The sequence below is a fragment of the Atractosteus spatula genome, chromosome 8, assembly GCF_055471065.1.
Source record: "Atractosteus spatula isolate fAtrSpa1 chromosome 8, fAtrSpa1.hap1, whole genome shotgun sequence".
In the NCBI taxonomy this organism is placed as follows: domain Eukaryota; kingdom Metazoa; phylum Chordata; class Actinopteri; order Semionotiformes; family Lepisosteidae; genus Atractosteus; species Atractosteus spatula.
This window is the reverse complement of record NC_142713.1, coordinates 36521191-37674623: the sequence shown is the minus strand read 5'-3', so window position 1 is coordinate 37674623 and position 1153433 is coordinate 36521191. Positions and strand designations below refer to the sequence as shown.

General features: G+C 35.9%; 7 protein-coding genes across 8 annotated transcripts; 3 read left to right on the top strand and 4 right to left on the bottom strand.

Moving 5' to 3' along the window:
• Positions 1-311660: 311660 nt before the first annotated feature.
• Positions 311661-317106, bottom strand: LOC148829528 (uncharacterized). The gene is made up of 4 exons (XM_088922762.1): positions 316980-317106; positions 313952-314035; positions 312155-312298; positions 311661-311813 (listed from the first exon to the last, which is right to left on the bottom strand). Exons 1-4 carry the CDS (start codon positions 317104-317106, stop codon positions 311677-311679), a joined length of 492 nt encoding a protein of 163 aa, XP_088778888.1. The 3' UTR covers positions 311661-311676.
• A 6836-nt stretch (positions 317107-323942) lies between these two features.
• On the bottom strand, positions 323943-339081 carry ifrd1 (interferon-related developmental regulator 1). Of its 2 annotated transcripts, none has more exons than XM_088922687.1 (12): positions 338866-339081; positions 335872-335976; positions 335398-335479; positions 331515-331639; positions 330599-330756; positions 330129-330179; positions 328367-328545; positions 327826-327934; positions 326275-326409; positions 325433-325617; positions 324656-324751; positions 323943-324349 (listed from the first exon to the last, which is right to left on the bottom strand). In XM_088922687.1, exons 1-11 carry the CDS (start codon positions 338894-338896, stop codon positions 324685-324687), a joined length of 1227 nt encoding a protein of 408 aa, XP_088778813.1. In that variant the 5' UTR covers positions 338897-339081; the 3' UTR covers positions 323943-324349; positions 324656-324684. The 2 variants fall into 2 exon arrangements, with proteins under 2 accessions (XP_088778813.1, XP_088778812.1); XM_088922686.1 differs by having other exon boundaries at positions 325489-325617.
• Positions 339082-352969: 13888 nt separating this feature from the next.
• On the top strand, positions 352970-363614 carry LOC148829526 (uncharacterized). The gene is made up of 14 exons (XM_088923461.1): positions 352970-353173; positions 353902-354045; positions 354523-354642; positions 354734-354796; positions 354910-355044; positions 355135-355248; positions 355463-355626; positions 357271-357928; positions 358635-358777; positions 359347-359407; positions 361439-361647; positions 362115-362301; positions 362822-362917; positions 363450-363614. Exons 1-14 carry the CDS (start codon positions 352970-352972, stop codon positions 363612-363614), a joined length of 2463 nt encoding a protein of 820 aa, XP_088779587.1.
• On the bottom strand, positions 363372-410639 carry znf277 (zinc finger protein 277). Its single transcript, XM_088923462.1, has 12 exons — positions 410590-410639; positions 391017-391218; positions 387970-388058; positions 383880-383962; positions 375723-375814; positions 372898-373008; positions 367471-367603; positions 365956-366023; positions 365783-365879; positions 365369-365411; positions 364711-364885; positions 363372-364506 (listed from the first exon to the last, which is right to left on the bottom strand). The coding sequence occupies exons 1-12, from the start codon at positions 410621-410623 to the stop codon at positions 364329-364331; spliced, it is 1305 nt and encodes a 434-aa protein (XP_088779588.1). The 5' UTR covers positions 410624-410639; the 3' UTR covers positions 363372-364328.
• Positions 410640-410830: 191 nt separating this feature from the next.
• dock4b (dedicator of cytokinesis 4b) lies at positions 410831-569864 on the top strand. Its single transcript, XM_088923460.1, has 53 exons — positions 410831-410987; positions 465128-465211; positions 470918-470958; positions 471665-471720; positions 472509-472605; positions 473653-473801; positions 474926-475010; positions 485044-485195; positions 492569-492650; positions 493231-493291; positions 493653-493785; positions 495549-495637; positions 498555-498680; positions 502065-502189; positions 502753-502915; positions 503865-503971; positions 504928-505081; positions 510381-510478; positions 510572-510655; positions 511230-511330; positions 512858-512939; positions 513214-513384; positions 519103-519295; positions 522526-522653; positions 523744-523878; positions 524356-524454; positions 528149-528243; positions 528439-528514; positions 529095-529195; positions 529288-529346; positions 529949-530097; positions 531493-531578; positions 532829-532855; positions 533008-533103; positions 534461-534521; positions 536220-536313; positions 536743-536891; positions 539783-539869; positions 540260-540364; positions 543729-543870; positions 544874-545040; positions 545430-545516; positions 547640-547816; positions 550142-550225; positions 550340-550459; positions 551562-551683; positions 552221-552341; positions 553413-553494; positions 554900-555009; positions 557924-557996; positions 561965-562084; positions 563148-563209; positions 566959-569864. The coding sequence occupies exons 1-53, from the start codon at positions 410951-410953 to the stop codon at positions 567394-567396; spliced, it is 5922 nt and encodes a 1973-aa protein (XP_088779586.1). The 5' UTR covers positions 410831-410950; the 3' UTR covers positions 567397-569864.
• A 19826-nt stretch (positions 569865-589690) lies between these two features.
• immp2l (inner mitochondrial membrane peptidase subunit 2) lies at positions 589691-1031307 on the top strand. Its single transcript, XM_088923670.1, has 6 exons — positions 589691-589712; positions 624639-624776; positions 639873-639976; positions 933991-934056; positions 960981-961083; positions 1029986-1031307. Exons 2-6 carry the CDS (start codon positions 624642-624644, stop codon positions 1030127-1030129), a joined length of 552 nt encoding a protein of 183 aa, XP_088779796.1. The 5' UTR covers positions 589691-589712; positions 624639-624641; the 3' UTR covers positions 1030130-1031307.
• Positions 847844-871424, bottom strand: lrrn3b (leucine rich repeat neuronal 3b). The gene is made up of 2 exons (XM_088923165.1): positions 871056-871424; positions 847844-850830 (listed from the first exon to the last, which is right to left on the bottom strand). The coding sequence occupies exon 2, from the start codon at positions 850514-850516 to the stop codon at positions 848396-848398; it is 2121 nt and encodes a 706-aa protein (XP_088779291.1). The 5' UTR covers positions 850517-850830; positions 871056-871424; the 3' UTR covers positions 847844-848395.
• Positions 1031308-1153433: the final 122126 nt, after the last annotated feature.

Here is a 1153433-nt window from a genome sequence, read left to right as displayed (position 1 = left end):
CAAGGGGAATTAGTTTTTTAATGGAACCTTTGAGATTCTATAACATTTTTATTTTTTTACTTTACCTTTCTCTGGTATGAGGTATTTGGCTCTGCCGTAATGCACAAAGCACTTTATAAAAAGTTTTCAATTTTGTTCCTAAAACCATTGAAACCCGCTTATTTTGGCCAATTTAAAGAATGTGGTATGCTTCTTTTCTTTGGAACTTTGATAAAAATTTAACCCTAACCCTAGGCAGACCCCATTTGATCCCCTATTCTCGTTACTATAACAATAATGGATTTGCAATGTCAGGACACTTAATGTGTGAAATCGTGAAAAATCCTACTTCATCCTTTCCAAAATCGCCACATTGTCACACTCTCTTACCTGGATACTGTACTGTATGTCTCCTCTATGTGAATTGCTGATAGAACACATCCATTGAATTAAGGCGTAGCTGAATCGCTAGCCAATTTTCAGCATTCATATGTATGGGGTTAGGGTTAGGGTTAGAGAATGACTGAAACCAGATGACTGTAAACAATGTGAATGTGTTTTTAGTTCAAGGGGAATGAGTTTTTTAATGGAACCTTTGAGATTCTATAACATTTTTATTTTTTTACTTTTCCTGTCTCTGGTATGAGGTATTTGGCTCTGCCGTAATGCACAAAGCACTTTATAAAAAGTTTTCAAATTTGTTTCTAAAACCATTGAAACCCGCTTATTTTGGCCAATTTAAAGAACGTGGTATGCTTCTTTTCTTTGGAACTTTGATAAAAATTTAACCCTAACCCTAGGCAGAACCCATTTGATCCCCTATTCTCGTTACTATAACAATAATGGTTTTGCCATGTCAGGACACTTAATGTGTGAAATCGTGAAAAATCCTACTTCATCCTTTCCAAAATCGCCACATTGTCACACTCTCTTACCTGGATACTGTACTGTATGTCTCCTCTATGTGAATTGCTGATAGAACACATCCATTGATTTAAGGCGTAGCTGAATCGCTAGCCAATTTTCAGCTTTCATATGTATGGGGTTAGGGTTAGGGTTAGAGAATGACTGAAACCAGATGACTGTAAACAATGTGAATGTGTTTTAAGTTCAAGGGGAATTAGTTTTTTAATGGAACCTTTGCGATTCTATAACATTTTTATTTTTTTACTTTTCCTGTCTCTGGTATGAGGTATTTGGCTCTGCCGTAATGCACAAAGCACTTTATAAAAAGTTTTCAATTTTGTTCCTAAAACCATTGAAACCCGCTTATTTTGGCCAATTTAAAGAACGTGGTATGCTTCTTTTCTTTGGAACTTTGATAAAAATTTAACCCTAACCCTAGGCAGACCCCATTTGATCCCATATTCTCGTTACTATAACAATAATGGTTTTGCAATGTCAGGACACTTAATGTGTGAAATCGTGAAAAATCCTACTTCATCCTTTCCAAAATCGCCACATTGTCACACTCTCTTACCTGGATACTGTACTGTATGTCTCCTCTATGTGAATTGCTGATAGAACACATCCATTGAATTAAGGCGTAGCTGAATCGCTAGCCAATTTTCAGCATTCATATTAGGCTGGGCAAACGATTTTTATTTTTTTTAAAAAGAAATAAAAAATGAGATATAATGATGTGTTCCTGCTTAACTTAGACATCGCACGACTTTAAAACCTATAAAAACGGGTTTCGAGAGTTAAAAACCACTTTTTATGCGCGAAAAATGGGTGATTTTTCTTCCTCGTGATCAGCTCAGAATCTTTGTGTACGCTGTAAGGTTTTTACTTCTTAATTAAATGTTTAAAATACACGAATTTCATAAAGACAACACACGTTTCGAAGAGAAAAAATCCCATTCTTTTCTCTTCCTGGTGTGTGAAACTGATCAGCAGGTCTTTTTTTCCCAATCAGAGGCTCTGAAAACAGCGTACCGCCCACTGCGCTCCGTCAGAGAGGGGCGCGGCACCGAGAGAGGGAGGAGGCGCGGAGCTCAGCAGTACAGAACGAACGTTCTACTGCCTGGAGCGCTTATGGCACCAATCGCGTCTGCACTTATAACTTAGTTTTTAAAATAATCAAGCAATATGAACCATCTCTTTTTACTTTTAAGTCCCTTAATTATCATTAAGCACAACTTTCTCACCACTTAGACTATTTTTTGATACCATCCTCAGACAAAGCAGAAACTTGTTGTTCTGTCTAATGACATTACAAGTGGAAAGATTACAGATTTTAATCGTCTTTAATTTTGTTACACATTTTAGAAACGTTTCATCCATACAAACACCACAAAACTATTCTCGATTGTATATCTGAATGGTATGTTACACTTAGTTCACTGTTTTAAATACATCTAATTAAGAAAGTTAGGTGTTAGCATAAACTATTAGCAATCAATAATATTAAATTTAGCACTGTAATAAGTTATTGCACTTTCCCCCGCATCTTGTAAAAATATATTTTCATTGTTCAAATATACATTAAATCTGACTATCATATAATAAGTTAAATACGAAACTAAAGAAAAAATAGGGTTAAATATAATTCAAAATATTTTGCTAACAATGTTAACTGTTTATGAATAATAAAATGTATTAACTAAGGAGTAGGATGGCACAGTTGTTAGTATGCTTTTTGTTTTGTTTCTTTTTCATAAATACAACAGTAGTGCCTGATGTCTCAGTGGCTTTCAAAATTAAATTATGCATGCAAACCTGTGAACTAGAAAGATAACTAAGATATCCATCCATTTATAATGGTGGCGAAGTGGTTAGCATTGCTATCTTGCAGCACTGGGGTCCTAGGTTCAATTCCTGCCATCCTGTGTGTGTGGGGTTTGCATGTTCTCTCTGGGTTACATGGGTTTTCTCCATATGTGTGATATGACTCCCTCTCGCACTCCAAAACATAAGGAAGCTTAAGGAAACAGCCTTTCCACCTCTCTTGCACATCAGTATCCATACCTAGTTATTTAAACAAATTGCCTCTAATTATAAACATCTTAATATGCTGGCTCTGTGGATCCGCATCAGCTATGTTTGCCCATTACTTCAATTCATGTGCATCCAACACACAGTTCAATGCTAGCAACTACACAAAATCTAAAATACAATCCTCATTTCAGTATCTATGTAAACATACAGTCTGTTAACTTCATCATCTTCATCAAAAGTATGCCTAACCCCATTAGGAAGTGTTCTTGTTATCAGTGTATTCCCCAGCTTTCCTAAAATTATCTTCTTCTTACCAACATCTCTAGTCTTTTATCCTGCAATAACTCAGCCAACACTTAAATCTCCAAAAGCTGCTTGTGTTAATTTCTTTAAATCACAAATATCATGTGTAAATACTGGCCATGTAATACTCTGCATTGTGGAATAATAGTTTATTTTAAAGGGAACTAGAGAAATCAAGAAAGGCTTTTTTTCTAGAATTAATAAATGCACATCCTGTTCACTGGGGAAATTAAATCCACACTGAGCAATCTTCAATATGTTCAGAATATGACAGCGAGAATCCTATCAGGGATGCATTACACCTGTTTTCAAGTCCTTGCACTGGTTACCTATCAGGTTTCGAGTCAACTTCAAAATCCTCATCCTCATTCAGTACTTACAGTATATGGCTTATTATCTGTCTACTCCCCACCTTTGTCCGTCTGACTCTGGTCTTCTAGCTGTCCTCAAGAACATCTACATTCTGTAGGTGACAGGGTCTTCTCTAGCTGCACCCCAGAGCTCTCAATTTGTATTCCCAGTGATATCAGTCACGTACCCTTTACTTTGTAATCTGTGGTCCTTTTATCTGTTTTTACATCTACTGTATTGCTTTGAGATGCCACTTTTAAAGGTGGTATATAAAATAAAGTTTTTTATTATTGTTATAGAGAAACATGATCAGATTTTCCCTGGTTCAGAAAAAAAGATCTAAAGTATACTAGTTTGTCACTCTTCTCATTCCCTTTGCTAAATGACTTTTCATACTAATCTGATCAATCTAACTGCCTGTTTTCTGTGCTTTCTCTATCCTGCTAGATTTGCAATTATTCTGAAAATTTTCTTCTTGAAATAACTCATTTCTAAATACCTTTTTTCACTGTTAACATCTTGCAGCAACTCTGCGACAAAACATACACTTAGCTCAACCTGACAGTTCATCCTGCTACCAACATTGAATAAAAAAAATCTTAAGATTTCTATATTTATGTCTTTATTTAGTGGTTTCATTAGTGACAAAGGCTAAACTTTCTTGGAAAAATTTATTTTATGTGTTGTGGAAAAAAACTGACTTGCTTTAACAAAATATGTTTACAAATCCTTTCACCTGGCAATCTACCTGAATGCCCAACTATCTGAGAAGCCCTCCATGAAACCATGGTTGCTATTAATTCATTTAGGGCTCACTGACAGAATTGCTGTTTTTTATGCATGCTAATTTTCTGATTCCTCACTCTGTTTCATGTTTATAGATAAAACTATTGATCGCGAAGGGAAATTGATGTACATGTTCATGTACATGATGAACATGTTTGCATGTTCTTTTGTAACATACACCTTTTTGTGATTTTTTTGTATATCTAAGCAAGTGTTCCTGCATCCCTCTTCTGCACTATAGTCATGGCTTTTTTTCTGTTTGCTTATTTCAAAGCAACATCTCCTCCATTTCTAAAACTTTTTGCTCATGTGCATTTTTGTAGTTTTTACACCTCTAGCACTTTAACGTCCTGAATTTTCATTTGCCTTAATTTGTAGAATGAATTTGAGTTTTAGCCTTAAAAAGCTTAAGTTTTCACTATCTTTTGTTTCTTGTCCTACAACTGTTATTATTGATCACCGAATTATTGTACTTGACATGACTTCATTCAGCCTTTCCTGAACGTCTATGACAGGCAGAGAGAGTGCTGTTTCTGGTGCGATCTTTTGCAGCTGACATTTCAGTTTTAAACGAACAAGAAATTAGATTGTTCATAAATCACTTATTCTATATAAACACAGCGTAATTGCCCTCCGAAAATCCTCTTTTTCTTGTTCGTTTTAGAGACCTTGATCGAAACTGATTTTAGATGTCAGAAAGGATTTATTTTCTCTGTATTTCCTACATTGCTTTGTCGAGATTTTAACTTTATATTTAGGCTCAGATTTCAACTATAAATCGTACAGTAATTAATAGCAGTAAATACTGATGTTTTGCTCCCTCTTACCACAAAAATATATATGTTTTATAGCTGGGATGAACTTTATTTCGTACGCGTAGCTACTACGGCTCGGACACGGAACAGTTAAAGATGGCGACAAATCACGGACCCAGAGGGGTGGGGGGGGGGGGCGTCTTCTCGCCTCCATAACTAAAATGCCAAATAGGAGTGGCTTAAGCGACATACACAGTCGTGTAACTGACAGTTTGAGGTAGCCTATCGTGTAAATTTCGCTTTGTTGCTGATAGGTTAAGCTTTCGAAACTCTGCCCCATAGTCATGTGACTGATTTTTCGCCCTGTTTCATTGGTTAAACGCAATGATCACAAGCACCACCATGGTAACTGGGATGTGTAGTTTTTAATTCCGTTTGAATTATAACTGTACGTACTGTCTTCATATTTGGCCAGGGCTTTAAAGAGAAGGCGCGCCAAAAAATTTCGGTGCCGTCGTCTCCGCTTTAAATGTACCCCCGTGCTGGAAGAATTTGACCTCGGAACGTTTCCCCAGCCTATTCATATGTATATGTATAGGGTTAGGGTTAGGGTTAGAGAATGACTGAAACCAGATGACTGTAAACAATCTGAATGTGTTTTTAGTTCAAGGGGAATGAGTTTTTTAATGGAACCTTTGAGATTCTATAACATTTTTATTTTTTTACTTTTCCTGTCTCTGGTATGAGGTATTTGGCTCTGCCGTAATGCACAAAGCACTTTATAAAAAGTTTTCAAATTTGTTTCTAAAACCATTGAAACCCGCTTATTTTGGCCAATTTAAAGAACGTGGTATGCTTCTTTTCTTTGGAACTTTGATAAAAATTTAACCCTAACCCTAGGCAGACCCCATTTGATCCCCTATTCTCGTTACTATAACAATAATGGTTTTGCCATGTCAGGACACTTAATGTGTGAAATCGTGAAAAATCCTACTTCATCCTTTCCAAAATCGCCACATTGTCACACTCTCTTACCTGGATACTGTACTGTATGTCTCCTCTATGTGAATTGCTGATAGAACACATCCATTGAATTAAGGCGTAGCTGAATCGCTAGCCAATTTTCAGCATTCATATGTATGGGGTTAGGGTTAGGGTTAGAGAATGACTGAAACCAGATGACTGTAAACAATGTAAATGTGTTTTAAGTTCAAGGGGAATTAGTTTTTTAATGGAACCTTTGAGATTCTATAACATTTTTATTTTTTTACTTTTCCTGTGTCTGGTATGAGGTATTTGGCTCTGCCGTAATGCACAAAGCACTTTATAAAAAGTTTTCAATTTTGTTCCTAAAACCATTGAAACCCGCTTATTTTGGCCAATTTAAAGAATGTGGTATGCTTCTTTTCTTTGGAACTTTGATAAAAATTTAACCCTAACCCTAGGCAGACCCCATTTGATCCCCTATTCTCGTTACTATAACAATAATGGATTTGCAATGTCAGGACACTTAATGTGTGAAATCGTGAAAAATCCTACTTCATCCTTTCCAAAATCGCCACATTGTCACACTCTCTTACCTGGATACTGTACTGTATGTCTCCTCTATGTGAATTGCTGATAGAACACATCCATTGAATTAAGGCGTAGCTGAATCAGTAGTCAATTTTCAGCATTCATATGTATGGGGTTAGGGTTAGGGTTAGAGAATGACTGAAACCAGATGACTGTAAACAATGTGAATGTGTTTTAAGTTCAAGGGGACTTAGTTTTTTAATGGAACCTTTGAGATTCTATAACATTTTTATTTTTTTACTTTTCCTGTCTCTGGTATGAGGTATTGGCTCTGCCGTAATGCACAAAGCACTTTATAAAAAGTTTTCAATTTTGTTCCTAAAACCATTGAAACCCGCTTATTTTGGCCAATTTAAAGAACGTGGTATGCTTCTTTTCTTTGGAACTTTGATAAAAATTTAACCCTAACCCTAGGCAGACCCCATTTGATCCCCTATTCTCGTTACTTTAACAATAATGGTTTTGCCATGTCAGGACACTTAATGTGTGAAATCGTGAAAAATCCTACTTCATCCTTTCCAAAATCGCCACATTGTCACACTCTCTTACCTGGATACTGTACTGTATGTCTCCTCTATGTGAATTGCTGATAGAACACATCCATTGAATTAAGGCGTAGCTGAATCGCTAGCCAATTTTCAGCATTCATATGTATGGGGTTAGGGTTAGGGTTAGAGAATGACTGAAACCAGATGACTGTAAACAATGTGAATGTGTTTTTAGTTCAAGGGGAATGAGTTTTTTAATGGAACCTTTGAGATTCTATAACATTTTTATTTTTTTACTTTTCCTGTCTCTGGTATGAGGTATTTGGCTCTGCCGTAATGCACAAAGCACTTTATAAAAAGTTTTCAAATTTGTTTCTAAAACCATTGAAACCCGCTTATTTTGGCCAATTTAAAGAACGTGGTATGCTTCTTTTCTTTGGAACTTTGATAAAAATTTAACCCTAACCCTAGGCAGACCCCATTTGATCCCCTATTCTCGTTACTATAACAATAATGGTTTTGCCATGTCAGGACACTTAATGTGTGAAATCGTGAAAAATCCTACTTCATCCTTTCCAAAATCGCCACATTGTCACACTCTCTTACCTGGATACTGTACTGTATGTCTCCTCTATGTGAATTGCTGATAGAACACATCCATTGAATTAAGGCGTAGCTGAATCACTAGCCAATTTTCAGCATTCATATGTATGGGGTTAGGGTTAGGGTTAGAGAATGACTGAAACCAGATGACTGTAAACAATGTGAATGTGTTTTTAGTTCAAGGGGAATTCGTTTTTTAATGGAACCTTTGAGATTCTATAACATTTTTATTTTTTTACTTTTCCTGTCTCTGGTATGAGGTATTTGGCTCTGCCGTAATGCAAAAAGCACTTTATAAAAAGTTTTCAATTTTGTTCCTAAAACCATTGAAACCCGCTTATTTTGGACAATTTAAAGAACGTGGTATGCTTCTTTTCTTTGGAACTTTGATAAAAATTTAACCCTAACCCTAGGCAGACCCCATTTGATCCCCTATTCTCGTTACTATAACAATAATGGATTTTCCATGTCAGGACACTTAATGTGTGAAATCGTGAAAAATCCTACTTCATCCTTTCCAAAATCGCCACATTGTCACACTCTCTTACCTGGATACTGTACTGTATGTCTCCTCTATGTGAATTGCTGATAGAACACATCCATTAAATTAAGGCGTAGCTGAATCGCTAGCCAATTTTCAGCATTCATATGTATGGGGTTAGGGTTAGGGTTAGAGAATGACTGAAACCAGATGACTGTAAACAATGTAAATGTGTTTTAAGTTCAAGGGGAATTAGTTTTTTAATGGAACCTTTGAGATTCTATAACATTTTTATTTTTTTACTTTTCCTGTGTCTGGTATGAGGTATTTGGCTCTGCCGTAATGCACAAAGCACTTTATAAAAAGTTTTCAATTTTGTTCCTAAAACCATTGAAACCCGCTTATTTTGGCCAATTTAAAGAATGTGGTATGCTTCTTTTCTTTGGAACTTTGATAAAAATTTAACCCTAACCCTAGGCAGACCCCATTTGATCCCCTATTCTCGTTACTATAACAATAATGGATTTGCAATGTCAGGACACTTAATGTGTGAAATCGTGAAAAATCCTACTTCATCCTTTCCAAAATCGCCACATTGTCACACTCTCTTACCTGGATACTGTACTGTATGTCTCCTCTATGTGAATTGCTGATAGAACACATCCATTGAATTAAGGCGTAGCTGAATCAGTAGTCAATTTTCAGCATTCATATGTATGGGGTTAGGGTTAGGGTTAGAGAATGACTGAAACCAGATGACTGTAAACAATGTGAATGTGTTTTAAGTTCAAGGGGACTTAGTTTTTTAATGGAACCTTTGAGATTCTATAACATTTTTATTTTTTTACTTTTCCTGTCTCTGGTATGAGGTATTGGCTCTGCCGTAATGCACAAAGCACTTTATAAAAAGTTTTCAATTTTGTTCCTAAAACCATTGAAACCCGCTTATTTTGGCCAATTTAAAGAACGTGGTATGCTTCTTTTCTTTGGAACTTTGATAAAAATTTAACCCTAACCCTAGGCAGACCCCATTTGATCCCCTATTCTCGTTACTTTAACAATAATGGTTTTGCCATGTCAGGACACTTAATGTGTGAAATCTTGAAAAATCCTACTTCATCCTTTCCAAAATCGCCACATTGTCACACTCTCTTACCTGGATACTGTACTGTATGTCTCCTCTATGTGAATTCCTGATAGAACACATCCATTGAATTAAGGCGTAGCTGAATCGCTAGCCAATTTTCAGCATTCATATGTATGGGGTTAGGGTTAGGGTTAGAGAATGACTGAAACCAGATGACTGTAAACAATGTGAATGTGTTTTAAGTTCAAGGGGAATTAGTTTTTTAATGGAACCTTTGAGATTCTATAACATTTTTTTTTTTTACTTTTCCTGTCTCTGGTATGAGGTATTTGGCTCTGCAGTAATGCACAAAGCACTTAATAAAAAGTTTTCAATTTTGTTCCTAAAACCATTGAAACCCGCTTATTTTGGCCAATTTAAAGAACGTGGTATGCTTCTTTTCTTTGGAACTTTGATAAAAATTTAACCCTAACCCTAGGCAGACCCCATTTGATCCCATATTCTCGTTACTATAACAATAATGGTTTTGCCATGTCAGGACACTTAATGTGTGAAATCTTGAAAAATCCTACTTCATCCTTTCCAAAATCGCCACATTGTCACACTCTCTTACCTGGATACTGTACTGTATGTCTCCTCTAGGTGAATTGCTGATAGAACACATCCATTGAATTAAGGCGTAGCTGAATCGCTAGCCAATTTTCAGCATTCATATGTATGGGGTTAGGGTTAGGGTTAGAGAATGACTGAAACCAGATGACTGTAAACAATGTGAATGTGTTTTAAGTTCAAGGGGAATTAGTTTTTTAATGGAACCTTTGAGATTCTATAACATTTTTATTTTTTTACTTTACCTTTCTCTGGTATGAGGTATTTGGCTCTGCCGTAATGCACAAAGCACTTTATAAAAAGTTTTCAATTTTGTTCCTAAAACCATTAAAACCCGCTTATTTTGGCCAATTTAAAGAACGTGGTATGCTTCTTTTCTTTGGAACTTTGATAAAAATTTAACCCTAACCCTAGGCAGACCCCATTTGATCCCCTATTCTCGTTACTATAACAATAATGGATTTGCCATGTCAGGACACTTAATGTGTGAAATCGTGAAAAATCCTACTTCATCCTTTCCAAAATCGCCACATTGTCACACTCTCTTACCTGGATACTGTACTGTATGTCTCCTCTATGTGAATTGCTGATAGAACACATCCATTGAATTAAGGCGTAGCTGAATCACTAGCCAATTTTCAGCATTCATATGTATGGGGTTAGGGTTAGGGTTAGAGAATGACTGAAACCAGATGACTGTAAACAATGTGAATGTGTTTTTAGTTCAAGGGGAATTCGTTTTTTAATGGAACCTTTGAGATTCTATAACATTTTTATTTTTTTACTTTTCCTGTCTCTGGTATGAGGTATTTGGCTCTGCCGTAATGCAAAAAGCACTTTATAAAAAGTTTTCAATTTTGTTCCTAAAACCATTGAAACCCGCTTATTTTGGACAATTTAAAGAACGTGGTATGCTTCTTTTCTTTGGAACTTTGATAAAAATTTAACCCTAACCCTAGGCAGACCCCATTTGATCCCCTATTCTCGTTACTATAACAATAATGGATTTTCCATGTCAGGACACTTAATGTGTGAAATCGTGAAAAATCCTACTTCATCCTTTCCAAAATCGCCACATTGTCACACTCTCTTACCTGGATACTGTACTGTATGTCTCCTCTATGTGAATTGCTGATAGAACACATCCATTAAATTAAGGCGTAGCTGAATCGCTAGCCAATTTTCAGCATTCATATGTATGGGGTTAGGGTTAGGGTTAGAGAATGACTGAAACCAGATGACTGTAAACAATGTAAATGTGTTTTAAGTTCAAGGGGAATTAGTTTTTTAATGGAACCTTTGAGATTCTATAACATTTTTATTTTTTTACTTTTCCTGTGTCTGGTATGAGGTATTTGGCTCTGCCGTAATGCACAAAGCACTTTATAAAAAGTTTTCAATTTTGTTCCTAAAACCATTGAAACCCGCTTATTTTGGCCAATTTAAAGAATGTGGTATGCTTCTTTTCTTTGGAACTTTGATAAAAATTTAACCCTAACCCTAGGCAGACCCCATTTGATCCCCTATTCTCGTTACTATAACAATAATGGATTTGCAATGTCAGGACACTTAATGTGTGAAATCGTGAAAAATCCTACTTCATCCTTTCCAAAATCGCCACATTGTCACACTCTCTTACCTGGATACTGTACTGTATGTCTCCTCTATGTGAATTGCTGATAGAACACATCCATTGAATTAAGGCGTAGCTGAATCAGTAGTCAATTTTCAGCATTCATATGTATGGGGTTAGGGTTAGGGTTAGAGAATGACTGAAACCAGATGACTGTAAACAATGTGAATGTGTTTTAAGTTCAAGGGGACTTAGTTTTTTAATGGAACCTTTGAGATTCTATAACATTTTTATTTTTTTACTTTTCCTGTCTCTGGTATGAGGTATTGGCTCTGCCGTAATGCACAAAGCACTTTATAAAAAGTTTTCAATTTTGTTCCTAAAACCATTGAAACCCGCTTATTTTGGCCAATTTAAAGAACGTGGTATGCTTCTTTTCTTTGGAACTTTGATAAAAATTTAACCCTAACCCTAGGCAGACCCCATTTGATCCCCTATTCTCGTTACTTTAACAATAATGGTTTTGCCATGTCAGGACACTTAATGTGTGAAATCTTGAAAAATCCTACTTCATCCTTTCCAAAATCGCCACATTGTCACACTCTCTTACCTGGATACTGTACTGTATGTCTCCTCTATGTGAATTCCTGATAGAACACATCCATTGAATTAAGGCGTAGCTGAATCGCTAGCCAATTTTCAGCATTCATATGTATGGGGTTAGGGTTAGGGTTAGAGAATGACTGAAACCAGATGACTGTAAACAATGTGAATGTGTTTTAAGTTCAAGGGGAATTAGTTTTTTAATGGAACCTTTGAGATTCTATAACATTTTTTTTTTTTACTTTTCCTGTCTCTGGTATGAGGTATTTGGCTCTGCAGTAATGCACAAAGCACTTAATAAAAAGTTTTCAATTTTGTTCCTAAAACCATTGAAACCCGCTTATTTTGGCCAATTTAAAGAACGTGGTATGCTTCTTTTCTTTGGAACTTTGATAAAAATTTAACCCTAACCCTAGGCAGACCCCATTTGATCCCATATTCTCGTTACTATAACAATAATGGTTTTGCCATGTCAGGACACTTAATGTGTGAAATCTTGAAAAATCCTACTTCATCCTTTCCAAAATCGCCACATTGTCACACTCTCTTACCTGGATACTGTACTGTATGTCTCCTCTAGGTGAATTGCTGATAGAACACATCCATTGAATTAAGGCGTAGCTGAATCGCTAGCCAATTTTCAGCATTCATATGTATGGGGTTAGGGTTAGGGTTAGAGAATGACTGAAACCAGATGACTGTAAACAATGTGAATGTGTTTTAAGTTCAAGGGGAATTAGTTTTTTAATGGAACCTTTGAGATTCTATAACATTTTTATTTTTTTACTTTACCTTTCTCTGGTATGAGGTATTTGGCTCTGCCGTAATGCACAAAGCACTTTATAAAAAGTTTTCAATTTTGTTCCTAAAACCATTAAAACCCGCTTATTTTGGCCAATTTAAAGAACGTGGTATGCTTCTTTTCTTTGGAACTTTGATAAAAATTTAACCCTAACCCTAGGCAGACCCCATTTGATCCCCTATTCTCGTTACTATAACAATAATGGATTTGCCATGTCAGGACACTTAATGTGTGAAATCGTGAAAAATCCTACTTCATCCTTTCCAAAATCGCCACATTGTCACACTCTCTTACCTGGATACTGTACTGTATGTCTCCTCTATGTGAATTGCTGATAGAACACATCCATTGAATTAAGGCGTAGCTGAATCAGTAGCCAATTTTCAGCATTCATATGTATGGGGTTAGGGTTAGGGTTAGAGAATGACTGAAACCAGATGACTGTAAACAATGTGAATGTGTTTTAAGTTCAAGGGGAATTAGTTTTTTAATGGAACCTTTGAGATTCTATAACATTTTTATTTTTTTACTTTTCCTGTGTCTGGTATGAGGTATTTGGCTCTGCCGTAATGCACAAAGCACTTTATGAAAAGTTTTCAATTTTGTTCCTAAAACCATTGAAACCCGCTTATTTTGGCCAATTTAAAGAACGTGGTATGCTTCTTTTCTTTGGAACTTTGATAAAAATTTAACCCTAACCCTAGGCAGACCCCATTTGATCCCCTATTCTCGTTACTATAACAATAATGGATTTGCCATGTCAGGACACTTAATGTGTGAAATCGTGAAAAATCCTACTTCATCCTTTCCAAAATCGCCACATTGTCACACTCTCTTACCTGGATACTGTACTGTATGTCTCCTCTATGTGAATTGCTGATAGAACACATCCATTGAATTAAGGCGTAGCTGAATCGCTAGCCAATTTTCAGCATTCATATGTATGGGGTTAGGGTTAGGGTTAGAGAATGACTGAAACCAGATGACTGTAAACAATGTGAATGTGTTTTAAGTTCAAGGGGAATTAGTTTTTTAATTGAACCTTTGAGATTCTATAACATTTTTTTTTTTTACTTTTCCTGTCTCTGGTATGAGGTATTTGGCTCTGCAGTAATGCACAAAGCAAATTATAAAAAGTTTTCAATTTTGTTCCTAAAACCATTGAAACCCGCTTATTTTGGCCAATTTAAAGAATGTGGTATGCTTCTTTTCTTTGGAACTTTGATAAAAATTTAACCCTAACCCTAGGCAGACCCCATTTGATCCCCTATTCTCGTTACTATAACAATAATGGATTTGCAATGTCAGGACACTTAATGTGTGAAATCGTGAAAAATCCTACTTCATCCTTTCCAAAATCGCCACATTGTCACACTCTCTTACCTGGATACTGTACTGTATGTCTCCTCTATGTGAATTGCTGATAGAACACATCCATTGAATTAAGGCGTAGCTGAATCGCTAGCCAATTTTCAGCATTCATATGTATGGGGTTAGGGTTAGGGTTAGAGAATGACTGAAACCAGATGACTGTAAACAATGTGAATGTGTTTTTAGTTCAAGGGGAATGAGTTTTTTAATGGAACCTTTGAGATTCTATAACATTTTTATTTTTTTACTTTTCCTGTCTCTGGTATGAGGTATTTGGCTCTGCCGTAATGCACAAAGCACTTTATAAAAAGTTTTCAAATTTGTTTCTAAAACCATTGAAACCCGCTTATTTTGGCCAATTTAAAGAACGTGGTATGCTTCTTTTCTTTGGAACTTTGATAAAAATTTAACCCTAACCCTAGGCAGACCCCATTTGATCCCCTATTCTCGTTACTATAACAATAATGGTTTTGCCATGTCAGGACACTTAATGTGTGAAATCGTGAAAAATCCTACTTCATCCTTTCCAAAATCGCCACATTGTCACACTCTCTTACCTGGATACTGTACTGTATGTCTCCTCTATGTGAATTGCTGATAGAACACATCCATTGATTTAAGGCGTAGCTGAATCGCTAGCCAATTTTCAGCTTTCATATGTATGGGGTTAGGGTTAGGGTTAGAGAATGACTGAAACCAGATGACTGTAAACAATGTGAATGTGTTTTAAGTTCAAGGGGAATTAGTTTTTTAATGGAACCTTTGCGATTCTATAACATTTTTATTTTTTTACTTTTCCTGTCTCTGGTATGAGGTATTTGGCTCTGCCGTAATGCACAAAGCACTTTATAAAAAGTTTTCAATTTTGTTCCTAAAACCATTGAAACCCGCTTATTTTGGCCAATTTAAAGAACGTGGTATGCTTCTTTTCTTTGGAACTTTGATAAAAATTTAACCCTAACCCTAGGCAGACCCCATTTGATCCCATATTCTCGTTACTATAACAATAATGGTTTTGCAATGTCAGGACACTTAATGTGTGAAATCGTGAAAAATCCTACTTCATCCTTTCCAAAATCGCCACATTGTCACACTCTCTTACCTGGATACTGTACTGTATGTCTCCTCTATGTGAATTGCTGATAGAACACATCCATTGAATTAAGGCGTAGCTGAATCGCTAGCCAATTTTCAGCATTCATATGTATGGGGTTAGGGTTAGGGTTAGAGAATGACTGAAACCAGATGACTGTAAACAATGTGAATGTGTTTTTAGTTCAAGGGGAATTAGTTTTTTAATGGAACCTTTGAGATTCTATAACATTTTTATTTTTTTACTTTTCCTGTCTCTGGTATGAGGTATTTGGCTCTGCCGTAATGCACAAAGCACTTTATAAAAAGTTTTCAAATTTGTTTCTAAAACCATTGAAACCCGCTTATTTTGGCCAATTTAAAGAACGTGGTATGCTTCTTTTCTTTGGAACTTTGATAAAAATTTAACCCTAACCCTAGGCAGACCCCATTTGATCCCCTATTCTCGTTACTATAACAATAATGGTTTTGCCATGTCAGGACACTTAATGTGTGAAATCGTGAAAAATCCTACTTCATCCTTTCCAAAATCGCCACATTGTCACACTCTCTTACCTGGATACTGTACTGTATGTCTCCTCTATGTGAATTGCTGATAGAACACATCCATTGAATTAAGGCGTAGCTGAATCACTAGCCAATTTTCAGCATTCATATGTATGGGGTTAGGGTTAGGGTTAGAGAATGACTGAAACCAGATGACTGTAAACAACGTGAATGTGTTTTTAGTTCAAGGGGAATTCGTTTTTTAATGGAACCTTTGAGATTCTATAACATTTTTATTTTTTTACTTTTCCTGTCTCTGGTATGAGGTATTTGGCTCTGCCGTAATGCAAAAAGCACTTTATAAAAAGTTTTCAATTTTGTTCCTAAAACCATTGAAACCCGCTTATTTTGGACAATTTAAAGAACGTGGTATGCTTCTTTTCTTTGGAACTTTGATAAAAATTTAACCCTAACCCTAGGCAGACCCCATTTGATCCCCTATTCTCGTTACTATAACAATAATGGATTTGCCATGTCAGGACACTTAATGTGTGAAATCGTGAAAAATCCTACTTCATCCTTTCCAAAATCGCTACATTGTCACACTCTCTTACCTGGATACTGTACTGTATGTCTCCTCTATGTGAATTGCTGATAGAACACATCCATTAAATTAAGGCGTAGCTGAATCGCTAGCCAATTTTCAGCATTCATATGTATGGGGTTAGGGTTAGGGTTAGAGAATGACTGAAACCAGATGACTGTAAACAATGTAAATGTGTTTTAAGTTCAAGGGGAATTAGTTTTTTAATGGAACCTTTGAGATTCTATAACATTTTTATTTTTTTACTTTTCCTGTGTCTGGTATGAGGTATTTGGCTCTGCCGTAATGCACAAAGCACTTTATAAAAAGTTTTCAATTTTGTTCCTAAAACCATTGAAACCCGCTTATTTTGGCCAATTTAAAGAATGTGGTATGCTTCTTTTCTTTGGAACTTTGATAAAAATTTAACCCTAACCCTAGGCAGACCCCATTTGATCCCCTATTCTCGTTACTATAACAATAATGGATTTGCAATGTCAGGACACTTAATGTGTGAAATCGTGAAAAATCCTACTTCATCCTTTCCAAAATCGCCACATTGTCACACTCTCTTACCTGGATACTGTACTGTATGTCTCCTCTATGTGAATTGCTGATAGAACACATCCATTGAATTAAGGCGTAGCTGAATCAGTAGTCAATTTTCAGCATTCATATGTATGGGGTTAGGGTTAGGGTTAGAGAATGACTGAAACCAGATGACTGTAAACAATGTGAATGTGTTTTAAGTTCAAGGGGACTTAGTTTTTTAATGGAACCTTTGAGATTCTATAACATTTTTATTTTTTTACTTTTCCTGTCTCTGGTATGAGGTATTGGCTCTGCCGTAATGCACAAAGCACTTTATAAAAAGTTTTCAATTTTGTTCCTAAAACCATTGAAACCCGCTTATTTTGGCCAATTTAAAGAACGTGGTATGCTTCTTTTCTTTGGAACTTTGATAAAAATTTAACCCTAACCCTAGGCAGACCCCATTTGATCCCCTATTCTCGTTACTTTAACAATAATGGTTTTGCCATGTCAGGACACTTAATGTGTGAAATCGTGAAAAATCCTACTTCATCCTTTCCAAAATCGCCACATTGTCACACTCTCTTACCTGGATACTGTACTGTATGTCTCCTCTATGTGAATTGCTGATAGAACACATCCATTGAATTAAGGCGTAGCTGAATCGCTAGCCAATTTTCAGCATTCATATGTATGGGGTTAGGGTTAGGGTTAGAGAATGACTGAAACCAGATGACTGTAAACAATGTGAATGTGTTTTTAGTTCAAGGGGAATGAGTTTTTTAATGGAACCTTTGAGATTCTATAACATTTTTATTTTTTTACTTTTCCTGTCTCTGGTATGAGGTATTTGGCTCTGCCGTAATGCACAAAGCACTTTATAAAAAGTTTTCAAATTTGTTTCTAAAACCATTGAAACCCGCTTATTTTGGCCAATTTAAAGAACGTGGTATGCTTCTTTTCTTTGGAACTTTGATAAAAATTTAACCCTAACCCTAGGCAGACCCCATTTGATCCCCTATTCTCGTTACTATAACAATAATGGTTTTGCCATGTCAGGACACTTAATGTGTGAAATCGTGAAAAATCCTACTTCATCCTTTCCAAAATCGCCACATTGTCACACTCTCTTACCTGGATACTGTACTGTATGTCTCCTCTATGTGAATTGCTGATAGAACACATCCATTGAATTAAGGCGTAGCTGAATCACTAGCCAATTTTCAGCATTCATATGTATGGGGTTAGGGTTAGGGTTAGAGAATGACTGAAACCAGATGACTGTAAACAATGTGAATGTGTTTTTAGTTCAAGGGGAATTCGTTTTTTAATGGAACCTTTGAGATTCTATAACATTTTTATTTTTTTACTTTTCCTGTCTCTGGTATGAGGTATTTGGCTCTGCCGTAATGCAAAAAGCACTTTATAAAAAGTTTTCAATTTTGTTCCTAAAACCATTGAAACCCGCTTATTTTGGACAATTTAAAGAACGTGGTATGCTTCTTTTCTTTGGAACTTTGATAAAAATTTAACCCTAACCCTAGGCAGACCCCATTTGATCCCCTATTCTCGTTACTATAACAATAATGGATTTGCCATGTCAGGACACATAATGTGTGAAATCGTGAAAAATCCTACTTCATCCTTTCCAAAATCGCCACATTGTCACACTCTCTTACCTGGATACTGTACTGTATGTCTCCTCTATGTGAATTGCTGATAGAACACATCCATTAAATTAAGGCGTAGCTGAATCGCTAGCCAATTTTCAGCATTCATATGTATGGGGTTAGGGTTAGGGTTAGAGAATGACTGAAACCAGATGACTGTAAACAATGTAAATGTGTTTTAAGTTCAAGGGGAATTAGTTTTTTAATGGAACCTTTGAGATTCTATAACATTTTTATTTTTTTACTTTTCCTGTGTCTGGTATGAGGTATTTGGCTCTGCCGTAATGCACAAAGCACTTTATAAAAAGTTTTCAATTTTGTTCCTAAAACCATTGAAACCCGCTTATTTTGGCCAATTTAAAGAATGTGGTATGCTTCTTTTCTTTGGAACTTTGATAAAAATTTAACCCTAACCCTAGGCAGACCCCATTTGATCCCCTATTCTCGTTACTATAACAATAATGGATTTGCCATGTCAGGACACTTAATGTGTGAAATCGTGAAAAATCCTACTTCATCCTTTCCAAAATCGCCACATTGTCACACTCTCTTACCTGGATACTGTACTGTATGTCTCCTCTATGTGAATTGCTGATAGAACACATCCATTAAATTAAGGCGTAGCTGAATCGCTAGCCAATTTTCAGCATTCATATGTATGGGGTTAGGGTTAGGGTTAGAGAATGACTGAAACCAGATGACTGTAAACAATGTAAATGTGTTTTAAGTTCAAGGGGAATTAGTTTTTTAATGGAACCTTTGAGATTCTATAACATTTTTATTTTTTTACTTTTCCTGCGTCTGGTATGAGGTATTTGGCTCTGCCGTAATGCACAAAGCACTTTATAAAAAGTTTTCAATTTTGTTCCTAAAACCATTGAAACCCGCTTATTTTGGCCAATTTAAAGAATGTGGTATGCTTCTTTTCTTTGGAACTTTGATAAAAATTTAACCCTAACCCTAGGCAGACCCCATTTGATCCCCTATTCTCGTTACTATAACAATAATGGATTTGCAATGTCAGGACACTTAATGTGTGAAATCGTGAAAAATCCTACTTCATCCTTTCCAAAATCGCCACATTGTCACACTCTCTTACCTGGATACTGTACTGTATGTCTCCTCTATGTGAATTGCTGATAGAACACATCCATTGAATTAAGGCGTAGCTGAATCAGTAGTCAATTTTCAGCATTCATATGTATGGGGTTAGGGTTAGGGTTAGAGAATGACTGAAACCAGATGACTGTAAACAATGTGAATGTGTTTTAAGTTCAAGGGGACTTAGTTTTTTAATGGAACCTTTGAGATTCTATAACATTTTTATTTTTTTACTTTTCCTGTCTCTGGTATGAGGTATTGGCTCTGCCGTAATGCACAAAGCACTTTATAAAAAGTTTTCAATTTTGTTCCTAAAACCATTGAAACCCGCTTATTTTGGCCAATTTAAAGAACGTGGTATGCTTCTTTTCTTTGGAACTTTGATAAAAATTTAACCCTAACCCTAGGCAGACCCCATTTGATCCCCTATTCTCGTTACTTTAACAATAATGGTTTTGCCATGTCAGGACACTTAATGTGTGAAATCGTGAAAAATCCTACTTCATCCTTTCCAAAATCGCCACATTGTCACACTCTCTTACCTGGATACTGTACTGTATGTCTCCTCTATGTGAATTCCTGATAGAACACATCCATTGAATTAAGGCGTAGCTGAATCGCTAGCCAATTTTCAGCATTCATATGTATGGGGTTAGGGTTAGGGTTAGAGAATGACTGAAACCAGATGACTGTAAACAATGTGAATGTGTTTTAAGTTCAAGGGGAATTAGTTTTTTAATTGAACCTTTGAGATTCTATAACATTTTTTTTTTTTACTTTTCCTGTCTCTGGTATGAGGTATTTGGCTCTGCAGTAATGCACAAAGCACTTTATAAAAAGTTTTCAATTTTGTTCCTAAAACCATTGAAACCCGCTTATTTTGGCCAATTTAAAGAATGTGGTATGCTTCTTTTCTTTGGAACTTTGATAAAAATTTAACCCTAACCCTAGGCAGACCCCATTTGATCCCATATTCTCGTTACTATAACAATAATGGTTTTGCCATGTCAGGACACTTAATGTGTGAAATCTTGAAAAATCCTACTTCATCCTTTCCAAAATCGCCACATTGTCACACTCTCTTACCTGGATACTGTACTGTATGTCTCCTCTATGTGAATTGCTGATAGAACACATCCATTGAATTAAGGCGTAGCTGAATCGCTAGCCAATTTTCAGCATTCATATGTATGGGGTTAGGGTTAGGGTTAGAGAATGACTGAAACCAGATGACTGTAAACAATGTGAATGTGTTTTTAGTTCAAGGGGAATTAGTTTTTTAATGGAACCTTTGAGATTCTATAACATTTTTATTTTTTTACTTTTCCTGTCTCTGGTATGAGGTATTTGGCTCTGCCGTAATGCACAAAGCACTTAATAAAAAGTTTTCAATTTTGTTTCTAAAACCATTGAAACCCGCTTATTTTGGCCAATTTAAAGAACGTGGTATGCTTCTTTTCTTTGGAACTTTGATAAAAATTTAACCCTAACCCTAGGCAGACCCCATTTGATCCCCTATTCTTGTTACTATAACAATAATGGTTTTGCCATGTCAGGACACTTAATGTGTGAAATCTTGAAAAATCCTACTTCATCCTTTCCAAAATCGCCACATTGTCACACTCTCTTACCTGGATACTGTACTGTATGTCTCCTCTAGGTGAATTGCTGATAGAACACATCCATTGAATTAAGGCGTAGCTGAATCGCTAGCCAATTTTCAGCATTCATATGTATGGGGTTAGGGTTAGGGTTAGAGAATGACTGAAACCAGATGACTGTAAACAATGTGAATGTGTTTTAAGTTCAAGGGGAATTAGTTTTTTAATTGAACCTTTGAGATTCTATAACATTTTTTTTTTTTACTTTTCCTGTCTCTGGTATGAGGTATTTGGCTCTGCAGTAATGCACAAAGCAGTTTATAAAAAGTTTTCAATTTTGTTCCTAAAACCATTGAAACCCGCTTATTTTGGCCAATTTAAAGAACGTGGTATGCTTCTTTTCTTTGGAACTTTGATAAAAATTTAACCCTAACCCTAGGCAGACCCCATTTGATCCCATATTCTCGTTACTATAACAATAATGGTTTTGCCATGTCAGGACACTTAATGTGTGAAATCGTGAAAAATCCTACTTCATCCTTTCCAAAATCGCCACATTGTCACACTCTCTTACCTGGATACTGTACTGTATGTCTCCTCTATGTGAATTGCTGATAGAACACATCCATTGAATTAAGGCGTAGCTGAATCGCTAGCCAATTTTCAGCATTCATATGTATGGGGTTAGGGTTAGGGTTAGAGAATGACTGAAACCAGATGACTGTAAACAATGTGAATGTGTTTTTAGTTCAAGGGGAATTAGTTTTTTAATGGAACCTTTGAGATTCTATAACATTTTTATTTTTTTACTTTTCCTGTCTCTGGTATGAGGTATTTGGCTCTGCCGTAATGCACAAAGCACTTAATAAAAAGTTTTCAATTTTGTTTCTAAAACCATTGAAACCCGCTTATTTTGGACAATTTAAAGAACGTGGTATGCTTCTTTTCTTTGGAACTTTGATAAAAATTTAACCCTAACCCTAGGCAGACCCCATTTGATCCCCTATTCTCGTTACTATAACAATAATGGTTTTGCCATGTCAGGACACTTAATGTGTGAAATCTTGAAAAATCCTACTTCATCCTTTCCAAAATCGCCACATTGTCACACTCTCTTACCTGGATACTGTACTGTATGTCTCCTCTAGGTGAATTGCTGATAGAACACATCCATTGAATTAAGGCGTAGCTGAATCGCTAGCCAATTTTCAGCATTCATATGTATGGGGTTAGGGTTAGGGTTAGAGAATGACTGAAACCAGATGACTGTAAACAATGTGAATGTGTTTTAAGTTCAAGGGGAATTAGTTTTTTAATGGAACCTTTGAGATTCTATAACATTTTTATTTTTTTACTTTACCTTTCTCTGGTATGAGGTATTTGGCTCTGCCGTAATGCACAAAGCACTTTATAAAAAGTTTTCAATTTTGTTCCTAAAACCATTAAAACCCGCTTATTTTGGCCAATTTAAAGAACGTGGTATGCTTCTTTTCTTTGGAACTTTGATAAAAATTTAACCCTAACCCTAGGCAGACCCCATTTGATCCCCTATTCTCGTTACTATAACAATAATGGATTTGCCATGTCAGGACACTTAATGTGTGAAATCGTGAAAAATCCTACTTCATCCTTTCCAAAATCGCCACATTGTCACACTCTCTTACCTGGATACTGTACTGTATGTCTCCTCTATGTGAATTGCTGATAGAACACATCCATTGAATTAAGGCGTAGCTGAATCAGTAGCCAATTTTCAGCATTCATATGTATGGGGTTAGGGTTAGGGTTAGAGAATGACTGAAACCAGATGACTGTAAACAATGTGAATGTGTTTTAAGTTCAAGGGGAATTAGTTTTTTAATGGAACCTTTGAGATTCTATAACATTTTTATTTTTTTACTTTTCCTGTGTCTGGTATGAGGTATTTGGCTCTGCCGTAATGCACAAAGCACTTTATAAAAAGTTTTCAATTTTGTTCCTAAAACCATTGAAACCCGCTTATTTTGGCCAATTTAAAGAACGTGGTATGCTTCTTTTCTTTGGAACTTTGATAAAAATTTAACCCTAACCCTAGGCAGACCCCATTTGATCCCCTATTCTCGATACTATAACAATAATGGATTTGCCATGTCAGGACACTTAATGTGTGAAATCGTGAAAAATCCTACTTCATCCTTTCCAAAATCGCCACATTGTCACACTCTCTTATCTGGATACTGTACTGTATGTCTCCTCTATGTGAATTGCTGATAGAACACATCCATTGAATTAAGGCGTAGCTGAATCGCTAGCCAATTTTCAGCATTCATATGTATGGGGTTAGGGTTAGGGTTAGAGAATGACTGAAACCAGATGACTGTAAACAATGTGAATGTGTTTTAAGTTCAAGGGGAATTAGTTTTTTAATTGAACCTTTGAGATTCTATAACATTTTTTTTTTTTACTTTTCCTGTCTCTGGTATGAGGTATTTGGCTCTGCAGTAATGCACAAAGCAAATTATAAAAAGTTTTCAATTTTGTTCCTAAAACCATTGAAACCCGCTTATTTTGGCCAATTTAAAGAACGTGGTATGCTTCTTTTCTTTGGAACTTTGATAAAAATTTAACCCTAACCCTAGGCAGACCCCATTTGATCCCCTATTCTCGTTACTATAACAATAATTGTTTTGCCATGTCAGGACACTTAATGTGTGAAATCGTGAAAAATCCTACTTCATCCTTTCCAAAATCGCCACATTGTCACACTCTCTTACCTGGATACTGTACTGTATGTCTCCTCTATGTGAATTGCTGATAGAACACATCCATTGAATTAAGGCGTAGCTGAATCGCTAGCCAATCTTCAGCATTCATATGTATGGGGTTAGGGTTAGGGTTAGAGAATGACTGAAACCAGATGACTGTAAACAATGTGAATGTGTTTTAAGTTCAAGGGGAATTAGTTTTTTAATGGAACCTTTGAGATTCTATAACATTTTTATTTTTTTACTTTTCCTGTCTCTGGCATGAGGTATTTGGCTCTGTCGTAATGCACAAAGCACTTTATAAAAAGTTTTCAATTTTGTTCCTAAAACCATTGAAACCCGCTTATTTTGGCCAATTTAAAGAACGTGGTATGCTTCTTTTCTTTGGAACTTTGATAAAAATTTAACCCTAACCCTAGGCAGACCCCATTTGATCCCATTTTCTCGTTACTATAACAATAATGGTTTTGCCATGTCAGGACACTTAATGTGTGAAATCTTGAAAAATCCTACTTCATCCTTTCCAAAATCGCCACATTGTTACACTCTCTTACCTGGATACTGTACTGTATGTCTCCTCTATGTGAATTGCTGATAGAACACATCCATTGAATTAAGGCGTAGCTGAATCGCTAGCCAATTTTCAGCATTCATATGTATGGGGTTAGGGTTAGGGTTAGAGAATGACTGAAACCAGATGAGTGTAAACAATGTGAATGTGTTTTTAGTTCAAGGGGAATTAGTTTTTTAATGGAACCTTTGAGATTCTATAACATTTTTATTTTTTTACTTTTCCTGTCTCTGGTATGAGGTATTTGGCTCTGCCGTAATGCACAAAGCACTTTATAAAAAGTTTTCAATTTTGTTTCTAAAACCATTGAAACCCGCTTATTTTGGCCAATTTAAAGAACGTGGTATGCTTCTTTTTTTTGGAACTTTGATAAAAATTTAACCCTAACCCTAGGCAGACCCCATTTGATCCCCTATTCTCGTTACTATAACAATAATTGTTTTGCCATGTCAGGACACTTAATGTGTGAAATCGTGAAAAATCCTACTTCATCCTTTCCAAAATCGCCACATTGTCACACTCTCTTACCTGGATACTGTACTGTATGTCTCCTCTATGTGAATTGCTGATAGAACACATCCATTGAATTAAGGCGTAGCTGAATCAGTAGTCAATTTTCAGCATTCATATGTATGGGGTTAGGGTTAGGGTTAGGGTTAGAGAATGACTGAAACCAGATGACTGTAAACAATGTGAATGTGTTTTAAGTTCAAGGGGACTTAGTTTTTTAATGGAACCTTTGAGATTCTATAACATTTTTATTTTTTTACTTTTCCTGTCTCTGGTATGAGGTATTGGCTCTGCCGTAATGCACAAAGCACTTTATAAAAAGTTTTCAATTTTGTTCCTAAAACCATTGAAACCCGCTTATTTTGGCCAATTTAAAGAACGTGGTATGCTTCTTTTCTTTGGAACTTTGATAAAAATTTAACCCGAACCCTAGGCAGATCCCATTGGATCCCCTATTCTCGTTACTTTAACAATAATGGTTTTGCCATGTCAGGACACTTAATGTGTGAAATCGTGAAAAATCCTACTTCATCCTTTCCAAAATCGCCACATTGTCACACTCTCTTACCTGGATACTGTACTGTATGTCTCCTCTATGTGAATTGCTGATAGAACACATCCATTGAATTAAGGCGTAGCTGAATCGCTAGCCAATTTTCAGCATTCATATGTATGGGGTTAGGGTTAGGGTTAGAGAATGACTGAAACCAGATGACTGTAAACAATGTGAATGTGTTTTTAGTTCAAGGGGAATTCGTTTTTTAATGGAACCTTTGAGATTCTATAACATTTTTATTTTTTTACTTTTCCTGTCTCTGGTATGAGGTATTTGGCTCTGCCGTAATGCACAAAGCACTTAATAAAAAGTTTTCAATTTTGTTTCTAAAACCATTGAAACCCGCTTATTTTGGCCAATTTAAAGAACGTGGTATGCTTCTTTTCTTTGGAACTTTGATAAAAATTTAACCCTAACCCTAGGCAGACCCCATTTGATCCCATATTCTCGTTACTATAACAATAATGGTTTTGCCATGTCAGGACACTTAATGTGTGAAATCTTGAAAAATCCTACTTCATCCTTTCCAAAATCGCCACATTGTCACACTCTCTTACCTGGATACTGTACTGTATGTCTCCTCTATGTGAATTGCTGATAGAACACATCCATTGAATTAAGGCGTAGCTGAATCGCTAGCCAATTTTCAGCATTCATATGTATGGGGTTAGGGTTAGGGTTAGAGAATGACTGAAACCAGATGACTGTAAACAATGTGAATGTGTTTTTAGTTCAAGGGGAATTAGTTTTTTAATGGAACCTTTGAGATTCTATAACATTTTTATTTTTTTACTTTTCCTGTCTCTGGTATGAGGTATTTGGCTCTGCCGTAATGCACAAAGCACTTAATAAAAAGTTTTCAATTTTGTTTCTAAAACCATTGAAACCCGCTTATTTTGGACAATTTAAAGAACGTGGTATGCTTCTTTTCTTTGGAACTTTGATAAAAATTTAACCCTAACCCTAGGCAGACCCCATTTGATCCCCTATTCTCGTTACTATAACAATAATGGTTTTGCCATGTCAGGACACTTAATGTGTGAAATCTTGAAAAATCCTACTTCATCCTTTCCAAAATCGCCACATTGTCACACTCTCTTACCTGGATACTGTACTGTATGTCTCCTCTAGGTGAATTGCTGATAGAACACATCCATTGAATTAAGGCGTAGCTGAATCGCTAGCCAATTTTCAGCATTCATATGTATGGGGTTAGGGTTAGGGTTAGAGAATGACTGAAACCAGATGACTGTAAACAATGTGAATGTGTTTTAAGTTCAAGGGGAATTAGTTTTTTAATGGAACCTTTGAGATTCTATAACATTTTTATTTTTTTACTTTACCTTTCTCTGGTATGAGGTATTTGGCTCTGCCGTAATGCACAAAGCACTTTATAAAAAGTTTTCAATTTTGTTCCTAAAACTATTAAAACCCGCTTATTTTGGCCAATTTAAAGAACGTGGTATGCTTCTTTTCTTTGGAACTTTGATAAAAATTTAACCCTAACCCTAGGCAGACCCCATTTGATCCCCTATTCTCGTTACTATAACAATAATGGATTTGCCATGTCAGGACACTTAATGTGTGAAATCGTGAAAAATCCTACTTCATCCTTTCCAAAATCGCCACATTGTCACACTCTCTTACCTGGATACTGTACTGTATGTCTCCTCTATGTGAATTGCTGATAGAACACATCCATTGAATTAAGGCGTAGCTGAATCAGTAGCCAATTTTCTGCATTCATATGTATGGGGTTAGGGTTAGGGTTAGAGAATGACTGAAACCAGATGACTGTAAACAATGTGAATGTGTTTTAAGTTCAAGGGGAATTAGTTTTTTAATGGAACCTTTGAGATTCTATAACATTTTTATTTTTTTACTTTTCCTGTGTCTGGTATGAGGTATTTGGCTCTGCCGTAATGCACAAAGCACTTTATAAAAAGTTTTCAATTTTGTTCCTAAAACCATTGAAACCCGCTTATTTTGGCCAATTTAAAGAACGTGGTATGCTTCTTTTCTTTGGAACTTTGATAAAAATTTAACCCTAACCCTAGGCAGACCCCATTTGATCCCCTATTCTCGTTACTATAACAATAATGGATTTGCCATGTCAGGACACTTAATGTGTGAAATCGTGAAAAATCCTACTTCATCCTTTCCAAAATCGCCACATTGTCACACTCTCTTACCTGGATACTGTACTGTATGTCTCCTCTATGTGAATTGCTGATAGAACACATCCATTGAATTAAGGCGTAGCTGAATCGCTAGCCAATTTTCAGCATTCATATGTATGGGGTTAGGGTTAGGGTTAGAGAATGACTGAAACCAGATGAGTGTAAACAATGTGAATGTGTTTTTAGTTCAAGGGGAATTAGTTTTTTAATGGAACCTTTGAGATTCTATAACATTTTTATTTTTTTACTTTTCCTGTCTCTGGTATGAGGTATTTGGCTCTGCCGTAATGCACAAAGCACTTTATAAAAAGTTTTCAATTTTGTTTCTAAAACCATTGAAACCCGCTTATTTTGGCCAATTTAAAGAACGTGGTATGCTTCTTTTTTTTGGAACTTTGATAAAAATTTAACCCTAACCCTAGGCAGACCCCATTTGATCCCCTATTCTCGTTACTATAACAATAATTGTTTTGCCATGTCAGGACACTTAATGTGTGAAATCGTGAAAAATCCTACTTCATCCTTTCCAAAATCGCCACATTGTCACACTCTCTTACCTGGATACTGTACTGTATGTCTCTTCTATGTGAATTGCTGATAGAACACATCCATTGAATTAAGGCGTAGCTGAATCGCTAGCCAATCTTCAGCATTCATATGTATGGGGTTAGGGTTAGGGTTAGAGAATGACTGAAACCAGATGACTGTAAACAATGTGAATGTGTTTTAAGTTCAAGGGGAATTAGTTTTTTAATGGAACCTTTGAGATTCTATAACATTTTTATTTTTTTACTTTTCCTGTCTCTGGCATGAGGTATTTGGCTCTGTCGTAATGCACAAAGCACTTTATAAAAAGTTTTCAATTTTGTTCCTAAAACCATTGAAACCCGCTTATTTTGGCCAATTTAAAGAACGTGGTATGCTTCTTTTCTTTGGAACTTTGATAAAAATTTAACCCTAACCCTAGGCAGACCCCATTTGATCCCATTTTCTCGTTACTATAACAATAATGGTTTTGCCATGTCAGGACACTTTATGTGTGAAATCTTGAAAAATCCTACTTCATCCTTTCCAAAATCGCCACATTGTTACACTCTCTTACCTGGATACTGTACTGTATGTCTCCTCTATGTGAATTGCTGATAGAACACATCCATTGAATTAAGGCGTAGCTGAATCGCTAGCCAATTTTCAGCATTCATATGTATGGGGTTAGGGTTAGGGTTAGAGAATGACTGAAACCAGATGAGTGTAAACAATGTGAATGTGTTTTTAGTTCAAGGGGAATTAGTTTTTTAATGGAACCTTTGAGATTCTATAACATTTTTATTTTTTTACTTTTCCTGTCTCTGGTATGAGGTATTTGGCTCTGCCGTAATGCACAAAGCACTTTATAAAAAGTTTTCAATTTTGTTTCTAAAACCATTGAAACCCGCTTATTTTGGCCAATTTAAAGAACGTGGTATGCTTCTTTTTTTTGGAACTTTGATAAAAATTTAACCCTAACCCTAGGCAGACCCCATTTGATCCCCTATTCTCGTTACTATAACAATAATGGATTTGCAATGTCAGGACACTTAATGTGTGAAATCGTGAAAAATCCTACTTCATCCTTTCCAAAATCTCCACATTGTCACACTCTCTTACCTGGATACTGTACTGTATGTCTCCTCCATGTGAATTGCTGATAGAACACATCCATTGAATTAAGGCGTAGCTGAATCAGTAGCCAATTTTCAGCATTCATATGTATGGGGTTAGGGTTAGGGTTAGAGAATGACTGAAGCCAGATGACTGTAAACAATGTGAATGTGTTTTTAGTTCAAGGGGAATTAGTTTTTTAATGGAACCTTTGAGATTCTATAACATTTTTATTTTTTTACTTTTCCTGTCTCTGGTATGAGGTATTGGCTCTGCCGTAATGCACAAAGCACTTTATAAAAAGTTTTCAATTTTGTTTCTAAAACCATTGAAACCCGCTTATTTTGGCCAATTTAAAGAACGTGGTATGCTTCTTTTCTTTGGAACTTTGATAAAAATTTAACCCTAACCCTAGGCAGACCCCATTTGATCCCCTATTCTCATTACTATAACAATAATTGTTTTGCCATGTCAGGACACTTAATGTGTGAAATCGTGAAAAATCCTACTTCATCCTTTCCAAAATCGCCACATTGTCACACTCTCTTACCTGGATACTGTACTGTATGTCTCCTCTATGTGAATTGCTGATAGAACACATCCATTGAATTAAGGCGTAGCTGAATCGCTAGCCAATTTTCAGCATTCATATGTATGGGGTTAGGGTTAGGGTTAGAGAATGACTGAAACCAGATGACTGTAAACAATGTGAATGTGTTTTAAGTTCAAGGGGAATTAGTTTTTTAATTGAACCTTTGAGATTCTATAACATTTTTTTTTTTTACTTTTCCTGTCTCTGGTATGAGGTATTTGGCTCTGCAGTAATGCACAAAGCACTTTATAAAAAGTTTTCAATTTTGTTCCTAAAACCATTGAAACCCGCTTATTTTGGCCAATTTAAAGAACGTGGTATGCTTCTTTTCTTTGGAACTTTGATAAAAATTTAACCCTAACCCTAGGCAGACCCCATTTGATCCCATATTCTCGTTACTATAACAATAATGGTTTTGCCATGTCAGGACACTTAATGTGTGAAATCTTGAAAAATCCTATTTCATCCTTTCCAAAATCGCCACATTGTCACACTCTCTTACCTGGATACTGTACTGTATGTCTCCTCTATGTGAATTGCTGATAGAACACATCCATTGAATTAAGGCGTAGCTGAATCGCTAGCCAATTTTCAGCATTCATATGTATGGGGTTAGGGTTAGGGTTAGAGAATGACTGAAACCAGATGACTGTAAACAATGTGAATGTGTTTTTAGTTCAAGGGGAATTAGTTTTTTAATGGAACCTTTGAGATTCTATAACATTTTTATTTTTTTACTTTTCCTGTCTCTGGTATGAGGTATTTGGCTCTGCCGTAATGCACAAAGCACTTAATAAAAAGTTTTCAATTTTGTTTCTAAAACCATTGAAACCCGCTTATTTTGGACAATTTAAAGAACGTGGTATGCTTCTTTTCTTTGGAACTTTGATAAAAATTTAACCCTAACCCTAGGCAGACCCCATTTGATCCCCTATTCTCGTTACTATAACAATAATGGTTTTGCCATGTCAGGACACTTAATGTGTGAAATCTTGAAAAATCCTACTTCATCCTTTCCAAAATCGCCACATTGTCACACTCTCTCACCTGGATACTGTACTGTATGTCTCCTCTAGGTGAATTGCTGATAGAACACATCCATTGAATTAAGGCGTAGCTGAATCGCTAGCCAATTTTCAGCATTCATATGTATGGGGTTAGGGTTAGGGTTAGAGAATGACTGAAACCAGATGACTTTAAACAATGTGAATGTGTTTTAAGTTCAAGGGGAATTAGTTTTTTAATGGAACCTTTGAGATTCTATAACATTTTTATTTTTTTACTTTACCTTTCTCTGGTATGAGGTATTTGGCTCTGCCGTAATGCACAAAGCACTTTATAAAAAGTTTTCAATTTTGTTCCTAAAACCATTAAAACCCGCTTATTTTGGCCAATTTAAAGAACGTGGTATGCTTCTTTTCTTTGGAACTTTGATAAAAATTTAACCCTAACCCTAGGCAGACCCCATTTGATCCCCTATTCTCGTTACTATAACAATAATGGATTTGCCATGTCAGGACACTTAATGTGTGAAATCGTGAAAAATCCTACTTCATCCTTTCCAAAATCGCCACATTGTCACACTCTCTTACCTGGATACTGTACTGTATGTCTCCTCTATGTGAATTGCTGATAGAACACATCCATTGAATTAAGGCGTAGCTGAATCGCTAGCCAATTTTCAGCATTCATATGTATGGGGTTAGGGTTAGGGTTAGAGAATGACTGAAACCAGATGAGTGTAAACAATGTGAATGTGTTTTAAGTTCAAGGGGAATTAGTTTTTTAATTGAACCTTTGAGATTCTATAACATTTTTTTTTTTACTTTTCCTGTCTCTGGTATGAGGTATTTGGCTCTGCAGTAATGCACAAAGCACTTTATAAAAAGTTTTCAATTTTGTTCCTAAAACCATTGAAACCCGCTTATTTTGGCCAATTTAAAGAACGTGGTATGCTTCTTTTCTTTGGAACTTTGATAAAAATTTAACCCTAACCCTAGGCAGACCCCATTTGATCCCATATTCTCGTTACTATAACAATAATGGTTTTGCCATGTCAGGACACTTAATGTGTGAAATCTTGAAAAATCCTACTTCATCCTTTCCAAAATCGCCACATTGTCACACTCTCTTACCTGGATACTGTACTGTATGTCTCCTCTATGTGAATTGCTGATAGAACACATCCATTGAATTAAGGCGTAGCTGAATCGCTAGCCAATTTTCAGCATTCATATGTATGGGGTTAGGGTTAGGGTTAGAGAATGACTGAAACCAGATGACTGTAAACAATGTGAATGTGTTTTTAGTTCAAGGGGAATTAGTTTTTTAATGGAACCTTTGAGATTCTATAACATTTTTATTTTTTTACTTTTCCTGTCTCTGGTATGAGGTATTTGGCTCTGCCGTAATGCACAAAGCACTTAATAAAAAGTTTTCAATTTTGTTTCTAAAACCATTGAAACCCGCTTATTTTGGACAATTTAAAGAACGTGGTATGCTTCTTTTCTTTGGAACTTTGATAAAAATTTAACCCTAACCCTAGGCAGACCCCATTTGATCCCCTATTCTCGTTTCTATAACAATAATGGATTTGCCATGTCAGGACACTTAATGTGTGAATTTGTGAAAAATCCTACTTCATCCTTTCCAAAATCGCCACATTGTCACACTCTCTTACCTGGATACTGTACTGTATGTCTCCTCTATGTGAATTGCTGATAGAACACATCCATTAAATTAAGGCGTTGCTGAATCGCTAGCCAATTTTCAGCATTCATATGTATGGGGTTAGGGTTAGGGTTAGAGAATGACTGAAACCAGATGACTGTAAACAATGTGAATGTGTTTTAAGTTCAAGGGGAATTAGTTTTTTAATGGAACCTTTGAGATTCTATAACATTTTTATTTTTTTACTTTTCCTGTGTCTGGTATGAGGTATTTGGCTCTGCCGTAATGCACAAAGCACTTTATAAAAAGTTTTCAATTTTGTTCCTAAAACCATTGAAACCCGCTTATTTTGGCCAATTTAAAGAATGTGGTATGCTTCTTTTCTTTGGAACTTTGATAAAAATTTAACCCTAACCCTAGGCAGACCCCATTTGATCCCCTATTCTCGTTACTATAACAATAATGGATTTGCAATGTCAGGACACTTAATGTGTGAAATCGTGAAAAATCCTACTTCATCCTTTCCAAAATCGCCACATTGTCACACTCTCTTACCTGGATACTGTACTGTATGTCTCCTCTATGTGAATTGCTGATAGAACACATCCATTGAATTAAGGCGTAGCTGAATCAGTAGCCAATTTTCAGCATTCATATGTATGGGGTTAGGGTTAGGGTTAGAGAATGACTGAAACCAGATGACTGTAAACAATATGAATGTGTTTTTAGTTCAAGGGGAATTAGTTTTTTAATGGAACCTTTGTGATTCTATAACATTTTTATTTTTTTACTTTTCCTGTCTCTGGTATGAGGTATTGGCTCTGCCGTAATGCACAAAGCACTTTATAAAAAGTTTTCAATTTTGTTCCTAAAACCATTGAAACCCGCTTATTTTGGCCAATTTAAAGAACGTGGTATGCTTCTTTTCTTTGGAACTTTGATAAAAATTTAACCCTAACCCTAGGCAGACCCCATTTGATCCCCTATTCTCGTTACTATAACAATAATGGTTTTGCCATGTCAGGACACTTAATGTGTGAAATCGTGAAAAATCCTACTTCATCCTTTCCAAAATCGCCACATTGTCACACTCTCTTACCTGGATACTGTACTGTATGTCTCCTCTAGGTGAATTGCTGATAGAACACATCCATTGAATTAAGGCGTAGCTGAATCGCTAGCCAATTTTCAGCATTCATATGTATGGGGTTAGGGTTAGGGTTAGAGAATGACTGAAACCAGATGAGTGTAAACAATGTGAATGTGTTTTAAGTTCAAGGGCAATTAGTTTTTTAATTGAACCTTTGAGATTCTATAACATTTTTTTTTTTACTTTTCCTGTCTCTGGTATGAGGTATTGGCTCTGCCGTAATGCACAAAGCACTTTATAAAAAGTTTTCAATTTTGTTCCTAAAACCATTGAAACCCGCTTATTTTGGCCAATTTAAAGAACGTGGTATGCTTCTTTTCTTTGGAACTTTGATAAAAATTTAACCCTAACCCTAGGCAGACCCCATTTGATCCCCTATTCTCGTTACTATAACAATAATGGTTTTGCCATGTCAGGACACTTAATGTGTGAAATCGTGAAAAATCCTACTTCATCCTTTCCAAAATCGCCACATTGTCACACTCTCTTACCTGGATACTGTACTGTATGTCTCCTCTATCTGAATTGCTGATAGAACACATCCATTGAATTAAGGCGTAGCTGAATCGCTAGCCAATTTTCAGCATTCATATGTTTGGGGTTAGGGTTAGGGTTTGAGAATGACTGAAACCAGATGACTGTAAACAATGTGAATGTGTTTTAAGTTCAAGGGGAATTAGTTTTTTAATGGAACCTTTGAGATTCTATAACATTTTTATTTTTTTACTTTACCTTTCTCTGGTATGAGGTATTTGGCTCTGCCGTAATGCACAAAGCACTTTATAAAAAGTTTTCAATTTTGTTCCTAAAACCATTGAAACCCGCTTATTTTGGCCAATTTAAAGAATGTGGTATGCTTCTTTTCTTTGGAACTTTGATAAAAATTTAACCCTAACCCTAGGCAGACCCCATTTGATCCCCTATTCTCGTTACTATAACAATAATGGATTTGCAATGTCAGGACACTTAATGTGTGAAATCGTGAAAAATCCTACTTCATCCTTTCCAAAATCGCCACATTGTCACACTCTCTTACCTGGATACTGTACTGTATGTCTCCTCTATGTGAATTGCTGATAGAACACATCCATTGAATTAAGGCGTAGCTGAATCGCTAGCCAATTTTCAGCATTCATATGTATGGGGTTAGGGTTAGGGTTAGAGAATGACTGAAACCAGATGAGTGTAAACAATGTGAATGTGTTTTAAGTTCAAGGGGAATTAGTTTTTTAATTGAACCTTTGAGATTCTATAACATTTTTTTTTTTACTTTTCCTGTCTCTGGTATGAGGTATTTGGCTCTGCAGTAATGCACAAAGCACTTTATAAAAAGTTTTCAATTTTGTTCCTAAAACCATTGAAACCCGCTTATTTTGGCCAATTTAAAGAACGTGGTATGCTTCTTTTCTTTGGAAGTTTGATAAAAATTTAACCCTAACCCTAGGCAGACCCCATTTGATCCCATATTCTCGTTACTATAACAATAATGGTTTTGCAATGTCAGGACACTTAATGTGTGAAATCGTGAAAAATCCTACTTCATCCTTTCCAAAATCGCCACGTTGTCACACTCTCTTACCTGGATACTGTACTGTATGTCTCCTCTATGTGAATTGCTGATAGAACACATCCATTGAATTAAGGCGTAGCTGAATCGCTAGCCAATTTTCAGCATTCATATGTATGGGGTTAGGGTTAGGGTTAGAGAATGACTGGAACCAGATGACTGTAAACAATGTGAATGTGTTTTAAGTTCAAGGGGAATTAGTTTTTTAATGGAACCTTTGAGATTCTATAACATTTTTATTTTTTTACTTTTCCTGTCTCTGGTATGAGGTATTTGGCTCTGCCGTAATGCACAAAGCACTTAATAAAAAGTTTTCAATTTTGTTTCTAAAACCATTGAAACCCGCTTATTTTGGACAATTTAAAGAACGTGGTATGCTTCTTTTCTTTGGAACTTTGATAAAAATTTAACCCTAACCCTAGGCAGACCCCATTTGATCCCCTATTCTCGTTTCTATAACAATAATGGATTTGCCATGTCAGGACACTTAATGTGTGAATTTGTGAAAAATCCTACTTCATCCTTTCCAAAATCGCCACATTGTCACACTCTCTTACCTGGATACTGTACTGTATGTCTCCTCTATGTGAATTGCTGATAGAACACATCCATTGAATTAAGGCGTAGCTGAATCAGTAGCCAATTTTCAGCATTCATATGTATGGGGTTAGGGTTAGGGTTAGAGAATGACTGAAACCAGATGACTGTAAACAATATGAATGTGTTTTTAGTTCAAGGGGAATTAGTTTTTTAATGGAACCTTTGTGATTCTATAACATTTTTATTTTTTTACTTTTCCTGTCTCTGGTATGAGGTATTGGCTCTGCCGTAATGCACAAAGCACTTTATAAAAAGTTTTCAATTTTGTTCCTAAAACCATTGAAACCCGCTTATTTTGGCCAATTTAAAGAACGTGGTATGCTTCTTTTCTTTGGAACTTTGATAAAAATTTAACCCTAACCCTAGGCAGACCCCATTTGATCCCCTATTCTCGTTACTATAACAATAATGGTTTTGCCATGTCAGGACACTTAATGTGTGAAATCGTGAAAAATCCTACTTCATCCTTTCCAAAATCGCCACATTGTCACACTCTCTTACCTGGATACTGTACTGTATGTCTCCTCTATCTGAATTGCTGATAGAACACATCCATTGAATTAAGGCGTAGCTGAATCAGTAGCCAATTTTCAGCATTCATATGTATGGGGTTAGGGTTAGGGTTAGAGAATGACTGAAACCAGATGACTGTAAACAATATGAATGTGTTTTTAGTTCAAGGGGAATTAGTTTTTTAATGGAACCTTTGTGATTCTATAACATTTTTATTTTTTTACTTTTCCTGTCTCTGGTATGAGGTATTGGCTCTGCCGTAATGCACAAAGCACTTTATAAAAAGTTTTCAATTTTGTTCCTAAAACCATTGAAACCCGCTTATTTTGGCCAATTTAAAGAACGTGGTATGCTTCTTTTCTTTGGAACTTTGATAAAAATTTAACCCTAACCCTAGGCAGACCCCATTTGATCCCCTATTCTCGTTACTATAACAATAATGGTTTTGCCATGTCAGGACACTTAATGTGTGAAATCGTGAAAAATCCTACTTCATCCTTTCCAAAATCGCCACATTGTCACACTCTCTTACCTGGATACTGTACTGTATGTCTCCTCTATCTGAATTGCTGATAGAACACATCCATTGAATTAAGGCGTAGCTGAATCGCTAGCCAATTTTCAGCATTCATATGTTTGGGGTTAGGGTTAGGGTTTGAGAATGACTGAAACCAGATGACTGTAAACAATGTGAATGTGTTTTAAGTTCAAGGGGAATTAGTTTTTTAATGGAACCTTTGAGATTCTATAACATTTTTATTTTTTTACTTTACCTTTCTCTGGTATGAGGTATTTGGCTCTGCCGTAATGCACAAAGCACTTTATAAAAAGTTTTCAATTTTGTTCCTAAAACCATTGAAACCCGCTTATTTTGGCCAATTTAAAGAATGTGGTATGCTTCTTTTCTTTGGAACTTTGATAAAAATTTAACCCTAACCCTAGGCAGACCCCATTTGATCCCCTATTCTCGTTACTATAACAATAATTGTTTTGCCATGTCAGGACACTTAATGTGTGAAATCGTGAAAAATCCTACTTCATCCTTTCCAAAATCGCCACATTGTCACACTCTCTTACCTGGATACTGTACTGTATGTCTCCTGTATGTGAATTGCTGATAGAACACATCCATTGAATTAAGGCGTAGCTGAATCGCTAGCCAATTTTCAGCATTCATATGTATGGGGTTAGGGTTAGGGTTAGAGAATGACTGAAACCAGATGACTGTAAACAATGTGAATGTGTTTTTAGTTCAAGGGGAATTAGTTTTTTAATGGAACCTTTGAGATTCTATAACATTTTTATTTTTTTACTTTTCCTGTCTCTGGTATGAGGTATTTGGCTCTGCCGTAATGCACAAAGCACTTAATAAAAAGTTTTCAATTTTGTTTCTAAAACCATTGAAACCCGCTTATTTTGGACAATTTAAAGAACGTGGTATGCTTCTTTTCTTTGGAACTTTGATAAAAATTTAACCCTAACCCTAGGCAGACCCCATTTGATCCCCTATTCTCGTTTCTATAACAATAATGGATTTGCCATGTCAGGACACTTAATGTGTGAATTTGTGAAAAATCCTACTTCATCCTTTCCAAAATCGCCACATTGTCACACTCTCTTACCTGGATACTGTACTGTATGTCTCCTCTATGTGAATTGCTGATAGAACACATCCATTGAATTAAGGCGTAGCTGAATCGCTAGCCAATTTTCAGCATTCATATGTATGGGGTTAGGGTTAGGGTTAGAGAATGACTGAAACCAGATGACTGTAAACAATGTGAATGTGTTTTTAGTTCAAGGGGAATGAGTTTTTTAATGGAACCTTTGAGATTCTATAACATTTTTATTTTTTTACTTTTCCTGTCTCTGGTATGAGGTATTTGGCTCTGCCGTAATGCACAAAGCACTTTATAAAAAGTTTTCAAATTTGTTTCTAAAACCATTGAAACCCGCTTATTTTGGCCAATTTAAAGAACGTGGTATGCTTCTTTTCTTTGGAACTTTGATAAAAATTTAACCCTAACCCTAGGCAGACCCCATTTGATCCCATATTCTCGTTACTATAACAATAATGGTTTTGCCATGTCAGGACACTTAATGTGTGAAATCTTGAAAAATCCTACTTCATCCTTTCCAAAATCGCCACATTGTCACACTCTCTTACCTGGATACTGTACTGTATGTCTCCTGTATGTGAATTGCTGATAGAACACATCCATTGAATTAAGGCGTAGCTGAATCGCTAGCCAATTTTCAGCATTCATATGTATGGGGTTAGGGTTAGGGTTAGAGAATGACTGAAACCAGATGACTGTAAACAATGTGAATGTGTTTTTAGTTCAAGGGGAATTAGTTTTTTAATGGAACCTTTGAGATTCTATAACATTTTTATTTTTTTACTTTTCCTGTCTCTGGTATGAGGTATTTGGCTCTGCCGTAATGCACAAAGCACTTAATAAAAAGTTTTCAATTTTGTTTCTAAAACCATTGAAACCCGCTTATTTTGGACAATTTAAAGAACGTGGTATGCTTCTTTTCTTTGGAACTTTGATAAAAATTTAACCCTAACCCTAGGCAGACCCCATTTGATCCCCTATTCTCGTTTCTATAACAATAATGGATTTGCCATGTCAGGACACTTAATGTGTGAATTTGTGAAAAATCCTACTTCATCCTTTCCAAAATCGCCACATTGTCACACTCTCTTACCTGGATACTGTACTGTATGTCTCCTCTATGTGAATTGCTGATAGAACACATCCATTAAATTAAGGCGTAGCTGAATCGCTAGCCAATTTTCAGCATTCATATGTATGGGGTTAGGGTTAGGGTTAGAGAATGACTGAAACCAGATGACTGTAAACAATGTGAATGTGTTTTAAGTTCAAGGGGAATTAGTTTTTTAATGGAACCTTTGAGATTCTATAACATTTTTATTTTTTTACTTTTCCTGTGTCTGGTATGAGGTATTTGGCTCTGCCGTAATGCACAAAGCACTTTATAAAAAGTTTTCAATTTTGTTCCTAAAACCATTGAAACCCGCTTATTTTGGCCAATTTAAAGAATGTGGTATGCTTCTTTTCTTTGGAACTTTGATAAAAATTTAACCCTAACCCTAGGCAGACCCCATTTGATCCCATATTCTCGTTACTATAACAATAATGGTTTTGCAATGTCAGGACACTTAATGTGTGAAATCGTGAAAAATCCTACTTCATCCTTTCCAAAATCGCCACATTGTCACACTCTCTTACCTGGATACTGTACTGTATGTCTCCTCTATGTGAATTGCTGATAGAACACATCCATTGAATTAAGGCGTAGCTGAATCAGTAGCCAATTTTCAGCATTCATATGTATGGGGTTAGGGTTAGGGTTAGAGAATGACTGAAACCAGATGACTGTAAACAATGTGAATGTGTTTTTAGTTCAAGGGGAATTAGTTTTTTAATGGAACCTTTGTGATTCTATAACATTTTTATTTTTTTACTTTTCCTGTCTCTGGTATGAGGTATTGGCTCTGCCGTAATGCACAAAGCACTTTATAAAAAGTTTTCAATTTTGTTCCTAAAACCATTGAAACCCGCTTATTTTGGCCAATTTAAAGAACGTGGTATGCTTCTTTTCTTTGGAACTTTGATAAAAATTTAACCCTAACCCTAGGCAGACCCCATTTGATCCCCTATTCTCGTTACTATAACAATAATGGTTTTGCCATGTCAGGACACTTAATGTGTGAAATCGTGAAAAATCCTACTTCATCCTTTCCAAAATCGCCACATTGTCACACTCTCTTACCTGGATACTGTACTGTATGTCTCCTCTGTCTGAATTGCTGATAGAACACATCCATTGAATTAAGGCGTAACTGAATCGCTAGCCAATTTTCAGCATTCATATGTATGGGTTTAGGGTTAGGGTTTGAGAATGACTGAAACCAGATGACTGTAAACAATGTGAATGTGTTTTAAGTTCAAGGGGAATTAGTTTTTTAATGGAACCTTTGAGATTCTATAACATTTTTATTTTTTTACTTTACCTTTCTCTGGTATGAGGTATTTGGCTCTGCCGTAATGCACAAAGCACTTTATAAAAAGTTTTCAATTTTGTTCCTAAAACCATTGAAACCCGCTTATTTTGGCCAATTTAAAGAATGTGGTATGCTTCTTTTCTTTGGAACTTTGATAAAAATTTAACCCTAACCCTAGGCAGACCCCATTTGATCCCCTATTCTCGTTACTATAACAATAATGGATTTGCAATGTCAGGACACTTAATGTGTGAAATCGTGAAAAATCCTACTTCATCCTTTCCAAAATCGCCACATTGTCACACTCTCTTACCTGGATACTGTACTGTATGTCTCCTCTATGTGAATTGCTGATAGAACACATCCATTGAATTAAGGCGTAGCTGAATCGCTAGCCAATTTTCAGCATTCATATGTATGGGGTTAGGGTTAGGGTTAGAGAATGACTGAAACCAGATGACTGTAAACAATGTGAATGTGTTTTTAGTTCAAGGGGAATGAGTTTTTTAATGGAACCTTTGAGATTCTATAACATTTTTATTTTTTTACTTTTCCTGTCTCTGGTATGAGGTATTTGGCTCTGCCGTAATGCACAAAGCACTTTATAAAAAGTTTTCAAATTTGTTTCTAAAACCATTGAACCCGCTTATTTTGGCCAATTTAAAGAACGTGGTATGCTTCTTTTCTTTGGAACTTTGATAAAAATTTAACCCTAACCCTAGGCAGACCCCATTTGATCCCCTATTCTCGTTACTATAACAATAATGGTTTTGCCATGTCAGGACACTTAATGTGTGAAATCGTGAAAAATCCTACTTCATCCTTTCCAAAATCGCCACATTGTCACACTCTCTTACCTGGATACTGTACTGTATGTCTCCTCTATGTGAATTGCTGATAGAACACATCCATTGATTTAAGGCGTAGCTGAATCGCTAGCCAATTTTCAGCTTTCATATGTATGGGGTTAGGGTTAGGGTTAGAGAATGACTGAAACCAGATGACTGTAAACAATGTGAATGTGTTTTAAGTTCAAGGGGAATTAGTTTTTTAATGGAACCTTTGCGATTCTATAACATTTTTATTTTTTTACTTTTCCTGTCTCTGGTATGAGGTATTTGGCTCTGCCGTAATGCACAAAGCACTTTATAAAAAGTTTTCAATTTTGTTCCTAAAACCATTGAAACCCGCTTATTTTGGCCAATTTAAAGAACGTGGTATGCTTCTTTTCTTTGGAACTTTGATAAAAATTTAACCCTAACCCTAGGCAGACCCCATTTGATCCCATATTCTCGTTACTATAACAATAATGGTTTTGCAATGTCAGGACACTTAATGTGTGAAATCGTGAAAAATCCTACTTCATCCTTTCCAAAATCGCCACATTGTCACACTCTCTTACCTGGATACTGTACTGTATGTCTCCTCTATGTGAATTGCTGATAGAACACATCCATTGAATTAAGGCGTAGCTGAATCGCTAGCCAATTTTCAGCATTCATATGTATGGGGTTAGGGTTAGGGTTAGAGAATGACTGAAACCAGATGACTGTAAACAATGTGAATGTGTTTTTAGTTCAAGGGGAATGAGTTTTTTAATGGAACCTTTGAGATTCTATAACATTTTTTTTTTTTTACTTTTCCTGTCTCTGGTATGAGGTATTTGGCTCTGCCGTAATGCACAAAGCACTTTATAAAAAGTTTTCAAATTTGTTTTTAAAACCATTGAAACCCGCTTATTTTGGCCAATTTAAAGAACGTGGTATGCTTCTTTTCTTTGGAACTTTGATAAAAATTTAACCCTAACCCTAGGCAGACCCCATTTGATCCCCTATTCTCGTTACTATAACAATAATGGATTTGCCATGTCAGGACACTTAATGTGTGAAATCGTGAAAAATCCTACTTCATCCTTTCCAAAATCGCCACATTGTCACACTCTCTTACCTGGATACTGTACTGTATGTCTCCTCTATGTGAATTGCTGATAGAACACATCCATTAAATTAAGGCGTAGCTGAATCGCTAGCCAATTTTCAGCATTCATATGTATGGGGTTAGGGTTAGGGTTAGAGAATGACTGAAACCAGATGACTGTAAACAATGTGAATGTGTTTTAAGTTCAAGGGGAATTAGTTTTTTAATGGAACCTTTGAGATTCTATAACATTTTTATTTTTTTACTTTTCCTGTGTCTGGTATGAGGTATTTGGCTCTGCCGTAATGCACAAAGCACTTTATAAAAAGTTTTCAATTTTGTTCCTAAAACCATTGAAACCCGCTTATTTTGGCCAATTTAAAGAATGTGGTATGCTTCTTTTCTTTGGAACTTTGATAAAAATTTAACCCTAACCCTAGGCAGACCCCATTTGATCCCCTATTCTCGTTACTATAACAATAATGGATTTGCAATGTCAGGACACTTAATGTGTGAAATCGTGAAAAATCCTACTTCATCCTTTCCAAAATCGCCACATTGTCACACTCTCTTACCTGGATACTGTACTGTATGTCTCCTCTATGTGAATTGCTGATAGAACACATCCATTGAATTAAGGCGTAGCTGAATCAGTAGTCAATTTTCAGCATTCATATGTATGGGGTTAGGGTTAGGGTTAGAGAATGACTGAAACCAGATGACTGTAAACAATGTGAATGTGTTTTAAGTTCAAGGGGTCTTAGTTTTTTAATGGAACCTTTGAGATTCTATAACATTTTTATTTTTTTACTTTTCCTGTCTCTGGTATGAGGTATTGGCTCTGCCGTAATGCACAAAGCACTTTATAAAAAGTTTTCAATTTTGTTCCTAAAACCATTGAAACCCACTTATTTTGGCCAATTTAAAGAACGTGGTATGCTTCTTTTCTTTGGAACTTTGATAAAAATTTAACCCTAACCCTAGGCAGACCCCATTTGATCCCCTATTCTCGTTACTTTAACAATAATGGTTTTGCCATGTCAGGACACTTAATGTGTGAAATCGTGAAAAATCCTACTTCATCCTTTCCAAAATCGCCACATTGTCACACTCTCTTACCTGGATACTGTACTGTATGTCTCCTCTATGTGAATTGCTGATAGAACACATCCATTGAATTAAGGCGTAGCTGAATCGCTAGCCAATTTTCAGCATTCATATGTATGGGGTTAGGGTTAGGGTTAGAGAATGACTGAAACCAGATGACTGTAAACAATGTGAATGTGTTTTAAGTTCAAGGGGAATTAGTTTTTTAATTGAACCTTTGAGATTTTATAACATTTTTTTTTTTTACTTTTCCTGTCTCTGGTATGAGGTATTTGGCTCTGCAGTAATGCACAAAGCACTTTATAAAAAGTTTTCAATTTTGTTCCTAAAACCATTGAAACCCGCTTATTTTGGCCAATTTAAAGAACGTGGTATGCTTCTTTTCTTTGGAACTTTGATAAAAATTTAACCCTAACCCTAGGCAGACCCCATTTGATCCCATATTCTCGTTACTATAACAATAATGGTTTTGCCATGTCAGGACACTTAATGTGTGAAATCTTGAAAAATCCTACTTCATCCTTTCCAAAATCGCCACATTGTCACACTCTCTTACCTGGATACTGTACTGTATGTCTCCTCTATGTGAATTGCTGATAGAACACATCCATTGAATTAAGGCGTAGCTGAATCGCTAGCCAATTTTCAGCATTCATATGTATGGGGTTAGGGTTAGGGTTAGAGAATGACTGAAACCAGATGACTGTAAACAATGTGAATGTGTTTTAAGTTCAAGGGGAATTAGTTTTTTAATGGAACCTTTGAGATTCTATAACATTTTTATTTTTTTACTTTTCCTGTGTCTGGTATGAGGTATTTGGCTCTGCCGTAATGCACAAAGCACTTTATAAAAAGTTTTCAATTTTGTTCCTAAAACCATTGAAACCCACTTATTTTGGCCAATTTAAAGAACGTGGTATGCTTCTTTTCTTTGGAACTTTGATAAAAATTTAACCCTAACCCTAGGCAGACCCCATTTGATCCCCTATTCTCGTTACTATAACAATAATGGATTTGCCATGTCAGGACACTTAATGTGTGAAATCGTGAAAAATCCTACTTCATCCTTTCCAAAATCGCCACATTGTCACACTCTCTTACCTGGATACTGTACTGTATGTCTCCTCTATGTGAATTGCTGATAGAACACATCCATTGAATTAAGGCGTAGCTGAATCGCTAGCCAATTTTCAGCATTCATATGTATGGGGTTAGGGTTAGGGTTAGAGAATGACTGAAACCAGATGACTGTAAACAATGTGAATGTGTTTTAAGTTCAAGGGGAATTAGTTTTTTAATTGAACCTTTGAGATTCTATAACATTTTTTTTTTTTACTTTTCCTGTCTCTGGTATGAGGTATTTGGCTCTGCAGTAATGCACAAAGCACTTTATAAAAAGTTTTCAATTTTGTTCCTAAAACCATTGAAACCCGCTTATTTTGGCCAATTTAAAGAACGTGGTAAGCTTCTTTTCTTTGGAACTTTGATAAAAATTTAACCCTAACCCTAGGCAGACCCCATTTGATCCCCTATTCTCGTTACTATAACAATAATTGTTTTGCCATGTCAGGACACTTAATGTGTGAAATCGTGAAAAATCCTACTTCATCCTTTCCAAAATCGCCACATTGTCACACTCTCTTACCTGGATACTGTACTGTATGTCTCCTCTATGTGAATTGCTGATAGAACACATCCATTGAATTAAGGCGTAGCTGAATCGCTAGCCAATCTTCAGCATTCATATGTATGGGGTTAGGGTTAGGGTTAGAGAATGACTGAAACCAGATGACTGTAAACAATGTGAATGTGTTTTAAGTTCAAGGGGAATTAGTTTTTTAATGGAACCTTTGAGATTCTATAACATTTTTATTTTTTTACTTTTCCTGTCTCTGGCATGAGGTATTTGGCTCTGTCGTAATGCACAAAGCACTTTATAAAAAGTTTTCAATTTTGTTCCTAAAACCATTGAAACCCGCTTATTTTGGCCAATTTAAAGAACGTGGTATGCTTCTTTTCTTTGGAACTTTGATAAAAATTTAACCCTAACCCTAGGCAGACCCCATTTGATCCCATTTTCTCGTTACTATAACAATAATGGTTTTGCCATGTCAGGACACTTAATGTGTGAAATCTTGAAAAATCCTACTTCATCCTTTCCAAAATCGCCACATTGTTACACTCTCTTACCTGGATACTGTACTGTATGTCTCCTCTAGGTGAATTGCTGATAGAACACATCCATTGAATTAAGGCGTAGCTGAATCGCTAGCCAATTTTCAGCATTCATATGTATGGGGTTAGGGTTAGGGTTAGAGAATGACTGAAACCAGATGAGTGTAAACAATGTGAATGTGTTTTAAGTTCAAGGGGAATTAGTTTTTTAATGGAACCTTTGAGATTCTATAACATTTTTATTTTTTTACTTTACCTTTCTCTGGTATGAGGTATTTGGCTCTGCCGTAATGCACAAAGCACTTTATAAAAAGTTTTCAATTTTGTTCCTAAAACCATTAAAACCCGCTTATTTTGGCCAATTTAAAGAACGTGGTATGCTTCTTTTCTTTGGAACTTTGATAAAAATTTAACCCTAACCCTAGGCAGACCCCATTTGATCCCCTATTCTCGTTACTATAACAATAATGGATTTGCCATGTCAGGACACTTAATGTGTGAAATCGTGAAAAATCCTACTTCATCCTTTCCAAAATCGCCACATTGTCACACTCTCTTACCTGGATACTGTACTGTATGTCTCCTCTATGTGAATTGCTGATAGAACACATCCATTGAATTAAGGCGTAGCTGAATCAGTAGCCAATTTTCAGCATTCATATGTATGGGGTTAGGGTTAGGGTTAGAGAATGACTGAAACCAGATGACTGTAAACAATGTGAATGTGTTTTAAGTTCAAGGGGAATTAGTTTTTTAATTGAACCTTTGAGATTCTATAACATTTTTTTTTTTTACTTTTCCTGTCTCTGGTATGAGGTATTTGGCTCTGCAGTAATGCACAAAGCACTTTATAAAAAGTTTTCAATTATGTTCCTAAAACCATTGAAACCCGCTTATTTTGGCCAATTTAAAGAACGTGGTATGCTTCTTTTCTTTGGAACTTTGATAAAAATTTAACCCTAACCCTAGGCAGACCCCATTTGATCCCCTATTCTCGTTACTATAACAATAATGGATTTGCCATGTCAGGACACTTAATGTGTGAAATCGTGAAAAATCCTACTTCATCCTTTCCAAAATCGCCACATTGTCACACTCTCTTACCTGGATACTGTACTGTATGTCTCCTCTATGTGAATTGCTGATAGAACACATCCATTGAATTAAGGCGTAGCTGAATCAGTAGCCAATTTTCAGCATTCATATGTATGGGGTTAGGGTTAGGGTTAGAGAATGACTGAAACCAGATGACTGTAAACAATGTGAATGTGTTTTAAGTTCAAGGGGAATTAGTTTTTTAATTGAACCTTTGAGATTCTATAACATTTTTTTTTTTTACTTTTCCTGTCTCTGGTATGAGGTATTTGGCTCTGCAGTAATGCACAAAGCACTTTATAAAAAGTTTTCAATTTTGTTCCTAAAACCATTGAAACCCGCTTATTTTGGCCAATTTAAAGAACGTGGTATGCTTCTTTTCTTTGGAACATTGATAAAAATTTAACCCTAACCCTAGGCAGACCCCATTTGATCCCCTATTCTCGTTACTATAACAATAATTGTTTTGCCATGTCAGGACACTTAATGTGTGAAATCGTGAAAAATCCTACTTCATCCTTTCCAAAATCGCCACATTGTCACACTCTCTTACCTGGATACTCTACTGTATGTCTCCTCTATGTGAATTGCTGATAGAACACATCCATTGAATTAAGGCGTAGCTGAATCGCTAGCCAATCTTCAGCATTCATATGTATGGGGTTAGGGTTAGGGTTAGAGAATGACTGAAACCAGATGACTGTAAACAATGTGAATGTGTTTTAAGTTCAAGGGGAATTAGTTTTTTAATGGAACCTTTGAGATTCTATAACATTTTTATTTTTTTACTTTTCCTGTCTCTGGCATGAGGTATTTGGCTCTGTCGTAATGCACAAAGCACTTTATAAAAAGTTTTCAATTTTGTTCCTAAAACCATTGAAACCCGCTTATTTTGGCCAATTTAAAGAACGTGGTATGCTTCTTTTCTTTGAAACTTTGATAAAAATTTAACCCTAACCCTAGGCAGACCCCATTTGATCCCATATTCTCGTTACTATAACAATAATGGTTTTGCCATGTCAGGACACTTAATGTGTGAAATCTTGAAAAATCCTACTTCATCCTTTCCAAAATCGCCACATTGTCACACTCTCTTACCTGGATACTGTACTGTATGTCTCCTCTATGTGAATTGCTGATAGAACACATCCATTGAATTAAGGCGTAGCTGAATCGCTAGCCAATTTTCAGCATTCATATGTATGGGGTTAGGGTTAGGGTTAGAGAATGACTGAAACCAGATGACTGTAAACAATGTGAATGTGTTTTAAGTTCAAGGGGAATTAGTTTTTTAATGGAACCTTTGAGATTCTATAACATTTTTATTTTTTTACTTTTCCTGTGTCTGGTATGAGGTATTTGGCTCTGCCGTAATGCACAAAGCACTTTATAAAAAGTTTTCAATTTTGTTCCTAAAACCATTGAAACCCACTTATTTTGGCCAATTTAAAGAACGTGGTATGCTTCTTTTCTTTGGAACTTTGATAAAAATTTAACCCTAACCCTAGGCAGACCCCATTTGATCCCCTATTCTCGTTACTATAACAATAATGGATTTGCCATGTCAGGACACTTAATGTGTGAAATCGTGAAAAATCCTACTTCATCCTTTCCAAAATCGCCACATTGTCACACTCTCTTACCTGGATACTGTACTGTATGTCTCCTCTATGTGAATTGCTGATAGAACACATCCATTGAATTAAGGCGTAGCTGAATCGCTAGCCAATTTTCAGCATTCATATGTATGGGGTTAGGGTTAGGGTTAGAGAATGACTGAAACCAGATGACTGTAAACAATGTGAATGTGTTTTAAGTTCAAGGGGAATTAGTTTTTTAATTGAACCTTTGAGATTCTATAACATTTTTTTTTTTTACTTTTCCTGTCTCTGGTATGAGGTATTTGGCTCTGCAGTAATGCACAAAGCACTTTATAAAAAGTTTTCAATTTTGTTCCTAAAACCATTGAAACCCGCTTATTTTGGCCAATTTAAAGAACGTGGTAAGCTTCTTTTCTTTGGAACTTTGATAAAAATTTAACCCTAACCCTAGGCAGACCCCATTTGATCCCCTATTCTCGTTACTATAACAATAATTGTTTTGCCATGTCAGGACACTTAATGTGTGAAATCGTGAAAAATCCTACTTCATCCTTTCCAAAATCGCCACATTGTCACACTCTCTTACCTGGATACTGTACTGTATGTCTCCTCTATGTGAATTGCTGATAGAACACATCCATTGAATTAAGGCGTAGCTGAATCGCTAGCCAATCTTCAGCATTCATATGTATGGGGTTAGGGTTAGGGTTAGAGAATGACTGAAACCAGATGACTGTAAACAATGTGAATGTGTTTTAAGTTCAAGGGGAATTAGTTTTTTAATGGAACCTTTGAGATTCTATAACATTTTTATTTTTTTACTTTTCCTGTCTCTGGCATGAGGTATTTGGCTCTGTCGTAATGCACAAAGCACTTTATAAAAAGTTTTCAATTTTGTTCCTAAAACCATTGAAACCCGCTTATTTTGGCCAATTTAAAGAACGTGGTATGCTTCTTTTCTTTGGAACTTTGATAAAAATTTAACCCTAACCCTAGGCAGACCCCATTTGATCCCATTTTCTCGTTACTATAACAATAATGGTTTTGCCATGTCAGGACACTTAATGTGTGAAATCTTGAAAAATCCTACTTCATCCTTTCCAAAATCGCCACATTGTTACACTCTCTTACCTGGATACTGTACTGTATGTCTCCTCTATGTGAATTGCTGATAGAACACATCCATTGAATTAAGGCGTAGCTGAATCGCTAGCCAATTTTCAGCATTCATATGTATGGGGTTAGGGTTAGGGTTAGAGAATGACTGAAACCAGATGAGTGTAAACAATGTGAATGTGTTTTTAGTTCAAGGGGAATTAGTTTTTTAATGGAACCTTTGAGATTCTATAACATTTTTATTTTTTTACTTTTCCTGTCTCTGGTATGAGGTATTTGGCTCTGCCGTAATGCACAAAGCACTTAATAAAAAGTTTTCAATTTTGTTTCTAAAACCATTGAAACCCGCTTATTTTGGACAATTTAAAGAACGTGGTATGCTTCTTTTCTTTGGAACTTTGATAAAAATTTAACCCTAACCCTAGGCAGACCCCATTTGATCCCCTATTCTCGTTACTATAACAATAATGGTTTTGCCATGTCAGGACACTTAATGTGTGAAATCTTGAAAAATCCTACTTCATCCTTTCCAAAATCGCCACATTGTCACACTCTCTTACCTGGATACTGTACTGTATGTCTCCTCTAGGTGAATTGCTGATAGAACACATCCATTGAATTAAGGCGTAGCTGAATCGCTAGCCAATTTTCAGCATTCATATGTATGGGGTTAGGGTTAGGGTTAGAGAATGACTGAAACCAGATGACTGTAAACAATGTGAATGTGTTTTAAGTTCAAGGGGAATTAGTTTTTTAATGGAACCTTTGAGATTCTATAACATTTTTATTTTTTTACTTTTCCTGTCTCTGGTATGAGGTATTTGGCTCTGCCGTAATGCACAAAGCACTTTATAAAAAGTTTTCAATTTTGTTCCTAAAACCATTGAAACCCGCTTATTTTGGCCAATTTAAAGAACGTGGTATGCTTCTTTTCTTTGGAACTTTGATAAAAATTTAACCCTAACCCTAGGCAGACCCCATTTGATCCCCTATTCTCGTTACTATAACAATAATTGTTTTGCCATGTCAGGACACTTAATGTGTGAAATCGTGAAAAATCCTACTTCATCCTTTCCAAAATCGCCACATTGTCACACTCTCTTACCTGGATACTGTACTGTATGTCTCCTCTATGTGAATTGCTGATAGAACACATCCATTGAATTAAGGCGTAGCTGAATCGCTAGCCAATTTTCAGCATTCATATGTATGGGGTTAGGGTTAGGGTTAGAGAATGACTGAAACCAGATGACTGTAAACAATGTGAATGTGTTTTTAGTTCAAGGGGAATTAGTTTTTTAATGGAACCTTTGAGATTCTATAACATTTTTATTTTTTTACTTTACCTTTCTCTGGTATGAGGTATTTGGCTCTGCCGTAATGCACAAAGCACTTTATAAAAAGTTTTCAATTTTGTTCCTAAAACCATTAAAACCCGCTTATTTTGGCCAATTTAAAGAACGTGGTATGCTTCTTTTCTTTGGAACTTTGATAAAAATTTAACCCTAACCCTAGGCAGACCCCATTTGATCCCCTATTCTCGTTACTATAACAATAATGGATTTGCCATGTCAGGACACTTAATGTGTGAAATCGTGAAAAATCCTACTTCATCCTTTCCAAAATCGCCACATTGTCACACTCTCTTACCTGGATACTGTACTGTATGTCTCCTCTATGTGAATTGCTGATAGAACACATCCATTGAATTAAGGCGTAGCTGAATCAGTAGCCAATTTTCAGCATTCATATGTATGGGGTTAGGGTTAGGGTTAGAGAATGACTGAAACCAGATGACTGTAAACAATGTGAATGTGTTTTAAGTTCAAGGGGAATTAGTTTTTTAATTGAACCTTTGAGATTCTATAACATTTTTTTTTTTTACTTTTCCTGTCTCTGGTATGAGGTATTTGGCTCTGCAGTAATGCACAAAGCACTTTATAAAAAGTTTTCAATTTTGTTCCTAAAACCATTGAAACCCGCTTATTTTGGCCAATTTAAAGAACGTGGTATGCTTCTTTTCTTTGGAACTTTGATAAAAATTTAACCCTAACCCTAGGCAGACCCCATTTGATCCCCTATTCTCGTTACTATAACAATAATTGTTTTGCCATGTCAGGACACTTAATGTGTGAAATCGTGAAAAATCCTACTTCATCCTTTCCAAAATCGCCACATTGTCACACTCTCTTACCTGGATACTCTACTGTATGTCTCCTCTATGTGAATTGCTGATAGAACACATCCATTGAATTAAGGCGTAGCTGAATCAGTAGCCAATTTTTAGCATTCATATGTATGGGGTTAGGGTTAGGGTTAGAGAATGACTGAAGCCAGATGACTGTAAACAATGTGAATGTGTTTTTAGTTCAAGGGGAATTAGTTTTTTAATGGAACCTTTGAGATTCTATAACATTTTTATTTTTTTACTTTTCCTGTCTCTGGTATGAGGTATTGGCTCTGTCGTAATGCACAAAGCACTTTATAAAAAGTTTTCAATTTTGTTCCTAAAACCATTGAAACCCGCTTATTTTGGCCAATTTAAAGAACGTGGTATGCTTCTTTTCTTTGGAACTTTGATAAAAATTTAACCCTAACCCTAGGCAGACCCCATTTGATCCCCTATTCTCGTTACTATAACAATAATTGTTTTGCCATGTCAGGACACTTAATGTGTGAAATCGTGAAAAATCCTACTTCATCCTTTCCAAAATCGCCACATTGTCACACTCTCTTACCTGGATACTGTACTGTATGTCTCCTCTATGTGAATTGCTGATAGAACACATCCATTGAATTAAGGCGTAGCTGAATCGCTAGCCAATTTTCAGCATTCATATGTATGGGGTTAGGGTTAGGGTTAGAGAATGACTGAAACCAGATGACTGTAAACAATGTGAATGTGTTTTAAGTTCAAGGGGAATTAGTTTTTTAATTGAACCTTTGAGATTCTATAACATTTTTTTTTTTTACTTTTCCTGTCTCTGGTATGAGGTATTTGGCTCTGCAGTAATGCACAAAGCACTTTATAAAAAGTTTTCAATTTTGTTCCTAAAACCATTGAAACCCGCTTATTTTGGCCAATTTAAAGAACGTGGTATGCTTCTTTTCTTTGAAACTTTGATAAAAATTTAACCCTAACCCTAGGCAGACCCCATTTGATCCCATATTCTCGTTACTATAACAATAATGGTTTTGCCATGTCAGGACACTTAATGTGTGAAATCTTGAAAAATCCTACTTCATCCTTTCCAAAATCGCCACATTGTCACACTCTCTTACCTGGATACTGTACTGTATGTCTCCTCTATGTGAATTGCTGATAGAACACATCCATTGAATTAAGGCGTAGCTGAATCGCTAGCCAATTTTCAGCATTCATATGTATGGGGTTAGGGTTAGGGTTAGAGAATGACTGAAACCAGATGACTGTAAACAATGTGAATGTGTTTTTAGTTCAAGGGGAATTAGTTTTTTAATGGAACCTTTGAGATTCTATAACATTTTTATTTTTTTACTTTTCCTGTCTCTGGTATGAGGTATTTGGCTCTGCCGTAATGCACAAAGCACTTAATAAAAAGTTTTCAATTTTGTTTCTAAAACCATTGAAACCCACTTATTTTGGACAATTTAAAGAACGTGGTATGCTTCTTTTCTTTGGAACTTTGATAAAAATTTAACCCTAACCCTAGGCAGACCCCATTTGATCCCATATTCTCGTTACTATAACAATAATGGTTTTGCCATGTCAGGACACTTAATGTGTGAAATCTTGAAAAATCCTACTTCATCCTTTCCAAAATCGCCACATTGTCACACTCTCTTACCTGGATACTGTACTGTATGTCTCCTCTATGTGAATTGCTGATAGAACACATCCATTGAATTAAGGCGTAGCTGAATCAGTAGCCAATTTTCAGCATTCATATGTATGGGGTTAGGGTTAGGGTTAGAGAATGACTGAAACCAGATGACTGTAAACAATGTGAATGTGTTTTAAGTTCAAGGGGAATTAGTTTTTTAATTGAACCTTTGAGATTCTATAACATTTTTTTTTTTTACTTTTCCTGTCTCTGGTATGAGGTATTTGGCTCTGCAGTAATGCACAAAGCACTTTATAAAAAGTTTTCAATTTTGTTCCTAAAACCATTGAAACCCGCTTATTTTGGCCAATTTAAAGAACGTGGTATGCTTCTTTTCTTTGGAACTTTGATAAAAATTTAACCCTAACCCTAGGCAGACCCCATTTGATCCCCTATTCTCGTTACTATAACAATAATTGTTTTGCCATGTCAGGACACTTAATGTGTGAAATCGTGAAAAATCCTACTTCATCCTTTCCAAAATCGCCACATTGTCACACTCTCTTACCTGGATACTCTACTGTATGTCTCCTCTATGTGAATTGCTGATAGAACACATCCATTGAATTAAGGCGTAGCTGAATCGCTAGCCAATCTTCAGCATTCATATGTATGGGGTTAGGGTTAGGGTTAGAGAATGACTGAAACCAGATGACTGTAAACAATGTGAATGTGTTTTAAGTTCAAGGGGAATTAGTTTTTTAATGGAACCTTTGAGATTCTATAACATTTTTATTTTTTTACTTTTCCTGTCTCTGGCATGAGGTATTTGGCTCTGTCGTAATGCACAAAGCACTTTATAAAAAGTTTTCAATTTTGTTCCTAAAACCATTGAAACCCGCTTATTTTGGCCAATTTAAAGAACGTGGTATGCTTCTTTTCTTTGGAACTTTGATAAAAATTTAACCCTAACCCTAGGCAGACCCCATTTGATCCCATTTTCTCGTTACTATAACAATAATGGTTTTGCCATGTCAGGACACTTAATGTGTGAAATCTTGAAAAATCCTACTTCATCCTTTCCAAAATCGCCACATTGTTACACTCTCTTACCTGGATACTGTACTGTATGTCTCCTCTATGTGAATTGCTGATAGAACACATCCATTGAATTAAGGCGTAGCTGAATCGCTAGCCAATTTTCAGCATTCATATGTATGGGGTTAGGGTTAGGGTTAGAGAATGACTGAAACCAGATGAGTGTAAACAATGTGAATGTGTTTTTAGTTCAAGGGGAATTAGTTTTTTAATGGAACCTTTGAGATTCTATAACATTTTTATTTTTTTACTTTTCCTGTCTCTGGTATGAGGTATTTGGCTCTGCCGTAATGCACAAAGCACTTTATAAAAAGTTTTCAATTTTGTTTCTAAAACCATTGAAACCCGCTTATTTTGGCCAATTTAAAGAACGTGGTATGCTTCTTTTTTTTGGAACTTTGATAAAAATTTAACCCTAACCCTAGGCAGACCCCATTTGATCCCCTATTCTCGTTACTATAACAATAATGGATTTGCAATGTCAGGACACTTAATGTGTGAAATCGTGAAAAATCCTACTTCATCCTTTCCAAAATCGCCACATTGTCACACTCTCTTACCTGGATACTGTACTGTATGTCTCCTCTATGTGAATTGCTGATAGAACACATCCATTGAATTAAGGCGTAGCTGAATCAGTAGCCAATTTTTAGCATTCATATGTATGGGGTTAGGGTTAGGGTTAGAGAATGACTGAAGCCAGATGACTGTAAACAATGTGAATGTGTTTTTAGTTCAAGGGGAATTAGTTTTTTAATGGAACCTTTGAGATTCTATAACATTTTTATTTTTTTACTTTTCCTGTCTCTGGTATGAGGTATTGGCTCTGCCGTAATGCACAAAGCACTTTATAAAAAGTTTTCAATTTTGTTCCTAAAACCATTGAAACCCGCTTATTTTGGCCAATTTAAAGAACGTGGTATGCTTCTTTTCTTTGGAACTTTGATAAAAATTTAACCCTAACCCTAGGCAGACCCCATTTGATCCCCTATTCTCGTTACTATAACAATAATTGTTTTGCCATGTCAGGACACTTAATGTGTGAAATCGTGAAAAATCCTACTTCATCCTTTCCAAAATCGCCACATTGTCACACTCTCTTACCTGGATACTGTACTGTATGTCTCCTCTATGTGAATTGCTGATAGAACACATCCATTGAATTAAGGCGTAGCTGAATCGCTAGCCAATTTTAAGCATTCATATGTATGGGGTTAGGGTTAGGGTTAGAGAATGACTGAAACCAGATGACTGTAAACAATGTGAATGTGTTTTAAGTTCAAGGGGAATTAGTTTTTTAATTGAACCTTTGAGATTCTATAACATTTTTTTTTTTTACTTTTCCTGTCTCTGGTATGAGGTATTTGGCTCTGCAGTAATGCACAAAGCACTTTATAAAAAGTTTTCAATTTTGTTCCTAAAACCATTGAAACCCGCTTATTTTGGCCAATTTAAAGAACATGGTATGCTTCTTTTCTTTGGAACTTTGATAAAAATTTAACCCTAACCCTAGGCAGACCCCATTTGATCCCCTATTCTCGTTACTATAACAATAATTGTTTTGCCATGTCAGGACACTTAATGTGTGAAATCGTGAAAAATCCTACTTCATCCTTTCCAAAATCGCCACATTGTCACACTCTCTTACCTGGATACTGTACTGTATGTCTCCTCTATGTGAATTGCTGATAGAACACATCCATTGAATTAAGGCGTAGCTGAATCGCTAGCCAATCTTCAGCATTCATATGTATGGGGTTAGGGTTAGGGTTAGAGAATGACTGAAACCAGATGACTGTAAACAATGTGAATGTGTTTTAAGTTCAAGGGGAATTAGTTTTTTAATGGAACCTTTGAGATTCTATAACATTTTTATTTTTTTACTTTTCCTGTCTCTGGCATGAGGTATTTGGCTCTGCCGTAATGCACAAAGCACTTTATAAAAAGTTTTCAATTTTGTTCCTAAAACCATTGAAACCCGCTTATTTTGGCCAATTTAAAGAATGTGGTATGCTTCTTTTCTTTGGAACTTTGATAAAAATTTAACCCTAACCCTAGGCAGACCCCATTTGATCCCATATTCTCGTTACTATAACAATAATGGTTTTGCCATGTCAGGACACTTAATGTGTGAAATCTTGAAAAATCCTACTTCATCCTTTCCAAAATCGCCACATTGTCACACTCTCTTACCTGGATACTGTACTGTATGTCTCCTCTATGTGAATTGCTGATAGAACACATCCATTGAATTAAGGCGTAGCTGAATCGCTAGCCAATCTTCAGCATTCATATGTATGGGGTTAGGGTTAGGGTTAGAGAATGACTGAAACCAGATGACTGTAAACAATGTGAATGTGTTTTTAGTTCAAGGGGAATTAGTTTTTTAATGGAACCTTTGAGATTCTATAACATTTTTATTTTTTTACTTTTCCTGTCTCTGGTATGAGGTATTGGCTCTGCCGTAATGCACAAAGCACTTTATAAAAAGTTTTCAATTTTGTTCCTAAAACCATTGAAACCCGCTTATTTTGGCCAATTTAAAGAACGTGGTATGCTTCTTTTCTTTGGAACTTTGATAAAAATTTAACCCTAACCCTAGGCAGACCCCATTTGATCCCCTATTCTCGTTACTTTAACAATAATGGTTTTGCCATGTCAGGACACGTAATGTGTGAAATCGTGAAAAATCCTACTTCATCCTTTCCAAAATCGCCACATTGTCACACTCTCTTACCTGGATACTGTACTGTATGTCTCCTCTATGTGAATTGCTGATAGAACACATCCATTGAATTAAGGCGTAGCTGAATCGCTAGCCAATTTTCAGCATTCATATGTATGGGGTTAGGGTTAGGGTTAGAGAATGACTGAAACCAGATGACTGTAAACAATGTGAATGTGTTTTAAGTTCAAGGGGAATTAGTTTTTTAATTGAACCTTTGAGATTTTATAACATTTTTTTTTTTTACTTTTCCTGTCTCTGGTATGAGGTATTTGGCTCTGCAGTAATGCACAAAGCACTTTATAAAAAGTTTTCAATTTTGTTCCTAAAACCATTGAAACCCGCTTATTTTGGCCAATTTAAAGAACGTGGTATGCTTCTTTTCTTTGGAACTTTGATAAAAATTTAACCCTAACCCTAGGCAGACCCCATTTGATCCCATATTCTCGTTACTATAACAATAATGGTTTTGCCATGTCAGGACACTTAATGTGTGAAATCTTGAAAAATCCTACTTCATCCTTTCCAAAATCGCCACATTGTCACACTCTCTTACCTGGATACTGTACTGTATGTCTCCTCTATGTGAATTGCTGATAGAACACATCCATTGAATTAAGGCGTAGCTGAATCAGTAGCCAATTTTTAGCATTCATATGTATGGGGTTAGGGTTAGGGTTAGAGAATGACTGAAGCCAGATGACTGTAAACAATGTGAATGTGTTTTTAGTTCAAGGGGAATTAGTTTTTTAATGGAACCTTTGAGATTCTATAACATTTTTATTTTTTTACTTTTCCTGTCTCTGGTATGAGGTATTGGCTCTGCCGTAATGCACAAAGCACTTTATAAAAAGTTTTCAATTTTGTTCCTAAAACCATTGAAACCCGCTTATTTTGGCCAATTTAAAGAACGTGGTATGCTTCTTTTCTTTGGAACTTTGATAAAAATTTAACCCTAACCCTAGGCAGACCCCATTTGATCCCCTATTCTCGTTACTATAACAATAATTGTTTTGCCATGTCAGGACACTTAATGTGTGAAATCGTGAAAAATCCTACTTCATCCTTTCCAAAATCGCCACATTGTCACACTCTCTTACCTGGATACTGTACTGTATGTCTCCTCTATGTGAATTGCTGATAGAACACATCCATTGAATTAAGGCGTAGCTCAATCGCTAGCCAATTTTAAGCATTCATATGTATGGGGTTAGGGTTAGGGTTAGAGAATGACTGAAACCAGATGACTGTAAACAATGTGAATGTGTTTTAAGTTCAAGGGGAATTAGTTTTTTAATTGAACCTTTGAGATTCTATAACATTTTTTTTTTTTACTTTTCCTGTCTCTGGTATGAGGTATTTGGCTCTGCAGTAATGCACAAAGCACTTTATAAAAAGTTTTCAATTTTGTTCCTAAAACCATTGAAACCCGCTTATTTTGGCCAATTTAAAGAACATGGTATGCTTCTTTTCTTTGGAACTTTGATAAAAATTTAACCCTAACCCTAGGCAGACCCCATTTGATCCCCTATTCTCGTTACTATAACAATAATTGTTTTGCCATGTCAGGACACTTAATGTGTGAAATCGTGAAAAATCCTACTTCATCCTTTCCAAAATCGCCACATTGTCACACTCTCTTACCTGGATACTGTACTGTATGTCTCCTCTATGTGAATTGCTGATAGAACACATCCATTGAATTAAGGCGTAGCTGAATCGCTAGCCAATCTTCAGCATTCATATGTATGGGGTTAGGGTTAGGGTTAGAGAATGACTGAAACCAGATGACTGTAAACAATGTGAATGTGTTTTAAGTTCAAGGGGAATTAGTTTTTTAATGGAACCTTTGAGATTCTATAACATTTTTATTTTTTTACTTTTCCTGTCTCTGGCATGAGGTATTTGGCTCTGCCGTAATGCACAAAGCACTTTATAAAAAGTTTTCAATTTTGTTCCTAAAACCATTGAAACCCGCTTATTTTGGCCAATTTAAAGAATGTGGTATGCTTCTTTTCTTTGGAACTTTGATAAAAATTTAACCCTAACCCTAGGCAGACCCCATTTGATCCCATATTCTCGTTACTATAACAATAATGGTTTTGCCATGTCAGGACACTTAATGTGTGAAATCTTGAAAAATCCTACTTCATCCTTTCCAAAATCGCCACATTGTCACACTCTCTTACCTGGATACTGTACTGTATGTCTCCTCTATGTGAATTGCTGATAGAACACATCCATTGAATTAAGGCGTAGCTGAATCGCTAGCCAATCTTCAGCATTCATATGTATGGGGTTAGGGTTAGGGTTAGAGAATGACTGAAACCAGATGACTGTAAACAATGTGAATGTGTTTTAAGTTCAAGGGGAATTAGTTTTTTAATGGAACCTTAGAGATTCTATAACATTTTTATTTTTTTACTTTTCCTGTCTCTGGCATGAGGTATTTGGCTCTGCCGTAATGCACAAAGCACTTTATAAAAAGTTTTCAATTTTGTTCCTAAAACCATTGAAACCCGCTTATTTTGGCCAATTTAAAGAATGTGGTATGCTTCTTTTCTTTGGAACTTTGATAAAAATTTAACCCTAACCCTAGGCAGACCCCATTTGATCCCATATTCTCGTTACTATAACAATAATGGTTTTGCCATGTCAGGACACTTAATGTGTGAAATCTTGAAAAATCCTACTTCATCCTTTCCAAAATCGCCACATTGTTACACTCTCTTACCTGGATACTGTACTGTATGTCTCCTCTATGTGAATTGCTGATAGAACACATCCATTGAATTAAGGCGTAGCTGAATCGCTAGCCAATTTTCAGCATTCATATGTATGGGGTTAGGGTTAGGGTTAGAGAATGACTGAAACCAGATGAGTGTAAACAATGTGAATGTGTTTTTAGTTCAAGGGGAATTAGTTTTTTAATGGAACCTTTGAGATTCTATAACATTTTTATTTTTTTACTTTTCCTGTCTCTGGTATGAGGTATTTGGCTCTGCCGTAATGCACAAAGCACTTTATAAAAAGTTTTCAATTTTGTTTCTAAAACCATTGAAACCCGCTTATTTTGGCCAATTTAAAGAACGTGGTATGCTTCTTTTTTTTGGGACTTTGATAAAAATTTAACCCTAACCCTAGGCAGACCCCATTTGATCCCCTATTCTCGTTACTATAACAATAATGGATTTGCAATGTCAGGACACTTAATGTGTGAAATCGTGAAAAATCCTACTTCATCCTTTCCAAAATCGCCACATTGTCACACTCTCTTACCTGGATACTGTACTGTATGTCTCCTCTATGTGAATTGCTGATAGAACACATCCATTGAATTAAGGCGTAGCTGAATCAGTACCCAATTTTTAGCATTCATATGTATGGGGTTAGGGTTAGGGTTAGAGAATGACTGAAGCCAGATGACTGTAAACAATGTGAATGTGTTTTTAGTTCAAGGGGAATTAGTTTTTTAATGGAACCTTTGAGATTCTATAACATTTTTATTTTTTTACTTTTCCTGTCTCTGGTATGAGGTATTGGCTCTGCCGTAATGCACAAAGCACTTTATAAAAAGTTTTCAATTTTGTTCCTAAAACCATTGAAACCCGCTTATTTTGGCCAATTTAAAGAACGTGGTATGCTTCTTTTCTTTGGAACTTTGATAAAAATTTAACCCTAACCCTAGGCAGACCCCATTTGATCCCCTATTCTCGTTACTTTAACAATAATGGTTTTGCCATGTCAGGACACTTAATGTGTGAAATCGTGAAAAATCCTACTTCATCCTTTCCAAAATCGCCACATTGTCACACTCTCTTACCTGGATACTGTACTGTATGTCTCCTCTATGTGAATTGCTGATAGAACACATCCATTGAATTAAGGCGTAGCTGAATCGCTAGCCAATTTTCAGCATTCATATGTATGGGGTTAGGGTTAGGGTTAGAGAATGACTGAAACCAGATGACTGTAAACAATGTGAATGTGTTTTAAGTTCAAGGGGAATTAGTTTTTTAATTGAACCTTTGAGATTTTATAACATTTTTTTTTTTTACTTTTCCTGTCTCTGGTATGAGGTATTTGGCTCTGCAGTAATGCACAAAGCACTTTATAAAAAGTTTTCAATTTTGTTCCTAAAACCATTGAAACCCGCTTATTTTGGCCAATTTAAAGAACGTGGTATGCTTCTTTTCTTTGGAACTTTGATAAAAATTTAACCCTAACCCTAGGCAGACCCCATTTGATCCCATATTCTCGTTACTATAACAATAATGGTTTTGCCATGTCAGGACACTTAATGTGTGAAATCTTGAAAAATCCTACTTCATCCTTTCCAAAATCGCCACATTGTCACACTCTCTTACCTGGATACTGTACTGTATGTCTCCTCTATGTGAATTGCTGATAGAACACATCCATTGAATTAAGGCGTAGCTGAATCGCTAGCCAATTTTCAGCATTCATATGTATGGGGTTAGGGTTAGGGTTAGAGAATGACTGAAACCAGATGACTGTAAACAATGTGAATGTGTTTTTAGTTCAAGGGGAATTAGTTTTTTAATGGAACCTTTGAGATTCTATAACATTTTTATTTTTTTACTTTTCCTGTCTCTGGTATGAGGTATTTGGCTCTGCCGTAATGCACAAAGCACTTAATAAAAAGTTTTCAATTTTGTTTCTAAAACCATTGAAACCCGCTTATTTTGGACAATTTAAAGAACGTGGTATGCTTCTTTTCTTTGGAACTTTGATAAAAATTTAACCCTAACCCTAGGCAGACCCCATTTGATCCCCTATTCTCGTTACTATAACAATAATGGTTTTGCCATGTCAGGACACTTAATGTGTGAAATCTTGAAAAATCCTACTTCATCCTTTCCAAAATCGCCACATTGTCACACTCTCTTACCTGGATACTGTACTGTATGTCTCCTCTAGGTGAATTGCTGATAGAACACATCCATTGAATTAAGGCGTAGCTGAATCGCTAGCCAATTTTCAGCATTCATATGTATGGGGTTAGGGTTAGGGTTAGAGAATGACTGAAACCAGATGACTGTAAACAATGTGAATGTGTTTTAAGTTCAAGGGGAATTAGTTTTTTAATGGAACCTTTGAGATTCTATAACATTTTTATTTTTTTACTTTTCCTGTGTCTGGTATGAGGTATTTGGCTCTGCCGTAATGCACAAAGCACTTTATAAAAAGTTTTCAATTTTGTTCCTAAAACCATTGAAACCCGCTTATTTTGGCCAATTTAAAGAACGTGGTATGCTTCTTTTCTTTGGAACTTTGATAAAAATTTAACCCTAACCCTAGGCAGACCCCATTTGATCCCCTATTCTCGTTACTATAACAATAATGGATTTGCCATGTCAGGACACTTAATGTGTGAAATCGTGAAAAATCCTACTTCATCCTTTCCAAAATCGCCACATTGTCACACTCTCTTACCTGGATACTGTACTGTATGTCTCCTCTATGTGAATTGCTGATAGAACACATCCATTGAATTAAGGCGTAGCTGAATCGCTAGCCAATTTTCAGCATTCATATGTATGGGGTTAGGGTTAGGGTTAGAGAATGACTGAAACCAGATGACTGTAAACAATGTGAATGTGTTTTAAGTTCAAGGGGAATTAGTTTTTTAATTGAACCTTTGAGATTCTATAACATTTTTTTTTTTTACTTTTCCTGTCTCTGGTATGAGGTATTTGGCTCTGCAGTAATGCACAAAGCACTTTATAAAAAGTTTTCAATTTTGTTCCTAAAACCATTGAAACCCGCTTATTTTGGCCAATTTAAAGAACGTGGTAAGCTTCTTTTCTTTGGAACTTTGATAAAAATTTAACCCTAACCCTAGGCAGACCCCATTTGATCCCCTATTCTCGTTACTATAACAATAATTGTTTTGCCATGTCAGGACACTTAATGTGTGAAATCGTGAAAAATCCTACTTCATCCTTTCCAAAATCGCCACATTGTCACACTCTCTTACCTGGATACTGTACTGTATGTCTCCTCTATGTGAATTGCTGATAGAACACATCCATTGAATTAAGGCGTAGCTGAATCGCTAGCCAATCTTCAGCATTCATATGTATGGGGTTAGGGTTAGGGTTAGAGAATGACTGAAACCAGATGACTGTAAACAATGTGAATGTGTTTTAAGTTCAAGGGGAATTAGTTTTTTAATGGAACCTTTGAGATTCTATAACATTTTTATTTTTTTACTTTTCCTGTCTCTGGCATGAGGTATTTGGCTCTGTCGTAATGCACAAAGCACTTTATAAAAAGTTTTCAATTTTGTTCCTAAAACCATTGAAACCCGCTTATTTTGGCCAATTTAAAGAACGTGGTATGCTTCTTTTCTTTGGAACTTTGATAAAAATTTAACCCTAACCCTAGGCAGACCCCATTTGATCCCATTTTCTCGTTACTATAACAATAATGGTTTTGCCATGTCAGGACACTTAATGTGTGAAATCTTGAAAAATCCTACTTCATCCTTTCCAAAATCGCCACATTGTTACACTCTCTTACCTGGATACTGTACTGTATGTCTCCTCTATGTGAATTGCTGATAGAACACATCCATTGAATTAAGGCGTAGCTGAATCGCTAGCCAATTTTCAGCATTCATATGTATGGGGTTAGGGTTAGGGTTAGAGAATGACTGAAACCAGATGAGTGTAAACAATGTGAATGTGTTTTTAGTTCAAGGGGAATTAGTTTTTTAATGGAACCTTTGAGATTCTATAACATTTTTATTTTTTTACTTTTCCTGTCTCTGGTATGAGGTATTTGGCTCTGCCGTAATGCACAAAGCACTTAATAAAAAGTTTTCAATTTTGTTTCTAAAACCATTGAAACCCGCTTATTTTGGACAATTTAAAGAACGTGGTATGCTTCTTTTCTTTGGAACTTTGATAAAAATTTAACCCTAACCCTAGGCAGACCCCATTTGATCCCCTATTCTCGTTACTATAACAATAATGGTTTTGCCATGTCAGGACACTTAATGTGTGAAATCTTGAAAAATCCTACTTCATCCTTTCCAAAATCGCCACATTGTCACACTCTCTTACCTGGATACTGTACTGTATGTCTCCTCTAGGTGAATTGCTGATAGAACACATCCATTGAATTAAGGCGTAGCTGAATCGCTAGCCAATTTTCAGCATTCATATGTATGGGGTTAGGGTTAGGGTTAGAGAATGACTGAAACCAGATGACTGTAAACAATGTGAATGTGTTTTAAGTTCAAGGGGAATTAGTTTTTTAATGGAACCTTTGAGATTCTATAACATTTTTATTTTTTTACTTTACCTTTCTCTGGTATGAGGTATTTGGCTCTGCCGTAATGCACAAAGCACTTTATAAAAAGTTTTCAATTTTGTTCCTAAAACCATTAAAACCCGCTTATTTTGGCCAATTTAAAGAACGTGGTATGCTTCTTTTCTTTGGAACTTTGATAAAAATTTAACCCTAACCCTAGGCAGACCCCATTTGATCCCCTATTCTCGTTACTATAACAATAATGGATTTGCCATGTCAGGACACTTAATGTGTGAAATCGTGAAAAATCCTACTTCATCCTTTCCAAAATCGCCACATTGTCACACTCTCTTACCTGGATACTATACTGTATGTCTCCTCTATGTGAATTGCTGATAGAACACATCCATTGAATTAAGGCGTAGCTGAATCAGTAGCCAGTTTTCAGCATTCATATGTATGGGGTTAGGGTTAGGGTTAGAGAATGACTGAAACCAGATGACTGTAAACAATGTGAATGTGTTTTAAGTTCAAGGGGAATTAGTTTTTTAATGGAACCTTTGAGATTCTATAACAATTTTATTTTTTTACTTTTCCTGTCTCTGGCATGAGGTATTTGGCTCTGCCGTAATGCACAAAGCACTTTATAAAAAGTTTTCAATTTTGTTCCTAAAACCATTGAAACCCGCTTATTTTGGCCAATTTAAAGAATGTGGTATGCTTCTTTTCTTTGGAACTTTGATAAAAATTTAACCCTAACCCTAGGCAGACCCCATTTGATCCCATATTCTCGTTACTATAACAATAATGGTTTTGCCATGTCAGGACACTTAATGTGTGAAATCTTGAAAAATCCTACTTCATCCTTTCCAAAATCGCCACATTGTCACACTCTCTTACCTGGATACTGTACTGTATGTCTCCTCTATGTGAATTGCTGATAGAACACATCCATTGAATTAAGGCGTAGCTGAATCGCTAGCCAATCTTCAGCATTCATATGTATGGGGTTAGGGTTAGGGTTAGAGAATGACTGAAACCAGATGACTGTAAACAATGTGAATGTGTTTTAAGTTCAAGGGGAATTAGTTTTTTAATGGAACCTTAGAGATTCTATAACATTTTTATTTTTTTACTTTTCCTGTCTCTGGCATGAGGTATTTGGCTCTGCCGTAATGCACAAAGCACTTTATAAAAAGTTTTCAATTTTGTTCCTAAAACCATTGAAACCCGCTTATTTTGGCCAATTTAAAGAATGTGGTATGCTTCTTTTCTTTGGAACTTTGATAAAAATTTAACCCTAACCCTAGGCAGACCCCATTTGATCCCATATTCTCGTTACTATAACAATAATGGTTTTGCCATGTCAGGACACTTAATGTGTGAAATCTTGAAAAATCCTACTTCATCCTTTCCAAAATCGCCACATTGTTACACTCTCTTACCTGGATACTGTACTGTATGTCTCCTCTATGTGAATTGCTGATAGAACACATCCATTGAATTAAGGCGTAGCTGAATCGCTAGCCAATTTTCAGCATTCATATGTATGGGGTTAGGGTTAGGGTTAGAGAATGACTGAAACCAGATGAGTGTAAACAATGTGAATGTGTTTTTAGTTCAAGGGGAATTAGTTTTTTAATGGAACCTTTGAGATTCTATAACATTTTTATTTTTTTACTTTTCCTGTCTCTGGTATGAGGTATTTGGCTCTGCCGTAATGCACAAAGCACTTTATAAAAAGTTTTCAATTTTGTTTCTAAAACCATTGAAACCCGCTTATTTTGGCCAATTTAAAGAACGTGGTATGCTTCTTTTTTTTGGAACTTTGATAAAAATTTAACCCTAACCCTAGGCAGACCCCATTTGATCCCCTATTCTCGTTACTATAACAATAATGGATTTGCAATGTCAGGACACTTAATGTGTGAAATCGTGAAAAATCCTACTTCATCCTTTCCAAAATCGCCACATTGTCACACTCTCTTACCTGGATACTGTACTGTATGTCTCCTCTATGTGAATTGCTGATAGAACACATCCATTGAATTAAGGCGTAGCTGAATCAGTACCCAATTTTTAGCATTCATATGTATGGGGTTAGGGTTAGGGTTAGAGAATGACTGAAGCCAGATGACTGTAAACAATGTGAATGTGTTTTTAGTTCAAGGGGAATTAGTTTTTTAATGGAACCTTTGAGATTCTATAACATTTTTATTTTTTTACTTTTCCTGTCTCTGGTATGAGGTATTGGCTCTGCCGTAATGCACAAAGCACTTTATAAAAAGTTTTCAATTTTGTTCCTAAAACCATTGAAACCCGCTTATTTTGGCCAATTTAAAGAACGTGGTATGCTTCTTTTCTTTGGAACTTTGATAAAAATTTAACCCTAACCCTAGGCAGACCCCATTTGATCCCCTATTCTCGTTACTTTAACAATAATGGTTTTGCCATGTCAGGACACTTAATGTGTGAAATCGTGAAAAATCCTACTTCATCCTTTCCAAAATCGCCACATTGTCACACTCTCTTACCTGGATACTGTACTGTATGTCTCCTCTATGTGAATTGCTGATAGAACACATCCATTGAATTAAGGCGTAGCTGAATCGCTAGCCAATTTTCAGCATTCATATGTATGGGGTTAGGGTTAGGGTTAGAGAATGACTGAAACCAGATGACTGTAAACAATGTGAATGTGTTTTAAGTTCAAGGGGAATTAGTTTTTTAATTGAACCTTTGAGATTTTATAACATTTTTTTTTTTTACTTTTCCTGTCTCTGGTATGAGGTATTTGGCTCTGCAGTAATGCACAAAGCACTTTATAAAAAGTTTTCAATTTTGTTCCTAAAACCATTGAAACCCGCTTATTTTGGCCAATTTAAAGAACGTGGTATGCTTCTTTTCTTTGGAACTTTGATAAAAATTTAACCCTAACCCTAGGCAGACCCCATTTGATCCCATATTCTCGTTACTATAACAATAATGGTTTTGCCATGTCAGGACACTTAATGTGTGAAATCTTGAAAAATCCTACTTCATCCTTTCCAAAATCGCCACATTGTCACACTCTCTTACCTGGATACTGTACTGTATGTCTCCTCTATGTGAATTGCTGATAGAACACATCCATTGAATTAAGGCGTAGCTGAATCGCTAGCCAATTTTCAGCATTCATATGTATGGGGTTAGGGTTAGGGTTAGAGAATGACTGAAACCAGATGACTGTAAACAATGTGAATGTGTTTTTAGTTCAAGGGGAATTAGTTTTTTAATGGAACCTTTGAGATTCTATAACATTTTTATTTTTTTACTTTTCCTGTCTCTGGTATGAGGTATTTGGCTCTGCCGTAATGCACAAAGCACTTAATAAAAAGTTTTCAATTTTGTTTCTAAAACCATTGAAACCCGCTTATTTTGGACAATTTAAAGAACGTGGTATGCTTCTTTTCTTTGGAACTTTGATAAAAATTTAACCCTAACCCTAGGCAGACCCCATTTGATCCCCTATTCTCGTTACTATAACAATAATGGTTTTGCCATGTCAGGACACTTAATGTGTGAAATCTTGAAAAATCCTACTTCATCCTTTCCAAAATCGCCACATTGTCACACTCTCTTACCTGGATACTGTACTGTATGTCTCCTCTAGGTGAATTGCTGATAGAACACATCCATTGAATTAAGGCGTAGCTGAATCGCTAGCCAATTTTCAGCATTCATATGTATGGGGTTAGGGTTAGGGTTAGAGAATGACTGAAACCAGATGACTGTAAACAATGTGAATGTGTTTTAAGTTCAAGGGGAATTAGTTTTTTAATGGAACCTTTGAGATTCTATAACATTTTTATTTTTTTACTTTTCCTGTGTCTGGTATGAGGTATTTGGCTCTGCCGTAATGCACAAAGCACTTTATAAAAAGTTTTCAATTTTGTTCCTAAAACCATTGAAACCCGCTTATTTTGGCCAATTTAAAGAACGTGGTATGCTTCTTTTCTTTGGAACTTTGATAAAAATTTAACCCTAACCCTAGGCAGACCCCATTTGATCCCCTATTCTCGTTACTATAACAATAATGGATTTGCCATGTCAGGACACTTAATGTGTGAAATCGTGAAAAATCCTACTTCATCCTTTCCAAAATCGCCACATTGTCACACTCTCTTACCTGGATACTGTACTGTATGTCTCCTCTATGTGAATTGCTGATAGAACACATCCATTGAATTAAGGCGTAGCTGAATCGCTAGCCAATTTTCAGCATTCATATGTATGGGGTTAGGGTTAGGGTTAGAGAATGACTGAAACCAGATGACTGTAAACAATGTGAATGTGTTTTAAGTTCAAGGGGAATTAGTTTTTTAATTGAACCTTTGAGATTCTATAACATTTTTTTTTTTTACTTTTCCTGTCTCTGGTATGAGGTATTTGGCTCTGCAGTAATGCACAAAGCACTTTATAAAAAGTTTTCAATTTTGTTCCTAAAACCATTGAAACCCGCTTATTTTGGCCAATTTAAAGAACGTGGTAAGCTTCTTTTCTTTGGAACTTTGATAAAAATTTAACCCTAACCCTAGGCAGACCCCATTTGATCCCCTATTCTCGTTACTATAACAATAATTGTTTTGCCATGTCAGGACACTTAATGTGTGAAATCGTGAAAAATCCTACTTCATCCTTTCCAAAATCGCCACATTGTCACACTCTCTTACCTGGATACTGTACTGTATGTCTCCTCTATGTGAATTGCTGATAGAACACATCCATTGAATTAAGGCGTAGCTGAATCGCTAGCCAATCTTCAGCATTCATATGTATGGGGTTAGGGTTAGGGTTAGAGAATGACTGAAACCAGATGACTGTAAACAATGTGAATGTGTTTTAAGTTCAAGGGGAATTAGTTTTTTAATGGAACCTTTGAGATTCTATAACATTTTTATTTTTTTACTTTTCCTGTCTCTGGCATGAGGTATTTGGCTCTGTCGTAATGCACAAAGCACTTTATAAAAAGTTTTCAATTTTGTTCCTAAAACCATTGAAACCCGCTTATTTTGGCCAATTTAAAGAACGTGGTATGCTTCTTTTCTTTGGAACTTTGATAAAAATTTAACCCTAACCCTAGGCAGACCCCATTTGATCCCATTTTCTCGTTACTATAACAATAATGGTTTTGCCATGTCAGGACACTTAATGTGTGAAATCTTGAAAAATCCTACTTCATCCTTTCCAAAATCGCCACATTGTTACACTCTCTTACCTGGATACTGTACTGTATGTCTCCTCTATGTGAATTGCTGATAGAACACATCCATTGAATTAAGGCGTAGCTGAATCGCTAGCCAATTTTCAGCATTCATATGTATGGGGTTAGGGTTAGGGTTAGAGAATGACTGAAACCAGATGAGTGTAAACAATGTGAATGTGTTTTTAGTTCAAGGGGAATTAGTTTTTTAATGGAACCTTTGAGATTCTATAACATTTTTATTTTTTTACTTTTCCTGTCTCTGGTATGAGGTATTTGGCTCTGCCGTAATGCACAAAGCACTTAATAAAAAGTTTTCAATTTTGTTTCTAAAACCATTGAAACCCGCTTATTTTGGACAATTTAAAGAACGTGGTATGCTTCTTTTCTTTGGAACTTTGATAAAAATTTAACCCTAACCCTAGGCAGACCCCATTTGATCCCCTATTCTCGTTACTATAACAATAATGGTTTTGCCATGTCAGGACACTTAATGTGTGAAATCTTGAAAAATCCTACTTCATCCTTTCCAAAATCGCCACATTGTCACACTCTCTTACCTGGATACTGTACTGTATGTCTCCTCTAGGTGAATTGCTGATAGAACACATCCATTGAATTAAGGCGTAGCTGAATCGCTAGCCAATTTTCAGCATTCATATGTATGGGGTTAGGGTTAGGGTTAGAGAATGACTGAAACCAGATGACTGTAAACAATGTGAATGTGTTTTAAGTTCAAGGGGAATTAGTTTTTTAATGGAACCTTTGAGATTCTATAACATTTTTATTTTTTTACTTTACCTTTCTCTGGTATGAGGTATTTGGCTCTGCCGTAATGCACAAAGCACTTTATAAAAAGTTTTCAATTTTGTTCCTAAAACCATTAAAACCCGCTTATTTTGGCCAATTTAAAGAACGTGGTATGCTTCTTTTCTTTGGAACTTTGATAAAAATTTAACCCTAACCCTAGGCAGACCCCATTTGATCCCCTATTCTCGTTACTATAACAATAATGGATTTGCCATGTCAGGACACTTAATGTGTGAAATCGTGAAAAATCCTACTTCATCCTTTCCAAAATCGCCACATTGTCACACTCTCTTACCTGGATACTATACTGTATGTCTCCTCTATGTGAATTGCTGATAGAACACATCCATTGAATTAAGGCGTAGCTGAATCAGTAGCCAGTTTTCAGCATTCATATGTATGGGGTTAGGGTTAGGGTTAGAGAATGACTGAAACCAGATGACTGTAAACAATGTGAATGTGTTTTAAGTTCAAGGGGAATTAGTTTTTTAATTGAACCTTTGAGATTCTATAACATTTTTTTTTTTTACTTTTCCTGTCTCTGGTATGAGGTATTTGGCTCTGCAGTAATGCACAAAGCACTTTATAAAAAGTTTTCAATTTTGTTCCTAAAACCATTGAAACCCGCTTATTTTGGCCAATTTAAAGAACGTGGTATGCTTCTTTTCTTTGGAACTTTGATAAAAATTTAACCCTAACCCTAGGCAGACCCCATTTGATCCCCTATTCTCGTTACTATAACAATAATTGTTTTGCCATGTCAGGACACTTAATGTGTGAAATCGTGAAAAATCCTACTTCATCCTTTCCAAAATCGCCACATTGTCACACTCTCTTACCTGGATACTGTACTGTATGTCTCCTCTATGTGAATTGCTGATAGAACACATCCATTGAATTAAGGCGTAGCTGAATCGCTAGCCAATTTTCAGCATTCATATGTATGGGGTTAGGGTTAGGGTTAGAGAATGACTGAAACCAGATGACTGTAAACAATGTGAATGTGTTTTTAGTTCAAGGGGAATTAGTTTTTTAATGGAACCTTTGAGATTCTATAACATTTTTATTTTTTTACTTTTCCTGTCTCTGGTATGAGGTATTTGGCTCTGCCGTAATGCACAAAGCACTTAATAAAAAGTTTTCAATTTTGTTTCTAAAACCATTGAAACCCGCTTATTTTGGACAATTTAAAGAACGTGGTATGCTTCTTTTCTTTGGAACTTTGATAAAAATTTAACCCTAACCCTAGGCAGACCCCATTTGATCCCCTATTCTCGTTACTATAACAATAATGGTTTTGCCATGTCAGGACACTTAATGTGTGAAATCTTGAAAAATCCTACTTCATCCTTTCCAAAATCGCCACATTGTCACACTCTCTTACCTGGATACTGTACTGTATGTCTCCTCTAGGTGAATTGCTGATAGAACACATCCATTGAATTAAGGCGTAGCTGAATCGCTAGCCAATTTTCAGCATTCATATGTATGGGGTTAGGGTTAGGGTTAGAGAATGACTGAAACCAGATGACTGTAAACAATGTGAATGTGTTTTAAGTTCAAGGGGAATTAGTTTTTTAATGGAACCTTTGAGATTCTATAACATTTTTATTTTTTTACTTTTCCTGTCTCTGGCATGAGGTATTTGGCTCTGCCGTAATGCACAAAGCACTTTATAAAAAGTTTTCAATTTTGTTCCTAAAACCATTGAAACCCGCTTATTTTGGCCAATTTAAAGAATGTGGTATGCTTCTTTTCTTTGGAACTTTGATAAAAATTTAACCCTAACCCTAGGCAGACCCCATTTGATCCCATATTCTCGTTACTATAACAATAATGGTTTTGCCATGTCAGGACACTTAATGTGTGAAATCTTGAAAAATCCTACTTCATCCTTTCCAAAATCGCCACATTGTTACACTCTCTTACCTGGATACTGTACTGTATGTCTCCTCTATGTGAATTGCTGATAGAACACATCCATTGAATTAAGGCGTAGCTGAATCGCTAGCCAATTTTCAGCATTCATATGTATGGGGTTAGGGTTAGGGTTAGAGAATGACTGAAACCAGATGAGTGTAAACAATGTGAATGTGTTTTTAGTTCAAGGGGAATTAGTTTTTTAATGGAACCTTTGAGATTCTATAACATTTTTATTTTTTTACTTTTCCTGTCTCTGGTATGAGGTATTTGGCTCTGCCGTAATGCACAAAGCACTTTATCAAAAGTTTTCAATTTTGTTTCTAAAACCATTGAAACCCGCTTATTTTGGCCAATTTAAAGAACGTGGTATGCTTCTTTTTTTTGGAACTTTGATAAAAATTTAACCCTAACCCTAGGCAGACCCCATTTGATCCCCTATTCTCGTTACTATAACAATAATGGATTTGCAATGTCAGGACACTTAATGTGTGAAATCGTGAAAAATCCTACTTCATCCTTTCCAAAATCGCCACATTGTCACACTCTCTTACCTGGATACTGTACTGTATGTCTCCTCTATGTGAATTGCTGATAGAACACATCCATTGAATTAAGGCGTAGCTGAATCAGTAGCCAATTTTTAGCATTCATATGTATGGGGTTAGGGTTAGGGTTAGAGAATGACTGAAGCCAGATGACTGTAAACAATGTGAATGTGTTTTTAGTTCAAGGGGAATTAGTTTTTTAATGGAACCTTTGAGATTCTATAACATTTTTATTTTTTTACTTTTCCTGTCTCTGGTATGAGGTATTGGCTCTGCCGTAATGCACAAAGCACTTTATAAAAAGTTTTCAATTTTGTTCCTAAAACCATTGAAACCCGCTTATTTTGGCCAATTTAAAGAACGTGGTATGCTTCTTTTCTTTGGAACTTTGATAAAAATTTAACCCTAACCCTAGGCAGACCCCATTTGATCCCCTATTCTCGTTACTTTAACAATAATGGTTTTGCCATGTCAGGACACTTAATGTGTGAAATCGTGAAAAATCCTACTTCATCCTTTCCAAAATCGCCACATTGTCACACTCTCTTACCTGGATACTGTACTGTATGTCTCCTCTATGTGAATTGCTGATAGAACACATCCATTAAATTAAGGCGTAGCTGAATCGCTAGCCAATTTTCAGCATTCATATGTATGGGGTTAGGGTTAGGGTTAGAGAATGACTGAAACCAGATGACTGTAAACAATGTGAATGTGTTTTAAGTTCAAGGGGAATTAGTTTTTTAATTGAACCTTTGAGATTTTATAACATTTTTTTTTTTTACTTTTCCTGTCTCTGGTATGAGGTATTTTGCTCTGCAGTAATGCACAAAGCACTTTATAAAAAGTTTTCAATTTTGTTCCTAAAACCATTGAAACCCGCTTATTTTGGCCAATTTAAAGAACGTGGTATGCTTCTTTTCTTTGGAACTTTGATAAAAATTTAACCCTAACCCTAGGCAGACCCCATTTGATCCCATATTCTCGTTACTATAACAATAATGGTTTTGCCATGTCAGGACACTTAATGTGTGAAATCTTGAAAAATCCTACTTCATCCTTTCCAAAATCGCCACATTGTCACACTCTCTTACCTGGATACTGTACTGTATGTCTCCTCTATGTGAATTGCTGATAGAACACATCCATTGAATTAAGGCGTAGCTGAATCGCTAGCCAATTTTCAGCATTCATATGTATGGGGTTAGGGTTAGGGTTAGAGAATGACTGAAACCAGATGACTGTAAACAATGTGAATGTGTTTTTAGTTCAAGGGGAATTAGTTTTTTAATGGAACCTTTGAGATTCTATAACATATTTATATTTTTACTTTTCCTGTCTCTGGTATGAGGTATTTGGCTCTGCCGTAATGCACAAAGCACTTAATAAAAAGTTTTCAATTTTGTTTCTAAAACCATTGAAACCCGCTTATTTTGGACAATTTAAAGAACGTGGTATGCTTCTTTTCTTTGGAACTTTGATAAAAATTTAACCCTAACCCTAGGCAGACCCCATTTGATCCCCTATTCTCGTTACTATAACAATAATGGTTTTGCCATGTCAGGACACTTAATGTGTGAAATCTTGAAAAATCCTACTTCATCCTTTCCAAAATCGCCACATTGTCACACTCTCTTACCTGGATACTGTACTGTATGTCTCCTCTAGGTGAATTGCTGATAGAACACATCCATTGAATTAAGGCGTAGCTGAATCGCTAGCCAATTTTCAGCATTCATATGTATGGGGTTAGGGTTAGGGTTAGAGAATGACTGAAACCAGATGACTGTAAACAATGTGAATGTGTTTTAAGTTCAAGGGGAATTAGTTTTTTAATGGAACCTTTGAGATTCTATAACATTTTTATTTTTTTACTTTTCCTGTGTCTGGTATGAGGTATTTGGCTCTGCCGTAATGCACAAAGCACTTTATAAAAAGTTTTCAATTTTGTTCCTAAAACCATTGAAACCCGCTTATTTTGGCCAATTTAAAGAACGTGGTATGCTTCTTTTCTTTGGAACTTTGATAAAAATTTAACCCTAACCCTAGGCAGACCCCATTTGATCCCCTATTCTCGTTACTATAACAATAATGGATTTGCCATGTCAGGACACTTAATGTGTGAAATCGTGAAAAATCCTACTTCATCCTTTCCAAAATCGCCACATTGTCACACTCTCTTACCTGGATACTGTACTGTATGTCTCCTCTATGTGAATTGCTGATAGAACACATCCATTGAATTAAGGCGTAGCTGAATCGCTAGCCAATTTTCAGCATTCATATGTATGGGGTTAGGGTTAGGGTTAGAGAATGACTGAAACCAGATGACTGTAAACAATGTGAATGTGTTTTAAGTTCAAGGGGAATTAGTTTTTTAATTGAACCTTTGAGATTCTATAACATTTTTTTTTTTTACTTTTCCTGTCTCTGGTATGAGGTATTTGGCTCTGCAGTAATGCACAAAGCACTTTATAAAAAGTTTTCAATTTTGTTCCTAAAACCATTGAAACCCGCTTATTTTGGCCAATTTAAAGAACGTGGTAAGCTTCTTTTCTTTGGAACTTTGATAAAAATTTAACCCTAACCCTAGGCAGACCCCATTTGATCCCCTATTCTCGTTACTATAACAATAATTGTTTTGCCATGTCAGGACACTTAATGTGTGAAATCGTGAAAAATCCTACTTCATCCTTTCCAAAATCGCCACATTGTCACACTCTCTTACCTGGATACTGTACTGTATGTCTCCTCTATGTGAATTGCTGATAGAACACATCCATTGAATTAAGGCGTAGCTGAATCGCTAGCCAATCTTCAGCATTCATATGTATGGGGTTAGGGTTAGGGTTAGAGAATGACTGAAACCAGATGACTGTAAACAATGTGAATGTGTTTTAAGTTCAAGGGGAATTAGTTTTTTAATGGAACCTTTGAGATTCTATAACATTTTTATTTTTTTACTTTTCCTGTCTCTGGCATGAGGTATTTGGCTCTGTCGTAATGCACAAAGCACTTTATAAAAAGTTTTCAATTTTGTTCCTAAAACCATTGAAACCCGCTTATTTTGGCCAATTTAAAGAACGTGGTATGCTTCTTTTCTTTGGAACTTTGATAAAAATTTAACCCTAACCCTAGGCAGACCCCATTTGATCCCATTTTCTCGTTACTATAACAATAATGGTTTTGCCATGTCAGGACACTTAATGTGTGAAATCTTGAAAAATCCTACTTCATCCTTTCCAAAATCGCCACATTGTTACACTCTCTTACCTGGATACTGTACTGTATGTCTCCTCTATGTGAATTGCTGATAGAACACATCCATTGAATTAAGGCGTAGCTGAATCGCTAGCCAATTTTCAGCATTCATATGTATGGGGTTAGGGTTAGGGTTAGAGAATGACTGAAACCAGATGAGTGTAAACAATGTGAATGTGTTTTTAGTTCAAGGGGAATTAGTTTTTTAATGGAACCTTTGAGATTCTATAACATTTTTATTTTTTTACTTTTCCTGTCTCTGGTATGAGGTATTTGGCTCTGCCGTAATGCACAAAGCACTTAATAAAAAGTTTTCAATTTTGTTTCTAAAACCATTGAAACCCGCTTATTTTGGACAATTTAAAGAACGTGGTATGCTTCTTTTCTTTGGAACTTTGATAAAAATTTAACCCTAACCCTAGGCAGACCCCATTTGATCCCCTATTCTCGTTACTATAACAATAATGGTTTTGCCATGTCAGGACACTTAATGTGTGAAATCTTGAAAAATCCTACTTCATCCTTTCCAAAATCGCCACATTGTCACACTCTCTTACCTGGATACTGTACTGTATGTCTCCTCTAGGTGAATTGCTGATAGAACACATCCATTGAATTAAGGCGTAGCTGAATCGCTAGCCAATTTTCAGCATTCATATGTATGGGGTTAGGGTTAGGGTTAGAGAATGACTGAAACCAGATGACTGTAAACAATGTGAATGTGTTTTAAGTTCAAGGGGAATTAGTTTTTTAATGGAACCTTTGAGATTCTATAACATTTTTATTTTTTTACTTTACCTTTCTCTGGTATGAGGTATTTGGCTCTGCCGTAATGCACAAAGCACTTTATAAAAAGTTTTCAATTTTGTTCCTAAAACCATTAAAACCCGCTTATTTTGGCCAATTTAAAGAACGTGGTATGCTTCTTTTCTTTGGAACTTTGATAAAAATTTAACCCTAACCCTAGGCAGACCCCATTTGATCCCCTATTCTCGTTACTATAACAATAATGGATTTGCCATGTCAGGACACTTAATGTGTGAAATCGTGAAAAATCCTACTTCATCCTTTCCAAAATCGCCACATTGTCACACTCTCTTACCTGGATACTATACTGTATGTCTCCTCTATGTGAATTGCTGATAGAACACATCCATTGAATTAAGGCGTAGCTGAATCAGTAGCCAATTTTCAGCATTCATATGTATGGGGTTAGGGTTAGGGTTAGAGAATGACTGAAACCAGATGACTGTAAACAATGTGAATGTGTTTTAAGTTCAAGGTGAATTAGTTTTTTAATTGAACCTTTGAGATTCTATAACATTTTTTTTTTTTACTTTTCCTGTCTCTGGTATGAGGTATTTGGCTCTGCAGTAATGCACAAAGCACTTTATAAAAAGTTTTCAATTTTGTTCCTAAAACCATTGAAACCCGCTTATTTTGGCCAATTTAAAGAACGTGGTATGCTTCTTTTCTTTGGAACTTTGATAAAAATTTAACCCTAACCCTAGGCAGACCCCATTTGATCCCCTATTCTCGTTACTATAACAATAATTGTTTTGCCATGTCAGGACACTTAATGTGTGAAATCGTGAAAAATCCTACTTCATCCTTTCCAAAATCGCCACATTGTCACACTCTCTTACCTGGATACTCTACTGTATGTCTCCTCTATGTGAATTGCTGATAGAACACATCCATTGAATTAAGGCGTAGCTGAATCGCTAGCCAATCTTCAGCATTCATATGTATGGGGTTAGGGTTAGGGTTAGAGAATGACTGAAACCAGATGACTGTAAACAATGTGAATGTGTTTTAAGTTCAAGGGGAATTAGTTTTTTAATGGAACCTTTGAGATTCTATAACATTTTTATTTTTTTACTTTTCCTGTCTCTGGCATGAGGTATTTGGCTCTGTCGTAATGCACAAAGCACTTTATAAAAAGTTTTCAATTTTGTTCCTAAAACCATTGAAACCCGCTTATTTTGGCCAATTTAAAGAACGTGGTATGCTTCTTTTCTTTGGAACTTTGATAAAAATTTAACCCTAACCCTAGGCAGACCCCATTTGATCCCCTATTCTCGTTACTATAACAATAATGGTTTTGCCATGTCAGGACACTTAATGTGTGAAATCTTGAAAAATCCTACTTCATCCTTTCCAAAATCGCCACATTGTCACACTCTCTTACCTGGATACTGTACTGTATGTCTCCTCTAGGTGAATTGCTGATAGAACACATCCATTGAATTAAGGCGTAGCTGAATCGCTAGCCAATTTTCAGCATTCATATGTATGGGGTTAGGGTTAGGGTTAGAGAATGACTGAAACCAGATGACTGTAAACAATGTGAATGTGTTTTAAGTTCAAGGGGAATTAGTTTTTAATGGAACCTTTGAGATTCTATAACATTTTTATTTTTTTACTTTCCCTTTCTCTGGTATGAGGTATTTGGCTCTGCCGTAATGCACAAAGCACTTTATAAAAAGTTTTCAATTTTGTTCCTAAAACCATTAAAACCCGCTTATTTTGGCCAATTTAAAGAACGTGGTATGCTTCTTTTCTTTGGAACTTTGATAAAAATTTAACCCTAACCCTAGGCAGACCCCATTTGATCCCCTATTCTCGTTACTATAACAATAATGGATTTGCCATGTCAGGACACTTAATGTGTGAAATCGTGAAAAATCCTACTTCATCCTTTCCAAAATCGCCACATTGTCACACTCTCTTACCTGGATACTGTACTGTATGTCTCCTCTATGTGAATTGCTGATAGAACACATCCATTGAATTAAGGCGTAGCTGAATCAGTAGCCAATTTTCAGCATTCATATGTATGGGGTTAGGGTTAGGGTTAGAGAATGACTGAAACCAGATGACTGTAAACAATGTGAATGTGTTTTAAGTTCAAGGGGAATTAGTTTTTTAATTGAACCTTTGAGATTCTATAACATTTTTTTTTTTTACTTTTCCTGTCTCTGGTATGAGGTATTTGGCTCTGCAGTAATGCACAAAGCACTTTATAAAAAGTTTTCAATTTTGTTCCTAAAACCATTGAAACCCGCTTATTTTGGCCAATTTAAAGAACGTGGTATGCTTCTTTTCTTTGGAACTTTGATAAAAATTTAACCCTAACCCTAGGCAGACCCCATTTGATCCCCTATTCTCGTTACTATAACAATAATTGTTTTGCCATGTCAGGACACTTAATGTGTGAAATCGTGAAAAATCCTACTTCATCCTTTCCAAAATCGCCACATTGTCACACTCTCTTACCTGGATACTGTACTGTATGTCTCCTCTATGTGAATTGCTGATAGAACACATCCATTGAATTAAGGCGTAGCTGAATCGCTAGCCAATTTTCAGCATTCATATGTATGGGGTTAGGGTTAGGGTTAGAGAATGACTGAAACCAGATGACTGTAAACAATGTGAATGTGTTTTTAGTTCAAGGGGAATTAGTTTTTTAATGGAACCTTTGAGATTCTATAACATTTTTATTTTTTTACTTTTCCTGTCTCTGGTATGAGGTATTTGGCTCTGCCGTAATGCACAAAGCACTTAATAAAAAGTTTTCAATTTTGTTTCTAAAACCATTGAAACCCGCTTATTTTGGACAATTTAAAGAACGTGGTATGCTTCTTTTCTTTGGAACTTTGATAAAAATTTAACCCTAACCCTAGGCAGACCCCATTTGATCCCCTATTCTCGTTACTATAACAATAATGGTTTTGCCATGTCAGGACACTTAATGTGTGAAATCTTGAAAAATCCTACTTCATCCTTTCCAAAATCGCCACATTGTCACACTCTCTTACCTGGATACTGTACTGTATGTCTCCTCTAGGTGAATTGCTGATAGAACACATCCATTGAATTAAGGCGTAGCTGAATCGCTAGCCAATTTTCAGCATTCATATGTATGGGGTTAGGGTTAGGGTTAGAGAATGACTGAAACCAGATGACTGTAAACAATGTGAATGTGTTTTAAGTTCAAGGGGAATTAGTTTTTTAATGGAACCTTTGAGATTCTATAACATTTTTATTTTTTTACTTTACCTTTCTCTGGTATGAGGTATTTGGCTCTGCCGTAATGCACAAAGCACTTTATAAAAAGTTTTCAATTTTGTTCCTAAAACCATTAAAACCCGCTTATTTTGGCCAATTTAAAGAACGTGGTATGCTTCTTTTCTTTGGAACTTTGATAAAAATTTAACCCTAACCCTAGGCAGACCCCATTTGATCCCCTATTCTCGTTACTATAACAATAATGGATTTGCCATGTCAGGACACTTAATGTGTGAAATCGTGAAAAATCCTACTTCATCCTTTCCAAAATCGCCACATTGTCACACTCTCTTACCTGGATACTGTACTGTATGTCTCCTCTATGTGAATTGCTGATAGAACACATCCATTGAATTAAGGCGTAGCTGAATCAGTAGCCAATTTTCAGCATTCATATGTATGGGGTTAGGGTTAGGGTTAGAGAATGACTGAAACCAGATGACTGTAAACAATGTGAATGTGTTTTAAGTTCAAGGTGAATTAGTTTTTTAATTGAACCTTTGAGATTCTATAACATTTTTTTTTTTTACTTTTCCTGTCTCTGGTATGAGGTATTTGGCTCTGCAGTAATGCACAAAGCACTTTATAAAAAGTTTTCAATTTTGTTCCTAAAACCATTGAAACCCGCTTATTTTGGCCAATTTAAAGAACGTGGTATGCTTCTTTTCTTTGGAACTTTGATAAAAATTTAACCCTAACCCTAGGCAGACCCCATTTGATCCCCTATTCTCGTTACTATAACAATAATTGTTTTGCCATGTCAGGACACTTAATGTGTGAAATCGTGAAAAATCCTACTTCATCCTTTCCAAAATCGCCACATTGTCACACTCTCTTACCTGGATACTCTACTGTATGTCTCCTCTATGTGAATTGCTGATAGAACACATCCATTGAATTAAGGCGTAGCTGAATCGCTAGCCAATCTTCAGCATTCATATGTATGGGGTTAGGGTTAGGGTTAGAGAATGACTGAAACCAGATGACTGTAAACAATGTGAATGTGTTTTAAGTTCAAGGGGAATTAGTTTTTTAATGGAACCTTTGAGATTCTATAACATTTTTATTTTTTTACTTTTCCTGTCTCTGGCATGAGGTATTTGGCTCTGTCGTAATGCACAAAGCACTTTATAAAAAGTTTTCAATTTTGTTCCTAAAACCATTGAAACCCGCTTATTTTGGCCAATTTAAAGAACGTGGTATGCTTCTTTTCTTTGGAACTTTGATAAAAATTTAACCCTAACCCTAGGCAGACCCCATTTGATCCCATTTTCTCGTTACTATAACAATAATGGTTTTGCCATGTCAGGACACTTAATGTGTGAAATCTTGAAAAATCCTACTTCATCCTTTCCAAAATCGCCACATTGTTACACTCTCTTACCTGGATACTGTACTGTATGTCTCCTCTATGTGAATTGCTGATAGAACACATCCATTGAATTAAGGCGTAGCTGAATCGCTAGCCAATTTTCAGCATTCATATGTATGGGGTTAGGGTTAGGGTTAGAGAATGACTGAAACCAGATGAGTGTAAACAATGTGAATGTGTTTTTAGTTCAAGGGGAATTAGTTTTTTAATGGAACCTTTGAGATTCTATAACATTTTTATTTTTTTACTTTTCCTGTCTCTGGTATGAGGTATTTGGCTCTGCCGTAATGCACAAAGCACTTTATAAAAAGTTTTCAATTTTGTTTCTAAAACCATTGAAACCCGCTTATTTTGGCCAATTTAAAGAACGTGGTATGCTTCTTTTTTTTGGAACTTTGATAAAAATTTAACCCTAACCCTAGGCAGACCCCATTTGATCCCCTATTCTCGTTACTATAACAATAATGGATTTGCAATGTCAGGACACTTAATGTGTGAAATCGTGAAAAATCCTACTTCATCCTTTCCAAAATCGCCACATTGTCACACTCTCTTACCTGGATACTGTACTGTATGTCTCCTCTATGTGAATTGCTGATAGAACACATCCATTGAATTAAGGCGTAGCTGAATCAGTAGCCAATTTTTAGCATTCATATGTATGGGGTTAGGGTTAGGGTTAGAGAATGACTGAAGCCAGATGACTGTAAACAATGTGAATGTGTTTTTAGTTCAAGGGGAATTAGTTTTTTAATGGAACCTTTGAGATTCTATAACATTTTTATTTTTTTACTTTTCCTGTCTCTGGTATGAGGTATTGGCTCTGCCGTAATGCACAAAGCACTTTATAAAAAGTTTTCAATTTTGTTCCTAAAACCATTGAAACCCGCTTATTTTGGCCAATTTAAAGAACGTGGTATGCTTCTTTTCTTTGGAACTTTGATAAAAATTTAACCCTAACCCTAGGCAGACCCCATTTGATCCCCTATTCTCGTTACTATAACAATAATTGTTTTGCCATGTCAGGACACTTAATGTGTGAAATCGTGAAAAATCCTACTTCATCCTTTCCAAAATCGCCACATTGTCACACTCTCTTACCTGGATACTGTACTGTATGTCTCCTCTATGTGAATTGCTGATAGAACACATCCATTGAATTAAGGCGTAGCTGAATCGCTAGCCAATCTTCAGCATTCATATGTATGGGGTTAGGGTTAGGGTTAGAGAATGACTGAAACCAGATGACTGTAAACAATGTGAATGTGTTTTAAGTTCAAGGGGAATTAGTTTTTTAATGGAACCTTTGAGATTCTATAACATTTTTATTTTTTTACTTTTCCTGTCTCTGGCATGAGGTATTTGGCTCTGCCGTAATGCACAAAGCACTTTATAAAAAGTTTTCAATTTTGTTCCTAAAACCATTGAAACCCGCTTATTTTGGCCAATTTAAAGAACGTGGTATGCTTCTTTTCTTTGGAACTTTGATAAAAATTTAACCCTAACCCTAGGCAGACCCCATTTGATCCCATATTCTCGTTACTATAACAATAATGGTTTTGCCATGTCAGGACACTTAATGTGTGAAATCTTGAAAAATCCTACTTCATCCTTTCCAAAATCGCCACATTGTTACACTCTCTTACCTGGATACTGTACTGTATGTCTCCTCTATGTGAATTGCTGATAGAACACATCCATTGAATTAAGGCGTAGCTGAATCGCTAGCCAATTTTCAGCATTCATATGTATGGGGTTAGGGTTAGGGTTAGAGAATGACTGAAACCAGATGAGTGTAAACAATGTGAATGTGTTTTTAGTTCAAGGGGAATTAGTTTTTTAATGGAACCTTTGAGATTCTATAACATTTTTATTTTTTTACTTTTCCTGTCTCTGGTATGAGGTATTTGGCTCTGCCGTAATGCACAAAGCACTTTATAAAAAGTTTTCAATTTTGTTTCTAAAACCATTGAAACCCGCTTATTTTGGCCAATTTAAAGAACGTGGTATGCTTCTTTTTTTTGGAACTTTGATAAAAATTTAACCCTAACCCTAGGCAGACCCCATTTGATCCCCTATTCTCGTTACTATAACAATAATGGATTTGCAATGTCAGGACACTTAATGTGTGAAATCGTGAAAAATCCTACTTCATCCTTTCCAAAATCGCCACATTGTCACACTCTCTTACCTGGATACTGTACTGTATGTCTCCTCTATGTGAATTGCTGATAGAACACATCCATTGAATTAAGGCGTAGCTGAATCGCTAGCCAATTTTAAGCATTCATATGTATGGGGTTAGGGTTAGGGTTAGAGAATGACTGAAACCAGATGACTGTAAACAATGTGAATGTGTTTTAAGTTCAAGGGGAATTAGTTTTTTAATTGAACCTTTGAGATTCTATAACATTTTTTTTTTTTACTTTTCCTATCTCTGGTATGAGGTATTTGGCTCTGCAGTAATGCACAAAGCACTTTATAAAAAGTTTTCAATTTTGTTCCTAAAACCATTGAAACCCGCTTATTTTGGCCAATTTAAAGAACATGGTATGCTTCTTTTCTTTGGAACTTTGATAAAAATTTAACCCTAACCCTAGGCAGACCCCATTTGATCCCCTATTCTCGTTACTATAACAATAATTGTTTTGCCATGTCAGGACACTTAATGTGTGAAATCGTGAAAAATCCTACTTCATCCTTTCCAAAATCGCCACATTGTCACACTCTCTTACCTGGATACTGTACTGTATGTCTCCTCTATGTGAATTGCTGATAGAACACATCCATTGAATTAAGGCGTAGCTGAATCGCTAGCCAATTTTCAGCATTCATATGTATGGGGTTAGGGTTAGGGTTAGAGAATGACTGAAACCAGATGAGTGTAAACAATGTGAATGTGTTTTTAGTTCAAGGGGAATTAGTTTTTTAATGGAACCTTTGAGATTCTATAACATTTTTATTTTTTTACTTTTCCTGTCTCTGGTATGAGGTATTTGGCTCTGCCGTAATGCACAAAGCACTTTATAAAAAGTTTTCAATTTTGTTCCTAAAACCATTGAAACCCGCTTATTTTGGCCAATTTAAAGAACGTGGTATGCTTCTTTTCTTTGGAACTTTGATAAAAATTTAACCCTAACCCTAGGCAGACCCCATTTGATCCCCTATTCTCGTTACTATAACAATAATGGATTTGCAATGTCAGGACACTTAATGTGTGAAATCGTGAAAAATCCTACTTCATCCTTTCCAAAATCGCCACATTGTCACACTCTCTTACCTGGATACTGTACTGTATGTCTCCTCTATGTGAATTGCTGATAGAACACATCCATTGAATTAAGGCGTAGCTGAATCAGTAGCCAATTTTTAGCATTCATATGTATGGGGTTAGGGTTAGGGTTAGAGAATGACTGAAGCCAGATGACTGTAAACAATGTGAATGTGTTTTTAGTTCAAGGGGAATTAGTTTTTTAATGGAACCTTTGAGATTCTATAACATTTTTATTTTTTTACTTTTCCTGTCTCTGGTATGAGGTATTGGCTCTGCCGTAATGCACAAAGCACTTTATAAAAAGTTTTCAATTTTGTTCCTAAAACCATTGAAACCCGCTTATTTTGGCCAATTTAAAGAACGTGGTATGCTTCTTTTCTTTGGAACTTTGATAAAAATTTAACCCTAACCCTAGGCAGACCCCATTTGATCCCCTATTCTCGTTACTTTAACAATAATGGTTTTGCCATGTCAGGACACTTAATGTGTGAAATCGTGAAAAATCCTACTTCATCCTTTCCAAAATCGCCACATTGTCACACTCTCTTACCTGGATACTGTACTGTATGTCTCCTCTATGTGAATTGCTGATAGAACACATCCATTAAATTAAGGCGTAGCTGAATCGCTAGCCAATTTTCAGCATTCATATGTATGGGGTTAGGGTTAGGGTTAGAGAATGACTGAAACCAGATGACTGTAAACAATGTGAATGTGTTTTAAGTTCAAGGGGAATTAGTTTTTTAATTGAACCTTTGAGATTTTATAACATTTTTTTTTTTTACTTTTCCTGTCTCTGGTATGAGGTATTTTGCTCTGCAGTAATGCACAAAGCACTTTATAAAAAGTTTTCAATTTTGTTCCTAAAACCATTGAAACCCGCTTATTTTGGCCAATTTAAAGAACGTGGTATGCTTCTTTTCTTTGGAACTTTGATAAAAATTTAACCCTAACCCTAGGCAGACCCCATTTGATCCCATATTCTCGTTACTATAACAATAATGGTTTTGCCATGTCAGGACACTTAATGTGTGAAATCTTGAAAAATCCTACTTCATCCTTTCCAAAATCGCCACATTGTCACACTCTCTTACCTGGATACTGTACTGTATGTCTCCTCTATGTGAATTGCTGATAGAACACATCCATTGAATTAAGGCGTAGCTGAATCGCTAGCCAATTTTCAGCATTCATATGTATGGGGTTAGGGTTAGGGTTAGAGAATGACTGAAACCAGATGACTGTAAACAATGTGAATGTGTTTTTAGTTCAAGGGGAATTAGTTTTTTAATGGAACCTTTGAGATTCTATAACATATTTATATTTTTACTTTTCCTGTCTCTGGTATGAGGTATTTGGCTCTGCCGTAATGCACAAAGCACTTAATAAAAAGTTTTCAATTTTGTTTCTAAAACCATTGAAACCCGCTTATTTTGGACAATTTAAAGAACGTGGTATGCTTCTTTTCTTTGGAACTTTGATAAAAATTTAACCCTAACCCTAGGCAGACCCCATTTGATCCCCTATTCTCGTTACTATAACAATAATGGTTTTGCCATGTCAGGACACTTAATGTGTGAAATCTTGAAAAATCCTACTTCATCCTTTCCAAAATCGCCACATTGTCACACTCTCTTACCTGGATACTGTACTGTATGTCTCCTCTAGGTGAATTGCTGATAGAACACATCCATTGAATTAAGGCGTAGCTGAATCGCTAGCCAATTTTCAGCATTCATATGTATGGGGTTAGGGTTAGGGTTAGAGAATGACTGAAACCAGATGACTGTAAACAATGTGAATGTGTTTTAAGTTCAAGGGGAATTAGTTTTTTAATGGAACCTTTGAGATTCTATAACATTTTTATTTTTTTACTTTTCCTGTGTCTGGTATGAGGTATTTGGCTCTGCCGTAATGCACAAAGCACTTTATAAAAAGTTTTCAATTTTGTTCCTAAAACCATTGAAACCCGCTTATTTTGGCCAATTTAAAGAACGTGGTATGCTTCTTTTCTTTGGAACTTTGATAAAAATTTAACCCTAACCCTAGGCAGACCCCATTTGATCCCCTATTCTCGTTACTATAACAATAATGGATTTGCCATGTCAGGACACTTAATGTGTGAAATCGTGAAAAATCCTACTTCATCCTTTCCAAAATCGCCACATTGTCACACTCTCTTACCTGGATACTGTACTGTATGTCTCCTCTATGTGAATTGCTGATAGAACACATCCATTGAATTAAGGCGTAGCTGAATCGCTAGCCAATTTTCAGCATTCATATGTATGGGGTTAGGGTTAGGGTTAGAGAATGACTGAAACCAGATGACTGTAAACAATGTGAATGTGTTTTAAGTTCAAGGGGAATTAGTTTTTTAATTGAACCTTTGAGATTCTATAACATTTTTTTTTTTTACTTTTCCTGTCTCTGGTATGAGGTATTTGGCTCTGCAGTAATGCACAAAGCACTTTATAAAAAGTTTTCAATTTTGTTCCTAAAACCATTGAAACCCGCTTATTTTGGCCAATTTAAAGAACGTGGTAAGCTTCTTTTCTTTGGAACTTTGATAAAAATTTAACCCTAACCCTAGGCAGACCCCATTTGATCCCCTATTCTCGTTACTATAACAATAATTGTTTTGCCATGTCAGGACACTTAATGTGTGAAATCGTGAAAAATCCTACTTCATCCTTTCCAAAATCGCCACATTGTCACACTCTCTTACCTGGATACTGTACTGTATGTCTCCTCTATGTGAATTGCTGATAGAACACATCCATTGAATTAAGGCGTAGCTGAATCGCTAGCCAATCTTCAGCATTCATATGTATGGGGTTAGGGTTAGGGTTAGAGAATGACTGAAACCAGATGACTGTAAACAATGTGAATGTGTTTTAAGTTCAAGGGGAATTAGTTTTTTAATGGAACCTTTGAGATTCTATAACATTTTTATTTTTTTACTTTTCCTGTCTCTGGCATGAGGTATTTGGCTCTGTCGTAATGCACAAAGCACTTTATAAAAAGTTTTCAATTTTGTTCCTAAAACCATTGAAACCCGCTTATTTTGGCCAATTTAAAGAACGTGGTATGCTTCTTTTCTTTGGAACTTTGATAAAAATTTAACCCTAACCCTAGGCAGACCCCATTTGATCCCATTTTCTCGTTACTATAACAATAATGGTTTTGCCATGTCAGGACACTTAATGTGTGAAATCTTGAAAAATCCTACTTCATCCTTTCCAAAATCGCCACATTGTTACACTCTCTTACCTGGATACTGTACTGTATGTCTCCTCTATGTGAATTGCTGATAGAACACATCCATTGAATTAAGGCGTAGCTGAATCGCTAGCCAATTTTCAGCATTCATATGTATGGGGTTAGGGTTAGGGTTAGAGAATGACTGAAACCAGATGAGTGTAAACAATGTGAATGTGTTTTTAGTTCAAGGGGAATTAGTTTTTTAATGGAACCTTTGAGATTCTATAACATTTTTATTTTTTTACTTTTCCTGTCTCTGGTATGAGGTATTTGGCTCTGCCGTAATGCACAAAGCACTTAATAAAAAGTTTTCAATTTTGTTTCTAAAACCATTGAAACCCGCTTATTTTGGACAATTTAAAGAACGTGGTATGCTTCTTTTCTTTGGAACTTTGATAAAAATTTAACCCTAACCCTAGGCAGACCCCATTTGATCCCCTATTCTCGTTACTATAACAATAATGGTTTTGCCATGTCAGGACACTTAATGTGTGAAATCTTGAAAAATCCTACTTCATCCTTTCCAAAATCGCCACATTGTCACACTCTCTTACCTGGATACTGTACTGTATGTCTCCTCTAGGTGAATTGCTGATAGAACACATCCATTGAATTAAGGCGTAGCTGAATCGCTAGCCAATTTTCAGCATTCATATGTATGGGGTTAGGGTTAGGGTTAGAGAATGACTGAAACCAGATGACTGTAAACAATGTGAATGTGTTTTAAGTTCAAGGGGAATTAGTTTTTTAATGGAACCTTTGAGATTCTATAACATTTTTATTTTTTTACTTTACCTTTCTCTGGTATGAGGTATTTGGCTCTGCCGTAATGCACAAAGCACTTTATAAAAAGTTTTCAATTTTGTTCCTAAAACCATTAAAACCCGCTTATTTTGGCCAATTTAAAGAACGTGGTATGCTTCTTTTCTTTGGAACTTTGATAAAAATTTAACCCTAACCCTAGGCAGACCCCATTTGATCCCCTATTCTCGTTACTATAACAATAATGGATTTGCCATGTCAGGACACTTAATGTGTGAAATCGTGAAAAATCCTACTTCATCCTTTCCAAAATCGCCACATTGTCACACTCTCTTACCTGGATACTATACTGTATGTCTCCTCTATGTGAATTGCTGATAGAACACATCCATTGAATTAAGGCGTAGCTGAATCAGTAGCCAATTTTCAGCATTCATATGTATGGCGTTAGGGTTAGGGTTAGAGAATGACTGAAACCAGATGACTGTAAACAATGTGAATGTGTTTTAAGTTCAAGGTGAATTAGTTTTTTAATTGAACCTTTGAGATTCTATAACATTTTTTTTTTTTACTTTTCCTGTCTCTGGTATGAGGTATTTGGCTCTGCAGTAATGCACAAAGCACTTTATAAAATGTTTACAATTTTGTTCCTAAAACCATTGAAACCCGCTTATTTTGGCCAATTTAAAGAACGTGGTATGCTTCTTTTCTTTGGAACTTTGATAAAAATTTAACCCTAACCCTAGGCAGACCCCATTTGATCCCCTATTCTCGTTACTATAACAATAATTGTTTTGCCATGTCAGGACACTTAATGTGTGAAATCGTGAAAAATCCTACTTCATCCTTTCCAAAATCGCCACATTGTCACACTCTCTTACCTGGATACTCTACTGTATGTCTCCTCTATGTGAATTGCTGATAGAACACATCCATTGAATTAAGGCGTAGCTGAATCGCTAGCCAATCTTCAGCATTCATATGTATGGGGTTAGGGTTAGGGTTAGAGAATGACTGAAACCAGATGACTGTAAACAATGTGAATGTGTTTTAAGTTCAAGGGGAATTAGTTTTTTAATGGAACCTTTGAGATTCTATAACATTTTTATTTTTTTACTTTTCCTGTCTCTGGCATGAGGTATTTGGCTCTGTCGTAATGCACAAAGCACTTTATAAAAAGTTTTCAATTTTGTTCCTAAAACCATTGAAACCCGCTTATTTTGGCCAATTTAAAGAACGTGGTATGCTTCTTTTCTTTGGAACTTTGATAAAAATTTAACCCTAACCCTAGGCAGACCCCATTTGATCCCCTATTCTCGTTACTATAACAATAATGGTTTTGCCATGTCAGGACACTTAATGTGTGAAATCTTGAAAAATCCTACTTCATCCTTTCCAAAATCGCCACATTGTCACACTCTCTTACCTGGATACTGTACTGTATGTCTCCTCTAGGTGAATTGCTGATAGAACACATCCATTGAATTAAGGCGTAGCTGAATCGCTAGCCAATTTTCAGCATTCATATGTATGGGGTTAGGGTTAGGGTTAGAGAATGACTGAAACCAGATGACTGTAAACAATGTGAATGTGTTTTAAGTTCAAGGGGAATTAGTTTTTTAATGGAACCTTTGAGATTCTATAACATTTTTATTTTTTTACTTTCCCTTTCTCTGGTATGAGGTATTTGGCTCTGCCGTAATGCACAAAGCACTTTATAAAAAGTTTTCAATTTTGTTCCTAAAACCATTAAAACCCGCTTATTTTGGCCAATTTAAAGAACGTGGTATGCTTCTTTTCTTTGGAACTTTGATAAAAATTTAACCCTAACCCTAGGCAGACCCCATTTGATCCCCTATTCTCGTTACTATAACAATAATGGATTTGCCATGTCAGGACACTTAATGTGTGAAATCGTGAAAAATCCTACTTCATCCTTTCCAAAATCGCCACATTGTCACACTCTCTTACCTGGATACTGTACTGTATGTCTCCTCTATGTGAATTGCTGATAGAACACATCCATTGAATTAAGGCGTAGCTGAATCAGTAGCCAATTTTCAGCATTCATATGTATGGGGTTAGGGTTAGGGTTAGAGAATGACTGAAACCAGATGACTGTAAACAATGTGAATGTGTTTTAAGTTCAAGGGGAATTAGTTTTTTAATTGAACCTTTGAGATTCTATAACATTTTTTTTTTTTACTTTTCCTGTCTCTGGTATGAGGTATTTGGCTCTGCAGTAATGCACAAAGCACTTTATAAAAAGTTTTCAATTTTGTTCCTAAAACCATTGAAACCCGCTTATTTTGGCCAATTTAAAGAACGTGGTATGCTTCTTTTCTTTGGAACTTTGATAAAAATTTAACCCTAACCCTAGGCAGACCCCATTTGATCCCCTATTCTCGTTACTATAACAATAATTGTTTTGCCATGTCAGGACACTTAATGTGTGAAATCGTGAAAAATCCTACTTCATCCTTTCCAAAATCGCCACATTGTCACACTCTCTTACCTGGATACTGTACTGTATGTCTCCTCTATGTGAATTGCTGATAGAACACATCCATTGAATTAAGGCGTAGCTGAATCGCTAGCCAATTTTCAGCATTCATATGTATGGGGTTAGGGTTAGGGTTAGAGAATGACTGAAACCAGATGACTGTAAACAATGTGAATGTGTTTTTAGTTCAAGGGGAATTAGTTTTTTAATGGAACCTTTGAGATTCTATAACATTTTTATTTTTTTACTTTTCCTGTCTCTGGTATGAGGTATTTGGCTCTGCCGTAATGCACAAAGCACTTAATAAAAAGTTTTCAATTTTGTTTCTAAAACCATTGAAACCCGCTTATTTTGGACAATTTAAAGAACGTGGTATGCTTCTTTTCTTTGGAACTTTGATAAAAATTTAACCCTAACCCTAGGCAGACCCCATTTGATCCCCTATTCTCGTTACTATAACAATAATGGTTTTGCCATGTCAGGACACTTAATGTGTGAAATCTTGAAAAATCCTACTTCATCCTTTCCAAAATCGCCACATTGTCACACTCTCTTACCTGGATACTGTACTGTATGTCTCCTCTAGGTGAATTGCTGATAGAACACATCCATTGAATTAAGGCGTAGCTGAATCGCTAGCCAATTTTCAGCATTCATATGTATGGGGTTAGGGTTAGGGTTAGAGAATGACTGAAACCAGATGACTGTAAACAATGTGAATGTGTTTTAAGTTCAAGGGGAATTAGTTTTTTAATGGAACCTTTGAGATTCTATAACATTTTTATTTTTTTACTTTACCTTTCTCTGGTATGAGGTATTTGGCTCTGCCGTAATGCACAAAGCACTTTATAAAAAGTTTTCAATTTTGTTCCTAAAACCATTAAAACCCGCTTATTTTGGCCAATTTAAAGAACGTGGTATGCTTCTTTTCTTTGGAACTTTGATAAAAATTTAACCCTAACCCTAGGCAGACCCCATTTGATCCCCTATTCTCGTTACTATAACAATAATGGATTTGCCATGTCAGGACACTTAATGTGTGAAATCGTGAAAAATCCTACTTCATCCTTTCCAAAATCGCCACATTGTCACACTCTCTTACCTGGATACTGTACTGTATGTCTCCTCTATGTGAATTGCTGATAGAACACATCCATTGAATTAAGGCGTAGCTGAATCAGTAGCCAATTTTCAGCATTCATATGTATGGGGTTAGGGTTAGGGTTAGAGAATGACTGAAACCAGATGACTGTAAACAATGTGAATGTGTTTTAAGTTCAAGGTGAATTAGTTTTTTAATTGAACCTTTGAGATTCTATAACATTTTTTTTTTTTACTTTTCCTGTCTCTGGTATGAGGTATTTGGCTCTGCAGTAATGCACAAAGCACTTTATAAAAAGTTTTCAATTTTGTTCCTAAAACCATTGAAACCCGCTTATTTTGGCCAATTTAAAGAACGTGGTATGCTTCTTTTCTTTGGAACTTTGATAAAAATTTAACCCTAACCCTAGGCAGACCCCATTTGATCCCCTATTCTCGTTACTATAACAATAATTGTTTTGCCATGTCAGGACACTTAATGTGTGAAATCGTGAAAAATCCTACTTCATCCTTTCCAAAATCGCAACATTGTCACACTCTCTTACCTGGATACTCTACTGTATGTCTCCTCTATGTGAATTGCTGATAGAACACATCCATTGAATTAAGGCGTAGCTGAATCGCTAGCCAATCTTCAGCATTCATATGTATGGGGTTAGGGTTAGGGTTAGAGAATGACTGAAACCAGATGACTGTAAACAATGTGAATGTGTTTTAAGTTCAAGGGGAATTAGTTTTTTAATGGAACCTTTGAGATTCTATAACATTTTTATTTTTTTACTTTTCCTGTCTCTGGCATGAGGTATTTGGCTCTGTCGTAATGCACAAAGCACTTTATAAAAAGTTTTCAATTTTGTTCCTAAAACCATTGAAACCCGCTTATTTTGGCCAATTTAAAGAACGTGGTATGCTTCTTTTCTTTGGAACTTTGATAAAAATTTAACCCTAACCCTAGGCAGACCCCATTTGATCCCATTTTCTCGTTACTATAACAATAATGGTTTTGCCATGTCAGGACACTTAATGTGTGAAATCTTGAAAAATCCTACTTCATCCTTTCCAAAATCGCCACATTGTTACACTCTCTTACCTGGATACTGTACTGTATGTCTCCTCTATGTGAATTGCTGATAGAACACATCCATTGAATTAAGGCGTAGCTGAATCGCTAGCCAATTTTCAGCATTCATATGTATGGGGTTAGGGTTAGGGTTAGAGAATGACTGAAACCAGATGAGTGTAAACAATGTGAATGTGTTTTTAGTTCAAGGGGAATTAGTTTTTTAATGGAACCTTTGAGATTCTATAACATTTTTATTTTTTTACTTTTCCTGTCTCTGGTATGAGGTATTTGGCTCTGCCGTAATGCACAAAGCACTTTATAAAAAGTTTTCAATTTTGTTTCTAAAACCATTGAAACCCGCTTATTTTGGCCAATTTAAAGAACGTGGTATGCTTCTTTTTTTTGGAACTTTGATAAAAATTTAACCCTAACCCTAGGCAGACCCCATTTGATCCCCTATTCTCGTTACTATAACAATAATGGATTTGCAATGTCAGGACACTTAATGTGTGAAATCGTGAAAAATCCTACTTCATCCTTTCCAAAATCGCCACATTGTCACACTCTCTTACCTGGATACTGTACTGTATGTCTCCTCTATGTGAATTGCTGATAGAACACATCCATTGAATTAAGGCGTAGCTGAATCAGTAGCCAATTTTTAGCATTCATATGTATGGGGTTAGGGTTAGGGTTAGAGAATGACTGAAGCCAGATGACTGTAAACAATGTGAATGTGTTTTTAGTTCAAGGGGAATTAGTTTTTTAATGGAACCTTTGAGATTCTATAACATTTTTATTTTTTTACTTTTCCTGTCTCTGGTATGAGGTATTGGCTCTGCCGTAATGCACAAAGCACTTTATAAAAAGTTTTCAATTTTGTTCCTAAAACCATTGAAACCCGCTTATTTTGGCCAATTTAAAGAACGTGGTATGCTTCTTTTCTTTGGAACTTTGATAAAAATTTAACCCTAACCCTAGGCAGACCCCATTTGATCCCCTATTCTCGTTACTATAACAATAATTGTTTTGCCATGTCAGGACACTTAATGTGTGAAATCGTGAAAAATCCTACTTCATCCTTTCCAAAATCGCCACATTGTCACACTCTCTTACCTGGATACTGTACTGTATGTCTCCTCTATGTGAATTGCTGATAGAACACATCCATTGAATTAAGGCGTAGCTGAATCGCTAGCCAATCTTCAGCATTCATATGTATGGGGTTAGGGTTAGGGTTAGAGAATGACTGAAACCAGATGACTGTAAACAATGTGAATGTGTTTTAAGTTCAAGGGGAATTAGTTTTTTAATGGAACCTTTGAGATTCTATAACATTTTTATTTTTTTACTTTTCCTGTCTCTGGCATGAGGTATTTGGCTCTGCCGTAATGCACAAAGCACTTTATAAAAAGTTTTCAATTTTGTTCCTAAAACCATTGAAACCCGCTTATTTTGGCCAATTTAAAGAACGTGGTATGCTTCTTTTCTTTGGAACTTTGATAAAAATTTAACCCTAACCCTAGGCAGACCCCATTTGATCCCATATTCTCGTTACTATAACAATAATGGTTTTGCCATGTCAGGACACTTAATGTGTGAAATCTTGAAAAATCCTACTTCATCCTTTCCAAAATCGCCACATTGTTACACTCTCTTACCTGGATACTGTACTGTATGTCTCCTCTATGTGAATTGCTGATAGAACACATCCATTGAATTAAGGCGTAGCTGAATCGCTAGCCAATTTTCAGCATTCATATGTATGGGGTTAGGGTTAGGGTTAGAGAATGACTGAAACCAGATGAGTGTAAACAATGTGAATGTGTTTTTAGTTCAAGGGGAATTAGTTTTTTAATGGAACCTTTGAGATTCTATAACATTTTTATTTTTTTACTTTTCCTGTCTCTGGTATGAGGTATTTGGCTCTGCCGTAATGCACAAAGCACTTTATAAAAAGTTTTCAATTTTGTTTCTAAAACCATTGAAACCCGCTTATTTTGGCCAATTTAAAGAACGTGGTATGCTTCTTTTTTTTGGAACTTTGATAAAAATTTAACCCTAACCCTAGGCAGACCCCATTTGATCCCCTATTCTCGTTACTATAACAATAATGGATTTGCAATGTCAGGACACTTAATGTGTGAAATCGTGAAAAATCCTACTTCATCCTTTCCAAAATCGCCACATTGTCACACTCTCTTACCTGGATACTGTACTGTATGTCTCCTCTATGTGAATTGCTGATAGAACACATCCATTGAATTAAGGCGTAGCTGAATCGCTAGCCAATTTTAAGCATTCATATGTATGGGGTTAGGGTTAGGGTTAGAGAATGACTGAAACCAGATGACTGTAAACAATGTGAATGTGTTTTAAGTTCAAGGGGAATTAGTTTTTTAATTGAACCTTTGAGATTCTATAACATTTTTTTTTTTTACTTTTCCTATCTCTGGTATGAGGTATTTGGCTCTGCAGTAATGCACAAAGCACTTTATAAAAAGTTTTCAATTTTGTTCCTAAAACCATTGAAACCCGCTTATTTTGGCCAATTTAAAGAACATGGTATGCTTCTTTTCTTTGGAACTTTGATAAAAATTTAACCCTAACCCTAGGCAGACCCCATTTGATCCCCTATTCTCGTTACTATAACAATAATTGTTTTGCCATGTCAGGACACTTAATGTGTGAAATCGTGAAAAATCCTACTTCATCCTTTCCAAAATCGCCACATTGTCACACTCTCTTACCTGGATACTGTACTGTATGTCTCCTCTATGTGAATTGCTGATAGAACACATCCATTGAATTAAGGCGTAGCTGAATCGCTAGCCAATTTTCAGCATTCATATGTATGGGGTTAGGGTTAGGGTTAGAGAATGACTGAAACCAGATGAGTGTAAACAATGTGAATGTGTTTTTAGTTCAAGGGGAATTAGTTTTTTAATGGAACCTTTGAGATTCTATAACATTTTTATTTTTTTACTTTTCCTGTCTCTGGTATGAGGTATTTGGCTCTGCCGTAATGCACAAAGCACTTTATAAAAAGTTTTCAATTTTGTTCCTAAAACCATTGAAACCCGCTTATTTTGGCCAATTTAAAGAACGTGGTATGCTTCTTTTCTTTGGAACTTTGATAAAAATTTAACCCTAACCCTAGGCAGACCCCATTTGATCCCCTATTCTCGTTACTATAACAATAATGGATTTGCAATGTCAGGACACTTAATGTGTGAAATCGTGAAAAATCCTACTTCATCCTTTCCAAAATCGCCACATTGTCACACTCTCTTACCTGGATACTGTACTGTATGTCTCCTCTATGTGAATTGCTGATAGAACACATCCATTGAATTAAGGCGTAGCTGAATCAGTAGCCTATTTTTAGCATTCATATGTATGGGGTTAGGGTTAGGGTTAGAGAATGACTGAAGCCAGATGACTGTAAACAATGTGAATGTGTTTTTAGTTCAAGGGGAATTAGTTTTTTAATGGAACCTTTGAGATTCTATAACATTTTTATTTTTTTACTTTTCCTGTCTCTGGTATGAGGTATTGGCTCTGCCGTAATGCACAAAGCACTTTATAAAAAGTTTTCAATTTTGTTCCTAAAACCATTGAAACCCGCTTATTTTGGCCAATTTAAAGAACGTGGTATGCTTCTTTTCTTTGGAACTTTGATAAAAATTTAACCCTAACCCTAGGCAGACCCCATTTGATCCCCTATTCTCGTTACTATAACAATAATTGTTTTGCCATGTCAGGACACTTAATGTGTGAAATCGTGAAAAATCCTACTTCATCCTTTCCAAAATCGCCACATTGTCACACTCTCTTACCTGGATACTGTACTGTATGTCTCCTCTATGTGAATTGCTGATAGAACACATCCATTGAATTAAGGCGTAGCTGAATCGCTAGCCAATCTTCAGCATTCATATGTATGGGGTTAGGGTTAGGGTTAGAGAATGACTGAAACCAGATGACTGTAAACAATGTGAATGTGTTTTAAGTTCAAGGGGAATTAGTTTTTTAATGGAACCTTTGAGATTCTATAACATTTTTATTTTTTTACTTTTCCTGTCTCTGGCATGAGGTATTTGGCTCTGCCGTAATGCACAAAGCACTTTATAAAAAGTTTTCAATTTTGTTCCTAAAACCATTGAAACCCGCTTATTTTGGCCAATTTAAAGAATGTGGTATGCTTCTTTTCTTTGGAACTTTGATAAAAATTTAACCCTAACCCTAGGCAGACCCCATTTGATCCCATATTCTCGTTACTATAACAATAATGGTTTTGCCATGTCAGGACACTTAATGTGTGAAATCTTGAAAAATCCTACTTCATCCTTTCCAAAATCGCCACATTGTCACACTCTCTTACCTGGATACTGTACTGTATGTCTCCTCTATGTGAATTGCTGATAGAACACATCCATTGAATTAAGGCGTAGCTGAATCGCTAGCCAATCTTCAGCATTCATATGTATGGGGTTAGGGTTAGGGTTAGAGAATGACTGAAACCAGATGACTGTAAACAATGTGAATGTGTTTTAAGTTCAAGGGGAATTAGTTTTTTAATGGAACCTTTGAGATTCTATAACATTTTTATTTTTTTACTTTTCCTGTCTCTGGCATGAGGTATTTGGCTCTGCCGTAATGCACAAAGCACTTTATAAAAAGTTTTCAATTTTGTTCCTAAAACCATTGAAACCCGCTTATTTTGGCCAATTTAAAGAATGTGGTATGCTTCTTTTCTTTGGAACTTTGATAAAAATTTAACCCTAACCCTAGGCAGACCCCATTTGATCCCATATTCTCGTTACTATAACAATAATGGTTTTGCCATGTCAGGACACTTAATGTGTGAAATCTTGAAAAATCCTACTTCATCCTTTCCAAAATCGCCACATTGTTACACTCTCTTACCTGGATACTGTACTGTATGTCTCCTCTATGTGAATTGCTGATAGAACACATCCATTGAATTAAGGCGTAGCTGAATCGCTAGCCAATTTTCAGCATTCATATGTATGGGGTTAGGGTTAGGGTTAGAGAATGACTGAAACCAGATGAGTGTAAACAATGTGAATGTGTTTTTAGTTCAAGGGGAATTAGTTTTTTAATGGAACCTTTGAGATTCTATAACATTTTTATTTTTTTACTTTTCCTGTCTCTGGTATGAGGTATTTGGCTCTGCCGTAATGCACAAAGCACTTTATAAAAAGTTTTCAATTTTGTTTCTAAAACCATTGAAACCCGCTTATTTTGGCCAATTTAAAGAACGTGGTATGCTTCTTTTTTTTGGAACTTTGATAAAAATTTAACCCTAACCCTAGGCAGACCCCATTTGATCCCCTATTCTCGTTACTATAACAATAATGGATTTGCAATGTCAGGACACTTAATGTGTGAAATCGTGAAAAATCCTACTTCATCCTTTCCAAAATCGCCACATTGTCACACTCTCTTACCTGGATACTGTACTGTATGTCTCCTCTATGTGAATTGCTGATAGAACACATCCATTGAATTATGGCGTAGCTGAATCAGTAGCCAATTTTTAGCATTCATATGTATGGGGTTAGGGTTAGAGAGAATGACTGAAGCCAGATGACTGTAAACAATGTGAATGTGTTTTTAGTTCAAGGGGAATTAGTTTTTTAATGGAACCTTTGAGATTCTATAACATTTTTATTTTTTTACTTTTCCTGTCTCTGGTATGAGGTATTGGCTCTGCCGTAATGCACAAAGCACTTTATAAAAAGTTTTCAATTTTGTTCCTAAAACCATTGAAACCCGCTTATTTTGGCCAATTTAAAGAACGTGGTATGCTTCTTTTCTTTGGAACTTTGATAAAAATTTAACCCTAACCCTAGGCAGACCCCATTTGATCCCCTATTCTCGTTACTATAACAATAATTGTTTTGCCATGTCAGGACACTTAATGTGTGAAATCGTGAAAAATCCTACTTCATCCTTTCCAAAATCGCCACATTGTCACACTCTCTTACCTGGATACTGTACTGTATGTCTCCTCTATGTGAATTGCTGATAGAACACATCCATTGAATTAAGGCGTAGCTGAATCGCTAGCCAATCTTCAGCATTCATATGTATGGGGTTAGGGTTAGGGTTAGAGAATGACTGAAACCAGATGACTGTAAACAATGTGAATGTGTTTTAAGTTCAAGGGGAATTAGTTTTTTAATGGAACCTTTGAGATTCTATAACATTTTTATTTTTTTACTTTTCCTGTCTCTGGTATGAGGTATTTGGCTCTGCCGTAATGCACAAAGCACTTTATAAAAAGTTTTCAATTTTGTTCCTTAAACCATTGAAACCCACTTATTTTGGCCAATTTAAAGAACGTGGTATGCTTCTTTTCTTTGGAACTTTGATAAAAATTTAACCCTAACCCTAGGCAGACCCCATTTGATCCCATATTCTCGTTACTATAACAATAATGGTTTTGCCATGTCAGGACACTTAATGTGTGAAATCTTGAAAAATCCTACTTCATCCTTTCCAAAATCGCCACATTGTTACACTCTCTTACCTGGATACTGTACTGTATGTCTCCTCTATGTGAATTGCTGATAGAACACATCCATTGAATTAAGGCGTAGCTGAATCGCTAGCCAATTTTCAGCATTCATATGTATGGGGTTAGGGTTAGGCTTAGAGAATGACTGAAACCAGATGAGTGTAAACAATGTGAATGTGTTTTTAGTTCAAGGGGAATTAGTTTTTTAATGGAACCTTTGAGATTCTATAACATTTTTATTTTTTTACTTTTCCTGTCTCTGGTATGAGGTATTTGGCTCTGCCGTAATGCACAAAGCACTTTATAAAAAGTTTTCAATTTTGTTTCTAAAACCATTGAAACCCGCTTATTTTGGCCAATTTAAAGAACGTGGTATGCTTCTTTTTTTTGGAACTTTGATAAAGATTTAACCCTAACCCTAGGCAGACCCCATTTGATCCCCTATTCTCGTTACTATAACAATAATGGTTTTGCCATGTCAGGACACTTAATGTGTGAAATCTTGAAAAATCCTACTTCATCCTTTCCAAAATCGCCACATTGTCACACTCTCTTACCTGGATACTGTACTGTATGTCTCCTCTATGTGAATTGCTGATAGAACACATCCATTGAATTAAGACGTAGCTGAATCAGTAGCCAATTTTCAGCATTCATATGTATGGGGTTAGGGTTAGGGTTAGAGAATGACTGAAACCAGATGAGTGTAAACAATGTGAATGTGTTTTTAGTTCAAGGGGAATTAGTTTTTTAATGGAACCTTTGAGATTCTATAACATTTTTATTTTTTTACTTTTCCTGTCTCTGGTATGAGGTATTTGGCTCTGCCGTAATGCACAAAGCACTTTATAAAAAGTTTTCAATTTTGTTTCTAAAACCATTGAAACCCGCTTATTTTGGCCAATTTAAAGAACGTGGTATGCTTCTTTTTTTTGGAACTTTGATAAAGATTTAACCCTAACCCTAGGCAGACCCCATTTGATCCCCTATTCTCGTTACTATAACAATAATGGTTTTGCCATGTCAGGACACTTAATGTGTGAAATCTTGAAAAATCCTACTTCATCCTTTCTAAAATCGCCACATTGTCATACTCTCTTACCTGGATACTGTACTGTATGTCTCCTCTATGTGAATTGCTGATAGAACACATCCATTGAATTAAGGCGTAGCTGAATCGCTAGCCAATTTTCAGCATTCATATGTATGGGGTTAGGGTTAGGGTTAGAGAATGACTGAAACCAGATGATTGTAAACAATGTGAATGTGTTTTAAGTTCAAGGGGAATTAGTTTTTTAATTGAACCTTTGAGATTCTATAACATTTTTATTTTTTTACTTTTCCTGTCTCTGGTATGAGGTATTTGGCTCTGCCGTAATGCACAAAGCACTTTATAAAAAGTTTTCAATTTTGTTCCTAAAACCATTAAAACCCGCTTATTTTGGCCAATTTAAAGAACGTGGTATGCTTCTTTTCTTTGGAACTTTGATAAAAATTTAACCCTAACCCTAGGCAGACCCCATTTGATCCCCTATTCTCGTTACTATAACAATAATGGTTTTGCCATGTCAGGACACTTAATGTGTGAAATCGTGAAAAATCCTACTTCATCCTTTCCAAAATCGCCACATTGTCACACTCTCTTACCTGGATACTGTACTGTATGTCTCCTCTAGGTGAATTGCTGATAGAACACATCCATTGAATTAAGGCGTAGCTGAATCGCTAGCCAATTTTCAGCATTCATATGTATGGGGTTAGGAATAGGGTTAGAGAATGACTGAAACCAGATGACTGTAAACAATGTGAATGTGTTTTTAGTTCAAGGGGAATTAGTTTTTTAATGGAACCTTTGAGATTCTATAACATTTTTATTTTTTTACTTTTCCTGTCTCTGGCATGAGGTATTTGGCTCTGCCGTAATGCACAAAGCACTTTATAAAAAGTTTTCAATTTTGTTCCTAAAACCATTGAAACCCGCTTATTTTGGCCAATTTAAAGAATGTGGTATGCTTCTTTTCTTTGGAACTTTGATAAAAATTTAACCCTAACCCTAGGCAGACCCCATTTGATCCCATATTCTCGTTACTATAACAATAATGGTTTTGCCATGTCAGGACACTTAATGTGTGAAATCTTGAAAAATCCTACTTCATCCTTTCCAAAATCGCCACATTGTTACACTCTCTTACCTGGATACTGTACTGTATGTCTCCTCTATGTGAATTGCTGATAGAACACATCCATTGAATTAAGGCGTAGCTGAATCGCTAGCCAATTTTCAGCATTCATATGTATGGGGTTAGGGTTAGGGTTAGAGAATGACTGAAACCAGATGAGTGTAAACAATGTGAATGTGTTTTTAGTTCAAGGGGAATTAGTTTTTTAATGGAACCTTTGAGATTCTATAACATTTTTATTTTTTTACTTTTCCTGTCTCTGGTATGAGGTATTTGGCTCTGCCGTAATGCACAAAGCACTTTATAAAAAGTTTTCAATTTTGTTTCTAAAACCATTGAAACCCGCTTATTTTGGCCAATTTAAAGAACGTGGTATGCTTCTTTTTTTTGGAACTTTGATAAAAATTTAACCCTAACCCTAGGCAGACCCCATTTGATCCCCTATTCTCGTTACTATAACAATAATGGTTTTGCCATGTCAGGACACTTAATGTGTGAAATCGTGAAAAATCCTACTTCATCCTTTCCAAAATCGCCACATTGTCACACTCTCTTACCTGGATACTGTACTGTATGTCTCCTCTATGTGAATTGCTGAAAGAACACATCCATTGAATTAAGGCGTAGCTGAATCGCTAGCCAATCTTCAGCATTCATATGTAAGGGGTTAGGGTTAGGGTTAGAGAATGACTGAAACCAGATGACTGTAAACAATGTGAATGTGTTTTAAGTTCAAGGGGAATTAGTTTTTTAATGGAACCTTTGAGATTCTATAACATTTTTATTTTTTTACTTTTCCTGTCTCTGGTATGAGGTATTTGGCTCTGCCGTAATGCACAAAGCACTTTATAAAAAGTTTTCAATTTTGTTCCTAAAACCATTGAAACCCACTTATTTTGGCCAATTTAAAGAACGTGGTATGCTTCTTTTCTTTGGAACTTTGATAAAAATTTAACCCTAACCCTAGGCAGACCCCATTTGATCCCATATTCTCGTTACTATAACAATAATGGTTTTGCCATGTCAGGACACTTAATGTGTGAAATCTTGAAAAATCCTACTTCATCCTTTCCAAAATCGCCACATTGTTACACTCTCTTACCTGGATACTGTACTGTATGTCTCCTCTATGTGAATTGCTGATAGAACACATCCATTGAATTAAGGCGTAGCTGAATCGCTAGCCAATTTTCAGCATTCATATGTATGGGGTTAGGGTTAGGCTTAGAGAATGACTGAAACCAGATGAGTGTAAACAATGTGAATGTGTTTTTAGTTCAAGGGGAATTAGTTTTTTAATGGAACCTTTGAGATTCTATAACATTTTTATTTTTTTACTTTTCCTGTCTCTGGTATGAGGTATTTGGCTCTGCCGTAATGCACAAAGCACTTTATAAAAAGTTTTCAATTTTGTTTCTAAAACCATTGAAACCCGCTTATTTTGGCCAATTTAAAGAACGTGGTATGCTTCTTTTTTTTGGAACTTTGATAAAGATTTAACCCTAACCCTAGGCAGACCCCATTTGATCCCCTATTCTCGTTACTATAACAATAATGGTTTTGCCATGTCAGGACACTTAATGTGTGAAATCTTGAAAAATCCTACTTCATCCTTTCTAAAATCGCCACATTGTCATACTCTCTTACCTGGATACTGTACTGTATGTCTCCTCTATGTGAATTGCTGAAAGAACACATCCATTGAATTAAGACGTAGCTGAATCAGTAGCCAATTTTCAGCATTCATATGTATGGGGTTAGGGTTAGGGTTAGAGAATGACTGAAACCAGATGATTGTAAACAATGTGAATGTGTTTTAAGTTCAAGGGGAATTAGTTTTTTAATTGAACCTTTGAGATTCTATAACATTTTTATTTTTTTACTTTTCCTGTCTCTGGTATGAGGTATTTGGCTCTGCCGTAATGCACAAAGCACTTTATAAAAAGTTTTCAATTTTGTTTCTAAAACCATTGAAACCCGCTTATTTTGGCCAATTTAAAGAACGTGGTATGCTTCTTTTTTTTGGAACTTTGATAAAGATTTAACCCTAACCATAGGCAGACCCCATTTGATCCCCTATTCTCGTTACTATAACAATAATGGTTTTGCCATGTCAGGACACTTAATGTGTGAAATCTTGAAAAATCCTACTTCATCCTTTCTAAAATCGCCACATTGTCATACTCTCTTACCTGGATACTGTACTGTATGTCTCCTCTATGTGAATTGCTGATAGAACACATCCATTGAATTAAGGCGTAGCTGAATCGCTAGCCAATTTTCAGCATTCATATGTATGGGGTTAGGGTTAGGGTTAGAGAATGACTGAAACCAGATGATTGTAAACAATGTGAATGTGTTTTAAGTTCAAGGGGAATTAGTTTTTTAATTGAACCTTTGAGATTCTATAACATTTTTATTTTTTTACTTTTCCTGTCTCTGGTATGAGGTATTTGGCTCTGCCGTAATGCACAAAGCACTTTATAAAAAGTTTTCAATTTTGTTCCTAAAACCATTAAAACCCGCTTATTTTGGCCAATTTAAAGAACGTGGTATGCTTCTTTTCTTTGGAACTTTGATAAAAATTTAACCCTAACCCTAGGCAGACCCCATTTGATCCCCTATTCTCGTTACTATAACAATAATGGTTTTGCCATGTCAGGACACTTAATGTGTGAAATCGTGAAAAATCCTACTTCATCCTTTCCAAAATCGCCACATTGTCACACTCTCTTACCTGGATACTGTACTGTATGTCTCCTCTATGTGAATTGCTGATAGAACACATCCATTGAATTAAGGCGTAGCTGAATCGCTAGCCAATTTTCAGCATTCATATGTATGGGGTTAGGAATAGGGTTAGAGAATGACTGAAACCAGATGACTGTAAACAATGTGAATGTGTTTTTAGTTCAAGGGGAATTAGTTTTTTAATGGAACCTTTGAGATTCTATAACATTTTTATTTTTTTACTTTTCCTGTCTCTGGTATGAGGTATTTGGCTCTGCCGTAATGCACAAAGCACTTTATAAAAAGTTTTCAATTTTGTTTCTAAAACCATTGAAACCCGCTTATTTTGGCCAATTTAAAGAACGTGGTATGCTTCTTTTTTTTGGAACTTTGATAAAGATTTAACCCTAACCCTAGGCAGACCCCATTTGATCCCCTATTCTCGTTACTATAACAATAATGGTTTTGCCATGTCAGGACACTTAATGTGTGAAATCTTGAAAAATCCTACTTCATCCTTTCTAAAATCGCCACATTGTCATACTCTCTTACCTGGATACTGTACTGTATGTCTCCTCTATGTGAATTGCTGATAGAACACATCCATTGAATTAAGGCGTAGCTGAATCGCTAGCCAATTATCAGCATTCATATGTATGGGGTTAGGGTTAGGGTTAGAGAATGACTGAAATCAGATGATTGTAAACAATGTGAATGTGTTTTAAGTTCAAGGGGAATTAGTTTTTTAATTGAACCTTTGAGATTCAATAACATTTTTATTTTTTTACTTTTCCTGTCTCTGGTATGAGGTATTTGGCTCTGCCGTAATGCACAAAGCACTTTATAAAAAGTTTTCAATTTTGTTCCTAAAACCATTAAAACCCGCTTATTTTGGCCAATTTAAAGAACGTGGTATGCTTCTTTTCTTTGGAACTTTGATAAAAATTTAACCCTAACCCTAGGCAGACCCCATTTGATCCCCTATTCTCGTTACTATAACAATAATGGTTTTGCCATGTCAGGACACTTAATGTGTGAAATCGTGAAAAATCCTACTTCATCCTTTCCAAAATCGCCACATTGTCACACTCTCTTACCTGGATACTGTACTGTATGTCTCCTCTATGTGAATTGCTGATAGAACACATCCATTGAATTAAGGCGTAGCTGAATCGCTAGCCAATTTTCAGCATTCATATGTATGGGGTTAGGGTTAGGGTTAGAGAATGACTGAAAACAGAAGACTGTAAACAATGTGAATGTGTTTTTAGTTCAAGGGGAATTAGTTCTTTAATGGAACCTTTGAGATTCTATAACATTTTTATTTTTTACTTTACCTTTCTCTGGTAAGAGGTATTTGGCTCTGCCGTAATGCACAAAGCACTTTATAAAAAGATTTCAATTTTGTTCCTAAAACCATTGAAACCCGCTTATTTTGGCCAATTTAAAGAACGTGGTATGCTTCTTTTCTTTGGAACTTTGATAAAAATTTAACCCTAACCCTAGGCAGACCCCATTTGATCCCCTATTCTCGTTACTATAACAATAATGGTTTTGCCATGTCAGGACACTTAATGTGTGAAATCGTGAAAAATCCTACTTCATCCTTTCCAAAATCGCCACATTGTCACACTCTCTTACCTGGATACTGTACTGTATGTCTCCTCTATGTGAATTGCTGATAGAACACATCCATTGAATTAAGGCGTAGCTGAATCGCTAGCCAATTTTCAGCATTCATATGTATGGGGTTAGGAATAGGGTTAGAGAATGACTGAAACCAGATGACTGTAAACAATGTGAATGTGTTTTTAGTTCAAGGGGAATTAGTTTTTTAATGGAACCTTTGAGATTCTATAACATTTTTATTTTTTTACTTTTCCTGTCTCTGGTATGAGGTATTTGGCTCTGCCGTAATGCACAAAGCACTTTATAAAAAGTTTTCAATTTTGTTCCTAAAACCATTGAAACCCGCTTATTTTGGCCAATTTAAAGAACGTGGTATGCTTCTTTTCTTTGGAACTTTGATAAAAATATAACCCTAACCCTAGGCAGACCCCATTTGATCCCCTATTCTCGTTACTATAACAATAATGGCTTTGCCATGTCAGGACACTTAATGTGTGAAATCGTGAAAAATCCTACTTCATCCTTTCCAAAATCGCCACATTGTCACACTCTCTTACCTGGATACTGTACTGTATGTCTCCTCTATGTGAATTGCTGATAGAACACATCCATTGAATTAAGGCGTAGCTGAATCGCTTGCCAATTTTCAGCATTCATATGTATGGGGTTAGGGTTAGGGTTAGAGAATGACTGAAACCAGATGACTGTAAACAATGTGAATGTGTTTTAAGTTCAAGGGGAATTAGTTTTTTAATGGAACCTTTGAGATTCTATAACATTTTTATTTTTTTACTTTTCCTGTCTCTGGTATGAGGTATTTGGCTCTGCCGTAATGCACAAAGCACTTTATAAAAAGTTTTCAATTTTGTTCCTAAAACCATTGAAACCCGCTTATTTTGGCCAATTTAAAGAACGTGGTATGCTTCTTTTCTTTGGAACTTTGATAAAAATTTAACCCTAACCCTAGGCAGACCCCATTTGATCCCCCATTCTCGTTACTATAACAATAATGGTTTTGCCATGTCAGGACACTTAATGTGTGAAATCGTGAAAAATCCTACTTCATCCTTTCCAAAATCGCCACATTGTCACACTCTCTTACCTGGATACTGTACTGTATGTCTCCTCTATGTGAATTGCTGATAGAACACATCCATTGAATTAAGGCGTAGCTGAATCGCTAGCCAATTTTCAGCATTCATATGTATGGGGTTAGGGTTAGGGTTAGAGAATGACTGAAACCAGATGACTGTAAACAATGTGAATGTGTTTTAAGTTCAAGGGGAATTAGTTTTTTAATGGAACCTTTGAGATTCTATAACATTTTTATTTTTTTACTTTTCCTGTCTCTGGTATGAGGTATTTGGCTCTGCCGTAATGCACAAAGCACTTTATAAAAAGTTTTCAATTTTGTTCCTAAAACCATTGAAACCCGCTTATTTTGGCCAATTTAAAGAACGTGGTATGCTTCTTTACTTTGGAACTTTGATAAAAATTTAACCCTAACCCTAGGCAGACCCCATTTGATCCCCTATTCTCGTTACTATAACAATAATGGTTTTGCCATGTCAGGACACTTAATGTGTGAAATCTTGAAAAATCCTACTTCATCCTTTCCAAAATCGCCACATTGTCACACTCTCTTACCTGGATACTGTACTGTATGTCTCCTCTATGTGAATTACTGATAGAACACATCCATTGAATTAAGGCGTAGCTGAATCAGTAGCCAATTTTCAGCATTCATATGTATGGGGTTAGGGTTAGGGTTAGAGAATGACTGAAACCAGATGATTGTAAACAATGTGAATGTGTTTTAAGTTCAAGGGGAATTAGTTTTTTAATTGAACCTTTGAGATTCTATAACATTTTTATTTTTTTACTTTTCCTGTCTCTGGTATGAGGTATTTGGCTCTGCCGTAATGCACAAAGCACTTTATAAAAAGTTTTCAATTTTGTTCCTAAAACCATTAAAACCCGCTTATTTTGGCCAATTTAAAGAACGTGGTATGCTTCTTTTCTTTGGAACTTTGATAAAAATTTAACCCTAACCCTAGGCAGACCCCATTTGATCCCCTATTCTCGTTACTATAACAATAATGGTTTTGCCATGTCAGGACACTTAATGTGTGAAATCGTGAAAAATCCTACTTCATCCTTTCCAAAATCGCCACATTGTCACACTCTCTTACCTGGATACTGTACTGTATGTCTCCTCTATGTGAATTGCTGATAGAACACATCCATTGAATTAAGGCGTAGCTGAATCGCTAGCCAATTTTCAGCATTCATATGTATGGGGTTAGGAATAGGGTTAGAGAATGACTGAAACCAGATGACTGTAAACAATGTGAATGTGTTTTTAGTTCAAGGGGAATTAGTTTTTTAATGGAACCTTTGAGATTCTATAACATTTTTATTTTTTTACTTTTCCTGTCTCTGGTATGAGGTATTTGGCTCTGCCGTAATGCACAAAGCACTTTATAAAAAGTTTTCAATTTTGTTTCTAAAACCATTGAAACCCGCTTATTTTGGCCAATTTAAAGAACGTGGTATGCTTCTTTTTTTTGGAACTTTGATAAAGATTTAACCCTAACCCTAGGCAGACCCCATTTGATCCCCTATTCTCGTTACTATAACAATAATGGTTTTGCCATGTCAGGACACTTAATGTGTGAAATCTTGAAAAATCCTACTTCATCCTTTCTAAAATCGCCACATTGTCATACTCTCTTACCTGGATACTGTACTGTATGTCTCCTCTATGTGAATTGCTGATAGAACACATCCATTGAATTAAGGCGTAGCTGAATCGCTAGCCAATTTTCAGCATTCATATGTATGGGGTTAGGGTTAGGGTTAGAGAATGACTGAAATCAGATGATTGTAAACAATGTGAATGTGTTTTAAGTTCAAGGGGAATTAGTTTTTTAACTGAACCTTTGAGATTCTATAACATTTTTATTTTTTTACTTTTCCTGTCTCTGGTATGAGGTATTTGGCTCTGCCGTAATGCACAAAGCACTTTATAAAAAGTTTTCAATTTTGTTCCTAAAACCATTAAAACCCGCTTATTTTGGCCAATTTAAAGAACGTGGTATGCTTCTTTTCTTTGGAACTTTGATAAAAATTTAACCCTAACCCTAGGCAGACCCCATTTGATCCCCTATTCTCGTTACTATAACAATAATGGTTTTGCCATGTCAGGACACTTAATGTGTGAAATCGTGAAAAATCCTACTTCATCCTTTCCAAAATCGCCACATTGTCACACTCTCTTACCTGGATACTGTACTGTATGTCTCCTCTATGTGAATTGCTGATAGAACACATCCATTGAATTAAGGCGTAGCTGAATCGCTAGCCAATTTTCAGCATTCATATGTATGGGGTTAGGGTTAGGGTTAGAGAATGACTGAAAACAGAAGACTGTAAACAATGTGAATGTGTTTTTAGTTCAAGGGGAATTAGTTCTTTAATGGAACCTTTGAGATTCTATAACATTTTTATTTTTTTACTTTACCTTTCTCTGGTAAGAGGTATTTGGCTCTGCCGTAATGCACAAAGCACTTTATAAAAAGATTTCAATTTTGTTCCTAAAACCATTGAAACCCGCTTATTTTGGCCAATTTAAAGAACGTGGTATGCTTCTTTTCTTTGGAACTTTGATAAAAATTTAACCCTAACCCTAGGCAGACCCCATTTGATCCCCTATTCTCGTTACTATAACAATAATGGTTTTGCCATGTCAGGACACTTAATGTGTGAAATCTTGAAAAATCCTACTTCATCCTTTCCAAAATCGCCACATTGTCACACTCTCTTACCTGGATACTGTACTGTATGTCTCCTCTATGTGAATTGCTGATAGAACACATCCATTGAATTAAGGCGTAGCTGAATCGCTAGCCAATTTTCAGCATTCATATGTATGGGGTTAGGGTTAGGGTTAGGGAATGACTGAAACCAGATGACTGTAAACAATGTGAATGTGTTTTTAGTTCAAGGAGCATTAGTTTTTTAATGGAACCTTTGAGATTCTATAACATTTTTATTTTTTTACTTTTCCTGTCTCTGGTATGAGGTATTTGGCTCTGCATTAATGCACAAAGCACTTTATAAAAAGTTTTCAATTTTGTTCCTAAAACCATTGAAACCCGCTTATTTTGGCCAATTTAAAGAACGTGGTATGCTTCTTTTCTTTGGAACTTTGATAAAAACTTAACCCTAACCCTAGGCAGACCCCATTTGATCCCCTATTCTCGTTACTATAACAATAATGGTTTTGCCATGTCAGGACACTTAATGTGTGAAATCGTGAAAAATCCTACTTCATCCTTTCCAAAATCGCCACATTGTCACACTCTCTTACCTGGATACTGTACTGTATGTCTCCTCTATGTGAATTGCTGATAGAACACATCCATTGAATTAAGGCGTAGCTGAATCGCTTGCCAATTTTCAGCATTCATATGTATGGGGTTAGGGTTAGGGTTAGAGAATGACTGAAACCAGATGACTGTAAACAATGTGAATGTGTTTTAAGTTCAAGGGGAATTAGTTTTTTAATGGAACCTTTGAGATTCTATAACATTTTTATTTTTTTACTTTTCCTGTCTCTGGTATGAGGTATTTGGCTCTGCCGTAATGCACAAAGCACTTTATAAAAAGTTTTCAATTTTGTTCCTAAAACCATTGAAACCCGCTTATTTTGGCCAATTTAAAGAACGTGGTATGCTTCTTTTCTTTGGAACTTTGATAAAAATTTAACCCTAACCCTAGGCAGACCCCATTTGATCCTCCATTCTCGTTACTATAACAATAATGGTTTTGCCATGTCAGGACACTTAATGTGTGAAATCGTGAAAAATCCTACTTCATCCTTTCCAAAATCGCCACATTGTCACACTCTCTTACCTGGATACTGTACTGTATGTCTCCTCTATGTGAATTGCTGATAGAACACATCCATTGAATTAAGGCGTAGCTGAATCGCTAGCCAATTTTCAGCATTCATATGTATGGGGTTAGGGTTAGGGTTAGAGAATGACTGAAACCAGATGACTGTAAACAATGTGAATGTGTTTTAAGTTCAAGGGGAATTAGTTTTTTAATGGAACCTTTGAGATTCTATAACATTTTTATTTTTTTACTTTTCCTGTCTCTGGTATGAGGTATTTGGCTCTGCCGTAATGCACAAAGCACTTTATAAAAAGTTTTCAATTTTGTTCCTAAAACCATTGAAACCCGCTTATTTTGGCCAATTTAAAGAACGTGGTATGCTTCTTTACTTTGGAACTTTGATAAAAATTTAACCCTAACCCTAGGCAGACCCCATTTGATCCCCTATTCTCGTTACTATAACAATAATGGTTTTGCCATGTCAGGACACTTAATGTGTGAAATCTTGAAAAATCCTACTTCATCCTTTCCAAAATCGCCACATTGTCACACTCTCTTACCTGGATACTGTACTGTATGTCTCCTCTATGTGAATTACTGATAGAACACATCCATTGAATTAAGGCGTAGCTGAATCAGTAGCCAATTTTCAGCATTCATATGTATGGGGTTAGGGTTAGGGTTAGAGAATGACTGAAACCAGATGATTGTAAACAATGTGAATGTGTTTTAAGTTCAAGGGGAATTAGTTTTTTAATTGAACCTTTGAGATTCTATAACATTTTTATTTTTTTACTTTTCCTGTCTCTGGTATGAGGTATTTGGCTCTGCAGTAATGCACAAAGCACTTTATAAAAAGTTTTCAATTTTGTTCCTAAAACCATTGAAACCCGCTTATTTGGGCCAGTTTAAAGAACGTGGTATGCTTCTTTACTTTGGAACTTTGATAAAAATTTAACCCTAACCCTAGGCAGACCCCATTTGATCCCCTATTCTCGTTACTATAACAATAATGGTTTTGCCATGTCAGGACACTTAATGTGTGAAATCTTGAAAAATCCTACTTCATCCTTTCCAAAATCGCCACATTGTCACACTCTCTTACCTGGATACTGTACTGTATGTCTCCTCTATGTGAATTGCTAATAGAACACATCCATTGAATTAAGGCGTAGCTGAATCGCTAGCCAATTTTCAGCATTCATATGTATGGGGTTAGGGTTAGGGTTAGAGAATGACTGAAACCAGATGACTGTAAACAATGTGAATGTGTTTTTAGTTCAAGGGGAATTAGTTTTTTAAAGGAACCTTTGAGATTCTATAACATTTTTATTTTTTTACTTTACCTGTCTCTGGTATGAGGTATTTGGCTCTGCAGTAATGCACAAAGCACTTTATAAAAAGTTTTCAATTTTGTTCCTAAAACCATTGAAACCCGCTTATTTTGGCCAATTTAAAGAACGTGGTATGCTTCTTTTCTTTGGAACTTTGATAAAAATTTAACCCTAACCCTAGGCAGACCCCATTTGATCCCCTATTCTCGTTACTATAACAATAATGGTTTTGCCATGTCAGGACACTTAATGTGTGAAATCTTGAAAAATCCTACTTCATCCTTTCCAAAATCGCCACATTGTCACACTCTCTTACCTGGATACTGTACTGTATGTCTCCTCTGTTTGAATTGCTGATAGAACACATTCATTGAATTAAGGCGTAGCTGAATAGTTAGCCAATTTTGAGCATTCAAATGTGTTGGGTTAGTGTTAGGGTTAGAGAATGACTGAAAACAGAAGACTGTAAACAATGTGAATGTGTTTTTAGTTCAAGGGGAATTAGTTTTTTAATGGAACCTTTGAGATTCTATAACATTTTTATTTTTTTACTTTTCCTGTGTCTGGTAAGAGGTACTTGGCTCTGCAGTAATGCACAAAGCACTTTATAAAAAGTTTTCAATTTTGTTCCTAAAACCATTGAAACCCGCTTATTTTGGCCAATTTAAAGAACGTGGTATGCTTCTTTTCTTTGGAACTTTGATAAAAATTTAACCCTAACCCTAGGCAGACCCCATTTGATCCCCTATTCTCGTTACTATAACAATAATGGTTTTGCCATGTCAGGACACTTAATGTGTGAAATCTTGAAAAATCCTACTTCATCCTTTCCAAAATCGCCACATTGTCACACTCTCTTACCTGGATACTGTACTGTATGTCTCCTCTACGTGAATTGCTGATAGAACACATCCATTGAATTAAGGCGTAGCTGAATCGCTAGCCAATTTTCAGCATTCAAATGTATGGGGTTAGGGTTAGGGTTAGAGAATGACTGAAACCAGATGACTGTAAACAATGTGAATGTGTTTTTAGTTCAAGGGGAATTAGTTTTTTAATGGAACCTTTGGGATTCTATAACATTTTTATTTTTTTACTTTTCCTGTCTCTGGTATGAGGTACTTGGCTCTGCCGTAATGCACAAAGCACTTTATAAAAAGTTTTGAATTTTGTTCCTAAAACCATTGAAACCCGCTTATTTTGGCCAATTTAAAGAACGTGGTATGCTTCTTTTCTTTGGAACTTTGATAAAAATTTAACCCTAACCCTAGGCAGACCCCATTTGATCCCCTATTCTCGTTACTATAACAATAATGGTTTTGCCATGTCAGGACACTAAATGTGTGAAATCGTGAAAAATCCTACTTCATCCTTTCCAAAATCGCCACATTGTCACACTCTCTTACCTGGATACTGTATTGTATGTCTCCTCTATGTGAATTGCTGATAGAACACATCCATTGAATTAAGGCGTAGCTGAATCGCTAGCCAATTTTCAGCATTCATATGTATGGGGTTAGGGTTAGGGTTAGAGAATGACTGAAACCAGATGACTGTAAACAATGTGAATGTGTTTTAAGTTCAAGGGGAATTAGTTTTTTAATGGAACCTTTGAGATTCTATAACATTTTTATTTTTTTACTTTTCCTGTGTCTGGTATGAGGTATTTGGCTCTGCCGTAATGCACAAAGCACTTTATAAAAAGTTTTCAATTTTGTTCCTAAAACCATTGAAACCCGCTTATTTTGGCCAATTTAAAGAATGTGGTATGCTTCTTTTCTTTGGAACTTTGATAAAAATTTAACCCTAACCCTAGGCAGACCCCATTTGATCCCCTATTCTCGTTACTATAACAATAATGGATTTGCAATGTCAGGACACTTAATGTGTGAAATCGTGAAAAATCCTACTTCATCCTTTCCAAAATCGCCACATTGTCACACTCTCTTACCTGGATACTGTACTGTATGTCTCCTCTATGTGAATTGCTGATAGAACACATCCATTGAATTAAGGCGTAGCTGAATCGCTAGCCAATTTTCAGCATTCATATGTATGGGGTTAGGGTTAGGGTTAGAGAATGACTGAAACCAGATGACTGTAAACAATGTGAATGTGTTTTTAGTTCAAGGGGAATTAGTTTTTTAATGGAACCTTTGAGATTCTATAACATTTTTATTTTTTTACTTTTCCTGTCTCTGGTATGAGGTACTTGGCTCTGCCGTAATGCACAAAGCACTTTATAAAAAGTTTTCAAATTTGTTTCTAAAACCATTGAAACCCGCTTATTTTGGCCAATTTAAAGAACGTGGTATGCTTCTTTTCTTTGGAACTTTGATAAAAATTTAACCCTAACCCTAGGCAGACCCCATTTGATCCCCTATTCTCGTTACTATAACAATAATGGTTTTGCCATGTCAGGACACTTAATGTGTGAAATCTTGAAAAATCCTACTTCATCCTTTCCAAAATCGCCACATTGTCACACTCTCTTACCTGGATACTGTACTGTATGTCTCCTCTATGTGAATTGCTAATAGAACACATCCATTGAATTAAGGCGTAGCTGAATCGCTAGCCAATTTTCAGCATTCATATGTATGGGGTCAGGGTTAGGGTTAGAGAATGACTGAAACCAGATGACTGTAAACAATGTGAATGTGTTTTTAGTTCAAGGGGAATTACTTTTTAATGGAACCTTTGAGATTCTATAACATTTTTATTTTTTTACTTTACCTTTCTCTGGTATGAGGTATTTGGCTCTGCCGTAATGCACAAAGCACTTTATAAAAAGTGTTCAATTTTGTTCCTAAAACCATTAAAACCCGCTTATTTTGGCCAATTTAAAGAACGTGGTATGCTTCTTTTCTTTGGAACTTTGATAAAAATTTAACCCTAACCCTAGGCAGACCCCATTTGATCCCCTATTCTCGTTACTATAACAATAATGGTTTTGCCATGTCAGGACACTTAATGTGTGAAATCTTGAAAAATCCTACTTCATCCTTTCCAAAATCGCCACATTGTCACACTCTCTTACCTGGATACTGTACTGTATGTCTCCTCTGTTTGAATTGCTGATAGAACACATTCATTGAATTAAGGCGTAGCTGAATAGTTAGCCAATTTTGAGCATTCAAATGTGTTGGGTTAGTGTTAGGGTTAGAGAATGACTGAAAACAGAAGACTGTAAACAATGTGAATGTGTTTTTAGTTCAAGGGGAATTAGTTTTTTAATGGAACCTTTGAGATTCTATAACATTTTTATTTTTTTACTTTTCCTGTGTCTGGTAAGAGGTACTTGGCTCTGCAGTAATGCACAAAGCACTTTATAAAAAGTTTTCAATTTTGTTCCTAAAACCATTGAAACCCGCTTATTTTGGCCAATTTAAAGAACGTGGTATGCTTCTTTTCTTTGGAACTTTGATAAAAATTTAACCCTAACCCTAGGCAGACCCCATTTGATCCCCTATTCTCGTTACTATAACAATAATGGTTTTGCCATGTCAGGACACTTAATGTGTGAAATCTTGAAAAATCCTACTTCATCCTTTCCAAAATCGCCACATTGTCACACTCTCTTACCTGGATACTGTACTGTATGTCTCCTCTACGTGAATTGCTGATAGAACACATCCATTGAATTAAGGCGTAGCTGAATCGCTAGCCAATTTTCAGCATTCAAATGTATGGGGTTAGGGTTAGGGTTAGAGAATGACTGAAACCAGATGACTGTAAACAATGTGAATGTGTTTTTAGTTCAAGGGGAATTAGTTTTTTAATGGAACCTTTGGGATTCTATAACATTTTTATTTTTTTACTTTTCCTGTCTCTGGTATGAGGTACTTGGCTCTGCCGTAATGCACAAAGCACTTTATAAAAAGTTTTGAATTTTGTTCCTAAAACCATTGAAACCCGCTTATTTTGGCCAATTTAAAGAACGTGGTATGCTTCTTTTCTTTGGAACTTTGATAAAAATTTAACCCTAACCCTAGGCAGACCCCATTTGATCCCCTATTCTCGTTACTATAACAATAATGGTTTTGCCATGTCAGGACACTAAATGTGTGAAATCGTGAAAAATCCTACTTCATCCTTTCCAAAATCGCCACATTGTCACACTCTCTTACCTGGATACTGTATTGTATGTCTCCTCTATGTGAATTGCTGATAGAACACATCCATTGAATTAAGGCGTAGCTGAATCGCTAGCCAATTTTCAGCATTCATATGTATGGGGTTAGGGTTAGGGTTAGAGAATGACTGAAACCAGATGACTGTAAACAATGTGAATGTGTTTTAAGTTCAAGGGGAATTAGTTTTTTAATGGAACCTTTGAGATTCTATAACATTTTTATTTTTTTACTTTTCCTGTGTCTGGTATGAGGTATTTGGCTCTGCCGTAATGCACAAAGCACTTTATAAAAAGTTTTCAATTTTGTTCCTAAAACCATTGAAACCCGCTTATTTTGGCCAATTTAAAGAATGTGGTATGCTTCTTTTCTTTGGAACTTTGATAAAAATTTAACCCTAACCCTAGGCAGACCCCATTTGATCCCCTATTCTCGTTACTATAACAATAATGGTTTTGCCATGTCAGGACACTTAATGTGTGAAATCTTGAAAAATCCTACTTCATCCTTTCCAAAATCGCCACATTGTCACACTCTCTTACCTGGATACTGTACTGTATGTCTCCTCTACGTGAATTGCTGATAGAACACATCCATTGAATTAAGGCGTAGCTGAATCGCTAGCCAATTTTCAGCATTCATATGTATGGGGTTAGGGTTAGGGTTAGAGAATGACTGAAACCAGATGACTGTAAACAATGTGAATGTGTTTTTAGTTCAAGGGGAATTAGTTTTTTAATGGAACCTTTGGGATTCTATAACATTTTTATTTTTTTACTTTTCCTGTCTCTGGTATGAGGTACTTGGCTCTGCCGTAATGCACAAAGCACTTTATAAAAAGTTTTGAATTTTGTTCCTAAAACCATTGAAACCCGCTTATTTTGGCCAATTTAAAGAACGTGGTATGCTTCTTTTCTTTGGAACTTTGATAAAAATTTAACCCTAACCCTAGGCAGACCCCATTTGATCCCCTATTCTCGTTACTATAACAATAATGGTTTTGCCATGTCAGGACACTAAATGTGTGAAATCGTGAAAAATCCTACTTCATCCTTTCCAAAATCGCCACATTGTCACACTCTCTTACCTGGATACTGTACTGTATGTCTCCTCTATGTGAATTGCTGATAGAACACATCCATTGAATTAAGGCGTAGCTGAATCGCTAGCCAATTTTCAGCATTCATATGTATGGGGTTAGGGTTAGGGTTAGAGAATGACTGAAACCAGATGACTGTAAACAATGTGAATGTGTTTTTAGTTCAAGGGGAATTAGTTTTTTAATGGAACCTTTGAGATTCTATAACATTTTTATTTTTTTACTTTTCCTGTCTCTGGTATGAGGTACTTGGCTCTGCCGTAATGCACAAAGCACTTTATAAAAAGTTTTCAAATTTGTTTCTAAAACCATTGAAACCCGCTTATTTTGGCCAATTTAAAGAACGTGGTATGCTTCTTTTCTTTGGAACTTTGATAAAAATTTAACCCTAACCCTAGGCAGACCCCATTTGATCCCCTATTCTCGTTACTATAACAATAATGGTTTTGCCATGTCAGGACACTTAATGTGTGAAATCGTGAAAAATCCTACTTCATCCTTTCCAAAATCGCCACATTGTCACACTCTCTTACCTGGATACTGTACTGTATGTCTCCTCTATGTGAATTGCTGATAGAACACATCCATTGATTTAAGGCGTAGCTGAATCGCTAGCCAATTTTCAGCATTCATATGTATGGGGTTAGGGTTAGGGTTAGAGAATGACTGAAACCAGATGACTGTAAACAATGTGAATGTGTTTTAAGTTCAAGGGGAATTAGTTTTTTAATTGGAACCTTTGAGATTCTATAACATTTTTATTTTTTACTTTTCCTGTCTCTGGTATGAGGTACTTGGCTCTGCCGTAATGCACAAAGCACTTTATAAAAAGTTTTGAATTTTGTTCCTAAAACCATTGAAACCCGCTTATTTTGGCCAATTTAAAGAACGTGGTATGCTTCTTTTCTTTGGAACTTTGATAAAAATTTAACCCTAACCCTAGGCAGACCCCATTTGATCCCCTATTCTCGTTACTATAACAATAATGGATTTGCCATGTCAGGACACTTAATGTGTGAAATCGTGAAAAATCCTACTTCATCCTTTCCAAAATCGCCACATTGTCACACTCTCTTACCTGGATACTGTATGTCTCCTCTATGTGAATTGCTGATAGAACACATCCATTAAATTAAGGCGTAGCTGAATCGCTAGCCAATTTTCAGCATTCATATGTATGGGGTTAGGGTTAGGGTTAGAGAATGACTGAAACCAGATGACTGTAAACAATGTGAATGTGTTTTAAGTTCAAGGGGAATTAGTTTTTTAATGGAACCTTTGAGATTCTATAACATTTTTTTTTTCTTTTCCTGTCTCTGGTATGAGGTATTTGGCTCTGCCGTAATGCACAAAGCACTTTATAAAAAGTTTTCAATTTTGTTCCTAAAACCATTGAAACCCGCTTATTTTGGCCAATTTAAAGAACGTGGTATGCTTCTTTACTTTGGAACTTTGATAAAAATTTAACCCTAACCCTAGGCAGACCCCATTTGATCCCGTATTCTCGTTACTATAACAATAATGGTTTTGCCATGTCAGGACACTAAATGTGTGAAATCGTGAAAAATCCTACTTCATCCTTTCCAAAATCGCCACATTGTCACACTCTCTTACCTGGATACTGTACTGTATGTCTCCTCTATGTGAATTGCTGATAGAACACATCCATTGAATTAAGGCGTAGCTGAATCGCTAGCCAATTTTCAGCATTCATATGTATGGGGTTAGGGTTAGGGTTAGAGAATGACTGAAACCAGATGACTGTAAACAATGTGAATGTGTTTTTAGTTCAAGGGGAATTAGTTTTTTAAAGGAACCTTTGAGATTCTATAACATTTTTATTTTTTTACTTTACCTGTCTCTGGTATGAGGTATTTGGCTCTGCAGTAATGCACAAAGCACTTTATAAAAAGTTTTCAATTTTGTTCCTAAAACCATTGAAACCCGCTTATTTTGGCCAATTTAAAGAACGTGGTATGCTTCTTTTCTTTGGAACTTTGATAAAAATTTAACCCTAACCCTAGGCAGACCCCATTTGATCCCCTATTCTCGTTACTATAACAATAATGGTTTTGCCATGTCAGGACACTTAATGTGTGAAATCTTGAAAAATCCTACTTCATCCTTTCCAAAATCGCCACATTGTCACACTCTCTTACCTGGATACTGTACTGTATGTCTCCTCTACGTGAATTGCTGATAGAACACATCCATTGAATTAAGGCGTAGCTGAATCGCTAGCCAATTTTCAGCATTCAAATGTATGGGGTTAGGGTTAGGGTTAGAGAATGACTGAAACCAGATGACTGTAAACAATGTGAATGTGTTTTTAGTTCAAGGGGAATTAGTTTTTTAATGGAACCTTTGAGATTCTATAAGATTTTTATTTTTTTACTTTACCTTTCTCTGGTAAGAGGTATTTGGCTCTGCCCTAATGCACAAAGCACTTCATAAAAAGTTTTCAATTTTGTTCCTAAAACCATTAAAACCCGCTTATTTTGGCCAATTTAAAGAACGTGGTATGCTTCTTTTCTTTGGAACTTTGATAAAAATTTAACCCTAACCCTAGGCAGACCCCATTTGATCCCCTATTCTCGTTACTATAACAATAATGGTTTTGCCATGTCAGGACATTTAATGTGTGAAATCTTGAAAAATCCTACTTCATCCTTTCCAAAATCGCCACATTGTCACACTCTCTTACCTGGATACTGTACTGTATGTCTCCTCTACGTGAATTGCTGATAGAACACATCCATTGAATTAAGGCGTAGCTGAATCGCTAGCCAATTTTCAGCATTCATATGTATGGGGTTAGGGTTAGGGTTAGAGAATGACTGAAACCAGATGACTGTAAACAATGTGAATGTGTTTTTAGTTCAAGGGGAATTAGTTTTTTAATGGAACCTTTGGGATTCTATAACATTTTTATTTTTTTACTTTTCCTGTCTCTGGTATGAGGTACTTGGCTCTGCCGTAATGCACAAAGCACTTTATAAAAAGTTTTGAATTTTGTTCCTAAAACCATTGAAACCCGCTTATTTTGGCCAATTTAAAGAACGTGGTATGCTTCTTTTCTTTGGAACTTTGATAAAAATTTAACCCTAACCCTAGGCAGACCCCATTTGATCCCCTATTCTCGTTACTATAACAATAATGGTTTTGCCATGTCAGGACACTAAATGTGTGAAATCGTGAAAAATCCTACTTCATCCTTTCCAAAATCGCCACATTGTCACACTCTCTTACCTGGATACTGTATTGTATGTCTCCTCTATGTGAATTGCTGATAGAACACATCCATTGAATTAAGGCGTAGCTGAATCGCTAGCCAATTTTCAGCATTCATATGTATGGGGTTAGGGTTAGGGTTAGAGAATGACTGAAACCAGATGACTGTAAACAATGTGAATGTGTTTTAAGTTCAAGGGGAATTAGTTTTTTAATGGAACCTTTGAGATTCTATAACATTTTTATTTTTTTACTTTTCCTGTGTCTGGTATGTGGTATTTGGCTCTGCCGTAATGCACAAAGCACTTTATAAAAAGTTTTCAATTTTGTTCCTAAAACCATTGAAACCCGCTTATTTTGGCCAATTTAAAGAATGTGGTATGCTTCTTTTCTTTGGAACTTTGATAAAAATTTAACCCTAACCCTAGGCAGACCCCATTTGATCCCCTATTCTCGTTACTATAACAATAATGGATTTGCAATGTCAGGACACTTAATGTGTGAAATCGTGAAAAATCCTACTTCATCCTTTCCAAAATCGCCACATTGTCACACTCTCTTACCTGGATACTGTACTGTATGTCTCCTCTATGTGAATTGCTGATAGAACACATCCATTGAATTAAGGCGTAGCTGAATCGCTAGCCAATTTTCAGCATTCATATGTATGGGGTTAGGGTTAGGGTTAGAGAATGACTGAAACCAGATGACTGTAAACAATGTGAATGTGTTTTTAGTTCAAGGGGAATTAGTTTTTTAATGGAACCTTTGAGATTCTATAACATTTTTATTTTTTTACTTTTCCTGTCTCTGGTATGAGGTACTTGGCTCTGCCGTAATGCACAAAGCACTTTATAAAAAGTTTTCAAATTTGTTTCTAAAACCATTGAAACCCGCTTATTTTGGCCAATTTAAAGAACGTGGTATGCTTCTTTTCTTTGGAACTTTGATAAAAATTTAACCCTAACCCTAGGCAGACCCCATTTGATCCCCTATTCTCGTTACTATAACAATAATGGTTTTGCCATGTCAGGACACTTAATGTGTGAAATCGTGAAAAATCCTACTTCATCCTTTCCAAAATCGCCACATTGTCACACTCTCTTACCTGGATACTGTACTGTATGTCTCCTCTATGTGAATTGCTGATAGAACACATCCATTGAATTAAGGCGTAGCTGAATCGCTAGCCAATTTTCAGCATTCATATGTATGGGGTTAGGGTTAGGGTTAGAGAATGACTGAAACCAGATGACTGTAAACAATGTGAATGTGTTTTTAGTTCAAGGGGAATTAGTTTTTTAAAGGAACCTTTGAGATTCTATAACATTTTTATTTTTTTACTTTACCTGTCTCTGGTATGAGGTATTTGGCTCTGCAGTAATGCACAAAGCACTTTATAAAAAGTTTTCAATTTTGTTCCTAAAACCATTGAAACCCGCTTATTTTGGCCAATTTAAAGAACGTGGTATGCTTCTTTTCTTTGGAACTTTGATAAAAATTTAACCCTAACCCTAGGCAGACCCCATTTGATCCCCTATTCTCGTTACTATAACAATAATGGTTTTGCCATGTCAGGACACTTAATGTGTGAAATCTTGAAAAATCCTACTTCATCCTTTCCAAAATCGCCACATTGTCACACTCTCTTACCTGGATACTGTACTGTATGTCTCCTCTACGTGAATTGCTGATAGAACACATCCATTGAATTAAGGCGTAGCTGAATCGCTAGCCAATTTTCAGCATTCATATGTATGGGGTTAGGGTTAGGGTTAGAGAATGACTGAAACCAGATGACTGTAAACAATGTGAATGTGTTTTTAGTTCAAGGGGAATTAGTTTTTTAATGGAACCTTTGGGATTCTATAACATTTTTATTTTTTTACTTTTCCTGTCTCTGGTATGAGGTACTTGGCTCTGCCGTAATGCACAAAGCACTTTATAAAAAGTTTTGAATTTTGTTCCTAAAACCATTGAAACCCGCTTATTTTGGCCAATTTAAAGAACGTGGTATGCTTCTTTTCTTTGGAACTTTGATAAAAATTTAACCCTAACCCTAGGCAGACCCCATTTGATCCCCTATTCTCGTTACTATAACAATAATGGTTTTGCCATGTCAGGACACTAAATGTGTGAAATCGTGAAAAATCCTACTTCATCCTTTCCAAAATCGCCACATTGTCACACTCTCTTACCTGGATACTGTATTGTATGTCTCCTCTATGTGAATTGCTGATAGAACACATCCATTGAATTAAGGCGTAGCTGAATCGCTAGCCAATTTTCAGCATTCATATGTATGGGGTTAGGGTTAGGGTTAGAGAATGACTGAAACCAGATGACTGTAAACAATGTGAATGTGTTTTAAGTTCAAGGGGAATTAGTTTTTTAATGGAACCTTTGAGATTCTATAACATTTTTATTTTTTTACTTTTCCTGTGTCTGGTATGAGGTATTTGGCTCTGCCGTAATGCACAAAGCACTTTATAAAAAGTTTTCAATTTTGTTCCTAAAACCATTGAAACCCGCTTATTTTGGCCAATTTAAAGAATGTGGTATGCTTCTTTTCTTTGGAACTTTGATAAAAATTTAACCCTAACCCTAGGCAGACCCCATTTGATCCCCTATTCTCGTTACTATAACAATAATGGATTTGCAATGTCAGGACACTTAATGTGTGAAATCGTGAAAAATCCTACTTCATCCTTTCCAAAATCGCCACATTGTCACACTCTCTTACCTGGATACTGTACTGTATGTCTCCTCTATGTGAATTGCTGATAGAACACATCCATTGAATTAAGGCGTAGCTGAATCGCTAGCCAATTTTCAGCATTCAAATGTATGGGGTTAGGGTTAGGGTTAGAGAATGACTGAAACCAGATGACTGTAAACAATGTGAATGTGTTTTTAGTTCAAGGGGAATTAGTTTTTTAATGGAACCTTTGAGATTCTATAAGATTTTTATTTTTTTACTTTACCTTTCTCTGGTAAGAGGTATTTGGCTCTGCCCTAATGCACAAAGCACTTCATAAAAAGTTTTCAATTTTGTTCCTAAAACCATTAAAACCCGCTTATTTTGGCCAATTTAAAGAACGTGGTATGCTTCTTTTCTTTGGAACTTTGATAAAAATTTAACCCTAACCCTAGGCAGACCCCATTTGATCCCCTATTCTCGTTACTATAACAATAATGGTTTTGCCATGTCAGGACATTTAATGTGTGAAATCTTGAAAAATCCTACTTCATCCTTTCCAAAATCGCCACATTGTCACACTCTCTTACCTGGATACTGTACTGTATGTCTCCTCTACGTGAATTGCTGATAGAACACATCCATTGAATTAAGGCGTAGCTGAATCGCTAGCCAATTTTCAGCATTCATATGTATGGGGTTAGGGTTAGGGTTAGAGAATGACTGAAACCAGATGACTGTAAACAATGTGAATGTGTTTTTAGTTCAAGGGGAATTAGTTTTTTAATGGAACCTTTGGGATTCTATAACATTTTTATTTTTTTACTTTTCCTGTCTCTGGTATGAGGTACTTGGCTCTGCCGTAATGCACAAAGCACTTTATAAAAAGTTTTGAATTTTGTTCCTAAAACCATTGAAACCCGCTTATTTTGGCCAATTTAAAGAACGTGGTATGCTTCTTTTCTTTGGAACTTTGATAAAAATTTAACCCTAACCCTAGGCAGACCCCATTTGATCCCCTATTCTCGTTACTATAACAATAATGGTTTTGCCATGTCAGGACACTAAATGTGTGAAATCGTGAAAAATCCTACTTCATCCTTTCCAAAATCGCCACATTGTCACACTCTCTTACCTGGATACTGTATTGTATGTCTCCTCTATGTGAATTGCTGATAGAACACATCCATTGAATTAAGGCGTAGCTGAATCGCTAGCCAATTTTCAGCATTCATATGTATGGGGTTAGGGTTAGGGTTAGAGAATGACTGAAACCAGATGACTGTAAACAATGTGAATGTGTTTTAAGTTCAAGGGGAATTAGTTTTTTAATGGAACCTTTGAGATTCTATAACATTTTTATTTTTTTACTTTTCCTGTGTCTGGTATGTGGTATTTGGCTCTGCCGTAATGCACAAAGCACTTTATAAAAAGTTTTCAATTTTGTTCCTAAAACCATTGAAACCCGCTTATTTTGGCCAATTTAAAGAATGTGGTATGCTTCTTTTCTTTGGAACTTTGATAAAAATTTAACCCTAACCCTAGGCAGACCCCATTTGATCCCCTATTCTCGTTACTATAACAATAATGGATTTGCAATGTCAGGACACTTAATGTGTGAAATCGTGAAAAATCCTACTTCATCCTTTCCAAAATCGCCACATTGTCACACTCTCTTACCTGGATACTGTACTGTATGTCTCCTCTATGTGAATTGCTGATAGAACACATCCATTGAATTAAGGCGTAGCTGAATCGCTAGCCAATTTTCAGCATTCATATGTATGGGGTTAGGGTTAGGGTTAGAGAATGACTGAAACCAGATGACTGTAAACAATGTGAATGTGTTTTTAGTTCAAGGGGAATTAGTTTTTTAATGGAACCTTTGAGATTCTATAACATTTTTATTTTTTTACTTTTCCTGTCTCTGGTATGAGGTACTTGGCTCTGCCGTAATGCACAAAGCACTTTATAAAAAGTTTTCAAATTTGTTTCTAAAACCATTGAAACCCGCTTATTTTGGCCAATTTAAAGAACGTGGTATGCTTCTTTTCTTTGGAACTTTGATAAAAATTTAACCCTAACCCTAGGCAGACCCCATTTGATCCCCTATTCTCGTTACTATAACAATAATGGTTTTGCCATGTCAGGACACTTAATGTGTGAAATCGTGAAAAATCCTACTTCATCCTTTCCAAAATCGCCACATTGTCACACTCTCTTACCTGGATACTGTACTGTATGTCTCCTCTATGTGAATTGCTGATAGAACACATCCATTGAATTAAGGCGTAGCTGAATCGCTAGCCAATTTTCAGCATTCATATGTATGGGGTTAGGGTTAGGGTTAGAGAATGACTGAAACCAGATGACTGTAAACAATGTGAATGTGTTTTTAGTTCAAGGGGAATTAGTTTTTTAAAGGAACCTTTGAGATTCTATAACATTTTTATTTTTTTACTTTACCTGTCTCTGGTATGAGGTATTTGGCTCTGCAGTAATGCACAAAGCACTTTATAAAAAGTTTTCAATTTTGTTCCTAAAACCATTGAAACCCGCTTATTTTGGCCAATTTAAAGAACGTGGTATGCTTCTTTTCTTTGGAACTTTGATAAAAATTTAACCCTAACCCTAGGCAGACCCCATTTGATCCCCTATTCTCGTTACTATAACAATAATGGTTTTGCCATGTCAGGACACTTAATGTGTGAAATCTTGAAAAATCCTACTTCATCCTTTCCAAAATCGCCACATTGTCACACTCTCTTACCTGGATACTGTACTGTATGTCTCCTCTACGTGAATTGCTGATAGAACACATCCATTGAATTAAGGCGTAGCTGAATCGCTAGCCAATTTTCAGCATTCATATGTATGGGGTTAGGGTTAGGGTTAGAGAATGACTGAAACCAGATGACTGTAAACAATGTGAATGTGTTTTTAGTTCAAGGGGAATTAGTTTTTTAATGGAACCTTTGGGATTCTATAACATTTTTATTTTTTTACTTTTCCTGTCTCTGGTATGAGGTACTTGGCTCTGCCGTAATGCACAAAGCACTTTATAAAAAGTTTTGAATTTTGTTCCTAAAACCATTGAAACCCGCTTATTTTGGCCAATTTAAAGAACGTGGTATGCTTCTTTTCTTTGGAACTTTGATAAAAATTTAACCCTAACCCTAGGCAGACCCCATTTGATCCCCTATTCTCGTTACTATAACAATAATGGTTTTGCCATGTCAGGACACTAAATGTGTGAAATCGTGAAAAATCCTACTTCATCCTTTCCAAAATCGCCACATTGTCACACTCTCTTACCTGGATACTGTATTGTATGTCTCCTCTATGTGAATTGCTGATAGAACACATCCATTGAATTAAGGCGTAGCTGAATCGCTAGCCAATTTTCAGCATTCATATGTATGGGGTTAGGGTTAGGGTTAGAGAATGACTGAAACCAGATGACTGTAAACAATGTGAATGTGTTTTAAGTTCAAGGGGAATTAGTTTTTTAATGGAACCTTTGAGATTCTATAACATTTTTATTTTTTTACTTTTCCTGTGTCTGGTATGAGGTATTTGGCTCTGCCGTAATGCACAAAGCACTTTATAAAAAGTTTTCAATTTTGTTCCTAAAACCATTGAAACCCGCTTATTTTGGCCAATTTAAAGAATGTGGTATGCTTCTTTTCTTTGGAACTTTGATAAAAATTTAACCCTAACCCTAGGCAGACCCCATTTGATCCCCTATTCTCGTTACTATAACAATAATGGATTTGCAATGTCAGGACACTTAATGTGTGAAATCGTGAAAAATCCTACTTCATCCTTTCCAAAATCGCCACATTGTCACACTCTCTTACCTGGATACTGTACTGTATGTCTCCTCTATGTGAATTGCTGATAGAACACATCCATTGAATTAAGGCGTAGCTGAATCAGTAGTCAATTTTCAGCATTCATATGTATGGGGTTAGGGTTAGGGTTAGAGAATGACTGAAACCAGATGACTGTAAACAATGTGAATGTGTTTTTAGTTCAAGGGGAATTAGTTTTTTAATGGAACCTTTGAGATTCTATAACATTTTTATTTTTTTACTTTTCCTGTCTCTGGTATGAGGTATTGGCTCTGCCGTAATGCACAAAGCACTTTATAAAAAGTTTTCAATTTTGTTCCTAAAACCATTGAAACCCGCTTATTTTGGCCAATTTAAAGAACGTGGTATGCTTCTTTTCTTTGGAACTTTGATAAAAATTTAACCCTAACCCTAGGCAGACCCCATTTGATCCCCTATTCTCGTTTTTATAACAATAATGGTTTTGCCATGTCAGGACACTTAATGTGTGAAATCTTTAAAAATCCTACTTCATCCTTTCCAAAATCGCCACATTGTCACACTCTCTTACCTGGATACTGTACTGTATGTCTCCTCTACGTGAATTGCTGATAGAACACAACCATTGAATTAAGGCGTAGCTGAATCGCTAGCCAATTTTCAGCATTCATATGTATGGGGTTAGGGTTAGGGTTAGAGAATGACTGAAACCAGATGACTGTAAACAATGTGAATGTGTTTTTAGTTCAAGGGGAATTAGTTTTTTAATGGAGCCTTTGAGATTCTATAACATTTTTATTTTTTTACTTTTCCTGTCTCTGGTATGAGGTATTTGGCTCTGCCGTAATGCACAAAGCACTTAATAAAAAGTTTTCAATTTTGTTTCTAAAACCATTGAAACCCGCTTATTTTGGACAATTTAAAGAACGTGGTATGCTTCTTTTCTTTGGAACTTTGATAAAAATTTAACCCTAACCCTAGGAAGACCCCATTTGATCCCCTATTCTCGTTACTATAACAATAATGGTTTTGCCATGTCAGGACACTTAATGTGTGAAATCGTGAAAAATCCTACTTCATCCTTTCCAAAATCACCACATTGTCACACTCTCTTACCTGGATACTGTACTGTATGTCTCCTCTATGTGAATTGCTGATAGAACACATCCATTGAATTAAGGCGTAGCTGAATCGCTAGCCAATTTTCAGCATTCATATGTATGGGGTTAGGGTTAGGGTTAGAGAATGACTGAAACCAGATGACTGTAAACAATGTGAATGTGTTTTTAGTTCAAGGGGAATTAGTTTTTTAAAGGAACCTTTGAGATTCTATAACATTTTTATTTTTTTACTTTACCTGTCTCTGGTATGAGGTATTTGGCTCTGCAGTAATGCACAAAGCACTTTATAAAAAGTTTTCAATTTTGTTCCTAAAACCATTGAAACCCGCTTATTTTGGCCAATTTAAAGAACGTGGTATGCTTCTTTTCTTTGGAACTTTGATAAAAATTTAACCCTAACCCTAGGCAGACCCCATTTGATCCCCTATTCTCGTTACTATAACAATAATGGTTTTGCCATGTCAGGACACTTAATGTGTGAAATCTTGAAAAATCCTACTTCATCCTTTCCAAAATCGCCACATTGTCACACTCTCTTACCTGGATACTGTACTGTATGTCTCCTCTACGTGAATTGCTGATAGAACACATCCATTGAATTAAGGCGTAGCTGAATCGCTAGCCAATTTTCAGCATTCAAATGTATGGGGTTAGGGTTAGGGTTAGAGAATGACTGAAACCAGATGACTGTAAACAATGTGAATGTGTTTTTAGTTCAAGGGGAATTAGTTTTTTAATGGAACCTTTGAGATTCTATAAGATTTTTATTTTTTTACTTTACCTTTCTCTGGTAAGAGGTATTTGGCTCTGCCCTAATGCACAAAGCACTTCATAAAAAGTTTTCAATTTTGTTCCTAAAACCATTAAAACCCGCTTATTTTGGCCAATTTAAAGAACGTGGTATGCTTCTTTTCTTTGGAACTTTGATAAAAATTTAACCCTAACCCTAGGCAGACCCCATTTGATCCCCTATTCTCGTTACTATAACAATAATGGTTTTGCCATGTCAGGACATTTAATGTGTGAAATCTTGAAAAATCCTACTTCATCCTTTCCAAAATCGCCACATTGTCACACTCTCTTACCTGGATACTGTACTGTATGTCTCCTCTACGTGAATTGCTCATAGAACACATCCATTGAATTAAGGCGTAGCTGAATCGCTAGCCAATTTTCAGCATTCATATGTATGGGGTTAGGGTTAGGGTTAGAGAATGACTGAAACCAGATGACTGTAAACAATGTGAATGTGTTTTTAGTTCAAGGGGAATTAGTTTTTTAATGGAACCTTTGGGATTCTATAACATTTTTATTTTTTTACTTTTCCTGTCTCTGGTATGAGGTACTTGGCTCTGCCGTAATGCACAAAGCACTTTATAAAAAGTTTTGAATTTTGTTCCTAAAACCATTGAAACCCGCTTATTTTGGCCAATTTAAAGAACGTGGTATGCTTCTTTTCTTTGGAACTTTGATAAAAATTTAACCCTAACCCTAGGCAGACCCCATTTGATCCCCTATTCTCGTTACTATAACAATAATGGTTTTGCCATGTCAGGACACTTAATGTGTGAAATCGTGAAAATCCTACTTCATCCTTTCCAAAATCGCCACATTGTCACACTCTCTTACCTGGATACTGTACTGTATGTCTCCTCTATGTGAATTGCTGATAGAACACATCCATTGAATTAAGGCGTAGCTGAATCGCTAGCCAATTTTCAGCATTCATATGTATGGGGTTAGGGTTAGGGTTAGAGAATGACTGAAACCAGATGACTGTAAACAATGTGAATGTGTTTTAAGTTCAAGGGGAATTAGTTTTTTAATGGAACCTTTGAGATTCTATAACATTTTTATTTTTTTACTTTTCCTGTGTCTGGTATGAGGTATTTGGCTCTGCCGTAATGCACAAAGCACTTTATAAAAAGTTTTCAATTTTGTTCCTAAAACCATTGAAACCCGCTTATTTTGGCCAATTTAAAGAATGTGGTATGCTTCTTTTCTTTGGAACTTTGATAAAAATTTAACCCTAACCCTAGGCAGACCCCATTTGATCCCCTATTCTCGTTACTATAACAATAATGGATTTGCAATGTCAGGACACTTAATGTGTGAAATCGTGAAAAATCCTACTTCATCCTTTCCAAAATCGCCACATTGTCACACTCTCTTACCTGGATACTGTACTGTATGTCTCCTCTATGTGAATTGCTGATAGAACACATCCATTGAATTAAGGCGTAGCTGAATCGCTAGCCAATTTTCAGCATTCAAATGTATGGGGTTAGGGTTAGGGTTAGAGAATGACTGAAACCAGATGACTGTAAACAATGTGAATGTGTTTTTAGTTCAAGGGGAATTAGTTTTTTAATGGAACCTTTGAGATTCTATAAGATTTTTATTTTTTTACTTTACCTTTCTCTGGTAAGAGGTATTTGGCTCTGCCCTAATGCACAAAGCACTTCATAAAAAGTTTTCAATTTTGTTCCTAAAACCATTAAAACCCGCTTATTTTGGCCAATTTAAAGAACGTGGTATGCTTCTTTTCTTTGGAACTTTGATAAAAATTTAACCCTAACCCTAGGCAGACCCCATTTGATCCCCTATTCTCGTTACTATAACAATAATGGTTTTGCCATGTCAGGACATTTAATGTGTGAAATCTTGAAAAATCCTACTTCATCCTTTCCAAAATCGCCACATTGTCACACTCTCTTACCTGGATACTGTACTGTATGTCTCCTCTACGTGAATTGCTGATAGAACACATCCATTGAATTAAGGCGTAGCTGAATCGCTAGCCAATTTTCAGCATTCATATGTATGGGGTTAGGGTTAGGGTTAGAGAATGACTGAAACCAGATGACTGTAAACAATGTGAATGTGTTTTTAGTTCAAGGGGAATTAGTTTTTTAATGGAACCTTTGGGATTCTATAACATTTTTATTTTTTTACTTTTCCTGTCTCTGGTATGAGGTACTTGGCTCTGCCGTAATGCACAAAGCACTTTATAAAAAGTTTTGAATTTTGTTCCTAAAACCATTGAAACCCGCTTATTTTGGCCAATTTAAAGAACGTGGTATGCTTCTTTTCTTTGGAACTTTGATAAAAATTTAACCCTAACCCTAGGCAGACCCCATTTGATCCCCTATTCTCGTTACTATAACAATAATGGTTTTGCCATGTCAGGACACTAAATGTGTGAAATCGTGAAAAATCCTACTTCATCCTTTCCAAAATCGCCACATTGTCACACTCTCTTACCTGGATACTGTATTGTATGTCTCCTCTATGTGAATTGCTGATAGAACACATCCATTGAATTAAGGCGTAGCTGAATCGCTAGCCAATTTTCAGCATTCATATGTATGGGGTTAGGGTTAGGGTTAGAGAATGACTGAAACCAGATGACTGTAAACAATGTGAATGTGTTTTAAGTTCAAGGGGAATTAGTTTTTTAATGGAACCTTTGAGATTCTATAACATTTTTATTTTTTTACTTTTCCTGTGTCTGGTATGTGGTATTTGGCTCTGCCGTAATGCACAAAGCACTTTATAAAAAGTTTTCAATTTTGTTCCTAAAACCATTGAAACCCGCTTATTTTGGCCAATTTAAAGAATGTGGTATGCTTCTTTTCTTTGGAACTTTGATAAAAATTTAACCCTAACCCTAGGCAGACCCCATTTGATCCCCTATTCTCGTTACTATAACAATAATGGATTTGCAATGTCAGGACACTTAATGTGTGAAATCGTGAAAAATCCTACTTCATCCTTTCCAAAATCGCCACATTGTCACACTCTCTTACCTGGATACTGTACTGTATGTCTCCTCTATGTGAATTGCTGATAGAACACATCCATTGAATTAAGGCGTAGCTGAATCGCTAGCCAATTTTCAGCATTCATATGTATGGGGTTAGGGTTAGGGTTAGAGAATGACTGAAACCAGATGACTGTAAACAATGTGAATGTGTTTTTAGTTCAAGGGGAATTAGTTTTTTAATGGAACCTTTGAGATTCTATAACATTTTTATTTTTTTACTTTTCCTGTCTCTGGTATGAGGTACTTGGCTCTGCCGTAATGCACAAAGCACTTTATAAAAAGTTTTCAAATTTGTTTCTAAAACCATTGAAACCCGCTTATTTTGGCCAATTTAAAGAACGTGGTATGCTTCTTTTCTTTGGAACTTTGATAAAAATTTAACCCTAACCCTAGGCAGACCCCATTTGATCCCCTATTCTCGTTACTATAACAATAATGGTTTTGCCATGTCAGGACACTTAATGTGTGAAATCGTGAAAAATCCTACTTCATCCTTTCCAAAATCGCCACATTGTCACACTCTCTTACCTGGATACTGTACTGTATGTCTCCTCTATGTGAATTGCTGATAGAACACATCCATTGAATTAAGGCGTAGCTGAATCGCTAGCCAATTTTCAGCATTCATATGTATGGGGTTAGGGTTAGGGTTAGAGAATGACTGAAACCAGATGACTGTAAACAATGTGAATGTGTTTTTAGTTCAAGGGGAATTAGTTTTTTAAAGGAACCTTTGAGATTCTATAACATTTTTATTTTTTTACTTTACCTGTCTCTGGTATGAGGTATTTGGCTCTGCAGTAATGCACAAAGCACTTTATAAAAAGTTTTCAATTTTGTTCCTAAAACCATTGAAACCCGCTTATTTTGGCCAATTTAAAGAACGTGGTATGCTTCTTTTCTTTGGAACTTTGATAAAAATTTAACCCTAACCCTAGGCAGACCCCATTTGATCCCCTATTCTCGTTACTATAACAATAATGGTTTTGCCATGTCAGGACACTTAATGTGTGAAATCTTGAAAAATCCTACTTCATCCTTTCCAAAATCGCCACATTGTCACACTCTCTTACCTGGATACTGTACTGTATGTCTCCTCTACGTGAATTGCTGATAGAACACATCCATTGAATTAAGGCGTAGCTGAATCGCTAGCCAATTTTCAGCATTCATATGTATGGGGTTAGGGTTAGGGTTAGAGAATGACTGAAACCAGATGACTGTAAACAATGTGAATGTGTTTTTAGTTCAAGGGGAATTAGTTTTTTAATGGAACCTTTGGGATTCTATAACATTTTTATTTTTTTACTTTTCCTGTCTCTGGTATGAGGTACTTGGCTCTGCCGTAATGCACAAAGCACTTTATAAAAAGTTTTGAATTTTGTTCCTAAAACCATTGAAACCCGCTTATTTTGGCCAATTTAAAGAACGTGGTATGCTTCTTTTCTTTGGAACTTTGATAAAAATTTAACCCTAACCCTAGGCAGACCCCATTTGATCCCCTATTCTCGTTACTATAACAATAATGGTTTTGCCATGTCAGGACACTAAATGTGTGAAATCGTGAAAAATCCTACTTCATCCTTTCCAAAATCGCCACATTGTCACACTCTCTTACCTGGATACTGTATTGTATGTCTCCTCTATGTGAATTGCTGATAGAACACATCCATTGAATTAAGGCGTAGCTGAATCGCTAGCCAATTTTCAGCATTCATATGTATGGGGTTAGGGTTAGGGTTAGAGAATGACTGAAACCAGATGACTGTAAACAATGTGAATGTGTTTTAAGTTCAAGGGGAATTAGTTTTTTAATGGAACCTTTGAGATTCTATAACATTTTTATTTTTTTACTTTTCCTGTGTCTGGTATGAGGTATTTGGCTCTGCCGTAATGCACAAAGCACTTTATAAAAAGTTTTCAATTTTGTTCCTAAAACCATTGAAACCCGCTTATTTTGGCCAATTTAAAGAATGTGGTATGCTTCTTTTCTTTGGAACTTTGATAAAAATTTAACCCTAACCCTAGGCAGACCCCATTTGATCCCCTATTCTCGTTACTATAACAATAATGGATTTGCAATGTCAGGACACTTAATGTGTGAAATCGTGAAAAATCCTACTTCATCCTTTCCAAAATCGCCACATTGTCACACTCTCTTACCTGGATACTGTACTGTATGTCTCCTCTATGTGAATTGCTGATAGAACACATCCATTGAATTAAGGCGTAGCTGAATCAGTAGTCAATTTTCAGCATTCATATGTATGGGGTTAGGGTTAGGGTTAGAGAATGACTGAAACCAGATGACTGTAAACAATGTGAATGTGTTTTTAGTTCAAGGGGAATTAGTTTTTTAATGGAACCTTTGAGATTCTATAACATTTTTATTTTTTTACTTTTCCTGTCTCTGGTATGAGGTATTGGCTCTGCCGTAATGCACAAAGCACTTTATAAAAAGTTTTCAATTTTGTTCCTAAAACCATTGAAACCCGCTTATTTTGGCCAATTTAAAGAACGTGGTATGCTTCTTTTCTTTGGAACTTTGATAAAAATTTAACCCTAACCCTAGGCAGACCCCATTTGATCCCCTATTCTCGTTTTTATAACAATAATGGTTTTGCCATGTCAGGACACTTAATGTGTGAAATCTTTAAAAATCCTACTTCATCCTTTCCAAAATCGCCACATTGTCACACTCTCTTACCTGGATACTGTACTGTATGTCTCCTCTACGTGAATTGCTGATAGAACACAACCATTGAATTAAGGCGTAGCTGAATCGCTAGCCAATTTTCAGCATTCATATGTATGGGGTTAGGGTTAGGGTTAGAGAATGACTGAAACCAGATGACTGTAAACAATGTGAATGTGTTTTTAGTTCAAGGGGAATTAGTTTTTTAATGGAGCCTTTGAGATTCTATAACATTTTTATTTTTTTACTTTTCCTGTCTCTGGTATGAGGTATTTGGCTCTGCCGTAATGCACAAAGCACTTAATAAAAAGTTTTCAATTTTGTTTCTAAAACCATTGAAACCCGCTTATTTTGGACAATTTAAAGAACGTGGTATGCTTCTTTTCTTTGGAACTTTGATAAAAATTTAACCCTAACCCTAGGAAGACCCCATTTGATCCCCTATTCTCGTTACTATAACAATAATGGTTTTGCCATGTCAGGACACTTAATGTGTGAAATCGTGAAAAATCCTACTTCATCCTTTCCAAAATCACCACATTGTCACACTCTCTTACCTGGATACTGTACTGTATGTCTCCTCTATGTGAATTGCTGATAGAACACATCCATTGAATTAAGGCGTAGCTGAATCGCTAGCCAATTTTCAGCATTCATATGTATGGGGTTAGGGTTAGGGTTAGAGAATGACTGAAACCAGATGACTGTAAACAATGTGAATGTGTTTTTAGTTCAAGGGGAATTAGTTTTTTAAAGGAACCTTTGAGATTCTATAACATTTTTATTTTTTTACTTTACCTGTCTCTGGTATGAGGTATTTGGCTCTGCAGTAATGCACAAAGCACTTTATAAAAAGTTTTCAATTTTGTTCCTAAAACCATTGAAACCCGCTTATTTTGGCCAATTTAAAGAACGTGGTATGCTTCTTTTCTTTGGAACTTTGATAAAAATTTAACCCTAACCCTAGGCAGACCCCATTTGATCCCCTATTCTCGTTACTATAACAATAATGGTTTTGCCATGTCAGGACACTTAATGTGTGAAATCTTGAAAAATCCTACTTCATCCTTTCCAAAATCGCCACATTGTCACACTCTCTTACCTGGATACTGTACTGTATGTCTCCTCTACGTGAATTGCTGATAGAACACATCCATTGAATTAAGGCGTAGCTGAATCGCTAGCCAATTTTCAGCATTCAAATGTATGGGGTTAGGGTTAGGGTTAGAGAATGACTGAAACCAGATGACTGTAAACAATGTGAATGTGTTTTTAGTTCAAGGGGAATTAGTTTTTTAATGGAACCTTTGAGATTCTATAAGATTTTTATTTTTTTACTTTACCTTTCTCTGGTAAGAGGTATTTGGCTCTGCCCTAATGCACAAAGCACTTCATAAAAAGTTTTCAATTTTGTTCCTAAAACCATTAAAACCCGCTTATTTTGGCCAATTTAAAGAACGTGGTATGCTTCTTTTCTTTGGAACTTTGATAAAAATTTAACCCTAACCCTAGGCAGACCCCATTTGATCCCCTATTCTCGTTACTATAACAATAATGGTTTTGCCATGTCAGGACATTTAATGTGTGAAATCTTGAAAAATCCTACTTCATCCTTTCCAAAATCGCCACATTGTCACACTCTCTTACCTGGATACTGTACTGTATGTCTCCTCTACGTGAATTGCTCATAGAACACATCCATTGAATTAAGGCGTAGCTGAATCGCTAGCCAATTTTCAGCATTCATATGTATGGGGTTAGGGTTAGGGTTAGAGAATGACTGAAACCAGATGACTGTAAACAATGTGAATGTGTTTTTAGTTCAAGGGGAATTAGTTTTTTAATGGAACCTTTGGGATTCTATAACATTTTTATTTTTTTACTTTTCCTGTCTCTGGTATGAGGTACTTGGCTCTGCCGTAATGCACAAAGCACTTTATAAAAAGTTTTGAATTTTGTTCCTAAAACCATTGAAACCCGCTTATTTTGGCCAATTTAAAGAACGTGGTATGCTTCTTTTCTTTGGAACTTTGATAAAAATTTAACCCTAACCCTAGGCAGACCCCATTTGATCCCCTATTCTCGTTACTATAACAATAATGGTTTTGCCATGTCAGGACACTAAATGTGTGAAATCGTGAAAAATCCTACTTCATCCTTTCCAAAATCGCCACATTGTCACACTCTCTTACCTGGATACTGTATTGTATGTCTCCTCTATGTGAATTGCTGATAGAACACATCCATTGAATTAAGGCGTAGCTGAATCGCTAGCCAATTTTCAGCATTCATATGTATGGGGTTAGGGTTAGGGTTAGAGAATGACTGAAACCAGATGACTGTAAACAATGTGAATGTGTTTTTAGTTCAAGGGGAATTAGTTTTTTAATGGAACCTTTGAGATTCTATAACATTTTTATTTTTTTACTTTTCCTGTCTCTGGTATGAGGTACTTGGCTCTGCCGTAATGCACAAAGCACTTTATAAAAAGTTTTCAAATTTGTTTCTAAAACCATTGAAACCCGCTTATTTTGGCCAATTTAAAGAACGTGGTATGCTTCTTTTCTTTGGAACTTTGATAAAAATTTAACCCTAACCCTAGGCAGACCCCATTTGATCCCCTATTCTCGTTACTATAACAATAATGGTTTTGCCATGTCAGGACACTTAATGTGTGAAATCGTGAAAAATCCTACTTCATCCTTTCCAAAATCGCCACATTGTCACACTCTCTTACCTGGATACTGTACTGTATGTCTCCTCTATGTGAATTGCTGATAGAACACATCCATTGAATTAAGGCGTAGCGGAATCGCTAGCCAATTTTCAGCATTCATATGTATGGGGTTAGGGTTAGGGTTAGAGAATGACTGAAACCAGATGACTGTAAACAATGTGAATGTATTTTTAGTTCAAGGGGAATTAGTTTTTTAAAGGAACCTTTGAGATTCTATAACATTTTTATTTTTTTACTTTACCTGTCTCTGGTATGAGGTATTTGGCTCTGCAGTAATGCACAAAGCACTTTATAAAAAGTTTTCAATTTTGTTCCTAAAACCATTGAAACCCGCTTATTTTGGCCAATTTAAAGAACGTGGTATGCTTCTTTTCTTTGGAACTTTGATAAAAATTTAACCCTAACCCTAGGCAGACCCCATTTGATCCCCTATTCTCGTTACTATAACAATAATGGTTTTGCCATGTCAGGACACTTAATGTGTGAAATCTTGAAAAATCCTACTTCATCCTTTCCAAAATCGCCACATTGTCACACTCTCTTACCTGGATACTGTACTGTATGTCTCCTCTACGTGAATTGCTGATAGAACACATCCATTGAATTAAGGCGTAGCTGAATCGCTAGCCAATTTTCAGCATTCATATGTATGGGGTTAGGGTTAGGGTTAGAGAATGACTGAAACCAGATGACTGTAAACAATGTGAATGTGTTTTTAGTTCAAGGGGAATTAGTTTTTTAATGGAACCTTTGGGATTCTATAACATTTTTATTTTTTTACTTTTCCTGTCTCTGGTATGAGGTACTTGGCTCTGCCGTAATGCACAAAGCACTTTATAAAAAGTTTTGAATTTTGTTCCTAAAACCATTGAAACCCGCTTATTTTGGCCAATTTAAAGAACGTGGTATGCTTCTTTTCTTTGGAACTTTGATAAAAATTTAACCCTAACCCTAGGCAGACCCCATTTGATCCCCTATTCTCGTTACTATAACAATAATGGTTTTGCCATGTCAGGACACTAAATGTGTGAAATCGTGAAAAATCCTACTTCATCCTTTCCAAAATCGCCACATTGTCACACTCTCTTACCTGGATACTGTATTGTATGTCTCCTCTATGTGAATTGCTGATAGAACACATCCATTGAATTAAGGCGTAGCTGAATCGCTAGCCAATTTTCAGCATTCATATGTATGGGGTTAGGGTTAGGGTTAGAGAATGACTGAAACCAGATGACTGTAAACAATGTGAATGTGTTTTAAGTTCAAGGGGAATTAGTTTTTTAATGGAACCTTTGAGATTCTATAACATTTTTATTTTTTTACTTTTCCTGTGTCTGGTATGAGGTATTTGGCTCTGCCGTAATGCACAAAGCACTTTATAAAAAGTTTTCAATTTTGTTCCTAAAACCATTGAAACCCGCTTATTTTGGCCAATTTAAAGAATGTGGTATGCTTCTTTTCTTTGGAACTTTGATAAAAATTTAACCCTAACCCTAGGCAGACCCCATTTGATCCCCTATTCTCGTTACTATAACAATAATGGATTTGCAATGTCAGGACACTTAATGTGTGAAATCGTGAAAAATCCTACTTCATCCTTTCCAAAATCGCCACATTGTCACACTCTCTTACCTGGATACTGTACTGTATGTCTCCTCTATGTGAATTGCTGATAGAACACATCCATTGAATTAAGGCGTAGCTGAATCAGTAGTCAATTTTCAGCATTCATATGTATGGGGTTAGGGTTAGGGTTAGAGAATGACTGAAACCAGATGACTGTAAACAATGTGAATGTGTTTTTAGTTCAAGGGGAATTAGTTTTTTAATGGAACCTTTGAGATTCTATAACATTTTTATTTTTTTACTTTTCCTGTCTCTGGTATGAGGTATTGGCTCTGCCGTAATGCACAAAGCACTTTATAAAAAGTTTTCAATTTTGTTCCTAAAACCATTGAAACCCGCTTATTTTGGCCAATTTAAAGAACGTGGTATGCTTCTTTTCTTTGGAACTTTGATAAAAATTTAACCCTAACCCTAGGCAGACCCCATTTGATCCCCTATTCTCGTTTTTATAACAATAATGGTTTTGCCATGTCAGGACACTTAATGTGTGAAATCTTTAAAAATCCTACTTCATCCTTTCCAAAATCGCCACATTGTCACACTCTCTTACCTGGATACTGTACTGTATGTCTCCTCTACGTGAATTGCTGATAGAACACAACCATTGAATTAAGGCGTAGCTGAATCGCTAGCCAATTTTCAGCATTCATATGTATGGGGTTAGGGTTAGGGTTAGAGAATGACTGAAACCAGATGACTGTAAACAATGTGAATGTGTTTTTAGTTCAAGGGGAATTAGTTTTTTAATGGAGCCTTTGAGATTCTATAACATTTTTATTTTTTTACTTTTCCTGTCTCTGGTATGAGGTATTTGGCTCTGCCGTAATGCACAAAGCACTTAATAAAAAGTTTTCAATTTTGTTTCTAAAACCATTGAAACCCGCTTATTTTGGACAATTTAAAGAACGTGGTATGCTTCTTTTCTTTGGAACTTTGATAAAAATTTAACCCTAACCCTAGGAAGACCCCATTTGATCCCCTATTCTCGTTACTATAACAATAATGGTTTTGCCATGTCAGGACACTTAATGTGTGAAATCGTGAAAAATCCTACTTCATCCTTTCCAAAATCACCACATTGTCACACTCTCTTACCTGGATACTGTACTGTATGTCTCCTCTATGTGAATTGCTGATAGAACACATCCATTGAATTAAGGCGTAGCTGAATCGCTAGCCAATTTTCAGCATTCATATGTATGGGGTTAGGGTTAGGGTTAGAGAATGACTGAAACCAGATGACTGTAAACAATGTGAATGTGTTTTTAGTTCAAGGGGAATTAGTTTTTTAAAGGAACCTTTGAGATTCTATAACATTTTTATTTTTTTACTTTACCTGTCTCTGGTATGAGGTATTTGGCTCTGCAGTAATGCACAAAGCACTTTATAAAAAGTTTTCAATTTTGTTCCTAAAACCATTGAAACCCGCTTATTTTGGCCAATTTAAAGAACGTGGTATGCTTCTTTTCTTTGGAACTTTGATAAAAATTTAACCCTAACCCTAGGCAGACCCCATTTGATCCCCTATTCTCGTTACTATAACAATAATGGTTTTGCCATGTCAGGACACTTAATGTGTGAAATCTTGAAAAATCCTACTTCATCCTTTCCAAAATCGCCACATTGTCACACTCTCTTACCTGGATACTGTACTGTATGTCTCCTCTACGTGAATTGCTGATAGAACACATCCATTGAATTAAGGCGTAGCTGAATCGCTAGCCAATTTTCAGCATTCAAATGTATGGGGTTAGGGTTAGGGTTAGAGAATGACTGAAACCAGATGACTGTAAACAATGTGAATGTGTTTTTAGTTCAAGGGGAATTAGTTTTTTAATGGAACCTTTGAGATTCTATAAGATTTTTATTTTTTTACTTTACCTTTCTCTGGTAAGAGGTATTTGGCTCTGCCCTAATGCACAAAGCACTTCATAAAAAGTTTTCAATTTTGTTCCTAAAACCATTAAAACCCGCTTATTTTGGCCAATTTAAAGAACGTGGTATGCTTCTTTTCTTTGGAACTTTGATAAAAATTTAACCCTAACCCTAGGCAGACCCCATTTGATCCCCTATTCTCGTTACTATAACAATAATGGTTTTGCCATGTCAGGACATTTAATGTGTGAAATCTTGAAAAATCCTACTTCATCCTTTCCAAAATCGCCACATTGTCACACTCTCTTACCTGGATACTGTACTGTATGTCTCCTCTACGTGAATTGCTCATAGAACACATCCATTGAATTAAGGCGTAGCTGAATCGCTAGCCAATTTTCAGCATTCATATGTATGGGGTTAGGGTTAGGGTTAGAGAATGACTGAAACCAGATGACTGTAAACAATGTGAATGTGTTTTTAGTTCAAGGGGAATTAGTTTTTTAATGGAACCTTTGGGATTCTATAACATTTTTATTTTTTTACTTTTCCTGTCTCTGGTATGAGGTACTTGGCTCTGCCGTAATGCACAAAGCACTTTATAAAAAGTTTTGAATTTTGTTCCTAAAACCATTGAAACCCGCTTATTTTGGCCAATTTAAAGAACGTGGTATGCTTCTTTTCTTTGGAACTTTGATAAAAATTTAACCCTAACCCTAGGCAGACCCCATTTGATCCCCTATTCTCGTTACTATAACAATAATGGTTTTGCCATGTCAGGACACTAAATGTGTGAAATCGTGAAAAATCCTACTTCATCCTTTCCAAAATCGCCACATTGTCACACTCTCTTACCTGGATACTGTATTGTATGTCTCCTCTATGTGAATTGCTGATAGAACACATCCATTGAATTAAGGCGTAGCTGAATCGCTAGCCAATTTTCAGCATTCATATGTATGGGGTTAGGGTTAGGGTTAGAGAATGACTGAAACCAGATGACTGTAAACAATGTGAATGTGTTTTTAGTTCAAGGGGAATTAGTTTTTTAATGGAACCTTTGAGATTCTATAACATTTTTATTTTTTTACTTTTCCTGTCTCTGGTATGAGGTACTTGGCTCTGCCGTAATGCACAAAGCACTTTATAAAAAGTTTTCAAATTTGTTTCTAAAACCATTGAAACCCGCTTATTTTGGCCAATTTAAAGAACGTGGTATGCTTCTTTTCTTTGGAACTTTGATAAAAATTTAACCCTAACCCTAGGCAGACCCCATTTGATCCCCTATTCTCGTTACTATAACAATAATGGTTTTGCCATGTCAGGACACTTAATGTGTGAAATCGTGAAAAATCCTACTTCATCCTTTCCAAAATCGCCACATTGTCACACTCTCTTACCTGGATACTGTACTGTATGTCTCCTCTATGTGAATTGCTGATAGAACACATCCATTGAATTAAGGCGTAGCTGAATCGCTAGCCAATTTTCAGCATTCATATGTATGGGGTTAGGGTTAGGGTTAGAGAATGACTGAAACCAGATGACTGTAAACAATGTGAATGTGTTTTTAGTTCAAGGGGAATTAGTTTTTTAAAGGAACCTTTGAGATTCTATAACATTTTTATTTTTTTACTTTACCTGTCTCTGGTATGAGGTATTTGGCTCTGCAGTAATGCACAAAGCACTTTATAAAAAGTTTTCAATTTTGTTCCTAAAACCATTGAAACCCGCTTATTTTGGCCAATTTAAAGAACGTGGTATGCTTCTTTTCTTTGGAACTTTGATAAAAATTTAACCCTAACCCTAGGCAGACCCCATTTGATCCCCTATTCTCGTTACTATAACAATAATGGTTTTGCCATGTCAGGACACTTAATGTGTGAAATCTTGAAAAATCCTACTTCATCCTTTCCAAAATCGCCACATTGTCACACTCTCTTACCTGGATACTGTACTGTATGTCTCCTCTACGTGAATTGCTGATAGAACACATCCATTGAATTAAGGCGTAGCTGAATCGCTAGCCAATTTTCAGCATTCATATGTATGGGGTTAGGGTTAGGGTTAGAGAATGACTGAAACCAGATGACTGTAAACAATGTGAATGTGTTTTTAGTTCAAGGGGAATTAGTTTTTTAATGGAACCTTTGGGATTCTATAACATTTTTATTTTTTTACTTTTCCTGTCTCTGGTATGAGGTACTTGGCTCTGCCGTAATGCACAAAGCACTTTATAAAAAGTTTTGAATTTTGTTCCTAAAACCATTGAAACCCGCTTATTTTGGCCAATTTAAAGAACGTGGTATGCTTCTTTTCTTTGGAACTTTGATAAAAATTTAACCCTAACCCTAGGCAGACCCCATTTGATCCCCTATTCTCGTTACTATAACAATAATGGTTTTGCCATGTCAGGACACTAAATGTGTGAAATCGTGAAAAATCCTACTTCATCCTTTCCAAAATCGCCACATTGTCACACTCTCTTACCTGGATACTGTATTGTATGTCTCCTCTATGTGAATTGCTGATAGAACACATCCATTGAATTAAGGCGTAGCTGAATCGCTAGCCAATTTTCAGCATTCATATGTATGGGGTTAGGGTTAGGGTTAGAGAATGACTGAAACCAGATGACTGTAAACAATGTGAATGTGTTTTAAGTTCAAGGGGAATTAGTTTTTTAATGGAACCTTTGAGATTCTATAACATTTTTATTTTTTTACTTTTCCTGTGTCTGGTATGAGGTATTTCGCTCTGCCGTAATGCACAAAGCACTTTATAAAAAGTTTTCAATTTTGTTCCTAAAACCATTGAAACCCGCTTATTTTGGCCAATTTAAAGAATGTGGTATGCTTCTTTTCTTTGGAACTTTGATAAAAATTTAACCCTAACCCTAGGCAGACCCCATTTGATCCCCTATTCTCGTTACTATAACAATAATGGATTTGCAATGTCAGGACACTTAATGTGTGAAATCGTGAAAAATCCTACTTCATCCTTTCCAAAATCGCCACATTGTCACACTCTCTTACCTGGATACTGTACTGTATGTCTCCTCTATGTGAATTGCTGATAGAACACATCCATTGAATTAAGGCGTAGCTGAATCAGTAGTCAATTTTCAGCATTCATATGTATGGGGTTAGGGTTAGGGTTAGAGAATGACTGAAACCAGATGACTGTAAACAATGTGAATGTGTTTTTAGTTCAAGGGGAATTAGTTTTTTAATGGAACCTTTGAGATTCTATAACATTTTTATTTTTTTACTTTTCCTGTCTCTGGTATGAGGTATTGGCTCTGCCGTAATGCACAAAGCACTTTATAAAAAGTTTTCAATTTTGTTCCTAAAACCATTGAAACCCGCTTATTTTGGCCAATTTAAAGAACGTGGTATGCTTCTTTTCTTTGGAACTTTGATAAAAATTTAACCCTAACCCTAGGCAGACCCCATTTGATCCCCTATTCTCGTTTTTATAACAATAATGGTTTTGCCATGTCAGGACACTTAATGTGTGAAATCTTTAAAAATCCTACTTCATCCTTTCCAAAATCGCCACATTGTCACACTCTCTTACCTGGATACTGTACTGTATGTCTCCTCTACGTGAATTGCTGATAGAACACAACCATTGAATTAAGGCGTAGCTGAATCGCTAGCCAATTTTCAGCATTCATATGTATGGGGTTAGGGTTAGGGTTAGAGAATGACTGAAACCAGATGACTGTAAACAATGTGAATGTGTTTTTAGTTCAAGGGGAATTAGTTTTTTAATGGAACCTTTGAGATTCTATAACATTTTTATTTTTTTACTTTTCCTGTCTCTGGTATGAGGTATTTGGCTCTGCCGTAATGCACAAAGCACTTAATAAAAAGTTTTCAATTTTGTTTCTAAAACCATTGAAACCCGCTTATTTTGGACAATTTAAAGAACGTGGTATGCTTCTTTTCTTTGGAACTTTGATAAAAATTTAACCCTAACCCTAGGAAGACCCCATTTGATCCCCTATTCTCGTTACTATAACAATAATGGTTTTGCCATGTCAGGACACTTAATGTGTGAAATCGTGAAAAATCCTACTTCATCCTTTCCAAAATCACCACATTGTCACACTCTCTTACCTGGATACTGTACTGTATGTCTCCTCTATGTGAATTGCTGATAGAACACATCCATTGAATTAAGGCGTAGCTGAATCGCTAGCCAATTTTCAGCATTCATATGTATGGGGTTAGGGTTAGGGTTAGAGAATGACTGAAACCAGATGACTGTAAACAATGTGAATGTGTTTTTAGTTCAAGGGGAATTAGTTTTTTAAAGGAACCTTTGAGATTCTATAACATTTTTATTTTTTTACTTTACCTGTCTCTGGTATGAGGTATTTGGCTCTGCAGTAATGCACAAAGCACTTTATAAAAAGTTTTCAATTTTGTTCCTAAAACCATTGAAACCCGCTTATTTTGGCCAATTTAAAGAACGTGGTATGCTTCTTTTCTTTGGAACTTTGATAAAAATTTAACCCTAACCCTAGGCAGACCCCATTTGATCCCCTATTCTCGTTACTATAACAATAATGGTTTTGCCATGTCAGGACACTTAATGTGTGAAATCTTGAAAAATCCTACTTCATCCTTTCCAAAATCGCCACATTGTCACACTCTCTTACCTGGATACTGTACTGTATGTCTCCTCTACGTGAATTGCTGATAGAACACATCCATTGAATTAAGGCGTAGCTGAATCGCTAGCCAATTTTCAGCATTCAAATGTATGGGGTTAGGGTTAGGGTTAGAGAATGACTGAAACCAGATGACTGTAAACAATGTGAATGTGTTTTTAGTTCAAGGGGAATTAGTTTTTTAATGGAACCTTTGAGATTCTATAAGATTTTTATTTTTTTACTTTACCTTTCTCTGGTAAGAGGTATTTGGCTCTGCCCTAATGCACAAAGCACTTCATAAAAAGTTTTCAATTTTGTTCCTAAAACCATTAAAACCCGCTTATTTTGGCCAATTTAAAGAACGTGGTATGCTTCTTTTCTTTGGAACTTTGATAAAAATTTAACCCTAACCCTAGGCAGACCCCATTTGATCCCCTATTCTCGTTACTATAACAATAATGGTTTTGCCATGTCAGGACATTTAATGTGTGAAATCTTGAAAAATCCTACTTCATCCTTTCCAAAATCGCCACATTGTCACACTCTCTTACCTGGATACTGTACTGTATGTCTCCTCTACGTGAATTGCTGATAGAACACATCCATTGAATTAAGGCGTAGCTGAATCGCTAGCCAATTTTCAGCATTCATATGTATGGGGTTAGGGTTAGGGTTAGAGAATGACTGAAACCAGATGACTGTAAACAATGTGAATGTGTTTTTAGTTCAAGGGGAATTAGTTTTTTAATGGAACCTTTGGGATTCTATAACATTTTTATTTTTTTACTTTTCCTGTCTCTGGTATGAGGTACTTGGCTCTGCCGTAATGCACAAAGCACTTTATAAAAAGTTTTGAATTTTGTTCCTAAAACCATTGAAACCCGCTTATTTTGGCCAATTTAAAGAACGTGGTATGCTTCTTTTCTTTGGAACTTTGATAAAAATTTAACCCTAACCCTAGGCAGACCCCATTTGATCCCCTATTCTCGTTACTATAACAATAATGGTTTTGCCATGTCAGGACACTAAATGTGTGAAATCGTGAAAAATCCTACTTCATCCTTTCCAAAATCGCCACATTGTCACACTCTCTTACCTGGATACTGTATTGTATGTCTCCTCTATGTGAATTGCTGATAGAACACATCCATTGAATTAAGGCGTAGCTGAATCGCTAGCCAATTTTCAGCATTCATATGTATGGGGTTAGGGTTAGGGTTAGAGAATGACTGAAACCAGATGACTGTAAACAATGTGAATGTGTTTTAAGTTCAAGGGGAATTAGTTTTTTAATGGAACCTTTGAGATTCTATAACATTTTTATTTTTTTACTTTTCCTGTGTCTGGTATGAGGTATTTGGCTCTGCCGTAATGCACAAAGCACTTTATAAAAAGTTTTCAATTTTGTTCCTAAAACCATTGAAACCCGCTTATTTTGGCCAATTTAAAGAATGTGGTATGCTTCTTTTCTTTGGAACTTTGATAAAAATTTAACCCTAACCCTAGGCAGACCCCATTTGATCCCCTATTCTCGTTACTATAACAATAATGGATTTGCAATGTCAGGACACTTAATGTGTGAAATCGTGAAAAATCCTACTTCATCCTTTCCAAAATCGCCACATTGTCACACTCTCTTACCTGGATACTGTACTGTATGTCTCCTCTACGTGAATTGCTGATAGAACACAACCATTGAATTAAGGCGTAGCTGAATCGCTAGCCAATTTTCAGCATTCATATGTATGGGGTTAGGGTTAGGGTTAGAGAATGACTGAAACCAGATGACTGTAAACAATGTGAATGTGTTTTTAGTTCAAGGGGAATTAGTTTTTTAATGGAACCTTTGAGATTCTATAACATTTTTATTTTTTTACTTTTCCTGTCTCTGGTATGAGGTATTTGGCTCTGCCGTAATGCACAAAGCACTTAATAAAAAGTTTTCAATTTTGTTTCTAAAACCATTGAAACCCGCTTATTTTGGACAATTTAAAGAACGTGGTATGCTTCTTTTCTTTGGAACTTTGATAAAAATTTAACCCTAACCCTAGGAAGACCCCATTTGATCCCCTATTCTCGTTACTATAACAATAATGGTTTTGCCATGTCAGGACACTTAATGTGTGAAATCGTGAAAAATCCTACTTCATCCTTTCCAAAATCACCACATTGTCACACTCTCTTACCTGGATACTGTACTGTATGTCTCCTCTATGTGAATTGCTGATAGAACACATCCATTGAATTAAGGCGTAGCTGAATCGCTAGCCAATTTTCAGCATTCATATGTATGGGGTTAGGGTTAGGGTTAGAGAATGACTGAAACCAGATGACTGTAAACAATGTGAATGTGTTTTTAGTTCAAGGGGAATTAGTTTTTTAAAGGAACCTTTGAGATTCTATAACATTTTTATTTTTTTACTTTACCTGTCTCTGGTATGAGGTATTTGGCTCTGCAGTAATGCACAAAGCACTTTATAAAAAGTTTTCAATTTTGTTCCTAAAACCATTGAAACCCGCTTATTTTGGCCAATTTAAAGAACGTGGTATGCTTCTTTTCTTTGGAACTTTGATAAAAATTTAACCCTAACCCTAGGCAGACCCCATTTGATCCCCTATTCTCGTTACTATAACAATAATGGTTTTGCCATGTCAGGACACTTAATGTGTGAAATCTTGAAAAATCCTACTTCATCCTTTCCAAAATCGCCACATTGTCACACTCTCTTACCTGGATACTGTACTGTATGTCTCCTCTACGTGAATTGCTGATAGAACACATCCATTGAATTAAGGCGTAGCTGAATCGCTAGCCAATTTTCAGCATTCAAATGTATGGGGTTAGGGTTAGGGTTAGAGAATGACTGAAACCAGATGACTGTAAACAATGTGAATGTGTTTTTAGTTCAAGGGGAATTAGTTTTTTAATGGAACCTTTGAGATTCTATAAGATTTTTATTTTTTTACTTTACCTTTCTCTGGTAAGAGGTATTTGGCTCTGCCCTAATGCACAAAGCACTTCATAAAAAGTTTTCAATTTTGTTCCTAAAACCATTAAAACCCGCTTATTTTGGCCAATTTAAAGAACGTGGTATGCTTCTTTTCTTTGGAACTTTGATAAAAATTTAACCCTAACCCTAGGCAGACCCCATTTGATCCCCTATTCTCGTTACTATAACAATAATGGTTTTGCCATGTCAGGACATTTAATGTGTGAAATCTTGAAAAATCCTACTTCATCCTTTCCAAAATCGCCACATTGTCACACTCTCTTACCTGGATACTGTACTGTATGTCTCCTCTACGTGAATTGCTGATAGAACACATCCATTGAATTAAGGCGTAGCTGAATCGCTAGCCAATTTTCAGCATTCATATGTATGGGGTTAGGGTTAGGGTTAGAGAATGACTGAAACCAGATGACTGTAAACAATGTGAATGTGTTTTTAGTTCAAGGGGAATTAGTTTTTTAATGGAACCTTTGGGATTCTATAACATTTTTATTTTTTTACTTTTCCTGTCTCTGGTATGAGGTACTTGGCTCTGCCGTAATGCACAAAGCACTTTATAAAAAGTTTTGAATTTTGTTCCTAAAACCATTGAAACCCGCTTATTTTGGCCAATTTAAAGAACGTGGTATGCTTCTTTTCTTTGGAACTTTGATAAAAATTTAACCCTAACCCTAGGCAGACCCCATTTGATCCCCTATTCTCGTTACTATAACAATAATGGTTTTGCCATGTCAGGACACTAAATGTGTGAAATCGTGAAAAATCCTACTTCATCCTTTCCAAAATCGCCACATTGTCACACTCTCTTACCTGGATACTGTATTGTATGTCTCCTCTATGTGAATTGCTGATAGAACACATCCATTGAATTAAGGCGTAGCTGAATCGCTAGCCAATTTTCAGCATTCATATGTATGGGGTTAGGGTTAGGGTTAGAGAATGACTGAAACCAGATGACTGTAAACAATGTGAATGTGTTTTAAGTTCAAGGGGAATTAGTTTTTTAATGGAACCTTTGAGATTCTATAACATTTTTATTTTTTTACTTTTCCTGTGTCTGGTATGAGGTATTTGGCTCTGCCGTAATGCACAAAGCACTTTATAAAAAGTTTTCAATTTTGTTCCTAAAACCATTGAAACCCGCTTATTTTGGCCAATTTAAAGAATGTGGTATGCTTCTTTTCTTTGGAACTTTGATAAAAATTTAACCCTAACCCTAGGCAGACCCCATTTGATCCCCTATTCTCGTTACTATAACAATAATGGATTTGCAATGTCAGGACACTTAATGTGTGAAATCGTGAAAAATCCTACTTCATCCTTTCCAAAATCGCCACATTGTCACACTCTCTTACCTGGATACTGTACTGTATGTCTCCTCTATGTGAATTGCTGATAGAACACATCCATTGAATTAAGGCGTAGCTGAATCGCTAGCCAATTTTCAGCATTCATATGTATGGGGTTAGGGTTAGGGTTAGAGAATGACTGAAACCAGATGACTGTAAACAATGTGAATGTGTTTTTAGTTCAAGGGGAATTAGTTTTTTAATGGAACCTTTGAGATTCTATAACATTTTTATTTTTTTACTTTTCCTGTCTCTGGTATGAGGTACTTGGCTCTGCCGTAATGCACAAAGCACTTTATAAAAAGTTTTCAAATTTGTTTCTAAAACCATTGAAACCCGCTTATTTTGGCCAATTTAAAGAACGTGGTATGCTTCTTTTCTTTGGAACTTTGATAAAAATTTAACCCTAACCCTAGGCAGACCCCATTTGATCCCCTATTCTCGTTACTATAACAATAATGGTTTTGCCATGTCAGGACACTTAATGTGTGAAATCGTGAAAAATCCTACTTCATCCTTTCCAAAATCGCCACATTGTCACACTCTCTTACCTGGATACTGTACTGTATGTCTCCTCTAGGTGAATTGCTGATAGAACACATCCATTGAATTAAGGTGTAGCCGAATCGCTAGCCAATTTTCAGCATTCATATGTATGGGGTTAGGGTTAGGGTTAGAGAATGACTGAAACCAGATGACTGTAAACAATGTGAATGTGTTTTAAGTTCAAGGGGAATTAGTTTTTTAATGGAACCTTTGAGATTCTATAACATTTTTATTTTTTTACTTTACCTTTCTCTGGTATGAGGTATTTGGCTCTGCCGTAATGCACAAAGCACTTTATAAAAAGTTTTCAATTTTGTTCCTAAAACCATTAAAACCCGCTTATTTTGGCCAATTTAAAGAACGTGGTATGCTTCTTTTCTTTGGAACTTTGATAAAAATTTAACCCTAACCCTAGGCAGACCCCATTTGATCCCCTATTCTCGTTACTATAACAATAATGGATTTGCCATGTCAGGACACTTAATGTGTGAAATCGTGAAAAATCCTACTTCATCCTTTCCAAAATCGCCACATTGTCACACTCTCTTACCTGGATACTGTATGTCTCCTCTATGTGAATTGCTGATAGAACACATCCATTAAATTAAGGCGTAGCTGAATCGCTAGCCAATTTTCAGCATTCATATGTATGGGGTTAGGGTTAGGGTTAGAGAATGACTGAAACCAGATGACTGTAAACAATGTGAATGTGTTTTAAGTTCAAGGGGAATTAGTTTTTTAATGGAACCTTTGAGATTCTATAACATTTTTATTTTTTTACTTTTCCTGTCTCTGGTATGAGGTATTTGGCTCTGCCATAATGCACAAAGCACTTTATAAAAAGTTTTCAATTTTGTTCCTAAAACCATTGAAACCCGCTTATTTTGGCCAATTTAAAGAATGTGGTATGCTTCTTTTCTTTGGAACTTTGATAAAAATTTAACCCTAACCCTAGGCAGACCCCATTTGATCCCCTATTCTCGTTACTATAACAATAATGGATTTGCAATGTCAGGACACTTAATGTGTGAAATCGTGAAAAATCCTACTTCATCCTTTCCAAAATCGCCACATTGTCACACTCTCTTACCTGGATACTGTACTGTATGTCTCCTCTATGTGAATTGCTGATAGAACACATCCATTGAATTAAGGCGTAGCTGAATCAGTAGTCAGTTTTCAGCATTCATATGTATGGGGTTAGGGTTAGGGTTAGAGAATGACTGAAACCAGATGACTGTAAACAATGTGAATGTGTTTTTAGTTCAAGGGGAATTAGTTTTTTAATGGAACCTTTGAGATTCTATAACATTTTTATTTTTTTACTTTTCCTGTCTCTGGTATGAGGTATTGGCTCTGCCGTAATGCACAAAGCACTTTATAAAAAGTTTTCAATTTTGTTCCTAAAACCATTGAAACCCGCTTATTTTGGCCAATTTAAAGAACGTGGTATGCTTCTTTTCTTTGGAACTTTGATAAAAATTTAACCCTAACCCTAGGCAGACCCCATTTGATCCCCTATTCTCGTTTTTATAACAATAATGGTTTTGCCATGTCAGGACACTTAATGTGTGAAATCTTTAAAAATCCTACTTCATCCTTTCCAAAATCGCCACATTGTCACACTCTCTTACCTGGATACTGTACTGTATGTCTCCTCTACGTGAATTGCTGATAGAACACAACCATTGAATTAAGGCGTAGCTGAATCGCTAGCCAATTTTCAGCATTCATATGTATGGGGTTAGGGTTAGGGTTAGAGAATGACTGAAACCAGATGACTGTAAACAATGTGAATGTGTTTTTAGTTCAAGGGGAATTAGTTTTTTAATGGGACCTTTGAGATTCTATAACATTTTTATTTTTTTACTTTTCCTGTCTCTGGCATGAGGTATTTGGCTCTGCCGTAATGCACAAAGCACTTTATAAAAAGTTTTCAATTTTGTTCCTAAAACCATTGAAACCCGCTTATTTTGGCCAATTTAAAGAACGTGGTATGCTTCTTTTCTTTGGAACTTTGATAAAAATTTAACCCTAACCCTAGGCAGACCCCATTTGATCCCCTATTCTCGTTACTATAACAATAATGGTTTTGCCATGTCAGGACACTTAATGTGTGAAATCGTGAAAAATCCTACTTCATCCTTTCCAAAATCGCCACATTGTCACACTCTCTTACCTGGATACTGTACTGTATGTCTCCTCTATGTGAATTGCTGATAGAACACATCCATTGATTTAAGGTGTAGCTGAATCGCTATCCAATTTTCAGCATTCATATGTATGGGGTTAGGGTTAGGGTTAGAGAATGACTGAAACCAGATGACTGTAAACAATGTGAATGTGTTTTAAGTTCAAGGGGAATTAGTTTTTTAATTGGAACCTTTGAGATTCTATAACATTTTTATTTTTTTACTTTTCCTGTCTCTGGTATGAGGTACTTGGCTCTGCCGTAATGCACAAAGCACTTTATAAAAAGTTTTGAATTTTGTTCCTAAAACCATTGAAACCCGCTTATTTTGGCCAATTTAAAGAACGTGGTATGCTTCTTTTCTTTGGAACTTTGATAAAAATTTAACCCTAACCCTAGGCAGACCCCATTTGATCCCCTATTCTCGTTACTATAACAATAATGGATTTGCCATGTCAGGACACTTAATGTGTGAAATCGTGAAAAATCCTACTTCATCCTTTCCAAAATCGCCACATTGTCACACTCTCTTACCTGGATACTGTACTGTATGTCTCCTCTAGGTGAATTGCTGATAGAACACATCCATTGAATTAAGGTGTAGCCGAATCGCTAGCCAATTTTCAGCATTCATATGTATGGGGTTAGGGTTAGGGTTAGAGAATGACTGAAACCAGATGACTGTAAACAATGTGAATGTGTTTTAAGTTCAAGGGGAATTAGTTTTTTAATGGAACCTTTGAGATTCTATAACATTTTTATTTTTTTACTTTACCTTTCTCTGGTATGAGGTATTTGGCTCTGCCGTAATGCACAAAGCACTTTATAAAAAGTTTTCAATTTTGTTCCTAAAACCATTAAAACCCGCTTATTTTGGCCAATTTAAAGAACGTGGTATGCTTCTTTTCTTTGGAACTTTGATAAAAATTTAACCCTAACCCTAGGCAGACCCCATTTGATCCCCTATTCTCGTTACTATAACAATAATGGATTTGCCATGTCAGGACACTTAATGTGTGAAATCGTGAAAAATCCTACTTCATCCTTTCCAAAATCGCCACATTGTCACACTCTCTTACCTGGATACTGTATGTCTCCTCTATGTGAATTGCTGATAGAACACATCCATTAAATTAAGGCGTAGCTGAATCGCTAGCCAATTTTCAGCATTCATATGTATGGGGTTAGGGTTAGGGTTAGAGAATGACTGAAACCAGATGACTGTAAACAATGTGAATGTGTTTTAAGTTCAAGGGGAATTAGTTTTTTAATGGAACCTTTGAGATTCTATAACATTTTTATTTTTTTACTTTTCCTGTCTCTGGTATGAGGTATTTGGCTCTGCCGTAATGCACAAAGCACTTTATAAAAAGTTTTCAATTTTGTTCCTAAAACCATTGAAACCCGCTTATTTTGGCCAATTTAAAGAATGTGGTATGCTTCTTTTCTTTGGAACTTTGATAAAAATTTAACCCTAACCCTAGGCAGACCCCATTTGATCCCCTATTCTCGTTACTATAACAATAATGGTTTTGCCATGTCAGGACACTAAATGTGTGAAATCGTGAAAAATCCTACTTCATCCTTTCCAAAATCGCCACATTGTCACACTCTCTTACCTGGATACTGTATTGTGTGTCTCCTCTATGTGAATTGCTGATAGAACACATCCATTGAATTAAGGCGTAGCTGAATCGCTAGCCAATTTTCAGCATTCATATGTATGGGGTTAGGGTTAGGGTTAGAGAATGACTGAAACCAGATGACTGTAAACAATGTGAATGTGTTTTAAGTTCAAGGGGAATTAGTTTTTTAATGGAACCTTTGAGATTCTATAACATTTTTATTTTTTTACTTTTCCTGTGTCTGGTATGAGGTATTTGGCTCTGCCGTAATGCACAAAGCACTTTATAAAAAGTTTTCAATTTTGTTCCTAAAACCATTGAAACCCGCTTATTTTGGCCAATTTAAAGAATGTGGTATGCTTCTTTTCTTTGGAACTTTGATAAAAATTTAACCCTAACCCTAGGCAGACCCCATTTGATCCCCTATTCTCGTTACTATAACAATAATGGATTTGCAATGTCAGGACACTTAATGTGTGAAATCGTGAAAAATCCTACTTCATCCTTTCCAAAATCGCCACATTGTCACACTCTCTTACCTGGATACTGTACTGTATGTCTCCTCTATGTGAATTGCTGATAGAACACATCCATTGAATTAAGGCGTAGCTGAATCGCTAGCCAATTTTCAGCATTCATATGTATGGGGTTAGGGTTAGGGTTAGAGAATGACTGAAACCAGATGACTGTAAACAATGTGAATGTGTTTTTAGTTCAAGGGGAATTAGTTTTTTAATGGAACCTTTGAGATTCTATAACATTTTTATTTTTTTACTTTTCCTGTCTCTGGTATGAGGTACTTGGCTCTGCCGTAATGCACAAAGCACTTTATAAAAAGTTTTCAAATTTGTTTCTAAAACCATTGAAACCCGCTTATTTTGGCCAATTTAAAGAACGTGGTATGCTTCTTTTCTTTGGAACTTTGATAAAAATTTAACCCTAACCCTAGGCAGACCCCATTTGATCCCCTATTCTCGTTACTATAACAATAATGGTTTTGCCATGTCAGGACACTTAATGTGTGAAATCGTGAAAAATCCTACTTCATCCTTTCCAAAATCGCCACATTGTCACACTCTCTTACCTGGATACTGTACTGTATGTCTCCTCTATGTGAATTGCTGATAGAACACATCCATTGTTTAAGGTGTAGCTGAATCGCTAGCCAATTTTCAGCATTTATATGTATGGGGTTAGGGTTAGGGTTAGAGAATGACTGAAACCAGATGACTGTAAACAATGTGAATGTGTTTTAAGTTCAAGGGGAATTAGTTTTTTAATTGGAACCTTTGAGATTCTATAACATTTTTATTTTTTTACTTTTCCTGTCTCTGGTATGAGGTACTTGGCTCTGCCGTAATGCACAAAGCACTTTATAAAAAGTTTTGAATTTTGTTCCTAAAACCTTTGAAACCCGCTTATTTTGGCAAATTTAAAGAACGTGGTATGCTTCTTTTCTTTGGAACTTTGATAAAAATTTAACCCTAACCCTAGGCAGACCCCATTTGATCCCCTATTCTCGTTACTATAACAATAATGGATTTGCCATGTCAGGACACTTAATGTGTGAAATCGTGAAAAATCCTACTTCATCCTTTCCAAAATCGCCACATTGTCACACTCTCTTACCTGGATACTGTACTGTATGTCTCCTCTAGGTGAATTGCTGATAGAACACATCCATTGAATTAAGGTGTAGCCGAATCGCTAGCCAATTTTCAGCATTCATATGTATGGGGTTAGGGTTAGGGTTAGAGAATGACTGAAACCAGATGACTGTAAACAATGTGAATGTGTTTTAAGTTCAAGGGGAATTAGTTTTTTAATGGAACCTTTGAGATTCTATAACATTTTTATTTTTTTACTTTACCTTTCTCTGGTATGAGGTATTTGGCTCTGCCGTAATGCACAAAGCACTTTATAAAAAGTTTTCAATTTTGTTCCTAAAACCATTAAAACCCTCTTATTTTGGCCAATTTAAAGAACGTGGTATGCTTCTTTTCTTTGGAACTTTGATAAAAATTTAACCCTAACCCTAGGCAGACCCCATTTGATCCCCTATTCTCGTTACTATAACAATAATGGATTTGCCATGTCAGGACACTTAATGTGTGAAATCGTGAAAAATCCTACTTCATCCTTTCCAAAATCGCCACATTGTCACACTCTCTTACCTGGATACTGTATGTCTCCTCTATGTGAATTGCTGATAGAACACATCCATTAAATTAAGGCGTAGCTGAATCGCTAGCCAATTTTCAGCATTCATATGTATGGGGTTAGGGTTAGGGTTAGAGAATGACTGAAACCAGATGACTGTAAACAATGTGAATGTGTTTTAAGTTCAAGGGGAATTAGTTTTTTAATGGAACCTTTGAGATTCTATAACATTTTTATTTTTTTACTTTTCCTGTCTCTGGTATGAGGTATTTGGCTCTGCCGTAATGCACAAAGCACTTTATAAAAAGTTTTCAATTTTGTTCCTAAAACCATTGAAACCCGCTTATTTTGGCCAATTTAAAGAATGTGGTATGCTTCTTTTCTTTGGAACTTTGATAAAAATTTAACCCTAACCCTAGGCAGACCCCATTTGATCCCCTATTCTCGTTACTATAACAATAATGGATTTGCAATGTCAGGACACTTAATGTGTGAAATCGTGAAAAATCCTACTTCATCCTTTCCAAAATCGCCACATTGTCACACTCTCTTACCTGGATACTGTACTGTATGTCTCCTCTATGTGAATTGCTGATAGAACACATCCATTGAATTAAGGCGTAGCTGAATCGCTAGCCAATTTTCAGCATTCATATGTATGGGGTTAGGGTTAGGGTTAGAGAATGACTGAAACCAGATGACTGTAAACAATGTGAATGTGTTTTTAGTTCAAGGGGAATTAGTTTTTTAATGGAACCTTTGAGATTCTATAACATTTTTATTTTTTTACTTTTCCTGTCTCTGGTATGAGGTACTTGGCTCTGCCGTAATGCACAAAGCACTTTATAAAAAGTTTTGAATTTTGTTCCTAAAACCATTGAAACCCGCTTATTTTGGTCAATTTAAAGAACGTGGTATGCTTCTTTTCTTTGGAACTTTGATAAAAATTTAACCCTAACCCTAGGCAGACCCCATTTGATCCCCTATTCTCGTTACTATAACAATAATGGTTTTGCCATGTCAGGACACTAAATGTGTGAAATCGTGAAAAATCCTACTTCATCCTTTCCAAAATCGCCACATTGTCACACTCTCTTACCTGGATACTGTACTGTATGTCTCCTCTATGTGAATTGCTGATAGAACACATCCATTAAATTAAGGCATAGCTGAATCGCTAGCCAATTTTCAGCATTCATATGTATGGGGTTAGGGTTAGGGTTTGAGAATGACTGAAACCAGATGACTGTAAACAATGTGAATGTGTTTTAAGTTCAAGGGGAATTAGTTTTTTAATGGAACCTTTGAGATTCTATAACATTTTTATTTTTTTACTTTTCCTGTCTCTGGTATGAGGTATTTGGGTCTTCCGTAATGCACAAAGCACTTTATAAAAAGTTTTCAATTTTGTTCCTAAAACCATTGAAACCCGCTTATTTTGGCCAATTTAAAGAACGTGGTATGCTTCTTTTCTTTGGAACTTTGATAAAAATTTAACCCTAACCCTAGGCAGACCCCATTTGATCCCCTATTCTCGTTACTATAACAATAATGGTTTTGCCATGTCAGGACACTAAATGTGTGAAATCGTGAAAAATCCTACTTCATCCTTTCCAAAATCGCCACATTGTCACATTCTCTTACCTGGATACTGTACTGTATGTCTCCTCTACGTGAATTGCTGATAGAACACATCCATTGAATTAAGGCGTAGCTGAATCGCTAGCCAATTTTCAGCATTCATATGTATGGGGTTAGGGTTAGGGTTTGAGAATGACTGAAACCAGATGACTGTAAACAATGTGAATGTGTTTTAAGTTCAAGGGGAATTAGTTTTTTAATGGAACCTTTGAGATTCTATAACATTTTTATTTTTTTACTTTTCCTGTCTCTGGTATGAGGTATTTGGGTCTTCCGTAATGCACAAAGCACTTTATAAAAAGTTTTCAATTTTGTTCCTAAAACCATTGAAACCCGCTTATTTTGGCCAATTTAAAGAACGTGGTATGCTTCTTTTCTTTGGAACTTTGATAAAAATTTAACCCTAACCCTAGGCAGACCCCATTTGATCCCCTATTCTCGTTACTATAACAATAATGGTTTTGCCATGTCAGGACATTTAATGTGTGAAATCTTGAAAAATCCTACTTCATCCTTTCCAAAATCGCCACATTGTCACACTCTCTTACCTGGATACTGTACTGTATGTCTCCTCTACGTGAATTGCTGATAGAACACATCCATTGAATTAAGGCGTAGCTGAATCGGTAGCCAATTTTCAGCATTCATATGTATGGGGTTAGGGTTAGGGTTAGAGAATGACTGAAACCAGATGACTGTAAACAATGTGAATGTGTTTTTAGTTCAAGGGGAATTAGTTTTTTAATGGAACCTTTGAGATTCTATAACATTTTTATTTTTTTACTTTTCCTGTCTCTGGTACGAGGTACTTGGCTCTGCCGTAATGCACAAAGCACTTTTTAAAAAGTTTTGAATTTTCTTCCTAAAACCATTGAAACCCGCTTATTTTGGCCAATTTAAGGAACGTGGTATGCTTCTTTTCTTTGGAACTTTGATAAAAATTTAACCCTAACCCTAGGCAGACCCCATTTGATCCCCTATTCTCGTTACTATAACAATAATGGTTTTGCCATGTCAGGACACTAAATGTGTGAAATCGTGAAAAATCCTACTTCATCCTTTCCAAAATCGCCACATTGTCACACTCTCTTACCTGGATACTGTACTGTATGTCTCCTCTATGTGAATTGCTGATAGAACACATCCATTAAATTAAGGCATAGCTGAATCGCTAGCCAATTTTCAGCATTCATATGTATGGGGTTAGGGTTAGGGTTTGAGAATGACTGAAACCAGATGACTGTAAACAATGTGAATGTGTTTTAAGTTCAAGGGGAATTAGTTTTTTAATGGAACCTTTGAGATTCTATAACATTTTTATTTTTTTACTTTTCCTGTCTCTGGTATGAGGTATTTGGGTCTTCCGTAATGCACAAAGCACTTTATAAAAAGTTTTCAATTTTGTTCCTAAAACCATTGAAACCCGCTTATTTTGGCCAATTTAAAGAACGTGGTATGCTTCTTTTCTTTGGAACTTTGATAAAAATTTAACCCTAACCCTAGGCAGACCCCATTTGATCCCCTATTCTCGTTACTATAACAATAATGGTTTTGCCATGTCAGGACACTAAATGTGTGAAATCGTGAAAAATCCTACTTCATCCTTTCCAAAATCGCCACATTGTCACACTCTCTTACCTGGATACTGTACTGTATGTCTCCTCTACGTGAATTGCTGATAGAACACATCCATTGAATTAAGGCGTAGCTGAATCGCTAGCCAATTTTCAGCATTCATATGTATGGGGTTAGGGTTAGGGTTAGAGAATGACTGAAACCAGATGACTGTAAACAATGTGAATGTGTTTTTAGTTCAAGGGGAATTAGTTTTTTAATGGAACCTTTGAGATTCTATAACATTTTTATTTTTTTACTTTTCCTGTCTCTGGTACGAGGTACTTGGCTCTGCCGTAATGCACAAAGCACTTTATAAAAAGTTTTGAATTTTCTTCCTAAAACCATTGAAACCCGCTTATTTTGGCCAATTTAAAGAACGTGGTATGCTTCTTTTCTTTGGAACTTTGATAAAAATTTAACCCTAACCCTAGGCAGACCCCATTTGATCCCCTATTCTCGTTACTATAACAATAATGGTTTTGCCATGTCAGGACACTTAATGTGTGAAATCTTTAAAAATCCTACTTCATCCTTTCCAAAATCGCCACATTGTCACACTCTCTTACCTGGATACTGTACTGTATGTCTCCTCTACGTGAATTGCTGATAGAACACATCCATTGAATTAAGGCGTAGCTGAATCGCTAGCCAATTTTCAGCATTCATATGTATGGGGTTAGGGTTAGGGTTAGAGAATGACTGAAACCAGATGACTGTAAACAATGTGAATGTGTTTTTAGTTCAAGGGGAATTAGTTTTTTAATGGAACCTTTGAGATTCTATAACATTTTTATTTTTTTACTTTTCCTGTCTCTGGTATGAGGTACTTGGCTCTGCCGTAATGCACAAAGCACTTTATAAAAAGTTTTGAATTTTGTTCCTAAAACCATTGAAACCCGCTTATTTTGGTCAATTTAAAGAACGTGGTATGCTTCTTTTCTTTGGAACTTTGATAAAAATTTAACCCTAACCCTAGGCAGACCCCATTTGATCCCCTATTCTCGTTACTATAACAATAATGGTTTTGCCATGTCAGGACACTAAATGTGTGAAATCGTGAAAAATCCTACTTCATCCTTTCCAAAATCGCCACATTGTCACACTCTCTTACCTGGATACTGTACTGTATGTCTCCTCTATGTGAATTGCTGATAGAACACATCCATTAAATTAAGGCGTAGCTGAATCGCTACCCAATTTTCAGCATTCATATGTATGGGGTTAGGGTTAGGGTTTGAGAATGACTGAAACCAGATGACTGTAAACAATGTGAATGTGTTTTAAGTTCAAGGGGAATTAGTTTTTTAATTGAACCTTTGAGATTCTATAACATTTTTTTTTTTTACTTTTCCTGTCTCTGGTATGAGGTATTTGGCTCTGCAGTAATGCACAAAGCACTTTATAAAAAGTTTTCAATTTTGTTCCTAAAACCATTGAAACCCGCTTATTTTGGCCAATTTAAAGAACGTGGTATGCTTCTTTTCTTTGGAACTTTGATAAAAATTTAACCCTAACCCTAGGCAGACCCCATTTGATCCCCTATTCTCGTTACTATAACAATAATGGTTTTGCCATGTCAGGACACTTAATGTGTGAAATCGTGAAAAATCCTACTTCATCCTTTCCAAAATCGCCACATTGTCACACTCTCTTACCTGGATACTGTACTGTATGTCTCCTGTATGTGAATTGCTGATAGAACACATCCATTGAATTAAGGCGTAGCTGAATCGCTAGCCAATTTTCAGCATTCATATGTATGGGGTTAGGGTTAGGGTTAGAGAATGACTGAAACCAGATGACTGTAAACAATGTGAATGTGTTTTTAGTTCAAGGGGAATTACTTTTTTAATGGAACCTTTGAGATTCTATAACATTTTTATTTTTTTACTTTTCCTGTCTCTGGTATGAGGTATTTGGGTCTGCCGTAATGCACAAAGCACTTTATAAAAAGTTTTCAATTTTGTTCCTAAAACCATTGAAACCCGCTTATTTTGGCCAATTTAAAGAACGTGGTATGCTTCTTTTCTTTGGAACTTTGATAAAAATTTAACCCTAACCCTAGGCAGACCCCATTTGATCCCCTATTCTCGTTACTATAACAATAATGGTTTTGCCATGTCAGGACATTTAATGTGTGAAATCTTGAAAAATCCTACTTCATCCTTTCCAAAATCGCCACATTGTCACACTCTCTTACCTGGATACTGTACTGTATGTCTCCTCTACGTGAATTGCTGATAGAACACATCCATTGAATTAAGGCGTAGCTGAATCGCTAGCCAATTTTCAGCATTCATATGTATGGGGTTAGGGTTAGGGTTAGAGAATGACTGAAACCAGATGACTGTAAACAATGTGAATGTGTTTTTAGTTCAAGGGGAATTAGTTTTTTAATGGAACCTTTGAGATTCTATAACATTTTTATTTTTTTACTTTTCCTGTCTCTGGTACGAGGTACTTGGCTCTGCCGTAATGCACAAAGCACTTTATAAAAAGTTTTGAATTTTCTTCCTAAAACCATTGAAACCCGCTTATTTTGGCCAATTTAAAGAACGTGGTATGCTTCTTTTCTTTGGAACTTTGATAAAAATTTAACCCTAACCCTAGGCAGACCCCATTTGATCCCCTATTCTCGTTACTATAACAATAATGGTTTTGCCATGTCAGGACACTAAATGTGTGAAATCGTGAAAAATCCTACTTCATCCTTTCCAAAATCGCCACATTGTCACACTCTCTTACCTGGATACTGTACTGTATGTCTCCTGTATGTGAATTGCTGATAGAACACATCCATTAAATTAAGGCGTAGCTGAATCGCTAGCCAATTTTCAGCTTTCATATGTATGGGGTTAGGGTTAGGGTTAGAGAATGACTGAAACCAGATGATTGTAAACAATGTGAATGTGTTTTTAGTTCAAGGGGAATTAGTTTTTTAATGGAACCTTTGAGATTCTATAACATTTTTATTTTTTTACTTTTCCTGTCTCTGGTATGAGGTATTAGCTCTGCCATAATGCACAAAGCACTTTATAAAAAGTTTTCAATTTTGTTCCTAAAACCATTGAAACCCGCTTATTTTGGCCAATTTAAAGAACGTGGTATGCTTCTTTTCTTTGGAACTTTGATAAAAATTTAACCCTAACCCTAGGCAGACCCCATTTGATCCCCTATTCTCGTTACTATAACAATAATTGTTTTGCCATGTCAGGACACTTAATGTGTGAAATCGTGAAAAATCCTACTTCATCCTTTCCAGAATCGCCACATTGTCACACTCTCTTACCTGGATACTGTACTGTACGTCTCCTCTATGTGAATTGCTGATAGAACACATCCATTGAATTAAGGCGTAGCTGAATCGCTAGCCAATCTTCAGCATTCATATGTATGGGGTTAGGGTTAGGGTTAGAGAATGACTGAAACCAGATGACTGTAAACAATGTGAATGTGTTTTAAGTTCAAGGGGGATTAGTTTTTTAATGGAACCTTTGAGATTCTATAACATTTTTATTTTTTTACTTTTCCTGTCTCTGGTATGAGGTATTTGGCTCTGCCGTAATGCACAAAGCACTTTATAAAAAGTTTTCAATTTTCTTCCTAAAACCATTGAAACCCGCTTATTTTGGCCAATTTAAAGAACGTGGTATGCTTCTTTTCTTTGGAACTTTGATAAAAATTTAACCCTAACCCTAGGCAGACCCCATTTGATCCCATATTCTCGTTACTATAACAATAATGGTTTTGCCATGTCAGGACACTTAATGTGTGAAATCTTGAAAAATCCTACTTCATCCTTTCCAAAATCGCCACATTGTCACACTCTCTTACCTGGATACTGTACTGTATGTCTCCTCTATGTGAATTGCTGATAGAACACATCCATTGAATTAAGGCGTAGCTGAATCGCTAGCCAATTTTCAGCATTCATATGTATGGGGTTAGGGTTAGGGTTAGGGTTAGAGAATGACTGCAACCAGATGAGTGTAAACAATGTGAATGTGTTTTTAGTTCAAGGGGAATTAGTTTTTTAATGGAACCTTTGAGATTCTATAACATTTTTATTTTTTTACTTTTCCTGTCTCTGGTATGAGGAATTTGGCTCTGCCGTAATGCACAAAGCACTTTATAAAAAGTTTTCAATTTTGTTTCTAAAACCATTGAAACCCGCTTATTTTGGCCAATTTAAAGAACGTGGTATGCTTCTTTTTTTGGAACTTTGATAAAGATTTAACCCTAACCCTAGGCAGACCCCATTTGATCCCCTATTCTCGTTACTATAACAATAATGGTTTTGCCATGTCAGGACACTTAATGTGTGAAATCTTGAAAAATCCTACTTCATCCTTTCTAAAATCGCCACATTGTCATACTCTCTTACCTGGATACTGTACTGTATGTCTCCTCTATGTGAATTGCTGATAGAACACATCCATTGAATTAAGGCGTAGCTGAATCAGTAGCCAATTTTCAGCATTCATATGTATGGGGTTAGGGTTAGGGTTAGAGAATGACTGAAACCAGATGATTGTAAACAATGTGAATGTGTTTTAAGTTCAAGAGGAATTAGTTTTTTAATTGAACCTTTGAGATTCTATAACATTTTTAATTTTTTACTTTACCTTTCTCTGGTATGAGGTATTTGGCTCTGCCGTAATGCACACAGCACTTTATAAAAAGTTTTCAATTTTGTTCCTAAAACCATTAAAACCCGCTTATTTTGGCCAATTTAAAGAACGTGGTATGCTTCTTTTCTTTGGAACTTTGATAAAAATTTAACCCTAACCCTAGGCAGACCCCATTTGATCCCCTATTCTCGTTACTATAACAATAATGGATTTGCCATGTCAGGACACTTAATGTGTGAAATCGTGAAAAATCCTACTTCATCCTTTCCAAAATCGCCACATTGTCACACTCTCTTACCTGGATACTGTACTGTATGTCTCCTCTATGTGAATTGCTGATAGAACACATCCATTAAATTAAGGCGTAGCTGAATCGCTACCCAATTTTCAGCTTTCATATGTATGGGGCTAGGGTTAGGGTTAGAGAATGACTGAAACCAGATGATTGTAAACAATGTGAATGTGTTTTAAGTTCAAGGGGAATTAGTTTTTTAATGGAACCTTTGAGATTCTATAACATTTTTATTTTTTTACTTTTCCTGTGTCTGGTATGAGGTATTTGGCTCTGCCGTAATGCACAAAGCACTTTATAAAAAGTTTTCAATTTTGTTCCTAAAACCATTGAAACCCGCTTATTTTGGCCAATTTAAAGAATGTGGTATGCTTCTTTTCTTTGGAACTTTGATAAAAATTTAACCCTAACCCTAGGCAGACCCCATTTGATCCCCTATTCTCGTTACTATAACAATAATGGATTTGCAATGTCAGGACACTTAATGTGTGAAATCGTGAAAAATCCTACTTCATCCTTTCCAAAATCGCCACATTGTCACACTCTCTTACCTGGATACTGTACTGTATGTCTCCTCTATGTGAATTGCTGATAGAACACATCCATTGAATTAAGGCGTAGCTGAATCAGTAGCCAATTTTCAGCATTCATATGTATGGGGTTAGGGTTAGGGTTAGAGAATGACTGAAACCAGATGACTGTAAACAATGTGAATGTGTTTTTAGTTCAAGGGGAATTAGTTTTTTAATGGAACCTTTGAGATTCTATAACATTTTTATTTTTTTACTTTTCCTGTCTCTGGTATGAGGTATTGGCTCTGCCGTAATGCACAAAGCACTTTATAAAAAGTTTTCAATTTTGTTCCTAAAACCATTGAAACCCGCTTATTTTGGCCAATTTAAAGAACGTGGTATGCTTCTTTTCTTTGGAACTTTGATAAAAATTTAACCCTAACCCTAGGCAGACCCCATTTGATCCCCTATTCTCGTTACTTTAACAATAATGGTTTTGCCATGTCAGGACACTTAATGTGTGAAATCGTGAAAAATCCTACTTCATCCTTTCCAAAATCGCCACATTGTCACACTCTCTTACCTGGATACTGTACTGTATGTCTCCTCTATGTGAATTGCTGATAGAACACATCCATTGAATTAAGGCGTAGCTGAATCGCTAGCCAATTTTCAGCATTCATATGTATGGGGTTAGGGTTAGGGTTAGAAAATGACTGAAACCAGATGATTGTAAACAATGTGAATGTGTTTTAAGTTCAAGGGGAATTAGTTTTTTAATTGAACCTTTGAGATTCTATAACATTTTTTTTTTTACTTTTCCTGTCTCTGGTATGAGGTATTTGGCTCTGCAGTAATGCACAAAGCACTTTATAAAAAGTTTTCAATTTTGTTCCTAAAACCATTGAAACCCGCTTATTTTGGCCAATTTAAAGAACGTGGTATGCTTCTTTTCTTTGGAACTTTGATAAAAATTTAACCCTAACCCTAGGCAGACCCCGTTTGATCCCCTATTCTCGTTGCTATAACAATAATTGTTTTGCCATGTCAGGACACTTAATGTGTGAAATCGTGAAAAATCCTACTTCATCCTTTCCAAAATCGCCACATTGTCACACTCTCTTACCTGGATACTGTACTGTACGTCTCCTCTATGTGAATTGCTGATAGAACACATCCATTGAATTAAGGCGTAGCTGAATCGCTAGCCAATCTTCAGCATTCATATGTATGGGGTTAGGGTTAGGGTTAGAGAATGACTGAAACCAGATGACTGTAAACAATGTGAATGTGTTTTAAGTTCAAGGGGAATTAGTTTTTTAATGGAACCTTTGAGATTCTATAACATTTTTATTTTTTTACTTTTCCTGTGTCTGGTATGAGGTATTTGGCTCTGCCGTAATGCACAAAGCACTTTATAAAAAGTTTTCAATTTTGTTCCTAAAACCATTGAAACCCGCTTATTTTGGCCAATTTAAAGAATGTGGTATGCTTCTTTTCTTTGGAACTTTGATAAAAATTTAACCCTAACCCTAGGCAGACCCCATTTGATCCCCTATTCTCGTTACTATAACAATAATGGATTTGCAATGTCAGGACACTTAATGTGTGAAATCGTGAAAAATCCTACTTCATCCTTTCCAAAATCGCCACATTGTCACACTCTCTTACCTGGATACTGTACTGTATGTCTCCTCTATGTGAATTGCTGATAGAACACATCCATTGAATTAAGGCGTAGCTGAATCAGTAGCCAATTTTCAGCATTCATATGTATGGGGTTAGGGTTAGGGTTAGGGTTAGAGAATGACTGCAACCAGATGAGTGTAAACAATGTGAGTGTGTTTTTAGTTCAAGGGGAATTAGTTTTTTAATGGAACCTTTGAGATTCTATAACATTTTTATTTTTTTACTTTTCCTGTCTCTGGTATGAGGTATTTGGCTCTGCCGTAATGCACAAAGCACTTTATAAAAAGTTTTCAATTTTGTTTCTAAAACCATTGAAACCCGCTTATTTTGGCCAATTTAAAGAACGTGGTATGCTTCTTTTTTTGGAACTTTGATAAAGATTTAACCCTAACCCTAGGCAGACCCCATTTGATCCCCTATTCTCGTTACTATAACAATAATGGTTTTGCCATGTCAGGACACTTAATGTGTGAAATCTTGAAAAATCCTACTTCATCCTTTCTAAAATCGCCACATTGTCATACTCTCTTACCTGGATACTGTACTGTATGTCTCCTCTATGTGAATTGCTGATAGAACACATCCATTGAATTAAGGCGTAGCTGAATCAGTAGCCAATTTTCAGCATTCATATGTATGGGGTTAGGGTTAGGGTTAGAGAATGACTGAAACCAGATGATTGTAAACAATGTGAATGTGTTTTAAGTTCAAGGGGAATTAGTTTTTTAATTGAACCTTTGAGATTCTATAACATTTTTATTTTTTTACTTTTCCTGTCTCTGGTATGAGGTATTTGGCTCTGCAGTAATGCACAAAGCACTTTATAAAAAGTTTTCAATTTTGTTCCTAAAACCATTGAAACCCGCTTATTTTGGCCAATTTAAAGAACGTGGTATGCTTCTTTTCTTTGGAACTTTGATAAAAATTTAACCCTAACCCTAGGCAGACCCCATTTGATCCCCTATTCTCGTTACTATAACAATAATGGTTTTGCCATGTCAGGACACTTAATGTGTGAAATCTTGAAAAATCCTACTTCATCCTTTCCAAAATCGCCACATTGTCACACTCTCTTACCTGGATACTGTACTGTATGTCTCCTCTATGTGAATTGCTAATAGAACACATCCATTGAATTAAGGCGTAGCTGAATCGCTAGCCAATTTTCAGCATTCATATGTATGGGGTTAGGGTTAGGGTTAGAGAATGACTGAAACCAGATGACTGTAAACAATGTGAATGTGTTTTTAGTTCAAGGGGAATTAGTTTTTTAATGGAACCTTTGAGATTCTATAACATTTTTATTTTTTTACTTTTCCTGTCTCTGGTATGAGGTATTGGCTCTGCCGTAATGCACAAAGCACTTTATAAAAAGTTTTCAATTTTGTTCCTAAAACCATTGAAACCCGCTTATTTTGGCCAATTTAAAGAACGTGGTATGCTTCTTTTCTTTGGAACTTTGATAAAAATTTAACCCTAACCCTAGGCAGACCCCATTTGATCCCCTATTCTCGTTACTTTAACAATAATGGTTTTGCCATGTCAGGACACTTAATGTGTGAAATCGTGAAAAATCCTACTTCATCCTTTCCAAAATCGCCACATTGTCACACTCTCTTACCTGGATACTGTACTGTATGTCTCCTCTATGTGAATTGCTGATAGAACACATCCATTGAATTAAGGCGTAGCTGAATCGCTAGCCAATTTTCAGCATTCATATGTATGGGGTTAGGGTTAGGGTTAGAGAATGACTGAAACCAGATGATTGTAAACAATGTGAATGTGTTTTAAGTTCAAGGGGAATTAGTTTTTTAATTGAACCTTTGAGATTCTATAACATTTTTTTTTTTACTTTTCCTGTCTCTGGTATGAGGTATTTGGCTCTGCAGTAATGCACAAAGCACTTTATAAAAAGTTTTCAATTTTGTTCCTAAAACCATTGAAACCCGCTTATTTTGGCCAATTTAAAGAACGTGGTATGCTTCTTTTCTTTGGAACTTTGATAAAAATTTAACCCTAACCCTAGGCAGACCCCATTTGATCCCCTATTCTCGTTACTATAACAATAATTGTTTTGCCATGTCAGGACACTTAATGTGTGAAATCGTGAAAAATCCTACTTCATCCTTTCCAGAATCGCCACATTGTCACACTCTCTTACCTGGATACTGTACTGTACGTCTCCTCTATGTGAATTGCTGATAGAACACATCCATTGAATTAAGGCGTAGCTGAATCGCTAGCCAATCTTCAGCATTCATATGTATGGGGTTAGGGTTAGGGTTAGAGAATGACTGAAACCAGATGACTGTAAACAATGTGAATGTGTTTTAAGTTCAAGGGGGATTAGTTTTTTAATGGAACCTTTGAGATTCTATAACATTTTTATTTTTTTACTTTTCCTGTCTCTGGTATGAGGTATTTGGCTCTGCCGTAATGCACAAAGCACTTTATAAAAAGTTTTCAATTTTGTTTCTAAAACCATTGAAACCCGCTTATTTTGGCCAATTTAAAGAACGTGGTATGCTTCTTTTTTTGGAACTTTGATAAAGATTTAACCCTAACCCTAGGCAGACCCCATTTGATCCCCTATTCTCGTTACTATAACAATAATGGTTTTGCCATGTCAGGACACTTAATGTGTGAAATCTTGAAAAATCCTACTTCATCCTTTCTAAAATCGCCACATTGTCATACTCTCTTACCTGGATACTGTACTGTATGTCTCCTCTATGTGAATTGCTGATAGAACACATCCATTGAATTAAGGCGTAGCTGAATCAGTAGCCAATTTTCAGCATTCATATGTATGGGGTTAGGGTTAGGGTTAGAGAATGACTGAAACCAGATGATTGTAAACAATGTGAATGTGTTTTAAGTTCAAGGGGAATTAGTTTTTTAATTGAACCTTTGAGATTCTATAACATTTTTATTTTTTTACTTTTCCTGTCTCTGGTATGAGGTATTTGGCTCTGCAGTAATGCACAAAGCACTTTATAAAAAGTTTTCAATTTTGTTCCTAAAACCATTGAAACCCGCTTATTTTGGCCAATTTAAAGAACGTGGTATGCTTCTTTTCTTTGGAACTTTGATAAAAATTTAACCCTAACCCTAGGCAGACCCCATTTGATCCCCTATTCTCGTTACTATAACAATAATGGTTTTGCCATGTCAGGACACTTAATGTGTGAAATCTTGAAAAATCCTACTTCATCCTTTCCAAAATCGCCACATTGTCACACTCTCTTACCTGGATACTGTACTGTATGTCTCCTCTATGTGAATTGCTAATAGAACACATCCATTGAATTAAGGCGTAGCTGAATCGCTAGCCAATTTTCAGCATTCATATGTATGGGGTTAGGGTTAGGGTTAGAGAATGACTGAAACCAGATGACTGTAAACAATGTGAATGTGTTTTTAGTTCAAGGGGAATTAGTTTTTTAATGGAACCTTTGAGATTCTATAACATTTTTATTTTTTTACTTTACCTTTCTGTGGTATGAGGTATTTGGCTCTGCCGTAATGCACAAAGCACTTTATAAAAAGTTTTCAATTTTGTTCCTAAAACCATTGAAACCCGCTTATTTTGGCCAATTTAAAGAACGTGGTATGCTTCTTTTCTTTGGAACTTTGATAAAAACTTAACCCTAACCCTAGGCAGACCCCATTTGATCCCCTATTCTCGTTACTATAACAATAATGGTTTTGCCATGTCAGGACACTTAATGTGTGAAATCGTGAAAAATCCTACTTCATCCTTTCCAAAATCGCCACATTGTCACACTCTCTTACCTGGATACTGTACTGTATGTCTCCTCTATGTGAATTGCTGATAGAACACATCCATTGAATTAAGGCGTAGCTGAATCGCTAGCCAATTTTCAGCATTCATATGTATGGGGTTAGGGTTAGGGTTAGAGAATGACTGAAACCAGATGACTGTAAACAATGTGAATGTGTTTTAAGTTCAAGGGGAATTAGTTTTTTAATGGAACCTTTGAGATTCTATAACATTTTTATTTTTTTACTTTACCTTTCTCTGGTATGAGGTATTTGGCTCTGCCGTAATGCACAAAGCACTTTATAAAAAGTTTTCAATTTTGTTCCTAAAACCATTAAAACCCGCTTATTTTGGCCAATTTAAAGAACGTGGTATGCTTCTTTTCTTTGGAACTTTGATAAAAATTTAACCCTAACCCTAGGCAGACCCCATTTGATCCCCTATTCTCGTTACTATAACAATAATGGATTTGCCATGTCAGGACACTTAATGTGTGAAATCGTGAAAAATCCTACTTCATCCTTTCCAAAATCGCCACATTGTCACACTCTCTTACCTGGATACTGTACTGTATGTCTCCTCTATGTGAATTGCTGATAGAACACATCCATTAAATTAAGGCGTAGCTGAATCGCTACCCAATTTTCAGCTTTCATATGTATGGGGTTAGGGTTAGGGTTAGAGAATGACTGAAACCAGATGATTGTAAACAATGTGAATGTGTTTTAAGTTCAAGGGGAATTAGTTTTTTAATGGAACCTTTGAGATTCTATAACATTTTTATTTTTTTACTTTTCCTGTGTCTGGTATGAGGTATTTGGCTCTGCCGTAATGCACAAAGCACTTTATAAAAAGTTTTCAATTTTGTTCCTAAAACCATTGAAACCCGCTTATTTTGGCCAATTTAAAGAATGTGGTATGCTTCTTTTCTTTGGAGCTTTGATAAAAATTTAACCCTAACCCTAGGCAGACCCCATTTGATCCCCTATTCTCGTTACTATAACAATAATGGATTTGCAATGTCAGGACACTTAATGTGTGAAATCGTGAAAAATCCTACTTCATCCTTTCCAAAATCGCCACATTGTCACACTCTCTTACCTGGATACTGTACTGTATGTCTCCTCTATGTGAATTGCTGATAGAACACATCCATTGAATTAAGGCGTAGCTGAATCAGTAGCCAATTTTCAGCATTCATATGTATGGGGTTAGGGTTAGGGTTAGAGAATGACTGAAACCAGATGACTGTAAACAATGTGAATGTGTTTTTAGTTCAAGGGGAATTAGTTTTTTAATGGAACCTTTGAGATTCTATAACATTTTTATTTTTTTACTTTTCCTGTCTCTGGTATGAGGTATTGGCTCTGCCGTAATGCACAAAGCACTTTATAAAAAGTTTTCAATTTTGTTCCTAAAACCATTGAAACCCGCTGATTTTGGCCAATTTAAAGAACGTGGTATGCTTCTTTTCTTTGGAACTTTGATAAAAATTTAACCCTAACCCTAGGCAGACCCCATTTGATCCCCTATTCTCGTTACTTTAACAATAATGGTTTTGCCATGTCAGGACACTTAATGTGTGAAATCGTGAAAAATCCTACTTCATCCTTTCCAAAATCGCCACATTGTCACACTCTCTTACCTGGATACTGTACTGTATGTCTCCTCTATGTGAATTGCTGATAGAACACATCCATTGAATTAAGGCGTAGCTGAATCGCTAGCCAATTTTCAGCATTCATATGTATGGGGTTAGGGTTAGGGTTAGAAAATGACTGAAACCAGATGATTGTAAACAATGTGAATGTGTTTTAAGTTCAAGGGGAATTAGTTTTTTAATTGAACCTTTGAGATTCTATAACATTTTTTTTTTTACTTTTCCTGTCTCTGGTATGAGGTATTTGGCTCTGCAGTAATGCACAAAGCACGTTATAAAAAGTTTCCAATTTTGTTCCTAAAACCATTGAAACCCGCTTATTTTGGCCAATTTAAAGAACGTGGTATGCTTCTTTTCTTTGGAACTTTGATAAAAATTTAACCCTAACCCTAGGCAGACCCCATTTGATCCCCTATTCTCGTTACTATAACAATAATTGTTTTGCCATGTCAGGACACTTAATGTGTGAAATCGTGAAAAATCCTACTTCATCCTTTCCAAAATCGCCACATTGTCACACTCTCTTACCTGGATACTGTACTGTACGTCTCCTCTATGTGAATTGCTGATAGAACACATCCATTGAATTAAGGCGTAGCTGAATCGCTAGCCAATCTTCAGCATTCATATGTATGGGGTTAGGGTTAGGGTTAGAGAATGACTGAAACCAGATGACTGTAAACAATGTGAATGTGTTTTAAATTCAAGGGGAATTAGTTTTTTAATGGAACCTTTGAGATTCTATAACATTTTTATTTTTTTACTTTTCCTGTGTCTGGTATGAGGTATTTGGCTCTGCCGTAATGCACAAAGCACTTTATAAAAAGTTTTCAATTTTGTTCCTAAAACCATTGAAACCCGCTTATTTTGGCCAATATAAAGAATGTGGTATGCTTCTTTTCTTTGGAACTTTGATAAAAATTTAACCCTAACCCTAGGCAGACCCCATTTGATCCCCTATTCTCGTTACTATAACAATAATGGATTTGCAATGTCAGGACACTTAATGTGTGAAATCGTGAAAAATCCTACTTCATCCTTTCCAAAATCGCCACATTGTCACACTCTCTTACCTGGATACTGTACTGTATGTCTCCTCTATGTGAATTGCTGATAGAACACATCCATTGAATTAAGGCGTAGCTGAATCAGTAGCCAATTTTCAGCATTCATATGTATGGGGTTAGGGTTAGGGTTAGAGAATGACTGAAACCAGATGACTGTAAACAATGTGAATGTGTTTTTAGTTCAAGGGGAATTAGTTTTTTAATGGAACCTTTGAGATTCTATAACATTTTTATTTTTTTACTTTTCCTGTCTCTGGTATGAGGTATTGGCTCTGCCGTAATGCACAAAGCACTTTATAAAAAGTTTTCAATTTTGTTCCTAAAACCATTGAAACCCGCTGATTTTGGCCAATTTAAAGAACGTGGTATGCTTCTTTTCTTTGGAACTTTGATAAAAATTTAACCCTAACCCTAGGCAGACCCCATTTGATCCCCTATTCTCGTTACTTTAACAATAATGGTTTTGCCATGTCAGGACACTTAATGTGTGAAATCGTGAAAAATCCTACTTCATCCTTTCCAAAATCGCCACATTGTCACACTCTCTTACCTGGATACTGTACTGTATGTCTCCTCTATGTGAATTGCTGATAGAACACATCCATTGAATTAAGGCGTAGCTGAATCGCTAGCCAATTTTCAGCATTCATATGTATGGGGTTAGGGTTAGGGTTAGAAAATGACTGAAACCAGATGATTGTAAACAATGTGAATGTGTTTTAAGTTCAAGGGGAATTAGTTTTTTAATTGAACCTTTGAGATTCTATAACATTTTTTTTTTTACTTTTCCTGTCTCTGGTATGAGGTATTTGGCTCTGCAGTAATGCACAAAGCACGTTATAAAAAGTTTCCAATTTTGTTCCTAAAACCATTGAAACCCGCTTATTTTGGCCAATTTAAAGAACGTGGTATGCTTCTTTTCTTTGGAACTTTGATAAAAATTTAACCCTAACCCTAGGCAGACCCCATTTGATCCCCTATTCTCGTTACTATAACAATAATTGTTTTGCCATGTCAGGACACTTAATGTGTGAAATCGTGAAAAATCCTACTTCATCCTTTCCAAAATCGCCACATTGTCACACTCTCTTACCTGGATACTGTACTGTACGTCTCCTCTATGTGAATTGCTGATAGAACACATCCATTGAATTAAGGCGTAGCTGAATCGCTAGCCAATCTTCAGCATTCATATGTATGGGGTTAGGGTTAGGGTTAGAGAATGACTGAAACCAGATGACTGTAAACAATGTGAATGTGTTTTAAATTCAAGGGGAATTAGTTTTTTAATGGAACCTTTGAGATTCTATAACATTTTTATTTTTTTACTTTTCCTGTCTCTGGTATGAGGTATTTGGCTCTGCCGTAATGCACAAAGCACTTTATAAAAAGTTTTCAATTTTGTTCCTAAAACCATTGAAACCCGCTTATTTTGGCCAATATAAAGAATGTGGTATGCTTCTTTTCTTTGGAACTTTGATAAAAATTTAACCCTAACCCTAGGCAGACCCCATTTGATCCCCTATTCTCGTTACTATAACAATAATGGATTTGCAATCTCAGGACACTTAATGTGTGAAATCGTGAAAAATCCTACTTCATCCTTTCCAAAATCGCCACATTGTCACACTCTCTTACCTGGATACTGTACTGTATGTCTCCTCTATGTGAATTGCTGATAGAACACATCCATTGAATTAAGGCGTAGCTGAATCAGTAGCCAATTTTCAGCATTCATATGTATGGGGTTAGGGTTAGGGTTAGAGAATGACTGAAACCAGATGACTGTAAACAATGTGAATGTGTTTTTAGTTCAAGGGGAATTAGTTTTTTAATGGAACCTTTGAGATTCTATAACATTTTTATTTTTTTACTTTTCCTGTCTCTGGTATGAGGTATTGGCTCTGCCGTAATGCACAAAGCACTTTATAAAAAGTTTTCAATTTTGTTCCTAAAACCATTGAAACCCGTTTATTTTGGCCAATTTAAAGAACGTGGTATGCTTCTTTTCTTTGGAACTTTGATAAAAATTTAACCCTAACCCTAGGCAGACCCCATTTGATCCCCTATTCTCGTTACTTTAACAATAATGGTTTTGCCATGTCAGGACACTTAATGTGTGAAATCGTGAAAAATCCTACTTCATCCTTTCCAAAATCGCCACATTGTCACACTCTCTTACCTGGATACTGTACTGTATGTCTCCTCTATGTGAATTGCTGATAGAACACATCCATTAAATTAAGGCGTAGCTGAATCGCTACCCAATTTTCAGCTTTCTTATGTATGGGGTTAGGGTTAGGGTTAGAGAATGACTGAAACCAGATGATTGTAAACAATGTGAATGTGTTTTAAGTTCAAGGGGAATTAGTTTTTTTAATGGAACCTTTGAGATTCTATAACATTTTTATTTTTTTACTTTTCCTGTGTCTGGTATGAGGTATTTGGCTCTGCCGTAATGCACAAAGCACTTTATAAAAAGTTTTCAATTTTGTTCCTAAAACCATTGAAACCCGCTTATTTTGGCCAATTTAAAGAATGTGGTATGCTTCTTTTCTTTGGAACTTTGATAAAAATTTAACCCTAACCCTAGGCAGACCCCATTTGATCCCCTATTCTCGTTACTATAACAATAATGGATTTGCAATGTCAGGACACTTAATGTGTGAAATCGTGAAAAATCCTACTTCATCCTTTCCAAAATCGCCACATTGTCACACTCTCTTACCTGGATACTGTACTGTATGTCTCCTCTATGTGAATTGCTGATAGAACACATCCATTGAATTAAGGCGTAGCTGAATCAGTAGCCAATTTTCAGCATTCATATGTATGGGGTTAGGGTTAGGGTTAGAGAATGACTGAAACCAGATGACTGTAAACAATGTGAATGTGTTTTTAGTTCAAGGGGAATTAGTTTTTTAATGGAACCTTTGAGATTCTATAACATTTTTATTTTTTACTTTTCCTGTCTCTGGTATGAGGTATTGGCTCTGCCGTAATGCACAAAGCACTTTATAAAAAGTTTTCAATTTTGTTCCTAAAACCATTGAAACCCGTTTATTTTGGCCAATTTAAAGAACGTGGTATGCTTCTTTTCTTTGGAACTTTGATAAAAATTTAACCCTAACCCTAGGCAGACCCCATTTGATCCCCTATTCTCGTTACTTTAACAATAATGGTTTTGCCATGTCAGGACACTTAATGTGTGAAATCTTTAAAAATCCTACTTCATCCTTTCCAAAATCGCCACATTGTCACACTCTCTTACCTGGATACTGTACTGTATGTCTCCTCTATGTGAACTGCTGATAGAACACATCCATTAAATTAAGGCGTAGCTGAATCGCTACCCAATTTTCAGCTTTCATATGTATGGGGTTAGGGTTAGGGTTAGAGAATGACTGAAACCAGATGATTGTAAACAATGTGAATGTGTTTTAAGTTCAAGGGGAATTAGTTTTTTAATGGAACCTTTGAGATTCTATAACATTTTTATTTTTTTACTTTTCCTGTGTCTGGTATGAGGTATTTGGCTCTGCCGTAATGCACAAAGCACTTTATAAAAAGTTTTCAATTTTGTTCCTAAAACCATTGAAACCCGCTTATTTTGGCCAATTTAAAGAATGTGGTATGCTTCTTTTCTTTGGAACTTTGATAAAAATTTAACCCTAACCCTAGGCAGACCCCATTTGATCCCCTATTCTCATTACTATAACAATAATGGATTTGCAATGTCAGGACACTTAATGTGTGAAATCGTGAAAAATCCTACTTCATCCTTTCCAAAATCGCCACATTGTCACACTCTCTTAACTGGATACTGTACTGTATGTCTCCTCTATGTGAATTGCTGATAGAACACATCCATTGAATTAAGGCGTAGCTGAATCGCTAGCCAATTTTCAGGATTCATATGTATGGGGTTAGGGTTAGGGTTAGAAAATGACTGAAACCAGATGATTGTAAACAATGTGAATGTGTTTTAAGTTCAAGGGGAATTAGTTTTTTAATTGAACCTTTGAGATTCTATAACATTTTTTTTTTTACTTTTCCTGTCTCTGGTATGAGGTATTTGGCTCTGCAGTAATGCACAAAGCACTTTATAAAAAGTTTTCAATTTTGTTCCTAAAACCATTGAAACCCGCTTATTTTGGCCAATTTAAAAAACGTGGTATGCTTCTTTTCTTTGGAACTTTGATAAAAATTTAACCCTAACCCTAGGCAGACCCCATTTGATCCCCTATTCTCGTTACTATAACAATAATTGTTTTGCCATGTCAGGACACTTAATGTGTGAAATCGTGAAAAATCCTACTTCATCCTTTCCAAAATCGCCACATTGTCACACTCTCTTACCTGGATACTGTACTGTACGTCTCCTCTATGTGAATTGCTGATAGAACACATCCATTGAATTAAGGCGTAGCTGAATCGCTAGCCAATCTTCAGCATTCATATGTATGGGGTTAGGGTTAGGGTTAGAGAATGACTGAAACCACATGACTGTAAACAATGTGAATGTGTTTTAAGTTCAAGGGGAATTAGTTTTTTAATGGAACCTTTGAGATTCTATAACATTTTTATTTTTTTACTTTTCCTGTGTCTGGTATGAGGTATTTGGCTCTGCCGTAATGCACAAAGCACTTTATAAAAAGTTTTCAATTTTGTTCCTAAAACCATTGAAACCCGCTTATTTTGGCCAATTTAAAGAATGTGGTATGCTTCTTTTCTTTGGAACTTTGATAAAAATTTAACCCTAACCCTAGGCAGACCCCATTTGATCCCCTATTCTCGTTACTATAACAATAATGGATTTGCAATGTCAGGACACTTAATGTGTGAAATCGTGAAAAATCCTACTTCATCCTTTCCAAAATCGCCACATTGTCACACTCTCTTACCTGGATACTGTACTGTATGTCTCCTCTATCTGAATTGCTGATAGAACACATCCATTGAATTAAGGCGTAGCTGAATCAGTAGCCAATTTTCAGCATTCATATGTATGGGGTTAGGGTTAGGGTTAGAGAATGACTGAAACCAGATGATTGTAAACAATGTGAATGTGTTTTAAGTTCAAGGGGAATTAGTTTTTTAATTGAACCTTTGAGATTCTATAACATTTTTTTTTTACTTTTCCTGTCTCTGGTATGAGGTATTTGGCTCTGCAGTAATGCACAAAGCACTTTATAAAAAGTTTTCAATTTTGTTCCTAAAACCATTGAAACCCGCTTATTTTGGCCAATTTAAAGAACGTGGTATGCTTCTTTTCTTTGGAACTTTGATAAAAATTTAACCCTAACCCTAGGCAGACCCCATTTGATCCCCTATTCTCGTTACTATAACAATAATTGTTTTGCCATGTCAGGACACTTAATGTGTGAAATCGTGAAAAATCCTACTTCATCCTTTCCAAAATCGCCACATTGTCACACTCTCTTACCTGGATACTGTACTGTACGTCTCCTCTATGTGAATTGCTGATAGAACACATCCATTGAATTAAGGCGTAGCTGAATCGCTAGCCAATCTTCAGCATTCATATGTATGGGGTTAGGGTTAGGGTTAGAGAATGACTGAAACCAGATGACTGTAAACAATGTGAATGTGTTTTAAGTTCAAGGGGGATTAGTTTTTTAATGGAACTTTTGAGATTCTATAACATTTTTATTTTTTTACTTTTCCTGTCTCTGGTATGAGGTATTTGGCTCTGCCGTAATGCACAAAGCACTTTATAAAAAGTTTTCAATTTTCTTCCTAAAACCATTGAAACCCGCTTATTTTGGCCAATTTAAAGAACGTGGTATGCTTCTTTTCTTTGGAACTTTGATAAAAATTTAACCCTAACCCTAGGCAGACCCCATTTGATCCCATATTCTCGTTACTATAACAATAATGGTTTTGCCATGTCAGGACACTTAATGTGTGAAATCTTGAAAAATCCTACTTCATCCTTTCCAAAATCGCCACATTGTTACACTCTCTTACCTGGATACTGTACTGTATGTCTCCTCTATGTGAATTGCTGATAGAACACATCCATTGAATTAAGGCGTAGCTGAATCGCTAGCCAATTTTCAGCATTCATATGTATGGGGTTAGGGTTAGGGTTAGGGTTAGAGAATGACTGCAACCAGATGAGTGTAAACAATGTGAATGTGTTTTTAGTTCAAGGGGAATTAGTTTTTTAATGGAACCTTTGAGATTCTATAACATTTTTATTTTTTTAATTTTCCTGTCTCTGGTATGAGGTATTTGGCTCTGCCGTAATGCACAAAGCACTTTATAAAAAGTTTTCAATTTTGTTTCTAAAACCATTGAAACCCGCTTATTTTGGCCAATTTAAAGAACGTGGTATGCTTCTTTTTTTGGAACTTTGATAAAGATTTAACCCTAACCCTAGGCAGACCCCATTTGATCCCCTATTCTCGTTACTATAACAATAATGGTTTTGCCATGTCAGGACACTTAATGTGTGAAATCTTGAAAAATCCTACTTCATCCTTTCTAAAATCGCCACATTGTCATACTCTCTTACCTGGATACTGTACTGTATGTCTCCTCTATGTGAATTGCTGATAGAACACATCCATTGAATTAAGGCGTAGCTGAATCAGTAGCCAATTTTCAGCATTCATATGTATGGGGTTAGGGTTAGGGTTAGAGAATGACTGAAACCAGATGATTGTAAACAATGTGAATGTGTTTTAAGTTCAAGGGGAATTAGTTTTTTAATTGAACCTTTGAGATTCTATAACATTTTTATGTTTTTACTTTTCCTGTCTCTGGTATGAGGTATTTGGCTCTGCAGTAATGCACAAAGCACTTTATAAAAAGTTTTCAATTTTGTTCCTAAAACCATTGAAACCCGCTTATTTTGGCCAATTTAAAGAACGTGGTATGCTTCTTTTCTTTGGAACTTTGATAAAAATTTAACCCTAACCCTAGGCAGACCCCATTTGATCCCCTATTCTCGTTACTATAACAATAATGGTTTTGCCATGTCAGGACACTTAATGTGTGAAATCTTGAAAAATCCTACTTCATCCTTTCCAAAATCGCCACATTGTCACACTCTCTTACCTGGATACTGTACTGTATGTCTCCTCTATGTGAATTGCTAATAGAACACATCCATTGAATTAAGGCGTAGCTGAATCGCTAGCCAATTTTCAGCATTCATATGTATGGGGTTAGGGTTAGGGTTAGAGAATGACTGAAACCAGATGACTGTAAACAATGTGAATGTGTTTTTAGTTCAAGGGGAATTAGTTTTTTAATGGAACCTTTGAGATTCTATAACATTTTTATTTTTTTACTTTACCTTTCTGTGGTATGAGGTATTTGGCTCTGCCGTAATGCACAAAGCACTTTATAAAAAGTTTTCAATTTTGTTCCTAAAACCATTAAAACCCGCTTATTTTGGCCAATTTAAAGAACGTGGTATGCTTCTTTTCTTTGGAACTTTGATAAAAACTTAACCCTAACCCTAGGCAGACCCCATTTGATCCCCTATTCTCGTTACTATAACAATAATGGTTTTGCCATGTCAGGACACTTAATGTGTGAAATCGTGAAAAATCCTACTTCATCCTTTCCAAAATCGCCACATTGTAACACTCTCTTACCTGGATACTGTACTGTATGTCTCCTCTATGTGAATTGCTGATAGAACACATCCATTGAATTAAGGCGTAGCTGAATCGCTAGCCAATTTTCAGCATTCATATGTATGGGGTTAGGGTTAGGGTTAGAGAATGACTGAAACCAGATGACTGTAAACAATGTGAATGTGTTTTAAGTTCAAGGGGAATTAGTTTTTTAATGGAACCTTTGAGATTCTATAACATTTTTATTTTTTTACTTTACCTTTCTCTGGTATGAGGTATTTGGCTCTGCCGTAATGCACAAAGCACTTTATAAAAAGTTTTCAATTTTGTTCCTAAAACCATTAAAACCCGCTTATTTTGGCCAATTTAAAGAACGTGGTATGCTTCTTTTCTTTGGAACTTTGATAAAAATTTAACCCTAACCCTAGGCAGACCCCATTTGATCCCCTATTCTCGTTACTATAACAATAATGGATTTGCCATGTCAGGACACTTAATGTGTGAAATCGTGAAAAATCCTACTTCATCCTTTCCAAAATCGCCACATTGTCACACTCTCTTACCTGGATACTGTACTGTATGTCTCCTCTATGTGAATTGCTGATAGAACACATCCATTAAATTAAGGCGTAGCTGAATCGCTACCCAATTTTCAGCTTTCATATGTATGGGGTTAGGGTTAGGGTTAGAGAATGACTGAAACCAGATGATTGTAAACAATGTGAATGTGTTTTAAGTTCAAGGGGAATTAGTTTTTTAATGGAACCTTTGAGATTCTATAACATTTTTATTTTTTTACTTTTCCTGTGTCTGGTATGAGGTATTTGGCTCTGCCGTAATGCACAAAGCACTTTATAAAAAGTTTTCAATTTTGTTCCTAAAACCATTGAAACCCGCTTATTTTGGCCAATTTAAAGAATGTGGTATGCTTCTTTTCTTTGGAACTTTGATAAAAATTTAACCCTAACCCTAGGCAGACCCCATTTGATCCCCTATTCTCGTTACTATAACAATAATGGATTTGCAATGTCAGGACACTTAATGTGTGAAATCGTGAAAAATCCTACTTCATCCTTTCCAAAATCGCCACATTGTCACACTCTCTTACCTGGATACTGTACTGTATGTCTCCTCTATGTGAATTGCTGATAGAACACATCCATTGAATTAAGGCGTAGCTGAATCAGTAGCCAATTTTCAGCATTCATATGTATGGGGTTAGGGTTAGGGTTAGAGAATGACTGAAACCAGATGACTGTAAACAATGTGAATGTGTTTTTAGTTCAAGGGGAATTAGTTTTTTAATGGAACCTTTGAGATTCTATAACATTTTTATTTTTTTACTTTTCCTGTCTCTGGTATGAGGTATTGGCTCTGCCGTAATGCACAAAGCACTTTATAAAAAGTTTTCAATTTTGTTCCTAAAACCATTGAAACCCGCTTATTTTGGCCAATTTAAAGAACGTGGTATGCTTCTTTTCTTTGGAACTTTGATAAAAATTTAACCCTAACCCTAGGCAGACCCCATTTGATCCCCTATTCTCGTTACTTTAACAATAATGGTTTTGCCATGTCAGGACACTTAATGTGTGAAATCGTGAAAAATCCTACTTCATCCTTTCCAAAATCGCCACATTGTCACACTCTCTTACCTGGATACTGTACTGTATGTCTCCTCTATGTGAATTGCTGATAGAACACATCCATTGAATTAAGGCGTAGCTGAATCGCTAGCCAATTTTCAGCATTCATATGTATGGGGTTAGGGTTAGGGTTAGAAAATGACTGAAACCAGATGATTGTAAACAATGTGAATGTGTTTTAAGTTCAAGGGGAATTAGTTTTTTAATTGAACCTTTGAGATTCTATAACATTTTTTTTTTTACTTTTCCTGTCTCTGGTATGAGGTATTTGGCTCTGCAGTAATGCACAAAGCACGTTATAAAAAGTTTTCAATTTTGTTCCTAAAACCATTGAAACCCGCTTATTTTGGCCAATTTAAAGAACGTGGTATGCTTCTTTTCTTTGGAACTTTGATAAAAATTTAACCCTAACCCTAGGCAGACCCCATTTGATCCCCTATTCTCGTTACTATAACAATAATTGTTTTGCCATGTCAGGACACTTAATGTGTGAAATCGTGAAAAATCCTACTTCATCCTTTCCAAAATCGCCACATTGTCACACTCTGTTACCTGGATACTGTACTGTACGTCTCCTCTATGTGAATTGCTGATAGAACACATCCATTGAATTAAGGTGTAGCTGAATCGCTAGCCAATCTTCAGCATTCATATGTATGGGGTTAGGGTTAGGGTTAGAGAATGACTGAAACCAGATGACTGTAAACAATGTGAATGTGTTTTAAGTTCAAGGGGAATTAGTTTTTTAATGGAACCTTTGAGATTCTATAACATTTTTATTTTTTTACTTTTCCTGTGTCTGGTATGAGGTATTTGGCTCTGCCGTAATGCACAAAGCACTTTATAAAAAGTTTTCAATTTTGTTCCTAAAACCATTGAAACCCGCTTATTTTGGCCAATTTAAAGAATGTGGTATGCTTCTTTTCTTTGGAACTTTGATAAAAATTTAACCCTAACCCTAGGCAGACCCCATTTGATCCCCTATTCTCGTTACTATAACAATAATGGATTTGCAATGTCAGGACACTTAATGTGTGAAATCGTGAAAAATCCTACTTCATCCTTTCCAAAATCGCCACATTGTCACACTCTCTTACATGGATACTGTACTGTATGTCTCCTCTATGTGAATTGCTGATAGAACACATCCATTGAATTAAGGCGTAGCTGAATCAGTAGCCAATTTTCAGCATTCATATGTATGGGGTTAGGGTTAGGGTTAGAGAATGACTGAAACCAGATGACTGTAAACAATGTGAATGTGTTTTTAGTTCAAGGGGAATTAGTTTTTTAATGGAACCTTTGAGATTCTATAACATTTTTATTTTTTTACTTTTCCTGTCTCTGGTATGAGGTATTGGCTCTGCCGTAATGCACAAAGCACTTTATAAAAAGTTTTCAATTTTGTTCCTAAAACCATTGAAACCCGTTTATTTTGGCCAATTTAAAGAACGTGGTATGCTTCTTTTCTTTGGAACTTTGATAAAAATTTAACCCTAACCCTAGGCAGACCCCATTTGATCCCCTATTCTCGTTACTTTAACAATAATGGTTTTGCCATGTCAGGACACTTAATGTGTGAAATCGTGAAAAATCCTACTTCATCCTTTCCAAAATCGCCACATTGTCACACTCTCTTACCTGGATACTGTACTGTATGTCTCCTCTATGTGAATTGCTGATAGAACACATCCATTAAATTAAGGCGTAGCTGAATCGCTACCCAATTTTCAGCTTTCATATGTATGGGGTTAGGGTTAGGGTTAGAGAATGACTGAAACCAGATGATTGTAAACAATGTGAATGTGTTTTAAGTTCAAGGGGAATTAGTTTTTTAATGGAACCTTTGAGATTCTATAACATTTTTATTTTTTTACTTTTCCTGTGTCTGGTATGAGGTATTTGGCTCTGCCGTAATGCACAAAGCACTTTATAAAAAGTTTTCAATTTTGTTCCTAAAACCATTGAAACCCGCTTATTTTGGCCAATTTAAAGAATGTGGTATGCTTCTTTTCTTTGGAACTTTGATAAAAATTTAACCCTAACCCTAGGCAGACCCCATTTGATCCCCTATTCTCGTTACTATAACAATAATGGATTTGCAATGTCAGGACACTTAATGTGTGAAATCGTGAAAAATCCTACTTCATCCTTTCCAAAATCGCCACATTGTCACACTCTCTTACCTGGATACTGTACTGTATGTCTCCTCTATGTGAATTGCTGATAGAACACATCCATTGAATTAAGGCGTAGCTGAATCAGTAGCCAATTTTCAGCATTCATATGTATGGGGTTAGGGTTAGGGTTAGAGAATGACTGAAACCAGATGACTGTAAACAATGTGAATGTGTTTTTAGTTCAAGGAGAATTAGTTTTTTAATGGAACCTTTGAGATTCTATAACATTTTTATTTTTTTACTTTTCCTGTCTCTGGTATGAGGTATTGGCTCTGCCGTAATGCACAAAGCACTTTATAAAAAGTTTTCAATTTTGTTCCTAAAACCATTGAAACCCGTTTATTTTGGCCAATTTAAAGAACGTGGTATGCTTCTTTTCTTTGGAACTTTGATAAAAATTTAACCCTAACCCTAGGCAGACCCCATTTGATCCCCTATTCTCGTTACTTTAACAATAATGGTTTTGCCATGTCAGGACACTTAATGTGTGAAATCGTGAAAAATCCTACTTCATCCTTTCCAAAATCGCCACATTGTCACACTCTCTTACCTGGATACTGTACTGTATGTCTCCTCTATGTGAATTGCTGATAGAACACATCCATTGAATTAAGGCGTAGCTGAATCGCTAGCCAATTTTCAGCATTCATATGTATGGGGTTAGGGTTAGGGTTAGAGAATGACTGAAACCAGATGATTGTAAACAATGTGAATGTGTTTTAAGTTCAAGGGGAATTAGTTTTTTAATTGAACCTTTGAGATTCTATAACATTTTTTTTTTACTTTTCCTGTCTCTGGTATGAGGTATTTGGCTCTGCAGTAATGCACAAAGCACTTTATAAAAAGTTTTCAATTTTGTTCCTAAAACCATTGAAACCCGCTTATTTTGGCCAATTTAAAGAACGTGGTATGCTTCTTTTCTTTGGAACTTTGATAAAAATTTAACCCTAACCCTAAGCAGACCCCATTTGATCCCCTATTCTCGTTACTATAACAATAATTGTTTTGCCATGTCAGGACACTTAATGTGTGAAATCGTGAAAAATCCTACTTCATCCTTTCCAAAATCGCCACATTGTCACACTCTCTTACCTGGATACTGTACTGTACGTCTCCTCTATGTGAATTGCTGATAGAACACATCCATTGAATTAAGGCGTAGCTGAATCGCTAGCCAATCTTCAGCATTCATATGTATGGGGTTAGGGTTAGGGTTAGAGAATGACTGAAACCAGATGACTGTAAACAATGTGAATGTGTTTTAAGTTCAAGGGGGATTAGTTTTTTAATGGAACCTTTGAGATTCTATAACATTTTTATTTTTTTACTTTTCCTGTCTCTGGTATGAGGTATTTGGCTCTGCCGTAATGCACAAAGCACTTTATAGAAAGTTTTCAATTTTCTTCCTAAAACCATTGAAACCCGCTTATTTTGGCCAATTTAAAGAACGTGGTATGCTTCTTTTCTTTGGAACTTTGATAAAAATTTAACCCTAACCCTAGGCAGACCCCATTTGATCCCATATTCTCGTTACTATAACAATAATGGTTTTGCCATGTCAGGACACTTAATGTGTGAAATCTTGAAAAATCCTACTTCATCCTTTCCAAAATCGCCACATTGTTACACTCTCTTACCTGGATACTGTACTGTATGTCTCCTCTATGTGAATTGCTGATAGAACACATCCATTGAATTAAGGCGTAGCTGAATCGCTAGCCAATTTTCAGCATTCATATGTATGGCGTTAGGGTTAGGGTTAGGGTTAGAGAATGACTGCAACCAGATGAGTGTAAACAATGTGAATGTGTTTTTAGTTCAAGGGGAATTAGTTTTTTAATGGAACCTTTGAGATTCTATAACATTTTTATTTTTTTACTTTTCCTGTCTCTGGTATGAGGTATTTGGCTCTGCCGTAATGCACAAAGCACTTTATAAAAAGTTTTCAATTTTGTTTCTAAAACCATTGAAACCCGCTTATTTTGGCCAATTTAAAGAACGTGGTATGCTTCTTTTTTTGGAACTTTGATAAAGATTTAACCCTAACCCTAGGCAGACCCCATTTGATCCCCTATTCTCGTTACTATAACAATAATGGTTTTGCCATGTCAGGACACTTAATGTGTGAAATCTTGAAAAATCCTACTTCATCCTTTCTAAAATCGCCACATTGTCATACTCTCTTACCTGGATACTGTACTGTATGTCTCCTCTATGTGAATTGCTGATAGAACACATCCATTGAATTAAGGCGTAGCTGAATCAGTAGCCAATTTTCAACATTCATATGTATGGGGTTAGGGTTAGGGTTAGAGAATGACTGAAACCAGATGATTGTAAACAATGTGAATGTGTTTTAAGTTCAAGGGGAATTAGTTTTTTAATTGAACCTTTGAGATTCTATAACATTTTTATTTTTTTACTTTTCCTGTCTCTGGTATGAGGTATTTGGCTCTGCCGTAATGCACAAAGCACTTTATAAAAAGTTTTCAATTTTGTTTCTAAAACCATTGAAACCCGCTTATTTTGGCCAATTTAAAGAACGTGGTATGCTTCTTTTTTTGGAACTTTGATAAAGATTTAACCCTAACCCTAGGCAGACCCCATTTGATCCCCTATTCTCGTTACTATAACAATAATGGTTTTGCCATGTCAGGACACTTAATGTGTGAAATCTTGAAAAATCCTACTTCATCCTTTCTAAAATCGCCACATTGTCATACTCTCTTACCTGGATACTGTACTGTATGTCTCCTCTATGTGAATTGCTGATAGAACACATCCATTGAATTAAGGCGTAGCTGAATCAGTAGCCAATTTTCAACATTCATATGTATGGGGTTAGGGTTAGGGTTAGAGAATGACTGAAACCAGATGATTGTAAACAATGTGAATGTGTTTTAAGTTCAAGGGGAATTAGTTTTTTAATTGAACCTTTGAGATTCTATAACATTTTTATTTTTTTACTTTTCCTGTCTCTGGTATGAGGTATTTGGCTCTGCAGTAATGCACAAAGCACTTTATAAAAAGTTTTCAATTTTGTTCCTAAAACCATTGAAACCCGCTTATTTTGGCCAATTTAAAGAACGTGGTATGCTTCTTTTCTTTGGAACTTTGATAAAAATTTAACCCTAACCCTAGGCAGACCCCATTTGATCCCCTATTCTCGTTACTATAACAATAATGGTTTTGCCATGTCAGGACACTTAATGTTTGAAATCTTGAAAAATCCTACTTCATCCTTTCCAAAATCGCCACATTGTCACACTCTCTTACCTGGATACTGTACTGTATGTCTCCTCTATGTGAATTGCTAATAGAACACATCCATTGAATTAAGGCGTAGCTGAATCGCTTGCCAATTTTCAGCATTCATATGTATGGGGTTAGGGTTAGGGTTAGAGAATGACTGAAACCAGATGACTGTAAACAATGTGAATGTGTTTTTAGTTCAAGGGGAATTAGTTTTTTAATGGAACCTTTGAGATTCTATAACATTTTTATTTTTTTACTTTACCTTTCTGTGGTATGAGGTATTTGGCTCTGCCGTAATGCACAAAGCACTTTATAAAAAGTTTTCAATTTTGTTCCTAAAACCATTAAAACCCGCTTATTTTGGCCAATTTAAAGAACGTGGTATGCTTCTTTTCTTTGGAACTTTGATAAAAACTTAACCCTAACCCTAGGCAGACCCCATTTGATCCCCTATTCTCGTTACTATAACAATAATGGTTTTGCCATGTCAGGACACTTAATGTGTGAAATCGTGAAAAATCCTACTTCATCCTTTCCAAAATCGCCACATTGTCACACTCTCTTACCTGGATACTGTACTGTATGTCTCCTCTATGTGAATTGCTGATAGAACACATCCATTGAATTAAGGCGTAGCTGAATCGCTAGCCAATTTTCAGCATTCATATGTATGGGGTTAGGGTTAGGGTTAGAGAATGACTGAAACCAGATGACTGTAAACAATGTGAATGTGTTTTAAGTTCAAGGGGAATTAGTTTTTTAATGGAACCTTTGAGATTCTATAACATTTTTATTTTTTTACTTTACCTTTCTCTGGTATGAGGTATTTGGCTCTGCCGTAATGCACAAAGCACTTTATAAAAAGTTTTCAATTTTGTTCCTAAAACCATTAAAACCCGCTTATTTTGGCCAATTTAAAGAACGTGGTATGCTTCTTTTCTTTGGAACTTTGATAAAAATTTAACCCTAACCCTAGGCAGACCCCATTTGATCCCCTATTCTCGTTACTATAACAATAATGGATTTGCCATGTCAGGACACTTAATGTGTGAAATCGTGAAAAATCCTACTTCATCCTTTCCAAAATCGCCACATTGTCACACTCTCTTACCTGGATACTGTACTGTATGTCTCCTCTATGTGAATTGCTGATAGAACACATCCATTAAATTAAGGCGTAGCTGAATCGCTACCCAATTTTCAGCTTTCATATGTATGGGGTTAGGGTTAGGGTTAGAGAATGACTGAAACCAGATGATTGTAAACAATGTGAATGTGTTTTAAGTTCAAGGGGAATTAGTTTTTTAATGGAACCTTTGAGATTCTATAACATTTTTATTTTTTTACTTTTCCTGTGTCTGGTATGAGGTATTTGGCTCTGCCGTAATGCACAAAGCACTTTATAAAAAGTTTTCAATTTTGTTCCTAAAACCATTGAAACCCGCTTATTTTGGCCAATTTAAAGAATGTGGTATGCTTCTTTTCTTTGGAACTTTGATAAAAATTTAACCCTAACCCTAGGCAGACCCCATTTGATCCCCTATTCTCGTTACTATAACAATAATGGATTTGCAATGTCAGGACACTTAATGTGTGAAATCGTGAAAAATCCTACTTCATCCTTTCCAAAATCGCCACATTGTCACACTCTCTTACCTGGATACTGTACTGTATGTCTCCTCTATGTGAATTGCTGATAGAACACATCCATTGAATTAAGGCGTAGCTGAATCAGTAGCCAATTTTCAGCATTCATATGTATGGGGTTAGGGTTAGGGTTAGAGAATGACTGAAACCAGATGACTGTAAACAATGTGAATGTGTTTTTAGTTCAAGGGGAATTAGTTTTTTAATGGAACCTTTGAGATTCTATAACATTTTTATTTTTTTACTTTTCCTGTCTCTGGTATGAGGTATTGGCTCTGCCGTAATGCACAAAGCACTTTATAAAAAGTTTTCAATTTTGTTCCTAAAACCATTGAAACCCGCTTATTTTGGCCAATTTAAAGAACGTGGTATGCTTCTTTTCTTTGGAACTTTGATAAAAATTTAACCCTAACCCTAGGCAGACCCCATTTGATCCCCTATTCTCGTTACTTTAACAATAATGGTTTTGCCATGTCAGGACACTTAATGTGTGAAATCGTGAAAAATCCTACTTCATCCTTTCCAAAATCGCCACATTGTCACACTCTCTTACCTGGATACTGTACTGTATGTCTCCTCTATGTGAATTGCTGATAGAACACATCCATTGAATTAAGGCGTAGCTGAATCGCTAGCCAATTTTCAGCATTCATATGTATGGGGTTAGGGTTAGGGTTAGAAAATGACTGAAACCAGATGATTGTAAACAATGTGAATGTGTTTTAAGTTCAAGGGGAATTAGTTTTTTAATTGAACCTTTGAGATTCTATAACATTTTTTTTTTTACTTTTCCTGTCTCTGGTATGAGGTATTTGGCTCTGCAGTAATGCACAAAGCACGTTATAAAAAGTTTTCAATTTTGTTCCTAAAACCATTGAAACCCGCTTATTTTGGCCAATTTAAAGAACGTGGTATGCTTCTTTTCTTTGGAACTTTGATAAAAATTTAACCCTAACCCTAGGCAGACCCCATTTGATCCCCTATTCTCGTTACTATAACAATAATTGTTTTGCCATGTCAGGACACTTAATGTGTGAAATCGTGAAAAATCCTACTTCATCCTTTCCAAAATCGCCACATTGTCACACTCTCTTACCTGGATACTGTACTGTACGTCTCCTCTATGTGAATTGCTGATAGAACACATCCATTGAATTAAGGCGTAGCTGAATCGCTAGCCAATCTTCAGCATTCATATGTATGGGGTTAGGGTTAGGGTTAGAGAATGACTGAAACCAGATGACTGTAAACAATGTGAATGTGTTTTAAGTTCAAGGGGAATTAGTTTTTTAATGGAACCTTTGAGATTCTATAACATTTTTATTTTTTTACTTTTCCTGTGTCTGGTATGAGGTATTTGGCTCTGCCGTAATGCACAAAGCACTTTATAAAAAGTTTTCAATTTTGTTCCTAAAACCATTGAAACCCGCTTATTTTGGCCAATTTAAAGAATGTGGTATGCTTCTTTTCTTTGGAACTTTGATAAAAATTTAACCCTAACCCTAGGCAGACCCCATTTGATCCCCTATTCTCGTTACTATAACAATAATGGATTTGCAATGTCAGGACACTTAATGTGTGAAATCGTGAAAAATCCTACTTCATCCTTTCCAAAATCGCCACATTGTCACACTCTCTTACATGGATACTGTACTGTATGTCTCCTCTATGTGAATTGCTGATAGAACACATCCATTGAATTAAGGCGTAGCTGAATCAGTAGCCAATTTTCAGCATTCATATGTATGGGGTTAGGGTTAGGGTTAGAGAATGACTGAAACCAGATGACTGTAAACAATGTGAATGTGTTTTTAGTTCAAGGGGAATTAGTTTTTTAATGGAACCTTTGAGATTCTATAACATTTTTATTTTTTTACTTTTCCTGTCTCTGGTATGAGGTATTGGCTCTGCCGTAATGCACAAAGCACTTTATAAAAAGTTTTCAATTTTGTTCCTAAAACCATTGAAACCCGTTTATTTTGGCCAATTTAAAGAACGTGGTATGCTTCTTTTCTTTGGAACTTTGATAAAAATTTAACCCTAACCCTAGGCAGACCCCATTTGATCCCCTATTCTCGTTACTTTAACAATAATGGTTTTGCCATGTCAGGACACTTAATGTGTGAAATCGTGAAAAATCCTACTTCATCCTTTCCAAAATCGCCACATTGTCACACTCTCTTACCTGGATACTGTACTGTATGTCTCCTCTATGTGAATTGCTGATAGAACACATCCATTAAATTAAGGCGTAGCTGAATCGCTACCCAATTTTCAGCTTTCATATGTATGGGGTTAGGGTTAGGGTTGGAGAATGACTGAAACCAGATGATTGTAAACAATGTGAATGTGTTTTAAGTTCAAGGGGAATTAGTTTTTTAATGGAACCTTTGAGATTCTATAACATTTTTATTTTTTTACTTTTCCTGTGTCTGGTATGAGGTATTTGGCTCTGCCGTAATGCACAAAGCACTTTATAAAAAGTTTTCAATTTTGTTCCTAAAACCATTGAAACCCGCTTATTTTGGCCAATTTAAAGAATGTGGTATGCTTCTTTTCTTTGGAACTTTGATAAAAATTTAACCCTAACCCTAGGCAGACCCCATTTGATCCCCTATTCTCGTTACTATAACAATAATGGATTTGCAATGTCAGGACACTTAATGTGTGAAATCGTGAAAAATCCTACTTCATCCTTTCCAAAATCGCCACATTGTCACACTCTCTTACCTGGATACTGTACTGTATGTCTCCTCTATGTGAATTGCTGATAGAACACATCCATTGAATTAAGGCGTAGCTGAATCAGTAGCCAATTTTCAGCATTCATATGTATGGGGTTAGGGTTAGGGTTAGAGAAAGACTGAAACCAGATGATTGTAAACAATGTGAATGTGTTTTTAGTTCAAGGAGAATTAGTTTTTTAATGGAACCTTTGAGATTCTATAACATTTTTATTTTTTTACTTTTCCTGTCTCTGGTATGAGGTATTGGCTCTGCCGTAATGCACAAAGCACTTTATAAAAAGTTTTCAATTTTGTTCCTAAAACCATTGAAACCCGTTTATTTTGGCCAATTTAAAGAACGTGGTATGCTTCTTTTCTTTGGAACTTTGATAAAAATTTAACCCTAACCCTAGGCAGACCCCATTTGATCCCCTATTCTCGTTACTTTAACAATAATGGTTTTGCCATGTCAGGACACTTAATGTGTGAAATCGTGAAAAATCCTACTTCATCCTTTCCAAAATCGCCACATTGTCACACTCTCTTACCTGGATACTGTACTGTATGTCTCCTCTATGTGAATTGCTGATAGAACACATCCATTGAATTAAGGCGTAGCTGAATCGCTAGCCAATTTTCAGCATTCATATGTATGGGGTTAGGGTTAGGGTTAGAGAATGACTGAAACCAGATGATTGTAAACAATGTGAATGTGTTTTAAGTTCAAGGGGAATTAGTTTTTTAATTGAACCTTTGAGATTCTATAACATTTTTTTTTTACTTTTCCTGTCTCTGGTATGAGGTATTTGGCTCTGCAGTAATGCACAAAGCACTTTATAAAAAGTTTTCAATTTTGTTCCTAAAACCATTGAAACCCGCTTATTTTGGCCAATTTAAAGAACGTGGTATGCTTCTTTTCTTTGGAACTTTGATAAAAATTTAACCCTAACCCTAGGCAGACCCCATTTGATCCCCTATTCTCGTTACTATAACAATAATTGTTTTGCCATGTCAGGACACTTAATGTGTGAAATCGTGAAAAATCCTACTTCATCCTTTCCAAAATCGCCACATTGTCACACTCTCTTACCTGGATACTGTACTGTACGTCTCCTCTATGTGAATTGCTGATAGAACACATCCATTGAATTAAGGCGTAGCTGAATCGCTAGCCAATCTTCAGCATTCATATGTATGGGGTTAGGGTTAGGGTTAGAGAATGACTGAAACCAGTTGACTGTAAACAATGTGAATGTGTTTTAAGTTCAAGGGGGATTAGTTTTTTAATGGAACCTTTGAGATTCTATAACATTTTTATTTTTTTACTTTTCCTGTCTCTGGTATGAGGTATTTGGCTCTGCCGTAATGCACAAAGCACTTTATAAAAAGTTTTCAATTTTCTTCCTAAAACCATTGAAACCCGCTTATTTTGGCCAATTTAAAGAACGTGGTATGCTTCTTTTTTTGGAACTTTGATAAAGATTTAACCCTAACCCTAGGCAGACCCCATTTGATCCCCTATTCTCGTTACTATAACAATAATGGTTTTGCCATGTCAGGACACTTAATGTGTGAAATCTTGAAAAATCCTACTTCATCCTTTCTAAAATCGCCACATTGTCATACTCTCTTACCTGGATACTGTACTGTATGTCTCCTCTATGTGAATTGCTGATAGAACACATCCATTGAATTAAGGCGTAGCTGAATCAGTAGCCAATTTTCAACATTCATATGTATGGGGTTAGGGTTAGGGTTAGAGAATGACTGAAACCAGATGATTGTAAACAATGTGAATGTGTTTTAAGTTCAAGGGGAATTAGTTTTTTAATTGAACCTTTGAGATTCTATAACATTTTTATTTTTTTACTTTTCCTGTCTCTGGTATGAGGTATTTGGCTCTGCAGTAATGCACAAAGCACTTTATAAAAAGTTTTCAATTTTGTTCCTAAAACCATTGAAACCCGCTTATTTTGGCCAATTTAAAGAACGTGGTATGCTTCTTTTCTTTGGAACTTTGATAAAAATTTAACCCTAACCCTAGGCAGACCCCATTTGATCCCCTATTCTCGTTACTATAACAATAATGGTTTTGCCATGTCAGGACACTTAATGTGTGAAATCTTGAAAAATCCTACTTCATCCTTTCCAAAATCGCCACATTGTCACACTCTCTTACCTGGATACTGTACTGTATGTCTCCTCTATGTGAATTGCTAATAGAACACATCCATTGAATTAAGGCGTAGCTGAATCGCTAGCCAATTTTCAGCATTCATATGTATGGGGTTAGGGTTAGGGTTAGAGAATGACTGAAACCAGATGACTGTAAACAATGTGAATGTGTTTTTAGTTCAAGGGGAATTAGTTTTTTAATGGAACCTTTGAGATTCTATAACATTTTTATTTTTTTACTTTACCTTTCTGTGGTATGAGGTATTTGGCTCTGCCGTAATGCACAAAGCACTTTATAAAAAGTTTTCAATTTTGTTCCTAAAACCATTAAAACCCGCTTATTTTGGCCAATTTAAAGAACGTGGTATGCTTCTTTTCTTTGGAACTTTGATAAAAACTTAACCCTAACCCTAGGCAGACCCCATTTGATCCCCTATTCTCGTTACTATAACAATAATGGTTTTGCCATGTCAGGACACTTAATGTGTGAAATCGTGAAAAATCCTACTTCATCCTTTCCAAAATCGCCACATTGTCACACTCTCTTACCTGGATACTGTACTGTATGTCTCCTCTATGTGAATTGCTGATAGAACACATCCATTGAATTAAGGCGTAGCTGAATCGCTAGCCAATTTTCAGCATTCATATGTATGGGGTTAGGGTTAGGGTTAGAGAATGACTGAAACCAGATGACTGTAAACAATGTGAATGTGTTTTAAGTTCAAGGGGAATTAGTTTTTTAATGGAACCTTTGAGATTCTATAACATTTTTATTTTTTTACTTTACCTTTCTCTGGTATGAGGTATTTGGCTCTGCCGTAATGCACAAAGCACTTTATAAAAAGTTTTCAATTTTGTTCCTAAAACCATTAAAACCCGCTTATTTTGGCCAATTTAAAGAACGTGGTATGCTTCTTTTCTTTGGAACTTTGATAAAAATTTAACCCTAACCCTAGGCAGACCCCATTTGATCCCCTATTCTCGTTACTATAACAATAATGGATTTGCCATGTCAGGACACTTAATGTGTGAAATCGTGAAAAATCCTACTTCATCCTTTCCAAAATCGCCACATTGTCACACTCTCTTACCTGGATACTGTACTGTATGTCTCCTCTATGTGAATTGCTGATAGAACACATCCATTGAATTAAGGCGTAGCTGAATCGCTAGCCAATCTTCAGCATTCATATGTATGGGGTTAGGGTTAGGGTTAGAGAATGACTGAAACCAGATGATTGTAAACAATGTGAATGTGTTTTAAGTTCAAGGGGAATTAGTTTTTTAATGGAACCTTTGAGATTCTATAACATTTTTATTTTTTTACTTTTCCTGTGTCTGGTATGAGGTATTTGGCTCTGCCGTAATGCACAAAGCACTTTATAAAAAGTTTTCAATTTTGTTCCTAAAACCATTGAAACCCGCTTATTTTGGCCAATTTAAAGAATGTGGTATGCTTCTTTTCTTTGGAACTTTGATAAAAATTTAACCCTAACCCTAGGCAGACCCCATTTGATCCCCTATTCTCGTTACTATAACAATAATGGATTTGCAATGTCAGGACACTTAATGTGTGAAATCGTGAAAAATCCTACTTCATCCTTTCCAAAATCGCCACATTGTCACACTCTCTTACATGGATACTGTACTGTATGTCTCCTCTATGTGAATTGCTGATAGAACACATCCATTGAATTAAGGCGTAGCTGAATCAGTAGCCAATTTTCAGCATTCATATGTATGGGGTTAGGGTTAGGGTTAGAGAATGACTGAAACCAGATGACTGTAAACAATGTGAATGTGTTTTTAGTTCAAGGGGAATTAGTTTTTTAATGGAACCTTTGAGATTCTATAACATTTTTATTTTTTTACTTTTCCTGTCTCTGGTATGAGGTATTGGCTCTGCCGTAATGCACAAAGCACTTTATAAAAAGTTTTCAATTTTGTTCCTAAAACCATTGAAACCCGTTTATTTTGGCCAATTTAAAGAACGTGGTATGCTTCTTTTCTTTGGAACTTTGATAAAAATTTAACCCTAACCCTAGGCAGACCCCATTTGATCCCCTATTCTCGTTACTATAACAATAATGGTTTTGCCATGTCAGGACACTTAATGTGTGAAATCTTGAAAAATCCTACTTCATCCTTTCCAAAATCGCCACATTGTCACACTCTCTTACCTGGATACTGTACTGTATGTCTCCTCTATGTGAATTGCTGATAGAACACATCCATTGAATTAAGGCGTAGCTGAATCGCTAGCCAATTTTCAGCATTCATATGTATGGGGTTAGGGTTAGGGTTAGAGAATGACTTAAACCAGATGACTGTAAACAATGTGAATGTGTTTTAAGTTCAAGGGGAATTAGTTTTTTAATGGAACCTTTGAGATTCTATAACATTTTTATTTTTTTACTTTTCCTGTCTCTGGTATGAGGTATTGGCTCTGCCGTAATGCACAAAGCACTTTATAAAAAGCTTTCAATTTTGTTCCTAAAACCATTGAAACCCGCTTATTTTGGCCAATTTAAAGAACGTGGTATGCTTCTTTTCTTTGGAACTTTGATAAAAATTTAACCCTAACCCTAGGCAGACCCCATTTGATCCCCTATTCTCGTTACTTTAACAATAATGGTTTTGCCATGTCAGGACACTTAATGTGTGAAATCGTGAAAAATCCTACTTCATCCTTTCCAAAATCGCCACATTGTCACACTCTCTTACCTGGATACTGTACTGTATGTCTCCTCTATGTGAATTGCTGATAGAACACATCCATTGAATTAAGGCGTAGCTGAATCACTAGCCAATTTTCAGCATTCATATGTATGGGGTTAGGGTTAGGGTTAGAGAATGACTGAAACCAGATGATTGTAAACAATGTGAATGTGTTTTAAGTTCAAGGGGAATTAGTTTTTTATTTGAACCTTTGAGATTCTATAACATTTTTTTTTTTACTTTTCCTGTCTCTGGTATGAGGTATTTGGCTCTGCAGTAATGCACAAAGCACTTTATAAAAAGTTTTCAATTTTGTTCCTAAAACCATTGAAACCCGCTTATTTTGGCCAATTTAAAGAACGTGGTATGCTTCTTTTCTTTGGAACTTTGATAAAAATTTAACCCTAACCCTAGGCAGACCCCATTTGATCCCCTATTCTCGTTACTATAACAATAATTTTTTTGCCATGTCAGGACACTTAATGTGTGAAATCGTGAAAAATCCTACTTCATCCTTTCCAAAATCGCCACATTGTCACACTCTCTTACCTGGATACTGTACTGTACGTCTCCTCTATGTGAATTGCTGATAGAACACATCCATTGAATTAAGGCGTAGCTGAATCGCTAGCCAATCTTCAGCATTCATATGTATGGGGTTAGGGTTAGGGTTAGAGAATGACTGAAACCAGATGACTGTAAACAATGTGAATGTGTTTTTAGTTCAAGGGGAATTAGTTTTTTAATGGAACCTTTGAGATTCTATAACATTTTTATTGTTTTACTTTTCCTGTGTCTGGTAAGAGGTACTTGGCTCTGCAGTAATGCACAAAGCACTTTATAAAAAGTTTTGAATTTTGTTCCTAAAACCATTGAAACCCGCTTATTTTGGCCAATTTAAAGAACGTCCTATGCTTCTTTACTTTGGAACTTTGATAAAAATGTAACCCTAACCCTAGGCAGACCCCATTTGATCCCCTATTCTCGTTACTATAACAATAATGGTTTTGCCATGTCAGGACAGTTAATGTGTGAAATCTTCAAAAATCCTACTTCATCCTTTCCAAAATCGCCACATTGTCACACTCTCTTACCTGGATACTGTACTGTATGTCTCCTCTATGTGAATTACTGATAGAACACATCCATTGAATTAAGGCGTAGCTGAATCGCTAGCCAATTTTGAGCATTCAAATGTATGGGGTTAGGGTTAGGGTTAGAGAATGACTGAAACCAGATGACTGTAAACAATGTGAGTGTGTTTTAAGTTCAAGGGGAATTAGTTTTTTAATGGAACCTTTGAGATTCTATAACATTTTTATTTTTATACTTTTCCTGTCTCTGGTATGAGGTATTTGGCTCTGCCGTAATGCACAAAGCACTTTATAAAAAGTTTTCAATTTTGTTCCTAAAACCATTGAAACCCGCTTATTTTGGCCAATTTAAAGAACGTGGTATGCTTCTTTTCTTTGGAACTTTGATAAAAATTTAACCCTAACCCTAGGCAGACCCCATTTGATCCCCTATTCTCGTTACTATAACAATAATGGTTTTGCCATGTCAGGACACTTAATGTGTGAAATCGTGAAAAATCCTACTTCATCCTTTCCAAAATCGCCACATTGTCACACTCTCTTACCTGGATACTGTACTGTATGTCTCCTCTATATGAATTGCTGATAGAACACATCCATTGAATTAAGGCGTAGTTGAATCGCTAGCCAATTTTCAGCATTCATATGTATGGGGTTAGGGTTAGGGTTAGAGAATGACTGAAACCAGATGACTGTAAACAATGTGAATGTGTTTTTAGTTCAAGGGGAATTAGTTTTTTAATGGAACCTTTGAGATTCTATAACATTTTTATTTTTTTACTTTACCTTTCTCTGGTAAGAGGTATTTGGCTCTGCCGTAATGCACAAAGCACTTTATAAAAAGTTTTCAATTTTGTTCCTAAAACCATTAAAACTCGCTTATTTTGGCCAATTTAAAGAACGTGGTATGCTTCTTTTCTTTGGAACTTTGATAAAAATTTAACCCTAACCCTAGGCAGACCCCATTTGATCCCCTATTCTCGTTACTATAACAATAATGGTTTTGCCATGTCAGGACACTTAATGTGTGAAATCTTGAAAAATCCTACTTCATCCTTTCCAAAATCGCCACATTGTCACACTCTCTTACCTGGATACTGTACTGTATGTCTCCTCTATGTGAATTGCTGATAGAACACAACCATTGAATTAAGGCGTAGCTGAATCGCTAGCCAATTTTCAGCATTCATATGTATGGGGTTAGGGTTAGGGTTAGAGAATGACTGAAACCAGATGACTGTAAACAATGTGAATGTGTTTTTAGTTCAAGGAGAATTAGTTTTTTAATGGAACCTTTGAGATTCTATAACATTTTTATTTTTTTACTTTTCCTGTCTCTGGTATGAGGTATTCGGCTCTGCATTAATGCACAAAGCACTTTATAAAAAGTTTTCAATTTTGTTCCTAAAACCATTGAAACCCGCTTATTTTTGCCAATTTAAAGAACGTGGTATGCTTCTTTTCTTTGGAACTTTGATAAAAATTTAACCCTAACCCTAGGCAGACCCCATTTGATCCCCTATTCTCGTTACTATAACAATAATGGTTTTGCCATGTCAGGACACTTAATGTGTGAAATCGTGAAAAATCCTACTTCATCCTTTCCAAAATCGCCACATTGTCACACTCTCTTACCTGGATACTGTACTGTATGTCTCCTCTATGTGAATTGCTGATAGAACACATCCATTGAATTAAGGCGTAGCTGAATCGCTAGCCAATTTTCAGCATTCATATGTATGGGGTTAGGGTTAGGGTTAGAGAATGACTGAAACCAGATGACTGTAAACAATGTGAATGTGTTTTAAGTTCAAGGGGAATTAGTTTTTTAATGGAACCTTTGAGATTCTATAACATTTTTATTTTTTTACTTTTCCTGTCTCTGGTATGAGGTATTTGGCTCTGCCGTAATGCACAAAGCACTTTATAAAAAGTTTTCAATTTTGTTCCTAAAACCATTGAAACCCGCTTATTTTGGCCAATTTAAAGAACGTGGTATGCTTCTTTTCTTTGGAACTTTGATAAAAAATTAACCCTAACCCTAGGCAGACCCCATTTGATCCCCTATTCTCGTTACTATAACAATAATGGTTTTGCCATGTCAGGACACTTAATGTGTGAAATCTTGAAAAATCCTACTTCATCCTTTCCAAAATTGCCACATTGTCACACTCTCTTACCTGGATACTGTACTGTATGTCTCCTCTATGTGAATTGCTGATAGAACACATCCATTGAATTAAGGCGTAGCTGAATCGCTAGCCAATTTTGAGCATTGAAATGTATGGGGTTAGGGTTAGGGTTAGAGAATGACTGAAACCAGATGACTGTAAACAATGTGAATGTGTTTTTAGTTCAAGGGGAATTAGTTTTTTAATGGAACCTTTGAGATTCTATAACATTTTTATTTTTTTACTTTTCCTGTCTCTGGTATGAGGTATTTGGCTCTGCCGTAATGCACAAAGCACTTTATAAAAAGTTTTCAATTTTGTTCCTAAAACCATTGAAACCCGCTTATTTTGGCCAATTTAAAGAACGTGGTATGCTTCTTTTCTTTGGAACTTTGATAAAAATTTAACCCTAACCCTAGGCAGACCCCATTTGATCCCCTATTCTCGTTACTATAACAATAATGGTTTTGCCATGTCAGGACACTTAATGTGTGAAATCTTGAAAAATCCTACTTCATCCTTTCCAAAATCGCCACATTGTCACACTCTCTTACCTGGATACTGTACTGTATGTCTCCTCTATGTGAATTGCTGATAGAACACATCCATTGAATTAAGGCGTAGCTGAATCGCTAGCCAATTTTCAGCATTCATATGTATGGGGTTAGGGTTAGGGTTAGAGAATGACTGAAACCAGATGACTGTAAACAATTTGAATGTGTTTTTAGTTCAAGGAGAATTAGTTTTTTAATGGAACCTTTGAGATTCTATAACATTTTTATTTTTTTACTTTTCCTGTCTCTGGTATGAGGTATTCGGCTCTGCATTAATGCACAAAGCACTTTATAAAAAGTTTTCAATTTTGTTCCTAAAACCATTGAAACCCGCTTATTTTGGCCAATTTAAAGAACGTGGTATGCTTCTTTTCTTTGGAACTTTGATAAAAATTTAACCCTAACCCTAGGCAGACCCCATTTGATCCCCTATTCTCGTTACTATAACAATAATGGTTTTGCCATGTCAGGACACTTAATGTGTGAAATCGTGAAAAATCCTACTTCATCCTTTCCAAAATCGCCACATTGTCACACTCTCTTACCTGGATACTGTACTGTATGTCTCCTCTATGTGAATTGCTGATAGAACACATCCATTGAATTAAGGCGTAGCTGAATCGCTTGCCAATTTTCAGCATTCATATGTATGGGGTTAGGGTTAGGGTTAGAGAATGACTGAAACCAGATGACTGTAAACAATGTGAATGTGTTTTAAGTTCAAGGGGAATTAGTTTTTTAATGGAACCTTTGAGATTCTATAACATTTTTATTTTTTTACTTTTCCTGTCTCTGGTATGAGGTATTTGGCTCTGCCGTAATGCACAAAGCACTTTATAAAAAGTTTTCAATTTTGTTCCTAAAACCATTGAAACCCGCTTATTTTGGCCAATTTAAAGAACGTGGTATGCTTCTTTTCTTTGGAACTTTGATAAAAATTTAACCTTAACCCTAGGCAGACCCCATTTGATCCCCTATTCTCGTTACTATAACAATAATGGATTTGCCATGTCAGGACACTTAATGTGTGAAATCGTGAAAAATCCTACTTCATCCTTTCCAAAATCGCCACATTGTCACACTCTCTTACCTGGATACTGTACTGTATGTCTCCTCTATGTGAATTGCTGATAGAACACATCCATTGAATTAAAGCGTAGCTGAATCGCTAGCCAATTTTCAGCATTCATATGTATGGGGTTAGGGTTAGGGTTAGAGAATGACTGAAACCAGATGACTGTAAACAATGTGAATTTGTTTTAAGTTCAAGGGGAATTAGTTTTTTAATTGAACCTTTGAGATTCTATAACATTTTTAATTTTTTACTTTTCCTGTCTCTGGAATGAGGTATTTGGCTCTGCAGTAATGCACAAAGCACTTTATAAAAAGTTTTCAATTTTGTTCTTAAAACCATTGAAACCCGCTTATTTTGGCCAATTTAAAGAACGTGGTATGCTTCTTTTCTTTGGAACTTTGATAAAAATTTAACCCTAACCCTAGGCAGACCCCATTTGATCCCCTATTCTCGTTACTATAACAATAATGGTTTTGCCATGTCAGGACACTTAATGTGTGAAATCGTGAAAAATCCTACTTCATCCTTTCCAAAATCACCACATTGTCACACTCTCTTACCTGGATACTGTACTGTATGTCTCCTCTATGTGAATTGCTGATAGAACACATCCATTGAATTAAGGCGTAGCTGAATCGCTAGCCAATTTTGAGCATTCAAATGTATGGGGTTAGGGTTAGGGTTAGAGAATGACTGAAACCAGATGACTGTAAACAATGTGAATGTGTTTTAAGTTCAAGGGGAATTAGTTTTTTAATGGAACCTTTGAGATTCTATAACATTTTTATATTTTTACTTTACCTGTCTCTGGTATGAGGTATTTGGCTCTGCATTAATGCACAAAGCACTTTATAAAAAGTTTTCAATTTTGTTCCTAAAACCATTGAAACCTGCTTATATTGGTCAATTTAAAGAACGTGGTATGCTTCTTTTCTTTGGAACTTTGATAAAAATTTAACCCTAACCCTAGGCAGACCCCATTTGATCCCCTATTCTCGTTACTATAACAATAATGGTTTTGCCATGTCAGGACACTTAATGTGTGAAATCGTGAAAAATCCTACTTCATCCTTTCCAAAATCGCCACATTGTCACACTCTCTTACCTGGATACTGTACTGTATGTCTCCTCTATGTGAATTGCTGATAGAACACATCCATTGAATTAAGGCGTAGCTGAATCGCTAGCCAATTTTCAGCATTCATATGTATGGGGTTAGGGTTAGGGTTAGAGAATGACTGAAACCAGATGACTGTAAACAATGTGAATGTGTTTTAAGTTCAAGGGGAATTAGTTTTTTAATGGAACCTTTGAGATTCTATAACATTTTTATTTTTTTACTTTTCCTATCTCTGGTATGAGGTATTTGGCTCTGCCGTAAAGCACAAAGCACTTTATAAAAAGTTTTCAATTTTATTCCTAAAACCATTGAAACCCGCTTATTTTGGCCAATTTAAAGAACGTGGTATGCTTCTTTTCTTTGGTACTTTGATAAAAATTTAACCCTAACCCTAGGCAGACCCCATTTGATCCCCTATTCTCGTTACTATAACAATAATGGATTTGCCATGTCAGGACACTTAATGTGTGAAATCGTGAAAAATCCTACTTCATCCTTTCCAAAATCGCAACATTGTCACACTCTCTTACCTGGATACTGTACTGTATGTCTCCTCTATGTGAATTGCTGATAGAACACATCCATTAAATTAAGGCGTAGCTGAATCGCTAGCCAATTTTCAGCTTTCATATGTATGGGGTTAGGGTTAGGGTTAGAGAATGACTGAAACCAGATGACTGTAAACAATGTGAATGTGTTTTAATTTCAAGGGGAATTAGTTTTTTAATGGAACCTTTGAGATTCTATAACATTTTTATTTTTTTACTTTTCCTGTGTCTGGTATGAGGTATTGGCTCTGCCGTAATGCACAAAGCACTTCATAAAAAGTTTTCAATTTTGTTTCTAAAACCACTGAAACCCGCTTATTTTGGCTAATTTAAAGAACGTGGTATGCTTCTTTTCTTTGGAACTTTGATAAAAATTTAACCCTAACCCTAGGCAGACCCCATTTGATCCCCTATTCTCGTTACTATAACAATAATGGTTTTGCCATGTCAGGACACTTAATGTGTGAAATCGTGAAAAATCCTACTTCATCCTTTCCAAAATCGCCACATTGTCACACTCTCTTACCTGGATACTGTACTGTATGTCTCCTCTATCTGAATTGCTGATAGAACACATCCATTGAATTAAGGCGTAGCTGAATCGCTAGCCAATTTTCAGCATTCATATGTATGGGGTTAGGGTTAGGGTTAGAGAATGACTGAAACCACATGACTGTAAACAATGTGAATGTGTTTTAAGTTCAAGGGGAATTAGTTTTTTAATGGAACCTTTGAGATTCTATAACATTTTTATTTTTTTACTTTTCCTGTCTCTGGTATGAGGTACTTGGCTCTGCCGTAATGCACAAAGCACTTTATAAAAAGTTTTCAAATTTGTTTCTAAAACCATTGAAACCCGCTTATTTTGGCCAATTTAAAGAACGTGGTATGCTTCTTTTCTTTGGAACTTTGATAAAAATTTAACCCTAACCCTAGGCAGACCCCATTTGATCCCCTATTCTCGTTACTATAACAATAATGGTTTTGCCATGTCAGGACACTTAATGTGTGAAATCGTGAAAAATCCTACTTCATCCTTTCCAAAATCGCCACATTGTCACACTCTCTTACCTGGATACTGTACTGTATGTCTCCTCTATGTGAATTGCTGATAGAACACATCCATTGATTTAAGGCGTAGCTGAATCGCTAGCCAATTTTCAGCATTCATATGTATGGGGTTAGGGTTAGGGTTAGAGAATGACTGAAACCAGATGACTGTAAACAATGTGAATGTGTTTTAAGTTCAAGGGGAATTAGTTTTTTAATGGAACCTTTGCGATAATAATAACATTTTTATTTTTTTACTTTTCCTGTCTCTGGTATGAGGTATTTGGCTCTGCCATAATGCACAAAGCACTTTATAAAAAGTTTTCAATTTTGTTCCTAAAACCATTGAAACCCGCTTATTTTGGCCAATTTAAAGAACGTGGTATGCTTCTTTTCTTTGGAACTTTGATAAAAATTTAACCCTAACCCTAGGCAGACCCCATTTGATCCCATATTCTCGTTACTATAACAATAATGGTTTTGCCATGTCAGGACACTTAATGTGTGAAATCTTGAAAAATCCTACTTCATCCTTTCCAAAATCGCCACATTGTCACACTCTCTTACCTGGATACTGTACTGTATGTCTCCTCTATGTGAATTGCTGATAGAACACATCCATTGAATTAAGGCGTAGCTGAATCGCTAGCCAATTTTCAGCATTCATATGTATGGGGTTAGGGTTAGGGTTAGAGAATGACTGAAACCACATGACTGTAAACAATGTGAATGTGTTTTAAGTTCAAGGGGAATTAGTTTTTTAATGGAACCTTTGAGATTCTATAACATTTTTATTTTTTTACTTTTCCTGTCTCTGGTATGAGGTACTTGGCTCTGCCGTAATGCACAAAGCACTTTATAAAAAGTTTTCAAATTTGTTTCTAAAACCATTGAAACCCGCTTATTTTGGCCAATTTAAAGAACGTGGTATGCTTCTTTTCTTTGGAACTTTGATAAAAATTTAACCCTAACCCTAGGCAGACCCCATTTGATCCCCTATTCTCGTTACTATAACAATAATGGTTTTGCCATGTCAGGACACTTAATGTGTGAAATCGTGAAAAATCCTACTTCATCCTTTCCAAAATCGCCACATTGTCACACTCTCTTACCTGGATACTGTACTGTATGTCTCCTCTAGGTGAATTGCTGATAGAACACATCCATTGAATTAAGGCGTAGCTGAATCGCTAGCCAATTTTCAGCATTCATATGTATGGGGTTAGGGTTAGGGTTAGAGAATGACTGAAACCAGATGACTGTAAACAATGTGAATGTGTTTTAAATTCAAGGGGAATTAGTTTTTTAATGGAACCTTTGAGATTCTATAACATTTTTATTTTTTTACTTTTCCTGTGTCTGGTATGAGGTATTGGCTCTGCCGTAATGCACAAAGCACTTTATAAAAAGTTTTCAATTTTGTTTCTAAAACCACTGAAACCCGCTTATTTTGGCCAATTTAAAGAACGTGGTATGCTTCTTTTCTTTGGAACTTTGATAAAAATTTAACCCTAACCCTAGGCAGACCCCATTTGATCCCCTATTCTCGTTACTATAACAATAATGGTTTTGCCATGTCAGGACACTTAATGTGTGAAATCGTGAAAAATCCTACTTCATTCTTTCCAAAATCGCCACATTGTCACACTCTCTTACCTGGATACTGTACTGTATGTCTCCTCTAGGTGAATTGCTGATAGAACACATCCATTGAATTAAGGCGTAGCTGAATCGCTAGCCAATTTTGAGCATTCAAATGTATGGGGTTAGGGTTAGGGTTAGAGAATGACTGAAACCAGATGACTGTAAACAATGTGAATGTGTTTTAAGTTCAAGGGGAATTAGTTTTTTAATGGAACCTTTGAGATTCTATAACATTTTTATATTTTTACTTTACCTGTCTCTGGTATGAGGTATTTGGCTCTGCATTAATGCACAAAGCACTTTATAAAAAGTTTTCAATTTTGTTCCTAAAACCATTGAAACCTGCTTATATTGGTCAATTTAAAGAACGTGGTATGCTTCTTTTCTTTGGAACTTTGATAAAAATTTAACCCTAACCCTAGGCAGACCCCATTTGATCCCCTATTCTCGTTACTATAACAATAATGGTTTTGCCATGTCAGGACACTTAATGTGTGAAATCGTGAAAAATCCTACTTCATCCTTTCCAAAATCGCCACATTGTCACACTCTCTTACCTGGATACTGTACTGTATGTCTCCTCTATGTGAATTGCTGATAGAACACATCCATTGAATTAAGGCGTAGCTGAATCGCTAGCCAATTTTCAGCATTCATATGTATGGGGTTAGGGTTAGGGTTAGAGAATGACTGAAACCAGATGACTGTAAACAATGTGAATGTGTTTTAAGTTCAAGGGGAATTAGTTTTTTAATGGAACCTTTGAGATTCTATAACATTTTTATTTTTTTACTTTTCCTATCTCTGGTATGAGGTATTTGGCTCTGCCGTAAAGCACAAAGCACTTTATAAAAAGTTTTCAATTTTATTCCTAAAACCATTGAAACCCGCTTATTTTGGCCAATTTAAAGAACGTGGTATGCTTCTTTTCTTTGGTACTTTGATAAAAATTTAACCCTAACCCTAGGCAGACCCCATTTGATCCCCTATTCTCGTTACTATAACAATAATGGATTTGCCATGTCAGGACACTTAATGTGTGAAATCGTGAAAAATCCTACTTCATCCTTTCCAAAATCGCAACATTGTCACACTCTCTTACCTGGATACTGTACTGTATGTCTCCTCTATGTGAATTGCTGATAGAACACATCCATTAAATTAAGGCGTAGCTGAATCGCTAGCCAATTTTCAGCTTTCATATGTATGGGGTTAGGGTTAGGGTTAGAGAATGACTGAAACCAGATGACTGTAAACAATGTGAATGTGTTTTAATTTCAAGGGGAATTAGTTTTTTAATGGAACCTTTGAGATTCTATAACATTTTTATTTTTTTACTTTTCCTGTGTCTGGTATGAGGTATTGGCTCTGCCGTAATGCACAAAGCACTTCATAAAAAGTTTTCAATTTTGTTTCTAAAACCACTGAAACCCGCTTATTTTGGCTAATTTAAAGAACGTGGTATGCTTCTTTTCTTTGGAACTTTGATAAAAATTTAACCCTAACCCTAGGCAGACCCCATTTGATCCCCTATTCTCGTTACTATAACAATAATGGTTTTGCCATGTCAGGACACTTAATGTGTGAAATCGTGAAAAATCCTACTTCATCCTTTCCAAAATCGCCACATTGTCACACTCTCTTACCTGGATACTGTACTGTATGTCTCCTCTATCTGAATTGCTGATAGAACACATCCATTGAATTAAGGCGTAGCTGAATCGCTAGCCAATTTTCAGCATTCATATGTATGGGGTTAGGGTTAGGGTTAGAGAATGACTGAAACCACATGACTGTAAACAATGTGAATGTGTTTTAAGTTCAAGGGGAATTAGTTTTTTAATGGAACCTTTGAGATTCTATAACATTTTTATTTTTTTACTTTTCCTGTCTCTGGTATGAGGTACTTGGCTCTGCCGTAATGCACAAAGCACTTTATAAAAAGTTTTCAAATTTGTTTCTAAAACCATTGAAACCCGCTTATTTTGGCCAATTTAAAGAACGTGGTATGCTTCTTTTCTTTGGAACTTTGATAAAAATTTAACCCTAACCCTAGGCAGACCCCATTTGATCCCCTATTCTCGTTACTATAACAATAATGGTTTTGCCATGTCAGGACACTTAATGTGTGAAATCGTGAAAAATCCTACTTCATCCTTTCCAAAATCGCCACATTGTCACACTCTCTTACCTGGATACTGTACTGTATGTCTCCTCTATGTGAATTGCTGATAGAACACATCCATTGATTTAAGGCGTAGCTGAATCGCTAGCCAATTTTCAGCATTCATATGTATGGGGTTAGGGTTAGGGTTAGAGAATGACTGAAACCAGATGACTGTAAACAATGTGAATGTGTTTTAAGTTCAAGGGGAATTAGTTTTTTAATGGAACCTTTGCGATAATAATAACATTTTTATTTTTTTACTTTTCCTGTCTCTGGTATGAGGTATTTGGCTCTGCCATAATGCACAAAGCACTTTATAAAAAGTTTTCAATTTTGTTCCTAAAACCATTGAAACCCGCTTATTTTGGCCAATTTAAAGAACGTGGTATGCTTCTTTTCTTTGGAACTTTGATAAAAATTTAACCCTAACCCTAGGCAGACCCCATTTGATCCCATATTCTCGTTACTATAACAATAATGGTTTTGCCATGTCAGGACACTTAATGTGTGAAATCTTGAAAAATCCTACTTCATCCTTTCCAAAATCGCCACATTGTCACACTCTCTTACCTGGATACTGTACTGTATGTCTCCTCTATGTGAATTGCTGATAGAACACATCCATTGAATTAAGGCGTAGCTGAATCGCTAGCCAATTTTCAGCATTCATATGTATGGGGTTAGGGTTAGGGTTAGAGAATGACTGAAACCACATGACTGTAAACAATGTGAATGTGTTTTAAGTTCAAGGGGAATTAGTTTTTTAATGGAACCTTTGAGATTCTATAACATTTTTATTTTTTTACTTTTCCTGTCTCTGGTATGAGGTACTTGGCTCTGCCGTAATGCACAAAGCACTTTATAAAAAGTTTTCAAATTTGTTTCTAAAACCATTGAAACCCGCTTATTTTGGCCAATTTAAAGAACGTGGTATGCTTCTTTTCTTTGGAACTTTGATAAAAATTTAACCCTAACCCTAGGCAGACCCCATTTGATCCCCTATTCTCGTTACTATAACAATAATGGTTTTGCCATGTCAGGACACTTAATGTGTGAAATCGTGAAAAATCCTACTTCATCCTTTCCAAAATCGCCACATTGTCACACTCTCTTACCTGGATACTGTACTGTATGTCTCCTCTATGTGAATTGCTGATAGAACACATCCATTGATTTAAGGCGTAGCTGAATCGCTAGCCAATTTTCAGCTTTCATATGTATGGGGTTAGGGTTAGGGTTAGAGAATGACTGAAACCAGATGACTGTAAACAATGTGAATGTGTTTTAATTTCAAGGGGAATTAGTTTTTTAATGGAACCTTTGAGATTCTATAACATTTTTATTTTTTTACTTTTCCTGTGTCTGGTATGAGGTATTGGCTCTGCCGTAATGCACAAAGCACTTTATAAAAAGTTTTCAATTTTGTTTCTAAAACCACTGAAACCCGCTTATTTTGGCTAATTTAAAGAACGTGGTATGCTTCTTTTCTTTGGAACTTTGATAAAAATTTAACCCTAACCCTAGGCAGACCCCATTTGATCCCCTATTCTCGTTACTATAACAATAATGGTTTTGCCATGTCAGGACACTTAATGTGTGAAATCGTGAAAAATCCTACTTCATCCTTTCCAAAATCGCCACATTGTCACACTCTCTTACCTGGATACTGTACTGTATGTCTCCTCTATCTGAATTGCTGATAGAACACATCCATTGAATTAAGGCGTAGCTGAATCGCTAGCCAATTTTCAGCATTCATATGTATGGGGTTAGGGTTAGGGTTAGAGAATGACTGAAACCACATGACTGTAAACAATGTGAATGTGTTTTAAGTTCAAGGGGAATTAGTTTTTTAATGGAACCTTTGAGATTCTATAACATTTTTATTTTTTTACTTTTCCTGTCTCTGGTATGAGGTACTTGGCTCTGCCGTAATGCACAAAGCACTTTATAAAAAGTTTTCAAATTTGTTTCTAAAACCATTGAAACCCGCTTATTTTGGCCAATTTAAAGAACGTGGTATGCTTCTTTTCTTTGGAACTTTGATAAAAATTTAACCCTAACCCTAGGCAGACCCCATTTGATCCCCTATTCTCGTTACTATAACAATAATGGTTTTGCCATGTCAGGACACTTAATGTGTGAAATCGTGAAAAATCCTACTTCATCCTTTCCAAAATCGCCACATTGTCACACTCTCTTACCTGGATACTGTACTGTATGTCTCCTCTATGTGAATTGCTGATAGAACACATCCATTGATTTAAGGCGTAGCTGAATCGCTAGCCAATTTTCAGCATTCATATGTATGGGGTTAGGGTTAGGGTTAGAGAATGACTGAAACCAGATGACTGTAAACAATGTGAATGTGTTTTAAGTTCAAGGGGAATTAGTTTTTTAATGGAACCTTTGCGATAATAATAACATTTTTATTTTTTTACTTTTCCTGTCTCTGGTATGAGGTATTTGGCTCTGCCGTAATGCACAAAGCACTTTATAAAAAGTTTTCAATTTTGTTCCTAAAACCATTGAAACCCGCTTATTTTGGCCAATTTAAAGAACGTGGTATGCTTCTTTTCTTTGGAACTTTGATAAAAATTTAACCCTAACCCTAGGCAGACCCCATTTGATCCCATATTCTCGTTACTATAACAATAATGGTTTTGCCATGTCAGGACACTTAATGTGTGAAATCGTGAAAAATCCTACTTCATCCTTTCCAAAATCGCCACATTGTCACACTCTCTTACCTGGATACTGTACTGTATGTCTCCTCTATGTGAATTGCTGATAGAACACATCCATTGAATTAAGGCGTAGCTGAATCGCTAGCCAATTTTCAGCATTCATATGTATGGGGTTAGGGTTAGGGTTAGAGAATGACTGAAACCACATGACTGTAAACAATGTGAATGTGTTTTAAGTTCAAGGGGAATTAGTTTTTTAATGGAACCTTTGAGATTCTATAACATTTTTATTTTTTTACTTTTCCTGTGTCTGGTATGAGGTATTGGCTCTGCCGTAATGCACAAAGCACTTTAGAAAAAGTTTTCAATTTTGTTTCTAAAACCACTGAAACCCGCTTATTTTGGCCAATTTAAAGAACGTGGTATGCTTCTTTTCTTTGGAACTTTGATAAAAATTTAACCCTAACCCTAGGCAGACCCCATTTGATCCCCTATTCTCGTTACTATAACAATAATGGTTTTGCCATGTCAGGACACTTAATGTGTGAAATCGTGAAAAATCCTACTTCATTCTTTCCAAAATCGCCACATTGTCACACTCTCTTACCTGGATACTGTACTGTATGTCTCCTCTAGGTGAATTGCTGATAGAACACATCCATTGAATTAAGGCGTAGCTGAATCGCTAGCCAATTTTCAGCATTCATATGTATGGGGTTAGGGTTAGGGTTAGAGAATGACTGAAACCAGATGACTGTAAACAATGTGAATGTGTTTTAAGTTCAAGGCGAATTAGTTTTTTAATGGAACCTTTGAGATTCTATAACATTTTTATTTTTTTACTTTTCCTGTGTCTGGTATGAGGTATTGGCCCTGCCGTAATGCACAAAGCACTTTATAAAAAGTTTTCAATTTTGTTTCTAAAACCACTGAAACCCGCTTATTTTGGCCAATTTAAAGAACGTGGTATGCTTCTTTTCTTTGGAACTTTGATAAAAATTTAACCCTAACCCTAGGCAGACCCCATTTGATCCCCTATTCTCGTTACTATAACAATAATGGTTTTGCCATGTCAGGACACTTAATGTGTGAAATCGTGAAAAATCCTACTTCATCCTTTCCAAAATCGCCACATTGTCACACTCTCTTACCTGGATACTGTACTGTATGTCTCCTCTATGTGAATTGCTGATAGAACACATCCATTGAATTAAGGCGTAGCTGAATCGCTAGCCAATTTTCAGCATTCATATGTATGGGGTTAGGGTTAGGGTTAGAGAATGACTGAAACCAGATGACTGTAAACAATGTGAATGTGTTTTAAGTTCAAGGGGAATTAGTTTTTTAATGGAACCTTTGAGATTCTATAACATTTTTATTTTTTTACTTTTCCTGTGTCTGGTATGAGGTATTGGCTCTACCGTAATGCACAAAGCACTTTATAAAAAGTTTTCAATTTTGTTTCTAAAACCACTGAAACCAGCTTATTTTGGCCAATTTAAAGAACGTGGTATGCTTCTTTTCTTTGGAACTTTGATAAAAATTTAACCCTAACCCTAGGCAGACCCCATTTGATCCCCTATTCTCGTTACTATAACAATAATGGTTTTGCCATGTCAGGACACTTAATGTGTGAAATCGTGAAAAATCCTACTTCATCCTTTCCAAAATCGCCACATTGTCACACTCTCTTACCTGGATACTGTACTGTATGTCTCCTCTATGTGAATTGCTGATAGAACACATCCATTGAATTAAGGCGTAGCTGAATCGCTAGCCAATTTTCAGCATTCATATGTATGGGGTTAGGGTTAGGGTTAGAGAATGACTGAAACCAGATGACTGTAAACAATGTGAATGTGTTTTAATTTCAAGGGGAATTAGTTTTTTAATGGAACCTTTGAGATTCTATAACATTTTTATTTTTTTACTTTTCCTGTGTCTGGTATGAGGTATTGGCTCTGCCGTAATGCACAAAGCACTTTATAAAAAGTTTTCAATTTTGTTTCTAAAACCACTGAAACCCGCTTATTTTGCCTAATTTAAAGAACGTGGTATGCTTCTTTTCTTTGGAACTTTGATAAAAATTTAACCCTAACCCTAGGCAGACCCCATTTGATCCCCTATTCTCGTTACTATAACAATAATGGTTTTGCCATGTCAGGACACTTAATGTGTGAAATCGTAAAAAATCCTACTTCATCCTTTCCAAAATCGCCACATTGTCACACTCTCTTACCTGGATACTGTACTGTATGTCTCCTCTATCTGAATTGCTGATAGAACACATCCATTGAATTAAGGCGTAGCTGAATCGCTAGCCAATTTTCAGCATTCATATGTATGGGGTTAGGGTTAGGGTTAGAGAATGACTGAAACCACATGACTGTAAACAATGTGAATGTGTTTTAAGTTCAAGGGGAATTAGTTTTTTAATGGAACCTTTGAGATTCTATAACATTTTTATTTTTTTACTTTTCCTGTCTCTGGTATGAGGTACTTGGCTCTGCCGTAATGCACAAAGCACTTTATAAAAAGTTTTCAAATTTGTTTCTAAAACCATTGAAACCCGCTTATTTTGGCCAATTTAAAGAACGTGGTATGCTTCTTTTCTTTGGAACTTTGATAAAAATTAAACCCTAACCCTAGGCAGACCCCATTTGATCCCCTATTCTCGTTACTATAACAATAATGGTTTTGCCATGTCAGGACACTTAATGTGTGAAATCGTGAAAAATCCTACTTCATCCTTTCCAAAATCGCCACATTGTCACACTCTCTTACCTGGATACTGTACTGTATGTCTCCTCTATGTGAATTGCTGATAGAACACATCCATTGATTTAAGGCGTAGCTGAATCGCTAGCCAATTTTCAGCATTCATATGTATGGGGTTAGGGTTAGGGTTAGAGAATGACTGAAACCAGATGACTGTAAACAATGTGAATGTGTTTTAAGTTCAAGGGGAATTAGTTTTTTAATGGAACCTTTGCGATAATAATAACATTTTTATTTTTTTACTTTTCCTGTCTCTGGTATGAGGTATTTGGCTCTGCCGTAATGCACAAAGCACTTTATAAAAAGTTTTCAATTTTGTTTCTAAAACCACTGAAACCCGCTTATTTTGGCCAATTTAAAGAACGTGGTATGCTTCTTTTCTATGGAACTTTGATAAAAATTTAACCCTAACCCTAGGCAGACCCCATTTGATCCCCTATTCTCGTTACTATAACAATAATGGTTTTGCCATGTCAGGACACTTAATGTGTGAAATCGTGAAAAATCCTACTTCATCCTTTCCAAAATCGCCACATTGTCACACTCTCTTACCTGGATACTGTACTGTATGTCTCCTCTATGTGAATTGCTGATAGAACACATCCATTGAATTAAGGCGTAGCTGAATCGCTAGCCAATTTTCAGCATTCATATGTATGGGGTTAGGGTTAGGGTTAGAGAATGACTGAAACCAGATGACTGTAAACAATGTGAATGTGTTTTAAGTTCAAGGGGAATTAGTTTTTTAATGGAACCTTTGAGATTCTATAACATTTTTATTTTTTTACTTTTCCTGTGTCTGGTATGAGGTATTGGCTCTGCCGTAATGCACAAAGCACTTTATAAAAAGTTTTCAATTTTGTTTCTAAAACCACTGAAACCCGCTTATTTTGGCCAATTTAAAGAACGTGGTATGCTTCTTTTCTTTGGAACTTTGATAAAAATTTAACCCTAACCCTAGGCAGACCCCATTTGATCCCCTATTCTCGTTACTATAACAATAATGGTTTTGCCATGTCAGGACACTTAATGTGTGAAATCGTGAAAAATCCTACTTCATCCTTTCCAAAATCGCCACATTGTCACACTCTCTTACCTGGATACTGTACTGTATGTCTCCTCTATCTGAATTGCTGATAGAACACATCCATTGAATTAAGGCGTTGCTGAATCGCTAGCCAATTTTCAGCATTCATATGTATGGGGTTAGGGTTAGGGTTAGAGAATGACTGAAACCAGATGACTGTAAACAATGTGAATGTGTTTTAAGTTCAAGGGGAATTAGTTTTTTAATTGAACCTTTGAGATTCTATAACATTTTTTTTTTTTACTTTTCCTGTCTCTGGTATGAGGTATTTGGCTCTGCAGTAATGCACAAAGCACTTTATAAAAAGTTTTCAATTTTGTTCCTAAAGCCATTGAAACCCGCTTATTTTGGCCAATTTAAAGAACGTGGTATGCTTCTTTTCTTTGGAACTTTGATAAAAATTTAACCCTAACCCTAGGCAGACCCCATTTGATCCCCTATTCTCGTTACTATAACAATAATGGTTTTGCCATGTCAGGACACTTAATGTGTGAAATCGTGAAAAATCCTACTTCATTCTTTCCAAAATCGCCACATTGTCACACTCTCTTACCTGGATACTGTACTGTATGTCTCCTCTAGGTGAATTGCTGATAGAACACATCCATTGAATTAAGGCGTAGCTGAATCGCTAGCCAATTTTCAGCATTCATATGTATGGGGTTAGGGTTAGGGTTAGAGAATGACTGAAACCAGATGACTGTAAACAATGTGAATGTGTTTTAAGTTCAAGGCGAATTAGTTTTTTAATGGAACCTTTGAGATTCTATAACATTTTTATTTTTTTACTTTTCCTGTGTCTGGTATGAGGTATTGGCCCTGCCGTAATGCACAAAGCACTTTATAAAAAGTTTTCAATTTTGTTTCTAAAACCACTGAAACCCGCTTATTTTGGCCAATTTAAAGAATGTGGTATGCTTCTTTTCTTTGGAACTTTGATAAAAATTTAACCCTAACCCTAGGCAGACCCCATTTGATCCCCTATTCTCGTTACTATAACAATAATGGTTTTGCCATGTCAGGACACTTAATGTGTGAAATCGTGAAAAATCCTACTTCATCCTTTCCAAAATCGCCACATTGTCACACTCTCTTACCTGGATACTGTACTGTATGTCTCCTCTATCTGAATTGCTGATAGAACACATCCATTGAATTAAGGCGTAGCTGAATCGCTAGCCAATTTTCAGCATTCATATGTATGGGGTTAGGGTTAGGGTTAGAGAATGACTGAAACCAGATGACTGTAAACAATGTGAATGTGTTTTAAGTTCAAGGGGAATTAGTTTTTTAATTGAACCTTTGAGATTCAATAACATTTTTTTTTTTTACTTTTCCTGTCTCTGGTATGAGGTATTTGGCTCTGCAGTAATGCACAAAGCACTTTATAAAAAGTTTTCAATTTTGTTCCTAAAGCCATTGAAACCCGCTTATTTTGGCCAATTTAAAGAACGTGGTATGCATCTTTTCTTTGGAACTTTGATAAAAATTTAACCCTAACCCTAGGCAGACCCCATTTGATCCCCTATTCTCGTTACTATAACAATAATGGTTTTGCCATGTCAGGACACTTAATGTGTGAATTCGTGAAAAATCCTACTTCATCCTTTCCAAAATCGCCACATTGTCACACTCTCTTACCTGGATACTGTACTGTATGTCTCCTCTATGTGAATTGCTGATAGAACACATCCATTGAATTAAGGCGTAGCTGAATCGCTAGCCAATTTTCAGCATTCATATGTATGGGGTTAGGGTTAGGGTTAGAGAATGACTGAAACCAGATGACTGTAAACAATGTGAATGTGTTTTAAGTTCATGGGGAATTAGTTTTTTAATGGAACCTTTGAGATTCTATAACATTTTTATTTTTTTACTTTTCCTGTGTCTGGTATGAGGTATTGGCTCTACCGTAATGCACAAAGCACTTTATAAAAAGTTTTCAATTTTGTTTCTAAAACCACTGAAACCAGCTTATTTTGGCCAATTTAAAGAACGTGGTATGCTTCTTTTCTTTGGAACTTTGATAAAAATTTAACCCTAACCCTAGGCAGACCCCATTTGATCCCCTATTCTCGTTACTATAACAATAATGGTTTTGCCATGTCAGGACACTTAATGTGTGAAATCGTGAAAAATCCTACTTCATCCTTTCCAAAATCGCCACATTGTCACACTCTCTTACCTGGATACTGTACTGTATGTCTCCTCTATGTGAATTGCTGATAGAACACATCCATTGAATTAAGGCGTAGCTGAATCGCTAGCCAATTTTCAGCATTCATATGTATGGGGTTAGGGTTAGGGTTAGAGAATGACTGAAACCAGATGACTGTAAACAATGTGAATGTGTTTTAAGTTCAAGGGGAATTAGTTTTTTAATGGAACCTTTGAGATTCTATAACATTTTTATTTTTTTACTTTTCCTGTGTCTGGTATGAGGTATTGGCTCTGCCGTAATGCACAAAGCACTTTATAAAAAGTTTTCAATTTTGTTTCTAAAACCACTGAAACCAGCTTATTTTGGCCAATTTAAAGAACATGGTATGCTTCTTTTCTTTGGAACTTTGATAAAAATTTAACCCTAACCCTAGGCAGACCCCATTTGATCCCCTATTCTCATTACTATAACAATAATGGTTTTGCCATGTCAGGACACTTAATGTGTGAAATCGTGAAAAATCCTACTTCATCCTTTCCAAAATCGCCACATTGTCACACTCTCATACCTGGATACTGTACTGTATGTCTCCTCTATGTGAATTGCTGATAGAACACATCCATTAAATTAAGGCGTAGCTGAATCGCTAGCCAATTTTCAGCTTTCATATGTATGGGGTTAGGGTTAGGGTTAGAGAATGACTGAAACCAGATGACTGTAAACAATGTGAATGTGTTTTAAGTTCAAGGGGAATTAGTTTTTTAATGGAACCTTTGAGATTCTATAACATTTTTATTTTTTTACTTTTCCTGTGTCTGGTATGAGGTATTGGCTCTGCCGTAATGCACAAAGCACTTTATAAAAAGTTTTCAATTTTGTTTCTAAAACCACTGAAACCCGCTTATTTTGGCCAATTTAAAGAACGTGGTATGCTTCTTTTCTTTGGAACTTTGATAAAAATTTAACCCTAACCCAAGGCAGACCCCATTTGATCCCCTATTCTCGTTACTATAACAATAATGGTTTTGCCATGTCAGGACACTTAATGTGTGAAATCGTGAAAAATCCTACTTCATCCTTTCCAAAATCGCCACATTGTCACACTCTCTTACCTGGATACTGTACTGTATGTCTCCTCTATCTGAATTGCTGATAGAACACATCCATTGAATTAAGGCGTAGCTGAATCGCTAGCCAATTTTCAGCATTCATATGTATGGGGTTAGGGTTAGGGTTAGAGAATGACTGAAACCAGATGACTGTAAACAATGTGAATGTGTTTTAAGTTCAAGGGGAATTAGTTTTTTAATTGAACCTTTGAGATTCTATAACATTTTTTTTTTTTACTTTTCCTGTCTCTGGTATGAGGTATTTGGCTCTGCAGTAATGCACAAAGCACTTTATAAAAAGTTTTCAATTTTGTTCCTAAAGCCATTGAAACCCGCTTATTTTGGCCAATTTAAAGAACGTGGTATGCTTCTTTTCTTTGGAACTTTGATAAAAATTTAACCCTAACCCTAGGCAGACCCCATTTGATCCCCTATTCTCGTTACTATAACAATAATGATTTTGCCATGTCAGGACACTTAATGTGTGAAATCGTGAAAAATCCTACTTCATCCTTTCCAAAATCGCCACATTGTCACACTCTCTTACCTGGATACTGTACTGTATGTCTCCTCTATGTGAATTGCTGATAGAACACATCCATTGAATTAAGGCGTAGCTGAATCGCTAGCCAATTTTCAGCTTTCATATGTATGGGGTTAGGGTTAGGGTTAGAGAATGACTGAAACCAGATGACTGTAAACAATGTGAATGTGTTTTAAGTTCAAGGGGAATTAGTTTTTTAATGGAACCTTTGAGATTCTATAACATTTTTATTTTTTTACTTTTCCTGTGTCTGGTATGAGGTATTGGCTCTGCCGTAATGCACAAAGCACTTTATAAAAAGTTTTCAATTTTGTTTCTAAAACCACTGAAACCCGCTTATTTTGGCCAATTTAAAGAACGTGGTATGCTTCTTTTCTTTGGAACTTTGATAAAAATTTAACCCTAACCCTAGGCAGACCCCATTTGATCCCCTATTCTCGTTACTATAACAATAATGGTTTTGCCATGTCAGGACACTTAATGTGTGAAATCGTGAAAAATCCTACTTCATCCTTTCCAAAATCGCCACATTGTCACACTCTCTTACCTGGATACTGTACTGTATGTCTCCTCTATCTGAATTGCTGATAGAACACATCCATTGAATTAAGGCGTAGCTGAATCGCTAGCCAATTTTCAGCATTCATATGTATGGGGTTAGGGTTAGGGTTAGAGAATGACTGAAACCAGATGACTGTAAACAATGTGAATGTGTTTTAAGTTCAAGGGGAATTAGTTTTTTAATGGAACCTTTGAGATTCTATAACATTTTTATTTTTTTACTTTTCCTGTGTCTGGTATGAGGTATTGGCTCTGCCGTAATGCACAAAGCACTTTATAAAAAGTTTTCAATTTTGTTTCTAAAACCACTGAAACCAGCTTATTTTGGCCAATTTAAAGAACGTGGTATGCTTCTTTTCTTTGGAACTTTGATAAAAATTTAACCCTAACCCTAGGCAGACCCCATTTGATCCCCTATTCTCGTTACTATAACAATAATGGTTTTGCCATGTCAGGACACTTAATGTGTGAAATCGTGAAAAATCCTACTTCATCCTTTCCAAAATCGCCACATTGTCACACTCTCTTACCTGGATACTGTACTGTATGTCTCCTCTATCTGAATTGCTGATAGAACACATCCATTGAATTAAGGCGTAGCTGAATCGCTAGCCAATTTTCAGCATTCATATGTATGGGGTTAGGGTTAGGGTTAGAGAATGACTGAAACCAGATGACTGTAAACAATGTGAATGTGTTTTTAGTTCAAGGGGAATTCGTTTTTTAATGGAACCTTTGAGATTCTATAACATTTTTATTTTTTTACTTTTCCTGTCTCTGGTATGAGGTATTTGGCTCTGCAGTAATGCACAAAGCACTTTATAAAAAGTTTTCAATTTTGTTTCTAAAACCATTGAAACCCGCTTATTTTGGCCAATTTAAAGAACGTGGTATGCTTCTTTTTTTGGAACTTTGATAAAGATTTAACCCTAACCCTAGGCAGACCCCATTTGATCCCCTATTCTCGTTACTATAACAATAATGGTTTTGCCATGTCAGGACACTTAATGTGTGAAATCTTCAAAAATCCTACTTCATCCTTTCCAAGATCGCCACATTGTCACACTCTCTTACATGGATACTGTACTGTATGTCTCCTCTATCTGAATTGCTGATAGAACACATCCATTGAATTAAGGCGTAGCTGAATCGCTAGCCAATTTTCAGCATTCATATGTATGGGGTTAGGGTTAGGGTTAGAGAATGACTGAAACCAGATGACTGTAAACAATGTGAATGTGTTTTAAGTTCAAGGGGAATTAGTTTTTTAATTGAACCTTTGAGATTCTATAACATTTTTTTTTTTTACTTTTCCTGTCTCTGGTATGAGGTATTTGGCTCTGCAGTAATGCACAAAGCACTTTATAAAAAGTTTTCAATTTTGTTCCTAAAGCCATTGAAACCCGCTTATTTTGGCCAATTTAAAGAACGTGGTATGCTTCTTTTCTTTGGAACTTTGATAAAAATTTAACCCTAACCCTAGGCAGACCCCATTTGATCCCCTATTCTCGTTACTATAACAATAATGGTTTTGCCATGTCAGGACACTTAATGTGTGAAATCGTGAAAAATCCTACTTCATCCTTTCCAAAATCGCCACATTGTCACACTCTCTTACCTGGATACTGTACTGTATGTCTCCTCTAGGTGAATTGCTGATAGAACACATCCATTCAATTAAGGCGTAGCTGAATCGCTAGCCAATTTTCAGCTTTCATATGTATGGGTTTAGGGTTAGGGTTAGAGAATGACTGAAACCAGATGACTGTAAACAATGTGAATGTGTTTTAAGTTCAAGGGGAATTAGTTTTTTAATGGAACCTTTGAGATTCTATAACATTTTTATTTTTTTACTTTTCCTGTGTCTGGTATGAGGTATTGGCTCTGCCGTAATGCACAAAGCACTTTATAAAAAGTTTTCAATTTTGTTTCTAAAACCACTGAAACCCGCTTATTTTGGCCAATTTAAAGAACGTGGTATGCTTCTTTTCTTTGGAACTTTGATAAAAATTTAACCCTAACCCTAGGCAGACCCCATTTGATCCCCTATTCTCGTTACTATAACAATAATGGTTTTGCCATGTCAGGACACTTAATGTGTGAAATCGTGAAAAATCCTACTTCATCCTTTCCAAAATCGCCACATTGTCACACTCTCTTACCTGGATACTGTACTGTATGTCTCCTCTATGTGAATTGCTCATAGAACACATCCATTGAATTAAGGCGTAGCTGAATCGCTAGCCAATTTTCAGCATTCATATGTATGGGGTTAGGGTTAGGGTTAGAGAATGACTGAAACCAGATGACTGTAAACAATGTGAATGTGTTTTAAGTTCAAGGGGAATTAGTTTTTTAATGGAACCTTTGAGATTCTATAACATTTTTATTTTTTTACTTTTCCTGTGTCTGGTATGAGGTATTGGCTCTGCCGTAATGCACAAAGCACTTTATAAAAAGTTTTCAATTTTGTTTCTAAAACCACTGAAACCAGCTTATTTTGGCCAATTTAAAGAACGTGGTATGCTTCTTTTCTTTGGAACTTTGATAAAAATTTAACCCTAACCCTAGGCAGACCCCATTTGATCCCCTATTCTCGTTACTATAACAATAATGGTTTTGCCATGTCAGGACACTTAATGTGTGAAATCGTGAAAAATCCTACTTCATCCTTTCCAAAATCGCCACATTGTCACACTCTCTTACCTGGATACTGTACTGTATGTCTCCTCTATCTGAATTGCTGATAGAACACATCCATTGAATTAAGGCGTAGCTGAATCGCTAGCCAATTTTCAGCATTCATATGTATGGGGTTAGGGTTAGGGTTAGAGAATGACTGAAACCAGATGACTGTAAACAATGTGAATGTGTTTTTAGTTCAAGGGGAATTCGTTTTTTAATGGAACCTTTGAGATTCTATAACATTTTTTTTTTTTACTTTTCCTGTGTCTGGTATGAGGTATTTGGCTCTGCAGTAATGCACAAAGCACTTTATAAAAAGTTTTCAATTTTGTTCCTAAAGCCATTGAAACCCGCTTATTTTGGCCAATTTAAAGAACGTGGTATGCTTCTTTTCTTTGGAACTTTGATAAAAATTTAACCCTAACCCTAGGCAGACCCCATTTGATCCCCTATTCTCGTTACTATAACAATAATGGTTTTGCCATGTCAGGACACTTAATGTGTGAAATCGTGAAAAATCCTACTTCATCCTTTCCAAAATCGCCACATTGTCACACTCTCTTACCTGGATACTGTACTGTATGTCTCCTCTATGTGAATTGCTGATAGAACACATCCATTGAATTAAGGTGTAGCTGAATCGCTAGCCAATTTTCAGCATTCATATGTATGGGGTTAGGGTTAGGGTTAGAGAATGACTGAAACCAGATGACTGTAAACAATGTGAATGTGTTTTTAGTTCAAGGGGAATTCGTTTTTTAATGGAACCTTTGAGATTCTATAACATTTTTATTTTTTTACTTTTCCTGTGTCTGGTATGAGGTATTGGCTCTGCCGTAATGCACAAAGCACTTTATAAAAAGTTTTCAATTTTGTTTCTAAAACCACTGAAACCCGCTTATTTTGGCCAATTTAAAGAACGTGGTATGCTTCTTTTCTTTGGAACTTTGATAAAAATTTAACCCTAACCCTAGGCAGACCCCATTTGATCCCCTATTCTCGTTACTATAACAATAATGGTTTTGCCATGTCAGGACACTTAATGTGTGAAATCGTGAAAAATCCTACTTCATCCTTTCCAAAATCGCCACATTGTCACACTCTCTTACCTGGATACTGTACTGTATGTCTCCTCTATCTGAATTGCTGATAGAACACATCCATTGAATTAAGGCGTAGCTGAATCGCTAGCCAATTTTCAGCATTCATATGTATGGGGTTAGGGTTAGGGTTAGAGAATGACTGAAACCAGATGACTGTAAACAATGTGAATGTGTTTTAAGTTCAAGGGGAATTAGTTTTTTAATTGAACCTTTGAGATTCTATAACATTTTTTTTTTTTACTTTTCCTGTCTCTGGTATGAGGTATTTGGCTCTGCAGTAATGCACAAAGCACTTTATAAAATGTTTTCAATTTTGTTCCTAAAGCCATTGAAACCCGCTTATTTTGGCCAATTTAAAGAACGTGGTATGCTTCTTTTCTTTGGAACTTTGATAAAAATTTAACCCTAACCCTAGGCAGACCCCATTTGATCCCCTATTCTCGTTACTATAACAATAATGGTTTTGCCATGTCAGGACACTTAATGTGTGAAATCGTGAAAAATCCTACTTCATCCTTTCCAAAATCGCCACATTGTCACACTCTCTTACCTGGATACTGTACTGTATGTCTCCTCTATGTGAATTGCTGATAGAACACATCCATTGAATTAAGGCGTAGCTGAATTGCTAGCCAATTTTCAGCATTCATATGTATGGGGTTAGGGTTAGGGTTAGAGAATGACTGAAACCAGATGACTGTAAACAATGTGAATGTGTTTTAAGTTCAAGGGGAATTAGTTTTTTAATGGAACCTTTGAGATTCTATAACATTTTTATTTTTTTACTTTTCCTGTGTCTGGTATGAGGTATTGGCTCTGCCGTAATGCACAAAGCACTTTATAAAAAGTTTTCAATTTTGTTTCTAAACCACTGAAACCCGCTTATTTTGGCCAATTTAAAGAACGTGGTATGCTTCTTTTCTTTGGAACTTTGATAAAAATTTAACCCTAACCCTAGACAGACCCCATTTGATCCCCTATTCTCGTTACTATAACAATAATGGTTTTGCCATGTCAGGACACTTAATGTGTGAAATCGTGAAAAATCCTACTTCATCCTTTCCAAAATCGCCACATTGTCACACTCTCTTACCTGGATACTGTACTGTATGTCTCCTCTATGTGAATTGCTGATAGAACACATCCATTGAATTAAGGCGTAGCTGAATCGCTAGCCAATTTTGAGCATTCAAATGTATGGGGTTAGGGTTAGGGTTAGAGAATGACTGAAACCAGATGACTGTAAACAATGTGAGTGTGTTTTAAGTTCAAGGGGAATTAGTTTTTTAATGGAACCTTTGAGATTCTATAACATTTTTATTTTTTTACTTTTCCTGTCTCTGGTATGAGGTATTTGGCTCTGCCGTAATGCACAAAGCACTTTATAAAAAGTTTTCAATTTTGTTCCTAAAACCATTGAAACCCGCTTATTTTGGCCAATTTAAAGAACGTGGTATGCTTCTTTTCTTTGGAACTTTGATAAAAATTTAACCCTAACCCTAGGCAGACCCCATTTGATCCCCTATTCTCGTTACTATAACAATAATGGTTTTGCCATGTCAGGACACTTAATGTGTGAAATCGTGAAAAATCCTACTTCATCCTTTCCAAAATCGCCACATTGTCACACTCTCTTACCTGGATACTGTACTGTATGTCTCCTCTATGTGAATTGCTGATAGAACACATCCATTGAATTAAGGCGTAGCTGAATCGCTAGCCAATTTTCAGCATTCATATGTATGGGGTTAGGGTTAGGGTTAGAGAATGACTGAAACCAGATGACTGTAAACAATGTGAATGTGTTTTAAGTTCAAGGGGAATTAGTTTTTTAATGGAACCTTTGAGATTTTATAACATTTTTATTTTTTTACTTTTCCTGTCTCTGGTATGAGGTATTTGGCTCTGCCGTAATGCACAAAGCACTTTATAAAAAGTTTTCAATTTTGTTCCTAAAACCATTGAAACCCGCTTATTTTGGCCAATTTAAAGAACGTGGTATGCTTCTTTTCTTTGGAACTTTGATAAAAATTTAACCCTAACCCGAGGCAGACCCCATTTGATCCCCTATTCTCGTTACTATAACAATAATGGTTTTGCCATGTCAGGACACTTAATGTGTGAAATCTTGAAAAATCCTACTTCATCCTTTCCAAAATCGCCACATTGTCACACTCTCTTACCTGGATACTGTACTGTATGTCTCCTCTATGTGAATTGCTGATAGAACACATCCATTGAATTAAGGCGTAGCTGAATCGGTAGCCAATTTTCAGCATTCATATGTATGGGGTTAGGGTTAGGGTTAGAGAATGACTGAAACCAGATGACTGTAAACAATGTGAATGTGTTTTAAGTTCAAGGGGAATTAGTTTTTTAATTGAACCTTTGAGATTCTATAACATTTTTTTTTTTTACTTTTCCTGTCTCTGGTATGAGGTATTTGGCTCTGCAGTAATGCACAAAGCACTTTATAAAAAGTTTTCAATTTTGTTCCTAAAGCCATTGAAACCCGCTTATTTTGGCCAATTTAAAGAACGTGGTATGCTTCTTTTCTTTGGAACTTTGATAAAAATTTAACCCTAACCCTAGGCAGACCCCATTTGATCCCCTATTCTCGTTACTATAACAATAATGGTTTTGCCATGTCAGGACACTTAATGTGTGAAATCGTGAAAAATCCTACTTCATCCTTTCCAAAATCGCCACATTGTCACACTCTCTTACCTGGATACTGTACTGTATGTCTCCTCTATGTGAATTGCTGATAGAACACATCCATTGAATTAAGGCGTAGCTGAATCGCTAGCCAATTTTCAGCATTCATATGTATGGGGTTAGGGTTAGGGTTAGAGAATGACTGAAACCAGATGACTGTAAACAATGTGAATGTGTTTTAAGTTCAAGGGGAATTAGTTTTTTAATGGAACCTTTGAGATTCTATAACATTTTTATTTTTTTACTTTTCCTGTCTCTGGTATGAGGTATTTGGCTCTGCCGTAATGCACAAAGCACTTTATAAAAAGTTTTCAATTTTGTTCCTAAAACCATTGAAACCCGCTTATTTTGGCCAATTTAAAGAACGTGGTATGCTTCTTTTCTTTGGAACTTTGATAAAAATTTAACCCTAACCCGAGGCAGACCCCATTTGATCCCCTATTCTCGTTACTATAACAATAATGGTTTTGCCATGTCAGGACACTTAATGTGTGAAATCTTGAAAAATCCTACTTCATCCTTTCCAAAATCGCCACATTGTCACACTCTCTTACCTGGATACTGTACTGTATGTCTCCTCTATGTGAATTGCTGATAGAACACATCCATTGAATTAAGGCGTAGCTGAATAGTTAGCCAATTTTCAGCATTCAAATGTGTGGGGTTAGTGTTAGGGTTAGAGAATGACTGAAAACAGAAGACTGTAAACAATGTGAATTTGTTTTAAGTTCAAGGGGAATTAGTTTTTTAATTGAACCTTTGAGATTCTATAACATTTTTATTTTTTTACTTTTCCTGTCTCTGGAATGAGGTATTTGGCTCTGCAGTAATGCACAAAGCACTTTATAAAAAGTTTTCTATTTTGTTCCTAAAACCATTGAAACCCGCTTATTTTGGCCAATTTAAAGAACGTGGTATGCTTCTTTTCTTTGGAACTTTGATAAAAATTTAACCCTAACCCTAGGCAGACCCCATTTGATCCCCTATTCTCGTTACTATAACAATAATGGTTTTGCCATGTCAGGACACTTAATGTGTGAAATCGTGAAAAATCCTACTTCATTCTTTCCAAAATCGCCACATTGTCACACTCTCTTACCTGGATACTGTACTGTATGTCTCCTCTAGGTGAATTGCTGATAGAACACATCCATTGAATTAAGGCGTAGCTGAATCGCTAGCCAATTTTGAGCATTCAAATGTATGGGGTTAGGGTTAGGGTTAGAGAATGACTGAAACCAGATGACTGTAAACAATGTGAATGTGTTTTAAGTTCAAGGGGAATTAGTTTTTTAATGGAACCTTTGAGATTCTATAACATTTTTATATTTTTACTTTACCTGTCTCTGGTATGAGGTATTTGGCTCTGCATTAATGCACAAAGCACTTTATAAAAAGTTTTCAATTTTGTTCCTAAAACCATTGAAACCTGCTTATATTGGTCAATTTAAAGAACGTGGTATGCTTCTTTTCTTTGGAACTTTGATAAAAATTTAACCCTAACCCTAGGCAGACCCCATTTGATCCCCTATTCTCGTTACTATAACAATAATGGTTTTGCCATGTCAGGACACTTAATGTGTGAAATCGTGAAAAATCCTACTTCATCCTTTCCAAAATCGCCACATTGTCACACTCTCTTACCTGGATACTGTACTGTATGTCTCCTCTATGTGAATTGCTGATAGAACACATCCATTGAATTAAGGCGTAGCTGAATCGCTAGCCAATTTTCAGCATTCATATGTATGGGGTTAGGGTTAGGGTTAGAGAATGACTGAAACCAGATGACTGTAAACAATGTGAATGTGTTTTAAGTTCAAGGGGAATTAGTTTTTTAATGGAACCTTTGAGATTCTATAACATTTTTATTTTTTTACTTTTCCTATCTCTGGTATGAGGTATTTGGCTCTGCCGTAAAGCACAAAGCACTTTATAAAAAGTTTTCAATTTTATTCCTAAAACCATTGAAACCCGCTTATTTTGGCCAATTTAAAGAACGTGGTATGCTTCTTTTCTTTGGTACTTTGATAAAAATTTAACCCTAACCCTAGGCAGACCCCATTTGATCCCCTATTCTCGTTACTATAACAATAATGGATTTGCCATGTCAGGACACTTAATGTGTGAAATCGTGAAAAATCCTACTTCATCCTTTCCAAAATCGCAACATTGTCACACTCTCTTACCTGGATACTGTACTGTATGTCTCCTCTATGTGAATTGCTGATAGAACACATCCATTAAATTAAGGCGTAGCTGAATCGCTAGCCAATTTTCAGCTTTCATATGTATGGGGTTAGGGTTAGGGTTAGAGAATGACTGAAACCAGATGACTGTAAACAATGTGAATGTGTTTTAATTTCAAGGGGAATTAGTTTTTTAATGGAACCTTTGAGATTCTATAACATTTTTATTTTTTTACTTTTCCTGTGTCTGGTATGAGGTATTGGCTCTGCCGTAATGCACAAAGCACTTCATAAAAAGTTTTCAATTTTGTTTCTAAAACCACTGAAACCCGCTTATTTTGGCTAATTTAAAGAACGTGGTATGCTTCTTTTCTTTGGAACTTTGATAAAAATTTAACCCTAACCCTAGGCAGACCCCATTTGATCCCCTATTCTCGTTACTATAACAATAATGGTTTTGCCATGTCAGGACACTTAATGTGTGAAATCGTGAAAAATCCTACTTCATCCTTTCCAAAATCGCCACATTGTCACACTCTCTTACCTGGATACTGTACTGTATGTCTCCTCTATCTGAATTGCTGATAGAACACATCCATTGAATTAAGGCGTAGCTGAATCGCTAGCCAATTTTCAGCATTCATATGTATGGGGTTAGGGTTAGGGTTAGAGAATGACTGAAACCACATGACTGTAAACAATGTGAATGTGTTTTAAGTTCAAGGGGAATTAGTTTTTTAATGGAACCTTTGAGATTCTATAACATTTTTATTTTTTTACTTTTCCTGTCTCTGGTATGAGGTACTTGGCTCTGCCGTAATGCACAAAGCACTTTATAAAAAGTTTTCAAATTTGTTTCTAAAACCATTGAAACCCGCTTATTTTGGCCAATTTAAAGAACGTGGTATGCTTCTTTTCTTTGGAACTTTGATAAAAATTTAACCCTAACCCTAGGCAGACCCCATTTGATCCCCTATTCTCGTTACTATAACAATAATGGTTTTGCCATGTCAGGACACTTAATGTGTGAAATCGTGAAAAATCCTACTTCATCCTTTCCAAAATCGCCACATTGTCACACTCTCTTACCTGGATACTGTACTGTATGTCTCCTCTATGTGAATTGCTGATAGAACACATCCATTGATTTAAGGCGTAGCTGAATCGCTAGCCAATTTTCAGCATTCATATGTATGGGGTTAGGGTTAGGGTTAGAGAATGACTGAAACCAGATGACTGTAAACAATGTGAATGTGTTTTAAGTTCAAGGGGAATTAGTTTTTTAATGGAACCTTTGCGATAATAATAACATTTTTATTTTTTTACTTTTCCTGTCTCTGGTATGAGGTATTTGGCTCTGCCATAATGCACAAAGCACTTTATAAAAAGTTTTCAATTTTGTTCCTAAAACCATTGAAACCCGCTTATTTTGGCCAATTTAAAGAACGTGGTATGCTTCTTTTCTTTGGAACTTTGATAAAAATTTAACCCTAACCCTAGGCAGACCCCATTTGATCCCATATTCTCGTTACTATAACAATAATGGTTTTGCCATGTCAGGACACTTAATGTGTGAAATCTTGAAAAATCCTACTTCATCCTTTCCAAAATCGCCACATTGTCACACTCTCTTACCTGGATACTGTACTGTATGTCTCCTCTATGTGAATTGCTGATAGAACACATCCATTGAATTAAGGCGTAGCTGAATCGCTAGCCAATTTTCAGCATTCATATGTATGGGGTTAGGGTTAGGGTTAGAGAATGACTGAAACCACATGACTGTAAACAATGTGAATGTGTTTTAAGTTCAAGGGGAATTAGTTTTTTAATGGAACCTTTGAGATTCTATAACATTTTTATTTTTTTACTTTTCCTGTCTCTGGTATGAGGTACTTGGCTCTGCCGTAATGCACAAAGCACTTTATAAAAAGTTTTCAAATTTGTTTCTAAAACCATTGAAACCCGCTTATTTTGGCCAATTTAAAGAACGTGGTATGCTTCTTTTCTTTGGAACTTTGATAAAAATTTAACCCTAACCCTAGGCAGACCCCATTTGATCCCCTATTCTCGTTACTATAACAATAATGGTTTTGCCATGTCAGGACACTTAATGTGTGAAATCGTGAAAAATCCTACTTCATCCTTTCCAAAATCGCCACATTGTCACACTCTCTTACCTGGATACTGTACTGTATGTCTCCTCTATGTGAATTGCTGATAGAACACATCCATTGATTTAAGGCGTAGCTGAATCGCTAGCCAATTTTCAGCTTTCATATGTATGGGGTTAGGGTTAGGGTTAGAGAATGACTGAAACCAGATGACTGTAAACAATGTGAATGTGTTTTAATTTCAAGGGGAATTAGTTTTTTAATGGAACCTTTGAGATTCTATAACATTTTTATTTTTTTACTTTTCCTGTGTCTGGTATGAGGTATTGGCTCTGCCGTAATGCACAAAGCACTTTATAAAAAGTTTTCAATTTTGTTTCTAAAACCACTGAAACCCGCTTATTTTGGCTAATTTAAAGAACGTGGTATGCTTCTTTTCTTTGGAACTTTGATAAAAATTTAACCCTAACCCTAGGCAGACCCCATTTGATCCCCTATTCTCGTTACTATAACAATAATGGTTTTGCCATGTCAGGACACTTAATGTGTGAAATCGTGAAAAATCCTACTTCATCCTTTCCAAAATCGCCACATTGTCACACTCTCTTACCTGGATACTGTACTGTATGTCTCCTCTATCTGAATTGCTGATAGAACACATCCATTGAATTAAGGCGTAGCTGAATCGCTAGCCAATTTTCAGCATTCATATGTATGGGGTTAGGGTTAGGGTTAGAGAATGACTGAAACCACATGACTGTAAACAATGTGAATGTGTTTTAAGTTCAAGGGGAATTAGTTTTTTAATGGAACCTTTGAGATTCTATAACATTTTTATTTTTTTACTTTTCCTGTCTCTGGTATGAGGTACTTGGCTCTGCCGTAATGCACAAAGCACTTTATAAAAAGTTTTCAAATTTGTTTCTAAAACCATTGAAACCCGCTTATTTTGGCCAATTTAAAGAACGTGGTATGCTTCTTTTCTTTGGAACTTTGATAAAAATTTAACCCTAACCCTAGGCAGACCCCATTTGATCCCCTATTCTCGTTACTATAACAATAATGGTTTTGCCATGTCAGGACACTTAATGTGTGAAATCGTGAAAAATCCTACTTCATCCTTTCCAAAATCGCCACATTGTCACACTCTCTTACCTGGATACTGTACTGTATGTCTCCTCTATGTGAATTGCTGATAGAACACATCCATTGATTTAAGGCGTAGCTGAATCGCTAGCCAATTTTCAGCATTCATATGTATGGGGTTAGGGTTAGGGTTAGAGAATGACTGAAACCAGATGACTGTAAACAATGTGAATGTGTTTTAAGTTCAAGGGGAATTAGTTTTTTAATGGAACCTTTGCGATAATAATAACATTTTTATTTTTTTACTTTTCCTGTCTCTGGTATGAGGTATTTGGCTCTGCCGTAATGCACAAAGCACTTTATAAAAAGTTTTCAATTTTGTTCCTAAAACCATTGAAACCCGCTTATTTTGGCCAATTTAAAGAACGTGGTATGCTTCTTTTCTTTGGAACTTTGATAAAAATTTAACCCTAACCCTAGGCAGACCCCATTTGATCCCATATTCTCGTTACTATAACAATAATGGTTTTGCCATGTCAGGACACTTAATGTGTGAAATCGTGAAAAATCCTACTTCATCCTTTCCAAAATCGCCACATTGTCACACTCTCTTACCTGGATACTGTACTGTATGTCTCCTCTATGTGAATTGCTGATAGAACACATCCATTGAATTAAGGCGTAGCTGAATCGCTAGCCAATTTTCAGCATTCATATGTATGGGGTTAGGGTTAGGGTTAGAGAATGACTGAAACCACATGACTGTAAACAATGTGAATGTGTTTTAAGTTCAAGGGGAATTAGTTTTTTAATGGAACCTTTGAGATTCTATAACATTTTTATTTTTTTACTTTTCCTGTGTCTGGTATGAGGTATTGGCTCTGCCGTAATGCACAAAGCACTTTAGAAAAAGTTTTCAATTTTGTTTCTAAAACCACTGAAACCCGCTTATTTTGGCCAATTTAAAGAACGTGGTATGCTTCTTTTCTTTGGAACTTTGATAAAAATTTAACCCTAACCCTAGGCAGACCCCATTTGATCCCCTATTCTCGTTACTATAACAATAATGGTTTTGCCATGTCAGGACACTTAATGTGTGAAATCGTGAAAAATCCTACTTCATTCTTTCCAAAATCGCCACATTGTCACACTCTCTTACCTGGATACTGTACTGTATGTCTCCTCTAGGTGAATTGCTGATAGAACACATCCATTGAATTAAGGCGTAGCTGAATCGCTAGCCAATTTTCAGCATTCATATGTATGGGGTTAGGGTTAGGGTTAGAGAATGACTGAAACCAGATGACTGTAAACAATGTGAATGTGTTTTAAGTTCAAGGCGAATTAGTTTTTTAATGGAACCTTTGAGATTCTATAACATTTTTATTTTTTTACTTTTCCTGTGTCTGGTATGAGGTATTGGCCCTGCCGTAATGCACAAAGCACTTTATAAAAAGTTTTCAATTTTGTTTCTAAAACCACTGAAACCCGCTTATTTTGGCCAATTTAAAGAACGTGGTATGCTTCTTTTCTTTGGAACTTTGATAAAAATTTAACCCTAACCCTAGGCAGACCCCATTTGATCCCCTATTCTCGTTACTATAACAATAATGGTTTTGCCATGTCAGGACACTTAATGTGTGAAATCGTGAAAAATCCTACTTCATCCTTTCCAAAATCGCCACATTGTCACACTCTCTTACCTGGATACTGTACTGTATGTCTCCTCTATGTGAATTGCTGATAGAACACATCCATTGAATTAAGGCGTAGCTGAATCGCTAGCCAATTTTCAGCATTCATATGTATGGGGTTAGGGTTAGGGTTAGAGAATGACTGAAACCAGATGACTGTAAACAATGTGAATGTGTTTTAAGTTCAAGGGGAATTAGTTTTTTAATGGAACCTTTGAGATTCTATAACATTTTTATTTTTTTACTTTTCCTGTGTCTGGTATGAGGTATTGGCTCTACCGTAATGCACAAAGCACTTTATAAAAAGTTTTCAATTTTGTTTCTAAAACCACTGAAACCAGCTTATTTTGGCCAATTTAAAGAACGTGGTATGCTTCTTTTCTTTGGAACTTTGATAAAAATTTAACCCTAACCCTAGGCAGACCCCATTTGATCCCCTATTCTCGTTACTATAACAATAATGGTTTTGCCATGTCAGGACACTTAATGTGTGAAATCGTGAAAAATCCTACTTCATCCTTTCCAAAATCGCCACATTGTCACACTCTCTTACCTGGATACTGTACTGTATGTCTCCTCTATGTGAATTGCTGATAGAACACATCCATTGAATTAAGGCGTAGCTGAATCGCTAGCCAATTTTCAGCATTCATATGTATGGGGTTAGGGTTAGGGTTAGAGAATGACTGAAACCAGATGACTGTAAACAATGTGAATGTGTTTTAATTTCAAGGGGAATTAGTTTTTTAATGGAACCTTTGAGATTCTATAACATTTTTATTTTTTTACTTTTCCTGTGTCTGGTATGAGGTATTGGCTCTGCCGTAATGCACAAAGCACTTTATAAAAAGTTTTCAATTTTGTTTCTAAAACCACTGAAACCCGCTTATTTTGCCTAATTTAAAGAACGTGGTATGCTTCTTTTCTTTGGAACTTTGATAAAAATTTAACCCTAACCCTAGGCAGACCCCATTTGATCCCCTATTCTCGTTACTATAACAATAATGGTTTTGCCATGTCAGGACACTTAATGTGTGAAATCGTAAAAAATCCTACTTCATCCTTTCCAAAATCGCCACATTGTCACACTCTCTTACCTGGATACTGTACTGTATGTCTCCTCTATCTGAATTGCTGATAGAACACATCCATTGAATTAAGGCGTAGCTGAATCGCTAGCCAATTTTCAGCATTCATATGTATGGGGTTAGGGTTAGGGTTAGAGAATGACTGAAACCACATGACTGTAAACAATGTGAATGTGTTTTAAGTTCAAGGGGAATTAGTTTTTTAATGGAACCTTTGAGATTCTATAACATTTTTATTTTTTTACTTTTCCTGTCTCTGGTATGAGGTACTTGGCTCTGCCGTAATGCACAAAGCACTTTATAAAAAGTTTTCAAATTTGTTTCTAAAACCATTGAAACCCGCTTATTTTGGCCAATTTAAAGAACGTGGTATGCTTCTTTTCTTTGGAACTTTGATAAAAATTAAACCCTAACCCTAGGCAGACCCCATTTGATCCCCTATTCTCGTTACTATAACAATAATGGTTTTGCCATGTCAGGACACTTAATGTGTGAAATCGTGAAAAATCCTACTTCATCCTTTCCAAAATCGCCACATTGTCACACTCTCTTACCTGGATACTGTACTGTATGTCTCCTCTATGTGAATTGCTGATAGAACACATCCATTGATTTAAGGCGTAGCTGAATCGCTAGCCAATTTTCAGCATTCATATGTATGGGGTTAGGGTTAGGGTTAGAGAATGACTGAAACCAGATGACTGTAAACAATGTGAATGTGTTTTAAGTTCAAGGGGAATTAGTTTTTTAATGGAACCTTTGCGATAATAATAACATTTTTATTTTTTTACTTTTCCTGTCTCTGGTATGAGGTATTTGGCTCTGCCGTAATGCACAAAGCACTTTATAAAAAGTTTTCAATTTTGTTTCTAAAACCACTGAAACCCGCTTATTTTGGCCAATTTAAAGAACGTGGTATGCTTCTTTTCTATGGAACTTTGATAAAAATTTAACCCTAACCCTAGGCAGACCCCATTTGATCCCCTATTCTCGTTACTATAACAATAATGGTTTTGCCATGTCAGGACACTTAATGTGTGAAATCGTGAAAAATCCTACTTCATCCTTTCCAAAATCGCCACATTGTCACACTCTCTTACCTGGATACTGTACTGTATGTCTCCTCTATGTGAATTGCTGATAGAACACATCCATTGAATTAAGGCGTAGCTGAATCGCTAGCCAATTTTCAGCATTCATATGTATGGGGTTAGGGTTAGGGTTAGAGAATGACTGAAACCAGATGACTGTAAACAATGTGAATGTGTTTTAAGTTCAAGGGGAATTAGTTTTTTAATGGAACCTTTGAGATTCTATAACATTTTTATTTTTTTACTTTTCCTGTGTCTGGTATGAGGTATTGGCTCTGCCGTAATGCACAAAGCACTTTATAAAAAGTTTTCAATTTTGTTTCTAAAACCACTGAAACCCGCTTATTTTGGCCAATTTAAAGAACGTGGTATGCTTCTTTTCTTTGGAACTTTGATAAAAATTTAACCCTAACCCTAGGCAGACCCCATTTGATCCCCTATTCTCGTTACTATAACAATAATGGTTTTGCCATGTCAGGACACTTAATGTGTGAAATCGTGAAAAATCCTACTTCATCCTTTCCAAAATCGCCACATTGTCACACTCTCTTACCTGGATACTGTACTGTATGTCTCCTCTATCTGAATTGCTGATAGAACACATCCATTGAATTAAGGCGTTGCTGAATCGCTAGCCAATTTTCAGCATTCATATGTATGGGGTTAGGGTTAGGGTTAGAGAATGACTGAAACCAGATGACTGTAAACAATGTGAATGTGTTTTAAGTTCAAGGGGAATTAGTTTTTTAATTGAACCTTTGAGATTCTATAACATTTTTTTTTTTTACTTTTCCTGTCTCTGGTATGAGGTATTTGGCTCTGCAGTAATGCACAAAGCACTTTATAAAAAGTTTTCAATTTTGTTCCTAAAGCCATTGAAACCCGCTTATTTTGGCCAATTTAAAGAACGTGGTATGCTTCTTTTCTTTGGAACTTTGATAAAAATTTAACCCTAACCCTAGGCAGACCCCATTTGATCCCCTATTCTCGTTACTATAACAATAATGGTTTTGCCATGTCAGGACACTTAATGTGTGAAATCGTGAAAAATCCTACTTCATTCTTTCCAAAATCGCCACATTGTCACACTCTCTTACCTGGATACTGTACTGTATGTCTCCTCTAGGTGAATTGCTGATAGAACACATCCATTGAATTAAGGCGTAGCTGAATCGCTAGCCAATTTTCAGCATTCATATGTATGGGGTTAGGGTTAGGGTTAGAGAATGACTGAAACCAGATGACTGTAAACAATGTGAATGTGTTTTAAGTTCAAGGCGAATTAGTTTTTTAATGGAACCTTTGAGATTCTATAACATTTTTATTTTTTTACTTTTCCTGTGTCTGGTATGAGGTATTGGCCCTGCCGTAATGCACAAAGCACTTTATAAAAAGTTTTCAATTTTGTTTCTAAAACCACTGAAACCCGCTTATTTTGGCCAATTTAAAGAATGTGGTATGCTTCTTTTCTTTGGAACTTTGATAAAAATTTAACCCTAACCCTAGGCAGACCCCATTTGATCCCCTATTCTCGTTACTATAACAATAATGGTTTTGCCATGTCAGGACACTTAATGTGTGAAATCGTGAAAAATCCTACTTCATCCTTTCCAAAATCGCCACATTGTCACACTCTCTTACCTGGATACTGTACTGTATGTCTCCTCTATCTGAATTGCTGATAGAACACATCCATTGAATTAAGGCGTAGCTGAATCGCTAGCCAATTTTCAGCATTCATATGTATGGGGTTAGGGTTAGGGTTAGAGAATGACTGAAACCAGATGACTGTAAACAATGTGAATGTGTTTTAAGTTCAAGGGGAATTAGTTTTTTAATTGAACCTTTGAGATTCAATAACATTTTTTTTTTTTACTTTTCCTGTCTCTGGTATGAGGTATTTGGCTCTGCAGTAATGCACAAAGCACTTTATAAAAAGTTTTCAATTTTGTTCCTAAAGCCATTGAAACCCGCTTATTTTGGCCAATTTAAAGAACGTGGTATGCATCTTTTCTTTGGAACTTTGATAAAAATTTAACCCTAACCCTAGGCAGACCCCATTTGATCCCCTATTCTCGTTACTATAACAATAATGGTTTTGCCATGTCAGGACACTTAATGTGTGAATTCGTGAAAAATCCTACTTCATCCTTTCCAAAATCGCCACATTGTCACACTCTCTTACCTGGATACTGTACTGTATGTCTCCTCTATGTGAATTGCTGATAGAACACATCCATTGAATTAAGGCGTAGCTGAATCGCTAGCCAATTTTCAGCATTCATATGTATGGGGTTAGGGTTAGGGTTAGAGAATGACTGAAACCAGATGACTGTAAACAATGTGAATGTGTTTTAAGTTCATGGGGAATTAGTTTTTTAATGGAACCTTTGAGATTCTATAACATTTTTATTTTTTTACTTTTCCTGTGTCTGGTATGAGGTATTGGCTCTACCGTAATGCACAAAGCACTTTATAAAAAGTTTTCAATTTTGTTTCTAAAACCACTGAAACCAGCTTATTTTGGCCAATTTAAAGAACGTGGTATGCTTCTTTTCTTTGGAACTTTGATAAAAATTTAACCCTAACCCTAGGCAGACCCCATTTGATCCCCTATTCTCGTTACTATAACAATAATGGTTTTGCCATGTCAGGACACTTAATGTGTGAAATCGTGAAAAATCCTACTTCATCCTTTCCAAAATCGCCACATTGTCACACTCTCTTACCTGGATACTGTACTGTATGTCTCCTCTATGTGAATTGCTGATAGAACACATCCATTGAATTAAGGCGTAGCTGAATCGCTAGCCAATTTTCAGCATTCATATGTATGGGGTTAGGGTTAGGGTTAGAGAATGACTGAAACCAGATGACTGTAAACAATGTGAATGTGTTTTAAGTTCAAGGGGAATTAGTTTTTTAATGGAACCTTTGAGATTCTATAACATTTTTATTTTTTTACTTTTCCTGTGTCTGGTATGAGGTATTGGCTCTGCCGTAATGCACAAAGCACTTTATAAAAAGTTTTCAATTTTGTTTCTAAAACCACTGAAACCAGCTTATTTTGGCCAATTTAAAGAACATGGTATGCTTCTTTTCTTTGGAACTTTGATAAAAATTTAACCCTAACCCTAGGCAGACCCCATTTGATCCCCTATTCTCATTACTATAACAATAATGGTTTTGCCATGTCAGGACACTTAATGTGTGAAATCGTGAAAAATCCTACTTCATCCTTTCCAAAATCGCCACATTGTCACACTCTCATACCTGGATACTGTACTGTATGTCTCCTCTATGTGAATTGCTGATAGAACACATCCATTAAATTAAGGCGTAGCTGAATCGCTAGCCAATTTTCAGCTTTCATATGTATGGGGTTAGGGTTAGGGTTAGAGAATGACTGAAACCAGATGACTGTAAACAATGTGAATGTGTTTTAAGTTCAAGGGGAATTAGTTTTTTAATGGAACCTTTGAGATTCTATAACATTTTTATTTTTTTACTTTTCCTGTGTCTGGTATGAGGTATTGGCTCTGCCGTAATGCACAAAGCACTTTATAAAAAGTTTTCAATTTTGTTTCTAAAACCACTGAAACCCGCTTATTTTGGCCAATTTAAAGAACGTGGTATGCTTCTTTTCTTTGGAACTTTGATAAAAATTTAACCCTAACCCAAGGCAGACCCCATTTGATCCCCTATTCTCGTTACTATAACAATAATGGTTTTGCCATGTCAGGACACTTAATGTGTGAAATCGTGAAAAATCCTACTTCATCCTTTCCAAAATCGCCACATTGTCACACTCTCTTACCTGGATACTGTACTGTATGTCTCCTCTATCTGAATTGCTGATAGAACACATCCATTGAATTAAGGCGTAGCTGAATCGCTAGCCAATTTTCAGCATTCATATGTATGGGGTTAGGGTTAGGGTTAGAGAATGACTGAAACCAGATGACTGTAAACAATGTGAATGTGTTTTAAGTTCAAGGGGAATTAGTTTTTTAATTGAACCTTTGAGATTCTATAACATTTTTTTTTTTTACTTTTCCTGTCTCTGGTATGAGGTATTTGGCTCTGCAGTAATGCACAAAGCACTTTATAAAAAGTTTTCAATTTTGTTCCTAAAGCCATTGAAACCCGCTTATTTTGGCCAATTTAAAGAACGTGGTATGCTTCTTTTCTTTGGAACTTTGATAAAAATTTAACCCTAACCCTAGGCAGACCCCATTTGATCCCCTATTCTCGTTACTATAACAATAATGATTTTGCCATGTCAGGACACTTAATGTGTGAAATCGTGAAAAATCCTACTTCATCCTTTCCAAAATCGCCACATTGTCACACTCTCTTACCTGGATACTGTACTGTATGTCTCCTCTATGTGAATTGCTGATAGAACACATCCATTGAATTAAGGCGTAGCTGAATCGCTAGCCAATTTTCAGCTTTCATATGTATGGGGTTAGGGTTAGGGTTAGAGAATGACTGAAACCAGATGACTGTAAACAATGTGAATGTGTTTTAAGTTCAAGGGGAATTAGTTTTTTAATGGAACCTTTGAGATTCTATAACATTTTTATTTTTTTACTTTTCCTGTGTCTGGTATGAGGTATTGGCTCTGCCGTAATGCACAAAGCACTTTATAAAAAGTTTTCAATTTTGTTTCTAAAACCACTGAAACCCGCTTATTTTGGCCAATTTAAAGAACGTGGTATGCTTCTTTTCTTTGGAACTTTGATAAAAATTTAACCCTAACCCTAGGCAGACCCCATTTGATCCCCTATTCTCGTTACTATAACAATAATGGTTTTGCCATGTCAGGACACTTAATGTGTGAAATCGTGAAAAATCCTACTTCATCCTTTCCAAAATCGCCACATTGTCACACTCTCTTACCTGGATACTGTACTGTATGTCTCCTCTATCTGAATTGCTGATAGAACACATCCATTGAATTAAGGCGTAGCTGAATCGCTAGCCAATTTTCAGCATTCATATGTATGGGGTTAGGGTTAGGGTTAGAGAATGACTGAAACCAGATGACTGTAAACAATGTGAATGTGTTTTAAGTTCAAGGGGAATTAGTTTTTTAATGGAACCTTTGAGATTCTATAACATTTTTATTTTTTTACTTTTCCTGTGTCTGGTATGAGGTATTGGCTCTGCCGTAATGCACAAAGCACTTTATAAAAAGTTTTCAATTTTGTTTCTAAAACCACTGAAACCAGCTTATTTTGGCCAATTTAAAGAACGTGGTATGCTTCTTTTCTTTGGAACTTTGATAAAAATTTAACCCTAACCCTAGGCAGACCCCATTTGATCCCCTATTCTCGTTACTATAACAATAATGGTTTTGCCATGTCAGGACACTTAATGTGTGAAATCGTGAAAAATCCTACTTCATCCTTTCCAAAATCGCCACATTGTCACACTCTCTTACCTGGATACTGTACTGTATGTCTCCTCTATCTGAATTGCTGATAGAACACATCCATTGAATTAAGGCGTAGCTGAATCGCTAGCCAATTTTCAGCATTCATATGTATGGGGTTAGGGTTAGGGTTAGAGAATGACTGAAACCAGATGACTGTAAACAATGTGAATGTGTTTTTAGTTCAAGGGGAATTCGTTTTTTAATGGAACCTTTGAGATTCTATAACATTTTTATTTTTTTACTTTTCCTGTCTCTGGTATGAGGTATTTGGCTCTGCAGTAATGCACAAAGCACTTTATAAAAAGTTTTCAATTTTGTTTCTAAAACCATTGAAACCCGCTTATTTTGGCCAATTTAAAGAACGTGGTATGCTTCTTTTTTTGGAACTTTGATAAAGATTTAACCCTAACCCTAGGCAGACCCCATTTGATCCCCTATTCTCGTTACTATAACAATAATGGTTTTGCCATGTCAGGACACTTAATGTGTGAAATCTTCAAAAATCCTACTTCATCCTTTCCAAGATCGCCACATTGTCACACTCTCTTACATGGATACTGTACTGTATGTCTCCTCTATCTGAATTGCTGATAGAACACATCCATTGAATTAAGGCGTAGCTGAATCGCTAGCCAATTTTCAGCATTCATATGTATGGGGTTAGGGTTAGGGTTAGAGAATGACTGAAACCAGATGACTGTAAACAATGTGAATGTGTTTTAAGTTCAAGGGGAATTAGTTTTTTAATTGAACCTTTGAGATTCTATAACATTTTTTTTTTTTACTTTTCCTGTCTCTGGTATGAGGTATTTGGCTCTGCAGTAATGCACAAAGCACTTTATAAAAAGTTTTCAATTTTGTTCCTAAAGCCATTGAAACCCGCTTATTTTGGCCAATTTAAAGAACGTGGTATGCTTCTTTTCTTTGGAACTTTGATAAAAATTTAACCCTAACCCTAGGCAGACCCCATTTGATCCCCTATTCTCGTTACTATAACAATAATGGTTTTGCCATGTCAGGACACTTAATGTGTGAAATCGTGAAAAATCCTACTTCATCCTTTCCAAAATCGCCACATTGTCACACTCTCTTACCTGGATACTGTACTGTATGTCTCCTCTAGGTGAATTGCTGATAGAACACATCCATTCAATTAAGGCGTAGCTGAATCGCTAGCCAATTTTCAGCTTTCATATGTATGGGTTTAGGGTTAGGGTTAGAGAATGACTGAAACCAGATGACTGTAAACAATGTGAATGTGTTTTAAGTTCAAGGGGAATTAGTTTTTTAATGGAACCTTTGAGATTCTATAACATTTTTATTTTTTTACTTTTCCTGTGTCTGGTATGAGGTATTGGCTCTGCCGTAATGCACAAAGCACTTTATAAAAAGTTTTCAATTTTGTTTCTAAAACCACTGAAACCCGCTTATTTTGGCCAATTTAAAGAACGTGGTATGCTTCTTTTCTTTGGAACTTTGATAAAAATTTAACCCTAACCCTAGGCAGACCCCATTTGATCCCCTATTCTCGTTACTATAACAATAATGGTTTTGCCATGTCAGGACACTTAATGTGTGAAATCGTGAAAAATCCTACTTCATCCTTTCCAAAATCGCCACATTGTCACACTCTCTTACCTGGATACTGTACTGTATGTCTCCTCTATGTGAATTGCTCATAGAACACATCCATTGAATTAAGGCGTAGCTGAATCGCTAGCCAATTTTCAGCATTCATATGTATGGGGTTAGGGTTAGGGTTAGAGAATGACTGAAACCAGATGACTGTAAACAATGTGAATGTGTTTTAAGTTCAAGGGGAATTAGTTTTTTAATGGAACCTTTGAGATTCTATAACATTTTTATTTTTTTACTTTTCCTGTGTCTGGTATGAGGTATTGGCTCTGCCGTAATGCACAAAGCACTTTATAAAAAGTTTTCAATTTTGTTTCTAAAACCACTGAAACCAGCTTATTTTGGCCAATTTAAAGAACGTGGTATGCTTCTTTTCTTTGGAACTTTGATAAAAATTTAACCCTAACCCTAGGCAGACCCCATTTGATCCCCTATTCTCGTTACTATAACAATAATGGTTTTGCCATGTCAGGACACTTAATGTGTGAAATCGTGAAAAATCCTACTTCATCCTTTCCAAAATCGCCACATTGTCACACTCTCTTACCTGGATACTGTACTGTATGTCTCCTCTATCTGAATTGCTGATAGAACACATCCATTGAATTAAGGCGTAGCTGAATCGCTAGCCAATTTTCAGCATTCATATGTATGGGGTTAGGGTTAGGGTTAGAGAATGACTGAAACCAGATGACTGTAAACAATGTGAATGTGTTTTTAGTTCAAGGGGAATTCGTTTTTTAATGGAACCTTTGAGATTCTATAACATTTTTTTTTTTTACTTTTCCTGTGTCTGGTATGAGGTATTTGGCTCTGCAGTAATGCACAAAGCACTTTATAAAAAGTTTTCAATTTTGTTCCTAAAGCCATTGAAACCCGCTTATTTTGGCCAATTTAAAGAACGTGGTATGCTTCTTTTCTTTGGAACTTTGATAAAAATTTAACCCTAACCCTAGGCAGACCCCATTTGATCCCCTATTCTCGTTACTATAACAATAATGGTTTTGCCATGTCAGGACACTTAATGTGTGAAATCGTGAAAAATCCTACTTCATCCTTTCCAAAATCGCCACATTGTCACACTCTCTTACCTGGATACTGTACTGTATGTCTCCTCTATGTGAATTGCTGATAGAACACATCCATTGAATTAAGGTGTAGCTGAATCGCTAGCCAATTTTCAGCATTCATATGTATGGGGTTAGGGTTAGGGTTAGAGAATGACTGAAACCAGATGACTGTAAACAATGTGAATGTGTTTTTAGTTCAAGGGGAATTCGTTTTTTAATGGAACCTTTGAGATTCTATAACATTTTTATTTTTTTACTTTTCCTGTGTCTGGTATGAGGTATTGGCTCTGCCGTAATGCACAAAGCACTTTATAAAAAGTTTTCAATTTTGTTTCTAAAACCACTGAAACCCGCTTATTTTGGCCAATTTAAAGAACGTGGTATGCTTCTTTTCTTTGGAACTTTGATAAAAATTTAACCCTAACCCTAGGCAGACCCCATTTGATCCCCTATTCTCGTTACTATAACAATAATGGTTTTGCCATGTCAGGACACTTAATGTGTGAAATCGTGAAAAATCCTACTTCATCCTTTCCAAAATCGCCACATTGTCACACTCTCTTACCTGGATACTGTACTGTATGTCTCCTCTATCTGAATTGCTGATAGAACACATCCATTGAATTAAGGCGTAGCTGAATCGCTAGCCAATTTTCAGCATTCATATGTATGGGGTTAGGGTTAGGGTTAGAGAATGACTGAAACCAGATGACTGTAAACAATGTGAATGTGTTTTAAGTTCAAGGGGAATTAGTTTTTTAATTGAACCTTTGAGATTCTATAACATTTTTTTTTTTTACTTTTCCTGTCTCTGGTATGAGGTATTTGGCTCTGCAGTAATGCACAAAGCACTTTATAAAATGTTTTCAATTTTGTTCCTAAAGCCATTGAAACCCGCTTATTTTGGCCAATTTAAAGAACGTGGTATGCTTCTTTTCTTTGGAACTTTGATAAAAATTTAACCCTAACCCTAGGCAGACCCCATTTGATCCCCTATTCTCGTTACTATAACAATAATGGTTTTGCCATGTCAGGACACTTAATGTGTGAAATCGTGAAAAATCCTACTTCATCCTTTCCAAAATCGCCACATTGTCACACTCTCTTACCTGGATACTGTACTGTATGTCTCCTCTATGTGAATTGCTGATAGAACACATCCATTGAATTAAGGCGTAGCTGAATTGCTAGCCAATTTTCAGCATTCATATGTATGGGGTTAGGGTTAGGGTTAGAGAATGACTGAAACCAGATGACTGTAAACAATGTGAATGTGTTTTAAGTTCAAGGGGAATTAGTTTTTTAATGGAACCTTTGAGATTCTATAACATTTTTATTTTTTTACTTTTCCTGTGTCTGGTATGAGGTATTGGCTCTGCCGTAATGCACAAAGCACTTTATAAAAAGTTTTCAATTTTGTTTCTAAACCACTGAAACCCGCTTATTTTGGCCAATTTAAAGAACGTGGTATGCTTCTTTTCTTTGGAACTTTGATAAAAATTTAACCCTAACCCTAGACAGACCCCATTTGATCCCCTATTCTCGTTACTATAACAATAATGGTTTTGCCATGTCAGGACACTTAATGTGTGAAATCGTGAAAAATCCTACTTCATCCTTTCCAAAATCGCCACATTGTCACACTCTCTTACCTGGATACTGTACTGTATGTCTCCTCTATGTGAATTGCTGATAGAACACATCCATTGAATTAAGGCGTAGCTGAATCGCTAGCCAATTTTGAGCATTCAAATGTATGGGGTTAGGGTTAGGGTTAGAGAATGACTGAAACCAGATGACTGTAAACAATGTGAGTGTGTTTTAAGTTCAAGGGGAATTAGTTTTTTAATGGAACCTTTGAGATTCTATAACATTTTTATTTTTTTACTTTTCCTGTCTCTGGTATGAGGTATTTGGCTCTGCCGTAATGCACAAAGCACTTTATAAAAAGTTTTCAATTTTGTTCCTAAAACCATTGAAACCCGCTTATTTTGGCCAATTTAAAGAACGTGGTATGCTTCTTTTCTTTGGAACTTTGATAAAAATTTAACCCTAACCCTAGGCAGACCCCATTTGATCCCCTATTCTCGTTACTATAACAATAATGGTTTTGCCATGTCAGGACACTTAATGTGTGAAATCGTGAAAAATCCTACTTCATCCTTTCCAAAATCGCCACATTGTCACACTCTCTTACCTGGATACTGTACTGTATGTCTCCTCTATGTGAATTGCTGATAGAACACATCCATTGAATTAAGGCGTAGCTGAATCGCTAGCCAATTTTCAGCATTCATATGTATGGGGTTAGGGTTAGGGTTAGAGAATGACTGAAACCAGATGACTGTAAACAATGTGAATGTGTTTTAAGTTCAAGGGGAATTAGTTTTTTAATGGAACCTTTGAGATTTTATAACATTTTTATTTTTTTACTTTTCCTGTCTCTGGTATGAGGTATTTGGCTCTGCCGTAATGCACAAAGCACTTTATAAAAAGTTTTCAATTTTGTTCCTAAAACCATTGAAACCCGCTTATTTTGGCCAATTTAAAGAACGTGGTATGCTTCTTTTCTTTGGAACTTTGATAAAAATTTAACCCTAACCCGAGGCAGACCCCATTTGATCCCCTATTCTCGTTACTATAACAATAATGGTTTTGCCATGTCAGGACACTTAATGTGTGAAATCTTGAAAAATCCTACTTCATCCTTTCCAAAATCGCCACATTGTCACACTCTCTTACCTGGATACTGTACTGTATGTCTCCTCTATGTGAATTGCTGATAGAACACATCCATTGAATTAAGGCGTAGCTGAATCGGTAGCCAATTTTCAGCATTCATATGTATGGGGTTAGGGTTAGGGTTAGAGAATGACTGAAACCAGATGACTGTAAACAATGTGAATGTGTTTTAAGTTCAAGGGGAATTAGTTTTTTAATTGAACCTTTGAGATTCTATAACATTTTTTTTTTTTACTTTTCCTGTCTCTGGTATGAGGTATTTGGCTCTGCAGTAATGCACAAAGCACTTTATAAAAAGTTTTCAATTTTGTTCCTAAAGCCATTGAAACCCGCTTATTTTGGCCAATTTAAAGAACGTGGTATGCTTCTTTTCTTTGGAACTTTGATAAAAATTTAACCCTAACCCTAGGCAGACCCCATTTGATCCCCTATTCTCGTTACTATAACAATAATGGTTTTGCCATGTCAGGACACTTAATGTGTGAAATCGTGAAAAATCCTACTTCATCCTTTCCAAAATCGCCACATTGTCACACTCTCTTACCTGGATACTGTACTGTATGTCTCCTCTATGTGAATTGCTGATAGAACACATCCATTGAATTAAGGCGTAGCTGAATCGCTAGCCAATTTTCAGCATTCATATGTATGGGGTTAGGGTTAGGGTTAGAGAATGACTGAAACCAGATGACTGTAAACAATGTGAATGTGTTTTAAGTTCAAGGGGAATTAGTTTTTTAATGGAACCTTTGAGATTCTATAACATTTTTATTTTTTTACTTTTCCTGTCTCTGGTATGAGGTATTTGGCTCTGCCGTAATGCACAAAGCACTTTATAAAAAGTTTTCAATTTTGTTCCTAAAACCATTGAAACCCGCTTATTTTGGCCAATTTAAAGAACGTGGTATGCTTCTTTTCTTTGGAACTTTGATAAAAATTTAACCCTAACCCGAGGCAGACCCCATTTGATCCCCTATTCTCGTTACTATAACAATAATGGTTTTGCCATGTCAGGACACTTAATGTGTGAAATCTTGAAAAATCCTACTTCATCCTTTCCAAAATCGCCACATTGTCACACTCTCTTACCTGGATACTGTACTGTATGTCTCCTCTATGTGAATTGCTGATAGAACACATCCATTGAATTAAGGCGTAGCTGAATAGTTAGCCAATTTTCAGCATTCAAATGTGTGGGGTTAGTGTTAGGGTTAGAGAATGACTGAAAACAGAAGACTGTAAACAATGTGAATTTGTTTTAAGTTCAAGGGGAATTAGTTTTTTAATTGAACCTTTGAGATTCTATAACATTTTTTTTTTTTACTTTTCCTGTCTCTGGTATGAGGTATTTGGCTCTGCAGTAATGCACAAAGCACTTTATAAAAAGTTTTCAATTTTGTTCCTAAAGCCATTGAAACCCGCTTATTTTGGCCAATTTAAAGAACGTGGTATACTTCTTTTCTTTGGAACTTTGATAAAAATTTAACCCTAACCCTAGGCAGACCCCATTTGATCCCCTATTCTCGTTACTATAACAATAATGGTTTTGCCATGTCAGGACACTTAATGTGTGAAATCGTGAAAAATCCTACTTCATCCTTTCCAAAATCGCCACATTGTCACACTCTCTTACCTGGATACTGTACTGTATGTCTCCTCTATGTGAATTGCTGATAGAACACATCCATTGAATTAAGGCGTAGCTGAATCGCTAGCCAATTTTCAGCATTCATATGTATGGGGTTAGGGTTAGGGTTAGAGAATGACTGAAACCAGATGACTGTAAACAATGTGAATGTGTTTTAAGTTCAAGGGGAATTAGTTTTTTAATGGAACCTTTGAGATTCTATAACATTTTTATTTTTTTACTTTTCCTGTGTCTGGTATGAGGTATTGGCTCTGCCGTAATGCACAAAGCACTTTATAAAAAGTTTTCAATTTTGTTTCTAAACCACTGAAACCCGCTTATTTTGGCCAATTTAAAGAACGTGGTATGCTTCTTTTCTTTGGAACTTTGATAAAAATTTAACCCTAACCCTAGACAGACCCCATTTGATCCCCTATTCTCGTTACTATAACAATAATGGTTTTGCCATGTCAGGACACTTAATGTGTGAAATCGTGAAAAATCCTACTTCATCCTTTCCAAAATCGCCACATTGTCACACTCTCTTACCTGGATACTGTACTGTATGTCTCCTCTATCTAAATTGCTGATAGAACACATCCATTGAATTAAGGCGTAGCTGAATCGCTAGCCAATTTTCAGCATTCATATGTATGGGGTTAGGGTTAGGGTTAGAGAATGACTGAAACCAGATGACTGTAAACAATGTGAATGTGTTTTAAGTTCAAGGGGAATTAGTTTTTTAATTGAACCTTTGAGATTCTATAACATTTTTTTTTACTTTTCCTGTCTCTGGTATGAGGTATTTGGCTCTGCAGTAATGCACAAAGCACTTTATAAAAAGTTTTCAATTTTGTTCCTAAAGCCATTGAAACCCGCTTATTTTGGCCAATTTAAAGAACGTGGTATGCTTCTTTTCTTTGGAACTTTGATAAAAATTTAACCCTAACCCTAGGCAGACCCCATTTGATCCCATATTCTCGTTACTATAACAATAATGGTTTTGCCATGTCAGGACACTTAATGTGTGAAATCTTGAAAAATCCTACTTCATCCTTTCCAAAATCGCCACATTGTCACACTCTCTTACCTGGATACTGTACTGTATGTCTCCTCTATGTGAATTACTGATAGAACACATCCATTGAATTAAGGCGTAGCTGAATCGCTAGCCAATTTTCAGCATTCAAATGTATGGGGTTAGGGTTAGGGTTAGAGAATGACTGAAACCAGTTGACTGTAAACAATGTGAATGTGTTTTTAGTTCAAGGGGAATTAGTTTTTTAATGGAACCTTTGAGATTCTATAACATTTTTATTTTTTTACTTTTCCTGTCTCTGGTATGAGGTATTTGGCTCTGCCGTAATGCACAAAGCACTTTATAAAAAGTTTTCAATTTTGTTCCTAAAACCATTGAAACCCGCTTATTTTGGCCAATTTAAAGAACGTGGTATGCTTCTTTTCTTTGGAACTTTGATAAAAATTTAACCCTAACCCTAGGCAGACCCCATTTGATCCCCTATTCTCGTTACTATAACAATAATGGTTTTGCCATGTCAGGACACTTAATGTGTGAAATCGTGAAAAATCCTACTTCATCCTTTCCAAAATCGCCACATTGTCACACTCTCTTACCTGGATACTGTACTGTATGTCTCCTCTATGTGAATTGCTGATAGAACACATCCATTGAATTAAGGCGTAGCTGAATCGCTAGCCAATTTTCAGCATTCATATGTATGGGGTTAGGGTTAGGGTTAGAGAATGACTGAAACCAGATGACTGTAAACAATGTGAATGTGTTTTAAGTTCAAGGGGAATTAGTTTTTTAATGGAACCTTTGAGATTCTATAACATTTTTATTTTTTTACTTTTCCTGTCTCTGGTATGAGGTATTTGGCTCTGCCGTAATGCACAAAGCACTTTATAAAAAGTTTTCAATTTTGTTCCTAAAACCATTGAAACCCGCTTATTTTGGCCAATTTAAAGAACGTGGTATGCTTCTTTTCTTTGGAACTTTGATAAAAATTTAACCCTAACCCGAGGCAGACCCCATTTGATCCCCTATTCTCGTTACTATAACAATAATGGTTTTGCCATGTCAGGACACTTAATGTGTGAAATCTTGAAAAATCCTACTTCATCCTTTCCAAAATCGCCACATTGTCACACTCTCTTACCTGGATACTGTACTGTATGTCTCCTCTATGTGAATTGCTGATAGAACACATCCATTGAATTAAGGCGCAGCTGAATAGTTAGCCAATTTTCAGCATTCAAATGTGTGGGGTTAGTGTTAGGGTTAGAGAATGACTGAAAACAGAAGACTGTAAACAATGTGAATTTGTTTTAAGTTCAAGGGGAATTAGTTTTTTAATTGAACCTTTGAGATTCTATAACATTTTTATTTTTTTACTTTTCCTGTCTCTGGAATGAGGTATTTGGCTCTGCAGTAATGCACAAAGCACTTTATAAAAAGTTTTCTATTTTGTTCCTAAAACCATTGAAACCCGCTTATTTTGGCCAATTTAAAGAACGTGGTATGCTTCTTTTCTTTGGAACTTTGATAAAAATTTAACCCTAACCCTAGGCAGACCCCATTTGATCCCCTATTCTCGTTACTATAACAATAATGGTTTTGCCATGTCAGGACACTTAATGTGTGAAATCTTGAAAAATCCTACTTCATCCTTTCCAAAATTGCCACATTGTCACACTCTCTTACCTGGATACTGTACTGTATGTCTCCTCTATGTGAATTGCTGATAGAACACATCCATTGAATTAAGGCGTAGCTGAATCGGTAGCCAATTTTCAGCATTCATATGTATGGGGTTAGGGTTAGGGTTAGAGAATGACTGAAACCAGATGACTGTAAACAATGTGAATGTGTTTTTAGTTCAAGGGGAATTAGTTTTTTAATGGAACCTTTGAGATTCTATAACATTTTTATTTTTTTACTTTTCCTGTCTCTGGTATGAGGTATTTGGCTCTGCAGTAATGCACAAAGCACTTTATAAAAAGTTTTCAATTTTGTTCCTAAAACCATTGAAACCCGCTTATTTTGGCCAATTTAAAGAACGTGGTATGCTTCTTTTCTTTGGTACTTTGATAAAAATTTAACCCTAACCCTAGGCAGACCCCATTTGATCCCCTATTCTCGTTACTATAACAATAATGGTTTTGCCATGTCAGGACACTTAATGTGTGAAATCTTGAAAAATCCTACTTCATCCTTTCCAAAATTGCCACATTGTCACACTCTCTTACCTGGATACTGTACTGTATGGCTCCTCTATGTGAATTGCTGATAGAACACATCCATTGAATTAAGGCGTAGCTGAATCGGTAGCCAATTTTCAGCATTCATATGTATGGGGTTAGGGTTAGGGTTAGAGAATGACTGAAACCAGATGACTGTAAACAATGTGAATGTGTTTTTAGTTCAAGGGGAATTAGTTTTTTAATGGATTCTTTGAGATTCTATAACATTTTTATTTTTTTACTTTTCCTGTCTCTGGTATGAGGTATTTGGCTCTGCAGTAATGCACAAAGCACTTTATAAAAAGTTATCAATTTTGTTCCTAAAACCATTGAAACCCGCTTATTTTGGCCAATTTAAAGAACGTGGTATGCTTCTTTTCTTTGGAACTTTGATAAAAATTTAACCCTAACCCTAGGCAGACCCCATTTGATCCCCTATTCTCGTTACTATAACAATACTGGTTTTGCCATGTCAGGACACTTAATGTGTGAAATCTTGAAAAATCCTACTTCATCCTTTCCAAAATCGCAACATTGTCACACTCTCTTACCTGGATACTGTACTGTATGTCTCCTCTATGTGAATTGCTAATAGAACACATCCATTGAATTAAGGCGTAGCTGAATCGCTAGCCAATTTTCAGCATTCATATGTATGGGGTTAGGGTTAGGGTTAGAGAATGACTGAAACCAGATGACTGTAAACAATGTGAATGTGTTTTTAGTTGAAGGGGAATTAGTTTTTTAATGGAACCTTTGAGATTCTATAACATTTTTATTTTTTTACTTTACCTGTCTCTGGTATGAGGTATTTGGCTCTGCCGTAATGCACAAAGCACTTTATAAAAAGTTTTCAATTTTGTTCCTAAAACCATTTAAACCCGCTTATTTTGGCCAATTTAAAGAACGTGGTATGCTTCTTTTCTTTGGAACTTTGATAAAAATTTAACCCTAACCCTAGGCAGACCCCATTTGATCCCCTATTCTCGTTACTATAACAATAATGGTTTTGCCATGTCAGGACACTTAATGTGTGAAATCGTGAAAAATCCTACTTCATCCTTTCCAAAATCGCCACATTGTCACACTCTCTTACCTGGATACTGTACTGTATGTCTCCTCTATGTGAATTGCTCATAGAACACATCCATTGAATTAAGACGTAGCTGAATCGGTAGCCAATTTTCAGCATTCATATGTATGGGGTTAGGGTTAGGGTTAGAGAATGACTGAAACCAGATGACTGTAAACAATGTGAATGTGTTTTTAGTTCAAGGGGAATTAGTTTTTTAATGGAACCTTTGAGATTCTATAACATTTTTATTTTTTTACTTTTCCTGTCTCTGGTATGAGGTATTTGGCTCTGCAGTAATGCACAAAGCACTTTATAAAAAGTTTTCAATTTTGTTCCTAAAACCATTGAAACCCGCTTATTTTGGCCAATTTAAAGAACGTGGTATGCTTCTTTTCTTTGGTACTTTGATAAAAAATTAACCCTAACCCTAGGCAGACCCCATTTGATCCCCTATTCTCGTTACTATAACAATAATGGTTTTGCCATGTCAGGACACTTAATGTGTGAAATCTTGAAAAATCCTACTTCATCCTTTCCAAAATTGCCACATTGTCACACTCTCTTACCTGGATACTGTACTGTATGGCTCCTCTATGTGAATTGCTGATAGAACACATCCATTGAATTAAGGCGTAGCTGAATCGGTAGCCAATTTTCAGCATTCATATGTATGGGGTTAGGGTTAGGGTTAGAGAATGACTGAAACCAGATGACTGTAAACAATGTGAATGTGTTTTTAGTTCAAGGGGAATTAGTTTTTTAATGGAACCTTTGAGATTCTATAACATTTTTATTTTTTTACTTTTCCTGTCTCTGGTATGAGGTATTTGGCTCTGCAGTAATGCACAAAGCACTTTATAAAAAGTTATCAATTTTGTTCCTAAAACCATTGAAACCCGCTTATTTTGGCCAATTTAAAGAACGTGGTATGCTTCTTTTCTTTGGAACTTTGATAAAAATTTAACCCTAACCCTAGGCAGACCCCATTTGATCCCCTATTCTCGTTACTATAACAATACTGGTTTTGCCATGTCAGGACACTTAATGTGTGAAATCTTGAAAAATCCTACTTCATCCTTTCCAAAATCGCAACATTGTCACACTCTCTTACCTGGATACTGTACTGTATGTCTCCTCTATGTGAATTGCTAATAGAACACATCCATTGAATTAAGGCGTAGCTGAATCGCTAGCCAATTTTCAGCATTCATATGTATGGGGTTAGGGTTAGGGTTAGAGAATGACTGAAACCAGATGACTGTAAACAATGTGAATGTGTTTTTAGTTGAAGGGGAATTAGTTTTTTAATGGAACCTTTGAGATTCTATAACATTTTTATTTTTTTACTTTACCTGTCTCTGGTATGAGGTATTTGGCTCTGCCGTAATGCACAAAGCACTTTATAAAAAGTTTTCAATTTTGTTCCTAAAACCATTTAAACCCGCTTATTTTGGCCAATTTAAAGAACGTGGTATGCTTCTTTTCTTTGGAACTTTGATAAAAATTTAACCCTAACCCTAGGCAGACCCCATTTGATCCCCTATTCTCGTTACTATAACAATAATGGTTTTGCCATGTCAGGACACTTAATGTGTGAAATCGTGAAAAATCCTACTTCATCCTTTCCAAAATCGCCACATTGTCACACTCTCTTACCTGGATACTGTACTGTATGTCTCCTCTATGTGAATTGCTGATAGAACACATCCATTGAATTAAGACGTAGCTGAATCGCTAGCCAATTTTCAGCATTCATATGTATGGGGTTAGGGTTAGGGTTAGAGAATGACTGAAACCAGATGATTGTAAACAATGTGAATGTGTTTTAAGTTCAAGGGGAATTAGTTTTTTAATTGAACCTTTGAGATTCTATAACATTTTTATTTTTTTACTTTTCCTGTCTCTGGTATGAGGTATTTGGCTCTGTAGTAATGCACAAAGGACTTTATAAAAAGTTTTCAATTTTGTTCCTAAAACCATTGAAACCCGCTTATTTTGGCCAATTTAAAGAACGTGGTATGCTTCTTTTCTTTGGAACTTTGATAAAAATTTAACCCTAACCCTAGGCAGACCCCATTTGATCCCCTATTCTCGTTACTATAACAATAATGGTTTTGCCATGTCAGGACACTTAATGTGTGAAATCGTGAAAAATCCTACTTCATCCTTTCCAAATCGCCACATTGTCACACTCTCTTACCTGGATACTGTACTGTATGTCTCCTCTATGTGAATTGCTGATAGAACACATCCATTGAATTAAGGCGTAGCTGAATCGCTAGCCAATTTTCAGCATTCATATGTATGGGGTTAGGGTTAGGGTTAGAGAATGACTGAAACCAGATGACTGTAAACAACGTGAATGTGTTTTTAGTTCAAGGGGAATTAGTTTTTTAATGGAACCTTTGAGATTCTATAACATTTTTATTTTTTTACTTTACCTGTCTCTGGTATGAGGTATTTGGCTCTGCCGTAATGCACAAAGCAGTTTATAAAAAGTTTTCAATTTTGTTCCTAAAACCATTTAAACCCGCTTATTTTGGCCAATTTTAAGAACGTGGTATGCTTCTTTTCTTTGGAACTTTGATAAAAATTTAACCCTAACCCTAGGCAGACCCCATTTGATCCCCTATTCTCGTTACTATAACAATAATGGTTTTGCCATGTCAGGACACTTAATGTGTGAAATCTTGAAAAATCCTAATTCATCCTTTCCAAAATCGCCACATTGTCACACTCTCTTACCTGGATACTGTACTGTATGTCTCCTCTATGTGAATTGCTGATAGAACACATCCATTGAATTAAGGCGTAGCTGAATCGCTAGCCAATTTTCAGCATTCATATGTATGGGGTTAGGGTTAGGGTTAGAGAATGACTGAAACCAGATGACTGTAAACAATGTGAATGTGTTTTTAGTTCAAGGGGAATTAGATTTTTAATGGAACCTTTGAGATTCTATAACATTTTTATTTTTTTACTTTACCTGTCTCTGGTATGAGGTATTTGGCTCTGCCGTAATGCACAAAGCACTTTATAAAAAGTTTTCAATTTTGTTCCTAAAACCATTGAAACCCGCTTATTTTGGCCAATTTAAAGAACGTGGTATGCTTCTTTTCTTTGGAACTTTGATAAAAATTTAACCCTAACCCTAGGCAGACCCCATTTGATCCCGTATTCTCGTTACTATAACAATAATGGTTTTGCCATGTCAGGACACTTAATGTGTGAAATCTTGAAAAATCCTACTTCATCCTTTCCAAAATCGCCACATTGTCACACTCTCTTACCTGGATACTGTACTGTATGTCTCCTCTATGTGAATTGCTGATAGAACACATCCATTGAATTAAGGCGTAGCTGAATCGCTAGCCAATTTTCAGCATTCATATGTATGGGGTTAGGGTTAGGGTTAGAGAATGACTGAAACCAGATGACTGTAAACAATGTGAATCTGTTTTAAGTTCAAGGGGAATTAGTTTTTTAATGGAACCTTTGAGATTCTATAACATTTTTATTTTTTTACTTTTCCTATCTCTGGTATGAGGTGTTTGGCTCTGCCGTAAAGCACAAAGCACTTTATAAAAAGTTTTCAATTTTGTTCCTAAAACCATTGAAACCCGCTTATTTTGGCCAATTTAAAGAATGTGGTATGCTTCTTTTCTTTGGAACTTTGATAAAAATTTAACCCTAACCCTAGGCAGACCCCATTTGATCCCCTATTCTCGTTACTATAACAATAATGGTTTTGCGATGTCAGGACACTTAATGTGTGAAATCTTGAAAAATCCTACTTCATCCTTTCCAAAATCGCCACATTGTCACACTCTCTTACCTGGATACTGTACTGTATGTCTCCTCTATGTGAATTGCTGATAGAACACATCCATTGAATTAAGGCGTAGCTGAATCGCTAGCCAATTTTCAGCATTCATATGTATGGGGTTAGGGTTAGGGTTAGAGAATGACTGAAACCAGATGACTGTAAACAATGTGAATGTGTTTTTAGTTCAAGGGGAATTAGTTTTTTAATGGAACCTTTGAGATTCTATAACATTTTTATTTTTTTCTTTACCTGTCTCTGGTATGAGGTATTTGGCTCTGCCGTAATGCACAAAGCAGTTTATAAAAAGTTTTCAATTTTGTTCCTAAAACCATTTAAACCCGCTTATTTTGGCCAATTTAAAGAACGTGGTATGCTTCTTTTCTTTGGAACTTTGATAAAAATTTAACCCTAACCCTAGGCAGACCCCATTTGATCCCCTATTCTCGTTACTATAACAATAATGGTTTTGCCATGTCAGGACACTTAATGTGTGAAATCTTGAAAAATCCTACTTCATCCTTTCCAAAATCGCCACATTGTCACACTCTCTTACCTGGATACTGTACTGTATGTCTCCTCTATGTGAATTGCTGATAGAACACATCCATTGAATTAAGGCGTAGCTGAATCGCTAGCCAATTTTCAGCATTCATATGTATGGGGTTAGGGTTAGGGTTAGAGAATGACTGAAACCAGATGACTGTAAACAATGTGAATGTGTTTTTAGTTCAAGGGGAATTAGATTTTTAATGGAACCTTTGAGATTCTATAACATTTTTATTTTTTTACTTTACCTGTCTCTGGTATGAGGTATTTGGCTCTGCCGTAATGCACAAAGCACTTTATAAAAAGTTTTCAATTTTGTTCCTAAAACCATTGAAACCCGCTTATTTTGGCCAATTTAAAGAACGTGGTATGCTTCTTTTCTTTGGAACTTTGATAAAAATTTAACCCTAACCCTAGGCAGACCCCATTAGATCCCCTATTCTCGTTACTATAACAATAATGGTTTTGCCATGTCAGGACACTTAATGTGTGAAATCGTGAAAAATCCTACTTCATCCTTTCCAAAATCGCCACAATGTCACACTCTCTTACCTGGATACTGTACTGTATGTCTCCTCTATGTGAATTGCTGATAGAACACATCCATTGAATTAAGGCGTAGCTGAATCGCTAGCCAATTTTCAGCATTCATATGTATGGGGTTAGGGTTAGGGTTAGAGAATGACTGAAACCAGATGACTGTAAACAATGTGAGTGTGTTTTAAGTTCAAGGGGAATTAGTTTTTTAATGGAACCTTTGAGATTCTATAACATTTTTATTTTTTTACTTTTCATGTCTCTGGTATGAGGTATTTGGCTCTGCCGTAATGCACAAAGCACTTTATAAAAAGTTTTCAATTTTGTTCCTAAAACCATTGAAACCCGCTTATTTTGGCCAATTTAAAGAACGTGGTATGCTTCTTTTCTTTGGAACTTTGATAAAAATTTAACCCTAACCCTAGGCAGACCCCATTTGATCCCGTATTCTCGTTACTATAACAATACTGGTTTTGCCATGTCAGGACACTTAATGTGTGAAATCTTGAAATATCCTACTTCATCCTTTCCAAAATCGCCACATTGTCACACTCTCTTACCTGGATACTGTACTGTATGTCTCCTCTATGTGAATTGCTGATAGAACACATCCATTGAATTAAGGCGTAGCTGAATCGCTAGCCAATTTTCAGCATTCATATGTATGGGGTTAGGGTTAGGGTTAGAGAATGACTGAAACCAGATGACTGTAAACAATGTGAGTGTGTTTTAAGTTCAACGGGAATTAGTTTTTTAATGGAACCTTTGAGATTCTATAACATTTTTATTTTTTTACTTTTCATGTCTCTGGTATGAGGTATTTGGCTCTGCCGTAATGCACAAAGCACTTTATAAAAAGTTTTCAATTTTGTTCCTAAAACCATTGAAACCCGCTTATTTTGGCCAATTTAAAGAACGTGGTATGCTTCTTTTCTTTGGAACTTTGATAAAAATTTAACCCTAACCCTAGGCAGACCCCATTTGATCCCGTATTCTCGTTACTATAACAATAATGGTTTTGCCATGTCAGGACACTTAATGTGTGAAATCTTGAAAAATCCTACTTCATCCTTTCCAAAATCGCCACATTGTCACACTCTCTTACCTGGATACTGTACTGTATGTCTCCTCTATGTGAATTGCTGATAGAACACATCCATTGAATTAAGGCGTAGCTGAATCGCTAGCCAATTTTCAGCATTCATATGTATGGGGTTAGGGTTAGGGTTAGAGAATGACTGAAACCAGATGACTGTAAACAATGTGAATCTGTTTTAAGTTCAAGGGGAATTAGTTTTTTAATGGAACCTTTGAGATTCTATAACATTTTTATTTTTTTACTTTTCCTATCTCTGGTATGAGGTGTTTGGCTCTGCCGTAAAGCACAAAGCACTTTATAAAAAGTTTTCAATTTTGTTCCTAAAACCATTGAAACCCGCTTATTTTGGCCAATTTAAAGAATGTGGTATGCTTCTTTTCTTTGGAACTTTGATAAAAATTTAACCCTAACCCTAGGCAGACCCCATTTGATCCCCTATTCTCGTTACTATAACAATAATGGTTTTGCGATGTCAGGACACTTAATGTGTGAAATCTTGAAAAATCCTACTTCATCCTTTCCAAAATCGCCACATTTTCACACTCTCTTACCTGGATACTGTACTGTATGTCTCCTCTATGTGAATTGCTGATAGAACACATCCATTGAATTAAGGCGTAGCTGAATCGCTAGCCAATTTTCAGCATTCATATGTATGGGGTTAGGGTTAGGGTTAGAGAATGACTGAAACCAGATGACTGTAAACAATGTGAATGTGTTTTTAGTTCAAGGGGAATTAGTTTTTTAATGGAACCTTTGAGATTCTATAACATTTTTATTTTTTTCTTTACCTGTCTCTGGTATGAGGTATTTGGCTCTGCCGTAATGCACAAAGCAGTTTATAAAAAGTTTTCAATTTTGTTCCTAAAACCATTTAAACCCGCTTATTTTGGCCAATTTAAAGAATGTGGTATGCTTCTTTTCTTTGGAACTTTGATAAAAATTTAACCCTAACCCTAGGCAGACCCCATTTGATCCCCTATTCTCGTTACTATAACAATAATGGTTTTTCCATGTCAGGACACTTAATGTGTGAAATCGTGAAAAATCCTACTTCATCCTTTCCAAAATCGCCACATTGTCACACTCTCTTACCTGGATACTGTACTGTATGTCTCCTCTATGTGAATTGCTGATAGAACACATCCATTGAATTAAGGCGTAGCTGAATCGCTAGCCAATTTTCAGCATTCATATGTATGGGGTTAGGGTTAGGGTTAGAGAATGACTGAAACCAGATGACTGTAAACAATGTGAGTGTGTTTTAAGTTCAAGGGGAATTAGTTTTTTAATGGAACCTTTGAGATTCTATAACATTTTTATTTTTTTACTTTTCATGTCTCTGGTATGAGGTATTTGGCTCTGCCGTAATGCACAAAGCACTTTATAAAAAGTTTTCAATTTTGTTCCTAAAACCATTGAAACCCGCTTATTTTGGCCAATTTAAAGAACGTGGTATGCTTCTTTTCTTTGGAACTTTGATAAAAATTTAACCCTAACCCTAGGCAGACCCCATTTGATCCCGTATTCTCGTTACTATAACAATACTGGTTTTGCCATGTCAGGACACTTAATGTGTGAAATCTTGAAATATCCTACTTCATCCTTTCCAAAATCGCCACATTGTCACACTCTCTTACCTGGATACTGTACTGTATGTCTCCTCTATGTGAATTGCTGATAGAACACATCCATTGAATTAAGGCGTAGCTGAATCGCTAGCCAATTTTCAGCATTCATATGTATGGGGTTAGGGTTAGGGTTAGAGAATGACTGAAACCAGATGACTGTAAACAATGTGAATGTATTTTTAGTTCAAGGGGAATTAGTTTTTTAATGGAACCTTTGAGATTCTATAACATTTTTATTTTTTTACTTTACCTGTCTCTGGTATGAGGTATTTGGCTCTGCCGTAATGCACAAAGCAGTTTATAAAAAGTTTTCAATTTTGTTCCTAAAACCATTTAAACCCGCTTATTTTGGCCAATTTAAAGAACGTGGTATGCTTCTTTTCTTTGGAACTTTGATAAAAATTTAACCCTAACCCTAGGCAGACCCCATTTGATCCCCTATTCTCGTTACTATAACAATAATGGTTTTGCCATGTCAGGACACTTAATGTGTGAAATCGTGAAAAATCCTACTTCATCCTTTCCAAAATCGCCACATTGTCACACTCTCTTACCTGGATACTGTACTGTATGTCTCCTCTATGTGAATTGCTGATAGAACACATCCATTGAATTAAGGCGTAGCTGAATCGCTAGCCAATTTTCAGCATTCATATGTATGGGGTTAGGGTTAGGGTTAGAGAATGACTGAAACCAGATGACTGTAAACAATGTGAATGTGTTTTTAGTTCAAGGGGAATTAGATTTTTAATGGAACCTTTGAGATTCTATAACATTTTTATTTTTTTACTTTACCTGTCTCTGGTATGAGGTATTTGGCTCTGCCGTAATGCACAAAGCACTTTATAAAAAGTTTTCAATTTTGTTCCTAAAACCATTGAAACCCGCTTATTTTGGCCAATTTAAAGAACGTGGTATGCTTCTTTTCTTTGGAACTTTGATAAAAATTTAACCCTAACCCTAGGCAGACCCCATTAGATCCCCTATTCTCGTTACTATAACAATAATGGTTTTGCCATGTCAGGACACTTAATGTGTGAAATCGTGAAAAATCCTACTTCATCCTTTCCAAAATCGCCACAATGTCACACTCTCTTACCTGGATACTGTACTGTATGTCTCCTCTATGTGAATTGCTGATAGAACACATCCATTGAATTAAGGCGTAGCTGAATCGCTAGCCAATTTTCAGCATTCATATGTATGGGGTTAGGGTTAGGGTTAGAGAATGACTGAAACCAGATGACTGTAAACAATGTGAGTGTGTTTTAAGTTCAAGGGGAATTAGTTTTTTAATGGAACCTTTGAGATTCTATAACATTTTTATTTTTTTACTTTTCATGTCTCTGGTATGAGGTATTTGGCTCTGCCGTAATGCACAAAGCACTTTATAAAAAGTTTTCAATTTTGTTCCTAAAACCATTGAAACCCGCTTATTTTGGCCAATTTAAAGAACGTGGTATGCTTCTTTTCTTTGGAACTTTGATAAAAATTTAACCCTAACCCTAGGCAGACCCCATTTGATCCCGTATTCTCGTTACTATAACAATACTGGTTTTGCCATGTCAGGACACTTAATGTGTGAAATCTTGAAATATCCTACTTCATCCTTTCCAAAATCGCCACATTGTCACACTCTCTTACCTGGATACTGTACTGTATGTCTCCTCTATGTGAATTGCTGATAGAACACATCCATTGAATTAAGGCGTAGCTGAATCGCTAGCCAATTTTCAGCATTCATATGTATGGGGTTAGGGTTAGGGTTAGAGAATGACTGAAACCAGATGACTGTAAACAATGTGAGTGTGTTTTAAGTTCAACGGGAATTAGTTTTTTAATGGAACCTTTGAGATTCTATAACATTTTTATTTTTTTACTTTTCATGTCTCTGGTATGAGGTATTTGGCTCTGCCGTAATGCACAAAGCACTTTATAAAAAGTTTTCAATTTTGTTCCTAAAACCATTGAAACCCGCTTATTTTGGCCAATTTAAAGAACGTGGTATGCTTCTTTTCTTTGGAACTTTGATAAAAATTTAACCCTAACCCTAGGCAGACCCCATTTGATCCCCTATTCTCGTTACTATAACAATAATGGTTTTGCCATGTCAGGACACTTAATGTGTGAAATCGTGAAAAATCCTACTTCATCCTTTCCAAAATCGCCACATTGTCACACTCTCTTACCTGGATACTGTACTGTATGTCTCCTCTATGTGAATTGCTGATAGAACACATCCATTGAATTAAGGCGTAGCTGAATCGCTAGCCAATTTTCAGCATTCATATGTATGGGGTTAGGGTTAGGGTTAGAGAATGACTGAAACCAGATGACTGTAAACAATGTGAATGTGTTTTTAGTTCAAGGGGAATTAGATTTTTAATGGAACCTTTGAGATTCTATAACATTTTTATTTTTTTACTTTACCTGTCTCTGGTATGAGGTATTTGGCTCTGCCGTAATGCACAAAGCACTTTATAAAAAGTTTTCAATTTTGTTCCTAAAACCATTAAAACCCGCTTATTTTGGCCAATTTAAAGAACGTGGTATGCTTCTTTTCTTTGGAACTTTGATAAAAATTTAACCCTAACCCTAGGCAGACCCCATTAGATCCCCTATTCTCGTTACTATAACAATAATGGTTTTGCCATGTCAGGACACTTAATGTGTGAAATCGTGAAAAATCCTACTTCATCCTTTCCAAAATCGCCACAATGTCACACTCTCTTACCTGGATACTGTACTGTATGTCTCCTCTATGTGAATTGCTGATAGAACACATCCATTGAATTAAGGCGTAGCTGAATCGCTAGCCAATTTTCAGCATTCATATGTATGGGGTTAGGGTTAGGGTTAGAGAATGACTGAAACCAGATGACTGTAAACAATGTGAGTGTGTTTTAAGTTCAAGGGGAATTAGTTTTTTAATGGAACCTTTGAGATTCTATAACATTTTTATTTTTTTACTTTTCATGTCTCTGGTATGAGGTATTTGGCTCTGCCGTAATGCACAAAGCACTTTATAAAAAGTTTTCAATTTTGTTCCTAAAACCATTGAAACCCGCTTATTTTGGCCAATTTAAAGAACGTGGTATGCTTCTTTTCTTTGGAACTTTGATAAAAATTTAACCCTAACCCTAGGCAGACCCCATTTGATCCCGTATTCTCGTTACTATAACAATACTGGTTTTGCCATGTCAGGACACTTAATGTGTGAAATCTTGAAATATCCTACTTCATCCTTTCCAAAATCGCCACATTGTCACACTCTCTTACCTGGATACTGTACTGTATGTCTCCTCTATGTGAATTGCTGATAGAACACATCCATTGAATTAAGGCGTAGCTGAATCGCTAGCCAATTTTCAGCATTCATATGTATGGGGTTAGGGTTAGGGTTAGAGAATGACTGAAACCAGATGACTGTAAACAATGTGAGTGTGTTTTAAGTTCAACGGGAATTAGTTTTTTAATGGAACCTTTGAGATTCTATAACATTTTTATTTTTTTACTTTTCATGTCTCTGGTATGAGGTATTTGGCTCTGCCGTAATGCACAAAGCACTTTATAAAAAGTTTTCAATTTTGTTCCTAAAACCATTGAAACCCGCTTATTTTGGCCAATTTAAAGAACGTGGTATGCTTCTTTTCTTTGGAACTTTGATAAAAATTTAACCCTAACCCTAGGCAGACCCCATTTGATCCCGTATTCTCGTTACTATAACAATAATGGTTTTGCCATGTCAGGACACTTAATGTGTGAAATCTTGAAAAATCCTACTTCATCCTTTCCAAAATCGCCACATTGTCACACTCTCTTACCTGGATACTGTACTGTATGTCTCCTCTATGTGAATTGCTGATAGAACACATCCATTGAATTAAGGCGTAGCTGAATCGCTAGCCAATTTTCAGCATTCATATGTATGGGGTTAGGGTTAGGGTTAGAGAATGACTGAAACCAGATGACTGTAAACAATGTGAATCTGTTTTAAGTTCAAGGGGAATTAGTTTTTTAATGGAACCTTTGAGATTCTATAACATTTTTATTTTTTTACTTTTCCTATCTCTGGTATGAGGTGTTTGGCTCTGCCGTAAAGCACAAAGCACTTTATAAAAAGTTTTCAATTTTGTTCCTAAAACCATTGAAACCCGCTTATTTTGGCCAATTTAAAGAATGTGGTATGCTTCTTTTCTTTGGAACTTTGATAAAAATTTAACCCTAACCCTAGGCAGACCCCATTTGATCCCCTATTCTCGTTACTATAACAATAATGGTTTTGCGATGTCAGGACACTTAATGTGTGAAATCTTGAAAAATCCTACTTCATCCTTTCCAAAATCGCCACATTTTCACACTCTCTTACCTGGATACTGTACTGTATGTCTCCTCTATGTGAATTGCTGATAGAACACATCCATTGAATTAAGGCGTAGCTGAATCGCTAGCCAATTTTCAGCATTCATATGTATGGGGTTAGGGTTAGGGTTAGAGAATGACTGAAACCAGATGACTGTAAACAATGTGAATGTGTTTTTAGTTCAAGGGGAATTAGTTTTTTAATGGAACCTTTGAGATTCTATAACATTTTTATTTTTTTCTTTACCTGTCTCTGGTATGAGGTATTTGGCTCTGCCGTAATGCACAAAGCAGTTTATAAAAAGTTTTCAATTTTGTTCCTAAAACCATTTAAACCCGCTTATTTTGGCCAATTTAAAGAATGTGGTATGCTTCTTTTCTTTGGAACTTTGATAAAAATTTAACCCTAACCCTAGGCAGACCCCATTTGATCCCCTATTCTCGTTACTATAACAATAATGGTTTTTCCATGTCAGGACACTTAATGTGTGAAATCGTGAAAAATCCTACTTCATCCTTTCCAAAATCGCCACATTGTCACACTCTCTTACCTGGATACTGTACTGTATGTCTCCTCTATGTGAATTGCTGATAGAACACATCCATTGAATTAAGGCGTAGCTGAATCGCTAGCCAATTTTCAGCATTCATATGTATGGGGTTAGGGTTAGGGTTAGAGAATGACTGAAACCAGATGACTGTAAACAATGTGAGTGTGTTTTAAGTTCAAGGGGAATTAGTTTTTTAATGGAACCTTTGAGATTCTATAACATTTTTATTTTTTTACTTTTCATGTCTCTGGTATGAGGTATTTGGCTCTGCCGTAATGCACAAAGCACTTTATAAAAAGTTTTCAATTTTGTTCCTAAAACCATTGAAACCCGCTTATTTTGGCCAATTTAAAGAACGTGGTATGCTTCTTTTCTTTGGAACTTTGATAAAAATTTAACCCTAACCCTAGGCAGACCCCATTTGATCCCGTATTCTCGTTACTATAACAATACTGGTTTTGCCATGTCAGGACACTTAATGTGTGAAATCTTGAAATATCCTACTTCATCCTTTCCAAAATCGCCACATTGTCACACTCTCTTACCTGGATACTGTACTGTATGTCTCCTCTATGTGAATTGCTGATAGAACACATCCATTGAATTAAGGCGTAGCTGAATCGCTAGCCAATTTTCAGCATTCATATGTATGGGGTTAGGGTTAGGGTTAGAGAATGACTGAAACCAGATGACTGTAAACAATGTGAATGTGTTTTTAGTTCAAGGGGAATTAGTTTTTTAATGGAACCTTTGAGATTCTATAACATTTTTATTTTTTTACTTTACCTGTCTCTGGTATGAGGTATTTGGCTCTGCCGTAATGCACAAAGCAGTTTATAAAAAGTTTTCAATTTTGTTCCTAAAACCATTTAAACCCGCTTATTTTGGCCAATTTAAAGAACGTGGTATGCTTCTTTTCTTTGGAACTTTGATAAAAATTTAACCCTAACCCTAGGCAGACCCCATTTGATCCCCTATTCTCGTTACTATAACAATAATGGTTTTGCCATGTCAGGACACTTAATGTGTGAAATCGTGAAAAATCCTACTTCATCCTTTCCAAAATCGCCACATTGTCACACTCTCTTACCTGGATACTGTACTGTATGTCTCCTCTATGTGAATTGCTGATAGAACACATCCATTGAATTAAGGCGTAGCTGAATCGCTAGCCAATTTTCAGCATTCATATGTATGGGGTTAGGGTTAGGGTTAGAGAATGACTGAAACCAGATGACTGTAAACAATGTGAATGTGTTTTTAGTTCAAGGGGAATTAGATTTTTAATGGAACCTTTGAGATTCTATAACATTTTTATTTTTTTACTTTACCTGTCTCTGGTATGAGGTATTTGGCTCTGCCGTAATGCACAAAGCACTTTATAAAAAGTTTTCAATTTTGTTCCTAAAACCATTGAAACCCGCTTATTTTGGCCAATTTAAAGAACGTGGTATGCTTCTTTTCTTTGGAACTTTGATAAAAATTTAACCCTAACCCTAGGCAGACCCCATTAGATCCCCTATTCTCGTTACTATAACAATAATGGTTTTGCCATGTCAGGACACTTAATGTGTGAAATCGTGAAAAATCCTACTTCATCCTTTCCAAAATCGCCACAATGTCACACTCTCTTACCTGGATACTGTACTGTATGTCTCCTCTATGTGAATTGCTGATAGAACACATCCATTGAATTAAGGCGTAGCTGAATCGCTAGCCAATTTTCAGCATTCATATGTATGGGGTTAGGGTTAGGGTTAGAGAATGACTGAAACCAGATGACTGTAAACAATCTGAGTGTGTTTTAAGTTCAAGGGGAATTAGTTTTTTAATGGAACCTTTGAGATTCTATAACATTTTTATTTTTTTACTTTTCATGTCTCTGGTATGAGGTATTTGGCTCTGCCGTAATGCACAAAGCACTTTATAAAAAGTTTTCAATTTTGTTCCTAAAACCATTGAAACCCGCTTATTTTGGCCAATTTAAAGAACGTGGTATGCTTCTTTTCTTTGGAACTTTGATAAAAATTTAACCCTAACCCTAGGCAGACCCCATTTGATCCCGTATTCTCGTTACTATAACAATACTGGTTTTGCCATGTCAGGACACTTAATGTGTGAAATCTTGAAATATCCTACTTCATCCTTTCCAAAATCGCCACATTGTCACACTCTCTTACCTGGATACTGTACTGTATGTCTCCTCTATGTGAATTGCTGATAGAACACATCCATTGAATTAAGGCGTAGCTGAATCGCTAGCCAATTTTCAGCATTCATATGTATGGGGTTAGGGTTAGGGTTAGAGAATGACTGAAACCAGATGACTGTAAACAATGTGAGTGTGTTTTAAGTTCAAGGGGAATTAGTTTTTTAATGGAACCTTTGAGATTCTATAACATTTTTATTTTTTTACTTTTCATGTCTCTGGTATGAGGTATTTGGCTCTGCCGTAATGCACAAAGCACTTTATAAAAAGTTTTCAATTTTGTTCCTAAAACCATTGAAACCCGCTTATTTTGGCCAATTTAAAGAACGTGGTATGCTTCTTTTCTTTGGAACTTTGATAAAAATTTAACCCTAACCCTAGGCAGACCCCATTTGATCCCGTATTCTCGTTACTATAACAATACTGGTTTTGCCATGTCAGGACACTTAATGTGTGAAATCTTGAAATATCCTACTTCATCCTTTCCAAAATCGCCACATTGTCACACTCTCTTACCTGGATACTGTACTGTATGTCTCCTCTATGTGAATTGCTGATAGAACACATCCATTGAATTAAGGCGTAGCTGAATCGCTAGCCAATTTTCAGCATTCATATGTATGGGGTTAGGGTTAGGGTTAGAGAATGACTGAAACCAGATGACTGTAAACAATGTGAGTGTGTTTTAAGTTCAACGGGAATTAGTTTTTTAATGGAACCTTTGAGATTCTATAACATTTTTATTTTTTTACTTTTCATGTCTCTGGTATGAGGTATTTGGCTCTGCCGTAATGCACAAAGCACTTTATAAAAAGTTTTCAATTTTGTTCCTAAAACCATTGAAACCCGCTTATTTTGGCCAATTTAAAGAACGTGGTATGCTTCTTTTCTTTGGAACTTTGATAAAAATTTAACCCTAACCCTAGGCAGACCCCATTTGATCCCGTATTCTCGTTACTATAACAATACTGGTTTTGCCATGTCAGGACACTTAATGTGTGAAATCTTGAAATATCCTACTTCATCCTTTCCAAAATCGCCACATTGTCACACTCTCTTACCTGGATACTGTACTGTATGTCTCCTCTATGTGAATTGCTGATAGAACACATCCATTGAATTAAGGCGTAGCTGAATCGCTAGCCAATTTTCAGCATTCATATGTATGGGGTTAGGGTTAGGGTTAGAGAATGACTGAAACCAGATGACTGTAAACAATGTGAGTGTGTTTTAAGTTCAACGGGAATTAGTTTTTTAATGGAACCTTTGAGATTCTATAACATTTTTATTTTTTTACTTTTCATGTCTCTGGTATGAGGTATTTGGCTCTGCCGTAATGCACAAAGCACTTTATAAAAAGTTTTCAATTTTGTTCCTAAAACCATTGAAACCCGCTTATTTTGGCCAATTTAAAGAACGTGGTATGCTTCTTTTCTTTGGAACTTTGATAAAAATTTAACCCTAACCCTAGGCAGACCCCATTTGATCCCGTATTCTCGTTACTATAACAATACTGGTTTTGCCATGTCAGGACACTTAATGTGTGAAATCTTGAAATATCCTACTTCATCCTTTCCAAAATCGCCACATTGTCACACTCTCTTACCTGGATACTGTACTGTATGTCTCCTCTATGTGAATTGCTGATAGAACACATCCATTGAATTAAGGCGTAGCTGAATCGCTAGCCAATTTTCAGCATTCATATGTATGGGGTTAGGGTTAGGGTTAGAGAATGACTGAAACCAGATGACTGTAAACAATGTGAATGTGTTTTTAGTTCAAGGGGAATTAGTTTTTTAATGGAACCTTTGAGATTCTATAACATTTTTATTTTTTTACTTTACCTGTCTCTGGTATGAGGTATTTGGCTCTGCCGTAATGCACAAAGCAGTTTATAAAAAGTTTTCAATTTTGTTCCTAAAACCATTTCAACCCGCTTATTTTGGCCAATTTAAAGAACGTGGTATGCTTCTTTTCTTTGGAACTTTGATAAAAATTTAACCCTAACCCTAGGCAGACCCCATTTGATCCCCTATTCTCGTTACTATAACAATAATGGTTTTGCCATGTCAGGACACTTAATGTGTGAAATCGTGAAAAATCCTACTTCATCCTTTCCAAAATCGCCACATTGTCACACTCTCTTACCTGGATACTGTACTGTATGTCTCCTCTATGTGAATTGCTGATAGAACACATCCATTGAATTAAGACGTAGCTGAATCGCTAGCCAATTTTCAGCATTCATATGTATGGGGTTAGGGTTAGGGTTAGAGAATGACTGAAACCAGATGACTGTAAACAATGTGAGTGTGTTTTAAGTTCAAGGGGAATTAGTTTTTTAATGGAACCTTTGAGATTCTATAACATTTTTATTTTTTTACTTTTCATGTCTCTGGTATGGGGTATTTGGCTCTGCCGTAATGCACAAAGCACTTTAAAAAAAGTTTTCAATTTTGTTCCTAAAACCATTGAAACCCGCTTATTTTGTCCAATTTAAAGAACGTGGTATGCTTCTTTTCTTTGGAACTTTGATAAAAATTTAACCCTAACCCTAGGCAGACCCCATTTGATTCCCTATTCTCGTTACTATAACAATACTGGTTTTGCCATGTCAGGACACTTAATGTGTGAAATCTTGAAATATCCTACTTCATCCTTTCCAAAATCGCCACATTGTCACACTCTCTTACCTGGATACTGTACTGTATGTCTCCTCTATGTGAATTGCTGATAGAACACATCCATTGAATTAAGGCGTAGCTGAATCGCTAGCCAATTTTCAGCATTCATATGTATGGGGTTAGGGTTAGGGTTAGAGAATGACTGAAACCAGATGACTGTAAACAATGAGAATGTGTTTTAAGTTCAAGGGGAATTAGTTTTTTAATGGAACCTTTGAGACTCTATAACATTTTTATTTTTTTACTTTTCCTGTCTCTGGTATGAGGTATTTGGCTCTGCCGTAAAGCACAAAGCACTTTATAAAAAGTTTTCAATTTTGTTCCTAAAACCATTGAAACCCGCTTATTTTGGCCAATTTAAAGAACGTGGTATGCTTCTTTTCTTTGGAACTTTGATAAAAATTTAACCCTAACCCTAGGCAGACCCCATTTGATCCCCTATTCTCGTTACTATAACAATAATGGTTTTGCCATGTCAGGACACTTAATGTGTGAAATCGTGAAAAATCCTACTTCATCCTTTCCAAAATCGCCACATTGTCACACTCTCTTACCTGGATACTGTACTGTATGTCTCCTCTATGTGAATTGCTGATAGAACACATCCATTGAATTAAGGCGTAGCTGAATCGCTAGCCAATTTTCAGCATTCATATGTATGGGGTTAGGGTTAGGGTTAGAGAATGACTGAAACCAGATGACTGTAAACAATGTGAATGTGTTTTAAGTTCAAGGGGAATTAGTTTTTTAATGGAACCTTTGAGATTCTATAACATTTTTATTTTTTTACTTTTCCAATCTCTGGTATGAGGTATTTGGCTCTGCCGTAAAGCACAAAGCACTTTATAAAAAGTTTTCAATTTTGTTCCTAAAACCATTGAAACCCGCTTATTTTGGCCAATTTAAAGAACGTGGTATGCTTCTTTTCTTTGGAACTTTGATAAAAATTTAACCCTAACCCTAGGCAGACCCCATTTGATCCCCTATTCTCGTTACTATAACAATAATGGTTTTGCCATGTCAGGACACTTAATGTGTGAAATCGTGAAAAATCCTACTTCATCCTTTCCAAAATCGCCACATTGTCACACTCTCTTACCTGGATACTGTACTGTATGTCTCCTCTATGTGAATTGCTGATAGAACACATCCATTGAATTAAGGCGTAGCTGAATCGCTAGCCAATTTTCAGCATTCATATGTATGGGGTTAGGGTTAGGGTTAGAGAATGACTGAAACCAGATGACTGTAAACAATGTGAATGTGTTTTTAGTTCAAGGGGAATTAGTTTTTTAATGGAACCTTTGAGATTCTATAACATTTTTATTTTTTTACTTTTCCTGTCTCTGGTATGAGGTATTTGGCTCTGCCGTAATGCACAAAGCAGTTTATAAAAAGTTTTCAATTTTGTTCCTAAAACCATTTAAACCCGCTTATTTTGGCCAATTTAAAGAACGTGGTATGCTTCTTTTCTTTGGAACTTTGATAAAAATTTAACCCTAACCCTAGGCAGACCCCATTAGATCCCCTATTCTCGTTACTATAACAATAATGGTTTTGCCATGTCAGGACACTTAATGTGTGAAATCGTGAAAAATCCTACTTCATCCTTTCCAAAATCGCCACATTGTCACACTCTCTTACCTGGATACTGTACTGTATGTCTCCTCTATGTGAATTGCTGATAGAACACATCCATTGAATTAAGACGTAGCTGAATCGCTAGCCAATTTTCAGCATTCATATGTATGGGGTTAGGGTTAGGGTTAGAGAATGACTGAAACCAGATGACTGTAAACAATGTGAGTGTGTTTTAAGTTCAAGGGGAATTAGTTTTTTAATGGAACCTTTGAGATTCTATAACATTTTTATTTTTTTACTTTTCATGTCTCTGGTATGGGGTATTTGGCTCTGCCGTAATGCACAAAGCACTTTAAAAAAAGTTTTCAATTTTGTTCCTAAAACCATTGAAACCCGCTTATTTTGGCCAATTTAAAGAACGTGGTATGCTTCTTTTCTTTGGAACTTTGATAAAAATTTAACCCTAACCCTAGGCAGACCCCATTTGATCCCCTATTCTCGTTACTATAACAATACTGGTTTTGCCATGTCAGGACACTTAATGTGTGAAATCTTGAAATATCCTACTTCATCCTTTCCAAAATCGCCACATTGTCACACTCTCTTACCTGGATACTGTACTGTATGTCTCCTCTATGTGAATTGCTGATAGAACACATCCATTGAATTAAGGCGTAGCTGAATCGCTAGCCAATTTTCAGCATTCATATGTATGGGGTTAGGGTTAGGGTTAGAGAATGACTGAAACCAGATGACTGTAAACAATGTGAATGTGTTTTAAGTTCAAGGGGAATTAGTTTTTTAATGGAACCTTTGAGATTCTATAACATTTTTATTTTTTTACTTTTCCTGTCTCTGGTATGAGGTATTTGGCTCTGCCGTAATGCACAAAGCACTTTATAAAAAGTTTTCAATTTTGTTCCTAAAACCATTGAAACCCGCTTATTTTGGCCAATTTAAAGAACGTGGTATGCTTCTTTTCTTTGGAACTTTGATAAAAATTTAACCCTAACCCTAGGCAGACCCCATTTGATCCCCTATTCTCGTTACTATAACAATAATGGTTTTGCCATGTCAGGACACTTAATGTGTGAAATCTTGAAAAATCCTACTTCATCCTTTCCAAAATCGCCACATTGTCACACTCTCTTACCTGGATACTCTACTGTATGTCTCCTCTATGTGAATTGTTGATAGAACACATCCATTGAATTAAGGCGTAGCTGAATAGCTAGCCAATTTTCAGCATTCATATGTATGGGGTTAGGGTTAGGGTTAGAGAATGACTGAAACCAGATGACTGTAAACAATGTGAATGTGTTTTAAGTTCAAGGGGAATTAGTTTTTTAATGGAACCTTTGAGATTCTATAACATTTTTATTTTTTTACTTTTCCTGTCTCTGGTATGAGGTATTTGGCTCTGCCGTAAAGCACAAAGCACTTTATAAAAAGTTTTCAATTTTGTTCCTAAAACCATTGAAACCCGCTTATTTTGGCCAATTTAAAGAACGTGGTATGCTTCTTTTCTTTGGAACTTTGATAAAAATTTAACCCTAACCCTAGGCAGACCCCATTTGATCCCCTATTCTCGTTACTATAACAATAATGGTTTTGCCATGTCAGGACACTTAATGTGTGAAATCGTGAAAAATCCTACTTCATCCTTTCCAAAATCGCCACATTGTCACACTCTCTTACCTGGATACTGTACTGTATGTCTCCTCTATGTGAATTGCTGATAGAACACATCCATTGAATTAAGGCGTAGCTGAATCGCTAGCCAATTTTCAGCATTCATATGTATGGGGTTAGGGTTAGGGTTAGAGAATGACTGAAACCAGATGACTGTAAACAATGTGAATCTGTTTTAAGTTCAAGGGGAATTAGTTTTTTAATGGAACCTTTGAGATTCTATAACATTTTTATTTTTTTACTTTTCCTATCTCTGGTATGAGGTGTTTGGCTCTGCCGTAAAGCACAAAGCACTTTATAAAAAGTTTTCAATTTTTGTTCCTAAAACCATTGAAACCCGCTTATTTTGGCCAATTTAAAGAATGTGGTATGCTTCTTTTCTTTGGAACTTTGATAAAAATTTAACCCTAACCCTAGGCAGACCCCATTTGATCCCCTATTCTCGTTACTATAACAATAATGGTTTTGCGATGTCAGGACACTTAATGTGTGAAATCTTGAAAAATCCTACTTCATCCTTTCCAAAATCGCCACATTGTCACACTCTCTTACCTGGATACTGTACTGTATGTCTCCTCTATGTGAATTGCTGATAGAACACATCCATTGAATTAAGGCGTAGCTGAATCGCTAGCCAATTTTCAGCATTCATATGTATGGGGTTAGGTTTAGGGTTAGAGAATGACTGAAACCAGATGACTGTAAACAATGTGAATGTGTTTTTAGTTCAAGGGGAATTAGTTTTTTAATGGAACCTTTGAGATTCTATAACATTTTTATTTTTTTCTTTACCTGTCTCTGGTATGAGGTATTTGGCTCTGCCGTAATGCACAAAGCAGTTTATAAAAAGTTTTCAATTTTGTTCCTAAAACCATTTAAACCCGCTTATTTTGGCCAATTTAAAGAACGTGGTATGCTTCTTTTCTTTGGAACTTTGATAAAAATTTAACCCTAACCCTAGGCAGACCCCATTTGATCCCCTATTCTCGTTACTATAACAATAATGGTTTTGCCATGTCAGGACACTTAATGTGTGAAATCTTGAAAAATCCTACTTCATCCTTTCCAAAATCGCCACATTGTCACACTCTCTTACCTGGATACTGTACTGTATGTCTCCTCTATGTGAATTGCTGATAGAACACATCCATTGAATTAAGGCGTAGCTGAATCGCTAGCCAATTTTCAGCATTCATATGTATGGGGTTAGGGTTAGGGTTAGAGAATGACTGAAACCAGATGACTGTAAACAATGTGAATGTGTTTTTAGTTCAAGGGGAATTAGATTTTTAATGGAACCTTTGAGATTCTATAACATTTTTATTTTTTTACTTTACCTGTCTCTGGTATGAGGTATTTGGCTCTGCCGTAATGCACAAAGCACTTTATAAAAAGTTTTCAATTTTGTTCCTAAAACCATTGAAACCCGCTTATTTTGGCCAATTTAAAGAATGTGGTATGCTTCTTTTCTTTGGAACTTTGATAAAAATTTAACCCTAACCCTAGGCAGACCCCATTTGATCCCCTATTCTCGTTACTATAACAATAATGGTTTTGCCATGTCAGGACACTTAATGTGTGAAATCGTGAAAAATCCTACTTCATCCTTTCCAAAATCGCCACATTGTCACACTCTCTTACCTGGATACTGTACTGTATGTCTCCTCTATGTGAATTGCTGATAGAACACATCCATTGAATTAAGACGTAGCTGAATCGCTAGCCAATTTTCAGCATTCATATGTATGGGGTTAGGGTTAGGGTTAGAGAATGACTGAAACCAGATGACTGTAAACAATGTGAGTGTGTTTTAAGTTCAAGGGGAATTAGTTTTTTAATGGAACCTTTGAGACTCTATAACATTTTTATTTTTTTACTTTTCCTGTCTCTGGTATGAGGTATTTGGCTCTGCCGTAAAGCACAAAGCACTTTATAAAAAGTTTTCAATTTTGTTCCTAAAACCATTGAAACCCGCTTATTTTGGCCAATTTAAAGAACGTGGTATGCTTCTTTTCTTTGGAACTTTGATAAAAATTTAACCCTAACCCTAGGCAGACCCCATTTGATCCCCTATTCTCGTTACTATAACAATAATGGTTTTGCCATGTCAGGACACTTAATGTGTGAAATCGTGAAAAATCCTACTTCATCCTTTCCAAAATCGCCACATTGTCACACTCTCTTACCTGGATACTGTACTGTATGTCTCCTCTATGTGAATTGCTGATAGAACACATCCATTGAATTAAGGCGTAGCTGAATCGCTAGCCAATTTTCAGCATTCATATGTATGGGGTTAGGGTTAGGGTTAGAGAATGACTGAAACCAGATGACTGTAAACAATGTGAATGTGTTTTAAGTTCAAGGGGAATTAGTTTTTTAATGGAACCTTTGAGATTCTATAACATTTTTATTTTTTTACTTTTCCAATCTTTGGTATGAGGTATTTGGCTCTGCCGTAAAGCACAAAGCACTTTATAAAAAGTTTTCAATTTTGTTCCTAAAACCATTGAAACCCGCTTATTTTGGCCAATTTAAAGAACGTGGTATGCTTCTTTTCTTTGGAACTTTGATAAAAATTTAACCCTAACCCTAGGCAGACCCCATTTGATCCCCTATTCTCGTTACTATAACAATAATGGTTTTGCCATGTCAGGACACTTAATGTGTGAAATCGTGAAAAATCCTACTTCATCCTTTCCAAAATCGCCACATTGTCACACTCTCTTACCTGGATACTGTACTGTATGTCTCCTCTATGTGAATTGCTGATAGAACACATCCATTGAATTAAGGCGTAGCTGAATCGCTAGCCAATTTTCAGCATTCATATGTATGGGGTTAGGGTTAGGGTTAGAGAATGACTGAAACCAGATGACTGTAAACAATGTGAATGTGTTTTAAGTTCAAGGGGAATTAGTTTTTTAATGGAACCTTTGAGATTCTATAACATTTTTATTTTTTTACTTTTCCTGTCTCTGGTATGAGGTATTTGGCTCTGCCGTAATGCACAAAGCACTTTATAAAAAGTTTTCAATTTTGTTCCTAAAACCATTGAAACCCGCTTATTTTGGCCAATTTAAAGAACGTGGTATGCTTCTTTTCTTTGGAACTTTGATAAAAATTTAACCCTAACCCTAGGCAGACCCCATTTGATCCCCTATTCTCGTTACTATAACAATAATGGTTTTGCCATGTCAGGACACTTAATGTGTGAAATCTTGAAAAATCCTACTTCATCCTTTCCAAAATCGCCACATTGTCACACTCTCTTACCTGGATACTGTACTGTATGTCTCCTCTATGTGAATTGTTGATAGAACACATCCATTGAATTAAGGCGTAGCTGAATAGCTAGCCAATTTTCAGCATTCATATGTATGGGGTTAGGGTTAGGGTTAGAGAATGACTGAAACCAGATGACTGTAAACAATGTGAATGTGTTTTAAGTTCAAGGGGAATTAGTTTTTTAATGGAACCTTTGAGATTCTATAACATTTTTATTTTTTTACTTTTCATGTCTCTGGTATGAGGTATTTGGCTCTGCCGTAAAGCACAAAGCACTTTATAAAAAGTTTTCAATTTTGTTCCTAAAACCATTGAAACCCGCTTATTTTGGCCAATTTAAAGAACGTGGTATGCTTCTTTTCTTTGGAACTTTGATAAAAATTTAACCCTAACCCTAGGCAGACCCCATTTGATCCCCTATTCTCGTTACTATAACAATAATGGTTTTGCCATGTCAGGACACTTAATGTGTGAAATCGTGAAAAATCCTACTTCATCCTTTCCAAAATCGCCACATTGTCACACTCTCTTACCTGGATACTGTACTGTATGTCTCCTCTATGTGAATTGCTGATAGAACACATCCATTGAATTAAGGCGTAGCTGAATCGCTAGCCAATTTTCAGCATTCATATGTATGGGGTTAGGGTTAGGGTTAGAGAATGACTGAAACCAGATGACTGTAAACAATGTGAATGTGATTTTAGTTCAAGGGGAATTAGTTTTTTAATGGAACCTTTGAGATTCTATAACATTTTTATTTTTTTACTTTTCCCGTGTCTGGTATGAGGTATTTGGATCTGCCGTAATGCACAAAGCACGTTATTAAAAGTTTTCAATTTTGTTCCTAAAACCATTGAAACCCGCTTATTTTGGCCAATTTAAAGAACATGGTATGCTTCTTTTCTTTGGAACTTTGATTAAAATTTAACCCTAACCCTAGGCATACCCCTTTTAATCCCCTATTCTCGTTACTATACTGTAACAAAAATGGTTTTGCCATGTCAGGACACTTAATGCGTGAAATCCTACTTCATCCTTTCCAAAATCGCCACATTGTCACACTCTCTTACCTAGATATTGTACTGTATGTCTCTTCTGTTTGAATTGCTGATAGAACACATCCATTGAATTAAGGCTTAGCTGAATCGTTAGCCAATTTTGAGCATTCAAATATATGGGGTTAGGGTTAGGGTTAGAGAATGACTGAAAACAGAAGACTGTTAACAATGTGAATGTGTTTTTAGTTCAAGGGGAATTAATTTTTTAATGGAACTTTTGAGATTCTATAACATTTTTATTTTTTTTACTTTTCCTGTCTCTGGTGTGAGGTATTTGGCTCTGCATGAATGCACAAAGCACTTTATAAAAAGTTTTCAATGTTGTTCCTAAAACCATTGAAACTGCTTATTTTGGCCAATTTAAGAAACGTGGTATGCTTCTTTTCTTTGAAACTTTGATAAAAATTTAACCCTAACCCTAGGCAGACCCCATTTGATCCCCTATTCTCGTTACTATAACAATAATGGTTTTGCCATGTCAGGACACTTAATGTGTGAAAGCTTGAAAAATCCTACTTCATCCTTTCCAAAATCGCCACATTGTCGCACTCTCTTACCTGGATACTGTATTGTATGTCTCCTCTATGTGAATTGCTGAAGAAACACATCCATTGAATTAAGGCGTAGCTGAATCGCTAGCCAATTTTCAGCATTCATATGTATGGGGTTCGGGTTAGGGTTAGAGAATGACTGAAACCAGATGACTGTAAACAATGTGAATGTGTTTTTAGTTCAAGGGGAATTAGTTTTTTAATGGAACCTTTGAGATTCTATAACATTTTTATTTTTTTACTTTTCCCATGTCTGGTATGAGGTATTTGGCTCTGCCGTAATGCACAAAGCACTTAATAAAAAGTTTTCAATTTTGTTCCTAAATCCATTGAAACCCGCTTATTTTGTCCAATTTAAAGAACGTGGTATGCTTCTTTTCTTTGGAACTTTGATAAAAATTTAACCCTAACCCTAGGCATACCCCTTTTAATCCCCTATTTTCGTTACTATAACAATAATGGTTTTGCCATGTCAGGACACTTGTGTGAAATCTTGAAAAATCCTACTTCATCCTTTCCAAAATCGCCACACTGTCACACTGTCTTACCTGGATACTGTACTGTATGTCTCCTCTATGTGAATTGCTGATAGAACACATCCATTGAATTAAGGCGTAGCTGAATCGCTAGCCAATTTTCAGCATTCATATGTATGGGGTTAGGGTTAGGGTTAGAGAATGACTGAAACCAGATGACTGTAAACAATGTGAATGTGTTTTAAGTTCAAGGGGAATTAGTTTTTTAATGGAACCTTTGAGACTCTATAACATTTTTATTTTTTTACTTTTCCTGTCTCTGGTATGAGGTATTTGGCTCTGCCGTAAAGCACAAAGCACTTTATAAAAAGTTTTCAATTTTGTTCCTAAAACCATTGAAACCCGCTTATTTTGGCCAATTTAAAGAACGTGGTATGCTTCTTTTCTTTGGAACTTTGATAAAAATTTAACCCTAACCCTAGGCAGACCCCATTTGATCCCCTATTCTCGTTACTATAACAATAATGGTTTTGCCATGTCAGGACACTTAATGTGTGAAATCGTGAAAAATCCTACTTCATCCTTTCCAAAATCGCCACATTGTCACACTCTCTTACCTGGATACTGTACTGTATGTCTCCTCTATGTGAATTGCTGATAGAACACATCCATTGAATTAAGGCGTAGCTGAATCGCTAGCCAATTTTCAGCATTCATATGTATGGGGTTAGGGTTAGGGTTAGAGAATGACTGAAACCAGATGACTGTAAACAATGTGAATGTGTTTTAAGTTCAAGGGGAATTAGTTTTTTAATGGAACCTTTGAGATTCTATAACATTTTTATTTTTTTACTTTTCCTGTCTCTGGTATGAGGTATTTGGCTCTGCCGTAATGCACAAAGCACTTTATAAAAAGTTTTCAATTTTGTTCCTAAAACCATTGAAACCCGCTTATTTTGGCCAATTTAAAGAACGTGGTATGCTTCTTTTCTTTGGAACTTTGATAAAAATTTAACCCTAACCCTAGGCAGACCCCATTTGATCCCCTATTCTCGTTACTATAACAATAATGGTTTTGCCATGTCAGGACACTTAATGTGTGAAATCTTGAAAAATCCTACTTCATCCTTTCCAAAATCGCCACATTGTCACACTCTCTTACCTGGATACTGTACTGTATGTCTCCTCTATGTGAATTGTTGATAGAACACATCCATTGAATTAAGGCGTAGCTGAATAGCTAGCCAATTTTCAGCATTCATATGTATGGGGTTAGGGTTAGGGTTAGAGAATGACTGAAACCAGATGACTGTAAACAATGTGAATGTGTTTTAAGTTCAAGGGGAATTAGTTTTTTAATGGAACCTTTGAGATTCTATAACATTTTTATTTTTTTACTTTTCATGTCTCTGGTATGAGGTATTTGGCTCTGCCGTAAAGCACAAAGCACTTTATAAAAAGTTTTCAATTTTGTTCCTAAAACCATTGAAACCCGCTTATTTTGGCCAATTTAAAGAACGTGGTATGCTTCTTTTCTTTGGAACTTTGATAAAAATTTAACCCTAACCCTAGGCAGACCCCATTTGATCCCCTATTCTCGTTACTATAACAATAATGGTTTTGCCATGTCAGGACACTTAATGTGTGAAATCGTGAAAAATCCTACTTCATCCTTTCCAAAATCGCCACATTGTCACACTCTCTTACCTGGATACTGTACTGTATGTCTCCTCTATGTGAATTGCTGATAGAACACATCCATTGAATTAAGGCGTAGCTGAATCGCTAGCCAATTTTCAGCATTCATATGTATGGGGTTAGGGTTAGGGTTAGAGAATGACTGAAACCAGATGACTGTAAACAATGTGAATGTGATTTTAGTTCAAGGGGAATTAGTTTTTTAATGGAACCTTTGAGATTCTATAACATTTTTATTTTTTTACTTTTCCCGTGTCTGGTATGAGGTATTTGGATCTGCCGTAATGCACAAAGCACGTTATTAAAAGTTTTCAATTTTGTTCCTAAAACCATTGAAACCCGCTTATTTTGGCCAATTTAAAGAACATGGTATGCTTCTTTTCTTTGGAACTTTGATTAAAATTTAACCCTAACCCTAGGCATACCCCTTTTAATCCCCTATTCTCGTTACTATACTGTAACAAAAATGGTTTTGCCATGTCAGGACACTTAATGCGTGAAATCCTACTTCATCCTTTCCAAAATCGCCACATTGTCACACTCTCTTACCTAGATATTGTACTGTATGTCTCTTCTGTTTGAATTGCTGATAGAACACATCCATTGAATTAAGGCTTAGCTGAATCGTTAGCCAATTTTGAGCATTCAAATATATGGGGTTAGGGTTAGGGTTAGAGAATGACTGAAAACAGAAGACTGTTAACAATGTGAATGTGTTTTTAGTTCAAGGGGAATTAATTTTTTAATGGAACTTTTGAGATTCTATAACATTTTTATTTTTTTTACTTTTCCTGTCTCTGGTGTGAGGTATTTGGCTCTGCATGAATGCACAAAGCACTTTATAAAAAGTTTTCAATGTTGTTCCTAAAACCATTGAAACTGCTTATTTTGGCCAATTTAAGAAACGTGGTATGCTTCTTTTCTTTGAAACTTTGATAAAAATTTAACCCTAACCCTAGGCAGACCCCATTTGATCCCCTATTCTCGTTACTATAACAATAATGGTTTTGCCATGTCAGGACACTTAATGTGTGAAAGCTTGAAAAATCCTACTTCATCCTTTCCAAAATCGCCACATTGTCGCACTCTCTTACCTGGATACTGTATTGTATGTCTCCTCTATGTGAATTGCTGAAGAAACACATCCATTGAATTAAGGCGTAGCTGAATCGCTAGCCAATTTTCAGCATTCATATGTATGGGGTTCGGGTTAGGGTTAGAGAATGACTGAAACCAGATGACTGTAAACAATGTGAATGTGTTTTTAGTTCAAGGGGAATTAGTTTTTTAATGGAACCTTTGAGATTCTATAACATTTTTATTTTTTTACTTTTCCCATGTCTGGTATGAGGTATTTGGCTCTGCCGTAATGCACAAAGCACTTTATAAAAAGTTTTCAATTTTGTTCCTAAATCCATTGAAACCCGCTTATTTTGTCCAATTTAAAGAACGTGGTATGCTTCTTTTCTTTGGAACTTTGATAAAAATTTAACCCTAACCCTAGGCATACCCCTTTTAATCCCCTATTTTCGTTACTATAACAATAATGGTTTTGCCATGTCAGGACACTTGTGTGAAATCTTGAAAAATCCTACTTCATCCTTTCCAAAATCGCCACACTGTCACACTGTCTTACCTGGATACTGTACTGTATGTCTCCTCTATGTGAATTGCTGATAGAACACATCCATTGAATTAAGGCGTAGCTGAATTGCTAGCCAATTTTCAGCATTCATATGTATGGGGTTAGGGTTAGGGTTAGAGAATGACTGAAACCAGATGACTGTAAACAATGTGAATGTGTTTTTAGTTCAAGGGGAATTAGTTTTTTAATGGAACCTTTGAGATTCTATAACATTTTTATTTTTTTACTTTTCCTGTGTCTGGTATGAGGTATTTGGCTCTGCCGTAATGCACAAAGCACTTTATAAAAAGTTTTCAATTTTGTTCCTAAAACCATTGAAACCCGCTTATTTTGGCCAATTTAAAGAACGTGGTATACTTCTTTTCTTTGGAACTTTGATAAAAATTTAACCCTAACCCTAGGCAGACCCCATTTGATCCCCTATTCTCGTTACTATAACAATAATGGTTTTGCCATGTCAGGACACTTAATGCGTGAAATCCTACTTCATCCTTTCCAAAATCGCCACATTGTCACACTCTCTTACCTAGATACTGTACTGTATGTCTCCTCTGTTTGAATTGCTGATAGAACACATCCATTGAATTAAGGCGTTGCTGAATCGTTAGCCAATTTTGAGCATTCAAATGTATGGGGTTAGGGTTAGGGTTAGAGAATGACTGAAACCAGAAGACTGTAAACAATGTGATTGTTTTTTTAGTTCAAGGGGAATTAGTTTTTTAATGGAACATTTGAGATTCTATAACATTTTAATTTTTTTACTTTTCCTGTGTCTGGTATGAGGTATTTGGCTCTGCAGTAATGCACAAAGCACTTTATAAAAAGTTTTCAATTTTGTTCCTAAAACCATTGAAACCCGCTTATTTTGGCCAATTTAAGTAACGTGGTATGCTTCTTTTCTTTGGAACTTTGATAAAAATTTAACCCTAACCCTAGGCATACCCCATTTGATCCCCTATTCTCGTTACTATAACAATAATGGTTTTGCCATGTCAGGACACTTAATGCGTGAAATCCTACTTCATCCTTTCCAAAATCGCCACATTGTCACACTCTCTTACCTAGATACTGTACTGTATTTCTCCTCTGTTTGAATTGCTGAATTGCTTTTTAATGGAACCTTTGAGATTCTAGAACATTTTTATTTTTTTACTTTTCCTGTCACTGGTACAGATGCATCCATTCAAAGTGCGCGTTACAGACACGTACTGCAGGTTGCGTCGCGCATTGTGACGCAAGATGACGCGAGGCACCGCAGTACGTGATTGTTTGACTGACAGGGGCACTTGTGGTCCGTTGGTCTGTCGTAGAAAGACTTACAGTAAACGTCTTTGCTGTGCCCGTTGTAGATATTGAATTTTACCACTGAAAGGAAATCTTAGTAGCTGAGCATAAAAAGAATAGGAGCATACTGTAACGCGTTTGAAGACCATAAACAATATTAGTTTTGGAACATAAACATACAGTATATGGCTGGTCTTGGTACTTTAAAGAAAAAATACACACCAGTATTCCATTTCTCCCTAAACATTTTAAGCATCGAAGTCTTTAACTAAAGAGATACCGGAGTCAACAGGCATACTTTTAAAATTTGATTAAAAGGGAATATAATATTGAATCGCGTATATATTTTATGAAAGCAAGATTGCTCAGCTGGACAAAAGTACACAACCTACCTTTATCAGAAATATTTATGCATCAAAGCCTTTACCGAAGATATTACTAATAGTATTCATAATGAATAACTTTGGACAAGCTGTATACTCAAAGTATAATTTCTTTAGCACATTTGTACAAGGACTTGGAATCTGTCCAAGCCATACTTTGTCAGGCATTTTGTTTTACTTCAACGGCCATAAAAACTCCCTTGCTTTTAACAGGGCGTTTCATAATTTCTAACTACGAAAATGATTTAAAATGCGACACTTATCATTCAACTAGAGCTCAAAACATCACAAGGATCCTCAAGAGCACAGCAAAGACTGTATTAAAAGATACTTGTATGAGATACATGAGAATCCAGGCTTTTTTTATCAATGCTTTCTTTTCCGTATACCAGATTAATGGAACCACTTCAGAAGGGTGTCAGCCAGTCAGATTCCAGGAATCGGTACTTTAAAGGAAAAATACACACCGGTATTCCATTTCTCCCTAAACATTTCAAGCATCGAAGTATTTAACTAGCATGTGAAATAGCGTGTGAAAAAGTGGTAGTTTTAAGCTTTTCCGCTAATATAATATGGAATTGCGTATCTAAAGAATTTAATAACGATATGATTATATTCGTGTACTGCGACAGGGCTGTGTAGGGCTGTTTCGCCTCCCTGTTCATGCGAGTTGTCTTGTAGCCTACTGGTCTACGTTCCTGATTAACAACTTGCAGGTTGTGTGTTCAAATCCAGCTGGTGCTGGACTTTTCTTTTAACAAACATTTCTTCTAAAAAATAGAATAGCGATATTATGGACAATCAATTGACTTTTATATTTCAAAATATCGCAACATGATCGATTCTAAGTCATTTTTGATAACAATGAATAGTCACCTTCTTCCCTTCTGACAACGGTCCCTGCTTCTGCTTCCTGCTTCTATTGTGTGTGTGTGTAATAGAGTAAATTTTTATAGAGAAATGGAGGCTGGACAGTATGCGATACAATATAAACATTTATATTGATTTAAATCGTGTTTTGATTTAAATCGCAAACGCGTGTTTAATTATATGTGTTTTTTTAATCATAATCAGGCTAATGCAACATAAATTGATACAGTATCTCTGTCTTATTTTTAGTAAATAAAGTGCATTTTTGCACACTATATGTGCAAACGTTTTATGATATGTCGCTGTTGTGAATGTCTGTGGACATGTGCTGGCTGGACAGGAGGCTCCACTGTACACAAGGAGCTTAGAAGACAAAGATATCAATTTATTTTAGTCAAAAATTTATATATCACCTTTAAAAGTGGAATCTCAAAGCAAAGTAAATACCCAACACTGATTGAACCCATCTGCCATGCTAATAAAACACCTTGAATTGAATTGAATTGAGGGAAAGAGGGGGGGAGGGCGCGCGGCAAATAAGATACACTCCACAGGCATCCACAACAGCAACATATGAAACGTTTGCACATATAGTTAAGTTATTACTTGGTTTTCAAAGTCGGGAGACATTAGAGGCTTGCCACACCCGGACTGTTAAACCAACGCATTAGCACGTCAAAGCCCATTGAGGACTCGGGCGCAATAATTGTTTTGTCCCTTGATTTACTGATCTGCATTAATTATGGAAATCGAGTTCCTGCTCTGTGCAGACGACCTGGTCCCGCTGTCGCTACAAACAGCTACAAATTCACACTTAACAACACATTAACACCTAACAACGGGAGCAGGGACGAATTAGGCCGGTACCCACTATTGTTAAACATACAGAAAAGGATATTAAAGTATTGAATATTAGTATTGGCTTTAGTATTAGCCATACAGAACATTAAAGTGCCCCTTTTCCATTCAGCGGGTGCCTGAGTCGCTGTGTCCTATCTTCTGACAGTCGCCGTTGTGAACAAACATTTCTTTGAAAAAATGAGACGTTTCCCTTGGTCAGAGATATAAATATATAATACATAAATAAATTAAATTTAACTAACATGTGAAATAGCGTGTGAAAAAGTGGTAGTTTAAGCTTTTCTGCTAATATAATATGGAATTGCGTATCTAAAGAATTTAATAACGATATGATTATATTCGTGTACTGCGACAGGGCTGTGTAGGGCTGTTTCGCCTGTCTCTTCATGCGACTGTACCAGGAAGAGGATTTCTTTCTATTCGAAACGTGTATTTTAAAAGTTTAAGAAGTAAAAACCTTACAGCGTACACAGATTTCTAAACTGATCAGGATCGTTATCTTTGTCTTATGCATAATAATGTTCACCGCTCTGTCCAGCAAATTAATAATAAACTTTATTTTATATAGCGTTTTAAACAAATAAGTAATAAGATTGCTCATAAACCTGATCACTTGCTTTTTCTTTTTATTTAGGCTCAGATTTCAACTATAGATCGTATTATTAATAACCATAATAACAACCAACCAACAAAAACAACCATATAAACATAATACCAACCAAAAACATAGATAACGACCACAATACAAAATCAAATATATCAAACCATTATACTCTCGCAAATTCCTCCAATTATCATAATCCCGCCCCTTATGCAAAACCAAGCCCTCCTCCCATCCCAGTTTCTCCTCTTTATCATAAACAAAATCCACCTCAATTTTCAACATAAAGCCTTGCTGCTTACTGGGTTTTTGAGGGGGGAGGTGTCTTTCGCTGGAAATCTCGCCTGCTTCTACTTTACAAGTACAACCCCCTCTCTGCAGGAGTGCTGGCTGTGACGAATTAAACCGGTTTCACAAGTATTTTTAAAGTAGGAAGTACAGTGTTAACTGGTAGCTGGGCACCTCAATTAAGTCGCTTTAACATGCTAATGCGTTGGTGTAACAGTCCGGGAGTGGCAAGCTTCTAATGTCAACTCGACTCAATTGGAAGACAATGAACGTATTTTAGCCCTAAATGAATTAATAGCAAACATGGTTCACATAAAATACATTTTTCCAAGAAAGTTTATAATAATGCGATCTATAGTTGAAATCTGAGCCTAAATATAAAGGAAAAGCATTTTCAGAGAGCAATCATGCTGTGTTTATGTAGAAAAAGCGATTAGGTTTATGAGCAATCTAATTACCTGTTCGCCTAAAACGCTATATAAAATAAAGTTTATTTAGAGATGAATGATCAGTGTCACAGTTTAAATAATTTTCGTAGGAGGGCTTGGACAGATTCCAAGTGCATTTTTGCAATTTACGTTGTAATACAGTTTAGAATACAGTTAGTCTAAGCTTTATCAGCTTTATTTATGGGTTGCAATTTAGAAAAAGTCAAAAACCGCACTCAAAATGCAATTTAGAGCTTTCTGGCAAGGGGAGACACCCAAATTATAATGTAACATGCCACTGTTTGTGCATTAACAAAGTTATACTGCAGTTTTCCTTAGATACGCGATTAAAAAAAATAAATTTTTTGAATCCCCGGCGGAACACACTCCATAAGAATCAGTGCTTTTATACAGTATATCGCCTTTAAACACATATATTTAAACACGCGTTTACGATTTAAATCAAAACGCGATTCAAATCAATATAAATGTTTATTTTGTAACGCATAGGTGACTATTCATTGTTATTAAAAAGACTTAAATTTGATCATGTTGTGATATTTAGAAATATAAATTTGTTTGGTACGAGTGAGGTTTTATTTAATCTCTGACCAAGGGAAACGTTTCATTTTTTCAAAGAAATGTTTGTTAAAAAATAAAGTGATACTATACAGTAGTTCCATGGGATTCAATCACAGACCATGTGACATGGGAGTCAGGAAACTAACACACAGCGCCACCAGATTTGATAACGCTATAAAAACGCTATAAAATAATGTGACTAGGCACAGAACAAGTTTACAGCACAGTACAGTAATAAATGCTGACCATGACTTTAGAAGCATAAATTACCTTACACTCAATTTAAACACAAGCTGTCTTTAGCCCTCTAAGCTGGTTCATACAGAAATGTAGAGATCCAGGCTCAGAACACACAGCTTCATTAGCGAATACATATGCAGGACAACTAGAGAAGATGTTTTACAGAGGATGGATTTTTAGAAACATCCCATCAGTGACATCACTGAAGTCAACTCCTACTGTGGGTAACTGTCGTGTGGATAGTTTCACAAGAATCAGACAAAGGTTTAAGCATCGCTTGTTCTAGATAAAACTGCAAAAAAAAACAACAACCCATAATGTACTTCTTTGCGGCTCTGTTTGCCCAAATCATATATTCACAACGTTAAATTAGAAAATAATATTACGTAACCAAAATCCGCAATATGGAAACAAAACCTGTGTAATTGTTGACAGATGATGTTCTCGTAACATTTTTACAAGACAAACTACAACATTTAAAAAATGACTTGTATGTACTTGATATCTCTAATCAATCCACGGCGATATAGTTAAAGCAGTCGCCGCACAAAACGAAAATAAAACGCCCTGGGCATACCGTTTCGCGCTTCTTATCAGTTGCTCAAAAGTAATTTGACCGTATGAAATGCATAATATAAACCTAGAAACATATACAGTACGTGAGCAGTACTTACGTAGTATCGGTGTCAAGACATACCTCTCAAATACTGTAAATCAAGTTAAAAATATCTCAAGACCGATTCTGGTCATAATGAAACCATGTTTCGTGTATGTTTTCTTTAAAGTACCGAGACCAGCCATATACTGTATGTTTATGTTCCAAAATTAATATCGTTTATGGCCTTCACACGCGTTGCAGTATGCTCCTATTCTTTTTATGCTCAGGCACTAAGATTTCCCTTCAGTGGTAAAATTCCATATAAATATTCAATACTTAAATGGGCACAGTTAAGACATTAAATATACATATACATACTGTATACAGTACAGTTTGCATACGGTAATATGTTTATGTTCCTAAATCAATCTCTTTTATGAGCATGTGTAAGGCATGGTGAATCGATTCTCAAAAATTACTGTACTTTGCATGATTGGAAAAAAATGCGTGATTGCGAAATGCTGTGGTGTTACTTTTACAAAGACGGTCAATGAAAAAAAGAATGTGGACCAGGGCAATACTTTGAGTTTACAGCTTGTCCAAGGTCATTTATTATTAATACTATTAGTAATATCTTCGTTAAAGACTTTGATGGCTACAGCTCAAACATGAGAGGTTGAGCTTTATTAGCTCCACCTTGCGGAAATTCCGGATACTATTATTTTGCTAGCGGTATTTACCGGTAACTTTCGGTATTTAACGGTAACTTGCGGTAGACTGCGTACAGCGTACCGGAAAATAATGCGGTATCGCCCGCGCATTTTGAATGGCTGCATCTGTATGAGGTATTTGGCTATGCAGTAATGCACAAAGCACTGTATAAAAAGTTTTCAATTTTGTTCCTTAAACCATTGAAACCCGCTTATTTTGGCCAATTTATAGAACGTGGTATGCTTCTTTTCTTTGGAACTTTGATAAAAATTTAACCCTAACCCTAGGCAGCCCCTATTTGATCCCCTATTCTCATTACTATAACAATAATGGTTTTGCCATGTCAGGACACTTACTGGATGAAATCTTGAAAAATCCTCCTTCATCCTTTCCAAAATAACCACATTGTCACACTCTCTTATCTGGATACTGTACTGTATGTCTACTATGTTTGAATTGCTGATAGAATACATCCATTGAATTAAGGCGTAGCTGAATCGCTAGCCAATTTTCAGCATTCATATGTATGGGGTTAGGGTTAGGGTTAGAGAATGACTGAAACCAGATGACTGTAAACAATGTGAATGTGTTTTTAGTTCAAGGGGAATTCGTTTTTTATTGGAATCTTTGAGATTCTATAACATTTTTATTTTTTTACTTTTCCCGTCACTGGTATTAGGTATTTGGGTCTGCAGTAATGCACAAAGCACTGTATCAAAAGTTTTCAATTTTGTTCCTAAAACCATTGAAACCCTCTTATTTTGGCCAATTTAAAGAACGTGGTATGCTTCTTTTCTTTGGAACTTTGATAAAAATTTAACCCTAACCCTAGGCAGACCCCATTTGATCCCCTATTCTCGTTACTATAACAATAATGGTTTTGCCATGTCAGGACTCTTAATGTGTAAAATCTTGAAAAATCCTACTTCATCCTTTCCAAAATCACCACATTGTCACACTCTCTTACCTGGATACTGTACTGTATGTCTCCTCTATGTGAATCGCTGATAGAACACATCCATTGAATTAAGGCGTAGCTGAATCGCTAGCCAATTTTCAGCATTCATATGTATGGGGTTAGGGTTAGGGTTAGAGAATGACTGAAACCAGATGACTGTAAACAATGTGAATGTGTTTTTAGTTCAAGGGGAATTAGTTTTTTATGGAACCTTTGAGATTCTATAACATTTTTATTTTTTTACTTTTCCTGTCTCTGGTATGAGGTATTTGGCTCTGCAGTAATGCAAAAAAGCCCTGTATAAAAAGTTTTCAATTTTGTTCATAAAACCATTGAAACACACTTATTTTGGCCAATTTAAAGAATGTGGTATGCTTCTTTTCTTTGGAACTTTGATAAAAATTTGAACCTAACCCTAGGCAGACCCCATTTGATCCCCTATTCTCGTTACTATAACAATAATGGTTTTGCCATGTCAGGACACTTAATGTGTGAAATCTTGAAAAATCCTACTTCATCCTTTCCAAAATCGCCACATTGTCACACTCTCTTACCTGGATACTGTACTGTATGTCTCCTCTGTTTGAATTGCTGATAGAACACATCCATTGAATTAAGGCGTAGCTGAATCGTTAGCCAGTTTTGAGCATTCAAATGTATGGGGTTAGGGTTAGGGTTAGAGAATGACTGAAACCAGATGACTGTAAACAATGTGAATGTGTTTTTAGTTCAAGGGGAATTCGTTTTTTATTGGAATCTTTGAGATTCTATAACATTTTTATTTTTTTACTTTTCCCGTCACTGGTATTAGGTATTTGGCTCTGCAGTAATGCACAAAGAACTTTATAAAAAGTTTTCAATTTTGTTTCTAAAACCATTGAAACACGGTTATTTTGGCCAATTTAAAGAACGTGGTATGCTTCTTTTCTTTGGAACTTTGATAAAAATTTAACCCTAACCCTAGGCATACCCCATTTGATCCCCTATTCTCATTACTATAACAATAATGGTTTTGCCATGTCAGGACACTTAATGTGTGAAATCTTGAAAAATCCTACTTCATCCTTTCCAAAATCACCACATTGTCACACTCTCTTACCTGGATACTGTACTGTATGTCTCCTCTATGTGAATCGCTGATAGAACACATCCATTGAATTAAGGCGTAGCTGAATCGCTAGCCAATTTTCAGCATTCATATGTATGGGGTTAGGGTTAGGGTTAGAGAATGACTGAAACCAGATGACTGTAAACAATGTGAATGTGTTTTTAGTTCAAGGGGAATTAGTTTTTTATTGGAATCTTTGAGATTCTATAACATTTTTATTTTTTTACTTTTCCCGTCACTGGTATTAGGTATTTGGGTCTGCAGTAATGCACAAAGCACTGTACCAAAAGTTTTCAATTTTGTTCCTAAAACCATTGAAACCCTCTTATTTTGTCCAATTTAAAGAATGTGGTATGCTTCTTTTCTTTGGAACTTTGATAAAAATTTAACCCTAACCCTAGGCAGACCCCATTTGATCCCCTATTCTCATTACTATAACAATAATGGTTTTGCCATGTCAGGACACTTAATGTGTGAAATCTTGAAATATCCTACTTCATCCTTTCCAAAATCACCACACTGTCACACTCTCTTACCTGGATACTGTACTGTATGTCTCCTCTATGTGAATTGCTGATAGAACACATCCATTGAATTAAGGCGTAGCTGAATTGTTATCCAATTTTCAGCATTCATATGTATGGGGTTAGGGTTAGGGTTAGAGAATGACTGAAACCAGATGACTGTAAACAATGTGAATGTGTTTTTAGTTCAAGGGGAATTAGTTTTTTATGGAACCTTTGAGATTCTATAACATTTTTATTTTTTTACTTTTCCTGTCACTGGTATGAGGTATTTGGCTCTGGAGTAATGCAAAAAAGCCCTGTATAAAAAGTTTTCACTTTTTTTCCTAAAACCATTGAAACCCGCTTATTTTGGCCAATTTAAAGAACGTGGTATGCTTCTTTTCTTTGGAACTTTGATAAAAATTTAACCCTAAAACCATTGAAACCCGCTTATTTTGGCCAATTTAAAGAACGTGGTATGCTTCTTTTCTTTGGAACTTTGATAAAAATTTAACCCTAACCCTAAGCAGACCCCATTTGATCCCCTATTCTCGTTACTATAACAATAATGGTTTTGCCATGTCAGGACACTTAATGTGTGAAATCTTGAAAAAGTCTACTTCATCCTTTCCAAAATCAACACACTGTCACACTCTATTATCTGGATACTGTATTGTATGTCTCCTCTATGTGAATTGCTGATAGAACACATCCATTGAATTAAGGCGTAGCTGAATCGTTAGCCAATTTTGAGCATTCAAATGTATGGGGTTAGTGTTAGGGTTAGAGAATGACTGAAACCAGATGACTATAAACAATGTGAATGTGTTTTTAGTTCAAGGGGAATTAGTTTTTTAATGGAACCTTTGAGATTCTATAACATTTTTTTTTTACTTTTCCTGTCTCTTGTATGAGGTATTTGGCTCTGCAGTAATGCACAAAGCACTGTATAAAAGTTTTCAGTTTTGTTCCTAAAACCATTGAAACCCGCTTATTTTGGCCAATTTAAAGAACGTGGTATGCTTCTTTTCTTTGGAACTTTGATAAAAATTTAACCCTAACCCTAGGCAGACCCCATTTGATCCTCTATTCTCGTTACTATATCAATAATGATTTTGCCATGTCAGGACACTTAATGTGTGAAATCTTGAAAAATCCTACTTCATCCTTTCCAAAATCACCACACTGTCACACTCTCTTATCCGGATACTGTACTGTATGTCTCCTCTATGTGAATTGCTGATAGAACACATCCATTGAATTAAGGCGTAGCTGAATCGCTAGCCAATTTTCAGCATTCATATGTATGCAGTTAGGGTTAGTTCCATTGAATTAATGTGTACCTGATGCGCCAGTCGATCTTCATCCGTAGTACAGTATGTATGATTCAATAAGGAATAGATGAGAGAGTCACAGCACACAAATGACCAGATCTTGTTTTGTTGTCTATGTATATCATACTCATTACAGTAAGGTTTTACAGTCTTGAAAACTTCGAATTATTCATTTTAATTACACTTTATTGTGAGAATTTAATTTCTAAATGTAGTTGGACATTATAAAGAAACAGAGGAATTCTATTTTTTGTTTGTAGCAGCATCAATAGACTTCTTTATTGCAAAAAATTGGAAGCCTTTATCTGGACCCCAGAATGCTTCGGGAATGAGCTGCTGGCCCCTTTCACCTGACTAATTGCTTGAAGTCACTTGGTCAATTGACAGTTTAACAACCAAGAAACAGAGTCTGTCCAGATTATTGGTTTATATGTGCTGTCCAGAGAACAGAGAGCAGAGCTCCTGTATGTGGTTTCTACTGAAAGGAGATGGAGTGACCGATCCAGGAAATATTTGGACAGAGAGTCCTACAAGCAGTTTGGGCAAACAAAGGGATTTAGCCACAATGGCTCTATGATTTACCTTGACCAGGATCTTTCTACTGACTTACAAAAGGAATGGAGCTTTTTTTAGCCATGTGAAATCAGCTTAAGGACAAGCACATTAAATCCGACATTCTTTACATAGTTAGATTTAAGGTCCTTATAGACCTTATATGTGATAAAAATATACAAAAACCCCTGATTGGCAGCAAAAGGCCTTTAGAAAGTTGGGACTCGCAATGATTTTCTCATCAGTCTGGACATGAAGGAACGGTTGACAGTTGACAACTTTGGAGTTTGTATTGCACAGAGCAGGAAGAAATTCAATTCAAGATCTACTTGCACAACAACATCTGAGAAATTGAAACGTGGAACTTTGCAAACAACATACATAAGTTGGAAGCTAAAAGTATTTCTGGACTTGCAGTATTTTCTCTAGTTTAAGCAGAAGAGTTTAACATAAATATAACTAATAAATTAACAAAGGGAATACAGAACTTGTTTTTGTCATTCAAGCACCTGCTTCAGTACAATGTGTCTGATCTGGCTGCTATTTTCCAGACTGCGCAAAGGATCGTTTGTGTTCAGTGATTAATCTGTTATTGAACAGCAGGTACTGGTCACTCATGAATGAGTACCTGACTGGAATGCACCATGTGACTTATACTACATGTGACGTTTTGGAAATGCAGTGGTTCCCAATACAGCACCAAACTTTTTTTCACTGTTCAGATTAGACAAAAGATGTGGTTCCTTTACTATATCCTCAGATGTTCAGTGATTATATGATTAATTGTGTAATTGTATAATTAAAATTCCAAGGGTAGCATTATAGTTATTAAAAAGATAAAAAGTTAAAAAAGAATCTCAATACATAATGTATGTTAACATATTTATTATATCTTCCATGTGTTCTTATTTAGCTGGTACTTTACCCAATTTTGTAAATCTGTCACTAAATCCCCTCAAATCTGTTGTGTCTACAGTAATTTTAAATACTTTTGAGCCTTTATTTAATTGTATTTAGCTACAGTGCCTTACACAAGTATTTAGACAGTTTCTAAGGTGTCCAATTTTTTGCAATTACAAAATAAAGCCTATGCATTTTTTAAACTTAAAAGTTCTGTTCAAAACCTCAGTGCTCAAAGTGAAGATTTCTAAAGGTAAGATACATTACAGTAAAACTCAGCAAAAACTAAAGATAAAATATTGAAATATGTAGAGTGCATACGCATTTAAACACAAGAACAATATTTGCTAGAAGCACTTTTGGCAGCAATTACAGCTGCAAGTCTATTTGGGTCAGCCCTTTGCAATGTTGGACTTTGTTGAAAAGTACAAAAATTAAAATTTCTATAATTTCTACTCATTCTTCTTCATAGATCTGCTAAAGCTCTCCGAGTTTCTTGGGTATCACTTACAAACAGCAGTTTTAAAGTCTTTTCATAGATATTTAATAGGATTTATGTCAAAACTTGAGACACTCGAAGACATTAACTGTGGTTTTCTTAAACCCCTCTAATGTAGCTCTAGCCTTGCTCTCTAGATCATTGTCCTGCGGAAAGGTGAATTTTTGTCCCAGTTTTAAATCTGAAGCAGGTGTTCTTCTAAGATTTGCCTCATCTATATTTCCATCCATCTTGACAAGTCCCTGATGTTGAGAAACCAAATTATAATATAATATTGCATCACCTTGCTTGACAGGGATGATGTTGTTTGAGTGATATACAGTGTTGGGTTTGTAATACTTTGCATTAGATTTTATATTTATTTTTATTTAAATTTTTCATTTTAATTTGTCTGACCACAAGACTTTTTGCCACATCTGCTTTACCATTTAAATGATTTGCTGAAGACTTAGTTTTTGGGGTGGATTTACCCCTCACCATAAACATCTTTGTGGAGTGACTGGAATATTGTCGGCCCACAGACATTTTCTCTCATCTCAGGCACTGCTCAGTTTGGAGGGACAGTCTGATCGAGACTAGATGCCTTCCACTTCTTACAGGGTCTTTGAAATATTTTCTGCCCTTCTCTTGATCTGTGACTTTATGCAGCTTTATCCTTATGTTGTTGTGAACATTTCTTGATTTTCATGGCTGAATCTTTCCTTGAAATCACTAACTGACTGAAGTCCCTTACAGAGAGAAGTGTTTTAATTTTGAAATCAGACGTATCGCTATTGCTGTACACAGACAGAGGCTATTCAACGTATTGTGTGGCTTATAATTTTGTGAATCTAAATTAATTATGGTATAATACAACAGGTTTATCACAGGAAAGGCTTTTTTGTATACTTACTGTATGCAATCATGACTTTTCATTTTTCTTTTTTATTAGTTGTCTATTAACTTCTTGCTATTTTTCCTTTTTTAAATGTGTGGAGTACTTAATGAAGAATGAGCCAGGGAGCTACTGCAAGGGTGAAAATGGGGTGAAAGGAGTGAAAACTAAACACACAAGTGAGTAAGAAAAAAGAGGAAATTGGAGAGATTAGGCATACTTGTTGTGCATACTTTATGACAAAAAAGTAATAAGATCTAAAAGGCTATACTGCAAATATAATGTTTACTAATGTTCATCTTTAAAATGTAGGAGGATATGATTAAATGAAGTACACCTATATTTACTGTTTTCATAGTTCTGTTAAGATTGATAAAGAAATACATCACCATTGCATGGTTGCATTTTTTGCAGAATAGCACGAGTACAGAGTGTTAGAATATACAGTAAATGTACAATGTTAGAGTTGTATTAATTTATTACATTAAATGATCGCTACTATGTGTGGGAATTATAAATAAAATAAAAAGTATATATTATATTAAAAGTTGTGATGGACTGAATCTGAAAAATATGATTTCTGAAAATTTTCGTTTTTTTAAATGTCTTTTTCCAAACATTCAAGTAAGGAAAATGAAATCAATTCTGCCTCTTTATTATGGTTTTCATACTTGCGGCAGCCCATTTATCTCTCTGGCTACAGAGAGGTATCCAGCTGTCCAGAGCAGGAGAAAAATCTCAAGGCAGACAGCCTCATAATGTTCCCCGAGCCTATTAGAGACTAACGATGTTAGAGCTGAGCTCATTTGCATTGTGGGGGTCATCTTGAAAGCTAATAAAATTAAGCAATAAAACAGAAAACACAGCAGAAATATCTCAATGAGAAACTGTTGTAATGAAATATAAAAGCTCAGTGTTTGTATGCACTTAGAGGTTGCATTTATTTCAAATATAACTCCATTTCTCTTTCCTCCTTTGAGGGAGAGAATTTGATTGTCTTTTTTAGATCTTATACCTCTCACCACTATAAATAAAATATTTTTACATATTTCTCTACATTTCCTTGAGGACTGATTGCTTTGCTTTTGTGCAAAGCAGATATTATGCTGCTTTTTAAATACCAGGTGCCCTGAAAACCATGAAATGAGTGCCTAGCTCACTTGTACTTTTGTTTCTATTTTGTGAGCACCAGTACTGAGCCAAAAAGCCCAACTATCGTTTAACATTCTATATAGTACTTCTAGATGGAATTTTGTGAGTTTGTATGGAGGAAATGCAATTGAAAGTTGAACCAAGAAAACAACAACATTGTTCCAAAAGAAAACCAAGTACAGTACATCAGTTTTTTAAACATTTCAAATCCTACAGTAATTTTTGGCACTGCTTTGTCTTAACTGCTATAATCTCTGAAAACAAGACACTGATACACATTGTTACTTCTAACTTGGATGTGTATGCTTTTCCTTGTAACTCCTCCTGGTTTTTCACTTTGTAAATTTTACTTCAGGTCTGGTGATTCTTAGGAAACCAATGGTCACATCTTTGTGTTTCAGCAAAATGTTTGCTTATCATACTGTACATAATAATGTAATTGAACAAACACAAACACACAGGGTGAACAATATTATATTCTTTAACAGCATATAGGGATAAAATACAATTAATACATCATGCTTTAGTTTAAATAACGCCTTTACCCAATGAGTACACAGTCATGCTCCTGTTCATTCAGTCTAATTTATTTTTTCAAAGCATGGTGAACCACTTCAAAGACAGAAATCCAGTTTTATTTCTGTGGCAACATGAATGTCTGAAACCTTGTTTTATGAATGTAAAGCAGGCTGCCATTTGGAAAAAAATGACTTACCTTTGAGAATTTAATTTTGTGCTATATCTTTAAAATTCCTTAGTGTAGCACTTTAAATCTGCATTACCAGTGGCATATGAACAACACAATCTTTCAACATACACAGAAAAAAAGGTATTCAGGCATTTAAGAGATGGAATTAAATTAAATTCCAGTTTCCTTACCAAAGTTCCCTTCTTTAATGTTCTAAAACATTACCATTTTTTTACTTTACTTTACTTTTACTTTAAGAGTTGTGTAATGCAAGGGAAAAACATTTTAATTGCTTTAACTATGAAACAAAGAAGTGAACAGCAAATTCAAATGCAAATTGCCAAGTAAACAATCATTTGAATTTTGCTGTGGAACTAATACTAGTTGTCAAATATCTAGGGCTTTTAGCCTTTTTGTTTAGCCTCTGAATTTCAATAAGTTCAATAATAGTATTTATATGTTATGGCTATCATTAACAGATCTTCAATAAATCAGTTACAAGGTAAATAAAAACAATGTTTATTGGAAGAATTTAACAATTTCAAAGGAACCAAGAAAAATCCCAGGATTTCACTTCCTGAATAGTAATAGTACACAGGAGCCTGTAGCCCAAGAACATTCCCATGAAAAGCCATATACTGCCCGGGGCTATTCAGACTCACTTGGGCAGGATTTCCTGACCACCTTCAACTCCTTCACCAGTATATTTAAACCCTGTTATGCCACTGGTACATTCCTCCGTCAGTGAGTCCCTTCCCTAGTACCTAGCAGTACTACCCTACATCTCTGAAGCTTTCTCTACCTGATTCTGCCTGAAGAATTCCAAGTCCTGATCCACCTGTGAATCCCAATCACAGCCAGCTACTGACAGGAACCAGGCTTTTAACAGTGTTATCTAGATCACTGAAATCAACCTACACTCCAGGGAAGCACCTATACTGTTTATCTTGTTGAACCCCTTGAGCACACCAAGATTTCTTTTTTGGAAACCTTCTATTTGCTTTAATTATTGGAGTATATACTGTAGAAGCAATATTTATAATTCAGTATATTAATTAATACATACAGTAGATTCTGAATGTTCCCTCAAGTCCACAGCAGCAAGTCTCAAATCATAGCAACCTGTGTTCCTCCCCACAGCACTTGAGAAACAAGGTAAGGGCTTTTGACATAATGCTTATCAAATAGCCCAAGCTCCATAAACTTTCAGTAAAGGTTGTGGCATTGAAAACTATTTGTGACACAGACTACCTCAGTTGTGTCTGTGCCTTAAAGTATAACAGATATGCTTGATACTGTTAAATTTAAGAAGTTATTAGATGTTTTTCCTCTCATAATTTATGGTAACATTTTAGAGGTCTATTATAAGCGGCTATAAACAATCTAACATGTCTCCAATTAACATGTTATTGACAGTTATTAAAGGATACTTTTTATGATAAGAAAATAATTTTCCTTCTAGCAAGATGCTCACGCTTGATCAAATAAAAAAAAGAAATTGTTAACTGGCCATAAAACAGTTTTTAAAAAGAAATTCAGTAGGAGAAAGAACTGTTATCTTGCACTTCAACTCTCTTATGCATAAATGCTTACCTACTGATCACACATCTTTTCTTAAACCCTCCTCTCTGCATCCCATCAACCATTGCAACAGTCTCCCTGGTTCATTCCTCACTAATGAGGGTTTTTTTTGTCAGTCTGGGCTGTCGTTTATTTAGCCAGGTGAGTTAATGCCCAATATTAAATATTAAGTATACAAACTAGAATCATTTGAGCATTTGTTATTTTAACTCAAGATAGCAGTTCACTAACAGAATCCAAAGAGTGTGAAGGATTTAGGAGGAATATAGTAATGTCCATCCACCTTGCATCTGGGCAGAGGCAACATTGACAGTGACCTGTTTCTGAACTAAACACATCTACACATCTACTGCTACATCTGCTCGCTTTCTTTCATGCTTACAACCGTTTTTGTGCAATATATGCCAGGGACCCATGCAATACATTTATATTTATATCTATTTATATCTATATTACATCTATATTTATATTCATATGTGTGATACGATTTTTCTGCATACTGTTCTGGTCTAGTTTGTTCTTTGTGTGTCCGGACTGTGAGTAACTCTTTTAGTGCACCCCTCACTGTACTGATTGTATTGTATGTATTGTACTATTATTATTATTGTATCATTCGTTACACTGTGGCTGTGTTGTCTGTGTAAAGCTGCTGTTGCACTGCAATTTCCCTCATGGGATCAATAAAGTATCTATCTATCTATAAATTTCCCCTCTGAATCTCATTAGAGAAAGCATCTAGTGAGTGCAATCCCTACCAGAGAAGGATTTACAAAAGACTAACTAACTATTCAGGGGTCTGAAAGAATGTTATCGTTGTGTTTTCTGGGTGAATGTTATTTATAACCAATATCTTTTCCATATCCGTAAATCTGTCTGTTATTTGGTGCGTATTATTCCATTCATTATGGGTATGAATAGGTTTGGAGATCTCTGCATAATATTGCTACAGCTATGGGTGATGAGGAAGTGTTTCTAAGAGTCTAGATAAAGTGTGTAGCATTTCCATCTTCAAAGCAGAGGAGATATGTGCTGAAATGTAGGGAGTCCAGAGGCTGTGATCAAAAGCCTAAAAATCATAAAGTTATAAAGTTTACCATGGTTTACCTTAGTTAATTAAGTTCTGAGTAAATGATTAAGTGTCATTCAACAGTCCAGAAATACACCATATTGACTAATCTGCTCAGTGAATTCATCATTTTCATAACCCCTATTTATAACAATATATAAATTAAATGAATGATTAATAAAAATACATTTTAGGATGTGTGCAAACAGGTTTCTCAGATGATTTGAATTGATCATATAGAAAATTGTATGTTTTATATTTTTCTTGTTGTTTATTAAACAATATGAACAGTTCCTGGTAATGTGTAACAGGTGCTAGACATTAGTAATAATTCAGGAATTATGCTTTAGTATAAAATTTAGCTTTCATTTAACAAAAATATCTGCCATTGGAAGGAAAATGAAATTATACATAAACGGTATGGATAATGTATACTTTATAAATATTGTGATACACATTTACATCAAATTATACAGTATGTGAACAAAACACTCATAATTATCGTGGCCTACTGTGTTTCCATAAAGCTCAACCATTATCTTTGCCCATACAGTCTTAAGCTTGTTTTTGTTTCTCACTAAAAGCTCACTGAATTGTCAAAGTACTGGCAGTACTGGCAAAAAAAGTTTATCAGTTTTCATTTATACATTATTCTATGAAAGTGCTTAAGATTATTGTATCTTATCTAATACATGTTGATTCCCATAAACAAGAAGAACTATATCATTTGTAGCTTAGCTTTTTCTGTTGAATTTCTCTAAACAGAAGAAATTGCAAATGTTGTTCTTTATTGAGAGTGAAAGTGTTCCTGTCTTAAATGTTTATACATTTTTCCTGTTCTGTACCATTCTAAAGCTTTATCCCTGGGAAGGTTTGAAAGCTCTTTGGTCTTCATGGATAAATCTTTGCTTGAAATTCAGTACCTGAGTAAGTTATATGAACCATTATTGCTCACAGACAGAGACCACTCAACTAATTGTCTGACTTATCAATATAATTGTGTGCACCTGAACTAATTTAGGTTTGCCACAGCAAAGAAGGTGAATATGCAATCAACATATTTTAATTTTTTATTTTTCTTTGCAGATTCTGCTTTTATTTGTTTTATATTTGGCATATAACGTCTTTCACCAATGAAAGTGTTTAGTTTGAGTTTAAAGTTTAAAAAAATCACTTTAAGATATGTATATATTACTTGTAGTTCAACAAATGGGGCATTACTAGAAGTGGGTGAACACATTTGGCCAGGTTCCTCATACTGTATATAGTTTTTTTATAAAAACAGTGTGGTTTATAATGTTCCCTGTACTGTAAGACAATGCAAGAGCTACATAAAAAGTGATATTGAAACACATACTGTATGTCTATTGTGTATTTCTGTCATATCCAATAAATCCTAATGCATGGCAGGTAACGGTTTACAAACATGAGCCATTGGGGCTCAAGTCAGGATATCGTGTTTTCTCAGCTTTCACATTTTTCGGGTTAATTTCTGCTGTACTCTTCTGGGACTGGAATGAAGCACCAGAGGACACCTGGTGCTGAACTGAAATCTTCATTACTCAGTGTCTCTCTTGTGCTTCTCTCACAATGTTCATCTTGTGAATCCTGCTTCCTTCATTTCATCTATCATGCTCAAATAATGGCTCTAAAAATACTATTGAAACACTGCTGTTGTTCTACCTTATAAATCTAAATTGCACTGCAAGTTAGATTCAATAGGAAAGTGTGCACTACAATGGCCCTTAGACTCTTTACGGCAAGTGTTAAAATTTAATGTTAATAAACAAAATATATTTTTTGTGAAATTTAAGTTGTATCTATTTAATAATAGTTAAATGAAAAGGAATTACCGTGTCGAACAGAGACAGGTCAGACAAGGATGTGTCACAATAGCAATAATTACCAAAACAATGACATGTAGTTGTAGAGCAAGGGAGTGATTTTCTCTGTTAATGGAAAGTAATCAGGAGCAGTTTATTAAAAATTTTAACACAATTAGAATTGTTGTGAATTAGAATGTGTTGTGTTAGTAAGAAACAAATCTATTGGCATACAATTTTGTTTAGTAATGTGATTTTTTTTAAAAACACACCAATTTCTTGTATATAATGTACCTAATACGGTGTCAGCAAAACTTGTCCCTACTGTATATCACGTGGCTATATAATGTGATTTTTATTTCACATACTCTCAAAGACCAGTAGTTATATTCATTATCAGAGCTGAAAATGATCTAGTCTGATATGAATGCAGATTTATATTTTGCAAGTTGTAAAGGATTTTCTTCATCTGGAGAAGAGTGAAGACATAGAAAGTCAAATAATCTGAAAAAAAGTAGAGCTTAAGATAAGGCTACCAGCAAAGAACAAGGGTGAGCAGAAACATAATTTAAAGATTATGACGTACTGCATACAACTTATACAAGACATTGTTTATAAAAAATATCTAAAATACAAAAAAATAAAAAGCCAAATATCTATAAATCCCATGCACTCAAGGAAGGTTGGATACCTAGATAATATAAAAATATGATCTTCTTTCCTTAGCTCACTAATCTTGTTAGCCCACGGTAGCCCACAGTATGGTGTAGTCATTAATCTTGTACAAAGAATATCAAACAGATTATTACAAGTTAACAACAGAGACACCAAAAGCATTACCATCTTGCAGTCTAATTTCTTCAGGCATCAGCAGCTAAGCAAATTAGTAATGATTAGTAATGGCAATGGCAGATCTAGAAGGAAAACTGCCTTTCAGAGTTACTGGACAGGTAGTTGGCAATCTTCCATATGGACCAGAATTCCCAGTAACTCATAATGGTCATCACGGACACTGAGCTATAGAAATTGCCATCCTTTGGAAGAATGTTAAACTGAGGTCTCAATTACACAATCATTAAAGATCCCATGGCATGCTTCATCAGTAGGGGTGTTAAGTTGGGTGTTCTGGCTAAATTTCACTCTGGATTTGCTCAAACTAATTTGCCCAAGGTTTCCTTTAATTCAACTTATGTAGACAGTTCTCATTTCTTTACCTGATCCGCTGTGTAGTGGGGCTCCTGGAATATAATGGCTGCCATGTATGGGTGCACTTCTGTGGTAAGTAAAGTGGGTTCTCTCTTGTACACAGAGTGCTTTGGGATTCTTTGTGATGGAAAAACACTCCAAACATGCAACAGAACTAAAAAATGATGGAGTTTTTAAACAGACGTTTGGGAACAAACTCTCCTACAAATAAATATCTCACCTACTGAGCTCCTGTTTCTTATACTCAGATATGCTCTGACCTCCCAGTTCTCCATCTATGGTTTTTTATTATTTGTTGCTCCTCTGCATCCCTGATGCTTGTCGTTCAGCTTTCACTCCATCTCCTTGCCACGGATTTTGTAGTACAGAGGGACCAAGGAATCTGACCCCCATTCACCTGCTGCAAATCAGGGCATGGAGCTCTTCGACCTCTTCCTCTCCATGCTTCACAGAAAACAACCAGCTCTCCACAGTCACCATTACGTCTGGTTTTCTCTTCCAGCTCTGAAGTATTGACATGGAGCTTTTAAACAGAGGTTTGGGAGGAGGCCGTATTTTAATCTCATCCACTTCTGCTGTCCTTAGCAAAAATATTTTACCTCCTGAGCTCACTTTTGCATCTTTTTACATCTTTCTCACACTACATTCCTAGTTGATTAGATTTAGGATGTTAATTAGAGTTGGAATAAGGGATGTAGTCTAAAAAAAGGGATTTAGTCTGAATGTAGGAGTCAAGGTTAGGATTAAAGTTTACATCCGTGTTATGGTAAGGCTTGGAAAGGAGAAAAGTACACAACATAGTTTTGCAGTGTTCAGTCAGTGCTTTTTATTGCTGATCAATTCAGATTTCTTTTCTTCAGGAGTTCTTTAGCTCAAAATGCAGAGAAAGCAGGGCCATGATTCCTAGCAAGAGACAGCAGGATCCTGATTTAAAAATACGCATCAAGTGATGAATGTACATTAGCCACAGTACATACAGTATTTACAGACGATTTTGTTACACATTTGGATTGTAGATTACAAAGTAATTCATTTGTGTAGGGATGTGTGAATATTAAAATATAGTATTCACTTTATAATAGGAAAGCTTACTGTACGTGCTGTGCCATACATTATATTTCAGCAAAAATTACAATTATTTGACAAGATATTATGCTGAAAATTATTTCATCGACAATAAAATGCAGGGCCACTCAACTAAATTTTCAAAATGTTTTATTGTTGTACTGTAATATAACCAACTCCTTAATTGCTATGTTGATCCTACTAATTATGAACTAAATAAATAAGGAGCTGGTTGTAATAAAGCTGGGTAATAGGCTGAATGGAGTCTGAATATGTTATACCTTCTCTTTCTATAGAAAAACAAATCCTTTAATAAAACTCTCATTTCATAGTAGATGTATTGTGATAATTGAAATATCTAAATATCCTTCAGATTCATTCATGATGTAATATATACCATAAATGAATATACTGTATTTACCTGTGTTAGAAAGTGTCTGCAGTATATCTTAGAAATGTTTCTTTAGACTACATATCCTCCCAGTTTAATTTTTTTGGCTATTGTGTTGAAATAAGCAACACAAAAATAATAGAAACGAGGAGCACCACAAACACTTATCTGAAATCACAGGGGTATGATTTCTCATGTAGATCAAACTGCAATGTTATAGCAGGTTTAAGATAAGAATGATATACTAGAAAATAGGGTTTTATTTCTCCAGTGAACTTTTTCTGCTTGAACAGATTGCAATTAGCTTTCCGTCTCCACCCCCAGTACTGCTGGATTGTTGAAGCATCTGCAGAGATGTGAGAAGAAACAGCAGGTGGGTGAGGCTGTGAACAAAGTGCCAGAGATTGTGGGGTCACATGTGACAGTATGGATGTCTTGTCCGAAGATATTTGTAGAGGCACAAAATATGACAGACAGATAGACAGATCAATGCACGTACATTCATAAATACACACCACTAAATGGTAAAGATAGAAGATATTATCTCAAATTCCCTGGAAGCTGTTGGTTTCATTTACAAAATTATAATTATAGGTAGGAGAGAAGAGTTTGTGCATGATGATATTTCACATCTCAATCATTATGGGCAGTAGCACAATTTTATGAAATGTTTTTTGGAAGAAATTTATGTACAGCAAAGTTTTGGTAGCAGGTTTAATTAGTATACAGTAGAGTGTCAGCCTATGGACTGATAACTGACAGTATAGAGTAGTATAGAGATCCTATCTTTATTGCAAACACTGTTATTGTACCCTAAAGCCAGTTACTTTCCCCAGTTACTCCAGTTAACCCAGATTTAATAGTGGGGACCGGCATAGCTGGGGGTAACCTTGAGATGGAATAATATCTCATACAGGAGGGGGGAGACACAGGCTCTCAGTTCACTTAACACTGAGATAATCAATGTGATCTCTGGCCTGAAGAGCCACTGTGCTCACCTTTACCTTAGCTTCTCACAGCAATGCCTGATATCTGTGACTACGCTAAGATACAATTGGTCATAAAGCTCATTAAGCATTCAGCATTAATTTATGAGAAATGCTTATTCAACATAAAGATGTCATGGAATTATTAAACGTCTGAAGAAGTGACACTGACAGGTGTCTGAAATTACAACACAGTCAGATGAGTCAATTATCACACTATGGAGACAAACAATTTTTATGTAACTGTAGGGGGACAGAATGTGCCATGACACTACCCATTCACCCTCTAGCACACTGAAAGCTCAACAGTACCTGAAATGGGGCTCACCACCCCTTGTAGCAGAGACACGTCTCTTCATTTCAGTGATTTCTTGGACAGCCAAGTAGGCCATTAATGCCAAGCCTGTTCTTATCCGTGTTCTGTCAGACTGTGAGCTGCTGTTCGGAGAAACCTGATCACAGCTTGTTGGTGACATGATCCATGTTCAAACCTCTGACCGCTGGGTCACAGAGCACTTCCATTGCCCCTAGATATCATATTCTAACCACTGTAGACTACTGCCCTATTCAAATATTAACATGACATCATGTTACAAAACTACAGAGGAAGGATAAGTTAATAATTTCATCTTAGCTTTTGTGTGCAGAACCTGTAGCATAATCTTCAAATATAGGTTGTGACCTGAAAAAAGGTTCTACTTAAGACTCTAAGACATAATTAATCATTAGAAGCCCAAAGTGCTCTTAAAAACTTCACCCCCAATGGACACACAAATGTTTCTAAAAGGTTCAATTGGATTTCATAGTGTCATACTTCATAGGTGTCACCTGACTGCTCAGTGGCTTTCCTTTCAGTAGTGTTGTAAAACTGTTCAGATACTCCACTGTTTGTGTGTTGATGTAGACAGATGGTTGGAGAGTTGAAGCAAGGAGTACAGTTTACAGCTAATGGAGCACTGTAGCTCACATAAATTATTTACACAGTGAAGAAATTAGCACTCGTTGTATTCTCATTTTAGTTACTTTACATTCTAGAGTGATGGAGGTCATTTGGTGTATAAGTCATATAATGAGCATTTTCTACTTGTAGGCTTTTTATTTAGTACATTGTGAAAAAGATTATTCATCCTTCCAGCCTTACATATACTGTACATACTGCTACTAATGGTAATGATAATAAAAAGAAGAAAAACAACAAGAACATCTATATGTTGCATAATAAATAAGATATTTTCTTCAGAATTCCACTTGTTCTTGGCTGATACTCAACATACTGATACTAAGTATAATGTCAATCTAAGAATCAAATTATATATTATAAACTATAATCCAGTGGTTCACAAGAAATAAAAGTGACTTCAGAAATACTTTTATGTGGTATATGTTACCATCCACGAGGATGAGGCGTTACAGATCCAAGAGCAAGGAAGTCAGATCCCAGGGGAGTGGCACTCCAGAATGGACCCTGCTTCACAGGAAACAAAATAGGATGGAGAATCAAGGACAGGGTAGGGCTGGTCGGTCTGCACCTGGAGCCGGGCAGGACAGGGTGAACATTGTCAGGGCAATCAACCTGAAGCACACCAGGGACCGGATTAAGCAGATTTACTCAAGGTGCTGCCTGGGCCGGGCTGGTGCAGAGTCCCAGGGGCAGGTCAGGACAAGGGGCAGGCAGGAGGCTGGCAGGCTGAAGCAGAGTCTCAGCAGTGAAGGCCAAGCAGTAGGCAGGCTGGTACTGAGCAGGGGATGGCTGGATTCAGGGAAGGGAGACCTAATGACAGATCGCCAAAAGAGAAACTCAGGAGGGTTTAAATAACCCAGAGCACCTGAAGCTGTGCGCCTTCCCTCTATAGCCAGGTGCTCTGAATATCTTATCTCCTTGGCAATCAGTGCAGGGCAAGCAGGAGGGTTAAGGCGCAGCCCGCAGCCATGGCAACTGCAACCCGGGGAGGATGTAACAGTTCACAAATGTAATTGCAAAACACTCCTGGGACATAAATCAGAAGGACATTTATTCATTCATTATCTCATTGCTTCTTCCATTTCGGAGATAATGCAATTATGTGGCAAATATTTTGTAGAACTGGAACTTTCTTGGACTAACTGCAAAGGGTTAAGTCTGATGCAAACTCAGCATAGTGCATCACTCATCAGTGGTGAGCCGGAGCCGATCCCAGCAAGTAACGAGCAGAAGACAGGGTACATCCTGGATGGGATGCCAGTCCATTTCAAGGCACTCAAAGACATGAACACGCGCACTCTAAACCTACCACAATGTCTTTGGACTGTGGGAGGAAAGTGGAGCACCCAGAGAAAACCCAAGCAAACTGAAGGAGAAAATACTGTAAAACCTTCACACAGATATCACCCCAGGTCTGGAACTGAACCCCAGGCCCCAGTGCTGTGAGGAAGCAGTGATTGCCGCTGCATCTCCATGCTGCAGAAGGATCTCTAGATAAACAGTTGATGATTTGCAAGCATTATGTTTTGACTAATCTGAACCATTTAGTGACAGATACATTATATAGTATGAATAAATATATGGCACTTGTAGAATGCAATTCCTTGAGCTTTGCCTTAATGAAACATGTTTAAACCATTTTGATGTAAAAGTGCATTAATTTCTTAGTATGTTTCAAGGTACAGCTTAGTCTAAGTACAGCTTAGACTTTTCACAATCCCAGTCTTTTATAGTGGTAAATTTCTGTCATCTGGTGGTGATTTCTGAAACTGCAACTTTAGAAATTAGGAATCAAGAGCAGTGGTAAAAGAAGGTTTTAGTAATCTAAAAAAGACAAACTCAACATTTAACAAATAGTAGAAATAAGAAAAGAGAGTTTCCTAGTGGTGACCCATTTAATTTTAACAAAATGTTTCCTATCTTTTTAAATGAACTTGGCCTTTTCAAGTGCTAAAAAGAAGATGAGGATTCTTTAGACAACAGCACTTACCTGGGACATTTTAAGAAGAAGCAATGGTTTGGAAGTTGTGGTATTGTTTGTTTCTCTGTTTGTTCTCTTAATCTAGTTGATACCCATATTTTGTAAAAATTATTTTTATTTTAAATCAATAAATCAACATGATGGTAACATTTTTTTCTCTTTTCTGATAGTATTCTGACAGATTTTTGTAGCTGTGCTTTCTGATATGAGGAGTTTTCCATTTATTGTGGTAGGGACCTGTATTTTACAGTATATAAAAATGTAACAGTTTGTAACTTTCCAACAGAAGCACTTATGTTTATGAGAAATCAAATATTCATGCAAATTCATCACTTTTGTGTTTTGCTATTGATCACTTCACATTTTACAATCTTAAGAAGTAATCCAGATTAACGGGACCATAAAAGGAAGAAGTAAAACAACAAAAAATCTAGTAGGCAGGAATGCATAATATTATATATTGCCATTACTGTTTATTAAAGAAATCATGTACTATACTTTGGGAGGTTCACACAGTTTTATATACAGTATATACTTAGTCTGCTAAACCTCCTCTAGTAAAATAATAATTAACCCTTTAATACTACAGTACGTATTATCCCCAAACCTTAGAAAATATTGAGTGTTGGGGCTTAGCCAAACAAATTGGCATGACAAAGATTTTTCTAATAGGGAACATGAACTGGGTTTAGACCATCATGAGACAACGTAGTTTTATCCTATAGATAGATGTGTCATTGCAGTAGTAATCCTGCTCATTAAGGTACCACAGGTTCAAACATTTGGTGTACAGTATGTGCGTAGCTGAGGAGCCAATAGTAAAAAGCTACCACCTGTGGGATAATGACTGTACTCTTCTTTGTCAAAATCGCCAACAAACACTTACAAAATAGGAGGTTCCTAAAGTGAACTGATATTTCTATTACAAACATACAGTATATTTCAGATTCATGATTAGGTATTTAGAAAAAGCACTGGGATTTTTACATTCAGGGGCTAAAATGATCCATTTTAGAAAATAAAAGTACACTTGCTTTGAATAAACAGTTTAAAAGGACATACAGTTTAGTATGAGTGGGTAGCTTATTAATGGTAAAGCAGTTGGTCATCCTAATCTATATTAATGACCTGGACATGAAAATACTAGGAAAAATTTGTGATTTAAAAAATGATATCAAACAAGATGGGAAAGCAAAGGAATTTTAAAAGATTACAGACTGCATCCAGAATGTGACAGCCACTCAAAATGAATTATTTGGGAAAAAGTGAAAGGTATCATAAGGTGCAAACAATTTGAAAGAAATACTTGAAAAGGTTGTGTTTGTGTAAATCTGTCACATAGCTTCTTCTGGACAATCTAAAGGAAAAAAAATGCTAGCAGAAATCCGGGTTATGTAACATGAAATGCTGAATTAAAGACTAAAAGATTAAAATGCATGATGATAACCATGTTCATATTTGCGAATTCACTTTTGAATGTCATATAACAAAAATTTATCTAAAGTTTTGAAAATGTTTCTGAAATGCGGTGCCAGAAAAATTCTTGCACTGGAAAGTGTGTAAGTGAAAGTGGCATTTGAAAGAACTTTTCATCATTACCTTTGGAAAGAGAAGACCACAGAGACTTGTGTCAATAAAGTTTGAAAGACCTGGACATGGTCCAGAGGACTCAAACTGGAGATCAATATCTGGAGGAAGCTGGCTGATTGTCCAGCACCAGTTGGTAGTATCTTGAGAATATTTCTGGACCAAGTACTACTCAGCCAAAAAAGCAAGATAAGAAAATACGGCTAATGATCAAACAAATTATGCCCTCAATCTCCTCCATGCTCTATCTAGGTAGTTCATTTTACAAAAACAAAGAACACTTATGCGATTGGGAAATGTCACAAATACCAATCTGCTTAATATACATCCAAGTTTTTATATGTTTGCCACAGTCCTTTCTGGTAGCTGGACAAAATGAGCATCTAGCTAATTTTTCTTCAGCAAATGCAGAGTACCATTATTTTACTTTAGCTGGAAAAACTAAATTATTGAGGTTCTGACCTGAGCTGAATTACTTTGTGTAGGAGAAAGATGGCATCATATTGGATGAAGTCAACATCAACCACCATTCTCTCCATGCAGACGCACTTAATTATGCAGAGCAGCACATTGTAATCATTACATAATTCCAAAAACTACTCTAGGAGAGGGCAGTGCTTGCATTGTCTGGTTCCTCTTTTAAAGAGGAAAGCAGACATGTCATTGCTATAAATAATGCTTTCTGCAAGATGAATGCACAAGGATGTGACAATCACCACAGTGGTAACACAAAATGACATGGCAACCTTCCATGTTCTGTCAATTGAGCCATTAGGAGAACTTTCTGAATTAACTCTCGCTTTGTTTTTCAGCTGTTGAGATGTTTAAATACTCTGAAATGAGAACTTTCCATCCTTTCATCTCCTTCAGGATTTCTTGGTACAAGTCGTTGCTAGACAGCTCCTCCACCTTCCTTGTGGTTTGTGCTGCAATACAATGACAGCATCCCATTAAAACTCAGTGTAAAAGACTTCTAGTTATTATAGAAAATGTTTGCAAAACCTGGTTTTAGAGAGTAGAATCCTATAAATATATAATTGCTATAAATATTGGCTGAAAAAAAATCCAATTACAAGTTCTACTTTAAATCATTTACTGTATGAAGTACAAGAAAATGATGTACTGAAAAAAATTGTATTGTGGAATATTGCCCATCTGGAGTCCTTCATTTTGCTTTTACTAAAGATATTCTATTAATTTTGATAACTAAAGCTGTAGAAAGCAGTAGCTGAGTACTGAGTGATCAGGAGAGCAATTCTTCTCTTACCCATTAAATAAATTGCGTAGGAAGACAGGACAAGACTTGCTGCCAGCGCCACTGCGAGGATTATGAGAAATATGCACAAGCATCTGGAACAACTGCACCACGTTTCATGGCTTTTTCCTTCTTCCAAGCGAGAATGTCCATCAGCTTTAATGAATTGAAAGATGGTTGACAAGTGTCCTGTTAATGTACTGTAGGGACAAAATGTGTGCTTACAAAAGCTGTGAATTATTACTGGACTACATTATTCAAAATTACAATTCAAGCCCTGTGTTTTTCTTCATGTATGTTAAGCTGCCCCATTATATTTCATTTATTTCATTTACATTTAATCTGAACTGCCAAGCCATCACAGTTGTATATGTTGTGACATCCCCCAACTTTTCATCAAGAGAGAGAGCTGGTCCCAGTTGAAGGAGTGGCACAACTTAAATTGACATCACCAAGACCCTGCAAGAGTCTGGGAAACCCAAGAAGTTCAGCAATTCCTAACCCAGCATTGCTCTACAAATTGTGCACTAACACTTTGTGCAGAATTAAGCTCTGAATATATTGAAGGAGAGAAGAAAAAAGCTGTACACTAGTGGAAAGCAAAAATACTTTTAATATAATGGATCTTTGCATAACATTTCTAACTTCAGAAGCAGGATACAAACTAATAAAATAAAAGTGTTGGAACTGAAGTAAGGCTATTAACATTTCATCTGAAACAGAAGATTGTTGGTTTTTTTTAAATTGTGCAATTTTCAAACTGAATACAAGGATTATCTAATCATCATCAGAAAGCAGCTCATTCCCAATCCGAGGGTTAGTGATTTGTTTGTTTTTTTCAGTAAAATTTCAAACAGATAGATTTTTGTCTGTTGAAATATCCCACTTCATGGATAGACAACAGAACAGCACAAGCCTGATCATTTTACCTTATGCAAAAGGAAATATGCAAATAAGCTACCAATGTAGCTCCAGTCAGAAAAATTTGGAGTGTGAAGACTCTTCTCCCATGTTATATCACTTCCTACACACTAGAATGGCAAGAACTCTCCTTCCGTACTGTCCTAATAACAAATGTGACAGACCTTTCATGAATAACATTGTCCATTCAAATCAATTACATTGTGAAGCTTTTTCTTCTGCAAGGCTTTCATTTTGGGGATAACACAAACTCTTTTGATCACCAGTGCGTAAAGTCATTTTTAGCTCCTGCCTTGTTCTCTTTGATCAAAGATGAAAATCTATAGCCACAAGCTTTCTCCTTATAAACCAGTATAAGCATTCCATGCACTGGATACTTAAAACTATTTCTCCCAGGATACAGGAAATAGATAACTGTGCTGTTACAGTACAACACAGCAGAAAATGTAGTTCTCAGAGTTAAAACAACCCTTCACAATACCTTCATATACAGTATACTGTTGTTAACTGAACACACATACTGTACATGTATGAGACATATTTTGTTATGTTTTAGAAAAAATATGGGCACTAAGCAGAATAAACTATTAAACCTTTCTGTCATGTGGTAATGCTCAAGTAATCTCTTCCCCAAAAGTGTTTTTTTCTGTACTATTTAACATTTTATAAGATTACAATAGCTGAATACATATACAATATACAATACAAAGTATTTTCTTTACAAACCTCAATGCGTAACTACTTAAAATTAAATAGTGATTTTGTTTGCAAGAAAAAAATACAATTTACACTTCCGTAATATTACCCATAACTATTTCTATAAATTGAAAACTTAAATAAATATATTAATCCATTTGACATTTTCTTTCCAAGCTGTGCTCTACTCACCTGCTTTGGGCCTTTCTTGGGTATCATTCTGGTTTCCCTTTGTGTCCTGTGTAGCATTATCCTGGGGGCTAAAGGGCAGCTCTGCTAAAATTTGAAAGAGTGGCATCAGAAAAAAAAATTTATAATATAAACTAATATTTTAACAATTCAGACTTTAGAAAAGGATTCAGTTGGGTCTTATCAGAGCTGGTTTTTGTCTGTGAGCACAGGCACAATTTCTGCAGGAAAAGATCAGTGGAAAGACCTCCCTTTGCTCTGCACATCAAAATAACAATTCACCAGTTGTCACACTGTCAACTGGGTAATGACCAGAATAGCCTGTTGTCCAAAGCCTGATATGCTACCAGAACCCAAAGACCTTTGAAGTTGTCACAGATGCAGCACTTCTAACTCTATCTAATTATACCACAGTCGATGTGACACAGAAAAAGACATCTGCTCTCACAAAGATCACCGTTTGAACACTGGAAGTTGATAATTGAAAAGACAGGACAAGTGATTGACACAAACATAAATTTTGTTTTACTTCTGTCTTGACAGTGTGGCTCCATTTTTAGAACATACAATGCAACGGGTACTCAGGCCAAGTAACATGTGGCTGTTCCCTAACACAGACTTTCATTCCCTCAAAAAGCCTATACTGCACTATAGAAAAATATTACAGGCCCACCCAATTGCCCATATTAAGACTCTACTAATTGGTCTAGGGTTACTGCCTGTTGGAAATGTTACTGCTGAGTCAACATCCATTGGCAAGTGCACCACCCAGGGAAAAGATCAGATGATTTTCCATGTCCATGTCAGAGCTGGCTCTGCAATAGATAAACATTCTCCAACTCCATACTAGACAGTTCTGTGATATTGTTTTATTCTTTCATGAGCAATACCCTATTTGCAAGAAATAAAATTGGATTATTTTTTTTTTTTAAAACTTCAAGCGTTTACTACAAGTTATCTTTCTCCCAGATAAAGAAGATGCTTATTTCTGGTAACAGGGCACACAACAGCCAGAACCTGTCCCAGAAGTATAGGAGTGTGCCTCATGCACCACCGGTCCATCACAGGGCACACACACAGGACCAATTCAGAAGCATCAATTAATCACCAGGGTGTCTTTGGAAAGTGGGAGTGTGAGAGGGCAGTGACTACAGAGAAGATGGAGACCCTTGTCTGAACCATATTACCCAGAATGCTGTGGGGAATGAGATGCTAACCACAGTCACCTGTCCAACTGACGCAAAACATTTGGTAGGGAGACATTTTAAAAAGCAAAAATTTAAAGTCTCAAGGGCTTCAAATTTTTTATCACCATGTGCTGACTGAAGTCTGAAGTTATGCAAGCTGTGCCAGAGAGCAAAAAAAGGACACTAACAACTGAGTAAGCGAGCAGCTGTGGAACTAAGTTAATGAAAGTGTTTATGACGAGTCTGAGGGAGAGACTTAGTTTTGTGAAATGTCTCAAGGAGAGACTGGAGTTAAGAGTTCCTTGTTTTGAGGCCAGTAAATGGACAATATTGATTGAAGGACTTGGATAAGTCTAGTTAGCAGTTAAACAAGGAACGTAGGCTTTTGTTTTGTTTGGGTTTAGTTTCCTGTGCACTGTACTAAAAGAGCACTTTTTTTTACCTTACGGCTGTCTTGTGTCTGTTTCACCCTGATCTGTCTATCAATGCTCCTATTTTATGACACTCTACACCAGGATGTCACACAGAACACCTACACAACCCTGAGAAAATGCAAAAACATCAAAACAATACACCGTAAACAATAAAACTAATTTTTATACATAGACAGTATAATTTGCTCAAAAAGATTTTACAGGACATTATTGGGAGGAACCAGTAATGGAATAATAGGAACAGTTACTGCACTATAAAAATTTTCATCATATTTACTGGTATTTTTGGGGTGCATTGCAGTAGAATATTCAAACTTCAGTCCAATAATCTGCATGAGGCACAAACATCTTAGTCAGACCTGATGGGATTGTGCAGCAATTTGAAAGTCTCAAAAGCTACTGCTCTGACAATGGGGATTGAGACATGTAAAAGTGGGTTATGGACAGTGTTATGACCATACATACTAAATGTACTGTATGGTCATACATATAGTACACTATGAATAGAATACTGTATGTACTCAATTTAGAATTGTTCAATGCAATTCCTGAGTAGATTTCTTTCTCCTCTCACAACACAAAACCAAAACTTAAAAAATTAAAGGTGAATCTCAACACACAAGACAGAAAGAACTTGCTCTCTTGTATAGACAGTTGATTGGAAGCCCCACTGCCTCTCCATCTCCCTAATCCCCTGCAGCAAAGTGATGTGTGATGAGATTTATTACAGTCTGCTCCTTGTGTGAGGCTCACTTGTACTCTTCTTAATGTGTGGCAGTTTTTCACCAGCTGAAGTTCAAAGCAATGCATTTGTGAGTGGGTAAGTCCATAGTCAAGTATATGAGCTGAACTGATGTTTTCAAGGGCCTCACTTACCTAACATTTCTCTAACAAAATGATCAAAAATCTTGGATAGAACCTATTAAAGACCTTGTATCCATAGCAAACTGCTCCATTTTCTTAAAAGAAGTATGGTTTTACACCTTTACACATGATCACCACACGGGTTATCTGCAGGACTTTGTGATTAGTCATGATTACATGTTTTCTAACATAAATTAAACAGCACGTACCTGTTCATTCTAGATTGAGCATTGGGATATGAACAGATTTGCCTCTAGCCTAGACTACGTAAAATGACAAATTGCAAAATATATTGAGGCACTGTATATACAGAATACAGGTGTTACTCTTATGTTAGAAGTATCAATCAATCATACAGTGATACCTACAACTGAAAAATGTACACTTAAAAGTAAAATATAAACTATACAGTTGTTTACCAACTTGTTACCAATTATTCCAGTATTCAAAAACATGTATTCACGTTTTAATCTGTATTTGAAATCTGCAGCACATTAATTTGAAAACTGAACAACATATTTTCAAATGAATCATTTGAATACTTACCAGATAAAAGCAGTTGTGGATCACTGCAAACATTCAATTTGTTTAAATTATTCAAAGAATCAGCTGCATAAAGTTTTCCTTCTTCATCAAGGATGTCAATTTCTGTCTCTAGGGCTATATCACCCATTGTACCTGAAATTAACACCAAACAAAGGAAATGTAAGAGTTGTTAATAGAATGAGTTATGACACATCTGTGATCTTAACAGGCTTGTTGTTAATCTTTACAAATAATGTTGATTCCTATGCCTAAGAAGTGTGGTATGCAACTTTAATAACTTTGTTACTGCAATCTGTATATCTTTGAGTAATGTTGGTTAAGAATGCAGTGACCACTGCCCTTTTTGTGATCATTAAAGGGAATTAAAAAGAAGCTAAGTTTGAAATTATTCTGAAATGATCACTATTGAACTATTGTGAGCATTTATTACTGTGAATCTACTATAAACAGTGATTTTTGGAAGAAGGAAATTCAAGTCTTATTAGACAGATGTAAAATGTTATCACATCTAATGACTATTACAAGAATGAAAGGTAAACCACATGCCACACTATGGCCCTGAGTGTTGCTCAAAGCCTGGACCACTTATTGTTAAGATAATTTTATTATTGTGTTTTGACACATAAGCAGCCTAGGTATTGAATAGTAATTTATCTATGCAGTCCAGAGGCTAAAAAGTATTTTTGTAAAACATAGTTTTATGGTTAAACCCATAAAGATATAAATACACACAATTATGCACACAAGGTTTAAAATCATTTGTTTCAGATGTTTCGGAATGTCTTTCAGCTTTTTAAAATGTAAAATGTAACAGTTACTTTTTAATTCTCTAAATGGCTTTAGAAAGACTTATCATACGAATGAGTTTTGATTATTTAATCCTTGGGTAAAACACAAAAACGTCTATTCTAGTAATGTTCTACACATATGTATGGATGTAGGCCCTACTTAGACAGGTCCAGTGCTCATTTCCAATACATTCAATGCATTCAGATGACGTTTACTGTAATGGTGAAAATGAACAAAATAGTTATAATATTTTGAATTCTATTTTTATTTGCTTCTTAGTTCTGTCCTTGCATGGCCATGAGGACTGTGAACTGAAAGCCTTAGGCATCTGTTTAGAGCTCGTCTTTCATCTAATCTACAGATGCAAGTACTGGAATTCACAAATTAGCAGCCTCTCAAAATCCTACAGGGAAAATACCATTTTGAGTTCATTCATAATCATCATTTGGCAAGACATAGCGTTACAATCTCACAACTCTGAACAAAAAAATCCAGATGGCAGTGAACAGACTCATAAAAAGAATTTCATAAAGAATACAAGAAAAACTAATATCCTAACCTGACTACAAATACATCTTAACATCATAAAAATGATTGAAAGAACACAATGTTCACAAGAGCTAGCTGAGGGTTTCTGTGTATTCTGACAGGAGGTTAGTGCAGTTTGAGTCAGTCTCTAAGCTCATGCCAGTACTTACCAGAAATGTATGAGAATGCAATTCTGAGAGCAGTCCAGGAATTGCTTACTTCATTAAGAGAAGGGGGTGGGGAGCCAGTTCATGAAATAGCCATGTTCACTAGGTTAATAGCCATGAGATTGAGAATCACAGGAGCTAGGTCAGAGCAGCTAGACCTGTGAATCTTTCCTGAGCTTGGTGATCCCTTTAACTCCCCTAAATTTAGCCTAAGACGACAGCCAACATATCAGGTTTCCAAATACAGAACAGTTACACTTGAAATGATACAATGAGTAGGCCTTACACAAAAATAGAATTCAGTGAGAGCAATAATATGAAAAATAAATCAGATTGAACACTTAGAAGGGACAAAATCCTAAGAATAACCTTTTTCCATTCAGGTATTTTTTAAGTTACCACTATGTTCTGTATTTATGTGTATACTGTAGGTGTCTGGTTTCAGCAATCAGAAACTTCAGTATATTACAATATTTAACATGCACAGGTGTCTGAAGAGTACCTCTTCTCCTTACTGATCTCGATGTATACTTGACTTGTATTAAAAGATCACCTTAACAGGAAATCAGTGTATTCAATATTATAGTCCAAATCTGTGTAGTATAATGGGGCTTATTTCAGAACCCACATGCAACAACACTAGGCCTTAGCCAATCACAACTACAGTATATCTCCTGTTACTCATGCTAGCTGTGCCACATAACCTTTTTGCATTTCTATCAGTTTGGTATTGCATATTTACATTACTATAGTATCCTTTTTCTCTTATTGGACCCTCTTCAGGTAAGACTGAGTGGACCTCTTGCTTCTTTAAGCACTAAGTCTTCTTAGTGTAGCCACAGACTGACTGTTCCCCACAATTCACTTGATGGTGTCCACACTAACTGTTTCAGTCTAACTTTCTTTATAGCGCTCAGCTCGCTTAAAATAATAATGCTTTCTCCAAATCCACTCAATGATCTCTTAGTCAGAAATCAAGATAAATCATGTCAGACATTTTTCCCCAATCTTAAATGTGACCTTGCAACCAACAAAATTCAAGAGAAAAACAAATAGATAATTATTAGGAAAAATAATTTAAATTAAAAAGTCTACAGCACCCTGGTTGCATAAGTGTGCACCCCCCCCCCCCCCAGCTAATACTTTGTGGGAATACATTTTGCATTTATTACAGCAGTAAGTCTTTGTGAATAAGTCTCTATCAACTTTGCACACCTGGACTTTTCAATTGTATCCCACTCTTCCTTGCAAAAAAGTTCAAGCTCCTTCATATTGCCACGGCATCTCATGTACACAGCCCTCTTTAGGTCATTCCACAGGTTTTTATGGGATTGAAGTCTGGGCTCTGACTGGGACAATCCACGACTTTGATCTTCCTTTTTTGAAGCCATTCCTTGATTGACTTGGATGTGTGCTTTGGGTTATTATCATGTTGGAAGGTGAAAATCCTCTTCATCTTTGGCTTTCTGTGCCAAAATATCTTGAAATCTGGAGCTAGTCATTATCCCATCTATCTTGACTAGAGCCCCTGTCCCTGCTGAAGAGAAGCAGCCATAAAAGCATGATGCTGCCACCACCATGATTCACATTAGGTATGGTGTTCTTTGGATGATGGGCTATGCTGTCTTTGCGCCAAAAATATCTTTTAGAATTAAGGCCAAAAACTTCAACCTTTGTCTTATCAGACTAAGACATTTTCCCACATGGTTTGGGAAGTTAGATGGACTTGGATGTTCTTTTTTGTGAAAAATGGCTTCCGTCTTGCCACCTTACCCCATAACTGAATACGGGAGATTGTTGTCACGTGCAAGGAGTGACCAGTACCTGCCAGAAATTCCTGCAGCTCCTTTAATATTGCCTCTTGGTAGCCTCCCTGATAAGTTTTCTCCTTGTCCTGTCATCAACTGTGGAGGGTCGTCCCGATCTTGGCAATGTCCCTGTCTCCCCACTTATTGATGATAGTCTTCACAGTGCTGCATGGTACATCCAATGTCTTTGATATTCTTTTACACCCCTTTCCTGATCGGTACCTTTCAACAATAAGATCCCTAGATGTTTTGTCAGCACCTTGCGGACCATGGCTATCCCAGTATGATGCAACCCGAAAGTTTCAAGGAAATCCTACAGGAACAGCTGATTTTTATTTGGGGTTAATCAATCATTTTCATTGATGGTAGGTGTATGCTACTTACCTTTCAACATGATTTTGATGATGAAATTGATTGGTTAACTCTGAACACAGTTACAGACCCCATTGTTAAAGGGTGTGCACACTTATGCAACCAGGGTGTTGTAGGTTTTTTCATTTCAATTATTTTTCCTAATAATTATCTATTTGTTTTTCTTTTGAATTTTGTTGTTTGTAAGGTCACATTAAAGATGGAAAAATGTCTGACATGATTTTTCTTGAGTTCTGGCTTCACATTACAAAAACCTGCGATTCAATAAGGATGTGTGACAGAGGAGCCTGTCACGAGGTACAGATAGCACAGGAAATACATATTCAACACCTTCCGTTGAGCGGTTGCTAGGTAAGTTCCTGAGGGTACACACTCAGGGCTTGATTAGTAACTGCTATTACTTAATTTCATATACATTCACATACTTAAACACAGGTATGAGTGAGCACTGTGGTGTGAATGGAGAGCACTCTCAAAATGGATGATACTCTGTTTAGTGTCAGTACTTCCAGGGTGGGTCAGCCTATGGTGGCCTCAGAAGGCCAAACCTAACCCCACTTCTCAAGGCTTATTTAAGGAGATGGGAAAAACCATGCATTGAACTGGAGAAATGGTTTGTTCCAGAGTGGAAGGGGCTTACAAGCTATTTAAGCTGGCTCCTCAGCCTAAGAGGGAGTTGGCTGTTGGTTGTTGGTGGTTGGTATGTCAGGTAGTGTGACTGAAAACAGAAAGAAAGCAATAAGGAGGATTTATCTTCATTTGAAGAATTAGTTTTGTTTCTTTTTGGGGTTTTGTTTTCTTGTGTGGGAGACTGGAGCACTGTAAATAAACTGCACTTATTTTACTTGAGTGTTTTTGCGGTAGAGCCATTCTGTTATAAAATGGACCTACTTTGGTCTTCCTCAGGCCATTGTGTGACAGGGTGTGTAGACTTTTTATATCCACTGTACCTCAGTATAGCAGTCTCTACATCGTCAATCATCTCATAGCTCATTGAGTCCAACATACCAATTAGCCATTTGGTCAGGGAGGCATAGGAGCAGTTGACATTCTTTCTCTGGACACAGTAGTTTTCTTCAGGCTGCTCCCCTGCAAGCCTGGACATCCAAGGAGCAGCTCATTCCATATGGAACCTATCCTTATTTCTCCCTTCCCTTACAGAGATAGTCATTCACTCCTGGTGCTGTCAATCCACCAATGTCTAATTCAGTGTCCATCTACAGTGCCAGAAGAGTTTGTGAACCCCAAACAACAAAGACAAAATAATGAAATGTAATAGTTTTACCATGATAACCTTTTTAAAAACCAGCCTTTATGTATACATCCAATAGGGTTTATAGTAACCAATTCCACGTCTCTTGAAATTAAATGATGTACCAAATAAACAAAACTTTGTAGGTTTTATAGATGCATTTTTGAAAATGCAAAATTCACATCAGTACAAAAAGGTTGATTAGGTATTCAGAAGTCCCCACTTCTTTTAAACAAACTGCCCTTATGAAGAAAACTCTCCTTGCTATGCTGTCTTTTGTAAAGTTTTTATGCAAGTGCTCTCAAAATTTGAAATAAATGAAGGACCTGTGGTATTTGGTTTCATGAAGCGTCGTACTGAAGGCAGGAAAAATGTATGCCTAACTGGGGACGATGAGGATTCCAATATGTTATTCTGATTTATACTACCCACTTCAACACTACCTTTCTGGCCTTTGGATTTTAATTTTAAAAAAATCTCAAACTTAAACTCAAAAGTTTCTTTGCTTAAATATACTGCTGCTCCCAACACAAATTTTCAATGTCAGCATTTTAGGAGTATGAAAATTACCAGATGTCTGCTTTTTTCTTCTCATGCTTTATAAAAATTTCATGTAAATAATAAGCTTGTATTTCACTAAACTCATTTACATGTGAGGCATGTGAAAAACAACTCTACTGAACATTTTTAGCTATACTGTAATAAACTATATGCGGTTCTCAACCATGGCTTTCATAGAACCTACAAAACTGTGTGTGATGGAAAGAGCAGGCAAAAAAAAAGCCTTAAAAGGCACAAGGCAGGCAGGAAGCTAAACGCTGTACTCATTTTGCAGTTTGAGAAGTGAAGAGCTTTTGCAAGGATTCCTTTCATTGGTGATAGGAATCTAGAACTAAATTATCACATCACTGGGGGAAAGCCAGGAAACACAGATTCTCATCTGTAGCGACAGCACCTCCACATAGAGATGCCTCCTCCTGCCCAGGCGTCTATCCAGACCTGGAGAAAATATTCAATTTATTTTTATATAGCACCTTTCACAACAAGGTTGCCCCAAGGCGCTTAACAATGCAAGTGACCATATATTCTCTCAAATAAATACCAGTCCTGTCCCTCTCCCCTGAGCACCTGTAGAATTTGTTTTTTTTCCCCCACATGTATAGAAGTGGTGATTTCCTACACCCTGCGAAAAAGAATAACTTTGTGGAATGCCACCTTTAATGGAGAGAAGGTACCCCAAGTCTTGCTAAACAGCAGCTCTACAAGATACCAGACCTTAGACCTCATTTTCAGAGACTGTCCCCCTAACACCTCTGTCGTTCCCTAGATCCACTACCAATACAGCACTCTTGGATGATCAGGGACTCAACTACCTCGTCATACAACCGGTCACTCTAACCAAGTGGCTTAAAAAGCCAAAAATCAAATACTTAAGCAAACCTTCAAGACATGAAGTGCTCTTGACCCCCGATGACTTACTGTACTTGATATCTAGTTTAGTCTTAATAGGATACACATTCAGAGGATTAAACAATGAGAACATAATTCAGGAAGAAACTTCCAAGTTATAAAAAACCTTTAGTATTTTTAGCAAGGTGACAATGTGTTCCAGGTGGATGCTGCACATTGGTGGTGGTGGAGGGGAGTCCCCATTACCTGCAAAGCGGTTTGAGTGGAGTGTCCAGAAAAGCGCTATATAAGTGTAAGCAGTTATTAGTATTATTAATGTAAGTCAGACAAGCCTACAAGAGGGAAAAAGGCTGACCCACTTGAGAACTGCCAGTTCACAAAGGCATGTGCTAATCACGAAGACCCATTCACAAACAGAAGGGTCTGGGCCACTTAACTTTAGTGTTAATATAAAAACATTACAGATACAGGAAAGTTAGTGAGCTAATTACAAACAACTTTGTTTTTATTTGTTTTCCAAAAATAATAAGTTCTCACAACACCGTTGGAACAAAGCATAGAGCAACATGCAAAGGGCATCATCATAAAAAATAATAACCTTCAGATTAATAAAGAAAATAAACCACTCAAACATCAATCTGGTCATTTGTATTTATTTTATCACCCTGCCCCTAATACAATATAACAAAGCTCAATGTCAAAAACATGATTTAGATTATACTATGCAATTCTTTTGCTTTATCTATAGAGAGTGCTAAAGGATACATCTTTCACACCTGACAACAGGAAAAAGAGACAAAACAATCATGATTTTAATACTTAATATGCATATATACAGAAAATAGGGAAATAAATACGAAGATAAATTAATTTGATCCTAATCCTACTTATGCTTCCCATTAAACATGGCTTGGGGGGGGGGGTAAAAACAGTAAGATGGACTCCGACGGGCATCTATATGAATTCTCCGACATCCACCCTTTTGTCCCGAAACTTGCTCCGGGCCTTGGTCCTAGCTTTAAACGCGGCAGCGTTGTACAAGTGCTGAAAACAGGAAAAACAAATAAAAGGTCAAACTTTCATTAACAAGGAGCAGATTTTTCCAATACCTTTCTCCAACACTATGTCAATGCATATACTAAAGACCTAAAAACACCACCACAATCCGGTTTAGGGTTCAAGAAAAGGGGATGCCATGCATCTGCCCCATTAAAACGAGACTGTACTCAGATATTCCTATTAGTTTTCATTAAATGTAATAATTACACGAGCACAACTGACAACATTCTGCCTGCTGCCATTCTGCCTCCAGGAAAGAAATGACCAACAGGTCAGGGCTGATGACATTACCCTCTCGAAGCGGGAGATTTTCATCGCCTTCAGCGCGGCGGAATCAACCACCACAGGGGCTCCAAGCTCAAAGACATTCCGAATAAACTCATTAGCCTGGGAAGGAGCACAAGGACAGGGTTAATTTTGTTGACTAAACTGAAGAGGAATGTTCAACAACAAGCTGTTTTTCAATTTAGTCAGTGACAAAAATGTTCACTATTGTCATCCACAATAACGAGGATGAGGACTAAATAGCTTTGCATTTCTGTTTCAGCAAATGAGGCAAAAATCACTTGTTTGACTAAAATGCAGATGAATATTAATTTTGTTACATGCCTTCTATCTTACAAGTAGTTCAGGCACACTATGACTAACAGGAGTAATTCTAGGTAGATTGCAAGGATTAATATTCTTAGATAAATTTCAAGTATCGGGGTATGCCATTTCTCTTTTCATTTTGTCCCTCATGAACCCTGATTGTGTTAATTTACGGGGAGCCTGTACAAACGATGTGAAGATTTCTAATACCGAACTAATTAGATTAAGTAAATCAGAACACCTTGATAAACAGAGATGATTTTCTTGTAGCCACTAATTTGGCTTCCAACCAGATTAGCAACTCTTAAGCCTAGAAAAGGTGCACTAGAAATAATGCAGCAGCATATAGTGAGGAAATGAGGTGGGGGACAATGAACAAAAAACAGAGGGTAACTTCACACTGAAAAGTTGTATAAACAATGTCATATACTTTATAAAATCTTAGCATACCACAACAGAAACGTAATACACACATACCTGTTCAGAATAAGAAGTATGCCCTGTGTAAAGACAAAATGGCCACCATTGCCCACCTGCAGGTGATAGTTCATTCCAGATCCTACAAGTTCCCGGAAGGCATCGTAGGTTCTCTTCTTCACCCAGCAGTCGATGTACATGCGCTCAGAGCCAAACCGGATCGTCTCCGTCTGGAAATCGCCCTCCTGCCCACAATAAAATCCAACTGGAATTGTTAACAGGTGGACTGTTCTAAAACTTCAGATACCTAACAAGGCAGAAAGGTTATCACAACCTAAAGTGAAGGTTTGTACATCGTACCACTACGATACACCAGGTCATCGGAAGTGACCCATGACCAGAATACAAAACTAAAGTCCTAACAGTGAGGCACAATTATAAACTTAAGACGCATATAGAAATCTCACAATTTCCTGCGAACTTAGCTTAATGTAAAAAGCTCTTTACAGTCTTGCTCACCTTCATTTAGACATCTAAAAAACAAATTGGTACAGGTGTGCAGTTGAAATTAATAAATCTAGCATTCAGCCTCATTTTTCTGAAGAATGTTTGCATTCTAGAAACAAACCATTCTCCAAGATTGTGAAAGAAGCCTTAAGAAGTCCAGTGCCATGCTCATTTTCGGATGTGAAATATGAATACTAACCACGCACAAAGTGAACCAAAGGCTTCTGGAGTTTGCATTGGATTCTCCCAGGCCCCTGAACACTATACCAAGTCATTGCACAGTTTAGCAATTTCTCTAAAATATTTAGAACTTTAGAGGTACAGTACCAAGGAGCGTTTTGGTGTTAAAGTGGAATTCAGAAAAGGTTAGTTATTACTTTCAGTTCAGCTCTCACCTCCACAGCCTTGAGCACATCTCTGAAGACAGACCTCTGCTTTCTTTTGTCATTTTTGGCTCTGTGCTTGTTACCGTCTGTGGCAAGAGCACTCAGGTTTGCACACAAAGACTCCAAATCTTCATATTCAAACTCCTGAGGACAGACAAATGAAGCCTCCGATATCCTGATTTTATATTTCTTTCAGCATGAAACTAGAGAAAAAACTAATACCAATACTTGATTTTCATAATACCTGAAGCAAGCATAGGCAATGTGAAAATACTATATCCTTTGCCACTGAAAACTCCTGCGGTTTAGAAAAATAATAAAAGTTTTTCTTTCCCAGTCAAATACACACCATATTTGTAATTTAGTAGAAATTAATAGATATGCATTCTTCACCACTATCTTTTTCAGACACATTCATTACTCACTATACGAGCACAGCTGGTTTAAAATGTATGCTTGTAGACAAAAACTAAAAGACACTAAATTCCCATGAAAATACACGCAAGTCTCCAATTTGTTACAACTTCTTGTAACTCGGCACAAACCCGTTGAGTTCAGGCACTTTTCTAAAGAGTCTGAATAGTTTGGTTCCGAAAATTGCCAAGCGTATGTTACAACAAGCAGAACTGACAAATACATCTTTCTTATTGCAGTTATTATGTTTAAATGTACTGTGAAACAGTTGTGTGAAGAAACTAATTAAAAGTTCTTGCAAAAACATGTTTATTATTTTATTTAATAAATCTTGCACAGGCAAGGATGTAATAAAACCCATAACTGTAAAAGTAAGATAGATCATTGAGATGTCTGGCGATACCGATGCATGCACTATGAATGCAAAGTAATCAAAACAAGTCATGAATTCAAAATATTCTACTCTATAACTAGTACAATACCCTTACAATTTTTAACATTGAACTACCATGCAGTTAATAAAAATAATGATTGGTGACATTAAGACTGTGCATTCACAGCATGCAGGATGAAATTTAGAAATCTAGTTTGTGAAGTGTAACTAGCTTTCATATTTGGTCCTTAATTATTAAATAAGTGAAAATAGAAACAACTTTTACATTTAATAACCGGCATTAGTGCAGATGGCAGCTACCGAGAGGCCAGCAAAATAAAAATGGAAGAACGAGCTGCATGCTTGAAGCTTGTATTAGCAGGGAAAGTTTACTTGTCTAAAAGTCACTTGTTTAAGCAAGTAATCTTAAGTAAAGCACTTGTTTAGTGAGGCATGAGTATTTACTTTATAATCTTTGTCTATTGATGAGCACAGATACCACAACAGACATGTATACAGCAGATCACATTTAAATCCTCAAAATGTGAAAGGCATTTATTGAAATAAATCAGTAAAAGTAACTTCTGCACTACTCAAGTGTAGCAGAGAATCAACATTTTACAAAGGACTTTACAGCATCTTTGAAGACCTGGCTTACAAGCACGTAAGATCAGTTGTGTAAACCCTACAGTCTACTTGGAGAGAACCGTGAAGCACCTGAAGGGCTTCTTTTTAATAAAAATTACAATAAAAGACTACTTTAGTTGACTTACGGCATCCAAGTCTCTTGCCAATTCAAAGATGAGGGCAATGGCCTCTCCTGCAGCAATCCTCATATTGACGTCATCACTTTTCAGGAGGCTGGGAAGTCTAGGTAAGTGTCTGGAAGTAACAGGATATTATCAGCAACACTTACAAGGGCACATATTACATAAAGGAAAACAAATCTTCACCACAAAAGAAAAAATTATTCATAATGTAGTTTAATCAAAAAAGACATTTCCTTTTACCCTATGTATTTCCTAGTATGGAAATTCCTTAGTTATGCCAAGTTATTTACAACATATTTAGGATTAACACTGACTTGACTTCTTTGATAAGAGTTAGGATAATGACAAATATTAAAGAAAAAAGTCTTAAGATACACACCCTAAGCAAGACAACAGGGAGATAATAAAAATATTCTATTAATGTGCAAATTGTCACTTCATTGTTCAGAATCTCTCCAGGAGCTTTAATTACCAACTTGCGATACAATCATAGCTGGAAGCTGTACACTGCACAATTATAAATCTTAGGGAAAGAGTGGAATACTTTTTCAGAATTTTCTTCACTTCTGTGTTGGAGCAAATGGTCAGCAGTAGTGCCCACGCCAAAAGTGCACTGATGTGAAGCGCTGTAGTTTGGGCGTTAAAGACTGACTGAGTCCCATCTTCCTTCGTATACGATTTTGCGAAGAGGCTTTCGAAGCATTCCATGGTTGCGTACACATCCTGGTGTACAAAAGCAGAACGAAACAATGACTGTCTGGTTCCTAGCAGCATTTTGAAGACTCATCTTTGAACAACCCACCAAAAACTCACTATAAATAAATGCTGTAACAGATTTGCTAATATAGTGCATTAGATCACAGCCAAGCCAAAGGAACAACAGGTGCAGAACTCGTTATGAGAAGCACTGCATCATCAAGAAACAACAGCTGTGCATGGAAGCACAGTAAACCCTCAGTTTAAAACAGTAATGGGGGGAGGATTGTGCATTAAATCACAATGTTCTTTCAGCCCAAAAACACACTATAATATAAAAATGTATATATAAGCTTCATGGACTTTTTCTGGACAACTGCAATTAAAGTCAAAGAAAATTGTGCCTTTTCATCATAAATAAAATAAGTTATGGCTAACAAGCATTTATGCTTCAAACCACTATGAGCCAGAAAATAAAAAAAAAGAACTGAAAAAGGACTAGAGGTTATCCCATATTAGACCTATTAAACCATACACAACTCGCAGAACTTATGTATATTTTAATTTAAAAAAATGGTGATTTGTATTGGTGAAAACATTTGCACAATCAGTTACCCATAACAATGGTTGGTACTTCACTGCATGTTTCACAAAAGAGAATACAAACTATACATAAAGGGAGAGGAGGATTGCAGAGCACAGCTAAAAATCAAACTGAAATTTCCAAAATGAAAACATTAGTGGAAATCTTATTTTTGGTCAAGCGATTCATGTAAAATGTGAAAATGTTGCCAAATGGCTTATAAAAACTACAAATGTCAAACTCACTATCATGTAGGCTTTACCTCTTTGCTTTTCAAACTGTTCCTTGACTTACATGTGTAACATTTTGTTGGATAACTAAAATCGATGTTGTTAAATAGAACATTTGTTATTAATTACCAATTTGTTTTCTTAGCAAAATGTGTCACTGTGTGCCTTTATGACTTATTTTAGGGCAGTGTGCCATGTCTGGAAAAAGCAAAACATTCCTATGCATGAAGATTCATGGAGAAAGATATGGAGAAATAACTGTTTAAGGGAAACAGAGTTCATTTTAGGGTGCAAAGCACCACTCATTTTTTACCCATTTTTTAAAATAAAGATGTTCACAAGAAGTTAACTATACACAACTTTTTCCAGTCTGCAACATTAACCATTTAGCAATGCTGATAATGTTACTGAATTCACCACTATTCTTTTCTAGGATGTTTATGTGAACAAAATGTTGCAGACAAGTTCTTGTGCTATGGAACTGGAACAATGTATTCTATGCATCACTGTGTACGCTAACCAAATGCTTCTCCTGGCTACAGAATTCAAACCTCCACTACATCCCGAGTTTCACTGAGAAACGGTTTCAGCTCAATCTGATAAAAGGCAAGTAGCTAGAAGAAAATGTCTACAGGTCACACCATATCCCCCCTCTTTTATTTACAAAAATATCTTGGTTAAATATTCGGCAACTTTTTTTTTTAAATATCAACGATACGAAAGGGGAGTGTCTGCCACGACCATTTACAATTTTCTGGGAGTTACAATTCATGATGTGACAAACATTAAAATCTTACCAAGATATCATCTTCAGCAACCAAGCTGCAAACACCCAAACTGGTTGCACACTGAAACAAAAAGGTGGAAAATAAACAAAAACATGATAGGGTTAGCCATTGACAAAAACAGGAAAATACTGTTAAAGCTTAGCAGTTCTAATACAGTATTATGATGTATATGGTATTTGAAGTTTCAAAATTGAGAACTAAAACTTTTAAACTTTTAGTTTTTTAAAACTGAAAACAGGTTTGGTCTAGAATTAGCTTTAGAGCCAACCCTGAGGTTTTCTGTGGAAGGCCATTGGCATTTGACCTTTACAGTAAGAGGAAGGGCCTCAACACGCGTATATTTTTACAAATGAGCTGACTGCAAACAAGAGCTTTAAAAACACTCCCCATGAAAAACCAACCAGAAGCCTGCAAGGAAAGTCGCTGCTTTTAGTCTAAAATGTACAGAGCTAGTACCAGATGAAAACAAGAACACTCACTGCCTGCCGAGCTTGGATGTTGGCCGTTCTGTCAGCAAGAATATTCATGAAAATAGGTTTCAAAGTCTTAAAAACTTCTTCGCTTTCAATCCCAGATCCCAGCTGAATGCAGAGGAGACAAGCCAAGGTTGCGGCAGCACGCTGTTCGTCACCTTTGCCTTGAGAGAGAAGGAAAATAATGCCCTTATAAAAGAATGAATGAAACATTTCTCTAAATACAGGATATGCTGCTACAGAAATTCCAAAAGGAGTAGCAGGTCATGAAGGTCAAGTTTAATATGTGACCAACTTGTAAATGCAAAGGCAGTCAGTGAGTCAATGAGTCAGTCATTTGTGGAGTCTTTTCTTCAATATTTGCATCAAAACTTACGTCCTCACATTATTCAGAAAGACTACATTTACAAATGTCTTAAAAAACATTCCCATATGCAAGCCTACTTCAATAGTATTGAAAAAATACTTACTACTCCAAAAGCTCACTTAATAAACTATTATATTTCATAAAGTTATCACCTGCACTGGGTAAATAATAGACCAATTTCAAGCCTGGAATAAAAGGCTGGTTAATGGCACACATGACAGGAATGAGGTTATAAATTATTACTACCATTTAAAGTAGCTGAATTAGTTCACACACCAAGAGGCTCAAACAGAAATTTAGCTGCTGCTCCATTACAAAATTGAATGCCTGTATTCAGGAAATCCTATGCAAGACATCCATTCTGGAAGTACAATCACAACATGACAAGGTTTGAAGTATGCTATACCGTAAATCTGACCAAACCAATCAGATGGTTTCTTTCAAGAAACAGTTGGACAAGACCCTCAAATCAATTAGCTACTAGCAATCTAACGAAAGATGAGTAGAATGGCACCAAGGATAAAAAGGGAGAAAAAAAGCTAATTAATGCATTACCTTTCTTCAAACACCTCTCAATGCTGTCTGTTATAGTTATTCTTCTTTCCAAAAGAAATTCATACAGCATTTTGGAGGCCATGGCAGTTTTCAGTCCATCGAGTGCACTGTGCCTGGTCTTGGCACTAAAACCAATTAAAAATGAAGAAACAAATTTCACGTTAAAAACCTGTAACTTTTAAATCACAAAAGTACACATTTAGAATGGCTTGCATCATTAGTGAGGCTTCTACTTATCCCCATGTCTTTTTGCCACAAATTCTTTTGACAGCTGTTGAGCAGGAGAGTCCTGCAGAGTCCCATCCTGAAGCTTAACAGATCACCCAGAGTTAGTCATTTCAAGTCATCGTCAGGTTGAGCACCACAGAGCCAACATTGCCTATAGATAATGCAGTCTGACAAACTAAGCAAGCTCCCAGATTATACCATGATATGAGGTTCTGTAAACACAATTTCCTTTGCAGCGTCTAAAAAACAAAAATCAAGACTGGGCAAACATTTGGCAGCCGACGCTTTATGTACACAACTGAGAATTGCTCAAAATCAAACAGCAAAAATAATCTATAAATAATAAATGGGGAAACGCTGAGTTTCAGGAAACAGTTAATAAAAAGTTAATAAATTTAACATTTACAATTTCCAAACAATTTGGGAAAGCAATAAAAAGGCAAATGACATTAGCATATATTGGTAAAAGCAAAAACCTCATTTAGAACCATATTCAAGCCTGGTCCTAACCTACTGTACTACAGAAAAGCTTGCTGCTCTGGAATCGATCCAGAGAAGAGCCACCAGTGACTTCCCCAGACTCAAAAGAATGTCTTACTGACAGGGCTGATGCGCGAGGACCAGACTCAAGTATTCAGAATCACCAAGGAACAGACAAAGCCAATGGCCTGCTGCAGAATCCACTGTGAAACACAAACTACAGGACAAGACCTGAAACTAGGGGGGAGGGAACTTGGTTGTGGGAGTCTGGAACAAACCACCCCCCCCCCCCCCACTGTTGTTGAAACTCTTCTTCCAAGAAACGGCTACAGGAGCTCCTCGGGTCAATTAGCTGAATTAGTTGCTAAAAAGTAAAACGAGCTCAATGGGCCAAAAGACTTTGCAAATGAGAGGAGGCATTTTCTTAAGCAAGTAATTTGTTCAGTTAATGAAACGCATGCACTGGAGGGCTAAAGATTTGTTCCAAATTATCTGCAAATTAAAGTCTCATCTACCGTTGATCACAAGTAAAATCTTCCAAGCCTTTAGAACGGGGGTGTCTAATCCTGGCTCTCAATATCCACAGGGTGTACAGCTTTCCATTCCTGGTCTGAACTTAATGCTCTGAACCAGTTCATCAGCTACCATTTTTTTTTGCTTAAATAAGAAAAAAAAAACTATAAAAACCACAGAGGCTGGCTTTCCAGATCCAGGATTGGTGATTCAATGATTATTTCTAATATGAGCTGGGACTCCCCAGGAGTAGGGAGGGGGGGATACCCGATCTAAACTACTTTATAATTTAGATTGGGTATCCCCGATTGCAACACTGCAACAGAATTCAAGCCCATTTCTACAGCACTTTGTTCATCTTGCCACATGAGTGGAGGACAGCAAAATACACAATCACACAATCTTAAACGTAGTATTTTGGTTGATACATTGACCTCCAGCCCATTCAGCCTGCAACTTCGTATTAAAGAGGTATTAGGATGTTACCTGCATGTATACACAAAAAATAAAACAAATCTCCAGAAAAAAAAAATGCATACTACTCAAATGTACAGTAGTATGGCATTTTATTTAGCATATTCTACCGTACATGCAGAAACATGCACATGGTAATCCACCTCTCTTCAGCAGGTAACCTCTGGACGTGGAAGATTTAGAAGCTTTGAAATCAATCTTTTCCCTCTTTTGGCATTTATCAAACTAGACTGGATCAGTAAGTACATTCCCAGACAAACACCCAACACAAATCAATCTTAAAGTAAGTGTGCTTTTATTTATGTTACTAAAAACTAAAATGCTAATTACTAGGTAAATAAAATGTATAAGAAAACACCACTTCAATGGAAAGTCACATGACTTACCACAAGAAATCCCATGATTCCTGTCATGTGGAATGGTACCTTGCCCAATGGACAAAATAGTGCCTAATCAAAAAACGTCTTCTTTCTTCTTCCCAAACACATCTGTATTGTCAGCTGGTCTTCAGGCCTTCTTGCAATCGCAGATGCATTGAGAGGAGGGCCTTCTATGGTAGCCACAAAATATTTCAGATGGCTGGAAACCTACCTGACAACCTGTAGAATATGTGGCTGGTGCTTGTTTAGTTACACGTAAAGCAAATCCACTGAGGATTGGACTCATAAAAATTTTTTTTGTGGTTGGTTAAAAAAAATGTAACTCTAGAATGTTACCACTTTTTCCCAGACAAACCATGAATTCAGTTGCATTAAAATACCGTCAGCTGGTTAGATTAAATTCTATTTTGGGAAACCTTCAACAGGAATTTTAAACTTTCTCCAAAAGCTTTATCAAGCAAATCAAATTTATACAGGAAATCTACCCCAGGTTTTATCACATTGCTTACGTCACAACTGAGAAGGGCTTTTCAGAAGCATTAGTTTTGTTGTATAAATACAAGCAGCATTTCTTAGAAGTAAGAACGCCAGAAATGCATTGGTATATCACCGACATCTAAGAAGAGAGATTCCATCACAGATACAAATCATTATTTACAGTCATTATCCCACTTTTGAGAATACTGTAAAGGTGTTATAATAAAGAGCATGTTTTCATTGTTCCATTACAACATGCAACTTAAAAATTCAATTATGAAATTGTGCTATTTATTGTTTTTTCCCCCCTGTTTTAACCCAGATACTTTTTCCAAAGGGTTGCTTATTTCTAAATTCAGATGGAAAATCCAACACTGCAGATCTAAAATTTTAAAAAATGCATGCTAAAAATATTTCAAGTGTAATGAATAACAATCAACATAAAATAAAGCTGCATTACAATTTTAAGTCACTCTTCAACAGGAGTAGATTTGATTACAGTCTGTCATGTATTAAGAGGCCAATCAGAGTGGTTGCTTAACACAGGTAGTCTCTTAACCATAGTTTCACAACTTCCTTCTAACTATACACTATACTCTTTGTGTGTGGATTGGAAAATTTCAAAGGAGCTGTTCATTTTTTAAGCAATTTAATACCTAACTGTGATGTTCTTAAAACATCATACGGTTTATTTTCCCCAATTCAGTAACTTTAATTTATTACCCTCAATATCAAAATAATCTCTCAGCCCTGAGTTTCTCTTTCAAACATTAAATCCTAGATCCTAGTAACTCTAGCCCTGGGGACTTTTCCATTTATTTACCCCAATTTGACCAACTTTAATTCAGTGATCCATTTTTGGTTGTCACTATAATTCATGACTTTAAACTCTCCTATATATATAAACAGCTGCCAAAATGGTCCTTCAACGCAGGACTGGGTTTGCTTTCAGATCACTTAAGAAAACTGTAGTCACTTCTTTAACAGAAGTTAATAGAACATAGGTTGAACATTTTTTTACTTGTTTCATGTCCTGTTAAGTATTTGTTGCAAGATTCTGCTTGGCTTTTTTTCTTCTTACTAACTTGTTGAGCACATTCTGTGAATAGCTCTTCAAACAAACTCATTCAACCTTGAAACAACTTCCAGAAGCACTCTTTAAGCCTTCAAGCAATGTGCACAGCAAGAAAACACTAAGAAGAAATAGATCACAAAGGCAGGACAACCACATAATGAAACAAGTGAAGAGCAAAATGACAGGAAAATTGTGCAACTATTCAGTAAAATACATGAAGTCTAGAAAACCATGTTCCCTACTCCACTTTACTTGCCTTTTATCCAAGGTGCTGTCAATATATCCTTTTAATTTGTATTCAAAGTCTTCTTGAGCTGCGTCTTCACTAACATCAACAACTGCACAGCAACAAATGACAAGATGCCAACATTAAGGCCACAGCAAGTTTCTACAGAATGTACAACAACTGATTTTAAGGCAAAAACAAAGCTCTGGGCAATAATGCACTTCACTGTACATACAGTTCAAGCTCAACATTTATTCCATCTCATTCTACACAAATCCATGAGGACAGGTTTTGATCAAGAGACTGCCCCCCCCCCCCCCCCCAGTCATTTGGGTTAAAGTCTTTAATATCTCCAAGCTCTTATTTAGAGGCTGCTCATTACAACAGAATGTCTGTACTAATACATATTATTATGCCCAAAGTACCCAAAAAATTAGAAGAGCCATTTAAACTCAAACTGAAGTCCTGAAATGCCTGCAGTCAGAAGAACTTTGGAAAATTTACCTTCCTCGGCTACACTGGCAGCATCACTAAGGCTGCTGCAGTGGCTCAGTGTTTCAATGGAGGCATCCTCGTCACTGAAGGGCTGCACACCTCTGTGCTGTCCTCCTGTTTAACAGGGAGCAAAGACAATGGACAGGAAAAAGATCATTAAAATAGTGTGCCTACAAACCAAGTATTTCAATTTCTAACTGAATTCTCAGTTTGGGGTTAGGCCTAGAATTAATATTCATATACAGTACATTCACTCAATATTAAAACAAACCCAACCCCTTTAATTAGTCTAACTCATTAGTGCTGAACGCCAGTCCTCAGGAGACTGAAATCAGTGGATTTTCCAAGACTCTTTAAATAATTTACACCTAATCCTAACCCCCAGCCCCGACTTTCTCTTTAAAATATCTAAATCCTGGATGGAAATCTAGCCTTGCTCTTTTTTGTAACCTTAGCCAGGAGCCCAAACACCAAGGTGCATCACAGTCAAACCAAGCATTACTATAACCAAAAAGCAAATCCAACAAAGATTGAGTCCTACACCCAATTTTAACAATAAACATTTATGCACAGTCTTCTGCAATTAAACAAAAATCTTCATCTCACCACCCACCTTTAAATTCAACCAAACTTTAGCCATAATCCTAAACTAAGGGTTATGTGGTGCCAATGTCACATTATTCTTAACCCAGTCTTTACCTCAGCTCTCTATAGCCGAGAGTTCATTAAGAATAAAATGTGCTTTGTAAGACTGCCATTACAAAATAAAGTAGTGTAAAATCAGGGCAGATAAAGCTGTTATAGAAGCACTGAGCCTCTGTGAGATCTGGTTACAGGCCAGAACAAGAATCCTGCATGAACACAGCTTTTCCACTCCTAGATGCAGAATTAATGGGATTTATTTAAAAAACGGATTAAAAGAAAATTTTGGCCTCTTAAAAAGATATTCAAATCTATGTAAGGCACAACTGGCAAAAAATACTGAAGTTTCTGTGTTTTTCTGTCCAAACACAGTCCGACTTCCTTTTCCTCTCAGAGTAAATGCAGGCTAGCCTAGCCTCTCCTTGTAGCAGGTCATTTTCCGAACTTCCCAGTTTGACAAACCACAAAGTGGGACTTTTTCCAACAGTTAAGCTAAAGACAAGTAGCTGGAAAATCCACCGTGTTCTTTTTTCTCTTTACAAGGTCAAGGTCGTGGCGATACAGCTGAAAATCACAGAGTTAAGACAAACAAGGCCCCATTACAAAGCTATTGGCAATTACCAAAACATACCAGAATTAAATCACCAAAATGGTATCATTCTCGGAAACAAACAGGGTTGAAAAATGAATACGTAAACACCAGGTCCACTAAACCTGCCACTGAATTTCACATTGTTGGAGATCCTCTGCTACCAACTGAAGATATTTACAGGAAGATAAATATGAAATAGAATAATAATTCAATGTATTTTTTTGAATTGGCAATTAAGATATTGGAAACATTCTTTCTTGACTTCTAAGCAGCATACATCTGGAGGGAATTCCCCAACTGGTATTAATGGAAAGATTTAAATTAGTTTATTTGGTTTTCCTAAATTGTTTTTTCATATCTTAGTATTTTAGTTTAAAAATATGAAGGATTTTTTAATATTACATTGCCTGTTGATTGCTTTAGAATACAGTTTCAATGTATTCTGGCTACTTAAATATATCTTGGTATAATGGGTCATCATCACATAATTTTTTAACATTTCTTAATGTAATTCCAAGAAGACTATCAGGTGACTGAAGGCTGGACTATACATAGTCACTTTTACACAGAAATGAGATTAAACCCATGTGATAAGTTATCATAACTCACAGACCAGGGCACTGAACAGCTGATTTGAAAACTTTTGCAGCAGTACACGTTGTGTAAAAAAAAACATCTCAAATCCTACACTATATAAATTTGTTTTTTTTTTATCTCTATGAAAGGTGAAAGCTTAAAATACATGTACTCATTTTAATACAATCCAAGTAAATTTTCAGAATCTAGTTATTTAATAAATTTAGAACCTCACACCTATGGTGGATTAACTTAAGCCTTACCTAATAAGTAAAACATGTAAATAATATTAAAATAGAGGCTCAGAAGAAACGTGAACATATAAATATGAAGACACCCGCACATTTAGATTTTAAAGACAACCGGATCTCAACCAATAAACTCAACTGCAGTTCGGGAAAATAAAACTCCAAGCGTAACTTTTTGGAAAAGTCTAAAAGACAAGAAACAGCAGTGAGTCGTATTTTCCATATAAAACGAAGCGGAATAAGGATAAAATATTGCAATATAGAACTATCGTATCGCCGTCTGGCTATTGAAACATACAAAAATGATCACTGAGAGTTCAAACCTCTTAAATTGTCTAGTTCAAAAGATGACTAAGGCGTTGGAGAAATGAGTAAAAATACTGTGACTCAACAGTAAAGCGTCTGTCAATATGTACCGTACAACACGTTGTGTAATGGAAGCTAAACTGCATGTGTATGATGTGTACAGTAATGCATTCAAAAAAAATCAAGAGATTCATAATTTTCCACAAACAAGTATGTCATCCTTTACAATAAAACAATTCATAGTGAATGGATTAAACTGTTATGGGTTTATTAAAAAACACCACCATTTCCCGGTCATTCGTAATCTGCAACCGGCGCCATAATTTATTATGCCACGTACTCTATGAATGTGGTAATTGATGGCATTTGTGTCCTGATTTTCCCAGTTACAAAAAAGGGCATTGCGAATTAAGCGAAAATAAACCCTGCTAACATTTCTAGTATACATTTAATGTTAAATTCCATATTCACATTCTTAACTAGAACAGGCCACAAAAATCTGGGCAATGTAGTTTTTCATCATAGCTAAAATAATAATATATTGAGGAACTCCTTACTACAAAGAACTACAATTCCCAAAGTTCATTTCGCTCAAGACGGCTAAAGAACCAGTAAAAACTAGCACCATCTCTGGCTTACCTCTGTTATTCCTCTTCTTGGACCTTGGCATTCTTGTACAAAAATAATTCAACTTTACAACAAAAATCAGCCAATAGACGACCAGTTTTTACTGTATTGTCTCTCCAGATGAAAATCGTCACACGGCACCGTTGAAAGATAAGAATAAAAAGCAATCCCAGTGAAAGTCTGCAAACGAAAACGACACATCTTCCCTCTAAAACCAGGGCTGAGCAAAACACACTTGGCAACAGGGTTTTATATGGCAGACATAACGCACGTAGGATAAGGAGGGGCTTGACGTGAAGTATGCTATTGAGCTTTTGTAGAGCCAATAGTGTTGCCGGCTCCCTGCTGTAGCTGGCTGTGCATTTGTCTGCTGAAATGTGAAACGTCACCCTCAGATTTTCACACAATTGGAAAGCCAAGAATCCCAGAAGATTTACAGCAGAGGTTCTCAGTTCTGGTGTTGGAGTACCACTGTGTCTGAAGGTTTTTGTTCGAACTGGGCCCTTAATCACAAATGCTGTTACCTGTAACTAATTTGCTTGCTGTTTTAGACATTTTCTCAGCACTTAGCCCTCAATTTAAAAACTACCCTAAAATGCATTCTTTCCAACTTTAGCACAAAGACCTTTATGTCGTCTCTCCTCATTTTGCTAATTAAGAAATTGCTCCCTTATTTCTAACTAATAGCCAGTTGATGAATAACAGACACAGGTGGGAATGACACTCAAAAAATGCCACAGTGAGTCAGTGTTTTTCCTTCTGCATATACAGTATTTCAGCCAGGACACCTGAATTATTATTACATATAATATATTATTACAAATTATTTATCTCATTTAGCTTTTTAAGAGCTGAAAGCAAATTTGAGAAAAGAAGACTCAAATACAAATTGAAATTAGCCAGTGATGAAGAAATCATCTGAGGTGAAAAACTAAAGACACAGGATGAGGATTGAGAAACACTGTACTGGGGTATATTTGAGTACAGATAAAAAGCCTAAATAATCAATCACAACAATTATTAGCAGTGTTTAGCATTGGTGTTTAAGGGTCCAATTAAAACACAAACCAGCAGACACAGGGGTCCTGCTGGACCAGGGCTGAGAGTCAGGGATCTCATTGCATTTTGTCAAAAAAGTTTTATTAAAGTTCATTAATGTGCTAGATTCACACTGCAAAAGATAATGATTGAATATGATGTTAAAACATCCCTAGAAAATGAAACTACTCTGCTAGTCTATCTTTCAAATGAAGTTTCAAGCTACTGTACAGTATATGGAAAAGCACAATATGCGATTTGTAAAATATGTTCATGCAAAAGGTTGATTCTATAATAACTGTCCCCTCATACACACTCCCATTAAAAAAAACTATTTGACTCTCAATTAATCCTTGAATTCATTGAAAACATTATTCTGTTGATGTACAAAATCTAACAGTACATTATAATGACAGTATTTTATTTGACAGTATATTATTAAATACTGTTACATAATTCCATTAAATTAGCTAGCAAAATGCTCAACTCCACCCTTATTAGTAAAACATCTGAAAGAAGATTTGCAGTAAAGGTCTATCAGCTGTCAAATGTCTGAGCCATTCCTTGCCTTAGCTTGTCTTCTGCATGCACACAGTTGTACGGCCTACTGCTCACAGCAACACCAAAGATCAATGTAATAGCAAAACAGTGCTCAAGCTGTTCTACCCTTCTTGTTGAAAGGCACTTTAATTCTCTAAATTCTGTGGATACATTGTATACCATGCTGCATGCATAGCAAGCTATGCACATTGAAGTGCGCTGGACTTTTTTTCTGTGATTCAATTTCCTGTAATGGTTAAAGATACATCAAACTCTATGTAAGGATGGAAGGACATAGCTAGTTATGGTATGTGATTTCACTTCACAGTAACTTCCAACATTCATGAAATGTGATAATGGATTATATTTCGAAAAATAGCTTATTTTATTTATTGTTTGAAAGGGGACAGGTGTAAAGTGTGAATCTGAGATGGAGCAACTGAAGTACAAGCAATTAACGATATATGTCGTATTTGATTATAGCCGTATTATTGGGATTCTACGACCGAGGCGCTACATCCATCACAGCACAGGGCGCTGTTTCTTTCATTCGTCTACCACGGAGTCTCTATCCCTGCCTTTCGGCACAAGACTGTAAGTTCATCCCGTACCCGCGCCGATCTCAAAAATCTTCACTCACTACCGCTCCTGGAGCGGACTCCACTTCCCCCTGCATCCCCGAGACTGGCCAGATCAGAGCTACTCAATAAGGCTCTTCTTTTATGTGACTTTATCAAAGAAAAAAATGGACTTCCAGTGCTTAACCGAAACCTTGCACGGACAAAATGATGGACTGCTGTTTAACCAACTAGTCCTTCCTGGGTATGGTTTGTTAGACCTTCAGTGTCTCTCAGGCAGAGGCGGGGGCATCATTGTTATTTACAACCTTTTTCACAATTTAAGTTCTATCACTATACCTCCTCCCTCTTCTTTTGAGTGCCTTGTTTTAAATGTCTCTATCCCCCAATCTACTATCATTGCCACAGTTTATAGACCACCCAAACCCAGTGAAGCCGTTTTAGGTGAGTTTACTGATTTGCTCTCATTTTTATGCCTTAAGTTTAAAAGGATCCTTATTCTTGGGGACTTTAATATGCACATTGACTCAAGGTCTTCCAATCTGGCTAAAGATTTCCTGTCTCTTTTGGAATGTTTTGATCTTACTCAGTTTGTTTATAGCCCTACACATTAGAAAGGACACACCCTAGATTTAATCATTGCAAATGACTCTTTTGTCTCCCACTGCTCTTCCCTTGAACTAGGCCTCTCTGACCACTTCTCTTCATTCTGGAATTACCTGTTTCTAACACTTCCCCCTCACGCTCTGTAAAGTTCCGCAACTGGCGATCAATTGATCACCCAAGGTTTGCAAATTCTGTTCTATCCTCCTTATCTTGTTTCTCTCCCTCTGACCCTCTAGAGCAGGGGTTTTCAACCTGTGGGAGCAACTGAGATTACAAGACATTTAGGCGCAAACAAGCAAGTAAAATGGAAAAAAAACAACAACTGCAGTGTACATGTTGCTTCAGTCGTTAATAGCCATTCATTATTCATCCACTAGAGGTGGGTGTTGCAAGCTGGCTAATGTCCCTGGCTAAGCAGGCTTCTTGCCGTCTATTCTCCTTGGCGAAGGCTACAACAGAGTTGAGATTTAGCATTATACCACCATTACGGACTTAAAAATGGACCGGTGGCTTATTGCTAAAGTTAAGATCAGTGGTGAACGTGAAACTGTGTAAAGTATGTGACAAAATCAGAGAAGACAGTGGTGTTTTTCAGGAGGAATCCACAACCGACCCCATCGATTCTGACCCCATTGATGCCATTGAGCCGTCTACATCAAGTGCAGGGCTATGTTCAGAACTGAAAAACCTGGGTAAAACTAAAGGCCCCGGTGCAACAAAATGACGGAAATATGATGAAAGGTACATAAATTATGGATTCACGTGTATCATATTCAATGACTAACCACATCCACAATGTGTTTAATGTTCCGAAGTACTTGCAAATGACAGCTTGAAACCTGTGAAATTAATTAACACCCCTCATACAAAGATAAGACGGTTGACTTTTTCCGCCGTAAAGAATCAGTTGGTTAGCCAAAAACTAACAATGCCAAAACAGACCACAGTGACAGCCAAAGCCCTGACTGACTCATTTGAAGTGACGTAATTGATTGCCAAAGCTAAAAAGCCTCATACAATTGGCGAGACTCTTATTCGCCCAGCAGCATTGGCTATTTGTCGAACTATGCACGAAGTTAGCCAGCGATATTGAGCAGATTCCACTCTCTGATAATACGATCAGCCGCCAATTCAGTGAGATGGCAAACGACATTAAATTTAAACTGATAGAGAGAATTAAGGGCGGGAAGACGTTTTCATTACAGTTGGATGAGACGACAGAGATCTCGAATGCTTGTATTCGTTCGCTACTGCTATGAGGGAAAAATGTTTGAGGATTTGTTATTTTGCAGTGCAATTGAAGGAACATGCACAGGGAGGGATATTTTTGATCAACTCAATAGCAAATTTGATGAAGAGGGTCGAAGCAGAGTACTTTGAACTGTCAAGACTCGCAGTTGATGTACTTTTGCCTTTTGCCTCGACTTGGCTCTGTGAAACAACATTTTCTGTCCTTACGTATATTAAAAACCAATGCCACTCACAATTAATGACACTGGAGGATGATTTACGACTAGCAGTGTCTGGAAATGAACCACAAATCCACGTGTTGTGCTCTCAGAAACAGGCTTAACCATCACACTGAATAAGGTCAGTTGAAAGCTATGTATCCTCCCTTGAAAGTAAATGAATGAATGGCGCTGAAATGCATGTATGTATACACAATGTCAGTGATATTGTGTGAGTGGGTGTGACGAGGGTGTTTGCATTGTTTTCTCAATGGGTTTTGAGTTGGGGGTGCAAGTTCAAACTTTGGTACATCGACCATCTGCAATCTATGATGGCAGTCTCCCGCAAACATGAGCATAGGTGGCATCTTTCTAGCTTAAATGTACATTATCAGGCTTGGAGAGATTAGAATAGAGTCTGCTAGATCCACCTACTTCTCTCACATCATTGAAAATTACCATAACAACCCCAGACATCTTTTTCTCCACCATCAAACTGCTAAAGGTAAAGCCAGACTGCCCCACCACATTACCTGCCTCATCACAACTTTGCAACATTCTTAGATTTCCTTACCTCCAAGATCGACAACATCCGGCATCACATTCCCTCCACTACGCATATCATTTCCATACCTCCTCCCTCCTTATCCAACTTTTCTGGTTCCCTTCTCTCCAACTTCTCTCTTCTTGACTCAACATCCCTCAATAAACTAGTTACACACATGAATCCCACCACATCTATTTTAGATCCCATTCCCACCACTTTATTTCAGTATTGCTAGATTGCATCCTATGTTATCACTAACTGTGGCTGAAAAGCTGATCAACACATTTGTGTTCTCCCAAATTGACTACTGGTATACTCTACTCGCTGGGGTATCTAAATCTACATTGAACAAACTGCAGTATGTCCAAAATTCGGCAGCCAGAATCCTGACCAGGTCTAGTGCAAATGATCACATTACTCCTATCCTGGAGTCCTTGCGCTGGCTTCCTGTCAAATTGAGTGTGGACTTTAAAATCCCCATGCTCCCCTATAAGGCTAACTATTATTACCCTGCTCCACACCTCACAACCTTCGCTCTTTTAATTCTGGTCTCCTAACTGTCCCCCAAGCCCGTCTACATTCTATGGGTGACAGGGCCTTCTCCTATTATGCCCCCAAGCTCTAGAACTCTCTCCCCAAGGAAATAAGAGAGTCATCTTCTCTAAACTCCTTCAAATCCAGACTCAAAACCTTCTTCTTTAGAAAAGCCTTTACTTAACTTGTTCCATTCTTTATCCCTCTGCTCCTACTATACTTAGTACCACCCCTGTGTATTGTCTCCCACAGGTCTCCCTTTGTGTATTGTAATTGTGTTTTATCTTGTGTATTCTATTTATTGTTGTTGTTTTTCTGTAAAGTGCTTTGAGAAGCCACCTTTAAAGGTGCTATATAAAATAAAGGTTATTGTTATTATTATTTATAAAAATCAGATATAGTTTTAATTCACATAGGAGCTAAAGCACAGAAATGTTACAAAACTCTCATAAATCTGTTGAACATACATAAAATATTATTGCCCACTAATGAGAATACATATTGGTTTTAACATGCCTGTTTTTTTAATTATAGAATTGCATTCAATAGTTCAGTCTTTATTTTTCATTAATTATTCAACGGAGGTTTCTTTTTTTATGAAAACCTTCCATTAAAAAACATTCCAGATGTCACTGCCACTGATAAACCAGAGACACCCGGGAAACATAAATTGATTGCAAAATGCTTCATAATGCTTTTAAATTATTAGGCACAACTCTTGCTACAATGTGTTTTACAGTATTATTAATTTGTGGTTGAACATAGCATTATATTGATTGCTCAACCCAAAGTGCACTGAGTTGTAATATAATTCCCTGTTTCCCAGTCCTCTGTGACTGTGTGGGTGCAGGGTGGTGTGTTATCATTGCAGTGGCCCAGTTCTATGAGTAAATCAGGGATATGGAATAATGACAAAGTAGTTAGGAGGACTTAACATCTCATGAATAACATCTCTTATAGGATGATCAAACTGGGCCAATGGACTGGAATTTCTGGTCCTGAGGATCTACTGGTTCACCAACCCCACTTGGAGGTGTCTGTTTTCACCTAATTGCTGCAAAAAATCTGCTGAGCCCCTGTAGTACTTGTTGCAGCAACATACCTGTACTTTCATCACATTAGTCATAAAAATAACTACTGTTGTATACTTGCATATAGTTACCAGAATGGAAATACTATTACTATGAAAAAAACATTTTATCCGACAACTGGAGTAGATTTAAGTTTACCAGGTAGCATTAAAATTGGACAGAATGCAGTTTTATACTTAACAAAATGGATATAGAAACAGGAAGGCATCCTGATCAGTAGATAACAACAATTTATATAATTTCTATTATATAATATATTTATATTAGATTATGGGGGCTTATATGAGCCCTTACTATGAATGTGTTTCTCTACACCTGTTTAGTTGTTTGATTAATCTGAGAGCAGTTTTTATATTAATATGATATTGCTTTCACATTTGTAGTACATTTCATTGGGTATGTTTTATTTCATTTAAATCAAGCATTTGCATAGGTACTGTAACATGTCAAAGAAATGTATGATGTATTGTTTGTCTAATTTAATTCTGGATATTGAATAATTCCCCTTCTCTTTTTACTACTTTCTACTATTACAGTTAGAAATAATACCAGTCTTCAGTGTATGTAAAATAATATGATTTTGTACCCCAAAAAACTGGAGTGATTGTGGGACTGTGAAGATTGTGAGAAATACTGTGTCACATGACATGAAACATAACATGAAAAGTTATTTATCCCTAACCACTCTCAACTGAATCGCACTAATTTTAAGCAACTGTCCAATTCAATCACATAATTGCACATCAAATTATTTTGGCTTTTTGATGTATTAAAAGCAAAGTCACTTAAGAATTTCAAGGAATTATTACCAAGCTCGCTGTCACATTCATCTCCACTGCACACATCCTACTGTGCTCCTTTCAAGAGATTACTGTCAATGAAAAGCAGAGAAAGAAAGATGAAGCAGTAACACCATTAAGTTGAAATACAGTAGTGGCTTTGCTATATATGTCTTAATCCACTTTTTAGGTCTGGATGGACAGGCCTAGCTCACAAAGGCCAACCTAAAGGCTAAGGCCCACACATCTCTGAGCAGAGAACAATAAGAATAATTATTGTAAAAGCTTGTGATACTATAGTTCTATTCTAGGATTGTTCTTTCAAACAAAATAGAAAGAAAAAAAGCACTGTACAGCAAGAAACAAGAGTTTCAGTTATATTGTAACTGATGTCACGATGGAGCTGATGTCACTTGCCATGTCAGGGACATATTATTGAGTCCAGTGATGTCAGACTGCCACTGGAGTCACATACCCTGTACAGGTCCCAGAAGTGGCAAGTCAGCGTAGAAGATCATCACAAAAGAGTCAGACCCAGATTCAGATTTCCTGGCCCTGTAGCAGATTCTCCTACTCAGGTAGCACAGTGTGGAAGTCCTATGTACTGTACCTGCACATAAACCCCCTAACAAAGCAGAGACTCTGTTGGATTATTCAATAGTATTATTGGATGAGGTTGAGGCTGGACAATCCCTGATGTTTCTAACCTACCCTAGTTTGGTCCATAACCACCTGGGCATTTCATTCCCCTTGTTTCTAAATCCCTAATCCTGTTGGCTGATCTTGTTTGGCCAGGGACATATATTAAACCTGTGACATATATAGAGAATAAACCTGGCTGTATTTCAGTCTACCACTCAAGACCACACCATTTAACCAACTTGTTGTCATCTCAAGACTTTATTGGTCTATTCCACATTCGGAGTAGACAACCTCTGTATCGTGCTAACCTCTTTACAGCTTGCCAACAGCTGAAGATGATTTCTTTAATAAAGTATGGAAAGTATTGATCTCGGTGTCTGGAGTGTTCGCACTCTGCCTCTACTGGCCCAGCATTAACACTCCAGATCCCACTGCTCTGTTACAGTCCCCTTGGATTATATACAGTAGGCGTGTAATGCATGTGTGGTCAGCAGGGACTGCTCAAAGCATGCATCCTTCCTGACAGACCTATCTATCACTATGTAGGTAGCTGTTCTAGGGGAATAAAAATTTTGTATTGTGATGAATTTATCCAGGTATCATTCTGTGCTAGACAGTGGCTGCTCTGAGTTACTGGTGGGAAAAAACATATGTAAAGCCAACATATCAGCCTTTTCTATGGACTTGGAATTTTCTGCATATCCCTATGGAGGCTTAGGAATTTTATAGTTTTGCTTTATTGTGATTTGTTTTTTGCTATGTTGTCATGTCCACTTGGATAAAACAGCACTTTAAAAATATTTACAAACACTGTAAGCAACACATTTAATTTAAACCATGAGAAGCCAAAAGCTAGGGCCAGACTAAGGAATGTAAAGAAGTTTAAACTATGTGTCCTGCATGACAATTTCAGTGACTGCCAGTGATATGAGCTTGCTTTTTCTTTAGAGGTGCAGGGAGACCAAGGGAAGAATAAGCTTTTCACACATTAAGTGACTTCTGTGTCAGCAGTTTCACTGAAAAACTACCTCAGTGATGGTAGTCAAAATTTAGAAAAACAACAATAACCAGAGAATAAGAAGCAAGGCTAACACAATAAAGTGTCTCACAGAAGTTTTATATTCATACTTTTATACTTGTACAAAAACAGCACATATCATGAGTTCCCTGGCATTAATAATTATTTCAATAAAAAATAAGAAAATACTGCAAAAAGCTTTTTTTCAACACAGTATATAAGTCAATATATTGTTGAAACTTGTATATTATCAACATCAGTATGTCCCTGGATTCATAAATGACTGGAAACTAGAAGTGCATTTTATTTTGCTGCACTCTTTGCCTGTTGCTTTGTCTTTCAGTTGAACTAAAGACTTGTAAGTTAATATTTATACATTTTCACATCACATCACATGGATTTCAGAATATGTTAGTTATGTAAAAGTTAGTTATCTGGCTGCATATACAGGTTATCTTATTTATATCTGACACATTTATATTTAACCTATCTATATTTACAGTACTTAGCATTAGTGCTTCACAGCACTGGTACCCTGGGTTAAAATTCTTGGGGTGCTATCTACATGGAGTGTGTGTGTACCCTGCGATGGACAGGCTAATTGGAGACACGTAAATGCTGAATAGCCTAGCGGGGTATTCTGGGGCCGAGTATCCAGCCCTGAGGAACACCAGACTTAAAGTAACCAACTATTTTACCTGATTCCATGCACCTGCCCCCATTCCTGCCCCTCGTTATTTAAGCCTGGTGCTCTTGCTATTCTGGGCTCAGCATTGGGAGGTGGACGCCCGGAAGCCCGCCTATCAGCGGGTCCAGGAGTACCCGACGGCATAGGCTTCATCACGGTGTGCTGACCATCTGAGTCTGGGGCTCGGAGTGCCTGGCCTTGTCATCCTGTTTTTATTCCCTGTCCCTATACCGGATCCCGTTCTGGTTTTTAACTTTGTCTCGTTTCGTGGGGGATGGATCACCTGGTTTTGGACCTTGGACTTTGCCCCAAATTTCCCCCCTGGACTCCTTGGACTTGTCTGCCGTGGCCACACCCCCCAAGCACCAGTTCACTGTCGTCACGCCCCCCTGTTTGTCAACCTGTCCAGATCCTCATTGTCTGCTCCCTGTTGTCCTACTCCATTTACTTCCGGATTACACCGTCTGCATAGGGTCCTGAACTACGCAGGAGTGGAGCAAGTGTAGGAGATTGTTTGAGATTTAAGAAGAGCTAGGGTGTTAAGTGTAGTTAAAAGAGAGCTCTTAAACACTTGTACCTTTTTTGCAGAGTATCAGAGTTAGAAAAGCAAATCAATGAAAACAGAGCACAGTCAGTAAACCCAGACTGATCAACTGATCGCCAATTGCGAAAACTTACAGAGCAATAGGGATGCAGACTATGGGACAGGGAATTCTAAATCAAAGAGAACAGCTAGTTGATCAATAAGACCTAGTTCAAGATAAGATAAGTGAGAAACAAAAGAATCATTTGCAATTACTAAGTCCAAAGTGTGACCTTTGTTGTGAGTTGAACTGAGTACAAGCTGTGCATTCCAACAAAGTTAGAAACTCCTTAGCTGAATTGGAATGCAGTGAATCAATGTGGATTTTAAAATCACTTATTAAATCTGAAGCATAAAAGATTAAGTAAATCCCAAAACTCACCTAAAAATAAACTGTAAACTGTAACAAACATAGTAGAGTGGGAAAGAGAGGCATTTAAAGCGAGAAAAAATAGGTACAGTAACAAGACTCACACAGACAAATATTAAAAATAACAACAGGAATGAATTCATTTTGTTTCTGCCATCATTTGTTACATCATCAATTAAGATCAGTAAGCCAATTCCAAGCTACTTTTTCTCTCTACTTTGTGTACTGTCAGTTGTATGTTCTCTGCAGCTATTTCCTAATAATTTCCTGATAAATAATTGCTCCTGTTTTTTAATTTGTGTAATTAATTTTACACAATTAAATTTTAAATTTTTAATTAAGTGTTTTCAATTCCTGGTGATTAGGAGATCAGACTTTTTATTTGTGCTTTTGTCTACCAGATTATGAGCAATAACTGTTTTTCTGTCTCATAACATCTTTAATTTATAGTGAACAGTGAGTAATCCTGTCTTCAAATGCTTCAAATGTTATCAGTTTATAACCTTTTGTCTAGTTCAGATTTCACAAGCTGTTTTTGTCAACCACATAGTTGCATTATTTGGAATTAGCTTCAAGGCCAAATGTTGGCCATTATTCAGATTATTTTGTTGTCAAGTACAGCTAATGGTAAAAAAAAAATATTCACATTAATTACTGTTACACAAGGTATATTCCTTAATATGCTGTTAATGTAATTTTTATCATTTTGTTGAGAGGGTCTCTGTGAACTTTGTACACACTTTTCCTGCAGCAGATGCAATATTTTATAAGGTGGACATTTAGAACTGGTTTGAACTGGATTGGAAGAATGCTGGACACAAGGGCTACTACAGTATGTAATTCTATACCATTATATAGGAATGTGTGTTATGAACCTACAGTAAGTAACCAATTGTATTAAAAGAAGTTATCTTTAGCAAATAGGGAGGTAGGAAGATGTGCGTGATTTTGGAACACTGCCAATCTTGTAAGCAAAGGGAAGCTGGGTGTTTTGCTCCCATGCGCATGAAATAAAAACTTTTTTTGACTTCTGAGACAGACTCCTGACTGTCTTTTAAGGGGAAGCAGGGAAAATATATATATATATATTATATTGTACTTAGGTTACCTTTACAGTTGTCACTCTCCATGTGTTTTTGGAGAGCTGTGGTCTGGGAGAAACAGTAACTATGTTTCTTCAGTCGTGTGGAAAAGCCATGTGCTACTTGTGACTTCTTGCAGTAAGTCCAGCTGTGATTACAGACATCATTAAAATCAGGCCACACAAAAATAATGCTAAAAATAGTGATTGTTTACTTAGGTGCTCTTGTGCAAGGTTAAAATATTTGCAAAGAGAAATGACATGACTGCAGTTCTTCCAGGGAATTTTCTATTTGTAGTTTTAAGAATATCAGGTCCTTAACCCACTAACAGCACACAGACAAGGTTACATTTAAATATTAAAACTACCTAAAACAAGACTGACTGCTACACCACGAGTGCCAGGTCACATACTCTGAGCTCAACCTGTGGCTACTCTTGATGGACAGGTAAAAATTAATTTAAATCAGAGATGAGTCAGGGTCTGTAACCTGGCACAAAAAGGTGGAACAGACAGGACAAAAGGACAACACTGTGTATCCATAGCAGGGAAGACACAAATACAAAAAAACAACCAATGCATCCAAGAAATTAACAACATTAATAATAACAATGGTGGAAGTCAATATGAATATGAAAGACCTCTTTAGAAGTCATATGATGAGGATGTGCCACAGCTTTTTGTCACTTTACTTCTCTTTTCTCCAGAAATCAGAGGCATTAAGCAGTCAGAAACACAACCCAGGCAGTCCACAGTCAGAGTAGTCTGAACATTAGAATGGTCAGGGTGCTCTCTGGTCTTTACAGTCCATACTTTTCAGTCCTTATGCAGACAAGTCAATGATCAGGTGTTGGGGGAGGACATCTGCTTTATAATCAGTGGCTCCAGCAATAAAGCAGACCATGGTTGGCAAAGTTCATAGGTTTTAGTTATTGCAGGGTCTGCAACTATTGCCTATCTCAGGATCTGGGATGCAGGTAGTACCAGAGACTAGTCCTATTTAAAGTGGAACTGCAACACTATTTCTATATTTCGGGGTTAGAAAGAATCAGCATTGAAGAGTGCACTTCAAACCACAATGAAAGTAAAATGTGTAACACCTGCAATTCACACCACAACATAGACTACATTTCCAGGTAGGCGCAGCACCATGTTCTGGGATTCAGAACGAGGCAACGAAACCTCCAGTGACGTGAAGACGGCCTTATTCCATTGTAAACAAGCTAGCGTGTGAATACATTTCTTTTAATCCATTAAAAATATTGCTCTCGACCTCAAGACAGTTTTGCGGACAAATACTTAACTCTCCAGGCAGATCACGTTGGAAAATTCCTGTGGTGATATATCTGCTGCACAACACATGCTTATTCACTGGTACATCACATTCCATTAGTCATTATGGTGACTAGTGAGCAGAAAGGGCCACTTCACATCTCAATTCATGGGTACTTAAATGGCTAAGCACTCAGTCACATTAATCTAAAAGCGAGTCTGCCTTGGCAGTAACATCCTGCTGAAGAACAGGATGGGGAGCTCTTACCTTGCACACACCTTGGACATACAGTATCAGTCTACACTTTGCATGGTCTAGTGAAATCTGAACTGTTAAAAACAGGGTTAATGCTATTTCTTAATACCTATTTGTAAATTTGCAAAGGCATCTTTAAGAATATTAAATATTGAGAACATACTGTACATCTCAGTGTGCACTGTGTGATGTTTTTTTTTGCAATTTTGTATCGAGCTGTATAAGGAAACTAGCAACTACTTTCCTTTCATTTCAGCTCATCTATTTGAACTTACATTTCCCTTGTTAAAAGAGTGATGCATGGAATAGTGTCCCTCCTTATTTATTAAAAAATATTTTTACATTTCAAGAAGACTTTTATGAATTTATTAACCTGAGGTAGATTAAGGAAGTCAAAGCACATTGACTGGCTTATTATGTTTTAGCTCAGTATCGTACTGTTTAATATGCCATCTTAGTATTTAGATATATTCAGTAATTAAGTAATTATCAATGTAATTAAATTAATTAAGATACACGTTTTTTTAACCGCTGAAGCTGACTATTCGCTCTCAATTTTTCCGGCTGTCTGGAAAAAGGCATTTTGAATTGCGGGCAACTGGGAGACTTTGCATCACATCCGTGCCAACGCACAAAACGAGGCAATGGACGTTTACGCGTTACCTAGGCAACCACTCTCCGGGTCCCGCTCGGATAGGTGAGACCGTTGTCACTTGTTTTCTGGGAGTATTTTTCTTAAATTATTATTTTGTTGACGACTCAGGCCGAGTATATGTGTGTAATAAACAGAGTGTACTTTATTAGGAGAATGATTTTAAAGTCAATATGCTACGGTATTAGGTGAGCATCCAAAAACAAAACTCTAAACCTTTTTTAAAGTTTAGCTATATTAATACGGGTCCCTACATTAAATATCCTCGCTTATATTCATAGAATACTTTGCACCATACAGCCCTCCCAAGGGACCCGAGGTTTGCTGTGTTCAAAGTAACAAAGAAAAACGTGGGCTGACTTAACTAACCCTCATGTACAGTACTAGACAGAAATGGGTTGCGGAGCCTCCATATGCGATGATAAAAGACGAGATGCTGGTATCCAGCCAGCAGAGGGGAGTGAAGATGCAAGAGATGCTGAAATGCAAGGTCGGAAAAGTAAGAAGACCCCACGTTCGCACACTGACCGCGCCGTGGGGTCTCAGGACACAGAAGGTGACGACGTGAAGGAAAACGACAAAACCTCAACACAGCATGTACGTGTGCGACCAGAAACAGAAAAAAAACACAGACATAGCGCAGGATAAGTCTCCAGGTTGAGCACTTAAGACACCCACCGCTGGCTTATGGAAAACCCATCACTTAAATCAATCTTTTTCCTCTGTCAAGAAGACAGTGAATCTTTTTTGTCTTCCATTTCATGAATAGGTTTTATTTATGTTTAGAACGTACTGTGTGTTTTAACCAACATTTGTATTGCTTCTTATATTTATGTGGCAGTTATACCTGAAGGTTCTGATCAGGTATATTGGCACATGCTGTAGTAATCTATACTGCAAAACTGGACAGTTCTAACTATTCCATATTATACTGGATGACCCACCAAAGAGCCAATTGGTTTCCATTGTTTGTTGTCACAGGCTATGCATTTTTCAGGACATTATTAAGTTTACTTTAGCATGTATACTTGTGCTGACTAAATGCAATCTTTATTACCCATTACATTTGTTACCCCTAGTATAAGGAACTAGTAATAATTGATGAAGGGAGAGAGTGTACAGACTGTACTGGGCAAATATTAATTAATTTCATGTTTTATTTTGTCAGCTGTTACAATTACTGTTTTCTTACACTCACTATCTGTTATAGTTAAAGTATTCTGAAAGGCCATCTGTAGGAAATCCATTCTTACATGACAGATTGTGTGTCTAGTGTTTATTGATAACTGCAGGCTAAATGTACAAAACCCCTTTTTTCTTTATAGGGAAACACTAGTCAACCTGGTGATAACACAAGTAGTAAGGCAAAACAGACAGGTAATGGCTCAGTGAAGCAAGATAAAAAGAACACAGTAAAGGAAGATGAGGCTGTGGAAGAAATTGAAAACATGTTTAAAATGACAATGAATGTAAGTAGATGAAATTAGAATTTGTTATATAATTAAGAAGCAGGGGTTTTCTGAGTGGAAAAAAATAAAATTCAAAACATAAAAGGCTTGTAAGGTTTTGTACATGGCTGAATGCAATTCTTCTTCAGCATGACTGGTATGATGCGTCAATGTGTGGTTACTTACGGCTTCATTTCTTTATTCACAAATAGAGATTTTTTTTATGAGTAAAACTGTGGTCTTAATATGGATTGCCTCTCTTCCTTGCTACTGGAGACTAGGAATAAAAACCTAGGTCAAATTTTATTTTTCTATTTGATTTCCTTCACCACACATGGCTAACACTTCATACATTACCTGCAGGGCACTGCAGGCAGCCTACTCTACTGTACATTCAGATGCTTTCAATGGAAAACCCATTTACTGCAAACATTTTATTGTTGCTATTTTTGATTTTGTACAGGCTCTTCCAAAATATTTTTATTATTTTTGTTAAAGGAAACAACTTTTGAAAGTGATGAAGTATCTTTGGCCTTTGAGAGCTTTCTCCATAATAATGGAATCCTTTATACCTGCTTTAACCAAAATGGAATGAGGGTCTACTTTGATGAAGCAAAGGTAGGTTTCAATCACAGATGTCCCTTTTACTTTGGAAAATAGAAGGAGCTTTGTAGAAATCCTTTGTAAATACAAATTTTCTTTTTACCAGGGGGTTGTATGTTTCCCCAGTGAATGGTATGGTCAAGGTAGATTCATTGTTGTGACAAATGAGGTAAGAAGATCTATGTTCTATAGAAATATACTTTTTATGGTGTAATGATATTTTCAACCTAATGGACTACTACAAACGTATGAATTACATTTGAATATGTACTGTATATCTAGCAGGTGACCACTTGTAATCAAGCTCCCTCAGGTGTTAGCCAACATTTAAAATCTGACACAACTTTCATGGAAAATGGTCGTGCCAACAATCTTTACATACAAGGAAAAGGAATGGTCATGACATATATCTTTGAGGTAATTCAATTTAAAACCTGTTTTGCCTTTTTTTCCAATCCTTTGTGCAGAAAAATACATTTTCATCTGTGTCATTGTTGATTCTTTCAGGAAAGAGCCAATATTTGTAGATACTTTGATGCACAATCTGGAATGTGGCTTCTGTTGCCATTGCAGTGGGAGATGAACATGGATTTTGTCAAAGATAAAGTTCTGCAAGTTATGGTAAAAACCTGAACTTCACATTTGTTCCATCCAACACAATAGAACTTACTTATTACATTAGAAAGATTAATTCAAAACCAAAGATCAAGGCAAATATATATAGCTGTACGATTAAAGTATAACTGTAAATTACATACATTTAAATGACTATATTATCGAAAGAGTATTGATAGTTTTTCAACTTCAATTATGCTATTCTTCTTTCCACTCTAAGAAAGCTCTTCCAGGTCTTGTGGATAAAAAGGAAATCTCTGCAGCCCTTAGACAATGCAACTATGATCCCGATGATGTCATTTCTGTTTATCTCTCAATGTTTGGAGACATTCTCTTACAGCCATCAGATGGAAAGCAAAATTACAATGATTTAAATTCCTTTAGGTAAGTCACAGATTGATAATAGAAACTAAATAGCTCCATCTTTTTCACGTAGTACAACAAAACTCACAGAAAAGAAATTAAGCCTTTTCTCTGTTAAATTCAGTGTATAGACTTTCTTGTGAACATTAGGTGCTAGGAAAAGCATACAGATGTCCAGTCACTGCAGGGAAAGAAAATCACAATAGAAGGCTCATCCCTTCATTAATCTTCAATGACCTTACTTAGTAAGATCATGCTCAGAAAGCTCCATGGTGTTTGTAATTATTCTGAAACTTGATTCTCTTATACCCATGGAATTTACCCTATAATACTGAGTACTACACTTCTTTTAATGTTTATGAAAGGTGTTAACAATTGAGAGTTGGTTAAGAATATCAGAAAAAGCAGGGACTCTATCCTGGATGGGATGCCCATTGTAGAGCAGTTACACATGAACAATTTAGAATACCCGATTTACCTAGCTAGCATGATTTTTCATCATGTAGAGAATGGGAGAATGTACAAAATCCACAAATATGCAGAATCAAATCCAGATGCAGTGAGGCAGCAGCACTAACTGCCAAACTACCATGTCATCAACAATATCTGCAGCTGCATTTTATATAAAGAAACATTGCATTTCAAATGTATTATTTTTGTTTAATAATTATTAAGACAATACATTTGCTGTTTAATAATCTTATGAGATACAAATAAGTAATATTTTTGTATGTGAAGTATAGCATTTATACAATCTTGTACAAATTAATATTTACCGAAGTAAAATCATTTCTGGATAAATTTATACAAGTAGATGTCTCCATTCGCAACTAAATATTTTCAAAAAATGTGTATTTTAGTAAATAGACAGTAACCGGTGGATACATTCAATTAAATGTTAATTTTAATATATGTACTGTATAGTTGCCAATAAAGACATCCAAATAAAAGAATCACATTCTACTACTATTTTTTATCACTTCTTGTTTATTAAACTAGACATATATGCTTTATCTAAAGTTGAATTCCATCAGGTAGTACTATCTAAATAAGATCCGATAAAATAATAGAGTAGGGTCTTATCTTTGTTTGCTATAACTGCTCTGTTTCTCCCTCTACATTCCAGCTCACTGCATATTTTGTTTTATCTGGTTTGATTAAACCAAAGATCATTTCAATAATTAACTCTTCTTGATGGTTTTACAAACTATTTAAGCCTTTAATGCTGAATTAATGCATGTTCTCAAGTCAATTAAAGTATTCATTGGACATGTTTTAAAGGAATTTCAGGCCACTGAGGTGATTGTAAAATAGATCTATTATTTCAAAATGCAACACAGCACTACATCTGCAAGAAAACATTAAATATCCCCTAGAAGTTCCCTAAAGCATATCACGATGGAAGAATTTGAAAAAAAAAACGTGCCATATACCTTCCTATCTTAACATCATTATCATATTGAATTTGGAAGTCTCAAATTATTTTCTAGCATAGCATTAACTGTACATTTGTACAAAGATGTTACAGAGGAATTTTGTGTATTCAATAATGTGCGTTTTTGTGAAGGGCTTGTGATAATGTGCTTTAGAGTATAATATACAAAAGTATAGGCCAATGATAAAAGAAGAGTAACATTTAAACATTTTTTCTTATTCTTACCTAAGGAGTCATCTGCAAAAGGACATAATCATAGAAGATCTCAGACAAAAATTGCTAGAAAAAGAAAAGGAAGTAGAGAGCTTGTCTCAGGGGAATACTTACCTTTCAAGAGAGACCCAATATCTTTCTGAAGCTGTTGAACATTTAAGACAGAGAGTGGCAGAGCTGGAGGCAGACAAAGAGGAAGCACATGAGAACATCAGAGCATTACTGGCAAGGAGATCCATAGTTCCTCCTGCTAAGGTGGCATCCACACCTGCCACAGACTCTGACACATTGGTGCAGGTCAGACAATTTACCAGAGACTTAAACATTTCTAACAAGCAGCTAAGATCCACAGTAAAACACCACTTCTCTGTAATGGAACATCAGATGAAACAAATATTGAAAGCTGCTGTCAGTATAAAGGAGGCTGAAACGGATTTTTCCAAAGAGATTGAGGAGCTTCGTGCTTTCTATCGAAAGGAAGCTCTGGAAAGAATAGTGCTTTATAACAAGCTGCAGGAGCTGTGTGGGAATATCCAAGTGTTCTGTCGCTGCAGGGGCGACTCACCAGAAAATCTGTGTTTTGAAGTCATTTCTGATGAAGAGGTTGTTGTAAGCCATAAGGGAACAAAGAAGAAGTTCTTCTTTGACAAGGTCTATTCCTCCAACGCTACTCAGGTATTTTGGAATAAACTTGCTTGCAGAATGTTTTTTGGCATGTCATTGTAATTATTTGGAAAACCTGAAAATTAATTCTCAGGTAACTGAAATCTACCATTACAAGTGTTATTAAAGAGGAACATGATGTTGATGGTTGAAAGTTAAATGACAATCATCATACTCCTCTGTATCAATTTAGACTCTACCATGCATACTGTACATTATCGCTTAAATTGCACTATAATAGAAGAGAACTACGTGATAGATTTGTTGAAATGCAACCAAATGATAATTTCTACTCAATTAAGAATCACAATTTACCTCTAAAAGATGAGGTACTGTACGGTTTTATATGATTTACTATTAACCGTATTTTGGGGACCTGGACTGAATCTAATTTACCATTTGGCAGCATCACAAGAAGGAAGTACATTTATTTTTTCTACATGGTAAAGAGTACATTGACATTTGATATTTAAATTTTAATAAATGTGCTCCAGAACAGCAGCACATCACTGGGAATTTCAGTGTTTTGTTAGGTATTATTTGTTAGGTACTGTATACAGACTACTGTAGAACCAAAGTGTTTGTATTTGATTACTTTTGGATCAAAGCAACTATTAATGACAATGTTCTTATAACTGTAACACCGTGTAATACAATCATAGAATAATAGAGACATTTAAGTCTAACACCCTAGCATTTTGTGGATTTTTCTTTGCAGGAAGAATTGTTTAATGGGATTCTTCCAATTATCATATCCTGTGTTGATGGATATAACATCTGTATACTGGCCTATGGTCAGACTGGCTCTGGGAAGACATACACTATGATGGGCACAAAAGATAAACCAGGAGTTAACATTAGGTAATTATAAATCAAACACAATATTACAGTATATTGTTGTGCTATGAATTGTATCTGTCTGTCACTTATCAGAGACCAACCTACATTATTCTCAAATCATGAAGTGAGGATTCATAAAAATATTTAACTATTTACTTTAAGTGTCATTTGACAAAAGCATATTCAAGGAAAAGTACTGTATGCTTTACCTTTATGGCAATAACCATAAATGAAACAAGTCTCCCTACTGTACATTTCCCTACAGTTCATTTTCTGCAAGTCAAAAATTCTTTATTTAATTACAGTGTGTGTTACATGAATAGAGTTAAAAAAACAAATTAACACTTATTGTATTATTGTTCATCAGGAATGTTTTTCACCTTCACACCTTTAATTGTTCTTTTGTTATGTATACATAAATAATCTGTTCTAATTGCCAGTATAGCAAAAGCCAAAAGAGGTGAAGTACAGTACAAGTATAGAATGATACAGTAGTGTGACAGATGTTCAGATTTATCACAGGTTTTCATTAGACCTGTTCTTACTCTACAGAGAAAACAATACTGACTTAATTAATTTTATATGTGCAGGTCAGTTCGGGAACTTTTACGTATATGTAAAGAGAGGAAAAATACCACATATGCATTCAAGGTATGTTTTAATAATGAACAATTGAATCTTTCTGTCAGTTGATTTTTTAAGATCGTAAGCCTTATATACCTTCCAAAAATCTTGATATATTTTTATTACATTTTTTATTACCAAAGGTAGAAAGGTGTTTCAACTGAACAGCTTTTCTGTGGTTGATTTCAAGTGCTGTATCTTTAATCCTTTCCTGTTTGAGTGGTTATAAAAATAGAGGCTTTCATTTAACTTCTTTTGCGTTACATTAGTATATTTTGTTCTTAAAACCTTTTTTGGTAATGTAATGTTACAAAACATATCACCAGTGAGTCTTTTTTCTATTAAGATAACATTCATCCTCATTTACAAGATATATTTTGTTCATGTGCACTTGCACATAAGCCTTACAGCACTTTGTTTCAACTATAGTGATTTTAACTTTTGTAATAGAATATCAAGCAAGATGTTTTCACAGAAAAAATGATATCACAGTACCAGCAGTGGGGATTCCCAAGAGGCTCAATGGGTAAAGGTGTTCACCCAATCACAGGTCAAGCTCTACAATCACTGATAAGAGCCTGGATCCTGAGATTTCCCAAATAGTGTTTCAGCAGGTTGCTGAGATTAGTCAGATTGGAATGACCTCCAGGAACATAGCAGGCAAGCAATGGTGTCAGTGAGGGATGTGCCCCTCCATCAGTCAGGGCTGAATCTCCAGCAGGGAGTTAATGTTCCCTAAGACAAGATAAAAGTACGAGCAACTTGAAGGTGGGCGGGTCAGACAAGTCTGCCTACACTTATGTGAGCTTTCAGGGTTTGAGAGTGGTAAACTGAGACATGAAAAACACACAGTGGGCTATTCCACATTGGGTGGGTATAACAAAGATAATTGGATTCTAAAAATTAAAAAAATATATATTTCCAAATAACTGCACTGTACAGTTTGTATCCTAACCCTAAACCTCAGCTCAACACATTTAATACTATTACCTCTGCATACCATATGGTAATACAGTGGACTCCGGAATCATTGACACAATTATGAAGGAATAAAAAGATGTACAGTACAAAACAAATTAGTTCATTAAGCACTGAAATATATTTCCAACATAAGCAATCAATTATCCCGAATTAATGATTCAATGGAATCAACCAAGACAAAAAAACTATTATATTATAAATTACTTTCCCCAAAATAAAAGAAAGACAATTATTGACACCCCTCACCATCCTTCTCACTGTGTGTGTGGGCAAGATGGGATGGAGTCCTCTTCCTGGCAAATTAACCACTGTTCAGTAGTGTTGATTTTTTTCATTATTGCTTTGACAGTCGATATTGGTATTTTTAAGGTTTTACTTATTTTTTTGTCCCATTATTTGCTTAGTGAAGATCAACAATGGTTTGCCTCATGTCTGTTGTTAGTTCTTTGACCTTCTCCATGCTGATGGATGACAAAAGGTTTTTCTGTGCATGTTTCATCATTTTTATACCCTAGAGAAACAGGAAGTCACTAATGTACACAGATTAGTTCCTTAAGACAAAACTGAACTCAAACAAGTATAAATATATTATTTTTTTCAGATGTGTTTGGTTGTATTTGAAGGGATCTTGAAGGGTGCCAATAATTTTGGCACCTGTGTTTTTTATGTAAAACAGCATTAACTGTTTACAATTGAACCTTGAAATGAAAAAATGTTTTAGAAAAAAATATCTATAATTATCTATGTGGTTTATTTTATTATGAGTTTTCTCTGCATATTTATCAAGGGGTCCCCATAATTTCAGAGTCCACTGTAAACAAACTTGATGAAAACACACCAGGGTGGCTGACAACATGTACAGTCTAGCCTGTAAAGTACAATATATACAGAGAAACTAACTTAGATCTGCCCATGAACTTCAAGTGGTACATTATAAAGTCAAGGCCAAGTCGTTTTTAGCATGGTAAAACACCGATGTTTAAAATGAGAAATGTATATGTGATGAAAGATTGCATGCAGGAATGGTTTTGGATTGTTTAAGCAGTGTTATTAATGTGTACCATACTTTTTTCCCAGATGTCCATGACCGAAATTTACAATGAAAATCTTATTGATCTTTTATCAAATCCCCCAACAAATCATTTGGAAATAAGGACCCTCGGCAAATCCATCATAGTTCCTGATTTGACTCAGATTGATGTGCAAACAGAAGAAGATATTCTGAATGTCATGGAGCTTGGTGAAAAAAACAGAACCATGGCTTCAACCAATTTGAACTTTGAGAGGTATTGAGATAATGTTTGCCTTGCACTTTTCCCAAGTCATAAGTGAAATGAAAATATGTATAGGGTATCCCTAGCAATAAGCAGGCTTCATCAGTTATTTATGACTGCTGTGTATTTCCACTGTGGACATAAAGGGAACAATAACAAAACAGCTGATCCTGTCAATCATGATTATTTAAGTTGTATTGACTCACCCAAAGTAAAAATGACATAGGCCGATTTCCTAAAGGTTTTCTCTGCTGATTTCATTGGTTAACTTACATTTTTATAGTAGGATGTACTAAGCATATTTAAATTTGTTAATTCATTCAAACAAATATGACCAAGACCTACTGTATTATACATTCACCATTCTGTTGATAAATTCTTAAAATGATAGAAAACCGAGTGCACTGTGTTACTTATTCTTGATATGTAGTATTCTGAAATTGAACTAGTGGTGTTCTGTTTATTATTCTACTGCTCAGCTCACGATCTCACCTCATTCTGACACTAAGACTGGCTGGGAATGACAGCGTGTCTGGTGTCACGTCCCATGGCACTCTCACTCTGTGTGACCTGGCTGGATCAGAGCGCATCTCCAGGACTGAAGCAATAGGACAGCAGCTTGTAGAAGCAGCTTTCATAAACAAATCCTTAACTTCTCTGGCACAGGTAACCCCACAGGAATATATGATGTTATGATGCTTGTCCCTATATTTTAATTCTCTTCCTGCATTTCAGTGCTATAAAAAATGATACTAAATTGTGGGTAATTCATAGAAAATATATACACTGTGTACTGTTTTCCCCATTTAAGTATTCCAAATTAAAAAACACCCAATATGAAGCACATCTTTATATTTTTTAAGTTTGTGGAGTTATATGCCTCTTCTTAGCAACAGTGAAATTCTTTAACATGCTTAATCTGGATTTTTAAACTAAATATACAATTAACCAAACTCTTTAACATACCAATTTGTTGTTTGACTTTTAGATTTGTGCAGTGTTGCAAATAGCTGTATATCTTTTGTTTTGGGTGAGGGGAGTGCTCAAGACAAATACAATTATGGTACAATTGTAAAATTATTCATAGTACAATAAGAATTAACAGTTGCAACATTATGGTAATATATAACTTCAATTATAATGTAATGTGAACTCTTAGGAAAGTCCATATATTTTTCTTCTTTAGGTTTTCAGTGCTTTAAAATGCAATGCACTTAATGTACCATTCAGAAACTCAAAACTTACACATGTGCTTCAGCCATCCCTCAGTGGAAATGCTAAGGTAATATGCTTTATCTTCTAATTTAATAGCTTTTTCTGAATGTGACTTATGATTTTTATTTTATTATGTGCCACAGAAAAAAATAATTTATTGGAATAGCTTTTCATTTAGCAATTAGAAAACTGAAAGAACCAATAATTTTCAATGGCCAAGAGAAAAAGCAAAACAAAATCCTGCAGTATTACTGTTAAATATTTGAAGTAAAGAGTGATTTTATAGACACAATATAATAAATTATGAAGAATAAATATAAAAAAGTAAATTTAATTGTTTGGTGACATTAACACTTTCACAGTCTGTGAAGATATTTTCAGACTTATTGGCACTGAAATATTTAAAAATGACTTAAGAGCATTTGTGCAGCTTTTTTAAAGAGAAAACTGACCTAGATTAATCAATATCAATATCAACCTGTCTTTTTGTATACAGCATCTAAAAATGTGCAGAAAAGTGCAGCATACAATTTTTATTCACTTAAAGATTAACAAGAGAAATGTACAAATACTTTCCATTTTATTTTTCATATGATGAGGCCTGTGTGCTCATGAACATCAGTCCTGACATGAAGAATGTGTTGGAGACTCTAAGAACACTTCAGTTTGGCTCTTCGATTCAACAGGTTGGCCTTCACAAAGCCACATGGCAGGTCACTCAATGTGATCCATTGCACCTAACTAATCTACACAGGACAAAGTAATTCTTGTACAATACAAATAAAACTGTGTATTGGTACATGGATTTCTGTTAGAGTCTGTCTACAATAGTAAAAAAAAGCATTAATTTCATGTTTTTTTTGGTGTTTTCACCTTAACTATATTTAAAGAACTGAATTAAAAATTAAAATATCTAACCGAGTATTTGCTTAAGTGTTTTTAGATTTTGTACTGCATTTGCTAACATTTAACCCTCCTTGCTATGCTGTTTATATCTTGTTTGATGTAGAACTCAAATTTAGGGATGTTATTTTTAAATTGTATAATGCACTAGTTATTGAAGCCAATACCCTGTACTAAATTTATATCATGCATCGAAAACATTTTTTCAAGGTGCAAAAACATCAATTACATTCTGCACTCATATTAGAGGAGAGTGACTAATGCTACAATTGCATATTGTTTTCTCTCACAGCAGAGAATAAAGTCTAAATAATATAAATATACTACCTTGTAAATAATTCAAAGCCTCCTTTTCAGCATCTATAATATTATGGCCTCCATTATCAAGGACTATAGTTGTAATGACTCTGATACTAATCAAATCAATTAATGAATAAATCAAATCAATTATTTAAGGCAAATTCCTTTTCCTTTTAACAGTTACGTGAACAGGTTTTCATATTGTAGGTAATGAACATTATTATTTCCTCATTTTTTCTTGTTAAAGTCCATTGTCTATCTTTTGTATTGTATTTCTATCTTTTGCCTTTGAGCAGCTGGTTCAACACACTTTTCTGTTTTAGAGTTTGTAAGTTTGAAATGTCTTCCGCAATTACAGGGATATCTTTCCTTTGTTCACATGATTCCGATTCACTTTCGCTGTCAGACAGGGCGCAAAGGAGGGCATCATTTTCATATGTTGGAAAATAATACCTGAAAATGAAAGAAAAAAAACCTCATTTGATTTTGAAGAGAGCTACTGTAATTTTTATTAGATATGGCTAAGTTGACTTTGGTTGATCTGACTTTTTAAATCATTTGATCATCCTGTTACAAAATTATAAATGACCAAGTTTGTACTCTTAATACTTCAGTTACATTCAAATAAGTAAGAAATAATAAAACTGCAGTGCTTACTGAGGCTGATCCCACTTATGTTTTTCAGGTAATGCCATAACATGCTTTGCTTCCATTAGATGTGCCAGAACTTGAGTTTTGGAGCTGAACTTCTCCTGGCAGCCATAGCACTGACACTGGTGGATCTCACGTCTGATGAAGTTCACTAATTTCACCTGCTCATAAAAATTCAGACCTGAAAAGTAAAGAGGAGAAGTTAATAAAAAACATGAACCCCACAGCTTTATCTTTACAACATGCTGTGCAACACATTAGTCCACTAATAATATTCATTTATTAACTTCCAAGTAAGAACATTCACAACAGTGAATCATCCTGTGTTTCTCATGTGTACCTTATGGTGAATCTTAGACATCTGTAAAGACTTTAAGTAGACAGTTCTGGTGTCAGTATTTACAGTTCATCACTGGTGAAAACACTTCTTTTAATGATTTTAATTAAAAACTTGATTAAATTTATTGTTTATGCACAATTATCTACATAAAATGAAACACTACTGTATCTTTTGTGAAAACATTTTAAAACAATTTATCTGTTTTCATATTGAAACATTATTTTAATTAGTCCAACATCAAGTTATTAGTTCTGATATATAAATATTCCAGGGATATACTTATATTAAATTGTGTATAGGTCAGTTATAAGTGGTCTTACTAACCAAGTTCTGCCTTTATTTTATGAAGATCAAATCCATGTGTTTCCTAAGACCAAACAAAAAACCATACTATAATGGAAATCTGTTAAAATACTATCTAATAAAGAACAACAATTATTAATAAGGAAATATTTACATAAAAGCAGGTGATATTTGTTTAAAATATTATGTATAAGAGTATTGCATTAAACTGAATGAATAAGGTAGACTGAATAGTATGAAATAATCATTCTTTTAAAATTCTCAGGAAATAAGCCAATGATTCAAAAGCAAAATACAAATTAACTAGTGCAAGATCTTTATATGTCAATAAGACATTCACCAGAACTCTATCCACCAATATATAAATGTACTGTACTTGCATGTTACAACTTAATAACTTAACTGAAATGTTGAAATGTCTTTGATTATACCAACCTCCATGTGACTGTAAATCCTGTCCATTGTTTCTGATTGGTGCTCACAAAAGAGACAAACAGCACACACAGGGTGATCCTGCCAATCAGACCAATCACTGAAAAGAAAAACAACAGTATTACATCAGACAGCACCAAAATCAGAATCAGAATTAAAATTTAAATGGTCCTTACTCATCATGATCTTCCATCATCTCACGGTCATCCTCTGACTGAACTTCTTCCCATGTTTTTCCCAGTTCCTATTAGAATATTAAAATGATTAAGAATATAAAAATGCACAAAAAATGTTGTATAAAGCAATAGAAAAACACTTTAAAAACACAAAGGTTCAGCTTTTTTCTTGAAACAGTTTGGATTTCTAGGTTTATAAAAACTGCTGTTGTGTTTTTAATATGAAAGGATGACATTTTAACTGTTTTGGACAAATGACAGAATTCAGACAGAAACTGTCACCAAAAAGTACCATGACAAACAGAATGGAATTCTACTGTCAGCAGTAATCCACAAACACACTGTTTTTTGGAAACATAACCTTGTCATTTTTAGTCTCCTACAAAGTACCATTAAAACAGTAGTCTGAACAGTCTATGAGTAAAATCTAATGTCTTGCTGAACACGATTTCAGACAAGAAATTGTCTGTTGCCAAATTGTGCCAGAAAAATGCATTTTTGAGTTTCCAAAGAGATTTTAGAAATGATGTAGGCTAACATTCTGGACCGTAACTCTGTAAAGTAACCTACATGTAAACGTAATGGCAATGTGAAACTGTTCAACTGTTTCTTTTCTGCACACAAAAAAGAAAGAAAATGATGCCTTCAGTACAGTACAGATCAGTTAGCTGCAGGACACTGCTAGCTGCTAAACTAAACTAATACTGAATAATCAGCACATCTTCATAATATACAGAGTTAAGTTGAATACGTTTTAGTTTATCTGTGAGAGTTATAAGTAGTGAAGATTGTTTGTAATACTGGAGTCTGCTTTCACACGTTTTACATTGCTTTTCCTTTTTCATAAAATCTATTTTTTTTCACTTTCCGGTCTATTCTTATAAATGTAATGTTGGTCTAATAATACTGGCTGGCCAGTTCCAGAAAGTTTCAGTCTGAAAAGCTGCCACACTTTTCTTGTCTCTACTCAGCTGGAGCTGCTTATCAGAAAGGCCCAAGCTGTGAAGACAGATTCTCCATCTTATACCCCTCTATCTGTCATTTCCAATCACATTGGTGCCACGAGAGACAAACCAAGATAACTAGTCTACACATCCATATCCAACACATCATAATATAGTTTCCTTCTAACGTACATATTTACAGGCCAAGGTCTTGTATGCCTAAGCATACTAGGAAGCTCCATTTATTTTACCTACGCAATTTCAATATTAGACCAAAGAGAAACACGAATCTTTATTCCTTACTGTCACTTTTGTTCTACTACATGCAAAAGAAAAACTAAAATTCTCCTAAATCTATTAGGTGTTTGTACAAGAACAGAAATGCAATACGATTAAACCAATAAGGTAGAAATAAGATGAATACTGTACATGTCAGACTGCTTAATGTAAGAAATAAGGTGAATACTATACATGTTAGATTGCATTACTAAAAAAAAGTAATGGCATAAATGGTCTCATGGAATTATATTTTGTGAAAAACAAGTATATACTTTAACCTAAGATTGCATACCAAGTAGTTGATAACGTAGAATCTGTCATACTCCTGGTTCTTAGCATTGATCCTACGGTGCTGTTTTTTCCGCATGTGATCTTTTAGAGTTGTCTTGTCACGGAATGTCCTCTCACAATATAGACACTGCAAGCTGTCAATATAAGGACAGAAACACCATTTGTAAGTTTCACAGAGTGCATCTAAGGTTATCATTCACATTATAAAAGAGGTCTTTCTACCAAGCTAGACAGAGTGGGAATGTTGTACTATTGTGCATGATTAAATTATTTTTACATTCAGCAACGTAAGTAAGGCCGTTTGTTAAGGCTCTAGAAAGTAAATTATATAATTTTATTATTTTATAAATACAAAACAAAAAAACAAAACAAAACATAAGATTCTGTTAGACAAATTATTTTTTTAAATTGTATATTCTTCTGAAGATCTTAGAACTTCAGAAAGACATTGTCATTCATCTCACAAAAATGTTTAAGATAAACTTCTAAAGAAATAATCATGCTGGAAATACTTTCTTATGGACTACATTTTAATGTTTTTAGCATACACTGTATGTATCTTTCTAGCATTGCTAAGCTATTATCAGTTGAGTGTAGTTTTAGCTGTTAAATTTTAGGAAAAAGGCACATTATTTTACAGCACCCAAGTAAACTGCACTTTCAAACTATCTTCCACTAGAGGGAGGCCTTTTATTAAATCCTAAATCTTGACTACGTTATGAGAATTGAAAATATGATGGTAATGAATACTGTATATTCAAAACTACCAGAGGTCAACTATTAAGTTTGAATTAAAAGTTTCTAACTTACATCATTTTTTAATAAATAAGATAAAGATGAATGTTACAGTAATTATATAAACACTAAAGATTAGATACTAAAGATAAGGATTTAATTAGTGGACAGCATGATGTTTTTTTCCCTATGTAATGTTAGTATAAACTGACAACTAAATACTAATCACTGCACTTTGTTTTCACATATTCCTCAAAAACAGAAGAAGTGTGAGAAGAAATATAAAACGTGACATTGCTCCTTAAATTGAGATTAATATGTCAAACTTTGTGTGACGTGAAAATTAATTGGATTGTGAACTTACATTAGCAAGGATTTAAAGACGCTCTGGTTACAGGTTATTTTAAATGAGGTCAATAAATTAGGTTTGTAATAAAGAGTGTTTACTTATCCTAAATAATTTATTAACATTTGTCAATGTTATGTCCTGATCAAGTCAAGTTCAAGTTTATTGTCATTATACTCATATACATGGTATATGGTATAACTAAATGCAATTTAGTTAGCTCTCGGACATAAGTAGTACAAAGAAAAAAACAACAACAACAACAACAACAATACAATTGTGTAACAAAAGAAAGAGAGACAACAGGCAGTGTGCAAAAAAACAACAACAGACGATGTGCAAAAACAGCAACAGGCAATGTGCAAAAAAAAACCAACAACAGGCAATGTGCAAAAAACAACAACAGGCAATGTGCAAAACAACAAAAGGTAACAGGTTATGTGCAAAAATATGCATCAACAGAATGAAATAAAGGGATAGAAATTATGGGGAGTAAGCCTTTGACATGTGTGGTAGAGGTAGATTTTCAATGCGTGTTTGGGTTTTTTGTAAGAAAGAAAGAAAGAAAGAAAGAAGGCACTGTGAGGTTCAGATCATAGGTGAGAGGTGAGGTGAGAGTGAGAGAGGCTGGGAGTTTAACAGTTTGATAGTGCGGGGGTAAAAACTGTCTCTGAGTCTGGTAGTCCGGGCCCGAATGCTCCGGTACCATTTTCCAGATGGTAGCAGATCATAAAGTCTGTAGCTGGGGTGTGTGGGGTCTTTGATGATGCTTAGAGCTTTCCTCAAGCACCGTCTGTCATAAATGTCCTGGATAGATGGGAGGGTAACCCCAGTGATGGACTGGGCAGTTTTCACCACCCGCTGTAGGGCTTTGCGGTCAGCAGCACTGCAGTTGCCATACCACACTGTGATGCAGCCTGTCAGTGTGCTTTCTGTAGTGCATCTGTAAAAGTTAGTGAGGATCTGGGGACATATCTTAGCCTTCTTCAACCGTCTTAGGAAGTACAGGCGCTGTTGCGCTTTCTTGATCAGACAGGTGGTGTTGAGAGACCATGTGAGGTCCTCGGTGATATGGACGCCAAGGAATTTAAAGTTACTGACCCTTTCCACTTCAGTCCCGTTGATGTGGATAGGGGCATGTTCGGTTTGCAGTTTCCTGAAATCAACGATCAGCTCCTTGATTTTGCTGACGTTGAGGGTGAGGTTGTTGTCATCACACCACGTTGTAAGGAGATTGGCCTCCTCCCTGTAGGCCCTCTCATCATTGTCTGTGATCAGACCTACAACTGTGGTGTCATCGGCAACCTTGATGATGGAGTTGGTGTTGTGTTTGGCCTTACAGTCGTGGGTATAGAGGGAGTAGAGCAATGGACTTAGCACACACCCTTGGGGGACCCCAGTGTTCAGAGTTAGTGTGCAGGAGGTGTGGTTTCCAAGCCTGACAGCCTTGTCCCGAATCCAGTTGCAGAGGGTGGTGTTGAGACCCAGTGCACTGAGTTTCTTGACTAGTTTCTCTGGGATGATAGTGTTAAAAGCTGAGCTGAAGTCGATGAATAGTAGTCTTGTGTATGTGTTCTTTTTGTCCAGATGGGATAGGGCCGTGTGTGTGGCAATGGAGATTGCGTCATCTGTGGATCTGTTGGACCGGTAGGCAAACTGGTACGGGTCCACTGTGTTTGGGATGGTGTCCTTGATGAATATATGTATGAAAACTTAGACAAATGTATGTGCCCAGTTGATTTTGCCACCTTTACCAACTTTTACGGGACAGCACCTCAATAACGTTTTGGTGGGTGTTCTATTTTTTATATATTTACCTATCCTAACAGAAAAAAATCCAATAAGATTCTTTGCTTTTCTGATTATATATAAATTAATTTGTTTTTCCTAATTATGAATCTTAGTGTGCACCACTGTGACACTGAATTGGATAAAGAGGTTAGAATGTGGATGGATAGACAGATTAATCCTAATGTAGTAGTTTATATTTTTATATGTTTTTACTCTCCAAGGCTTCAAGTTTTGCAACAGAAGCCTAAATGTTCACTAAGTCTACCTAAGGACTGAGAAATTCTTGTTATACTCTATATTCAATTGTTAAACAATATAAAAGAGTCATAAGTAGAAAAAAAGAAGTAGAAAAAAGCTCCATATTAATTTTAAATAAAAGAAGCTGATATGCAAATAAAGTCAGAATTCCTCAAATGTACCCTACCTCTGAAAGTATTGAAAAGAGGCTATTGAACATTTATCAGCTGGTGCAGGCCTCATTTGTCACCAGTCCCAAAGCCACATGTCAATGTCACCTAGTTATCACATCAATCAAAGACACTTATGTCCGCCTACTCCCCACACCTGCATAAAACACATCTACCTGTCACTGCATGGAAACAACATCAAAAGTACAGGGGGGCGTTTTGGTGTTCTAATCACGTTTATATTACACAAAAGACAATATACAGACAATGGATGTGCCATGCATGAACATTATGGGAAAAAGTGGTAAGGATCAAGAATAGAGAATGGGAATTTTAATTTGATGTGTGATCATAATTGTATTCAATAATTAATGCAACTATGCAGTATGTATCACATTAGAGGAAACTATGGCAGTACTTTCTATTTGATCTGAATTTCCAAAGTGGAAAAAAAACCCAGCACATTCCTTTAATACCACAGATCATTTGGGGTTCATTTCTTTCTGTTCATAGTTAACTGACCCACTTTCCTAGTATAAATTAAGTTCTAAGTATTGACTTTGTAATGAAGAAAATTTAGTTAAAAATGTTTAGAAACTGTTACCATTTAAAACAGAAATACAAAGACACAAGAAGTGTAAATATTTAGAGACAGTTAAAAAGTTAAACATTTAAACATTCTAGGTATACTTTTAACTCCAAATGTATGTATACAGTAAGAAATTCAGCATTGTTTTAGACTTAAAAATATTAAATTGGTTAATAAAAGCTGGAGCACATTGCTACTGCTCAACACTTCATTTTACCTCTAATTTTAAGCCTAACCCTCAGTGAAACCTAAACCTAACTCTAGTGCTACCATTAACTCTATACCAAAATTACAACTCTAGACTTGACCGTCCATAATTTTAGCTGAAACATAACCCTAACTATAGCCTCAACATCTTAAGCCTTAATCCTTGCCTTATCCTTAGCTCTTACCTTACACCAAGACTTGAATTTATTTGTAATGACCATTCTTCACTAGCCTTAAATCTAAACCCTCACACTCACTCTACAGTACATTTCATCTAGCTTAAACTCTAAATGTTAACCTTAACCATAGCCTTTAAGGTAAACCTTGTTTCAATATTAGAACGGAATCATAAATTGGAAAGATTATGAGGTTTAGGGTTTTGACTAAAACCCCAAACACACATTCTGCCTGCTATGTGAAGAGTTCACTGATAAACTGGATGTCCCACCACCCATCCAGGAACAGGAAGGAGAAGGGTAATGGGCTACAAAAGGAGGTGACCAGACAATAACAGGAGAAAGCTGGAAGGGAGCAGAAAGAATACAAAAAAAACACTGAGATATCAGTGAAGAACAGCAAATTCAGCAAAAACAGCAACAAATTTTGCTGGTTGTTTGACTGATTTATTACCTTGTATTATGTAATTTGAGGAAAAAGCCTTCCTGGCTATTTGTAGAACAACCTGTGTTTAGATAGGACTCTAAAGGCACTTGTTTTCTTGTCTCGTATTTTACTTTTAAGTATATTTCTATCCTTAAGAAATGTTCTTATGCTTTCCTTTGGCCTTGATTATACATGTGAAAGCCTTTTCACTAATTTGTAGTCCTGAACTCTACCACGTTGCTTACAAACTCCATGTTGTAAAACCACAAACATGATGTTTTAATGATAAAACCCACTTCTTCACTATTTGGTCCTGCAAGATTGTTCTTTGTACGGATACACTGTATATCACAAAAGCAGGTATAATGACATGAAACTAGCAGCATAGGGTTATCAAACGATCAAGAACATTCTTCCAATTCAATATGTTTGCAATGTTTATTGGTAGTAAAGAATTATTTTTTTTCATTTAACCTAGTGAATAACATTAATAATTTCCAAGTTTGTGTTTGCAATGTTTGTTAGTGGCAAGAATGTTTTATTTCATTTTCTGAGATGCAACAGTCTCAGAATAACATTACTTCTTGTCAACCACTAATAAAGAATTTCTAAATCTCTCTATTGACATGACAGATATGGGACAATGTCTTAAGAAGAACTATAATTAATTTTATAATAAAGAAATTCTTAAATGCAGGGGAAAAGACATTAGTGCATAATTTCTTTGAATATCTCATTGAAAAAACTTACTTGTCAAGTTTTCTCTGCAGTGTGTCAAGGAACTGTTCACAGAACACAATGTTGTCGGGAAGCCCCATATTGAAGTCATGCTCTTTCGCCATATGGTTAAGAAGAAAAGACCTTCAAAGAAGAAAAATATAGGTACACATGCAGGATAATCAGTGCGTTCAGCTGACTTTCAAACCAAACTTAATCAAATTAACCAACTGCAATTAATGTGAGCTCAAACACAACAACAATAAATTTATTTGGATTTGTATAATGCTTTTCATCCCAAATGATCCTAAAGTGTGCTACATATAGGAAGGGAATCACATAAAAGAGTAAGCATTATTTCTGGTTCTTTCTTTACAGATACAGAATTCTCAAGTGATGTCAAAATGGGGGGTGGTTGATTTAGTACAAAGTCAACAACCTAACACTTTTCTCCTTTTTATTTTAAATTCAGACCTAATGGGTATTAAAATACACAGGTGGCATAAAATCTCAGATAACTATCAAGTTTAGCTCTAAGGAAAATAAAATAGTTTCCATGCTGATGAAGCTAGAACTTCAAAGTTAGACATTCAAAGTTTGCTGAATTCATTGTTTTACTATACATAAAAAGTTACAGTTACAGAGCATTCTTCCTCTGTATGGTTTTTACATATGACACACAGATCAGTCCAATTCTATACAAACAAGCTTAATTTACTTTATTGTTAATCGCAAGGACTGCAACAAACATATTACAGAATATGTTTCTGTAAATTTGAAATGCATCCAGGGTTTTGCTGGTTTTGGCTGCAGGCTCATAGGGAGTGCAAATCTCTGGGTGTTTATTAAGCGATTTGGGAGCTAACTAGAGTAGACTCAACTTTCAACATCATAGCAGCCCCTACAGAGGAAGAAAATAATTGAGCTAGACAGAAATTTAGTTTTAGCTCAGCTGGCCTATAACGCTGGGCAACCTATCAGATTTTGACAGATTTGAGTTCCATTGATATTTTGTTGCATCAATAACAGCCCCTACTTACATTTTGTTTAATAACAATTTTTATATCAAAATATAATATCCAAAATTAATAAATTACCTCTTACAATTTAGTGTGATTCTTACCCTTGCTCTTCCTTGCTGAGTTCTCCAATCTAAAGCTAGAAGCATAGTTTAAAACTGCCTGTGAGTTCAGGTAGATCGAGCAACTAGAAAATTCACTATTTTCACCACTGTAGTCATCACATTATTAAGCTCATAATTCAAAATTGTGGCACACATAATTCATTTTCTGATGAATTAAACTTTACTGTGGAGTGGCCAAAGTGATCGACAATGATCTCTAGGAACTGTTTGCTGACCATAGCAGGGGCACCATCAGTCATTACAGAAAATATTTTGTCTATTCCTCTTTCCCCTAAATAAGTAATGAACATTTTAGCTATATCTTCCCCTGAAGTTGTGCCATACATGGATTTTAGGCAGCAGAGCTTTTCTCGAATTCTATTAAGAGTCACGGTGTCTTGCAAGAATTGCTAATTGCAGTTTATTCACACACTCAGAGGACAAACAGCATGGACTTTATTTATGTTGAAGAAATCCATATTCATTTCTCCAAAAGGGATGAAATAAGTGAACATCGAACTGTGCTTTCCTAGCAAACGCCATTTGGTCCATAATGTTTGACTTTACACTTAAGTGTGAAAAATATCACACAAAAAGTGTGATAGCCAGTAGCCATATCACCTTGCAATTCACAACTAGCAGCCCACTGAGGCTGAGCCTGGCCAGTACCTGGATTGGAGACCTCCTGAGAAAGCTAAAGTTGCTGCTGGAAGAGGTGTTAGTGCTGCCAGTAGGGGGCGCTCACCCTGCAGCCCGTGTGGGACCTAATGCCCCAATATAGTGACGGGGACACTATACTGTAAAAAGGCACCGTCCTTCGGATGAGATGTAAAACCAAGGTCCTGGCTCTTAATGGTCATGAAAAATACCAGGGTGTTTCTCGAAAAGAGTAGGGGTGTTATTCCGGTTTCCTGGCCAAATTTCCCATTGGCCTTTAACAATAATGGCCTCCTAATAATCCCCATCTGTGAACCAGCTTCACCACTCTCTCAGAGCGTACTGACGCTCTGTGGCTGCTGTTGCATTATCCAGGTGGTGCTGCACATTGGTGGTGGTGGAGAAAAGCCCCCCATTACCTGTAAAGCGCTTTGAGTGGTGTGTCCAGAAATAGGCTTGTGCAGCTAAAAATAATGCAGTAAATGAACCAAGTGAATAGTTTTTTATGCCAAAGAGCTTTCTTTCAGCGGAATGTTGTTAAAAACTCAAACATAGTTTTAAATTGTTTTTCTAACTTAATTTATTTGTGGGTTATTACTTTTATTGCACGTGCCATTAAAAATCCCTTTGTGTGCCAATAAAGGCACGCATGCAGTAGGTTACCAATCCCTGCTCTAAAGCTTGGAGAAACCCTGACAAAAGTCAGAAAACATTCCTGTGATTACTTAAAATTAACGCCTGATCAGTCCTGCAAGAGAATGGAGGTCTGCTTAATGATGTTGTGGCCATGGTTCCCAATATTTGTCATCCAGGTGGGCGACAAGTGGTCTACCAAGTGTGATATCCCAGATTACAGAATAAAGTCCTGTACCTTAGTCTTAGTCCTGTACAGTGTGATATCCAATCCCCCCAATTAAAGAAAAAAGTGGCATTTCAATAATCCACTGCATATCTAGTACTGTATACTAAAACAATTACATAAATGTACGTCTTCTCAAATATATTTTCAGATTCAACAATGTGCAATATCCTGTCCTTCCCATGTCAAACAAGGCTGTAGTAAAAGTACAATACTGACCTATTTCCAGTGAATTCTTCATTGCAGAACATACAAGTCCGGTGGAAGATGGTTTCATTCCTTTCTTTTTGCTGCTGTTCCAGTATCGCTTCCTGCAAATCCAGCCATTGTGTAGAATGTGACAAACCATTCCAAAATTACTACTCACAAATCTGTTTTTTTTATCTGACATGTATGAAACTCATTACCTATTGTTTGTTTGGTAGAGAAGGTTTTGGCTGAAAAACTGATCCTGCTTTCCAAATGTCTATGAATGCCTTTTCCTGTGTTTTAAAAGAATACCCGTTTCAATTACGTACATCTCAATGGCTTCCATTTCCTCAAAAGCTCCCCCACCATAAATGAAAATTCCTTCTGCCTGTTGTAAAGAAAAAACTTGGCAGAGCTTGGGTGTAAACTAGATCAGACCTCTATTAAGAGTTCATTCACACAGCAGTCAACAAGAAACTGTGCCAACCATTTGCTGTTATGCACACAGAATTACTGAAAACGTATCTGTTTAAACTGCATGAGAGTTTTAAAGGGCACTCTTTTGACAAGATGGCCTCAGACCTGTTACAATCCCTTCTTTCACATAAATGAGAGCAAAAGAAGGGCAAACACAAATGTAAGTTTGCCACCGGATTTAACAAAAAAATTAACAATAACTTAAAACTATAACTTAACTGTAAAAAGAGAACCATGGCTTTGTGTGATTTTTTTAAATATTATCATCGGGGAGGTCACCGAATGTTAAATGATGATAAGGTGGTCTTTCTGTATTTCTGAAATTATGCAGAAAGTTGAAAGGTGTCCCTCTTGGACACAATCTTTGGATATGGAATCAAACTCCAAAAAGCAAGCATGTACAAATTGAGAACTAAAATGAATTACACATTATAAATGTTTACATTACAATACTTCAATTATTTCCCTAATGGGTGCTTCTTATGCTGGTCACTGTAGAATGCAGTCTTATTTTCTTACACCACATGCACACTTCACATTTCCTTAATTTCCCTGTATCTGTCCATTTCTTAATTGCATCTAGGCTTACAATTTAAGATGAATCAAGAGTATTGGGAGTCATACACTTCATCAAAGAGCTCAACATTACCATTTACTCCATTTACATATATTAGCAAATACATTAAGAAGAAAAGCAGTCCAAACACTTTTCCTTGTAAGAATCCACAATTTACATCAATCTGGCTCTTAGGATTTCTCAATACCAATGAAATAGATGTATACCTTTGTTATCAATAATCTATTCAATATTAATATTTATACATTACAGACATTTCACTAAGGGGCATTTTAATTTCATGCGTCAATGTGATCCTTTTTTTAGAAATAAAAAGGGCACTACACTGCAAAACATCTGTAAGTTCCCCATTTTTTAGTGACTAATAACAGTGGCTGAGTGCATATGACTTCATTTACTTCTCATGAATGAAGACATGTCTTATGACAAAAAATGTAACAAGTATATGCATTTCAGTAAGGGACACCAATGTTATTTTTTTCGTACAGCTAAAAAGGAAAAATCTTTCATTTTGAATGCTTCTGTTCTATCAGAAGTTGTTCAAATATTCCCAGTGGACACTGTAAAACAACATGTAGGGTATGTCTAAATTGGCTTAAGTCTAATAAAAGACACAAAAAAGTAATTTAATTTATTGCTACCAGTCTTGATAAGCAACTGTTTCCATACCTGAATTAAAAATGTAACAGAGGAAAGGGGAGACATAAAGAAATAGAACCAGCCTGTCAGAGCCGTGAAAAACAGTAAAAGGCTTGTGCATTTTAAACAAGTTTAAGTACTATGGTGTTTGTTTTAGATATTTATCAACTTACATTAGCAGTCTAGAAATAAAACAATTGAATCACAACAACTATTACACATGGAAGGCCATCTTCCATTGTTTATTGTTAGGTGTAAAACCAGCATATTTAACTAAGCCAAAAAGTGCTCTTGAAATAAGGAGATGAGGGTCATGTTGGGGGGGACCTCTTTAATGAAAACCAGGGATTTTCCACTATATTTTATTATTAGAAGTTTCTGTTCATTATTATACTTCTCTTTTTTAAATCTAAGTATGTCACAATTGCTATCACAGAGAACAAAAAGAAATGAAACACTTCTCAAACTTCTCCTTTTAGAAATGGTGAAAAGGGCTTTTATGTGAATGGATGGCTGAAGAAATGAAATTTGCCAGAAAGTAGTGTTATAAAAGGCATGCAGAGGTGTCAGTGTTTATGCAATAACCTCGGGATGGGGGGATGGGAAATGTAGGTTGCCTCACTGAGTTGCCTAGCAACCAGTTTTGCCTTAAAGACAAGATTCTCATCCAGATATTTGCAATGACTTCCGTAACAGCAATAATGATTTTCAACTCATTAGGCATCTTGTAAAAACTGCAACACTGTACGCATGCTTGTTTGTGCTTTCTACTATGTAAAATAAGACTCATTTTGCTGTTCTCCAGATCTTTAAATCATGCAAGAACAATTAAAAATATTCTATAATTGACATATTCCTCAATTGTATTATGCATCAATATATCTACAGTATGTTATTATTTACAACCTTAAATGATAAACCCAATACACTTAAAAATATGCATCAACTTCAATATGCAGGATAATCTGAAGTGGACTTTACTGCTACTTTTTATTTTGATATGCAAACCTAACGTTGTGTGCATCAAGTTCATTTTGTAAGAAATGTGAAGCCAAATTCACAGTAGCTTTTCAATATATGATGAATAATATTTGGTATAGAATATAGTAGACACAGTTCTCCATATACCTGCAGTATCTCTTTTCTCCAAAAGATGGTGCTCAACACTATTTGCATAAAAATAAAGACCTTAACACCTGAACTACAAATGCATTGTTTACTTAAAAGCATCTAAAAAACCTCTCAGGATGATCCTATTGTTCTGCAAAAAAACACCATGAGTAGGAAAAGACTGCACTCAACTAGACAGTCTTAAACAGAGACAGAAACCCTTTCACACCAAAATTCAGTTCTAACTGTTGCTTGGGTATGTGAAGCCTAAACACACATAATGTTCACATGCATGCAAGTAATGCTAATTTAACATTAAAATCGTACAATAAATAGCACTCTCATATAGTAACATTTTGAAAGCAAGTAGTTCTCTTTGGGGGGTGCGGGGGTGGTACTCCTTTAATGCTTCAACAGCTTGTGCTCCCTCTCCTCTGCAGTCTTTCTGAATGATTAAAACACATCAGGAAGATGAGAACGAAACTGTTCTGTGTAAGTGCAGAGAATCAGCATTTCAGGGTGTAGGAGTACCAGCATAACCAATTCCACTGTACAGTATTAGTTTTACATAGTACTCTCCACTTCAAGACATATGTAACCAAAACGAATCTTGTGAACAAAACCTACTCCAGTCACAATCTATAACACAAAAGGATACTCCAATAGATTTCAGTCAGAAATTAAAGAGAGGTTAGGCATCAGCATTGCTCATGCTGGCAGTTAAACTGCTGGCCCCAGCTTGTATAAGCTGATGTCTAGGAACAATATAAAAAAATCTTATTTTTGTGATCTCTGAGAATCACAAGGAACATGAGAAGCCTCGGGCCACAAATGACTTTTTAATTTTTTTAGTAGAATTTCTGATGTCATTGACATACTGTGGAGGGGTAACAGGGTCCAACACCCAGGTTCATTCCATATGTTGACAATAAAACAGATTTGCCTATAAAAGTAACCCCAGGAGGAATTCTTTTCTAATCACTTCTGAAAATCAGTTAAAATAAAAACTCTGCTTTAGCCACTATTGTCTTTAGTCGCGTTATGGCCAATACTGCATTTCAGTTAAATAGTGCGTAAAAGCAAAAAATGTTACATCTACTTGCATTGGAAACAATTCAGAAATTAGCATGTCATTAGTACAGATGCGAAAGCCAAGATGTTACTGCCTGATATTAATGCACACAATATAAAGACATAAAAAACAAACAATTAGGAGCCCAAAACACATCCTGAGGACCACCAGGCTCTGTAGCATGCAGATGAGTTTTAATTTTTTTTAAACAGAGACATACTGAAGACCCACAGACAAGAAGCATGCAGGTCCAAGGCCTTAGATGTTGGCTAAATGCTTACAGACCTACATGTTACATAACCCACTTCAAAGGCTGCAAAAAGACCTTTTGTCTTTCAGCATGGCAGTTTCATTAAGAACGAAACTCAGAAGTTCTCCAACGAATATTTTCTCTGAAATTGTTCATAAAGTTGGCCTGCCACAGCCTTATTAATCACATTAGAAGAAAATAAAAAATAGAATAATTTCCCAAAACATTCAGAAACATTGAGACTGCTTTATTTGCTTTAGAGCAGTTTCGCTTCAGCAGTGTTTAGGTCTAAGAGAAGAATAACTCTTAATAGGGGATTTACTTTGCTTGTGAAAATGGGTCTAATGTTTGTTGTATACTCTTAAGAAGTGAGGGAGTGCAAGGGTCAAAACTACAAATATTTTTATTAAAAATGTTATAAATTACACTGGGAGTGCCCATTTTAAACATTAGTTAGCAACTGTACAGAGGGATAAAGAGGCAACAAGGAGAAGTCAAGACAGTAGGAAACAGCTGTGCACAAATCGGTTTATTTACCGCACACCTTGCTGTTTAATTAAATTTGGATCTAACAATATGCCCATTGTTTTGAATATAATGCATTTCACACCTCTCTTTCCTGCATGGTGCTAAAAAAAATATGAACCACATTTTTTCAAATGTAGAAAATCTTGATTCAGGAGAGTATTTCTCTATATTATGACCCAAAGGCTTTTTAGTAAACAGTCTGAACAAAGCAATGCTGAGCTGCCCACTTTTGTACAAATCAGATCCAACATAAAATTGGCACACATCATAATACGTCTCTGTGATTGTAACTAATAGAAACAAAATGACCTCGGTAAGAATATTTATTGTAATTGGTTTTTAATGTTATCATGTTGAAGTAAACTAGATTTCTACCAAAAATGCATTTTTTTCAACAAGGGCACACAATCTTCTCTGATAATTAGTAATGGTTTCACAGAATTGAAATCTATATCTTCTGTGGATCACTTAATAGTGTATGTGGCAGCAAGCAAGTCAAAATTACTGAATGTTTATTGCCAAAAATTCAGTTGGGACTATAATGCCAACTGAGTACATTTGAAAGAATTCTTAAATGTGCTTCTTAATTGTTTTTTTCTCTTAAGTCTTAAGATACTGAAATATATACAGTATATACACACTGTAAGGTAGCGTAGAGAGACAATCAAATCTTTACTGAATACATGACTCACCAGAAGAGTAAAAAAAGAGAAAGACAAAACAGAGCAGCACTTAAATAAGGCCTAGAGTCAAATACACAGCTGGAGCTGCATTAATATAGCAGCGTGCTCAGCAAACAGCCTACACATGAGACTAAGAGGAAGACGGTGCTTTTCTTTCATACGAAAAGAATCAAAATCTGGAAACATACTACTTCCCTCCCAGTAACTGCAGATGCTCCTAATTACTCCTGCCGTCTAAATACGAATGAGTTCAGAAGATTGAGGACCAAAGTGACCACTCAGGGATCATTGTACACCAGATGAGAATCTTTCTTTATCCCAGCTGCTAATCAAAACAGCAGTTGGCAGTCATGGCAGGTCAGCCACAAAGCACTTTGTAGGCCAGCTCTCATCTCTTAGCTGCTTAGTGCAGCTGATGGACTGATATATTACCACTGTGCAACAGGCAGGGCGGTAAACCAGATACGTGCCACAAGAAACAGTAATTCTTGTTTCTGGAACAGAGATCCCACTTGTTGATCTTTCTCATTTCTATGCTGTTATATGAAGCATTAGGGTTTCTAACCTTAAAATTAAATTACAAAACCATTACCAGGCTAAGGGCACTTCCACACTTTCAGTGTAGATTTTCTCCAGTGTAGTCTTTTCAAGTTGAAGTATAAATGAAGCACCACGTACAATGTTCAATTTATCCTTCACAAAGAAACATGTCTTTCTGTTTCAGTGTTTGATTCGTTTCACTGTTTTAGTTTTGGATTTTTCTTTAGTATTTATTGCCTTTCAGGGCATTTTTAAATAAACACATAAGCAGGATACTGCTTTGTTTCTGACATGGTTCCTGTCATTATTTTGTAAGGATGTCTGTGTATTCACAACATAAACAAAGGATGAGCAACATATAGCCCGGGAAACATGTAATTAACCGTTACCTACAGGTTTTTCCTCTGTTTTTTTTTTTCTTTTTCTTTTAGGAACAGATGGTATATCTCTACCCCCACCAATCCTGGGTCCCAGGATTCTGATGTAAAAACAGCCATTTGAGATCCTCAAATTGTCCTTCCTGTAGCCATCTGGCTAATCGGAATATCCTTTACAAAGTGAAAATCAATACACAATATTCACTATATAGGAGGAATACAACTTCTTGAATGTCTTTATACTTAATCATTCCCCGGACATTGAACTAACTTAAACTGTTTTTAATTTCAATGGCGAAAAAACTCATTCAGAAATAAAAATGGCTGTCCATCTTGTTATGTGACAATCACATTTGATCCTCAAGTCAAAAGAACCCATATTGCCTAGTGAAGTGAGCATTACATGCAGCTTCAATGGTTCCTGAAAGTCATATTAGCTTTGTTTACTAAGAAGGGTTCTGCAATTTTCCACTCAGAATAACAGATGGAGCAACATTTTTGCAAATACTCATGCATGCTCTAAGTGAAAAACAAATTTAATGAAGCCCAATTACAGTATTTTGCTAGGCCTGTTAAACACAGAGTGCATTTTCTGTCATAAGACTAACATCACCTGAAAATAAGTTATAAAAATTCCTTGCATTTGTACTGACTTTAGTGATTTATTAAAAACAATAAATTATTATTCTGCATCTGATAATTCTTCCAAACTTAAAACATTTTCTTACAAAATGAATGCTTGAATAATCTATTAAAATACTTGTTTTGCATTAAAATACAAAAGTGATAAAGACCATGTGTAATTAAAACCTAATACAATATAATAAGTTTAGATATCCAAAGAGCATTAGGTTTAATATCAAAAGAGTAATGGGAAAGAAGTTTTCAATGTTAAAACATTTAAAATTGTATCGATTATTAAAACAGTTATGGGTTGTACTCTATGGACTGTACAATAAAACATGAAAAGGTAAGGCAAGGAGAAAATAAAATCTATATTGTATATAAAAAAGAAAAGAAAGCCACTGTAGAGGAATAACAGTATTCCACTTTTCTGCTTCATGCAATACTCTCAGGAAGGTTGTGAATGAAGAATGTTATTGACTAAAATCACAAAGTACCGATTTTGGAACAGTTATTCAGCTGCTGCACTAAATCCACGGAAAATGTTATAACACTGAAAAGAGAGGGAAATGACTAACGAAACCAGTACGCATATGGACTCTGAAAGGATTAGGACTAAATGGGCAGCCATGCTGGTGACACGCTGCTAAATATGCGTGATAGAAGGCTTTATGTGCAGTTGTAAATGAGAAGTTTTCACAGATCAATACTAGCAGTCTTGTCATACATTATTTCCTTTTGAGAAGGTTGATAAATATTCATATAGTTCAACTGTTTATGCAATATTCTATCTGTCTGGACATAGTAGACATTTTTGGATCTGCTTTCATCTAAAACAGAAAATGGTAAGTAATGCATTTGCAGCAGCTGAAAGCACTTTTGAAGGACCAGGCTGTCTTCCATGAACTATCAGATTGGCAGCTTTGCATTTTTAATACAGAACTGTATAGAGGCAAGCATGCTTTTCTTTGCAGCTTTGGCCTGTACAGTACTGGAGAGTTTTGTGAGCATAACCAATCCTGTTAAAATCCCATCATGAATTCTGAATTCCCATACTGATCCCATAAATCTGTTATTCATGAGAACACAATAAACAAACCAATATGTGCTTTACATGTCTACATACTGTATAAAAGGTACAAATTCAGAATGATTAAAAGTCATTTGAGTTTATTTGTCTAACTTCTCTTATTTTCTAATGATCTAATATCTAATTATTGCCATGCCAAAATAATGCCAGTGACTAGTGTGCTTCAATTTATAAAGTATTACCACTGAACTGTGTTTGTGTGTTGTTGTGAAGTACTTACTAGTCTCTTCTGCTGAAGCTGTTCCCTGAGAACTCTGTCCTCTGGTAAAACATCACACAACAGGAAGTAATCCTCTTGTCTTTCTGCAATTTCACAAGACAAAGGGAAATTTATCTTCCTGCACACAGTAAAGTCATGAGAACAAAGCTCTGCAACGTTTGAAGTTTATCTACGGTGCCAAAAAAAAGTTAGTGGACTCGAAAGATAAATATGCAAATATCATAGTTTTACCATGATAGTCTTCTTGAACCAAAACCAGTCATTATGTAAATATCCAATAGAGTTTATAGTAACCAATTCCATGTCACTTAAAACAAAATGACGCATGAACAATGAGTAATTAGGGTACAGGGGATATAAGAAAGTAAGCAAACCCCTAGTATTGCTTGTTCAAATAAGGGGATAATTAAAACCAGATGTTTAAATAATTAAGTAGATCTAGGGGGATCAGCTTTGAATGCCCCACCCTATATGAAGATCAGAAACGTGAGTTTGGTCTTCACCACACAGGTATGTGGAAACAAGCCACGCCATGATCTCTCATGTAAAATCTCTCATGTAAAAAGCAATTGAGGGTCATCAGTCAGGAAATGGCTTACACAATTACAAAACAATTTCTGAGGATTTCATGCTTTACCAATCCATTGTCAAGCAAGCAAAATCTTTCCAAGAACAAACTGCAAAATCAACAAGGAAGTTCCAAAGAACCCCAGAGTAACATCCAAGGAATTACAGGCCACTCCTGCCTTGGCTAATGTGACTGTGGAAGGATATCAAGAAGAAAACCAATGCTTTCCAAATATAACATTACTGCCCAATGTTTCATTTGTTACTGTCCATTTTTAGTTTTTGAGAATGTAAGCCTGCCAAAAGAATATTTTGGAACATAAGTCCCACAGAATCAATCAACATTATCACTTTATTAACCCTTTACAATTTCTTGCATTAGGAATTTGTCTTTTCGCATACCCCAGCTTGCTCTCCATGATACACACAGACACATAGACAGGGAGAGAGCATGGGGTCAGAGCGCAGGGTCAGCCATTGTACAGCGCCCCTGGAGCAGTTGGGGTTAAGGGCCTTGCTCAGGGGCCCAACGGAGTAGGATTCCTCTGCCGGCTGTGGGATTTGAACCGGCAACCTTCCAGCCACAGGCGCAGATCCTTAGCCACAGAGCCACAATTAATTGATACACAGTATACCTGAGTTCCCAAAATTGAATGTTTGTCTATTACTATTACTATATTATTTGGCTGATGTTTATACTGATGCTTATATCCAAAAGCTTATATCCAAAGTGACTTTACATTTGCACCCATTTAAAAAGCTGGGTACTTCACTAGAACTATTCAGGTCAAGGATACAACAGCAGTGTCTCACCTGGGATTTGATCCAACAGCCTTCCAATTAGAAGTCCAGAACACCTGACCACTGTGCTAAACGTCTGCACATACATTTGTTCTATTCCTGGCAATATTTATCTTCGGTATTAATAAGTATTTAATTATACTGATACTTTTACCTCTGGCCTCAGCTATCAGACAAAGCATTCTTTGACATTCTCCAGAATTTAACTTATCATTATCAAACCTGGTGGGACATCTCTGTAGGCCCCAAAAATCACAAGTGGTGCTGCACATACAATCAACTCATATGTAGTCTATTTCTAAATCTTGAGTGTACCTTCACAGCCATATGATTCGTCTTTAAATTCGTCTGTAAGTTCCTGAAATCAACATGCTTTTCACATAACAAACCAAAATTTGATTTTACTATAGTTGGATTCTTGTCTTTCCCCTTGTGCTCAATTATGAAAAAAAGTGTTGCGAGTTAAACTAGGGAAGATTACTGACCAAAAACAGAGGTTACTAAACAGCAATGAGAACTACTGAGAGGAAGTGAGATCATTTCTTTCCCTCGGGAAGGAAACATTATTAGTAAGCAAACTAACAAAAAATGTGAAAAAAGGAGGAGAAAAATGTTAATTAACAGAAACCTGACTGTAATTAAATAATCTAAATAGAAATGATAAATTGTTTTAAAAAATAAATTGTACATATTCTATGTGATACTAGAGACACTGCAGTTACTAATTATGACTTTTATCCTTCAATGATGGTTCTGAGGACTCAAGGTGCTAACAAGTACAAATACACATGACCTTGACCAACAAAATGTATTAAGATGACAACTTAATTTTAAACTCAATTTGAAAAAAACATATCTGAGAATGTTTTTCTATACCACTATTAACAGTGAAACACCCAAACATTTTACAGTAAACTTGTAAATGTACATGTTTATTATCATCCTTCTTAAACTCAACACTCATGAAAGTCCAGATTAGCACTTTTTTGCTGACAACTGTGGTAGTTTTTACACCCCTGACAGTCATTATACAGCAGGTGTGGTGGGAGGGCCTGAGTTTCTAATGGGTGTGTTTCAGGGCAAGCTGTTTTTATGACAGACGCACTTAAACCACACAAAAAAAACATCACTGTGGTCACAGTATATTCATACTTAAATGACTAAGCATTCAGATTTTGAACTAGAGATGAAAGCGAGAAACGTTTTAACACAGTAATGACAACAACATATAAAACACAATTCTGAACCATGTGCCATTGAATGTAGGCATAAAAATCGACATGATAAGTGGGCACTGTACACAAGAATTAGCCATGTCTTATTACATTCCATTTGCAGTTTTGAATACCTTCCAGGGAATAATCATTTTAAAACATGTTTTGGAACTGACAAATGGGTGTTTATTTCCCAGTCCATTGTAGATGAGATTTCTCCTAGTTGTGTAACTCTAGCAGCTATTCCTTACTTTTTCCTTCAGCTTATGTATGGCCCTTACATCCACATGGAAACAGAAGCTAAACTGTATAAATTGGTAGAGTAACTCAGAAAATAACACACTGCTGTGAATTGAGAGCATCCAACCCTGTATCAATAAATAAAAGATTAAAGCAGCAGCATCATAATCTGAAAAGTTGTACATTGAGCTTTGCTCTGTTGATACATCCACTGAAACCTCTGGAAAGTTGGATACAAATGTTGGCCAGTCTTGCCTGTAGTTATTGTGCATATTTTAATACTTAATGTCTGTATATTCATGTATGAAGAAAAAGCCATGCAATTTCTGTCACTATTGCATGGGTTTGATGTAAATCTGGGTCCCCAAACTCAGCCAAGAAGGGCCATACCCTAACGTTTTTAAAGGACTCACGAGCATCTTAAGAGCTGGAAAAAACTGTTAAACTGCCAATATATCGTTCAGTTGGACCATTGAGAGCTGAGCTGCAGTTGGAACCTGCATACAAAGGAGCCTGCCAGGACAGAAGCTGGGCACCCCTGTTGTGTATATATATTGTGTTCACTTTGACTGAAAACATTTCAACAGACTACCAACTGTTCACCTACAGGTATGGCATTAAAGCTTGATCAAGAAAAAACATCCTCCTCAGATTTGGTATAGAATCATCAATACTTTCAATTAATTTTTCAAATTCAAAACACTTTTTCATGTTATAAGGATGTTTATAAGTTTATCTAGTTGACTTGGTTTAATCATTCATTATTCTTCAACAAATAAAGACAGGACATATTCACATGGAAGGACAGACATCAGAAGTGCACACTTTTACATGGAAGCATTGAATCACAATTGAAGGTTCCCTGGAAAAGGGATCATTAAGAATGCTCAGGCTTTGAGGTGCGGATTAAAGATCCCTTTTCTTTACAGTCTTATCACATGTTTGAAAAAAACATATCTATTGTTCTTTAAAAGTGTAAGCAGAGGCATACATTCTATTCATAACTGCTGCTTCATAAATAAGGGACCTATGAGATTAAAGAAAGAATCAGTAATGGATGTCAACATGACTTGTAAAACAGCACTGAAAAACCCTAGATTTTATAACTAACACAAACATAATAACAGACTTAGCACTGCAATGATAATAGAAGGTATTATTTCAGAAATGAACAAATAAATCCTCATTCCTCATGGATTTCCTGGATCTCTGGTTTGCAATACAATCTTCCCGACTTTGTTTTCTGTTTATTGTTAATCTGGGCTTACCAACGGGGCCGTCTGAATTTGTCCGGATCACACTGCAGAATTCAGTGATTGGGTGTTCGGCAAATCGTTTTTTCCAGTACAGGATATATCTGAATTACAAATAGAACAAATTTAAGTGTTAATGTTTTGGTTAGATGCAAGAAAAAAATAACCTTCAGTCACAAAAATAAAAGGAAAATGAAATGAAGCAAGCTAACACCACTGCTTGTATTTCTGATTATTGAAAAACTGAGCTAACCCCTGCCCTTTCACTGGACGGTGTCAGCTGTGATATATAGAAACACATTTGTGTCATCAGCACTTTACTTTAGCTATAGAATCTCTGAAAGAAGTGGGAAAAAAATACAACAGGCTTACAAATTATTTTTTAAATTTTTCTCTTTGATTGGCATACAGTGTGCCCAATTAGAAAAGAGTAACTATGTTCAGAGAAGTCAAACATTTAATATGAAAGGACCCTAAAATAGATACAAACACCTTTGCCAGGTGCTCACAGTGCAGTGTGAAAGAGGAAACAGTTACTGTATCTCCTCAAGGCTTCAAAGATTTTAGTGACTATAGGATTTTACAGAAACATTTTGGTGTAATTACAGTCATAAATAAGACAATATAATCAATACAATAAATACTCATTAGCCTAAATTAAATATTCCTTAAACAAATCTAATTGTTTTATTTGTTGCACAAATTGAATGGTGAACATTTTTCTCCACACCTAATTATTTGAAAATCAGGATGACAGAGTAGTACAATCCTAGTAACATACCTCCAGTGTTCTGTTTTTACTGTTTGTTTTTTACCTTATTACATTACGTTAAACTTAACTTTAACCAATTCAGCTTCCCCACTTAAAACCACTACAAATCTAACACTTCCAAAACAAGAAACACTACTTTTTATTTAACAATGCATCTGCTGTGTTTTGCCTTCTCAATCATACATGCAAAGCTTACAGGTGATGCACATCACTGAGCCTGTTTAACTCATATTGGAGACCTGCAGTTTCCTAATTGTTATACATGTATATATGTATGGGGCTGAACAACTGTAGAATGAGACATAAAACGTATTCTTAATAAATTAAAGTTTAGAATAATCAAATCATTTTTTTATCTTAATTATCTGAAGTATAGTAGTCACACGATGTCACCCTACACCCAGAGGGCAATTAATACGTTTTGCTGAATTGGGATTTAGCGAAGAGACAGTTATTGCTAAGTGCTTAATACAGAGAGGTGTGTTGTGGAAAAATAAATTCTGTAAAGCTGGAACACGGCATGTATGCCATCCCTTCTGGCTAAAATCTAAAGAGGGGATCCATTACTGTCTTAAGAGAATCCCAGATATCTTAAGAGAAAAAATCCCAGCTGATTCATGAACTGGTGGTTGTGTGCTGAAGACAGATTTATCACATTCATCACACCGCTTTAGTGTTCAGTTTCCAAACAGCCCCATGCATAGGAAAAGTTGCTGCATGCAAGTTAGAAATGTATTCCTGGGTCTTCCACCCATGACTGTTAAACACTGTATAGCTACCTTCACCTAGCATGTAGGCAGAAGAATAAAACAAGTTCCTCCAAACACATACTACTAAATACTAGGTGTTCAGTGAAGAGATATAGCTTGTCAAGCAAAATCTCTACACGAATTACTGGTCAATTATGGACTGTTAAACATTTTGATGTTCAAAGGCTTCAAAACCAGGGATGAATAACGAGACTTTGTTTTGAATAGTAGAAATTAATTAATTATGTGACTTGTGTCATTTTTAAGTACTGTCATTTTTAAATATTGTCTTTAAATCATTATGGTAACTAAGCTCTCTACCTTGCATTTATGTGTGCTGTAAATAGTGTTACAAAATACCCAACATACTATGTTGTACTCTAAAATAATAAAAATAAAGCATCATATAATTGGTAATACTCTTTGCATTCAGACACCAGAAATGGAAGTACCCATGTAGATATTTCAGTGCTTTCAAGGACACTACAATGAGCATTTGTCAAACCCCATCAGTACACCTCTGGCACAACTGAAGGGCATCTTCCCTAAATCAGGAAGCAATGAATAGCGATCCTTCTGACTGGCAATATGGAGATGTTCTGGAGCAAAGAATTATTAAACAACATCTGAATGTCTTCTGAAATGCATTACCAAATTACTTTATGCTGGATTTGCACTGGATTTCCATTTTAAAAATGAAATTTTGGTCTGGTTATTGAAAACAGAAACTAAGAGAGGAGACAGTACTTACCCAGATAAGACTGATTAAACATTACTGATGTTTGTCTTTTATATTTTACAACAATTTAAATAGAATTAAGCTACTTTAATCATAAAGCCTCTTTAATTGAAGTGCAAAGAGTATTATCAATTATATGATGCTTTATTTTTATTACTTTAGAGTACAACATAGTATGTTGGGTATTTTGTAAGACTATTTACAGCACACACAAATGGCAAGTAAAGAGCTTGATAATAAATTAAAAGTTTGATTCATCTGAAGTACTTGAATATAACTATAATTTAATATAGCAATATATAAAATATACAGTAAGATATACTTTCACTTAAAATAGCAACCATATATACAACCATATAAACACTACAGCTATACAACACAATAAGTTACCGAAGACTAATAAGAAGAAAATGACTGCAGTCCCTGCTTAGGAAATTTTAGTTGGATTATTCAGAGATAAGAAAAGTCTTAACACAGCCTGAGAAACCTTTGGTCTATCCCACTGCTTAATAACGAGGTTTTAGCCCAAAAGCAAAGACAATTGACCATCTGGCAGCTCTAAACAGACAGATGAAAAATGTGACGGCCTCATTGCTAGGGATGCAAAGAAGAACAGAGGTGAGTGATTGGTCTCGTAAAAGATGGTTTATTTATCAAAAATCGGCTCAAATAGTAAAACCTTAAACGTGCATACAAAACCTAGACAGAGAATTCAATAACCAACATGCAGTATATTTACAGTGTTGAAGGGAACAGTGTGATGAGTCTTTTAGACCTCACTGCAGGGTAAGTGAACATTTACCTCTGAAAGTCAGCAATAAGTTTGACATCAGAAATCACCAGCTTATGTTCAAGGACCATATGTTTCAGAAGTGCTTCCTTTTCAGCAGGAGAACAAGACTCTGTACACAGGAGGCAGGGTACTGGCATGCTGTTGTCTGGAGGTGCAGTACAGCCTGGCCTTTCTGGCAAAGACAGTGGTTCCAAAATTGAGTCCCGTCCCTCTGGAAAAAAGGGAATGAGAAGAACACAGCAGTGATGTAACTAGACCAAAAAAAAAACCAAAAACAAATAACGAGTAACCTATCATTTACAAATACATGGACATATGAAAAAATGCAATACAGTATCAATAAAATGCAGTTTTTGGTGCTACATTTTGCTTTTTAAGTAGATGCACAGCAGACACTCATTAATACATTTTTAGTTTTAAAATTTGTTAGGCACAACCAAAAGTAAAAAATTTAAATGGAAATTTGCTTTGTTTTAAAACATTCGTTTTTGTCTTTAAACTAAATGGGCTTTCAATGTAGCAAATGTTCAACTAGTCAAGTACTAGTTTCACTGTTACAAGTCAGTACAAAATTAAAGATGCTCTGGTGTGGAGATGACAATGAATTTAACCTTAACCTAATTCATGGTTAAATAATGTGGGATAACACATTATACCAGTGATAATATGTACCGACATTAATTACACAAGCTTAAAATCCTTACAAGTAGAAAGGTTGATTTTTATGTTTTTCCAACAACATTAAGCAGGTATAGCCTGGATTCTAATACCATGTCTATAAATCAAAATTTTGTACTTGTATAAATATTAACACATTCCAAAACAAAGATGGCACTTCTTCATTTAGGCATTATTCATGCTTCAGAAACTGTGTCTGGAATCAGTCTGCAAGCAGCTCCTGTGAGATGCACTGCTCTGTGGGATGGCAGAGACTTGGCTCTCTTCCTTTGGACTCATCTGCTGCTGACCTGGTTACATCCACCCTCCTAATCTTTAAGGCTCTCACCTTTTCCAGAGGCAGAAACTAATAAAGCTTTTATTTACCTTTTCTTTTCCCATATGTTTTTGCAATAAAGCACTTTCAAAACACAGCTGTTCCTATTTATTTAGTCTTTACACATTAGGACTTCGTATTTTATGCTCCCCTGTCTTTTGCACATTGTGAACCTCACAGAACACTCAGCAGAGCAGAAACAAAAGTGTGACTTGGGCTCAAGGCTAATAATAATTTGGGATCCCAGAATGCTGCACACACAGGAGAGGACCCTCTGCACCCACTTTGCACCTGCGGCCCCCCCTCCACAGATAAGGTAAGCGAAGTATCATCACAAAGTAGAAAGGACCTTTGCTTCATGTTTCATATGAGAAAGGGGGGTCAAAACAGCCAAGGGTCCCTCCATTTAAAAGTAGGGAGAGTATGCCCCTCCTTTTTTTATCAGATTAAATCTGTGCAGAATAAAATGCATGAAAATGTACAAAGAAATTAAGACCTGTCTAGTCTGTGCCATTGTCTCTCCCCTGCCTGCCTTGTCCCATTTTCCAGCACAATTCCTAGCCAGTGATCTATCTACAAGCAACACAAGTGTAAGCAAGAGCTACTGAGCAATGGGGGCAAATGTTCAATACAGCAAAACTGGGGTTTCATGCCCTGATTACACAATTACACAATTCCACATCTTCAAATTATGCGGTCTAAGAAAGAATTCAGTGACACTGCAGCTGAAAAAATGAAATCTGGCAGTACTAAAACCAAAGCAATTATATGCAGTTTTAATCATTATTTGAGAAGCTCCCCATAAGCCAACATTCACATTTGATTTAAGCAGTTTTGGTGGCAATTAGGGCAAAAGGAGAGAATAGAGAGTGGAAACTCACATGAGAACAACTGTTTGGAAAGACTCTTACTTGGCGTGATGTGAGAAATGAACTATACCTCAGTTTGTGCCACAGAAAGGGTAGGGTCTGTTAGACCAAATGTTCCTCTGCCAGGTGTGCTGGTGCTTGCTGTGGTGAAGTGTCCCAGTCCAAATGGGGTGAGATGTGTGAGAGGGAAAGAAGGGGGGCTCCACAGTTAGGAGTGTCTTCCCAGAATGCTCTCTAACAGCCCTGGCAGAACTTGACAAGCTGAATAGCAGCTGGAGCAAATGTGGCGAGGGATGCCATACCCAGGGGTGTGTTGCAGGGATTGAACAGACAGATGGAAAGGGTCATTTATGTGGCAAGGCCTGATCATGGGATAAGGGAGAAAGAACAGTAAGGGGGAGAGAGAAAGCCAGGAGTTTGCGTTCCTAAAAAGCTGGTGGCCACGGCTGGGTAAGGGACCTGGGGGCATCTGTGAGCCCAGGTGGAAGACAGACCAGCGGATGAGTAGAGTCTTCCTGGTTAACATCACGGACCAAGAGAACACTCAGATCATAAAAACAGCCACAGAAAGGCAGACCGGATTAAGAACTCCGCCTGGAGAGGAGCTGAAGAGACAAAGAGACCCATGGGAGACAGACGGGTCTCTTGTGAAGAAAGAAGACAGACCTGTAGGTGAAAGCTAACATCAGAACATTAAAAGCACAAAGGAAATTGAAGTAAGAAAGTAATTGTGGGGCAGATAATCTCAGCCCCCAACAAGAAGTGGGCTGAACATGGGAGTGATCCCTTTTTTCTGAAAAGAGAGAAAAAAGCTATTTTATATTCATATCATTCAGGCTTGCTAGTTTTCTTTCCTCTATGAGAAGGAATATACAATACAATATACAGTTTAGGCCAATTAGGCTAAGAAACCATTACCAAAAAAGATGGGCTATTTGTTACATAAAACAGAATAAAAGATGCAGTCCTGAGAGGTTTCCATTTAATGAGACAGAAATAAAACTGAAACAAATTACATGTATGTTGAAAAATAACATCTATTGTAAAATGTGCACTTTTTTGCACACCAATAATATCAGAGCCCTAACGTTGATAATTCAAGATGCTCCGACTGTCAACCAGAAACTATATTTGACACCTGCTTGTTAACACTGCACATTAGTGTTAAGAAGGGAACTAAGTACTCCAGAAAAATGAGCTTCAGTGTACAGTATGGCAGAATAAATGGATTCGGTGCTGTGTCATTGCCAACTCAAGCAGCCACAGGAAATGCAACTGACAGACCCTGAGAAGGACACTGCTCGAATTAAATGGAAAAATAGAAAATACACAAGAAATGAGAAGGAATGTATACAGTACAGGTCAACTAGCCTAATACAATGTACAAAAACATTATTTTGTATACTGTATACTGTAAACTATGAAAAATTAAGCAATTAAGTTACTGGGATGCTTGTTTGAAATGGAATTCAATGTTCAATGCCAAAATATTAAAAATCTCTCAATATTATTTTTATTTATGGAAATCTTGTTTTTGAGCTGCCCATTTGTCCTAAAAGCACAGTGTCCACCATCACCATATTGCACTATGTGGTTAGAAATCCTGGTTCAGAGGGAAAAGTGCTACTTACAGAGCCATATACACTACAGCAGCATCAGGTCATACATTCCAGTAGTGACAGACCAGCTATGGTTCGGCTCCGAGATCTGACAGGATCACACTACTAGGTGGTAATGCTGATTATCCCATAGGTAATACTACAAGAACAGGGGTAGTCTGCTGGCCATTACCTGAGGATCCTATCCTGGCATCCTGAAGGACACCTAGCCTTGGTGATGCCCAACCATTTTGAGCAGCATTGTATGGAGTTGTGGTCACTACTGCCTGATGACATGGTCCAGACGTCCACTGGCCATCTAAGGATAACTTGACTCAACCCGTCTTGCTTTGTGTAACGTGTTCAAATTTAAGTTTTAAATTTGAGAGAGAGATGCTACCTGATTGGGGACATGCTCATACCACTGGTGTAAACCCATTTTTTACTGTATATACACCTTTGCTTACTACTGGAAGCATCAGTCCGTTTTATATGAAATCTTCATCAAGTTTTGTCCATGCTAAAAATGTTTAAAATTTGGATTTGATGAACATTGTGTTTTTCTTCTTTTAGTTATGATATTAATTTCTATTTGTTCCTTTGACATTCACAGGCACTTCTAAAGTCGTACCTCTGTAATATTTACTCCTTCCTATTTTCCTTCTTTATTTTTACACCCTCTTGTTATAATGTTATCATCACTTTTCTTATTACTATTATCAGTTACTATCCCTTATCATAATTAAAATAATGTTTTATCATATTATTGTCATGATTTCCCATAATATGTAATTTGTCTACTGTTCCAATTTATTTTAATATCTTTTCCTTCTATTCTTTTTCTTTTGTTGCTTTGATATAGCCACAACACACTGAAAGGATAAAACGTATCCAACACAGACCAAATATTTTTGGTCTCATGGGATCCCAAGCTGTTTCTACCTTATCTTTCAGCCAAGCAGTCCAAGATTTTGCAGGGTGTAACTTACCATCGCTATGGTTAAAACCAGACATTCTTTAGAACATAGTGCAATGTTAGGGCCTGACTGGAAGAAACCAGAATTAAACCAGAAAACCAGGTCACTTTGGGTAAATGACATTTAATTCATGGTAGTACATTGTTCTATGGACTAACAAACACTATATTCTAGCATTTGCTGTGTTACATTTAATCTTAACCCTAATTATATTAATATAATTTGTACTCAATAAAGCTCATGCTTTGTTTTAGAACACACAGAAAAAGGTAAAGACCTCCTTACACTCAACTGAATTGATGTATTTTGTTCCATGACTATGTAAGGCGGTTACCATTAAGTAGTTAAATTAATTGCTTATGATGCACACGAATCTTGGAGAGCAAAGGTCGGCCATGCACAACTCAGGAAGAAAAACCCCAGTATTCTTGAGGTGGTGTACAAGTTATAATGCAACCTTTTAGCAATGGAGATCCCTCTAGGCCTTCCAAAACAGACTCATACAAAAACAGTGAAAGATCCACAACCTCTTAAAATGTTTACAAGTCACTGAGATCAGTAAAAGAAGCAAACCTTAAAAAAAATAAACTTAAGTACTCACAAAATTATCGATTAATTTAATTAAGATAAACTGGAGGTGGGGAACATTGAATAAGCTGATTTACTTGTTAAAATTGCTAACACAAGATAAGGATAACCAAACTTTGTGCTCCGCCACTATGTTGATGCTGCAAGTAGTCTGGACATTTGGAGTCACAAATCTGTGGTAATTTAATGGTGTAGAATACCTGGATACAAGTGGAAATGATCTGGTGTTGAATCTGCCTAATGCATGTTTTAGACCAGGAATGGACAGATTCCTGGAGAGCTGGTGCGTCTGCAGGTTTTCTAGGTTTCTTCAAAGTACCAGTTCCTCAGAGTTTGGAGAAGTTTATTGCAGACATATTTGGTTCCTTCTAGCTGACACACAAAGTGCAAACAATATACTGTATGAGGACACGTTACCTAGCCATGTTGTTGAAGGAAACACCATGGCTTCTCTCACATGAACTGCTGGATACGATGAATTACTTACAACCAAACAAACTAGATGGGCCCAATGGCCTCCTTTAGCTTGCACCCATTCTGACATTCATTTAAGTGCATTCTGCCAAAACCACTTGCCAGCAGATCTTAAATGATAAGGTACAGAGAAGGCCTAGCGCAGAGAGATGTCTAACAATTGGGGAAATTGTTTTAGAATTTTACAAATTGTAGCCATCAGACATACAAAAGCCTAATAATATACGTAATATACAAAATTCACACTCACATATGAACCAATAGCAAACTTTGTTTGTTAACAGCTGTTCTCATCCCCAGAACATTTGTAGAGATAGTTCAGGTGGGTAGCTGCGTCAGCATGCAGCTCACACCTGAAGAAGGCTTCACAGCCGAAACGTTGTGTTTTCTCTCTTCTCTTTTCAGCATGGAATAAACCTATTACCTGTTCATTTGTAGAGATTACCTACAGTATAATAAGAATTCATTTCATTTACGTAGTGTTTGTCATTCCAAAATATTCAAAAAGTGTTGGTAACCATCATCTGCCAGTAATCACACTACATAGATAACTTTAATTAAGCAGAATCTTTAGAAAAGCCACACCATACAAGCTCACAGAAAAATTTAGCCAGGACCACATGCTTAACACCACTACTCTTTCAAAAAGTGCTATGGGATCTTTAAAGACCAGGCATTCAGAACCTCAAATCCAAAGAAAGCACTTCCTACAGCATGTCCCGTTCAACATAGTGGGGCATGTGTTTTGGAAATTCTGGTCCGCAAGAAAAATGGCCTCCCTACTGGTCCATGAACATTACTTACAGAAGCAACCTATTCTGCCTTGGAGGTTACCCCTCCCAGTACTAACAAGATCCAGACTTGCTCAGCTTATGTAATCTGATAAGATCTGGCTAAAAGTTGGTAACATTACTGTCTTTAAACAAGCAAAATAAGTCATTTATCAAACGGAGCATTTGACATGGTAGTTTTAGATTTTCAGAAGCTTTAAGTAAAATTCCTGCTGACATTTAATTCTTTTAGAACAGACATTCAGGGGCATACACATACAGCATTTGGATTGAGATCTGGTCAATACAGAGAGCACAATGAGAGGAGAAGGTCGGGCCCAAAACCTATTCCACTTCTAAGATCTGACATGATGAGAGAAGAAGTTTATAACACTGCCATCTAAACGAATGATTGGAATGGACCTTTAGAATGAATAAGTCAAGCATCTGGGCCTGCCTAATCAAGTCTTGAGAAAAAAGCTTTCATTCTGGTTCACAAAACAATGGTGAACACTAGCTGGTGCAGAAAAAAAAATCAGAAAATGTGCATAAAAGACTTCCTCTATGTCTTGTGTCCTGATTCTTTTAGATACAGGATCTTCCATATCTGTATCTTGAATACACAGTTCTTGCACACTCATCCTTTACCAGCTGCTGTTCCAGTTTTTTTCAGGAAACACAACTACTGCTATTTAGGGAAAACAATGCAGTTTAACAACTGTGAATGACACAATACAATAGCCACCTGTTCTTATCCCACTACCAGAAGGGCAATCAATAATTAGTTCAGATGTTCCTAGAATGTAAGATGCTACAGTTAATTAAGCTAACAATTAAACCTCAAAGTGGCAAAGTGGCAATGCACATTATCAGTGATTCATCAAATCTCCAGCTCAGTTTTTAACATCCTTCGTTCAAAAACCTTTGTGCAAAGGAGTGCACCCTGCTCTCACTAAATTGACGTTCCTGTATTTTCCATTTGTGTACTCTGGCCTGTGTCTCACTGTTGAGTCCATTGGGTTCCCTCTGTTAATGTCTTGGAGGCTTTTTAAAAACTGAATGAGGTCCCCTTATAATTTTCTATATTCAAGACAAGAAAGGTTAAGGTTCTTTTAGCATGTTAGTGTAGGAGTTTACTTTGAGCCCTGGATTGTATCTGTTTACTCATCTCTGGACTGATTCCACAGCTGCGGTATCTTTTTTATATCCTGACCAAATCTGTGCTTTTAACGACAGCGCCTTGAAAAAATATTCACTTCCCTGCTAATATAATATTTTGATGAACTGCATGTAACCTATATACCGTAACTATTTATAAATGCTTTTTTTTATTCAATATTATAATGATCAGAAAATGATATTTGTGAATTATTGCTATATTTGAAGGAGATTTAAGGTAATTAAACCTGCAAAGCAGATAAAGAAAGTAAAATTTATTGATTGCATAGGTATTCAGCCTTCTCATTATCTGGTGGAAGCTCCTTTGGAAGCAATTACAGTTTTTACATAGGTCTCTACTAGTTTTGAAGTGGGGGGGTTAATTTTCCTGGGGAAAATTGCTCTAGTTCTGACAGATCCATTGGGGATAGATGATGGACTACAATTGTCAAGCCTCACTCTAAACTTTCAAGACTGACTGTCCAATCAAGGATATTCACTCTCTCCTTGTCAGACCACTTTAATGTGGCTTGGCTTTCACTTCAGGTCAATGTCTTGCTGAAATGTAAATTTCAAAAGTTTCAGACTTTTTTTGTAAAGCTTGAAACAGGTTTTTTTCCATGACTCTCCTATAGTTTGCCTCGTTCATTTTCCTCTCAATACTGACATGCATCTGAGTCCCTGCTGATGAGAAACATCTCTATAAAATGATGCTGCTACGATTGTGCTTGACAACTGTAGGGTGTCAGCTCATCACTGGACACCCTACAGTTTGCCTACCAGCCCAGTGTTGGTGTGGAGGATGCGATCATCTACATGCTGCAAAGGGCCTACTCACACCTGGACAGGGCTGGCAACACTGTAAGGATCATGTTTTTCGACTTCTCCAGTGCCTTCAATACCATCCAGCCCTTACTTCTAAGGAGGAAGCTGGAGGAGATGCAAGTCGATGCCTCCACGACCTCGTGGATCACTGACTACCTGACAGGCAGACCACAGTCTGTGAGACTTCAGAACCGTGTGTCTGAACAGGTAGTGAGTAACACAGGGGCACCTCAAGGGACAGTTCTTTCTCCATTCCTCTTCACCCTCTATACTTCGGACTTTAAGTACAACTCAAAGTCATGCCACCTGCAGAAGTTCTCAGATGACTCTGCAATTGTGGGATGTATCAAGGGTGAACAGGAGGAGGAGTACAGAGGACTGGTCAGCAGCTTTGTGGAGTGGTGTGGGGTGAACCACTTGGAACTGAATGTTACAAAGACAAAGGAACTGGTGGTAGATTTCAGGAGGAAAAAGGTCAAACCTACTCCTGTCTACATCCATGGGAGTGGCGTGGAGATGGTGGACTCGTACAAGTACCTGGGTGTGCACATCGACGATAGACTGGAATGGTCTAAGAACATCGAGGCCATCTATAAGAAGGGACAGAGCCGACTCTACTTCTTGAGGAGGCTCAGGTCCTTCAATGTATGTAGTAAGATGCTACACATGTTCTATCAGTCGGTGGTAGCGAGTGCCATTTTCTACGCAGTGGTGTGCTGGGGCTCTGGGATTAGAGCAGTAGATTCCAAAAGGCTGAACAAGCTCATCAGGAGAGCAAGCTCTGTCATTGGGTTTGACCTGGACTCCTTGGAGGTAGTGGCTGAGAGGAGAATGATGTCCAAACTAGAGGCCATCATGGACAACTTCTCCCATCCCCTCTATGACAGGCTTGCAGGAATGAAGAGCACGTTCAGCAATAGACTGATTCATCCACGGTGCGACAGGGAGCGCTACAGAAGGTCATTCTTGCCGTCTGCCATAAGACTGTACAATGCATCCACCTTGCGTCTTGGCAGAGGCAACATCGACAGTGACCTGTTTCTGGACTAAACGCATCTACACATCTACTGCTACATCTGTTCTCTTTCTTTTTCTTTTTCCCGTTTACAACCACTTTTTGTGCAATATATGCCAGGGACCTGTGCAATACATTTATATTTATATTTATATTTATATCTATAGTTACTCTGTGTTCTGTGTACTGTTCTGTTCTAGTTTGTTCTTGTGCATCCGGACTGTGAGTAACCTTGTATTGTATTGTATTGTATGTATTGTACCATTATTATATAATTCGTTACACTGTGGCTGTGTTGTGTGTGTTAAGCTGCTGTTGCACTGCAATTTCCCTCACGGGATCAATAAAGTATCTATCTATCTAAGTGGGAGAGTACTACAGTAAGTGAGGGATGCGCTTTGTTGGGCTTCTTCCGGACATAATTTGCATTTAGACAGAAAAATTCATTTTTGTCTCATTCAACTATAAAACCTTCTGCCACATGTCTACAGTACATATCACATTAGATCTAATATGTGTCATTTTCAGTAAAGACTTCCTTTAGTGCCACTTTACCCATATATGCAAGCTTTGTGAATGGACCACGATATTGTCGATACATGAATAGTGACTCCCATCTCAGACACAGAACTTTCCAATCTTCACTGGATGAAGTCACTGGATTTCACAGCTTAACTGTGGAATCTATAACTTGGCACACAATAAACCAACTATTATAGGGTCCCTGACCCTATCTACCATAACCACAGTATAAACAGTGTCAGTATAAACAATGGGGAATTGAGAAAGCAGGGCTAAGGCCGGACCAACACTAGTGTAAATAACCATCCCACTTTGACATGATCTGAACGCAGTTTTGCCTTATCAGATTCTATTATAACCTAATCTTAATGTCAGGAGAGTTGAGCTTCTCCATCCTTACTCTTAGACAAAGGGAAAAGCAAACTGCACTTTTCCCGTACTACCTGTGGGGAGCAATCTCCTTTTTCCTTTAAAAACCCTCTGATGAAGTCCAACCATTTTTCCCTGGTCTAAATGTAGCCTTGACCCTAGCCTTCCTCCATGACTAGCAAATTAAAAAAACTACACCTGTGCTCATTCCATAATTCTGAACACAGACAAATCTTACTCTTGCAGTCTCATCCGTACGCCTGCATTTATTTTCTCTCTTAAATTTGTCTCTGAGCTGCACACATACAGCACGGACTGACACACCGCTGAGAGAAACGGCAACTCCTTTACACCTAACCAGTTACCTACTTGCATGACTGCTAGGTTTCCAATAGAGGCCTTGGCCTTATATACTGTAAGTAGTGTCTGAGTGGTATTCCATTTAGGGAAAGTTACATTTCTTAATGATGAACTTCACTGCACTAAAAGGGATAATTAACCTTCTCCTGATATACTGTATATTGCTCTACTATTTTTCTGAGCTTCCAACCAAAGCTCCTAGTGTTAATGGTTGCTCTATCATATCACTATGTGTGCTGAGGCTTATAGAGACAGATGTATTTATTCTAAATTTATGTTAAACCACTTTTATTTCACTTACTGGCCACTCCATTGCTTTTAGTGACAAAATATTTACATATTTCCAGTATTTTAAACTTAATTTGGGGGAAAAGCAATTACAGTTTGGAAGCATATGCAAAAGCAAATATGCAAAAAAAATCATATTTTAAACTTCTTGTTCTGAAGCCACTGGCACTGTATGTTTGGGGTCACTATCCTGCTGGGACAGGAAACTGGTCCCCAGTCTAAGAACTTTTGCTGACCGAAGCAGGTTCTCCTCATGGATTTGCCTGTATTTGACTGCACTCTTTGTTCCCTCTATCCTGACAGGTGTCCCAGTCCCATACTTCTGTAAAGCGTACCCATAAGATGATGCTGCCACAACCATGCTTCTTGGTAGGGATAGTGTTACAAGGATGATAAACTGTGCTCTGTTTGTGCCAGGCATAGAGCTTTGCATTCAGTCCAACAAGTTTAATTTTTGTTTCCTGAGCCCAGAGAACCTTTTGCCACGTGACTTCTTGCAGACTCCAGATGTGCCATTAGCTTCCATCTAGTCACTCACCCATAGGATAAAACTGTGTAGTGCTGCAGAGATTCTAGTCCTTTGCACAGGTTTTCCCATATCACTCATGGAATTATGTAGTTCTGTAAGGGTATTTATTAGGTTATTTGTCTCTTCTCTGACCAAGATCCTTCTTGACCAGTTGATTAGTTTGGGAGGATGGTTTGTGGTGGTTTGAATACTTTCCATTTCCTAATGATGGACTTCACTGCACTCCTGGGAAATTTCAACACCATAAATGCGTTTTTCCACCCCTCCCCAGATCTACGCCTTCTCACAATTCTATCCCAGAGTGGTCAGACAGCTCATTGATTTTCATGGTAGAGCTTCTGCTCTGACATGCACCGCCAATTGAAGGACCTAACAGACAATTGTATTTATTCTGAAATCATGTAAACAAAACAAGGTGACCACAGATGGACTCTATTCAAATGTAAAAGTGATTTTGTAAGGAAATGAGATGCTCCTGGGCTCAATTGCGAGTGTCACAGCAAAGCTGGTAAATACTTTTGAAATCAAGTCCTTTCAGTGTTTTCTTTTAAACTAAATGGTAAAAACCTCCAGACTTTTTGTTCTACTTTGACAGTATAGAGTACTGTGTGCAGCTCAGTCACAAAACAGTCCATATAAATATGCTTCCATTTGAGCTTGTAACATACTGTAATTGTGAAAAAATCAAAGGTGGGTAAATATTTTCTGAAGGCACTGTATGTCATAACATTCTTTTTTTATTGCTTTCCCACAGTGTCTAGAACTGTTATTTTTTTGCCTGCAGCGCTCCTCTAATTATATCACCCCACTGTAACCAGTTACCCCTTAATTTGTATCCTCTGTTTCCTGTCCAAAAACTAATTTTTCATCCAAATACACACATTACCTTAAAACCCTGCCTACTGTGAGAGTTAATCGTAAAAGATTGACTTCATCGAAAGCCTCCAAAAGACGCGACAATATTGCATCTGCATGCTCAAAGAATGCTAACGAGTTACTTTAAGCAGACCTTTTCTAAATCCATGTTATCTCTTAAAATCATACTGCCATATAAATATCCTCTACATTAGTTCTATTATTGCTTCCATAACCTTGCATATAACAGGACCTATTTTTCTATAATTACTTGGTTGCTACATTAGTAATTTTCTCACCAGTGGGAAACGTTGTCTGTTCCTTCGGTTCCTTCGGTGGTAAACACTTGAGTTAAATATTCCTTTAATACATAAGTCATTTCTCTGTCATCATCTAAAAAAAGGTTTCCATTTTTATCTTTGAGACACCTTATTTTGTCCTTCACTGTTCCTTTGTCATTGTAATACTTCAAAAAACTGTTTTATGCTGGTTTTATTGCTTCCATTACAATATTCATTACTACGTCTTTCTTTGCCTTTCTAATATCCTTTATAACATGTGTTTGCAGTTCATTATATAAATTAGACTTAACTGATTCTTGTTATTTATTTGTGAAGTCATAGGATGAATCTATTTTGTCTCAAACAGTCATCCATTTTGTGCCGATTCAATATGTCTTATTCCATTCTACATCTCTTAGCCTGTCTCCTTCCTTCATAGTCTGATCAAATCATATTCCAAAACATTTGTTTTGGGTTCTACCTCTAACAGTTTAAAATGCATGTCATATTATAATCGCACTTCCGTGTAGGTTGTTCTGTCTCATTTTGTCTCACTACGCACTGTTTGAAAAGACTAAATACCAGCGTTCCCTCTAGTAGGTGCTCTTGCAAACTGAGTAAGTTGTTAGCCATGTTTACAACTTCAATTTTAGCTGCTGATGTTTTTTGCAATCTATGTGAGAAAGATTAACAAAAAACATTATTGATTTATACATAAATCCCTGATTTCATCACAAGAGACTGCATTCTAAATCTGATCTTTGGCAATACTCCTAGCACTATGTCCTATGAACTTTTATTATGAGGTTGACCATATAGATTCTGAGATCCTCAGTTTATCTACATTAAGTTCATGTGACCAAGTGCTTTCTTTGATGTACATTTCTCTCTCCCTTTTTTTTATCTTTCTTGTTTCTTTAGAATGCTGGTTTCCCACTAATAATGTGTTCGGCATCACAGCTCTGTTAGTTGTGTCTCAGTCATTCAATTTACAATATAATATAATAGTGATGCGGTTGCTTCTGCTTCTTGTATTTTGTTTCTAAAACTCCAAGCATTTATGTATGAACATTTAATTACCTGGTCCTTTGACATTTCTCAGTCTTGTGTTATATTGACAGATTAATGTTTGTAGTTGTTTGCTTTTACATAATGCAGGCAGGATGCTTACATCATGCAAAATCTGATCTGGTCCTGCTGTATAGTTTGTGTCGAACGTCTCTGAATTTATTTCAAATTGACAGCGTCAACATTTGGCCCAACATGAAGAACAACAGTGGGTTCTTAATCTGTCCTGGATTTCTGTGTATAACATAAGCAGTTTTCTGCTGTGGATAACTACCATGGTAACTGTATCTCTCCTGCTCCCAGCAGACAACACTTCCCTTTCCCTTTGTTACTGAATCAGAGGAGGAACACTTGGACATACTCAAGGGATTCCTAGGTCTCATCCAAGAGGGTGGTTTTAAAGTTAACTCAAGCAAAGTGCATTATTTTCAAGACTCTGTGACTTACCTGGGAGTTACATCATTCCACAAGGAAACCCACCTTGGATGAGTTTGTTGGGTAGGAAAGAACACAGAAATTCGCTGCAATTAATTCTAAATGGCACCTCCCAGAACCTCCATCTCAGTAGTCTAACATCTTTGAAACTGCATTTCTTTTTTTGCATGCAAGAATTAGACTCAGACATTCACATCAATATTCAACGGCATTGACAGGAAAAACCATGCTAGTCATGGTCTTACAAAACTAACCTCACAGGCAAGTACGGTTCCGGCAAAAGTCCAGTGGTTAACATTTAATCATCTCCTTGTCCTGTGGTATGTGCTCCAGCATATTTGTCATCTGATATTTTTTATTTCTTTTGATGACGGTGGAGAAAAAATCTCAATACCACTAGTGGCCTAGTATTAAAGATGACAATCAAGCATGGTATAAGAAATGTCTTGTCTGCTTTCAGGCTCACAGAGAAATATAAAATACAACTGTCAACACCTCTGGAAGGCCCCTGAACACTCATTCAAATTGATTTAATTGGACCCTTGGCTAAAACAACCCAGGGTCATCAGTGCCCTGGTTACAACTGACAACTTTACAAAAGTTGGTTAACGTTTTTCTCTGCAGGTGGGCTAATGTTGCCGATGCAGCAAAAATACAGTCAACATTCTGGAAAGAAGGGGACACCCCCAAGAACAGGAAAGCCAATTTAAAAAATAACTGATATTCATCACATTAATAGGACTATAAACTTCATAAGCAGCATAGTGTGAAGCCCTGTGTATTAGACAGAAACATAACATTAAACATTCCACTCAATTCTTTAGAATAGTGAAACCGCACCCTGAAAACTTTGCTGAACGTCATGGAAAAAAATGGTTTGAATACTGTCTTTGCACTTCATGGTTGTACACTGCACACCACATTCCACTACCAGCCTAATGTGATGCCTTATAGTATGTCGACATGAGACAATGTATTCTGCCTAGTAAGAAAGTACATGTTCTCTTAAAAACAAATATTGTAACTTGACAGCACGATTGCTTACTCTGTCTTGACCAAATGCAAGGCCTTTGGAGTTTGTGGGTCTTTGCTGGTTTATGTACCAGCTCCACAAAACCCTGTATTGGAAAAATCAGTTAGGAAAATGGATGGATGGGTGGATGCTGTCACCTGACCAGTCTGACAAAGGCGATTGGAGGCTTTCTTGAGGCTCCTGGGGACAGAAGCTCATCCTTACTCATACATCCCTCAGCAGGCTGAGAGAACACTGGAGCAGTAGCCTGAGTGAACTCACGGGGAAAAAATGAAGGATCTGGGACTTGCGACTTGTACTGTGACCGTGTGCTGTTTTGAGGCCATTAAGCAGCTTAGTTTCCAGGCTTGGTGTTAGGGAAGGATTTCAGTTTAGTTAAGACCTCCAAAGTGAGTTAGGCTTCTGTTTTGTCTTGTATATATTTCTTCTACTACTGAAAAGCTCCTCCAAGACTCTGCCACCCAGTGTATAGGAGAGCGTGACTATAACTCGTGTGGTCTTAGGTGTAGTGCATACAAGTGTGTAAGTCCATATTAGTGGGCATACACACTTGCAACGTGAGTGAGATTTTCTTTGAGAGACAAAAGCTTCAACACAAGTAGCTGAAATACTGGCAGTGGATTGGAAGAGGGATGCCAAGATACCACTCTGGCTAGATATGGAAGGCAGAAAGCGTCTTCCCCAAGGCTACCGGGAAATGTTACAGAGCTCCCAGGAAAACGATTTCCAGAAGGAGGTCATTTGCAGAAGATAAGCAGGCCCCATGAAAGCATTCTGAACCTTCTTATTGCTGCCTTTTTAAACAACAAGTAGTAAAAAATGGGAGTCGTTAAACTGAGCCATGACAGAGCTGGTTCAATGGTGATACTGCAGGGCCTGTGATAACCTGAAGGGCACAAGCTTGGTTCTGGAAGCTTCCAAGGTTGTAAGACAAGATATTGTGCCCAGCCCAAAGGCAATCAAAAAAGTGGATACAGCTGCCAGCGTAGAGTTTGAGGGGGTGTGGGTGGAGAGGAGCTGCTATGTTCAGAGAAGGTGAAATGGTGCTGTTTCTAAGATCTTCACTATCTAGGAATAATAAGGAATTGCTACTCCCATGAGAGGGAGGAAAGTAGGAGATAATCAAATGGTGGATTTTGGTCCCCCTACTATACCCAGAAGGCTGTAAGGATGACCTACGACACCTCATTGGCTGACCAATCTGACAAAGGCGGTTGACAAAAGCTGAGGGAATAAAACCAGGAAGTGAAGCTGCATCAATATGCGGCCTAAGCAGCCCACTGTGAGGAAAAGGAAGGCAGTGCAAGGATGAAGCTGATATCTAAGCGCTTTCCAAGAAATAGACAAAGGACTCAGGCTATGACTTTGTGTTTTGACACATTAAAAACAAGCATCTTGGTTGTTCAACTCTATGGTAGTTAGGGAATCAAAGGTGTTCAGTTTCGTTAAAAGCTCTGAAGTGAACAATATTTTTGTTTCCCATTTTGTCTTCTATATATTTCCTAAAAATAAGTCATCTTACCTTTACTTTCTGTCTTATTGCTGCTTTTTAACAACAAGTAGTAAAAAACGGGAGTAGTTAAACTGAGGCCAAACTGTTTGAAAGATCCCACTGAGCCCTGCAGATTGGTGTCACAATACAGAAATAAAATTGGAAATTGCAGTACTTGATACTCTAATTTTAAGGGTCGATAGCATCAGAGAACACAGACTACAGTCTTACATTTCTGATATTTTCCAACCTGTACAGCTCTCCCTGTTTTATCTAGGTCATATGGTTTTCATGTGCGACAAAAATATAGAATTTATTCAATAAAGGCAGATAACTTTACTTCTCGACTTCTCATTCCATTGCAACAATCAGCCTGATTCTGATGAACGTTTCTCCACTACTATTAATATCAATTCAATCACCTCAGCAACTGATGGCCAGCAGCTGGTTTAGCTTGATCTTGACTATCTACTTATAGTCTTCTTATCTTTGCATTCCCACTTCAAATATGGCCTTCGACAGCAGCAAAGATCATTTCGATTTTGTGAGCAGACACGAACGAGAATTCAAAATCCTGTTCTTATCCAACAAATAAATATGGACTGTTAAGATCCCATCCAGGGACAAATGCTACTATAACAGAAAACAACAAATAAATAGGTTAAAAGGAATCAACCTTATAAATAAGGAAATAATATTGTGTAGAATAGTTTAGTTAGCAACACAAAATACAACACACATATAATAATTGCTTACACTTATATAGCACTTTTCTGTACACTCCACTCAAAGCGCTTTACAGGTAATGGGGACTGGAGGTGATGGAGGGGAGTCCCCATTATCTAGGTAACAGGTAATGGGGACTCCCCTCCATCACCACCAATGTGCAGCACCCACCTGGATGATGCGACGGCAGCCATAGTGCGCCAGAACGCTCACCACACACCAGCTCTCAGTGGGGAGGAGAGCAGAATAATGTAGCCAATTCATAGATGGGGATTATTAGGAGGCCATGATTGGTAAGGGCCAATGGGAAATTTGGCCAGGACACCGGGGTTACACCCCTACTCTTTTCGAGAAACGCCCTGGGATTTTTAATGACCACAGAGAGTCAGGACCTCGGTTTTACGTCTCATCCGAAGGACGGCACCTATACTGTCCCCATCACTATACTCGGGCATTAGGACCCACATGGACCGCAGGGTGAGCACCCCCTGCTGGCCCCACTAACACCTCTTCCAGCAGCAACCTCAGTTTTTCCCAGGAGGTCTCCTATCCAGGTACTGACCAGGCTCACACCTGCTTAGCTTCAGTGGGTTGCCAGTTGTGAGTTGCAGGGTGATATGGCTGCTGGCTATATATAATGCAAAAAAAAAAATCCTTATCCTTAAATGAAGCATCTGAGGACATAGCTTTGTAGCTGTGCTACAGATAATGGCACAACTTGCTGTATTTTTTAAAAATAAAAATGACAAGGGGATTTCTTTCTCTAAATTCAGTCCTATTTAATTTAACATTACTGTGATAAAGCAGTAAGCCATTTTAAATTCCCCCTTAACAGATTTTAAGTGATTACAATATTAACAATGCTGTAAGAATCCATCAATGTAATCATGCATATTGATAAAAACCTGCTATGATTAATCCTCCTTATAGCAATTAATTTACTGTTGTGATGACACAAACCGGCCAGATTGTAATTGATGAGCAGAAAGAAGAAAGCTGATTTTGCCAGAGCCTTGCGTGACTTGCCATTTCTTCATTAGGCTGCTTTAAAAAGGGGATTCAAGTGGAATTTTTAATGTGGTCCTTTAATGTCAAAATGATCAAAGGAAGACTGGGCTATTTTAATTTAAAAAAGAGGTAGGGCTGCCTGCACAAAACACATCTCCACCTTCAGAAATCCCTGCTGAAGATCTTGAGTGATGCTATCCACCCATTTGAGATAACGTCTTCCTCCAATACAAGGTCCTGGAACGAAGGGTAGGAACCTAACCTGGTGGACGCTGGGCTAGGCAGGACATATGGTGGACTGGATGCTGGTCTATGCACACGCACTAGCATGCATACAAGGATAATTCAGAGACACCAATTAATCTGCACAGCATGTCTCTGGATTGCTGAAGGAAGCTCCCAATGGAAATCCACACGACCACGGTGAAGAACATGCAAACTCCACACAGAGGGTGTCCCAGGCCAGAATCAGACCCAGGACTCAAGAGCTGTGAGGCGGCTGTGGTAACATCCAATTCGTGTGCCATCCTTGAGCAACACGAGTGTTGTCCATAACTAAAATTAGGCTGACTGTGTTTCAGACAAAGAAACTGTGGCAATCTGGATTACTACTGTACAACACAAGATGTAGTAAATCATACAGTCAAATCACAACCCTCCTACTCTTTGAAACAGAAGAGACATACAGTCAATATATCATGGCTACGGTTTAACACTGCACTGAATGAGTATCCCAGTTATTTAGCAAAGAGAGCACTTTTAACTCACACTCAGGGAGACCCTGTTTGGAATCAAACAATTTTAAGGTAACTGGAGCACAAGTATTAGAGGAATAAATGCCCTTAAAATTAACCAACCAATCAGATCTGATGGTATTTCCAGTAGTAGTGGAAGGGATAAAGGATAACTAGCCTTTAACTTGGATATTTCAGCAAGTTCTTAAATCTTAAAGAGGCAGCTCCTACTGATTGGAAAACTGGAAACTGCAAAGATCAATCAGTTATATGTGTGTGTAAAGTTATGGTAAAGATACTAAGACTGGAATTAAATTACCTATATAATATCATACGTAGTCAACTCTAATTTATACAGTAACCCTAAAATACTCGTAACAAACTGTGACAAACCCACTACAAAGATGTTAAAACTCCCAATCTTCACAATATAAAAGGCTTACAGCTTCTTTGTTTATATTCTCAAAAAACTTTGGTAATTAAAGTCTTTCAAATATTTTAAGGTGTTTTGTATCCCAAAACGTACAATAACTACTTTTAAATCAATACAAATACGTGTGCACAAAAACAGAGATCTCAAAAGCAAATAAAACTGCTGTGTAAGATTTACCTACCGGACACACTTCCAACAGTTTTAGAGGCTGCCATGCTTGTTATCCTTCTGTCACATGATCCGAAAGCGGAAGTAAAGCGCTAATCACATACCGATATCTTCTAAGGGCTCTAAGGTGTCGACGGGATTTGAAGTTCTTTACCTCCTATTGACGCACATAAAAAACTGACTACAATTCCCACAAGACATCACTGCCCTCTTGCTGTGATAATGCCCTGTAGTTTTGCTTGAGCTCCTGCAATCAGAACAATGCGCAGAGCAGGGCAGAGAGTCTGTAGAGAAGAGTGATATTGCACGCAGTCTCTTTTAATGTTGTGGTGCTGCTTTCGCATTTTTTTTTCAATGCACAGACTGTAACAAAAATGTGGATACCTACAGAACACGAAAAATACGGAGTTGGTAAGCTTGTGTTCTCCTGAAATTATTTTTAATTTTTGTTTTTGTATTATGCTCCTATAATTGAGTTTTAAAAAAGTGACAACAGATTTGATGTATATAGCCCTTTTAAACAGAATCGTAGATACGCTGATGTGGTCCAGGTGCGGTTTAAGTTTTTTGTTTGCAGTAAGACAATATATGCTATCTGTGCGCACGTTATGTTTAACATTACGTTGTATATGTATGTAAATATGACGTTTTGATACAGAAGATGAATAGGATTGTGCTATACTTCGCTGTTTGTCATCAAGCTACAGTACTGTACCTTCTATAGTAGAGTGCTTTGTTATGAACCCAGTTGTTAACATGTATCTTCATGTTAAAGCTTGTCAACATCACCAAAAAAGTACCGTAAGTCAAAACAATGTATAGTTACGTATGAGTGAAAGCAATCCTTTAGGTTACAATAAAACATTTGTCTCATGAATAATTAAATGACAACGTTTTCACCACTGTTAAGACATTCTTTCTCATTTTTTACGATTTTTAACTGCTTACGTCAAACGTATTGATGCAGAAATTTGTGATAGTGAAATGTCAGATCATCAGGAGTATCGGGAATACTGGGTATAGCTAACGTTTATCACAATTTGTATAAGCGTATTAAAAGAATTTAACAGAAAATTAAAATTGTACGCTTGGCAGTCCAATTAAAATGTTTTTTTTTTAATTTAGTCAAAAAGGTGTTGTCATTAACAGATTTGCGAAGCAGTTTGCTGGTAGTGAATTTCTCAACTGAACTAGGAGGAAAACAAGCGAACGCTAGTTCAACGAAAACCAGAGTCGTTTGCAGAAACAAAAAGCTTATTTTGTGCAGCTAATGTCCTCACGCCTAAGGAATAATAAAGGCTTAAATCGACGACTTAACTCAGAAAAACAAAATCAGTGGCTCACTTGTTCTTCGAAAATCCTAACTAGTGTATACAGATCTTTTCTTGAAAGCTCTGTTTGTTTACTGTACAACAGCACCGTGTCCGGCAGCTTATTTAAATCACTTTATTTTCTTTGAGATTTTAACCTCAGTGATGTTTTGTTTTCTCAGGGGGTCTGAATCTGTAGCATTCCTCACGTTAATAGCACTACTACGGTCACAGATGGGCTTCTGAATATCGATCAGTTTCTTCCTTTACAGAACGTCAATGTTTGGCACTGTGTGGCTGACCTCATCTGTGGTGAAAATACTACACACTTCTGTCGCACCTAAAACATTTCAATCAGCATGCTTAAATAAGTCAACATATGCGTTTTGCACCTATTGCTCAGTCAATAATGGTTTTTCATGTGATAGGCTAACGTGTATAATGACTTGCTTAAGTGTATATCAACAACACTAGACTCCAAAGCCATAAATCTATTCAGTTCTTTTTGACCATCAGTTCAGAATAAGTATTATCAATATGTAATACAATATGTATTGTTCAACGGGGTATTAGTTAGATTGATTCTTGTGTCATCCAAAAACATTCCTATAACCTTTGTTTCATTAAGATATGGTAATTAATCTGAACCTGTCTGTAAAACTTGAATTATGTTAAATCTGTTCATATTGCTTGTTATAAGCACTTATTGATAAAATCGTTTATTGCCATAGTTTATTATGCAAATAACTCACTGTTTTGTATTTTTAAAATCTCATTTTCTTCTTTACAATAAATGTATGTAAGCCACACATAGGCCTAATTACACCTGAGGTCCAAGATGTGTTGTACTCATTTTTATTTTTGGGTATGGGTTTTGGGTTTACTGATGACTGCTTCTGAAGGTTAATGGTGCTGCTAGGTTCAGTTAATTGTGCCAAAGCTTTTTGAATGCAGCATGGAAGTTATATGGTACATTCAAAGAAGGGACTGGCTTCCATTTATCGTAAAGACCACTCACAACAGCCAGTTTAATTCCAAATAAATTGTACAATTCCAGTTCTCGGAAAGTGAAGGTGATTTGTACACTGTGATAATGCACAATGCACAATGATAATGAACGTGGTAACGTGGTTTTAACTGGGCCAACTCATGTATCATTTCCAGCTATTATTAGCTGCTTTAAAATAGGGCTTCAGCATGCTCTATTTTGAAGTGCTTTTTTGTGGCTATATTTTGAAAAACCTTAACCCTAAATAGTATGCGTTTTCAGTGAAACTTTGCTTTTAGACAATATAAAGAATATAAAAATGGCTTTCTCGTGTTTGTAACCTTTCAGCCCTTCTGGTACCTGGAGACCTGTTTCCAAAATGTTTACTGGAGCAAGATGAGTGACCTTTTTGAATCTTTTGTTGAACAGCAGTTTGAGGTTACAACAGCAGTATCCCACCTGTGATTTGAACCCACAAGCTTTCCAAAATCCAAAGCCTTGACCACTGTTTCTTTCCTTTTCCTTTATTTCTGTCGTTCCCATTCGGTTGTGCCTCTTCCTACAGTGATTTGGGAGCTACTGGAAAGCGCTTCTGTGTTTTCAGCCATCAGATTGTTTTTTTCCTCCTTGGTTTGTTTAAGGTCTGTGTACACATTCATTCATAGTTACATCTTCTAGGATTGTTTATACATATCCTGTTGTTCTTCACATTTTCATCCTTAGTATTATACTCCTCCAAACAGAATGTGAAAGTAACACAAGAAAAGTTTGTTGCTGAATTGTTTTCAGCATGAAACAATGAAACATGTTCTAATTTGTTTTGTCCAATTCTGTCCCTGCAGTTGTGTAAATGTTTAGCTCATTGGGTTTAATGACTGTCTTCCCAGACCCTGTAAAGGCACGAATGGGTTTGTTAAGTGCATTGCAGCTCTTCAGCCTCCCTTCTAAGTAAGCCTAATAAGCTTCACTTAATTAAGATGGTCTTAAAGGGGCTAGGCACTGGAATATCTAGGGTTGGGACTGGTACAGTCGTGTGTTGCAAGCCCAGGTTACTGGGTTGAAGAGAAAGGAAGCCTTGCCCAGTGCAGAGTGTGCCACTTGGGATAAGGGAGGAAACAGTGTACTTGTCAGCATTTTGGTACTTCCTGGAAGAAATCGCTCAGACAAAGAGCATTAACACTTCAGCAGAGGTCAAGTGTATTGGACACTCATCCTTGCATTTATTTTGAGTTCTTGCTTAATAGGTTTACACTCAGGAGCTCTACCACGCAGCACAGTGGGCACAGTTGGATAATTGACCTTTTATTTGCTTGACACGTCCAATTAGTAGAATTGAGAAGAAACTCGGTCTAACCAGAATCACTGTTGTCTAGTGGAAGCATTTTTGGTCAGGAGCAGTTTAGTACAGTATTTTACTTTGAGGGATGATATAATTATTTTGTGCTTTGTTTACTTCAATTAAGGTTTGATGTTTCTTCCTTTTTAGTTGCCGTGTCACTTGTAAGGCAATATTTAATAAAATGTAGATGACATTCATTGTCTAGGCACTAAGCATAACTAAGCATTCTGAAACTCAGACAATATTAATCAATCCTGAATGTTGACCAGTACTTCATGTTAAACCTATATTATGACCCAAAACATGAATACGTTAGACATAAAAGGTAGGAATTTTACACATTTGTGCACATACTGTATATGGTTGGTAAATAACAGTGTTTTTTTTTTAAACCTTGTACATATGGAATATTTATTTTAAGAATGACTTTGAATGTTCCCTGACTCACAGAACCACATACAATACTGTATGTGCTATAGTTGTTTTTTTCATATATGACAACATTGGTCATACCCCTAAGGAAAAGTTTTTCACTCTGGGGTCATCTGTATTAGCCTGTATAATTTGGTTGTTGGAGTACCATGTTGCTGAAACAGACCAAATGAGATCCTGAGATCAAATAGCTGATAACTACCAAGCACATTAGATGGTCCTTATGGCCTGCTCTGGATTGTACGTGTCCTTATATTCTTAAAAGGCTTGGCTTGAAAACCAAGTAATATTCTTTCATTTAAATTATTGTTTTGGATTTTTTCAGCATTTTTGTATATGTAACTCTACACTGTATGTTTTACTTTTGTGCTGGAAATTGTTTTACTGATATCACTGAAAGTGGTTATGGGCAAAGGCATTGACTGAATTGATGGGCTAATAATAGTTCTGCTTTATAGAAGCCACTTTAATTTTTTAAGCCAGTGGAGCTTTAAAGTTGCAATATTGAGAGTACTGGGTACTGCATGCAATTTAGGCCTATTGAACTATTTGTGTGGGAGCTTGTGTCTGTGCAGTGCGGTAACAATATAGTGACAGTTTGTCACTTTTTCGTCCTTGGTTTTGAAGTCCAGTCTCCTCATTCATTTTCAGTAACATGGCAGAAGTGGGTGTAATGATGTAATGCTGTGATGGCAGCCTTAATATGCTACTCTGGTCATTTTTGCTTAAAATTACAATCTTCATTTCATAAGGAAGAAGTCGTGGTTAAACCATCTTTGGGGAAAAAAAGGAAGAAGAATGTTTTGGTGGTGGAACCTTTTTCTAGTGTGAAGTTTGTTAACCTCTCCTTGTTCCTTTGCAGCTTCCATACAGGCACAGCAGTCCCCTTGAAACTATTATTTGATACTTTACCCTTTGCAAGGCTTGCTGCCACAGAATGCTGCACATGAACTAAACTATGAAAAATAAAGATAAGTTCTGCTGACAGAAAAGGCAAGACTGTATTATATAAGAACTGGTACTATATAATACAGTATGGTAAAATACATTAATACAACAGTGAATGAAGACTAAGTTGTACAGTAAAAAACAATAAATACTCTAAGCATAAGATATAATAAAGCAATGCACCAGTAAAGCTGAATACTCTACCTCTGAGGTTCTTTATTAAAAGGTTTAGAACAGTGCAGCAATGAGCATCGCGACATTAGACATTAGACATTAGAGATGCTGAACTATGACATAACAGAGCCAATTAACAGCACTTTTAAAGCTTTGTTAGTCAGAAACAGGACTAAGATTTAAAGGATTTCTCTTGTACTGAATGAGTTCATAGTTTAGGTGTATTTCTTTTTATTTTTCAGCATGCATTAATCAAAATGACAGATGATTCTCCCTTAATGTATTAACATCAAACATAAATCTTGCAGTATCTGTAGAACCCAAACAGCCTGGTGACTTTTATTACACTTTAAAATCACATTATTTCAAAATACAGGCTCTAGTTGAACTTTTATAGATACTTGAAAATATCTTGGAAGCAAACTATTTTCAAATGTAAAAATGTTGAAGGATATGAGCATTCGTAAAAATGCTGTTAAATACCTCTTAATACATTTGTAGCATGTCACTATATTAAATTGGAAATAATTTAATTTCTATTGGTCTTATATTGACATACAAATCCTAACATTATTTGGGCTAGTCAATTAATAGGTTACTATGGTTAGCTTGGCTATGGTTGGACATTTTTGTGTACTGTATTATAGCCTGTGTTGAAGTTGAGAAAAATGCTACTGACAGAGAAAAAGGCTTTGCACTGTATACATGGCAGCACAGAGATCGTCTGTGTAGGTCCCTTTTTGAGAGTATCCTGAAAATCATTGTAATACAAACCTTTCCTATAAAATAGCATATGTAGATTAATTTGTCTTCATTATTTTATAATGAAAATAATAATGGCAACACCAGAACTTTGGTTATCAGAGCATTTATTACTAAAAATCATTCAGTAAATCATTCAAAGCAAGGTTGTTTTTGGAATTCTTATGGAAACCTGGTAAATATAGACTTTGCTGATCTGTCCAAACATTGATGGCAGGAAATGTGAGCTACTGCTTTGTTTGAATTGCACTTTCAAACGTTTTTTTTTACAACTCCCCATGCACTTATTGTAGCTCTTCTGAATTTACACGTGAACCAATGCCAAGATAAGCTTTTCACACTAATATTATCTTCTTTGTTCTCCTATGCCCGGAAATTGTTTTGTGCACGCCACCTGTTAAATTATTTGGCAGGTTGACGGCAAACTCGGATGACACACTTTGCATTCAGTACAGTCGCCAGACTATTAGCAGACCCTGTATTGTTTAAAGATTTAAAATTTAAGGACAAGGAAGTGATGAAATAATGCCACTGTATGTGAAGGTTTGGGCATTTAATGCAGAAGAGAGAGAAAAATGTAAGGGAACTTGTAGTTCTGAGTTGCTTGTGCAACACTGATTTAAGGACTGCTTTACAGTAGGTTTGCCTCCTGAGGCCTTTGCCTGTGGAGAGGAGTGGTGGTCTGTGTCAGAGGGACCTGACATTTAGGTTGCCACCATGTTTGATGCCCTTGGGATGTGGCGATTTGTTAAGCAGTGCTGTGGGCTATTCTTTCATTATGCTCAGCCTTAATAAAAATTGCCCTGGGCAAATGGAAAAACATCTCTCACACCTCCTGGCTTGTAATTGCTTCTTGATCTACTACAGTGTTCTCATGATGAAGAAATAATGCAGAGAGGAAGGAGGTACACAAGTCAATAAATGGTTCTCCCAAGGGAATTAAAGAGCCATTCTGAGAACAAACACAAAAGAGAGCCATTTACCTTTAGTTTGTCAGGCATACATGGTTTTATGTCTAGAGTATTTGTATCTATTGGAGAGTAAAATATTAATTTCCTTGTGTAAAAAAAAATGTTTTGTGAACTATGGCATCTTTGTAGGTTTCAATATTCCTGCCGAAAACATTGTTAAATAGGTTTAAAGGCCTGTTTGAAATCGTACTGCAATTTTGTGGTGAGATGATCTTCCTTTCTGCACAGTTACAATAATATTGGACAGATTCTTAACATTAACTCTTATACTGCATCTACACGTTGCCTTCAGTGATGTAACTGAGTAGTCACTGTCAGTATTCAGCCTTCTCTGACACCAGCTGAAGCCTGTTCCATTTAAGCACCCAACTATTGGGGTTCTATTCTTTAAATGGTATTTTCTGTGATGTAGACTTGTTAAGGAAAGTTACAAGGGTTGTTTTAAGTTCTAGATTGTCTTTGCTACAATATTGTATAACTTGCAACAGAGTGGAGTGTTCGTTTGTAAGAGTTGATATATTCAAATATGACCTGTAGATACCACAAAATATCAATGCATTCCTAATACAAGTAATACAGTAAACAAATCAGTTTTTTTAATTTTTTAATACTGTATAGACAAGTTAAGGGCTTTGCAAGATGGTACAATAGTAGAAACATACACTATAAATATAAAATTCTGAGCTGGAGGAAACCATGAAAAAGATAGGTATTTATGTTGACACATCATTTATTTGTTCTATACAATGTAGGGAATGTCTTAAAAAGGCAAACAATGATTAAAAGTACAACATTTTAAATTAAGTGACTGTGAAAACTGTACAATGTACTAGTAAGGGTCCAGAAAGAGGGAAAAAAAGAATACCCTGTATTGATAGGCTGAAGGAACTAAACCTTTTTTATCTTAAGCAGAGAAGACTACAAGGGGACCTGATTTAAGTATTTAAAATCTTTGAAGACTCTGACAAATGCAATGCACTAGACTAATTCAGAATAAACTGAAACACAAACCAGAGGACACAAGTGGGAACTACCCGGAAATGCATTAACAACAATGAACATCTTTATTAAAATGGTTGTAGAAGTATGGAATAAGCTACTCAGTCATGTTTTTGAAGCAGATACCCTGGCTTTCTTCAAGAAATGGGTAGATGAGATACTGTACTTGGACGAATTAGCCAGACAGGCTGCATTCAACCTGGCTGATTTACCTGCTCTTGTTTGTAACCATTCTTATGTTTTTTTGTAAATGCTGAAACATTTTACCAGGTCCTTTGGATCTTGGGACTACATCCTAGGCTATGTAAAGTCTAAGCAAATGTAGCTGTAGTGTCAGTGATAAGACTTCAGATGTTCTCTAAACTGTTTCTTGATTTCACCAATACTCTTAAATTTTAGCTTTCTGTTTTAAGAAATTGCATTTGCTGTCTCAAATATTATATTATATAATATTTGTGTCACACTGGTGATTTTTTCTACACTCTGTTACCTATGTTGAGAACTATTATTGCTTGGGGGCTGAAGAACTGCATTATTTGGTTCAAACATTTTTCTGTTCAGCAGCTGCAGTGTCCTGAGTTAATCATTGCTTCAGAGACTGCACACCACGGGGTACTGTTTTTAGAAAAGAGGAGATGAAAGCTGGCACAAAATCAAATCAAATCACAGAATTGACTTGCTGTGCAAATATGCTTAGTGCATCCCATGTATTTTTTTCTTGGCAAATTAAAGCAGCGCAGAGATCCATGTGTAAGAGGTTATCCTAGAAAGACTCTGCTCTGGGGAATAGGGACTAATGTCAGCGACAGTGCCAGACACAAGTAGAGATAGACAGCGAAAGGTTTTCGTGGTCTAAGACCTTTCTTGTTGGCTGATATAGAGCTGTTTATTTCAGTCAAGAGGTATATGTCTCACAGTCTCTGTGTCTCCGTTCTTTTATCTGCTGCACCCCCACCTCTTCTCTGTCTGTATCTCAGATGACCTCTTGTTCATGCTGTTCATTCTACAGTCCTGGGAAATGAGTAAGTGGCGCCTGTAGATAATGAGGCTTTGGATTTTCTTAATTTTGATTTAGGGCCTTTTCTTGTTCTATATACTTCATGTATAACTACCATATTATTTAAATATGGGTCCAAGAAAACACAGTCTAGGTTTTATATTAGTACTTTATTGGACACATAGTGTTGCTTAGAGTTTTAATAAAGGAGATAGATATCTTCATTGTTCCTTGGGGTAACAAAATGCTGAGTTGAAGCCAAGAGATTTCAAAACCACTAGGTGCGCAGCTATTGGCATATGAGTTAAGTTGTTTAAGAATCTGTGTAAATAGGCATTCAAAAGGATACAATTTTAATTAACTAGGGAGCAGCAAAAGATACAGCCAAGCCCTTCTTGAGTAATGATGATTGTCTGGTTCCTTTTGACAACAACCTGTCTGTGATGGACGTTCCTCAGGGACTGAGATGTCTTGCAGCAGACTAAAAACAGGAAATCGGCTCTGTTGCGGCCAGGCGATGTCCTCAAAAGCAGGAGGTTACCACAGCTGCCTAGGACTGTTATGGCCTTCTGAGCTATTTGCATAATCATGTTCCGCTGTTGTGCCTAGAGAACTTTCAGGAAGAAGCAACCTGCTCATTAGCACGAGGACACAGGCTTGCCATCTGCATGTTTGGCCATTCAAGGGTAACCCTGGTAGCTGAGATAGAAAATTAACATGTTCTCTAGAAGGTGTCCACATTTTGTCAGACTTGATGGACGATATGGAGATATGTAGGAAGGCAAAATGCTACTTTTGAAATCCAAAAGCCAACATGAGCAGTGGAAGTGTGATGATATGGAGAAGAATCTTCTTTAGCACAAGAAAATACTTTTAATGATAATTAAGGGAATATGTGGTACAGAACAACACATTGCTTGGACTAGTTTTTTTTCCCATTCCTGCAACTCAATCTAAAAGTGTTTGTTTTCCAGCATGACAATGCAAGATCACACAGACATGACATGACTTGCTCCAACTGACCAGTGCTATCAACAAGACACTGTAACTCAATTGTAACTCACTGTAACTCATCAGTAACTGTTTTGCCTTTCCCAGCTGGCAGTAGCTGCACTACAATAGTGGAGGAACATTTTGTAGTCTTTTTAGGGATTGATCAGGTTTATGCATTGTGACACCCCCAAGGAATGTGTATTCTCTTAAGTAGGTAGGTTCCAGGAAACCATACAGGCATAAGGCACAAAACAAATGCTCTTTTTCTATAGTGCAGGGAACTAAAGCAAACCACCCAAAACAAAACAAAATCATCTTCTTCAACCTCTTAATTAAACTACTTTAAGTTTCCTCACTGAAACACCAGTCAGCTAAGGTGATTACTTTTTTCCCAAAAAGACAAAACACTGTTACACTGACCATGTACAACACACAATTTCTCCCTGTCACATATAGTGTTGCCTTTTGCTCTCACCTCTTTCTCTAGGAAGCTTTACGCTCCTGGTTTTAAAGAATCACTTAACCAGTTGTTTTCCAGCAACTGCTGAGGTGACTGAGGATGGCTTGATATTCCTCATAGCTTTCTGGGGAATGTAGTTCAGGCCAGAGCTGCCATCTTGCCTGAACCTGCTTCTCTCACAGCATCAGTACTGCCAGCATTGTGTTAATGCTTAGGAAGGTCATGCCCAATCCAGATTTATATTTTCATTTAGACTGCATCATATTTCATACTTAAAACCTATGATTCTGTGATCTATTTCTGTTCATATTTTGTCTACATTTGGTTTATAACTATTTAAAACATTTGTGTAAAGGCACCAGACCTGAGTCTTTTGTTTCTTTTGTGTATTAGTATAGCTTTGATTTGAGTGAATATTTGTGGGAAGCATGTTGTGAATGAAAGCCTTGAGCATCTGCATGAATAAAAACAGCTGTTTTGTGTTTGTGATTTGGAAACTGAACATTAAAAGACAAAATCCAGATTGATACGAATGGAAAGGTATTGTATTCTAAAGAACAAATGTCCTACACCCTACAGGATGGGCTTTGCTGCTGCTTGTACCGTAACTGTATTATCAGTAATGTGGAAACAATACCTAAAATAAGATGTAAAATAGGTCCAGCTTAATTTCCGTGAGCTGTACAAGATTGATTGAACCGGTAAAGCTAAGTATTTGTGTGATAAATGAGTAAAATGTAGATAACAAACAAGTTGTCTAGTTTGTATTTTGATTTGTTAATTTTCCATATTCTTGTCAGACTCTTAGCCACATCCCTACTTAAGCCAATTGGATTCCAATTAACTGTGATCTGTTTCATTTCAGTCCCATAGAGTTCTTGCTGTGCTCTTCATAATGAGGGCTGAGCAGATTTTGAACTAATTGCAATTGATTTTGCAGTTCTCACTGTAATAATTGAATGCAGGCTTCAGAGAGGGCTTTAGAATATTCATGAACCATTAGCACTTAAAGGATATGCAGTATTATGTTAAGAATTTTAGTTTGTGACTCATGTAGCTTTTTAGACTTACAGAAACAAATGCATGCAGTTTCTTAGTCTTAAACATCAATGGCATGCTTTTCTAAATATAATAGTCTCTGCAATAAGTTCAGACTTTATTGACCATGTTATAAATAGAAAGTAATCATTAAGTGGTGAAGCTGTTGGCCATTTTCCATAACAATGAAACACGTGCCTGAAAGGGAAAATTTTGTAAAAATCTCAAGTATTTTGTATGAAGTATAATAATTACCCTAATTGAAATGTGGTCCAAAAGAAATCACAATACTGTCTGCCTTTTATACCTTAAACAGATTTAAGTAGGAAAGTGACTTTTTATCGATTCCAGTTAAATAGGGAAAAATTGCTGAAGTGCTGCTGAAGTTGTTTATCAAGGGAGTTACCTTCCTCTCTCTTATCGAAGACCTAAAATTACCACTGTGCATCCTTCCACCGTTGCTAAACCAAACATTTGCTTATTATTATTTTGGCTGTTCCTGTTTAGTGCCACAGTATTTAAAAAATATTTTTACTTGCTATCTGTACACTATACCTGTAGTTGTAAATTCCATTAATCTATTATTATAGATGAAGAGTGCAATTTAATACTAAAGAACCTACTCTTTTTAGTATTTTTTTATTCAGCTTTTGAAGATTCAAAGGTTCATTCTCAAGAAGACACATCCACCCTGCCTCAGCCCCCGGTGATGCACTCTGGGACGTGATCTGTTTGTCAAACATTTCCTTTGCCACATATCCTTGTCTGTTTACTTTTCACACTATTCAGTGAAATTTGGTTCGCTAATGTCCTTTTAATATATTTTTCTGTTGTGTCCTTCATTTTAATGTTGGTCTGATGATTTTCTCATCCTGAAAACAGTCATGAGTTTTTCAGATAAAGCCCCCAAAACAACATAGGCTCATATTCTTTCCAGAATCAGGCCAAAGTGCTTCATTTTTGAGAGTCTTGGGTTGCATCAATTAGAAATGGTTGCAAGTTGTTTGTGTTTGCCGATTTGGCTTTTTAAATGATCTAATCCATTCCTGGGAAATAGAGTTGTCCATTGGAGCTACTGAGTGAAATGTCTCACTTGATTAATATGCAGTCATGTGCAGTTTTTGCTGTAGTATCTTTTCTTGGTTTCTGCTGTAACTGGAAGTAGAAACCCCAAAAAAAGATTTTCATGTTTTCAATCTCTTTTTAATAATGAAAGGTTTGGTTTTAAACATAAATGTTTAAAACGCATAAAACATTAATATAATTCAATGTTACATTCTCTTCATTCATAAAATCCTGCTTATCAATTGGATCCAAAAATTCGGTATTGGAGATAATGACTTTAAGGTAATAATTTAAAATTATTCTGTTGGATAAAAGAAAAAAAATGTCCAGGTGCACCAAGTCACCAAAAGCATTTATATTTACATTTCTTATTATTTCAAATGTCAATAAATGAACATTTATTTTTTGGCTTCATAGCGAGGCTGCTACAGTACAGTGTGTATTTTTACTCATGTCACAATATGATTTTTTTTTTCTGTCAGCCTCAGTGCAAGAAATATTGATATACTGCATAGATCTAGAATAAACAAAAGAACATTCCAGGAAGACACTCTATTACTTTTCTTTAATAACACTGTATGTTTGTGTGGTGAAAGGTTGATAGTATGAATATAGAGTGTTAGTTAGAGGTGGAAAATGCAACGGCTGTTGTAGATTTATTTTTCTCTTATTGAGGATTATTCTTGCAAATGATTCTGGTTCCTCATTTCTAAAATGTGTGTTAGTTATATATTTTAGAGATGGCTCAGGTTATGTCTCTAAATCTTTCAAAACGGCTGGTGTCGTCATGGTGATTTAGTTACAGTAAGTCTAGTTGGTAAGGGTATGTGATGTGTAATGTCATGGGTCTTCCAGGAGAACAGATGATTTTGGCATTTGAAGTGTATCAATAATTTTTCAACATGAAAGAAAATGCTCATCTCTCAATCTGAATTGTTGAAGACAGACTACACCTGTAAACCAACCGGAAGAAGCAGAGATGAAGAGGGACATAAGTAACATTGCAACATTCAAAACTAAGGCGGCCTCAGTATTTCTTAGGTCAGTGGTTCTCAAACATTTTGGACCAAGTACGACCCCTGATCAAACCAAAGCATCCAAGTACCACCTACATGTCATCTTCTCACAGGAACCCCAGAAAATCTCAATGACCAACATGAGCGTGCGCACACACACACACATATAATATTATTATAAACTTTATTTGATATAGCGCCTTTAAAGGTGGCTTCTCAAAGCGCTTTATAGAATGACAACGGGAACAACAACAACAACAACAATTAAAAATAAACAATAAAAAAGCACCATTTCAGTGAGAGGGGTGAGCCTGTTTAGTCGAGCAAAGCAGATGTGAATTCATTGGTTGAGCCTTGATACAATTCACAACAGAGTTGAACAGATTTTAAATCCTCAGGCATTTTCTTGACGGCCAAGGCCTCACGATGAATGCTGCAGTGCGTCCACTTAATATCTGGAGCAACCTCTCTAATTCGTGCAACTACACTGCTGTGTCGGCTTGTCATCGCTCTAGCACCGTCTTTAAAAACTTCAATGCATTTTACCCAGTCGATGGCATTCTCTTCGATAAATTCATTCAGAAGCTGAAATATGTGCTCTCCTGTAGTTCTTGTTAGTAGCGGCTTACAGAACAGAAAGTCCTCATGGCACATACCCTCAAACTCGTATCTAACGTAAATGTGCAAATTGGCCAAACCAAAAGCATTTACAGAGTCATCTAATTGGAGTGAAAAGCATCTGCTCATCTTAACGTGCTCTATCAGTGTATTTTTGATATCATCTACCATATCAATAATTCTATGAGTGACTGTGTCTTTCGAAGGGGGCAGCAGGTCGGGCTGTTTAGCAGCTTTTCTCCACACTTAATGTGTGTCAGCTCTTTTGCCAGTGGTAAACAAAGTTCTTCACAAATAGTGTGGGGCTTACCTGCTTTAGCAATCCGCAAGCTTGCATTTTTCCCAGTTTCTGTTTCAGGAGTCCATCTCAGAAGTTAAAAGAAGTTTTTATTTCATGCGCATGGGACGAAACAGAGACACTCTGTGTATTTTTTTCAAATTAACCTAGAACAGTTCTTAAATATTTTTCTGTTATCTATCATGCTTTCCTGTACTCACACGATTGCCTACCTCCCTATTTGCTGAAGATAACTTTTTTAAAAATACAATTGGTCACTTACATTCGTAGTACGCATATCTATGCTTTCCTGTGCATGCAAGATTGGCATTCCAAAATCACGCACATTCTCCTACCTTCCTATTTGCTGGAGATAACTTTTTTTTAAATACAATTGGCTGTTTTCGTTTGTAGCACGCATTCCTATACAATGGTATATATTTACATAGTAGCTCTTGTGTCCACTCCAGGTATTAGCGTGCACTGTATCGTAGTACATAGGCTGTGTATTTGACACAAACTAATTTTATTAAAATAGAAAATATGAAAACCCGTCCCAATTTTTTAGTGCACACAACACATTTCCAGGGTCATCTGGCATACCACCTGGGGGCGCTCCGCTTGCCACAAGTGGTACGCATACCATAGTTTGAGAACCACGTTCTTAGGTAAAACATCTAGTACTGGTTCTCAGAACTGACAATAAGTGCTGTCAAGTGTTACACCGCTGCACAGCAAGCATTTTTGTAGATACCATGCGTAATGTCACAGGGAATTGAGCACTGAACACATGGGGAGTATATAACTATATAACAAGATTGTAGAAATTTTCATTCCTTTTGATATCTATTGGTCTTCATACATCATAAGTGTTCTCAAACACCACTATTTATGTTGGAAGAATCTTAGCTAGTCAGAAAATTGTAATCTCATGATTTGTTTTTGCTTTGTAGTAATTTGTGTTTATTATCCTTCATGTAATGTGATGGAGATTTGTTGCTCATACAAATGATGTACAGTAATCTTTATTTATGGTAATAACTGACTACGATATTTAGATTAAAATCCTGAAGGATAACTTGATAGCACATTGATTTTAGAGGAACCAGAAGTAAAGTTGGACCTGTGATGAGATATTACGTGTTTTATTTTGATCTCCACTGAAAGGAATAAGAACAGTGATAACCTCGTATAGAAACCTATAGTACATTAAATGGAGGAGTGTTGATGTTATTGTTAAGGGGTTGCTGTAGTGATACATGAATAACTCTCTGGTGCTTCATGTGTTTAAAAACTGCTTACTGGTAATGCTGATTGTTTAAAAATCATGCATTAAGCTTTTAATTTTTTAATCTTTGGAAATTTTAGCGGACATGTGATCTTTTAGGAAAGTGGTTTTCAAAATTATGAGCTGAATGCCTCTATAAGTTGCAATTTTTTGTGAACACTCCAGCAAGGCAGACTAAGTTTAACAAAGCTTAAATTACAATACCTCTTCTCTTAGGTTTAGAATGCACAGATACCAATTCATATGAAGGGTGTTTCCCTGCTAAAATCTTTTTAGTGTGATGGAGGAGTTGTTAATCTGCTCATGTTTAAAATGATCACACAGTTCATTGTGACAGCAAGCACAGAGAATGCAGTCTCATACAAATAAGACTACAAAATGATAAAGCTTGGTTGTATTCTATTTCACCTATCATCCACCAAACTCCCCCAAACTCTTGTTTCAATTTATAAAAATGTCCAGTCTCCCATCACTTTGAGGGTCAATGTTTGAGAGACTGGACAAGATCATTACCTTGCCTGCAAATGGCTGCATATCTCAGTCATTCAGGGTTGTGTTGTCTTTGTGTTATCCAGACTGACTGCAAAAGAAGTTAGGTGGTTCTTAACTGGCAACACTTAGCAGCTCAAATTCTGTTTCCTCAGTAGTGCTGGTTACCAACAGGAATGGAATGCTTGAATCAGTTCTGATCTTTGTTTTCCAGAGACCTCACTTCCTCTTCAATGGCAATGCACTGAGACAGTATACTTGTAATAAGATATTGAGATCATTTGGTATTTTTTAAAAAACAATGTCTGCAAGGTAGGCAAAAAGCACAAGCCATGGAAGATCACAATGTGTCGATCTTGCTAAAATTTAAATTTAGTTTCTTATCTTATTTCATAAACGTGTTGCAACATTTTTCTGCTGGACAACAATGTGACTTCTGTATGCAACAACAAAGCGTTAAGCTTTGCTGTGATTTCTGCACAAAGCATGGGAAGGAACATGCCTTTGTAAACTATGAAAACCCCTAACCCCAAAGTTCCTGATCCCAATTTCCAGGTAGAAGGGCTTCATGATGTACAGTATTCTGTGATCAGTTCATGTTGATGTGGAGCAGTTTCATGAGCTGTGGTTTGGGAGCCTCCCCCACCTCCAGAGAGAATGGATTCCATCCATGTAGATTAAAAAATGTAGCTTTTTATTTGTCCGCAGTTACGCACAGGCTAAGGTATAGCATAATAGCGGTGTTAATGAGTTCATGCTGTGAGAACTGCTGTTCTGCAGGCATGCAAAATACCTGCATAAGACCATATAAAGCAGAATGCCACATAGTCAAGATAGATTACGGTTATGCATCTTGTGTGAGTATTGGATTAAACCTTACTTCGATTAAGGTATCGACTTGTATCAGCTATAGTGCATCTACATGTAAGTCAGAAACTGACAGTCATTCAAATTACTTCTTAAAATCTATTTTAGTCTACCTGCTTTTTAAGTTTTGTATGTGTTTATTTGCTTTTAAATACAATATATTGTTAAAGACACTTTATAATATGTTTTTAGCAATCAAAATCTAAAATGATCTGTTTTCTAATGACTATTTATACACAATTCCTAATAATTCTGTGTACTATATGTAATTAAAATAAGGTGATTATTCTATTAGTGTTATATAGTATTGTGACATACAGTATCTGGGGATTGTTGGTCTTCTGGCCAAATTACTGTTAAAACTGTTTTTTTTACTACCCCAGTGCCATTAATAATTTCTCTTGCAGGGGCTTTTTCTTAACTTTACTAAACACCAAAGTCTGGAATGTTGGTTTCTCCGAGCGAGATTGAATTGTATCTGGTTAAGTAACTATAGCAACCTGCAATGAGGAAAGTGGTACTTCCACTTTTGGGTGTATTCATAACATTTCCAGGCCATACGTTAGTGAATACCATCAAACAGGGGTTTCATGAAATACAGTAGCTGGTAATATTCTCATATATAATTCTATCCAGTGTAAATGTAGCTTCTGTTCTCTGTAGCAACTGTAGCCCTGATCTGAACATTTCTTGCAGCATTTCTTAATATAATAGGTGCTCTGGACGGCACAGACATCCTCATTAAAGCACCCACAGGGCCAAATGAGCCTGATTTTTTTAACAGAAAATCCGTTCTCAGCATCTATGTACACTTAATATAATTAAAATATAATTATAGTCTAAAAATATAAAGATTGATTTCACAGAAGATGATACTAATTATCAATCAGTTATTTAAAGTTATTTTTAATCTTTTTAAACTTTAGGTATATGTTGTTTGTGGTTTTTAAATTGAACCTTGCATGTGTTCATGGGAAATGTACTGTAGATAAAATGAAAATGTTTAATCTATTTTTAAGATTATCTTTGAAGTGTGTTTGGTATTCTTTGAAATGTCAGAAATGTCAGAGACCTGCAGGGATGGAGACCACATTTTTATTATATTTTTTTAGTTTCTTGTATATTTCATTCAAAAATAACATTTGATTCAAGTCTGTGTGGAGTTTCCCTATTCTCCTTAAATTCATGTGGGTTTTTTCAGAGTGCTGTTGTTAACTTTCACCGTCCAAAGACGTGATGGTTAAGTGATGTCTCTGAACTGTCCCTCTGTATGTGTGTGTGCTCCTTGCACCCTGTGCTTCTGTGATAGGATTCAGGTTGCCCTGTCACTTGCCACCAATAAGTGGTTTCCTGATAATGAATGGTTTCTCATGGATGGTGGACAAAAGTTTGATAGTCACATGGAGGTTCGGTGCTGTCAGACAAAAGTTGAGGCCTCTGTGAAGTGGAGAAATTGGGATCTAGATGGAAAGCCATACAAAGCTGTATGCCGCTTCTTTTTGATCAGATAAATCCATTATATTACATAAAATTAAGTTGTCAGGTGAGGGGAAGTGACATGAGGCTCATGTTGTAGCAAAATATACTGAAGACATGTATCTAGGCTGCCCATAATACAGTCCTACGTGTGTGACATGCACCCTGGTAGGGTACATGAGTGCAGTCACCATCTTACAGTGGTAAACTGGCATATTATGCTGGCTGTTGGAATCTTGGTTGCTCTTTGCTTATAATTACTTGCTTACTAATGTGAAGTAGGTAGTAGTTATTGGGAACTGTAGCAAAGCTGCGGTTGGTAGCACGGGTGAGTCATCGAGGGGCGGAGTCACTTTATTCAGGACAGCCACATTCTTCAGATTCTCACAAGGAAATCACGGAACTGGCTGCACCTGGTGATATTGGCTCCCTATAAAAATGGTTCCTGAGGCAGTCTAGGTTGCCTGTCCACAGAGCCTCTCCACAACCCCTCAAGGTTTTATGAAGCAGTGAGCATAGCGGGATAACATTGATAGCAGCCTCGGTCGTTTTCCGGATTGGGACGCTGGTAAGATGAGAGAGGTTATTGCCACTGCTATCTGGGAAGAGACAGTTACAGATATGGTTCATGTGGGGAAACCCTCTGGCCATGCTACCCAATAAAAGGGAGCTCTTCCACAGGAACTTAGTATTAATGTATTACTTTGTGTTGAAGAAATGCATTAGTTGTATAGATTTAAATATTTCAAGATACCTTAAAATGGTTTAGAGACAGCACTAAATCCTTAAATATATTTGTAAATGAGTTCTAGATATCTTAAAATAATGTGGTATAACTTATATGTATATTCACTTTCATACAATCTCAGGTTTGCACACACTTTTTTTTGGAAAAATATTTGGAATAATATTTTGTACTTTTGTGGCTATTGCTACTTCATTTGGAAAAATGCAAGGAAAGCCCTCAAGAAGATCTTCATAGACATTGCTTTCATAAATACTATCGTATTGTGAAAGGAGTTCTGTTTAATGTTTTTTACTTTTTGTTACATCTTTTTCATGGTGTTATTGTGTGGTCTAGGAGTTTCTTATTTGTAAGTAATGATCACTGACTTAGTTTTTAGTAATTTTTTAATGATAATTTTGTCTTTGATGCAGTCTTATTAGAATTATAAAATGCAACTTTGACAACTTAATTAGAACACATAGCTGGCATGAACTTAAACATCACAAGATGCGGTATTTTTGCTTACCAGATGGCAAACGTCATTGTTTTTTTAAACATTCCTCTGGTAATGAATATACAAAAATTATATGACTTTGGACTGCAGATTGCTTCATATGAAAGAAGCATTTTAATGAAGACTGTGAATGTACAAACTACAAGCAAGAAACAAAATCTGTATTTAGGAAGAATGCAGTTCTTCTATGTAGTTTGATGTGGCTTTGACCTTCATTGTTTGAGGTACAAGACAAGCATGTTAGAAAGAGGTGAGACCTGTAATTTTCTTTCATAGGAAACCTGGTCAATTATTTGAAAATGTACACAGCTTGTCAATCCATCATAGAGTTTGCAAGTAAGGGAAGTAAATATCTGTGAAAGACTAAATACTTAAATGAGCTGTGTTCTCCATGACTTAATCAGGGGCTATTTGAAAAGTATCTCTTAAACCTGCAGAAACCTGGCACTTACTGTACTGATGAGAATAGAGTGAAATGTGGTACAAGTGAAAAGAGATCTTAATCTGAATGCAGAAGAAAGTAATATGTGGAGGAGGTGTAGATGGCTGAAGAGAGGCAAAGAAAATAATGAGCAAATAGGAGTGTTGGAGAGGGAAGGTTGTAGATGCAAACAAAGTGTTGGAGTTCAGTCTAGACAGACAACGGTTTGGACTAGGAATAGATAGGGTATATTGTAAAAAAGCATGGATCCTGGAGAGGCTATTTATAAATCCAAAAAAAGATGGGAACATGATCTGGAAGAAAATGGCACTTATCATTTAACATAAGTAAGACTTATGTTAAGACTGGATTTCAGAGGCCATTACAGTAAGTCCATCAAGGCTGACTGGTAGCTAGTTATATATAGTTATATATATTTTAGTTATATTTTTAGATTAGTTATGATTTTACACAATATTTTGTGTAAAATGCCCTAATAGTACATTATACAATTTTAACGTTTCTCCTGATTAAAAATCTACACTTTTAACAATATATCCTATACTTTTCTTTGCCTTTTTAAGTGCTGCCCTACTGTATGTTGTCTATGGGATTTAAGTAATGTCACCATAAAACTCCTCTAAGTCATTGGTGTTATTGTATGTATTCTCCTCCTGCTCAGCATTCCCCCTTTTGCATTTTGTTTTCTGTGTATTTTTTTTTACTACATGTGTAGAAAACCGTGCACTTGTCTACATTATCATTCATCTTTCAGGTGCTTTCACAGTCTTGAATTTTATCTTTCAATACAGGTATGGTTTATCTTTAGAATTTCATTTGCTGCTTGTGCAATGTCTGTCTTTTCCCATTGATATTGTTTTTCCACATCTTGTAACATATAAGACATTGATTGCGTCAACGCAAACATCTGAGTCTTTTTCATACATGGGATTTTCAAGCTTTTTCCTATTTGGTATCTTTAATTTCTGGTACATGCATGTAACACTCTGCACTTGTCTACATTTAATCTGACCAGTCTTGTATTCTAATTCTTATTAATCCTCCTGGCTTGGTATAATCTGCAAACTTCACTAGTTTACTAATGAGATCGGAATCTAGATCATTCTTGTAAATGAGCAAGAACTGTGGCTCTAATAAAGATCCTTGCTTAGCTAATTACACCAGTACAGTATGAATATATACCCCTTATCTGGATTCTGTGTTTTGTAGTCAACTACAGTAGCTCTCAATCCAGATACACACATTACCTTGAATGCCTTCTGCAGCAATTTTAAAATTAATGTTTAATGAGAAACTATACCAGAATCTTATAAGAATGTAAATATAACAAGTTAGTTAGGCAAGGTATAACTTTTCTAAAACCATGTTGACTATCCTATAGGATCTTGTTTCCATACAGGTTTAGACTTGGTGCTCTATTATGACTTGGTTCTATTTTGTCTCCCTTTTCAACCCAATAGCAATTACCCAGCCCATAGTTTCTACCCTTGATTTTTTTTTTTAATAGTCTGTGTGTAAAATACTTGTAATTGAAGTTATGTCATTAGTGTTAACCTACCCTTTCACAAAGGGTATTTGTTTTTATAATCCTGAAATATCCTTTCTACAGTATAATGATTAAATAAATCCTCCCTTTATCGAGAAGATCCCATTTATAAAGATGTTTTGGGCTATTGCAATTGTTGAACTGAGCTTTTAGGGCAGGGAATAGAAAAGAGGAACTTGTACATGATCTTAATTACATTAAACAGACATTTTCATGATTTAGTAATGGAGTCATGTGAAATTTATGGCTGCAGTATAGCTGGGATTTTACTGGGAACTAATAAAGCACTATTGTGTCTTAGCTTATCCTGGGAATACAGGTATGGTTACTGTATAAATTTGTTTCAGTGGCCACCTATGCGTATGTCTTGGAATCATTCATATTCAGCAACTTTAAATACATGTAAGCAGGACAGTATGATGCAGATAGTACTCATTTATGTTAAATGCTTATTTTGCAGCTCTCTTTAGAATTAAAGGCCAAGGCCTAGCTTCAGACAGATACATTTTTTTTAAATATGCTTGAGCTATTGTTTACTGTTCCAACTTTCTGTAATTTATTTTAACTTATTACATTATTCTGTACATTGTCTGTACCTTGAAAACCACCATGATCAGACTGTGACTAGGAGAGTAGAAAAATCTTATACTCTGTGCAGTTCTTTTCTGCCACCTCCTAATGCACTCAGTTTAGAAGAGAGGTACAGTAAGGAGGCTACTTTTTCTACCAACTGACACCATATCCAAGCCACTGTAACTACACAGTAGTTTAGAAAGGATCCCCACAGGTTAAATGTGATAGCCATACTAGCCATCAGAACCAGGTGGAATTTCTTTTAGGGGCATAATTTGTGAAGAAGCATCCTTGATCTGTAAATGAGGACTGTTGGTGCTCTCACCTATTTTATATTGCATCGCCAGGCATTTGTTAAGCATTATAAATGTCTGTGGATGACATACTAATTTACTAAGAATGCTTCTTCTAAGTTTGTTGAACACTCATCAATCTTAACTAGTGGTAATATTTTTTGTAGTTTCTATAAATTTGTATTTATTTCACTGAAAAATAGATTCCCTCTAGCTATAGAAAATTATTGTATTTTAAAACATAGTGTTAACAGTGATTATGTCATCTGCATGGTCAGGTTGCAAGATACCAATCTTCTTAGCATACTTCAAGAGTAGAATTAGCATTTTTTGGATATGAATATATATTTATAAGAGGACATTGATATTTCAGCCCATAGCCACCTATGCTTTGACACTTTATGAAACGAAGAAGGAAACATGCACTGAACAAACATACCTCTGACACTTGATCTTAGTTTTTCCTGGCTTCACACAGTCTGTGTGTGGTCAGGTTGGTTTATGCTACAGTTCTATTTATATTATGAACAGTATGTAGACTCAATCTTATACAGTATAGATTGCCTTTGTAAATAGGTGTGCATAAGCTCAAAACCTTAATAAGCAGACTGAATTGTATTTTTCTTGAGATATTTTTCATTTATTTTCCCCTTTTGAAATTCGTACACTGAGCAAACTCTGCCAATGTTTAAGTCTATGATAGCAATAAACGTAAAGATTCTGAACAACATTTTCTACTTATGCAAATCCCCTGTAAGCACCTTCACTGAGCCCAGTTCCTGTTCTGGGCAGATATTCATTATTGGTGTATGAGGGAAAGAGATTAATCTCAAAACGCTTCATATTTGCTTATACTTCCTCAGTTTCTGCATTCACTTTGTCATAAGCACTACAAGGATTAATAGAGAGACATTTAGGCCTATTTAATATGTGAAATCTGAAATGCTTCCTTAGAACGAGAATTCTGAAAGTCAGCATTTCTGTCACTACATCTACCTGGGTCGTGTGTAAAATGGTAATTGCTTGCATTTCTGCACTGTAGGGGGCTTCTGATTGTCAGCTGGGAGGTTTCAATGTCCTCTTTTGCAATTGGATTTTCATACTGTTTCTGTTTCCTGTCACTCCTAGGGATGTAAATTTCTAATAAGAGGAAATTGCAGTGGGCTAAAAACTCCCAATTCCTTTTTGCTGGTGTATGAATAGAAATGACTTAATCGGGCTCTGAGGTAGATGTGTTTTTTTTTAAAGTAAGGAATTTTATCAAGGGTTTTTTTTTCTTTGCATCGTGTGAGTCAGTGCCTACAAACGTGTGACAACTGCCTAACACTTTGATGCTTGAACACGTGGCTTTATATGCTCTTGGTCGTGATATATTGGCTGTTTTGACAATGTTTTAGAAAAAACTAAGTCTATCATGACTTAATGATTTGGATACCTGGGAATGCAAAAAATATACAAATCTCATGAATTGGGGGGAGGGTGTTCTATGTGTAGTTTTGTAGATACATTTGGGAAGTTCTTTATAAAGCTGCCTGTTCCTCACAGTGAGTCACAGTCTGCTGATCCATGAGACAGAATTCAAATTAGTTGGTGGGACAGGTCAATTCCCAGTCAATAATACATGACAGTTTGTGTTTTTTTATGATGTGACATTATGCTTTAGGTGCATTGTGAGATAAGGACAGATAAGTGCCATGTTAATGCAAATGTAAAGGATAATATTCTGCTCTCTCCAAATAGTTCTGTAAATATATACGTATAAGTAAGCCACACTGTTATGGATTTAGATTTAACTAGGCCCATAAATTACAGCCACAACTACCCATGTTTTACAATAGTCTTACTGATGAGTAGTTTATACTTGTTAAACTTCTTAACATGTCAGATGTCAAGATAAATGAAAATGTGAATAATGCTATATATCTGAAAAGTTTCATTATTCTTTTGTATTTGCATACACAGAAAGTGACTTGCAATTAAGAGATCTCTAACTGATGTACTGTAATATATGTAACTGTATATGTATAGTAAGGAACATTTTTTTTATTTCAATTTAATGCCTCCTGTCACTTTTATGTTAGGTGCGAACACGGACATTACCCACAGATACAGTACAACTTTTTTTTATTCGTGTTTTTATCACTTGCGTTTAGAACTGTACTTTGATCTGCAGGGTGAGATTTGGGTTTGGCTAAAGAAGCTTGTTAATAAAAATGACACTGAAGCACGTTTATAAGTAAATGTGCTGTAAGTAATAAGTAAAACATACAAAATGACTTAGGACTGTTCTAAGACAAGCATATTGACGATTCGTTGTGGTTTATTACAGAGCGTGCTTGCATCATTCACTTATTTATTACATTATAGAGAATATTTCCGTTTTATTCTGAATGTATAATGCATTCTACTATAAATTAATATTGACCTTATTTTATTCAAAGGTGCTAGAATAAAATGAGTAAATTTGTACTTGTGCTCCAGGATTGCTCTGCTATTATGTAAGGAAATTCTGGACTGGCTTGGTGTTTATACAATACACCTGTGTAAATGACGTAAGTGAAGGTCTTCTTTCCTTCTAGTGAAAGTCTTGAGTATGAGAACTTTTAGTTTGACGACATTGGTGTTTTACTCCAGGCTGTTGATGATGTGCATGTGAATATCACAGGGTATAATAAACTTAGTAGATGTATTTACAAAATCATATATATTATATATAACTGAAGAATATAGATATACATTTCTAAGAAATAAATTGCCCTAGTGTTACAACTTAAAGCTGAAATTGGTTTATTTTTGTGCCTTCAGTTTGAATTTGCTTAGATAATATTAGGGAGTACTGTTTGGAGAGTGCATCATTTCTAAAACTCAACTCGAAATAAGTAAAGATGTTTTGTTTGCTCATGAAAGCTGCTAGGGTGCTGCTCATTTTATTTTTGCTGACATGTCTCATTTGTTTCTATGAGGGAAATTTCACCATGAGGTGTTTCTTATGTGATGCATTATGTTAAAGAATTCCAATTGTTGCACCTCAGAGCAAAAGCTGAAGTGTTTTTTTTTTTGCTTTCCAGTCTATCCAACAGGTTTTTCAAACTACATCCCTTGCCTTTTATCGGTTACTGATATCCGTACAGGTGACAAATCCTTGGTGTTTCAATTTGATTTGCTCCTCAGATATGGATAAAAAAGATGGTGAAATGTCGGCAAATTTGTTAGGGGGTTATGGCACCTTTTAACATTACAAAAAATAAGAAGAGAGTGCTCAACTAACACTAGTCAAGTTGCTGCTAAAAAATAAACAACAAAAGAAGAAAAATACTATAACACTCAAAAAAATGATAAACAATAGAACAATTTGAAAAGATCTGACATTTTGATCTAGAACCTGACCTACAGCTCAAATCCAATTATATGTTGTTTACAGTATCTTCTGAGATACTACAGTTTTTTTGTTTCTCTGTACTTTAATATTACTTCCTCTTACTTCTCTAGATATAATAAAATGGTGCTTTGAATGAATATCGTAAGCATGTACAAAAATGCTGTTAGTGCTCCTAAGTATGTATTTACGGGTATTTCAGTTCAAAGGGTGCTTAAAAGTTTAACGTTTGAGGAAACAAATCTGATCAAGGCTTTTGTCTTTTGTGACTCATGCTAAATCACCTTCGCTGTATGTACTTTTCAGGTTTGAAATGTGAAGTTAGCTGAACTTGTTTTGGAATGTCTAAATCACAAGCCAGTACTCTCTTCATTTCCTGTTTCAGTAATCCTCTTTGCACATGTTGCCATAATCCAGGGTAGTTCCCACAGCCTACTGGCACCAAAAATTATCAACATGATACCATGTTGCTGGTTCTTAACAATGAACTGTAAGATCGTACCTACCAGTCTATTGCACACATAGAAGATTAGATTAGCAGAAACATTATTGAACTTTATTGCCATATGTAACCGGTACATTTACTGGTACAATGGAATTCTTACTTACGTAAAGTCTCTCGATTGTTAAGATAAAGTGTAAAGCACAAAGTACGGACAGTGCATTAAGACAATATACAAACAGTAGACAGGTAAACAATGCAGACATGTAAACAATTACTGCAGATGTGCAGTACATAAAATTACAATGAGGTAGATGGTGTAGGTGTGGTCCGAGGGCATGACCAAATATGTCCGCCAATTGCACGGATTGTGGGTTGAAGCTATTGAGGAATCTGGTGTTAAGTGTCCGTATGCTCTTGTATCTTGTGGGGTGAAGAGCTCATACCCGGGGTGGTGACTGTCCTCTGTGATGGCCAAAAACCTAAAGCTGGTGACTGTTTCAACTTCCATTCTATCAATACTGAGTGGGCTGTGAGTGTGCAGTCTGTGTCTCCGAAAGTCCACTATTAGATCTTCAAGTCCAGGTTATTGCTGTGACATCACCTCAGCAGCTGTATGACTTCATCCCTGTAAGTGGACTCGTCATCATCGCTGATCAGGCCTATTATAGTGGTGTCATCCATAAATTTAATGATGCGGTTGTTGCTTTGTCTTGCTGTGCAGTCATGAGTGAATAGGGAGTACAACCTTGGACTCAGACAGCAGCCTTGTGGTGTGCCAGTGCTCGGGGTCAGTGGTGTTGATGTTTTATTACCTATCTGCACCAACTGTGGTCTCTCAATTAGGAAGTCCAGCAGCCAGTTGCAGACAGAGTTGCATAGTCCTAATCCCATGAGCTTTGTCACTAGTTGGCTGGGTGTGATTGAATTGAATGCTGATCTGTAGTCCACAAACGGCATTCTCACATATGAGTTCTTAGTGTCCTGGTGTTCCAAGGCTGTATGCAGAGCTAGGGAGACAGCATCATCCACTGATCTGTTTTTCTGGTAGGTAAACTGCAAGGGGTCCAGGGACTCTATGATAGAGGAGTTGATGTGTGACAACACCAGCTTCTCCAGGCATTTCATCACCACAGATGTTAATGCTACTGGGCGGTAATCGTTTTGGCACGTCACTTATGCCTTTTTGGGGAGTGGAACAATGGTGGGTTTTTTTAAGCAGGTGGGGACAATGGACTGTGACAGGGAGGAATTAAAGATGTCCGTAAACGCTGTGGTCAGCTGGGATGCACATATCCTGAGGACGTGGGGTGGTATCCCATCAGGCCCTGCAGCCTTACGGATTTTCACCCTTCTCAGAGTTTTCTGCACATACCTCGCCATCTGGAGAGTAGTTAACAGGTCAAGAGTCTCATTATCCTGGTGGATTCAAATAAAGAATCTAGGAAACATCATGTGTACATATAGATTTTCCACGTGACAGATGGAGATTATTTTGAATTCTTGCCACGTGTGACATTTAATTTAGTTTTAACTGGCACAATAAAAGTAACTTTTAATACTGTCTTTCTTTGTCGTACGCAGAATCTATCCTGGAAAATAAGTTTCTAGGAATTTCTCAAGGATACCCCACACATGCAGTAGTAGTGGTTATTGATCTGGAGTTTTGACTCTGCTTGATTTTGGACGTTTGATGACCAAAACATGATGATCTTTGATTCTACAGTATGGACATTTAGTTATTTGACTCCGGACAGGAGACTATTGACTACAGAATTTGTTGTAATTTATTTGTTTTGATAATTACCAACCAATTGTTTGAATTCTATTGTAGAACTTTTCATTAATCTCTAGTTCTTGATCAGTTTGACACATCACTATTACTCAAGTGTTCAACTGCTCATAGAATTTCCTTTTTTTAATAGATGAACGCTACACCTCACAAATATACATCTATATATTTATGCAAGAGTGAACATTATGTCCCATATGATCCCCTTAAGCAAACTGAAATTTATCGAAACAACCTTTAAAGACTAATTTTTATTACTAAGAAATATACACTTGATACATTATTTTATACTTGGAGCACATTTGTACTAAGGTTTCTAATTTTATTTCTATCACTTATTGTGATATTATATTATTATAAATGCTGCCTAAACATTCTTGTTTTTAATTTAAATATCTATTGAGATCTAGGAAGAAGTAAGTTTTTGCTTGTTAGTTGTATACAGCATTATTTGTTTTCTCCCGTCTTTATGAGATTTAACATTCTAGCAAAAAGCTTTAAATGGTGCAAATAGCTTTAGCTGACCCAATTCAGAAAGCAAAGTGGGGCAGCTTTGTATTTTTCAACTTCATTTACTCCACTTCTGTATTGATTTTCCTGTATAGGTCTCTGCATGAATAAAATTAGCCCAGCATGGCTGCTGAGACTTTTTTCTATAGTTGATTTAATATCTCTCAGCACCTTTATTGGTTATAAAATGGAATGCTTTATCAGTGCTTGATAAGAGTTTTTAAATCCAAAGCATTTTAGCATGACTAAAACACCCTTGCATTATTAAGGTATTCCCTACATTCAGAAAGCCTACAACCAAGTTAATGACTTAAATTAATCATGCTTCTGCATTGTCTTTTAAGTAGAAGTAATGAATCAGTTTTGTTTTCTTTCAATTTTGTTTTTGCTAATAACTCATCTGGAGCTTTTGGTTTACTTATAGGTCTTCAATTCTGCTACTGCAGTAGTGCCAAGTGCCAGACTCTCAGATTGTGTACAGTTCCGATGGCAGTTGTACACGTTCTCGAGTCAAGAATCCAGCCTGATCCTCAAGTGGGGAAATACATTTAGTGCAAATTTATTCCAGCAGCTAAAACATTTTGTATCTGCATAAATATATCTAGGCCTGTATTTTATTTATTAGTTATATTTTCTATTTGAAAGGCATTGGTTTCTGTATGTAACTTTTTAGCAGTCTTCTGGTAATGTATATAGTGTCTTTGCCCATCTGATGTTGTCTTATAAAGTGGAAGCTATGAAGATTGTTAGTCAGCTGGGTTAAAACTGCCATTTATTGGCCTGCTCCTAAATGGAAGCATTGTTGGATTAGATGTTGCACAAGTTGTTTTTATCCGAAAATGTATTTGTGATATAACTTGTACTAATGGCTCCAACATTTTAATTTTTTTTCTACCTATAACAATTTACAATTTTTCTGTTTCATTGTACATCCATGACTGTGCAAAACATTGCCGTCCAGTTATGCATATAAGCCTAAATCAAAGACATTATTGTTGTTAATTCTTTTTTTCTCAGTTCCAGCTTTCCCAAAGGTTACCTGAGCCCTTGTTGGTTTCATTTCTGTACCTTTAAAAGCCCAATTTCAAACCTGTAAAGAACACTTTAAAAATGCATCACCATAATCAAGATAAATATTAAAAGGGCCCAAATAAGAGTCTTATTCTGAAATGAACATATGGGTCACATACCCAATCAAGTCAGGTGTCCCTGCATGAACTAAAGTGAGCAGTATGTGGTCTGTACTCTGTAAGCTGAGAGACGTGTAAGAGAGACAAAAGCCTGGAATAAACAAGCAGTAATTGCTGCACATGTGATGTTCTTTCAATCAGTCTGTGAGGACAGTCAATATTCCTGACATTATTTGGAGAATACTGATGCTGATATAAGGGTATACCCAGCTATTCCCCATCTGAGATTGAAGCAACAAATAAAACTGAAAATGGGTTAGATAAAAATTAGAACAGGGCACTACCTAGTAGGTGACTTAAATGTAGATTAATGTAGTTATTATTAGATTATTTCATGCGAATAGCAAAATCAAACTGTTAAGACAAAATGAGAAATGTTGAATTTGAAGTCGTCTTAGGTGTTTGACCTACCATTCATTTATCTCTCAAGACAATGTGTGTCAGCAATAAAAGCTATTATGAAAGGAAACATCCCCTATGAACATGCACCCTTAAAGGTATCCAGTTATCCACTGAATTGCCACAGTTTTGTTAATTTAATTTTTGATATAATGATTGTGAAAGGGGAGTTCAAGCACCAATATTTTCAGGTAATTTCACTCTCATTGGATTGTTTTCAAACTGATTAATAATAATTTTGTTTTACATGATTTTTATAAGGACAGCAATTTACAAAGTACATGTAAGAATAACAAATGGTTATAGGTGCAACAGAAGATAGAAAATGGAATCGACACAGACACTAAGTAAAATTTTCTGAAAATACGGTTTTGAGTCTAGATTTAAATGCACTCGGGATAGAAGTCCAGGGCTCTGGGGCATCGCAAGAGAAGGCCCTCTGCCCCATAGAGATTAAACGTGCTTGAGGGAAATCTAGAAGCCCAAAGTCAGACAAAGGCTGCAAAGATAGGTACTGAGGTGCCAAGGTGTGAAGCCTTATAGGTGAGCATAAAAGTTTGAAGTTGACCCAAAACATGATAGGAAACCAATGCAAGGAGAAATCACTTGCATGCGACCCGGTCAGGATTCTAGCTGCCAAATTCAGAACATATTGGAGTTTGTTCAGTATGGATTTAGATACCCAAGTGAGCAGGGCATGCAGTAATCAATTGTAGAAACAAATGTTGACCAGCCTTTCTACGACAGTCAAAGACAACGTAGGATGGAGTTTGGCATTTTTTTAGACGTTTTTACAATATTCTGCATGAGAGGGTCAAATATCGCCACTAACTTCAGGTTTGATTGAAATTCGAGCACGGTGCTATCCACAGATAGGGTTGCTGCATTGACTTTACGTTGGTGATGGGAGGTGCCGAGTAGCACGACCTTAGTTTTTGCACAATTTTAAGTGAAGGAGATTTTAAGTCATCCAAGTTTTTAATCAATTAGCAGTTAGATTAATCAGCATTTCAACATTAAACATATGGAGTGAAAATCTGTGTTGCTTCTATGAAATGTTTTATGTTTTTACATTAGGATTTTCTTTTGCACTTGTTTGCTTTTTAACGTTTGAAGAGATCACTGGTCCCTTACAATGAAAAAGTGTTTGTGAAATATGAGCGTTTTTTCTTTCAGGAGGCATGCAGGGGGAACTGTTCAAATAATAAAACGCAATGTGGTCGTACTTTTGTATCTGTAATAGAAAAACAGAGAAGCTCTTTGTAAGTATACTGTTGTGCAATTGTTGCAGGTAGTTAAAGCTACCAGACAAATACTGCAGCTTGCCTTCACCTTGCATGGGGGCAGCTTGGACCCAGACTGTTGGACAGATAAAGTTCAACACTGCGCTTCCAATATGCTTACCTCTGCCTTGAGCGTATTTAACTCTTTTTGCTGTCATGCACAGTATGTAGTGAATGAAATTAAATTCAAAACCACTATATTGTAAATATTTTACTTATGTGAATTACTGTAGATACCTTTCTACTTAGATTTAGTTTTTAAATTAGTTAGACCAACACTATATATATATATTATACGAGTGTCATGAACAAACTAAGCTGACCTGTTTATGAAATTCATTCAGACTAAACTTTGATCCTTGGCCTCCCCTGGTTTGTATTGTTGCCTATGTTCTTATGTACTGCTTTTCTGAATGCAAGAATATTTCCTTACAGAATGGAATGCAGCACATTAAATTGAATTCAGAATAAAAAAATGCACTTTAATAGACCTAGGTCACAGAAGGGCAATTACTATAGATTCAATGAATTGATGAGTAAATGTGCTGTTCTGTTAGATCTTCTGAATCACCATTAATGTCTTGTGAAACGAGATGTATCTTAGGTCCAAACTTTTTCACAATTTGCATAGTCTCCACTAGTTACGACTCGGATTGAAAATTTTATCATTATAATTTGGAGCAATGCCAGAAGACAGCAGTATTTAAGTTAAATTAAGTAATTAAAAACTAATTAATTATCTTTTGGTTAACATATAAGCTCCTATACCTTCATCTATATTGAGTCAAAATTGACTTTATTTAACTTTCCTATGCAAATATTTACTTGTCCATTGAAAAACATATTAAAGACAATGAAATTCTCTTAAAAGGGGACATGGATAACCATTTTATTTTCCCCCTCACCTTGTCTGTTATAGGGTAAACTATATTGATATAATAATAATAAACTTTATTATATATAGCACATTTAAAGGTGGCTTCTCAAAGCGCTTTACAGAATGACAACAACACAACAATAAATAAAAAGAATACACAAGATAAAACACAATTACAATACACAGAGGAGACCATGGATTGTGGTACTAAGTGTAGCAGAGGGATAAAGAATGGAACCAGTTTAGTAAAGGCTCTTCTAAAGAAGACTCTGATATCCTTGGGCAGAGAGTTCCGGAGTTTGGGGGCATAGCAGGAGAAGGCCCTGTCACCCATAGAATGTAGACGGGCTTGGGGGACAGTTAGGAAACCAGAATTAAAGGAGCGAAGGTTGAGAGGTGGGGAGTAGGGCGATAATAGTTCAGACAGGTACTGAGATGCCAAGCCATGCAGAGCCTTATAGGTGAGCATGAGGATTTTAGAGACTGCACAGAATTTGACGGGAAGCCAGTGCAAGGACTCCAGGATCGGAGTAATGTGATCACTTGCACTAGACCTGGTCAGGATTCTGGCTGCCGAAGTTTGGACATACTGCAGTTTGTTCAATGTAGATTAAGATACCCCAGCGAGTAGAACATTATAGTAGTCGATTATGCTGCGCACGTGGGATGGATGTTAAGCCAGAATCGAATATCACCCCAAGGTTTTTCAATTTAAACTGAAGCTCAAGTACAGAACCATCTACAGATGGATGGTTAAACTATAGATAACATTGGCATATAATGCATACATATTAACTATTTCTATTATCTCTGAGATTGGCAGAATATTGTACAGGAGCACCATCATGCTATATTAGTCTATTATGCGCTGGATTTCAACCAGGAAAGGATAGTTAAAGGAGTGAATTTAACAGAGTAGATCTGAAAAACTCTATGTTCACTGCATGCTGAACCTGTATCTGCTTTTACATAAATAGGTTAACATTTCATCAGTTTCACAAATTAATGAATTAGTCTGTGCACTAAGCTTTGACATTAACTAGAGTATAGCTATTGTGTGTACTGAACCTGCATGGATCTCTATGTAGCCCACTGTCAGCAGTGCATCAAGGTTTGTGTCATTGACATTTGAGTTCAGTTTTTAATCATCCACTCGCCTTTGCATGTGTACCTTTTTTGTCTTGTCTCCAAAAGCAATTTACAAACACCAACTCAGTGTTGCACCCTACTTTTGATCCTACAGGGTGGGAGTTTTTTTTTCCATAGCATTTATTTATTAAACGGAATATACAGTATCATTGTTGTACATGACTTGCAAGTTAAGTGATGTGACTCGCGTGGTCCATTCAAGCCAGGTACCCCTATAGTAAGAGAGTATCACCTCCAATTATCCCACATTCCTGGATCGAAGCAGAAAGTCAGATTAACCCTTTCTGTATTGCTTCAACGTGATTTGGTTAAGAGTTTGCATGCACTGCAGGGAACTTTTTCCCTGGGCAAAATGTTTCAATGAGAATAATACATTTTTGTCCATAACCTGCCTTTAAACTCAGCCTTTTGTGAGCAATTCTGTTATCTCCTCTTTAAACTAACACTGTGAAACAGTGCTGTTGGTAATCAAATTAAGCAATGATACAATGGCTCTGCTTCAGGAGTTTTGCATTTTGCAATGGGAAATTCTAGAAGGGAATAAATTATGTACAATGAAGTACTCAAAAAGTGCAGCATTTCAGCAGTCCTTTTGAAAATAAATGAAGTATTATTTCAGTCCTTTCTTCCGGCATTGAGTTTTAGTACTTCGCAAGCAACAAGTAAGTTGGGGAAAAAATAACTTATTGTTTGTTTCTATACTGTTTGTTAGTGTTCTTTTCCTTGTCCAACCAGACTTTTTGAAGTTTTATAAATTATCTTTTGAAGTTTTGACACACACTTGCAAATCTTGACGTGATTGTATAGATATATGAGATAATTGGGAATTTTGTGAATTTTCTGAAAGAACATCTAAATCTGAAAATTTATACATTATATTATCTCATGACAAAGATTCATTTTAGCCCAGGACAGGTGAATTTGTCACATTGTTTGGCCACTGAATGGTTTTGTCAAACACTTTATGTTCTCTGGAACCACTTGGCTGATTGGAACAATGAGGTAGGATCCCTATCAAACTGTTGAAAAAAGGTTGCTACAATGAAAAACATTGCCGCTGTAGGTCAATTAGCGTTTTATTGAAGTACTCCCTGTGTTGCTGACTGCTGTCTTCAAGAATTGGTGTCCTATAAGACCATTTTTAAATACCTGTAACATTTGGAGAAATACAACTCCTGCATGGACCTGTCTGCTGTTCTGGGAATCCCTGTACCACTTGACTTGGCATGTTTCTTCCCACTCGACATCGCTTCGCACCTCCTCCTCACTGGTAGCAAACTTTTTTACACCTACAAGGGTCATCGTGTGCTTTGTGAATCATGAACCATAACTGCTGTTTTTCCATTAAGTGTTTGGTCAGTTAACTCTAAAATTAGCCTAGTAAGTATCATCCTGTTGGTAGTGGATTCACAATATGGTTTTATCTGTAAACCAGAAAGGTTGATTGACTGCCATTTTGTTCTCTTGCTCATACACAACCTGTAATGCAGATTGCTCCTCAGGAAATATAGTTTGAATTCGGTGTCTTTCTAGTGACAGTACAATAAACAAATTGTTTTCTGGTTAAAACATGATGGTAGCCTAGTTCTTTTGTGTAACAGTGAAGTTTGACCAGTTAACTTCAGCTTTGACTGTACAATTGTAATATTGCAATACAGGAGTTTTTGTGTAAACCAACAGCTGGCTCAGTGCCTTTTTTCTGTACATTCATACTGTTCTGTCTTGGGAAACACTATCACGAATGCCTTGACAGCTTTTGTACCTTGTGGTTTGCAGCAATTTTTTCATACTGGCATTGTGAAACATAATAGGCTGGCTCTTCTTTGGAAGCCATCATACTGCTAGCAGTTTTCTTCTTATTATTATGATACCAGGAGTCAATGTATTACTGAAAAATTGAGTAATACATTGATTATATGGTAAATACATCTATTATAGTTAACTTCTATATACTGTATGCCATGCAATTAAAAAAAAAAAATGAGTTTGGAGGGAAATATTTTTGTTGTAGCTTATGCTAATGAAATAACTCCATTGAAAGTTTTCCTCTGAAAACGTCTAGGAAGGCAGCATATTTAATATATTCACATTTTCAGTAGTGGTAGGTGATAGACTTTTGCTTCACAGTAAAACTTCATCTTGGCACTTTTAGTCTTGTGATGCTGTGATACTATCACAGTACCACCAGAAAAGAAACCCAAAGCTCAACAGTAATAATAATTGGAGTTTTTAAGTTATAAAAATGCCACTCATATAGATCTTTTATACCACATGTTATTGGCAAATCATTAAATGTTTAGTCTTAATGTTGTGTACAACACATATGATTGTTGGAAGGAAAGCTAAACAATTAACATACAGTAGATTGTTGGAGTTAACATGCCTTGGTTTGTCTTGGTTGCAATATGTAACTCATTACTCAGAATGATAACATGTATGTGAGGAAGTGTTTTGCAGGTGGACAAGGACATTTTAAATGCAAAATCGTCAGCAGTTATTCAAATATAGAGAAATTATGTACAATTCATTATAGACTAGACTAGACTCAAGTGTAGAAACAGTTTAAGTAGCACATCTGGATCTGATCTCTTGGCAAGTATTTTTGAGTCAGAAGTATTTGCATATCCCCATTTCTTGTCTGCAGATGATTTTTCCTAAACATATATTTTATGCTAAACACACATTTTGGAAGTACACCTTGAAACTGCTATGTACTGGTATTGTTCGTGACATTCAGACAGCAAGAGTAAACTAATTTGTTTTCCACCAATCTTTAGATCTTTAGTGTCTGTTTTTTCCATACCAGCATAATATATAGTACAAAGTCTCGTTTCCGTCATTCTTCTGTAGAAAGTGTGTTTGGTGTGCCTGTGAATGCAGTTATCTCACATTTGTCTGCATCTTGATGGTAAATAGCAGCTCTGTCAAGGCTTTTCCTGTTGTTGTCTGACTCGTTTGTACTTTCTTCAGGTTTGTCTGTCCCTCCAATTGCTTTGAGTTATTTGTGTGTTTTTTTAATGTGCTGCAAAAGCTTTTTCTTGACCTTGTCTTGATTTAAAACAATCTTAAAATATGGGTCAAGTTAAGTTGCGAGACTGAGAATGCATCTTTAAGAAAACTGTTGGCTTACAATGCCACTTGTCTGTCTTCAGCAAGAATACTGTAGACACCTTGCCATTGTTTTAGGAAAACCCTGCACCATGTCTTATGTTGAATTTTAGTGTGTGGAATGTTACATCACATAAGATCTAAAGCTGAAAGAGATAGGTCTAGGTTCCTTTTTTGCCATCTTAGAAGGCATTGTGAATGCTGCGACTGTTTTGCACAGTTTTGATAAATTTGCTAAAACATGATCAATTTGAATGACTTGGTTGATAGACAAATCTTTTTTTTTGTTTGTTCAAGGTTTGGTTTCCAAAGGTTAGATGCGAAATCATAAAATTGTGGCAGTGTTCTCAGTTGTTGCCAACATACAGCTCTTATTTATATCTGAGTCTTGGTTACCTACAATGTTATTAAAAGCTTCCTCAGGGCCTCAGCTGTATGACATGCGTTTATCCCATGTATCAGTGATCTGAAATAAACTGACATGCCAGAGTCCATTGCTCTGCTTGTCCTCAGTGAAGCAATGCGTTTCAAGAGCCCTGCAAATGCTACTCTCTTTATCTCAGCATAAATTGTTGCAATTTCTTTTGTTCTTGAGGAACATGTGACTAGGAAGCTTGTACCTGTAGGTGAATTTGCCAGGGGGGTTTCTAAATCTACTTCAAATTGCAGATTTCATTCACTTCCATTTGGTCTCAGTAATTTAATATAGGCCTACTAACAGGTGATTTTTACATATTGTAGCGTATAAGGTACTGTATTTTCAAAGCATACAGTACATTTGTTTGTGGTTATACAGAGGAAACATTGTTTTTATTAGTGCCCCAGGGGTTTGTCTTGTGGTGTCTGTGCTTCCACAAGCACTATCATCAATGTGGAGAATAAATCTAAGAAACTGTTCCCACAAAAATAGTGATTTATGACAAACAGATGATGCAGGCATTTCCCCACAATGGAAGTGACTTTTTTAGAAAGCAGGTGACATCTTCTTTTAATTTAACAGTATGACATATATTTGTTTTTCCTATTTGAGCTTCATTTAAGTGTTTCAGAAACACTTTCAGAAACATAAATACAGCTGGATAAAGAATGGAAGTCCCCATGAATACACACATCTATATACAGTATGTATGAAACGCTAAAGGTGTCTGCATGGAAATAGGTTTATCTGTGTACAATTTTGGTTGTTATTAGAAAGGAAATCAGGAAGGAGGGAACATTTTTTTTATGGTTCTGTTTTCTGCAGTACTGTCCATGTGAGTGTGAGTTGTAGGCTGCCAGTTTCTTCCTGTCGTGGGTATTGTTGCTAGGTGACACCTTGCACCATAAGCAAGTGTACAGTATCGACAGTCAGTGTTGTAAGAAAGACGGTCTGTTCTTGTGCTGCACTCTACACATAATTCAGTAGAGTTAATTGAGATGATCTATGGATAAGCAGGTTGTGTTAATGTTTAATCTATATTGGTGTCCTTGCAGTTTCTCTGTGTTCAGAAACAAATCTGGACAGAAATGCTATTTGCCTCCCGAGATGCTCCATAATTCCTAAAATTCACCAAATAATCCTATATTGTGGCATGCATTTTTTTATTTGTCATTGTTTAATCCTGTAACATAACTGGAAATAAATCCGATGTTAACATATATTTAAATAAAGGCAAATATTTTTTTAATTTTAAGCAGTTTTACTACAGTACACCTAATAAAAGGTTCAGATGTCTGACAATTGTTTTAAATTTATTTGATGTATTGCTTCCCTTTTCCTGAATTTCATATATTACTTAATTAAGGGGACTGTAATTAAAATTTCATATATCTTTAGGAAAGCTGAATTTTTACTACTGATAAAGTGTCCAGTTCTACAGTAATTCTTAGATCTCTTCCAAGTAATGCATTATCAAGCAGTAATGCCCCACTTGCTACCCATTAAATTATTATTTTAATAAAGACCTGTATAGGTGAATTCAGCAAAACATATTTCCAAACATATACAGTATACTGTAGACAGCATCATGGAAGAAAAGGCACAAAATGTTTTTATTTTGGAGCTAAAATAATTAGCATTGCTTTTGTGTGCTTAAAAATATCCCTATCCCTATCATTTTGATGTCATACTCATTTTAATTTTCAACAGTTAGAGAAGTCGAAGTTACCATATGTTCTGTATGCTCCAATGCTCTTTCGAAAGAAGTACTGTTCAACATCTGTCTTGTCTTATACAATCATGTTTGAACCTGAGTGGATTACAGTTTTGAATAAAGAATGCCAAAGGCCTCAAATGTAAATGACAGTTGAAGATGGAATTCTTTATTGGAGTTAATAATGAAAGCTCAGGAGAAAGATTACATCTCCCGTCTGTCCCATCTATTGCTAGGATATGCATACAGCCTTCAGTTCAAACTATTCCAGCATTCATTGAGCTAACACTGCACCTCTACACTCTTTCATGCCACTAATGCAGCAGCCTCTCTGCTTGCCATGTAGGGATCTGACTATCTTCATGCTTCTGGACAGGCCCTTAAAACCTTCTGCCTCCATGCAATCATATTGCCAGTGAGTTTCTCAGTATGTATCAAATGGCAGTTTTCTTGTGTGGCAGGCTTTATTGTGGTACAAGGATATAGAGTCTATTATCTTGTATGCTCATTTTAGGTGTTGAATATTTAAGCAATTATACTCAGCATTACTGTATGTAGGGCTCACTCAGTACACTATGCCATGTCCCTAATCCAGGCTGTTTCCTCTCAAAACCAAGTGGATGAAAGCTAACATACGTGCATTAATAAATGTTTTGTTTTCGTCACTTTTACATCTATATTGGAGTTTGTATCCTCCTACACAACCTCATATAGCCACAACCAGACTAATGCAATCTGTACAACATCCCTTTTGCAGAATAGTCATCATAGACCTCATCCAGGTGGGGCTGCACATTGGTGATGGTGGAGGGGAGACCCCATTACCTGTAAGGCACTTGAGTGGAGTTCCCAGAAAAGCACTATATAAGTGTAAGGAATTATTATTATTAGTGTTAAATAATGCGAGACAGTGTTCATGTTATTGGTTAGAATTTAGACATTTTAACATTCAGTATTTATTTAATAACAGGATTTACTGGTGTTTATAAGGCAGTAATTTTTATTTTACAGCACTAAGATTCATAATGAGATGTGTGGATGCTAGCACAAGCTTCCTGCTGCATACATCTGGCTTTTTGTAGATTTTCAAAACTTGGTGTTAAAGTGTTTTATTACGCTGTAACATGGGTCATCTGCACCCATTAACCAAATTCTCTCTTCCAGTAAGTTTCCTATTATGGGAAAAGAATGTGAGCTATTCAGGTTTTCAGATGTTTCAGTTATAGAATTTAAAATCTGTATTTGATCATTTAACAACATGTAGTTTACTGAAAATCCTGCCCTGTTTATTGAAATTGCAGTTGGCCTATAAATGAGTGGTTTCAGAGTTTGACAATAAGTATTTACTTTTAATTGTTTTCTGTAAATTCCCATGTTCCAGAACCAGTCTTTATTTAACTTGAACTGGACATAATTAGAATTATAGGGTAATTGAACCTTGAATATTGGGGATCATTTTCCCTTTTCTTTAGACTACAGATCATGGAATTAGGAGAGGCACTCCTTAAGATTTATTCTAAAAAAACTTTCTTTAAAAAAGCCTGTTCAGAATCTCAGGAATATTTAAATTCATACAACAACAAATTTAAATGGGAAAATAGAAGAATATCTTCTTTGGAAAGTCAACATCTTGGAAATTTCAGATAAAACAGAAGGAAACAGGTTCTTCAGATTAATGACTTCAAAATACTGTGCAGCATGGCTTTGTATGTGCAGCCATTATGCATCATGTTACGAGACTCCAGCAGAGAGGAGAAAATATGAAACCCACAATAAATAAGTATAAGATCTATTTATTGGCCATATGCAATTTCTTGTATTAGGAATTTGTCTTTTCGCATACCCCAACTTGCTCTCCATGAGCCACACAGGGAGAGAAGCTTGGGTCAGAGCGCAGGGTCAGCCATTTATACGGCGCCCCTGGAGCAGTTTGGGTTAAGGGGCTTGCTCAAGGCACAGCGGAGTAGGATTCCTCTGCCGGCCGAAGGATGCGAACCGGCAACCTTCCAACCACAGGCGTAGATCCTTAGCCACAGAGCCACCGCACCACATCACTGTACCCGTAGTATTCCTGTGTGAATATAAAGTTCTGTGCTGTGGTACAGTATTACAGCTTTGCATTATAAAAATATACAGGGCTATTCCAGCACATTTCACTTAGTTGAAAGTCCACATGCCTGGATGGGTGTTTGTTAGAGCAATGTAAAATGAGTATTTGATTATTAGACGCAGCTTGCAATTAAAAATGAACTGTTTGTGAGAGTTTATACATGGAGGTTCCTGTTAATTTGTTTTTCAGGCACAGTCACACAAAAAGTACTTTATTTAAAATCCGGTTGCAGACAATTAGTATATGACGTCGTGGAGAATGACGTTATGAAGAATGTATTTCTTCTTTGGCCAGATAAATGAGTTTCATTTCTTTGCACAGAATGCTGATTAATCAGTACTGCATCTTGGGACTGCTCTTCACATCAAACACATCAAACAGGGTTATTTGTTAACCCTTCTCAGATATTTCTCTGTAAATAAATGTTATAATATATCCAGTTATTATATCATTGTTATTACAATTACTATTTACTTTCTGTTTTTTTGGCATGGCCTCCGAGTCCTCACTTTTTATTATTGAAATATAAAAGAAAACAAAGCTGCCTACTGTATGTAAGGATATACTATGTTGAGAGCACAAAAATCAAGCACTAACCATTCAATAAGGTGTGTGAGATTTAAGGACTGATGCTGATAAGTTATTTAGCATTTGTAAGGAAACGCAGTGTATAACTGCTTTTTCATATTGTACAATTATTGTATAACTTTTCTGTTTTCTTTTCATAGGTAGTTAACCGTCTGGCTTTCAGTTGTAATAAGAAATAAGTAATAATAAGTAATAAGAAAACACTTTTTTTGTGGCAGCTAGAGGCTCACATCCTTTTAATATTTTTGTGACTTTTATTCCAACACTTTCCTGTCCACTATGTCTGATGTTTTTCTTAAGATTGGATGAAAAATCAATCAAATTAAACTCCATTGGTTTAAGCATGCGCTTTTCAGGTTGAGATAGGATTAAATTACTGTAGTTGCATAATGCTGTCTGCCTGCTGTCTCTGCAAACCACACAGCCCCCCACTGCCTCTGTTTGTCATGCTCTTTTTTATTCCCTGGTGTGAGATGTTATTATTCAGTGCCCTTTTACATCTTCTTTTGACTTCCTCATGTGTCCCGTGTTTCCATATAAACCCAGTGAAGATCTTTTGTTAGTGTGAAAGCTCTTAGGCCTGAATGTCTGTCCATCATTACTGGAGAGTTTATTGCTGCAAGTTAGATACTGATACTGTTACGCTTAATTTCAGAAGGCTTTTGCCCTTCTTATTTTGAATCTTTGAAAGGTGCAGAAATAGTTTGGAAAACAACTTGGAAGTAGAAACTGGAATAAAGCACAGAATTCAGTGGGTTCCAAATATCCCAAAATATATTTTTTTATTTTGTTAGTTTCCTTTTTCTTTGCTCCACTGTTATGCCTCATTGATTCCCCTTTGTCCTTAAATGACGGAAGCAGGCTTAAACATGAAGGAGGTGAATGTATGGTGTTTTAGCTGCTGCACAAATTGAGTCTTAATTATGGCTTAAAAAGTGAGAGGAGGTGGTACACAGTGATTGGCACTGCAAGAGTTAATCTGCCATAGTTGTGCATTTGCAGTACCGTGTGATACTGTATTCTATCTTGATACAGTAGAAACAAAAGCTACATAACAGAAATATTTACAGATTGCTTCAAAGTATTATAATATAATCATAATATAGCACAGAGCATAGTCACAGGTGTCTTCATTTAAGTCCACAAAATACAAGGGTAACATTTACTAAATACTCACTACAGGTGTGTAAATAAATCTTTCTCTGGCAGGGATTACACTGACGAGATTCCACCTGTAGTTTCTATGAGGTTCTGATGCATCCAAAAGGAGGATGTCTTATTATTCTTGAGGCAGAATTGCTGTAGGTCCTTCAGACCTTGGTTTTCTTGTGTGAGAATCTTTCTTGAGGTCTAGAGATTGAAATGGCCAGTCGAGGACATTTATTTCATTACAGCCATGTTGCAGTGGTTATGTCACAGTTAACCATTTCTTTGTCCATTTTGATTCATGCTTTGGATCAGTGTCTTGCTGTAATGTTTATTTTCAGCCTCGCTTAAGGTTCTTGGCAGAAGGAACTAGGTGTTTGGCCAATATGTACTGGTACATGTTGGAATTCATCATTTTTCCTGTCTTAAGGGCACCAAGCATCTCAAGTACATTAAAGATCTTTATGGCATTTTTTTATAGTAAGCATGGGTTTTGTCAACATGAACTTCACCGTTTTTTATATCAAGCTTTACAGTTATCAGCATGTTGTGAAAGCTCAGTCTTCATTTCCATAAGAAATGGTTCCAGTTGTCATTAAGGTCCACCTGTTTTGGTGGTTCATCCTCAGAAGAGGCTTCTTCCGTACAAGCCAGGCATGTACTGTATGCCACATTCATGCAGATTTGAGTTAATGGTAGCTTTCAACATTTCGTATGCTGTTTGTGTCATTTGCTGTCATATGCTGTTTGTGTTGCAGATCTGAAGCTGCTGTTCTTCGACTTACTGTTGCCTCCTCAACCACTTGTGTAAAAGTCCATGATGGCAAGATACACTTGCATCCTCTTCCTGGCAGGGTACTAGACATTTAAATGTACTGGTTCTGTATAGTACATTCAAATGTCTTTATTAATTGGCACTGCAATGGAAAATTGTAGATTCAGTCTTTTTTGGATTCTACTATAGCCACTCCTCCCACCTTGTGTAGGTCAATGACCATTTGCCTGAAGCTTCAGAGTGCCCTCTGACATTCGCCATGGTAACGCATGCTACTATTGAACCCCTTTATACAACCCTTTAGTTCTGGAGGTTTCCATTGCACTGACAAAGCGCAGAATGTTATTGTATATTTTTTAGTTGGAACACTTACAGGTGTGATTCAATGTAGTCCTCATATTTTCTAGAATCCAGTTCTTTATGGCACCTATTGCACCATGCTATTACTATTACAGTATGACTTTCTTAGTTTAAGTAAGACACTATCTAACCTGTAACCCATGTTGTTTTTGTTGCCATTTGGTGACAGGAGTGAATCTGGAGGGCAATGTATCTTGCATCATGCTGCTCATGTAAATACATGAAACCTTCCCAAGACCCCAGAACTCATAATCGCCAAAATATGCTCAGTGACAATATTTCCTATTTTGCCACACTTCAATCATCAGTGTGATCAGATTGCAAGTCATTGGCATCTCTCTGAACTCGGATACAGTGCCTTCATACTATTTTGATCACTGAGTGTAGCAGTATCTCTCATACAAGTGAAAAAAATAGAAGGTTCAAAGAGTATTACAGGAAGGCTGACACTAGGGCATATGAGAGCCATAGTCTAATGAATGAAGGCAATTATACATTACAATTTAACCTTACAGATTAGAAAAGAATAAAAATTTATGCTTATCTGTACCACATCATACTCTAGTTAGTCCTTTTTGAATTGGAGATGCAGAGTTAATGATGATCAATCTAGTATTTAATAATTATTTCTTATTTGTCAGGTTGCATATTTGTGTGTCAATATACTGTATACATACTATACTACTGTTCAAAAGCTTTAGGAATTTTGCTACTCCAATACATGAGGAAATTAAGACCTTGTTTTCATTTACTACTCCATGAGGAAAATAAACCTTGTTTCACAGTTTCATTGTGTACAATGCAAATGCACCTTATTAAAAATCTTGTTCAAATTCATAACATTTATACCTTAATATAACCTAAAAAAGAATAATACATGTACAAATCTTATTACTTTTGGATTGGTGTTGCATACATTTTTCCAAGACCTTCCAGAGGTTGTCAAAACTGCTACCATTTTTTAACTGTTTCTTTGTCTATGTAGTCCCATGTTGCTTCGCAAATATTGACAGCTTGGCTTTGAGGAGTGAACTTCATTTGTTGAACTCCAGCCTCCTCTATGTTTTGAAAATATGTTTTAATTATTCTAGTTGAGGTCATTTTCTTTCAGCAGAGATGAAGATTGGAACAAGGTTTTCCTTGATGATATACAGTAATATAATAATTTTAATGCCTTAAATTTATATCACTTTTCACCCAAATGGATGCCAAAGTGCTTTGCACGTAGAAGGTGCGTTTTCTTCTAATCCTGTAGCATCCACCTGGGTGCCAGCAGCCCCCAACACAACAGATCAGGCAGAGAGGTGAGAAATCACTTCACCAGTTGACTTGAGGGGGAACTTTAGGAAGGACAGATTGAACAAGCCCACAGCAGATTCAGACAGGACACGTGGTTAACCCCCTTCTCTTTCCAAATGTGCTGCAGGATCTTTCATGACAAAGTAGTGATGATATCACATCAGCATTTCCTAAGGACAGCACTTTCTACAGTGCAATGTCCCCAGTCTGCATGCATGGCCAAAACATGAATGAAATCTTATCCATGCTTGATTGTTAGCTTTGAGAATGGCTCTTGATTCATATAAATAACTGAAACTTTGCCTGGTCAGTACAAAGTATATATTACTATTGTTCCTTAGTCCAATTTCCTTTTTCTTATGCATATTGTATCCTTTTAGTAGTTCAATTGGGTAGCTGCATCAGCATGTGTAGGCTGCAAAGGAACAAGTAATAGGCTTATTCCATGCTCAAAAGAGAAGAAAGAAAACACAACGTTTCAGTTGTGGAGCCTTCTTCAGGTGTGAGAAAGACAGGGCAGTAAGCAAAGGTATCCTTTAAGTCTAGTTCCCAGAGGTTTTCTTACTGCAGCATTCCTTTTAACTCATTTTATATGTGACCTCCATTCTTTTGATGGATAGACAACGACAACAGACCTTTCTGCCAGTTCTGCTGTCAGTTCAACTTGTCTTCTTTCTGTTCCTTAAGGATGTTATGTTCAAGTATTGCTCCTGCTTGTCAGACTGTTTTTTAAGGCTTCCAGTCCAGAGTTTGTCAACTACAAAGTACAGGTTTCTCTGTACTTGTTGATTATGCTTCCAGTTTCATACTTTGAAAATTATTATTTTTTATGAAGGAACACAATTCTGATGTGGTATGCAAAAAATATTTATGTTTTTATCTTGGGCTATTAGTTACTCTTGATTTTTAGCCTTCATGGTGTTTTGGGTTATTTTTTTAACAGGATGGTTTATCTACATTATTACAGCATTTAATATTGGCTTATTACTCATCATTTGCTTTCAGTTGTTGTGATACAGTTTATGAGCAACATGAATTGTAGGTTGCTAAAGGAGAAGCTTGGGTTCTTCTCAACCAAACATAGCTGTATTCATAACACGTCTTATTGTAGTAATAGAAAGCAGTAGTAGGTGGCTTGAATTAAGTTGTTGATACAATACTGCAGGTATGTAGTAACTCCTAAATGTCTCAAGAGTTCTTGCAGAGTGGTGCATATAATAATATCATACATAAAAAATCCCTATATGTAGTGATATTAATCCAAAAGGATTACAAAACACTTCACACCTAGGAAGGATCCCTTTATTCAACACTGAATTGCAATGCCTACCTGTGTGATCATTGGCCTCCATTCTCTGTGTGAAAAGCAGATTAGCACTACAGGAAGGCCACCTCAAGCAAGTCCAGAGAGAACTTTAGCCATCACCTCTGTCTTAACACCCCAATTTTAACAAACAGTGTAATGGGATCTTTAATGATAGAGTAATCGGGACATTGGTTTACCTATAACACACGTTTTTTACTCTTCAGTCAATCTTCATCCCCTGCCTCTGTGCCATGTTCCACAAGATTCTTTATCTCCTGAATTCCAATTGCAGAAAATTGTAAACACCTCAGAGTGTCAGAAAAATTTATTTCAAGAATCACATAAAAAAACATAAAAAGGCAATGTATTACAAGTGCTGGGCATTAGCTGAGGTGCAGTACACACAAAAAGCAAAGAGCAACAGATGAGGATTCAAAATGATCATCACATGTGGAATGCATGCTTTTCAGAGTACAGATTAGGTCTGACCTATTTTTGAGTCTTTAATCTGGAAAGGCCCCTAATGTTTTATTTTGCTTTATTTGCAGCATAGCACTTTTTATGTTCATAAAAGCATGGGATTTGCATTTTAAATGTAATATATGAATCACAGTTTTTTAAATAATTTGTATAATTAAATTATGGTTTTCAAATCCTATTTTTTTTAGCCTTTTCAATAATTCTATATATATTTTCTGTTTCCTTTTGTAAGCCTTTGGTGACTAATAATACATTTACATTAAGATAATCATAAAAGAATATAAAAACTGTATGAACAACCGATCATTAAAATACTTTTTGAGAATAATTAAGGATTACCGATGATAATGTGTAATATTATGAAAGATTGCTAAAATCAGAAAATTCTGCAGTCAGTTTTCATGGGTTCTATGATTTTTTTTCCCCACATGAACTAGTATTTTGCTTTTTTTAATGTTCATCAAGTACAAGGAGTTTTGCATTTGAAATGTCCTGTTCAGAGGGACAGAATGGTGACAAAATGAGAGGCCTGAAAGCAAGGCTTGCTTAGTTTCCTAGGATGCACTCGAAGACTGAATAGCTGCAAACAGAAAAGTCAAAGACAAAGAGCATTGCTTGCCAGACCTAGGATCTGCACAGAGCATAGTTAATGCCATGTCTTAACAGCTTTTCAGCATGAAATTTAAGGTTTCATTACAAATGCACTTCCAGTTGAAAACCTAATGGAGGTGGTAATTTTCATTGTATATGTTTTTAGCATTATGATCAGAACCTAAAATCTGTCTCCAGTATTAAAAACATTGAATAAAAAAAGAAAGCAATAAAAGCTGTAAATGAATGCATTCTATGTTGTCTGATGTGAGTGGATCATAAAGGAAAATGAGAAACAGAAAAAAAATAATTTAATGTCTAGTTACTAGTTTTGATGGCTGCTGTGGTATAAGAGGCAAAATTAAATTTCAGTACATAGAATTAACGGGTAAGTAAACTGTATTTTCACCAAAAGCAAATTTTATAAAACAAGATTGTAACTATTTTTTAAAAAAACTTGCAGAAAATCATACACGATGGTTCTTGTAAAATAACTGTGTTCATGCTACATTTTCATGGGAATTGGTTTGGAAAGCACGGAAGCAGTAACCTTTATGGATTCTATGTCATAGTATATAATTCCATTGAAAGGCTGTGGTGGAAAAGAAGAATTGAATAGAAGGATTCTTAAAGTTTCCCCTGCATCAGCTGCTAATAAAGGGAAAAATTTAAATTTAGAATGCAGTGTAAAAGAGCAATGTACATGGATGTGTTGTGTAATGTTTTCATACAGCAACATGTCACTAAGTATTAACTGCTCCATGGAACACTAGAACATAACTTCTTTCTTATGTTAGGTTTCTGTTCTAACATAATGTAAAAGGTGGCTTTGAATATCAAACTTTATCTTCGAGAATTGAAGCCTGCAGATATACTGATTTCTTGCTACTCGTATGAAAGATTAATAAATAAAACACCATGTTGTATTTTTTCTTTCAGTGCATGAAAGGAATCAGGTTTTTAATATTTATTTGTGTTTCCAGAACAACATATGCTACATATTCTACAGGATGTAGATTTTTTGTAATATGTTAACATAATACAGATTAATATACAGATGTGTGCTCATCCACATGCAGTACCTGAACATGTATATAGGTAATTGAATTTAGTGCCTATTTTAATAGTGAAGTGGAAAGAGCTGACTAGTGTAACACTGATAAATAGAAAGATTATTAATCAAGATCAGTAATGTGGCATCACAGCACTTCTTGGGAGTTTTAGTTGTTACCAGGGGAAGATAAACCATTCCCACAAGCTGCCTTAGATAAAAATGTGTTACATACCCAAAAAAGCCTCCACAGCCGTTGTCTCTTTTCAGCATGGAATAAACCTTTACTTGTTCATGTGTTAGATATTCAGTTATGCCAGTGGAATTCACCTACATACCACACTGTGCATACATACAGTGGAAACAAATAATTGTTTAATTATTAGTTCCATTTTCTTTTTTATATGCTAATCATGCTCAACTGTCTTGAAAGTCGGTCTTATTAATTACTGCTGTAGTGCTGAAAGTCATTCCAATTTTTTACTGTTACAAAGGATGTCTGTGCAAATTGGATGTTTCATTTTAAGTCTCCATGCAAAAAAAAAATCTTGATTAATTTTGTAAGAAAAAAGCTTTGGTTTTTTTATATATGCTTGCATTAGATTTACTTTTTCCAAAACACTTCAGGACTTGCTGAGTACAGACAGATCAGTTTTGATTCATCAGTTTATACTTGTATGTAAGGAGGTCTGTCTGTTTAGAACTAAAATAAATATCACATAAGAACAAAATGTTTTCAAGTGAGAGGCGGGCCATTTGCCCATCTAGCTAATTTATCCAAGGACCTCATCCAGTGTTTCTTGAGGGGTGTCAGCTACTACCTCATGGCAGGGTAGTTTTACATGGGTCTCTGGCAGTGTGCACAGTAGCCACATTCCTTTTATTTACACATCTCTTTTAATCTGGAAGGATTGTTAAGCACTTTATTTATAGGAGAGGCTGCATTTAATTTACCATTGAAGTGTGCTTAGAACCCAGGTAATGTACAGTATGGCCACCATTCTGTGTCCGCAACTCTGGACTGTGCAGGTTTGAACTGTGAAGCCAAGGGTGCTCCTTAATCAAGCTCCCAACAAGGTTTTGCAAGTTGATAATGTGTTTTATCCAATAGTTATTGGGTTTTTTTTATTTTGATGCCTAGATCTTTTCAAAATATCATTTGAAATGTCAAATGTGAGTGTATTGAGCTAATGTTTTAGGAGTTTGTTTGCTAATCTCCAAGCAGTCCTGTTGAACTTTAAATTATCAGAGCTGTTGCCAGCTGGGAGTATTAAAAAAAATACTTTCTTGTAAGGATCTCTGTTTCTGATAATTAATAATGAGGAAAAATGGGACCATACACTAATAAACCTACATGGAAACCTTAACCTCTTCACAGACGTTCCAGACACTCATGTCTGTATGGGGTTTCAGCACGGATACAACACCTTCAAGTTAAACGTGCGTTGTGATAAAGAACACTTTTTAATCGTTTTACACCGTGTTGCACATAAGTAATCTCCTTGAAAATCTAAAAATGGTTGAATCCTCTTAATTCAGCCATAAATGTGTAAAACAGTGACACTGTTTATTTTAAAAGTAATATATTAAGTAGTAAACCGATGAAAAGGGCTGGTTTCTGTTGTATGTACAGTAGTTTATTAGAACAAGAAGATCCTTATAAAAAGGTATTAACATTTAATATTACAGCCAGGAATTTAACCTACACCTTTTCACAAATAGCTACTGTACTTCACCTTAATGATTTAACACATTTGGCTACAACACTTGGGAATTTCCTCATTTGTGTAAAGCCCATGTGTCTGTCCCTCTAAGCAAAGTATGCTGCTTCTTTTGTATGCACATACAAACATCCAAAACGTTACAGTCTTGCTCATGAAATGTCTCCTGTCATCTCAGAGACTTTCTCCATGTCTCTGCGACATACTGTATGCTTTCTTCCATGAGAAGAATAGGCGTACAGAATGTGAATTGAAGCCTCAAATATAAAAATGTAACATTAACGTAACAGACAGCATCCCTGTGTTGTCTAGTTGCAAGCTTCTACTCCTAATTTCTAACTACATGGCAGGGTTTTGAGCTGTGGGTTCGTGTTTTTTGCAGAGACAGCCCTGCACACCGTCTCTTATTTACACAGTCATCTTATGTTACACATTTTATCTTTCTCAGGTTGAAATTATGGTATAAAGTGTTTTATCACTTAAACAAAATCAGTTTAAGTTCCTGAAAATAACTTATTTTGTGACCCATCTCTGTCTCTGTGGACATTTCTGTCTTGGTTGTCAACACAATTGAATTGATGTTTGCCAAGGCTCAAAGATGTACAGTAGAACTGTAAAACACCTGGATTATATTTCTGGCAGTATGACTGAATTCACTTCTAGATTCTGAACAATGCAGTTAAAAAACCTAATGATTTTTTTTCTGTATATTTAGATTGAGATACTGTTAGCCTGGCACCCTACCTGCACAGACGTCATTAAATATTGATGGGATTTCACGTCAGAGGCCATTTACACCTCTGGCACGGATTATAAACATTTTAAATTTGTGTTATTGTGGGCCATTTTGACCAATAAACCCAAAGTTCACGTTTTATGGAATGTAAAGCGTGAGGTCAAATTTAAAGATATTGGGGCTTTCCTTGCTCAGTTCAATATACAAGTACTTGACCAAGAAAATATGTGCAAGTGAATATGGTTGAATCTTCCCACCTAGCTGGAGGTTCTGGCAGCTGGTAAAACTGAATGTGCTTTGGGCATGTATAATCGGGTGGCAACAGCACTAATATGGCTTTGAAAAAGAACAGTTACCTCTCATACAGTATGCCTTAGAAGATTATTCCTGTGTTGAAACTGTCATGCTACAGACAGAAGAGGTCAGGTGGCCATATCCCAGCCTTAGCAATGATGATGAAATTGAATTTGTCATTTTTTAGCTAAAAGTCTTTTGCTAAGTTGGATGGAAAGTCTACCATCTGCAAGAGAACATTTCCTTTATAGGGCCTTGAAGAGATGGAAGAGAACAGAAGCAACCAGGTACTACACTTCAAGACTGTGTTGTTTTTAGTGGCCTTTATTTGCCGGTTTTAAAGTGAACTTGAGAATTACCCTAATGCTTTTAGTTGTTTTCACTGTACTTGCAAGCCCTCTGACCTTCAGGCAATCCATGTTGTTTTCTATTTGTGTGTTTACTATAGACTTGAACATAAGTCTGAGCATAAGTGGATGAAGTATAAATGAGTCTCTTCAAAGGTTATGTCTGACACCAACTTTTTTTTTGAAGAAATTGAATGCCTGCATAAATGTCAGATGTGAATTGTATTTCAAATAGTGGAATGAGCAGTAATTGAAAACCTTCAGCTGCAGGGTTGTGCAAAGTACAGCAGTATTTCTAGTATCGTTTGTGGATGATTGCTGGTTTAAAAACGTCAGTTTAATAACTTTCATGAAGTACTCCAGTTTGGTAAAAAATTTATAAGCTTTCATAAATTTTGGAATATGCAGCAAGAGTCCAAAACACACTCCTCTAGATGAATTATTCATACTTGCTTGGCAGCATGGTCAATGAGATCTCCCCACCCATCAACAGCTATGAATCTGCATATTAATGCTTCCATGAATTATGGATGTTTTGTGATACAGCACCACTGTACATTGGCTGTCAATGCAGAAATTAGTGTGATTGTTACAATGTTCACATTCAAGTAAGTGTTTTAAGTCCATATGTCCTTCAAAGTAAAGTTCTTACATTTCAATTATATACGGTTTTTGACAAGTACTGTGACTTTTCATTTTTAAACAGTGTTAGTTACCAATTTAGTGCAATGTTGTTTGTTAAGCTGCATTTATTGCCAGTGATATCTTTCCAAGTTCATTGAGCACTGAACGCCCTAGCAATCAAGGGAGTAGTAGACGGTATTACTACTTTAACAGTAAGATTTCAAGATTTCAAGTGAGATCTGAGGTAAATTTACTGATTTCAGACAAGGGTGCCACTATTTGTCCTTAAACCTAGTGTCTGGGTATTGGCACCAGGATAAATTCACATGGAATCCTTACTAGAAGTTACATATATATATATATCTCAAATGTGTAGCATAGCAGCAGTTTTTATTCCATGGAGCTAAGGGCTTGAAACAGCAGTGCAAACTGGAAAATCTGGCAGGATAATGTTTACTTTGCCCAAGGGGTCCTTTGTTCAGAGAACAGAAGTACTGTATGAGCTCCTGTTTGTGCTGCTATAGTTCTCCTCCTTATGAAGAACAATGTGACCTGTCATGTATATTACAAAGGATGTCTAGAATACAAGGTGCTATGAATTTTGCTTTTGGCCCATGTATAAATACCCTGTTTTTTTCCCAAAACAATATTACTTAACCGTATTTTTTTTTATCTCCCCCCATACCAAAAAAGCATATGTACTGTTGTCAAATTAAGTAAAGAAAGAGAGAATCTCATATGTGGGTACATTCAGTTGGAAAGATGTGGTGCACCGTTATGTCAAGTTAGGGAATATCCCGATATTCAGAATTGAGGAACAAAAATAATTTGCTTTTTAAGTGCCAAAGGCGTGGCAGTGTCGTTTGCAGATAGACAACAGTGGTGGTGTGGAAGTCTCAAAAGGATTTAAAGTAAAAATTAACTTTATGCTGAATAATCACTTATACAGCAGCTGTAAATAGGGTGATTTTGAACCTATTATTTTATGTGCTACGTAATTCATTATTTTGTTTTTTTTTAATCTTGAAGTCAATTTTGGAAAGTTAGCACTGTGAATTATAGTATACAGTAGGAAAATGCAATCACAGTAGCTTCACAGGGGGTTGCGGCAAACCGTCTGGTCTTGTCTATCAGGTCTGTAAAAGAAATTGCAACAGCTAAGAGCAGGCAAATCCAGTCCAAATTATGTTCAAATTATGTTGCTCTGGGTCAAGTTTGTGGTCTTGGAAACAGAAGAAGTATTTTATTACTAATGCTGCTACTGATCAGATAAATGTATAGATGAATGGTCAGGCTCATGTATTTATAGCTGATTGTTTCTTAGAATATGTCATGTGATAGAATTAATTGGCAAGGTTAAGTAGGTGAGTGTGGGTTGTTGTGTTAAAATTAATTGCAGTTTTGTTTTTCTTACCTTTTTAGAATTAAAAAATGTTTTATCTAGTGCACACTGTTATTGTGTTGTTTTATACATATTCTGACCACTCAGAAACACTGTATACTCTTAAAGTGATGGAAGAGAATAGAAAAAAAGATATAATTAATGTTAATGACAGCTGATTAAATTCCACTTGTAAATTTCAGTAACAAAGACCAAAATATTGCATGTTTTAATTTTTATTATTAAGTTTTTCTCCATGCAAAAACCTCCTTTGAGTTAAACGTGTACATAGAAAAGTTTTAGTACCAGAGAGGGCTTCTTGGAAAATACCGTCTTAAATGAGAAATAAAAAGGCACTCTGTTGGTCTTCTCCCCAGCAGCAGTGCTATTAGATCCAGCTGGCTTAAACTGGCCTTTTCTAATCAAATAAGATTTCTCTCATCCCCCTTGCAATAAGCTTGGTCCAGATTGCTCATCAAAGACTTGGATTTAGTCTGAGCCATCTCTGATCTATGTAGTAGCCCTTTCATGGTTAAATGCACAGAAAATAACCTATGAAGCCATTTGTGTGCATGGTGAAATATAAGCCTTTTCCGATTTAAAAAGTCTTCATTTCTGAAACTTTTTTTTTCCTCATTTAAATGCAGTTCTCCTAAAATGAAATTTGCAGGACAGAAGATAAAAGAAAAAAAGTTTGTTTTTTTTAATTCTTAAAGCTAAGAAAGTGTGCTCATGAAGACCAAGATTTGATATAAAATAGTATAAATTTATAAATTTAGGAAAAAGCTCTGGAAATTTAAATGTGTTCTAACCATTATATTGACCTTTATTATCTTCAAGGTAAATGCATTACAGAGCTCTTTTCTTTTGATTGATTTTCAGCTCTGGCCACTTTTCGAGGGACAGTGCAGCACAGCTTATCACTGGAGATTGGGGACACAGTGCAGATACTGGAGAAATGTGAAGGTAATTTCTTTGTTTTAACAGCTTATATTTGTGCATCCTTTTGTAATTTTGTAACATTTTATAATAGATTATTGTACTATTCTGGGATTATTGTTATTTCCATTTTTTAACCTATTCTGGAAGTTAAGGATGCAAGATTTAACAGCACCATTGTGTAGTTTTACTGTTCCCAAGAAGAAAATAAATTCCCATACATGGGTTACATTAAAATGGCAGTAGCAGGTATGCTGTGACTTAAAAATGGATGGATGTTAGGTGGAGATAAGAGCTGACTTTTTGTGTTCTAATGCCTTTTATGAGACAGGTTTCAGCACTCCTAGCATGGATGCCTCAGTGGCTGATGTCCAGACTTTAAGGGAATGACCTGATTCAGATTTGTTCTGGAGTGTTTATCAGCTAACCAATAAAAACCAAGACTAAACACTGGGATATTATGAGTAAGACAGCAGAAAATGAAAAGTCAGTTTGGAAAGCACCAGTGTTTGTTTTGACTGTGTTGACATGTAGTTATAATGTAATAAGAATTACTGTGATGCATACAGTATGAAATAGTTTTACAGCACACTGTATGTACAGTAACATAACTTCCTAGGCAATACTAAGCAGTGGCACGGAGACATGAAAGGGGTGCCCCAAAATCAAATATTCAGGAGAGGAGGTAGACAGGACATTGGTTTGCTGTGAAATGACGGTGTTCTATGGAAGTATTAACTTGTATAAAGAATTTAGAAATTACAAATGATTTTTTTCTAAATGTTGTGAAAAAGAAACCAAAAATCATGCAACAGTTGAACATACTTTTGTGGCTTCTCAAGAATGTATTAATAAAAAGATTAATAGAAAATCATTTGGAGTCATAGTTCTAGACCTTTCCCAGTGACTTGTTCGCTGCTCCTCAGACCTTCTGTGAATGGTCTGTAATACAAATTTTTGAAATTCTAATTTAAAGTGCAAAAGTAATTTTAAAGCCTTTGAAAGGAGATTTTGGTTTTAAATAACTTCTAAATGTTAAAGCATTTCTTCAGAACTGATTTACATAGCACTTTTCTTTCCCAAGTGCTTTACATATAGGAGGAGGACGTTTTTGATCTGCAGACAAAGTGCACATCCAACCTGGCTGAGCTACAGCAGTCAATAAGCACCAGCAACTGCCCTCTCAACACACACACACACACAGAGCAGGTCAGGTAGAGAAGTGAAACTGCTTCGCTGAATGATGGAGGAACTTTGTCTAGGACAGATGATACAAGTCCTGACTAGAACACTATCAGGACATGGGGTAACACCTCTTCTCCTGTGAGCAGTGCCAAGATATCTTTTATGACCGAGCAGTCAGGACCTTGTTATATCTCATCCAATCGATGAAACCTCCTACAACACAGTGACCAAGAAGCACAATAGAACAAACAGGAATATTTTTTAAGTTCTGGGCCAGCGGGACAAGTGCCACCTACAGCAACAACCACTCAAAAGCCCACCTTGCAAGCAGCTGGCCAGTTATCCTTGGTGGAATCTCCACTCCAGTACTGAGCACATCTGGCCATGCTTAGCTTTTCAGATCTGACTAGATCAAGCTACATGGGTGACAACTCTTCAAAAACGAGTAAAAGTCACATGTTTTTGCATTCAATTTAAAAATTTGACTAAAGTTATGTGGCAGTCATTGTAACACCTTTATCATATAAACAACATTACTATGAAGGTTTATTAGTGTAAACTATTAATGTTTTACAGTCCTACTATAATGTTGTAAGTTTGGTAAATATTCAATGAAATATGTGCTGGAAAAAAAGGTTTTAAATTCTTACAGTATGTTCTTTGAAATGATTAAATAAATAAAGAACCATAAGAAAATAATTAAGCAAAAACTGATCCTGTATACTATGTACAGACTCTTAATTGTAATCAAAATCGGTAAATATGGCTGACAGCAGATGGACACTAATGCACATGGTAGAGTCCTTCAAGATTTGTTCATAATGTGACAGAGTGCAGTGGATATGATGGGAGTACGGTCTCCACTTGAACTTAAGTAATGTGCTGTATGCTGCAGCTGTTGCAGCCTAAAACACATTTTTTTCTATGTATTTTCCTTCTTTTGCATGTTATATTTTTACATGTAAATTAAGGCTCTCAATTAATGAAGTCACTTCTCTGCTTTAACAGCAAAATACCTGTATGAAATAGCGGTCTCCTCAATCCGGTAGTGTGGTCTGCCCATAGACTGTAGCAGACCAGATCAGTCAGAAAAATGAAAACTCAAATCTAGATGGAGCAGAGCTTGAAAAACAAGAATGCAAGTGAACAGCAAGGATATTTAGAAAAAGAAAACATGCTTTTCTTTTATGGCAAAACTATGAGTAAATAGCCTGTCAAATGAACAATGTTGCCTGATATTGCATGTTAATAAAGACACCAAACACTTAACACATGCACAATTGTGCTGGTGTCCGGCTGCTGTTATTGTATCGCATGGCTTGCTGTCCTATTGTGCTCTTCAGTAACTGTTGTGTGACATTGTGATGGCTGTGCAGTTTCTTCACATCCAGAGCTACTGTGAAAAGTAGCAGTGCAAATCAGCTTACAATGTATTTATTTAGATAACTGTTAACATTTTTATACTACATTTATGGTCTTAATATTGTCAAGGTCCTGGAACACCATTGAAAGCAATGCTTTCACTGAGTGTTGTTTTCACTTCTTCACTTTTCAGTAAGATCAGGGAAAGAAAGCACCTGAGAGGCCTCAGGGGATGATGAGAGGCTCAAGGCTTGGCCGGTTGTGCACTATTGGTTAGTTCATTCTGGCAGGTCATCTAATGTAGTGACCCAGGGCCAATCCCGTGATCCTCGAGCCTGCATCTTTTACCAGTAGAGCCCCTTGGAGTGGGGCGGACAGCACAGGGAACACCTCTCATAACAGGACCACCACTGCATTCTTACTGTTGTAACATTACATCCTCCACAAACTACTTCTTTGTTCATATTGCAATGATTGTGTTTTCAGTATTGTTTGCATGGGTGGAAATGCAGTCCTGCATTTTCAAAATCTGTAGATTCTGTTTTTAAGAGGATTTGGCATCACTGTTGAACTATACATTAAAAGTACTACTAGATTCCAGGTTTAATAAGATTTTAATTAGTATAAATTATTTTTAGCATTTTATTTATCTTTTTTTTTGACAGTAGGAGCTTGTACAATCACAATTTTAACATTGTTTATTACCAGTTGAACCTTAATGCCCTTTTCCTTTTTTAAGGAACTCAAATGACATTAATTGTCCCAGAGTGTAATATTATATTTCCAAGTTTTCCCAAAAGGATAATTTTGGCATTCAGACCTGCATATAAGTACTATCATGATGAGTACCTCCTAGTCTGTAAGGCTGTGCAGCTATATACAGTAGTTGTATCTGGTACTTTGCCAAAACAAAATGCATGGAGAGAACAACAGTATTTCATATTAGACAATTTCAAAAACAGACCCTGTTATTTTACTTTTTTCTTAGCAATTTTACTTAAAGCTCAGGTGGTTTATGACCAAATTCTGTCATATCTACTGAATTTTAAGCAAAAGATTGCTGTCTACTTATGAAATTCTGCAGAAATCTAGTTCATGCCTTAAGCTAGTGAACTTGAATAGATGGCTGACAGGTTTTAATTTGACCTGAAAGGCTTAGCCCTAGGAGATATTGAACCATCTGTTGCATTGTTGTGTGAACATTCAGGTAGCAGATACAATATCTTTCAGTCCCTTTGTGAATGGAAAGCTTCTAAAATAATACCAAGCCGTAGAGGAAAGGAAATAGCTTCTAGGCATTCTAACAGATTTTGAGAGGGGTTTTAGCTGTACTCCTTAGACCGGCCTTTTCCCCACTGGCAGCTTTTCCCCACTATTGAGGTCATTTGTATCGTGTCTGGTTGTTCAGTCAGGCCCACTGTGATTATTATTAGCATTGCTTTCAATTAACCTTCAAATATGTACCTATTTACTAAATGGCCTCATCTTAAATGCCAAGAGCGTAATGTTGTAATATGTCCAGCTGTTTCATGCCCTGTGTTCATCTGTTGGTGTTGTTTCTGCTACCAGTGTGGTAGCTAACCGTTGCTGTTCAGGAAATAATAAAACCGACAGTGGCCCCCTTGAGGGGGAGCAGGGTGGATTCGGTCATCACAAGAAAGTTGAATTTTTGGGTGGCAAGGCAATGAAGATAAACTATACAAGAAGTTGTGAGTGGGATGGGCCTGTAAACTGCCTAACAGCTCGGGTGAAAAAAGGAAAACTGAATTAAATCGTACAGTTCAAGCTAAAGGCCATAGTTCTGTTTATGGATTGGTCTGTGATTTGATGTACTCATTGGGACAATAATGCTATAATTAATATTTTGAGTTCCTTTTATTGTGGGATTTGTTGTTGAGTTTCTACAGATGTTCTAGACTGAAACCCAAAGTAAAATTCAATTTATGCAGGGAGAGACTCTTGGAAATAGTAAAATTATTTGCAAAATTCAATTCTTCTGAACTATATACACACTGTAAACAAACAATACTGTCATATTAATGTATTTTGAAGAAATAGCTTGTTTAATGTGCCAATTGCAGTGTGTAGGTGAATGCTCCTTCAAACGATGAATGAAGTGGTGGAAGTTTCCAAAACATTGGTCACAGCTTGATTTCAAAAGCCACCTCATTTTAATTCAGTAGTGAATCTGCCTTTTTTCTAGGTGGAGTGATTTTAAAGATACTGTACCATATTTACAACTCTGTGGAATAAAAAGTGCCTTCCATTTTTCCCTCATTTGTAAGGGATGAAAAAGTGTCATTTTTTTTCTCTTTTATGTCAAAGTAAAAATGTCTGAACCAGAACAAAAGCAAAATGAAAAAATCTGCATACATTTAATAATAAGAGGGGGTAATAAATCTTTTGGATTGAATGTCTTGCACAATGTTTGTACTCAGTTGACCCTGCTTCCAAATTTTCAGATTTGTGGTATTTCTTTGGATATCAGTGACAGAGTACATTAAACTTCTGTTCTTTAGGTAGCTGGTCTCTTATCATTCCATTTAATTAGCTAAAATTGCCTACTTTTATCCTCTACTGTGATATTATTAAGCTAAACCTTGAAAAACGCACATCAGCACAGACATTTATGGTACTTAAATAAAAGGTTTAGTGTCATTTATTTCTAATTAGTGCAGTAAAGCTTGGCTGTTGCAGTGAAACAGCTTCCCTAATGAACAGATGTGGTTTAATATACGATGCACGGAGCTTTCAAAGCCTTGAAATGCTGAAACCACACTCTGCTTCTTGTGGAATACTGATTTACACAGTCTGGTAACAACTGTTTTGACAGCCATTGTCTTTAGTGATATAACAATTGTTTCAGGACTGCTGTTTGGTTGTACTGTATACTGTATACCCTGCTTCTGTTAAGACCTAATACTAATGGATGTGAAGTGGCTTTCAATAAATAGTTTTTGTATTTGTGTTTCAATATTTGTGTTTAAAATTTGTGCAGGTGAAAACATAACAGTTCAAGCCCATAAGATCATTTTATTTCTAGTGATTCATGTTTTAAGGAGTTAATTGTAAATTAATGAGGTCTTTTCTGTGCCTTCATTGACATCTTATAGGCACAACAGTACATAATTAGGACTATCTTATGTTTATGTTCATTATCCTGATATGCACATATTGTTTCTTTAGGCTGGTACAGAGGATTTGCTTTAAAGAATCCAAATGCCAAGGTAAGGTAATTTAAAAGATTCGTGTCAGCATTGAATTTTTGTGTGGAAGTATAGAATGTAATGAATGTTTAATCTATAGTACATTATATAGAAAAGTGGGAAATAGGAGGAATGACCTGTTATTTTCAACTCATTATAGTTATATGTCTGGCTGTTACAGAAAAACTATTTTTTTCATCCATTTATAATTTTTTTTCCCTTACCTGGGATATGTTGGTATCAGTGTTACTATCAAGTCATCGTGAATGTATTCCGTTCAAAACCTACAGTATGTACAGTCGTGTTTCTGCAGCTTCACATCAAGAATATGTTTGGAAAGCCACGTGTGCTCCTTTAAATTATTTTTTTCCCCCAAAAGAGGAGTGTGATGATATTCTAGTGTTAGTCAAAGTTACTTTATACAGGACAATGGTATTGCATATATAATGCATTATATTAATATAGTAGGCAACGTTGTTCACAAATTAAATTATTGTAGTAACGCAATAGTATTCTTGTATAAACGGAATGATTTTCTGGTATAATCAAGATCATTTTTTTCTCCAAGGCCCCAATAATAAGCTTCTGCAGTTTTCTCTGTATAATTAAACACAAGTGCAAACTGTTAAATCAAACTGTTAAATATCATTGTTTTAAATATGGACAAAACACTCAACAAAAATGAAAAAATATTTTTGTTGACTTCTGTTAATGTTTTCTTTCTCAGGGAATTTTTCCATCAAGCTATATTCACCTGAAAAATGCAAGTATTAAGAACAAGGGGTGAGTAATACCAGCTGGGGTTTACTGTATCTGCAGAATTCAGCTGCCTTCAGTCTGTGAAGACTTGATTTGACGGACATTAATTGAAGTAGGTTCTAGACCAAATTTTACAGAGTTTAATGTGTAGTAAATGGTAAATTTTAGATTTTTTTAAAATCTTAGACTCTTAAACTGAATGTCCCCTTTTTAGATATAATTTTTGAATAATTACTGTACTTTGAGACGTTCTCAGCCGGATCATTTTACAGACAATCTGGGTGTGTCTTTTCATTTGACAACATGATCAAAAACCTGCCACAGCACACATTGAAGTGTCATTTTAGATGAAATTGTGTAACTTAGATTGCTTTCATCAACTTTAAAATATAATGGCAAATTTAGAATGGTCTATTTGACTGTCATATGAAAAAACAAGCACATAATAAATGTTAGAATTTGCCTAAGGCACAGAGGTAAAAGGAAATATTAAAAGAAGGGTATTTTTTAACTACCAAAAAGGTGAATTGATGAATACCTAATTTTAATGAAAACCTAAAAATAAAACATGAGTTTTATTTCTGTGTAATAGTATTTTATCTGTTCAAATTTTTTAAATCTGTTATGATTTTTCAGTTTTAAAAAATGTTTAAACTGCAGCATATTGTACAGTTTAATTTGTGGCTGGTGAAATTTAAAGGTTTGTTGCAGTTTAAACGTTTTTTTTTCTGTAATGACCGCAGTTAATCCATTGTAAATGTAGAAATTAAGGTAGAAGGTTTAAGGTGTGATTCTGTTTGTTTGTACTGTAGACAATTTGAAACAGTCATTCCAACAGAAGACTCTGTTATCACAGAGATGACGTCAACTTTGAGAGACTGGGGCACCATGTGGAAGCAACTTTATGTGGTAAGCACTATTTTGTACTTAACCAAGAACATATTAACATATTACATATTAATTTTATTAGCTTTTTTGAAGAATAACATATTCAGTATTTTCTGTATGCCTTATTATGTTTTAAGTATTTCTGTATGATTTGTTTTAAAAAATGATCTGACCCACATTGCGTTTCATTTAATATAGCTCTGTACCCTGTACTCTCAGCTGGAATGACTGACATGAAATGCCTCTGTTCACATACACAGAGATAAAATGGAGATCAGTTAGATCACATTACTGTTGGTTTTCAAACCTGTATAAGCATTTGTACATGGTACTGCATGACATTTCTGTTGAGGGAGGCTGTCAGGGTGGCAAGGAAAACAAGTTTTTGGAGTGATGTATGCCTGGTGCTTTATTAGATACACAGCTACATAGACCCTTGAAATTCCCTTTTTGCTGATTTGATTTTCCTGACTCTGACAAATTTTCATGACTGCCTTTTTCTCTTAAAAGGTGCATAGGGTGTAATTCATCAAGCTACAAACATCACTACAAACCAAGCACACGATCTCTGAAGTTTAAGATTTTTTTTTCCAAGAAGCTCCTTGCCATGTTCAGCAGCCACTCTTGGCCAAAAGTCTGATTTTTTTATTTATGTTTAATCACATGCTTTCTTATTAAAAGCACTTCTTCCATAGACTAGTTGATATGCTGTCCATGAAGTCCCTTATGAGGCCTGTTCTTAAAATATTGAGGAAATTGTGCTTATAAAATTACAAAACAATTTATCAGTCAAAGTAACTATAAAATCTAAAATATCCTTTCACGTCTGTTATAGAATCTTTTAATGTGTCTCTTTGTATAATTGCCATTTTTCATAGTTTAGTGAAGCTACTGTTTTAAGAAGCTGGGAGATACTTTATAGCTGGAGACTGTTTGTTTGAATGTTTGATATTTAATTTAATATAAATTTGATTTAAAATTTGTTCATCGCCGCCAAGTGACATTCCTTTTTTCAGAGCCTCGCCTAAGATTTGCCACATGAAAGTGAATTTCTGTCTTCATTTGCAGAGGAACGAAGGGGATTTGTTCCACCGGTTGTGGCATGTAATGAACGAGATTTTAGATCTGCGCCGGCAGGTCCTCGTTGGACACCTCACTCACGATCGAATGAAAGACGTTAAGCAGCACATCACCGCACGGCTTGACTGGGGAAACGAGTGAGTAAGAAGCCGACTGCACTTGCTGTTGAAATAACACTTCCAAAAATATCCTTCCATCCACCGGCAGCTTTAACTCGGCATCATATTAATCTTCATATTGGTGCATCCTTGCATTGCCGCTCATATTTCACTGAAGCTGAGCCTTTGCAGCTTTCTTTTCATGTCAGAAACACTCTCTACAGAGACTAGGTTACTAAATCTTTGATTTTCTATTCAGGCACCAGTGAGATTTTTTTTTAAACTATAAAAGGATAATGGGCTTTCATTATTTTATTTTTAAATGATATGAAATGCTAAATGTTGCAGTCTCTGATGTATTTCTTTGTACTAGTTCAGAATCGTTGCCAGGTTGCCAAGTATTGGGTTTAATATGCATATACCTCAAACAGGTGAATAAACATGTTCCTGTCATTGAGCGAAATGAGAGATGGTTTGTATTTAGTAGGTTCCTGCAGGCTGCTTAATTTATTTCTAATTTAGTTAATAATTGTCCAATAACAATTTGAGATTGAGATCTTGTTTTTCTGCACCTAATATAAGAATAGGCATTTACTCGTCTCATGGAATAAACATCAGATATCTTTAGGATTATATACACAGCACAGGTGTGAAAAATGGGGTTTTGACCTGCTTGTTGTAGGATTACCTGTATTCTATTAATGACATGGGCACAATGTTCAGAGACAGACCTTGCATGATGTAGGGGTTAATGTTTGTTAGACAGTATGGTTTCTAGGTTGGTGCATTACTACAGGTATTGTATAGAAAGATAAACAAGGCATTTTTAGAAATTTGTAAATATGCTTGATTTTTTATTTTGTGAGGTTTTTCACCTTCAGTGTTCTGTGAGGAGGGAATGCTGATGAAGCGATTTTCATTTGGTACTGTATATTAATGAGCAGGAGCCACTTCACTCCTGAAGACTGTCCTTAAAAAATCAGTTTTAGGTACAGTCTAAGTCTACTCAGTACTGAATGGTGTTGGTTATGATCCTACAACAGACTTACACTTTGTAAACAGTATGTGAAGACTACATTATAGCATTATGGCATGCACATTTTGGAAATATGCTTGATTTTAGATTTTGTGAGGTTTTTCTAGTACAGCTTATTTTCTTACAGACAGCTGGGTTTGGATCTTGTCCCAAGGAAGGAGTTTAGCATGGTGGATCCAGACGAAATCAGTGTTACAGAGCTCTATAAACTGGTATGTAGAGTTGGCATTGCCTCTTCTTGTCAGCTTGTAAAATGATTTCTGAATTGCTTATTTCCATGGTAACTGCTGCACTTGCCTAATTTAGAACAAATTCTGAAATGTCTGACTTGTTTGTATAATTGAAACCCTTTTCTTCTTTCCACTAAATAGAGGGCTTGAATTTTGTTAACATGCATGCTCGTTCAAGAAATAAAAACCAAAAAAAACAAAGCTGCATCACAGGAAAAAAGATGACAATTAAATTGGTTTTGGGGGGAAAAAAAGATGTAAGATTCGAGTTAATATTGCCATCATTCATTGCTCTTTTCTTTAGATAATAAGATAAAGGGTTAAATTTTGATAAAAAAAGAGCCTCCTGAGTGATCTGATAGGTGAAGGTGCTTACCCGAGCTCTAGCTGAGTTCTGCTATCCTGGGTTCAGTGCCGAGTTACTTCCTTCCTTCCTGAGCTCTGCGATCGTGGGTTCAGTCATGAGTGATGTTGCTAGCTGAACTCTGCGATTGTGGGTTCAATCATGAGTCACATTGCTAGCTGAACTCTGCGATCCTGGGTTCAATCATGAGTCACGTCACTAGATAACTGTGACTGGGACTCCCCAAGCAGTGGTGCAGCACAGAAGGCTGAATGCTGCTGAGGGTGGGGTGGAATTAATCTGCTGGGGATATACCAGTTCTTTTCAGTGGCACAGATCCCCACCAGCCTCCTGGTGTTTTTATCCAACCTGCTGGTGAGGGATGCACCTCTTTCACTCCCCATCGACCCCAGGCAGCACCACCCAGTACAGGGGGATGTGTTGAAAGATGACTGGCTGAGAGGTGGTTGGGTCGGAGAAACCAGCCTTTACTTCCTCTTTTTCTGCCATGTGAAGGCAAGGGGATAATGCAAAACACAATATTGGCAATATTAATTGTTTTTTTTACATTTATGTAAAAAGTAAAATGTTATGTTACTCAATACGTTCATTTCTCTTGTACACCGAAAAAGGTTACGACTAGTTTCAATGGTATGGTGATGGGTTTGTAATATACCAAACAAACAAGCTTTCTTGATGTCTGTTATTCTTTCACAAAACTCTGTGGATGCCTTCTTGTGAAGTTATCTCTATTGCGGTTAAGTCCCTTATAAAAGCCCTTTTGTGAGCTACGTTCTGAAATTCAGCTTGGCAGTTTCTTTCTGACATATTAGTATTATTAGCATGGTACAAAATATCAGGGGGTTCTCAGTGCTGGCGAACAGCAGAAAGGATCCTGTTATGCTCCAATTATAGAGTATATTTCATTTAAAAAAAATTCAGTTTAATATGAAGTTTGTCCCAGAGATGTTTTTCTTTTTTGTACACATCCTTTTGCATCATTTATCTAAAGAAATGCTTGTTGGTGAGTTTGTGATTTTGTTTTCCTACTGTGATATTTACAGTAAATCCATGCCTACTTCCAATTTCTTTTAGTTGAAAGTATCCTCTTTTAAAAACTGTGCTTTCACCTGTTGTTCAGAAAGAAATTTAAATGAAAAAAACACAAATTCTAGCACATATGGATGTGGTTGGTTTCCACAGAGTTAAGAGGAGGGTTCTACATTTTTACATTGATACTTAGTGTGGGAGTATTTTTCAGTAAACATTTGGAGGGTTAAAATAATCACCAGGAACATGTAAATAATGCATCAAAAGAATAACTGCTTAATATGAAGAGACTAAAGCTACTGAAATCTGAAAATGAGTATTGTAGCAAAAATAATGAGAAGGTATTATTTTTATATATAATTTGCTATTGATGGCAACAACATATATGATTATGTAGTTATTTTATTAAAACAGTGTAAAGAAAAACTAGTAGAGACATTTCACAAGGAGCACATAAATATCACGTAGAGTTCAGTGAAAGAAAGCTATTTTGTTATAATTTCCTTTTGATTCACTATCAACGATGAATTGACATTGCTGTGTGAAAATGTGGCCTAGCGAAGAAACACTTCTTTCAGCATTCATTGAATTGTTAACAACTGATACATTTTAATTTAGCTGGTCTTTTTTGAGCTTAATTGTAAAATTCTAAATGCAACCCCATTGTGTTTCATGTTACTTGTATTTGTCCACTTCTAAACCAAGGGGATGCACATTCAACATGTGGACCCAAACTTGTTTTGGGTTGGCTGTCGTGACTTCTTGAGAGATGTGTGAACTGGTTGAATTAAATACTTTTTTTAACCTCTTTCTGTTCATTGTGCTGTCTGTTCCATGCATCTGCCAGTACTGGGAATGTGTTTAATAACCTCATTTGTTTTATCTGCTTCTCAAACAAGTGTGTTAGACTAACCAGACTCTTGCCATGTGTCACAATCATTTCAAGTGGGGGTTTTATGGTAAGGGTATGGCCTTTCTGTTCGTTGCATTTCATAGATGTTCCTAAAATATTTTGCGTGTTTTGACAGTATTTAACATTTGTTTTTACAGCTGCAACAAGCTCTACTAAATTTGACATCAGCCAAGCCAATTTGAAGAATGTCATTGTACGCCTTGATCATGTAACTGGATTTATCTGAGACCAGTCATATTTTAAAAATTTCAATTTCAAATGCTTTTAACATTTCAGAATGCCATGTGGAACTGAGGAGTAAATCTTGGAGTCCAGATAAATTTCCCTGCTAGAATCATTTTCTGTTCATTGAACTTTATTGTCCTATAACCTCGTTACACCTGTAGATTTATTAGTAAGTGCATATACAGTATACCATCAGACATTTCGATCAGTTCTTCAGTTTTGTTTTTATCCAAATCAGCAGTCTGCAGTAGTGCTCTTTTCTCAGTTGACCTGCTGTAGGAATCGACAAACAGTTATCTTGGGATGGTTGAGTTTTTCTTGGGGAATATTAGTGCACATCAATACCTCTGTCAGTTGGCAACTTACAGAACGTCGGCGCACCAAGCTTTGTTTTCCCTTGAAGTTTTTTATTACAGATGACTCCCTCTCACTAGCCTTGCATTGTGTGTTTTTGTCATTTTAAATGTCAGCCTACTGTTTTGTTTTTGAGTGTGATTCAGTGATAAATTTTGGGTTTTTAAAAAGCTACATTTTTTGGTAGATACTGTTACACCCAATTAAATGTTTTTTGTAGTAGTATTTTATGTGTCCATTTTTATTTTTTTAATTAATTGCGACAGTTTATTGATTAGCACAAATTTAATATATATTTGGTTTCTCATTCCATTCCTGTGGTAATTACCTAATGTTTACTTAAGGTGTACCAGTTCTGATTAACAATAACTATCCTAAGCCACTAAAACATTCAAACATATTGAAACATTGAAACAAAAAAGCATGCTGATTGTTAAATGTATTTTTTAATGAAAATAGAATTTAATGCTAAAATACTTTATAATTATAAATGAATTGTCTATAAAATTTAATTGAATTATTAATTAATTAAAATATAAATGAAATCCTATAACATAGTTTTTTCTTCATTCTAAAGATATACTGTATAGACAATCTTACCTTTATTTCAATATTGTAATTGACCCTGCTTGGTGTCCAGTAGGAAGCTTGAGATGTGAGCTTTGATCTTGAGAGGGGAGACCCTAATGGTGTAATTAAGGTGCTCGTTGGTCAGACAGGTTTACAATTTCGATCTGATAGACTTAATTAATTAATACATCTACTGATGCTTCTAGACGCATCATCAGTGATGTTCCTGGGTTTGTCAGGTGTTTTGTGTTTTCAACATCATACACCCTTCCCCAAATAAACCAGCTGCGACTGATCAGACCTCAGCTTGTGTTTAGGTGGCACTAAACCAATCCACGTGGATCTCCTCTCTTGAGCCAGTGCCATCTTGTTTTGGGGCTGGCTCGTCTCCTCCTCTCCCCCACAATGCCCTGCACATAGAGAGCTCTAAACAGTGATCGAGCTGCAAAACCTCTGCATCCAACCTTGATTGAGATGCAACTTACCTTCCAGCCCCTCCTAGCACAGTCACTGGCTAGCCCCTCATACTTGGTGAGTTTCCTTTCACAGGCCTCCTCCAAACGGTAATGTTCATATTAGAAAAAGCAAGCCATTAGCAGTTTTGCTCAGAAATGACACTAACGACCACTTCCATGAAGCGGTTTTGAAATAAACATCACGCACAACAAACCATAAAATTTGTTATTGAATTCTTGGCCGAGCCTCATCAAGAAGCCACTGAACTTGGTAATATTTAATAGCCAACAGTGACTTCATTTTCTCCCAACATTTAGAACACTGAAGTGAAATAGTACCTTTTCCTCTTCTGCAGTTGCTGTACCCAAAGGTTAAGTTTAGATTTGGAAGCTTTCACTGCACTAATCACATTTGTAATTGTCTTCTGTTTCCTTTACAATTCACAGCTCTGACTGTTCAATTTTTTGTCACAACTGTCAGAAATGCAAAGTCAAAGCGCCACACATTGGTTACTTGTGTGGTACTGTCATTTCTGAACCCCATAAAGGCTCTGATTTCCAAGACGGATAACAGAAAGCAGTGTCAATAAAAAATCACTATGTTGGATAATGGAGATGATAGCGATGTAACACTATAACAGAAATTGAAGTAGTAATTTTAACATCTGGCATAATAACGAGATTAAACCCCATTACTTTATCACAATTTTTTTATTTGGTGAATGATACTGTGGTAGTTCGAGAAATGACCTGCTTTGCAATTTGCAAGGAAACAGGCATATTGCCAAGTCAGTGCTGGCACACTACCAGTTGGTATTGATAATTGGCCAATCAGCACATTTTTTTTGGACAAAAAAATTTAGATTGTAACCTAGAAAGCCATAACCAGAATAATCAATACATTTAATAATATCAGTAATTAATGGTGAAGTCTTCAGACTAATGCCATTTGACAAAGGATATCCAACAGGACAGTGTCATCAACTGATTCATCACAGTGAGTGGGAAAACCACTTGTACTTGCTGTAAATCACTCTAGCTCTTTCATCAGATCAGCAGGTAATGCAGATGTCCTTCCACAATGGTTGCCCCTAACTGTGCTTTGGAAATGGAAGATATAATTTCAGACTTGGTTTTGAAACCTTTAAATATTGAGTTGGACATAAATGTTAGTGATTGTGCATTTCGTAATTAAACAATCTGTAAAAGCTGCAGTTTTTGGTTAATATATGAGCAGCTTGAAGAGCTGTTTCTCTGATTTAGTATTTACTAATTTATTACAAGACTGTTTCTGTCTTTCTAATACTACTCTCAGTTAATTTTATTTGGAATTTGCATTAAAATACAGGCTGCTTCCTGAAGGAAACTCTTTTCTTTAAATCCTTGTGCTGTGTTGAAAACGCTGTTGTCTTTGCTCTTTTTCCCGGCTGCACCTTTCACACCACAGATTAGCCCAAATGCACTTGTCTTTAATAAACATTACTTAAAAAAATTGTTCACCCACAAAATGAAACAAACATCACAAAGGGGTAAATATTTTGCTTGTTTTTGACCTGTCTAACAATAACAGGTTTTTCCCTTAAAATATTAGTTGGCGTTCAGGCTGCTGTACTTTCAACATGTTTGACAAACTGTGCGTTTGGATTTTTCCATGTTACTGTAAATCCCAAGATCCCAGGTTAGAGCACATATAATGTTTGTGTTTTAATTATGTAGTAAAGTATGGGATGGCATTTATATATATATACTTTTTGATATAAGCACCATTTCCTTTAGATGACCTGCACAGCCCTTTTTGCTGTCCAAATTGATGTTAATTCCAACAGCATGTTCTAGTTGTTACACCCAACTGTGGATTTTAAAAATTGTGTTCTTAAATCTTGATTTGTCCTGTACTGTATGGCACGTGTATGCATAATAGAGGAAACAGTTAATATTTATTGCCATTGTCATAATCATAATCGATTAATATGCTTAAAAATTAGAAGTAGACTTCTGATTACAAAGAAATCTCTTCAACTTTTAAAATAATGGAAATACTGTAGCAATGTAAAATTAATTCACACTTTTAAATCCATTTAAGATTTTCTGCTTTAATAGTTTGATACCTCTGTAAATTTGTATTTGTATAGAATAAGAATCCCAATGGAGAGTGTATTAGAAAATTGATTCTTCAACAATATGACCAGAAATCTAAAAGTGCATTTATTAATGGTAATAAATAACCTTTTCAATATACCACAAAATGCATTAAATCATCACATTTTTTAAATTTAACAGTCAAAAGAGGCAGGTATACCAAACAAATGCTGTAAACTGAAATCAAAGGAGTGTAAAAATTAGTTTTTAATATAGCATCTGAAAGTACTGCTTGACTTGCAGAAACTGAAATGTGATGGTATTTGGACCAACAGAACAGAAAGCATGAAATTCCCCTGGTGTCCTGAGCCTCATTTTGGGAAATGGCAGAAGGCAAGAGTCCAGAGAGCACAAAAGGGATTGTGTAGGGATAAACAGTGCATTGTAGCCAAGGCCCTTAAATGTAAGCAACGGTATTTTGAATTTTAAACTGAACTCATTCAATCACTGCTGGATCATTAAAGTAAAGAACTTAAAACAGGTGAAATATACTCCTGCATTTTAGTTTTTGTAAAGATCCAAGTAGCTGAGTTCTAAAAATGCTGCAGCTGAAGAACATATTTGCCAGCAAGCTCTGCATTACAATAATCAAGACTGGGAGAGATGTGTGTGGATGTGTGAAGTGTTATGGAGATAAAAAGCAACCTTTACAACACAGTGAACATGATCTTCTAAATAAAGGCTTGGGTCAGACATGACCCCCAGACATCCTGAATTGGACTGATCCTAGTCCCACCAGTACTTATGCTAAGGCTGACACACTTACAGAGCTGATAGAGAGTTAATAATTATAAGTCTGCTCTTGTCAATGTTCAGATGTACAAACCTTCTTCCATTTTTTAGCATCACATAAGCTGTGTGACAGGGCAGATAGTTCTGGTTGGGTTTCTTGCCAACATAAATTTGGTTGTCATCCATATAGAAATGAAAACCAGTACGATATCTATGAAGACCCTGACCCAAAGGTCACACATACAGTACAGTAGATACTAAAAAGAACTGGTCCAAGAACAAAACCCCGTGGGCCAGAAGTGATAAAGTGGAGTGATAGAGGAGGAGTAACAACTGATACTAACCAATTGTTCTTTCGGAGATGACTGGATAGACAACAATACCCCCCCCCCCCCATTCAGTTAGCAAAATCGTTTGATCAGCAGTATCAAAGGTAGCACTAAGGTCCAGCAGGATAAAAAATCCTAGTCATCAGTCACTGGCAAATCATTAGTATCATGCATTGATCTGAACTGAACTGAAAAGGTTTATACAATTTAATTGCAGATAAGTGAGCTTATTACCGAACTGCCTGTTCCAGACATTTTGCCAAAAACATGACTTTAGACATTTGGTTGATAATTACTGATAAGGCAGGAGTCTAAATTCTACTTTTTTATAAAGCAGAATATAAACTGCAAGTTTAAGAGCCAAGTGATGAGTTCCAGACTTTAATGATTCATTGATAAAGTGTGTGAAATTGGGATATTTCAACATAGCAGGGAAGTAGATGCAGGATCCAAGAAAGTGGTGACTTGCATTTTAGTTATGACTTAAGATAGCTGCTGAGAAGTGACTACAAGAAACCCTGCAAAGTGAGATGCTCTGAACTTGAGTGCATGCAAATTATTCTTGTGGAGTAACAAGATACTTACGAGTAACAAAAAAACTCATAAAACAAACATCTAACAAAATAATTCTTCATATTTCCATTTTCAGGTCTTTCATACACAAAGAATAGTCATGTCTGCTAGATGTACAGTAGATAAACTCATTACAGGAGCATTAAGGTTACAAACAAGAGGAGGTCATTCAGTCTAGTCGGTACATCTCATCCAGCTGTTTACTAAAATAATCCAGAGTATCACCTGTTATTATATGGGCTTCTTATTTGTTCAATACTTTTGCAACCTTTTGGGTAAAGATGTGCTTCCTGTTTTGAATGCACTCATGTGTAGTTTCCACGTCTGGTTTGTGTTTCACTATTCCTTCTGAAAAAATCCACAGGGATGACTTTGTTAATGCCTTTGATTTACATAGGATTTTTGATGAGTATTTGCAGACAGCTTCAGCTTTTGTTTTATAGTAAAACCTGCAAAATACAACCTATGTATTTACAGTACAGGAAGAATATATTGCATCGGTGACTGGAAAACTAAATCTAGCTGGCCGGTAATCTGCAAACTCCCTACTGCAGGCTCAAAAAGTAATATCCTTGTACCAAAAGAAAAAACTAAAATGAAAAAAAAAACATTTCATTTTAGAGTTTTAATGCAAAGTTGCACCAAACAAGAATAAAATACATAAAGTAGAACATGTCATTCAAGTACAAATTTTGAAAGTAGAATATTGTAGCTTCAAAATTAGAATATACGTATATTTGTAAGGATATACAGTAAGTCAACTGGAAGTCATTACCGTTTCCTAATGGCTTAGTTCTGTTTTGTCATTATTTTTTAAAACTGCAGCGGTTTCCTAAGCCAGACATTGACAAATGCTGAGAACACATTACATATTAAATCTCAGCATTTACCGCATAAGATTAATACCAATATTTTTACAATTTATGCTGAAAAAAAAAGTACCTACCACTCCTAACAAAGTTACAAGAGTGAAGAATATAAAGAAATATTTCCAAGAGTTAGAGTATAAATGAAACGATGCTATATCTGTCATGTGGTGCTCTACAGAGTCAAGAAAATGTTTTAAGGTGTGCAGTTTTCAGACAAAGGCACAAAGAATTTTTCATGAAGCCTTTTCCTTTGTGCTATATTTACTCTTCTGTTCTGAAAAAAAGTAATGTAGCAGAATCAAATGTTTAAAATGTGTATAGGGAGATTCTTTAGCCTCCCTATACACATAAAAGGATTTCTGTGATACCTTACAGCTTCAACATTTTGCTTTCATTTTCAGAAAAGAGGGTCTAAACATAAATATAGATCTAAATATTATATGAATATCCCCTGTAGCATGTATGAATAATTCATCATAGATATTTTGTTGAAGTGAAAATGATCGCTATAGACACTGTGCCTTCAGAGGGTCAGGGGGTTAAATGTGGTTTGTTTTCAATTACAGCACTGTTCTCCAAAAGGCTTTATGCCAACAGCTGAGTGGCCTGTAGGCACTAGAATGTATACCACTGTGGGCCAATTGCAGAATACATAAACAATTTTTTAATCCTTTTGTACCTCAAATAACAGACTGTAAAATGCTTGTGTTTGCTTGATGGCTTCTTTGAGGTGTAAATTTTTCTTTAATTTCCTTAATTTCTATATTAAATGGGCTCATATTTATTCTCCCAAAGGCAAAGCACATACTTGTACATATAGTAACCAGCTCCTTAAATTTGGGCCTCCTACAGACAGCACAGGCAATGACTCCCAATGCTTTAATTTGTGTTATGTTTGTACTAGTTTCAGCTTTTAAAGCAGCATTTGTGTTGCAAATGGGGGGCGAGGGACTGATGTCACCAACAATGGCACTGGAGAACCAAATTGGTCTTATTTGTTTGTTCTGTGTTTGTGCTGGATTGTGCCTTTCAAACGCACATTTGTGCCGTTTTGGATTCTGAAAGGAATTAGGAAGTCTTTTTTGGGAGTGACATCACTGGTCCCATAAAGTTGCCCCCTGACAAACTGCACAGGCAGGGACTCCCAATTCATTTCCAATCCATATTGTTGTTGTGGGTCTAAATGTTGTTTCTCCACCCCAAAAGAATTACTTATGTCTCAGAAATTAAAATGGTACAAGTGCTACTTGTAATGACTCAAAAGCAGCAAAAACTATTGCACGGGTAGTGCAGTAGGAAGTGCAACAGTGTGGTAGTATTCAATAAAAGTTTGGTTTGTGTGAGTGACTTTTTGCATTTGTTTGCTTTTATTTTTCCGTCACACATGAAGGAAGAATGTGTATTTTTTGTATTTACAGTTTATTCAAACTTTATTCTAAAAAGAGTTGTCTATGTGTTTGTAGATGGAGCACCGACATCGTAAGAAAGAAACCCCGCTTCCTGCGAGCACACATCATTTGTTTGTGCAGATGAAAAGCCTCATGTGCTCTAACCTTGGAGAAGAACTGGAAGTTTTCTTTTCTCTCTATGACAGCAGAGAGAGCCGCCCAATAAGGTATTTTTCCTTTAGCTCTGCCATGACTAAAGGTTATATACTGCATAGTCCCAAAGAAATTCCTTAGTTTTTTAAGTGTTCGTGACTGTGCTGCTGGGGTGTCAAACATAAAAATGTATTGGCAATTTCAAAATTTTGAACTTACAAAAAATTTGATCCCCATTACTTTATAGGTAAAACCTAATAAATTATTCGCAAGGTCTAAAAGACTGCCCAATATTACTTATTAATACCTTAAGAATGCCAAATTATCAAAATTACAGCATTGGTATTTTTTTATGATAGTTAGCCATTTAATTTAGTAAAGTAGTTAAGACAAGTTTGGTAAAAATTGTAAACTTAGCACAGCAGCATAGTAGCTATTGTGAATGCAATGCTGATGTTTTGTACACCGCTCGGCTATTTTCTATCACTTTGTTTCAGAGCCAGGAGGAATACTTTCCTTATTTACTTTACTTTAACACTCAAAACAGTGGCAAAACATTTTGACAAAATCTTAAAAAAATAAGGAGAATGTTCAATAATGAAAATTATGTTTAAACAAGAACACAAGTGGCTACAACTAAATGAAATGCCTCCATTGTAGTGAAAATTTGCCTTCTATATTAAAAAACGGGTACTAATCTGTACTTTTTTGCTGCTCACATGGGGTGGGTGTATATACAGGTAGTTGCTGATTCTATTTTCTCCAGGTATTGAACTAAATATCCTGACATTTTTTCATCATAACATAGTTCTGTGTACTGCCCAATAATCTCAACTGTAATTTCAAATAACCCCAATTTGTAACGCTTAAAAACATAACGTATTCAGAAGGTAATGTGTAAACTAAACTGAAGACACAATGACTGCTAATTGCATTTCCAAAGGAGGTATTTTGTTGTAAAATAAATGCTATGTAATGGATTTCCTAGAATTTTGGTAATTTCTGGTACAGATGTATACAGTATGTCCCACTTGAATTACATTTACATCATATCTGGCCCTCCATAGCAAATGAGTTTGACACCACTGCTGTTTGAATGCATACTGCACAATTCCAGTAAACTGTGATTTAAATTGTTGTATTAACAGGTCTGTTTTTAAAATGAAAAGGCCTCTAGAAGTCAAACCTCAATCAACAATAGAGTAGATCAAATGGCATTTGTGGTCATCCCTAGATGTGAACTGTTTAGTTACTGTACTGTACATATCTGCTTTGACAAATGATGCAGCATTTAGAGCATTTAGAGCTCCAGAGTGGTGCATCGTGCAAGCCTTGCCAATGTCCCAGTTATCCAGCACCTAACAAGAACATTTCTAAAAGATTAAACCTGTCATCCACATTTTAGTTGGCAGAGCTCAGTATTTCAGCAACATCCTCTGATTGAGTTCAACCCACGACAAAACTGTCTTGCTTGGCTGCCTGAGCCAAAAGCATTCATACACATTCTCCTCTCTTGGTGATGGTGTTGCTCTGAGATGGAGTTAAAGCTGCACTTTAGGATTACATGTTTGAGTGGATTCTGATGCTCACGAGTAAAGATGCTCCAGTAAAGATGCAGATTGAGCTCTATAGTCTAAACACCATGGGTTCAAGCCTGGGATATGTCATTCATTGGTTGTGTATAGAATTCTCCAAGCTCACAGCTGAGACATATCATTCCTTCAGGCTACATTGGTAATATATATCAAGTAGAAAAGTGATTGGTAATGTTTTTTTTTTACAAAACATATAAAGTGAACATTTTGCTTTGAAATGATATAATGCTTCAATTGAAATGGGATATTGAACACGTGTATACTGTGTAAAGGCAAGATGGCACAGTGGTTAAAAGTAGTTAATAAGCTCATATGTCTCCCTTCCTCTTCAAGTATTAAAGCATCCTATTGTTATTAGTCAGAGGCAGTTACACTGTGTTAAGTGGGTTTGTATTTAGATTTTTGTGGTCTAAACAATTTGCATAATGAAGGTAGTGGGTTTGCATATCCACAGCTGTTATGGGAGAGAAATTAAAGAATTTTTTGAGAGTGTGCAGGGTGGATTGTCAATTAAGTGAACCTCTAGTGTATTTAAAAACCACCAAAATGGGCAAACAGCATGAGCAGCTCTGAAGAGAAGGCCAAGCTTTCACAACTTCAACATATGGTGACTTTCTAGTCACATGCTTTGTGTATGTGACTGTATGTAGTTTTATTTGTCTCGCCCACATGGTATGTCAATACTCATTTAATTGTACACCAGCATGTGGGTTTTGCAGATTAATAGTTTTAAAATTCTCAATGCATGAGCTTAGTGAATTAAATTAAAAGATTATATGATGTTTTTGTGGTTCTTAGGAAACTCTTCCTTGAAATAGTTGAAAAATGAAAAACGCTAAATGTGATTTCTTTACTTTTATACGAAGCAGTTCGGTTCGCTGCTTAAATACCATAATACTTAACCTCTTTCGACAGTCCTTTTAATTTCAGTTGTAATCTATTTTTGCCATTTAGCAATTTGTAATTGTTAATTGTTGTCATTGGGAGTTTGCCTGCTTACAATTTATACTCTGGCACCTTTTAATTTACATCAACAATTTCAAATCCTTTTGCTCAGATGAAAAACCTTCAATTCAGTATTCTTTTTCAGACCCATTAGATTTGCAGTTTTTAGTCTTTTAAAATTACTATCAGGAATTAAGGAGAATTCAGATATTTGATTTTTTTATCTGATCATTTCTACCTGGAGTGAAATATGTATATGTCCATTCAGCAACAGAGTTTTGAGAAATGTACTCTTTTTGTAATGTATTACAGCTGTACAGTATTTCTCTAGAATGGAATTGGCAAAGACAGATATGTCTTAGAACTGTCTACAGTGTAGATATGTCCACACCAATTTTTATTTCTTACCTGATGAATGTTAAAATTCTTACTTTAGGGTCTACTTTTTTTCTGGTTTAATATTTAAAAGATTCTGACAACTTGTTACCAACTTTACAGTTTTGTTATGCACATAGTGCAGTCCTTTTTATATAAACACCACTGTATGGTTGTATATATTTTTAAAATAAACTGTATGAATTTTGTATATTTATTAAATGTTCTTGGCATCATTTTGATTAATTGATCATTCATGACTGATAAACTCAAGTACATTTCACAGTTGCTGCCTCATCACAGATTACTGTCTTCTCATTAGTGAGAGGGTTGATTTGGTACAGGTGATGAGTTAATCTAACCTGTTTAATGTGAAACCTGAAGATACATGATAAAACCGATATGACCTGCTTCGACAGAACAATACCTTTGTGAATAAATCAGTGTAGTGGAGATTGGATTGAGTCCAATCCACTGTTGCTTGCTGAACATAGCAAGCAACTTCTAACCTTACAAGATGTTACAGCAAATCACACCTGTCAGTGACAAGTGAATTAACATGTGCCTGTTATGAGTTAACAATTAAGCCCTCAAGTACTGTTTTACTGCTTTGTGCATTACCACCAGGTTCTTAAAGGTCTCTCAAATGGAGGTGTACCTCATGTATCCTATGCTTGACTTAGCAACATGAAAAGGAACAGGAGTCTTGGCTAATTAGGGGTCTTGGTTAATTGCCCAAGGCTGATCTAACCACCTAACTTTCTGACCTTGTTTACACCTCATATAGTAACAAGCTTTTACCATCCAATCATGGATTATAAATGTATGTTTTTTTATGAAAGTTTCGTTCATCATCAAGAATAGAAGTCGTTTGCTGTACTTAGGAAAGTGAGTGAGAGGTGGGCTAACTAGGTGCTAGCTAGTCTGTCATCCTTTCTTTATTTTATTAAAGAAATCTTCAGCTTGATTTACCACAGTTGTGTTTTTTTGAAAAGCACAAGCCACAATCTGGGAGACCACCCATCACAAAACCTCAACAAGTTTGACATATTGTTTCATTGACACGATCGCTTTCGTAGTTCAACTGCATCAGAAACACCTGGTGGTATCCTGACTGCTGAACAAAATGTCCCCCACAGTTCAGTTACTTCTTGCTTCCTCACAGCTCTTGGGTCCTGTGTTCAGTTCCAGAGACTGTGGAGTTGTCATGTTTTTGTAATGTCCATGTGGGATTTTCCATCTCTGGTTGCTTCTTACAGTTCTGAGGCATTAATTGCTAATTTCCCCTGCCCACCTTAAGTACTATGAGTATATGCACTGCGATGGACAAGCCTCATATGGAGGGTGTTGTCCCTCCTTGTTCCCTCTGTCTGATTGCACTCTGATTCATCCGGGCATTTATTTTAGAAGAAAGGGGTACAGAAAATGTGTGGATGGTTGAACAGCCTCCACATATAAGAAACCACTTTTAAAGATGGTTTTGATCATGTACATTTGAATGCAAATTTATCTCTAAAATATTTAGATAAATTTTGTCTCGCTGTGAGGTAAACATTGCATTCATAGTCCATAAAAAGTACTAGTGGATTAGTACAACAATCGTTATATTATTAAACTTTTCTTTTTGCCTTAGAGAATATTTATTTCTGACTTCTGTCACATTTCTGTGTTTGAGTCTGGTCAGATATCTTCCTTCCTGACAGGCATGTGGTACATTTGATCTAATATTAGCGGATTAAATCACACATCTTTACCCACACAACTGTGTATTTATATTTTTTACATTTTTCTTTATAAAATAACTTATTCTTGTGTATGATACTTAATTATTTCCATAAATATTTAAATAATATCCTAATTAAATTTGCTTTATTTAAATTTAAATGGACACATTTAAATCTGTGAATGTTGGACTACATTAGAAGAGCCTGCAAGCATCTTTGCAAGGAAAGAAGACGCAACGTTGCAACTGAGATGTGGCCATTTGGCTTATCCAGCTCATTTGGTTGCTAATTGGTGATTGATCCAGGGATATAATCTAGTCCTTCACATACTTCATCTTTAAAATTAGCAAAAGAGTGTAGAACAGCAGCATTTGTTAATTGTTACATTGCAAAATTGTTTCTTAAAATGTACCTAGAAATGTGCAGGTATACGTGTTGATGAGATTCAAATAAAGTGATTTTTTTAGTTTTTAAGAATGTGTTTAAAAAAACAGATGTTTTTAAAATCAGACGTTTATTAGCTACTGCATAGAAAAGAGTGTTGTGCTTTATGTAACTTTCATAGAAATACTCTAGAAGCAAAAACATATTTATAAGAGACTTCTTTCAATATACTAGCTTTCCATAAATTGTACTACTGTACATACAGTAGATTTCCTGCATGGTATTTTATCTGGCCTCATCTAATTACTTACTGTGGGAGGCTGCATAAAGCATTATCACTCTCAAATCCACTCTCATTGTGCTCGTATTTCAGATTAGGGTTTATTGTGGTTTATCTTCTTGGTGGGTGTCCACATCTCTCATCTATCAGGATACAGAGCTAATTCAGATGGCATATTTCCAGGCATGGCACAAGTTCTCTCCTTTTGGCACAGAGTCAACTAATTATATTTTGACTTTTGTCTGGGCTTCGGTTACACCAGCTGGAGGTTGAACTCTCAGATTCATCACCAAGCCAGTAGAGCCTCTGCCGCCTATATGAACCCTTTTCAACCACCGCAGCTGCTGGAGATTAAAATAAAACGAAAGGCACAACAAAAGCAGGCTGAAAATGTTACCCAGGCAAAATTCATTTGTTCAGTTCTAATACTTGGCTGTCTTCTGTGGAGGTGTCAGTGTTCAATCATGTTGAGTTCTTTGCCCCTCCATGAAAGTAAACATTATCTCATCACGTTGTTGGTCAAATTAAACAAGGCAGTAATGTATTACCCATGCAACTAGCCTGTGCTTGTCCTGTCTGTGCATCTTGACACAACACTGCACAATAATGTACTTGGATACTTTGGAAGTCTGTTTATCTTCACTGCGGACAGCTCAATAATTACATTATTCATCTTATATTCATGTAACACAACGGATAGTCAAAAGGCTTTGATTTATGTGCAGTTTTGCAGAGGAACGTAGATTAGGACTGCCCTGTTGATGCAGTGCTCAAGTAATACTATGTACATGCTACGGCACTGCTCTTCATTCAAGTTGGGGGGCGGGGGGGGGTTTCTGCTCATCAAGCAGGAGATTCATTTCCACTGTTGCATCTCTAGAGAAGCTGAAATAACTCATTTCTATTTGTCTTTGTTACCCTTGAGAGCCTTGCAAATCGCACTTTGAAGTTCCATACGTGTAAACTAATTTTTGTATGAATTGAACAATTAATATTACCGTGACGGGAAATGATTGAAAAAAATCCTAGACGCAATTAGAACTGCAAACAATAACACATTTTTCCACAAAGTTTGGAAATTATATTTGAAATGTGGATAAATATCAATATGCTAATACACTGCCAGATAATTAAAAAAAAATTCTCTGAAAGACCCTGATCATCAACAAGCAGCTAAGTACTCGGGTGCAATGAGCCTTTGTGCATAGGGGCTGTGTTAATTGGAGGCAAAGATTTCAGCAATGCAGTGTTAATTAGTCTTTGACATGTGCTGCACAGCTTAATGCTAAGGTATTTTCTGGAACTGGCTACACCAGCACTGCTGGATCGTTGTTAAGCAGAAGACTGCCATTGTTCTGATGATGATACTTTACAGGATTTATCTTGCAACTGTGAAAGTCACGTAACTGGATTACCCCTCTGTTCTGCAGTCAGCAGAACAATCACAACATGGAATGAGCTTCTCTGTACCCTCAAACCACAAACTTCCTTTTATTCAGCTTGGAAGCTTAACACTACAAAATCAGTAGTTTTTGATCATATCTACTAGTGGAAGCATGAAATAAGATACTACCCATATTCAGATACTGCACCAAGAAAGATAAACTGCTGAAGTTTTCTTTTTCATAATCTTCCAAGTAGAAATAATGATAGTTGATTGCCATGTAAATAATGGGATTGGGCTTTGTTAAATTTTAAGCCATTATATTGGGATTTTTTGTTTTGTCCATTTTCAAAATTTAGTTTAAGCCTCCCCTTGCAAGTGCAAGTCATTTCTAAAAATGTCAATCTTACACTGTAATAAACTGAATTCAGAATCAGTTTTTTTAGATTAATCCATTGTCTTAAAATGATATTTTAGTGCTATAGAGAGGTGGAGACATCATGGTTGCAGAAGGGTTTTATTTGATTAAAATAAAATAGTTCAACATCAAAGATTCTAAAATTGTTTTTAGTTTTTTGTAGCAAAAGTTGAAATCAATATTAACTTACTGTGGTAGTTAACAGAGAACTAAATAGGTGTTCAAATTTTCTGTCATGGGGTTTTCTCTTCACATCTTGTTGAAAAATGAAAAAAAAATGGAAAGTATCGTGCTGCTGTTCTCTTACAAACATTAATTAGAATTCTGTTCTTTTTCTTGCAGTGAAAGATTCTTTGTGAGGCTGAATAAGAATGGTTTACCAAAATCTCCAGAGAAAACTGAAAGACAGTGTACTCTTTTTGTAGTAAGTGTTTTACCACCGAAATGTAAACATTTGCATGAGCATTCCTTTTGGTCCAGACGTTAGCCATTCATTTTGACTTTTTAATGACTTTCCTCTGACAGATTTTCTAAGGCTTAAATATACAGTATCCCTAACACACAGTGTTTTTATACACACCATATATGGGGATTTTGAATACATTTTAGTGAACAAATTCAGTAAATGACCTTATTAACAGATATTAGTTTTTAATTTTCTACCCTGTCAGAAATATCTTCATCTTTCATTAGCCATCAGTGTTTAGGCTTCTATAGAATAATTTTAGGTATTTATGATTAGTTTGCACAGATTACTGCATATAATGGGCATTACTGCTAAAGTAAGGTGGCAAGAATGATTGAACAGAACCCAGTGCATTCTAGCTCATCTGAGAGTCTGAAGCATTTTACATGGGTAATTACTAGTTACTTTTAGCCTATTTCTTGGTTCTGATCTGACAATCACCACTATCCTGCTCTCATTATCCACTTCTGACTTCGTTTGAATTTGAATTTTGTATTTGTATTTGCCAGGAACATTAATTGACTTGATCTTTTTACAGGATTTGGGGAGCAGTGATATACGCAAAGATGTGTATATTACAGTTCACATTATAAGAATAGGTAAGATCCTGCTGCACTATAAAGATGATTAATTCTGTCAGTGTCAGCCTAAAGCTAGGATGCCCATGGGATTTATTCCCTTTTTGCCTGCTGCATATGATATTGTGTGCATATTTTTTTCATAAGTATAATTGATCTGTATAGTCAATTATACAGTATGAAGTATAATAATCTGTTTATGTCATTCATATGTACTGTATACTCCATACAATATATTTATTTATTGTTCTCCATTGCTATATATACTAACTAGGCTGCTTTAGCCTTATTTAGGTGGTCCATAAAACATCTCTGTTTCGCCATTCGCACCTCAGTTCTTCTTGAAGATCAAGGCATGTGTCTTGTTCTGGATTTTCTGCAGGGCGAATGGGGGCAGGGGAGAAGAAGAATGTGAGCAATGTGCAGTACAGACGGCCTTTTGGCTGCGCAGTGATCAGCATAGCTGACCTCTTAACTACGGACTCTAAAGATGATCACATTTTGAAAGTTTACACGTAAGTTCATGTGTGACATCAGTGTGCGTGTTGTGGGCCATGTATTACTGACCACTATGACCTACTAGAATGGATCAGATTCGCTTTAGATGTGCCAGCTGCTAACCTGGTAACACTAAAAGGTAATTTAAATATTGTAAATATTGACCCATTCCCAGTGGTGACCAGCCCTGATCCTGGTCCTGGAGAGTCACAATCCAGGAGGCTTTATGTGTTATCCTCAAATCATCCTGCTAAATTGTGATTTTCCAGGACTAAGGCTGTTGAATCCCCCTCTGTAGCTTACATTTTACATTATAAATTTGCATTTCTTTTTTTCTGATAAATGTCCGTGTTATAGAGCTAAACATGCTGACGTCAATGCTGCACCACAGCATGTCTGAGAGAATAAAGTGTTGCTCTGTTTTTTAAACACTAGTCTGTCAGCCAGCTCCAATGAACAGGGGACATACACATATAGTGTCCACATTACACAGAAGCGTACCATTTTATTTGTGTCTTTTGTAATGAACATATATATATATAAATATGTATATATACGTATTGTTTGCTGGAGATCACTCATAAAGGAACTGTGAGAACTGGCACTGAAACACAGAATGAAATCCCCTCTTGCTATGTTTGGATAGCCCCCAATTCTATATATAGCTTGGAGATAAAGCTGTCTTTAGCTACATTGTAAAAATAAACAGGTGCAGTTACAATGTATTGAGAAATACAGATTGAATGCCGTCCTGTGTGTCCTGTCACCAGACTTTACAGTCATTTTTCAAAGGTGTAGAATCATATAAGCAGCTATTGTTTTATTAATAATCTGATTATTTGACAGATTGTAACAGTACTGTAAATGTAAGATCTCAGTAATTTCACCCCATCCATGTTTGAGAGGAAATACATGTCTTCAAGCAATTTAGTGTTTTTAATGATATAGAGTATTTTATTTTAGTGTATTGTAGTAGTACTGTAGTTATAATTATGATGTTTTCTCTCATGTATGCTTCAGAAAAATGTTTTAGAAGGTTTTTCCTTTATTGAAACTGTCTTTTAAGTCAATGTGCTTTATATCCTGTAATTAGATAATTGTATATAACATGAAATTGGCTTTACTTACTGGAGCTACTGTAGGGAACGCAAGGTATTCTGAATTTAGGTCAGCGTAACATCCGTCAGTAATAACACCTCATGTAACCTCAGCCAGAGTTCTACATACTTAATGTCTTCTAAACAGTTGAATATTTTTACTCTTAGTATATTCACAGTTATGGTTAACATAATATGACCCTAAATGGCACTGTTTTTTACATAAACTGTCTTCAAAGTAAAAAAGTTAACTATTTTAAAACCTTAATTTTTATTAATCTCAAATGAGAAGAGGGATTTATCAAATAGCATCACAGCACATTTTGCACTATGATCAGAAGGCTAAAAGCTTTTGACTTGCATACAGTACATTAATGTCAAAAACTAGCTTTTGTAATATTTTTTCAGGCCCACATTGTGGCAATTCTGAATTGATATTACATCAGTTTGTATGTTTATAGTTTCAAAAGGAGCTCTTGGTTCAATTATAGACTTACATTGTAAATTTTTAGAACTTTAATGATAAACTGTAAAGATTTGCTTTACCTGCAGTCTGTCCCTGACATGTATTTTTTTCAGTTATAGGCTTGATTCATGATCTTCTGTGGCTGTGTATCCAAATGAACATATTGTTAAATATGACATCCTGGACTTGCTTTAATATTTTAAATGTATTTTAACAGGTGCAACACTGAAAGTGAATGGTATCAAATACATGAAAATATAATTAAGAAGGTCAATGCTAGATACAACCTCTCTGGCTCCAATACTGGTAAGTTTTGTCTTTCCTTACTTTTATATGAAAATTAAAGGCAGGCTATCATGCATATGTTTTGAGAATTTTCCTAGGCTGGACAAAGCTACCTAGTAAGTGATTGCTCTTGCTTAAGTAGTAGGCATTCTTTTCAACCTGCTGTGTGGTAAAGGTATGCAAACGTACAGAACCGCACAGCATGTGTGATTGTGCAGCACAGCTACCACTTCATAGGCAGATTTAATGTCAAAGGTTTTTGCTTGCTAACAGCACAGATTATTACTGCAGCAAAGTACACTAAAGTTATGGTGTCGTGAAATCAGAACCTGCCATCTGGTATTCTGTAATGTCATCAGCATGAAGTGAAGTTACCTACAGCTTTTTGTGAAATGCTGAAACGAAAGCTACTTGAAATTACTGTCAACAGTTAAAACTGTTTTAAAGAATTTTTTAACATACACATTTTATTCATTTTTAAATTCATCATCAGAAAAGAAAGAGCCATTTTCTCTCATATTTCTGTATCTCTTTTACTGATATAAATAAAAATAAATGCATTCATGTTGATAGGTTTAACATCTGAAATAAGAATCCTGAACAGCTTCTAGTGATTACAAATTATTGTTTCAGATGTTTTAAATTGAATTTTTTGTCCTTTACCTTTTTCAAAATGATCTTTTATTAGCAAAAATCAGTGAGTCATAATGATCATGAATCTCGCAAAATATGAAATTATATATATATATTTTGTATTATAATACTATTCAAATTAAGGTAAAATTAATAAATCATATGCACAATATATTCATAAAGATTAGTAATGCTTAACTTGAATATGACTAACATAATGTCATAACTCCTTCATAAACACTACAACATGATGAAACAACAGACATATACATGATATAAAAATTATATTCGTTTGTTACAGTAAGTTTTATGTTTAACATATAGAGAAACAAAATGTATCTTTTAAAATAAGCAGAATAAAAATATGTAGTTTTCAATTTAATATTTAATTTTTAAATTTGTAAATTTAATGTAGCTGTGATGATAATATAGTCCAAGAAATATATATGTGTAGTGTGATGTCACTTAGTACTCAGGTGTTTTAATCTACATATTTTAAGTATTCAGGTAATCATTGAATACTTGCATAATATTTTTGGAAAATGGAAGTGTGTTTAATTACCAATATAAATAGCAAGTTACTTTCTGCAATTTTATAGTCATTTTTTACAAGTGGGAAAAAAATCATCTTCAAGTAAAATATTTTTTATTGTGCATTACATGGTTTGTCTCCTTCAATAGTATGCACCCTGTGATAATTCTTTTATTTCGTCTTTGACTAATGTGCTCCTAAAATTAAATTATAAAATGAAATAGAATGTGTTCAGACCAGTAAAGTATTAAGCTTCATAATCTTGCAGACTAAAAAAATAGATCATTACATTTCAGTTATTAGCATTGGTGGAAATATTCTCAAGAAAAACTAATTTAGAAAATTAATGGACTTGATTTGTATTATTCTTTATTTCATTTAAAAGAAGTAGAGTAGATTAGAATTACTCTACTCTATAGTAGATGACTAGATATTTGCAACTGTACAAAGTGCCAAACTTGCAGCTTTTTATTAATTTTGTAATCTCACTCATACAAAGGAAAGGCAGAACAAATCGTTGTAGAGATTCAGAAAGTAATTGCTATAAGATGCCTTGAAGTAGTTACAATAATTATAATAAGCAATTTTATAATAGAAATTATCTCCAGATAAAATGTTCTGGAGATAAGTATAAATCTGTAGAGGGAGCTAGGAATCAATTGATAGATTAATACAAAAATATACAATTGAATGAGATGGAAAGGGGAAAATGTTATTTTCAAATAAAAGGCAGTTTGACTGAAAACGATTAATAAAAAATGTCTTTGCTGCAGTGTGCATAATCAAAACAATAAAAATTGTATTTTTGTCTGCAGTAGTGCAGACTTGCAAGGTTCAAGTCTTTATCTGTACATAATTACACAGATTAAGTGTTGGCAATATGACCAAATTACTTACACTTTACATATAAGATGTAAGAATACTATCCAGAATGCATGTTTTCAATGGAGAAGTCAATTCTGAGGCCTGACAGGAGCTTTTTTTTTCTCTATTGATTCAGTGGTTTTAGTAGCTTAAATATTCTGCCTGCTAGATTTTGCTGTTTCTTTCTGCATTCTGTGGGCATGTGTTTCCTGCTGGACTAGCGTCTGGCTGCGTACCTGAGATTAACCCACACTACAGAGTGCACGTGTCCTTGAACAGTTGGTCTGACCACAGCTGCTGTGCTCACAACCTGAAACAGCTCAAATAATGCGAATTAAAACTAAAAGAGCCGGAAGGGATTGGAAAAGTTGCTTCCATTTTCACAAAACTGTTAATTCACTATTTACTATATAAAACTATAAACTATTTTATATAACTTTAAAGAGCATTGACTACTATATTTTCAGTTATATTTCCAGTGTCTGCATATTGTTTTGCAAAAAACAGCAACCTTGACTGTCTTGGCACAAACTTGCATAACCTCATGTTCAAATACAAAACATGTACAGTATACTATATTTCTGATTGTACATAGCAATGCTAGAAAAGCACACTTACCTCACGTTTATCTAATTAATCTTATTAGAACTACTATAAATTATAGTAACTGCTACATTTAAACATTAGAATAAGTCATGGGATTTTGTTTGTTGATTTTCAGAGCTCTCACATTTCTGCATTGGATGGACACCCAATCTGAACCACAGAATGTACAAAGTCAGTTAAAGATAGTCTATGAAATTGATATGCAGCAAGCTAATTCTAAAATGAGTTCAAATCTAGTAGGACTTTTAAGACTTGTGAATAGCTTTTTTTTGGATTCAGTATTGTTATATCTTTTTTTTCCAGGCCTTGCAGTTTCTCTTCAGCTGCTTCATGGAGACATTGAGCAGATCAGAAGAGAATACATGGTGCTATTCACCCGTGGTGTGGCCATAACAAAGAAACTGGGCTTCTCAGACATTATAATGCCAGGTGGGAATTAAGTGATCTCTAGACCAGCATCTCAGGCACTTCAATGTAATAAGAGAGTGCTATCTGGCTTCAATATGAACTTTAAAATGGGGCCTTTCTATTACAGGAAATAAAAACAGGACAATTAATTAATCAGATAATATTGTGTCTATTTCAGAAATTGATTTCACTAGGAGAATTTAGTTTAGTAAAGTCCAGCAGAATGCTTTGCCTCTCCTTTTCAGTATGCTCTGCTTTGAGTTTTAACTTACAAGGATTTTGAGTATTAACTACGGTAAATAAATGCATAGCACTGCCTCAGACATCTTATGATGTTTGTGAACATCCTGACAAAAATCTTATACATCATTCTCTATGGTTTGGCATTATACTATAATGAACTATAATAATTTCTGATGGAAAGTGATGAAACCCACAATCAGGATGATAATGCAATCAAATAATTCCTTCCTTGCGTTTACCACAATTTAGGTAACACCTGTACACTTGAAGAGTTTTTCCTTAAATATTTTGGATTGGTTAAAACTTACAAAAGCAGCATCCAAATACTTATCTGATAATTATTTTATACCCTTTACATTTTTCATACCCTTTAAAATGTTATAAGTTTTTTATGTGTGAATTTAATTATATATTGCAATTCTAAATATTTTGAATAACTTTTGATATTAAGTGACATTCACATTTACCTTTCCCAAGAAATTCAGTAGTTGTTTTTTATAAAAGTAAAAGTAAATGGTTATACTGCAGCTGTTATAGCTAACCTCTGGACAGAAGGTATTTGGCTGCATGAATGAGGTCATCATTTGCATATAATACCAGTAAAAAGTGTCTTTTTGTTACTGAGATACTGTGAAAAATTTCATTCAAAAGGTGCAAAAGCTATTAATAAATCCATGATCCCTATTCTTCTCATTCCATTTCAAATTGCCATATTCCAACGACTTACTGTATGGATTTTTATAGTGAAAAAGCAGATAATTAGATGCCATGTACTGTATAAAATAAATTTTAAAATGTGTTACAAGAAAAAGCCATTACATGCAATCTCAGTTTGCTTTTCTTTTGGCTGTGAGAGTGCAGTTGCAACAATTGTTTCCATGACTGCTCTTAACAGTCACCTTCCACCTGTAATGTCTTTTTTACTGGTGGTAAAAGCAGAAGAACAGTCTTTTGGTGAATGCGAAACATGTTGCTTCATTGTTATGCTTGTCAAAAATGCTATTTATAAAAACCCTTATATCTGCGTGACTGGCTTGTTTCCTGTACAGAGCTTGAGATCTTTCCTTCCTTCTTCAAAGAAAACCAGTGCAAGCATTTCAGTAGCATTCTTAACAATTAACTGCCGTGGTTTTCACACCATATATTTATTTTAATTGGCACTGTGTGTTTTTTCTTGAAGCAAACAGAAACAGAAGGGAAATAGCATGCCTGGAGTTCTGTTTTTACTTTTTTTCTTTTTTTCTTTTTGAATTTTCAATACAAAAGTTCTGCATTAAGCTTTCTTGCCTAAGACCATCACTGTTATCAGATCACCTTTTGTCCCACTGCTCATGAAACTGAAAGGACAATTATGCAGAAAGTAGTGTTTCATCATCATGGTAGGCATGCCAGTTCAATATAAGTGATGATCCCCAAACTATCTAGACCACAGTTTACTCATTAAGATGGCAAAATTAAGAAACATTTTAAGCATTTTAGGTAATTGCTTCACATTGTTGAACACACTGAACAAGGACAGCTGATTGCAAAACAAGTTTTTTTTATGTTGCTCTGGCAGAATCTCACGGTAGGGATCGTCAAGCTGGTGTTCCTTTGTGGGTCACATTGCATGCAGAATTGACTTGCGGTCACTTGCCAGTTTAAAGGCGTGGAGAACAAGGCAGAGGAAACACCTGCTGACTAGACTAAAGGAAGAGGCTCAGAAAGGTGGAGAATTTTGGCAACTCATTGATCTTCATGATTGTCACAAACTTCCCTTGAAGTCCATGCGGTGCATTAGCAGTTCTAAAACAACTGGAAGTAGTGATTTCAATAATTAAAAACTGTAACTTTTGTAATGTAGAATTTGATGCAAATGCTAAAATAACCAGAAATGTGATCTTTGAGGGTGGCACAGTCTCGCAGTGGTTAGCTTTGCAGCACTGGGGTCCCAAGTTCAGTTCTGGATGTTGGTACTTACTACCTGCGTGGAGTTTGTATGCTTTCCCTGTGTTCATGTGGGTTTCCTCTGCATGCTCACAGACCAAAATATGTTGATAGGCTAATTGGCATTTGAAAAAATTGACCAAAGGTGTGAGATTGTACATGTCTGTACAGTATACAGTATATGCCCTGTGGTGGACTGGCATCCCTTCCATGGAGTACCCTGCCTTGTGTCCATTGCTTGCCAGGGTTGGTTCTGGTCCTCCAACAACCCTGAACTGGAAGGTTGGATGTGATCTTTGCTTTTCTGATGTTTATTACTAGCCAAAAACACTTTATGAAAAAGCTTTTTTTTCTGTCCATTGAGTGCTTAGTGTCTTTGTGCTTCCACCTACTGTATGGTGTACCATTTGAATTGCAGCTAACATAAGAACCTAAGAGGTGCAAGGTTCATAAAGGTGACTCATCCTTTGTTGAAGTCTGTATTATGTTAAAAAGATATGTACAAGGGATGTTTCTTTAAAATAATTGTATTTTTATTTGCTGGTGGTCCACACAGGCACAACACCTAATGTTTTATTTTAGTTTTGGCAACAGAAAAGAACAGTTAACCATTTCAGGAGGATTATGCTGAGACTAGACTATGACAATCAATGTAAGAATTGCTGGAAACCGTTTGTGTCTGCAGTGTTCCTAACATATTGGAATAGTGAAAACAAAAACATGAAAGTGTTTGACTTGAGCCCAAATGATTCTAAATGGCCTCCCAAATCAAAATAAAGCAAAGTAAACTTAAAATACCTCTTTATTTTTATTATTTTATTTTTTGACCATGAATCAGAAAGCAGGAATTTTATCTATGTTCTTGGGTAGCAGAAGACAGAAAATTTAACTACTGATCTTACTGCTGAACAGTTAAGCTTTATTATCTTTTTGTTTTCAGAATTTATACTTTAATCGCATAATTTAGTTTCAGAACAACTGTCAATGCCACTTTTAAATTTGTGTTGACTTTTGTGAAATTATTTCTCTATGGAATTGGTTGTTCATACTGTATTTACATGACCAGTTCAGTTAGTCTATAGTTTATTATATACTATAAACTTTTATATACCATATGTAGTATTTACCTCTTAAATCTAACTAGTTTCTACTATCATTATTTCAGTCAGTTACACATTTATACAGTATTCTTCTTCTAAAAGTGTTCATGAACTCACTGCTGTTACACTTTTGCAGGGGAGATGAGGAATGATTTGTATATCACTTTGGAAAAAGGCGAGTTTGAAAAAGGAGGTAAAAGTGTGGCAAGAAATGTTGAGATCACAGTTTATTTGCTTGAAAGTGATGGGCAGATTCTGAAGGTAAGACATGTCTTATTATTTTCTTAATATTACTGTACCAAAAATAAAGACTTGTGATAAAAATGAAAGCAATACAGTATATTAAATCTTAATATTATCTTAGTGGAATGGTTGTCATTTACAATTTAAACAAACATACAGTATATTACAGTGTACAACCCCTGTTCCTTTTATTCTTTGAAAATGGTTGTACAAAAGTATTTTTAAATTATTTTTTATTAAAAAAAAACAACAGAAAGTATCTGTCAGCAATTTTACAGAAGAAAAAAAATGCACTGTACTTGAACTTTGTATGCAGAAGTCACACTGGGATTGTTCATCAGACTGTCAAGTGGTGCTTGATATAGCATGTGGCTATTCAGAGCATACTACGACAAGTTTCCATGACACATTTTGAACTTTTGTGTCGGAGGCAAAAAATACACAGTTTCCTCTGAGAGCATTACCTAAACTACAAAAATAGGTCATAGAACTGCTCTCAGGTTCTTGTCTCTGAGACAAAAGAAGAAAGTTAAACTCCTGTCTTTCACCCCTGCCTGATCTGTTTTCTTCCCCTTATGCAGAACTACGTCTCATCAGGCTCTGGAGAGCCAGCAGGTGATGAGTATCACTCATTTGTGCTTTACCACAACAACAGCCCCAGATGGGCCGAGCAGATCAAGCTGCCTATTCCCGTGGACAAGTTTCGGGGTTCGCACGTGCGCTTCGAGTTCAGACACTGCTCCAGTAAGCACAGTGTTTGTTCTCCTACCTCACCTGTATGACATGTCCTCATCCTCACACTATACATAATTTGCATCATTATTTTGTGTGCACCTGCTATACAGTAAATATTAACTCCATCACCTATTATCAATGGGCTATTTGCGCATGCAAACTTTCAAGCACAAGGTGTGACACACTTGATCCATTTCATACAAGAAGCATGTAAACAGAGAAGTGACAGGAGTCATCCTTGGCCACCCAAAAATGACCTGGAAATTCCTGTTGATTTATATCGGCATCGTCCCACAGCTATTGTGGTTAATATCATGTTGTGCTCTAGTGGTGATTTTAGCCTTAAATGTTTGTCCACAGGCAGAGTGAACTCACTTCTCTTTTCAATTCATTAAAAGTGTTACACAATTGGTAAATCAAAAAAAGTGTCTGTGTGGAGGGGCTGGGTGTCCTCTACATGTTCTGTGATGAGTGCCGGTTGAATCACTGTCTGAGTGTTGTCAATTGGATGTCTGTCTCCTCTTTTTTGCATTCTGGAATCCTAGAATGGGTAGCTGTACACCCGGGCAAAGAAAGGGATCATGTCTGATTACTAATTTTATAGTTTATGGATAGATGGGTAGACAGAAATGGGTAGTACTGCATATTTTCAGTCAAGCCATCAGTCAAGATAAAAAAAAATCCCATACAGTGGGTGTATACTGTAGGTTTGCTGTCTGCATTTTACTATTGATTATTGTTTTGAAAATGCTCCTTGATAGAATAAAGTAGGATTATTAAGTCACTCTTTGTAAAACTAATTTTGGAATGTGTTATTAATGGAATACATTTAACATTAAACATCTCCTTGGTGAAAGGCAAGGTGAAAATCCTTGCCTTTTTGTTTAGTCTTCCCTTCTTTGCAGGCATCTGGTATAAATGATCTAAGAATATGTTCATTCTTTTCTTTTGTGACCAGCAAAAGAGAAGGGTGAAAAGAAGCTGTTTGGGTTTTCCTTTGTTCTGCTGATGCAGGAAGATGGCAGGACCTTGCCAGACGGCACTCATGAACTCATTGTTCACAAGGTAGAAATACAATTTCACACTAAATCACAGTACTGCACAGGAAACGTCTTTAGAACGCCAAGGAGAGAGGAGCTGGTTTACAGAAAAAAGGATGACCTCTGGTGGCAGCTGCTAAACTGTTACCATTTCCTGTCCAGCAAAAGTTTGTTTTTTTACACCGCCCCCTTTTTTTCTCACATTGTGCAACACATCTAGCATCCCGCTGATGCTATATTGAAATTCCATTCCTCTTTATCCCCACTGTAGGATTTTGTTGAGCTTTGTGGGTACATTTCAAATCAGTCTGCCCACAGCAATCTGAAGTGGGGAAGTGAAGTTGAACTCGATACGGGGTTAAAAATCTCTCCTTTCTAGTCTTGTGAAGAAATTAAATGTGGTGAAATACCAGTGTTAGCCACAAACACAAAAAAAGAGAAACATGGCCATGATATGAGAGAGGTAAAGTTTTACACCAGTGAAATGACCTAATTCTTTAAAATTAGGACAGTATATCCAGAGCACACAAGGAAATGACAAATGTAAAAGCCTAAAAACAAGCTAAGGCAACCAGAGATTATGTCCTACAATATTATGCTGGATTAGAATATTATGTTTTAGACATTGTTACAGTATGTTCACATCCCATCCTCTTTATTATTTTGTCATGTAAGGATACCTTGTTTGTACTCCAGACATATACTCCAATGACATATGATTTAATTTTTTTTTCTCATCAGACGTGCTTACATGTACTGGGAAAGTCAAAGCATTAAAGACGTCTTGAAAAACCGTATTGAAAAATGCAACCTTCTGAGATGAAAGTTTGTATTGTTACACTCCAAGTGTGCACAGAATATATGGGTATTTGTTGTTTCTCCCCACAAGCTCGTACATTGTATTTAATGGTTGCTCTTTTTATTAAAGTGTCTTTGCTTTTGCCCCTTAGTAGATGTTTTCTTGTTGGTTTTTTTTAACAGTGTGAAGAAAATGCAAACCTCCAAGACTCTGCTCGCTACCTCAAGCTGCCTTTTTTAAAAGGAAATCTCCCAGGAAACAATCAAGTTGTGAAAACCACTAAGGAGTCCTTCTGGATCACATCATTCCTCTGCTCTACTAAACTCACACAAAACGGTAGAATAATTAGCATTGTCTTATCTCATGCTCTTAAAGCAGTTTATACTGTGATTAAGTAAGTCTCTTTTTCCAGCTTGGTAAGGGGTAAATTACACAAGTTACATAATAGGAAACTTAGATGGGACTGGGAATGCTTTTAATACGGCCTGTGTTATTTATATTTCTGTCATTGTTGTCAAGTTTTTTTACATTTCTTGATACTCTTGAAATTAATAATACATGTAGGATTTCATTCTCAAACACGCTGTTTTACAGAAATGAAAAACACAACTAGAGAAACAAATGTGGGCTTTAGATCATATAGGCTAAGAAGGCTTGTTTACTCTTTTGATGTAAAATGTCCATTACTTTAAATTATTTTATATGAGCAACATCCATCTCAAATATCTTCATATGGAACATCTTAAGCATTAGCAGACCAAAAATATATTTGTAGCAGATATGTCATCTGCATGGATCCTGTGAGTACATAACAAACATTGCTAATGAAGAAACTGCATAGCGAAAGCATTATAAGTAACCCTTGACATAAGATGCATGTTCAAAATGCTGGAATAACCATTCACTTTCATTTGTGCTTTATCAGTTATATTGGTAAACAATATGAGCTGACATTACTATTATTTATGGAAACTAGTGAACATAAGTGAAACTACATACTGTGCAGACAATGAAATTTATCACTTACAGGTGCAGCGTATTCACAAAAATTTCTAGGTAAATAATATTTTTTGTAGCTTGTGTGCTGATTTGAACAGAAATGACATGGGTAACTAGATTATGCTGCTTTTTCTGGATGACCTGTTGTCATCAACAGGGGGTCAGTTGTTAAATTCACAGGCTAGCTGTGTGTGTGGCCATCACTGGAAAAACCATGTAAGCTTTATGTTTGCAACACATTGCAGTTTGCTGGTGCTGTCTGGTGGGATTCTGGCTCATATCTCTCCTAGAGCTAGGATTGGCTTGTTTACTGGTCTGTCAGCACTAAGTGCCAAACGTCACCCCACCTCAATGGGACTCTTCTCTGGCAGGCGGGTACCCAAGGCATAACTGTCGCAGGCTCGTCTTTCCATTGTTACACAAGCAGCATGAGCATGTGCATGAATGCTGCTGGAGTGTGGTCCTGTCAGAATGAGCTTGCAGTAGGGGCAGAAAGGGAAGACTCACAACCTCATCAGTGTAGCATTGGCCTGTCAGGTTGCCATCAATCACTACTAATGAATCTATTCAGAAACTTGACACTTCTGCCAGAATCATCACACTTGGGCCTCCCCATTGATCTGTCTGTTTTCCACTGGATTTAGTGTACCATTCTGCTGACATATCCATCCCAGAGTACTTGGCTCCACTGCTAGCAAGCCTTCTTGAGGGATTCCTACAACATTCTGAAGGCATGAAGGCTTCATTGGTCATTTTTGGTCATATTTGTTCCTATCTGTGTTTTTCTATCTAGGTTTCTACTTATTTACACTTTTAATAGGCTCATCATCTCATCTCCAGTGCCCAGTCAACATCCTGATTAATGAATGATCAATTAATCTACACGACAATACAAATTTCCAATTCAATATTCAATATCTTAATTTTGTATGCTTCCATTTTTCTAAAAATATAGAGGGTAAAAAGCTATATATTTTCATACTCAGTGTGCAAAAAAGGATCATTCAAAAAGTGTTGTATTTCATAAATTGTATATAGAAGAAAGATCATTTATTTTTTGGTGAACTCATATCTCATATCAATGTATGATAAAACTGAAGTTGCCTTATAGAGAAACTCCTTTGACTGTTCCTTTAACAATTTGTTAAAAGTTTACTGTAAGGAATAAGTGTTATGAAAATGGGTACCATGTTAGATGCTTTCTCAAATCAATTATGGCTACTAACGGCTATGTCTGGGTTGATCATTTCAAGGGTGTTTTTTTTCAGCTGCATTTAAACTCTTTCGCCCACCATGTCATTGAGGACTGATGACAGTCAGCTTCCACTAACATACCCACCACATAGTGTATGGTCATTTGGAAAAAAATGATTTTTAATATCCTACACCTTTTACTTTCAGTTAGTCTTTGAAAAAATTCTAATTTTGTATTTGTATAGTTTTAATTTCAACAAAAAATATTTTTGCGTGAGAGGGATGTCACTTTCACTTAAGACGTAAAGAACTGCTAATTTTAACTCAAACTTAACTACTTGTACAATATGAAGAATACTTTTTTACTGCGCAAAACCGGTAATAGAAATGTTATGTGACGATGCTTATAATTATGCTTGTTTTACATAGTTGTATTGCATAGAACATTTTGATGTTCCTAAGGTACAATAGAACTGCAAATACAAGCATTTTCAGTGTTCTGGAGCAGGAGAAGAGACTCACAAGAATTACAGTAACAAAAGGATATTATAAATATTTCACAAAGCAACAATAAAATGGGTACTTTGTTATTACTTAGTTAAAAATCATAACAATAGTCATATTGTTAGCATCAATATGAAAAATAAGAGACTTTAAAAATTAATTTACTAGTGATAGAAATGAAATTTCTATTCTTTGTTTTATCATTTTCATAAGAAAAAATACTGCAACTTTGGTATAATAATAACTGAAATTTAAAACCTCTCTTTGTGTAACAATGGTTCAAGTTATGAAAAAGTATGAAAGGAGCAATGGGCTGTGTCTTTTTTTTACTTACACAGCAAGGATTCTGGGTGTGACTGCTATAAATAAATTCACCAGCCACTGAAAAATCACAACAGAGAAATGTCACGGACAAAGGATTTGTTTACCTTCTGTTTTGTATGGAAGAAGAGAAACTTGACATCTAAAGGCCAGCTTGGATTGAATTAATTTAGTTAATTTTCAAAGCCCTAAAAATGAACTTTTCTTGAATAATCTGTATTGTAAAAGGGCAGTATTAGAAAGATAGTGAAAAACCAAAATGTAAGGAATTTGGTGGAAATACAGAATCTTGTTTATATAAGCAGAACTCTAATTCTGGGCCAGTGTACATACATACAGTGGTGTGAAAAGTGTTTGCCCCCTTCCTGATTTCTTATTTTTTTGCATGTTTGTCACACTGAAATGTTTCAGATCATCAAACAAATTGAAATATTAGACAAAGATAACACAAGTAAACACAAAATGCAGTTTTTAAATGAAGGTTTTTAATATTAAGGGAAAAAAAAAATCCAAACCTACATGGCCCTGTGTGAAAAAGTGATTGCCCCCCCTGTTAAAACATAAATCAACTGTGGTTTATCACATCTTTGGAAAGCTGAGTTCAATTTCACTAGCCACACCCAGGCCTGATTACTGCCACAATCAAGAAATCACTTAAAAAGGACCTGCCTGACAAAGTGAAGTAGACCAAAAGGTCCTCAAAAGCTAGACATCATGCTGCGATCCAAAGAAATTCAGGAACGAATGAGAAACGGAGTAATTGAGATTTATCAGTCTGGAAAAGGTTATAAAGCCATTTCTAAAGCTTTAGGACTCCAGCGAACCACAGTGAGAGCCATTATCCACAAATGGTGAAAACATGGAACAGTGGTGAACCTTCCCAGGAGTGGCCGGCCGACCAAAATTACCCCAAGAGTGCAGCGACGACTCGTCAAGAGGTCACAAAAAACCCCACAACAACATCCAAAGAACTGCAGGCTTCACTTGCCTCAGTTAAGGTCAGTGTTCATGACTCCACCATAAGAAAGAGACTGGGCAAAAATGGCCTGCATGGCAGAGTTACAAGACGAAAACCACTGCTGAGCAAAAAGAACATAAAGGCTCTTCTCAGTTTTGCCAGAAAACATCTTGATGATCCCCAAGACTTTTGGGAAAATACTGTGTGGACTGAGGAGACAAAAGTTGAACTTTTTGGAAGGTGTGTGTCCCATTACATTTGGCATAAAAGTAACACAGCATTTCAGAAAAGGAACATCATACCAACAGTAAAATATGGTGGTGGTAGTGTGATGGTCTGGGGCTGTTTTGCTGCTTCAGGACCTGGAAGACTTGCTGTGGTAAATGGAACCATGAATTCTGCTGTCTACCAAAAAATCCTGAAGGAGAATGTCCGGCCATCTGTTCGTGACCTCAAGCTGAAGCGCACTTGGGTTCTGCAGCAGGACAATGATCCAAAACACACCAGCAAGTCCACCTCTGAATGGCTTAAGAAAAACAAAATGAAGACTTTGGAGTGGCCTAGTAAAAGTCCTGACCTGAATCCGATTGAGATGTTGTGGCATGACCTTAAAAAGCGGTTAAGGCTCGAAAACCCTCCAATGTGGCTGAATTACAACAATTCTGCAAAGATGAGTGGGCCAAAATTCCTTCACAGGCCTGTAAAAGACTCATTGCCAGTTATCACAAACGCTTGATTGCAGTTGTTGCTGCTAAGGGTGGCCCAACCAGTTATTAGGTTTAGGGGGCAATCACTTTTTCACACAGGGCCATGTAGGTTTGGATTTTTTTTCCCCTTAATAATAAAAACCTTCATTTAAAAACTGCATTTTGTGTTTACTTGTGTTATCTTTGTCTAATATTTCAATTTGTTTGATGATCTGAAACATTTCAGTGTGACAAACATGCAAAAAAATAAGAAATCAGGAAGGGGGCAAACACTTTTTCACACCACTGTAGCTTTGCACTAAAGTACAGTATGTATATAGATATCTTGATCTTGCTTATCACATATTGGGCAGAATCTAGAAAAAAGGTGTAGGTATAATTTGTAAATGTGTAGGAATCTTGTTTGCAGGAGGTTTGGTGATTTTTTTAGGTCAACTGTAATTTTTATGTATCATACTCAGTGGCTTTAAGGTGAAATAAAGGCATATAGTGAAAAATGCATGTAATTGTGGTACTCTTTTTCGATGTTAGTATTGCTTACACTTTAGCTCTTCTTAAAACCTGTGTGAACTGAATTAAATACCTTTTTGAAATAATCAAAACATTAGATAACTAAAGATAAATAAAAGCTGAAGACTTTTATAAATGGTGCAGTTGTTGGCCTTCTGCAGTAGGAATGGGAAGCATGTTCAGATTGTGGAGGAAATCATCACTTGCCTAGATAATACATAAAAATATATGAAAGTATCTGCTTAAATATATTTTCTTAATTGTAAAAAGTTACTTTCAAAAGCATTCTGGTTTTAATGATTGCCATGAATGAACTGTAACAATATGTTCATCCGTGGCAATCGGTAAAATGGCAGACACCATTAGGATTATAAATATCTTTCAATATCTTTCAGCACAAAAGTAGGAAATGTTCACTCTTGGCGAAATCTTTATCTTGCAGGTGATATGCTTGATCTTCTTAAGTGGAGAGCCCATCCCGAGAGGATCACTGACAGCCTGTCAAAACTAAAGGAGATTGATGGTTCAGAAATAGTCAAGGTAGGTTTTAGTTTTTATTTGCTATATGTATGTGCGCATTTATAGTATAATACAGAAACTTTTTAATTTAATATACTTTCTTTTTTTTTACAGTTTTTACAAGATACACTGGATACACTTTTTGGAATTTTGGATGAAAATTCTCAGAGATACGGGTTGAAGGTTTTTGATTGCTTAGTAAGGTTCTTTTTTTTCCGGGTTTGTTTTTCAAATTGTACTGTCTATAAAATGTAATGAAACATTTATGCATAATGACTCAATATCGATATCAATAGTGGATAATTTCCTGTTATTACTTGTGTGTGTAAAATAACATATGTGTGCCTTAAAAGTCCTACTCTTACCTGTATCTAACTGGGAAGTCTGGAAAGTACTGAAAAGTATGGGAGAAATTTTTCATTAGAAGATAAGGACACTACAGTTTGGGATTGTTACAGATCCTCCCCAGTATTTTAATCATTGCTGTTTCATATACATGTCAATGTTAGAAGGATGTTTGTTCTTACCGCTGTAATTAATATTCTGATCCCTAACTAATTATTATAGAGTTACACTCTTTTGCTAGGTTACATCTTGAGATAAGCATGTTCTTCACTTAATAATGTAGTCTGTATGCAATCTTAGATGCACTTGCGTTGGTTAAATTTACTTATCAATTCAAGTACAAATGGAAAGTTGCACTTGTGTCATTTATTGCCTCAAGTTGACATGCATTTTGCATAAATTCTGTTATGATTGTCCTGTTTTTCAGGTTCATATTATCAATCTGCTGCAGGACAGCAAATTTCAACATTTTAAGCCAGTCATGGACACTTATATTGAGAGTCACTTTGCAGGTGCTCTTTCATACAGGTATGACCCACAATGTATCACGTTCCATATAAATCTAATTCAAATAAGAGCTTTAAAAGTAACCAATAAAGAAATATGCTGTATTCTCTGTACTGGCTACCCATTACTGGCAGTACACTAAAGCACAAGTTCATGGTAACAGAAAACAACAATGGAGAAAGCAGTATTAGTGCAGTATTTTCCCCGATTCCTAAGTTTGCCCCTCTTCCTTTACAAATGTCCCAGTTAAAACTGAACTGAGTGGCATTAGCTCTGGTTCACCCACAGAGAACATTTCAGAGCACCTTCTTCATTGCCCTTTGTCTGATGCTCAGGGGAGAAAGTAGAAAGAGGAAGGTTGTGGTCTTGGTGATGTGATAGCCGAGCGTACGGTGCTCACAGTCATGAGAGAAACGAAGTGTGAATTCATCACCTGTGACAAAGTCCTTGCCAGTTAGTGTGATTATGATGATGTGTCTCACACGCAGGGAGATAATGAGCCAGCCCTCCAAATAAGTACAGGCTTGTGCACTGTCTATATCCTAGGAATGCATGCTTCCTGCCAGGCCTGCTGTGCCAAGTTTTCTTCTTTTAACTCTTGCTTCGAAACTGCTCTTCATCCGGCACACTGCAAAATGATTCCCAGTAATCCCATGCTTTTTGTTACCTCTATTTCAATCACAATCATTTACTGTGGAAAAAGAATTTACCAAGAGGAATATTTTCCTCCTCCATTCAAAATGAACAAATGAGAAACAGTTTTGTGAGGTATTCATAATACTTTATACAACATCTCTAATAATGCAAAAATAAAAAAATCCTCAAAGGATTAGGATTCTCCTAAGGATATGTTGCTCTCCTAGTTTGTTGATACTGTAGATATTTGAAGACAATTTGGAATATATGATCTATAAAAAATAGTTGTTCATGCAACTTGAGTTCAGAGTTATCATTGTAATAATTATTAGTCACGTATTGTCTGAGGGTAATGGTGTGAGGCTGCCATTTATTCTTTTAATATTCATGCTATAATATTTGTCTCTGTGTAATTGCTATTCAAATAAAATGATGACTGAATGACTTTGCCATCCTCAGTCTAGGTCCAACTTTTCTTCATTCACCTACATTGTGTTTCCATTATTATCCAAGGACAAAATATATGCAGCATGCTTCACCATCTGTAAAAAAACTTCCCAAGGATAATGGATATTTTTAACAAATATGCTCCTCTATCCTGAGAAAGGAACAAAGAAGGAGAGAGATCTGTGTCAGAGTGATAATTATAATGTGAATTAATTGAATGAAAAGAATGGCATTACCACCATTACCTTGGTCAACCCTCAGACAGGGCATATGGCATTCTTTAGGTTTCTTGAGGAAGGATGGTTTTTAAATTGCCACACAGCCAAGGTACTCAGATTGGTTTGTAGACCTTACAAAAAATACAATCCCAGGATTCAGTGCGTTTTTGTTCAGCTGTTCAGTGATTTCAAATGTGGCATTTATAGAACTATACTTAAAATGTATGCTTATTACTTTTACTTTCAGGGACCTAATTAAGGTTTTAAAATGGTATGTGGACCGAATAATAGAAGGTGAACATCAAGAACACATACAGCAGGTGCTTAAGGTGAGAAATTAACTCAGATGGTGGGCTGTGTTCAAGTACTGTAGTTGCATTTTCACCAATTTTAGCTGTTTATGTAAAAATGAATAAAGGTAGAACCCAAAGGACTTCTGTTTTCCTATATTTTTTAAATTGTATATTTATTAATATATACAATTTAATCCATAGTAGCTTTGGCATTTTTGCTCATAAGATTGAATCCCACTATCCTTGTTTATCTTGAGATTTTTTTTAACATTTGCAAATGCTCCCACGTCTTGACTTCTTCTTCCACTAGGCTACAGAGTACATCTTTAAATACATCGTTCAGTCTCGCCGCCTCTTTGCCCTTGCCACGGGTGGTCAGAACGAGGAGGAGTTCCGTTGCTGTATTCATGAGCTCTTCATGTCCATTCGATTCTTTCTGTCCCAAGAAGGCAAGATGTCGACACCCATTACTCAGACTCAGGTGGGTTCTTTTTGTTGGATTGTTTGTTATTGAAACAATGTTAGCTACACATTTGGGAGCAGTAGAGAAATATCATTAGAACTCAAGTTACACATTAAGACAATCCAGAAAGGCAACAATCAGTGGGGATTAATTCAAGTTCACGTTTATTAATGATACATAAATGCAATAAGAGCAAAAGGTAAAAGCACAAGTTCCTTACTGTAAATACTGGTTGTCTCATTTTCTGCAGACTCAAGATATGGAATAGGTTGGGCACAATAAAATGGTCCTCTCAGTGTCCCTACATGTGTCTAATACTGCATCTAAATGCTGGGTAATTTAGTCCTGTTGTTCTTTATCTGGATTCTGCTAAGTACTTTGTACTCTTAAGGTTAATTAGTTCAAACAAGCAATGCTATTCATTATCGATGGTTGGAAGGCTGTGTAGTGCCCATATACTGGTTAACTTCTAATATATTGCCCCATAATACAGTATTCATAAAAAGTGAGAAAAAATAACCAATTATAACCCAATACTCAGTGTCTTGAGCATTTTTTTAATTCTGTTGCTGTAAAGCATGCAGTCAAGACACTTATATTAGTAAAATTTTGCAACACACAACCGAAAACAAACAAAAAGTTAGATGTAGATGATTAATATGAGACAAAAAGAAAAAGTCATGGTTATGTAAGTTTTAGTCCCTTTGCTGTGACAAACCTAATTAATTGAGGTGAATACAATTACCTTAATGAGGCACACAATTAGGTGAGTGGCATCTGTGTGAAGTAATAGTTGTTCACATGATTTCAAAATAAATACACTGATCTCCGTATAGTCCCTCAGTTAGATAGTAACTTTTAAGAACAAGATTCAACCAGGAACACCATTTAGAGTTCAAAAATGTACATGGAGTTATATTAGAATGGTACACATCATGAGGAGGGTATAAAAGCATTTCATAGACTCTCATTGCCTCTGAGCACGGCATAGTCAATCATTAAGAAGTGGAAGATACTTGCATACTGCATGGATCAGCGCAAGGAAGGAAATGATTCCTTATGAAAAAGTGAGGCCAACAGTGATTGTAGCTAGTTATGACGTTCTTGGAATAACAGAAATCTGGCTAATGGAAAAGCATGGAGAGGAATGTAATGTTAGTGGATACACTCTGTTCTGAAGAGAGAGGAAATATAGAAGAGGGGGAAGCGTGGCAGTATATATCAAAAGAGAATTCAGGTTCAGGAATAGTGTTGATTATATTTCAAGAATGTAAAATGAAAATAATTTATATGCAAAAGAAGTTGTTTTCATGGGAGACTTCAATTTTCCATCACAGACTGGGGAAGACTTTTAGAAATATCAGCAGCAGAAAGTGAAATGGTAGAGTTGGTCAATGACTGCTTACTAATAGTTTGTCGGAACACTACAGTATGAAATTCTTGTTTAGATGTTGTCTTTTGAACCAACCTAGAGAGAGTGAAGCAAACAGATGAGAGAAGAACCATTAGTGTACTATGATCATAATGTGGTGTACTTTGAAGAATATTTTGAAACCATACATGTTGAGTCCAAAGCAAACGTTCACAATTTATGGAAAGCACGCTTTGAAGGAATGAGACGCAAGTTAAGAGAAGTAAATTGGGATGTGATATGAAATCAGTGCAAAATGGGCTGCAACAGTTTAAACAAATTCTGCTTGAAGCACAGAAATAATTTATCCCAAAAGTTAATCAAAAGATATAAAACAGCAACCCAAATGATTAAACTAATCTAATTTGTGAAAAAAAGGGAAAAGAGAGAACTTGATAAAATTATTTTAAAAACACCAGGATCCCATTAAAGAAAAAAAAATACAATGAGTTACACTAAGAAAGGCCAAATGAGAAAATTACAATGACGGCTGAAATTATATTTCTTCCGAGCCATTTCTTGAAAAAATGTTAATGGCTTCAACAGCATGGCTAGGCAGCTTGTTCCTGCAATGCTTCATGTAAAAAAATGTACCTCTTGTTATCAGATTTGAATGCACTTCCCGATAGTGTTCATTCTGTTCGTTAAGTTTCATTCTCTGTCTTGTGTTTTGCTGTAAACTAATTCTGTAGGGGTGATTTTGTCATGTTTTTGATCATTTTGAATATGTGAATCGGGTCCCTAGTAGTGTTTCTTGTAGTCTGCTCTTAATTGCAACACTTCCAAAGTATGTACGAGATGCCTTTACAGACATTCTTTTATAGACAAAATGTCTTTCTATCCGCTCAAACATCTCCATTTACTTTGTAATTAAATCCAGGATTTTTAAAAGATAGATACCTTCCTGTTTCCATCAGCAAACTAGAATATATCCCTTTTTCAATGCTCTGTAAAACCCAATCCTCCACAGATTTTCTTTCACTGCAAGAGTTTGACTTTTAGATTTCAACTCTCTTGAACCCATAGTCTTGGATTTTATAGTTTTCTGAACCACAGTTCCTGTAAAATTATAACCAGCAGCATCCAATCTAATGTTATGTGTGCTGCATCTTTATAAGAAGGCACCCAGTTTAAGGTGAAAGAAATTGCTTTCACTACCGGATTTACAGGATTGAAACTGTAGGGAGTACAATAATATTATTCTTTAAATCTTCGTATTTTCTATTTCTACATATATCAAATGACAGAGGGAATTCTGTGTTAGTATACCAGCTTACTGATTCTACCTCTTCAGAAAATACAGATCCTGAGCCATTTCATTTTGAGCGAAAAGCATTATAACTTAAGAGGAGAAAGCTAGAGGCAAAACTTTTGAAAGTTTATCTTTACTTAATGGGTTAGAATTATTCTGCAGAATACACATTACAGTCAGCGCTCTGAACTCACCACACCTCATTAAGCATTTGCTTTAGCTGCACATACAGTACAGTACATGCATTTTCCAAGGCCATGGTGAAAGCATTCCCTAAGGCAACTCGATTACATTATAAATATTTAGGACCCATCTGGTACTAAGTGTGGAGTTCTTCTCAACTGAAAGCCTGCACATGACCATTCTTCATTTTCTTATTTGTGTAACACTAATTCCATACCTTTGGCATAAATTAAGATGTTTTTGTACTGTCACACTACTGAAATGGGACTAGTAGTAGTATACAGAGAACCAAAGTGCTGGATGAAAGGCAGCTGAGTTAGGGAACCCACAGGCAGCACACAGGGAGCTGCACAGAGCTGTGTGTTTATAGGAGCCAGGCTATGTAGGGAATGCGCACTCTGGAGACAAGTTGCAGGCTGCTTGCTGACAGGCAAGCTGAGTGCATTAAGCACACAGACAGACATGGTTGTAAAGCCAGCTCAAGATGCAGGGAAACTCTGTACTGAAGGGCAAACCCAGAAGTTGAAGTCATATTCCAAGGTTAAATCCAAATCCAAAACCGAGCAGGAGCAAGGAGATAACAAGCCATGGGGAATCTGGTAGAGAGGTTGAGGGCATAAGCTAAGGTCAGAGCTGAGAACCACTACAGAGAAACAAAGCCAAGGGGTGATCTGAGAAATCAGATAAGCTAGTGAACATCAGAAATCTGAAAAAAATACAGCTCGGGGTCAGGAATCTAAACAAGGTGGCACTGGGGGAAAACAGGAATCAGAACTCTAGAACAGAACTTGAAGGGCTAAGGGCTCAGACTTTGTCGGTTCCGAGTATCTTGATAAAGACCTGGAACGGGTGGGGTCATAAACCCATCTCCAGGTGATTGGTTTCCGAGGCAACGGGTATAGGAAATATGTTAGCCATGGAGTGCTCAGCAGCATGGCCAGCCACAATTTTTCTTGCCAAATTCGAGGTATAAAATACATATAATAATTTTAGCAATAAATTATACATTGGTCTATTAAACATCATAAAAAAACTGAAATTACAATCAAGAAAATAAAGGTTTACAAGAACCAGGCTTTCTACTGTGGATAGCCTGCTTGTCTAGTTTGGTTTCTATGCGTAGGCAGGCTCACCTTGGTTTATTTGAGTGAAATTTAAGTAGCATGCTTTAAAGAGCTTTAAGTAGAAAAGTATAAATTGTTGTGATTGTAATTCTAATTTTTATACCATCGCAAACTTTATCATTTCTCCTGATCCTTATTGAATATTCTCTTTATATGTAATTATGTTTTGAAGAAAATGTTAAGTTAAAGGCTGCAGACTGCTTTGGGAATTAATCATAACGCTTGCAGAGAAATGGAACATTCATAAAGTCAAAAAAATGAAATAAGCCATAAGACAAATGAATTGGGTGAGATTCTACGATGTTGTAATATAAATAACACAATTATTTATGGTTCATGTCCCCTATGCAAACATCTATTTTATAGTAAACCTTTTTATTCATACAGGATTTGCTTTATTTAGGCTGTGCTTTTCAAAGTCAGCATAGTTTTTTAATCTTAAAAAGCACAATGTAGACACCACAAAAGAAGTCTTATTGAAACTGCTTTTGATCAAACTGGGTGAGACCCCCTCAAAAGGTGGTCACTTTTGTGTTGTGCAATTTTGCTGCAATCATTGAGTCATTTTGCAATTGAGCCCCACTGGAAAGTGAGGAGGTGCAAACCGTGTGAGAGACATTATGGCAGTAAAGTGTGAGAGAAGAAAATGCAGATGTAATGAAGTACAGTGCCAAGCAGTGGCTGAATGTTGAACCTGTTTTTTGGGTTTCTTCATTAAGCACATTTTATAATCAATATATACATGTCATTTATATGTTTTTTTTTTCCTGCAATGCTACTGTATGTGCTTTACATTGGTCAAAACATAACAGAAAACAGTTACAAAAATGTGCAGATTTTCTCTGTTGCCAACTCAATGTCTTAGGATGCATTGTTTGTTGTCTTGTGATTTAGCAAGACCCTTTCTAACAGATCAGTGGAATTTCAAAAATAACTCAGTCCACATAAATCTGAATTCAAACAGCAAAAACAACTACATCCTCTTTGATGCCTATTCATTTGTTTTCAGTAAAGGTTATTGGTGATTAAAGAAGGAGCCAAGTCCTTTTTTTACCCCAGAGTTTTTCTGTTAGAATAGAGCTATATACAGTAGTATGTGGAAAGGTCCTGATTTATTTGTTGTACTTAGCAGGAATCTTTTTTTGTGGCTAGATGGAGAAATGGTGTGAAGTAATGCCTTATTCAGTGGTGATGATTTTATAGTTGCCGTAAGTAATATCTGTAATGACTATGATTTCTGAGGCAGGATTAGTATTGAAACATTAATCCAATCACAGATTAAAGCTGCTATTTCCTCTGATGCATTGAAAATTAGGAAGAGTTTGTCAGCCACCTGGAAATATGTTATATTCTGACTGTCATGCCACTGAATTGTGTTAAGAGATTTAGGTTTTGCCTTGATCGTCTGTTTATTTACTACAGAAAAGAGAAAGCTCTTCTTTTGTTTTTGTTCTTGAATATCAAAAGTACTGTAAGAGAGGAGTGATCAATTGCTGTCTGTGCTCATTTCATTTTGCATAAAATAAAAACTAAAGACCAAGTGTATAGTATGAGGGGAATAAATAATATTTAATTGGCAGTGTGTGGTTGTCTTTTAGCATATATGAATGTCAGAGGTTTTAAATATTCCTTTGTGATTTCTAGTGTGAGGAATGAAAAAACAACTTTGTGTGGTGTCATAAAAAATTGTGTATAGCAGTTTGCATTGTTGAATGAGGATTTCAAGTTGACATTTGTTGTCTTTATGTTCCTCTGTTGCTTTTCAGGCGGTTTTCCTGAAAACCTTTCCTGCTGTGTACGGCGAGCTGCTGAAGATCTTTAGCGTTCGGGAAGTGGCAAACTTTGTGCGAGAAACGCTCGGCAGTTTGCCAGTGATCACACATGCAGATTGTCCCTTGGAAGCTGTTAAACTGCAATGCATTGCAAAAACAGTGGAGAGCCAGCTGTACACCAACCCTGGTATGGAATTCTTAGTGGTTGAAAGACAATACCCCAAATCAGTCTCTGTGCAGATGCCAGAGAATTGCAGCTCTTTTTCTGTATTGCTTTATGTGATGTATTTACCAGTACATGTGGCACACAAATGTCCATTTCAAATAACAGAAAATCATACTAGGAAATGCTATACAATACATTATTTTCTTGTACTATAGGATCAGTGTTGATATTTGAAATAATTTACCTTTTTTTATTTGTCAGTGGTAAAATGATGTTAATCTGCTTTTTACTGCACTTGGTTATGCTTAAACTACATATCAAATTTCAATAATATTAGCATTGTATATGTTTCAGAACTCTGAAGAATTGTATTGAATTAGTGGAATGATGTCAGACAGCATAAGATGTGCTCTTGTTTGGTCATGAAAGAGTTATATTTGACATCAGATTTGGAACCATTACCATTTTAAGCATTCAACTAATTTGGCATTCTGCTAGAAAGTAATTAGAATTTAGATGACTGATGGCTTAAATTTTAATTACATTATTTTTATATCTGTGCTCATTAATTTTATCACTTTCTGTAGCAGACAGATGTTTATAAAATTTATAATAAGCTTCAGGCATATTCTGTCCACTATAGTCTCATTTTCACTGCCAGTTATACTTTGAGAATAGAAGTAGTCCCTTGAGCTGTTTTAAAAGACTTGTGTTCTTTCTCCTTCAAGACTTCATGTGATGTAATATTCAGAGGTTATTTAAAAGCTGTAAGAATCATATGAGCCAATTTAATGAGGCAGCATTATGTTTGTGTTTGGTATTTAGTGGTTTTCTTAGAGAGGTTTCTCTAAACAAACCTGAAACATGAATGCTTATAAAAGACCATTATTTACTTGTTTCTTTGCAATTGCTTGATTTGTTAAAGTCACAGAAATGGTCAAGTAACCATTTAGTTTACTCGTATACGGAAGCAGGTTGTTAATAAGTACGGGCATTAATAATGTAACAAAAGGTTATCAAAACCTGGATTGATCAAGTATGAAGACATTTTTCCGTCTCTGCGTGTTCTATGCGATAGTTATAGACTTGTAGGATGTTTCTAATGTTCTAATGATTATTTCAACAGAAAACATCCTTAGGTTTGTTTTAAAAAAGACAATTCTTGCCTGTCATTCCTCATACCACCAACACAGAACTGGGAGCATTCATTACAATACACAAACCAAACCGGACTGAGATATGGATGATGTGGGTAGTGAGTACCTGGAAAGGGTGCATGGAGAGGCTCACTCACAAGCTAGATTTGTCTCAGGATCCCTGGGCTGTTGCAAGGCTACTTTGAATGTTCCTCTTAACAAACTTCGGTTCAGTTTCATCCCGTTCTGCTCTCCTTCCATCCAAGACCCCAATGGCCAGACCAAATCATGAATAAGCAAATTTGCAGATGTTTTGACCCTACTGTATTCCGCAGACACACCCAAAGTATTTTGATACTGCTAAGGAAACCCAGATAGATGGTCATGATGGAAACTACCTTCATTTTATTGAAGGTTTTAGCACAGTGAAAAAGAATGTGTAGTAGAAAGCCGAATGTCCAAAGTATCATCAGCTGTTCACCACCTTTAAAAAGGCAGATCCTTGCACAAACATCTCATGATCAAAATACATTTGAAGCAAAGGTTGGATATGACAGACACAACAAGTAGGGTTTCCATAACCGTTAGCTGTTTAACAAGACATGCAGTGTCTGACAGGTGCAAAAATATTCTGTTATGTGATAATTAGCAAGTTTTACAGAGAAATATCAGAATACATAACATATCTCTGTCCAAGATAACATAAAACCTTTGCAAACAATATTCTCTTTAAGGTCATTGGTCTTCCAATAGCAAAGGACAATCTTAATAAATTGTTCCATGTTGATTGTTTTTGTCAAAAAGTTGAAAAACTATTATTTGAACCGATGGAAGTTTCTGTTGCTTTTAAAAATACAACAAATACAGGTATAACTTTGCTCTTTTCTGTGATGTTAAGGTTACAGTGTAGCTTTTTATGATGTTTATCCTATGTCATTATGACTATGAATACACATGGACGCTTTATAATAAAAATTTGTTTCAATAATATAATATGCTACTGGCTTAAATATCTGTTTTTCATTGGCTTATTAATGTCATTTGTACTGTGTATTCCTGGTAACTGCCAGAATTCATGTAATGTGTTTCAGGAATTTCTGAAATTAAGTTGATTTTTTTTTACCCATTCATTACATTTTAATGCAGTATTTCCAAACATTTGCTTTACAGTTATTATTATAGATTCAAATAATAGGTAAATCATACTCCTTCTTGCTTAAATATGTATTTTTTTCCACTGGCCTATTGAAGGTATTTTAAACAAATAAAGCATTTGTATAATCACACACAGCTTCAATTAAATTGCACAGAGCAAAACTATGTGTTTAATTAAAAAAACACATCCAAACAAAATAATTTGGAGATGAGAACATTCCTCAAATGGCAATTTATCAAAGCAAATATGGGGACTCTGCTTTGTAATTTGCTTCAATACAACAGTTGCCCTTTAACACAAACATAAATTTAATTTGCAAAAGAACAAAGCAAATACTGAATTAAAGTTTGCAGACATGAGAAAAAGATGACACAAATGCCTGTGTCAAAAGCTTGTCAAGAAATTAAAAAACAAAAACTCCCACGCTATAGCAGAAGCCAAATGAAAATTTTAACTGGCAATGATTTGGATTGCGAAAATGATATTTCCCAAAAAGAATATACATCTTTGCTTAAAATGAATGTTTTCTTGTCATTTTGGTTCATTTACTCTGAATATTTCACAACAAATACATGATTTATTACACCGTGTTATGATATGCTGGAGGGCAAATGCTTTTGTTTCTATTTTAACCTTAACATTTTCCGCCATTTCATTGTGGTCTTACCACACTATTGTACTGTCATGTCTGTAAAAGAATACCAGTATACAAATGTTTTAATAAATGCTGCTCAAAGTCAACCACTGACTGATAGCTAAACATCTGTGCCAAGAAATGCAAGCATAGCATTTCTTATTTTTTAATTGACTGCATTTCTGATTTTTCCTCTTTTTTTTTTTGTTCTATGCACATGTCCTCCTCAATGGCTTCTGTCTGAACAAATGAAGGGTGCATATTTGCAGATGGTGTACTGCAGTGTATGAATGCTTTTTCCTCATCGGCTCAATCTTTCCTTTAGATTCCCGCTGCATCCTGCTGCCAGTGGTCCTGCACCATCTACAGATGCATCTGCAGGAGCAAAAGGACCTCGTCATGTGCGCCCGAATACTTAGCAGCATGTTTTCTCTCATCAAAAAAGACACCACAGTGAGTACAGTCTAATTTCCTCTTGTCATCCCTCCTGAAGATTTTTGAGAAGGAGGACCAGCATGCAAATTCCAAAGCCATGTTTGAAAGTCTCCAAATTAGTTTCAAATCACATACATTTTTGGTGGAATTCATGTCTGCATAAAGAGTAAACCCGAAGAGCTCAGCTTTTACTTCCTGCACTGAAGCAATTACATTATTGATTCTGAATTGGAATTCACTTACTTCTGTGTTCTGTCCACAGTACATTATTTTTTCTGGTTTTTGCTTTAGATTAGTTCACGTGACATAATGTACTAATACAATATTCTACTCATCATTTCACAAAAAATGAAAAAACTTGACCTCAAGGAAGGGGAGTGGGGAAACCAACCTTGCTCGTTGGCAGAGTGTTGTGCAATCACACTTGTGTCACTCTGAAATTACTTCCTGTGTCTTTGCCTTATCCCCAGCTTTTGTATTGTCAGGAACATTGTTTGCTGGAATAGCTTGTTAGCACAGTAAATGACTCTTGAAGTAGAAATAACATTCAACAGTAAGCTATAAGATGTAAAATAAGATGGGGAGCAAAGATTATTAGGGATAATCAGGCAGTCATAACTGTCCATTTGTGATATATACTATTAAAGACAATGAAACATTGTGGTTTTCAAGCAGTTTGTCTTATATAGAAAGTTAAATACAATTTGAGACTTTCAAAGGTGTGTACAATATATTTGATTCTATGCTTTATATTTAATATTAGTTTGCTGTGTACAAGACTGGACAATAAAAAAATCCTAAGTGATCTTCCTTGCATTGTTTAACCTTAAGATGTAAGGACACAAACAATCAAGCCTAGCAAGGATGTTAGCTATGCACCAGCCCATACACAGCAAATAGTAACATCTGACACTTTTAAGACTTACTAAAAACAAACTGGCAGCAGGAAGACAGCACTGCCTTCTTGAAGATTTTTACTATACATAATCAAGCTGTTCGAATGTATTTCTTCTGTCAGAATAAATATGTTAAACATGGAGCATGTATCTCAAACTTTGTTAAAAGAAACAGACTATCTCAGCTGTCTTGATGTTCCTTTTGTGTCTAGGAGGTTATAGTCTCTGAAGAAGTAGATCTGATTGTGGAAAGTCTGTTGGGTGTATTGCTCAGAACCATATTAGAAATCACCAACCGGCCGCAGCCAGCTGGAACTGCCCTGCGCTTGCAATTTCAGGATGTCACGGTAAGGATTAAGGTCTCAAGGGCTTTCAAGAGGAATCATACTCTATACATGCCCTAAAGATAATAAATGTGAGTTAGTACTCCTAACTCCTCACAAAATCAGAAAAGGTTTAGAGTGGTTCCCATATGAGGGGCAAGAAACCCGGAGTCTTTGAAGACTTCATGGAAAAGCGGTGTAGATCCTCAGATTGATCCAGAACTCAGTTAACAGAGAAATAAAAAAGCAAAGTTAAACTGGATTGCCACATTTTCATTACAAAGAGTTTTTTAAATAAACAATCCTTTACAGTTGTATATAATACGTTGCTTTAAAATAAACACTACAAGAATTTAACCTGTGCTCATCTAAAATAAAATGAGAATGTCTCTCCTGTGAATTGTCTCTTAGGATCCATATATACTCTAGGTGGTTAATTTTTATTTCTGCATTACCTATCATTTCTCAGAGGTTGACACAATATTTTTTTCTCTGAATAAGGGTGAGTTTGTGTCTTGTCTGCTGGCTCTACTACGACAAATGACAGATAAACACTATCAACAACTTCTAGAAAGCTTTTCTAACAAAGACGATCTGAGGGTAAGTTGTTCATTTTCTAAGGCCGGTGTATTGGAATCTGATAGACATTATATTGTTATTTTTTGGGTTAGTGTTGTAAAGACAGGCAACACACAGCCTTTTCCATGTCCCTTATTAGAACTGTGGTAAGAAGATGTAAATAAATAAGAGTTAATCACCAAAGATAGCAGGTGAGAACAATGGTTACATTTACTTTAAGGAAGTCCTACTGTGTAGTACAGTAGGGTTGAAGTATCTGCAGGAGTTCAGTGCAAAGAACTATTGCAAAAAAGCCAAGTTTACATATAACCAAGTCAACCCTTTACCATTGCATAAAGTACAACAGCATAGAGAGTGTACAGTTAAAAGACATACTGTAAGTAACTCTCCCTTATATAACATATTAAAGTACTAATGCATTGGATTTAATTAAAATAACTGATCAACTAAAATAATAGTAATCACGGACGTTTGGCAATCAACTAAAGTAAACAGTATGAATCCCTCATTTGTGTCCAGTGGATGCCTGCACTTTCTCTCTCTGCCTTCCCAGCTATTTCCCTACTTAGCCATTAGCATACCCTCACTATAATGAAAGGGACAATGAAACTGTCGGTTAGTCTGTAAAGTCTTTTAAAGCCTGTCCTTCCCCACGCCTTTGATACAGACCCAGGAGTGTTTGTTGCAATACAAGAAGAAGACCACGTTGAGATGCGGATGCTGCATAGTGGGTCATATCACGATCTTAGTTTAATTTGAAAGTTGTGCTTAACAACCTTTGGTTCGATTTCATTTTGTTCCACTCATCTTACATGCCAGACTCCATTTGCCAGACCAAATTGCAAGTAAGCGAATTCATGAATATTAATTTTGCCAATGTCACGGTCCTCCTATACTACAGTATATCCTATGTTGAAGCTTGCAATCTAACCACTGGTTTCAAAACAATAAGGGCAGACGTTAATTCAACACTGAAAGCAAAAACAAAACTAACCCGTGGAGCCTTCTTTACTGTAGGTGTGTTTACCTCCACATCCAAATCATTTTTCTCCTTTCCTTTACTTTTCAGCATAGAATTAACCCCTACTTTTCCCCTTGTAGCCTGCAGGCTGACACAGCTTCCCACTAGTAACTGATCTGAAAGACTACTTTCATCTCCAATAAATATTGCTCCTGGTAAATACCACTTTTAGATCCCTGGAATCTAGCTTTATTAAGAACATAAGAGAAGTCAGCGATGACAACAGACCATTGATCAAATAAGTGCACTTCATTTTGATGTCACAGCTTTAGGCTTAGCTTTGAAAGATCTCAGTAATAACTACCTCTGTGTATTTTGGTAATATATTCCATTTCCTGATGTTTTTCATGAAATATGTGTTCCAGTATCATTGCATAATTGGCTATTAAAATGTCTCCTATTATATCCCAGTTTTCTGATCCCAAAACTAAAATTGAAATAACTACTAAGGTCAGCTTTTTTTATTCCCTTTCCAATTTTGAAAAGCACAGATGTCAAAGATTTCTATTTTAATACCAATATATATTTTTGTATTAGACTTTTTAGGGGAAAAGTAATAGCAGTATTGAAGCAAAGAACTGTAAGTTGCTAACAGTTGGTTGATATAGTAAAGGTTGATCAACTTTTAAGCTTGCAACATAAATGCCTTCAATGTACATACTAGTTTAAGTTGATTCATTACATCCTCAGATATTCACCAGGGAAGGACAAAGATAATATGATATATTGAGCAGTTTAGATTTAGAATACATAATTCATGAGTTGCATAGGAGATGGCTACACATTAAATTAAGTTAATTTTAATTAAACAAATAATTAACTTGAATATCTGTTTTACAAATAGAAAACCTTTCAGAGACAGGAATTGTCTTCTGAGAATAATTTAATTTCTGTGTTCTGTTTGTGATTTTATATAGAGCATCTTCACTGCTTGATGCAATTGGGTATCTCTTAACTTTAAAAGTTAAAAAAAGCAAGTGTCTAATCTCCTTCACAATTTAATACTTACATATTTAATTCAACACAAATCTTATCTTGCATATTGATAATTAAGATATGTCTCCTCTGTACTGTATAGCTTTTTTCTTATTTTAGTTGGACAAAACCTCATTAATTTTAAATGTGCAATTATTTTTCTTTTTTTTTAATACCTCTTTTATCATACATAAAATTGCCTTGGCTTATTTACATTCATATTTATGATTTTGACAGTAAATATTAGATACTACGATAAGAAATTGTATTCAGTTGTTGCTATACAGTATATTAATGGATAAACATTTAGTGTGCCTCTTCACTTAATGACTAAATGTAATGTTTCTCTTTGTTTTAAGTAACACGTTTACAAAAAAATTAATTTCTCATTGTGTTCAAAGGCATAAAAGTTTTTACACAGCATCCTATGCCATATTTTCTGTGCTTGTGATTACAATGTTTTTAATGGAGACAAGCTAGCACTGCTGTGTCTCATGAGAAATAAACATAATAACCATATGGCACACAAAGGCAGGTTTTTGCAGGGATTGAGATAATTGGCTTATATGAAAGAAAATAAGTACAATTGCTATTACTGTAGCAATGCTGATGCTGTATTGTTTTTTTCCAGATAATACACAGCTTGTATTGTTTCAAGCCTTAAACATAATGCACGATGACACATCATTTACTTAGTGGAATGGGTTTGTCGGCTTTGTTTTCAATTAATGAAGCACGGTGTCTCAATTTGTTTAGTAGTTGGCGACTTTCATTTTTTCCATGTAAAGTGAGAATCTTCGTCTTTCTTATGCAGAGTGTTGAACTGATACAGTACATGCAGCATTATTTACTGCAAAAATGATCAAATGTTGGCTGAAAATAAGCGTCCATGTGCAAAGTAGCAGAGTGTGATTTCTTTATTTGTGTCAGTCATTACCCCTTTATTTCTGTAGCCTCTCCACTACTGAACAGATATGTAGCAGAAAAAATTATTGGACTTTTGTTATTATACTGCAGCTGTTTACAAAAGTAATTCCACCATTACAGAATACATAATTGACATGTCTGCTGCTTAAAGTGGAACTAAGCAGCAGTTGTGAGTCATTTGATTAAACCAAGTGCTGGATGAGAGAGATAAAATGAAATCGTCTGGCAGTATGGTCTGGGTAGGCGGGAAGGGAAACGGGCAGAATGGTGGTGAGCACACAGGCAAGTGCAATATAGGAAAACTCGTTCCAAAGCTGTTCTCAGTGACAAAGATCATAGCTGAGTAGAACACATAGGTAACACAGAGGGGAATTCAATAGCAATGTTGAGGCAAGGAAGCTGAATCCATAATTGAAAGAAGTCTGTAGTGTGGAATGATGGTAAAATGCAAAGACGAGGTCAGGATGAAGCTGGGTCAAGACTCCAAGAGAAAACTAAGAAAGGATTGCAAGCTAGAGAGGTAACCTGAGATTCAGAGTTCAAGTCTATACCAGATCCCAAAGTGTATTCAGGGCTTAAATATCCTGAGCCTGTGGTGGGTGTGGTTGCAATTGGTATAGGTCCCCTGTCTGATCGCATGTTCATAGGAAACGGCACATACTGACAGGATAGTAGAGGCCTAGGCAGCTGCCATTAAATGAAAAGTACATTTAGTTTTAATACCAATCACAGTAGTAAACAATATCTTACTTCAAACTCTCTTATCTTTCTCATTTCCTCTCATTTTTTCAGGATTTCCTCTTGCAGATATTTACAGTGTTTCGGATTCTTATTAGGCCAGAAATGTTCCCAAAAGACTGGACTGTCATGCGGTTGGTCACGAACAAGTAAGGCTTTTCTGAAGTATTATCCTGAGGCTTTATGAGTAACCTGGGTATCGAGTGAAATAATGGAATTATAAAAGAATAACTAATAACTCTGTGTTGCTGTCTGGTACTAGAAGACCAAATATTATTACAGTCTTTTTAAGTCATGCTGAGAATCAATAATTGCAAAAACTTGTTTGTGTTTCTTTTTTTAAGTGTAATCATCACTACCGTGCTGTACCTCTCAGACGCGCTGCGCAAGAATTTTCTGAATGATCATTTTGATTATAAGGTAGGAGTGTGTGCAGCCTAGGCCTTTAGGTCATTAAGCAGTCACAAACATACTGTGTTTAAAATTGTTTTCATTTTACTACCTGGCTTTAGAACAAAGTCCCTGGCTTTATAAGATCTGCACTCAGATCTCTTACTAAGCTCCCTACTAAAACACCTACAGTCAGGTAGTAATGATAATATTAATGAATAATAGCTTGTAGAAATTCAGATGTAACGCATTATAGTCCAGACACAACGTGGCACTAACTCTGGATGTTACACTAACGATGGGTGTTTTTGAAGTTTCTGAAGGAGAAATAAAGGCTATTTTCTCAGTAGAATGTTGTGTAACCTAACTAAGTAGTTCTGCAGTTTTCTATAGTTTTGTTGTTTTTATCATCTACATTTTAAAAAATAACACTTTAAAATTAAAACAACGCTATCTGTGCATGACTTTTAGATAGGCAATTATCTGATGCCTTTAAAAGACATTCAAATATTTGGTTTTAAAAAATGACATAACATCTTCAGCCAGCATGTAGTATAGTATGTCGTACAAAATGTGTTATCCTTAAATGCTAAAGAATTGTTTGTTTTAGGTGTGGGATTCCTACTTTTACCTCTCTGTGATTTTTATAAACCAGCCATGTCTCCAGCTTGAGATATTCTCTCCTTCTAAAAAGAAAAAAGTGTTAGAAAAGTAAGTATTTTTGCTACTTATTTATTTGAAAGCATTTTACAAACTCTACACAGCTGCTCAAAACTTTCCTTACTTTTTTTCTTGATCATAAGGTACGGAGACATGAGAGTGATGATGGGATGTGAGATCTTTAGCATGTGGCAAAATTTAGGTAAGAAAATAGAAACATTTTCCTATTTGCTGATATAACTTCACAGCAATGTTTCACACATGGAAACATGTTTTCTTCAAACTGAAATTTATTTTTAAAATCACTCCCTCAAGTTAAAGTCTAATGACTTCAATAACCCTTTTTCTGTTAATATTCTCATGATTGGTTATGTAAAATAATTGTTACCAAACAACTGATGTAGTTTTATTGTAAATCTGACACAAATAGTGATGGAGGGATCCTGGCAATAGTTTACTAGAAATTGCTTCTGTTATGACACACATGTTAACTGATGGTTTAGAGCAGGATTATGCAATTCAAAGAACCCTGAGAATTATGTTCAAAGCCAGGCTGCGTTTCAGGCACCTGTAGCATCATTAACCCAACCTGATTTGTTTCTGTTTAGTTTTAATGGTAGCAAACTAATGTAGTGGCAGCATTAATCCAGCTCTGTGGTATCTGAATAATTGTTGTTTGGAGGGACTCTTCAAACGATGTTTGTGCTTTAAGGTATGGTACAAGAAAACTTTTCAGTCTTGTGCAAAACCAAACAGTGGCTGATTTATTGTTAAAAAATTGTTAAAATGCATCTGCGTTTACAGGTGAGCACAAACTGAATTTTATCCCAGCCATGATTGGTCCTTTTCTGGAAGTAACATTGGTGCCTCAGCCTGACCTGCGCAATGTGATGATCCCCATATTTCATGACATGATGGATTGGGAGCAGCGAAGGAGTGGCAGCTTTAAACAGGTATGAAGATGACGAGACAGATGCTAACAGTGCTTGGAAACAAAAAAATCCTCTTCACAAATAACCCTCAACTTTGTAAAGATTTTACTGTATTTGTCTAGTAGTCTCACTTCAAAAAAAATGTGAGAAAATGGAAACTGAAAGCTATAAATACTCATTTGCTTTTACTTTGTGCATTTTGCCGACTGGGTGAGAAAGTATAGAGATGCTTTATTGAAAATATGTATATATCTGATTACTAAATTTAAATTGTTGTTAATGCACCACTTCATATTCCTTTGCCTGAGGTGTTCTCTTGATGCTTTGTGTGAAAGAAGTGGATGTTGTGATTGCATTATTGTAGTTTGGAGTGATTCTGGCCACCTGGTGGCAGGAAGAGGAACTTGCTCTTAAGGCAACTTTGTGCTTGAAGTGCCAAAAGGCTCTGAAAAGCGCCTGCCGTGCCCCCTTCTGGAAAACAGAATTGCTTCCATTCCAGGCTTCTGTGAAGCTGCTTTATGTCTTGCCAGTCTAGGGGTGCCAAACCTGTTCTATTAATTTCAAATAGATGGAAATTTGTAGTTATTTTGTTCGTCATTACCCAATCTGATAAAAGCACCTGAGCAATCACTAGTACGTATCATGTGAAGAAAAGAGTTATACAAAATGAATAAACCAAAACCGGCTGGACCTATTAGTCTTTTATCCTTATGTCTTGGCAAGTTAAAATGGCTCATTTATTATCTAAAAACATTTTATTATACTCATACTATAGCAAGGTTACTTACTTTATTTGTAATAAAATAATTGTTAATATTAATAAGCAAAGCCACCTGGATGTGCGGATTAATATATTATTGGTCACATACCTCACAAATGAGATACCACTGGTACTCCGGTACTGATTCATCTTTGGATCTCTGCTTGTGTCTTATTAACGTTTCTTTCTGAAATTACGCTTTTTTCTGCAGACAACTCTTTATCGTCGTTAATGTTTTAAAAGCAGTAGGAAGGACTCCTGGAAGTCAGTCTGGGCAGCCACCACCGTGTGGCACCACCGAGTGTGCTTTTATGTGATTTATGTTTCAGAAAAATAGTGGATCTTAACAACTTTTCACTCTGTAGTGGGTTAATTGTATAAAACAAAAAAATATACTTTCCTAAAATTGACAGCTGACTGATAAAGTCAGGCCAGTGGGATAGTGGCTTATTCCTGCTTTGATTTAGTTTTTACATTGTGACAATATAATGCTGAAGAGGGTTTCTTTCAACACTTAATGCTTGTCTATCTTTTTATACACTCTACATGTTATATGCCTGCGCACCTTAGAATTGATCAGATATTCATGGCAACATGAACACATCCGATACATACATGGTACATTTACATAATATTTTAATTCATCTGGTTACTAGGTGGAAGCCAAGCTGATAGACAAACTGGACAGCTTGATGTCTGAGGGCAAGGGAGATGAGACTTACCGTGAGCTTTTCAACAGCATGTAAGTAACAAAATGCTGCCCTTTATCTTTATGAAATATTCCACTTGCTATTGTGCCTAAAGCTTAGTACTCTATTATTTAACTAGGTTGTTTGTGTCTTTTTTCGTGCAGTTGATAAGTTTATTGGAGAAATTTATACCCAGTCTCATTCCATTTTACAGCATATGGCTAATAGCAGTTTATCATTCCTGTTATATTTCCAATTATGTATTTTCATTGGTTTCTGCAAAATAGTAGTAATGTAACTGGTGAGAAAAAGTTATATAAACAATGAGTACTTGGAATAGAAAATTAAAATTGAATTGTTCCAGTGCTTCAGGATTTTACAGTGTGATAATTCACTCCTCATTGCATCAGATTTATCACCCAGCATGAATGAATCTGTGTATGAATGTGGGCATCTGCATGCTTATGTGGTTTTATTTATTATGTATATTATACTGTATATGTATGAAATAGATCTGATCACTGATAACAAAAGCCAGCGAGGATTGCTGAACTCCGTTCATAGATTCCAGTTTTTTAAAGAGCATGAATTAATCATCAATGGTTATGTGTAAGTACCTATTGTAAGGGTCCTAAATGACAAGTGTCACAACCCTTTCAGATGATCTTTTGAAAACAACTTTGTCCAGCACTGCTGGCACTTTTATGGTAACATGTTTCACAGCATTGTGGTATCGCCATTTATAGTATAAACAGGCTGGTATGCTAATTTCATCAAAAGCCTGAGATCTTTTAGCTCATAATTTAATTAAAATTCAAAGAGCTCTATTGGCATGACCAATGAAATGCAGGGTTGCCAAAGCAATAACAATTAGTAAAAACATTTATAGACATTCACAATAAAAAAAGCATTATTATTAGACATTAACAGACGTTTACAAAAAAAAACATTTTTATTTAGAAGGCTCAGTCTCTGTTCCTCAGCCTGTGACGTCTGTAAAGTGCTATCAAAGGCAATTACCATTTTGTATCCCTTTTTTAACTTTGTCTTTTAATGTTGCTTGGAAAAATCATGAAATGCACGTATTTCTGTCATACACATGCATACATTTATCCATTTGTTTGGATCTACTGTAGCTGTTTTTTTAGCATGAGTAAAATTTTCTGTTGTAGTTTTATGAGTCTTTCTTCTTTGCTGTTTTCTTTAACCAGTAGTTGTACTAACAATGTACTAACCTGTATGAGTGAGTGCTGACATTTAATAATCTAAAACTAATTTGTTCTACCAATGCTTCCTGGATTAGAATACCTCTTTTTGGCCCATATCCTAGGTAAGATATATTATTCTACACTCGTGTTGCTCAGTAAAACCAATAAGTGCTGCATTTTTTAAAATCATTTCGGATATACAGGCTGAGTGGAAATTCAATTGGTTATTGGAGAAAATTCATAAAAATAAACTGGGATTTCTCATGTATTTTAGTTTGCTGAAGAAGATTGAGAGGGAGACATGGAGAGAGAGTGGTATTTCCTTAATAGCCACAGTCACCAGGTTGATGGAGAGACTCCTAGATTACAGGTAAGATGTGAGCCTTTCTCTTCTCTCTTCCCCAACCACTGATACTCATATCACCTTACATGTTTCTGCACCCATCTCTTCCTGGAATCATTCCTATCATTGTATACTCACCCTCGCAAAGTTTGACCTCCTTTTCTCCATTCTCTTTCCTTCTTGACTCTACCATTCTAGCCCCCATCCAAGAACCTGTGTTGGTTTTGACCTCTCCCTGTTTTTTTCAACACCTTTCTTCACATACTCCTACTACTTCTGAACCCAATTTGCAAAGTCCACCTCTTCCTTACCAAATCTTTTGTAGAGAATGTCTAGTCCAGTGCTCTTCTGCCCAGACTGTTGGGCATCTTGGTGTTGGCAGGAAAGGTAGCATTCTAGATATCTGCTGCTCTCCTTGGCTTTTCTCTTCCTTGCTTTTCTTATGCCACTGCATTATTCCACTTCACTCTCTTGTACCCTATTCCTACAAATTCAAAACTAATGCTGTCTTGCAAGCACTTTTCTTCTATTTTCAGTCTCTTATCAGAGTTGAGAGAATCAGAGATACACTTTCTGCTGTAATGCAAGAAATACTCTGGAATTAGACAAACATTCTTCCCTAAAATAACAAATCTAATCCCAGAATTCACGGTTGTTTTGTGTGATGTCTGTAAATGTTCAGTAATATGTGTAAATGTTCTGTTAATTGTTTCCACTTTGGCAACAGACATGCCAGTAAAAATCTTTGTTTGAATCTCTCTCCCTGCAACCTCACTCACCCTGTCTGCTCCTCCTTTTCCAGTAGATTTTCTGTGCTGCCTTTCCATTCTCTCATCTCCAGAGCTCCTTCATTCTTCACCCTTATCACCACGTAGCAGAAATAATGCTGAAAATTAAGAACTGCTCAGTCCCTGAACACCTTTCAGTGCCTGATCAAGACTCCTCTCTTGCAGGTTGCAGAGCACCTCCAACCTTTGTTCTCCATCCTTCAATAGCTCTAATGCTTTGTTGCCCTAATATTATTTTAATTCAAACACAAAACATGAAATAACTTGTTAAATGTGCTTCCTGACTTTAAACAGACTGCATATAGCTTGAGGGTATCAGTAAAATTATGTATTTTGTTTTAATTCTTACCGTTTAATTTCTAATTTCTAAGTTATTTGAATTGCTTGTCCACTTTGCACTGTTGTTCCTTGAATGTACCCTTAATGTAATTTTTTGCACATCCTTGAAGAAAGGCATCTCCTAAACTATTAAGATTATTCCCTGTTGCACATTGGCATGTGACCTGAATTTGGAGCTCAAACTGCTGCCTTTGCACAGTTCTCTTTCCAGTTTTCAATTTAATATTTTCATCTTTGTGTTTTCTTCCCACGTGCAGGGACTGCATGAAGGTGGGAGAAGTAGATGGCAAAAAGATTGGTTGCACAGTTAGTCTACTGGTCAGTATTGGCTCCCTTTCTTATTATCCTCAATTATTTTCTTTACTTGTAGAACAATTTTAAGATTTAGACATTATAAAAAAAGGATTTAGACAAACCTAGGGTTGGTAAGTGAAAAATCTAAAAAAACAAAATTACGATTGTTACCATGTAAACAATAAAATGGCTTTTAAGACTTTTAAAACTTTTTTAGTTTCTCCTGAAATACTAATCATCAAATTGCAGATGACAGGCATTTTGTTATTGCATGTCTTTGGATTAAGAACTAATTAATGGATAGGTTAGAAGAAGTGAACATAGAACACAGAACTTTTCTGTATAATAATACAGTAAGAGAATAGAGAACTTTAGGCTACGCTTGTTTAAAGAAATACCTTTATGTCATTTTAATAAATGAGTTCAAAGGGTATGCATGATCATTTTTATTTCACAGACACTAATGTTTGAAGAAGAGCCACTTGTATTATTATGTTATACACATATACTATACGATATTAAGGGTTAACCCAGACAACTTTTGTACACTTAGTAGTTAAACATGAACTCAGAATCACAAGTGGAAACTAAAATGTAATTTAGGATGGAGAATCGAAAATGCTTCTTATCACACAGAGTGTGGGTATCTGTAACAGGCTATTGAGACAAGTGTGGAGGTCTCCATTCTGCACTTTTAAGAAATGCCTAAACTATATTAATATCACTTAGCTTCTAAACTAATAAATGAGAATTTGAGTAACATCCTCTTGTTTACAGTATATCCTTTCTTCAGTTTGAATTACTCCTTATTTTTTCTGTTTAGTTAGCATTATGCTTATGTTTTGTCTGTGTGTGTTACAGTAATAAACTGTAACTGAATAAAGGATTACCAAAAACATCTGCTAAGTTTTCTTGGATACTGGTATATGAAATCTGTTATTATAAATATGTAGATATACTTAACTGGTATATACAGGTACAGTATACTGGTTAAACTGCAGTAAGCGGAGTAAAACTGATTGGTAGATTGTGTGAATAGGAAGATGAGCGTTGTGTGTATTCTCCTGAACTCCAAAAGCCTTAAATAAATTCCAATAGTAGCAACAATTCAGCAGATGAGAATTATTTTAAAACAAAATTTTACTGGTTGGAGATACCTGCAAATCATGCTTTTATTGCATTCTTTTATTCACACCTTGTGTGATTTATCCAAGCTAAGAGGGTCAAGAGAGATTTACCAGTACAGTAGCTGTTTGTTTAGTTAACTGCACTGAGCCCAAAATTGTGTTCAGTATCAAGTACCGTGTATTCAGGTCAGGATTATTGTGCTTGAATTAATGTTATGCTCTTATGATGTCACATGCAGGGTTCTTGGTGCCCTTTGAGGCAAGTGAAACATTCTGCCCAGAATAAGATTGTGTAATAATTAATGTATGAATTGGGTTAAGTAATCGTTATTTTTGTGATTAATGTAGGCCAGTCTCCAGTTGTTTAACAGGCAAATTGTATAACTCTGTGCCTCCCATTAAAAACACACGAATCCAGACACTGTTGCTCGTCATCCATATCTCCAAATGTCAGGTTTAAACACCATTCCAAATTCCAAATCACAGCCCCACCCAGATTCCAGAGGAATTCATTTTATTTGACCCATTTAAGGTCAGTGTGACATTTGACTTTAACACCTTACCTGGTATTTGAATACTTTTTTTTGTTTTCCAGAATTTTTACAAAACAGAACTGAACAAGGAAGAAATGTACATACGCTATATACATAAATTGTATGATCTTCATTTGAAAGCACAGAACTACACAGGTAAAGTTTTTTTTAATAAAATAAATGGTGATGGCGTTTACTTCTAACAAGTAATCTAAATCTTTATTAATTCATTATTATTTAATTCATAATGTATGTAGTGTGTGTGTTAAGGTTGTTGTACAATAGTCAACTCCAATCTCAGAAATCCAGTGCAAGTGTCAGTCGCATCAGACATTATTAATTGAGCTGTTGAATTACATGCACCTAAATGGCTTAAATGTAATAAATACTATTATAGCTTTTTAATGTACCTAAGTACTGTTGAATTAAACATGCAATTAAATTGATTTAAGTTCAGTTTTAAATTGAATTAAATATGTGTAAAAACTAATCCAAAACTGTGAATATTGAGAACTGTAGCTGGTCTTCACTGTTGTAGGTCATAGGAGGTTTTCTTAACCAAAGTGACTGTCTGCTGTTTTACAGAGGCTGCCTACACACTGCTGCTGTATGACGAGCTCTTGGAGTGGTCTGACAGGCCTCTCAGAGAGTTTCTGAACTACCCTATGCAAACTGAGTGGCAGAGAAAGGAATATCTACACCTCACAATCATTCAGAATTTTGATAGAGGAAAAGTAAGTCATTTTAGTTTCTCTTTTGCATCTACTGTGTAATCATACAAAAAATGCCCTGAGGTAAACAGCCGTGTGCTTGAGTTAGAGGATGGACTGTAGTAACTGAAAACACAGTAGTTACAATATTCCTCTGCCATCTAACTGTTATATAGGAAGAAATCTGAAATGCAGGACTACTGTATATTGCAAACAGAAGTATTCTTATAATGAAGAGATGTTACTTCCATCTATTTGCACTCCACTTTTCCTGGTGAGGATCGGTTGCAGCAGGCCAAGTACTGTAGATCAGCCCAGACTTCCCTGTCCCCAGCAATAGATTCCAGCTCTTCCTGGGGGATCCACAGGTGCTCCCAAGCCAGCCGAGAGATATAATCCCTCCAGCGTGTCCTGGGTCAGCCCAGCAGCCCTGCGGAGAAACCTAATTTCTTCCGCTTGTATCTGCAATCTCGTTCTTTTGGTCATTACCCACAGCTCATGATCATACTGTAGGTGAGGACAGGGACATAGATCGACCAGTAAAATGAGAGCTTTGTCTCCAAAGTCAGCTCAAATGCACCCTGCCCGGGACAGGGTTACAGGGACCTGCTCCTGGAGCCAAGCCCCGGGGTGGCATTCGCCAGCAAGTGCCTGGTGGCAGGGCAGCCCCAATAACCCGGCTGGGCTCAGCCCGAAAAGGCAATGCGGGGCCATCTGACCACCTGCAAAACGAAGGGTGAGGGTCGGGTGCGATGCCCGCCTAGTGGCAGGCAAAAGTGGAAAAGACCGAGACGAGATGTAACTTGTGTATAATATTTGACTATATTCAATAAAGTATTCAGACCTTTCCTGTGTTGTAAAATTTTGTTTAATTACAAAATGATGCAAACACAATTTGTAATTAATAATTTATTCAAAACCCAGCGGCATGGTGGCACAGTGGTTAGCATTGCTGCCTCTCTTAGGTGGGGCCCTGAGTTAGGTAATGGATCTGGGGTGCTATCTGTGTGGAGTTTGTATGTTTTCCCCGTGTTCACATGGGTTTCCTCTGGGTGTTTTAGTTCTCTCTCACAATCCAAAGACATACTATTAGGAGAATTCACTTCTGCGAAAATTGGCCCTGGCGTGCATGTGAGGGTAAGTGTCTGCCCTGTGATGGACTGGGGTCAGCAAAAACAGCAAAAGGCAAAAATGGGTATTCAGACCCATGAAATCAATATTTGGTAGAACCACCTTTGATTACAATTACAGCCACAAGTCTTTTAGGATTTCTACCAGCTTTGTACACCAGCTAGTTGCAATTTTTGCCCATACATCTTAACAGAATCTGCTCAAGCTATTTCATATTGCTTGGGGATCATATATGGACATCATTTTTCAAGTTTTCTAAAGATCGTCGGTGGTATTCATGTTAAGACTTTGACTGTGGCACTCAAGGACATTTACTTTCTTACTTAAATATTTCTTTGGCTTTGTGTATTGGGTTATTGCTGAAAGGTAACATTTTGTCCCAGTTTTATATCTTAAGCAGGTTTTCCTCTATGATATGCCAGAACTTGCTCCATCTGTATTCACATCAGTCTTGATAAATGTCCCAGTCCCTGCTGATAAAAAGGAGAGCTATAACATAATGCTGCTTGACAGGAGGGATGGTGTTGAGTTTGTGGTGCATTATGCTGGGTTTGCATCAGATGGAAAGCTTAATTTAGACCAAAAATTTCCAATTTTTATCTCGTCTAAGAAAACCTTTGCCACATGTTTGCAGTTTCATGTAAATGCATTGTTACAAACTCCATGTGTAATTTAAAATTGGTTTTCCACTTTGTCAGACAAGCCAGCTGTTTGGAATGACAGGGATTTTGTTGACTCGTTTTTTTATTGTTGACTCTAATTTTCTCCCATCTTAGCCATTGAACTCAGTAGTCCTTTTAAAGTCACTGTTGGCCTCACTTTGGTATCCCTTACCCGTTTCCTCCTTTCTCAGCTGCTTAGTTTGGAGGGACAGCCTGATCTAGGCAGTGTTGGGGTGTGTCCCACTTCTTTAATGATATTAAGAATCTTTGGATTCTCCTTCTCCCTTCTCCTGACTTGTCTGTGATTAATACAGCTTTATCCACGAGATGTTTTCAAACCTCCTTGGTCTTCGTGGTTGAATGTCTGCTTGAAATTTACTACCAGACTGAGGGACTTTACAGAGCGAAGTGTATTTATTCTGAAATCATTTGAGCCACTATTCATGCAAACAATAACCACTCAATTAATAGTGTAGCTTATTAAGGTAATGCACCAAAAGTAATTTAGGATTATCACAGCAATTACAACTTTTCCATTTTGCTTTCATATTAATTTTTTACTTCTTACTTTTTTCTTTTGTTTTCTTTTTTGTTTTGAATGTATAAAATACATTGTGTGTGTATATAAGTATGCTAATTCCAAGTATTATGACAAATGTTAAGGGTCTGAATGCTTTTGGAAGTCACTGTATACAAAAAGTACAATTTAAACGTAAACCTCAGGGTTTAACCAGCACTTCGAATATCATTAAATTCACAAGTGATGATATTTGTATTTTCCTAAGGATTTCTTTTTAATAGTGCCAATAGAAAATTGCACCTATTCTTTAAAAGCTAAATAGGAACAAGTGTACAGTAGCAGTGTTTGGATGTGAAAACAGAGAAAATGCTATTGATTATAACTTAATTTTGAAATAAAGTATGCGTCAAAATATGTGCTTCTTTCTGTTGCAAGCACTGATGTACTAAATTTGCCATTATTTATTGCATGCTTTATAGTCTCATTTTCATGCATGTAGTATTTTTAATTCATTACACCTATTTCATTCACTAGTGTGTAAAAAGCCCTTGATATATGTAACCCAATTGTTCATTGTGTTCATAAGTTATGTCTTCTTGCAGTGTTGGGAGAATGGCATCATCCTTTGCAGGGAACTTGCAGATCAGTATGAGACCTACTATGACTACAGGAATCTTAGCAAAATGAGGGTAAGTGGGATTTTTTAACTGTGTGCTTATGCTCTGCTTTTTTTCTTTTGTGTTAAAATGTTGAAAAGTATAATAAAAATTTAATATTCTTCTGAGACATGCAGGTGATATTTGAAGACTGGCAAATCGTAAATGATGATTTGCATTCTATTATGATCTTCAAACTATATGTCAAGTCCCTTTGAACACATATACTGACTATATTATATACATTAAGGTTTCTTTAACAATAAATTGTATGTTTTTGTTAAGTACTGTTGAAATACACAGTGATATTTTCTCATCACTCAAGGTTACTGTAGTTTTATGGCATTTTATCAAATAAAGCACAAAAGAGTGTTGTTCACCAAGGACAAACACTTCTAATTTTGTCTTCTCTTTTACTGAAAGATGATGGAGGCTTCACTATATGACAAAATAATGGATCAGCAGCGTCTGGAGCCCGAGTTTTTCAGAGTTGGGTTCTATGGCAAGAAGTTCCCTTTCTTTTTAAGGGTAAGTCTTCAGTATTTTGTTCTTTACTCTTTATTTGCAAAATAAGGTTTTTCTACTAATGTACACTTCAGAAATTCTGTTATTAAAAAAAAACTTGAATACACCCTTTTCCCCAGTGCAGAGAGAATGATGGCAAGATTCTTTTTAAAAAATACTTTATTTACCTTGTACTGTATCTACAGACTTAATAAAGAATTTTATCATGTTCACAGTTGCCTAGGCCACCCTCAGCAATTATCCACACCAACTGAACTGCAACCAAACTTGCTGCATCACCTGTAAATATATATCCAGTACCACGCTCATTCAAGGCCCCTCTGGACAATTCTGGATTACCCAGATTACATCATGTATTTCCAGCAACCTTATTTACATCATTTCTTGCAGAAAACGCTCAGCTATTTACATTGGTGAGACAGGAAGAAGACTGGGAGGCCATTTTTAGGAACATGCCAGGGCTGTGAGGATCAAAGTTCTCTCCAGTCCAATATTTTCCCATTTCACCTCAAATGGCCATGATCATACTGATCTCTCCATCTGCGTCCTCACAGAGGGGTTTCGGAACTCCTATTGCAGAAAGACATATGAAACCAAAATTATCCTTTATATATGATCACACCTTCCCCCTTTGCTTAATGATGGACTCGTCTCCTTCTATTTCTCTAAATTTTTGTTTACAGGTTTTGACTTCACACCTCTCTTCTAGTTCTCCCAGAGTGTCGATGCTCCTGCCTCCTCTTAACTATCGTGTCTTTTCTTCTCCCATCCTTCATTAACTGCTGGCTTCCCTCTTTCCTTCACACCTGAAGAAGGTTTCACAGCCAAAAAGTTGTCTCTTTTCTTTTAGCATGGAATAAACCTTTACCTAATCCTTTGCATTTTATAATAATACCTCTTTTGAGGCATAATATTTAACTTATATTTCCAAAACACAACTTGTATAGGTTGTATACAGTACATTTGCAGCAAGCACAAAACTAATCCACTAGATGGCATCTTCAACCATTTTTAGCTCTGATGTTGAAGGCTTTTGAAGTATCAGTTATTGTGCTACCCCTTGGTCAGCATTTGCTTTGTGAAAGCATAAAAAAATTTACCTCTTTATGTATTGTTTATACTGTATATTTTGTAGCCTACATGCTGTTTTGTGCCTTTACTGAAATGCATACTGGTATACATTTGACTAATTCCTTAGTCAACTAAAAATATTATCTGTTTAGCCGATGCCATTATCTGTAATTTTCAGTTGCGTCCAAAGAGTACAATAAGCAAACAAATATGTAGCTAATACAATCAAACAATATAATAAATATTATATATAACAAATCACGGGCTTTAAAATGTATCAGTGATCCATGCAGGAAATAGGACCATACGGTATTAATGTACCCCTTCAAATTGATTTGACTGTTTCTAGAGATTCTTCTACAGTATGAATTGTCAAGACAATTCTTCTACTAAGCAGTATGACTGGGTATACAGTCAGAAGTGTGTAATTAACATTTAGAGTTTTACAGAGCTTTAGTAAATCTTCATTTAGAATATTGTGGTGAGACCTAAAACCTGGGATTCTCCAAGAAATGGCCGGATGAAATTTTATTTTCATGTAGCTATTGAATGACCAAGCAAGATGATGTGAATAGCTTCCTCTTGTTATTCAGCCTTTTGTAAATTCTTACGTTCTTGTGATTCAAATGCAATAATATAGAATTGATTTTATTTAATTCTAATCAAAAATATAGAAGTGCAGGGGCCTAGTAATATAGTAATTGTAATGTAAGTAGAGAAGAAAGGACTATTCAGCCTCACAGAGTACAGGGCAATACAGATAAGTGCCCATACAGGGTAAATATGGTGAAGTCAAGTGAACACTACAAGTAGTACTACATATAAGCAGGCTTTCAAGTGTGGGTAGCCACAGTGTAGTTACTGGGAAATAATGACAAAAAAACAAGCAGTCTCAGCAGTGGATTTAAAGGCTGAGGTTTTGTACAGTTCTGATCTCTGTAGGTAGGTCTTTTCACCAGAGAGGGTCAAGATTAGTGAAGATGAGTCCAGTTGGTTATGGATTTTAAAAGCTTTAGGGAGCCAATGAAGTGAAAAGAGTAGTGTTATAGCATGAGAGGAACGGAGAATATCAAAGACAGAAGAGAGGACAGGCAAAGAGTTATAGATGAGCTGGCATGGATAACTAAGCAGAAGAAGGGAAGAAGGATAAGAGGGAGCTGCAGTAGTCTGTGCAGGACAGAACAAGAGCCCTCACTACAACTACTGCTCTAGGAATCTGAACCAGAGCCCGCACTAGATACCAGGCTCAGCTTACACTACTGCTCTAGGAATCTGAACCAGAGCCCACACTAGATACCGGGCTCAGCTTAAACTACTGCTGTAGGAATCAGAACCAGAGCCCATACTAGGTACCGGGCTCAGCTTAGACTACTGCTGTAGGAATCGGAATCAGAGCCCACACTAGGTAACAGGGAGGTTGCTTATACTGTATGTACTATAGTACAAATAAGCAGTGTTTCCACCTGTTTCCTAGAGTTTCTTCTATAAGCAGCCTTTCAAGTGTGGGTAGCCACAGTGCAGTTACTGGGAAGTAATGACAAAAAAACAAGCAGTCTCAACAGTGGATTTTAAGGATAAGGTTTAGTACAGTTCTGATCTCTGTAGATAGGTCTTTTTTTCACCAGAGAGCGTCTTCCCTTAACTACTGCACTAGGAATCAGAAACAGAGCCCACATTAGGAACCCGGCTCTGCCTAGACTACTGCTCTGGGAATCAGAACTAGAGCCTGCATTAGGAGCTGTGTGGGACGTTTTGTTAGGGTGGGCTGTGTTCCATTGCAGTCCAGTATGGGAAGGGGTCAAGGACGACTCTGAGCTTTCTGACAGTAGCTGAGAGGAAGAGGGGGTGGAGCCAAGTGAAATGGAGATGTGGTGATTGATGCAAGGGGAGGAAAAAGCAGAGTAGACAAGATGGCAGAGAGAGATGTGGTGAAGCAGGGTGATTACTGAGGGATGGAAGGACAGTTTTCAGTGTCATTAGCATGGAGGTAGGAAGAGAAGCCATGTGTGGGGATCAAAGGACCCAAAAAGAGGGTGTAGAGAGAAAAGAATTATAGAAGTCAGAGAGTCATTTCAAAGGATTTTGCACAAAGGATTCTCTCATATCTTAGAAATCCACATTTGTACAGTCTTTTAACAGACAGCATACTTGTTACACAGCTGTTTCTTTTTCTGTTTTAATATATTATTATATGATTTTACAGAATCAGCATTGTTTAGAGGTCTTCTGGGCAGTATGAAAATATTGCATGTTATTGACATAAGCACTTAAGGCACCTTCTCTCAATCTTTTACAGAACAAAGAGTTTGTTTGCCGTGGACATGACTATGAGAGACTGGAGGCTTTCCAGCAACGCATGCTGAATGAGTTCCCCCATGCGATCGCCATGCAGCATGTTAATCAGCCAGATGAGACCATCTTTCAGGCAGAAGCCCAATGTATCCAGATCACTACTAGAGCCCCAGTACAAACAAGGGTTTAGCTGATTACATTCTCAGAACGAAGTAATGTATTGTGACTGTTTTGAAGTATGCTCTAGTTTCTAAGACAATTACTTTGGGAAGGTGATTTTTCTGGATCAGTTCTTCTGGCTTTACAATATTCCAGGTCATATTTTGACATGCTTCAGAAGGAAAGTAAAAGGCAGTGAAGAGAATGTATTGCCACAAAAGAGGAAGATTTGTGTTATCAGTAGTGTATATGGTTGCTTGCTACAGTATACTGTACTCAATGTGATTTAAACACTTTTTTGGCATAAAGCCACTGTTTTTGCATTATTATTGCTAAACTGAAATGATCACCATATCTAGTTCACCTTTTATGCTGTCATTAGCACAGGCAAGAGTCAATCAGAACAGCTGGATCAAATTTATGTGGAAAAAGTTTTGGCAGACACCAATATTGCAGTATAAAGCAATAACTGAATGTGATTATACTGAGTTTTAGAGTTTAAAAAAAAGTATAATAGTACTTAATCCTGTGCAATGAAAGATGTTGTAATGCACAACCCAAAATCAAAAAAGATTTTAATACATTTTAGGCATAAGTCCATTATGGTAATACAAGCAGACTGCTGTGATGGCTGTAGAAAATAGATGTGCTTTGGGTGCAGAAGTGTTCCCCTGAGTGCATTTACAGCAGACAAGTGTGGTCTAATAGCATTAACATAGTAGTTTGTTATCCTTGTTCGCTGTAAATCGTTTAACTTATGTCACAGGGGTCTTACAGCATTCAAGTCATATTTATGTTTTGTGAATATTTAGGGTAGCATGATGTAACATCTGATTTAATGCTCAGCTTCCACTCCTCATGCCTTGGTATCTCTGTGTGGGAAGTGACTAACACATTCTGCTGCAGAACAAAGAAGAAGCTGACTTTAAGGAATGTTTTAACACTTGTGAACTATCTGAAAGTCACAGCCCCTTGACTGAATGCGTGCAGATTTGCAGATCTATGCTGTAAGTCCCATCCCAGAAAGCCAAGATGTGCTGCAGAGGGATGGAGTTCCGGACAACATTAAGAGTTTCTATAAAGTCAACCACATCTGGAGATTCAGATATGACAGACCTTTCCATAAAGGCACAAAGGATAAGGAAAATGAATTTAAGGTATGGTACCAAATGCTGTCCCATACATAATGCTTTAAGTACCTTGTCCCTTCATTATTAAAAGTAAATTAAAAGATTAAATTAATTGTTTCATTTTAAGTTGTTAAATGAAGGAAAGTTGTTTTTTAATCCTGGTTTACATAACTGAAATTCCTCAAAAACAAGAATGATGTGCAATAAGCAGCAGACTTACATTTACTAACAATAGCTGTAAAAATCATTTTCTGTGCAGTATGATGGCATATCAGGAGCTTTGTATACTTTTTTAGGTTATTCGATGTCTGCATCTGGAGGCTCCCGATAGCAGTTAAAACACGTGTGATTAGAATGCACAGAGGGCACAGCCTGCAGTGCGGGCTTGATGTGCTTTCCTGTTCTTGTGATTGCAGAGCTTGTGGGTCGAGAGAACCACGCTGACTCTCGTGCAGAGCCTCCCTGGCATCTCACGGTGGTTTGAGGTGGAGAAGCGAGAGCTGGTGAGTGCAGCCTTTAAAGGCACAGGTTTCCTTCTGTGTTCATGCCTTGTGACTGTGTTAACAAGTTTTGCCTTGCCTGAGAATGACCGTTCTAAAACAGAGCACCAGCTGGATAAGTGTTTAGCTCAGCACCTTCCTTTCAATATGGAAAATTGTGTATGGGCAAAAATGTGCAGCTTGTGCAAATAAAGGTTTTTTTATATTAAAATGTGAAGTATTAAAAATTCAGGCACCATACTGGACACAGGATGCAGGATACAGGAAACAACACCACAAGCATGGCAGGTGATAGTGATATGAGTGCAAGACACTGCTAATAACAGCATGCACAACTAAATGAAAAGAAAAGGGAAAAAGTGTTTACTACTGTAGAGATATTACTCTATTTCATTTAAAAGAAGAGAAAATAAAATAGAATTGTAGACTGCTTCAGATAATAACAAATGTCAACATATAATATTAATTCAAGTAGGTAGCTGAATCAGCATGCGTAGGTTGTGAACGAACAAGTAAAGGTTTATTTCATGCTGGAAAGAGAAAAAAGGAAATACAGCGTTTTCTTTTCGCTGTGGAGACTCCACATCTGAAACGTATTTCTTTTCTTCTTTTTTCAGCATGGAATAAACCTTTATATATAATATGAGTTATATTTTAAATTTGTTCATGGTTAATTTCATGACTTTGGAATCTATCTGTTCATCTCTTCAAAATATTGCTCACTAAAATAAAATCACAACCTAGTAATAAAACCCCATTTTAGATTTGAATTAGCGTAATGTACATAAATGAAACTGACCTGCCTATTAATATGTTCCTATTTTTGCATTATCTTACCATTCATTGATGCTGAGGGGTACATGATTATTGAAACTGTCTGTTTAATGATGAGGCAAAACAAGAATGTGTTGCTCTGATGTTGGCAGGAGGCTTCACAGATTTTAAAAAATCAGAAATCCATACATTTTATAAAGAAAATATTGATAAATAATGGACACATTTACATTTATATAGCAATTCTGATTAAAAAACAGTTCACTAAACAGTTAGGTTACAGATGAGGAGAAGAAATATATAGCCTAGTTATATCTCCATTTCTATACCACAGAACAAGTACGTTTACATAAATTAGAAGTAAATCACTGCATGTAATTGATAGTCTACCGTGTGCCCTTGGGTGTAAAACCACAATGATCTACTGTATTTAAGTCATTGATGGTGGTCACTGCCAGGAATTTACTTTGGTGCTTTTTTTCCCTGCTCTTTGAACTTTTTGACTACAGTGTCGACTCACATCGTGATAAATTCCTGTAAGGGCCCTTGTATTTCTGGGTCTTTTTCTACATCTTTTAACCCTGCTGTCTGGTTTGGCTATCTACTGAAGTGTGTTTGCTATTTTATAAGTGCCGATGGTTGGGCCACCTCTTCACACTTGTTTGTACCAACATCACCGCGCTTATTTGTACCAGCAGGTCTCTCAACTCAAAACAGCGTCCTTGTTCAGGAATACTAGTGGTAATTGTAGACCTGTTGTGACATTTTAAAAGCAATTTTTTTTTAAAAAGTACATGGGAAAAAAAAAAACACTGCCGAACAGAGAAAAAAGTTATACATTTAGTATAAATACAATAAAACTAATTTGGAAAGCTTAAAAGATCATTTCTGATACACATGACTTGGTAAAGCCTTAAAGCAAGTGTTTACATTATTTTTATGTTTGGGTTTTTATGGTTGGTATTAAGTGGTATCATTGTCATCCTTCATTTAGTTGTTTATATTCTGAGAAAACATACATAGCTGGTCTATTTAATTTTTTAAAGCCAATTGTGCCTCACTCAAGTTTTTATAAAAGGCTGTATGGCTGTCAGTTTTCATTATGAATAAAGAATTTTCACAGTAAGATCAACAAATTAAAAAACCTGTTTTCTGTAGAGTAAGTGTCAGAAATGATTTATATTTTCTACATGTTCCTTGGTTTTTGTTGTTTAAGAATTAATCAGTCCTTTCCCATAGCTGTGAAAGGTCCAGAATGATTTTACATCAGACTTTACCTGTGTTGAAGAGGCTCTTGTGTTTACAAAAGAATGAATAAAGATCAGTGAAGGAGGCTTGGCTGTGTTTTTCAGATTGAGATGAGCCCTTTGGAAAATGCTATTGAGGTAATAGAGAATAAAAACCTGCAGCTGAGAACACTCATTACTCAGTGTCAGGCTCGACAAATGCAGAATATCAACCCCCTCACAATGTGCCTGAACGGAGTCATCGATGCTGCTGTCAATGGAGGTCTTGCCAGATACCAAGAGGTACAGTAATGCCGTTGCAATAAACTCATAACATTTATGGATATGCTAGTACCATTGACGATTAGAATAAGGGGTAATGGAGGACTGTATATAACCCATTCCAGGATAGACCTTCTGATTATATAAACAGAAGACCAGATTTGGGCTGTTCCCCTAACATTGTAGTTTGTGAGCTTGAGTCTTTAAAAATTGCTTAGCAACTGCACGTTCTGTACTGCAAGTTGTGATATGTATTTTTATCCAAGATTTTAAGAAAATCAGTCGGATGGCTGCCACATTTATAGGGGTCACCTCACTGCCTGCTTGCCTCCCACAATTTTTACCAGGTGATTATTCAGTGCCGCTCTGAGAATCACAGTAGGCAGTAAAGTGGATTTCAATGCCACCAGCAAACTAGATTGTTAATCAGATCACTATAATACACATTTAAATGTTCTGTTGATGAAAGTTGCATGAATCTGACTGCATTATTCACAGTAGCATTTTTATCTGCCTTAGGGAATATTATTTTATATAATTTTGCATTTTTAACATTAGAAAAGTCATTGTTCCCTATAGTGATCTTTTGAATTCCAGTTAGGTGACAGTTTTCAGACATTAGTGGCATATGTCGATCATCATGTGTCAGTGAGTAAATATTGATTTTACTTGAACATTGTTTTGTTTCAAGCCAGTAAAATAATTTTTGGATTGTACTGGAACTAACAGGATTTAGTTCATTACACCGAAAGGTGAGCTAACTACATATATATTTGCATGTTTGTTTATTAAGCTTTTTTTGTTTTAGATTAAGAGAAAACAATGAAGTATAATGTAGAAAAATGTGCTTGCCAGGATAGGCTTTGGTTTCCCACAACACAGTACAGTAATGGATAAAGTGGTTAGAAAATGGGTGAATGGAAAAAAAATATTTTTCTATTTTTTTTTTAGTTTTTGTCTCCTATGCTGGTATATTTGAACTGCATCAGTCTAGTCCAATGCACAAAAAAGGAATTTAGACTAATCTTTATACTTTTGACTTTTTCTATCATTGAATATCCTTCTTATAAATTTAATGTAATCCTGTCGGTTCCTCTCGTATTTTTCTCTGTTAATTTGAAGCCCTATTTGGCTCTTACAGTCTTATGTATACTTTTTAAAGATTAGAGATTTTTAGGGAGCTACAGTGACTTTAATTAATCCATTTTGATATGCTTATTTTCAAGTCTTCTGAACATCATTATTAATTTTCTATTTAAATGTTCCTAGTGCTGAAATCTGGTTAATAGTCATTCTTAAAATTAAAGCATTAATACTTCAGTGCACATCAATTAAGCTGAGAGTTCTGAAAACCAAAGTGGAGATATTGCTTTAACAAAGCTTTTTTCATTATCACATTTAATCCTTTTCTTCAAAGCTGTTACAGCCTTTTAAATTCTCTGGGGCGGTTTTGAATCTGTTTTGAAAAACAATATAAGTGGTATAAACTGTACAATTACAGCCAAAAGATTCGTACAAGTCATTCCCTAAATCAAAATGAGTCAATGGTTTTAAATTAGTCAGTGAAAACTGCAATGTTAACTGTGCCAGAGCACAGTAGTTCCTCTTTGTTACCCTATTAAAACATTATTGTTTTTCATTGAATGTCATCTCCTAAAGCCTGCTAAGTGACACAAAGCACTGACCTTGGGAGAAATGTCCGACACTTGAATGGCTCATCCTTAGTTACATTCATTTTGCTTAATTCTTACTATGGAACAATTTAGATATTGGTGGTTATTAAAACAGGAGATTCAGTCCTTCACTATGTTCATAGTTCTTCAGATATATCCCTTGTATAATACACTGTGCAAAGTATTACATCTTTGGGAACATGAGCCTTGAATACTGAACAATAAATCTTTGTAAAGCCTTCTTCGTTTTTATTTCAGGGAAAAAAAGCACTATTTAAATGTTTTCTTTGTTGTGCATTCCACTGTACTTTTTTAAGTTTTAGGATGATAAAAACATGTGTTAAGGGGTTAACTAGTGATAGCAGAGCAGATTTTATCCAGAGTTGTAGGAGGCTGCATTCTATCAATCTTTCTGGCAGCAAAATAGTCTCCTAAAAATACGAGGAATATTGTATTTTATTATGGTATCACTACAGAAATGAATACATAATTTTGACTGCATTTTTTGAATATGTAAAGAAACGTGTAGAAAGTAATGAATTATTTTGTCAGGTGTTACTAACTGTATATGCAGACCTTGACTTAGTGAAGCAATAAAGGATACATTACATGTTAAGAAAATCATCTGTTCGGCTCATAACTGTGCTGCACTACATACTGTAATTTGTCACAGGCATTCTTTGTAAAGGACTACATCATAAATCATCCTGAGGATGGAGAAAAGATTGGCCGGCTCAGAGAGCTCATGTTTGAACAGGTAAGTGCACAAATAACTCCTGTCTACACATCTTCTGATTTTAAAAACAGAAGAAATGTATTTGGGAACAGACAATTTTATCTGTGAAAGTCACACCTATTTTTACTTTTTAAGGCACACATACTGGAATATGGGTTGGCTGTGCATGAAAAATTTGTTCCTCAGGACATGCGACCTCTACATAAAAAGTTGGTTGATCAGTTTCATCTGATGAAAACAAGCTTGGGAATACAGGTAACTAATCTCTTCCGCTTATTTTTTTTTTAATTTATTGAAGTGCAAGGATGCTGTAGGTAAGAAAGAAGGAATTATAAATACCAGAAAACAAATATTTTTATTCAAGATTTAAAAGACTAATGTGTACAAAATACATAGTTGTTCAATGGTGTCAGTCTATTTTTCTCTTTGTAGATGAGGGTACTGAGACATCATATATGTTAGAAGTAATATTGACAAACAAAAGAAGGACAATGCTCGGGTCGAATGGATTTAATAAAATAGTTGCAACCAATGTATTTAATGGCTTGTAGGAAAGGCAACTGTTAGGTTTTTCACTTCCACACCTTTTTTACGTGAGCAACACAATCTGGAACACGCGCACCATTATGTCTCCAAACGTCAGTCAAGTCCGTCTAGGGCAACACAACATTGCACAACGTTGCAGTCTTCGAGCATGCGCGTGATCCTCATTCAGACAGTAAGCTGCAGTCTGTCTGCTGATGCGGGAGGAATGTCTTCCTGGAATTCCTGTGCTGTAGCCAACATTATGCAGAGGGATCAGATGGATGCAATGATCTTGAGCCAGTGTGATGACACACTATCTACCAGAATGCAGCCTATTTATCCCAGAACGGTTTTCTAGTTTCTCAAGACTAGTCTTCTGACTGTTGAAGTAGAGAATTTCAATTTCTAGCCAGCTTCTCTGAAGAGAATGTACCTTCAGTCATGCCGATAGCAACGAGGTGATATTTATTATAAAAGAGGGGAATAATTGTAACTTGCTGTTGTTACATTAAATAAAGTAATGATTTTTTAATTGCTACAGTATGTATTCAGATTTTTCATCAAAACTCATTTTGGAAATTTAAACACACCACAAATACCAAAGACGGAGCACTTGGAGGTTTAATAAAATCACCTGACTTGATAAGTATTTTGTTATTACAGGGATCAATACTACTCAAATCAATAAAATGTATTTAACATTTTTAATGTTCATTGTGAGATATTCGTGTAAACTTTACACTGTTGTGTTTGATAACTTCGGAAATGCATCAGTGTAAATTTTACTTTATACTTAAACTCTTCTAAATGTCTCTTTCCTTTGGCTACTTAGGATTTCCCAGCCTATGTACGTGCAAGCCCTATTCATTTCACCAATGGTAGTCCACGTATATGCAGGAATTCAGTGCCTAACGCCATAAGCCCAGATGGTGCTAGAGTCATAGCAAGGCGCAGGTAAGTTTCAGTACAATATTCGTCAGCCTCATTGACAGGATACATTGATGAAAACAGTTGTAGGATAGTGTCCATTAGTTATTGATGTGTTCTGAAATAATTGTTTAAACATCTAAGAAGGTTTACAGAATCTATTTCTTAGTTTTGTTTCATTTGTATTTACTTGGTGGCTCTGTGAAAATATTGTGCTTGTGAATTGATCTGTTTAATTTATATATGTGCTTTGTTGCATATTGTCCCATTCCTCCCAAAAGCATTGGAAGGTGCATTCAGTTCTTTCTGCCTGTTTTTCTGGTCAAACAAAAGCAGTGAGATATTGCTTAGGTTTAGCCTAGAGATTTGTGTGCTTTAATGTTTTAAGTTGTATAAATGGGGGATTTATACAAGATTTATGAGGATAAATATTCTGCTTCCTAAAATAGTTACAAAAAATCTAAAACCACAGATTCACAGTATGTATGGTTTATTCTTATATTTACATTGATAAAGAGAGACATTCCTTAAGTGGGAAAACCTTTTCTGATTTAATTATTTTAGCCCCCTAAGCTACCCAGCTGTCAACAGATACTCTTCATCGTCACTGTCATCTCAAGCCTCTAATGAAGTCAGTAACATCACTGGACAGTCAGAGAGTTCTGATGAAGTCTTCAACATGCAGGTAAAACTCACAGTAAGAAGGAGGGATTATCAAGTTTTTTTTTTGTTTTATACTTATCTGTTTTTCTGTATTTACAATATGCAATTACACTCCCTGGTTTATACAAGACTTTATGTAAAAAGATGCCGTGGGTTCCATAATAACATTTTCTAGGTAAGGAGAGTTTAAGTTACATGTGTAAAGAGCAAGTAGTGTAACAAGTTCCTTTGCAGATGAATAGCACAGAGCGAGTGTGATCACTACCACACTTTACTTTTAGTTGTGGTGTGGTCTGCATATTATCTTACATTTTTGCACTCAAAATAACCCATACTGCAGTCATGTCAGGGAAGCAGCCATGTAATTTTATTTATTTATCATGTATTTTATTTTGTGTTTAATTATTGCAAAGTACACCGTAGGGTAATGAAATGTACAGTTTTTAAAAATTCATTAAAAGGCATTTCTTATTTATTTACTTTACTGTATATTTTAAAGTGTATGCTATAATTGGTGTTTACAATATTTTTTTCATTCATTATTATTTAATTTTTCTCCCCATATATAAATGGAAGAGATTTCCTCTCTCTACATCATGGAGTGCTAGCCGCTGCTACATTCTCTCTCTTGCTCTCTGCCCCCCTCCATCATTAGCAGCACACCTGTTAACCATAAAAGGACAACGCACCCCGAGTGAGCCTGTAATCCTGCTCTCCTGTCCCTCCTTCCTCACTCTCAAACACAGCTGGGGCGAATAAGTGAGGATCATTGCAGTATCATGAACAGTAGTTCTCTGAATTCACACAAAAGCTAAGGAAGTGTCCCTTTCAACTTTCGTGAGATTCAGGTTTCATAAAGATTCGAGGAACTGAACCCTCATAATACAGGTAGAGGGTGTAGGTTACTTGTGTAAGGGGCAACAATGAAAATGATGTTGCAAAAAAGCAAACATATTTAAAAGGCAAATAAAAAGAAAAGAATGGATACAAGTTAGGCTAGTCCAATGTTGACATTTTACAAATATTTTTTTAACCCCGAGACTGGGTGTACCAAATGACTGTGTCTGCATGTGATTTATTTTTTTTTTTGTAGCCAAGTCCATCTACCTCAAGCTTAAGTTCGACACATTCTGCCTCTCCGAATGTGACCAGTTCTGCACCGTCTAGTGCTAGAGGTATGAAATCTATTTTTAATAAGACTCAGCTAATGTAAAAAGTGGAATGGCAATAGTCCCTATGAAGCTTTTTATATACTAAAACGGAGGTAAGATACATTCATTACTGTCAGGTGATCATTGTAGCGGGTGAGTCCACATCTCAACACAAATCATGATAAATCACGTACTGTACACACACAAAAAAAATCTAGATCCTTTTGACAATATACTGCACAGCTTACCATTGGTAATTAGTTAAGGGTCTTCCACAATGATTAAACAAGCAAGACAGACAGAATACAGGACGCGGCATCATGAATGAGGGAGAATATCACCAACCTCTAGTGCAATGTGCAATGATGTCACTGTAACTAGAAATATGATCAATGCCTTTCATGGGAACATTGTACCAAGCCAACGTCATCTGTAAGCATCATGCTATACCATCTGCTGACCATTCTCCATTTTCACTGTTTATGTGCTTTTAGTGAGCACTGTAAGAATATCCATACCTTAAAAAGGAATATGGATGGTCTGTCATCAATGCATCTTTTTTTAGATACTATTGGAAAACATTTTCTCTGCACGGCAGAAAAACTCCAACAAAACCACAAAACATATATAAACAGGCCATTTCTCTCAAAGAAGATAGGTACCACACCATTCAGTCGAGTTGTCTGGTTAATGGAAAGAGCCTTCAGTGTCTTAATGTCATTAATGTATTAATGGTGGACCAAGCCAATCCTTCTGACTTATGACCAATGGCTGATTCAATCCAAGAGGGTCACTGATTCACTTATACCATTTCTAGGAATTTGCGGTACAGGTTAAATAACCCTTACTTTATATGAATAGTAAAAACATTATTTTATATATAAATGTTGTATATACATTTGGAAATACAGCATTCTGGAGAGCAGAATTGATTATTTATATTATATTTCTGAATTGTGTAAAATTTCTTCCTTTCTCTGTTTTTTACTCTGCCTCTACCCCTCTCTGTCACTTAGACTGACTGAGTTACATTGTTGCCAAAGAAGTAACAATTAACACAATATTTACAACAAAAACATAGTATCTCTGTTCTCTGTACTCTACCATTTCTTCTCCATATCCCTCTCTAACTCCTCTCTTTCATCTCTTGTCTTCTGTATCGCTCCATCTCCCTCCTCTCTCCTCTCCCTTTCCTCTTGTCTCTTCACTCCTACCATTCTGTCCTTCTGTATTCTCTGCCCCCCCCCCCCACCTAGGGTCAATATGGCCATTATTGGTTTGGCCCTTTACATCATTGCTAGATCCAATGTCCATTTTTATGCTCAAGAAGGAAGAATGAGCAAAAAAACAGGCCCCTGGACTTGAGAGTGTAGGACTGACATCACAGTGCTCTGTAGGATTACATTTTTCACTGTTACCTTTTGCCCAGGTTCACCATTGCTGTCTGACAAGCACAAGCATTCCAGAGACAACTCCTGCCTTTCTCCCAGAGAGAGGCCCTGCAGTGCCATTTACCCCAATCCTCAGGATCCTACACAGGTGAGCCTGGCAGCAGCAGGTCCGGAATGAATTTCACATCAGTGTATGAAAGCCACCAACAGCTTTTTTTATAAGAAACCTCAATTTCTCATAAAACCCCTCAGAATTTACCCCAACCCTCAAGATTCTACACAACGGACAGCAGCTTGTGAATGTATGAAAGCCACAACCAGCTTTTTTTTTAATAAGAAACCTCAGTTCATTTCAGTGTCTCAGAGTAAAGACATTGGTGCTATTCATAAAAGGATATTTGTTTCCTTTGAAAGATTAAGACTATATCCAGAATATATATAGTTCACAGAATGTTCCACTGTGTTATACCTGTACAACAAAAATGTATGCAGTAAGAAGAGTTAAATTTGTTTATTAATAATACATTTTAGATTATTTGTATGGTCTCCAGCAGACAGTAGTGTTGCACGGTGGTTTGGGGATAGTAACTGGAAAGTTGTGGATTCAATTCCCAGGTGAGACACTGCTGTTGTACACTTGAGAAAGGTACTGTTCTTCACCTGCATTGTTCTAGTGAAATGCCTTGCTGTATAAATGGTGCAAAAATAAGTTGCTTTAGATAGAAACATCAGAAAAATAGTATTATTAATGCTATAGTGTTATTAATACATAGAAGACCTTCAAAGTGATACACATGCTGTGCATGACAATATGATGTAAAAAAGTCTAGAAGTGCTCAAACTTTTCCATTATTTTGTATTTACTTCTTCTTTCTATTTACCATGGGTTATTTCTTTTTTTAAATTCTACCGTAATGAGATTTGCAGTGCCAGCTTTTCCTTCTCATCACTTCAACATTGGAAATGTGATGGATTTTAAGGGGCAGGCATGAAAAAGATGTGGATGAAGTGTGGTAATGCTAATTATATAGACAACTCCATCTGCTGGAAGACTTGCAAATGGTGAAGAACAATATTCTGATAGCTTAGCCTGTGTTCAATCTGTACTGATAACTGACTAGATGGTCAACCACAGGACATGAACAATTTCAGTGCTAAATTCATGTAAATATCCATTGGGAAATGTCTGTAAAAACCTTGGTAGGGTATTTGTATTTTATTCAAATGAGTCTGTGGTTTAAATCTAAATTAATAGCTGTCTGTATGATCTGATAGTTTTTATTAACGGTGTTGATAAAAATGCTGCACAAATGGCACTTGTATTGCTTATAAGGGTACATTTGTTTACACAAGTACCCTTTCCAGCATTTTAAATTGATTTGACCTGCCTTAATGAAATATGGGACCTGTAAATTTAGATTATTTTTTGGAGGGCCTGTCTTCACATACTGTGTGAATTTTACTGACACCTGTGTGATGGTTATGAATTCAGATAAAGCACGTTTCATATACTTTATACTGTATCTTTATACATGTATATGTTCATATTCTTATTTTATTTAGCTGCTGTATTAAATTGTAATGTACTTAAGCAACCTTACCACAAAGCCCCTACCTGTCATATACAGGTATAAAGACTTCACGTGTGGACATCATCTTCATTTCTGTAATGGATAACTGTTATTGACAATTGCTTTATATGATGTGTCACTGATTTTCCAATAATGCAAACCAAACAAAACAGGAACCTTTAGATGCATTTTTTTCAGTTTTAGAAAACCTTTTTGCAAATTACATGTATAAATGTACTTCTGTAGTGCAGATTAGCCTGAATATCAGCAACATTAGTAATTCCTGTATTTAATGTGTTTAACCCAGATAATATTTAAATACCTATGTAGCCAGAACCAGTGCCTGTGTAGCACAGTGTTCCTTGATAGCATATATTACTGCTATATTCTACTTGACCATACATATCAGAATATGCACACACCCATAGTATTTTAATGAATCATACAATTGATTGCAAAAGTATCTAGACCCTTACATAGTTTTTACATTTTGTTGCTTTAAAGCTTGCAGTTATAACTCTTTGGAGTAACACTATTTCTATATACAACCTACTTTACAAATTCAAAGCAAAAAACAAAAAAGTAAATAAGATAAATATAAAAGAAAAATGGAAAAGTAATGATTGCATAAGTATTCATACCCCGTGCTATGAGAAGTCTAAGTAAATTTAGATGCACAATATTACAATATTGAAACATGAAGACCAAAGAGGCATAGATCAGGAAAAGAGTATAAAAATATTTCAAAGACCTTAACTATCTCTTTGATCATGGCAAAGTTGATCATTAAGAACAGAAAGGCCTAGAACAGGATGTTCCTCCAGGCAGGTGAGGAGGAAACTGGTGAAGGATATCAATGTGAGCCCAACAGTGACTTTGAAAAAACAACAGTATAAAGTTCAATGGCTAAGATGGGTGAAAATGTCCCTCAGTTACAGCTGGCTTGTATAGGCGAGCAGCAAGAAGGAAGACATCACTGAAAACAAATTTCAAATCCTGCAAGAAGTTTGTAGCAAAGCATTTAAATGATGCTGAAAACATTTGGCAAAATTTGTTTAGATATCAGATGGTACTAAATTGGAACAGTATGGTCTAAATACAAAATGATACATCTAGTGTAAACAGCACGGTGCATCACCCAGGCAACAGCATTTCTACTGTCAAGGATGGTGGAGGCAGTATTATGAGGCTGCTTTCATTCAGCAGACTTGTAACCATAATTGCTGTCAAAGGTGCTCCCACCAAATGTTGAGTTCACTGATATGAATACTTATGCAATCAAAATATTTATTTTTTTCTCTAGTTTTTGATGACGGTTACTGAAACTTAACTTACACTTAGAAGTCTTCAGTTTGAGCATTCAGGTTTGAGTAAAAAAAATAAAAATGTGTAACCATTTTCAAATTTCACAAAATGGGACACCATAGGAAGTGTCTGAATACTTCTGAAAGGCACTGTAGCTAATGTAACAGTTCTGTTTCTCTTTTTCAGAGGATGCTTCCTCATCAGTCAGGAGATACATCTCTACCCCGAAGCGATCCAAATCTTTCCACACCAGAGAAAGGTGCGTAATTCAAATCGTCATTTAGAAACGTGCTTTTGAACATATACATACTTTGTGTGTAATCACAGATATTGGCATAAGTAAATAGACAATTTTAAAAGTTGTTTTCTGTTTATCTGCTTGAACTATACAAGGCAATGACAAAATAAGAATACAGCCAGGGTGTTAAGATGCTTCCCTTTGCCTTATGAAGGACAGCAGTTACCTTTGAACATTGTCTGGATGAGATCAGTGATCTTTTTCAATGGGTAGCTTGCCATCTGAATTAAAATCATATGCATCCTCAAAAACTGTTCAAGCATAACATGGGTAGCTGAGAGATGAATGAGATGATGTCTTGTACATCTGAGGTAGGGACAATGAAGGTGGTGGATTGTTTTATTTTGTGAAGAATGGTCAGCTTTCCAGACTGATGGAAGACAAAGTGTCTGGAGATGTTATGATGAGCATTTTGCTGACTGTTGTTTGTTCAAGCCTTCACCTTTAACACACGAATGCCTTTGGTGCAGATTGAGGGCAACATTACTGCTCAGCAGTGCATTGATTATGCCCTAGAGCCTTTCAGTTTTTCCTGTTCATGCAAGTCAATCCAGAAGTGTCAGTCTTTCAGCAGGACAATGATAGGACATAGTGATAGAATGACAATAGATAAATAGATTACAATAGATAAATAGATTACAGTAGAAGAAAACTCCAAGAGACTGACCAGGTCTGTACATAAGTGCTACCATAATTGTGTTAATGCCCAAAAAGGTCATACCTGATATTGATTTTTTTAAGGTTTTCAATTTGTCATAATTGCTACTGAAAACATATCATGGTTCTTTGGTCTGTATTTTTGCTAGCAGGTGCTGTGGTTTGATATCTTTTTAAACATGAACTGATGAGTGGTTTAAACTCATTGAACATGAATTTAACGTTTCTTTTGCACATCAGTATGTACTGTATACAGTATAAAGTACTGTATATGTTTTAATGTAGATTATATTAGATAATATGCTATCAGTTTCTTTTTTAAAATTAATTACTATTAGCAAAGTTTTACGAGTAGTAGTCTTACATGTTATGTATTGTGAAATATTTTCTACCTAATGCCTAGCAAATAGAAGTTATGTTACACAAATTATTAAATACAAAGAAAAAAACATTTACTATTCTACGTTTTATGCAATTCAATATGCAATCCCTTCCTATATAAAGCATACTGTACCTGTAGTTTTGATAATATCAATAAAATAGGGAAGTCCAAAAACGTGTAAGGTTTGGTCCCTTAAATGTAGGAATTTCAAAACAGCACAAAAGAAGCCATTTTGTAGTTTAAACCAAACCAGTGTTAGACATGTAGTCACAAACCAATAAACACAGCTACACTAGCCAAATTAAGCTTTATCCATCACATACAGTGCCTTGTAAAAGTACTTCCAGCAGTTCTTTTTTAAGAAATATATATTTATATATTCAAAGACTGAATGTATAATGTGAAGACTTCTAAGTAAATGGTAGCACAAACACATAAGAATAAAATGGAATTACAGTATGTTGATCGCATAACTATTCAGACATGAGAACTCAGTATTTGGTGGAAGCACATTTGACAGCAATTACAGTTGCAAGCCTTTTTGAGTACGTTTCTACCACATTTATACACTGGATTGGTGCGATTTTCCACATTCTCCTTGGCAGATTTGTTCAACCTCTCTCAAGTTTGACACAACGTTTACATGGCCACTCAAGGACTTTTACTTTCTTATTCTTAAGACATTCACTTTGGGTCATTTTCCTGATGAAAGGTGAATTGATTTTTATCCCAGTTTGAGATCTGAAACAGGTTTTCCTCTAATATTTGCCAGTCCCTTGCTCCATGTCTTCACATCAGTCTTGAAAAGCCTTCCTGTCCTTGCTGATAAGAAGCAGAACTATAACATAATTCTGCCACCACCGTGATTGACACTAGGGATAGTGCTGTGTGAGGCAGTATACTGAGCTTACGTCAGATCTAATTTTTTTTAATTTAGACCAAAAGGTTCCACTTTTGTCTTGTCTGATCAAAAACCTTGGAATCTATTTTAGTTCCACGTAAACACCCTTTGTGGAGTGACTAGGTTATTGCTGACTCTTGGACATTTTCTCCTATCTCAGCCACTGAAGTCTGTAGCTTTTTCAAAATCAGCACTCAGTCACCACCTCAAAGTGGCATCTCTAACCAGTTTCCTCCTTGTCCAGCTGCTCAGTTTGCAGGGACAGGCTAATCAGGGCAGTGTGTGGGTGCCTTCCACTTGATTCACCACATTCAAAGAGATAAGGATCTTTGAAATGTTTTTCTAGCCTTTTTAAGATCTATGTCTTTATACAACTTTATCCCAGACTTGAAATTTACTATCTGATTGAGGGCTCTTAGAGAAATAAGTGTATTTATTCTGAATTTGTGAACCACTTTTATTGCACATTGAGTTTGCTCAATTCCATGTTGCTTGCTAATTCTGTCCACGTACTGTAAAATACGTTTGCCACTGTAAGGGTTAAGATGTTACTTTATGCAGTCAGGACATTTTTCTATTATTTACCAGTTTACATTTTTGTGCTTTACTGTGTGTGCTGTAGGATGTGGAAATAACCAGTATTAATTGCTACTTTAAAACATCATGGCTGGAGGTTAAATGCAACAAAATGTGACAAACTGTGCAAGGGATAGTCTTGCAATATGAATAGTCTTATAACTGTATAATGTGGCTGAAAACCAGCAGTGTATCTTTATGTCCATATCCATATCCCCTGAGATTCTTCCCAAGTTGCTTAAATTAAACCAAATAGATACTGCTGGTGGTCAGGTGTTTAAGTGACATGGCTGATGGCAGCTGGGAAGATGGTACTCAGTTACTAGATAGTTGAGAATTCATTTTATTTTTGTTCCTCTGTACTATTGACAAGATGTAAAATGTAAAATACATTGATTCTGACACAGCTACCTGGGCTCAGACAAATAATTTTCAACTTTAACTGCACAGGGAATCTTAATGTTGTAGTAGCTTTGCTACACAGTCAGTATGATAGTCACCAAGGGAAATGGAGGGAAAGAAATGGACCAGCAGTCTTGCATCAGAATCGGTCCACAGCTGTATTTATTCATTCTAAAGGCAAAGAGCCTCTTGAAATCACAAGTATCATCAATTTGATTTAATAAATGCATCAGTAGTTGCTTTTTAAAATTAACTTTATACTAGTGGCACAAACATACTTTGACAGGGATTTGAACATTTTGTAGTGGCTCTTGAAACCAGTTGGTGTACTATCTCCCACTGTGTATAATTACAAAGGAAAGGTTTAATCTGTTCTGTTTATAACTAAGGAATGGTGGGTGTTTCTGAAATTGATCTGTCAAAGTTTCTACTTCTAGAAAATAGTCATTTATGTTATGCAATGATTAATAAATCCTTCACACACTTATTTTAGTGTGTTAGTCAAAGAATTATATAAAAATGTGGGAGAACAGTAATCATTTATGGGACAGGTAGAAGTAATTACAGTTCATTTTGACCAAATTTATAAAAAATCTCAGGATTTCTTTCACGATTGATCTTAATTTATGGTATCTTAGTTCTGAGTGGGAAAGCATGTAATTCCAATTATCAGTATCTATAAAATAACAAAATAGAAATGTTGTCATTTCATGAGATCTCTAATCTTTTCATTCCAGTTTGATATTTTACATGTATATATTTTAAGTATTTTCAAATGTTGTGCATACAGATGTTTTAAATCTTTTATTGTAGCATTGACAGTAAACTGCTATAAAATGAGTTCTTTCCTATCTAAAACTAATAGTTAAAAATAATAATTTGAGAATTATTGGTAATAACAGAGCCCTGTGCCCTAAGAGAGAATGTTACTAAAAAATCAATGAAGAATTTCTACCTGTTTTTTAATTAAAATTCACACTCTTTAATTATGTATTTCTTTGTATATTGAAGTTGTGAACCCCACCCCCAGTAGCTGGAGTCTAGACAGTGGTAAAGAAGCTAACACACAATTTTCAGAAACTGTTGGGAAGTTGGTATCACCACCAGTACCACCTAGGCCTCCATACCCAGGTAAAAAAGAACACCAGAAGCAGTACTGATGTTTTCCTTGTTGTTACATTTACTAAATGATTTAAATAAGTTTTTTGTCTGTTTCTTCTATATAATCTCTTCTCATTTTTTCACCTTCCATAGTTTGTATAATATTCATCTTGCTTCCACAATTTATATAATGTTGACTGATATTAAGTATTGAAATATGCTGTAGGTGTTTGACTAACATAAACTATGTAGAAACTTGCAAAATATTGTTTCTCTTTGTTCACAGTCCTAGATTTAACAAAATATAGAATGTGGTTTTAACTTATCCGTTAAAATGTATATTAATTGAAATGCTGTTATGTTACAGCACTCCATTAAAACGATGTAAAAAAATAATTTCTTTCAGTCCTTTGTTGTAGCAGTGACTGAATGATAATTATTTAAATGTAGTATATAGAAGTTGTTTATTGTTTATAGAGTTTAAAAAGTAAGTTAAAATAGCAATATAAGGCCAGTGAATTATATTGTATATCATTAGATTAAACATAAAAATGTGAAGCTTTAAAAATAAGTGTTTCTAAAAAAAGTAATATATTTTTCTGTTTTACATTTATTTTAATATATTTATCCTATATTTAGCTCTTTGTTTATCAGTGTTCCTTATAAAGGGAATATAGCTACTCTTCTTGCTGCCTTGAAGACTAATTAAAATCAACATCATGAAAAATGTATTAATGTACATTAAGGCTGACCATCTGTGTATTCAGCTAGAGCTGTAACCCATATGTGGTTTTCTGTCCTAAGCAGGTGGGATATTTTAAGCACTGTTTTTTTGCTCCAAGAGCTTGATCACTTCAATTTCCAGTGTTTGTCTTCTACTGTAAATGTACAGTTGGTTAAAATGTGCATTACTTAAAATAGTTGAGTTGTAATCAATATTCATTGTATTACCATAAAGGTCTGATTCTTTTCTTTGATTTTAAATAGACTGTTGTTCCATGTGACTCAGTTTTGGTTAGCCATGATGTCATCACACAGATTTAATTTCAGATTCAATTCAAGAATAATTATTTTTATTCTTTACAAAAAACAGGATCCCCTGCAAGGAACATGAGGTCGGTGTCTCCGGTCCCTACCCCCAGATCTCCACAAAAGGTTTGGTATTTTCTCAGCTTTGTGTTCTTTTAATGTTTTCTGTAACATTTACTTAAGAGCAGTGCAGAGAAGTGAGGTTGTAGTAAAAGAAGAGTATAGAATGAAGAGCGCTATAGGCCCATTGACTCACTGTTATCCAGTGTGTGTGTTTATTCAGGTACAAGTAGTGGTGGACAAAATCTAAAAAAATGGAAATTCTAAAGTAAAGGCACTTAATAGGTATTGGGCCAGTGTGACCTGCATGCACTGTGATTTACATTCTATCAGCACCTGGGATTCTGCAGGAGGTATGTGACACCACTCTTCCACGAGACAGCCAATAGACTCACACCTGGTTGATTGAGGTGGAAAATGCTGTCTCAGGAGTCATTCCGGAATATCCCATCAGTGCTTGATTGAGTTTAAATCTGGCGACTAGGAAATCCATGACATACAGTATAGATAACTTCAGTGTTGTGCTCAATGCTGCAACATGTGATGAAGATGATCCCTCAGTACCTTTATGTAGAGATTAGCACTGGCCTTGCTTTCTAAGAGAATGAGTATATCTATCATACAAGGAGAATGCACCTCATAATGTTATGGAGCCACCAGAGCCCTTTGCTGTCAGAACCAGGGAGTCAGGGCTATTGAGCTCTTTAGGTTGATACCACAAATACACTTGTGCGCTTGTCGAGAACATGATGAAAAATGATTCAGATGACCAGATCACAGTTCTCAACTTCTCTGTAGTTCATTGCCTGTGCTCTTTGCAATACCAGAACTGCAAATTCGCATTGCCAGTTGTGATGAACAGTTTGTACACTGCAAGCTGACTAAGGTATCCTGTACATGGGCATTCTCAGAGAACCGCTCTTGATTAAAATCTCATCAGGTTGAAATTCACACTCAGATGATTTGTAGTTACTAGCGTGTTTTGCCTTGCACTTTGAATTAGTGTGTGTATTGCACAATCCTGGAGTATACGCATTCACCCTCTGTCGCACTGTGCATGGGGATGCTTTTCATCAACATTGCTTGTGAAACAAGCTGATCTGTCTTGGTCGTGTGCTTCTGCCAAGCACACACCAACCATATAATTATAGGCAGCCTGACCTGTCAAGGATGTTTACATGACCTGAAGTGTACTAGGATGTTATTTACTTAATTAACACATGAGCCACACCTGTAGGAGGCCTTACCCGTATTGATGCATGTTCATATGGAAAATTATTTTTAATTTCAGCAGTTTTGATTTATGCAGCATTTTTAGGAATGTATCAGCTGCTTAAGTCAAGAGTTGCCTATATACATATTTAAGAAATATTGACCATTGAAAACGTTTTTTAAAGAACCCATGTCTCAATTTAGGATGAACCACTAGAGAGCAGCAAAGACCCATGAAAATAGTGCTCATAGTAATCAATATGACACATTATCAATTATCACATTATCAGTATGATTGTTGTAACCAGGAAAGATGGAAAGTATAGAAACATCATTTAATAAAATTCCATCATTCCACTAAATTACCTAGTTAGAAAAAAAAACGTTTTAACAATAACAATTACACGCACATGACAAGAATTATTGCAAGATAGCAGCAGAAATTCCCAAAAAGAGCAAATGAACTAAATGTATGCAGGTAACTATACCAACAAGAGGCTCATAAGAATCAATGGACCTTTAGAAAACATTTTAATGTTTCTTAAAGATGTTGATGAAAACCATTTGGAAATGTGCAAAGGCACCCGAATACTGTAAGTGTACACTGTTCTAACAGGACAATTTGTTTCATGAGCAAAACAACTGCTTTCCTTGAAAATGTGGCTGAAAATTGGTAGACATTCACAACTACATCATGCTATATCTCACAGAGAACAGAACAGTGTGGGAGCAACTAAACTCCAAAAGGCACACAGAACCTGCAAGACATCTGCCTTTACCATTATTTATTTTGGATTAGCCCAGTTTTCAGTTTTTTGACAGTGTTGGTATGTTGGTATGGCTTCAGCTGTACATGGTTCTCTGTATTGTTTTGTGTCTTATGGTGCAGTTTTGACAAAAGCACCATATTGTGCTGTCCACAAAACATGCTGCAACATATGGCCTTAACATCCTAATTCTCCAGTGCAAACATCTGCCTTTCTATACAAACGTAGCAGTATTTCATTGAATTTGCTGAAAGACTAGATCCTGTGTCTTGTATAGCACAGAAATGTTCAGGAATACAGGGCATCTCAATTCTGTGAAGGGTTGACTAGAATCCTGGACATGAATCCAGTTCAGAACTTTATTTACTCCTTGATGCAAGTATTCCACTGTATTAACAAATTATGTGCAAGGAATGGGCAGCAATCATGTAGATTGTGATTGCAAAACAAGTAATGGCTAAGCACAAGGAGACATGGGGCTGCTGCAGAAGACTAATCCCACTCATATATCACCACTGTTAGGTATGGTAACTAAACAGCTGTTCTTCCAAAATTGAGTGTCTGCTTAATTCAAGTGTAGCAACACGTAAAAAGTACCCATAAGGCATGCAATTTCATTTTCCGTTTGAAGTTCAGTTATTTATCTAGTGTCCTTCTGCCTGCCACTGAGTGCCTGCTTTTGCTGCAGCATTTTTTAGAAATCTGATCGCTGTACTGAAATTATTTAGGAAGGCTGTGTGTGGTTTTTAAATGTATTTTGGTTTTGGTTTTTAAAAGTGTATATGTACATGTACAGTATGTATACATTATATGGCATAATCATCAACATACATATGTATATATACCTACATATGAACTTCTAGGGCCCAGCTTCCACGCAAAATCACTTCAGTGGATTTTTCAAAAAGAAACTTTTACTTGGAACACAGTTTGCAATGATTGTGGACTGGTCTCACTGTGTTTGGAACAAATGCATCTTTGCCTCAAGCCTTTCTCTCCCGTTTCATGGGGTAGAAAGTTATGTTACACATTCAGCTTGTAGAAAGAGCAACTAATTGGCCTCACATGCTGAGAAGGCCACACAGTAGAAAAGAACTGGTGCATTTACATGCAAAAAGAGTCCTTGGAACATGCCAAAGCACACATGAAATTAGAACGTTGCATTGAGTAATCCCATTGTTTTAATAAAATCCAATATTATCTCTTTTCACACAGCCTTTTATGAAGATATTCTATACAGTATCTTCATTTCTGTTAACCTTCTGTTACAGAATTAACTTAAAATCCTCCTATATCACACAAACAAAATGCAAATTTTTTTGCTTTCTTCTCATTAAGTCTAGTCATAACAAAATATCTTTTTTTATATATATTTTGATGTTATTGGAGTTAGAAGTGTGTGGAATTTCATTATCCAAAGTTACATTTTTTTAATATGAACATTGATTATTATGTATAATTTAGATGTGCACTTTTATGCTATTAGTAAATGGGACATGGAAAATGACAAATAACATCTTTAGCACTTTCAAATTTATGGACCAAATTGGGTTAATAATACAATTTAATTATATACTCATAGATAGAGAATGATGTCTGTAATACAGCACTCTTGCAATCAGGAAGTAATCAGGCCATTGCATAAGAAATCATTATCTAAGCCATTGTGTACAGTGAATGAGTCTGATTTTTGAAAGCTTAATAATTTCACTTGTGAAGGAAAATTTCACTAGGAAAGTCATATGGTGCTGCAGTTCCACGCTTTATCTTTATGAGCATGTTGTATGCTGTTGCTGTTAATTATTGCTAACATTTCTTGTTATTTCCTAAACGCAGAACTCGGCACAGTCATTCACACCATCTCCCACTGAGTGCCAGTCCTCGGGGTTAGTCTCCAACTCTCCCGTCCTGTCAGGAAGCTACAGCAGCGGGATTTCTTCACTGAGCAGGTGTAGCGTATCGGAAACATCTGGCATCGAAGCCCAGCCAAGTGAGCACATGCTGACAACGTCAACCTCCAGCGGCTCTGATGAACTGACGAGAAGGGAAAACAAAACTCCCCCTCCTTACCACGTGTACGAACGAACAAACTCCAGGCGGCCCGTGCCTCTACCTCACAGTCTGTCCGTCCCCGTCAGCTCAGACCCCCCGGCCCTCCCTCCGAAACCCCACCAGCTCCGCTCCGGCAAACTGGACAGTGAGGCCAGGCGAGTGAGCAACACTGAGCAGGGCCCCAGGCCCAGGCCTCTGCCTAGGAAAGTATCCCAGCTATAGCAGCCTTTCTTCTGAAACACGGATGCGTTTTGCACTCTTCCACTTTCTGGTTTGGTGAATCCCAAGGTCCTAGAGGAGACGCAGAAGAATATTTGCCAGTTATCATTGGCAGCAAGATTTACAGCAGCATTCAGAATCTGAAACCATAGGGACGGAAACAGTATACGCAATTGAGAATACACTTCCTCTAACATTTCATTTTGATAGATATAACATTCTAATGTGTACTGGAGAAAAAAAATAACAGGGTTTTTTTTTTTGCCTTAAACATTTAAATGGCAGTTGTTCTGACAGCAAGCTGGTTGCAGCCAGCCTTGAAAATCAGTGGAGTCACACAGTTAAATTACAGTCTAATAGACAGCTAAAAGGTGCTAGAAGTTTCTTAAATGTCTTTCAGTATAACATAGTGTCTAACAATCCTCTTGCCTGAAAATTAGCTATAAATTAGCTCTGTGGGGTTTTCCAAGTATTGTGCCAAAGGAACATTTATGCTTTTCTGTAAACTGGAACATTAGAATCTAGAAACTGCGAGTGTTCTACTGAAGTACAATTTATCCTTTACTGTGCTCAGTGAAATGTGCTTTACCATATTGTGTTTGTAAAAGCAAACTTAAACATTGGCTTTCTGATTGCATGAGGCCTGTATAAAGCAATATAAGTACTGTAGTCCTGAAGTGAGGTATATTAGATAAAGCACAAATGGGTATTACAGTTAACTACAAGCAGTGTTTTAACAGGATAGTTACTTAAACAAACAGCCCTGTGATGGAGCAGTCACTTTCAGACCAATGTGGACATTTGCAATTATAAATAATAAAGAAGTATGGTTCATGGTGGTTTTAGTTTTTACAAAATCTAGGCTGCCAAAGCCCATTGCAGAGAGGGCTTTTATTCCTTAAGACTCAAATTTCATGCATTCTATTTGCGGAGCTTTTTTTGAATTTTAAGCAGTGTTCAGCAACATGTTTGTATAGTACAACATTTTTCAGACTATTTTTCTTATCAGTTTGACTCAAAATATTCCTGACAGAATGTACTGTAAAATGAAACTCATATTTTGCAGTATAAAGATAGAGATGGGCTAAGAACCCACTATTAGAAAGCATTTTATTGTGAGCAGAATTTTTTAAAAAATATCAATGAACCATGTATATTGATTGCTTAACTCAGTGACCAGTTTTTCAATTTTAACTACAGCATTCTTTATATGTTTTACTTTTTGTATGGTTTAGTTTTTTTTTCTTTTTTGTGAAATTGAGATGAAATATTTACATGAATCAGTACTTGTGAAATTGTAAATTACATAATGAGATTGTTGTAAGTATGCCAAATACTTTATGTATTACAATTCTTGTACATACAATGTGTTTTTAACAAAATGTAGCCATATTGAATTTACAGCTTTGAATGTTGCAAGAACAAAATATAATTCTAAATGTTAAATATTTATATGTTTTAGTGAGTGTAGAAAAATCAAAGAAATACTTTTAACTGTACCTAATGTGTTTACTTGCTTAATAACCCCTTTTAAAAATGTTTCGGACAAGTACAAGTTTTGCATTAAATAACATTTCATTATTGTACTCTTTGCAGAAGGAACTCTTAAAATTTTTTTTTTTTATAGAGATGGCATTATCAGTTGACATGATCACACTATATTCAGATTGTAGAAAATCTGCTTCTTTTCAATGGCTGTTGAAGCTGTCAGGTGTACAATATTGTTATGCATAGTCAGTGTTATTTTACCACTAAAAGCCATGTTTTTATTTGGTGACTGCACACTTTAGGGATATATGATGTACATGTTTAATTTCTGTTGCACAAATTTGTCTTCAAAAGAATGCTTAATTGGACATACAGTAAAAATCTAATTTAAAAGTACAAAGCAAAAATAAAATTAACCCCTTATAATGAAAAGCTTGTAGAAATTGTACGTTATTTCACCGTTACATTGTCAGTGAGAACTGCATGCAAAAGCAACAGATATTTGGACTATAGATGGATAAAAATACAATTTATCCATCCATTTCCTAACTGCTTTATTTAGTACAGGGTCGCGAGAGATCCTTTCCCGGCAAACAACAGGTGCAAGGCAGGATACACCTTGGACATCAGTCAACATGGCAATAAATCATACAGTTTTTGGAAAAGAACAAAAAACAAATTGTCATTCATCAAGGCTAAAGCTTAGTGCATCTTCTTTAGAATATAAAGTGGAGAAAATTTGGTTTATAAGGAGTTTTAATGGTCACCAAATGCAGACAGTATGGTCTTTAGGAATTGTAGCATAAAGTATACCAATGGCTGGAATTCTGCAGGATGGATGCAGCATCATTCTTCCTCATGACAGACCATTAAATTGGCTGAAAACACTCTGGCATTGTTCCAGAATATCAAATGCTCAATGGCAATGTTTTGTTTCTGGTGCTTGTTTCAAACTAATATAATAAATTCCTCTGTGATTTTAAGTTCTGTAAATGTTTTTTTCATATATATCTATTTTAATTCAGTTGTCATTACTCGATAGGATTCCTCTTCAAGGCTTCTTATTTCTGGGTCCCTGCCTAGAATACACTTTATTAACATCTGTAATTGATTTCCATTGACACTTTAGTCATTAGTGGAGCTGCTTTATCAAAGGTGTTGTAACTTACCAGTATGCCTTTCAGTGAATCATTCTGACAGAAATCCATGTTTCTTAAGTTATCTGTAGAGAGGCAGTTGTGTGATGTTTTTTTTAGATGACCAGTTCAGATTATCTGCTGAATGTTGTTTCATCTGGGAACATTGTCAATCTTTACTACATTATCTTGTATATTTGGACCTCATAATGTCCTATATATTAGTCATTCCCTCTTTAGCATATGAATGAGTACATCTCTCTAGTTCTGGACTCAAAAGTGAATCACAGACAAAAAAAGTAGTGTCATGGTTAAGACTTTAGCTTTGAATTTAGCTTTGTTTCCTGTGTTTAATTCCTAGCCACTGTCACATTTAACACATTAATTAATTAAAAAGAAAGAGGTATCTCTTGAATCTAATACATTTTTAGATTCATCATGAATCAGCACTACATCATTCTGTCAATTTGGATTTTACAGTGTCACATAGTGGGCAATAACATGGTTGGCTTTTTTGGTTTTAGTGTCCGGGAAGTGGATTTTTGGATCATAAAGGTGTTGTTTTTAGGTTTTTAAAGAGATCAATGCAGGAATGTGCAAGTTTGGGTGAGTTTGCACACAGTAGCAATCGAGCTCTCTGAGTAGCTCTTGGTTATACACGGATGGTAGAGATGTTTGAGGGAAGAAGCATGGTTGGCTCTCCAAATAGGTAGGTCTACCAACCACTGCATTGCAGATTCTCAACAGCACACAGGCACTTTGCTGCTTAAAACAAACCCTTGCGCTACAGGAATCTGTGGAACATCCCAATCATTTTTATTAGAAAAATAACATAAATCACACATAAAGTAAATGCAAACAGTGCTCCTTGTTTAATGCCAACAAGGAAAATCCAAGCTCCAGTTTTTCTACATTTTTTTAAAATCCATTATCAGTTTCTTCCCACAGAGATAAATAAAGACTCTAGGAGACCAATCCCACCGCTGACACCCCCTTTCAGCACCTCTACTGGCTATTTCGGAAGTTCAGACACACTAAGGTAAAAACATAAAATAGGAAGAAATGAGATCTGACGTTATGCAACTGTATGCTAAAAATAGCAGAGCAGACGAGTTTCTTTAAATCACCATAAGTAATGCCTACTAATGGATTTTAATAGCACAACTGTTAAATAAAGCCCAATTCAGATGAGTATATGAGCAGCCTGTTGAAAACAAACATATTTATTATTCCTTAAAATCAATGTTTATTCTTAAAGTTGAAAGTTCTCATACAGTCTGTAAACAGATGGCATTAAAATTACATTCAGAAACATTAATAGTTTATGGTTTAATTTAATTAATCTTAAATTAATGTACTATCAGGCTTACAAACAGACCCATAAAATGCAACAATACTAAAATGATGTGTTTCAAAGAAATGTACAGAAAGATTTCCTTTTATTCATGTTAACAACAACGTTATTCCTACAAATAATTGCAATTAATGTTATTCTATATGCTGGCTCATTCCTTATTTACATCAGTGATTCTGTACTTACTGTATGACTTTCAATAATCTCTAAGTTAGTCTTTGATATACAGTACTTTCAGCTCTGAATTCATCTATCAGACAGTGACATAAGAAAATGCAGTCTACCATATTATACAGACTCGCAATGTAGAAATCTAATAGGTTGGGCTTTGTTTGGCACAGCTCTTTTTAAAAGGAAATACTTATTGTTTGTTTAAAGTGTAAACAATTTCCTGCAGCATTTTCAACCTTGCTGTAAACCGTAGGTTGTGTTCTGCTGAGCTGAAACTGTAGGCAGAATTATTCTCTTCTGCAATGCAGGACCCCTGGGATTAAACCTTTATCTCAGTCAAAACTAGCATCTTTCATTTCAGCAAGATTTCTCCCACCTCAGAAGAAAAACGTAGCATGAAACCCATTTGATATCTTTATTTATTGTGAGTTAATACTTCCAGGAGACTGAGGATGTGGTCTTTTTATAACCTACATGCATCTTAAAGCCAGTTTAATTGCAAACAATGAATAAAAGAAAGGTTATTCAGGATGTCCGTTGAAGTAAGAGTAAACTGCACAGTTTTTTTTCCAACATACATTATGTTGGATGCATACATTTTGCTGAGAAAGAGAACAGTATAATCAATAGTTAGACTCTACTTAAAGATTCAGTGTATCCATTAACTATAGACAAAGGCAGCTGTATCATAATTTTTTTACATAGCTGCAAACAAAACTAAAATTTGTGTTATGTGCATATCAAATTTTTTACAAGGTGCAGTATGTTAAAACAATTTACTGTGCTACCTGCCGTGTAATTTTGTTTTCAGGTCAATTCCTTGTTGTGATGATTATTCTAGATTATCTATAGATGCCAGGACCCTCACCATGACAAGTGGACTGAAAATGGATGGTAGGAAGGGTGGATGGGAAAAGAGTCCTTGAACTAGAGCACTTTGAAATGAATGTGATGTAGCATCTCAAATGTTAATAAAAATGTTAAGAATGGATTGAGAAACAACAGCAAGGCATTGTAGTAATCTACATCAGACACATTTGAAGACAAGAAATAGGATACAGAAAGAAAATAGACACTTCTGGAGCCTTGTGAATATTCTTCAGAAGCCACATTTAAAATAATTTTAAAATATCACCAAGATCTATACAGATAAAGCTTACAAAATCTCACTTCCATAAAAGCACTTTGAGATTTTCATATACGTGTGATACATTGTATGCTGAAATGCGTTCTAATCTCAGCAGTCTAAATTTTATCTTAAACTAAATGCTATGTTTACATTAGCCCAGTATTAACTTCTTTGCATTTCCTCCCAGTACAGTTGTCTGGTTAGATCCTAATAAATACTATAGAGGGATGACGTGTGCAGAGGATATGTGAGGTACAGTAACTTGCCTAGCTGTGGAAAAGGCAGCTAGCCATGATGATAATGCTGCCCGAACCCTCCCAAAAACAAAAACACATGCAAATCTATAACTACTAAGTGAATTATGCGCAAGCTTTAGCTCTCCAGATTGATTTGGATATAAGCGTGATACACTTGTGATAAAGTCATCAACGAATGGTTTGTCAGCATAATGGTTGAGATTAGTATTGAGATGGAAAATTGAAAAGAGTTTTTAGATTTAGGAGAATCATTGATAAGAGACTTTGACAGAGTATTGAAAAATTATGGGGTGCTGTGGTGCCCAAGTGTGGGACACAGGACAAGGAAAAATTTCCCAGACATTCCCTATGGAGGTATTAACGATGGGCGTAACTTTAAAAGTATTAAGAAATGTTGGCTTTTGTGAGCAGAGCATTTCTTCCTGTTGCTTGATCAAACAGATAGTATTATTGATGGCTGGGTGGAGCAGAGAGAAATTGGAATTTTGGATTAAGCTCTAGATAATAGGAGTGAACAACAGTGCACAACCATAAGTAGTAAAATACTTTATTTCTGGATGGATATATGGGGAGTGCTAAGAGCACTAATTTGATATTGGGCAGGGAAAGGGGGGAGTTGTACTGAGAATGGACTGATCCTGAAACCCTGAATGGCCTCTGAATAAAAGACCCGGGAGCAACTGCATCCGGGAGTGGTGATGAGAGGTTGTTGCAATAAGGAGAATGAAAAGAAGACTACTCCCAGAAAAATCCAAAGAGAGCCCTCTAAGAAAAAATGAAATGAAGGAGGATTCTGGTACAAGGATGGCTTGAAATCCAATATGAGAATTTGTATAAATTTGGTGATGAAACACAGTTAGTCATTAGGGGAAACTGAACAAAATGAAGAGGAAGGAAGCCGCAGCTGGATCCTCTGCACTCAGGTGAGTTGAAATTATGTACTCATCCTTCTCCTGCTAACGTAAAAGTGCAGCCCCTAAATCTTTGACTTTGATGAGGGTGCAAGAATTGGAGATGTAGAATGGAAAACAAATACAGCAGGAGAGACTGGAAGTGGGGAAGGTGGAGATTCAGAGTGACCGCTGTAGTGATACATGAGAATAAGGGCCCCAGGTGAGGCAAGCAATAGATTGGTAGAGCTCAGTAGCGGGCTGCCCTCACTAGACTCTATAGACGGGGGAGCATGTGAGCATAGTCTGCTAAAGATATTCACAAAACACAGAACCGTCAAAGTAAAAAGTGAGGTCTGTGATAATAGACAAGGAATACAGTATGTCTACTATTTTGGTCAGGAAATGTGGAGCTTGAGATATCCCTACATGGAAGTCAGTGGAATCTGTCACTGGGCTTTGAAACAGTCTGGTACACTGTTTAGTGCATAGTTCTAGTGCATATTCACGCCATGCATTTGCACCCATGGGGAGGAGTGAGCATCACCGATTGGGGGCAGGGGGCTCCTACAATGACATTGGAAAGGATAACTGAGGAAGTTGGAGAGACAAAACAACAAAGATAAGTTGGGGCTTATGCTTGACCAGAAATGGAAAGAAGGTGTTGGGAGGAGATTTCGGAAGAGAGGAGGGGAGGAGATGAGTGGAGATTTTGGAAGGGAGAGGAGACATCAGCAGAACTGGAAGAAAGAGCAGAACTCATGGCAGGTGCAGAGAGCTGGTTGTTTCCTGAGAAGAACTTGAAGTCGAAGAGCTGTTTGTTTGATATGGGAGAAAGCAGCGTACAAACTCATTGGACCAAAACCTGCTGTGCAAGGAAGGACATCAAGCATTATAAGAGAATGAAACTAAGCTAAGCAAGGGGAAACGCATGGGAGCAACTAAGGTGAGCTCTTGCAGCACTGAGTGTGAGAGAGATATGAGAATGCACTTCCTGGGTGCAATATTTACATATATATTTACGCAGGTGAGTGCAAGTATATGAGATTAGAATAGCCACTGGCTATAAATTCCAAAGATTTAGAGCAGAATTTAGTGTTTTACACTTGACTTTCAAACGTCATTACATCTCTAAATCTCACTATACACATGTGTAGGATTAGATGTTTGGATTCTGGACTTCAATCGATACATAAAACTACATTTCAAGGAATTGCAATGTTCCATTTTTCATTAGTGCCTGAATTGTAGAAAGATCTCCAAATGTCATAAGAGACAGACATGGTTGCCACTTGCGATGCCGAGTAGGGATGTGCCTCACAAGGTGTGGCTTTTGCTACGTCTTATATCTTTCTTTTTCTAAGCTACTACCTGCCCAAGACGTTGGCACGCAGATCACAGACACTTTGACAGGACACCAACAATCCCGGTAACAGGATCAGCTGTGCTGACAAGATAAATGGAGTGCCATATGGGAAAGGAGACGGTGATGACCATACCAGTCCAAGAACAAACTCTGCCAGATCACCCCAGTCTGGTTGTTTATTTTTACCAGTGTGAGAGCTGGAAAACCACTTCTTCCTGCTATAGCCATATCAGTTTACCTTCCCAGCTAGGCAGCCAGAAAAGCCATATTTTGCTAGAGTGGAAAGTTGCTTGTTTATCCAAACCATAATGTTGGAATTTTTGCTTGTCATCGACACAATCCCAGTTCTGGCTGAAGAGCAGTTGTGCTGCTAGTTACTATTATTCTTCAGTTCAGGCTGGAGGGCAGCTTCTCTGCTAGATACTGCTTTTCCCCAGCCTAGGCTAAAGGGCAGTTCTGCTGCTAATTATTATTTTTCCCCTGTGCAAGTTGTTTATTCTTCCTTAGTGTCCTGTGTGTCCTTTTTTTTCGAGTGCAGGTTATTTTCTTCCCAGCATCCTGCTGGAAAAGCCCCATTTTACCATAGCGCAAGGCTATCTTTTCTCAGCATCTTGCTGGAAGAGTCCTATGTTTGGGTTACTGGGTGTGATTACTGTAAATAACCTTTAATAAAACATTATTTCACTTTAAACTTTAGATGGTGTGTAAAAAATAGGTCTGTGTTCAGGGCCCTGCCTATTGTAGCCTTATTGTTGGCCACCCCACACGGCATGACACACTATTAAATCTAAATTAAAAACATGTCTTTTATATTCTGCCATTTATTGTGTATTTGTTGTTTTTATTATAGACATTGTTGCTTGTATGGTTTCCACTGTTTGTAATTGTTTATCTTTTTCATTGTCATTGTCCTAATTGATTTTTAAAAAATGTTTTCACCTGGGATGCACTTTATTATGTTAAGCATGAAAAGCATTACAGTATATGAAGTAAAGATGACTAGTGTGAGGGTCAGGAAAATGAGATTTGAATATGTAGTGAAACTGCACAATAATTAAATTAAAGGTCAGTAATTATTTGTTACCATTTTCAGACTACAGTAATTACCAAACCTACTGCATATGCATTTAGGAGGCAAATTTAGTATTGTTGATAGCAGCATACATTTTTTATAAATGCATTCTTTATTCTAAATTGCATATCTCTAGCACTTCATTTTATCCTTCAATTATATGAAATGAAAAACCCTGAGGCTTTCATTTCAGAGACAGACTGGACTTTCTTTTTATAATCACTTAGACCCAAAGGGACATAATCTCTTGCATTTTTCTGAGTCAGTGTTACTCTGTGCAGTGTCAAAAAATAATCTAAATTGTACCTTCTATATTATTCATTAAAGAAAAATGTATGCATGGAACACTTCTTTTCTGCCCAGCACGTTGCAGATGGGGATAGCGGTATCAAAACCCCAGACCCAACATTAGCTCCTATTTATTGGAATATTTATACTCCTGTACTATATTATTTCGTTTCTACGCTGATGGCAACCACATTATGTTTGCACAAAACCTGTTGCAAATCAACAGCTATCCGTCTCATCAAATTTCAACAAAACCTTATATACTTAAACTCTAACAAGACTGAAGTCATGTTGACTATTTATTGTTATCAGGTCCACTACTGTATCAGCCTTAGTTTGAATATTGATGGTGCTGGAATTAATACAAGTATTCAGTGTCATCTTTCATACAAGCCTTGCAGCTGAAGCTCATGTTTGTAAAAGTGTTAAGGTGTCTTTTCTCATTTTTGCATTAGTGTTCATCATGGTTCATCCCGATGCAGAGCAGCTAATGCATGCTTTTGTCTTTTCCAGGCATGATTATCAGGCACGATTCGTACACATACTGTAGTGCTCACTGGTGTATTCAAACATGATCTAACAAACAACAGAATGTTCTCAGCTGCTTTGAGCTTAATTGAAGCTACAGTAAAATGCATATATCACCTGCTTTACCTTCCTTGCACTGGCTCCCAGTGTATTTCAGAAAAAAAAACCCAAAATACTGTTGCTCACCTTTAAGGGCTTCAATGTTTTGTTTCCTGCCTACATCAGTGAACTGTTAACTTTCTATACACCCACACATTGTTTGTGCTGTTTGGACTCTGGCCTTACTTCAGTTCCCAAAATGAAGATCAAGACATTGGGGAACCATGCTTTCTGTACTTTTGCTGCAAGACTATGGATTGATCTCTTTACCCCAGTTGCATCTAGCAAGTCAGTCAGCAATTTCAACTCTTGCTTTTAATACTGTTTAATTTCCGTAATTAATTTGTGTATGCTTTTCCCTTATACTTTATTTTACTGTTACTTCAGGTGATGTATCAGGAAAGAAGCTACGGCATATATGATTGTTATTTAGTATACAACCAAGAGCTTTATATCAGAACACAAGGACTTATGAAAGAGAGGAGGCCATTTGGCCCATCTGGGCCATTTGATAGTTACTGTAGTATCTAACTGTCACAGTAGTTCTCTTCCTAATTTGATCTATTCAGGACTCTAAAGGTTCAGTTCCTTCAGCTGCCAGTGTAGGATATCCATTAAGTCTCGCAAGTGGTTGCTACTTTTTGGACTAACTCCAGAGAAGCAATATATTTTTTGTAACTTGAGCTCCAAAATTGTACACAACATTCTAAATGAAGTCGAGCCAGTGCATTGTACCATTATTGTTTGACTTGAATTCTACACTTTTCGCTCCATAACCTAACATTTTGTTTGCCTTGTTATTGCCACCCACCATTGTCTCGAAGATATACAGAAAACAAGGTGCCAACATTTAACAGCTAAGTCTTTAATAAGCAGCTCAGTGTTTCCCATGTTGTATGTTTATTTGGAGACATAAAGGATGTGCTTTAATCAAGACAAAGTATTTAGAAAAGAAGTGAAACCTTATCATTTAATCATACACAAAGCCCAGTCTAGTCAAGGTGAGTCCAGCTTTAACAGCAGCCAAAAGAACCTACTGTATATCCATTACAGGTGAGTTTAACACTACAGAAATGCAACATTGCTTCACCAGCTTTTAGCAAACATGTGATTTACATTTTTGAATTCTTTAGTACAATGTACTGTATGTCTGAGGTATTTCTTACGACTGCAAATCCGGACATTTCCTTCTAATTTGTCCTTCTCCTTGTATTGCTGGTTGGAAAACTGTTGTAATGGATTTTTCCCAAGGTTTGTTTTATTGGGATGTTATGATTAGTACATTGCTATAAACCATTACAGTACTTGCCATGAATATTGCACCATTCCAAGTAGAAGAATACAAGAATCTACATATTCCAATGCCCTCAGGGCCATCTAGGAAACTCAGATTTTTTTATTTGTAATGACTGCAGTGTTACTGTTGTAGTGTGCTCTCACGAGGCACCAGTTCTGTAGGGGTTTGGGCATTTACTGGGACAATTATTAATTGTAGCAGTAAATCACAAAATTGATTCTTTTAATGGCCTTAGAATCCAACCATGCAATATAACTCAAACAACGCACACACACAGGTACTAATACACGAGGATACATTTATTAATACATAGAATATGCATATAAACCTAACGGATCTTATCGAGAGGGTTATCAGAATACAAAAGGTATATATTCAATCAGTTACGAAGAGTTACACATCAAGAGGACATACGTTCAGTATATCATTCATTTAGACCGTTTCGTAAATGAACTTGGTTATAACTTCTACATTAGATACTCAAAACAAGTACATAACTCTTATTAATTAAATTGATATCAACTGGTTGGGATAACAATTGAATTCTCGAGCTGTAATGCAGTCAAGTTGAATACTCATCCAATCTCTGGGGATTCAGATCTCCCGCAGGCACAAAGAAACAGTTGCAGGCTTGTTGCTGTCCAATCCGCGCTCTCTGGCTCCGTGCCAGGCTGTGCTGTGCGGCTTGCGACGGTGCGCTGCTGATGCTTTCTGAAGACCGGCTAGTTAGTTTTGGCTGAAACTAGCAAGAGTTTGTGCACAGGAGAAAAGATGACTGTGGGTCCCAGCAGGTCAGGAAGAGGACCAGTTCGTTCCTGATGAAGCGCTAGTTATGAATAGTGATTCAGCTGTCCACAGTTCCGACCTGTTCACGAGGCTTGCTGCTTATGCTAACCTCGGGTGGATCCTTTGGTTACTCGTGGCAACCTCCGCTCTCGACTCTTAGAACAAAGCAAAGTTCTGGCACTCGGACACACTGGCCATTACGTGGTTGTCCGGGCTGAGTCTCAGGATGGTCAGGAGGCGCGCTGCGAGAATGTCCTGCCCTTGGGAGCCTTTCTGCTCCTGGGCCGTCCTGGCCTAGAATTGTTCTTCCCCTGGAATTCTCCTGTGAATTCCCTTTAGAATAGTCTCTAGAATAGTCTCTGGAGCTCTGTGTTGCCTGTTTTTACCTGGAGGAACTTCAGCTTGTTCATTGGCTGAAAGTTTCATGGGCATCAGAGACCCACGTGGGTTACTCGGCCCTACCAGTCCCTGATTGGTTGATCAAGGTGAGATATGAGTCACTTACTCCTGACACTTAGGAATGCAGTCCAGATGTCCATCTGGCACTCCCTAGACAGATAGGCACCAATGGATGACCATTGATCTTGATAGCCAGGCTTAGCTAAGTGCACCCCCATTTGGGAGCTGTCCCTTATCAAAAGAAAACGTCTTTAAATCAGCCTGCATGAATAGCTTCTCTGTGGCTGCACCACAGAGATGAAGAGAGAGATGGGGCCTCATTTAGGAAAGCACAGCAACACTTAATTCTGTCTTATTAACAAGCATTGCCGCTACACTGTTAATATCTATATATATGTAAATATTTATTATTTTATTGTTTATGTATTCTACAGCTTACAGACCTAAGGTGTTGAAAAAATGTTTAATGTAATGAGAAATTGTGAATACATTTTATGTGAGAAATTTCCTTGTTATGTCTGCTCAGACTCTTATTTAAGGCCAGACTAATCTGTATGAGCACAAAATTACCTAGAACTTTCTCAAGGGAAACCTGCCCCAGTTCAGCAGTAGTAAAATGACATCTTTATCCTTCATTTATAGGGCATCAATATAAGACAACTTACTTCAGGAAAAAAATAAATAAAAATTTGTCAACTTTGGCATGAAATATTCATCAAAACTCTCTTTTCAAGTGATTTTCATTTCAACAGTACTCTGTCCAAGTAATCCCCAGTATGCAGCCTTTTTATATATCCTTCACTTTCAGTTTTTCTCATCTTAACCATAAAAGCAAACTGCTATCCAAGTCCCTTGCAAATGCTGTTCAATATTTTTTCTTCAACACTTCTGTGACTCTTTTCTATTCAACCTAAGCATTAAGCTTTGCAGCTCTTAGTTACAGTCTTGCATACCAAACTCTAATGAATTTTCATTTCTATTTCTAAGATAGATTGAAACAGCTGAACCTCATAATCAGGAATGAGAACTTTAACTACTTTACCCATTAACTTACAAATATATTTTATCATACTTCATTAAGTACTTTCATTATATGCCCTTTAACAGCACTGTTAGGTTAGGAGACTATTAAGAACTCCTATTTCAACACTGCAGCTAAGTATTGTAAGTATTGTTGCTGAAAACTCTATTTTTGAGATAAAATGACCTGAAATCAATAATAGTGTTCAGGAAAAGAAAATAATAATTTCTGCCCATATCTATTTCTCAAAACAGAAGACCTGGAGAAGGTTTAACTGATTGGCTTTCCTGAGTATGACCTTAAAAAGAAATCTTAGGGAAGGATACCAAAGCCCTACTCAGAAACCTATTTTAATGTAACTTCAGACTGAAATGTATAAATTCAAGAATGTTTCATGAAAAGTCCAGGTAAACTGATACTTTTACCTAAATACAGACATCGGTACTGAAAACATATGTTGAGACATACTGGTATATACGGTACCTGTATGTACTGTACATTCATAACAAAAGAAAAAAAGTTTACTTGGAATTTTAGGGGCATGGATCATATTAACAAAATTCTTTGGTTGCTGAATCAGTGGAACATTTAAAAAAAACAAATGACTTAATTAATGTATAAGATCCCCATTAAGCATCATGGCATAAAATGCACTACTGTTATTCATACATTTTATTTTCATAATTATAATATTGCCTTTTTAAAAACCTTTTCTGTACACTGTAAGGAACTCCTGGACTGGTATAATAGTACCGGGAGTAGTCAGTAAAATCTAAACTGATAAAATTTAGCTTAAAAAGTTCTGACTTTGTCAGCTAAAAAGGACTTGTTGATAGAGTGCTCAGTTGGTAGTGATTCAGCTGGTTAAAATAATCCAAAAGTCTTTCTCAGTCACACAAGCACAAGGGTACTCTTAATAATTTGAGATCAGAGAACTCCAATCTTGGAGTTTAACATTGACTTATCACTTTCCATTTGTTTAGCAATAAATGTTTCTCAGAAGCCAGCATTAATGGAATTTTATTGTCCCGATGACAAAGCTCACTTAGTGCAGTTAAAAAAACCATGGCTTTGTGAGGCAACTGACATGACATTAACCACACACTAGGGCAACCATTCCAAGAAATGAAATGTCTTTGGGTAGGAATTCACTCAAGCTTTCTGTTAAGCACTGAAATGTAGCAGGTTCGCCTATATACAGTGGTGTGAAAAAGTGTTTGCCCCCTTTCTGATTTCTTATTTTTTTGCATGTTTGTCACACTGAAATGTTTCAGATCATCAAACAAATTGAAATATTAGACAAAGATAACACAAGTAAACACAAAATGCAGTGTTTATTATTAAGGGAAAAAAAAATCCAAACCTACATGGCCCTGTGTGAAAAAGTGATTGCCCCCCCTGTTAAAATATAAATCAACTGTGGTTTATCACATCTTTGGAAAGCTGAGTTCAATTTCTCTAGCCACACCCAGGCCTGATTACTGCCACACCTGTTCTTAATCAAGAAATCACTTAAATAGGACCTGCCTGACAAAGTGAAGTAGACCAAAAGATCCTCAAAAGCTAGACATCATGCTGTGATCCAATCAAATTCAGGAACAAATGAGAAACAGAGTAATTGAGATTTATCTGTCTGGAAAAAGTTATAAAGCCATTTATAAAGCTTTGGGACTCCAGCGAACCACAGTGAGAGCTATTATCCACAAATGGCGAAAACATGGAACAGTGGTGAACCTTCCCAGGAATTATGGAATAAATGGAATATTTAGTCCATTAAAAAAAACTGTGGTCTTCTCTCCAATTTGGAATACAATTCAGTTCCTGCATTCTGAATCCTTGTGCCTCATTCTTTTGTTGATAAAGATGGATTTTAGCTGCCTTTTCCTCTGAGCCACTAGGTAAGACAAAAAGAGTACCCTAAGTGTCTAAATACTGTGCTAGTCTATAGGCTAGATTGGTTGTCATAGAAAAGGGGAAGTAAGTCATCCAGTCAATGTCACCTGACTGCTTCCATTACCTTGGGCTCCTCTGTCTCTTAATTAGAGAAAGTGATAAATCATAAAATTCTTACAAAATTCACTGCAGGTACACTGTGAAAGTATGCATTTTCACAGTGTTTCACTAAACAATTTACTACTGTATTCATTTTTGTTTTTTAGCCCTTTAAGGTGTGTTTTGCCAGTGGAGCTTTCTTTAGATGTGTAAGAGAATGGGGCAAATGGGCAGCACAGGGAGGATAAAAGAAGCAAAAGAAGATGAGTAGGAGGAAGGAAAAGGGGGGATAAAAAGAAATGGAAATCTGGGATTCAAGGGCAAGTGTTAAAGGCAGTAAATGTGGATGAATGCAGAGAATTAAAAGAAATTAGTCAATAATTAAGGGTTCTGGTGGAGTGTGTGAGCCTAGTTTAAGGCTAATTTTGGCTTCTGATGTTTTCTGTAGGAGTCTTTGAAACCATGTGAAAAGAGACAGAAAGGTCAATGTTGTCATGCTTGGGAGAAGTGAAGTGGGGATCATTTGGTTTGGAGAGATCTTTGATGCTCACTGGTGTCATATTCCCTAGATTGGCTGGCCATTCTTTTTCCTGTATCACCAATGTAGTGATAATGTAGTGCACAACAGCAGTGCACTTTCTGTGAGAGATACAGTTAGTACAGTCCTCTTTCTGCAAGATCCAAGTGTGCATGCACCAATGCCCATCAGAAATTATTGCTTTGGTATATATTATTCTAAAAATATTTGGTACATTTTGTCTTGTATTTGGTTTTGTTTTCAAAAGCATTTAAAGTTTTAATCATCCATTTTTCCACATTGCTGCACCTAATGCTTCATAGTCATATACAGTAATTATACCAATGCCATGTCTGCTTAAACTGCTGTGCTGTATACTACTGATAATTAAAGTAACGCATCTAGCTCGAGCTGATGAAGCACAGGACAGGCAAAGGAACCCAGAGTATTAATGAATTATTTGTTTCTTGTTAACTGAAATTTGCTGAAATTGCTAAAACCTAAATTCCATAAAGGGTCAAACTGAAATCTTAAAATAGCCTTCATGATGAAGATGGTGATAATCATTTCATTACAAATTTCAGGTGGAATAATACAATATTGTAAGGTAAGGTACACATAGTAAGTACACTTTAGTCCTTATCCTCAAAAGCAACATTAATATAGCTTCATTCAATGGAGATCTCAAAATTTAAAATCTCCCTCTCCTATTTTAATATATCTTGAATTCTATAAAGGGTAACTGAGAAGGTATTGGCACAACAAGATTAACCTGAATTATTTAATAGCAGTTTTTTTTTAACACCGTAATTACTGTATAGTACAAGATCACGGTATGTTCCAGGCTTGAAAGTAGCATATGTTAATAATTTAAAACATAGTAGTGCAGTATGTTCCGTGTCACAGTAGTTCGTTCCTGTAAAAAGATGCCTGAAGTAAAGTCATTATCTCTATGTTAAAAGGCTTAATATTTTATCTTAAGAGGTGATTCAATGGGGGCATCAGAAACGTGTTGCTTCACTGACATTTGATGAAAATCTATTTATCTGTCAGAATTTTTTTTAGAAAAATATGAGCGAACCTTAATGGGTTCGGTTTCTGTGTTGTCCTTGTGAATATGCACAATTATAAAAAACAAAATAAAATAATGCATACACATATTTTTTTACAGTGGACGTTTGTAATTCGGGAGTGATGACGACAACCGACACTTACTCCGGCAGTTCTAAATCACAATCTTTTCTGAAATTATTTGTTTAGATCTTTATGAGAATCTATAAATATAATACATGAATTTCCTCTTCACCCATCTCTCCTTCACCCCTTCTCAACATTTGCAGACACCTGGATTAACTGCAGGAATGTCCTAGTTTTTATCCTGTGAACAGTGGGCTGGCCCACAGCCAAATTGGTTGAGCCAAATTTAGTTATACATAAATATTCAATCAACACCCTCAAATGCATCTCTTTCTTGGGGGTTGTTATTCCTCCCGAACTTAATATTTTATTCAAACCTGAATGTTCAAGCTAGATAACGTCTAAGGGTAAGATAAGTTACAATAATGTCATCAAGAACTAAAGAGAAAAAACTGAAATATGTTGATTGCATAAGTATTCAGTAAACTTACAATTTACTTGAAGCACTGTAGTACGGAAGCTTATTAGCGCCACGGAGAAAAAAAAACTCGTTTATACGAGAAAATTACTGCGTTTATACAAGAAAAGTATCGTTTATACGAGGAAATTATTCCGTTTAAACACAATAGTTAATTTGTGAACAATGTTGCCTACTATATTGATACTGTATATTGCATTGTACTGTTTATGCAATAATATTGTCCTGTGGAAAGTACAATTGACTTTACCAATAGCAGAATATCGTCACACTCCTCTCTTTTTGGGAAAAAAAATAAAGGCGTGTTCTGTCTTATGGCGTTATGCAGTTTATGAATTGTTACTTGTTGGCTTGCCGTTTAGTGTAACCGACAATAACAGTTGGTATAAGTCATACTATCAAGTCATCGTTAATGTATTCCGTTCAACGTTTAAACAGTAGGCAAACACCTACAGTATGTACAGGACACGTTTCTGCAGCCTCACATCAAGAAGTGCATACTGTACGTTTCTAAAGCCGTCATTTCTACTTGTCACAGAAACAGCGACAAACACACGCGTTTAACCTGGGAATGCTTACTGACGGTGTTTTACTTCATGTATACAAAAGACAGAACACGTGTTCCTTCAGATTATTTTTTTCCCCAAAAAGAGGATTGTGACGACATTATACTGTTGTTAAAGTCAATGCTACTTTGCATGGGACGATCTTATTGAATATACGGTACAATGCAATTCCAGACACCACTGCTTTTTGCATAGGTATTTAACAACTTTGCACTCTGTAATTATAATCTAGTGTAATGCTTACCCATTCTTCTTGGCAGATGTGTTCATGCTCTCTCAACATGTTTGATGATTGCTATTGGACAACAGTTTTCAAGTCTTTTCATAGATTAGAATTCAAGTCAGAACCACTCATTCACTTAAGGCACTCCATTGTCATTTTAGTCTCATACTTATAGACCATTGTCCTGCTGAAAGGTTAATTTGTGTCCAAATTTAGAATTTGAAGCAGATTCTCTATCCTGAGATTTCATAGTACTTTGCTCCTACAAAGTACTATGATCTACAGTATGTTCCTATCAGTCTTGACAAGCTTCCAAGTCCCTGTTGACAAGCATTATTATGTAATGCCCCCGCCATGCTTAACAGTAGGGACAGTGTTGACTGAGTGAAGCACTATGTTGGATGTTCATCTGAAATATCACTGTGTATTTAGTACATAAAGCTTCAATTTTGTCTCGTATGACCACAACACCTGTAAAAATATTTGCAGTATTACTTAAGTGTTTTGTTGGAAACCCAGTGTAGGATTTGAGCTTTTTTAGTTCCATACAGGGCCCCTTTGTGGTGTGACTAGGATATTGTTTATCCACAGACATTTTCTCCCACCTCAGCCATTGAACCCTGTAGCACTGTGGGCCTCACAGTTGTATCTCTAACCAGTTTCTTTGCTATCCAGCTGCTTAGATTGGATGAACAGTCTGATCTAGGCAGTGTCTGGGTGCACTTCCTTATGATTGACTCACCATGCTCAAAGAGATATCAAGTGTCTTTGTTTTTGCCTTGACACTGAGTTATTCTGAAAGTTCCTTAGTTTTCATGATTGAATCTTTTCTTGAAATTCACTAACTGAGTGAGGGACCTATAGATATAGGTGTATTGTTAAATAAAGTAATTAAAAAGTAAAAATCACAGTCACAATTTACATTTAACTGAATAATGTAGATGATTACAGAAGTTACTCCTGAAAACTGACATTTATCAATCCAGAGACAACTCAGACTGAAGAATCCTTTGTAAATTCACTGTTACCAGTCAATACTGTTGTAGCAAGAAACTAGAATAAATTGTTTAAAAATATTATTCTACTCCTTCTCTTACCTTGGATATAAATCCAGGAACAGGAACTCCTATGAAGCCAGCTTCATACAGTAGGAGTGTTTTTGAGATAGGACTCTCATAACCTTAATGTCCAGACATTCCAACACCCAAACCAGGCCACTATAAACTGGGTCCAGTCTGATACTACCAGTGGTTTACTGTACTGTAATGCCCAATCAACAACTCTCCACCTGCATTTCTAAGAACTACAGGCATCTGTACTCCACCCTCACTGAGTGTCACCTGTAATAAATCCACTAATCAGGCCAGAAAAACTAATCAACTCATCAATGAAAACATATCATGTGTGTTTGATCATTTCCTGCCTAAAATGTCCTTGGAAACATGATAGGTTTTATGATGCACCCAACTGTCATTTTGCCTCATCACCACAATGAGCCAGAGGGGTATGGCTCAATGTATATTAAGCACAGGAGGTAAAAATTACAGGTTAGCAGAAGTATCAACTTGTATCCAGCTACTAAGACTTGAGATTTCCTCTTTAAGCCTACAAAAGTTGATGTTTATATTGAGACTAATTGAATGAGAGTGACAAACATTTAAATGAATATTTTAGTCAACATACTGTACAACTTGAATTAGCTGTACTCTTGTATTGGTTTTATTTCTCAGTTAATCATTGGGTAAAAAAATGCCTTTTATTGTTTGAATCTTTGTACACTTTGCTAAAAGTTAAGTTTGATTGATTACACGTACACTAACATTATCTGTCAATTTACAGATTTCATTTCTAATTGTCTAAAGTCAAACTATCAAATCACTGCAGTGTATCTGACGCCTTGAGTTTTTGCTGAGCTGTGTGCGATTTATTATTTTTGCATAGTTAAAGCCTTAGAGCAGATACATTTACCACTATTGACTGTACAATAGGGTGGTGGGAATGATGCTTAAGAGGTCTGGTTATACAGATTTAATATAAAAGCACATCTTTTCAGAATGCATGGTTCTATGAACTGAATGGCCAGAAATCAACAAAACTGTGTATATCAAAAGCATTTTAATTGCACTATTCTCTGTATGTTGGATGTATTTTGCATATATTTTTGAAAATACTTTTCTATTGTCAAACATGAAAGTGCTCATTTTGAGAAGTTCAGCTGCCAACAGTACTAGTATTAGAAGTAACAGTGTTCAGGATTTAATTGAATTGATATTGAAACAAGACAATGTACTATTGAGGCCTGGGGGCCAGTAAAGCTGATTTTGCCTTCAACCTTCACTAATGAGGGCAAAAATTAGCATCCAGAGGCAACTCTGCAGTTGCAAAATTAATTTCACACATAATAAGAATCAGCTGTATTTGAATTAAAACAGCACCTTATGTGGGAATAGGGTTTCCCTCTTGGTCCCATAACAGCTGCACACTTGAGACAGTTTAGGTTTCTTATCTATCCCTTAAAAACATGAGCAAATTTATAATAATTAGCATGCAAAATGAGGCCTCAAAGCATATTTAAATTTTTGATTGTCTTGACTTACAGAGTGTTCTGAATAATGATCTCCAGGTTTCAGTTTTGAAATGCATTCCCGCAAACACAGTATTTTAGTGGATGCATGTATATAAAAATGAAAAATAGTCCTTAACACTTTATGTATAAAAAATCAAAATCATTCAGGAGAGTCAGGGCTGTGTGATGCACCGCGCAGATCTTCCTAGTCTCATGTGAAGACTTTCTGTTTTTCCCACTGGAATCAGGGCCAAACAATCGCTCTCAGGTGGACTTCTGATCCCACTGCAGGTCCCATGCTGACGTCCCTGAGAGTCCCACTGCAGACTTGAACAAACCTCTCTGCAACATACATTCCTTGCCCCACAGAGCTCGGCTACATCTCTCTGGCTTCTTCCTATACCACGACCAGCTTGGTGGCCTATGGACTTGACTTATGTCAAAATCTCCCTCCCTCATGTAAAAATAAAATAAATGCTGTTTCAACGTTGATATCATCCCTGAAATGTCTTGAAATAGAAACACTACCCCACTTGAGACACGGGAGGATACTTTGAATTTGTCTCACTAATAGTTCAACGTTTTGCAATGTATACATTTGATACCATATTGTGAAGAATGAGTTGGAACGCAATGATGAATTCATGAATTCATAAACGTAGGTATCACTCTCAATTTCTATAGCCTTCATTAAAGAAAGCTTTTTAGTACCTTCACTTGATAGACACTTGATACAATACTGGAACGTATTGCAATATTTAAATATAAATATAATAAAACTAGTTTGGAGCTTCTATTACAACCTATACATTACAAACTATATGTGTCTAATATTAGGAATATAGAACACAATGCTCTACCTTTCTTATGTGCTGTCTTTTACATGACATTCATTTTTTAGAACAGCTGTAGTATCAGTTTATATTAAAGGTCATTTAAAAGTTAGTGGTACTGGATTTAACAACTCGGATGTGAGTTAGATTTCAAAAGACAACAGGCATTCAGAAGTGGCTGCGCTTCAATTAAGTTCTATTGTCTGTAAAGTGTCGATTTACAGTAGTGACCAAAGACCATTACAAGACACCTCCACAGCTCTTCGGGGAACTGCAATTTAAAGGCACAGAACCACTACAAATATTGCATATCTTGATCTTTTAAAAAAATTATTGAATGAAAAAAGTCATAGGTTTTAGACATGCATCAATACTTGAAATACGAGAAAACTAGCCAACATCTAAGTAAGTCTAATCTATGGCAACAAAAGTAGAACAGTGTTTATGAAGAAAAAGATCAAATATATTTTTTCGTGATCTGTCTGAAAGTATCTCCATTCTTTACGAAAAAAAACATTTTTCTATTTCGTGAAAAACCGACACACAATTGTTCTACATATACTCTCGTCAGTGCATATACTGATTATTTCGTCCCTGTGCTCGGGTAAAAGTCTTGCTTTCATGAATCTGCCACTATTCATCGTACCCTAACCTCTATAGACTTAGGACCCGGGAGAAGCTTGCTCAAATTCAGCTCTCCTTGAGGAAGATCCGACCAGCACATTGGTAAGTAAAAATGGTAGTACTGTGCAGAAGAATGTAGCGTAGTGGGAAAAGTCTGGTCTACAAATGTTGTAACTGTAGTTGTCAGCTGCACAAACGCCGCATCGGAAAGCATTTGCTGCCGTAAAGAAACATATAGTGAAATTAGATTTCTGATTCTTCGGTATTTATGGTATACACGTGTAAACCTTGCTCTTACATGTACTGTAATCAATGGTATTATACAAAGTGATTTCCTCGGCTCCGTTTCTTTTGGGTCTGTACCTGCTTAGTGTTTGTTATGTCCTCCTGACTCATTTGTGTTTCCGTATCTACTGTATATATATATAAATAAATGTTTGATTTCATCTTCATTTTCTATTTGGAGCGGTAGGCCACAGCCTGTGCAAAATACTGCATACTGATTTATGAAAGAGCGAGTTACAGATTGTGAAGTTGAAATGTTTTTCATTCTTAACATTTTGCAAAATACAGTTTTACAGATAATGTTAATTGCAAAATATAATTTATGAGTGAAACGCCGCAGATAGAATAGATGCTATCAATGTGATAAATCACGAAAAAGGTACAAGTTCAGAGACCTTTGTTGTGTATGACCCCGGTGTGCCGAAATAAACTCATTGTAATCGAGTCAGTTCATTTAGACTTCCGGGAAAAATACAGAACGTTTACATTTCAATTATGTTGTCTTATTTGAGTGTACTATTATTGAATTATTGATAAATTCGCAAGGTTTAACGGCAAAGTTATTTTCAGCCTTTTCATAAAAGTTTTATAGTAATGCTCAAATAAAATAAAGTGGTACTGTAATTTTTAACAGGAAATTGAGAGAAACTCATGGGAAAACAGACTTGTGTTCCCAAGCAGTTTAATGTTTCAGTTTTTACCAGTTGAATCTTATCAGACACGACTTGTAGATTTTAAAAAAAATCGGCTGCAATTTCCACGGACACGTGTTTGTTAAAAATGTGCACGCAGTTCGTAAGTACTGAAATGGGTTAGATTACTGCAATGCAGTGGGTGTGTGTATGCACTTTAAACGTGTTCCAACCTTATTACAAACTCGTAGTCACAGGTTCCCCCGTATCGCTGGAGTGTACACTTTTTCTTATAACTTTGAAAACCTAAGAGCTTAATTTATCATGTGGATTTTCACGAAAATATCTTATCAAAGCTTAACTGTGACTGTCATTTATCACACACGGTTAGTGTAAATAAAAATTAGAAACCACAAAAATCATTTTTGCTGCTTGTATTCTACCATACAATGTCTTCTTTAAGAAGCAGGCAATAACTCAATATGAGCTGCAAAAAAGCATTTTTAGATTTCTTTTGTTGCCATGTGTCACAACAATAAAATGTGTAATAGTGGCAATTTTTGCAGGCATCACACACTCACTGTTCTCTCACATTATTGAATCAGTCACATATGTTTCACCATAATTTATGGCATAAGTGACGATTGTAAAAATGGTCTGTATGAAGCAGATTATTAATTACTGCTTTTAAAATGTATTCTACCTGAACAGGTTACCATCAACTATTTGAAATATATCACTGTATAATTTTCATGCCTGTAGGTGTTTTAAAATTAGAAAGTGATATATTGGGAGGTGTACTTCTTAAAGTTGTTTTTTTACATAGTGGGACCTGCTGTGTTTGGTAACTAGTTTTGTGTTGTTAAGATCCAACTGCCTTTGTTACTTTTGTTCACGTAGGTCTTAGTTGGGTGCTCAGGTTTAGTCCCCCCTAGTCCAGAGACATACTGGTAGGTTAATTGGCTTCTGGGAAAATTTGGCTAAGTGTGTGTGCCCCGTGATGGCTCGGCATCCTGTTCAGGGTGTATCCTGCCTTGCGCCCAAAGTGTGCTGGGATGGGCTCTGGCTCCTCTCCAACCCTGAATTGGATAGAGGTTAGAAAATGGATGGGTGGAATTATTATTAAGAACGCTAAAAATAGCATTAAAAAACTCTCCATTGTGTAAACACATACAGTATAACGTGCTATATAAGTCACTAGTCATTGTGTATTTACATAATAATGCCATTTCTGTTAATACAGACTTATGGTCCAGTTGACATGCAGAGAAGGAAACTCTGTTGGGCAGCACAGTAATCAGATAGAATATCTTAATTGCATGACAGTGTGTGTTGTTGTGGTTTAACAATGCCTGGGATGGCCAGGCATGAGGTCCCATGCTAAGATAGATGCACTCTCTCCACAAGCAGTAAAAACCTGTTATTCCTTTTATATACAGTGGGTTACTTAAATAACAGAGCACATATTTTAAAATGATTTTAATGAACAAATCTGGGAAATATGTTTCTGCCACATTGAATAGTATCTGGTAGACTTGTCAGGCTTTGAGATTTGGTGTATGAATGCCTAGGCACCAAATACTGTTAGACTTGCTGGGACTTCTCTGTGATGTTATGTCAAGTTAACACTATGGGTGCAATCACTGGCACTCCTTTGCCATTTTGTAATGCACTATGTGTCAGTAAGAGATGCTTCTTACTTGTGTAATAACATTACTTATTTTAACACCTTCTCCAAGTTTAGTGTCTCTACCTTTCTAGCTGCATGTCTCTACACTCTGCACTTGTCTATATTAAATACCATTGCCAAAGTTTATTCAGTATTGAATTGTATTTAATCCTTTTAGAATTTACTTTGTAACCTTTACATTGTTTGCTGATTTTCTTACTTTGGTACTACCTGTGAACTTGACTAGATTACAAAATCTACCAGTACAATATACTTGATATAAATTAAGAAGAGCAATAGTACTAATACAGATCCTTTCTCTACTTCATTAATTGCATCGTCTTAATTTGAGTATTCTTACATGTTCACTGTTTTCTGTCCATTAACCAATACTCAGTCCAAATAAATATATTTCCTTGAATATCTACTGCCAGAATTTTAAGAAGATCTTTTATGAAGAACCACTTTCTGAAAATCTAAGTGTTCAATTTCATACGCTCTGATTGCACCCATTACTGCGGTGTCATGTTGAAAGACTTCTAACATTTGAGTTGAGCAAGGCCTACCTTTTCTATTTTTTCTTTCTATAACTTTACATCTAGTGCCTTTTTATTGATGGGTGCCTACCAGTTATGTTTCATTCAGTGGCTACTACCCCTGTCTTGAGTGGGTATTGGAAGAGTTTTGTTAAAGGTTTATGAATACAATTCTTGTTTCCTTCAGTGAAATTGATGTAATACAATCAGGCTCTGGAGAGTTTTAGTCTTAAATCTTAAGTGCTTCTAATACCTGCAAAATGCCTGCCTCTTATATGCTAATATTATTTAATACAGCTCTTTCCATTAGACAGCCTGAGATATGGTGGTTGATTTCTTCCCTGGTAAATGCATGAGTGAAATATTAATATTTAATATATCAGCCATTTCCCTTTCAACTAAAAGTTTTCCATTATCATCTGTGAAACACATTATCCTTTATTGTTCTTGTGCTGCTGTAATACTGAAAAAGTATATTATTTATTTTAGGCTAGCCTCCATTGCAGTTTTATTTTCTTAACTCTCTATTTTCCTTTCTAATTATTTTTCTGCTTTTGTTTGCAATTATTGCTAATAATTTACTCCCTTTCTTTAACTGGATCCTATTCCTTTATCCTTTTCTATAGTTCTCTCTCCTTATCCGTCCAACTCTTTTCTCTGTTGATGTCTTTATCCTTGGGACAGGGTTGCTCAATGTGCAGTGCTTCCCATACACTCCATTCCACAATTCCGATAAACCAACTTCTTAAATGTTATATCGATCCTGTTGGTGATCACATACATAATTAAGCAGCTGGTTGTAGCACACATAGTAAAATAACCAATTCAATAGCATGAAAATATAATAGCAAAATTAATAGTATTGTGCAAACTAATACATTTTGTGTTGCAGCATAAGACATTTAACAGAAAATCTTTATTAATTAGATAAGAAACTTGGATCTTTGTACAAGAATGTTGTATGATATAGCTCTACTGAGCCTGTATCCAATCATGGTTTAGGATCTCATTAGTATACCCAGCTCATGTGAAGGAAGCATCACATAACAAGCAGGTTGTAATCAACTTCTTACCTATTGGGGTTTGCTTCACGTAACAGATTGCTGCCCTGCTCCATGTTTCAGCAGGAGCCATATGCTTGAGACTAATGAAGGTATACCATACTGGTACTGTTGATAATAGAAGCAGTCAAGGTAGTAATCCCAGACTCTTCAGTACAGATGTTGTCTAACTCGTGGTATGTTCTCTTTCTGAAAGCTGAGGAGCCAGTAGAGATTTTGTTAACGGCCCACATCCAGCTGTGGGGTGGGTTTTAATATTACCTCTGGAACAGTGACATACGCTAAGTGATTGGTATGGATATATTTAATTCCTGCTGCACATTTTAGCGTATACATTACATTTGGCTACAGCAGCAGTTTTCTTGCAGCTATTTGTTGATGTGGTGTTCTGCTGCTGCTTGACTGTGTGCCAACTCACAAGGCCAGAGTTTCACCAGCCTCCATTTATCAGTATGGGTCCGAATAGTTTGAATCCATCCTACAACCCAGACATAGCTACCAGGTGACTTCTGTGTATTCTTTTACAGGAAGAGTGCAATGCATTGTAAATAGTTAAAGGAAAGGTGATTAAAAGGAGCAGTGAGATGTCCTTCCATTTTTCTCTGAGAAACTGGAAAGATGCCGTCAATACTAACCTCATTCTTTTCTTTAGCCTAGGAGAGCCTTGTTGGTTTTATCTTCTGTGATAGGTGCAGACAAGGGAGTGTCCTACTTACAGAAATTCTTGAGTGGCAACAGAGTGTAGGAGTCTAATGATAATGACATTGAAGTTTTTGGGTGTCAGTTAATGTCCAATATTTGATAACTTGTGGAGGCCTTGATAACAGTGGAGTGAGGATGAAAGTATTAAAAGTTTTCCACAGGCCCAGCTGCATGATAGCTGGTGTTGTCTTTGAGGCAAATAATCTCTGATTCTTCTTGTGGCCTGTAATGGTGCCCTTCTCCTATGCTTTGAGCACAAGTGTAGGTCTAGGCTTTAGTTGGTACTCTTTATTGTGTGGAATGATCCAGGCTGATATGAACTCAAGATACAGATCTTTGAAACAAGACCTATTCTGAAGGATATTCAAAAGCACTGTTGTTTCATGGTAGCCCCATTTGGTGCAATGTCATCTGAAATTGCCAACATACAATGCTAGGTGCAGGAGTGACTGCAATGTCAGGTACTGGAAGCTGATAGATTGTTATCAGTAGTACACTCTACCTTCACAATGACTGAGAAGTCTGTGCTTATACAGTTGAGTTTGGCGAATGACTGATAAGTGAAGATTGCAGGGCCATGTCTTGGTTTGGCAGTGAACATAGCCAGAGCATGGCAATTGATCTTCAGTCTTGCAGCTTTTACAGTATCTTTCATGTGGGTTTCTTAGAATGCAACATATTGATGATCTTCCACATCTTTAAGGACCCTCATGAACTTGTCAAACTTTGTGCATAAGAAGCCTTCCCTGCTGAAGCCTTTTTGCAGCCAAAATTCCAGAGAGTACATCCCTGAAAACTCAATCTCTTTTCATGAGTGGTGAGGGTCTTATTAAGACTTTGTCAATTAAGGCCATCTTGGGAAATTTACAACATGTAAAGCAAAAAAATAACCTGCCGTCTTTTTTTATATATCTGTTGAAAAACTGTTTGAATGCTTCAAAGTTGCAAGGGGTGTTTTGTTCTGCTTGGCCTTTTCATATTAAAAAAAGTTGGTCTCCAGTAAAAGTTTATCAAATGGCTTGTTTGGCAATATAAGAACAGGACTAATGGGATGGAAAACAGAATTTCATCTTTCAATCGGTTTTCAATGGAGGTATGAAATTTGAAATCTGCGGTTAGTGAATGCTAGAGTATATTGAAAAGAGCGGGTTAGGATTTCCGCTCATCAATGGCTAACGTAAATTTTTCCCTTCAAATTTCTAACTACATTAATGTGAATTATTATTAAATATACAAAAGTAATAAAATGTTATTAATAGAAAAATGGAATGGAATTACCTGGATTTCTGAGACTTAAAAACAGTAAAATAATTCAGTATATGTAAGAAAGCACTGAAATCAGGCACACATGCTAATGTGAAAATTAACGCGAGTAGACGACCGCCTGGGTGGAGAGACGAGGTGCAGGAGGGAAATGGCGAGAGGAAGGCAAGGCAATGGCAGAGTCCAGAAACAGAGGAGAAGCTGCGCTCTTTTCAAGTGTGCGTGGGTAGAACTGTGAGCAATGGTTTCATGCTGTTGAGAAGACCATCACTTGGTTTGGAAACTGTGTATAAGCGAATGGTCAAACCCGCAGCTGGTGAGGGATTTTTACCTTTAAGCATTATTCAGTTTTTCACTTTCATTAAGTGGTAAGATAACATACAGTATATAAAACATTATTTTCCACAGAACATTGTATTGTGACATTTAATATTGAATGTTTTATCAAGCATAACTGTCATGTCTGGTGTGTATTTTTTTTAAATGCCAAAGGCAACATATGCTACAGAAATACACACTTCAGTTGGCTGATTTAAACATAATGGTTACAGTTGGTGTAATTTGACACTGTTAATTGCTGTTGAAAAAATCTCTTTAATGCAAATCCTTTTTGCTAGAGAACTTGCAAACAGAAAATGTGGGTGATAGCAGCAAAGCATTTTTTTCTTTAAAGAGGTACAATTAGGGGTGTTATCAGTTTTAAATAAAAGTAAACACAAAATGTTAAACATAAAATTGTGTGATAATATTTGGGCCAGAAGTCTTTTTTTTGTCTGAAAATTGTGTATGCAGCTTTCAAAGAGCTTCTGTATTTGTTTACATGGTATTCTACCACATTTTCAGTTTTTGCTACAGTTTTTCTACAAAATCAGGACATAAGTAGAGTTGGGACTCAGTAGGTTTTGGATATACTGTCTGCCTAGCAGCCTATTTCTGGAGTGAAAAGAAAGTTTCTTTAGTCTGACTTCATAGCCCTCATTACTTTGTAGACTCAATCTTTTGTTTTTTGTTAGACTTTACTTAGGGCTTTCATGATACAAACACACAACTGCATGCAGAGTTACATATTTGGTCTAATATATTATAACTTCTCTTGTCTAGTATTGCACCTTCTTTCCCATATACAGTATAAAGCATCCTGTCTGTAATGCTATTCTACACTTCTTAGACAGTGGCAGTAATAAATGTATCACAATACTTTAATGTTTTTTCTCCTTTATATGCTTTTTCTGTGCTGACTGGATTACATCCTAAACGTGTCTCCTTTGCATGCAGAACATTTTATTTATTAATGTTAAATTTCATTTTCCATGTACTTTTGTGAATTTAAGCAATTTAGTATTTTGCATGCTGACCTCTCCATAGAGATATGGAAATGCATCATTCCCTACATTGAAACTTGTCAGATCCTACCTACTTCCAACATAACCTAAGATTAAGAATTGAAGGTCATTGAAAACAACTTTTAAGGGTAGATTTGAAAATATCAACAGAAGCTGTATTTTTAATGTTAAAGCTTCTTAAAGCTCTTTTCCAAAGATGAGGAGCTACAGTACTGCTGACAGGCTTGGTCTCCTAATGTACAATGTGAGGTCCTTTAAACTTTAAGGAGGCCAGAACCAGCCAAGCTTAGTGAGTGAACTGGAATTTGTGGGGATAGTAGCTCCTGAAGGTAATTTTCTGTGTCCTGTGCTGATACCATCAACATAAAAGGTCATTTGTTCACGTATATTTTTAAGTCCAATTATCAATTCCTTTTGTGTTATCTTTTTAGTGCCTTTCTGAAAATATAGATACACAATTACATAAGCAAAACATTTGTCAAGACATTTTGCAGCTTCTTCAAAAATGTCAAGGCGATTTGTCAGGCAACATTTCCCTCCCTGGAGCATGTGCTGACTGTTTCTGACAATGCATTTGTAGCACGGATTCTGACTTGTCTGTAATAACTGGTTGTATTATTTTCGCATGATGTACATGTTAGGCTTGCTGGCCTGGATTCATAGAACGTAGACATACAGTATATCAGAATTGTCTTCTCAAGCCAGTGGCAAGGAGGCTGGGTGGTTTGCATTGTAATTCATAGTTCTTGAGTCCTATGTTTGATTGTCCGTTGGGGTGCCTTTTGTGTGATATTTGCATTTGGTCCCCATGCCCAGAGGGTTTTCCCTTGACACACGAGCTTTTCTCCTGCTTCCCAGGTAGCAAACATGTTGGCTTGATTGATTATGCTAAAGTGTCCTACTAAGGTATGACCTTGTTCCCATTAGCCAACCAAATAAGTCATGTATCCCAGTCACTTATGGAACAGCATACTCAGGGATACAGTGCTCCTGGATAACATTGAAACTGTTAAAGTAGGCGGATATTGTTTTGGTGATAGGTCTACATTGTCTTGACATGACCATTTTCTGATGCACGTAACCTTTTCTTTAATTCCTTTTTACCAATGAAACATTGGTAAAAATATGGGGTTTGCTTTTGCATTATTAGGAATACCATTTATTGAGATGGCACTTGGTAATTCTTACCTTAGTTTTCCAAACAAGATCTTGTTTGATTAATGTTTTGCTAGCTGATGAACAGTCATTCTTTTACTCACCAGCACTCTAATAAATCCAAACTTCCTCTTAATCAGCCTTTTCACTTACTGACCCTTTAGAATGTCCTCTTCCTGTTTGCCAAGAATATCCATATATTCATTTTCTAACCTCTTTCATCCAGTACAGGGTCCCAGGGGAGCCAGAGCACACAGCAGGCGCAAGGCAGGACACACCCTGGACGCCAGTCCATCACAAGCCACACACAGACACACTCACACAAGGGGCTGTTTTGCCAGAAACCAGTTAACCTACCAGTACGTCTGTGGACTGTGGGAGGAAACAGGAGCACAAGGAAGGAAGCCACACAAACACGTAGAGAAAACAAACTCCATGAAGCTTTTGCAAAGAATAAATCTTTTAATTTATTTTTAATGTAAGGAATTTGATTTTCTTTTTAATTTTCTACTGTGATATTTGCTAAATAGTAATTTAATACATGCAATATTTATTGTTCTTTTTTCCACCATTGGCTGAGTTTCATTAATCTTGAAGGGGGAACGTAAAATCCTAAATTATTACAATAACACCTAAAGCATAGGCAGTCTTTATATTGTCACAGAGACATTTATTAAAGCGGCTTGCAGTGAGACTGTTGTCAGGTTTTGCTAATCAGTCTAACCCAATAGCCTCAACAGGGTTTAGTGGTTCACTTGATTTAAGCACCTTTAGCTCTAGATTACCTGTAATGTGACTGTGCAGTTCCATTCTATCTTTACCACCATCCTTAAGAAAATGATATTTCCCTACTATTGTATTCCTCGCTGTCTTCCTCTCCAAGTTTGTGAAATTTTACTATAAACCTGAAAGGATTTACTGAACATTAATTCCTGTCTTCAGCCCATAGCAAGACTTGATTGTGCAATTCTTACTTATACAGTAATGAACTAGTCAAATTAATTTAAAAGAAAGATGCATGAAGGAGGAAATCGGAACATTCCAATATGACTGTATTAAAGAAATGTCCTTTCATCATCTGAATGTATTGCACTAGGAGTTTGTACTTAAATAAATAGCTGAAGTCTTTCATAAAGGACCTTTTGCCATATGGGCAGCCTCGGTTACTCTGGTTGCATTTTGGCTGTGCATAACACTGATCTTTTCACAGTTTCCCCTCACCTTACTGTACCATTTAAACATCAGAATTGAGTAAAATTACGTATTTTAAAAAAGCAGCACACATAAAATATTTTATTAGAAGAATAGAACAAAGCAAGGCAAGGCTTGGACCTCAGCCTCATTAGAAATCTGTTCATGTAATTACTTAAAATACTTTTTGTACTGATAAAACTTGTTCTGCTCTTCTCCAACAGTGTAGGTTTTTCTAGACTTATTTTTCCCACAGGTATTATAAAAAGAACATGTTACTATGGAGTAGCTTTAATAGCTGTATTTGGTATAAATCCATTGAAAATGTTAGTTGAGCATTTGGCAGTGGCATCGCTATGGGTGATTCAGGACACTGGAATTGATTTAGCCTAAATAGTGACAACAGTGAATGTGTTTAAGTGAGAATTTTATTACCGGGGAGAAAGCCTTTCCATGAGAAGAGCTACTAATGGCAGGACTAGATGGCAGAAATTAAAGTCATTAGAGAGGAAGGTATAACAGGACTTTTTTAAAATCTGTAAGAAATGTATTGTTTTTATGTACTGCATGCTGAAATACTGTATTAATGTAAGGTTTAATTTATTAAGATTTGATTGTGAAAAAAATATTCAGCTAAAGATATAAATTAACTTTTACATTTTACCAAAGGCTTTAATAAAAGAGTCATACAGTACAAATCTCTTTTTATTTATTTTTGGAATGTTATATAAATATATACCTGTTGATAAAGTAGGAAAATCTATATTAGTGCTCTGAACTTTGATATGAAAGCAAAAATATTATAGCACTACAGCACAGAAGCAGTGCCTTCAGTAAAGAATGAAATTTATTCAAAGTATTTAGTCTTATTCTGCCATCTAAGATAGGTCTGAGAGAAAATAGTAGTTTTGTTTTGCCCAACCTTCATGTATTTAATGGAATTAAAATGATCAAGAAGGATTTACTTAAACAAAAAGAAAATGTGTGTGTTGGTTGTCAAATGCCAACAAAGCAATACATTTTAAAGTACTATCATCAATTTTATGTCCATTTGTCCAGACTCAGGCTGTGGCTATATATTTTGACTTTAATTTTTATATTACATAGAAATCACACATCACTTTGAATTCTTGCAAGAGTTAAATGCCAAGTGACAAATTGCAATAAGTAAAACATTATGCTTCAGCAAGTAATCTAGTAACACCACAGGAACACCAAATCTTAGTCATGCATCAATTGAAAATGTGTTTCTCGCAAAAAGGCAACAGTGAGCTGTTGATTAATTGAAGCATTGCAATTTAAAACCGTTTGCCACTACAATGATGCAAAACAAACAGACGTCAGGAGGGTTATTAGCACAGGCGCAAACACACAAATGTTTTTTTTTCCCATAATGAAATGTGCTCAGTGACATATTTCAAGCTGGGTCAAATAGTTTTGTTTTTGTACTAAACATTCAAAAATTGAAGGTTTTGTAATGCATTCCTCGATGGTTATGTGAACATTAAAATTTAGCTCCCATGGAAAAATGCACAGAAGAATTAAACTGACTCATGTCTGGGGCATTTTAGAAAGCAAACCGCCTATATTTAAGCCCCTATTAATTGTAGCAATATTCCTGCATAGTAAGGCATAGGCATAGTAATGTAGGGATTTTTTTAATACTGATGTTCAAGGCATTGAGAGGTCTTGAAATGCTTTGAGGCAGTTTTTTCAAGAAACCCCTCCTTGATGGCTGAGAAGATGGTTTATTCTCTGTGGACGACAGTGCTTTGCCTTGCTTTTCATTTTATGTCTGTGTACTGGAATGCAAAACTGTGTGTTGGCAATATGATCTCCTCTCCTCTGAGACCGATATATGACCTCAGTTGACTTGATTGCTGGACGCTCAGAGGTGAAATGTCTAAGACTTAACCTGGTATGTCATCTTGCCCGTAAGGAGATTTGGCGGACACATAACCAATTACACACAGAATGAAGGGAGGAATTGTAATGAGGCAGTAACTGATTAATGAGAAGAGATAGAGATGGCTGGCGCTGCTATTGTTGTCAAATCAGGCACCCTGGGGGATTTGGAGAAAACATCCATGAAGATAGTTTCAAACATCATTTTTATTCTTGTGTATCCGTTGTATTCTTTTGTTTTCTGTAAATTTTCACTGACATTCATGTTTCTATTTTGAAAAGGTCAAGTGATTATTCAAAACCCTTCTAAATATGATCTCTGGAACACAAATAGGTGTAGATGCACAATTTTTAAAGAACTGAATATTGTGAACTACTGTACAGGCAGCGAAATTGGTCAGTTGTGTTGGTGTGGTAAAGACAGAAGCAAAAAGACTGATTTTTTAACAGGAAAATAATTACTTTTAGAATTTCTTCCATTCATATCCAGCAAGAAATGATATACACAGAGTCTTCATATTCATTGTCCAAAATATAGTATGGAGAGTGCAGTTCACTTTCTATGCCCATTCTTTGAGTTACTTATACCATAATGATACCAAACTGCATTGCAGTTTTCATCATTATGCTCAGCAAGTCCATATTCTTAATTGAGGTTGTGTTATAAAACAATTTGCTGCTATTGATGTTCTATTAATAATACTTTTTACAGCATAGTGAAGGCAATTTAATGACAATAGGCTTTCAGACTTTCATATTGGTCTTTTTCAAGCCTATCAACAATTTGCATTCTTTTTCATTAACATTTGTATTTGTTAAAAAATGGGGAATAAATTAAGAATTAAAGGGGAACTGCAACAGTTTTTTCACATATTTCAAGGTTAGAAAGAATCAACATTGATGAGTGCATTTCAAACCACAATAAAAGTCAAATGTACACAGTAACATTTAAAGCCTCCAATTTATATCACAAAATAGACTAAATTTACAGGTATCACAGCGCCATGTTCTGAGATTGAGAACGAGGCAACAAAACCTCCGGTACGCGTTGCAGCTGTATGACGTTGTAAACAAGCAGGCTTGTGAATACATCTCTTTCTATCCACTAGTAATATTGCTTTCGATTTTGAGATGGTTATGCAGACAAATACTACTTGTTAACTTTGCAAGCAGATCACATTGGAACATTTCTGCACTGAAATCTGCTGCATAGCCTGTCCTTATTCCCTTCTACAGTACATCGCATTATATACAGTATTAGTAAGCAGGAAGGGCTGCATCACGTCACAATTCCTGCAAAGTTGAATGCGAGTGTGTGACAACAAAATCAGAAACTTCATGATTTTGTGCTTAATTCTAAATTTGTAATTTTGTTCTGTAACATCATTGAATTCATTTTGTTATCGAGATTTAATAACTAGCCTGAGAAATCGGGACTGTAGTTCCGCTGTAAAAGCATTACTGTGTATTTTTTCCAAAAAGCAGTTACTGTGGTCTGATGTTTATAGGCTACTCAAGCATTGAATGTAAGGACAAGAGTCAAGTTACAGTATGTTAAAATCTAATGTGAAATTTATTTGATAACAATAGCAGCAAAAAGCAGGACTTTCAACAAACATGAATGGAAGGCATTTTTCACTCCCTTACATTAAGGTAAGGGAAGGTTTTGTTTATTTAAATACAAGCCCTATAATGATTTTATTGACCACTTTTAGTGCTTTGTTTACGTTGCAGAAATCAGACATTATATTTTGTTATTTACTTTATTAATGTACTGTGCTGCCTTTGCAATAGTGCACTGAAGTACAATACAAATACCCAACAACTCAGGAACTGTATGCAGTCTTTCCAAGACCTGATACTATCATGTTGTGTTATTATGTAGATGGTTGCAGTGGTTCTGGTACATGCATCACAACTGCTGATTATCATTCTTTCACCACATCCACCTGAACTTTGATCCCCGTGGGATTTGATGTAGAGCAGACTTCTGTAGTTCATAACTGCAATTTTGCTACCTTTTGTTTGATGGATTATTCTTATTATTCTTCACTGAATATGTATATAACATGATAAATTATAATGAATTTTATAAAGTTACTACTGTACATAATTAAACCTATGAATTTTAAACTGCAGTCAGTTCCATTGTTTTAGAAGACCTGTGGATTTTGTTGCAGAAAAGAGCTCCAACTTTTATAAGAGCTGCTTTGTTACCCAGAACAAGGAGTTTGGCTCCCATCAGGAATGCTTTATTCTCCTTTATTCCTGCAAAGCCCTTTGCAGTTTTAAATTTGCACTCTGTCTGATAAAGTGTTTGCCTTTCTAGTCCTGAGGGGGATCATTGCCGAAGTCAGGCACCGTTTAATTCAGCTGGTGAAATTATTTTATCACTTGTACTTCTGTCACCTTGAAATTGGTGTAATACCCAGCAGTGTTCTCATGTGGGTGTCAGACACCACCCGCGTGAAATAGATGCATCTGTGAATGGTGTTTAGGGAGGGCGAAATTGTAAACAGGGCTGTCAAAAAATGGAGTGCAATTAAATGATGCATTCTCTACATTTTGTGGTTTTTCTATAAGGATGCTCACCAGTCTAGGTGAAAGTGACCACTTTTTCTGATTTCAGCTGAATTTGCAAGATCATTAAAAACCAAGGATAAGCATATGGCAATAAAGCCACTGAACCTTTGCTCTACGTGATGCTTGGTAAAAAAAAATCAATTTTAAAGGCTACAGATTATCTTAGTAGTGTGTGTCTACTGTACGAGCTGAAATTGTGCTGATAATGAACTTAGTACTGGCTGATTAATTTATGATTTATCCTGGGTGCCAGTGCAGTTTACATTATGAATGATAACTGCACATAAACATTGTTATTAGTTTTATTTTTTAAGTTGCTTTATTTAACTTTTATTTAACTGGTTCTTGCTCTGCCCCTTTGCTTTCCTTCTGTATTCCAAACCCTCACTGTAACTGTTAAGTTCTGCTACCTCCTCCAGCTGTGTACAGTATCTTTTTTTTTCCTGTAAAGTGCTTTGAGAAGCCAATTTTAAAGGCACTAGTCTATATAAAGATAAAGTTTATTATCTTTAAAAGTTGTTCTTAAATAACCTAAAATCTTAATATTGAGTCGAGATAAACACATGCCATTCTGCATCTTTAGCCACAAGCTTTAAGTTCAACAATAAAGATGAAAGTCTTTAGCTGAAATACATTCCTTTGCCGGCTTAAGATGTGCAGTGGTTCCAGTTCAGGAATTCTGACCCTGTCAAACATGGCAGCTCAGTGCTGTGTGCTTTTTCCACTGTGGCTGAAATCAGCTTAATGCCCTCTCTCTGTTCTGCTGCTATTTGCAGGTCACAAAGAAAATCACCATGTCATATTTGATCCTTTAGAATACTGTTTCAAGTTAGGAAATGTTTCAGCTGTATAAGGGGTTTTAGCTAATGGTTGCTTTATTATTAAACTTGTAAGCTTTGATGAGTTAAAAATATGATTGGTTAATAACTCTTAATTATTAATAGTAAAGGACACTGATCTCTGTGGCCCAGGTGTCATGAATTCTATGAATGTTCTGGGTCACAACACTGGCCAAATGTAACTATGAGTGCACACAGCTGGCAGCACAGAAGTTACCTGTGAGACTTCCTGCGCTCCTGTAGGCTTGTAGTGATGTCAGTACACGGTACACGTCAGCTTCACGGTACTCTTCTCCAGGCGTTAACCGTCCCGTGTGTGGAGATTGTGGTGTGCCAGAAGATGAATGGCTTGATCATGGCTGAGTGGGGTGAAGGAGCATGGCTGCCCTTCATCAGTCTCCCTGTGCTGTACAGGGGTTGGTGAACTTAGAGGTATAGAAAATGGGGTGATTACAAATCATGTGAGTTTGCAATGTAAAAGGAAAAAGAAAGTTAATTGAAATAGGAAATGGCAAATGCTAAAAACTGGTAGAGTGTATTTCTGAAGACCTTTAAATGACAACTATTATAGAATGTTCTGTGAAGTCTTCATATTTGGTGTGATTTTTATAATAATGATGTAACTTGATTTTCATCATGGTCTAACTGGATAATTATTTTTCAAGAAACCACAGTCGCCGAGCACCAGTGATTTAAATGTAATGGCACAGTGACTGTTATTATTAGAAAAAAATTGCTATCCTAAATATTAGAAGCAAAATGACAGGTCAGCAAATCAACTGTAAGTGTTGTCACAGCCGATCAGCAGAATGTTTATTTTACACAGTATGGCACTTGTGCTGAAAAGTTTCTTTGAGTTTTTGGGGATTCATATCAAAGTTTCTGTAGAAACCCAGAGGTCCCAGAGCCAATCCCTGCTTGAGATAACTCATTTCAGACTGCTTTTTTAACTGAGTGTATATATAAGTTGTGAGTGCCAGCAGTGACCTGCAGTATTAGATCCACTAGCTGGGGCACTCATTATTGATGATTGAAGAAGAGTTTGTAAAGTCAAGAGATTGACTGAAGATTGAAGAGTCAGGAGCTGAGCACTATCCTAAGAAACTATCCTAAGCCATCATCTCCATCTGCTGTAGTGGATCGTGATGTCTCAGGCCTGGATTATGTTGTCAATCAACTTGCTTAGCCCACATTCTCACTGAGATCTGGCTTAGGTAATACTAGTTGTGACATTTGTAGACTTCTGCCTGTGAAGGGAATATATACTTCATTGAAAGACGTTTTTATAGGTAGTTGTTTCATAGGAGCACCAGGAATGCCCTTAATGTTGTATATTATCTGGATGAGCTTCGGATGGCTTGGTTTTATGATTCATTTTCCATTCTTAAGATTTAGATGTACAGTATCTATATAATTTTGGTTGCCATTAAATATAAATAATTTGTCTGTTCAAAATCAGTTTTCTGTAATTTGTGTTGTGTTAGGGTGTGCAGTTTATGACTTTCCACATAAACTTTGGATTTACAGACTTTGTCCATTTTGAGCGATGTTCCGTTTGTTTTTAGAATTCTTTCCAATGGAAAGTAATGTTCCTAATATTTCCAGATGGCTTTGCTTGGAGGACAGTTTTCTTTAATGTGCCCATTCTTTTTCTTCAAATGTGCTGTTGCCTGCCAAAGTGTACATTAGTGTGTTCTTACAAATTATAATTCGCATCACAATATGACAAACCGTTCACTGTAAATTTGGATAAATGTCTCAGGGATGTATTAAACCAGTGGCTAGCCCCAATTAGTGTCTGAAATCTGCAAAAGACAACAAATTAGAAGTATTTATGGTTTATGCTACATAAAAATAACTGATTCAGTAAGTTAGATAAAAGCATTTTCAGCTATATACTATTCCATTCTCTAGATATTAGATCTTAATCAAAGAAATATTTCAATATGATGATACAGGCATTTTAAAAGAGTCTTCTGTAAAGTACAGGCCTTTCAGATCTGTTTCTTAATTTTCTTATTGCTCAAGATTACCTGAACTTGTGACATTAAGTGAAAGAATACTATAGTTTTTTCAGTCTGTTTTATAACTCTTACCAAAACGTCCCTGCTTGTCTGATGACTTTGATTTTTTTAGTAAGTGATGCAATAGGTTAAACTATTAAGATTCAGCTGTACATTTAAATGTAGAGGTAATAAATAGCTATAGAAATTGTACAGTAAAAGTTTGTTATATGGACTGACAGTATTTTTTATTCTCATTTTAATTGCTGGATAGTAATGCTCTTAGTTGAAAAAGTAACATAATGTACAGTAGATATAATATTCTGTTTTAGACTATTTTAAGGTGTACATCATTTGATCACTGAAAATACCTTTTGCAGTCTGCTGAATTGTTGCAAAAAATACATTTCTGAAGATATTTTCCATATAGAGTGTTTAAGTCACAGCTATCACCAAATCCAGCAAAATGGAAAGGATGGATCAATAGAACTGTCACTATTAAACCAACCTGTGTCCAGATGTTCACTGTCTTGTTTGCCAAAAAATCCTTATTTATGGTAATAATAAATTGCACTTCAATTAAAACATATGACTAATACATGGTATACTGAGGTAGCTGAGTTTCATTAGATAAGGACTAGTGATATAATTATATACAAATAAAGAGCCTTGATGTGGACTGCATTTCCATTTAAAACTAATACTCCCTGTGTTTTTGCCTCTGAACCTGTCCATTGTGCTTAGATTCAGAGATGTTCCTCAATTGATTATTTTACTGGGGAGAGAGGCCACTTTTATTATTTGTACAGGTTATTTTATGTATATTTATTAAATTTTGCAGTTTGAGCTTCACAGCTCCAACACTTCAGTGTTTACATGGCAACAACACTATTTTTGGCCGTTGAGCCTTCATTTTAATCTGCAAGATTTTATAACAGTAGAGGCAGACACACACAGACCACTTTTTTATTCCACTTCAAAGTATGAACTTGATAACCATGATAAGAAGAAAATGGAGCTTTCAGAACTGTATACCATGGTATGCAGTAGTATAAATCTGTTTACTGTATGAGAGAAATTAATATAGCCCCCAAATATAAAATGCTGCTTCTTAGGTGCACTGATGTTAAAGGTTTTTTTTTTTTATTGATTCATAGGCTTCATGCTCTGATTTGCACACAGGCAGCTCTGCGTCGTATTCGTATGCAAGTTTTTTGTTCTGATTATTTCAACATTTTGGTTAATGCCAAGGTCTTGCATCAAATTGGACGTATACTGTAGTTCTTGTGTTCTGATTGGTACAGATCTGTTACATTCTAATGCATTACATAGCCCTGGATGTTTCATTGGTGCCTTTACTGAATGAATGGAAATTGAAATGAAAATTGAAAATACAGATGCTTGTGAAGATTAAATAGCTGATGTTTTGTCAAAAAATAGGAATTCTCAGTGTGCAACAGAAATGAACTGTCAGAAAACATTTTTTCATGGATCTTTTGAGCTTGTTTTATCATTTTGCATAATTTATTTTAAATGGGATGAATTAGTAGATTTTCTATGAAGGTGATAGTAAGGTATATATAAAAATAATTTAAATATAGAATTCATTTTGCCTGGCATGTAGTTAGTGCTGCTGGTGACCTCTGGGTTTGTGTCTGTTTTCAGGTAACTTTTGTGTGGAGTTTGTATGTTGCTTATCTGAGACAAGACAGGTTTGTGTATATTTGTCCACCCAGTGACATATTAATGTCCTGCCTTGTGTCCTGTGCTCCCAGGATAGGCTCCACAACCCTTACTTAAGAATATAGTGCCTTACAAAACTATTTACCCATTCAGGTTATGTTTGTTGAAATACAAATAGTGCATATGCATTTTTAAAGCTAATATACTTACTGTAATCAAATCTTGAATGCTCAAACTAACTAGAAGTAAAATCTCAACAAAAACTGCTAAGAAAATGTTGATTGCATAAACACTCAATGCCTTGAGTCAGTTCTTGGTTGAAACAGCTTTGGCAGCTGTTATAGCAATTATAGATTTCTAAAGCATCATTGTTTGACAGCAGTTTGTAAGTTTTAAAATAGTTTTCTTTTTTCAAATTACAGTCAAGGTTTTGAATCCACCTGTCAGGTACATACACTTTCTTCTTGTTAAGACACTCCAGTCTTGCCTTGTTCTTTAGGTCATTGTCCAGCAGCAAAGTGAATTACAGGTTTTTAGCAGATAGAAGCATGTTTTTCTCGAAAATTTGCCTGTACTTTGCTCCATCCATTTTGCCCTCAGTTTCAACAGTTTTCCCAGTCCCTGCTGATAAGAAGCAGCCCATAACATACTAATGCAACACTTGACAGTACGGATGGTGTTGACTGAGAGATGCACTATGTTGGCTTTGCGTTGACATAATTCTTTGCACTTAAGACCAAAAAGTTCCAGTTTTATCTTGTGTGAAAACAAAACCTTTTGCCCCATGTTTGCAGAATCACTTAAATGCTTTGTTGCAGACTTCATGTGGGATATGAGATGGGTATGTTACTCTGCCATATAGGCTAGCTTTGAGAAGTGACACAGATTTTATTGGCTCATGAACTTTTTCATACACATTGAACTACTGCAGTTTTTCTGGCATTCCTATCCAGTTTTGTCCCTGCCCAGCTGCTCTGTTTTGGAGGGATAATCTGATCTAGTGTCTGGGTTGAACAACACACCTTCCAGTTCTTAATGATCAATTTCACCTTGCTCAAGGAGATATTCTTAGTTTTGGATTTTGTATAACAATTTCCAGATCTGTGGTTTTTAAAACATTAGAAGGTTGAGAGGAACTTTTTTGAAAGCCGTTTGGCCTTCATGCTTGAATCGTAGCTTGCAGTTTAGTACCTGATTGAAGGATAATAAAGAAATGGGTTTATTTATTCTACAGTCATTGCAGACAAAGGCCTCTGAACTAAGTTGAGTAACTAGTCAAACTAATTTGTTTACCTAAAAGTAACATAGGTTTTCCATATTAAAGGGCTGAATACTTACGCATTCAGCATAATTCATTTTCTGATTCTTTCTTTGTAGTTTTTACTGACACTTCTTTGAACTTTCTAGGTTTGATTAAAATATTAGTTTGAGAAATGTGTATAAATCATTTGTAATTAATCAAAATGGGCCATTAGTGGTGTCATGTTGTTAGCATTGCTGCCTCATAGCACTGGGGCCCTGGGTTCAATTTCGTGAATGCTATCTGCTGGACTTCGTGTGTTCTCCCCCTGTTCACATGGGTTTCCTCTAGGTGCACCGATTTCCTCCCACAGCTAAGACATTCTGGCAGGTTAACTGGCTTCTGGGAAAACTGGCCCCCGTGTGAGTACGTGCATGTTTGTGTCTGTGTATGCCCTGTGGTAGACTGGCATCCTGTCCAGGGTGTATCCTGCCTAGTGCCCTGGCTCACCCACAGTTCTGAATTGGATAAAGTGGTTAGACATGGATAGATGGATGGGACATCAGTAGAAGCAATGAATACTTTAACAAGGTAATTTAAACAGATTTCTGTTAATCCCGTGTTAACAAGAGCATGGGTGAATTTCCAGATTAACTCATTTGATCAGTGATGCTTGGTTTACAGTATATTGTCACAAATGGGCTTTCCACTAATTTCTTGAATACACATTGGTACCAAATACGGCAAAAAAACTTAAATTCTGAGTCTCTCAGGCCTGAAAGGCAGCTTTACTTGAATAATGGGGAGGGAGGTCTTTGAAAGGTATTCATTGATGGGCACAAGAATTTCAAGCATATGTTTTCTTACAGGTCAATCAATAAGCCAATAATGCATCCTAGTGTTTCACCTTTTAACCAGCCCTCTTTCAGAAGTGAGAGGAAGAGGATCGCTCTCCTATTGCTAGCTACTGTACTACACAACTGAATAGTTTGTGCAGATTGGAAATTACTTGTGTAATTTCACATTGTGCCTGGTCTCCTTGTAAAGGGACATTTGAAAAAATAATTTAACAAATTTTACTTTTAAAGCAAAAAGTGAAAACTATTATACTACACCCACCCTACTTAGGATGATATAATTAATGGGCCAGATGGAAAAAAAATACTTCTGTAGTTCACACCTGAATTTACTCTGAAGTAATAATCAGAGTACAGAGTACAGTACCGGTAAAGTACTACTGTATATGAAGCACTTCCACAGCTTAACCATCATTATAATCATGATTGCTTTATTAAAGCAATTTGATATTTTAAAAATATAATTTGCTTTTCTGAAGTAAGATACGAGAAGTAGAAATGTAGGGATTTTGCATTCCTAGTCTTTTGGGCTTACTAAACTTCCCTGTGGTACTCACAATTTTGCCTGTGAGTCGGCAGTTGGTTTTACCAAGCTAAAGCTGCACTGTACCTTGACATTACATTCCTTTAATTTATTTTTAAGACTGATGTTTTGTTTCAGAATGTAATAATGAGAGCCTTATTCCTGTCTTTGCTTTTGTCTTGAATGGCAGTCTAGTTTAATTGGTGTTTGCTTGGAAAATCCTGGTGTTTTTATGGATTAGCTGTTTCTGTGACCATTGTTGCTGCTGCAGGCACTCCCTCTGTTGCCTCTAGTGGCAGCAGTTTTTGTACCATTAATGGGTTTTAGCCTTAAGGGCTGGTCCTAGGGGAAGTTTTGTTTTTGTGTAGGTGTCCAACAGTTTCATTCATTTGCCTCATTTGGCGAATTGCCTGCGCTGTTTGCATCCTCCACATGGGTTATTCAAATGGCTTCAGTGCTTAGGGGAGCAGTAGGAAACTTCTTTGCAGGAGAGAAGAGAGGCTGATGACAGTCACCGACCCACAATAAGGGCCTGTAAAGCAGTTTTCCAGTTAGAATTTCAAACAGTGCAGTGGTTAAAACCCCCCCAAAACCTATAATATATTATAACGTAAGAAATACTTGGGTGTAATAGTCTGTCAAAAAAGCATATCAATCTAGAACAAGGTATTTTGTTTGCTGAGCTTCAAAACTGTGTATACTGTATATACTGTAGTACAAATACTCAAGTAATTAAAGTAGATCTATTAATGTATATTACATCACTGTGCCTTTATGAACACAAACCTTGAAAATCCTGTTGTAGGGCAAAGTCAGGCATGTTTTTCACATCTTGACACCAGCATATCCTGTGACTACATACAGGGGAGACTGAAGAAATGCTTATAAGCTCCCTCCTCCATCTGCCAACCTTTAAAACTGGTTCCCAATCCTGGTGACCCACACCTGCTGGCTTTCATTGGGTTCCACCTTAATTAGATAATTGAAGCCTTACTTGATCTAAAAAAATTGCTTTATTTTATTGTGTTTAGTTTCTAGTCACAAATGTGGGATTTTATTTCACTTACAGACTACAAAGGTTGAAGCTCCAACATGTTTAAGAGCTGGGAACAAACAGTTCAATTTAATCTTATTATGAATTAAGTGAAGGGCTTGATTGTAACTGAGGGCTCAGCTGGAGCAAAAACCAACAGGTGTGTGGTTCACCAGGAGCAGGATTGGGAACCACTGCTTTAAAACCAAGCTTCAAACATGTCATAGACAACTCAGCCTTGTATCACAGCTTTAGCACCTATTGAAGCAGAGTTAATAAACCCGCTAGTGCACAGGGAGCCACTGGCGTTTCTGTGTTTGCTGGCAGACAGAAGAGCCCCGGACACCTGTCCCTTCCCGTTCTCAGTGAAGCTAAGCCAATTCCAAAACAAATCATGATACCTGGATCACAGAGGTTAACTTGTGCTCAGGCAAGCAATTTTAATGGTCATTTTTTGTGCTGTAATTTTTTTTTTATAGTCCCACCTTGTTTTCCGTACCATTGTTTAAAATTAATTATTTTCTTTCCTCCAGCAGATGGAGATGCATTTCTTTTTCTCTTTGTGATTTTTTTTTTAATTTATGCAATTTAGAGCATGGCAACATCTTCAACTCAACACTTGTAGAGAGCAGTCTAAATGGTATCTCTACTCCATATGCTGTAGTAGCCACCAGAGGCACATTGTAATCTGTAGACCTCTTGTGCTCAAAATTCTTCAATTCAGGCAATGGCTTGGACCATCTGTCTTAATGTGTGAATTGCACAGTATGAATTCATCTAAACAGGAAGTGCCAACTGCCAGCTGCTTTGTTCTTTCTCCCTAATCCTTACCAACTGAGTGCAATGAAATATCTACAGTGGAGTGTATTATATGAAGCTTTTTTCACTTGAGTTGTAAGATGGTCTTTTATTCTCTCTAGATCGTGGTTCAAGGTTTGATTTAAAAGCTGGGACCTCCTGCAGCACATAAAATAAGACAGAAATAGAACATAGTTTTCAAATAGAACATAGTTTTCAAAATAGTCATTTCTGTTATCTCCGAGAAGTATTTTGGAAGTGCAATTCTAGAGCACACTCATATTATTGAGCCATTTCATGTTAATTTGTTCACTTTTTGAATTCAACTGCCTTGGAAGATTAGCCGTTCATGACAGTGCAGTGGCATACTGTAGCAGTCTGCTGCCACATGGCTCTTGGGTCCTTGGTTTGATTCTGGAATGATGCACCTGGGCTGTGGAGTTTGCATTTCTCCATGTTTTCATGTGGGTTTTTTCTGGGGGCTGTGGTTTCCTCCTGCATTCCAAAGACATGGTGGACAGTTGGAATAATTCATGTCTCTAAACTGAGCCTGTGTGCTTGTGTGTGTATGTGCCCTATGATGGACTGGCATCCTGTCCTGGGTGTATCCTACCTCATGCCACATGCTTCCTGGATAGGCTCCATGTACTGTAGCTGCGACCCTTCCCAAGAATAAGCAGCTTTGTGATAATGGATGGATTAAGCCTTGCAAGTACACATAGGGACAATTCTAATGCAATAATGTGAAAACAGCAGGTACAGTGTTGTGTTTATACCTTTTTTTACTGTCCAAGATTCATAATGTAGTTTGTCTCTTTCCGTATTTATTAGTGTCTTTCTGTGATGATAACAGTCACACAGGTACAGTATGACCATCAAATCTATTAATTATCTGTTATTATGAAAAATCTGTAATTTGTCTCATTGTTGAGTGTTTATTCATTTGGTAGGGAGAATATGTTTACAAATATATATTCAAGTGGATCTACACTGTTGATGATTTTGTTTACCACATTAGGCTGTAGTGTGCACATCTTAGACCTGTAACTTAATTATTTTTGCAGCGATAATGAATTAATTTTACATCTAGAGTTAGATGTTTTTGTAAGATTTTATTATTTTGAATCAGAAATAAAATGCTTTTTTATTCAATGCAACACAGCTTTGATAATAAAGAAAATATTGAACCACAGACCCCAAATTGTTAAGGACTCGGAGACCTTTTATATGCATTTATTGTTCCTGATTAACCAAATGGTATAGTAATCTGCCTTTGGTATCTATTACATTAGGTCACAAGATGCTGATCTGCTTGAACAACCCATACAGTTAAGCTTGTGTATTTGAGCAGCAGGGCACTTATAGTAATTTCCTAGCTTCCTCTTTGCAAATATTTAGCCATTTTCTGCTTCCCAAATCTATGTGACAGCCATTTATGGGACAGGTCTGTTTTTATTGTTTTATACCTTGTTTAAGGCACACGTTGTTAACAGAGGCATTACTTCTAACATTTTTGGTCTAATATTTTCTGAGATTTTGAAACTGATAAAGGTAATTCATGGTAAAACAAAAGCCTAAAGACTGTACCTGTAAAATACAGTAAATATGATATTGAAACATTAACATACAAACAAGCATTCAGAAATGATACAGATCTATTTATATTTGTAATTATAATCAATAGATATTAATACCCTCTGAATTATGCAGATTATTGACTTTAAAAATAAAACGGTTGTATGATCAGAAAAAATAATGTTGCTGAAAATGTCTTACAACAGTTGGAGTTAGCAAACTGTGGTGGTTTGATATAGAAAATGGAGAATATAATCAATAAAATAAATACCTTATTTAGGAAGCTGGTACAGAGCAAATCTGGGAATGAAGGAATCCCTGTCTGTACTGTAACCTATTCATCTGTGACAAAATGTATCAGTCTGATCGATTAATTCTCTATTGCTAACGGCTAGATTAATGGTGCTACATTATACATTTAGTTTCATAGTGGAGTGCTCAGGATGATTACATTTATAAATCAGAGTAAACCTAAATTATCATAGAATAATATATGAATTGTCTCCTGTCTTAAGCTCATTCATTGCACAATAGCCTACAGGGATATTATTACTGTTTTTTGGTTATAAAGTATTGAGATATTTTTAACACTCAAACTATCAATTTATTGCATTTAAATGATACCTCTTCCAATTTTACTGACTGACAAATTTGTGCTGAGATAGTCATAGTTGGCTTTTATTTGTGAAAATTTAGAACCAGCAGTCACAAAGCTGCCCTGTAGCTTTAAATACAAATCAATTTTATCTTCAAACAATGTCATTGCTTCTTTTTCTGCTTTGGAGACTTGGTAGCTGAACCGAAGGTCTGATGTGTGTTTCAGGAAATGTTATTAGACTGGAAATGCTTCAACATTTTGCACTGTAATTCTAGCTGGGAGATTGAGATAAGTGCAATTATTTATGTGTTTATTTTAGAGAGCAAACACTCCACCGACTAGTAAACTGTCTCAGATTCACACCTGACACTTTCCTTGCTGGGAGGCAACACAAGGTTCCCCCAGCTGACTCTGACCAGCACCATCTGCCTATGCTTGGACAGCTTTTGCACATTCAGAACTCCTGACCACAATTAGCCAGTGCTGTAGTCTGGATTTAAGGCACAGTTTACATTCAAGGCTATGGGACTCATCCTGTCCTCCAGCCAGAGGCTTAAGTACATCAGCCCCTCAGCAGACCTTGTGATCTCCCTGTGTTTGTTTTTCAGAAAAATGTTGTTGTTGATGTGATAATTATTTATCGCAAGGCCTTTAACACTATTGATTCACTGTTGAACTTGTGTGCTGTTACACCCTACCATTATATCACAGAATGAAAATTACAATTTACATATTACAGAAGATACTGTATATTTTGTAGCATGCATTTAAAATGTATTGTGTTGTTAAAACTTTTATGCATCTTGTCCAGGGGGCTTGTTCTGTTATGAAATGAGGTTACCATAAAATATATTTCTATAACATACTATAAATGCAAAATTAATTTACAAGGAGTGTAAACCTTTGTCTTCCTGCATATCTATTGTCTGTGTGTCTCTGCATGTGTCACTTAACTGGATACAGTATTTCATATACCAAATAGGACATGCATTCTACATAAATAGATGCCTGTATATAAAAAAAAAAGATAAATAGATTTATAAAATATAGTCTGCCATTTCAAATAAGGGTCATTTTATGTGAAAATTGGTTTTGGCATGACCATCTCTGGTTTTACTGAAATTCAGCACATACTGTACATGTGTCCTTTGGATGAAAGACTTGATGCACAATTTCATGTTAATATCTGATACTAAAATATACTAGTGTCTAGATCATTGGTATTAAGAAGAGGACCGGTTTTAGGACACTGGTTACCCCCCTTTGACCATTCACTCCTTACCTTTACACATTAATTTCTGTTAGATAGTTCTCAATTCCAGAACAAGTTTTTCTCTGAATGCCAGTTGCCTGTAATTTGAGATTTAATATTTTATGAGGAACTTTATCAAAAGCCTTATAAAAAAATCTAAAAATGCCATATCATGTATTTTGTATGTGTTCATTACAGTTATTTAACAAGATACTTAAAAAGGCCTACCTTTTTTTAATTTGATGTTGACTGTCCCCAAGGATCTTATTTCTACATAGATGATTCTCAAGTATTGTCCTAATTATTTTTTCCAAAATCTTACATGTAATAGAAGTCAGATTTCTTATCTTAATGACTTGATTCATTTTTTTCGAAAATCATATGGATAAACATTACATTGGCAGTCTTCATCTTCAGTTGGTGGGTACTACCCCTGTGTTGAGAGAAAAAAATTGTCAGTGCCTTATGAGTAATCTCTTATTTCCTTAAATACAATTGGTAAGATATCATTGGGAACTAGGGATTAATTCATATTACATCATTTCTCTCTCTTGGCCTTTTTAATCTTCTTTTACCTGTCCTTGAAATTCGTTGTTCTTCTTTTGTTTAACTGGATCCCGTAGTATTTTTTAAATAATTTTGTAAAGAGCTGTCTTTTCCCTTATATATTTCCTAATTGAATTGTAAAGCTATTTGGGATACTTTCTAAGCTTTAATTTACTCACTCTTGGGATATATCTGTTTTGTGCTTCAGGCAGGCACTGCTGCTATCTGTTCTCCATGGATCCTGTATCTATCCCATCCCATTTTACTTCTCTTAAGACCCATTTAAATTCTTCAAAGTCTGATTTCCTGAAAATGTAAAATTTGATTTGGGCTCAGCCTTATACTCCTTCAAAATGTAGTTGAAAGCACATGATATTATGATCACAGTTCCCTAATGTTTCAACTGGATCATGTCCTCTTCTAAGTAGTCCTAGAAACTTTAATTTTCTAATAAACTAAGTGCTTAATTCGGATTTCAGTTTGTGCTGCTGGTCTTCTTTTAGCTTTTACCCAGTCAGTGTGGGATAAGATGATGTCTCCCATAAAAAGCACTTTTTTGCACAGGACATTCTTAATTTCATTTTACATTATTTAATTCTAATTTATATCTGCATTTGGTGATCTAACTCTACTGTCAGAAGAATGTCTTTTAGAATGGTTCTGATCCAAATGGATTCTGAGACTTTTGATTTCTGTGTATCTGATCCTGAATACTCTTTTTGATGTTACGGTGCTTCTGTCTTTCCCATTTCTTTGGAACACTGTGCATCCCCTGTCACATTAATTTCCATCACTTTTGATTAGCCATGTTTCTGTGATACCATGCACCTGTAGGCATCATATTTGACTGATAATGTAATGTGTTGGCATCATCCTTGTGTATTTTGTTTCTGTTACCCCTAGCAGTATAGGCACCTAATTATCTGGTCCTTTGCTTTTCATTTTAAGCTGTTCTTTGTTTTATTTCCTTATATTTTTCCCAATCAATTAATTATCTTTCAATGTTTGATGACAGTTCATTTATTTATAGTGTATATGTGATTCTTTCAAAAAGAACATCTTAGTTCTTTTGCTGTTGTAAAGACTATAATGTGTAAGTGCAGAAAAATTCACAGTAAGACTTCCACTTCTAAGACTGCAACCAATTATATAATGGGGGAGGAATATAATTCAGAGCGAGTTATCATTCATTACTTGCAGGAAATTCAAAAGCAGCACTGTTTCTGACCGTCAGAAAATATTTAACAGCCCTGACATTCATAACAATTGGGGGCAAGCAGTGATTGTTAAAAAAGACACCTGGTAGAAGAATGTCAGTATTGCTTAGACGGTTCAAGCAAAATAATTTGAACCTCTGAAAGACCCAGATGTGAAACTTGTTCTTTTGTGTTAAAGGCTTCTTGTTAATGAAACATGATTTCTAAAGGTTTAAGTATGAATATGTGTGTGGAGTCCACTTCAGAATACATTGTGAGACAGAACTTGGAACAATTTTATAAAGGGAAAGTATTATGGCCAAGAGTTTAAGAAGCCTCTATCCTCTATAACCCTGTTGTTTGTAGTCTTCTCATTGAAGAAGGGCAGAGGGAGCTATATTTCCCAGTGGGCATTGGGAAAGATTGATAGTTTATTTCCTGGGTTATGAAGCACAGCTGTTAGCAGTTAAACTGTATGTGAAAGCATAAAAGGGAGCTGCTAACACAGTTCTAGGGCTTTTGTTTGAAGGACATTTCTTTGTGCTGCAGGTTTGTTTGCCAAACACATGTGGTGAATATGAAATAAAAGAGACTGGAAAAGCAAAAAGGACACTTACATCTGAGTTTTGAAAACTTTATGTACAGTCAGTGCTCTTACGTTGGATATAAGGTTTTCTTATGACTTGATGACATTCTGGGGTATGGGGAAACTTTAGAGTTCTTGAAGAGCATTCCTGAAGCATTACCCATCTGCTTATCCTAGAGGAGCAGCTACAGAACCCTGGCCAGCTATTACCTGACACCCCAAATTGTCACTTTATCAAAGAAAGTTAGAAGCTGAGAGCAATCTCAGCAGTGTGATTCTAATTCACATCAGGTACTCTAGTATTTGGACAAAGGATTTTTGGAATCTGGAATTTCGGAAAACTTGTGTGAGGTTGAAGATGATATGAAATTTGGCAAGCCGTGGTCACCATGTCGCACATGTCAATTTGTGTGGTCAGGAACTGAAATTATTCAGTTAATGCTTATCTCTTATTGGGGGATCTCCTATATATACATTTGCTAAGATTTGCAAGATATAGCCAAATGAAGCTGTGGCACAGATATGATTGCTCAGTTAAAAGAGAAATTGTTATAATGTATAGAGAAAGGAGATATTATTTAAATGAATCAAGCTGCATTAAAAATGCAAAAATACTATTTGTTCTAATACTCATTTGTTAAGTTTTAAACCTCCTCAGGAAATTAAAAGGCTGGACCATTCTGGAATCTAAGTTTATAGTTAGAAAAGCTAAAATGCTCAGGATTATATCTATATTAAAGTCAAGGTCTAGAGGATTCTCATCTCATACAAAGGAAGCAGGGCAAACTGGTATAGAACGAGGGATTAGCAGAATGGTACCTGGGGAAAAAGATTCCATCTCCCGTTTTGATGGAGAGAAAAGAGTACATGTCCAAAGTGGCTTGTAAAGACTGATAATGAGGCACACATGCTTTTTAAAGATAGTTACAGAGGAATAGATATCAGCTTTTCAAAGCTTTCTGTATTATGACCAAGACAATGTGTGCTTTTGGACCAAGTGACCACTACTTGGTCACTGTGTACCAAGTGTCAAACTATTGATTTCTGCAAAGGCTCCACAACTGTTGAAGGTGACTCCTCTTACCTGCCATCACTGCCTAGCTGCTGTTCTTTGCGATTTGGCTCTTCCAAAAGGCCATCTTGGAGTGCATGACGTGTTCAAAGACAAGCTCTCCACCCTGAATGATGTGCTTCAAAGTAGTTTTGACTTGCATGTGATCATGATTGATGAGATCCAATACAAGCAACAGACATTGACTGACGGATCAATATTGCAGACCTTGGTCAATAGCAATGAATCTTTGAACTAATTTTGTGAAATACTTGCAGCTCTTAAAAGGCATGATTTCATTGGAAAGCATCATTTTGCAAACAATAAAATAATCCCATTAACAGGCTGAATATGTCATCCTTTGTGATTTTTCTGAAAATTACACTTTTGTTCTTCAGGATGTTGCACAATGATTTAATTTGACCAATGGTATATTTTCATCCAACTGTCTGCTACTAAAATATGACTGTCTTTTTGAACATCGCGCTTCTTTCAAGTTACGCTCGTTGGCCATCTGTGTGATGTGAAGCCAGTCAAGATTTTTTTTATTTCTCACATTGACCCACATCAGATTAAAACAACTGTAAAATCTTCATTCATCTGTATCATCATGAAGGGGATTTCGGAATCCGGGCAGAGTGAATTTCTTTGCCACATCTCATGGATTAAATGTTTCCCAGGAACCACAAAAACACTGTAGCAAAACCATGTACTGTATTCAGTATTCAGCAGCCTTGTCACTACCAAATCATGACACCAGAACATCTATTTCTTGAAAAGAGAACATACCCATACTATACATAGCATTCATGTACTCCACAGTGAAAGAATGAGAAGATGAATGTGGTATGTTAACGGACAGATTCAGTTGTACTACATCATTCAAAAGCAACGTGCATTTGGCACAGCATCAAAAATCAATCTGTGTGAAGACGTAGACAAATAACTTAGAATTTCAAAAATAATAGTTGACTGAGAAATGGTTAACTTTTGAAGGTATCCAGGACTTTATCAACATAGGATATGACTGAAAATGTAGGTTTGGCTGTGCTGGACGTTTTCCAAAACACATCCTCCCTCCAGAAGGACCTGCTCACTCGATCTCATGTCCTAGAATTGTTAATATGATTCTGATATCTAGGTACTATGTTATGACAGTTGCAGAGCCTTTAACAGTAGCTGAAAGAATACTTTAAGTCAGAAGTCAACATGCATTAAGTCTCACAGATATTATACAATTGGACAACAGAACCCAAGGGGAGAATCTACTGGATGAGACCTTTTTGTGCAAAGACATATTTTGGCTTTAGGTAATGGATGTTGAATGCTTTTTAGTGTATTCAGAACCACACTCTTTTTTTGTTGCGTTTTCTTAAATGTTGACCCCCTGCCATCATATTGTTGGTCATACTTTACATATTAAACTACCAAAGGTCCCACTTTGTAATTGTCAGTGATAATACATTAGAGTCAGTTGAATATCTCATACCAAAAAGTATAAAACAACCCAATTGTGTCTTTTTGAAAGGATCATATTCTGATTTTGAGGATGGGAGGTAGTCAAGAATCTGAGATGAACTACTGTACACTCCCTAGAACTCTGCCAGAATCCACTAGATCAAGTGGTGATTTAAAACCAGGAATCTGAAACTTCCAGGGAGAGAATTGAACTCTGTGTATGATGACAACAGCAGGACAGAAAAGAGGACCCTGTGCGGGACAGTGGATGGGAAATTCTGTGGGACAGTGTATGGATCCTGTGTGGGTCAGTGGATGGACCTTGTGTAGGATGATGACCGCAGGGCAGAACAGAGACCCCTGTGAGGCAGTGGATGTGGGATCACATTCTGTGTGCGACAATGGGTTTTTGGAAATAGACCCTGTCTAGGCAAGTAATGGCACATACATTTTCATTTGGTAGTCTTTGTTCTGAGAAGCCGGTAAGCAATTCAAATGGCCTGCAATTGATAGAGGAATTGAAGAAGTCTAACCAGTAGCTCAAAGAAAAGCCTACACTTTTATTTTGGTACTGGCTGTTCTGTGTTCCTACACTGTAAATAAAAAGCACTTTTTGTAACTTTTTGTAAATGTCTGCATTTGCGTCTGTTTTCCTGGGACCTGCCTATCCAAATATTGCTTGCTATGACATTCCAACCTCCAGGTGGGTCATAATATCTTAAATACTGTATATGCAAAATTAATATTCATTGGTTCTTCAACCTGAAAGACAATTTGGAAATGCAAAGAGTTTTGACATTGCACCAAGGCTGTGGCTGTCACAACTGTAGATTGGAAGTTACAATGTCTTTGAAGACTAATGAAAAACTACCTAAATATTGGTGTGAAAGGTTTTGTTTCAAATCCTCTCTCCACACAACAAATGTATGCAATATTCAGGAATATTTGGTATGGTCATGCCAAAATCACTTGGCTTTTGTGCCCACATCATAAGAACTTCAGAAAGGTACCAAAGGAGAGGAGTCCATTTAGCCCCTTTGATTGCAATAGTTAATTCTTCTAAGGATCTCATCCAGCCATTTCATGAAAGAAGGTGGCATATCAAATTCAACAGTCTGATAAAGTCATTTGTTCCAGACCCCCACCTGCAGACAGCTGGGTTCCACCTAGGATGCGTTTCTGTATTTTATGTATATTATGTGACATTGGCATGAGGAAAAAAATAATATGTTCCGAGACCTATACAGCAATACTGAAGTTTCTTCTATTAATGAGATGGGCTTTAATGCACTGGAGTGGAATTGTCATACTGTAATAAAAACGCCATGTTAAGAGGCTTCCTGTGCTATTGATACTGATGATACAATGACATTACTTGGCAGAGCTATAAAAGAAGCTGTCTTGAACTGATTGCAAATTGTTTTTTAATGTGATAAAAAATACAACACTGTAGAAGAGCTGAATGCAAAATAACGGCAACATAAACGTTTTACCACGATACACTTCCCTGGAGGTAAGTGAGATAGACAGCCAGAAGAAAATGAGACGCATTGATTCTATTTGTATTTAAAATCACAGGATGCTGTCACTTTCCTATTTCATTACATAGAATTATCCAGTGTAGCAGCTTCACATCACTTATTTGTGAATGCAACAGAAAAATGTACTCAACATCTCCATCTTATGAATTAAAGAAAGAAGAAGTAGGCTAATAATGCAAATGACATCGTTATTTAGGAAGAAGTTTTTGAAAGACTTATTTTGATAATGCTGTCTGTCATTCTTATGTTTTGTTGTCTCCACTGGTGTTAGGAACTTACATGGTAATTTATGCAGGAGAGTGAGTTTGACATTGCAGCCAGTGAATATTCTTGCTTTGCTCAGGGTAAACTCCTACAGCAAAATATTTTTTCGGCACTTTTGAATACAGACTGACCTAATTACTGAAGAATATTTTAACTGTCAGCATGTCTTTAACAAATGGTTCAGAGTTAACCGTTTAGTGTTTTTATTTTCTCTTTAGTGTTCTCTTCTGACAATTTAATATTGGTAGCAAACAGAATTCTGTACAATATCTGGTTGAGATACAATTTAATACTTGATTTCTAACAGAAATCACAATAGTATCGTGAATAATAATTTGTTTCATTTTCCAGCAAGCTGTTATTATTAGTGCCTGCATACAGACTCCACCTGGTCTTCTTACTATATAACCTTTTATTAGTTTAATTACTTCAAGTCAATAAGGACTGCAGGTCAAACAGAGGGCAAATGATTTGTTTAATTGGTCAGCGAGTTCTGTCCTCAGGGTTATCAGGTTCTGTTTTGGTCTCACATGCATTCTGCATAGGTGTATAATCCACTAATGCATTTCTTTTTATTTTTGTTTCTGATGAGGATACTCTGGTTACTTCTTAAATTTTTGTTTGCAAGAATAATATGTTTTCTAAAGTATTATTCACTAACATGTCACCACTAATGCAAAGAAAATTCACCATTAATGTTATTGTGTTTACAACTCAATTTTTAATGTTAGTAGCAATAACCAACACTGTTTCTGTGAAAGCTGATCTGCAGTATTGTAAGAATAAGGAACAAGTAATAGGTTTATTCCATGCTGAAAAGAGAGAAAGAAAACACAATGTTTCGGCCATGGAGCCTTCTTCAGGTGTGAGAACCACACTTCAGGTGTGGCCCTGTCTTTCTCACACCTGAAGAAGGCTCCATGGCCGAAACATTGTGTTTTCTTTCTTCTCTTTTCAGCATGGAATAAACCTATTACTTGTTCGTTTGCAGCCTACGCATGCTGACGCAGCTACCCACCTGAACTGTTGTAAGAATAATATTACTAGTTAGAATTCTGAGCATTCATCATCACATTCCCTTCATGAATTCCCTTTAAACTACTATTGTTTTCTTTCAACTACTCTACTACTCTATTTTATTTAAAATTTTGTGTATTTTTATGTAAAATGTATTAGGAGGAATTAAAATTATTCTATTCGGATGATTGAGAGATATGCATTGATTTTTTCCTGTGTGTTAACTGGTATTAGCAAATCAGTGATTTGAAAACGGGCTTGATTAGAATTAGAATCAGTAAATATAATCTAACCATGTGTTTAGGAAATTCATTTACCCTCTCTGCAAAGGTGAAAGGGTTTTCTGTCTTTACTTCATGTGGAGATACAAAATCTGCTCCAGAAATGAAAGTGTTAATTTCTTTTGTCATTTCACCCACTCTGTTACTACATCATTTTATTTATTGTACTGTTTGATATGATTATGATATTGATTTGTTTGATTATGCTATTTGTTTGATTAGGATGTTGTGATATCGCTATTAATCACTGTACTGTTTGGAAGCTTTAACAAAAACTTGCTTTTAAAAGTGGCTGCAGATAGATATAGAAACAAAAAAATAAACAATGTTAATCTATTATACGTTTTCTGTTTCCTTTTCAGGAAATGGCTCAACTGGGAGGTTTTGGGCGAAGGTATATCAAAGCCTTTGTTAGTGGCTTCTTCATTGCTGTGCCTGTCACTGTGACTGTGTTAGACCGCCTTGCTTATGTGGCACGGGTGGAAGGGGCGTCAATGCAGGTAAGATTTCCCTCCCTTCCTTTGTGACATGTGCTTAATACAGGACAATTTCTTCATGTGGCCATTGTTGTCTTGCATTTAGTTTTTAGATAACAGAAACGGATAAAAATGTGCATTATAGGAAATTAATATATCCATTAACATTCTTTCCATTTGTAGCACAGATAATTTAACATTTCAAGTTTCCAAGGCTTCTTAAAGGCTTTATTCTTAACTTTATTATAAGTTAACACTATAGTAAGAATAATATCTACCAACTGTGTTGATAAAATCAAAATTCATGAAACCTGAAAAAGTGTTTACTTCCATGTAAGATGCAGACATGCAAAGATTGAAAGTCTTATGGTTCATGTTTCCCACTTAATTATCTAGCTTTCACAATTTAAAGATGTAAAAAACATGCATCTCATACCCTTGCTAAGATTAAATGTTCTTAGCATAGCTTGTGGCATGTGCAAGATATATCTTTAACTGTAATGGGAGCTTTAGAATTTTAATTACAATTCAGTCTGATCTTTTTAAAACTTATTCCCAAAGTGCATACAAATCTGAAGGTGACTTAGTTCCCTTAAAATCTTTATTTATTGTAGATCTGTACTACAGAGACATGGTTCAGAAGCCAATAATCTTCACACAGGAAAATTTAGAACTTGTGTCTGCTTACTCCTTTCTGTGTACATATAATATTAAAGGGCTAAAGTAAATCACTGTACCAGAACATTCTTTCCCTTCTGTGAGTGATTTATTATGCAGGTCTTTAGAGGAAAGGCTGTACAGTCTTGTAGAATTTTGAGGGGAAACAGCATGAAGTCCTTAAGACAGCATATCGTACTACCTGCAGGCATGTGGTTGTCAATATGGCTACAAGTGTTCGTTGTTGGGTTCTTGAGAATTTGATTCATAGTACACTTCTGAAAATGAAACTTATATCATGCCACTTCACGCTGAGCAGAAAATTAAATCTTTGGTATGACAGAAGCATAAGCAGGCTGCAGTGTTACCCTAAATGCTCTTTTTTGTCTTATGACTGGTAGGTAGAACTCATTACTAATTTTTCATCCAGAATCACAGCTGTTTCGACACTGTGTGAGGGATCTTTGGGGTTGGAATTTATCATTCATCTTTCTGCATGGATCAAAAGATAATTGCTTTCCATTTTGCCACTGTTTATGACAACAGTTACTTTTATTACTGGATCATGCTGATCTGGCATTTTGGGTACTGCTTTCAGCTATATTTTAGACGGCCTGTGTCAGTTAAAATGACATGAGTCTACAGATGGTAGCTTTGTATTGTAATAGTATTTTTATGTCTCTCTGAATATCTTGATAAAATAGTGGAGTGCATGTACATTTTTGTGCTGTATACAGCACAGTTAAGCTTTAGAAAGTTTTCATTTTCTTTTTATTTTGTATTGTTTAATTTACAGTGTTTCCTGCATACTGCATTATATTATAAAGAAAACACATGGACACTTGCAGATATTCAATTGCCTGTCCTAACTGCACACATTTACTGTACTGAGATAGTTTTTGTTTATTGCACAAGGTTCTGCATTGTTGCCTTAAAGTGTTAAAAGCATTTTCTAGATCATTCTGTTTTTATAATCACTCAAGATTTGGTAAACAATCTTAAAAATACCAGAAAAATATTACAACAATGATTGGTCTTTGTAATAACTGAAATACAGAAATATACCAGCTTTATGGATTATACATATCTAATGTTCAGAAAAGGCACTATAACTTATGTGTACCTGGAATGGTCTTATGTAAAAGACCTTAAGTGATGTGTTTTAATCGATTTTGTAAGGAAACACGTGTCCTAGCTAGAAAAACAATTTAAATGCTTTATTACAGTAACTAAATATGGAATTCAAAGACGTTTTATACATTTGGAATTTTTTTTGTCTGGCATTATTCATTTCATAGGTGAATGTAAAGTCATCACATTGTAGTACTGCAGTACTTTTTAACCTTTTTATTTTCCCAATATGCTTAGTCTTAACTATAGAGTTACGGTCCCTAACTGCTCTTACGAAACATGCTGTGAAAGGCAACAGATATCAGTAATTCTATAATTTGCATTTTTTTTAATGTGTGGAAATATATAGACTGAATGGAAAGATGCTACCTGGAGTGCATTCAAGATGGACTCTACTGACGCTGCTTGTCAGTAATGCAACCAATTGAACAATGATCTCACTTTTGATGTTGATCCTCATAAATATTCAGATTACTATCTTAGGAGGAAGCCAAGCAACACATACATTGCAGTAAAGATATGCAATTTCCAAGTAATCAGTAATAACACCTTTTCACATTCTCTCCTACAGTACGTTCACCAAACAGGTGTTGTTTATTCCTTCAGCAGCGAGCTGAAGTTTAGCTGTTAATTAACCTCTGGAATGATAAAAAACATGTTCATTTCCGAATAGATTACTTCTCAGCTGCAAACTGTTGTTCAAGGCTTAGAACAGAGACTGAGTGTTTTCTCAAAAGAGAAATTTAAATTGATTTTGTAAATCAATAAATAGAATATACGCCTTGTGTGTATTTTATTTAAAATATCTGACTTGACATACTTTGTGTTTCCAGTAAATGTTTTTACTGTGTATACTGGTACAATATGGCTAATTGGTTTTTAGAACTTAAACATAATATTGTGAAGGATGGGTCACAGAACAGGATTTTGTTTTAATTTAATTTTTGTGGCATATGCACTGCATATCCTGTACATTTGCTGATATTTGAAAGATTTCTCCATAATTCTGGGTATTGAACCTTGATTTATTTTTATAATTGTTGTGTAATGTTTTCTGACAGCAAGATATGTGTGTATATATATATCTAATTTTACAGACCATAATTCATCACTTTTTTCATCCTGAAACAGACATTAATTTTTCAGTTAATTATTTATTCACATATTGGCTCAGGAAGAACTATCTATTTTGCATCTTGCCCTTTGAGCTATATCTTATATACAGTAGTCTCATACTCTTGATTGTAGCTAACAGACAAAACTAAAAGGGAAAACGTAGAGTCTGGTCAGTTTAAAACCATGTTTTTTTTATAGGAAAACTAATTGTCAGTGCTCCTATGCTGTTGCCATGGAAACCTGTCTGGAAGAAGTTGTGTAGAAATTACAGTATAGTGACAGTAAATATGCTTCTGGCTTCTTAAATTTTATCACTCTAGGATTCATTTATTTAAGCAAAAAATTATTATTAAACAATGAAACAAATATCTAAAAAACATTTTACAAGCAGAAGACATGCTTGCTTTATTATTTCAAGATATAAATCAACAAGAATGTGTCAAGTTTTCTTCCACAGCATATCTGGCCTTTTCTCTTTGAGGGTAATGTACTGTAGTAGGAACAGTTCACCTCTAGAGGTCAGATATAGGGCTACTGTACCTGTGCTTTGATCATGCAACACTGGAACAAAACATGTTTAGGAGGCTATAAAACAAATGTGACACAACAATTTGTAATCCCTGTAACATTTGTATTTTATCTTGTATGTAACTTATTGGCAAAGATATTTGCATGTCATCTGAATCCTATTGAAATGTACTGGTAGGATCAGAAAATGCATGTCCTGAACTATTTTAGTTACAAGGATGTATTAATGAAGTATTGTTTTCATGAAACTTTATTTACAGAAATTCACCTTCACAACCTGACATGTCAAAGTCTGACAGAAGCATCTAATTGGCAACTTTCCTAAAGACTCCATATACCTGAGTGTCTAGTTTGCTTAACCTATTTTTTAGAATTGGTATGAAGTCTGGTCTGGGAGAATATCTTGCTTCTACAAACAGAAATATAATGGAGTTTAGATCATAATTCTCAGGAGGAACTAACTAAAAAGCCTGTCTATCAATTTTACAGTAACTGGTTTGTGGTACTCAAATAGGTCAAAGTCAAGGACTTTATCTACGAGATTGCTTCATCTAAATTTAAATGAACAGCTGTTTCTGGAAAAGCAGCAAACTGGAGAAATCCAGATTTGTGGGTTTGTAACTGCGAAACAGTTATAAAGGAACTGATCTGGCTAAGATGCCCAATTTAACGTTTTTTTGAAAATCTCTTATCTCAGAAATTTGGAGTTGAAATTATATGGGTATTTACAACCCTGTATCTTGCCAATAAGGTAGAAGTGAGCCTAACACTTTTTTTCTTGGATTTCAGACATGTAGAAGAGTTAAAAGGGTTAAAACAACTGGCCTTTGTTAAATGTACTCTGTACAGCTGGAATGCTTGCCCATAGCACTCTGGACACTTTCCAGCAGATGCATATTAAAAGACTACAAGCCCAAAAGATACTAATCATACTCTTTCTGGATGCCTGGTGTTAAGCTGTTTTAAGTACATTACCTACAAGAATAGGCAGTACTTCAGAGATAAAGCACTCATCCATCTATTTGGTAAACAAGCATAAAAAATGTAATTCATATGTATGGCATTGTTTATTTGTTCCATTTTACTGTTTTGCATGCTGAATTAGACCACAGGATTTTACAGAAGCTAATTAAAGCCGCATAGAAGAAAGTCTTTATTGAATTACTACAGTATTTGTACTACTGTATTTATTTAGCAGATTCCTTTAACTAAGTTGTTTTACATTTAAATTTCAGTTCTATAACTGTATACACCTGCTGCAAATATAGTAGTTGTAGCAAATGAGGTGCAGGATTCTAATACAATACTCCTTAACAGCAAATATAATAATATTTAATTTTAAAATGCATTCTTTCACTTTTAGTTCTGTTAGCTGTGTTTACTACTGTGTGGAAGTATGCTAGCATTTGAAAGGAGATCCAAATCCTTCTCCTGATTAAATATAATGATGCATTTATACTGTAGCTTGCAAAATCCTAATCAAAGATGATAATGTTATGAAAGTAATTTACTTTTATCTGTTTTTCTCATCTCTCACCCCCATTCCTAGGTTTCCATAACAGCCTTAATAGTTATACAAACAGTTTCGGCCAGTAGTAAAGATTTGACAATTGTTAGCATGATTCATTTGTGCTTTGCTGTAGAGTTAGTATAATACATTTTATCTTGATTAGCCCATAATCATTACATAATTCACAGCTTTTAATCTTTGCAAAGAGTGGTGCAGTTGATTTATTTTAATGTAAAATCAGGGTGTTATTCAAAAGAGATTTATACTACCTTACATTTTGTCACTTGCTTTGTCAGCATTAACATTACATCATCTTAGCATTTCTAGTTTAATTGCTGTTTAAAGCGCTTTGAGTTCCTTTGGGATGACACGTGCTATATAATAGCAAGCAATTGTAATTTATTATTAATTCTATATTGAGACAAAAATAGCAACAAACACTAGCATATGTATAGAACTTTTTACCCCAAAGGATCACACAGCAAGGGAAACCCATTTTAGCCACATACAGTACAGCTTTTATGTACCAGCAACCCCAGTACACTGCAAATCAGGAACATAAGTGATATATTACTTTACCATTTGAACTGAGGGAAAAATTTAGACCAGATTTGTTGAGCCAAAATGTCAGGGTAAACATCCTTAGTCCAGAACACTGCCATTGGATCTCGGTTTAACATCTCATCTGAAGAATGGCACCTCTTTCAGTAGAGTAGCTCTGGTTACTGGGGCGTTGATTTGGGAAATTGTGGTTCACAGGGTAGAGTGCCACCTACCTGTCCATCACAAAGCAATCCTTTCTAGTTCTGACCAGGTCCAGCCTTGCTTAGTTTCTTAGATTTTACAAGATATCACAACTAGATTCTGTTCTTTATACTTCATATATACTGTGTATATATAAGGGAATGTCAAATAACATCTAAAAACAAAATGTGTTGGAGCGAATGTTTTCAGAGGAGGGGGAAAAGGTGGAGGAAGTTGAAGAGTGGAGCCACCTCAGCTAGTGCCTTTGCATGGAATCTGTGGCAGGATCACCAGATGGTGTGTGAGGAATGATGGAATAGAAACCGAGAGAACCTTCAGCCAAGCTGTTGGAAGCCTTTTGCTTTTGTTAAAGCACAACTGGTGAAATAATCTGATTTAGAGATTAACAGAAAAGCAGAATGCATTAGTTAAATGTCTTTTTTTGTTTTGTTTTTGAAAATCAAAATATAATTTGAGGTGATTTGCATTGGAACATTCTTAAACACTGAAAGTGTAAGACATCAATTAATTGTAAAATGATTAATAAGCACAAACTGTATGAGATATTCAGATTGCCTTCTTCAGTTTATAAGGAGTACAGAATCCCTTGTTGAAAAACAATTAGTCTCAACGTTTAGGCTCTTTACACTGCAGCAAAGATGGTTATTAGTGACAGCCTGTTGGTAATTGAAAACTAACAAATTTTCCAATTTTGGAAGGTCAGCACATTCTACATTCTACAATTGTACATCTTACGGTAACACTGCTTATAGAAAATATTTTTTTCTCCATGAAAATATAAGTGGATGTGTACTACTGATACCATACCTCAGCTACTGAAAGCTATCGTTTGGATCTGCAGACTGCAGGAAGAGGGAGAGTTGTGAGAGCCTTTGCTTAGGGAAGGAAGATGAAATATACTGATGGAGTTTCCATAATTACCATTCACTAGGAAGGGGAAGGTTTCACCCTTGAGTGAAAATCACAGTCAATTCATGTAAAATAACTGGTAGAAATATTAAAAAAAGCACCTGAAGCAGAGGGATTGTTGGGAAGCCTGAAGCTAATTACTCCCTAACCAACACTCAACTTATTTCGTTCTCATATCAGATCGACGGTGTCAAATGAAATTTTGAGAAATTGGTTTGCTTAGAAGGGTTGCATTTAAAAGCAGTTCTTCAGGCTGGACACTATCATAATTGCCTAAATTACACTTTAAGACCTTCTACAGGGTCAAAAAAAGGGAATAGCAATTGCACATTGCAAAACAGGGCCATCATTGTTGACAGGCAGGAGTGAAAAAGAAAAGACGTTAGTGATAATTTTCTGGTGCTGCACACAAACTTCACTACTTGAGTTCCCTTATTAACAAACAAAAGAAGAGACCTTAATTTTAAGGAAAACTGTGGTATTTTTTATATTTGTGTAAATAAGTAATTTTCCTAATAGATCCATAAGGCAAAAATATTACTCTTGGTTGTACTTAAGTACATTTTTAATAGGGACCAGGTTGAGTTCTTTTTAGTATCAGTATTGTGTTGGCTTACCTGTGTAAGAGTATGTACTGTACCTTCTGTAAATACTTCTGAAAGTAAACGTCTCAGTTTAGTAGCATTGGTCAGTCCTGGTAATTGAGTGGGGAAGATTGGGTGCAGTGTTTTGGGCTAGTCACTCCAGTTGTGAATAGTCTGTAAATATTAGTTTGTGTGAATTGTCTTCCGTATTTGTAATCTGATTAATTGTCTATTATGCTATTTTGTATTTTATACCACATTGCTCCTTGAAAATTAAAACAAAATGTGACCTTGCTCAATGGCTTGACCAGAGGGATTGCAGTTTCATAATTTGCTAGTACCTAAAGTAGTGTCAGTGCTGAATAATATTTAACCTCTATTCAATACTACTATTTACTTTTATAAGAATTGTAGTAAGCTATAGTAAGACAGTGTTGCTTTAACAAAAATACTATTGTATTGTTCTTAGTCAAACCATTTTGCCGATTTTGAAGATGCTCTATTTGAGGGTTAAACATAACGTTTTGTAGGCATAATATAATGAACTGAGCAGTACTTGAAAACATATTCTCTTTTATGATTCATTTTCAGGAAGTCTTCGCTGACTGTGTGCATTTTCCCATATTCCTGTTACTTGCTTCTTCACTATTGGTTTTATAGTGAAATAAATATTTAATTTGCTTGGACTCAAAGTAAATAATGTGAGTTAATTTTCTTTTACTCACATCCTTAAAATGTTATAATGCCCTCTTTTTATTACTAAATTCTCAAGTACTAGATTAAAATTATATTAAAAAGAAAACAACACTTTAAAGAATGTTCTTAAACTTTGTTAAACTTTCTTTGGAAACAGTGATCTACTGTACCATTGTCTAGAAAACATTAAAAACTTTAGTGAAGTTAAAGTCTTATCTGTAGGGAAATTTCTGTTCCATAGTTTATTTTAAAGGAAATTTAGTTTAGCGAATATAAAAATATTTGAGTGTAACTTTCAGTGGTTTTCTTTGTAATAAAAAATGTATTTTCTGTATTACATGAAATATCACATAGTGGTAATTAAAAAAAATTAAAAATCATGTTTCAATCTGCCTGAGGTTGAGGAACCACCTAAAGAAAGTAAAAAAGAAAAACAAAAACATTAGTACAATTTTCTCAATGGAAAAATAATAGTATTTATAAAAGAAATGCAATATTATTTTTATCATTATTTACAAGCCATTGATTGACTTGTAAAAATATATATTTATGAATCATTCGATGTCAATTCATATTAGCTGTCTTTTTTGTTACGATAAAATGAAACGTATTTGTCATGCAAGAATTGTTTGATATACATAAACAAGCAAAACAAAACAAGGCTATCAAAGTTAATGATGACATTGGAAATCTTAGTGCACTTGCTGCTGCTTAATGGTAGGAAGAATTGAGATTTTTTTTTCTTAATAATGAGATGTTACTTAAGTTGCAATATGGTGCAAATGTGGATTGCATAATAAATATAATTTTACCAGTTTGTGTGGAGATTACAGGTTTAAATCCAAGATGTGAAACTTGCCTTCTTTGGCCTTTGTGAAGTGGAGTTGAGTGAATCTAATTGTAAGACAATCTTTTTCCACTTACAGGTCAATAGAAAGCTGTTAGTATTTGAATACAAGAAACATTACAGACAATATATATGATAGTTAATAAAGATGAAATATTCCATAGATTAAAATATATTTATTAGTTTTATAAGTTATAATAATTAGTTTTAAATTACATGTATTAGTTTTAAGCAGTCTTTTAAAACGATTTATGTTTTTTTTATTCTTAGTGAATCATCAAACTTCAAGTCCCATTTAATGATTTTACAGCAATTAATATTCTTTTTTAACATGCAACATCTGTGTTGCTGTCAAAGGAGTTATGGATCTTTTACTGATGCTTTGATTATGATATAATTCTTATATAATCTTTAAGAACATGACTAAAACAGGGAATGTTTTAGTCAATGTCTTTGATATCAAAGAATAATATCTTCTATATGACAGCTAGATCTCATTTTATGATTGATTAATTCAATGTGATCCTCTATTCCATAAAATGACTTCATATCTTCTGTAAATTAACTTATTTGCTAAAGTCCTTTCCAAGAGTTCTGTACTAAAAGCTTATATATTTGATATTATCACTAAAGCCCAGGGAAAAACCTGTTTCCTTTCCATTAAAAAATATGAGAACATATAAAATTCAAACATGCATTATAGTGGCATACTTTCGAGAAAGGAATGTTGACTTAAGCAAAATGTTTTACTTTGTTACAGCTCTGCTCCCATGTGAAATGTGAGGCAAAGGCTGAAATCTATGTGCTCATTTTTTTTATTTCAGTGAAAAACTTTCTGTTTGATCCCAAGTGGTATCTTAGATCTCTGCTTCATTTATAACAGTGTCACAGAATTGTCTTGAAAAGTTCCATCTAGGATCAAGGATGATGCATTTGAGCAGAGACACTGCAAGCAGTATTGCATTGCAAAACCATGCTGAATGGAAACACATTTTGACTGTAATGACTGCGATTGTTCCTCAATATAGAATCAAATCTTCAGATATATTTTACTGGGCTTTTTCTTCAACACTATTTAATTTTTGCATGCTTTGCTCGATCCAAGAAAATTTGCAATTCTGTTTAAAGGCTATTGTACTCAGGCACAAGTGTGATCAAGTTAGTGTGATAGCATATTTAAAATGGTAGACATACAGAAGTCACAGAGTTTTTCAGTGCATATTGATCATTAAAATGTTCTTGTGTTGGAGTCTAGGGAGATAAAAGTAGTAATGCCAAGACCTCAAGTGAAATCCAATGTCAGTGTAAGAAAGATAAGCTTTTGAAAAGAAAGTTTTTAAAGTAATAGTAGAAATTATACAACAGGCATTCTTTTTTAATATTACATAAAGAACAAACATGTACATATACTGTATATACTGAAGAGGCTTACATTATTTTTTGTGCAAAGGGTTAACCATTAGAAGCAATTAATGTATTCATTTTTAAAAGTCTCTATATATTCATTTTTAAAAGTCTGTTTTAAGGAATCAGGGTGTCTGTCTTTGTATTTTGTGTAAATTGTATATATTGTAATAGGATTCTATGGAAATTCTATGTCAAGAAGAGCCAAGACCTGTTAAGCAACAATGTGAAGTTGCTTAACAAGTTGGTTTGCATTATTTGATTAACAAAATACACAGGAATTTTAAAATGTTTATACAGTATGCACATTAAATAGTGGGTGGCAGTGATTCTAAATTCTTCTAAATTCTAAAAAATCCATATTCATATTAAATTGGTGGAGTGCACAAAGCTATTTTCTTACAGAGACATCTAGTTTGTTCTCTTGTGATTTGTATTATGCACAAAGTTTTCCCATAATGGATCACCTCAATTTGGACCTCACAGACTTCTAGACATTTCTTTTCCCCATAGTTGACAAATCTATTTGTTAGTCAGGCATAAAATGGAAATTAGATTCAATAACATAAAAGCAAAATAAAAAAATCACACAGAAGGCATTCAGTAGTAGTATTCATCATCGTGGTTATATACTAACTACAGGAGTGTGAATAAAAGTGACCTTTGTGATTTTTTATTTTAAATATTTATGACAAATATACCTTGCTCTGTGCAGCACTAGTAAGATTACTGTATAACATTTCTAAGAACGATTTAACAAGAAACATTACCCATCAATTAGCAAATGTCTCTCAGCATTTTAGTCTTCAAACATTTTGGCTCACTCAGCTTTACTTAAAATGTGTAAATTGTGCTGTTCTCCTTGATATTTGACTTTTATGCTTCATAATGTACATGTTACACAGCTGTTCTCTCTGTGAAATGAAACCTTTATCAGTGTGACAATTTTTCACTTTTAAGATATCTTTTGCCCCATTTGTTTTAACTAATGACATGCCATGAAGTTGATTTTGGGTTCTCCTCTGTTGACATGGCTACAATAAATTGTGTACAGGTTTCTGTCATCAACCATGGGTTTTCCAACATTGTATAAAAAACAGACACCTGCTGTTGTACATGACACCACAGAAATAACTGAAAGGTGGGATAACATCATCCAGAATAGCCACTGGACCATAAGTAGAATGCAACTCTTAAACCCCCATTCGTGGTAATAACATGGCTGGCCTCAGACTGTAAACCCGTCTGTAAAAGTTTTGCATTTCAGGGTACTGTGGGAAATATACCTTATGTGTGTCTACTTTGGTGTTCTCCAGAAATTTCCTTTTTTTTGTTACAATTAAACTCATACATCCCTATAATGGACTTCCTTTATCCATAGTTTCTATATTGAGAGTTAATCTTCTCAACTGCAAGACACGTGCTCATACATTGTTTTGACTTAGGACACTTAAAAAGCATGTGGCTTTTCCACCAACCTGTGATTCTGATGTCATGTTGCCATTCTTCCAAGTTGGTCTGACAGCTGGGCTCTCAGTTTTGTATTTTTCACACTAGTGTGCCCACCTGATTTTAGTGCTCTCTTAAGTACATTCAGAGTTTGTTTGCCATTTCTTAATGCCAGGATTCAAGGTAAATAACATCACATTTTACTGTTATTTATAATTTAATTTATATGTAGGATTATAATTCCTATTACCGTATGTTTACTTTTAAAGGGTGTATCTGCAAGTTTTGTTACCTTTTGATGAGTGTAATCCAAACCATTGTAATCTATCTTCCTATTTCCAATATACTCAAGTGTTCTAGGACACACAAGGGTTTTCGGAATCGTAATCCCTGTGGCTGGCAAGTACAACCTGTTTGTCTTCCCAAGAAGAATTGCTTTGAAAATGTTCCAGGTCAAGTGGTCTTGTTTCTTCTGCAAGAGGCTCTGAATAATTGATATTAACAATTAAAACAGTTCTTTAAAATGTCCTTTGCTTTATATGATCTATAAGCTCATTGTTATATAACACACACAATGTGGCAAAGAAGTCCAGTTTGTAAAGAACAGGACGCACTGTGTCACAGCCTTGTATGACTCTTCTTAGACAGCTGTGAGAACTGAAGTTGACAAATTCTGCACAATTGAATATCTGCAGATGAATCTTGTAATTGCCCAATAATGATCAATTGCATTCTCTTTGGATTTTTATGATGGCGATCTGTTCTAGCTAAAGCAATTTACTGTACAAGAGGGCTTCTTGGAAGTGAGTGTAAATGAATATATGAGAAATAGTTGCGTGCATTGTGCATAGTGTGTGGTGCCCATTGAAACACTGTGAACTAAAGTCTGAGCAAAACTGTTTCTTATTAAAAAGTGTCTTCCATCATGTCTTGGAAACTTTAATAAGAACTAATGTAATTGCAAGCAAATGCACAAAATGGGGTTGGGGTATACAAAGTAAAAAAAAAAAAGAAGAACATTTATGTCCAGAAAAAGCATATATTCACTGACCTGTACAGGCAAATATGTTCTTGTTTTCACCTTGTTAAATCATTTTGGTCACTAACTCATTGACTAATGGAAAGGATTTGGCTACATGAAACTGCACACATCTTTTCCATTTATCAATGTGTTAGTGACAAAAAATGAACAAAAGAACATGATTTAAGATTAATGTAGATGTACTTACTGTACGTTTCACTTGTTCAAAAAAGTATATAACCAGAATGTTCTCCTCTATACAGTAGCTATGGCTGTGCTACTCATTTTTTCCAAGATATCAGAGCAAGACACCTTTTAGTCCCCCAACAAAAATCATTGCCATCAAATCTAAAACCTTTTAAAATATTAATAATATTTTCTATTATGAGAACAGTGATCAACCACATTTACCATCATGACCATTATCAAGTCTACAGCAGCTAAAGCTAGCTGTAGCAAGTGTGCCATTAGATAGTGTAAATGTGCTGAGAAGCAATGCCAAATACTGTATATTTTTAAAGTTGTACATGTTTGTGCATCCAGGTCCCTCAAATAACTAAGATAACACTTACATCTTGGAAAACAATTTAGCATGACTTCACCGGCCTTAAAAGATCAATGCATTTTAGAATTTGACCTTTTATTTGCTCTTAATGTTACCCTCACTTGAGCATATTAAAAGGTGAATTGCTATTGCATGTTGACCCAGATTCCTGTTCTTGGCTCCCAGGAGCCATCCATTGTGGCATCTGCTTCTGCACTTTTGTGGGTGCAGTTTTAGCAATTATAGTCTCTTCACTCACCATTTAATAGGTGTTTTCTGCACCCCGCTAAGATGGTTCCTCTTGCAATTATCTGTTAATTGGAAAACTGTTGAGCGTGGAATAATGCAGAACTCATAACAAAGTTATCTTGTGATAATGGAATTTATGTATCAGGGATTTATCTTAGAAACTGTCACCTGTACTTGCTTTTTAATATGAGTGCCCATCTTGCTTCTTGTGTATTCTCTTTGTATCGTTTTATCTTTTGTGTGTTGTTTCTAATAACAGTAACAAAAATTTTGCAAATGAATAGCATTTCAGTCTAACTTTTTAAATAATGATCAGGGAAAAGTCAACATCTGACTTATTTTTTCAGTATTCAGATTAAACTATACATATGTTCTTGTTAATAATCATCAGGGTTGGGGAAAATTCAGTTACTAAAAATGGCAAGCAAAGGAAGGCAGAGATATGATGTCTTTGTTATTTTTTAATTCTTCAGATTCATAATATTGATTTATGTTTTTGATCCTTCATGATGCTGTAGAAGTGGCATAGCAAATTTTAAAAAATAGGATTCAAGACTCAGTAAGCACCTGGAAAGTGCCATTTAATAGAAGTGCAGAATGTTATATACAGGTGGCAGAAGCATATGATATAAATATAAAATGGGAAACTGATATCAAAGAAGTTACCTATGGGAAGGCATTGGTGCTAATGTGAACATGTCATTTTTAATTCAAGACCATGTGAGGAAACAATAAAAAAGCAAGCAGTTTTTCTATATAGTTCTATAGTTAAAAGCACATAATTTAAGTTCAAGGGATGTTATCTTAAAAGTGTACAATGCACTAGTAAAAACTTATTAGAATATGAGAAAAAATCAACAATTGCTACTCTGTAATCAGGCTATAGAACAGTGACCCGAAACCTTGCCAGACTCAAAGTTATGTCCTACTCCAACAAGCTAAATTAAAAAAAGTCACTTTGGTCTTTAACTAAGAAGCCTACAAGGGGGACATGATCCACGTATGTCATAGAGTTAGAGTAGTGAAGTAAAAATCAGAGTGGAAAGAACAAGGAAGTGCATTTGAAACAGTGAGCAGAAGGCTTTTCTTAACACAGTGGAATCTGAGTCTGGACCAAGATACCCTGTTGTAGGTTCTTTCAAGAAATGGCTGAGTGAAAACAAGCTGGATGTGACCAGTGGCCTCTTCTTGTTTACAAAATAAATTTTGTTCTATAGTTATAATTTTATTTGGTTATTTTTACAAGCAGTGAAAGATATTGTCTAAAGACGTTCAAGTAGGGAGCTGCGTCAGCATGCATAGGGCTGCAAAGGAACAAGTAAAGGTTTATTCCATGCTGAAAAGAGAAGAAAGGAAACACAGCATTTTGGCAGTGGAGCCTTCTTTGGATGTCAGGCTGTGGAGTCAGCTGTGGAGCCTTCTTCAGGTGGTTCCAAAGCCGGCTCCACAGCCTGACACCCAAACGTTGTGTTTCCTTTCTTCTCTTTTCAGCATGGAATAAACCTTTACTTGTTCCTGTTGTCTAAAGACAACATGTTAATATCTTGTTTCTCTTTCTGTGATGCCCCATTTTATTACAATACTATACGGTATGTATGCTTTTTTGGCTGTTTCCTTTTTCTTGATGCAAATATAATTGAACATCAATGCATGTTGCCAAACACACTAGAGCAATACACATTTTTAATGCACTGTTTTTTTCTTTCTTAGCCTTCCTTGAACCCTGAAGGAGGAACAACATCTGACATAGTGCTTTTAAACCGTTGGAGTGTTCGACACTATCAAGTACAGCGTGGAGACATTGTGTCAGTGGTGTAAGTAATAAGTGGATTTGATTGACAATTCTTTCTTGAGCACGCAAACTGTGTAATGAAATGTATGTTCAGGTCAAATGAATGTTTAAGCCTAATGTGGAGCACATTTGGAATATTTTCAACCATTCTGATAGCTGTATATGCCTCTAGGTTCACATTCCTTTGTTGCATTTTTGGTGTGCCTTTTCTAAAATACAACAGTCTGCAAATTACCTTTACTTTTGGCGCTCTGTGGCATTGCTCTGTTTTCCATTTGGGCATTTAAATAATCAATTACACTGTATGGAAATTATATAAATTAAAAAGCCCAGCATGTCTGTTAAATCCTCAAATAATTAGCAGATCTACACATTAATCTAGGTAACAGCCTGAGGTTACATGAAGGACAGTAAAATACTTTTATTGCAATATTGGTAGGCCATTGCATGTTATGTAAAATGACGTATTGATTAGTTATTGTAAGTAGTCATTCATACTAAGATATTTGGAAGATAAAAGTTTGTTTTTGGTTTTGGTTTTTTTTACAGGTGTTCTCATTATATCATAAAAATATCTTAGCTAATCAGGCAGCATTGTCCATACTTTGTGTGTGTGTCTAACTTGATAAGGTCACATGGCAGGAAGGGCACATATTTTTTCTACTCTGTCAATGTGATCTTTCCAAGTGATGAGAGTAATTGCCCACACACTTCAGTATCTTCTAATATTTCCTAGCTTGCGACTTCATGGTATATGAATGCAAGTCTTAAGTATTCACTCGGGGCATCTTTATCGTCTCCCTGGAATAACGAGGTAGTTTTTTGTGGAAGAACAGTTGCTCTACTTGGCTGATTGAATCAGGATTCTGTTGCACTTTTATATGCCATTTTTAAAACAGAGTGTCTATTGACACAGTACTGGAATGACTTTGGGGCTTTAGGCTATTACCAAGACGCCAATTAGCGTACTTCTTTCAGTGTCTGTCAGTGTGTATTCATACGCTTTCTTTATTTTAAATCACCATGGGATGTTGAATGTGCCTTTGCTTATGAGCAAACGCTTACATTTTTTCCTTGTGGGTTTCTATCTATTTATTCATCTGTTCATTTTTATGTATATATTTAATCAACAATTTAAAGCACAAAGGGTAAATTGTTTTAATTTTATCAGAAAAATAACGTGATACACATTGTAGAAGCATTTAAAAAACAGAAATTTTAGCATTGTCGTTAATGGCTTTTCATTTTTTACTTTCTGGGTGTGGAGTGGATATTGTTCAGTTATCCTAATATGTGTTTTAAATGTAAACATCATAATGAGTAATAGGCGATTATTCACTACATACAGTAGTGCTGCTGTTGTTTTTCCCATTTCACTTTTATCCTTTATACTTTTCAAGTCCCTTGTTAAAAAGTGATAGATCTAACTAATAGTAGCCTTTTCACTGTACTGTATATTCTTTTGTAAACCTATATTTAGTGGTCCAATCCACCTGTTCTGAACATGCCAGGACTACAAGTTTTCACCCTTGGTACCCAGGCAGTACCGTGATGATTCTGATTTTCTAAGCTTGATTAAATGGAACCAAGCGAGCATGATTGTTACATGTATAAAAATCTCCCTTTGGGAACTCATGCCATGCGCAATTACTAGCTATGTTTGTCCAATAACTAGGCTACTGCTGCATTTTTGTTTGAAAAGGAGATACTTTTTTTTTTTAATTTGACCTGTTTAATAGTAATATCATTGATCAATATCATTTATCAAATGAAAGATTCTGGAAATGGGCTCAAAATATTTGATTTCATGTGTAAATTGTGAAATTAGAAAATTCCTCATTTTTTACATTTACATTTCTGCCTCAGTGAGAATAAATAACTAATTGCAGTCTGACCTGACAGTTGGATCATTATATTTGTGGTATAGACAAAAGAGGGACTGGATGATATTGAGGAGATTATTTGTGCTTGGAAGCTATTGGTAATTCTAAAAATCTATGCAATAGTACTCTATAAATAATCATTTGTGTGTTTTACAGTGGCTTTCATAGAAATCCATACTTCATTAAATATTTTTGCAGCCTTATGTAGTTTCCAAAATATTACACAAATGTGTTTTGTTTTTCATGTTCTGTGATAGGTAGTGTTTGATTTCTTATTTCCACAGAAATTTAGATAAGCTGATTTCCTTGTGAGAACCGGATTTTCATTACCTTTTCATTGATATTTGTTTATTTTTGTGGATTAAAATTTCTGAAAATCAGATATATTTGTTAAAATCTGAAAACCTGTATATAAACCTACAGTATGTTCTCTTCCAAGTAAGTTTTATGCTTACTGATATTGCCCAAAGATGGCACTGTCTCCCTGCAGGGGATATTCTGAACAGGTCACAGGAAATGTGCCATTAATTTATTCAACATAACCTTTTTGATGTATTATTTCCCAGAGAGTCCCAGGGAAGAGGCAAAGTGTAGCAAAAGACAAGTGAGCCTTATGCAGACATTTATAACTGTGTTCACTGCAAAAACAAAATAATTACATATTGTGTGATTTAGAAATAAAACATATAATTAACTGAAAAAAAAACAACGTTAATAAACACTTTCTGATTCAGCCCTGTGGCAGAGGGATGATACTGCTATTTTAGATGGCAGCAGTATGCACTGCTTTGTTCAAACACAGAAGTAAATGGCCACAGGAGTGCTGTGATTCACCGACACTGCTGAAGTTAATAAGAACATCTGTGGCTTCTGTAGTCCGAGCCATGGTACATATTAGGAATCAACACAAACTGTTCCTTTCGAGCATGACAGTTTCTTTCCAAAAGCTTTTTTTAAACATTTGTACTTTTTTAAAATATGAGACTGGCAAGTAATAAAATTTAGATGAGAAGCAAGCCTAGAGTCAAGCTTGAACAGATTTGTTTTTGAGCTTAAGAACAAGTACTGCAAACAGAATAATCATCAGTGTATTTTGCAGTAATCAGGGTGGTAAATAGAAATATATTTGTATATGTCATTAAATCCTGACTCTTAATTCTTAATTAAAGAATGACCTTTAGCTTTCATAATCCTTGTGTTACTGTGTTGGGAAAAAAATAGTTTTAGGATAGAACTTACCATCCTTTTGTTTTTAGTGAAAAATAAGCTGACAATTGATAACAATTGAATTGCAAGGGGGCATATTGGTGGTATAAGCTAAAAATACTCTTCACATCAAGACAACCTATATATGTAAAGTTGACAGTTTTTAAACTATTTTTTTAGAAAATCTGATTAAGTCTATGATTCCCAGGCATACTTCACATTCCGTTTGAAAACATATTTGTATGAACTATTCTATGCCATTCCTTGGGGTAATATCTTATTTGTGAAAGATTCTTCATTTTAAGCAAAGACTAATTAGGAAACAATTTCTATACAAGATAAATACACAGTATGTGTGCCAAACCTATAAAGTATATCCAAAATGCTTGATATGCTTTTAAAGAATGTCAATGCTTGACAACACTGTATGAACCTGAAAGGATTTCGGTGTAATGAAAAAGTGTAAAAGAAACACGCACACTTTGTTTCTTTTGCTGCTTTAAAATATGTAACAGAATTCAACATAGCATTAGGAATTTCTATTTTATGTTTTAGGTCTTTTCTGAGATAATGTAGACTTATATTCCAATTAAAAATAAACCTAGCATTATTCATGTTACAAATACTGTCATTTAAATATAATATTCATGTATCGTTTATGCACAGTTCAATAAAAGGGTATTGAAACTAAACCCTATTAATGTTGCAGTAGTAATCCGATTCTTAGGTGATTAAAGCTGTTGTTATGGAACGCAGCTACAAAGTACTGCTGCAAAATGAATGGCAACATGCCTCTAAACGAAGACAGAACAGAACAAAGGAAATAAGTATTTCTCTCCTTTGCAGTTCTCATGCTTTTTATGTAACACTGAAATTTGACTAAATGTATTTATTTTGTTGTTATTCCATCTGTAATGAGGCTCATTTGGTCCTTGAGCCTATATCAGTGATATACAATGATACACTAAAAAACCTCAATAGCCTTGAGCTGTCCTACAAGGGGGAGCCTCAGCTTTGGCATAGAGGGACTCGTTGTCTTCTAAGGAGGTGCGTGGCTGGGAGAGATTTAAGAGACAGTGGCCGAATACTGACGAGAGAGGAGCTTTGCCCACCACACACGGTTAAACACTTTGAAGTAATGAGAAATGTTCTTAGAGTCTGTATTATCAAGGAATTCACAATGCAATTCAATGTCATCTCACACCTCTTTTTCAATTGAGGGCAAGTGAATCCAGATAATACTGAACCATGACCAAGCCAATTGTTTTTGCTGATGTTTTTTTTTGTTATGTTTTTAGTTGTTAAATGAGAAAGCTAAGCCTCTAAGATACAACACACTGAGCCTGCAATCTCTACTTTGCAGCATTGCTTCTTAGACAACAGCATGATGTTACCCTTTACCACATCAGGAAAAATAGCAACTGATGCTAATAAAAGGTGTGCATCTAGGTTATATTGTTCTGTCATAAGAAATTGTGAACAGCCCAGGAGCTTTCACCAAATAGCAGAATGAGCTGTAGAATTTTCTTTTCTAACTGTGAAACCTTTATCAGCAGTTAGCGTTTAAAATGTGCAAAACAAAGTGACCGAAAGAAAAAATACATAACTGAGAATTTTTTTTTGTGCCAATCTGTTTAATGCTCAGCAGGTCGATTGCTGGATCACGGATTTGAGATTGCTCTTGTTGGTTAAAGCTGTTACTGCAGTTCCCTGTGGAGCACAGTTTATTTTTTTTAAAAGCATTTTACAGTTTATACACAGCATCTTCTAAAATAAAAATGTCAAAAATCAGTATTATAATTTTAGTTATTCATTTTAAAGCATTTGCTAAATATTCATGAACAGGATAAGGTCTTGATTGTTTCCTGTAATCAAATGGATTCTTAACAATTATCAGTCTAAATTCTTGTCTGAGGCCAAAATGAAATGCAAAAGGGGATTTTATCTTTACTTGCTTTTACTTGTATTCCACAAAAATGGGATTTATTATGGTAATGCATGAGAACAATCAATGCCAAATGATTTATTTTTTCCGATTTAAAATGCACCAGTTGACATGATTATGTGTAGATTGTTAATATAATCTCCTAATAAGATCATATTTAATGTCTGAGTAGATCTGGCCTGTATTGGCTATATTTCTCATGATACCTTGTAATGTTTTGGAGTAAGTTTATTAAGGGAAAAATTAGCCCATTAAGCAATAGTACATTATATGGTATACAGTACTTTAAATCTGTGTACTGAAAGTGGTGATTTAAAATGCACAGGCATTCTCACTGCCTCTTCTTCTGTCATCTCTGGTAATGCAGTGTGAAGCTGACAGATGTGAAATTACCACCATTAAAACCTTTGCTTCGTACACTGCTAGACACCCTGCTGATGTTTAGTCTCTTGATAGTTTATGCTTTAGTATTCAGAAGATAAATTCCTGTCCCAGACTTCTAATGGAATCACAATTAATATTTATAAAATACTTATAAATGTTTAAAGCAAATGAAACATACTATGGAGATTTACAGTTTGAGTTTCTTTTTATGAATCTGAAGTAGTTAGGATAGACATACTGCATGTCTCACAGACATTAGTTAATGGAATAACTAACATTCTGTGAAATTTGTTATTTTTCCATTGTTTGGAAACAAAATTATTACTGTTGTAAAATGCTGGGATAAAATGTCGAATATCAATTACGAAATATATTGTGAATACTGTGAAGAGACTATGAAAATGGTTGCCTTACATTGTAGTTTAGGTGGAATTACATATCAATCATTAATTTGAAAAAGAAAAAATAGTTACTATATCATTTTAAATTAAGAATAGGATATTTTCAGCCTCTGCTGCTGCTTTCTTTATTAAAGTATGTCACATTTAGTCTGGGATCACAATTTGTAAACTAGCTCAATTTGTAGCAAAGCTTTGGGACTCAACATTTTTTTATGTTGAGCAGTCTTATTTATTTCTTTTAACAAAAACACCATAATTAGACCAATAATATATAGGCCTTGTTCTACAAAATCTCCATGTAATCTTAGTGCTTCTAATGACTTTCACAACCTGATATATTAAATAGTGAGGGTCCAACATACATTACTGGGCAACTTTCATTATTCTTATTACTTCTTATTATTACTAAAAAAATGTTTACATTCTGAATCCAATCAGGTTGTACAGTATGTCCTTGTTGTGTGCTCCTGGTGGCCCTTGCAATTGAAGAAACTTTTTTAGATAGAAGAAGACAATATTGAAACAGCAAATAGGAGAATCAATAATTCATCAGAAATTCTTCACAAATCAATCAGATATTATGTACATGTTTTGAGTTCAGACTCCATAGTCACTGATTGTCATGCCCTAGAAAATAAGACAGGAGCCTTGAGAAATACTATGTAAATATTATGTAGAAATATGTAAAAATACTGTATATTCTGAAATACATTTTTTAATATGAGTAAAATTAAGTTTGTTTTCATTGTGGGCATTAGCTGTTCCATAGCTGTCTCTTTTTTCTAGATCATTAAAATCAAAGCTTCCCTATGTACTTGATAACGTACTTCTTATAATTTAAATTGGCTGGCAGTGCATGTTAGTGAATCTGCTCATTTCTATAACCACGTAACCCATGTAACCATGGATTGTCCCTTTTTTGTAAATATTAAATTTACACAAATCTTTTTTTTAAAAGTCTGTACCAGTGCATGAACCCAAAGCATGTCATACTGTATATACAGTACTTATAACATTAAGAAATGTTATAAACTAACAACTTCCTGAACTGAAAAAAGACACTCTACATTAAGTTTTAATACCAGTCACTCAATTTAGATTCTCTCAGTGAACACATTTCCAAAGACACATCAGTTATTGTACTAACAGCTTCCATTATGGTGAATACAAACCTATTTAAATTTAAAATAATGTTTCTGAAGCCTCTACTGTTAATAGTGGTACAATTCAGAAGGAAGACTGTTCCAGTTTAATTTTGAAAGTATTTGAACTGGATTCTGGAAAACGTGTGTTAAGTTAAAAGAAAGAGTTATTGGAGCTGGCACAATAGCTCTTGGGTTCTAGGTACAATTTGGGTCTGAGGCTTCTTCTATGTAGTACTTGCACATTTCTCATGCTTGTGTGGGTACTGTATTCTCTGGGTGCTCCAGTATCCTCCCATCTTCCAAAGACACGCAGGCTAGATGTGATGGCTGCTCTATCATCTCCTGTCTCTACTAACTGTCCCTTTCTCTGTGACCCTGTGGGGTATGGACGTCCAATAAAGAGTGAGAGTAGATATGGGCTCTCGGCTTTCCCTGGTGCTTTATGCTTCAGGGATCAGCTCCAGGTTTCTGTGGCTCTTGTTAACACAAGTGAATGTCCAGTGATGGATAAGTGTGGGTAACTGTACTATTTATGAAATAAGAAGTAGAAAATGTGGGGGAAATGAAATTTTATATACTAACATGGAATCCTATAGTAATAGTGCAGAAGCATGTAGAGAATGGTGTAAAATAGGGGCATCAGTGATGTATTTTTGTTTTCCATCATTTCTTAATTTTGTTTGGGATCCATCAACCATAGGGTGCTTGGTAAATGTAATACTCGGGTTCCAATTACCATATTGTAATTTGTCTTTTGTAAACGTCTTATTCTTAGATATGCCAGAAAGGCTTTGGACATTGTGCTGAAATAAGGTCTTAGTCCATTCACTCCCACTTTTACCATTAAATTATATTAGGTTTGACATTCTCTTATATACTACTAAGATTGAATTCCTTTCTCAGTTCACTCCTCAACACAAATTTTATGTGTAACATTCAAGCATGGGGTGTTTACTGGCACTGATCTGACTTTCTGTCTGGTGTGTGGAAAAGCTATATACATTACCTGCAGGCGTAATTGACCTCCTATAAAAGGAAGAGCCTGCATCCATCATTAGTTTAGCACAGCAGTTCCAGATGAATTTTTCTCTTGCATGTAAATCAACAGCAATCCCATATAGATAATAGATATCAAACATTCATTATTTAAGAAAGCCTTCAGTGTGTTATAGTGGTGTTTCGTTCCTTGTGTTAATTTAACCTGATTATATTTTGTTTTTCTGAATTGCATTTTAGAATTTAAAGTAATTTTAGCTTTACTGTGCAAAAAAGGTAGAGTACTTTACATAATTTTAGCCATTTAAATAGTGGAAGTATAAATACTTTATCAGGAAAAGTGTTTGTAGTAAATACAGTAATAGAAATATCCAAAAGATTTCATAATTCTGAATGATCTTGCTTCTATCTTATATCTTAAATATCTAGACCGCCTAATAATATGCCTAATATTTTGAGGCTTATTTTAGTGGTTACTTTCTGTATGTTCTTTTGACACTTTTGTAGTTTTCTGAGAATGCATAGTGGGTGGAATACTTTTTTATTAGATGTATTTTAATTACATTTATCTGTATTTTCTCAGTGTGTCTGTCATGTAAGGGATGTATCTAAGTACAGTATGCAAAGATTCTTTCTTCAGGAGCGAAAACCAGCCTTTGGCTACATATCAGATTGTTCTTTAAAAGTAGTTAAAAATGCCACTTTGTCCATACTGATGCTTTTCTTTTAAATCAGTGAAATGGAAATGTGTTGTTTGATTTACATAATTATGTCTAGTCCTTTTCTTAAACAGAGACTATTTCAATTATACATGGCATTAAATATATTGTACAAAAATAGTCTAAATTTCAGAGGGGTTCATTAGTTTACATTATTTATGAATGTGTACACTGTAAAAGCCAGTTACAAGATATTTTAATGGGATGAGTGAGAAGAACAGATATTTGGACATTTGAAAATGCTGCATAAATTAACCCCATGAGAAACAAAATCAGAAGTCTTATAAACAGTTTTCTTCACTACTCTTTAATTGTTGAGTTTGTAAGACCCACTTGGATCTAGAAACTGGGTTTGATTTGTGGAACAGTCACAGCATGTAGGAGTGAACTCAAGCTTACAGAACAATTAAGATTTAGTGGTTTAAATGGTAAATTACAGATATCCACTCCTTTTCTAGTAAGGACATTCCACTTTGCAACTTGGATGCCATAGATGCTCCAAGGATTGTAGAACTTGAAAGTAACACAGACATTGGCACTAAGGAGAAATTATTTTCAATAAGTCTCATAATGTGATATAAGGCTGTTAACGGTGAAGTGACTACTCGGCATTCTGCAAGGCTTCTCAAGGATGTTTAACTCGTTGTGTTAGTAGACCTGTTTTCTGGTGTCCTGGCTTTGAAACGTGTTTGGGGATAGGACATGAAGATGGAAAAAAAAACAGAAAAGATAAAAAAAATTGAAAACATGATGGAATGAGACCTGGGAACGGAGAGCAGATGTATAAATCAAACCCACGTGAAATATTTGATGAGCAAACCATCTCACACAACCTACCAAACAGGTGTTTTGAATGATGCAGTTATCTCAGGTGCTTACTTTATTCTGTCAAGGCTCCATTTTACCATTACATGTTACAAATGCTCAATTAAGTACAATGCTATTGTTAACATTGGTATTACAATTCAGCAGCATGTTTTACACAGTTACATTTTAATTGGTAATAATGCTGCTACACTGCATTAATGTTCTAGATAATAGCTCTAGTATTCCACTGCCTTAACTTTAAAATTGAATAAAAAAAACAAAGTCTTGTCATTAGGTGCTTTGCTTTGTTAATTTTTATGGGTTAGAAGTGCAATAAGAGATTTGTCAATGTTAACACTTCAGTTTTTTGAGATTCTAAATGTTGCGCATCAGGCCATATCAAAGTCTCCATAAGAGACATCTAATCGATACTGTATAAAATGATATCTCTATGAGACTGGTCTTTGTTTCCAGTAAACAAACTTCTTGCTTAAGGATTTCAAAATATAATGCCCTAGTATTCCATTTTTAACTTTTAACATGATACTATGGTCAATGTAGCCTTATTGTAAATATTTCCCAGCAGTGCCATAAGGTAATAGTGTTGCTCATATTACAGATACTCCATTTTTTCTAAGGAGTTTAATTCCATACATACTGTACCTTTATGGTCTAATATGAAACTGAGCTAATATCGTAAGCTTTGTACCAAGTCAACCCTAAGGCCATATTAGAAAAGGATCTAATGAGGCAACATAAATATTAATTGCTGGGTGTTACTGGAAGAATCCTTTCAACAGTTTGTGCTTAAGCTGGTAAAGTGAATTGTGCTTATTCTTCAAAAGAATTCATTTAAACTTTAATTACTGGACTTAAAACTGAAAGGCCAAGCCATGGATGAATGAGAATGTGCTATTAATATGTTTTCAGTGCAGCTTTATTACTTTTGTTGCCATATATTTTATTCATGACTTAGGGTGCAGTCCCGCATTAAGAATTACTGGCAAATAGAACAAAATCACAGAGGCCATTACTCATCACACTTCTTCTTTGCCTCAAAGCAGGACAAATCTCTGCCCCATAGCCTAAGAGAACAAATGATAATGATATGAGGGATCATTTCAAGATCTGGATTCTTCAGATCTGTAAAGCCTCAGTTATCACACATGGATGGAGCTCTGGAACTAATTTTCACAACATTGCTATCTTACGGCCACACTAATTGAGTCACCCCACAGGAGGGTCAGCCTTTTTTCCTTAAAAATTTCTCCTGTTTAACATGAGTGGACTGCTTTAGCAGAAACCATTCTTTATTTTTAATGTGTGAAATTAAAAGAAATGTACTTGGTAAAATGTGAGTATTTGGCCCACTGCTGAAATTTGGGGTAAGTCACAGTTTATAAATATCTATGCATCTACTGGAGCTAGATAGTACTTTACCTTTGAAAAATCCTTAATAAATTAGGGTTTCCGTAACTCCTCTAGGAATAAGTAGCTTTTTGATAATGGTTGGACACTAAAATAAGCTAGTTTCCTTTATTGCAATGACTAATGTGTTTAATGTCTCTTTAGGTATACACTAGTTCATATGTCCATATTCTCCAATTGGTACTGCTGTGTTGCTGTTTACGGTTGTCTTACCATTCTGCCATAAGGTTCATCACTGTCTCCACCTATTCTTCTTTGCTTTGTGATCTTAAATATTTGATTGAATGTCTCTCTCTGGATATTAGATGAATGCTACACTTGTTTAAATTTATTTACAGGTCTCTTAATGATAAAACACCTCCATAACATAAAAATGTATTGCAGATCAAGGTGCCTTTTTATACTATAAGATGTACTTGTTACAGTACAAGTAATTTCAGTTTGCCACAGCTAATGACTGAAACATAATGCAGAGAAAGGTGAAACCATCTACCTTAGTGTTTTCCATTTCAATTTTTTCTGCTTGACACCTACACTTGTTAACACTGCCAAATACAATGTTATGTTATTTGCATTTTATTGATTCTTCATTTCTTTCATTCACTGCTTTGTTTTCTGGGCAGCAGTGGTGTTACCTCTTGGTCAGGTCATAATTGTAAATGAGAATTAGTTCTCAAGTAACTCATCTGGCGAAATAAAGGATTATTGTTCCCCCTTTTCTTGACCATCTGTAAATCACAGGATCAGTCTGTGATTTTTTAAGTTGAATGTGTGAATTGATTTCCTGTTTTTTTAAACATTTTAAAGTTGTGATTGTTTTATTTTAAAAAATAAAGAACATCCTGTTGTCCTGTAGCTTTAGTTCAAAAACATCATAAAACAACAGGTAAAACCTGGAGCTGCTATAAATTGGTGCTTTGGTGCTGATATTGTACATATCAACATGAAGCATGAAAATGGTGGGAATTCCTAAGATCGGGAATCACAGTAACATTCAATAAGCAAAATTATTATGGGATGAGAAAGCCGTATGAAGTTTAGAGTTATAGTTGTTTCCTGATAAGTTTTAGAGGTGTTTGGTGGCAGATAGTGTAATCAGTTAACATCTATTGATGTTCAGGCACTTTGAATTAACTCTTTTTTTAAATAGTTGTGTGATGTAACATGAAAAATGTTAAGATGGTCAGAAAACATCAAGATACTTGACATTGCCAAAAAATAAGGTTTGACTGATTGCTGTGTCTTTGTAAAGAAGTGCTTGGTTAAGTGATTCCTTAGCTGTAAAGGATGGGAAAAATACAAGTAATTATCTTTAAGTAGTACAAGTAATTAACTTTAAGTCTGAAACAGTTGGATGTAAGATCATTCTTGCATGGAAAAGTGATGCGTGGATTGAGGAGAATGCATCTGGTCTTGCCAAATGGGTAAAGATCAACTCCCCAATGTACAGTACTGTATGTAATCCAAATTAATTAGACTAAAATTGTACAAACAATAAAGGGTGGGGATATAGGAATATGCAGTAGGATGTATAGCTAAATATTAACATTTGTTTAATTTTCTTAAATTTTTTTTTGTTGTTAATTTTAGGTTACATCTACACTTCACCCATCAGGTTTTATGCCCCTTTTTTATTCAGACAGGTACACTGAATGTTCTTAGAGATCCAGCCGCACAATATCTCAAGATTGTTTTACAACTTTTTAAATGTTTAGTAGCATTTTTATTTTGCCATTTTCTGTTCTTATTCGTTCCCTATAATTTAAATACTGGGTGGAATCAAATTGGTTTAACGTAAAAATGGGACCTGGGTATTTATTACCATCAAACAGGGAAATAGTAATATCAGCTGGATACGTGGTCTTCTGCATGCCTGGAAGATAATGTGCTTATGCCAGTACGTGCTATCCCACTTCTTCCTGTGGCATCTATTTTTGAAAACATCGAAGAAGATTAATAGCTAACAGTTTCAGAGCATATGTCAACTTTAAAAAATAATGAATTTTTATTTTCCCTTCATACAATACAGAAACTAAAGCTGCAACAGATCTTGCAAGCAGGTAATTCATTTGGCATATTTAGGACATGAAGTACAACATTATAAACTGCTGTGTGAATAAAAAAATCTTTGGTTTAATTTAATTATTTAAGATCATTATGTTAAATATGTTATTTAAATTGATTCTTCATCCTTACAATGAGTTGATAAAGGATTGTTTCCATTCTAATTCTGTTTCACAATGCATATAAATACTTTTTTTTCTGAATTAAATTAAACTTTGAATATAATATTATTATTGTTGTTATTGTTATTATTTATTATTTTTATTAATAATAAGTGGTATAAAGACATAATAATAAAGTGTTTCTATAAACTAATTAACAGATTTATGGAGTGCTAAAATGACAGATTAATTTGGACATACCTCTGCTCAGTGATTTGGTGGTCCTTTGTGAAGCAAACGGTTTTCAGCATTACGGGAGAAAAAAAAGGATTCTGTTATAGAGCTTTCAATAAGCCATGTATCTTGTAATTAATTATGTAAAATATTTTTGAATGTCATCTGTACACAACATGACAGTCATTGCGTGTTGAAATGTTAGGCACAATTCTTTACGCACTTCCTTCATATGGTACTGCTGTTGTAAAAAGTTGAGGCAAAGGACTCATCAACAGCGTTACCACAGGACATTTTCAAGAAAACCCAACTTGTTAATCTTCTATGGATATTACTTCTTTGACCTTCACACCAATAATTAGGTGACTAATGTGGTCTATAAACCAATTATATGTGGGAGTTGTATGACTAATTTTCTTTCATACATTTATACATAAATGAATAGTGTCAGGAATACTCAGTGAGTATGCTTGGTTAAGGTTTTGAGGGAAACCTGGATATCTTAGTAAGTCAGCATGAAAGTAACCCAATTGATACATGTTGTTGTTCTCATTTGTTAGGCGTAGTTGGCTTAACAGAGGGATGAATGTGGATTGTGTTGTGTGTACAAGTGTGGTGTAGGCCTTCGTCTGTTCACTGCAGCAAGCTTTGGCATGTCTGGAGAGATGTGAATAACATTGCTGTGTTTTAAATAAAAGCATAAAACCAGACTAATTTAGAACTCCACATATTATTTGGGCATCACTTCTCTCCTGTATAATTTATGCTTGGCACCTTTTTCTACCTCAGCGTTTCAGCGTGAATATGCTCATCTGTTTCTTGGTTATAAAAAATTGCTTCACAACACTATGTACAATGTGAAGAAGGCAAATTAAGAAGCAACATTTTGATCCCCTTGGGATCAAGGTCTGGTATTTGGAGCTGTATTTAAAGTGAAAATATGTAGGGAAGAGGGCTGATGGGTAAAAAGTTTACAATTCCTAATGTTCACAATATCACATCTATTATAAAAGGAATTCAAAAGGATGAATAGAGCAAGAGATCTAGTAACCTTGGTAACATATTATTTTAATGTGAACAACATCCCATAAAAGCAGAAAAGATCAGCAGAAAATTACTTATAATAGAGTAAACCAGGAAAACTTAATGTGAATTCTAATGGCATGATTGTCAAATATGAGCTGCATCTTTTCAAAATCAAAATTAATATAATATATTTTATGTTGGTCTGATTTAATGGTACCTTTAAAAATTTTGTAACTGAGTTTTTTATCTGAATACCATTTTTTAGAGATATCCATTGATAAATATTTTTTTTAAAGAACCTGCGGTACTATATCTACTAGGCAAAACATTTCAAGTACTGTTACAAATAGGGAGTTTACATTTATAAAGAACACCAGAAAAGAGAACACATTAATCAATAACTAAATTAAATAATCATAACCCCCAGATTGTAAGGATTTTACCATGAATAAACCTGAGCGGTTGGTATAATTAGAGGCACTTGGGATCTTTCTTCAAAGCACAGCTTCAGTAAAAAAAGTAATAAAGCAGGCACGCTGAGTTATAAATATATGTTTAAATATTGACAAACACACCCGCAAAACTCAACCTAGGTGGAGGCCTAAGTCCCAATCAACCAGAAAAGCTCCACACTGCTATCAAGTGTTCAAATCCTGTATGATATCTAATACAGCTGCCTGGGTTGAAGAAGGCCTTCTTTAGCTAAGCCTGCTATATTCCTGTTGAGCGACGCCGGAGACCTGGGTTCGATCCTGAGGCGGGGGACGAACTGGGGCAGGAGCTGAAAGGGCAGAAACCCCAAGAACCCGAACTCGCTACACTATAACCTGGAGTTAAATCTCTCTCTATAAACTTGGATGCTACTAAATGAATGGGAACCTTCAACAAATGCAGCTTACCAGGAGACACCGTTTTTAGCACAGGAATTCTCTTTACAGGAAATCAAAGTTTCTTAAAAACAAAATAATGCTAAGCTCACTTAACAAGTTTCAAACACTGAACTCTAATATGCTCTTAAAGGCTGATCGAAACAATGACCTTCTTCCTGTCCTCCTGTCTTTTCTCCTCTTGTGTTTTTCTCTCCTTTGTCCTGTCCTTCTTTCTCCCTGTCTGACTACCTACTTGCCTATTTCTATCTCCCATACCTCAGCTGTTAATGACTCTTAATCATTTACCCGGAACTTAATTAATCAAGGTTAACCAGACGATTCCTTTGATCAGTGCATCTCAGACCCTCTTCCACTCAGCAAACCTCAGTTCCTTACTTGCTTTGAAGCTCCCGAGAACTACAGATGCTGCTGACACTACCCAGGTGTTAACTATTGTCTCTAGATTCTTGAAACAGCTAAGGAGTCACTTCCAATAACTGTAACAATACTTTATAATCTCCCTTCTCACTTATCCGTTTAATTCCTGGTTCAGTTTCCAAAATCTTTTTTTACAGAGAAAAAGCTCTACATCATTTTCAATTTCAAAATCTCTGAGAAAGTTTTAAAAGTATACTGTAATGGTATACTAAGAAAGTTCTACAAAGGTGAATTTTATTCTTTTCACATCTTGCTATTTAGATCTTGCTTGTATTTATCTATAAATGCTATTTAGGGACACATCATCTCCTTAGAGTTATAGCAGTTAAATTATGTCAATTGTTTTATATTGCAAATATTATATAACCAAAGAATTAGGTGTTTGTTCTAGATGAATAAAAGCGGTTATGCTTTTTTTCTTAAAGATGTACTGTATGAAATGCAGAATGGATGGTGGATAAAAGAAAGACCCATGACAATCTTTTTGTATTCAACCAGCTGTCATATGCCATATGGTTAGCGACAGGAGCACAGCACATCTAAACCTTTAGCCAGGAGAAACTGGCTTCCTGTTGTGACAAGGTGTGCCATTCTGTCCACTCTAGTTGTGGACATTTTAAATAAGAAGCAGCATTAAAATTGAGTTGCTCATATAGTATCTTGTTATTATCTGATGCCTGTGTTTCAGTATGTCTTTCAGTATGTCTTTCTTTGTCACAACGGGCTTGATGTGTTTTGGAGTCACAGTCCTTGGACTGACTGGGAAAGATATCTGCTGACATCCTGGGATGAGCGCCTTAATTAAAGTTTCTGTTTAATGTTTGTGTGGTATACCTCTTTCATCGTTCTTTTTCAACTGTAAAACCACCTATTGTAGTTTCTGAAGCAGAAGCACCAGCACATATTTTACAAGCTGGTAACCTGGTAGCCACCTAGATACAGAAAAGACATTTCACCCTCAATGTAATTCGAGTTATTTATAAAGCCCATATTGAAGGAGATGTATTGCTGTTCCTCTGGCGACTGGGCCTTATTATACAGTTTCAGCAAGTCATTACAGAGATTCATTTGTTTGTAGGTGCTCTAAGCAGGGTTTTATTTTAAGCAGAATGATTTGTGCTCTGCCTTGTGGGGTACAATTGTGGCAAATTCCCCCCTTTTTTCACTGTGGCAGTCAGCTCTTACCTATTGCTTTTCATATTAATATGTTTGTTAAAGCCCTAGAGGATCTACGTCATGAAGACAAATAAATGCTGCAGGGGAACTGTGCCAGTGCCAGCAATCATAACTGACAGCTACAAACTCGCAAGTCGCAATAAGCATTTAGCCTCTTTACTGGCACAATCTGATACTGTAGGCTTGAAAGAAATGCCTTCTGGGCAGCCTTAACCTATTTCCCATTTTAGTGCAGGTTGAGCAATACACTGAAAAATGATCTGCAACAGAGGAGTACTGCAGGAAGGAAAAGTTACACACAAAAAAATCTGATTTACTCCAAATTAGTAGTGAAGGTAATTTTTTTATCACAAACATTCTCTGGATGTATTGAAAGTTTTACACCAACTCCTTTGGTTTTAATAATGTTCAATAAAAATGAAAAATCTACTGTATTGGAAATTAAATGTAAAAGGTTACTTTATTACTTAGGGACTTAATTGGTATTGAAATTAAATGTTTTAATGTTTTTGTACTGTCTTTTTGCTGCTTGTTAGTCATATACAATTTTTTGCATTAGGAATTCGTCTTTTTCGCCTACCCCAACTTGCTCTCCATGAGACACAGACACACAGACAGGGAGAGAAGCTTGGGGTCAGAGCGCAGAATCTGCCATTGTACAGCGCCCCTGGAGCAGTTGGGGTTAAGGGCCTTGCTCAGGAGCCCAACGTAGTAGGATTCCTCTGCCGACTGCGGGATTTGAACCGGCAACCTTCCAGCCACAGGCACAGATCCTTAGCCACAGAGCCAGCTCTCCGCCCCCCCAAGATGTTGGGGGAGAAACCACAATAGACCACAATGTAGCAGTTTTGTTCTGAATACCTGTGTTTACTAATGCCGAGGACCTGAGTACAATAAATGGTTTTCACCATGTTTTCTGTATTTCACTTGCCTTTATTCTTTATTGAATGAAGTCAATTGCAATAGAAGTATCTTCCTACAGCAGGAATAGAATCGTATTTACATGGGCTGTAGATGTGTAAGACCCATTCAAAAAAGACTGAACTTATTTGAAAGACCTACTAACTAAATTCTGTAAAAAAAAATTAAGAATTCTAATTACTTGACCCTGCAGACTACAGTAAATTCCCAAGGCCTTCTAAGGATTGTATGATTCCATCGGGTATCTTCAGCCTTTGACTGCTGCATATGATAGATTGCATTCTTGTTCTTTGTTGGTTGAAGAACCTTTTTTCAGTATATTTTCTGCAATATGTCATACATTTGGGTAAATCTGTGCCTTTTAGGTTCCACAGTACTAGATTTTAACCATGGCTTGGGAGAAAAAGAGTAGAAAGCCTTTAGATATAAGAAACGTGATAAATAAAAGCCCTGAAGCACAATGCTCTTAACCTGTGGTCCAGGGTTTCTTGAAAAGTGGCCAGTTGTTATGTGATAATGGAAGGACTTGAAATTAATTGAGTGCCATTTTGTCTTTCTCACCTCATTAAGCAACACCAAGCACAGGGGGGTGAATAAAGATGTGGGTGTAGCCTAATTACTTTTTTACATGTGGATAGCAGTATATGTAAATTGAGTAGTTAGTGTTATGAGTGACACATTAAAAGAACACATGCAATATGGGCCCTGAATGTGAACGTATGAATGTTTTATTTAATAACATGGCATGAATGGCTCCAGTTTACCGTAAAACTGTCTTTGTTCAATATCTGCAAAAGTCAAATTTAATTTGAGCAGTATTAATTTTAGTTTAAAAACAACATATAAGAATGAATTACTGGATATATGGATACATTACAAATGTCCATGACGATACAATTTAAAAATTATGGTAAAGTTTGTTAATATGGATTAGTTTAGATTTTCTTCTAAATGATGAAAAGGGTGATTTTGTTTCTTTTTTAAACACTAAAATAAGACCTGTAAACTGTACAATATCATTTATAATATTTACAATTATATTACTACTTTATGCTATATTACTCTTAGTACTGAAATCTCACGTCTTTAAACTGAAAATCGGCCAGATCTTGATCACTTGATATTGGTTTGAATAAAAAGGTTGTTCTTCTATGATCAAATGATTACATGTACTAACTCAAAATTAAAAATATATATAATTTTGTAGTTATTATTCCTATTAATCTCTCAGTAGCTTGACTGTAAAGCAAAAATAACAGTTTTGACTTTGCTGTCCCAAAGCTTTTAGAGGGCACTGTATTCACAGATCATCAATATCACACCCCTCTGTACTGTTGAGCCATCCAGACTGCTCCTTGCCATCTGCCACATTCCTCAAAGCTTTGCCAAGTTAACTTAGCAAAATACCTGAAATCAGGCTCTACATTGTCATGATTGTGGACAAAATATTCTAGGGAAGTGACAGTCCCACCTCAGCTCTCTGGCAGTGCTATTTAAGTCTTAAGACCTTCAAATCTTTAAATCTCAAATTTAAGCGCTTTGAGAAGCCATCTTTAAATGCGCTCTTTAAAATAAAGTTTATTATTATTATACATCTGCTATAAAGGTTTCCTTGATACGTTTAGTAGGATACATTTCTTAAAGTATATTTTCAAACCGAGCCTAAATGACCAAAGCAGCTAGTCCTCTTATTTTAAAATAAAGTCCTACTTTTCTCAACCTTCAAATGTTAACAGCTTTTTAATGATAAGACCTTTCACTCAATATATCGTTGTCTACTGCTAGATATTTTTAAAAAATGACCATGACTGGATTTTTACTTTCTCTGTATGACACTGTAGCACCATGTTCCATCAAGTTAGCGGCAGCTTTTATGTGAAGGTATAATTACTCTAACAGTATTACTACTAATCATTAGCATCATTATCATCATCATCATCATCATCATCATCACCACCACTATAATCATAATTTAATCAAGATGACTTTTCCAGGAATCCAAGAGGTTCCTAATAATAAACATGTCAGATTATAAACAAAATTAAATGTACATTAGAAAGCCTGTGACAAAGTGAAATGTTACGTGAAAATTAGGTCCTTGAGATATCAATTTCTACAAAACAAAATGCTAAATGCATTTCACATAGCAGATTTTCTTGTTGCATCAAATATTTGATAAAGGCTGAACACAGGATGCTGCCTGTACTGCTTGAAAGGTTTGGGAATTCTGAGAAATATTGTGATGCTGCACAGCAGACAAAGGTAATATCATTCTAAAATAGCAAAAATAGTATTCCCAATAGGAACCATTATAGATCAATTACACTCTATTAATTTAAAATTGAAATTGTAAACACAGCTGATTCCCTCCAAGAAAATAGCATTATGATTTTTGTCAATATGATTACTAACATGGCAACATAAATTGCATCATGCAGGTGGATGCAGCACATTGGTGGTTGTGGAGGGGAGTCCCCATTACCTGGAAAGCACTTTGAGTGGAGTATCCAGTAAAGTGCTATATAAGTGTAAGGAATTATTATTAACAAAGATATTGAGATGTTCTAAATGCTTAACATTTAGTTTCTCTAAAGAAAATTCAGGGAGTATATATTGACCTGCTTTATTCACTAAGATGCAATATTAAAAAATATACTGTACATATGTGAGGAATAGATTGACAAGATGTTGAAGAAAGTGCACTATTCCTGTTGTCTAAAATGTTTTGAGAATGTTACTCAATAGATAAATCATTAGGATGTCACATACTTTACATTCAAAACATCCCAGAAAACTTTTGTGGCTTTGACTGTGCTTAGTTTTAGCTTTTGTGCTTAGCTTAGCTTAGTGTACTAGTTTATGTTTCATCATATACAATAAATCACGTCCTGTTTTTTGTGACAGTTTATGTACAGTGGAATGTTATTTTATTTAGTTGATGGACATATGCACTTCTTGAATACTGCTGAAATTATACTGTTGCTTCCTAATATTTAATCTTGCACTTGTTCTTTTCTCTGCATTTAATTAACTACAGACCATACCAGCAGAGTTGCTACTGCAAGCTGTTTTACTGCAAAACATTGTACTGTGGGTATTTAATCTAAAAATGAAATGTAAGAAATATTCTCTTATGACTGCCCTTTCTCCACTCTAACACCTGAATTCCATTTTCAATGATGACTCATTCCCACTGCATACAGTCCCTGGTGAAAAAGGAAGTGTAAATCTGGTATGCCCTCTTGGGTGCAGAAAAATGTGCAACAAAGTATAAATTCAACCACTGATGTGAACAATTATGCGGACCTTGTTATTTTTCTGAAGTAACGTGAACTGTCACTACTGGGTTGCTTCATTAAAGCGATGAAATATGACCTCCTATCTGGGGCAGAGTATTCTGCTGTGCTCTTGCTGAAGACCAGAAGCAAAGGTCTTGGGTCCAATCCACACAACGCCCCTTGTTTAAAATGATAAATGGTAAAGGAGCACCAAGGTCTCTCAGTGTGATTTTACAGAAGAACCTCCATTTTGGATGAGCAATAAAGCAAGAAAGAAATCTAGAAGGATCTTGGTATTCAACAGGGACCCAGTAGTGGTGCTTCATAAATTACAACATCATTTTGTTATTAGGCTTACAAGTGAAAGTCTATAGTGAGGGCAATTTTTTTGCTTCACACTTTTTTTTTCATCCCATTTCCCACTGCCCATCCCTAGGACTGATCAAATACACTTTTGACTAAAATTATTTTACTGCCAGCAGCTAATGTATATCATCCTTAAACTTACAACTGGCAGCCCACTGAAGCTCAGCAGGTGTGAGCCTGGCCAGTACTTGTATGGCAGACCTCCTGGGAAAGCTAAGCTTGCTGTTTGAAGAGGTTTAAGTGGGACCAGTGTTGGGCACTCATCCTGTGGTCTGTGTGGGTCCTTATGCCCCAGAATAGTGATGGGAATACTAAACTGTAAAAAGGTGTCGTCCTTTGGATGAGATGTAAAACCAAGGTCTAACTCTCTGTGGTCTTTCAAAGTCCCAGGGCTTTTCTTGAAAAGAGCAGGGGAGTTACCCCAGCTTCCTGGCCAGATTTCCCATTAGCCTTTACCAACAATGACCTCCTAATAATACCCACCTATGAATTGGCTTCTTCACTTTGTTCTCTTTCCCAGTGATAGCTGATGTGTGGTGAGCGTATTGGTGCACTCTGTCTGCCGTTACATCATCCAGGTGGGGGCTATACATTGGTAGTGGTGGAGGGGAGTCCTCATTACGTGTAAAGTACTTTGAGTAGAGTGTTCAGTAAAAGTGCTGTATAAGTGTGCAGACTTATTATAGATAGCAGTAGTGGTAGTAGTACTACTATTACTACTACTACTGGTAGTTTTATCTGTGTATTTGAAAATTACACAATTTTCTCTCTATGAACACTGCACTTGGCACATTTCATTAAGATGCAAAGCTCAAAAGTTACCTAATAGGTATAAGTCTAATCCAAACAAGATGAATATGTGAACACAAGAATGCTGCATAAGCCAAGTAAGCTGTCAAGCGACAGTTTCTTCTTCTTTGTCATTGATATGCGGGCTGCATATCATCTGCAGTTTACTCCAGATTTGACAGGCACCATTTAGGACTTAAATATTGTGATGTGAGGTTACAATCTGCACAAAGATAGTTGACATTTTTGGCTGAACATTCCAACTGCTTTTCTATTGAGTGCTGCTGTGCCACTTGAACTAAAAGTTAGTTTAATTTGCAGTATTTTTTATGCCCACACTATGTGGTTGTGTTCCTGATACAAAAAATGTTAATTAACTCCAAATTCAGTAGAGCTCTGTGGGTGCGGGCTGTTTTTTTCACTTGGTCTCTAATGAAGGCAAGAAATAGATTATATTGCGAGAGTAAGAACTTAAATATTTTCCCGTATTTAGTTTTTAGCATTAAATAAAAATGACATACTTTGTCAATAATTCATCATTTATCCTGCTATCAATGAAATTTATGCACTACGTTTCTTCAAAGGTCATAAAAGTTTTTTTTTCTCCAGTTAATGAAGTTTTACATCAGAAAGCAGAACTTACAGCCAGAAAACAGAGCAGATGTTCCTTTTTTTTTTGCATATTCATTCATCTCCCATATATAACAAAACATACCTACTGCAAGACTGTGAATAAATTAGGAAGTGATAAATATGCAAATGCATCACAAGTAACACCTTGAGATGTCAGCATTATCAGTTGTGTGAAACACAGTGGCAGATACAGTACAACTACAAATGCACAGGCCGCGCTTCTGTACCTGACCTGGAACATGAGTGGAATTACCTCCTAGAATTACCTCCTAATACACCTAGAAGGTGAAAAGTCTGTCTTTCACAAGTGACCCTCTGTAAAACATGTGCTGATAAAGCCAGGATGAGTCAATGTACATTTTATCAGATGTATTCTACCTATTGAATTTGTTTGGGATCTCAATTTTTTTTTTTTTTGTACATAAATTGCTGATGTAGTAGTATACAGTATATTGGTAACATTTCTAATCTAAAGCTGATAAAGTTAAAATCATTACTTCAGCATACTGGGCTTAATATAATTCTATTTATTGAAAATCACACATAATATACTAATAATCAAAATATTAATTGAAAATGCATCTTGAATGGGTCACAGACATTCTTTGAGAAACCATGGAGCTTGGTTTGTGAGGCAGAGGTACCACACCAGTATGTGACCTCACACTTGTGTGATGCATGTCTGTGATGCATTCATGGTTTTCAGACTGCAGTGGCTATAGCATGATAAATTCCAGGAAGAAATAACCTTACATTACCTGAATGACTGTAGCTCTCAGTCTACGAGAAAATGACCTGATTGTTACAAATAGGTAATTCATTGCATACAACATTTTTTGTTATGTTAGTGTTTTATATTCATGTAAAAATATACTTTATTTCCTTATCCTCTGCTTTACTATACTGTTTTTGCCAAAGACTATGTGGTTAGGTTCAGTGAAAAAATTAAAAAATATATATTTTATTTATAATTTGAATATGCATTTTTCCGACTGGTATATTAATGCCATGTGAAGGATGAATAGATGAATGGCAAAAATGAACATGAATAGAATGGCAAAACGAATAACAACATGGTATTCATGGCATTGGTAGAACCAGTAATTAATCTCAAAGCAAAGCCTATAGAGTAATATGTCTCTGTTACACAAGATGCATATACAGTATATGGTACATTGAAACTAGTAATTGTATTGTATGTTTATTTAACCCAATTACTGTGTCCCAGATCGAATATACTCTTCTATTTAGCAAAATTGTGCATTACAGAATGCACCTGTGTGGTAAATGAGAAATAAAAAGTTCTTGGTGTTAAGTTTTGCATTTAACTCACTTAGGAGTAAATACTTTGTCCGTGAGTTAAAATAAGTACTAACTTTTTATTTATTGTTAAACATAATGTTTATTTTTTTATTCAAATGTAAGCCAGACTTCAAATGTTAATGTATGAGTAAAATAACGTTATAAGACTGCTCATCAGTTCAGTTTTTTTTTACCTGAACTCTTCGAACCATTGATTTACATGGATTCTCATATACAGTAGTACAGTATAAAAATGGGACTCTAATGTATCTGATTACCAAAGATGAAAACTAAAAAAATGACCTCATAGAGAAAAACAAACATACAGAGAGACTATCTTAGTAAGAAATACTGGGGTTTATTAATCTTTGTATTATGAAGGAGATTTTATGCTGTGACCCACATTTATTATTGTATGGTAGACTGCTGTTTAACTGCTTTTAAACGCAATACATTAGTCTTAGTAATGTCTGGTGAAATGCCCACAGTAACTGTAATAATGTTTTACATTAAATGCATCTTAACAAGTCTTCCTTCTGATGGCTTTAGTAGCATGAATTGGATTCTGTGAAAATTTCAATTCAAATTAGGAATGAGAGAAACCTTCAATTTGTACCCTTTGTATTGTGATAATGGACCTGATTTTGGTGTTTGAAACAAAGTTCACTCAGGAAAGCACAAATAGCTGGGGGAATCTTTATTCTACTTATGTGTACAATATTTTATAAGATGAGAAACAAAACTAATGGTTCTCTATACCTTCGTATAAAAAATAAGCCATTTCTTGTGAAAACTTCATTATATTTACTCTAAAAGTATGTTGTGGGATCAGTACAATAATAAAAAAACATGCAGTTTAAAACTCCAGGTTCTTTTGGATTATCTGAAACAAGTGATTTGAGATTAATTTTAATTCTTACAGACAGGAAGGCTCTAAATAAGGATTAATAAAATTAAAGGATAATCTTTTTATTTCCAGAAGCTTTCAGACAGGCATTTTATGATTATTTCTATTTTGTTTGCAAAAAAGTAACAGCATCAAGGAAAATAATCATTTCAGTGTTGAAAATGAAAGCAGTTTTTTCAGAACTATATGTTTTGTGATTTTGGGATATGTGTCTCTTGGTGATTATGCCCCATAAAATGTAAGCTTGTACAGTATAGGATAGAATAGTGGCTGGAGGAAATTGTTTTCGGTACAGCTTTGCTACAGACATTTGACATGTGACAATAACATACAGAATATAAACACAGGACCAGAATGCACAATATACAATACACATTATTAAAATACAGGACGACGAGAGACAGTACACAATACAGAACATAAAAATTCACTGTAATCGGATATGCAAAAAAATGTTTATGCCCTGCAGTGTAAACATAGACAAATAGACAAATGTAAACATAGACAAATCACTGAAATTTAAATGTGATACAGGTCATAAAGCACAATACTAAGTTTCTGATGGTTGAGGGCACATTACTTGTTGAGCAGCCTAACAGCAGTCGGGTAGAAGCTGTTCTTTAAATGTCAAGTTTTGGATGTCAGTGATCTGAAACGTCTACCTGAGGGGAGCAGCTGAAATAATTTGGGGTCAGGGTGAGATGGATCTGAGATAATCTTGTCAGCGTGTATGGTGGGACGTTGGATTGAGCTGAGGAGAGAGCAGTACCAGTGATCTTAGAGGCCTTTGTAACAATCCTGTGAGTGCCTGAAGTCCACAATGACCTCAAAGGTTTTGGATGTGTTAAGTTGTAGGTCATTGTAAGCACAGCAAATGACAGCTCTACTTCCAGCCGATATCGTGCTTCATTGTTTTCAGTAATGAGCTCGATGACGGTGGTGTCATCTGCATATTTGAGGATTGTGGCAGTACTGTGCTGTGATGTGAAGCTGTTTGTGAACAAGGAGAAGAGAAACGGGGAGAGTACACAGCCTTGCAGTGTGCCTGTGTTGTACGTTATATTGTACGTTTTCCCCACTGATGTAGGCCGAGTTTTTCGTACTCTGCAGCAGTTGTACCTCTTTTGAAAAACCAGGGTTTGTTATTATACAAAGTCACTGTTTTGTTAGAAATACACAATTCTTCACAAAAGTTTATGTAAGATGACACAACATTGGTGTGCTCGTCAATGGTTTTAGATGTAGCTTTGAACATGTCCCAGTCAGTGTAGTCAAGGCAGTCCCTCAACATCTCAACGGCCTCCGTTGACCACGACTTAACAGTAACTGATTTAGGTTTACTGTATTTAAGTTTTTGTTTATACGATGGAATAAGGTGTAGGATGGCATGGTCGGATCTATCGAGCAGTGCGTAGAGAAAAATGCGGTAGGCTTCAAGAAACACAGTGTAGCAAGGATCCAGTGTTTTGTTTTCTCGGCTATAACAATCCACTTGTTGTTTATAGTTTGGTAGTTTGTCAGACAAGCAGGCCTGATTAAAATCCCCCAAAACTATAATAACAGAATCCGGACGAGATCTTTCAATAAAAGAAATGTGTTGATCGCAGATCGCAGAGTTTGCGTTTGCTTGTGGTGGGATATAAACGCAGATGAGAAAAACAGAAGCAAACTGTCTGGGCAGAAAAAAAGGTCTGCAATTTATGCTGAGGAATTAAATGTTCGATGAACAATAGCAGTCCAGTATGGAAACATTATTGCACCAAAGTTGATTTACCATGAAACAGATGCCGCCTCATATAGTTTTTAAAGAAAGCTTTGCTGACCTGCCGACTCTGAAGATGGAGAATCCCGGAGGGGTTACGGCCAAGTCCGGTATCGTTTGGTCCAACCAGGTTTCCATGAGGCAGATGGCTGAACATTCGTTAAAATCTTTCTTGGCTTGGATAAGCTTGTCCGTTTTGTTCTTGAGCGATCGGACATTCGACAGCAGGAGTGCCGGCAAAACGGGAGGTAGGGCTGTCTCCTGAGCTTAGCACAGTTGCCAGATCTTCTTCTTTGTCGTTGTCTTTGTTTACCTGGCGTAGGTGTATTCCCAATGTTCCCACCAGGTACAGTATGTCAGTTATAAGCAATTCTTTTGGAATTGAGTGCGAATGGACAATGAAACCATTAACATGCTCTCTAATGTGTAATAAATCTAGTCGAATGTATTTAATTTGACATTAACTTAATGTGACAAACAAAAACAACAGAATCATAAAACACAGTAGGAGAGTTTGTACCAGAGCAAGCCTTCCAGCTGCCATCTTGAAGCAAAAGATGTGCAGTACATAGGAAAAAGCACTTTTGAAAGCCAAGATGACTGCACAAAATATCCAAAATTACCTTTAATTGTAAAGGTAAATTTTGTACAAAACATTGGGGTTATTTAAATGAATATAGACTAGGGAGGAATAATAATTAATATAATACAATGGTATGATTTTCCAGTATTCTGTGAAAAGTAGGGACAAAAGCTTTTACCCTTATATTACATTAAGACTTATTCATTCTGTGTGTGTGGCTCTCTTTCATGTTTTGTATTCAGGTTCTTGACATCTAAAGCAATTAAATTATCAATTGGTTAACAATGATGAAAATAATGACGTGTCTACAACATCTGTGTGGTGCTGGTTTTTCAGTGTATTTGTTTTTATATCTAAAATTAATGATTGAATTTCTGGATCGCTAACCATTTTTATATTTTTTTCCCAAGTAAATAGCAATGACCTTTTTTGCTACCTGTGTTGTATCTAGCCTGTTCAAAACAAGTAGACCCCCTGTGTGCTTTAGTGTTAAAGTACTTCATTCTTTGAGCTTCTGGTTGCACAGCCTCAGTACATGTAGTATAGAAAGGCCAGTCAGTTTTCATGCAGTTGCCAAGGTAACAAGAAAAAATGCAAGATGACCAGTAGAGTTGTATTTATTTGTAAAGCAACTATACTACTTAATGGAAGTGCTTAAGTTGATATATACAGTATAAGATAGATGTATATTTTTACATCAATGTACCCGTTTGAACATACAGTATATGATATGTATGGCACATGGCTAAAATGTATCACTAATCTTAATTTAGTCAACACGTGACCTTTTCAGCAGTATGTGTTAGGCCTTAGTATGTGCTTTAATTGGATAGCTAATGATTTCCTGTTCACGTGCCATTGATTTTTATTTGCATAGTTATTTGTTGATGGATACAAAGCTAGTGGCTTTCTATTGATCATACAGACTCAAGGTGCATTAAGTACAGAAGGCAGTTAAATAGCCCCACTGAATCAAATTATACAAAAGCAAGTAGAACTTGTTAGCATCTCAAGCCAACCTGCACAAAATTGAAGTTCGACTTACAAGTGCATAAAATGAGCAAGAAATAAAATAGTATGGCTATCTGCATTTTAATATATGGATTGTTGAACACACTTGATATTCATTGGTAGTTTTAAAGACTTTATGGGATTTTAAAGTTGTTGTATTTTATTTTAAGACTTTGCTGTCTTGACTGATGTTTCATACTTTATAATATACAATATACACCTTTTGGAAATGAATATTAATTAGCTGTTGCAACTGTTCTGCTTTGTTTATAGCATGTCAAGTGCATGTTCTTGCAGTGAAAAGTGAACTCCTGAAAGGTGTTGGTTATCATTCCATGATTAAAGTTGGAAGAAAAAAAAATTCTGGGTGTGACACATTCTTCATATATGCTACTGTACATGTATTCACGGCTCTTGAAGGGTAGTAAGAAATTAGGAATCAACACTTTTACGTTTTAGGTAATAAAACATTCAAAAAATATTCTAGGTGTTCAACTACTGGGTTCTTTATACTCTGAATGTGTCCCAGTATGTTACTTTGAGTTTATTACCACCATTAAATAAACACTCCTCCTCGTTTAAAAACCATATTAAAAAAGAAACTTGTTGTGTGACCGAGGGAATCATGCTCCTGTGTGTCATGGAAGCTGGGGGCTAGCTGTGGAGAGAGACTGGAGAGACAGGAAGACCCTATGCGTAGTGGCAGGAACGGAGAAAACACAGGGGTTTGGTCCAGGCTCAAGATATCGGGCGGAGTCGGAATGAGACAAAAGCCCTCGGGTTGCAGATGAGGAGCGACCTGGTGAGGCGAACCTCTCGACAACCAATCCTAATGCCGAGCGAGGAGAAAAGAGAGACCCGGAAATATAAAGCCCCAGACAACAAGACTGTTGGAAGAACAAGTAAAGCACAGGGAAACTAGGAACAGGACAGAGCAGGCGCACCCTCTAGATGTAGAGGGCGTGACAATGTGTTGCTGTCATTTAATATTGGTTAATTAGGCACATATGATGTAAAAGTAAGAAAATATTAGAACTGAAATCTAAATATCAATCAATAGACGTGAAGAGGTTATAATGCAACACAGTCTTCTCTTTCTTCTACATTTTAATTAACTCAACGTATGGGTTCAAAATCTTGTAACTTGAATGTAGACAAATAAAGGACTGTGGTATTGACTGAGTCATTTTTGTGTCAGAGAAAGCTCTGTACTGTGAGATACAGTATTTCTGTTATTTGTTTGAATGTGGGAGACTTTGCTAAGAGGACAAGCTGACAGTAGGGTAGTATAGAGAAGGATATTCATGATCGTAAGCCAACAACGTATCAGTTCTATTTATCTACACTGATCCACTAGGGTCATTGTATTTTATCATTTTTTTCAGTTTTTATGGCTTCTTTTAAAATTCTTTTATATACTATTGTTGTTTCTTTATATCCTGATTCTCTATATCTTTATATTTATAAATTATATACTGTAAATATTATTTACATTTGTATTATATACTATATGTCAAGCTCAGGCAGGTGGTTTAGCAATGATACAGTATATGAATAATCACCTGTGATTGATTACTAGAAAGCTGCAATGGTAGAATGATGTCATGGGCTCCTGACCCAGCACAGTCTGCCTGCCCCAGGATCTTCCAACAGCAATGGTGATTATTGGATTTCATTTGCAATCGCTAGGGGGTATTTCTCATCACTAATGACATGAGTGATCACTCTCTGAGAGCAAGGAGATTGTGCAGAATGTACTGTAGATATTGCCTCAGTCAAACATCGGGTTAAAATGTTTTCTATTTAGAAAAAAATGTTTTACATAAGACATTACTAAATAATCATATTAATTAATAAAAGAAGAGTTTTATTGAATGGGTTTAATTTTTTGTTTCTTGCCTGATCAGTAAATATAGTTTCATTAAAATTGCAAGTCGATTTCTTATAAAATAATATAATACTTTGCATTTTTCAAAAGGCAGATTGTATATGGGCCTTGAAAATATGTTTAAATTATTCAATGGATAGTTGTTTTCCACGATATTGGATAATGAAAATAAACTGTCAAAACCCGTAAAACCCATACAGATATGTCCATTTTTTTTTCCTCAAGCCTATTATCGTGCTATCTTTTTTATTATCTAAAATGATACACTGAACACTTCATCTGATTAGATCTGGGAGTAATTTATCATTTAATAATGCTAAGTACTGTGGAAATAATTGCTGAGAAGGATTCAACGAAACAGATTAATACAAGCATGCATTTGGTGTACAAAGTACACAGAGTGAGAGGGAGTTGTTCCAATCTCTTTCAATCATTTCAATTGCACTGTATTAAACAGAATAATAACTCGCATCTGAAAAAAAAATTCAATGTTCATTAATCTACCTCTTTCAAATCACTATGCTTTTGATAATAGCTTACTCTTAATAGACACTATAATCTGAACATTAAGCATGTATTTATTTAAAGAATTATAATACTAAAAAATAACTGCCTATTTTATTTTTATAATTTTTACATGGGTGAAACATTTTTTGATTGCTTGCATGACACAATGCATTGTATGAGTACATGTATGCACTATGGTGTATTTTTATTTCTACACAAATTGTAATTGAATTATTGGTTATTTCCATTTTATACTTTTGAAAAAGGTACGTCCACTCCAGGTTGTAAGGCATGCTTTACTTCAGCTTGTTGCAGTAAGCTCCTGTAATGTAAGTCAGTTGTGTCCTCTTTATACAATAATAGTGAGACCTTTCTTGGTTGTTTGATGTCGGAAAGGTGGAGTGCATTCAGATCACTGGATTTTTATATGTGGCTTTCTCTGCCTATAACAAATTTAATAGGGTATGGGTCAGATATTGGTGGTGGCTAGTACAGCACTTTTCATCTTGATAAAATGCAATTGATCTGGCTCTGTTCTTCAAATGCATGTGCTGAAGTGTGAAGCAGTGTCCTCCATTTTGCTGCCTGTTGCATTGTTGTGGCCTTTTCAGACAGTGGCTAGAAGGAAACTGGGTCACCATGCCCACAGCCTACTATGACTCAGTGTTTGAGTCAGACTCAAACTGAAACATATATCGTGAAGCCAGAGTTTCATGAGGCAGTTGTACCAGTGTAAAAGTGACAAGAGATTGTTGTTCATAGGATCTTCCTGAATTAGGAACCAACTCCATGTTAGGTTATCATTTTTCACATGATCATGATACCTGTTGCAGTTAGTGAAAAGTAAGGCAGTCTGTGTTCAGGGCACCTTTTCTGTTCCCTTTCCCAGATGAGGGAGTGGAATGACTCCTGTGAAGAGTGATATATGTTATGAAGATGAGACAATAACTGTAAATTTTTGGATTTAAAGCAAAAGTGTTGATGAAAGATTTAATATTGACTCATGAATTTACATTTCCTTGCACCCAGAATGCTACATTTCTTACTAAATGCTGTACAGAAATAAAGCAATTAGGCATTATATTAAAAAAGGGTGTGTATTTAGCTTTCTTATCTGTTATAATTAGTAGATCTTTTAGTATGCTTTATGAAAATATTTTTTCTCAAAGAAAATCATTTTTTATTTTTCATACAATGTACTGATACTGTATGTCATCAAAAGTAATTTCTTCAAATTCTCCATACCCCTGTCACCCACGACACCACCATCCATACAGTATATGTCCAATATTTACAAAAATTGGATAAAAGTCTAATTAACCCTTATATATTAATGAGCAAGATTCTTAATACTTTGCCCGTCTGCCCTAAATATGGTAATTTCATTTTCTTAACATACAGTGGATTTTACCTTCCCTTCTGATAATATTGTCTACGACAGGTATTTTTTATGACATGTCGACCAGAACCCGATACAGCATTCTTAGTCTAACAAAGGTCATAGCAAACCTTTATGTAACCCTATGACCTTGCATAGTACTTTACATTATATGTGCTCCATGCAAATTGAGTGTGTGCTCCATATAGTGTATATTACTCATGGAAATGACTGTTGCAGTCCTTTCAGTGATTGCACTCCTGGAACTAAGGAATAACATTTGTTCCATCTCGCTTGTGAAGTTGATGGCAGTTTATTGATTCAGTGAACATCAACTTAAAGAATCCTATCGAATTTTTATGCACAATATTTACTGGGAACTTGTTCCATATACAGTACAAAACTACACAAAAGAAGTCCAAACTGTTATTCTGTTTTGTCCTCTTGTTCTTAATTGATTGCATAATGCAATGTAGAAAATGTTCATTAATGAAAACTAACTAAATGATGAAAATTAAGTTAAGATAAAAGTGGAAATTATGTGAAGTGTATTTAAAATGGTGACCAGGTGGCACTTCTTTATCCAAAGGATTGTGGGAATGTGGCACAGGCTACCAAGCCATATTTTTGAAGCCAATACCTGTTCTGATCTCACATCCTAAATTTTCTGCATCGGCTCTGATTATCATGTGTGACCCCAGTAAGTGGCCGGTCATTGATACAGAGCTTCGATATAAACAACGCAGGAAGTTTTTGTCATAAGCGACATGATTCTGTTCTGCCTCATATTGAAAAATATGTTTTTGTGTTTTATAATTATATAATATTAATATAATTGTATTTTATGTTTGTGTGATAGGAAACATGAATGCTGCATACAAAACCATTCTTAAAAATATATTAGCCTACACTGAAAACCCATGATATTTATCATGACATCACTTAACCATTTTAATAGTGAGGGTGGGAGATTAGTGTGAAAGTTCACAGAAGGCCGCAGACTATAATGCCAATGAATAATTATACAAGAAAAAGTCATGAATGGAATCTCTAAATCAAAAGTGAACTTTAGTGATTAAAAGGTTATTTATTATTTTTTTCTATTTTAATACAAATTGGGAAAGTAATGTTTATTTTATATAGTGCCATTCATCATTCATTGATGCATAATCTCAAGGCACTTTGCAATAATACAAAAACAAGCCTCAATTACTTTAATATGTACATAAAAAATATTTTCCTCAATAATATGCCTGCATATGTAGCATACTAAGCACAAATAACTTGTGTAGTTATTAAGATAAATACTCAAACTCATGAATAAATTGTTGACTCCTGAATATTTGCTGTAGAAATTGTAAGAGATTTTACTCATGGGATTGCTTTCTATTGGCAGTCTTATGTTTTAAATTACAGTAGAATTGTATTAAGTCTTTCAAATCATGTTATATTTATTTCATATTTATGTCCAGTGTCTGGTGCAGCAGCATCATTACCCTTTGGACCGTTGATCCAAGTCATTTTCCACACTAACTGGAGAGTCTTCTGCCTTGGCCTTCACAACCCCAGATCCACCTCGTTAGTTTCAGCGCTGTTGATGTACTGTTTCATTTCCAATCAGGAGTTTGTTCGTAGGACATCTAAAATTTTCTACTACATTTTTTTTTTGGAAGGATCTCATGTCTTCAGTATTTTTATTTCAGATTCCATAATGTTTTTCATGAAGTGAATGAAAAATGAAACATGCAAAAAATGCCTTTGGTATTATGATGAAAATAAATGCAGAAGGGATTTTACTTTATCATTGAGAATCTCTTAAACCTAGATGAAACTGTGCAAGAAGATCATGGTTTTTCTTCCAAATATGCCCGAGCATATTTATGAAAAATCGTATCTGATTTTGACATTTACTTGCTTGCCTATCAAGTCTGCTTCATGCAAAGCAGAACTCCTATGATGTGTTGTTTTTTGAACCATAAGATTAAAACCTAACCACCTTGCACTACTTTAATCTCTTTACTTTTTTGTGTCATTTTCAAGCTAATTAAATTCCAGCCCAGTCTCTTGTACTTGGACTCTCTGACAGGTAACATTATAAACTGTGACCTTCTTTTCTTTGTTGTTGCTATGTGACAGCCCAGTGTTTTTATTTTACTATTACATTATGCATTTTCTGTATTGATATTCTCACTATTTCTAATTTATTCTAGAAAGTGTTTGAAATATAAAAAGAATACTATTTTATTGTGTATTGGTATTTTGACTTGACATTTTCAGCATTTCAGCATGACATAAAAAATATAAAAAACAAATCCACTTATTGCATCCATTTATTCCCCCATTGCATAGAAAGATTTATCTAAATTTAGTATACATAAAAAAACACTCCAATATCTTCCTGTGTCCAAGCACAGGCACTCATTGTGAAGAACTTTTAGATGAAGCTGACAAAAAGAAATACTAGGTATGTGATCAAGCCAAAATCTTGGAAGAAAGAAATAAAAGATAAAGCACAAGGTGAGGATTACTGATATTGTGTACATTTCAGTGACTCGAACACTTCTAAATAACCTCTTTTTCCTGTATATGTTTCTGTTTAGTAATTAATGAGAAAGCACAAGTATAATAACAAGATCTCACACCCAACTCTGTGAAAGGCATGAATCTTGGGAAGGTACAGTACTAACTGTATGTGTTAAATGTATATGTTTTTATTATAAATATAAATTATAACTGTAGATTCTGTGTTGGAAAAAATATGTGGTTAACCTTTCTATCATGTAAGATTTTGGTTCTGGCCAACATTTTGCATTTTTACAGGTGATGGATTTTTAACTTCTATATTTATATAATGTTGTGCAAATGGAAATTTAGCGGGCTCAGTGGATGAGCCACTTTTTCTGAAAGAAATATAATACGAAGCAGTAAATCAAAGCTTATTAGTTTAATTTTATTGATGATGTCCATAAGAAATTCATTCCTTATCAATTGTGTGCACAGTTTTTTGTCATTGTTAATTTGTGGAGCATGAGGAAGGGCATACTTTGGGGATTCCTGCCAGTGGAAGTGGAAGAAGAACAGTGCTCTGATGGCCTGACTGCATCAGCAGTAGCTCTCCATGGCCCCCCCGGTACTGGGGAGGAGAAAGCAGAGGTCCTCTTCAGGGTGCCATCTGCTTTTTAGTGGCAGTGAAGCCAGCCATCTAAATTCATTTCTACTGCCATGAAAAACCAGGATTGGAGAATCATTTAACGGCAGCACCATGTACAGCCAATTAATATTCTTGTGTAGAATAATAAACTCAGAAGAAGAAACATGTCTCCAAAGCTTAGCCATAACCAGGTACTCCCAAAACTATTATAACTGTGCCTATAGCACCCCGAGGATTCGGTATACAGAATGGACAGCAGCATTTAGATTAGGGATTGGATATTAATCAGAAATTTGTTTAAACATAGGAATAAGTATTAATAGAGTGGCATGTGCTAATAATTAAGCTCTTCTTGATATTTAAGATTAATTGGATGTTAGTAACAAATCTATGACCTTGCCAACCATCTGAACTATGCCCCTAACCCTTAGATATGTATATTTTTATAACTGTTCATATGTCATGAATAACATTTGTAGATTCTTTATAGACAGTTACCAACATATAAAGTCTCATATTATGATGTCTACTAATGGTCATACACACTCTGTGGAAAACATAAGTTTCCAATTTGATAGGTAGATTTTTGGAAATGTAATATATATTGTCTTACATATTTTTTCCAGAAAGTTTCTTTATCTATAATGTTCAAATCCATATTACAAAAAGTTTTTAAAAGAAAAATGGAATGGAGGAAGCAAATAAGTCCTTCTTTTTCAATTTAGACAGCTTTTGAAAATGTTTACAGTCCTAACACAATACTAACACTGATCTTTAAGCACACAAGCCTACTGTATATTATATTATAAAATATGTCACAGATGGCAACCCTTAATGCCATCCTTGTTAATTATCTTTTCCCCTGAAGACATATCAAAGAACAGGAACTAATTTAGAGTACTGTCTTATTGTTAATGTAGAATATATAAATTATGTAACCTTTTTTATTTTGCTTTACTTTTGTATTTAGAAGAATGTTCTCAGAGTGACCCAAAGCAAACTGAGATGTAAGCAAGCAGATGTTAATTTGATTGTTCCCTGTCTTTTCCTCCACCATCAACATCCATGGAATTAGAAATCTGACTTTCATCTAACATAAATTTAGGATGCACAAGCTTATGTGTTTGGGTGTGTTTTGTATGTGGTCAAGTCCTGTAATATACATAACAATGCAATAGGAATGTACATCATAATTATAGCCTTCCTCTGTTGGTTTACAGTACTATATTTGTGAGCTTAGTAGTGCTGCTGTGTTTTATTATGTAAAATATTGATCAAATAAGTAGCATAAGTACATAGTAAAAACAAATGACCACTGGCCATTTGTCGTATCTATAGCTAATTAGTAGCTCATTGATCTGAGGATATCATTCAGCTATTTCTCAAAATAAACCAAGGCATCAACTTCAACAACATAACAGGTTTCATACTTCCACTGGCTTTTTTGCGAATGCATGTGTTACGCTGCATCTTTCAGGACCCTATGCAGACAGCACAATCCGGAAGGGAGTGAACAGATATGGGGAGGTGATGAGGAACTGGGCTAGTAGACGAACAGGGGGGCGTGGTCCAGGCAATCAAGTCTGAAGAGTATTCATAGGGAAATCTGTGGGGAGGCAAATGTTCAGAGCCAGGTGATCAATCCAAGACGGACAAGACAAAGTTAAAAGCCTGAGCGGGACCCAGTAGGGGTCGAAGACAGACAAGACAAAGTTAAAAACCGGAGCGGGATTCGGCGAAGGGTCAGGGAGAAAAAGGGTGAACGGGACCAGGCGCACCACGTACCGGACTCGGCTGGTTCGGAACGCCGATAGGAGGCGAATGCCCCCCGAGCCGTGGACGTAGGGCGACTTGGTGGTAGGCGGGAGTCCGGGCATCCGTGTTCCAATGCAGAGCCTGGAACAGAGTGAGCGTCTGGTTTTTGTAGGGAGGCTAGAACAGGGAGCAGGTGCACAAAATCAACTAAAATGTGAACAAGCCAGAGCGCCCTTAACGGGGAGGGAATACAATCATGACAGCATGCCTCCTATTGTCAACTTTTCTGTAGTTTCCATTTGTGTTCTAGTTGGTGATTCAATGTTGATTTTGAAGAAGACTGTTGGGTTGACTTTGTCTGTGTCTTTGGTGATTATGAATACTCAAATTAAGTCAAATACATCCATGCACATACATTCATACACATACAAGAGATGTTTTACTTATTTGAATTGTCAAGTCTATAATGCATACTTAGAGTATAGGATTTATGGAGAGTATTCTACATACTGTAATCTGATTTGTAAAAAAGAACAATTTCCAACAAGGACCGTTCAGCACATAGCCATCTTGTCAAAGTTTTCTTGCACGATTGTATTTTACTAGAGGATGATCTGGAGTAACATCATCGTGTCAGTGTGTCTCTTATCGCTTTCAAGTAAAACCTGTCAGTTAGGTGTAGGTATTCAAAAATCTGTTGGACTCCCAAGTCTGTCATGCTCTGTCAGTGGACAGTGCACTCCTTGTATGTCTGCCCTTTTTCTATAAGCAGTGGCTGGGTAGCTGGATTTTTTCCTGGAAAAAAATGTGCGGGACAATATACATTAAGTTTCCAAAATTCTACCTATCAAATTGGTAAAAAAATTCTACCTATCACATCTGTTTTTCACAGACTGCTTTTGACATTAGTAGACAGCATCAGTTCTACTGAGTCAATGTGAGAAATACTGCCACTCTAAGACAGCATTTCACAGGATTCTGCTCGTGATACACTGTTTTATTATAAAAGTATAAAAACATTTTATCAACAAACACAGGACCTATTATGATTAAGAATGTATGCACATAAACATATGTTGTTTTGTTTTTGTTTTGGAAGGTAGGGATGTTGAATTAATTTGTGCTGTATATAATTTAGCCAATTTAAAATCAGAGGACAATAAAAGTAAGTGCCATGATGCTGTGTCCCATGTCCCTTTAAGAGTACTGACTGAGAGATTTTGTGTACACAGACAGAGGTTATTCAACTCACTGTTGCTTGTTAAGGTAATTTAGCGTACTGTAATGCCACCTGAGGCAATGACTGCCAAGGAACAGAGCTTCTCCTTGAGAAGTGTGTGTCTCTACGTGACCATAACTGTAGAGAAGTATGTGATTCAATGAGCTACAGCTGTGGCCAGTCTCATAAGTACAGATTGCAGATTTTGTGCCAGTCAGAGAGGAAGCCAGAGTGTGGGTCTGACTTAGCCTCAGGACTGAGAAACAAGAGCATCTCTCGAGTGATATGTAGTTCACCTCACACTAGCCTGGTCGAGGCTGGTGGCTGTTGTTGTCTGTGTTGCGTAACTGTTGGTGAATTAGAGACAGTGTGCAGTGCTTGAGAACAGATAGCTGTAAGTTGTGAGTGAACAGGCTGTGTGTTTAGAGCAAAGCAGGCTTGGTATGTACAGCAGCCGCTTATTCAGCAGGAGGCTGGTAGGTGTGTTATTATACAGGAAGCCAAAAAGTGGAGCCGGCTGCAGTTTCCCCCAGAACGGCAGTGAATTAAGATCTCAGAACCCAAAGTGGATCTATCTGTGAGAATTAATAACAGCCTGTTCTGGAGGTGTGCTGATGGAACAGGACTGTTTGAGCTGTAGGTCTGCGGAGCTGTATGACATACCAGAGTGGATGTCTTTTTGTCAATGTCAGTTAAAGTAAAATGTTAATTAAAGTAATATAGTAATATGTGCTAGTATATAAGTTAGTGAATTAGGGAGTGAAGTCCAGAGAGCAGCTGTATGGCCAGAAAGACCCTCATTCTACACAGAAAGTAAAGAATGATGGAAAGGTCTGACTAACTGGTCTCTGGCAATTTGAGAGAACCAGAGAGCAGAGATGTTAGAAGGCCCCTCACTCTACAAATGAAATACACACTAGTTCACCTCACACTAGCCTGAGTGGTGAATCAGGTTCTGTATAGCTACAGGCTACTGGATAAAAGTGTTACTTCTCCTTGGGTTGAGTGCAGAGGACAGACTGGTGTATGATAACGAGGAGAAGGGTCTCTGTTTGAGAGATCCAGGAGCAGTGAGGGTTTGAGCAATAAAAGTCATCAAGGAGCAGGGGAAGGATCCTTTATAGTAGAAGCCTCAGTCATTGCCATGTTGGACCACCATTACGGTAAAGAAGTTGGTAAAGAGGTTCCAGCCAAATGGGAACAACCTAGTTGTGGAGCTTCCACTGCTGTGTCTGAAAGGTACTGTACTTGTGATTAAAAGATTGAGAAGCATATGGTTTTACTACACCCAGGTCCTTGAGCTTGACCTCAGAGGATATTATGGAAAGGACCGAGGTGTGAGAGGTCGAGGACAAATGGTGGTGCTGCATAGGACAGTATAGGGCCACATAGGGCAGTATATTTGAAGTATAGATCTCTGAGCCTTAGTGCGAGTACCTTAGTGACATTACAGCTGAGATGGAGCAAGAGGGAGAAAATGTTTTTCCCCCATGCAAAGAATGCCTTGGGTCCTAAAGTTTCCCCAATAAGGAGACAAGAGTCAGCACTACTCTCAGAGGAGAGTACATATAAAGTGGGAAAAGAAAAGCAAATACATTTAATAGAATATGCAGAAGGTTTGATTAGTTATGCAAGTTGATGACTTTATCCTTTTCCTATTTCCTAATTATTATAAGGAACAAAAATATATATGTATTGATTTTCTTGTGTGTATAACAAATACTGTATAAAATCCTTTTTTGAGTTACTGTACTGTATGTCTATTCAACATCCATTTCTTTTTCTTTTTATTTTATAGAAATGTCTGAGAAAACATAAGGATACAGTATGTTATGAGGCTGTCCTGTGCAAGGTTTACTATGAAGCAGCAGTATTCTTAGGCCTAACTCATTTTGCTGCCAATTCAGATTGTGTCCTTAAGCCTCTGATGCTTAGCAGTCATGATATTGTCCTAATTCTGTTGTAAATACATACCTCTTGAAGCCTTTACATTTCCCCCTTGGATGCATAACCCACTCGTTAATCAATTATTCATGTATTTTGTGCATTTTTATGTTTTTTTTTGTCTTTCAAACTTACAAGCATGTTTTTAAAATGCATTGCACTGAATGTGAAAGGTGATGCTTTTGTGGTGATAAATATGTTATGTCTCAAAGCTGAAGGCAATGTACCATGTATACTTGCAGTCCTTATATTCCTGTAATGCTGTTTCTCTAATTACAAAGCTTAATTTGATTTAATCAATGTTATCATTTTAAAAAAATCTTTTTTGTTATATACTTTCATTATTTCAGAACAGTATGGACAGGCATTGAAGGATAAAAATTAAAAGCAGAATACAGTCTGGCTACCCCATGAGCTTAATTACATGGTTTACATCGGCAAGTGTGAAATCCTATTATAAATTGAGATATAAGCAATTATGTTAGTATTTTGGGGTCCTCACTTTGTAATGAGCTTTGCTAGGGATATTTGTGAGGATTTTGTTGTTGGCTGTACTTTTTTCCTGTCGGTTTTTGTTAGAGTCCGTAAAAATGAACTGCATTGAACACCTTCAGTCGGAGAGAGCCCTGCCTCTGGAGATAAAAATATTTAAAAAATGATGCTTGAAGTTTTTGTGCCGTGATGATGTGTCTTCACACACAAGCCATTATCACAGAACACTCTGAATGCATTTGGCAGAAATCACAGTAGTGCCGCTGGAGAGAATACTTGTATGTCATAGCAAAATATAATAGTAAGCATTTCATAAGCTTAACATATAAAGTAGATAGAAAAAAGGGTTGAAGGTTTGAAAAGGCTTCTGTCTGCAAATCAATGGACTGGGTGGTAACTCACAAAGAGTAAGAATTTAATATGATAACTAGACCCTTTGTTTGAATAATAATGCTTTTTTGTACTGTATGATAAAGAATTATTTTTGCAATAACACACAACAGGGTGAAGGTTTGGCTGGGAAGTTTATCAGCATAAGTACTTTACTGTATTTTGTTACTTTTGTTTTTTATTAGTACTTTATAAAACTATATGTGTTTTGTCTGCAGCAGTCAATCAAAAATTTAAAAACGTTTCATACCTGAACAATGTTTAACTCTGAAACTTAAGAGATTTACTGTGACAAATTGAAAGCTGCTTCTTGAGATGGCCCAGACTTAGTTTGCTACAGCATATTTTCTTGTAGATGAATGAGACTTGAATACTAAAATCCTCCCCCAGAGCATGTCACCACTGATCCATCGATACACATAGCTGAGGATCACTTATTAATTTCTCAGTTGGCTTATTACCTGTAAAGAAACTCTTAACCCTCTCTAGAGGTTGACCTCATGCTGTGTGATTAACATCAGCTTAGTAGCTGCCTCTTCAGGTCACATACTGAAAAAGCAAATGCACAGGGATCTGAACTTTTAGACTGAGAAAGGGTTCATTTCCTTTGGCAATTGCTTTATCCATTCAGATAGAAGGCCTAAATCATAGGGTTCCTCTTTATGAGAATAATAGCATACAGTAGCATGTATTTCTTCAATAGTTAACTTCTGTCTCTGACTTTTAGTAGTAGACTGTGACTGTGTAAGCCTCATGAAAATGGTCATGCTTTGATAAGAAGCTTTTATCCTTTAGTTGAGTTGTTTTTGTGCTCCTCCTTTGCTTCCATTGTAGTGTGGGTACATGCTCTCCAAAACATATGCTTTTGCTGTAAAATACTTTGTTTTTTCTTCAGATCAGTGAGGTCACAATGTACTTTGAGCCCCAAATACTCCAGTCCAGTCCACCCAGCTGTTTCAGTGGATACCAGCCTGGGGACAGTGCTACTTTAGAAAGGTGGTGGGGTGGATTGAGATGTAGTCTGATGTCCTCTTGACCTCTTACCTCCATGGAAACCATAAAAGCTTAGGCTCAGGCCTTTACCTTGAATTTCCCTGTAAACTGTTATAATGTAGCTAGACCACAATTGTTATCTTCCAATTTTGCACAAGCTTTGTAATATTATTGTAATATTATTCAACAGGCTTTCTAGGGTTAAATAACACAGGGGAGCTTTTCATGCATAGATTCTTCTATAAAACAAAATAACCAGTACTTGAGGAAGATACAGAAGCCTGTATCACCACTATGTTGAACACTATGTTGTATATGAGGAATCTTTTTTTGAAATTCTTCTTCTCTCTTCTTATATTCATACAGTATTTTTGCTTTTTCTATTTTTTTTGTATTCATCTGCTCATGGAATATGGCTGAAAACTTCTTAAAGTATTAATTGAAAAACACTTAGTGTTTTTATTTGGTTGTTTGTGTAGCTGCATCTTAGTGTTTGCTCATGGACATTTTTATAGTATCATCGACTGTGTTTCTCCAGTCTTTTTGACTATTGTCTTTCAATTTTGTGTGAAATCTTTGCTGTAGTTCAAAGACTTTGCCAGGCTGCTCAAACAATTCTTTTCTTCACATTTTTTTCAATATTGTGCTTGTGTTTCCACACCTGAAGCTGTTTGCTTTAGCCTATGTTTTCCTGTGTGCCAAAAATAGCCCACATGCTTTTCAGTAGAGCTGTTCTGCTTTTTACTTCTCATTTGTCCTTCATTTACTCAGATCCCTTTCAATGTGGGACTATTGCTGTACTCTTAAATTTTAATATTGTTTGCTTATTTTTCGAATCACGGGTGTCCAATTTATTTTTCCACAGTTTATGTATGTATACTTAATTTGTAATTCATTTTTCATAAACATTAGAAAACTGAGGGATTTCTCAGAGACACAAAATGCACAATTTTAATCAGAATTTGGGTAGATTTACTATAAATAATTGACCAATTTGGGTCTCTGAATATACATCAAAGAATTATGCAAATATTGCTTTTCTGAAAGATACTTCTGATTTTTAAAATTATTTTTTATTAATTAATAATTATTACTACCGATATTGCGACCACTGTTTGGTCAGTCTTTTACAAGAAGGCATATGTTGTAGTTCATTCTTGAAGTAAATGGTAAATAAATCTAAAAAGAACATTAATAATACAATGTTTAATTAACTAAGAACAATTTTATATATGTCAGATTGAGTCAGATTGAATCTTAAGATTGGCCAATTAAAAATTGATAATAGATCAGAAGCAGTTCTAAAATCTATCATTAAATGATGAATAGGAGAACCACTCCTATGAGTAACATGGATCACTCAAAATCGAAGAAGAATGGTAAAATAATCAAATTATAGCAATTCATTAGTGCTGTGTTTTCAATAATTGCCTCACATTAAAATGTGTAAATGGTGGTCTTTAATCATGGGAGTTGTCAATAATAAACTGATCAGATTTCTGTTTTTGTTTTCAAAACTTAATCAGCCTTTTCTGATCTAACTTTTCTATATGTTTTCTGTTTGTTGTTTTTTGCATAAAGCAAAGTGTTGGTTTCCTACAAATTGTTTTTTTTTCAATCTATCATATATTAAATATATGATGATATTTAATTATTATATATAGTTCCCTCCAGATTTATCTATACCCGCAATAAAATAGTAATGGAAAACATCATATTGCTGAATGAGAAACAGATTGGATAATGTCTCACAAAAAAACCCTCTAACATTATACATTATACTGTAATCATAATATCATTGCCAAGAGCAAAGTCATATTTGAAATAAATTATTGAATTTCAGAAAAAAAGTCATATTTTTTGCACCTTTACCTGATGGAAATTGAGGTATTTGAATGTGCTCATCCTCGTTATGTTTTGAATAAAAAACATGAATCTCATAAGAAGAAAGCAATCTGAAATATTGTAAAAAAAATCCACTGTGAAATATTTAAAATATGTGAATATTTGAAATTTGTAAAATATGCCATGGGTCTGTTATGTTTTGGGATTGTTTTGTATCTATGGGTCCAGAAGCCCCTGTCACAAATCAACAAAGGAATGGTTAACTTAACACAAAATAAATGTTTTCAACTGGCCATCTTAAGCTCCCATTCTCATAGTTCAGTTGTACATCTATGATTCTAAAGCACAAGGTGGCAATTTACTAATGCAAATCAAAGGATCTGAAGCCTGACCTGTATTGTAAGTAATTTTACATTGAATAATTTTCTTAAATTTCCAGCAACCCATAGCACACTACAGATATCTAGTGAGTGTAATCCCTGCCAGAGGAGGATTTAATAAATACTGCACTAACTACAGGATTGTGAATAAATGTGACCTTTGTGTCTTCACTTTAATTATTAATGATAAGTATGACATTCCTCTGCTCAATGCAATTAAGATTACTGTGTAACAGTTCTAAAATTTTAAGCAAGAAACATTACCATTTGTAAATCTAATTTTGATGTTTATTCTTCTCAGGGTTCTCCTGGGAATTAATACATTAGAAGGGTACTACTTAATAGAATATATTATTTTATAAAGTGGGATCGCTAATTTATTTCTCTCAGTAAAGCAATTGGAGATTCAGTCACTTTATTTGATTTTTGTTTACAGAATTTTTTTAATGACAAATTACATTACTGTGTGATTTTATTTGTATTTTTGTGTATGTATTTTACAAATACAGACATACTAATTTGAGGTACCTATGGAAGATCTAAGTGGCAGAAATTACTGTCAATGTTACTGACTTAATCTACAGTACAAAGTCAAGCTATTAATTCTGCCACAGCCTGTTCTAGCATTATATGGCAACCAGATGTTGACAATAGTCAGAGGGTACTGTAATATATAGAGATCTAGTGCATTTCATTTCTTTGTGGCCTTCAGTCTGAACACTGGAAGTCATTTTGCTAATTTTTGTTAGCCACTTTTATAAAAAATGTATTTAAGTATTAAATTTTCGTATTTTAAATTTACATTCAACCACTTTCTGACCTGCCAGTCTGTTTTACAGGCAAATTACACACATCAAATGAAACCAAGCAGGTACAGTACAGTCTCATAAAGTTTTTTCAAAAGTATGATTACACAACCTTTTAATTACCATTATTTTTCATCCATTATTAGTTTAAATGCTGAATATGGATCATGTTGGCTGTCAGATTTGACATGTTTATTTTAGAGTTTGCTCTAACAAATAGCACACAATGAGGGAAAAAAGAAATCCTAGCCCTTGGTCTAGCAAACATTATGCATATGAATCTCATATTACTGTAGGTCACTGAATTCATTTTCAAAATGCCAATTGGTGTAATTTCTTCTGGGAGTTGTAAGATGCATTTTCTTATTACAGCTGAGTGTAAATTTAGACTTCCTGTACTGTAGAAGTGTGCTAATTTGTAGAGCAGAGGTTTTGTAGCAGCTATTCAGGTGCAACCTATCCAGTATTTAAAGCCTGTTAAATGGAAATTGCAGATTTATTGCAGCTTTCAAATGCCACAGTGTATTTGGTGTTTGGGGAGATGGGAAGCTATTACATCGTTCTCTGTGGGCTTTCTCTTATTGTTGCTGAGTGTAGCATTTTGTATAGTGAAAAATTAACCTCAACCCTGCATAGAGTTTATGGCAGGAACACAGCTGTTAGATTAAAAATAACAAAGGGATTAATGTAAAGAGGTAACCTGTCTCATTCATGAGCTTTGTAATTCTAACTTAGTTTGAAATGAATGGATGACCCAAAGAATATGTGATTTTTAAATTCAAAAACATTTGTAAAATGAAAAACATCATTAATATTTTTTGTGTCCGACATTAAAACATTACATTATATCTCTAAGGTGACAAGCTTCAGGTTTAGTGCAAGAAAGAACTTCCTGAAAAAAATAAACAGTGAAAAGGGCAAACTCTGGATGTGAGTTTGTAGATAGGTAGTTATCAGTGTTTAGGAACCAATAACTCAGGAGACAGCAGGAATTAGGACACACACATCTGATCACTATCAATAACATTTCAGAAACTAGAAGCTTTACTGTAAGGGACATTATTTTAATGCATGATAGTTCTTAAGGAATAGTATATTACAAAAAAGGATTTCATTATATTAAGGAAATGAGCTATTTGGTCTAAAGGGAATATGGATTATTGGCCAATAATACAATGTGCATCTTATCTACAATATGTTCCTGACTACACAGTACATGAAACATTATGATTCATTTCTTTAAATGTGTATTATGCCTGCAATTTACGACGATATGGACTGCAGTGGAAGATGTTTTTTCTTCTGAGTTAGAAACTACAGTAAATATTCAAGCAAAGTTTACATTTTCATCCAATTGTATTATACTGCCTTAATGCCTAACTTGGAATGTTGCCATGTTGATCAAAATGTTTTTGTCCACAATTGCAATGTACCGTGTCGACAATGGCCGCATTTCCAAAATCAGGGATGGATTTAAAACCAGAAGCTGTCTTATCAATTGGGAATGCAAGGCTCGTCATGAATTTGCTCAGAAATTGCAATGGTTTACTTTCAAATGAATGTAAGCAAGCAAGTTTCTATGTTGGTTATGGTTTTTATGGTTATTGGGTTTTCATTTTTTTTTAGAATTCGGATATATACAGTATCACTTGCAAAGGGTACAAGGAGCAAACATTTATACTGTACACTCTGCAAAACAGAGATTCTTTCTAAAGCACTAAGTAGCAGATTTAATTGTGGATATTTTGTTTTTTAATAGACCCGGGGGATTTCTTCATCTCCATGGCGTCTCCAATGAATAACACTGCAAACGAATACCCAGTTCTACAACTAAGTGTAATGTGCAATATTTATTTTGTCATAAAAAGAAAGTAAATTCTATGCAATTGCACACAGTATCAGATTATTAATACAGATTAAATTAACATTTGGTTGAATCTGGTTTATTATTAGAGAAAGGGAAAAATATATTTTTTTATATTCAGCATAATAAAAATGTAGCAAAATCACAGGATTTATGTAATTCGGAGAACTGGAAATTATATTCCATGTAACAATAATTGATTTTTTGGAAGGGCAATTGAGCATAGAGAAGGCAACACTAGATGCATTCGTGCTTCTGTCTTATTGATGTTAATTGCTGTGTTTGTTTTGTTTCATTTTGCTTCCAAAGCAATTAAGTACACATTGTAAAAAATTTAAAAACATGCTTCCTTGACCTCAGTATTGCTAAAAGTCAGAAGATAGGTGTTACTTAATTGTAAAAGTAATCATGAATTTAACCATTACCAACAAAACATGAATTTCCAATGTGTTTATGTATATTTATAATATACTGTATATGTGTGTATATATTTCTTTCCTTTTTTATTTGTGTGGCCTTCTGTTTTTTTATTAATTTATTCAGTATTTATTCTTTTTTGTACAAGGTTGTTTTTTAATTAGTATTACAATTAGTAGTGTTTAATTAGTAAATGTAATACTTGCTGAATTAGTCTGAAATTTGCAAAATTACAATTTGATTTAAACATTCGCTGTTTTGTCTTTCTTCCGTGTGAAGATTCTTAATTGATTTTTTCTGTTTTAATCAGTGCTTATCTTGATACCTATATATTAATATTTGACTTGGCCATTCATACAACATTTTTCTTATTTATTATTTCTTTCTGAATGCAGGGAGATTGAACATGCTTTATCCTTTACGACCTTTTTAATATTTATTGAGTTTCGATCATGGAGCAAAGTGGTGTGCAACTTCTCTTCATGTCAATTACTCATGCACAAGGAAGAAGGTGATGGCATTTTAAGAGGAGTAAGGTGTTCTGTAATATGCTTTTAGTAAAGATTTCCTGTCATCTTGTGACATGTGTTTCCTGATTCAGTAGCTTTTAAAGTCATCAAAACATAGTGACTTTCAGAGCACCCTGTTACGTGAAGACAGCATACTGTAGCTGCTAAGGGCTCCTTGAAGTTTGTGAGACCCTCACAGAAAAATCACATTCCTATTAATGCAGCACATTGCACAGCTATACACCAGGGTCAGGACCTGCATTGCAGAATCTGTTGTATAAGCTGGACGTCTGTACTTACTAATAGTGGACTTAAGGAGACAATTGTGTACCTCTAGGAGCTGGATTACAAATAATTTTGAATTAGTCATTCTTTTACTTCTACACATAACTTACAGTATAGCTATTGCCCTTATTTTATAATCTTTAATTGAAAGCAGCCTTTTAAAAAAAATATTTATGTGTCATGGATCTTTGCTGCCCTGCATCAAAGTGGCATACTGTAGATCTGCAGTTATAAAATAGTGTTGTAAGACATCTTTGGCTCTAATGACTGCTTGTTACAGAGACAAGGCTGTCTATCTGTATTATTAAACCTTCTCTGAGGGATTGTTTTCGTGATTCTTAAAGCATATGATTTAACGTGTAAGATTCTTGTCTTGGTCAACACCTATTATATTTACTGGTCTGCTTGAGAATTGCAATAAAAAAGACCGATGTGCAGACCATGAATTCTTAAAATACAACATTCTTTACCTATAAGCATACTGTAGATGTTTCTGCAGAGTTTGCAGTGCTGATACCTCCAGTTTTAACATCTTCTTTGCTTGATGTGTCTCACTGCTGTAAGAATTGCATTACTTAGCTTAAACAGAGAAGTGCTAGAAGATTTACAGAGATTTTGTTGTTTTATTTGTCAAGCACGGGGCTTTATTTTCCTTTTCCATAGAAATCTGAGTGAAAATATTAATTATCCTGGACTTCACACTAGGATACACACAGGATTATGGAACCCACCTATCAGCATTAAGGATATCACAAAGCCCTAACTTATATATTAATGTTGTGATAAACAGACATTATGTCTAGAACTATGTAAGACTATGTTATGTGTTGTAGCTAAATTCAAGACTTCATGTGAAAGGCTAAAAATATTCGTTTCTTAGAAAACTGCAGTCTCTGTGTGGGTTGGAGCTGGTAGTTTTATCCACTTGCTGTGAAGCTCTTTTAGAGTACTGCTGGCATGGGAGAGCAACAAAGAGTGAAAATGGAATGTTGAAAAAATTAAGTTTGATTTAAGGCTTGTGGTCACCATTAAAAGAAAAAGGCAACTTGAAGTCTATTGTTTGATTGGTTTTCTATACTGGCACTATTAAAGCATGAAAGCAGTCAGCGTGAAGGCATTTTAGTACAGAACCCACTAAAGTGAAATATTTGTGCTGTAAATGCCAAGTAAAAATAAAACCAGTCCTATTCTGCCAGTCAGCACAATTTAAATATTGCATTGGTATTTTATTGAGGATTTCTTTAAACATCATTTTATAACTGGCACGCCTGTTTGTGCTACTTTGTCCTTTAATGTAGGATAAAAGTATCGAGAGGAAACATTTGCAATAGCTTTGGAATTTAGAACATTCCAAGACACAGCTCTATTATTAAACCAATTCTTACTGTCTTTGTGTTTAACTTATTGACAAGCTTGGTTCTTGACTTTGTTGCTTTGGTATGAATCGGCACAGCTCGGTGTGTAAATGCCTATTTGAGACTGTCTCATCAACAGATGGGGGAATCTCCCATGGGATTCGAAAAAGTCCTTTAATTTTGATAAACAAAACAAAGTTCAAGGTCTGCTGTCTTTAAAAAATATATATCTGAAACAATAATGGTATGAACAGCATTAAGAGCACCAAATAAGCACCTAACAATTCCTAATAATCTTAAGAAAAACAATTTAAGTTTAACAAATTAAACTTTGATTAAGGAAACCATCAAACTGCTATAAAAATAAAGAAATACAACCGATTTTTAGTTTTTGACTTTATTCTTACAGTACATTTCTTAATATCATTTTTATTGTAATATTAGGAAGAATTAATCATACTAGGAGCAGGGTTGCCTGGGTAAAGGTTACTGTCCACCGACTACCAAATCTCAAAAAAGACACAACAATCTAAAAGGTCTTGTTCCTCACAGCTGGCATGACCAAGTGAGTCTTTTTTAAGTTACTAGCCCCTCACACCATTGCTCCTCCATTATCTGGGACCAGCCGGAGGAGACAGTGCTATGAGCTCACTTTACCATCACTTTCCTTGGCTGAGCACCCAGGCAGTGCCAAACACTGAACTGATACTTGGACTGATATGTACCTCCTGGTCACCTCTTTCGGTTTGTGTTTACGGTGTCTGATTAACATGAGAGTCTTCTTTGTGTGTTTTAGGAAGAGCAACAATTCTTTCTAAAAACAATTAAACTAAAATCATAGACCTAAAACCTAAATAATAACACTAAGGAGTTTGAGCTTACAGGTTCAATTAAGCTCTTGGGTTTCAGGAAGAGAAAAGAAAAACAAATGCTGAAAAATACACAAGATCCTGTTCTCTTTAATGAAAATGTCATTTTTTGACCTGTACTTGATTCGTCTGTATTTAGATGTAAGGTTTCTCCTCTTCTCTTCTGAACTTTACTTTCTGACTCTGGAGTTTAAAGTTATCCTCTGCCCTCACAATGCCTGAGGATAGTTTGTTTTAGCGTTTTGCAATTCTAAGGTAACTATAAAGTAAGGGCTGGTAGAAATGGAAGAATGATGAGTTGTTTAAGGGAACTGAAATCCCTTAAATATTTTTCTTTTATTGTTGTCTTGCACTTTGTCTTGCGTATTGTAGGTTACTTATGCAGTATTCATGTTTTCAATTCAACAAATGTTTCACAGATTGTCAGTTTCCTATGTAATTTATGTAATAACCACCTGTTAAAAGCTGTAAATACACTTCTATATCAGTTCCATATATGTCCTCTGACTCGTGCTTCACTCTTGATTCTGAAGAAATTCAGTTGGTTGACTTGTTTGACAGAATGCATACAGTATACAATATCTTGTTTTGAAAAATTATCAGCTCTTCTCTTTCCCTCCCCTTCCTAGTCTCTCTACTTTTCTATCTACACTTTCAAACTTAGAGAAAATGGTCTTATCCAATGCAGAAAAAAGGAACTTACAGTAGCTAGCTGACATGTAATAAATTTACCTTAGGTCAGAAGAGTCCAACTAGTTCCATTAAAATGACAACATGTCTCTGCTGTACTAAAGGAGATCTAGATAAACTATGATAGTTATGTGGTTGGCAAAGGATCCCAGTTGGAGCTTGCTTTTATATAGTGATTGCACAAGAAGGTGTGATTTTAATGAAGTGGTTTTCAGCTTCAGACCTCTTTTCGATCGCTTACAGCAAGAAATGACTTGTGTACCCCATTATGTGGTCATTTATACTCTGACTGCAACATTTTGGGAAAATTACAATTCATTGTTATTTTTAAATGGCTATTTTTGTTGCCATTTAAAATAACAGCTAAGACTTCACTTTTCATGTTGCAAATGTGAACTGTTTGAATTGAAGCTGGATATTCCTTCTCTGTTTTTGTTAGCAAAATATTTTTAGAATTGCCAAGTTATTGTAGACCAGTAGGTTTTATTTCCATTACATGTAAGATTATAGGACTGTTAATTAGAACTGTATGGCAATTGAATTTTAGAGGATAATCAAATTAGCATAGTTATTGAAAAAGTAGCTCAGAGCATGTGATATACATTTTTAAATTTTTCATATTTGAGAATTTTTTTCATTAACGATTATCTCTTACATTTTAGGTGGTAGGCATTTGAAGTAATGCATTTATTTGGTAAATACATACAGTAGAAAACAGTACTAATAAAGGCTAGATGCTCAAATTGAGGTTATATTATTACCACAGGGTGTTAGCACACAAAGTAGTAGAAGCAAAGGAAACTCAGAACATTTTCAACAGAAATTCAGAAAGTCTTCAAGACTGGTAAACACTTCTTAGATTATGGTTAATGGAAACATATGTGGAATGTTATATGCAGGTAGCAAACACATAGACAACAAAATGGAAAACACTGTGCCTGAATATACTGTACTCTTTATAAAAATTATTCACTTTGTCACATACTGTATTTTACATCCTCTAGGCAATTTGGAGAAGTAGAAAAGGCAAAATGTTACAATGCATACAGTAGCTAATAGCATAGAACTACGCACATTTAACTTCTTTCACCTGTAGCATTCAAAGTATTGAGTGGGAGCATTCATGTTGTGTACAGTACTTCATTTATTATTCAACAAAATGGAACATCATTGGAATTTGATAAATGCCTTTGCAAGGCCTTGTGCATTCCTAAACTTTTTTTTTTAGTTTTGAACAAAGAAGACTACAAGTGAATATGATTCAAGTATTCAGCATCCTAAAAGGCATTAACAACATTCAACCAAATGAATTTCTTCCGAATCTAGAGTGAAGCATGAGTCAGAGGAGACATATGGAAAAGACATAGAAGTTTATTTATTAGTTTTAACAGGAGGCTTTTTTAACACAAAATGTTGTGGGGATCTGGAACAAGCTACTTAGCCATATTTTTGAAGCTGCAACTCTGGGTTCTGTGTAGGCTGGAAGACATCCTTGGAACAATAAGAAAACCTATTGGAAAACTGAATTGCTTATGTTCCTGTCACTGCACTGGGCCTGACTCCCTCCAGGCCTACAGTTGAACTGAGATGGCCATCCTAAGTGAAACATAGACATGCAAAAGGGAATATTTCTATAAGTATTATGTTATCCCTTGCATTTCCCTGTAATTATGATGTTATTATGATAATTATTGTTTTCCCTTGCATTTTTTATAATTTTATTGTTTTTATATTTAGATAAACTATCCTAAACTACATTAAATAAATAACTTGACTGAGGGTCTATTTTTTTTTCTTGAAATAACATTAAGTTGTCCAATATTAACATTAACTGTGATCTGTGACACCACTGATAACTGTTTTGAAATTAAGCTAAATTAAGGCTAGATAAGTTACACATTAACAATTATACAGTACTTAAAAACGCTTGGACCTTTTTCTTGCAAAAATGCTTGCATTTTTACATTTTAGTTCAAGCTTCATTTTTAATATGCCTGTGTTCTATATCAGTGATGCCCCACTGTGATTTATAAAAAACACAGGATCTTCTACTAGTAACCAAACTTGGCCAGTTGCACACTATTTGTAAAGATGTGCTGATGCCTGGAATTGTGTAAGAACATTCTAGGTATTTTGCTATACAAACTCAGCAGTGTGTAAGGGTTCTGCCTTGCCTGTTCAGTCCTATTGATCTTCTAGAACGTGCTTAGGTTTCGTGTAATCCTCTTTTCATTCTCCTACAATTTTCTTTTTCGCTCGCCTTTGACGTTCATCCTGTAACATTTCAAAGGAATTAAAGGTCAGAGTGTTGTGAAGGGCAATTTAAAAACCTACTTTTCTTTCTGATTTGAGCAATTTAATTTTATGCTGGATTTAAATTTAAGGTTGTTATCAAACACTTTACACGCAAGTTACCTTCCTTGGGGTATTACATAAATAATTGAATCTAACTGCTATAATACAAATTGCATTTTGTATTTTTACTATATCTCCTATTTATGCACTGGCGAAAAATCCCTTACAGCCTCTGTGCATTAGCACTGGATAGAACTGGTCAGTTGCTTGTGATTTCAGCTTTGGAAGAGGAAGGATTGTAGGAAAATGCCCTTATTGCTCCTTTACTCTGCTTGGTTTTCTTTGTGCTACTCATGAATGATTACATTTTTTAATTGGTAAAGATCTGTAAATTCGATACCCATTCGCGCACATTAAGAACACTATGTAACGTGAGATAACATTGGCATCCATACAGTAAAGTAACTTCCTTACTAGAACCTAAGATTGCCTTATGTCTAAATGAAAGGGAGATCCAGTGTTATTAGTAGATATTTAGTATATTTCAACAATAAACTGAGAGGAAAAGCAATAATGTGTTTCTCATAATAAACAGAAGTGTCCAAAAATATTCATTTTTCATATTCATAACAGAAATACACATGTTCTGTTATTGCTGCTGTAAGTTTTTTTGTAATTAAATATCTAAATGTCTAGACTGATAGAATTAGGAAAATTAAGAACTAATGTACTTTTATACTGTTACCAATATAACAATATATTTATACTATATAACTATATCTACTTTTTCTCTACCAGCATTTAAGATTTATGTGTAATATTATTAAATTAACAAAATTAAATTAGCAAATTATTATATTATCAAGGAATTAAACTAAGTCCAATATGAAACAGGAAGTGGATTAATGTATATAGGTATATGCACTATAAGGAACACATCATTACAGCTTTTTAGTGCAATACATTTAAATTCATGATAGTCTACTTTAATGGTTGTGACAATATTACTATAATAATTAATTAATAATAATTGCTTACACTTATACTGTATAGTGCTTTTCTGGACACTCCACTCAAAGCGCTTTACAGATAATGGGGACTCCCCTCCACCTGCCAGAACGCTCACCACACATCAGCTATCAGTGGGGAGGAGAGCAGAGTAATGAAGCCAATTCATAGATGGGGGTTATTAGGAGGCCATGATTGGTAAGGGCCTATGGTAAATTTGGCCAGGACACCAGGGTTACACCCTACTCTTTTCGAGAAACACTCTGGGATTTTTAATGACCATGGAGAGTCAGGACCTCGGTTTTACATCTCATCCGAAGGATGGCGCCTGTTTACAGTATAGTGTCCCCGTCACTATACTGGGGCATTAGAACCCACATGGACTGCAGGGTCCTCTTCCTCTTCTAACACCTCTTCCAGCAGCAACATAAGTTTTTCCCAGGAGGTCTCCCATCCAGGTACTGACCAGGATCACACCTGCTTAGCTTCAGTGGGTTGCCAGTTGTGAGTTGCAGAGTGATGTGGTTGCTGGCCATATCACTACTCAACTATCATTCTTAAATCCCTGAGCCATTGATAGACAGATAATGTAAAATCAGTCTATTAAAAAACTAGAAAATTAGTACTGTATTAGTATTAATACTGAAAAGAGGGATAGCCAAAATAGTTCAATTTTAGAAGTAGTTCTTGCAAAGTAAGCTTTTTAATTTTATGTCTTTTGAAAGTCTCATCACTGTCTTGGCATTGGTTTTTGCTTTAATTGTTTTATTTATTTTGATTGGTGGAGCAAAGTAACAGGTACTGTACATGATTGCAAATGTTTACCAGCACTTCTAATGATACAATATTCCGGAGTTCAGTGTTAAGACTACTTGAATACTGACTCAACAGACTTTTAACATTTCATTGGCTTTATTTTCTCAGATAAATGTATTATTACCAATTCCACACAACTAAGAAATATTAGCTTTCTTGGACTGTAGACACAACCCATTCTTTCATTTGTTTCTCTCCTATTTCTCTTAATTTGCCTTAATAGGATATGTCTCTTATTGATAAAGGAGATGGGTCATGTTTTGTTTCACAGTGAATAGTCTGAGCATTAGAGGCACACTCCATTATGCTGCCTTGTTTTTAAAGATCACTAGTCCATCAAACAGATAGTCTGAATAAATCTGAATTCACCTTTGCCACAAAGCTGAAAAGATCAATATTTTAGCCTCACACATAACAAGCAATATAGAAATGAGATTAAGTCCCTCATTGTGCTGATTCAGAAAGCAAAATTGATTGGCTGGCTGTATGTAGTACTGTTTTTCCAAAAAGGGTAAAAGAGCATCAAAATTGTAGGTAAGGTAATATAATTAGGTGCTGAAAGCACTTATTGTCTGCTTTGCAGAGTAACATAATGGTGCTATCTGCATCTACATGAGCATGCTGCTAGGCTTTCATTCAGACTCATAATTAAAGGTTTGCTTGAATATAAAAGTGTGTTTTTAAAATATACTGTAAGCAGGAAAGTGGGATACATTTTGCTCACAAGAGAAAGTTTACAGCCTATTGCATTTTTCATATGCTTTCATATGTATAAGCTTTGATTTTAATGGAAGTGCACTTATTTTCTGATGTTGGATTGTCTGGCCTTTCTTTTTTGCCTTGAATATACTGAGCAGCAAAAAAAAAGAGGAATGAAAAAATCAGTTTGTTTTCCATAACAGAGGTTGAAAGCTCTTCCATTAGTTTAGTGGCCTCTTCACCAAACACCTGATGAAGCTAAATGGCATTCCTGTCTTGGACTCAGTGATGCAGGAAGGTTAAAATGGATAGCCACTGTACAAATGCTGAAAGGTTCATGGAGTTAGTATTTTATAGACCTCAAAGGAATTTTTAACAGTTGCCCCTTGTGAATGTATTGGCTGGCGCCTATAAAATAACAAGCAGGGAGCTCTATATTGATGTGTATTTCAGAAAGACGGTGCTTCACAAGTTAAGATATATGGCACATGTGATATTAGGCACTGCACCAAATAACAATCATATGTTTGTGTCTTGGCAAACCAGGGTGAAATGAGAATGCATTCTCACAATATCAATAGAAGGCTTTCCCCACAAATAGATTTAATAAAAAATGAGTTTCTTTGTGTTGACTGTACTGTCACCGTTATCTACCAGTAAATTTTGTCTCTCCAGTAAGCTGACCTCTTGCTGTACATTTTCAGGTTGTCAGGCACTCACAGAGCAATGCTTATTACCAGTAAAAGATGAATTTGAGCCCACAGTTACACTGGTTATTTTATACCCTTGTTAGAGAAAATAGAATCTTTATAAGGTTTATTGAATTCTCATGAATCCCCATTTTCAACTGATTTAACAGGCTGAAGAGACCAAGGCTGTCTTTTATAATGCCAGATGTATAAAACTAACTTTGGGGAAGCTTATTTTGTTTATTTTGCTCAAGAAACCAGAAAAGCTGGTTTACTTCAGATATATCTATTTAAAAAACTACATTTTATATTGCAAACCAATTTATCTTTTATCTAGAAAATTCATAAGTTTTAAAATGAAGAAAGCCGGTGTTTAGTTAATTATTGGACGACAATCACCAGACCGCCTGCATCTGAATTATATTAAGTATAAATGTGTTTTTTTAATATAGAACATGGTGATTTTAATATCATTAAATGAAACACACATTAATTCTATAAAAATTATGTGTCAGTTGAACTAAAGTACAAAATATCTACAGCAGCTTTGCGTGACTATCTGGCAAGCAAGTCTGAAAAGACTGGGTATCAGAAAGCCTCTACGCAATGAGAGAACTATAAAAGCATGATATGCAAAGTCCACTAATCAGAACAATTGCTAGGAGCTTTTTTGTTTTTGTTTTTTCCCCAAAGTCAAGGTATCTAGCATGTGTATGTACTGTAAAGTCTGTTTTTAGGTTAAATCAAGTTTTATTAGTAAAGTTATGTCAATCCTGAAGGGACATGCATGCAATGAAGGTAACAAATTGTTTTAGGACAAGAACAAAGAAATAAATACATTAAGCCTTAAAACACCAAGTAATCTCATAGTGCTTTTAGGTTACTTTTAGTCCCTTATGTTGAGTCGCCATCATGCCTTAATTATTATCATGCACCTTAAAGTACTGTATATCATTCTAGGACCTTTTACCTTTTTAGTTCTAAATATATAAAGCCTTGGTTATGCATTACATTTAAAATGTTTATTTAGATTTTCTCAATTTTTCTGTTTTAACTTAATATTATCTGCATGCATTCTGTTTTTTTTCTTATAGACCTGCTTACAATGACTATTTTAGCTTCAGTCTGTTGTGTATTTGATTCTAATTGTGTGCTTCGTTAGCAGCCCACTGCTGCTGTAAATACGTATCTATATGTAAGTGTATGTATGTGCTTAGATGCCTGTACCTTTTAAAAAAAAGGTTTAATATTTGGAAATAAAGATACAAACATCCATGACACAACAATATTACAACTGCCACTACTACTAATAAATACTGTACAAACTGTGGTACATATAGCTCTTGATCTTTAGCTGTTTTAATGTGATTCATTGTTGTACAGGAATCCTGCTATCTGCCATTTCAGGTCCTGCTTCTTCAGAAGGTGATTTCTGTGAAATGTATTGAAATAACGATTAGATGCCTGATGGGAGGTATCCGATTTAGAATTTACAGTGTGTGGTTGCTCAGAAATAGAGTTCTGCTGCACCAATTTCATCTGGCTTGGTCCCCTGCTGGGTGTCCTGCATTCTTTCCTTTTGTTACTTCCAGGTTTTGCAGAATTGCTCCAGCATGGCAAGTGGTTGTGGATCAGATCTATTTGAAAAAGTTTCCTGAAACCCTAGCATACAGGAAACTTTCCTTTTCTCTATGCTAAATGGTAGGAAATCCAATAGTCGCACTACTGTGGCGTGAAATGAGCCGCTCTATACGAAGAGTAATATGATCTGTCACAGGCAGTTGGATTGAAGCAATATGGTGTGGGATTGCTTACCATGATAAGCAGAAGAGGCTTTCTTTCCCGAGATGAAATATTTATGATAAAAAGAAATGTCTCGCATTGTGGTGCTTTTTAAAGTGTCCTTTTTCTCCTTTCTGGATCCTAGTACTTTACTTCCATTATACATTTCTTTTTTGAAGCTTTGTTCTCCTCTAGAGCCTTTGCTTAATATTTACAAGACATCTCAAAGCAATTTTAATTAGCTTTTCTATCCATGCAGAACTTACTTTGACACAGTTAAAAAATCTTTTTCTTAGAAAATCAAAAACTAAAGGGTCCATAGTAGAAGTATTTCCTACAGTATGTGAAAAATGTCTGTGGAATACAGTAAAGACAGTGCACATCTACTGTGTGAGAATTTTAACAGATCAAATTGGATTTCATTTTCCAAATAAAAAAACAACAACAAATCACTGGAAAAATCAATTTTAGTATAAGAAGTATTGTTTTTAAAAGTCCATATCACCAAAAAAGAACAAATTTCAGCAATGTGTCACTGGTATACTAGAATCATACCATTCACAAAAAACTGTAATGTACATGATCTAGAGACATGATGCTTCATGAGTCCATAGTTTTCTTAGTTGGTCAGTGTACTGCACTTTAAGGTCATGTTTTTCAGACCGTATGGTACAGTATAATCATTACAGCAGTAGAAACCATGACGCCTCTAAGAAGTTAAGTCAGGATCTCGTAATTGCCATAGGAAGCTGTATTTCACAGGGATGAAGGACCAATATTTGCTGAAGTTGTGCCCCTAAAAATAAAGTGCAAATTTTCTACAGCTCTCTGCAAATTTTTCTCTGTACCTTTTTTTCACCTTTAAATTTTATGGAAGGATTACAGAAGGAATTAGGTAACATACTAGATAATGGCAAATCACTCAATACTTACAGTATGTTTTTTGCTAAAATATGATTAAAAAGGAAAGGCAGCTGCATTTTGAATGCATCTTGCATTTAAAAACTTGTTTTTACAAATGTTAACAGTGCTTAGTTCAATTTTAAACAAAGGTCATTGAAACAATACATGGAATTACAAATAAAGAAAACAAAAATATCTATACTTCTGCGTTATTGCTTTGGATATAATAATGTTTTAGGCAGAGTATAATATGTGTATTTAGTGCCAGGTAAATGACTAGATTGGTAACCCAGCGTGTTACACTGTTTTCAGCTTTTGTTAGTGTTCCTTGTCCTCTGACGTTGTGCTCAGGATGTCTGCTTATGTCACCTACACCAATTGCTGGAGGTTCATGTATCCAGAATCTAAGTCAGGAGCCAAATCAGATCTCAATCTCAATTTCAAACAATCGGAGATTATACCCTATAGGATGGTTTGTTTATTTGGTTACAGACTGTGCTACTGTATGTGAGTGGACTCTTCCTTTTACCAATAGCACATCCATTGCAAAGCAGTGGGGCTTTTATCATAATAAACTTTATTTAATATACTGTAATGCCTTAAAGAGTAGATTCGCAAAGTGCTTTACAGTAGGTATAAAAAAACAGTCATAAGGATGGCAAGTTACAAAATGAGCATATAAGAAACAAGTGGCTGGAGATGCAGCAGAAGATACAAGGTCATTGGAAAATGGTGCACACACAAACATTAATTAAATAAAAACCATTCTGAAATGAAAGGTTTTGAGATTAGATTTAAATGCGCTCAGGGTAGGTGACTCTCTGATATCCTTGGTGATACAATTCCAGGGCTTTGGGGCATAGCAAGAGAAGCCCCTGTCACCCATAGAATGTAAATGAGCTTTGGGGACATATAAAAAAGACCAAAGTGAGATGAACAAAGGTTGCGAGGTGGGGAGTAGACAGATAAAACAAGTCAGATAGGTACTGAGATTTATACGATCTGAGAAGAAACCAGAGTGGTGCCAAACCACGTACAACCTTGTAGCCGTGAGCTTGAGGATTTTGAAGTCAACTTAAAACCTGATAGGAAGCCAGTGCAAGGACTCCAAGACAGGTGTTATATAATTGCTTCCACACAACATGGTCATGATTCCAGCTGCTGAATTTTGAACATATAAGCATTTGTTCGAAAGATTTAGATTTAGATAGCCCAGTAAGTAGGGTATTGCAGTAATCAAACAAAGTGTTGACCAGCTTTTCTGTTACAGTCAAAGACAACCCTAGAGCATAGTCTGGCAATATTTCTGAGAGAACAATGATGTTTATACAATAGTGAGGAAATGAAGGTCAAAACTCAAGGCAGGATCAAATAAAACAGCATAGTACCATCCACAGATTAGGCAACTGTATTGGCTTTACACAGGTGAACAATTTGTAGCAGTGCTATGTGACATTACAAGATCAGAATGATAGGATTTTATGTAATATGTGTAGCACATTGTGTGTCTCAAACTTAGAAAAGTAATTTTTTTAATCTACTGTACAACTTTTTTGACACGTCTGTGCTATACTGCTAATATGATGAAAAAAATGTGCTTTACAAAGCCTCACACATTTCTCAAGAAATGCTATAATAAAATGCTAAGTAGATCATTCAAACAATGACCTGTTTGTCATTTGTTAGCCTAAAAAAGAGCAATATTAATCACAGCATTAATTTAACGATTCATAAATTCTATTTGTTTTTCAGTGGCACATAATGCATTTATTCAGTTGAAAATATTCCTAGAATAAATGTACATCTGGTGTGGTGCTTCACCTATTTGAAGTCCTTTTGAATTTTTAATATAGCCATTATATTAAAAATGATTAAGTAGGAAATTGAATCTTCAGTACTTGACATTGCCTGTTTATATGACTTCTAGTTCCTGAAAAGTACCCCATAGTTCCCTCTATTGGTTTTTAATCCTTTTCTTTCACCAACTTTTATTTTAACCATTACATGTTGGGGGTGGGAAGTTAAAAAAAATGTTGTATATTCTGATAAAAGCACATCAGCAAAAATCCATCTCAATAAAAAATTGTACCATGTCCATAATTAAAAGTAATTTATTGTACTTGACACCTTCAGTCTACCATGGGACTGTGCTTTGCTTTCTTATCCAGTGGTTGATGTAATCAGATGTTTCATCAGCCACTGCTAGGTGTCAAGACACTTTTATATACAGTATATATAACTTTTTCACATCCCTATTTACTCACCTCTCAGGTATTTTTATACCTGTAGAGTAGAGAACTAGAAGCTCTGGAATTTAGTCCTGATGGGCATGCAGTCTGGGGTAACAAAATAGGTGAGTAATACTAAAGAAGGAGAATTAGCATATACTATATGGGTTTTTTCTGCTGCCCCTTCTTTTTTACTTCAAGAAACCCTGACCTCCTACCATCCATCTGTTCATGATTTCTGCACAAAATGAGTTTATGTTATGTTATAGTTAATTATTTATCTTAGAAAATTCCTTCTATGTCAACAATGTCTGTTATTTACAAGAAATGCTAGAAATGTATAAATGAGACACATTGAAATGAAGTGTAGGGCCATAGAGCAAAAATCACAGCTAAAAGGACAGCTACTGTAATGTGCTTTTTAAGTAGTTTTCTGAGTTGCATTGTAAATATATCATTTAAGCCAGTTTAAAAATATCCTGAATAAACTGAGAATGTTTAAAATATATATTGTTTTGTGATTATGAATAAATGACAAACATAAAAGCCAAGAAAATTGTTTATTTATAGCACACAGTGTGTTAGACTAAATCTGATTTCTAGGCAAGTCTGGATTTTTCATTTTGAGTCTGTTCTTCTGGGTGGTCCTTGTTCTGGGTGGATGTTTTTGGATGTTTTTTATGAACCCTTTTGGTTTTATGTCTGTGTTTGCTAGGTGACTTAATACATCTCTCTTTTCCACATAGCTGAAAAGCCTATTTAAAGAGTGCTTCCTTGATAAATGCTTTTCTTTTTCTTCCTGCTTATGAATTTAAAATTCATAGCAGCATGGCAAGTTTCCAATAAAAAAAACAAACGTAATAAATCACAACAGCATTTCTCAACATTAAAACTCTGTTTATTGATCATGTTTGGGCAACAGAGGAAGGTTTTTTATGTTCCACATCATATTAATATATCAACAAAGCTTATATTGGATGAAGGGTTAAAGATCAAAATTGAAATGTTGCATGGCAACTTTTATTATTTAACAGATATAAGAATGGCTACTGCTTAAAAGATTAGAAAACTGTTTCATATGTCATTTAAGAATATTTGTCCCCGAATAGAAACCACCAAGATGTTGATCTGTTAGACTTGTTGGAATATACGATACTTAAAGAAATGGAAAGCATTATCCCCCTTTGCATAGGTTTGCAAACACAATTTTGAGTACAATATAATTTCCATAACATGATCTCCATAACATTATTTGTGAAAATTTAATTAAATTATTTAATTACGTATGAACATTAAATTATTGATAAACAATAAGTTAATAATATTTCATGAGAATTCATCCTGCATAATCATTACACTCATCTGAGAAATTCAAGTCCATGCAGACTGCTATAGGGGTGTGTGGGCTGTAGGTAAAATAAAGTCAGGGGAGTGGTGGCTCATTGATTCTTCCAGAGGCCAGAACCTTAGACAGTTCTGTAGCTTGAAAGGGTCAAGATTTGAAGGCAGTGATCACAGCATGCAGCCACTGCTGTGTCAGGTCTAAATGGGAAGAAATGATTTACTTCATTAATTAGTGCAGTAATACCTTCAACAGTGGCATTTTCATTAAATACAATAGTCATTGTGGTCCCATTACTATAACAACACAAGCCTGATTTTTTTTTTAATAGCCAGTTCTAAGCTTTACGTGACCATAATAGGTACTAAATGAGTTGAGTCCTAAATGATTTGATAAGTTCAGTAATTGCCATTGTAACTTAATAAAGACAAATCAATAAAAAAGATAATGAGATAATATTGATCAACTTGGCTGTGATTTTTGAACTGAAACCCCATTACTATTCAGCCATTTTGTAAAATGCATTTTATTGAAATAACATTAGCAACTTTTATGATTGATGTATTTAATCACCCAAATATGATAAATGATCTAATTGAGATTTATAATCTTGAGGAACAGCCCTTCATACTGGCAGTAGACAAAATTGACCACACGTCATGCTTTCTGTCTTAGGAAGCTTTTTACATTGTACTGACTTTTGATTTGTGTCTGTAATTACTTACATTCTTGCACCTTTATGCATTTTACACCTCACTGAAGATATTGTTTGAACTGAGCTATCCATAATAACCTTTCAGGATATTCAAACAGTATCCTGCATTATTATGTGTATAAATCATACCTGAGATAAACAAGCTACACCTGATTCCTCCATACCAGTTTGTAACATCATCACAACTACCAAACCTCTGATGGTTATGGTAACAGTGCTGATAAAAATCATAACAGCGACTGTCAAAGCTGTCAAGATAGCAATAAAGATTAACTAGTTTGCAAGACTTTCTTCTATCATTTCTCCCAAAGACTGAATGTACAGTATAGTATGTGCAGTATGAAATAACTGTTTTTTATGATTTAGATTAAGGATAATTACTCTTCTTTTTTTCACAGATTACCAACACAAAGAAGATACTGTATATACTTGCTCCCTTACAGTAGTGTGTAATATTATAGATAACAATTGTATTTTGCATTAGCTTGAAGTAAACAGTAATGTTCATATATATCGTCATTTAATACTTTACAGCTTTTTTTAAGAAATAGTAAATCATGCTGACGACTTATAAAAAATGCACCTGATGCAACTGCACTTTAATCATTGAAACTCCCTCCCCTTTCCCAGACGCGCACACACAGTCCATGAGCTGTAAGTTTAATGCCAGGATTTATTAAGTTCATATTGCTGCAGAACGTAATATGGCTCCATTCTTCAATTAACAGTAAATACCTAGAACTTCTCACTGATTCTGGGTCCCCTTGCAGCAGTTGGTGTGGCCCATTGCCAATATCCTGCTTTTATGAAATTTCCTGTGGAATTTTATATGAGAAAGAACACAGTGCTGTGATATCAATGGAGGGCAAGCAGCAGGTACTACAGTTGGAGAGTTTTGACCTAGAAAATAAGTACAGATTGAACATTCTGATGGAAGGCTTGTTTTTATTTTTGTATAGTCAACACATAAATAAATAAAAACACAAAATAGTAAATAGCATACAATATGTGATTAAGGTAATATAAATATATGTCTATATTTATATATATTATTCTATATATAATCCATATATACTGTGCTAATATAATAATATAATATATAATAATAATCTCTAAATAAATTGATTTAGAGATGAAAATGAAAATGATAAAGAAATATGAACGTGGACGAAACATATCGGCAATAGCATGTGAACTTGGTCTCTCAGTGTCAACAGTAAATACAATTATAAAGGATGCTGCCCGTATCAAAGAGCATGTGAGAGGATCTGTCCCTTTAAAGTCAACAATAATAACAGCACAATGCAAGAACCAACCACTTCACAGCCTCCCACATCCCACGAGTCGTGCGCTGCCTCAGCTTTTGACGAAACTGATGTCAATCCTGATGATGATGTTGCCTCTTGCAACATCTCCTTCTTCTTCATCTAGCAACTACTGTGAGTCTTTTGTCAACCACAACCAAAATGCTGCCTACAGTGAGCTACAATGAAACAAAATATTTTTGTTTAAATATTTTTAAATTTTTTTATATTTATATTACATTACGGTATTAATTATAGAGCTTAATTTTGTGTGCATCATATGAAAAAAAACTGACAGAAATAACCTCTAAAACATGTTAATTGACATGACAATGTACTGTACAGTACTGTAAATTAAATCTTTTTTTGTTTACATATTTTTCTATTTTTACATTTATAGAACATTGCATTAATATTGAACTTAATTTTCTATGTGTGCTTCATATGAAAGAAACAGACAGAAATAACATGTAAAACATGTTCACTGACATTGATGTACAGTACTATACAATACTGTATACATATATGCATAGCCTGTGGGGTGTGATTAATGGGTGTTTCGACAAATGTAAATTTCTAGTTACATAAGGGTTACTGTAATGGAACTATTACTTAACACGAGGTTTGTCTGTACTATTTCTGTAAATATCAATGTAAATATATTTCTTTATGTTTCTGTTTATGTTTCTTTTTTATGAATTTGCTTTAACTTTACTTTTTAAAAGAAGTACTGTATATAAGGCACTCGCTGTGTCATCATTACAGTGCTGCTCTGTAACATTGCCGTTTTTTTTTTACTAAGGCTGAGTCAAATGACCAATGCCATTTCTATTCTCTTATGTCAAATTCACAACAACCATAAGGTGAACTGAAAAAAGACCTACCTTAGTACCAAACCATATGGAATAACCATAAGGAACTTAGTTTAAATGCAAGGATTGGCCTCAGAAAACAAATTTTCACCTTAAAATAAGGGAACATCACATTTTGCTTTCAGAAACACATGCATTATTCAGTAAGAAAGATATTCACTGGAAGACAGACAGGGGGCTCAAGAGGATGGGGGTCTGTCTGTTGATGCCAGGAGAAACAGTCCCCTCCATATCAGATCTGTGATGATAAGAGTGTCCTTCACCTAGAACCCCACTGATTATTTATATCCTGTGGGGCTGCTTTGGAAAGCTGTTCACTTCTACACAGTGCAATTTTGTTTTTCATAGGTGGAACTGAGAAGACTTTTTTATTTTCTTTCTTGACACAGAAGCGCATAGGAATAAAAGGAAGAACACTGCAGATAGCATGGGCTTTACACCACTTAAAGTAATGGAAAAAAAACTATCTGGATTTCTACTCATGTATCCCGTTTTCAAACTAAAAGATGAGACTACTTTCTGTGAGAATTTGATTTCACAGCTGTAAAAGGAAAATGTGAGAGGGTAGTTAGCTCTTGACATTTTCCACTTGACCACTGAACACGGGTGATTAGATGGCTTTGGGGATCAGATCCAAATAGAGCTGGACTTATTCTGCTTTAATATTGCAGTTTGGGCTGTTCTGTTTTGGTGTCATTAATGCATTGTTTTAAATATATTTTTCAAATATACATTTCCATAATTTCAATATACAGTTCTGACACATACACAGATCCTTCCTGTGATTTACTTGCATCTATTCTTAAAAATGTTTAAAACGATGATCATTGTGGATGTGATTGGTGTTTGTGCTATTATTTAGTGTAAACAGATACAGTACTGTATGTCAATGACAGAAAAGGTGCAGTACACAGAGTGTTCTATGTCCACTGTCAGGGCTGTGCACCAGATTTCATTTCACACTTCTTAGTTTTATGATGCCTTTCATACAAATATATGATGTTTTGTTCAAAGCTAAATCCTACAGTATGTGCAGACCTAGAATACATTTACTTTTACAGTATATCCATTTCAAACCTTAATTTGATTTACTATTTAATTGCAGTATCTGTTGGAATACTGTAACAAATCTAAAATTAAAGAGGTCCCAGTTCTGTAAAGTGCACCCACTGCAAGTGATTTAGAAAACGTTTACTAGGATTTCAGTTATAGAAAATGACTTTTAGTGAGTCTTTTAATTACTGTACATGCCTTGAAGACATAGCAGCTAGCTTCTTTGAAGACCACTGATAAGATTGTCAAACCAGAAAGCACAGTGAGTTAAACAAGAAGGCAGCAGTGCAGTATATGACACCATAAGAAGGTTAAAGAGAGGCTGGTTTGTTTGCAGGTTATGTTTCAGTGTTGATTCTGAAGTATTCCACCAGGTTCACTTTGTCAGTGCTTTAAGGATTTTGAATAATTGACTCATATTATTTTATAGTCTTCTTTGTTGAAGACTAAAGAGTATCATGTATTTCTAACCTGTCAGTGTAGGACATCCCTTTAAAATTGTAAGATAGTATAATTGCGACATCTTTCAGTATATGTAACATGGAGTCCAAAATTGTATAAGTACTGTATTCTAAATGAGGTCTTACTAATGCATTGAATTGCTTTAGTATAAATTTTATTGATTTAAGCTTTTAACTATAGTACTGCATATAGGTCTATTGCCTTTTTATTACTTCCCCATGTTGACCAGAAGACTAAATTGAGGTATTTTTTTTCATCTTCTAGACAACACATGGAATAAAAACCTTTCTTTTTCATGTGTAATTTCTTCAAATTTAGTATTTCTTGACCTATAATTATAATTTATGTTTTTTGCTACCTGCTTATGTAAAACTATGCACTTGTGCACATTGAATGTCATCTGCCAGGTGTTTGCCCAGTAGGTATGATCTAGCCACCTGCAAAGCTGTTGGAATGAACATTGCATGGCAGATCAAGGGGCCTATTAATGTGCTCTTCTTTGTGATTTGTTGTTTTTATTCATGCACGGTGATTTTGAAAAATATAATAATTAAAAAAGGCAAAATTAGAGACTTTAGGCCCACATCTTTGAAAATAATTTGAGGATGAATTATTTCAGGACATAAGCAAAGCAGAATGTTTGAAGTTCAAATCAGAAAACTTTAAATATATTTAATGTACAGTAGGTCATGTGATGGAGGGCATATTGGCACAGTGTTTAGTATTGCTGCCTTGCATCACTGGGACCCTGGGTTCAATTCCTGTTGTGCTGTCTGTGTGGAGTTTGTATGTTTTCCCTGCATCTGCGTGGGTTTCCTCACACAGTCCAAAGGCAGGTTAATTGGCTTTTGTAAATTGGTGTAAGTGTGTGCGTGCTTGTGTGTGTTTGTTTCCTGTGATGGACTGGCATCCCATTTGGGGTGTATCCTGCTTTGCGGCCATTGATTGCCAGGATAGGCTTCGGCTCCCCTGCGACCCTGTACTGGATAATGCAGTTAGAAAATGGATGGATAGATAAGTTGTGATATACAATTTGGCTGCACTGTATTTTTGTGGACTATTGAATCTAAAGAAAATTAAGAGTTTTCCTGTTGTGTCATATCAATGCACTAATGTGCGTTTCATAGTTTACAGCAAAAATAATTGTTACCTTTCTTCCTGGGGTGTGACCAGACACCTATGTTTCTCATGTTGATGTATCTGATATAAGGGATGCCTCTATTTATTTATATATTTAAAATAGCACATACATTTCCTGAAAAATATTCATTTGCAGAGAAATCTTTAGGTGAATAAATGATGGCTTTGCAGCCTTCTCTAAGAGGTAACGTCCTTATCCATCCAGTTTGTTAATCACTATGAACTGTGCTTGCTAAATTTCAGTTATAGAGGAAAAAAATGGAAAGACGCAATGGAGTGTATAATCTGGGATGCCTTTGGTACCACTACCCACACCCATTTAATGTTAAGGATCAATGCAGCTGTTAAATAAGTCCCATTTTCATTTTCTCTATTGATTTATTGGTTGCTGACCTTTTTCAAATGAACTATCATTTGTAACCTTTCTTATATTCTGTGATCGTGAGTTAATGCTTCATCAAAAATTGAATACTCCCTATTGTATTTGCATACTCGACTATATGAAAATAGGATCCTAATGTTTAGTCAATATGCACTTAGAAAAGGTAAATCTTGCTTATCTAACTTGGCATTCTTGAACAAACAACACAAAAACATACCATATGGTGTATGCCATTTTTCAGAAGCCTTTTAATAAAGTTTCTCAGTTGTTAATAGATTAAACAGAGACTACACATAAGGACTGATTGCTCAAATGTGAGTGATGTACAGTATTTAGTAGAGTACAGTAACACGGAGATTTTTACAAAGATCACAGCTCTTCCTAATTTATATTAATCATCTAGATTCTAGTATATTTAGTGATGTAGTCATTTTTGCAGGCAATATCAGATTAGTTGAATTTAGCAAACACTAAATGTTTGGGCGGAGCGGTGGCTCTGTGGCTAAGGATCTGCGCCTGTGGCTGGAAGGTTGCCGGTTCAAATCCCGCAGCCAGCAGAGGAATCCTACTCTGTTGGGCCCCTGAGCAAGGCCCTTAACCCCAGCTGCACCAGGGGCGCTGTACAATGGCTGACCCTGCACTCTGACCCCAGGCTCTCTCGCTGTCTGTGTGTCTCATGGAGAGCAAGCTGGAGTATGCGAAAAGATAATTCCTAATGCAAGAAAATTGTAAAGGGTTAATAAAGTGATATTATTATTATTATTATTATTATTATTATTTCAAAAGCATTAAATGAAGATAATTTTCCTATATTTATTATAGAACACCAAAGAATACACAAGACAGATACATGGTGTTATAACAGTTAATCATTGTACTGTACATAGTGGTGCAGATGAGAAAGGAAGCAGTGACTTCCACAGAGTTAAGACAACTTGAGCAGCAGCCAGTTTACTATTATCCTTCTTCCACATCCTGCCACCTGACCTTGCATTGCTCTCAACTGTATATAACACTGAATCTCTTATTTTGTCAAGATGGGTCCCAAACTTCCCCCTCAATTAGTTTCCCCCACTTTCTGTATGCTGAAAGTTATTAATATATTTTTGATAATCTGAAATTAGTGTTTCAAGGTGCCAGTGGTGTTTTCAAACATCTTGAACCTGTTTAGGTTTCTTGTGGATTTTGCATTAAAGACAAAGGCTTTTCCTAACATTATAATTAGTTTCCAATAGTTTCATCTGAATTATTTCTTATTTTTCTCCCTAAAGTAAATTTACAAGATCTACTCAAAAGGCAACACTGTATGAAGAAATCCATTGCTCACTCTGAGTCCAAAATAAGGCCACTTTTGGACAGAACCAAAATAGGTGAGTTACTGTACATCTTCCTGCTCTATATGGCAAAACCTACACTTAGGGGAGTTTTCCAAACCCCATAGATTTAGCATTTTTCTGGTTGCTAATGTTTTGTGTAATAATTTAAATTGAATAATCCTAATAGAGACATCCATGGTAGTTCTATATATCAAGTTAAAAACTTGATTTCATGGAATTGGCATATCTAACATGTATTCCCAACTATTTTGTATCTTAATTGGACTAGACTTCAACCCTTTACTCTCCATAAAATAAGTGTAGGAATTGCTGACACAAGTTGATTAAACTGATGCAGAGCAAATCCTTCCATATATTTCTTTAAACATTGTGTAAGACATAAAACTACCATTACTGTTAATTAGATCTTTTATAAAAAATAATACTTTTTTGCATCATTAGATTCCATGCAAAGGGTCTCCTAGTTATTTGGATATTTGAGTTAAACCAAAGGATGTGTTGCTGTACATCAGTCGGAATTTCTGGGGAATTGAAACTCCAACCAGCTTTGCATCGCCTCTTTTAGGAATCCTTTTAGGAATACTTAGTAACAGTTCTTTTCTTAACTTTTTTAAATGAACTGGCAATGTAGTTGCAAAAAGGCGCTGTTGTAATCAATCTAGAGAAAAGCAACAAGATACAGTAAACATTTGGGCTTAAGGAAATGCCCTACACAACTTTTTAGTCTTTATTTAGAAGGGGATGAGTCCGGATATACTGTAAGTATTTTAAATCTTCAATGGCATTGACAAAACAATCCCACTGGATGTTTTTCAGAATAAACTGAAATGTGAACCAGATGGGACAAACAAAATGTAAACAAAATGGAATTACATTTAAAAGGAAAAATGGGATGCATTACTTTACACACGGTGTTAAGTAAACAAATAACTGAGCTGTGTTGTTGAAACTGATCCCTGGCCTATTTTCATGAAACAGATCAGATCCTTTGATCAATTAACTACTCACAACCACATGGGGAAGATGGGCTGAATGGCCATTGATTCTTTATAAACTTTCTTTTGTTCTTATTTAGGAGACGATGATGGAGGTTATTTTATTTTAAGTGTTTCATTGGTAGCTTTGAAATCTTTAAATGCATCTTCATCTGAATTGAGACAGGTTTGCTTGAATGTTCTTGTTTGAGGTGCAACACAACCACAACATAATACAGGACTACAGGTATCTCTAGATGTTAAAATGCATTGGTGTTTTCCTTTCATAGAAAGAGGTAGATGTTAAATAGCTCCCTCAGGATTTGCTTGAGAATGACAGTGCCTGGGGTTGGTTTGATTTTGCAAGTTATCCTAAGAGATGCTTGTGGCACAGCATAAATGAAATGGATACACTTTAATGGGCATTCTTGCAACCAATTTATACAGCCTGTGCAGTTGTCATGAGGAAAGGAACTTCTTCCAGATGGTTGCCCTTCTACTGCCTGAGGATCTGTCTGAAGATACATCAGTGAGCATTCACAGACAACCAACAATGGGATATAATACCCAATATAGCCTTGAAAAGGATTTGAAGGAAGCAGAAAGCAGTGTGCTCATTGTGGTTGAAATGAATAATGAATGCTTTAGTGCAGCATTCTAGTATGCTGCCTCAACATAATAGAAAAACAAATAAATTACACATTTGTAATATTTTAAGTGACAATTAAAATCTTCAAAATAGGATGCAAAAGCAATGAGGTTCTGAAGAAAAGTTTTGAAAAGTCCAAAGACATGACTTCGCGAGGGCTGTGGTTAGAATATGGGAGGCGCTGAGTCAGCCCAAACACCTGTGGATGCCTGAGGGTATTGTGAACAGGAAGCTGCATAACATGGGTGGAGTTGTCTTATTCCGACGATTCATTTTGACAATCACATTACCGTAGAGATTTGAAGCAGTCCGTCCTTCCTGTCACTGTGACTGTTGCGAAATGAACCCAGTTTGCCTCCGTGACTTAGCAGTATTTTTTCTGTCACTCCCCTCCGTGTTAGCAAACATGAAAGTGCCCTCAAGAAATCAACACATTTTGATGGAAATTCTTAAACTATTTATAGTAGATTGTATAGTTCTAACATATTGGCTTTTGTTATTTAATTTCTATATGATTAAAAATGTACTGTACACGACATCCACATAATCTGCAAAAAAATAAACACTTAACAAAGATACAGAGCCCTAAAAAAAACAATATGTATTTTACCATAAACTACAGTACATCGTAGGGGTATTAAAATATACTGTACTGCCTGGTAAGTACATATTTTAGGAAAAACACTTTCCTGTGCATTCATGTTTTAGATCATGTTGGTAATACAGTGTTTTTTCATCCAAAGCACAGATGACAATGCAGAAAAAGGGTGTACTACTTTAGACGGCTTGACCAAAAAGACATCTTCATTTTTCTTGCTACTGTTTCTTCTCACAGTAATTCGAAGAGGACTTATACATCTCTTTTAAATTATGTCTGTAATAGACTTAAATTCACAAGGCTTTTTTCTGAAATATGCCACTTTTCAATCAGTCCTAAAAACAGTTTTTTCTTTCTATTTAGTTACTTTCAATAGTCTGTAAAATAAAGTGATCTGTCTTGTTGTAAAGAATGAATTTGACACACGGATGTAGGAAACTGTTTTCACAGGAACAATTAATAGAGCAAGCAGACACATACTGAAGTGGATTTGACTGTGTTTGACTGAAAGTTTTTCCTTTTGAAAAAAGTTTCAAACAGTGATAATGGTTTCTGTCTAGACAAAGTTAAATGGCAGGATGCTTGCTAAGCCCACGCTATATTCAAAAAGCCTAGGGAAATCCTAGCCTAACTGAGAATGCTATTCTCTTGAATTGAAGATACCATCATCTTAGGTTATTTCAATTTTCAGTATGTGATTGCATTATTAGCTTACTGTATATACAGTGCAGTGCATTTCATATGTATTCATGCACTTGCTGTAATAGAAAGAAACAGCGATAGAATGATCTACAGATTGGATAATTTATCTTACTCAAAATAGTTAAGAAAATGCTATGTTGTAAACATATTAGCATACACAGAAGAAAATCATTGAAATCATCTCTTGATGTCCCTTTTAAGAGCTTGCGTCGAAACCTGAACCTGGAAGTGATCGGCAATTTGGAACAATTCGTCCTTCCTACACCTATCCAGCTGCTCAAAGGAAGGTTCCTCCACAAACTTTCGCAAATCAAAAGTAGCCATAACTACAGTACCTTGCCAAAACACAATCCACAAATCAAAATCCTGTACCAACACCAAAATTCTGCAACACAAAAAAAAATCCTTAGGACGGGAATTTAATCTCCCGGACGAGCCCCCAATAATGTTACGGCCCCAAGTGTCTAGGGGTAAAGGGGTGTAACATTTAGGATAATTCTTTTGGAAGCAGGGGGGTTTTGGTGAGGGACTAGGAAGCGTGATAACAAGGGTAAGGAACTAGAGTGGTGCCAAAGGAAAGAAAATAAACAAAATGGAGCTGGCTAGGACAGTGAGGGAAAGCTAATCTGACTACAAAAGAAAACCTGAAACATACGGTCTTCGGCGTCTTCAACACCCTAGCTAACCTGCACTGACTACCCAAAACCATACAAGACAAACGGCACTCACCCGTACTAAACTACTGTACTAATACAAAATCAACTAAGTGTGTAAGTGTACCCAACAACCTAAACTAACCTTATATACAAAAGTTCACACAAAAACACAAGTGAACCAGGAATACAAATAAGGGAAAACAAGAGTAATCAACAGGAGCAGGGTACAAAAGAACACAAAAGTTGAACATGTAACACTGAGGCAAGGTAATGGCAAAACAAGGATGAACACACAAACAAATGAAAGTACAAAGAAACTAACAGAAAACCAACAAAACAACAAAGCCGAAGCTATACGAAAATACACACACAAAGCAAAACAAACCAACAAACGAAGCTGAAGCGATAACCAAAACCAAACGGGACCGAAGTCAAATGAAAGGCCTTTTCTTCCTGAAAGCCTCCATGTTATATAGTGAATAAAATGTTCTGATTGGCTGAGGGCTGATTGATGATGGCATCATATTGAAAGTGTGGTGTAATGGTGGGCCAATGGGGAAGGGAGAACAATCAAGGGTCAGCAGTGTGGACATAACAGAAAAAACACACACAGAACACACACTGGGACGTAACACTTGTCATAAATACTTTGTAGAATTCCAGAAAACACAAGCACCATATTTATTCACACCTCTCAGTATTCCTTAAAATAAAAAAGAACAAAAAACAAATCTACAATAACATTCTGCTCTTTGACAGTGCACTGAAAGCCTCTGGAGCTATACTGAACCTTCTGAAGGCTTTCCGTTTCCCTGTGGTATAAAAGGAGATAACAAATATAAGAAGTTCACTAGCAAATTGGATCATCATGGTTAATGTCAGAGAGCTATCTAAAGACTACAGGCAAATATGGTTGACCTTTAAGTTGAGGAATAGCTATAAAAGAACCCACAAAAGGCTAAATCTACCACATTTAACTGAAACGTCCATTACTAAGACATTTAAGGCTACAGATACCTTATGGCAAATATGCCAGGAGGATGACGTAAGTGTGTTACGCCCTCTGAATGATGGTTGGAAATTGAGATTTTTGCACATGGTCATCAGCATTATGTTTGGCATAATAGACTTGTGATGAGAAAGCATTCTTTTCCAACATGGTGGTGAGTGTGAGGGAGTCTTCATTCCTAACTGGAGAGGTCAATTGAGGTGTCCCTGGGAGACTTCGCTAGGGAGAAGTCATTCGAGCACTTGTAAGGAATCAGGTGTACTTAATGAAATTGAGGCTGGCTCAACTCAGTACACTTGTTGACAGAGATAACAAGAAACACATGATATAAATTGAAAGAACAAATGGATGAAAGAGACAAATGGATGTCTCTTTTGGGAGAAGACTGGTGGAGAGAGAAAGAGAAACACACTGAAAAGGCATGAGTGAACTAATTAAAAGTACACAGTTATTATTGTGTAGAGGTTAGGTGTTAGTCCAGCCTCTTCTTTAGATAGGGAAATTTATAAACCTACAGTATAGTCAGGACTCCAATAGGAGTTAGGTTTTTGTTTTGTTTTAGAGTTTTAAAATACAAACTGTCTAAATTTAAAATAAACAAGTATTTTAGGGTTGTTTTGTATCTATACTGTACATCCTGCAGGCCGTCTTAGTGGAATAAGTAATTCCAGCATGTACCAAGACATTAACCTTTGTTAACAAGCTCAGATTTGGCTGAGAATGGACTTTCTGGAATAACAGTGATCAAAATATGTTAAATGCACACAGAATAAATGTTCTTTATTGGCCAGACCTCAATCAATTATTTTTAGTGCAAATTCAAGAAGGCAGTTCACAAATGAAAACTAAAGTGTCTGAAGAACCTAGAGCCTTTCTGCCTGGATGAATAGTTAAAAATTCCCTTTCAGAAGTGCCAGAACCTCACAGACCACTACAGGAGGCATCTTGTCAGCATAATCCCTGCCTGGGGAGGATTTACAAAATACTTGCAGGATTTGAAACAATGTGACCATTGTGTTTTCTGGACTTATTTAAATATGACTTTGCTTTGTGTAATGCTACTAAGATCCCAATATGATTTTTTTTTTTAACAGGATTATTCTGTCTATACATTTTCTGTTTTATGATGGTTTTTGTTCCTCTTAAATCAGGGGCAAAAATAAAGAATCTGTCTGGCATAGTATTTTTGGTAGATTACTCAAAGCCTGAAACAGAAAATGTGGAAATTGACCTTCTTCAAAAATAATCTTGTGAATCTGTCTTCCCTCGCAAGAAAAGAAATTATAATTACTTTGAAATAAAATAGGGAATTCCGAATTCTAATTTGGAGTAGTACTTTTTATGTGCAAATGTGTCTCATTTATTAAACATATACATTAGCTGTTCATTCTATATTTCAGCTCCACCTGTGATTTAACACTTTAGAAAATGAAGTCATAGTAAATATTATGCAATGCATATACTGTATAAGAATGACTAAGTTTCAAAATACAAAGAAAAACATTTCTAGAGTGCATCATGATTAGCAGCGATTTGTCACAAACCGAGATGTTAATGGTACAGTAAATGACCAGATCTGATGAGCCAGCGGTGCTGATTGACAGACATTTAAAGTTGAACACTCTCATCACTAAGACAACATAACTCAATAAGAAAGAAGACTGCAGAAATGAAGTTGTGCTAAAAGGAGAAAGGAAGGGCTGCCAGCAGGGCCAGAGCTTCTCGCACATCTGGGAATTGTGGTGCAGTGTGTCCTTGGAAGAATACACAAAGATTGTGTGTCAAAGTATGTAGGGCCATTTTTCTTCCTATGTGATAATCCACCTATAGACCACTGAATAAGAAATGTTATATTTTAATATTTGAAGTGTTTTACAGTATTTATAATTATAGAATTTATAGTGGAATAACTACATCTCACTATCTTTAAAAGCGTTCTAAACATCTTAGAAATGCAGTGAAATGGTTAAACGTAATGGCAGGTTGAACAGTTACTGTAGGTATGCAGGTGAGTACATGGATTTGTTAAGGTGACAGGCATGTGGTTAGAGGCCATGTAAAGCAGAATGTTTAAGCAGCATTGTTGGTCACTTTGATGACTTAATTTAATATTCATTTGTGTGCTGTTAATTCTGATTCACTGTTGCTGAGCCTTGCATTGCTGCATATTACTCTGATTTAACATTTTGCTTTTTGTGTCTGCTGTTATGACTTATAAGTCCTGATATTTATTATTCACTTAGTACAACATAGAAGTAAATCATGAAATCATGATTCCCATTCAGTGTAGTTCTTCACTAGTACAGTATATTGTGTTCAAGGATACAAGAGACTTTTTTCAAATGTGCTTCTCTCGGTACTGCATTAATTACATTAACAACACACCTAATAAAAAATCTTTTAAATAGAAATTTATTTTTTAATTCATTTTTTTCATTAATTTATTAATTGTTGAAGTTTTCAGTTCTCTAATAATCAAATGCAAACTCAGACTTCTTTGTTGCTGTCATAAATGTTTTTTTGTTATTTGAGGGGGGTAAAAAGACATAATAATTAATGGGGAGAAAAGTGTAACCACCACTTACAATAAAATGCAAATATGATATCTCTGAACTACTGGGTAAAAATTAGGTTATTCCCCTTAATACTGAGCTTGTGACTACCGATGTCAGATCATTGCAGAAGCTGAAAACAAGTAAGCTCTTTGGTCTGGGTCTTAGAAACTGTATCCTTGTATTTGAAAGTATTAGGTTTACCTTTTTTGAGCAAGGCCTCTTAATCTTGTAATAGATGGAATCAGCTTGCTTAATTACATTGTGCACAACACTTTTCATTCCAAAGGATTCCGTTGCACTTTGCACTTCATCCCCCACTGAAGCACAGCACCCACCAGGGTGACCATTATGCATCAGCAGCTCTGCTACACAGAAGATCAGGAAGAGAAGTGAGGAACTGCTTCACCAGCTGATTTAAGGGGAACTTTAAGTAGGTTAGAACCTAAGAAGATTAAAAATGTTTCAAATGTGAGGCTCTTTAGGCCGTCTAGCTCACTTGGTAATACAGTGCAGTAGCTAGCTGATTCAAGGATCTCATCTATCCATTTATTTGTAAAAAGGCAGGTACATTCCTTAAACTCCACTCAATCTGTTGTTTTAATCACACATTACAATATAAATTAAATTTAGAAAGTAGACAAAGCAGTTACTATACTTATTAGTACACTAGGTTAATAATATTTTTAAAAGTACATTCTACCTTTAAGTTAGCTTTGTAGTGATAAAAGCATGTACAGTACCATGAATTTGAATTATCAGGACATGATACAATCATACAACTGGAACCAGGGTAGTAAGTACAGTATTTTGTCTTGGTGCCTCCTGCTTTTGTCAAATGGATCATCATCCAGATTTTTTCCGGCTCGTGGCAAAAGCCTTATTTCATTGACCTCTTGAAAATCAGTCCACAAGAAACCTCCTTTTGGTAATAGTTGCATGCCAAACTTCACTTTAACTTTATACTGAAAGAATTAAGAAAGAGAAAAAAACAAGCCTAAACATGGTCTTTTTCTGCTTTTCATCATGGAATTGACTTAAACTTTTTTCCTTTGCTGCCTACATGGTGATACAGCTCTCTACTTGCATGGCTAAGCTTTCCTTTATTCTTGGAGAAGTCCTGGAATGACTCTTCAGGGATTTCGCCTTGAATATTTCCCAATCGAATTGCACAGTGTGAAGCTCGGGATTGGAAGTATGACAGAAGGAACATCACATGAACTGGGAAGAAGTGAAGTCGTGCTAGCTGATAAACTGACTTCTTTTTGCCTGAAGGGGTCAATTAAACTAAAATAGTTTCTTTGTGTTAAAAGTCTGCATTCACAAAGTGTTCTTTCCCTCTTCATTTTTGCTAAGTACTTAATTATTTGCAATATAGTGTGTCAATGGTTTTTTGTGCATCTCTAATATTTGGATATGCAATAATACAGCTGAGCGAACTCAGAATAAATTATTTGGAAATTTCATACTATAGAATTATTAGGAATTGCAAAGTTTACACTTTGTTTCTTTTGTACCATGTGCTTGCCAAGTAAGGCTAGGATCCTGTCCACTATTGATCTCTTTAAGTCTATCAGAGACCTGTCTGTTGTCCCCTGGGTTTTTAATATAATAGATCCATTTAATATATATGTTTTTTTATGAAAGATTATAGTATTACTGTATAAGCTGTCCTGTAATGAATTTGTTAAATTAATTGTTCAATTCCCTTTTTGTTAGTAGTCTATGAAATAATTGAGTTTTTCCAAACAAGGGCAATATTTTATGGATGAGGAAAAAGCAACTTGATTTAAAATAGCTGTTATTGTTTTTCTAGGGACAAATGACATTTTAAAACATTAGCCTGTATGAAATAACCTTTTCAAATCAAATTTCACAGCTCTTGCACTACACCTAGGCCTGTTTATCTAGAAGTGAATTCAGGAACTACATCGTGATTGTCTAGTCAAGCATAACTGTGAGTTTAATATCTTTGAAATTTAGGAAGTCTCTGTTCATTCATGTAAATGGCATGTATAATTTACATGTTGTTTCTGGTTCTCTTATCAGTTTTTGGCCTGTTTTCCTTAATGTGCCTGTTCTTTTTCAATAACTTGTATAAAGTTGCATGCTTTTCTGTTTTCGTCTGTCCTTTTTAGATCCCTGCTGGGTATTAAAATGTCACAGGTTTTTGTACATTTTCTTCTTATTTATCTTTTTACTTTTTTAGCTTCTCTTATTAATAATCTATTATTTTGTAAACTGCTTCAACTTTTACAATTTTTCCCCTTGGAAACCCTCCTTCAAAGGGTTAAGATAGTACTCTTGGTGAACTACTTTTCCCCTCCTTATTTTGAGATTGTGTAGATTGATTCCCTTTGATAAATCATCCCCAGTACCAACAGGATTTGTCATCTTGAGTGTTTTTAGCCCCAGACCCTGGCTATTAAAGGGTCTTAGTTATACACACTCCGTATACTCTTTATCTAATTTTGAATCTTGGACGCTCTTGTGTTGTCTGTACGGTACTCTATTCCTTCTGATTTCTTCCTGCATTTCTTCATTGGCACACCTTATGCTGATGTTTCCTAGATATGGGGTTTACTATTTCAGGGATGAATTTGTTTTGAATCTTTAACATTGTATGTGAAGTAAATCGCTCATCTCTATTGATTTTGAGTCCACTTGTTCCCAGCCATTTACTGTACTTGCATGCTTGCATCCTTCATTATGTATAGACTTTTTAAAATTATAAACCCTAATTTTAAACTTAAGACTTGTGGTAAAATTAAGATCAAACATTGTAAGCCTGAACTTCCTGAGTATGAAATTGTTACCCAGACAATTGTCTTGTTCCAAATTGATAACAAAGGTCAGATAACAAAGGAAGACAGTTTCTTCCGCACAGCTTTCTGAGGAAGGTAGTATGCATCTCATCACAGTAGAAAATACAAATAAATTCCTGATAACATAACTACATATTGCTACATACTGTTCCTTCCTGATGTCTTTATGTAGTCAATTACTTGCAATCAAGTTTACTTTAGGTACCTAGCATATACCTGTTATTTTCTATTTTAACCCATATAGATTCTGATGCTTGAATCTTCTTACTTCAGTTTTCTATCTTGAATGTTATTTTTGATATGTGGAACCACCTCACTGTCTTTTCTTTCCCTAGCCATGCTTCAGTTGCTCCATTAATATCATAGTTACTGTACCTGTTACCTCAAGAGTGGCTATTTTGTTTGTTATGTTTCTAGTATTCAGTAAGTGTTTAAGAACGATTTTGAGGTTGTTCTGTGCTTTCTTGATTCCACTAGAATCAGCCTGTTGTGAGTTCCCTGCATCATTGTTCCCTAGTTTAAATGCTCCTAAACTACTCTACACATACTTACACTTACTCAAGGGAGGTCTGCAAATTGGGAAGCAGGTAGGCAACATACCTGTCACTTGTGCATACTACACTGTAGCCCTAAAAATGGAGTCCCCCAGTATTACTACTTGCCTTTTATTGAGGGGTGAGTGGTCCCCTTGTTGTCCTGCAGTCCATGGGAACTTTACATCTTACCTTAGCCTGTTATTGCCCTTCTGTCTCCCTTGAGGACAAAAAGCAGTTGAATGGGGCAGTGTCTGGGACTGTTGCCCCTGTTCTGCGTGCATGACCTTCCCTGTGGCTGAAGGCTCCAACTACCTTGAATTTTGTTTTCAATTTGGCATGTTTTGTGTTCATCAATGACAAAAAATCCAGATTAAATATAAATAAATATAAATTAATTATTGTCAGAGGTTAATCTCAAGGCTGGAATTAAAGCATAAGATAGCATTACACCACTTTAAGCAGATTTTTTCTGTTGATATTTAGGTAAAACTGTTTAACAATGGAAGTCTCACTTCAGTCATTTTGCTATAATTCTCATTGGATTAAAATAAAATTGTATAATCAATATTATATCATTTATTTGCATGGTCAAAAAACCTCAAATAAGGCTTGTATTTTGGTTGCAAGCTATTTTTGGTGTGTGCAGTGAATTATGGGAAATCATCGTTAAATTTGTTTGCAACCTTTTACTTTTTTCTGCCTAAGCTTTTATCTTTCTTTGCAATGTTAGCAATTGATGACTGGGAAAGAGGTCTTACTTTGTTTAATAGGTTTTCTGTTCACTGCTGGCTGCATTTGCATATGTGAGGAGATTTAAAAATGTCAGTGTGAAATTAATCTACCTAATTTTATTTATTAATGAAGAGATGGAAGTTCATTACTGTTATTAACATCAGCCTGCAGAGAGGATTCTTTTTCAAAAGCCTCATACTTTGCAATTGTTAGCAGTGCTCTTACATTAGGGCATGCAGAAACGTTGCTATAGTGCTTGAGTAATAATGCTAGTGAGTCATCAATTAGGTTATTCTTTTGACTACTGCTGGTGTACAACAGAAGAAAGCTGGTGCTAAAATGTTTTCCATTTTTGGAGCTTTAAGCTTGAAAGATGAGGGGAGCATTTCATTTCTAGAAGTTCTCATGAAAAGATAACTCACAGTATTTCTATTCTTTTAGATTTGCTTCGGCCTGTAATGTCCTGGAGTGATGTAGGAGACAAAAGTATAGAATGATTTATAGCTTTGCTGCTTTCTCTGCTAGAGGAAAACATTGCCATTTTACACATAATCAGACTGAGATGTGTGTTGACTAGAGGGGGAATAAACTATAACACTCACCATTTTAAGACCTGTTACACTATAGTGTATATAAGTTTTGGACTTCCAGAATATTTCAAAGAAGTTCAATTGTTAATTAAATTGGGAAGAATAAAGGTCTGTACTGTGCATAATAAAACTCATTTTACATGGGCACAGAATCTATGATGTCCTTAGTAGTAATGAAGCCCTTTAAAAAAATGTTCACAGAATACTTGTGGCTTCTTGTGTTGATCATGTCAACCACAATGATTATATATGTACAAAGGCTAACTTGTTTTGGATGTTATAAACAGTGCAAATACTCTTTAATGTTCTTGAACCAAGCTCATATGAAATTGAAACATATCACCTTCACAGTACATTGCTGTTCACTTATCCAAGTGCATCATAATTCTTTATTTTTCCTAAGGGCAGTAGTGAATGCGTTCTGGTTTTTGAACATTAACACAAACTGATTTACAATCATCCTGTCCTGTTCTAGTCACCACATGTTGTTTTAGTACCAGTATACCTGTAGTTACATTTAGCCTTAAAAACAATATTTCAAATGATCTAGAAATGTTTAATTGGATTTAAGTCAGGACAGTAGTGTGATATCTAATAAGATGCATTTGTACTGGAAAGTGAAAGATTTTTTTCTAAATTTGGTTTAGAGCACCAACTGTGATTAATAACTGCTTGACAAATTGTTATTTAACCTGAAAAGGTTGAAACCTATTGCAGGAACTGAAGTGATAAGTAAGGAAGAAAACACAATCCCTACCATCATAAAAACATCTAAAGCTTTTGTTTGGAGTCATTCCTACTACTCATTTAGTGTTGACCATTTTGTACAGTGCATGTGAAGATAGTAGTGATAAAGATGTTACTAATACTTTGTGAAGCAGCATGGCAGGAATTGAAGGTACTAGCTGCTTGCATCTTGTTATGGTATAACTTGGTTATTTAATCAATAGTGTTGGTGTAACCGTACAAAGAAACACTGTCTGCATGTGATACCATTTGCACCTTGTTAAGGAAAGATGACCTTTTAGCTACTTAATGCATTGTTAACAGTTTGACAGTTTGACAACACATTGTGGGAGACAAGGGGAAGAATTCATTCAGCTATGTCACCTAGGCAACCACAGTGCTCCTCCTGGACAAGAAAGGACGAGAAAAAAACATATGAGAGTGGTCAGTACAGTATGGGAGCACAAAAAACGGTGAGGAGGAGGGAGGACATGGCCAAGCCATAGCTGTAATGTTGACAGGCTTTAGAATATTTCCCCAAGAGTGTCTCTGTTTTAACTTCATACTCATTAGGGTTAGGATTACCCCTTACATGTTATATTTTTTCATTACACTTTTGTGGATGGATGGTACATTAGTACTGGTAGAAATTGCTAAAATATTTGGGATTTGTTTTGAGTGCTTCTGCCTTTTCTACACTAAAACTATTTGACATAGAACTTTCTTCAGCCTGTGGCACATTGCTGATTTCTTGCTTTCTAAACACCTGAGTGAAATATCACTTCTGTACAGTTTACACTGTGCATCTTTTCACTTAGCTTTAAAGCTTGCAGTTATGATACTTGAAGTTGCAATTAATGTTTGTTACAATATACAGTATATACTGTAAATAAAGAAAGATTACAAATAAGAGGAAGCCATTGGGCCCAGCTAGCCAAACTTCACAGCTCCCAGTTTTCACCATCCCTACAGTCAAGCATTGTGGTGGTAGCATCATGGTATGAGGGTGCCTCTTCTGAACAGAGACTGTAGAGCTTGTTAGGATTGAAGGAGAACTGGACAGAGCAATAGCACAGGCAAATACTATAGGAAAACATGTCTGCTGAAGATCTGTCCAGAGTGTGGTCTTGCCTTACACTCTGCTTCCAGACTTGTCTCTGGGTTTCTGCAATGTTTACTAAGAATAAGCAACATTTGATAATGTATCTGTATGGATTAAACCATTCGGGCACAACATACAAAACTGATTTAGTTAGTTCAGGAATTAATCTGTTATGTCATGCAGAAGGAATATATTTAAAAGGATGCCATCCATTCTAGATTGATTTCATATGCCGGCTTACTCCTTTCTACTTCTCTTTAACTTTGTCCCATTTCCTAAAATTCAAAATATTTTTTGGGATTATGTCTGTCTACAGTGTCATAATTCACTTCAGTGCATACTGTAAAATATTATCATCATAATTCCCTAATGGTTCTCAAAACTTTGTTTTCCATTCTCTATTTTGCATGTTTGAAAAGACTTAATGCAGTATTTCATATGGATCCTCATGTACTCATGAGAAATTGTTCTTTCTGATTTTTAATAAAAACAATTCTCATTGAAACAGTAGTGCAATATGCAACTACTGTATTGAATCATTATTTTAGAGGCCTACTGTCCTACTGTCTTCATACTGAGACCATGGTACTTTGTTGTATATAATGTCATCATGAAAGTAGAGTCACTCTCAACATTTGTTTTCAATGGTTTTTTAACTCGAGTGACCTTTATTAAACAAACTGTAAACTCCTGCCCCCATGTTCATTGTGTTTAAGACTATTTTCACAGATGAATAACATAATCAAGGGGCACCCTGGACTAAGGTGATGACCCTTCATTTATTGTACCTCCTGTTTATCACTTCATGCTGACTCTATTTGCAAGTTTTGTTATTATTTCTACTTGTTTTCAGAGACAAGCAGAAATCAAAGCCAGTTTTTTTTTCTTCCGAGTACTTCCTTAAGCGGTGCACTAGAGAAGAACATTTTATTACATTTATTATTACACAACAACCTCTCCTTGGCAAACACTATCAGTATCCCCCAAAACCCAACCTAAAAAAATGTACAAAGTCCGAACAAAATAGGAAACTGCACACTTTTATTTCTATCAGTTTTTGGGAGGACCACAGGTCTACAGCACTTTTCAATGAAATTAACACTTGCATTGCAGTGGCATTATCCCTGTATGCCTCCAGTATATCAAAAGCAGTATTTCTTTCTGTGACATTAACACGCACATCACTGCGCTGCTCATTAGCGGCCCAGCCAGAAAGCTTGTTCACGGTGTCAGCAATATAAATCTTTTCTGCTTTGTGGTTTGCTCATTCTAGTAATGTGGTCTCACCTTTTGAACATTAAATGTAACCCATGTTGCCACTTTAAATTGCTTGCATCAATGTATGCTTTACAGGTAATTAGAGAAAAAATGCTAGCTATCTGTTTAAGACAGGTGAAGGTGAAGTAGAAAGGGATTATACAGGGCTTCAGATGGTTTCATTTTAATATTGAGTTCTTGGCTGCATTTTTAAAACAAAGATAAGTAAGCTGTAATCCCACTGTCTCCTTAAACATGTATGCAGTTTAAGTCATATCGTTGTTTCTTGGTTATGTTTATTTCCAGTTTTAAAAATATTAGTATATATTTAATATGCTAATATTAGAGATATTAAAAATGCAAAAAATGAGTATTAAAGCAATTATACTGTGCATTTACATGTACTGTTACATTTTAATGCATCTTAGTCTAGTATTAAGTACTAAGTAAAAGTATTTATTTAACAGGACTAAAACTATAGTTTGTTCAATACAGTATATTTTAAGCCCAATACAGCATACAGTATTTTAAGCTTCAACCCACCTTTAAAGATTTTAAACATCATGTACCTGTGTTGGGTATATTTACATCAGGTTTTGTTCTTGGATTTCGCTGTGGTACATCTATTCAATACATCTATTCAAATAATAGTGACCCTGTTTATAAAGACAATCAAGATTTAATAATAATTACTTCCTTACACTTATATAGCACTTTTTTAGCCACTCCACTCAAAGTACTTTACAGGTACACCTGTAAATGTGCAGCATCCATCTGGATGATGCGACGGCATTCAGTGCGCCAATACAGTATGCTCACCACACATCACCTGTTAGTGGGAAGGAGAACAGAGTGATGAAGCCAATTCACAGATGGGATTATTAGGAGGCCATGATTGGTAAGGGCCAATGGGAAATTTGGCCAGGACACCAGGGTAACCCTCTACTCTTATTGAGAAACACTCTGGGATTTTAATGACCACAGAGAGTCAGGACCTCGGTTTTAGTCAATACGTCTCATCAGAAGGATGGTGCTTTTTTACAGTATAGTGTCTCTGTCAGTATACTGGGGCATTAGGACCCACAAAGACTTCAGGGTGAGTGTCCCCTACTATCCCTTTTAATATCTCTTCCCGCAGCAACCTTAGTTTTTCAAAGGAGATCTCCCATCCAGGTACTCACCAAGTTGCCAGTTGTTAGGTCAGAATGATATGGCTGCTGGCTGTTTAGTAAAGTTCTTTATATTTTACATTTGATTTTACGCATTATAACAGTTACAAACATGCCATAAAGCCCCAAATTAGCTTACAAGAAGCCTTGGGCCTGAAGATGGAATTAATTGTGATCGTGATAGGTAGGTTTGTGACTTTGTATTTTTTTCAGATAGAGAGATGAGAGAGAAAAGTATATCTTTTCAGGATCCCAGTTTAATTTATTTGCACTGCTAAGAATAACAGGCATAAAGATTTGTGTTCTGGTGATGTTTTCAAGCAAGCACCTTTATATCTGTCCTTCCCTGTGACCTTTACATCATTAAAATATCATCACTTTATCCTTGGGGGTGTTATGCCTCCCAATGGTGGTGATAATGATTGTTATGATCCGCAGAACGTCTTTTGGCAGCACTGAAGAGCACCCCTGGTTGACAGTAGCGGTTTCTTAGTGCCGCCGGGGCCACTGCAGGATTACAGTAAGATAAAGTTAGAGAAACCACATTAATAATACAAGATACTTCTTTTGTCTTTATTCTTGACTAGATGGCAGAAGGTCTACTGAGCACTGTATCATAACACTTTAAAAATGTACACTAACAGCTCAATATCCTTATTAGTATTTGGTGTTGTTTTTTTTCCACATTCTCGTGCTCATTCTCTGATGACAAACAGATATCAAATGTCTGATGCCTAGAGTGTGCACATTCAAGTTACCTGCATCAGGGTGCAAACCATTACCAGAACAAACCTCAGTTTCTCTTCCTGTATATATATTTAAACCAGGAGGACTGAATATCACACTTCTTAATGACTGCGTAGTAAAGTAGACACACTGTGACTGTGGCTTAAGAGTAAAGTAACATGTGTGATACATGATGGACAGATGCATTAGTGCCTGTATTTCAGGTAATTTTATACACATTGAAATCCACTTTCAACTATCTTATACATAACGTTCTGAAAATGACAATGAAGTCCTGACTGAAAAAAAATAAAAAAAAATATTTTTCTGTTATTGCCAATTTTACCAGCCCCATAAAAAATGAGCAATTTACCCATAATTTGCAGTACCTAATAAACTAATTTACCCCAATAAGCAATTAAACCCCAAATCTATGTGCTTTTGAATGTATGAAACCTAAAATTTCCTATTTTTTGTTTTCAGACCATAACTGTTCCTTGTTAATCTACAAACCCTGTTTCGACTTTGCACAGTACATAAAACAGTGAAATACAATTTCTCTTTGAGCACAAAAAGGGCACCTATCTACAACATTAAGATTAACAATGCAGACCAGAGAATTAGCAGCATTAAAAGTGTGCAGTGTTCTCCACTGTAAATTCCCTTATCTTTTTGGCAATGGTGGATAATAAAATGACCTCCAGGCAGCCTCTTTGTGCTCCATCACCTCCAATCGGTCTCTCTAGGGAATGTCAGGTAGAAGCAGGAGCTGTTGAAAATGCAGAACCTTTACATTATACTTGTACAGCTTTTTACCCTCTTTTGACAACAAAGGTAAGGCAGTCAGATCTTTTGCAGTTAAAAGCCTCCCTGGTACATCTGTGGCCAGAGTATAAGGGGGTACAGTCAGACTGAGTAACTCAATGAGAAAAATGTCCATCAAGTCGAAAGTTTACTTACGTAATTCAGCCCTTTCCTGGACTGCTTTGGTATTCATATTGAATGAACAGATGGAGAATCAGGACTACTCTATTTGAAACCTACAGAATCAAATAAGATGGTTTACTCCTTCTCTTACTGGCACTTCCACAGGACTGGAAGATGTGCTTTGAAGTCAACATTTCATGACTTTAAAACTCTAAATATCAACAAAAATCTGGAATTGAGCCAAATATACCTTATTAACCTCACAGAAAAACGAAAGTTCTGTCCAACCCTAGCCCCCTACATGGCAGAAAAAAAAACTATATGGGTCTGTGGGTTATTCCAAGAGGAGAACCACATCCACTGCAGCATCTATCAGAAATGAGCAGTCCTGCTGGATATAGTATGTTCATCAGACCCTGCCCCCCCTTCAGCTACTATTAAATAGATCACATTGTACCTTACAATCTTCAGGTCTGCCCAGAATAAATCAAGGGGAATCAGAATTTGGCCTTACTAAACCAGAATCTGTGGGTGTTCTAGGCAGATTACACAATGCCACAAACTAGACCCCACCAAGCAGTTAATAACAACTAGTTTGCTTTATGAGATAACTGTGGAAAGCCATCTCCATCTCTGGAATCTATCTTCTCTCCCCCAGATGAGAGAAGTTCTATGATGTCGAAGGGCTCTCCAATTCCTTAATTAGACTTCGCCAATTAAATGCAATTAATAAAACTGAATTAAAATTCCACTACACACTATGTGGTCTGAAACTAAGGATTAGAATATTGCAAAAAACTAACCTAAGGTTGGACAGTCCAGTAGGGGATTTAAAAAAACACACAAAAAAAACATTTGGGAGGTTTAAAACTTAAAACAAATAATGCAACCAAGCTGGGGATATATGACTACCCTGTGCTTCAGCCCATGTGTATTGTCCTTCATCACCAGAATAATTTCTTCCATATATAACTGAAGTTCAAATGCTCCAGTACTGGAATGGGTTCCCTAGCGGAATCAGCATGAGGATCATAATGATTCATGTCAACACACTGTTCACTGTGCAATTAAAATCACGCTTCAAGAATAAAACATCTTCTGGGCTACAGCCCACATACAGTGCTTCTGCATGTTTGAAGAATTTAATTCTCTACCTAATTTTATTGAGGTTTCATAAAAATTCACAAAGACAAAAACTTTTCTGTGAATAAATACAGTACATTTTCAGTACTCTCCCTCCTACTATCTCATTAATGGTAATTGAGTCTGCAAGAAAATGTTCAGAAAAAAGAATGGTAGTCCAGCAGTTAAATTAGTTTTATTACTAAAAAAATAAACTTCCTGTTCAGTACCTTTTCCAATCAGATTGATGGTCTGAATCCATTTGAGGTTCCTGCTAATTGATTACATTTAGGTGTTTCTGCCTAATAAACTCAAATATGGTTCTCTTAATGAAGGTTCAACATCCATTAATGTTGAAACTTCCAATAATAATTTGAGCCAGTGTGGAGATAGATAAAGTAAAACATTGAACCAAAAACAAAGATGTACAGTATAATATAATCAAGTGTTTCATATTTAGTATCTTGACAGTGCTGTTTGGAACAATTTTAAAGTTTACTAATGTTTAATTGCTCATAAGTGCTTAAGCACTGGACATTCCAATAGAGGAAGGATTCCTGTTATTAGCAATACTTGTAGCATTAAAGCCTTCTTGGTCGTTAGCATCCAGAGAATCGGAGGTGAGAGAATAATCGGACAGGCTGCCCTCACCCTCACTTTGACACTGGGCTGCCAGCAGTCTCCAAGCTAATGGAGAAGAATAATACAATACTATCTAATACTACAACACGATAATATCAACCATAATGTTTCTGCACTTTTTTACAGTGCTTCTCACCACTGCTCTCTTCTGCCACTTCCTGTTTAGCAACTTGAAAACAAAAACACACACGCAAATAAAACCCCTGTCTCTTACCGGAACCTCCATTTGCACCAGCTACCGCACACTGACACGAAGCGTGCTCTCCTCCATCAGAATCAGCCAAAGCAAGTCCCTGGACAAGCAGGTGTACACTTTCTGAAACCACATTTCTTCTTCAAGTGCCAGCAGCTGTGGTACCCTCAGCCCTGTCCTACTATACCTCACTAACAGGTCCTGGCTGTTCATCTCTCAATTTCTTTCCAGCCTTCTCCTTGCTATTTTTCTTAGGGCAGTTTTTAATGGCATGACCTATGGTACACTCCCCCATGACCCGCACTCCTGCAGCTGAAGCACTTGATTGAATCAAATGTGGCAAAACGGCGTAATTGTTCCTACCACCCTGAAGTTAAAGGCAATATTGAGATCATCATCAGGCCCCTTAAGCACTATGTCTTGTAAATGACACATTATTTTCAGTAGAGGGTATTCATGCCCCCAAAGGGATGCGCTTAAGAACAAACACGATCTGTCCATGATTTGCTAATCCACGCTGCAAGATGTCACTTTTTGAAAATACACAATAGACCACTTTATTTTCAATGCCAGGGCACCAAATAAAAATAGTTTAAATACATTTAAAAAAGCACCCTCCCCTTTTACACAAATTCTGAAGTGAACCCAACTGAGCTCAGAAACATGATCTGCTCATACAAGATGCACACACTGTATTGCATGCTTATAGCCCACTGTATCACCTACTGTATGTCCAATCCACACTTCTTCAAAGTAATAACTAAATCTCTGTGATAATGAGGAGGTTTTCAAACAAAGAAAGTAGACAGACAGAAAAAATAAAAGATCAAACCTTTGACCAACATCTGCACACACCTAAGACACTTTACTACAGGTACAGTAGTACCAATAGATTAGATAGATGTAATGATAGATAGACTAAGTGAGCGGCAATACCAATGATATTGGCCAGAGAAGCTTAACATTTTACATCTCTGTGGAGTGTGATAGCACTGCATAACTGTCCTTCCACATCAAAGACAGCAGATTAAGGTGTTTCACCTCAGTAATCCCTACCAGAGCTGTTAGCAATTAGACAAGTGACAAACTTAGTTTTGAGATATTTTTAGTCACAAATACAACATTTTTTCCTCTAAAGAAAAGTACTACAGTAAGATAGTAATGTTACCATTTATATATTATTCAGTAAATGTTGTATTTTTAATTAATTTCATTTTCTAAAAGCTGATAACACTGCACATGTTGTTAGTTATGATGTGAACCAACACTTCAGCATACACCACAAATACAAGAATCTCTCTCTATTCTTTATACTCCATGTTTGATTAAAATTCATGTTTAGGAAAGAAAGATAGAGGTGATCTATTCTTTTTATTATTAAATTGCTATGCTGGCTCTTATGTGCAGTATAGGATCTTTTCTTCAAAGCACTGCTTATTTGGAGTTGTGTTCTTTCATCATGTGCTAATTTGAATCTGACTGACCTTTCTTTAAAGTATTTATTAATTATGAAACTAAGAGAAATAATTCTTATAAACTGTACAGATACACGGTGGGAATAACTAAGTTCATGGGTTGCTTTGAGGGCACATAAATCAATAGATAATTAAAAAAATGATAATTGTTTTTTTCATTTTTAAGTTGTATTGTTCCTTAAATTAACAAAATTCTGAAATTATTTTAATTAATGACTTGACGAGATTTCATACTGTAAATATGCTAGAGTAGGTGCTCAGTGTTTGGTATTTAAGTAGCCAATATGAGCAATTAATTATTTGTATAAAAAATTTCTTAAAAACAGATTTTTATTAATATAAGAGCAGATAATCATGCAGTCATAACCACCTTGTCTGAGGAATGTGATATCCGTCAAATTCAATCTGGTTCTATAAGACTGGTGAATCTTGGTTTTCTACTGGCAAATAAAGCACTTCATTAGGCACTAGGTTTTTAATTTGTGACTGACAGGGTGTAGAGTCAAGAGGCTTACCCAATACTCGATGTCATCCCCTGGCCTTAGCTGGGGAAAGAAACCCAACAGAAGTCTCAAAAGCCCTACAGATGTTATTAGCATCTTGCACACAGCATAAACACAAGTTAAAAATTTGTTTTTTATAATGATTATTACACAGTTAAAATAGACTGGTCTTTAATATGCTTTAGCATTTATATTGTCAGATGTCCTGCTTTGATTTTAGCAGATTGCTTGAACTGTTTATAAATACAGCTGCTACAATTTTCATCTAAAAAAGTTTAAAAGGCATCTTAAATTCAGATTATGCATTATTACCAACACAGCACTTTTTAAATCCTTAGATTTATATTGGGGAGTCAAAACAAAATACTGTATGTTTAATTAAAAAAAATCACTTATGATCAATTTGCATTTAGCTAGTCTTTAGCTAAAGCAGGGTTTCAATGTTTGAAGAACTAAAGGCCATTAGCAAGACTGGTGGCAAAATGAAAGTAGAGCACCTTTTTAACCTTTTGTGGCAACTACTATTTAAAGTCCCAAAACGCATTAAAATTATCATGAACTGTAAAAATATAGAATTAACTTATAATTTATGTGTATATTTATATGTCGGGGCTGTTGTTTATTAAGATGGTTTAAAGAATAAAAAGCCTATTATAGATACTGTTACTGTAAAGTTACTGTATAATACAAAGATTATATTCTAAAGATAACATGCAAAGTACTAATTAAAAGTACTAGAAAAGAGAAAGTGATGTTTCCCATAGTTACTCTTGTGCACTTAAAAAATAAAAACAGTTCTCTATGTGGGGAAAATGTAGGATTTTAAAAATAAATATTTGGATTTGAAAAATAAACATTGCATTTTATATATTATTGTGATATGTACTGTATACAGTATGTACCCTTCACCCTGTTATTAATACAGACTTTTCACCTTTTCAGTTCATTGCAGGCCAATATCATCTTGGGCCACATGTACTGTACTGTAGCTCAGTACTTTGACCAGATCAAATGGATCACATTTATAGGGAGCTCTGAGCTAAAGTATGTATAAGAAACGTTTTTGCTACCATAAATATTTCCATAGTCTTTTCAGTTTTTTTTACGATTTTTAAAATTCTGTCAGGTGTTACATTATAATCAAATATATTTTTCTCATAAACAGATTTAAAGTATGAAAAGCCTGCATTCTAACCTTTTAGTTTATCCCTAGGTTTCTTGCACTTTCTTTTTCTAAGTAGTGCTTGTTCTCCCAGCTGACTTACTTCCTTTTATTATGTCAGGAAGGTAAAATTCAATAAATGTCAAATTCTCCATGGGTTGGCATTTGTGGAGCGATCATAAATTTAGAGCATGCAATTATGTCAATGAATTTAAATTAATGAAATGGCATTCCACATGGGTCCCACAGTAATTTACATATTAATTTCAGTTAATGTTTTTATGGATGTAGCAGTCTTGTACCAGTCACATTTCATAAAATACAACAGAATGTGAAACTCTTGTAACATCTAGTCCTGTGAAGTGATTTATTTTTTCTTTCAACAGATGTCCCTTTTTCTTTGGTTGTGTTTTATGACTACATTATTAATGCCTGGCAATTTCCTACTATTTACTTTTACCTTTGAGGCAAAATACGGCTTTTAGAATTCTTTTCAATTGTTTCCCTAATACATTGTTTTTTTATGTGTGAACCAGCAGTGCCTTTAAAGAAACTGCACAAAAGAGTAGCTGTATTCAACATGGCAGCAATTCAGAAGGCCGAAAGTCCTGATGTTTGCATAGCTTAGAAAAGCTGAGTAGAGAGAGTGTTATTTCTAAAATAAACAGCATACTATGCCCATTATCAGTAACCTTGAAATCTCTGTGACTGGCTGGGGACAAGAAGCACAGCCCACAGATGATATGTGATGGTTACTGCTGAACGTTCAGCTGAATAAGTGAGGTATTTGTTCATGAAAGCAGCTTAGCTCAGCTCATTCACTTGACCTCCGGCAGAGCCTGAGTCCCTGGTCAAAAGAGTTACCTGAGCCTCGGCTGATTCACTAATGGACTGTTGTGACAGCAAAGGTTAAAATGTGTGAAAGCCAGCTTGTTATTTGAATTAAACTGAAGAAGCTAGTCCAATGAGCAGTGCTCCTGTACACAAGCCTTTAAAAACACATGCTTTAAATTCCCTGGGACCAGGAGCCTGAAGAGGTCTCTTTTATTTTATTTTACTTTGTTTTTATTTTTTATATGATATTTATAAATATTTTTAGTATATCTTTAAAACAACTTTGACTTTATAATTGTTATTATAGAGCTCAAAGGTAGCTGTAAAATGAAAGCCAGATAGCTTGGCAAATTGTGATTCTGGACATGTGTAAAAGGTCCCAACTTAAAAACCCAGTTATCACAAAATCTTATCTGCATGCCATTCTTCTTCAGTGAAGTATTTACAGTTTTAGTGGAGAAAGGGGGAGAAATGTGAAAATTTTAAATCGGTTGTATTTCGTTTTCAGAGTATGTAATATAAAATTTGTATATCTTATATATACACACAGCCTGTATTTTTATATTCAGTACCTTTTTTGTCACATCAAAATCTTATTGCAGGATGTAGTACATTTCCTCTGTGCAAATTAAGAAGGTGAATCTAATTTAATGATCAGTAATTGCCTTGTGTTTAACCTTATCAGTCAAGCACAACCAGAATACTTGCTGTAGAGCCGCTCTGACAAAAATACATCTGTGATAACCCATTGTAAATGTGATGAGGACATAACACAGTCCTTGAAATCTTTTTCCCCCACCTCCTATGGTAAAATTTATTTTATTTTTTTATTTGATAACAAACAGATTTATTGAGCATTTATCAGAGTTGGGATCAGTTCCCCAGCCAGCTCAACATTGTAAATCTCTTCAAATTTCACATTACATTACTGAGATTGCAACTACAGTATTGAACCTAACAGCATACCTTGACATACACTACAAAAGAGACTTTCTACAAGTGCAGGTGAAACATTCATCTAACCATCCCTTATTTTACACTCTTTAAAAACCTCCCTTAACCCAACTCTCAGCTCTGCCTCCTGCCACCATACTGTACCTCTTACAACTCTCCATGTTCCTACCGAGAGACCACCAAGGCAGGAACTTCCAGCTCCTAACACTTTCAGTTCCTCTCCTTGTCTTTTCAACAATGGGCTCTGGCTATAAGGCAGGTCAGTGCATTCCAATTAAATTAGAAAAGAGGGTTACTTTCATATCACCACCCCCATACTAATAGACTTACTAGTATACATGACAACAAGCAATTCATCAATAGAAATGGCTACTAGTGATCTCAGGTTCTTCTTCCATTTGGAAACTCACATTCTAATTAACTCATCTGTCATGTGACACCTGGGGCTGGGATTATGTGAATAACATACTGCTGAAACAAGCTTCTTAGGTTAGACTATTAAGGTATTTTTAAAGTAATGCAGTGCAAAAGCTCTGTGTATAAATGGGTGTTGTTCAGCACAACTGATAATTCCATTCACTAATACATACAAATCCCAGTTCAATTCCAATACCGAAGCTTTAAGACATTTTTCAGTTCCGATTCATGGAACTTAAGCTGTGAATTTCAATTCAGTTTGGAATTGACCTTACTCTGGAATTCTAAAGCTTCAAAATTTCTTATAGTCTTATGTGATTGACCTGTTGATTTTCCCATTCAGATACTGTAAATGCTCTGTCACAAGAGATTTCCCATGATCCGCTATCATCATGCACAATGTTGCTAGTCACAGTACGACATTGCTTTAACATGTGTTGCTTATTATTGTGAAAGGAAAATCAATTTGTCTGTCAAAAAAAGAAAACATATCAACTTAAGTTTACAATATTCTTGCATTTTAGAAATAAGACTAATTTCACTTAAGTGAAAGCAAGCATCTTTATTACTTTAATTTAGCCTGACCTTTAGCTTAGGAGACTTACTGTATATTCCTCCCTGGACTGTAAAATGTGGTGCAAAATGTAAAAAAACAAAAAAAAACTAAAGTGTATAACAAAAAGTATAGAATATTTTTTTAACAAGAAATTCTAAGAACTATACAAGAAGATACAGCATATACCTGTGAAATGAATTCTAGAATTGTTTAGACCTACAGAAGTTTCCAGGCTTGTGCCTTCTTAGAATCTGACAATATCTGATTGTGCCATGACGATACATAGGATATACAGTAGATATGGGATATATGTTTCTACCATGAGGATGTAAGAGAAGACATAAATCTGGCAGAAGAGAGCAGTAGGTGGAGACAAAGAGCATGTCACTGGCTGACCGAAGATGAGCAGAGATGAAGAGAAGGGGTAGAAGAGGAGACAAAAGTCTGTAGATTAGAGAGAGAGCAAAGTGGTGAAGTGTATGAGTTGTAGTAGTGTGAGTTACTGTTACAGGAATGCCAGCAGAGAGAGAGAGTACTTCAGTAATATAGAGAAAAAGGACTTGAACAAAGAACTCCATACAGTAGCCTGTTGGTGTGTTTTGTAAAGTTACCACAAGCGTGTGAGAGATGTGAATGTCTGAAAACAGGAAATGAACAAAAGTTATTAAGGTGGAAGATAATAATTAAGGTGGAAGGGTAATAATTAAGACAAATAGAAAGATAAGAACAGGAGTCAAAAAAAGGGATATACTGTAGCCATCAAATGTACAGTATTCATAACCTTCATGAACTCTAATTAAAGGTTAAGTGAGAAAGCAAAATTCAGTTAACATGACATATACTGTAGCAACTCAAAGACAGCCATTAGAAGTTTACTTCATAGAATTTGTGTGGCAGAGGTCCACAGCAAAATAAAATGAAAGGGCATAAATTTGCCAAATAGTTACGGTTTCCCAAGTCAAATGGGAATCATATGGTTGGTTGAAACACAAGCTGAGTTTTTAACAGTCCCATCAGTGGTATGATTAGCACAGAAAGCTGACGATCTTGTTGCATTTGTTCTGCTTTAGGGTTTTATTGCATTCTCTTGTTATCGTTTCCTAGATAGAATTGAGGGACAGATGGATTCCAAAGTATATGAGAATATTTTATCCAAAAGTCATGTTTCCCTCTGCTCAGAAGCTCAAGATTAGTTGCAAATGGACTTTCCAGCAGGATAACCACCCAAAGCACACATCACAATCTTCTGCCATATGTTTAATGGAACATAAAATCAGCATTGACTGATTATTACAATCTGTAGATCCCATTCCCATAGAGCATGTGTGATAAAAAATAAAGCAGTTCACAAGTTCAAGTTGTGTAATTTTTAAGTGCTAGAATGATTCTCCATCCTGAGAAGTGCCTGAGTCTGTTAAAATCCTACAGGAAGTTTCTTCTCTTTGTTATCTAAGTGAACAGAAGAATGCTAAAATATTGACTCGTATTTGTATTATGAATAATTTTGAACATAATATATTTAGAAAAAAATATTGTTGGACAAATTTATTCTGGTAATATCCAGTATTGATAGTCTTACAGTTCATGTTTCATTTATCCAATTTCATTTCTATTTAAAATTGCGCCAAGGTGATGAGCAAATTTGGAAGCTACTGTAGAAACTTTTAGTTTAAGGTGGTCTAAATGCATCGAAGAAGAGATAAACATAGACGTACAAGATGGGACATCTGAGCATCATCAGAAATAATTTTTCGATAATCTAGATGGATGCTACAAAGCAGAATGGGAAAGCAAAAGTCCTTTGCACTGATCCTTGAGTAACTGTGAAATTGGAAGGAGAGGTCAGAGAGGTAAGAACATAACCAGTCAGGAACTGCGTGGGCAGCAATTGCAGAATTACTCATATACTGTAGAGCTGAGCAAATTCCTCAAAGTTTGCAGGATGGAAACAAAGCTGGAAAGTGTTATGGAGTAATTATTCAGTGATGAAACTGGACTTCTGATTATGAACTACTTGTTCAAGAGCTCACAGAAAAGGAGAAAAGAAGCAGGGCAGTAATTCTGCGAAGAGGAGTGTTCAAGAGATGGGTTTGTGGACAATAGGGCATAACAGGGATACAATAGGGAATGTATTCAGAGGGTAGAGGTGTACAAGAGTGAGGATTTGAACGTGGGAAGACAAAAGGCAGTGATCTGAAAGATGCAGGATTCAGCTGTGAATTCTGTGTGAAGGCCAGGCAGAGATGGGGAAATGTTGGTAAAGGACCCTTGTCAGAGTTTTAGGAAGAGGCAAAGCTATCTGAGGAGGAGGATGGGCTCGAACTTGAAAAACTGAGGAGTATGGAGAAATTTGAGAAGAGGTGACAGTGGGTTGAATGAGAAGGACTGAGTAACACATCGGAAGCAAAATTGTTTAGAAGAGGGAGTGGGACAGATGTTACCAGGTATATTTGTATAACTTAACAGCTAGAATATTTGTATAACTTAACAGCTAGTACAGGTTAGGTTTCTTTCTGCAAAAAAGGCAAACTTATGGAATAGTACTGAATATAAGGTTTTTCCCAGATATGGATATTTTTAACAATATAAAGTTCTGTACCGTAGGCAGTAATTTTAGGTTACTTTAAGTTAATTTTAAGAATATTTTGTACAGCTGGCTCCTTTTCTTTGGGGACTCTGCTACGTGTATTGATGGTGCAGTAGCTGCCCAGCTTTCATCTAAGGTGAAACACATCATAAACCACAGCACTCTTTTAGGTTATTATAATTAAATCTACTGACTGGCCAGGCCCCATAGCACTTGGAATGGATAAATAATGTATCTTTTTGGCAGAAGTTCAAGGTCTCTGAAGATTTCACATCTATAGTTGTAAAGAGATCTATGCCTTATTATTGTTATTACTACTGATAGTAATACTATTACCACAAATACTGTCATTGTATAAATAAGTCTAGTGAAAATGGTTGGCAGCTATATAAAAACACATCAATTTCAACAACTCAATTTCAATGGTGGCTTTGTTTTTGTTTTGAAAACTTAGTGTAGCAAAGACTTTATTAGTTAGGAGCAGTTTGAGCAGTGTAGGGCTTTGGAAATAGAAGAAAAGAACATGCTTCCTGAAAGGTTACATAGGAAGACAAATTAGCTAACCTTCTTCTGTCATTAGCAATACCTTTCCCACCAGTGAACATATGGACAGCAGGAGAAAACTGAAGGGGTTGTGCACGTGTCATTGATAATTAGGGCTGAAACAAATGTTCACTCGGCTGAATCTAACCGTTGAGACCACTCATTAAAACTTTGTTTCTGAAATTTCAGGAAGAGATGAAAGTGCCAAAATACACAAAACTGTGCTTGTAGTAGGCTGTGATTTTTATAACATAGAGGACATAACATTCAAAAAAATTTAAATGAAAATGAGAGTTGGAGAGAAAAGAGTACTTCCTTCAGCTATGTCACCTCATTGACACATTTGAATATAATTCAAAGCACACATACATCAAGGCCATTCATATTAATACACCATATGTATTTTTTCTGATTAGTTATTCACACTATTATGAAATACATATACTGTGATATATTTAAAGAATAATTCTACAATCATTTTCCATCCAAACTTGTTTGTGATAAAAGGTGTTCTATTTTATTTTTGTGCAGATTTTAACATATGTGTTATGTTATGTCTCATGCATATTGTTTTTTCTTTGTAAAAAAACATGAAAGTCAAAGCTCATTTAAGACCTCATGTCTAGTTTAACAGCTTGGTTGACCAAGGGGGTGAGAAGATGTGCCAATATTTTTACGTCACTGAGTTTGGATGTTGTATGCCACTATTTTCAAGGGTATGATGTGAGTGGGTTATTTTTTCATCCTAAATTGCATAGAAGTGTATAGCATCTTTTCAAAGAAGTCTAGAGTTATGAAGACAAATGTTGTTGTTTTTAATCTAAGCATTTCCAGGAATATTTTTAGTGACACAATTTCTCCTGTTCTATAATTTTGAATGTGATGAATGTCATATACAGTAGTCTAAATACAGACTTTATATTTGCACTATTAAGTATATTTCTATGGGTGAATCATGCATGAGTTTATGTATGTCTTGGTATCTGTTCTGCGTTTATTGCCATATTAAATGCTAAAAATGTTTTTCATATCACAATAAATGCTGATAGTGACTGTTAAATTGGTGCTTTGGAGAATACCACTGTTGTTCAATCTGTCACTGAAAACAGAATACAATTTCCTCAGTTCCCAGAGGAATCCAAGATACCTTTGTGAGAAGCACATTTTAAACACTCATTTTAATGACATTGTGGCTGAGTTTATGAATGTTGCAGTAAATTTCACAGAAAGTAAAATATATATATATTATAAAAAGTAAAGCTTTGCTTATGTTATTATGTACAGTAGCTAATGTATTTTTGTAAACATTTACAGGTATGTCTACATGTTTAAATAACACTGACACATTATTAAAGCCAAATACTGCTAATAAAGCTATATGTTTCTTTAGAAAATTCTGATTGAAAATGAAAAAGGAAGACTATGATGCTCATAGTTGTCAGTTTATGCATGCTTTAACTAGCTCTCCTGGTCTGAGACATTTAATCTGACAATTAGATTTGCATCTTCATTCTGTGAGAACATTTGTGCTTATGTATTTTATTGTGATAAAGTACACAAAATACCAACAGATTTCTATTCTTTTGAAGTTAATTTGCTGTTTCTTCCCCATCATACCTCTCATTTCCTTTGCACTCAATGATTAAAAGCCACAATATTTACTGCAAATAACTTGTGCCTTATCAGGAAATTAACTATGTACTTTAATTTTCTTTCATTCTCCCAGAGCTAAATGGATGACAACCACACAAGGTTCTGACAAATTATCATCTTTATTGTATTATTCACAGGTGGGATATGACGGTTTTATCCATAAATCACTGCTAACATTAATGATGCATCAACTCATAGTCAGCACAATTAAGCATTTTAACTCCAGCTGTGTGATGCGATGTTGCCTGGAAGCCATTAGTTTATGTAGACAATAATTTATTAAATACCTATGTTTATTTTTCTAAAATAATAAAATAATACGTTTACAGTAAATAAAATAATAAAAAAGTGTAATATACAATATGTATACATCATCTATAAATGAAATATATTTACAGTACATTGATGTACCCTAATATAGCTCTTTATAGAAAAATAAATGGATATACTTTCATCTTAAGTTTCAAAAGAACTGTTTTTTCTATATGAGTGTTTTTTTTAGGAAATCAGATTTCATTGCTCTCTTGAAGCTTATCTGGTTGTGTTTTGGCTAGAAACATTAAAAATTAAATGTTAACATACAGTAAAATCCATGTAAAATTTTTTTTACAGGCAAGTGCTAAATGTTTGGAACAGAACTAGAGCAGTTTACCTACAAAAATGTGCTGTAAATGCTTCTGCTGGGTTTCGAATGTTCACATTCAGACAACGTGGAAGGTGATAAAAAGGCTAACCGAATACAGTACTTGCTTGGATGTGACGTGACAACATTTGAATTCAAAGCAAGGGAAGCCACGCTAAAACTGCAAAGGTGCCCAGCTTTATTTTGGAAATTATTCTTTAAGTCCGGTCACTAGGTAAAATGAAATATTTTTTAACACTGGAGAACGCACACAGAACATCAACCATGTCTGAAAGATTTATCAGATTAAAAGCTTAAAACAAGACTTTATAGTCTGCAACAGAGAAGACTTTGAAGAGAGGTTTAAAAAGTTGTAAAATGGACTCAGAAATCCAGCCCATACTTGTTCTTCAGTACAAAAGCAAAGAGCTGGACAAGAGGGGGGATATAATGGGAGCACATCACCTTGCCTGGCACCTTTCGTCCTTCTACAGCACAACCATTCAAAATACCTGCTGGCATTTTGGACTTGTGTAAAAAACGTTCGTAAAACGCTTAAATGGATAGCCTTTCAGATTTTGTTTTTATTAAATGCTGAATGTATTGACATTCCCTTTAGCCCTCTAGAGACTACCTTTCTTGGCAACATGGGAAATTTTCAGGTTTGATCAATTTGCCGATATGTTAATTGATTTACCTCCAAACATCCAGGATATAAATGGTGCCAGCTGATGGCCTCTTACTGCGCCTGCCAACACATTCATTACTGAGATTTTTTTAAGTGGAGAGTTGAAGTTGTACCCCTTTATTGGCTCCTGGCAGTTAATAAAACAGTGATACAATTGTTTCTTTGATGTGTGCACTGTGTGTCTTCTTTAGCTCATAACTGAATGGAACAGGATGTAGTACTGTGAAGATGTGTGCATTCAACAATTTATGGTATTTACACATCTCCATTATACTGTTTAGTACTATACTGTGTATACAGTAATAATGTATTTAAGTTTGGCTGTGTATTTCATTGCACTGTACTAAGGCATAGTAGTTAACATGTGTACACTGACTTTCTACCAACTTTCTACCAACATCAGAAAGCCGTTTCCCAGTAAAAGAGTTGGATTTGTTACCTTGTGCATCTAGGTAGGTATGTTCAAGAATAGATTAAGAGGTACTGTATGTATCGCCTTCCAGTGATCATCTGTAAAACACCAGTGATGCTATTCATCCTAAAGATAATTTGTTTTTATGGCTGATCAATTAAATAACACTGTTCATTTCTTACTCTCTTCAGTTTTCAACCAACAGTGTATTTTATTTGGGTTTACAGATAATTTTTAAGAAGCTTAATTTTAGCAATTCTGGTGGAAAAAGTAGCTCAATTTTAATTTTTTTATTTCAAAATTGAAAGATATATACAAAAATCTATTGGTTTTATTTTAAGGTTTCCATTTTTATCTACCATTTTTAATCTTAAATCTTCACATGGAGTGGAGGATTGCTAATATTCACATTGGAATGAAGGCTTATTAATATTACACATTGTTGAACAGTCTAATTCTTAGACCACAAACTTTCAAATTCAAGAACAGGTTCGGCTTGATCAGCTGTCACCTTATAATGGCTATAATAGTGTTGGTGGACCAGTAGGTTGCTTTGTTTCCTCTTGTCTAAAATTTCTAAATCAGTGACCCAGTATGGTGGGAAACTGTGCTGTAGGATGTGCCATCTTTGGATGAGACATTAAACCAAGGTCTTGATATAAACCAAGGTCTTTTAAGTATGGCACTGTTCATAAGATTAGTGATAAAGAGGTGTTACCTGACTGAATTCAGGGTCATCTACATATACAGTATCTCCTACCTACAGTAAATGTAGCCCTTAATTCAATTAAAGAAGTAATTTTTTTACCTCTTTACCTGTTCTGTTGTGTACTGCTGGGCGTCACTCTGGTAAAGTGGTCTGGTATCCTTTGACATGAAAAGTGCTACATGAATGCAAGGACTTTTTTTAAATTGTAATGCTGCTCTGTTAAACTTTATATTTTCATATTAAAAGATGCATACAGTAAAAACAATAAAATAAGAAGTAGCTGCTGTTGGGAATGACATCTGTAGATAAGTTTAAGTCTTAAAAGGAATGCAGCAAAGTGTCAAGATACCTATAGAATTTATTAAATATCTTAAACATAAGGCAAAAACACAGGCAAAATATAGAAAAGGTGTTAAATAACTTTCCCAGTCATTTGCTTTGTATTGTCTGTTTGTGCACAAGTATGGCAAACACAAATGCCAGCAGACTTTCAGAACTTTTCCTTTAGCTGATCCCATGCCTCTATATACAGTATAAAACAAGCTGAGAGACTTCATGTTTTGCAGTTGTTGCAGCATTTACTGAGGCTTAAACGAGTCTAACAAACCCACATGAAGAATAATTGGATGAAAAATAAACAAAAAATTGAGAAACAAATTAGATGTGAAAATACATTTTTTTCCTGTACTTTTATGTACATTCTACCGTATGAATAGACATGTACAGTATTCAGTATGAATTCCATACCCATCACCTTAGTGATTTAAGTTCTTTATTTCTGATGGGAATGATCCTTAGCATCCAAGTGCAGTTCCTAATTCTTGTGATGCAAATGCTGAGGCTTGTGGCCCCAGAAGCGCAATGAAAAAGCCCCAATGAAACATTGTTTCATGATCAATTTATTCAATTTTTGGGGAAAACAATATAATAATACAACATTCACATTTTATTCGGTACCTCCCCTCCTCCTCAGGCCCATCACCCTTTCTCAAGTGGCAAACCCCTCACTTGCCATCAATGGAGGATCCCAGTCAGACAGATGAATCCCCATCAGATAGCTGTATTTTTGTAGATGTACATTCAAGGCTTTGATGGCATCTGCAGATAGTGTCCTGCCCAGCCCCATGGACCCTTGTACAGGAGAGGTCTGTGTGCACAGCTTGACGTGTAGAATACAGAGCTCATTGATGCTAAGGAAGGGAATAGGAAGGCTTCTGGTACTGGTCGGCCATCATCTAGAAGCAGTACTGCCCGCTAGCCAAATCTGCTTCTGCAGCACAGATCAGTCTCATGGTGAGTTGTCTTGTCAACCAGCTAAAGAAACACTGAATTTTCCTCCAGACAGAAGCGAGGGATGAAGACCCATCCCCAAAACACAGCCATATCTGAAAACTCCCACTTCAAAAGAGCCCATGTGTCCTGTTGGATATTGCTCTGTATGAGAATGAATCTCAATGAATGCACAAAGATGAACATGTATGGAAATATTATGGAGTCTGCCTGTTTTACTAATAAGATATTCTGCATTAAAAAGGTGAAAATAACAGTTCAACACTGATAATTGATTATCATCTTCTGACAGGAAGTATGCCATCCTGATATTACACTGCACTAATTGCACTCATGTGTAAGTGATAGATCTTAAAAAAAACAAATTAGGAGACTTGTGATTCTTAAATTAACCTGAGATCATGGAAGTGTCTGTACTTGATTTTTACTTGAGGCATAAGAAGCATTTCAAGACCTCTTTCATCACAATGTTTAGAAGAATTTTTATTTTTAATGTTAGAGAAATATTGTTTTAGGAATCAAAATTAAAAAATATTTATTTCAACAATTAACAAAATAAAGGATAATTTAGTGAGGACTGCTTAATGTGTGCTTGCTAGTTTTAACCAGTGCAACTGGATTACCATACATTGAATATACTGTATACAGTGAAAATAATGAAAATATGAAAATAAATCCATTCATATTCATATTTTTTGTTTTCTTTATTTTTTGATAATATTATATCATGGCACACACTGGTTTGCATGTGATTAATTCCCTTCAATGGCAGAATTATTTCCTTTAGATTTTAAAGTGTTTGTTCATCTGTGTCACTTACCGTTCACATACTCAGGATTTCATTTTCCTCTGTCACTATATGTGATATTACAGCTGTTTAATGCATTTTTTTTTGGATTTCCTTCAGTAGCAATTACAGTACTGCTGATGCAGGTTTAAATATAAAACAAGGAGATGGTGGAACTATGTCATTCCACTTCTAGTTGTGCCATTTCAGTACCAGTGGCTTTCCTTGAAATTCATCATATTGTCTAGCTGAGGCACATCTCCATTAAATCTGGATAATGCAACAAAATACATATCACCATCCATTTTAGGCCTGTAGAAAACGGACTTTCTATAGACTACTCAATAGATCAGTCTAACCGAATCACTAAAATCAATAATAACAAATTCTGTCCTGTTCTGAAGATGATTTTGGTTATATGTTGCAGTAATTTGTATAGTGTACAGTATACTGTATATTATGTACTCTATACTGTATATCACCACTTTCCATGGATGTTGAATTAAAAAAAGATGTGTACACAGTTTAAAGTGAATGCTCAAGCTAAACACTTTTATATATCTATCAGCAAAAAATAAAGAAAAATCAAGTCACTGTATATACTGTACAATCAATTTGTATAAACTAGAAAATGAAAAAAACAACTGCAGTATATCTTGTCTGCTTGGTGGCTTAACCTCAAGCAAGCAGTGGATCAGTTGTATTTGTATTGATTTACGAGAGGTGTATTCCATGCAGCACTTACTAGTAAATGACTTGTATTGGTTAGATGGAAATGAAACATTGCAAATAGGCTCACTGACATTTAGTTCAAAAGTTATATCTTTTGGCAGAATGCATATCTGGAATGGCTTAATTATGTAGTGTGGGAAAGGCCGCAGTGTTATAAGTACAGTGTATCAATACCCGATTATTACTGTTGGTTGGTTTTCTTATAACTATTGTTGATTTCCTTTTGTGACTGAGGATTTTCAAATGTGTATTCATCATATTGAATTGTCATAGAAGTTTCTTTGATGTTTTCTTTCATGCAATTACTGTATAATATGTATATACTCTACCATTTTCTCATATAGTATTAATTATTTTCGCTTATGATTTATGTTTTTTTTTTTAAATTGCAACTTTTCACTTGTAATCATGAATACAGTATATCAGAATTTTTTTTGGCTTAATTTTTAATTTTAGGCTTTGATTTTTTCTTTAATGTCTGCCTTTCCTGTGTATTGTCAATCAGTGAATCAGAGAGGCTATTAACCTTAAAAACCTGTGAACGTCCAAGCAGAATAAGAATGAGCAATTTTGCATATGACTGTGTTACAAAACAAAAATAAGAGTAGCACCAAAACCAATAGTCATTCAGCTCATCTAGGCCATTTGGTTGCCATTTGCTGATTAATATGAGCATCTCACATATATTTCTTTGAAATAAGTCAGAATATCGACTTCAGCAGCATGGCATGGTCACTTATTCCAGATGCCTTGAGTCTGAAGAAATCCATTGTATTGATTTCCATAACATGTTTAATTATATATTTTAAGTTTCTTATTACTTCTATATTGCTTCTCTGCATTGCCTATGAGATGAAAGTGGTGTCAACATCAGTTCCGAAGTCTGTTTCATAAGCAGATTCTTCAAGTTCAGTGTTTCCCATCTTCTATGTACCATTTGAGCTATCTGTGTGTAACACTCTGCACTTGTCCACATTGTGTCATTTGTCATCTGCCATATGCCTGGTGTCTGCCCAGTCTTAAATACGTAATCTGCTAATCCTCTTATTTTGGTATCATTTAAGACCTTGACTAGTTTACAAACTATACTAGAACCTATACTGTATAAATGATACAAAGTATGCAGATTAGTGATCCTAATACAGAAACCTGTGGTACCCCACTAAGTATATCACCTGATTTAAGCATTCATGCCTTATCCGAATTTCAGTTTTCTGTTTATGATGTTTCATCATTCTCTTTTTTCTATGTATATACATTAAATGATGATCTTCATTTTTATTCATGTAGAATATTTTGTTTTATTTATTTTTTTAAGACTGGGGCCTGAATTCATTAGGTCAATCAACAGTGATCATGGAACATTTAAAGGCAATACAAACAAAACATATTTACTATAGATCTATTAAAAATATTATAATATGCATAATACAAACATTAGAAGCACTATTTTACTTAGTTTCAAACTACAGTTACCTACAGTACATGTAAAACAGAATAACTTATACATATGCATGTATAATAGAGTAACATTTATTTAGCAAAACATTCTTATATTAATGCACCTTATTATGTTTTGAAGAAATTGTGAAATCTTTTGTTATTGGTGCTTTGTTTGCCATAGATCATCATCAATTTTACTTAATATTTAGGATACTGATTTGTCATACTGGTGTGTGATTTGTCTAGAGTATGTTGCTATATGTTTCACCTGTACTATAATATTTAATGTAGCAATCTATTCTAGATTGCCATATTCACAAAGGTGTGACTGAGTGATCACCCAATGCATGTGATGGTTTTGTAATGGGCTTAGAAAAAAATGCCGCAGGTGCATTCTCTACACCTTGTTTGAAGTAGCAAATATCCTTTGCAAACTGTCATTAGTAAACAAGGCATGAAATATCCTTCCCAAGAATGTGGCAAAGCTGCATCTTCACTGAAACATATCCAAGAAAATGCTCCCCCAAGGGACAAAGCCGAATTGCGGGCTGTTTATGTTTTAACCAAAAGCTGAAGGAAAAAAAAAGTGATTGTTATATAACAGATAATGAAAATATTTAACTGTACTGTTTTTCAGCTGATAATTAAAATGTACTCTTCATGCTCCAGTATTAAATAGGAAAAGAGGTTATGTTAGAGAACATACAGTACATTGATATATTATATGCCTATAGATCTAAATTGATATTACCAATTACAATTTCCTCTTGGCACCCCGATTCTAAACAGCCAGTGTTATTCAGACAATGTTCTTCAACACTCACAGGATAACCATTCAACACTGAAACAAGACAGCTGACCTCCTGGAGAAGCTCAGTATTGCTTTTGTGTGCCTGACTCAGACACTAACACTCAACACGATAATCATAAAATATTTAGCGTTGTATGAAGTTTACATGTGTTTTTTTCTCATAAAAGAACAACACTACCATAAAATGCACCATAAATCTTTCAGGATTCTATTTTTAAGAGTCTCTATGAAGAGTTGTTTTTTTAAAGGTTACTTTATATGATGTTAGAAATGTGTTTCCTTTCCTTTAAAATAAAAGGTACTGTATGGTGGCTAAGGATTTATGAATATGATCCAAAGTTGCAAGTGGCCCAAATGTCACTTTGGAAGAAAGTTAAAGCAAAATAAAGTGTAAAAGAAACCACAACATAGCAATGTCAACGTTACTGTGTGGTCAGGTAAATATGTTATGACTGCTGGGTTACTTGTAATCCACAAATGTTTAGTAGGATGTGCTTGTGTACTAAGACCTTTGCTGTTTCTGTCTGAAAGCATTTGCCTCCTGAAATGTTATACCTGTCATCCTGAATTAACATTAGAAGGTAATGTTTGACAGATACAGTTCATTGCACTTTAGACTATATTAGTGGAAGCAGCTATTAAAAAGAACACGATGGGTGGCACTATATTAATCAAAATGTTTTATTTCCTTTTTGTATTGCTTGTTACTTAAACCAGGCTCTAGTTTTATGCGAACAGTAATAAACATTATAGCAAAGGGCACAATGATGCTTCATTCTATAAATTACTGTTGTGGATAAAATTCTCACAATCATATTCTTTAGTAAATTGGGCCATCACCATAGCATCATGATGGAGGTTACTTTGTTTTTTTTTTCTTTTTCTTTTAGTACTGTCTTAACATTTTATTATAATTTAAACTGCATTAGATCCTGCTCTTTTCAGCACCATTTGAACTCATCCTAATACTACGTTTTTAATACACTAAGCCACATGAGGTTTGTCGATTTGTAAGTAACTAACTGTGCTTAGTACAAACTAAGTCTGCTATGCTCCATAAAATATTTAATACAGCAATATATAATCTGAGGAACATAAAATACTATGATGAATGGATGAAGTCTGCTTTTCAGAGAGATGCTTACCATCTTTTTGCTTTAAATTAAAGAACATACAAGGCAGTTGAATGAATTAAAGACAGCCTTACCATCCCCTACCCTGATCTCACCAGATCAGAAGATAAGCAAGGCTGGGCCTGGTCAGTCCTCTCATTAGAGGCTTCCAAGAAAAAACAGACGGCTGTGCGCTACAATGTACCGTCCTTTTTGAGACATCAAATTGTGGTTCTCACTTTTAAGATTGGATCTTTAGCAGCATCATTAGAGAATCTATGGCACAGTTTGTAACAGTAGGGTTGTTAAGCCCATTGTCCTGGCTATTTTCTGCTCTGGGCTTGCTCAACCTGGTTTTACACTTCCATAATAATAATAGTAATATTAATAATAATAATAAGGAACAAGTAATAGTTTTTTTCCATGCTGAAAAGAGAAGAAAACACAATGTTTTGGCCATGGAGCCTTCTTCAGGTGTGAGAAAGACAGGGCAGTAAGCAAAGGTAATGTTGCATAGGAGAACAAAAGCTGGGAGAGAGGAGGAGCAGGAGGCGGGAGCAGGGGACAGACAGAGTGGTCAATCAGGTAGTGTGAAGTCAGGATAGGTGAAGAGAAGTGTTAAAATGAAACCTACAATGAATAGAGAGAAGTTAGAAGAAAATTAGTCTGTCGTTGAGAGAAGGGGAAAGGTGTGATCCTAGCTGCAGGGTAATTTTAGTTTCTGTAGTCTTTCTGATGTTGGAGTTAAGAAAAACAGCTTTGAGAACACAGACGGAGAGATTAGTGTGATCATAATAATAATAAGGTGCAGTGTAAAGCTTCAGATGGGACACAAAAGGAGAAATAACCCTACTTTCCAAGAGGGGCAAATCTGAACCCTGTACTCTGTAACGAGCAATACATTATGTGTACGAATTCAATAACTACTGACAATTTTGGCATTGTGTCTCACACTGTCGTCTCCAAGGTCCTGTTTGTGATTCAAGAGGAAACTTGACTTTACTGTGAGAAAACGTGATCCCACTGTTTTTGTGTGGGTTTTCTGCAAGGTGCCCCAGATTCTTTCTGCCTTCCAAACACAGATTAATCTCTAATCTGCCCCTGTGTGTCTGTATGGCTGTGTGTGGGTGTGTGTGGATGGGTGGATTTGCCTCATTATAGAATAGCAGCCCATTTAGGGTGCAGTTCTGCTTCTTACCCACTGCTTCCAGGACAGGTTGTGGGCTGCCATGACCTTTAGCAAGATGAAGTGGCTTTCTCATGAAGGGTGGATGAGATATTTTCTGATGATATACAGTAGGCCATGTTTCGTTGGAAACTTATATCTAGTTTTGTTACTAAGATTTTCCTCATGTTCTTATATGTTGACTTTTAACGATTAGGAAATTAAAATGACATTAGAAATCCTGCATCTTTTATTCCTAGTACAGTACATACTTTATGTTGCATCTGGCAATACTGGAAATTTCCTTTTTTTCTATTGTATTATGATGTTATGTATTATTTTTTCTAGTACTGTATATCTGTTCTTTACACAAGAAGATAATAATAATATTAATACATTTCAAGAGCCTTTCCTAGCTATATGTATTTAGCAGTAGGTGACTTAACTGTCAAACTAATATCATCTTTTGGGGTGTTTTTTTTAACTGATTAGAGGAGATGAAACCCTAATAACATGGTAGTAGATTAGGACAACATATAATTTTATATAATTTTTATTCAAAGGATCATCAATGAAAAAAATATAACACTTGAGAACATATATATTTACATATTATGGGAGACCCTTATAAGCTTCGAGTCACGTTTTGATTTAAACACTTAGATTATTTGTTCTTATCCTTTTTAATACAAGGAAGCTAATTACCTCCAAATCATTTTTCTTGTTCAAGAGAAAGATACAGATGGTGAAAGGAAATGTGTTTATTACTAGGTTTCTTATTTACTCTATGTATGTAATCATTTGGATTTATTAAGACTACTGAGGTAACAAAAATACAGGTTTGCATAATTGTAGTCTTGATTTGGTGATATGGTAATTTTCATTTAGTTTGATTTTTTTTTTTCTACAAGCTTGAAATTTCTTAGGGAGATCATCTTAAAGTGCCACAGCATTCTGCTGTACCTTTGATCATTACATCTTGTAATTCTGCCTTGTGGGGATTGTGAGCTAGGGATTCCTGCAGACTCACTTTGAATGAATCTGAATCACTGACACTGACACCTACAAGAGGCTGCACTATCATGAACAGCAACTCCAGAGTCTGATCATACCCTCATGGGTGACACGCTGAGAAAATGTACTCTATTAGTGTTTTTCTAGTCTCCAGACATTCGTTTTCTAGTTAATTTCATCCCAGGATGAAATTGCTACAATATGTAGTCCTCTATTCATTTAGTCTAGGCGGCAGGGAAAGATGTTTTGTTTTATACAGTAACATTTATGCTGAATCAGTTACTATGCTATAAAATTTATATTTTCTTACCGGTGTTTTTTTTCAGATTCTGAAAAAGTAGTTTAAATAAATGTATCGGTATGAGCTATTAATAAAGTTCAGTTTTAACCTTTTAAAAATTAAATGTTGCCACTTATAATTTAATTTTTTAATAATTTTATTTGAACCTTCTATGCACGTACTCTCCATTTTTCATGTAAGTTTTCTCTAGGTGCTCAGGTTTCCTCCATTCTTCCAAAGACGTGCCTCCTGGGGTAATTGATTTCTCTTAAATGCCCTTGTGCGTCTGTGTCATTCCATATGGCATATATTGCACATATTTGTGCAATATATGCCAGGGACCCGTGCAATTCATTTACATTTATATTTATATCTATATTACATCTATATTTATATTCATATGTGTTATACGATTTTTCTGCATACTGTTCTGTTCTAGTCTGTTCTTTGTGTGTCCGGACTGTGAGTAACTCTTTTAGTGCACCCCTCACTGTACTGATTGTATTGTATGTATTGTACTATTATTATTATTGTATCATTCGTCACACTGTGGCTGTGTTGTCTGTGTAAAGCTGCTGTTGCACTGCAATTTCCCTCACGGGATCAATAAAGTATCTATCTTCCATTTGGGATGTAGTCCCTTTCTCCTCCTCTGCGCTCCTGGGACAGGCTGCAGCTTGCTTTGAATAGGCAGATTTTTGATTCAGGAGTTTTTGACGTTTTCAGAGTCCTTGAGACTCTGTTCTGTAACACAACGTGAAATTCAGTACAGTTGTTTTTCTTAGTGTCAGTAATTGACAGGCTAGCAGTGTGGAAGAGTGGGTAGGACTCAGATGCAGCATTAGCAACGTATCATGCTCAACGGTACAGCAGTAGCCTCCCTCCCAGGATTTGAACCCATGACATGTTAGCTGGGTGTCTGGAACTCTTACCACTACTCCATGCTGCTGTCCATTACATGCAGCAATGTGTTATTACAATATATTTACAAAAAAGGAAGTTAAATCTCCACATTACTACAAGACACCAAATAAAAAAAAATAGATTTACCAGCAGCTACATGACAAGGAAAAATTTAACTTGACCGAAATAATACTTTTCAGCCAAGAAAACTAATGTTCCTAGTAGAATATGTTGATTCCTTAACTGTGTTGAATTCATATACCAAAACATTGAACAAATGCAGCCCTGGGAGCTATTCTCATTTGTGTTCTGACAGAAGACTGGATCTGGATTTGATTTGTGCACTCGGGTTTCTGCACACCGCAGTGGCAGTGAGAGCTGTACTCATTTTCTGTTTGGTTTAAAATGAAATGGTTTAGTTTGTACATAATGGGTTGTGTTTAAGAAGCAAAGAGATTTTGTGTGAAGCAGAGCATTCACTTAATATCACACACCTGCATGAGTTAGTGTTTTATGATGTTTTCTTAATGCAGTTAAAGTTTACAAGTCAGGAATTTTAGGGGTGTGAACAAATCCCCTAACACCAACACTAACCTACTGTAAGGTGGAGGTGAAGATTAATAATATTGCCTTTCCAGACCTTCCATTTGTGTAGAAACAGATGACTGAGTTACACATGATGTTCAGGAATGTGACTCTTACTCCTTACATTTTCACAGTGTGTGGTCAACGCAATTACACTGAAACAATGCACTACATACTGTATGTGCAGTGTTATAGAGACATGCTTCTGTCCTTCTGTCTTATTTTTCATTTCATTAGAATTTGTTTGTTATGCATTTCCCATCAAAGATAGCCATGAAAATCTCTGTTTATGGATATCTCTCAGTATATCATATTGCATTTCAAGACCACGGTGGACTTTTTAATTGTCTTGACAGCATCAAATTGGTTTGCTCAGAGGAGGTTTTAAGAAAATATAATTGAACAAGCCACCATCATAAATCAAATGGTTAGGCCAGTTGAAGGTGCTGGTGATGTGACAGTTATATAAGGCTTGGCGACTGCATGGAGCTGTTAGGAGGAAATGGAACTGTCTGCAACATGAAATAGTGTGACAGTCGCATCACTTTAAGTGCTGCTCTTCCATTTCATTACCATATCAGAACAAAGCGAGGCGATGCAGCTGGGGCTTTTCCAGCCTCATTTACCCAGAGTGAAGCACAAACCAAGGAGTTCAGAACACGACAGACAACAGGTAGAAACCTGAATGTCTCCTAACTGGTGAGATAATCCAACAGATCTGTCTCTTACATCATTTTTGCCTTAAAACAAATTAAATGGATGCTTGTACATTTTCAACAAGAGGCGTCACTAAAGTCCAATTTGCTTTTAGACTCGGATGAGTCTGAGATAGAATGACAGTTCTAAAAGGAAATAATAGTTCTTAATTCTCATCTTCAGAAGTTTTAGAGACAGTTCTTTACAGAGGCTGGATTGTTGTCTTTCACGCATAGTACTGTATGGATGAAAGTGTATGTAAAATATCCGCTTGTTTATGAATTTATTTTTAACAATATGGCATCACATGTGAAGAAAATGGGATAGATGTGGGTTATTGCAAAATAATTAGTAAGTTAATTGATTTCTATCATTATATGCATTCGTAAGAAATTGACTCTGTTATGTGGGAGTACAGATCTATAGTTAATTAGGGATTTCCATCGGAAGTATCTGTATCGCAGGAGAAGTATTGGAATAACTGCTCAATAAATATTATACACTGTAGGAATTTGACATATTTATGTCTCAGCTCACTCATCGCTGGTGTGCATATCTGTAGATCATGCTGTTTTGTAATGGAAAACCTAGATTTCATTTTTCTAAATAAAGGTGCAGCTGTGACTTTTTTTCTGAAAGAAAGAGAATCAAATATTGAAATGAAGTGTGTTTATAATAATATGTCTTTGACTCTGTATTGCATTGTTTCATCTGAAAGCTCCTTCACACTGCTTTACGAATGTGAAGGGAGCCATTTTATCCACCAGTGAAGTACAGCACTGACCTGAGTCACACTCAGCAGCCAATGTGCACCAGCAGCTCCACCATACAAAGGTTAGATGGAAAAGTGAGATATTGTTTCATTAACTGAATTAAGACAGGAGGCCAGATTGTACAAGCCTAAAGTGGTATTTAGCAAAGCCACCAGGTTTAACACCCTTGATCTTTCCAAAAGTGCCATATGGTTCTTATTGGTCAAGTAGTCTCATCATTTAATGTCTTATCCAGAAGATGACACCTCCTGCAGAACAGTGCTCTCGGTCATCAGAGTCATTGTACTGATTGAGGTCACAGAACATGTTTTGCTTTACATGGGGTGGAGATGACGAAGTTCTTTTTCTGTACCCTATTGACATGAGGACTAGTTGAGCTCTTCAAGGAGTTCTAATTATTGAAAATGATATCACATCAGGGCTTAGAAAGCACTGACTTACCTGGTTAAATAAAGGAATGCAGCTGCCTTTTTTTCCCCAACAGCATCCTGAAAGTTTAATAAGGACTATTGTTAGCATACTTGAAATCACATTAATCAATTAAATGGTGATGTGTAACATGGCAGTGGTTATTTTGTTAGTTTTAGTTTCTCCCTTATCTAGTAAAAAGCAAAAACGGTTAAACTTACTATCAGTATACAGTATTAAAGGAAATGTATGTTTATTATATTCTTCAACGTTTCTGAATTAAAATATGATAAACGTGACAAGGAGTACTGAATATACCAACAGTGTGATTATAAAAAATAAGATTTATTTCTAGATACACGATGATTACATTTATTCACAACCTGTAAATGAATTGAAAATAAATTCTGTAGATTTAATTCTCTAATGCAGGGGTCTCACAGTCATGGTCCATGGACCACTATGGCCCATGCATGGTCAGTTAATTGCAGTGAGCATTATTAAACATTAGACTGATTTACTGTAATTCATGACCATACTATGCAATATCTGTCCATTAGATGTCGCTATGGGAAATGTAGGCCCCCTACTGATTTATCACTATAGAATTCTATGTTTCATGTACATTCAAACATACAGTATTTCATGATCTTTAGCGACAGTGGTAGAAACCATGACACTTTGGAATCACAGTCATATAAGAGAATATTAACCCACCTGCTATACAACTGACTAATATTTGATATAATCAAGAAAGTAACAGCAGACATGGTTGATCCTGGTATGAAGATGTCTTAAATTAAAAAAAAAGGGAAATTAACAGAGAACACTAAAAATTCTAAGATAACTGGACTTTATTATTTTTGCCAAATGTCAAATGTATCTTTTTTTTACCATTTTATTTACTTTCTTTTTGCTGTCTTTGCTGGCAGTGTTGCTGTCTTAAAAGGTTACAATATTAATTGCATTGCACAACAAAACTTACAGAACAAAATTATACATATGAGGAAGAATATAGAGTATGGCCTAATGTTTGGAAAAAATTAAACAGATTTTCATATGGTCAAGATTTTCATAAATCAAGCCATAGTTGTTTTGACTAGTTATGTTGTGTGTGAAATTATAGCTAATTCTGGGAAGCCATTTACCAAGTATCATGCATTTTTTGATGAACAATGCATAACAAAAGTTGCAGAGATCTTCTGTCCTGATAGGCAAATGGTTTTCAACAATATCAGTCGACTATATCTCCAAACAAGGAGCAGACCATATTCTTGACCTCTCTAAAGATATCAATTAGCAGCCTATCGAGAAAGGCACAGCTTTCCATACATTTTCATCATCACTGTTGATAAGAGTATAAATTCGGTAGAAAGTGTGCAGCTTTCTATATTTAGGAGAGGCATGGATGAAAATCTTGCCATTACTGAAGATCTGCTTAGCTTATCTACAGTTCGTGGCTTTCCCATGGTTAGTTAATTTGTTGCTGCCTTTCAGAGGCACTGGAACAAAACTATTTGCCTTGGGAATTGTTAGGCTTATCCATTGACAATGATTGGTCAAAGGTGTAGGTTGTGGCACTTGCACAATATAAGATGGATGAAGAAAATGCTGTTCAACCAGTAGTGTTCCACTCTATTATACATCAACATGTTAAACACAAATTTGGGTGTCACATTATAAATGAAAAATATTTCAGTACCATCCTAAAATGTGCTCCAATGGTAATGTTATATACTATAAATACAAAAATGAATCTAATAATACAGTCCTTTGGGGCACAAATTATGACCAACATCTTTGAAGAGGAATAATACCCAATTTGCAATTTTATTCCAAGTTTCTAAGGTCCAGCAGGACACAAATGGAAAGAAATCCAGAGTGAATAGCTTTCAGTAACATCATTGTTAACCCTAACAAGACCTATTCAGTACTACACATTGATCTGAAAGCAGATTTTAATACTTCATACAGCTGATTAACAGATACATGATTTTGAAACTGAATGGCAACTGCCCTTTCTAAAACCTTTGGCAAAAATGATCCGTTAGATATTGGTTGATAATTACAGAGCAGGTTGGAGTCAAACTTTTGCTTTTTTGACAGAGGTGTAATTAATGGAGGTTTGAAGGTCATGGGAACAATTAGTGAATCACTTAATCAGAGATTTGTAAAAAATAAACAATGCAAGACACAGGGAATAGAATCCAAGGACATGGCCTGCTGAGAGAGATGCATTAAACTTTAAAGTACATTAAGTGTGCTGGAATGGAATCACAAGATACAATCAGACTTTTGACGTTATCAATTGTAGAGTGGAAAAACTCAGAAATTAAATTGCATTGGTCCATAGACTCTTCTGGAGTGGCGTTCTTAACTGGATTTAAGAGATGATGAATTGTGGGAAAAGGGATTCTAGGATTGCTTTTCCCTCTTCAATTAGCTTCTTGAAATATGCTGACCTAGCTTGCCACCAGTGTTTTACTGTAGGGTTGTTGATGTTTCTTGAATAGATAGCCCTGTGTCCCTCTATTTACATTCAAGTTTATACCCATGAAATAGCATGGCTTGTAGTGGGCTGCTATACCGAGGGCAATATCATGTAAATTACACTTCAGTTGTCTCTTTCAGATATAATTAAAATGTCATCAAGAATGTTACAATTGCAAAGAATATGAAGTCCTTGATACTGTTGGCTAGATAGCACAGTTTAACAGGGTTTGGGAAAATACATTTGAATTAACATATCTCATTGTAAAATGTGGTAGAATGCCTAGGTTTGTAAATAGAAACTGTAACCTCCAGATGAAAACAAATGGTTTTCATCATGGTCTACATAATTCAAAATGCCCGTTTCAAAGACATGCAGTCACCAACAGACAGACCGGAGATAATGTCCAGTGGGTATGGTCATATAAAGAGTCAATCCAAAACAATTTAGGAGAGCGCACAATGTTGTCAAAATATAGTAATGCTGAGAGACAACATTAATATTTAAATTCCCCCCAAATTAATTTTGACACAAAAACTAAAAAAATAAGAATTCTGCTGTGGTAACCCATATATAAATAGTGTTAGAAACAAGATAGAAACAAACTCCAGTGACAAGCATTCCAATGAAAAAGTATAAGTATTGGTTTCATAAGTAGTCCCTTCAAACTCAGTGTTTTCCATTTTGTATTAATAGTTTACAGTATGTTTTATTACCTGCTGTGCACAACTTGTCAGAAAACATCATCTGCCAGATGTTTGCTCTGCCTTAAATATTACCTAAATGTTGTATCTACTGTATATCTTTTTGAATTCCTTTTGCTGCCTCTTCAGAATTAACTGATCATCCCATTTTTATCATCAGTTCAAGGGGAGAAGCAGGGATTAGTAGAGAAAAGAGCGCCCAGGGAACCCAGGTGGCTGTCTGGGTTGGTTAACTCGGCAGCCTCTGGGGCATGAAAACATGAACACCCCTGACTCGCGGAGAGTCGCTTGAGAGGTGCTGCCTCATGACCAGGCTATGCCCTCAGTGGATAAAAAAAAGGAAGAGGAAGACTCCCTGAGGATCACTTTGAAAGGCACTGCCTCACAACCAGGCGCTGCCCTCAGGGGATAGGAAGGAGGAGATAGCCCCTTGACTCGCTGAGAGTCGCATGAGAGGTGCTGCCTCATGACTGAGAACAAATCCCTCAAGGGGGAAGAGAATGAACCCCTGACTGGAGGAATCACTTTAAGAGGTGCGGTCGAGGGGTTGAGAATGAAGAGAAAGCTGCCCGAGAAAGAAACGAAAGATGTCCCCTGACTATCTGAGAGTCGCCTGAGGCGCTGGCTCGCACCTGGGATAAACCCTCAGGGGACCGAGGGAACGAGAATTAGTAAGTTAGAATTCCCGAGATAATGTGGCCGGAGGTCCCCTCTGGCTCATACTTGAGGACCTCCCCAGAAAGGGTCAAGGTGCTGCTGCCATCCTGAGGTCGGGGAAGTGAGCTTCACTTAGGGAAGGGAACCTGGATGCAAAGGCAACATGAAGGAAAGAGGAGGAGGAGGGAATTCAAAAACTCTAGACGTGTGTGTTAGCAGGGTTAGGGTTTAAATAGGAAAGAGATAATTGAATGCTAGAGGAAGGGGCGGAGCACCTCCCCTGGAACTCCTCCTATCGGTTTCCATCAAACATGACTAATTTACAATCATAATCTAGATCACTGATATGAATCTGTGTTACTCCACTAATTCATCACCCCAATTTGAACATTTACCTTTTATATGTACATTGTCATTTCCATTTATTAAGCAACTCTCAATCCAAAATCACATATTGCCTTGAATGTCAAGCACCTGTGATTTGAGAATGAATCTTTTATGGAAAACCTTGTCAAAAGCATTCTAAAACTCCACACCATATAGTAAATGTGTGCTCTGTGTGTGTCCATTATACTGTAACATTACTGTTCTTGTTTGTTCAAAGAACTCTAGCAGGTGATTAGGCAAGACCTACTGTACCTTTTCAAAATCCATATTAACTATTCTCTAGGATATTATTTTCATACAAGAGATCTAGTTTAGTTCTAGTAATCAATTTACAAAGCCATACATGTAACGGAACTTAGACTTATTATTCAAGGATTACCTGGGTCAGTTTTATGGATGGGCGAAACAATAGCTATTCTTTTGCACATAGGTACTATACCTGCCTTAAAAGGCTGCAGCCTCAGTAATGTCACAGGGTAGTAGTGTCAGTGTCTTTTGAATATTATCTCTCATTTTCTTGAGCCATTGTGCCCTAGAGATTTATTTATCTTGAGCATCTTCTAAAGAACCTCCTTCTGCTGCCTGAGATATGCTGTTGACTTCTTCGTCTCATAGAAAGAGAGTTGTATCCTCTTACAACTGGCTACAAATAGTATTTTTAATAAGTACTGATTTTTCTTGTTTTAAGTACAGTTGCATAATCACACACCTCAACATACCAAACACTATAATTTTAAAACTAATACATGTGTGAAGAAATGTTCTAATGCTGTTTTTTACAGTTACACTTCCTCTTCTCCAGGCACTGAAATTTAGTCTGAGCAGAAGACTACATGGAAATACCACCTGATTCAAGAAATAAAAATGCTAAAATAATTGACATACACATTTATTGGACTTATTCAGAATCAGCAGTGAAAAACAAACCAGAGAAAAAAATGGATGATATGTCCATATGTTCATACTGTAGCTGCTGTCAAGAATAAGAGTTTTGATGAAGACATTTAATTCATGTTAAGCCTTTTGAACATCTACAAAATAAGCCCTCTTTAAAAGATTAATAAGGGCAAGTCATTTGATTATTTGAATTGCACAGACACTGCTGCATATCTAATTGTCTCTCATTTGAGACTGAACACTAAACGGTTCTTAGAATTGTTCATTTTTATGCATGTATCATTTCAAAGCATTTCACCATCAGGAAATCAATTTTCCTGAAAAGGAATGCAGTTTGTAACTCTTTTAGGGTACTTCACAGTTGGACTCACAGAAAAGTGTTTGTCTAAAAAAAATGGACTGCCCCACTCACCAAGCCTCGTAAAAGAAGAGAGGATTGACTCAGTATTGTATCTGTATCAAAATTGACGTAGCAGGTTCTGACTTTGTTCTCAGCATAGAGGCAGTGATTTAGCACTTCCTCAGGAGATAATGACTGAATTTCTTTCCAGTATAATAACATATATTTATGCTTATGTAATCTGTGGTTTATATTAAATGTTTATTATTTTCTGTTTATTTATGTCTGTATTTTATGATCACTTTTATTGATATTGATAAATTATTACATGAAAGTGAACTGTGCTACCTGACATCCTGTACATTCATGCTTAGGCATATTTTAATTTCATTATCTCATCAGTCACTGATTAGCTAGCACACAGCAGGAAGTTAATATTTTCATTCTGATTCTAATGAGTAAAAATTAACAGCTTGAAGGTTTTATTTTTTTCTGTTTGAGTCACATTTCCTTCTTACTGGATCTTAAATTGTCTGTTCATGGATTTGTATTCCAGGTGAAGAAGGCAGATTGTTAAATAAGTAAGCATACTATAGATGTATAACTCAGTCAATTAAGATAATGTACTGTAACACCCTCTTCATATACAAAGATTTATTATTTTGTATAGCATCTCCAGTTATTTATCCTATTTACAACTTAAGATTTACAACTTAACTTATTGAGTTGAATTCTCACAGTGTGTTTGGTAAGCTACAACAGTGCACATTAGCAGAAATACTGTATCTTTTTGGTAATCCCAGTGTCTCAGACTGGAACGTCAGAGTTCGAGTTAGTATACTGTATATATACTGCTGATCTTAAAGCTACTTGTCCAGCTTCAGGAATTGGCCACATTAGGATCTGCTTGTCAGCTCAACCCGACATATTGCTGGCAAATGATAGCCTACTGATTGAAATGTGTGAAGAGATTGGTTCTTAACAAAATCATTAACATTATCAACATTTGCTTTAATTAAATTTGTAATGCAGCACACAAGTCTGAAGGTGATATTTGGGTTTTTGGGTTGCTTTGATATTGAAGTTCTTTGTTTTATACTTCTGAGCATTATAGTAAAAACATGCTGTGCCTATGAGTTAAAATTGTTTGCTATTTCAGATTACATCTCCTAAACTGGGTTCATTTTATATTCAAAGCCTTTGCATTTATCACCTGTGTTCTTAATGTTTTTGCATTGTTATTACCTCAAATGGAGTAACTGAAGCCTTACTTTTATAGCTTAATGTCTTGACATGAAAGTACTTTGATGTTTCTCCATTTCATGCCTGGTAACTCTCACAAATAAACAGTCAAATAATTGTTTAATTAACTTTTACATTTAATTACCTTTGAAAAATAGTTTTATTAATGATGCATTTTACTACTAGAAATAGAATGCATTTTTGTTTTCCCAACTTTGCTGCTAAGTTTTATTTCTACAGATATATTTCCTACATTTACTGTATATCTGACCAAGCTCCAGCATCTCCTTCATTGTATTTGGTTACAGTATATAGAAATGATTCATCATAAATGCTGGTATATTAATTCTGTCCTACACCACATTTTAACTGAGGTTTTACAGTTATTTTTAATCAAGTTTAAGTTTATTGTCATTACACTCATATACATGGTATATGGTATAACGAAATGCTATTTAGCTAGCTCTCGGACATAAGTAGTACAAAGAGAAAAAAAAACAACAACAACAATACAATTGTGTAACAAAAGAAAGACAGAGACAACAGGCAGTGTGCAAAAAACAACAACAGACGATGTGCAAAAAAACAGCAAGAGGCAATGTGCAAAAAAAACAGCAACAGGCAATGTGCAAAAAACAACAACAGGCAATGTGCAAAACAACAAAAAGGAAACAGGTTATGTGCAAAAATATGCATCAACAGAATAAAATAAAGGGATAGAAATTATGTGGAGTGAGCTTTTGACATGTATGGTAGAGGTAGATTTTCAATGTGTGTTTGGGTTTTTGGTAAGAAAGAAAGAAAGGAAGAAGGCTCTGTGAGGTTCAGATCATAGGTGAGAGGTGAGGTGAGAGTGAGAGTGAGAGTGAGAGAGGCTGGGAATTTAACAGTTTGATAGTGCGGGGGTAAAAACTGTCTCTGAGTCTGGTAGTCCGGGCCCGAATGCTCCGGTACCGTTTTCCAGATGGTAGCAGATCATAAAGTCTGTAGCTGGGGTGTGTGGGGTCTTTGATTATGCTTAGAGCTTTCCTCAAGCACCGTCTGTCATAAATGTCCTGGATAGATGGGAGGGTAACCCCATTGATGGACTGGGCAGTTTTCACCACCCGCTGTAGGGCTTTGCGGTCAGCAGCACTGCAGTTGCCATACCACACTGTGATGCAGCCTGTCAGTGTGCTTTCTGTAGTGCATCTGTAAAAGTAAGTGAGGATCTGGGGACATATCTTAGCCTTCTTCAACCGTCTTAGGAAGTACAGGCGCTGTTGCGCTTTCTTGATCAGACAGGTGGTGTTGAGAGACCACGTGAGTGGACACCAAGGAATTTAAAGTTACTGACCCTTTCCACTTCAGTCCCATTGATGTGGATAGGGGCATGTCCGGTTTGCAGTTTCCTGAAATCAACGATCAGCTCCTTGGTTTTGCTGACGTTGAGGGTGAGGTTGTTGTCATCACACCACGTTGTAAGGAGATTGACCTCCTCCCTGTAGGCCCTCTCATCATTGTCTGTGATCAGACCTACAACTGTGGTGTCATCGGCAAACTTGATGATGGAGTTGGTGTTGTGTTTGGCCTTACAGTCGTGGGTATAGAGGGAGTAGAGCAATGGACTAAGCACACACCCCTGGGGGACCCCAGTGTTCAGAGTTAGTGTGCCGGAGGTGTGGTTTCCAAGCCTGACAGCCTGAGGTCTGCCTGTCAAAAAGTCCCGAATCCAGTTGCAGAGGGTGGTGTTGAGACCCAGTACACTGAGTTTCTTGATTAGTTTCTCTGGGATGATAGTGTAAAAAGCTGAGCTGAAGTCGATGAATAGTAGTCTTGTGTATGTGTTCTTTTTGTCAAGATGGGATAGGGCCGTGTGTGTGGCAATGGAGATTGCGTCATCTGTGGATCTGTTGGACCGGTAGGCAAACTGGTACGGGTCCACTGTGTTTGGGATGGTGTCCTTAATGTGCTTCATGACCAGCCTCTCGAAGCACTTCATGATGACAGGTGTTAGTGCCACTGGTCGGTAGTCATTAAGACATGTCACTGTGGTTTTCTTTGGTATTGGGATGATGGTGGTTGTCTTGAAGCAGGTGGGGACTACGGCTTGGGCCAGAGACATGTTGAAAATGTCTGTGAATACACCCGCCAGTTGATTGGCGCAGGCTCTGAGGACACGACTGGGTATGCCGTCGGGTCCTGCAGCCTTGCGTGTGTTCACTTTTAGCAGAGATCTCCTCACCTCATCTGCAGACAGTGAGAGCAGCTGGTCAGCTGCGGAGGGTGCAGTTCTGATGACTGGTTCTGTGTTGTTGGCTTCAAACCGAGCATAGAAGGTGTTGAGCTCGTTAGGCAGGGAGGCATCATGGGCAGGTGCACAGATGTTCTTCCTCTTGTAGTCTGTGAGGGCCTGTATACCTTGCCACATGCGCCTTGGGTCATTAGTGGTGAAGTGTTCCTCTAATTCCTGTTTGAGCGTGTTTTTTGCATGTTTAATACCATTGCATGTTTAATACCATATAAGTATTATAGACAGTAAGTATTATAGACAGTATTATAGACAAATAATACTCTTAAAATGTACTCTTTCTCTCTTTGGGGTGCCACTAAATGCTTTATTGGGTAGGGGGTTCCTAAGTTGTTTTTCATTATTTCTTTTTTTATTTAATCCCTTAACTAGATAAGTGTATTGAGATCAAATTCTCATTTACAATGATGACATTGAGATCAATTTATAAAATAGGGCATCTGTTGGAAAACAGGAACTTCCCACCTAGGACTTGAATCCATAACCCTCTGGTCAACAGATAACTGAAAAATAGCAATATATCACTTTCTTGTGATCTTGTGAATTAGTCTAATCATTTAAAAATAATTTAAAAAGGAACCAGTATTAGACTTGAATCCCTAATGTATAAGACGAGGCAGCTTCATTATCCTTGTATCCAGACATGCTAAATATCCTAGTAGACTATTTGCATTAAGTTTAATCTAAAATTATCTTCTGGTTTCTACTGAGAAAAGCAAGGACAATAATAAAAGCATTTAAGACTCTTCCTGTGCATGTAAAAAAAAAAAGTCTTTAAGTGCTTGTATTCACATCTCTATACATCCAAAGCAGTGGATGGCTGAACAGGTGGAGCTTTTATAGCTTTTAGATGCTCCTATAACTGTACTGGACTTGAAGGCAGCTGCTTAGTTTATGGAAAAGCAGAAATAGCCTGGATTTGATGATATTAAACCGGAGCTACTGCTGACAATGTCGGATTTTTTCATAGAAATCAGAAATCAGCTTAATTTTTTAAAGCTCCACTTGACAACTTTTATTTTATTGTTATCTTCAAGCATTAAGCTTTTTGAAAAGGTTCTTTCTAAATGAATAGAAACATACATGTGCTGCCTCGTACATTACTTTCAGATGGGATTCCTGAAAGGTCGATTGCCTTTGATTACATAGAATGGTAAAGGTCTTGAGCTTTTCGTAAAATGTCCTTAGGATTTGATAAGATTCTGGTACATCAGTATCTGTATTCAACTGAGAAATTATTAATTAAAATAATCAGTCTTCTGCATCTTCTGGAAGGACTACCTCTGTTCGCAAGGGCCCAGTTATACCAAATTCATTGAACAATGAATTGAAAAATGGAAAAAAGTCATTAGCTTTCATGGTACTACACTGATATTTAACAAGCTCTGACCAATCTGGAATACTGTTCTCTTAATTAATCCTTCCCAGTCTTTTACATATTTACCATGGTCCTCAAAAAATGTTCTTGGGGGTGTCTGTGATGATAACCGACTCTGCATTTTTCAGGTTCTAAACAGCTCCTGTTCTCTGTTTCGGTTCTGATACATTATGTATGACAGACTCCGTACTGCCTTTGGCACCTATGGGGTGCTGTGGTGCACTCCCCTGCCTTTTCATCCAGTGGCTGACTGTGTTGGTATTAAACCTGTTTCAAGGCTTCTGGTCTCATCCCTATACAACCTTCTTTATGTTTATACAACATAAAAAATAAGTCCTGTCCCAGTCATTAACCTTGAAAGACTGGATGGTAATCCTAAACTGCTAAATCCTTAGCGGAGCAGTTGAGACTTTTTCATAATCTGTAGAGCACCATAAAGACAATTTCCAGTGAGGATTGCTCCGGACCCTCTTTGTCGTAGATGTACACAGGATGTCACTAGGACTAATTCCTGTGTTTTGGGTAATTTTCTGTGATAAAGTGCTGTATGTAACCAGTCTGCTATTAGATATACTGTACCTAGGATGACTGTGCCAATGAAACCCAAATGGCTCCTACTTAATGGTGATTCCCAGATTGCTATCAGTTTCCATGTGGAATGTCTTTTGCTGGTCAGTCTCATTTCAGTCAAAATAAAATTATTTTCTGATGCAGACAGGAGAAATATATCTGACTCATACTTGGTGGCATTCATTTATAGAAATTCTGCTTCAAAACTGTCTCAAAATCAAAATCCGCTAAATGCATTTTGCCTCTTTTTTTGTTTTTTCTTTTTGAAATCGCGTTTATATTGTTTTTTCATTCTCTGTTCATTGTCTCTTATGTTCAAATTTTTTTAGCATTTAAAAAAAATCATATTTCAAGGAAAATAGATGTTAGTTAATACACTGTTTTATCTTATCCTTATTTGTAGCTGAAATATTCAGTCAGATAAAAAAACATTTCACACTTTTATGCTAGCAAAGTTACTTTTTTTGGAATTTAAAAGTAATATTGCTTTGATTGGATATCATGATGTGTACAGATGGGAGCGCTTTTCATTGAGTATAGTGGTAATTTTTTATACTAAACATCTATTTTCTTTTATGCATACTGATGTTATTTTCAAGGAACACATTTTAGTGTATAGGTGTGTGAATATTAATACATCTGGAACTGTCTACATAGAATTGTAAGGCATTTTTGTCTAAATATTTCTTCTCTTTTAGGGCTTATCAGTGTGTTATGGCTAGGCTAGCTGTGACCAGAGGAAAAGACACATATTTATCTTTATTTCAAAACATTTTTATACTATATGAATACACCAACAGTATGTACTATATTTTTCAAAGAAAGCTGTTCAGGGTTATGGTGTTTGCTAAATGCAAGCAGTCACTATGAATTATGGGATAGTCAATGTTTGAGCCTTTTTGTGTAAAGTCTAGAGCTAGATAAATATCATGGTGCTTGCCACTTTTCTTCACAGATTTATTATTTCTTATGCTGGGTGTGTTGAGTCACTTCTTGAATGTGCCTCATATAGAGTGGAAGTAAACAATCCTGTGGGTGCGTTAAAAAAGTCAGGCTTAGCAGCTCATGGGCGGTGGGTCTATTGCTTCTTACCCAGAGCAGTTACAGTAATCAAGTTTCAGTGACTGCATTCATTAATAACCAGTTTTGAATGTCCAAGTTGTCAATAGTTCAAGGAAATCAGTGGGAGTTTCTTGCCAAACCAGGCACATGATTTACCAGTATATTAGTTCCCAGTACAGGTGTATTCTTAACATTGATGGAATCACAATTCAGATTCCATACACAGCTTCATATTTATAATTGTAGATATTTATAATTATAATATAAGTATAATTATATAATATATATTTATAATTATAGTAGTATTTTCTAATGCATTTCACCAAAAATGATTTTCTCTTTTTATTTTGTATCCTCACTGCTTAAATAAAGACTTAAACTACACTGTCCCTGAAAGTGGAATTCCCAATTCTCAATGGGCTTTAAACATAACAGAAATGCGATGGGACTGGATGCATATTTGTACTTAGTTGTGTGCAATTTCATACTGTAAAAACATCTATTGTTGTAATTAAAAAAAGCCTTTAATACTTAGATGTTTTTTTTCTGGAATTAATGCATGAATAACAAATATACTGTATAAACTTTCAACTTTAGAATTGTTTAAAAATTTTTATTTCACACTACTGTCATAGCTGATAGCTGTTCATTTTTGTGCTAATTCAAAAACATTTAGTAATCAATATTATGATGATCAATTATACCAGATGTCTATAAATGCACAGTACACTTTCTTTTTTATGTGGTGGTTTGTAAAGGTAAACTCACAAGATGTTTTATAGATTGAGTATTATGTTTTATAATACTATTGTAGCCAATAGGAAAGAAATATTATAATGAAGCTTAATAGAAGTGATGATCATCCTGAGACTGGATTTATCATTTACACTTCCATTAAACACACAGCATAAATATCACTTCATATAAAAGGCAAATATGACATACAGTATGCAATAAAATATGTAAGGCTATGTACATAAAATGTTTTCTAAGTGTGTCTTGTTACATTTGGATTTCTAATCCTCAACGAATGGGTGGGAAAAGGAACATGAGGTCATAGTTTTATGCAAACAGCCCTTTCTCTAATAGGCAAACATTGAATTACAGTGCAGAGAAAAACTGTGTGAAGATAAATATGGAAATGTTATAGTTTTACCTTCTTGAATCAAAACAAGTAAGGTTTGTAGTAACCAATTCCCTGTCTCTTGAAACAATCAATGAATACTGAAGGTAAAGTGGATTTTGTTGTGAAGAGTCAGTGAAATCCTAGTCTCATTATCTTAGTTAAGGGAATAATTAGAATCAGGTGTTTTAAATAAGTGGGTAGATCTTAAGGACTGAGCTTGGATGGTCCCACCCTACAGTATGTTATCCCACTGTTATCCCATCGTTTTCGCTCATAACATTAATAGTGATTACAGCACACTATCTTGGTCCAACTCCAATTACAACTGAAACTCTTGGTTTCACAACAGAACTGTTGAGGTTCCCGAAATATTTGTTGGTTTATTTTAAATACTCAATCCCCAGCATGAAATCACTGTGTATGAGAATGTTTTCTTTATGTATGTGGTTAAATAAAGGTTTATTGTAAATTCTGAATACACTCAAGTACAGTATTGCACTTTTGCCATATCTGCATTGAAACTCATTCCCTTGTCCTTCTGTGAGACATCCGTTTTGTTTTGATTAGAAAAAATTGAAAGAGTTACATTTTTCTGTGTGCACTTAAGTCAGTGGATCAATACTGAGTATTAGTAAATGTAATAGAACTGTAATAATTCTGTGTTGCTACTACTGTTTACATATATTCATTTTTTTAAATATGAAATTCTGTTTATCATACCCTTTGTACACATACAATACCCCAGTGATTTTTGTACTTCTTTCCTCTATGACTTCTATGAAGTGCGTGGGATTAAAGGAGAACTTTTTAGCTATATTTTCAGATGGATAAACAGAGAGATATCCTGTATGGTCTTCGTTTATGTCTTAACCAAATACAGCCCCTGCTGCTTCACCACTTCCTGCAGTACCTCATCTTGAATAAATCATTCATCTGAATACTGAAAGGGGTGAGCATTGCTTAGCATCAGAGATCTCACCAGAAACAAGACTCTGGGGTGGTCTCTCTGCACTTTCATATCCTTTGCGAAACCACAGAGCTCCTCTTTTCTTTCATCTATTATACTGAAATATTGTAAAGACAATTCTCACATGAAAAAGATCATGCCACCATATAAATGTTAGAGAATTTTTTTTTACTTGCCCCAGAGTTTTAGTTAGGAACTGAAGAGTACACATGATATTTTTTTGCAATAACAGTACGTACATGTAAAGGGTTATGTGGTTCATGTGTCAGCATGTGGAGTCTGCAAAGGAACAAGTAATAGGTTTATTCCATGCTGAAAAGAGAAGAGAGAAAACACAACGTTTTGGCTTCAGGTGTGGCACTTCTTCCTCCATCAAGGGTTATTGTTGTTAAAGTGGAAATCATGATTATTTTTCTAAGTGGATTCCATGACATGATAAAAAGTTGTCCAATACTTATGCAGTTGTCATATTTTAGTTCTCAATTTTTTTGCAGTTTTTGTTGACATTTGATTATATTTCATGCATAAACATGTTGATTTAAATATGCACTTTAAAATGTATACACATTATTTGTAACTAAACAGAATGGAGTGTCTTGGGAAAGGTAAATAGTCCTGCAAGGCACTTGTAAGTTAAAACTAAAGGGAGGCTAAATTGTGAATGGTTTGTAGTTACAATTTTCCATTTGGCAGGGAAAACAGGTAACAATACTCATCAAAGTAATGGGTTAAATGCAATCTTTTATTAGAAAGCTTTTGAACTTTAGTTTTATTACATATAAAAAGTTTCCACTGAGAAAAAAAAGTTTAAATATTTATAGATGTGTTTTTTTTTACCTTAAGATTATGTGATGGAAATTAGTTTGTTCCTATTCCTATTTGCTCCTGTCTTTATGACTTTGATTATTCTTTTGATGTAATACATTGAAACAATGTTTACCCTAAAGAGTCAGTGAATAAATCAAGCTTTTTGATCATCTGTTGAAAAGGGACAAACTTCTGCTTTTAATTTCCCAGCTCTGGTACACACATGACAAAAAAAAGAAATTATAAACAGCATATCTAACCCTACCGTGTGTGATTTTTTTTGTTCTGCTTGTTTTAGCAAATCACAGTTTTTTTTCCCCTACATGGAACAGTGATTTTGTTTTTCAGTTGCACATAATAAAGTAAGGCCCATGGTATTAAAGTAATAAATGCTTCAAGCATTAAACACACAACTGTCTCAAAGGGTAATTAGATGATTAGAATGGCACTCTTTACCACTGGCTAATTACAAAAACCCAACCTGCTGTTCCCATGCTATTGTAATTTAAATAATGATAACATGTTAGCAAATGCCAAGTCTTTTGTGTGTTGTTGATGAACAAAGCCATATCTTGAAACCTGCAAATTTAATTTTAAAATACCCTTTGTTGCCAAATCAAATTGCATTTAAAAATGCATGTTGACTTCCTACTTAATCATTTAATATCTATTCTAGGGTAGCATACTGGTGTGGTTTTTAGCACTGCTGCCTCACAGCTCCTGAATCTTTGATCTAATTCTGTAATGGGCTTCCTTCTGTGTGACGTTTGCATGTTCATCCGATGTGCATACAGTACCTGTATGAGTTTTGTCTGATTGCTGGCTGGGTTCATTTTCCATAAATGTAGGGGTGTGTCCTGTGTTGGACTGGCGTATAGTCCCACCTTGACCCCCATATTTTTGGGATACGCTCTGGGTTGCTGTGACCAGAACAAGTGAAATGGATTAAATTTGTGGTTGTACTGTACAACAGATCTATACACATGATCCTCAAGACATTGATGACAATACAAAACAGTGAGGCTTTTTTTGCATAAATATGCTCTGGTTCTGAAAAAAAGATAATGGAAGCACTGCATTTTACAAAGGTGGTGTTTTGGTAGAATTTTTTAAAAATCATTTTCTTATCATTTTAATTACAAGAGTTAATATACAGTAAGTGATTTGAAGAATTTGTCGAAATAGCTAGATACTACAAGACACGTCTTAGCTTTGATTGCAATACTGTTATTCCGAAGACATCTTCCAGATTTGCTCTCAATATTCTGTAAATGTAAGGCACGCTAGTGCTTAACTAGTCTTGTCCATTTCTATATTCCTTTATTTTACAACGGTAGCCAGATAAGAATAAAAAATATTTTATACATTTCTGCATTTATGCATCAGGGCATTACTGGAGCAATTTGAGTGAAGTACCTTGTTGAAGGGTATGACAGCCCCAACCCACTCAGGAAATGAACCCACTACCCTCAGGTCTGGAGTACAGAGCCAAAACCACAAGGGTTTTACATTATATATGACATCATGCTTTTTCTTAAGTACAACAGAGTAATTACCACCAGACTCAGGTGATTTATGGGCTGTAAATAATCCTCATGGTTCTAATATATTATTGGCAAAATTAGTTTGATTTTGTGATTTTATGTCAGAATGTTTTAAAGTTTTATTTCAATCTATAGTGCATTTATCCAACATAAAATGATTGTCATTGTACATACCACTATAGTAGAGCTGGTTCTGTTATACTGAAATGAAAGGAACTAATTAAGACACTATGCAACATATTTCTTTATCTGCATGTTGTGAGATTATGTATATTCTCACCAATGTCTGAAAAATAAAGCCAAATTATTTCCTATGTTTCTAATTAGAGGCTACATAAATGGCCTGAAGTCTAAGGGAAGCAAGCAGTTAAGTGTTAAGTGTTGAGCTTTTGGCTTATCTCAGTTTCGTAGTGATATGCTTTCCTTAAAACTATTTCCTTGATTGAATAATGCAAACTTCCAATATACTTGTACACTGCACTGTAGATACAGTATTATACAAGAGAAGATATAATGAACCTAGAGAAGGACATCTAGATGTTTCTTTAAAGCAGCTACTGCTAAAAGTGATAGATTACTGGAAATCTTGAAATCACTTGAGAGAATGCCATATAATTGGTATTTAAATTTGAGTTGTTGGTTAAACAGTAAATGGTAACAATGGCAATGCAATTGAACCACTGGTTCATGTACAGAAAATAAAGAGTAATTGTAAGAGAAATAAAATAATCTTGAGTCCTAAACATTCTGTAGTTTCCATTTGGATAACGGACCTCATTATTAACCAGTCATGTTGGCAACTAAGCAAATAATATATTGTATTAATACCAACATTCTAGCTTCATAAAGGCTTTTACATTCAACATGCTGATTTTTTTTTTACATTGTGCACTTTTAAGGACAATACTGTATGTTGAAATGATATGAGCACCAGAAGACTTTAATCAGGTTTATGGGTGATCACTGGCACTCAATTATGATAGTAGACAGCAGTTTCTGTGTGCAAGCAGTCCCTCAGGTGGTCTCTCTGAATCTGGTGTTCTTGTTATGTGTGTTTTACACATCGTTGACCATTTCTGGATTAATCACAGCTATTTCACTTTTACTTTATTGATAGTATTACTGGAATCTAGTAATTTTAGATGTGTGAATTTTGATTGTCTTATTTCTTTCAAATTGTGATTTTTCTGAGAACAATGTTATTAGATGACAATCTTTCTCAATCAGCCAGGGCTTCATTGTGATCTGTTTAAAATAGGAGGACCTGTGTTACTTTTATGTGTGCACATCGCCTTTGCACTTGTAAAGACATGCACAAATTTCTCATTTTTTGTCATTTCCCTAATTATAAAGTGACATACAGTACCATGAAGAAAGGGATGCATATTCTAACATATGTGCATGTACAGTATGTATATTACAGCCTTTCATGATCTTATACTCAATTCTTCATTTGTTTTTGCGTAATTATTTGTTGTAATGCATTTACACATTTCCGTAGCATGTAACAATTCATAAATGAGGCTAAAAATGTTGTATGTTCTGTTTTTGTACATTTCCCTCTCACAATTCCATGTTAGCAGTATAAAAAGTTATATTGTTGAAAGTGTGGCTTCTTTCAATAAATAGATGCATGAGATGCTTGGATCAAAAAAGTTACTCTAAAATAGGCACGGCATGGGTAAGCACTTCACTGGCAGCTATTGAAAAAATATATTTAATACACTTATATTATACATATTGTGTTAAGCTGTGGCTTGGTGTTGAAACTTTTGTGGCTAGTAGAGGGAAAAATGAATCCATCTGTGAAACACAGTGGCAGTGATGGCAAGATTGGCTGGCTTTGGAGTCAAACAATAGGCTGACAGAGATAACCGAGTCCTATGCAGGCGAGGGGTGACAAAGAGGTCTGACGTTTTGCAGAAGAAGTCAATAGAGATAGCTGAGAACTGACTGAACCCTCCCAGCTTCAGAAAACAGGGCTGGCGAGATCAGGATGTAAGGAAATATACATGGAAGAGGGACCGTTAAAACATAACGAATAGCTGGTTTTGTATGCAAATCGGAACTCTTGATATGTATACTACTCAGATCATAGTAATTAAATTACAGCAGCGGAGCAGTAGTAAACAGAGATTAAATACTTGGTTGACTTTTTATCAATTGGTGGCAGGTGGCTGACAGAGCCTGGCACACCACTGTCATGCTCCTCGTGAGTGCAATTGGTCCCTGTGGAAACCGGGGACTGGGAGCTCTTACCCACCGGGTGTAGCATAGTGGCATTAAAAAAATAGTATTTAAAAGCAAATACACATGTAAAATCCTCAAATATTATTTCTGTTTAAGGACATTTTTAAATTTCCTTACTCTCTCCAAGCATCCTGGAGGTAGATGGTCTTGTGGACAAGTGACTGGTAAAACTGATTTTCTTTATTCTTCTTTAAGTAAAATTATCACGTTTGCTAGCTGTACATTAAGGAGGTTCATCAGCAAAAAGTTTGTGAGCCCTTCTTTTCACTGTAAGAATATAAACATGATTTTTATCCTCACAACCTGTGTGGTTTATCTATGACAGATGACTATGGATCAGATATTTGTTTAATTAAGTGAAATTCTGGTAAATTGTATTCAGTTATTAAAACCAATTACAATTCTGATTCAAATAGTTGATTTATTTATAATTTAGTTATTACTATGTATATTTACTAATACTAATTTAATATTAAAATACATAATATTAATAATGGTAAATTATTATTAAATTAATATAAATGTCAATATAGAATATATATTGTTTATTTATTTCATTATTAGAGCGAGAAGGTCAATTGGTTAAAGAAAGTACAGTTAGTGCATTGGCGAGGAATTATCCTGGGCTTCTTGCGTGGCAAATAAGAGTACTTCTACTTACAGTAAATCCCAGTGTGATCGGATGACTGAATGTGTGAAATACTGGGATATGTGGTTTTTTACTTCATGTATTTAGTGCCTCGAGCTAAATTTAAAGCAACCAACATTCCTTAGTAATTGGTTTATTTGATCAGAAATTTCATTTTCCATTACACTGAAAAGGAACATTATATAAATATTATAAAAAACAAATACTTTAAATTACTGAAGTTGTAATAGCGTGTAAAGAAAATGAAACCAGACAAACCAGAAGTGGTGTGAAAAGAGAACAATATGAATAAACACACTGAATGAAAACTAATGTGAAATAACTGACAAACATCAAAAACCAGCATATATCAAAAATATGTTGTAAATATTGCAGCATTGTGGCAAAAGTTTGGTTTGTGCTCTTTGAAGAGAATATCTGGTGCTCATTGAATCTTTACAGGAACCTGAAAGGGCACAACACAGACAATAACTGAACAGACTTTAGTATTTTTTCAGATGCTCTATTTTTATACAATTCTGTATTATGGATTATGGATCTAGACAACATTTCATCCAGGACAATGATCCGAAACACACAGCAGCAATGTTTAGTATTAAAACAGAGGGAATAAACTGGGTGAAAAAGACATCAGAATCCCCTTTAAATCCAGTAGAGGCAGTTTGACACTCCCTCAAAGACTACATTCTAAAGACTACATTCGGTGAAATTGGCCACTAAGAAAGAACTCATCAGAGCAATCAGCTAGATCTGGAGAGCTGTCTGAACAAATGTGCAATAATTACAGAATATACAGAAGACTGTTTTGTGTTCTTCCAAATATTGTGGCATACAAGGGTGGGGGGCGTTTTGGAATGTAGATTTTTAAGGTGAGAAGATGTTGAAATGTGTTTGTTCTGTTTTAAATGATCAGCTTATATACAGTGATGATAGATTGAACCCACTGGAAGTTTATACGCAACTGTGAGTTAGTTTCCCACTGCAGGCTGTGTAACCTGAGCTTGTGCCCTGTGTCACCAATTTAGAATATCAGAAAAACAGACTCTCTAGGTTATCACATATCTGTTTTTTCAGTTTTGTAAAATAGACCATTAAAATGAGAGGTTCTCTAATGTGTGGAATGAGCATCTCTTAGCTTTCTGTTTATGCGCAATTACACGCACGGGCTAGAATACAGCAGAACTGCAGTTTACATTGAGTTCATACTGAGAAAATCACTGTTCAACAGGTACTGTATTTAAGCAAAATACCTGTATATAACCATATATGACCATATAAACCAAAATATCAAAAGAGGTTAAAGTTATGCATCTTGTGTGACTATTGGATTCTACCTTTCTTTGATTGATGAAAACCCTTTCTATAGTGCAGACCTAGCTACAGTGCAACTTAGAGAATGTGACTGATAAAGTCATTTAAATTTCTACTCAAAATTTATTTTAATCTGGTCTCTTTTTGGTTTTTAATGTGTTATGCTTCAGCCCTGATTTCTGCTGTTAAGGTTGGTATTGGAATGCAACTTACTTAATCAGACAATCCTTAAATCTACCAGGATTAACACTGCATAATGACTTTTACCATTTACATTACTGATTTACTCATACTATATGTTAGCAATTTTTAACAGTGTTATTATAGTTACATACTCAATTTTAAAAAAAAGGAGATTAAGGATTTCAACTTTTGTTGCATGCATACATGAAAGCACAGGAAAACACTAATTGGTTAATAGGCATTTATTACTGTAATGATTTGTCTGACAACCACACACAGCTGTTGTAGTTTGCCTATTTTTATTCTGAGCTTTCAGGATACAAAGAGTTATACAAGAGGTATCAAGGAAAATGTGGTATTGTCTCGTTGGCAGTGCTTTAATTGTATTTTAAAATGAATTTCCTTAGAAAAGATACAGTCAAATGGATTGTGGATTGACCTTCATATTAGAAATATTTAAATGAAAGGAAACATAATCTGTATTTTTTAATTAATATAATCTTTCAATATTATTCAGATGGAATATGTATCAAGAATTGTCTTGTTATGCATGAAAGGATGTGTGTGTAAAATGTCAACAAGCATACATTCCATTTCTTAATTTTGTCTCTGTCTAGATCTATATTTTTTAATTTCAGAGTGTCTTTGGAAAAAGGCTCATTGAATAGCTACTGTATATGTATACAAAAGAAATGTGTAAGACAATAAAACATATAGTACAAATCTAAAACCATAAGCCCAAAAGACTGTTGACAAGAGTATTGTGTTGCACACAAATGATAAATTCTGTAATGTGTGCCAGGTAGTTTGACACCATGAATCCTTAAGGTGGCTCTGTCTGAGTATGTTGATACTGTTTCTGTTATTGATGTTATTTTACACTCAAAGCCACAAACTTGGAAAATTAAGTATAGCTGGATAAAAAATATTCTGCCATATTTGAAAAGACATGTGAATGTGAATTACAGCTGATTATATATTTTTAAAAGGGAATGATTAGGGATCAAAGGAACAAGTAATAGTTTATTCCATGCTGAAAAAAAGAAGAAAGAAAACACAACGTTTCGGTCGTGGAGTCTTCTTCAGGTTTCTTTCTTAGGAATAAACCAATTACTTGTTTCTTTGCAGCCTACGCATGCTGACACAGCTGCCCACCTGATTAGGGATCATTCCCTTTTCCTAACACACACTAGGGAAATGTGTGTTAAAGCAATGCTTTTAAATTGAAAGGATTATGTCAGTTATGTTAAGCGACCAGTAATAGATTGAGTACTGCCCTGAATTCTAACATTCTGTGTTATGTACAGTAAAAGTTTCCCATAATAATTTATTTTTAAATGATTAAATTCTGAATGAAATCAGTTAAACAAGGGAAGGCAAGCCCTTCGCGTCTTAAAAAATTATCTGGTTAAGCATGTTTTCTTTCACCTGTAAATAAGAGTATGAATAAAATTTGTGTGATCTCTTTTTCACCCCTATCTTTTGACAAATGTTTTGACTCATGAGAGTTTCCCAAAAAGGACCTGATTCAGCATGTTGAATTACAGCAAAATAGAATGAAAACAGTACAAAATTGCTCTTCTGTTCTTTTATTCTAGAAACTGTATAAGGATATGAAATAAAATAGAGAAGAGAGAAGAGAGAAACTGGCTTAAATAAAGTAGATTTTTAGTGCAGCTGTGCTTTATGATGATGTGAGTCTATAATTTAGACAATGCTCCCAAATGAGTGAGTCACTCTCTCTGCCCCACTCTTCTTAAGTGTAAATTGCCTGTATTACTGTTGGCAGTAATGCTATTGTTAAAATATTCAGCTGTGGTTTAGCAAAAAAGGAATACCCTCCTCCTTTTCATCTAATTAAGACCCTGATACTCGACATATGTCTTAGCTGCTCTGGAATCCAAGCCCCGCAGGTAGGGGTGGGATAAAAACAAAAGACAGATCTTCATGTAATTTTCAGTTTACCATTGAGACAACCCAACAGCATGCCTTTATGGAATGGTTTAACACTGTGCCCCAATATGTCTAATTTGCTCAAAACAGTAGCTGGTGGATGTCATGAAAATAATGAGTTTGAGAAATGCTCTCTTCTTTTGGTCTTCTGTAGCATATTATTTGCCTTCTCTGTAGGAAAGAATATTGCACCAAGCTGTCAAGTCACTCTGCATGATACACTTGTTTGGGGTTTATCATACATGTCACACTGTCAGATCGTGGATGTGTATTCGATTTACACAGTATGAAGTCAGCTGTAATTTATCAATTATTTTTAAACTAAATATAGTCTGGATTTTGCATTAAAGTCAAATTTTCTTAGCTAGGATAACTGACAGTACTACTTGCTTATAATGCACAGCTGTAATTGTGATTACTAGAGTTTGTGCCAGCAGCAAATATAGACGTGAGCTGATTTTTTCGGGGGTCATAAAAGCAAACAGATGCCCTTGTATTTTTGTAGAATAGAAAATGACAGTTGTTTAATAATGATAGCAAGGTCAATGCCAATTGGCAGCGATTTGTAGCTTACAGAATCATAGTAAGAAGGTCACATACTAATATACATTTGAATATTAACCCTTTATCATATAAAAAGTGCAGCTCTATTTGATTACTTTTTAAAGCTTGAAGTCAGATACATATTCAGATCTGAGGATGCTTTGCACCATTCTGTCCTCTCTGACCCATATATAAAAACAGTTTGTTGTTACATTATTCATATCACTGATGCAGTTTTTCATAAATTTGTCCAGAAATTCTTAGACTGTTTTGAAATAGACAACTTTTAGTCCCGTATACATTTTATGCATTCTAACTACATAAATAAATATTTTCACTGATGCAGATGTAATGAACATTCCTTCTGCTCTATTTGTAGGGTGCAAATGTATCTATAGATATATTTTGCTTTTAGGCAAGGCTGCTGTCATAACTATGTCTTTATGCCAGCTGCTAGACTAATGGGCAAGACCTAAGGCTTTTCAAAGTGGCACAACATTGATTAGGTGAATTAATTAATGTATTATTTGAAGTTCCCAAAGAACACCTCTTTGTTTGTTTGAGTGTAATCTGAAGCTCTTGAACATCAGCAAGAACACAGACTGTATTGCTATTCCGAACCTCTGCACGTAAGTCATCAAGTGATATGGAGTTACTGTATATTCTTGCTTGGATCTGCCATGTACGTATGCAGTATATTATGAGAGGGAGTGTTAATAACCCAGTATTTCTGAATGCACTGATTATTATCAGTTCTCTGAATTTTAAAGCCCCGACCCTGAATTGGATGAAGCGGTTAGAGAATAGATGGAGGAACTTTAAGTATATTTTAAGATAATAATGTGAAATACAATACCCTTTGTGTTTTCTTCCCATTCAGTATCCAAAATATGGTAGTGTCAAAGGCACTGTATTGGCTGCCATATTGTGACAATAGTTCAGTTTCAGTAAAGATGAGAATCTTGCAGTATATTTCATTCTAATTTCCAAAATATTTTTTTCATCATCTGTTACAGTTTTGAAATACAAATAATTAGCAAATCATTAAAAACTTGATTCAGACCTTAGGACGCATACACTTATAGTAATGTGCTTAACAGTTCTAAATTAATTTTTCTTAAATGATCATTTCCTTTTATCATAAATAATAGGACGTTTATTATACATGTTTTCTGGCATTTGATGTCATTGCTTGATCAGTCCCTCTTATTTCAACAACATCTGTATGTTGCCTATGTAAAATATATATCTAAAATGTTAACATTGGAATGAACCTAACTAATATCCATGCTATTCTTTTTTTTTTCCTTTTGCGTATGCTTTTGTAATTTCATTTTCAATGTAGCCATTGTAGCCATTCTCCTGGGCTCTCCTTGTTCAGTCCTCCACCTATACTCAGCTCAGCTTTGACTGCCCAATGACTCCTGGCCTCCTCCCTGGGATCCCTGGACTTTTCCCCGCTGGCCTCCTTCTCTGGTGGTTCCATCCTGCATCCAGGAGGAAGCTTCCATTATCCAGGACCCTAGGCGTCCTTCCTTGCCCACGGCTCAGTTTTGTTACTGTGAGCCCTGTCCCTCTTTCTGGCCTTCTTCTGGGTCACCCTTTTGGCTCCTCTTTGAGGTGGCTCACTCCCTCTCTTGGTTCAGGGCTCTTTTAACAATAATAATAAGGAACAAGTATTAGATTTATTCAATGCTGAAAAGAGAAGAAAGAAAACACAACGTTTTGGCCATGGAACTTCACGGTCGAAATGTTGTGTTCCTTTGCAGCCTACGCATGTTGATGCAGCTACCCACCTGAAATATTATTATATATATTACATATATATTATATACTATATATTACACTATATTACACTTATATAGTGCTTTTCTGGACATTCCACTCAAAGCAATTTACAGGTAATGGGGACTCTCCTTCACCAACACCAATGTGCAGCCCCACCTAGATGGTTTCTTTCCCAGAACTCCCCTATATCTCAGGTTTTCTGGGTTTTGTTTTTTTTTCTCCTTTCCCTAGTCTCCTTTCAGTGTCCCAGCAGAGCCTTCTTTTCCGTCCTGGGGAGGCCAGGCATCCTTGTCCGGTCTGTATGGAGAGCATTTCTCTGTTAGCCTAGTCTCCCTGAGGATTTTTGTTCCCTGGTGCTGACTGTATGAATCAGTGTTTCACTGTTTACCTTCTGTAAGTCTTTTACATTAGTAGACTTTTCTGGCCTAGCATTTCCCGTTGTCTATTCGTAATTTACTGTATGTTGTTACAACCTGCATGTAAAACCCTGCACTTTTCTACATTAATGATCTGCCAGGTGTTTTCCCACTTGTGCATTTTATCTAAATCTGTTTGAATTTCATTTTCTACACTGTTTGCTAATCTTACTATTTTGTTATGATCTATGCAAACATGTTGTATACAATCCGGAGTAGTTTGACTAGTATTAACTATTCTAGAATATAGATGATTGATATCAATTAAGAAGGGCAGTAGGTCTCTGTGGTACTCCACTATCTGCATAACCCTAATTTCAGTATTCATCCCTCATTAGTACACTCTGTTTTCTTTTTAATAATCAGTTCTCAATCCAAACACTTGTGCTCCCAAATACATAATGTAATTTGAGTAAATTGAAAAAATAATTGTTTAAATCAAGCAACTCAAGACCTACCTTTTTTACATTTGTAATTATTTCCATTTACCTGTCATCTTCCAGTTTAGTTGTAATTTGTTCCATAACCTTACATGTTTTATTAGCCGAGGGATGGAGGTGGGGGAAATCTGAATAATCTGAAAACATTAATAAATATAATAAAATTGTGTATGCTTTAGTTTTCATTTCTCATGAATAAAGGCACCTGCCAAATTGCAATATTACTACCGTAATATGCTCAATCTCACAAGAAATGTTTTAGACTACTGTATGATTGTCAACACTTTTGGAAATACAGTAATTAAAGAAACAGTTACTGTATTTATAAATAAAATCACGTGTTCTGTTTTTTCATATGATGTGCCTTTATTCATTTTTGATATTAAGGTTCTGCACATCATTCTTTCATAGTTTATATCTGAGCTGGTAGAAGATTAGTGTCCATGTTACATCTAAATGATCTGCACATGCAGCATTAAGTGGCATGGATATTTAAAAAACCACTTAGCCTATTTATGACTGTATGGTCATAAATGCAGTATGCTTCATATCAGTAATCACTGATATTAAAGAATAACAGGGAATTAAAAAGGCATGAACCCTCTGCAGCACTAAAGTGGAATTTCCCATGTCACTCCTTTTGGATTAATACATTTCCATTAGCAAGCAAACAGTGTTGCAGACCATCCCGGAAGTGGAATTGCTTTTGGAACTTAGTGTGGAACTCTCTTAAATCTGAATTCTTGTCTTCTCTGGGATGATGCCCACCATGGGTAGAAGTGATTAAGTAAATGACTTATGAAAATGAAGGAACAGAATTTTTGACCAAAGTTTGATCACTTTGGAAGCTGCCAATATAATTTCTTGAAGCAAATTACTGTATGCTGTGCAAACTCTTTCAAACTTGTCACTTGATTTGAAAAATGTATTTCGATAAAATGGGTCAGACCTTGATTTAAACACAAATGCAGTTGTTTTCTAAATTGATTTCTACTGCTCCTGGAATGCTGCCGGTTTAGAACGGACTTTATCACCTACCATTTGTTTGAGTTGCAACACTCTGAAATTTGAGAAGAAAAAAACAACTTCAAGTACTATAGGATTGTTAGAAAATTAATAAAATAATAAGCATGTGCAAAGTATAATTTCTATAAAATTATATCTGAAATCTAGGGTAAAGGAGAATGTATTTCTTTGTTTATGAATCACCAGGTGTATACTGCTTCAGCATGGCATTATGTAGTTGTAGCTTTATAGATTTGAGTTAAGATCAGTCAGCTATCTTGACAAAACAAACCTCTCAAAGCATAAAATTGGAAATTCTTACATTGTTTGACCTTGAGTGAAGACATGAATATTGAATGCAACAAATATTGCTAAAATGACAGACTCACTGAAAATAACTAACATGTGAAAACAGTTGCTTACTGTATGTCATATGGGGTTATTTGCCTTCACTACGGATTTGTTTTGAAAAATTGTAATCTTATTAATAATCAATATGGAAAAATCAATCAATAAATCAATCAAAGTTTATCAAATGCACAACAATACAGCGTGGAGCAGTAATTGCTGACAATGAAATGTCTTTTCTACGAGCTCATCGGGGGGGAGGGGGGGGGGATAAAAATCACACAATTAAAGTTACAAAATAAGGTTACATAATAATAGTGCAATAGAAATTGAATAAGATAAACTAAGACAAATCTCAATATAAATAGAGCTGCTACAGTATGTGTCCAGGGTGTATGCAATACTGTACATTATGTCCAAGTAGTTCAATATGCCGAATGAAATGAAAACTGTATGTCCATGTAGCCATTACGGTGATTTGCTGAAGGAACTGTAGCTTGGCTATTAAGCAGTCTTATTACCTGGAGGTTGAAGCTGTTCCTTAATCTGTTGGACTTTGACTGAATGCTTTGAAACCGTTTACCGGACTGTAGGAGAGAAAACAGTTTATGACTGGGGTGACTGCGGTCCTTGAGAATGGACCTGGCCTTCCTAAGACATCTAGCTGAGTAGACATCCTAGGTGTTTGGTAGCTCACAGCCAGTAATGAGATGCGCTGACTTCACCATCTTCTGCAGTATTTTGCGATCCCAGGTGGAGCAGTTCCCATACCAGGCAGTGATGCAACCAGTCAGGACACTCTCAATAGTGGACCTGTAGGAGCTGGCCTGGATATGTGATGGCATGCCGAACTTCTTTAGCCTGTGGAGAAAGAATAGGCGCCACTATGCTGTTTTGACCACAATGTTGGTGTGGTGGGTCCAGGTTAAGTCCTCTGTGATGTTAACTACCAGGAACTTAAAACTGCTGACCCTCTCCACTGAAGTCCCATTGATATAAATAGGTATGTGATCTCCTCCCTGGTGTTTCCTATCATCCACGATCATCTCCTTAGTCTTACTAATGTTCAGAGAGAGGTTGCTCTCCTGGCACCATGCTGCCAGGGTTTCAACCTCCTCCCTGTATTCAGACTCTTTTCCATCTGTGATCAGGCTGATGACTATTGTATCGTCTGCAAACTTAATGATGGAGTTTGAATTATGCCTGGCAACACAATCATGGGTAAATATGGAGTAGAGGAGAGCGCTAAGCACACAGCCTTGGGGGGCCCCAGTGTTTAGAGTCAGGGTAGAGGATATGTTGGTGACCACCCTCACCACTTGCAGGGGTTCTGTCAAGAAGTCCAGGATCCAATTATAAAGTTCAGTCCCAGGTCCTGGAGCTTGATGACAAGGTTTGAGGGCACTATGGTATTGAATGCTGAGCTGTAATCAACAAACAGCATTCTCACATATGTTCCTTTCTTATCCAGGCGTGAGAGGGCAGTATGGAGGGCAGTGGCAATAGCATCCTCTGTTGATCTGTTCTGGCGATACGCAAATTGCAGTGGGTCTAGGGTGTCAGGCAGTGAGTAGGTGATGTACAGTATGCTTTGACCAACCACTCAAAGCACTTCATGATAACAGATGTGAGTGCAACAGGGCTGTAGTCATTCAGGCAACTGACTGGTTTCTTAGGAACAGGGACAATGGTGGGTTTCTTAAAGCAGGAAGGAACTATAGACTGAGCTAGAGACAGATTGAATATGTCCGAGAAGACATCTGCCAGCTGGTCTGCACATGCCTTCAAAACATGGCCAGGGATAGCATCAGGATTGTGTGGATTGGTCTTTTTAAAAACTTTACACACTCCGCTCTGGGTCTGATCAGTGTTCGCCCTGGATTTCTGGAATCCTCCAGACTGGATCTGCGTTACCGACCTCAAACCGAGCATAGAATGAATTTAGCTCATCAGGAACAGAGGCAGACTGTTGTGTGATATACTGTAGCTGGGTTGCGTTTTGTAGTCTGTAATGGTGCGTATACCTCTCCACATGTTCCGTGTGTTGCAGCCATGATAATATGACTCTAATTTAACTCTATAGTTGTATTTAGCTATTTTGATGGCTTTCCTGAAGTCGTATCTGGATTTTTTGTATCCATCCATATTGTCAGAATTGAAAGCAGTTGTCCTAGCTTTAAGTTTGGCGCGTATCTCGCCATTTACCCATGATTTTTGATTTGGGTATGTGCGAACAGTAATCCTGGGAACCACATCTTCAATACATTTATTGATGCCTTTGATAAATGATAAAATGCCTGAACAAAATGATAAAATGATAAATAAATGATAAAATGCCTTTGATAAATCATCCTAATTCAATCTGTTTTCAGTCAAGTATGTATTGAGTTAAAAATACAAGGGAAAAAATCCAGTGATTCTGTACTGGTCAAAAATATGTGGTTATCTGAATTAAACTGTTGTAGGGCATGCTTTTTGGATCATTTCAGAAAGCAAAATCCTATTATCTCAGGGATATTTTTGGTTCCAGTCAGGCACAACATGACAAGGCTATTAAATCGAGCAGATTAGCTTTCTCAAGCATCAGCAAAATAAGAACTTTTTATATGGTGTATTCCCTTCTAAAACTATAGACAAAGAAATGTTTATATCAAGTCATGTCTTTTTTCTCTTGTAGCAATAAAACCAGATCTTGTAGCTGTGCTTATCTTGTAAATTTTCTTCCTATTATGCAGGCTGTAGATCACCTATTCCATTAAGTCAGTGTATGACTTCAATCATTTAGGGATAGGTAATTGTTCTGTGGGATATCTTCTACACATGCTTCATTAAATGAGCTTCAAGCATTTCAAGCCTCTAAGCAAAATGACAGTTCCTCAGTGGGATATAAACAGAACTAATGTTGCCTTTCTTCAAGTTTCTTTCTCTGAGAAAATCTTCTATCTAATGTGTTGTTCTTTAGATGGAAGGATAAAGAAATGGCATCCTTTAGTTACAGATCCTGACTTTTCCAAGAAAAAACTATATATAATTTTATATAATTGTGTATAGATGTGTGTGTGTTGCAGTAAATCTTTTCTGCAGAAGACATACATGGATATACTTGTCTAATAGATCTGCTGTTATATCAGAATTATGAATATTTATTTAATGGCTGTTATAAAGGCATCCATTTTCACTATACATTGTGTGGATTCATCCATCCATCCATTTTCTAACTGCTTAGTCCTGGTGAGGATACTATATGTATATAACATCTGTAATACCTTTGTGCACACCCATATATAGTATGTGCTAATTCTTTTTGGTATTCCATTTGTTATTGTCATCACAAAAATACAGAAACAATTTCTAATCTACAAAATAGTGTTTTTATTTCAACATGGCATTTATTTCTTTATATATTTGTGGTATAGAAATGCACTTGCTTCACAATTTAAGTCCTTAAAATATTTTCTTTTCCGTGACCAAAAACTTGTTGTGTTCAAATCAAGACAGATTGTGCTCACCTCATGCAACAGGAAATAGTTCTTCATTGTATAACAAACGTTTTTCATAAAATGTCATTTTTTAGTACAGTTTTCATAAAATGTAATGTGATAAAAGCAAATTCACAAGCCACCAAAGTGGCTCCAGTTCAGCATTTTACCTGATTACATATGCAAGTGTAGGAATGGTCTTTCACAATGTTTAGTTTTAATAACTCGGTCTTTGCAATTCCTCTTCCTCTCAACTCTTCAATCTTTAGTGTAATCTTCAGGAGGGCCAGAACAGGTAAATTCCTCTTAGGAACTCCATAGCTCTCCATTCCACAAAACCAGACTTGTCCTTATCCTACTCTGGGACACTCCAGTATACTGAACTGGGCTCATTTAATTCAGCCAGTTTTTCCTTTAACTGAGAGAAATGTGTCCCCATCTCCTCAGAGACGTACTGGTGCACTTAGTTTGGCTTACTTCTTTACACCCAGTATACCACCTCTACTTTAATCAATACTACCCGACATCCCCACTGAGACTCTGAAGCTTCAGTACTAATTCCAGAAACAATATACCCAGGTGAAAGAGCTGCAATTGACTGTGATCTTTCTCTCATTATCCAAACAAATCCATAAATAAAATCCTTGCAAGTATTTCATTAACATCATCAAACATTTCAAACCTTCACTAACTGTGTGACTGCAAGGCTGTCTACTGCTCCTCACTAACCTATTCTCCCTCCCTGTACTGCACGAGTTTAGACACACACCTCAGTACGCTGATCACTAATCAGGCTGAATGTCCAGTTACCAACAGGGCCAATCAAATCATCCCTTTTCCACAGGATACAAATAAGTCTGTTAAGTCAGGTGTGTCCAATTACCACTCCTGCAGGAGACTTCAGTTACTGTAAAACATCTGCTTACACCATCACATGTAAAGAACACTTGAGAATGTTTGTAGTCTTGTGGAGACATCAGATCAGTACACTCAGACAAATTTCTTGGTGAGAACAGTCTGGTGATTAATCCAGTTCTTTGGTTAGGTTAATTTAATAGTTGACATTGAAACGAGTATCTGATAAAGTGTGGTATTTACCAATTGAGTCAGGGTTAGACAAAACAATTACCCAGTCATGATATTTCCCTCCAGCTAGGACACAGGCACAGGTAGTGTTTAATAGTCTTTGATTTCACCAGCAAATTCAGGAAAGGAGAATGGTGCTCTCTGCTGAACGGGGGACAACTTCTGCCACTAGTTCAAGCTAAGAAAAGGCAGAATAAAGGGAAAACCAGACAGACCAATAGGTTACAAAGTATATTCGAAGGGACAGTGATTTTATTACACCAGTGTTGATCTGGCATCAGCCATAGCTCTGAGATTTCCCATGCTTCAGGTGATTAATATGAGTGGGTCCCCCTGTATCATGCTACCAGTTAAGGTGGACCTTTATTGCGGTTATTATTGTTTCCCCACATTGTGTTGAAAAAGATATAAAAGAAACCTGTAAAAACACCGCTCCCTTTCATAATAACTTTCTGTAGGTCAGAATCAACTGTAGTGTATGTTCCTATTTCTATTGTAGATCTCGCAAACCCATAATGTGATTTAGGCCAGTTAAGTGCTGGGATTAATCTAGATCTTCACTGCATTAAAAATACTATAATATTAAAATTGTACAAATCCTCAATGTGGTGATTGGAAATTAAACAGTCTTCTTACTGTACTTTAATGTAAGGAAAGTTAAAGAATGCTGCTATAAAAATATTCCAGGTTAGTTTAATTGCTGTGTATTATATTAATCTTATTTCTTGTAATCTGTTTAGAGATATACACAGAAATTTGCTACTGTTAATTTAACTTTTAAGTTGCTTTTGATGACTTGGTAATTGAAGAGGTTTTATTATTGCAAAGATAAAACTAATTGACCTGCTTTAAGTTCCACAACCAGCAGAGTAATAACTCTGTATGCTTTCAAATTTTCCAGGCATAGCTTTCATGGTTAGAATTATGAAGTCTCTTGATTTGGAAAGTGGAACTAAAAAAAGAAACTTGGGGAAATGAATGTTCGTCCCAATAAATTGTTACTACTTAAGGAAGGCTCTGTCACCCACTAATAACCATAAACTAAGTGTAGATGCAGAGGGGTAATGATGATGTCAATTTTGTGCTCCCTTAAAAAAGAACTGTCTTTTTTGTAACAAATGATACAAAGTGAAGGAAGAAAAAAATCTAATTGCTTTCTCTGCTTTAGTTCTCCCACTGGGGACATGCGGTGTCAGTAAAATCCAAAAAGTTCACATGAATACGGATTACACAGCATGTAATCACTGTTTCTGCCACACTACTAGAAACTACCATTGATGAAGCCCCCATGTATTTAAAATATCAGTCTGTGGATTACACTGAAAGGCACTGAAAGGCATAGAACACCTATTACCTGATCTCCAAATCTAGTATTCTCTTTTTCTTTTATTTGATACAGTTGTGGCCAACAATATTGGCGCCCTTGCACGTTTTGCAAATAACTCACAATATTTGTTGAAATTGACCAAAGTATTTGGTCTCTACAATTCCTTATTTCACTGTTAATATTACAGAACCTTTTTAATTTGATTCAGAAATTAATATACCCTTTTAAATCAGAAAATAAAAAGAAATGGCATTGACAAAATTATTGACACCCCAGACTCAATATTTGGTAGCACAGACTTTGGTTAAAATAACTGCAGTCAGGTGCTTCCTATAGCCATTGATGAGCTTCCTGCACCTCAGTACTGGCAGTTTGGTCCACTCTTCTTGTGCAAACTGCTCCAGTTCTCCCAGATTTGAAGGCTTCATTTTGTTTTCTGTAAACATAGAGATGGTGTGCTTTACCAAACATCTCTAATTTGGTCTCATCTGTCCACAGGACATTCTCCCAGAGGGATTTTGGCATGCTCAGGTGTGTTTTGGCAAATTGTAGTCGGGCTTTTTGGTAAAGCACAGCATCAGAACAAGACAAAATGCTGGACTGTTCCTGGGTGTGCCAGCAATGAGCCCAGATCTAAATCCTACAGAAAACCTGTGGGGAGATCTGAAAACAGCAGTTGGGAGAAGGCACCCTTCAAATCTGGGAGAACTGGAGCAGTTTGCACAAGAAGAGTGGGCCAAACTGCCAGTACTGAGGTGCAGGAAGCTCATCGATGGCTATAGGAAGCACCTGATTGCAATTATTTTGACCAAAGGCTGTGCTACAGTACCAAATATTGAGTCTGGGGTGTCAATAATTTTGTCAATGCCATTTCTTTTTATTTTCTGTTTTAGATAAATAAGACTTTATTGATCCTGAAGGGAAATTGATGGATATAAAAAGGATATACAGGTATTAAGGATATATTAAGTTCTGAATCAAAAATAAAGGTTCTGTAATATTAACAGTGAAATAAAGAATTGTGGAGACCAAATACTTTGGTCAAATACAACTTATTATTAGAAACAATTGTGAGTTATTTGCAAAAAGTGCAAGGGTGCCAATATTTTTGGCCACGACTGTACATACTGTAACTTTTTCAGGTCGTTTTGGGTATTCTGTAAACAAAACATGATTGTCAGCCTAATTTCATTTCAAAACTTGCTTTCTCATCTCTAATCTGCGAACCTGCTCAGAAGCTGATTTTGCTGTAAAGGTTAATTAGGTGCACAGATAAAAATCTACAGTACATAAATATCACTGGATCATATTAAACACGTGTATGATTCACAAGCAATAAGAAATGAGTTTGCCAAAACATATTTATCAGTAATTTTCAGTTCATATAAATGCTACCAGAACTCAGCAATTAAAATAGACTCTAGGATTCAGTGCTATTTAAAAAGGAATACCTGTGTAAAGACTTCAGCTTTCCAGACTCCAGATTAATATAGCAGCCTTGTGATAAAGAAGACAACATGTACAATATCCCTTACTTACTGTACACTCACCAACAGGGCATGTATACTTTACCGCCCCACTCTCCTCCTTCATGCGTCTAGGATAGACATGAAACCACAGACAGGGAGACACAAATGACAAATGGGGGAATTTAACTTTTTACAATACAGCTGTTTTAGTCCTGGGTCCTTTTAAGCCATCAATGTGCTTATGACCCAGCACCCTCAATGGGCAACGCTAGAGATAAACCTCAAGTAGGTGTTTTTGCAGTAGTACTGATAAAATAATAATATTATATACTGTAACTTACTTTTAAAGTTCCTACCAATTTTCATTTTGTATTTCATTCATGTGTTATTTGTTCAGTTGCTTCCAATATCTATATTTACATGAAAACAAACTTTTAAATCTAATAAAGTTCTTTTATATTCCAGGTTTGATGGTTTATTCTTATTGTACTACTCAAAATATTAAATGGGGAATACAGTCATTTAAAAGATACTTTTTTAGCAGAAACTTGGGTTATTACTCCGTAATGCATTGCATATATTTTTTCATCTTAAAAAAATACAATGGATAGCTACATTTCTTAATTAGTATTCAACTAATATTTTTTTGCTTATCCAAATGTATCATCTGTAAATAATATCAGTGCTGCACTGTCCTCATATTTTCTGAAAAGCCACTTAATCTGAGACAGGTGTAGTGCCATATGGCGAAGGACTGGGTGTAGGACATTAAGAGGAGATTGATTTATGTCAGAGTTGTTTTTTACTCCAGCAGAGGGACGTTGTCCTTTGATCTGAACCTTTTTGTGATTTACAGTCTTTATAGGGGTCTTACACTCCCTGGTGAGCACAATTCAGTAGTACATTTGTCTTTGAATAAGGCCATTTAATATTTTCTGTAACTGGAATAGAGCAATCCAGCAGAATGATAAAATTAAGCACATCTCAAGTTAAAATTACAGGAAAAAGAAAATACATCCATCCTTTAACCGCTTTATCCAATTCAAGATCATGGGGGAATGGAGCCTATCCCAGCAAGCAACAGAGCAACGGGCACAAGGTGAGATACAGCCTTGATTGGGATGCCAGGCTATTCCCAGAAGCCATTTAACCTACCAGTATGTTCTTGGAATCTTAGAGAAAACCTATGCAAAAACAGGGAGAACATACAAACTCCAATTAGATAGCACTCCAGGTCCAGAATTGAACCCAGGGCTTCATTGCTGCAAGGCAACAATTCTAACCATTGATCTACCATGCTGCCTGAAAACACATCCTGTTAAAGAAATTAATGACTTCTTGTATTTCAATTTTACTCAAAATCATATTTGTTTCAGTTTCAATATCTGGTATTTAAACGGCTTGCTAGTGTATTTCTTAGTGTGCTTCATTGAACCATAAATGTTGTATTCATTATTTTCATTTTACTTTATACAGTGTACTAGTTTAATCAAATTTAAAAATATCTTAAAAAGATAAAAATACAAGGCACAAGCAACAAATATTAGGCTAATGTAAAACAATATATGTATATAATTGATAAGTAGTTCAAGTAGGTAGCTGTGTCAGCATGCATATGCTGCAAAGGAACAAGTAAAAGGTTTATTCCATGCTAAAAAGAGAAGAAAAGAGACACAACATTTTGGCTGTGGAGCCTTTTTTGGGTGTGAGAAACACAGGGATGTCAGCAGAGATTACGAAAATCTGAAAAAATATTTAAAGGAAGGCATAGTGGGTCACAGCAGAAGTAGGTTGAAGTAGTTCAAGTACTGTAGGTAGCTGCGTCAACATGCGTAGGCTGAAAAGGAACAAGTAAAAGGTTTATTCCAATTATTAATTATTATTGTTTATTTATATTATTAATTATTTGTATGATTTATATTTAATTTAATATAATGTTAGATTTGATTTATATTAGTAATTATTTATAATTATTATTAATTGATAACTTGCATCCAATTTAATTTTTTCCATCAACATTAAGTACTGAAATCTTTTTGTCTGTGTCTGTCAACAAGGCTAGGCAATAAGCAGGTGTAAAAAGAAAATAATATGTATACTTATAAAAAAGGAAATTATAATTAATTTAGGAGATTCTGTTGAATTTAGTTTTTATGTTGACATTATAATCTTTTTATTGAAATTTAAAAAAAAATACAAAAGTCCAAGGGGAGTGAATACTTTTCATAGCCATTGTAACAAGTAATCCTGAGCTCTACTGACAATGTTCTACATTTTCTAAATCAATAGCTTGCGGTCTTTCCATAATGGGAGAACAGAGAGCTTGAATTAACAAAGATCACAATGAAATATGAAAGTGTTAGCCTCATTGTTTGAGGCTACCATAGTGACAATGGATACCGTACACTTTCACAAAACTGATTTTTAGAAAGGGGGTTGGAGGGAAAGCAAGATGTGTGTTGCTCATACATGAGTTGTTCTGCTTAGTTCATCATAATATTTAAACAATAAACAGCAACCCATTATGTGTAATCATTAGGGATACAATCAAGGGACTACCCTTGAATATTTAATGGTGTTTGTATTTATAGTAACCCATTCAATAGTATTAGTTTATTTTTTTAGCAATGTTTAATTGTCTTGTAATTGTTCATGGAGCTGGGCTAAAGCTCTATGTTTGACAAAATTGCAGAATTGTGTATATACCAGATTCTTCACAATTATGTACTGTATACTGTACATGACTTCTTGAATTTAACAAAAGAAGATATTTTTCTGTTTTTATATTACTTTTGACAGTTTTGCTTGGAATATGCTGAAGCATTGCAATATGAAAGCTTGGGTATGTACCATAAAATCTCAGCCTTGTTTTCTATAAATCCCGACTAAAAGCATTATAAACCTTTCTGTATCCAATATACGGTTGTTCTTTTCCGTCTTTTCCAGCTCTTCCTGTGATCATGACTCATCTTCTGGCACAAATAGTATCTCTAGCCACATTTACTCTAGTATGAGTACTTGACATTGCTGATTGAGCTCCACATTTCAGCACAGTCAATTCTGTGATCAAAAATGTACAACTGTTTCAAAGTGTTCCTCAGAATGACCACTTGAGTTATACTGTATTATTTGTGTTTTGATGAAAGACAACTATTGCCAATACTATACATTATTTTGTGTATAGTGGAAAGGGAAAATATCTGACATTTTACATGTTGACATACAGTATCAGTGTGAGGATGGTTGATGATGTTAAATAGTATTTTTATATTTAAATTGTGGAAAATATTTCTGACATTTAATTTTCTTAACCTCTTTATTAAATGGAATACATACATTTTAATTTTCCGTAACATCTGGAATTAACCAATTTAAGTTAGAATTATTGGGATGGAATTCTTGTTCCAGTTATTTAATAAGGTTAATATGATTTTTTTTCTATTTATCATTATATCATCATCACCATTATTGTTATCATATAGTGTAGACATGATGTATAAGACATCATATAGGGCTGGGATCATAGACCAATTATAGTCATAGACTTTTTTTTACCTAAAAGAACCTTTGGTGGTACAAGATTACTTACAACCTGAATTTATACTTGCTGAGCAATAGTGTTTTGTGCAGTTTCTTAACTTAGTAGGCTAAGTAGGATATAAGATGTCCAAGCTTCCCATTAGTTCTCCTTTAGGTCACTATAAGTTCAATTAACACCGGCAAATACACAGCATGGCTTTCTAATGCATTACAGCAAAATTCAGATTAAATAAAAACTCGGCCACCAATCACAAATTACAAGACCATTACTTGATGGCTTGCATGAAACAAGAAGCCTCTGGCATACAAAGGTGCAATCAAGCACGGTGTTCATGGTTAGAGAGCACAGGACAGGCTGAAGTTTTGATTAAATCTGTGCCAAAGTCAGTCAAGCTTATTCAAATAGCATTCACTCACTTTAATAGTTTAGTGCTATCAAATTTTTAAAATATCTGCAGGCCTCTGAGAGTAAGAGGAAGTTATGAAATTAAGCTTTACCTTCTCATTCTAATATTTGAAATATACTGTTATAATTGTAGCCAAAAATAAATACACAGTGTTTAATCTATTTAAGTGTTAATAATGTTTTATGTTGGTAGTATCTATATTACACTGCAAAGTTTTAGTCTGAATAAATTAACATTTTTTAAATACAACTATTTCACTATGATATGTACAGCTGTTATTTATACCTTGATTATATTGCAGTTTTTGTAAAATGTTTGGTTGGCAAAACCATTAAATATAACATCTTTAATGCTTAATGTTTAGTTGTAATACAGACATATTCTAGAAAAGGGTGCTAGATGTCTGAGCTTATAGCATTACCATTGCTATCAATGGGAGCACCGTGTACGCCATCTAATCAGAATTATATGAATTATTACAACACTTCTTTTGTATCAAATGATTATAATCATAGTTTAATATGTACTGTATGGACTGAGAACCTTTTAAAGTTTCCATATATATTCTGTTCTCATTTTTTCTTTCTCAATGGTATCTGACACCTAATAATTAAGAATACTGATTACTAAAATAGCAAATAAACTTTTCATTAAAAGATATAGTCTGAGGAGATTTTCACATTATGAAGATGAAGCATCCCAGCCTTGACTTTGTCTCCAGACAACATTTTAAAAGAGAGGTATTTCAGGAAGAAAAATGAGGAGGTGTTTCATCCAAGACAACTTGGCTGTTGAAGGATTCATTCACAGTAAAACACTGTGGTGCACAAAGAAAGAGCTGCTGTGGAAGGAAGGTCCTAGGAAGACTGATGAAAAGCTTGACAGAAAAATGTCTCAGAGTGGTGAATAAAGATAAGCACAAGGCAGAAGAGGAGGTGGTTAAGAGCCTGACAGAGACACAGTGAATGGCAGTGAGGGTGAGTGAAAAGCCATTCATTAGTACAAAGGAGCAGGATGAATTGTCTTGAAGGCATGATAAAACCAAGAAATACCCATATTATTCGTACATTATAAAGACATACAATACAAGTGTAATGAAATGTTATATTGAGTTTTACAGGCACTTTGTTCCCAGAAATAAAAAAAATGTGCACCTACAGTATGTGGGACTTACTTTGATATGGCTTTAAAAATAGTAAAGGGAATAATGGATAAACATGTTTTCGGTCCACAACAATTTAGGAAAAATAACACAAATACATTAGAAGGAGATGTTCAGTACATCTAGTACATTATTACATTACATCTAGTACGTTATTAGGTATGGTAGTACTTTAAACACATTATCGACAAAATGAATTAAAAAGTGTCCTCAGGTACAGACCAGAAATAGTATTTCAGCATTTCAATGAAAACTATAATTTCAAAATGAATGTAAGAATACCGTACTGACCCAGCTTTTATGTTTTTTAAGTGTTCTCCAAGGTTTATGTAAATGACCTTGTAAATTCAACGTTCAATTTTTTCTGTACTTGAAAATTGGAAGCAGTCCAGCTTTAGATGGATCACAAGTAAAAGTCGAGACATGTATTGAGCTCTTGAAATAATAGACACTTCATTACACAAAGGGTTGTTGGTGCCTGGAACCAGCTACCCAGCCAGGTTTTTGAAACTGTTCTTTATAAGATTTTGTGATCAATCGTCTACTTGCAACCAGACAAGCACGATGGCTGAAGTGGTCTCCTCTCATTTCTATCCCTTTGTACACTCATTTTTTTTTCGAATTAATAAATGTATACATCAGTTACAGAATGTTAATTGCTTTTTTCAGCTTTACTCTTAAAAGATTACTGTTATTGCCACAGTATATATTTAGTTATAGTGCGTGTAAATATTGGATGCTGCCTTATTTTCCTACACTTTTCTTTTCTTTCTACACACTTCTTTCTGTGTCTGGTCCTACACAGATGTCCCATAGTTAGTGCATTAAGCATGTGTTCCTAGAACCTGTGTTTGAAGGTGTTAATGGCACATCAAGGTGTGAATGTACAGTGATGATGATGATGTTATCCGGTCAGTCAGATCTGACTCTCGGCGATTCTATAGGCCATCTCTCGCCACGCTTTCTGGTCTTGGACTTTCTCTTTCACTGACCATTCCAAGCATCATTGCTTTCTCCAATGAATCTGATCGCATCACGTGACCAAAATAAGTGAGCCGGAGTCTGGTGATCTTTCCCTCAAGCGAAATTTCTGGCTTGATGCGCTCCAGAACCTCTTTATTGGTGACCCTTGCTGTCCATGGTATCCGTAACAGTCTTCTCCAGCATCATAGCTCGAAAGCATCCATCCTCTTTCGGTCAGCTTTTTTCAGGGTCCAGCTTTCACACCCATACATTGATATGGGGAACACAATGGCATGGACCATTTTGCATTTGGTTGTGAGGCTGATGTCTTTGGTCTTCCAGATTTAACGTGCTTAGAACATGATTGAGGTATTCAGTACTGCAGTTCCAGAAAATGATCTCTACCCATTTCCTGGCCTTGTCTGAAAATGTTAGGTTAAAAGAATGGAAGGAAGCAGGCTATCTTTGGATTGTCAAAATGGACTTTGAAGTCCCCAAATAGAATCGTCAGTGATCCCTCTTCAGGAAAGGTGTTTAATAGGTTGTTCATCCAAAAAGCTGCAAGTTGGCCTGGAGGGTGAAGATAATAAACAATACTTAGGGTAATGGCAACAGCCTCATAAGAGAAACACAACACTGGGGCACTGAAATTGTGAATATCTATTATGTTTTACTTATGTAATATACAAATGAACTGAGTACTTGGACATTTGACTGTATGCAGTTGAAGAGTACCCTATGAGAATGTGGAGAAGTTTTCATACATTTGACTATGTATAAGCAGGAAGCTATTTTAACATAATGATTTTGTGGATTTACTGTATATGAAAGTCTCAGGATGCCTAGACTACTCTAGATTAATGAGACGGAGCTATGGGAAAGCTGAATGCTGGACTATTGCTCCATGAAGTTGAATTATTTGGCAGTGTTTTATAGTAAGGCAGATGATAAACAGTCTCTTTTACTGATGTTTTAATTAAACTAACGAGCAGTTTTTAACAGTTTTTTTAATCAAGTCATGAAAACTCTTTAACCTAAGAACAGATATTCTCATATAGTGTTCTTCCAGTTTGTGCTTTGACAGATTAACCCACTGCCACCAAGGCATGACCCAGTGTGATACCTTTGAGGGGAAAAAAATACTACAGGGTATTCAGCAGCTACAGACTTTTTGTCCATGAGTGAAATGGTGCACCTCAGGCTTTCTTTCAGCCACTCATTCGATTAGTAAGGCATTGCTGTATAGCTGCCATTACCGCTAATTACACAATTATTTCTGAAACTATCCTCTGTACCTTCTCCAATAACATTAATACTGATGAACAACACTTTCTGTGATCTTAATTTTTCAGATCATAAAGTTAATTGTGATAAACCATGATCATGTTTGATGCCATTAGTGCCTTTACATCAGTCTTGGAAAAAACTTTGATGTGCATTAAAGCTCACCAAACATGAATCATCTGTTCTGCTTCATTAGGGCTCAAAAATAGATAAAATGAAAAGCTTCTGTTTGTGCTGTTTGAGATAAGCTTCTTGACCTTTAGTTCTGAATTCTGTTTTTATCAGTGGTGTCCTTGACTGGCAAGTAGTAATAGCAGTTCTTCTCACCTGAATCAATACTTGCAACTTTGATAATATACACCAGGCAGTATATATCTGGCATTTAAATTAGTAACTATACACTGTATTTACACGTATTTTAAGTACTGTCTTACTTTTGTTTATGGTTAAATATACTGTAGATTTGATCTTACTTCTCTGCAAAATAGTTTTTTGTCAATATTATACATTAGGGGAAAACAGTTAAATGGAAGCAAAATGTTAATTTTTCACCATTTCCATTCAGAGTGATTGCAGATATTCTTGGTAAGGTTATTATGCTATTGATTATTTGAGTGTTTAACCATTTGCCATTACAAGACTACTCTGTCACCTAAACTCCATTGATTTCCAAGGCTGTAGCTAGACAAAGGTGATGAATCTTATTGAATAGTACATAATTCTGAGACCATTTTCAGATAGCATAACTGCAGTATTGACCCGGTAATAGGGTTTTTTTCTCTTTCTGTGCCCTGGCTCTTGAAAACAGAGAAAGCTTGTTTTGAAGAAGTCAGTGTCCCCTAGATACTTCCTAAGTAATTTCTTTGACATGTTTAGAAAGTGTAAGTAAAGAAGGCACTGTAAATGCGGGCTAGTCTAAGGAGTTGGAACATGTTCAAAAGCTTGTCGGTATTGCTGTTGGTGCCTGTGAAAATAAAGTTGTGACTTCAAATAAGTGCTTTTTAAAAGGAAAACAATACACTAGTTATATTTGACCTGGCTTACCAGTTTTGAAATTCTGTGCCTTATTTTTAGGAAGTATAGAAAAATCAGTGCCTTATCTTTACACATATTGAACCAGAGTGACATTTAAAGTTAAATGATGCATCAGTAAGTGATTTACAAAAGAACAAGTAATGCATCAAATTCCATATATTTATGTTTGCATTTGCAGCTGCACTCATGACATGGTAGTAATTCGATCACTCCTCTTTTCTGTTAAAGGAAGCATTCTGTCACACTATACCCCTGTTTAAAATCAATTTGGGAAATCGCTTAGGAATTTTGCTTTTATGTTAGCAGTGCTTTATAAAAAATGTGAATTTATTGGCCATTCTTTAGAAACTACAAATTAAAATTAAAAATAAACATCATAGAACATCATTAGTAGTTAATCCTTTTTACCATTCCTGAATTATGACACTTTGTTTTTGTTGGAATTTCTCACAAAACTATGATTTCCTATTAAGTTTGTAATACAGAATAAAAAGCTTAATTGCCAAATGACTTTCAGTTAGAATTTGTCAATAAAATAATTCCAGTAGTAGACAGACATTCTTGTAACAGTGAGGCCATTAAAGAACTAAGCTACCATGTATAAGTTTGAAAATGCTCATTGTAAAAGTGTTATTTAGTATCAACATATCTGTACTAATAGCAACTTAAAATTAATAACTAACATATAAATTGGATCAAAAGGTGACATTAGATCAACCTTTATAAAGGCTTAAATGGCTTTTAAATGAAATGACACATCTACCAAGATTAAAGTGTTACTATAAACCTAATATAAATGTCTTTATGTGGTTGTCAGGAGCCACTGAGTCTTACTCTTATTCAGTGATTTTCCAAGAATTTGTATTCTAGAGGGTGAATTTTAAAGATTTAGAAATGAAAATGTGTGGAGTAGTAGTAACTTACTCTTTTTGAAAGGACCAAATGTGTTCTTGAACATAACTATTTAACCTCTACCAGAGGTACATTCACCCTGATTATACAGTGTTTAAGAAAATATTTATGCCCAAGAAAGAAAAACAAGCATGAGCAAGTATTGGAGCATACACACAGGTAGATCATCATTCGACATCCATTCTTTGCAGTTAGAAAAGACCCTTTATATTTAGAAATAACATAGCATTATATTGTCAGGTCCACTGTTGGCATGATCAACATACCATGAGGCAGTCAAAAGGGTGTACATTAGTACTGATGCTCCCCACTGCTACATACAGTATAACAGTATACATAATAATTATATATACAGTTCAATACAGCAATACATATACAATAAAACAATACATTTACATAACATATACTGTAAGAATACATATACAATAAATTAATACTGTACATAACATATTACAGTACAACTCTAGAAGAAGACGATAGAAGAAGAAGATCACTTTATTAGCCATATACAATTTCTTGCATTAGGAATTCATCTTTACCCCAACTTGCTCACAATGAGACACACAGACAGGGAGAGAGCTTGGGGTCAGATCGCAGGGTCAGCCATTGTATAGCACCCCTGGAACAGATGGAGTTAAAGGCCTTGCTCACATATACAGTACATATACATATACACTGATGAATATGTAAAATAATTTAAAGCACTCTTCAATGAGTGGTTTGAGGTGGGACTTTTTTAAAAATTTGATGTGTTCTTTTTCCCATGTTCATTGCTTATGAGCCTCGGTGGAAAGCCCTGTCTCTCCATTAAGGAGTACTAACACTGCCACACAAAACTCTTTCATCCCACACATGGAAAACGAACACCAGAATATGTGAAAAAGTGAATAGTATGGTTAAAATAGCAATGTAACATTATGTAAGTCAACTAGTATACAGTATGTTTGGAAATAGTGTGTTTAATTATATATTTACATTCTTGAGCATGTGATTACGTTTGACACTGAAAAACCAATATCGACGAACCATAGACTGCCACCCATCTTTTCCTACAACAAATTTCCATTTTCAGTGGAAGCAATCATCTTTAGGTAATATTGAAAATTCTGTTTTCTAAAATATAAAGATTATCAGGTTAGATTTTAGTTTAAATGACTAGATGGTAGTTTATGAGAATGGATATAAGCTTGCTAAGCTAATAAAACGGGGAATACTGATTTAAAAAGTTATAACTGGAAGAAAAACTGCATGGAATTTTATTAGTAGTGAAAATTCTGTTATTCTGTACAGATATTGCTGAAATAAGGTTTTTACCCTTTTATTACCCATACAGTTAACAATTGTCTGTTATACAACTATTGTATTTGTTAGTTTTTTTGGAATGGGAAGAGCTTCACTTTAATTAGAAGTCTAATTCTAAGATAGAATGTATTAAGTTATTAAAAATCTAATTGTAACACAGCCGTAGGGTTTTCTCTGCAGTTGCTAAGGAACATAAAAATAACTTCAGAAGATAAAAGCTGAGAAGGTTTGATTAAAGGACCTCTGTTATTGATGAGTTTACTTTATATGTTAACCATATATTTTGTACATGTAATTATATTTATTTGATTTGTGGCAGTATGAAACTTTGGCACAAGATATTTGTAAAGCATCTTTATAAATTTTTTTACCTTTCATATTTGGCTAAACCTACATGAAGAACAGTCAGGATGACCCTGTCTATGGCAATTAATATTTATAAGTGAACAAGGCTACAATAATTTGTGTTTATTAATGAGCAGTTTGTGATGACTAAATAAACTGATTTACTGTGCAGAATAAGAGTGGAATATAAATTAGCCATAATTTCAGGTTTTATTGCTTGGTCCCATTCAAATGTAAATGTGTTTTATTAAAATAATTTTCACTTTATTTTATAATTGTTATAAGGAGAGGAGTACACAAGGGACTTTTATTGGCCTGATGCAGTTTACAAAAGTTCTGTTATGGTGCATGAGACATCTGATAACATTGTAAACAACCAGGAAATAGACCTATATACTAAAGGACCTGATCTTGTGAGTCTGGTTTTAATTCACAACACTGTCCTTACTGTGATACTGTATATAGTATGTGTAGTTGAAGGCAGCAGAACATTCCCTTTGTGATACAGGAAAGCAAACTGTTAGAGCAGGGGGAGAAAGCCAGAAGTCTTTAGCCCACATCAAGATCAATACTTAAAGGTCATCTCAGCTCCCATTATAGAAGTTGCCTTTCACGGTATTAATAGCTTACCAATATCTGCTAAAGGCAGCGAACAAGACCCCAAAATCGTTATCTTGCTTAGGAGAAACCACTATTTAAGAAGACAAATGCAATAGCATAATTACAGCTGACACATTGGCACAGTGAGTGCACTTTAAAAGTGAGGGAAAAGAGAAACTGTGGTCACAGTTCAAATTAGTAAGTAATTTCACAGTGTACTCTATGTAATTTGGACATATCGTATTTGATACAGCATGCAGTTCTTGATGATGTAATCCCTACTGAACAGCCATCAGTACTTCTATATCTTGAGTAGGAGAGACAGATTTTAAATACCATGAGCATTGAGGATACATTTTTGCAGTTTGTTTTAGTTTGTAGCTGGGAGGAGTTTCACAAACTTTCTTAAAGTTTTTGTGTAAGCATGTTAAATAGGCAAATTTAATAATTATTTCCAATTCTCAAAACGTACAGTAGATTGGAAACAGAAGAATGTATGATTGTACAGTTGCTGCATTTTAATTTAATTGTTCTTTTTCATGAAATAATTTGCATTTAAAGCAAATTGTTTCATTAAGCTGGTACATTTACATCATTATGACTGGATTACTCCTCTTTAAGTCTCTTCACCTCATACACCCCAGTAAACATTCTCCATTTTTTACAAAGGTTCAAAGCCATCTCGCCCTCCTTTATGAAGACTTAAATTCTGTCTTCCAAAAAACTTTTATGCAATGCCATTGTCAATGGAAAAGCAATGTGTAGAGTCTGCTGCATTTTGTGTTTGCTAATAATAGCCAATCTGTCATATTGAATGTGCCATTAATTGACTACATGTTTCTTTTTGTGTAATAAAATTCTGGACACTTTCCACATGCTCCTCATAAATATTAGTCTGCAATAGTTAACTTTACCTTTGAATTAATCTAGTATGAGATTGCCATAATCGTCCCTCATTATTAGGGGGAATTTTCTAATTAGGCCTAGTTAGTATGATGTGACAATTAATTAATTAGTCTTTAAATCACCTTAACTACTATGGCTTGAATGACATCTTGAAATTTTGAAATGAAACTGGATTAGAGCAGTCCATCATAAAGATCCATCTGTGACGTTTAAAGGGCATTTCTATATGCTGTGGTTTACAATACATGATAGGAAAGATAAAAGAACAACAGCAGAACACTTAAATGGAAAAGAGAAAACGTGTGACACTAATAAATAAAATCAGTGCACATGTTGGGTCCCATAAGACTCAAATATTGTTGTTAGTAGCCAGTGATGTACTTGGGGATTGATTAGAATACAAACAGACATAATCCTGTCTGAAAAAATATCCATTCATCATTAATTATTACTCGTAATGTGGTAGAAAGAGCTTAATAATAGACATTCTCAGAACGTTCAGTGACAGCAGCAACAAAAAAATAAAGCAGTTACAGCTCTAAAAAAAATCTAAAGGGCAGTGAGTGAGAAAAAGACACTGTTATGGCTATCAACAAAAGCCTTAGCAAATGTCTAGTGTTCACATCTTCAACATACTGTGGAGTCCCAGAGGATGAAACATTTGTGAATAGCTCTTGAAGTGAATAACTGTAGTGGTGATGGTCTTAGTGTATCACTCTCCGCTGGGCAAATGGATTTCTGTCTAAGTCTCTTTTCAGAGACATTCTCCTACTCCTTATGCTGTGTATTAATTCTAATAAACATTACCTACTTAGGACTACATGTAACTCAATACAGCCCGTACTGAATGATTAGTACTGTTCAGTATTGTAAATTAAAAGTGACAATAAAGACTTTGCTGTTTAATTTTTAGGAAAAAATCCTTTCTATATGACTTGGCTGGCCCATAAAAAACTGTAAACTCCCCCTTTTACTGTAAACATACATGTACAGTATTATACTAGTGTCCAGGAAGGTGGGAACCCTTTGAACTCCTTTCACAAGTGGCTAGTTAAAAGCAGGTTTTGAATGGGACTGTGCAGTTCAGGGTAATACTGTAATGTTAAATCAGAGTATTGTATACAATATTTTGCATTCCTGGGATACATCTCATCATGCATTGTTACTCGTAGCAGTGGCAGGTTATGTGAAAAAATGTAAGAAGGGCTTGTTTGCAGTATTACGGACCTTTAAAACTTAAGAATATGCAGTCATTTTTGAGGTTCCAAACCTGTGACTCATCTAGTCATTATTTAGTATGAAAAAAACTAAATGTATTATATTAAATTATTAAAAGTGTTACATTTAAAAACAAGAAGATATGTTTTATTTTTGACAGCTCTGGTCTATAAATTTATTAATACCAATTTGATTATATGGCATAATAAAGAACAATACAATTTTAAACAAATTAAAATTGACATTAATTTACTGAAGCTGTCACAACAAACTAATCAGCTTGTGAAGTTGAACAAACCAGAAATGTTAAAACATATTTAGAAGTAGTGAACAGCAGCTGAGACAGAAACACAAGAAATTAATGATCAGTTTATGAGCTTTCAGTTTTTTCTGAGGAAGAAAACAGTAGATTCTAAAGGTCATTGGTGCACATAGAGTTTAACGGTAAACTACTGTATGTCATTCCTTTGCCTTTTTTAATACTCATATTTAAGAGACCTAGTTATTTTTTTCTGAAGACTGAGTCAAATTCTAGATGTCAAGACATAGCAATTCCCTCTAATTAAAACAATGGCTCAAATCTCCTAACCAGCTACCTGTCCAGGAATTTGATGATTGCTGCATCAGCTCTGATTTAGTATGCACAGTCAGTAAGCAAAAAGTTTTGTATCCCCGGTGATTTATGGAAGTGACCCCTAAAACAGATCTGTAATGTTATAAGGACATGGTGGTATTTATTCATTGAGCCGGTTGAAAGGCTTGTTTATGTTTCACAGTCAATCATGAACTTTCTGCTGAGTGATGAGAATCTTGGTGCAATGGTGAAGTGATTAAAGCAGACAAAGCCGTCTAAAAAGAACGTGAGTGTTTTAGTTTGTCAGCTGAACTCTGTAAATGGAGATGTCAGAAATGGAGAAGAATTAATGAAACTCAAAGAAAGCAAAAGGCCTTGCAGAATGACTTCACAATTGAGCTTTGGATTATAAATGCTATATACAGTATATAAAACAGAAGAACTATGCAACATATTTTGTGGCAGAAAAATTGACAGTACATGCAAGAGGTTAAAGATGCTTGACATACTGTATTATCCTGATTACCTTAGGAAGCAAGTTTGGATACCCAGATCATATTATATTCATTTATTCAAGTACTATTTTATTGTTTGTTGTCTTTTGACATTGTTCAAGCCAGCTGTGATCTTAAAACCCATGGCTGTCATAAGCCAATTCAACTGAAGGTATGTGATGGTGGTGCAGTGTGCTAGCCTCATGAAACTTAATAATCTAGTCTAATAATGCCCTTTTCTAACATTTTTTAAATGACTGATCTTTTCAAGTTAGCACATTTGTTTAATAAACTAGAGTGAACAAAGTGAGGAGTGGCAGTTCTACAAAATAAAAGGCATTTACCTGCATCAGCTTTTAGTTTTTGTTTTGGAAATTGGTAGTATGAATTCCTAAATATAGATTAATAGAGGCGTAGGTCCCATGAACTGGAAAGTTGCTAATGTAGTGTCCATCCATAGAAATGGTAACTAACTGAATAGTTCTACTTAATCAACTTACTTTGTGTATGGTTATGCAACCATTAATTAGAAAAAAACAGATGATTATCTGTTTGAAAATGAGATCCTAGCTGATTCGCAACATAGACTTAGAAAATGCAGGTCCTCTTGACTAACCTGCTGTTTGCGCAAGTTATCAGCAGACGCACAATGCACATTTAGATTCTCATAAAGCTTTTGATAAAGTTCCTAATAAAAGATTGATCCTCAGTTATTGCATTTGAGGTACAGTGTGACTTTGATTGAGAACTGGCTAATTGATACAGTGAACAGAAAGAACAGATAAGGGGTGAATGTCTTCTTGGGGTGATATAATCAGTGGAGTGCCTTAAGGGTTTGTATTAGGACCACTGCTTTTTATCTATAATAATGGTCTAGATTTTGTTATAGTTAATAAACTGCATTGTGAGACCTGATAATCACTCACTCCCAGTATGAAACCTGATATTTACTCCTGAATTATGAGTCCAGATATTCACTCCTGCGCTGTGAGCCCTTAAAATCACTACTACACTGTGAGCCCTGATAATCAGTCTTGCACTGTGAACCCTTATAGTCACTCCTGCACTATGAGTCATGAATAGAAGGCCAGGTATTTACTCTTCCACAGGACTGGGCAGCCTTGGCACAGTGGCTTGTTTTCTGAGTGTCTGGGGCTCAGAGGTGCCTAAGGAAGATCAGCTCTAACATGTGAAAGATTTGTGATCAAATGAAAACAAATTGTATTGACATGCTTATGAAATGCAATTCAAGGGTTCATTTTGGTAAGGAACTTGCCATACAGTATTTAGGAATTTATTAATATTTAGATTAACAGCAATCAGAATATATTGAAGTGCTAAGTGTCACATTGTTTTAGTAATCTTTGCATAGATTTCTTTCATTATTAGCTTTGTTATTGATTAATGTAACTGCAATCAAGAAGACTTGACATTCTTATTTTTGTCATTCATAATATATTTTGAAACATTACTAATATGATGGAAATATATAGTTTAATGCGATATAGAAACTGGTTTATATCTATTTAGTAAAAATCTTACTCATTAAAATTGTGACTCATTTAAATGGACATTTTAATGTATGTACATTATTAGGAAACATTTAAGATTATATTTCATAGCAACTCTCCATTAGATTTTCATTATGAAATGCATCACTCAGCTTACACATCAGAAGACAATGTGTGCGCATGGATTCTCATTTTTGTTTGTGTCAAATGAGACTGAATTACAAATGGTCATCCCTAATTGATATTTGTGTGTATATGTATCTGTATAGTAAGCATGGCTGTGCCTTACTTTTCAAATGATTTGAATTGTACCAGAGAGTTTAACAGTAGTGATGATAAATGTTTGTATTTATACATGTAATTGGTTGAAATCCAGACATTTTTTTAGGCCCTGGAAACTTGGTTAGAACCCAATTTGGGGATGTGCATAGCTAAATTTCAAACACTTTGCCTACTGCCGAAACACAGCTGAACTGATACACATTTTTATTTTACTGACGGTAAACTTAATTTAAATGCCACTTCTGTGTATAACCGGAAACTATGGATTTCTCAAAATCTCTTAATATTTTTGCAAATGCGTGCAGTCCCTGGTTAAATATTTAGGGATTTCATGAATTCCCTGGTTTTATATCTTTGTGTATCTGCAAAGCAACAATTGATAAGGACAATGGCTTAGAACATTTAGGACTGAATTCTGTAGCAGATCAGTTGTGTATTTTCCATTTATTCTCACTGCTGAATACCATGAGCATACTGACTTCTTTCTTTCTCTCAACAGGGCCGTATCTGTAACTGCATTCAATAAATAAAATCTAGCACGGTTAAAACTAATTTAAAAGAGCTTTTAGTGAAACTAGTGACGCAAACATACAGTACAAATGAGCAGTCAGAATTATGAAGACTCTTTCACAGTCTTAGTTAAATACAACTAGGAAAGTTAAATAGTAAGATAAATAAGTAAGTTAAATAAGTAAGTCCTTATTTATATTAACATTTAATAACTTTGCTTGTATTTTACTCCTTATATTAAAAAAGTATTTTTTTGTTGTTAGATGCCAATGAAGACAGACAGAAAACCAGGATAGACATTTGTTGCATATTAGATGCTGTACAAAAAAGATGTATGGTAAAAAGCCAAAAAACAGCTATGGTCTAACCAGAAAATATAGCGAAGGCACAATATCAGCATTAAACAGTATCTCTGGAAGGATGACTTTTTGATGGACATACATTTATATAAAGTAACGATAAACATATATTAATAAATAATAGCTTTTGTAATATTTTTGTCACGCACACTTTCATAATACATTTTGTAATGCATGCATTTTTCTTTATAATACCTGAATTTTAGTTTTGTACTTGGGAGAGTTGAATAAGCCGCTGTGGCAGCAGGATAAAAATGGCAATGGTTACAGTTTGAAATTAGACTTCAAGGAAACATGAAAGTGCTTATAAATTTATTACTTTGTCTGTCTTTTCAAAAATTCCAGTAAAAAAATCCATTATTGCTTTCAGTAAAGATTTTTTACAGGGTTGCCAACCCTGAAACATACCTGTAAGAATGTCAGCTGTAATCTTTCGTTTTACAGATAATGATCAGTGCATCTCCAGAGCAAGGCCTTTACCGTTTTATGTGTGGGTGTTATTGAGTCATGTTGCACTCAATAGCATTTTGTGTTTGTATTTTAATTCAAGGCCTTTCTCCAGAAAGATACACTAAGTATGAATGAGAAGAAGTAGAACTGAGAGTTCTGTAAAATGTGAACACCAATAGAAAAAAAATGTTATGGGAAAAGTATATTTCTAGAGCCATACAGTTGCTAACATTTTTTTACAGATATTCCATGTTCAGATCAAAGCAACTTGCCTTCGCATTTTTAAAATGGTTTCTTTATTCTGTTTTTATTTTTTCCAATTCAGTGCCTTGGAGTCATTTCTACTTCTCAGCCTTCATTAGTACTAAAATAGTCCTTTCAAAAGGCACAAAATATACAGTAATTCACTATTTATCCCATTGACCATTGAAGTTCTTAATTCTTCCAGAATTATGTTTTCTCTTGAAGTAAAGTTTTATATAAATCAATATGTATCCTATTTTGTATAGTTTTTTTACTATATAAAAATGCTTCAAAGTTCTTATATCATGATTTTCTTCATCAGGTTTTGTCAAGTCAATTGATAAAAAGGCCCTTTATAGACTGCCTTATGTACATAACTAAGTGCTGAAAAAATATATATTTCACTTACATTGTATCTCATGTTACATCATGTATATCATGTTACATATTGATGACTATGCCCTGTTGTTTTGTTTTTGAATATTACAGTATTTATAGCATGATAACGTCATGTTTATGTAGTTACAGTATGCTTCATATTTACATTTTACAAATCCAATTTGTCTCAATGTGCCTATTGAGCTTAAAATGTAAAATAAATATGCACATTCTGTAAGTCATAAATAAAACAGAATGTCTTTTAGAAAAAAAACTACCGGAATTTATAGGTATGCTTTCAGTTGTTGTTCCCTGTGCTTGAATTGTTTACTTGCCATTTATAAAGAGGTTTCCTGCCACCACCCACTTGTTTTTAGTTATTAATTCATGAATTCACACTTGCTGTGTTTTTCCTGGAAATCGTGGATGACTGGTGTTATCAATATTTAATGGTTGTGTGTGTACTAAAGGCCCTACAAAAACATTTTTGAGAGTGTTGTGTTTCGAGAGTGCCACACAAAGCTTTCATGGAATATGCTGTATGGAATACTGTACTTTGTAACAAAATGTTGCAGTGCTGTTAAACATTGAGTTTGAATTTGGATTGTAATTAAAAAAATATTAATTTTCTAGAGAGTGCTGTGGTGGAATGTTTAGACTTGTTTTTACAGAAAGTTAGATCATTGTGGTTTTTCTACAGTACCTTCTTTTGCAGTTGAAAGATGATTAAGCTCTTCATTAATGTCTGCATTTCATTTTAAAAGTGGAGAACGATCTCTGGAGTCTAAAAGGATCAGAATCAGCCAATGTTGTTTCCATTCTCTTAGTATGTGCTGTTTCAAAACCTTCATGATAATTTGAAGAACAAAGTAAGTGAACAAAGTGAAACCAACATTTTTATGTTGATATTTAAGTTGATTTATTAGGTAGTACTCACAAACCCTCTCCCCCACCCCGATCCATCTGTACAGCTGTCCTAGAGAAAGAAGGACATACTAGGATTCTAGAACGCTTTTATACTCTTCTCATCTGTATCTGTAAATCTGTTTTACATAAAAGGGATGCAGTACAGCGTGTTTTCTAAACTTTTGAATGGTTTCTTTATATACAAAATGTTTAGAAAATAAAGGCATATGTTTGTATTTACATTTAACTAAAGTCCTTTTTTCCAGGTATGATTTAATTGAATTGGACTGCATAATTTAATTTCTATGATGGATTCAGGAAAGGATTCCAGATAAAAAGAGCCAAGTTCCTTGATAACATAATGCAATTCTGTCTCTGAAACCTCCTTCAGCAAATGCCTTTAATCAAATAATGACAAGTCTATGCTTATGTATTTAATTTCCTGAATGAATATATTGAATTAATCTGAGGATTAGTTGTTTAAAAGCTTCCGCTGAAAACTAGCAATGACTTGAATGATACAGATATGTATATACGACATACATAACAGGTTGGACAAAAAACAACTAAACTAACCAATTACATACTGGCATCTTCAGGGCTGTATTGCAGTTGACTATTACTGTATGTAATGATACCAGCAGTGTTGTGTATGCTTGTGTTGTGTATACAGTATGCTTTTGTGCGCAGTGCATTGCAAAATTATCATCTTTCACCATTTTTTAAATGATAAATGCCACATATACATGTTTAAAAAGTTAATATTTTTATTAAAAAATGCTAACATTTAACACTTTTATGAATAAAAGAAGTATAGGTAAAAACTGCAAAAACTAAAATCAACTGTGTTGATTGCATAAGTATTCAACCACTTTCCTTTGACATACCTAAATTAGTTCAGGTGCACAGAATTGGTTTGGAAAAATCACACAAATAGCTGAAGGTCCTCTGTCTGTGAGTAGTGATGGTTCACATGATTTGTTAATAATTATATCCATCTCCATAAGGTGCCTCAGGCAGGTAGTGAATTTCAAGCAAAGGTTTGACAGTGTACTGTGGACCAAGGAGCTTTCAAAACAACTCAAGGAGAAGCATTTAAAAATAGTGACACTTAATATTCCTTTGGGCATGATCAAACTTTAGGTTGAAGATATATCACAGCACCATGACACTGCTGGACCAGGCTGTCCCTCCAAACTGATCACCCAGGCAAGGAGGGAGGTTAGATCCCACCATGAAGCCAATGGTGACATTGATAGAGATATAGAGTTTGGTGGCTGACTTGGGTGAATATGTCCATGGGTCAAAAATTTCTCCGCTCCACAACGCTGGCCTGTATGGCAGTGAGGTAAACCCATCATTCAGAGTTTGCAGCAATCATTTACAGTACAGTAAGTGATACTAAAAAAATGTGGCAAAAGGTTTTGTCAGCCAAGGCACAGTTGTTTTTTTTCTAAGTGCAAAACATTATGTCTGGCTCATACCCAACAAACATCAGTCTGTCACCACCATCCCTACTGTCAAGCATAGTGGTGGCAGATTGTTATAAGGCTGCTTCTAATCAGCGGGGACTGTGAAGCCTCTTGAATTGAAAAGAAAATGGATTAATCAAAGTATAGGCAAATCTTAAAGGAAAACCTGCTTCAAACTCCAAAAGACCTATGGTTAAACTGAGACAAAAATTCAACTTTTAGCAGGACAATGAGCCAAAGCACAAGACCAAAGCTATACTGCAACGTCATAAAAAGAAATGGAATATTTTTTGAGTGGTCAAGTCAATGTCCTCAGTTGAATTCAACAGACAATCTGTTGGCAAGATTTGGAAAATTGAAAAATTCTGTCCACCAGCCATCCCTAACAAACTTGACAGAGTTTGGCCAAGTTTAGAAAGAAGAATGGGCAAAAACTGCAGCATCATGGTGTACAAAGCTGGTAGTCATTTTGACAAAATTTCACTATACATGGTACTGAAAAAATAAAATAACCGCCACTAATTGACGGGGAGGTCTACATGAAAAACAAAAGATTTGTTTTGACAAATAAACTATAAAATTATGTTTGTATTAAATCAATATATTATGATGTAGATTTTACACAGTTACCCAACAATTCCTAGTTTGAGAGTTTCACATGACACAAGGTGGGGGTGAGAGCAGGACAGGACAATTTAGAAAAGTTCATCTAACCTAGTCAGCATGACTTTTATGAAGTGGGAGGAGGCCAATGCACCCAGACAACATTGTCATGAGCTTAGGGAGAACATGCAGACTTGTCTGAAATGCACCCCAAGCTGGAATCAACCCCACAACCCCAGGAGTTGTGGATTAGCAGCACTAAACACCACACCATCATGCAGCGCATATTCACAGTAAACAAAATCCAAAAACAAAAGAAACTAATGACTGGCCCAAAAGATTATTCATTTGTATTTTTTTTTTTAAATAAGTGCATATGTTATAGTGTGGCATGATGGTATAGTGGTTAGCATTGCTGTCTCATAGCATTGGGGCTCTGCGTTCAGGTCCTTGAGTGCTATTTGTGTGGAGTTTGTATGTTCTCCCTGTATTAGTCCTCCTGGTGCTTTGTTTTCCTCCCACAGTCCAATGACATACTGGTACAGTAGGTTAATTGGGTGCTGGTTAAACTGGTTTTGGTGTGATGTCCAAATAAAATGAAAGGAGTGTTTAATTTATTCACAGTCCAAATGACAGCTTTACAATTTTGGTTTTTATGTAGAAATTGGAAACATAACTACAGTATAAGCAAGCTGACACTAATTATATTAGTACAGAACATTAATGCACTGAAAAATTCAAATATTATTGTTAGTTAGCTCGAAGATACAAAAGATCTGTCTATTCGAGCAGGTGGAAGAAAAAGGAATCACATCCAGTATTTTTCTGTAATTTACTGTTCTGTGCTTCTCTGTAATAACTGTTACTTCAGTCATTTTATTAGACCCTCATGTGAGTGTACATAGATAATCAGAACTGCAGATCCACAGTAGCTTTAGCATGATTAAGTATTATATTTGAGTGTCATTCATATGGCCTTGTACTCTCTTTCAGGCAATGAAAGTTTTTTTTTCCTTTTCAGCACTAAGTAGTATTAATTATTCTTGAGTTACTGTTGTTTCTGAAGTGCACGATGCAGGGAACCTGCAAACCTTTTTTCATACATTGCCCATCGCCCTCAGAGATCTCTTGCAATGTACTTGTAACTATTACATTTATTATTTGCAATGGAATAAAAGCCACAGTCACAATAGGTTTGACCTTACACCAGTGGCACAGCATAGCTTACATTTAAATTCATTAAGTTGGAATTGTAAGTTAAATTCTTGTGTTGGTCTGTGGTTTTTAAAAATATTTAGCTTAGTTTACATTTTATCATTATTGTTTTTACTGTTGCAGTTCTTATTTATCAAGCCTTCTGGTATGCTTCCCTTGCAACACTATGTAATGACATTTAATTTCAGTCTGGGGTTATCGGTATTTTTGACAGTGGAATGATCGCATTGGCTCATGTAAACGTAGAGCACCCTTTGATTTGCTGATCTTGTTTCCTGTCTTCAGTGATTTTATGTATTTGTTTAGTCTTGTGATTGTTTCAAAGCTCGACTGAATCCCTCGTCAGCCTTCAGTTAGGGTGCATTTTGATGTCTATGACATTATGAATGGAAAAAAACATGTTCAATATTATTTAAATGAAATTGTTACATAGAATCATTGAAACATAAACATATAGTAGGATCTACTTATTTTATTCTGATGTAAGTATGATAGGATAAACAAAATCTCAGCTTTGAAGTGATGAAAACAATTCCTAACAGTACTGATTTACTACTACTTAATGGAAAAACTGGCCTTGTTGACATGATTGGGTAAAGATGTGGGTGAAGCTGGGAATTACACCTATGTTAGCATCAGATTTAGTCACAGATCAATAAAAACAACACTTATGGAAGTGTATATTACAGTCATGAATTCCTGTTCCCTAATCATAATCATTCCATAATACAGATTTAAAGGTACCTTTAACTTACAATGTTGCTTTTCTGGCCCTGAATATTTTTTTTTTTGCCAGTTTTTCAGTTTTTAAGTTAGAAAATAAGACGGGTTACGAAAAGAGGAGGGCATTCAGCCCATCTGGCTTGTGCAGTTTCTCTGAGGATTCTGATTTCCTCCCACTTTGCAAAGACGTGCAGGCTAGCTTAATTGGTGTCTCCATATTGTTCTTGTGTGCATGTGTGTCCCATGGAGTACTGGTACTTCGGGTTAATCCTGTCTTACATGCTATATGTCAGGGAGAGACTCAAAGTTTCCATGACCCTCTACAGGAATAAGAGATTTTATTTATAATGCATGGTTTATAAAACTGATCAACAGTATGGAAAAGCTCACAACGTAATAGACAAATCAATAATAGATGGATACTCTGCTGTAGCGGATGCTCATAATTACACAACAGAAGCATAAACTCTACCATAAATATTAATAATTGGCTCATACCAAAATGTAATCTCACAGATCACTGTAATGAGGTAGCCAGCGCCTTAGAAATATAGAGCAATATTTCACAAAGTACTGCTCTTTCTTTCTTGTTATCCAAATTCTTTAAAAAAGTGTCAGGCTATAGTTAATCATTTCTTGTTAAATTTAGTTTGTACTGGAAGGTGGACTTTGTACAGTATATAATATGTGCTTTAAGGTTGGAAACAGTTGTTGTACTTAAAAATTCTGAACAGAAATAAAATAAATGATAACTGCTCAGGACTGGATTTCACATTGTAATATATATTAACAGTGGCTGCCAAACCTGTAATTAGTGACTTATTCAACATGGAACATCATGAAATGTGGGCTTCCAGCAGTTAATTATATCTGCAAAAACATAATTAAAAATACATCATTAAATACGCCTACTCCTTGAAAAAGTGAATGCACTGGAGTTGGAGATTCATGAACTGTGAGACTATCATCAGACAGAGGAACTGGCACAACTCATATTCATAGAGGTTTGCAACCCAAATCATCAGAATGGCAGGACAGAGAAGCTGACAGAGAAGTGTTGGTCCAACATCCAACATCATTTCACCAAATGTGTTCACTCTACTCTAGAATCTAGACTAAATACTGTCAATACTGTCACCAAAGAAGATAAAATGTTTTTTTTTACCTTTCAGCATGGAATGAACCTTTAACTGTTCTATTGCTTTGTGGTAGATGTATGTTACAGATCACCAAACTCAAATACTGTGTCTTTTATTGTGCAGTCTTATATCATTAAATAAAGCAGACATATTTAAATGAAGAAGCTGTTATCTTGGGAGATTTTAGTTTTTCCCACATGGATTGATACAGTGCAGTACTGTATATGTGAATGAAATAAATGAAAAACTATATTGTCAGTAAGCGCTGAAAATATAAAGATGTTTTCTTTTTCAGTTTCAAGTAATCAAAATAGAATAAAGCATACAGAGGTAATTCAAATGTTGTACAGCTATACTCATAATATTTTATGTTTTAAGCATTCTTTGAAACTACACCTGAAGTCAAAAATAAAGTTTTATAATTTCATGAAAGTCTATGAAGGAAAGAATCAGTAGATAATCAGTAGAGATGTCAAGGGTAAGTAAACCTGGAAGGCCAAAATACTCTAGTTTGTAAAAAGTAAAACACAAGGTGAAAGTAAGTGCTTTATAAAATAGTCTGGCTAGAAAAAAGAAAAAGAATACTGGAATTGCAAACAAACAAAAAAGCTTTAAAAAGGCCAAGATAGATATTAACTTTGCAACAGAGGCTGAAAAAATAATGTGCTTTAGTATTACAACAGCAGATGAACTGTAAAAAATGAAGTGGATCTAAGTTAAAAATGTGAAACCTTGGAATAATGACAAGAAAAGCATTGCTGTTTAACCATTTCATTTACTGAATTTATATTATTATATATTGTGGATGAATATTGTTACACATGGGGGGTTATAAAACTGGTGAAAATCAGGATATGACCAAGCGGTTTAGTCAATCAGTGAAATAATTATTCATAACCCCCAACTTGTAAGTATTTTCTAGCAATATACCCGAGAGGCTGGTATAATTGGAGGCACGTGAATTCTTTATTCTATGGCACAGCTTTGTTGAGAGGTGTAATAATCCAGGCACACTTGGATTAACAAATATTTATTATAATGACAAAACACAAGCTACGCTACACACAACAAAACATACAAAACACAAGTTACTCTATGTACAGTTTTTACAAACAAGGCGTTTCAGAGGCCTAACATTTTGGTCACTGAAAAAAACCCAGACTGCTACTAAGCAACTCTTAATGCCTACAGAGGTCCCAAAAGAGATGAGCTGCCTTCTAACTAAATACAAAGGAACCAGCAGGTAAAAATCTCTCTCTGCACCCCGAATGCCACAAAATAAATGGGAGCCTATATCCCTATCCATAAATTGCACCCTTAGCAGGAAAGACATTTCTAACTAAGGTACTGTATGTTTTACTCAGGAAACCCAAGTTCCCTAAAAACATAGAAAAGCATGTTCTCTCTAACAAGGTTCAAATACTTACAGTAGCTCCAGTCAGGTTTGATTTGGATGATCAAGAAATAAGGGCTCTCGCCCGGCACAAGCTTAAAGTCCCAACTCCTCTGGACTTCTCTCTCTTCTTCTTGCTTCCTTTGTCTTGTCTCTTACTTTCTTCCTGCCTTCTCTTCATGTGATCTTATATTGTGTTTGTCTGTACTGCTTCTTGCAGCTCATTGATCACCTAGGTATACTTAGGTAAACTTAGCTAGTTTAGCCCCCCCCCCCCCCCCCCAGACTTCAGCAAACATCCTCTGTCCTTTGAAGTAATTGAAGTAAGAAGTATTTACCCTTCCCAGTGTCACAAACTTTATCTAAAATCTAAGAGACACTTCTCAGTCACCTAAAGCTGTAACAATATTATAATAGTGTATCAAATTTATATTTCATGTTGGTGGTACCTTGGAAGGAGCATACAACATTACCCAGATTAAGAAAACACAGATTAAGAAAAGTCCTGCATTAATGTACAGTATATTAGCATAGAAGAGGTGGAAGCATTGCAGAACAAGCACTTTAGATGCACAAATCTGCATGGTCTGATGGCTTTCTACCAATTGTACTTAAGGAAACAAGACATGCTATCCATAAGCCATTATTAAAACTCAACACTCACTCAAGACAGGAATAATACCCTTTTACAGGAAATTGCTGATGTAGCACCCATTCAGGGTGACCAAGCATGACAACAAATGCAGCAATTAATTATAGACCAATAAGTCTTATTTCTATTACATGTAAAGATATGGAAATGATTGTTAGAACTGATCTAGAAGATTATCTGTATGGCAACAAATTTAGAAGGCAGGTGTTGTCTCCCTAAATTGCTAGAATTATTGAAAAATGTAGCAGCAGCTAGGGATACAGAGAATGATAGCTTTTATATTTTCAGGATATCTTTGATAAGACTGTCTTTCTACTGTAAAACATATTGCAGTACTGTAAAACATTTTTATGGAAAAGATCTAAGTAGAAATTGATTGTCTTAACAGCGAGCAAAAAAATGTGAAAGACCATTTCACTTTTACAGTATAAATACCATTTAAACTTGCAAAATGATCTACTCAGCACTGTTGATTCATATTTTTTATTTTGAAGTGTTGATGTCTGTCATTGCAATAACATGTTTGACACTGTCAATCTATGGTGCCGTGGTAAAGTCTCTGTTTGCTAACCAGCAAGTCCAGTGTTCCCTATATCGTTATGTGTTCCACAATTTTTTTATCTTCCTTTTCAAGGTGATGTAGGGGATTGAAATAATTGAAGGCCCTGTACAATAAGCCATTTGTCACAGTCCTTTTCTTGGGTCAAGGACGTTTGTGAAATCATCATCAGGGTTGTCCGTCCCTGAGTTGTTATTGGGGCTCATTTGGCCTCTGATCTCAATCACAGTGCCTTCATCAGAGACTGGCAGCATATAAAAAGCACTGTCAGCAATATCTATCCACTGATCAAATGCAGAACCATTGAGTTCTCATGGTGATTCAACATCAATAGCCTCCTCTATGGGTACTAAAACTAAACCTATTCCAGAAATTGTAGGTAGAGGAAGCATTAGCTTCAGACTAGAATCAGTCTTTTAAAAATAGTCTTTTAGAATTATATCTAAAAGAATTAATCTAACTGCACATTTCCACAGCAGTAGCTTTGATGTTCTCGTTGTCATTTTGATGTCATTTTTGCCTGTGAGCCATTTCCCTGTAAAAGTGTTATTTAGCACTTCTGATACTTCCCTGATCATATCATCGGTTCTTCTGCCTCTGCACCACCAACAGTACACTTCTGGGACATATCTTTCTCTGGTATTTGTGGTCTATATTGTAAGTGCAATCTCAACCATACTGTAGGTGCCTTGCTTGGCCACGTTCTTTTTTTAAATCTCTTTAGATTTAAAGGATTTTTTCCCTTTTTAGGTGAATCTTCAAAAAATTCACGGAAATCATCTTTAGTTTTACTGCCATGTTGACTTGTACATAAACATCACAAGTTGTTTTTTTCTAAACAGGGGTTATTCATTGTATGTTAGGAGCCTAACAATGCAAGACAGAATTTTTGATCAGATTGAGTTTTGATCAATCAATGAAAATTGTCATTGATATTTCAATGAATGCCAGCAATATTTATTATAAACATAGCAACATAATCAAATAGGAATCACTTTGCTGTAGAAGTTGTAGTATGGGAACCATAATTTCTGGTCAGGAAGCTAGTTTTGTTCTTTGCTTTACAAATGTTTTATAAACAAATAAGCTTTATTTCATAGCCCTATGCTTATCTTTATTAGAGTCCATTACCTCATATGTCCAAGAAAGAAGACAAAATATGTGTATTATATTGTGGATAAGAAAAAGAATGTACTGCTTATTAACATCAATCAGATACATTTATTTTTTTGCTTTATATATTAAAAACTTTAATGTCTAGATAACATCTAAAATATGAGTCTAAAAACCTCAGATGTGGCTCCATTAAGCCTCTTTAAGTTCTTGAACTCTGATGTCATATTATGCTTCCTGCCTTGCAAGTGAAAGCAACCACTGACTGATAGAGAAATAATTAGCCATTTTATCATAGTTATTTTTAATCAGTTCAGTGTGATTTAAAGTTGATTTATATGTCTTTTCACCTTTTGTCTGAAAACAGCTGTAGAAGTTGTCAATTACTTTAAATTTCCTAGTTTGACAACTAACTGAGCAATATCATTTAAGTAGCATATTTTATCCTTTTCATAACAGCCACTGAGCAGGAAGTAGCTTTATTACATGATCATCATTGTCCTGGTTTTAAAGATCATTTTCAAATGGGAGTGATTATAACCCTGCCAATTTGAACTGCTGTGGCTGACTTTTCCATGAGGCACATTCTTATAGCAAAAAACGGAACAACTCTTTATACTTAGTGTTAAACAAATTTGAGAAAGCATTCAACAGGTTACACTGGGCACCACTGTAAAAGCTTTTGAGTTATTAGGGCATTATACTCTAACTTAAATGGAAAATGGTCAACATCAAGGGACTATATGAGTTTTACAGCCACCAAACAGACCTTTTGAAGGTTGAGACAAGAATGAAAGAAAGCTGCATTCTGTCTTCATTCCTCTTTGTTGTTACATTTCACTGGCTGATGAAGAGAAAATCCTTGTATATTTTGTACTTGGTGAATGAAAGTTTCTGAATCTGATTCTGATTCTGAAAAGTGACAAGGAATATAAGATGTGGTATACAGTGAGTAATGTATATAAATGGTATAAGACCTGAATTATACTATTGATATTATTCTTCTTTCCATTTCATGCCAAAGCATACACCAGAAAACAGATTCTGACAGAAAAGCAAGCAGCAGATCTTAATATCAACATGGAGATGACAAATTTCATCAGGGTCAATTAGCCTTTCACAATGAAAAAAGAACAACTGCTTACTGTACTGTACATCTCCTAGTTTCAACAGATGGCAAATTCAGGAGGAAGTTAAATACAAATCAGAAAAGCAAACCAGGCTGATGCCATGCTTGGAACTATCTGGTGGTCCGTAAGCTGAAACATACAGACCAAATGAAGATTTAATGATCTTTAAATGTAACGTCCTCATGGTGCTGCTTTTTCCACTTTACCAATAAATGTGGGTCCAAGTGGAATTCTTTTTCTGTGGGGGTAATACACTTTTGAGAATCCATGTTCACGTTTTTTCTCAGTTGCTGTGGTGTTGCAGTTTACCAGAGTGAGGGTTGTCTTCTTTTCTTTACTAGACCAACTTACTCCAAACTGCTTTGTTTTTAGCATGGACCTTGGTGAGATACAAAGAGTCATTAATTTCCCTTTATCTGAAGGGAGCTATGTCCCTGTTGCAGCATTGCAACATAGGAAAGCTGTGGAAGAATTAAATTAATTAATAAAACAACACATTAAAAACCCACTAGAACAATATTTAGGCTAGCTTAAGGGGTATAAATGTCAATGAAAAATGTTTGAACTCAGCAGGGACCATGTAGAGTTTTCCTCATTAACAGTTATATAAAGTTTATTTTGTCTGAGCAATCATACATGAATCAAGGGAATTTGTGAACTGTTTAAATATCTAATTTAAAAGACGTAATATCACATATGTATTCAAAAAGGCAATTGTATCTTAAAAGTAGACAGTATCAGTATTTGTTTGTTTTTATTTAGTTTAAAAAATAAATTGGCGCTCTGTAGTTGGAATTTGCACTATATCTGGATTAAAAAAAGAAAATACTAGTAGAAGTAGATAATTATCCCATTTGCTAATTTAAAATGCAAATAATCAAAATAGCTAATTAAAGTTAAATATAATTCTCATCATTATAAAATTCCTCATCTCTTGTGGAATTATCTAGTCTAATTTTGTGGAAGTCTTATCTGAGATAAAAGGAAACAGCTGAGATGCTGAAGAAATCTGCTCAAAAGATAAAGAACATCAAACAATTTTTAAAAGAGGCAATTGGTATTATGCTCTGAAGGCACTGGCTAATGAACTCAAGCAACAGAACAAAGCATTTATTTTTTAACCACTAAACAGTTAAGGAAATACAACTGGAGGAGAACAAGAATGGGCTGAATGTAGCATACTCATGGACAGAGTTCATGAGGAAATTATGATCAGTGGGAGTAATTGGGATTCAAGTGCTTTCTTTTTAGCTGGAATCCCATCAAATATGCATAATCAAAATGTAGAGCTCAATCATGAGATCTGGCTGACAAGCTTTTGAATGCAAACAGCAGACACAACCTTTTATAAAAAAGGGTCTGTAGTGAAAAAATAATAATTTTGCACAGGATCTGTATAGAAGACAGCATGGTAACTCAGTGGTTGGCATTGCTGCTTTGCTGCTCTTGGGCCATAGGTTCAATTCCAGACCTGGGCAGATATCTGTGTGGAGCTTATTCTCCGTGTGTTTGTGTGGGTTTCCTTTGGGTGCTTTGATTTCCTCCCACTGTCCAAAGATGATATACTGGTAGTTTAATTGGCTTCTGGGAAAATTTACTCTGGTTTGAGTGTGTGTCTGTATGTGCCCTGCAAAGGACTGGCAGGCTGTCCAGGGTGTATCCTGCCTTGTGCTTGTTGTTTGCCAGAGCCTATTTGGGCAACTGAATGGAAGGAAATGGATGAAATTGGATGAAAGTGAATGGATGGATTAATATTTCTACACTTAGGTAACAGACATTTTTGTAGTGAAAAAAACTGAAGTAACCATCTGAATGGTGTCAATTATGTATTGTCTTGTCTGTCACTTTAAATTTACAGTATATCATTTTTATATCCAACATTTTTCAGCACTAGGTCTTTTTTGATTGACAACAATAATGGGTGGTTGAAATACATATTCTTATTTTAATGATGCACCAGTGTCCCATCTATAATGTTGTGAGTTCATTATAATGAGAGGTCATTACAGTATGTGACTAAGTCACCATCGTGACTAAAGTCTGCACTATTAGGCCTGGATTTTAAACCAAGATGGTGGTTTTGTCACAAATGTACTGTATATATCTGTCACCTTCAAAACTGGTTATGTTATTGCCAGCAGCCATATCACCCTGCAACTAAAAAAATGGCAGCCCACTAAAACTAAGAAGGTGTGAACCTGGATGGGAGACCACCTAGGGAAAAACTAAGGTTGCTGCTGGAAGAGGCGTTAGTGGGGCCAGCAGGGGGTGCTCACCCTGCAGTCTATTTAGGTCCTAATGTCCCAGTATAGTGATGGGGACACTATACTGTAAAAAGACACCATCCTTCAGATGAGGCGTTAAACAGAGGTCATGAATTTCTGTGGTCATTAAAAATCCCAGGCATTTCTTGAAAAGAGTAGGGGTGTAACCCTGGTGTCCTGGCCAAATTTCCCATTGGCCCTTACCAATCATACCTCCTAATAATCCCCATCTATGAATTGGCTTCATTACTTTGCTCTCCTCCCCACTGATAGCTGATGTGTGGAGAGTGTTCTGGCACACTATGGCTGCCGTCGCATCATCCAGGTGGACACTACACATTGGTGGTGGAGAAGAGTCCCCATTACCTCTAAAGCGCTTTGTGTGGAGTGTCCAGAAAAACGCTATATATGTGTAAGGAAATATTATTATTATTATCATTATTATTATTATTATGTCCCCTGGAATGCAATATTACAGAATATATTATGGAGTCTACCAGTATGCTATTGATAAATTACCAGCCAATACACAGTACACATAACATTAACATCTACAATTCATGTTACTAACATCTACAATTCAAGTTACTTACTAAAGTGAGTTACTGTAGTCATAAGAATGTTTGCTATTTACAGTATTTTATATTTTTGTTGAGGTAGATACAGTACAGATGTTAAAATATACAGTCCTGTGATACAGTATGGATGTGAAAATACCATGTCCATATCCATATTCAATACCATGAATGTCAAACTACCTAATCCTGAAGTTTTCAATTATCCACCCTTGTCCAGGCATCAGTGAACACCACTGTCATCAAGTGAAAGCACTGTGTGTGCTGTGTGTTTAAAACAGAAATTTAAATAACTGAGACAGATGTCTATCCGAAAAAGGGTATGGAGAATATACTGTATTTCCGTTTGTCCTTAGTTATGACCAGTGCACTTTATTCAATTTCTTCATTTCCTTACACATGCATAAAAACTCACATTTGGATCTCAGAACATTTTTCTTAATTTTATCTTCATAATTGGGAGGCAATATACTGTATACTGTAATAAATAGGAAATACATTGTTTTGTCTGACCATCTGTTGTCTGTATGTTGTCAATAGCTTGACAAAATATAATGAATAGTGAATAGGATGCTGGGCTTCTGTAAACTTGTACAGGACATGGCAGGATTGTGAAATATTTTCAGCCTAATCCCATCCATTTCTTCTTGCATTAGAGGGTAATGGTGTGTGGGATTGAACTTCATGTTCCATCGGTTCTATCAGTTTACAACAGGTTTGAGATCTGGGATTTTTCTGCCCAAAGAAGGTGATAGAAATCTATTTCATGCTTCTTAAGCCAAACAAACATTGCTGACCACAGAAAGAGTCTGTTCCTTAAACTAGAGGTTGCTAATATTTTGGCCAGGGATTCCATCCATTCCTGCACTCTGAGGCCTGCCATGTTAAAATGAGTAATCACCAAAAGCAGTGGGATTGTGCAGCTTTTCTAATGCAGTTTGCCACACATTGTGTACGTCTGAAACAGATGTGTTTGTTTCTGGTCTTTTGGGCTTAGTGTTTTGTCACAGTTCTATTATCCCTCTGTCAAAACCACTTGTTTTAATGTGTGAGGACTCTAGACTGTGATATATATATATAACAATACCACTGAGGTATTGCAAAAGCAAGCGAGTTACCATGAATTGTTAGAATATGAATATTAATTAGCTCTGCCTTTTTCATAATGCTAGAAAGCAGAACCATCTAAAGAGACTTCTAAATTTCAGAATAGCATGAAAAATCATATCATAATCTGATTCAGCTTTTTGTGGTTGAAATACAGCCACGTTGGATAAAAATTAATGCCCTTTAAATGTATTATTTATAGTGTGGTACGGTGAATAATTTTAATTAGACTTCTGCATTCTGTGCAATGACATTGAGGTGAAGATGAAATTACATAAATGGATAAAGCACTTCACTACTGACTACTGTGCCAAATTGTCTGCAGTATTTTAGCAATGCAGAAGAAAACAAACAGTCCCTCAGTGCTTAGATCATTTACTTTCACAGACCTTTTTAACCTTGACATATATTTATAATCACACACAAGAAGGAAATACTTTTTAAATGAAATAGTTAAGAGGATCATTATATAGAAAGGTAAATAATTACAAATGATCAGCTACAGTATTTGGAATACTTGGTCAGCTGCCCTTGGAAGATCTATAAAGAGATTATTTGTAAAATCATTACAATTTATTTGCTTTGCAGACACAAATGTTCAGGATAACATTGCATAAGTGATTTTTTTCTTATTTCCAGTAGATATATTTTTGGTTAATGATACTGCATCACTATGTTCTATGTTCAGTTCCAGAATGGTGTATGCATGTTGTGTCTGTATTCATGTAGACTTTGATTTCTGTTTTTTTCCTTTAAAGTCCAATTGCTAATTATTAATATGGGAATTTATAGAAAACAAATAAAATATGAAAAAAGTTCAGTTACTTTACATAAATGTCCTTAATGTCTAATTAACAGATTCATTAATTTAAACTCATTAGATGAGGTACTGTAGCTTGAAAGATGAGTTAAAGATTCTTAGAATGCCCTTAAATTAATTTTGAAATGTGTCTTTTTTGTGATGTAAGGAATTTATTTAGAACCTGACTGTGTGTTCAGGCTCTGTGATATTTTGGAAACTGAGCACTTAATCCATGATCTCAATTTCTGAGGGTACTGCATTACTTTTAAAGCATATTGTAACTTCTGGTTTTACAATGTCCTCAGTTTGTGCATCAGCAAACCTTTCCCAAGCTTTCAGGCTGCACAATATCACTGCCAGGTCTTCCTGTAGGCACTTAACAATTTAATAGCATCTTTCCTGGATTTCTTCTCTCTTACAGCTTCCTCTTTTAGCCGAAAAGTTCAAACATCTTCATGGTTTTGTGCCCAGCCTCGGAGGTTTAGAGAGTATCTTCATCTGAGCAAAGTTGTTAGCCAGCGGTACTCCCTATCACTCTGTCTTCTCAAAGATATCTCTTGAGTTGAGTGCTGTTTAGAAATGATCAGTCTGCATTTTGTTTAAGTATTATCTTTCTGCCTTGTCCTTCTTTTTGTATATTCTATATTAGAGTATTGTTTATCCCAATCTATATCTATATCTAATATATTCTTTATAAGAATACTGTTTATTCTATGTTGTATCTGCTGATTCTGTTCTCCATGATGAAAATCTGACTTCAAGGAGCTTTGATCCCACATTATCCTGCCATATAAAGGGTGATTCAGAAGATATGATCACCCTGTTTTATCTTTCCCCACTGTGAATTGTGCTGGGTTTCTTCTCTGCTCTCTTTCAGGTTTCTTTTTAGAAAGTATCAGCTGCAGATCTTAAGATGTCACAAAGTTTTACGTTGCTGTTCTTAATTAAGCTTAAAACTGTCCTCAGCTTTCTGACAAGGAGGCAAATCCTCCTTCACAGAGTGTAAGGCTTTCATGGAAATAACTGCAATATATTGCCAGTAAAATATATGCAGTACAGTATGTGATAGTTTTTTTTTCTAATTGTACAATCCAGTGCATTGAATGCTGTGGACATTATTGGAATTCAACTTGGTATCAATAATTACGACCAAACATTGAATCTTGTTTGGTTTTTACCCTTATTTCTGAATTATTTTTTATTTTACTTTGGAAAGTACTACGAGAGGGAGAAGTCCTGGTCACTGATGCGAATTAGGGTTCTAGTGTCAGCAGGACAGATTTACTGTAAGACAAGTCTGCAATAGGAGATGTGGTGACAGCTAAAGTGTTTGTGGCTTTAAAGTTAAATGACAAAGCATCATCTACTCCATTTAAAATCGATCATCAGCTTCAGCAGCGTTTAAAGCAAATGTCACGAGCCCCCAGTTCAAATGCAATGACAGTGAATGCTATTAATATTGATACATTGCAAAACTAGAATAAAATATTGGCTGCAGAATTATAAGAAAAGAATTCCACCCTTTGGTTCTGTGGTAATTTGTAATCCTTTGTAGTCTGCTGAAGAGTTTTTCTCCCTGTAACACTCATGTTAGCCCTGCCAGGTGAAGATATTGCCTTGACACGGTGGGTAAAGCGTTGTTACACCATGTACAAAATGAAACAGGCACAAATAAGGCAATAGCTCGTTGCCTGTCCATGTGAATCATGGAGGGCATGGTATTTATTCTATAGGTGCTGACGTGTTATGTGCGAAAAGAAACACTTCCACTGTGAATTGAGTGACAATAGTGACAGTATATAGCAAAGGACCTTAGCTGATCTGAATCCACAACATGGCTTGAGCTTCAACCATAGCTAGTTATGTGTTGATATACTGTACCCCCATTGGATTAAATTGCACCTATTTCCATTCGTATCTTGGGGCTTGTTTTATGGGTATGTTTGGAATTGTGTCATGGTTTTTAGTAATTCTTTTTAGGATTAGTATTCAGCTGATTTCAACCTGATGATTCAGCTATTTCAACCCAAAGACTCCTTTATTCCAAAGTTAGGACATGTGTTTTTTTTATTTTATTTTAATATTATTTTATTTTTATTTATTTTATTTTTTATGGATTTTTTTTAATTCCATAGATGTACCTACAGAATCGCTGATGGTGTTTACATGTTATAACAATTGAATTAGGTTCACATTTCTACAGCCTAGCAACAAAAAAGTATTTACCATATTAACTATATATATTTAACTATAGTAGTTTAAGTTTAATGCGACAGCATGCGTAGGCTGCAAAGGAACAGGTAACGGGTTAATTCCATGCTGAAAAGAAAAGAAAGGAAACAATGCTTCGGCTGTGGAGCCTCACACCTGAAGAAGGCTCCACAGCCGATCGAGTTACATTCAAAGTACCAAGCCAAAGTTCGAAGACCAGAACAAACAGTAAACCAAAGCCAAGGGGGTGATCCAGGAACACGATCAGTAACAAAGCAGGGGTCAGAGCACAAGCAAAGTGAAACACGGGAGCAAGGGGCTCAGTGTCCAAACTCGGTGACAGAGTTTTGTCAGTCTGAGTATTTATTCTGACGAACACCTGAAGTAGGTGTGGTCATGAATCTTCTTCAGGTGTTCTGTGTCTCCAGTTGATCAGTTTTCTGAGGCACACTGAGATTGGAGACAAGTTGATGATAACGTTACCGGCTACTGTGCCACAGCTAGCTCATCCTAGAGTTCAGCAGTTGGAGCAAGCATGACATGTGACACCCAAAGAAGGCTCCACAACCGAAACATTGTGTTTCCTTTCCTCTCTTTTCAGCATGGAATAAATATTTTACTTGTTCCTGCGCAAGCCAATGCAGCTACCTACAGTACTTCAACATTGTCACCGGCCAAGTGACCAGGCTTGGCTCAAAAGAAAAGAAACTCCCACAAGCAGTCTTCAAATTCAAACAAAACTGGATTTATTGCCAAAAAATAGGGATAACAAAAAAAAAAACCCTCACAGGAGTACTTTCCACACCTTTCCTCTAAGGCACCCTCCTCCATACTGAGCTCTCCCAGTCCCTTTTATAGCCCCTCCTCTTCTAAGGACCATCCTCTTAAAGGGACTCACTCACATTTTTGTTAACAGAGATGGGCAGATTGATCAAAATAAAGTATTTAACCATCCCAAAATAACTTATAAATTTTAACAGTCATACAACTGTGATATATTCACTTAAACAAAACAACTAACCTTACATCAGTTATTTATAGATGGCTCACCAGTAACCTTTCCCTTTAAGATCATTTGTGTGATACTACAAACAGGAAAGGTGACTGGTGGCCATCTTGATCAACACAAAACAATACTCCAAATGGGGAAAACACTGCAGTGCTTTTAGGGAAACAACAAAAAGGGTAAGTATCGTTCACACTTCATTCGTATCACATACACTCTCTCAAACATACCAGAAGGGTAGGGGGAAGTATTGGAGTATTTCACATTCAGAAAGAAAGAAAAAATAACAAGCACTCTCTCACAAACATATACAGTATCTGAATATTTATTTACATGTAATAAATATTGGAGAGCTCTGACACCTGGCCCTGAATTCAATTTTAGTTTAGTAAGTGGATGGATGGATATATTAGAGAATCAGATTAGATTATTTTGCTTAACCATTATAGGGTGCATTTAAGTTTTGCTTGAAAAACAAAATCTCCTTTCAGATTTAATGGCACAAAACTGAACTAAACAGAAGTTGTGAACGAATAGTTTGCTAATATCAATCAGCTAAACATTGTACACAGTCTTCTCTACATCTTTGGCTTGGTAGATTATTATAATCCATCAGCTAAGCTTCTTTGTGTCTCTAAGTACGAATGTAAAAACAAAAGAAATTCAGTGTCATAAGTCATGCTCAATTAACAAATGATTAGGAAATCAATACTTGTTTTAAATGTAAGCCTTAATTACTTGAAAGGAGCTGCCATTATCTGTAAAATATTTTTTTGGCTGCTGTTAACTGCATGCTAGTTTATTGTTCCTTGTTGATAGTGGGATACAGTAACCAAATAAACATTCTAGAATGTTCAGTAACTGTTGTTTTAATTAACAGGAAAAATACAACAGTTTAGAACTGTCATAAATTATTTATTTTAGGTATCACTGTATAAATGCAAATATATTTAAGATTATAAGAAAGGTTATAAACAAGAGGAAGCGATTTGATCCATCTAGCAGTTAGGAAGGATCTTATCCAGCTGTTTCTTGAAAAAAAGGCAGGGTTTCCACCTCAACAACATGTCTGGACAGCTTGTTCCATAGTCCCGCAAACTCTTTCAATTTAAATCGATTTAAATCCAATGCTTTTAACTATATTGTTACTATACAAACATTTTTTGCTTGAATTGTTAATTGATGCCTCAACATGAACACCTATGTTTTTTCGAAGTACTGTACCAACTACAAGCTCAGCCTTTCCAGTTATGTATTTGTAGTTGACATTTTGGATACCTACTGTACTGTACATGAGTTACTTTGTACTCTGAGTACCTGTCATCCTGCAGGTTTGCATAATAGTTTGTTAATACTCTTACTTTTGTATTGTTTACAAACTTCATTATTTCACTAACTACACCAGAATTTAGATCGTTGTTATAAATTAAGAATAGCAGTAGTCCTAGTGTTTAATGAATAAATAAATATGTTCTACTGGGCCAAATAAAAATAATATTATTATTCTCAGAACCTGAAGAAAAACCTCCCTGTTTTGTCCTGCTAAGTTTCCTTTAAATTGATTTTTCCTTTAAGAAGATTAAAGAGAACTGTAGTTTGAGCTGTAAATACACCAATTTTGGTCATCATAAACCAGAGCTATTAAAATGCTTTTGCAGTTGTTTCTGCATTGATAAGATAGAAGGGAAATCACTACATAATATCCTGGTGTTCTGGTTGAGAGATTTTAAATACATATATTAAACTGACTACTTTTTTATCATTTATATGTCACACAGAATGATCTAAATTTAACAGAATTTCTGGTATTGTAATAAGGCAATAATTCAGATAGGGAACACTTGATTTTTCTCATGTATTTGATTGGCTAGCATGTTAGAAAAGGTATGAGCCTCTTTTCTTGTATAGAGATTCAGATTTAATGTATTGATCTGAAAATGTACAGCAGGATTTTTGTTAATATTACTTCTTTGTACCACCATTAATGACATGTTTCATTTTTGCATTACATGCTTCAGTTAAAATCTACCTAAACATTTTACCACTTGACTGGATTTTGTTCTCTGTATTGAAAAACACACTGATATTACTGGTGAAGAAATCTGAGTCACAGTTTTGAATAAAAATACTCTTGCTTTTGGAGTTTCTATACATTTTCCTACACATGTACTGCAAAAAAACATATACACTGAGGAAAGTGGATAGAGACAGTCACGTCTGGAAGAAACAGTAACAGAGAGATAACAGAGAGTGATAAAGTAAGTTCTACCTGTGAAAATGGCATACTGTACAATATGTGTAATATAAACATATATCATATAGCCCAGTTGGACAGCTTCAATCTAAACTTCTGAGTTAAGTACATATTTGTTTCTGAATTTAAAGGGTCACGAAATTAGTAAAAATACTAGTCATGCCTAACCATGTGCCACCCCACCAATGACATTTAAAAGACAACTTGGGGAAAAAAAAACACATGACCAGAGATGACAGATTAACATGTCATTCTCTTCTCTGTGGATGAGCAGTGGGACGTGTATGTACACAGTAGCTAACCACCTGTCATTCAGTACTGGAAATTTGTTCGACAGCAGTCTTGTACCATCACGAGGCTATTATCCACCCTGACCACCTCAGGTGGTTCAAGAGTACATAGGCAGTGGCCTGACAGTACCCACTAACTCTGTCATAGAGTTTGTTGTGTCTCTAGCTTTGCCTCAAGTTCTTCCCAGATTCTGGACCCAGCTTCATCCTGATTTCGTTCTCTGGATTCTCCTCTGGTGCTTCATACCATGTCTCCTGATTTTTGAACTGTGCTTGTCCCTGTTTATGACTCTAGACTGTGTTTGCCTGGACCGTGCTTACCTGTGCTTCCCTTCACTATGCCAGCCAGGCTTCTTGCTGCTAACAACGTGCTAATGCACAAATGTCCTGTGTTTATCTGCTTGCTCTTGGGTTTATTATATGAAAACATATCACTGCAATGCTATCTCCAACAATGACACATTACATACAAATCACAGATTTAACACACCATGGCTGTAACCTGTTTTGGTCTGACATGGTGTCATAGATTTCCAGGTGTGGTTCTTTGGTATACATGTTCTTAGTGCATGGCAACACTTTACCAGCCAGAGAACTCTACACATGACTTATTCACGTGTCAGGAGGGTCTTTCTCTTTTATCTGCAAGATATTCAGTATTAAGAGTTTCCTCTCAAGGGAAATTAACTAATACACTAGAAAAGTGAAGAGGTAACCGGCCATTATTCATTTGGCCTACAGCAACTCGTCCCAAGTAAAATTAAAGACAATTTAAAGGAAACTCCAGAAATGTTTCAGTAAAACATTCAGAGGAAAATCTTTTGGCAATCACAGGATTTTTGTTGTTGAAAAAGTCTATAATAAACAAAGTTAAATAACAATCTGTCGGTTGCATAATTTCATTTTTCTTTTTATGTAAGAAATGTTAATGTCTATTTAAAGTGGTCTTTATGTCATTAGACTTACATCCAGCTATAGCGCTAATGAGTGGAGATCAATACTTCACTGTTTAGTTTCATTTTGAAATAGTGGCATTTTACGTAATGCTGATGAGAAATGTGTCCTTTTTCTTGCAAAACAAGTTTTTTTCTGTGCTGCAGTCCAGTGTGTTTCTGTGCTTAAATTCTAGTGTGGTGGATTGAAAATTAAGGGTTATCATTACAGGCATGGTACATGTTACATTCATACAGGGATCTGTGTTTTTTAAAAAATCTTTTTTTTACAATCTGAAAAAGTAAGATGCTTTTTCTTATTTTTATACCTAGTAATACGTGTTGTGTCTTTGTCAATTTCAAAGAAATAGAAAAAAGGAAAAAGGACAATTACAGTGTCTAATGTATATTTCTAGTGTATATTATTATGTGTATTCACAGAACAGGATTTATTAAATTTAAATCACATTTAAACTTTAATGTAGCGTTCTAACCAAGCGGAAAACACCTAGCTTGAAGTCTTGGAATCTTAAAATGTGAGTTAGAGAATTTTATTCTGAATTCTCATTATAGTGAATTTTTCTGTAAGTGTGAACATTGAATCTTGTTGTCATAAATAACTACTCTTATAAGGTGTAGCAAGCAGACTTGCAGAGAAACTTTATTTCTAAAACATTGGACATCAGTTATTAATTATGGGTTATTTTTTCCCTTTTAATAATGACTTCTTGTTTCATTTTGATTTTTAATATATTTTCAGAAAGAAAGTGGAATTTAGCAAGATAACATGCATCAAGAATGCACAAGGTGTCAGTTGGTATACTGCAAGGCACCACGATATCATGGACAACAGCACATCATGTTTTTTTTATATTTTTTCAAATAATCTGATGAAGGACTGTATAAAACTGCCAGGTGGCGCAGTGAAATCTTAGTTCATGAGCTACGTGTGATTGAAGAAATTGGTACAGTATTTAAATTTTTATTTTTAAAATTTTAATTATTGTACAAAACCAGAGCAGCATCGATAGAGATGTCTAGTCCACACACAAAACCTCTAATTTATTTTAGTTTATTTTCCAAAACTGAAAAACATGATAAATGAGCTAACACTGAGATTTTTTTGTTCAAATCATGTAACCCAGAACACAAATACAACCTGTAGTGGGGAACTAATTCACAGTTGCTTACAAATGTTTAAATATTTAGAGGTTTCAATCTAACATTATATCATTATAAACTGCTAATTAAACAGAACAAATAGATTACAATGCCTGGTCACCTTACACATTTTAGACTTACATTTGTGAATACCCTCCTCCCTTCACCTTGCATTTTACAATATCTGGAAGAACTAAAAAAAGTCTGTTAATTCAATTATTGCACATTTGTTACATCAGCTCTTTGATCCAGGCCTTGCTGATTACTGTGATGAGTTCTAGCTCAGTGGTCTGTTTTATTTCTTTCGAATGTAGTTTTTAAGGGAGTGCCAAACTGTCTTTGACAGATTTAAATCAGGGGTTTCTGCTGGCATTTTCACCCAGTTTATTCCCTCTTCTTTAATACTAGACATTGCTGCTGATCATTGTCCTGAATGAAATGGTGTCTGAAACCATTATGTTCCCTGATGTGTGGTGCAGCTTGTTACTTGGCTCTCACTTCTTCAAAGAAGTTATGATCCATAATTCCTTCACAAATGAAAAGTGGTCCTGGGCCACTTCTTGAAATAACCCCCCAGACATGGACCTACACTGGATGTTTGGGCTTTGGCATATCTACTCTTTGTATGGAACAACATGGTTGCAAACTGCTCTAAATTCATAGTTGTTTCATCGAGAAAAGCACATTGTGGAAAGTTTCTCCTTCTTCCATCTTTTTAAGTTCTTTGCCAGACCCTTTTTTTCTTTATTTTATTCCCTTACAATGGAGCATGTATTTTTTTTATGTCTTCATCCAAGCCTTCTTCACAGTCTCCTTATCAATGTCAACCTCATGTTCACATCAAGGTCTGCCAGCAGGTGTCTTGGGATATGAGCCACCATTCTTTAACCTGTGATTGTGTTAATGTCGCACACAACATGACTTCAGCAGTGAATTCATTCTAAAAATAATTGACTTTAGGTAGTGACACTGTGAGAGCTCAGAGCCTGCGAGTGATTGCAGCTCCCAAATAGCAATAGAGGTAGGGAGCGCTGGACTCCTCACATGAGCGCATCCCCCTTATGAGTTAAGAACTCTCTGTGTTTAGACATTTAAGTCTGATGAGATATATTGTAGCACTTTTGCATTTTGTTAAATCTTATTCCTAACTTCTTCAAAGAACAAAAGGTTATGAAAAAATTGCCCTTGAAAGTTTTAATAAATATAGCAGAATAGATTAGCAATCTTTTGACTGTGTAAATGGTTATCAGTGACTCCTTGCAAGCACTGTATGTGCTCTGTGGAAGATCTCATAAGCAATTTAGTTTCATTGTAAGACTGGTAGGAGCTTAATACATGTAGGCAATAGTACCTTAATATCTTTGTACAAGGAACAGGGATCCTCAATGTCTGCAAAGGTGGTTTACAAAATGTTTGAAGCGTTATTGGAAAACATCCTTCATTTCTTGGTAAGGATTAAACTGTGACACCTCACTGGTTCTATTCTTATTGTATATGAGTTTAATCCAGAGGTTTCTAATATATATTTCACTACATTACAAGCACACTAAATCAGCTCAAACCACATGGGCCTTGCCTTTTGTACTAGAAACCATGTTCTCTAGTGCATTGTCCATATACTATCTTGGGTTTATTTTCTGTTTCCTTTACTACCGTAAATCCAAATTGATTTACAAATACATTTATTTTTGAAGAGGTCTTATATTATTTAAGGAGGATTATTTTCTTTTTATTACAGGTCAAGAATAAATCAATACAGAGGAATTATAATTTTAAAATGGTATTTAATGACTGTATCTTAATCATAAATCATACATATCTGATGGCACTGTCTAAAATGTTTGTAAAGGAAATATAATTCTTTTAATTTCTGTGTGAGGATAAATTAATAAATAAAAAAAACATTATACATTATACATCTGCTCATCTTAAAGCGCTCTATCAGCATACTTTTGACATCATCCGCGATATCAATAATTCTATGAGTGACTGTGTCTTTTGCCAACGGTAAACAAAGTTCTTCACAAGTGCGTGGCTTACCTGCTTTAGCAGTCCGTAAGCTTGCATTTTTCCCCGTTTCCATGTCAGGAGTTTGTCTCAGAAGTTAAGACGTTTTTATTTCATGCGCATGGGAGCGAACCACAGAGATGCTCAGTGTATTTTTCTCAAATTAACCTAGAACAGTTTTTAAATATTTTTCTGTTATCTATCACGCTTTCCTGTGCTCACAAGCTTGCCAGCTTTCGTAGTACGCATTTCTGTGCTTTCCTGTGCTTACAACATTGGCATTGTTCCAAAATCACGCACATTCTCCTACCTCCCTATTTGCTGGAGATAACTTTTTTAAAATACAATTGGTCACTTGCATTCATAGCACGCATTCCTATAGAATGGTATAGAATTACATTGTAGCTCTTGTGTCCACTCAAGTATTAGCACGTGCTGTGTCATAGTACGTACTGTAGGCTGCGTATTCGACACAAACTAATTTTATTAAAATAGAAAATATGAAAACCCGTCCCAATTTTTTAGTGCACACAACAAAGTTCCGGGGTCATCTGGCATACCACCTGGCAGCGCTCCACGTACCACAACTGGTACGCGTACCACAGTTTGAGACCCACTGTGATAGAGCAATGAGGAGTTATAAGGAAAGGCTTGTTAATGCTAAATTCAGTGATAATACAATTTGGATAATTTTTTCTTAAAAACATTCACCGAATATGATTTGAAGAATAGTTTTGGTAGATCTTGTAGATTTTTTTCAATCCTAAATATTTATGGTATTTACAGTATAACAAAGTATGTATGGAATCATTCATCTCCTGATGTCTTTCTTAATTGGAACTTTTAAACCAATTTGGCTACAAGTTTTCTAGACTTTGATTTGCCCATTTCAAGAATTAATTTGTTTTGTACTTCAGGCATCCATGTTTATTTTATCACATACTACCTTTCTTAAATATCTCATTCCTTCGTATTTATTTTCTCTAAAACTGTGAATAAATGTTGTTTCAGAATTTACTACTGCCGAATCAGGCTGCGATCACTGTTCCCCAGTGGTTCTCTTACTTTATCACTGTAATTAGCAAAGATTAGGTAACCTTCCCTGTTGGATTCCTAATAAATGGTTAAGGTTAATATTATAGAATATAATGATAAAGAATACCAGTATAATGTGTTTAGCATGCTCTCTGAATTCCCAGAAAAGTATTTTCTGCGATTCACTTAGATGTTCAGTTTATTTGTTTTTCTTGACAACAGTATTTTCTTAGCTATTCATTGAAATGTACAGTATAGAAATTAAACATTTACTTAATTGTAATTCTAATAATATTGAATTATATTCATCTACTTTGTATTTGTTTACGAAGGGTCATGCACATAGTATTTTATCATTTAAGTAAGTACAGTATAAGTAAATATTATTTAATGATAGGTATTTAATATTATATTTTTAATAATGAGACCTTTCCCCTGCTTAGCTAAATTCTCTGTGTATATTCTCTTTATTCAAATAATACAATTAAGATTTTCCTAAGCGTACAGTTTTTAGAAGTTCATGCAGATTCATACAGGTAAGCAGATCTCTACCCTTTTTTTCCTCTGGTTGCTTTGGACTTGTATTTATTCTTAAATCATGTGAATATCTATTATTGCATACAGACAGAGACAACTCAACTTATTGTGTGATTCATTAAGGTAATTTTGTACACCTAAATTAATTAATTCTAAGCCAATGACTTTGAATACTTTTACAATCACAACTTTTCCATTTTTCCAACAGGGTTATATTCAGGGTTGTGGGGGAACAGAAACCTATCATGGCAGGCAACTGGCACAAGGTGAAATGCACCCTTGATGGGACACCAATCCATTGCAGGACAAACACAGACATAGACATGCACACACTCACACCAGGGACAGCATTTACCAGAAGCTTATTAACCTGCCAGTGTGTCTTGATACTGTGGGAGGAAACATGAGCACCAGGAGGAAACCCACACGAATATGTGGAGAACGTACAAACGTCAAGCAGATAGCACCCCAGGCATTGAACCCAGGCCCCCAGCACTGCAAGATAACAATGCTAACCACTGTGCTTCCATGCTGCATTATTATTGTTGCTTTTATTGTTGTTAATGTAGTTATTAGATTAATGTTTAATCTCAATTGAAGTAAGCAGATAAATAAAACAATTTAAATGCTGCCGGTTGTACCTTAAGATATATACAGTAATTCCAGTACATTCTGATACATACTGTACAGTAGTTTATTAAAAAAAAACATTCCAATTAACACTGCTATCAAATGTTTTTACAGATTTGCTGTTTAATCTAAGACATTTATTAAATTATAACTTTGACCCACCTTCTAATTGCAATTTACAAAACGAATGATTCATGCCTGGTTTGTGATTGCCAGAGGCCTCTTCCTCTAAAGCATCAGAAAGTTGCCATTAGACATTTGGCGTAGACTGCATGGTAGACATGTTAGTTGAAGCTTAGATTTGACCCAGATCAAATATAGATTCAAGAAATTGAGGGATAATTTATAATAGACATGATACACATTTTTAGAAATGTGTTCAATTCATCAGTCACTTCCAGATAATTGCATTCTGTCATGCTCTCCGTAGCCTGAGGGCGATCCTACTCTGTCCTGTCCCTAGTTTCCTGTGCTTTGCTGTCCTTCTGTATCTCTCTCTCTGGGACTATATATTTCCGGATCTCTCATTCACTTTCGCTCAGCATTGACGTTCGGATGTCTTGAAACCCGCCTAGTACCAGGTCGCCCCACGTCCTCTGCCTGAGGGCATTGGTTTCTATATGACTCCTGAACTGCTGAGTCCGGGCTAATTCCCCGTTCCGCCACTACGCATAGGGTCTTTTTCACTCTCCTGCCTTTCCATGGTTCGTCCCTTCCGACATCTGTGACACATTCAGTGCAGAGATGACAATGAGTTTTGATTAGATTAAATAATAATGCACTAATGCATATCACTAAGGATCACAAAGCAATGAATACCTGTTGTGGGAGAAAGAGTTTTTGACTTTGATTGAAAACCCTTAGTGCTTGTACCATGTTGTGATTATTTTCTGAAAGTGAAGTGTTACTGTATTTTGTATTGGTGTGGTGGTTTGGCAGATCTGGGGTACTGGCATTGAACCAGGTTTTGATAGTAGGCCTGAGTGAAGTTGCAGTAGTCTTTCTCTGAGCGCTTAGGTTTCATCCCTATTCTCAAAGACTTTCTGACTAGATTTGGCGATCTCTTCTGAATTGTGTCCTTTGTGATCCTATAAGCACAGTGGTCATGCAGCAACACTCCCACCAGGTACCTGTGGCTTCCAGTATGACCAGCTTGTCCTCAGCCTCACCAGGAAAAAGAGGCATCTAGATGAAAGATTTGTGGTGATCATTTCCTTTCTTTTTTAAGTGGAATATGTCACATTACATTTTTGAACAATTAAAAGATCGGAATTTAAACTTGTTTTTTCACATATATCAGTCGGTGTTATATTTCCTGCTGAATCCAATGGCTCAGATTATTCTAAAAATTAAAATATAAAGGGTACCTTTTAGATTTACAGAGTGATTTTGTATCCTCCATCATATTTTGAACATGCACCTTTATGTGAACACTTTATAGCTGGGTATTGTGTATGATGCATTGTGAATTGAAATAGAATTCTTGCATGTTTAAATATGTTTGTTTCGTCAAACACACAGTTAGAGAACGTCTTCAATGACTGCAGTGTTTAAAAAAGAGAAAGGAGATGGTTATCTGCTCAGCAGTGCATTGGATTGAAAATATGGCATGAGAATTTCATAGCTACTGTGAATTCCTGTGTTTCCCTTTCTTTATTAACTAATTATTCCAGATAAATGTACAATTTCAACAATAACAAAGTTGAATATTGATGAGACAGTGTTGGAGGGGGCTGTGTACTCAGGTACTCTCTATTTTACTTTTACGGAAAATTATGAACAAATGGTACAGGTTCCATACAACACATATGAAAACTGTTTTATATACAGTATATATAAAATGAAATGTAGTTTCTGGGAAGCCAAAAAAACTTTCAATATTCAGTTAAACTATTATTTATCATATCCAGTAACCTTTACATGTGTTTGTTCTAGCACTTTCTGTTTTAGAGATGAGGTTTTACAGATCTTTTTTATCATTAGCATATATTTTACCATAAATAAGAGGTCATTTCACCAGGCAGAACTTGAATATGTCTCACTGATCTGTTGATGGCACAATCGGAATATAAATGAAGTATGCAGTGTGAAGACAATTAAATAAACAGGAGCTGCCTTGAGCCTCCAAGCTGTGCTCTGCTGATTTCTTTTCAGCTCTGAACTTAAACTACCTCAATTAATATCAATATCTGTCTGTAGAATTCTGAAATTGAGTACATAAGTTAATAATGAAAAGTAACAGGAAATTGCAATGAGGGAGCCAAATGTGGAAAACATTTATTGGAAGTGGTGCAGCAGCTTGATTTTTTTTCAAATAAATAAAATTGGTTTAAAATGTGGTGGGAGTGTTTTAATTTTAGTTTTTTTTTTTTACTTGTGATCCACAAGCTGCCCTTTCCACATTACTGCATTATTTAGCACAGCTGAATTGCAACTGTGTTTTTAATCAAGAGTGATTAAACTGAAATGTGTTTGTTAATGTCCCACTGTGAAAAACCTACAGTTGTGACACAATTGGAAAGATGAATGTCTTAAAATATCATTTCAATATGGAAAATATTTCACATGTGGAAAACGTTATGCAGTATTCAAAGTCATTAAGGCAGATGTAGTGTCCAAAAGAGAAAGACTTCTGAGCTATATGTTTGTACCTGTTCTAGGTATAATTATTCTAACATGAATCCATATACAGTATTCATTTTTAGTTTGCTTCTGCAGGTGAGAGTCATAACAACACTTAGACATCATTTTTTATACTTTCTGTGTTAAAGAATATATTCAGTCTGTACAGAAATACAGTATACTGTAAAGTGTGCAGTATATTGTTATGCACGTGGTTGTTTTAAAAGTGCCTATATTTATTAGAAATTAGAAAGCAAGGTCTCATATTTGGAACCAATTGCTGTGGTCTGATGAAGTAAAAATTGAAGCCTTTGGCTACAATTTACCAAAGGTTCGTTTGGAAAAAAAATAAACATTTGAAGAAAAGAACACATTGCCAACTATTAAGCATGGGGGTGGATCTGTTATGTTTTGGGGTTGTGTGGCAGTCAGTGGCACAGGAAATATTGCGCGGGTAGAGAGAAGAATGGATTCTACTAAGTATCAACAAATCTTGGTAGTTAATGCCCCACACTCAGTGAAGAAACTGAAGCTGATAAGAGGTTGGATATTACAAGACAGTGATTCAAAACATACCTCAATATCAACCATGAGCTACATTAAGAAACGAAAGATTAAGGTTTTGGAATGACCTTCATAGTCCCCAGACTTGAATATTATTGAACATATGTGGGTAGATCTCAAACATGCACTGCATGCAAGAGAACCTAAGAATATTTCTGAACTAGAAGTGTTCTGCAAGGAAGAGTGGGAAAAAGTTCCTAAAGCAAGAATAGAAACAGTCTTAGCTGGATACAAGAAATGTTTGGAGGCTGTGATTTCTGCCAAAGGGGTGTCCAAACTTTTTCACATGCCACTTTTACTGTTTTATTTTCTTCAATCTGTTAAATTCAGCAAATAAATAGTAACTGTGCATTAAAATTTGCAGAAATATGTCAAGTTTAAGTTTTTTTTTGCTGCAGAGGTTGTGTTAACTTCTTCTCACTTAAAAAATCAACAAAACATGTAATTTGGCCAGGGGTGCCCAAACTTTTGCATACTAGATAACTATACAGCTTCCTCTAATTCATTTTTGGTTTAGGAGGTTAATGTTTATTTTTGCAATTTTTAGATTCTTTTAAAAAACATTATGCCTCTGAACTATGCACTAACTACTGTACACTAATAGTGTTAGATCTCTAATTGTGCACAATTAAAGGTGTACTTTTAAAGTACCCTGGTGCTCTTTGTTTATTATAGGAAATCCTCTTCTTCTAGGGGCACCAATATTTACAGTATAAACTACTTTTATTCAAGATACTGTGATACAGGCTCACAGCTATTTTACAATAACCCTCCTCTTCTTTTAATTATTCTAGCAGTTATAATATACAGTAGCTTTTATGCAGTACTCTTTCCCTGAGCTAGCTTTAGGGTGAGAAATTCCCTTAAACCAATTTTTTTTTAATTTTAGTAGTAAGTACAGATATCTCTGGCTTACTTTGACATTTAGTTTTTGATAATATTGGGTATTGTTAGGTGCAACCTACTGTAAGTGTACACCAATGATGAATTAAAATTTTGTCTTGATTATGTTAAGTGTTGGTAAGTGTTACTTCTTTTAACACATTATCTGTGCCGTTCTAAAGGGATGTGCTATTTCAGAATAATAATATTTAAATCAGTATATAATACAAAGAGGTTCTTGGCTGCAGAAAGAAAACGATAGGGTTAATTACTGTACATTCTCTCATTATAATGGCATAAAACAAGAAATCCATAATTATTTTTGCATAGATAACTGCATTTCACATAAAAGTATAAATGAGCTCATTTTATTACAGCATCAGTAATGTACATAAAAATACGTAAAAAAATATTATTTAATTCAAATGATCAGCCTAAAGCATGATGTCTGTTGCTTCACCAATTTAAACTACTGAATAGTCATATTGCAGATGGTGTAGATCACTAACATGTTGGTGGTTTATACACATTTTTAATAGTGATGCCATGTAGTCTCACTTCTACCGATAGATTGTTATTAATGATATTTCAGTTATCAAGGATTTTCGAAGTGTCTATGCTAAGCAATATGTAAGAGAAATCCTCAGATCCAGATCTCTTGACAAAAGCCTTCCATGAAGGTTGTTGTATTGCTCCCACAACATTAACTGTCCTCCTTGGACTAAATAATTCTTCAGAAAAGTATCAGTGCTTGACTCCTGTCTACTAACTAGTAAGCACAACTAGAGCATCTAGTTATCTAATGTGATAGATATTAGACTCACACCTATTGAATGAGAGAAATGCTAGGAGAGCTGAAGGAGCTCTGTTGTACTTCAACAAAAAACATTAACACCATCAAGAATAAGATGCAACATTGGAAGGGCATTAAAATCCTGACATATGTGATGAAACACCATAAAGAATCAATGCTAAAGGACGTATTGCTGTGAACCATTTGTAAACTGATTTACCACATAAATGGGAAGTTCAATAAAGCCACTAATATGTCTGCAGAAAGCCTAAACGTAAATTTTGTGGGTGACAGTGCCTGCCTGACACATTCACCTGCAATCAATAGCACAGTGTGAAACTGTGTTGAAAGTCTTGATCATTAGCAAAAGCTGGCTCACATATTTCTCAGATCCCTTAAGCAAGAGAAAGACATATCAAAGAAATAAATATGTATCACCTCTTTGTACTGTATAAGGCACAATTTCCCAAAGATAATGCAGAACCACACAGTCAAAAGTGGTTTATGCAGTACTACACAATGCAAATTAAATTGCTATGACCCATGTTGGAAACAATATATACTCACACACATGAAGAAACCTGGTAATAAGATTCTCAAGCATAGTATTTTGTCTTTGCCAGCTCCACATCACCAAATCTCTTGTCCAGCTTCATGAGACATGACCATCTTCTCTTTGAAACCCTTACTGTGCAGTAAGGTACACTATTTTATATACAGTTAGATATTGTATATAAATTTGTATCTATATTTGCCATAATGAAGTAATAATGCACAAAATCCCCATTTGTAAGACTTTAAATCCCTTAAGCATTCATTAAGCATCTTAAAATTAAAAAAAGAAACAAATGTTGACTATTTCTAAACATCATATGATTCCTTGCTGTCAGCAGGAAAACAACTGTAAACCTAGTACATCTGTACATCTATGTAGCAACAATTAAAAAGGAGTTTGTGATTCATAGATAAACCATAATGATCTTTTCTGTGTTTGCTATCAGTGTCTGAGCCACAGAAAACCTAGTTTTCTCAGTTTATTCTGGTGAACACATGCTTCATCAGAGATTTGCTTTCTCTCTTCCCGTTTCCTTTTCAATTTTTTTTCAGTTTGATGTCTCTTAACAAATGTGCCCCTGCACAACCAAGCTATATCAGTAATGGCTCCTCAATGTAACTGGGGTCAAAAGGGAAGGATCCAAGATACATGAGCAGGTTCTTGCTGACCTATACAGTACCTGCATTGTAATAGGTCATATTTCAGTTCTTGTGTCTTTGACAAATCGCCTCGCTCTAAAAGCCCTGTCCAAGGTGCTGAAATCTTTCATGATGTATGGGCATGTCTACCTGATAAATTCTCATGTCAGCCTGTGTGTGATGGTGATTCATCAGGTTTGTGATTTTTGTGTTAGGAATACATATTGGATTTGTAATGAAACAAATTTAATGTAATCCCGTGTCTCTGGACTCTACAATTGTAAACTTTTAAACTTCTGTCCTTCTACAGATCATTAGCAGATATAAACATCCATTCAGTATGTTCACTTGCTAATTTTGAAAACAAGATCTCAAGGAGTAATACAGTTAGATTGGCTTTTTCCTTTCTATTGATACCTTTGTGCACTATTTTTTGTAGGACAAGTTTAAGATATTTAAACAGTTTCATAGCTGCTAAATATAGAGATATACTTATTATTAAAGCAATACATTCTGTGCCACAAGTAATATGAAATAATGATATGAATGATGTTGTTGATGCTGTTATTGCTGTCATCATCATTTGTATGTAATGTATACCCTCCCTTGTTAGTATGTTTGGATGTGCCTGTTGGAAAAGGAATAAACATTATTGATACATTATTTATATTGATGGTTGGAGATGACAGTGAACTTCGTCACATAAAAGTGATGAAAAGCTTTATCACTTTTTGCTATCTTTTTCAGTTTTGAGAATATTTTCATAAATATTTTTAATTGTATTTTTTTAATGCTGTCAACTAATTTATTATGTATTTATCAAGCTGATCTTGTGCAATTGTGCAAATGCTACTGAAGGAACACAAATAATAATGACATTTAAAGTCACAGTTTTAACTTATTGTGCAATATTTGAAAGAAAATAAGTAATTTTTGTCACTGCCTATAGGAGCCATTCTCATGTTCTCAGGAATGGACATCTGTTTTCCAGTAAAAATGCTTTATTTTTTCAGTGACAGGTACAACATTTGCCTGCCTTTTCTTTCATTCACTACCACCAGCTATTTAAAGAGGGAAAAGTATGAAGACACACTACAAGCAAAATGTGCTTGTTTAAAATTTCAAAACATTTCTCCTAATGTTCCAAATCACAATGAAAAGCACGTGTGGGGAATGAAGGTAAAAAATAATATTGTTTTATATTACTCTGAATTGCAGATAATACATAATTTAAATTTGTTCTACTTCTATATACAGTACATTGTTTGCATCAGATTGCCGTTTGTGATATGAATAAAATATCATAAAACATAACATACTCAATAAACATATACCTTGATAATTTTATGATATTAGCTTTAGATAAATTCAAACAGAATGAGATACAATTTAGTGCCATTAGCTAGACTTGTATATAAAATTCCTAAATGCTAAAAATGCAGGGCATCAGAAAAAAATGACATATTCTTTAAAAAATAAAAGTTTTTCAGTATTCAGTATATTGTAGTCTGTTTAAGATTTGTATTTCCAATGAGTTTATTCTTTTTTTTGGCAATAAGCATGTACAGTACACATCCACCCTGACTTTATACACGTACTGTATGCGGATGTATTCTGCTGAAGAATAGTAGATGTTTTCAAATTAACATGAATCCTGAATGAGAAAGTCTGCGATGTATTGTATCCTGGAAATAGACAGTCACTAAGGGGTTTATTCACAACACTTTACCCTATTTGTTTCATACATTAAATGTCAAAAAGTCTAGCTACTGAAACATGACTGCACTTTCACTTGCACATGTTTTTTGCAGTGAAAATGCATGGAAACACATTTCAAGTACCTACAGTAGATGGGTGTAAAGGAATGGGAAGAGGAAAAGCAACCAGTCAGGTTTGCTCTGTCTGGGAACTGTGGGATGACCGAAAGAAAATAAAAGATGAAGAGTCATTTGAATACTCTGGAATGTAAGGCCTCAAGGGCACACAGCTGCACAACTGAATATCTCACAGTCAGCCCTCAGCTGTTATGAAACTACTAATGTCACCAATTTACAGTGTAGTGGACTCTCAAGCAGTGCAGTCCACTATCACAGTAAAACATAATATAAGGTTACTGGGCTGTGCATTATAGACTGCAAAATCCTGCACACCATCAGGAACAGCATGTACAATACTTATATAACAATATAAAAAGATTACAAAGGAGATGAGGCTATCCAGCTTATTTGCTAGTAGCTAATTGATCTGTACATCTCATCCAACTGCTTCTTGAAAGAAGCTAAGAATATTGACTACAACAGCATAGCTACTGTAGGTAGCTTGTTCCAGTTTCATAGAAATCTTTTTGTACTGAAGTGTCTCCTTTCCTGTTGTAAGAGAGCTTCCCAACAGTGCCATTGGTGTTCTCTGGTTTGTGTTTTACTGTTGATTTTGAAGAATCCTTTTGGTTTAAAGTGTGGATGTTGTTCAGAATTTTGAATACTTGAATCAGGTCCCATTGCAGTCTTCTCCATTGAGGACTAACACATATTTTCTTTTAACCTGTCAGAGTAAGACATTTCTATAAACCTGGGAATTACAGTTAGATATTCCCATAATGCCACAGATGTGACAGTCGATCAAGTATATGCTGTGCCAGCCTTTACTGCTAGATTAGTGCAACAATATCAGTTATATGTGCGTTGATAACATCAATGAAGTACAATGGTTCAGTCATTATTTAATATTCCTATGACCTATAATATTGAGAAGAAGAATATTATCAGGCTTCAGTAATATTTCCTTTTATGGTGTTATCATGGAATCACCCTTACTTGTACAACTGATCTTCATATTTATTGTGCCATTGATTGCACGCTATATCAAGGTCATTTTGGAATTTGCTCACTGTGACAGTTGGTGAGTATTTACCCAAACCTTACCTTGGTAAGCACAATTTTATATTAACCTCAAAAAACCAACACAGTGCAGTATATTTAATTCAACTTGTAGGGAAAAATAATGTAAATTAACATTTAATATAAAAACATGTCAGCAGACCCAAGAGGTATATTTTATCACATACTAAAAAAAATCATGATAAAAAGAAATGCATGGCACTGTAAGAATGCAATTGCACCATTTTAACTACCCCTAGCAGAGTTTCTCAAATGCTTCAAAACTACAATTTCCACTTTTTAATAGATTCATTTGATATTTGTCCTAGGGTGTGGATAAATGTGCTGTTACTCTGTCATCTATATCAATTTGTGTACAGTGCCTTGTAGACTTATTCAAAGCTTGCACAGTTTTCCTACTATTGCTTTAAAGCTTGCACTCATGACAATAATTAATATTTGTTGTATACACCACCTAATCTACACAGAGGAAAAAAAAGAAGTACATAATTAATATTAAAAAAAAGGGCAGCACAGTGGCACAAAGGTTAGCATTGGTGCTGAGCAAAGCTGGGACACTGTGTTCAATTCTGGACCTGGAGTGCTATCTGCGTGGAGCTTATATGATCTCCCAATGTCAACATGGGTTTTCTCGCACAGACTAAAAACATACTTTTAGGTTAATTGGTTTCTTGGAATATTGGCCCAGGTCCTGTATGAATATGTGCATGTGTGTGTCTGTGTGTGCACTGCATGCAGTGTGTATCATGTCTTGCACCCGTTGCTTGCTAGGATAGGCATCCGGCTTCCCAACCAATCCTGAGCTGGGTAAAGCTGTTAGAAAATGGAAAAATCGAATAGTCATGATTACATAAGTATTCAAAGTTGTTGCTGTAGCAATCCAAAATTAATTTAGGTGTGCTGTTCAAAATTACCTTAATGTGCCACACAATTAGGTGAGTGTTCACTGTCTGTGTGCAATAATAGTTTTTCACATGATTTAAGAATAAATACAATTATCTTTATGAGTTCCCTCAGCCAGAGAGAGAATTTCAAGCAAAGATTTAACCATCAAGACCAAGGATCATTCAAAATATCACAGGTGTAAAGTTGTTTGAAGGCACAGATCAGGAAAAAGTATTAAAAACATTTAAAAGGCCTTTAATATCTACAGTAATTGAGCAAAAGGAAGTCATTAATAAGTGGAAGGTATTCATACACTACCTACAGTAGATCATACTGTCCCTTCAATTTGTTCAATTTGTGTATAAGAAAATATCTTTAGTGAAAAGCACTAACTCATATCATAACATTAATGAGAGAGCTGATTGGACACAACTGCCTAAGTAATTTATTCTGTTGAATGTCAGACTTGGTAAAAATCTAGAAACAAAAACACAGAAAGTATCCAATATGCCCCATTTGTGTAGAGATTAACTCCATAATACTACAGTATGTGTTCTCAGGAGGACTCGCTGGCACTGGAGCCAGGTGCTCTTAAATGATGAATCAACTGTTTGTTCAGTTTGTTCATGTGTGGTGTAGATGTATACAATTTTGTACAACAGGCTAATCAATGAGATGGATAAAATGTGTTGATCTTGTTAGGAAGGTTTAGCTATAGAACTCTACTTGTAGTAGTTGTTGGTGTTCTGACTGCACAACCCCACATGGACCAAGCCCTGGGATCTCCTTTACTGTCCTTTCTGTGGGCTATTCCTGACATGATAGTATTCCAACAAGATCAACACATGGTCTCCTGCTGTTTATAAGATGATAAATCGATTGTAATGTTTTGAATGCTCTACTCACAAAATTTCTGCCAAACTGAACATGCTGTATGTGGAATAAGTTTGGAACAAGTGTAGCATTTAGGGCTCAGTGATCAGTTCTGGCTGTATGAGAGGAATGGTACAGAATCCCACAAGACAGCATCTGCAACCTGCAGTGCAACACATATATTACAAATGTACAGCTTGTATTTCTTCCAAAGGTGATAACACATGCTACCAGCCTATGACTTTCACATTAGACCTCCTGTTGATCAGACATGTTGATGACAAAGACTAGACAAGCGTAATGAATTTATTTGTGTCTGTTTAATCAAATGTAAGTGCACCTGCTGATTTTTGTTTGTCATTTTCCTGATGTTTTTTTTGATGCTCTCTACACATATATTTCTAATATTGCCCCAGGAGATTTGACTCAATGAATAAAAAACTCAAACTCTTTTTACCCATAGTATTCAAGCAATTAACCACCTTTATATGGCAGATATGTTAATAATAAACTCTTGAAAATCATTATTATCAAGATAAGTCTGTTTGGTTGAGATTAAGATGACATTTTCAAAATAATGTTTCTTTCATAATTTAGAAGACATTTTAGAATCACATTGAAAGGTAAATCAACCTCCCAAGGCCCTTTTGGAAATAAAACTATTTCCAGAGCAATAAATGAAGATTATATTTTTTCTCTTACTATGCATCGATCACAGCACACAGTATCAGAACCAGGGGTAGGACTATAGAGGTACTATGGCCTGAGTGTTGTGCCAACCTAATTCCCCCTGTAGGACAGACAAAAAGCTGTGGATGTGAAAAAGAATAAGGAAAGTTATGACCGTGTTGGAGAGAGGAGGGCAGAAGGACTAATAGAGAATCTGCTTAAGAAAAAAAAACAACTTATTTATTCAATGGAATTATCCATTCAGTAAAAAGTAAGGGACTGATTTTTTATTTGATCCAAAGTGCTCCAAAGTGAAGTTACTGTATGTATTGGTTATGTTTATTTCCTATGTATGCTTGCTATACCTGTACCTGCTTTGCCAGTAGTATATAAATACAAACCAAAACCAAATGATGTATCAATCTATTCACGGACTACTCTCTATTGTGTCTGAATGTTCTCATTATATTAGTAGACCTTGTATGAGGTTTTAAAAATATGACTGGAACAAGGGTTGTTTCCATTTTATCACAATACAAATATATATACTGTATAGGCACCTCAGTAACATACTGTATAGTATCTTTCAAATAGGGTTTTCTATTTGACAGTTGTATCTTCATGATTATAATTTTACTCACATTGATGTAATAAATCACCATAAAACTGTGTAAGTTAAAGATTTAATAAAAGACAATACCCATTTTTATTTAAATCAAAAATGTATATTTTGTCATAAAAAGTATATCACATCATAGTCACTGTTATCATCTATTCTACTGTATTTTCTCCATTATAAACACCACAGGTGGCATTCTAGCTTGCCTATGTATGTAATACAGCACAGAAGGTATTGCTTGGGACCACAAGGATAGTTCCACTACTCTTTACATATATAACAGTCAATAACAGAGACGTATCTTTCTTCTTTTTCCTTATTCCATTTCCGCTATGTTATCCTGTACCCAGGAATACCACATTTTGAAATAGTAACTGCAAATAACACTTGCTGGTACATTTTCTTTTTATGCCACTTAATAGGAACAGCAAAATAATTAACAAATGAGATCTCCATTCACTATGTGTGTGGACCCTCTGCATTTGTATTAAAACGTTCCAGGAAGTTGGCGTCAAGGCATATTAAGCACGATCAATACAGTCTTGTGCTTTTTCCCCTCGCTTTGTCAATTTTGTATAAAATCAAAATGTCTTGAAGTTATGTTTTATAAGAAATTGTTTGATACATCTATTACTGTGGCTTTTACCTCCACAGCTGCAGGCGTCCCTTTTCCAGAAACCCAGAGGGTCGTAAGTGGAGAATATAATTCATCTATAGCCACTGGTGAAGCTTTTGAATTGGAATTTCTTAAATTTCCTAAAATGAAGTTGCTTTTTAGAAATGCAGAAATCAGAAAGCAGGTCACAAATATCACACCCAGAAGTACACCGAAGAGAGAAATTAGGGTTGTGTTCCACTTTTTGCTCATTTGTACTGCAAGTTCTAATTCTTTTGTTGTTACATTGACACATTTCTTGTTGTTTTTCTGGTGGATACTGGGAATATTCACACATACTTCATACTCTGTTGAGGGATTCAGGTGCGTTAGGTTGTAAACTTTAACATCAGATGGAACTCTAGCAGTAAATGCAGCTGTGGGATTGTTTGCTTTTGTTGTAGTAGACCATTTGATATTTGGAGCTAAACTGTTATGGGATGCCTTCCAAGACACCAAAACAGAATTTGGATGTACAGATTTTATTTTTATATTCAAAGAGCTATTAGCAGGCTGTGGAAAGAATCCGTTGACCTCTACCAAAACAGTTTTTAGGTCAGCCCCAACAAGATTGTGAGCAACACATGTATACAATCCAGCTTCATGTTCGGTGATGTCATAGATGTCAATTGTTCCTTCAGGATGCATATTGTACTTATCAGAAACTGTATTAGGCATAATTTTATTGCCAGACGGTGTGATCCAGTAGATGTCTGGCTCTGGTTCTGCAAATGCACGGCAATGTAATGAAACAGAACTCCCATTCTTTGTGTTTATATGTGAAGGAAAACTCTCTGGTGAAATTAGTGGGAGACATATTTCCATCATTTCTCTGAAGTGCACTTGCCTTACATGTTGGCCTTCATATTCAGGTGGTTCAACACAAAACAATGAATCAGGCTCCATAAATCGAATATTAGTTTTATTCATGTTTATCCAGCGGATGACACAGTCACATCTGATGGGATTACTGTGCATACTGACTTCTCTAAGGTTAGGCAGTGATTCTACTGTAATCCGATACAGGGCACTCAGAGCATTGCTGTTAAGCATAAGTGTTTCTAGTCTGGGCAGTTTGTAGAAAGCATTTGGATGGATATATGATAACTTGGGGTTGTTGGTTGCTTCAATTTTTGTTAGTTCTGGCAAATTATTTAGGGCAAAGCTGTCAATTGACACCAGTTCAGGCATGTTATTTATTCCCAGCTCCTTTAAATGTAACATATCCATGAAATCCCCTCTTTGTATTCTCTGAATAGGGTTCTTGTTGAGATCCAAAAACTTTAGGCTCTGGACCTGCTGCAAAGCAGCATGGGGCACTTTTGTGAATGTGTTGTCATAAAACGAGATGCTCTCCAAATTATCAAGGCCACCTAAAGCGTTATCAGGTAATTCAGTTAGGTTCATTCTTGCTAAAACTAGGCTGCGGAGATTGATAAGCGGCTTAAAGTTCATATCTTGGATTTTGATGATTGGATTTTCACCAATCATCAGAATCTCTAGTCTTGGAATTGCCTCAAACCACTTGCTGCTGATCATCTGCAACCTGTTTGAATTAAGATGGAGCCTGAGCAGATTGTGTAGCCCTGTGAAGGCTCCTGGTGTGATAATAGAGATCAGGTTGTGATTCATGTAGAGTTCTTGAAGATTTGTTAGTTTATGTAGGCAGTTGTCATGCAGTTTGTGAAGCTTGTTTTCCTCCATGTGCAGAGACAAAAGTTGAAGCAGCTGTCCGAGATTGATATCACTCATTGAGGATAAATTGTTTTGAGATAAATCTATCTCAGTGATATTGACCAGATAGTCCAAAGGATTCTCAATCTTGGCAATATTGTTAGTCTGTAGCAAAATGACCTGTGTGTCAGCAGGTAATCTCTCAGGTAAAGCAAGAAGTCCTAAATCATTACAGTCGACTGTAGGAGCTTCCATATAAATAGAGTTTGGACTGAACCATGGTCTGATTTCACATACACATGACTGGGGGCAATCCACTTTCTTTTCTGTGGTACTTACAAAAGTAGTCATTGCAAGCCCAGCTAAAAAATAAATATGAATTGATATTTCCTTCATCTTGTACTGATTCCCTCCAGAAAATAATAGGTCCTTAAAGAGTTTGCAGTTTACTGCTGCTAACTTCACTATCAAACAGTTGTTACTCAGCAAAAAAAGAGTCTCTGTTCATTGATTGGAGTCCAAAATGTTTGTTGTCCTTGACTGAAAGGAAACAACCTTTCAATTTCCTTGTCTAAAGTTTTCATGCAAGCTGAATATTTGAAGGTCAAAATCATAGGCAAGTGAAATATGCAAAGATTTGTATTGGAGATTAATTTCTGTACATGATAATTGTATTATCTTCCAAAGCTGTATATGATGTTCATCTTGACCTGAAAAAAAGAGAAAAAAGCTTAATTAGAATAAAAAAATGTTGAAAATGTGATTAGAGAAGGAACTGTGATCAGCAAATGCTTCCACCACTTTGGACAGCCAAGGCAAAGTCATTAGCTATTGTTCTGTTTCCATTATGACATGAGCAATAATGCACTAAATATTTCCTGCATGTATTGGACATATAAAATGATTACTAACAATGAAAACCAAAACATTTCTGAAGGATTGCATGTTCATTAAGTGTCTAATACAAACCTAACTCAACAATGGTACTGGATATTTATTTTATAATGATGGTACTGGCAGGACTATAGTGTGCCTGGCCATATGAATACTGTATCTATAACATTTATACTGCCACCAGGTCCTGCTTATGGAATCTGTTGGGTTTTGGCACTTTATAAAAATGACTTGCTGGTTTGAGATGACTAGTCAGTGTCCTTCTTGTGAAAAATGCTATCTCAAATTAAAACTGCTGAAGTTGGCAGGAGAATCATATTGGGGTCCCTTGGACTGTTCCTGTTTATTCACACAAAGGAAAGTATTGATCTTGTGTCCTGGTTGATTATTGGAGATTTTACTGAGATGCTTACTATATGCTTTTTAATGTTCTAGGTTAAGAATCCCAATGTCTTTCCCTTAGATTGATTAAATATTTACCTTTAAGAATTTTGCAGTGCCTTTTAGTTTCAAGTGAACTTCGGATATTGTGACTTAATGACAGCAAATGTTTCTGTAAAATGTAGGCACAGTAGAATTTATCTATTAGAAAGAGATATTTCAGGCACAGATAAGTATGACATTTAGCCAAACAAACCTCTTCACCTAAGGGACACTTTTGTAGACAATATCAATATGTTAAATGTTAGCTAACATCTTTATAACAACATGGTCTCTAAAATGAATCCAGCTGACAAGAAGCAGCAGCAGGAGCTGTTAAACCATGCTGTTTCTTAGTATTCTGTTTTAGAAATAATGAATAACTAACTGGATTTTTTGTCTATAGCAATTATATGTATACACTTTCAGTTTATACAAATTCTAATTCTTGAGTACTTTGTTTGCACTTGGTTAAAACAGTTTATTTTATGCAGATTATATTGATGTTAAACAGATAAAGAGTATACCTTCTCTGACATGCTTGTTGCCAAATCAGACTTTAATATTTTCCACTACAATCCTTAAAGACAAATATATGGAAAGCTTTGATTCCAAAGACAAAGACTAGGGACCCTCCAATCAAATCAATATTGCATTACCACTTAGAGGTCATGACAGATAGCCTAGTTTGGATCGCATACAGTGATCTTCATGATTTTGGATTTGTACCACACTTATATTTAATTAGGTAGATGAATAACACTTTCTCATTACATAAAAAGAAAAACAGAGCAATTTCAAATAAATAAAGTATTTTTTCTGAAATCTGTCTAAATTTGATATGAATATTTTTTTACCAATTTGGCATTTTGAAAACACAAATCAAAGAATTATTCAAGTAAGTCCTTTAATTTCAATACACATTTAAAGCATTTAAAATTAATTATGAATAATTAGTGAACCACAACATATGATTTTAAATCAAAGTTCAGGGTTGGTAGCTTATACAAGATAGAGCCATAAGTAAGAAGCAAGAAAACAATAAAATAAAACAAGCAAGTAAAAATATGGACAAACAATTGAGAAAATGAATCAGGCAATTATTTCCTTTCTATTTCCTTTCCTTTGCTCAGCCCTATATTTTTATTCTTTGGAAACAGTGATATAAATATTGCTGTTAGAATGAGTGGCAAGGAAGCAGAAGCATACTGCTAATGTGTGGAAGGTGGAAGTAAAAAGAAAAGGAACGTTATTGTATTACTTGGGAACAAAAGCTTGATGTTAAAAAGTGATTTGAAAGAAACGAAAGAACGTGATTTCATTCGTGCTAATGGCCTTAGTGGTGTGTATTGTTACAGAAGTTTCTAATGAAAAATGTTGTCTCACCCCCTCCACTGCAGAATTTCTTATCGCTTAGTGATATACTATAAAGACTAATGTATACTGTATTATGCCTAGTGTTATTTTTCACTGTTTATGTTAATTCCCATTGAACCAATGATTTCTATAATGCAATTTTCTACAATACAGTGTGATTTTTATTCATTATTATTAATCTGAAATACAAGTGGCTATACCATAGAATAAGACAACACTTTTATCAAAGAAAAGAAAACAACGTTTCTTAAAAGACTAAGGTTGCCAAGGGAATGACACTAAGACAGTGCCTTGTTTTAAACCTCTGCAGTGTTTTTCTACATTTTTAATCTGATTGGTTGATCTTTGGCATAAAGTGTTTAAACTTTGCCTCCTTAATACAAATATATGGTGTGCTAAACAAATGAAAATGTTAGACCTTTAAATCCAAGCATTAATTATTATATAGTAGCTTGATTTACATTTTAGTCTCTTTTTAGTTTTTTTTACTGATTGTGAATAAACCATACATTAGTGGCATCCCTTTTACATCCCAAAATATAGATGGTTTGAGACAGCTACAGTATTAACCCAAAAATACAAAAGTACAATTTAGGTATATTGGATAGTCATAAAAATCTTAAATTCTTACATATTACTTCCATTCAGTTTTGGCAACATTACTGTATGTAGCGCTCTCAGGTTCACGTGGGTATGCACCCTCACCACTGCCGCCTCAGGTCGGCGCCCCCACCGCTGGGGATTCGAACCCAGGCCTCCGGCGTCACTCAACAGGGACCCAGCCAGTTAAGCTAAAGGGAAATCTCCCCTCAGCCCGACGGCTAAGGTCCCTGCTATTCACGAGAAAGGGCGGTGACCTCACCGCGTTGGTAAGCCGGCTCAAACAACCTGCAATGGTGGCCGTATGCGTTACAATTACTACAATCAGAAGTTTAAATATGTCATGGCTTCTTGACTAGGAGTCAAGGAGTTCTTGTTTGTAATACATTTGTTTCCTCTCACCTTGCCATGTAGTTTTAATCCATGGTTTAAAAAAATAAAGTTTGTGAATAAGACATTCCAGTGTCTGTGTAATCTTGTAGTCTTTTAAATTCCTGTATCGTTAAAAGGCACCATTCATGCTAATACTAATTCCTGAGGTACTGTAACAGGGCATTGTCAAATGACCTCTTTCCAGAAGCATTAAAATTCTGTATTCTGCACAGTGTGTGAAGAGCATACCATCATTTGTTTTTTGCATACAGTATTTTACACCAATTAAACTGCAGCTCAGAAGGCACAATTAGTGTTTTTTTAATACTCTATTTTCCTTAGAAGTGGAAAGATAAATCAATTGACAGTATAGATCTGTATTTGTTTTATGCATACTGTTAATAATTGTACAACTTACAAATTTCAATAATTGCTACCTGTTCCACAGTCCTTTAAAATTGAGTGAAAAATACGGGCACAAGGACAGATCGATAATAAAATCTAATTATCATCACTTTTTATTCCACTGTTGTAACAGCTTGTGCAGATCAAGCAATGTGTATATATATTTTTTCTGTTTGTGTCTAAATGGATGGAAAACTTGGGTTAGGGCTTTGTTAAAACAAGAAAGACTAGAGATGAAACCCAAATTTCTTACTAATGTAAACTGGCCTTTTCATTAAAAAGAATAATCTTTCTTAACAATTTATTGCTTTGTTTTGGGCTTAATACATACAATAAATTTCAACTTCTAAATTATACAGGATTCTCCTTTAAAACTAAACTGTTTCTTTGTAACTAGAAATAGATTCTGTCATCCATTGATCAATATTAATCTTATGATTACAATAAATTACTTTCTGGCTAAGATTTTGAAACACTGCAATACGAAATATATGCAAATATGTGATGTTTGTGGCAGCATACATCAGTGCTGAATAATTGGACCAAGGAAGTCTTTTTTGTTGTCCTTGGTCTGCTCAATTTGCGTTTCACAGCAGTTAAGATTGATCTCTGAAAAATCTGTACAGGAGACAATAAGATTTAGATTGTTTCCATTTTTCCAGTCTGCTTTGTACTCTTCAGAAAAGAACAGCCCATTTATTTTGTTGGCAAAATACTGAACCTTAAGATGCTGTGGCAAAACTTTCGAAAGAACATACATCCTAAACACCATTAAATGAATTCTTGCACACTAACTCATAAAATAAATATCAAATAAATGTCAATAAGTAAGACATTTTTGGTTTTATTATACACATTTTTATTATTTTTTTTATTATTGGAGGTCCTGTGTATCTGTACTGAAATGTTTGAAAAATTCTAATATGAATAATTAACAAGTATAGTTAAAAACATACAGCCTAATACAAGCATACAGTATAATGAACACAAAATCTAAGATAGAAAACATGTTATGCGTTCTATCTTTATTAAAATATAGTTAGAATAATAATGGCAACAAACACTAGTGGAGGCTTTGAGTAGATTGATGATTTACTTTATACAGTATACTGCATTTGAAAGTGCAATGAGGCTTTTACGGTATGTTGTATACTAGGTTCAAATAACTTGAATAACTTAACACACTGTACAGTAAATCATCCATTTCGACATTTCAAACAATCATCCTACTTAAGCTGTTTGGAAAGAAAATATGAAAAACAAAACTTGTTTATCCTGAAAGATGTGATTTTTAAATTCTTAAATCTTACGATCTTATCAGAGCTTGTAAGTACAGCAAGGTTTGACTTGGTAATAGCATGGGAGACTCCCAAGGAAAAGCAGAATTTTGCTGTAAATGGTGTTGCGGACCAGCAAGCAGTGCTCTTTACTCTGGACTATAGTCTCCAGACCCATGCCCCAGTATGTTGACCAGGAACACTATGCTTTAAGAGGAGCGGTCCGTAGGATGAGATGCTAAATCGAGGTCCAAACTATTTAGTAATTAAAGATCCCATAGCGTTTGAAAACTTGACCAAACTGACCTACCTGAAGTTTAATTTCTTGCTTTACCATCTGATGTGTACTGATTGTGTACTGAAACGGCCAGTGCATAATGTTGCTGTGCATCACCCAGGTAGGTGCTGTACTTCAGTGGAAAATCCCATGGATCTACTCCTACATGCTTAAATATAAAGTGCTTTGGGATCCTTTGGATAGGTATAAAAAGTAACACATTATTATTATTTCATGTAGTCACTGCTAAATGTGCCTGAGAGGTCTAAAATGTGCAGCCATGTATGTAAACAAGTAATGAGGACAAGAAAGAGATATACATTTTTTGTATCACCATGACACGAAAAATCAAAGTTAATATCGATCTTTAGGCTTAGTAGTGGCAGAATGCATCCTCTGTTTAGGAGACACTGATATGGTAATTTATTTGGTTACAGAAATCTAAAGCAACAGCATTCTCACATCTTTACTCCAGCATATCTACAGTATGACTATTGACAATGCTCAGCTTTGCTCAGGGCTATAGGTATTCATTAACTTAAATGTTCAGAAATATTTTAAGTAATATTTTACTGTAAAGAAGCCTAAAGACAACATTTACGACAATGTCAAATAGAAAAATAAGGCTGGTGGCTTACACATAAAATTTACAAATATAAAGTTAGAAAATAGATATCCCTGGATTCTGTATTTTATAAAACAAATGCAAGTGTCTGAATTCAGAGATCACTTCACATGGCTGTTTTATGCATTATTTAATCTGTGTGTATAATGGAGAAAATCTACCCCATTATGTGAAAACCATAACAGAATGCTACAGGAAGCATATTGGGATAAATTGATATGTCTTGTCATGGTTGAAAAAGCATTTCCTTTCTCTCAGATATTGGACCCATTTTTAAAGGATCTATTGAGAAAATGTAAATGTCCATCTAGTCATCAATGTGATATTAAAGATTAATATTCAATGAAAATATATTTTTTCCTTTATGGTTCAAGAACCTCAATAAAACCTTCATTAATGTTTGGTTTCATCATTTGTATTACATTTTGCTTAATTTATGCTTAGTCTATGTGTGTTATATATTTATTTTCTTTAAAAATAATGAGAATAAATTAAAATGTTACTACATATCAGTATTAATAGTATGCTGCATTGCAGAGGTTACAATAATAAAGTAATTATGTGATACTGGAACAACTTTCTTTTGCTCATTGTAAACCTAAATTATGTCAATTAGGTATAGTTAATAAAAGTTAAATCCTGGCATTCATACACTTACATTACAAGAACAGTGGAAAAAATATGTCTTTGAACCTGGTAAAGACAAATAGATTAAATATATTTCCTTTGAAGTTTTTAATCTTACTTCAGTTGACTTTGAACTGTGTCTTTATCATGTAAGACTAAGAGCATGCGTTGATGGTACTGTAACTGCTTATGTCCAGTTATGGATAAAATGTTTGTCTAACACTCGTTTTACATTAAAAGGTCAAAGAAATAATAATAATAATAAATAATAAGAACATAATAATAAATGTATCCAATTGTATCTTTTTCTCTTTTTCAACATACGTTTGGATAAGTACAAGAACTGACAAAAACATTAAATTACTGTATTTTAAAACCTGACATACAGTATAGAGATATGGTTTATTAATGTATATTGATACAGAAATTAAGTACAGTCTAACAGATTTAATCAAATATTTGATCTCAAACAAAATTAGAGATGTGCTGTTGATCTCACATCAGGACAGAAATGCCGACCATGGCAAGACATTATCGAGATTTCAAAATATCAACATATCCAGATATCATATATTCAACTGTGGTCACAAATAGTGCCCGGTTTTTTCCCAATTCACAGGACTTGGCAACACAAATACAGCTGCAGAAGAAATGTATAGTATGTGTACCTCAATGCATAAAAAGGATCTAGAGCTGATCTGAACCTGTGCCATTGTAATCCTAGCACTGTGGTCTTGCATTGTCCTGCTGGAAGATCAATACTTTTAGATTGGCTTGCTCGTTTACGGACTTTTTAGTGTATCAGTAGAAAGATTGCCCTCAGTCTGCAGCAAACATACAGTATTCTTGTGTTAAAGGAGATTTATTCCCACTTCATCACACTTATACCAATCCACTAGTTGGCATGGGAATGTTTACCATGGTAGCACCACATATATCTTCCATCCTGTCAGTCAGGGCAGAATGGTATTCATCAGTGAATAAAACTCTCTAGTACTTTCTCTACCACCGTCAAGTGTTCTCTCATCCACAGAACATGGTGATTTAGTCCCTCTAGCTTGTAACTCCTGGATGGCCTCAGGACATGCAGACCATTTAAGTCCTTCTGCTAATGAACATTTTTTTTCTTCCTGGAATTTTGCATGCTGTAGCCCCTGCAGTCTGACAATGATTGCACAGATGGATGCAATGAGTGACCCAGGTTTCTGTGGACTACTCTGTTGATTTGTAAAGCAAACTTTTAATTCCCTGACATATCTCATGTGTTCTTATATTTAATATCATACAGTACCTTAATGCAAATTGTTAATCTACTTGTTTTGTCAATTTTAATTAAATGCAAATACCAAATACTGGGAATCTGGTATTTCTTTTAAATCACACAGCATCAGTAAGCACAGTATCCCGAGAAGCAGTTCTACACAATAAACAAAATTATTTAAAAGTAATAAATAACATTATGCAGGGGCTCAGTGAGCTGTTAACGTGAAACCTACAGTGTATTCATTGAACACCTCATATCTCATATATCTTGACAAATGTTAAAAACAATGAAAAGGTGACACTTAAACATAATAGTGAGGAGAAGGCTTATCTTGAAAATTGATCTGGAATGATGGAGTCCTGCTAAGAAGACCCCTTTGCATCAGAAAAAAACAAACAAATTCTGACATGACCATGTACATAAAAATCCATCCATAACCAGAAAGACATCAGCAACCTAGAACGTATCCTGGACTCAAGGTGGGAATCCTGAACTAGAGATAACTGAGCCTAAAAAACAACTTTCCCTGATACTGTAAGTCCACCTCCAGAAGTTTCAGAATATGTTGCAAAATAAAACAAAAACTGGAAATGTTGAACGGGAAATGCAAATCAAAGAATAGTGCCAAAAACAATAAACCCATATAAGACTTTTTGTAGTTTAAGATGTTTTTACTGTTAATCACACAAGATCCCTTTGCATTTTTCCCTAGTGGATAGCTATGAACATGGTGTGGTCGCTTAGCCTTAGACAGTGATTATTTCTACAGTACTTCCAAGAAGACCAGGCACCTTGTTAATAAGATAAACAGCATTGCAACATCTAAGGGCAGAACTTACATTTAAGTTCATCCTTTCACAGTTTAACCTACAATCATTTCCCTCTCCAGTTAAGTGGGCTAGGTTAGTTCTTATTCCTCCACATTGTGTGCTGTGCAGTAAGAAGCTGGCACAAAATAGCAGTCATGCGGTGTACCACCCTAGTGGGAGCTGTGATGGATATAGTGAAGCTCCTCTAACATGAAGTGAATTTTGATATTTTGCTATGCAAAATGGAAAGAGTGTGGGAGGCATGGTGGTTATCAACCCTGCCTCACTGCTCTGCTATTTTGGAGCATTTATCTGTGTAATTTGTATGTTTTCCCTATGTTTATGTGGAGATTTTACCAGGTGCACCTCTTTCCGTCTGCCTCCCAAAGACATGCACACTAGGATTGATGAGCTTTTCAAATTTAGCCCTTTCGAGGGAGAGAAAGATTTTTTCTCATACAGGATGGGGAAGGAAAGATTATTTTTACATAAAAGATCTATTTTTTAATTGTTCTTGTACTGCAGTTCTGATGCAGGAAGCCTAACTCTATTTGTTATACTCAGTACTCTTGTAACACTATAATACCATTCTCAATTTAAAGTAGTAATTCATTAAAAATCTTATTTTCTAAAATAGAACAATTATGTACAGTATGTAATATGCAATATCAGAAAATACCCATAACATTAATTTAGGCATTACATCATTACAACAGGAGTTCAGAGTGAAGTTCTGTAGTCTTCATACATTATTTATGATAGACTGAATAAACAGTAAGCTATTACTTCAAGTGACAGATGCTTATGTCAACTGCATTTATTGATGCATTGAAAAATTTCCGATCTTGATATATGCAACAGCCTGGTTACACTTACAGTAAGTCCTGTTATGCAAGGCTGTATGTAAGAAAATAAGGCTATATGTAAGAAAATACACAGTAAGTAAGGTTCAAAGGTTAATATCTTGAATAAAATGTGCATTATGTTGTTTCTAGTAAATATGCAAGTAATAACTAAAATATGCCCTTTAGCATATAATACAATACTTTGTGATGTATGTAAATGCTGTAATTTTTTTAATTTACTTTTAATATCTGTCTTATTATGTATGTAGTATGTAGTTCACTAAATTTGGTTCTTTACTCTTCTTTAATTGGTATGCTATCTGGGAGAAGAGGTATGGTTATTTACATATTGTTAAAAATAAATAATAGAACTAGCCTATGGTACTGTATATACCATTTATGAATTCATAACCTATCAGCATCTTGTAAAATCCTGTCTTTATAACCACAGCAATTATGGAAACACTAATTATTTTGTGAAAAAAAATTGGGACGTCCTGATTAGTTTTTTCTCTCTCATTCTGTCAGTCTTTTTTCTCATGCATCAGTTCACAAGGGGGCATCTCCATTATTTGTAATGGAAAAAGGCATTCAGGGAATGGAGAAGTCAGACATTGTTTCTTGTCACTGGAGCAACAGACAGATGAGAACCAAAGCAGAACAAGCACAGAAGAAGGGAAGAACGTCAGGCCTTGGCAATCTTTCTCTTTCCACTTCAGTGCTTAGAGAGACATTGATAAAAACTAAAAATGCAGCAGTTACACTGCAGTGTTCCCTACTGGCAGAAAAGCAAAGAGTTCAGAAGGGCCAATTCAAGTGTAGATGGGAGTGTGTTCTGTACGAGTTATGGAATATTATTTTTCAGACCAATTGATATAATTACAGATTTTCTCAGAAACTATACTAAAACATTTCTAATGTGCTGATTTGGTTTGTAAATGTTAGCAATAATATTATTATACAAATGCACCTTGAGTATGTGTACCTTGAGTACACGTTATACAAACACTCTTAAAATATCTGCAGATGATATGATGATCATTGACTGATGTATACTTAGAAGAGCAGTATCCACGAGATACTGAAGTGATTAAAGAACAAACAAGATGTGATTTCATTATTGTAATAAAGAAGCTAAAATGATAATGGACTTTACATACTATAGCAGAAAGATTGTATGCATTGAACCACCAAGAAAATACTGAGCTGTACTGATCCCAAAAGAAGAAAATGACCATGAAGAAAACCTGTAAGATTAGCAAGATTAAATTAATGTGTTAGAAGGATCAAATTAATAAGAACAGATTAAAATAGGAGTTTGGGGGAAAAAAAACATGGGAAGGCATTCACCCAGCAGTAGATCAAATGACCTTATTAATGCATATCTAATATACCAAAACAAATGAAAATTAAGTTAGTAAGTTCAATAATTATGTTTATATATATATTTCTGTATGTGTGTGTCATTTTTTATATTTTGTATATTAACACACTGTCAGTATGAAGATTTCTGATAATTAATCCCAGAACAAACATTTCATTTGTCAAAATACATTTACTACTGCTAATAATGAGAAAGATTGAATAGGAAAGTACTTCCTTTGGGGTTTGCTACTACTGAAATTTTACTTCTGCACATTTTTATTATTTTCCTGGTTATTTAAAGTCTTGACAGTCCCCGTATGACATATTTCCACTAAATTCACACTATTTATGGTACTATGCAATGTTTACTAGTCAGTGTTGAAATACCCAACATTAAATTTCTAAATGCTTCCAGCTCAAATTGTTTCTACAGTATATGGATGTTTTAGTGTGTCCAGGAACACTTCAGTGAGCATCAGAATGAGTCCTTACAAGTTCCTCCCCTTCTTGTACAAGAGAAAGGCACAGGAGGCCAAGTACAGACTGATTTTAAGACCATCAGCTTAGCTGAATGTTTTGGGACACATGATTATCACGCAATAACTTAATGTGTTCCAAACTGCAGTAAGGTACAATATATTTTGTCTTTGGATTGCCCTTTAATGTAGGAAACATTTATTCTCATTCTTTTTGAATGCTCATATAATATTTGACAAAATTGAACCCATTACATACATTAAAAATGCAACCAATATAGTATATTTTATGTTCACACTACACACTTACAAATGTAGGCATTACAAACACAACAAATGTGTGTTAGCAGCAATAGCATTTATTGTACATACACACACAATTTTCCTCTGTCTCTAATAAATGGAACATTTGTGGACAGGTATCCAGAAGTGTTGACTGCCAAGTGATAATTTGTGGTGAAGAATAAGTCATTAGAGTTAACTTGCAGAGAAGGAGAAAATGAATATTCTGGTCTCTGCAGTGTTGCAAATTAGTTGCAGTGACTAATCACTGATCATATATTACCACACTGTAGTGTAACTGTCATTTTTAATTATGAATCGAGTCTTGATTTGTTCTTATTTTTAATTATGAGTTTTGCTCATCTGAGCACTTCATTAGTGATAATACATTTTAAGTTAAGATCAGATAAGATATGTCCAGTAACTAGTTCTTCAGAACAAGATTTATTTTTTTCCCACTTACAACATCTCATTCTCTTAATATCATAAATTGTAGTAAACAAATAGTGTTAACATAATTTATAAATGCATTATTATTTTAAGAAAATACGTTTCTACAAAGGTGGTTATCATGCTTTACTTTTCTGTATCTGTATTTGACTTTGTTTTCCAGCATTTTATGTTGTACAAGAAATCTGAACGGCTTACAGTAAACCTTCTAAATGGCAGTATCTTTTAGAAAAGTGTGATTTTTAGTTTAAAATCATTGTCATACCACTTTGGATATTTACAAGACAGGATAATCACTGTACACACTGGGCTTGGGATCTTCAATACAATACACAAAACAACATACTGTACATCGTGCTATAAAGCATGCCAACATTTGCATCTAATATTATAATGTGGTGAATATCAATATTAACACTGCTCTTTTTGCTACCCTTCACTGTAATAATAAGTGCTTGCATTTCTATAGCACTTTTCATCCCAAAGGATCTCAAAGTACTTCACATATACAAGGGGATCCACTTCATCCACCACTGAAGTGCAGCACCCACCTGGGTGATGTGCAGCAGCCATTATTCACTAGCAGCCCTACTACACAAGTTCTATTAATGGGAAAGTTTAGGGAGGCAAGATTGAGCAAGCCCAAAGTGGAATTTAGTCAGGACAATAGGGTTAAACTTACCACTACTCTTAAGAACTAACTTCAATGACCAGTTAGAACATTTCTGTATTGACCAGGCCCTATTTTACATAGCTACTGAAACAAACTTAAAATATTGTTCCAAATTTACAGTTTACAAAAAAGAAACAACAAAAAAATACATAGGTCGACCACACTTTTATGACCACACAGTTTAAACTTCTAAAATGTCTCATGTATTTTAACATGAACAGCCATATGTTTCTTCAATCTTATTAATTTATATTGAATCTGTAGATTATTAGCATCATCAGTATAATTAGGCACTTTGCAGTTTGGCAAGACTTTCAAATAGGGTTATTCTAACAGACATTTTTTAATACCTCATAAGTTGTTCACCACTTATATATTACTTTGAGAAAAGCCCATATGAACTTTTTGGTTTGTGTCGAACATAAACTGTCCTTTTGGAGGGAAATCAATAAAGTGAATTATTGTCTATTACACTGTAAATTGCTCAAATGGCAAAATCTTTGATCTTTAATTCAAGCTTTTGCATAAAGGTCACTGTTTATCACATGACATTATTCATGCTGTTTTGATTTCAAACTTCAAAGAGACTGATGTAGGAGTAAAAGATGCAGATACACTAGCTCAAAGAAGACATTATTTAGCACTTACTAATGCATTTTCAGACAAGATTGAAAGAATTGTGAAATGACAAGCTCAGTGTTGACCATCATGCTTTTTAGATTCTAAGAGGTTGCTAAACAACAGAGTGACAGAAACTGTATGACTCCCCACAGTATTAATGCATCATATATTCATAGAAGCTTTGGGAAGGGGGGGGGGGGGGGGGGGGTATTGTCAATTTGCATAGTGGTTCCCATAATACTGTTATCCCAGAACAGTCCTTTAAAAGATTAATGCATCGTTGTGTTTAAATGTTCACGACAGTTGTTTTGACAGTAATACTCTAGCACAAGAAAAGAGGAGCATTTAAAGTAACATTATTTGCATTCAGTGTTCACCTGTATAGTTTTTTAAAATATATAAATATTTTTTGAAATGATAGTCCATCAAAAATAAGAAATTTACAATGCTTTTGAAAAATTCATGTACCTGCTACCAGCAGAATAATCCAGTATTTTCCTCCAAAAAACATGGTTTGTTTTTCTTTGTAATGCAGTATACCCTACATGATATGTTCTGTATTTCTTCTGAGTTTTAATTCACGGGGTCAAAAAAATATTAAGTGTACCATTGTCAATGCAAAGCATTCAAAAGAAATGTAAAGGGAAATTAATTGTGAAGTGAAACTGACATCATGTCATATTGCTGTGGTACTGCACTAAAGTTGAAATGCCATGGCTTTCTTTTTTTCTTGAGTACATTATTCACCATTATAATAGGTCTTTTTCTTATCAAATGTTCTTTTAATATCAGTTTAAAAGAGGTTCTATATTCATCCATTTGTTCTTATTCAGTAAAAAGCAATGGAAAGAAAGATGTTTTCTTTAAAGATTTGTAAATTATTATTTGTGCTGCGAGGTAAATGAGTAATATTTTTATTTTACAGTACATGATGGATAGTTATAGAAAATGCTCTTCCTTTATCAGCAAAGTAGTTAATACACAAGCAACTCGGATGCACTGTAAACATCCCACTGTTACCCAAGTGTCTGTTCTTGAAAGTACAGTACCATGGGATTGTATTTGCTCTGTGTTCATCCACTTGTTTGCTTCTCATTTGAGCACCAATGTGTTCTTAATATTAATGTTGTAGATATATACCCAATGCAGTCACTTAAAGGCCTTTTACATTATTTTCCATAATAATTATAACCAAACCTTAAAGCCTTAGAAGCTCAAAGACTGGTCAAATGTTCAAATCTGTTTGCTAAAATTAAATTATCCTAATTTGTGAAGTACAGAAAATGCATGCAGGTTAAGGGATCAATCACCAGGTTTTGTTTCATAATTACAGAGAAAAAAATCAGTTGCAATCTATTTTTTGATTTGTAGTGATGATTATTACATTGGCAGATATTGTGGCAAACCAGTTGGTTGAGTAAGTGCAGATGAGAAGCACATTCTCTTAAAATGGTACTTCTCTGTTTACAAGGTGCTGTGGGTTTATGTGCTGTCAGATTCTGATAGAAACCACACTTACTGGAAGGCCTGGGGCCCAAGGTGAATGTGGTATAACTCTTCTCCCTCCACCAATGATAGGAATCATTCTTCTTAGAAATAATGTGCAAAATTATCCTTTTTTTTTACAGCTAAGTAAAACTTAGGCCTTTTAATACTAATGTGAGTCCCATTCCAGTTTTGAAGACCAGAGAATGTATTTTTAAGCTGTTTTTATCAGCCTGGTATTTTATTCTTTTTATTCGCTCAAACATTTAAAGCTTCCAAAAGCAATCTGATTCTTTGGCATTCATTTTCTACAAATCAAGGCACGCAGTCAAGGGAAAATGCCTCACTTTAATAAGAGGCTCACTGTTCTTCAACCTCTGAGGATCCTCATAATTGCACTCACAATACATCCAAAATGGTAAGTTAGAAAAACAGAAAAGGCTGAATTGTGCAGCGCTTACATTTTGTAGTAACAGTATATTTGAATTAGTTTCCGGTAAAAAAGGCAATTCAGCGGGTTTATAGTCAGTATTTTTATAGACATGCCCAGCAGGGGTCATCTATTACATATCTCCCCCTTTTAGTGTGAGTTGCATAGAAACTGAGAAGAATCAACAGTGCCTGTGCATACAAATATCTAGCAGAATACATGAGAACTCAATGAGCGACTACCTCAGGGGAACCCTGAGTTTTGTGAAAAAGTTATGAAGAATTAATTTAGTTGATTATTTATCAATGTCAGAAGGGACTCAACCCAGTAAGTCACTTCCCTGGAGGTGGACAGGCTATGTTTCAGCAAAAGAGGAAATCCCCCAATAAACGAGTTGGCAGGCAGTGCCTTTATACAAATATTATCCTGTAAATGGAAAGCAGTGGTCATCCATTCTAAGCTTGTAGAAGTTGGTGGTGATACCAAATGTCTACTACTGTGATCACTGAGACGAATATAAATAAGACAACAAGTGCTGGAATAATAATTTTTGCTGTAATCAAGCTGATATGAAGATTAATGGAATGCGTACTAGGTATATACACATGTTTTTGAGCATTTTATGTTCTTGGTGAAAAATAATGCTCTTTACAGGATTCTCTTGATGATCAAGTCAACAAAATTAATTCTACCTTTAACACACTATGACCTCCTTCTATCTAATAGAAACATTTTCCAAATCACAGAAGACATAATCCTACAAAGCCGTGGAATACATTACAGTAAACAAAAGGGAGAGCCTTGCTCACATTCTGTTTTGGTGGTAAAAATATTTTCAAGGGCACATTAGCATCTTTTTTTTTGATAAGCAAGGCCCTCTTCTCATCATTAAAAACACAGTGTATTTTTTACTGTTATTTACCAGCTTGCAGTATTGTTTCCACTCAGTCACTGGAGCTTGCTGTGACCTCTTGTATGGAGCCCTTCACAACCACTTCCCTCTATATTCTAATAGCATCTCAACTAAATGAAATGTACACGGCTTCCCAGCTTTTTTGCACTAGCTGAAGAGTGGGTGTCATTATTAGGTATCTGTCCCCTCCTCCCCCTGCATGCAACATTGATTTCCCATTTAGTTTTTCTAGGTAAAACAGAGTTCATTACATAATGTAGGCTATACAGAGTATGCATAATGAAATTTTCAGTGAAATACTTCCCCTAAACCTGCACTACTGTGCTTGCAAATAAGCAGCAAGTCAACAATTTATTAAGAATCAATGCTAAGCTGTTAGACAGCTCAAGCTTATGCTTTCAGCTTTTCTAAGTTTCCGGTTAAGAGCACTACACAGCAAATGTGTCACACCAACTGCTTTTTATATGTTTTATTTACACCTTTGTAAAGCTTTTTGTGAAAGGCTGTGGCCTTGTCTTCATTCACTAATTGAGGATGTTTTAATTATTTAATTAATGAATAAATAGCATTCTTAGTTACTTTGTTTAGAGGATATGTTTAGTTATTAATTTAGCTATTTGTTATTAAAACAAAACTGAAGGGAGGTGGGTACATAAATATCTTTCAGTTCTAATAATTATTTGTATTACTCAAATAGAACAGTAATTATCCTTTATTCCACATTTCTTTATTTTGTTTGTACTCTCAAATAATACATTGCAGCGTGAGTGTTATGTGATTTATTATAAATCAAGAAGACTTCAGACTCTTGTGAATTTCCAGGTCTATATGGCATATAAAATAAACTTTAATATCATGTTGGAATTTATTTAGTTTATGACACAACAGTTTTTGAACTGATAGCCTATATCCATTATTCCTGGTATGGAACTCCCAGAAGACCCTCAGCAGCACAAGGGACAAGGTGAGACTACACCTGGATGTAATACCAGTCCTTTACAGGGCTCACACAGACAAGCACAATGTCCTTGGAACAAAACCCACATGCATATGAGAAAAACATGCAAACTCTACACAGAAAGCACTCCAGTCTGGAACTGAACCTGGGATGTAAGCTGGGACGTAGCAGCACTAACTGTCAAGCCTCTGGTATTGTTAATCAAAAATAAATCTGTATTGTCTTGTTTTGGTTCTGGTTCAAAAATTATTACTAGATTAGGTATAATAGCATATTCAAGCCACTGCCAATGTAATGCAATGTGACTTTTACTTTCAGAGATAATAACAGGCAAACACTGCCATTTGAATGGGCTAGCAGCTTTTTGAATGCCTTTATTATTAACTTTGAATGCCTTATCCATGAAGCAGAACTACAGTGACAGTAGAAATGCCTAGACTCATACAATTCAGTGTAATTAAGTTGTGCACATTTTTAAGCAACACCTATGAATATGTTTTATTGCCATTTAATTTACAGAAGTAAAAAATAATCATTTCAGCAAATATTTATGATTGTAAAATACTTGCAACTGTTTACTTGTCAGTTTAATGTGCATTAGGCTTCTTTTTTTACAGATTTGTATTTGGGCAGAGTTTTTCCTTTTATACGGTATGAGGTCTTGCCCATGGTTTGTAAGTATGTACTTTTATAAAATTATTTGAAGAATATATGTAGCTATAGTGCATAGTAGTGTTGTTTTCTTAAATGTACAGCATTTGTTTTTGTACTAAACAGATGGAATGTGTACTTTTAACAAGAAACAGCAGCCTTTTTTGTTTTCTTGTTTGTGTAAGAAATTGGATAGCTTTTAAGATTCTGTCAGATTACAAAATGCTTATCACTGGCAGTCCGTATTTGCAACTTGTGCTAATTTTTGTATTTTGTATTTTTTAATATCACAGTTAAATCCTTATTTTTGTATTGAGGTATAGTATGTAAGCTCTCCAACTAGCTTTAAAGTGTTTAGGGCATATAGGTTAATAGTAATGTGCTCTCACGTGGAGAAAAAAAGCTACTGGCAGAATTGAAATGTATTTAAAGGTACAAAGGTAGAAAGTAGGGGTACTTGTATTAATTTATTGAAAACAATGTAGCCATTTGTAAATCTGGCAATGAAACATTTAATTATTGACCTGCTCCAAACCTGTTTGAATGTGTGAGAAGTAATTTCCTTTGTTGTTCTACAGTTAGTAAAGGTTTTAAGTTTAAAAATCATAATGTAGTATTTACGTATAATTATGGAGTCTAAGTAGTTCACGTAATTGTGTGCCATTATAAAGTATAATAACAGCATTAGAAATACTGTAATTGTTGTTGCATTTTGCTTGAACTTGAGTAGCCAGCACATAGTATCAATTAATTAGTTCATACTGATTGTCTGAATTGATCTTTTAAGAGCTGATGTATACACAAGTTAAAATTTTGTGATATTTTATTGAGATACTGTACATTGTGAGATGTTATAAGATACAATGATATATTTTTATGACAAGTTCAGCATGTGAACAGTGACAGCACAAAATGCAGAACAATTTATTCAAAAACAAATACTTTATAAATGTAAATGTGTACACTGTTATCATTTTCATTTTTGTTTGTTGCATTTCATTTCTTGTAAACAGCTTTCTTACTGGAAAGAAATGCCTCTAGAACTTTCATTTTTCACTGAAAGAAGTGAACCTGTTGTAAAACTCATTCATTTTGTGGAGAGGAAATCGAATGTGGGGCCATATTGTCAGAGCTACTTTATTGTCATCATTTACAAAGGTCATCTGAATTAATTGACTCCTTACCATATGAATTGTTAAACTCCTGGCTTTCTGACAGATTTGCAATAATGCAAAAGACTTGCACTCTGTGTGAAACCTTTTCATTTTACTTTATGTGATGAAAACGCAAAAGCATTTTTCTGAAAAGCAGATCGACACAGATCCACTCTATAGTTAAATGAAACAGGGGCTATTATTTTCACAAAACTTCTGTCAGCACACATGGGGAACTGGTATGGAATGCTAATTGTGGAACGTAACACTGCTTAAAAGAAGAAAGGAAGAAAATAAGGCTAAAAACAATTTTCAAACAAAGCAAATTTTAGGGCATGTTAAACGCCTACTACAACTTTTATGGTTTTTAGACTAGGCTAGATAGATGGTTGTATTTGGCTTGGATTATACAGTGCAGTATTCATCTGTCTGAAATATGATTGCTAATCAACATGATAAGATAAAGCTACAGAGAGGTCAGCATCCATACTGTATTTGAAAGTTTATTTACTGTAAAGTGAAAGAGATCATATCAGAGATCTGCCTTTACTACTATAAATTAATGTTGCTTATTTGAGATGAGGAAATAAGGCAATGCTGTGCCTACAGTGCCTTTTTAACACAACAGATCAATAGATATTAATTTATACATAGATATATTTCAAAATTTCTAATCAATTGCTTTAGCAAAGATATATTCTCAAACTATATATTCTAAAAGAAATGTATTTGTAAGAAGAGAGTGTGCAGGCAGGGATTACTGCACCTCTTATCTAACACAGCAGGGTATAGAAGGAACTGCGTTTTCATTAAATGAATAAGTGATTCTGGTGAATGAAGACTAAACATAAAAGACGTCTTGCAGTGACAGTGTTAATTATGTCAGATCTAAGGACACATCATGCAGATTTTATTTAAGTAACTGGCTCAAATTTAGTGTGCGGTACAGTTGTGTGTTAAAAGCCTTGTGAAATGATACATGATTTTATAAGGACGATGATGCGCTGGAGCTGACTATTCTGATTGCAACAGGATGATTAAAGGAAGGAAAAAACTCAATCACAACCAACCTGCAGACATAATCTGACAGAAATTCCATATGTGTGCTGGCTGGAGATATCCTCTTACAGCCTCTTTGATAGGTGTTCTTTTTTGGGCCATGTGCCATACAAAAGCCTAGCACTGATATGTACTTTGATCTTCCTCTTAAAATCATACTTCAGGCTCTGTGTTTTGAGTTTTTCAGATGGCACTTCATTCATAATTCAATTCAAATAGTTCTTCATTATGCATACTGGTACGGACCTCAAAAGCATTTCTAAGTCTGATGGACTGAGAAGATCTGTTTTAGTTGGATGTATTGACACCTGAAATTGTATAGCGACTAGAATGAAAATAAAGCATCAGCAAGCCAAGGGCAGCTTCATACAAAACATTCATTTTTGATAGCCACCAGACAATTTCATCTTCCCAAGCCTGCATAGCACAGCAATAGTCTCTTACCCTGCTGATACATAAAACTGCACCTAATTCAGATAAAATGCCTGCGATTTAAAACAAAATATTAGCAATGGGTATTTTCTATCTTTGAAAGCCAGGTTAATTTAAAAAACATTCTTATGACACAGGAAGCAAACCCTTTCACATATAAAATATTACAAAATTTAACAGAAATTAAAACTTACCATTATGAATGAATTTCCTTGCATACAAAGTCTAATGTATTCCTTTTATCTCTCCGTTTGCGTTAAGCAGTGGATCCGTGATGCAAAACAGCCTGTGTAATAAAGAGTAGAGTACATATATTTATATAAATACATATCCTTTTTTTCACAGCAAGAGAGAAAACTGCCTTGCTTCCAGCAACAATCCCGTTATACTTGCCACTGATCTGCTACAGCCTGCCAAAGGCACACAATCCAGAGCAGGGAACCGTGGATAGCTCCTTTTATTTCCCCCTCCTCTTTTCCACAGTGGTTAGTGGTGCATCATTCACCCGATCAGCTGTCACATTGACATGGTGCTGCCTGCTCAGCGGTCATTAATAACTGAACACCCCCCACTCCCCAGAGAGGAGCCAATAGCTTCTGAGTGCTGAGGTACAGTGCTTGCAGCTGCCTGCATCCGGTTGGCTGAGCTGGCCTGTCTGTTAGATGACACTATTCCTGAAGGACTTAGAAAAAAAAAAGAAAAAGGGAAAAAGAAGGAACAAATATATGTTCCTATTAGTGCTGGCATCCTTGTTACAGACTCTGAGGGTTTTCTAAAGACGATATTGGGCAAATGGCTCTTCTAGAGGGGAATTAAGGTTATTGTTCCTTTGAAAAGCATAGTACATCTTTTTCACTCACTCTGATGTCAGCTGCAACCTGTATTCCTCTTCCTGGAAACTCTTGTTTAAATGAATAGCTGAGTTTCATCCTTTAATTTTGTATTGTTTGCGGAAGAACACAAACATTAGTGACTTGCTATAGAGGATTGCTATAGAGGATGTATAGCCTTTTTTTAAAAATGCAGGACTACTGACAGCTGTTTTTACCTTTGAACATAGCCTTCGCTAACCTGTTTTGCTTTTTATCATGCACCTGAAGAACAGAATTAAAAATATCAGTGTTTTGGTCACTGATATTTCACACAAAGAATCTGTTCGACAGGTATTGCTTTGAAAAGATGATCACAGTGAAAGATCTGTCTGGGTGCTCCAGATGCAGAGAAATTTTCAGACTTTGAAATGCATTTTAAACTCCAGGAGGTGGCCTAAACACAGACTCAAAGTTGTCTCAGATCAGGCTGTCTGAATTTTGAATTTTGATGAGAGTGGTTGTTAATAAATGAATATAGCCGTCTTTTCTGGTCTAAGCTAAGACACTGTGGGGTATGGAAGCCCAAATATTATACAAAGGAAGACTGAACACCCATTGAGAAAATGTTTGTCCATGGCAGGAGGTATACCATACAGTAGGTCCAAGGCACAGGAAATACATGTGAAAGTATCCGACATACATTTTTTGTACTGTCCAAAAAGAGAAACATTGAAACAGGCCCTTTTTATTTAATGCACTGCATTGTTTTAGGTGAAGAGCAGCAAAAATACACAAAGCCCCACCACCACCAGACAAACACACAGGGATATATAAATCATCCAGAGAAAAACATATATAGGACTTATACTACTGTGCTATACAAATAACTGCTAATTTTTTTGTTATACAGTTGTCATTGACTGATAACGTTCAGTCATACTGGGTTATGTGGAATACTACCATTCCAAGTAGAATAGGAATCAAATTAAACAAATAAATCTGGTTTTTATGCTACCTGCAAAGATTGGACTTTATTTCTTTATTTTCCCATGCTGTTTATTTCACTGTGCAATTTTGAGAAATGTAAGGAAGGTGTTTAATGGTTTCCATGACATTTTTGCAGTCCCCTTGGAAGCAGCAAAGCATCAGGGGGCTGTAGAACTTATTAACTAAATTTCAGTTATAAATGGTTTACTAGAAACATAAAGGAAATTGTCTTTCTGTTCTCAGAGGAACAATCATAACCAAAAGGTTGCTGGTATGGAACAACTGCAGTATGTATATCCAAACCAAGACCAAAACTTCCTTAATCAACTTATAGCTCATGTAGCAAAAATAAGCAGAGGGTACTTTGTAGCTGTTTAGATTATTCAAAATAATACTTAAAGGTTTGCAATAAACTTATTAATATTAAACAATTAAACAATTTAATCTGATTTTGCAATTTTTCAAAACTTTGCATTCTGTAGTGTAATTGTAGTGTAATTGTAAATGATTCAAAGCTTTTAAACACATCCATTTTTGGATGCGACCTTGTGACATCTAGCACAGATGCAACCAATAGAATTACACATCATCATAGGAAAAAATGTTAATGTTTAATAAAGTAAATAAGCAACACCAACAGAGTACTGTTATGTACATGGAACTAGGTGAATAATAATAGGTTTTATATAAAAATAAGATAATATAATGTAATAAGACAATAATGAGCTTTTTCTTTCTTTCTGTAGTTTGTTTGGTCACTGACAGTACTGCAAGGCCATGTTCATTCCTTTTTAGTATAAAATCCAAGTGTAATAAATTTGGGTCTTTCAAAAGAAAACTTTGGACATCTGAGACAATCTTTCCAGCCATGTTGTTGAGGCCAATACCATTAAGCTGTTGTGTTGTTAAACTGAGCTGGTTTGGAATTATGGATGAGTTTAGTGTGTTTCAGAACAGTGTCTTTAGAGCACAGCATAATATTTAATTTATTGCATTGTAAACGCAACTTTTTCATATCATACGTGCTTTTAATTGTTTTAATGTAATGGATAAATATGAAATGAAATGCATTGTAGTACGTATGGTGTAGTACACTATTACTTGATGTCTAGCATACAATAATCATACCTATCACTATCATATGATGAAGATACAGCTATGAATACTGTAATGTATGTTTTGGTCATGGGAAGGGCATATCACATGAAAAACATGTAGAAATCAAAGCATTGGTGTGTGTCACGGGAACCGGTTCTGACTCTCATGAAGTGCGTTGTTATAGACCCCATTTGGGACGGTATAATCCGGAAAATACTGGATAAGGACATCAGAGGAAGGCACAGAAGGAATAGGACAGGTTGATAGACATGGGGTGGTGACTGTAATGATCTGGTGCCAGGAGGAAATGCGGAACCAACCACGTCCAGGGATGTCCAAAATGGGAAGTCAGGGCGCAGTCCGTAACCCAAAGGCCGGGAGCTCCATCCAAGACGAAGACACTTAAAATCACCGGGAAGGGGAACCGAGATCAGGAACACAAAGAACTTAAAGTATAATGGAACCAGGAGCTCCGAGCCCCGGACCCAGATGGTCAGAATGCTGGGGAATAAGGCCTGCCATCGGGCTACCCGCGAACATGGGGAATAAGCAAGCCTTGTGGCGTCCATCTTCCAATACTGAGCCAGGGACTGCAGAGACTCTAGGCTTTTAACCAAAATACAAACAAGACACACCAGGAAATTATAAAAACTAATCATAACAGAAAAGGGTAGGAACGCCTTCTAGAGGGGGGATGTGGAATGTAACAATGTGGGCTACTTCTTGTGGTATATACTGTATTTCAGTAGGAGTTCTATGCAATCCTTGAATGAAGGATCATGACACTTGTACTGTTGGTAATAGATGTACTGCAGAATTCCCAGACTGTCCAGAAGTGATGAGGAGTATATTAGTGTGTGCTCCTCTGTATGAAAATAATCCATTATATATACTGTATATATACAAACTGCAAGTACAGGTGTTCATTTTACTTCAGATAAACATTGTGCAATGTGTGCTCAGGAGAAGTAACCTAAGGCAAAGCCTGAAAGGCCTGAATTAAGGTTCTCCTCATAGGTTCATTTATCTTAAAACTGTATGGCAATAAACCACAATAGTTTACATTACATTCCTTGAGGACCAGGTGAGGACAACAAAATAAAATTGACCCCAGACGGATAGACAATATTATAGAAGAAATATGTGGAACATTAATAGATTAATGAAATGCAGAGGTTTCCAAAGAGTTTCCTTGTTGCATTTAATGTGTAAAAATGTGTGCTTGTTTGAGTGAACAACTTGAGGGAGCCTGGCTTGTGGGAAAAAGAACACAGCCATAGACAGGGATAATTTATTTATATAGAGTTTTATTTATTTGAGAGAGGTTGTAAAACATGAGGAAATCCACATGCCCTTCAATGCATTTCATGAGAAAATATGAATAGGCTCCCGCTATGACAACTCAGTGAACTTAAATGGAAGGAATCTTACTCAAATTCCTCATAGTTCTTGGATGCGTTTTCTAACATTTTGATCTGTAAATAGCTTGGCTGCCCAGTTTTGTTTGTACCTTTAGGTTATGTATTGTACATATTTGTCCTTTATTCCAAAAGGTCATAGAATTGATTACTAGAGGTATTTTTCACTTCTTATGACCTTTGCCACTCCACCAATGACATTTGAAAGACAGGCATAGTAAACAAATTATGACAAGTTCAGTAAAAGAATGTGTTAAATAATCAGTGATCCAGGGACAACACATTTACATATCACAACTTATTATAGAAGACTTTAAACATGCTACTGTAAGTCAAACATGATGCCATATAGTATATATTTTAATTCTTTTGTGTATTTTATGTGTCTTCTTAACACATTTGCAGCAGATAAAAACTATGCATGGTTAATTTGTTAACCCTAAACTATGAGAAGGTCTTCTTAAGTAAAAAGGAAACATAAATAAGAAAATAAGAAAACTGATCCTAAACCCAAAATTGGGGAATGCACAAGGAAACTCCACCAAACATGCCTTTTTCACTGTACATCTAATCCTGAGATGAACCACAAAGTTCAAGCTCAGTGAGGTGATGAATAGTGTAAACATTATTTGGTGTCACATATACTGTATACTAATACATAATATAATAATCATAATAATGATAATAATCAGCCTTATGACAGTTTCTCTGACTTATATACTTAGTTAATATAGCTCTCATTGATGTACAGGTATAATTGTAGTTCTGTTTTGCTCTTTAATTTTAATGTATAAGATAGCATCTTCCAGTTGACTGTCATCATTAAATTAGAAAGGCAATAACCATTCTACTCTTAAGAGGGCAGTATTCAAAATTACTGTGCATGTAATGTGAGGTTAGAGCATTGATTAAATTCCTCACAAGAGAGGGTAAGAAGGCTGTGAAGATTTACAAAATGAAAAAAATGGGGAATATGTGAATAGCCCAGTCCTATGCTTATGAGTTACATGCGCAACACATTTACAAATCACAGCTTTATTATACCTTGTACAACTTTAACTCCATCACATAATTATAATGATAATTGAGGATGAGATATAAATCAACCAGCCAACCATTGTGCAGCCAAACAAATAATAAACCAAAAGGCTGCAGGGTATTTCTTCATTTGGAGCCAGAACATAAGACTAGGTTAATTTTATCCGCTGATGTTTCTGAAGACATTTTCTCTGTGAAGACACTCCAAAAGGCTAAAGCAAGTGATTGTATTAATGATGTCTGACTGAATTCAGCATAACAAAGATAGATATTTGTTTTCATTTTCAGTTGAATTCTTATCAAAATAACCTAAGAGTTTCTATAGAAGTGCCCCAATTCTACTGTATGTCATCCATAGGTTATTTTCTTTAAGGAAACTACACACGTTTAAAATGTAGAAATAATACGAGCAATACTAAACTACAACTGGATCTATTATTTTTGTCAGAAACACAATATGCCCTTTAAGCCATAATTTGGTAAAGATGTGCAAAATAAATTAATATTCAGAAGTTTAACTAGTATGAATCCAAGTTAAGTAAAAGGTTAGGTAAAATGAGAACCAGACAAGAGGGTGGAATCCTTTAGGGCTGGAGTAGGTAAGCACTGTTTAGGCAACATACTGTAAAAGGAAAAAAATATCTATATTTGAAAATATAGATTTTTTCCCTAATTTTCAAAACTAATATCCACTTCAAAATCCCAGATTACTTCTTGCAGAACTGTAGTTTAAGATGTATCTTAAACATGCTAGTTCTATTAAAGTGTCAGATCAAATATATCAGCAGAATCCATTTTCTAAACTATGACTCATTTCATTTAGTTCATTCTTTTCTATGTTTCTACATACATTTGGCTTTTCTTTGGAAACACCAATAATAATAATAATAATCAGCCTAATTCATTTCTTTGTTTTTAGTTTTTCCTAAATACTGAAACGTACTTCGGTAAATCTGTCATCCATTTTAGTCTGTCTAAATTTAACTGTTTTTTTTATAATAAACTTTTTTTTTAATATAGCAACTTTAAAAGTAGCACCTCAAAGCTACTTTAATACTTATACTTACCATAGGTACATTATGAAAAACGATAAGAATAGCAAATTACAAAATAAGTACATACAGTATATTAAATATTAGAAGTAGCAGCAGAAGTTAGAAAATGGAGCAGACACAGACACTAATTAAACAAAAGAAAGATTTGGAGTCTAAATTTAAATTCACTCAGGGTAGCTGACTCTCTAATATCTTTGAGGATAGAATTCCAGAGCTTTGGGGTGTAGCAAGAGAAACACCTGTCACCCATAGAATATAAATTAGCTTGAGGGACATACTGTATAGAAGACCAGAGCCAGAGAAACGAAGCTTGTGAGGTGGAGCGTAGACAGGAAGTGTCAGGAAATGTCTTGGACCTGATAACATCATGTGTTGAGCAGTTTGGTACTATATTTCAATATAATTTCAAAATATCTCTAAATCAGCAGAAAGTGTCCAAAATTTAGAAACAGACAACAATCATACCAGTTGCAAAACAAAAATCCCCCCAAACATTATATGTTTTTATTTTTTATATGTGATTCCAGACCAGTAGCATGTACCTCTTTAGTAAGTCATTTGAGAAAATTGTTAAAAGGCATTGAATCCACCAGGCAGGAGTGAAGGATGATGCCCTCACCATCTCCTTTATTCACATCTAGAAGGTCCCAAGACAAATAATAATAAAACACTTATAAAGCAGTTTTCTCGACACTCCACTCAAAATGCTTTACTGGTAATGGGGACTCCCCTCCACTACCACCGACATGCAGCAGCCACCTGGTGCACCAGTACGCAGTACATACAGTAGTGCACCAGTAGGCTCACCACAGCTATCTGCGGGGAGCTGAATAAATTGATGAAGCCAATTTATAGATGGGTATTATTAGGAAGCCATGACTGGTAAAGGCCTATGGGAAATTTGGCCAGGATGCAAGGGTAACGAAAACAAAAACGCCCTACTATTTTCGAGAAACACCTTGGCATTTTAATGACCACATAGTCACAAAGTCAGGACTCTTGAATATGCAAAAAAAAAAGTCATGTAGGATCCTTTGAAATGCTGTAGAAAAAAACGTGGTTGGCTTTAATGACAAGTGTTATGTCTGGTAAAAGACATATGTCTGCTCTTCACTTATAGTACAAAACACCATCCCCACATTGAAGCATGTCAGTAGCAGCATAATGTTATGGGTTTGCTTTTCATTGGCAGGGACTGGTAGGCTTGTCAATATAGAGGGCAGAATGGATGGAGCAAAATGTAGGCCAATCTTGGAGCAAAACATGGAACAGTCTGCAAACGTTTTGAAACTGGGGTGGAGATTCATATTGCAGTAGGACAATGACCCCAAAAACAAAATCATAGCAACCCTTGAATGGCTTAAAGAGAAGAAGGTGCAGTAGTCCAGTCAAAGTCCAGACGTAAATTTAGTTAGAAAATCTGTGGCAGGAAGTGAAGCTTGCTGTACAACACTGCTCCCCCAGTAACCTGCAACAGATGGAGCATAAGCGAACTGTTTCCCAGACACAGATGGGGAATGTAAATTGTTTTAAGTCAGTTCCAAAGAGGAACAATTTATCGACCTGGTGACAAAAAAACAGGTAGTGTAACACAGCTTGAGGAGGCTAACAGAAAACAGTGTCCAGAGCTGCAATAGATATATTTCATAGGTCACAAAATCTCACAAAAACATCACAGCAGTACGCAAAGGCAGATTTTTCAGCAAAATAATTCTGTTTTCAAATATAGTAATTGTGATGAGGTTTACCTTATAAACATTATTGTGAAATCTGTGGCAAAATGACAAAAATTGTTAAAATCCAAGATCAAGTAATTTAAAGAAAACCTCAAAACTGTAGCACAGTAGTACATCAGGTAGACAGACAACAGTAGTAGTCAGGAAAGTGATGGCAGTTCAATTGCAGAGAATAAGCAATAAATTAGTACAGCTAAATCTAGAAATAAATGTGAAGATTAAGTGAATGCAAAGGGAACAAATTATGTTAGATGACTATACAGTATGCAAAGATTTTGATGTTTAAAAATGAAGTCATTCTTTTACCCAGGTTTAGATTATCTAGAATGTTCTACACTGCTACGTGAATTGACTAGTCATGCTGAAGGAGATACAAAATATTGCGCTTTTTAACTTTAACTGTACATGTTTATGTACAGTGTTTAGAGTTAATAACCATAGCATTTATATGTGAAAAGTAAACACACAAGTTTTGGGGAGTTACTGAAAGGTGGTCAGAGATTGTGTAGTTCTGATGTTCATTCAAAGCTATAAGGAGAATAACTGGGTACAGGATGTTGGAGAAAGACTGGCAGATAAAACTAGGTGGATTTCAAAGGAAAACACTGTTCTTGACAAAGAGAGAGGTACTGTACAAAAGATTGTTATAATCAAGGGAAATGACCTTTCACCTGGAATCTAATAAGAGGTTCAAGTCAGAAGGTAGCCTCTGACACCTTATTAAATAAAAAAAAACATGAATGCTAATTTACAGAATATTAGGGTACATAATTACAAATCCTGATTAGAAGTGGGCAATTGTCATTATTTGGTCCTTGAATCATATATTTAGTTTGATTTTTGGCTGTGACAACTTTTAATTATGGTTTAAAAAGACAAAAAATAATTTTTCATTCTGTAGCAGCTCCCTTCAGGAAGAAATACTGAAACTTATTGAATTGTAGAAAAATCAGTTCTTCACAAGACTGGTGTTTTGTTGTTTTTGTTGGATTTTGGTATGTGTTTTCATGTTTCTTGATTAAGTTCTTTGGTTTGTTTTACTAATTAAACCTTCAGTGAGAGCAGTTATGTCTATCTTCAATGAGAAGCAATTGAACTTAGACCACAAAGTAATGTAATATACAGTATAGACAAACTACTGCAATTGGTACAGTACATGGGATTGTGAAAATCATTTAGATGTGCAGAGGCTATTTTTAAATTATTTTATGTTTTATATTTATATATACAGTATACTGTATATAAATTTAAATGCAAACAACATCAGAGTACTTTAAAGTGCAACCACCAGCATTCACTATCATTCCACCATTTTTACTAGTGATACATTTTTAAATCTTTTTTTAGACTATGAATATGTTCACAATTTATCTATTTTTTCATGTTGAATGTATTCAACTCTGAAAAAGGAACAAAATGTTTAGCTTGTGTTACTTTATTTTAGGTGAAGGAAATAAAACAAACATTGTATGCAGTAGAAAAGTGCTGTTGTGCAAGACTGGAAAATAATTCAATGTCCAGCTTTTTTTCACTCTCCACCCTAGTGTTACTGAGTGAAAATGTAGTTTCTGTAGTATTCCTGTAGTAAGGAATTTATTCTAATTGTGAATAAATGAAAGTTATATCAGTTGCTGGGTTTTCGATTCTGTACTTCACGATGCAGAGTATGGTTTTGTGTTTGCATCATATCAAAATGTTCGCACAGAACTGGCTCACATTGTGACCTGATGTGTGCACATGCAAAGCCCTTATCTAAACAAGTTAGTTAACATGTCCTAATTGTGTGCCTGGATGCCTTGAATACATTAAAGCAGATAAAAGAATAAATACTTTTAAAAAACCTATTAAAACTTGCATTTTCTGTAGTATTAATTTTCTGCTTTGTGAAAACCAATGGACCCAGAATAAGACAATGAAAAGCATAGCAGACCTGAATGTAACAGAAATAAGTAAATACTGTAAATACTAGTTCATTCATATTTGTATTTTAATATATTTTTAATTTCACAATCATATTTCAGTTAACCTCCCACTTCTATTTACAATCATCTGGTCAGTGAAACAGTGATGAAGGTTTTATATATTAAATTTTTCTTTGTCAGACACAATGACTTGGCCAGGTAAGCAATGAATTTATGTTGCTTATTAACAGGCTTAGCAGCTATACTCAGGGTAGAGCTAAAGAAATAAGATTTATTAGACTGTGATTATTGTGTAATAAAAAACACTTTCTCTGCACCAGAGCTTGTGTCAGCATCTTCTCTGCTTCTTTAGTTCATTTAGCTCAATTCGCAGCTCTGTACTTGCAATGCCCTTGTCAAATTATCAAGTCTCACAAGAAATTACCTAAAGCCCGCACTATCCCTTTTGTTTCTAGAGTTAAGTAAGGTAATATTTCTTTAGCCTATCTGGTGTTATAGCACACACACACTCTGCTGTTTCTGAAGACAGTTTACGAAACAAGTGTCATCCTTTACATGCATAACAAATTGTACATATGAATTCTCTCAGGTTATCTTTATCAAGTAGACTGCTGTTCTGTTCACTCATTCACCAAGGAAAGACAAAGGCCTCTCCTACCTAAGATGTGATAAATAAGAAATATTCAATTTAACAAAGGTCAAAATATTGCAAAGTATCAATGATGATTATTATTTCTATTATTATTCATTTAAAATAAGAGTGTGATTTCGACTTCTGTTGCACCTTATGTTTGATATTTTGAATTTTTATTACAGGAGAGATCACGTCTTTCTTTGACTATATAGTCTTTACGTGCTTCCCGCAATCTCCACATACTTTTAGTTTGCTGTACACATACATCAGACTCCAGAGCCAGCAGTACTGTACAATACATGCTTTGGTATGGGAGATGCTGGCTTTTTATCAGTGCTCATGGCATTCTGTTTGATTCACATGGGAACCATTTTAAGCAGAATTTTAAATAAAAAAACTAAAAACCTTAACCATAAAACTTTTATGTTGTATTTAAAAAAAAACATATAATTTAATCCTACATTATATATATTAGACTTGTAAAACACTATTCTTTGCCCTGCTCTAATGTCTAGAGGGAATATAACAGAAAAATAAAGTAAGCAGAACCTCTATGGTACTTTGTTTCAATCAAGTTATGTGGATATATTTACTGTCCCCAAATAGTAAACTTGATTTTTCTATATAATTTTAGAGCAATATTGTTGTGTAGCAGTGATTGCTGCTCTCTCCCAGCTCCTGAGCTCTGAGTCTAATGCTAAACTGGTACACCTTCTGTGATGACTTGACATATTTCCCTTGTGTAAATGTGGGTTTTTCTCTAGGGTCTCCAGTTTTCTCCCACATCTAAAGACATACCATCCTAATTGATGTCTCTAAATTGCCCTCCATATGCATGTCTGAACGAATCTGACTGTGTGTGCTGCAATGGATCATTGCCCCATCTAGGCATAGTCCTGTGCTGTGCCCTGTGCCTGTCATTTCAGGCTTTGTGAACCAAATTGTATTTGTTTTAATTAAAAAAACAAAATGAGATCAGAATGGCATACAACAATAGACATTTCTTAGAACTTTTGCAGTTGCCTTGTTTTTTACATGGGATAAATGCTGGGGCATCTTACATAATTCATATGTAAAGTAACCAACAAAAAAGGCTATTTTTCTAAATCTGAAACTGCTGAAAAGTCCCTTTTCTCACTCAACTTAAATATTATGTTCACCTCCTGCTTGCACTGTATTTTGTTATTGCAGGTTACTGGATTAGATACAACATTTATTCTCCTTATTACATATAGACACACAGAAATATACAGTATAACCGTAGGTGAAATGGACTATGAATCTAAGATAGTTTAAATGTACAGTACTATGTTTGGAAAGCACGTGGGAAGAATAGTTTCTCAATATCTTATGAAAAGCCTTTTATTTTGTTTTTTTGGGGCATTTTATGGTATATTAATCTACTGTGCAATTGTAAGTAAATTACTTCTATCAAGCACCAAACTTTATGGTTCATGGAGGAGCCTAATAAAAGCAAATGTGTGATATCATTTACTAATGCTGCTTTACGATCAACCTCCCATTTCAAACTACAGGAAACTGTGACTGACTGGGGAGACATAATGATTTACTGAAATACAAGGATTTAGTCTTGCGGAGTTAAGCACAGCTGCTTCTACTGTCATTGCAAGTTTCAAGCAAATGCTAATAATATTAACTAATTAATTTAATCACCTTTAGTTGTAATATTACTTTGACATGAAGTAATACTTTTTGGAAATGACAAGTAACATTCAGTTTAATTATAATTAATTAATAATTGCTTACATTTGTGTTTCTGGACCATTATGTTAAATGTGGAGTTATTTTGTGATTATTGTTTTAGCCATATTTCATCCTCTATATCTTATCATCTCTTTTGGGTTAGTGACATTTTACTATTTTAGGAATTTTATCTCACTCAACAGAATTTAACAACTGTCAGTGATTTTTCTAACACAGCTCTATGATGTTACAGAAATATATATGTGCTCTGCAAACAATTCCCTTAATAATTTGAACCTCATATTGTATATGCTACAATCATGCAGCCACTTAAACTGTGTTAGGACACATTTTCTTCCAAAGCATATCAGATGGTGATTCATGATTAATATAATGGAGTTTATAATGAAAGTTTGGGAGGGATGACAATAGCCAAGTTCAATCAGACTCTGCTCCCAGTAATTCATAATCACTCCTGACATCATTTCCTCACCTAAAACATTAAAATACTGTACGAAATCTCCTTCTCTCCTTCGCATACAGTACATCTTTATGCATTCCACCTCTTTACCATCTCCGCATGGGAGTCCTAGCTTTCTTGTCCTACGGCCAGGAGGTTATCCCTAAGCCAACTGGGTTAAGGGCATTTGTTGGAATTTGCACAACAACGATGAATGTGCAAAAGAGAGAAGGAACACACTCTGGAAATGCTGCTGGCATGAATGTCTCAACACAAATCACTAGGACATTCAGGTTCTATGTATCTACAATAAAGTAGATTATAGGGTTTGTGTAACTCCAAGTTGCTGGGGCCTAATATTTATTGCCTTGAAGAGAATTCACTCCCTTTTATTCATGTCCCATTTTGTTAAGTGACAAATGATATTCACACTTTTTAAAGTGAATATTATTAATAAAAACCCATATGCTCAATACGAAAACCTATAGGTGATCAAATTTAAACGTTTGCAAAAACTGCAAAGAACGTTAAAAAATTACTTAACTGTCAGAAAAAACTGCATGGAGAAATACAAAAAAAGTTGATGGCATAAGTATTCACCTGTTGAATCAATGCAGTAAAGTGAAAGCATCTTTGGCAGCAATTACAGCGATAAGACTTTGTAGTTACGTTTCTGCAAACTTTGTACACCAAAATGATACCAAAACAGATTTTGTCCATTTTTCTTTCTATACTTGTTCAAAATCTTTCAAGATTGTTGGGGATGGTTGATGAACAACAATTTTCAAAACTTGCCACAGATTGTCTGTTGAATTCAATTGAGGACATTGATTGAACCACTCAAGAACATGCACTTTCCTCTTACTGTATCTACTGCAGTATAGTGGCTTTGTGCTTCCAGTGAATGTCCTGCTTAAATGTACAGTACATTTTTCATGGTCCTTAACTGATAGAAGCAGGATTTTCTGTAAGATTTTCCTGTACTTTGCTCCCTACATTTTCTCCTCAATCTTGACAATATTCCTTGTCTCTGCCGGTGAGAAGCAGCCCCATAACATACTGCTGCCACCATCATGTTTGACAGTAGAGATGGTATAGAATGACTGAGGCACTGTGTTGGGTTTGCGTCAGAAGTTATCTATCTTGCTAACTCTATATAGTATTTTTTCAGTACATTCAGACCAGCTTTATGGAGTGACCAGTGTAGTGGGAAGGTATATTATTTAACTAGAATAAAGTGTTATTAAAGCTTTCTGTTAATTTTTGTGGCTATGTGGCTAACAAGTCCCTCTGATAAGAGACATGATACAGTATATATCACAGAGTGATTCCAGATAGTCTGTAATCTGTTTCTCCCCAAGACAACGAGTCCAGAATCACTGTTCATCAGCCAAAGGTGTGAGGCCCACCGAAACAGTCAGTAAAATACTGAGTTCTGCCCAAGATATGCTTTCTGAAACAGAAGAAATACTGTGTTCATGAACCCCGATCACATGATCAGCAAGATAAGTAGGATTTTTTTTTTAGTTGACACTTTGTTTTAGTTGACATCCTGAATATCTGGGCATATTCAGCACCAAGCTATAGCCAGAATAAAGAGAAGTCTCTCACCTGTCACTTGCGCTGGGACCCAAGAAGACAACTGTGCACAGACTGTTTTAAAGACTCAGGTTCAGCAAAGCTAACTTCTGGCAGAGCTTTCCTCAGCCCAATGCTAGACATAGCTCTTTCTCTTTTCTCTCTGCACCCGGACACTCCCCGCACAAAGCAAGCAGCTGCCAAGTTGGCCCACAACTCAACCCCGCCCTCCTCTGGCTTCTCAGCCATTGAAATTTGAACTTGAATTATTATTCCAAACATGTTTGATATTTAAGTCACAATAGTAAATGTATATTTACTAATATATGAGAATATAAATGTGATGACGTTATATGAAACTGAAGAAACCTATGAGCTAGACTGTAACAGGCTGTAGTCTACAACGGTATATATTTTAACTCTGAAGTTATTAACTCTTCTTATTGTAATCCCTGAGTTAATGATCAGCCATTCGTATCCAGCAGATCGTTATACAAACATATTCTATTGTGTTTGTTCTTTGTTATGCATGTTTTTGGTGTTACATCAGTAAATCCTGTATTACATATTATATATATATAATCTGTCTGAGACTGTATATCATTATGTTTGATTGATTTATAAAAGTTGGTAAGAATTCTTGCAATTTACTGTTACAATTTCAATTTTTTACAGTAAATTAAAACACTCACATCACTACATCAGAATATTGTTGATTTATGGACATTTTCTTCTAACTTAGTCAATTAATTCTGTAGCTCTTTCAAAGTTGCTGTTGGCCTCCTGGAAGCATCCTGATTAAGTCGGTGCTTGATTTCTAGGATACACTTTCCTTTTTTCGAATAGTTGACTTCACTACGCTCAAATAAGTTTTTCAGTGTCTGAAATGTTTTTATACCCTCATCCTAATCTCTGCCTTTATACAACTTTATCCCTGAGTTGTTTCGAAAGATCCTTAGTCTTCATGATTGAATCTTTGCCTGAAATACACTAAATGACCAAGAGATCTCACAGATAATGATGTATTGATTCTCAAAACATACAGTAACCACTGTTATGGCACATACATGACAGTCATCTAATTATGTGACTTGTCAAAGCACTGCATATCTAATCAACATATTTATTTTTTATTTTTCTTTGCAGTTTTTGCTGATATTTAACTTCTCTCATAAATATGATCCGTTTTACTTTCAGGAATGAATCATTTGAAATTTAACTGGGTGGGACATTGGAAGGGAGTGACTGGTTAAAATTTTGCAAGGCACTGTAGATGCCTCCATAGTGGTAAAATCATCACCAGACAGCAAAGATCACTGAAAAGTGTCAGCTTCAAATTTGCCTGCTGTAATACCAGATTTTTATGGCCACGTTGCAATTACATTGAAAATAAAATACACAAGATCCCACTTGGCTCTTTAGACTGTGCAGGTTTAGCTTTAGTGTAGGTTTTATTAAAAACAGCATATGCACATAAAGCAACTGTGCCACATCAGCATCATCAGCGCTGCCTTCAGACATGCATTTTGGTATACCTTAAAATTGTACAAATTTACAAAGACTGGCACTTGCCCAAGAAGGCATTTGTTTTAAACACATTATACAATCCCTGCAGAAGCATCTACTTGGAGTAGCAGGGTCAATGGTATGTAGTCCATCCATCCATCCATCCATTCATCCATTTTTTAACCGCTAGTACAGAATCACTGGGAGCAAAGGCCACATACTGTAGCACAATACGCCCTGGATGGGATGCCAGTCACATTTAAAGAGAACACACAGACATAAACATGCACACACTCACATTAGGCCAATTTTCCCAGTAGCCAATTAACATACCAGTGTGTCTTTGGACTGTGGGAGGAAACCCACATGAGCTGAAGGATAATATGTAGTATCACTTTAACTGTAAAGATCACCATGAAAGGTCCATGTTTTGTTTATATAATATACATACATTTATACATGTTACAATAATTATATTTGTATAGGTAATGTAAAAACAGAAAATTGGTTATTTACTTAATATTTAGGAATTTTATGTCCCTTTTTATGTTTTTACTTCAACATCACCATACACAATTAAATTTGTGATACAATGATTCAATCATTAAAATAATATTCATAAAATTGATTATGATCTAAACAGGATAGAGACTTAAATCCCATGAACCAGTGTTGGATTTACTGTATGCATTCCTCAGTAAAAAAGAAAAGAAAATTGGAGCAGGAAAACAGCTTACATTCAGCATTTTTTAGCATTTGGCATTTTAGCATTTTGAAGACAACAGAAATTGCCAAAGAGATATCAAGTCACTTAAAAGAGAAATTTCCCCCTTCTTGTACAATATCATGGTTCTTTGTTTTTATTACACATCCTTACATATTACATATATAAAAAAAAAAACTTGGACTTGTTATTTCCAAGAACAGTAAACAACTGATCAGTTTAAGAGTAGTCTTTGCTGCCCTAGTTTTGAATGATTTATAAGAAAAATTAGAATGACTGCTTTCACTGAAATAATTTTAACTTGATTACTGAATCTCAAATTATTTGATCCATAAAACATCACTGATACCCTTAAATGAACACCAAGCCATACATGCTACTTTTTTTCTTGCCATTATTTCTGTAATTTATATGGTATATATGGAGTTTTTCTGTAATATGTAAGGACTTTTTTATGTATCCACTTATTTCTTATGACTCATCATCATAAGAATGCAATAGTACATTGAAGAATTACATAATGTCTTTTGAAGATATTTTGCCTGGAGGAGAATGAAGAAGTGAAAATTAGCCCAGGCTGTGTCATTAGCTTACATCATAGCTGTGAATTGGGTCCCTCTGCGTTTTTAACTCATTCAACACGGACTGTACCATAACAGGTAAAATGTAGCATGAGAGGAGACAAAATAAGGACCACAAAGCTACAATGCTCATCACCAAGAAATATGACAACAAAAGGCTAATGCTTAAGAAAAAATATCTATGGGAAATGCTATCATTGGAAAAAAAAACTTCTTCATGTTTTATTCAGATTTAGTTATAGCAACAGAAATATCCTTCACATATTGTAGAGCAAAGACGTTTCTTCCCTGCCTGTCCATTATTATCATGTAAAATACAGCTGCAGCCTTTGCCAATTTTTAATAATATGACCTTAATAAGATATAAAAGCAACCTAATAAATATAACTAAAATTAAAACGTAGTCTAGCAGGAACCACCCAACAATTACTTAACAAAATGCCACTTATACTATGGTCTAGGTAAAAGTGTAAAAGTAGCTCAGCAGCAGTCAAAATGGCAATAGTCTTTTGCTTAATTATGATTATTCTAGTTCATTAAACACCACACAATGTCCTCTAAAATCATACAAGATCCACCATTTTTACCTTTCATGTTTTAGGAACATTATGACAAAGGTGTTACACTTTTTCTTTATTGTTTATACAAGTCTTTAGAAGATTAATGCACATTAATGCCCAGATTAATAAAATAAATTATTTATGTAGCTTAAATTCACTGTGATGCAGTAGCACATTTTTAATGTTTAACTTTGTATTTAAATGACATTAAAATAGCACAAAAACCTTACGAAATGCTAGATTAGTGCTGATCTAGTCAATGTTTTTTTTATATTATTAATCCAATTATTAGTTTTAAATTTACTATATGGTCTTATGGACCAGAGTTTTATTTTGACCTTCTTTAGCTGCTCTTATGGGTCATGTTTCTTTCATTCATTAGATGTTTTGAAACATGTTTTTAGACTGTAATGCTTCTAAACATAAAAATTAAAGTAGACTTATGTTTTTAAGAAGAGGATTGGTACAGTAGATGTTTTCAGTACTATTAATATTACTTGTAACAGAACAAAAAGAAAAACATATGTATGCCTTTTTCAATAAACTCCAGTCTTGAAGTTGAACTTGAATATTGTTTAAAATTCTCCTTGAAATAAGAGCTGTGTGAGAGTCCATTTTAGTTTTGGAGAAATTCCAAAAGGCAATTTAATGGACCATCCTGATATTTGGGCTTTTACTGTTATCTGGATCACGACAATGCTACACTTAATTCAAATCTGTTTTTTTCTAAACTACAATTAGCTGTGTATTCCTTCATTTTATTGTTTCCTCTGCCTCATCTTCTAAAATGCTTCTTATAGATTCTTCTCATCATTGCAAACTTTTTTTTGTCAAGTGAGCTGGACTTTTGATTCATCCTTGTTTATGTACTATAGTCTAAGAATTAAAAATAACATGCAATGCATTGAACCTCCAGTTCAGTAATGTTATTTTATCAAAGCCAAAGGCATTATTTTCAGCAGACTTTGATTTAGAATAAAGTTTGGCTCTTTGTGAAATATCTGAGGAAGCTATGCATGAATTATTTGAAACACTTAATCATAGCAAAGCCTAAGTACAATTTTATATCTCTGTATTAATAATCAGCACTATTACGCAATAGCTACACAAATCCTACATTATGCCTAAGAGATCACCAATAAAGGTGGAAATGGATTTCTGTTAAATGAAGGCTGAAGGCCATGAAATGTACAGCAACATCAAAGCAACATTATCTGGCATATGGATATAGATGACATTTCTGAGCAATTTTCCTCAAGCTGTTCAAATCAAGACTGGTTTTGATTTGCTGGTATTAAATTTGCACAGAAGGGAAATTGCTTGAAAATGTCACAACAACTAGTCACTTCTAAGTGTTTGCCAGACTTTCTGACTTGCATTTTCCAAAATCCATGTAGGGAAATAAGGGCATTTACATGGTCAACTGATTTATTATTTTTTTTCAGAAGTGATAAACCAAAGTCTATAAGCAACTATTTTATACAATACATATTACAACAATTTTAAAAGTGATGAAAATGGTCAATCTTTAAATAAAATGTATTTCATTAATATAAATGACAGGATAGAAATGTATTATGTTGAAAGAGGTAGTCATACTCTGGTGAAAAAAATGAATCACTGTAAGCTAACACAGAACAATTTCACATTAAAGGTGCATTGCTCTGTTCCAATTGTGGTACATCTGTCCTGTGAGATAAAAACTCCTTTCTTATTCATAATTTTGTATAGAACTATTGTTAAAAGTCCAATGAATCCCTTTGGGATGCACTTCAATGTTGCCTACAGTCTTGTAATTAGCATAATATTCATGAGCTAGAGAATCTGTTTGTTCAGCAGGGAATAAGGTCCCATTTGCTTTCAGTTTAACAATACTATGTTGATATGCAGTTGAGTAGAGTAATACAATGAGTTGGCATTGCATGGTATGTATTTCTACTAATAAACATTGAAAATTGTACTTAATTCTGAAAACTGCAGTATTTATAATTAATTATGAAAACAGGCACATGTCCACCCATCCTACCTCTTCAATGAATGTCTTTGAACTGTGGGAGTAAACCAGAGCATGTGGCAAAAACCCACACAAACACAGGGAGAACATACAAGCTCTACACAGATAACACCCCAGGTCTAGAATGAAACCAGGCCCCAGTGCTACTATGTACATGTATATATTCTAAAGTATACAATATAGATCAATAAATGTTGCAGAAAAATGAAAGGTTACCTAATAAAGTATTATATGGTACAATGTCATTAGTTATCAGGTATTCCATCAAAAAATGCAGAGAACCTCAAGGCCTATACAGTATACCGTACATTTAGGCAGTGATACACCATTGTAATGTTTAGATATGTAGTGAACACCAGTGCTCTTGGGAAGGAAAGTTCATGACAAGAACATAGAAATAGAAAAGTTTTAGCTAACAAAAGCTACTCTCATGACAGATGGCAGCACAACTTCATGTTTAACTAAATTATTTTTGGAAACCTTCTGGGGAGTTCATGAAACTAGTAGAATATGACAATAGAAGTCGTTGAAGAAGGAAAACCTGGCTGTGATGTCAAGTTCTTCAGGTTAAACTCATGATATGTCAAAATACTGTAGAGATCTTGTAAATAACCTTGCTCCAATTACAGGTATTAACATTTCTTGAAGAACTCTACGATACGCTACAGCACATAAATGAACTGAATGAACATGAAGCTGCTATGAAATTTTTACCAAGGAGAAGAAACTAAATAAATAGGGTGAATCCTTAAGGCTTTCCATGCAGCTTAACACCTTTTGTAATCATTTTGTGCTAAAAAATGTATTTTACTGGTCTTGCAGAACACATTATTTCCTGTACATGTACTGTAGCAAGTTTATTCTTAAATTTGTGAAGCTTTTTTCAGTCTCAAGGATGAAAGATTCCTATCAATATATGTATAAATAAAATAAAAAAAGATATTTGTCTTAGTTTCCAACTAGGAAGGTTACTTGCTGTTTTCAATATATACAATGTATTTTAATCCAGGAATTATTTAGTAATAACACTATACTGCTGATTATGTGAAAATGTAGTCAAACCCTTTGTTTCAAGCAGATGATTCTTCCCAAGAGGTAATTGTGATATAGTTTAATTTAAAAAAATAATATGCACAACACGTTTTGAGTTGAGTACCAAGCTGTACTGTCCTTTATAGACAACTATTTAAAGATTTTTCTAACCCTTTTATTGTAAAACTTCAGACAACCTTCCCAATGTTAGTTTTTCTTTTAAGTTTTATTTGAAAAACAATCAAAGATTATTTCAGGAATTAAAGGAAGCAGAATATCGTTGTATTGTTTTTCAGTACAACAGTAATGAAGGACCTATTATAGAGTGATATGGAACAAAACATATTTGATTAAAACATTTGTGTTAATATTATTTTATTGTGTAGTGTAAACTGAGGTACAAGAAGATGTAGAGGTACTCTTGATTAAGCTTTCTTTACAAGTCTTTCATAAACAAACAGTGGGCTATAGAATCTTCACAGACTTTGATTTATAAGGAAAAGGAACAGGAAAGTGGCTAAATTGCCATACATGATTACAGTCAAAGGTAGACACATTCACTTCCAAAGAGACACAAGAAGAGATCAGAACAAATAGAAAATGTGACAACAATAGTTAAGAACATTATCAATCAATCCATCCATTAATGACTATTAACAATTACATTAACAGTTGGTTTATCCTTTTTAACAACTCAGTAACCCATATTTCATTACATAATGCATATTCTGGGGCTTGGTGAAGTCTATTTCCATAGCCTTATGTTGTGTTCACTAATATACTGTATATAGTATATACAGTATATGATGCACAATAGAAATGCAACTGAATAATTCTTACATTATTACCACATTGAGCCTATCCATACTGTTATTTGCATTTTAAATAGTATGTAGATAGATTTATTGATTTTTAGGTTAGTATTCGGTAGTATTAGGGTAGGGTAGTTCCTTAGAATAACAGCATGCTCATGCTCATCTCATGTTTCCTAAATATGCCAGGTGCTTTGTGTTTTGTATTTAAGTTGTATTTAAGCTAACAGCCAAAAGTAGTTGATTAAAATATGTATAATTAGGTTTTCGAAAAGACATTATTTTAATTAATGCAACACCAAACAAAAGATAACCATGTCCTGCTTGAGTAATGAAGACTGCCTGGTTCCCATTGGCATAAGTAAAGGCAGCCTGTTTGTGAGAGAAGTCACCCAGAGAATGAGATGTTCTGCTTCAACAATCAGCAGACTAATGAAATAAAAAAAACACGTATGTAAGGGACAGACCGTGTCCAAAAGGCAGAGGGTTACCACATCAGTGCCAGGACTGTCGTATCCATTTGATTCATTTTCATAATTTTTTTCAAGCAGTGGCTTTATTATGAGAAATGCCAAGAAAAAAATAACCAAAGCATCAAATGAATGACTGTAATGTATTGACTACATGAAAATGACGTGGATTCTTGGAGTCTGTTCAAAAATACCATGTCTACAGCTGACAGATGAAATCACCATCTTCTATGAACAGCTAAGGTGATGGAAGGTTGAGTGTTGGAGTGTTTTATTGACCTATGAATTAAATAAATGCAATAGAGAATATCTGAGAAATGGATTCCCAGTTCGCACAATTATGAAACGATGCATACTGTATACAGTACATCTTGTAAAACTTAGTATTTTATGATAAAAATGAATGTTCAAACCGACAATTCCTAAGAAAAATATAGGTTACAATAAATTTAAACAAACACTAAAGAGAAATAAATTGAAATATGTTGATTTCGTAAGTATTCAGAACCACAAACTCAATATTTGGTGAAAGCACTTTTGACAGCAATTACAGCTGCATATCTTTTTGGATACATTTATACTAATTTTCACACTTGCTTGGTACAGTTTTTTCCCCATACTTCTTGGCAAATTTGCTATAACTTTGTCAAGTTGCTTAGGGATATCTTATGGACAGCACTTTTCAGGTATGTCTGCAGATTCTCAATAGAATTCAAGTCAGGACCTTGACTGGGCCACTCAATGATATTCCATTCCTTATTCTTAAGCCACTCCAGTGTAACACTGGCCTTGTTATTTGGTTCATTGTACTGCTGAAAGGTGATTTTTTTGTCCTAGTTTTAAGAGTGAAGTAGGTGAAGCATGAAAAACCTTTTGCCACAGGTTTGCATTATCATTTGGGTGCTTTGTTTCAAACACCATGCAGGATTTGAGATTTTTTTTCAGTTCTATACAATCTCCCTTTGTGAGTGCTTTGAATATTGTTAACCAATGAAGAATTTCTGTCATCTCAGTCACTAAATTCTGTAACTTAAAGTCACTGTTAGCCTCACGGTGGCATCATTAACTTGCTGCTCAGTTTGGAGGGACACCCTAATTTAGGCACTGTCTTGATGCATTCCACTTCTTACTAGTCAACTTTTGCCATGCATAAACATATATGAAGGGTCTTTGAAATGTTTTATACCCTTCTCCTTCTCCTTCATCCCTGAGTTGTTTTAAAGACTCTTTGGTCTTCATGATTCAAACTTTGCTTGAAATTGACGACCTGATTGAGGGATCTTACAGAGGCAGGTGTTTTTATTCTGATGTCACATGAACTACAGTTACTGCACACAAACAGATGGCATTCAACTAATTGTGTGGGTCATTACAGGTACTTTTGTGCATTTCAATTAATTTAGGTTTACCTCAGCAAAGAATTTGAATACTTATGCAATCATTACTTTTCAGTTTTTCCTTCACATTAATGATCTATTTTCATCTTTCTTTTTTGTGCTCTGGAGTAGGGTTTGTATACCAAATTCCTATAAAATTGATTGCTACTTCAAAGTGTCATGATTGCAAGCTTTAAAGCAACAAAATGCCAGAACTGCAGGGGTCCTAATACAATTTTCATGGCTCTGTAGACCTGATATCTAGTTAAACTAAATAATAATATTTTGAGTCATGTCAATACTAAGATCATACCCCGTCGCATGAAAGTTTTAATTTCCAGATTAGCTATGGTTTTACAATGACAATATTGAATATTATATTATAATGCTAGTAGTATTAAACATTTTTCACTTAAGGTAATGTAGACTTCATTATTTTATGTACTTCTCTTCTGGTTTCTCATTTACCAGTGCATAGATGTAGTAATCCTGGTTTTGCTCTATAGTAAATAGGGATTCAGAATTAGAAGATTAATGACAAGAAAAAAAAATTGACATATTTTCCAGATAAATTGAGATACCAGACTCTTCAACTACTGTTGTCTTTTCTAGACATTGAACGGCAATTCCGAGCTCAGCTGTTTTGTTATATTTTGCCTTTACCACAGGGAACAATTTATGCATTGACAGGAAAATGAGTGGCTGCCAGTGTCTTTTGTTGTCCTAAGAGCATTCCACCTCATTGCACATTTGCAGTTTATCATGATAATTCTTGATGATGTTAAACTATTATTAATTCATCCTGCTGTAAACAATGGTTCTAGTGATTACATACTGTATACTGCACCAGTGTATACCAGATTTCTCTCAGACACCACAACAAATTAACTACACCAAATCACATTTTTCATTAGAAAGAATTGCTGCAAAACCTTTTTTCGGCTTCTCACCTTTTTTACTTTTAAAAATATTCTGTTGTAAGCTGTCAATATAATATGATATGATTGATGTGATATGTTTTTTATACCACTTGAGAATAATTTGTTCATTTTTAGAATGCTAAGTTGTGAACAGTAATTTAATCAGTACATTGAGTAACTAGCCCTAAATTGGGGCTGAAAAGCTAGCCATTGCTCTGTATAAATTTTGGTTTTCTAATGTGGGAAAGAGTGGCATGATTCTGTTGCTGAAAATACCATGTCATTGTTTTTGTTTAAGTCTGGAAACATAGTGTTTTTTTTTATCATGATGCTTCTCTGGATCTCAAAAACCAAATGATTTCGCATCCACACAGATTGTGACAGAGAGGCTACTCACAGCTAGAGAAGAAAGGTCTAACAACAGCATTTCCTGTGAATACATTTCTCACTACTGTTGCAATTTACCATTTACCACTAATTCTGACTGCAAGCTGTTGATGGACCTATTTAATGAGATAAAGTCATTTTACCAATGACATCGGGGAGAATTTGTTGTTGTTATACAGGATTAGGAGGAAGATTAGCCTTGATCCATCTTACCATTTGGGACACTGTCTAAAACTACAGTACATTGCCTGGAGACTTTGTATTCTTACTGGAATATCTGTTGGTTTCTCCAGTGCATATAAAACAGAAAAAGTTGAAGAACAAGAACTGAAGACATTCTTCACTTATAAAAAGAGTAAAAATGCGGCGTTTTCTCTACAAGGGTGTGCTCATGGATGCGCTGCATGAACAGCACACCCTGGAATCTCTAAGATGAAAAGTTTGGACTTGTGTGAGGAGACCGAGCTGGGATAAAGACATGGAAGGCAACATCAAATTATGTCCCAAATATAAAAGCAGTTGAAAGACAACTGCAAAGCACCCAGTGGCCCATGGGGAATGAACAAGACTAGAGTGTAGACTAGATATTGGTTTTTGAATATCTTCATCGAGCATTCGAGCATACAGTATGTTCCTTTTTAAGATGTGCCACATTTGTGCTTTCTATGGTTTGCCTCACATGAATGTTATGTTCCAGTTTATGCACTGAAAGGGCAGTTGTCATGTCAGGACTGCTCCTTATTATCCCACCTCAAACAGTTTAGCCATTCAAAGAACCAAAACCAAGCATGGTTGCATCCTCATAGAATATTGTGTAAGTCTACAAATAAATACAGGATTTCTTTCTGGTTACTACTGTACGTAATGGGGAGGAAACTGAAGACTCTTCTGGATCTGTTACATTAAGCTATTAGTAATATAACAGAGTCAATGCAAACACACCAGAAAGTTCTACATAATGGACATGCAAAGTATAAAGATTACTGGTCAAATGGTTCTGCTTATGTTCAGAATTCAGCACTGGCTCATTGCATTTGCCCTGTGTGATTATACAACAGAGTCAAACAGTTTTGTATGTGGTGAGAGTCCTTGATGGATGGGTAATTTGGAGACATTAGGATCACATTATGGATTTTAACAAAGAGGAAAAGCCAGAGAAGTCACCTATACGTTGTAGCACAGCCTCTCCATATCAATAAGTATTTCAATTGCATGTTGCAGCTTTGTATGGAAAGCACAGATTCAAATTTGTCCACTAAAGAGAGCATAACATCTGTACTGAAAAATAATTCTGGACTTTTTGAGTGTGTCTGTATTTACATAACATACAGGGTGGTGAAAAAAGTACACTCCCTTAAGAGTTAGGTTTAACATATTTACTGTAGACATGTAAGACCTTCACATACTGTAGTCCTCCCAAGTCCTAATAGTACATAAAACTAACATTATTTAATCAACAACAAACAAAAATTCTGCTTTGTGATTATTAGAAATATCAGCCTGCATTAAATATCTTTGTGTAAAAACGTAAGTGCACCCTTAGTTCTACTTTCTCAATTAAGAGGGTATGTATAAAAAAATCAAAACCATAAAATCTTAAGGCGCAGTACTTTTTCACCACACTGTATATCGTATATAATATATACTATATAATATAGTATATAACATATAAGACAATATATTGTACAGTATTTGCTTTATATAGTTTACAGAAATAATATAATTAAAATATAATGTAATGCATAAATGCTGTTGCACTCAGAGCAGCTAGGTGGATTTCCTGTGATCCAGATCCCTAATTTTCTTTACTAATGAAGCTGAATAGATACATAAGCAATGTCTTACATTAACTTTCAGCAAAAAATTGGTTCTTTCATGAGACTGTCATTTTTTATTTCAGTCAAATATTTAGCAATGAATCATCTCTCTCTCTCTTTGACAAGTGTAACAATAACGTGTATTTACTACCAAGCTGCTAATATTTATTCCAGTCCACAATAAAATAGAAATCATGTCTTACATTTACATCTGAAGTGGGTTCAAAGACAATTGCCATAGCCTGTGCAGAAATTAATGCTTTTTGCTTTTGGCAATAGTTATAGCATAATTCACTTAATTCTGACTTGCATATTTGTCTTTGTGTTCCGGTTTTTGATTTTTTTCTGATTTGTTCCACTTAAATACTCTAGGAGGAGCTGATATATCAGAAGTTTATAAAGACTCCATTAGGTGACAACTATCTAAGAGCCAGACCTGTGCAATTAAAAGGATTCTTTTGTAATGATTATATATGTTATAAGCAGGAGCTGAAGAAACCCAGAGACATTTCAATAAGAAAACAGTTCACTGTCAATTAAGGAAATAAAAGTATAACATGTTGCTGATTAGTAATAGCGAATTTAGTGTTGATCCTTGTATTTGAGGTAAAAGTGGCTGGCTCAATAAAAGTATAAATACTTAAGTATATAAGAACATTTTATAATCAGAATGTATCATTCAGTTATTAGTTTCCTTACTGATAAACAAAACAGATTGTATATACTATATAAAATAAACATAATATTAAAAGATTTTAACATTCAGAGTTAGCCTCTGTGGACAAGTAATACAGTATATACATTTTTTATTCTCTGTATAATATATTATAAAGTTTCAGAATTTACTTCATAATTAAATTTAGCTAATCTGATTAAATAATATATATAACACATTGTGCCATGTCCAGACTTTTTGTTTATATATTACGTGTTAATGAGTACAGTGGTGTAAAGAAACACTTTACTGTAGGTCTTACAGAACACCTTAGTGATAGTCAAAACTATACAGTATACTGTATGTAATGACATCAATAAATAAAAACAGTTTATGACATGCAAAAATAAAGTTGGGAAAAAACAAACTTAATAATGAGTAGGCTAAAATCATCTATGGTATCTATATGCATGGGTTTGTGAAGAGGGTAGTATTAATGGTGAAGCCATAGATCGCGATATATAGTCAACTACAATATGAGATCCACTGACTAAAAAGTGACACTCTTGGAAAAATAAAAAACTCAGCCTTGCCTTGCCAGCCTTGCTGATAATACTGAAAGTACATTTTCAAAAGGTAAGTAAATATTTCATATTTAAAATTAAAAGCCTTGATCAAGCTGTGGTAAACACTAAAATACATGAGGTTTTGGCTGGGCTTGTGTGAAAAGATCGTGTAGAGTGTTCATATTTAAACCTGAGAGTGAAGATTCAGGACTTAGACAGCTCTGGCATTATAAAAATGTGATGTTCTTGTTTTATTTTTTATTTTTTGTTACTATTATACTGTGACATTTTATATCATAAAAATGACTTTATAAAGATTTTTGATTACTTGCTTTCTTATGGATGTTGTTGTATGTCAGTCTGTGTGTAGGTGTCTGTACAAGATAGTCTTACAAGAATTGGAACAAAACTACAGGTTCATTTAAATGGAAATAAATGATCCTTAAGGAATTAGGTAAGCCTTGTTTAACAGAAATGTTACCTAACAAAAACATATATTTTTTTTTAAAATGGGACATTGGTAATGGATATACAAAGAAGTTACATTGTGATATATTTTAGATTTTCAGAAAACATTTGATACTTTTCCACGTAAAAGAATAATTCTTAAATTTCTGGACTAGGCTTGTAGTTATTAATTTTCTGGGAGTAGGTATGTCTGGTCAGAGAACTGGTTAATGGATAGAAAACAGAGAATACAGATAAGGGGATGAATGCTCAAACTTGGGTAATGTAATTACTGGAGTACAGCTACTGTACATAGGACTGCTGCTTTTAATTGCTCTTTACTTGCTCTGTAGTTGGTAAACTAGTTTAGTTTGCTTGTGATAACAAAATATTAGTAGGGTTAGTAAACATGATAGCATCACCTCCACCTCCAGTGTTGGATGGTCAACAAAAGTGGTGGCCCTTGCCCTCCATTCCCCATGGGTCTTTATGGCCTGAAAAGGGACCTACGGTACCTAGTAAACATGATAGAAGCAGCAAGTTTTGAAGGAACTTCAAAAAGATTTAGACAGAATTGTGTCTTCATAATTCACACAAGTGAAGAGAGTTACATGTAGATAGCATAAACATAAATTATAGATACGAAATGGAAAACAAATAACTTTTTTATAGAAATACTATTGATGAAAAAGGGACCTGGCTAAAAGAACTAATCATTCTTGGTAATGAAAAGAGAAGACTAATAGGGGACCTGATTCAAGTATTCAAAATCCTCAAAGGAAACGAGAAAATCAATTATTGCACAAAAGCGTTGTGGGAGTATGAAACAAGTAATTTTGCTGTACCAGATATTACAGTTTAGTCCAAGAAGTGGGTGGTTGAGATCCTTAAATGAATTAGCTACTAGCATCCAAACAAGATAGATGTGCAGAATCTATCCCCCCTCTTGTTTGTAGCCTTTCTTTTGTTCTTATATTTATACTAAAAAAGTAAATTGTGAATAATATAAGGGAGAAATGAGTCTCCAAAGCTCAGATGTTTAAGCCCATATTATAATAATTGGAGTAAAGTACAGTTGTGTGGTATTTTGAGTTGCTGCCTTTCATCTCTTGGCCCCTGGGTTTGGTTCTGAACTGTGTCACTTTCTGTTTGGGGTTTGTATGTTCTCCCAGTGTCTCTATTAGTTTTATTCTGGTTTTAGACCCAGACATGTCATGCTGGCTAATTGGTGCCACTGAAGTTTCCCTGTGTCCTTGTGTGTGTGTTTGCCCTGCAATGCACTGGTCCTGGGTATAGTCCTGTAGGATCTGTGCTTCTGTGATAGGGCAGTGGTTGCTGCAACCTTTACCAGATATAAACATTGTTTTGATAATTGATGGATGGAAAAATAATAAATGTAAAAATAAAATATGAAAAATTAAGCATATTGATATTATTAGCATATTATTTTCATTTAAAATTCTGTACATTGCTGTCTGAATATACATAGTGACATGTTATGTTATGTTAATCTAACTGACAGATCACAATGTGGTGCTAAGAAATACTGGAGTTAGGAGAAGCAGTCTTTTAATATTTTTTTATTCTACAGTGTAAACAGAGGTGTACCAATTGACACTGAAACAATGCAAACATGTTAAATTTAAAATCAATAGAATTTTAAAAATAAAACAACATTTTCAAAATGACATACATAATTGAACATGAAGGTGTACTGAGCAATGAGATTAACTATAAATATATATATTTGTAAAGCAAAAAGAGTAGAACTCAGAAATGTTTTTTTATAAATTGTCGTTAAATAGGTATTTTTGAAACTTGGAGGTACACAATTTCTGGACCTTTATTTTGATATTAAAGTAAACAATTAGTTAAACCAAAACAAAAAAGGTCAACTTTCTTTCAAAGACTTGTAAAATAGACCTCATTGTCTGCATAGAAATGTGATTTTCTGCTTCTTAGTCCCATACACAGTAGATGGCCAGCAATAATTCCCCTGGGTTGCATCTCAATATGCTGTGGCTTATCAAGAAGACCCAGAGTGCTGATTGTGAGTTCTGGCACATTATAAACCACAGGCAACACAAAGAAGATATGAAAAAGATCCACAGGGGGCTGGCACTGCCTGCAAGATGTCCAGTCCACACATGTGTGGAATGTTAGCTGTTACCTATTCAAACTTCTTGATGTTTTCGTGTGATATTCTGGGGGTTACATCTATATCTTATACACACATCTCTATATTTTATGCACATAACCTTCTCTTGTTTTAACCTGTTACCCAAATTGAACTTTTTGTGATCTAGACAATCCCACGTCTACAGAGAGAAAACCTCAAGCTAATAAGTTTTATGTCAGCAAAACTGTGCACACTAAATAAGTGGTAAAAATAATGCACAATGTACTGTAGGTAGGTAGGGTCCCCTTTTCCTGGCCATGAAGCCTCATGGGGAAATTGGGGGCAAGGGCCACCATTATTCTCAACCATCCGACACTGGAAGTGGAGGTGATGTGGTCAGCATCACGCTCTGGCTGACCTATTACCCCTGGAAGGATTAACCCCTCGTACTCATTGGGAAAGCAGGCTGAGTGGACCTGGCAGCCGTCTGGAAGGAATTAGAGCAAGCTACTGTACATCACTTACCCCTACCTGGGATTGAACCCGAGACCATTCCAGTTAGGAGCTAGATGCCCTTGTTGTCTTGAGCATGTAAAGTTAATGTGCTACTGTATGTAGGAAAATAGGTAAAATAAGTAAATAAAAAGCCAATAAAGCAAATTAAATGTATTATCATGTTGTCCAAGGCATGGGAGTGCTGAGGGGCAGAGCTTCTCGATAGAGATGATATGTTGCTTCAAACACAGGTGAGAGAAGGCTCTGTTCTATTAAGAGACAACTGTAGGAGGTTCTGTAAGAACAGGTTAAATAATTTCTCTTAGGACAACAAGGCAGGTTGTCAGTACTAGCCTTAGTACTTTAAGTACAGTTTTAGCCATTTAGTATGCACAGTAGTGAGCAGTGGAACGGGGCACAACAGGGCGTGGCACAATAGGTAGCTTAGCTAGTGCATATGTAATGTTGTAGTGTAATCATAGCCATTTGTCTACTCTCACTGAGGGCGAATGACCATGATATAGCTAAGAAAGAAAGTCCCTGTCTGTATGGTAGCAGCGCTACTGTTGTAAGTGGTGAGAGAGCAGGCTCTGTACTGAGAATGAGAGAGACTGTGGTGTAGCGGCAAGGCTTATTAAAATACAGGACTTAAGTTTTCTGCTCCCTTGCCAGTCCCTCTCTCTTTCATCTCAGTTTTGCTTGATACAGAAAGGCCATTCCATTTGGTTCACAATTAAGGTGTTTTTCTAGCTGATAGAGTGTCCTGATAAGGAGCAACTCCCAATGCTGATATTCTCCAGCAACTTTTATAAATGGTCATCTGGCGTCTCAAAGTCTGGGAGATTCCAAGGGAAGGTGTTATTCAAAGTTGGTTTACAACTCTAAGGTCAAAGGGCATGGTTACTCATCATCAGCCAATAAGGAACTGGTAGGGCAGGTTAACCCCACGTGGGTCTCTGATGCCCATGAAACTTTCAACCAATGAATGACCTGCATTTCCTCCAGGAAAAACAGGCAACACAGAGCGCCTGTAGAACAGTTCCGAAGGGGCACAGTTCCCAAGGGCAGAACAGTTCCCAGGAGCAGGACTTTCTCGCAGCGCGCCTGCTGGACATTTCAGCCTCAGGGCTCCTCCTGAACATCCTCAGACTCAGCCCGGACCACCACATAACAGCCAGTGTGTCCAAGTGCAGGACTTTCCTTTGTTCTAAGAGTCGAGGACGGAGGTTGCCAGCGCGTAACCAAAGGATCCACCCGAGGTTACCATCAGCAGCAAGCCTCGTGAACAGGTCGGAACAGTGGACAGCTGAATCAGTATTCAGAACTAGCGCTTCATCAGGAACGAACTGGTCTTCTTTCTGACCTGCTGGGACCCGCAGTCACTTTTCTCCTGTGCACAAACTTTGCTAGTTTCAGCCAACACTAATTAGCCGGTCTTCAGAGAGTATCAGCAGCGCATCGCCGCAAGCCGCACCGAGCACTGCCTGGCACCGAGCCAGAGAGCGCCGATTGGACAGCAACAAGCCTGCCACTGCTTCTTTGTGTCTGCAGAAGATCTGAATCCCCAGAGATTGGATGAGTATTCAACATTCTGCATTACCTCTCAAGAATTCAATTGTTACCTCAACCAGAGTTGATATCAATTTAATTCCTAAGAGTGATGTACTTGCTTTTGAGTATCTAGTATAGAAGTTGTAATCCAAGTTCATTTACGAAACGGTCTAAATGAATGATATACTGAACGTATGTCCCTCTTGGTATTTGTAACTCTTTGTGACTGAATATATACAGTATATACAGGTATATATACCTGTTGTATTCTGCTAACCCTCATGATAAGATCTGTTATGTTATATGCACATTTTATGTATTAATAAATGTATTCTCGTGTGTTAGTACCTGTGTGTGTGCGTTGTTTGAGTTATCCCGCAAGGTTGGATTCTAATAGCCATCGGAAGAATCATTTTTGTGACTTGCTTCTACAATTATTAATTGTCCCAGTTAAGCACAACCCCTACATTTACTGGTGCCTCGTGAGAGGATGCTACAGTGGGAATGCCGTGGGAGAGACTGTGTGTGAATGCCACAGTTTCTTCAACAAGTTGATGGTTGTGTGTTGCAAGCGAACTGATCTGTCCTGAAAGCCCGCAGCAGTGAGCTGTAAGAGAGCTGAATCTGTGTTTGAGGAACAACCACTTGTAATAAGAAGTTAAACAACAGAAGGCTAGTGGCAGTGTGAGACCTGGAAAAGAAGAAGCAGCAAATAAGGCAAGTTGCAGGTTACAGTAATCCCTGTGAGGGGACCAGTGAGAGCAGCAATCCTGTAGGGCAGGGGTGGGGAACCTTTTTTCTGCCACGGGCCATTTGGATATTTATAACAATATTCGCGGGCCATACGAAATTATCAATTTAAAAATTAGCCTGCTATATTTGGTCAAACATTTAATTAACTCACCCCTAATGTGATGGCTGGAACTGCTTCTCTTTGGTGAGTCGTGTGATGTTAGCTGGTATTGATGATGTTGCTACTCGCAACTGCTTTTCCAGGTTTGCGTCGGTCAGTCTGGAGCAAAGTTGATCAAACAGCCACTTGCTATCATTGAGTTCCCTGACAGGTTTTCCCTTCATCTCCTGACTTCATCCCGCAGTTCGTAAAACACAGTGTTAACACTTTCGCAACGTGTACACTCCCAGCCTGCCTGTCCTCTGAGTCACCGCAATACAGGCAGACGGGCCGCGGGCAGCCGACGAGAAGCATGCCTGTCTGTCCCGTCATGTTATCACGATATCACGATAAAAATTTTCATATTAGTCAATATCGATAATTATCACGATAAATGTCAAATCATTATTTCTTTCAAGTTTAAAGGCAGATTTTTTTCTCCTGAGTGAAAGTTGAAGAAACCAGACAGTTAATTGGTAAATTAAACAACTCTTTATTTTAAGAACACAACACTTGCCAAACAGCAGAAACATTAAACAAATCTGTTAGCTGCCCGGTCTGCAACATTCACGCGCACTCGCGCAGTATTTAGTGCGCATGCGCAAACATGCAAACAGAAACATATATATCGAACTTTTGTTAAAATTATATCGAGGAAAATTATATCGCGATAATTATCGTTATCGAATTATCGTCCATCTCTACGCCTGCGGTTGCCTTGGCAGGGCCGGACGTTCCCCACCCCTGCTGTAGGGGATTAAGGTTTTCATGAAATCCACTGTATTTAAAGAGACAGCTGTTCTAAGGTGGAAAGGGAAGAGGGCTGTCTGTGGGAGGATGAAAGACCTTTTCCCTGGAAAGGGCAGTGAATGAGAACAAAAGTATCAGAGGGCACTTTAATAATTCAAGCAGAAAGCCTTTTCTGAAGAGTGATAAAGAACAGGGCTTTCTGAGTAAAGAAATGTCCACTGAGTGTGAGTAAGATTTATGTTAAATATGAGTCAGTGTGTAATATCAGAGTACAGGGGGCGGTGGAGAGAACCTCACACTACGGGTGGAGGACAGAGTGAAGGAAAGGTTCCTGCTTGACTGTTGGTCTCTGGAGTGAGGGCTTTATGAGAGATGAGTAAGACTTCACAGGTTGTACAAGACATGAATGGGGGAGTGCAGGCTGCACAAGAGTGAGACAGCAAAGGCTGTGCAAGAAATGAGTAAGACATTGAGAGCAAGTGAGTTATTGTTGAGAGTAAGAGACCCAGCCTGCTGCTGCAGGTGGAGAGGTCAGTAGCTGGAGGTGGACATGAATTCCGAAAACTGGCAGGCAGGGAATAAGCAAGCCAGCAGTCATTCAGTGAGAGACATTAGGGTGCAGAAGGCTCCAGGAACAGGATTCCACAGGAGACCATATGTGGACTCAGGTGTGTAAAATCAGGGAATATGAAGGTTTTGAGAGAGAGCAAGGAGCAGGAGGCTCCGTATCTTCATGTACTTTGTTGAATGGAGTTCACCTGTGTGCAGTTAGGATGTTTCACATGAGTTCAGGATAAATATACCAAGAGTATCTCTAGGAGGTCCAGATAAAAACTACATCATGAAGACAAAGGAACTTTCAAAGTAAAGCACTCTTGGAGGACACTGTGTGTGAGAGGCGGCAAAGTGTATTAGAAAACAGAAAAATAGTTTCCCCAACAGATTTTGAGGGTGTCAGCTGCTGTACTGTAGGTAGCCCCACATACACCCGGGACATCACAGGGTTAAATGGATTTCTAATTTGAGGAGGACTGGAATTCATTTCATTCATTCATTTTAAATGCTGTAAAAGATAAGGATTTGAGCATTTTTTCTATAATAATATAAAGTGATGCAAGTATTGTGATTTTAGAAATTATTTTATGGGCTCCATGTATACTATTTTTAATCTAGTTTGAGACCAATATTTTGGTGTGGCACATGACTGAATCTGGTTTTTGCTAATTGTGGTAAATGAATCTGATTCTTGGTTTCGCTTGAAATAGAAACAGACTTTGCTTTATTAGTAGGCTTAGATTTATGTAACATGAGGGTGATTATAACACAGACAGAAAACTGTAAAAGTTTGTGTAGGAGGGAGAATGAAATCTCAAATTTATGTTTTTTAAAGTAGGCAGATTGAAGGTGTTTACCTGATTTTTTTTATTTCCTATGATGACTCACGCATGGTATTGATATGATGTTTCATAAAATTAAGATTCGAACCATGTTTAACACTTTAATCTACACTGGATATTTTATATAATGTACTGTAGCTCAATGCTGCAACACATCATAGTGTGTATTACGCTTTATAGTCCTCTCTAGCAATTCTGCTCAGTAGTCATTGGTGGCTTTGTCCTAGTTGAATTCAGTACAGCTCAAGGTTGATTATAGAAAAACTATAAAACATTCCCCAATTCCCCAAGTGCAATGTTCCATAATGGATGCACATACATCTGCTATGCCATACGTTATGCACTTCAAGTGTTGCAAGATTTTGTACTTTAAGTTTTGTATGTCAGGCAGCAGTGCACCTTATCTTAATCTCGTCACCCCAGGAGAAATAAAACTGGAGGCACCGCAGGTCCCCTCTTACAGAATCAGTGCACTCCTACCATGGGCTAGCTCTGCCCATATAGACTTGTGATGTACTGTGGACGTACTGTGGAGACCAGGGGATTCGTGAAGCAAGATTACTCAATTAACTGCATAAGTTTTGTAAACACGTTGGGTATGCTTACATTCATGATCTCTTAAGACCATACATTGTTAATACTGCTCATTATACAGTAGCTCAGCATTTAAAGAAACTCAAACTCTGGGCATAGGGCTGAGATTCCTTGTGACTGGATTAATTGGCAACTTGGAGCACTCGGAAAGTGGTGTGTACACTAAAACAGTTTTTGCATGGATTCATAAGGCTTCCCATCCATACCTTAGTAAATACCATCAAACAGGGATTCATGAAATAGCTGGTATCATTCCTACAATATATACTGTATAATTCTATCCACTGTATGTAATGTAACTTCTGTTCTCTGTAACTACCATGTATGTACCATAATATGAACATTTGTTGCAGAATTTTGTAATGTAACTGGTGCTCTAGAGTGCACAACATCCTCTTTAAATACCCCACAGGGCCAAGTGAAGATGATTTTTTAGCATAAAATCAGAAACCTCCACACAGCATCAGTATACGATTAAAAATAAAATTCTTGCAAAAAAATATCTTTGATTACACAAAAGACATGTGTCAACGTATATTTCAAAGCACATCATTATTACCACAGTTTCCTTTTTTTACATTTTTAAAACATTTTTTATAATACACACAGTAAGCAACAAACCACGTGAACATACAACATACAAGTTATAATATTTACAAGCAAGGTATGCATCTTGACTAAACAGAGAACCCCAGACGGCTGCCAAGTATTCAAATTGTATTTTTTTTCCAGTTGAGCACCATTTTTATTAGAATTCACTTTCCCCAATATTAACAATTGGGACCATCCCCAAGAGACACTGCCGGGTCCTGGTTTAATCTGTCCCTCAGTCTTTAAGGGCCACATCTCTGGGTTTTCCAGCACTGGGATTTTGCGGCCATCAAAGCAACCCTCCACACACACATGGAGCACATGAAGTAGATTTGTCATTGGGAACTCTTGACCTCAGACTGATTGTAGTCTGTATGCAGCACCATCATTGTCTGGCTTCATTAGCTGTATGTGCTGTAGGGTAAAATTGGACACAGGTTTGTGATAAAGAAAATTACAGTAATTACAGTAATGTGATTAACTGTAGTGCTGTCTGTCTCTAGGAAACTGCAATACCCCTTTTATTGCAAAGGTTAGCATTGAAGAAAATAGACAGCACTCTCAAAGTATGTACTCTATAAACTACAGGTCTAAGGTCTGAGAAGGCTGATTGCCAACACTCATGGTGAGATCAGAAATACAAGGATAAAAAACTAATTTTACACAATAAATAAAATAGTGGCAGGCAATTCCTGTGAAAAACCACAGTAACCTGCAACTAGAAGACATCAAAGACCACCTGTATTACTTGTAAATAGTGTCACCTGTAGCAGTAATACAGTATTGTTGGTTAAGGGTTTGAATGCACATTTTCAAATGTGTATAATTAGTGATGTATTTGTTGTTTAAAACATTATCATGATGATAATGAAGTTGGAAAGCAGTCAGGCTTGAATGCCTGAACTTCTAGTTATTGAGAAGGTGGGATTCGTTGCAGTCTTTTTTCTCTCTGGTATCCTTGCTGAAACTCCAAATGTATTCCTCCTGTATGGGTGTTTATGTGCATAGATCCTTTTTAGCTATTACATGGTTTTAGGGACCTTGTTTGATTCTAATGTCTTGTTTCCTCCTAGATTATTATTAAAAATGTAAAAAATATCTCTGAAAGTTGGATGAGAAAAGATATTCTGGGAAATGTGTGTTGCGCAGGTTTAAGCATAAAATCAATATAATAATTATTGTGATTGTTAAGCTTTGTAACACTTGTTGCAGTCAATCTCCATCTTTTTTTCAGTTTTCAGTTTCTGATGCTATTTTGAAAATTCAGTTGTATCCAGAAATAGCATCACAGGCTCTATCTCTGTCCACTCAAGTAAAAAAGAAATTATTTGGCTTCATATTCTAATTTTATTCTAAATGTGTTCTTTGTAAAATTGCTTGAATACCCTGTACCACTTAAGTACTTACAGTGCAACTACCCACAGAGATTGAAATATTTCTGTTAGGATCTTAGTTTGTATGTTGTTGGAAATCTGATAGTAGTATAGTACATACAGTAATGAGAGTGACATTTCTGTAAACGTTTCTGAAACAAAGGACATGACCTGACAGGGTAAAAGCTCTTTCACAATTCAACTGCTGACCATTGAAGTGTCTTTTGAAGGTTGTACGAGAAAGTAGTGTGACTGGGATGTTACAGTATACAGTAAATAAAGAAATCTGGTGGCACATTCAGCATAATACAGTAGTGTAGTGTTAATGCACGCACATTAACAAACAAAAACTGCTACAATGAATAACTTGAGCATTATGTTAAAAATCACAAACATGATTATATGTGCTTTTTTATACTAAACTGATTTATTGCATTTGCCATTTATATGTTATGCTATTCAAAATTGAGAGTTAGTAAACAATTTACAATAATGGAAACAAACAGGTTTCAAATGAATGGAAGATTAAATTCCCGAGATATGAAATGCTATTCAGAAGGTACTGACTGTAGCATTTTCTAGTTTCATTACAACTGACGGGTTTCATGCCTTTTCCTTTCATGTGACAGTGTAGGGCCTTGCTGCATCATAAGACCTGTCAAATTACTTTAGGCCAGACAAACTCATTCTCTTTGTGGAGAGAAATATTAATTTTGAACTTTTGTAACAATGAAGGCAATCATCTTCAATCCTCAGTACTGAAGAGATTAAACCCTGTCTTTGCCAATCATTTTACTCACAATTCTGTGTTTGAATACTGTTCTTATTAAAATATCCTTTAGTAAGTCAAAAGATGCTTATTTTAAGGTATCCGGCACCTAGTTCTGTATGTTTCTTCCCAACAAAGTGTTTTTAGCATAAGATTCAAAGATGAGTTCTATGTTTCATATTTGGGCTTTATTAAACAACATCCATGTAATGCTTTTCTATAGAGTCATTCTTTGCAATACATGAAGTACAGTTCATTAATTTTGTTTGTCCTTTTTACCTTCTCCTTTCATAACAATAACAAGGGATTTAGGACTTAAATAAAGAGTTGTGTGAAATTATTATTTCTTAAATATCGTAATTATTTATCTATACGTAGTTGGGGATCTCTTTCTGATTTGCTAGGTTTCAAAAAAGATATTCTAAATAATGTGTGCGTACTGTATCTATGTCAGGCAAAACCATGTCTTCTGCAAATGTAATCTGATTTTCCTTTATTTTGAAAATATAAGTTGTTTGTCCTCTCACAGTCCCAAGTGTAAAGTTATCTAACTGCATCTGTAAATAATAATTGTGTTATGGTATTCCTGAAATATGATTAGAGATTTTTTTTCTAGTCCAAGGTCACAGGGGAGCTAGAACCTAATCTTAGCACACAATGGGAGCAAGGTGCGGTACCCCCTTGATGGGATGCTACTCTATCAAAGGGCAGACATACACAAAGATACACAAACTCACACCAGGGACAATTTTCCCAGAAGCCAATTTCCCTGCCATGTAACCAAATTAAGTATGTTTTTGCTCTGTGGGATAGCACTCCATGTCTGGAACTGAAGCCAGGGCCCCAGCTCATGTAACTGGCACAAGTTTGGTTTAAAAGCTGCTTGGCCAAATTCTTTTTAGTTGAGTACGTAGGAATAGTATAGGAAGCTACAAATCATGCTTTCGCATTCACTGTTTTGATTACATTCAATTTATTGTGATTAAATTAATGATCTGGCCTCCGCTGATGACTTCTTCCCTCTATTCTGGCTTGCCATGGAAAAATACAAATTTGCTCACTGAATGAATTGCAATTACCGTACTATCACAATTGCATCAGAACCAGTTTCTTTCTATATGCAATACCAGTAAAAACAATACAAAAGAGCATATTTACAGTACAAACATATTATTGCCATAATTAGTAATGACATACTAATAATTGTCATTGACATGATAGTTTTGTATTGTAAATGTCTTCTATAATATATTATGGACATTTACATACATTACACAAAGTATAAAACATTATTTTGAGACAGGTTCTCTCTTCTTCAGGCTTTAACAGGAGATCACATGTGCTACAGCTTTGAGTGTACTCCCCAAGTAGGAGAAGGAAGCTGTTCTAATTCTGGCAAGTGTGGGAATTCTGGGATTTGTTATTTTAGGTAAGAATGTTTGCCTAATCCTAGAGCATGTCTCACAATGCAGCAGAAAGGGGAACTCGTCTCTGTTTCTCCCTGCTGGCAGTGGCATCACAGCATGTCCTCTCTGGTCAGCCAGGTTTGTTTGTGTTGGTAAGGTCATGTTGTATGGCTTGTGCAGTGTTTTGGTTGACTTAAATTTGTGTTTTTTGTTGTTGTGCTGTCCTGAGGTTAGTTAGTCTCACTGAGTTTCAAGACAAGCTGTTTGAGGGGGGTCTTGTCTGGGCTTAGTTCTTGGCTCAGCATAGCCTTCTGTTGGTAGGGGTCCTGTGACTGTTTTTTTTTCTTTTTGGTGTAACCAGTATTTTATCACTCTCTTTTGTATTGTGATTAACAATGGGTAGAGGCCTAGTTTGGCCCTGTCTACATTGTTAGGTGGTTTTCTCTGCACAAGGAAAATGTTTTTACAGAACTCTGTATGCAGTGCTTCTGTGGTGTAGTTGTGTTGTGTTTTATGGGGGGGGGGGGGGGGGGTTGATGGTGTAGAGCCTCCATCTAATGGTATAGAGTGCCCTGCACACCTTCTCCTTTAGTACCCTCACTGCCATGTCAAAACTCCCAGGTGAGCTGATTGTCAGTTCCAGGTATGTGTAGCTGGTTATGTGTTCCAGTATCTAGTTGTTCAGAGTGAAGTGCTTTCTTTTTTCTCCTGAGATCCGGCATTCTTCTGGAAAATAATGACTCTGGTCTTCTCTAGATTGTCTGTCAGTGCCGAAGTCTGGCATTACTGCTCCAATAGAGCCAGCCTCTGTTCCATCTCTTGTTCTGGAGACATCTTTTGTTCGGGAGACAACAGGACCAGATCATCATCTGTGTCATATACTGTAGTGTGAGGCCATATGCTGCGGATATTATGGATTACCCTGTATTAGATTGCTTTGTAGTGTACTTTTTCTTTACATCTTTTTTAATAGTAGTAGTAGTAGTAGTAGTAGTAGTAGTAGTAGTAGTAGTAGTAGTATTATTAAGTAATGAAGCACTACTGTAATGTAATAGTTTATTCAAGCAGACAAGAAAGTAAATTAAGTGTACAGCAATGCCCTTACTTATAAATTGGAAACTTGCATACAGTGACTGGGTTTGTTGGCTGCTACAACAGGTGGGGAGTGTGGACAGAGAGGCAGCAGTAGCCTTACTCCCTTCCCACCTAACCAACTCAACTTCCCACTCCTGCAGTTGGTCTACTTTTCTTTCTTCTTCTTTTCATTTAGTTTTTTATGAGAGATGTGAGAAGTGACACTGTAATACCTCTGAGACAGTTATTCTGTGAAGTAAAATAAATGTTAAATAACAAAAAATATTGTTTTCACAACTCTCAGATTCACAACAGGCATTACACTGATAATAGGTCTACACACAGTGTATATCTAATGCTTTCCTGAAGGAAACTCAATAACTAAAGCATAACCCATGATGCACCTTTGTATAAACATGTTAATTCTTTGTTAACCAAACTATACCTTTTGTTCAGAGACTGCTGCAGGTTGTGTGAAGTAGGTCCATGAGATAATGTGTAGATGGATGTCTGCAATTACAATTCCACTACACAGCCTGCAAATAGACAATTTGGGACTGCAGACGCATATAAAATTGTTACTAATAATTTCACATGAACTCCTTGGTAAACAATTAAAGCTAAATCATTCAACATCCACGAAAAAAAGACCAGATTCTAGCTAAGTAACAGAGCTTGCCATTCTATTATTTTAGGAAACTCTGATTTCCTTTATCAGAAATCCCCGGGCTAAAGAGGTTCATTTCCTGGTTATTGATTTTGGACTAGGGAGAGATATGTAGGGATGATTCACTTTCCTGGATGTATAGTTTGGGAGATTTGGCTCTGGGTCATATTATGATTTACTTAGGATATAAGTATATCTCTCTTTTTGGTCTGTAAGGCGCTATATAAGATTTCTGAGTACTGGATTAGCAGTCTAGGTATTTCTGGGTGTTCAGGACATAGGCCTCTGAGACACTTACATGTTTTGCTGCATGTTGTTTAGTTTTTGTTGTTATTTTTCATAAATGTTAATTTGACCTAATTTGCCTCATTATTTACTCTTTGGCTAGAGCTGCACAAGAGATTAAAGAATGCAGGTGCCTCAAACTATACCTACTGCTCAGATATATTTTAAGCATATCTTTCTAAGTGGATTATAATTATTTACTTTAAATGTTAATTATCCCCGTCTGTTTTTATATTTTCTTAACCTCCTATTTGTAACAATATCTATAATCTAGATTCTGATCAAATTCACAGATGAAACCAAAATAGCAGGACTAGGAAACACAAAGAAGCAGCAAAAACATATTTATGCAAAATTCAACACCTGGCAGATGGCACTTAATACAGAAAATTGGAGAATATTACAGTCAGTACAAACATAAATTCTTTATAGAAGATAGGAAATATTGAGCTTGAAGATACTACTGTATTTATGAAAGATGGTAAGACTGATGATTAAAATCCTAATTTTCAGACTATCCAGAAAATATAGGGAATAACCACGACAGACAAATAGGAATTTAGGATATATATTTAAACGTAGAATTTAAATCACAGAATGTTATATTTAAAATGTACTATTCGCACATTAATAAAACCACATTTAGAACATTGTGTTCAATACTGGTCACTAAGTTATAAAAACATACTGTATAGTTGCCTTATAAAAAGTCCAGAGAAGAGTTACCAAATGTAATAGTTAGCTGAAAGGAATGTCTTACACTGACAAGCAAAAAGAGTTGAATCTGTAGCCTTCATCAGAGAACAATGCAAGATGACCAGGTTCAAGAATTCCTCAAAACCTCAAGGGCATTGACAAAGCCAACCCAATGTCACAGCTTCAGCAGCAGCTGTGAAACACAAACCAGGGGGCACAAACTATAAGTATGGACACATGCATTTAAAACTATGAGCAAGAGGCACTTTTGTATTCAAAGGTGCCAATAAGATAGATATGTTAAATTATCTTGTATTGTTTAAAGATCTGATAGCTCTGTGATGCAATGCTTTAAATTGGCTAAGCCTTGATGACCTCTATGGGTATCATTTGTTTTATTTCTAGTACGGGGAATGGACCTTGGATGCTTTTTGTGTTTTGTCCCACAAACATTAACACTAATTATACACAATTAACTAACTTACATTAATTGAGTTTTTCTCACTGGTTTGCATTAACCAGTATAGAGTGGTCTAAGTTGACATGTGAGAGGATGTGTGGCTTTATGGGGATGTTGGGATAAAGGTCCAGTTTTAATGTGAAAGCTATCCACAGAAATTTAACTTAATATTTTGGTCCTTAAATGCCTTCTTATAAAGAGAAATAGGCAATCTATATGATAGGCACGTTAACTGCTTTAATGTACAGTATATCCCATGTAACAGCATGTATTTTACATGTAAAGTTTGTTAAGTTATACATAAAATCCTGTTATTGAGCATGGAATTACAATACATTCTTATTTACATGATAGAAAGAGTACCGTAATTTGTCTTATCAATATATTTAATAAAAACATTAAATATGTATTTAACAATTGTCCATTCAAATATATTTATAATCTGCTGGCACTGAAATATGTATGAAAAATATTTTCAATGCTTTGTTAGTACTCGAGACAGAGATTTTTTAATTGGCTACACTTTTTTAAAAAAGTTAACAAATACTTTTGTAATATATATTATTTTTGTACTAACAGAAATTAGCTTTCAGTATTTTCTTATATATTCTCCATGTGCAGATAGAATACAAGATAAAAAAAACACTTTCAGACCCGTTTCATATGCTGCAGGAATTCTGATATATTGTCTTTTTAGGAACAAGTAATAGGTTTATTCCATGCTGAAAAAAAGAAGAAAGAAAGCACAACATTTCGGCCGTGGAGCCTTCTTCAGGTGTTCATCCTCACACCTGTAGAAGGCTCCATAGTCGAAACATTGTGTTTTCTTTCTTCTTTTTTTCAGCATGGAATAAACCTATTACTTGTTCCTTTGCAGCCTACGCATGCTGACGCAGCTACCCACCTGAACTATATTGTCTTTTTGCTGTGTATATCAATCAATATTTTCATCTTTCAATACTAATGGAATGAAATACACATTAAGTTGCAGGAAATGACAATGATAATCCTAAAAACAGTTATTATGCTTCCTTCAAAGGTTACAATGCAGCTTAGCTGCAAAGTAAACATCTGTATTTTGAAAATGCAGTAGTTAAACTTGCAAAAGGGATTCTTATTTCCCTACACAATAGCAAAAAATTGTGGTTGTCTAGACACCAAGAGATCTGAGTTTTGACAAGAATGCTTGTCTCTTTAATTTTATTTGTAGTAAGATAAGGATGACAGGTCTAATATGTCAGTCTATGACATGTCTTTATTGGTCATTGTCATGCTCTTTCCTGGTGATGAGTGGCAGGACAAGTTAGTATTTAAATACCAGCTGACCACCTGTCATTCAGTGCCAGTTACCATGGTAATTTATTTGACAGTAGTCTTGTACCACCTGGAAGCAATTATACCCAAAGCTCACCTCAGGTGGTTCAAGATTACATAGGCTGGGATCAGGCAGTACTCGCAAACTCTTGTCACAGAGTTTGCTACATCTCTAACTTCACCCTGAGTTCCCACGTTTTCATTGTTTCGTGGAAATCTGAATTCTCCTCTGGAGCCTTTATACTGTGTCTCTTTGCTTTGAACTTTGCTTGTTCATGTTTATGGCTCTGGATTGTATTTGCAAGGACCATGCTTGCCTGTATTCACCTTCACTGCGCCTGCCTGTCTGCTCTTGCAATCAGCCTGCTGTGGGCTCATTCAGTTGTTTGCCTGCTTGCCCATGTTATCTGCTGGCTTGTGGGTTTATTTTACGAAAACTTGTCACTGCTTTATTATCTCCAGCAGCAGCACATTGAGTCAGTTCTGTAAAGTACTGTACAGTATATTGCTATTCATGTGCCTCAGTTCAAAGATGCACATTTATTTAACATGTACAGTATTTATAACCTTAAGAAGCCATTATCTTAGAAACATTATTCTTGATCAAAATGCTATTTTATGTGCTCTGAATGTCCAGGATATTACTTTTGTATTGTGCAGTATGTACTGTATAGGAGTCTATAATGTATGAGGGACTTTAAAACTTCACTAGCAATATGTAATTGAATTTCAATTCAAACTTTTACAGTTGGTTGAAAAAGATAATATAGTTTGTAATGAAGCACAAAATGCATTATTTTTTCTTATATTTTCATTGAGAGATTATTATTCTGAAGCGTAATAAATATTCAAAAGAAGCATCATTATCCGTGCCTGTATAGTACATGGTAAATGGTAAGGCTTAGGGTAACTGTTGTCTCTTTGAGCTGGAAATAGCATTTTATCTTGAAAGGCAAGTTCATTGTATGACCCTTTATGTCTGCCAATGCACTTTATCTTGTCATCCACCAGAAATGTAACTAAGAGAAAAAACAATCAATAGAGATGTAATTGGAAGCTGCCACCCATAACGCATGGTGCACCGTCCATAATAAGGGTAGCCTCACTTTGTAAAAGAAATAACAGTTTTGCTTTTCCATTTATAACATCCCAGTTTCTTTTGAGACTCACCAAGTGCAATCCAAGCGATATACTGTTTTTAGATTAGGTCAAACACTATGCATTTCTTTCATGCGAAAGGGTTCTTATTATTTAATTTGATATAAAAATTGTTCCATCTGTATTGTTTTTGATTTCTTGCATGAGCGAGTTGATGCTTTACAATTGGATGATTAATATTAATATAAGTAATATTCTTGCCCCTTTTAATGAGCCAAATATATAAAAATTTGTTTACTGGCTTATTATGCTGCAGGTGAGAGATCAGCCTCTCTTCTAGTTGGTCCTGAACCTCAGGGCTGTGTTGCCTGTGATATGTTAAAAGATGTGTGGCTCAAAGCTGGGTGGGTCAGAGAAGTTGCCTACAGTCCCTCATTCTTCCCTTCTACTTTTGCAGGACTCATTGCTGTTGGATGTTCTTTCATTTATAATAAAAGAAATATGTATTCTTCACTCTTCTTTATTAAGCATTACCTATAATCTAAAGTTAATTTTTTTTTCTATTTGACCTTTTGAAGTTAAACCCAAATGAGAAAACAAACTGTGAATAGACATTTGCTATTGACATTGAAATGCTATTTATATTTGTGGTATATTGATGTGTTTGAGTATTGCATCTACCATATATTTAACCCTAGAATTTCAGGATTAAAATAGATTTATTGTAATTCAGGATAGCTACAGGGTCTAAGATGATCTAACTATTTTAAACAACTTGGTTCAAAAACATATTGACAGAATATACAGTACATTTTGGAATAAAAGTGTACTTGATGGATGAGGCAGAAGGGAAATTAAAGATTACTACCAGCTAAGGTCAAAACCTCAGGCAGCTACAAGCAGCTTATTATTAAATGTCACTTTACATTTGGGCACAGTGCATTTATTAATCACTTAAGGGAAGATATTTTGAAATAATGATGTTGTATTGAGTGGTATCCAATTAACTATAACTTCAAGGACTTCAGACAAATGCTAGACAAGGTCAGTAACAATCCACTGGAAGGGAGTCTGTGTGCATTTTATGACACGAGAAGCAGTTCAATTAAATCATAATAAAAAAGAGAAAAGCAGCCTTTCAGTGCAGAGTGATAAGCCTCATGGATGATTTTAATCCATCTGGCTTCAGGGTGTAATTGTCCCTGCCATGTACTTCTTTAAAGATGCTTATGATCTATGATGTTAAAATGGTAAAATGTTGGCAGTATATTCATGGAAGGAAGTTGCAACTAGGATTTTATCTTCATTTCTACATTTCTTTGACAGGGGTAAAAAAGGCTCCTTTATTAAAATTTTAGCCTTTCACTTTTCATCATAAACCAAGTTTTAGGTTCTTTAACAAAACATAGTACTCTAAAAATGCATTAATCTTATAAAAAAAACATGCTTAGGCTGAGCTTATAAATCTCCCCAACATTAAAACACATTAAAACTAAACGGTAAGACTGCAAGTCTGAGAATCCCCTTAGACCCATGACAATCTTACAGTATGATTGTACATACAGTATGTTGTATCTTTTCAAGACTGCCTCTCTGATTTGTCGACAGCAGTGACTAGCTAGTGTCTTGGTGGCTAGTCTAAGTTTCACAGGATTGGTTGCAAAGGTGAGAATTCAAAGTAGGAAGGTTGTTTATTTTTAAGAAGCTGTACAGAAACAGCGTGAACTGTTTCTTATCTTCAAAATAAGACAATGCTTCTCTTTGTCAAGTACACATTCAGTACTTATAAAATGGACTTTAAACCTGTGATCTTCAACCTGAGCTAAATGTCAATTGTCCCAGAGGTACTCAGAGACTACATGTGTGATAACTGTCTCTGTTCTGTCCATTAACTAATGGAACTCAAAGAGCTTCAAGAAACTGAAGGAAGCCCATTTTCAGGAAGGCATGTAACTGACTTGTCAGAAAAACAACACTGAAAAAGTGACTGAGAAAAAGTTGGTCCCAAGTTGTGAACAGAAACACAAACTAACAACCAACCCAACCATACCACATATATCCACATCACAACAACATATCAACTGGCTCCCTTTCAGGATCATTAAGAAGGAAATCAGGATGTGGGAACTCAAGACATCAGGCCCCAAGTTTAGTGCCAGTATTACCTTACATGCACAAAGAGAAGTTGTGGTTGATGAAGACTATTCTCTGGAAAACTTCAACTCAGGGACCCCAAAACAATAACACTATGTTGTTTGTGGGCCAAGATGGCTGAGAGCACCCATAGTGTCAACAGGATCCTAATTAAGGCAGTGACATCCTGTTGTTGTTGTCTATAGTGATACAAAGAACAAAGATATTGTATAAACAACATATTTCCATTTGTAATAAACCCAGAACCCATATAATATATATATAATATAATATATAATAGTTTATACAATAATCATGTTTGCGGATGTTACCAAAATAGAAGGATTAGCCAACACTGTACTGGCAGCAGTTGGAACTGAAAAAGATTTTGATAAAATTCAAGACTACCCCAAATCTGGCAGATGATATTTAATGTAGACCAAATAATATTACTTGCAGATAGTAAAAAACTGAACTTTAAGGTACAAAATGGGAAATGTTTGAAGTTTGAAGTGAAGAGGATAGGTATGGCAATGTCGACACACTGTTTATCAATGTAGGGAAGCAATAAAAAAGACAAACAATATCCTAGGATATACAATTAAAAGCATAACATTTAAATCCAGGAAAGCTTTGTTAAAATAAATGCACTAGTATGTTTGAATAAATTGAATAAATTTACAAAACAATGCATGTTCAATGCATAACAAAGAACACAATTAAATACAAGTATGTGGTTCACATATCCAAAGAAATAATAAAAGATTTTCTTTAACATAAATCACAGCGTGAAACAAAATGACTGCAATGATCTCGAGATGCGCTGTGGAGCCTCACAGCTCTTAAGCAAAGCAAAACAAGAGACTGCATTCCCAAGAGACAATATAGGAGATACATGGGATTTATGGCACTGAATACAGGTTTGTTTTGGAATTTCGACAACAGAAGTGCAAATGGTAGCTTTGAAGGGAGTTGGAGATCAGACAAGGCAGATGAGACGTGAGTAAAGAAGACTTAAGTACAACAATTCCAGAAGGAAAAGGGATTGATAGATCCCTGGATGGACTATGGTTCTGCTGAAAGGCACACACAGATGAACAGCCTTCACAGTGTGCACATTAAAATGCAATTTTTTTCTGGAGAAGGGACATCTAATTTGAAGTGGAACCTGGGCACATACGTCTATTTTCATTTAAAGAAATCTGTCATACAGGATGAAGAAGTTACAAGGATGTAGGGACATTAGGGAATGCAGTTTGTCATATATTGTACAGAAAGAATACATACCAGCATTTTAGATTGGTTACTTGTTTTTTGAGAAAAAACTAAACATTTCAAAATAAGTTGGAATTAAATAATCAGTATAAATATGATACTTTTTATTTTTTAAATAAAATGAAGTGAAATTGGCCAAAGTAAGTTAGTAACTACTTCAAGCATACCGATGAGTTTTAGAATTTGGAGAAGCAAACCTTACAGCTTAATTAAGTGACCAAATACATGGAAAGTTGATAATTTGGATAACTCAGCTTTACGCCTCAATTTAAACTTTTCTGCTAAGACAGAATCATGATAGATGTATGCCTGTATTTAATTTAAAAACTGTTAAAATTATAGATACTGCTTCATGTTAAGTTTATGTTTATACACTGAAAGGTTTAATGAGAAACTTTGTGTTTTTCTGGCACGCATTTTATTTTGTATACTAAATATTCTAGACATTGTAAAGCATATTGAAGAATATAGACTATGCTATTTTGTTTTTGCACTAGTATTTCTGTTGGTATGCTGTGAAAAACTCCTGTTATCCATTTTCTGCATAATGACTCATTTTAGAAAGTTTAAGTGACACTTTTATGGAGTGTTAAGTATTTACATTGTTTTTGCAGTGACATTATTATAGGGATTGTTGAAAGTATTCACGCCACAGAAGTTCAACCCACTCTTTCTCTGTCCTATTCACCTTTCAGTGGTGATCTTTATGTTAGTAACTACTGCTGTAGGAGAGACCTTGATGTGCAGAGAGATGTGTCAGGAATACGGCTACATATTTTATATAATTATATACAGGGTCAGGCAAACACTGAGGACACAACAAACAGCACAACCATGAATATGATCATTTTCAAAATAAATCAATAAATAATTTATATTTATATTAATGTATGCAGGCTTATTATTCTTTGCACCAGTTCTAGTCCTGTGTCTTATTACATAATCCAACTCTATGTCATGAGCCTTGAGTTATGTTCATTCAGCAAAATAACAATGCAACAGTCTTACATTAATAGGCTATAGGGAACATGAATACATTTATCCATCTTCTATCTGCTTTATCCAATACAGGGTTGCAGGGGAGACTGAGCCTGTCCTAGCAAATACCAGGCACAAGGCAGGATACACCCAGGACAGGGGCACAAACATCCACACACTCACATCAGGGCCAGTCTTTTAAAAAAAAACATTTAACCTACCAGTCTTCAGACTGTGAGAAGAAATCCACACAGACAGAGGGATAATATACAGACTCCACACAGATAGCACCCCAGGAATTGCACCTAAGCTCCAGCGCTGTGAAGGTGAAGCAGCAATGCTGATCAGTGTGCTACCATGTCTTCGGGCACATGCATAAAAGTTGTGCAATATTTTAGCACTGTACCAATTCATGTTACAGCAATACCCCAAAACCTTATATTGGAAGGAAATACAGCTCAATTTAAGATAATATAGGATAAGATTTTTATTGTCCCCTGAGATAATTTTTTATGGACACCAGCACTCCTGTACATTTAAATAGAATGCAAAGAAAAGAAGAGAAGAAAAGAAAAACATTGCGCATTATACTTTTACAAAAAATAAGGAAAACATTGCACATCATTCTATTGCACATGAACAGTATAACACGTAACAACACGTAACATTTATAACACATCACAAAACATATCAAAGTGAAACAATTAAATCTGAAGCTGTAATAAGTATTGATGTGTCAAACAACTCAGGTACTAGGAGCCAAAACCTTTCTTGTTCATTTAATTGAAAATACCTGTATTCATTTAATAGGAAAAATCCTTTATGAAAGTTGTATTAGTAATAAACTTTCAGTGCAAAATTGAAATTGTACACAACCCTGAATTTATACACCAGAGTTGAGTATAGTATAACATTCACACTGACTATAAATTATCTCCCTGTGTTACAATTAGTCGCTTATTTGTTCTGCATTGTTTCAAAGTGGAACATGACAGCTTTTGAAAATGAAACATTTTGCATCACTAAAACAATATTGATTCAAAGGGTCTCCCAGAACATGTTGAAAGTTTATAGGGACAATGCACCATCATATCCAAACAATTAGAAGGTGCTTTAGTCTTTTTTTGTGCAAGAGAAAGAACATTAATTTTGACCACAGGAAAGGGTAGTCTGTGAACCAAACAGGCTATATTAAGGGTATACTGTATAGTCAAAATCCAATTGTTGGTGAAAAAATGTTCCTAAAGCATTAAAAAGACATAGAATAAATTTAATGTCAAATGTTTTGTACTTCTGAAAATTTTTCTTACCACATTACAAAAAAAAGACATATTTCCGGAGTCTCTGATATCCTGGCTTATTTTGAGAAGTGGCTGAATGGGATATTCTTATTGCTTAGCTGCTTGAACATTTATTGTGTTTTTCTTATGTTCTTCTATGTGGTCTTGAAATACAGTAGATGTTAAAGTTTTCAAAAGATGCTTACCTGTTTGGTATTTAAACTGCCAGAAAGTCTGAAAAGGGATAACATGGCATATTACAACAATCTGTCATTAATTGAGTCTCTACATGGAATGAAATGAGGTCAAGAACTGAGTACCAAAGTCTCATAACAAAGAACGCATTCTAAACAGATGCATAGTTTTAGTAAAGTAATGAGAGAAGACCAGTAATTAAAATGAGATTTTTAATTTAGGCAGGCAGCACATTTGTTTGTAAATAAACAAAGCACAGAGGTCATCTTGTTTTGTAGAACAGCAATTAAATCTTAATCAGTGCTTGTTTTTTGTAATTATACACTTAAATTTCACATTTGGAGCAAGCAGAACTACAGCTAGGTGCTTTAAAACGTTTACTACTTTATACAGTACAGTATGCTCAGACCTAACATATAGTGTGTTTTTAGTGTTCTTCGATTTTCTTCTCTTCAAATGAGGCAATTGGAGAAAGACCCATTTGGTGATTTGGCAGTCATTCAGAACTGTGCCTCAAAACATGTAAATGACATATCACACTGAGATGTACAATGCTATATAAATATTTAAAGCAATCCAAGATTTATTTATTCAGTATTGAACACAGAAAATACAGACAATTTCCCTAAAACATATCCCAGTTCAAAGTTAAAAACAGTTCAGAATTGTCTTCTTTTTATTACTTTGTAATAATGCAGTTGCAAAAAGATATATTACAAGCTCCTTTCATAGCTATTGCTAGAGCATCATTGATTTTTATTTCTGCTGTAATTGGAATTAATGCATCAAATGGGATTGAATGGGATTAAAACTGATGAAGATTTTTTTTATACCCAGGAAAGGCTTAGGTGCCAGAAGAGGTTTAATATTAAACCTTATTTTTGTTCATATCATATTTTAACATCTCCTGAGATCTTTTGTAGTCACATCTTTTGTTTTTCAGGACCCTGCTTGATTTAATGATTTTCAAATTTCTTAACTGATATTCTGGGGGAATAACAACAAACAAGCAACTGTACTCCAAATAACAAAAAAATACTGAAAGAAACAAAAACAACACAGAAAGACAGAGAAAAATATTTGTATGTTTTATCTTGCATATTGCCTAGTGCATTACTCTTTATGTGAACCATGCTCCAAACTACAAAAACAGAAGGAACGAGAAAATCTATTCTACATGTTTTTTCTCACATGTATAAAAACTTGGACCATATTCCTTATGATCAAGTAAAACCAAAAATAACAAACTAAACATCCACAATGTCATAAGGAAATAAATACTTCTACACATCTCTCTAACTTCTAAAACTAAACAAACAAAACCACCTAAGATGGGAAGAAACTCAGCTGTAACCTTTTTACAAATGTGCCTTGTCCATATGGATCCCCAGATCTGCTGTTCGGATGAAGAACTTTTCAGGGTACAGGAAGAATCTCCATCTTCTGATACTCAGCCTGCTGTTTTGTCTTCCAGTGCTCTTGCATCATAAGCCCTGCATTTCCCATTACTGCAGTCCCTAACATCAAAGTCTGGAATCTAGCTAGATTGGAAAACCTCAAAAAGGAATTCTCTCTCTCCTTCGAAGTCCGGAACTTGCAGTCTTGTCATATCCAGCATACTTCCACAATAACATCACCCAGCAAGCCGGTTTATCAAAAGGATCTTGGATTGCCCCTGCTGTCACCCTCAAGACTTTCCATTTTACCTTGTCCCCCTATTTCTGTGTCTGTTAATATTCCCTTTTCACAGGCTATCTTATTATCTGTCTTCCGTTGCTTCTTCTGTACCATCTTGTTTTCCTCATCCTTCCGTTCATTAATTTAATCTTTACAATCTCTTCTGCTTGTATCCCAACATCGAAGAAGAACCAACTCTTTAGTGACTTTGGACCCAGTGTGCTCCCTATTGTCCCTTGCTGCCCCTGCTACCACCTCCTTGACTCCATGTCTGTCCGGCGTCCTCCCTCCAACTCAGCCAACAGCTGTCCTACAGCCTGCTGTTTTAAATGTAATATCTGTGTTTTCTTCTGTCTCTATCCTTGGCTTCCAACACAGCCCACACGTTGATGCCTTTGGTCCTCATTTCCTCCCTTTCTATATATCCAATCATTGCTGCCTTTCTTTGGAGTCATGTTATCAAAGTTTGTCTTCCAAGCTCATCATGAAATTACTCTATCTTCTAAAATGGCTAATCTTAATACTCGCAGCTGACATCCTAGGCTATTTAAATAATATTGCTGATGCCCTCTTTTCCAATTCCTGAATTCATTTAAAAAGCAAGGCTTCATATGTTTCCTATAGCTGGTTTCTCTATGATGTTTGCAAACGTTTTGACTAAAATTTGTGTCAGGCAATTTTCTCAACACTTGCTTTCAATCAGTTCAGACTCTTCATCAGCTTGTCGAGGTATTCCCAGGCACTTAATTAAGAAACTTAGTCACTGGTTTTCAGAAACAAACCATGACACATGTGAATAAATTCTGATGTTCTAAAGCAGACATTCATTTAACTTTCAATACAGTCGCTTGAATACTGCATACTCCTAGTGCTTGCCCGTTTCTACTGTTTCTCTGTTGTTTTGAGGTCAGCTTGATCTTTTTAAGGGCCTGAGCCTCCTCATATACAGATAGCTGTCCTTCAACCAATCAAGTCAAGCCAAAGTCAAGCCAAAATGTATCATACTTAAAATGTTCAAACATTTATAAATGTTCTTTCTTGGATGCTGTTACTGTATTCCTTTGTGGAATCATTACAATATAACCCTTGAATGCAGACTGGATGCAGCAGCATGCTTGTCATCTGTGTAATTACTCTCTCTTACAGAAATGTAGAGAACGCTATCACTATTTAGAAATGTTTAGTTTGTTACAATGCATGTACTGTTTTAGGATATATACCTTTTATTTTCTTTATTGGCCAATACATTTTCTCATTGACAAGTATTATTCTGAAATGATAAGTGAAAAATGTTAATCTAAATATCATATACAGTGTTGCTAACATAGTATTGTTGCATCAGCACTTCTTGAAAGGGCATTATTTAATATTTGTTTAGGTTGGTTCAGTCTCCTAAAGACTAAAGATTACATATATAGTGGGTTCCAGGTGAGCCTCATGGGTCTTGATTAAATCCTGGTGTAGTGTGCTCTCACGAGGCACCAGTTTTGTAGGGGTTTGGGCATTTACTGGGACAATTATTAATTGTAGCAGTAAATCACGAAATTGATTCTTTTAATGGCCTTAGAATCCAACCATGCGATATAACTCAAACAACGCACACACACAGGTACTAATACACGAGGATACATTTATTAATACATAGAATATGCATATAAACCTAACAGATCTTATCTTGAGGGTTATCAGAATACAAAAGGTATATATATTCAGTCAGTTACGAAGTGTTACACATCAAGAGGACATACGTTCAGTATATCATTCATTTAGACCGTTTTGTAAATGAACTTGGTTATAACTTCTACATTAGATACTCAAAACAAGTACATAACTCTTAGGAATTAAGTTGATATCAATTGGTTGGGATAACAATTGAATTCTCGAGCTGTAATGCATTGAAGTTGAATACTCATCCAATCTCTGGGGATTCAGATCTCCTGCGTGCACAAAGAAACAGTTGCAGGCTGTTGCTGTCCAATCCGCGCTCTCTGGCTGCGTGCCAGGCTGTGCTGTGCGGCTTGCGACGGTGCGCTGCTGATGCTCACTGACCAGCTAGTTAGTGTTGGCTTTAACTAGCAAAGTTTGTGCACAGGAGAAAAGATGACTGTGGGTCCCAGCAGGTCAGGAAGAGGACGGGTTCGTTCCTGATGAAGCGCTAGTTCTGAATAGTGATTCAGCTGTCCACAGTTCCAACCTGTTCACGAGGCTTGCTGCTGATGCTAACCTCGGGTGGATCCCCTGGTTACTCTCTGGCAACCTCCGCTCTAGACTCTTAGAACAAAGCAAAGTTCTGGCACTCGGACACACTGGCCGTTCCGTGGTTGTCCGGGCTGAGTCTCAGGATGGTCAGGAGGCGCGCTGCGAGAATGTCCTGCCCTTGGGAGCCTTCTGCTTCTGGGCTGTCCTGCCCTGGAATTCTCCTTTGAATTCCCTTTAGAATTGTCCAAAAAAGTTCACAGAATTCACTTGGAGCTCTGTGTTGCCTGTTTTTACCTGGAGGAACTTCAGCTCATTCATTTGCTGAAAGTTCCATGGGCATTAGAGTCCCACGTGGGTTACTCGGCCCTACCAGTCCCTGATTGGTTGATCAAGGTGAGATATGAGTCATTTACTCCTGACACCTAGGAATGCAGTCCAGATGTCCATCTGGCACTCCCTAGACAGATAGGCGCCAATGGATGACCATTGATCATGATAGCCAGGCTTAGCTAAGTGCATCCCCCTTTGGGAGCTGTCCCTTATCAAAAGAAAACATCTTTAAATCAGCCTGCATGAATAGCTTCTCTGTGGCTGCACCACAGAGATGAAGGGAGAGATGAGGCCTCATTTGGGAAAGCACAGCAACACTTAATTCTGTCTTATTAACAAGCATTGCCGCTACACTGGGATGTGTCTTGTCAGATACTTGCAGTGTCATAACTGTGAAGGTATTGTTACAGCAAAGTGGTTGTAGTCAACATCCAGGTAGTTTTGATATTGAACATTTTTGTTCTTGGGAGCTTCAAAGCAAGAAATGAAATGGAGTGTTTACTGAGCTGTATTAGCCACGAGACAGACTGATCAAAGGAATCATCTGGTTTACAGTCAGTTAGGTGCTTGGTAAAGCATTAACAGTCATCAACAGTCCAGGAACAGAGGAAGAGAGAGAAGGAAGGACATGGGACAGACAGAAAAACACAAGGAGAGAGAAGAGACAGTGAGTTAGTTTATGCATTTTTAGAATAGGGAGATATGTTTCCCATTCACTTTGTACTGTAGCATCCAGATTTTATATAGAGGGAGATTTAACTGTAGGTCATATTCTGCACACCTGAAGAAGGCTCCAAAGAAATGTTGTGCTTCCTTTCTTCTCTTTTCAGCATGGAATAAACCTTTACTTGCTCCGTATTCTGTTTGGTTTAGAACATGGGTTAATTTTTTCTTGTCCTGTATAGGTGTTACTGTATATAGGATTTAAATACTTGATAGAAGTCTGTTTTTTCTGGTTGATCAGGACATAGACCTCTGAGATGTTTTGTTTGTAAATAGAGTAACTTGTATGTTGTAAATTGTGTGTTATTATCATTGTTAATAAATATTTGTTTAACCCAGTGTACCTGATTTATTACTCTTTTCACCAAAGCAGTGCCAGAGAACTCAAGTGCCTTTAAGTATACCAACCTCTCAGGTATCTTCTTGCCATTTCTTTTACAATTTAGGGGTTATGATTATTTATTTTACTTATTTATTAACCCGTTCAGTCTATTTCTGATATTCTCAGTCCTCTTTTTGTAACAGAATAGTAAGGGAAAAAGTTATGATGATTTTGTGATTTTTATTTAATGTTCAGGCAGTGTTGTCTGAATGGTGGCTAGTAGAGTTTTGTATAAAGCTGTTGGAAAGGATTTAAAGTTTATTGTGACATTGATCTCATGGTGTTATTTCTGCTGTTAAAGTGAAGTTAAGTAGTTGATATGGTCTAAAACTGTGCTCATCTAAAGTTTTTTTGTTATTGCCTGTGTATATTCATTTCATCATTTGTAGATGTTTCAGTATAATTGCTGATAATTAGCTTAAATGGATTTGAAGTTTGGTTGATTAGTTATGGAATGTTCCATGTCACTAATAAATAGCTGACAATGGCCTTGCCTGGAGGCTCCAACCTCATTCAATTTGCGTTGTGTAAATGGTAATTGTTATAATTTGTTTAGCTTTTTTCCTGGTAAATTTGCTGCTGGAGCATCATTGATTGTTTTATTTTAGTGGCTATTAATGGAATTAAACTAAATCGAAGAAGATTTTATTTATACACAGGATGTGCTTGTTATTCATTCAGATGTGTTTGCCAGAAAAACCACAAAAGGCATCACATTATGTTTGAAAGTTATTAAGGTCCAAACACTTGAGTAAGCAAACACGTAGATACCATTTTCATGTTTTTCTTTCTTTGGGGCATTTATTTGAAATCACATTTTTTCTTTCTTGGGAAGTATAGTACATTGTCAGGGTTTTGAAACAGATAATGCTTTCTAGGGTAGCAACTCAGCATATTTATTTTGTTTGGTTTAAAATATGAAAGATATTTGGTAATAGTATAACACTGACTTCAGGGAAGCAAAGCCAATTCATTCGCAACACTTACTGTAGAATTTGTCCGTTCTCTGCTAGTGGTTTTTCATATTTCATTTCAAGAGGAGTATAACGATGTGAGAGACGTGTGGAACGGCATGAGGAAGATCTCCGAATACAAGCTGTCCGGCGGCCAACAGAATGAGGGAGGCCTGGAGAGGGCCAATGAGCTGAATCTTCTTTTTAACAGATTCGATACAGGGTCCACTGTCCATTCACCTCACAGGCCTTCACCCCAGACACCCTCTTCATGTCCTCAGTTATGTTCAGTTATGTATGAGAGTTATGTTCTTTGATTTCTCCAGCGCCTTTAACACCATCCATCCCCCATTACTGAGAGATAAGATAAGGGCAGCGCAGGTGGACATTCCCTTGGTGTCCTGGATTATAGATTATCTGACCTGCAGGCCACAATATGTACGGCTACAGAGCTGTGTGTCCGATCAGGTTGTTAGCAGTACTGGGGTTCCACAGGGGACTGTCCTTACTCCATTTCTGTTCACCTTTTACACCTCTGACTTCAGGTACAACTCTGAGGCATGTCATCTGCAGATGTTTTCGGATGACTCTGCAATTGTGGGGTGTATTAGTGAGGGGAGGGAGGAGGAATATACTGTAGGAGCCTGATTACCAGCTTTGTGGAGTGGTGTCATCTTAACCATCTCCAGCTAAACACCACCAAGACTAAAGAAATGGCCATGGACTTTCAGAGGAATAAGTCTCCATTGACCCCTGTTTCCATCCATGGTGAGGACATAGAGGTGGTGCAGTCCTATAAGCACCTAGGGGTATACCTGGATGATAAGATGGAGTGGACTGTTAACACTGACACTCTGTACAAGAAAGGTCAGAGCTGATTCAATTTTTTTAGGAAGCTCACGTACTTTGGTGTATGTGGAACACTGCTAGGCATTTTTTATGAATCAGTGGTGGCAGTGGCCATCTTCTACGCTGTTGTGTGCTGGGGCAGCAGCATCATGGCAGGAGATGTAAATAGACTCAATAAACTCATCAAGAAGGCTGGCTCTGTTTTGGGACTGAGTCTTGACCCCCTGGAGGTGGTGGAAGAGAGGAGAATGCTGACCACACTCACAGCCATCATGAACAACACCTCTCATCCACTACATAGGACTGTTATTAGACACCGGAGCACTATTAGTAACAGACTGCTCCAGCTACGGTGTTCATAGGAACATTTCTGCAGGTCCTTCCTCCCGACAGCTGTCAGGGTGTACAACACTGCCCTAGGCTAAGCCTGTTAGCCCTTCATCTGCTCATCATGGACAGCATGTTGCACTCATGTACTTTTTGGAGACTGCATTAATATACTGTTTATACTGTGGTATTTTCAAACTATATATACCTATGTTCATTTTGCACATCTTTTATTGTTTTACAGTGACTATTAGCATATTTTGCACACACCTAATTTTTCCTAACTGTTTATTTTATTTTTCTATTCTATATACTTTTTATTTACTCTAATGCTGTAGGTATTTTAATTGTAGTCTATTCTGATGTCTGTCTTGACATCTTGACATTGCCTTGGGCTGGGCTGCTGTAACGCCTCAATTTTCCTTCGGGATCAATAAAGTCTTATCTTATCTATCTTATACTGTAATTGAAATCTATTATCCAATGCATTGATATGAGCTATGCCCTAAATGTAAAGGAACAATGAATAATTAAAATACAGAGCATTTACTTCTATCCTTTATTTTTAGAGCTACAATAATCTTCTACTGACTATCAAAATGAACAATTGAATTATTTTAAATGGTATCAAAAGAGATCTCCATCTTGAACATAACAGAAAGCTTCATCACATTGACCATACAGAAAGACAGTAAGAAAAATTATAAATGAAAGTAGACCATTTGGCTCATGTAGCTTGTTTGGAAGTTAGTAGCTAATTGATGCAAGAATCTCATCCAGCCGTTTCTTGAAAGAAGCCAGGGCATCAGCTTGGTAAGATTGGTAACATGGCTGTGAAGGTATTTCCATACTACTCAACCCTTTGGGTAAAGAAGTGTCTCCTGTTCTCATAATTAAATTCACTCCAGCAATTTCCACTTGTTTCCTCTGTTTTGTGTTTCACTGTTCATTCTGAAGAAATCTCCTAGGTTGACTTTGTCAATGCCTTTAAGGATTTTAATACTTGTAGCAGGTCCTCTTATAATCTACTAAATTAATTAAGTAAATATGATGATTTCTTTCAGACTGTCAGTATAAGACATTCCCTTATGCTTCAGTACCTGTTAGATTTTCTTTGGATGTTTTCCAAAGCAGCATTATCTGTTCTATAGTATGGTGACCAGAATTCTACATGATATTCTAAATAAGACCAGATGTTGGTCAGTTGTGAATTTTATCTTAATATTTTTTTATTTCATTTGTTGTTTCTATAGTGTTTGCTGATCTTCCTTATTTGCTAGCATCTACAAACATGACTAGTTCATGTTCATGTCTGGATGATAGAACTAAATTAAGAACTGCAGTGGTTAAATTACAGATCTCAGTGGTACTCAACTGATATCATAACCCCAATCTGAGTATGCATTCCTTATTTGTACCCTGTATTTTTTTATTTATTAACCAATTTGAAATCCAAGCACTCACCTTTTCTGAATTGACCCCTGTTCTGGGTCTACTCAGACTAATCACTGAGTCAATTCACAGTACTCCCCACTGTGTTTATTAGTAGCACATAAAAATATTTTAAAAAATATGATTGAGACAGAAAATGACATCAAGACATATGTTGACTCTAGATCATTTATCCAACACTTCTCACATTATGAATCCAAACATCAGCCAAAAATCAGCCTGAGCCTAAACGCAATCCTTAAAAATCAACTGATGCCCAGGGTTGAAGGGGTTTCTTGTTGAGCATTCATTTTTGTTCCCTGAAAGAATTTTTAAACCTAACTTTAAATCCAAAGGAATGTGCAAGGTGTATGTAAAAAAATACATAATCATTTATTATTTATTAAAGGATCATTGTTATTTGCTACATAAACATTTATAATATAAAGGGACTTTCAAAATTGTAAAATTGTGGACAAATTTATGTAAAATAATAATATTAGCATTGGAAGATTTTAACTAGAACACAGGTTCATTTTATAAAGCATAAACAATTTTATCAAGATTCTGGCAGATTTGATGTCAGTTTTTCATTAAATTAATTAGGAAAAAGTGCTGTAAGAAAATGGTAAGATTTTGGTTTTACTGTAATTTTTACAATATGTCACATAACATAAAACTAGTGTATGGCGCCCAGTCATTAAAGACTGGGTAGTAGTAATGACAATAAGTTACAAATCCTAAAGTCAGTTATTATTCATTTAGAGAAAATAAGCTCACCTGTTACATTTACAGTCTTAATAAAACAGTCTTGCACAGCCTGCTGTGTAGTGCTCACTGGTGTTCATTCGAGTAACAATGAGAACATAAATTATTATTCTGTTTTTTTAGCACTATATGGACTTAGAAATGTTTGCATTCAATTATTTTTTTCATGTTTGTGGATGATGGTAAGGTTTTTCTGCTTCGGTTTGAAAAAAGTACTACATTATGCAATGTGATATTTAACAGATAGATTATTATTTAATCTGGCAATGAGATTTTTACATCTAATAAACTAGTTTTGTGTTTTTGGCTGACCAATTCTACCTCTTATCTTGGTTTTGCTCAGCCAATTGTGTGGTCATTACTTGTGTAATTCTGGTCATGGTCATTTGATGATGTGACCTAGGCTAAAGTTCAGAATGACTGGAACAGAGAGCTTAACTTGTGCTCAGGCAAGCACCTTTACTGGTTGAGACACTTGTGTTGAGCCTGTTAAAGAGCCTGTAATTAAATAACTTCAAGTGCCTGAATTTATAGTATGTCGGAAAACTGTTTTGCAATGTACTTATATAGATAAATATTTTTTTTTCTACTCATCCATGCAAATGGTAAAGCTCTACAATGAAAATCCTGTTTACTTTTTAAAGTGCAGACCCCTGTTTATTCAAGGTCAATATCATGAATATTACTGACTGGGTTTTAAAAAAGGGTCAGTAATTACACTGTAACATGTTAATGTGTATCAAATGGAAATACTTGCTTGGAGATTCGAAAGCCCTTTAATAACACAACATGTGGCAATTGTGTGTGTAGGTCAAGAAAATTATTTTCCTTTGACACTTGTGCTCAGCAACCTTTTGCTGTACCATTTATACTGGAGTTAATGTATTTACATTCCACATCCAAGAGTAAGTCTGATGTACAGTATAATGATTTATGTACTAGCTCCTTTTTTTCAGATATGAACAAAAAACGCCTTTTCTGAAAGACACATTATTCATAATTACTTTGGAGTACAGTTTGTAAATGAAAAGTTAATTTTTAATCTTTACCAAACAAAATAAAAAATAAATTAAAATTACCTTAATATTGCAGTGCATACACCAATTTAAATATTAGTGTGATGCAGAATCTGGGTCTGTTAGATTTTAAAAGATTTTAAAGGAATGTTTATCAAATTTTAATATATTTTGAACTTTATATTTCATTTCTTTTAGAGCATGATTTGTTTTTTGAACATTCCTTCTCCAACCTAAGAGCTAAAAGCTCATTTTGTACTCCCTGTTTGTGCTTCATATATAAAAACATATACATCTTTTGAACATGTCTTCTTGCATTGTGTGTTCTGCTTTTGTAGACATAATTGTAAAAGATGTGCGCTTGAAATGAAAGTAGGTTGGGCATCAACTAACCTATTATTATTTTGTTTTCTAACAGTTTATCCACATCAAGTAGAACTTTGAAACAACATAAGAAATATAGAAATATAGTTTACATCACTTCAAGACAGTCGGCTGATAAAATGAATAGGTCGAATCCTTTCGCTCTCACTTACAGTATACACTCAGTGAAATTATAGTTCTTTCTGTCCACATTTGTGTTTTAAGAGTTCTGTCTCCATTATGAGAAATAAAGGAAATGGAAAGCTTTAAGTGTATGAATAGCCTAACTGTGACTGATGGTGTGTCAAAAAGGTAGATGCTCTAGAATTAATTTAGTGGTCACCACTCCTTTGTGGTTATTTTAAACCATTTGAGAAACATTTTAATTGTAGCCTTATCTTTGCCTTTAGGTCTCCAAAAAATCCCCAACAGAAGATCATTAAGCGAGTGATTGCCCTTGAAGGAGACATCATTAAGTGAGTATTTTTGTCTTATATTTGGAAGGCTTCAGGCTGGGCCTTGTGTTCTTTTGTTTGGTACAGAAAAAGTAGTCTAGATCAGGTGACTTCGAAGTGCACATCATTTAGGAACATCTATAATGGTAGTATCAAAAGTGTCCTGTTGAATCCTACCATTCAGTTATTACCTAATGAAATTAGTCTAAAGGTTTTATTAGAAATGTCCCAATTCTCAATAGTAACCTATAGAAATTAGGACATTTCTTTGGAAACCTATTGGTAATCTGTAAGTCATTATAAAAAAAGAACGCCCCATTGTTTTTAGGCATTCTGAAAATACACAGCATCTTTATCATGAACAATTACTAAACAGTTAAGCTTTTGTATGATAATGTCAGCAAAAGAAATGTCTTGCTGAAATAGCCCCAAGATTACAATTCCACTGTCCATTAGTGTTAGTTTATGCATTGTCAGCATGAAAAATACAATAAGTAACTTTGTTTGCAAGAATTGTACTGTCAAATAGCCCATTTATAGATGGACAGACCATCAATTGCATGTCATAGTATATGAGAAGCAAATCTGTGTTGGCAGAGACATTAATTGTAAGTTGTTCATTAAACGGCTTGTCTTGACAGTTTCGCACTGCAAGGTGATCTTGAAATGAGACTCCAAACGGTTCACACTGGCAGAACTAATGGGGTTTTAAAATTGATCACCCTGGTGGTTATGAGATTCAAATGAGAATTGGGCTGAAATGACTATTATCTTTTTTCATTATTATCGAGCAGAGTATTTTTGACACTGTTTCACTGCAGTAAATTGTGTGATGAAGCTGTACTGTGCTTTTATATTCAGTGTCACAAGTCATTAATATGTGGACTTTGAATTTGCTTAAAACTCTAGACTTTCTCATTAGGCTTTGGTGTATGTTACATTGTTAGTCATCTACTGTTAGTATGGCTTGGTATTCAGAAAGAATGTATTTCTCGTGATATATATTCATATCAGAAAACATTAGATTTTGTAAATGAAAATCTTAATTAACGAAAATTTGAAACATTAATGTATTGTCTTATACTACTTCTCATTTAAACTTGGCCAAAATCTGCAACATTGCTGAACAAGGTCACCTTGCAGATGCTAAATAAAATCTATATAATATAATCCATGAAGATAGTCAGGCAAGCAGTACAGATTTTCCATATATATAAACTAGAAATTTATAGACCACTTACTGTAGGTCACCTCTTCAAGTGTAAATTGATAACATACGGATATTCATAAAACTTTAGGTGCTAAACGGATGAAACCAGATTAAAAGAAATACATCTTTGTTTGTGTGTTTGCCAGACTGTTATAAATCAATGTGCTCTGTTTAATTCATCCATGCAGGATTGCTTCATTCATCCCTGAGTAAGAAACCTTTGAGCCAATTACAATTGATCTTTCTGAAAACATTGCCTTGAGATAACTTAGAGAAGATTGATTTCAAATGTTGATCATAATATGAATGTGTATGGGTCTACTTGACTACAGATCAGAGGTACACAACCAAAGTGCTCTTGTTTTAACTCTGACATTGTAGTTCAGAACAAATATATAATATTTCATTCTATTCTTTTTATTACCAGCCCTAAAAGTACTAACTTTGGTATTAACTAGAGCTAAATGGAATCATGAAGTTGGGACTTATGCTTAATTACTTAAAGTAAAAAACTGTAACTTGTTGGTGTTCAAGAGCAAATGAAATAAAGAAAACTATAGACACATGTCATGTCACAGACATAATTTTCTACTTCTACTGTATGTAAGCATAGTAATCCTTCATTCCCAGCATTCCTTGTGTTGCATACATTCGGTTTCTCCTTTACCACTCATACAGCAGCCACTTGGCTTGTTCCTTACAGACATTCTGACTCCTGGATCCCAAATTTCTGGATTGTCATCCCTCAGACAGGAGAGACAATGCTAAAGAAAGCTATAATCCCTTTTTGTTACAAGGAAATGTTTTAGATTGTGGAGTGAATATTTGTCGTTCATCGCTATCAAAGTCATCATTCTCATTGTACTTTTTTAAGTTGTAGTTCTCAGCTACAATTTAACTTTTCATTATATGCACATACTGTATACACAGAATACACCAACTATTACTTAGTCAAAGTTCAGCATGTAACACTGTACTCACAGTATGAAGAATTTGCTATAAGTATAATAATTGTTCTTTTTCTAATGCTGCATTTCTTTAGACCAAAGACCTATAGGAATTAGGTTTTGAGTGATTACTATAATTGTTTAGATCAATGTTAGACAAGAAGAAGCTATACAGGTAAGTCTAGTGTTGAAATTAAAATCCAAATATGAGGTATTGTTATCTGCTGAGCAAGAACTAGGCTGATAACAGACTGCAGTTGTGTGTGAGCAAACTACAGGCAGGCAGAACAGAAAGGCAGGCAAGATGCAACTATGCAAATATGCAAATAATAATAATAAACTTTTATATGCTATTCCAACCCCAGAGTTACTGTACATAGTGATAAAGAAAAAGACAAAAAAATACAATTAAAAGTAAAAAAAAGAATTAAAAATATACAGGATACAATGTAGTGCTATTGGTGAGTTTTGAGTTTAGGTATGAAGGGAGACAATGAATTTGTCTCTCGAAGAGTCAGAGGAAGGGCATTCCATAACAAAGGAGCTGCAACAGAAAAATAAAAACATGGTCACCAAAAGTCTGAGATTTAGTCCTAGCTACAGTGAGCAAAGAACCAGCCTTCACTGAATGGAGCCTTCAGGTAGTGTAGACATGAGTTCACAAAGTCATGTGATTCAGGTCAAATAATAATTATAATTTCTTGCACTTATGTAGCACTTTTCTGAATGCTCCACTTAAACAGTTTACAGGTTAGAGGGACTCTCCTCCACTACCACAAATGTGTAGCATCCACCTGGATGATGCAAAGGCAGCCATAGTGTACCAGTACACTCACCACACATCAGCTGTCAGTGGGGAGGAGAGAAGAGTAATCAAACCAATCCACAGATGGAGATTATTAGGCTGACATGATTTGTAAAGGCCATGGAAAAAAATGTAGCCAGCACATTGGGGTAACACTTCTGCTCTTTTCGAAAAGTACCCTGGGATTTTTAATGACCACGGAGTGTCAGGGCATTGGTTTTACGTCTCATCCAAAGGATAGTGCCTTCTTTTAAAGTATAGTGTATTGTTGATGACATACTGTACAAGGGGTGGTCCATGTAGTGTGGTCAAGAGAACAAGTGAGGAGTTAAGCCAGGGAGAAATTTAAAACATGGGAGAACATAAGCACTACTTTACAGGACCTAATGCTAAGACCAAGCACTGTAAATCTGCTTGAGTGGGAATAAATACCCTACTGGGAACAATGGTGAGTGCCCTTAATTATGTGAAGGTGGTATTGACAACCAGCTGGACTGTGTTGCCACAAGAACTGACAGGTTGGAAGATTGATTAGGTGACTGACCGTTGGCTGTGGTGCTACAAGAGCTGGAAACAGCACCGACCCTAGCACAAGCATTGCACTAGATCTCTGAGTCTGTAGAACATACAGCTGACAAAAATGTTATTTGTCTTCATCTTCTTGACATAGCTCCCTTGAAGCATATATTTCTACATTTACTAGTAATATCTCCAAAACAATTTTGAGTTTGAAAAGAGACATATTAATTGAGTAAGTTAACTTTCTTTTTCATAATTACTGCATGTAATTTACCTAGCAAAATCTGGCATATGGTACAAGCTATTTTGAGGAATAAATTAAAAAGAGAAGTGATTCCTCTGGAAAACTTTTGACAACATATGAGGTTTAAATCCTTTTAATTAAAACAAGATTTATGACAAGATATTTCAGCAAAGCTGTATTTTATAGTCCTTTTAATTTCTATGAGAAGACATTAAATACCATTTTTCCTACAATGCACTATACATCCAGTTATAATAAATTACTACAAAAGTTGTGTTTCAGTCTAGAAAGAAGTGTGCAAAATATATAAATTCCATAGACCTAAAATGCAGTGCATGTTTTCAGTTTCACAGCTTATCAAATTTAAAATATACGAAAAAAAAACTGACATTCAAAATGCTTGAGAGCCTGAGGGTCTGGATGTAAGGAATTATACTGAAAAGCAAACATTAAACAAGCTTATTGTGCTAAATATTAGAAGAACACTCCTTTAATTTATTTAATTTATTTATACATTGAAGTTAGGACTTTATTTATTAATGGACAAAAATAAATTTTTATACCAACACTCTCCCTTATAGAACATTAATATACTACAGAGCAGTCTGATGTGCTTGATCATTTTCTGTGTTGGAATTACAGTGCTTCAAGTAAGAATGTAACACAGCATAACAGAGAACAGATACACATTTATAAAGAGAGGAGATTCATTTTAAAAGTATATATTTTAGAGTGCCTTAAAAACGTTGAACATTCAGTTCATTCCATTTATGTTCAACATTTAGAGTATAAATCAAATAATATATGAAGCAGCATGATTTAGGAAATGATTAAATAAAAATTTTTGAGCAATACATATGAAGCCATTCAAAATGTGTGGTAAAACCCCCTACCGTGGGTTTCTAGGTGCAGGTGGGTGCAGGCAGCTGCAGTACGTGATTGGCTGGCGAAAATGACCAACAGGTGGCACTTGTGGTGCATTAGTTGTTAGTGAAACAATTGCTCTCTACTGTGTATGTTTAAATCCACTTAATATGGAATTTTACAACTAAAGGGAAATTTTTGTTCAATGAAGTAAGCTGCAATACAGTCAGGCAGACAGATATTAAATTCTTCAAGGAAAATTCACTTTTTAAGGTTTGTCAAAATTATATTCTTTTTAATCAGTACACAACTTCTCAAAAGATACCTGTTTCTCTCATCCAAACAAAGGTTTGATTTTTTTTTTAATTTCAAAACCTTGGATGGTTTGCCTCAAGGACTCATTCATAGTGTAATCCAAACAAAAGAGCTGCTGGGCACACCGTGATCTTGACATGCAGATGTGAAGTAGAGTTAACGGCTTCTGTTTTAAAATGTTTTGGATTTGTGTTAAGATTTGTATCTGTTGTAGCTGTTCATACAATTGCGAATATAATTGAGGGGTAATTGTGGTGTCCATTGTGACTTTAAGTTTAGAGGATTTTACTCTGCACCCGACTTTGGAGCAGTTTGAGAAATGTTGCTAGGCAAATGTTTTATCTATAGCGGGTTTAAGTCTCTTGGTTACTGGGGACATATCAGATGTGAACCCGAGGAAGGGATACAACACCCATGCCCCAGAGATACAAAGATGATAAAGGTGATAAAAATCCATTCGAAAGGGTGCAGTGTGTTAACACAAACTCTAACAGAGCAGACAGTCAGACAGATTTTAAATTCTTTAACTTACTTTAGCTGTTTGTCAAATTCACCTACTGCATGCCCAGAAAGACAGTTTTTTTTCCCCAACCAGAAACCATGGTTTAACCTTGAAATCTAAAATAAGCTGTGGGCATGATCGGAGGCTTTTAAATCTGGTGATCTGGATCTTTATAAGAACATGAGGTATGACCTGAGAAAAGCTATCAGGGACGCTAAAAGGCAATACAGCATCAAAATAGAAACACACGCTGCCGCTGCTGCTGTGCGCCAAATGTGGCAGGGTTTACAACAATTACAAACTATAAAGCCAAAATAAGCAGTGTTACATCAACCGGTAGTGATTTCTCTCTCCCAGATGAGCTGAATGCCTATTATGCTCGCTTTGAGAAGGAAATCACTGACCCGCCGGTGCCGGTGCTCCCGGCTGCAGCTAATCCAGCCGGGTCTGTCACGGAGGTTGAAGTCAAGGCAGCCTTCAGACGAGTTAACGCATGGAAGGCGACTGGCCCGGATGGCATTCCTGGTTGGGTCCTTTAGTTGTGTGCAGACCAGTTGGCCAGGGTTTTCACTGATATTTTTAACCTTTCACTTTTACAGTCTTCCGTTCCCGTGTGTTTTAAGAATATTACTATAATTCCAGTCCAAAAGAAAAATACTGCAACCTGTTTTAATGATTACAGACGGGTAGCGCTCACATCCACCGTAATGAAATGCTTCGAAAGGCTGGTATCGGGGCACATTAAAACAATGGTACTTGAGTGCTTAGATCCCCTGCAGTTTGCATACCGGTGTAACAGGTCTACTGACGACACTATTTCCCTGGTTCTTCACACTGCCCTGACTCATTTGGAAAACAAAGACACATACAGTACATCAGAATCCTATTCATTGACTACAGCTACGCATTTAACACAATAGTTCCTTCCAGAATAGTCAGGAAGCTGAATGACCGACCTGGGCATCAACACCTCTTTGTGAAGGTGCATTTTGGATTTATTGACTGGCATACCATAGACTGTGAAGGTAGATGGGAAACTTTCTTCCATGCTGACCATCAGCACAGGTGCCCCTCAGGGCTGTGTGCTTAGCCCTCTGCTGTTTACCCACGATTGTGTGGCCAGACACAGCCCCAACTCCATCTACAAATATGCTAATGACACTACCATCATTGGCCAAATTACTGCTAGTGAAGAGGTCAGGAACCTTTCTCAATCAGACAAGTGGCATTGAGAGACCATATGAGGTCCTCAGTGATATGGACGCCAAGGAATTTGAAGTTACTGACCCTTGTCCACTTCAGTCCCACTGATGTGGATAGGGGCATGACCGTTTTACAGTTTTCTGAAATCAACAATCAACTCCTCGGATTTGCTAACGTTGAGGGTGAGGTTGTTGTCTTCACACCACGTTGTAAGGAGATTGACCTCCTCTCTCATCATTGTCTGTGATCAGACCTACTGTATAACTGTGGTGACATAGGCAAACATGATGATAGAGATGGTGTTATGTTTGGCCTTACAGTCGTGGGTGTAGAGGGAATAAAGCATTGGACTAAGCACCCAACCCTGGAGGACCCCAGTGTTCAGAGTTAGTATGCCGGAGGTGTGGTTTCCAAGCCTGACAGCCTGGGGTCTGCCTGTCAGGAAGTCCAGAATCCAGTTGCAGAGGGTGGTGTCAAGACCCAGTGCACTTAATTTTTTTGACTAGTTTCTCTGGAATGAATGTTGTCTTCATCTACTATTCATCTACTATAGCTTGGAGAGATGTTAAAATTGAGATTTAAATTCAGGGGAATTATGCTAAAGGTTTACATTGCACTAGTATGGCCTAACTTAGAATATTGTTTTCAGTTTTTGGAACCATACAACAAAAATATATATTATGGCCTTAGAAAGAGTTCAACACAAAAACACCAGAATGATTCCCGGTCTTAGAATTTGAGTCTATATATTTATTATATATAGACAGATGACAGGTTAATGGTGATAAATGTCTTAGGTCTATGAAACATAAATTTAGTGGAGATTTGATTCACCTATATAGGATCCTGAGTAGAATAGGTTTAACCCAAGGAGGTTTATCGCACTAAGTTGACAAATAAGGACACAAGGTCAAAAAAGATTTTTTTTCATTTAGCAAGGAGAAAAGGAAACTCTTATTTAAACTAGATTTAAGAACTTTGCAGACAAGTGGTTGAGGTCCAAATACTTTTAAGAAATAGGAAACTACTAAAACTACCAAATGAGCATGATGGGTCAAATGGCCTCTTCTTATTTCCAGTCTTTCTTGTGTTTTTTTTGTAATCAGCTGTTCTTTCTTCACAGACCTTTAAAAATGTTTAAATATCAACATGATATTAGTGAAATAGATAAACATTTATTAAAAATAAATTATTTTTAATAAATAAGTAACTAACACAACGTGTAGTTCAGGTGGGTAGCTGCATCAGCATGCATACTGTAGGCTGCAAAGAAACAAGTAATAGGTCCATTCCATGCTGAAAAAATGAAGAAAGAAAACACAACGTTTCGGCCGTGGAGCCTTCTTCAGGTGTCCAAGGCTCCACGGCCAAAACGTTGTGTTTTCTTTCTTCTTTTTTTCAGCATGGAATAAACCTATTACTTGTTCCACTAACACAACATTATTGGAATTGAAATGAAAGTTCATCAGCACAGCAAATATAAACTGCGTCTTTCACATTCCACCTGCCTGACTCTGTTAGACACAACCCTAAGTCAGTCTTTAGGATCCAAGCCATATACTGCATGTAATATATGATGTATGCTTTTCATAAAAGTATTTCATAAATAAAATAATTTAAGGTTTTTTCTTTCTTAACAAAATAAGTACATTTCTATTTAAATGTATTCTATATGTGTGTGAAAGGGTTCATTCTAAATTTCCCCTGCACATGCTGAAGAAGAGAGACAGACACCAGTTGTGTAAAATGTTTACAGAGTATGTAATATTTTGGAGTAACTGGAAGGCAGGGATAACCATTGTGAAAAATAACCATCGTACTATGTATAGAAGTTTTTATATAGGTTCTAATACCGTATGTAAGACTCCTTCTCCTGAACATGACGTTTATGGTAACTGAGAAAGATGATGTAAAGAATAAAAACTGCTTGTAAATGTATGGGTGCAGCATATTACAGGACATTACACCTTTGTGTGGTCCTGTTTATTCTCTGGAATGTCCTTTTTTGTAACAAACGAAAGCTCATTTCAACCCTTTGTTGAACTGTGCTGTGCCTTTTTGCAACACTGTTTTTCATTCCATGATTTACCTTATGCTTAAAGTTATTAATCAGGTGTATACAGTATATTCTCATAAAGGGTAAAACAACTGTCTCTGGTTGCTAGTTTTATTTTTATACAGAAGGTGGAACAACAAGTCTTTTTACATTCTGAAACTGAGAGGTAGTGTAATTAATATGAATCACTTGCATACAGTGTATATATATATTCAAGGAAAACATTGTTAATGTTATAATTGTAATTTTTAATCAGAAATTGAGTGGAGATTGAAATGTAATCATAAGATTCTGGAAATACTTTACCTACAGCTCAACACTGAATACTCCCATCTTTGACTCTGATTTCAGAACACTTTGTGATGATTTAAACAGGCAGCACACTGTAAAAGTAAATTTGAATGGGATGGTAACTTATAAAGTCACTTCTGACATTTTTCACCTTGTACCAGTGATTTATTAACAGATAGACTCATTCCAGTGCATAAGCAATTGGTGGTATAAATGAGTTCTCTCAATTGAGGTAGTATAAAAGCAGATTGAAATGGAGATTGTCAGGAAGAAATGGATCAGTTTTTAAAGCAGTTCCTTGATGGAATGAGAGTGGGCCTACATATCGTTCAGGATAAAATCATTCATTTTTATTTCTTTAGAAATAAAAAATAAACAAAATGAAACCATACTGTTCAATATAACTATGTTATTAATCAACAGTTTAAGACAAAACAACAACAATAATAAATGTTTTGTGCTCTTTCAGTGCCAATTGATATGTAGTCATATTATATGCAATCACTTTAGACCCTGCCAACCTACAGCTAAATCCTAAATATTTTGGTAGTATTATGTCCTTTTCAAGTGAGCCTGGAGCTCTTTCAGATTTCTTACAGGAATAGGAAAAATGCATTTAGGTTAATGGTTCTGTAGGTTACTCTGATTAGATCTATAAACAGAATATCTCAATGATAGGAGCCACAGTTTTTGTGGGCAATTAAAGGATTTCATGTCCTCCCCCAAAACATTTTGTTCTGCAGCCCAATTGCTTATATTACTTTTAAAAACATGGAAATTGGTATGTAAGAGGCAAACAAAGTGGAAGGCATTGGATATGGTCAGAGTGTACTACCTGCAGTGAATTACAGAAAAACACAGTGTCAACACTTGTGAAAACAAAACATCTGAATTTAATAAACTAGATGAGACTTTGAATATTTGCTAAAAAGTGAAAAACTGATTTATGATATTGCCAATACACAAATTAAATAGTCTTTGTCAACCTAAAGAGTGATCATTTATGACACACATGTGAGTGTGCTTAAAACCAAACCAAATTCTAAGCAGAAGAGAAGTAAGGAAAGTACACAACTTTTTCATAGATAAGACCACTTTATTGGCCATATACCATTTCTTTATTAGGAATTTGCATTTTTGCATACCCCAACTTGCTCTCCATGAGACACAAGGAGAGAAGCTTGGGGTCAGAGCGCAGGGTCAGCCATTGTACAGCGCCGGAGCAGTTGGGGTTAAGGGCCTTGCGCAGGGGCACAACAGAGTAGGATTCCTTTGCCGGCTGCAGGATACAAACCGGCAATCTTCCAGCCACAGGCCCAGATCCTTAGCCACAGAGCCGCCACACCGCAGCACATGTAAAGAGTGATAATATTAGGATGGGTACAATCGAAAGAAGGTTATGCAGATCATATAATTTTGTCTGATGTTCAATAGCACACTGATCCAAGTATCTCATCCAGCAATTTCTTGAAAGAAGCCATTGTATCTCCTTAATCAAATTGCAACATGTTCCACACTTCCACCATCTTTTGGGTTAGGACGTCCCTGTTCTCCATTTGTTTTAAATGTGCTTTACAATAGGTTACAGTTTTGTGTCTTCTGGTTTGTTTTTCACTGCGGAGTCTGAAGAAGTCCATAGGATAGTCTTTGTCAATACCTTTGAGCTTTTTTTAATATATTAGAATATAATGTAATGTATATGGTTGATCATCAATGAAATTCCAGACCAGTAATCTTTTTTTAACAGGGTGACCAAAATTGTGCCCAATATGCTAAGTGTAGTCTTACTAGTACATTGTACAGATTCAACATGACAGCTCCTGATTTCTAAACTTCTAACTGCACCTTATCATTCCATTTGCATTTTTATTGCTCCTTTCTAATAGATATCTTTGCAAAATAATTATTGTTATTATTTCAGTAGTATTATTGTTATTTGCTTAACAGTTTCTAAGACACTCTTTATCCAGGGCACTGTAAAAATATAACTCAATACATAAATTAAACACAAACATTATGGTAGAAAAAAAGTAATAATAGAAAAAACACACAATAAAGGCAGACATGATAGAAGTGCAATGTTTTGCAGCACCAAGCAGATTGAAACATCTAATTTTTGTGGTAAACTAAACAAAGAAGAGGAGCATACAGTCTGGCGAAGAGGGGCAGCAGAGAGGTAAACTGTGGCATAGAGTTTAAAAAATTTGTGGGTATGCATTAATGGGGTGAGAGTAATGGTATGGTGTAAGATAGATAAGGTAGATAAAAATCATGCACAAACAGTTACAATATTTTGCAGAGGTATTCATCCTGTCGGTAGAATCACATTATGATTTATTACAAGTAATGCATATGATCTTCTTGATTTTAATTAGCAGTTTCTACATTATTCGCCTGTCCTTCTAGTTTATAATCATCCTTGAATTTGTTTGTACAAGTTTCCTTAATATACCAACAGATCTGATCAACCGAACATTTACAGAATCTAGATCACTAATATCAATTATGAAGAGTCATAAACCATTGAAGTACCTCAGTAATTACACCACTCTGATTTACACATTTACTCTTCATCTGTATTATCTTTTTGCTGTCCAGTAACCATTCCTTAATCCAAGAAATATCCTAGTAATGCATTACCTTAAATGCCGAAAACCTCCTCTAGTTTCAGAATTAATCTTTTCTGAGAAACCTGATCAAATTCATTCTGAAAATCTCAATTTACCGTAATAAATACTCTACTCATATCCATTGTTGTCATTGTTTGTTCAAATAAACTTAATTGGGCTCCCGGGAATGAATAAAATATTTTTAATTGAATTGAAATAAAGACATTCAAATAGTTACAAGAAGGAAAGTCATGTCACTTTTGTTATTTTTTGTTTAGAATATTCTTCATAAAGCTTCTCAGCAGTCAGAGATATTGAGAAATATTTACATTGCAGATAATGGAATTTGCTACATCTGCTTCCACATGATTTGACAAATTTTTCACTATCTGACTTTGTTAGATGTCATGGCTGCCAGATCTATGCATTCTGTCATAAAACTGTAGTGGCGTATTACTAACATTTTCTTGTATGTTTGTCCCAGATTCATATAAAAAACCTTTTAATTCTGATTAATTCAAACCATTTTTCCCAGCTTCTTTATTAGGCTTACTCTATAACACTTCAGTCCATTTAATGGCAAGGCAATGGCAAAACCTGCATATCAATTCCAAACCTGTTGTTAATCTGTAATTCACATTTAACTGGGCATGTGTTTAAAGTCATTATCACACTGAAGAGCTGTTTCACAATTCATATTCCTGAGTGTATTTTGTTAACCAAGACAACTAAGGACATGATGAGACATACTCATGCTTTAAGTCTCAGTGCAAATTCCTATGACAGCAGTCAGTAAAAGTTAAGGTGGCAGTGTTCCTCCTGCCTTGTCAGTTTAACAATTGGCATTGTTTTGTATTGGAATATCTGCTCCTTATGTGTTTTTGTATTTCTTCTTTTGCCATTTGCAACACGTCAAAATAATCACATATCAAATAAAATCAAATGATAAAATTGTGCTTTGTGCGAAGACAGTGAGAAAATTAACATGCAGGTTTTACCATTGAATTACTATTCAAATTCTCTTGTAGAAGACCACTTATTTATAATGAACTGGCTATCTAAGAAAAGACAAAAGCCTCCCTCTGTGATGATCTCTCTTTCTGCCTCTACAGATAGCTGTGAAGAGGGCTTCATTGTCTATGAAAGGTTTTATTAAGCTCTAAAATAGAAAGGTCTGATTGGAGCTGAAAATAAGGGTACCTTAATATTGGAGGTCTTAACAGATTTCAGTGCAGACTCGCTTTTTATAATATTCATTACCTCATTGTCTTATAAAATATTATTATAGACTTAGACAATTAAAATTATATATGTAAATTAATGGTAATTCAAATATAACTTACAACACAATGTACATAATTGAAAGTTCCTTGCCGTAAAAATAATGTGTGTATTAAAAAAAAAACTTTCTTTATAATTGTTTAACATATGTATTTGTAGAATTTAAGTACTTCTTTCTTTTATGGGCAATTAACTGCATGCTCATGCTGTAGTATAAATCTACAGGATTCATATCCCAGAGCAGCTGGAGACTATATTAATAATGAAAGAATGCAGTTGTAAACTAAGCTCTAGGGATATTTAGAGTCTCAGTATTTTGATTTTGAGGTATGGTGTCTGAGATTAACATTTACTCAGCAGTGAATTTGGTGAGAAGTTGTGCTCACATTCTTCTATTCCTTATTCTGTGGGGTATGGAAAGAATAGCAACAGCTAAAATAAGCAATGAATACGAATAGAAATAAAGTGTTCATCACATGTTAACTGTAGCCTTTCAAAAATACATTTTTTGTGTGTGATTTGACAACATATAATATGGGTAATATTAAAGTACAGGCATTTGTAAAAGAAGAGTAGTCATCTTTTAAGTTCCCTACTGTTTTAAATTATCTCCCTATTTACATCAAATATGTCCCATGCCTTCAAGAAACAAAGCACTAAAGCTTTAAATATTGAACAAGGAGAATAAAATCAACATAATGGTAATTAAATTGGGAAGCACAAACTAACATTGATTTACATATATCAGCATACATCTGCTCATTCTCAAAAAATCCTTACAAAGTTAATTATGATGCGTAGTTTATGCATTTTGAAAACAAATTTCTCCTTCTTCATCACTTGAATTCTAAGTTGACAAACAACATGCAACAACCAAAATGCGTTTGCATAAATGTTAGAGTGATTTCCACTTCAGGACTGTATCCGTAATAAACTAGCCTCTAAATAATAATAAAAAATATTAATATTAAAAATGTAATAAAAAACACTGTTTTCAAGAATTAATTTCTGTTTCATGTTGCATGTAATGTTATTTTGTATTTCTTTGAATGTCTTTTTTAATAATGTACCCTTACATAATATGTCAGATGGCACACACTCATAGTACATACTGAAGTGTAAAGTGGACAAATTAAACTGCTGTTACACTTTACAAGTTAAATTCTTCATCAATACAATGCTCCTCTGGAATACATACAATACAGAAACACTGGTAATTTCAGACTAAAAAATGAAGGTGCAAATCTCTTTTTTACTACTCAAGTGTCACAAAATGCACTTAACCATTCATAATAATATAAATAGTCTAAGGATACAAATAATGATGTATATGCATGGACCAGACAGAATCATTAGAGTATGGTAATTAAAATGGGATTTAGAATTCCATTACTACAAATTAAGCTGACACATTTTGTTCAAGAAGCCAGTTTAAATGAAATTATTTACAAAAATGCAATTAGAAAAATCATAAATTGTCTTGTATACGTATTTTTTTCTACACATGAATAACTTTTAAACAAACTTAATGAATCTACCAAATAATTAGTAAGTTTCATTAAACAGAATAAATGTCAAAAAGTATTATTATAAACTTAGACAAATTATAACTATTATATGCTTTTAGTCATGTTTCTTCTATATGATTATTTTGCTAATTATTTTTTTGCTTTTGCGCTTATGTCAGTATGTCTCATCAGCTTATGGAATAAATAAAAATAGCTGTTAATAGCTGAAAGAGCTGTTATTAAATTATTCACTTATTTCACATTGCACACAAATTAATTTGTTCTTATAGACTGTAAATAGCTGCCTCTGGATTTGCAATGTTTAAGGAACTACTGGTAACAATACTTTAAAATATGAATTGATTTTTAATTAAAGTAACCTTTAACCTTAATAATTGATGATATGTTCACTAATTACAATGTCCCATTTAGTGCAAATTATGTTTCCCCTTTTTCCATCCATACCTTTTTTTTATTGTTACAAGAAAGAATAGTCATGTTTAGGAAGAACACATCATCACTGAGTACTTTGTGTATTAGAAAACCCACTCATGATATAAGCATTTTTAACACATTTTTAAAATGATAAGGATGGAAATCCCCTAAGTGATGGAAGACAGCATCAAGAAAAGATGGCAGGGGTACTTTAGTGGGCTCCTGAATCCAGCTGGCAAAAGAAACAAACAGTATTATTTTCAATATAGCTATCCAGATCTTGAAGAGCCTACGATATTAACATCTGAAGTTTGGCCGGCAGTCATGAGTAGCCCAAAGAACAAAGCAGTGGACGGAATGAAAAGCCATTCTAGCATGTGGAGAAATTGGAATCACATGGCAAACTAAAGTATTTCAATGGGCATGGAAAGAGAGAAAGGTTCCAGAAGATTGTAGTGTGCAATGGCCATACCAATTTGGAAAAAGATGGGAATTACGAAAGACTATAGCGTGTACAGAGGAATATCATTATTAAGCCACACTGGAAAAATGTATGCAAAAAATATTGACACACCTTACTAGTTACAAGATGGAAACATTACTGAGTGATGCACAGATGGATTGTAGGAAAGGAAAAAGGAGGCACAGATGCCATCTTTGCTCTACGAAAACTGATTGAAAAGGGAATAGTGTATAACACAGAACACTATATACAAAAACAGCAAATCAGGTGGTTTAGTCATCATGCTTGTATGGCCACCAACAAGCTGGGGTACAGAGCATATAAAAGCAAGATGTCAGGGTACAAGGCAAGAGGTCAACCAAGGAAACCCTGGATTGGGAGTGTCAAAGAGATACCGAGAACACATTCCCCCTCACAGGGCCTTTGGGCTGGCAGCAATCTGACAGTTGTTTCTCCCCACTACATCTTATGGTATAAACAGATGGATAAAGGAAGCAACTATGCAGACCTTTGGCACAAAATAGAGCAGTGCAGCAGACTTGTTTTCATGCCAAATCATCCCAGACTTAAAAAAAAGAATCAAGCTCCTGATTAGTACATTCTGGTTTCAATCATCTGCATAAAAACAAATTTTAAAAATATTGTATTTAAAATGTCTAAAGACAAAACTGTCTTCATTTGTATTGATTTCACAGACAAGGAGTGAAATATCTAAAGATTGTCTCCAAAGAACTGAAGTTACAATATCTTGAAACACTTATTCCACATTTTGTGACTCTAAGGCATGATTAGAAACATACATGTACTGAAGATGAGAATGCCGCAGACTAGAAAGGTTTTTGAAGCTTTAGAGGTTTTTTAAACTACTGTAAAATCTGTTTTTAAACTACTGTAAAATCTGTTTGAAAGGTTTGACATGGTACTGGGGTAAGACTATGTTGCGAATGACATGGACAGTTTCACTGTCACTGTGTGCAAAATGGAGCTTACCGTATAAAGCCAAATCACACAAGCAAATGTTTACTTTTCTGGCCCTTTTCTATCAATGAAAGCTGCATGTTTTGCAGTATTACTTCAATTATTATCTCCGATTAGAAACCAATTCCAATTAGAAAACATTCCAATCAGAAAACAGATTTGTAAATCATAATTCACTATGGTTAATGGTTGCTGAATAATGATAGACCCACAGAAATTATAAAGCAAAAGTGTTCTAACACATCCCCAAAGTCACCTGACCTGTCTTGTTGATATCCAGAAATGCAATTTTGATGACAATGTTTTTCAATTGTTTATGGCAAAACTAAAAGATGGTATGAAGATCTCAAACTGTGTCTAGTTGTCAAATTGCTTCGCACTGTGGTATCTTTGCTGCAGCAAAAGCAAAAAGATTAATCAATTTAGTATAAATTAAAGTGTTAAAGCTTAAATAATGTCTCAGGACAGCAAAGACATTTCTTAAAATGTTATGACCCTCACTACTTACATATTTAGCAATAGTTTTTCACTTTATTTTAATAGATTAACATTTAACATTGCAGCAATTATCTTATAAAACCATAAGAATATAATTTAATTTCAGTGTTAATATATCTTCTTTGCATAGTCTACATTTTATACAATTTATATTATGTGTAATATTTCTTTTGCTCTGCATAAACATTTAATTATTTTTAAGTATACATTTTTTCTTCTTCCACTCTGCAGTGCATACATTTTAGGTTGTACATTTTAATTGAAGATAAAACTAAAGAAAATGCTAATTAATTCATTAGATAGCTGGAGACTATTAAAAAAAACATTAAATGTCTGACAGCAATTAGAAGTTGTGCTGTTATGTACAGTACCATCCAATAGCTTTAATTATAAATGTGTAGAATACCACTTAGAACTCCTTTAGAACAAGTAGAGAGGATTTTGCCTTTGTGTTGACAAAGAAACTTATCAAAAAGGAAGTTCCATTAATGCAGAAGAGTGTATTTTAAGATGTTTTTATTATCAGTCATTGAAAGATAAGACTAGAGAACTTCAGAGAAAACAATAATAATAAAAAATGATATATTCAGAAGAAAATAAGTTTGAAAAAATATTGAAATACAGTGCTCTGTGAAAATATTAGGACAAAAAAGTCAAGTGTTAGCTTTCCTTTACAGTCAAGCACTTTTCTTTTGTGATCAACAGATTAATATGAATGAAGTACACTGTTATGTATATATATATATTATATTGAGATAATTCTATTCACAAATTTGAAGACATTAGAACAAAATACTATGTGTGCAGCCCATTGATTTCAAGTGACTATAAGGATTGTAATACAGTACATTCACATTATGTACATTTGAGTCAGCATATCCCTTGTTTACATATCCCTTTGAAGTATAGTAATTTAAGGGTTTTACAGATACAGATGTCACAGTAAGGTGAACCCTATGGGCGAGGAATGTCCCTGCCTCGTGTACGACTACGCCACCTAGCAATACACACGGGGTGCTAGGGCCCCTCTACATTACTTCAGGTTCTGTTTATCTCCCAGAATCACCAATGCACACACAGACCAGCGACAAGCATTTGTATTGTATAAGTGCCCTTTTTATTTTCTACATACGTCAATACAATCTACTATCCTAAGAAGCATAAAAAAAAGGAACATCCACAACAACCAGAAAATAGTTCAAAGGGGCGCAATGAAATCCAGAGGGACAGCAGTCTTTTCTTTTGTAAAGTACTGAAGGGAGGCCACTACCACATTTCTTCTTAATATCGGTGAATGTCGTTGATGGCCTAGAGACGAACAACCACCTTAAGGAGAGGGGTATCACCCAGTTCAATTTCCTGATCTCCGTTCAGGTTACACCAGAAATCTTCCCATGAGCTGTACTCTATTTCCGCTCAGTTTGTATCCATTAGCTGGGCCAGGTTCTTTGTCCTTTGCCTTCAGGTATTAAAAGGTCTCTGTACAGTACCTCTGTTGCAATGCCAATGTCTCCCATAGTTGTCACTTCCTGGATTAATAGGTCCTTGCCTCCATGGTCTCGCACTCTGCAGCTTCCCCGGCGCTGCCTGCGTCGTCTCCAGGGTCCAGTGGGAGTTCCGAGCGCCCTCTGTCCTGTCTCAGGTGTTTTTATCCCTCTGCTTAGCAAATCCCTTTCGGGGGATTTTCCAGAATTGGGTTTGCCCAGTTTTTTTCCAGGAAGCTTGTATTGTTTGAGGACCGTGGGGGTGCCGAGCTAGGTGTCATGGGACCTTATCAGTTCATTGTTCACTCTCCGGCTCTCTCTCCTCCTCCCTTTGTCTGGCTAAACTGGCTCTGCGACTCCTCACACCTCCAAGTCTCGATACCTAATTGTTCCTGCTAGGCAGTATTCACTGGGACATTGACACCACCCTAGAAATCAACATAACCTAATCACCCAGCCTTTCACTCCTTAATGGCCCACATCCTGCAACACTAATCAACATAGCCCAATCAATTCTCGCCCTTTGACTGCTTCAATGACCCACACCCTGCGACACAGACACTCAGAATTATTTTAGAAATGTAAAGTTAATGAATGGGGCACACAAATTCCAAAAGTATTGCAAATATTTGTCTTTTGTGTTCATCCCCTCATGTCATAGCTAGGAGTCAAAATATGTAATAAGACCTTAGTTATCATATATAATACTGATTACAGAGAAGGATATACGTTTGCACGGATTGTGTGGAATGAACTGGGTTCAACAAGCCAGCAGGTGTATGATGAGGTTTATGCTTTATATCTTGATGAAACCTGTCGTATACAAAGGAGGAGGCAAAGAGGTTTATGGGAGGGGTCATCTACTATACCTTAGGTACTGTGTATGCAGCGTTTGTGATAGATAACTGAAATGGAAGGGAGGGAGGCTCCTATGATGTTTTCAGCTGTTTACACAATTCATTGCAGGGTCTTGCGTTCTGAAGTGTTGCAATTCCCAAACTAAACAGTGATACAGCTGGTCAAGGTGCAAGATGTTATTACCAATCCAGACTGTCTGAGGTCTCTCTGTCAGAAAGTCCAGAATCCAATTCAGAGGGAGGTGTTGATATTCAGCAAGCTCAATTTCCTATCAGCTTCTGGGGAATGATTGTATTGAATACTGAGGTGAAGTCAATGAACAGCATTCTTACATAAGTGTCTTTCTTGTCCAGGTGGGACAGGGCCAGATGAAGGGCAAGGAATACGGCATCATCAGTAGAACTGTCAGTAGACCAAGCACTTCATGATGATTGGAGTGAGCGCCACTGGGCAGTAATCATTGAGGCAGGACACAGTTGACTTCTTCGGCACTGGTATAATATTGGTGGATTTGAAGCATATGGGGAGGACTGCCTGGCACAAGGAGATATTAAAAATACCTGTAAGGACATCAGCTAGCTGTTCTGCACATTCCTTGAGCACGAGACCAGGTATATTATCGAGTTCAGCAGCCTTATGGGGATTAACTTTGGTTAGTGTCCTCTTAATATCAGCTGCGGACAGGCAAAGCACCTGATCATCGGGAGGAGATGCGGTTTTCCTTGCAGACACAACATTCAGTGCTTTGAACCGTGCATTGAAGTTATTCAGCACATCCGGAAGGGAGGCATCAACGTCACTGGCACGTGGAGTAGTCCTGTAATCAGTAATGGCCTACATGTGCCACGTATCTCTGGTGTTTCTGATGGCACGGGACAGGTTGGCCCTCACAGTCCTAAGGGCTGCTTTTTCGCCTGATCTAAATGCAGCATCACGGGTTCTTAGCAGTGCACGGACCTCTGCAGTCAGCCATGGCTTCTGGTTGGCCTGTGTGATGATAGATTTAAAGACGGTTCTGTCATCTATACACTTACTGATGTAGCCAGTCACAGATGCTGCATACTCCTCTAAATTAATGAGATGATCATAAGTAGCAGCCTCCCTGAACATATTCCAATCTGTGTGCTCAAAACATTCCTGTAATGCTGCGATGGCTCCATCTGGCCATACTCTGATCTGTTTCAGAACCGGTTTGGCACGTTTGAGCAGCGTTCTGTATGCTGGAATAAGCATAACAGAGATGTAGTCAGAGTACCCAGGTGGGGGATCATGCATATTTGTGTAAACTAAGTCCAGTATGTTCTCCGCTCTGGTTGTAAAATTAACATATTGATAAAATTTAAGAAGAACTGTCTTAAGATCCGCATTATTGAAGTAACCGGCAACAGTGCCAAAGCCATTGGGATAAGTAGTTTGCAGATCGCTGGTGGCCCCGTAAAGGACTGGCAGCACCTCTTTAGAGTCAGCGCTGGGTGTGGGCATTCCAAACCTCTCCTGTTTTTTTTGTTTTTCTTAGAAAATTCTGAAACAATATTTCATGGTAAAATTAAGCAATGCCAGTAGGGAATTAATAAAATTCTGTATAATGTTTGCAAAATGTAGGAGGTATCTGAACACAAAACAGAATTTTAAAATGACACATAAAAAACAAATTAGGTTAAAATAAATGTGCAAATGGTTTATTAGCATCATACTGTTTGCTTTCTGCCAAAACACAGCAAGTGTAGCAATTTGCATTCTTACAGTGTTTAGAGCAACATGTCATGCAGTGCAGTAATGAAGGCAGAACTCTTTTACTGTGGTATTCTTCAGAAAAGAGAAAACAGATACTGATATTCATTAGGATTCTTCAGAATGAAAAGATCCATGTGTATATAGCGGAATGTCTAAATGTCTCTCACCCACTATCTCCTGCATTTTGAATTGCAAAAATGAGAAGCAAATGCAGTAGCCATAAGGTACAGTATTACCTTTTTGCTACAAATGAGAACAAGTAAATCATTCAGAATGTGGTTCCTGAATAATATATATTAGAAAAAGGGGCTATAGACAATATGAACAATGGATCATGTTTCAGTGATCACATATAATATTCTAAGTTTCATGCTAGATCTACAAGATAGAAATGCTAGGGTGTGGCATAATTTGGAAAAATGTCATATGTTTCCTAAAATGGTATTGAGGTTTACAACCACATTAAAATAATCTATAATGTGTCTTAATACTAATTTCAGAAACAACTTGAGGACCAACTTGTAGGTTCTTAAGTTTGTGTTGTGGTTGCAAACATTCATACACCAAAACGTCATTTATTCCTGTTAAAGGCTCCAGCCTGTTCCTGCAGTATATGATAGAAGGCACTACCAGTCACCTGAAGGGACAAGGCTCACACACAGAAGGGCAACATTTAGAGACTTCAATTAACATATTTTGGGGGTGTTATGAAGTCAGAGTATCCAGAGAAAACCTTTGTAAACAGAACATGCAAATTTCACATAGAATGCATGCCAGTCTAGAATCAAACTCAAAATCTGAGAGTTTGAGGCAGCAGTGCTAGCCACCACACCACTCTGTCTCTTACAAGGTGCATACAAGTGAGATAATATTCATATTATGCCTTAATATGTTCTCCATGTCATCACCTGCATAATAACTACAGTCTCATCTTCTGAAATGATAAAGCCAATGTTTACCAGATATGTCATTACTGAACATCTCCTGAAGATGAATATCCACACCTTATCTTGGTCAGATCTCTATTGATGTCTCCCCTGTCAGATGAGTGTGGAATATCCAAAGCAGATGTCTTCATTAGACCTGATCACTACATGACATGATTGTCTCTCTGCAATAGGAAAGGCTGCAGATTCTCTCATGTAGACTGTTGAGATGCAAAGAGTCAAAGCACATTTCAATGAAACTTTGAGATGAGTTTTAATTCATGACAAAAGTGAAATCTAAAAAATACTAAATTTACCATTTATGGAAAATCTGCTAAATCTACCATTTATGGAAAATACTGAAGAAGACGCACACAAGGTGTATCCCCCACAGCACTCTGCCCTTCAAGCAGTGCTACAAAGAGTTTTATAGTCTGAGTACAACTATGGTCTCCCTATGTTATAACCATGAATGGGTGTTTATGAGTGACCATTATCTACGTATTGGAATCATAAAAAAAATCTTCTACACAAGGCAATGCTATATCTGCCTTTCAGTTATTTCTGAGCATTTTAAACAGCAGGTGGCTGTTTAAAATGCATCCACGCCGGGTCTGGAGTAATGACCCCAGGCCAGAGTCAGATTTCTACATAGACACTCCTCTGGTATCAGTTCATCCATTCTGGATTATAGACTCATTGTTTAGGAATTAAGATAAATATGCCTTGCCATCCCACATGAATACTTTGAAACTGGTTGTTGTTGTTGGCAAATGTTTTTACATTTTAAAAGGAATTCCTCTCTAACTGAGGTTATTGTTTTGTTCGCAGTATATATATAGAGTGTGGTATGGTATAGTGCACTGTGAAAATGGAAAAACAAAAGAAACTCAGTGATGGAAACATAACTGTGCAATTACAGTTCATTGGGATACTTCATTTCCACTGAATGGAGAAAATAATCTGATTCCAGCATGGCTTGACAGGTGGATCACTCAACCATGAAGAGAGCATTATCAATCCTCTTTGCTGTTATTTTTTACAAGAAATAAATAACACAATATATAAGGCCTATCAGGAAAAAAATGATATGTGGAAAAGCGAAGCATTTTTTATATGTTAATATCTACACACATTTTTCATTGAAGTTGATTAAACTTGACTCCTGGGGAAACCACATGAATATTTTAATCCAGAATCTGTCCAACAAAAAAGATGAACATATCCATAGATATTTTCAGGTATTTTAGCCAGTGTTACTTTGAGAAAGAAGATGACATTTCCCCCTCTTAAATAATGTGCTATTTAAATTCAGTCATTGTTTACATAATTTCTTTAGGACAAAAAGCAAAAAAATGCTTTGCTTTTAATGATGTATCTCATAGAAGAGTTTCTAATTAACTTAGTCATACAAGAACATAGTATATATTTTTGTAAAAGAATTTAATTACAAGTTGTTATGTCCCAGTGTGTGGTCCATGTGTGTTTTGTTGCTATGTTCCACACTTCCTGACCTTGATTGTTCCCCCTCCCCCATTGGTCCATCATTACACTATTGTTTCTGTATGATGTCATCATCAATCAGCTTCTCAGCCAATCAGAGTGCATCTTATTCAGTATATAACATGGAGGTTTTCTGAAGGAAGAGGCCTTTTGTTTGACTTCGGTCCTGCTTTGCTCAGTTTCGCTTAGCTTCTGGTTTTGCTTCGTGTGTGTGTTTTCATATGGCTTCGGCTTTTGTTGGTTTGTGTTCGTCTCTTTGTACTTTCATTGTTTGTAGTGTGTTATCCTTTATTTAGCCATTATCTTGCCCAGACTTATTGTATCAACCTCTGTGTTCTTTTGTACCTTGTTACTTGTGTCTACTGTCGTTTGTAATCTTAATTCTCTTGTGTATTTGTGTGAACTTTTGTGTATAGGGTTAGTTTAGGTTGTTGGGTACATTTCGCACACGTAGTTGATTTTTGTATTATTCACACTAGTTTAGTATGGGTGAGTGCCATTTGTCTTCTATGGTTTTGGGTAGTCAGTGAAGGTTTAGCTAGGGTGTTGAAGACGCCGAAGACCGTGTGTTTCGGGTTTTCTTTTGTAGTTAGGTCAGCTTTCCCTTACTTTCTTAGCCAGCTCCATTCTGTTTGTTGTTTTCTTTTCTTTGGCACCACTCTTGTTCCTTTTCACTGTGTGTTATTGTGTCTTATTACATACCAGTCAATTATTCACCTTAAAATCATCACTTTTGCACCAACACTTATTATCACGCTTCCTAAGCCCCTTACCAGAACCCACCTGCATCAAAACAATTATCCTAAATGTTACACCCCTTTACCCCTAGACACTTGGGGGTCATAACAAGTTAATCATTCTTTTGAAAGCCCTTTTTTTAAACACTGGTGCTTTAAAGTAATGGTAATTTAAAGGACACAAGATCTGGGTTTACAATGTGAACACCCAGACTTGTTGTGGTTCTTCTGCTATGGCTGTTTTCATCTATTATGTTTGATAATTACTAAAAAACACTAATTTTATATTTACATCTCCACTCTTAGAAGCATATCCTATCCTGTACCCTTATGGGGAGAATAAGGAAAGGAAGATAGATCCCTCTAACCTGTTAGCCACTGAATCACTTACTGTACCTTTAAGAGGCTGCACACTCTTAAGTGACAAACATAAAAAAAGTTTAGTGGTGACTGGAGAAATGGTATTCCTTCATTGATGTCACTTAAGTTCAGAAAGGCTTAATAATTGACAAGATCTTAGTTTCTGTAGCCCCTTTTTGTCTCAATAAGAAAACTGCAAATTTCAAATGTGCTACCTTTCTTGAAATATTAATTATTGATCAATAAATTGAAACTATACGGAGAAATTTACGAGGCATCAGAATGATTCAGTTGGGTTCTGTGTCTCTTGATCTTAAATAAGTTGTAGTTTTAGGAGACAGTTACATGAGCTGTTAAATAATCCAAATGGAGAACTACAGAAAATATTGCTTTTCATGTTCAGGTGGATGGGTGTGAGTTTGAAATGTCAGAGCTTATGCAGTGTTTTGTGTGTGGCCAAGAAGGATACTTTACTAAGAAGTGTAAGAAATGGGGAGACAACAAGGAATCAGAGGTTGAGCTGGACCTCCAAGTACTGTTGTGAACACTACTAGCATGGGCGAATTCCGCACACTTGAGAGGAAGAGCAAAGTACAAAAAAATGTACCTTAGTACTGCAAAGCACAATTTTATCAAAGAGAAAAAATGAGTGAATGGCTCTCTGTTTCAAAGCCCGCAGACTTGCCCAGAAGTTCTGTCCTGCACAGAAAGTGATGTGAGATTGAAAGAAAAGAGTGCAATAGGATAAAAAATCTCCAGAGTAAGGTTTGTTTTGCTCTGAGAGATAATTAGTGTCTTCAGAATGATTTTCCTGATACAGTAACTTATTTATCTTTTTCTGTGTTTTTGCCTGTTGTTATTTCTCTTTCCTTGTAATGCAAACTCATCAGGTTGGCACTTAGAATGTCAGCGGGGTGAGACACATAGCCAAAAGGGCAGCAGTTTTTGATTACTTACTGTTATACTGAAAAGGATTAATACAGCTTTCCTACAGGAGAAACTTACTGAATTTAAATAATGCTGATTGGATTAATGATTGGAAGGGGACATTTTTCTTATTAATTGTAAACATTTTAGTGTAGGGGTGGTCATTTTATTTTCATCTAGCTGTAAGTCTTCTAATTTAAATTTTATAGAGATTATACCTGGGAGACTGCTTAAAGTTCAGTCTAGTTTAGGTAACAAGAACTTCATATTATTGAAACTATGTGTTTCCAATAATGGAAGGGAGAGTGGTTTTTTTTGTCAAACTCTGTGACATGTCTTAGATTAATGTGCATCTGACCATATTCTTATATTAGGTGGGACTTTTAATTGTACTGTGGATAAACGGCTTGTCTGAAACAGTCCAGAACCTCATCTTCTGTCAGTTACAGAGCTGATGTTGTTGATTTTGTCCACTTGTGATGTAGTAGATGTGTGAAAGTCAATTCAGAGTAACTCCAGACAATATATTTATTTGATCTCTTTAGCTGAAATTGTTCCAATATGTCGTATCCCTTTGTTTATCACCTTTATTTGTTTCCTTAAGCTGCCATTCACCCTTCAGTTTTCTCTGATAATAGTTTGGTCATTGGTAATACAGTAAACTATCTGCTTGGTGGACCAATAGGGAAATGGGTGTCATTTAGTGCCGAATGTCTATTATATTTTGAATGTTGTTTTTTCCAACAAGCCCAAAAACACACTATTAAAAGAGAAACAAATATATATATACAATATAGTTCAGGTGGGTAGCTGCGTCAGCATGCATAGGCTGCAAAGGAACAAGTGATAGGTTTATTCCATGCTGAAAAGAGAAGAAAGAAAACACAATGTTCCGGCTGTGGAGCCTTCTTCAGCTGTGAGAAAGACAGGGCAGTAAGCAAAGGTAATGTAGCATAGGAGAACAAAAGCTGGGAGAGAGGAGGAGCAGGAGGCGGGAGCAGGGGAAAGAAGGAGTGGCCAATCAGACAGAGTGGCCAATCAGGTAATGTGAAGTCAGGATAGGTAAAGAGAGGTGTGAAATGAATCCTACAATGAGTAGAGAGAATGCAGAAGAAAATTAGTCTGTCGTTGAGAGAAGGGGAAAGGTGTGATCCTAGCTGCAGGATAATTTTAGTTTCAATAGCATTTCTGATGTTGGAGTTAGGAAAACCTGCTTTGAGAACACAGATGGAGAGATTAGTGTGATCATGGCCGTCAGAGGTGAAATGAGAAACTATAGGCTTGGAAAATGTTTTAATCTTTAATCGCCCTAACATGTTTTCCCTTTTAGAGATGCATTTTTCTCCTTGGCATCTTAATACCAGATTATTGCAGGATTCTCTTGTTTAATTTTTATCACTGGGGGAGGTGAAGTGAACAAAATTGCTTTCACCTCCTCTTGTCAAAGGGGTTTTGCCTTTCTTAATCAATGGTGGGATGTAGGTAAAATCAAACCAATGTGCTCTGTCAACAGCACACGAAAAACATCACTCAAAGTATTAGCCTAGCTATAAAAGAATTGGAGGTTGATATATTAGGTCAAAGATATGCTGAAGGTCACAGTTAAGCTATAAGGAGTGTTTTATTCATTCTGGTTATGGAATCAAAGGTTCTATAATTTTATTGATGTTTTACTTTTTGTTTTTTAGAACAATGGGGTATAAAAACAGATATTTGAAGATCCCTGATGGACACTTTTGGATCGAAGGTGACCACCATGGCCACAGTTTAGACAGCAACAACTTCGGACCAGTAAGAATTTCATTGCTTGCTTGATTTCATTGTTTTAGTGCATTAATTGCAATGTGAATGCAAATTACTTTTTTTTCCTTTTAGCATGACTTGTTAAATATTTTTTTCAATTAAATAATAATTATTTCTTTTAATTAACAGACAGAGACAGAGTAGTATATAAAAGTCTAAAATAAAAGAAGACATAGTACTGCTTTTGGTAAGGATGTAAGGTCATTTCTTAAGAAGACTACAGGTGTGCACATTAAAAATTAATGTGTAATTAGTTTCACAGTAGATATAGTATTGTCATACTGTATTTATACCTTTTCATCTGAAATACAGTACAACTTAATCTCAAATCTACAAAAACATTGAAAATGCAGAGAAGTGTTTTGATTAACTTGCTAGGCTTGTGAAGAGAAAATGAAAATTACAAAATTCGATTTACAGAACGTTTTGATAAGGTTTCACTCAAGATGTTCATTTGCATATTAAAATTTGTTGGCTTCTCAAAGTAATGTATGCACATGAATCAACAAGTGTTAAATGAATGGACCATGGAAATGATAAAAGATGATAAAAGAGGAAACTCCTTTCTTGTCAGGTGTACAGTAGAGGTGTGTCAGAAGGATCAATAATACACATGTAGGTTTGACTCCTGCTGGTCCTAATTCACCATTCTGCCTGGCCAGCTTGGAGAGTTATGCCCAGTTCCTTTATTAAGGAGACTTTCATCCTCTAGGAGCATCCTCTGTGGTCAGTCATTATTCATTGATTTTATATAATTATTACTGTGATTAACATAAAATTTCATGCCATAAATCTACAGTATGTTGCTACTGGAAATTCTGCTGAAACATTATAAAGAAACTAAAACCATTGGGGCATTTGTGAGCATTTCAATTAAATTTACAAATACACTCTACATTCACTAATTATTAATGAGAAAGCTATTTTGATTTCAAGCCAAAAAAACCTTCTGAAGGATGATGTAATCTTTTTCTGCTTTCTTTAAAAGAAAGACATCATTCATGCATAGTAACATTTCAGCTCAGTTTGTCTTAAATAACAATTTCATGTATTATAATTAGGAAATTTTATTTTCTTTGAAATACAAAAATTCTTCTTTTCAAAAAATCTTAACTGAATTAGAACAATTAGACAATTTCATTTTTAGTTTAAACTGTTATACATATAGAAGCGGAAGAAACTCTTAACTTGTAAATGTACAGTACCATTCGATCATTTAAAGAAATTTAATCATTCTACTCTTTAGAAACTTTTTCATTATCCTAATTTTGCTCTTTAGGATTATACATTACATTTTCAGTTTATTTATTTTAGAAGCCTTGTAATGGCACTATCAGAAGGATTTTATTGGTTTATAGGACTCGATGTAACTAATCTAGTGACACAGGTATATATAAATGAGTACATGTATAGTATAAATTACAGGTGTAATCATTAGGTGATTATCCAGCCAATCAGCAATGCACTTCTTTGTATTAATTGGTTTTATTTTCGTTTAGGTTAATGCAATCCCCTCTCCAAAATAAAGGTTTATTATGGCATACCATAGGAAAAGAAAGGTGCACTGTAATAATTTGTATTTATTATTTTGTTAGTTTTGAATTCAGTGATAATGCTTTGTGTATGTGTTGTGTAACAGTGACAGAGTTTGGGGATTAATTAAGCCACAAAATTAATTATGTCACCACAAAATGCACACATCTTACTTACTGAAGTGGACTTACTTACTTACTAATCGTTCCAGTTACAGCACTGGTGTTCCACCCAGGTCTGCCATCACACTCATTTAAGATCATTGATCAGTCTAACTTGCGCACAGCACTGGCTGCTAATCAATTCTTGCACACAGAAAATAGGTAGGGATGTCAACCATCTCCTCCTGGTCATTGTCATTATACTGGTCAGCCTCTCACCGTCTACTTCTTTCCGGTGAGTGAACACAGCAATGACTGAGGTGACTACACTGTCTTACTCAACCCAGACATTACACAGAAGACCTCATTCAAACTGGACGTCACACAGACATCCCCACTGCTTTACTTAGACCTGTTGTCTCGCAAACCCTTGGAACAGGCTGTCTGTGTAATCTTCCAATCCCCTCCAGGATTGCTATTGGAACCCATCTGATCTCTCACTTCCTTGGCGTTTCCCAATGAGACCCGGCTACTCACTGCCACACCTGACAGTGAGGGTCTGACTCCCTGATGCTTATACAGTATATGGAATCTGGCTGCACACAGCTGTCACTGGTCACCTAATATCATCATGTTTATTCAGGCAGTTTACACTCTCCCACCGCCCTATAACAGTTGGTATAGTCAGATATACCAGATATACATGTATTTTTTAGTGCAGAGCACACAAGTTGGATCTGTATGTAAAATACATTGCTGTTTCCTTAAGCAGAATAATGAACACCTTGTGAATTTTTCTTTAATAATACAGTGATATTGACATAAACCCAAAATGACATCCCTTGAAAATTCATGTCAGTATCTCACGTTCAACTGTTACAGAATGGAAACAGCATATCTTTGAGCCCAGAAAGACTAGTGACTCAGGTTTTAAATCTCTAAACACTGGCATTAAAGAAATGGATCCCTGTTTACACCTATAAGTGACAGATATAGGTGATGATAGTTGATTACAGTAGTTGAAGGGTACAGATGCAGCCATTCAAAATGGGTGGGGTATTTCGCGGTATACCCCGGTGGGCGTGTCGCATCAAAGCGCAGTATCACGCGGTATATCGCGTCATTTGACGTCATGCCGGAAAGTATCCAGAATCACCTTGTAAAACCGCCAGGAGGAGCCAATAAAGCTTAACCTCTCATGTACAGCATTCGAGCTTTTAAATTTAAAATGTGTATTACAGCATGTTAATCATCAGTCATTAAAAAGTTGGTATATTTTATGAAAGCAAGATTGCTCAGTTGGACAAAAGTACACAACCTACCTTTATCAGAAATATTTATGCATCAAAGCCTTTACCGAAGATATTACTAATAGTATTAATAATGAATGACTTTGGACAAGCTGTAAACTCAAAGTATTACGCTGGTCCACATTCTTTCTAACCGTCATTTTAAACGAAAATACTTTTAGTTTTTTCTTTGACAAACACCACAGCATTTCATGGATCTAACTAACGAGGACAGGACATTAGCTAGCCAATATGATAAAGGAATGACTTTTTTTGCTAATTTCTTTAGCACATTTGTACAAGCACTTGGAATCTGTCCAAGCCCTACTTTGACAGGCATTTTCTTTTACTGCAACGGACATAAAAACTCCCTTGCTTTTAACAGAGCGTTTCATAATTTCTAACTACGAAAATTATTTAAACTGCGACACTTATCATTCAACCAGAGCTCAAAATATCACAAGGATCCTCAAGAGCACATCAAAGACTGTATTAAAAGATACTTGTATCAGATACATGAGAATCCAGGCTTTTTATCAACGCTTTCTTTTCCGTATACCAGATATTATGGAACCACTTCAGAAGGGTGTCAGCCAGTCAGATTCCAGGAATCGGTACTTTAAAGAAAAAATACACACCGGTATTCCATTTCTCCCTAAACATTTTAAGCATCGAAGTCTTTAACTAACATGTGAAATAGCGTGTAAAAAAGTGGTAGTTTTAAGCTTTTCTGCTAATATAATATGGAATTGCGTATCTAAAGAATTGACTTTTATATTTCTAAATATCACAACATGATCGAATTTAAGTCATTTTAATAACAATGAATAGTCACCTATGCGTTATAATATAAACATTTATATTGATTTAAATCGCGTTTTGATTTAAATCGCAAACGTGTGTTTAAATATACAGTATGTGTTTTTTGATTCACAATCAGACAAATGCAACATAAATTGATATCTTTGTCTTCTAAGTATCTTAATAAACTTTCAACATAGCTTTCTCTCCGTTTAGATTTATTTTTCTTGGGATCTTGGGATCAAACGTGGAAAGATTAGATTGTAATCGTTTTTATTTTTTAAATACATTTTAGAAAAGTGTAATCTATACTAAAAAGCTGTACACCACCTGCTCTAAAGATACATATTGTAATACTTTCGGGCTCGGATAGGACGGACACAAGAACTCAGACTTGCGGAGTTAAAGCAAGTTAAAGCCTTGATTTTATATATCACCTTTAAAAGTGGCATCTCAAAGCAATACAGATTACAAAGTAAATACCCAACACTGATTGTACCCATCTGTCATGCTCATAAAGCACCTTAAATTGAAATGAATCGAGAGAGGGAGGGGGGAGCATGTTTGAGCTGTTGCCATCAAAGTCTTTACCGAAGATATTACTAATAGTATTTACAGTATAATGAATGACCTTGGACAAGCTGTAAACTCAAAGTATTGCCCTGGTCCACATTCACCATGCCTTTCACATGCTCATAGAAGATATTGATTAAGGAACATGTATACTGTACTGTATACAGTATGTATATGTATATTTAATGTCTTTACTTTCCCCGTTTAAGTATTGAAAATTTATATGGTATTTTACCATAACGTGTGTGAAATCCATAAACGATATTAGTTTTGGAACATAAACATACAGTATGTAAACTGTATATGGCTGGTCTCGGTACTTTAAAGAAAAAATACACACCAGTATTCCATTTCTCCCTAAACATTTTAAGCATCGCAGTCTTTAACTAACGTGAAATAACATGTATAAAAAGTGGTAGTTTTAAGCTTTTCTGCGAATACGCTCGATACCGGAGTCAACAAGCATACTTTTAGAATTTGATTATTAGGGAATATAATGTGGAATCGCGTATCTAAAGAAATTAAAAACGATATAATTTGGTTTCTGTCAAAGCGCAATGAAACCTATAACTTGATTCTTATGGACGCCCGGTCCCGCCAGGGATTAAAGAAAAACATGGAATCGCGTATCTAAAAGCGCTAAATTGCATTTTGAGTGCGGTTTTTGACTTTTTTAAAATTACAACCCATACATAAGCTGATACTGTTTAGACTTTTTTTAAAACTATTACAGCAGCACAATGTGCCTTTTCACGAAACCTTCTAGAGTAACGAAATGTCTTGCATTGTACAGCTTTTCAGCTAAATACTGTATATTTATTGCTTACGCCTGACATAAGAGGTGCCCGATAAAAACCGGTTGAACAGCTCTGTTGGAAGTTTCTTGAAAAAGGAGGTTTCGTGAAAAAGCTACAGGAGTGCCAATCGTAATCATTTTTATTTTTAATCGTTCAATGCAGATGGCTGGTTGCATGTTCTATAAGAGTATGGTAATTAAAAACCATTAATACTTTCGTTGGAGTTTAAATAAAGTTGATGTTTTATCTAGGGGCTGCTCACCTCGCCTGCATCTGAATAGCGGCTTCTAAACTGTGAAAACATGTGTCTGTCTTTCCGTAGGGGGAAGGGAATCTGATCTGCAAGGCCCTTTGGCTACAAAAGTAAAAAGAAGGCACTCGCTCTCTTTCTCAAAGCATTACACAAAATCATACCTCAACACTCCATACTCAACAACGATAATTCACAAACAGCCAGAACATGTAACCCCACATTCCCAAATAGACCTCATTTCCATAGCCCCGCCCCTTATGCAAAACCAACATCCCTCCCCTGTTCTCTCTCTCTGCTGGCGTTTGTAATCGTTTTTATTTTTAAATAAATTTTAGCAAAGTCATGTATTTTAAAAATCTTAAGATTTCTATATTTATGTCTTTATTTAGTGGTTTCATTAGTGACAAAGGCTAAACTTTCTTGGAAAAATGTCTTTTATGGAAACCATGTTTGCTATTAATTCATTTAGGGCTAGAATATGTTCATTGTCTTCCAATGAAAGAAGGGTTCCTTTCGCCGTAGTCGGGAGACATTAGAAGCTTGCCACGCCCAGACTGTTACACCAACGCATTAGCATGTTAAAGCGATTTCATTGAGGAGCCTAGCTTTCTTAACTAGTAAGTACTGTACTTACTGGGTTTCGGAGGCGGGGAGGTGTCTTTCGCTGGAAATCTCGCCCCCTTCTACTTTGAAAATACCTGTGAAACCGGTTTAATTCGTCACAGCCAGCACTCCCGCAGAGAGGGGGGTTGTACTTGCAGTGCATCAGTATAGATGGGAAAGCCAGAGCCAACCGCTATGCCGCCCACGTGTTATGCTCTTCGTTAATGTCTAAGCCGGAACACATCATTATATCTCATTTTGTATTTCTTTAAAAAAAATCGTTTGCCCAGCCTAACAGTATTGTTGTTATTGTTTTTATCCTGTAAAGCGCTTTGAGGAGCCACCTTTAAAGGCGCCATATACAATAAAGTTAATTATTATTCCTATTGTTAATTTGCTGGACAGAGAGGTGAACATTATTACGCAGAAGACAAAGATAGCGATTTACGTTGCATTGTGCATTGTGCTGCTGTAATACAGTTTAAAATAATTAAAAGTCTAAACAGTATCAGCTTTATTTATGGGTTTTAAATAAAGGCGATTTAAACGCGATTTAAATCAATATAAATGTTTATATTGTAACGCATAGGTGACTATTCATTGTTATTAAGATGACTTAAATTCGATCATGTTGTGATATTTAGAAATATAAATTTGTTTGGTGCGAGTGAAGTTTTATTTAATCTCTGACCCAGGGAAACGTTTTATTTTTTCAAAGAAATGTTTGTTAAAAAAAAACTCATGGCTCCATCTGGAATCGAACACGCAATGTGTAATGTGGGAGTCAGGAACCTAACCCACAGCACCACTGGCAAGGTCACATGAGGAGTGTTGAAAAAGCCCTACAAATATTATCAACAGACATCGTACAGCGTGTACTATTCTTGTGTTGCGGTACATGAATATAATTATATCGTTATTAATTTCTTTAGATACGCGATTCCATATTTTATTCCCTTTTAATCAAATTCTAAAAGTATGTTTGTTGACTCCAGTATCACGTTAGTTAAAGACTTCGATGCTTAAAATGTTTAGGGAGAAATGGAATACTGGTGTGTATTTTTTCTTTAAAGTAACGAGACCAGCCATATACTGTATGTTTATGTTCCAAAATTAATATCGTTTATGGCCTTCACACGCGTTACAGTATGCTCCTATTCTTTTTATGCTCAGCTACTAAGATTTCCCTTCAGTGGTAAAATTAGATATGAATATTCCATATAAATATTCGATACTAAAACGGGCACAGTAAAGACATTTAAATCTTTCTACGACTGACCAAAGCACCACGAGTGCCCCTGTCGGTCAACCAATCACGTACCACGGTATTTTGCATCGTGACACGCGAGGCCGTAGCCAATTACCTCCGGTACGTGTCTGTGCCGCGCACTTTGAATGGCTGCATCTGTATGTGGGTACACATCTCTGGAGGTTGCTGTCCATTGAGAAGCTCTAGTACTGAACCATCAGTAGGTGTGAAAAATAACTTTTCTACTGTAACCACATGGTTAAAATACTCTGCTGATGAACAAAACAGTAGCTTTTTAAAAAAAGAAGTCAAACCTTTATTTATTTTTTTGAAATTTCTGGAAAGGTAGTCAGCAATATCTGGTATTGTAGGTTGTTTTTGCACCTGATTGTTTTTTAAAAAAGACTTTATTCAGAACAGACAAACATGGAAACAACATTTATGTTGCTAAAGTATATAAAACTAGCAATACATTCTTGCAGTGTATGAGACAAGAAGTTGATTTTAAGAACATTTATAAATGAAATGAAAGTCTTCTATAGACTCAGACTGTGGTGTTATTTTGTGCTTATTTCATTTTTTATTACTTAAAAAAGGTGCTAATTGCAGGTTTGTTTCTATTTTTGTATCATAATCCTTTCTATTGGTGTTAAGGTGTCAAAAAGTATCAGAAGACTAATTTGCAGTCCTTATGTTGCTGGTTTCTGTGAAAACATGGTCTGTTGATGATTTCACAGGTACATATTTAATCCATTAACAACCATTATGCAACACTGACCTAAGTGTAGATTCCATTACCCCTCCGCAGCATGGCCGCTTAACCACACGTTGGCATGCATGCAGCTTTAATGAAGTGTCCAGCTGATAAAGTAGAGCTGACAGATGGAAATTCCTGTGACTGTGTCCCAGTATTCCATCCATTAAATACCTTTCTGTCACTTTCTTTTACATTTGTTAATTTTGTATCCCAAGTGTCAGACTTCAGTAAGGCCATCTTAAGAATGATCATCATGGCTTTTCTTCTTCCTTCTGATTTAGTTTCCTGTATGCAGTGAACAATAGAACAATTTAGGGGTCTGTAATGCAATAGAACAATGCCATTCTTCTTTAAAGGACACTTTTACAGTGTGATCACAAACTTACACTAGTCTTTTTTTCATTTTTCATTCTTGACAGGCCATAATAGACTGTAGTGTGTCACAAATGTCATCCACTAATTGTGTATGTCTGAACAAGTAAATGTATTTCTCATGAGACTGAACAAAGAAACAGCTCCTGTCCTTTCCATATCTTTATCAATCAGTTCACTAAACATTTGGTCCAGATGCCGGAGCTACTCTGTAAGCTTGAAAGCATCATAAACTCTGTCATCCCACGGCATGAAACACCAGTGCTGAATTCCTGATATACAGTAATGTGCTCTATTTCTCATTTTATAAGAAAGATTTTAAATTATTTAAGCAAACTAAAGAGCCCAGTCAAAAGTGGATTTTTATAAATCAATATGGAGAAAAACATTTGCTTAAAATTTAACTAATGCATAATTAAAATTAGTAATATTTATTTTCCACAATTTCTGGATAAGAGCACTTTGTTGTTTTGCATGTAAAGTCAGGGTGACCAAATGTTGGTGCTACTTCCTCATTTCTATAATAGAAATGTTAGTGATATGATATCTGTTTTGTTGCAACCTGTAAACACAAACTAAACTAAAATAAAAGCCAGGTCTAGTTTCCTCAGTAGACTCTGGATGAAGTATAAACAGCTTTTTTTAAAAGACTCACTAAAGTATGGAAAATGTATTTTGTGCATGCATAACAAATATTAGAGAAGGACACATTTCAACTTAGAAAATGTTATTCCACTCCAGTGTACTAGTAGAATCAACCAAAACCTAGTAGAAATCATTAACAATAATGCATGATTCATATAATTCTGTTCTTCAGTGTGAAATACGCAGATCTATATGTTGTAGGAGAATGATACGAAGTATTTGTGGAAAACATGGATTACCATTGGTAGTACTGTCTTGACAGGGAGTGTATATCTTTCATGATTTTAATCTTACTTGTTATTAATGACTGGGCTGTTGATGCTGATTCATTGAGATCCTTTAGGGACTAATCCAATAGTTACCATTTGAGAAACATTAGATAACCTCTATTACTGTATTCATATTTGTAAACAACCTTTTGTTTTTATAAATGTGACATATACAACTGTGTTCTCTTTGATACTGGAAAAATAGATATCAAACTATAATCATCTATCAAAAAAGTATTCAGGCTCTGAATACTTTACTGAGAGGAATTTAAGGTTTCAGAATCGACAGATATGGCCATTCAGAGTGTATGCATTCAGAGTTTCCCATGAGCACTTACATTGTTTAAATTTAAAAAAGAAACATATACAGTACAGTACTTGAACAAACATAAGTTATATACTGTATTTTCTAGAACATAAGGTGTACTTTTTTTCAGATTTCGGGGTGGTACAATTGACCTGTGGCTAATCAAATACAAGTACAAATAATTAGGAAGCCGATCTGGTAATTGACAGTTACACTTACAAATGACTACTAGAGTGCCGAGCAGCATTTACTGTTGGCTCATACTGTAACAGACCATCCTTTTGCTTGGTTCTGGTGTGCTCTTGCGATCGAGGAATAAAAAATAACTTTCATATTAATTTTTAGTTATCCAAAATGAGAGGTCACAGTTACTTTTCCATTCAAGAATCAGGTGATCCTGTGTGCTGAACGGCATGGGAATTGTAAGGCAGATTGGAGTGGATTCGCAGTCATAGCAGATATGATAAAGTTTAAAGCGCTCGAGGTAGGTACAAAGCTAATCATTCAAGAATTCAGAGCATAGGAGGAGGAATGATTTTTAACATTGTGGTGATGTTCTAATTATTTTTCTTTAAACTAGATGACGTTGGGTATCAGTTTCTTTTAATCCTATCTATCTGAAAAAATCCTGTATTATTTGCCTTTTTGGTCTTCTAAATTCCTCTCCATTTTCCTTTGTTTAAAGCCAATATAACTCCATTTTCATTTCTACTATAACTTGTGCTTTGTAAAGTTCTTTTTTCAATTTCCACAGGCCAAATTTCTGGGTGCAGTTTATATTTAGGGGTGGATTATACAGTATATGGTAAAAACATAAATACAGAAAATATTATATGAACTTATGACTCATAAAATATTTTTGATTTATAATATGCTGTTTTAGTGTATTTCTTAGTAGTTTTGTGTAAGTTTTCATTCAGCATTTTTTATTCATATTGTTTAATTTCAAAACACTTTGGAGTTAATTTGATTATACTTTCTCTGCAAGCAATGATAACATCAGGTATTGTAAATATTGGTATTTATAATTAATTTTTATATATTACTGTATATATAATACATCTTTGCAGTGCAATGGATTTGATTTAGTATTGGTGGTTTGGGGCAGAATTTTTTATTATTATTCTGATCTTGTATTATAATAATGTTTTCAAATGATGGGTTATGAAAATGGTGAAAATCAGGAACTGACCGAGTGGTTTAGTCAGTAAGTGAAATAATTACTCATAACCCCCGACTTGTAATACCGGCGTCATACTACATAACTTTCCCTAGGATTTTCAGTCGTAGCCTTGATTTACATAATCGTAAGAAAATCACAGCGAGTTGTAGACAGTTGCAGAGTGCGCCCGTTACCATCAGTTGTGTAGTGTGACACAGCAAAGGACTCAGTCATAGTGCTCCTAATAGCCCCTACGACTCTCTACGATAATGTTGTATGTTGTAGCAAGTCGCAAGTTGTAGGGGTGAGCTCTTGTGTCTGCAACAGTCAACAAACAATGAGTGCTCACCCGGAAGTACAATGCATACACTGCGGCTGCAAGGAAAGAAGGAAAGCGAGTGCTATGGACTGTCCAAATGGAGGAGAGGTTTGTCGAACTTTGGAGCCAGCACAGATGTCTGTTCAATGTTTTGTGTTTGTCATTTCGTGTTTGTTGTTTGTTTACTTTTGTGAGGTGCTTATTCCGGTGTGCTCCATGTTGATTGGCTGCCAAAATGAGGTGACCTCGTGGTACATTCACGGCGCAATACGAGATTTGGAACCGTGATGAAAAGTTGTGAGGGAATCGTGTAATTAGTCACCCCCTGCGATTCCTAGTCATAAAATTTGGCACCCTCTAGGACAGAAAAGGCAGGGAGATTCAGCAACTGCAGTTGTTAAATTTGACATGCTCTCCGACTAGAAGTTGTGTAAAGTCCTGTAGTGTGACAAAGGCTTAAGTGCTTTTTTCAGAATATACCCCAACAGTTTGTATAATTAGAGGCATGTGAATTCTTTGTTCTCTGGCACACCTTTGGTGAGAGGAATAATAATCCAGGCACACTTGGTTAAACAAATATTTATTACAAAGACAAGACACAAACTACACTACACACAACAAAACAGACACACAAGTTACTCTATGTACAGTATTTATAACCAAGGCATTTCAGAGGCCTAACATTCTGGTCATCCAGAAAACCCCAGACTGCTACTAAGCATTAAACTCTTAATGCCTACAGGGGGCACATAAGAGAAAAGTAAGTAAATAAATACAAAGCAACCCCACATGCCACAAAATAAATGAGAGCCTATATCCCTATCCATAATAATGCACCCTAAGCAGGAAAGACGTTTCTAATTGAGGTGTCTTTTACCCAGGAAACCCTAAGTCCCTAAAAACACAGAATAGCATGCACTCTCTAACAGGGTTCAAATGCTCCAGTCAGGTTTGGTTTGGATGATCATGAAGTAGGGGCTTTCGCCTGGCGCAAGCTTCAAGTCCCAACTACTCTGGATCCTTGTCTCTCTTCTCTGTGTGCCCTGCTTCTTGTTTCTTCCTTCTTCTCTGCTCTCTCTGTGCTCTTAATGTGATCATATATTGTGTGTTTCTGTACTGCTCCTTGACAATCATTAACCCACAACTTACCTACAGTAGGTATCCTAAGGTAAACTTTACAATTGTTTCTGCTCAAAGGACCACCCAGATCCTCTCTGCTTTGAAGTTTACTCTTCCATGTGTCACAAACTTTATCTAAAATTTAAGAAACATTTCACAGTCACCTAAAGCTATAACAATAAATAATTACATATATATTTTTTATTATCAGAGAATCATCCACAAGAGTCAATATGGGGAGAATTTGTGCATTTGCCGGGAATCGTACCCAGGCTTCCCATTTGGCAGGCAAAAAGTCTACCACTGAAGTACCAATGTGTCACTCTGATTGGATGAGCTAAATTACATTATCATTATAGTAACAATAATATAGTTATAAACATTTTAAAGGGAAACAATTCAGGAGCCTTTTTACAAATTGTGGCTTTTGTGTCAGCCAATCAAAATATAGCTTTTGGGGGAAATGTCATCGGGATTAATTACAACTAAAGAGAACTAAGGTGAAAGTGAATTTGGTTGTCATCAACCCTCATGAACATTGTTGTAAACTCCATAAATACCTATATGGGGTTAAATAGGTGATGTTTCTGTATAAATAAAGAGTAAAGTGGTTTTACATTTACCAAGGGAATTGTGAATGTCTAACGCCTTATAGGTATGTAGCTTATTTAGCCCTTTATATGATTCAGGATAAGAATAAGATTGTAGAATTTAACAAATTAATTAGGGGAATATTAAAATTTGGGTTTGAACTAAACTTTTAAAGAATAATAGTTAAACCTTACTGTTAATAAAGTAACTTCGGGAGATTTCCTTTTTGCTTTCAGAGATCAGTGAAAGGGAAATAATCATGAGTTTTCTTATTTTCCATGGATTCAGGTTGTAAAAGTTGCTGATTAGTCGTTTATATATGATATCTTTGCTGTTGTATGTGTGTTCATTCAAACTTTATGTGCAACTCAAAGTAGTTTTAAAAGCTTTTACTAGTGAAATATTTATTCCTCCATTTGTGTAATTTTCACACAGAATATTCTGGAACTGAGAAGGCTTAGTGGTAGTTTAAACTTTCCCCCAGCCTGAAATTGCAGCATTTCTGTTGGCTTTATTTACAAATGAGAGGTGGCCATTCAACCCATTTCAAAGTCATTCGGTGTTTTAAACCTTTCAGACATCCTGATGCAACCCAGAGCTCCTCTATATTTAATGCCAGCTAGTGAAAGTAGGAAAGTACCCACAGTACATTTTCATCTCTTAACTAATAACAACACAACTTTGTGTTTCCACTATGACAGTCATATATTGATGCATTTATACAAATCTTCATTGTACATTAAGTATTTGATGTTTCTTTCACATTTTGGATTATGCCTTAACTCATGGAACACTCATATCAAATTTTGATTCTACAATCATTTTTGCTTTGTTTGATATTCATATGGGTGGCATGATGGCACAGTAGTTAGCATTACTGTCACAGTACTGGTTAATTTAAAAGCTCTACACAAGTCTCTGCCATAATGATCATTGCACATCTAAATCCCCATCCTGAGGGCAGTCCATCACAATATTATATGTTAGCCTTAGTATCTGCTTTTTTATTCAATGAATAAACATTTTGAAAAACTAAAATTGTGTTATTTGGGTATGTATTTATTTTGCTCAGATGTGAAAAGGAAAATTACAAATAAGCAAGGAAACACACCAAAAAAAAAGATACCTGCTTCAGACTTCAGACGTATGTACAGTAGGGCAATATATAATGAAAATGGGAATTAAACTTGGAACTTCAGCACAATTCCCAAACTTAGTTTGAAGATGCATATCAACCTGTGAACAGAAATGAATACTAGACTGTTACAAATGAGCTGCAAGTGAAATACAAAGTTGAATTTTTTAAATGGAATGGATGGACCCAGAGTAAAAATTAGAGAAAAGAATCAGTGAGCTCACCAATGTGAATCAGATCAATGAATAAAATCAGAAAACAGCAGAAAATAATGAGAAATATTTTCTAGATAGAGAACAGTTCCAACGTGGGTGATTTTAAAGAAAATCAGACCACTCTATGCCAAAACTATAGAAACACAAATGTAAAGTATCTATTTAATAACATTACTAGTTCTAAGCCCAGCAGTGAGTAACACTACTGAAACAAAAATTTGGAAACTATACACAGTGAAACAAATGCTAGATTTAACCAAGTCAAGACCTGAGATTAGAGAAGGAATTCTTGTTCTAAACACATGGGCAACCATTGAAATTTTGAAATGTTTCCATTAAAAAAAAAAATTCATGTTTATAGTCAGTTCTAAATTATACTACAGATCACAGAAAGTGAAATGGCACTTTAAAGCTTAACTCTGCAAAGGTTAGTGTGGAGAGCTGTACATGCTTGTGAGCTGCAACAAGTGGAGGTTAATTCCATGCTGAAATATATTCCTTGTATTCTTGCTCTCTCTCTCTCTTTAGCACACCACAACAAGTCCCAGCAGCCAATGTGTTGTGTTGTTTCTTTGTTCCTTTAATTTTTTTTAGCATTAAATCAACCTCTGCATTTTCTAATACCTTTACAAAAGTAATCAAATTGTAAAAGAAGATTGTTGTTACAGGTATTGAAACTCCTATGGCTTGGCAATCTAGCTATTAAAGTTCTAAGACTGGTCACATGGGTTCAAATTGTACAGTTAAATTATACGTAAAGAACAAAATAATATGTTTAAATACCAGTTTCAAAGTTTAAGGAAGATAAACGTCAATAATAACTGAAACTCAAAGACAATACACAGTAGTTTACATTGACTACACCTAGAAGAATGTTAAAGTAACTTTAAGACAGGGTAAAGGTAGGACAAATCAGAATGGAGAGGCATGAGATTTCACTCATGTTGACCTGAGTGGTGTCCTGGGATGTTTTTTCTCCCAAATGTAAAAGTCAGAATTTGGTGAACCTGACCGATATCCACCAATCAGTTCATTGTGAAATACACTTACCACCATCTGTTGAACATACATTTGGACAGCTGGCAGATAGTAGGGTTTTTCTAAGCTTGATAGAAAATCTTTTTAGTTTTCAAATTGTGCTTTTAAAGAAATTTCACTGCTTGCACTGTTTATAACACCTTTTCCTTTGTTTTTGTTACAGGATTTTGTTATTATTGCTTGCCAAATGCTTCTTTCCAGAACATTTAAAATAGAGAATTTCAGATGTTGTACAGGGCTGAAATACGTACTATGCCAGTTGATGAATATTCTGGTTAACAGGATATCGCAAGATTAACACGATGAATGTCTGTATGCAGCCTTGCAGTAATATCACAGGGCTGGTATTACAGGCATTCCATTAAACATTTCTTTGGCATTACACTAAATGAGAAATGTGAATGTTCAGAAACCATTTTCAGACTTTTGGGCTAGTTAGTCAATTCCTCAGGAGTCAGGGCTGACGCAGTCTGTCACAGCAATGTGGGAGTCAACCAAAGGAAGTGAAGTGAGATTTCACATTCTGTAAAATGAATAATTTGTGGATATTTTGAACTAGGAGTCACTTATGTAAACAGCCAGCAATGCAAATGTTTTGAAGTTTTTATTTATGAACAATGGCCCATTGTCAGAGTTTTTTTCTTACAGTCCATTATAGACACAAATCTATTTCAGGTTCTAAGTTATAGCTGTTGATATTTTATCTTGCAGGTCTGAAATCTATAGATATTTTGAAAAGAACTTCAAAGCTAAAAAATTGTGTTGTGAAAAGTTATTCGATTGGAACAAGCCAATACCTTTTTTTCTGTCATTGCATCTCTGGGAAGCATTTTGTTAAAAAAAAGACTTTTTTATTGTTTTTTCTTTTCATGTCTCACAGATTTCCACAAGTTGTTTAGCTGGTTACTGAGGCCTGGCCACTACACAGACATTGTTTCTCTTTCTGTGCTTTTGAGAATATCTTGATGGCCATCATATTATTCTGTGCAGGATGTCTTTTTGAAATACTTCAGGAATCACAAAGCTTCCCTTTAGAAGTAATCCCTGCTGATCTGTGAGTTCTCCGGCAAAAGGCTTGTATGATTTAAAGGCTCCATTTAGGCTGGATTGATGTGGCCAGCTCTCTAGGCTGTTGTTTTTCTGTCACACACAGTTCCGATCATCCCTCCATTCTTCTTAAATCCCTAGAAATCAATTTCGTGCTATTTTAAATATTTCAATTAATATATTTCTATAGATGTTGATTTCTTTCTGAGATGTGTCCAGAAACTGGAATTCTTGACAGGTCATCATTGGCTGTAGCTACAGGTAACAGCTTTATAGGAATATTGGAGATGTCTGGGTCTGTGACAAAAAAGAAGGGGGATGTGGCATAATGCGGGGGTGTGTTCACTGTGGAGGTGGAGCCCTGGAATGTGGGTGATATGTTGCCTTAGCAACACAACTCCACAGCTGTAAACATAAACCCTGAGAGGAATGCAAGCAGGATTCCAGTCTTGATATCCCCGGAAGGGGAGAACATTCCAGCAACATGGCCAGCAGGCATAACACCCTGCAATTCGCAACTGGCAACCCACTGAAGCTAAGCAGGTGTGAGCCTGGTCAGTACCCGGATAGGAGACCTCCTGGGAAAAACTAAGGTTGCTGCTGGAAGAGGTGCTTGTGGGGCCAGTAGGGGGTGCTCACCCTGTGGTCTATGTGGGTCCTAATGCCCCACTATAGCGACGGAGACACTATAATGTAAAAAGGCAATGTCCTTTGGATAAGACATAAAACTGAGGTCCTGTGGTCATTAAAAATCCCAGGGTGTTTCTCGAAAAGAGTGGAAGTGTTACCCTGGTGTCCTGGCCAAATTTCCCATTGGCCCTTACCAATCATGGTCTCCTAATAATTCCCATCTATGAATTGGCTTCATTACTCTGTTCTCTTCCCCACTAATAGCTGATGTGTGGTGAGCGTTCTGGTGCACTATATCACATCATCCAGGTGGATGCTGCACATTGGTGGTGGTGGAAGGGGGTCCCTATTACCTGTAAAGCACTTTGAGTGGAGTGTCCAGAAAAGTGCTATATAAGTGTAAGCCATTAATTATTATTAACAGTCCCAGAGGAGATTGTGGAGATAGCAGTAGGGTCATGTTTTTGCTTATTTTTATTTCCTTATTCTTTTCTTCTGTCTCGGTGTAAGGTTCACCTTGGTAGGTTGGGTTTTCTTTTGTTTTGGCCTTGCTCCTTTCCTTGCATAGTGGATCTTGCTAATTGGGGATAGACCAGACTGGATCCCGCTGTTCCAAGCAGTCTATTTTTTTTCCCCCAGACTGGACCCCGATAAATAGGGACAGTCCAGTCTGGCTGCCTCTTTGCCAAGCCGTTTCTTTTTCCACCAGACTGCACCCTGTTAATTAGGGATAGTCCAGTCTGGATGCCGGTGTGCAAAGTGCTTTTTTCTTTTTCCTTTTGATTGTTTTTGGTTCTACTGACCTCACACCAGTGCCTCCATCCCTTCAGACCCAATTAGACTCTCAGACATACCTTATATCACTTGTTTCTACCATCTGTTCCACCTGCGTCTGCATTATGTTTCCTGAAACCTCAACTGCGGAGTTGTACATCGACATCTGGTACGAAGCTGTCCACTATAGTACACTTAGCACTTTAAAGTTATGAAAACTTGTTTGTAGTGTTAAGTGGTCATATTCTACTCTTAGCAAATGTTTGAGACATTATAGATTAAGATTTACTTCAGTATTCTTGGTTTTGTATAAATTACGTGATGATATTCTTTTTTACGTTTAAATTGAGTTTCTACAAGAAAATGAGCTTTTGGGTGTAATTTGATTCTGCATGGAAGACACACAAAGGAATTTCACAAGGAACAACAGCTCCCAGGAATTAGATGTGATTGTGGATGTTTATTGAGTTTTTAGGTAAAGTGGTATTTCGCTTAACCCCCTGGCCACAGGAAGAAAAGCCTTGAACCTCCATATGGAGTGAAGTTTAGGATTAGGGGCTGCTGCAAAGATGGAAATGGGATAGAGGAGGGATCCATGAAACAAAATAGGAAAAAGAGACTTGTGTATGATATGTCTTTGAGAAATGATGACGGGAATAATTATGATATAGAACATCTGTGATACAAGTGGCATAATTCTAAAGTTATGAAGTTCCATTTAAAAAGTATATTCTTAATTTTCCTAGTACTGAGGCTACAGTGGTAACTACAGGAAATATTTTGTTACCTCCTCGTGAACTGGTGGGGACATTGGGAGGACTATCACAATGTTCACTCCACTAGTCTAAACAGTGTTAAGAATTTCCTCACTGCTTTGCAATGCTCCACATGGTGCGTTTTATATTTAGATCTTTGTGATGTCTTACAGTACAAGTAAATAAGAAATGCATTTTAAACTGTTTTACTCAGTTCAGGCAATTCAGGTGTGTGTTGGGCAGTAAATAGAATGCAGTCAGCACAGTGCATGAAAGCCAGCACGAGCACAGTCTTTTGTTGGCATCCTTTCCTCAACACACAATTGATTAAATATCAAACTCCCAAAATAACAAATTAATAGGGGTAAAAGCATAGGCCTTCCCAATTTAGCATTCTCAGGGCATTCAGCACTGAGGCCCAATCAGACTCCTGCCACACAAACACATTGTAATTTATTTAAAGTATATTCTAATTTATCAATTATTCCAATAGTTAGTGATGTTACATTAACTCATTAAATTACCCCCTTTAAATAATTTAAGGGATTAAAAGATATCTTTGTTAGGCTCTTTATGCAAACTGAGTTAACTGTCAAATGTCATTTGCCATTGAAAGCCTGCGGTTGAGTAATTACACTAAAAAAGTTGTAAAAAAATAAATAAATAAAAATTATTAATATAAAAAAAATCAAATTGTAAAAAGAACAATCTAGAATTTAAAACATTATTTGCTGACATAAAATAGTGTTTTCTCCCAATCTGTTTGTAATGGTTTAATGCAAAACTGAAATATAATAAAAAACATTTAAAACACAAAGATTCCTGAGTGTGGAGCATTAAGCAGGGTGCAGACAGGGCAGTCACTTACAGCTGTTTAGTATAGTAATGAGGCCACTCCAAACAGTGCAGGACAGTATTTTCAGCCCCTGCTGATAATATATAATAATAGAATTCTATGTCCAAATTCCTTTGTCACATAAGTATGAAGTTATTTGTACAAAATAATGTTGTACTATCGGCTTTTTACATTATAACAGATGTACTGCATATGAGGCAACATAATTTAATTCTCTTATTCAGTGAAACATGGAATACATACTTATGTACTAGGTGTTTACAGTACATCCACTACATTTGCATGCCATTTTAGTATTAATGTATAATTTATGATTCACTGTATTAGTTTGTACTGATTCATTTTGTTTGTATGACCCTGTGTTGTTCTTTTTATTGTGCTCCCTAGCCTCAAATATTTAATTACTTAATTATGTACAACTACAACATACTTACTAATTTATTTATTTTTTACTTAATTTTATCTGCGCAATTGTTCCCTGTACTTAATGTAAAGTGTCTATAATGTTAAGTCAACAGCATCTGATAAATTATGTTTATTAAAAACAGGAATATCCTAGCAATGTAATGGGAATGTTATTGCTTCCCACATCTGTGCATCTTTCACAAATCAAATCTTTTAAATAAATATTGTTTTCATTTTAACTACATCTTGCTTTTGGCAAATGTGTCCATTTGTTTGTGAATGTATCTTTTATATTAAATAACCTAACATTTACTGTACTCTTTGGATTGAGGGGAAATGTGCATCCATCTGGTTGACCACATTTATAATTTATAGTAGATTTAAAACTGTAGCCTGTTTCTCAGAACAAATTGCTTGAGTGTGGGTGGTTGTGGGTGTGTATGTGAGGATGTCTGAGAAATTGAGTAATATTTAAATTAATTTTGTCTGTTATTTTATACTGAATTAGATTAAGAACAGATTCATGCTTTAATTACAGACTAAAGTGCTAGCATCTTGTTATATTCAATGCCATATTCGGATAAACATTAGTCTGCCATTACTGTGATTTCTCAGGTTTATTTTTTATTTAACCTATCAGTAGAGTGAGTATATCTACAACTGACTATATTTGAAGTCCCCTTTCTTCCATAAAACTAGTATGAGCTACTACTGCATATTAGATTTTACAGTACAGTGACTGAACAAGGAAAAAACAGCTGGAGGCTGCAAGCATTGTAATTGACTTATGTAGGACTGTAATTGCAAATATATTTCTGAATTATGACAAAATGTGCTTCAGTTACCTCACATTTTCTTCACGTTGTCAGTTTCCTGGCTGAAAAAAAAACATGAAACTCGGCATTTCATTTAGAATGAGTATAGATATACAACAAAAATTCTGCATTTCTGTTTCATTCTGTTACAACACTACTGCACTCTTGTAACTCTCTTCATACACAACATGCACAGCAAATAAGGTAGTGTTCAAAACCAAAAAAGCCTTTTCATCCCCTCACAAGTAATTCTTTTCTTAAGCATTTATGAAAAACTGAGAGCATTTTACAGCAGTGTCAGCAAAAAACAGAAACAGTAACACATAAATACAATATTTTTTCTTCATTAAATTATAAAACCTTCATAAAGAACAGTACTCTACATTTTTATAAAAATATACCATTTTGCTTATGTTGTCATGTAGCCAACAGATGTATTTTTTGCCTTTTAGTATCATATACAGTAAGAAAGCAATGTGATCTGAGATTTTATTATATTACAATTGTAGTTATACATAACATTTATTAAAATAGTTATGTAGTATACTTTCTAAAAATCCTAATAATGCAATGTGTTTCTGAAAAATGCTTTTTATATTTTAAGTCCACGCCTCAGTAAATTGTTGATCATAGATGATTTGGTCCTGAAGTCCTGACTGAGAAGGGATTTATATTAGATAAGTGGTGCAAAGTTATTCTGAAACTGTTGAACTATGAAGAGTAAAACTCTATGTGTCATATAGTGTAACTTTGGGAGATTTACAGGCAACATGGAATGGCATTGCAATTAGCTGTTCGGGGTACCAGATATTTGGAAGATCACAAAGTTATTTTTCTGATATCGGAGGTCAAACTTGGGAAAAGGTAGGGTCTCTTTTTCATATTAGGTAAAATTAAAGTTGTATACATATTATTTGAAGAATATGCTGTTGTATTAGTGAAGCTCTGTAGCTGTGAAAAAATACTTTTATAAATATACCATGAACAAAGGGGCATATATACAGCAAGCTCTATTTCCATGGAAGTATGTAAGTGCAGTGTTTATGCCTGCACTCGTGTATGGAAGACTGACATGTCAATCTGTCGTTTGGTGGCTAACTGGAAAAACATCACTGAAAAAACTGACCCTATCTATAACATAAGGACTCCTCTCAGAACCATAATCCACTAACACCAGATTCCAGAACGTGATATCTGACAGAGGGGAATCCTAATTTGATTTTGTGTTCTTAATTTGGGTATTGTATTAAGGATTAATATTAAGCATTAATAATAAGCATTCATAAAGCATTATTGTAATAAGCATTAATTAAGCTTAAAGCATGTGAAACTATTATTATTGATTTTAATATTTGTAAAAGATAATGATAGTAACAAACATTGTTCTAAAGCACATTCCAAAATTAAATTGTGTGATGCCGACTTTGGCATTTTAATTTTTGTAATGTCAAATTATATTTATTGTGAAAGATTGAATATGCTTATATTAGCATTTGTCATTCTTCATGTTATGTATTCTCACTGGATCCTAAAGTTTTAAAAGTACAAGTTTATGAAGGGATTCAAAATGACAGAATATTGCAGACATATTACAGCTTACTTGGACAGGATTTCATTTTACTTTTGACAAATGTCATTAACCTACTTCATGTGTTATGTTCTGTATTCATTCTTAAATTATGTTAACTTAAACTGACTTCTCTGGTGTTTAATTTTTAGTCTTCTCTACTTATTAATTGCAAACACTCAAGCCTAAGTAGAACCAGGCACCGCAATTCCTATTGTGTACTGATGCAGCCACTCAGATTGTGTGTGAAAACTCATTGCTGCAGTAAGATGACTTCGACATGCTATGGTGTGATCTGTCACACAGCTCAAAGCATCTTCAATGGCCGAAGAAGATTGATGTTGTACGTTAGATGCTTGTAAGCTTATTAAATCTGTTGTCCTACTTCTTGTAGAATCTCGTAACTAAAGGAAATTGTTGGTAGCTGAAAATAAAAATTAGCTTCAGAACATCATTAACAATATTTATTAATATAAATAAAGCTGGTAAGTGGTAGTATATCGCACTTTTTCACAGATATCTGTAGCAAATTCTTTAACTAAGTCAGTTTTTAATTTACTTTATCTAAATTTATCTAGAGTGACACATTGGTTTAATAGTACTTTTTTCCCTGCTACCTAGATGGTCTTGGGTTTGGTTTCTGTTCAATGTAAAAGTTGTACTTTTAACAAATAAAGACTCTTTATTTGTTAAATAGACTCCAAAAAATCAGTTAGACAGGTCATGCTGTAGAATGAGTTACATTTTACCTTGTCCATCATGTTCTTAAGCATGAATATACATTTGCTGATTTACAGTTTAACCTTGAAAAAAAGGATTAGCTAGTAATGGTTCAGCCAATAAAACAGTATAAATAGCAGGATCTAGCAGTAAATTAATTATTACTCAAGATAAGTAATGTCAAAATGAGTAAGGAAATGTACCAACCTATAGAATTCTGTGAAGTAATACCATGAATATTCATACATTACTTTTACAGCAGACTGCCAACATCTAGATGCAGTTATTTAGACTTAATATTTCTCCATAGCAGCCAATAACTACCAGTTCACTTTGCCTGGTAGGGTGTACGGTGCGTCAGATTATTTGAAGACATAAAAAGGATTCATAAAATGAATTGTAGCCAGTTAAGTAACTATAGCAACATATCCTTTACTCTTAACCTGATCCAGGGCATGAAAGTTAAACTTATCCTGCCTTTGAGGTTAAGATCTCAACTCACAGACCAATCCGTCCCCTGTAAAAAACAACATCACTTTCAGTTGCCATTAGAGCTTTTTGGAGAGAATGAAAGTTTAGAGATCGCCTTAAACTTTACTGATATTTTTAATTTGAAAGATGACACTTCAGCAGACAGGGTATACTTTACTTTCATGATCTCTTAAGCCCATACATTGTTAATACTGCTTGTCATAACTCACACTCTGTGCATTAGGCTGAAATTACTTGTAACTGGTTCAGTTTTTTTACTGGTTGGTAAATTGGAGATCTTCAGTAAAGCAAATGGATGTTTGCACTTAACATTTTTTGCTGTTTTAATAACATGCAGAATGTTTTCAGGCCATATTTTAGTGTATACCATCAAAGAGGAGTTTCATGAAATAGCTGGTAATACTCTCATACTGTAATTGTGAACATTTCTTGCAGCATTTCCTAAGATAAACGATGCTCTGGACCGCATAGATATCCTCAATTAATACCCCGCAGGGCTAAAGAAAGATGATTTTTTTAAACAGAAAATCAATTCACAACATCAATGTACAGTGAAATATGTAATTCTAGCCTTAAAATATGAAAGTTGATTACAAAAAAGACATTTTTACCTGGCTTCAGACTTTGTGCAACCTGGGGGGACTCACGTACTGTATAATACTTAATTCACAGCACATAAATGTTGGGAAAAAGACAATATTCCAATAAAGGAAGACATTCTTAATTGTGCTGACAATGATTCCTCCTCCAGTCTTACTCTGCTCACGTTTCTTCTTGTTGGCTAAAATTAGGGAACATTTTCATTTAGAGAATTTTAATGCACAGTAGCACTGTGGATGATATTCTTATGCTTTGTCTTGACCTGTTGCCAGGTCCCCCATTGTGGTCCAGCTACTCTAAATGCATAAATTACTGCTGCATAAAATATTTTTTACAACTACACAACAGCTTAAAGAGGAGCTCATCTTCAATGCCATAATAATTAAGTTTATTTAAGATTAAGTAAAGGTTTATTCCTTCACACCCGAAGAAGGCTCCACAGACGAAATGTCGTGTTTCTTTTCTTCTCTTTTCAGCATGGAATAAACCTTTACTTGTTATCTACACATACTGACACATCTACCTGCTTGTAATAATTAAGTAAATTATTAAATTAAGTAATATGTAATTATATACATTGTTTAATAAATTGAGTAATACAAACGCATGCATGCACATGCAATTTTTATAGTTTGTTTTATCTTTAGATTTTTCATGGGATTTCATAATTAACTTTCACATTCAATTCTTGGATTAAGACATATTCCTTCACTGTGATTTTTCTGGCACAAATAAGGGATTCAATGCTCAGCCCTCCTGCCTACTAAAGTACGGTAACTATGCACAGTTGGTCAGGCTGAGGAGTTTTTACCACAACGTAAACCTGAGTTTGCCTTGGTTTAGCAGAGTTATCCTGAGGTCAATTATCAGGTTAGTTCTATCCAGATACCTTGAGAAATTTCTGAATTAGTGAAACCTGCTTCACGAAACAGTCCCCTGGTGTATTCCCCATTGACTTTGGTAGAATTCTAGGAGAACACAGAAGTTCTAACTTGACTGGACTCAAACTAAAATACTTTGCAGTTGATGTAGAATGTGTGATGAGGACACTACAGTTGACAGTGGTATTGGAGGTGCTGACAGGGTGATGTTGTCATGTCACTTTCAGAAGAAAATTGGGCTTCACTATTACAGATGAGTGAAATGCTTGTGTATTTACTTTTCTACTGAGGCTACGATGGCTACAGAAAGGATGAGCTCTTCACTAAAACAGTAAAGTTCTCCTTTTACAACCACTTCAGAAAAGACTGGAAAAAATAAAGGCATTCATATGACTGCAATAATATGAAATTTGGTAGAGTCTGGGTATCTTACAGATTATTAGCTGTAAATGTAATGCTGAAAGGTAAGGGGGGGGTAGATTTATTATTAAAATATTTTTGTGTGCTCGGGGGTATACTTCTTATACCAACATGGATTATGTCTTTAAATATCCTGTACCTTTTTGGCAATACAGACGTGTAACGAGGGATAAACACAAATGAGACAAGCAGACCATCTGATGGGGGAAAACAGTAGTGCTAGATAAATATGCAGTCAGAGGGGCATACAGTGTGTTCTCTGCAACTACCCACCAATCAAATATTTGCACAAAGGCAAAAGTGTAATGTGAGTTTCTAGTAAACAGAAAATTGCTGCTTACAATCCCCACCTACATATGCTATATCTTCCCTTTAAGTGGAAGGTATTGTATGAATCGCCTGAAACCTATGTAAAAGTTGCCCAAACAGTATAATTAAATAACAAAGTAAGAGGTGACTATGATGTATATCAAAATCGAGGCTGGCCATGTCCAAAGAGGAAAAAAAGTAGTTGCCAATGAGTTCCAATGTCAAATACCAAAGCTTCAGCAGTTCAGGCCTGATTTTAGAGGAATTAAATTTAACAGGTATTTTTATACACTTAGAGTGATTTAAGGAAAAAGAGAACTCATTTTTATATTTGAGAAAAGATTCATTTCCTTTTAGCACCTTCCAGGCAGAGATTTTATCTCTGGAAAGTATTACTTATTTTAAAGAAACAGTTCTTGTAATTTGGCATCAATTTTAGTGATCTGACTGTCCTGTGGAAGGTTTTTTGTTGCTTAGAAACAAACGTTGTCTCCCTTAACTGTTTTGTTTCTGTCAGATTGTAACAAAGCTAGTTCATCTTAGATTGGATATGTGAAGGTAGATTTGGATTATAGAAGGCCTCAGAAGCTTGCAGTCCACATACAATTATTTGTATTAGTATGAATGTCTGAGCTAGTTTGAAAATAGATATCCTTTTGCCTTTTTATGTTTTTTTATTGGAACACCATCTCATTGTGACATGGAACTAAGTAACTGTGTGACACACTTGGTGCGTTTTCATTGCCTACTCTAGGACAGATGTTTTTAATGTGGTATTATGTCAGTCTTTTACCTTTTTACATTTATAAAACAACCTCTAATTTATAAAAACAAGTGACTGCCCCATTTATAAAAATTGATGTCAACATGGGATATATTATAATTGTAATTCTGTAAAATGACTGCACCCACAACCTAATATATTGCAATATTTTACAAATCAATTACAAAAAAGATATCAGTAGAACACTTGAACTTTAATTTACATGGACGTTGAAGGATGTTAAGTGAGCAGTTTTTAAAACGTGGTTTCCACAAAAGAAGGCTTTTTTATATTTTGCTGTCAAACACAAAGTCAGGAATTAGAGCACAAATTTCCATTACTGTCAGTAATACAGTAACATGTATGTCCTCCTCTTGCATTGACATGATCTTGGCAATGTTTAGTCATACTCCTTATTACCCATCTAATTGCATCTTCTCTGACAAAAGAATAGAATAATCTCTTTTTAGCCTGAAATTAAATCAGAATATAGGCAAAGTAGACAAGGTATACTGGCATGGCAGAATTACAGAGGAAATAAGGTTTTAAGTGGTCCTAATCAACCAGTAAGAGGTACTCTTCCCTCTGGACCATTATTCCCAAAATAAACATCCCGGTGTAGTGACCAGAGATACTGTGCTGGAAAAGATGCTATCCTCCTTTTAATTAAAGATCCCTTAACACTTTTCATAAGAGTAGGAGTGTTAATCTTGCTATCCTCACTAAGATTCACTCTTGGATTGTACAGTTGGGATCATTTTTATGCTGGATAGTGGAGCTGCTAGAGCATAATGACACGTGTGATCCAGATGAGTTCTGCACTTCAGTGATGGATGAAGTGGGTCTATATAAATTCTATATAAATGCAATTGATTGTTATTATTATATACCTTTCCCTTCCTAAGCTGAAGCCTTTGTTAGCTTATTTACCATTGGTGGTTTTGACAATATCTGACTAAATAGATCTTACCTTTTGACTTACTGATGATGAACAAACACAGCTTGGAAAAACACTGTATCGGATACCCACAATGACCATTTATTCCACCTGCAAATTTCCAATTGGTTTTAAAAGCTAAAAGCAATGCTCCAAATTGAAAACTGAAATTAGTTAGCCCATGCTAAAAAAACTCAGCTGGACAAAAAGTTAGAAGACAGTTTGGTTGGAAGCCATTATCCTAAAACGCTGTCCATTCTCCAGGTAGTGTACAGTACATTTTCCAATATCTGCTCACGATTCTGATACACCCATTCAGCTACTGTACCTCCGTGTGGCACAATCTTCCAACATCATTACCTTCCTTACCATTTCTTGCTATTTGACTGATTCCACTGATACACCAGAAAAATATCTGCAATAATAACTTTACTGCTGAGACACTGACGTTGAATGTGGTTTTAGAAAATGGCCAACCATAAAAAAGACTAGAGTATTCTTCAGTTTTATATATGAGTCATTATCCTTTTCTACACCCAGTGGTTGCAATTTTAACTTTTCTTCAAACACTTGTTGTTTTTCAGATGCACTATGCCTTAACCCTCCATTCTGACCAGAACATATCAAAATTATGATAGGTCAATTTTTTCTTTATTTCATTGATCAATTTATCGAGAATTGGTGTATTTATAATAAATTTATTGTCATGTATAGTAATTAAAATATATGAGAAGGAAAATAAAAGTATACAAAATTGTAAGTGACTGCTTACAAAAAACACTGCTTTAATTCCATCAAATGTGCCAGTTCTGAAAAGGTGAGTGATGACAGTTGATGCTATAGTATTCTTGTCATACAGGTTGTATTTTAGTTTTCTTGTACTCAAAACAAGAAGCAATTGCTTCCCCTTACCAAATTTGAAGCTAAGATGACATTTTCTTTGTTTGTTTCCTGATTGTAATGATATGCACAAAATAGTGCTTGAGGCAAAAACATTGCGGCTCTGGAATGAGGGATTTTATGCCACAATGGTTACTTTGTTTTGCTTTTCACAATGAACCTTGCATTTATTTTACTCGCTGTTTGGGCTGAAAATTAATAAACATGGGTCCAAATTTGCAAAAATGAATGCACTGTGTATGCTCAGAAAGGTTCTTGGCAAGATTATATTTATATATGAATGATTAAATGGCTTATTTATAACCTAACTGTTAAGGTGATCTCAAGAGTTGAGAGTTTTTTTCAGTTATTGATGATTTTTCGTGATATTCATAGAAATGTTTTCTGAGAGAATAAAATAATAGGCTGGAGAAATGAAGAGTATTTTCTTATGTTGACGCAACAGACCAGTGTTTCCACTAGAGTTGCTGTCAGCCTAGGGGTATGCAGACTTCTAGGAGGTTTTGTAATGCAGCTAGACATTTGCCATGTCTAAAAAGCACCACTGAAATCAGTACAAACTAAAATTTCATACAATAACGTGTATACTACAGTGTATGGTAAATTGTGTTGTAATGGTATGTATGCTGCTGTGGTGTAAATATACATGACAACAGTGAAAACTGCAAGAATTATTGCTCTTAACTTACAGAGTAAGATAATTTGGCAAAAACATTTGCCATTCAGCATGATGATCCATGGATCTAGGTGAAGAAGATTAGCTGATTGTTTGTGTTTGATACTGTGAATATAAATGAGTGCATATTGTTTACAAAAAAAACACAACCAGGCATTTTTATACTAAATGATGTTTTCTTTACTTTGAACATAATTAGAGCTGGATTTAAGTGCTAGTATGATTGTGCAGTTATGACCAAGTGATTGAACTGACTTGTAGCTTGTATGAGAAAAGAAAATCCTTGCTTGCAGTGAGGGCATTATAACATACATGGAGAGACACTTGCCTCAAAAAGATGAGTTCTGTGCTGCATGAAGCTTTAAATGAGACTGTCAGAATTGTCAGTTTTATCAAACCGAGGCCACTTGATGCCTGTTTCACATTTTTGTGCAGAGATAGGATCAGAACATCAGCAACTGTTGCTTCACACACACGTTGGCTTTCAATAAGAAAGTGCTTTCACAGAAGCACATGTGTTTTATTTCTTTTCTTCCACTTCCCCAAGGCTCTGTGTGTGACAAAAAATTGTGATTTGCTCAAGATTTCCAATCTTACTGATATGCTGTGTTTAGCAAGATGAATAATCTAAATTCGATCTGCACTAACATTCTGAATCTCTATAACAAAGTCAGTACTTTTATCATGAAAACAAAATTCTGAAACTCCAGCTGTGGAGGCAAATACTTGGAGGCAAGGATTTTAACTATATTCCACTTCTTCTCAATTTTGAGACTAATGTCCACACATGGGACACTGAGCAGTGCAAAATTAAAGAAATGACACAGATAGACCTTCAACAAAATGGGTTTGACCAATGCAGATTTGATTACACACAAAAAATCAATGAGAACAAATATCTGTCTCATCTACGACTCTGTGCAGTCAGACACAGAACTAAACTGGTATGCAAGATAATGGTTACTCTAGAATTTTCACATAATCTCTCCAGTACTCCTCCCACCATATCTCACTCACACCTCCACACACCATCTTCTCTCTTAGTATCATGAATGTTTTTACCATGAAATGCTCGGTGACGTCATTATAGCCCTTTTTTGACTGTTTTTGTACTTTAGTTTAGATTGGTACCCTTAGAAAGCTGTATGGCATCAAAACACAAGGTAGAAACATAGTGAAAAAAAGTAAAAGTTATGAGATCCTGACATTAATACAATAACTCAAGGTTTTAGATACGCTATATGGAGGTAGCATCTCTTAGTTGTGAGTAAAACATGAAAGAGAAGATTTGAGCCATGTGAGCCAGCATGAAAGCTTTGGCTTCTATAAGTGCTAAAATACCTCATGTACATTATATTGTACATTGTTATAATAGAGTTCTTACATTGAAAAATTCTACAGTAAATATTATATTGAAAAATTAGAAAAATACTAAATATATTAATAAGAAAGCCTAATTTATTGATGCTGTCACTGTGCGAGAAAAAGCCTGTAGCTTTTACAAATTCCTGGTTGCCACCAACGAAGCTAGTGACAGGCGTGCATGTGCTTTTCCAGTAAGCAAAAGCTGTGTCGCAAACATCATGAAGTAATTTAATTTGCATAGTGTGAAGTTGCAGTATAAGTTGATGCAGAGTCATCTGGCTATGAAGCTGCTTCATGATTTAACCTAGAATTCCTGGAAAAAGAATACCTTCCTTGACCAGGTGTTCAGTGACTTTTAGGAAATAAGACATACATATCAAGGAATAGAAGGCAGCACATTTGTTCAAAGAACATTGGTTCTAAGAATTTAAAGATATTTACTCTTCTTTTTGTGGCAATGGTCATTTTAAATGTAAACCTTTGTTAATGTATCATGGAGAAAGCATTAAAAGGCAAAAATACACAGCAATTGCTGTTTGTTTGGTGATCCCATAAGAAGCCCTGAGCTACAATAAAGTTGATAAATGATTGGTTGCACAACAGTTTTATACATGAGACCACAGACAAATGTGCAGGATATTTGAGTTGAAGTTTTTCCTGATTTTACATAGTAGCCCCTGCAATGACCAAGCAACACTACTATTTAATTACCCTAATATTGAGATAATGTTTTAGTATCTAACACCACATCAATTCTGCAACCTGTCAACCAAGGAGCTAGAAAGACGTTCAAGTTTTACTACACTTGCAATGTCAACAGACATGCAAACCAACCTATTGACTCTGTTGTGTTGTAAAATGTAAATTAATTTTGGAAAGAAAAGAATATCAAACATGGCATCAATGCTACTAAAATGTCATGGGAGAAGGTGAAACTACCTTAAAAGAAAGCTGGTGTAGTCTTTTAGAAGAAGTATTAAACAACTTTAAGGGCCTCCCAACTGCGGACAAAGAAACTGCAGAACTTGTGATTCTTGCAAAAGAAATTGTGATGAAGGTGCTTGAGGATATGAAACACAAGGAAGTGAATGTGCTGCTGGATTCAATTTACAAAGAACCAATGAATGTGGACCTAATACATATGGTAGCTGATAGAGAATGCTAAAATGATTATGCTAAAGAGGATGAATCAGTTAAGCCTGTCCTAATTGTGAAGGCTATCTGGATTTCTGTGCAAGGTAAATACAGTATGCAGGCAAAGAATGCTGTTGACATGTATCCAATATTGGAATTAAGCCTTATATTTAAAAGAATTTAGTACTCTTTACACCTTACAGGGAGAACTTGAAAAAAGTTTTTTAAGCTTATCATATAAGCATATAACATCTCTAGTCTTTTATCCTGCAATAACTCAGCCAACATTTAAATCCCCAAAAGCTGCTTGTGTTAATTTCTTTAAATCACAAATATCATGTGTAAATACTGGCCATGTAATACTCTGCATTGTGGAATAATAGTTTATTTTAAAGGGAACTAGAGAAACTAAGAACTAGAGAAATCAAGAAAGGCTTTTTTTTCTAGAATTAATAAATGCACATCCTGTTCACCGGGGAAATTAAATCCACACTGAGCAATCTTCAATATGTTCAGAATATGACAGCGAGAATCCTATCAGGGATGCATTACACCTGTTTTCAAGTCCTTGCACTAGTTACCTATCAGGTTTCGAGTCAACTTCAAAATCCTCATCCTCATTCAGTACTTACAGTATATGGCTTATTATCTGTCTACTCCCCACCTTTGTCCGTCTGACTCTGGTCTTCTAGCTGTCCTCAAGAACATCTACATTCTGTGGGTGACAGGGTCTTCTCTAGCTGCACCCCAGAGCTCTCAATTTCTATTCCCAGTGATATCAGTCACGTACCCTGAGTGCATTTAAATCTAACCTCAGAACCTTTCTTTTCAGAAGACTTAGTGTCTGTATCTGCTTCATTTTCTAATTTTGGTAGCACCTCTAACTGCTTGTCTTTCTTATATGTATTTACTTTGTAATCTGTGGTCCTTTTATCTGTTTTTACATCTACTGTATTGCTTTGAGATGCCTCTTTTAAAGGTGATATATAAAATAAAGTTTTTTTATTATTGTTATAGAGAAACATGATCAGATTTTCCCTGGTTCAGAAAAAAAGATCTAAAGTATACTAGTTTGCCACTCTTTTCATTCCCTTTGCTAAATGACTTTTCATACTAATCTGATCAATCTAACTGCCTGTTTTCTGTGCTTTCTCTATCCTGCTAGATTTGCAATTATTCTGAAAATTTTCTTCTTGAAATAACTCATTTCTAAATACCTTTTTTCACTGTTAACATCTTACAGCAACTCTGCGACAAAATTTACACTTAGCTCAACCTGACAGTTCATCATACTTCCAACATTGAATAAAAAAAAATCTTAAGATTTCTATATTTATGTCTTTATTTAGTGGTTTCATTAGTGACAAAGGCTAAACTTTCTCGGAAAAATGTCTTTTATGTGTTGCGGAAAAAACTGACTTGCTTTAACAAAATATGTTTACAAATCCTTTCACCTGACAATTTACCTGAATGCCCAACTATCTGAGAAGCCCTCCATGAAACCATGGTTGCTATTAATTCATTTAGGGCTCACTGACAGAATTGCTGTTTTTTATGCATGCTAATTTTCTGTTTCATGTTTATAGATAAGACTTTATTGATCGCGAAGGGAAATTGATGTACATGTTCATGTACATGATGAACATGTTTGCATGTTCTTTTGTAACATACACCTTTTTGTGATTTTTTTGTATATCTAAGCAAGTGTTCCTGCATCCCTCTTCTGCACTATAGTCATGGCTTTTTTTCTGTTTGCTTATTTCAAAGCAACACCTGCTCCATTTCTAAAACTTTTTTGCTCATGTGCATTTTTGTATTTTTTACACCTTTAGCACTTTAACGTCCTGCATTTTCATTTGCCTTAATTTGTAGAATGAATTTGAGTTTTAGCCTTAAAAAGCTTAAGTTTTCACTATCTTTTGTTTCTTGTCCTACAACTGTTATTATTGATCACCGAATTATTGTACTTGACATGACTTCATTCACCCTTTCCTGAACGTCTATGACAGGCAGAGAGAGTGCTGTTTCTGGTGCGATCTTTTGCAGCTGACATTTCACTGTTTTAAACGAACAAGAAATTAGATTGCTCATAAATCACTTATTCTATATAAACACAGCGTAATTGCCCTCCGAAAATCCTCTTTTTCTTGTTCATTTTAGAGACCTTGATCGAAACTGATTTTAGATGTCAGAAAGGATTTATTTTCTCTGTATTTCCTACATTGCTTTGTCGAGATTTTAACTTTATATTTAGGCTCAGATTTCAACTATAAATCGTACACTAATTAATAGCAGTAAATACTGATGTTTTGCTCCCTCTTACCACAAAAATATATATGTTTTGTTGCTGGGATGAACTTTATTTCGTACGCGTAGCTACCGCGATTCGGACGCGGAACGGTTAAAGATGGCCAAATAGGAGTGGCTTAAGCGACATACACAGTCGTGTAACTGACAGTTTGAGGTAGCCTATCGTGTAAATTTCGCTTTGTTGCTGATTAAGCTGGTTAAGCTTTCGAAACTCTTCCCCAAAGTCATGTGACTGATTTTTCGCCCTGTTTCGTTGGTTAAACGCAATGATCACAAGCACCACCATGATAACTGGTATGTGTAGTTTTTAATTCCGTTTGAATTATAACTGTACGTACTGTCTTCATATTTGGCCAGGGCTTTAAAGAGACGGCGCGCCAAAAAATTTCGGTGCCGTCGTCTCCGCTTTAAAGGTATCCCCGTGCTGGAAGAATTTGACCTCGGAATGTTTGCCCAGCGTAAAGGACACAACATTGATGGAGAGAAGTGAAGCTTGACATCTTGTATTCACATGTGGAAATTTTTTTGCTGCAAAAGGCATTCTGTGCATTAATAATAATAATAATAATAATAATAAACTTTATTTTATATAGCACCTTTAAAGGTGGCTTCTCAAAGCGCTTAAGAAGAACAAAATCAAACGAATCAATGGTTTGAGCTGAATTTTCCTTTCTAAACTTGGGTTTAGTATTCTTGACTTTAAGTATGCTTTTTGTACCTTTACCTCATGGATATATGATTCATCAGGGGTTTTAAGACAAGACCTCCTTCAGAGCATGATTTTGCTGCCATTAAATGTATTATTCATACAAGCTGAGCAAGTTATCTACCTTTTCCCACTACAATTGCTCTACAGGAACACCAAATAAATGTCACAATACAATATACCTAAGGAGAGGCTTACTTGTAGTTGGATTCCTGTATATTCACAAAATGCACAACTTTAATCTTTCACGACTCAATTTCAAAATCCATTTTTGAAAAACCCAAAAGAACATATTGATGAAATTTGGTTCAAAAGTCCTTTTATGAATTCATGTTTGTGGACAAAGATAACTCGGTATACAAATTTAGTCACATCATAAGGAAAAAGTAGTTATGATTAATGTGAAGCAGTGCATTTTAAGTGTAGATGTATTTTCATCTTTGAAGAAAGTATTCTCATGCACAAAGTTAAATTCTAATAGATCACAATAAACATTCTAACTAGAAACTATAAAGACGACCATACTCTTTATTGAAGAATGTTCAATTCTATCTCTATGACAGGGGTTTGCATGTGCCAAAATGCCAATTTATTTTATCTATTGTTTTGAGACACTGGCAGTGTGTAAATATATATATTGCAAAACCACTACTTTTCAATGAAATACCTTTAGTGACATAAAGTCTTCATATTGTGAAACATATAGGAATGCTATATTGACAAAGACAAAAAAGTATATATTAATCATTCTGGAGTAAAACATGTCAAATGCCTTTTACTGTTATCTTTAAAAAGGCCACCTGGGTCAGCCCAGTTGCTGCCATTACAACAAAATGTGCCATTCAGGTACAATTAATATTGGCATGCTACATTCAATCAGTAAGGAAATAGAATTTATATTTATAGATATAATGATGAATAAATCATGTTTTTCTCCTTTATGTTTGTTTAATGAAGAAAAAGTATTTCCTGGGATGCGGATCTATTTCAGGCACAATTGCGTTACCAAGATGCACGCATTTCTACACTATCATCCACCGAGTAAAATTTTATGGAAAACACACTATCAACTAGATAATTATTTATTGAAACATACTAGTGAAAATCTTCTATATGGCTTATAAACTATAAGTATGTAAATAATGGAAACCCAATTACAAAAACAAAATGAAACATCTGCTGGTCACTGGCATGGGAATTTAATAGCATTGATCTTAGATCTACAGGGTTGTGTTTAGAATGATATGTGTAGTTTTTCAGCTGTCAAGTTATGAAATTTATTCCTCTGCAACAAGAGAATAAATAAATTTCTCAGAAAACCACATACCCTTCAGGTCACTTTCTATTATTGTTACACATCTATTACCCAAAATGCTTTCAATGCTCCACTGGGACCCTGGCAAAATTGAAAGCAATGTGTGAGATGTATTTGGTAAAAGAACTGTCAGATAATATATCACAAAACAAATATCACACTCTATAAATTTTCAGGTGATACTTTCAGTACATCAGTAAGTGTATATCTTGCTTGTGATGCACAGCAGTCATGCATAAACTAGAATACCTAGTGGACAGAAAAAAGCACATGGAAATTACACCTCCAGGATTCTATCCCACAAAATAAAAAGCCATCAAATGTCCCTGCAGCAAATTGCTTTTTGACATGGATACAAGTCATTTTAAAATGACCATAACTAAGCTCTTAACATTAACCTCTGCTGCTCTTTGCTTTCTCTAGGCAATCAGGGGAAAATGTATCAATGTATTCGGGTTCTTGGGCTTGTGCCCTCACCACTCCTGCCCCAGTTCGTCCCTCACCGCATGGGCACGAACCCGGGTCACAAAAGTGATATTGCCGACTGAGCTAAAGAAGACCTTCCTCAGCCCGGGTGGTCAACATCCCTTTTATCTGCAGGGGCGTATTTGTTACAGTATTATCTATTAACAAATAACTTTGGTGACATGGTCTCGGTTAGCAAATATCCAGAAGTTTCCCGGCCATCCGGGATTGCCAACCATGGAATTGGTTTTATTGACATGGTGAACAGTTGCATGTCACTAAATGTTATCACAAAAAATAACATGCATATTCTTAAAAGTGACATTGGTGCACTCACTTTACATTACAGTCTCTTGTTGGTTCATGCTTGTAAGAAAGCAATAGGTTCAGACAACAAGGAGATGCTTGTCTGCACTACATTCCTTGAAATATTGTGAAGCGTGTCCTGTTGCCCTATGTCATTGGGAGAAGACAATTGGTTAAGTGATGACATAAAAACCAGAAAGGAGATGCTTTCTCAGTCTGACCTGCCATCTGGAGATGTCAATTTCACTAGAGGGAGAAGGAAAGACAATCTGAGGTAGTGCAGAAACTGCACATGAGTTTTGGGAGAGGACTTAGAATGAGACTCAGTTTTTGAAAGATAGTGATGTTTTTCAGAAACAGTGTTTAGAAGCTGGTATGTATATTGAGGGAACAGAAGTTTAATTATGAGCTCAAAAAGGAGCTTAGGCTTACGTTTTATGTTGTGGTGGTTTTGTTTCTTTTTTCCAGCATTATAAATAAATGAATTAAATAAATGTAAATAAATGAATTATTTACCATAGCACCTCAACCCCACATGTGTCTCCTTTCATATTTTAGGTAATATTGGTAGTCTTTTATGTCATTAATTTCCTTTTAGAGAAGGGTGAAGAAATGTTTATCATAAAAAAACATTGCTTTGTGTCGCTTAAACTTATCCTTAAAGTAAAACATTATAAATTACATCAACTATAAGCAATTTTAAAATGTTTTACATTATACACAAGCATGACATAAGCAGATCGCATGTAAAGAGGGTGGCTATTTTTGGATTTCAGAAAGACATATCTCTATGTACATACAGTAAGTTATTAGACAAGTGGGGGATTATGAAATAAAAGAATACCAGGAAATTACTGAGTGGATTGGTCAACAAGTAAAATAATCATAACCCCCTACTTGTAAGGATTTTGCCAAGAATATACAGAGTGCTTGGTATAGTTAGAGGCACATTAGTTCTGTGTTATCTGGCACAGCTTTGATAAGAGTAATAATTGGGTCACAGTGGTTCATTATTAATTACAATATACAAGCTAAACTACACATAACATACAACACACGTTACCCTATTTACAAGCTTACAGTCAAGGTGTTCCAGAGGCATATGTGTAGAACACCCAGAAAAACCCCAGACTGCTACCTATTCAAACTCATAATGCCTACAAAGTCCAGAATAAAATAAAGCTGCCTCCAAACTAAACAGAATACCTAATCTAAAAATGCACCCACAAACCAGGAGAGGCCATTTTTTAACCAAGGGATTCTTTACACAGGAAATCAGAGTTCCCTAAAAACTACAGAATAGCAAGTTCTCTTAGCAAGGCTGAAATACTTAGCTCGACTCTAGCCTTTATAGATGATCTGGATAAGGACCTCTTGTCTGGCACATGCTTTATGATCTGTCTACCTGTCTCCTCACGTATTGTTTCTAAGTCTTTTTTCTCTATCCTGTGTCCCTCTGTGTTTTATCTTACACTTTTGACACTCTTAATTATTTACCAGGAACTAATGCTGGTGTCACACTACACAACCTTTCCTAGGATTTTCAGTCGTAGCCTTCATTTACATAATTGTAAGAAAATCACACCTAGTTGTAGAGAGTCACAGCGCGCACCTGTTACCATCAGTTGTGTAGTGTGACACCCCCCAGCGACTCATAGCACTCTTAACAACCCCTGCGACTCTCTGTGACTCGCTACGATAAAATCAAACTGGTTTGATTTTCTCGTAGCGAGTTGCAAGTCGTAGGGTTGGGCAGTGAACCAGATGTGTATGTGTGAGATAGTGCCCATTATATTGCACGTTATAGCGCAATACTAATTTGTTTATAATATTTGTTTTAAAGGTGTTTTATATTTTTAACAGTTTTATTTCTGTAAATTTGTTCTATATTTATAAAGAAGAATTATATTTTTGAAGATGTATATTTGTGGAAAACTATACCTGTGTTACATTTTTCAAGATGTTTATGTGCTTGTTCTCCATGTTGTTTGTTTACTTTCGTGCGGTGCTCCTCCTCTTATTCCAGTGTGTTCTACGTTAAATTGGCTGCCAAAATGGGGTGACCTCGCTATACTTTCGCGGCGCAATACGAGATTTGAGGGAATGATGAAAAGTAGTAAGGGAATTGTGTAATTAGTTACCCCATGCGATTCCTAGTCATATAATTTGACACCCTCTAGGACAGAAAAGGCAGCGAGATTCTCCAACTGCATTTAAAATTTGACATGCTCTCAAACTAGAAGTCGTGTTGAGTCCTGTAGTGTGATGCTGGCTTAAGGTAAACCAGAAGATTATTTTTATTAGTGTGTCTCACACCCAGCACAACTAAATAAACATCCTATGGTGTGAAGCTCTAGGAAGTGGAAATGGTAACACAGGCTAGGTGTTACCCATTGACTCTAGATTCTTGGAGACACTTCAATAGATATCATCCATAGTATGTAAAATTATAATTCAAATTTCAATATAATAGAACCAAAAGAATGGAAACATTATCATACTAGGATACTTGGACATGGAAAGGGAAAACTAGTAAGGAAAAAAAATTAGTGAAAATATAATGCATTGGACACATCCACTCTTAGTTTTCATTCTGTCATTGCGAAATACAGCAATCACCTCAAGAAAAGTCTTGATTTAATGTATGCCTAAAGTTTTACTTTATTTACTTTCAGTTTTGAGTCTTTAGTTCCTTCCTATTATTTGATGTAACTCATTTTTATTTTGTTTAATTTAGATATTTTTCAAAATGTCAGTTTACCATGTTAAAATAATGGTGATATGCTTCATTGGATGGGTTTCATCAACAAGGCAGCCTGTTTTATTTCTACTTCTGGCTTCATTTTTAAGCAGTATCCTGTGAGAAAAATATCCTCTGAGAGTCACGGGGAAGAATTTAATGCATTGTGTTAAATGATGTCAGTGAATTTATGTATTTGTCAAAGACAGTGAGACTTTTTCCTTTTGTTTGTAAGCAGTATAGCAGCTTTGACAGACTTCCTATTTCTCACACTTACAAATAATAAAATGATCTTCAGTTTAGAATGAAGGGTTTAATCACTGACCTTGTTTTTACCTTTTAATTTTTTAATGGAAAGAAAAAAATGAATCTGTTTGAATAACATATTGAAAGTAAAAAATATTGAAATATTTCCTATTTTCCTACTAGGTATAAATGTAAAATGGTACTAACATATTTTCTGTAGAAAAATCAATGTGCACATTTAAGGATACATGTATTGTCTTGGCCAATATCAACTTAAATCATTGTCATCTACATTTGTTATTCCATTTTGTTAATACAGTATATATAGGCCCATGTGTGTCCTATTGTCTAGCAAGGGACTAGAGCTTCCCTGTCCTTCTAGTTTTTGTTACAGTCATTGACCTGTGAGAACCTTCATCTCCTTCATCACAGGAGATGATCCCTTATTTCCAAGGTTTTGATCGAAGATTTAGGATGACATTTTTAATAATCTAGCTGTAAATTATTATACCAAGATTGTGATTTGCATTGCTGTTTAAAGAGTGAAGACTTAAGGATCTTTATTCTCCTTATCACCATTGATTTCGGTGTTTGAGATGGTGTTGGTGGTCTTCACTAGGGGCTCACCACTGGATGATGGATAGTCACTCATGTCCATTTTATAGACGAAACCTGTCCTGACAACCTCTCACTAGCATAAGTAGTCCCCTCATCTCCACTTTGCCACTTCACCCACACAATTTCCAATCATGTCATGTGCCATGAGATTAATATTAATTATTAAGGAATAATTATTGAATTGTTATCATTACTCAATCATATTTCATATGGTGACTTAACATCCTGTAAAGAGGAAGAAAAGGAAAGGAAGGAAGCTAACAGATCACCACTCCTATCCCAAGAAGCAGCTCAGCAATTTGAGAGTAAAGTGTCGAAATGGGAAGCAAAGCAATAGCGTCAAAGAGAGTTTATACCTTGAGCAGATTGAGAAGTACATGGCCACATGCCTCCCAAGACAACACACACTCAACTTTTCAGAGAGTGTGCAGATCCTGTGTTGGTCTTATCAGTTAAATTTTGGATTTATTGAAGATTACTGTCCTCAACTACTGTATGAGAGACAGCAAATGATCATCACATTTCTGCTGTTCTGATGAGTGTTTTCTCTCAGGAGTTATTTTCATCCATATACTATAAAATATCAGAATGAACATTGCAGCTCTATAGACCATTCACTTTTCAATAATTCAGTCGAAAGTGATCAGAGCTCAACGTTTGAATTGAATTGGTTTGTGTCTGACAACTCTGTATGTGAATATACTTGTAAAGTACTAATTGGGTAACTATCACCTAATCTATTGTAATCTTTTGTATTTTGTACAGTCAGAGATTAGGAAGCTGTTATGATAAATTAATTTGTGGGATAAAAAATGTATTGTGATTTCAGTCTTGGGATCTAATTATTTATTTTGCCATCTTATGAAAACCATTTATCTTGAAATAAAAAAGACACACTTTGCCATGCTGTGATTTCTGATTGATTCTGATCCAGGAAGGCAGACACAGTATATAAAAAAGCATATCTAAGTTGGTGACCTATCCATCTGTCTCTTAAGCCCAATTCTTAAGATGCAATAAATAAAAACAAATCAGTTATAAAATTATTAAAAACATAATAAGAACTTGATAATTTGATGCATTTAGTTTCTCACTTCACTTTATAATGTACTGTAGAGTTTTCCTCTTACTCTTAGACTGGAACTGTAGCTAACTACTTTTATCGCCCTTTGGAGGTACACAGGAATGCTAGTCGCTCAGGAAGGACAGGCAGGTAGACGCAAGGAGGGGGGAGAGAGAGTAATGGATGCAACTCAGCTTGGAGTTAGGCACAGGAAAGTAAGAGAGGGAGAGGGTCCCCCTAGTAATAGAGGAGGGGAGAGTGGAAGTGAGTCTGCAGATTTTGAAAATTCAAGGTCAGGTGCTTCTGGGGCAGAATGCTTCAGTGCACAGATATTTTTCTGCCTTTTAAGGTATAGATATTGTCAGTATTTCAGTTCTAACAATATATAATAAAAGGAAGCATTTAAAATTTTGGCATTATAGCATGTACATTTAAATTTAAAAAATGAAAAAATAAAATCTTTAGCACTTCTCACAGTTATTGACCAAAGCCAGGGTATTAACTTTGTCAATAAGTTTGCTCCAAACACTAAAAGCAATTTCAATAAAAAAATAAAAGGTGCCTCATTCTGCTTCATATTCACTTCCCTGGAGTTTCCACTTGTGTTCTTTAGTTTGGATTTCTGTGTTGATTTTGAGAAAGTCCATTGTGTTGACTGTCAGAGCTTTTGAAGAATTTGAATGATTGAATCAGGCCACCTTATAGTCGTCTCTGTTCAAGACTATAAAGGTTCAGTTCTTTTAGTTTGTTATTTGTGAAAGATCCCTGCCTTGGGTGGCATGGCTCAGGGGACTTTTGCATATGAAACATCCATTTCAATGTAATCTGAAGGTCCAAGAGAATCCTATTTTTTTATCATAAAATACGCAAAGCTAACTAAAAAAATATTCTTTAAAAAAGTAAATAAAATAAAATAAAAATGATCTTATTGCAGCTTCTTATTCAACATCCAACTATGTCTGGCTTTCTAACTGTGCTGAGAAACACCATTATATACAGTCATGTGAAAAAGAAAGTACTCCCTCTTTCAATTCAATTTTACATATCAGGACATAAATAAGTTTTCTCCAAAAACTAAAAGCAATTTCAATAAAAAAATAAGGGCTTTCTGGTCTTGTCTGGTCCTCACCAACTTCGATAATTAGACAATTCTAGCCTCAGGTAACAGACAACACATAACAGACTTCACTATGTCATTATTTATTCAAGAAAAAGAAAGCCAAAATGCAGAAACCATGTGGGAAAAATTAAGTACACCCTTACGGCTTCTATAGGAATTAAGAAGGTAATTAGCAGCCAGGTGCTGCTAATCAAATGCACTTGATTAGTTGATCATCAGGAAGTGTGACCACCTTTATAAAAGCAGAACTTTTGGCAGTTTGGTGGTCTGGAGCGTTCAGGTGTGTTTTAACACCATGCCAAAGAGAAAAGACATCAGCAATGAACTCAAAGAAGCAATTGTTGCTGCTCATCAATCTGGGAAGGGTTCTAAGGCCATTTCCAAACAATTTGAATCCATCATTCTACAATGAGAAGGATTATTTACAAATGGAGAACATTCAAGACAGTTCTTCCCAGGAGTGGGCGCCCCAGCAAACTCAGCCCACGGTCAGACCGTATAATGCTCAGAGAAATCACAAAGAACCCAAGAACTACATCTAGGTATCTATAGGCCTTGGTTATGTTAAACATTAGTGTTCATGACAGTACGATCAGAAAAAGATTGAACAAGTATGGCTTTCATGGAAGGGTAGCCAGGAGAGAGCCCCTTCTCTCCAAAAAAAAAACCATGGCAGCACATCTTAGGTTTGTAAAGTTGCATCTGAACAAACCACAAGATTTCTGAAACAATGTCCTTTGGACAGACGAGACCAAAGTGGAGATATTTGTTCATTATGCACAGCACCATGTTTGGCAAAAACCAAACACAGCGTATTACCACAAACACCTAATACCAACCGTAAAGCATAGTGGTAGAGGGGTGATGATTTGGCCTTGTTTTGCAGCCACAGGACCTGGGCACCTTGCAGTCATTGAGTTGACCATGAACTCCTCTTTATACCAAAGTATTCTAGAGACAAATGTGAGGCCATCTGTACGACAGCTAAAGCTTGGCCGAAATTGGGTCATGCAACAGGATTCAAAGAAAAGAATCAAGGTGTTTTAATGGCCAAGTCAAATTCCAGACCTCAACCCCATTGAGATGCTGTGGTGGGACCTGTGCTGTGCATAAACGAATGCCCCCAGACATCAATGAACTGAAGCAATGTTGTAGAGGAGTGGGCCAAAATTCCTCCAAAAATGATGTGAGAGACTGATAAACTCATACTGAAAATGATTACTTCCAAGTTATTGCTGCTAAAGGTGGTCCTTCAAGCTACTAAATCATGGGGTGTACTTAGTTTTTCACACATCGCTTCTGCATGTTGGCTTATTTTTTGTTAAATAATGACATAGTGGAATCTGTTATGTGTTGTTTGTCACCTGAGGTTAGATTTACCTAATTTTAGGACCTGGTAAGGACCAGATGATTTTTTGTTATGTCCTGATATATAAAACTAAGAATTGAAAGACAGTGTACTTTCTTTTTCACATGACTGTACATACATATATATTATATTATAAATATAACAAGAGGAAGGAGAATTAAGAAAAACTGATACAGACTGAGAAAGAAGAAAAAAACAAGGGAAGAAGGTAAAATGGATGGTCCTGGGGCAATGATATCATCATCAGACATGGAAGCATGGTTAATAACCACATTTTGCTTACGAATTTCAGAAATATAGAGTAAAAGAACTTTTTAGGTGTATTTCTATCAAACATATTTATGAGAAACCAGAAAGGAGGAATATCTTTTTCATTCTCTTCTTTTCTTTTCTTTTCCTTTCTTGTTGTCTGAAGCACAATCCACATATAGAATGAATGTGACAAATGTGAGAAAAATACAGGAAATGACTGTGAAACAAGTACTGTTTCTAATTTTTGCCTTTATTTTCACTTTCCTGCTTGTTCTTTGGAGTACAGTCCAATGAATGCAACAAAAACTGTGATGAGAGAATCAACAGGTATGGCATCTCAGAAGTCTTTGCACTGGACTGGAGTGTGGCATTGTGGATGACATCATCTGGAGATGCAGAACTGAAGTCCAGGACTTGCTTATTGTATACCTTTTATAGGTAAAGAGAAAATAATTATCTTTGCTCTGTATCGTAACTGGAACTTTGTGTGAACTGAGAGTTCACACTCTCGTTTTGCTGCAGTCCAGTTGATAATAGTAGGAAAGGTTTCAAAATGGCTGAGGCACAGTTTGTTCAGAGCAGTCAGTGTTTGAAGAAGAAATAACAGGATGGTCATGAGGCTGGTTGTTTTGAAAATGACGGGATAACAACGGCAGATCTCAGTCTTTGGCAAGGCATGGAATCTTGGAAAAAAAAGATCAGGGAATGTGGATGGCTGAAGTTGAAAAGCGAGTAACTTTAGATAGCACAGCAACCTATGGAAAACGTGCTGGTACAGGCTATACGTGAGGAGCTGGGGATTCCTGGCCAAGATAAAAAACTATTCATTGGAGCAGCAAATTAAAATATCCATTTCAAAGGGAAAAATAAACTGTGGCAGTGAAAAAGATAGGGAAAAGATAGCTGTAGCACGATCCATGCAGAAAGATGTGTGTGAAGAAGAGAAGGAGATTACGTACAGTATTTATAAGGTTTTAGGTGATGAAATGACATCAGGAGTGATTACAAATTATTGAGTGAGATTGAATTTGCTGTTGTCATCCCTCCTGAACTTCCATTATAAACTCCATGTAGTGAATATCCAAGCATCTGGTTAATTTTCAAAACTCATATATATATAGCAGTTAAGTCAAGTCTTTAGATAATTTATTAATACGAGTTAATACTGAAATCTTACTTAATGTCATTAATCCAACTAGTTTTGTATGTTCTTCCAAGCATACACTAGTTCAAATATCCAAATTCATCTTGGACTATGGTGATACAGATTGGTCTTGAACGCTGGTCTTGGAAAACATAATGTTAAATACCATTTTGCCATAAGATTTATCACTACTCTCTATATAGTAGATAGAGCTTCACTGTTCAAAATTAATTTACACAATGTTTGCCTACTTTATTTCTTCTCTGCCTTGTCTAGATGATGTAAATGATGTGTCAAATATACATCTAAGTCCTTTTCATAAGTAGCTTCTTCAAGTGCTTCTTATTTTATATCTGTCTTATACAGTGGTGTGAAAAAGTGTTTGCCCCCTTCCTGATTTCTTATTTTTTTGCATGTTTGTCACACTGAAATGTTTCAGATCATCAAACAAATTGAAATATTAGACAAAGATAACACAAGTAAACACAAAATGCAGTTTTTAAATGAAGTTTTTTATTATTAAGGGAAAAAATAATCCAAACCTACATGGCCCTGTGTGAAAAAGTGATTGCCCCCTAAACCTAATAACTGGTTGGGCCACCCTTAGCAGCAACAACTGCAATCAAGCGTTTGCGATAACTGGCAATGAGTCTTTTACAGCGCTGTGGAGGAATTTTGGCCCACTCATCTTTGCAGAATTGTTGTAATTCAGCCACATTGGAGGGTTTTCGAGCCTTAACCGCTTTTTTAAGGTCATGCCACAACATCTCAATCGGATTCAGGTCAGGACTTTGACTAGGCCACTCCAAAGTCTTGATTTTGTTTTTCTTAAGCCATTCAGAGGTGGACTTGCTGGTGTGTTTTGGATAATTGTCCTGCTGCAGAACCCAAGTGCGCTTCAGCTTGAGGTCACGAACAGATGGCCAGACATTCTCCTTCAGGATTTTTTGGTAGACAGCAGAATTCATGGTTCCATTTACCACAGCAAGTCTTCCAGGTCCTGAAGCAGCAAAACAGCCCCAGACCATCCCACTACCACCACCATATTTTAGTGTTGGTATGATGTTCCTTTTCTGAAATGCTGTGTTACTTTTACGCCAGATGTAATGGGACACACACCTTCCAAAAAGTTCAACTTTTGTCTCGTCAGTCCACAGAGTATTTTCCCAAAGGTCTTGGGGATCATCAGAGTTTTCTGGCAAAACTGAGACGAGCCTTTATGTTCTTTTTGCTCAGCAGTGGTTTTCGTCTTCGAACTCTGTCATGCAGGCCATTTTTGCCCAGTCTCTTTCTTATGGTGGAGTCATGAACTGAGGCAAGTGAAGCCTGCAGTTCTTTGGATGTTGTTGTGGGGTTTTTTGTGACCTCTTGGATGAGTCGTCGCTGCGCTCTTGGGGTAATTTTGGTTGGCCGGCCACTCCTGGAAAGGTTCACCACTGTTCCATGTTTTCGCCATTTGTGGATAATGGCTCTCACTGTGGTTCGCTGGAGTCCCAAAGCTTTAGAAATGGCTTTATAACCTTTTCCAGACTGATAAATCTCAATTACTCTGTTTCTCATTTGTTCCTGAATTTCTTTGGATCGCAGCATGATGTCTAGCTTTTGAGGATCTTTTGGTCTACTTCACTTTGTCAGGCAGGTCCTATTTAAGTGATTTCTTGATTGAGAACAGGTGTGGCAGTAATCAGGCCTGGGTGTGGCTAGAGAAATTGAACTCAGCTTTCCAAAGATGTGATAAACCACAGTTGATTTATGTTTTAACAGGGGGGGGGCAATCACTTTTTCACTAAAGGCCATGTAGTTTTGGATTTTTTTTCCCTTAATAATAAAAACCTTCATTTAAAAACTGCATTTTGTGTTTACTTGTGTTATCTTTGTCTAACATTTCAATTTGTTTGATGATCTGAAACATTTCAGTGTGACAAACATGCAAAAAAATAAGAAATCAGGAAGGGGGCAAACACTTTTTCACACCACTGTATTTGTTCTACCTGCATGTAATACTCTCTATGCATTTAATGTTATCTGGCTGATACTGTGTGTCCAGTCTTGAGTTCTATTTTTTATTTTCTGTGCAGCTTCTACAGCACCTGCTTATCTTCCTATTTTGGCATCATCTGTGAGCTCTAGTAGTTATCTACAGTATGTCAAAGTATATACAGTATAGTGTCTATATATGAATCTAGATTATTAATATAAACTAGAAAGTAATTACATTAATATGTACGGTATTCAGCCTTAATCTGTATTCTCTGTTTTCTATCCATTATCCCGTTCTCAATAAAAGTACCTTAAATGTCAATAGCCCTTAGTTTAAAATTAAAATTTAATATGGAACTTCTTCAAGAGTCCTCTGAAAATCTAAATACATCACATACAGTATGTACATTATCAGAATGTGTAGCTTTGCTACAGCCTTACTATGTAATATAAGTAAGATTTATTGGTCTTATACTGCAACTGCTAGTTTGGTTTTGTCACCCTTTTTGTAGATGAGTACATTTTCTAGTGGGTATTATTCATTCATTGAGTCACTGTTGGAAGAACTGTAATAATGGTCTGTAAATAACATCCCTCATTTCCTTTAGTGCAACTGGGATAATATCACCAGACTCTGGAGATGTTGATTTCAATCTTGATTGCTTCTAGTATCTTTAACATTTCTCTTATTCTCCTATGCTAGCCCTGTTTTATACAAAATATTATAATATATATGTAGAATATATTTCCTCAGTCCGAGATTTTTATTATATTTTTTTTTTCCCAGTAAATACCTAAGTGAAATATTCATCTGATGCATGTGGATCCTCACATTGATCTTATAAATGTTCAAAAATCCTTTACCATTCATCATTCTTTAGTGTTTGTTTTCTGTAATAGTAGTGAAAAAATCTTTGAGTTTGGCCTCCATTGCAATATTCTTTTCAATATCTCACTCTGCCCTTTTGAAATCCATTTTTTTACCTGTGATTACAGTTTTTGTGCTCAGTTAACTGGATGTTTTAATAATTCTATTACATGCATTATTTTTCCTTTTATTTTTCTCAGTTGATTTGTTGTACCATTTTGGTGACAGCTTTCTAGATATTTGTTTGCTTTTTTTATTTTTTTGTGTCTCAAGCAAATAAGTATTTTTACAACATCCACTATCTGCTGACTTCATCCAATTCTGTTTGTCCTAAACTTTGTTTCATTCCTTCATATTCTACTTTTCTGAAATTGCAAACATTTACAGTATATTGTACAGTTGTGAAATACACTTGAAAACATACCATATTATGGTTATAGCTCCCTAATGGTTCCCTAACCTCTGTTTTCCTCACTCTGACTTGATTGCTTGAAAACACTATAGAAATACTGACATTCCCTCTAAAAGGTGCTCTGGTAAGCTAAGTAAGAAAACAATCTTTAGCCATTTTAGTTTCAGCAGCTGCTGTCCCTAATGGCTTTTACCTTTCAAAGTACATAATTTTCGGATTTTTTTTTTACATGAGACTGCATTATTATTAATCTCTGTAACCAGTGGAAAGTAGCATACTCCTACTATTATGCATTTTAAATATTTGTTTCTCACCTATTTCATTTTGAAATGCTTAATACATCTCAGAAGTTTCAATGCCTGAAAGGTCTTTTTCATGTACAGTATAGTGCTTAATTTCAACTTCTTTCCTGTCTCAAGTCAGTGTATATCAAATAATGTATTCTTCACCATAATTTAAAATCACAATTCTGTGATTCCAATTACATCATAGTCACATGCTGATGGAGTAGCTTTTATTACTTGCATTCAGTTCCCAGCATTCCTGTCATTTTTATAGACACTTGATTACTTGGTCCTTTGATGTTTTGTTTTCCCTTGGGTTTTTTGTTTGTGCTCCCTCTGTATCTCATTTACATTTTCTGAATTTTCTCTTTCTAGTTTAAATGATTTTGAATTTCTCTGTTTCATAAGCCAATTAGTACACTTCTCATTCAGATGTAGTTTGTTTTGTCAGTGTTGATATCCTTTGCCATATAAGGATTTCCAGTGGCTGAGAAAGTTTTAGAGTTGTTTGTTTTCACTACCAGCATGTAAAACCCCACACTTACAGTATATACAATAAACATCAAGTTGTTTTTCATTTCATTTTCTTATTCTATAAAGCTGGCTGATTCTTCGAATTTGGTTTAATTAGTATATTCCACTAGTTTACTAACTAGGAACAAGTAAAGGTTTATTCCATGCTGAAAAGAGAGGAGAAGAAACACTACATTTCAGCTGTGGAGCCTTCTTCAGGTGTGAGATTGAGGAAAACCTGCTGCTGATAAAGCATGGGAGAACAAAAGCCAGGAGTGGAGAGGAGGCAGGAGCAGGAGAGAAGCAGTATTGACACTTAGGTGGAGTGAAGTCGAGAGAGGTGGATAGGTGTGAAATCAAAACCTGCAAAGGAATAGAGAGTATTAGAAGGAAACGTATCTGTCATTGAGAGAAGGGGGAAGGTGTGATCCTAGTTTCAGGATAATTTTGGTTTCAGATGTGTTTCTGCAATAGGAGCTCTGAAACTCCTCCATCTTTGAGAATGCAGATGGAGAGATCAGTATGATTATGGCTGTTACAAGTGAACTGGGAAACTATGGGCTTGGAGAGATCTTTCATCCTCACAGATCTGACGAGTTCCCTGAAACAGTCTCCCAGTCTCCTTATTATTTCACCAATGTAAATAACTGGGCATTTTCTGCAAGAGATGCAGTAAATAAGGTTGCAGGAAGTACAAGAAGTCATCTGAGTGATCAGGAATCATCCAGAAGGGCCTTGAATGAGGGTGGTATTGGAATATATTTACAGGTGATGCAGTGAGTTTTACTGCAGGGGAAAGTGCCTGGTGTGGATGATTGCTGAAGACAGTCAAGAAAGCTGTGAACAAGAAGATTATGCAGATTAGGTGGTTGGCGGTATAAAATGATGGGGTGGTCAGAAAAAAGGGTACGAGTGGAGGGATCATCCTGTAAACTGGGAAAGTTGTCATTAATAATCCTTGGGATAGAGGTTATAAGGGTGGTAGGGAAGCACCAATGAAATGCGGTTGTGAGTCCGGGAGTTTCTAATTGAGTTCATGATCGGGGGGCTATTTTTTGCTTGGGAGAGGGCCCTGTCAATAGCATTCCACTGATATTGAAAAAGATTTTAAGGACTAGATTATTGTCTAGATTATAGTCTATTTTACTGATATAAAATAGAAACAACAGTGATCCTATTACAGGGCCCTGTACTACTCCACCTTTTACATTACACCACCCTAACTGGAAGATTCACCTTAATTTAATTCTCCTTAGCTGTACTCTGTTTTTTTATTCATTGGCCAGTTCTCAATCCAAATGCCCACATTTCCCTGAATATTATGGTTTAGATCCTCAGATCAATTTTCAACTAATCAAAAGGGGTATCAATCATACCACATAAAAACTCATTTGTTCAGCAAGTTTGGCAGGTGCAATCATAGCCTGAATTCATTTCGCACCTTGTTTGTGCTGCATAGCCTTCATATGAAGCAGGCATCCATGATAATGTAACTGTACTATACAGTGTTTGCAAACAACACTCCCAGTGATTTCTCTACCTCTGTCCAATTGCACTGCATAATTGTTGATATAGATTGATGGTAGTATGTCTGCATTTAAAAATATGGGAAGATCACTGATGCTGCAAGGCCTGTATAGACACTACTTCTTAGGTCCTCCTCTAAATTTTGGAGCAACCTCAATGACTGACATTTGTTGGAACAAAGCTGACATTATAAAGGGAAAAACAAGTATTAAAATACTTATATACAAATATAAAAAAACTTCTGTACTGAAAGAAGTGGACATATATAGTAGCATATTTGTTTTTGCCAGTTGTAGAAATATATATTTTAACAGATTAAATAGTACAGAGTAATCACAAGTATGATATTTAAATAATTGCAGTTAATAAGGCTAAAAAGCCTATATTCAGAGGGTAATGAGCAAGGTTTTCTAAACTAGCATCTAGTGAAATGCAATGACTGCCAATTGCTTTTAAAGGAAGGTATGGCATTGTAAAATAAACACCAAAATGTATGTAGGCATGTAGGTTATGCATAATATTTCTGGAATTTATGGTATATTTGGCCCACATGGATTAAATGTAAATGAAACTGAGAAGTGAGTTTAATATCCCTGATGTAGATAGTCTAAATGAACTCTCATTTGTAACCTTTCTTATGATCAAAAAAGGAGCATGGCAGGTAAGAAATGATGTTTAAACACATGGAAATCTGGGAGACAAATCAGGGAAAGGCAGTTGACCTAAAATCTGTAACTGAATAGAGAGCTTTCAAAGAAATTAATCATTGGCTGGTGAAAGGTGTGATATTAATTATAATTTGGGTTTTTGATATCTAGTTACTAGAGTAAGTGTCATAAAATCTTTGTGAAAGGCCAGTGTAATCATATTTAGGACAGAGAAATTAGAAAACTGCTGGTTTATAGAGCCCATTGAGCTCCTCACTGCTCTCAAATGTTCCTTGAACTGTTGGACAGTCTTCTTCCTATTTTGACATAAGACATAATTGACAAGAGATACAATTAATGAAAAGAGAATCTAGTATATGAACAGTAGAACTACGTATTGGAAAAAAGAGAATCTTCTAATGGAAGCTTTAGAAAGTACTTCTTTGATTCTAAGTAATTATATTATGAAATTGAACTAAACTACATCTTTTCTCATTATCATTATGTTGGATGGGATAATACATTGCTTAATTCTGCATGACCTTAAAATCATGTTTTTCCTGTTCTCATAAATCTTCAGGTAAGATTTAAAAAGAGATCTTCCAAACCATTTGTCTTACCTTTATCAGTCTCAACTTGCCATGCCTTTTTTGGATATTTCATGAAAGAGTGACATCACCTGTAGAGAGTCTAGTGTTAAATGGACTGAAATCTACCTTAGAAAATCCTTTTTTTGGTTCATTTCTCTCAAGGAGCTGGTTTATATATGTGCAGGCAGGCACTCCTGATCCGTGGTATAACAAATAATGCAACAGAAGAGAATGAATTGATGTATAGTTTCACACTGAGGCATATACTTCACTGGTTACAAGAATCAGGATTTCAAAAAATCACAACTAGCTTTAACAAATGCCTGATTAAAGTTCAGCTTCATTTTAGCTGTATTTCTCTAGAGACCTAATCTAATGCATAACTACCCTAACTCCCTTAGTCTCAGCAAAGGTTATCATCAGCACTCTGAAGCCAAAGCATTATATTCTTGCTTTGCTATCAATGGCATTAACTTCTATGTATAATCCTTCTTTATCCTTGTAGGTATTTGTGAATTGCCTCTGAAAAGCCTGCAGGCTGAACTATTCTGAGAAATCTAAATGCTTCACTCTGACTTTAGATTAAAACTATGATCCCCTGGGTTGGATACTGCTAAAACTCTACTTTTCGTTTGTTTTCTTACACAGTTTTAATATTGAATACATTACATAGTCTTTTTTTCCTCTTTTAAAGTAGATGAGTCTGAAACAATTATGCTTGAAACATAGCAAGTAGTACTGAAGCTGGGCAAGTGGTATTTTACACATTGTCTTAGTAAACACAAAACTTTGAAAATTATTTTGCACCCTTAATAATTATTCAAAGAAAAAAATCATTCAATCCAAATATGGTATATACAGTACAATATGTATACTGTCTTTAAGTATATATGTAGAGAAGGGTACCATAATCCCTTTTCATTGTCCTATCTTTAATTTATAAATACTTCAGATTTAATTAGCTGATTCTGCCTTTAAAGTGTGTCACTGACTTTAATTAGAGTATAATCTCAAAACTATGAATAATTTAACATGTTCTTTATTGTCCAATAAAGCTGTACTACTAAGTATTCATTGTTGTCGCTGATAAACCAACAGATATTAATGAGCTACAATTACTGTGATTTACCTGACACAAGCCATGAACTTATGCAGAATGACTGAGTATATAGTACTTTCATCTTTATGATATCTGCACCACACAATGTGGTATTTCCAAATATAAAAGATTAATTGAATGTTTAATCTTAAGCATTAAGGTACACATGCAATCACAGAATACCTTTCTGGTGAATCTCACCTACTTATTTTACTCATGTACAGTATGTGGCACAGCAAGTAAAACCTGTATTTGTAGGTATAAATTTCACACACTAGTACATATCACTGGAATGAAACAGTTGAGCTGAGTTATTCAAAAACCCACTGATTAATTAAAACAGTGTTACAAAAGGATTAATCTGAATGGTCTGTGAATAAATTTCTATTTCAAGAATGTGTACTATGTACAGTATTAAGTTGCCAGCCTTTGAACAGAGTTAAGGTCTACTCTAAGACTTTGCTATAAATTATTAAGAGACTATCAGTTTGAATTAAGTAAATGTTGAACAAATAAAAAACATACGCTAGTAGGTAAAGGCCAAGAGGCATCAGTTATTAAATCTAAGAAATGCAATTCAGGCTTGCCTACAAGGGTAATAAATCTGAAGTGACATGCGTCAAAGTGATTGAGTTTTCTATCATCGACAGTGATGTTTTCTGTAATAGAAAATCACACACTGACATGTAATCTAGATGTTGTTGCAAAAAATTTCATTGCATGTATTCAAATACATAGAATTAACAAGTTATATGTTGTTTAAATATGTGCTTTTTAATAAAGAACGTAGTAAATAAAAAATATACCATGACGTAGATATTACCTGATAAAACTATATAGTTAAAAGAGTTAATTGCAATCATTTCATTTGTATATTGCATTTATTCATTGTACAAATTTATTCACTGTATAATGAGCAAAAACTATGTGAGAATTCAATAAATTTTTTCATGAGAACCAAGTCTGGTTTTCGTTCTATCCAATCTCTTGAGTACCATGAACAAATTATCTGTTTTATAGTTATAATTATAAAGAAATTATACAATTATAAAGAAAAGATAATTGTCTTTTTCCACAGCAAAATGTATTTTTGTTGCTCTACATAAATGAAAAAAAATTCACCATTAAGAAATTATACATACTGCGTAACAAATAGAAATTTATATTTTCAAATAGCAGTCAAAATTCTGAGTGGATTGAATGTGACTCATCTGATGTCTCTCTTGCAAGTTGTTTCACTCTGTCTCATCATTTCCCACCTAACCATCCCTTCAAATTTGTTTAAAGGAGCCTTTTCATATTCAGATCTTAGTTCTCCAAAAACTTGGCTTCAGCTATTCCCTTTTTTCTCCACTTATTTAGTGTCATCTGTATAAAGGGTTACTTTGTAATCAGCTTTGCAATCAAATCCACTCCAGAATTTTGGTACCAGCTCCTTAATAGTAATATCAATATATTGTTAATTTCTGATTATCAGTTAAATAATAAGGAGTTGTAGCAAAATTCCAGAATGAAGTGAATTGAAATGGTCACAAGTTGAGTAGTCATGCTTTAGTTGCTATTTTTATCTGTCAGAGCATAGTCAGAACTAGTGACAATGCTGAACAGTCTTTCTTGCTCTGCCACTTCCCCTAAAACAGGGGTTTTATTTTTTACCTCTTTTCAGTTTTGAATCAATAATTTATTATTTACAATTATACTACAATTATATTTATTTAGTATATTATTACTAAATATAGAACTAATGCTTAGGAAATCAGGTCCTTGTGCAAAATAATAAAATGAAAATATGGTTAATATTTTATGAGTCAAAAGTGCTCAATAGTTTCCAAAAACACAGATTTTAGAAAAAATAAACATTATTGGTATATTAATATGAACCTTGACTTTGTACTAGCATTGAAAGATGTTCAAATTGTGGTCTTTTTTAAAAAGCTGCATTTGAAGTCTAGCTCTGGTAAACAGGCAATCTTGTTTTCTTCAATTTTCCTCTTTCACAATTTCAGCTTTTCTTTGAAAGCTGTCAACTTAGTCGAACCAGTGTCTGATGACAACTTTGCGCTGAAATATTTGGTGTCAGTATCTGGGGCTTCTGGCTGATAATCCGGTTGTTGAGCAGCTTTACTTTTATAAAATTCAGAACTTCAGTGACTTTTTTCACCACCATATCCAGCTCCTCCAACAGTCTCTTAGAAGCTGGATCTCTCTATGGAGAAAACTTTGAAAATTTTTCATGTGCAGATTATCTTCCTTCACTCTGGCAAAAAAGCCTTGGTGTGCTCCAAATGTTGGTGGTGAAAGGAACAAAGTGAAACATCCATTCCAGGTCAGACCTTTTATCATTTAACAAGTCTGTTTTACAAATCTCTTTTATCAGTTGTGGTAGTCAGTGGCCTGCAAAACAGTACTGAATGGCATACGTTTGCCAAGTGATGTGCATTGTCACTCATATCACTTGTTTCATCCAGCTGAAGACTAAATTTTTTAATATCACACAACGTGTTATGAATATGCAACTCGATTGACTCGAGTGATCGGGTATTGAGTCGCTGTCATTTGATTTGTTCTTTCCTTTCAAAGCTCTGTTCTTTGCCATTAAACATTCTGTGTTTAACATTAAGAAACCTCTTTAGCTTATTCTGCTTCAGTGATTCATTTCTCAGGTCCTCACCACAAACTGTTGTTTAGCTCCATGCTGAGTGATAAATGTTATACCTGTGTCTAAAAACTCATCTTTGTACTGAAGCTTTGTCATATTATGCAGCTATACAAGTCAACAATTTTAAAACTTATGACTAGCAGCACACTCTCCATTTTGAAACAACTGTCAAGCTGCATGAATTGCTCAATGGCAGACTGAGTGCACAGGGATGAGGGCCCATTTATATTTTGTCGCACAATGTTCTAGGCATGGCTAGTGAGTCAGTAAGATGGGAAGTGAGGTGACTCTGCAAGGTAGTAGAAAGCTTGCTCATTCATCAATTTCAAACTGGCCACCTGCTGTTCACTCAAGGTCACTTTAGTGCTGCTGAATTAGCACATTTCAATCCATCACACTACATGCTAGACCATACAGTACTTGAGCAAGAGGAAATTTAAATTTATTAAACTGGATTGTGACGACCAACCCTATAAACTGTATGGCCACCCATTTTGGATCGTGACACATACTGTAGGTTCAGAATCTCTGCTGTAAGATTTTCAAGTGGCTGAATAATAAGACGTCTTTCTTATAATCATTAACTTTTGCTTATCTCTATCATTGCAGGTGGTTACCAACAATGCGTACAGGGATTCCCTTTACTCTAAAATTCAAGTTAAAAATAAATCTCACTAGGGGGTATGCTGACTGTGCTTGTTGCTAGAGAATAAACATGAATCTGCCATTGGTTTGTTGGATTTCATTTTTCTTCTAATGCCTTCTTTTAAATGTAGTTGTTTCTTCAGGTGAATATACAAACATTATTTTAATATCTGTGCCCAGGAGAATTGCATTACATTAGTATAATCATAATTTGATAATGATGTTTATAATAAAATAATGTTTGCTTCAAAGTGTGGCTGACCTGAATGCTTTATCTTGCGTAAGATCTGAAATCATATGTACTCTCATTTAGCTCCTTGCACTACAGCAATTGTTTCTTCACTGGGCTCCAGTGAACAGTGGGTACAATGGCAGAATTGTACCGTTTTAGGGTTAAGCAGCTCAGCATCTTCTATGGATTGGCCATTCAATTTTGTCAAACAGTTTTTGTTCTGTTATGATCTGATCTATGAAAAAAATGTACCCAAAAATCAAATATCAATTATACTGTACAACATGTATCATTCATATTAATCTCAGTCACAAACTGTTAGTTAAAAATAAACTTAACTTTGCTGTTCCAATAATTTTGAATTGTATTGGTGAGCAGATTTGGTGTAAATTTGTTAGTCTAAATAGTGTAGTGAATTAACATTTATTTGGATATTTCATCAGTAAATAACCTAACATTTTACAGCAGTTTTCCAATACAAATAAGGGACATAATTCCTTACAGTTATTTAGCACTTTTCATCCAAAAGGACTGCAAAGCTCTTTTGTGATAGAAAGTGCACTTCATCTACCTCTGAAGTGCAGCACCTACCTTTGTGTTGTGCAGCAGCCACTATGTACAGTATTAGCAGTCCAGCTAAGCAAAATATAAACCAGAGAAGTGAGACATTTCTTCACCAGTTGGATTAAAGGGAATATTTTGGATGACAAGATTGCATAAACCCAGCATGGACATTAGCCAAGACACCAAAGTTAGTTTAACATTATTTTTGTTTATTTACAATATCCACATACAGTATATTTCTTGTGTCCAAGAAACTAGATAACATATCTGAGAATGATAGAGATGTAATTTATGTCTACATGTCAAAAGCTGTTGGCATGTAGAAATAAAGGTTCTTAGAGTCAGGAATATATAAGCATTGATTTGTATGTATGTCAGTTACAAGAAAATCCCTGTAATAAACAAAGATGGATAAAATTGCCCTCTATTGTTTGGCTATGGTGTTTTCCTAAGGGCAATTTGCCCTTTTGAAAGCTTAAGCTAACATTTAAAATGTCAGAATAATATTAAATAGGACTTCACGTAAGTATAAAACAGAAGATTGGTGCATACTTAGGCTTATATTTAATCAAAAAATAAACTAAATAGTTAGGCATTTACACAATGAGGGATATTTTCACAGATCCTCTTATATTGGATAAGTATGACAAAGGGCTTTATATTTATCCAATTTTGGTGTATTTCATATGGTTGCTGAAGTTTGTCCTGTATTATGCATTTAAGAAATCCTTTTGAAAGGACTGATATTTACATTGCAGAAGAACGGAAGTGGCAGAGATTAGAATTTGACCTTCTCCCAAATTTGTGTTGAAAGAACTCCAAGAGGAGGCAGTAAGAAACCTTGTGACACCTGCTGCAAGGGCAGTGATGATTAGGATTGGTGGAAGGGTGTTGAGCAAAGGATTCTGGGAAGAAAAATCTGAAATTACTGTACATGCATGGTAATTGGTGGCAGCTGTGATTTTCCTTCTCAAAAACTGTTATGAAATCAGTTGTATATTGTACAACACTACAAAACAATTTAGAATTGCTAATGTTTATCTGTTCTGATGATTAAAAACAGCAGTGAATTTGTTTTCTTTTTATGCCATTTTTGTAGAACATGAGCTGAGTTTATTATGTACCTATGTTTGATAATCTTTATAAAATAATTTATAAAGTGTGTTTTTTTGTGCTTGACTTACATTTGAAGTTTTAAACTGAAAATTAAACTTAGTTCTATTAGCCTGACCAAGGTCATGATAATGTAACTGCTGTCATATGTTTAAAAGACAAGAAATTGTAGTTTACTTGTAATGTAAAATTAAATATGCCTTTATGCAGCCTAAATGTTCACTTTGCATAAAGTTCTAAAAATATTAGTTCTAATCTGATGTCTGTCATATAGCAGTCTACCTTGCTCCTAGTGTGCTTCATGGAGCATTGTTAAAACATGTATTTTTGATGAAGATAGATTAAAAATGTCTTAGGTCTAAGCAGCATCAAGGCAAGCTGTCTTTCCTATAGAGCAAAATATGATGACAACTGGCTCTATAAGAATACAGCTACATATCTAGGAAACACTTTACATTAATTGGCTGTTCATGATTAATTCATGTGGAAAAGGGAAATTCATATCCCATGAATTCACCCTGACTTGGAATGCATATTAATTCTACAGGAAATTCTGTATTTTCATATTGTCATATTAAAAATGCAAACGTGTGAATTGTTACTTTTCACCTACTGCTGCCTCAGCAAAGGATATTTCCTTCAAATGAAAACAAGACTGCATTTTGAGGGCTTGGTTTAGAAGTCATGTTTTATTCCTGCATAAGTGATGAAGTCTTAGAGAGATTTTTGTATGTTTGGAATAGGAGGAGCTCTTCAGGGGGAAACTGTAATAATTGGTGAGTTTGTAATAACACAAATGTTTTCAGTCCTGCTTAGTTAAGAGAGATACTTATATGCCATGAAAGGAAAGTAGAGGAAAATACATTAAATATCTCTTTAGTCCCCTTTTCACCTACTCCTACTCATTTTCACATTTTCTTTCATGTTCCCTACCTCAACCCTTTTTCTCATATTTCTTCTGTGTTGTGCTTTCTCCCACACACAACTGAAAAAGGCTCAGCAGCTGAAGTGTTTTGCTTTGTGTGTAATTAACCTCTACATTCTTATTTAAAGATCATATATAATAACACCTACATTTTTAATGTAAGCATGAAATTCATATTAAGGAGATATATTTTGCACTAATGGATTTCTTGTATCACATTACTTCTGTCATACACCCATTCAGCACAGGTGGATTAGTACAATCCTGTTGTTGGCCAGGGTTAATGCAGCAATGGCAGCACTATATTTAACTGTCTCCAGAGGAATAGAAAGAGCTCTGAAAACCTCAAGGACATCACAACAGAATCCAGAGGGCCCTTTCTTTCCTCCTCCTTATGTGCAGCTTTAGCTCTAAATTCTTGAGACTCAAGAGAGGAAGCTGATTGGCACTATTTAAAACACACATTATTCAAAAAACACATCTGACATCCTCTCAGCAAAAGGGCACGAATAGGTAGATGTCATCTGGAGACAATCAGAATGTCACTTTCTAGTTGACTATTGCTCAGACCATAAATACTGTAACTCATTGTTCTTCTGAAATGTCAATGCAAGAAGGACAGACTTCATCAGACTACAGTCTACATGTATTTTGACTTTAGGATATGTATAGCAAATATTAAATTTGGACATCGTGACGTTTTTCCTAAAGGAAAGTGTATGCTAGCATGAATGTATTATCTGCAAATCAGCTTAAGAAATTATAATGTTGCGCAACTGGTAAAAGATAGCTACATCATGCTGTTAAGCCCTAAGAGCAAGAGAACAACTGCCGTGTGAGATATCTGAGTAATATACACAAGAAGGTGGAGTGGGATGTCGTAGCACAGTTTAGTCTGTTATATTGCTATGATTAGACAAGTAGCTAATACTATTCATGCCCACCTTAGTTTCAAAAGGTGTTCGTTCTAAGAAGGAAACAAGTTCATAATGCAAAAACTGAATAAATTTGGCTAGAAGTCAAAGTTTGCACTTAGCAGAACAGCAGAATTTTGTACATAGGCTTTTATTTAAATAAAACTCAGGAGCTCTCCTAAATCTTATTTTTTACTTTCATACATCTTAGAGCTTAAGATGATTTTTTTTAGTCTTATGAATCTCAAACCATATGCAGAACTATCATCCTTACTGGAGGTTATGCGATGGTAACCTTCTTCGATTTTCCCATAGCAGAATAGGGGAAGTATCCACTCTTTTAATAAAACCAAGTCTTTGAAGGTTTATCTAATGCTAATTTTTAAACCATATTGACTCAACTGCAGATACCTACTATTTACAAAAGGGGAAGCTTCTTTTCTTCCTATTCTTCCTATTCTCTAACACTAAATGTGTTAGTGACACATTTGAAGCTGACAGATATTTTAAGTGTAAACAAAGGGGAGGCATATAAAGGTATGGATCTCTATATAATTGAAGGTGGTCTGTAATGTAAAATAAGTAACTCTCAAAATAACATAACTGCTCCACTGTCTTGTTTGTCCCATTAGGTGAATTAATTGATCTAGTCTCGTAACACAAAAATTGTGAAATCCCCCTTATCTAACAAAGCCACAATTTAAAATGGATCCAGAAACTAGTCCTGGAGGAGCCATTTGTTCTAATCACTACACACAAACATGTATACTGTAATTAGAATGGAATATTCTAGTCTGTTAATTGTCTAAACAACTATATTTTTACTGACAGTTTCTAAAGACCTATGAAGGAAAACATTTCTTTTTTACTCATGATTCAGATTCAAATCATTAGGTTACATCAAGAAATACAATGTTAGATCAGTATAAAAATTCATAAGAATACTGTCCTTAGATTTATTCTATATCATTTTTTACCAGTTACCCATCTGTCCATTATCAATCCAAGTGGGGGTCATGACAAAGACATATTTTGAATAGCATAGGGTGTAAGATTGGACTGAGAACACATGGCTGCTCTTTGGCAGGGTGATATACCATGTGTGCGTAGATCCTGTGTTTGGTTTTGTGTGGGAAAACGAATAAAGCTAATGCTTGTTTGTTAATTGCGTCTCCACTCGTCCTTGTTCTGAAAAGAACCTGCAAACGCTACATTGGTGTCAGAAGTGGGCAGAATGGACAACTCGTGGCAGACAGTACCCGATTCTATTAAACGCCGGCTGACGCTGGAAGAAACAGAACCCATCGGCAGCGCACATAGGGAGCCTGAGCAACTCCTGGGTGCGACAGGTGGCCACAGCCCTTACCAGGGCTATTCAATAGTGGTCCCGCCGGTAGAATTGGGGCGACCGGCCGCTACTCCTGGTCAGCGAGCACCCCAGATAGAGGATACTCTCCCTGCCGGAGCCGATCAGCGATTCCCACACCCATCGGCGCGGGTGAGACCAGGTCGCTACAATGGGGAAGCGCCGTGGGAAATCTACGAGGCGCAGTTCCAGCTCGCGGCCCGGACGAATGGCTGGAGCCGGGCGGAGATGGTCGGCCACCTGGCGGCGGCGCTGGAAGGAGCGGCCTGCCAGGCGCTCCTGGACGTCCCGGAGGAGGACAGAGGCGAATACACGGCGCTGGCAGCGGCTCTCCAGCTGCGCTTCGGTGTGGAGGAGGCGCCGGACTTGATGCGGGAGAGGCTGGCCCTGCGGCGGCGCCAACCAGGAGAGCGACTGGGCCCGGTTGCCGCTGATGTCGCGTTCCTCGCCCGCCGGTCTTCTAATTGACGCAGAACCTCCACGAGCCGTCTTTTTTTTTGACCAGTACAGCTGGCGCCGACCACGGGCTCGCGGAGGGCTCAATCACCCCCGCTGCGGCCATCTCCCGGATCTTTTCCTTGGCGGCGGTCTGCTTGGCGTGAATCATGCGTCCCGGTGGGATGCGGATGGGCCGAGCGTCGCCGGTGTTGATCTCGTGTTGGACCAGGGCAGTGCGGGTGCAGTCCTCATCTCTCGCCGCAAAGAGATCCTCGTTCTGGGCGAGTAGCTCCTGGAGCCGCTGCCGCTGGTCCTGATCGAGGCCCTCGCAGCTCCGCTGGTAGAGATCCTCAACGGCGCGCCTCGCTTCCACGCAACGCTCGGCCCCCGCCGCCGCCGCCTTGTCTGGCTCCCCGGCTGACTCGGGAGCAGGATCCGGCACACTCGCTCCCCGGCTCACAGGCCTGGTCTGCCCCGGCGACTGCCGCTGCCGCCGCCGCCGCCACTGCCTCTTTTTCTCCCGGCTCCGGCAAGCCCGCGTCCCTCGGCCTTCGCAGGGCCTGCCCTCCACCAGGTGAAGTCGCTCCCCCTGCCACACCAACTCCTGCCGGCTCAAGTCCAAACTGGCCCCCACTCGCTGCAGTACGTCCAGCCCCAGAATGCAGTCCTCCTGAATGGGTGCGAGGTAGCAGGGGTGGCGCACCGTCGCTGCACCTAGACGGAAGGCAAGCACCTGTTTCCCCCGGACTGCAGCGAGCTGTCCCGTCACGGTCCTTAGCCGCAGGCTGGAGGCCTCCCATCCTGGGGGGTTGGTGCCCTCGGTGTCCGGGAGGACGCCCGGCCGGAGTAGGGTTACCGATGAACCGGTGTCGAGTAGGGCCAGGCAGGGTTGGTCCTCGATTTTGCAGTGGAGGTACAGGCCCCGGCTACAGCCGACTCGCCCCACGGTGGCGTGAGGGGCGCCGGTCTTAACAGCGCTCTCCGGAGCGGGGGTTGAGGTGTTCGAGGGGCGGCCTTCCCCACGCTGAGCCGCCCCGTTCCCGTTTCCCGATGCCGATTGAGGAGTGCGAGGTTCGGGTGCCCGGCAGAACCGGGCTCGGTGTCCCCTCTTCCCGCAGCGGTTGCAAATCAGCGTGCGGGGCTGTTCCGCGGGGGTCGCTGCCCGGGCTGGCTCCTCTTCCCCCTCGCTGGATCCCTCCGTCGCCGTCTCGGTCAGCCGGCAGGGCGCACTGTGTCTGCTGGCGCTTCCAGCCACCCCGAACACGGCCTCAGCCCGTGTAGCAAGGGCCAAGGCCTGCTCCAGCGATGTTGGCGCGGCCAGCTGCACGTGGCGCCGCAGCTCCTCGGGTGAGAGGGCCCGGCGCCCCTCACGCCACCGTGGGGCGAGTCGGCTGTAGCCGGGGCCTGTACCTCCACTGCAAAATCGAGGACCAACCCTGCCTGGCCCTACTCGACACCGGTTCATCGGTAACCCTACTCCGGCCGGGCGTCCTCCCGGACACCGAGGGCACCAACCCCCCAGGATGAGAGGCCTCCAGCCTGCGGCTAAGGACCGTGACGGGACAGCTCGCTGCAGTCCGGGGGAAACAGGTGCTTGCCTTCCGTCTAGGTGCAGCGACGGTGCGCCACCCCTGCTACCTCGCACCCATTCAGGAGGACTGCATTCTGGGGCTGGACGTACTGCAGCGAGTGGGGGCCCGTTTGGACTTGAGCCGGCAGGAGTTGGTGTGGCAGGGGGAGCGACTTCACCTGGTGGAGGGCAGGCCCTGCGAAGGCCGAGGGACGCGGGCTTGCCGGAGCCGGGAGAAAAAGAGGCAGTGGCGGCGGCGGCGGCAGCAGCAGTCGCCGGGGCAGACCAGGCCTGTGAGCCGGGGAGCGAGTGTGCCGGATCCTGCTCCCGAGTCAGCCGGGGAGCCAGACAAGGCGGCGGCGGCGGGGGCCGAGCGTTGCGTGGAAGCGAGGCGCGCCGTTGAGGATCTCTACCAGCGGAGCTGCGAGGGCCTCGATCAGGACCAGCGGCAGCGGCTCCAGGAGCTACTCGCCCAGAACGAGGATCTCTTTGCGGCGAGAGATGAGGACTGCACCCGCACTGCCCTGGTCCAACACGAGATCAACACCGGCGACGCTCGGCCCATCCGCATCCCACCGGGACGCATGATTCACGCCAAGCAGACCGCCGCCGAGGAAAAGATCCGGGAGATGGCCGCAGCGGGGGTGATTGAGCCCTCTGCGAGCCCGTGGTCGGCGCCAGCTGTACTGGTCAAAAAAAAAGACGGCTCGTGGAGGTTCTGCGTCAATTACCGCAAGCTGAACGAGGTCACCCGGAAAGATTCCTACCCCCTGCCGAGGATAGATGACGCCCTAGACTACATCACCGGGTCAACCTGGTTCAGCTCCCTGGACCTCCGCTGCGGCTACTGGCAGGTACCGCTTGCTCCCGATGCTCGCCCGAAGACGGCCTTTTCTATCGGCCAGGGCCTCTGGCAGTTTACTGTCATGCCTTTTGGCCTCTGCAATGCCCCGGCGACGTTCGAGAGGCTGATGGAGAGGGTGCTGGCATCTGTCCCGCGGAACCAGTGTGTGCTGTACCTGGACGATCTGCTGGTTCATGCCCGGGGCTTCGACCAGGCCTTGACAAACCTCCAGGCGGTGCTGGCCAGCATCCGCCGTGCTGGCCTGAGGCTCAACCCCCACAAGTGCGAGCTCCTGCGGCGGGAGGTGACCTTCCTGGGACATGTTGTTGGACCGCGAGGGGTGGCTACGGACCCAGGTAAGGTCGCCGCAGTGAGGGGCTGGCCGACTCCATGCACCGTCGCGGAGCTGCGCAGCTTTCTGGGGTTGGCCTCGTACTACCGGAGGTTCGTCCGGGACTTTGCCAGCATCGCTGCCCCGCTGCACCGCCTCACCGACAAGGGCCGCCGTTTTGACTGGGACTCGGGCTGTGAGACTGCCTTCGGCCGGTTGCGTGAAGCTCTGGTGGGGGCCCCCGTGCTGGCCTACCCCGACCTGCGGTTGCCGTATGTTCTCGATACCGACACGAGTGACTCGGGGGTGGGCGCGGTGTTGGCGCAGGAGGGGCCGGATGGGGAGCGCGTAGTGGCATACTATAGTCGGGCTTTGACTAGGTCTGAGCGGAACTACTGCGTGACCCGTCGCGAGCTGCTGGCGGTGATGGCGGCGGTCCACCACTTCAGGCCGTACCTGTTCGGGACCCGGTTCCGGCTGAGGACCGACCATGCGTCCCTCACCTGGCTGCTCCACTTTAAGGAGCCGGAGGGGCAGATGGCGCAATGGATAGAGATCCTGCAGGAGTACGACTTCACTGTCGTGCACCGTGCGGGGTCTCGCCATCTCAATGCTGATGCTCTCTCGCGGCGCCCCTGCGAGGCCGCGGACTGCCACCACTGCGCCCGGCGGGAGCAGCGTGAGGAGGCTGTCCGCCCCGTGGCAGGGGTGAGCACCGCGGCCACGGCCCGGGAGGGGCCGCTGGGGGTGAGCCTGCCAGACCTGGCGCAGTGTCAGGCAGCTGATCCTGACGTGGGGCCGGTGCTCCGCTGGAGGGCAGCAGGAGAGCGGCCTACGCGAGAGGAGCTCGCCCCGCACCCAAAGTCCGTCAAGGCCCTCTGCGCCCTGTGGGAGGCCTTGGAGGTAAAGGACGGGGTGCTGCGCCGGGGGTGGCGGGTACCCTCCAGTGGCGAGGTACGGTGGCAGCTGGTGGTGCCTCGGTCTCTCCGCGGGGCGGTGCTCCGAGCGGTGCACGGCCAGCCGGGCGTGGGGCACTTCGGCGGTAAAAAAACCCTGCAGCGTCTCCGAGGCCATTTTTATTGGGGTCTTTGCCACCGGGACGTGGAGCGGTACTGCCGAACGTGTGCGGTGTGCGTGGCGCAGAAGGGTCCCCCCGAGCGCTCCCGGGCCCCCCTCCAACAACACCAGGTGGGGGCTCCTATGGAGCGGGTGGGGGTGGACGTTTTGGGCCCGTTTCCGCGCACTGAGGCCGGGAACCGCTACGTCTTGGTGGCCATGGATTATTTTACGAAGTGGCCGGAGGCCTACGCCCTCCCGGACCAGAGTGCCCCCATGGTGGCCGATGCACTGCTGGAGGGGATGTTTGCCAGGCTGGGGGTGCCGGAGGAGTTACACAGTGACCAGGGGCGTAACTTCGAGTCCCAGGTCTTCGCCAGAGTGTGCCAGCGCCTGGGGATCACTAAGACGTGGACCACACCGCTGCATCCCCAGAGCGACGGGTTGGTGGAGCGGTTTAATCGGACGCTCGCCACCCAGCTGGCCACCCTGGTGTCCCGGCACCAACGGGACTGGGACCGCCACCTCCCCCTCGCGCTCTGGGCGTACAGGACCGCGGTCCAGGAATCCACCGGGTGCACCCCGGCCTCGCTCATGCTGGGCTGGGAAATGCGAACACCGGTGGACCTGGTCTTCGGCCCGCCACCCGGAGATGGGTCGGCACCGCCGGCTGGACCGGACTACGAGTGGGACCTGCGGCAGCGGATGCAGCGGGTGCACAGCTTTGCACGGACCCACCTGACACAGGCGGGGGTCCGGCAGAAGCGGTACTACGACCTGCGCTGCAGGGGGCCTGCCTTCCAGCCCGGGGACTCGGTTTGGGTGTACAACCCGCGCCGCCGCAAAGGCCTCAGCCCTAAGCTGGCGCCGTCGTGGGAGGGGCCCGCTGAGGTACTCGGGGTGGTGGGTGAGGTCTGCTACCGTGTCCGGTTGCGAACACGGGGGAGAGTGGTGGTCCTGCACCGAGACCGCCTGGCCCCCTACCGGGCCCGGGAGGAGGAGCCGTGTGGGGAGGCTCTAGAGGAGCAGCCGGGGCTGGAGCCGGCCGATAGTGGGGCGTCCGTGGGTCGCCAGCCGTCACCGCGGCGCAGTGGCCGCTTACGCAGGGTTCCGCAGCAGTTGGCCGAATACGAGTACAGCCTGAGGGGGGTGTTCGACGTCGGCGAGACGCCAGACGCTTCAGGTGGGGGCAGTGTAACGCCCTCGCCTGGTGGTGAGGAGGAAGCGCCCCTAGGCGCTCATAGTACCGCTGGGCATGCTGGGAGTGGTAGCCGGGGAGAGTCTGAGGGTCAGCACGATGACCAGCGGCTGACCCTACCTGTGTAAATAATGTCCTAGTAATTCTAGTGCCCTGTGTAGTCCTGTAAAAGTGTAGTGTGTTGTTAGGTAATTACCACCCTAAAGTTGTGTACGTGTTCCGTCAGTCTCCTCATGTGTGCGTAGATCCTGTGTTTGGTTTTGTGTGGGAAAACGAATAAAGCTAATGCTTGTTTGTTGTGTCTCCACTCGTCCTTGTTCTGAAAAGAACCTGCAAACGCTACAATATATTAAAACATGGAAATGTTTTTGTTCGATTTTTTTATCTAAAAAAAGAGAAAAGCACCAATACTTAATGCATAATATTATAAAACAAATACCTTTATAAAATTCTTCTGGTCTTTCAAATTCAAAATGAAGAAATAATGGGTATAAATTCATCAATTTGTTTTCTGTGTTGCATTCTGCATTTTTTTCTACATTGGAAAGCATTTTTGTTTTACATGTTAGCCTTCAAGGGGAAAAAAGCATCTTAAAACAGACTGCTGTCCCCATAAAATACACAGGAATTCACTGAATGGTTCACCAGTTACCAGCATGAATGTGAAACATTTACACCTGAAATGTTCTAACACATGTCCTGCAATGGTTGTACCCTGCCTTGTGCAAGCAGGAGCCTGTCCTTGGTGATATACCTTGGACTGGACTCCTGTCCATCGCAGGGCAGATACAGACATAAACACACTCACAACCAGGAGGAAACCCTTTCAAACACAAGGCAGAACATACACACTACACCCAGATAGCACCCAAGGTCTGGATCTGAATGTAGGTCCCCAGCATTACAAGGCAACAAAGCTAACCACTGCACCACTGTACAGCCCTAAACCATTATATGTTATCTTTAAAATATTTTGACATAAGTAATTTGATGTTTATGAAAACAACAGTATGCCAATATGTTGCTATTTTATCTGTAATCAGTTCATTGTTAGGTAGCAACAAAAATTATGCTGATGAATGTTGCCATTTATGCAACCACTGAAAATTGTTATACATCAAGATCTGTATGTGAATTTCTGTGCTGTATATTCCCTCAAATTCTGTTAAATTAACTTTTCTTTTTTGTTTATCATTGCAATTTGATGCTTGTGATAATTTTTATAAGCATAAAACACATTTTAAGGTATCTTTTCTATTAAAACACTTTTACCTCTATTACAGGATATCATACCTTATATCGCAAGTGTTGTAGCATGCTACAGTTAAATCCTCTAGGTTACAGCACTTGCAATGGCTAGGAGGCAATGCAATCCATTACGCAAGCAGTTAAGTCCCTGTGGATCTCCTGGTCTGCTTAAGGTTTTACGTGGTGTAACTATGGTATAACTGGTGTAAAACTATTGCACATTGTACTCTTTGGACAGTAGATTGGGCAAAGCTGTAATTTTCAGCACACTGGTTGGGTTATATCGGGGACACATACCGTGCCTTGCAAATGTATTCAGACCCTTCCTAGGGTGTCCTGTAGAAATGTGAGAAGTCATGGTACAGTTCAGCTGTTTGAAATAAGTTTAAATGTGTATCGAAAAAGCCTAGATTAATTTATGTTTGCCACAGCAAAGGGTATGGATACTTATAATGATTGTGACTTTTTTCATTTTTCATTTATATGATTTCCTCTTTTGTTTAAAGCAACAAAATGGGAAAATCAAGGCACTGTATTGGGACACACTGTCCATGCGTGTGACTTTGCCTCAATTTTCATTTAAAAGAAATAATTCAGAGTGCTGTTTGTATATCCTTTGTTTGTCAGGTATAATAATATAAACTTAATTTCAAATTACTGCATGTGGAGATACAATCAACATTAAAATGCAGTATATTTTAATTGCTCTTGTTTTATACCTTTATAGAGGTAGTGAACCATGGCTCAACTGAAAAAGGCTATTTGTCACATTCTTAAAATGCTTTGTGTGCAAACTGCAATCAACAGTTTTGAAAACTAATTTAAAAGCATATTCTCGCATCAGTAACTAATGTTAATTGAAATTGCATTCATATTTTGCTTTTGAATATTCACTTAAGTCATGTTGGCAGGGATAGTAAATTATTGCATGTGATGCATTATTGGTATCACTTCAGAATAATAGTCACTTTTTTTACTTAGAGAGTGATGTGTAACCTTGAATCTTCCACTGTCTCACCAATTGTACATTGCCTTTCAGGTGTCTCTTGGACTTGTTCATGCCAGAGCTTCCCACATTATATGGCCTCCTAACCGCTGGCAGAAAATCCAAACATGTCTTCCTGCTGATCGCACACCTGTGTTAAGCTGGAATGAAGCATCGAGAGATGACAAAGATGAATGAAAAAACTGAAGTAAACATACTGTATGGCATACATTTTGCATTTTAGATTATGTGGCAGAGTGGACAGAAATCCATCGTCAAGTCTGATGCTAATTTGAATGAATTTGGATTTCACCCTAAGATTTTATTTTTTATTTCTCCAATAATGCTTTGCTGAATGTATTAATCAGTATGCGCTCTGTAATCACAAATATGTTCATTTTAAAAGATGTGTACCCAATTATAGCCAATTTGTCTTAATTTTGCTTTGTGTCTGTAGTTAAAATTTTCCACAATTAGAGTACTGTATCTGTACGTCTATAATAGTTTGTATGGTACATAGGTGCTTTTCTGAGTCATTTTTGAAAAGATATATATATATATTTTTAAAAGAGTATATATCATAAAAATAAAATATACTCAATGTATTTTGTCAGGTGTGTGCATCTCAATTTCAGTTAACTTTACCATGTTAAAACAAAATGATCATATAATTGTTACTTTAATCAGAAAAACTTGGTAAAGTAACCAAAAAAAGTAATTGCATACATGACTGCAAAAGGCTGTTGCCAATTAAATGTGCACTAAGTATGCAGCAGCCAAGAGGTTTGTTATGTTTTACATGAAGCCACATTGTAATAGAACACAATTGCATGCATACAGAACACACAGAACAGAGCATAAAAACTGTATTAAACATTATTTATCTTTATTTTAAATGAGTGAACTTTAGCATTATCAGGGCAAGTGATGACTATGTGACAAGTTCAACTCTTCCCCTGCAAGGATTCAACCACAGATGTTCACAAATCCGGTTTCAGAACTATACAACACCACTCTCTAAACATGGAAGAATTCCCCAGTGCCAAAGTCACCCAGTGTGGGAGAATTGAGTACTAGGGAGGTAGCATGAGAGTGACATTGTTTTGTACTCCTGTTATACCTAGGTAAGCCTAGTCATATACTGTATGCAAAAAATAACTTTTTAAACAACAGTACAGTAATTTCATATTATATGTATGTCAGTATCTTTGAGGCTCAGTAAAACAATGTTTTGTTACCTTTTTTTCATGTGATTACTCCTATGATACCAGATGTTTAGTAATGCAATTTGTAATTTTTCTGTTCATATACTAAGTTCTGCCACCTCTTGCTATTATCTTGTCTAATACAATAAAACATTAACACTCATGCTAAAACCATCAGTATCATATTTTCTGTATCTCATATTATAAAATTAGAAATAAAGAAATTGAATGTTATCTCTGCACAGAGGGCAACATAGGTATGTTCCACAAATCACAGCAGTAATTGCTTTTTGTGCAGTAAGAAAGTTATATGAAAGATACACTAGTTGTAAGGTCAGGCCAGTCTTACAAAAATGTTTAAATCACTGCTTGAGTTTGTAGAGATAACTGAGCCCTAGGGAGATAGTTACTTTCTAGGACGAGATGGTTGATATGTTCTTGTCTAATCTAAATATTAACAGTTATATAGCTCGTGGACTGTGATTAGAGCTGTCTGGCTTTACTTGGCACAGACACAGCAAACTCATGCTACTGCATTAAGTATAAAAGCCCCCCATAGATTTGACCTAGTTAGTTAAGGAGGACTAGTGTTTAGACCAGATTTGTGGAAAAATGGAGTATGTAATATAATAGTGTGTAACAATAAAGAGTGTACTTTGATTTAGAGTCCAAATAGAGGTTAGCATTTAAAGTTAGCATTAAAAATAAAATGTATCTTTTGCGTGTAGCTTTTCTAAAAACACCATCGATAGCATCAATGTGTTTCAGGAGTTTTACCCTTAATTTTTATAGATATAAAGGACGTTATCTCATAAGTGTGCTGACATCCGTTTGTTTTTATTATACTAGAAAATCCATATCCATAGAGGGAGTGTGCATTGCGAGATAAATCATGCTAAGGCATGTATCTGAGGTATTGCTTGAATTTGGGAATAATAACATTTTAAAACAATTACTGTGCAATTATTCCAGGAAAGCAACTATATTTAGAGAAAACAACATACTGTATAGTATTTAATATTGAGATATATTCAGATGTCATCCCTGATGTGGTGTACAGCTTTCTTAGTAAAATCACAATATATTGGTCTGCCACTGTAAAGTATTACTAAAGAGATACAGTAAGTTATCCATTTAGACCTGTAAAGATATTATTGGAAATTACGATGCCCAAGACTGAATGTTTTTACACAACTATTATTTATATTAAATCTGTAAAATATTTCCTTGCTAAATGTTTAGTAGAATGTATTAAGTGTATTTGTCATCTGCGGTGCACAATGGCAAAGTTTTGATGAATGTGTATTTGAAAGTTATTTGAAACCTGGAAAAATGAGTGGTATTTCAGATGCTCATTGTCCTTGAGAATGTGATATTATATGACCTTGGTGTCATATTGTCAATGAAAAGAGAGAGGGACATGCTGTGGCCATGGCTACAGAACAGCCACCTGCTGTTCCAATTTTGATTCAGTGCTCAACTGAAAATATTATGTACAGCACAACTTATGTGTTGATAATAATTAAACAAATCCTAAGCTCTCCCACAATTTGTGAGATTGTATACTCTTATTGTCACTTAAATGTACTAAGATTTTTTACATATATAAAAGAATATATACTGTAGATTAATGGATTTTTTAAAAAATGATTGTTGTAGGCTACTCTATACTGCTACCAACTTCCTCCTATCTTGAGGAGCTCCTTTTCCAGGTAAAACTCCTCCCTCTAGAATATTACACTATAAAGAAAAATAAATTCTACAAAATAATCAGAATTCTGATATGCGTATTCTGATATGATATTTTGTTTTATTTTGCTTTTTTGGTTGTGAGAGAATGGAAAGTTTCCCTCACGGTATCAATAAAGTATCTGTCTCTCTTAAAAGCTACCCACCCGTGTTGTTAAAACCAGTACCATGGAATAGTTTAAAAAAATGACTAGATTCAATCCTCAGATCAAATATCAAATGGTCTCCTTATTTGTAAATTTTCTTAAATTCTTTTATCTGCAAGTCTTTATTGTCATTAAATTGAGCAAAAGATCGAGATGTTTTACTCACTTTAAGTGACAACATAGAATTCCAAAAGATTAGACTGAAGTTAACAGTTCTATGTGCAGGGTTAGCATAGTTCAACAGCCATTTTAAATTAATTCTAATTTGTTATGAACAAGTCAATTTTCAAGTAACAATCATGAGCACACTGAACACACAAAAAAATGGATGCCTGACTCTGGTGCCTGGATGTCTGGCAGAGCCATAGTCATATCTATATGATGGTCTTAAAGTCACAGGTTGTGATAAATCATTCAAAAGGATGAACAAACACCCAGGTTCTTCTAGGGCATGGAGACTCAGTGACAATTACCAACCATATTTTCCCAGTTAAAAACTGCTGCACACCACTTTTAACTCTGCTTCTTTCCACTGAACCAATTTGGCTGACTTAGAACAGATCCACATCACTGTCACAATGTTTGTCTAATCCTTGGGAATTAAACTTTTTTCCTGGAGCTCCGAGTAAGACAGTGAGCCCGTATGTAAAGACAGAATTCTGGAAGCCTGCAGCCAGAACCTCGTGCCAGCTAGCTAACTACTACTGTATATCCACTTGATCACCTTTCAGTCCTTTCAATCTGATTGATTGGACTTTTGTTGACACGCCTGAATATCATGTTATTCAGCAGTAGTCACTATGCCGGGAACAAACCAAGTTTTTCTCCCATGTTGTGTGACTCAGCAAGCAATCACCACCCTGTGCGCAGACATTGTCCCAGTTCAACTCAATAGTAACCTGACATACCAGTGGAGAGAACTCACTGTCAGCAAGAGGCTACGGCATGATCCCTGGGCTCTCTCTCCCTGATATCTCGAACCACATCAGGACTGGAGTGTCGACGAGCTAGCAGAGCATGGATTTGACAATTGTGACGAATCCCATTTGCCAGTTTAAAATTCCAAAAGTTCAAAATCATATTCTACACTGACAGGCTACAATGAACATTTTTAGTCAAAAGTTAAAGTCAGCTTTATTGCTAGATCAACCCTTTGGGCTGTTAGGAATTTTTTGCAGTGCTACAAAATAACAGATACAAAATCACACAGATACAAAATATGATACAATGCTGCATTACTGTGAAGTCAGAAATCTATTCATTCTGTTGTGGAATACTACCATAGCTATTTGGAATACCATAATGTCTTGAAAGGACAAGGCCGTGAGGTCTCCTGATTCAAGTATACAAAATCCTTAAAGGTCATTACAAGTCAGCTTAATGGACTACTTCACAATCAGCATTGAAACACAAACATGAACTAAAATCTGTGGAGAAGTGCATTTAAAACTCAGACAAGGAGGATTTTTTTCTGTTAAGCTATCGGTTTACTCATTCTGCATATGTTTGCCACATGCACTGATGTTTGTTAATCAACACAAAAGCTTTATTTGTTACTAAAGAGAGCTTACCTCCACTACTTTTGAATCTATCTGAGGTTAATCTAGCATCCTGCATACAAAAGGAACAAAAGTTTTATTCTCTTGATAAAAGTCATTTTCACTAGGATTAAAATTGAACAGAATAATTCAGTTCATCATCTGTGCCCAATTAACTCTCACAATAATTAGGTTATTTAGTGCTTATGCAACAAAGTCACTCAAGTATATCACAATCAGTCATGAATGAGCAATTAATGAAAATGATGCCAGAAACTTTTAATCAATATAAAAAATCATATACTTTATTTTTCAAAAAATGTAAAGCATTAATGGTGAGATTATTTTGCTGCTCAGTGTATGTTTAATTTCTAAACTGACTGATGATCTGAATGATCTTAGAGGATGAGATAATCAAGTTTCTTTTTCAAATATTTACAAGAATGGGAAAGGACATGAAAAGCTTACCTCTCGTGTTAAGCCTCTTTCCTTAACATATTCTAAATTAATTTAGCAAGTTATTCAAATTTGTGTTTAAGCTAAAGCAATTATTTGTGTTAAATATTATTCTTTTGGAAGCATAGAACAGAATAGTAAATACCCTGTAATATTTCTGTAAAGGAGTACAAATACCTTAAACTAGACAGATACATGAAATGCAGAGAAGGTAAACCTTCATGTACAGAAGAGACAATTAGTTCGTGCAGAAAATTAAAATAGGATTTTCTACATTCCTTTGGGCACCAGGAATCAAAGTTACTTAGGAACAAGTAAAGGTTTATTCCATGCTGAAAAGAAAGGAAAAGAAACAGCAATTCAACTGTGGAGCCTTCTTCAGTCTCCTACAAAGATACTTAGCCTTTTATAGTTTTTAATTAAAAAAAATGCCTATTATTTTTGTTATATACCTACTTACAAAAGACAACTGTGTTTTATTCACATCTCAGCTAGCACCTACAATGACAAAGAAGTCATAAGGAAATGTTGGTAAACCTCTGACCCACCCACCTTGATTCCATTTAATGTTTTAACACATCTCAAGCTCCATGGCCATGTGCCAGAGGTTCTGCGCTAATTGGTAGAAAGTCACATCCCTCACCAACAGCATCTCATTTCTGCAAGCACACAAGATGCCACAGAGTTTGTCTGTTTACTGGGAGCCACGACAGCACTGAATGACTAAACCCACCCTACTCTCGCCAGCGCTCACTCAGTTCTGGAGAATCTCAGTCACAACTGGTTATTGACATGACCACAGTTCAGACCTGGGATCATAAAGCTCACCTTGCACTCTGACAAGTGCCTTTACCAGTTTAGCCTTAGCCTTTTATCTTGGGTAGAGTGAGAAGCACATGTTTGCCAACAGAAAGCAATGCTATTTAAAAATGAAAAACTAAATGATGGATTTTCATCATTTAGCTGCATCATTACTGTCAGTGTCAAAAGCTGCAACTGACAGTGACACATCTGCTCCCATTTACAGGATTTACATGACAGAAATGGAATATATAATAGAAGCAATTGCATATCAATGAAATGCTTAAGAAATGTATTCTCCTCACAGGATGTAGAAGGCTAGAAGTAATGCAGTTTAACTCCTCCCAGGCTAATCTGGGGGGCCAAGATAAACTAATTTCCAAACTTTACTTTAGTCTTAGTGCATACAATTGCTCATGACATGTATTGAAAGCCTACTCAAAATCCCAAACCTCGCAGCATTCTCAGTTACTGTGGATGGGCCTGACGGTTATTGACATAATGATTCATACTACAGTTTGAGATAATTTTGTGTTCTGAACTGTGGCAAATTCAGCACGTGAAGTGGTAAATAAGGAGTCGACATAAGGAGTATTTTTTAATCCCAGACCAAATTCAAGTACGCATAAAGACAAAATGTTGCCAGCTTAATTTTTAGAGTGGCTTGGAAAATGCTAAAGCAATAAGTGTGGAAATTGCCCATTAAAATGAAGAAGAAAGCGTTGTATCACAGATAAAATTGTAAGTGCTGATGTTACTGTTAGCATTTTGCAGAATCTGAACCTATGGGGCCAAGCAAGTGATAGCAACCTTCAACCTTTTAAGACCAATTCAATGCACAAGGGAACATTTTTTTTAACCTCCCCTCTCCCATCCATAAAACTTATACTTAAAGATACAGTACTGATTTATTTTATTTTGGAACACCAAAAAAAGTAAGTACAGAAAAGCTCTTTAGATAAATATAGTAATAATGCTACTGATTTTTCTGCATCTGCCCAACAGCTATTGTATATGCTTAGTGGTCCAATGTAAAATCCACTTAGACTTAACACAAAAGTAACTTGTAGTAAATGACTTGCAATTTAAAATAATTTTAATATTCTTATTTTTAGAGAGCCCCATAGCACCTATCACACAATTTGTTCACAATTACCTTTCAAAATACTCCAAGATCTAAGATCTATACAGTATTTACATGTGTGGCATTAGTAAACTTCAGCTATGTCAAGGTATCCCTGGAGCAGTGAGAGCTGTTTCTGCTGGCTAACCCAGATGTTTTTGATCTTAACAGAACACTGTGGACTGAAGACGGATGTTATTCTGAAAATGACAGAAATGTATAGTACAGCACTCAAGAGTTATATCAGAGCTATGAAGGTGGCTCAGCAACTTATCAGTTTGTCTTCTGCTGGTGTAAAATAACACACAACATTTAAATAGTAGGAATGTTGCTTAGCTCAACCTACTGTATACCTAACTATAGTGCAGTTCTATTAGTTACAGTGAAAAGCATTGAGATAATGAAGTGAATTTCGTCATTTTTGCTGTGTAGTAATGTAATTTGTATTTCAGATCAAAAGACTAATGAGACAAAAGTATACATTGTCAGCTTTTGTTTCTGGGTATTATTTTGCATACATGTTTAGCCATGTTAGAAAAAGGTTCTGTTGTGTTCAATCTCCCATAAGTAGATTGAGAGCATGAGAGCATAAATATTAGGACTGACAGGTGTTTCTAATTGCTCATGTGTTCCATAAAAGAGCTGTGAATGTATGGCCTTGATTTCAGCCTTTGGAGTTTACTTTTGGGATTTTTCTCTTTTTAGGAAATGTAAACACCAGAAAGTTGTCTATGATGGGAAAGCACGCAATATCAAAGATGAGAGAAAAGCAAATTTAAGATAAATATTTGCCGATATTGGGAAGAGCAGAATAATATAGAATGTCTTTAAAAGAAACTAATGGAGGAGCAAGCAATCTGCCAAAGACCAGGTCATCCAAGAAACACAACAGCAGTTGATGACAGAAAAAAATGCTTCCAAACTCATTGGGCAGAAACACACAGCACAGCAAGACAATGACCTAAAATATACTGTACAGCAAGCAGTTCATCGGGAAAAGAAGTGGAAAGTCAATATTCTATTTTGGATCCTATTGAGCATGTATTTCACATGTTGGAGAGAAAATTAAAATCAGAAAACACCCAAAATAACGATAAAAATAAAGCATGACAGTAGGTGAGGCTTGTAAAATAATCTTAAAGGATCAGATCAATCTGGTGATGTTGATAGGTTACAGATTTAAAACAGTCATCACATGTAAGGTGTATGTGACCAAAAACTTCACACTAGTTGAATTTACCTGAAATTGAGGGAATAAATGCAACAAATGACATTGTTCTAACAAGGCTAAACTTGGATAAACCAAAATATCCAGAAATAAAAACTTCAAACTTATGAAAGACACTTTAAAAGTAAGGCATTCTGGAGGAGAACCCCCTGAAGAGTGCGCGCTCTGCTCAGCCTAGTACCTGGCTCACTTCCTGTTGGACTGTTCAGCTCCAGGTGCAGACCAGTCAGTCCTGCCCTTTCCTTGGTTCTCTTCCCTGTTTCTGTCATGGTGAAGCAGAGTCCATTTTGCAGTACCCCACCCTCTGTCTCTGGACTATGATGCCCTTGCTCCTGGAACTTTAACACCCCCTTTCCCACCTGCACCATCCTGGTAGGTGGCACATTGTAACAATAATGTTTTATTTTATATAGGTATTATTCACACACTACATAGTTCAATTTATATATATATATTAAAAATTCCCCAATGTTCTATTCATTTTAATTTGACATAAGTAACTTGAAACTGTTACAAATTACTTCTTAAAAATTAACTCATCCAACACTTTATGAAGACTAAATCATAGATGCTGTATCGATGTATAACTTTGGAATCTTTATTTCTGACTTACATGGGATCTGTAGTTTTATGATAGTCATAATCATATATTTCATGAAACACGTACTTTGGTCTTCAGTTTTTCCAGCTGTTGATCCTGACGTCAGGAATTAATGCTAGATTCATAATCAATTTCAAAAGATTGTGTTATTGGCTTTCTAGGATATTTAAAAGTATTGCAAAATAAAAGTAAAGCTTTCAAGATTTTAATCTACTGTATTCCATGTTTTATGTTTTTTCTTAGGTTTACAAACATTGTGATTTTTGTCTTGTCTTTTTCCTTGCTTGTTTGGAAAATAACACCCTTATGAATTGAAACAGGATAGAAACATAACCCTAGATCTAAGAAAGGTATTATGTGAGATAGTTTTTGTTGTAAAAGTATTTTATAATGTACATGTTTATGAAAAAGAAGGTCATACTTGGGTAATACTGTCCATTTACATCAGAGTTTACCATCAGTGGTCCATACAGTAATTCAAATGTTCATCATTAGCTTGAACACAAGGATGCAAATGGCAGAGTACAAACTGACAGATATTGTATGCAGACTAGAGAGATGATCCTCTTTTCAATCTATGAGGCAACATCCAGAGTAGAAATGCTGTCTGTGTCAACACATATATCATTATCTATTACCAGTGACAAGCATTATCCTGTTGAAAGATTAAGGGATTAGATGTTGTTTTAACAAGGGATGCACAGGGCTCAAAATGTTCTCAACATAATGCTGTACAATGAAATTACCACTGATAAAAACAAATTCCAAACTTGACATTATTGGATCATGATTTAAACAGTGTTGTTGCTTTTTTCATACCATGGCAACATCTTCCTGATTTCTTCTGGAAACTATTCTCCTGCAGGTGAGACAGCAATCCTTAGGAAAACATCACCTTTGCCTGTATCAGGTGTTGTGTCCATATTGACTGTATATGCAATCTGTAGTTGTGCAGCCAAGTAGTATAGCTACAATTTTACCATTTTAGGGGCACCTAAATTGGGTAACTACAGCTGTGTTGCCCCAGTGATTATCATCTAATTTTTAGGTCTTCGTTACAGTACAGCTGTGCTACTAGCAGTAGTACTGTTGCTGAATGGAAAGCATTAATTCCTCAGGCAGAGTCTGGGATGCTGTAAGGAGTTTACTGGTTCTTCTTATATAGCAGGATTTTCTAACTTCATGGTCACTCTGCTCAAGCCTAGTAGTAGTCAGGGACCTTGAATCCTTTTTAATTCAATGTTGTGACAGTCCTGCCTTGCAGAATGCACTCACCCTTTTTCACTGAGGCATAGTACTGTTACAATGTAATACAACCCAGTGAATGCACTTCTCATAACTTCATGCTAAAGAGTTCATAATGGAGCCAGAGGAGGTGTGAGTTACTAACATTTTCTACAGGCTATCACAACCACTCATATTCAAAATTGAATAACACTGTATGCAACCTAACATGAAAGCACAAGCAGCATTTATGTTTCACAGAGTATTAAGACGAAGCAAAACCTTTTAATTAAGAGATGTTATTATAGCTGTACTACATTCACACCATGATTTGTTTCATAACTATGAAACACAACAGGTTTGATTAATTTTGTGAAGGATCAAGAAACAAATATACACATTATAAGCTAATGATCTAGAACCAAGACATTATTGTGTATCCATGCTAAAAATGATTTTTTCCACATGAACAACTTTCCTGCCAAAAAAGAAAACTGCACTACACAGATACATACCTGTTACAGTGTTAAGTATTACAAAACGCATACTTAGAAGAAAAAAAAAATCTGTTTTATAAAAATAATTAAGACTGTAATATATATGTAATTTCACTGCTCCCTTACCACTTCAAAAAATGCTGGTCTATACTTCTGAGATGGTAAAATGTAATTTCATAATAAAAACTTCTCCTGAAAAGAAAAGCAGTACAAGCGAAACTGAAATCTGTATAATAGTAGGAATCTGGAATTGGTAAGGGAGTCTGACTGAGAATATATGGTAGCACACTGCTTCTCCCTGAAAGAGACTGTTCCTGTGCCCCTTGCCCTTTCCCCTCTGGTTCCCTCTTTCCTGCCTTTTAACCCCCTATGGAAGGACTGAGAGATCCCGCTGCTCACTCTGTTCCCGCCTGTATTAATTCAGGAGCAGCATCCTTCTCTAGTTTCTTCCCATCACTCAGCTGTTCCTACCTCCATGAAAAACACACCAGCTGTAAATTAAAAGGGCAATAAAGCTTCCTTACAAGCCAGAACAACATGGCTGACCCCGTGCTCTGACCCCAAGTTCCACTTCCTGTATGTGTGTCTCATGGAGAGCAAGTTGTGGTATGCAAAAACACACAAGTTCCTAATACAAATAATTGTATATGGCCAATAAAGTGATCTTATATCCCTCTTTTGGTTCCCCTTCAACCCTACAACAATCTTTTTAGTATAATCAGTTAAAGCAGCACAATAAGTAAACTAACGTTTATGGTTCTCTCACAAGCTAAAATACATGAAAAGATTGATGCAAAAAGAAATGCAAACTTCATCTGATTTTCAGTTTTAGTAGAGTATTTGTATTAGATCTACCAACACAAGTGTTTGAAGAGCTAGGGAGGATTATCAGGCAAATATCACCTGAAGAAGGCTCCACGGCCGAAACGTTGTGTTTTTTTTTCTTCTTTTTTTCAGCATGGAATAAACCTATTACTTGTTCCTTTGCAGCCTACGCATGCTGACACAGCTACCCACCTGAAATTTAAGTCATGGTGTTGACGCTATGTAGTGATAGCAAGATTGTTTGTTATTTTTACTTTATTTTACCTTCCCTTGACAGGAATAGAGGAGCAGGGGCCATCTGATCTTCCTCTCACTATAGAAGAGGTGGATGACAACCACACCTCGTGAGGGTACTGTAGCTGCGTTCGCAATCCAATTGGCCAGATGGAGGAGTACACTCTGTGCCATTGAAGTAGAGAGGTGATGGGTACAGAACCCAGCATGGAAAGGTTGTGTCAGTGTGTCCTGCTCTCCCTGCCCTGATTTCTCCATTGCCCAAGGAGAGAGGAATGGACGAACATCATGCGGCCAATGGCCTTCCTCATGAGGTTGGAGAATATAAGAGAGTATAGTAGGTTTATACTGACTATAGATTATCTTCTCTGAACTACAATTCCTAAAAAGCTGTGGAGAACAGCCTGCTTCTCTCTGGAGCTGAAAGTCTAAAAATCAGAAAGTGGAGACTTATGTTGTTCTGTATCTGACGTGAAGAGGCTGAAGGCAGATCCAAAAATATGTTGCACCTTTGGAAGAAGGAGATCAGACCAGATGTGACACAGCAATATACACTTTTTACGAAAATATTAGAGAATGGTGCATTCCATGAATATACTTGTACAGTCTTCTGTAAAGAAGCAACAGACTGCTGTAAAAAAGCTACATTTATCTGCAGGGTCGGGCCTAGCTTTTTGGGGATCTGCAGGAAGACAGATCACGATTTGCATATAAACTACTGTACTATCTCACTATCATCACGATCATAAACAGTATCATCTTCCAACAAAACCTTATTTTACAATCTTGAACAATTAAATAAATAAATTATATAATTAGAAAACTTTTATTAACCAGCTTTGAAGAACGCATAATAAATAAGTGACTAAGAAGCACAAGGCACACATTTAGATAGCATTTCTAGATAGCATTGTAACATTGAAAGTAATAAAAAGGAGCATTAACAACAATAAATAATAACAGGATCTGTTACTTCAAAATGACAGCAAATCATAAATTAAAAAGTACCATACTGAAACCTTTGTAGAAAGGAATTACAGAAATACATTTGAAATTAAGTCAGAAATAAAAAAAACAAGTGTACTCAATAACAAAGGAGGTTAAGATCGGTAAAGCTGAGCAGTCGGGAAAGTTTATAAAAAATGCTATACATCAATTTGCCTATATATTTTACTGGTTTTAATCAACTTGAGCTCTGAAAAGCTCCTCTCTGTTCCTGCCACTGTCACTGAGATAGAGGTTGCAATGTGAAGGCTACAGGTTGAGTTCACATTAACATTAACACATTAACCTCATTTAATGAAATACAGGTAGCTTAACTAAAATTTGACTGTCTTTTATTTTTTTGGATTTGGCCTGCTACTTCAACAACGTTTTTGGACTGCTCTCCGTGCTCTCGCCCTGTGAGCTCCCAAACTTTACCCCCTCCTTTTTGTTTACAAACTCAGACTGCATTTAGATTCTCTTTCACCTGCATGTACACTGACTGTTGAGCCTCTAAATTCACAACGGGATTCATCCTTCTGTCTCAAGGTTGCTGCATTTCATCAGGTGAGTGGAGCAGTGTTATAACAAGCAACTGGTCTGTTTCAGAGAACAATAGTTCCATGGTTCCATCATATGGCCTAGAAGTGATCTGATCTCTATGGAATGATTTAAAGGTATCTCTAAATGGACTTAATTTAGAAACATTTTTTAATCTTTAAAGATATCTTTAAGCACATTTAGAGATATAATTTGGCTTAGCAGTTAAAATTGTCATAAGTGCAATACATGTTACAGAAAAAAAAAGATTATATTGCAGACACATTGATGATTTGTTACCAACTGGCGATATTCATGCTTATAGCAATATAGTGTAACATTTGTTATGGCTTGTCCCACTTGATTCAAAGAAACAGCTAAATGGCCCAAGGTTGGAGCAGATTGAACAACTATCTGTGAATGTCTTTTGATTTCCAGCAAGGTGCTAAAGACAATCACACTTCCCAGGACCAAAGTGGATAGTCTAAATAACACAACTTACTGGGCAGAATGGTTCCAGCTCCTCAGGACTGTGGCCAGCTTCATTTTTGAATTTTTGTGGCAGGTATCAAAAAGCAAAAGTGCTTTGACAGGCATTTTATTTTTTTAAAAAGCATAAACTCTCCTTGTTTATAGAAAGGTAACAATAATAGTTCACAGAAAAGGTCTGTTTCTGGAGAAGAAAACACATCCTTTAAATTTTTTTTTTCAAATCCTCTACAACTCAAGTGTTGTTTTAAATAACAAAAAATGCAGTCAAAAATATTCCAATACAAATGCATCTTCAAAAATGTTTTGCAAAAACATTTTTTTTCATGCCTTATCACTTTTCTCATCTTATTCCTTTCTCTCCACCTCACTTTCCTTTATTCTCCTTTATTCCCTTTTCAGACTTTTCCAATCACCTGGAAGTGTTACTGCCACCCTTAGTTTGTAATGATTACATCATATTCTTGTTCAGAGAAAATAAAAAGCTTACTGAGCCCTATGACATCATTATGTTTATGTTTTAAGAGTTACCAATACAAGTAAAAAGGGTTAGGACGTCTTGAATAAAAAGACATCCTTGTACCAGTTCCATGTACCATGGTTTTGCACTGGCAGCCCATTTATAATAAGTAAATAAGGAAAATTGGGCTTATTTTTTGTAACTGTTTTACAAGCAGGGCACTTTTAGGATTGTTTTATTTGACGGTCAGTAAAAGTATTTGGAATTTTAAATACTTAGGAATGGTTTAGGTGAGTGAGAGGTTTAAGTGTATCGGCACATTTAAATTTTAGAGTACTATTTATTCCAATTCAATTATGGCCCTCGCAGGCTACCAAGCTGTTTGTCTATCATGGGTTAATGTTTTAAGTACATCTATTTTGTTCATATTTTGAAGTGTAATTTGATGTTGTATGAAGCAAACATTATGGATATTAAAACGTATAGGAATTTGTATAAACTTCCCCATTCTCCTCCTTCTGAAAGGGGTTAGGTGTATTTTTAAAGCCAGTGAGTTTCTTTTCTGAGACCTGTCTGCACTGCTGAGTACTCAATTATAGTTCAAAGGAGCTTTAGGGTTAGGGTAACTTTCACTTCTTTACTCTCTAAATTGTTTTTTCCAGACACTGAGGACACTTTCACTTTAGACATGTGCTAATTTTTTTATTCACAATACTTTGAGAACAATTGACTTTGCCTTTTGGTTTGTTGTTTGTACAGATGCAGCCATTCAAAGTACGCAGCACAGACGCGTACCGCAGGTAATTGGCTACGGCCTCGCGCATTGTGATGCAAAATACTGCGGTACGTGATTGGTTGACCGACAGGGGCACTCGTGGTGCGTTGGTCGGTCGTAGAAAGATTTAAATGTCTTTACTGTGCCCGTTTTAGTATTGAATATTTATATGGAATTTTACCACTGAAGGGAAATCTTAGTAGCTGAGCATAAAAAGAATAGGAGCATACTGTAACGCGTGTGAAGGCCATAAACGATATTAATTTTGGAACATAAACATACAGTATATGGCTGGTCTCGGTACTTTAAAGAAAACATACACACCAGTATTCCATTTCTCCCTAAACATTTTAAGCATCGAAGTCTTTAACTAACGTGATACCGGAGTCAACAAGCATACTTTTAGAATTTGATTAAAAGGGAATATAATATGGAATCAAGTATCTAAAGAAATTAATAACGATATAATTATATTCATGTATCGCAACACAAGAATAGTACACGCTGTACATTGTCTGTTGATAATGTTTCTGTAGGGCTTTTTCAACACTCCTTATGCGACCTTGTCAGTGGTGCTGTGGTTTAGGTTCCCGACTCACAAATCACATGTTGGGTGTTCAAATCCAGCCGGAGACATGTATTTTTTTTTTTAACAAACATTTCTTTGAAAAAATAAAACTTTTCCCTGGGTCAGAGATTAAATAAAACTTCACTCGCACCAAACAAATTTATATTTCTAAATATCACAACATGATCGAATTTAAGTCATTTTAATAACAATGAATAGTCACCTATGCGTTACAATATAAACATTTATATTGATTTAAATCGCGTTTTGATTTAAATCATAAATGCGTGTTTAAATATATGTGTTTTTTGATTCACAATCAGACAAATGCAACATAAATTGATATCTTTGTCTTCTAAGTATCTTAATAAACTTTCAGCATAGCTTTCTCCCCGTTTAGATTTATTTTTCTTGGGATCTTGAGATCAAACGTGGAAAGATTAGATTGTAATCGTTTTTATTTTTTAAATACATTTTAGAAAAGTGTAATCGATACTAAAAAGCTGTACACCACCTGTTATAAAGATACATATTGTAATACTTTCGGGTTCGGATAGGACGGACACAAGGTGATATATTTATTTTGTGCAGCTGTCTCTTTCTAAAATGGAATACATCTTTAAAATATAGTCCTGTTTTATATATGCATATTTTTAACGTATCTCCATGTTTAGTAATGACTGCATCAACCAAATCATTAAAAGGTTAAATTAACAATGCTAACAGTCAAGATATAAATAAACTAATACTGCTACACTGATAGAGTCATTGTCAGGGTGATATGAATCTTAGCTGCTGAATGTTTTAACTTTGTGTTTGTTAATGAGGTTGCTAAAAAAGATAGGAATAACTCAGAATAGATTTTCAGGTAAGATAAATAATTTTACTATAGGTAGGTGCTTAATAACTTGGGGTTACAAAGCATCAGCAGCCCTTAGATCCTGTACTTTGAGGTACCCCTGCTTGCCTTGCCCACTAAGCAATTGAACTGAGGTATGAGAAGTGGCAATCACTTGGCAAGGGGCAATATGCTGCCACAGTGGAGCACACTGTGAGTGTTAACCAGAGCTCAATGTAAATACTCATTCATTACCACTCATTGGATGAGTTTGTTTCCTAACAAATGAGTATAAGCTGATTGTCTGACAGAGTACTGACCAAAGAAGTGAGGAATGTGAAGTGACACAGATGTGCTTTATTGTTTTGTGTTGTAACTTAGGGAACATGAGTTGTTCAATCTTTGCCTTGCTTTGCAAGATTTCAGGCAGGAGAGCTCATTCTTGCAAATGTTTGATGCAGGTCTTTATCAACCATTGGACCCTGTGCTTCACAGTATTTCTATCCCCTAAACTTCACTATGACCCTAAAATCAATCAGCAATCTCTGGGCATGAGGCAGTATGCTTGCACTCTCCAAAATGAGTATGTCACCATCAAAGTAAAACCATTTTATACTGTATGCATGTAAACTATCCAATAATAACAGATTGTTACTACTCTATCAGAGTGTGACAGCTGCTCAATAATCCCAGTGTTTCCTGGGATGGATGAGCACAGCAATGCTGATTGCTGACCCTGACTGAGCTTTGGTCCAGGAGAATCCCTACACAGAACTAGGGCTCAATCACAGCAATTGCCCATGGCTCAATCTCAAATAGTATCACTGGCCTTTATATGCCATCAAAGTAATCACAGTATTTATTAAAAATGTAGACACTGATTTGAACACATGGGCATGTTCCCTATTTTCTGCAAGCTTGTGTCTGTGTAATAAAAGCTCCCTTGTTTAAATGTGTATAAGTTCTATGATTTCTGCATGCCTACGCTAGTTCCTGGGGGTCTGCTGAATAATCTGCTGAAATTTACGGGCCCAAAACAGGCTTTCTCTACTTATAATTCTGTTAGAGGCTTCATACGCAGTTTTTCAGCTGTTCCTATGTGGAATAGGCATTTAAATCATAAAGATGAACAAATATCCAAGGATGATATTTGGGGCACTATAGAGGTGGTTTGCAAAGGTTTAGGCACCCATGGTTAGATTATGTTTCAATAAATCGTTAAGTGAGCAGAAAGTGACACAACCTCTACTTGTACAACGTTAATCCCAACATGTTTCTGCAAATTATAATGCAGAAAATTATAATGCACCCTTATTCCAGTTAATGCATAACTACTTTTTTTTAAAAAGGCCCAAAGCTAGATTGACTTGTTAAGCCTTAATTAAGTAAGGTGAAGACAGTTCCAGGGCTGAACAAATACTCTGAGCCCTCTAGCCTCTCTGGTTATGATTGTTGTTCTTCCTATTTTCAACAACCACAGAACTATTGAAGTCAAGGCAAGAAAAGTTTAACTGACACTTAAGTAGGTATCTACAGGTCCACAGTACAGCATTGCTTACATAAAAATGATCTGCACGGGAGATTTGTCAGAAGGAAACGTTTTCTACAACCTCATCACAAAAGACAGTGTCTAAAGTATACAAAACAAAACCTTGATAAGCCGGAAACATTTCAGAACAAAGTACTGATGAAATGAAAATTGACGTTTTTGGCCACAAACACAGAAGATACATTTGGAGATAAACAGGTGAAGTACTGTTTTTGAAGAAAAGAGCACCTTTCCAGCTTTTAAGCATGATGGGAGATTTATTATACTTTGGGGTTGTGTTGCAACCACTGGTACAGGAAATATTGTGCATGTGGAAGGAAGAATGGATTCGATTAAATATCAACAAACCCTAAAAGCTAATGTCCCAGAGTTAGTGAATAAATTGAAGCTGAAAATAAGGTTGGATATTTAAGCAAGGCAACAATCTGGAAAATACTTCAAATATCAACCATGAAGTACTTATAGGAATGAAAGATGAAAGTTTTGGAATGGCCTTCACATTCCCCAGACTTGAATATTATTGAAGATCTGTGGGGAGATTTCAAACATGCAGTGCATGCAAGAAGACATAAGACTATGTCTGAGCTACAAGAGATCTGCAAGGAAGAGTGGGGAAAAATATCAAAAAGCAATAATAGAAAGACTCTTAGCTGGCCAAAGGAAATGTTTGGAAACACTGATTTCTTCCAAAGGCAGTGTTAAGTACTGAGTGACAAAGTGCCCAAACATTTCCATGTGATATATTCACTGTTTTATTATTTTGAATATCTATAAAACTAAATAAATACTAATTGTGCATTAATATTTGCAGTAATATGTCATGTTTGTTTGCACCATGCAGAGATTGTGTCTTTTCACTTAACATTCACTAAAACATACAACTTGGCTAGGAGTGCCTACATGTTTGCACACAACTGTAAATTAAGCTTAAAAAAATCACCAAATTATTCATTAAATGTTCTTCACAGAAGGTATTCTTCAATTACAACATTATTTTGAAATACAAAATGAGTTTGTTTTTAAATACACTAATTAAACTCTGTGATCTTAGTTCAGGACGTACTGTAAGTTATTCCAATCCATTGGAGCCTTTTAGTTAAAAGAATCCCTTCCAACCTCATACTGTACTTGTGGAACTTTAAAATATCTTTGCTCATAAGTAATATTTTCAAGACAGTGGGACGTTTTTCATACATTAGGCAATGATGAGTTCTATAAGGACTCCCTAAAATAAATCTACATAGGTTATTGTAAATAATATCCAGGGCTGACAACTGAGTCTTGGATGCACGGAGGCAGCAATAACTGGGATACAAAAGTCTAATGTTCACTCTATCAAGTGTCCTAAGCTTTTAATATTTTTTAGGATAATCAATATTTTTCACAAAACTTCATTTAGAATCAATGATCAAACCCTAATATCCCTTTTAAGTGCTTCACCATCAGTTGCATAAATAATAAAAGCATCCTTTACAGTTCTCAACCTTTGTCTTGTACCAAATAAAATGGTACAGTACATCTCCTGATTTAATATCAAATGATTTTGAGACAACCACTTACGCACTAAATCAGAATCAGTTTATAAAAAAGCTAAAGGTGTGGTGATTAATATCATCTGCATATAAATGAACACTAATTTTAATAAAATTGTAATCTATAAATAAAGAAAAAGTAAAAGACCTAAAACTGAGCCTTGTGGGACTCTTCTTTGTAATTCAAGAAATTTACATTCATACCCATCAATAATTACACACTGCTGTCTATTACAAAGGTATGTTTTAGACCAAGACAGACATCTCTGGGAAATACTATTTTTTTACTTTCTTAAAAGTATACTATGATCAACTAAATTAAAAGCTTTTGAAAAGTCAATACCAAATAGCTGTAGTTAATTTGCCTTCATCAGTGGATGTAAATGTCATAGAAGAATTTCAATAGTACTGTAGAGATTGAATAGTTTGGTTGAAAATCTACCTGAAATGGTGATAATAAATTAAACTCATTAAGATAATGGGATATTTAGGAATGCGTTAGTTCATCAAAACTTTTCATAATTATTCATATTACTGATATCGGTCTATAATTACTTAAATCAGAAGATTACCACCTTAATAGGTTGGGGTCCCTCTAGTATATTTACAAATAGAAGTACTCTCTCCTGTTGCTAATGATAAATTAAATAAATCTGTTAAATAACATGTCAGTATATTACCAGCTCATTTAATAAACTTTGACCCCAATCCATCTAAACCTACTCCTTTATTATTTTAAAGTAATTAAGAAAAGACAAAATGTATACTGTTTTATTTTTTAATTGAAATATCTGTTTTACATTTGAAGTATTCTGGTAACAATTATATTTAGTGGAAGTAGGATTAGAAAGAAGAACTGAGCTTTTAGATGGAAAATATTGATTGAATGCATCAACTATATGCAACAGCTCAGTAACAGCACTATCATTAACCTTTATCTGTTGAATAGGCTTACTGCCAGTATTATTAATGAGATTATTTACACATTTCCAAAAACAATTTGAATTTTTAAAATTCTTTGACAGACAATCTTTAAAATAAAAGGATTTAGCATTCCTTGTTTTTTTTTTACAAAAGATTTCTCAGTTGGCTATAAATCTCCCAATCAATCAGCAGGATCCTTAGTTTGGTGAAACTTGGCCCAGGTCTTGGCCCGTTGATGCAACAAGCATATTAAATCTGAGCCTATCCAAGGTAAATGTCTGCTTTTGACTCAAATTGTTTTCCAATGTGCTTGTCTGTAAATTTCAAGCAGAGATAGTCCCGTGCCTTTTGGGCTATTGTTATTAACTGAAATCTAAGGGTCTTAATTTTCCAGACACAAAATGTTGTAAAATGATCACCAAAACAATCTATAAGGATTCCATTTTTTACGATCATATCTAATATCCAGTGAAGTAAAGTACCATTTTGGATTATGAATTTAATTAAGCTATTTTAACTCTTTGAAATAGAGTGAAATTGCATAATTTGCACAGGTAGGAAAGTATTTGAGATGTAAACTGCAACTCCCCCATTACAATTATATCTATCTGCTCCTTGTAATTTATATTTATGTGTTTTCTATTCAATATCTGAAATTTTACTATTCAACCAAATCTGAAAGAGTTATAATATTAGGCTTATGACTTTAGTTTAATTACAATAATTTAACAGAAAAATAAATATAAGTCAGAATACATGAATGCATTCAGAATGTGCATAGAGAATGCATATTGTCTACAATAACAGAATGCATATTGCATACAATAAAACAATTTCTTACAAAGATATAGTACCAAACATGGAATAGAAAAGAATATGCATACAGACACCCAAATACATACAGTTAATGCCAATACAAAAATACTATGATAAAATAAACAAGACCTTTGGGATAGTTTTGGGGCATATGGAGCTTTGTTTAAATGCATGTCAATCATGGAATGCATTGGAATGTACCGGTAATAAACAAGTGTATGAACACAGGCAAAAGACACAACGATTACTACATCTTCAGATAGTTGTATTTCCTTTATGAGAAAAGAATTTAACAGGTCTTTATGGTTTTCCATTCTGCCTCTAGAATACTAGTAACCATGACGCTATCTCTCATTTATTGTATTTTAAGATCAAGCAGGGATTCAGGCAATAATGCATTTTCTTTAGAAATATTTTTGGACTTTTAATTTTAATTTGCAGGGTATTAACAGTAGACTTTAAGTCATTTACCTCTGCTCTTCATTAAATAAGTAAATCATGTGTAAAATCAAATGACTTCTTGGTTTTCCGTACTTTCCCAATTTCAAATTTTGTAGTTTTTCAAGATGCTTAAGTTCATTCTGGATAATATTTATGAGCTATTCATCAGATTCAGGTAGATCTAATAAATTTAATGAACCATCCTTTGGGCTACCGAATGGAAAGCACTTCTGGTCTCTTCTGTTCACTTTTCCCAGCATGAAGGTCTTTTTCTTTGCCATCTTGCTCAGAAGTAGGGCAGGTCAAAGAGGGACCATGCTCCACTACAGTAGCACTATTGCCAACATTACTTATTTATCTGATATTTGGAAGAAAACGAACAAAGTAAAATTTTAATTTCCATAATTCTCATAAGGAGAAAGTATATGGAGGATCGATATTGCAATTTATTATTGATATTAACATAACTGAAATACCATAAATTACACGTTCCTTCACTCTCACACTGTTATGTGCTAAGCATGCTGGAAACAGGAACCTTGCCTAGCCAACTGGCCGAAGCCTCATCTGGTTATCCACACATAAATTATCAAGGCTCCATAATAATCTTTGTTCATTGTGGGGTGGTATAAAGGAATTTATAGGTATCTTCACATTTTGTTCCAGTGTGAAAGAAATCACTGACCTACAGTATCAGTACATTACAGTAATGCACTGGAATAACCTGATTGGGACTGTTTCATATTATAGCAGCAGAAGTGCATTTTGAATAACAACAGTCAATTGATCTGACAATACAATATACAATATAAACCCTCACCAATGTAGGATAAGATAAAGAAAAGAGGATCCAAGGAATATTACCTAATTTTCAAGTACAGGGTACATGCATAGTTGAATGAGAGGGTGAATACAGTGCTTTGCAAAAGTATTCAGATCCTTTCAGAGTTTTCACATGTTGTAAATGGGATTTGTACTGTATATGAACCTGGGTTAACCCCATTGTCTCGGCTAAATTCCACTAGGGATTTGCACAATCTGGCAGTGCAAACGTCAGTTTCCCCTTTAATTCAGATGGTGAAGAAATTTTCATTTCTCCACCAGATCTGATTTCTAGTGGGTGCTATTCCCATTCTTTAATGCAAACAACTTCTGGATCCTTTGAGATAAAAAAGCACTATGCAAAGACAAGTTAGTATTATTGCTCTTATTTATGATTCCCTATAATGATCTGTGTATGAATTGTACATGATTTTCATCTCCCAGATTATGTGTTCCCTTAATTTGTAAAGTATATGATGCATACCTTAGTATTCAAGGCAGTGAACGTTTTTTTTTCATGTAATTTAAGCATAGTACTTAACATAGTCACAAAGATGTCTTAATGAGACAAGAAATATGAAGGAATGAAAACTGAACGTATGTATGTTGTATTCAACTTTTTGCAATAAGTGTAATGCATCTTGAGTATCTTTTTTCTGGGGTGACATTTTAATATCAGAGTATTTTATACCTTAATTTTCATACTGTACTTATATAGAACAAACAATGGAAATCTCATAATGTGGTAAAACATCTAATAAATATGCATGAATCATGCTAATATCGACAAAATATTTTCATCTTTAGCTGTAGAGAAAAGAGGCCATTTGTTTTCAAGTAGCAGACATTATAAAGTAACATACACACATCAGTGCACAAAACATTCATGTGTTGAAGAGGGTTATGGCTACAGGTATAATGACAACTTAAACCTGTTTATTTTTAGATTGATAAATCTGTATCTGCGATTTGAGGAGGGTAATTTGAATTAATTAAATACAGAGTGTGTAGGGTCCTCAAGAATGCAATTTTCTTTGTGTGAGATTTGTAACTGCCAATACTTCACAATTTGTTCTTACTTCTCAGATTCAGATTTCCAATTCAGCAGATCAGTGCAAAAGTTAAAGCAGATTCAATAAAACATGATCAACAATGAATTATCAACCTTAAAATATTTCAGCTTCCTTGAGAATGCAATCAATAAATACCAGTATTGATATACCATACATGCACGCACTGCTTATTCGTAAATTCCATGTGATATTATTTTAATTATTCACTTTTATTATATTCAATATAATTAGTCAACAGATTACTGCTTTATTAGTCTTCTTCTAACATTGAAAGTTTATTATACTCTCCAGATAAAGTTGACTGTGTATTGAATGAAAATTGAATCTGTACTTTTCCAGTTAACCAAGCAGAAAATGACTGGATTAAAAAAGGGCATATTTAATTGTAGGAATGCCTTTACATTCCCGATCAGATTTCAGTTGCAGACATGACATCTTTGTTATCAGATACTCATTGAACATGTCTTATATTGATTTAAATATAGTAATTCTAATACATATAAAGCCCTTTGCTTAAAATTAAGATTTTATGATGGATTTGAAATGTTAATTAATTTTAATTTTACTTGAATATAATTTATTGTGTGTGTAAGGGAAGGATTTCTTTAAGTAATGTCCATAAAAAATATTTATTTTGAAAAGGTAAAAAAAAAACATTAAAGCAGACTAATCGTTACAGTGTATTGAACTGTAACAAGACAACATGAAGCATGAAATTAGTTTTTTTTTCTTACAAGGCATTTATTTATTATATCATTAACTTCTTGGGAGCATTCAAAGAATTACTTGAAAAGGGAAATGATTTTTGTTAGTCACAAATATATACAATCATACAATGTCTGGTTACTGTGAGATTATTCTAAATATACATATTCGATCTTTCCACTTATATACAATCCTGCAACACACTTGCTCCAGGCATGTTTCTCACAAGAATATCCTAGGCTAAGAGATATACTGCACATTCTCTTATAACTGCACTTGCAACAGGCTTTGGTTAACATGGTTGAAACTATGACATATTTACACACACACAATATGCAAACACACATATACTGTACACTCCATGGTACTATCAATAATTATCAGTTTTGATTTTCTCTTGCTCTTGTGTGGTTTTATTTAAATGTTATCTTGTGAATGGTGATAGGTCAATGTCACCCTTTTTAATTCTCTTTTTTTATTAAGCATCCAAAATGCATTTTCTGAAGATGTAGTTAAAAGCATTCTCACAAATAAAAATCTATTTATAAGAGCGTCTCATACTCCTTGCAAGTTTGAAAGCTTTTATTTGAATGGAGTTCAGATATTGAGAGCTGTTTTGAGCACATTTCTGAAAATCGTTTAGACTTATTTTAAGTCTAAAACATTTTCAGCAGGGCATGTTGGAGGAGCACATTCTTGTCTCATTCCGTACCTATTGGAGCCCTTGCCAGACAATATACACTGTGGACAGAAAACCAAAAGGTCTTTCGAACCTGACATACAGGGTATCAATTGTTTTGTTGGGGATGTTTTGTTGCATAGCTATCATTGTCACCGTGTGTTAGGCAAGCAGGCAATGAGGTGTTTTTTCTATAAATTTGCTGAAGTTAAACGGTAAATTCAAACCTCCAAAGACAGTCACTCAGAACACTTGTTCAGCTACAGTATGTGATCCAGCTGTTTCTAACTGTCACCAACTATCTGTGAAACAGATTCCTCAAGACACTTTCTAGCAAAACAGTGACTCCTATAACTGGTCAGGTTTCTACAGGTTGAAGTGACATCAGCAAGAGACACAGTGCTCCATCAATTAACAGCAATTATCTGGTCATGTCAAATGAAAAATGACTATGCAGGAGGGCATGTTTGGAGAAACATATCCCTGTCTCATTCTGTCCTAGATGTCAGCCATTGCTATACAGTACAGCTGAATCTCAGTATAACTAAAACCTATGTGTGTATGTGAAAGATCCATAACATAAAGGAAACATTACTTAATTTTTCATAAAATGTAACTTTATAGACTGGACTTCTCAGTTCATAAAATTAACAAGATATAAATATTTTTATTTTAAATAACCAGCTTGTACTGTGATTTCTGCAATAGGAATTGGTGTAATTTTTTTTACACCAAGCTTATAGTCCGCTCTTCTTTTCCGAGTCATTCAATGTCTTGACATAATATACTATCACAAGAGAAGCAACCGTCTGTGCTACATGCATATTTACAGCCCAAGGGGTGAGTGAAAGCTGATCTGGCAGAGATGGCAGTGTAAATGCCAGAAAATTATCCTGATCAAATGAGCTGGACTGTTTGATCAGGATCAGAATTGGCATTGTATGATTTGGCTCCTGCCTCATGCATAATTATTATTATAGTAAAGCACAACAGACAATGTTTTGGTAATTTTTTTAATTAGGTGACATTTTGGTATCTTTAGCATATAATGTCCACCCTTTTTATAAATTGTAACAGATATGCTTCCTCATATTTATGTGATTGATAGAATCTTACATTTCCTCCTTGAGAATGTCTGGTTGTATTTCATCCATGATCAGAGTCCTACCTGAATTCTTTGTTTATAGCATAATTTCTGGCACATAATTTTTTAAAAATCAACTGTTGACAATCTGTTGTTAATTTCTGACTGTAGTCCCATCATATTGCTTAGTCAAATTTTTGTTTACTGATTTTTAGGCTTTGACATTCATGTGCATCAGATGACATTTATTGTCTCACTTCTTCAATTTTCTACTTCCTCTTAGTATTTTACACTTTCACATAGCCTTAATGAAATGCTTCCTTACTGTCTTGGAGACCTTGATGTATTCTATTTTTAATTTCAGGTCAGCAAAGTCTTATTTTCTTCATAAGGTCTTATGTCTTCTATGATTTTCTGATTATGACTTGGGATGCTGAAGACAAAGGTCTGAAGATCAATGGTAACTCCTGATCACAGCTATGAGTTTCTAATGAAATAATTATATTGTAAAGATACATGCTCAGAATAACAAGAAGAGACAAGAAAAGACATTATTGTATTAGAACACATACAAGTTTGAATCTGTATGTGACATTATAATAAGAGTGAAGAGACTAACACGATAATCAGCTGGATACATAGAAAAAAAATCATTGTTGGACCGAGGAAATAGTGAGTCTCATCTCCATAAATCTAAAACAATCAAATAGAAGACTTCCTACAAGAAAGCATAATGAGATTGTAGATTGGCAAAAGCAAAATGCAGAGGTTTGTAGAAGAGTCTAGATGGGGCCTTTAGGATACAATGGATTGATATATTAACATGACAAAGATATGAATGACATCTGAAGAAGGCTCCACGGCTGAAACGTTGTTTTCTTTCTTCTCTTTTCAGCATGGAATAAACCTATTACTTGTTCCTTTGCAGCCTACGCATGCTGACGCAGCTACCCACCTGAACTACTTTAAAGATATGAATTACAGGAATAAATATTAAGTAACTTAATTAGGCAAAACAGCTGTTCATGGCTGCTAATTGTGAATTTATATATGTCAATTAGAAATCCGTTTAGATGGTTCTGCCTCTGTGTTGTGAAATGGCAAGAGCTAATTAATATTTATTCCCATAATTCATAGCAACTGCACACACAAGACACCAGATGTTCCTTGTTATAAGGGACAGATAATATTATCTTCTACTTTTAAAAATTGACAACAAAGAACAGTAAAATGTACAGTCTTAGGAAATAATGTTACTATATAGTATAAGTGGATATGCAACATATCAGAGAGACAGATAACCAGAAGACAGAGCCACTGCAGACCAAAAAACATTCAGGGAGAAGAACAAGATGAACCAGGAGATTTTTGGATCTATAAATGTCAGAACTATAAAAAAATATTCAAAAGGCCTACAGATAGATGTATGCTTTAAACTGCCAACATAGAAATGGTTATCTTGGGTGATTTTTATTTTTTTCATGTAGATTGGGAAAAAACCCCATCACCAACTGAAACACAAAGGATAATTATACAGATGCAGCCTTTCAAAATGCCGGGTAAAAGGCCATACTGCACCAAATTATCTGCAGATTAGCATGGAATACCACAGTACGTGATTGGCTGGCAGAAATGACCGACGGGGTGGCACTCATGGTGCATTGGTTGTTAGTGAAACGATTGCTTCACTTAATCTCTTTACTGTGCATGTTTAAATCTGCTTAATATTGAATATTAATATGGAGTTTTACAACTGAAGGGAAATTTGGGTTGTTGAGTATAAAAAGTTAAAAAAGTTAAACAAAGCAGGGGCTTATTGTACTTTCAAATGACTTTACACATGGAAAGATTATACATTTTAATCGTTTTTAATTTTTTAAAATAAATTTTAGAAAAGTTTCATCTACACAAATATCACAGGCCATTTTTGATTGTATTTCTGAATGTTATGTCACAGTTCAATATTTTATATACATCTAAATAAAGTCAGGTGTAAGGTGCATAAGCTATTAGTAATCGATAATTAGTATTCAAATTCGCACTGTGATAAATTGTTGCACTTCTTCCACATCTTGTAAAAACATTATTTTACAAGACTGTGTTCAAACGTGTTAAATCTGACAATCTGAAAATAAGTAATATATTATATTATAAAATAATGAAGGTAAAATTTAAATTTAAGACAGGGTTCACTTTTTTCTTTCTCTCCATACTTTCTCTCACCTGCTGCGATTCGGACACAGAATGGTTAAAAATGGTGACAGGTCAGTCAGGCAGAGGGAAAGGGGAAGGGGGAGGTGTATTCCCACCTCTATGACTAAAGAAAGGCTGGCTTAAGTGACATACAGAGACGAAAAAGTTTGGTGTGGTCTTCTCCGCTTTAAAGGTACACTCCTTGTGGAAGAATTTTCTTACATTTGCCCACCAGCTAACACGCAGAAGCAAACTGAATACAAAATGTACAGTACTTGCAAGAAGAGCGATTACAAACATTTAAAAAAAACGTACTTGCTTTATACATTTATACTGTACAGTGTATTAAAATTAACACTCTGTGGACACTACACTGTGATTAATGCTGCCCACTAAACCCCTTTTCCAAAAATTTAATGGGGGCAAGGTCACATAGCTCATTCACAGCTGGATACAATTTTATCTTGCCTTGTGAAAGCAATAATTCAGACTTCTGTCAACATATTTACTAAAATTATCCATCTTAGTAATCAGACAGTGTTAATCTCACTGTGCGCCCCCGTGCTCACTCAATATTCACACTCCTAGTAAAATAAAAAAAAGTTTTCCGCAATATCACCTCATACCAGGGGGGAAGGAAATGTGCCAGTGGTCATTTATTTCACTCTCCATCATTCTGCCCAACCACCCTGGACAGAACGTTGATTGAAAATCATTCAAAAGGGTGTGGTGTGTTTACACAAACTCTGCTTAACAGAGCCACTTGTAAGAGCAAGGTGACTTTCTGCACATTTAAATAAAGCTACAGTACAGACAGATTTTAAATTCTTCAAGCACAATGAGCTGTTAGTCAAAATCAGCTACTTTGCAAGCAGTACACGACTTCTCAAAAAGTACATTTTGTCTCTCGTGCAAACTCAACAAAGGCTTATTTTTATCATTCCGAAATTTGAACGATATGCCTCAGGGACTCATTATAGCATTGTAACGAATACTGTTCACACAGGAAAAGCACACTAACCCACCTGGATAGAAGGAACACCTACACAAGAATGCTGTTCATTGACTTTAGCTCAGCATTTAACACCATCATACCCGTAAAACTTTCTACCAAACTCAGGGCTCTAGGTTTAGATACAACCCTCTGCAGATGGATCCTAGACCTCACCAGCAGACCCCAGACTGTCAGGATTGGCAACCTCACCTCCAACACACTCACCCTTAACACCGGTGCCCCTCAAGGCTGTGTGCTCAGCCCACTGCTTTACTCCCTGTTCACCCACGACTGTACTGCCAAGTTCAGCACAAACACCATCATCAAGTATGCTGACGATACCACAGTCGTGGGCCTGATCACTGACAATGATGAGACTGCCTACAGAGAGGAGATAAAACAACTTGCAGACTGGTGCCGAACCAACAACCTATGTCTCAACATCAGCAAAACCAAAGAGCTGATTGTTGACTTCTGAAGACAAGGAAAAGTTCACTCCCCCATCTACATAGAAGGGTCTGCGGTGGAGATGGTGAATAACTTCAAATTCCTAGGTGTTCACATCTCTAAGGACCTTACATGGACACTGAACACCTCCAGTCTCATCAAGAAGGCACAACAGCGGCTGTACTTCCTGAGAAGGCTGAAGAAAATACACCTACATCCACAGATCCTCACCAACTTCTACAGATGTATGGTGGAGAGCATACTGAACAGCTGCATCACAGTCTGGTATGGCAACTGCACCGCATCCGACCGTAAGGCACTACAGCGGGTGGTCAAAACTGCCCAACACATCGTCGGCAGTGCCTTACCATCCATCCAGCAAATATACAACACCAGGAGTCTGAAAAAAGCCACCAAAATTATGTCTGACCCCACTCACCCCAGTCATAACCTGTTTGTTCCCCTACCATCTGGCAGAAGGTTCCAGTCACTCCAGTCGCACACAACTAGACTCCAAAATAGCTTCTTCCCCAGAGTTGTCAAGTTGGTGATGCCCCCACTCCCTCCCACCATATTATGATCTCTCCTAACGTCTTCCTGTACCCACAATGACTGTACTCCTAAACCACTACACACACATGTAAGCCGAAATTGTACTGTCCCCTCGATAGCCCAGTAAAACTGTACCGGTCATAATAATATTTAATATTTATTAATTACTATTTTTAACCATACTATTTTTGCACTGTTCCAAGAATTACCTTGCACTGTTTCTGTCCTGTTATATTTTCTCTGCGGAATTTTGCACAGTTTTGATTACTTGATTACATGTTATTTATGTTATGTTATTACATGTTACTGTTATTGCTATTGTGTTACTGTCTATTGTCTTATCTTCTGTCCTATTTATATAATGCACCTGAGTGACTAATGAGAAACACTTTTCATTATACTTTGCACCTGTGTAAGTTTAATGACAAAGTTGAATTGAAATGCCCTTCCCCACAGCCGGGTCTCACATCCAGCCATTTCAAAGCCGTAGGGTTTCAAAGTATGTGTGAAATATCTTTTCTTACTCCAGTTATTAATTCAATCTATTTTTACTCATCTGCCTATGTAAAAAATAAAAAATATAGCCAAAAGGATCACTGTAAAGCTTAAATTCTAAGATGAAAAGACAAAACTCAACTTGTCTTCTCTAACTCTTCAGTTCACAACTCATTCATGGTCATTCATTATTAGTATTGTAATGAACAGCTGGCATACAGCCGGTTGCAGCGCTCTGCTCCCCTGCGCATAACAGGACTGCTGGCCGCTGGTGCTGAAGGAGGTCTTCTGTTGGTCAGCCGGCAAAACCTCTGTTGAGCAACACAGGAGATCTAGGTTCAAACCCATGTGGTGAAGGGCGAACGTGGGCAGGAGCAGCGAGAGCACAAGCCCAAGAACCCAAATTTGTTACAATATTATTAATAATATATTCCATATGGTATGCATTTGAATTTTAATGTTTTTACAACTATAAGAGGCGATACACAACATAAAATAACCCTTTTCCCTCCTTTAACTTAAAGAATTCCGTGAAGAAATCCTAAATCATGAAACCATCACTTATAATAATTCATCCAGATACACGCACTCACACTGTAGCCAACAACAAGCTATAATAGTGCACGATTTTTATATATTTGGCTATGTAAGAAACAAAGTAATTCTCTGACTGGGCTTTGAACAACCTGGGTGCAGCGCTCTACATGACAGTTCATTGCCTAATACCACCAAAAGTACAATAATACATATTTTTTAAAACGAATGTCAAATGTTTCCAAAATGCTCCCTTGTGATATTTTAAGTGCTTAGTTACACGACTCCATACTGTATTAATATGAAGTAGTCCAGATTGGAGGAGTTAAAGTATTTCTATTCACTGTGTACAGAAGGTATCAACAGGAAAATTACGAAGGCCACAATGCCAGGTGCAAACCTCAAGTCAGAACTAAAAATGGAAAGGCCATGTTAGAACTTACACAGAAGTAAGATACAGTAGATATAAAAAGTAGTAGTTCAGGTGGGTAGCTGCGTCAGCATGTGTAGTCTGCAAAGAAACAAGTAATAGGTTTATTCCATGGTGAAAAGATAAGAGAGAAAACAACATTTCGGCCATGGAGCCTTCTTCAGGTGTCTTCAAGGCCAAAACGTTGTGTTTTCTTTCTTTTTGTCAGCATGGAATAAACATTTCGGCTGTGAAGCCTTCTTCAGGTGTGAGAAAGACACGGCAGACAGCAAAGATTAAATAGCACAGAATAACAAAAGCTGGGAGAGGTAGAGCAGCCACTCAGGAAGTGCAATGTGAAGAGGGGTGAAGAAAGGTGTGAAGAAGGCTTCACAGCCGAAACTGTTTTCTCTCTTCTCTTTTCAGTATGGAATAAACCGATTACTTGTTCCTTTCCATATTAATATTACTATCAAGAGGTAGTAAATCAGTACAACTTTAATTTTTTTCCAATAACAGCAAATGGTGTTCTTACCACGTATTCTTAGAAAAGAATAAAACGTTAAAACTTTTTATGAAGTACAGTATATAAGCTTTATCATGTTAGAACAAGCACATTAATACCACAACTCAATGTAAGTTACCAAGTTAAAGACTTTGACGCATAAAATATTTTTGCTTCATTAAAATATTTACAGTATGAAGGTGGAAGGTTGCGTTCTTTTGTCCAACTAAGCAATCTTGCTTTTATAAAATATACCTACTTTTTAATCAGTTTAATGTTTAGCATACTGTAATACACAGTTTAAAATTATTAAAAGTCTGAACAGTATACAATTTAAATTCTGTAATTGGCAAAAGATTATCCCTCAGTATTGACCGGGATTCAAAACTGGGTGTTTTCTGCCTACAGCCCAAATGTAGCACATGAGATGTTAAGTTCAGCTCAGCTAAAACCATCTCCATCTGGTGGTATTACAAGATATTTCAACCTATTTAAAAAAAAACGCAGAACTTTGCAGTTCGTTGTGGATCATCCATCGCATTTTAGCGCAGCATACGTGGCGTATTTGAATGGCTGGATCTGTAACTAGTGACTGCTTTCTTACCAGTTTGTGAGACTGGCTACAAAAGGGAATGCTACTATCGTGGCTGTATGGGATTCATAATTTTCTCAGTCTACAGACATTTAGTTTGGCCTTCAGCCAAGCAGCTTGAGCCAAAACTCATTAATAATCATTTCTAAATACATTGCCTTATTGAGTTATGTAAGTCCTCATGAAACAACATCAACTACCAAATGATCCAAAGGGGCTGAATTCTCTCTCCTCATTTGCATCCTTTAAGACATATATACAGGTTAGTTCTACAGTGGGAAACGTAAAGAAGAATTTCATAGAACATTTTTATGGTGCTGGTTTCAAGTCGCACAGCAAGATTTAGTCAATAGTCAATGCTGATAGTGGTAATCTTAAATAACAATGGAATACAGAAAATATTCAAGGTTCACATTTAGAATATTGCACAATTCCAATATGGTTGCCAAAGCTTATTTGCGTACAGTATTTTGTATTTGCATTTTCATAGGAGTTATGCTAACAAACTGAGCATCGTGTAGGATAGTGGCTCCCAACATTTGTCCAGGGGGAAATATTTTGTGTATTAGTTTCTGTTCTAAGTCTCAAAATATAACTCTCAGCTCTAAATCGCCATTGCTAGTTGACACCCTTAAAAGATTTGCTTGTTGTTTGGTTTCTCCAGTCAGTTCTCAGTTTAAAAAATATTCTATTTCAAGTGTATTTTTTCCAGTTTCATCATAGAGAATATTAAGCAGTTGCCATTGTATCAGGCTAAACATCTATAAACAGACCAATTCATGGTAAAGAGACTCGTGTGGTAATGACAAAATAACAAAATGTGGATGGATAAATTACAAATCCAATTTAACGTGTTAAAAGATGAAAATAAATTTAAATATGCACCAAGTAAAAAAATTAGATTAGCCTGTTATTAAAAACTCAGCAGGAAGAAAACCTGCAAAACACCACAGTCCTCCAGGACCAGGGTTACGAACCACTACTGAAAGAAAAGTTTATACCACAGGGACAAAACCCTTTGACGGTGAATGCCTGGGATTTGAATTCTCTCATGGCTTACATATGGTAATGATTCAAAGAAATAAAATCCTTCTTAACCCGATGTAAAACTCTAGAAATCCCTTAGTAATTAGAAGCTGTTCATTCCAGCTTCCTACTGTGCTATAACAGGTACAGTATGAGTTTTTTTAATTAAGTTAAAAATCCACCATCAGTGGTATTGTCCCCAAGGTGTGAGTGTACTTATGGTAAAAGAATAACAGGTAATGCATATGTAGGTGCTGAAACAAAGAGAAATGTATTCATGGAAGTCAGATAGAGATACTGTATACTATCTTGCTTTCAAAATTAAGAATTGTGCATTTTGAACTTAAACCCTCTTTAGTTAAACCAAGTGATTTAATTTGAATCAATTATCAGTTTACCACACTTTTTGCACGATGTAAACAAAGAAAACCTATACAATTATATGATTATGATTAAACATAAAATACTCCTCTATTCAGTATGAATGTATATACAGTCCTAGGAGAGTAATTTCCCATTAATCAATAAATTCACAATTACAAATGTGAAAAAGTTATATGTAGACTTCCTTGAATTCACAGCTAGATACATCAAAACAAAATGTAGGCATGGTATAAAAAAAAATGAATATCCCTTATGCCTCAGGAAGGCAATGTATCAGAACAGTGAAAACATCTTTGATCTTTATTGTAGTTCACACAAAATGATCTGCTAAGTCCAAAAAAATGTTAATACAAAGAGAATGAATGGGTATCCACAGGTATGCCAATGACAATTCCTAGTCTTACTTGGTAAAAAATGTAATGACACAGCAGGTTAGTCTTTTTCTCCAACTTTTCTCCAATTTGGAATGTGTTTCAGCTACCTGAGCACAGAACTTTGCACTCACCATGATACAGCTGTTGCAAAACGTATCAATGCTGAAAACAAGGCAAACCAACTGAATACAGCAAATACATTTCTCTTGAAGAGATATACTATCTTTTTTCATTTGAAATTAAGATGATAAACTACATGTAGTTTACATAAACTTTTCTTACAGGAGTGGTACAATAGTGGTACATCACCTTGCTCCTTGAAAACCTGGCAAAAACTTAGCAGAGGCACATAATGACAGTTAAAGAGAAGAAGACCTAGGGCAGGGCTACCATATAGAGAAACTAGACTCACTGGTGTCTGAGTTGAATATAAGTGAACCTACATTAAAGGAAGTCAAAGACATAGTTAGAAAAGTGAGGAGCAAATCGGTGTCTGGACCAAATGGAGTGCCGTACAAAGTTTATAAGAACTGTCCAAAACTTTTGTATAGACTATGAAAGCTGCTAAAGGTGATTTGAAGGCAAGGAAAGATCCCTCCATGTTGGCAGAAAGCAGGTTGTTTCGTCCCAAAGGAAAAAGTTGTGTGAAATAAATTCGTTTAGAACAATATCTTTTAAATGTAAATGGGAAGATATTCTTTGCAATTCTGTCTCATAGGCTGATTATGTACCTGACAAGAAACAACTACATAGACACTTCAGTGCAGAAAGGTGGTGTCCCAGGGTCTCAAGGGTACATTGAGCACACAAGTGTAATATGTCAACTGGTCAGGGATGCAAAAGCAGACAACAAGGACTAGGCAGTTGTGTGGCTTGATTTTGCCAATGCTTACGGCTCATTGCCTCACAAACTGATTGAAGAAGCTATGTGTCATTATTTCATTCCAGTTAAGATACAGGATATGATTAAAGGGTACCTGAGCAATATAAAGATGAGATTCTCTGTAGGAAATTCCAGAACTTCCTGGCAAAGACTTGAGAACAGAATCATGACTGGCTGTACAATTTCAGTTACTTTATTTTTGATGGCCATGAACCTAATCATTGGATGTGCACAACAAGGGGCCAGAGGGCCAGAGGGACATCACAATACCACCGATCAGAGCATTCACCAATGACCTAACAGTAACAACTACTACACAAGTACAAGCTAGATGGGTTTAAAGAGCCCTGGATACAGCAGTGAAGTGGGCAAGAATGAAGCTCAAGCCCCAGAAATCGAGATCACTAGTATTCAAGAGAGGAAAGATCACTGACAGGTTTGTGCTACGTGTGGAAGGAGAACAAATCCCCTCCATAACAGCAGAAAGAATTAAGTGCCTAGGGAAATGGTTCGATGCAACCCTAAAGGATACAAATAATATAAGAGAAGTGGAGAAAGACACTAGATGGATTGAGGTTAATTGACAGAACAGGTCTACCAGGCAAGTTTAATGTGTGGCTTTACCAATATGGATTATTGCCAAGGCTTCTGAGGCTATTGATGCTTTATGAAATTGCAACCACCACAGTTGAAGTTATGGAGAGAAAGGTAAACAGGTTTCTCCACCACTGGCTAGGAGTTCCACCTAGCTTTACTAGCCTCAGTTTCTACAGCAGATCCTCAAAGTTGCAGCGTCCTATTTCATCATTAGTTGAGGAGTTCAAGGTTAAAAAAGTCAGACTTGCAATAGCTTTACGTGACTCAAAAGATGATAGAATTTTAAAAGCAAGAATACAGACTAGGCCAGGCAGGAAATGGAATGTAGAAAGTCCAGTGGAATCTGCTGAAAGCCAACTGAAGTATTAAAACAATTATTGGACAGCCAACTGTCGGCCGTCAAGGTCTGGGCTTTGCAAGTACAAAATGAATTGAGGAGAGCAGCTTAATTCAAGAAGAGATATGAAAGAAGGAAGAGGTTCGCAGTTTGAAAGTGATACAGTTGGGAAAACAGGGAGCATGGACAAGATGGGAAACAACATATAGAAAGCTAGCATGGAGTGTCATTTGGAAACTTGAGCCTTTGCGGATTCAGTTTCTATTACCCTCAGTCTAAGATGTCTTACCCACTCCAAGTAATCTCCATAGATGGGGGCTAATTGAAAGCCCCTGCTGCACACTGTGTGGAAGAATAGGCAACCTTGAACATGTGTTATCAGCCTGCAGTGTGGCACTAGGGCAAAGCAGGTATCGGTTGAAACCACGATAAGGTACTCAGGGTACTAGCCTTGAATTTGGATAAATATAGAAAGGGTATGAAACCTCAATCAGCACGATCCAACATTAGTTTTATCAAGGCTGGAGAAAAGAGCATAGCACTTTTTGGAGTTAGACCTGCCGGCATCCTTCAAAGACACTTCAGCTGAGATTGGTTAATGGAGGTCGACATAGACATGTAGCTTGTATTTCCAGACAAACCTGTGACCAGATGTAGTCATGTCGTCCTCCCAGAGAAAGGTTATAATCCTCATTGAACTGACAGTTCATTGGGAAGAGAGGTGCCAAGACGCTTTTGAGAGTAAAAAAGCAAGGAACGCTTAGCTTGTGGATAACATCAGAGGCAAATGGTGGAAAGTCTGGTCGCTGAACTTGTGGATAACATCAGAGGCAAATGGAAAGTCTGGTCATTTCCAGTTGAGGCAGGATGCTGTGGTTTTCCAGCCCAGTCACTTTGGAGGATGTTAGGAGAGTTGGGGATCAGTGGCAACAGATGATAGAGGCAGCAGAAAAAGCCTCATGCTGGCTCTGGTACAGACAGAATGAACCATCATCACTGCTGTCCCGCTATCCTGAAGAAGTGCTGGGTTAAAGGACGAAGCTTCTGTTGACGGATAGACCTAGCTGATGATGCCAAGGCAGACTGTTTCCTCTAGTCTGTATTTGATACATAAAAATAAGCATATTTTCCCCTAATTTAATAAATTCTGTAGTTCCACACAGATGTGCTAATCTGCCTTTAAATCATGCTGCCTTCCCCATGAAACTATCCCAAGGTTACTTTGCATCTGAATAAACACAGTAAATGTCAATATAATATAATATTATTTATTGTCATTTGTTAGAGAAAGTTTATCTCTAAGCAGCAATTTGTTAAAAGTTCAACCCTCTAAAACATCGACCAGGAATTGAAAACAGACTGTCACTTGTATCACTCTGCTTGAACGAGCTCAATTAAAAAATGCTAGTTTTTCATTTTCCTTTACACTGAAAAGAGTCATTATATAATATATAAACAAATTGAAATTACTAATGTTATAATTGCTTGCAAAGGAAGTAACCCAAAGACCCAAAGTTCATTTTGTTTCAAAGTTTCAAAATGGCACAATATGAATAAAAACACTAAATGAAAACTTGCACAAAATTACTGAGAAACATGCACTAAAAAACATAAATCAAAAACATTTTGCCGTAACTGTGGCATTGTTGTAGCCAAAGTGTGGTTTCCTTAAAGAAAAACCCTTTATATTGTGCAGATGTGTATCAGCTCCAGTGCAATTTACAGTATGTGACTAAATCATTCAAGTCACTACTCGCCTCTTTTTTGGTTTTCAGTGCTTTTAAATACAATCTGCTTTAAAGTCACTATGTATAATATATTTTTAACAATCAAAATGTAAAATAAATATATATGAATTCATCTGTGGTGTTATGAATACAAAGAAAAGAATGAGCAAATCAGAGTAATATATCAACTAGATTATATGTTGTCTACCTCATAGGTTATGCCAAAGATAAGTAAATATTCATTTACTATAGTGAACTAAACTTTAACAAATGTGTTTGGAATAGCGGTTTAATTCTTGAGAATTATAGTGCAAATAGACATTTTATACTCAAAGATCCATTGGCCAAACATTGCTTCAAGAGTTTTGAACTTCCCAATGAAAATGGACTAGGCTGGGAATTATTGCAGTCCATCACAGGCGATTGTAGTCCAATTGTCGGGGGCTCACGAATTAAAAGAATTGGTTAATGAGTCATAAGTCTTATTCCATTGCAGAGAAACTTATCAGAATTCAATTACATATGGAGTCAGTTTATTGACCTTGGGAATTAGATAAAGTTAATTATTTGAAGTCACATGACTGGTAATGTTGTCAGGTTGCCAGGTTAGATGGAGAGAGCGAAGGAGTGAGCAAGCAGGGAAATGAGTTGTGCAGTATCTTTTAAATCAGGAAATCACAGCTGGTAGTTATGACATAATCAGATATAGTATTTATGTCCACCCTATAGGTTCCTCATTGATAGGACATCATAAGGGTGAATGATTGTGTCCTCTAACGTCTTGTGTTACCACTGAGAGGAGCCATGTGGGACAATCCATCATTTAGAATTGGACAAAGCATGGTCTATGTCACAGACTTGGGATACGCTACTTATTATAGAGGCCCCTTCCAGATGCATTCGTAGTGCAAAGGAAAGATTAGAAATCTTTGATAACACTTCATTTGGTTGCGGCTCAAAACTACAGTATCATTTTGATTGAGATAAAACAGAGGAAAATAGAATAAACTTGCTAGTTCTCACGGAGGGCCGTGGATTCAGAATGATTAACTTTCCTGTACTGTATCTTCTACTAGTGACAGTAGAGTAGCTTTAAATTGCCTTGAGACTAGAAAAAACTGATAATCCTGTAATTTTAATACTCTAGTTTATACCCTTAAGTCTTCTGCATTAGAAGTATTACCCATCTATGTTATCAATATTGGTGTTTCAATCAGTGAATATTTGTTGATGCCATGGAATCAGTCCACTGTTTACACATGGTTTGCTTTTCTTAGTTACTTGCCACATAAAAGTATTTGGAGCATGAATTTTATTTATAAAAAACTTTGTATGAATTGTGTATTTTAGTATTCTCATCACTTGCACTTTTTCCAATTCATTTAATAATCTGAGAGCCATAAAATAAAATGACAGCTTTTTCATCAGTTTGAAACACTGGCTGAAAGAGAGGCCGAGATTCATTTCTGTTTTTTTATAAAAATGCTCACAATTTTGCTCAAATCCAAATTCTTTAATGCAGTCATAATGCTAAATTATTCCAAGTATGTAAACAGTAAAAAAAAAAGAATAAAAAACATTACATTTCAATGACTATGGCAGAAAATATAAAAACAATGGAAGTAAATCTACTATAATTATATTTGGCTTCTTGCAAATATAAAAGCAGTGAAAACAAAAACAAAGATAAGTTTGATAAATATTTTATTTAATTGATTTTTACTTAAAATAATCAGAAAACAGTAATCTGACGGCAACTAGTAACCAAGATTGATGGTATAAAAATAAAACTCTTTTTAGTGGTTTTCTGTAAAATACACTGTTTGCAGTTATACAGTACATGTTTTCTAGTCCACAGGTTAATGTGACACAAATGTAATATAGGTAGTATGAAAATTAAACTGACAGTACATCAACGTTTATATATTGCTATGTGGAACATTGCTCAAGCATGAAATTTAGTGAACAGAGGCTAATATTCTGGTTAAATTCCATTAACATTTGTAATCACTTAATGTTTCACTAATATGATAGTCATTATTCAAGTTGTATATAACTTAGCCTGTAGCTTTCATAATAAACTCCCTTTTGGTCAGAGTTTGGTCTGTTTGCGACAAATGTTAAATTGGTGATCCAATGAATCCAATAATATAGTCAAAATTATATCACTGGAAGATCGCCACTTGTGTAGCATGGTTCTGGTAACACTCTTGCATGAACTACTTTGAATTCCATCAGGAATTAATGTCCAGAAGACTTTGTAAAAAAATGATTTAAGACAAATGTTTCACAAACAAGAGTATATGATTTTCTTCAAGTTTGCACACATTGATAGCTTTACAGCAAGTGATCACTACCATTCCTCAGCTACTCAATTACGACTCGAAGAGTTATAATGGGAAGAATCCCAATTTTCCTTCCCTTAGTAACACTCAGCCTTACAGTACTATTTATTGAATTAGACACTACTGTTAATTGAAGTACTTTTCTTCAAATGCACATACAGTACTAACTGTTACACATCAAGACTATCACTAGTCTGCCTTGAAGAGTCAGATCTGCTCTTTTTAATTTGTTCTTGTCCTCCATCCTTTTTTACATAATTGTGCCAATTATAAATATCCTGCTGCTCTGTTGCTTTAAGATAACTTTTTTTTGCATGACTTGTAACAGGTCACTTCAGCAAAGTTTTAAAGTACAAAGAAACTGCATGCTTAAATATGAATAATTACAATGTTTAAATATAAAATATGAAGTTAGACAAATATGAATTTACCAAATATTTATCCAAGGGGTCTTGTGTAATCTTGCTAACATGCCTTTATTATTCCTTCTCCATTAACTTGTCAGATGGTATAATGCTAATTTAGTTCGCTTGCATGGAATGGCTTACATTTTCAGTTCAAATGGGATAAACATATAGGAACATTATTAAAAAACAATGAAGATATATAAAAAAGTAATGTCTTGATTAATAACGATTAATAACTAAATAATAATTAATAATGATTAATAACATGCATAATAATATTCTATTTCTATGTGAACAAGTCTGAAAATGTGATATGGGTCTAATTTATTACACTCAGTCAACAATAAAAAACTTTAGTAACAAGAAACACAATTGTGCAGAATATTGTAAGTTTATTAAATGAATAAAAATTGAAACATTGAAACCTGATAAGAGATAGGAGAATTATGATAGCCTAATGTGTTGTAAGGAGATACCAGGCAGAAGGGAGATTGTATTATTTACCTTTCTGTCCAAGGAGTATTTGGAAGAATTAATATTTACTTTGTTGTACCTAGTAATTCCATATTCAATATAAAAACCATTTTAAATAATCATTTTGTATATATCATCAGATGGAATTTTGGCACATTTGAAAGAAAATTCAAACCCAGCAGTAACAAACATTTCACAAAACCTCAGTTTGAGGTTATTTTTAAAGATATTTAGAAACAGTGCACCTTCTGTCTGCAAAGACTGTTTAAAACTTTCATTTGTTTTGAAACATACCATGTTTTCTCTGGCCATCATATCTACACTTATTGGTTTCATGTGATGAACTCACTAGCAACTTTTTAAAATAATTATCTAAGCAATTGAATAAGAATGGCTCCCATTTCAGGTAATCTTTTAACATTTGGAAACATTTGGTTCCATCAAGAAAATAGTATTTAATAGTAATCTAATAGTATGTTAGTCAAGGAAATAATTGTATCACAAATCCCTGTAGTTTAATGACAAGGGTAAAGGGTCTCATTTTTGGCATTCTTTTCTGGATTGCCAACCTATTTTCTTCAGACTACCATATTAATATAAAATCATTGAATTGATCTCATTAACTTTTACTGCTCTGTATGTAGCAAATTGTTCTATGGGCACACATATGAAATTAATCATACACTAAATAAATTGCAATGGAAAAGTTAACCCAACACACATTATACACAGTCTCAAACTTACAGCATCAACCTTTTTGCAACCCCTACCTTAGGCTAAGAGAATACAGCCTCTAAAGTAGGTTGTCTTTATGGGTGCTTGCATAAAAAAATGTTCTCATGGGAATGGCTAAGTTCTGAAAAGAGGCTGCTCTCTAGCTACAAGGCAGATTGGTTGTGGGCACTGTGTATTAAAGGTATTGCTTTTCAGTTGTATACACTCTTCAAATATTTTGTCACCCGGTATTTCTGCACGTTTATATTTTTTTTCAGATTGAGGATCATTAAAACACTGTTGTACTCAAGTGCTACAGGTGGCTTGCCCATTGTTTGCAGTGAGCAGATACCTATTTTTAAGATGTACTGTATCTCAGTAACCCCCACCCACATCCGCTCACATGCACCACTGGGGTGTGACACCATAGTGTTTTGTAATTATTCTCCTTTGATTGTTTTAGTATTATCTTTGTAATTAGGCTCAGTGTTTTAATCCAACCCAAAATGTTCTTCATTTTTTTTCTTAGAGCAATTAAGATTAAGATTTGATTTTGTATTCATTGTTGTTGCACAGCTGTTGTATAGGAACTTACAGTACGTTTCTGTCCATCTGAGTATTTGTAGAGACTTCCAAAATCTTTCCCAAGCAGTATTTTAAAGTGCAAACATATTTATTAATTTTCAAATCTAAGGAGAAGTAACAGTTAAGGTTACTACTGACTTCCAAATGCATTCTGAATATACATCTTATTCAGGTATTTTTTGTAGGCTTGTAGTCAATGCATTCTAATCAGATAAGCATTTCTCTTTTCAGTGCTGGAAGCTCTGTCTAGAGCAATCAACTTAAATTTAGTTGTCAATCTTTAAATTTGAGTTAACTCATCTAGAGGTGAACCATATTATACGGTATTAAAGGCATTTCTTATAGATGTTTTCAGATCTGAAGACATTTATATTTTACTCATTTTATTCTCGTATTCATTTCGCACCTTTTGTACTGCATGTGTACTGACATTAATACTTCTTTCCTGTAAACCATGCATGGCTCCTTTTGGTTTTGTAATGATTGCTACCCAAAGTGCATCCAGTATTGGTGACCCATGAAAGTAGTTGAGATAATGATTATAATCTATTTACTGTGAAAATTTACTGGAAGTATTCGAATTGGTCACCATTTAAAAAAATATTGCTGCTCTAAAATCTTTGCAGATAATATAAGTGCAACAATACCTTTCTGGACTTCTAAGGTGGACTGAAAAGCTTGTTTCATAAAATGGATGGATAAGATCCTCAGATCAATTAGCTTAATAAACACCAAGCTCTGCCGAAAGGCCTCCTCTAGTTGGTAACTGTTTTTATGTTTACTATCTGTTCCAAACAATGCTTCTTGGCTCATTGCACAACAGCAGGCAGCTTCCGTTGCCATTTTGGTGAAATTTAATAGGATAGTCAAATGCTTCACTCCTAATATCATAATAATGATAAAAAGGACAGATGCACTTTAAAGAGTATGTTAATAAATATAGCAATGCAGACCATCTTGTAAAGACTGCATTGAATTTTTCATTTAAAAAAGAAACAATATTCCATATTATTTTCCACTCATGTTCTCCTTTTGTTTAATTGTTTTTTTAGTTTTACAGTTTTTGTTTTACTTTAATTCTATTGTGTTTATTATTGTTCATTTATAATAAATTCAGTACATAATATTATCTAATTCTTTTTTTATTTCTGTAGAAAGCTAGTTGCTAAAAAAACCTTCACATGAGATTTTTTTTCAGTCCTTACCTGCAGGTAATTTTTTAGATATTTAAAAAACTTGCTGGACTTTAGTCCTCAAGCAATATGCTTTAGGTGGTGCTTATGTGAAGGAGGGAGTTATAATTGAGTCCTTTAATATCAGGAGGGGGTATTACACTTTAAATTGTGAGCCATTACATCGGCTGTGTTCCTTCACTGTAAGGAGGGAAAATTGTCTGATTTGCCTGATGGCTCCATGCTGATACTCACTAATTAAAGGCTCAGTGAGGCCAGGTGGAAATTACTTAAATTACGCAGTCCTTCAGAACTTCACAGCCATGAGATTCCATTGATAAGCTTACCAAGTGAAAACAGGATGTTGGCAAGGTTTGATTGTAAGAGAATCCTCTCCTGTCAGATTTCCAATCCCATGTCTGGCTCCCTTTCTTCTGGTTCTGTCATTTAAGATCCCATTCTTGTATATTTTTTTTATTTTGTTTTTTGTTGGGATTTCAAAATGTAATAAAAACTTATTTGTAAAAGAAAACTTGGTGATGGGAATTGATAATGGAAATTATCATTTGTCCACATCAATAATAAAATCTGCATGACAGCATTTGCCAATTAAAAAAATTTGCAAGATAACTAAGATCTGAAAAGGATTTTTTTTTATTCAAATCAAGGACATTTATTTTTACTTATGAGTTAGTAACAAAAATATACTTACTTTGTGCAGAAGTTAGACTGCACAAAAAAAAAAAAAAACTTATGATGTAAATTTCATTGCATGGCAGACTGACTCTTACTAAAAGCTAGATTTCCCGTTCTCTTTGTGCTCCCTGTCCCTTTTCCCAACCTTTAGATCCAGTGACAGGCATGAACTTCAAATAATACACCTAAAAAATATAATCACACCAGCTCAAGTCCAGTTTCTTGTAAGTGTGGATAAACATAATTTTGTAAGTGTGGATAAACATAATTGCCAAACCATGATGCATGATTAAAGAATAAAGTTAACAGCTTTATAAACTGAATTCAAGAAAGTAGAAATCAAGCTGTAATTTGTTTGTCTATGATGGATATCATAATGAATAACCTCAAGGTTAATGTATTTAATACTCTGTGACAGAGGAGCCAGTCACAAGGTACAGGTAGTACAGGAAATACACTATTCATACACCTTCCATTGAGCAGTTGCTAGATACATTCCTGAGGGTGAACATTCAGGGCTTGACTAGTAACTGCTCTTACTTCATTTCACATACATAAAACATATACTACATATGGGTATGAGTGAGTATGGTAGCATGAATGGAGAGAACTCTTGAAATGAACAATACTCACCATTTGTTTGGTTTTAGCACTTCCAGGATGGGTCAGCCTATGGTGGCCTCAGAAGGCCAAACCTAATGCCAGTTCTAAAGGTGTATTTATATAGATGGTTAAAACCACATGCATGTGAAGAGGGAGAAATTTTATTGTTTATGTTGACGTTTATTGAACTGGGATAAAAAGGGACATGCAAACTGTGTGTTGTTAAGATATATTTGATGGTGTTCTTTTGTAGGAAATCAAATGGATGTATTATGGATTTCTAATTTGTGAATTATATTTATGTAAAGGAGAAATGGTTTGTTCCAAAGGGGGGAGGGGTTTACATACTATATTAGCTAGCTGCTCAGCCTGTTAGGGAGTCAGTTGGTGATCAAAATCAGAGAGTAAGTAATAAAAGTAATTGTAGGAGGGTTTGTCTTTATTTGAAGAATTATTTTTGTTTTACTTTTCTTTTTGGGGTTTTTCTTGTGTGGGGAATGGGGAGCATTGTAAATAAACTGCACTTACTTCACTTGAGTGCTTTGTGGTGGAGCCATGCTTTTATAAAGCAGGTTTACTTTGGCATTCCTCAGGCCATTGTGTGACACTCTGATGGTACTTGATTGAAAAAAGAACTACATTTGCTAAACATTGCAAAGACCTATACTGAATAAAAATATTAACCTTAAATTGATCATTTGTAAACTTATTTTTATATATGTATATAAGTAGCTCATTACTTGATGTTTTACTTGCCTTATTCACAATAAAACTACGTTGGTTACAAAATGTGCAGTAACATAGAGTATTTTGAAAAACAATTAAAATATCAAGGCACAAATGGAAAGGGAAAGAGAAAATATTGAAATATAAACTGGAATGTACATAAATGTACAAGATTTTTAAATAATCAATCAAACCTTCAATTAACCTGACTGCTTTAATAAGTAGAGCTCCATTTTATCATAATTTATTTTAATATCTCATGAGCCGAGGGATCACTCCATCTGACCATAATAAATAATAATCCTTACACTTATGGCACTTTTCTGGACACTCCACTCAAAACATGATGACCATGTTAAGACCAGGTATCATTTCTCAGGAAGCTTGAACTGGTGCGAATGTGGACCAACACTGAATACTATTATCACATGCTAGACTAGTCTGGGCAGCTGCAGTCAACGATCATGATGCTACACAATAGTACCAGGCCACACTGTGCCAAACCTGTGTGCATTTACTGTGTAATGAATAAGAGGAGCTGGATCACGCACCTCAGAGCCCCTGACCCTGCATCCAGTAAATATAATCTTTTCTGTATCTTGAAGAAGTGTCTTTCCGGCAACTTGTGACAAAGTGAGTTGACTTGGTTTAATAACCTTGACAGATTATCACTTTTTACTGTACACAGACAAAACCAGTTTTATCTGTACTGGAATAAAACTCAGGGAAGTTGAACCATGTTTTAATTATCCTCTTGTTATTTTGTCCTTTAGAAATATCTTGTCTTGCTAAATTTGTTATTTTTTCTACGTGGCTCCTTAAAAAGAAAATTAAATCACCAGCAATTTCTGTACCTCAAAATTATTCCATCTTATTGTATTTATATCTCATATAATGTATTATGTTTAACACTTTTTAGACCAAAATAGTAAACATATTCAATTTTATTGTATGTTTATTGTATGTATGTCTTATATAACTTATGAAGCTTAACTCTTGAGACAATTTTAAGGTGTGTCCTTCTTGTTGAAGTGAATGTAATGTACTGTAGCATAATGCTCAATTCCACCTTTTAGATGGCTTCATATTTGGCATTTGCTGCCAGTTCAAAGCTATTTGTGCTTCATTTCACTGTGTGAAGACTCCATTCATTTAATTTTATTTTAAATAATAAACTGCATGGGTTCACACAATTTACAAGGTACTCTAGATACTGTACATGCAAAATGAAAATGAAGGGACCTAGTTTCTTTACTGTACCAAATTGCCTTGAATTATAAATCATAGTTAGATCTTTGCTTGCATAACAGAACTCATAGTAAATAATTAGGCTATTATAGTGACATAACTTCCCTAGGCTGTCAAGAACATTCATCAAGGGCTTAATCTAGGGCCAGAAGTTTGAATCTGGAGTATGGCCCCAGATGCCACACTTGGCAGGGAAGCATAGGTTAGAGAGTAGTGCAAAAGCTCTGCACTTACTGCTGTACTGTAACCTCCCAAAAGCATTACTATGTGGTTTGCTCTTGTAGGTTATGAAATGGGAAAAACAAAAGCAATAAATTGCCCTGTAAAATTCACTAGAGCTGTACTGATGTTTTTGTTCAGCATCATTTATATTGCCCTGGTTAACACCTTTAGCAGCCCCTACAGTCCTTTGAATGAAAGCCATGACACACAAAGCTAATGCAGTGGATACACTGCAAGAGGCAAAGGATGAAGCCTTCATGTATCTCTCTAGAAATCTGCCTGAAGCAAGTGGCAGATGTCAGATACTGTTTGCTTATTTAGGCAAAGATGATCCACGGATTCTGTCAGACATTTTTAAGCATTTAAAGAAAACAGGCTCTGAAAATGTCTTTCCGTGCTGATACCTTACTGTAACACTAGGTAATTTTTTTTCAAAAATCAATTAAAAACAAAATGAGTAATTTCACAGTTTTATCATAATATTCCTCTTCTTTTTGTCTTTTGTCATTTCTTTGTCTCCCGGTTTGCTGTTTCTGTCCTTTTCATAATGTGTAATATGGTGGACCTCTTAATTGATTGCCTCTAACATTTGGCACAAACACGAAAGGTACTAAAATCATCATTCTATACACGTAGGACTGCAATCATACAATCCTACTTCACTGCAGCTCTTGACATTAAATTTGTAAATTGAGTTACAAGGTGCAGGCACATTACTTCTAAAGTGTGTTAAAAGTAAGAGTGCCATAGAAAGGTACACTATATGCTATGCCAACATATTATTGCATTATAGTGACTGCTTTCATGTCAGCCTATGCTTATTCTATTTTGCGGTTGCATAAAAGAAGAAAATCCAAGTAAAAATAAATAAATGGATGTGATTTACTTTATGTACTATAACATTTTAAAGTATCAAATCTAAAATGAATGGAGTAATGGGTAAAAGATTACAAAGGCTAATTTGAAAAAATACTTTTATCAAAGCCGTGTTTTTTCACTACAGATCATAGTATAAGTCAAAATTGACATGGTATTAAGCGAGATAGGGGATTTGCAAGGACATCCATGCTATACAGTATGTTAGTAACCTGTATCTCCCTGAAGCTCATAGCTTGGTCTAGTTTCTTTGCATACTATAATATTGACTTCCACAGAAATTATCTATGTTGCCTAGAACAATGGTTCCCAGACTGGGATCCAGGGACCCCTGTGCTCCTTAAAGATTCTACAGAGGACTTCACAAATATCTCTAATCTACTGTACTTATAAGGTAAAAACAGTTTTACCTCTGCATTAAGAAGAGAAACTCAATAACCTGTAGTGACAGAGTTTGATTCTATCAACTCACATTGTGGTGAAAAAAAACAGAGCTGAAGAAAGCTGCATTGATTTATTTCTTAGTTTTCACTTACAGACAGTCAATCGACAAAAAAAAAGTAGCTCTTAAAACATAGACATGCAAAACAAATTCCCTCGTTGACAGTTTAAATTTCCCAGCCCACAAAAATTGGAACACACCCAAAATAATAAAATAAAGAAATGAATCAAAGGAAAAGTATCCGGATGGCTTTGGTGGTTGTCTCTTCTCCATCTATAGATATTTGTCTTCCCAGTTCATGGTCACAGTCTTTGAGCTCCTAAACTATTTGAAGGGAGAAGACACAGATTATATAGGGCAGTGCACAGCTGAGACGATTGGGCTGATTAAGTGTGAGCAAGGGACAGATGCGCTCAATGGAGTGTGCAGGTTCATCCATCCTGAGTTCTGTCTCCTTTGATGAAGCACAGCTGTGCTTTGCCCTGAATGGCCAACAGGGGACACCCTGCCACACCTGTCTTTATAGCGCTGTACATGTCTTAAATATAGCCCACAAAGAATACTCTTATATTACAGAGTAATAAGCGCTTTAATAATACTGAGATACCTCTCAGAAACTGTAACTGAATTGGATTGACAACAGTGAAATTTTCATTTCCTGTGGTGAATGTATACTGTATGTGGCATCATGCATCATACAGTTTTCCAGTGGGTAACTTATTGTATACATTACTTGCTAATGGAGTACCAAAGTTTTTTAAAGTTTCAGAAAAATCTAGGATCGTAAGCTTTTTCCTTTTTTTACTATAACACACAATCAAAACATTTTCTTCAACATGAAAGAAAAACTTGAAAGTACTGCAGAATGTGGTAAATTATAATTCACACAATAAAATATGAGAAAATAAAACATGCTTAAATTGTATTTTCATTTGGGACATATTTAAAGTATAGCTGAATATTACTCTTTACGTTTTAGATGAAAATAATAAGATGAATGGGCAGCATGGTTGTATTGTGGTTAGCACTACTGCCTCAAAGAATGTGGTTCTGGATTTAATACCAAAGTGGATTGTTTACTATGTGGAGTTTGCATGTATTCCCTGTACTTGTGTGAGTTTTTTTACAGGTGATCTGGGTTTCTTCCACAGTTCAAAGATGTGCAGGATAGGTTAAGTGGTGTTTCTAAAATATCCCAGTGAGCTTCAATGTGTGTGCCCAGTGATGAATTAAAGTTCATCCAGAGTGTCCCATCTCACGTCCTGTACTTCCAGGATAGGATTGCTACAATGTTTACCAGGAATAAGTGGTTTAATGGTAAATGAATTATCCGTCCATCTAAAGATGAAAATCTAATTAAGAAATAGAATAACTCATAACATTTCAACTGAAAAAATCTGTTATGATTTGGGAGTCACAAATCAGGGTACTTCAGAGATTTCAGGTATCAGTAGCATTATAGTCTGGGATGTCTAGTTTGTTTCAAATGAATTACTACTTAGCATGAACTTACTTTAGCTGGTGGGCAGTTATATGTAGACATTTCTATGGTCACTATTTTAATTCTCACTCACATAATATATTGTTCCCTCTGTGTTAACTAATTGTTCTTGCTTTTTTAAATGTTTTTTTCTTTTGTTTGAAGTCAATCTTTTTTATTAATTCACAGCCCTTCAGATGTTTGCCTGTCTATATTATTGATTCGAATATAATGATTAATAATGGAGAATGTTGTTATACTGGTAATCACCATAATACTAGTGTTTATTTCATTAAATAACATAATCATAACAACATTTAATGATTTAAAGCTTTTACTTCTGCCTGATGGAAAATTATTTAAGCAGTGTTCTCTGTGTGATGGTTACATCTCTTGGGAAAAGATGACCTGAATATCAAGCAGTGAAGACAATGTATTGTTCATTTGTTGTAGGAAACACAATGCTGTTTAAACATTATCACTTCATGAATGTATAAAGACTGTATTTAAAGCACAGTACTGCCTTCTGCCTCTACAGGGAAAATAACCTTTTAATAGTGAGTAGAGAAAATCTGTCTCAAGGGAAGCTCTCAGGAAATTAAACTGAACACTGATTTGACTTTAATAGGCTGTACCAGGAAGAAAAGGAAGGAGAAAAAAAGTGAAGCTGTAAGCTGTAGCTTAGTTTAATACACAAAAATGGAGACCAGAAAATATATAGTACATTAACTATACTCATCCGCTAAGAAGTAATAGCAATCAAACTTAAACTATATACCATTGGTATATACTTACACAATTTACATTATCTTTATAATTGACAAATAGTATAAAATGTCATTTTAAAGTAAATTGATATAATATGATCACGATATAAATCTATATAATATAAGGTTCATAAAGAGCCTTATTGAATAAATACTGTACCTATTCCCCTACAAAATAAATCAGCTTCACTGATATTTCACTTCAGAACTTCTTTATCGTGTATAAGAAAATTAAATACAAACAAAAGATTTATGGGAAAGTTGAAATAAGATTAAAAGTGGAATGTTGTTAGGATTAGAAAAGTGAGATACAGCTGTAAGAGGAGGAAGGACTTTGGAATGAACGTATCTTTGTATTAAATTCCTAATAAAACCACTGTATACCAAAGTATGTTAGTGCATTGCTTATTGTTTAGAAACTTGGAACCAAGATACTGAGTGATTAAGTATTTAATAGCTCGAGTTCTCATCTCAAGGCGTAAAGTGTAAAATTACAAAAAATATCTTAATATAAACCATCAATAGTAAGATACTGGTAGTATCTTACTATAGATGTTTCTCGAGATGTTGTGCAGGTCAAGTGCAACTAGTAGAGGGTGGGAAAGCAATTGGACAGGAAAGTTGACTGCTGTTGGCTGACGTGATGGCAATGTGTGCTTTAATGCCTACTCCCGCTTGAGCGACCACTTCCAGCTTTTCGGAAAGCAATTTCAGACATTTCGATTTAGTGTCTGCAAGGGTCCTGATTGGCTAATTTGATTTTTATATTTAAATATCCTGCCCTCGTGAATATGTAGACTCATTCCCTCTCGATTTGTTTGGTAAGATACCTTGAATTTGTGGAAAGTATGAACATTTTGAATGTGAGGCTCCAGTAAATAATACTGTATTTAAATTTATTAGTTTGAGTTTTCCTCATTATTTTGTAAGGGTGGAAGGGAAGGAAAAGTGGAATGAAATTCTGGGTTGGGGAGTTTCCACGTGAAATGATATCCTTAGGTGTGATGTTCCATTGCAGGTTGTATACCAACAGAGCTCCCTACTGGAATCTCTCATTTGTAAATGATTTGATGAAACCTATGTAATGGGTAGTATGATCCTGTTATGACGGGTATGTATTCTGAGTTATATAACCAAGGATCTGAATGTTAGAGAGAAAACTTCAACGTTGTTGGAACATTAACCATTGTTTTTTTTTTCTCAGTCTATATCAATTTTGGCAACAAGTTCAAAACAACCGCTTTTTAGCTTCTATCAAAATATATCTGGAAGGGTCAATGAAATGAAACCTATGCTGAAACTAAAGGAAACTGACCATTTTATTCAGACCCAATTTTGTGTGACAAGATAAAATGTTATATTTATTTAATATTATTATGGAATCCAATATAATTTATATCTTATCATCAGTCATGTACAGTATTTATTAATTTCTTCAAAAATGTAGTACATTATGTTTTCCAGACTCATTTGTATGGAGCTGCTAGTTTTTAACAGATGTCAATTAAGATTTGTTTTTTAATAGTCTTCTATATAATCCAAATTTCATCACAACTGTTTTCTTTTACTGAAACCTCACGCTTAAAGTAATAATGTTAGGTATCTCATGAAAGAAGACAATAACCTTGTTACTTTTCGTTATATTTGCATATATCCATGCACACAGACATAAAAATATATGGAAAATCTTCAATGATACAACTAAGGAAGAATCAGCATAAAAATTGATTTTCTACTCTTCTCAATACCAATACTTCAGAAATGTGCTTTGCTTCTGCAAATGTTTTCTCAACTAAATCAAGCTCCTTCTTATTAATCACATATGCACATACTTTAGATACAGATTCAGCCATTCAAAGTGCGCGGTACAGACACGTACCGGAGGTAATTGGCTACGGCGTCGCGCATCGTGACGCAAGATGACGCGGGGTACCGCGGTACGTGATTGGTTGACCGACAGGGGCACTCGTGGTCCGTTGGTCTGTCGTAGAAAGATTTACAGTAAACGTCTTTACTGTGCCCGTTGTAGTATTGAATATTCATATGGAATTTTACCACTGAAGGGAAATCTTAGTAGCTGAGCATAAAAAGAATAGGAGCATACTGCAACGCGTGTGAAGGCCATAAACGATATTAATTTTGGAACATAAACATACAGTATATGGCTGGTCTCGGTACTTTAAAGAAAACATACACGAAACATGGTTTCATTATGACCAGAATCGGTCTTGAGATATTTTTAACTTGACTTACAGTATTTGAGAGGTATGTCTTGACACCGATACTACGTAAATACTGCTCACGTATATGTTTCTAGGTTTATATTATGCATTTCATACGGTCAAATTACTTTTGAGCAACTGATAAGAAACGCAAAACGGTATGCCCAGGGCGTTTTAGTTTTCATTTTGTTTTAATGCAGTGCAGTGGATTGATTAGAGATATCAAGTACATACAAGTCATTTTTTAAATGTTGTAGTTCGTCTTGTAAAAATGTTACGAGTACATCATCTGTCAACAATTACACAGGTTCTGTTTCCATATTGCGGATTTTGGTTACGTAATACTATTTTCTAATTTCACGTTGTGAATATATGATTTGGGCAAACAGAGCCGCAAAGAAGTACATTATGGGTTGTTGTTTTTTTTTGCAGTTTTATCTAGAACAAGCGATGCTTAAACCTTTGTCTGATTCTTGTGAAACTATCCACACGACAGTTTCAGTACCTAGGAGTTGACTTCAGTGATGTCACTGATGGGATGTTTCTAAAAATCCATCCTCTGTAAAACGTCTTCTCTAGTTGTCCTGCATATGTATTCGCTAATGAAGCTGTGTGTTCTGAGCCTGGTTCTCTACATTTCTGTATGAACCAGCTTAGAGGGCTAAAGACAGCTTGTGTTTAAATTGAGTGTAAGGTAATTTATGCTTCTAAAGTCATGGTCAGCATTTATTATTGTACTGTGCTGTAAACTTGTTCTGTGCCTAATTACATTATTTTATAGCTTTATCAAATCTGTACATTGTCTGTCGATAATGTTTCTGTAGTGCTTTTTCAGCCCTCAGCATGTGACCTGTGGGTTAGGTTCCTGACTCCCATGTCACACGGTCTGTGATTGAATCCCATGGAACTATGACTTTATTTTTTAACAAACATTTCTTTGAAAAAATGAAACGTTTCCCTTGGTCAGAGATTAAATAAAACCTCACTCGCACCAAACAAATTTATATTTCTAAATATCACAACATGATCGAATTTAAGTCTTTTTAATAACAATGAATAGTCACCTATGCGTTACAAAATAAACATTTATATTGATTTGAATCGCGTTTTGATTTAAATCGTAAACGCGTGTTTAAATATATGTGTTTAAAGGCGATATATAAAAGCGCTGATTCTTATGGAATGTGTTCCGCTTGGGATTCAAAAAATTTATTTTTTTTAATCGCGTATCTAAGGAAAATAGCAGTATAACTTTGTTCATGCACATCATTATACAGTATCTCATTTTGTATTTCTGTAAAAAAAAAATCGTTTGCCCAGCCACTATTGTTGTTATTGTTTTTATCCTGTAAAGCGCTTTGAGGAGCACAGCTTTTTCACCACTTAGATTACTTTTTGACACCATCCTTACACAAAGCAGAAACTGATTGTATTTTCCGATGACATACTGTACAAGTGCAAAGATTACAGATTTTAATCGTCTTTTTTCTGAACCAGGGAAAATCTGATCATGTTTCTCTATAACGGTAATAAAAACTTTATTTTACATATCACCTTTAAAAGTGGCATCTCAAAACAATACAGTAGATGTAAACCACAGATTACAAAGTAAATACCCAGACAAACGCAAACGCGTTTTTAATAAAATGCTTTCATTCATTCAACAGAGAGAGAGCGTAAAACCTGGGTGTAACAGCTGTTCCTTTTTCTGATCACTTGCTCTCTGAGATACATGAGAATCCAGGCTTTTTTATCAACGCTTTCTTTTCCGTATACCGGATATTATGGAACCACTTCAGAAGGGTGTCAGACAGTCAGATTCCAGGAATCGGTACTTTAAAGGAAAAATACACACCGGTATTCCATTTCTCCCTAAACATTTTAAGCATCGAAGTATTTAACTAACATGTGAAATAGCGTGTGAAAAAGTGGTAGTTTTAAGCTTTTCTGCTAATATAATATGGAATCGCGTATCTAAAGAATTTAATAACGATATGATTATATTCGTGTACTGCGACAGGGCTGTGTAGGGCTGTTTCGCCTCTCTCTTCATGCGACTGTACCAGGAAGAGGATTTCTTTCTATTCGAAACGTGTATTTTAAAAGTTTAAGAAGTAAAAACCTTACAGCGTACACAGATTTCTAAACTGATCAGGATCGTTATCTTTGTCTTATGCATAATAATGTTCACCGCTCTGTCCAGCAAATTAATAATAAACTTTATTTTATATAGCGTTTTAAACGAATAAGTAATTAGATTGCTCATAAACCTAATCACTTGCTTTTTCTTTTTATTTAGGCTCAGATTTCAACTATAGATCGTATTATTAATAACCATGATAACAACCAACCAACAAAAACAACCATATAAACATACTACCAACCAAAAACATAGATAACAACCACAATACAAAATCAAAGATATCAAACCATTATACTCTCGCAAATTCCTCAATTATCATAATCCCGCCCCTTATGCAAAACCAAACCCTCCTCCCATCCCAGTTTATCCTCTTTATCATAAACAAAATCCACCTCAATTTTCAACATAAAGCATTACACAAAATCAATACCTCAACACTCCATACTCAACAATGATAATTCACAAACAGCCAGAACATGTAACTCCACATTCCCAAACAGACCTTATTTCCATAGCCCCGCCCCTTATACAAAACCAACATCCCTACCCTGTTCTCTCTCTCCCCTGGCGTTTGTAATCGTTTTTATTTTCAGATAAATTTTAGCAAAGTCATGTATTTTAAAAATCTTAAGATTTTTATATTTATGTCTTTATTTAGTGGTTTCATTAGTGACAAAGGCTAGTGACCTTTGTTTCATTAGTGACAAAGGCTAAACTTTCTTGGAAAAATGTCTTTTATGTAAACCATGTTTGCTATTAATTCATTCAGGGCTAAAATATGTTCATTGTCTTCAAATGAAAGAAGGGTTCCTTTCGCCGTGGTCGGGTTGAAATGAGAAGCTTGCCACGCCCGGACTGTTACACCAACGTATTAGCATGTTAAAGCGATTTCATTGAGGAGCCTAGCCTTTCTTAACTAGTACTGTACTTACTGGGTTTTTGAGGGGGGGGGTGTCTTTTGCTGTGAAACCGGTTTAATTCGTCACAGCCAGCACTCCTGCAGAGAGGGGGGTTGTACTTGCAGTGTATACAGTAGATGGGAAAGCCAGAGCCGACCTCTACGCCGCCCACGTGTTATGCTCTTCCTTAATGTCTAAGCCGGAACACATCATTATATCTCATTTTGTATTTCTTAAAAAAAAAAATCGTTTGCCCAGCCTAACAGTATTGTTGTTATTGTTTTTAACCTGTAAAGCGCTTTGAGGAGCCATCTTTAAAGGCGCCATATACAATAAAGTTCATTATTATTACTATTGTTAATTTGCTGGACAGAGAGGTGAACATTATTACACAGAAGACAAAGAAAGCGATTTACGTTGCATTGTGCATTGTGCTGCTGTAATACAGTTTTAAATAATTAAAAGTCTAAACAGTATCAGCTTTATTTATGGGTTTTAAATAAAGGCGATTTAAACGCGATTTAAATCAATATAAATGTTTATATCGTTACGCCTAGGTGACTATTCATTGTTACTAAAATGACTTAAATTCGAACATGTTGTGATATTTAGAAATATAAATTTGTTTGGTGCGAGTGAGGTTTTTTTCCCCCAACAACTTTCCAGAGGAGCTATAAATATTTTAAATAAATACACACAGTATTGCTCATAAGGTCTGCTATTTGAGGTCCAGTTATTTAGATGCATACAGATGCAGCCATTCAAAATGGGTGAGTTATTTTGCGGCATACCCTGGTGGGCGTGTCGCGGTATAACGCGGTGTCACGCAGTGTCACGTGGTTAATCGCGCGTCATTTGACGCTCTGCCGGAAACTATCCGGCGTCACCTTGTAAAACCGCCAGGGGGAGCTTAACCTCTCATGTACAGCATTTGAGCCTTTAATTTTGAACTGTGTATTACAGCATGTTAATCTTCAGTCATTAAAATGTTGGTATATTTTATGAAAGCAAGATTGCTCAGTTGGACAAAAGTACACAACCTACCTTTATCAGAAATATTTATGCATCAAAGCCTTTACCGAAGATATTACTAATAGTATTAATAATGGATGACTTTGGACAAGCTGTATACTCAAAGTATAATTTCTTTAGCACATTTGTACAAGCACTTGGAATCTGTCCAAGCCATACTTTGTCAGGCATTTTGTTTTACTTCAACGGGCATAAAAACTTCCTTGCTTTTAACAGGGCGTTTCATAATTTCTAACTACGAAAATGATTTAAAATGCGACACCTATCATTCAACTAGAGCTTAAAATATAACAAGGAAAAATACACACCGGTATTCCATTTCTCCCTAAACATTGTAAGCTTCGAAGTCTTTAACTAACGTGATACCGGAGTCAACAAGCATACTTTTAGAATTTGATTAAAAGGGAATATAATATGGAATCGCGTATCTCAAGAATTTAATAACGGTATGATTATATCCGTGTACTGCGGCAGGGCTGTGTAGGGCTGTTTCGCCTGCCTGCTCATGCGAGCTGTCTTGTAGCCTACTGGTCTAGGTGCGTGACTACCAACGGGCAGGTTGTGTGTTCAAATCCAGCTGGTGCTGGACCTTCCAGTTTTATTTATTTATTTTTTAATCGCGTAACATAAACATATTACCGTATGCAAACTGTACTGTATACAGTATGTATATGTATATTTAATGTCTTAACTGTGCCCGTTTAAGTATTGAATATTCATATCTAATTTTACCACTGAAGGGAAATCTTAACATAAACATACAGTATATGGCTGGTCTCGGTACTTTAAAGAAAACATACACACCAGTATTCCATTTCTCCCTAAACAGTGTAAGCTTCGAAGTCTTTAACTAACGTGATACCGGAGTCAACAAGCATACTTTTAGAATTTGATTAAAAGGGAATATAATATGGAATCGCGTATCTCAAGAAATTAATAACGATATAATTATATTCATGTTGCAAAAGAACTGCAACGGACATAAAAACTCCCTTGCTTTTAACAGAGCGTTCCATAATTTCTAACTACGAAAATGCCAGGTGAAAGGATTTGTAAACATATTTTGTTAAAGCAAGTCAGTTTTTTCTGCAACACATAAAATACATTTTTCCAAGAAAGTTTAGCCTTTGTCACTTATGAAACCACTAAATAAAGACATAAATATAGAAATCTTAAGATTTGTTTTATTTAATGTTGGTAGCAGGATGAACTGTCAGAGTGTATATTTTGTTCGCAAAGTTGCTGCAAGATGTTAACAGTGAAAAAGGTATTTAGAAATGAGTTATTTCAAGATGAAAAAGAAAACATACACGAAACATGGTTTCATTACGACCAGAATCGGTCTTGAGATATTTTTAACTTGATTTACAGTATTTGAGAGGTATGTCTTAACACCGATACTACAGTGCTTAAGTACTGCTCACGTATATGTTTCTAGGTTTATATTATGCATTTCATACGGTCAAATTACTTTTGAGCAACTAATAAGAAGCGCGAAACGGTATGCATTTTACTTTCGTTTTGTGCTGGGACCCGTGGATTGATTAGAGATATCAAGTACATACAAGTCATTTTTTAAATGTTGTAGTTCGTCTTGAAAAAATGTTACGAGTACATCATCTATCAACAATCACACAGGTTCTGTTTCCATATTGCGGATTTTGGTTAGGTATTATCAAATCCAGTGGCGCTGTTAGTTTACTGAGTCCCATGTCACATGGTCTGTGATTGAAGCCTGTAAAACCGGTTTAATTCGTCACAGCCAGCACTCTTCAGGTGTGAGGGTCTTCTGCTCAGAATGAAACGCTAAAATGTTTGTGTATATTCTAATGGTAGTGGGGGCAGGGTGTGTGGGAACAGGTTTGGTTGAAATTGCATTAGAGATCTATGTTCTTCACACCTGAAACATTTTCTCTGAAAGCATTTTCTTCGCAGTTTAACCGATCTTGTTACAGCATGTTACAGTTTACTTTTATTAACCATATTAATTTTAAGTGCTTAATGTAAAATCTTGTAAAAATATATTTTCATTGTTCAAATATACATTAAGTCTGACTATCATATAATAAGTTAAATACAAAACTAAAGAAAAAATAGGGTTAAATATAATTCAAAATATTTTGCTAACAATGTTAACTGTTTATGAATAATAAAATGTATTAACTAAGGAGTAGGATGGCACAGTTGTTAGTATGTTTTTTGTTTTGTTTCTTTTTCATAAATACAACAGTAGTACCTGATGTCTCAGTGGCTTTCAAAATTAAATTATGCAATAAATAACCACATGTAAGACTCTGATGCTTAAAATGTTTAGGGAGAAAGTGGAATACTGGTGTGTATTTTTTCTTTAAACTACCAATACCAGCCATATACAGTCTGTAACGTAGGGATTTCTATATGTCTTTATTTAGCGGTTACATTAGTGACAAAGGCTAAACTTTTAGCTTCAGTAACGTGTACATATATCCCCTTTTTATAAAACGACATGGTTGAAAACTGTTCCAGAGCCACTGTTGTTATAACAGTGAAAAGTACATCATGAAATGCCTCTCCCTGTTCAATCCACTGGAAAAAAGAAAAGGAGCATAACGCTTCTGATGGTCATAAACGATATTCATTTAGGAGCAGCATCAGAGGTATGTTTTTAACTGCACTGCATTGGAGAGAATACCATAGTGTGTTTTTTTTTTACTCCCTGGCGGAAACTGGCTTCCAGAAGAATCAGTATGGCTCAGAGATTAAATAAAACTTCACTCGCACCAAACAAATGTATATTTCTAAATATCACAACATGATCGAATTTAAGTAATTTTAATAACAATGAATAGTCACCTATGCGTTACAATATAAACATTTATATTGATTTAAATCGCGTTTAAATCACCTTTATTTAAAACCCATAAATAAAGCTGATACTGTTTAGACTTTCAATTATTTAAAACTGTATTAAAGCAGCACGATACACAATGCAACGTAAATCGCTATCTTTGTCTTCTGTGTAATAATGTTCACCTCTCTGTCCAGCAAATTTACAGGTTAAAAACAATACTGTTAGGCTGGGAAAATGATTTTTTTTTAAGAAATACAAAATGAGATATAATGATATGTTCCGGCTTAGACATTAACGAAGAGCATAACGCGTGTACTGCATACACTGCAAGTACAACCCCCCTCTCTGCAGGAGTGCTGGCTGTGACGAATTGAACCGGTTTCACGGGTATTTTCAAAGTAGGAGGCGAGATTTCCAGCGAAAGACACTCCCCCCACCCTCAAAAACCCAGTAAGTACAGTACTTACTAGTTAAAGACTAGGCTCCCGACTACGGCGAAAGGAACCCTTCTTTCATTAGAATACAATGAACATATTTTAGCCCTGAATGAATTAATAGCAAACATGGTTTACATAAAAGACATTTTTCCAAGAAAGTTTAGCCTTTGTCACTAATGAAACCACTAAATAAAGACATAAATATAAAAATCCTAAGATTTTTAAAATACATGACTTTGCTAAAATTTATTTGAAAATAAAAACAATTACAACCGCCAGGGGAGAGAGAGAACAGGGGAGGGATGTTGGTTTTGCATAAGGGGCGGGGCTATGGAAATTAGGTCTGTTTGGGAATGTGTAGTTACATGTTCTGGCTGTTTGTGAATTATCGTTGTTGAGTATGGAGTGTTGAGGTATTGATTTTGTGTAATGCTTTATGTTGAAAATTGAGGTGGATTTTGTTTATGATAAACAGGATAAACTGGGATGGGAGGAAGGTTTGGTTTTGCATAAGGGGCGGGATTATGATAATTGGAGGACTTTGCGAGAGTAAAATGGTTTGATATATTTGATTTTGTATTGTGGTTGTTATCTATGTTTTTGGTTGGTATTATGTTTATATGGTTGTTTTTGTTGGTTGGTTGTTATTATGGTTATTAATAATACGATCTATAGTTGAAATCTGAGCCTAAATAAAAAGAAAAAGCAAGTGATTAGGTTTATGAGCAATCTAATTACTTATTCGTTTAAAACGCTATATAAAATAAAGTTTATTATTAATTTGCTGGACAGAGCGGTGAATATTATTATGCATAAGACAAAGATAACGATCCTGATCAGTTTAGAAATCTGTGTACGCTGTAAGGTTTTTACTTCTTAAACTTTTAAAATACACGTTTTGAATAGAAAGAAATCCTCTTCCCGGTACAGTATGTATAGCAAACCAGCACGTCTTTTTTCTCCAATCAGAGGGGTGTCAGATGGTGTCAGCCAATCACCATTCTGCGTTGGGTAGCAACGGGTGACTGTTCTCAGGCGGAAGATGTAAACAGCTTAATGTTCGTGTTAAATAATTTTTTTTAATTCAATTAAACGGGCACAGTTAAGACATTAAATATACATATACATACTGTATACAGTACAGTTTGCATACGGTAATATGTTTATGTTACGCGATTAAAAAATAAATAAATAAAACTGGAAGGTCCAGCACCAGCTGGATTTGATCACACAACCTGCCCGTTGGTAGTCACGCACCTAGACCAGTAGGCTACAAGACAGCTCGCATGAGCAGGCAGGCGAAACAGCCCTACACAGCCCTGCCGCAGTACACGGATATAATCATACCGTTATTAAATTCTTGAGATACGCGATTCCATAATATATTCCCTTTTAATCAAATTCTAAAAGTATGCTTGTTGACTCCGGTATCACGTTAAAGACTTCGAAGCTTACAATGTTTAGGGAGAAATGGAATACTGGTGTGTATTTTTTTCTTTAAAGTACCAAGACCAGCTATATACTGTATGTTTATGTTCCAAAATTAATATCGTTTATGGCTTTCACACGCGTTACAGTATGCTCCTATTCTTTTTATGCTCAGCTACTAAGATTTCCCTTCAGTGGTAAAATTCAATATCTACAACAGGCACAGCAAAGACGTTTACAGTAAGTCTTTCTACGACAGACCAACGGACCACGAGTGCCCCTGTCGGTCAACCAATCACGTACTGCGGTGCCGCGCGTCATCTTGCGTCATACTGAGCGACGTCACCTGCGGTACGTGTCTGTAACGCGCACTTTGAATGGCTGCATCTGTACATCTTATTTTATCTCAGCTTTTCAGCTGAGATACACAGATCATACATAAACAATGCAGTAAAAAAATGTCTCATCAAGTATTTAATCATTAGGTATAACAGTTTCCCTTTAGGCCTCTGAAAACACCACCTTCTACCTTGTGAATACCAGTACCTCCTAATTGTCTAAAGGCTTTATTTAAAATTTTTTTTTAAAAAAACGGATGTGCTGAAACAGTACAATTAAACACACTCTGCAGAAAAGGGGATGGTTGTTAGGTCAGTTTCAGCTTTACACGTACAGTACACATTTGACTTCATTAAAATTATGAGGTACCCTGTATCTGCAGGACTCAAGAGGCTCTCAGTCATGTCACTTTGCAGTTGATGTCTCCTAGAGGTTCCTAGATTCTTATTGTAAATAAAAGGAACAGCATACAGTGGGACTTTTTCAAAAACGGGGAACAAATTTCAACATCCGACTGCACCGAGCACACAAATATTGGTTCTAGGCTCCTGAATCACCTTTGGTCCCTGGATCATTGCTTTTAACCATTTACACAAGGTTTTTACTTTAAAGCACTTTCACAGCTCAACATAAATGGACCTTCTGGGGCACAGGCTTTAAAGGAGCTTTTTAAAAAAAACAGACTTTGCCTTTCCTGTTATAAGCTATTCTTTTAGCATATGACAAGCATGCCCTTATTATGGCGATATCCTCCTAAACATTGGAGAAATAACTCTAGAAGTTCAATTAAAACAGAAATGCTTCAAATCACTTGGGATACAACAAAAAAGTGGTGTATTATAAAGTGTGTTAAAAATGTAGCTAGTTTGTTTTCATACCTTAGATTATAATAAAACCTCACCATTTAACACCAACAGGTGTTTTCTTGAAGTCTACTAGCTTCAAAGTTTATGGTTTTGCTTTTGTGTATAATGATAGTGAACTGCATTGGAAATGTAGGAAAGTAAGCATTAATAAGCAGGAAAATTAAACCAAGAAACACCTAAAGTACTGGACTATATTGCAGATAAACTACCGATCTACCTTTTAAGCCTGTACAACCTGCAGAACTCCAGCTTTAATTGATTGGACTCAACAGCCTAAGTTTTAAGGTTATCCTTACAAGTGTGGAAAAGCATGGGCGTAATGTTGCAGCCTTCACTGTTGTTTTAGAATTTGTTTTTTCCAGCTGTACATGAACATTTTTGTCTTGAGTCTTTCTTAACAATATGGTGTAAACAGTGTCTGGTTTCTACTGTGATTATTATTTCATTACTGAAGTAGCCTTTTGGTATTTGCACAGTAATTTTTGTTGTTATGGCTGTTTTCATATTCGTAGTTTTCTTCTGTTAAAACTTAAAATCTCTCGCATTAAATTGGCTACAAATGCAAGAATTCAACCAGATATTCATACTTGTAAAATGTCTACTGTTGCATTGCAGTTAGTTAATGTAGTTAGTCCATAGTCAGCAATCTAAACTTTATTGTTAAGCTTTAATGATTGATGTTGTACCAGTAACCTTTAGAAATACTATAGTACTTCACAAATGCTTTGTGTGTTTGGAAATCTTTTGAGTAAAAGCCTTATAAAAATAGGTTTAGTTTTTACAGGACATCACAAAGAAATAGGATGGTATAATTCTTATAATTGCTTAGTGATTGTATTTGGAAGATTATGGACTAAACAGACTTCAGGGATGCCAGTGGATCATTGTGCTATTTGGAATTATTCCAAAAATCAAGTGACCTCTTTGCTGTAGTATCTTTAGTATTATTTATTTAGTATTAATAAAGAATAGATTTATTAAAGTCGTGCGATGTGTAAGCGGGATATGTAAAATAAAGTTTTTTATTATTGTTATAGAGAAACATGATCAGATTTTCCCTGGTTCAGAAAAAAGACGATTAAAATCTGAAATCTTTCCACTTGTATGTCATCGGACATTAACGAGTACAACCCCCCTCTCTGCCGGAGTGCTGGCTGTGACGAATTAAACCGGTTTCACAGGTATTTTCAAAGTAGGAAGTACAGTACTTACTAGTTAAGAAAGCTAGGCTCCTCAATGAAATCGCTTTAACATGCTAATACGGTGGTGTAACAGTCCGGGCGTGGCAAGCTTCCAATGTCAACTCGACTCGATTGGAAGACAATGAATGTATTTTAGCCCAAAATGAATTAATAGCAAACATGGTTTACATAAAAGACATTTTTCCAAGAAAGTTTATAATAATACGATCTATAGTTGAAATCTGAGCCTAAATATAAAGAAAAAGCATTTTCAGAGAGCAATCACGCTGTGTTTATGTGGAAAAAGCAATTAGGTTTATGAGCAATCTAATTACTTATTCGTTTAAAACGCTATATAAAATAAAGTTTATTATTAATTTGCTGGACAGGGCGGTGAACATTATTATGCATAAGACAAAGATAACGATCCTGATCAGTTTAGAAATCTGTGTACGCTGTAAGGTTTTTACTTCTTAAACTTTTAAAATACACGTTTCGAATAGAAAGAAATCCTCTTCCTGGTACAGTCGCATGAAGAGAGAGGTGAAACAGCCCTACACAGCCCTGTCGCAGTACACGAATATAATCATATCGTTATTAAATTCTTTAGATACGCGATTCCATATTATATTAGCAGAAAAGCTTAAAACTACCACTTTTTCACACGCTATTTCACATGTTAGTTAAATACTTCGATGCTTAAAATGTTTAGGGAGAAATGGAATACCGGTGTGTATTTTTCCTTTAAAGTACCGATTCCTGGAATCTGACTGTCTGACACCCTTCTGAAGTGGTTCCATAATATCCGGTATACGGAAAAGAAAGCGTTGATAAAAAAGCCTGGATTCTCATGTATCTCAGAGAGCAAGTGATCAGAAAAAGGAACAGCTGTTACACCCAGGTTTTACGCTCTCTCTCTGTTGAATGAATGAAAGCATTTTATTAAAAACGCGTTTGCGTTTGTCTGGGTATTTACTTTGTAATCTGTGGTTTACATCTACTGTATTGTTTTGAGATGCCACTTTTAAAGGTGATATGTAAAATAAAGTTTTTATTACCGTTATAGAGAAACATGATCAGATTTTCCCTGGTTCAGAAAAAAGACGATTAAAATCTGTAATCTTTGCACTTGTACAGTATGTCATCGGAAAATACAATCAGTTTCTGCTTTGTGTAAGGATGGTGTCAAAAAGTAATCTAAGTGGTGAAAAAGCTGTGCTCCTCAAAGCGCTTTACAGGATAAAAACAATAACAACAATAGTGGCTGGGCAAACGATTTTTTTTTTACAGAAATACAAAATGAGATACTGTATAATGATGTGCATGAACAAAGTTATACTGCTATTTTCCTTAGATACGCGATTAAAAAAAATAAATTTTTTGAATCCCAAGCGGAACACATTCCATAAGAATCAGCGCTTTTATATATCGCCTTTAAACACATATATTTAAACACGCGTTTACGATTTAAATCAAAACGCGATTCAAATCAATATAAATGTTTATTTTGTAACGCATAGGTGACTATTCATTGTTATTAAAAAGACTTAAATTCGATCATGTTGTGATATTTAGAAATATAAATTTGTTTGGTGCGAGTGAGGTTTTATTTAATCTCTGACCAAGGGAAACGTTTCATTTTTTCAAAGAAATGTTTGTTAAAAAATAAAGTCATAGTTCCATGGGATTCAATCACAGACCGTGTGACATGGGAGTCAGGAACCTAACCCACAGGTCACATGCTGAGGGCTGAAAAAGCACTACAGAAACATTATCGACAGACAATGTACAGATTTGATAAAGCTATAAAATAATGTAATTAGGCACAGAACAAGTTTACAGCACAGTACAATAATAAATGCTGACCATGACTTTAGAAGCATAAATTACCTTACACTCAATTTAAACACAAGCTGTCTTTAGCCCTCTAAGCTGGTTCATACAGAAATGTAGAGAACCAGGCTCAGAACACACAGCTTCATTAGCGAATACATATGCAGGACAACTAGAGAAGACGTTTTACAAAGGATGGATTTTTAGAAACATCCCATCAGTGACATCACTGAAGTCAACTCCTAGGTATCGTGTGGATAGTTTCACAAGAATCAGACAAAGGTTTAAGCATCGCTTGTTCTAGATAAAACTGCAAAAAAAAACAACAACCCATAATGTACTTCTTTGCGGCTCTGTTTGCCCAAATCATATATTCACAACGTGAAATTAGAAAATAGTATTACGTAACCAAAATCCGCAATATGGAAACAGAACCTGTGTAATTGTTGACAGATGATGTACTCGTAACATTTTTACAAGACGAACTACAACATTTAAAAAATGACTTGTATGTACTTGATATCTCTAATCAATCCACTGCACTGCATTAAAACAAAATGAAAACTAAAACGCCCTGGGCATACCGTTTTGCGCTTCTTATCAGTTGCTCAAAAGTAATTTGACCGTATGAAATGCATAATATAAACCTAGAAACATATACGTGAGCAGTATTTACGTAGTATCGGTGTCAAGACATACCTCTCAAATACTGTAAATCAAGTTAAAAATATCTCAAGACCGATTCTGGTCATAATGAAACCATGTTTCGTGTATGTTTTCTTTAAAGTACCGAGACCAGCCATATACTGTATGTTTATGTTCCAAAATTAATATCGTTTATGGCCTTCACACGCATTGCAGTATGCTCCTATTCTTTTTATGCTCAGCTACTAAGATTTCCCTTCAGTGGTAAAATTCCATATAAATATTCAATACTTAAACGGGCACAGTTAAGACATTAAATATACATATACATACTGTATACAGTACAGTTTACATACGGTAATATGTTTATGTTCCTAAATCAATCTCTTTTATGAGCATGTGAAAGGCATGGTGAATCGATTCTCAAAAATTACTGTACTTTGCATGATTGGAAAAAAATGCGTGATTGCGAAATGCTGTGGTGTAACTTTTACAAAGACGGTCAATGAAAAAAAGAATGTGGACCAGGGCAATACTTTGAGTTTACACTTACAGGTTGTCCAAGGTCATTCATTATTAATACTATTAGTAATATCTTCGTTAAAGACTTTGATGGCGACAGCTCAAACATGAGAGGTTGAGCTTTATTAGCTCCACCTTGCGGAAATTCCGGATACTATTATTTTGCTAGCGGTATTTACCGGTAACTCGCGGTATTTACCGGTAACTCGCGGTAGACTGCGTACAGCGTACCGGAAAATAATGCGGTATCGCCCGCGCATTTTGAATGGCTCCATCTGTATTCTGTCTCAAAGGCTTAGCAGAGTATCATTAACTATTTGTTCCTTTAGGGCTAGCAGTCTCCAAAAACATATGTATACCTGTTTATTTTGTTATTTGCTTATCAAGCACATCTTATGGCATTTTACTATTTTATTTTTTTCCAATTAAAATTATATAGGTTTGGTCTGACTGTGCATTTAAGGCGTTTTAAACATTACAAGAAAACAGCTTAGCAGAAGATTTGGTTGGTAATGTATTGCTATATCTTGGAGGAATCAACTTGTTTAAATTTCCCATTACAGTACTCCATTCTGTATATTAAAACAATGAACATTTTTTGAGGGTTTACACAGCTGTCTTTGGATCTTGAAACAGTCGGCCAAACAATTTTACTAGAATTAATTAATACAGTGAGAGTCCTCCTTCACAGTCTAGGAATATTGAACTCTTAGGTAATTTGAGAATATAAAGACTCTAGGACTTTATTATGGGACTATTGTTTTATATCTGTGGTAATACTAAATTCTTAATCTCCTATTCTGTGTGCCTATCCAACACATATACAGTATGCATGATAAGAAGTATCTACAAGGGAGACACATACTCATGGAAACACATGAACCCAGTTACCCAAAATCAAATGTCTCATAAAGAGAAATCCAGCATTGCTATTTTCCTTAAACAGCTATGCCTGGTATACTAACATGTCTCCTTCTGCCTCAGAGAAGAAATTATTTAGTCTTTCAGTGGTCTTAGGCATTCTCTTCAGTCCTGACTGACCCAAACAATGTTCCTCCCCTACCCTGTTTTCACTGAGTCCAGTATCAGGAAGAAGTGGATGTCAGAGCCTTCTTCTTCAATTCCTCTAAATGAGTCCTCCTGGCCTCATTTAAAAAGCCCCTTTCTTGCCAGAGCTCATTAACGGGGTGGGAGTGTTCTTGTGATGTATTGTGTGTAGGCAGACCTAGCAACTCAGTGCTAATTATCTAACTGGATATTTGCAGATGACCAGGTATCAAAGAGCTCTGTCTCTCCTTTGTTTCCTCCCTATTCTCTCTGGCCCAGGCCCAGTCAGCACCACTACACACTTTTCATGTGCCATTCCTTACTGTGCGATAAAGTCCTATGATGTGTTTGTACTGTAAATATCTGTAGAAGTTGTGTTAATTGTATACTCTTTGACAACATTGTAATTCATCGGTCATGCCAATAAAGCTCTTTGAATTGAATTGAGTTTGCATCTGGGCAATCAGGGCGTCATTCAATCTTTGTTGATTGCCAACTGTTCTACTGTTTGTGGTGGGAAAGTTGGGAGACACTGATTAGAGGCAATGGGCAGAGAACTAACAAGAAAGACAAACACACCAACCAGGCACTGGCCATTACAAGCATTTTGTCCCCAAAACCTGTTACCCTACATCCAAATTTTGTCACTTTTGTGATATCCATTGGGCTATGATAAATCTCTTATTTTGTTTATTTATTTAACTTCCATTTTGCAAGTACTTTAGAGTGGAATATAATCTTTTTTTTAAGAAAATGCAGGTTTCCTCTTTTCCATGTGTGGTGTTTGTTGCAGGATAGGTTATCTTAGCATAGCAATTACTCAGTTTTTTTTACAGATAAGGGAATATCTGTATAGATATTACTTTAATATTTTAATTTGTAATAATGTAAATAATTGTCTTTTTTAGGTTTTGCCACCCAAACATTACTTTGTTACCATGTTTTGTAGAAATAAAGTAAACAGTGCTCAATATGCCTCAATAAATATGGTGTGTAACTGTGTTAGACTTGTCTGTTAAACATATTATGCTTATAATTGTTAACTTTTATAAATTTTCTTGCATACAAAGCTGGCATAAAAACTATTTAATTGAGTTTTCTATTTATATTTCCAGTTTTCTCTTTTGAAATAATCATTTCATTATGTTTCAACCATACTTTCTTACTGACTTAGAAAAACAAATTAATTCCTTCAAGGTGCTACCATCATGCTTAACTGTGGCAGTACAGTGTTTTCCCAATATTCCTCTGGCTTATCTTATATATTTTTACCTCCTGCTACTCAAAAGATTTATCTTCCCATAAAACTCTTCTTTACAGCTCTTTTGATTGACTTTTTCATTCTTCACATTCTTAATTAAAATTATGTTAGATCAACATTTATGAAATTCAGTATGCTGTCTAAGCAGCAAATGTAATTCTTTCCAGACTAGGTTGATTTCAAATGCAGCAACCTCCTAAAAATTGAATTGTTGAAGAGTTTCTAGATGAGCTAACTTGTCGTTTTACCACTTTACGTTTTTTTTTCATTTTACCAAAACACTGTTTCTGTAATTTTTAGGCAAATACAGAGAAATATTTAAGCCTATGACTGTCCCATAGAATATGGCAGGTCATCCCCCAAAACACAGTTTAAAACATTATTTGTAATGTAGTTTGAAATGGTTTCTGAAACAGTCTTATTTTGTATTAACTTTGTATAAAAATACTGGGGGCATGAACACAATGTTTGTGAGATCAGAAGATTGTACGGGCATAAACTGAAACTAAAGCATTTTATCCTGCATGTATCCCAGGACAAAGTAGAAACATCAGTCACTGGTATGAGAGACTCAATCCAATGTCAATGTCACGATTGTAAGCCTCTCCTCTTAAGGACGCTCCGGCTCTTCCTTGTATGTCTTTGATTTTTTGCACCTGACTCCGGTTCCAGCCCCCTTCCTATAAAAGCCAGACGCTCCTATCAATCTGGGCTAAGCTTTGGAATATGGACGCCCAGAAGTCTGCCTACCAGCGAGTCCAGGAGAGGCTCGACGGCATAGGCTTTGCAATGGCATCCTGACCATCTGGATCTGGGGCTTGGAGCGCCTGGCCCCGTTACCCCTTTTTATTCCCCTGACCCTTTGCCGGATCCCGCTCTGGCTTTTAACTCCTGCCTTGTCTGTTTTGGATTGATTACCTGGCTCTGGACTTTTGATCAACCATGGATAACCCTACGGACTCCCTTTGGACTTGTTTGCCTTGGCCACGCTCCCCTGAGCACCAGCGCACCATCGACACGCCCCCCTGTTCTTTTTCCAGCCCCGATCGTTGTCTTTTGTTCCCTGTGTTTGTTGCACTCCCTTCTAGATTTTATCGTCTGCATAGGGTCCTGAAAAACTCTTTGTGACAGTCAAAGAAGAATAAATGATTACATGAATTATTAAAATAAGCCATGATCCTTTACTAGAATAGGCAGATTTCATTTTATAGATTAATATATTGATGAACAAGGCATATATAGCAGCTGCTAAGCGAGAATGAAAAGGCAAAGTTACGAAAAAACACAAAATCCTTAACCTTGCTTTTTGGATTCAAAAATTTAGATTGCCCCTCCATTTTCAAACCCTGCCAAAATAGCATGCATGGGATCTTGAATGGATATTTAAAGGAAATACATTTAAGTTGGGAAAATTGTAAACACTTCTTAAAATATTATGGGGTGTTTTGGAACAGCTGGTTGGGCTTGTTCAAGAAGTGGATTTTTAGGATTCCTTTTAAACTAAACAACCAAATGAGCAAGTTTCTAATTATTATGTTCTTAAGAACCCAAAGGTAAAAGTGGACATTCCAAAGGTTTTTAGATGGAGGGAAAAGTTATAGGGTTGAAGAGAGGAGAAACTTCTTGTGACTGTTCCAACGATTAACCCTGTACCTGATGCCCTTTGCCCAGAATTATTTAAAAATTAAAAATATGAATGGATGACACCCTATCAACATGTGGTTACAAACAAGCAAAACTCAATATGTTGAATGCCCTTGTCAGGCCATCCCCTTATCTAGTGGCTCCTGAGGCCTAAAAACATGAAAACTACAAAGGAAAGTAAGAATTGTACTTGGAAACTTTATTCGGCAAATACCTCCTCAGCTTCCCCCACCAAAACCTTTCTCTAAATCAACTCAACACCAGATATTCCAATGAGTCCCTTCAAATACCATTCTAAATCAACCTCATGTGAAAATGTGACTCTCCACCAATTAATTAGACAATATCAATCATGTGAACCTATGTACAAATAATAGAGGTCTCAACTACATTTTTTATCAAGGTGCTCTTTATACAGTATATACAATTTTGTGGTCTGATGAAAGATGTCACATTAATTATTGCCATAAAAATACTTAGTGACATTTATAATCTGAATGATTTTGCTTAACCTCAACGCAGTTCAGTAAAAAGTTGGTTTTAAACTTGCAGTTTTCTTTCAGAACAAATCAACAAATATAGAAAATCCATCACTACTACTTATAAGGTAATAAATGTGCATTTTCCACATGTACTGTAAAAGCTTTAAACTAACTGTATATATTATTTATATATATACAATTATTCCTGTTGATCATTCACTAGAATGCCCAAGAGGTTGTCAAAGTGGTGTTCCATTTTCCACTTTAACTTTAATAATTAATCCAAAATAACATCTAAAATACAAAGATTGTTTGTATGCTTTCAGTGCTTACATCCATACATTTTTGATAGCCACCTTAGACTACAGAGAGCTGCACTGAGCCAGAGTCAGCCTCGTCTGATAAAGGTCCAAGGTGGGACTACACAGTGTACCCATCATCACAGAGAATGTATATGCACACCAATGCACACAGAGAAATTGTAGAGACAGTAATTAACCTAGCTTGCATGTCTTTGGAAGGTGGATGGATACTGGGAACATCTGCAGACATGTCATGCAACACAAGAAGAGCATGCAAACTTCACACAGAATGCTCCCTAATCCAAAGGCAAACGTAGCACCATAGTTGTGCTAACGCAAAACACCACTGTGCTACACTGTGTCCATTCAAAACTCTGTTAAATATGTATTGGTTAAATTCTGTATCTATCTGACTTGTATGGTGTTTTTTTCTTAAATGTATTTGTAAGAAAATTAAATTATTTACTGATAACTATAACTTTTGTTTAGAAAGGCAAATTACATTTTCTAGTGCAGAGATTAATAATTTATTTCAGGAACAGTGACCATTTGCACAATCTCTTTGCAAAACGTGTTAAATTGTTGAACATTCCAAGAACTCTATTCTATCTAAGCAATAATACAATAAAAATCATATTTTTTAAATTATTTTCATTATGAATTTCTTACACAGAATTGTGCTAATTATATGATACTACCACACATTATTTCTAGACATTTTACTGAGTGTTACATCAGATAGAATGTAAAGTTCAGTGGAGCACGAATCATAAACAGTATGTGAATCTGAGCTGCATTTTTCAAATCATAATGTCAAATGGCTGTAAACTACCTATTTTAATATATCTTTCTGTAACACATACTTAATGTGGCATTTAATTAATAACACCTGAAATGTCAGTCAATAACATTCAGGGGCTTAATTGAAATTTTATGTGGGCGAAATAAGTGAAAAATGTAACACTTCATTTTTCTCACAAACAGAATAAGCTACTGTACAGTACATCAAAATGCAATTAACATCACTTTATTATTACTGTAGAAAATATACACATTATGCCTTTCTGCCCCCTGCCATTTGCTATTTTACTGATAACATTTATATATTTTTTACTATTTTGGTTACTTTCCTTTTGTCACTTTGATGATAGAGGGGCTTACTGAAAACAGAAAAAGTATTTTGTCAGAGAAATGACTTTCTGCCATTGTTCATTAGGCCAGCTATAGAGGAGTGCTCCCTGCTGCTGTCTAGACTGCTGATGACATCAGGTTAAATGTGCACTGTAGTAATGTGATGGTTTAAATTTATTGGAACAATTAAACATTGGAACAGTAATCTGTGAGAGTGATTTTATGGCTATTAGGAAATCAGATACAACAAAAAGCAATATATGCACACAGTCTAAAATCATACAATATACAACAATAAAACACACATAACAAACCAGTAAATAATAATAATAATAATTCCTTTTACTTACAGTATATAGCTTTTTTTCTGGACACTTAAAGTGCTTTACAGCACCAATCTGCAGCCCCACCTGGATGATGCGATGCCAGCTATAGTGCAGCAGTATGCTCAGCACACATCAGCTATTAGTGGGGAGGATAACACACTGATAAACCCAATTCACAGATTCAGTAAAGATATGTATGAATTAAAAAAGCCTTATTACAAATGGTTGATCATTCACTCAGGAATAATAATAATACTAGTAATAAAAGTGTTAAAATATATTGACTGTAAAATTTACAGAATTTAAATCTATTTCATATAATTCATCAATATTAATACTCTTGAATACAAGTGCATTTCTAGCTAATGTTATGTACTAAGGCTTAACAAACATAAAAAGTGAGTCAGACTTATCTAGATGGAATGGGACAGATTACCAAAAGAACATTGGACACTTACTCTGTACATGCCTTCAAGGACTATGGCAGAATAGAAGCAGTGCTTACCACAGGATTTCTTAGATTGTTTTTTTTCTGTGTTGTCTATTAATGTATAAATACATATATATACTTATTGTGTTAGATGCTGAAAGTGTATTACTGAATTAAAACAAACAAATTAACCTTTGGACACACCTGTATATTGTCTTCTCTAATATCTGACACCCAACCCTGTCTATAATACTTACCAGAAAATTTCTGTAAATTAAGTAACAAGACCTACTATATAGTATCTGCAGTACAGTATCTGCTTTAACAACAGCACACAAAATCATCCCACTAGTTCGTGGTAATGTTAACTATCAGTTTACAAATGACTAGTCTGTTCAAATGCTGAACACTGTTGTCAAACATTGGACCAGTCATACTTCAGACACAGGATGGGTTGCTTGTCTGTAATTTAATCTTTCTGAACAATAACACTCTGCAAAGCACACTCATGCATTAGAGAATACAAGAAATTAGCGGATAAAAAAATCTCAAAAACCAAGCTACTAAGAAAATAACCCTTAGAAGAAAATAATGTATTTTGTATTCAGCATTAAGCACTAACGACAACAAGTGTGCAGCAGGAACTGAAAAGATTTTGGATCAATATTGGATTGCTTTATAATTTGCTAAAAAAAATAATAATCTGTTCTTGGAACATTGTTTGCCTTGAAATATGGACACATTTTATTTCAAACAAATTGTTTATCTTTACCTAAACTATCACTTCTAACATGCTTGCCTGATGGTAAGTGTTGATGTGGAGTCAGCATTATAGTGTAGTGAATTATCATACCTTTTGGACACTTGAACAGATGCTTTGGAAATTATTTCATATGGTACACAGTTTATTATTATGAACTCTTGTCCATGAGCAAAAGTATATATCGGTGAAACCCAAAAGGCAATTAAATAATTTTCTCTTAGAAGATGTGGGCATAGAGAAAGTCTTCTTCCCAGCAACTAGGAAAAGGAAAAATATTCCCTAGAAAAAATCCTTGTACTGTAGGTTGCAAACTCATGTGCCTCTCCATGTTTCAAAAAGCTATTCCCAGAGTATTACTTTCTGTAATCAGTTCGGTCATCCCAGTATGTCTCCCTCCACTGCAACAGAGAAACTCAGCACAGCACTTTGGTTGCCTCATTATCATCTTCTTCCATCCCAGCATTCCAAATCCATATATTCCATCATCCTTCCCCTGGCTGTCTATAAGAAGAACAGGAAAGAGAAAGAAGAGAATTCTTATATTTCTCTTGTTGCCTTGATTATTTTCTCTCCTGGCATTTGTCACATGAACTAAAACTCCAGGACTGTAAAGAGGGGCATTCATTTTGGGGTAATCATGGATGGAAACAATGATGGACAACTTGCAGGAAAAGACTGTATGGAAATTGCCAGGTACTGTATCACATTACACTGTCCCTCCTTCTTTCCTTTTGTCTTTCCGTTACCTCTGTAAAGAGACAGGTCTGATCCCCAACCAACCCAGCACCTCCGCATAGCCTATATTTTCCCTCTGACTGTATGGTAATTGATTGGTGTCTAGGTAAAGAATTATGTTGTTGTGGCACACCAGCAGTAATTACCCTAGTAGATCCAGCTGACATGTCACTAGAGGTCGTTCAGGCCTCTATCATAGATACATAGATTCAAATGTGGTGAATTACTGTAGTTAATTAACTGGATAAATGGTGAAGGGCTGAAAGTCACTTTCTCGCAAGGGTTTCATTTAGCCTTGGTCTGTAATACAAAGGGATTCACATGATAGCTGAGGTTGGGTTGCTAGAGTAGATTTTGTTTAGTGTATTGCTGAACACTAAACAAGTGTAAGAGATCAGATCCTTATTGTAAATAATTTCTCATTTCACAGTATTTTTCTTCTGACCTCAGAGCCACCTGCAGAGAGGTAGGTCTGTTGCAGTTACAGCATATTTATGTTACATTATCTTCTCATTTATTATGTTATGGTGGTAGGAAAACCATATAAGAGAAGTGAACACAACAGAAAAAAGAAAATAAAAAACATTCCATACCCAACAAATGCACCAGCCTTTGTGTGTACAACTCAAGTAAACATAACCCCCAAGCCATTTCCTTACTCCCACTTCTGTCACTCTATGACAAACATCAAATTGCACATGAAATCAATAATAGCTGTTTGAAAATGGAGTGTGGCTGAAGTAGGGAGCAAATGAAAAAAATGTTTTACACAATATTTAAAGCCAAAATGAAAAAAAAAACTGCGTCATCAAAAAACACGTTGTGAACCAATTTTTATTCATTTAAAATTTTAAACATAACAAAACTATGTTGTTTACAGTGTAATGTAATGTGTGCCCACACGTATACAGAGTATTCCAAATAAAACCTAACTACAATTTTAAAATAAAACATCCCTTGATTTGACTTCTACCCCTTTGGCCATGAAACATTTTATTTGTTTTTTTTATTAATTCTCCATATAGTTTGGAAGATGAAAATCATATGTCAACATAAAAACCCAAGTCTTTGACTGTTGCATAAGCATTAGATGACATCATTAGTAATTAATGATGGACTAGCTCCCCATCCAGGGTGTACCCTGCCTTGCGCTCGTTGCTTGCCGGGTCGGCTCCGGCTTCCCCCGACCCAGTATAATATAAAGCTTTTTGACAAATGACATGACATGACGTGACATTAGTGATTTATTAATCTATCTAATCTTACTGCCTGGAGGGAGGGCAATCATTGGACGTTAATCCCCAGGTTATTTTCTTCCAAGAGGAGTTTTCTGTTTCCTTTTTGCTGTGCCCACATGGTCTGCTACTACTACTATCAACCCCTCTATTCTTCTGTCATATGTTCCAGTGCATTTTAGAGTCTCCCAGCACTTAGTTCCCCACACTTACCTGTTCCAGCCACATTGGTTGCTTGTAACAGGCAGATTCATCTCACTATTCCAACTTAAAACAGTAGCAGAAAATGCTCAGGTCATGGCAATAGTTCTTATGGCAAAATCGACATATTATACATACAGGGATATAGGAATATCTTAAGTACCACATTTCCTAACACTTCTATTATCCCATACCTCACTGTCACTTCTGCAGCTCAATGTTTTGTGAATATTAGATGTGGTATTATTCTTGCTTACAGTTCCAAAAATTGTGGACCTTCTCCCTTGTCATGGACCAGGCACATATGCCAACTCCTCTATATTAGGAATCCATATAGTAGGAACTCTATTCTTCAAAACATCACATCCTGCACTCTTCAACTGCTATTAACACGAAATCCCCCCCCCCCCCCCCAAATCAGCCATATATTTGCCTCCCTGCATGCCTTCCAAAACATAATGCCTCCTTATTACCACTGTAATCTTATTTACAGCAGCTAGTTACAAAGTATCTACCATTCCCCTAACATAAATTAACATCTAAAGCATTATGTTTTTATTTCATTTGGCTTATTGCAGTGTACAGAATTCAATGGTTCTAGCCCTCATCCTTGAACACATCCCCTTTTCACCACCTTAAAAGTCAGGTCAAGACAATTTTGTCCACGACATGCACCTCCGCAGCATGTTAACTAAACAGGCTTCGGGGCTGTTCCGGACGCCTTTATAGAATTCATTCTCATTGTGGAAAACATCCAAACACTTGGTCAGTGGTTTTTCAAAGCAAGTGATGCATATAGCCAAACTGATCCAGCCAGTCTAAAGCTAGTGTATTAGTTGTAACTAAATTGTTTACATCAGTGGTTACAGCTAAGCTGCCATGCCCTCAGCTAGGCAAGTCACACCTTATACTCTGTACATATTCTGCACACATATTCTGTCCCATTCTCTCATTTGCTATGATACAGTATCATTGTACTATTGAAGTGTGAGTGTGTGTATATCTCTGCTGGTGTCTCTGTGTGTTTGCCCTATGATGGACAAAGCATCCTGTCCAGAGTGTGCTGCTAGGCTCTGGCTTCTCCATGACTCTGAATTGGATGAAGTGGTTAGAAAATGAATGAATGAAAGTATGTGTGAACAAAGTAGTTCAAAAATTAGACAAATTATACTTTACTTCACCATTTATTAATCCCATTGCATCTAGAGCAACCTACATTGTTTAAAAGAAGTCTGAACAGGTTGAAAAAGCTAAGCAGCCATTGTGTTGGTTTTTAATACTATCCATAATATTGTACCCTAAATACAATTTTCTTGATGTCATCACTTTATGCATAAACATATAGTAAAAGAATACAAAAAAAACATACAGAACATACAGAAGAGCAAACATACTGTATGTACAGACTTGAAATTCAAAACATATAAGTGAATATTTTTAGTAAAATCTTTATTCCTCACTCTGAACAATTTCATGGGTGTCACGAACCGCACACAAACACTCCCGCATTCTCATGAGCTCTATTCACCTTAAACGTCCACGCACCAATTAACACCACACACTTTCCTATTGAAACCCTCACTCTCCCCTTGGCCCTCGGTCACTATTGAGGTTTCCTCACCAAGTTTCTCTACTACTTCCTATTCCGGAAGACTTGGATTTCACGCTTCTGTCCTTACTGGCTTTGACTCCTAGCAACTGTTCTCATCCACAACTTTGCCTCTCATTTTGGATTTGTTTGATACGGAACCTTAATAACATCCTGACCAGGCACCAATGGAGACAGCTACTCACAGAGTCCTATATACTTCATCCTTTGACTCCTGATAAGTGGTAACAAAAGTTAAACGTAAGCAAAAACAAAAAAAGACATGAAAGGCATGTTTCTTGTAAGAAAACATTCAGGATCTCAATGTAATAAAGGTTGATTTATGAATCAATTATAAACAGATGTTTTGGAGGTCAGTCCTGTAGAAACATTAAAATAACAGGATTCGGATACTGGTGAAAGAATCCGAATCCGATCCGGCTGCTGTGCCATACAATGAAGATTTTCGAGTGTGTGCTGGACGCACAACTAAGAACCATCGTCGATATCTCGCCAAACCAATGCAGCTTTGTGAAAAACTGTGGAACAACAGACGCCATTGTCATGGAAATATAACTATCAAGGAAGCCACAAAAGAGAGTTCTCACCTGAGTAAGGTCTTTATTTCAATATTGCAATATTGGGAGCCCTGCTGCCACTTCGCCAAGTGCAACCAGAGACTCAATTTGTTACTAGCAGTACAGGGTTTTTATAAGACGTTGCGCTGTAAAAAAGTTCAGCACTTGGTCCCTTCTAAAACTTCCCCTTTCTCTAAGAGAAAACAGATTACATCATAGAGCGAGAGAAGAAAAACTAGATTTGTTATTCAAAGCTTATCAGTTACTTTCAGCTAATTCTAATGACCCAGACAGCATATATTGTTTTGGTACATTGTCTTCTAAACTAACCTAAACAGTGTACTTTGTTGACGAACTGTTTTCTAAAATTCTGCACGCACTGTAGCACAGCAGTTACATCCTTGAAATATATTATCTAAAAGCACCAATATATTTTTTTAAAGCTCTCTACATTTTTAAGAATCAATTTACTCATTAGATTTCCACTTCAATTCCCTCCTTTTTATTCTTGAAAATGATTAAAAGTTAGATTCTTCATATGGACTCCCAGGAGGCTCCCATACTTCGGATTCTTGCGTTCTTATCAGAACATACTGATGCGCAAACATATTCATTACCATATTTCAAAGCATTGGAATAATATATTTTGTACAGCAACACAAAAACAGGAAGAGAAGTATCACAGCCCCTATAATCGGTGTTAGTAACTTAAAGAAAAACATTCCCCCTGGCCCAAACAGTGATTCTAACCAGGAGAGAAATGGGTGAGGCTGGAGAATGAGGCATTAAAGCACATACATAACAAGATGCATTACATTTCTTTAACTTTACAGTATGATTTATAAATTTATACCACAAATTACTCATATCCCCCTCATTATCAGTTTCATTCAGCCAGTTTGTATGCAAAGAGGCTTCGCATTTAGATTCTTCCTCTATCTGGGCTTCTGGGTGACAGGCTTCCACATAAAAAGGAAAAAGGCTGTGCACATCAGTCCCAAGCATGTGATCCCCATCTGTCCTTGTGCGCTTTGCTCAGTTCGTTTACAGTGGGAAGCATGAATCCAGGGCACCTGGCACGGCCCCCTCCACCTGAGCGAACACCATTTCTTTTTCCTGAAGTCTTTCACCAGAATCCAGTCTCCTTATTCATGCATTAGTTCTTACAGCACAGGTAAATCCCTGTGGGCTGGAGCCCAGCATTTTTCTTACCCTAATAGAGAATGGCCTAAAACTGTGATTATAGTGAGGAGCATACAGTTATTTCCATTCTAATACTTCTGAGTTACACTCAGACAAAAAGCAGGGCTATTTACCCATGCCAATAAACCTAAATAATCACCTCTATCAAAGGGGATTACTCCCATGAGCATCTTTTATAGCAATACAATCCCAACATGAGCTCTGATTATTATTTGTGGCTGACTGATAAAGTATTGATTCCATATCCCCATTTATCAAAGTAAAACTCCTTACACTTAACAGGTACACTGTCGCCCCCCCTCAGGAAGCTCAACAAACACAGAAACAGTGACAATATAATAATTAATGTTCACTCAGTCTCTGGTGCAGTGGTTCGGTGTCGGCGCAATGCGTAGATCCAGCGATCTCGTCCTGTCACTCAGATGGCAGAGTCGGTAGTCAGTTGCACTTGATATGGTCCTTCCCAGCAGGGTTGCAACATCTGGCAGGGTATATCTTCCTCACCACACCCACTTGCCAGGTATCAGGTCGTGTATTCCCTCTACTGGAGGTCTCCAAGCGTCCAGCACCTATTCACCAGCCCCGTGCACCACTTCAATTAACAACCTACAATACTACAATAGAGAATTAGCAAATTCAACAATTCATTAGCCAAATTCATCCCTCCAGGAAGTTTTGTTGATTGGCTTGTGATGATATCAAACAGGCTCTATTACACAGTTCTGTTTGATCCAGCCCGCATTCCATGGCGTTCCTTCAGTCTGATGTCTAGTCGATCTTTTAGAGTTCTGTTCCTTCATTCCACTGTTCCAGCAGACTGAGGGTGATCTCAGTCCATCTCACCCCAAATAATGCAGCCACAGCCTGTCCCTTGATCATAATACAAGCGGTAGGTCAGTGCCCACCGAGGGCTTATCTCCATCATCAAGTGTTTGGTAGACACAGAAGCAGTGACAGCAACCCACTGGGAAAACAGATTATAAGAGCCAAGGTTTCCCTTTACAAATGTAAATTGTAAACATTTGCTACTGCATGAAAGGTTTCTCAGGAGCAGGCCTTTTGAGCTGTTGCACCTGCACTTGAACTGTAGTTGAGTTCCTTTGATAAGCATCACATTGAGATACCACATAAGTGGCTACTGCTTCAAACACGGTCCCCACCCAGGTTTGGGTAACCAGCACACCATTTCTCACACCCAGGTGTCCGACAGAGTGCATTTGTCGAGCTACAAAGGGCATTAGGCTGTGAGGGCATGCAGGGCGTCCAGTGTGCTGGCAGCACCACACTCTTTTCTAACCATGTCCTTTTCTCTGCTTTAGAGGCCTCAGCCTGAATATCCTGTAGCTGTCCCCTTTTCACCAACAGAGGTTTCACAGGGGTCTCAGACTCCTGTTCTACAAGTACTGCTCACTTGACAGCTACATCTGCAAAGTTGTTCCCTCGAGTTACTGGAAACATTTCTTTATTATGTGATTTACACTTTACCACAGCTACTTCAGTCAGCAGCTGCAAAGCTTCTAACAGTTCAGAGACAAACCCAGCATTCTTAACTGGAGTCCCTGCCATGTTGGGGAAATCCCTATTCCTTCACTGCCATCCAAAATTGTGGCATCCACCAAATGTATATATACAGTCTATATAAATTGCTACAATTTTCCATTTAGCATATTTACAAGTTTCAATTAAATATTTTCATTCGGTCTGCTAGTTCTACACCAGATTATTCACAGTTTATACAGCCAGGCAGGTAGCCTGCACAACACATAAACACGGCCCCTTGGCCACCGCATCAAGGGGTCCTGAATAATAATAAGCCACCAGACGATGCCTATCTCCATGCCCCTGCACCAGCACAGCAGCTCACAACCCATTTCTTTCACTTACAGACAGATTACATACAGATGATCCGTCTGAGGGAATCCAGTCCAGGGCCAGTGCCTGCAAGAAAGCTTGTCTCAAAACATTAAAAAAAGGTTTCTGCTGCAGGGGTCAAGGCAATTTTGTCTTTAGACTGCACTACCCCCCTTAAACCAATACGTCACTAGACAAGCTCGTTCTGAGAAGGCATTCACCCTGGCTTTATCACGTAGTTGGTTTTATACTCCTTTTTTTTTTTCAAGATCCAGTACTTGGAGTAGCCCGGCCTTATGGATTCCCTCATTAGGTAAAACAATCACAATATCACATCACTCTATTGAGTTAGGTTTACATAAATGCTATTTCATGCAGTAATTCCTTATAAAATGCTGCAGTCTGGGCCTAAAATAGGTCTGGGGTGTCCCCCACCCACATCAGTAGTTGAAACTGTACATCTTTACCCAAGCAGACTGTGACAGCTTATATTTGCTTTAAACACAACCCTTGCACTCCTTCTCCTGTAGCCTCCTGTTACCTGTTAGAAAACTTTATATCACATCTTTATGCTGTTTTAGTCGAAGAACAGGACTACTGTGCTCCTGTGTCCCCCAGTTACTGCACACTGTAAGATTATTTCACTTTTATTTCAATCCTGAGATAAATTTAGGAAGGCTACAGAGGGGTTTACTAGATTAAAACTGTTAGTTCACGCACGCTCTCGTTTCAGCTTCTGACATGTTCTTTAATTGTGAAATCAAGCCTCTTTCTTCCAATTTCTCCAAAAAACACATTTTTTTTAGTAACTGCACACCAGCTTATTAGTAGTTTTGTCTTTGGGGTTTTATATCTCGGTATAACATTAAAGTCGCACAATAATTTCGACAAACTGGCGGCTCCCTTTTCTCCTCCTTGGGAGTCTTTTTACCTCCCATTTGCAGCGCTCGCACTTCTGCATGCATGCTTCGCGAGTTATTAAATCACATCTGTCTCTGTTCGTAATATCAGGAAAGCATAGTTGCACATTCTTGGCAACATCAGGTTTTAACCCATTCAAGTAAATTTGTTTTATTACTGCGGAAGTATCTTCATTCACTTCCTTTTCATCGGCTAACCCCGAGTATACTATCCATAAAGCTATAAACCTTTCTGTAAAATCTGAAAACATCCTCACTTCCTTCTGCTGACATGCTGTTACTTTTCTCTAACCAGTTTTCGGTGGGTAATGCTCTTTCAAAAATCTCCACACTAATTCCCACCCTTCTCCCAGATTCTCTCTCAAGGCGTTCTATTTCTTCTTTTGCTTTTTCTTTTTCTACATATACAACTTCGTTTCGTTCAGCCATTGCTTTTAGCTTTTCCATCAGGGATTTTTCCGTCTCATCTATGATATTCTGTTGAATTCTCAAATATTCCTCTAAATATTTTTATCCAAAGGTTCATACACTTTTCTACATTCCTGTTCAGCCTAAATTCCGTCTGACAGTCAATATTTCTTTTAAGTTTCACTTTGGATTAATCAAACTTTTTTTCCCTTCACACCAAACCATTTTCACGTCTCCCACGCGCCCCGCGGAATCCCCCAGTCGAGACAAACTGACGAACTATCACACATCGGGAACACGGACCAGGTTCCAAATCCTGGCTTTAAACACACAGTTGAATCGAGTTACCATTTTCGGCTCTTCTGCGAGTACAGTTCTAGTTACTACCTTCAGCCGTACTGCAGTCGTGTACCAGGATGCAACACCTGGATTTTTTCGCACGGGCAGGGCGAGATGCTATTCCTTCAGCAATCCCTCCTTTTCTACCCCATCTTCACAAAACAGACATCTAAAAACACATACACCATTAACTCATTTTTCTGTTGTACTTGCTTCAGCTTCAGGAAAACCCTGAACCCACCACAGCAACATGGAGAGGACAAGGGACTTTTTAGAAAAGAGGAGTCCTTACCTCTTTTTAGAAGCGGCCGCCTATCTTTTCCTCTCCATGTCCGTGTGGTTTAATTTAGATGGACACTTCTTCATCATTTGGGTCATGTATCCGCCAATCTGCCTCCTCCTTTTTAGAGGACGTTGTGAACAATATGATCTAGCAACAAGGTTATGTCACTGTAATTAGGCTTAAGACAATCAAGAACAAGGCTTACCTTTCTTTTAAATTCTTTACGGTCATCAGGCAATTTAGGAAAAGACTTAACTAATGCAAATAATTCACTAGGAGACCAATGTCAATGTACATATGCTGGAGTTCCTTCTGGACCTGGAAAAGTGCACATTGGCATTTCACAAACAAGTGAAAAGGCTTTGGCTCCGGACCGCTTTCTAATTTCGGTGGAGACTTTTTCTTTTTAGTACGCATGGCCATGACTTTAGCTGCAGCTTGCTGTTCTTTACTTTCAAGACTAGTCTTTTTTGAAGCTTCCCATTATTTCTGTGATTCCTCTTTCCATTCCATAAGTTTTCCAATTCAATTTCTTTCCTTTCTTCTCCTTCTCTTCTAAGTTTCCCCTTCTTCAGGAAACTTCTTTTTCCTAATTCAACTTTCCTCTGTCCATTCTGATTCACTTACAAAGATCCTTCATAGTTATGGGCCCCTAATTATCATATATAAATTATGTGCAAGTTCCCTTACACCTATTACCCTAGCTTTACAGTTAATGAACATAAATTTCTTTTTTACTCTAACCCAGGCTATAATTGTTTCTCTGAATTTGTCGTACATGTACTTTTGCTGGACTACTCGGTCCCATTTTCGTCTTTGAATTTTAATTTCCCATTTTTACCGATCGGTGCCTTACTTAGAACCTTATCACATTAACTACTCCGCAGAGCAAAAACCACACGTCTGTGTTAAGATAAGTTCTTTATATGAGTCCTGGACTCATCAAACCCGCGTGAGAACACCCCTGTGGCTCGCTTCTCAAACTATTAATTTTAAAGGAACACTTACTGACGTCAGACAGCTGCCAATTCTCCAGACACGTCTCTGGAAGGATAAACAGTTTATCCTCCGAGGTTCGTCCAATTTGCTAAAATTGTCCGGGTCCGGATGGAGTTTCAGCAGCCGTTCGCATTCAGGTTTGTGATCCCGGACGAGCCCCCAAATTGTCATGGAAATATAACTATCAAGGAAGCCACAAAAGAGAGTTCTCACCTGAGTAAGGTCTTTATTTCAATATTGCAATATTGGGAGCCCTGCTGCCACTTCGCCAAGTGCAACCAGAGACTCAATTTGTTACTAGCAGTACAGGGTTTTTATAAGACGTTGCGCTGTAAAAAAGTTCAGCACTTGGTCCCTTCTAAAACTTCCCCTTTCTCTAAGAGAAAACAGATTACATCATAGAGCGAGAGAAGAAAAACTAGATTTGTTATTCAAAGCTTATCAGTTACTTTCAGCTAATTCTAATGACCCAGACAGCATATATTGTTTTGGTACATTGTCTTCTAAACTAACCTAAACAGTGTACTTTGTTGACGAACTGTTTTCTAAAATTCTGCACGCACTGTAGCACAGCAGTTACATCCTTGAAATATATTATCTAAAAGCACCAATATATTTTTTTAAAGCTCTCTACATTTTTAAGAATCAATTTACTCATTAGATTTCCACTTCACCATACACGCAGCCCGCCTACTGATGGGAAGGCACCACTAGAAGAGGAAAACGATCCACATGGCATTTCTCGACCTGGAAAAGGCATTCGACAGGGTACCGCACGATCTCATCTGGCTGGCGCTGCGACAGCACCACGTCCCCGAAGCCTATGTCAGCTGGACAAAGCTCCTGTACCAAATGGCCACTAGCTCAGTACTTTGCGCAGCTGGAACCACAGACACCTTTCCAATCAATGTTGGCGTCCACCAAGGCTCAGCCTTGTCTCCTGTGCTATTCATACTTTGCATGGATACAGTGACCAAAGATATCCAAACGAGGCATCCATGGACGCTATTGTATGCCGAAGATGTTATGACAGCAAGTGAAACGCGACACGGCCTCGAACAGCAAGTACAGGAGTGGAAGACGCGCCTTGAACGATTTGGGATGAAATTAAACATCAAGAAGACGGAGTACCTGGAATGCGGTGATCAAACTGATGGCACAATCGCAGCTGGTGGGGTCCAACTGAACAAAGTGACACAGTTCAAGTACCTAGGCTCATGTGTCAACTCCGACTGCACTACCCTCCAAGACGCCAAGACGGGAGTCAGTGCCGCTTGGATGAAATGGCGGCAGGTCACTGGAGTACTATGCGACAAGAAGATCCCTTTACGCCTAAAATCCAAAGTCTACCGCTCAGTGGTCAGACCAGTAGCACTATACGGAACTGAATGCTGGCCAACAACAAAGAAACATGAACAGGCATTACATACGATGGAAATGAAGATGCTGCGATGGACCCTCAGCTTGACAAGACTAGACCATGTCATGAATGAAGGGGTGCGAAAAACACTCAAAGTCGCCCCAATCACTGAGAAAATGAGGGAATTGCACTTGCGATGGTATGGACACGTGCTCCGCAGCAATGACACATCAATGGCAAAGACCGCCCTCGAATTGAATGTGGAAGGCCGCCAGCCCCGTGGACGACCATTTATGCGCTGGCTGGATCGGCTGAAAGACGACATGCGCCTCGCAAAAGTCACCTGCCGAGACGCCGCAGACCATACAAAGTGGAAAAATCGGTGCAAACAAGCAGACCCCACATAAGTGGGAAAATGCAAAGAAGAAGAAGAATGCTGGTGAAAGAAGAGCTGTTTATTCATATGCATATGAGAGATCAGTTTGTAAAAGCTAGTCTCTCCGAAAGACGTTACTCAGTGCTTTTTATACACAGTAACAGGTTTGTGTTTGTCTCCTTGTACTTTCGTTTGTTTGTATTTTCCTTTATTTCTCCATTACCTTGCCCAAACATGTCATATCAACCTCTGTGCTCTTTTGTGCCCTATTCCTTGTGTCCACTCTCGTTTTCCCTTATTTGTATTCATAGCGCACTTGTGTATTTGTGTAAGCTTTTGTGTAAAGGGTTAGTTTAGGTTGTCAGGTACATTGTGCACACATAGGTGGTCTTTGTAATGGAAACACTAGTTTAGGATGGGTGAGTGCCTTTTGTCTTATATGTTTTTGGGTAGTTAGTGAAGGTTAGTCAGGGTGTTAGAAGACACCGAAGACTGAGTGTTTCGGGTTTTGTTTTGGTAGATAGGTCAGCTTTCCCTCAGTTTATTAGCCAGTTTCTTTTTGTTTATTTTCTTTCCTTTGGCACCGCTCTAGTTCCTTTTCCCTGTGTGTTATTGTGTCCTATTTACATACCAGTCACTTATTCACTTTTAAAATAAATCACTTTTGCACCAAACTTGTCACACTTCCTAAGTCCCTCACCGGAAACCCACCTGCATCCAAACCCATCCTAAATGTTACACTCCTTTACCCCTAGACACCTGGGGTCGTAACACTCCCCAACATACACTAAAACCTCTCTCCCTTTTTCACAGTTCCTCAGGCTACAACAACTCTGCTGTGATTACATGGATTTCCAGAATCAAGCGTTCAAAATCTTCTTTTTTCATCAACAGAGGATACCTCTCCCATGTTATCGATAGGGCCCTCATCTGAGTCGAAAACAGCCCTTGGATCATCAACTCGATCAGGAACTCCCGGTCTCACAACTGCATTCCTTTGGTGTTTCCCTACCACCCTAACACACTTTCTATCCCCTGGACCATTAATGACAACTTTTCCATCTTACAGTATGATCCCTCCATCGATACCCTCTTTTCTGACTGACCAATCATCTCTTATCGCCGACCACCAATCTGCATAAACTTCTTGTTCACAGCTCCCTTGACCGCATTCCGCAATCATCCCCACCAGGCATTTTCCCTTGCAACAGAACTTGCTGCATCACCTGCAAATACATATCTAACACCATGCTTATTCAAGGCCCCTCAAGACAATTCTGGATCAATCAGATGACATCTTGTACCTCCAGCAACCTTATTTACTGCATCTCTTGCAGAAAATCCCCAGCTTTCTACGGTGGGGAAACAGGAAGGAGACTCGATCTCAGAGAATGTCAGGGCTGTGAAGATGAAATATTTCTCCAAGCCAATAGTTTGTCATTTTACTTTCAATGACTGTGATCACACTGATCTCTCCGCTTGCGTTCACAAAGAAGGGTTTCTTAACTCCTATGGCAGAAAGACATCTGAGACCAAAATTATCCTGAAATTATCCTGAAACACCTTCCCCCTTCTCTTGACTACAGACTTGTTTTCATCTAATCCTTTCTATTCATTTGCAGGTTCCGACTTCACACCTCTCTCGACATCACACCTCCGACTCTGCCTCCCCCTTACTCCCACCTCCTACACACTCCCATCTTTTGTTCTCCCATGTTATATAATCTCTGCTGACTGTCTTTCTCACACCTGAACAAGGGTCCACAGCCGAAACATTGTGTTTCCTTTCTTTTCCTTTCAGCATGGAATAAACCTTTAACTTGTTCCTTATTATGCATTATTACAATGAGATGATTTGACATGTCTCTGTTCTGAGATATCCAACTCTTCTTTTCTGCACTTCAGAAACATATTATGTACTCAATTATAATTGGTTATTTTTTGACTGGTCATCCATGAGAATAACACATAGCCGCTATAGGGAATTTTTGTGTTCAAAATTTTAACATGCCTATTAAACAACATATGTTGTGTTGCACATTGAGGGGGCACCCTGACAGCCTTGGAGCCCTAGGCAGTCACCTAGTTTGCCTATGCCCAGGTCCAGCCCTGCTCACTGTATGAAACTGTGTTGGATCCTGGCTCTAAAATGAGTATGTAATAAAAAAAAAACATTTACAAAGAATGCTGAAAAAAAAAACACACACACTGTGCAACCTCCCAGTGCCCTGAATGCTGTGTTATAGAGAGTTTTAAAGTCTGAGTATAGCCATGACACCCTAAATTAGTACTATGAATGGGTGTTTATGAGTGACCATTATCTACATGTTGAAACCATTGAAAATACTTCCACTTAAGAGACTTATGAGACAGTGGCTATCCCTGATAATTGTATCCCTATCTTTCAGTTATTTCTGATATGTCACTTACAACAGGTATTTCTGACATGTCACATAAAGAAGGTGTCTATTTAAAATAATCTCAAGCCATGTAAGAAGTAATGACCCCAGGCCAGAGTCAGATTTCTACACGTTTGAGTCATCATGCAATCTGTATACAGTTGTAGTAGAAGGTTTTTACTCATTACGAACTTCATAGCTTAATTTTGGATTGGTGTTCTGAGGTCCATGATGCTTTTTATGGGGGGTTTAAAAAGCCTTGCCCTCATTGTCATTCTCTCAAATCATGTTATGCCTTTACAATTTTATGGTTTATAAGAACTGTTATTGCAGACTATTTGCAAAAAAGCTATCAAAATAAAGTCAGAGAAGTACAGATGCAGCCATTCAAAATGCGCGGTACAAACCCGCGGTACGGTAAACTACCCACAAGCCACCGCGGGGCACCGCGGTAAGTGATTGGCTGGCCAAAATGACCGACAGGGGCACTCGTGGTGCATTGGTTGGTAGTGAAAAGATTTAATCATTTAATGTCTTTACTGTGCACATTTTAATCCGCTTAGTTTTGAATATTTATATGGAATTTTACCACTAAAGGGAAATTTTAGTAGCTGAGCATAAAAAGAAGAGGAGCATAACGCATCTGAAAGTCATAAACGATATTAATTTAGGAACATAAACATTACTGTATGTACGTAAACTGTACTGTGTATGGCTGGTCTTGGTAGTTTAAAGAAAAAATACACACACCAGTCTTCCATTTCTCCCTAAACATTTTAAGCATGGAAGTTTTATGAAACAGTACCCAAATATGCGATTGCTGTATAGAATGAATTTTAATTTCTACCGGACTGTTACATTTCTACCGGACTGTTACACCAACGCATTAGCATGTTAAAGCGATTTCATTGAGGAGCCTAGCTTTCTTAACTAGTAAGTACTGTACTTCCTTGGCTTTGGAGGGGGGAGGTGTCTTTCGCTGCGTGGTCAAAAAAATGGCATAAAAACGACAAAGTGAAGGCTGTGAAGTACATTCACAATGTACTTTATACACAAAGCAAGTGTTCTCACAACTCTAGGAGGTTTCGTGAAAATGCTACAGGCGTGCCAAAATCGTTTTTTTTAATTCAAGGTGGCTTTACCGCGGTTTTCATTTTCAGATTGTGAATCAAAAAGGAATTTAATTAAACACGCGATTGCCATTTTAATCAATTACTGTATTGATTGAAACACACATTCTGTACAGATACAGTACAGTCACATTCTCCTGTCGTCCAGTGGTGTAAAACGAATTAGCAGGTGATTGAGATAACAATGCACCGACCACTGAGTGGAATGTTCTCATTTGTTCTAAATTGTAAAAAGAGGTGATAATTCTTAATAATTCCGTGTCGCATTAACTAACCGCTTCAGTTTATTCCGCCAGACAGTACATGAATATAATTATATCGTTATTAATTTGTTTAGATATGCAATTCCATATTATATTCCCTGTTAATCAAATTCTAAAAGTATGCATTTGTTAGATAACAAGCGAATTCACAGAAAAGGTTAAAAGACTATCACTTTTCACAAAGTATATAATCCTAATATAAGTCTAAATCCTAATATAAGTCTAAACAGTATCAGCTTTATTTACGGGTTGCAATTTAAAAAAAGTAAAAAACCGCACTCAAAATGCAATTTAGAGCTTTCTGGCAAGAGGAGACACCCAAATTAATAATGTAACATGCCACTGTTTGTGCATGAACAAGGTTATACTGCTATTTCCTTAGATACGCGATTAAAAAAAAATAAAAAATTTTTTGAATCCCCGGCGGAACACATTCCATAAGAATCAGCGCTTTTATATATCGCCTTTAAAGGTGGGTTCTCAAAACGCTTTACAGGATAAAAACAACAATAACAGCAACAACAACAATATTGTATTTCATTGCACTTTGACAGATAATCCTTAAATCAATTGTTGACTTTTCTCTCTTTACTACTGTACTTGTTTGGATTGACTGAGCTCCGCTCTGTACTACACAATGATCCCCCCAGAGGGTAAAAAACTCTCTCTCGCTTGCCCTCCCCCCCCCCGTGTATTGTCTGTTTTTTTTGTGCTGTCCTTTGACAAAACAAGGCTCGCCAGATAATATGAATCGAAACCTGTTTTTCTAGCTTTTAAAGTCGTGCGATGTGTAAGCGGGAACACATCATTATATCTTACATATGAAAAATACATAATATAGCTCCCAAACAAACGCAAACGTGTTTTTAATAAGATGCTTTTATTCACTCATAATCCGACAATTTCAGGAAGACTAAGGAAGGACTAAGGGAATTGTCATCTGCTGTTGTAGCTCTGTGAGCTCGGTGACTTTGAGACCACTTGTTATCCCAGGTTGTTTGAATCGCCACAATTCAAATAGAGAAAAAAGAGCTGACTGACAAGATTTAAGATGTGGCTGTCAATGTTGGATTAAAAAAAACACATTGCCCGACGTTTGTTGCATTGCTTGAAAAATAACTTTATTTTGAGAGACTGGATAAGTAATTCAAGTGTTTTTTTTAACTTCCTGAAAAACAACTAATAATTTAACTATACTGTATGTGCAAACGTTTTATGATATGTCGCTGTTGTGAATGTCTGTGGACATGTGCTGGCTGGACAGGAGGCTCTACTGTACACAGAGAGGGGCGGGAGGGGGGGACAAGCCGATACATACTCTTAGAGTTTGATTAACAGGGAATATAATATAAAAATATAGTACTAAAAATAAGATACACTCTACAGACATTCACAACAGCGACTGTCAGAAGATAGGACACAGCGGCTCAGACACCCGCTGAATGGAAAGGGGCACTTTAATGTTCTGTATGGCTAATAATAAAGCCAATACTTTAATATTCTTTTCTATATGTTTAACAATAGTGGGTACTGGCCTAATTCAGCCCTGCTCCCGTTGTTAGGTGTTAATGTGTTGTTGTTAAGTGTGAATTTGTACCTGTTTCCCTGAGGTCTGGCTTTTTTTCTGGAAAACCATAACTCTGGTCTTGTCCAGATTGACTGACAGTGCTGCTCCAGCAGTGCTAGGTTCTGCCGCAGCCTCTGTTCTGTGGGCGACAGCAGGACCAGGTCGTCTGCAAAGAGCAGGAACTAGATTTCTGTAATTAATGCAGATCAGTAAATCAAGGGACAAAACAATTATTGCGCCCGGCTCCTCAATGGGGTTTGACGTGCTAATGCGTTGTTTTAACAGTCCGGGTGTGGCAAGCCTCTAATGTCTCCCGACTTTGGCAAAAGGAACCTGCCTTTCATTGGACGGGAAAGCAAGAGCCGACGGCTACGCCGCCCCCGTGTTTCGAAATCTTGTGACTTTTGAAATTTACTGGGGGTGGACCACGTCTGTAAATTTCGATGGGTCCAGAAGCAAAAGTGTCTTGCCTTGCAATCTCCGGGAAACCATTAGTAGCATGGTGAGATTCTCAACCCTTACTTCGTGCGACTGGAAAATAATTCGGGATCGGATCAACAAAATGCTTCGTAGAAGAAGGCGCTCTTTTCCTCTAGTCTAACAGTCTGTCCACAAACAAAACATTCCTGTTAGACAAGAGGAATGTAAAAAAACAATTACTTTTTGTCAATGAAAACCGGTGTGTGTGTCTCTCTCTGCTGGATGTCCCTCTCACTCTCTGCTGAATGAATAAAAGCATTTTATTAAAAATGCGTTTGCGTTTGTCTGGTATTTACTTTGGTCCTTTTAACTGTTTTTCCATCTACTGTATTGGTTTGAGATGCCACTTTTAAAGGTGATATGTAAAATAATGTTTTTTATTATTGTTATAGAGAAACATGATCAGATTTTCCCCGGTTCAGAAAAAAAGATCTAAAGTATACTAGTTTGTCACTCTTCTCATCCCCTCTTTGCTAAATGGATTTTGAATAGAGTCACATGAAGAGAGAGGTGAAACAGCTCTACACAGCCCTGTCGCAGTACACGAATATAATTATATCTTATTAATTTCTTTAGATACGCGATTCTTTTAATACAGTCTTTGCTGTGCTCTTGAGGATCCTTGTGATATTTCGAGCTCTGGTTGAATGATAAGTGTCGCAGTTTAAATAATTTTCGTAGTTAGAAATTATGAAACGCTCTGTTAAAAGCAAGGGAGTTTTTATGTCAGTTGCAGTAAAAGAAAATGCCTGACAAGGTAGGGCTTGGACAGATTCCAAGTGCATTTTTGCAATTTACGTTGCAACAGACAATGTACAGCGTGTACTATTCTTGTGTTGCGGTACATGAATATAATTATATCGTTATTAATTTCTTTAGATACGCGATTCCATATTATATTCCCTTTTAATCAAATTCTAAAAGTATGCTTGTTGACTCCGGTATCACGTTAGTTAAAGACTTCGATGCTTAAAATGTTTAGGGAGAAATGGAATACTGGTGTGTATGTTTTCTTTAAAGTACCGAGACCAGCCATATACTGTATGTTTAAGTTCCAAAATTAATATCGTTTATGGCCTTCACATGCGTTGCAGTATGCTCCTATTCTTTTTATGCTCAGGCACTAAGATTTCCCTTCAGTGGTAAAATTCCATATAAATATTCAATACTTAAACGGGCACAGTTAAGACATTAAATATACATATACATACTGTATACAGTACAGTTTGCATACGGTAATATGTTTATGTTCCTAAATCAATCTCTTTTATGAGCATGTGAAAGGCATGGTGAATTGATTCTCAAAAATTACTGTACTTTGCATGATTGGAAACAAATGCGTGATTGCGAAATGCTGTGGTGTTACTTTTACAAAGACGGTCAATGAAAAAAAGAATGTGGACCAGGGCAATACTTTGAGTTTACAGCTTGTCCAAGGTCATTCATTATTAATACTATTAGTAATATCTTTGTTAAAGACTTTGATGGCGACAGCTCAAACATGAGAGGTTGAGCTTTATTAGCTCCACCTTGCGGAAATTCCAGATACTATTATTTTAACTGTGGTATTATAGGAGAATTTACGGTAACTCGCGGTAGACCGCGTAAAGCGCACCGCAAAATAATGCGGTATCGCCCGCGCATTTTGAATGGCTGCATCTGTACTAACATTTTTAGAAAGAAAGGATGTTTATCAAAGGTGGACCAGTGGGTACAAAAGACAGGTGTGAGGCATTCATTCTGTCACTTTTGTTCTGAGAAAGTCAAATTTAGAATGGCTAAATTAAGGTAGTTGGAAATGCAGATTATATTTTCTTTAAAATGTTTCTTTTTTATTGGGCTCAAACTCAAATCTAACAGCCAGATATCACTCCTGCTTTCCTTCCAGGAACATAGCCATGAATAAATGTCTAGGCCTAAGGGAAGCTTTTAACCCTAACCAGTTTGCTAACTACCTAAAAACTATGTTACTTATTTGAATTAAAAATTGATCTGAATTATTTGCAGTATTAGATTTATAAACTTACTTTTCATCTTAAAGATGTTTTACCTTGGATATAAATTTCTACCAGACTGAGAGGGTCTCATCTCGCTGTAACCTCTGAGAATCTTGTGATTGACAACCTGATTGGTGCAGTGGCTGCAGTAATCTTCTCACCATGGTGGTGAAGTGGGAACTGATTTTTCGGACAGCTCTCTGTTTTCTGGTCAATCAACAACCCTATCCTCACCTATGGTCACAAGTTTTGGGTTGTGATCAAAAGAATGAGATTGTATGTAGAAGCAGCTTAAATTAGGTATCTCCATAGGGCTGCTGAGCTCACACTCTGTGACAGGGTTACGAGCTCACAGGGAATGAAGACCTTACAGTAGATTCACTGTTTCTTTTGATCTAGAGGAAGCAGTTGAGGTTGTTCAGGCATCTGTTGAGGATACCCCCCGGAGGTGTATTGGGCACAATCCACAGGGAATAGAGCCTGGGTACATTCAAGGCACACTGAGGGGAGTTTATCTTTATATCTTTCAGCTGTCCTTGGAACACCTGGAAATCATCCAGGAGGAATTGGAGATTGTCGCTGGGGATAGGGAAGGTTGGTCTGTGGTGCTACACTTGTAGCCACCACAGCCCTCACCAGGAGTAAGTAGTTAGAAAATGAGATAAGAAATTATTTAGGTTGAGGTTTAACTTTAATTTTCATTAAAGTTGCATTTAAATGGCTACATTACAAAATATCTGCTTTCATTATTAAAAAGAAAGTTGCATTATAATTGTCATAGACATTTGTGACAGATAATTATTAAGCATAAACAAATTTAAAGGGTATCCTTTGCTTGCAATGCAAATTTATATGACTAAATATTTTAGTACAAGACTAGAGCATATACTAAAATATGTTTTAATAAGATATTATACTACAGTAGCTTTAAAAAAAACATTTTAATTGGAAGATTTTTTCTCAACCTCTCATCCAACAAATATTTTGTCCTCATAAATTCTAAAATTATATTTCTACATCTTTTAAGAAGTTTCAGGTTGATTTAGCATGTTACTTTGTAAAACAGAATAGTATTACTATTCTATACTTAATATTGTATGATTGTTTTTTTTACCACCTTGTTACGTCTGTCTTGTACAATAATAACAGAAGAAAAAAATCAACATAGACATTTCCTGTAGACTATATATGTAGACTAAATATATGTTTTTAATAAAAATGTGCAAAAATACAAAATACAAAATAGATTTTCACAAATAAAGATATGAACATGTAGCATGACTAATACACCTCAAATAAGGACAAACTATGTGTATGAATGATTTAAAGTTGAGTATGCCTGAATAGTTGTTTGAGTACACCTGACATAAAGCCTTCATGTAAACAATTTATTATGAGCGAAAGTATTTCAAATGCATTTTTACCAACTGTCCAATATATGACCAATATATGTCTAGATATATACTATGTATTATTATATTTCTTATGTATAGTAAATATACTGTATATAGCGACAAAGAAAAAACCCCATCAAATTAGTATTAAACCAAAAGCATTTACTGAATTTATAAAGCTAGCATATTAAAAATGTTGTTATTGAAAATATTTTTCTTGCAACAATATAAACAGCCACTATTTGAATATTGTAAGATATTGTATATATATATTGATTTCAGTCTTTTGTGCCTCATCTGCCTGTACCTAACTCCAAAATAAGCTCTCTTCTTTTTAAAGTTTTATTAATGCATGTTTCCAAAAGAACGTAAGAATTACATATTTTGAAAAATGAAGGACAACATATTTACAAGTGAATCAGTAAATGACAAGGAAATGAAGAAATACAGAATAACATAATTAAATAACAGATGGTAATTCTGGCTGTGGATCATTACGTATTGTTCAACAATTTTATCATTGTCTTACATGAACTGAGACATCGGGAAAATTTATTAATTTAACCACTTCTTATATTACTGTTACAAATGATTGTAGCAATTTGGTCATTGGAATACTGAAGTGCAGCCTTAAATTATTTGCATCATCAATTTTATCATGTTTGTGCAAAGTTGGGATATATAATAGTACATGCATTTAAGACATAGAATATAATTAAATTTATTTTTAATGTAAAACCATTATGGCTTACATATTGCACTATTTGTTCAATGCATAAGAAAGCCCTTTTCACATGTTATACAGCTTTATTCCCTAATATGCAATGGGTAGAGTATAAAAGATGTATGTTACAAAACATTGGATGTTTTAAAGAAATATTTTATACTCCAGTCACATACTTCTTTGTAGAATTGCTAAGTGTACCACCATTATCTTGTTCAAAGAACTGAACTGACCTAAAAAAATGTTTCTGTGGAGGTAGCTATTAACCTCACGTCTGATGTTAATTTGCATTTCTTCTCCTATCTTATTTAAAAAAAACACTTACTGTAAAATGTTATAAAGGTTAAAAAATGCAGCTTGCATTTTTTTAAAAATCAGTGTTTTCTGCATAAAATTAGAATGAATTATATTTCTATTCTAAACCTTTATGTAATTGTTTAGATTGTAAGATAGTTGTTTTAGCTTTTGGCAACATGAAGCCACCAATTTATGGGTAATTAAAAATATTTCCAATGAAAACACAATGGAATTTAAACTGTTTTTTATCTGCATGAATATGTTTTCATGTAACTCTCAAGCAAATAGGAGCATTCATAGTTTAATGATTAAACTAATTCCAACACAGAAACATCTTTTTTGCTAAATGAGATGAGGTGTTACTACTTCATTGTATAATTTTAACAATATCATTTGATATTGAAATTGAAATTCTACACTTTTAACTGTGTCCTAACATTTTTTTTGCTTTATTGTTCCCCCACATTGAGTAAAAGACAAAATGATGTCAATTGAGTATAGTCCAGACACTGATGAAGATATGAAAAGGCCAACAAAATGTTAGAATATATTGTGATCAATATTGTATATAATTGAAGTCCAAGGAAGTTGTGTTTAAATTAAACAATGGTGAGACATCTTTAAGAATATTGTGAACAAGTTTAATCACTACATTTCAACAAAGTAAAAGTTATATTGGAATTAGTCTAATAAAAGGTAAAGAGTAAGGTTAATTCCTTGGTTTAAACTAATATCTTATACTACTGAGGTAAAGACACCAGCTCTTTAATCTTCTGCAAAGGAAACTGTGAGGGTATTTGTTGCAAGCATTCAAAATTATTGACAAAGTAAATCCAATGCACCTCTTGAAGCATAGAAACACGAACATTTTTAGAGTATGCAAGTATTTTTGTTGGAAATGGTGTTTTATTTATCCTTTGTGTATAATTTCCTCTCCTTGTTAGTGTGTTCCTGCCACCCTAGTTTAAACAAAACTTAAAATAACCACTTTCCAAATCTGTTTTTCTTTGCTAAAGCGATGTACATTGTTTAATGTTTTTAAGCAATCATGTTCTATTCTTAAGACTTTTTACAGCTTAAAGGTTGATTTTCATAGACCAAGGTCAGTGGCTTACCTACCTAAGAAGTGGAGATGGTGTAATCATAAACAGGCAATCTGATCTTTTGGACACTAAGCACAGAGCAACATATTGTAAATATGTTTATATAAAGTTTTTACGTCTGGTGGTGTTTAGGGAGCAGGAATGAGAATTTGGGGCTCATAGTTTGCTGATGTATTTAGCATTCTTTTCATATTACTTCACTTTTCTTCTCATTCTCAGGAATAACCAGACAGGAATGAAACCATGCTACTGTCTGCATGCTGTTTTCCTTTGAAAGATTATTTCAGTTCTTTACAAGACTGTGGAGTCTGTGCAGTATTGTTGACTTATAACTCATCTCAGTGAAGACAAGCTTAATGACCTCACTAGTAATCAGTGTCAGTGTTAAATATTTATGATCTAAGAGGGCTAACTGAATGATTTAACATAGAACTAGTTTAAGTTGAGGCTAAATATTAATGATATCCTTTTGATTCTTTAACTTCTGTTTTAAAACTAAAATCATGATCTTTCAAAATTGTCTAATTAAAAAATGTGGAGTCTGATGAAAGATCAATAAATTGCTCCTCCACTGCATTTGTGAAATTTGATGGGGACTCTGCAATGAGGGGATCTCTGACCCATTTGTACCATTTTACGTCTTCTGAAAAATACTTCTCAAAGTGAATGTGGAGTTGTGATAAATGCTACACAAACACAGACTTTATTTCCTCTTCACTGTGATAGTGTAACAGAAAACTCACATACAGTAATAACCACTTATAGAAACATGAAACACCGAAGCCGCATGAGGAGCTACGGTCAACTAGTAAGCTGCTTACCAACTGCCAACTCTCGTGCCCAGTGTCATGTGACACAACCTTGTACCTTCAAATCCGCTAGGTAGTGCACAACTCGTACATTCTGTGTACACGAACAGCGGGTTTTGCTCATAATAAATTCTTTCTTCGATCGGCGATAACTCCAATGCCCCTGACCAACAATGGTGCCTCCCCGAGGCGGCACAATGCACAGTTTGGGAACCACTGCCTTATAGCAAGAAAGTGCTTGTGCTCATTAAACACCTCATAGCTCATCCATGCTTAGCTTGGTATTGGTGTATCAGGTGTTTAACTACACCTAACTGGATATCTTATCTTTTAGGTAAGACAATTGGCATTCTTTGGAATGTTTGGTCAGACTGATTAAAACTCCACAGCAGTCCATTATTTTGTCAATTGAGACAATCAAACTGGCCACAGTCCATGTGGACAGGCAATTTTATTAATGGTCTACAATGAATGGACAACCTTTGTGTAGGTTAAGTAAAACTTTTAGAGATGGTACAGTACCAAAATGAGTCCTAATGCCGAGGGGAAATCCAGGGCAAAGTCCAAAAGTCCAGAACCGGATGATCCATCCAAGACAAAAACAAGACAAGGTTAAAAACTGGAATGGGATCCAGTGCAGGGACGGGGAATAAAAGCGGGATAATGAGGCCAGGCGCTCCGAGCCCTGAAGCCAGATGGTCATGACACCGTGATGAAGCCTATGCCGTCGGGTCACTCCTGGACCTGCTGGTAGGAGGGCTTCTGGGCGTTCATCTTCCAATGCTGAGCCAGGAATAGTGAGAGTGTCTGGCTTAAATAAGGAGGGGCAGGATAGGAGGCACATAATCAACTAAAATGTGAAAGAGCCATAGTGCCCTTAAGAGGAGGGATTAAGATTGTGACAACATCAGGATTTTTTCAGAACACATGAAATGACTTAATTGTGAAAGCAAGATTGTTCATAGTGTATAAATCCATATTACATCATGTCTGACAGTAATTTTGTAAGGAAAATCCCTGAGATGATTAATTATTTTGGAGCTTATATATATTATAAATTAATAAAACCTTGGGTAATAACATTGGAAACAAAATAATGTTTATGATAGCAAGGTGGAATACAGTCAAGCAGCTTAAAAGAGCTCTTCTCATTAGTTTCCATTCTACCTCGTTTTGGCCAGACAGCTAAAGATGCTGACAGAACATAACATCTAAAATAGGTGTTGGAGGTGTTTGTGCATGATATTTCCTAAACTCCATTCAATACTATGCCATTCATCATCATACCTTTATCACCACATGATGTAATTGGCTGTAGTGTTCATTTCTCATAAAGGTAATGAAGCAGTGCTCAGCTTCGACAGTGTCAGACAGGTTCTTGCAGCCAGAGGAAGGGTGCAGGCTATAACAGGCTTATGCACAAGACAAATAACAGCATTTTGCTAGATGTTCAGTAATTTTACATGCAATAAGGAGGACCAGACAGTAAATACATCCTAGTAGTTCTTAGTAGTTTTCTTAGCTGTTATTTTTAATCATATTTTTGGAAAGGTGATACAGGGTTCATGCATACAAACCAAAGAGGGAGACTGATAAATACCTATGCTGGTCCTTGCTTGAATTGCATCAGTAATCTTTCCTCAGGACCACTGCTGTACATTTTGCACACCACTGAAATTTGGTGGTTTTAATTCTGGTGGTGTGACAGATGATGGAGGATATTAGTTCTTGATATTGTGATGGGAGACATTTATCACACTCATCACTCCCCTCAATTTTTTTCTTTGTTGGGTATGTGCCACTTTTAGCAGAAGTGTTGCAATGTCTTTGTCTGATACAAATAGTCAATGTGTGCTGAAGGACAAGGTGCAAAGCAGGCAAGTGGGCAAAGTGCAATAGTGATGTTGACTTTAACCAGCATGTTATTCAAACAGATGGACAGAAGAAAAAAAAACTGAATGCAAAATTTTTCACATTGTTCTAATAGGCATCCCAGGTTTTTCTCTGAATGGCATGCATATGGGACTAAAATACTATCTTGACTAAACATTGTATCGCTCTGTAGAGGATATTACGACAGCATTTATAAGCTTCCTAGTTGCCATGGCATCATATTATACGATGATATATGAGACACGGAATATCCTTAACTTAAACCTGTTAAATGGAAGCTGCCATTCTGCAGTTTATTGTAAACAATAGCAGATTATTTTACAATTTTGTAATAATAGAATAATAGTGAATAATAGCTCCCAAAGCAGATTTACATGTCTTTTCCATTAAAAGCATCATTGGTAGATTGATCTGCTGTTTAGTACCAGTGCTAATTAAATTGTAAAAAACAACATGGCTTGTTATGCCACCTGGAGTGAGAGTCTTGCAGCTTACTATGAATGTGAACTTAAACTTCCTAAATAAGTTTTTTTCTCTGTAGTTTAACACAGAAACAACACCAAATGAACATAATGAGTTGCCTGTTGCTTACTAGTGTCAAAGCTTCCCTTTAGTTTTCTGAGATAAATAGTAGGCTTCAATATACTTGACTATACAGTCCTTACAAGATCAAGAGAAAGAGAGAAAGAAAGGGAAGAACACAAAATTCAAACCAATAAAACCAAGAAAAACTAGTACAACTACAGTAGTTATAATCAAACTAAAACTAAAAGTAAAATTATTCATTAAAAATTAAAATTCAGTAGTAAATGGAAAGTGAGTTTTAAAACTGCCAAAAATCACAGAGTTTCTAGTGGATTTGGTCAATGAGCTCCAACTCTTTACAGATCTGACCTTTTGACATTACTAACATGAGTTTCAAATAAGAATGTCAAAAGTAACACCAGAGTTCATCATTTAAGATTCAATCAGGGGTTTAAATTCACCAACATTGGAAACATCATTGAAGTCACTATCTTCCTGTGTAGAAATCATAACAATAATGTCTGATTTTGTCTGTAATTAAATGTCTCATGAGCACATTAGTAAACTGAAGTCCAAAATGCTGACCAAGAAGCAACTTATGAATTTTAATAAATACACAAAGAATTTTGATTTAAAACAGCCATAATTTACAAAATGCTTTGGTTCTCAGGCATTTGGTGGAACCTGAGAAGGCTGCCCCAATCAGATCCAGGCACTTTTCCAGAACACTGTATTCCATCAGACTGCTATGACAGTGTACTCCTGGCTGAGGCCAGAAAAGACTCGTCTGAGGGCATGTGCCTTGAATCAGCCTGGCCCGTGGTGTCTCCAAGTCCAGTATGAACTATCCTTCCTGGCCTCAGAGGTTGAACAGTTCTGCCAGGTGTTGCCCTCTGGACAAAGTACAGTTCTGCATCCTGGTGGCTCTTCCTCATCCTGCATCACCCTGTACCATCCTGTACCTTTCCTGGACTTTCCTTCCTTGCATTCCAGTCTTTCAGTCCGCCTGCCAACATCCCTGGTGATTCCAGCATCCAGCCTGATTTGTGCCTGAGGTGCAGTGAGCCTGCCACTCTCCTTGGACTGTGTCATCCTTGATATTTAGGTATGTAACACCTACAGCATTCACCCCCATCCCCAAAGGGGTGGTGCTGGTCATAATAACAGTGTCTGACTTGTTCTTACAGCCTCCATGATTCACATTATTCCCCCTCACCTCTGTAAAGAAATGCTTGGGAAAGTCACACTCTTCAGTGCAGGAGCACAGACTTTTATTTCCATGTTGGTACATGTTTCCTATTATAGTCCTTTGATTTGTAGTGGAAGACAAAGGCACTTATTAGATAACTCAATTTCCTGGCAAAAAGTGTGTACTCCTTGACAATGCTCAACAATAAAGGACAATTTTAAAGCCTAGCACATGGATCAATTATTTTTGTCCTTCATTGTGTAAAGCCATTGGTGACCATGATCTATTTCACATGTAAATTGCTGTCCTTGTAAGTAATATTTTAGACTGTCTAAAGCCCATTAACTTTGCCAAATCTTATGGATCCATTGGATTTTGGAATAAATACAGTGAGACTGCTGTGATGGATTGTAGATGGTTCAATGACTTTCAAAAGGAGCATGGTGTTTAGCTCAGATTTAAGCATTTCCATCCTATCATGTGGTACTCGGTTTCTCCCTTACAGAGGTTTTAGTGTTTATTTTCGTGGATTTGTGGGTTTTAGTGTTTATTTTCATTCAATGGAAGGAGTAAAAGGGGTGCTTTCTGGAGATTCCATGAAAAGAATTGTGCATGTGTGCTGTACTGATGAAAGTTCATGCTTTTGTGTTGTGGGGGATGTGTGATATCTGGCAGGGTATGTGCTTGGCCTAGAGGAAATACACCATTGATTTCATCCTCTACCTGCACTTTCTTTACAAGTATGGTAGGATGCATAAGGATGCATAAGGTCAACTTGTTGTTCTTTCGACTCTGATAGTGTATTGATGTGGAAGATATTTTTTTTCTTGTCTGGGGTTACAAGCATCACTACTAATTCTCCTCAGAACAGTGCATAGACTCTGCCATTTTGCCAAGAGTTTATCAACCATATGAAGCAACAACATAAGTTTCTGTCTGGGCTTCAATTCTCTCTCTATGAAATGTTGATATTCTGCATTGCCATGGTTGAATCTGGGTCTCACATCTGAATAATGAAGTCAATGATGTTTGGAATGGGTGTGTAGGTTTGAGATTCCACGCAGTCCTCTTGCCAGACTTCTAATTGACCTTGTAGTGTTTTGCCATAAAGAAGCTCAAAGGGCAAGATTCCTGTTGATACTTGTAGAACCTCATGGTATGCAATCAATAAACTTACCAGCCAATCTCTGACCTAAACTTTCTCAGCCTGTTCCTAAACATCTGATTAAATCTGTTAGAAGTGCTATACTGTGTTCTAATACCTAATTATTAGCAGAGGATGTAGTAGTCCTGATATGAAATGCATGCTCTTGAAAGTTATAAGCTCTTGTGGAATGCCTACATGTTAAATTAAGTGTTATAGACAATTTGCTACCTGTTTTGCTGATATCAGTGGGAATGTCACTGCTAAAAGGCTAAAATGCTAAAAGGAGGCAGGATCACAAATATAAAAAATAATTATGTTACTGTTAAAGCTTTTCACTTAAGGATGATAATATCTTGTGTAAGTTGTTGGAACAAAGTACGATAGTTTGTAGTGGTATGAGTGGTACACTGTGCGGAATATTTTGCTAGCAGGAAAACTGGAATTTAGTACAGCTATAATAATTTAAAACACAACTAGTTAAATGAGGTCAGTAAAAGCATGCAGCAGTACAGACTATTTTTTAAATACCATAAAAGCCCTCCTGGAATGGGGCCCCCTAAATGAAAAAGTTTCTGTAAGACATTTAAGTGCCAACAGCTGTTGCTTACATTTTTCTTTACTTTATAACAAATCTTTTTTCGTTAATAAAGGTTACATCTCTATTAAGAGAGGCAGTTGACTTTGAAGCTGGACTCTGGTTCTGTCTGTTTGAACAATAACTGTTTCAAAGTACCTGATGAATTTTCTGAATGCCTGTGATGGATTTGCCTGAGGTAATGTCTAGATCAGAGTTAGTAAAGAGCAGTATGCATTGGTCCATTTGTGGTTGAACTGTTTTCTGTTGCTTAGCAACCTGCATAGTTTTAGCTAGAGTGATGAAATTAGCCTGTGCTGACATTTTCTGAACCAGCATCAATACAGGGATGTCCTGCCTGACTAAAACTGTATCGAAAATTATCTAGTTCACCAACATCCATTTTATACACTTGGTTTAAAATCAAAAGGAACACCTTCACAGTTTTACACGAAAGCTCATCTGAAAGCACACAGTGAAGGATTATTCTTCTTGATATGCTTTCATCTTCCACTAAATTAATTTAAATTAACACCTGGCTACTGCCTGTGTCAGTAAGTGCCTTTCAAGCTTACCTTTTAGCAATGCAGTTACCAAAGTTTAGAAAGTAACTGGTTATATGTGGTGTGCATGTATAAAGTGCATTTCCTTCATAAAACAAGTACTGTGAGGCTGTATGAGCTTTTTTCTAACTATAGGAATGGAGTGTTATGAATGTGGAGATTAACTTTTTCTGTATGATCTCTGTAAGTGCATACTTGTTGTGTAAAAGGCTTGTCTGGATCACACTCCCAAAACATGCCTTAAGACTTATTGGCAGGTGGTGGTCCTGGCTGAAAAAGGCTGTGTGTGCTGAAAGCTGTTCCCTGGAGATACTGTTGCATATGGAGGGATAATGACCTTCTGCCCAGCTGTGTATAATAGGCCTCAGGAGGTTGCAAAATTGCTAGCAAGACAATTTAACCAAGATATTCTACTAATTCTAATGTTCAGTCTCATACTTTTTTTTCCACAAATGTCCTTTAAAATAAAATCTAACTTGTTTTGGCATCTTAGTAACAGCAATGCATGTTATATGTAATTGGTCCAGATAAGAGTCCTCTATGTTGTTTTGCCAGTATTGTACCCTTCAGTCTGTTGTAGTTTATACTGAGGTGCTGTGGCATTTCTATAAAAGCCTGCCTGGTTTTAAAGCATCAGCAAGCTGCAGTAGTCCAAGATAGTTCATCTATTGTGGCTTAAAGAAGAGGAGTTAGTTTTGATATCATCTGAGTCTTACAAATCTTTGAGTTGAGCTCTGTGTCACAGTACTGGTTATCTTACCTCTTATTGTCCTAGTGATGGAAGATTTTTGGCATCATCAGTCACCAGGGCTGAGGTTAGGAGATGTGTTGGTCTTAGGTGCCAAAATGCAGCAGAGATCTGATGATATAGAGTGTCAAAAAGTATTAAAGAGCAGGGATAAGAGGAAAACCCAGAGGTGCAATCTGTGGAATAGAAATTCTCAAAATCTTCACTGCATTTGCTGCAGGTGATGGAGCCAAATTGTACACAAACCTCTGTAATTAACTTAACAGCAGACTGGCACAACTGAATAAGATAGCATTTTAATAGTGTCCTTTCTCATTCCTATACACAGCGTGGTGGAATTTTAATAAAAGCTTTTTAGAGTGTTTAATAGGCAAAACATTGTAATTAATCTTTGAGGTCATTTTTTTAAAAGTCTGTGAATAGGGTTGACAAGCATATTGTCCAATGTCTAACATAAATTAACTCTATAAATTTTGAATTTCTTGTAAATATATGTTTATTTACGGAATGGAATACAGACAGGAATGTATGATATCTTATAATAGAGAATAAAAAAATCTAGGAATGTTTGTCCATAATATAATAAATATGATATATACCAGCAAACCTACTTTGATTTACGAAATAAAGGAACAAGCAAAGATTTATTCCATGCTGAAAAGAGAAAAAAAGAAACACAATGTTTCGGCTGTGTAGCCTGTAAATATAGCAAAAATGTTGTGTTTCTTTTGTTCTTATTTAGAGACATCTAGAATTTAAATTGAGGGAAATAATTTCTTCAATTTAAAAACCGTGTAATGCAGCAGTACAAACACAATCACAACATTTTATTCACTTGTGATCTATGCGCTATGCAAACAATGTACATAGTACAGGGACCAATAGTATGTCAGATAATCAAAAATGTCGGATAATGCAGAAACTGAGTAGACAAATCATAAATTAATGGAAGTGCAGCATAAGCATGAAATCTGTTTTATTAATCTAGTGTAATACTAAAATAAGACACTATTGATATTTTAAAAAATGAGCGATTGGAATCTGTTTCCCAGATGTGTTTCTTTTCCTTGTGGCATGGTCTCGCCAGCGTCTTAGTTACATGACATCAGTAGCAGTTGCCTCCCCTTGTTGTTCAACACAAGTTAGTGCCGCTACGAGAGCTTTGACCCCTTTGCTATGACTTATTCTTTCTTTTCACTTGTCATGTTTCTCAAATAATAAAATTATATTAAGGCAAAAATAAAACACAATCACTGTATGTACAATACAAAAATAAATCATGAGCGCAAACGAGCAAGCGAAGCTACTTCAATGGTAGTGTGCATGTTGATTGGCTATTTTGGATAAAACGGAATGTCGGATAATTGAGAATCTACTGTACTTCAAAAGTTTAAAGAAAATCAGAATACCTTTTCAAAGGAGTGATATATACGTACTGGTTAAAAAATATCCTTCACTCAATATTAAACAAAGGGACTTGTGAGGGTATTTAATTCAGGTGTTCAAAATGATTAAAGCTGAAGACAAACCAATTTATTGTTTATCCAATTATGTTTTGCTCAACAATTAAAATAGGATTGTGGAGTCACAACTGGAAATAAAAAGAAACACATTTAGGGTTGAAAATGACAGATCCTTTCTGGCATAAATAGGATTGAAGGTTTAGTATAGTACATACTACTCTGCCACTGTGGAAACCTTAGACAAATTAGTGCATGACATTTTGGGACTCAGAAACATATAATGCTAAAACTTCTAATTTGTAACAGAACTTACAATCTGCAAAGAGAAAAATAGTGCACATTTTTTAAAGTAACAGTTGTACAATTTGCAGTATACGTAATATAAAATCTTTTCATGTACAGCCTAATTTATCATTCTTGTAACCAATTTAAAATAAGAGATGCACTGACGTAGAAAACCATAAAGAACCTCAGGATATTCATTGAACGCTCTGAACAGAAGCAAATGAGCACAGCAAACAGATGTCTGTATTCCCACATCAATTAGTTGTAACTGGTGAAAGTTCCCACCAACACATCTAAGAATAAGGTGAAACAAACAGCTGCTTTTTCACATCATCAACCAAAGACGATTTTAATTATGACTAAGATTAAGCATCTGAATTTTAATATTTAAATTATTGTAAAAGCTGAACCTGCTTTTAGAATGTTGAGAAAACAAGTAGTTTTGAGATTTGTGTTCATGGGTATACAAAAAAGTTAAGATATAATTATGAAGTTATTTCTGCACAGTACCTGCTTCTAATTTGAACTTCCCTGTAAATTTTAAACAGAATCATACTTCCAGCTACAGATCAAGATTGTTCTAGACCAAATCTATGGTACCTATTTGTAGCTGCAAACTTTTTAGGATTGTCCTGTGACAGAGCACTTTTGAGTGTACTGTACAGTATGTAACTAATGTGCTTTTGGACGTGGCAGCGCTGCTGTGCCCCTGACTACTACTGGTCGATTATGACTCTCAAACTGCTAATAGTATGGATTATTTATGACAACTTTTCCAGGCAATACCATCTATCCATCCTTCATTTCATCCATATTCTAAACCACTATATTCAGTACAAGGCTGTAGGGAAAGCAGCAAGCAGCAGGAGCTAGGGGAGAATATGCAAACTCCACACAGATGGCACCCTAGAAATTGAACCCAGGGACCCAGTGCTATTAGGTAGCAATGATAACCACTGTGCCATCGTGCCACCCCCCGTAGGTCCAATTGCAGTAACATGAACAAAATGGTAAAAATTTTCTGTATCCAGGAGAAATGGGCAGAAAAGAACATGGATGCTACCAGAATACAAGAAAGAAATGCACAGAAATGAGTAACAAACCTGGTTTCTCTTATTTCAGGGCAGAACCGATGAGAAAGATAAACCAGAGGAATATGTACAATTCTGGAGTCCACAGCAGTGTCCCCAGTGTGGTATTCCAACCACAACTGCATGACGGTGGTGGCTAATGCCAAACTGCCTGCATCCAGTTGTGGGAACTGGAAGCAGAACTAAGTACTGCTTCAAGGCACTTATCAGGGAACACTACGAGAGCTGAGCCAATACGAAGTGCACCTACAGCTCTGGTGTGGAATGGTGGAAAGCAGTGAAGGAGAAGATTCGAACCCTGGCAAGACCTAAGGCGGCCAGGGAGAGGGAAGAAGCTACACGGCTCCAGAAACAACTGGGGGAAGAGCCTTCAATTCAGCCTGAACAAGGGACCTGAAGGAGAGGCTCTGCAACGTGTACACTGAGAAAGCCAAGGCTTTCCTTTGCAAAGCACAAAGGAAACATTATGAAAATAATGAAACCCGTTCTTCCTATTTCTTTAATCAGGTACAGAGTGCCCAGAAGAAAAGAGTCATCCACAGCCTGAGACGAGGAGATGGAGAGTGCTGGATGAGGGCGACAAACTAGAGATGGTGACCGAATTCTGCTGAGACCTCTTTTTAGACAAATGGATAGAGGTGGAAGCAGGCGATGCTTTTCTTGAGAGGCTCAAAGCAAAAGTGCCAGAGGAGGCGAGGAAGGACTTGGAGGGCCCAATCATGACAGAGGAGCTGAAGGCGGTTTATGGTCCATGGAGAATGGCAAAGTGACGGGGCCAGACAGACTCCCCAAGGAATTCTACACCTGCTTTTGGGACACCATGGCGGCGTCATTGGTGGAGGTGGCACAGGAGATTTTCCACCAGGGGAAACTAGGAGACACCATGAGGGAAGGCGTCATCTCTTCAGGGTTTTGATTTAAATCATGAGCAAATTCAAGGAGCATGTGAATTTTAAACACAAAACAATTCTTTCTTAACATTCCCCCAATTATAAAAGTATTCAGTTTTGGGGAATCTACAGCATATGATAGACAAATTAAGATATTGTTGTCACGCTGAAGATGTGAAATGCATCTGAAACAACAAATTCAACCGAAAAAACCCTTGCAACTCAACAACGCTTAGCATGACGATGGCAGTACAGGCCTTCGTCCTATGCCCTCTCTTGAGGTTGTCATTTCTTGTTCAATGTCCTATTTCTCTTTCTTATCAAGATGCATTGTCTGTCCTGAATTGTTGTACCTCCATTTTGTGTCGAGCCACAGAGCTGGGCCTGCCTTTGGCTTAAAATGGAGACAGCTTGTCAATCAAGTCAAGCTGGTGGGTGGAGCAAGGGGTATTTTAACCGGACACTATTGGCGGGGAGGGAGTCTTGTCTCTTTCTGTGTGGGGGTTGTTTTAACATATTCTGGATTTTTTTTTAGTTAAACGTGGGGGTTTGCTCCATTCCTGCCACTTCGCATAGGGTCTTCTCATCCTGCCGAACACTCCACGGCTAGCCTCCGGCTTCCGTGACAACTATAACCAATCTTTCCAAAGCATAAAAGTTACTGACTTCTGTTTTGAAAAATAATAACCTACAAAACATTGCTTTATTGTTAAGCCCTTATGTTACTATGTAGCATCAAGTTTGTTTTGTGGGAAACTCAATTATTAAACATTTGTTTTGCATTCTGTTCAATTTTTAGCATCATTTGTTAATGAACTGCAGTCTAAAATGCTAAAAGATCCTAAAGGTATCAAACTTCTATCACAGATTTAGTACAGTAATATTCAAACATATTGAATGCTGTTATTATAAAAAAGAACCATGTCCAGATGGAGAACTGTATATTTATTAACAGCACTGATTGTACTACTTGAATTTTCCAGATATTAACATGTGTGATATTGCGCGATGTCAACTCCAGTACGTTACCTCTCTTTAAGATATTTCTGTCTGTTTCTGATTACTGAATTGTAAAGTTGGATCAGGGTATCATCTTTATTGCAAAGTCTTTAGTGCTTAACAATACAGGGCCTTAGAAAAGTGAACTTGAACTTGAACTTGAACTTGAACTTATTTGCCATATGTAACCGGTACTGGTACAATGGAATTCTTACTTACAGAAAGTCTCTCGATTGTAAAACAAGTGTAAAAAACAAGACAAAGTGCAAACAGTGCATCAAGACAATGTACAAACAAACAATAGACAATGTGCAAGTAAACATGTAGACAGTTTGAATGTAAACAATACAGACGTGTAAACAATGACTGGAGATGTGCAATAGATAAGAAATCATAAAGAGGTAGATGGTGATGGTGTAGGTGTGGTCCGAGGGGGATGGCTAAATGTGTTCGCCAGTCTCACTGCTTGTGGATAGAAGCTATTGAAGAATCTAGTGGTAATTGTCCGTATGCTCTTATATCTCTTGCCTGAGGGCAGCGGGGTGAAGAGCTCATGCCCAGGGTGGTGACTGTCCTCTGTGATGGCCAGAATTCTACCACGGCAGCGGTCCTCATAGAGCTGTTTAATCTCGGTGAGACCGCAGCCGATGATCTTCAATATTGATGATCAATGCAATATTGACCATTCTCTGGAGTGCCTTTCTTTCTCGCGAAGAGGTGTTGCCATACCACACGGTGATCCCGTTGGTGAGGACGCTCTCGATGGTGCAGCGGTAGAAGTTCACCAACACATGTATTGGCATCCCCCATCGCTTGAGGCACCTCAAGAAATAAAGGCACCTTCTTCATGATAGAGTCAGTGTTCACAGTCCAGGTTAGATCTTTAGAGATGTGAATTCCCAAAAACCTAAAGCTGGTAACTGTTTCCACTTCCTTTCCATCAATACTGAGTGGGCTGTGAGTGTATGGCCTGTGTCTCCGAAAGTCCACTATTAGCTCTTTCGTTTTCTTTATGTTCAAGTCCAGGTTATTGCTATGACACCACCTAAGCAGCTGTACAACTTCATCCATGTAAGTGTTCATCCCCTACCAATTATATTTCATTTTCAGTTACAAATTATGCATACATATTTTTCAAAGTTTTTTGAAAAATATTTTTAAAATATTATCAAAACTTGAATACTCAAACTGAACAATTTTGTGAGTAAAAGTTAAATGTCAGCAGAGATTGCAAAGAGAAATCAAAACCTAAAATATGAAGAGTACATAAGTTTTAACCCCCTTCGCTAAGGAAAATAAAATTAGTTCAGATGCACAAAATCTACTTTGAAAAGTCACATCATTATTTAAATGAGCACCATCTGTGTGCAGTAGTAGTGGTTCTCATAATTTCAGTATAAATACACCTATCTCTCTTAGGTCCCTCAGTAAGAATTGTAAGCAAACGCTTTATCCATGAACTTCATAAGGATAAAGATGTATGAAGCCATGGATCAGGAGAAGGGTATAAAAAAACAAACACCAAATATTCTTTTGAGTATGGTGAACTCATTCATTAAGAAGTGGAAGGTATATTGTGTCACCCTGACAGTACCTAGATCAGGCTATCCATCAAAATTGACAAAAACTGTTTAGGTATGCCATGGTCATTCTCAATGAGTTACAGATTTAAGTAACTGAAATGTGAGAAAATGTCAACATTGTCCTAGTCATTCCACAAAGCTGGCCTGGAATTTGCAACAAGGCATTTAAATCAGTGGTAAAACATATCTGATCTAGCCCACTAAGCCCTTGTGTTTGGTCTCTGTGTCAGTTTAGGTCAGAACCAAAGCAGGTACCCTTTGATTGGAGCTGAAAAGTCACCACATGAAGCAAGTCCCATAATGGATATTGCTGTATCAGTCTTGTACACAATGCGTCACTGTGCTTTATCCAGCACCTGTACACATGCTTCCTGCAAAATCCTCCTCCAAATTCTGAAGCAACCTCAGTAACTGAACCACCACTAGTTTCATCATAAACACAAGATCGTGCTCAGGATGCATACTTAGAATGTGTTATTTTGTTGAAGAAATAAATTAAAACATGTTTAATTGATTTGTATTTCTTTTTTGGGTTTTGTTTGTGAACTCTCATTCCTAGTTTTTATTTGTATGTATTATTTTGTTGTTCTTTTAAGAAATAAAAACAACAAAATGTTTAAAAAAGAAAAACAATGAAAATATCAGCAACTACTCACTGCATTTACCATGAACACCTGAAATGAAGCAGTTGTTTAATTTAATTTTCTTGAAAAAAACTATTTTTACTAGATAAATATGTTTTCCCAGAAACAGGGTACACTTTCTTCAAAGAAAATCAATAGCAGATATGGTGCTTGAAGTCTAGCAACTCTGGAAGAACTGCACATGTGGTGATCTGATCAAGGTATTAAATCACATTAGCAGAGAGAGAATTTATAACTGAAGAACATCAGGAGAAAGAAAGTTGTCTTAAGAAAAGAGGAGATTGTATTATATTGTAAACAAATATGTTACTAATCAGCATGTTTTATTATCTAATTGATGTGGCAAAAAACAGAGCATTCACTGTTTCTTAGATGTGGAGATGTTCATTGCATTGCCATGTTCTTTCTAAACTATATTTACTTGGAGAGACCATCCCTATATTCAAATGAAAAACACCCTGGTATTACTGCTTTGCAGTTTGTCAAGGGAAGATTAGTATCTTTGGATAGCGTAGTTGGTTTTATATCCGATGTAGTGTCAACTTTGCAATGTTGGAAAATATATAAATCACAATCCACTAGTGAATATTATGAGATTTCCAGTAATCTGGGCAAATTTCCAGGACAAATTTGAACAAAGAAAAATGCATAAGAATACAGTAGTGTCATATGTAGGTGATAGAATATAAATATATTTGACTTAGAATTAGGATATTAAAATACCTTTTAGGTATTAAGTGTTCCAAGGATCTCACCAAGCTCTTTCTTAAGAAAATCCTGTGTGAGATTCAAAACGTGTCTGGCTAACTTGTTTCAGACTCTTACAATGCTTTAAGTAAAAATGTGCTTTATTTTTTCAATTTTTTGTCCTCAGGTTTGTGTTTCAGCAATCCAATGAATTGCCTTTGTCCATACCTTTGAATACTTGTAAATATGTGAATCGTGTCTCCTCATAGTCTTTGCTATTCAAGACTAAAAAAATAAATAAGTTGTTTTATTTTTTTAGAGTAATTCATTCATCATGGAAAGCAGCTGGCTGCTCTTCTCTGATTCTAGAGCAACAATATCTAGTCAACATGACGAAAACTGAATGTTGAATGCCCCAAATGGATTTGTACCTCACTCCAGACTGAAACTCTTTTTCTGAGATCCTTGGTATATTTAAATACCTTAGCATTCTATTTAAAACTTTTGGAATTTGCAAACATAAACTAGTTTATTAAATATATCTGGATCTAGATCATTCACATAAAATAAGAAAAACGGTGATTACAATGCAGATTTCTATAGTACCCTGTACTATACAGTACTCTACAGTACTCTCTATACTTATCCGTATTAATGTCCCCCAATTTGAGCACTCACTACTTATCTGTACTCCATTTTCTATCATAACAATGTTGGGATGCAAGCAGTCACAGTGCAGTCCAGTGAAGGTTTGAGATTAGTTTAATTGTAACAAAAATGTTTACTTCCAGAGAACTCTGGAGGAGACACACACGAGGTGTATATCCCACAGTACCTCAAATTGCAACAGTTTTTACAGAGGTTTTTATAGTCTGAGTCCAGCCATATTATTACCATGAATGGGGGTTTCAGACCACATTCTACTGTGGCTATTCTTGTAGATGTTGTTCCATCTTTCACTATTTCTGTTGTGTCATGTACAACAGCAGCTATCTGTTCAAAATTCTCCCTAGCCAGGTCAGGAGACCAGGCCAATAACCCCAGGCCACAGCCAGATATCTACAACAATTAAATTAATCTTAACAGGGTGGTCTGTTAACTAATTTTCAATTCAAAGTCATGCATTATCTTGTTAGCCTACTGCCTGCAATGTCAAAATAAATATATTCTACAGAACTTTATCAAGAGCCTTCTGATTATCTAAATATACCAGAGAGCTTTTAGATATTAAAGTCTTTTTCTAAATACATCTGCCTGAGTCATTTTATCATACAGCTGATCCTCAAGTCTAGTTTCCATAACCTTAAATGCAATGGTAATAGAACTCTTTTCACGGATAAGTTCTACATTAGCACTTCTCCAGTCAGGGGAAAAAAACTGTCTTAAATGTTAAGAGATCTAAAGATAGTGAGAGCTTTTCTTTGCAATACTTCAAAAGTGAAAATAAATAAAGGCTGGTGCCAAAACTCAAAGTAAATGAAAAGTGGTAAGCATGAATAGACAGTTATAGAATTGAATGGTATAACTTTCTCTTTATTTCAAAAAGAAAATTTGGGGATTGGTAACACTATATAATGATTTTTATAAGCTACAGGCATTACAACATAGACCTGAGTGGGAAAGTGCCACATCTATATGATAGCCTGATAAGTCCACTTGCTTGATCTCAGTGAAGGCAAGCAGACAAGCAAGAGTTAGGGATGTGCTGTACAGGCAGACAGAAGATGGACACAATGGGGGATAAGACAGGAAAGGCACGGAGCTGTTGAACTGAGTGGAACAGGGATACTATGCAGCCAAGCAGGCGTGTTGAACAGGGAAGCTAAAGATCTGGTTGGTTGCTATGAGGCATAGCAATACTGGGGCAAACAAGGATCTGGCTTGAGATAATTCTATCTTAAGATCAGCTTGAGGTCAGGCTTGGGTAGTTGCTTATTAGTGCAAGCAGGTTATTGCCGTATTGTTCTCAGCAGTACAGCAGTGTCACTGTAAAACAGACCCTTCATTAGTATTGTTTAAAATAAGTAGCATTATTAAATATCATAAAATATTGACAACATGTCTAGATCTGTCATGAGCATGGTGCAGTGGTGATTTTAACCCAGTCACGAATTTAAAATGATTGACATACTATAAAGTGTCACGTGTCAAGGATCATTAATATAATTCTAATATATGCCAGATTTACTGTAATTCTTCCAAGGACAGCAGTCCACATGGTGTTCATATTGAGTTCATATTCATATTGTTTTGTACATGATTGCACATATTAAAATCTAGAAATGAAGTATCTGATGAATCAGCGTCCTTTAAAAATCCTCCCTATGAACAGTAACTAATTTACTTGTTAGTCAAAATGACATACTGTTTTGTTGTGTTTGTTCCACTGGAGCTCCTAGTAACACAGTGTGTCTTAATTATTTAATTATAAATAAAATTGTACCATTAGTAGCCTCAGCTTCACAGTGTTTTATACATAATTGTACTTTTTATAAAGGGAATTGTTTAAGTTATCATAGTAACTGAGTAGTCTAAAGATAATGTGCAAAAACAAGGAATTCAGAACTTCCCTTTCAAATTTCTTGTGCTGTCGAAAAGTGCAATGTTTTTGAGAAAAGTGTGCTGTACGTACGTAATAATCATGTTAATACATGCTATGTATATATGGCTAATGTGATTCTCTGTATTATTATGATACATGGCAGTGGAATGTACCAGTATTTTAAGTAATGGGCAATCCAAAGTATATGGATGTACAAAAATATTTAAAATTAGATGTATTAAATCAGACAACTGTACACAAATCACATTAGTGGCCTCTGACAATTACTTTCATGCCATCAGGCTGGGTCCTCCTATCCAACAGTTCTGGAAAAATGTATTAAAAATAAAAGTTATGAACTGCACCATCCCACTTTGTCTTTATGCTACTTGGTGATCTCTCACTCTTGGACTCCACACTCAAAAACTCCAAATCGATACTCATTGCTCTATTGCCAAGAAAACAATACTTTTAAAATGGAATATGAGAAAAAAGATTGCAATTGCAATATTTATGTGACTAAACCTTTAAATGGGCTATATATCGCTTGATGAGGTTATAGCTTCTTATGAAAATTATTCTCAATAGTTTAATGAGACATAGAATTCAGTCACTACATCTCTAATTTTGCTATTGATTAATGTCACATATATGCACACATGTACAGTATACATACACATACTTATAGGCTGTACACATTAATATCACACACTGGAAAACATAGACACCAATACAACTAAAATTATTCTCTACACAGTATTATTGCTCTTTTTATTATAGCCATTATACTATTTTAATTAATCTTGTCTATGTATTATATGTGATTTCATATTATTTCACATTCTTTTTTCTTTTTCCATTTCCTGTTTTCAGCACCCTTTCAGTGCCTCAACAAGACATGGCTGTGGTTCTTACTACCTGTCTCTTTTTCTTTCTTTCCCTCTTTCATTCTCAAAACTGTATTTTTATTCACAAATTCTCATGTAACCCCCAAACATGTCAGATACAGTAAATTCAGTCTCTCAAATTAAATAAAATACATAACTTAATAAACAAAAAGAAAGTACATAAATGTATATATGACCTAATTCAGGGAATAATTTCTGAGTTGCTGTATTGGAGAATAATTGCTAATGTGTACTGTATATGATACTGTATATCTGCCATAAAGATGTTTTTTTTCCTAGGAGTAAAATAGAAATTGTGATTCAATGAAAAGATCTGTATCTTTTGTTACATATTGTACCTAAAATTAGTGTCCCATTTAGAATAAAAAGAAATTCTAAACTCTTACCAACAAAACTGTAAAACTGATATTACCATTCAGTTAGAAAATGTGATGGTGATCCTCACAAGGCTTCCAAAAAACTTTAAGCAGTCCTTTGCAAAACATCATGCAAATTGGTAAATGGAATTTTTGCATAGAAAGAAGCAATTAGTCACTATGCCCTCAAGGAGAAGTAAGACCCCATTTTTTGCAAGGACAACAGCAGGCAACATTTCCCACTTGTGTGCACATATACACACAACACTGACTCCCTCCAGGTAACCCCATCTAAACATCAGAGGCAAGGTCTGGGGAGTCTTGCAACTGAAGCCACACTCAGAGTGTGGTCACAATCAAACAGGAAACCACACAGAACAAGGACAACATGAACAAAGAACACTAAAACAGAATATCAGGATACTGAAATTCAGTCTTGTCAGTTGACGTCCAAACAACCTCAATAATGTAAAAACTACAGCCCTGTGTAATATCACCTATCCTGTCAGCTTAAATATTTATTATGATCTTGAAGAATAACTTAAAGGGCTCCCACTGAATGTTTCAGTGGACTCTAAACTCCTGAAGTCTATGAACAGGAAGTTACCGTTTTCTTGGAAGACTTGTTCAAGGAAAGCAATAAAGAACAGCCTCAACTTCTAATGCTGATGAACTCACCTAATTCTTCAGTACAGGTTCATTGCTCAAAACCAAGATGTACTGCAAATATGGTCCAAATGGGAGACATCAATAAAAATACAGATGACTCATACATAACTATATGCTTAAGAAGCAGATTTGCACTAGGTATTTTGCAGAAAGCATGAAAATGTATCTATAATGAAATAAAAATGAAAATGCATCATAGGCATTTATGATTAGCACAGCACTAGCTATTATACAAAATAAATAGTCCTGACAATATAAAACAGGAACAAGACCTAAACCTGTGCAATTCTGACAATTATCTTGCATAGCATAAGCATAATATTGTTAATCACTATTCAGTTATAATTCTTTGTTGTGTCTATTTCTGACTGGGGTCTACTCTAATGATATTTTTTTAACTTCTGCTACTTTTGACAGCACCTAAAAAAAAGGAAAAAAATGTAAAACCAAATGAAACAAAGCAAAACAGAAGGTGCAGACATAAGGTGTGTTTGTAGTATCTAATGTTGATCGATAGTTAAAATGAAAATTTGTTTTAAAGAGAAACATATGCACTTTAAGTCATGGCGAGGCAAAGAACTGCAATGCTAAGCTGCAGCTTGGAGAATCAATATAAGAGGTGTTTCTTTTTCTGGTGGGGCTACACACAGTAGTTTACATATGCTTGCTTTAGGGTGTGTTTGTACACAGCATGTGTGTGCTTTTATCACTGCTTGGAGTGAGGTAGCAGATCTATTGGGGCAAGGAGGAGAAAAGTGGATTTCAAAATTAACATCATACAAAAAGGGTGGCACACTGGTACAATGTTTAGCATTTAAGATTTAGTATCCCTACTGTACCTTGCAGTGCAAGGGACCCTGGGTTCAATCCAAGCCCTTTGGTGCTATCTACATTGAATTTTGTGTGGGTTTTCTTCATGTGCTCCAATTAACCACCACATTCCAAAAACATACTGGTAGGTTAACTGGCTTCTGGGAAAACTGGCCCTGGAGTGAGTATGTCTGTGTGTGCCCTGCAATGGACTGGTACCCTGTCCATGGTAATCCTGCCTCATGCCTTTTGCTTGCCAGGAAAGGCTCCATCTGCCCTGCAACCCTGAATTAAAAGAAGTGGTTAGAAATGAATGGATGTCATGCCAAAACATTTGACTGTGTGTACTGTACATATTTTATGTTGATTGCAAATAATTTTAAATTTGCATTGAATTAATTTTTTCTTAGTATGTTATAAACATCTGATGGAAGAGTAACGTAGTGAGTAAGTCTCTGGCCTCTGGAGTAGTGGGTTGTGGGTTCAAGACTGCAAAGCAGAATGCTACTCTGTGCCTTGAGTAAGTTATTTTACCCTAATTACTTCAGTCCATCCAGCTGGCATGGGATGGGACATGGTATTATTCAAGATTAGATAAATCTGTGGCAAATGGACTTGGGTTCTGTGATGGAAAGGTTTAAGGAGCATACTTTAACATGTACAGATAATGTACTTCAATCTTCTCATTAATTTTATTTACATTTTCATTTAACTTATGTTGTTCACAGCTCATTTTACTTCTGTATCCACACTTTTGTAATCTAATGCAAGGGTTATTTACAAACATCATCCAGTATTTCCATTTTATTAACATGGAATTAACTCATGGAATGTGTAAATGTTTGTAAACATTATATGATTATGTTGAAGAAATAACATTAAAAATACCAAGTCAATGATTTTCAACAGATGGACTAGTTAGTAACAAACTCAGCTGCCGAAACTAACTAAACTGACAGTATAACTTAATAACAGTGAAAGGTAGCTGCTTATTGCAATCTAAACTGATGCCTAATTTACAGGTATAGCACATGGAATGACTTGGGACAGATGACAACAACTAAGTTCAAAAACGTCACTTCTGCTGCTCTAGCTTGAAAAATACTATGTTGTCAATTCATAAAAAAAATATAATTAAAATAATAAGCATATTTCTTACGTTTGTGTTTCTGAATCTCTCTTTCACCCAATATCCTCTTTTTTGGCTACCAACTGGTTAACTCCTCATTCTGTATGAGAATCTCACTTCCTCATTGGTGTGAAGCAATTAGCTGTTACATCATGCTCTCCACAAGGATGGCAGCAGAGGGCCAGGGGGATAGTGGTTTTTATGTTCCGAAATGGACTCTGCTGTACCTGGACAGAAACAGGGAGGAGAACTATGAATAGTGAAGTGTTGGTCGGTCTTCACCTGGGGCCGGGCAGAACTGGACAAATGTCTTTGGGGTGGTCCACTGGAAGGCATGCCGGGTTCTGGGATGAACAGAGCACTTGCTCTTCACAAGGGGTCTCCATCAGAGATCAGGCCACACAGGGCAGACTGGGGATACATGCCAGGGACCGAGCTAAGCGGTGTGTTCACAGCAGACCACACCCAGTGCAGAGTCCTGGAGGCAGGTCAAAACATGAGGCTGGCAGGCTGAAGCAGAATCCAGTGGAGAATCTGCAGGCTGGAGATGGGGCTGGAAAGGATGTGAAGGACCACCAAACCAACAGCTGTGCAGGGCTCCAGGGTGCAGAGCTGAGCTGCCAGGTCCCTGGCACAGAACCACTAAAGGACTGTGAGCCCAGTGCAGCAGCAGCATCAGCTTTTGATATGATTCCCAGAATGTGCAAAAGTTGCAAGGCCATGGCCAAAAAGACACTGAAACCAAAAGAGAAAGAACATATTTTTAGGATTTCTGTTTTAAAAATTCAGAAGTACACAGAACTCTGCACAAATTGAACAGTAAATGCTGCCTCCTTGTCTTCTACAATAGAAGGTTCTTTCAGAACTTTCACCCATTTAGTGCACCTGCTACCTGTCCAGCCTTATATTGTTTATTATACAAAGTTCTTGAATGCAATAAATGATGTAATAACATTGTTGCATACAGGCCAGATAAATGAGCTTGTCATTTAAATAATAATGGAGTATATTGCATTCCAATTACCATTTAGATAGATCATCATATCCCTATTGCCAGTTGATGATGTATTGTGTACTTAATTAGTTTTACAACATTTTATTTTGAGTGGCTACATGGGCATCTAGAGGTTTAGCAATGAAGTGCAGAAAAAAGGTTGCTCACCTATGAAATTCACTGGGCCCAGGATAATAAATAACCATTTAGAGAAACTTCGAACTCCAGGCTTCCAAATAAGTTTTAATCCATTACTTAGTTTGCCTAATTTAAAAAATCCCTCTAATTATATTTTCAGAGTATCATGTCATGCTAATTATCTTTAACAACAATTATTCAAATATAGAGTATTATTCAAAAATGTTTATTAATTGGACTGAAAATGTGTTATGATGTTAAATTACAATTCATGTTACACAGTTAATAACATAAATTAAGTAACAATTGATTAGAAGTCATTCAGCCCATCTAGCCCATTTGGTAGTTACTGTATGAGTTGATCCAAGGATCTCATCCAGCTATTGAAATAAGCCGTTGTATTTGGTAGCTTCTTTTCTTCTTCTTCTTCTTCTTCTTCGCATTTTCCCACTTATGTGGGGTGTACTTGTCTGCACCGATTTTTCCACTTCGTACGGTTTGCGGCGTTTCGGCAGGTGACTTTTGCGAGGCGCATGTCGTCTTTCAGCCGATCCAGCCAGCGCGTAAATGGTCGTCCACGGGGTCGGCGGCTTTGGTAGCTTCTTTTATACTCCCACATACCTCTGGGTGAAAAAGTACCTCCTTTTATTGGTTTGTTCTTGTTCATGTTTCACAAGTACCTCCATTTCCCCTCCTACATTGTTCTCTCCTGTTGGAATTTAGCTCTAGTACCTCATTATTCACAAATTAAGCCTTGGTATCTGGTGGTGTTTGAAAGACATCAGTATCTAACATGTCTTGCAGAAAGTTGGCACATCATAAACTTCAAGCTCTTTGCAAAGGTTTCTTAGTAATGTCAACTACATTATTTTCTAAAAATGTGTAGGCTATAAACCGGCTTTTTATTCATCCAGTATGATGCCATCTTTAAAAGAGTTGTTGTGCTAGTTTCTGGGATATCGCTATTATCTTCATCAAAAACCATATCTCCTAATGTCATAAATACCATTTGAATTGCTGTGATAGTCAGATAAATAGGACCATAGAATGCATGGTTCAATGCTTTTGACATTTTGTTAGAGTGTGTGCTCTGATGTGAACCATTGTCATGTCACTGGCTAAATGTGACAGTCTTTAAGAATTTCATTTAGATTTCTTCTTTCTTAGAATTCATCAAATGTATGTTGAGCCAGGGCATGACTTTAATTTAGCGCATTGACCGTACTGTGTATAAAATTATTTGGTATTAAATATCAGATGTAGTAGAATGCATAATATAATTGAATATATCTTTATACCACACATATCTGCATTTCTCAAGTGCAGCTGTAGCTGTTAGCTTGTTTAAATCTGCAATCACTTCAGGGTGCATGGGGTTCACACTGATATAATTACCTCCAAGTTTCTGAGAGGACTATTCTTGGATAATTGCACTCCTGGTCTTAGCACTGAAAGTAGGATAGAAAAATAGTTTTGCCTAGAATTCAATTTTACCCATTTCCCTTTAGAGAATAAAAAGCAAAGAACATCAAAAGACATAATGAGTATCTTCATGTAATTTTAATATTGCAGGAAGATTCTACAACATAAAGAACATGACCCATTTATATGGGTCAACAATTAAATAAGAATACAACAGTATTAATTATATGCCTTTGTAATTTACACTCTACTACAATGACAGGGTAAATACACACTTGTGCTGAAAAACGCATATAAAATCTATTGTTCTGTGAAGTAATAGTTAAAAGACCATCAAATGCAAAAATGAACCTTGTTTGACTAGTATTAAGATTTTATATTGCTACTTTATTCCACACTTGTAAACTATTGCAACAATTTCACAATATGTAAATATGTAAAACAATATTTTTTGCCGTTTATTTATTTCAGATTAGTCATTAATGAAACAGATACTGTACTTTGATATACTATAGAAAATGTTCTATTATGTTGTCTAAACTATTGCCTAATAGTCTAAATTGACTGTTAACACATGAAATGCAATTCTAAATTGCTTGCATAAATGCACTGAATCAAATTGACATGATGTGTTAGAAAGAAATTTCAGACATGCTAGATATCCTAAAACATCTAACTCTTATTAGGTCAAATGTGAGTTTAGATTATCACTCTATTGAACTTGATTAAATCATAATGCTGGAAAACATCATTTTTGGACACTGTGAATAGATTTGTTTCTCAAGTATTACGTTGACCATTTACCACCACTAAACTGGAAAAACTAAGTACAGTAGTTCTCTTTCAGTATTGACTTTGTATCCCTGCAGAGTTGTTGGCTTAGCATTGTCTCCTCTCATTGCATTGCAATGAATACAAAATAGAAAGTTCTTTAATATGTGTTCCCATTCATGGATATCTTTGATAAATCCCTTTCTGAAAAACAAGAGGAAAGGCAATAGGAAATCGTCAGAGGAATACAGCTTTGCACCTGTATGTGTGCACAATGCTCAGTCATTTATAGTAATGCTGCTGCATTCCTTTCTTTTTGCTACCTGCTGTGCACACTGTGAATCACTTAAACCCCAGGGCTATTTTCTTTGCAAACACAGTCTAGAAAATGTTTACTGAGTTTGTTTTTTCTTATCTGAGAAAACAAATGTCATTTTGCATTACATGCCACATAAAGATCATGTGCACACTATCACGGATATCGGAAGGGATGAATCGTGGAAAGGCAGGAGAGTGAAAAATGACCCTATGCATAGCGGCGGGATGGGGGTTAGCCCGGGCTCAGCTGTTCAGGAAACGCCATATAGAAACCTATGCCCTCAGGCCATGGAAGTGGGGCGACCTGGTGTTAGGCGGGTCTCAGGACATCCGAACCTCAATGCTGAGTGAGGAGGAAAGCATGACCCGGAAATATATAGCCCCAGACAGAGACACAGTGGAAGGAAAAGCAAAGCCTGGAAACTAGGGACAGGACAGAGTAAGAGCTGG

Excerpts from the sequence above, each read along its gene's own strand:
- znf277 (XM_088923462.1), bottom strand. The coding sequence starts at position 410,623 with ATGGCAGCCTCTAAAACTGTTGGAAGTGTGTCCG. Across the intron at positions 366,024-367,470 it reads TCTACGTTATCAACTACTTG|GAACTGGGAAAAACATGGGA; the intron begins GTATGCAATCTT and ends ATATTCTAATAG. Across the intron at positions 365,880-365,955 it reads ATGATGGAAGATCATGATGA|TGATTGGTCTGATTGGCAGG; the intron begins GTAAGGACCATT and ends TTTTCTTTTCAG.
- LOC148829526 (XM_088923461.1), top strand. The coding sequence starts at position 352,970 with ATGGGTTGCGGAGCCTCCATATGCGATGATAAAAGACGAGATGCTGGT. Across the intron at positions 354,046-354,522 it reads TGTTTAAAATGACAATGAAT|GAAACAACTTTTGAAAGTGA; the intron begins GTAAGTAGATGA and ends TTTTTGTTAAAG. Across the intron at positions 355,045-355,134 it reads TCATGACATATATCTTTGAG|GAAAGAGCCAATATTTGTAG; the intron begins GTAATTCAATTT and ends TGATTCTTTCAG.
- dock4b (XM_088923460.1), top strand. The coding sequence starts at position 410,951 with ATGTGGATACCTACAGAACACGAAAAATACGGAGTTG. Across the intron at positions 470,959-471,664 it reads TAAAGAATCCAAATGCCAAG|GGAATTTTTCCATCAAGCTA; the intron begins GTAAGGTAATTT and ends TTTCTTTCTCAG. Across the intron at positions 495,638-498,554 it reads CCTCTCTGGCTCCAATACTG|GCCTTGCAGTTTCTCTTCAG; the intron begins GTAAGTTTTGTC and ends TTTTTTTTCCAG.
- ifrd1 (XM_088922686.1), bottom strand. The coding sequence starts at position 338,896 with ATGCCAAGGTCCAAGAAGAGGAATAACAGAG. Across the intron at positions 335,977-338,865 it reads CAAGAAGAGGAATAACAGAG|GAGGACAGCACAGAGGTGTG; the intron begins GTAAGCCAGAGA and ends CCTGTTAAACAG. Across the intron at positions 326,410-327,825 it reads TGGCAAGAGACTTGGATGCC|GAGTTTGAATATGAAGATTT; the intron begins GTAAGTCAACTA and ends GTCTGTCCTCAG.
- lrrn3b (XM_088923165.1), bottom strand. The coding sequence starts at position 850,516 with ATGAAGGAAATATCAATTCATATTTATTTTTTAGCTGGGCTTGCAATG.
- LOC148829528 (XM_088922762.1), bottom strand. The coding sequence starts at position 317,106 with ATGGGTGATATAGCCCTAGAGACAGAAATTGACATCCTTGATGAAGAA. Across the intron at positions 312,299-313,951 it reads CCAAGAAAGGCCCAAAGCAG|CTGATGGACATTCTCGCTTG; the intron begins GTGAGTAGAGCA and ends AATTCATTAAAG. Across the intron at positions 311,814-312,154 it reads CTACGCAATTTATTTAATGG|CACAAACCACAAGGAAGGTG; the intron begins GTAAGAGAAGAA and ends ATTGTATTGCAG.
- immp2l (XM_088923670.1), top strand. The coding sequence starts at position 624,642 with ATGGCTCAACTGGGAGGTTTTGGGCGAAGGTATATCAAAGCCTTTGTT. Across the intron at positions 624,777-639,872 it reads TGGAAGGGGCGTCAATGCAG|CCTTCCTTGAACCCTGAAGG; the intron begins GTAAGATTTCCC and ends TTTCTTTCTTAG. Across the intron at positions 961,084-1,029,985 it reads ACAGCAACAACTTCGGACCA|GTGTCTCTTGGACTTGTTCA; the intron begins GTAAGAATTTCA and ends ATTGCCTTTCAG.